This window comes from Leptopilina boulardi, unplaced genomic scaffold (assembly GCF_019393585.1).
Source record: "Leptopilina boulardi isolate dan_hultmark-lab unplaced genomic scaffold, ZJU_Lbou_2.1 LbouV2_266, whole genome shotgun sequence".
NCBI lineage: Eukaryota > Metazoa > Arthropoda > Insecta > Hymenoptera > Figitidae > Leptopilina > Leptopilina boulardi.
The window spans coordinates 1,515,422-2,595,408 of NW_026137825.1; the positions used below are offsets into that span (position 1 = coordinate 1,515,422).

The following is a 1,079,987-nucleotide window of genomic DNA, read 5'->3' on the forward strand; positions in this document are numbered from 1 at the left end:
TCAAAAATTAATTAATTTATAAAGAAAATTTATTTTTTTACTCAAAAATTAATTTATTAATTAAATTTTACATAGAAAAAAATTTTTTTGAGTAAATAATAAATTTAATTTTTAAAAAAAATTAGTTTTTTTTACTCAAAAATTAATTAATTAATTAAATTTTACATTATGAAAAAAAATTAATTAATTTATACAGAAAATTTATTTTTTACTCAAAAATTAATTAATTTATAAATAAAATTTGTTTTTTTTTACTCAAAAATTAATTAATTTATAAATAAAATTTGTTTTTTTTTTACTCAAAAAGTAAATTTATAAACTAATTTGTTTTTTTTTTTTATCAAAAATTAATTAATTTGTATAAATGAAATTAATTTTTTGGAGTTTAATTACAATGTTTTTCAATGATTTGCAAATTTTGTCGCATCTTAAAAATAATCGATTACTTCGCAGTTCTGCGATATATTTGCATCTTTGTTCATATATATATATGTATACGTAGAGAAGATTATTAATTGGAGCAGAAAGATGTTATCGAGGCTAAAACGGGATAAACAGGCATCGACAGTGAATATTCAATTATTATTATTATTATTTTTATTATTATTATTATTATGATTATAGTAATGACCCTATTATTAAAATTGAAGTGTCATAATTTATTATATTGACAAATGTTTCATTATTCTACTGTCAACAATTAATTATTTGAAACGCACGTGGACGCTCTAAAATTAATTTATTGGAATTTAACTTTTCACTGAATTTTATTAGCTATAATTTACTTTTAGCCAAATTTTAATAATATTTTTAATAATTTTTTAAAAAAATTTTTAATAAATATAAATAAATATAAATAAATATAAATAAATATAAATAAATATAAATAAATATCTAAAAAATAAATCAAATTTTAATAATATAATAATAAAATAATAATTTAATAATAATAATAATAAAACAATTAATTAATAAATTCAAAAAATTCTTTCAATTATTGTTTAATAGAAATTCCATTTAACTGAATTTTTATAAATTACAAAATTGTTTACTTAAACTAATTTTTATTTTACATTTTTAATTCATTGAATTTAAATTTATTATTTACTCGGAATTTTTATTAGACAAAAATTTTTTGAATTATATTAAAAATAATATATATAAAGAAAAATTTACATATTTCGAGAAAAGAAAAAACTCTGAAAATATAGAATTTAGAAATCTCAAAATATTAATTAAATCTTTTCGAATATAATAAAAAGAAAAAAAAAAAAGTTGAGAGCAATATTTTAAAATGCTTTCGACTTTTCTTTTTAATCATCAAAATTAAAATAAATTATAAATAAAATAAAAATGAAATAAATACCTGATTAAGAAAAAAAAAAGAAAAGAAATGAATATTTAAAACACAAATATTCCAAACGTGCTGGCTCTGACGTGAGGTGAAATTTTACAAGGTGAGAGTTGTGAGTATCAGATGCTAGATTTGGTGAAAATTTCTTATGTAAGAATTATTAAATAATTCTTTCTGAAAAGAAAACAAAAAATAAATCAATATTTAGATTTTTTTAAAAAAAACATCAAAAAGAAATTAAAATATTTAAATAAAAAAAAAAAACCGCAAAAAAAGAAATTAATATTCAATTTAAAAAAAAACCGCAAAAATAAATTAATATTTAATTAAAAAAAAAACCGCAAAAATAAATTAATATAATAAATTAATAATTAATAATATTAATAAATAAAATAAATTAACTCGTTTTATTGTTTGAAATAAATAAATATTCAATTAAAAAAAAAAAAAAACATATATTTTGAATTAATTTTCCAGTAAAAAAAAAAAAATAAAAAACTAAAAAAAATTTTGAAGGAAATAAAATTTATTAGAAAATATCCAAATAAAAAATAAAAAATTAAATTTATAAAATAAAAATTGAAAAAGTAAAATAAATTTATCCTTCGATTTTTTAATTCTCTCGCGCGGTTAATCCAAGAAAATTTCTCAATTCCTTGCTAAACATTGGATATACAATTAAGAAAATAAAATTGAGGCCTTTGTTATTGTTGATAAGTTTACCACACACACACATAAATATATATATAGTATTTAAACGATGCGTTAATCGTCATTACTTGCAATAATTATCCCCCTCTGTGAGAATCAAATAATGTTGGCCTCATTCTCCATTTATGATAAGTGTATAATTTTGTATTTGTTTTTTTTTTATAATTCTTTGACAATTTTTTTTTTCACGAATCAAATAGAAAAAAAACAATTATAAAGCATTTATATCACACGATATTAATAAATTATTTATCATTTGTATATAATAATAATAATAATAATAATAATAACAATAATGAAACATGTATTTCGATTGAAAATGATTGACTCGTCATCACACATTGCATTTATCTTAATATTAATATATAAAACGTATTTTACTCTCGAAAAATCAATTCCTTGAAACTCCCTCAACACACGAGCCAACGACCGATTAATTCTATGATGCATTGATATTTATTTGTTAATTAATTTTTTTTTGTTATATATTTTTTTTTATTAATTAAATTTTTCTTTAATAATCTCATTACTGTAAATTAATAGTAATTTAAAAATAAATATTTAGGGAATTTATTTTTTATTTCTATATTATAATTTATTATTATTATTATTATTATTATTATTATTATTATTATTATTATTGCTATTAATTTTATTTTTTATATTAATTTTTTTATTATATTATTATCATTATTATTAGTTTATTTATTATTAATATTTGACAGAATTTCGTTTTTATTCGAATTTTTATTTTAAAAAATTTTTAACTACCAATTTTTTGACCGAATTTTTATTTTACAATTTTTTTTTTTTTCATGTATTTTTATTTATTAAAAAATTTTAATTTAGGCGAATTTTAATTTAACAGAATTCCAATTCACTGAATTTCAAATTTGTCCGAATTTTTTAATTTGTACGAATTTTTATAGGCGAAATTTTTTTTTTTTTGTCCGAAATTACAAAATGGACCGAAGAAACAATCGACAGAAAAATTGTTAATTAATTTTTTTTTTGTTATATATTTTTTTTTATTAATTAAATTTTTCTTTAATAATCTCTTTACTGTAAATTAATAGTAATTTAAAAATAAATATTTAGGGAATTTTTTTTTTAATTTCTATATTATAATTTATTATTATTATTATTATTGCTATTAATTTTATATTTTATATTAATTTTTTTATTACATTATTATCATTATTATTAGTTTATTTATTATTAATATTTGACAGAATTTCGTTTTTATTCGAATTTTTATTTTAAAAAATTTTTAGCTACCAAATTTTTGACCGAATTTTTATTTTACAATTTTTTTTTTCATGAATTTTTATTTATTAAAAAATTTTAATTTAGGCGAATTTTAATTTAACAGAATTCCAATTCACCGAATTTCAAATTTGTCCGAATTTTTTATTTTGTACGAATTTTTATAGGCGAAATTTTTTTTTTTTTTGTCCAAAATTACAAAATTGACCGAACAAACAATCGACAGAAAAATTGCGACGAAATTTTACTGTCGATTATTTGTTCGGTTTTTTTTTCTAATTTCGGACAAATTAAAAAATATTTTGTTATTTAAAAATTCGTATAAAAAAAAAATTTAATTATTATTAATATAAATTAAATAAATTTTAATTTAATTTAAATTAATTAAATTTTAATTTAAAATAGATTGAAATTCGTCAAAAAATAATTATATTTCTAATATAAAAATACTTTATATAAAATAAAAAATTCTAATGTGAATGATTTTGACGGAAAAATTGATGCAAACAAATAATTTATTATTTATTTACTAATTTTAACTATTAAAAAAGGCCCCTAGAATTTTATATAAATAAATAAGGAGAAAATTTATTTTAATACATAATTTATTGGACTTTTTTGTATGGCGAAATCATTAAAATAATAAAAAAAAAAATTTCCCAGACAAATATATAATAATAATATTTATATATAATAATCTCGGATAATAATGGGAGAATATAAAATAAGAATGCGAAGTCTTTTTCATATATTTTTTTCGATGAGTGATATCTACAATGTCAAGTTATTATTTATAATTTAATCTTAGTTATCATAAATTTTTTTTTTTCATTTTTTTTTTTTTCAATATTATTTTGTGTCCTCATTATAATAATCGGAATTTTTTTTTTGTATTTCTCCGCGCATTACGCCATTTAACATCAATATAGATCTTTGTAAATATATTATATATTTATTTATTAATATAATCATTTTTTCATATATATATATATTTTTTCCATTTTTTTTTGTTTTTTTTTTCGTGTGAATTTAAAAGAACATTATGTTCACATAATTTTTTTCTTTTGTTAATAACTATGATTAATTTTTTTTTATATTATTATTTCTGTAATATATAAACTCTGAAGATGATAATTATATTATTATATATATATATTTCAGAATTTTTGTTCAAAAATGGCTAAACACTCTCGGACGTCGAATTTCGATATCGTGTTTTTTTTTTTTTGAGACATAAAACATTTTTCATATTTTTCACATAGAATTATTACAATATGCATATATATATTTTTTTTTGTTTTTTTTGTTTTTTTTTTGGTTTTTTTTGTTAATCTCTTATAAGTAGTGCGATAAAATTCTATACTCGTTACGACGACGAGAATAATATATTTATATTACAATTATTATTTAAAATAATTAGAAGACCTTTTGCACAAAGACTGGATATCACGCGAAATGGAATTTTTCTTTTTCTTTAATAATAATAATAATAATTGCAAATAATTACTGTAATTAATTTTAATTAATTAACTGAATAAAATTGCAAAAATTTGCAGCGTTAACAATTCTTTTTTTTGCATTTTAAATAAAATAAATAATAAGTAAATAAAATAAAAAAAATACTTAAATAATTTTTAACAATATTTTTCTGTTTTAAAAATACAGTTTTTAAAATCCGATTTTTAAAAAAATAAAAAAATTTTTTAAGAAAAATAAAAAGCAGCAAACAATTAAGTAAAAACAATTTTAAATAAAAACAATTCAAACACTACAAAAAATTTTTTTTTTATTTGATTCAAATAAATAGATATTTATATATTAAATAATTATAATTTGAATTAATTAAATGGTATTTGTTTAAAATAACGAAATTAATAAAAAAAAGAATAAAAATTTTTAAAAGTTCAACAAAAATAAATGAAAGTAAAAAAAAAGATAATAGCGAACAAGAAAAATAAAAAATTAAAAAAAAAAGAGAATAAAGAAAAAGAATAAAAAAAGAATTTAAGAATATTTAAGAATATTTAGGATATTTAAATTTAAGTTAACGATTAATAACGAGAAATGAAAAAAAATACTGCTTGAATACCATTTTTTGAAATAATTATTAAAATAATATTGAAAATTGACTAATCAAATTAATTATTTTAAATATCCAAATGCATCGCGATTCCAGATTTGTGTTTACATTTTTTTTTGCTCTTTTTTTCTTTTTATTTTTTTAGGTCTTCAATTTTAGCCGTGCATCAAAAATCAATATTATAGGCTCGATTAGGAACATATTGTCGTTCGTCTTTTCTTTACACAATATTTTTTTTATAATAATAATAATTTTAACAAGGAAATATTTTTTTCTCTCTTTTTTTTGATAAACATTAATTTTAATTAAAAACGAAAAAAGTTAATTGGAAATCATTTTATCAATTACCAATGTATATAAAATTTATTTCTTTCTTTTTTGATATTTTAACAAATTTTTTTCTATCAGTATATAACAAATATTTTATTGTTATTATAATCTTATTGGTAATATTTGCAAAAATTTAATTTTTAATTTTTAAATTATTAGAAAAAAATATTTTTTTCCCGTATTCGGTAAAAAAAAGCAAACTATCAAGCAAATTAATAAAACAAAAAACAAATAGAAAACTAAATTTTAGTTTTTTTTAAAATTAAATAATAATTTGAATGAAAAAAGAGTGAAACTAATAATAATTAATTAATTTACTGAAAGTATAATTAATTTATGTGTATAGAATTAATTGTTACTATTAATTAATTTTATGCGAAATTAATTAATTTACTATAAGTAACAGTTAATTAATAAAATTAATTAATTTACTATAAGTATTAATAACTATAACTATTAATAAAATTAATTAAATATAAACTTCCTTTGTTTAATTTGAATCACTAGGTATTTTTTTATATTATAAACTTATTCAAATATTAAAAAAAAAAATTCTCTACTAATTGGTCTTCAATATATTATAATATGTTTTTGTCAGACTTTACTATATATATATTTTTTTTTTTTATCTGCTCTTACGATTTTCGTACCTTTGAACAAGTTATTTTTTTCTCTTTTCTTTTGTGCTCCAAAGTTAACAAACACAACTTGGTTTGCAAACACAAAATATTCTTTTTTTTTTATACATTTTATATTTATATATATATATATGTGTATGCAAGTTTATGTGCGTGTGTATGATGTCATGGCAGTAGATTTATAACTTTCTTTGTCTACAAATGTCTCAACTTTTTTTTCGTGTCGGGACAAATATATATATATATTATTTATATATTCAGTTTTTCGTTAATTATTCTTATAATTCTCATAATTCTTTTTCTTATTTTTTTTTATTATTATTTCTATTCTTATAATTATAGGACGCATGAATTTTCCATTAAAAAAATCATTAATTAGAATTTTTATTTTAAAGAATTTTATTCAATTTTATTCATTTTATTTCTTAGACGAATTTTCAATTTTTCTAATTAAAATCAGAATTTTATTTTAAATGAAATTTTTACTTAAAATTTTAAGCTATCGAAATTTTTGCATATTTTTATTTTACAGTTTTATTTTCTTTAACTGGAATTTTTCTCTTAAATGAATTTTTAATTTAATCGAATTTTTTTTTATTTAATAGAATTCTCATTGAATCGAATTTTATTATTTTTATTTATTCATTCGAATTTTTTCTGCATAACAGAAATTCCAATTCACCGAATTACAAGAGTACGAATTTTTGATGACATAATCTTTCTTGTCGATTATTTGTTCGGTCATTTTTTAATTTCGGACAAATATAAAAATTCGGCGAATTGGAATTTCTGTTATTTAAAAACAATTCGAATGAATAAATTAAAATAATAAAAATTCGATATTCAACATTTTTGGAAGAAAAAAAAATTTATGTAAAAAAAAATAATTGTAAAATAAAAATTCAGTAGCTAAAAATTTTTTTGAAGTAAAAAATTCTTATTAAAAACGAAATTCTGTCAAATATGCTAATTGGAAAAAAAATGAAAATTCGTCTAAAGAATAATTATTTTTAATAAAAATTCTTTTAAAAAAATTCTAATTAATGATATTTAAAGAAAATTCTATACGCCGCATAATTATAATTATTATAATTATTATTATTGTAATAATTATAATTATAATAATTATTATTGTAATAATTATAATTATAATAATTATTATAATAATTATAATTATTATATCTTAATTTACAATATTCGTTTCAATATAATAAGTATCCCTTTAAAAAGAAAAGGAAATTTATTTCTTTTCCAGTGACGCAACTGCAAAAAATTATTTTCATTTCTTTTTTCGAAAATTTAATTTTTTGATATATATATATAATCTAATGACGCCACTATATTTTTAATTTATATTTATATTTTTAATATATAATAAATTTTTTTTTTTTCCTAAACATTATGAGATCGAATGGAATCTATTACGCTTCTAATATTTGTTTTTTAGCTTAATTTTCTTTTTTTTCATGACATTATTAACAACTAGGCTATTTTATCTACAACCCGCTTTAGTTAGTTTTTCTTTATTTTTCACCGTGAGTTTTGTACGTATATATTTAAAAAAAAAATGAAATTAGATGAAAAAAAAGCGATAATTACCCTCTTTAATTTGGAAAATTGTTCCCTCATAGAACATAAAATATCCAATAACCGGCATTAAAGAGTAAAAAGCTCACGGGAAAAATAATTCTCGAGTACTTATCAATTATATTAACGTCCTTAATTTTTGGCATTGAAGCTCGTAATACTGATGCACCTCTGCGAATTGCGTGCAAAACCTGTGAAAAAAAAAATTTCCTTTTTTTGACACGTTTGAAATATTTTTTTTAATTGATACTAGCAATATTAAACGCGCGCCAAATTGAGTATTTAATTGTTTGTTATAAAGAAATTAAAGATTAATATTATCAATAATAATTTAAATTTATTAGAATATTATTTCATATTAAATGATAATAATGAAAATTATTATTATATGTTATTAAATTATATATAAAATTGAATTATTTTCCAAATTTTCAATTTAAAATTCAATTATTTACCAAGTTTTCAATTTAAAATTAAATAAAATTCAAATATTACCCGAAATTTTAATTCAACATCAACTTAAATTAAATTATTATCCAAAATTTCAATTAAAATTCAATTATTTTCCAAAATTTCGAGTCAAAATTAATTATTATCAAAATTTTCAATCAACAATCAACTAAAATTAATTATTATCAAAATTTTCAATCAACTAAAATTAAATTATTTTCAAAATTTTCAATTTAAAATTCAATTATTTAACAAGTTTTCAATTTAAAATGAAATAAAATTCAATTATTTTTTAAAATTTCGATTCAAAATTAATTATCGAAATTTTCAATTAAAAATGAACTTAAATTAAATTATTATCGAAAATTTCAATTAAAATTCAATTATTACCCGAAATTTTAATCCAAAATCAACTTAAATTAAATTATTATCCAAAATTTCAATTAAAATTTTATTATTTTCCAAAATTTCGAGTCAAAATTAATTATTATCAAAATTTTCAATCAGCAATCAACTAAAATTAATTATTTTCAAATTTTCAATCAACAATCAACTAAAATTAAATTATTTTCAAAATTTTCAATTTAAAATTCAATTATTTACCAAGTTTTCAATTTAAAATGAAATAAAATTCAATTATTTTTAAAAATTTTTATTCAAAATTAATTATCGAAATTTTCAATTAAAAATGAACTTAAATTAAATTATTATCGAAAATTTCAATTAAAATTCAATTATTACCCGAAATTTTAATCCAAAATCAACTTAAATTAAATTATTATCCAAAATTTCAATTAAAATTTTATTATTTTCCAAAATTTCGAGTCAAAATTAATTATTATCAAAATTTTCAATCAGCAATCAACTAAAATTAATTATTTTCAAATTTTCAATCAACAATCAACTAAAATTAAATTATTTTCAAATTTTCAATTTAAAATTCAATTATTTACCAAGTTTTCAATTTAAAATAAAATAAAATTCAATTATTTTTTAAAATTTCTATTCAAAATTAATTATCGAAACAATGCTAAAAAAAACATTGAAAAATTTTAACCAACACAAAATAATGTCAAACAATACATTTAAAAAAAATAAAAGACCTATAACAAATACTAACTTCAGGTGTGGACAGAATGAACGAAAGATATTCACGATTATTATATGTAACTAGCAAAATTACACGCGCGCGTCCAACTTTAATTGCAATGGTTATTTTAAAATAATAATAATATTAATAATAATAATAATAATAATAATAATTCTGCATCAGTGGAGTATTAAATTAATAATAGGTATATTTCTAATTTTCACGTTATCATTTATTTATACACAGAAAAAAATGAGTTTGATGTTATATAAATAAATAAATTAAAGTAAAAATTTTAAAATATAAATATTAAAATTTTAGAAATAAATATTTTTGATAAAGTCAATGTTCGATGAATTTTTTATAATCTTTCAAATTACAAAAAATTAGTTATGTTAAATATTTTTTTGTATTTTCTATAAATATTTCGTTGCAAATAAAAATTTTAAATTTATGTTTTTTTTCAAAAAATTTAATTAACTGATAATTAATAAATATTAAAAAATTATGTAATTAAAAAGAAATTTAAATTAACAGAAAATTATTAATTATATTTTAAAAAGTATTAAGCAATTAAAAAATATTTAAAAATTTTGAAAAAATAAAACCTAAAAAAAATTTGTAATGTTTTAAACTTTAAACTTAAATTAAAAATTAAAATCAAATAGAAAATTTTTTAAAAAAGCAAACTATTTTTATATTGTTTATAGATAAAAAAATATAACAATTTAATAATTAATAATAATAAATTTATGAATAATAATATATAATAAATAATAATGAATAATGAAAAAATAATGAAAGATAAATAATAATAATAAGTTAAAATGTTCTAATTATCTGTAATAATCATTATATTTAAAAAAATGTATATATAATATAATAAATTTATAAATAATAATAAAAATTATATTATAATTGAAACTTTTTTTTCTATAAATACCAAGTAGGAAATATACTGGTGCTGCACACAATGAACAATATTTTTTTTTACTTTAAACTGTCACTTAGTATATGACTTAATTAATGACGATGAATAAAAATATCCGTCGTGTTAACCATAAAATATTACGAAATCAAGTTGTCAAAATTTTAGAAAAACAAAAGGAACAAAATACGACTAACTTCAAGTGTGGACAGACGGAATGAATGAATGAATACGGAAATTATTATAGTTAATTTCGGAGAAATTATGGAATAAAAAAAAACGAGATTTCCGTTTTTTTCTTTAACAAAAATCGAGAATAAACAATTTTTTTTTTTTATCTGAATTTTTCAAATTTTCTCTCTAAATCTGAATTAGTAAAAATGTTCACTAATTCCAATTAGTAACTCACTTTTTGCTTCTCAATTAGTAAAATTTTACTAATTATTAGTAACTTTTAACTAATTGAGAAGCAAAAAGTGAGTCACTAATTTAAATTAGTAAACATTTTCACTAATTCAGATTTAGAGAGTTTAATTAATTTAAGTTTCAATTTATCCAAATTTTTATTTAGACTTTTTTCTATTTATTTTAATTTTAAAAAAAAATTAAATTTCTATTTATTTAAATAAAAAAAAATTCTCGATTTTTATTTATTTTTTTTTCTCTCTCTCTCTCTCTCTCTCACCTTGGGTTTGTGTTGTCTAGGCCCTCGATACCTGAGACCGCTATTTCGTCCGTGTGTATTGTAACCGGGCGCTCTCGATATTCGAAAACTCGGGGGGAATTTCGCAGGATCATGATCCTTTGGTGGTCCTGGTGTTCCAGAAGCACTCACCAAACCCGATCTACTTCTAATACTTGGAAGTGGTGACATTCTCAAATCGTGTAATTCGATGATATCAACGTCAGTGTTGCCCGGAAATGGCGAACTTGCTTTACTCTCTACAAAAAAAAAAAAATCTCAAATCTTGTAATTAAATTAAAAAAGAAAAAAATATCCTATAAAATTAATCAAATTATTTCTAACAAAAATAATTTCATAATTAAATTTAAATTATAATTATTTTGAAAAAAAAATTAAAGAAAGCTAAAAGTAAATAAAAAAAGACTTTCGTTTCACAAAAGAGAAAATTTAATATTTAATAAACGAACCAATCTTGGAGGAAGTAGGTTTCTTCTCCTCGATATCTTTCTTTTTGGTTTTCTTTTTGGCTCTTGCTCCCCAATACGTGTAATTGACTGCAGCGTATTCTAGTAAAGCCGCAAAAACAAAAACAAAACACATCACCAGATAAATGTCGATGGCTTTCACATAGCTGATGCGTGGCAAGGAACTTCTCACTCCCGTTGAAATTGTCGTCATGGTCAATACAGTTGTGATACCTGCAAACAAAAATTTTTATTTTCTTTTTTCACTAAACTTTTTTTTTTTATTAGATACATTTATGCACAATTTAAACAATTACCGGAAAAAGGGAAAATAAATGTAAATTCGAATGCAAAAAAAATTAAAATTCTGTTAAAGAAAAATTACAAACATAAAATTCGATACTACAAAAAAAAAAAAATAGAAAATACAAAAAATATCGGATTTGTATTTTTTCAAAATTTATCAAAATATCACTGAAAAATTACTATTTACTGTAAAAATTAATAAAAATTGAATAAAGTAAAAAAATTCTAGATAAACTATAAATTAAAAAAAATGAAAAGAACAATTTTGAAAAAAAATTATACAAATTTTTTTTTACCTAAAGCAACACGGGCACTGGTGGCTTCGTGATTTATCCAAAAACTAACCCAGCTGAGCATGACGATAAGAATACTGGGAAGATAGGTTTGAAAGACAAAATAACCAATATTTCTTTTTAATTTGAAACTCAATGAGAGTCTCTGATAAACACCAGTGGCAAGTGTCTCAGTTCGATCGTTGGTCTCGTAACCGATTATTGTAAATTGGGGTAATTCCGCCTCGTCAACACCTCTAACTGGTGTTTCCTTCCAGTACATCACCACATCCGAAACCGTGTAACCATCTAAAATTTTAGGAAATTAAAAAAGAAAAAAATTATTACACGTCCCTCGATTTTTGTATTCATTTATAAAATTATAATCATATATTTCTAATAAATAATTTTATTAAATTTAAAATTTTTTTTTTTGAAAATTATAATTATATATTTTAATGAAATAATTTCGTTCAATTTCGTTCAATTTCGAAATTTTTCAAAAATTACAATTTTATAATTTCCTCTAAATAATTTCGTTCAATTTCGAAATTTTTCAATAATTACAATTTTATAATTTCCTCGAAATAATTTCGTTCAATTTCGAAATTTTTCAAAAATTACAATTATAATTTCCTCTAAATAATTTCGTTCAATTTTGAAATTTTTCAAAAATTACAATTATAATTTCAACTAAATAATTATGTTCAATTTGAAATTTTTTGAAAATTATAATTATATATACTTCAACGAAATAATTTCGTTCAACTGGGAATTTTTCAAAAATTACAATTATAGTTTCAACTAAATTATTTCGTTCAATTAGGAATTTTTCAAAAATTACAATTATAGTTTCAATTAAATAATTTCGTTCAATTTAAAATTTTTCAAAATTACAATTATAATTTCCTCTAAATAATTTCGTTCAATTTAAAATTTTCAAAAATTACAATTATAATTTCCACTAAATTATTTCTTTCAATTTGAAATTTTTCAAAGTTTATAATTAGAAACTTCGAAGCATAGTAAGAGACTAAGAAAAGTTTGAAAAAGTATCATTTTTTGTAAAAAAAAAAAAAAAAAATTACCCCCAAAAATTGAAAAAAAAAATATCAAAAAAGTGACATTTTTAAAATAAAGTAAAATTAGTTTTCCAAGTTTGACGTTAAAGTGTAATTATTTTCTTATCTTAAAAAAATTGAAAGAAAAATTCCGAGTAATAAAATTGACATTATTTTTCTCCTGATTTTTTAAAAAATAATTTTATTTAGATTTAAATCTCCAAAAATTCAATTATTTCTCAAAATCTTAACTCGAAATCTTGCAAAATTCAATTATCTATAAAATTTGTATCTAAAAATTTTTGCTAAATTAATAATTTCAATTATTCAAAAATGCAATTAAATATAACATTTTTTAATTAAAAATTCTCTAATATTTAATTACTGTTTGAAATTTTGTTAATTATTTTCAGCAATTCTAATTTACTAAAATTTTAATTCTATATCTCCTAAAATTCAATTATTATTAAAAATTTTGATTCAAATTTTTTGTTGAAATAATTATTTCTAATAATTTTAATCAAAATCTTGGCATTTCAATTATTTAAAACATTTTCAATTCAAAATACTCTAAAATTCAATTATTGTCTGAATTTTGGTTAAATTAGAATTATTAAAAAAAAAAAAAAAAAAAAAAACAGTTGGGTAAAGAGAAATTTTGTAAAATAAAAATTCAGTAAAAAAAAATTTGCCAAATTAAAAATTCTATGTAGTAAAAAATCGTTTAAAAAGAAATTCGCTAAAATTTAAAATTCTTGAATTCTGTCATTTTTAAAATTATTTTTGAAGAAAAGTATCATTTAGTGGCTTTTGACCAAAATTAGTAGTAAAAAAAAAGTATCAAAAATGTAAAAAAGTGTGTCACTTCGAAGCCTGCATAAAATAATAAAGGTCCTTGAAAAGGACATACAATAAAATAAATTATTATTATTATTATTATTATTATTATTATTATTAATATACATAAAATAATACATAAAAATAATAAAAATGATATTAAAAATTTTTGTTATTCAATTTAAAATTATTTTTATTTATGTAAGGAATTTCAAGATGTAAAAATTATGTACAAAAAAATTTTCGGGATTTTCAAAAACTATTTTTTTGTAAATTTCAATTGTAATTTGACTTTAATTAATTATTAATTATTAAGTAATAAATTAGAATTAATAATTATTTACAAATGTAATAATTAATAATAACAAGAATTATAATAATAATAATAATAATAATAATAATGCGAAAAAAATCGCAAACTACTCAAAAAATTTCACGGAATTTAGTTTCAAATTAAAAAAAAAAAATTATGAAAAAAATAATTTAAAAAATAATTAAAAGAAATTAAAAAATAACAGAAAAATCTCAAAATACTCGAAAAATTACACGGAATTTAATTTCAAATTAAAAAAAAAAGAATTAAAAGAATTAAAAAATAGAAAAAAATCAGAAAATTCTGGAAAAATTTCACAAAATTCAGCTTCAAATTAAAAAAAAAAAACCTCAATATTTCATTCATATGTACACTAAACTAAAAAAGAGAAATAAATACAAATACTAAAAAAAAAATACTAAAATATAAATGATACTAATAATAATAATAATAATTATAACGATAATATGTATTTTATTAATATTATTATCGTTATAATTTTTATAGTATATAATAATAATAGTAATAATAATAATTCTATAAATAATAATTTCAGGTGAGAACAATTAATTCATTCAAGCGTTAAAAAATGAATAATAGTTAAATGAATGAATTAGTGGAACAGAATAATTTACAAAGTAAATTTTGTTTCTAATTGCATTTTTACGAGTTCCACTTTAAAAAAAAAGTTTCCAACGTGACTTTTGTGAATTTAAATTTTGTAGAAAATGAGTGATTAGAATATAATTGAATCTTATATTATATATATATAGAGAGAGAGAGACAATTAATGTTGTCGTAAAGTGAGCATTATATCTCGATTTTGAGGTCTGTTCACAATTAATATGTTTCAAAGACTATTTTGTATTTGTAATAAATTCTATAGGCAGTGGGAGTATATAATGAATTTGACCGTATGAATTGATTGCTGTGATGATGATGTGTGCGGTTTCATACTATTAGACCTTCGAGGAAATGTAATTTCGTTAATGACTATTCAAAGTTAATAACTCGACTAATTTATATTCCGATTTTAAATTAAACATGTAATTTTCATGTTTTAATTTCTGTTTATAAGAAAAGACAAATGCATTTTTCAACGAAAAAAATGTATTTTCCAAGTTTAAGGTCTCAAAAAAAAAAAAAAAAAAACAAAAACAAAAAAAAAACAATGAATTTTATTCTCTAGTTCCAATTCTTTTTCAATTATTATTAATTATTAATTATTAAATAACTAGCAAAATTAAACGCGCGCCAAATTGAGTATTTAATTGTTTGTTATAAACTTATAAAGAAATTAAAGATTAATATTATCAATAATAATTTAATTTATTAGAATATTAATTACATATTAAATAATAATAATGAAAATTATATGTTTACAGGCCTCGGATTATACGACTTTTTTCAAAAATACGACTTTTATCGACTTAATTTAATAAAATGCGACATTTTTTTTACATTTGAAAAAAAATGATTCTTCACTAAATTAATTATTTTTAATAATTTTAATGAAATACATCACAAATTCAATAATATCAAAATTATTTTTCAATTAAAATTTTTATGAAATTTAACAATTGTTTATAATTTAAAAAAAAATATCACAATAAAATTGAATTATTTTTTCAAAATTTCAATTCAAAATAAACTAAAATTCAATTATTACCCGAAATTTTAATTCAAAATCAATTAAAAATCCAATAATTATCAAAAATTTTTAATTTAAAATTTAATTATTTACCAAGTTTTCAATTTAAAATGAAAAAAAATTTAATTATTTTCTAAAATTTCTATATTCAAAATTAATTATCCAAATTTTCAATCAAAAATGAACTTTAATTAAATTATTATCCAAAATTTCAATTAAAATTCAATTATTTCCCGAAATTTTCAATTCAAAATCAACTGAAATTCAATTATTTTCCAAATTTAAAATCAAATAAAATTTCATTATTCTCAAAAATTTGAATTCAAAATTAATTGAATTTTCACTAATTTGAATTTAAAAGCATCTAAAATTTAATTATTTCTAAAATTTTCCATCGAAATTTTTTTTTTTTAAATTTAATAATTTCAATTATAACTCTAAGGAAATTCAATTATTTTTAACTATTTTAAAAATATTCTTTGAAAATTCAAAACTATCTGAAACCATTTTTCAATTAAAAATGATTTTCAAATTATTGTATTTTGTCCGCATTTTCTAATAAATTTTTAGTGAAATCATCTAAAATTTTAATTACAAAACACTTAAAGTTTCAATTAATTTCAAAAATCTCAATTTTAAATCTTTGAAAATTCAATTAAATTTAAAAAATGTTTTCCAAAAATTGTTTGTTAAATTATTTTTATTTCCAAAATTTCAATTCAAAATCAAAGAAAATTCAATTATTTTCAAAATTTTCAATTCAAAATTAAATGATATCAAAGTTTTTAATTCAAAATTAAATATTATCAAAATTTTCAATTCAAAATTAAATATTATCAAAATTTTCAATTCAAAATCAATTAAAATTTAATTATAATCTAAAATTTCAATTCAAAAGCAAAGAAAATTGAATTATTTTCAAAATTTTCAATTCAAAATCAACTAAAATTCAATTATTTTCCAAATTTTCAATTTAAAATCAAATAAAATTCAGTTCTTACCCAAAATTTCAATTCAAAATCAATTAAAATTCAATTATTTTTCAAATTTTCAATTCAAAATCAAATTAAATTCAAATATTACCAAAAATTTTCAATTTTAAATGAAATAAAATGTAATTATTTTCAAAATTTTCTATTCAAAATTAATTATTATCAAAATTTTCAATCAAAAATCAACTAAAATTGAATTATTATCCAAAATTTCAATTAAAATTCAATTATTTTCAAAGTTTTTAATTCAAAATCAAAGAAAATTCAATTATTTTCCAAAATTTCAATTCATAATCAAAGAAAATTCAATTATTTTCCTAATTTTCAATTTAAAATCAAATAAAATTCAATTATTACCCAAAATTATCAATTTTAATTTTTAAATTAAATAAAATGTAATTATTTTTAAAATTTTCAATTCAAAATTAATTATTATCAAAATTTTCAATCAAAAATCAACTAAAATTGAATTAATATCTAAAATTTGAATTAAAATTCAATTATTTTCAAAAATTTGAATTTAAAAACTTCTAAAATTTAATTATTTCAAAAATATTCCATCGAAAATTTTTTGAAATTTAATTAATTTTAATTTAATTTAATATAATTTCATAAAAATGGTTTTCAAATTATTGTATTTTGTCCGCATTTTGTAATAAATTTTTAGTTAAATCATCTAAAATTTTAATTACAAAACACTTAAAGTTTCAATTAATTTCAAAAATCTCAATTTTAAATCTTTGAAAATTCAATTAAATTTAAAAAATGTTTTCCAAAAAATGTTTTGATAAATTATTTTTAGTTCTGTAAAATTTAATAATTATTTGAAAATTAACAATATCTTTTGAAATTTAATTATTTCTAAAAATTTCAACTTTAACCCTTCGAAAAGGATTATTATTAAAAAAAAAATTTTTTTTATTTAAAAATCTGTAAAATATTTTTGTTAAAATAAAAAACAAATCCACTTTTTTTTGGTATATAAATCGACTAAAACGACTTTTTTGTGTCTTTAAGTTAATTCGAGGCCTGTTTTTTTTATAATTAATATTTAATAGATATTCGTTGGCCCCTGGTACCTTAAAAATTAATTTTTAAAGATAAATTTTTTTCAAATTACTATCTTGTACGAAATTTCCTGGCGCATCTTTTTTCTCATCATAAATTTTTTGTATTTGTATACAATTTTTGAATGAATATACAACTTTAAAAAAAATTTCGTTGGTAAACGTTGTGTACTTCAGCTTCGTGAATTGAATTTTCGAATTTGGAATTTTAAAGAAACTTATTCCGAAATTTGGAAACACAATTATACAACTTTGGCAAAAATGAGAAAAAGAATTGTCAAAATTTGACACGTCATAAGATTACTATTCAAAAAAACACGTGAAATCAGAAAAGGCCAACTTCAAGTTAGGACAGAAGGACAGACCAAGCATTTTATTATTATACTAGCAAAATTACACGCGCGCAAGCGCGCGTCCAACTTTAACTACAATGGTTGTTTTAAAATAATAATAATATTAATGATAATAATAATTCTGCACCAGTGGAGTAATAAATTAATAATAGGTATATTTCTAATTTTCACGTTATCATTTATTTATACACAGAAAAAAATGAGTTTGATGTTATATAAATAGTGATTTTTTAGTTAAGCCAGCTCATAATTAGTTAATACAGCAAAAATAATTTAACTAAGTTAATTTTTAAATTTAATAAACTTGTAAAACTAATAGTTCGATTGTTGACGGTAACAACAATGAAAACCCAAGAAAAAACCTATCGAAAAAGTGATGATAAGAAAAACATAAATTAAAACCAATAGTTACAATTGGCGGTGTAAAAATGTTGATAAATCAATTCTAGTATCGCCAACATAACCGCCGCCACTTGAAATGCCGAGAAAAATTAATTATGTTGTGTCAATTATGATTAAAATATTCTTTGTCACTTATGTATATACTGTATACGAAAAGGCAGAAATTGTTGGGATAAAAGATATTACTGACGAATGGATTTTCTTATTGACAGAATGTATATAACGAGTAAGATCATTTTTTTGTGAATTGATAGTTAAAAAAATAAGATTTTTAAGTAAAAATTTTAAAATATAGATATTAAAATTTTAGAAATAAATATTTTTGATAAAGTCAATGTTCGATGATTTTTTATAATCTTTCAAATTACAAAAAATTAGTTTTGCTAAATATTTTTTTGTATTTTCTATAAATATTTCGTTGCAAATGAAAAATTTTTAATTTATGTTTTTTTTTCAAAAAATTTCATTAACTGATAATTAATAAATATTAAAAAATTATATAATCAAAAAGAAATTTAAATTAATTGAAAATTATTAATTATATTTTAAAAAGTATTAAGCAATTAAGAAATATTTAAAAATTTTGAAAAAATAAAACCTAAAAAAAACTTTGTAATATGTTTTAAACTTTAAACTTAAATTAAAAATTAAAATCAAATGGAAATTTTTTTAAAAAAGCAAACTATTTTTATATTGTTTACATCAGATAAAAAAATATAACAATTTAATAATTAGAAATAAAAACAAATTAATAATAATAAATTTATGAATAATAATATATATAATAAATAATAATGAATAATGAAAAAATAATGAAAGAAATAATAATTATATGTTCTATAATTATCTGTAATAATCATTATATAAAAAATGTATATATAATATAATAAATTTATAAATAATAATAAAAATTATATTATAATTGAAACTTTCTTTTCTATAAATACCAAGTAGGAAATATACTGGTACTGCACACAATGAACAATATTTTTTTTTTTTTACTTTAAACTGTCACTTAGTATATGACTTAATTAATGACGATGAATAAAAATATCCGTCGTGTTAACCATAAAATATTACGAAATCAAGAATTGTCAAAATTTTAGAAAAACAAAAGGAACAAAATACGACTAACTTCAAGTGTGGACAGACGGAATGAATGAATGAATACGGAATATTATTATTATATAATATATAATATATAATTATATAATAATTATATAATAATTATTTTTTCAAAATCGATCATTAGGAAATTTTCAATTTTTTCGAGGTAATTTTAATTAATTAATTTTTAATTAATTCTCTTTTAAAAAAAATTAATACTTACAACTTTCGATCTCGACGGTGCAATTTTGTGAGTCCAGAGGATAATAATGTAGGTCCATCATACACGCCAAAGTTGTTGTAAATCTCATGCCATATGTGACTGAACCACCTCCTGATAATCGTACGAGCTTGTTGCGTTCAGTCACGTCGTGAAGAAAACTACAATCGCATGTATAGAAAAAAAAAAGAAAAAAAATGAACAAGGAAGTTAAACTCGTCTTTATGGACAATTAATGATTCTACAATGTCTACGTGAGAGAAAGAGAGAAAAAAAAGAATGAGACGATGATGAATAAGAAGAAGAAGAAAAAAAAAAGGGGCAAATCTCTTCATTGACGGAAGAGAAAATGGGGTCAGGGCGTTGGAGAGAACCCTGGACTTAAAGGCGAACCGTTTGGCACGAATCGCTTTTAACCCATATTCGTATATCGATTTATATTATTCTACTTTGTATATATATTTTATATTTAAATAATAGGGTCGTTACATACGTTTATTAGTTTATATATATATAATTATAAATTTTATTATAATGATAATAAAAGTCTAGAATATTCTCGAAAATAGAAATTTTCCTTTAATTTATTCTCGAAAATGAAAAAAATTTCACAAATTACAACATTTACCTAAACGTTCAAATTAACAAAAAAAAATTGTTTACTACTTTTTTTTTTTTTGCTTTCTGTATTAAAAAAAAAACAAAAAATTCTTTAATTTACTATTTTATTTTTTATTGTGAGAATTTTTACAAAAATAGATGAAAACAAATTTATTCACTCCTTTTTTAATTTCGATAATAAAAAATAATTTCATAATTTCCAAATAATTTTTAATTAAATTAAATTGTATTTTCTTTTTTTTGGTAAATTTTGGAATTTTAAAAATTTTATATTGTTTTTTTAAAGTAAAAAATTTTTTGAAATTAATTATTCAATTAGAAAATTATAATTTTTTTTTGTTTTTTTAAATTCTCTTTTTAACTCACCTGTTTTTGTCATTTGCGAAAAAAGTGTCAGGTACCCAAATTTTTTCAGCGAAATCTCCACTCAATGTTAATACTTCCCCCTCATGGGAAAAGGCAAGTCTCTCATCCTTCCAGTATTGATTTAAATACATTGTTATGGTGTAATCCTAAAAAAGAAATAAAATAATAATAAAATATTAAGCACAATAATAATAGGGGAAAAAATTATTTTTTTTTTGAGAAAAATAACAAATAATAATAGTAAAAATAACAATAATAATAATAATGAATAACAATACCTTAGTAGGGAGAATAAATAAATATATAATAATAATAATAATAATAATAATAATAATAATAATAATAATAATAATAAAATACGAATTTAATCCTGAGACCCGAATTTTTTTTTTAATATTAAAAAAATTTTTCCTTTCATCGCATATTTTCCAGGCCTCGGATCGACTTTATGGAGCAAAAAGAAAAAAAAATAAAAAAAGTCGTTTTAGTCGATTTACATTCCAGAAAAAGTCGATTAAGTTTCAAAGATTTTTAAATTAATTTTTCTTTTAAATAATTGAATTGCAAAAGATTTTAAATTTCAAATAAATTTTCTGCAAATTTAAACTGCTGCATTTTTTTTGTTTTTTTAAATTTCTGACAATAATTCAACTTTAGAGTTTTTATTTTAAAACTTTTTTAAATAATTGAATTTTTAAAAAAAAAATTAAAATTATTAAAAATAATTGAATTTTTTTAAAGATAAATTAAAATTATTAAAAATATAATTGAATTTTTTTAAAGAAAAATTAAATTTATTAAAAATAATTGAATTTTTTTTTAAAGAAAAATTAAAAAAAAGAATTACAGTTGAAATTTTTTAGAAATATAATTGAATTTAAAAAGAATTACAGTTGAAATTTTTTAGAAGTAATTGAATTCAAAAAAAAAAAATTTCTTAAATTTCAGACAATAATTAAATATTTTAAAAATTGAAAATAAATTATTAAAAAAATTTTAGATAACATTTTTTTTTTTAAATAATTGAATTTTCAAAGATTTACTATTTTAGATTTTTGAAATTAATTGAACTACCAGTCAATTTTTTAATTGAAATTTTTCGTGTTTTATGTTTGCTGAAGAATTTATTAAATAATAATAATAATAATAATAATAATAATAATAATAGAAAAAAATTGAATTATAAAAGTTTTTAATTGAAAAATTCTTTCAGCAAATTGAATTTCGAAGAATATTATAAAAAATCATTAAAAATAATTGAATTTGAGAAGAATTATAATTAAAATTATTAAATTTCAAAAAGTTTTTAAGATGAAAAATTTTTAAAATAATTGTATTTTAAAAGGTTTTAAATTGAAATTTTTAATATAATTTTGTTTGCTGATTTTTTTTTTAAATTGTAATAAAATTGTAAATAATTGTAAATATTATAATAAAATAATAATTTATTATTATTATTATTATTATTATTATTATTACTATTATTACTATTATTACTATTATTACTATTATTACTATTATTACTATTATTACTATTATTACTATTATTACTATTATTACTATGATTCAATAAATAACTAAATTATTATTATACAATAAAATTAAAATAATAAAATAAAATAAATAAAAAAAAAATTGTAAATAAATTTGTAAACAATTGTTAAATTTCCTAAAAATTTTAATTGAAAAATAATATTTAAGATAATTGAATTTGTGAATTGAATTTCATTAAAATTATTATTAAAAATAATTAATTTAGAGAAAAATTTTAGTTAAAAATTTATTTGAATAATTGAAATAAAAATTGAAATAAAAAATTATTGAAATATTAAAATATATTTGGAAAAAACAATATTTTTTTATTGACAAAAATTATATTTCCCTTAAAAAATTTTTTCCAATAAAAAAAAAAAAAGAAAATAATGAATACAAAAAGAAGATCGAATAATGAAATTGTAGATTTTTTTTTTTTGTTTTGTTCAAATCCGTAAAAGTTTGATAAATATTTGAGGGATGTGCTTAGATTCTTTCTGTCCCCTCTTTCTATCTCTATCTTTTTTTCTCTCTCTCTCTCTCTCTCTTTCTAGCAATATATGAGGAGAGATATTTGGAACGTGATCAGGATTTCTGAATCATGAAAACTTATCATCTCAAAGAATGAATCACGTCTGTGATTCTTGACTCGATATCGTCAGTCTCTATGAATGTTCCTGGAGGCAAAAGAACCTCTTCATTTCTTACAGTCAAGGATAATGGCATAAGCTTGAAGAGAGCTTTCAAGTACAACGAAAGATAAGTTTGCACATTGACATTTGCTTTAAGGCATTCGGTAAAATTATTTTTTTTTTCTAAATTAAATTTATTCAATTTAGAGAAAAAAAGAAAAATGAATAATTGCAATTGGAAACAATTTATTTAAAAGAAAATTTATTTTTTTAAATTAAATATAAATTTCTATTACTATTTTTTATAGTTATATTATTTCATAATTTAAAAAGAGAAAAATTTGTAACAAATAATTTATTTTCAATTGCAATTATTTGCGTAATTAATTTTATAATTAATTCATATTAATAATTTAGTATATTTTTCTATTATTTTTAAGTTAGTAAATAAATAATTAAAAAATATATAAAAAAAAAACAAAATAATATTATTTGGAATTTTTTATTTCACTCACCATGTTTACTTCCGAAATGGCATCGAAACTGGCAATCGTGAGATCCATGCCGACAAATAAAGGATCTCCTATGTATAAAAGAAAAAAAATTAATTTTAGTCAAATATATATAATTTTTTTTTATTTTAATAATTAAAGAGAATAAATTAATAAAATAAATAAATTGAAAATAAATAAATAAAATTACATTTTTTTCATTCATTTTATAAAAATATGAATTTTTTATTTAAGTAGAGAGAGAAAGAGAGAATTAAATATATAAAAAATCAAGATCAAGTTCGTGTGGGGCTTTTAATAGTACACAGTCGCCTTTTTTTTTTTTATTCTCTTCAAGTTGCCAATTAAAATCAGCGGAAAGAAATCGATAAAACTCGCGTTACTTCCACTCATCGAGAGCCACTCAATTAAAAGCGCTAATGATCATGTCGCGCTGAATGACGCGGAAAATTCTATTAAGAGCTTTAATGAATATCAGAAACGTATTTTTATACATATATATATATATATATATATATATACATATATATATACGTATGTGTAGTAGAGAATTTTATTTAAAAGATAAATTTATTTTTTTCTAATAATAATTAGAATTAGAATTTCTTTAATTTCTCCTAAAAAAGACAATAATTTTTTTTCCCTTTATTTTCAACTTTAAAACTTTTTTCTACCTCCGATTTTTTTTTTTTTTGTTATAAAATATTGATTTATTTTTCCCAAAAAAAAATCGTTAAAAAGAAAAATTAATTAAATTTTTGTTGATAAATTAATTAATTTTTATTGTAAAAAATAATTTTTCGTTTTTAATAAATAAAAAAAATATTTTTCATATTTTCAAAATTCTAAATAATATTTTAATACGAATATTCTAATTTTCTAATTATGTCAAATATTTCAAAGTAAATGTGATATTTTATTGAAAATCGAAACAAAAATATTATTAAAAAGAAAAAAAAGAAAATAAAAAAATAAACTCACCACCAAAATTTGGCCTTAATCGAATATCATAACCGTCCAAAATTCTCGAAATAGTTTGAGTTACGTTTTCCAGTCTTTCTGTCATTCCAGTGGAGCTGCCTTGCAAATAACTGAAATAAAATTTGTTAATTATTATTATTTTTTTTTAATAAAAAAAAAAATTTCGATCCACATCGAAATCAATAATAATTAATTAAATATTTGATTATTTGAATAATTTTAATTAAATTATTGTATTAACTAGCAAAATTAAACGCGCGTCAAATTAAGTATTTAATTGTTTGTTATAAAGAAATTAAAGATTAATATTATCAATAATAATTTAATTTATTAGAATATTTATTGCATATTAAATGATAATAATAATGAAAATTATATGTTTACAGGCCTCGGATTATACGACTTTTTCCGACTTTTTTTTCAATAATATGACTTTTACCGACTTATTTTAATAAAATGCGACATTTTTTTTACATTTGAAAAGAAAATGTAAATAAAATACATTTTTTTAGTATAAAATGTAGATCTTCTTGAGATCTTCTTCAATTCAATTATTTAACAAATTTTGAACTAAAATGATTCTTCACTAAATTAATTATTTTTTATTAATTTTAATGAAATACATCACAAATTCAATTATATCAAAATTATTTTTCAATTAAAATTTTTATGAAATTTAACAATTGTTTATAATTTAAAAAAAATATCACAATAAAATTGAATTATTTTTTTGAAAATTTCTATTCAAAATAAACTAAAATTCAATTATTTTCGAAAATTTCAATCCAAAATTAACAAAAATTCAATTATTTTTAAAATTTTCAATTCAAAATAAACTAAAATTCAATTATTTTCAAAATTTTCAATTCAAAATAAACTACAATTCAATTATTTTCAAAATTTTCAATTCAAAGTCAACTAAAATTCAATTATTTTCAAAAATTTCAATTCACAATAAACTACAATTCAATTATTTTCCAAATTTCAACTGAAATTTAATTATTTTCAAAATTTTCAATCCTAAATCAACTAAAATTCAATTGTTTTCCAAGTAATAAATTCAAAATAAACTAAAATTCAATTATTTTCCAAGTATTCAATTCAAAATAAACTAAAATTCAATTATTTTCTTAAAATTGTGGTTTTTAAATCAACTAATATTCAATTATTTTCAAAATTTTAATTCAAAATCAATTAAAAATCCAATAATTATCCAAAATTTTCAATTTAAAATTTAATTATTTACCAAGTTTTCAATTTAAAATGAAATAAAATTCAATTATTTTCCAAAATTTCTATTCAAAATTAATTATCCAAATTTTCAATCAAAAATGAACTTCAATTAAATTATTATCCAAAATTTCAATTCAAATTCAATTATTTCCCAAAATTTTCAATTCAAAATGAACTGATATTCAATTATTTTCCAAATTTAAAATCAAATAAAATTTCATTATTCTCAAAAATTTGAATTGAAAATTAATTGAATTTTCAATAATTTGAATTTAAAAGCATCTAAAATTTAATTATTTCTAATATTTTCCATCGAAAATTTTTTTTTTTTTTGAAATTTAATAATTTCAATTATAACTCTAAGGAAATTCAATTATTTTTAACTATTTTAAAAATATTCTTTGAAAATTCAAAACTATCTGAAACCATTTTTCAATTAAATATGATTTTCAAATTATTGTATTTTATCCGCATTTTCTAATAAATTTTTAGTGAAATCATCTAAAATTTTAATTACAAAACACTTAAAGTTTCAATTAATTTCAAAAATCTCAATTTTAAATCTTTGAAAATTCAATTAAATTTAAAAAATGTTTTCCAAAAAATGTTTTGATAAATTACTTTTAGTTCTGTAAAATTTAATAATTGTTTGAAAATTAACAATATCTTTTTAAATTTAATTATTTCTAAAAATTTCAACTCTAACCCTTCGAAAAGGATTATTATTAAAAACAAATTTTTTATTTAAAAATCTGTAAAATATTTTTGTTTAAATAAAAAACAAATCCACTTTTTTTTGGAATATAAATCGACTAAAACGACTTTTTTGTGTCTTTAAGTTGATTCGAGGCCTGTGTTTTTATAATTAATATTTAATAGGTATTCGTTGGCCCCTGGTACCTTAAAAATTAATTTTTAAAAATAAATTTTTTTCAAATTACTATCTTGTACGAAATTTCCTGGCGCATCTTTTTTCTCATCATAAATTTTTTGTATTTGTATACAATTTTTGAATCAATATACAACTTTAAAAAAAATTTCGTTGGTAAACGTTGTGTACTTCAGCTTCGTGAATTGAATAATAATAATAATTCTAATAAATAATAAATAATAATAGTATTAATAATTAATTATTAATATAATAATAATAATTATTATTATTATTATTATTACAAATTAATAATTATTTTAATTCCCTACAATTAAATTATTGCATTATTATAAAAATTATTTAATTAATTTTAATTGAATATGTATTTTATAAATAATAATTATTATTATTTTGAAAATTTTATTAAATATCATATTTTTATTCAATATTATTGGATTCAACTTTATTCATTTTTTTTTAAATCGTAATTCTATTCAATTTATTATATAAGTTTTCAGTTTTTCAATAATTGTTTCTTTAAATAATTTTTTAGTTGCATATTTAAATTCGATATTTTTCTTTTTATTATTTTTTCTGTTTAACTCTAAATCAATTACTTGTCTATCAATTACTATTTTTATTTTTTTTGTTTTTGTTCAATTTTACTTTTTTATTTCCTTTTTCTAGAAAACCTTCATTTGTTTTTCATTTTAGTCATAAAAATGTCATTTTTTTTTTTTTTTTATATTATCGAAGAAAATTTTTTCAAAAATGAATAAAAATTTACACTTTTGAGTAAAATAATAAAAAAAAAAACCCCAATCAATGGCGTAAATTGACATCAAAATGTAAATCAGTGGAGTGAATTTGATAAATAATTTTTGCAATTTGGAATTCAAAAAAAAAAATGTCAATATATTTTTAATTTCGGAATTTTTTTTCACACAAATAATCAGAAAAAAAATGGAAAAATTATATGTTTAATTTTGAAAGTTTTTCAATACAAATAATCAGAAGCAAAAAAAAAATGGAAAATTTATATTTGTAACTTGGATATTTTTCATAAACAATCAACACAACAACAAAAATAAATAAAAAAAAAAAAAAATGTCAAAATTATTTGGAAGAAGAAATCGATTTTTTTGTTGTTCAAAGAAAATTACACCGGGATATTTATGTTTACTTTATGATCTTGCTTGGCCATTAGTGATAATTTTAATCACAATTTCACTATGTTTTGGAGCATTTAAATTATTTGAAAGATATGGACATTAATAATAATTTTTGGATAAATTTTATTTTCATTTTAATGATAGAATGAATAAAAATAATGATTGCAATTACTACAGTGATGAAATAAAATTTGTCGGTTTAATTCTTTTTTGCATTTTCATTGCAATTGTCATTAGTTATTTAATTAATTCACTATAGAAAGAGAGAAAGAGAGAGAGAAACGAAAAAAAAATGGTAAATATATTTTTAATTTTAATTTAGTAAATTATATTTAGTATATTTGCAATTTTAATGATTTTTATTCAATTACTCAATAATTAATAATTATTTATTTTTATTATCATTATTATTATTATTTATTAATTAATTAATCATTATTTTATTTATTTTAATTTCTAATTTGATATATTAAAATTAGAATTCGATAAATTTTATTATTTTTATTATAAATATTTTTTTATTTAAAAATGTTTTCATATTTTATTTATTACTTTTTTTTCTGTACTTGTCTCTTAAAAAGGGAAAAAAATTTCTTTTTTTTCCGAATATAAAAGATTTTAAGTAGATCGAAATGATTTTAGTCAGACACGACTTTTAAGTAGTCGAAACTTTTGAAGTCATATATTTATACTTAATAAAACTGTATGAAATTTTGTTATAATCAAATTTTCCCACTGCTGTTAACAATATATACTTTTTTTTTTAAATAAATAAATAAATTACTAAAGATTTTAGATTAAAAATAATTTCAATTTTCCCAAAAACTACTCTGACCTAAATTTAACCGAGTACAAGAAAAAAATAAATTAAAAAATAGAAGTCTAATATATGCTCAATTTGAATTCAAGTATAGAAAATTGATTGAAATTACACATTAAATTGCTGTTCTTTTATTCGAAACAAATTTTACCAAAAAAAAAAAGAAAATTCTTTCTTTACTTTCAAGGAAAAAAAATAATTTTTTCTAGAAATAAAATTTTTGTCTCAGAGCAAAATAAAAATAAAAAGCAAAAAAAAAAATAAATTTTATTTGTTGTAAATAAATATTTTTTTTTTTAAATTTTCATTTACGTTTAAAATAAAATTTACTTGCTTTTAATAAAAACATTTTTCTTTATTAAATTCAAAAAGTCAATGATTCGAATGTTTTTTTTTTTGTTTTTAATTTTTTTGTCGTAAAAAAAATCTTACCAGGAAGTACGATGACACACATGAGCAAGGACAATGATCAGTAGCAATTCTCTTAATGACAACGGCATCGTGTTGACAATTCGATTCGCCGCGTCACCAAATATGGATCAAGGTTGTCATTTTGAAGGACCCATCAGCATTGACTTGACTCCTCGATCTGATGATTGACATCTTTCGAAGAAATGCTGCCTAAAACAGAGATTATAACATTTAGAAAAAAAAATATATATATATATATTTTTTTTTTCATATGTATGGGAAAAATTTTGTTATTTTGTAACTTCGATTATGCAACTACAAAACTGAAATCCGATTATTAACGGCCGATCGCGCGCAAACATTATTTCCGCTGATAAGGTACATGTTTCGCTTTTATATATAAAAAAAAATAAAAAAAATAAAAATAAAAAAAAAAATTTGAAGAAACGAAGAAAAAAGGAAAAAATTTCTTATGAAAATTATTTTAATTTAAAAAAAACCTCTTCCAAAGTTAATTTAATTTGTCCTTCTGTCAATTGTAATAATTTTATGTAATTTTTTTTTTAATTATTTTTATTTTATTTTAATCCAATTAGTATATGTAATTTTTATTTTAGGATTTTTATGGAATTCTCTCTTTTTTAAAAAAAATCGTTCAAATTTTACTTTTTCGAAATTTTAATTCGGGATTTTTAAAAACTATTTTTTTGTATATTTTTAATTTTAATTAATTATTAATTATTAATTATTAATTATTAATTATCAATTAGCAATTAATAAATTAGTAAAATAATTTTAAAAAAATTAAAAAACAGAAAAAATTTTTTGTGGATTTTTAACTTTATAATTAATTATTAATTATCAATTAATAAATTAGTAAAAATAATTTTAAAAAACCAAAAAAAAAACAGAAAAAAATCGCAAAGTACTCAAAAAATTCGACGGAATTTAATTTCAAATTAAAAGAAAATAATTAAAAGAATTAAAAAATCGCAAAATACTCGAAAAATTCCACAGAATTTAGTTTTAAATTAAAAATATTAATAAAATAAAAATAATTGAAAGAATTAAAAAATAGAAAAAAAAATCTCAAATTACTCGCAAAATTCTACGGAATAAAATTAAAAATTTTTAAAAATAATAAAAAAAATTAAAAAAATTAAAAGCAATTAACAAAATAACATAAAAATCTCAAAATACTCGAAAAATTCCACAGAATTCAGTTTCAAATTCAAAAAAAATAATTAAAGGAATTAGAAAAACGGAAAAAAACTCAAACTAATCGAAAATTTTCACGGAATTCAGTTTCAAATTTAAAAAAAAAATAATGAAAAAAAAAATTAATAAAATAATTAAAAGAATTAAAAAAATAGAAAAAAATTGCACAATACTCGAAAAATTCGACGGAATTTAATTTCAAATTAAAAAAAAATAATTAGAGGAATTGGAAAAGCGCAAAATACTCGAAAAATTCCACAGAATTTAATTTCAAATTAAAAATATTAATAAAAAAAAAAAATAATAATTGAAAGAATTAAAAAATAGAAAAAAAAAAATCTCAAATTACTCGCAAAATTCTACGGAATACAATTTAAAATTTTTAAAAATAATAAAAAAAATTAAAAAATTAAAAGCAATTAACAAAATAACATAAAAATCTCAAAATAATCGAAAAATTCCACAGAATTTAATTTCAAATTCAAAAAAAAAATAATTAAAGGAATTAAAAAACAGAAAAAATCTCAAACTAATCGAAAAATTTCACGGAATTCAGTTTCAAATTTAAAAAAAAAATAATTAAAAAAATAATTAAAAGAATTAAAAAATAGAAAAAAAATTTCAAACTACTCGAAAAATTCTACGGAATATAATTTTAAATTAAAAAAAAAAATAATTAAAAGCAATTAACAAAATAACATAAAAATCTCAAAATACTCGAAAAATTCCACAGAATTCAGTTTCAAATTCAAAAAAAAAATAATTAAAGGAATTAAAAATCCAAAAATCTGGACTGCGGGGAATGTACATAAATAAATAAATAAATAAAAAACAGAAAAAATCTCAAACTATTCGAAAAATTTCACGGAATTCAGTTTCAAATTAAAAAAAAAAAAAAAAACCACAATATTTCATTTACCCTTTTTCTTTAAAATACTATAATGACAAAATATCGTATCGATTATGCCAAAAAAATACACATATGTAAAATGTAAAAATTTTTTATACGAAAAATTTTCAAATTAAAAAAAAAAAAAAAAAAAAAAATGTAACATAAAACTGACCTTACCAATCAATGAGGTGAATTCCCTGATTGACATCAAGTGCACGAGTTCGTAAATCGCGTGGTTTAGTTCCAATTGAAAAAAGTAAATTCGACATCGACACACACTCACACACTCAAACCTCGTGTTTCACGAATTCACGAGTCTCTGATCATCGTCATCATTATTATTATTATTACTATTATTATTATCATCGTATTCCATTGTGTAACTGTGATTTTGTGGTCCATCGAACATAACACACGTTCTCATCATTATCATTATATATTTCACTTTTTTTTTTTTTTATATATATATATATATATCGCGCGACAAAAATTCAAGCCATTTGTTAAATAGAAAATTATTGAAAAATTTATTTATTATTTTTGTGAATAATAAGAAATTTTGTTAATGGCGTGACTTTTTTTTTTAATTTATATATAATTTTAACACAGAAAATTGGAAAAAAATATAAGGGATGCAACATTCACCCCGAAGCAGCATCCCTTTCGCGGCGGATCGGGTGCCTTCCTTGTTCAAGGAAGGACAACGCATAATGCGCAAACTCTCTCCGATTAACTTCAGCAACCCCTCACTAGGCGACATCTCTTTATTTTTCTTATGACATATACAACATTTATCTCGGATGAAAAATCTACCCTTCTATATTTAACATTTTTTTTTACTATAAATAAATACAAAATTTAGAGAAATATATATATATATATCTATCTACAAATATTGGGGATGCATTATATTGTACCAAAAAAAAATTATGAACTAAAATTTTTCATTTTAGAAAATTTATAATTTATTAGAAATAATTATTTTTTGCAGATAAATTTTTGAATTTTTCAAATTAACATTTGAGAGAATTTTTAATCGAATTAACTCAACGGAATTTTCAAAGCATTGAATTTTTATTTGACAGAATTTTTATTTTACAAAATTTCTCTTTACTTCTCTTTCTTGAAAAGAATTCTAATTTAATGTAATTTTTAATTTATTAGAATTTTCATTTAGTGTTGAATTTTAAGTAATTCGAATTTTTAAATCATAGAACTTGGAATTAGCTTATATAAAATATTTTGTATTTTAAAACAATAATTTTAATTAAAAATCTCCAAAAATTCAATTATTTCTAAAAATCTTAATTCGAACTCTTGCAAAATTCAATTATTTATAAAATTTGTATCTTAAAATTTTTGATTAATTAATAATTTCAATTATTCAAAAATGCAATTAAATAAAACATTTTTTAATTAAAAATTCTCTAAAATTCAATTTCTGTTTGAAACTTTGTTAATAATTTTCAACAATATTCTAATTTACTAAAATTTTCAATTCAAAATCAACTAAAATTCAATTATTTTCCAAATTTTCAATTTAAAATAAAATTCAATTCAATTCTTACCCAAAATTTCAATTCAAAATCAATAAAAATTCAATTATAATCTAAAATTTCAATTCAAAATCAAAGAAAATTTAATTATTTTCAAAATTTTCAATTCAAAATCAACTAAAATTCAATTCTTTTCAAAATTTTCAATTCAAAATTAATTATTATTAAAATTTTCAATCAAAAATCAACTAAAATTGAATTTTTATCCAAAATTTCAATTAAAATTCAATTATTTTCAAAAATTATCGAAAATTTCAATTCAAAATCAAAGAAAATTGAATTATTTTCAAAATTTTCAATTCAAAATCAACTAAAATTCAATTCTTTTCAAAATTTTCAATTCAAAATTAATTATTATTAAAATTTTCAATCAAAAATCAACTAAAATTGAATTTTTATCCAAAATTTCAATTAAAATTCAATTATTTTCAAAAATTATCGAAAATTTCAATTCAAAATCAAAGAAAATTGAATTATTTTCAAAATTTTCAATTCAAAATCAACTAAAATTCAATTCTCTTCAAAATTTTCAATTCAAAAGTAATTATTATTAAAATTTTCAATCAAAAATCAACTAAAATTGAATTTTTATCCAAAATTTCAATTAAAATTCAATTATTTTAAAAAATTATCGAAAATTTCAATTCAAAATCAAAGAAAATTGAATTATTTTCAAAATTTTCAATTCAAAATCAACTAAAATTCAATTCTTTTCAAAATTTTCAATTCAAAATCAACTAAAATTCAATTATTTTCCAAATTTGAATTTAAAATCCAATAAAATTCAATTATTTTCAAAAATTTTCAATTCAAAATCAATAAAAATTCAATTATAATCTAAAATTTCAATTTAAAATCAAATAAAATTTAATTATTTTCAAAATTCTAAATTCAAAATTAATTATTATCAAAATTTTCAATCAAAAATCTACTAAAATTTAATTATTATCCAAAATTTCAATTAAAATTCAATTATTTTCCAAATTGTCAATTAAAATAAAATAAAATTCAATTATTACCCAAAATTCAATGCAAAATCAACTAAAATTCAATTATTTTCCAAATTTTCAATTCAAAATTAATTATTATCAAAATTTTCAATCAAAAATCAACTAAAATTGAATTATTATCCAAAATTTCAATTATAATTCAATTATTTTCAAAAATTTGAATGTAAAAGCTTCTAAAATTTAATTATTTCTAAAATTTTCCAGCGAAATTTTTTTGAAATTTAATTAATTTTAATTTAACTTAATTTCATAGAAATGGTTTTCAAATTATTCTATTTTTGTCCGCAATTTCTAATAAATTTTTTTAGTGAAATCATCAAAAATTTTTAATTAAAAATCACTTGAAGTTGAATTAATTTTAAATATCTCAATTATAAATCTTTGAAAATTCAATTACATTTAAAAAATGTTATCTAAAATTATTTGATAAATTATTTTTAGTTCTGTAAAATTTAATTATTGTCTGAAAATTAACAAAACCTTTTGAAATTCAATTATTTTTAAAAATTTCAACTTTAACCCTTCGAAAAGGATTATTATTTAAAAAAAAAAATTTCATTTAAAAATCTGTAAAATATTTTTGTTAAAATAAAAAAAAATCGACTTTTTCGACACCTTTTTTGGAATATAAATCGACTAAAACCACTTTTTTTGTGCCTTTAAGTCGATCCGAGGCCTATTTAATCAAGATCTTGGCATTTCAATTATTTAAAACATTTCTCAATTCAAAATACTCTAAAATTCAATTATTGTCTGTATTACGGTAAAATTAGAATTATTTAAAAAAAAAAAACAGTTGGGTAAAGAGAAATTTTGTAAAAAAAAAATTTGCCAAATTAAAAATTCTATTAAATAAAAGATCGTTTAAAAAGAAATTATGTTAAATGCAATTTTGAAAAATGAAAATTCGTGTAAAAAATAATTATATAAAGCAGCAGTTGACGCGGCCAATAGAAAATCATCAACTTGGCGAGAAAAATTTTTTGAATAAGTAGAATTTAGTGGCTTTCGATCAAAAATAATAGTAAAAAAGTAGCCTTGTTGAAAAAAAGTATCAAAAAAGTAAAAAAATGTGTCACTTCAAAGTCTGAAAATTCTGTTAAATGTAAGTTCGAAAAAAAATGAAAAAATATGATTTCTAAAAATTTTTTTCGCTGAAAAATGAAAATAATAGTTCTAATTATAATTTGAATAATAAAAATTATTATTTTAAAAATAAAAATTATTTTTTTACAATGATTCAAGTAATTATAAATTAATTTCCTAATTACTGTAAACATATAAGTAAATTCCTAATTTTTTTAAAAATTACAACTTAAAATAGTTGTTTCAATTTTTAACATTTGATTTCAATTTTAGATACAAAAATTATGAATGAATATGAATTTAAAATTTATTTTGAATCAACAATTGAATATTATAATTTCAAATTTTTATAGAAATACTCTCCAAAACGCTAGAAGGATATATTTTAATTAATTTAAATAATTTTATTTCATTATTTGCCTATATGTTAATTAAAAAAAATTTATTTGAAAATTTGAATTTTTGTTTAAGACAAAAGCAAATTTAAAACTGAATTTTTTTTTTAAATTTTCAAACTACTAAATTTCTTTTGTTATTTTTTTGTTATTTTTAACAACATGACATAGTAATAAAAAATCCATTTAGAAAAAGAATTTGCGGAAATTGTCTGGCAATAAACAGAAAACTATTATTTCGAGAAGAAAAAAGAGTAATGATCAAACCATTAATTTTTCTTTTTTTTGCAAAAATTACTTAACGACTCCAAAAATTCTTTTTAGTCTTTTTTATTTTATCAAATTTAAATTTTTTATTTACTCGAATTTTCATTAGACAGAAAATAGTTAAATTTTTTATTATTAAAATATTAATTAAAAAATTTTTTTTATTATTCAAATTGATAGATTTAAATTTATCTTTTTTCCAATCGTTTAAAAAATATATTTATGAATTTCATTAATATTGCGATTAAAAATAATTTTCATTCAATTATAGAATTTTTAATTTTTTCTAATATTTTATTCTATTTAAATAAAATAAATTATATTTTATTATATTTAAAAATATTTAATATTCTTTGTTTACTATTTGTAAAATTATTTGCCATTTTTTTTATGAGAAACAAACAAAATATTTAGAAAATTAAAATTCAATATTCGAGACGAAAAAAAAAGTATAGATTTCATGAACCTTTTTTTATCGTCCCACCATCAACAAAAAAACAATGAAAGGAAGAGTTTGCAAAAAAAAAAAAATGAAATGAAAAATTAAAAGTGATTGTTACCGGTTGTCGTGTTGTATAAAAAATTTGCAGCTTCATCATCATCAGGTTTATCATTCTCACATATATATATATATGCTACAACGATGGAATTCGGGAAATTGTTCCGAAACAATGTTATTTTTTCCTTCTTTTTTTTTTAATAGTCTTCCATTTCCTCTCTCTGTGTCCTTGTTTTAAGTATATTTTTTTTTACCTCACACTTTCATATTTATTAATCCTCTTGAAAATTCATTCTCAATTGGAATAATTTTTTTTTCTCTTTTTCATTTTTCTATATATAAATATATATAAATTTTCGCAGCATGTGTGAATAATATCATTTTATTGTTCTTAAAAAATTCTGATAGTTTCCCTCTCTCTCTCTCTCTCTCTCTTCGTGCAAAAACCATCTGATGAAGCTCATCCTTTATTCATATTCCACGGGGATTCTATATCTGTGAGAAAAATAGTAAAATTAAATCAATACGAATAAAATCGGAATTTTTTGTTGTTTACATAGAAATAAAAATTCAAATCAAATGTGCATGTGTATATATGTAATTGCAACGATTTCAAAAGAAAAATGCAATGAAAGAAAGAAAGAAAGAAAGAAAGGACAAAAGTAGAAAAAAAGGAATATTAACAAAATAAAAAGGAAAGGGAATAAAAAAAAAGAAAAAAGTGTCTACGATGTGATTTTAAAAATTCTAGAGAGAAAAAAAAAAAAAAAAGAATTGAAGAAATAGGTTCTGTGGTGAAAAATAAAAATTTTTTTTCGTACGCAGATAGCAATCCTTCGAAAGTACCTTTGTTCTATTGTAAAATTGAAACTTGGCAATTAATAATTAACGCAGGATAAATGGAAATGTATTTCACACTCACACACATACACGATCTTCATACATTTAAAATGTAAAGTACGTATTCGCTTTTTGGGTAAAATATACGAATTAGAACATGATCGGTATACGATATATATATATATATATATATATATAAAAGTAGAAAATTCAACTGACAAATTGAAAAGTGCATTTTATATTACAAATTAAATTTTTAACTGAAATAGTAAATTTTCTTTTTACATTAAATTTTTTAAATGAATTTCTAATTGAACTTTTTTTTTTCTTTTAATTAAATTATAAATTAAATTTTTAACTAAGATTCTAATTTTTTTCAAATTAAATTTTTAACTAAATTTCTAATTTTTTGCCAAATTCAATTTTTAACTAAATTTTTCATTTTTTTTCCAAATTCAATTTTTAACTAAATTTTTCATTTTTTTCCAAATTCAATTTTTAACTAAATTTTTCAATTTTTAACTAAATTTTTCATTTTTCTCCAAATTGAATTTTTAACTAAATTTTTCATTTTTCTCCAAATTCAATTTTTAACTAAATTTTTCATTTTTCTTCAAATTCAATTTTTAACTAAATTTTTCATTTTTTCATTTTAAATAAATTTTTTTTTTTAAATAATAATACTTTTGGAAGGGTTAAAGTTGAAATTTTTAGAAATAATTGAATTTCAAAAGATTTTGTTAATTTTCAGACAATAATTAAATTTTACAGAACTAAAAATAATTTATCAAATAATTTTAGATAACATTTTTTAAATGTAATTGAATTTTCAAAGATTTACAATTGAGGAGCCGGATCGTAGAACCGATTCTTCGCTCTCTCCGGAGTCCCTCAAGTGAGCCAGCTTTCAGCTGCGCGGGGGACTTGCGCATTAGTGAAGAATCGGTTCTACGATCCGGCTCCTCAATTGAGATTTTTGAAATTAATTCAACTTCAAGTGATTTTTAATTAAAAATTTTTGATGATTTCACTAAAAAAAATTTATTAGAAATTGCGGACAAAAATAGAATAATTTGAAAACCATTTTTATGAAATTATATTAAATTAAATTAAAATTAATTAAATTTCAAAAAATTTTCGCTGTAAGATTTTAGAAATTTTTACATTCAAATTTTTGAAAATAATTGAATTATAATTGATATTTTGAATAATAATTCAATTTTAGTTGATTTTTGATTGAAAATTTTGATAATTATTAATTTTAAATTGAAATTTTAGATAATTATTGAATTTTAATTGATTTTGAACTGAAATTTTGGGAATTAATTGAATTTTATTTGATTTTAAATTGAAAATTTGGAAAATTATTTTGAATTGAAAATTTTGAAAATAATTGAATTTTCTTTGATTTTGAATTGAAATTTTCGATAATGTTTGAAAATAATTGAATTTTAATTGAAATTTTGAATAATAATTCAATTTTAGTTGATTTTTGATTGAAAATTTTGATAATAATTAATTTCGAATTGAAAATTTTGAAAATAATTCAATTTTCTTTGCTTTTGAATTGAAATTTTAGATAATAATTTAATTTTTATTGATTTTGAATTGAAATTTTTAAAATAATTGAATTTTATTTGATTTTGAATTGATTTATGATTTTGAATTAAAATTTTTTCGGTATTTTGATTTCATGTTTTTTAAAATTATAAACAAATTGTTAAATTTTATAAAAATTTTAATTAAAAAATAATTTTGAAATAATTAAATTTGTGATGAATATCATTAAAATTATTAAAAATAATTAATTTTGTGAAGAATTTTAGTTAAAAATTTGTTAAATAATTGAAATAAAGAAGATCTGAAGAAGGTCTGCATTTTATACTAAAAAAAATTTATATTTAAAAAAAAAAATTTCTTTTTTTTTAATGTAAAAAAAAGTCGAAATAGTCGTTTTTTATTAAAATAAGTCGAAAAAAGTCATAGTTTTGAAAAAAAGTCGGAAATAGTCGAAAAAGTCGTACAATCCGAGGCCTGTTAAAGATATTAGAAACAATTATTCCAACAAAAAATTTGAATCAAAATATTTAATAATAATTTAATTTTAGGAGATTTTGAATTAAAATTTTAGTAAATTATAATATTGCTGAAAATTATTAACAAAGTTTCAAATAGAAATTGAATTTTAGAGAATTTTTAATTAAAAAATGTTTTATTTAATTGCATTTTTTGAATAATTGAAATTATTAATTAATAAAAAATTTTAAGATACAAATTTTATAAATAATTGAATTTTGCAAGAATTCGAGTTAAGATTTTTGGAAATAATTGAATTTTTGGTGATTTTTAATTAAAATTATTGTTTTAAAATACTAAATATTTTATATAAGCTGATTCCAAGTTCTATGATTTAAAAATTCGAATTACTTAAAATTCTATACTAAATGAAAATTCTAATAAATTAAAAATTACATTAAATTAGTATTCTTTTCAAGAAACAGTTGGGTAAAGAGAAATTTTGTAAAATAAAAATTCTGTCAAATAAAAATTCGCTACTTTAAAAATTCCGTTGAGTAAACATTCGTTGAAAAAAAAATTCTCTATTAAATTCTATTTTGTAAAATAAAAATTTATGTAAAAAATCATTTTTATGGAATAATACACTCCTACCGCTGTGCCAAAAACAAAAAGTTAATCGAAATTTAACAATAGATGGTTTTTTTTTTAAATAATCAGGAGAAAAAATTATATTAATTTTATTCCTCGGAATTTTTTTTCCAATTTTTTTAGACTAGAAAATATTTACACTTTAACGTCAAACAGAAAACTAATTCTTCATTTTAAAGATGCCACTTTTTTGATAATTTTTTTTAATTTTGGAGATACTTTTTTTTTAAATTATACTATTTCATACTTTTCTAAGTCTCTTACTATGCTTCGAAGCCTACTATTTGAATAAATTTGAAAAAATTTGTCCTCACAAAAATAAAGAAAACAAAAGAAAATTATTAGTAATATTTTACATTTTAAAAAAAGAGTTGTAGATACCTATTTTTTTTTTTTTTTTTTGGGGAGAGAAAAAAAATAGAGAATCAATTGTTTCGCCTCTCCTTCCACTAGTTCTAATGATATAGTTTTGCGACCGAGTTTTTCCGCTATACTTTTTTTTTTTTTTTTCTATCAATATTTCCACTTTTGTTTTTAAGCATCCGCGACGAGAATCGTCTCTACATTAACTATTCCTCTCTCTCTCTCTCTCTACTCTCTCGGATGGTGTATATGGCCTCGTCAAGCCATTCTTCCCTTTGAAGCACTTTACTCATCCTTACTAATATATTTCACCTATAGAAAAAAATCTCTCTCTATATAATATATATATATACCTATAGATTAGAATAAAAACTTGGCGATTTTATTTTTGTCCCTCATTGTGAAAAATCGCGAAAATTAAAAATCGTTTTTTAATTTTTTTCGAAATAAAAACATGCATTTCTTTTAAATTTGAAAAAAAACATAAAAAAGTAAAATAAATAATAATAATAATAATAAAATAATAAAATAATAAAATTTATTTTCTCTAATTTAAAAATAGAAGTAAAAAAAAAATTCCAATCTTAACAAAATTTATAATAAATTAATAATTAAAAATAATACTGAGAAAATCAATTATTTTTTAGTGTGTGTGAATTTTTTTTCTACATGAATATTAATTGCCATCGGCTAATAAATTATTTAGAAATTAATTAATTAAAATTATCCAATTTTATTTGAAAAAAAATAACCTAATTAAAATTAATTAATATAAAATTAAATGACAAATAATTAAATGAAATAATAATAAATAAAAAAAAAAATCATAAATAATAATAAAATTAAATAATAATTAATAAATAAAATAAAAAAAAAAAAATTTTATTAATTTTTTTTTTTTTTAAATAATAGGAAACAATATTTTTTCAACTAAAATTAGTTCATTAAAATAAATGTCAAATATTCATATACACAAAGAGAAAAAGATAAAGAAGAGAGAGAGAGAGAGAGGAAAAGGGAAATTTTCATGGAAATTTCAGAGCTTGCGCGCGGTGTTAACCACAGGGGGGTTGAAAAGTCGCGAAAGACGAATCGCGGTGGGGGGTGAAAAGCACGCGGTTCTAGCAATGATCCGTTTCCCGACGACTCGTGACAAACGTCGAACTGTCAGGTAGCACGTTACCAACTTCCGTCTTTATTCTCGGACCCCAAATTTTTTCATATATAAAAATATATATATATAGTATAACTTCCGGCGCTTTTTTCTTTTTAGTATTAAAAAAAAAATTAATCTCCCGACGACATTGTATTTTCACCGTTTAAAAAATTCACGTTATGAAAATTGCTGATTTCTTCATGTAAGTTTTTCTTCTTTAATTTCATTTTTTTTTTCAACAATTTTTAATTATTCTTTTTATTATTTTTGCAAAAAAAACCAAAATTTTTTAAATAAATAAAATTAATTAATTAAATAAAAATAATAAATAGAATTACTGAACAATTGTTTTTTTTTATAATAATTTTATAAAAATAATTTAACTCACGAATTAATAATTTTAATTTTTTAACTAGAAAATTATTTATAATGTTAATTAAATTTTTAAATAAAAAAAATTTTAATTAAAAATTATTTATAATATTAATTAATAAATTTTTTGGTAATTACAATAAATAATAAAAGTTAGTTACTTTATCGAGATTTCCTTTAGCAATTTTGTAAACATTAAAATCGAAATTAAAAACTAATTTTTTTAAGTACAGTGAATTAGGAAAAATTTTTTCTCTAAAATTACTTTCGAAATTATATTTTTTTTTTCAATATAATTTAAAAAAAAATAATAAAATGGTAAATATTAAAAATTTTATTATAAAATAATTTTTTTTTGTTTTTGTTTTTTAATGTCTACAAATAAGTATACATAATAAATAAAAAAAAAAAATAATCGACACCATTCGGAAATATTATCCGTGACCTAATTTTTCACGTGTGTAAAGTGCGTCTCGTGACTATTCAAATAATTGTATTGCGAATAGAAATAAAAAAAAAAAAAAAATAGAATAGAATAATTCTCATTTTCAGTTTGCACTGTTAATTAATTTTTTTCTCTTTGCTTATTAAATAAAAAAAATTCCCAAGGGAAAATTATTTACTTAAAATAATTTTCTTATTATATCATTTTATCTTTTAGAAAATAAAATTTAAAAAGGGTTTATGAACCTCTTTTAAGTACATAAAGGAAAAAGTAAATGTTGTAAAAAATTTAAATTATAAAAAAAAATAATAAAAATTTTTTTTTTTTTTGGGGAAAAAATTGCCAAATTTCTAATTGTTTAAGAATTTTTTTTTACTACTAAAATTAACGAAGCTGAAGTACGCAACTTTTATATAAACGGTTTTTTAAAGAAATAATTTTTTAAAATGAAAAATGCCTATAATTTTTTGACTAAAAAATATTTCCTGTAGTTTTCATTAATCAAGAAATTATAAAAAAAATATTTTTTTGGCAAAAAATTATAGAATTTTTCATTTTAAAAAATTATTTCTTTAAAAAATCGTTTATATAAACGTTGCGTACTTCAGCTTCGTCTAAAATTATATAAAAAAAAAAAAAATTCCCAAATTTCAATATCCTCCACAAAAATTGTTCAAAAAATTTTTTTTTCTGCTAACAAAATTATAAAAAAAAAATTCCCAAACGGATTTAATGAAAAAAAAAGTTTCTAATTTTTTTTTTCGTGTCGTGTCTCTATTTCTCGTAAAAAAAATAAATGTTATCCTGTATAGGTATACGCAAGCATAACATTCACTCAAAACTAATTGCAGAGAGAGAGAGAGAGAGAGAGAGAGAGTTCAAATACTTGTAAGCGTTCAGCTAATGAGAAATCGAGTCGATTTAAATTAAATTTTTTTTCACTTCTCTTTATAAATTCATTAAAAAAGAAAAAAGGAAAACTATATACATTTATATAGAAAAAATAAATTTCATTGAAAATAATTATCGATACAAATTGAAGATTTTTTTTTTTTTTTTTTTTTAATCGATTGAAGATTGTATTTTCGCTAACAGATCAAGGAGAAGCATAAAAATACGTTTTAAAATAATTTTCCATTAAATTTGATAAAATAAAAATTTGGCTAAAAACTCGGCAAAAAAATTAAATTTTAGAAAATTTTCGAAGGGTTAAAGTTAAAATTTTTAAAAATAATTGAATTTCAAAAGATTTTGTTAATTTTCAGACAATAATTACATTTTACAGAACTAAAAATAATTTATAAAATAATTTTAGATAACATTTTTTAAATGTAATTGAATTTTCAAAGATTTACAATTGAGATTTTTGAAATTAATTCAACTTCATGTGATTTTAAATTAAAAATTTTTGATGATTTCACTAAAAAAATTTATTAGAAATTGCGGATAAAAATAGAATAATTTGAAAACCATTTATATGAAATTAAATTAAATTAAATTAAAATTAATTAAATTACAAAAAATATTCGCTTGAAAATTTTAGAAATAATTAAATTTTAGAAGCTTTTACATTCAAATTTTTGAAAATAATTGAATTAATTAATGAATTAATAATTCAATTTTAGTTGATTTTTTATTGAAAATTTTAATAATAATTAATTTTGAATTGAAATTTTGGATAATAATTGAATTTTAGTTGATTTTGAATTATAATTTTAGAAAATAATTGAATTTTATTTGATTTTCAATTGAAAATTTGGGAAATAATTGAATTTTAGTTGATTTTGAATTGAAAATTTTGAAAAGATAATTTTCGATAATTTTTGAAAATAATTGAATTTTAATTGAAATTTTGGATAATAATTCAATTTTAGTTGATTTTTTATTGAAAATTTTGATAATAATTAATTTTGAAATGAAAATTTGGAAAATAATTGAATTTTTATTGATTTTGAATTGAAATTTTTAAAATAATTGAATTTTATTTGATTTTGAATTGATTTATGATTTTGAATTAATTTGGCTAAAAAAACTCGGCAAAAAAATTAAATTTTAGAAAATTTTTTTTTTTATAGTAATTCAGTCAAATAAAAATTCCTAACGAATTAATTTATTTTTTAGATAAAAAGTATGAAAAATGGAAAATAAAAAAAATAATTCACGTTTTCTAAATTTTTTTCTCCCAAACAAGAAAATCATTGTTTTGGTTTTGAATTCATAATCGGAAAATATTTTTTAAGGACTAGGCTACACGTGTTCCTTTTTTTTTATTTTTTTTTTTCGTCACAGTGACCTGAGGCGAAAGCATTGTCTTCAGTGAACACGTTTCTCATATACTTTTATTTACGATTTACGAATGTTGAAAGCACGAAACCTTGTTCGCACCTCGACTCTTTTTTCTTCTTTAACTACTACCACTACTATTACTATTTCTATGGTTTTCAAGTGTAAATAACTCTCTCAATGATGTTTTATATGTGTGTTTATATATAAATATATATATATATCTATATATTCTTCGTCCTTCTTCTTCTTCTTCTCTCCGTTTAGTTGATTTTAACCTCAGAGTATATGTCTCTATTTTCTGAAGTTTACATCGTAAAATAGAGAGGAAATTGCTTTTAACCTCAGGAAGCTGTTCTGTGGTTAAGAGAATGCGAAGAAAGAAAAGAATAAAAAAAAAAAAAAAAGAGAGTGAAAACAGAAATGAAGAAAGCAAATGAGTTAGAGAAGATGAAAAATGACACGCGGAAGATATTTGTATTGAAAGAAAAATTGAACAAATATGTGAGTTGAGAATAAATTAGTCGGAACGTGAAGCAAAAAAAAAAATAGAAATAAGACAAAGAATATTTTTAATAATTTTTTCTTTTTTAATTTTCCACGATTCGATAATTAGATAATTTTGAATAATACGAATTTTTAATTCTTGAATTATTAAATTTTCACCACTTTCATAGCAATAATTGCTAAATTATTGTCTAAAAAAAAATTGAAAGAAAAATTCTGAGGAATAAAATTAACATAATTATTCTCCTGATTATTTAAAAAAAAAAAACTATTGTTAAATTTCGATTAACTTTTTGTTTTTGGCACAACGGTAGGAGTGTATTATTCCATAAAAATGATTTTTCACATAAATTTTTATTTTACAAAAGAGAATTTTTTTTTTTAATCGAATGTTTACTCAACGGAATTTTCAAAGTATCGAATTTTTATTTGACAGAATTTTTATTTTACAAAATTTCTCTTTACCCAAACTGTTTCTTGAAAAGAATTCTAATTTAATGTAATTTTTAATTTATTAGAATTTTCATTTTGTATAGAATTTTAAGTAATTCGAATTTTTAAATCATAGAACTTGGAATTAGCTTATATAAAATATTTAGTATTTTAAAACAATAATTTTAATTAAAAATCTCCAAAAAATTCAATTATTTCTAAAAATCTTAACTCAAACTCTTGCAAAATTCAATTATTTATAAAATTTGTATCTTAAAATTTTTGATTAATTAATAATTTCAATTATTCAAAAATGTAATTAAATAAAACATTTTTTAATTAAATATTCTCTAAAATTTCAATTTCTGTTTGAAACTTTGTTAATAATTTTCAGCAATATTCTAATTTACTAAAATTTTAATTCAAAATCTTCTAATATTCAATTGTTATTAAAAATTTTGATTCAAATTTTTTGTTGAAATAATTATTTCTAATAACTTTAACAGGCCTCGGATTATACGACTTTTTCGACTATTTCCGACTTTTTTTCAAAAATACGACTTTTTTCGACTTATTTTAATAATATACGACTATTTCGACTTTTTTTTACATTTAAAAAAAAAAAAAATTTTTTTTTTTTAAATATGAATTTTTTTAGTATAAAATGCAGACCTTTTTCAGATCTTCTTTATTTTAATTATTTAACAAATTTTTAACTAAAATTCTTCACTAAATTAATTATTTTTAATAATTTTAATGATATTCATCAGAAATTCAATTATTTCAAAATTATTTTTCAATTAAAATTTTTATAAAATTTAACAATTTGTTTATAATTTAAAAAAAATATCAAATAAAATTTCCAAAAAAATTTTAATTCAAAATCATAAATCAATTCAAAATCAAATAAAATTCAATTATTACCCAAAATTTCAATTCAAAATCAATGAAATTTGAATTATTTTCAAAATTTTCAATTCAAAATCAACTTAAATTCAATTATTTTCCAAATTTTCAATTTAAAAACAAATAAAATTCAATTCTTATACAAAATTTCAATTTAAAATCAATTAAAATTCAATTATTTTCCAAATTTTCAATTTAAAATCAAATAAAATTTAATTATTTTCAAAATTTTCAATTCAAAATCAAATAAAATTCAATTCTTACCCAAATTTTCAATTCGAAATTAATTATTATCAAAATTTTCAATCAAAAATCAACTAAAATTCAATTATTTTCCAAAATTTCAATTCAATATTAATTGAAATTCAAGTATTTTCCAAATTTTCAATTTAAAATCAAATAAAATTCAATTATTACCCAAAATTTCAATGCAAAATCAATTAAAATTCAATTATTATCCAAAATTTCAATTCAAAATTAATTATTATCAAAATTTTTAATCAAAAATCAACTAAAATTGAATTATTACCCAAAATTTCAATTATAATTCAATTATTTTCAAAAATTTGAATGTAAAAGCTTCTAAAATTTAATTATTTCTAAAATTATCCAGCGAAAATTTTTTGAAATTTAATTAATTTTAATTTCATTTCATTTCATTTCATAAAAATGGTTTTCAAATTATTCTATTTTTGTCCGCAATTTCTAATAAATTTTTTTAGTGAAATCATCAAAAAATTTTAATTAAAAATCACTTAAAGTTGAATTAATTTCAAAAATCTCAATTGTAAATCTTTGAAAATTCAATTACATTTCAAAAATGTTATCTAAAATTATTTGAGAAATTATTTTTAGTTCTGTAAAATTTAATTATTGTCTGAAAATTAATAAAATCTTTTGAAATTCAATTATTTCTAAAAATTTCAACTTTAACTAATCCAAAAGTATTATTATTTAAAAAAAAAATTTTATTTAAAAATCTGTAAAATATTTTTGTAAAAATAAAAAAAAATCGACTTTTTCGACTTTTTTTGTGCCTTTAAGTCGATCCGAGGCCTATTTAATCAAAATCTTGGCATTTGAATTATTTAAAACATTTCTCAATTCAAAATACTCTAAAATTCAATTATTGTCTGAATTTCGGTTAAATTAGATTAAAAAAAAAAAAAAAAAAAAAAAACAGTTGAGTAAAGAGAAATTTAGTCAAATAAAAATTTACCAAATTAAAAATTCTATTGAGTAAAAGATCGTTTAAAAAGAAATTATATTAAATTCTATTTTGAAATATGAAAATTCGTGTAAAAAATATTTATATAGAGCAATAGTTGACGCGGCCAATAATAAATCATCAACTTGGCAAGCTTTTAGAAATCAAAAAAATTCGCTAAAATTTAAAATTTTTGAATTCTGTAATTTTTAAAATTATTTTTCTGAAAAAAGTAGCATTTAGTGGCTTTTGGACAAAATTAGTAGTAAAAATGAAGTCTTGTTGAAAAATCAATTTTTTTTCTCATGGAAAATGGAGAAAAAATCATTTTTCTCTCGAACTTGAAAATAGTGGGGAAAAAATCATTTTTTTGTTGTCGAAAATTGAAAAAAAAAAAAAAATTGGAAAAAAAGAAATATAATTCTTTTTGACAATGGGAAAATAGAAAAAAAGAAAATTCCTTTTTCTTTTTGATGGTGAAAATTGTACGAAAAAAAATCCCAAGAAAATGGAGAAAAAAATCTTTTCTTTTTTGTGAAGGAAAATGGAAAATAAAGAGGGGAAAAAAAAATTCCCTGGTGCAGAAAATAGAGAAGTATAATTCTTTTTTCATGATGGAAAAGGGTATAGAAAAAATTTCCTTTTTTTTTTTTTGTTAAAAAGGTGAATTTTTTTTTTGAAAATTGAAAAAACAAAAAAGGAAATTTGTCAATTGAAGATAAAGAATGTGTGTCTCTTTGAAATATTGGAAATCAAATTTTGTGGATAATATAGTTATTTGTACCAATTCTTTTTATATATATAAGAATCAAATGCTGGATAAGACTAAAACAAAAAAAAAAAAAGAAAAAAAAAAGAATAAGAAGAAAGGGGGGAGTGAAAGACTGAAGGAGAAAGAGAAAAGGAGATTGCTCTCATCACATGCTGATGCAGCATGCTTGTCCTCAAAGCATCCCACGTCACGGCTTTCAAGTGAACATTGCGCCTCGTTATATCATATTTCCCGATTACATTATGTTACCTATATACACATATTTTCTTCTTATATATATTTTCTTTCTCTCTCTTTCTCTCTTTCTCTTTATCTACTTCCAGTCTTTAGAAAAAGCAAAAGAGGAAATTGCCCCCGCCCCCGTTTGCAAAATTGAGGATGACATTGTTACTTAGATTTTCTACTTTTTTTTCTTACTTTTAATTAACTTATTCTCCATTTTTTAATTTCTTTTTCCATTAATAAATAAATAATTACCTAATAATTAATAAATAATTTAGATAATAAATTCAAAAATCCTTTTGGTTTTTTGTCGTAAAAAATGGAAAATAGTGGTGAAAAAATTTTTTATGGTGGAAAATAAGAGAAAATTTTCTTTTTGTAGTGGAAAATGGAGAAAAATATTTTTTTCTTTGTCAGTGGAAAATAGAGAAAATAGTTTTCTTGTTTATGGTGGGAAAAATTTCCTTTTTGTAGTTGAAAATTGAAAATAGAGAAAAAATTCTTTTTAATGGTGGAAAATAGAGAAAAATTCTTTTTATTTTTCCTGATAGAAAATAATAAGGAAAAATTCTATTTTTGCCATGGAAAATAGTAAGAATAAAAAATTCTTTTTTGTTGTAGAAAATTGAGGAAAAATTCCTTTTCGATTGTAGAAAATTGAGGGAAAAAAATTCTTTGGTGAAAAACGGAATAAAAATTCCTTTTTTTTTTTTGTTAGTAAAAAATAGAAAATGGGAAAAAAATCAGTTTTTTTTTTTGGTGGTGAAAAATGCTTCTATATTCTTTCACACACACATACACACACAAAGCGAGCTTGAAAGTTCGCGCAGGATTGTCGATATGATGAGCGGTATTTCGAATAGTAGAAGTACTTTGGCCCACAGGCAGAGTATACATAATTCACATAACTTCGAAATGCTATCCCTTGCTAAGCAACCTGCAAATTTCAGATTAGGATGTATAATTAACTCTCTCTCTCACTCTCTTCTCACATACATATATAGATGGATATTTTCAAGTTTAACTTCTCGTGTGTGTGGAATTTCTAACGTGACACATGCTAATCAAAATTAGAGGTGAAAAAAAAAAAAATCCAATTTTTTTTTCCAAAATAAAAAAGAAAAAAGAGGAATAAATTATATTTTTAATTATTTACATTGAAATTTGAAAATAATTATTAAATGGAAATTAAAATTTTGAAAATAATTACTAAACGAAAATTAAAATTGAAAAAATAATTAATTATCAATGGAAATTAAAATTTGAAAATAATTACTAAATGAAAATTAAAATTGAAAAAATAATTAACAGGGTGTCTAACAAAGATTGAGAAAAAAATTCCCTGACTTTTCCCTGACTCCTCCCTGACATTTTTTGATTTTTCCCTGACTTTTTAATAACCTTATTTCTGCTTTTTTTTGGACAAAAATATAATTACTGACATATTTAACAATAAATTAATTTCTAATGGTAGTAAAAAATGGTAATAAAAACCATTCATGTTTTTTTAGATTTAAAAATTTTTAAATTCACAAAAAATTTAATTTTTTGTAGAAATTTACAGAAATTTCCCTGACTTTGAATGAAATTTTCTGAAATTCCCTGACATTTCCCTGACTTCCCTGACCGTTAGACACCCTGATTAATTATCAATGGAAATTAAAATTTGAAAATAATTACTAAACGAAAATTAAAATTGAAAATAATTAATTATCAATGGAAATTAAAATTGAAAATAATTAGGTACTAAACGAAAATTAAAATTGAAAATAATTAATTATCAATGGAAATTAAAATTGAAAATAATTAGGTACTAAACGAAAATTAAAATTGAAAATAATTAATTATCAATGGAAATTAAAATTGAAAATAATTAGGTACTAAACGAAAATTAAAATTGAAAATAATTAGGTACTAAACGAAAATGAAAATTGAAAATAATTAATTATCAATGGAAATTAAAATTGAAAATAATTAGGTACTAAACGAAAATGAAAATTGAAAATAATTAATTATCAATGGAAATTAAAATTGAAAATAAATATTTTATAAATAAAGGAATTTTTAATATTTCTCTTATTTTTAATTTTATAAATTTATTATATATAGATTCGCAGGACTTGTACCGTTATGTATTAGCGGCAATCGAAATTTATCATCTCTCAATGGAACGACAAATACAGAGATCATGTCAAAGTCAACAAGAATTTCAAGAGGTATTATCAATGATATCGTTTCAAGAAATATTACCATGGTTTTAGAAAATCTTTTAATGAATTATGAAAATAGCCAACTACCAACACATGGACAAGGTACGAACAAAAGAATATCTCAATATATATATATATATATATATATATATATATATATATATATATATATATATATATATTTTATATTAACGATTTTGTTTATTATAATTAAAAAATTTTAATTATTATTAAAAATTATAATTAAAATTTTTAATTATTATTAAAAATTATAATTAACATTTTTAATTATTATTAAAAATTATAATTATAATTTTTTTTTCAATTTATTTATTAATGGAAAAAGAAATTAAAAAAAAATGGAGAATAATAATATTTTTAGATGAAAAATAGAAGAAAACGAAAAATTTCAATGGTGAAAGATTTCAATTAGAAATTCAAAAAAATAATAATGTTTTTTTTCTCTCTGTGTATATTTATGTAATAAAAATTATTTTTTGCACACGTAACATATGTATACGTTTCTAATTACAACTTGGATTGCTAATTTTGAAATCAAAACTCAATATGCTTAAGAGAGAGAGAGATAGAGAGAGAGATAAGCTTCGTATAATCCAACTGGTAAATTATTTGATGAAATTGTTTGCGCGTTCAACGTTTGATGAAAATCGCGTTCCACCGCTTCACAGAATTCTAATGGCTTCTTTTTGATATATGGAAGGAGCAAAAAAAAAAAAATAATCTCTTTCAAAATTCGAATACTGCGAAACTCTTAATGAATTTTTGCGCGCCTATTGCAAAAAAAAAAAAATAAATTTTTATTTTCTGCCTATTAAAAAAAAAAAATTTATTTACTTATTTGTCCCGTCAATTTAATAAATAAATAAATTTGTACTAAAGGTTACAAATTTGAATTTTTATCGCCTATTTTCAAAAAAAATGTATTTTATTTCATTTTATTTGTACATACCAAAGAATGGAAATTAATTCCTAATTTGCCAAAAAAAAATATTTCTTATTTCGAATTTTTATTTTCTGCGCCTATTTAAAAAAAAAAAAAAAAAATTCGTTCCTAAATTTGAAATTTAGAAATTATTCAAATTTTCAGTTGGCAAAAACAAAAAATTGAAAAAGAAAATAATTGATAACGAAAAATTTAAGTAAATTGAGAAAACAAAATTAAATTCTCAAGGAGAAAGGATTTTTTATTTGAAAAAAAAAATTCATTCCTAAATTTGAAATTTAGAAATTATTCAAATTTTCAGTTGGCAAAAACAAAAAATTGAAAAAAAAATTAATTGATAACGAAAAATTTAAGTAAATTGAGAAAAAAAAAATTAAATTCTCAAGGAGAAAGGATTTTTTATTTGAAAAAAAAAAAAAATTTACTACTTCATAGAGAAAAATGCTTTTGTGTTTTTTTTTTTGTGCTATTATTCGAACATCGCCTTTTTTTCATTTATATATATAGAGAGAGAAAATGAATGGCTCAATACGAACGTTACAAGCAAAAGCCAAGTTGGCTAATGGCCAAAACCGCGAAGAAAACTATTGGTCGCTATCGAATCTCGTTTCATTTTCAAATGCCATACATTTTTTTTTTCCTTTTTTTTCTCGTCGATGATTTAAAAAAACCAAGAGTTTGCTAGTCTCTTTTGTCAAACACGCGCGTGGAACATTCCAAGTTTACTTGCATATATATTATTTTTTAATCTCGCAAAATTTTCTTTCTCTCTACATTTTTTTTTTTTTTTTTTTTTATTATTTTATTTTTTTATATATCAATGAATTATTTATTATTTAATTTATTATTTAATTAATTTAATTATTTATTAATTATTATCTAAAAAAATAGATGCAAATTAACAAATAATAGTACTTTTTTTCTAATAAATTTTATTTGTTTAAAAAAAAAATTTTTATTTTGCATAAAGAAAATAAATAGTAAATAGAACCCCCCCCCTCTTAAAAAAAATGAATCTGTCTTTAAATTGAGGCGCAATGCTTTCATTTACCACCTTGGTTTCGAATTATTTTTTAATTATTATTATAATACTGTACAAATTTCAATATAATGTAAATTTTTCATTTCATCGCGATCCCAATTAGCTTGGAAAAGTGTTTCATTTTTTTATTATTATTATTATTATTATATATAGAGTATTTTACGAGGCTTTTTAAGTTACTTGAATTAAGTCTCGGTTTTCGCTGCGTTTATTATATATTTACAACCGTATTTTTTAAAAAATAATTTTTTGCTCCTTTTTTTTCAGGAATTCCAACAGTTGTACGAACAAATATTCTCATAAGAAGTATGGGTCCAATCTCGGAACTTGATATGGTTAGATTGTCATTTGAATATTATTTCACTTATTTTGTGCAAAAAAAAAGAAAAAAAAAATTTAATTTTAATTTTAATTTTAATTTTGTTTTTCATTAAAAAGAAATTATTTCTAATTATTATTATTCTATTAATTTTGGTTTCTTATTATTATTAATTAATAATTATTAATATTCTATTAATTTTGGTTTCTAATTAATTATTAATTAATTATTAATTAATAATTATTATTATTCTATTAATTCTAGTTTCTAATTATTATTAATTAATAATTATTAATATTCTATTAATTTTGGTTTCTAATTAATTAATTATTAATATTCTATTAGTTCTAATTTCTAATCTTTTTTAGATTAGATTAGATTTTCTATTAATTCTAGTTTCTAATTATTATTAATTAATAATTATTAATATTCTATTAATTCTAATTTCTAATCTTTTTTTCTTTTCTCCTCTTTGTTTCTTTTTTTTTTCTTTTTTTTCTCTCTTTTTGTGTAAATAAAGGATTATTCCATGGACTGTTACTTTCGACAATATTGGCGGGACTCTCGCCTCAGCTTCCTTGGACCGATTAAATCTTTAAGTCTCAGCATTAAGATGCTGGAGAGGATTTGGCGTCCTGACACATACTTTTACAATGGAAAGCATTCTTATGTACACACAATCACAGTGCCAAACAAGTTGCTAAGAATTTCTCAGGATGGCGATATCCTTTATTCCATGAGGTTCGTTCTTTATACTTCTTTTTTTTTTACTATATCTAATATATTTTATAAGCTTTTTTCAATTCTCGGCGAAAAAAAAGCAACGAAAATTTTCAATTTATCCAAATATTCAATTTTTAATTATAATTATTAATTTTCTAATAATATTCTGAATTTAAAAAATAAAAATTCAATTTCTCGAAATATTTACTATAATTTCTTTTATTTAATTGCAATTATTAATATTTACTGATATCAAATATTCTGAGAATGTAAATTAATGAAAAAAGCGATCAAAATATTTAATTTTGATTTTTTTTTTAATTTATTTTAATTATTGTAATTATTAATTTTCTAATAACCAGACAAAAGAATAATAAATTCAATATTCTGAGAGTGTGAAAAAAAAAATTAAATTTATCGAAATATTTGATTTTTAATTTATTTAATTGAAATTATTAATTTTCTGATAACAATTATCAAAAGAATAATAATAATAATAATAATTCAATATTGTTGATTTCACGCGGAAGATATTCGAATATGATTTCAAATTTTCTCTCCTTTATATTATGATATTAAACAGAGGGATTAAATGAAAATTTATGTTATTATAATAATGAAATTAAAATTAATTTAATAGAAATTTGAAGAAAATTTTTCTTATATTCCGAAATTCTTTTTTTTTATTCCAAAATACAATGTTGAAGTTCACAACGTTTATGATCAATGAAATATTTTTTTTTTTTTTTACAAATAATTCTCTGAATTTTTATCTCAAAGATATTTTCTTGTAATTTTTATTGATAAATAATTTATAAAAATTATTTTTTAGATAATTTTATAAAAAATTATTTTTTAAATAATTTTATAAAAAATTATTTTTTACATAATTTTATAAAAAATTATTCTTTAGATAATTTTATAAAAAATTATTTTTTAATCGTTGATGAACTTCAGCACCGTTTTCGAAATAAATTTCTTTTAATTATGAAATGATTAAAATTTTTGAATTTTTCTCCTTCGCGTTCATTTTTTTTTTTCGAATTAAAATTGCTTTGTGTGAATTTTTTTGCCCCCCCCCCCTCCAATGAAGAACACAAATTAAATATACATTTATACACCTCGACTTATGTTTTGATATTACGTCGTACCGGCAATTCTGTAATCCACTTTTCAAGAGGAACGTCTCGCAATGCAGACTGACAATAAAGGCCAAATGTCCAATGGAGTTAAGAAACTTTCCAATGGATCGACAGTCATGCCCATTGATCTTAGGAAGCTGTACGTATAATTTTCTCATCTCTATTATTAGTTGTCAAATTTTCAATTTATTTATGAGAACGGAAAAAGTTTTATTAAAATATTTTTTTTTTTTTCAAAATTTAATTCTTTTTTTTTTTTTTTTTTAATGCAAACAATAATATTCCCACAAAAATAATAAAGTGGAATTTTCAATTTTTAAAGAATTTTATTAAATATCAAATTATTTTTTAGGCAAATTTATCCGAATTCTAAATTAATTGACGAAATTTTCTTTTTTACACGAATTTTTTTACAAAATTTCTAGCTACTGAATTTTTTATTTCACAGAATTTCTACACAAATTTTTGAATTTTTATTTTAAAGAATTTTATTAGAAATAATAATTTTTTTTTTTCACAATTTTCAAATAGGGTCAACCGGGGTAAATCCGAACGCTTTTAGTAAGTTTCAACAATAACATAAGTTTTTTCTTTAAAAAAAAAATACTTCCGGTATTCTGGTGCATGAAGTTGTTACTTTACTTCCATAGAACAATTTTATGGGGTAGAAAAAATTTTTGATAAATTACAATCGCAGGAAACTTAGCGTTCGGATTTACCCCCCGTTCGGATTTACCCCGACTGACCCTATTAAAATTAAAATTATTAATTTTATTAGAAATAATTATTTATTTTTTTTTTTTTAACGAATTTCACAATTTTCAAATTAAAATTTGATGGGTTTTCTTTTTTTTAATGAATTTTTATATAAAAAAATTTTTAGCGAATTTTGTGATTTGAATTGAATGGAGAATTCTATTAAAATTAAAATTCTCTTAAACAAAATTTCATGTAAATTAAATGATGATAAAATGAAAATTCTTGCAAAAATTCGTATATAAAAAGAAAATAATTGTATTAAGAAAACAATAAATTGAAAATTTACATCGAAAATTGAAAATTCGTTTAAAATATAAATTAATAAAATAAAATTCTAATTAATTATTATTGTGGCATAATTATGCGCTTCGTTTCTTTTTTTTAAATCCCCAAGAGATGGTAAAGTTTCTAAATCAACAGCTGTTCTTATTATAATCTTATGAAGGCAATTTACCCTTTTGACTAATTTCTTTGGCGAGAACAAATTTTCTCTCTCTCTCTTTCTCTCTTTCTGATTGTCCTCATTATGTCGAGATTTTAATGTCAAATTAAGATTTTGAAAATGTCATATTACGAATAATAATAAGAGGCTAAAGAAAGTTTCTTAAGCGCGCGAAACTTGTGATATATAATATTAGCATTTTGTCTACATTTGAACATATTTCATCTCATTTTGGATTATTCGTTATGTATGCAAACATCTACATTTCGTCAAGCTATACATATATAGAGGGCAAATATATATATGTCTCTGCAACATGAACAAACTTTATGTTTCATTTCATTTTACCTATTTTCCTACTTTCATCTCTCTTTGCCGCTCTCCATCAGAGATGAGGCTCAGAGAATTTAATTTTGTTTTATTTCAATATATACGTTTATACCATCTATTTGTATATTTAACATTGTAAAATTGAATTTTTTTTTTTTTTTTTTTACTGTCTCCGGTAATTTTTTTTCTCTCTCTCTTTTTTTTATGAAATGTGGAAAGAAATACAATTTTTAAATAAACAATTGAATTTTTTTGTATTCAAATAGCTGCGACATATGTTCACATAAAAATAGGTTTTATAATCCTCCAATTTTGAAATTTTATATCTGTCTTCGATATACGTATAATGAAACTTTAAATAAAAAAGACTGTAAAAAATGAAACTATTCATTGTAGATAAATATTTACAGTTCCATTTGTTCTGAGTCTTTTTTTATTTATTGAATTTTTTTTTTTCTAATTTCAATTTACGGCGAAAACAATTTTTCGACAAAATTGTTGAAATTTTCAAAAATTGTTCAAAAATTTCATTTTTCTAGATATTTTTGAAATAATTTTCAGTAATATGTAATTTTCTCCAAAATTTTTAATATCTAACAATATTATTTTTTCTATTCAATTTTTTTAAATTGTAAAATTTTTCCCCGACTTTTCCTATTACCCTCGGACTGATTTATATTCCAAAAAAAGTCAATTTTTTTTTGTATTTTAACAAAATTTAATTGCTCAATGAATATTTTACTTTAAATAACTAATATTTTATTAGTTATTAAATTCATTTTATTAATTCCGTAATGAGAATAATTCTATAAAAAAAAAAAATTAACAAGAAAATTTATTGCGAATATTTTAGAATCAAACTAATTTGTAAGACAAATTTTCACAAATTTTATTTAAGTAGAACATATTTCGCAAAAAAAAAAATTCTTAAACTTCCATTTTTATAATTTTTTCAAGTCTCCGATTAAAGCAATTTATTCGAATTACGAATTTTTTCATAGTTTTTAGTTTTGAAGGTCAAAAGAATTTTTAGGCAATACTTAATCAAATTTTACCGATTATTAAATAAAAAAATTTTTTTTTTAAATAATAATTTTGGAAGAGTTAAATTTGAAATTTCTGATAATAATTGAATTTCAATTAATATTGAATTGAAATTTTGGAAAATAATTGAATTTTAGTTGATTTTAAATTGAAAACTTTGAAAATAGGTTAAAATTCAATTGAAATTTGGTAAAATAATTAAATTTAGTTGATTTTGAATAAATAATTTTGAAAATAATTGTATTTCTATTTAATTTTTTGAAAATAATTGAATTTTATTTCCAATTGATTTCAAATTTAAATTTTTGAAAATAATTGAATTTGAATTGATATTCAATTGAAATTTTGGATAATAATTGAATTTTGGTTGATTTTAAATTGAAAACTTTGAAAATAAATGAAATTCAATTGAAATTTTGGAAAATAATTAAATTTTAGTTGATTTTGAATTGAAAATTTTGAAAATAATTGAATTTCAAAATATTGTGTTAAATTTCAAAACAATAATTAAGAGAAATTTTTAGTGACTTTTGTTGATGAAGAATTTATTAGAAATCACATAAAAAAAAATTGAATTCCAAAAGTTTGTAATTGAAAAATGCTTTCAGATAATTGAATTTTCGAAAAATATTATAAAAATCATTAAAAAATAATTTAAATTTTTGCAAATAATTCAATTTCAAGTGATTTTGAATTAAAAATTTTTGATAATTTTTTTTTTTTTTTTTTAATTTTAAACAATTATTACAAATACAATTTATTTCTTTGTATATCCAATAGGATTTTGTTTAAACAATTATTAAATTTCATGAAAATTTGAATTTATAAAGAATTTCATTAAAATTATTAAAAATAATTAATTTAGTGAAGAATTTTAGTTTTAAAATTTGTTTAATAATTGAAATAAAGAAAATCTGAAGAAGATCTGCATTTTATACAAAAAAAAAAAACGTTTTTTATTTGAAAATTTTGTAAAAAAAAAATTGATAAAGTCGCATTTTATTAAAATAATACGAAAAAAGTCGGAAAAAATTATATAATCCGAGGCCTGCTATTATATAGACGAGAGAGAGAGAGAAAAAAAAACTGTTTTTCCTTATTTTTCACGTACGATAATTGTGAAAAATTAAAATTGTATCAATATGAAAAAAAAAATCTTTAAATGAAATTTTTCGATTCTTACCTTTTTTTTTTGATATAAAAATATTCTGTTATCAGACGCCCACACATCTGGCCAATTGGTTTACGAATGGCAAGAAGGATTGTCGGTCAAATTTTCCCCCGGGATGACATTATCCCAATTCGATTTGATGGGATCTCCTTATCGAAATTTCACCTTTGTTCGTCGCGATGGTGAATTTTCAGTTCTACAAGTTTCCTTCAATCTTCAACGACACACTGGCTATTTTCTCATTCAGGTAAAGATGAAAAAAAATCTTTCTCCTCTCTCTCTCTAAAAAAGTGAATACAATGTATTTTTTCGATTTTTAATAATACGCTTAAAATTAAAATTAAAAAAAAAGTAAATATATATTTTTCAATTTTTAATTTAAAAGTAAAAAAAAATTAATTTTTCTTTTCACCAATAGAAAAGTATTTTCGATTTTGAATAATTAAAATTAAAATTATTATCGAAATTAATAGAACTTTTTATAACCAATATAATAAATAATAGAATTTTAAGTAAACAAAAAATTTATTTTTTTTAAAAAATTTGATCAGTTTTCTAAAAAAAAAATGACGAATTAAAATATTTTATTTAGGTGTACGTTCCTTGTGTTTTAATTGTCGTTCTAAGCTGGGTTTCATTTTGGATTCATCGAGAAGCCACCAGCGATCGAGTTGGCTTAGGTAATTAAAATTTGCCTCTGAGTAAAAAAAAAAAAAATATATAAAATTATTTAACGAGCAAAAAAAAGCCCCAACTGGCCTAGTTTTGTGCCAGTTAAAACTTTTTGAAACTTTTCTCTCTCACTCTCTCTAAATTAAAATAATCAATTAAGTCGCACTCTCCTTGGACTTGGAATTTTCCACCATATATAATTATATATTTTGTTTAATAAGGGGAAATTTATGTTAATTAAATACAGGAATTACAACGGTCCTCACACTTTCAACGATAAGTCTCGATTCAAGAACAGATCTTCCAAAAGTTAAATATGCCACCGCATTGGATTGGTTTCTTTTGATGAGTTTCTTTTACTGTATTGCAACACTTTTGGAATTTGCCGGTGTTCATTATTTTACAAAGGTAAATTTAATTTCAAAAAAAAAAAAATAAATTCTTTTCTAAATTGCAAATTTTTCTAAATTTTTTCTAAATTTTTGTCAATTTTTCAAAAGGTGAAAAATTTTTGATTCTAAAAAAAAAATGGAAGAAAAATTGTAAATAATAAATTAAAATAACAAAAAGATTTAGTTTTGTTGAGAATAAATTTTTTTTTCTATTTCCTGCATTTTTGATATCGTCTCTGATTTGGCAATTAATTTGTAATTAGAATATCTGGAGATTCAAATGAGATATTTGATTGCTGATTTAACTAATATTATATATATATAGTTTCTCATATATATATACGAAAGGAGAAGATTAATTAACTTTGTAAATAGGTTGGCAGTGGCGAATTTCCAGTAGATGAAGAAGAGTGGGAGGATTGGGAGAACGCAACCAATGGGGATTTCGAGGGTGATACATTTTGTACAATCTCAGCGTGCAGTCCACAAGCCGTTCATCCTGAAAGTAATGCAACGAGGAGACGAAATTCGTTACTCTGTACAATTTACAATGTAAGCATATAACACGCAACAAATTTGTTGTAAATTTAGCCCCTCCAGCAGAAAATTCGAAACAAAAAAATAAAAAAAAATTGTTCAAGCGCAATTTAATTTTTGTTGGCGAGTTCAATTTCTTGTGGACCATTAAGATTTATATCACGCATTTTTTTTTTTTTTTTCTTTTTTGCTGATTCAATTTAAGCAACATTAGTCGTGAATTTCGTTTGGTGAATTGATAAAATCTAAAATAATAGAAAATAAATTATTTAAATAAATAAAATACCTGAAACAATAAAATAAATTATAAATAAAATAGTTGAAAAAATAGAATAAATTGTAAATAAAATAGCTGGAAAAATAAAATAAATTAATAGAAAATAAATAGAAAATAATAGAAAATAAATTATTTAAATAAATAAAATACCTGAAACAATAAAATAAATTATAAATACATAAATAAAATAGTTGAAAAAATAAAATAAATTATAAATAAAATAGCTGGAAAAATAAAATAAATTAATAGAAAATAATAGAAAATAAATTATTTAAATAAATAAAATACCTGAAACAATAAAATAAATTATAAATAAATAAAATAGTTGAAAAAATAAAATAAATTATAAATAAAATAGTTGAAAAAATAAAATAAGTTATAAATAAAATAGATGGAAAAATAAAATAAATTATAAATAAATAAAATACCTAAAATACCTTAAATATACTTAAAATAAATAATAAAATAATAATAAAACTGTAATCATTATTAAAAACCGGAGAAAGTAAATTTTTTCCAAAATGGGACAATAATTTTAATTATAAATTATAAATTTGCATTTTTTTTTTTCTTAATTTTCAAAAACTTTGAAATTTTTCAAAATAATACAATTGAAAAATCCAAAAATAGGTTTTCTAATTCAAAAATACTATTTCTGAACAAAAATTTGTATTTACTTTAGAAATTATTATTTTTTAAAAACAAAATTTCATTCTTAATTGTGTTCGTTTTTATCATAGAAAGAATCAATTGTTACGATTTTCGAAAACTTGAAATATGTTTTAAAATAATTCCATTTTAAAAATTTTAAATAATTATTGTTTCAATTAAGAAATATTTTTTGGCAAAATTTGTTTTTCAATTAAACTATTTAAAATATTTTTCAAAATAATTCAATTTTAAAATTCCAAAAATAATTTTTTAACTCTTGAAATAATCAAAAATTAAAAAAAAAAAAATTCAAATACAATATATTGAAAGCGGATTTAAAAAAAATAAATTGTTGAATATTTTTTACGTATTAAAAAACCTTTTTTTTTATTCAAAAAAATATTTAAAAATTAAAAATAATTTTTCAAAAACAATTGAAAGCGGATTTTAAAAAGAAATAATTGTTGAATATATTTTTTTATTAAAAAACCTATTTTTGGAGTTTAAAATTGAAGTAAAAAAATTTGAATTACAGCAAAAATTAGTACAAAAATCATGGATTCTTTTTATCATTGCATTTTATTGGTTGTCCATATTATTCTCAAGAAAGAACTGCATATATTTGTCCACTTCACTAAATAATGAAAATAATTATAAAAACCCCTTTTCTGAATGTTTTAGAATTTCCACAAATTATTATTATTATTATTATTATAATTATTGTATTGGCTTATTAGCCACATAACAAATAAATATATATATATATATATATATATTAAAAAATAATAACAATAATTTAATACTCGTAATTATTTAATAATAATAATTTAATAATAATAATAATAAAAACGTAATTATCGAAAATTTGTTCACACAGGATTCTGCGACTTTTGGAATTCAATCGACTCCTGTTTATAGCAGTAAACCATCAACAATGGAAAGACAAACACAAACCGAAACACGTTTACCTAAATGGAAACAATTTCTCTATTGTCTTGCAGGGGATGATGCATTCAGGTATTGTATAAATATAAATTTATTTATACAACAATTTTATTATATATAATTATTATATACATACATATATATATATATATAAAATAATCAAGAGAAAAAGATAAATTTTTATTATAGATAGACAAATAAATATTTATTTCAAATAAATTTTACTTTTGTTTTCAAATAAAAAATTTTTATTTCCACTCAATAAAAATTTAATTTGCGCTAAAAATTAATTTTTTTTTTTATTTGACAATAAATTAAAAATAAATAAATTATTCAAAATTTCTACAAAAAATATATTTTAATTTTATTAAAAATAAATTTATAATTATTTATAATTATTTATATTATATTAATTATTTATTTTATTATTTTTTTTATAATTTATTTTATCTAAAAAATTTATAAAATTTAATTCCTCAATTATAAATTACTATACTATTAAGAAAAAAATATATTTGGCCGAATTTAAAGGGTCGACGGAAATCTCACACGTAATTTCCGATCATATACAAAAGTTAATTTTTTCCATAAAATTTGTATTTTAATTTAAAAAATTTTTTTTGTTTTTAATAATTAAATTAATATGTTAAGAATTTTGAATTTTTTTGTTTTTTTCGAATTTTAGACGTCGAAGGCAAAGAGAAGCGGTTGGTGGAATTCGAAAACATGGAAAAAGAATTGAAAGGCATATAAATAGCGTTTCTCATATTGATAGGGTTGCACGTGTGATATTTCCAACGTCTTTTGGTCTTTTGAATGTTTGTTATTGGGTCGTTTATGTGACCTACCAAGATGAATTCAAGTGGCAAGATCCACCGATTGGATCAATGTGATTCTTGTGTGTTGCAAGTTCATTCATTCGAATTTTCAAATAAAGTTGTAGATAACAAAAAAAAAGAATTTTTTTTAATCCCGTCTCAACATTTTTTACATTTTTAAAAAATTTTAAAATTACAATTACTATTATAAATTATTATAATTATAATAATAATAATTATTATTATTATTCTATTATTATTTTGTACAAATATTATTATTATTATATTCAATAATAATTATAAATTAATTCTACGAAACAAATTCAATAATTACAATCGAAATAATTATAGGTTATTCTATAAACTTTCGATAAAAAAAAATAATAAATACACTTGATTATTAAAACAGAAAAAGAAATTCAAATACCGAAAAAATGACGCACTTTAAAAAAAAGAATTGCAGAAAAAAATAAGGTTATGGCAACCACATGCTAAAAAAAGCTCATAAAACTTTGACATTTTTACTAACCTTATGATTGTATACAACGTTTCAATTATATTAAATTCATCCATCACTTTATTATAAATAAACTATTTTCACAGAATTATATATTACGACAAAACTTTATACACATTTTTTTTTTCAAGCACTGAACTTGCAAGTTTCAACTAATAAAATTACTTTCTTCCTTCCGCAAGGAATTCTGCACTTCCGCCAAATTCAAATTTCAAAACCGTTCACTTTTCCGCCGACAGATGGCATACTAAATTCAAAATTAGGCGGCAAATTTATATACCGCAGGAATAATAATTGCATAAATATAAAATTTTTAATTTCTTTCTTTCTTTTTTGTTTGAATTTTCAATTTATAAATTGAATAAATAAATTAATAATAATAATAATTATTATTATTTAGAGCGGTCGGTAAAACAGGGAATTTATAAAAAAAAAAAAAAGAAATGGCTGTCAAATGACTTCGACGATATTTTTGTTTTTGAATGGAAGGCTTGTTATTTTTTTTCCTAAATTCGGAAGTTTTTTTTTTATAATCCTCTTTTGTAAAGTGTCACGACTATTAGAAAATTTGTGTGTGAATATAATAATAAGTCATAACACTTATATACAGGTAACTATCAAAATGCGCCAAAGGCAGTTTGCGCCAAACGGCGTTTGACCCAATATGCTATAGTTAGTGTCATTCTCGATGGTGAATGAGAAATCTGTAAAAATGATAAAAGTGAAGGTCTGAGAAGCCCGCGAGATGTCTATAGTATCACAGTTTGTGTATTATTACAAATAGACATTGGCGTGGAGATTTAGGGAATGCAGAAAATAAAGTGAAATAGTTTTCTTCGCGGAAATAGTGAACGTGATGTTTTTATAAATAAGTAAATTGCTTATTTGATTAATTAATCAATTAATATTATGAATTAATTAATGAATTAATATTATGAATTAATTAATTAATATTATCAATTGATGGAATAATTAATTAATTAACATTATTGATATTATCAATTGATTGATTAATTAATTAATTAATTAATATTATCAATTAATTAATTAATTAATTAACAGTGACTGGAAGAAATAACGAGTAGTAAAATTATGGATACCAATATTGAGGTTAGTTTAAATTTTATTTTCAATGAAAATAATAATAATTTTGCGATTGCATAAAAATTTATTTTTTTCAGCGATCTCATGTAATGAATTTTCATCTAATTACATCAATTTAAACGCATGTAAAATTCACTGCGAAAGTCTACTCAACTGTAAATTGGTTTTCATTAAGAAAATATTTTTACAACAAACATAGAATAAGTTGATAATAATAATAATTTCAAATTTCTTATAAATTATGATGGCATTTTTTACTTTTGGAAATAAAATTTTTATCCTATTCTCCAACTATGCTGATTAAAATAATTCTATTCCTTGCTTGATAGTCACCAGGGTTATCACAGTTATTGTTAACATGAACCTAATTGTTGTTCGATTTAGTAAACAATTATTTTTCGATACCATAAAAAATTATTATTTTCACCGATCTCATGTAATGAATTTTCATCTAATTACATCAGTTTGAACGCATGTAAAATGGTAAAAAAAATTTAAAACTGCAAAGGTTTACTCAACTTTAAATTGGTTTTCATTTAGAAAATATTTCTACAGCAAACATAGAATAAGTTAATAATAATTTCAAATTCCTTATCAATTATGTTGGCATTTTTTACTATTAGAAATAAAATTTTTATCTTATTCTCCAACTATGCTGATTAAAATAATTCTATTCCTTGCTTGATAGTCACCAGGGTTATCACAGTTATTGTTAACATGAACCTAATTGTTGTTCGATTTAGTAAACAATTATTTTTCGATTGGCTAAAAATTTATTTTTTTCACCGATCTCATGTAATGAATTTTCATCTAATTACATCAATTTAAACGCATGTAAAATGGTAAAAAAAATGTAATACTGCAAAGGTTTACTCAACTATAATTGAATTTTATTAAGAAAATATTTTTACAACAAACATGGAATAAGTTAACAATGATTAGACACCTTCTAAATCATATTGGCATTTTTCATTTTTGAAAATAAAATTTTTATTCTATTCTAAAACCATGCTAATTAACAAAATTCTATTCCTAGCATAATAGACGCCAGAGTTATGATTGTTATTGTGAACATGGGCCTAATTATTGTTCGATTTAGTAAACAATAATTTTGCGATAGCATAAAAAATGATTTTTTTCACCGATCTCATGTAATGAATTTTCATCTAATTACATCAATTTAAACGTATGTAAATTTCACTGCGATAGTTTACTTAACTGTGAATTGGTTTTCACTTAGAAAATATTTTTACAACAAACATAGAATAAGTTGATAATAATTTGTACATCGTCCAAATCATATTGGCATTTTTTATTTCTGGAAATAAAATTTTTATTCTATTCTAAAACTATGCTAATTAACAAAATTCTATTCCTAGTATAATAAACACCCTAGTTATTATGGTTATTGTGAACATTGGCCTAATTGTTGTTCGATTTAGTAAACAATTATTGTTCGATTGGACAAAAAATTATTTTTTTCAGCGATCTCATGTAATGAATTTTCATCTAATTAGATCAGTTTAAACGCATGTAAAATGGTAAATAAAATATCAAACTGCGAAGGTTTACTCATCTGTAAATTGAATTTTATTAAGAAAATATTTTTACAACAAACATAGAATAAGTTAACAATGATTAGACCCCTTTTAAATCATATTGGCATTTTTCATTTTTGAAAATGAAATTTTTATTCCATTCTCCAAGTATGCTAATTGAAAAAATCCTATTCCTAGCATAATAGACGCCAGAGTTATGATTGTTTTTGTGAACATGGGCCTAATTATTGTTCGATTTAGTAAACAATAATTTTGCGATAGCATAAAAAATTATTTTTTTCAGCGATCTCATGTAATGAATTTTCATCTAATTACATCAATTTAAAAGCATGTAAAATTCACTGCGAAAGTTTACTTAACTGTGAACTGCAGGAAATTTTTTTTTAACCAGGAACTTGACAATTTTTTTACTGGTGAGTAAGATTCATTTATTTTAGTCTTTTTCCAGTTTTATGTTTTTACCATTATACATGCGTTAAAACTGATCTAATTAGATGAAAATTCATTACCTAAGATCCCTGAAAGAGAATAATTTTATCTTCAATTGAAAAGAGATTGTTTACTGAATCGAACCACAATTAGGCCCATGTTCACGATAACAATAATCACTTGGTTGTCTATTATGCTAGGAATAGAATTTTGTTAATTAGCATGATTTCAGAATAGAATAAAAATTTTATTTCCAAAAATAAAAAATGCCAATATGATTTAGAAGGTGTCTAATCATTGTTAACTTATTCTATGTTTGTTGTAAAAATATTTTCTTAATAAAATTCAATTTACAATTGAGTAAACCTTCGAGTTTTACATTTTTTTACCATTTTACATGCGTTTAAACTGATCTAATTAGATGAAAATTCATTATATGAGATCTCTGAAAAAAATCATTTTCTATCCAATCGAATAATAATTGTTTACTAAATCGAACAACAATTAGGTTCATGTTTACAATAACTGTGATAACCCTGGTGACTATCAAGCAAGGAATAGAATTATTTTAATCAGCATAGTTGGAGAATAGGATAAAAATTTTATTTCTAAAAGTAAAAAATGCCAACATAATTGATAAGGAATTTGAAATTATTATTAACTTATTCTATGTTTGCTGTAGAAAAATTTCTAAATGAAAACCAATTTACAGTTGAGTAAACCTACGCAGTGAATTTAAAAATGCGTTTAAACTGATCTAATTAGATGAAAATTCATTATATGAGATCGAGGAAAAAAATTATTTTTTTTCCAATCGAACAATAATTGTTTACTAAATCGAACAACAATTAGGCCCATGTTCACAATAACCATAATAACTAGGGTGTCTATTATGCTAGGAATAGAATTTTGTTAATTAGCATAGTTTTAGAATAGAATAAAAATTTTATTTCCAGAAATAAAAAATGCCAATATGATTTGGACGATGTACAAATTATTATCAACTTATTCTATGTTTGTTGTAAAAATATTTTCTAAGTGAAAACCAATTCACAGTTAAGTAAACTATCGCAGTGAAATTTACATACGTTTAAATTGATGTAATTAGATGAAAATTCATTACATTGGATCGGTGAAAAAAATAATTTTTTATGCTATCGCAAAATTATTGTTTACTAAATCGAACAATAATTAGGCCCATGTTTCCAATAACAATCATAACTCTGGCGTCTATTATGCTAGAAATAGAATTTTTTTAATTAGCATAGTTGGAGAAAGGAATAAAAATTTTATTTTCAAAAATGAAAAATGCCAATATGATTTAGAAGGTGTCTAATCATTGTTAACTTATTCCATGTTTGTTGTGAAAATATTTTCTTAATGAAAACCAATTTACAGTTGAGTAGACTTTCGCAGTGAATTTTACATGCGTTTAAATTGATGTATTTAGATGAAAATTCATTACATGAGATCGGTGAAAAAAATAAATTTTTAGCCAATCGAAAAATAATTGTTTACTAAATCGAACAACAATTAGGTTCATGTTAACAATAACTGTGATAACCCTGGTGACTCTCAAGCAAGGAATAGAATTATTTTAATCAGCATAGTTGGAGAATAGGATAAAAATTTTATTTCTAATAGTTAAAAATGCCAACATAATTGATAAGGAATTTGAAATTATTATTAACTTATTCTATTTTGCTGTAGAAATATTGTCTAAATGAAAACCAATTTAAAGTTGAGTAAACCTTTGCAGTTTTAAATTTTTTTTACCATTTTACATGCGTTCAAACTGATGTAATTAGATGAAAATTCATTACATGAGATCGGTGAAAATAATAATTTTTTATGCTATCGAAAAATAATTGTTTACTAAATCGAACAACAATTAGGTTCATGTTAACAATAACTGTGATAACCCTGGTGACTATCAAGCAAGGAATAGAATTATTTTAATCAGCATAGTTGGAGAATAGGATAAAAATTTTATTTCCAAAAGTAAAAAATGCCATCATAATTTATAAGAAATTTGAAATTATTATTATTATCAACTTATTCTATGTTTGTTGTAAAAATATTTTCTTAATGAAAACCAATTTACAGTTGAGTAGACTTTCGCAGTGAATTTTACATGCGTTTAAATTGATGTAATTAGATGAAAATTCATTACATGAGATCGCTGAAAAAAATAAATTTTTATGCAATCGCAAAATTATTATTATTTTCATTGAAAATAAAATTTAAACTAACCTCAATATTGGTATCCATAATTTTACTACTCGTTATTTCTTCCAGTCACTGTTAATTAATTAATTAATTAATTGATAATATTAATTAATTAATTAATTAATCAATCAATTGATAATATCAATAATGTTAATTAATTAATTATTCCATCAATTGATAATATTAATTAATTAATTCATAATATTAATTCATTAATTAATTCATAATATTAATTGATTAATTAATCAAATAAGCAATTTACTTATTTATAAAAACATCACGTTCACTATTTCCGCGAAGAAAACTATTTCACTTTATTTTCTGCATTCCCTAAATCTCCACGCCAATGTCTATTTGTAATAATACACAAACTGTGATACTATAGACATCTCGCGGGCTTCTCAGACCTTCACTTTTATCATTTTTACAGATTTCTCATTCACCATCGAGAATGACACTAACTATAGCATATTGGGTCAAACGCCGTTTGGCGCAAACTGCCTTTGGCGCATTTTGATAGTTACCACACACGAGAGTAAGAGAGAGAGAGAGAGAGAGTATGGCGACGTCAGACATCAGCTGATTCGACCTCCGTTTTTCAATTCAAGAGGAAGAAAATGATAAATGTCGAAAATTCACGGCTATCACGCCGTTGATATTGGTATGTAAAAAAAATTTTCATTAAATAACAATAAAATTTTAATATCACATTTCAATATTTAACAGAATATTTTTTTTTCCATCTATTTCTAAATTTTAACCTAAAAAATGAAATTTTACTCAAATTTTCTTGTGCGTCAAAAATGAAATTTTTTGCCGTGGAAATAAAATTTTATTTAGTTTTTAATTTTTATATTTACTATTTACAATATAATTCAAAAAAAAAAAAGTTAAAGGAAAAAAAAGGAATGTAAAAATAAGTTTTTAACAATAGAAACAAGAAAATTTAGAGAGAAAAAAAAACAAGTTTAAAGTCGATAATTTAAAAAAAAATTTATAGAAAAAATAAAATTAAAAAAAGTTGTAACTGAGTTTTTTTCGGTTTTTAAAATTACAGTTTTATTTTTTTTTCTTTTTCTTTTTTTGTTTCACAAGTGTGTTGAGTTTGGTAATGACATTGCTTATGTAAATAAAAGTCGAGCGAAGAAAATTTAGTAGGCTTTAAAAGAAATCGAGAATTACTCATCGGATGATGCTTTTAAATGTGGTTTATTTTGAGTCTATTGTAATTTTAAATGACGATAATTTTTGCCTTTGTGTCGTTATTTAAAAAGATAATTTTTAATTTGTATTTTTTTTTCATTTCCGTTTAGAAAATTTCCATTTGCAATTAATTCATTTTTAATAATTTTAATTTAATTTTAAGAATAGTGAAAATTGATTTTTTTTTTATGTATTTAGAACAAAAAATAATTCTTTTTGAAAAAAAAAATTACATTTTAATTTTTAAACTTTTTTGTTTAAAAATATTTTTTTTTATATATTAAAAAAATTTTCAAATCCATTATTTTATTATCAAATAAATAACGAAATAATTTTTTAATTGTAATTAAATAAATTTTATTTGGACCAATAATTTTTGTATTTGAAACAAATAATAAACTCAATAATTATTTGATAAATATTATGTTTATTTGATAATAGTCAAGTAATTATTTGAATAAAATAAATTTTTTTCAGTGTATTAAACATAATTGTTTAATTAAGAGAATAAAATTATTATTCTTATTAGTTAAAAAAAAAAAAAAACTCCACTCGAATTAAAATTAGTATGAAAATAAAAATTTCCATTTGAATTAAAATTAGAATTAGAATTAAAATAAAAATTTCGATTTGTATTAAAATTAGAATTAGAATTAAAATAAAAATTTCCATTTGAATAAAAATTAGTGAAAAATAAAAATTTTTATTTCAATTAAAATTAGAATTAACATAAAAATTTCCATTTGAATTAAAATTAGAATTAAAATAAAATTAGTAAAAAATAATAATTTTTAATTGAATTAAAATTAGAATTAAAATTTCCATCTGAATTAAAATTAGAATTAGAATTAAAATAAAAATTTTCATTTGAATTAAAATTATAATTAAAATTTCCATTTGAATTAAAATTAGTGAAAAATAAAAATTTCCATTTGTATTAAAATTAGAATTAGAATTAAAATTTCCATTTGAATTAAAATTAGAATTAAAATAAAAATAAAAATTTCCATTTGAATTAAAATTAGTGAAAAATAAAAATTTTTATTTGAATTAAAATAAAAATTTCCAATTGAATTAAAATTAATGAAAAATAAAAATTTCCCTTTGAATTAAAATTAAAGAAAAAAAAATTTTTTTATTTGAATTATAATTTCAATTAAAATTAGAATTAAAATTTCCATTTGAATTAAGATTAGAATTAGAATTAGAATTAGAATTAGAATTAAAATAGAAAAAAAAATTTCCATTTGAATTAAAATTAGAATTAAAATAAAATTAGTAAAAAATAAAATTTTTTATTTCAATTAAAATTAGAATTAAAATTTCCATCTGAATTAAAATTAGAATTAGAATTAAAATAAAAATTTTTATTTTTGAATTAAAATTAGTGAAAAATAAAAATTTTCATTTGAATTAAAATTATAATTAAAATTTCCATTTGAATTAAAATTAGAATTAAAATAAATATTTTCATTTGAATTAAAATTAAAATAAAAATTTCCATTTGAATTAAAATTAGTGAAAAATAAAAATTTTTATTTGAATTAAAATAAAAATTTCCATTTGAATTAAAATTACTGAAAAATAAAAAATTTTTATTCGAATTATAATTTCAATTAAAATTAGAATTAAAATTTCCATTTGAATTAAGATTAGAATTAGAATTAGAATTAAAATAGAAATAAAAATTTTCATTTGAATTAAAATTAGAATTAAAATTTCCATTTGAATTAAGATTAGAATTAGAATTAGAATTAAAATAGAAATAAAAATTTCGATTTGAATTAAAATTAGAATTAAAATAAAATTAGTAAAAAATAAAAATTTTTATTTCATTTAAAATTAGAATTTAAATTTCCATCTGAATTAAAATAAAAATTTTTATTTTTGAATTAAAATTAGTGAAAAATAAAAATTTTCATTTGAATTAAAATTAGTGAAAAATACAAATTTCCATTTGTATTAAAATTAGAATTAGAATTAAAATTAATATAAATATTTTCATTTAAATTAAAATTAGAATTAGAATTAAAATAAAAATTTCCATTTGAATTAAAATTAGAATAAAAATTTCCATTTGAATTAAAATTAGAATAAAAATAAAAATTTTCGTTTGAATTAAAATTAGAATAAAAATAAAAATTTTCATTTGAATTAAAATTAGAATTGAAATAAAAATTTTCATTTGAATTAAAATTAGAATTAAAATATCCATTTGAATTAAAATTAGGATTAGAATTAAAATAAAAATTTCCATTTGAATTAAAATTAGTGAAAAATAAAAATTTCCATTTAATTTTAAATTGAAATATTTGTTAACTATTTTTCTATTTTTTGTTTTTTTTTTCGCAGAAAGATCGTGAATGTAAAAGATGACTCCGCCCTTGAGTCGAAAGCGTGGCTCGTCAGTAAGTTTCACACGAGCAAAAGATGACACTGAAAATGGAGGAGATGAAATTCAAATATCATTGGCACCTTATATTCAAACATATTTGGCCCACAGTGGCCAAGGCGTTGGATGCTGTGGAATTGGTTTGCCAGTTCCATTTGAACGAGCCGCCCCACGATCCTGGTGGAATCCAAAATTTGACTCTGAAATTCTCGAGGAACAATTTAAAAGAAGTGCCTTTCCTCAAATTAGATTGAGATTTCGGTAAAAATTCATCTTTTTTTTTTACAGTTAAAACAATTTTTTTCTATATTTTTATTTATTTATTTTTTTTTATTCTTTTTACAATTAAAACGAAATTATTCTAAATCTAAAAGAAAATAATTAAATATTTTTCTGGAAAAAAATGGAAATAATTTTTTTTTTTCAACAAAATTTAAAAACAAATATTTATTTTACAGATACGCTCTCACTTATATTCTACTAGTATCAGTATCATGGCTTGTTTATTTTGTGATAAAAGGAATAGAAAATAAATCAAATACATGGCCAGGAATAACAATAATTTTTGGTGTTTTGGCATTTTTAATATCAGCAGTACTTTATTTAACGCACACTGATTATTATCAATCGTGTGTTGTATTAACATCAGTTATTGTTGCAATAATATTATGTCTATTATCATTAGGATTTTTAATTTTTGTCCCACCATATTTAGATGGTCTCACTCTAGTTGGACATTTTGCATTATGTTCGGAAATTTTATTATTAATTTATACCGTTATACCAATGCCACTTTATGCTTGTGTTGGTATTGGTACAATATATTCAATAATATTTGAAATTCTCACCGCTTATCTTTATGGTTTTGATGTGATGAAGAAAAATTTTATTAAAAATACAACTGATATTAGAGAATCGTCATTTAATTTTAATTCAATTTCTAATGATGATAGTATAAAAAATTTGCATTCCTCTCTCGATGTGAGATATAATTATTATGATGATGTTGATTTTTCAACAACACTCGCCATTCGTATTTTAATGCAAATTTGCATTCATATTATTGGTGTTCATATTTTAATTATGACATTTGTGAGAATGCGAGGTACATTTATGAAGGTAGGAAATTATTTTCTAAAAAATTTCTTTTTTTTACAATCGATTTTTAAGGGAATGTAATTTTTTCAATCCCTTTTTTTTAAAGGTGGGACAATCACTGTTGGTTCGTTGTCAATTGGAAATGGAAAATCAATTAAAGGAGAAAATGATACTTTCAGTGATGCCGCCAAAAGTTGCAAATTGGCTAATGGAAGAAAGTGAACGTGAACGTGAACGTGAGGATTCATTAAAAAAAGGTTCAATACCATCAAATAATACTGATATTCGTTCATTATTTCGTCCATTTAATATGCATTCAATGGAGGATGTGAGTATATTATTTGCCGATATTGTTGGTTTTACACGTATGAGTTCAAATAAAACTGCCGAGGAACTTGTTGGTATACTCAATGATCTTTTTGAAAGATTCGATGATCTTTGCGATCATCATGGTTGTGAGAAAATTTCAACATTAGGCGATTGTTATTATTGTGTGAGCGGTTGTCCTGAACCAAGACCTGATCATGCAAAATGTTGCGTTGAAATGGGATTAGGTAAAAAAAAAAAATATATAAATATTTTAATTTTTTTTTTAATTAATATTTTCAGGCCTCGGATTATACGAATTTTTTTTTTTTAATAAAATGCGCCTAATTTTTACATTTTAAAAAAAAAATTTTAACAAAATACGTTTTTTTTAGTATACAATGCAGATCTTCTTTCTTTTAATTATTTAACAAATTTTTAAGAAAAATTCTTATCTAATTTAATTATTTTTAATAATTTTAATGAAATTCTTAATGAATTCAATTTTCTTAAACTATTTTTCAAATTAAAAATTTTATGAAATTCAATAATTGTCTAAAGTTTTAACAAATTAATTAACAAATTTTTAACAAAAATTCTTATCTAATTTAATTATTTTTAATAATTTTAATGAAATTCTTAATGAATTCAATTTTCTTAAACTATTTTTCAAATTAGAAATTTTATGAAATTCAATAATTGTCTAAAATTAAAAAAAAAAACGAGCAAATAAAATACCAACAATTTTCAATTAAAAATAACTTAAAATTCAACTATTTTCAAAAAATTTCAATTTAAAACCTTTTTGAAATTTAATTATTTCTATAATTTTCCATCTAAAATATTCTAAAAAATAATTTCAACTATATTTAACTCTTTCGAAATTCAATTAGACAATTATTTTTAATAATTTTTATAATTTCAATTTTGTAAAATTTAATGTCTGTAATTTAACAAACAAACAAACTAACTCTTTAAAAATTTAATTATTTTAAATAATCTTTATATTTTTTTAAAAATTCAATTATTTAAAAAAGTTTCAAACAAAAACTCTAAAATTGAATTGTCAGAAATTTAAAGAAAAAAAAAAACTATACTAATTTAAATTTGCAGAAAATTTATTTCTAATTTAAAATCTTCAATTCAATTATTTAAGAAATTATTAATAAAATTATTTAATAATCTGTAAAATTTAATTATTTTTCGACAATTTTTTGACGATTAAAACTAAAAAGTATAGAAAAATTTTAAATTGGAATAAATTGCTTAAATTCAACTTGAAAAAATTTTTAAAAAATAGAACTTTAAGAATTTTTTTTTAGAAATTTTGTCCTATTTCAGTAAAATGATAATTGATGAAGATATAATGATAATTAAAATCAATTAAAGTGCAAAAAAAAAGAACTAACATGGATCTATTCAAATTTGGATAATTTTAGACAAAAATTAATTGAAATTCGAATAATTTTAAATTTATAACAATTAAAATTTGGTAAATTGAATTTTGGGTAAATTGAAACTCAAAAAAAAATCATAATTTGGATAAATTAAAATTTTTAACTTAAATCAATTACGATTTAGATAAATTTAAATTCGGATAAATTTAAAACTAGTGAAATTAAAATTTTAACAAATAAAAATTCAGATAATTCTAGGCTTCGAAGTGGCACTTTTTTAAAATACTTTGATACTTTTTTTTCAAAAAGGCTTCTATTTTACTACTAATTTTGGCCAAAAGCCACTAAATGCTACTTTTTTCAAAAAAAAAATTTTTTTAAATGACAAAATTCAAGAATTTTAAATTTTAGCGAATTTTTTTTTATTCCTAAAATCTCGCAAAGTTGATGATTTATTATTAGCCGCGTCAACTATTACTTTATATAATTATTTTTTACACGAATTTTTATTTTTCAAAATAGCATTTAACATAATTTCTTTTTAAACGATTTTTTACTCAATAGAATTTTTAATTTGGCAAATTTTTTTTAACAGAATTTTTATTTTTCAAAATTTCTCTTTACCCAACTGTTGTTTTTTTTAATAATTTAAAATTAATCGAATTTCGGACAATAATTGAATTTTAGAGTATTTTGAATTGAAAAATGTTTTAAATAATTGAAATGCCAAGATCTTGATTAAAGTTATTGGAAATAATTATTTAATCAAGAAATTTGAATCAAAATATTTAATAATAATTGAATTTTAGGAGATTTTGAATTAAAATTTTAGTAAATTAGAATTACTGAAAATTATTAACAAAGTTTCAAACAGTAATTGAATGTTAGAGAATTTTTAATTAAAAAATGTTTTAATATTAAATTGAATTTTTGAATAATTGGATTAAAATTATTAATTTAGTAAAGAATTTTAGATACAAATTTTGAAAATAATTGAATTTTTGAAAATTTTTATTTAAAATTGTTTGTCTTAAAATACTAAATATTTTATATAAGCTTCCGACTCGAATTACTTAAAATTCTACTGAATAGAATTTTTATTTTACCAAATTTCTCTTTACCCAACTGTTTTTTTAAAAAAATAATTCTAATTTAACCGCAATTCAGATAATAATTGAATTTTAGAGTATTTTGAATTGAAAATAAATTAAATAATTGAAATACCAAAATCTTGATTAAAATTATTAGAAATAATTATTTCAATAAAAAATTTGAATCAAAATTTTTAATAATAATTGAATTTTAGGAGATTTTGAATTAAAATTTCAGTAAATTAGAATATTGCTAAAAAATTATTAACAAAGTTTCAAACAGTAATTGAATGTTAGAGAATTTTTAATTAATAAATGTTTTAATATTTAATTGAATTTTTGAATAATTGGATTGAAATTAATAATTTAGCAAAGAATTTTAGATACAAGTTCGAGTTAAAAAATTTTAGAAATAATTGAATTTTTGGAGATTTTTAATTAAAATTATTATTTTAATATACTAAATATTTTATATAAGTTTAATCCAAGTTCTATGATTTAAAAATTCGAATTACTTAAAATTCTATACTAAATGAAAATTCTAATAAATTAAAAATTAGATTAAATTAGAATTCTTTTCAAGAAACAATTGGGTAAAGTGAAATTTTGTAAAATAAAAAATTTGTCAAATAAAAATTCGGTACTTTGAAAATTCCGGTTGAGTAAATATTTGTTTAAAAAAAAAAAAATTCCACGTTAAATGGAATTATAATAATGATCCACATTTTTTGCTCCTTAAAGTAGATCCGAGGAGGATCCTTAAAATCGGATCTTATTTTAAGAAAAAGAAAATTCTCTTTTTCATTGTAAATTTTTTTTCATGAAACTGTTTTTTTTTTTTTTTTTTTCCAGCAATGATCGAGGCAATTAAACAATTTGATATCGAAAGAAGAGAGGGTGTAAATATGAGAGTTGGCGTTCACACTGGAACGGTTCTTTGCGGTATTGTGGGAACAAAAAGATTTAAATTTGATGTTTGGTCAAATGATGTGACTCTAGCTAATAAATTAGAAAGCACTGGAACAGCAGGCAGAGTTCATTTAAGTGAAAAAACATTTAATTTTCTAGACGATCAATATTTAATAGAGGAGGCAGAACCAATAAAAGGTGATAAATTTTTATTAATTTTCTTTTTTTCATTTTTTTCATATTTAATTTTCTTTATACAATTCTCTTTTTTTTCTCCATTTATTTATTTTTTTAAATTATTATTCATTAATTTTTCGTAGGATTGAAAACATATTTTGTTAAATCGAGAAAATCTGATATAATGTCAGAATTTTTAACGAATGTAACAACAACAACAACAATACCAACATTGGCACAAGAAGCAACGAGTATTTCGCCATTAATGCAATCTCGTCATCGTATTGGCTCTTGTAATAGTCATTCAAAACCAAGACCACATTATCTTCATATGGTGACTAATGCAAATTGTTATCGAATGAAGGCAAATTCATTGCCAAGTATTTTGGATTCGGAGAATGATGAAGAGGAAGGTGATGTGAGTGATGATAAGGAAGATGTTAATAAAAGTCCCACATCAACGGCAAGTTATGGAAAAAAGAAACCAAAAAATAAACCATGGCGTTATCTTCAACGACAAAGAACAACCGAGGAGATGACGTCAATCGATAGAAAACAATTACAACAACAACAATCAAATGTTATTGAGGATTCAGTAATTGATGAAACAACAAAAGATGAACGAAATGGAATTACAAAGGTTTTTTAATTTTATTTCAATTTTTACCTAAAATTCCTTTTTTTAGGTAGAAAAATTGTCTTCTTTTTTTTTTTATTTTTACTTTCTAATTTCGGTTAGGTTTTCTTTTTTTTTGAATTTGGAAGTTTTCAATTTTTCCCAAGGTAAAAAATAGATTTTTGAATTTCAGTTTCGGAAATTTGATTTCTTCTTTTTTTTTCTACTTTTGTCTCAGTTGAATTTTATTTTAGACGCATGCTTCCACTGATGTGGAGATGGATCCGAATCCCGTACCTTCTAGTCCTCTGCTACCTGGTCAGGAACCAATTAGTCACGCCTCGTCAATTTGCAGCAGAAAAGATTCTGGGATTCGTAGTAGGCGCAGCAGTATCCAGCAACAAGTACGTCCATCATTTCCCATCCTTTTTTTCCTCCTCAAAAAAAAACAAATTCTATTTTTCCCTTAACAAAACAAATCCTTATTAATCGAAAATTAACTAATTTTTCCTTTTGTTTTTTCAATTAATAATTGTGTTTGTTAAAGTTTAGGTTTTGTTTCGTTTTTTTTTTCTATTAAAAAAATTTAATTTTTATTTCCATTTGTTTTTGTAAAAAAATTAATTTTTTTTGTTCGCAGCTATTTTTGATGAATGGAATTGCACAGGGCGATTTATTAACGCAAAGAGTAAGCGGTTATTATACTTCGAATTCGACTTTGAATTCAACACAGGAACCATCGTCGTCGGTGCCACCTTATCCATTTCCACCGGCTGTGACCGATACATTTGGCGCTTGTTTTCATAAATTGAGAAAACAATCCGATCTTCAGTTAATAAGGTTCGTAAAAATTTTTCTTTTTGGAGTAAGTCCACGTGTCAGAAATATCAGAATCTGCAAGTGGTTCTTCGATTTTAATGATACTTGGTAAAATTATAACTTTATATAAGAGCAATGTGTGAGTAAAAGGAATTTTTAAAATATCTAAAATTGTAGGAGTTATATCACTTTTAATTTTGATACTGCATTTTTTTCTTTCCTTTATATCTCGGTCAATTTTCAACCGATTTTGATGAATCAAAAAAACGATTTTTTTTCAGAAAAGTACGTATTTTCAGAAAATTTTAAAATAAAAATAAAATTTTACCGAATTAAAATTCCGATAATTTGAAACTTTTATTAATTAATATTTTTACCAAATTAAAATTCAAATTATTTGAAACTTTTATTAATGCAAAATTTTATCAAATTAAAATTCCAATAATTTTAAATTTAAATCGATTAATTTTTAAAACAAAAATATTGAAATTTCCTTAATTTTAAATTTCGTTTGATTTAATTTACAAGTGATTAAAAGTTTAATAAATAAATTTTTGTTTTGACCAATAAAAATTTTGTAATTCACTGTAACTTGAATCACATGACATTAAAATTAAAATAAACATTTATTAAATTGAAATATAAAATCAATTATAATTTTTGATTTAAAAAATAAGGTTTTTTGCATTTCATAAATTATTATAATTGCATTTAACATGGAATTTTTTTTTTTAACAAACATTTACTCAACGGAATTTTCAAAGTACCGGATTTTTTATTTTACAGAATTTTTATTTTACAAAATTTCTCTTTACCCAACTGTTTTTTGAAAAGAATTCAAATTTAATCTATTTTAAAATTATTAGAATTCTCATTCAGTAGAATTTTAAGTAATTTCGAATTTTTAAATCCTAGAACTTGGAATCAGCTTATATAAAATATTTAGTATATAAAACAATAATTTTAATTAAAAATTTCCAAAAATTCAATTATTTCTAAAATTCACAACTCGAATTGTTGCAAAATTCAATTATTTATAAAATTTGTATCTAAAAATTTTTGCTAAATTAATAATTTCAATCCAATTATTCAAAAATTCAATTAAATAAAACATTTTTTAATTATAAATTCTCTAAAATTCAATTACTATTTGAAACTTTGTTAATAATTTTCAGCAATTCTAGTTAACTAAAATTTCAATTAAAAATCTCCAAAAAATTCAATTATTTCTAAAATTCTTAACTCGAACTTTTCTAAAATAAAATCAATACCAAAATTTGTATCTAAAATTCTTTGCTAAATTAATAATTTCAATCCAATTATTCAAAAATTCAATAAACATTTTTCAATTAAAAATTCTCTAAACTTCAATTACTGTTTAAAAGTTTGTTAATAATTTTCGAGCAATTCTAATTTACTGAAATTTTAATTCAAAATCTCCTAAAATTCAATTATTATTAAAAATGTTGATTCAAGTTTTTTTGTTTAAATAATTATTTCCAATAACTTTAATCAAGATCTTAGCATTTCAATTATTTAAAACATTTTTCAATTTAAAATACTCTAAAATTCAATTATTGTCTGAATTTTGGTTAAATTAGAATTATTTAAAAAAAAAAAAACAGTTGGGTAAAGAGAAATTTTGTAAAATAAAAATTTTAGATTTTTTTTCAATTTCGACCTCTTTTTTTTAATTTTATAATTTTTTAATAATATTCCTTTTTATTTTATGTTTAATTTAAAAAAAAATTCATCCTGGAGACTTTTTTTTAGATCTCGTGATATCGTCCTTTAAGTATTATAAGTCTTCATCAATTTGAAAAACCGCAGGACTTGCTTCTATCATTACTTTCATTTGTTTGTTGAAATTTTTTATGGTTATGAATAACTATTTGTTTTAGAATCCTCTAAAAGAAAGCGCTAAAAACTTCAGCTACAATTTCAGGTTGCATTGTTAAGGTTTCATTACAATTTTTATTTTAAATTATAAATATTACAAAAAATAAACACTTTGCTTCAAATCTATTAATAAAATATTGATTTGCTTGAATTTTCACTTGTTTTAGTCAAGTAATTTAAAAATAAAAACATTATTACGCGAAAGTTTCTAGTTTGTAACAATAATATTATAAAACAAATGAAAGTAGAAACACAAATCTGGATCCTGGTTTTCTTGAGATGTGGAAATTTAAAGAACGATATCACGAGATCTAAAAAAAGTCTCCAGGATGAATTTTTTTTTTTAAATTAAAGATAAAATAAAAAGGAATATTATTAAAAAATTAAAAATTAAAAAAAAGAGGTCGAAATTGAAAAAAAATCTAAAAGAAATTTTGTTTTTTTACTTTTTTCTATTTAAATAACAAAATTTTATTTTTATTTAAAAAATTTTCTGAAAATACGTAATTTTCTGAAAAAAATCGTTAGAATTGATGAAAATTATTAACAAAGTTTCAAACAGTAATTGAATTTTAGAGAATTTTTAAATAAAAAATGTTTTATTTAATTGAATTTTTGAATGATTGGAGAAAATTTATTTAAATTATTAATTTAAATACAAATTTTAGAAATAATTTGAATTTTTGAAATAGTTCGAGTAAAGATTTTTAGAAATAATTGAATTTTTGGAGGTTTTTAATTAAAATTTGTTGTTTTAAAATACTTTAAACCATCTTTTACTTAATAGAATTTTTAATTTGGCAAATTTTTTCTTGACAGAATTTTTATTTTACAAAATTTCTCTTTACCCAACTGTTTTTTTTTTTAAATAATTCTAATTTAACCAAAATTCAGACAATAATTGAATTTTAGAGTATTTTAAATTGAAAAATGTTTTAAATAATTATTTAAACAAAAAAATTTAAATCAAAATTTTTAATAATAATTGAATTTTAGGAGATTTTTAATTGAAATTTTAGTTAACTAGAATTGCTGAAAATTATTAACAAAGTTTCAAATAGTAATTGAATTTTAGAGAATTTTGAATTAAAAAATGTTTTATTTAATTGAATTTTTGAATAATTGGATTGAAATTATTAATTTAGCAAAAATTTTTAGATACAAATTTTATAAATAATTGAATTTTGCAACATTTCGAGTTAAGATTTTTAGAAATAATTGAATTTTTGAAGATTTTTAATTGAAATTTTATTTAACTAGAATTGCTGAAAATTATTAACAAAGTTTTAAATAGTAATTGAATTTTAGAGAATTTTGAATTAAAAAATGTTTTATTTAATTGAATTTTTGAATAATTGGATTGAAATTATTAATTTAGCAAAGAATTTTAGATACAAATTTTGGTATTGATTTTATTTTAGAAAAGTTCGAGTTAAGAATTTTAGAAATAATTGAATTTTTTGGAGATTTTTAATTGAAATTTTAGTTAACTAGAATTGCTGAAAATTATTAACAAAGTTTCAAATAGTAATTGAATTTTAGAGAATTTATAATTAAAAAATGTTTTATTTAATTGAATTTTTGAATAATTGGATTGAAATTATTAATTTAGCAAAAATTTTTAGATACAAATTTTATAAATAATTGAATTTTGCAACAATTCGAGTTGTGAATTTTAGAAATAATTGAATTTTTGGAAATTTTTAATTAAAATTATTGTTTTAAAATACTAAATATTTTATATAAGCTGATTCCAAGTTCTAGGATTTAAAAATTCGAAATTACTTAAAATTCTACTGAATGAGAATTCTAATAATTTTAAAATAGATTAAATTTGAATTCTTTTCAAAAAACAGTTGGGTATAGAGAAATTTTGTAAAATAAAAATTCTGTAAAATAAAAAATCCGGTACTTTGAAAATTTCGTTGAGTAAATATTTGTTAAAAAAAAAAAAAATTCCATGTTAAATGCAATTATAATAATTTATGAAATCCAAAAAACTGATTTTTTAAATCAAAAATTATAATTGATTTTATATTTCAATTTAATAAATGTTTATTTTAATTTTAATGTCATGTGATTCAAGTTACAGTGAATTACAAAATTTTTATTGGTCAAAACAAAAATTTATTTATTAAACTTTTAATCATTTGTAAATTAAATCAAACGAAATTGAAAATTAAGGAAATTTCAATATTTTTGTTTTAAAAATTAATCGATTTAAATTTAAAATTATTGGAATTTTAATTTGGTAAAATTTTGCATTAATAAAAGTTTCAAATAATTTGAATTTTAATTTGGTAAAAATATATTAATTAATAAAAGTTTCAAATTATCGGAATTTTAATTTGGTAAAATTTTATTTTTATTTTAAAATTTTCTGAAAATACGTAATTTTCTGAAAAAAAATCGTTTTTGATTCATCAAAATCAGTTGAAAATTGACCGAGATATAAAGGAAAGAAAAAAATGCAGTATCAAAATTAAAAGTGATATATAACTCGTACAATTTTAGATATTTTAAAAATTCCTTTTACTTACACATTGGCTCTTATATAAAGCTATAATTTTACCAAATATCATTAAAATCGAAGAACCACTTGCAGATTCTGATATTTTTAACGTGGACTTACCCTTTTTTTATTTTGAAATTAATAGTTATCTACTATTTCTTTCTTTCTTTTTTTTCAAATATTATTTACAGATGCGTTCAAGATAATGTTAGTTCACAAAGATCATATTTTGTAAAGCCACCATTGTCAAGTGTGACATTATTCTTTAAAAATAAAGAAATGGAAAAAGAATATCGTGAAAATGCCCATAAAGCATCAGAAGGTTTTGGTGGTAATCCACCAACATTGGCAACATCACGTTTTAATACATATTTTGATATATTAATATCGGCATTGGTTTATTCATCAATTGCAATATCATTATTTCTTCTTTGCACGCCATCAATTTATTTTATTATTTTTTTTATTATTGGAACATTAATACAAGGTTCAGCTGTATTATTATGCATACGTCAATTACTTGATCCAAATACAATGCACGCAACATTTACACATCGAATATTTAAATTTTTTTCACGCTGGTATCCATGGCATGTTTGTGGCGCATTATTAGTTGCATTGCCAATTGTTTCAATTCTCATGAATTTTACATGTAATTTTCGTTCAACATTTTATAATTTTGAATATTATTACAGTTATTTAATATTTGTTGGTCTTGTGCATTTTTGTAATTTTACACAATTAAATTGTTGGATGAAAAATTTTCTCGTCACATTCACCGGTATTTTATTTATTTGTTTAGTTGCAAATCATGTGACAAAATTTTATCAAAATCAAATTTTTAATACAACGAATGTTGTTAATTTATCGTTAATTGGTGATTTCACCGAAAATGTGATATTTGAAAATAAAAGTCTCCTCGTCATTCCAATTAATGCAATTGAACCACGTGAATTATTTAATCAAACAAGGGAAATTTTATTAAAAAATAATCATCAAAAACAATTGTACGATGAAAGACTTTATAATTCGGAAATATTTTTAGATATATTATTATTATTATTGTTGGTATGGTTTTTAAATAGAGAATTTGAAATTAGTTATCGTTTAAGTTTTCATGGTAATGCAGTGGCGGCACGTGATAAAGCGCGTGTACAAAATATGAAAAATCAAGCCGATTGGTTATTACATAATATTATACCAAAATATGTTGCCGATCAATTAAAAACAACGGCAAAATATTCACAAAATCATAAAACAGTTGGTATTATATTTGCAAGTATTGTGAATTTTAATGAATTATATGATGAATCATATTTGGGTGGCAAGGAATATTTACGTGTATTAAATGAATTGATTGGCGATTTTGATGAATTATTGGAGAAATCAGATTATGCAAATGTTGAAAAAATCAAGACTATTGGAAGTACATTTATGGCAGCGAGTGGTCTTAATCCTCAGGTAAATCGAAAAAATTAATTAATTATTTATTTATAGATAGGACAATATAATTGTTATTGAAATTAAAATTTTATCAAATTAATGGGAGAAATTAGGAAAATTTACCAAAAAAAAAGGCAATTATATATTTCCCTGAATAGAATAATTTTTTTATCTTTTGAATTTAAAAATTGGATATAATTTTAATTTTTTTTTCTCCTATTCAAGCTTTGAAGTGGCACTTTTTAAAATTTTTTTTGATACTTTTTTTTCAACAATGCTAACTTTTTTACTACTAATTTTGGTCAAAAGTCACTAAATGCTACTTTTTTCAGAAAAATAATTTTTAAAAATGACAGAATTCAAGAATTTTAAATTTTAGCAAAATTTTTTTGATTTCTAAAAACTTGCCAAGTTGATGATTTATTATTGGCCGCGTCAACTATTGCTTTATATAATTATTTTTTTACACGGAACTTTATTTTTCAAAATAGCATTTAACATAATTTCTTTTTAAACGATTTTTTTTGCTCAATAGAATTTTTAATTTGACAAATTTTTTTTTTTGACAGAATTTTAATTTTACAAAATTTTTCTTTACCCAACTGTTTTTTTTTAAATAATTCTATTTTAACCGAATTTCAGACAATAACTGAATTTTAGAGTTGTTTTAAAATGAAAAATGTTTTAAGTAATTGAAATGCCAAGATTTTGATTAGTTATTAGAAATGATAATTTCAACAAAAAATTGGGAATCAAAATATTTAATAATAATAATTGAATTTCAGGAGATTTTGAATTAAAATTTTAGTAAATTAGAATATTGCTGAAAATTGTTAACAAAGTTTCAAATAGTAATTGAATTTTAGAGAATTTTTAATTAAAAAATGTTTTATTTAATTGCATTTTTGAATAATTGGAGAAAATTTATTAAAATTATTAATTTAGATACAAATTTTAGAAATAATTGAATTTTGGAATAGTTCGAGTTAAGATTTTTAGAAATAATTGAATTTTTGGAGGTTTTTAATTAAAATTTGTTGTTTTAAAATACTTTAAATCATCTTTTACTAGACAGAATTTTTATTTTACAAAATTTCTCTTTACCCAACTATTTTTTTTTTTTAAATAATTCTAATTTAACCGAAATTCAGATAATAATTGAATTTTAGAGTATTTTGAATTGAAAAATGTTTTAAATAATTGAAATGCTAAGATCTTGATTAAAGTTATTGGAAATAATTATTTAAACAAAAAAATTTGAATCAATATTTTTAATAATAATTGAATTTTAGAAGATTTTGAATTAAAATTTCAGTAAATTAGAATATTGCTGTAAATTATTAACAAAGTTTCAAACAGTAATTGAAGTTTAGAAAATTTTTAATTAAAAAATGTTTTAATATTTAATTGAATTTTTGAATAATTGAATTGAAATTATTAATTTAGCAAAGAATTTTAGATACAAATTTTGGTATTGATTTTATTTTAGAAAAGTTAGAGTTAAGAATTTTAGAAATAATTGAATTTTTGGAGATTTTTAATTGAAATTTTAGTAAACTAGAATTTCTGAAAAATATTAACAAAGTTTCAGATTGTAATTGAATTTTAAAGAATTTTTAATTATAAAATATTTTATTTAGGTAATTGAATTTTTGAATAATTGAAATTATTAATTTTGTAAAAATTTTTAGATACAAATTTTATAAATAATTGAATTTTGCAACATTTCGAGTTAAGAATTTTAGAAATAATTGAATTTTTGGAAATTTTTAATTAAAATTATTGTTTTAAAATATTAAATATTTTATATAAGCTGATTCCAAGTTCTATGATTTAAAAATTCGAATTATTTAAAATTCTATACTAAATGAAAATTCTAATAAATTAAAAATTAAATTAAATTAGAATTCTTGTCAAAAAACATTTGGGTAAAGAGAAATTTTGTAAAATAAAAATTCTGTAAAATAAAAAATTCCGTACTTTGAAAATTCCGTTGAGTAAACATTTGTTTAAAAAAAAATTCCATGTTAAATGCAATTATAATAATTTATGAAATCCAAAAAACTGATTTTTTAAATCAAAAAATTATAATTGATTTTATATTTCAATTTAATAAATGTTTATTTTAATTTTAATTTCATGTGATTCAAGTTACAGTGAATTAAAAAATTTTTATTGGTCAAAATAAAAATTTATTTATTAAAATTTTAATCACTTGTAAATTAAATCAAACAAAATTGAAAATTGAGGAAATTTCAATATTTTTGTTTAAAAATTAATCGATTTAAATTTTAAATTATTGGAATTTTAATTTGATAACATTTTTCATTAATAAAAGTTTCAAATAATTTGAATTTTAATTTGGTAAAAATATTAATTAATAAAAATTTCAAATTATTGGAATTTTAATTTGGTAAAATTTTTTATTGTTTAAAATTTTTCAAATTATTAAAATTTTAGTTTCTCCTCAAATTTTAATTGCTATAAATTTCAAAACTTTCTAATTTCTAGTTTATATAAATTTTAATTGATTTAAATTTCAAATTTTTTTCAAATTTCAGTTTGTCCAAATTTTAATTGTTTTCAGTTTTAATTTATCAAAAATTAAATTTACCAAATTTTAATTGATTTAAATCTAAAATTATCCAAATTTCAATTGATTTAATTTACGAATTATCTGTTTCAAATTTTAATTTCACTTACCTAGTTTTATAATTATCCGAATTTTAATTTATCTAAATCGTAATTGATTTTATTTTCGAATTATTGAAATTTCAATTCTAAAAAATTTAATTGATTTTAGTTTCAATTTATCGAAAATTTTCAAATTATCAAATTTTAATTGATTTAAATTTTAAAATTATCATAATTTTAATTTTTAATTGATTTTTGTTTAAAAAATTATCCAAATTTGAATAGATTTCAATTATTATTATTTTTTTTTTTTGCACATTTATTGGTTTTAACTATCAATTTTTTTCTCACCTTTTTTCTTATTAATAATATTCACATTTTTACCTTTTTTTTAAGGGGGAAAAAAATACTATATAATTTCTGTTACACTAAAAAAAAATAATTAAAAATTTGTTTGTCAGGAAATATTTTTTAATCACCCAGGAAATTGAAAAATTTATTCTTATGTCAATTTTAATTTGAATAAAATAAAAATTTTACCAAATTAATGCATTTGTCAAAAAGTAAAAATTTAATTATGTAAAAAAAATAACAATTCCTTTATATATGGAAATTAAATTATTTATTTATTGTTTAATTGAAATTTAGAGAACAAAAAAAAAAAATAAAAAATAATTTTTTTCCTTTCCACAGGTTCGTCAGCAAAGTGAACACGAGTACACACATCTATTTCAATTACTTGATTTTGCAATGGCAATGCATAAAGTTATTTATGATTTTAATCAAGATCTATTGGGTTTTAAATTAATATTGAGAGTGGGTTATAATTTTGGCGATGTTACCGCCGGTGTTATTGGTGCTACAAAACTTTATTATGATATTTGGGGCGATGCCGTGAATATTGCATCGCGTATGGATTCAACAGGTGTTGCGGGAAAAATTCAATTACCAATGAATTGTCTTGAATTATTAAAAGAACGCTATGAATTTGAACAACGTGGTCAAGTTTATGTCAAAGGAAAGGATAATATGGACGTTTGCCTTCTTATTGGAAAAACAAAAGCAAAATAAAATTTGCAAATTTTCTTCTTTTTTTTTGCCTAAATGAAATATATACATATATATATTTAATTCTTGTAATAATTTCAAGAAGAAATTTACAAGAGAAAAAAACACACCTAGAAGAAAAAGAGAGAGAGAAAGAAGAAAAAGGTGAGAAACAAATATTTATTAAGAGATATTGTATTTTTGTAAATAAGCATCTTTTTTTTTTGAAACGGGAGATCTGACATGAATCTGCCTTTTATAATTATTATATATATATATTGTAAAAAAAAATGTGTAATTTATACCTATATGTGCGTTACGTGCTTTGAATGTGGTTTTTTTTTTTCTTTTTTTTTTGAACGTCTGAAACAAAAAAAAAAAAATAATTATCGAGAATATAATCGCCATTATTTTTTTCTTGACGTGATACTCGATTATTTTTTCCGAAATGAATGATTTTGAATTTATTTTTATATTATCGGATTTTTAATATATTTAAAGCTTATTTGGGAAAATATTTTTGTTTATCTTCTTTCAAGAAAAAAAAAATCTTATTAAAAAGACTTTCTATTAAATTATTTTTGTTTGTCTTTTAAGAAAAAAATTGCTTTTTGTTTTTCAAATATAATTTTATCGTAATATTTTTATTTTTATTATTATTTGAAAAAAAAATTTATTTATAAAAATGATTTTTAATATTTAATATAATTTTTTTATTTACACAAATTATTTTTTATTTACAAAAGCAATTTAATTTTTAAAAAAAGTATTTTTATTTATTTTTATTTAAAAAATAATTTTAGATAAAAAATAATTTTATCGAAAAAAACTGAGAGACGAAAAACAATAATTTTTTTAATTAAAAAAATTTTTTTTTATCGAAAAAAAATAATTTTATCGTTTTTTTAAAAATTATTTTTTCTTAAAATGGTTTACAAAAAAAACAAAAAAAATTCAGAATCGTTCATTTTTCATGTGTGTTTTGTAAAGCTTCGTAACACAAAGTCTATAATTATTTAAGAATTATTACAAAAAAAAAAAATTTGTTTTTTTTTTTATTTATATTGAGAGCAAATTTTTTTATTTTAATTTTGTTTTATCGATTTTGTGGGAAAAAAAAACCGAGATCTGATTCATGAATCTTGTTTTTATTGAAATAAATATTTTTTGTCTTTATTTCTTTAAATAATTAAATAAGTCCAATTTTATGATTTTCGACTTATTGTGACGTAAACAAATAATTGCTTCTAAAAAAAAATTATTAATTTCCTTTTTTAAAATACTGACTTACATTTTTTGAGAAATTTTTATTATTTTTTTAAATATTAAAAAATTTTTTTTCTATTTAAATTAAACTCTTAATAATTAATTAATTAATATTAATTTTTATTAAATTTTTTTTTATTTCTTTTTTTTGTGGGAGCATTGGTGTTTTTTTCTTGTGAAAAAAGTTTTTTTTCGAATAAAAGAAAAAGATTATCAAAATATTTTTTTAATAATAGTGAAAAGAAAAAATACTTTTCTATAAGACATTTTTTAATCTTACATAGGAAAAATGGGGGAATAATTTGAAAAAAAAAATGTACTCTCAAGTGAGAAATAGGAATTAAATATTTTTTTCTTTTTTTTTTTTAATCAAAATAATAGTCATAATTTTGTAAGACACGTCTTCCAAAAATGAAATGTTCGAAGCTATTTTTGAGACGATTAAAGCTTTAAAATTAATTTGTTAGAATTTTCAATTCACCGAATAATAATTAAATAAGAAAATAACTAAATAATAAAAAAAAATAACTAAATAAATAAGAAAATAACTAAATAATTAAAAAAAAAGAAACTAAATAAATAAGAAAATAACTAAATAATTAAAAAAAAAGAAACTAAATAAATAAGAAAATAACTAAATAATTAAAAAAATGACTAAATAAATAAAATAAAAAAAATTTTTGTCTAATGCAAATTCAAACAAAATTAATTTATTCCTGCGTCTCGATATTTTGATTTTAGATAAAAAAAAAAAAAAAAAATATGCAAAACTAATCGCACTTGTGCCTTTGCTAATTATTTTTCCAATTTCTCGCACTTTTCGGAAATAAAAAATTTTTCCTTTTCAAAATATTAAAATTAGAAAACTAATTTTCCCTTTTGAAAATTTCTATATTTGAAGATAAATGCAAAAAAAAATACTTTAAAATTGAAAAAAAATAAATTCCTAAATCGAAATAAATTCAGAAATAATTTTTAATCTATTTTTTAATTACCTTTTTACAAGTGTATATAAATAGGATTAATTTCCAAAAAAAAATTTTTTAATTAACTCACGATTAAATGGTGCAATTTAAAAAAAAAAAAAATCTACATATCCTAAAATATTATTGTCAATGCATTTATTTATTACAGTACAATATATACAAGATTATTGATCTATTTAAAAAAAAAAAAAAACTGATGTACAATGATGATGATGATGATAATGATAAATGAATGAATGGTTGTTGGCAGCTTAAATCGAATTTTTTAATCGATTGCAATAATATACGTATTTATATCATTCGAATTTTGAGAAAAAATAAATTCTTTTTTTTCCCGACGAAAAATGTTGTTACTTGTTAATATTACGTATGTGTGTGTGTATGTATGTATTTTTGGGAACCGGAAAAACATTCTTTTCTTTTTAAAAGTGAAGTTAAAAACTGAAAGTAGAAAGATTTTTCTTTCGCATCATTTGCTTCACTATTTATATAATAAAATGTACAATATAAAAAAAAAAAAAAAAAAAGAATTTCCCAAAGCAAATCGACTTTTCACAAGAGAGGCCTTTTTACCGTATCGATTTGTAATTATTTATAAATATCTTTGTAAATAACAATTAATATTGTAATTGAGCTTCCGGTGCAATTTGCATAAAACTTCCACAAAAAAAAAGTTTTATTTTTTTGTGCCCAGGAAAAAAAATATTTCTCCTTTATTTTATAATTTTTTTTTTTAATTTTAATTATAAATTGAAATATTTTTTTTAATATTAAAATTCAAAAATCAGAAATTTTATCTCACTTTTATGCTTTAAAATATTTTTTTCTAATATTAAAATTAAAGAGGGAAAAATTTTTTGTAAATTTTAATTTAAAATGAAAAAAATTAATTTTTAATTATAAAAAAAATATGTTAATTGAAACGGAATCTCAAAATATGAAATTGTAATAAATATAATCGATTGTTGCAAAATAAATCAATTTCTCGATTCGATTGATGGCTTCTTTTTTCTTATTATTATTATCTTTCAGTATATTATAATACTTTCGTTCACTTATACTCTAATTTTTATTTTTTTTATTTTTTTTCTTGGAACGTTTAGAAAATTTAAGAAAAAATTCTATATCCTAAGATTAATAATAGCTGATTTATTTTTTTACAAAAATTTATTTTATGTTCTATATTATTTTTATAATGAACGTGAATGATAATGGGAATTAAATTACAAAAAAAAATGTGATTTCATTTTTTTTCACTAAATTCACAAAGACTTTTTATTTTTCTTTCTTTCTTTCATCCATTCATCAATAAATGCATTTTTGTGCAAAAAAAAGAATTTAATCTTAAACGTAAATAATCTTTTCTCTTTTTTTTTTTTTTCTTCCCGCCAAGGAAACAATTTTTAAAAATAAAAATTTAAAAAATTCGGGTTTTTTTTTTTGGCCTGCAAAAAATTTGCCGAACGAATTGAAATAAAAGAACAATTAATTTTTTTTAATGACTGCGAGGACAATTTTTTTTTTCTTCAGAATTTCAGTGCTTTTTGCATTGAAATCTCAAAGCTAACGATAAAAAAAAATTTTTTTTTTTTTAAAAGTAAACGAAACAAGAATATAACAGAATTCTAGTTACTTTTTAAGCACCGATATTTAAAAAAAAGAGAAAAAATTTCTCTCTTTTTTTTCTATTTCAAAAAACTTGACAAAAAGTAGAATTTAAAAAAACAAATCAAAAAAAAAATTGATACAAAAATTTCATTGTAAAAAAAAAACTTGAACAAATACAGCACGCACACTTTTTTTTTTTTTTTGAAATGATCACTTTCAATAATAATTATTTATATATAAAAGTCGATTCTCCTTTTTTGTATCATTTCATTTTTCCCGTAAGAAAATTATTCCCCTTTTTTTTTTAAAAAAAAAGGAAAATTTAATTTTTTAAAAAACGCTTCTTTCAATATTATAACCGAAAATTAAATTTGAAAATAAATAGAAAAAAAAATCGTGCAATTTCTGCTATTTATAAAGCTTTAAATGCAAAATCGTAGAAAATATTTTCATTTCGATCTTGAATAAAGTTCAAAATTTTTTTTTTTTTTTATATATATAATATAGAAATATCACCTCTAATCTCTGTTGTGAGATAAAATTTTATTCACTCAAAGAGGGCGAGAGAGAGTTGGATTTTTTTTTTTTTATTCCTCTTTGTTTATTGAGCTAAACCAACTGATGACTCCGTATGCTACGTGGGTCCAGCAAAGAGAACAGCAAGACCAGTTTCACTAGAATTTTTCGATATTTCATCTACGCGAATAAATTCACTTTTCTTCGGTATTTGAAGACGTGGCAAATTTGCAATTTTCACTTCTTTTCGATAAAGCTGTCCAATATTTTTATCGATAAGCTGGGGGGAAAAAAAGTGAATTTAATATTTGTTTTTTTTTTTATAAATTAAAAAAAAAAAAAATTAGCAATTTATAAATTGCAATTTAATTATGGGGCGGTTCAAGTTCTACACATTTAAATTCTACACCGTATAAATTCTACAAAATAAATTTATAAATTTTGTTAAATTCTGCACTATTAAACTCTACACACGTTTATATAATAAAAAAAATTAATTTTGTTAAATTCTACACAGTTAAATTGAACATCGTTAAATTCTACACTAATTAGTTGTTGGATAATTAAAAAAAAAAAAATTTTTTTAATTATACACAAGTAAATTGCACACCGTTAAACTCTACACCCGTTTATTATTTAAATATAAAAATAATTTTAATAAATTCCACAGAATTAAATTGCACACTGTTAAATTCTACACAAATTTATTTAAAAAATCACGTTGACAGTAACGAATTTTATTGTTTGGGAAAGTAACGGCAATGCGTTACAATATTTTAGCAAAAAAAAATTTGAAAGAAATTAAAAAATAGTTCTATAAATTTCGGTAAAAAAATTAGCTTTACGTTAATAAATGAACGCAAATATATATCAAAAAATAATATTCGGGTAATGTTATATTAAATTTAACTTAGTTAGCTTAATTAAAAAATAATTTTATCAATAATTATCAATAATAATTTAACTTAATTGTTTGTTATAAAGAAATTAAAGATTAATATTATCAATAATAATTTAAATTTATTAGAATATTATTTCATATTAAATGATAATAATGAAAATTATTATTATATGTTATTAAATTATATATAAAATTGAATTATTTTCCAAATTTTCAATTTAAAATTCAATTATTTACCAAGTTTTCAATTTAAAATTAAATAAAATTCAAAAATTACCCGAAATTTTAATTCAACATCAACTTAAATTAAATTATTATCCAAAATTTCAATTAAAATTCAATTATTTTCCAAAATTTCGAGTCAAAATTAATTATTATCAAAATTTACAATCAACAATCAACTAAAATTAATTATTATCAAAATTTTCAATCAACTAAGATTAAATTATTTTCAAAATTTTCAATTTAAAATTCAATTATTTACCAAGTTTTCAATTTAAAATGAAATAAAATTCAATTATTTTTTAAAATTTTAATTCAAAATTAATTATCGAAATTTTCAATTAAAAATGAACTTAAATTAAATTATTATCGAAAATTTCAATTAAAATTCAATTATTACCCGAAATTTTAATCCAAAATCAACTTAAATTAAATTATTATCCAAAATTTCAATTAAAATTTTATTATTTTCCAAAATTTCGAGTCAAAATTAATTATTATCAAAATTTTCAATCAGCAATCAACTAAAATTAATTATTTTCAAATTTTCAATCAACAATCAACTAAAATTAAATAATTTTCAAATTTTCAATTTAAAATTCAATTATTTACCAAGTTTTCAATTTAAAATAAAATAAAATTCAATTATTTTTTAAAATTTCGATTCAAAATTAATTATCGAAACAATGCCAAAAAAAACATTGAAAAATTTTAACCAACACAAAATAATGTCAAACAATATATTTAAAAAAAACAAAAGACCTATAACAAATACTAACTTCAGGTGTGGACAGAATGAACGAAAGATATTCACGATTATTATATGTAAAATAGACTTGAAAATAATCAAATTTTTCTAATTAAAAAAATGTGTAGAGTTTAGCGATTTAAATTTGAATGTGTAGAATTTTACAATAATGATTCCCATTTTTTTTTTAAATAAATTTGTGTAGAATTTAACAGTGTGCAATTTAATTCTGTGGAATTTATTAAAATTATTTTTATATTTGGGTCATAATTTCTCAAACGGAATCAGAAATTTTTTTTTTTAATCAAAAATCATTTCTTTTGACTCCTTACATGGTAAAAATAAGTCCCTAAAATTTTTAGGTAAAAAAAAATTTTTTTGTTAAATTTATAAACAATTGAAATTTTTTGCAGTCTTATTTAAAAAAAATTTTTTCTCGAGTTCCTGTTCACCAATTAAAAAAAAGGGGGGTTTTCTCGTCTTAAAATGTAGTTTCTAAATATAATTTTTATTTTGAAAAAATTTCATATTTAATAGATTTTTATATTATTTATTTATAAAATGTTATTAAAAAAAAAGTGTTCTTGACGTCCTACAGAAAATTAAATTTTTTTTTTGAATTCCCCACACAATTTTGTGTAAGAAACCGTTGAGAAAACAGAATGAGACTAAAAAAAAAAGTTTCTGAATTTTAGGTGATCCGTTTGAGAAATTCTGACCCATTTAAATAATAAACGTGTGTAGAGTTTAACGGTGTGCAATTTAATTGTGTAGAATTTAAAAAAAAAAAATTTTAATTATCCATCAACTAATTAGTGTAGAATTTAACAATGTTCAATTTAGTTGTGTAGAATTTAACAAAATTAATTTTTTTATTATATAAACGTGTGTAGAGTTTAATAGTGCAGAATTTAAGAAAATTTATAAATTTATTTTGTAAAATTTAACTGTGTAGAATTTTACAGTAATAATTTTCATTTTTCAAAATAAATTTGTGCAGAATTTAACGGTGTTCAATTTAACTGTGTAGAATTTAACAAAATTAATATTTTTTTATTATTTAAACGTGTGTAGAATTTAACAGTGCAGAATTTAACACAACTAATAAACTGCGAAAAAAAAATTAATTTTGTAGAATTTAACTGTGTAGAATTTTATAGTAATAATTGTCATTTTTTTAAAACAAATTTGTGCAGAGTTTAACGTTGTTCAATTTAACTGTGTAGAATTTAAAAAAATTATTTTTATTTTTAAATAGAAACGTATGTCGACTTTAACGGTGTACAATTTAACTGTGTGGAATTTAACGAATTAATTTTTATTTTTAAACTAGCGATGTATTCCTCGCTCGCTCGGTTAAAATTGTACTTATTGTTGTTTACTTATTGTAGTTTATGTATATTATATTTATAATTTATGTTTTAAATTAATATCTTATTAATATTGTATAAAATTTATCATAAAATTGAAAAAAGATGTTACATAAAAATAGTTTGTAAGATTTTCTAACAGCATATATGCAAAGTATTTTGATTTATTTGAAAATAATTGAAAATAGATTTTTCAAGGACGGTGTCGAGGTCACGGGGTCGGTGTCGTTTTTCGAAATTTGTTAACTTAATATAATAGAAAATGTTTCGTTTTAAATTAAGAAATGTTAAAATTATTAAGTTAAAAACATTTGATTTTAATGACACTTAAAATTAGACACAATATTATAGGTTACTAACTAAAAATTGAAAAAACAACAATAAATAATAAAAAATAATAATAAAAAATTGAAAAAATCAAAAAATTCTTAAAAAATTGCAAAATAACCCTTTTTCGGGATAAAATTGCAAAATAACCCTTTTTCGGGTTAAAATTGCAAAATAACCCTATTTCGGGTTAAAATTAAAAAAAGATGTTACATAAAAATAGTTTGTAAGATTTTCTAAAAGCATATATGCAAAGTATTTTGATTTATTTGAAAATAGATTTTTCAAGGACGGTGTCGAGGTCACGGGGTAGGTGTTGTTTTTCGAAATTTGTTAACTTAATATAATAGAAGATATGAATGTGTGTAGAGTTTTTCGGTGTGCAATTTAACTGTGTAGAATTTAACAAATAAATTGTGCAAAATTGAACTCATGTAGAATACAACATTGTAAAATTTAACGTGTAGAATTTATACGGTGTAGAATCTAAATTTGTAGAACTTGAACCGCCCCTTTAATTATTAACTATTATTGTGAGTTTTTTTTTTTTTTTGTGAAATAACTGAATTTCTACCTGATTAGTGATTTTTTTGAAAAGATCCTTCTTTCCTTTTTCGACTTTATTCCCCCTTGTACTGACAACGGACATTTTCTCATCGAATCTTTGCAAATCAGCTGGATTAATACCGGGAATTTGTTGCATAACTTCAATAATACAGGGGAATTTTGGCCGAAGACATTCGTAAACTTGTGCGCCCAATGTGACAAGTGAACCCTGATTTGCCTCATGTTGACCATGAAGTTGAAGTCCCTGGAGTATTGCACGCATTATATGAGTTGCCATTTCAGGCGTTAAACTACCATCGGCAGCCAATGCACGAACCACTGGACCAGTTAGCATTGTTGCTTTTAAACTTGCATTCGTATCGTTCCAAGACAAAGCCCTAAGAGAAAAAAAAAATTTTTTTTACAATTTTCCATAAAAAAAAATTTTTCTTTTAAATTCACAAAATTTTTACTATTAATTTGTTTCTTTTACAAAGGTAAAACTAATTTCGTTTTTTTTTTAAATATATTTCTGTTATTTTCAAAAAAAATTTATTTCAATTGAATTGATTTAAAAAAAAAAATTTTTAATTATTTTTCTCACCCAAGAACGCAAAGTACAACACTGTGACATGTTGATGGATGTCTAAGGACAAAGGAACCCAATTCGCTAACGGCCTCGGCGACAATGCTATTTCCTCTAATTGGCGGATCAACGGCCATTCCACCGCTATCTTGGTCCATGGAATCAGGTGGCGATGCATCGCTTGCCGCTCCTCCAACTAGAGCAACTTTCAATACATCGACAAAATCCCTTGTCAAATTTCTATTCAACATATCTTCAATAACTTCCTGTGTGTCCGCATTTTCCTCGTCAAGACTCCCTGACTCGTACAATTGTGCCATATATTGCCATTTGGCACTCAGTCTTTGGCACACTATAAATAAAAATTATTTGATCAACTTTTTTTTTCTTTTTTTTAAAATTTTATAAAAAATTTAAATGAATTTTTTTAATCCAACGGAATTTCCATTTAATCGAATCATTTACTTATTTATTTATTTATATATTTATTTAATACAATGGTGAATTTTTGATTTGATTCGAATTTTTAAATTGACAGAAATTCCAATTCACTGAATTTTAATTTGTCCGAATTTTTAATTTATATGAATTTTAAAGACGCCGAATTTTTATTTGTCCAAAATTACAAATTGACCAAACGAACAATCGACGGAAATAATTCGGCGTAATTTTCAAACAATTGACCAATTAGAAATTATCAAGAAAATTGGTAAGTTTTTTTTTGAAAATTGCGCAGAAATTTTTCTGTCGATTTTTTTCTTCGGTCAATTTGTAATTTCGGATAAATTAAAATTTGGCGTCTTAAAAAATTCGTACAAATAAAAATTCGGATAAATACAAAATTCGTACAAACAAAAATTCGGATACATTAAAAATTTGTACAAATAAAAATTCAGACAAATTAAAATTCGGTGAATTGGAATTTCTGTCAAAATTTAAAAATTCGAATTATATAAAATTTAATTGAATGAGAATTCTGTTAAATTCAAAAATTCGCTTAAACATGACTTCGGATTATACGACATTTTTCGACTTATTTTAATGAAATAACGACTATTTCCACTTTTTTTTACATTTTGAAAATTTTTTTTTTAAATAAAATATATATTTTTTTAAAATAAAATGCAGATCTTCTTTAGATCTTCTTTATTTCAATTATTTAAAAAAATTTTAATTAAAATTCTTCACTAAATTAATTATTTTTAATAATTTTAATGAAATTTATCACAAATTCAATTAATTAAAAATTATTTTTCAATTAAAATTGTTATAAAATTTAACAAATGTTTATAATTTAAAAAAAATATCAAATAAAATTATAAAAAAATTTAAATTCAAAATCATAAGTCAATTTAAAATCAAATAAAATTCAATTATTTTCAAAAATTTCAATTCAAAATCAAATAAAATTCATTTATTTACCCAAATTTTCAATTTAAAATCAAATAAAATTCAATTATTACCCAAAAGTTTCAATTTAAAATTAAATAAAATTTAATTATTTTCAAAATTTTCAATTCAAAATTAATTATTATCAAAATATTGAATCAAAAATCAACTAAAATTAAATTATTGTCCAAAATTTCAATTGAAATTCAATTATTTTCCAAAATTTCAATTCAAAATCAAACAAAATTAAATTATTTAAAAAATTTTTAATTCAAAATCAACTAAAATTCAATTATTTTTAAAATTTTCAATTTAAAATCAAATAAAATTCAATTATTTACAAAATTTCAATTCAAAATTAATTATTATCAAAATTTTCAATCAAAAATCAACTAAAATTGAATTATTATCTAAAATTTCAATCAAAAATCAACTAAAATTGAATTATTATCTAAAATTTCAATTAAAAGTCAATTATTTTCAAAAATTTGAATTTAACTGCTTCTAAAATTAAATTATTTCTTAAATTTTCCATCGAAAATTTTTTTGAAATTTAATTAATTTTAATTTAATTTAATTTCACAAAAATAGTTTTCAAATTATTCTATTTTTGTCCGCAATTTCTAATAAATTTTTTTAGTGAAATCATCAAAAAAATTTAATTAAAAATCACTTGAAGTTCAATTAATTTTAAAAATCTCAATTGTAAATCTTTGAAAATTCAATTACATTTAAAAAATGTTATCTAAAATTATTTGATAAATTATTTTTACTTTTGTAAAATTTAATTATTATCTAAAAATTAACAAAATCTTTTGAAATTCAATTATTTCTAAAAATTTCAACTTTAATCCTTCCAAAAGTATTATTAAAAAAAAAAAAAAATTTATTTAAAAATCTGTAAAATATTTTTGTTAAAATAAAAAAATCGAGTTTTTCGACTTTTTTTTTTGGAATATAAATCGACTAAAACGACATTTTTTTTGTGCCTTTAAGTCGATCCAAGGCCTATGTTAAATTGAAATTCTTTTAAAATAAAAAGTCATGTAAAGAAAATGACTGTAAAATAAACATTCTCTCAAAAATTCGTTAGCTAAAATTTTTTTTTATGTAAAAATTCGTATAAAATAAAATTCTGTCAAATTTTTTATTCGAAAAATGTGAAATTCGAATAAATATAATTATTTCTAATAAAATATTTCTTTAAAATCAAAATTCTTATTAATGATTTTTATAAGAAATTCATGAGCTTCTTTTTTATTTGTAAATAAAAATAATTTTCCTTCTAATTTTGAAATTAATTATTCAAAGTAAACAATGAATAATGAATTTTATTTGGAAAAAAAAAACAAAACTTACTGTGAGTCGATACGTGAGCCAAAACAGGAACAAGAACTGTTTCATAAAACGCTGGCGGGCAAAAATATACAAAAGGCTTCATAAAAACACGAATAATTGGACGTAATCGATGATCTGGAATGACCTACAAATTGGAAAATAATAATTGTATAATACATTTAAAAAATAGTGGAAAATATTTAAGAAAACAAAAAAAAAATACACGCAACAGACACAAAAGAAAGAAATTTCAAATAAAAAGAGAAAAAAATTGAAACAAAATAGAAAAAAAAATTAGAAAAGATTAAAAAAAAAAATAGAAAAAAAACAGAAAAAATAGAATTAAAAAAAGGAATATTACCTCCATATTGGAAAAAACGGAATTTAAAAGTGCGTGCGCAAATCCAGGAATTTGATATAAATCTCTTCCAATAGTATGACAACCACTGCCCAACATATGATAGCAATGATCGTGAATATTACTTAAAAATGATTGCATTCTTGCTAATGGCGGAGTTGCTGTATAATCTGATTCAACAGCCGCGTCATTATTATTAGACGTATTTAAACCCAATAAATGTGCTCTCTCAGATTCAAGAAGACCAAAAACGCCTCTGTATCCCTGAAAAAAAAAAAAAAACAATTTTCTATTTTTCAATCTAAAAAGAAAATATTTTTAAATTTAAATCAAATACAAAAAAAACTAATAGTAATTCAAAAATGAATTAAAAATTAAATTATTACCTAAATAATATTATTTTTAGAAATAAATTATAAGTCGCATAATCCAAGGCCTAAGTTTAATATTAATAAATAAATTAATAGGGTCAACCGGGGTAAATCCGAACGCTTTTAGTAAGTTTCAACAATAACATAAGTTTTTTCTTTAAAAAAAAAAAATACTTCCGGTATTCTGGTGCATGAAGTTGTTACTTTACTTCCATAGAACAATTTTATGGGGTAGAAAAAATTTTTGATAAATTACAATCGCAGGAAACTTAGCGTTCGTATTTACCTCGATACTTTGCAACTTTCCTAAAATACCGGGGTAAATACGAACGCCACTGTATTTCAGAAAAATCTTAGGGAAAATAAATTTAAAGTATTGCAATTGTTAAACTTATATAAAAACTCAAAAAAAATACGATAATAAACCTATTATGTAATAATGCATCATATATAAATACAAAAATCAAACAGGTTAAAAATTAAAATGCATTACACAATTAAAACCTTCAATAACTTTATCAAATCATAACGGATTTTTGCAAAACTTGCTATAGAAAGTATTTTGGAGTGATTGAATGTAAATACAAAAATAAAAGTGAAATTTTTTAAATTCAAAATGGCGGACTTTCCTAAAACTTATTTTTAAAAATGATCAAATTTGCTAACCCTGAAACCCCCCGAGTAACAATTTTCGAGCGAATCCAATGAATTTTTTAATTCTCGTCCGCCATTTTGAATTTTGAAAAACTGACTTCAAATTGGTAATTAGCGACTCCAAAAACCGTAGAATACCAAATTTTATTAAGATCCTGAAAAACTTTTTTCAACAAACCATTTGGCAAAAAAAATTGAAACACTCCTTCGAGAGAATAGAGATTAAGTTTCTGCTTATTAATTACTAACGAGGATACGTATAGAAAGAAAAACTTTTTTCTACGTACTTTTATAATGTTAAAATAATAGTGTAATGAAATAAAAACAATTTTGTGTGGCTTTGATGTAAAAAAAAATGATTGAAAATACCGTTCGGATTTACCCCGGTTTTCCAATTTTCCCGGGTAAATATACGAACGGTCTGATATTATTAATAAAATTTTACAGAAGGCAAAAATGAAAAATAGTTTCTGTTCTAGTATTCATAACAAACAATTATAAATAATAAAATAAATTTTTAGCTTCTTTTTCTTCAAATACGAGACAAAATACTGAAAGAGTGTCATCTTTGATTTTCAATCTTTTTTTTGCAATACTCGTTATCTTTGTTTATGCTGTTGCTAATTAACAAACGAAAAATGGGATAATACTTAGAATCTCTTGAAGAGGATCTGAGGTAAAAATTCTCATATCGAACTTATTTTTAAAAATTTTAATTAAGCTGAAATAATTAGCGTTCGGATTTACCCCGGCTGACCCTAATTAAATTAATAATTAATAAAAAAATAATACCTCGGAGAGAAGAGCAAGTGCAGGCGGTGTAAAAAGTGCATTCATCGATCGTAAAAATTCAAAAAATGTCCTCAACACCGGCACAATATGAGGTGTTGATGGATTTCTATAAACTGGATTTCCACTTTCACTAAGTGCACCAACAAATCCACCGCGTGCCGCACGATCCGGATCCTCAGGAATCGAGCATCGTTTCACAACACTCATTACAGTCAAAATACAATACATCAAATCCGAACGATTAATTCCCGCTGGATCGTCGTAGCCATTTTCCACTGGCATTTGATCTAAGCCAATAAATCTTATCAGTTCCAATGGCCCCTTAAATGCCTCCGTTCCAATTGTCACAAATCTCGTCGCTGCCTCGCCAATCACCTCTGCGACAAATCTACAAAAAAATAAAAAAATTTTCTCAATATTACAATTAATTATAATTTATATAACACTATAATTTACCAAAAACAAATAATAAATAATTCATACCTCGTTTGTCTCTCGTAATCACAAAAATGATTTGAAATTAAAAGCAATGCCTCGTACAAAAAGACACTTTCCATTCGTGATAATTGACTTGGTTCACGTACCAAACCGCGAACAGTCGTGTGAATTTGTTCAAAAACAGGTAACAATAATAATGGATATTTATAGCCAATTTTCACCATTAAACTAGCAGCGTGTCGTCTAACAGTTTTTGTTGATTTTGAACGTGTTTCTTTGGTTTCACCAGGTTCCATATAAACTAAAGCGGCAAATATTTTTTCAAGAACACGCGGTAATATTGCAACACCTGGCATTGCCATTGAACCAGTTGACATTGAAAGAAATACAAATAATGCACTAATACATGAGAGTAAACTCGATAAAAGCCATGGATCACGTGGATTATAACTCAAACATAATTCCAATAATTGTAATCCATTTTGAACATTTGGCCTTTCATTCACAAGTAAAATCCTTCGAAAAAAAAAAGAGAATGAAATTTTTAATTATTAAATGAACTAGCAAAATTAAACGCGCGTCAAATTGAGTATTTAATTGTTTGTTATAAAAAAATTAAAGATTAATATTATTAATAATAATTTAATTTATTAGAATATTATTATATATTAAATGATAATAATGAAAATTATATACAGGCCCTCGGATTATACGACTTTTTCCGACTTTTTTTTCAAAAATACGACTTTTATCGATTTATTTTAATAAAATGCGACATTTTTTTTTACATTTGAAAAAAAATGTAAATAAAATACATTTTTTTAGTATAAAATGTAGATCTTCTTCAGATCTTCTTCAATTCAATTATTTAACAAATTTGGAACTAAAATGATTCTTCACTAAATTAATTATTTTTTAATAATTTTAATGAAATACATCACAAATTCAATTATATCAAAATTATTTTTCAATTAAAATTTTTTATGAAATTTAACAATTGTTTATAATTTAAAAAAAAAATATCACAATAAAATTGAATTATTTTTTTGAAAATTTCAATTCAAAATAAACTAAAATTCAATTATAACCCGAAATTTTAATTCAAAATCAATTCAAAATCCAATAATTATCCAAAATTTTCAATTTAAAATTTAATTATTTACCAAGTTTTCAATTTAAAATACAATGAAATTTGATTATTTTCAAAAATTTCTATTCAAAATTTTATTATCCAAATTTTGAATCAAAAATGAACTTAAATTAAATTATTATCCAAAATTTCAATTAAAATTCAATTATTTCCCAAAATTTTCAATTCAAAATGAACTGAAATTCAATTATTTTCCAAATTTAAAATCAAATAAAATTAAATAATTTTCCAAAATTTCAATTCAAAATTAATTATTATCAAATTATTGTTCAAAATTTCAATTGAAATTTAATTATTTTCCAAAATTTCAATTCAAAATCAAAGAAAATTAAATTATTTTCCAAAATTTCAATTCAAAATCAAAGAAAATTCAATTATTTACCAAATTTTCAATTCAAAATCAACTAAAATTCAATTATTTTCCAAATTTTCAATTTAAAATCAAACAAAATTCAATAATTTTCAAAAATTTCAATTCAAAATACTCATTATCAAATTATTGTCAAAAAATTTCAATTGAAATTTAATTATTTTCCCAAATTTTAATTCAATTTCAATTATTATCAAAATTTTCAATCAAAAATCAAAGAAAATTAAATTATTTTCCAAAATTTCAATTCAAAATCAAAGAAAATTCAATTATTTTCCAAATTTTCAATTTAAAATCAATAAAAATTTAATTATTATCCAAAATTTTAATTCAAAATTAATTTTTATCAAAATATTGAATTCAAAATCAACTAAAATTAAATTATTATCCAAAATTTCAATTAAAAATTAATTATTATCAAAATTTTCAATCAAAAATCAACTAAAATTGAATTATTCAAAATTTAAATTAAAATTCATTTATTTTAAAAAATTTGAATTTAAAATCTTCTAAAATTTGAATTTAAAATCTTCTAAAATTTTATTATTTCTAAAATTTTCCATCAAAAATTATTTGAAATTTAATTAATTTTAATTTAATTTCATAAAAATAGTTTATTATCCAATTTCAATTAAAATTCAATTATTTTCCAAAATTTTCAATTCAAAATGAACTGAAATTCAATTATTTTCCAAATTTAAAATCAAATAAAATTCAATAATTTTCCAAAATTTCAATTCAAAATTAATTATTATCAAATTATTCAATCAAATATGAACTGAAATTAAATTATTGTCCAAAATTTCAATTGAAATTTAATTATTTTCCAAAATTTCAATTGAATTTCAATTATATTCAAAGGTTTTAATTCAAAATCAAAAAAAATTCAATTATTTTCCAAAATTTCAATTCAAAATCAAAGAAAATTCAATTATTTTCCAAATTTTCATTTCAAAATCAAATAAAATTCAATTATTACCCAAAATTTTCAATTTTAAATTAAATAAAATGTAATTATTTTCAAAATTTTCAATCAAAAATCAACTAAAATTGAATTATTATCCAAAATTTCTATTAAAATCCAATTATTTTCAAAAATTTGAATTTAAAAGCTTCTAAAAATTAATTATTTCTAAAATTTTCCATCGTAAATTTTTTGAAATTTAATTAATTTTAATTTAATTTAATATAATTTCATAAAAATGGTTTTCAAATTATTGTATTTTGTCCGCATTTTCTAATAAATTTTTAGTGAAATCATCTAAAATTTTAATTAAAAAACACTTAAAGTTTCAATTAATTTCAAAAATCTCAATTTTAAATCTTTGAAAATTCAATTAAATTTAAAAAATGTTTTCCAAAAATTCTTTGATAAATTATTTTTAGTTCTGTAAAATTTAATAATTGTTTGAAAATTAACAATATCTTTTGAAATTTAATTATTTCTAAAAATTTCAACTTTAACCCATCGAAAAGGATTATTATTAAAAAAAAACAATTTTTATTTAAAAATCTGTAAAATATTTTTGTTAAAATAAAAAACAAATCCACTTTTTTTTGGAATATAAATCGACTAAAACGACTTTTTTGTGTCTTTAAGTTGATTCGAGGCCTGTTTATAATTAATATTTAATAGGTATTCGTTGGCCCCTGGTACCTTAAAAATTAATTTTTAAAAATAAATTTTTTTCAAATTACTATCTTGTACGAAATTTCCTGGCGCATCTTTTTTCTCAATATAAATTTTTTGTATTTGTTTACAATTTTTGAATCAATATACAACTTTAAAAAAAATTTCGTTGGTAAACGTTGTGTACTTCAGCTTCGTGAATTGAATTTTCGAATTTGGAATTTTAAAGAAACTTATTCCGAAATTGGGAAACACAATTATACAACTTTGGCAAAAATGAGAAAAAGAATTGTCAAAATTTGACACGTCATAAGATTACTATTCAAAAAAACACGTGAAATCAGAAAAGGCCAACTTCAAGTTAGGACAGAAGGACAGACAAAGCATTTTATTATTATATAATTTATAAAAAAAAAGAAAATACAAACCTCGAAACAACGGAATCCAATGCATTTGCAAGTGCTTCCCATTCTAAATATTCACGATCATTTGGATCGCATTTATATCCAATATCATTCATTCCCTTGGTAATTTTTGCCGTTAACCAATGTTGAACATAAGCAAATGTCACCAATGGCGCAACCATTGTTGCATTACGAAAACCCTCCAATAAATCCATTCGAAAACGATGGAAAAATATTTTAAATTCCTCCTCAGTATCATAATCAGAATCAAAATACAATGCCGATGTTCCATTTGCTTGTCTTCCATTTGAATATGTGACTTTTATTAATTTTGGTCCAGTGCTTTCAATATATTTTGGTACATATGTCAATAATAATGAATCAATTTTTATTTGCTCATGCTTAAAGAATAATATCCAAATTGAATTTGCTAAATGCGTTAATGTCAAATTGGAATGCATTGTAAAATGAATGACAGTATCGAGAAATATATTAAAATTTGTCGGACGAATTCCTGAACTATCGTCTTTACCCCACAATAAACATAATTGCGTTGCCATTCCAATTAATACCTGGAAATTTCAATTAAATATAAAATTTTCTTATTTAACTAAATTTAATTAAATAAAAAATTCAATTATATAATTAATAGCATAAAAAAATTAAGAAATTTAATCAAAATAAATTTTTTAGACTTCAAAGCGTAATAAGAGACTAAGAAATGTATAAAAATGTATAATTTAAAAAAAAAATCCCAAAATTTAAAAAAAATTTAAAAATTCCTGAATTTTGTGTTTTAAAATTATTTTCTGAATAAAGTAGCATTTAGTATGGCTTTTGGCCAAAATTAGTAATAAAAGTAAACTTCAAAGCCTGAAATTTCCATGAATTAAAATTAAAAATTCCAACGGCAAATAGAGAAAATTTGAGATATTTCAGAATTTTTCAATATTGTAAAAATTCTGCTAAAAAAAAATAGAAAATGAATTTCAAAAATAATATACCTGAGTGAGTTTCTTTAAGAATAGATAATGACTTTCATAGAGATCATTGGGTCCAGGAGGAGGTGGTGCAGCAGTTGCTGCAACATAAATACAACGAAGTGCCTCTTCTGTAAATAAAATCATTAATTGCTTTCGATCATCGGCTTTTCCTTTTCTATCGACAACATGTAAAAGACATTCGGCTGCCGAACATCGAAACACTTGATTTCCCAAAAGTAGACAAAGAATCTGCAATAGACGACCCTCATCCGCCATTATATGATTTATCGAAACCCATTCAACAAATCCTGTCAGCGTTTTCAAAACCGCCTGTAAAAAAATTAAAAAAAAAAAAAAAACCAAAAAAAAACCAATAAATAAAATAGAAAAATGACAAATTTCCAAATAATTGCAAAATTTATGAAAATTTTTCAACAATCTCTGCCAAAAAAAATTAATAATAGAGATTTGAAGTTTATTTTCAAATATGTAAATTAAAATTTTCATTACCCTAACAACGCCACTGTGTGCCGCTGCTTCTGTATTTCTTCCAAGATTCGTTTGTTTTTGAAATTCAGAAAAATGTTGTTCCATTAATCTCAGGAAAAATGCAAATATTTGCGCCATATTTGTTGTTAACGCCTGATAAATATCCTTTCGCCTTTGATTTGATTCTAATGTTTGTAATAATGCAACATCTTCAACAAGTCGAAGAAATACAAGTAAAACAAGTTCAGTTTGACTTTCACCCCTTGTACAAACTTCACTTAATTCTGCCAATAATGTTGGCCATTGTTGTGGCCATTCACGTTTTATCATTTCAACAATAACCCTTGACAATGCATCTTTAATGTGTGCCTCCTCTTGTAATAATGGTTCAGTACCCTCTTGTAATAATTTCATTGAATTTTCTTTAATAAAAATTTTCTCCGATTGCGATATTTGTGTCCATCTATATTTTATACAATGCTCAAGTAATTGTAAACCAAAATGACGTACAATTGAATTGCGATCTGGTGATTTTTGAGCAAGATACAATCCACATTGTACGCATAATGGCGATGATTCTTTAAATCTTTCGCATGCACTGTAAACTTCAAGACGTTGTTGATGTGGTACATTGGGCGACATCATCACCTCAACAACACGAGCAAGCTCCGCCGATGTTTGAGCGACATCACCAACGCCAAAATCCATTCTTTAATTTTTAAACTCTAAACTGCAAAAAAAAAAAAAAAAACAAAAGGAATTTTATTCTTTTGGCTGACAATCGAAATTAAATTAATTAATTTTCTCATGACGAAAATAGACAATTTTTTTTTTTAAATTAATTTTTAAATGAAATCGAAAACATTTGTAAAAATTAGTTTGATATAAATAGTGTAAAGGTCAGTGACTTATCGCTATTAATAATCGAAGTTAATCGCTTAGGAAATTTTTAATATCACTTTTTGTTTATTTATTTTATTTATTATTTTATTTATTTTATTTATTAGGTATTATTTATTTTATTTATTATTATTTATTTTTTTTAATATTTATTTATGATTTATTTTATTATTTATTAATTTTTTAAAATATAAGCCTCGGATCCGACTTAAAGGCACAAAAAAAATATGTCGTTTTAGTCGATTTATATTCCAAAAAAAAGGCGAAAAAGACGATTTTTTTCATTTTAACAAAAATATTTTACAGATTTTTAAATAAAAAATTTTTTTTTTAAATAATAATACTTTTGGAAGGGTTAAAGTTGAAATTTTTAGAAATAATTGAATTTCAAAAGATTTTGTTAATTTTCAGACAATAATTAAATTTTACAGAACTAAAAATAATTTATCAAATAATTTTAGATAACATTTTTTAAATGTAAATGAATTTTCAAAGATTTACAATTGAGATTTTTGAAATTAATTCAACTTCAAGTGATTTTTAATTAAAATTTTTTTTATGATTTCATTAAAAAAATTTATTAGAAATTGCGGACAAAAATAGAATAATTTGAAAACCATTTTTATGAAATTAAATTAAATTAAATTAAAATTAATTAAATTTCAAATAATTTTCGATGGAAAATATTAGAAATAATTAAATTTTAGAAGCTTTTACATTCAAATTTTTGAAAATAATTGAATTATAATTGAAATTTTGGATAATAATTCAATTTGAGTTGATTTTTGATTGAAAATTTTGATAATAATTAATTTTGAATTGAAATTTTGGATAATTATTGAATTTTAGTTTATTTTGAATTGAAAATTTTGAAAATAATTGAATTTTAGTTTATTTTAAATTGAAAATTTTGAAAATAATTGAATTTTAGTTGATTTTGAATTGAAAATTTTAAAAATAATTGAATTTTCTTTGATTTTGAATTGAAATTTTGGGAAATAAATAAATTTTAATTAAAACTTGGATAATAATTGAATTTTAGTTGATTTTGAATTGAATATTTTGATAATAATCAATTTTGAATTGAAATTTTGGAAAATAATTGAATTTTATTTAATTTTAAATTGAAATTTTGGAAAATAATTGAATTTTATTTAATTTTAAATTGAAAATTTGGAAAATAATTGAATTTTAGTTTATTTTGAATTGAAAATTTTGAAAATAATTGAATTTTCTTTGATTTTCAATTAAAATTTTGGAAAATAATTAGATTTTAATTGAAATTTTGGATAATAATTTAATTTTAGTTGATTTTGAATTGAATATTTTGATAAAAATTAATTTTGAATTGAAATTTTGGATAATAATTGAATTTTTATTGATTTTGAATTGAAATTTTGTAAATAATTGAATTTTACTTGATTTTAAATTAAAAATTTGGAAAATAATTCCATTTTCTTTGATTTTGAATTGAAATTTTGGATAATTTAATTTTAGTTGATTTTTGATTGAATATTTTGATAATAATTAATTTTGAATTGTAATTTTGAATAATAATTTATTTATTTATTTCAAAATAGACGGGCTTACAAAAGAAAAAAAAATGAAAAGAAATAATTAATAATAATAAAGAAAAAAAGAAATAATTGAATTTTTATTGATTTTGAATTGAAATTTTTAAAAATAATTGAACTATTTTTGATTTTGAATTAATTTATGATTTTGAATTGAAAATTTTTGGTAATTTCATTTGATATTTTTTTAAATTAAAAACAATTGTTAAATTTTATAAAAAATTTAATTGAAAAATAATTTTGAAATAATTAAATTTGTGATGAATTTCGTTAAAATTATTAAAAATAATTAATTTAGTAGTAATAATTCAATTTTAGTTAATTTTTGATTTGAAAATTTTGATAATAATTGAATTTTCTTTGATTTTAAATTAAAAACTTTGAAAATAATTGAAATTCAATTGAAATTTTGGAAAATAATTAAATTTTAATTGATTTTGAATTGAAAATTTTAATAATAATTAATTTTGAATTGAAATTTTTTATAATTATTGAATTTCAATTGAAATTTTCGATAGTAATTAAATTTTAGTTGATTTTTAATTGAAAATTTTAATAATAATTAAATTTGAATTAAAATTTTTGATAATTATTGAATTTAAATTGATTTTGAAATGAAATTTTGGTTACTAATTGAATTTTATTTGATTTTAAATTAAAAATTTGGAAACTAAATAAATTTTAAAAGATTTTGTATTAAAAATTTTGAAAATAATTGATTTTTCTTTGCTTTTGAATTAATTTTTGATTTTGAATTAAAATTTTTTTGGTAATTTTATTTGATATTTTTTTTAAATAATAAACAAATTGTTAAATTTTATAAAAATTTTAATTGAAAAATACTTTTAAAATAATTGAATTTGTGATGAATTTCATTAAAATTATTAAAAAAAAAAATTAATTTAGTGAAGAATTTTAATTAAAAATTTGTTAAATAATTGAAATAAAAAAGATCTAAAGAAGATCTGCATTTTATACTTTAAAAAAATATATTTTATTTAAAAAATTTTTTTTTTTAAATGTAAAATAAAAGTCGAAATAAAATTATTTTATTAATAATTAAATCATTTTCTCAATATTTTTAAACATTGTGAATAATTATTTTATCTGAAAAAAATACTAAAACAATAGCATCAAATAATAAAATTATTTTACATTTTAATAATCAATATCCGCGATATTTTTAATATTTGCAAAATTAAAAAATAAATACTAAAACAATGTCATAAAATTTTATTTTACTTTCGAATAACCAATTTTTGCCCGAAATTTTTAATTTGCAAAACAATTATTTTATTGCAAAAAAAAAAAATAACAGAGATGATTCAATACCCTAACAATATTGGTTAATCGTTTTTTTTCGAGAAATTTTCACTATGATACAAAATTAATAATTAAATCTCAAAATTTTCATTCAAATTCTAAAACTAACCTCACATAACCTAGAAAAGTAAGGTATAATACGGCAAAAATATTATATTTTATTTATAATACCTAGTGAATATCTAGAAACATCGTCTACAAAGCGTCGACCTGTTGACTTTTCATCACAATTTTTATAGCGAAACAATCATCAGGAGAAAAGAATTTGTAATTAAAAAAAAAAAAACAAAAAACAGATTTTTATTAAATAACCAAAAAATTGGAGTTTCAAAAAAAAGAGGTGAAAAAAAAAATACAAGAACGTGGGGAGAAATTTACTGGACGACATCGGCGTGCACGCCGACCATGCCTTGTGACAGTAGTGTAGAAATGAAAAAAAAACTCACCCCAAAAATGTGTTCATAAATTGGAAAAATGAGATTTATTCCAACAAAAAAAAAAGCAATAAACTTGTTGCTTATTTCACAAATTATCCTTTTTCAATTATAAGGAAATTTATGATGAGAAAAAAAAATTGATTTATTTACCAGATTATATAGTTTTCTTGGATTTTCCACACAATCCACCACGGGATGCGGCGGCACCGTTCAATCGCGCATGTCGATTTAATCGCCCTCTTCTGGACAAAATTCGAAAAGTCGTCGTCGCGCACCTGTGGACAACCTAACCTTTAAATTCGCGCTCAAATCTGCGCATTGCTTTTTCTTTTTTCTTCAACTTTTTATTTAATTGCAATAAATTTACGTGAAATTAATTATCAAAGAAATATTTATTGTTTTTTATATTGAAAAAAAAAGAATTGGAGGAAAAGAAATTTGAAGAATCGACAATTTTTGTGTCCGTTAGGTTATGCCGGTTTGTCACTTTGTCATCGGGAAATAAATAAACAAGTGAGTTTTTCGAAAAAAATAGATTTTTTTATATATATAGGATAATTAATTATTGTAATAATTGGTAATTTCATTAATTTTATATAGTATAATAATGCTTGTAGTATTAAAATATTAATGTTAGAATTCTCGACATCGATTTTGAAAATTTTCTTTTCTCTCTAAAATAATTTTTCTATATTTATTTTATTATTTTAATTTACTATATTTCTGTAAAATTCGTTTTTATTATTGATTATTATTTTATATTTATTTGTTTATTATTGTTATTTTTTCCATAAGTTCGAAAAAAAAGTTTTCTTTATTTCAATTATTTAACAAATTTTTTCTCAACCTAAATTAATTATTTTAAATAATTTTAATAAAATTCTTTTCAAATTCATTCTAAATTATTTTTTCAATTAAAAATTTGATGAAATTTAATAAATTTTTTTTTTCAATTTAAAAAAAAAGCAGTAAATAAAATTACCGAAAATTTCAATTTAAAACAATTTTAAAATTTAATTATTTTAAAATTTTTTCATCTAAATTTAATAATTTTAATTATAAATCTTTTTCAAATTCAATTATTTTTTTATTTTTATAATATTCTTCGAAAATTCAATTATCTAAAAGTATTTTTCAATTAAAAAAACTTTCAATTATTTTTTTATTTATTTAGAATACATATACGGGCAAGCCCTTTTAATTAATACAGGTAATTTTAAATTATAATAATAAATAAATAATTCAATTTTGTTCTGTTATTTTTTTTTTTTTTAATAAATTCTTCAGCAAACATAAAACACGAAAAATTTCAATTAAAAAAATGACTCGAAGTTGAATTAATTTTAAAAATCTAAATTAGTAAATCTTTGAAAATTCAATTATTATTATTAAAAAAAATGTTATCTAAAATTTATTTAATAATTTATAATAATTTATTTTCAATTTTGTAAAATTTAATTATTGTTTGCAATTTAAAAAAAAATCTTTGTAAATTTAATTATTTATAAAAATTTAAATTGTTATTCTTTAAAAATTCAATTATTTTTAATAATTTCTACTGTAACGATTCAAAAATTCAATTATTTTTTAATAATTTTAATTTTTCTCTAAAAATTCAATTATTTAAAAATGTTTCGAAATAAAAACTCTAAAATTTGAATTGTCAAAAATTTTAAAAAAATTATAGCAGTTTAAATTTGCGGTAAATTTATTTGAAATTTAAAATATTCTACAATTCAATTATTAAAAAAAAAAATTAATTTAAAAATCTATAAAACTTAATTATTGTCTGAATTTTTATTTTTTTTGACGATATTACAACTAAAAACTTCAAAAAAATTTAATTCGTCTAAATTGCTTTAATCAGACTTCAAAAAAATTGAAAAAATGGAACTAAGATTTTTTTTTTTAAATTTATTCTACTTAATTAAAATTTTGAAAATTTATTTTATTTCGAATTTGAAATATTCGAAATACATTATCTTTATAATATTCTTATAGAATTATTTTTTATTAAGGAATTAAAATTAATTTAATTATATAATTATTTAATTTAATAATTTATTTAATATATTTTTAATTAATTAATTTTAATAATTTTTTTTTTTTTAATTTTTAGAAATAAAAATGGACGAAGCTTTAGTGACACCATGTGCATTTAAAGTGAAATTTGCTAAGCAAATTTATCGAGTTGAATTTTCTCCATACGAATGGTCTCAACATGTAATTTGCATAGCATTGGACCAGGAAATTGTTGTAGGAACAGTAAAATTTCAGGTATAAGATAAAAATTTTATTCGTATTGTTAAAGAAAGAAAAAATAAAAAAAATTCTCATATGGAATTTTTTTTTGTTAATAAAAAAGAAAAATTTTCTTTTCATTATTTAGGAAGATGACGACGTTACAGAAGATGTTGTTTACACTCCATTAAGAACATTTCATCATGAAACAAGAGTTCATGCAATTGCTTGGAGTCCTGAAACATCACTTACTCTTGTACCAAAAATCGTTACATTTTGCGTAGCCGGTGCTGATTTTAAAATTCGACGATACAATAGCAATTTGAGCGATAAAAATACTTACGAGGTATAAATTTTTTTTTTTCAATAAAAAAGTAATTCACAAAATTTAAATCAATGAATTTCTAAAGAAATATACTTTATTTTTAGAGGAAAATAATTAAATTTTTTTAGAGGAAAAAATTTCAAAATCTTTTATATAAAAAAAAAAAATTATAAAAAATAAAACTATAATTTTTCTTAATCCGACAATTAAAATTAAATTAAATATATTATAATTCAATAAAATTAAATTAATTCAAGTATTTAAAAAATTAAATAATTTTTTTGTAATTAAATAGAAGAAAATTAGTTCAAGTATTTAAAATTAAATAAGATAAAATTAATTCAAGTATTTAAAATTAAATAATTATTTATAATTAAATAAAATAAAATGAATTCAAATATTTAAAATTAAATAATTAAAAATAATTGAATAAAAATTAAAAAATTCGGTTTTTTAATTTAAAAAAATTTTTTTTTTCCTTTTTGCCAGGTTTTAGATGGACACAAGGACTATGTGAATGCAATTTCTTATGAGCCAGAAGGCGATTTATTGGCATCAGTCTCCGATGATCATACATGTAAATTATGGGCAGTCAAAGAGAATGAGCAAAAATGTATTTCAACATTTTGTCTCAATTCACCTGGTGTCAGTGTATGTTGGCATAATGAGGAATCGGGAAAATTACTTGTGGCAGAAAAAAATGGATTAATTCGAATGTTTAATGTAAGAAGTCAACAGGCAATAATGTCACTTGACGCTGGTACTGTTCCACTATCATCAGCCGATTGGGGTCCAAATCCATTGAAAGTCATTTGTTTAGGCGCTGGTGAACTTTTACTTTGGGATGTTTCGAGACCGAGGTTAAATTTTTTTTCCTTCTTTTAATAATTAAAATAATAATTTTTTTAAAACTCCTTTTTTTTATATTTACTTTTGTTTTTGTTCAATTTTTTTTTTTTTTTTTTACTATATTTTAATTTTATTTTCAAAAAGAGAAACTTTTAATTAAATCACAATTTAATCTTTATTAGGGGAAAAAAAAGAAAAAAAAATAGTAAAATTAAAAAAATTTAATTTAAATTTTAAATTATTCAAATTTGATAATTTTCTCAAATTTTAATTGATTTAATTTTCAATTTCTAATTTATTTTTAATTTTGATTTAAATTTAAAAATAAAAGAATTTTGATTGATTTAATTTTCGAATTATTTAGATTTTAATTTTTCTAAATTTCAATTATCCAAATTTCAATTGATTTTAGTTTTTAATTATCCAAATTTTAATTAACTTAAGTTTAATATTATCCAAAAATTTTAATTGATTTTAGTTTTTTAATTATCCGAATTTTAATTCACCTAAATTTTAATTAATTTAATTTTCAATTCATTAAAAAAAAATGTAATTTACCCAAATTTTAAACTTTCAATTTTTTTTTTTTATTTTTAATTGAATCAATAATTAATTAAATATTTCAATTAATCTAAATTTGAACAATTAAAATTTGAATAATAATCATTAATAATAATAATAATAATAATTTATCGAATTAATTTAAATTTTCAGTCGACCAGTGGAAAGTCGTAATCTTCACGTTGAAGGTGGAATAATGGTGAAATTTTCATTTGCAAGTGAAAATATTGTTGCAAGTATTGGTCGTCCTGATAATTTATTGAAAATCACAAATTTAAGTACAAAACAAGTGATACTTTGTGGTAAAATAAAACTTTTTGGTGGAATGTCCTGGCATCAAAGATTGCCATATGTTTGCGTTGGTAACGATAGAGAATTACAATTTTGGAAGATAAACAATAAATAGCAATTAGAAATATTTAAAAGTCCATTGAGACTTTTAATAAAATAGAAAACAAAGAAACTTAATTTTTTTTTTTTATCTACTGTAAGAAAAAAAAAACTGATTTTTGTAGCTTGTTACCTTTTTTTTGTAAGAAAAAGAAAAATTGATTTTTGTAGTTCGTTACCTTTTTTTTGTAAGAAAAAGAAAAACTGATTTTTGTAGCTAGTTACCTTTTTTTTGTAAGAAAAAGAAAAGAAAATTAATTTTCCTTAATTGAAAATACTTTATGATTCAATTTTTCAATAATAAAAAAAAAGTTAATTATATAATTATTATAAATTGTAATTATAAAATTATAAATTATAATAATTCCGAATATATATTAAATCTATAAGTGTAAGCGAAAATTAATTTTAGATTTTGTTTTTAAATTTCAAATTTGGCGCATTTGAATTTATGCGCACAAAAATTCTGCGCATCTTTTATATATATAGAAAATAAATAACTTTGATTTTTAAAATTCTGATTTTTATAATTTAAAAAAACTGAAATTTACTATTCGGAACTGCACCCAAATATTAATTTTCTTTTACATATATTTTTAAAAAAATATTTGTTAATATTTTGAATTGATTCCCTAAATTTTAAATTTCTTGTAGTGGTATTATGATGCCAATTGTGAACTTTCCTTTATACTATTAATACTTCCTCCTGATTGGTTCTTATTTTACGAGTTGATGACGTCAGCCATGTTTTTTTTACAATCGATTTTTAACGACGCCACGCGATCTTTGTATGAAAGAATTAAATATTTAATAATTAATTAAGTTTAATATAAATATTTCTAAAAAGTTGAGAGTTCTTTGAAGAATGGCAAAAATCAAGTACAAACATCTTGGTTTAGAGGTTAGTAAAAGTATTTCTATTTGAAATGAAGTAAACATTCATTTTGCGCATTGTTTTTTATAATACATTTAAAATATAAAATTTATTAATAAAAGTAAATTCTACATTATTTTGAATAAAAATAATAATTATGCAAATTCGTTCTTACTACCTAGCTATTTATAGTTTCCCTACTTTTTTTTTTTGATCGCATTCAAAGGGATAATTTTTTCTTCGCACGTGTGACTAAATTTGTTTCTTTATAATACAATTTACTCTATATATATATAAATAATATTTATTTTTAACAACATTTCGGATTTTTATTATTCTATTTTAAAAGTGAATTAACAATTATTAACTTTATTTCATTAATTTGAGTTGAAAATAAAAATATAAGGTTCCAAATTCGTAAGAATATTTTTTTGAGGTTAGTTTTGAAATATTTCTTATCGCATTTTAATAATTTATTTATCGCTTTTGTTTATTTATATTTATACTTGTATATTTTATTTATATATTTAATTTATTTTTCTGTAATTGTATTTTATTTATATTTTCGTAATTGTATTTTATTTATATTTTCGTAATTGTATTTTATTTATATTTATATAATTATGTTTATATTTTTATTTCCATTTATTAAAAAAAAATGTCATATTCATTAAAAACAGCCATTTAGATTGAAATAAAATTTATTTATTTTTCTATTCAAAAAAGAATTGACAATAAATTCATCGCATTACATAATAGAAATAAAATTAACATTTTTTTTATCATTTTCTTATTAAATAGGCGTCAGACAACCAAAGTTCAAATCGTAATAGCATGGAAGATCTCGAGAGAGGAAATAAAATTTATTAAATAAAAAAAAAAAAAAAAACAAAGCGTAAGTTTCGCTTAATTTTTTTTCTTTATATAAAAATGCTTTTTGTAATTTTATTCATTAAATTTTTAATCATAAATAATAATTTATTGTATTAATATTATAAATAATAATTTTTTATATTAATATTATAAATAATAATAATTAATATAACTAATTATTATTATTTATAATATTAATTATTATTTGAAATAAAAATAATTTTGTTTGTTTTATTATTATATAAATAAATTTAGTATTATTTAGTAATTTAGTATTTAGTGTTAAGAATAATAAAATATAATTTTTTATGTTTAAAAATACAGAAGTTCAATCGTAGTAAATGTGGAAATATTTGAAATTGAACAAATTTCCGCCACACATCAAATCGTAGATTTGAAGATTGAGAAAAAAAAAAGAAGAAAATGGAAGACCAAAGCAAAAAATTTATTGAAGACAAAGTAAGTTTTAATTTGTATTGTAAAAAAGAAAATATTTACAAAAATTTGTTTATTTTTTATTATTAAAATATAATATATTAGAATTTTTTTTTTATCATTTTTCAGAATTCTGATCTTCATGGAAAATTAAAAAGAGTTTTGAAAAATTGAGATAGAACTCGTAAAAATTCTCATCACTTGGAGTGAAAATTATTTTTTTCTATATTTTACAAATATTTTTTTTTATTAATAATTTAGTCTTTAAGATTTATTTTTTTAATTACTATATTCATTTATTTAATTATTCCTTTTATGTTTCACATTATAATATGTTTATTATTAATATAAATCGAAATTTTTATTTAAATAATTTTTTATTTCAATTTTAATTTAATTTTTACATTTTGATTAAATTTAGTTTCTTAGGATAAAAAAAAAATTCTTCTAAGCAATGCAACAATCTTTAAATAATTTTGGTGTTAATAATAATAATTATTATTATAATTGTTTTTAGTTTTAATTTTCATTTAAATTGTTTTTTTGCAATTTAATTTTTAATTAAAAAATAAAATATTCTGTATTCTAATTCTCATAGAATAAATCTCTTTTTTTTCAATGTATTTTATGTCTCGATTTCATTGCATTTTTTTCTTCCAAAATGTAAATTTTATTTACCATAATAAAAAAATTACAAAAATATATATAACATTAAATAAATAATATTAATCTGAATTTAGACAAATTTATTAAATTATCAATTATTAAAATAGAAAAAAAAATTATCAAATTCAATTTTAATAATTAGATAATTAAAATTATTTTATCAAATTATTGCGACTTTAATTTAATTAAATGAAAATCCTAACAAAAAAATTTAATTTCCTTTTTTTGATAATTAAAATTATTTTATCAAACCATTGAATTTGATTTAATTAAGGAATTAAAAATACTATTAAAAAAAAAGGTTCAATGATTTTATTTCATTGTTGCGTCATTACAAAGTATTAAAAAAAAAATTAATATACAATATAGTCAGTCTTAAAAAGAACAAATAATTAAAAATTTCAATTATATATAAAATTGACAAAATTTAAAAATACTATAAAAAATATTTTTCTCTAAACTTGTTATTATTTTTCTGTTTTAATATTAAAAATAAATTCCTTCATAATTCTGTAAAAAAATTTTCTTCTAAGCAATGCAACAATCTTTAAATAATTTTGGTGTTAAAAAAATAACTTTTTCAGGATCAAAATAATTTGTATCATAATTAGGACCTTCCATAAAAAAATTTTCCAATTCTTGTTGTTCATTTTCGGTGATTTGTTTTTTTTTTCTCAACGATAATAAATGCATATAACCCGAACTACCACCACAATCATCAGGTGGACATGCACCTTTACCATCAATACATTTTGGATAATTAACATTTGCCACGGCATTAAAAATATTAATTAAAATAATATCATGTATCCAAGCATCGTTCATATCATAAATATAAATTGCCTTCTTTTGATTTTCAATAAAATATTTACTTATTTCAATATCATTCTCCCATATTGTTGTTATTGAATATTGTTGACTATTTGGTTTTTCACCAATTATTTCACGTTTACCAGTTAATGAATTTTTCACATAAAATTGATGCATATGCGTACCATACCAACCCATTGACGATATTATTGAATCGCTTAAATGGCCAAATGTATAATTTTCAGGTAATTGAATTTGTCGCCAAATCATTGGTTTTACGTCTCTTAGAATTATTTTAAATTCATAAATTTTTCCCTCACTTTCGGCCATTTTTTTTTTTTAAATTTTAATTTTTAGTGAGGAAATTTTCTGTAAATCGAAGGAAAATTGTTTTAAAAAAAATTAAATTTTGGTAAATAATAATTAATATTTAATTAATAAATATAAAAATATTCCAATTAAAAAAAAAATAGGGAATAATTTTAATTTTAGAGAATTTTCTCCAAATCAAAAGAAAATTGCTAGAAAATTATTAATTATTTAGAAAATAATTTTTTCGATAAGAAAAAAGTAATTAATTAAATTTTTTTTCAATTTTTTTTTCGTCAAATCAAAAGGAAAAATTGGTAAAAATTATCAATTGAATTTTTAGTAAATAATATTAATTAATAAAAATAGTTGAAGAAAAAAAAATACTGAATAATTTAATTTTTTTTGCAAATCGAAAAAAAATTTTATTTTCAAAAGGGGAATTTTTTGGAAAATCGAAAGAAAATTGTTAATTAATTAATTTAATTAATGTTTAGTTCTACTTTATAAAAATTCAAATTTTCGTTACTAAACAAAATTTAACAAATTTTTTTTTTCTTTTTTTTCAATTAAATAGAAAAATTTTAAATATATTTACCTTTGACACAGGACAAAATATTCACGTGTATCTTTCTTGACCGTCAAATACTCAATAACTAATATTATTGAGTGTATTGACACTTTTAATGAATTTACAAAAATTATGGAAATATTAAAACAATTTTTTTTTTTTTTTTATTAAAAGCAGTGAAAATAGTTAAATTTTTTTGATTTTAATTAAAATAAAGCAACAAAATTTGTAAATTAATAATTAAAATTAATAAATAAAATTTGCAATAATAATAATTTTTATATAATTGCAAAAAAAGTTTTTTTTGTATTTTTAAATAAAAACGAATATTAAGAGTAATAATTGTTTATCATCAATAAAATAGAAAATTGTCAATAAAAATAAAAGAATTGATTTTTTTTTACTAAAATTAGTAATAATTGATTATTAATTATTTTTCTATTAGTTTTTAAGATTTTTTGTTAAGGACAATTTTAATTGTCCGTAAAATATTGAAATAAATAATTAATATATTTTTTTTAAAAATTGATCTACTTTTGATAATTTTTGCTTATGTAGTGTGAATTAATTAATTTCAATTAATTACGAATTTTAATTATTTTTTATAAATAATTTGAAATAATTTTCGACTGCAATAAACAATAATAATAATTATTTTTTCTCTATAAATTACCTGTGTTAATTAATTTATTTTTTGTTAATAATTTTAATTTATTGATTTAATTATCGTATAATTATAAATTTCAGTATCTTAAAATACCACCCGATTTCTTTGGGATTTAATTAGAATTTTGAAAATATTTACTTACCTAAGTGAAACAAATACAAAAGAATACAATAAGTTTTAATTAACCGCCAAAATATAATTAATATTTCAATTATTATTTATGCGATAACATAATGTTAATTCTATTATTTTTTTTTTTTTTATTTAGAAAAACAATTATTTTTTCTTTCTAAAAATGTTTTTTCTATTTAAAAACAATTATTTTTTCTATCTAAAAATATTTTTTCTATTTAAAAATAATTATTTCTTCTATCTGAAAATATTTTTTCTATTTAAAAAAAATTATTTTTTCTCTAGATTTAAAACGATTTTTGCTCTATTGAAAAAAGAAAATGTTTGCATTAAAAATTTTAATTTAATTAAATTTATAATTAGAAATTTAATTTTTAATTTAAGAGCGAGAGAGAGAGAAATTGAAAATAAAATGTTAAAAAATAATGAAACAATTGAATATGTCTTTATTGCAAAAATTTTTATTACAAAAATTAGTTATAAAAACTTTCTTTAGAACCTTTAAAGAACACAAAAGATAGAATATTTGATTTCTTTTTTTCGTGTTCGTAATATACACTTAAGATATATAAATATATAAATTATTTTTTTTCGAGTCAACGACGAAACAAAAACGAGTATTTTTAAATTTTATATAAATGTATTATTAAATGAGTTTTTAATAAACAAAACGAAAAAAAAACTATACGAATAATTATAAAAATAACACCAAAAAAAAAAACGCAACTTCGCGTTTAAAGTGTAATAATAGTCATAATATATTAAATTCATTTGTCGAAAAATAAAATAAAATCCTTTTCTTCTTTCTTTTTTTTGGTAATCTGAAACAATAAAATTTTTTTTTCTTAAAATTCAATTCATTTCCTCTAATTTCGTTAAATAAAATAAAAAAAGAAATTACTAGCAAAAAAATGTTTAATTTATTAGTTAATATTACTTTCTTTTTTGCCATTAAAAAGAAAAAAATTTATTATTATTTTTTTTATTTCCAAATTATTTCCGAATTTTTTGATAAAACTTTGAAAATACTGTAAAGGAAAAAAAAGGGAGAAATGGTAAATAATTATGTTAATAAAATTGGAAATAGCTAAAAAATAAAGATTTAATTGATATTAAATTCTAATTTTTAATTAATAAATAATAATTTTAAATACCAATTAACAAAATTATAAAAATATCAAAAAAAAAATTATTAATAAAATTGAAAATAACTGCAAAAAAAAAACGGGATAAATTATAATTCAGAATAAATGGACATTATCAATAAAATTAATAAATAATAATTTTAAATACCAATTAATAAAATTATAAAAATATCAAAAAAAAATTATTAATAAAATTGAAAATAACTGAAAAAAACGGGATAAATTATAATTAAGAATAAATGGACATTATCAATAAAATTGGAAATAACTGTTAAAAAAAGAATTATAATTAATAATTATAATTATTATTATTATTATTATTATTAATAATTGAGAATAAATAAAATTGAATATAACTGTAATAAAATGATAATTGGGAGTAAATTACCCTTTTTTTCTTTTGAAATCTCTCAAATTTATCTCATTCCAAGCATTGAGAAAAAGTCAAAAACCCCAAAATCAACATTACGTGGATTAAATTCCTCAGGATCAAAATCATCATCAATTTGATACCATTCAAGTTCCTCGCGTTCCTCATCGGTGAGTTGTTCTTTTGGTTTTCCTCGTTTCTCCAATAAACTCTGATAACCCCATGTACCACCACAATCCTCAGGTGGACATGCACGTTTACCAGCAATACATACAGGATATTCTTTACCATCAATTGCAGGTAATATTCTCATTAATTGCACTTCATGATCCCAATTATCACCAAAATCATAAGTATACAATGCTTTACTTTTATTATTAATGAAAAAATCTTTGATTTTCGTTTCTTTTTCATCAAGACTTGCACACGAATCATCCATATTTGGATCCTCGCCAATTGTTTCTTGTCCACCAGTTTCGGGATTTTTCATTTTAAAATCATGTAAATGACTACCAGCCCAACCCATTGCATTAAGTATTGCATCACTTAATTCATAAAATGTATAATCCTCAGGGACTTGTATACGTCGCCATATTGTTGGTTTTATTCGTTTTAATGAAATTTTAAATTGATAAACATTTTTTTCTTCTTTTTTTTGATTATTATTATCAATGTTTTTCATATTTTCCATATTTTTTAAATTTTCCATTATTTCAACGTTTTGAACGTTATTATTATTATTTTTTTCGATATTTTTCACATTTTCAATATTATTTTCTTCATTTTTTGTATTTAATAAATTTTGAATATTTTCCATATTTTGAACATTATTTTCAATATTTTTCATTATTTGGATATTATCCATATTTTCAATAGCATTTTGTGGAGTTTGTTTATTTTGCAAAATTGGCAAATTTTGCAAATTTCCAATATTTTGCAAATTTTCAATATTTTGAATTATCTGATGATTGTTGGTATCAGCCATTTGTGGATGCGGTATTTCTGACATTATTTCGAAACCTAAAAATTAAAAAATTAATTAATTAATTAAATTAAAAATTACTTCAAAATTTTGAATTTTTTTGGGAAAATTTTTTATTGTTTAGTATTCTTTAAATAAAAAACAATTTTTCAAAAAAAAAAAAAAAAAAAAATTCATATTTTATTATAAAAATTAGGATTTTATTATTAAACAAATTTATAATAAAAATTATATTTTATTATCGAAGTTATAGTTTATTATTTATTTATAAAATATAAAATTATAAATCGGTAAATTTTATTTTTAAAACGTATTTTTAATTATAAAAATTATATTTTATTATCGAAATTATAGTTTCTTTTTTATTTATAAAATATAAAATTATAATTTATAAAATTATAAATCGGTAAATTTTATTTTTAAAACGTATTTTTAATTATAAAAATTATATTTTATTACAAAACACATATTTTGTTATTAAATATTGTTACATGTATAATAATATTTCTTTTTTTTGTATTAGTATTTATTATTAAATTATAAAAATTCTATTTTATTTTAAACATTTTCATTCAAGCGTTTAAAATTTATTTATAATGAAATTTTAATTAAATTTACTATTTTATGTTTATTATTATTATAATTACAAATTATTTATTTTATAAATAACAATTTTTCAAAAAAAATTCATATTTTATTATAAAAATTAGGATTTTATTATTAAACAAATTTATAATAAAAATTATATTTTATTATCGAAGTTATAGTTTATTATTTATTTATAAAATAATAATTTATAAAATTATAAATCGGTAAATTTTATTTTTAAAACGTATTTTTAATTATAAAAATTATATTTTATTACAAAACACATATTTTGTTATTAAATATTATTATATGTATATTATTTTTTTTTTGTATTCTTATTTATTATTAATTTATAAAAATTCTATTTTATTTTAAACATTTTTTCATTTAATCGTTTAAAATTTATTTATATTGGAATTTTAATTAAATTTACTATTTTATTTTTATTATTATTATAATTACAAATTAATTATTTATTGTAATTATAAATTAAAATTTTTAAAAATAATTAGGAATATTTATTTATATGTAAACGAATTTCAAATAAATATATAAGGATAATAAATAAAATATAATAATAAGAATAATAATAATAATAATATTATTTGTATATTAAAAAGTAATTATTATTAATTTCTCTAAATTATACATAATTAAAATTTATAATTATATAATTAATAGATGGAAATTTAAATAAAAAGATTAATAGAATAAATTTGAAAAAATAATAAAATAAATAACGTCACGTAAATCACAAAAACGTAAAAAAAAAAAAAAATTAAATTTTGTCCAATTATTTTTAAAAAGTTAATTTGAAATTAATTGTATTCTTCGTACATTTATATATTAAATAATTATTCGTAATACAATTTACCAATTCACAATATAAATATTTCGAAAAATATTATCGTTTATTTATAAGCAATGTCAAAAGTGCGAAATCAAACACGTTACATTTTCGACAGGATCAAACAAGATTAAACAAAAGAATTTCGTAACCTATAAATAATTTCTAACCGTTTTTTTTTTCAATTTAAAGGCAAAATTAAATATTAATCAAATTTTAATCTCCTTATACTTTTTATAGTAATATCATTACAATAAACACACTAAATGAATCTTTTTTTTCCAAAAATATAAATATACTATATTATATAGTAAATATACTTTCTTCTTTTGTTTACGAAAACTGTCAATATATAAATCCATCACAATAGAAATTATATTTTACGAAAAAAAAGAGAATGAAATATTAAACGGAATTATTGATAGTGAATTAATATTCTACTTACTTTTATTTTCCTTTATTTTCTTTGAAGAAATAACCAAACAAGATTAAACTGCGATGAAATTCTAGATGAGAATGAAAAACAATATTATATGTGAAAGAAAAACACACACATAGAAGGGAGAGAGGGAAAATAAAAACAAGGGTGCCACTATTATAAACAAAATAACGTTAGTGATTGGTGGAAGGTGGACAAAAAAAAAAGAATCGAATACTAGTTACAATTTTTTCCGATAGAGCGAGCGTTTTGCAGTAACGGATTTTTGCAATGCAATGAAAATAAACACAAATTTTGGCAAAAAAAAATAGTTAATTAACAATTTGTAGTTTTTTTCCACAATATGTATGTCATATATAAATTTAACGAAATAAAAACCATTTTTTCATACAAATTTTTTATGGAAGTACTTTTTTATTTTTTTTTTTTTTTTTTTCAATTTTAGTCTAATTATAAATTAGAGAATTTTACTAATATGAAAGAGATATATTTTTGTATTATTTAAATAAATTACTAATATAAAAATAAAGCGGAAGTAAAGGAAAGTAAAGTTGGAGAAAGTTTTTTTTTGAACACAAAACGGAAATTTATGTTGGCAATATTGTAACTTTTTTTTATTTATTGACTAACTTCACTCGATTGGCAAAAATGGACCGCAGAAGACGCCGAAAAAAGAAGGTAAGAATATTTTTTATTATTTTATATGGTTTTTATGTAATATTTAATTAATTTTATTTCGTATTTTTATATTTAAGTAGAAAATAATATTCCCTTTATTGAAAATACTCGATGACAATAAAGAAAAATCACTTTTTCTTGCGTTTTGTTTCTCTTTGTCGCACAAGCCGCGTCTTAGACAAAATAATTTTTTTTTCGATAATTGTATTTTATATTTTCTACTAAAAAAAAAACAAAAGAAAATTTAGTTTTTAGTTAAATTTTTCATTTTTTTTAAAAAAACAAAAGTTTTGTTTGGTACTTTATTATTAGTTGCGAAATTTTTTGATAAAAAACTAACCTCAATTTTCTTCAATATACAATTTTTTCCCGAAAATATGCAATGAAAGCGCAGAGAAAAAAATATTTTACATATAAAAATAATCAAAAAGATTATCTTATTTTGGATAAAACTAAGTATATATTAAATTCGTTTCTAAATTTTAGAAAAAGAAAATTAGAATTTTGTTGATAACTAATTTTCTTCTTTGAAAAATTCCTATAAATAAAAAAAATAAATAAAAAGTAACGAAATAAAAAATAATATTAAATAATAAATAAAAATAATAATAAAAATAATAATTATGATAATAATAATAATAAATAATAATAAATAATATTAAATAATATATAATTGAAAACTAATTTTCTTTTTTTGAAAAATTTCTATAAATAAAAAGTAACGAATTAAAAAAAAAAATAAATATAAATAAAAAAACGGGGAAAAATTAAAAAGTTTCAAAAGCATATAAAAATTTTCTATTTTTTTGAAAAATTGTTTTAAATAAATAAAATAAATAAAATAAATAAAATAAATAAAATAAATAAAATAAATAAAATAAATAAAATAAATAAAATAAATAGAATAAATAAAATAAATAAAATAAATGAAAATAAATAAATATAAATAAATAAATAAAAAAAATAAATAAATAAATATAAATAAATTATAAATTTTTTTTCAAAATTCGATCTTTGTGAAAATAATTTTGAAGTTTTTAAAAAATAATTATTTTTATGTTTGTATTTTATTTGTTTTTTTTTAATTTTATTGCATTTGAGAGAATTTAATATAAAGATAATATTTCCTTAAATGTTTAAATTTCTTCATCCCCACCTTTCACTCTCTCTTGCGTTTAACAAGATTTTATTCTCTCTCTGTCTTATTTTTTTCCCCCCTAAGAATCAAGAGAATGCTCATCAGTGCACGAGTTCGCGGCAAACTACACGCATATATTCTCTCTTTAATCTCCCAAGTCTCGTATAGAAATAATTTTTATATTTTAAAGAAAAACAAAAAAAAAAAAAAATTTCATAAAGACAAAATATCTCATTACATCGCTCGAATTTTTTTTCTTTTTTTAACTTATAAACAATTTTCCCCCCTATTTCTCCATTGAAAAATATTTTCAAAGTGTTTTATGAATTTTATTAAAAAAAAAAAAAATAAATATTTGCCAGAAAATTAAAAAATGAAAAAACTGTTTTTCATTTGTAAAAATAAATTTAATTGATTTTTATTAATTTATATTTTAATTAAAAATTATTATATATACAATTAAATAAATGTTATTGGTTTTTCTTAAATAATTGTTAAATTATAATGCAGAAAAAAATGGTTTTTTTTTTATACTTTTATGAAAACGTACAAATGTGAGAATGTGAATATAAAAAGTGAAAGTGATTTTTTTTTTCTTAGAAAATAATCAATGTTTTTTATAACGAGTAAAAAGTTGGGTACTTGAAAAAACCAAAAAGGGGATTATTAATGGATTAATTAATGGATCAAGAAGCTCGATTGGGCTTCTTCAAACGACCGATTAGAAGGCACAGAAGACACTCGAGAAATTGCAGTAAAAAGATGCCGAGGTCCATGTTGCAGCCAATCGAGGAATCTAATTCGGCAAAATCAAGTAAAGATTTAATTTTTTTTTTAATTAATTTATTTTTCTATTTTATAATTTCGGTTTTTTATTTTATATTTTTTATTATTATTTTTCTATTTCTATATTTTTTTTTGCTTAATTATTAATTTATTTGATTAATATTTTTTTAAAATTATTATTTAATAATTATTTATTAATAATAATAAATATTTATTTATTTATTAATAATAATAAATATTTATTTATTTATTTATTACACTTATGCATATAATAATGCGTACAAGAGGAATCCGCTCGTATAAGAATATAATAAAAAATTAATATAAAACAATATAAAAACAACAACAATTTGACGATCAGCTAAAATTTTCTTAATTAAAAAAAAACAATGCTTTTTAAAGATTTAAAGTCATTCGAAGATAAAATATTTGCCAAAATATTAAATATTAATAATTAATAATAATAAATATTAAAATAATAATAATTATATCATTCTTATTATTATTGTTATTTTATTATTACTATTATTAATTTATAATATTAGTAAAAATCAAGGTGCATAAAAAAATTATTTTTTTTACGTTTCGTTAGCTCAGCTATCCTTATCAGAAATATATAAAAATATATAAATTAAATAAAATAAGTATTAAAATAAAAAGGAGAACAATACAGTTCCTAATTTATAGTAATTTTTTTTTTTTATTTTGCAAAAAAGAAAATAATTACATAGTCAACGACCATTGCAAGGCACTAAAAAATTAGGTAAAAAATTTGTTAAAGTAATATAAAAAAAGAAATAAAATTTAATTATTAAATAAATAGAAATAAATAATAATAATAATAAAAATAAATAATAATAATAATAATAATAAAAATAAATTTTTTAAAAATTTGATTTGAAAATTAATAAAGAAATTATTTTTTATGAATACAAATAAAATTTTCACACAATAATTAAATAGTACAGATCAATATTTAATAGTTTTGTACAGTTAGGTCAATTTTTCTTTTTCTTGAAACGAAAAATTAAATTTAATATTGGTCAAAGAAATAGATATTGAGTTTTAATTTACAAAGAATTTGATTGATGAAATTACTTTTTTTTTTATCTTATTTAATTGTCATTATTATTATGATAACGTGTGTGGGAATTATTTTTTTTTTATATATATATATGGGGATACGCCTTTTCTTGTTCTGGGATATCGAACACTTTCACTTTTTTCCTTCTCCACGGAAGTGAAAAGAAAATGATCGGTCGCGGGTAAATCTTCTATTATACGGCTTTTACCGTCGGTTTTGCTGCGAGGAAAAACTCTTATTTTCAAGGGAACTTGCGCGAGAGAAGATCGGCGACGCACTCATGCGTTCCGATCCTATCACGCACAGTTGGGGTTCTTTTTTTTTCTAAGATTTAAACAATTGAGTTGTCAAATTATTCTCGCCAAAAAATAATTTTATAAAAATTTTCAATTTTAATTTACAAAAATAAGATTTTTATTTATTTAATATTAAAATATATAGAAGTAATAATAATAATAATAATAAAGAAATAAAATTACAAAAATGAACAGAAAATTGAAAAACAGAATTGGTTCATTTTAAAACTAGTATTTTAAATTCAAAACTGTATGAAATATATGAAAATCACTTTAGAAGTAAAAGTATAGTGTTAATTGGAATATTATACAAAAAATAAATTATAAATTCGAGTATAGAATAGATTCGTTTCTTTGTATTTCTAAAGAATTTTAGTTTTAAAATCGGTGAAAGAACAAACATCCAATTTTTATTTCAAAACTTTGTGTATACAAATCAAATTCATCTTAAGAAATATATTGTTTAATCTTATTTATCTCTATTTTGTTTCACATTAGAGGAAACTTGTAACTAAAAGTGTGAATTGAATTTTTTTTTTGAAATTTTAAGTCACTGGAAGAGTGAAAAAATTTTCGAAATAAAAAAATATTAGATTCCAAATTAAAATTCGTTGTAAATTACTAAAAGTGTCATTATTAATAAAAAAAAAATAAAAAAAAATCGTGTATGCGATTGGCATTCGCGCAAAAGTGTGCTCTAATTGACCTCTAATGATCTATAATCACTTATATCCGCGAGACATGTAACGTCTTTTATATGGGTATGATAGACACCAGATGGACAACGGGAGTCTTTGATTATTATACGCCGTGACTATTGAAATGAAAGTCTTCTCGTCGAATTGGTAATTTCCCAGTGGCATATAATCATTGATTATCCCACTAATATAATACGTGCCCAATCGTCGATATCAAACCAAAAAAAAAGAAAATTACAAAATTAATCAGAAAAAAAATTATAATAATATTACATTACATCATTATTGTACTATATTATACAGTAATAGTTAAATATTAACAATCATTACAGTCGTTATAATTATTATTGATTGCTAGTCACAATAATTAATAATCATAATTATTTTCTAATTTTTTAAAATAATTTTTATTTACCCTTTTTTATAATCAACTTTCCATTTTAATTACCTGAAATTAAATTGTTTTTTTTTGAATTTGTTACTTTGAAAAACTGTAAAAATTGATGAATCACACAGATGTTGTCTGTAATAAATTGCAATGACTATGCAAATTAATGTCATATGCATATTAGTAACTTTCTAGAAGGAGGGAGAGGGGGATTTTTTTTTAAATTTATACGTATACCGGAAGAAAAGTAAAACAAACATTTCAATTGTCTGAATAACTATATTATCTTGATTCTGAACTCAAAAATAGTGAAGTGGATTTATAACTTTCTGGATGAATGGAGTAATATAATGATTAAAAGGGTTTATTGTTGTTTTAAGATTCGCAGCTAACTCTCACGAAAGAAAAAAAAATGCTATATAAAGATTTTTCTTGTTCAGATAAACATGGTAAATAAAGCAGGGAAATGAGGCATTTAGTATTTTAAATATACGACTACTTTTATTTATTATACACATTATTTGCGGTTTATTCAATTTCCGGAGTAATTTTTTATTCTAAATATTTTTTTTCCTTTCTACGTTAAATGGACTCAATTTGGAAAATAATTTGTTAGAATGAAAATGAATTTTGATGATTTTAATCAAAATCATTAGTTTTTTAAATATATATATAGTATACTTTATTTTTTTTAATTACTATAGTAATTAAAAAAAAATGCAAAAAGAAATAAAATCTATCTGTGCAATTGGCTCTACGATTATTATTATTATTATTATTATTATTATTACTTTTATTTTTATTATTATTTGTAGATATTAACAATGATTTTTATTACAGTACTTCGAACGTGAAAAAAGATTTTTCGAAAACCAGAAAAGACAATTAAAAAAATAATCATCATAATGATTGTACAATAAATAGTATATAGTTGCATGTGGTGGCAGTTACTTTAAGAAGACATTACGTCTTAAAACCCCTTATTCTATTCTCCGTCTATTTTTCTCCCTCCATAAATTAGTACCGCCTACATTGTCCTCCATTTATTACAATCATTAAAATTATTTATTTATTTTTATTAGGTAATTAAAAAAAATTTTTTTTTAATTTTTTGATCGATTGTCATACAGGATTTAGATTAGATTAAAAAAATATAAATATACTTTTCGCGATTGCATTTATAAATATATATATATATACTTTCAATTGAATACGCAACGCGCCGGATATGCATATACATAGATTACGGGTATTTGCACATAAAATTTCACGCATCGCATATTTGATTTCCCTGTTAACTCAGGTCGTTTCCTCTCTTTTACGAGAACAAATATTCTAATGCAAACAATATTTGCGTAAAATAATAAATCTCTTTTACTTTTCACTTTATCATTTAAATTGCATATATGTTTATAATACAAGTGTTGAATAATCTTGGAAAAAAGGTTTTCACTTTTAGAATTACCAGATATTTGTTAACTTTATTGTTATAGGAAAAGTATTTTATATCGTCTTTTGTTTCATTGAAGTATTTTTTTAAAATTAGAAAACGTAAAATTATTGAATAAATAAAATTCCTATTCATCATTAACAATTTAAAAAAAATGCAATGAAACTTGAAGATTTCACTATACATACGCACACATTGAAAGTATAAGTCTAATAGATTTTAGAAATCGTTTTCTTATAATGGCGACATCTCGCGAGTCAATTAAAACAAGTTTCAAGTACGATATATATTTTTTTATTTGATTTATATATACATATAGGAGAAAAATATACACAATATATTCATGTAGAAAGAGTAATGGATGAAATATTAGCTTGATTAAGCGCACTATATAGTGAGATCGCTTATTGCATATCCACTTCTTAGGATTCACAGCTGACGCGAGTATGAAATAAATTGACTGACACTTTTTCTTAAAGTTTCGTTTAAATTTTTGCCTATTTTTTTTCACAAAGATGAGCGCACATTACACGCGCGTAATCAAAATTTAATGACTTTTTTTTAAAGAATTTCTTTTTGGTATATTTTGTACCAAAAGAGAAGTTTACGAGTTTTGTAATTATAATGCTTGAGAAGGAAAGTTGTATTTTATATATATATAGATTTAAAAAAAATCATATGTATCTGATAACATTTAACGACTTACCTTCTTTTTACTCTTCATTTAAATTTTTTTTTGTATATTTAATAATATAGCCACCTTTCTTTAAACTAAATATGTATATTTTTTGAACAGTATAATACTTTTTCAAAAATTAAATATAAGGATTAATGTCCAATTTTCTCGCAATAATAATAATAATAACAATAATAGTAGCAGTTTCTTTGAGATTGTGAGCCAAGAAATTTCCTTTTAAGATGACAATAATAATGCACTTTGCTTTTATTACTATACTTTATTCCTAATTAGAATCACCAGAATGACAAACAAATTGACACTTTGTTAACACTTACAAATTTTATTTCACGACAATTTGCTCGTTTCTTATATTATCATATAATAAGTTTAAACATTCTCATTAATGTGAATATATTTGAAATAAAAGTCATTTGAAATTTTACAAAGATAAAAATGTAATTTGAAAATAATTAAAATTCTTTAAGGGGGGAGGTCTGATTTTATGATCATAACACAATAAAATACATCTTTTTTTACGAATTTTCATTCTTAAAATAGTAGGTATATTAATATTTCGATAAAAATGAATAAATTATCTTTCGGTTTAAAGTGAAAATTATAGTGGAAAATGAGAAAGAAAGGCGGAAGAACGGCAAACCCTGAAACTTAATTTTCACCCTGGTCACGATCGAGAGCTAGATCCATACCATCGACCTGCAGCCACCTCCAAAGATCCTCCTCCAGTAGTATTATTTCGACTTTAAACGGTAAAACTAAAGCAAGTAAATGCCATTTACGATTACTTCTGATACAATCGTGGTCGCGGTGAAAAATTTTTTTTTTAACTTCTGGTGAATTTTAAGAAAAAAAGAAAATTATTTCTCTAACGCATCAATCGTGTGAAAATAAGTAATTTATTCAACCGCGCCAATTTACTGATCATTAATGTGACATGACGAAAGTGCGACATTTGCAAATAAGAAAGTATCATCGAATATAATATATTTTATTACAATACGACTAATATATAAATTACCCTCGTCTAGATATATTCAAATTTTTTTTTAATGAAGTGGAGAAATCGCGCTATGTGTTTGGATGAAAGAGAGAGAGAGGAGAAATTTGAAAACGGGTTCATTAGAAAGTATATACCCTTGTAATATCTCATCAGTGCAATTTATGGATTATTTTTTTGAAGTGTCTTTTTTATGCGCGTCGACAATTTTCACATTTAGCTTTTGTGCTCTATTGAAAAAAAGTGCGGTTTCTTTCTCGACGCGAAATTAACGAAAATGACCTATTCTTTTGTAAATTATGCATATATTTGATATATTCTTATAAGTATATAGAAATTTTTTTTATTTAACTTTTTTTTGTTTATTGTGACGCGATCAAAAGTTTGTGAAATTTAATTCGCGAGTAATAAAAGAAAATGTATTTTAAACAAAATTGACTTGGTTTTAAAATTTTATAATAAAATGAAAAAATTGGATTTTTTATTCAGTATTGACTTTAAGAAAATAAATTGCGTCGAATTTAAATATAATAAAATAAATGAACTCTAAATAATTTGAAAATTTATTCTTTTAATTTTATTATAAACGAACTACATTAAGTCCTTTTTAGTTTTTTCTTTTTTCTGTAAAATGACTAAGAAAATATTTTTTATATACATACAGGATAAAGAAAGTTTCTCATTATTGATCACTAAAAATGTCCAAACCTCGGAAATTTTCCCAAACCCGTGAGAATATGTAAATTTCATTGTTACACATTTCACATACGTTTTTGGCTTAATAAAAAATGTCTGATTGTATTAATTGATAAATGAAACAAAAATTTTTTTCCATAAAACTTTATTCAATAATAATTAAATAAATTTATCGAATTTCTATTTAGTACACAAGTACTTAATTAATTAAATAATTAAATTTAAATTTTCTCATCGAGTGAAGAAAATATTGCAAATTGAAATAAGAAACTTATCAGAAAATTAATACACACGTAATAAAACTTTGAAATGATTCAATTTTAGATCAAATTAATAAAATGATAAAATTTGCATAATACTATTAAAAGAAAAAAAAAGACACTTCGAATGATAAGAATAAGGTCAAAAAACGGTTAACGATATATATATAAATCTAATGGTCAAATTTTCTGGGGCAGGGGGTTATTTAATTGAAGGTCATCGACATGTAAGAACCGTCCAAGGCGTGACTTCCGGTGTAGTATAGTGCCTTGGGTCATTGTCAATTCTTTAACTGTCACATTTATATATATACATAATATATATATATTTTTCGTCATGGTAGCCGAACTGTCAGTCATTTCTGCAACGACTACCAAGCAGAAAACAAGTTCGGACAATAATAATTTAAGTGACATTGTCATTAATCAAGACTCATTAAATTTTGATAATTCCATTAAAAAAAGACCAAAATGGATACAAACGGCAACTCGCGAACCAATTTATAGTGTTCTTGACGCTGAAGACAATAATAAGGATTATCATCAGCAACATTGTCGATTCAAGGACAATGTTGTTTTGATTACTGCATATAAAAGTTCTGTGGATTGTCAAAAAAAATTTCCTAGTGAGGAGAGAGTTCCTCCCGAAGGCAGATTTCATGTAATTATTATTTTTCACTGGAGGGAAATTTTAATTTCGGTTTTTTAAAGAATATTTTGTTTAAAATTAATTATAATTAAATTTTTCTGTAGCGTTTTTAGTAAACTTTACAATATTATTTAGTAAGGTTTCCAATACGTACTTTATGTAATAAAATTTAGATTTTAAATTTTGCATTTAATATTAAAATATTTTTTTAAAAAACCGAAATTTATTAAACAAATATTGATCTTGAAAATTAAAATAAAAAAATCTCCTTAGTGCGAAGAAGAAGATTCGAACCCTCTCTACAGTGTTATAAGAAAAAAGGAAATAAATCCACAACCGGAAGTTGTTTCAAGGCAAGAGGAACTACGAAAGTGGTTGCAGATTGCATCCAATCAGATTCCAGTATCGAGATTTAATTTTAATCACACTACTAAAATGTATTCACAAGAAAGAGATGAAAATATGAAAGATGGACGAAAAAAACCAATTTCCTCCCCTAGGGGTGTAGTGGGTCTTGTTGGTCCCTATAGAGTCACTCATAATTTAGCCGAGAGACGTGAATACATTTTACAAGAGGAGGAATTAGTTGAAGAAAACAGCGAATTTGTGAATGAATTTCACCAAAGTGAAGTAATTCGTGAAAGAGGAGAAATTCATAACAATAATAATGATAATAGTAATAATAATAATTATCAAGAGGAACATAGAAGAGCAAAATGGAGAATACGAGATGAAGATGAGGAAACTCTTGTTCCCGATTTGATGGTGAGAAATTTTCTTGATACCGTGGTTGTAGATGACGATTTGGAAATTAAGGATGATATGATCCAGGAGGTGGCTGAAAAAATTAAAGAATGGAAACAATTGGAAATGAGAAATACACCTGATCAGATGGAGGGAATTATTATTAATGGAAAACATGAAAGGGCCGTTGATGTTCCTGAGGCAATGGAAAGAGTTACGAAATCTTCCAATGTTTCCGGTGAGATTTAAAAATTTTTTTTTAGGTAAATTTTTCTAAAATTTAAAAAAGTTGACTCCCTCTCTTGACTTTTATCTCCTACTCTACTGTTATATCGTAAAAAAAATTAATTAATTAATTTTTAAATAAGGATACTAAAAGATTATTAATAATCAATTATTAATTTGGTTGACGTGTTATAAATTATTTACTCGTGTTGCAAAAAAGATAAAATAAAATGTGTCATATATGAGTTTGAAACGACTCGTGATACTTGTTAGGAAAATATACTTTTTTGACATATTTAATTTCTGTTTATATATTTTCTCTACGTATATGTATATATATGCGCAAAGAATTTATATTATAGCTACCGCTAGTCGAACATTTTTGTCCAACGATACCGTATAACACATCTGTCTTGCATACAAATTAGCGTCGCACAAGTATCTTCACTCTTGACCACATTTATTTACTCTTAATAGATGAAGACTACTTTCTATTTTTCAATATTTCAATTAACAAACTTTTTTGCTTTCATCCGCATATATATGTTTATATAGATTGAAATTATTTAATTTATTTTTATTTAATTTTTATTTGTATAATATTTCTAAAACACAGAAAAAAATCAGAAATTTGTATGTGAGAAGAAATTAAAACTATATGCATATAGAAAGTCGTTGAAGATGAAAAAAGATACTTCAATTTCGGTCTACAACTTTAAATCGGAAGTAGAAAAAAAATTTTCATGTAAGACACGTATCATTAGGTGCGAAAATAATATCCTATACGAGTAAAAATTAAATAAAAATAAAGAGATTAAATGTAAATTTAATTTAATATATTAAATTAAAAATCAATTATTTAATTAAACAGATCCGTCTATGGTAACCAAAAAATGTCCAAAAGTAATCTCTCTGAATATGCCATCATCATTTTTTTCGATCAAACGCGCGGAAAAATTATTATAAATAGATCAGTGTTTTCCGTTCGTAATTGATATTAATGAATGTGATGTGTGGTTATCCTTTAAAGTCTTTTTCCTTTTCTTTCATCGTTGAACTATTTTTTTATGTGTTTATGATGATGCGGCACAACTATATCAGCATCATTAAGTATATGATGCAGAGCATTTAGCATATAAGACTGGGACACACATAGGGAGATATGTCGAACACATGGTGCCACCGTTATGGACTTAGTTACTCATATGAAACCATCCAGTCACTGTTACACATAACTGATTTACGTTACAACTGCACCGCTACAAAACACCTCACGCATATCGTTGCAACTTCTATAACTTCTTGTATATATATATATACCTGCAATATTCACTTTACTATACAGTTAACCATTTATTTCGATAACGCGCACTTCTCACATTTCTGCTATTATTATAAATATATGTCCAATCACTATGAATAATAGTTATTTACGTTCAATAATTTTAATTTTTTTTTCTTGAAAGATTAAAATATTTTTTTTTCAATTGAATAATTAATTAAGACTAGTAAAATAAATAATTCATCTATTGGCATTGTGCCCAAATTCTGCCCTAAATTTAGCTTCGCCTACTCGGACTCATATTATTGATCCCGTCCACGTCCTTGACCCTTACATTTAACTTTTAGTATCCACCCCTTTTTTTGGCTCCGCCTATTCTTGCTTTGCTTAGCCCCACCTACATTTTTAATTATATGATTAATTTATTCGGGTATATTAAACGCCATCGTTACGTTAAACTTGGCTCCGCCCATTATCTTTGTCTCCGCCTATTATACCCCTCCCATTCTTTGGCCCCGTCTAGTTTCGTGTATTTAATCCTCCTATTTATATTTGACTCTGCCTGTTATACCCCTTCTATTCTTTGGCCCCGCCCACTTTTGTACATTTAACCCTCCTATTTATAGTTGACTCCTCCTATTCTTTGGCCCCGCTCAGTTTCGTGTATTTAATCCTCCTATTTATATTTGTCTCCGCCTATTATACCTCTTATATCCTTTGGCCCCGCCCACTTTTGTACATTTAATTCTCCTATTTATAGTTGACTCCGCCTATTATACCCCTCCTATTATTTGGCCCCGCCCAATTTCGTGTATTTACTCCTCCTATTTATATTTGACTCCGCCTATCATACGCCTTATGTTTCATGACCCTCCCACATTGTCCTCCATATAATTAGTTTCGTATATAAACTAATATAAACTTCCTTGCATATCTTTGGCCCCTCCTATTATGTCACTCCTTCTCTTTGGCCCCGCCCACATTGTATTCTATATAAAGTTTAGTGTACTTAATCTCGCCTATTTATATTTGACTCCGCCTATTATATCACTCCTTTGCTTTGTCCCCGCCCACATTGTCCTCTATATAATTGATTTCGCGTTTCTAATATCTGATATATCTTTGGCTCCGCCTATTATATCCCTTGTATTAATTAATTCTGCCTACATTGTCCTTCATATAGTTGATTCTTTTTATTCTATTGTTGATCATTAAATAATTAGAAAAATTCGGAAAAATTAAATTACAGCGGCAAATTGTGGTTTAAAGTTTGTGTAGGAATTTTTTTTAAATAAACGCGTTTTACTTTTATCTATCCTCCAAAATTGAAATAATAATTTTACATATAGTATTTAGAAGGAAAAAATTCTGCTATTAGTGATGATTTATATTTAAAATATATTATGCGATATTTGACAAGATAATGAAAAATTTCAAATTAAAAATTTTTTTTCTCTTATGGGGAAATGTATATAAAATTATTTTTGTAAATTATTACCATTAACGGTTTACTCTACTATTGCAAATCGTCGTGATAATTATGAAGCGTTACTGTTATAAAGAAGCATTAAGGACGAAATGATATCCCCCGGAAAGTCAATGTTCCTTCTCGATGAGAGGTAGGCTTTTCTCTTCTGTATTCTTGGTCATCTCACCATTCAGTCTTGTGACATTGTTAAGCGCGGTTTCACCGTGTTCGCAGAACCGTTAAAAGATAAATTCAAAAGGACAAAAATCTCGAACCATTCAGTAGTGTCTATTTGAGTTCCGCCGGTTGACATTGAGTACAAATCGTTATGGTGGATAAATAAGAATCACGAGAGTGTGCATGTAGATATAAATATTGTTTTTTAAAAAAAGGAATAAATAAAGTTTCTATACATTTTTTAAAAATAAAAAGTGCTTTTTTGAAAAATATAAAAATACCGAAGAAATTATTGTTTTCTTTTTTGGTGAACGGTTAAATGTTAGTTATTTTTTTCACAATTGAAAATAAAAACAGACATTTTAAGAAATTCAAATTTTTGTTTGAATGAGAAAAATTTTAATGTGATTTGAATTTTTTTTTGCTAAATTGAATGTTTTTTCAAAATATTAACACTTTTCTTCCTATTTTTATACAAAATTTAAAGTATTAATTTTTTTCAGTAATTTTTTGAGTAATTTTTTATTATATAAATTTTTTTGTATTAATAATTTTTACCAACGAAATTTATGAGAGTAAAAATTCTTCACCAATGAAATCCTCAAGTTAAATCTTAATTTAAATCCCTCTAAGGTAACTAATTAAAATAACTTTCTAATCACTTTTTTCAAATTAATTAAAAATATCAAATATAATTTTCTCGTTTTATAAAATGTATTTTTAATTTGTAAAATTGGAATTTTGTAAATTTGATAACTCTTGAATTAATATTTAATGTAATTTATTATTTTTTATATTTTATTATATTATTGTTGAAATATTTTTATCATTACTTATCAGATTTTATAAAAAATGAAGTGTTAATTTAATGCAATTATCAATTAAATTATTACTTTCTGAAAAGTTCTTTTCAACTCTTAATTAAGAAAATGAAATATAAAGAAAACTTATTTCAGTGATAAAATCCCGCGGAGCGGAGAAAATAAATTCGTTGATCATTGAGAAATAATTATTATATTTAGATTCGATCGAAATTATCGACCACGGCGAAACAACGTTTATCGACTTATGGATTTACCACAGATAGTCTTTACGAATCAGGTAATTTAGAAAAAAAAATGATTAATTATTACATTGCGTTTACAAACTGATTGTGTGAGAGGTAATAATTTTTTTCAACATAATTTTTCTAATAATAATATCAAACCATTTGTTCCTATTTGTATTTAATCTTAATTTCGTCTGTTCAAATTTTCATTTGATCGATTTCCCATTTAGTCGAATTTCTCATTTCGTTGAATCGATTCGTGTTATTTATTCGCACCTAAATGAAATGTTTTTCCCCTTAAGACTTTTTGAGAAAATCCTCAAAGTTATATTTTCTTTTACTATATTTCTAAAATGTCAAAAGACTAAATAAATCTTTCACATATCCTGAGCGTGAAGGATAATTCATAAATCATAAGGAGATTTCTCTTTTGTTTGTACCTTTATGACACGCAAGTGTTTCTTAATTTTTTTTAACAAAAAGATGAGAAAAGAATGTTAACGGTAATGAAAGAAAAAATAAATTAAAAAACATATATATATTTTTTTTTTAAGAAAGAGGAATAGTTGACCACAAAAAAGTCTTCTGTAGTGAAGTTTCTACTTCCGGAATAATTAACAGAAGCGTGTTAGCATATAGAAAGGGAATGGAAGAAAAAAAATAAAAGTGGGGATTACAATTTACAAGTGCCGGATAAGTTTGATAATCATCGCGACCTTAAAAGTTATCAGGACGAATTTCCAAAGAACAAAAATGAGAGAGAAATCTACATTACGCCAACACAGTGAATGTTTCCTTGTGTAAAAATTATTATTGTTCATTACTTTTCATTTCACCGTGCACCTACAAAACTTGAATCTTTTTTTCTATCTTTTAAAAATATTTAAAATAAATTTTAAATTATTTGAATCAAATTCTGATTAAAATTAATTGATAATTAATTTTAAAAAATTCTAAATAAATAATTTTTGTAGTTAAGTACTAGTTAAATAAATAAATTATTTATTTCTTTAAATAACGATAAAAATAATAAGGAGTTTAAAAATATTAAATGAAGCAAATTGGATGGAGGACAATGTGGGCGGGATAATAAATAAAAGGCGTATAATGGGCAAAGTCAAATGTAAGTAGGCGGGGCAAACTAAAAGGAGTGAGATAATAGGCGGGGTCAAAGATATGCAAGGGAATTTAATTTGCCAAACCAATTATATAGCGGACAATGTGGGCGGAGAAAAGGAATAGTAGGCGTATTATAAGCGGAGACAAGTGTAAGTAGGCGGGGCCAAAGCAAAGGAGTGATATAATAGGCGGAGCCAAAGATATGCAATGAAATTTAATTTGCGAAACCAATTATACAGAGGACAATGTGGGCGGGGACAAGGAATAAAAGAATCCCTCCTATAAATAGAAGGGAGAATATATACGAAATTTTTATATACAAGACAATGTGGGCGGGGCCAAAGCATAGGATTGATATAATAGGCGGAGCCTAAGTTATGTAATGAAACTTAATTCGCTAAACCAATTACGTAGAACAATGTGGGCGGTTTTAAATAATGGAAGGGACAGAATGGGCTGAGTCAAAGAAGGGAAGGGGTCAAATACGCGAAACCAATTACACGAAAGACAATGTAGGCAGAGATAAGTAGTGAAAGGGATAGAATAGGCGGAGCTAAATACAGAGAGGGGAAAAATGTTAGTTTATTAAACATTAATCGATTTTTTTTATTTTTATAATAAATAATATAAAAATTCATGGTTATTTTTGTTTCGTAAATAAATTTTATGCTGTTTGAATAAAAAAATTGAAATAATTTTATTTTTTTTTTTAATTTCATTGAATCGTATTTAGGATATATTTGAATAAACTTATTGAGAATTTAAAATGAGAGTCACTGTTTTTTTATAGCTCTCTTGAGCGTGTTATATATCCAAAGCACAAACGAACGGATCTTTTTCAAAGAATAAGTGCAAATGGACTTTCGGTTTAGCATCAAACAGGTAGACTTGAAATTAATTTCCCTGCTTGTATCCCTTTTACTTCTCTGCCTTATAATCGAAACAATTTCACAGACCTTTCTATATATTTCCATTATTTAAAAAAATCACTTTTTATTTTTTATATTTTTTGTTACTGTTTTTATTATTTATTAATTCAAATTGGAAAAAAAATATTTTATAGTTGTTTAAAATAATTATAATTTTGTTGTATACTGAATAATTGTTCTAAATTTAATTTTTACTTTAATGGTTTATTTTTACTCGCCTTTCACCTTGTAGGATTTTCTTGTTTCCTTTTTTCTTTATCGTCATATTCATCAAAAAAAACATCTGAATAAAATCTCGGTGAATTCGTATATGCATTATCGTGTGCAATCTGCAAAACGCAAATCATTATTTATGAACTAAGAAAAGATCGTCTAGACTAAATCATATATATATTTTTTATAATTATAAAAAGAAAGAGAAATGAAAGCTTCATATTTGAATAGAGAACTACTTCAAAAAATTTCATTTTTATATTTATAGAAACTACACGCAAGTGGAACAAGTTTAAAGTAAATAGAGAGAATTACGATTGGGATATATCATTTTGTAGTTTTAAAAATTCGTTTAAGTTGTTAAATTTGTTTCGGGGAAAAAAAACCTTTTACATGATTGTTTTAGTACTTTTTGTATTTTGTATTTTTTTGTAAAAATTATTTTATTTTATAGAATTTGCAAATTGTTGTGATGAGTTCTACATTTTATTGGCATATATATTTATATATATATTTATTATATTAGAAGTAGGTAATTTTTCATGCATGAAAAAAATCGACACGTGCCCACGATAATTATAATAATATAAGTCAAGTAGCTTCTCACAATGTTCTCATAATATCTGTGTAATTTGTTATACTTGAGTGTTCATCATTAACACCGTAGAATTATATATGCATGCAGTTACGTAGACTCATTTGTTCTCATTAACATAATAATTGTCCGCTAATTTTGTGTTTTATCCCAAAATAATAAATACAGACATAATTTTCATATTTTCGTTGTAATTTTAGATTACATTACTATAATTTAAATTACAATAGTAGAAAAATATTAATATTCTATATTGGGACATAATTAAAATTTAGCATCAATTATAATTATTTTTTATATAATAGATTAGAAAAATTAAAATAGGATTTATTTTTTTCTTGGTATATTTCTCAACACATTTAACTTCAAAATGCTTTTGATTTTGTTTGCATGCAGTGGCAATAAAAAGGAAAAGTCAGAGAATGTTATATTGAGATGATGTATATATAAATGATAATTTTTTATAGACAATAAAATTGTATGAGTATAATAAAAGTTCACTATATCTATATATATATATGATTATCTAGAGCAAAATATGGAAAAACCTTTACATTTTCCCAAGCATGGATATTCTCAATTTTACGGGTTTGTGAATCTTTTCCACAACTATTTTAATCGACGAAGCAAAATGCGCGCATTCGCATTGCGTGTATCACGCAATTATCACCATTATATTTTTCTCATTGAATCAAGATAAAAGTACTAAGACAGAAACATGTTTTTTATCATTGAATTTTATGTTTTTTTCTTGTAAAACATATATATATACATATATAACCAATTCTTCCTGAGAGTGAAGAAATGATTAATTATGGCGCTCATTGCATTGCGTATATATACAAATATTTTTCTTCTAATTTTCATTTGAATATATTTATCTCATTTAAAATGAATTATAAAGTATTTTAATGCCTTAAATGTTGAGTAGTATTTAAATCATTTGTTTTTTTTTAATTCTTGGAATTTTTTCCAATAGAAAGTAGCAGTAGAGAAATATAGGTTATGGTTTAAGGGAAATATTTGGGAATGTGTGAAGCGCATGAGTTAGAAAAGGACAAAGATTAATGTCCTTTTCTATCTCATGTTTGGGAAACTATTGTAGGGTTCGTAATTACATTGATGGAAAAAAACTGTTGTGGAAGCAGCTTAATGATCGATATATATCGATTCAAAGCAGCACTTGATTGGTTGGTTCTTGTAGAAAATTTTTTTCTCCCAACAGAAAGTTTTGTTTTCGCTTAACAAACGGTTATGACCTATAATTATTCAATAAAATCAATAAAAAAAATACTAATTAACAATTATTTTTCAAACTATTTAAAGAATTTTTATGAAAAACAAACGTGATTGAAATTTAAAAAAAAAAAAAAGAAAAAATTTTTAAAGATCATTTCTTGAGATCATTACTGAATTCGTATGAAATCGGTCATTCCCCGTGTGTTAACTAGCGGCTATTATATGGTGTTCGGAACAGGTATATATAAATGCAATGGCAAGTGATTTCAAGGGAATGAACACCGTAATTGGCCGGGCATATAAAGATTCGTTTGTGGTGGTTATAATCGCATCGAGACCGAAGAAAGTTGTTTTTCAATGCCCTGCAGGCAGGCGCAATTGTTTTAACGCCCGCGAAGATGACCAAGATCTGTATATATATATATATATATATATATATATATATATATATATATATGTATACCATTTCCATTGTTATATACTCGCGCTTTTACCGCTCAAGCCAATTTGTTCCAATCGCATTTGCATTCAAGTGAAAGGATTTTGCCTTCTTGATACGATACATATATAAAAATATATATCGAACAAAACTTATAAAATATACACATTAAACTCTCACTGTCAATAAAGCTTCCTCACAAAATTCACTGAATTCATTAGAATTTTAAAATACTTTTTATATTTTCTGAAAAACATTTTACGGTTCATTTATTTTTTTTATATAAATTTAAATCTCATGTAATATTTATAAAAAAAGAAATTTGCTCGAATTTTCGATTTCGCTTTTAAAAAAAAATAATTTTAGATTATTGTGAAAATAATCGTAAATGTAATTAAATTTAAATAAAAATTCGTGTATTTAATTTTCTTTTAGAAAAAATTTTAGCGTAGAGATGAATAATAAATTTATTTGAGAAAGAAAAAAAGTCGGTAACTGTCGATAACAGGGATCTGCAATTGAAAAATTTGCAATTTATAATTTAAATTGAATTTGAATTGAATTATAAATTGAATTTTTATTTTTTATAATAAAATTTTAAATTAAAGGTAAATGTAATTAAATTTAAATAAAAATTCAAGTATTTAATTTTCTTTTAGAAAAATTTTAGCTTAGAGATGAATAATGAATTTATTTGGGAAATAAAAAAAGTCGGTAACTGTCGATAACAGGGATCTGCAATTGAAAAATTAGTCATTTATAATTTAAATTGAATTTGAATTGAATTATAAATTGAATTTTTATTTTTTATAATAAAATTTTAAGATAATAATTTTTTTTTTGTTTCAGCGAGTAATGAACAACATGACAAAGATAGTTTGAACGAAACAGGTAGCATAACGGGTGGAACAGTGGAGGGTGCACCTGGAGGTAGCCCCGGAAGGGGTGAAAGATCAAAGGAAACTGAACCTTCTGCACAAGAGCCTTCCTCGTCAGCAGTGCCTCCAAGATCTTTAGTTTCGAGGATACTATCCAGGGCAAGGTCACCTGAAGATATTTTAGATAATTCTGAACCATTGTAAGTTTTAATTATATTATTATTATTTTTAATAAGCATTTAAAATTTTTTATATATTGTAATATTGTAAAATTTAAATTGATAATTTTTTTTTAATTTCCTTTATTTCACACTTTTTTAAAATATATTCAAAAAAAATTATAATTTTCTTTTTACATATATATTTTATTAAGAATTCATATTTTATAATTAAATTATATCGTCAGTTTGTATATTAATCAATATTGTTTTTAATTCTAGAAAAAAAAACTAATCTTTAGAAAACTAAATCGTAATTCAATCAAGTTAATGAAAACGAATAGATGGCACAAAACAGAATACACAACACCTTTAACATTTCTCTTAACTTAAAAAAAAATTTTTTTTAATTTTTGTTTTTTACTTATCGCATTTTTAGATAATAAAAATTATTATTATTATTATAATTTTTGAAAAAATGAAATCGGAAAAATACTAAAATTATTTTTGTAAAATTAAAATGGGAAAAAAGATAAAATCATTTCTAAATTTCAATTTGACAAGCAGACTAAAATATTAGAAAAAGTATCAAAGAAATTTTTTATTTAAGGTATAGTGAAATTATTTATTAATTATTAAATCTTATTAATAAATAATTAAAATAAATTCAGTATCAAAATAATGAAGAAAAATATTAAATATAAATTAGAATTATGAATTTATAATTACTAATAAATTAATAAAAAATTTTAAAATAACATGGAAAAAAATTAAATTTTCAGGATTTGTCTTTTTTTTGTTTGCATTTTAAATAGAAGAGGGGGAAGTTTAAAGGTAATTTCCAATGTTTAGTTAAGATGATTTTATATAGCGGAGATAGGTAACAAAAAATAACGGTGAAATTGTATAAATGGTGTATAAATACGGTTACAACACTTGTTACGAGAATTATGACGTTTAAATGATAAAGTAAAGCAAAACCGTAACAAAGACTTTTTTTTGCATCATGCAAATGAGCATTCCAAAGTTTATAACGGACAAGATGTAAATTTCTAAATCTTATCAAAAAAAAAAAAAATTCTCGCCATTATATATACGTAAATGATGACTTTCTCTCAACTTACTTTTCTCTTTTCCCGTTTCTCGAACATTTAATATATTGAATTGTGAGCAAAATTCAAATTCAATAGTCTATCTAAAAAAAAAAAAAATTTATCTTCAATAAAAATTTCTTTGGTCTCATAAATTTTTTGTAACAAAAAAAAATTCAGGAGGTAATTTACCTTTTTTTTAAAAAAGTATTTTAAAATTTTTAATCTATTTCGCCTGTTTTTGAAAAGTAGCAGTTTTCATTTTTTTATTGACAAATTAAAATTCTATTTATTTATTTATTTTATTACAAATAAAAATTTCCTTTCGTACAAAAAAAGTACTAAAACAACGATAAAAAAGAAAAAATTTTACAAAAATAATTTTTATATTTTTTCGAAATAATAATTTTATGAAAAAAATATTTTTTGTTTTATTTTTAAAACGTACAATTTTTCGATTTGGAATATATAAAAATAATAATACTAAAACTAATAATAATAATAATAATAGTAATTCAAATAAATATGGAGACAAAAATTTAATTTATAAAAATATAGAACTCAAAAAAATACAATCAGGAATTTAGTTAGAATTAAAAAAAAAATACGTGACTTTTGATTTTTTTTTGCAAGTTCGCAATTATGGATCGTACTATCAAATGTTTACGGGGAACTCGTGGTAATAATGATGATGGCCCTGTGCCTCGCCGAGGTGATGGATACACCTGTGCCTTTACTCAGCTTACAGGTAATTTTAAACACCTGGTTTTCTAAACTCAATTATCTCTTTTGATTGAAGTAAAATATATTTTCAAAAAAAAAAATTGATAACAAAAAGAAAAGTCCACATAGAAAAAAAGCTATATGAAAAGAAATGATTATAAATTACAGTAATAATAATAATAATTCATTTTGTAAAAAAAACTTATGGGAATAAATAATAAATAAATAAAAAAGTATTTTGAGAAATTTTTTTTTTTTTTTTTCTTCTCTTCATAGGGAATATTCCTGATGTATATGTATATTGGAAGCATAGTCGTAATCATAAGCATCTACCTCTGGGTCTTAATAGACAGTTGTCGAAGTTTGGGAAGTAGTGGAATTGGAATTGATGACGCTGAACTCGGTGGAGCTTCACTCACGAGATTTGGATCCCTTAAAAGAGCTCATATTTCACGCTCGAGAACCACAACCACTAGTTTTTACATTCGAGTTGGGGCATTACGTAAGTTTTGCCAACATTTAAAAAAAAAATTCGTTTTCACCGAAAAAAAAGAAAGTAATTGAAATTTATGTTTATTTAAAAAAAAGGAAATCACAGCCCTAGGAACTGATTTTGTTAAATAACAAAAATTTTTTAAAAATAAAATATCATTACAAAAAGAAAATATTTTCCACAGTTAAATTTTGGGCAAATTTTTGATTTTTTCTCTATTTTTTTTTTGAATTTAGAAAAAGAAAGTAATTTTATTTCTCGTATTTTTTTTTACATTATTTAAAAAAAAATAATTAATTTTTAGAAAAAAAATAATTAATTTTTAGAAAAAAAATAATTAAATTTTTTCCTTAGAATTTTATAATTTTTATTATATAGTAATTTTTTGCAAATTTTATTTTAAGTTATTTTCTATTTTTGATTTAATTTTGTTTTATTTTATTATTTTTAATTGAATTTTACTATTTTTGAATTTTGGTATTTTTTTTTTTTTTTTTTTGAATTTTGCAGAAAAAAGGGAAAAATTTATAAATTTTTTTTTCCTTTTAGAATAGAATTTTTTTTTTTTATAATTTCTAAATAAATAATTTGTTAGTAATTTTTTATAAATTTTTTTTTTACTAGTTTTTGGCCTGGCTACTCTAGTCTTTAATGGACTGGAAATGGCAATGCATTCAATGATGCAAGGAGCATCTTGTCTCAGTGATATCATTTTCGTTCATCCCGTTCTTCATGGACTCTTCACTTTTCTACAAATGCATTTTCTTTTCGTTAATTCGCAAGTATGTTGAAAAAAAAACAAATTTCTTTCCCACAATCACAATCTTTCCAAACCTTTGGAAATTTTTCATAATAGAATTTTTTTTTAAGAAACTGTGAAATACTTTAGTTTAAATAATAGAAAGATAATAAAATAACGAAATATTAAAAAAAAAGTTAATATTTAAATATTTTTTTCCATATTGAAATTACTTTTTTTTTAATAAATATTTTTCAAATTTAATGTTGTAAATTTTTTATGATTTAGAAATTACGGGAATAAAATTGATTTAATGGAGTTTTTTTCTAAAAAATTTTGTTTTTTTTTTATTTTTATTAATAAAATAAATATATTTTTTGCAGGTCCTCGTGGAGAAATTTGGATTAGCGGCAAGATTTGGTTTCACTCATTTGGCCGCAACAAATATAGCCGTATGGATTCGTTTAATAATTTGGGATTCTGCATTGGAATGGACCTATTTTGTTCATCTTGCTCAAAGGGGACCACAAACATCATCGTCTCCTCTTCATCTTCGAGGTTTTCCCCAAACATTAACGAGGCACACGCGAGATGTTTTAGGTAATTTTTTTTTTTATTAATTTCACTTCAAATAACAATAATAATAAAAATACCAAAATAATAATAATAATAATATCCCAAATTATATTTACAAAATATTGGAGACTAAAAATGAAATTTGAAATTAAAAAAATAAATTGTTTTTAAACATTTTTAATAAAAACTGTAAAATTAAAAATTCTGAATTTGTTTTTTAATATTTCACAGGAAAAAGAGTAAATAATTATTAAAATATAATAATTAATAAATAAAATTTATTTATTTAAAAAAAAAATTTTTTTTTCTATGTCTCCAAGTGGATTTTTTTTAATATTTTTTTTAATAATTTTTTTTCAGGCGAAGGATTAACAGGAGATAATATGTATAAAATTTATGAACCAATTTCCAAAGAACAAATCGCACAAGTTGTTGCATTGCAAGATTGTCTTAATGGCAGTTCTTTGGGTCAATTATGGACTTCAAGTTTGCCTTTTTTGTATCCATTTATTGTTCAATTCAGGCAAGTGATTTTTTTTTATTTATAATTTTTAAAAGGAAAATAATTATTTTATAAATTATTCATCTATTAATTACAATTAATTAATAATTGATTATTATTTATTAATTAACTGGCCTCGGATTACACGACTTTTTCGACTTTTACCGACTTTTTTTTCAAAAATACGACTTTTTTCGAGTTATTTTAATAAAATGCGACTTTTCGACTTTTTTACAAAATTTTAAAACAAAATACGTTTTTTTAAAGATACAATGCAAATCTTCTTTATTTCAATTATTTAACAAATTTTTAACTAAAATTCTTCCCTAAATTAATTATTTTTAATAATTTTAATGAAATTCTTCACAAATTCAATTATCTTTAACTATTTTTGAATTAAAATTTTTATGAAATTTAATAATTGTTTATAATTTAAAAAAAAATTAGCAAATAAAATAACAAAAAATGTTTAATTCAAAATCATTTGAAATTAAATTATTTGCAAAAATTTTAATTATTTTTAATAATTTTTTATAATATTCTTCGAAAATTCAATTATCTGAAAGCATTTTGCAATGAAAAAAAAATTTGAAAGTTCAATTTTTGTGTGTAATTTCTAATAAATTCTTCAGTTATTTTCACAAAATTTCAATAGAAATTCAATTATTTTCAAAATTTTAAATTCAAAATCAACTAAAATTCAATTATTTTCCAACGTTTCAATTCAAAATCAATTAAAATTCACTTATTTTCCAATATTTCGATTGAAATTACATTATTTTCAAAATTTTCAATTAAAATCAACTAAAATTCATTTACTTTCAAAAATTTTAATTCAAAATCAACTAAAATTCAATTATTTTCAAAAATTTCAATTCAAAATCAATTGAAATTTAATTATTTTCGAAAATTTCAATTTAAAAGCTTTTAAAATTTAATTATTTCTAAAAATTTCCATCTAAAATTTTTTGAAATTTAATAATTTCAATTATAACTCTCGTGAAATCAAATTATTTTTAATGATTTTTATAATATTCTTCGAAAATTCAACTTTTTGAAACCATTTTTCACTTAAAAAGTTTTCAAATTATTGTATTTTTGTCTGCAATTTCTAATAAATTTTTTAGTAACAGAAATCATGAAAAATTTTAAATTAAAAATCACTTGAAATTCAATTTATTTCAAAAATCTAAATTGTAAATCTTTGAAAATTCAATTACTTTTTGAAAATGTTATCTATAAAATTATATTTGATAAATTATTTTTAGTTTTGTAAAATTTAATTATTGTCTGAAAATTAACCAAATCTTTTGAAATTCAATCATTTCTAAAAATTTCAACTTTAACTCTTACAAAATTATTATTATTTAAAAAAAAAAATTTTTAATAAAAAATCTTTAAAATTTGATTAAGTTTTTGCCTGAAATTATTTTGATCATCAAAACTAAAAAAAACTATGACAAAATTTGTAATTCGAATAAATTGCTTAAATCAGACTTCAACAAATTATAAAAATGTTACTTCAAGAATTTTTATAATTTGTTCTACTTAAATAAAATTTTGAAAATTTGTCTTACAAATTTAATTGTGAAATATTGAAAATAAATTTTCTTGATAATATTTTTATAGTATTATTCTCATTACAGAATTAATAAAATGAATTTAATTAACATTAGTTATTTAAAGTAAAATATTCATTAACCAATTCAATTTTGTTAAAATAAAAAAAATCGACTTTTTCGACTTTTTTTGGGATTATAAATCGACTAAAACGACTTTTTTTGTGCCTTAAAGTCGATCCGACGCCTGAATTAATAATTCTTTTTTTTTTAAATAATTTTTAATATTATTTAGAAATTAAATTAGGGTCAACCGGGGTAAATCCGAACGCTTTTAGTAAGTTTCAACAATAACATAAGTTTTTTCTTTAAAAAAAAAAATACTTCCGGTATTCTGGTGCATGAAGTTGTTACTTTACTTCCATAGAACAATTTTATGGGGTAGAAAAAATTTTTGATAAATTACAATCGCAGGAAACTTAGATTTACCTCGATACTTTGCAACTTTCCTAAAATACCGGGGTAAATACGAACGCCACTGTATTTCAGAAAAATCTTAGGGAAAATAAATTTAAAGTATTGCAATTGTTAAACTTATATAAAAACTCAAAAAAAATACGATAATAAACCTATTATGTAATAATGCATCATATATAAATACAAAAATCAAACAGGTTAAAAATTAAAATGCATTACACAATTAAAACCTTTAATAACTTTAACAAATCATAACGGATTTTTGCAAAACTTGGTACAGAAAGTATTTTGGAGTGATTGAATGTAAATACAAAAATAGAAGTCAAATTTTTTAAATTCAAAATGGCGTACTTTCCTAAAACTTATTTTTAAAAATGATCGAATTTGCTAACCCTGAAACCCCCCGAGTAACAATTTTCGAGCGAATCCAATGAATTTTTTAATTCTCGTCCGCCATTTTGAATTTTGAAAAACTGACTTCAAATTGGTAATTAGCGACCCCAAAAACCGTAGAATACCAAATTTTATTAAGATCCTGAAAAACTTTTTTCAACAAACCATTTGGCAAAAAAAATTGAAACACTCCTTCGAGAGAACAGAGATTAAGTTTCTGCTTATTAATTACTAACGAGGATACGTATAGAAAGAAAAAACTTTTTTCTATGTACTTTTATAATGTTAAAATAATAGTGTAATGAAATAAAAACAATTTTGTGTGGCTCTGATGTAAAAAAAAATTATTGAAAATACCGTTCGGATTTACCCCGGTTTTCCAATTTTCCTGGGTAAATACGAACGGTCTGATATTATTAATAAAATTTTACAGAAGGCAAGAATGAAAAATAGTTTCTGTTCTAGTATTCATAACAAACAATTATAAATAGTAAATTAAATTTTTAGCTTCTTTTTCTTCAAATACGAGACAAAATACTGAAAGAGTGTCATCTTTGATTTTCAATCTTTTTTTTTTGCAATACTCGTTATCTTTGTTTATGCTGTTGCTAATTAACAAACGAAAAATGGGATAATACTTAGAATCTCTTGAAGAGGATCTGAGGTAAAAATTCTCATATTGAACTTATTTTTAAAAATTTTAATTAAGCTGAAATAATTAGCGTTCGGATTTACCCCGGCTGACCCTAAATTAGTTTTTCGTTTATTCAAAAAAGAAAAATGTATTTATCAATTTTTTTCTTTTTTTAGTTTAATAGCGGCTGCCGTGACATTTGTAATGGGACAAAATGTCGGTCGAAATCGTTTAACACATAAGCACAAATTCCTCAGTAGTGAGTATATTAATTTTATTTTAAATATTATATAACGAAATTTTTTATTGTCAACGAATAATAATCAATGAAATTAATATTAAAATTAAATTAATATTCAATTGAAATTAAAATAAAAAATTGTTATTTTCAGTGAAAGACCTGACAATACACAACAGAGCGAATTGCGATGGTTCGAGTAAAGGTCTATTTTTAGGAATTTTATGCATGGTCGCTGGTATTGTTGTTATTTTAATATTTCTCGTTGTTAGGGAAGATGAAAATTTTCCACCCTCAACATTATCGTGGCTAACATGTGGCACTCTAATTGCAATATTGAGTCTCAGTGGTCTAATGACGGCAAGTGGTTTAGTGCAAATTCGTCAAATGTCAATTGTATCAAGAGCATCAGCGACACTCGATACATTATTGTCAAATATTTCATTATTTGGCATTCAACTTTATTCGGTATTTACAATTGTCGTTTGTATTTGTTGTATTAATTGGACAATTGACAATGACGATTCACAAGTACGTCATATAATGTTATTGTCAGCGTCGATACTTCAATTATTACAAAGTTATGCACAAAGTACATTAATGGCTGAGGCAACAAAAAGATCGTGTATAACACGTTATCAAATGATGTCAAAACCAGCGCGACAAGTTATAACATTTTTATTATTTAGCAATGCAGTACTTTGGGCATTTGACACTGTTATTATTCACAATTGGATATCACAAGAAGTTCAATTGAGATTTTTTGGCGTTCTCGCTTGGGGTATAATATCGAGAATTGGATTGCCATTGTTGATATTTTATCGTTTTCATAGTTGTGTTTTATTGTTGGAAATTTGGAATAAATGTTACAGAACGCCACGTGGTGAACATCCACTTAACTGACGACAAGAAATGACTCCAAGGTTACTCGTCTCTAGGTATGTTGAGAAAAAAAAAATATTTAAAAAAAAAAAACAACATTTACAGACCTCGGATTATATTTTTTTCGAATTATTTTAATAAAATGTGACTTTTTCGACTTTTTTTACATTTTTCTTACAAAATTTAAAAAACAAAATACGTTTTTTTTTTTGTATACAATGCAAATCTTCTTTATTTCCATTATTTAAATTTAATTTAATATTTGCAAAAATTTCAATTATTTTCAATGATTTTTTAAAATATTTTTCGAAAATTCAATTATTTGAAAGAAATTTTTCAATTAAAAACTTTTGGAATTCAATTTTTTTTTTATGTGATTTCTAATAAATTCTTAATCAATAGAAATCTTTAAAAATTTCTCTTACTAAAATTATTGTTTCAAATTTAACACAATCTTTTGAAATTCAATTATTTTCAAAAAATTCAATAGAAATTCAATTATTTTCAAAATTATAAATTCAAAATCAATTAAAATTTTCTAAAATTTCAAATGAATTTCAATTATTTTCAAAGTTTTTAATTTAAAATCAACTAAAATTCAATTATTTTCCAAAATTACAATTCAAAATAAATTAAAAATCAATTATTTTCCAAAATTTCAATTCAATATCAATTGAAATTCAATTATTTTCAAAATTATTAATTCATAATCAATTAAAATTTAATTATTTTCCAAAATTACAATTCAAAATAAATTAAAAATCAATAATTTTCCAAAATTTCAATTCAATATCAATTAAAATTCAATTATTTTCAAAAAATTCAATAGAAATTCAATTATTTTCCAAATTATTAATTCAAAATCAATTAAAATTTAATTATTTTCCAAAATTTTAATTGAGTTTCAATTATTTTCAAAGTTTTTAATTTAAAATGAACTAAAATTCAATTATTTTCCAAAATATCAATTTGAATTTCAATTATTTTCAAAGTTTTTAATTCAAAATGAACTAAAATTCAATTATTTTCCAAAATTTCAATTCAATATCAATTAAAATTCAATTATTTTCTTAAAATTCAATAGAAATTCAATTATTTTAAAAATTATTAATTCAAAATCAATTAAAATTTAATTATTAACCAAAATTTCAATTATTTTCAAAGTTTTTAATTTAAAATCAACTAAAATTCAATTATTTTCCAAAATTACAATTCAAAATAAATTAAAAATCAATTATTTTCCAAAATTTCAATTCAATATCAATTGAAATTCAATTATTTTCAAAATTATTAATTCATAATCAATTAAAATTTAATTATTTTCCAAAATTACAATTCAAAATAAATTAAAAATCAATAATTTTCCAAAATTTCAATTCAATATCAATTAAAATTCAATTATTTTCAAAAAATTCAATAGAAATTCAATTATTTTCCAAATTATTAATTCAAAATCAATTAAAATTTAATTATTTTCCAAAATTTTAATTGAGTTTCAATTATTTTCAAAGTTTTTAATTTAAAATGAACTAAAATTCAATTATTTTCCAAAATATCAATTTGAATTTCAATTATTTTCAAAGTTTTTAATTCAAAATGAACTAAAATTCAATTATTTTCCAAAATTTCAATTCAATATCAATTAAAATTCAATTATTTTCTTAAAATTCAACAGAAATTCAATTATTTTAAAAATTATTAATTCAAAATCAATTAAAATTTAATTATTAACCAAAATTTCAATTATTTTCAAAGTTTTTAATTTAAAATCACCTAAAATTCAATTATTTTCCAAAATTACAATTCAAAATGAATTAAAAATCAATTATTTTCAAAAATTTCAATTTAAAATCAATTGTAATTGAAATCTAACTATTTTCAAAAATTTCAATTTAAAAGCATCTAAAATTTAATTATTTCTAAAATTTTCCGTCTAAAATTTTTTTGAAATTTATTTGTAATTTCAATTATAACTCTCCTGAAATTTCAATATTTTTTAATGATTTTTACAATATTTTTCGAAAATTCAACTATCTGAAACCATTTTTCACTCAAAAAAAGTTTTCAAATTATTATAAATTCTTTTCTGCAAATTTTTAATAAATTTTTCTAGTGAAATCATCAAAAATTTGAAATCAAAAATCACTTGAAATTCAATTAATTTCAAAAATTAAAATTGTAAATCTTTGAATATTCAATTACTTTTACAAAAATATTATCTAAAATTATATTTTTGATAAATTATTTTTAATTCTTTAAAATTTAATTATTGTTTGAAAATTAACAAAATCTTTTGAAATTCAGTTATTCTAAAAAATTTCAACTTTAACTCTTCCAAAATTATTATTATTTAAAAAAAAAAAAAATTTTTATTAAAAAATCTGTAAAACTTGATTATAAGTATTGCCTGAAATTTTTTTAACCATCAAAACTAAAAACTATATGACAAAATTTTTTAATTCCAATTAATTTGCGTAAATCAAATTAAAAAAAAATTATAAAAATGGAAGTTTAAGAATTTTTGCTATCCTACTTATATAAAATTTCTGATAATTTGTCGTACAATTAGTTCGATTCTAAAATATTTGAAATAAATTTTCTTTGAAAGGAAATTTGGTGAAAAAAAAACAATAATTTTCAGATCAAAATTAAAAAAACATCGTCGAAAAATGGTGGAAAAAATTCAAAACAATTTCAATGAATCGCAACGAAAATTTAGTGAATCGGAGATTCCACTTTTTAAAAATTTGGTGACCTTGGAATCAAATTTTTTACCTCATCATTATCCTTATATGGACAGTGCCAGTTGGCTTTATCTTGATCCAAATCCATTGATTCAAATTGAAGCGCCAGTGATGCATTCTCATAATGTTGATTATGCATTGCCAACACCGCGACGAAAGACAATTTCTTGTAATCATCATCATCATCATCATCATCATAATCATCATAATGATCATTACAATAATGATAAAAATCGTCAACAATATTGTCGTCATCGTCGCGTTGTCAGTGATCCTGGTTGGAATAATAGGAATATTTTAAATTCCACAAATTTAAATAAACAACACAGAAGAGTTTCCAGTTATCATCAGCAACAAAATGATATTTTTCTTAAGGAAACAATTAAAGAACGAAATAATGATGATTCGTTGACATCCACTTTCAGAAAAGTGCCATGGCATTCCAATTTGCACATGCTCAAAATTCGACGGACTTGAGAATATAATTTTCCTTTTTTTTTTTATTAGAGAGAAAAAAGATTTTTTTTTTCATTTTGAGAACTACTATTTTTTCTAAAGAATGAGAATTTGTAGCAAAAAGAAATTTTTCTATTTTGAAAATATTTTTTTTTTTTAAAGGAATAAGCTAAAATAGTTTTAGAAATTTTTTTGGAAATTTTTTTTTAAAATTTTTCTCTTTTTTCCAAAATTTTGTAAGTATTATTTTAATATTTACATAATTAATCAATTATTTTTGAATAGGTGTGAAATTTAAATTTACTTTTTTTTGAATTTTAGTTTTCTTTTTTTTTATTTTTTACTAAAAATAGAAAAAGGAAATCAATTTTCCAGAAAAAAAAAATGCGAAGAAAAATTTTTGGAATTTTTTTTTTTAATTTGGAAACTTAAAATAGTTTTTAAATTTTATTTTCTCTTTGATTCGACTAAAAATGAAAAAATTAAAAATGTAGTTTTCAAATTATTCATTTTTTCTATTAAAAATAGAAATTTTATTTTTTTTAGTTTGAGAAAAAATTTTTTGAAAGGAAAAAAGAATTTTTCTTCTTTTTCTTAAAAATGTAGTTTTCAAATTATTAAAATTAATTAAGATTATTAAAATCGTCGATTCGACTAAAAATGGAAAATTAAAAATGTAATTTTCAAATTATTCATTTTTTCTATTAAAAATAGAAATTTTATTTTTTTTAGTTTGAGAAAAAAATTTTTTGAAAGGAAAAAAGAATTTTTGCTTTTTACACATTTGTGTGAGATTTATGTGCAATATATAATATTATAGTTTAATTATAGAAAATCTAAAATATATATGTACAGAATTATAAAATATAAGTAATATAAATAATATCTAGATTATTATAACTATATATATATATGGATACTTAATTTTCCAATTAATCGCGAAAATGATTTCATAACATAAAATAAAAAAAAAAGCAAGCGCATTAAATAAATTGCGAATTTGCCGCTTTTATTCAATTCTATAACTTGCAGCCATTAACAGAAAAAAAAGAATTTAAATTATTAAACAGTAACCGCATTTTTATTGTAATTATAATCTTTTTTTTAATTTTGTATCTTCCGCAATTTTTTTATTTTTTTTTTAATTTTAATCAAAAGAAAATTCTATTTAAAAAAAAAAAACAGAGAATAATTGTACAGTGTATTTTTTAGATTATTAATTTGTAATCGTCAATTATGGATGTGACAATAAAAAAAAAATATCTTTCAGAATTATTTGTCTGGAAATTATTTTTCCATTATAATATAATGGATAATAATAATAATAATAATAATAATAATAATAATAATTATAATAATTATAATTTGATTTCTTGTTTTTTTAAAACTTCTAGTGACCTTTTTAAGGAAAATAAAAGAAATATAATTATTTATTTAAAAAAATCTTCAAAAAATTTCCTCATTTACACAGAATCCACAAGGAAAGCGTTGATTTTCATTTTATCAGCTCGATTGTATAAATATGAGCGATGAAAAATTGCATCTGCAGTCTTTACAAAAATTTCTCTCATCGAAAGTGGCAAAACAATTTTTTTTTTTTCTCTTCATCATGGATAACATGACATTTGTAAATTATAAATCTAATCAATAAATAATTATTATTTATTTTTTCTTATTTTTTAAAATTTATTACTATTATTTTCAATTTTTTCACAATAATATTTATTAATAATAATAATTACTACAATTATATAAATAATTATAATTATCATAATTATAATTCATAATTATCATAATTTTTTGTTAATTAACAGGGCAATCAAAAATTTAAAATTGAAAATGGAATTTTAAAAGGACAGGAAGTATCAGTTGACGTTGGTGACGCCGATGTTGGAAAAGAAGTGTTACAAACTCTAATTAATAATCCCGATTTTGTGTGTCTGGTAATATTATTTAATTAATTATTATAATTAAATTAAGATTTAAAAAGAAAAATCGCTAAAATTATCAACTATTTTTTTTTTTTTGAAAGATTCATAATTAATTTAATGCAATCTTCTTTATTTCTTTATTTCCATTATTTAAATTTAATTTAATATTTGCAAAAATTTCTATTATTTTTAATGATTTTTGTAAATATTTTTCGAAAATTCAATTATCTGGAAGCATTTTCGAATTAAAAACTTTTGGAATTCAATTCTTTTTTTTTATGTGATTTCTGATAAATTCTTAATCAATAGAAATCTTTAAAAATTTCTCTTATTATAATTATTGTTTCAAATTTAACACAAACTTTTGAAATTCAATTATTTTTAAAATTTTCAATTTAAAAGCTTCAAAAATTTCATTATTTCTAAAATGTTACATCTAATATTTTTTTAAATTTAATAATTTCAATTATATAATTCTACTGAAATTAAATTATTTTTAATGATTTTTATAATATTCTTTGAAAATTCAACTATCTGAAACCATTTTTCAGTTAAAAAAATTTTATAGTTTTTCAATTTTTGTCTGTAATTACAATTCTAATAAATTCTTCAATTATTTTCAAAAAATTCAATAAAAATTCAATTATTTTCAAAATTATTAATTCAAAATCAATTAAAATTTAATTATTTTCCAAAATTTCAATTGAATTTCAATTATTTTCAAAGTTTTTAATTTAAAATGATTAAAATTTAATTATTTTCCAAAATTTCTATTCAAAATTAATTAACCAAATTTTCAATCAAAAATGAACTTAAATTAAATTATTATCCAATTTCAATTAAAATTCAATTATTTTCAAAATTTTTAATTTAAAATCAACTAAAATTCAATTATTTTCCAAAATTACAATTTAAAATAAATTAAAAATCAATTATTTTCCAAAATTTCAATTCAATATCGATTGAAATTCAATTATTTTCAAAGTTTTTAATTTAAAATCAACTAAAATTCAATTATTTTCCAAAATTACAATTCAAAATAAATTTAAAAATCAATTATTTTCCAAAATTTCAATTCAATATCAATTGAAATTCAATTATTTTCAAAAAATTCAATAGAAATTCAATTATTTTCAAAATTATTAATTCAAAACCAATTAAAATTTAATTATTTTCCCAAATTTCAATTGAATTTCAATTATTTTCAAAGTTTTTAATTTAAAAACAACTAAAATTCAATTATTTTCAAAAAATACAATAGAAATTCAATTATTTTCAAAATTATTAATTCAAAATCAATTAAAATTTAATTATTTTCCAAAATTTCTATTTAAAATTAATTATCCAAATTTTCAATCAAAAATGAACTTAAATTAAATTATTATCCAATTTCAATTAAAATTCAATTATTTTCAAAGTTTTTAATTTAAAAACAACTAAAATTCAATTATTTTCAAAAAATACAATAGAAATTCAATTATTTTCAAAATTATTAATTCAAAATCAATTAAAATTTAATTATTTTCCAAAATTTCTATTCAAAATTAATTATCCAAATTTTCAATCAAAAATGAACTTAAATTAAATTATTATCCAATTTCAATTAAAATTCAATTATTTTCAAAGTTTTTAATTTAAAAACAACTAAAATTCAATTATTTTCCAAAATTACAATTCAATATCAATAATTGAAATTCAATTATTTTCAAAAATTTTAATTTAAAATCAATTATAATTTGAAATCCAACTATTTTGAAAATTTCAATTTAAAAGCTTCTAAAATTTAATTATTTCTAAAATTTTCCGTCTAAAATTTTTTTTTGAAATTTAATAATTTAATTATTATATATAAGTTAATTATTACAATTAAATTAAGATTAAAAAGAAAAATCGCTAAAATTATCAACTATTTTTTTTTTTTTGAAAGATTCATAATTAATTTAATTTCGAAAGGAAAGTTTGTTTTATTTTTTTTAATTTTACAAATTTTATTCTATTATTTTTTCTCTTTACAGATAGATGCAGTCACAGGTGAAGAGTGCACTTTCAAAAGAATGGCAGACGAAAGTGTTAAATGCGCGTTATGGTTGAGAAAAGAAGGAATGAAACTTGGCGATGCAGTTTGTGTTTTTACTCATAATCATTTAAACACTTATATTCCCTGCCTTGCAACATTATTTAATAGAGGAATTTTATGTCCCTCATTTTCTGGACACACTATTGGTAAATATATTTCGAAAAAGAAAAAAAAACCCATTAAAATATTTTTTTTTTCAATTTGAAAAAAAAATATTAATTTAATTAATATAATTAATTAATTTAATTTTGAATTTAAATAATTATAAATAATTTTTTCCTTTTTTTTTTTTTTTTGCAGAAAATTTGCAATATATTTTGGAATTAATAAAACCAAAATTCATTTTTGCCAATGAAAGAGAGGCAATTTTAATTGATAAAATTGTAAATGATAAAAAATGGAATATAAAAATTGTGACATTTGAAAAAATTGAAAAATTCATTACAATTGAAGAAATTTGTGATGAGAAATTAATTAATACATGTGAAATTAATGAATTTTCATGTATTAAACCAAATAGTTCGGATGATAGTTGTTTTTTAATTTTTACATCTGGCTCATCGGGTGAACCAAAGCCAACATTACATTTATATCGTTCAGTTATGAATACAATGTTAACGTGTTTGAAAATAAAAAATTCTGAACGCAATATATCATTAAATAGTTCACCACTTGGTTGGGTAACGGGTACTGTTAATACAATTCTCGATCCATTGTCATTTTCAAAAAAAATTATTATTCACGAAAAAGGACATGAACCAGAGGAAATTTTTAAATTCATCGAAAAATACAAGGTTTTTTCTAAATTCAATTAAATTAAATTCATAATTTCAATTAAATTCAATAAAATTAGCAATTTTTTTTTTTCTAATTAAATTAAAAAGTAAATTCAATTATATATATAGAATTAAATTGAAAATAAATTCAAAATTTAAATTATTTTATATATAGAATTAAATTGAAAATAAATTCAAAATTTAAATTATTTTATATATAGAATTAAATTGAAAATAAATTAAAATTAAATTGAAGTTAATTAAATAAAAAATAGAATTTTTTTCCTTAATTTCCAAAAAAAAAAATATATATTTTTGTAATTATTGTTAGGTTTATTAGTAAAAAAAAAAAAAAAATGTAATAATTCTCTTAATTAAATATTTGCAGGTGACAAATTTAGTTTTAGGCTTAGATATGATTTATAAATGTTACAAAGTAAAAAATTGGAGGGATTATGATTTATCGTCAATTAAACGAATGTCGATTGGCGGAACGAAATTAAATACAAAAGTAATTGAATTTTTTCAAGAAATTTTTCCAAACGGCAATATACAATTTGGATATGGTAATTATTTATCAAAAATAGCGAATTTATTTATTTATATTATTATTATTAAAAATTAATAATTAAATTTCATAATTACTAATAAAATTCTTTTTTTATTATAAATTTTTTAAAAACCAATTAAATAAGACGAAATAAATTATCAATAAATGCTAATTAAAAATTAAAAAATAATAATTAATAAAATGGAAATTAGTAAAATAATAATAAAATAATAATTAATAAAATGGAAATTAGTAAAATAATAATAAAATAGTAATTAATAAAATGGAAATTAGTAAAATAATAATAAAATAGTAATTAATAAAATAATAATAAATAATAACTAATAAAATAGGAATTAATAAAATAATAATAAATAATAACTAATAAAATAGAAATTAATAAAATAATAATAAATAATTTTTTAAAATACATGATTTTTTAAAAAGCAAACATTTTCCTTTGTTTCCTTTTTGGGAAAAATTAAAAAATTTAGGTTCAACTGAATTGCTATTAATTGCATTTAAAACTCTGATAAATAAAGAAAATTTGGAAACATGTGGTTTTATAATTCCCGGTGTACAAGTGAAAGTAATAAATCCTCAAAATGGAAATATTTTACAACCAAATGAAACTGGTGAATTATGTTTTAAAACACCATTTATGATGAAAGAATATTATAATAATCCTGAGGCAACAAAAATTGCAATTGACGACGAAGGTGAGTTAATTAATTATAAATTAATTTAATTTTCCATCACATAAAAAAAATATTGAGAGACTAGAATTTGTTTTTTTTTTTTTTTTTTTGGGAATTAGAAATAAAATTCTTTTGTAAATTTTTATAAATTAACTGCGCATAAAAAATAGTATTAAAAATAGTATTTGCAATTAATTAATTAATTAAATTAGGTTGGTATCATTCAAAAGATTTGGGTTACTTTGATGAAAATGGATACGGCTATATTGCTGGTAGAAAAACAAATTTATCAATAATCGATGAAAATAATTCAATTCATTGGGAAATTGAACGTATTTTATTATTAAATGCAAGTGTCGTTGAAGTTGCAACAATTTCAAATTCAAAATGTAAAAATTTAAAAATTTTCGCTTTTGTCACAATTGTACCAGGTTCTAAGGTGATAACTATTATTTTATTTTTATTTTACATCAATTAAAATAAAAAAAATATTATCTAATTATTAGAAATAAAATTCTATACATAAAATTATAATTATTACAATGAATAATTCTAATTAATATTAATTATTTATTATTTATTTCAAATTCATACTATGAAATTTTTTTTTTTTTTTTTTTTAATTTTTTATTGTCAATTGTACCAAAATTTTACCCTTTATAAGAATAAAAAAAATGTTAAAAACTAAAAAATATTAAATAGAATTATTTATTGTAATTATAAATTTTTGTAACTACTAAATATATGAAAATTAATGATTCAGGTAACGGAAAAGGAATTATCGGATATGATAAAATTTCTCGGCATAAAGAAACTTGAGGTAACTGTAAAAGTTTTAGAATCCCTGCCACTTACATATAATGGAAAAATAAAAATGGAAATTTTGAGGAAAATGACTGAAAGCATGTGAAATTATTTTTCAAAGTATTAAATTTGAAAAAAAAGTATTAAAATAGTTAAAAAGAAAAATAGAAACATTACAAAATAATAGAAAATTTGTCAAATAAAAAATACATAACAAAATTAATTCAAAAAATTAATTCCTTTTAATTAAATTCCTTAAATTAAATTTTATAAAAAACAGAAATAAATTTAGTTCCTTTAATTTTTTTTTTGAGAAAATGATAAAAGAAATTGTAAATTTTTTACGTTCAGTTAAAGATAATATTCTGTTAATTAAATATTTATTTATGTTATTTTTCTCTTGAAGGTAAAAAAAAACTTTTATTTAAATTGTTTGTATTTTTTTGTTATTGCTGTGTGATTTTTTTTTCCAAAAGCGATTTTTTTGTACTGTATTATAAAAAAAAAAAAGTATCAAAAAGAATAAACTATACTTACATTAAAAATAAATAATTTATAATAATAAACAATTTTTTCATAAAATATTTTTAATATCTTCAATATTATTATAAATTTATTATTATAAATAAAATAATAGTAAATTTATTATTGTAAATAAAATAATAGTAAATTTATTATTGTAAATAAAATAATAGCAAATTTATTATTGTAAATAAAATAATAGCATGAAACTGTTTTTTTGCGCTTTTTTTTAAATAAAAATAATAACTACATTAAAAAAATTGTTCATTTGTGTTTTATTTTATTTTATTTTTTTTTTTTTACTTATAAACTTCAAAATGACTCTTCATTTTACACGAGTGAATAGTATACAATTCGATATAGTACAAAAAAAAATTATTAATCGGCAATGTAGAACATATTAACATTTAAAAAAAAAGAGAAACATAAATAGATTAACATTAAAGTGCTTTCGGCTTTGCGGATTTGATTTTCTTTAATTTTTTCAGACCATTTATATTACTCTTTAAAAGATTCCAGTAAGCCTGCTGGAATTTATTTACGTCCTTTGGATGAATCTATAATTAAGATAATTAAACATTTTTATTTTCAAATTTATTAAACAAAATTTTACGAAATTTATTTTCGGAAATTAAAATTTACTTTGAATAGTTTTTAACTTTCTTTTTCTTCTATTTTTTTACATGTAAATTTTTATTAAATATCAGTTTAAAATTATAATTATGCAATAACAATAATTATATAATAATAATAACTATAATTATATTATAATTAATAAAATATTATTATTTTAAACAATTTGCAATTATTTTTTTAATTTATAAACAATTTTTCGTGAATTTACAAAATAAATAAATATTTATTTTATTTATTATAAATAAATATTAAAAGTAAAAAAAAAATTGTAGACTTTTCAAAAATGTGTTTTTAACGACAAATTTTTGAATGAATTAAAATTTGAATATAAGAAAAAAATTTATTTTTCCATATATAAATAAAATATTTTCTTGAATATTTTTTATATTACTATTTTATTTTTATTTCTTTTATAATTTTTTCTTTTTTTTAAATTTAACAAAAATATTTTGTAAAAAATATATGTTAAATATTATTTAGTATAATTTTTTGTTTAAAATAAATTGAATAATTTTCCTTTTTCTCTATTTAAATAAAAAGTAAAATTAACTTACGACTGTTGAGATTTTTTTCGAGCAATTTTTTTTTAATATTTTTTTTATTTCTTAAATTTAGCAAAAATATTTTGTAAAAAATATCTGTTAAATATTATTTAGTATAATTTTTTGTTTAAAATAAATTGAATAATTCTCCTTTTTCTCTATTTAAATAAAAAGTAAAATTAACTTACGACTGTTGAGATTTTTTTCGAGCTCAATGAAGCACGAACTAAACAAAGATATTCACTAGGAACAGGTAAAGGCGGTTTACTTTTCCTTGGAACTGGCTTATTATGTCCATTAACTAAAAAAATTTTTTTTTTTTTTATTAAAAAATTAAAATTTCTATTCAATTTAATTTATTCTGCTATATAAAAATTATATTTTTGTTGTAGCAAATTTCCGCTATTTATATAAAAAAAACATTAACAAAATTGAAATTAATTAATTTTAATAATTAATATTAATTAATAATTTAATAATTTCAATAACTGAAAAAAAATATTAGCCTACATTACAATAATAGATGAAAAAAATATCTATTATAATTAAAATAATAAATTAATTATTGATTATCAATTTTTAAAAAATATTTTAACAATATTTTACACTCCATTATTTAAAATTTTATTATTACTTCGGAAAAAAAGAATACTTAACCTCAAAAAAAAAAAAAAATTAAATATTACGTAGAGAAAAAAATGTTTTATCTGTGGCTTTATGGAAAAAAAAAAAAAACTTTGGAATTTTTTTTGTACAAGTCATCATATGATCATTTTGACAGAAAGTTAAAAAAAAATTGACGAATTAAAGGGAAATTTTTTTTTTTCTTTTAAATAAAATGAAAGTTAAAATAAAATAAAACAGAGGGAAATTTAAAGTTTAGTCAATAAAATATAATAATAATATTATTTACTTACACCTTTTGATGGTTAATGAGACTGCACCAGAAACTCGTGATTTTTCAAACAAACGTGTGAGTTCGGCTAAAAACTAAAAATTAAATTCAAATTAGTAATGAGTCACATTTTTTTTTTCTTAAATTTAATAATTTATTTTTCTCTCTCTATCTCAATATTTACCGTATCATTTTCTAATAAAACCATTACGACGGTAGCATATGCCTTTTTTTTTGGAGCAATAATGTCAAACTTCAATTTTTGACAGATTTTTTTGAGGTTAGAACATGCCACGGACTGAAACACCAGGGCTGTATAGATTAATACACAGAACCTTAGGGCTCATAATTATTATTATTTTTTTTTCCCCCATTTACTGTATTTCCTATTTACTAAATTATTAATATTCAATTTAAAGAGAAATAAATAAAAAAGAAAAACCTTTTTCAAAGAGAAAAAAACAATTGACAAAATTATATTTAAAAAAATGTTTTTCCCGCGGAAAATGATATGCAATGAAAGGCATTATGATTGGTGGAAGTAAAGAAATCGAGATCTGTGATTGAAGGAGAAGAGAATGGTGTGTCAAATTCGAAAAAAAGAAAATTTAATTAAAATTTAATTTTGAAACAATAATTATTATTTTGCAAAATAAATAAAATTTGAAAAAAAAATTGAAATAGATATTAATTCTAAATATTTTTCCAAAAGCTTTTTTTTGTAATGATGATACGCACCTTTCTCTTTCTCTCTCTCTCTCTTTCTTTCGATTAAAAAACATTTTCAAAAAGTTTATATTAGAAAATTTGTTGCTTTGAAAAAAAAGAAAATTCTTTCTTTTCATCATTCACGATAACGAATTAAATTCTATTTTAATTTTTTCCCCATGTAAATTTTGATTTTGATGAAAAACGGTAAAAGTGACGTGTAAGAAAAAGTGCGCAAACACGAACACAAATGGTTAATACAAATTTCATAATTTTGTAAAAAAAAAGTACCGCAAAATTGGAATTAAATTTGGTAATTATAATGATTATTATTTAAAATTATCTTAATATTTTTAAAATATTCTTTTTTCACTATTCAATTTTCAATTAAAAATTGCTCACGTATTGTTTTACAATGAACATAACCTCTCTTCAATTTTTATATTATTATCACAAAATTATAACGAGTAATAATTTTATTTAACATATATTAATTTATTGTTGAATTAACATTTTTTCTTTTGTTAATTAATTTTTTTCATTATTTATATGTTACATTTTGGTAAAATAAAAATTGTTTCGTATTTCCTAACCTCAAAATTTTGCAATATTTTTTTTTATTTTATTATCACAAATTATAACGAGTATTAATTTATTTAACATATATTAATTTATTGTTGAATTAACATTTTTCTTTTGTTAATTAATTTTTTTCATTATTTATATGTTACATTTTGGTAAAATAAAAATTGTTTCGTATTTCCTAACCTCAAAATTTTGCGTATATTTTTTTTTATTTAGCGAAATAAATAAAATAGTAAAAGTATTAAGGGATTAAAATTTTTTTTATTACAAAATTTGTTATTACTTTTTTTTCTATAAAATAATATTTTCATTGTAAAGAAAAAAAAAATATTTGGAAAATTTGTTTTTCGTTTTTTAATTGATTTTTTTCGAAACGAATTTTTTTGTAAAAATAAAAAATTTTCTTTTAGATTAAAGAATAAAACAAAAAAAAAAAAAAAATGTCAACAACACTTTCGAATGAAGCGCAAATGCGTTATATTATCGAATGGTTTCAAGAATGGTCGGAAATGCAACGCGCCGATTTTCTTGGCATTTTTCTTGAACGTTGTACACCACCTGGTCTTGTTAATGGTCTACTCTCAGGAATTGAGGGACTATGCAGTAAAGATGACATCGATCGACCGCCAAGTTTATTTCAATGTCGCATTAAATTATTTCGCGAATGGAGTCAAAATTGGACGCAACAAGAAAAAGAATCGCTCACTGTATCAATAAAAAATATTGATTCAAAATTTGCCGAACAATACGATCAAAGATTATCAGAAGCCACTAATAATGATGGTGAAGAATAATTTAAATACAAAGAAAATTAATTGCCAAAAAAAAAAAACAGAAAAAAAATTACTTATACGAAAATATAAGTAAGAGATAAAAAAAAAGAAACTACATACAAATTTTTTTGTATTGTTTTTTTTTTTTTGGAAAAATTTCGAAGAAGACTGGATTTATTGCTCCGTATAATTTTATATATATTATTATTATATATATATATATATAGTTTATAAATAAGGAAAATAATTGCGAAAAATTTTTTTTTTAAATATTTCACTGGAAAATTTAATGATTAAATTTATTTAGAATTTTTATATTATTTAGAGTAGAGAAAAAAAATATTGTGATAGCAAAAAAAATTTTTACACTTTTTTATAACAAAAAAAAATAGAATTCACATGGACTGTGACGAAACATTCCAATTATTGAATATTATATTCAATTACCAATAGAAAAAAAATTAAAATAATTCACTTTTAGTTGAATTATATTTAATCGAATATTTCGAATTATTTTAATTATTTCAACATTTTTAAAAATTAAAGTCAAATTTTTTTTCAATTTCTTTTATTTTTAATATTTATGTAATTTTATATAATTTTTTTTTTTAATTTTTCATACGTCTTATTTTATAATATTCTATTTAATTTATTGAAAATTCGTCGAACACTTTTTTTTTTCTCAAAATGAATCTTTCCTCACTGGAAAAATAAATACAATTTTAAAGAAGGAAAAGAATAAAACAAAAAAGAAAACTGTTCTTTTAAAATTTTATTTAAAAAGAAAATTTGTATCTATACAATTATATTATAATAAATAATAATAAATAAAATTATTGTTTTAAAGTAAAAATACAAAAATGTTTAAATATGATTATTTTCTCATTTAAAAATTAAAAAAAAAAATAATAAATTGAAATTAAATTCAATTCCTAATTTGGAATTTAATTTTTTTTCACTATTAAAAATTTTCTTTAGTTTAATTATTTGCTATATAATTAAATTATTACTCAATTTAAATTTAGAATTTAATTTTCAATATTCAATTAAATTTTGACCCATTAATTATCGGAACTAAAAAAAAAAATTACAAACGTTTTTTCCCATCATTTTTGTTTTTAATTACATTTTTCTGAAGAAATAATTAAATTTTGTAATTTTCAAGTTCTTTTTTTAATTGTAGAAAATAAAGAAAGGTTTTTTTTTACTCGAAAAATATAGAACAAAAAAAATAGATACTTCAATATGAATACATTTATTCTCAATTTTTACCAAAAAAAAAGACATCAAACCTTTCACATCGAATATTTTCTTATTTTTTTTTTTTTCGCATTACATAATTTTTTTTTAAATATTCAGATCTCGAAGTGTGACAAAAAAAAATTTTTAGCTAGATTTAATTATTTTTTTTGTGTGTCTAACTATTCGTAGGAAAAACAAAGGAAAATTTGAGACTTAAATAAAAATTATTATTAATTTTTTACAAAATAACTTATTTCCTATTTAGCGCATTTTTTTTTAATTATTTTACGCGAAAAATTGTATCACAGCCCGTAACAAATAATTTTATCTGCAGTCTATTTTTTTCGAAAGCGATTATTTGTTACGATATTATTATTAATATTATTATTATTATTATTAATATTATTATTATTAATATTATTATTATTATATAATATAAATATTGTCTTTTAATTAATAATAATTATTATATAGTGCGTTTAAAAATCTAAAAAAATCATTTTTCAAAAACTTCATTCTTTTTTTTCTCATCTTTAAAAATTAATCATCGAGTTTGTAAAAAATGAGCAAGAAAATAAATTATATATATATAGGTATATATATATATTTATTTATTTAAATAATATTTCTAGTCTTTTATATTGCATAATATCTATAATATTAGTTTCTTATTTTCTAGTTTTTCTAAAAAAAACCTCTTTTATTTTTTAAAAACTCTTTTCTTCTTTGTTTGAGAGAAAAGTTAATAATTATTTTTTTTTTTGTCTAATTTGTGACAATTGTAAAAAAAATGCTTTTATATTTAAAAAAAGGGGAAAAAGACATTTAAAATAGTTTTTTTAGTTTGAACCTTGAGTTTGTTGTAACCATTTGGTGCAAATGGATTTTATTGCGTTTTGTCCGAGTCTGTCAGCCTCTTTTAAAATTCGTCGAATATCATTTGCCCTCGAATGTTTCACTGCGAGAAGATATGCGGCTTTCAATTGTCGACTTTCAATATAGGAACTTATCTGCAAAAATTTCGTTTAAAATACAAAAAAATTTTATTCCCAAATTTCTCGAAACAAAATCAAAAAAAAAAAGGAAATTTATTCTCTTTTTTTCTCTATTAAAATAATAATTTTTATTACTATTTTCATTATAATAAATAAATAAAAAAAAGAAATTAATTTTTCTTCCTTTTCTCTATTAAAATATAATAAATTTTCATTTGGCCTCTAAAAAAAAATTTTTACAATTTTTATTTACTATTCTGTTTTATTTAATAAGAAAAAAAACGAAATTTTTTAAATAATTTATAAAATTAATTTCAAATTTTATTAGATTTAAAATTTGAAATATTTCAATTCATTTGGCCTCTAGAAAAAAAATTTAATTTCAATTTTTATTTACTATTCTGTTTTATTTAATAAGAAAAAACGGAAATTTTAAATAATTTATAAAATTAAATTCAAATTCTATTAGATTTAAAATTTGAAATATTTTAATTTATTTAAAAGTTATTTAATTTACTCAAAAGTAATTTACTTATAAGCGATTTAAATTAAGAAAATCAAAATTACAGAACGAAAATTTGGATATTAAATATAAATAAAATACCTTTAATTCTACATCAGTAATCAGTCTAATTAGAGAATTCACTTGATCTCTTGCTTCGGTGCACGATGGACCTAAAAGAAGTTTAACGCAATGCGCTAAAATACGATCGGAAATTGCAATTGAATCAACAGCACCAGAACTGCGGCAGCATTTTATTAATTGTTCAATTGAATTTATTTTCTTCTCAATAGCCAAAACATGACCAACTAATGAATAAACTTTTTGCGAGCGAAGATTATAATCTAAAAAAAGAAAATAATTTTTGATTAATAATCGTGAATATCATTCGTTCATTCTGTCCACACCTGAAGTTAGTATTTGTTATAGGTCTTTTGTTTTTTTTAAATGTATTGTTTGACATTATTTTGTGTTGGTTAAAATTTTTCAATATTTTTTTGGCATTGTTTCGATAATTAATTTTGAATAGAAATTTTAAAAAATAATTGAATTTTATTTTATTTTAAATTGAAAACTTGGTAAATAATTGAATTTTAAATTGAAAATTTGAAAATAATTTAATTTTAGTTGATTGTTGATTGAAAATTTGAAAATAATTAATTTTAGTTGATTGCTGATTGAAAATTTTGATAATAATTAATTTTGACTCGAAATTTTGGAAAATAATAAAATTTTAATTGAAATTTTGGATAATAATTTAATTTAAGTTGATTTTGGATTAAAATTTCGGGTAATAATTGAATTTTAATTGAAATTTTCGATAATAATTTAATTTAAGTTCATTTTTAATTGAAAATTTCGAGAATTAATTTTGAATAAAAATTTTTAAAAATAATTGAATTTTATTTTATTTTAAATTGAAAACTTGGTAAATAATTGAATTTTAAATTGAAAATTTGAAAATAATTTAATTTTAGTTGATTGTTGATTGAAAATTTGAAAATAATTAATTTTAGTTGATTGCTGATTGAAAATTTTGATAATAATTAATTTTGACTCGAAATTTTGGAAAATAATTGAATTTTAATTGAAATTTTGGATAATAATTTAATTTAAGTTGATTTTGGATTAAAATTTCGGGTAATAATTGAATTTTAATTGAAATTTTCGATAATAATTTAATTTAAGTTCATTTTTAATTGAAAATTTCGATAATTAATTTTGAATAAAAATTTTAAAAAATAATTGAATTTTATTTCATTTTAAATTGAAAACTTGGTAAATAATTGAATTTTAAATTGAAAATTTTTGAAAATAATTTAATCTTAGTTGATTGAAAATTTTGATAATAATTAATTTTAGTTGATTGTTGATTGAAAATTTTGATAATAATTAATTTTGACTCGAAATTTTGGAAAATAATTGAATTTTAATTGAAATTTTGGATAATAATTTAATTTAAGTTGATGTTGAATTAAAATTTCGGGTAATATTTGAATTTTATTTAATTTTAAATTGAAAACTTGGTAAATAATTGAATTTTAAATTGAAAATTTGGAAAATAATTCAATTTTATATATAATTTAATAACATATAATAATAATTTTCATTATTATCATTTAATATGAAATAATATTCTAATAAATTTAAATTATTATTGATAATATTAATCTTTAATTTCTTTATAACAAACAATTAAATACTCAATTTGGCGCGCGTTTAATATTGATAGTTTTTGATTAATATATTATTAATTAAAAATAAGAGTAAAAATTAAAAAAATTTACTCTACAAATTTTTACATAAAAAAGAATTAATTTTTACTATAAAATTAGCAAAAATTCATCTTTCTTTAAAATTGAAACTTAAAATTATAAAAAAAAAAAAAAACACGTACCTTGCATAATTCGAAAAGCAATTCCAAATCCCTCCTCAACATCACGTCCACATAAAATTGCCAAAACTGCAAGTTGTGTTTTTTGTTGTTGATTACCAAATAATGTTGGCAATTCTTGTCTCTCAACACTCTCAGTTGTACTATCCATATCAGCTAAATAACCCAAAAATTTACCAATTCCCCTTCCCTCTTTTTCAGCGGCACCTAAAAATTTTGCAATCTCCATTTGTCGCGATATTGTATTAATATGCTTATCAATTTCCAATGCATCCATTTCCATAATCAATGAATTCGATGAATTCAAACTTTTTCTTCTTTTTCGATGACCATTAAAATTTTCCAATTTTAAATCAGCCTCCAAATGATTTTGCGCTTCAAACAACCAAAATGTCCTCTCACATAAATCACCATATGTACGTGAATCATTTTTATAAAATCTTATACAAGTCATTGCCGCACGTATATAATCCTTCATAAACAATTGTAAATGATAGAGTGTATTTAATAAATTTTTCTTCTCCAAATTACGACAAATATAAACTAAATATTTTTTCCACATTAATAAACTATCATCTTTCATTTTCATTGTATTCAATAATAATTCAATAATTTCCCATTTTAATGCCTTTAAATAAATCGATGTGAAAAATAATTCACAATCTAAATCATTGTCAATAACAAAATCAAGACATTTTAAAAATTCTTTTTGTTTAACAAAAAATTCTAATATTGAACTTGCACTACCGTACATTAATAAATAATAAATACTTTCATTATAATAAATTGTTTCATTCCATGGATTAATTATATTTGAATAATTTCCTTGACTTATTGTTTTTAAACTATTTAATGTATTTAAAATTTCTTGCGCTGCATTTGTCATTGATTTAAAATCCTGTCCATTGAGACTTAAATTTTCAAGAATTTGTAATATTTCCATTAATAATGGTGGATTTTTTAATGGACGATTATTTTTTAAAATTTTTTCTTTTTTTATTTTACCATTATTATCATCATCATCGTTATTTAATTCGTGATGTGATAAAATAACCCAATCGTCATAATTTTCATTATTTATTGCCTTATCAAGACAATGGGCAAATTTATCGCGTGCACGATCAAAATAACCAACTTTAAGGCATGCTTTACCCCATGCTGCCCATACGCCTTGTGTATCGAGACCTGATTTTGTACTCACATCAAGTGCAAGTGTCCATTGTTCTTTTTCAGTTAAAAGATCGCGTAATTTACGTAATGCATGATCATCAAGATCATCGCATGGTATCAATGAAAGACAATCTGATTGTACAAGTGTTGTTATTAAATCGACTTGCGATAAAAAACGATCACAATGCGCTAGGCCTGCATTTAATCCTAATTTGGCACATTTTACTTTTGCCGCTACCAATAATGAGCGTATCATTTTTATTATTAATGCATGATCAATTTCGGGATTTACTTTACCGCCTTCAACTGGTTGTAAAAGTTTTTTCATCTCATCACATTGATCGAGAAGAAATGTTGTATAGGCCTTATGATCGGAATGAAGATTTAATATTGCCAGGCAAAAGGAAATATTTGGCGCATATTCAAAGGAAAATTCATCTCTCACTGTTTGATTGTATGATTCGTCGATTGTTAATTTCCATGATTCGAGGGTTTCGCTACTTGGCGCCGATGAAGAGCCTGAAAAAAAAAATTGAAATTTTATTTTTTTAAAAAAGACAAATTAAAATTCTATTTTTTCTTTTAAATTTACGAATTTTTTTTTCCTTTTTTTTTTTATTAAATCGAATTTTTTCATTTTAAAATCTGAATTATTTCTTAAATTTCAAATAAGAAAAAAAGAAAAGAAAAAAATTTTATTTTTTCAAAGAAAAAAAAAAAAAAATGGTTTAAAAAAAGGAAATTTTCTGGAAAAGAAAATAAAATTTAAGAAATTTAAAAGGAAAATTTTTTCAAATAAAATGAGAATTTGAATAAAAAAAAAATTTAAGAATTTCTTGGATTATTTTGAAAATAAAAATAAAATAGGTAACAAATTTTTTTTTTTTTCCGAAAACTAAATAATAATTCAGTAAAATTGAAATTCAAATAACATTGAAATAATTAAATTGTTCTTTTTTTTAAATTATTTTGAAATAAAAATAAAATATCTAATGAATTTTAAAACAAATAAAAAAATATGAGAATTTGAGAGGAAAAACTTGTTTTTTTTTTTAAAAAAAGGAAACATTTTATACAAAAGAAAATTGAAAAAAAAATTGAGTATTTTTGAAAATTTTCAAAATAAAATGAGAATTTGAGGGGAATAAATTATTTTAAAAAAAAAAAAAGAGGAAAATTTACCAGAAAAAGAAAAGAAAAAAGAAAATGGAAAGGAAAAATCGAGTATTTTGGAAGATTTTCAAAATAAAATGAGAATTTGAAGGGAATAAATTATTTTATTTAAAAAAAAGGAAAATTTTCCAGAAAAAGAAAAGAAAAAAGAAAATTGAAAGGAAAAATCGAGTATTTTGGAAGATTTTCAAAATCAAATGAAAATTTGAGGGAAATAAATTATTTTTTTTGAAAGAAAGGAAAATTTTCCAGAAAAAGAAAAGAAAAAAGAAAATTGAAAGGAAAAATCGAGTATTTTGGAAGATTTTCAAAATAAAATGAGAATTTGAGGGGAATAAATGGTTTTTTTTTTTAAAAAAAAGAAAAATTTTTGCAGAACAAGAAAAGAAAAAAGAAAATTAAAAGAAAGATCGAGTATTTTGAAAGGTTTTTAAAATAAAACAAGAATTTGAAAGGAAAAAATTTGTTTTTTTTTTTTTTTTAAAAAGAAAAATTTTCCAGAAAAAGAAAAGAAGATTAAAGACAAATTGAAAGCAAAAATCCAGAATAAGAAATTTTTAAATTATTACTTTCCAAATAAAAATAAAATAATAAATTTTGAGTAAAAAATTAAAAAAAAATAAATAAAATAAGAAAATTTGAGGGAAAAAAAATTCAATTATTTTAAAAATTGAAAGTATAAGTCTTCAAAAATTTAATTATTTATCAATTTTTATTTAAAATTCTTCGTCAAAATCAATTTTTTTTTTTTATAATTTCAATAAATTCTTAAATAAATTCAATACTTTTAAACTAATTTTAAAAATTTATTTATTTATATAATAAAGAAAATTAGTAAAAACAAAAATTTTCTAAATTCAGTTACTGTTTGTAATTTGTAAAAAAAAAGAAAATTATTCAAAAAATTCATATTTACAAAAAGTTTCATTTTTTTTTCAAATTTTTTTCAAATTTGTTTCAAGATTATTTTTAACAATAATCTAATAAATTATTTTTTAAATAATTGTAATAAAGTGTTTTTAAAAATTCAATTATTGGTATAACAATAAATAAATAAATAATATTAAAAAAAAATTACAAATTTAGAATATTCGAAAGAACATTATTTATAATAACTAATTAATAATTAATAATTAATAAATTAATTAATTTGTTTAACAATTTCAATTTTTATATAATTATGTACTTTTAGTACGAAAAGGCATTTCTTTTTTTTTATAAGCCCGTCTATTAGTAAAATAAATAAATAAATAATAAAAATTATGTATTAATAATGAATTAAATAATAATAATTAATTATTTATGATTAATAATAACTAATGAATTTATAATTAGTTTTACTTTTTTAAGCTTACTGGAAAGAAGAATATTTAATATTTCTAAAAGTATACAATGGAGAAAATAAATCTGAAATCTAATTCTAATTAATTTATATTAAATGTAATATTTTTGAAAAAAAAGAAGGAAAGAAAGAATGAAAAAAATTAATTTTCACTCACCAATCACAATATGTTGTTGCAATGTCGCTTGTAATTTACAATCCTTACAAACTCTCACCAATACTGAATTTGGATATCCATTAACTCTCATACGATGTTCCGAGCACATTGCACAAACAACACGTCCACATCTTCGACAATGATGTCTTCTATTAAACATTGAAAAAATCACCTCTTTACAACTACTACATTCTTTTGCCTTATCATTTGGTATCCATTCATCTTTTGTCGGTACATTAACAGGCATTATAAATTCATCATCTTGATTATCAATTAATTGTGTATCTTTCAATTTATTTATCTCAATTATACCACCAATATTATTATCCTTTTGTAATGTAACACGAAAATCAAGTGCCTTACCAGCATAAAAACGTATAATAGAATCAAAATTTTCAATTGATAAATTTGCCTCCTCCAATTTATCATGAATTGAATTTAATGTTTTTTGTAATGTTTCAAATTTACAATTCATTAATAATTGTTCAAGCATTAATAGCGGTTCTTTTATTAAACCAATATATAATGATTGTTCTTTAATATCTAAATTATTTAAAATTTCAATGCCAATCAATGCTTTACGATAAATTAATTTTTCCTCACTACGACAATTATCAATGAGAAATTCAACAATAAATTTTAATGCATTTATTTTTTCTAAATTCTCCATTATTCCCTTACACATTGTTAATGATTGAATTAATGGCAATGCACGCAATAATTTACCAGCATGTTTAAAATTAATATCATCATTTTTTAATAAACCAAAAAATAAATCTTGCGTTATTAATGTATGTATTTCTGATGAAAAACTTTGAAATTCCAACCATTCAAGACATAATTCAAATTTATTTTCATTTATTAATGATTGTATAACACGTGTTGGATCTGTTTTTTCTGTACAATTAACAACATCAAACCATGTTGCATTTGTTAAATTTAAATCATTTAAATAATATGGTGATATTTTACGAAATATTCTCACACGACATAATGTTTCATTCATTTTTATTTTACAATGTTCTGGTAATAATTCATGATCATTATGATTTAATGCATGATTTAATGATTCTTCACATATTTCCATTGGCCAATTTTGCATATTAAACATTATTGTTTGCAACAATGTATTAATATCATTAATTTGATAAATATAAATCATTATTTCATTATTTAAACAATTTCCGCTCATTAAACTTAAAATACGATCTTTAAAACATTGTAATTCAATATTATTTTTTAATAAATAATCAGGTAATGCATTAATTATTAATAATGATTGGCAATAATTTTTTTCCTCCAATAATTGTTGAAAATAATTCCATAATAAATTTAATTCTAAATTTTCATAACAACTTGCTAATAAACAATTATCATTGAATAATGAAGATAAAATTTTAATCCATGGGGAATTTAAAAGATTTTCCATAAATGAAATTCGTTGTTGATTATCAAAATTTATTATCGATGTTTCATGTATACGTTCAACGAGATACGATAATAACCAACAATGTCCCTTGAGATAATTTAATAACGATGGTTTTATTATTCTTGTCTTCCATTCGGGAATATTGAAAATTATTTCATTATTTTCATTTTTTTCATCATTTGAATAGTGAAATTTTATCTCATATTTGTAAATTGATTTATTTTCATTATTCTGGCAATTTGTTTTTAAATCATTTAACAATGATGATAAATTTTCATTTCTTTCAGTGTTATTTTTTTTATAATTTAGAAATTTAGAAATTATCACAGGAAGTGTAATTTCTTTTTCTTTCGATTTATAATGTTCAAGATAGTCAAACATTGATTTATTTAAATCATCATTTAGAGTTTGTGGATTGTAAACCTAAAAATTAAAATTGTAGAAAATTAATTATTATACATTCAGGCGTCGGATCGACTTTAAGGCACAAAAAAAGTCGTTTTAGTCGATTTATATTCCAAAAAAAGTCGAAAAAGTCGATTTTTTTTTATTTTAACAAAATTGAATTGGTTAATGAATATTTTACTTTAAATAACTAATGTTAATTAAATTCATTTTATTAATTCTGTAATGAGAATAATACTATAAAAATATTATCAAGAAAATTTATTTCCAATATTTCACAATTAAATTTGTAAGACAAATTTTCAAAATTTTATTTAAGTAGAACAAATTTCCAAAAAAAATTCTTGAAGTAACATTTTTATAATTTGTTGAAGTCTGATTTAAGCAATTTATTCGAATTACAAATTTTGTCATAGTTTTTTTAGTTTTGATGATCAAAATAATTTCAGGCAAAAACTTAATCAAGTTTTACAGATTTTTTATTAAAAAATTTTTTTTTTTAAATAATAATAATTTTGTAAGAGTTAAAGTTGAAATTTTTAGAAATGATTGAATTTCAAAAGATTTGGTTAATTTTCAGACAATAATTAAATTTTACAAAAACTAAAAATAATTTATCAAATATAATTTTATAGATAACATTTTCAAAAAGTAATTGAATTTTCAAAGATTTACAATTTAGATTTTTGAAATAAATTGAATTTCAAGTGATTTTTAATTTAAAATTTTTCATGATTTCTGTTACTAAAAAATTTATTAGAAATTGCAGACAAAAATACAATAATTTGAAAACTTTTTAAGTGAAAAATGGTTTCAGATAGTTGAATTTTCGAAGAATATTATAAAAATCATTAAAAATAATTTGATTTCAAAAGAGTTATAATTGAAATTATTAAATTTCAAAAAATTTTAGATGGAAATTTTTAGAAATAATTAAATTTTAGAAGCTTTTAAATTGAAATTTTTTAAAATAATTAAATTTCAATTGATTTTGAATTGAAATTTTTGAAAATAATTGAATTTTAGTTGATTTTGAATTAAAATTTTTGAAAGTAAATGAATTTTAGTTGATTTTAATTGAAAATTTTGAAAATAATGTAATTTCAATCGAAATATTGGAAAATAAGTGAATTTTAATTGATTTTGAATTGAAACGTTGGAAAATAATTGAATTTTAGTTGATTTTGAATTTAAAATTTTGAAAATAATTGAATTTCTATTGAAATTTTTGAAAATAACTGAAGAATTTATTAGAAATTACACACAAAAATTGAACTTTCAAATTTTTTTTTCATTGCAAACTGCTTTCAGATAATTGAATTTTCGAAGAATATTATAAAAAATTATTAAAAATAATTAAAATTTTTGCAAATAATTTAATTTCAAATGATTTTGAATTAAACATTTTTTGTTATTTTATTTGCTAATTTTTTTTTTAAATTATAAACAATTATTAAATTTCATAAAAATTTTAATTCAAAAATAGTTAAAGATAATTGAATTTGTGAAGAATTTCATTAAAATTATTAAAAATAATTAATTTAGGGAAGAATTTTAGTTAAAAATTTGTTAAATAATTGAAATAAAGAAGATTTAAAGAAGATTTGCATTGTATCTTTAAAAAAAAAATGTATTTTGTTTTAAAATTTTGTAAAAAAGTCGAAAAGTCGCATTTTATTAAAATAAGTCGAAAAAAGTCGTATTTTTGAAAAAAAGTCGGTAAAAGTCGAAAAAGTCGTGTAATCCGAGGCCTGTACATTTTCTTTTTTTTAAAAAATTTCAAAATACCTTAATAATTGGCGAATCGGAAAATTCATTTGCCATTGCAAATATTGATCTTGAATCAATCATTAAATCTAAATCCTGCCACGCCAATTCATTGAGACTTTCCATTTCTTCAAATAATTGTAAATAATTCCATCTCAATTCACCGAGTAATTTTATTCTTAATGTTGATAATGTAACAAAACCCAAATCACCAATTTCATAGCCAATAATCATTAATGAAATAGAATGACGTAAATCATTTGACGATATATCTTGTGACCATATAAATAAATTGGAATGTAAAAATAAAAGATTCCAAAGATTTAAAAAAAATGCCAATGTATGATGTCCATCTAATAATTCACTTAAATCAAGTGTGGCAAAAATTTGTGTTTTTTGTAAAATTTCTCTAACTTGTTGATTTTTTCCAATAATTGACAATTCATTGGCATTCAATGTCGATGCATTTGATGATAATTTTTTTAAAAGCGACAAAAGTTCAGTTAAAATTTCCGATACATAGAGATTTGGATCCAAGGCAAAATCCTCATGATTTTTCTATAATAAAGAAAAATTAAAAGAAAAGAAAAAAAAATTAAAACAAAATTTAAATTTATAATTTGAAAAAAAATAAATAAGTAAAAAAATTTTTCAGTGGCAAATAAAATTTTGTGATAAAACTTACAATTTCCTCGATTCTTGAATTTAAAACAATAAAACCCCATTTGGAATTGGAAATTTCTTCATTGCATTTTTTTTCATTGTCACACGAAAGTTTTGGACAACAATTCACAAGAATACTGTGAACTAAATTCACTTGAAGTTTATTTGCAATTGTCTCAAGTTCACTTGGCTCAACATTTAAATCAAATATTTCATGTCCAAAATACGAGTCCAATGGATTTTTCAAAATATTCGATTCCGTCATAACTATATTATTATCTACATGAAAAAAACATAGTTTTAAATATTTTTTATAAATTAACTATAAATAATTAATTATTATTTATAATGAAATTAATTAATTTCGTTTCTTTAAATTATAAAATATTTTATAATAAATTCAGTAAAAAAATGTTTATAAATAAATAATTAAAAAATCAACTCACCATTAATAATTGTCTGAAGAATTTTTAAATGTAAATAAACCATTTTTAAATAATCATTTTCATTTTCATTTTCACATAAATGCATTATTTCCTGATAATAATTTTCACCTAATATCAAATTATTACTTTTATTTTGTAATAATTGACAATTATCATTATTTGAAGAATAAACATTTTTTTCCCCGTTAATAATTTGTGTCTCTTTAAATAATTGTAATTTTTCATTTAATTCAGTGTAAAAATTATTTTTCTCCTTCCATTGTTTTAAATTTAATGGTATCATTGCATTGGAAAAAATTTCCATTAATGATAAATTTAATTTATCATCATTTATTAATTGATGTATACGTGTGAAAAATTCATGATTTATTGTATTTTGTAATTTTTTCAATGATTTTAAATGTTTTGCAGCAACATCACAAATAATTTGTGATGTATGACGATTTTCATTTAATGTTAATGCTAAATCAACAATTGTAAATGTTAAAATTTCTTGTTTATCAAAATTTCCAATTTTTAATAATGAAATATTTTCCTCTTGTGCTGCTAAAAATGTTTCCAATTGTCCTGTTATACGTGAGGTTTGAAAGCCATCGTGAGCGGCTTGTTTGATATTCTAAAAAAAAAAAAATTGGTGGCAAAATATTTTTTTTTGTCAATTTTTTAATTATAATTTCATTGGAATTATAATTAAGCAAAAAAATTAAATTATTAAATTAAATTAATTAAAATTAATTCTGTAAATTGGTAATTCAAAAACTGAAAATTCGTCTAAAAAATAATTATTATATAATAATAAAATGCTTGGTCTGTCCTTCTGTCCTAACTTGAAGTTGGCCTTTTCTGATTTCACGTGTTTTTTTGAATAGTAATCTTATGTCAAATTTTGACAATTCTTTTTCTCATTTTTGCCAAAGTTGTATAATTCTGTTTCCAAATTTCGAAATAAGTTTCTTTAAAATTCCAAATTCGAAAATTCAATTCACGAAGCTGAAGTACACAACGTTTACCAACGAAATTTTTTTTAAAGTTGTATATTGATTCAAAAATTGTATACAAATACAAAAAATGTATGATGAGAAAAAAAATGCGCCAGGAAATATCGTACAAGATAGTAATTTGAAAAAAATTTATTTTTAAAAATTAATTTTTAAGGTACCAGAGGCCAACAAATACCTATTAAATATTAATTCTAAAAAAAACAGGCCTTGAATCAACTTAAAGACACAAAAAGTCGTTTTAGTCGATTTATATTCCAAAAAAAAGTGGATTTGTTTTTTATTTTAACAAAAATATTTTACAGATTTTTAAATAAAAAAATTTTTTTTTAATAATAATCCTTTTCGATGGGTTAAAGTTGAAATTTTTAGAAATAATTAAATTTCAAAAAATATTGTTAATTTTCAAACAATTATTAAATTTTACAGAACTAAAAATAATTTATCAAACAATTTTTGGAAAATATTTTTTAAATTTAATAGAATTTTTGAAAGATTTGAAATTGAGATTTTTGAAATTAATTGAAACTTTAAGTGTTTTGTAATTAAAATTTTAGATGATTTCACTGAAAATTTATTAGAAAATGCGGACAAAATACAATAATTTGAAAACTATTTTTATGAAATTATATTAAATTAAATTAAAATTAATTAAATTTCAAAAAATTTTCGATGGAAAATTTTAGAAATAATTAAATTTTAGAAGCTTTTAAATTCAAATTTTTGAAAATAATTGAATTTTAATTGAAATTTTGGATAATAATTCAATTTTAGTTGATTTTTGATTGAAAATTTTGATAATAATTAATTTTGAATTGAAAATTTTTAAAATAATTACATTTTATTTCATTTAAAATTGAAAATTTTGGGTAATAATTGAATGTTATTTGATTTTGAATTGAAAATTTGGAAAATAATTGAATTTTCTTTGATTTTGAATTGAAATTTTGGAAAATAATTTAATTTTATTTGATTTCGAATTGAAATTTTGGAAAATAATTGAATTTCAATTGAAATTTTGGACAATAATTTAATTTTACTTGATTTTTTATTGAAAATTTTGATAATATTTAATTTTGAATTAAAAACTTTGATATTATTTAATTTTGAATTGAAAATTTTAAAAATAATTGAATTTTCTTTGATTTTGAATTGAAATTTTGGAAAATAATTGAATTTTATTTGATTTCGAATTGAAATTTTGGAAAATAATTGAATTTTAATTGATTTTGAATTGAAATTTTTGAAAATAATTGAATTTTCTTTGATTTTGAAATAAATACTTTGAAAATAATTGAAATTCAATTGAAATTTTGGAAAATAATTAAATTTTAGATGCTTTTAAATTCAAATTATTGAAAATTCAATTAATTTTGAATTCAAATTTTTGGGAATAATGAAATTTTATTTGATTTTAAATTTGGAAAATAATTGAATGTTAGTTCATTTTGAATTGAAAATTTTGGGAAATAATTGAATTTTAATTGAAATTTTAGATAATAATTTAATTTAAGTTCATTTTTGATTGCAAATTTGGATAATTAATTTTGAATAGAATAAACAAAATAAAATAAAAACAAAATAATCGACTTTTATTTCATTTTAAATTGAAAACTTGGTAAATAAAAATTAAATTTAAAATTGACAATTTTTAATAATTATTGAATTTTAATTGATTTTGAATTAAAATTTTAGATGATTTCACTAAAAATTTATTAGAAAATGCGGACAAAATTCAATAATTTGAAAATTATTTTTAATTGAAAAATGGTTTCAGATAGTTGAAATTTCAAAGAATATTATTAAAATAGTTAAAAATAATTGAATTTCCATAGAGTTATAATTGAAATTATTAAATTTTTGAAAAATCAAATTTTCGATGGAAAATTTTAGAAATAATTAAATTTTAGATACTTTTAAATTCAAATTATTGAAAATTCAATTAATTTTGAATTAAAATTTTTGAGAATAATGAAATTTTATTTGATTTTAAATTTGGAAAATAATTGAATTTTAGTTCATTTTGAATTGAAAATTTTGGGAAATAATTGAATTTTACATGAAAATTTTGGTTAATAATTTAATTTATGTTCATTTTTGATTGAAAATTTAAATAATTAATTTTGAATAGAAATTTTAGAAAATAATTGAATTTTATTTCATTTTAAATTGAAAACTTGGTAAATAATTAAATTTTAAATTGAAAATTTTGGATAATTATTGGATTTTTAATTGATTTTGAATTAAAATTTTGGGTAATAATTGAATTTTAGTTTATTTTGAATTGAAATTTTTCAAAAAATAATTCAATTTTATTGTGATATTTTTTTTTAAATTATAAACAATTGTTAAATTTCATAAAAATTTTAATTGAAAAATAATTTTGATATAATTGAATTTGTGATGTATGTTATTAAAATTATTAAAAATAATTAATTTAGTGAAGAATCATTTTAGTTCAAAATTTATTAAATAATTGAATTGAAGAAGATCTGAAGAAGATCTAAATTTTATACTAAAAAAAATGTATTTTATTTACATTTTTTTTCAAATGTAAAAGAAAAATGTCGCATTTTATTAAAATAAGTCGATAAAAGTCGTATTTTTGAAAAAAGGCGTATAATCCGAGGCTTGTAAACATATAATTTTCATTATTATCATTTAATATGTAATAATATTCTAATAAATTAAATTATTATTGATAATATTAATCTTTAATTTCTTTATAACAAACAAGTAAATACTCAATTTGGCGCGCGTTTAATTTTACTAGTTATATTATAAAATTCTTTAAAATGAAAATTGTAATTATTAATTTTTATGGGACAATCATTCGCCCCAAATAAATTAATAAAAACATGTTAAATTAGTTGATAGTTTTAAATTAAATTAAATTAAAAAATAGAAAATATTTTTAATAATTCTTACGTGAAGTATCGAATGAATTGCTGGTGAATCAACAACGTCTGATGGATTTAAATAATTATTTAAATCCCGTCGAAAGTGACGAATCGCATTTGAAAATCGAACTTCGCCATCAAGTTGCGAACCCTTCATGTCAAACATCTTGAAACAAAAGAAAAATTGTGAAAAATTTATTCCAAAAGTAAATTAAAAAAAAAAAAAACAAATATAGAAATAACGAAAAATAATATTACAATCATTTATCATGACTAATTTATTTCTTATTAATTGGAATTTACTTTTAATTATCCTCGTAATAGAAATAAAATATTTACATTGTATTCTACCTCCTTCTTATGTGGTAATAATTTACATTTTTTTTTCAATTTTAGTTTTTAGTCATTTTCTTTTTTTTCTTCAAATCATTTATAAATTTTATTTTATAAAGTATAAATTATTTTTCATATTTTTACGCTATTATTTCAAAGAAAGTTATTTTCAATTTCAAAAAAAAGAACTTAAATTCCTTTTTACTAAACAGGTGGATTTAAGGGACAAGGAAATATTTGAAATTTCCTCAGACGACAATTACGATGAGAATGAAAATGAAATGCTTAAAATAGAAGATTTAGATGAAATTAAATCGTTCGCGGATGATGAAGAAAAATATCAACCACTACATTATCATGTGAAAAATGAAAATCGTCAATTTGATGCTTTGAAAAAAATTGTAAAATTTTCCCGAAATTCTCATTTTCATCCAATTATTGTCGAACGAAATATTATTAACGATGAGGCAAAACCATTTATTGCTGGTTTTAAAGAAACACTAGACAAGGTATTTTTTTTTTTTTCTAAAAACAATTTTTTTTTAATTTTAATACCAAATTTTAATTTAATTTTTATCATAAACAAAATTTTTTTTGCACAGATAAAATACAAAGCACCGGAAATTCTTTTGAAAAAGAAAAAACAATTATCATTGAAAAATGCAATTTTTGGAGGGAGAAAAAAATTTTTATCAACTCGTAAAAATAATAATGAAGGGTATGTAGATAATAAAAATTATAAAAATAATAAAAATAATAAAAATTATAAAAATAGTAAACGAATGAAAAGAAATGATGAGGAAAATTTAATTGAATCAAATGATTCAGATTTTTTTCAAGGTTCAAATGAAAATTTAACTACAAGAGAGGAATATTTTTTCACTACTCAAGAAATTAACACTGATTATTATCAGAGAAATCATGAATTTACAAAAAAAACAATGACAATGTCATCTGAAGAATTTCCAAATGATTATGATTATGAGAAATTGAAAAATGAATATTTACAACAAATCGACGAAATGAAGAGGAAAAATGAAATTTTTATTTACACGGAAAGTGAAAATTTCGAGGAAATAATAACAACAACAACAACAACAATAATTGTTGTAAATAATAAAAGTTTGGAAATAAATAAAAATTTAAATGTCACTATGAAAAATAATCAAATTTTCAAAGAAGCAAATAATAAAAGTTTAAATGAAAATAATGGGAAAAATATAAAAATCAAAAAATTGTTAAATTGCACAAAAATTGAATCATTTTTCATTGGACCAAAAACAATTGAATGTTTATCGAATGCTTATAAAAATATAAAAAGCTTATTGGATTTATTAAAAGCTCTTCAAAGAACTTGGAATGTTACGAAATTTTGGATTCTTCTCTATATTTCCATTTCTATTGCTTGTTGGTGTCAAAGAGGTGATTTAAAAAAAAATTAAATTAAATGCAAAGTGAAATAAAAAATTTTTAAAAAAAATTAAATATAAAATTTTTAAATAAAATTAAATATAAAATTTTTAAATAAAATTAAATTATAATAAAAAGTAAATTTTAATGAAATAGTAAATTAAAATAACAAAAAAAGGGAATAAAATTACAATTATAATGAAAAGTAAATTAAAATAATAAAAAAATTAAATATAAAATTTAAAAAAAAATTAAATATAAATTTTTAAAAATTAAAAATTAAAAATTAAATTATAATAAAAAGTAAATTTTAATGAAATAATAAATTAAAATAACAAAAAAGGGAATAAAATTACAATTATAATGAAAAGTAAATTAAAATAATAAAAAAGGAAAAAAAAATTACAATTATAGTAGAAAATAAATTATTAAAATAAATTAATAAAAAATTAAATTAAATTTGAAAAATGAAAAAATTTTAAATGAATTTCAAATTTTATTCTAGGTTGGTGTTGTTGTTGTTGTTGCTGTTGTGAATTTTGTTATCCCGAAGAAGTGATTTTGAATGAAAAGAAATATTTTGCCGAAAATCCACCGGGAATTTTAGTGAAAAAAGAAAAAGACGGTAAACTTTTAAAAATCGATACCGAAAAATATGAAGCAACACTTTTTGAAATTGACGCTTATGGACAAATGGAAAGTCAAATAAGAAATCTTTAATAATCTTCCATTTTTTTTTGTTCCTTTCAATTAATAAAAATAAATAAATAATTAAATAAATACAAAAAAAAACAATTTAAAATTTTCCAATAAAAAAACACAAAATTTTAAATATTTAAAAATACAATTTAAAATATTAATTTACAACATTTCTGGAATATTTTTAAATATTTAAAAAAAAAATTTAGAATATTTTTAAATTATTTAAAATTTAGAATATATTTTAGAATATTTTTAAAATATAAAAAAAAATTAGAATATTATTTCTAAAACATTCAGAATATTTTGAAATATTAAAACAAACAAAAAAAAATAGAATTTTGTTTAGAAGATTTTAGAAATATATTTTTTTTTAAATTTTAGAATATTTTTAAATATTTAAAAAAAAAATTAGAATATTATTTCTAAAACATTCAGAATATTTTGAAATATTAAAACAAACAAAAAAAATAGAATTTTGTTTAGAAGATTTTAGAAATATATTTTTTTTTAAATTCATATTTCTTTGTAATTAAAAAAAAAAAAATTCATAATTTTTGTAATTTAAAATAAAAATCCTTATTTTAAAAAAAGAAAATTTTACCTCAATAATTTGTTGAGCTCTCAAATGATCCCTTTTCCATAAACATTGTAAAATCCAACTTTCCTTTGGCATTAACATAATATTAATAATAAATTTCGAATTATTTTCCTTATTTTCCACAATATTATTTGTATTATTAATAAAATTCTTTTTCTTCTTTCGACGCCTCAAATTTAATACATTATCAAGTGATCCTGATTCTGAACTAAATTCCAAATCTGATTTCACAAAATCAATATCATCATTCGATGAACTATCATCGCCAATTTTTTTATAAAAAAATGCCTTCTTACGTCTTGTCGTATAATTAAATTTCCCACTAATATTCACAATTTTCGTCTCAATTTTTCCATTATCATCATCAGTTGAAATTTTTTTTACAAAATCATCATTTGTCAAAAATTCCAATCTCCAATGTGCATCATCAATGGCTTTATTAAAATTTTCCAATTTTTCCACATCAGGTTTTTTTAATTTCAAAATATCAATTTTCATTGTTCGAATGGAATTTTTCAATTTTTCCAAAATTTCCCTTATTGTATATTTATTTGCAATAAAACCAAATCGTCTTTGTTCTAAATTTTCCAAAGCAGAAGTTGCTTTCTTATTTTCTCTATCTTCATCATCATCATCGTCATCATTTTCAGTTGATGAATTTTTTTCCGAATCAACAAAATCTTCAAATCTTAAAAAAAGAAGTGAAAAAATATTCTCCATCACTTCAATTCGTAATTTAAATGGTAAAATTGTTGAAATTAATAATTCCATTTCATTGAAATTATTTTCAATTTCATTACAATTATACAATTCACAAGCTAATATTCCCTTTAATGCACACAATAATGTACGATATGCATGAAATATATTCGATGCATTATAATTTGTATTTTTTAATAATTTTATTACACTCTCATAATTTTCATCATGTAAATTGATATTTGATTTTAAAACATGTAGACAGGAGAAATTTTCCAAATGTTTGAAAATTTTTTTCACTGATAATGTTGTTGATTCAATGGACGTGGAATAAAAATTATTTGCAAATAATTTTTGTTTTGATTCAAGAATAAAATTGCAAATTTTTAAATTTTGTTTTATAATTTCATTGAATGGTGATAAGAGAGAATTTTGTGAAAAATCACATTGTTCGTGAAGAAAATTGAGTGTATGACAAATTTTTACATTTTTTTCCCATGTTTCGATTGATGTCATTATTATTGGAATATGAGGGAAATTTGCAAGAAAATAAAACATTAACGATGGCCAAAGATTATTTAATGGCGAACAAGAGAGTAATTTTTTTACTCTTTCATAATCGTTATTTGTTAAAAGAGTGTTGCACAATTCCTGGAAAAAAAAATTTTGTTTTTAAAAATTCTCTTTTCTAGTTTCGTAATTAAAAAAAATTTTTTTTTTGAAAAAAATATTTACCAATATATCCGACATCCAATGACATTGTCGTCGAAATATTCTCATTGCTAATTCCTTTGAATTAATTGAATAATTATTATCATTAAAAAATATAGCATTGACAATTTTTAATGAACTTTCATAATTATTTGGATTTTCAAAACGTCCATTAATATTATCTAAAAATTTATTCCATTCATTGAGAAATTTTAAATTTTTTCTTGAATAAAAACACAATTCAATTGCATCATTATTATTATTTGTAAATTTTAATAAATATGGATAAAGCCATTTAATAAGTTCATCTTCTTTTTTTTCAATTAATTCCAATTTTGATAAAATACACAATAATTTAGAAAAATTATTATTATTGTGAAATAATTTTTTTTCCCTCATTAATAAATTGTGAGAATAATTTTTTTCATTTAATGAAAAATTATTTTCTTTATTATAATCATCAATTATTGATTTTAATGCAATTAAATATAAATCCTGTAGAATATCATCGGAATATGGAAATGTTGTTGGCCATAAACAAAGTAATTGATTAATAAGCCAACATGTTAATTGTGGTTTATTTTTTAAATTATTTGACAAAAATTTTAAACTCTCTTGTGATATTTTTTTTTTTTCATTAAAATTTTGTTTTACATTTGTGAGAGCCTCGAATAATTCATTTAATTCCTAGAGAGTAAGAATATTTTATTATTAATTAATTATTTATTATTAATTTTTATTTTTTTTTCTAATTTTCTATTTTCGAAATTAAATCGAAAAAAAAATAAATAAAAATTGATTTTCTAATTTAAATTTAGAAAAAAATGTTTAAAAGAAAAAAAAAAAGAAAACCTTTTCCACGTGATCGGTAATTTGATCGTCAATTAATTTCAAGGCTGTTGTAAACTGTATGGAATCGAGTTCCTTTTGCACTTCAGCGGAATTTCTTTTATCAAGAGATAATAAAATCTTATTACTGATCCATTTGATTTCATTTGAATCTTCTTTATCGCTATAAATAACAATATTTTTTTTTATATAATTATAAACAAAAAAAAAATTATAACGAAAAAAAAAATAGTTTTGTAAGAAAAACATTAAATTAGTAAAAAAAATAAAAAAAAGCCACAAATATAATTTCAAATACAATAAAAAAATTTAAATATATAAAAATAATGAACTTTAAACTTATTTGACGGGGGGAAAAAAAATTGAGGTTCGGACCAAATTAATATTTCCATTTCCTCAAAAATTTATCCTCATAAAGGAGAAAAAAGGTATAAAATATTAAAAAACAAAAAAAAATTTACCCAAAAATCGTTAACAATAAGAAATATAAATAAACATGCGTTCCAAAAAGTGAGGTTATGTTACACGAATAATAAAAACAAAAAACTTACATTGACGATATAATTAAAGTACGTAAATTATTTATTTCATCCTTTGTATAATTTTTTAAATAATCACTGTCTATATTGTTGCTATTTAAAATAACTGATGCTGTATACCATAACCTCGAAATAATGCACTTGTCAATTTCCAATAGTTCAAATTGTTCTGACATTTTTAATAATTAAATTTCAAAAAAAAAAAATCACAGAAAAATTGTCCTTTTTTTGTTAAATAATAAAATCAAATTTTTTACCAATTAATAAAATAATAAAAGACGAGAGTACAAAATGTGCAACATTGTTGACAGATGCATATTTATTGAAATCACTATATATGACGAACGGAACGCACCCCACTTACTACGTGAGTCATGCTTCTCTTTCACGTGTCAAATGTTATATATACATTAATTATTATGTATTATAAATCCGCGTAATAATAATAATAATAATAAAGCAAGAATTTGTCAGCGTTCGCATTAATTTTATTTCATTGATAAACAAGGAAATATATATATATTGCGAGACAATAAACAAAACTGCATTGTAATTATATTCTTTGTTCTCAATAATTTTTTGTTTTTTTCGCGGGGTATTTTCTAAAAAAAAAAAAAAATTAAAAGTTTTCTATAATTTGTTTTATATTAAAATGAAAAAAATTTTAATTTTTAGGTACTTAAATTTTTTTTCGTTTTTTCTAAATATATTCTTTGAAAAAATATTGTTTTTTTAAAACATACAACAAAAAAAAGGTAATTTTAAAACTTTTTGTCTTTTTGCGCGGAAAATTCAAATATTTTTTTAATTTATATTATAAACAAACAAAATTTAATAATTTGTGTATTTCCAACAAATGTTTGAAAATAATATCCTTAAAACTATATTGTTTTTAGAACATAAATAAACTTAATTTTGAATTGAAAAATTTTTTTGCGCGGGAAAATTCAAATAATTTTTGTTTTTTTTTCAATTTTAACAAAATTTGAAAAACAAAAAAAATTTAATAATGGAAATTCTCTTTTCTGAAATTTATCTGAAACTTTAGGAAAAAATTATGCAATTTTTTTTTTAGAAAATCCACTTTGATAATTAAATTAAATTTTAATTCAATTACTCTAAAATTAGTAAAATAATTTTTTTTTTAATTTTTAATGTAAAAAAAAAAATAATTAATTAATAAAAAAAATAGTTTATATAATTTATTATTTTTTGACTTACTTGTTCTCTTTCTTCTTTTATTAATTTTTTTTGGTAAATTAAATTTTAATAAATAATAATAAATTAATTTTTAATAAAATATAAAAATGTGTTTTTTTTTCAAAGATAAGAAATAAATACAAAAATACAGAATTACTTGTATAAAAAATAGTTTATAAAAAACTATTTCTTTTAAAAATATAAGATTTTATTGTAATAATCTTAACATTGTTTTTCGTCAATAAAAATTACATTTCTTTTTTTTTTTAATATTACATATCCTACAATATATAAAGTTTTTATTGTATTTTTTTGTCTAAACTCTCTTCAAAAAAAAAAAAAATATGTACATTCAATATACATAAAAATTGTAAATGAAAGTAGAAAAAAAAGAAAATTGAACAAAATAATGTTCAGTAAAAAAAAAAATCAGACTTGTAATCCGTACGTAATAATATTTACACTTATTGTTTAAATTGCAAAAATTTGTTAAAAATATTTTTGTTTAAACACTTATCTATTAATTATTATTAATAATAATTATATTAATAATTAATAATATTAAAAATAGTAATAATAATAATTATAATTACAATGATTATTATTATTATCATTATTATTATTATTATTATTATTATTATTATTTTTATTATTATATTATTTCTTTGTACATTTGTTGTTGAGTTTTTTTTCATTAAATACTATTTCGACGTCTTTTTTTATGGCAACTAATAATAAAAATTATTATTAAATTAATGTCGCATATCGCCTATCAGTGTTACTGTACAAAACAATTGCAGGACGATTTTTTTCGTTACGCACTTCTCTTATTTCTTCACAGATTCGTTTTAAGTATTCTTTTTGGCGTGGGTATCTGAAAATTTGTTGTTTTTTTATTTTTTAAATTTTTTTCCTTCATTATTAATGGTATTTTTAAATACTAATTTTTTTTTCTTTCTTTTTAATAAAACATTTAATAATATTTATTAATTTATTTATTAATACCAATTTTCTTGGATGTAATTTTTTACTTTATTTTTGATTTTGATTTTTAATACTAAATTTTTCGTCTTTATAATTAGGTATTTTAAAATAATAATTTTGTTTATTAAATTTTTAATATCAATTTTTTTTGGTTGCGATTTTTCAAATTTTATTTTATTAAAAGAAAAAAATTTTGATAGATTTTTTTTCTGTTTCAAAATGCGAATTATTAAAAAAAATTGTTTATTGATTGGAACAAAAAATCGATGATTAAAAAACATTTTTCTAATAAATTAAAAAAAAAGAAAATAATAGTTAATAATAATTTTTTTTTTGCAATACTCACAAATCAATTATGGCTTGAACACTTTTGTTGTATAAATTTTCGTCTTCGTCGATTTCCACGTAACTTGTGATTGATCGGACAATATAAATTTCGAGAGAAACGACAAACACTTGCACTGTAATCTAGAAAGAAATTTAATATTAAAATAAAATTTTTATTTACCTTTTTTTGGTTACTAAAATTTCTATTTACTAAACTAAATTTTTGTTATAAAAAATTAAAAATTTACATTAACTTTTCTTTTTTGATTAAAATTAATTTAAATTTCCATAAGTAAATATAAATTCCAAAAAAAACTATTAAAAATCAAAAAAACAAAAATTATTTCTTACTTTTGGTATTCTTTGTAAAAGCGGTGACATTTGTGTAAGAATATAATTTTTACTGCTTCTTTTTGCAATACCTGACAATTTATCCTTTTCATTAAGTAAAAAATTAATATTAACATTTGGCGATACATAATTTGAAACATCATTATTTGCATTATTTGTCTTACTATCGGTACGATTTAATATTGGCGTTGTTATTTCCAATTGTTTTTGATTTAAATAATCAATAAGTTCATTATAATGAATTTTTCTCTCAAGATAACGTTCCTTTTCCCATGTGTAAACCATTAAATAACCTTTTTCACCACTTTTTAACATAACAATATGATCAATCATATAATTAAGACAATAATCAAAAACCTCTTCAATTGTTGTGAAATTTTGTGAATTAACACGATAATAATCCAATGACCATAATTCACGTAATACTTCACTTTGTTCACGATTTCTTATTGGTTCACCACCAACGCAACAAACAACAATATTGATAAACGATGATGATGATGATGATGATGATGATTTACATTCATTGCGAATTTCTTGTTGATTTTGTGATAAATCATCAACAATTGATATTAATTTATCCAATGATATACTAATTCCAATGCCATATTTTTTTAAATTATCATCATCATTGCCAATACGCGATGTATTTTGTAATACTTGATGAAATGTTGATAATAATTTATCATAACGTCCACCGGCAGCAATAACATCGTATCCACATTTTCGTCGATGACGTTTTGATTCACGTGATATTATTTGATAAATTATACCGCTATGTTGTTCAATATTGTGAACAAGCAATGGTACCACTGTGATTGGCCACTGAAATTTACAATTTTTTTTTTTAAACTAATTTAATATTGAAATAAATTATTATTTAACTAGCAAAATTAAACGCGCGCCAAATTGAGTATTTACTTGTTTGTTATAAAGAAATTAAAGATTAATATTATCAATAATAATTTAATTTATTAGAATATTTATTACATATTAAATAATAATAATGAAAATTATATGTTTACAGGCCTCGGATTATACGACTTTTTCCGAGTTTTTTCAAAAATACGACTTTTATCGACTTATTTTAATAAAATGCGACATTTTTCTTTACATTTGAAAAAAAATGTAAATAAAATACATTTTTTTAGTATAAAATGTAGATCTTCTTAAGATATTCTTCAGAACTTCTTCAATTCAATTATTTAACAAATTTTGAACTAAAATGATTCTTCACTAAATTAATTATTTTTAATAATTTTAATGAAATACATCACAAATTCAATTATATCAAAATTATTTTTCAATTAAAATTTTTATGAAATTTAACAATTGTTTATAATTTAAAAAAAAAATATCACAATAAAATTGAATTATTTTTTAAAAATTTCAATTCAAAATAAACTAAAATTCAATTATTACCCGAAATTTTAATTCAAAATCCAATTATTATTCAAAATTTTCAATTTAAAAATTAATTATTTACCAAGTTTTCAATTTAAAATGAAATAAGATTCAATTATTTTCTAAAATTTCTATTCAAAATTAATTATCCAAATTTTCAATCAAAAATGAACTTAAATTAAATTATTATCCAAAATTTCAATTAAAATTCAATTATTTCCCAAAAAATTTTCAATTTAAAATCAAATAAAATTTCATTATTCTCAAAAATTTGAATTCCAAATTAATTGAATTTTCAATCATTTGAATTTAAAAGCATCTAAAATTTAATTATTTGAATTATTTAATTATTTTTTATTAATTAATTATTAATTAATTATTAATTAATTATTAATTAATTATTAATTAATTATTTAATTTTTTGAAGTATTTTTAAAAAATTTCAATTCAAAATAAACTGAAATTCAATTATTACCCGAAATTTTAATTCAAAATCAATTAAAAATCCAATAATTATCAAAAATTTTCAATTCAAAATTTAATTATTTACTAAGTTTTCAATTTAAAATGAAATAAAATTCAATTATTTTCTAAAATTTCTAATCAAAATTAATTATCCAAATTTTCAATCAAAAATGAACTTAAATTAAATTATTATCCAAAACTTCAATTAAAATTCAATTATTTCCCAAAAATTTTCAATTTAAAATCATATAAAATTTCATTATTCTCAAAAATTTGAATTCCAAATTAATTGAATTTTCAATCATTTGAATTTAAAAGCATCTAAAATTTAATTATTTGAATTATTTAATTATTTATTATTAATAAATTATTAATTAATTATTTAATTTTTTGAATTATTTTTTAAAAATTTCAATTCAAAATAAACTAAAATTCAATTATTACCCGAAATTTTAATTCAAAATCAATTAAAAATCCAATAATTATTCAAAATTTTCAATTTAAAATTTAATTATTCACCAAGTTTTTAATTTAAAATGAAATAAAATTAAATTATTTTCTAAAATTTCTATTAACAATTAATTATTCAAATTTTCAATCAAAAATGAACTTAAATTAAATTATTATCCAAAATTTCAATTCAAATTTAATTATTTCCCAAAATGTTCAATTCAAAATGAACTGAAATTTAATTATTTTTCAAATTTAAAATGAAATAAAATTTCATTATTCTCAAAAATTTGAATTCAAAATTAATTGAATTTTCAATCATTTGAATTTAAAAGCATCTAAAATTTAATTATTTCTAAAATTTTGCATCGAAAATTTAATAATTTCAATTATAACTCTAAGGAAATTCAATTATTTTTTAACTATTTTAATAATATTCTTTGAAATTTCAACTATCTGTAACCATTTTTCAATTAAAAATGATTTTCAAATTATTGTATTTTGTCCGCATTTTCTAATGAATTTTTAGTGAAATCATCTAAAATTTTAATTACAAAACACTTAAAGTTTTAATTAATTTCAAAAATCTCAATTTTAAATCTTTGAAAATTCAATTTAATTTTTAAAAATGTTTTCCAAAAATTGTTTGATAAATTACTTTTAGTTCTGTAAAATTGAATTATTTTCTGAAAATTAACAAAAACTTTTAAAATTCAATTATTACCTAAAATTTTAATTTAAAATCAATTAAAAATCCAATAATTATCCAAAATTTTCAATTTAAAATTTAATTATTTACCAAGTTTTCAATTTAAAATGAAATAAAATTAAATTATTTTCTAAAATTTCTATTAAAAATTAATTATTCAAATTTTCAATCAAAAATGAACTAAAATTAAATTATTATCAACAATTTCAATTAAAATTCAATTATTTCCCAAAATTTTCAATTTAAAATCAAATAAAATTTCATTATTTCCCAAATTTAAAATCAAATAAAATTTAATTATTCTCAAAAATTTGAATTCAAAATTAATTGAATTGTCAATCATTTGAATTTAAAAGCATCTAAAATTTAATTATTTGAATTATTTAATTATTTTTTATTAATTAATTATTAATTAATTATTAATTAATTATTAATTAATTATTAATTAATTATTTAATTTTTTGAAGTATTTTTAAAAAATTTCAATTCAAAATAAACTGAAATTCAATTATTACCCGAAATTTTAATTCAAAATCAATTAAAAATCCAATAATTATCAAAAATTTTCAATTCAAAATTTAATTATTTACTAAGTTTTCAATTTAAAATGAAATAAAATTCAATTATTTTCTAAAATTTCTAATCAAAATTAATTATCCAAATTTTCAATCAAAAATGAACTTAAATTAAATTATTATCCAAAACTTCAATTAAAATTCAATTATTTCCCAAAAATTTTCAATTTAAAATCATATAAAATTTCATTATTCTCAAAAATTTGAATTCCAAATTAATTGAATTTTCAATCATTTGAATTTAAAAGCATCTAAAATTTAATTATTTGAATTATTTAATTATTTATTATTAATAAATTATTAATTAATTATTTAATTTTTTGAATTATTTTTTAAAAATTTCAATTCAAAATAAACTAAAATTCAATTATTACCCGAAATTTTAATTCAAAATCAATTAAAAATCCAATAATTATTCAAAATTTTCAATTTAAAATTTAATTATTCACCAAGTTTTTAATTTAAAATGAAATAAAATTAAATTATTTTCTAAAATTTCTATTAACAATTAATTATTCAAATTTTCAATCAAAAATGAACTTAAATTAAATTATTATCCAAAATTTCAATTCAAATTTAATTATTTCCCAAAATGTTCAATTCAAAATGAACTGAAATTTAATTATTTTTCAAATTTAAAATGAAATAAAATTTCATTATTCTCAAAAATTTGAATTCAAAATTAATTGAATTTTCAATCATTTGAATTTAAAAGCATCTAAAATTTAATTATTTCTAAAATTTTGCATCGAAAATTTAATAATTTCAATTATAACTCTAAGGAAATTCAATTATTTTTTAACTATTTTAATAATATTCTTTGAAATTTCAACTATCTGTAACCATTTTTCAATTAAAAATGATTTTCAAATTATTGTATTTTGTCCGCATTTTCTAATGAATTTTTAGTGAAATCATCTAAAATTTTAATTACAAAACACTTAAAGTTTTAATTAATTTCAAAAATCTCAATTTTAAATCTTTGAAAATTCAATTTAATTTTTAAAAATGTTTTCCAAAAATTGTTTGATAAATTACTTTTAGTTCTGTAAAATTGAATTATTTTCTGAAAATTAACAAAAACTTTTAAAATTCAATTATTACCTAAAATTTTAATTTAAAATCAATTAAAAATCCAATAATTATCCAAAATTTTCAATTTAAAATTTAATTATTTACCAAGTTTTCAATTTAAAATGAAATAAAATTAAATTATTTTCTAAAATTTCTATTAAAAATTAATTATTCAAATTTTCAATCAAAAATGAACTAAAATTAAATTATTATCAACAATTTCAATTAAAATTCAATTATTTCCCAAAATTTTCAATTTAAAATCAAATAAAATTTCATTATTTCCCAAATTTAAAATCAAATAAAATTTAATTATTCTCAAAAATTTGAATTCAAAATTAATTGAATTGTCAATCATTTGAATTTAAAAGCATCTAAAATTTAATTATTTCTAAAATTTTCCATCGAAAATTTTTTTTTTTTTTTGAAATTTAATAATTTCAATTATAACTCTAATGAAATTCAATTATTTTTAACTATTTTAATAATATTCTTTGAAAATTCAACTATCTGAAACCATTTTTCAATTAAAAATGATTTTCAAATTATTTTATTTTGTCCGCATTTTCTAATAAAGTTTTAGTGAAATCATCTTAAAATTTTAATTAAATATCACTTAAAGTTTCAATTAATTTCAAAAATCTCAATTTTATATCTTTGAAAATTCAATTAAATTTAAAAAATATTTTCCAAAAATTGTTTTGATAAATTATTTTTAGTTCTGTAAAATTTAATAATTGTTTGAAAATTAACAATATATCTTTTGAAATTTAATTATTTCTAAAAATTTCATCTTTAACCCTTCGAAAAGGATTATTATTAAAAAAAAAATTTTTTTTATTTAAAAATCTTTAAAATATTTTTGTTAAAATAAAAAACAAATCCACTTTTTTTTGGAATATAAATCGACTAAAACGACTTTTTTGTGTCTTTAAGTTGATTCGAGGCCTGTGTTTTTATAATTAATATTTAATAGGTATTCGTTGGCCCCTGGTACCTTAAAAATTAATTTTTAAAAATAAATTTTTTTCAAATTACTATCTTGTACGAAATTTCCTGGCGCATCTTTTTTCTCATTATAAATTTTTTGTATTTGTATACAATTTTTGAATCAATATACAAGTTTAAAAAAAATTTCGTTGGTAAACGTTGTGTACTTCAGCTTCGTAAATTGAATTTTCGAATTTGGAATTTTAAAGAAACTTATTCCGAAATTTGGAAACACAACTTATACAACTTTGGCAAAAATGAGAAAAAAAATTTGTCAAAATTTAACACGTCATAAGATTACTATTCAAAAAAAAACACGTGAAATCATAAAAGGCCAACTTCAAGTTAGGACAGAAGGACAGACCAAGCATTTTATTATTATATATATATATTAACGAATTGATTAATTTAACAAAAGAAGAAAAAGAAAAAAAATTATTATTACCTTAACTCCAAGTGTTTCGATATTTTCAATGAGTGTTTCAATTTCACTGAGACCATCGCGTGCCAATATTGCTGCATCGCCTTTTCGTCGCATTATATTTTTCAAAACAATAGCAATTTTATCGACAGTTGTTTCAGTTTCAAATATTTGAAATAGCATTTCCATCGCTTGATCAGTGAGGCATAAACTAATAAAATGTGTTTTCACTTGAAAACGTGATATTTTACCACAACGTGCATCGCCAAGTATTGTATAAATATCTTGATATTTCTCCTCTTCAATTCCACAATACATTAAAACGGCTTGCAACAATGATGTATGATTTAAGCGTACAGTGAAATTTTTATCATTTAATTCAAAAATTTCACCACTTATTTCCCAAACAATTGATATCATTTCTGCTTCATCCATTAAATTATTGCCAATTGGAGTTATTACATCGAATGCACATTCATATAATTCACGTGGATGTAGGCCGTGAATCTAAAAAAAAAAGGAAAAAAAAATAGAATAGACAAAATTTTTATTTACTTTCATGACTAATTTTTTATTTTATTATAAAAATAATTTTCTTTTTCTTTTTCTCTAAATAATATTATTATTAATAATTTTAGTTGTCAATTTTACAAAAAAAGAAATATACAAAATTTTCAGTGATAAATTAAATTGAAACAAATTTCAAATAAAAAGAAATTGAATTTAAATAATTGAAAAATAAGAGAATAAAAATTTGTTAAATCTTCTACTTTGAATTTGAAATTATAATTTTTTTTCCACTGAATTCCAATTAATTATTATTGAAATAATTTAAACTATTATTGAAATAATTTGAACTATAATTGAAATTATTATTGAATTAATTTAAACTATTATTAAATTAATTTAAATTATTAATTATTATTATTGCTAATTTTTTTTTTTTTTTTTTTTTTGAAATTATAAACAATTAATTAATCATAAATACCTTTGTTTCACGAAAAACTCGTTCAATTGCAAATCTCTTTAAACGTTGAATATTATTTTTCACCACATAACGCGCAAATGGAACACGTATATCGTATGGCAATGAAACAATATTACCACTTTTTGTCGCAACTTTAACACAAGATTCCGTATAGTTTTGTGTACATGTTGAATTTGGCATTAAAAATGGCGATGTAAAACAAATACCACCGTGTTTAGTGAAAATTTTCATAACTTTTGTTTTAACATTCTCTTGAATTAATTGAATTCGTGGCACAAGAGAATTGACAATTGCCTTTGATGTTAAATTCATGTCAAATGTTATATCCTCAGCCGGTGTATATTGTGAAAACCAACATGCAACAATATCCTTATAGGCTTTACTTTGTTTATTTGAAATTGCATGTTTCAACATTTCTTGAAGTTCAGCTTGTTCTAATTGTGGCGGTGGTAAATAATCCGAGGCAAGCAATTCCTGTGACGTTGGCCTTTGCGTTGAATCATGATTCAATAACCATCTTAAAACAATTTTTTAAAATTAATTATTGTAATTTTTATTAATTGAATAAAAATTCGAAAAAATACCTTAAAATATGAATTTGATTTGCCATGTCAATTTCATTCATATCATCGGGTAAAATAATTTCCGGTGAACGAACATTTAATAAAACTTTAGCTCTCTCCATTCCCGTTGCAAGGGGTTTGTAACACATTTCAAAAAAAATTATTCCCAAACTGTAGATATCGACTTTTTTATTGTAAAATGCTTTTGATGCTTTTGTACTTAATTCTGGCGCTGCGTATAAAGCCGTTCCAACTTGTCCTGTTAATGAACCTAATTCATCTAAATCGCCACTTGTACCTGAAGAAAAAAAAAATTTTATTTAATTTTTAAATTTTATTAAAAAAATAAAAATTCGTCACCTTTGTCAATAATTGTATCGCGATCAATATTATTATCGATATTTGTTGTTTGCACAAGTGTTGAGAGAATATTCGTTGTTGCAAGACCAAAATCGCCAATTTTCACATGATCTTTACTATCGAGAAATATATTAACTGGCTTTAAATCTCTATGTATCATTCCCTGTTTATGTATGTGTGCAAGTCCCTCAGCAATTTCGCGAAATAATCGCCAAACACGATTTTCATCTTCATTTAAACCATTATCAATTGCCGTTCTTAATGTTGATTTCTCACAAAATTCCATTTGTATATACATATATTGAATTTCCATTAGGCATGAAAAATTTTCATTTTGTTGTTGTTGCTCATCTTGTTGTTCATCGGCATTAATTTCTATTTCTTTATTTAGCGATGAAATCGAATCAATTTCATCCGTTGAATTGCCAACTTTTTCAAATTCAATACCATCGGACGATGAATTTTCCACGCTTCCAACTCCCATTCTGTAAAAAAAATTTATTTTTCAAATTAAATATTTTATACTAATTACTAGCAATATTAAATGCGCGCAAGCGCGCCAAATTGACTGTTTCATTATTTGTTATAGTGAAATTAAAAATTAATATTATCAATAATTATTTAAATTTATTAGAATATTATTCCATATTAAATGATAAAAATAAAAATTATATGTTTATAGGCCTCAGGATTATTAATTATTAAATTATTAAATTTTAAATTCAAAGTCTTTTAAAATTCAATTATTTTCCAAAATTTCAATTCAAAATCCAAGACAATTCAATTATTTTCAAAATTTTTAATTCAAAATCTTTTAAAATTCAATTATTTTCCAAATTTTCAATTTAAAATCACATAAAATTCAATTATTATCCGAAATTTTAATTTAAAATCAACTAAAATTCAAATATTTTCCAAATTTTTCTATTGAAAATTAACAAAAATTCAATTATTTAATTATTTTCCAAAATTAACTAAAATTCAAATATTTCCCAAAATTTTAATTCAAAATCAAAGAAAATTCAATTACTTTCCAAATTTTTAATTCAAAATCTTTTAAAATTCAATTATTTTCCTAGTTTTCAATTTAAAATATGAAATAAAATTCTTTAATTATTTTCTAAAATTTCTATTTAAAATTAATTATCCAAATTTTCAATAAAAAATGAACTTAAATTAAATTATTATTCAAAATTTCAATTAAAATTCAATTATTTCCCAAAATTTCAATTCAAAATCAAAGAAAATTCAATAATTTTCAAAATTTTCAATTTAATTATTTTCCAAAATTTCAATTCAAAATCCAAGACAATTCAATTATTTTCCAAATTTTTAATTCAAAATCTTTTAAAATTCAATTATTTTCCAAATTTTTAATTCAAAATCTTTTAAAATTCAATTATTTTCCAAATTTTCAATTTAAAATCACATAAAATTCAATTATTATCCGAAATTTTAATTTAAAATCAACTAAAATTCAAATATTTTCCAAATTTTTCTATTGAAAATTAACAAAAATTCAATTATTTAATTATTTTCCAAAATTAACTAAAATTCAATTATTTCCCAAAATTTTAATTCAAAATCAAAGAAAATTCAATTACTTTCCAAATTTTTAATTCAAAATCTTTTAAAATTCAATTATTTTCCTAGTTTTCAATTTAAAATATGAAATAAAATTCTTTAATTATTTTCTAAAATTTCTATTTAAAATTAATTATCCAAATTTTCAATAAAAAATGAACTTAAATTAAATTATTATTCAAAATTTCAATTAAAATTCAATTATTTCCCAAAATTTCAATTCAAAATCAAAGAAAATTCAATTATTTTCAAAATTTTCAATTTAATTATTTTCCAAAATTTCAATTCAAAATCCAAGACAATTCAATTATTTTCCAAATTTTTAATTCAAAATCTTTTAAAATTCAATTATTTTCCAAATTTTTAATTCAAAATCTTTTAAAATTCAATTATTTTCCATTTTTTCAATTTAAAATCACATAAAATTCAATTATTATCCGAAATTTTAATTTAAAATCAACTAAAATTCAAATATTTTCCAAATTTTTCTATTGAAAATTAACAAAAATTCAATTATTTAATTATTTTCCAAAATTTCAATTCCAAAATAAACTAAAATTCAATTATTTCCCAAAATTTTAATTCAAAATCAAAGAAAATTCAAATTATTTTCCAAGTTTTCAATTTAAAATGAAATAAAATTCTTCAATTATTTTCTAAAATTTCTATTCAAAATTAATTATCCAAATTTTCAATAAAAAATGAACTTAAATTAAATTATTATTCAAAATTTCAATTAAAATTCAATTATTTCCCAAAATTTCAATTCAAAATCAAAGAAAATTCAATTATTTTCAAAATTTTCAATTCAAAATCAACTACAATTCAATTATTTTTCTAAATTTAAAATCAAATAAAATTTAATTATTTTCTAAAATTTCAATTCAAAATTAATTATCAAAATTTTCAATAAAAAATCAACTAAAAATGAATTATTATCAAAAATTTTAATTGAAATTTAATTATTTTCCGAAATTTCAAATCAAAATTAAAGAAAATTTAATTATTCTAAAAAATTTGAATTCAAAATTAATTGAATTTTCAATAATTTGAATTTAAAAGCATTTAAAATTTAATTATTTCTAAAATTTTCCATCGAAAATCTTTTGAAATTTAATAATTTCAATTATAACTCTAAGGGAATTCAATTATTTTTAAATATTTTTATAATATTCTTTGAAAATTCAACTATCTGAAACCATTTTTCAATTAAAAAAATGATTATCAAATTATTGTATTTTGTCTGTAATTTCTAATAAATTTTTTAGTGAAATCATCTAAAATTTTAATTAAAAATCACTTAAAGTTCAATTAATTTCTAAAATCTCAATTTTAAATCTTTTGATAATTCAATTAAATTTAAAAAATGTTTTCCAAAAAATTTTTTGATAAATTATTTTTAGTTCTGTAAAATTTTATTATTGTTTGAAAATTAACAATATCTTTTGAAATTTAATTATTTCTAAAATTTTCAAATTTTATTTGACACAAATTTGACACGTTATAAGATTACTATTAAAGAAACACGTGAAATCATAAAAGACCAACTTCAAGTTAGGACAGAAGGACAGACCAAGCATTTTATTATTATTTAATTAATTGTTTTTTTTTTTTTTTTTGAATATTTTTTAGTTAGAAATAAATAAATATTTTTAAATTTGTTTCTTGATTTAGAAAAAAAAAAATTTCTTTTCTTTTATTTTTATATGCAAGACTTACATAAAAGCCCAATCTTCATCGCTATCATTAGAATCATCATCATCCGAATCGTCTTCCTCGCTATCGTCAGTTATTTTAGCGCTAGTTCTCGATTCATAGGCAATATTCCATTCGACATCGTGAATTGGCGGTGCTAATTTCTCAATTTCCGCCACACCCAATTGCTACAAAAATTTCATCGAATTTTTTTCTATTTAAATTTCATTTAAAAATCAATTTTTTCATTTAATAATAAAAATTTATAAATATTTGGAAAAAAAATTGAAATTCTATTCAATTATTCTTTTATCTTTAATAATAAAATAATTCGCCAAAAAAAAATAATTAATAATTAATAAATTTACATCAATAATTTCGATTGGTTCCTCTTCACTTGGCATATTTGATGGTGTATCTTGTGGCGTTGAATCCGAGCATAATGCACGATCATCAAGTGTTGCACTTTCAATCCATGAATTATAATAACGTACAACATTTTCATGTTGTAAACGTGATAATAATTTAACTTCACGTGTTATTTTTCGATTTAATTGTTTATTTTTGGGATTTAATTTAATTCTTTTAATTGCATAAATACAGCCATCTAATTTATTTTTCACTTTAAGCACATCGCCAAATGCACCTTTACCCAACCATTTTAATATTGCAAATTCATTTTGTATTCTTGAATGTATACCAAATATCGATGGATATAAATTAACAGCCGTTATTGGTTCCTCTGAATCAGAATCATCATCATCATTATCACGATTTTTTCCCGGTGACGATAAACCACGTTCAAGTGGTGAACGTATAAAATTATGTTCCAATAATTGTAACGTTGACCAACGACTTCTTTCATCTTTTAATAAACATTTTGATAAAAAATCCTTTAAATTAACCTGGAAAAAAATTTCCGTTTTAAAAAAATATTCAATAATAATTTAAAATCAAAATTATCACCTGTAATACTGATTCCAATTCCAATTCCTTCTCAGAAACAATATACCCTTTCATTAATGAAAATATTAAAATACCAAAACGATAAATATCTAATTTTTTGCCACTTCTTCCTTGAATAATTGGAAAATCATTTTCAATTTTTGACAATTGATTAGTTTGATAAATATCCGAGAGACGTTTATCAAGTGAATAATCCGAGAGTTTAATAATTCCCGAACGATCAATGTGTATACAAGAATCGCGAATATCTCTATGTACAACATTATTCTCATGTAAATAATTAAGTGCCAATAGAATTCCCGTTGCTAAATGACGAAGCATATCAATACCAACTGGTGTATTGTCGTTAAAAAAATACGAACAAGTCGTTCCCACCTGTGACAAAAAAGAAAAAAGAATTTTTACACTTCATTTAGTAATTTTATAATTTATAAATTCTATTTACGAAATAAAATTCAAAAAAGAAAGAAATAACTTACGACAAATTCTTGTAAAATATAAATAACAATTGAATCATCATTCTCAATTGTTTTCATATTTAAATAATGTACAAGATTTGTATGATGTAATTTACAAAGATGATTTAATTCCTGTTCAATTGTTGTGATTTGTTTTTTTAAATTATATTGTAAATCAATCATTGATTCGGTATTATTTTCATTATCCATTTTATATTTAAATGTCCATTCGGTAATTGCTAATATTTCACCGGTTGTCATATCAAGACCGGGAAATACAATTGAACCTTTTGTACTATGTCCAAGACATTTACCACGATGTATTTGTCTTTCAATTTTATTATTATTATCAAAATGTAAAAGTTTTGTTCCACGATGTTCACAATTTATATCAATTGTTGTTGATGATTCCGATGTACTCATACAACGACGTCGTGAATATGTTCTAATACGTTCACGTGGCGATGATGGAATTGAATATGATAATTCAGAATCAAGCGATGATATACGCGCCGATTCACGACGATTTCTTAATTCTGCTCTAACTGCATTTTTACGCTTTTCAATTTCTTCCTGTAAAACCTATAATAAAGAAAAAGGGAAAAAAAAAATATTATTATCAGTCAATTAAAAAATGTAAATGTTTATTTGCACAAAAATTGAAATATATTTTTGAAATTTAATTTTATTTGTTAATTAATTTTTGAAGTAAAATTAAAAATATTAAATAGAAAATTTTAAATATGTTCGTTAATTTTTATCCTATGGGGAAAAAAATATATTTCTAATTACTTGACGTTCTTTGTCTTCTTTTAATTTTTTCTCCTCCATTTCGTATTTAATTTTCTCCTGTTTTGTTAACATCATTTCCTCATAAAAACTACGTGTTCCTGGTTTATTGTGTTCGCAGAGAAATTTTCTTACATGTTGCGTTAATTCAAAAATCATTACTTCACCACAAATTTTTAATGCCAATGCCTCAACTTCTGAGATTAAAATTCCAATTTGACTGTCCGAAAGTCCTTGACTTCTTTGTACTTGAATTTGTGGTACTCTGAAATTTATTTTTTTTTTTATTTATATATTTTTTATTATAATATATTTTATTACTTAACATTTCTTATTCATTGAAAAAAATAAAAATATATTCTTTTAATTTATAAATAATAATTTATTTATTTATTTATAATAATAATAATAATAATAATAATAATAATAATAATAAATAATTATAATTTGTAAATAATTATTTTAAAAAAACAAACATTTTGTAATTAATTAAAAATTTGTTTTTATTACAAAAAAAAATTCTCTTCGTTCATTTAAAAAAAACCAAAAAATTTTTTTTTAATTCATTAAAAATTTTATTTTCATTAAAAGAAAAACAAATTCTTTTTATTTATTTATAATATCCCGCAGTCCTTTTTATTTATTTATTTATTTATTTATTTATTTAGTTAACGGGACAATTCATTTAAAAAAAAAAGAAATCAAATTTTTTTTCATTAATTGAAAATTTGTTTCTATTGCAAAAAAAAGGAAAATAAAAAAAATTCTCTTTATTTTTATTGCAAAAACCAAATTTTTTTCCCTTAATTAAAAAAATTTACTTTCATTACAAGAAAAATAAATTTTTTTCATTAATTAAAATTTTTGTTTTCCCATACAAATAAAAAAAAAAATTCTTTTCATAAATTGAAAATAAAAACAAATTTAATTTTATTAATTACAAATATTTGTTTTCATTACAAAAAAAAAAAAAAACAAATTCTTTTCATAGATTAAAAAAATCTAAATTTTTCCCATTAATATTTTGTTTTCAATTTAATTAAAAAACAAAATTTTTTTTTGTTAAAAAAATTTATTTCCATTAATAGAAATTTGTTTTCAAAATATTAAATTGAAAAAAAAAGATTTATAGTTAAATATTTAAAAAAAATATTTAAAAATATTTTTAAAAAAACAAATTCTTTTCATAGATTAAAAAAATCTAAATTTTTCCCATTAATTAAAATTTTAGTTTTTCAATTTAATTAAAAAACAAAATTTTTTTGTTAAAAAAATTTATTTCCATTAATAGAAATTTGTTTTCAAAATATTATTAAATTGAAAAAAAAAAAATTTTAGTTAAATATTTTCTTAAAAATTTGAAGAAAAAGGGAAAACAAACAAAAAATTGTGGGAAAAATTTAAGGAAAATTTTTTTTTTTTAAATATGAGGAAAAATTGCAAAAAATATTATCGAAAAAAAATGTATTACTTATCAGGATATTGTTCGCCACAAGTAATTCTTAAATCGAGTTGTACATGAATTTCTGCAGGTCCCGACATTCCTTCTTGTGGTGTTAATGTTACTAAAATGTCGAGAGGTTGCCATTTTCTTTTATGTTTATTTTTTCTCAAATCCTGTAATTCGTCGCCATAAATTGACTGTAAATGAAAAAAAAAATAAAATTCAATTCAATGGTAATTCACTTTTTTTTATTGAATTTGAATAAAATTATAATTTCCAATTTTTAATTTAATAATTTATTTTTTTTACATTTTATCGTTTTAAAATTTATAAAATAAACTATATATAATTATAAAATAAATATATATTTATATATATATATATTTTATATTTATATAAAATAAATATATAATTAAATTAAAACTAAAATTCAAACATAATTAAATTTTTTAAAAATAAGGGAAAATTTGAAGAATTGCAAAATTTAAAAAAGTGTACAATGAAGAAATAAATTTATAATATTCAAAAAATCCAAAAAAAAATCACCATAAAAGTAAATTTTAATAATTCTGTTACTGTATTTAAAAAAAAAAATTGAAACAGAAAAAATGTTTTTTATTACATTATTTAAAAAAAAATTATTATTTTATTAATATATTTTTTTTTATTATTTTTCTAATTGTAAAAAATTTTTTAAATATATTAAAAATACAGTTTTTTCTCAAAAGAGTTAAAAAATATTTTTTCTATTAACAATAAACAAATTTTTTTATCATTTAAAAATTGATAACTAAGATAATTCAAATTTATTTTCTAATAGAATTAAAAGTTTGCCAAACAAAAAATTATTACTAATTAATAATAATAATAATAATAATAATTGTAATAATAATAATAATAATAATAATAATAATAATAAATATTATAATAAAAATAATTGAATTCGTAAAAATAATAAATCTTACCTTAAGTGCTGCAAGTTCATGTCTTTGTCGTTCAATAAAAGATTCTGAGCCCTCCGCCTCAGACATTTTTTTTTAAATAAAAAAAATGTTAAATTTAAATTTTCCAAATTATTGCTAAAAACTACCATTTATTTTAATTTATAAACATTTTATTTTATTTTCTTATTCTCACTGAAATTTATAACCTTTTTTCTTTTTTTTAAGGTTATGTTCACAACAAATATACAAATCAGCGAATGAAAAAAAAACACTTTTTTTTAAATCTAAAATTGATATTTAAAAGTTATAAATAATGAAAAATAAGTAGTAAATAAAATATTTATGAATTACATATTATTTTATAATTAAAAAATAATTGTTAAATTCGAAAAAAAACAAAAAACACACAACGTTCTACTATATTTTGTTTGAAAAATATATGAAAACCAATGAAAAATTGACAATTAATAAAAATGGAAGTGCCAACACAAGAAAAGTAATTTGTCCCTTCTGTTAAAGCTAACCAATAACAAACGTTTATTTTGCAAAACAAATTGAGCGGTAAATTTTTAAAATATAGAGAAAAAAAAATAATTAACAAATTGCAATATCAGTTTACAAAAAATGTTTCTGTAAATTAATTTATTTTTAAATATTTATTAATAAATACCAATTAGTTTTAAAAATTAATTCTTTTCAATTTTTTTTAGATATTTTTATATAGTAAAAAATTTACTTCCAGTTTTAGAACATTTTTTCAGATACTAAAATTCGATAATAGCTTAATAGTTATTTTTATAATCAACTTTATTTCCTTTTTAAAGAACAATAAAATAAAATTTTATTATCAAATCACGAATAAGATTTCCCGCCATTTAATCTCTATTGATAAAACAGCATCTAGTTTAATAATCCTAGAAATTAAAAGAAAAAATATTCCTATAATTTTAATTTCCCCATAAATATAATATTTATCTAATGAAAAAAATTCCATAAATTGAAAATAACATTTTTCATCTTTAAACAATAATAATTGCTTTTATTAAGAATTAATAAATTTTAAAATAATTTCGAACTTATTCTGCTTTTACCGCCAATGTGTTTTATTATAATTCTACAGTTGGTAGGCCTTGTACCGCTTTGATCATGGTCGGCCATGTTTTTTTTAATGACGTCGTCGAGGGGCTGGGTGTAGTAGCTTTTAACGTTAAAAACCGTCCCGTGTGTTTCGCCTCTCTTCCTTTAACTTAAAATAAGAAAAAAAAAAAAAAAAAAAAAACCTTTCACAAAAAGTCCGTAAAAATTCGGAAAGTGTTTACATTATCCAAATGCTAAATTTTCCATTGCCGTTAAATGCGTGCAACAAACAATTCTAAAAGTGTTCGTGTTAGTGAATTAATCGGTTTTTTTTTTTCATAGAAAAATTAACGGGTGATCAAAAACGGGGGAATTTTAAGTTATATTAGTGTGTAAATTATCGTCGTCATTGTCGTTGCGAATCATCAAAAAAGTGAAATAGAGACAGAGAGAAAGAGAGAGTGTAAGTGTGTGTGCGCGCGTGTGTTTGTGTTAAGAAATTCAAGAACGAGAGCATGAGCGAGGAAAGCAATCCTCGTACCCTTTATGTGGGTAATCTCGATGCCACCGTGTCCGAGGATCTTTTGTGTGCTTTATTCTCACAAATTGGACAGGTGAAGGGATGCAAGATAATACGTGAACCCGGCAATGATCCTTATGCATTCGTTGAATTTACTAATCATCAATGCGCGGCCACTGCGCTCGCCGCCATGAACAAGCGCCTCTTTCTCGACAAGGAAATGAAGGTTAGTCCCGGCATTTTTTTTTCCCCCCCTTCTATATATATATATATATAAATTTTCCCTTTTTGATTTTTTATTTCCGAATTGCGAAAAAAAAAAACTTGTAGTGGAAAAATTATCAGTCTTCTTTTTTTTTTTTTTCTTTCTCTTTTCATTGGTTAGTGTGCAATTGGCGTGTGTCCATTTTAACTTGTGTGTGTGTCATCATTTTAAGTTACAATATGCGCGCGAAAAATGTTCAAAAAAAAAAAAAAAAAGGGGAAAATAAAATTTTTTATATATATTTTTTTCCCTTTTAGAGAGGTTAGGTGATAATTTTTGTTTTATAATTTTTGGTTTTCAATAGGAAAAATTGAATGACAATAACGAAAGTTCAAAGGTCAAACTGTATTTTTAATGGCAAATTATTTTTTTTTTTCGATTTTAAAATTGTTTTACGAAAATAGCGATCAATTTAAGATAATGGGGGGAGAGGAAAATAAAAGTGTTGTTAATTGCCTGGCAACGTGATTTCCTTTTTAACGAATATTTTTTTTATTTTTCTCTTTATCTTTTTTTACTTCCTTTTTATCGTATTTCTATTCACAATTTTTTTTTTGTTTTTTATTTTCTCATTGTTTTTTAATTTAAGTTTCCTTTTTTTTTTTTTTCTTATTTTTATGAGAAAAAAAAAAAATTTGTGTACACTTTTATTTTGAAGGTGAATTGGGCGACAAGTCCTGGTAATCAACCGAAGCAAGATACGAGTAATCATCATCATATTTTTGTTGGTGATTTATCACCGGAAATTGAGACACAAACATTGAAGGAAGCATTTGCGCCGTTTGGTGAAATTAGCAATTGTCGAATTGTACGCGATCCACAAACATTGAAAAGTAAAGGTTATGCGTTTGTTTCATTTGTCAAAAAATCGGAGGCTGAAGCCGCAATTTCAGCAATGAATGGACAATGGTTAGGATCGCGTAGCATCAGAACAAATTGGTCGACGAGAAAACCACCACCACCAAGATCGGAGAGGCCAAAGTATCCGAATAGCAGCAAACCTAATTATGAAGAGGTAAAAAAAAAAAATATTTAAAATTTTTTAAATAAAATAAAATAAAAATAATTTTAATAAAATGATAAATTTAATTTTAATTTTAATTTAATTTAAATAATTTTAATAAAATAATAAATTTAATTTGAATTTTAATTTAATTTAAATAATTTCAATAAAATAATAAATTCAATTTCAATTTAATAGAAATAATTTTAATAAAATAATAATTCAATTTCAATTGAATAGAAATAATTTTTAAAAAAATAGTAAATTTAATTTGAATAATTTTAATAAAATAATAATTTTAATTTTATAGAAATAATTTTAAAAAAATGATAAATTTAATTTAAATTTTAATTTAATTTGAATAATTTTAATAAAATAATAAATTCAATTTATTACTTTACTTTATTTTTGAAGTCCCGTAAATAAATAAATAAATTTGAATTGAATAGAAATAATTAAAAAAAAATAATAAATTTAATTTGAATAATTTTAATAAAAGAATAAATTCAATTTCAATTTTATAGAAATAATTTGAATAAAATAATAAATTCAATTTATTACTTAACTTTATTTTTGAAGTCCCGTAAATAAATAAATAAATAAATAAATTTCAATTTTATAGAAATAATTTTAATAAAATAATAAATTTAATTTGAATTTTAATTTAATTTGAATAATTTGAATAAGATAATAATTTCAATTTTATAGAAATAGGTAATTTAAAAAAAATAATAAATTTAAATTGAATTTTAATTTAATTTGAATAATTTTAATAAAATAATAAATTTAATTTGAATTTTAATTTAATTTGAATAATTTTAATAAAATAATAAATTCAATTTGAATTGAATAGAAATAATTTAAAAAAAAATAATAAATTCAATTTGAATCGAATAGAAATAATTTTTTAATAAAAAATTCAAATTGAAATATTTTAAGAAATTGAATGAAATTTAAATTAATTTGAAATTAAATAGAAAATAAATTTTGATTTTGAAATTTTTTTTACGAATGAATTTTGAGATTTTAGTGAAATTTTAAATTGATGAAGAAAATTGAAATTTTTGAATATAAAAATTTTTTCAAAAAAAAAAAAAAATTACTTTTTTGTTTTCTCCAGGTGTATAACCAAAGTAGCCCAACAAACTGTACTGTATATTGCGGTGGTTTTACAAATGGAATAACGGATGAGCTCATAACCAAAACATTTTCACCATTTGGTACAATTCAAGATATAAGGGTGTTTAAAGATAAGGGTTATGCTTTTATTAAATTCACAACTAAAGAAGCAGCGGCACATGCAATTGAATCGACAAATTATACCGAGATAAATGGATGTATCGTCAAATGTTTCTGGGGTAAAGAAAATGGTGATCCAAATAGCGTAGGACCTAATGCCAATCAACAAGCTCAACAGGTTAGTAATTAAAAAAAAAGAACCCACGTTTATTTCAAAATTATTAGAGAATTTTTCTTTTTTATTTTCTTTTATTCTAATGAGAAAGTTTTTTTATTTAAAAAATTCCCGTTTAACTATGAGAAAAATTGAAAAATAATAAAACAATGGAATTAATAAAATAATAGAATAAAATAATAAAATATAATAAAATAATAGAATAAAATAATAAAATATAATAAAATAATAGAATAAAATAATAAAATATAATAAAATAATAGAATAGAATAATAGAAAATACAATAATAGAAAAAAGAAAATAAGGTACAAAAATTACAATAAAAATAAAATAAAATTTTTATCTTTAATAATAATTTGAAGAACAATTATAATTCTACAAAAATTAATATTTGAATTAAAATTCCATTTAAATAAAAATTTTGGTAATGGGAAAAATTTTTTAAATTAAAAATTCAATTAAATAGAAAATATTTTAAAATTCTGCAAAAATTAATATTTTGAATTAGAATCACTTTTAAATATTTATTGATGTTTTCTTTCAATTATTATTAATAAATTATAATTTCCTTTGAAAATTTGGTAATTTTTTGATATATATATATATATATATATATATATATATATATATATATATATATATATATATTTTCTTTGTTAAAAAAAAATTGGCAAAATTTTAAAAGAAATTATAATTCCTTTTAAATAAAAAGTTGTGTAATGAGAAATTCGGTAAAATAAAAATGAAAATCAAATAAAAATTAATAAACAATTGAAATTTTATTTAGTAAATAATTTTTTACAACTTATTATTAACAATATAAAAAATAAGCGTTTGAAGAGAATCTTTTATTGAATAAAATAAGCCCTTGTTTATTAAAATTAGATAAAAAAAATTATAATTTTTGTCTGAGCTGAAAGAAAATATATTAAAATGTTTAGAAAAAAAAAATATTTAAAAACTTATTTTGAATCAGTATTGTTTTTATGCAAAAATACATAATAAGATCTTTTAAAATTGAGCGCAAATTAATTTTAATCATAATTTTGTTTGCGTTTTCGGTAGCTAAAAATTTTGTTAAGTAAAAATTCGTAAAAAAAAAGAGAAATTCTGTAAAATTATATAATAATAAAATGCTTGGTCTGTCCTTCTGTCCTAACTTGAAGTTGGCCTTTTCTGATTTCACGTGTTTTTTTAAATAGTAATCTTATGACGTGTCAAATTTTGACAATTCTTTTTCTCATTTTTGCCAAAGTTGTATAATTCTGTTTCCAAATTTCGGAATAAGTTTCTTTAAAATTCCAAATTCGAAAATTCAATTCACGAAGCTGAAGTACACAACGTTTACCAAAGAAATTTTTTTTAAAGTTGTATATTGATTCAAAAATTGTATACAAATACAAAAAATTTATGATGAGAAAAAAGATGCGCCAGGAAATTTCGTACAAGATAGTAATTTGAAAAAAATTTATTTTTAAAAATTAATTTTTAACGTACCAGGGGCCAACGAATATCTATTAAATATTAATTATAAAAACACAGGCCTCGAATCAACTTAAAGACACAAAAAAATCGTTTTAGTCGATTTATATTCCAAAAAAAAGTGGATTTGTTTTTTATTTTAACAAAAATATTTTAAAGATTTTTAAATAAAAAAAATTTTTTTTTTAATAATAATCCTTTTCGAAGGGTTAAAGATGAAATTTTTAGAAATAATTAAATTTCAAAAGATATATTGTTAATTTTCAAACAATTATTAAATTTTACAGAACTAAAAATAATTTATTAAACAATTTTTGGAAAACATTTTTTAAATTTAATTGAATTTATAAAGATTTAAAATTGAGATTTTTGAAATTAATTGAAACTTTAAGTGTTTTGTAATTAAAATTTTAGATGATTTCACTAAAAATTTATTAGAAAATGCGGACAAAATACACTAATTTGAAAATCATTTTTAATTGAAAAATAGTTTCAGGTAGTTGAATTTTCAAAGAATATTATTAAAATAGTTAAAAATAATTGAATTTCCTTAGAGTTATAATTGAAATTATTAAAATTCAAAAAAAAAAAATTTTCGATGGATAATTTTAGAAATAATTAAATTTTAGATGCTTTTAAATTCAAATGATTGAAAATTCAATTAATTTTGAATTCAAATTTTTCAGAAAAATGAAATTTTTTTTGATTTTAAATTGAAAATTTTTTGGGAAATAATTGAATTTTAATTGAAATTTTGGATAATAATTTAATTTAAGTTCATTTTAAATTGAAAACTTGGTAAATAATTAAATTTTAAATTGGATAATTATTATTGGATTCTTAATTGATTTTGAATTGAAATTTCGATTAATAATTGAATTTTAGTTTATTTTGAATTGAAATTTTTAAAAAATAATTCAATTTTATTCTGATATTTTTTTTTTTAAATTATAAAAAATTGTTAAATTTCATAAAAATTTTAATTGAAAAAATAATTTTGATATAATTGAATTTGTGATGTATTTCATTAAAATTATTAAAAATAATTAATTTAGTGAAGAATCATTTTAGTTCAAAATTTGTTAAATAATTGAATTGAAGAAGATCTGAAGAAGATCTATACATTTTATACTAAAAAAATGTATTTTATTTACATTTTTTTTCAAATGTAAAAAAAATGTCGCATTTTATTAAAATAAGTCGATAAAAGTCGGAAAAAGTCGTATAATCCGAGGCCTGTAAACATATAATTTTCATTATTATCATTTAATATGTAATAATATTCTAATAAATTAAATTATTATTGATAATATTAATCTTTAATTTCTTTATAACAAACAATTAAATACTCAATTTGGCGCGCATTTAATTTTGCTAGTTTTAATTATAATTTTGTTTGCGTTTTCGGTAGCTAAAAATTTTGTTAAGTAAAAATTCGTAAAAAAAGAAGAAGAAATTTTGTAAAATGCTAATTAAAAAACTGAAAATTCGTTTAAATAATAATAATAATAATAATTTCATTGTATACTCAATACAGAGTTTTTACAAATTTTTTGCCTCCGTTAATTACAAACAAACATTCCGCTCTTTAATTTTTTCTAATTCTAATTATTTCTAATAAAATTCTTTAAAATTCTAATTAATTATTAGAGAATAATCATACGCTCCAAGAAAGTGAAGGTAAAAAAAAATAATGAATTTACAGGTGACGACAGGCGCTGGACAATATTCGTATGGTTACGGACAACAAATGGGTATGGGATATAATTGGTATCCACAAAATTATACCCAAATGCAGGGACAATTCTTCCAGCAAGCTAGTTACTATAATCATTATTATAATCAACAACAATATATGAGAATGCAATCGCCAGCGGCGGCGGCTGCTGCAGCGGCAGCGGGTACATGGCAACCTGGACAACCAGGTGCACCACCACCAACACCCGCTGCACCACTTCCATCAGGACAACAACCGGCAATGGTAACATACACCATGCCACAATATCCCACGCAATGAAATCGATCATCATCATTATTATCATCATCATCAACAACAATAACAACAACAACAACAACAACAACAATTATTATTATTATTATCATCATTGAACGATGCCAACTGAAACCAATAAAATACCGAATAATATTCAATCGAGGTGAAAAAAAAAGAGAAAGAGGGCCTTCTGCAAAAAATTAATTTTGCTCCCTTTTTTTGTCCAAAAAAAAAAAAAAAAAAATGTTTTATTTTATGTTTTCTCTGAAAAAATTGTTTTTCTTTTTTAAATGTTCAAAGACTGGAAAAAAAAATGTAGGTTCAATTTAAAAAAAAAGGGGGAGGGAGGGAGGGGGTGGTGGAGAAAATGTAAAAAAAAGAATCGAAAAAATTGAATAGAGGGGGAATTAGAAAAAGAGCCCTGCATTCGGAGGGGGTAAACTGCAATCGTAATTTTGCAGTTTGTTTTTTTTTTTTTAATTTGGCATTTTTTCGCCTCTTTCCCTCTTTTCAGTTTTTAAATTGCAATTTTCTCTCTGAAAAATAAAGATTTCGTTCTCTTATGAAATCATTATAACAGTTGACGTGTCTTATATTTAAAAAAAAAAAAAAATAAAAATGTTCATTCATGATCGATTTACCGAATATGATATTGAACTATTGTAGTGTAAGATAGAAAAAAAAATGAAGTTAGCTAGACACAGCGCCTGTGATGTAGCTAGTTTTGAATGCACACCGATTTAAAAGAAGAAGAAGAAGAAAAAAACGTATGCAGGGCCCTCGCGTTAAAAAAAAATCGTTTTCTTTTTTTTTTTTTTTGTCAGGACTAATCGATCTTTATCGTCGGTGGTTCGATTTTTTTTTTTGGCAAAAAGGAAAAGAAAATTCGCGTTGCCTATCCATTTTTCCATGGGATTTTTTCAAAAACATTTTTTTTGTACTATTTTCGAAAAAAAAAAATTGTACCCTTTTTTTTAAAATTTCAAATATGTTTGATCTTGACAAAAGTCCCCCGCTTTTTTTTTTCTTTTTTTTTTTGAACTATTAATGACGAAATTTAAAAACTAACAGTTAATACATTACATATGAATGATGAAAAAATGAATTTTTGATGAAAGGAAAAAAATCATTTTTGAAAGTTGACGAAAAAAAAAAAAAAACGATTGATCGAAAATGTTGATCATTTTTGATTAATATGAGAGAAGGAAAAAAAGCTTTCGAAAAAAAAGAAAGTAAATAAAAAAATTGAGAATAGTAATTTAAAAAAAAAAAAGAAAAATGAAAACTATTTCAATAAATATTTAAAAAAAAGAAAATTAAAAATACAACCAAGTTCGAATTATAAGATTTTTATATAAACCTCCAACCCCCTTGTTTTTTTTTTTTTTTTTGATATTTCAATCAATTTTTTCAACTTCAGTAGGCAAATAAAAAAAAAAAATTTTAAATTAAAATTGAAATGAAAAGAAGCCTTAATTAAAAAACGCCCTTTATATATAATTTTTGTTTAAAAAAAATCTTCCAATTTCTTTTTTTTTTTTTTTTTTTTTTTTCTCTTTTTTGTATACTCGAATACTGTAAAGCAGTGGTTCCGAATTGCTTCAAATCTTTTTATTCTCCTATTATAATTATAATAATAATAATAATAATAATAATAACTCTTTGCTGATGAATCATTCCAAAAAAACAAGCATTTTTCCTGAATTTATTAACTTGAATTGTAAATATAATAGAAAGGGAAAATAGCAAAGGGCCACTTATATTAAGAAAGCGAGCGCGAGAGAGAGAGAGAGAGCGAGAGAGATGAAAGAGAAAAAGAGAGAGAGAGAATGAAAAAGTTAGAAAAAAAATAGATAAAAATAGCAGTTAAAAAAAAAACGAAGTAAACAATTTTTAGTTAGTTTATTGGTGAAAGTTGTTGAAGAAGAAAAATAATAAATTTTTTGCGTTATACGGCTACCGACGATAAAAAATGATTTTGAAAAAAAAAAAGTTTCTTAAGAATTTTTACAAAAAAAAAAAAAAAAAAAAATTAGACGTTATTAAAATAATAATAATAAAAAAAAAAAAAATGAAAAAGTAACAACAAAGAATTTACACGAGCACGAGTGTTTAGTCAAGTAATATTAGTGAGAAGAAGAAAAAAAAAATGAAAACTAATAACGAAAGTCAACTAATACGAAAACTTGACGCGAGTAAAGAAAGAAAAAATGGATCAATAATCAATCAAGTGATGCAAGACGTAAAAAAAAAAAAAGAGTGTTATATAAAGGTAAATTTAGGTACATGAAGGGTGTCAAAAAAAAAAAAAAAAAACCCTCGACAATGCTTAGGATAATGTTATCTTATAATAAAAAGAAAAAAACAAAAAAACAAACAAATTGTCCTTTGAATGAAAGAAGGAATAAATATTTAAAATACAATTTCATCCTTTTTTTTTTTAAACATTGTGCCAAATTATAAGTTTTTTTTTTGTTTTTAATTTTTTTTTCGTGGTAAATTGAAAAAAAAAATTTGTAGAATTTTTGAAAGTAAAATGAAATTTAATTCACGTTATTAATTGATAAAATTTGAATTATTTTAAAAATTTATATTTTTAATATTCTAATAAATTTAGATTGTATTTTGCAAATTTTTAAAAATTAGTTTTAAAATTAATTAATAATATAATAAAGAAACTATTTTTTATATTTTATTCTTTAAAATATGAAAAAAAATAATCAAAATTAATTTTTTAAAAATTATTTTCTTTACAAATTTAAAATAAATAATTAAAAAATAATAATAAATAATTAAAATAAATTTAATTATTTTTAATTAATTCATTTTAAAAAAAATGTAAATTAATATTATTAAATTATAAAATTTAGAATTTTTTTTTATTATTTTAAAGTAAAATTATTATATTGAAAAGAATTGAATTGCAAAATTATTAAAAATTTACAATAATTGAATATAAAAAAAAAATTATATATTGTTAATAAAGGTAAAATATAATTAAGTATTTTTTATTTGTTAAATTTAGAAATTTTTCATTTTGCCGATAATTCTTTAATTACAGTTTTTAAAAGAATTTTTTTTTTTGGAAAATATTTTTTCGTAATAATTAATTTTTCAATTATTGAATTTAATTTAAACAGAAAAAATTGTTTTAATTTTATTATAAAATTAATTTCAATATAAAAAGAAATGAGATTATTTTTAAAAATTGCTTTTTAATAATTAAATAATATGTTTAAAAAATTATTTTACAAATATATTATTTAACTAAATATTATTTTGTTTTGTAATTCAACATTTTTTTTAGTTATTTATTTATTATTTTTAATTCATTGTATAATTTTTTCGAGTTTTTGTAATTTAACATATTTTTAGTTAGTTATTTATTATTTTTAATTCATTGATTAATTTTTTCGAGTTTTCGTTATTATTCTATAAAAATGTAATTTAAGGTTTTTTAATTCTTCGTTTTTTTTTTGTTTTTTTAAATATTTGGATATTTTAAATATTTACCGCGCTTATGACGCTGTAAATATTCCACCAATGAAATAACTTTGAAATTAATTTTCTTCTGCTACTACTCGATATTGATTGGTCCTTTTTTGCAACTTCCTCCGGAAATCAGCTGTTTTACGTCAAAATCATCAACCGAACGAAGGGAGATTATTGTATATATGTACAATTGTTGCAAAATAGAGAAATAATATTTAAAATTTTGTCAATTAAATAAAAAATGTCAAGTGTTAATTTTATAAAAACAATATTAAAATTGTGTCCAAAATATATTGATAGAATTTGTATGCAAAAATATTTTTGCAATACAAAAAAATTCAATATCAATGAAACAATGTATTATTATTATTGTAATAATTTGTCATTAAATTTTAATGAAAAGAAAAATTTTAACAATAATAATAATAATAGTTGTCATCAATCGAGAATTAATAAAAAATCGTATTTTCTTTTCGGTGGAATTTATACACTTTTTGGTTTATTTAAAGAAAAAGAAGATAAAGAAGAGGATCCTGAATATATTACAGCAATGAAACGCTCAATTTTAGCGATGCAGGTTTAAAAAAAAATATATTTATTTAATTAAAATAGAATTATGTATATTTTTTTTTGAAAATTAATTTTTTTTTCAGTTCTAGATAAAAAATAATAATCATTTCTAAATATTTAAATGCATGTTTACTTTTTTTTTTAAGGTTAGTTTTTGATAATTTTTATAACCTAAAAATTGTTTTTTTTTAATAAATAAAATTTCGGCTAATTAATTAATTAATAGCCAATTTATTTATAAAATAAATATAAATTATCTCATTAAAAAAAAAAAAAAATTCTTTATTAATTAAATACTATCTAATATTTTTGTTTATTATTAATATTTAAATTAAATTAAAAATAATAAATAACAATTATTAATAATTTATTTGAAAATAAAAAAAAAATTAGTACAGTGTATAAAAATAATTTTAATTAATTTTATTTTTAAATTATTATTTATTATTATTATTATTATATTATTATTATTTATTATTATTATTATTTATTTTTAATTTAATTTTTTTTTATTTTTAATAATTTTGCAATTAAATTCTTTTCAATGTAATCATTTTACTTTAAAATAATAAAATAAATTTTTCCGATAAAATAAAAAATAATTTTTTTAATTATATTAAAATTATATTATTATATTATATAATTAAATATATATATATATATATATATATATATATATATAATTTAATAATAATTAATATATAATTTGAAATATATATAATTATTTAAGAAAAAAAAGAAAGAAAAATTGTTTCTATTTTTTTTTTTACTAAAAAAAAAGAAAACAGAAATTATAATAAAAAAAAAAAAATTGTCATTTTAATTTTCGATTTTTTAGCAAAAGCATCTAATAATTTCTAGAGAGGAGAATTCAAGAAAGCTGAACAAATGTTACATCTTGCACTTCATATGGCACAAACAATTGAACATTTTAAAGCAATTACATATATTTTTGATTTAATGGCAAATCTTGCATTTGAAATGGGCGAATATGAGAAGGCAGAAAAATTATTTGTCACTGTAATGCAACGTTTAATTTCCACTGGAACATTGGAAAATGATTTAAAAATTGTTCACATGAGTTTGAAACTTGCAAAAATTTATGAAGCTAACGGCCATTTACAGTAAATAATAACAAAAATTTTATTTTAATTAATATTGAAAAAGAAAGAAAAAAAATTTCTTTAAATAAAAAATAAATTTTTTTTTTTTACAGTAATAATTCAACAATAATAGAATTTAGAGATTAAAATAATGCAATTTTTCTTTAGAAAGGCTGAGAATGGTTATAAATTTTGTATAAATGCATTGAAACAAAATTCAAATGATGAGGAAACAAAATTTTTTTGGCTAATGACTTATGATTATTATGGACATTTATTAATAGAACAATCAAAAGAATTGGAGGCTTATAAAATGCTTATTGAGGCATATGAATTGTCAATTCAAATTAATGGTTTGGAACATGAGCAAACAATAACAATTCTCAATGATCTTGGAATACTTGATTGTAGACAAGGAAATTATAAATTGTCAATTCAACGATTGAATCAAGCACTCGAAGCCGGTAAATTAATTAAATATTAATATTTTTTTGGTATTAATTAATTTTTTTACAATTAATATTTTCGTAATTAATTTAGAAATTTCGAATTTAGTAACAATTTAGTAATTAATATTTAAATTACTATTTTCTGTGTTAATAAAATTATTTAATAAAATTTCTAATTGAGAAAAATTGAAATCAAAATATTTCTAAATTAATTAAATTTTTAAATATTTATAAAATCAGTAATTCTAATATATTTTGTAGTATAAATTGGAATAATTGAATATATTTTATTTAATGAAAAATAATTATTTTCGCAAATTTAGGAAAAAAACTCGAGGAATTGGATTTGAGTCCAATGCATATTAATTTAGGTTTTACATATATTAAACAAGGTCTTTATACAGAGGCAAAAAAATCATGTAAAGATGGTCAAATATTAGCGAAAATACAAGAAAATCAAGAATCACTTAATGAGGCAAATGTGTGTTTAGACGAAATTAAAAAATTGTCAACACATAAAAAATGATGAAAAATTTATTAATTTTGCAATTTTTTTCACGCTTACAAAAATGAAATAATTTTTAGAATACAATTATTTAAATTATTTAATTACTTATTAAGTTTTTAATTATTATTTAATAATTAATTTCTTAATTCAATTATTATAATTTATTCGTCGAGAAACAAAAAAACAGTTTTTTGTAATATTTATTACATAATTTTAATAATATCAATAATTTGTCGAATTTTTTCATTTTTCTTTTAATTTTCCATTTTATGTGAAAATATCTTTTCACGAAAAAAAATGTTTTACAATAAAAAAAAGGTTTACAATTTATCAAAATTTTTGGTGAAAAATTAATTTTTTTTTTTTTTTCAATAAAATCCCTCGTCATCGTCATGATTTTCATCAACATCAGCAATTGCAACACTCGCGAGCATATGACGTGGAATTTCTGAACCACGTATTTTAATTGTATAACAAACATTTTCAATTTTATTTAAACTTTGCTTTAATGTTATTAATTTACGATTAATTTCCCTACCTGAAAATGGTGTAATACCCAAAAATCCCTGATACATTTGTCGTACAAAAATACATGTTTCAAAACATCCTGCAATATTGCCAATTGATAAATTATTAATACATTTACGCATTAATTCACCAGTTAAATCGGCAATACCAAGTATATAATCCTGTGGTATTAATAATTTTTTTATTAAATTCTCTTTTTCTTTTAATTCAATAAAATTTTGATTTTCATTTTTATTTATGTTAATTTCTTCATTTGGCGAAATTAATTTATTTTTATCATTATTAAATTGTGATTTTATATCATTTTCAATAATATAATTAAATGAATTGCCAATATCATGACAATTTTCAAGTTTTTTATCTTTTAAATATTGTCGAAATGTTATTGCCTCAATGAATTCTTGTATTCCAGGACGATATGCTTTAATATATTGAAAATAATCATGTCCATTTAATTCTTTGGCAATATTTTTTAATGAAAATTTAATAACATTATCAAGACGTTTTTTTGATTCTTGAAGAATTAATTCATATTTTTCATCACGATCAATTGTATGGAGTAGAAAAATAATTCGTTTACTTTCAATTGTTATGTCACGACTTAATTTTACAATTCTTTCATAACGATCGTGTTTATCGTCAAGTTCATTTGCATATTCACGAAATTGTTTTAATACTTGACTATTTTCATCTAATTTTTCAAGTACCTCCTTTCCCATATCGCCAATGCTGACGAAATTTTTTCCATGATAACGACCACCGCCGCCACGTTTTTTTCCTTTAAAAAAAAAAAGAAAAAAGAATTAGTCTTTTTTTTCTCTGTGCTTTATTCTACTTTCAATTTTATTTATTCACTAATTTATACAAAAAAAAAATCGATTACTAATACAAAATAATTTTTTTTATATTCAATTATTAAAAAGTTTTATTTATAAATTTTATTAATTTTAAATAATATATTTTTATTTTTAAATATTAAACATTTTTAAAGCGTTTAAATTTTTAAAATTACTTGGAAATAAAATTTAATTCAATTTACAAAACTAAAAAAAAAATTCAAATAAATAAATTTTGAACAGAATATAAAATTAAAAATTTAATTTTAATTTTATTTATTTTAAAATAAATAAAAATTTATAATTATAAATTTATAATAATTTATATATTATATTATATTTATAATTTATATTTATAATTTTTATAAATTTTATTTATTTAGAAAAAAATGAAATAATTAAAAATTAAATTTACAAAAATTTCGAGTCAAAATAATTAAATTTTTCAAAGTTTTAAATTAATTTAAAAATTAGAATTTAATATCAAATTTTGTTTTTTTTTTTTATAAAAACAGTGAAATTTTAATAAAATTAAAATAAATTAAACATAAAAATAATTAAATATAAATAATAATTTTTTAAATGAAAAAAAAAATGAATACAAAATAAAAAATTGAAAAAGAAATAAAATTTACAAAATAATTGAATTTAATAAATAATGAAATTTTTTTTATTAAATTTCAATTGATTTATATTTGAAAATATTTTGTAATTAAATTTTATTTTTAATTGTTAGCATTTTTTTTTCTTGTAATAAAAAACGAAAATTTCAAATAATTTATAATATAAATTTTATAAAAAATTGATAAATAAAGGAAAGAAAATGTAAAAATTTTTAATAAGAAAAAAAGGCAAAAATTAGAAAATACGAAAATTTTCGTAATTATAAAGAAAAAAAAATGTTGTTCTTTAATAAAATGTACACGTCAATTTTTATTATTTTTTTTCTACATTTGATGGAAATAGAAATATAAATAAAAAAAATAAAACATATAAAACAATGATAAACAAACCTCTTCCCTGTGACATTTTCCTTTCGTTTTTCTTTTTAACTCTTATTTTTCCCTAACAACACGTCATATTTTATTGTAATTTATTATATATAAATTTACTCCTTTCAAATTTTAATATTTTTTATTAATTTTCATTGAAATTATAACACAAATATATAGTTTTTGCTGACAGGTTGCCGGATGTTAATCGATTTTAAGGTTAGAAATTTTAGTTCACTTAATTGACGCCTGAGGGCAATGTGAGAATTCAAAAATTTTCCCATTATAAATTAGGATTTATTTATCAAAATAAGTGTTTTTTTTCTTGTAATATTTACATTATTGCTAATAGAAATGCTTATTTAATCGATTTAAAACTATATTTAAAATAAAAAATGAATAAAAAATTAAATTATTTTACTTTCATATACTCGGAATTTTTAATTTTTCCCACCACATGCGCAGTGGATTTGCGCATAAATTTTTGTTTCCTCACAATACGTGAGTCAAATTCATAACTAATTTTAGTGGTTCTTTCAGGTGAATTGTGACAAATATTCTTGTATTTTCAAGGTTTTCTTTGTATTTTTAACGATTGAATATTATAAATATGAGAATAAAGTGCTTTTTAAATTGTTTAACAATAGTAATGAAGAATTTGATATTTAGTATTTAACTTGACATTGTCTGTCTTCTTTGTCAGTCATTCGAGGAACGCAACAATGTCTCTTGTATATTTTTCCAAGTTTTTTCTTCATTAAACTAAAAAAAAATATACATCAACGAGCATCATTTTTCCGTAAGTATTTTTATTTATTTTCATTTTATTTTCAATTTTACTAATTGCGAGATAAGTTTGAAATTTATTTCGAAAACATTCGTTCGCATAACGGTTTTTCTCTCACATTTTTACGATATTTTGTAGCTATATATAAAATAATATTAATTTCACAATTAGAAAAAAATAGTTATTTTTTTTAAACCTATTTATTCATAAGCGACAGTGAATAAATAAATATTTAACATATATATTGAATCTTAAAATTCAAATATAGGTTATGTTGAAAAAAAAATTCCCTCTTAAAAAAATAATTTTTAATTGACATTTTTTTTTCATTTCTAAAAGGGAAAAATATGATTTTATAAAAAAAATGGATATTGGAAAAAAAATAATTCGACTTTTTTTCGGAGTATAAAATACTTTTATTATCATATTTTACAAATTACAAATATTAAACTATAATTACAATTAAATTGGGTGATTTTTTTTTCATCGTAAATTAACAATTAATTTAGCTAATCGAAATTTTTTCCTCTACAAAAAAAGAAAGGAAAATACAAAAATTATTATTATTATTTCTTTTTAATTTTTAACGATTTGAAAATTGCAATTATCAAGAGACAATTTTGATAAAACAGAAAAAAAAATTAACAATTCAAAAATTATTTGAGATCGAAAAAAAAAATTTACATATTTGAAAAATTAAATCATTTTATAGAGCTAATTAAATAATAATTATTATTTTTTTTATTATGCATGTGAAAATTTGTGGAATTTTTTTTTTTTCAATATGGTCGAGAATTACGTTGATAAACATGTCTTCCAGCATGTCGATCATATCGATCATATCGATCATATCTTTCACTTCGTTCATGATGTCGTTCCCAAGAATTGTGTCTATTGTGTCGATAATTTTGACGATTCCAATCGTTTTGTGGTCTTCTTGGTTTATTATGCCATGGATCAATAATCGGTGGTTTTTTTGTTTCTCCATTTTTCACTTTCATGAATGCTTCATCTTTCGCCGAATAACGATCTTCAAATAATTTTTCGCATTCTTTTAAAAATTCCTCTTGTTCATTTGTCAATGGAATGGTATCCATTTTTTTTTTTAACGAGTCAAAATTATTCTGTAAATTTAAAAAAAAAAATTCATTTATTAAAATTTAATAATTTTTTTTTTTATTTTTATAAAAATATATTTTTTTCACAATTTTCTGATTTTTTTAATTCAAAATTTACTTCATACAAATTTTTTATAAAAATATTTCTATAATTTCAACAAATAATAACTAATTTTTAAATAAAAAAAAAATTTGTTTGATAATTCGATAACTTAACCTCAAAAATTTTTTGTTTTCATTTTTAATGCCGCAGATTTAAATGCAAATGTTTTAGTAAAATAATTAAAAAAAAATTACACGATAAAATATAATTAGCGAAAAACAATTAAAGGACTGTTTTAATATTTCAAATTTGTTTTGATATATAAAAAAAGGGAATTAAAATACGACAATTGAAAAATCGAGTTTAATAAATTAAAATGAAAGAGCAAAATGATTACTTATTTTAAGAATTTTTTCCTTGTTACTTACTTGAAATATTCTTTGTCAATTTTTTATATTAATATTACAGTATTATTAACATCAATTATTTATAATAGAGTGAAAATTGTAAAAATTTACTAATTTACATATATCATGTAAACATAATCGTGGCCATATTGAAATTGTCAGTGCTGCCAACGTTGTCTATGACAGCGCGCATGTGTAAAATTGTTGAACTAAAAAAACAAATCATTGGCGGCAAAGCTTCCATGGGGCATTCCATGTAAAATGTTCATTCAAAAAAAAAAAAAAAAATTTTTTTTCTAAATTTTTATGAAAAATAAAAAAATATTGTTTTATTTCTATTATTTAATTAAAATTATAGAAGTTATGATTTTTATACAATATACACAAATTTGCAGATTTCAAAATGTGATTGAAAAGTATTAAAATTTTGTCTATCAAATTCTGTAAAAAATAAGTATCCATTTTGATAGATTTTCTATCAAAAATAATTGATAGAATCAATATACACAAATTTGCAGATTCAAAAATGTGATTGAAAAGTATTAAAAGTTTTGTCTATCAAATTCTGTGAAAAATAAGTATTCATTTTGATAGACTTTCTATCAAAAATCATTGATGGAATCTTATTCAATATACATAAATTTATGGATTTAAAAATCGCGGATTGAAAAGTATTAAAATTTCATCAATCAAATTCTATAAAAAATAATTATTCATTTTGATAGACTTTCTATCCAAAAATATTGATAGGACTTTATACAATCTACATAAAATTGCGTATTCAAAAAACGTATTGAAAAGTATTTAAAAAATTTCTATCAAATTGTATCAAAAACTAGTATTCGTTTTGATAGACTTTCTATCCAAAAATATTGATAGGATTTTATACAATCTACATAAAATTGCGGATTCAAAAAACGGATTGAAAAGTATTGAAATTTTTTTCTATCAAATTCAATCAAATTTTTTAAGCAGGGAATTTATAGTATATTGTAACCCAATGATTTTTTTAATGATGATGCTGAATGTTGAAAAAATCAATTAATTAAATCAAAGTTACAAAGGGAAGACTGGAATAAATTGTTTGTTGGTCGCCAGTCCTTTCTTAAGATTAAATAAATAATAATAAATAAATAAATAAAAATAAATAAATAATAAATAAATAAAAATAAATAAATAATAAATAAATAAAAATAAATAAATAATAAATAAATTAATTAAAGATTAAATAAATTTTTCTTTAATCGTTGAATTAGTCTGGAAAAATACACAAGGCCACCAGGCAAACTAGTTTAGAGACTATCAAATTCGACAATTAAATCAAAATTATTCTTGATTGTCAAATTAGTCTGAAGAGTACACACACGGCCACCAGGCTTTTACTCAAAGACAGTCAAATTCAATAATCAAGGGAAACTCAAAGCAAAGAAATGATTCAAAATTTAAATTAAAATAGTCTTCCTTTTTACTCGGCCTGCTGCAGTCCTAATTCTTGGTTAACAGTAGAGAGGGCGGTTCGGAAAAGCCATATATTCGAAAAGATTTAATTTTTAAATTAAATAAAACATCAGATTTTATAAACGAAAGGTTAATTAATTTTTTTTTTATTTAAATTTTTAAACATTATAAAAATTTGAGTTCAGACTCGATATAATGCAAGAAAAATAATTACTTATTCTTTTTATTAAATAATAAGGATTCTTTAATTCGAGGAATCGAAAAAGATGGAAAATGGAAACAATAATTATAAAATAATTAAATGAATGACATTTCAATTAATTTTAAATAAAAATTATAAATTAAATTCATTCTTAAATAATTCCAAAATCAATAAAATAATCAATTATAAATTCAAAAGAAATCATTTTAAATTAAATTGAAATTCTAAATTAAATTAAATTGAATATTGAAAATATTCATATATTATATTATATTATATAATATTATAAATAATATTGAAAAAAAAATAAACCTTTGTGATTTGTAAAATTGTAAATTTTACATAACGTCACAATATTTATTTAAATCTATGAAAAAGACAGTCTGAGATGTTTGTTTTTCGATATGTAATCAATAGAATTTTGTGGGAAAAAAACGTATTTATTAATTTATTTAAATAGGTGTCAGTTGGGGTAAATGGGGATAAAATTTTCCTAAAATTTGGGGTAAATGAAGACAGCATAGTTTCTAAGAAAGGTTTGAGAATAAAAGTTTCCTTAAGTACATTACTGTATTAAGGGATGAAAAAAAAATGGAGTAGTGAAATGGTATTTCAATAGTCAAAAATTTAATTATTATAAATTATTAGAAAAATTACAAATTAATAAATAATAAAAATAAAATTGAGAAATGAATATAAAACTAGATAAATTGAATTTCTGGAAATAATAGAAAGAGAGAGAGAGAGAAGATATCTATAGATAACACAATGAAAATATAAACAGGAAAAATAATAGAAAGAGAAGAGAGATATAAATTCAAATAAAAGAAATTATTAATTTAACTTAAATTTAAAGATATTTTTTTTTTATAGAATAAAAAATTTTTATAAATCATTATTTTAAAGAATAAATTTTATTTTATATATTTTTTTTTAAATAGGGTAACTGCACCAGTGGTGGATCAACTGCGAGAAAAATGGTCATTTGTGTTTACACGTTTGTAAGAAAATGAACCGCAAGTGTCGGTAATTGTTAAGAAAGTTATACAGATCAATATTACAATTTAAAAAATTTTTTAAATTCATCGCGAAGAAAGCAGGACAACAATTACTAAAGTGGTGACAGAAAACAAGAGTTTTCCTTAGCATGTAAGTTAAGAGTATATTTTGGAATAGAAAGCTTTGGAGTCATTTTAAGACAATTTTTAATTCTTTTCACAATAGGAGGCATTTCGTTTCATCCCCATAGAGCCCTGAGAACAATATTTACGTCTGTAAGTAGCGCGTGTCCATTGTTTTGGGGTGATCCACGACTGGAACCAAAAAAGTAACAAAATCTAGTGGTGGATCAGTCCTACTTTTCGCCTGTTGACGCATTGTTTTATTGAAAATTTTATGAGTTAAATTTTAGTTAACACTAATTCAAATGTTTATTAATTGTTAACACCTGATTTCAAATTGTTAAATTTTTGTTGAATTAAAATACCCAGAATTAATAAATGTTATTTATCATTGAAACTGAAGCTTTAAGAGTTTCTATTTATTTATTAGCAAAAATTCTAATAAAAAGATGATTAATTAACATTTAGTCACATTATACCTATAGAAATGAAAGAGGAGGGGATATGGATAGGAAAGTGAATTTGAAAATCTGTCCGTAAAGCCTTATAAAAGTTGCAAAACGTCTCAGTCTCGTAATTTTGAAATGCAATGTTTTTTAGTATGATTTTTTAAGTGATCCACCACTGGAGCAATCTATAACCATGACTGGTGCAAACAGTGATCCAGAATAGGATCATTGACAAATTATCTTTGATGGAGCATTAAAGTAAACGTAGGTGTCAAAATCAAGTCTAACCTTGAAGGAAATGTCTATTGGAACTATCTGGTCCATAATACTATAAAGAATAACCTCGAATTTGTCTAAAAGCAACCTATGCAGAACTTCAAAGTCAAAATAAGAAAGTTAAGGGGCTTAACTGATCCACCACTGGTGCAGTTACCCTATTCAGAAAATGTTAAAATTAATAAATAATTAAATAAAATTATATGTTATATTAAAGTAAAAATTATTTAAAAATTAATGGTAAAAATTAAATAATTCTAAGATTATTATTTTTTGAGATATTAAAGATTTTTGGAAATAAAAGTCAGTAAAAGGAAAATGATTGACATGTAGACAATGGCATTGTTTTCGTCGAGCGTTAGAAACGGAATCAGAAAGAGAAAAATAGCTCTGTCCTTAGATTTTAATTTAAATATAATTGGCTATTCAAAAATAGAAACTCAATCAATTTAAAATTTCCTACTCACACACTCGCACATTTTGAATTTTACTTACCTCGGAAAATTAAGGGTAGGGACGCGACTATATAAGCCGAGGAAATCTCTACCAATACGATTAAATAAATTAGTAACCGTTTTGACTAATTTTTAGTAAAAAATGACTAATTGTTAGTAAAAAAAAAATTACTAATTCATTTAGTAAAGTAAATTTTAAATTGTAGCCTTACGAAATGAATTAGTTGTTTTCAATTAAAAATTAATAATTTCTGATTAAAAATTAGTCAAAAACGTCTCATAGATCCTTAGTTCTAATTTGAACACTCTTTAGAGGATCAGAATTAATATCATTCACTGTTGCACAAATATAGAATATATATTCATTTCCTGGTTGTAGTCCTGTAACTGTATGACTTATTTTGTCTAATGAAATAAAATGGTATCTAACGCTAGTCCTCATTTCATGTATGTTTGTTATAAACACTGTGTACGATGTATTATTGCTACTATTGTCAGGTTCACGCCACTGTAGATCGACTGTTGTATTTGTGATATTTTTCACATAAACTGGTCCTTTTGGTGAATTAGGTTTATCTGTTAGAAATGTTATTTTTGAGAAAATAAAATTATAGAGAAAAAATATTAATTTATACTTAATATAAAAGCATACCTAGTGGACTTTTTATCATTACTGTTTCGCTAACAAGAGGATCAGAATTATTGTCATCTAATGCTTTAACAATGAATTTATATGTTCTTCCTGTTGGTAGATTTTCGACTTTGTACATTGTAGAGTTTAATTTAATATTTCCAAAGTGCCAATGCTTCATGGTATTTAAATTTAATATAAAAATCGCGTACTCCATATTGGTGGTACTATTCTCAGGTTTATTCCATTGAAGATTGACTGTATTATTAATGACATCAATAATTTTGAGTTCTGTAGATGTTTCCTTGTGGAAATTATTAATCGTTGAATCTTTGGGATAATAGTGAAAGTTATATTAATTTTGTTAGCTAAAGTGTTTGTTTAAAATCAAGTAGAGAAATTTATATACCTAATGGATGTCTAATAATAAATTCTTCTTGTACAAGACTATTGGAACTTCCTTTATTGTTGTAGGCTTGAACTTGAAAATTATATCTTTTGCCTGACTTAAGTCCAGTGATTTTGTATAGTGGATATTCGGATGCACTGTAAAATACAATAGTTTCCCATGTCCATAAATCAGTTTCCGACCACATGATATTGTACGTTATTGTTGTATTGTAAAGATTATGCATAGGTTTACACCATTGAAGTGTTACTTCTGTATATGTGACATCATATATCAAAAGCGGTTCTTTTAGTGTAGCAGGTTTATCTGTAATTTCTTAGTTTTTGAGAAAATTCATCTATGTAGATAAAATTTTGGCCTATACTTCAGAAGCAAGAATCAGACTATTCCGAAGAATATAATATTTTAAAATACTGAATTCTTTTGTCTTACAAAAATTTTTATATACCGTACCTAATGGTTTGTCAGTGATAATTTCTTTGCTAAGAAATCTATCAAATTCCAAATCCAAACTAGAATCTGTTCTCAAACTTAAAATTTCGAATTTATACACACATCCTGGATAAAGTTCAGTTATTCTATATTCTTCAGATTTTGAAGTAGTATTATATTTTTTAATTTTTTTACTCTTGTCTTCGATGTTGTATATGAAAATATGAGATCGTGTTTCACTGTAATTATTATTCCATTGTAGATTAATGGCTGTATCTGTGATATCGAATACATTTATTATTCCCGGTGGTTTATTCAATTGAGATAATTGATTTAATAAGAATTCTTGTTGTAATCCTGTATTAGAATATAAAAAGAAAATTGAATTTATTGAATAAAATGAAATATTTAATAATAGATAATTACCATTGGCGTTGATAGATACAGATAGAAATGTTGAAGCAAAAATTAGAAATATAAAATTCATTTTAATTTTAAGACTTGTAATGAAGAAATGTGATAAATTTTTTTCTATATATAACTAAAGTAGATTATTTAGAATGTATAACAAAAAATATAATTTTCCTTTAAGGAGATAATCTAAGTAAATAATCATTTGTTTAGAAATACTTATTTTGGTAATCTTTTTCAAAAAATTATAAGAATTTAATATTAGTCATGTAATTATTATGAAATTTATTATTTATCATAAAGATTAAGATTTATTATATATGCGATAATTTTTCATAATAATAAAATGTGAAAATATATTGTCTGTCGGCACTTTCAAAAAACTCTACTGATTAAAATCATAATTATTAATTCTCAAACATTACAAGTAGGAATTCTATTTAAGAATTAAATTATATCACAATTGGATTTCATTGATATAGTTATTTTTTATTCTTTTTTGATTTTTAAATAGTCATTATTATCAATTTTATTATTTTTCTCTAATTTTTATATAAAATAATGATTTGTAAATTTACGATTTGTACATGAATGAAAGTATGGAGTTACCTTCGAGCCGTTAGCATCGGCGTGGAAAGTTTAAATAAGAACTACTCCAAGTAGACAATCTAACCTTAATGTCACCATCGTGCAATATTTTCCATATCTTTTGTAAGTTTGTAATGCAATATTGCAGAAATAATTTTAAATTCACAAAAATAACAACTAATCGATTGTTAATCATTGATATTTTAGTGTTACTGAAGATGATCAACGTGATGTGATCGAAAAGCTTATAATTAAGAAGAATATATATATTTTATACATTGACTTGACATGAAACTTATAAAATTTACACCTATACCTATGATATACTCAGCCACAAGTGGAAACTAAAACTAACATTTAATTACAATTACCATTGAGGATTGTTTCCATAAGAAATAGTTATATATGAACTTTTGAAAGTAGCGGATATGATTTTTCAATTTTTGAATAAAATATAATAAACTGATTTTTGAAAAAAATTTTTTAATTTATGAATTTTTGATAAAAAAAAATATATATTTAACAATATTAAATAACGTCAATAAATAATAATCATAATAAATACTAAATATCAAATAATAAATAAATTCATTTAAATAAATTTTTGTCTTCATTGTAATTTAGACTTTAGTTATGAAATTTTTAATAAAGAGACTATCACTACTTCCTTTATTATTAAAAGCCGAAATTTCAAAATCATATCTTTTGCCTGGATTAAGTTTAGTAATTGTAAATGAAGATTTGCCGTTGGCCTTGAAAATGGTAATAGTTTTTTGTATATTCGTGTCTATTTCCTTCCAAATGATATTGTATTTTATAAATCTTGTACTATTCTCAGGTGTATTCCATTGTAATTCAGCTGTTGTACTCGTGATTTTTTTTACAAAAAATGGTTGTCTAGGTGGATTTGGTTTATCTGTAGAATTCAAAAAAATATTAGGATTTAAATTTGGAATAGAAACACAAATTGAATTAATTTTTGAAAATTTATATATACCTAATGGATTATCAAGTTTAATTGCTTTGCTCACGAGAAGATTAGAATTTTTATCATCAATAATATTAATTATTAATTTATAACATCCTCCTGGTGTGAGATTTTGAATTGTGTACTTTGGATTATTTGATGTATCCTTAATGTTTTTAATGTACCAATGCTTCTCTCGATCAGCTATAAAAATTCCATATTCTCCTTGAAAGGAATTGCTTTTTGGTTTATTCCATACAAATTGTATTGCATCATAAGTGATAAAATTAGTTCTAATTTTTCTTCTATTAGATTCTCTCAAGGCATGATCAATTGCAGAATCTTTGGAAAATAATAATGAAAATTATTTTTTATATTATCATTTTTCATTAATGAAAATAATATAATAAATACCTAATGGATGTTTTGTTACAATTTCCTCGAGTACGAGACTATCGGAAGTTCCTTTATTATTGTAACTTTGAACTTGGAAATTATATCTTTTGCCTGCTTTAAGTCCAGTGATTTTATATTGTGGATATTCGGATTGACTGTGAATTATTGTTGAATTTTCTTTCTTTGAATTTGTTTTCGTCCATGTAATTTTGTACATAGCAGTTGTAATATTATCAGGTTTAATCCATCGGAGTGTTAATTCTTTATATTTGATATTAAATGCCTGAAAGGGTCCTTTGGGTTTAGCGGGTCTATCTGAAAATTTTTTTTAGTTATATTTTTTACCTTAACAGAAAATTGCTTAATTTTGCAAAAAATTACCTGATGGTTTATTAGTGATGATTTCCCTGCTAATGAGTCTACTAAATTCAATTTCTTCCTCATTTGAAACTTTACCCATGTTCAAACACAAAATTTCAAATTTATACAAACATCCTGGTTCAAGATCAGTTATTCTTTGTTTTTCAATGTTTGATGTAGATATTTCATTTGAGTACAAATGTTTAATGTACCTACTGGTTTTATTTTTCATATTATGCGAGATAATGTGATAATTTTTTTCATTGTACTCGCAATTCCATTTTAAATTGACTGTTGTATCAGTGACATGAAGTATTTTTATATTTCCTCGGGGTTTACTCAATGTTGGTACATTTGCCATAAAGAAATCAGTACCAAATACTAAATAAGAATAAAGAAAATTAATTTTTTTTTAAAACAATATCGACAATGAAAATTAATTTAATATTTACCACTATCAGCATTGATGAATATTGTTAATGTTGTAATAAAAATGAAAAATTTTTGAGACTTCATTTTCAATTTTAAGGCAATAAAATTTTTTATAATAGAAATTTCGAAGATAATAAAAAATGACAAAAAATCATTCTATATATACTAAATTAAATTATGTATTAGGAAATTTGTTTTTTTTACCAATTTATGTAACTGGGAAATTTGTTTTTTTTTATTTGATTAAATGAAGACGTCAATAAAATTATGAGTATACGTGCAATTAGTAACATATATGAGTTTATGTCTATCTTACTAATTGCACGTAGACCCATGAAAATCATCAAATTTTATCATTTGTGTAAACAAAAGTCGATGTCTTTCGTAAAAAACATTATTAAAATTTTCATTTGTGTAAATAATCTATTGTTTGTAATGTTTAGATTATCATTAATTTAATATTTATTTTTGTAATTTTATTAAAATTTTCTAATGATAAAGAATATATAAATGAATAATTATAGTTTTTCACTAATAATTTATTAAGTTATTTTCAAAATTATATTTCACTATATACAATTAAGTGCGTGTCTAACATTAAAATGAAGTTTATAATTTTCATTTTTCTTGCAAAATTTGTATCAACATCTATCAGTACCGATGGTATTTATTTTATTTTCTTTATTAAATTTTTAATTTTTGTTTTGCAAATAAATTTTTAAATACTGTGAATAAAAAAAAAATTAATATTTCACAGAAATAATAAAAGTGCTTGATGTCTCGGAAGAAACAGTTAATCTTCAGTGGTACAATAAAAAAAGTGGAACATGCATTTATCTCATTCATGATTTAACAAATAATAAAAGTATACATGAATATAGTAAAGATGTCAATAAAGGCAATTTGACAAATAGAATCACAACACTTAGACCGGGAAATACGTATAAATTTGAATTTGTCTGTTTTAATGCAAAAGGGACATTTAACAGATATTTGAGCAATGAAATCAAAACTTACTATCCACAAGGTACGAATTAGAAATTTTTAAATTTTTTTATTATTTTCTAATATTTTCAATTTATTTAATAGGAAAACCTAATCCACCAGAAGGACCTTTAACTATTACAAATGTTACAAATAAAAGTGCCACGCTTAATTGGTTTAAACCTAAAAATAGTACCAACTATGTACGATACCACATTATATTATATACATTGAATTCAAAAGAAGAAACTTTGCTTTTATACTATGCTAGTGAAAATAAATCTCTAAAATTTACAATTAATAAACTAAATCCAAGTACTAAATATAAATTTGAAATTATGAGTTTTAATTCAATGTATAATTCTGATAGACTTATGAGTAAACAATTTACCACTTTATCTTGGTAAAAATATATATATACTATATTTAAGGTGACAAATATTTTTATAGAAAAAATAAATAATGTAAAAAGAAATTCGACGAAGAAAATTTTTTTACTACCTTCCTGTGTAAGAATTTGGTCAAATTTTTAAATGACAGAATTTTCATTTGTCCGAAATTATAAATGGCCGAACAAACCAATCGACAGAAAGATTTTTGGCGTAATTTTCAAAAATTTACCAATCACAATTTTCTTGATTTCTAATTGGTCAATTTTTGAAAATTGCGCCAAAATCTTTCTATCGATTCTTTGTTCGACTATTTGTAATTTCGGACCTCGTTTCGGACAAATAAAAATTCTGCCTACTAAAAATTCTGCCAAACAAAAATTCGGTAGTTAAACAATTTTTTTAAAAATTCGTATAAAAAAGAAATTCTGTGGGATGCTAATTCGAAAAATGAAAATTCGTTCAAAACAATAATTATTATTATATTTCGGAATAAGTTTCTTTAAAATTCCAAATTCGAAAATTCAATTCACGAAGCTGAAGTACACAACGTTTACCAAAGAAATTTTTTTTTAAATTGTATATTGATTCAAAAATTGTATACAAATACAAAAAATTTATGATGAGAAAAAAGATGTGCCAGGAAATTTCGTACAAGATAGTAATTTGAAAAAAATTTATTTTTAAAAATTAATTTTTAAGGTACCAGAGGCCAACGAATATCTATTAAATATTAATTATAAAAACACAGGCCTCGAATCAACTTAAAGACACAAAAAAGTCGTTTTACTCGATTTATATTCCAAAAAAAAGTGGATTTGTTTTTTATTTTAACAAAAATATTTTACAGATTTTTAAATAAAAAATTTTTTTTTTAATAATTCTTTTCGAAGAAAAGAATTCTTTTTTCTTTTCGGTTAAAGTTGAAATTTTTAGAAATAATTAAATTTCAAAAGATATTGTTAATTTTCAAACAATTATAAATTTTACAGAACTAAAAATAATTTATCAAACAATTTTTGGAAAACATTTTTTAAATTTAATTGAATTTTCAAAGATTTAAAATTGAGATTTTTGAAATTAATTGAAACTTTAAGTGTTTTGTAATTAAAATTTTAGATGATTTCACTAAAAATTTATTAGAAAATGCGGACAAAATACAATAATTTGAAAATCATTTTTAATTGAAAAATGGTTTCAGATAGTTGAATTTTCAAAGAATATTATTAAAATAGTTAAAATTGATTGAATTTCCTTAGAGTTATAATTGAAATTATTAAATTTAAAAAAAAAAAAATAATTGAATTTTATTTAATTTTAAATTGAAAATTTGGAAAATAATTGAATTTAAGTTTATTTGAATTGAAAATTTTGAAAATAATTGAATTTTCTTTGATTTTCAATTGAAATTTTGGATAATAATTTAATTTTAGTTGATTTTGAATTGAATATTTTGATAAAAATTAATTTTGAATTGAAATTTTGGATAATAATTGAATTTTTATTGATTTTGAATTGAAAATTTTGAAAATAATTGAATTTTCTTTGATTTTCAATTGAAATTTTGGATAATAATTTAATTTTAGTTGATTTTCAATTGAAATTTTGGATAATAATTGAATTTTTATTGATTTTGAATTGAAAATTTTGAAAATAATTGAATTTTCTTTGATTTTCAATTGAAATTTTGGATAATAATTTAATTTTAGTTGATTTTGAATTGAATATTTTGATAAAAATTAATTTTGAATTGAAATTTTGGGTAATAATTGAATTTTTATTGTTTTTGAATTGAAAATTTGGAAAATAATTGAATTTTCTTTGATTTTGAATTAAATATTGGGAAATAATTGAATTTTAATTAAAATTTTCTATAATAATTTAATTTTTGTTAATTTTTGATTGAAAATTTTGATAATATTTAATTTTAAATTACAAATTTTGATAATATTTAATTTTGAATTAAAAATTTTGATAATAGTTTATTTTGAAATTGAAAATTTGGAAAATAATTGAATTTTATTTGATTTGAAATTGAAAATTTGGAAAATAATTGAATTTTCTTTTATTTTGAATTGAAATTTGGAAAATAATTTAATTTTCTTTGATTTTGAATTGAAATTTTGGAGAATAATTGAAATTCAATTGAAATTTTGGAAAATAATTGAATTTTAGTGGAAATTTTGGACAATAATTTGATAATAATTAATTTTGAATTGAAAATCTTGGGAAATAATTTAATTTTAATTGAAATTTTGGATAATAATTTAATTTAAGTTCATTTTTTATTGAAAATTTGGATAATTAATTTTGAATATAGAAATTTTAGAAAATAATTGAATTTTATTTCATTTTAAATTGAAAACTTGGTAAATAATTAAATTTTAAATTGAAAATTTTGGATAATTATTGGATTTTTAATTGATTTTGAATTAAAATTTCGGGTAATAATTGAATTTTAGTTTATTTTGAATTGAAATTTTTAAAAAATAATTCAATTTTATTGTGATATTTTTTTTGTTAAATTATAAACAATTGTTAAATTTCATAAAAAATTTAATTGAAAAATAATTTTGATATAATTGAATTTGTGATGTATTTCATTAAAATTATTAAAAATAATTAATTTAGTGAAGAATCATTTTAGTTGAAAATTTGTTAAATAATTGAATTGAAGAAGATCTGAAGAAGATCTACATTTTATACTGAAAAAATGTATTTTATTTACATTTTTGTTCAAATGTAAAAAAAAATGTCGCATTTTTTAAAAATAAGTCGATAAAAGTCGTATTTTTTTAAAAAAGTCGGAAAAAGTCGTATAATCCGAGGCCTGTTAAAACATATAATTTTCATTATTATCATTTAATATGTAATAATTGAAAATTGTAATTAATGATTTATATGGGATAATCTTGCGTCTAAAATTAAATCGAAGAAAATAAAAAAGTTTGATGTAGTTTATTGATAAATTTTATTGGATTTGGATTTGGATTGTTTGAAAATGAAAATTAATGTAAAAAAAATTTTATTTTTAAAACTCAATTTTTGCTTGTTCATTTGGTTATTATTAAAAGCTTTTCATTTTTTTTTTTGCAATCGATACACAGTATCAATTCAGGAATTTTTTTCTGCTATATAACATAATAATATTTACCCTTCAGTAAAATTTCTATTTATCAAAAAAAAGAACATCACACTATCGAATATGAATAAAAAAAGAAAAAATTTGTTACAAATATCGAAAAAAAATGTTAATTTTAAATAAGCCTTTTTCACGTACATGTGAATTTTTTTGAAATATTAAAAATTATACATTATTCTCGCAAACTAAATTTAAATTCCTCCGTTGATTATAATCTACCTTTTTTTTTTATAAAACTACTTTTTTTTATTTATTTTAAAGCTAAAGCAATTTATAAATTTTTTCCAATCAATAAATTTTATCAAAAATAAGTTTCATTACATTTTTGTTTTCAATGTTAATTTTTAAAATATAAAATAAATTGTAAAAGTGTTAATTTTAAAATGTGAAATTGAAGTAAAATTTTTTTTTTATAAAATTGAAAAATTATTTTCAAAAAGGCAAGAGGGTTAACAATTTTATGTAATAATAATAATGAATAAAAAAAAAAAAGGAAAAATAAATTTAGCGTCTAGGTCTAGGTGGAGCGCGTGGATTCGGTTTATTGTGTCTCATATTTTCACATTTTGGAATGTGACGTTCAGCCGCTGCCTCATTAAATTTCCTTCCGCAATGAGGACATTGAATATAATCGCTTGTATCACTTGGTGGTGGTGGTGGTAAATCACTTAATTTTCCTCCGGCCGCCAAGTGTGCCTGCACCTGTTTAGCCGATCTAATTGTATTAATAAAATCCTCGTGCGTTTTTCTCCAATTTGATTTTACTGTTGGTTTTTTATTTTTATTCTGAAAAAGAAAATAAAAATTTCAAAAATACTTTAAAAATATTTTATTAATTCGGATTCTTCTATTTTTTTTTTAATTCTAATTCTTCTATTTCTTCGAATAATAATTAAAATTATAAAATTGATGATGTAGCTTCGGTGGTTAAGCGTCTTGGCTTGCGATCGCTGAAGTTAAGCACATCTCAGTACGGTTAGTACATGGATGGGTGACCGCTCTGGCGTCCGTATATTTTTGCGATAAAATTAAATGTTCACGCAATTTTATTTCTTTAAAAATTTTATAATTAATCAAATTACTGGTTAATTATAAATTAATAATTAAATTTAAAAAAAAATAATTAAATTAAATATTAAATTAATTTATATTAAATTAAATTTGAAAAAAAAAATATTATGGGAAAATTTGGAATTTACCTCTTGTTTTTTAACGCCCACTTTAGCGAAAGGCTCCAAATCCGTTCCCTGGAGGCGAAATTTCATTGCATCAAATTGTTTTCGCTTCTTTTGTCCAGATTGTGCGCATATTTTCTCATGAAGATCAATTCTATCAGTTGTAAAACGACGGGTACAATTTTTGCACATTACCAAATTATCGACGTAGTCTGGCCTTGAACATTTTTAATTCAGTAAATTAATTAAAAATTTTCCTAATTAAAATTAAAATAATTTCTTTTTAATTAGGAAATTAATTTTTTTAATTACAAAATTAAATTCTTAAATTAAATTAATGTTTTTAATTTGGAAATTAATTTTTTTAATTAATTTAATGTTTTTAATTTAGAAATTAATTTAATTCAATTTCATTAGTTTCTTAATAATTAAATTATATTACAATATTTTTAATGTATTTTTTTAAAAATATTTTTCTAAAAATTGAATTAATTTTTTGAAGTCAAAAATTGATAAATTATTTTTTTTTTTTAACTTTTTCTTTTTTTGTTATTTTCTTTTATTTTTGTTTTGTTTAAAATCTTACTTGCTGCTCATGCTTGCTGAGCTTCTTGGTGTTGATCCTCTTGAGGTTGATGATTTATGTCGAGAATTCATTTTTTCTTTTGTTGATCCTCCACTGGAAGCAGATAGAGAAGAAGATGGTCGAGGCACAGGATTTGGAGAACTTTCTTTCTGTGTTGTTACTTGTTTCTGAATAAAAAAAATTAACCATTAATTCGAAATTAGGTTAATAATTAAAAAATTAAAATTTAATTAATAAAAATTAATTTAGTGATTTTAAAAATCATATCAGTAATTAATAAATTAAATTGGTAATTATAATTTTAAGTTTGTAATTCAATAATTAATTATAAATATTTTTTCGATTATTTTCTCCAAGGGTTTTTTTTTTTTTTTTTTTTTTTGAAAATAAAAATTGTTACTATATTTTTATTTGTAAATATAAAATTTATTACCTATTAATAATTGCATTGATAGAAAATTTTGCCTATAGAAATTTTTTTGTATAATTGGATCAAAATTTTTTTTTTTTGTTCTGAAAATTTAAAACTGTCAATTTCAAGCCATTTTTTTTTTTTTTTTTTTTTTTTATTTATTAAAATCAAGGTTATTTGAGATCTATTCATTTGTTTCTATTCTCGAGAAACAATTTTCGAGAAATAACAATAATAAGTGTAATTTTTTTTATTTTTAAATTTGAAAAAAAAATTTAGTCATTTCACCTCATTTCGAAGAATTGGTTTTTTTGCAACTTTTCTCATTTCCGTGTCATTGAAATCGACGACAAAATTTTCGCAAATTTTCTTCACATTTGACAATTGAGTTTCGTTTTTTGCTTCCACGTTAATTGGCGAATTTTCCAAATTTGGCGAGTCCACCTCGTCTTTCGTTGAATGGAATTTTTCCTTTTTCGGCGAATGAACAACTGGACGTCTTGTGGTTTTTATATCCACGGAACCTCGCTGGAAATTTATTAAAATTGAAAAAAAAATTGAAAATAATAAGAATTTCAAAACAAAAAAAAAAATAAAATTTTATGAAAAAAAATTTCTTTTTTTTAAATTTATAAAATATAAAAAAATATTACAATTTATAATGAAAAAAAAGAGAATAAAATACAAAAAATTACCCTAAAATCACTGTCGGGACTTTTTGAAGGTGTACCAGAAAAATTTCTCCTTGTTTTTGAATTTTCCACTTGTTTTCTCTCGTCAAATTCTGGACTTGGACTTCTTGCATTTCTAGAGACAGATTTATTTTCATTTTTTTCATTAAAATTGCCTGAAACAAAAACTCGATTCTCCATTGTCCGATTGATGGAACTCTGATTTTTCATTTTATTTTCATTGGAAAAAAATTCTTCATTTTCTATATTCTCGATGAAAATCCTTTTTTCTTTATTTTCATTTTCGAAATTTTTCAATTTTTCCAAATTTTCTTTTTCAAATTTATGAAATTGTTCAATTTCTTCTTCTTTTTCTTCATCTTCTTTATTTTTTGAATTATGAAAATTTTCATTATCTCCATTTTTTTCCTCTTGAGAATTTTGCAATTTTTCAATAACTGTTATCTCTGATTTTTTTTCTAATTCTTTATCATTTATGTGATATTTTTTTATCAATAATTGTCTTTCATTTGATGATGATAATTTCCATGTTTTTCGCGTTTCCATTTCTGAATCTTGAAATAATTTTCTTTTACACGATGGAGAACGTGTTCGAATAAAATTTCTTGCTAATTCTATTGAATCTCTTGCTGTTGATATTCGACTGTAATCGAAATTTTTTCCCAATTCAGAATCATTTTGACGACGTGATTTTCGTTGAATTGATTTTTGTTGTGTTATGCAATTTTTCGATTTTTTTATTTGAAAATCATTAGATTTTAAAATTGGTGAATTATTTTTTGATGATTTTTTTTCTTGATATGAAATTTTTTTCCAAATTTGACGATTTTTCGTTGATTTTTCATTTTTATTATTGATTTTTGTTGTTTTATTATTTTTTTTTTTTATTGAATTTTCAATATTTGGGGAATTTAAATTTTTATTTATTATTGATTCTTTACTTGTTGTCAATAATTCTTGATCTGTTTCAATTGAATCAAAACGTCGCAATGCCGATTCAACGGAATCGGTTCTTTCGAGTTTTTTGTCATTTTTTTCAAATTCCTTTTCAATTTTCAATTTTCGCGAATTTTCAATTTTATTATTTGATTTTTCAATTTTTATTTCTTTCATTTCTCCATCGACTTTGTCTTTTGATTTTTCATTATTTTTTGTTACGTGAACATTTTTTAATTTAATATTTTCCATTTTTTTGATAATTGGAGAGTTTTTAGTTTTAAATTGTGAAAATTTTTCTGTATTTTGAATTTTTATTTTTTCAAGTGGTTCCAATTTTTTCACATTATCCCAATTTTTTCGCTTACCAGCAATTCGAATTTTTTCCGGTTCAATTTTTATATTTTCTTGTTGAATTTGAAAATATTGATTTTCAATTTCTTTTATTTTAAATTCAATTTCTTTTTTCTTTGATTCAACTTGAATTTTTCTTGCTTCAAATTCAAGTCGTTTTTCTTCGACTTTTTTTAATTTTTCCTCAAATTCACGTTCTTTTGCTTCGATTTCTTTAATTTTTTTCTCAATTTCTTTTTCTTTTTCATCGACTTGCTTTATTTTTATTTCAATTTCACAATAATTGTCGTTAATTTGAATTTTTTTTTCTTCTATTTCATTGGGAATTTGTAAAATAGCCTCTTGTTTTTTCACTATTTTATGTTGTGGATTTTCCATGGAAATTTCATTAATTTCATCTTGAAGTAAATTAATTTTCATCACTGATTCTTTGTCATTTTTTTTCGACTCAATTTTTTTTACCAATTCCGTAGATTTTAGAGGCATTGAATCCAAATTTTTATCGTTAAATTCCATTTTTGATTTTTCATTCTCGTTAATGAGATTTAAAATTTCGTTGGAATTTTCTTGAATATTTTTATTTTCAATATTTTCATTTGAATTAAAAATTTTTGTTACAATTTTATTTTCACATGAATCTAAATTTTTTTCTAATTCTAAATTTTCAATTTTCATTTTTGGTGATTTTTTTTCAATGCTAAATTTTCGATTTTCATGACTCGATCTTCGTTTTGCGGCTGAACTTATTGTTTCTGTATATTCGACAGATTGTCGTCGATTTTTAATTTTTATTAATTCCTGATTTGGTGGCGATGAATTAATATTAATTTTTGGACTTGGTGTATTTTTTCGACAAGCATCAATTGTTTGATCTTCAATGAAAATTTCTTGATACTCGCTGGGACGTTCAAAAATTTTTTCAGGCGATGAAATAGAATTTAAATTTTCTTCAATTGGAAATTCTGTTTTAATTTTTAAATTTAGCGATTCGTCGTGACTCTTTTTTTTTGACGTTGATTTTTTTCTCACTGGAAGTGTAAATTTATTACGTATTGCATCGCGAAGATCGTGAGCGAGTTTTTCACGTATTGAATCTTTTATTTTTCTTCTAGTTCGATTACGAAAAGAATAATTTTCATCGATAAAAATATTGTCCTCAATTTTTTCCAATTCATTTTCATTTTTTTCGTTTTTTGTCGATATTTTTCGTTTTTGACTATTATCAAATTTTGGCTTTTGATTTGAGGATATTTTTCTTTTTTGAAAATCGAAATTTTGAGATGGTTCAATTTTTGAATTTTCTTCAAATTTTCCATTTTTTAATGATATTTTTCGTTTTTGATGATCAAATTTTTTTTGTGTTTCTTCATAATTCGAATTTTCCTTGGATGATATTTTTCGTTTGGGTGAAATAAATTTTTTATTTTCTTCGAATTTTTCATTTTCTGGCAATTGTAAATTTTCCTTAATTTTTGAATCTTCATTTTCAAGTACAAATATTTTTTGTGTTTCCGGTAATTTTTGATCATCTTCAAAATTTTGATTTTCATTAAATATTTTTATTTCTTGTGATTCAAGTATTTTTACTGATTCTTGAAATTTTGGATTTTCTTCAAATTTTTCATTTTCGATGGATATTTTTCGTTTTTGAGAATCAATATTTTTTGAAATTTCTTCCAATTTTGATTTTTCTTTGCAGGATATTTTTCGTTTATGCGATAAAAATTTTGAATTTTTCTCTAATTTTTGAATTTCATTGGATAATTTTCGTTTTGGTGATAAATTTTTCTTTGATGTATCATTAATTTTTATATTTCCTTCGGATATTTTTCGTGTTTTTAATTCTAATTGTTTTTCACTTTTTAAAAAATTTTCATCATTAAAATTTGGAATTTTTTTGAAATATTCAGTTTTATAAATTATTTCTTCGGGAGTTTTTTCCTCATTAACAAATTCTTCTTCATCTTTTTTTTGTAAAATTTCAATATTTTCAGTAGAATTATTTTTTTCCTCTAAATATTTTTCATTTTGTGATAATAAATATTCGTTTTTTTCTTCTTTTTCAATTTTTGTTATTTCTTTATCATTTTCGGGTAAAATTTCAATTTCTTCAATTTGTAAATTTTGATTATCATCATCGTTTGATAAATTTGATGGTGAAAAATTTTGTTTACGATTATTTCCCTCAATTATTTCGCGAATTAAAAATGTCGATTTTAATTCATTGTTGGAATTTTCATTTTTATTGGAAAAAAATGCTTCGCGAAAAATTTGACAAAATCCATCGTCATTTTTTGTATTATAATTTTCCTTCATTTCCAAATTTTGATGACAAATTTTTGTTTCTTGTTTTTTTTGTGGAGAATTAGAATTTTTTTCTATTTTTAATTGTGAAAATTGTCGATCTTGTTTTCTGGACTTCGTCGATGATGACAAATCTCTGAGGAAATTAATGTCAATTTTTTTTTAATTTGTTTGAGAGTAAAAAAAAATTATTTTAATTATTTTTCTTTTTTTTTTTTTTTTTTTTTTTGAAATAATTTTCCATTTTGTTTTCAAATAAAAGAATTTTTTATTTTTTTGGGAAAAATTTTTTATTTCTTAAAATTTATTTTTTAATTAAAATTTTTTTTTGTCTATTTTTTTATAATTTGGTTTAGTTTACCAGTGAAGGAAAAAATTTGTTAATTTTTTTTTCTTTTTGATCTTTTGTTTTGCTTCGTTAGGATTATTTTGCTTCCCAATAAAGCGCACCATGGATTAGAAATTTTTGTTGGAGATGATTTAATTGATTCCTTTGGAGATTAGGCCGTCAGTGAGCGTTTTTACACCAAAAATAACCAGAGTTCCATTTCTAGCCATCGGATTGAATAAAGATCGAGTTCTGTCTCGATTATTGGGATGAGAGGTTTTTTTTTAACTATTGCTGAGAGATGATTATTATTTATTAGAGAAATTAGGATTATTGGTTTAAATTATTTTTTGTGGAAAATGAAACTTCATGTTCTTCAATGAATTTACATTCCATATTCCTTCGTTTTTAAGATAGAAAAAGTTTATAATTTTTTATTTTCAAATTTAAAAAAAAATACCGTAAAAATTTCAAAAATAAATTACGAAATATTTAAGAAATATAATCTAATTTTTTTTTTGGACATTGGAAAATATAAATTATAAAATATTTAAAATTCTGAAAAAATAAAAAAAAATTTAAATATAAAATAAATTAAAAATTTAAAGTCTTTAAAAGAAATTTAGTTACAGTTAATTGGTAATTAGTTACAGTTGGTTAATAATTATATTTCTACAATTAAAAAAATTTTTGTTCGAATAAATTAATATTTTAATTAAATGAAGACTAAAAAAATTACAATTTACAAAAATAATGAAAATAAATTATGACGAGAAAGTGTTAGTTTATATTCATTTTTTTTAGAGAGAGAGAGAGAGAGAGAGAGAGAGAGAAAAATTTATTTACCTCGTTGTTTTTTTTGTAATTGATTTGGAACCCAAATTTTTTTTCGATGATGAATTTTTAAAACGTTCCAATCTAAGTTCAGCTTGTGAAAGTTTTTTTGTTAGTGATTTTTTCCCCACCTTATCAGGTACTTCCATCATTAAATCTTCGGGGAATTGTTCACTTTCAAGATCATTGACAACTCGATGATGAAAATTTTTATCATAATCAAAATGATGAATTTTTCCCGTCGTTCGATTTCCTTCCTCGTCGTCGTCGTCGAGTAGCTGAAAATTTTTTTAAAAATATTTTTATTTTTCCAGAATAAAAAAAAAAAACATTAAAAAAAATTATATTTTATCATAAATTTTCATTATTTTTAAAATTGTATTTTAAATACAAAAAATTGTTAGTACAAACTTCGTGTCGATTTTGGCCATTTTCGTTGAGATAACGTCCAACATCGTTCTCATTAATAAATTCATCGTCGCCAAAATTTTCATGATTAAATTCTTCATGATAGGTGACAACTGGTTTTCCATTATTTACATTGCTATTGACATCAGCGCGCGCTGTTCTTTTAACAGTGGTAATTGTGTGTTTGGAAAAATTACGATTTTTTCCCGTTGTTAAACCATTGGTTGTTTGTTTTTTTGATTTATTATTGTCGAGAGGTTCAAGAGGATAACTCCTGTCGATTCCCTTTACTGTTGTCTGTCGACGTTCGTCAAACATTTGTCTCACCTGCATTTAAAGAAAAAACTTTTTTTTTACCAATTCTTTTTCTTTTCAATTAAAAAAAAGTAATTTAAGAGATTTAAACTTTGTACATTCTCATCATATGAAAAGGTGGGCTGAAGATTAAAATAATAATAATTTTCAGAAGCTTTCATATATTATAAAGTTTAGAAATAAATGGGTACCTTGCCACCTTGAGTTGTGGAGGTTGTACGTGTTGTGGTGGTGGTTTTGGTGACAGTTTGATGATTCATATTGGAGCCCTGATTCGAAGTATTTGAACCAGCGCTGCCTCTCTGTGCAACTTGATAAGCTCTTTGTTGTTGTTGATCATAAAGCTGCAGCAATTTCTGCTCCTTCTCTTGCAGTTGCTTCTGCTGAAAGCGAGCCTGAAATATATAATAATAAATTTTTTTTTTATTATTATTATTTTCTTTTCACTGTCGAGAAATGTTTTCCTCTTGCTGGAAAACAATCGAACACATTGATTTTATTAGTACCTTGGTAATTTTATTGTATCTAACCGGAATTTTAATAGACATTTTATAACAAGGATTATTGTTGGGAGGCATTTTTTTATTTGTTGTGGTCTGATGAAGGGAAAGTACACGTATGTCAGTAGGTTTTGCAACCTGCACTGAAGAGAGCCAGGAACCTCATCGATTCCTTTAACCTACATCCTATAGCTATAGGGGTTACTAAACCCATTGTTGAGGATGAGATAAAAAGTAATTATATATCGTTCATTGAGAGATTTGCACCGTTTATCAAAATAATGTATTTATCATTTATTTATTGAACATAATTTAACAAATGCGGGTTCACACAATTTTTTTTCTGAAATTATATTTAAAATTTTGCATTATTCAACAAGAGATAATTATTTTGATATTGTTTTCACAGTTAGAAATAAGTTTCACTGATAAAATCGAAATATTTTTATTTTGTTAATATTTTTATAAATTGTAGCAATTATTTTATGCGAAAAGAAATTAATTGATTTACCTAGTGCTTAATTAGAAATAGATTAGTGAACCTTTTTTGCATTAGAATAATGCATAAAAGACAAATTTAAATAAAAAGCTAATTTCCGCATTATATGTTCAGCATGGTATATTATTTATATTTATATTAGTTATAAATTATAAGTGATATCATTTTTGCTAATAATTTGTTCTTTTTTGTTTCAGATGACAATAGAAAAAGTGATGCAGTTAAAAAAAAAGGTTTGTTTTATATTAATGATGAATAATAAATAACATTAACGACTTAGTCTACCTAGAATTGGTATTTTTAAAAATTCGATTAAATTCGATAAATGACAAAAAGATTTAAACTCCACCTAAGGCTCTAAATTGTTACTCATTGCTCGTTTTTACTTCCAATTAAATTTCAATTATAATCCCCTTTCAGTGCAGTTTCATTTCAATATTAGAATTCATTCATAAAATTAATTATGCTTAACGACAATAATGCATCTTAAATCTTATATTCAGAATTATATTTTTAAGTGTCATAAAAAAAAATTTATTAAAATTATTAGTCGACTATATTATAGATTCGTTTTACTTTTTTTTTCTAAAGAATATAAATTATACGATAAAGAATTTTCAGGATGCAATTAGAATATAGCGTGTGTTGATAAAATAAATATATATATAGTCATGAATAAAGAATGTGTGTGCGGGGTCATTAACACATTTCTGCAATAAATGTGAATTATTATAGTGAATAGTAAACAAAATATCAGTAAAGTTAATCAATGATTTCTTGTGTGCACCGGCTACTTGGCACGTTTCCATTTTAATATAACAAATAAATTATTATACACGTCTGTATATTTAAATTTTAGAATAGAATTTTGTGATTAAGTCATTTTTTTATGAATCCTGTAGGTTTTATTTTTTTAAATCAAATAAGCAAAATTTTTTACGAAATGAAATTTTTTTATACTGAAGAGTCGAAAAAAATCTGATAGGTAACGAACGGAGTTGAGAAATATTATATATAGCGCTGTGAATGAAAATAAAAAATGAGTGAAACTTATCATTAGCCGAGGAGAAAATGAGTGCACTTAATGATTTGATGAGCGTTAAATAATATATATATATATATATATATATATATATATATATATACATAAATTTATGTGGAAAAAAGTGGCTAAGGAGATAACAGAGAAGGTGACCGTAGGAGGAGAAGCTTCTTCTATAAATGGTCATGTATGTCAGAGTCGTTGGGTCCACTGACACTTCATAAATGTGCACACGATGAATTAAAATGGAAAGCAACATTTCGTGTTCCAAGGTTCTTAAAAAAAAGAATTTTTCTTAATCCCAAAAGTTTTTTTCAATTTTCAATAATTTTATAATTAAATTACAATTATTTATTATTAATTTTCCAATAATTAATTGGTATTTTTTAATATTCCGTTTTTTAATATATAATTTTTATTTTTAAGTATTTTCTAAAATATTATTTACAATTTTATTTGTTGTTGGAACATTTTTTTTTCTAAGAATATAAAATTATTTATTTCATTAAAAAATAAATACAGAGAAAAAATGAATTTCAAATGTTGGGAAATAATTCTAATTCTCTTAGACAATTATTATTGTTTCCAATGGATTTAAATGGAAATTATTATTTACCAAGGAATGCAAACCGGAAATTGTGGCTAGTCCTTCAGCAGCCCAAGAAGTTTCCATATTCATGGAAACACCACGTGGCTCTAACGCACGTTGAGATCTGATTGCCATTGATAATTGTTCTCTCGTAAAGTCATCCACCTTTCATGATTTTCTCATGCTTTCATAAAAATTTCACAGAAACTTCATTTTTTATTTATTTATATTTTCTTCTATTTTTCCTATTCAATTTTTTTTGCTAATTTTTTTTTTACTAATAATTAATAAATATTAAATTTTTTATCATTTTATTATTTAATTTATTCATTCTGATGGGTTTTTCTAAATAACTGTTGTGGACAGTTTTTTTTTAATTTTCTCATACGTATTTTAATTTCTCACTGTTCAAAAATTATACCTTCGTTATTTATTTTAAGTGTGTAAAGAATGTGGTACACGTGTTGAAAGTTGAGATTTTATCATGGAAAGTTCATTTGTCAATAAAATAAAATTACTACTTAGCATGAAAACACTTCATTTTTATTTTTTCCTCCCTCGAAAATAATAGTTTTTCTTTTAATATTCATTCTGAGAATTAAAATAAACTTCCACGTTCACTTGACAATTTATTATTTTCGCATTAGTCTTTTTGCAATGCAGAAAATTTAAATTGAATAAAAGAAATTTTATCTATAAAATTTAAATTATTTTTTTTAATTAAGATAAAAAATATAGTTAATTAATTTTTGAAATTAGTAAAAAAATTTGTTATCAAAAATTTCTATTCACAATACAAAAGTTAAACAATATTCACAAATATAGTTGTAAATTTTTGTAAAAAAACAAATTTGTAATTATTTTTTTTAAACAATAAATTCACAAATTAATAATTGACCTTCGTGAAACTACATTTAAAGGTCATCAGTTAAAAATAAATCACTGATGTCACTGTTCACGAATCACTATTATTATTGTTATTATAATAACGATAACTTTTTTAATATTTGAAGTTCTATGTAATAATAATTAAATTCTTTTCTTTACAATGAAAATTAAAAATTTTCTTTGGAATTTAATAATTGTCAATTTTTTTTTCTATTTTTATTCATTATATTTACTGATAAAAAGAATAGACCAAGCAAAGCAACCATTACAACTACTGCGTTGCTATCAACCCCCTCATAGTTACCCCTCGTGTGTCACATATATTTTCAAACGCATGCGTACTTTTTCCCTCCAACTTTATATACATATATATTTTTCACAATAACAAGAAGAAACTCGTTGAAAAACTATGCTACACGTACAATAGTAAATGCATTTTTTATCAAATTCGATTGTTCGATTGGATATTCACATAATTTCTTAATCTAAATTTAATAAAAATAAGTTCATTATCTTTATATTACGGTAATAATCAAAGTTTATATTTTTGTTAAAAAAATATAATAAATAAGTAATTTAAATATTTCTTTTTAAATATTAAAAAAAATTAAACATAAATAAATAATTAGCAATAATTTTTTTTAATTGAAGCAATTTGGAAATTATTTCTGTTAACAAAAAAAAAAAAAAATACAATCTACTTACATTCTATGCGAAAAAAAATTAATTGATTGACCTAGAGCTTAATTAGAAATAGATTAGTGACCCTCTTTCGCATTAGACTAATGCATAAAAGACAAATTTAAATAAAAAGCTAATTTCCGTATTATATGTTCAGCTTGGTATATTATTATACTTTTAAAGAAAATTTGTAATATGAATATTTTTTTCAAATCACTTTTTAATTGCAGTTTTAAAAAATGGTAGACCAAGACAATAATAATTGTTACATTACAATCAATATAGTAGTTCCAAAGCAAAGTAGAAATTAAAAATAAAATTTACTATGAATGATAATTCTACTAATAGTCGACTAATAGTTTTAATAATAATTTTTTTAATATTCTTATTCATATACATCGAGACGATATTTATATTATAAATTATAAGTGATATCATTTTCTGCTAATAATCTGTTCTTTTTTGTTTTAGATGACAATGGAAAAAGTGATGCAGTTTAAAAAAAGGTTGTTTTATATTAATGATGAATAATAAATAACATTAACGGCTTGGGCTACCTGGCATTGGTATATACTGAGAGAAACGATTGGTTGGGATTACCATTTCGTTAGTTAGAGTATTTTAACTAATTTATATTAGTTTCTGTTACTATTTAGTTAGTCAGCCTAACCATTTTGTTAGTAAGGTAACTAATTAAATAGTTATGCAAACAAACTAATTAGTTAAACCAACTAATAAAATAGTTATGCTGACCAATAAAAATAGTAACCACAACTAATAAATTCATAGCAGTATAGTTTACTAACTAAGTGGTCATCTCAAAAATAGTAATCTCAGCCAATCTTTTCTTTCAGTGGAATAAAATTAACGGGTTATGCTATTCTCAACCATTTTTCTTTTTTCTTTCACTAAAATAATATCATGGGGATTATAATACTGCTATATTGATGATTTGCTATTTTAAATTTTGTGGTAGTTTACAAATAATATATCTCTAAGAAATTAAAATTCTTGGTTTTCTCAATCAAAATAATTTTTTTTTTTCATAATCTGGTTAAAATGATACGAACCTCAAGGATTATAATATAAATGATGGTTGTCAAAGGCACGGATTAATACTGACATTGGTTAATCGATCCAAGTGTGTAAAATATATATTATAGTGTAGGCAAATAAGTCATTCATATAGGAAATAGAAAAAAAATCCATCGCCTACGTAAACGTCTCGACCTTGTCTCGACAAGTTACAATGTCAAAAATTTTATGTCTACTCGCATAATTCATCATAAATATATATTTACTGTTTAATGACTTTGTCAAACGAGACAAAAGTTTGCCAATGATTCATTATTTATTACACAGTATTGGTATATTGAGTTTTTCAACTATCTATCTATAGATAAAAGAAGAGTAAAATTGCAATATATGGGTAATTAGACGAGTATGACTTATATCTTTTAATTCCAATGTATTTGGTGTATAAAGCTAATTGAATTTTATAGTATAATGATTTGATTTGTAATTGTAATTTTGGTACGAATAGTATCGCGACTGGTTAAGCATTGTAATTAGTTGGATGCGGTTGGTCTCGATGTGTATACATGTATAGGTATTATATATATATATACATTCGCTATATAGATATATACAGTAGAATCGCTTGTACCCGCAATGTAAGTGGTGTAACAAGCTTAATAGGAAGTTGTTTGATGACATGACGATAGCGTTTCAAGAAAGCCAATTATGGTAACCAAAATTCTATAGCTATCTATATTGCACATATATACCATTATTATTATTATTATTATTCAAAATAATCTTCAAAGAAAATTTTTTATTTTTTTCTATGGTCACAAAATTTCCAATTATTATTAAATTCTATAAATAAGAAGATATACAATTTACTTAAATTGTTGACTCACTTTTTTTTCGAAGAAATGAGAAAAAAAAATTCGTGCAAGTCTTCATAAAAACTACATATATTATTGAAGAAGAGAAAAAGATGAAGCCCACAATTTAAAAAAAAAAAATTTTTAAAAGGCAATCGGGATAAAGAGAAATCAAGGATCAGTCCTAAGTGGGAGTATCTAGACACGCGTATCTAACGTCCCACACACAAATCGTGTCAATAATTATTCAGGTTCAAGCCTATGTTCGAGCCCGCAGTTTACTTCGACATATAACACCTACGCAAAAACACCAACTGTTCTATATTATATCTTTCTCTCTGATTCACCTTCATTTACACAAAATCTGCATATAAACGCGAATGCGTCTCAATTTATCAAATTTTTGAATATTATTTTGTCAATATTTATAATTTTTATAAGAAAAATTTCTCTTTATCAAAATGATTAAAAAATTTTATTGTTCAACTTTTTCTAATTTTTATAGTTTTGTACAATAAATCAGAGCTTGAAATTTTTTTAGGGAACTCATATTTTTTGCTTATAAATTATTTTTTTTTGTTTCAGATGACAATGGACATTAAATAGGATATAAGAAAAAGTGATGCAGTTTAAAAAAAAGGTTTGTTTTATATTAATGATGAATAATAAATAACATTAACGACTTGGTCTACCTAGCATTGGTATTTTTAAAAATTCGATAAATGACAGAACACATTAAAACTCCACCTTCTCACTGAAAGCAAGGTTTTCCCTTTGTCCACTTTTTAGGGATTTATGGCCCAGGCCCGAAAGCCTTACAGTTTCGCATGATTGCTATGGTAACGGTTACTATGTAATCATTTCCATGACAACCGTTACCATGGTAGAAAACATTACGGATATGATTGTGGTTTAATGAATCATTATTATTATTAGGTGGTAAAGGAATAATGTATAAACATGTTGTTAAAAGAATATTTGTAACCATATTTATAGAGATGAAGAGATAAAGAGATTAAATAGGGAAGAATAAGATATATAGTCGATGAATTACATGAAGCGAAACATAACACGCTTCCAAGCGTAAATATGGCCATGATCTTTTAGACTCGCATCGCAAACTTTATTGACTCCATAAACGTTTATATACACACAATGCTTATCGACTTGCTTCAAAATGCTCAAACATATATATTGTATATATGGTATACATATACGCAGCATAACCCTCATTTTCTCTTCGCTTTCAACAATATTTGTTAGTTCAAGAAAATACCATGTTTATTGAAAACACAATTTCCTTCACTAAAAATACATAATTTTGAAACTGCTTCAATAGCTTTTACCCTTCACTTTCAAGTTTAACATTGAAAAAGATTTACAAAAAAATAAATAAATTAAAGTTTATTAAAATTCTTAATTACTAAAATGTAAAAATAATTATACAATTTTTATTTTTTTTATATAACTCTGATTTCTATTTTATATTTTTATATAATTATAATTTCTCTTATATGTATAATAAGTTATACAATTATTAAGTTATTTAAAACGAAAAGAAAGATTTCAATTAAAAAATTGTTCCAAAAGTAAACAAAGACAATTTTGTTCTGTAAGAATAATTAGAGTAGAGAAAATAATTATTTGCAAACACGAAGAAAATGATAAAAAAATTTCATGAAGGTAAAAAAATATACACACAAACCGTGGCTATTTATTAAGAATTAGGTAAATATCTGGTGAAGTAAAAAATGATTGTTTAAAGACGAAGAGAATAAAAAGAGAGAGAGAGAGAGACAGAGAGAGAAAGATTTATGAGAAGAAAAGTACTACACAAGAGAATGGAAAAAAAGGAACAAGATTCAAACAGACGGATTTGGAGACGCTTGGCTTATCAACCGCGACCTTACTCCAGGATCTCTACCCATAATGCAATGACGTCATTTCCTGTGTCTTTAAGACGACCTCTTTCGACAGGAACTTTACTTGTTCATATATTTTTTTTAAAGGTGTGGTCTTAAAAATAAAACTCATCATGTTGACGAAAATTCGAAATAAAAAAAAATAATAACAAATCTTTATCAAAACTGAACGTAACAGAAACTGACTTAACCAATAGTAATAATAATAATAGAAATATAAGAATTACCTGAAGCATTTCGAGTCGACTCGATGACGCCTGGGGGGCGGCCATCTTCTTTCCCCGGGACACTTATTTTGACCAATCAGAGTATGGCTTTTTCGAGGTGTAAAACTGAAATCAGAGAAGAGAGTGAGAGGACTAATTACAAACGTAAACGAAAACAGTCGTTGCAAACTGCAACGTGTACAGTAATTGCAAAGCAAGTCAGCGTGGTTTAGTGTGGGATGCGGTCACCACGAGTAAGCATTACACTCAATCGTATACCCTACAGAATACCCTTTATACTAGTTCATATCGTTTTACGATCACGTTACTCTATCAGATCTGCAATCAGATATATGTATATATCTACGATACCTATACGTTTTCATAGGTTCCATTTTCCCCTTTTAAAAAAAAAGAAATAAAAAAAATATTTTTATTTACAAATTAAAATGTATATACTATTTCCAAAAACAATCGTAATGGTTTTATACATAATATGTATTCTAGCAGAAATTTTATTTTATTTTAATTTTTTGTTTTAAAAATATAAAAAAATTGTTTTTTTTTTAATTTGGAAGTAATTTTAAAGCAAATTTCAGTTTACTTTTCTATTTCTGATAAATTTTTATTGTTCACGAAAGAGTCTACTTTATCTAAAAAGAAATATAGAGTAAAAAGACTTCGCTTTTTTTTTATTTCAACCATAAGGTGGAAATGCGGGTCCGAGTGACATTGAAATAAGAGAAAATAACATGTTAACTGATACATTCGGGAAGTGGTAAGAAAGAAAGCAAGCAAGCCGCGTTCTCTTGGGTAAATACAACCCTTTCGGTAAGATTACTCGTTTTACAGAAAACCCGTGGTATGGTCTGCTGAGTTCAGACACTTGAATAGAACATGAAATGGGTATTTGAAAGCAAAAAATAAAAATAGAAACAAATTTACAAGAATTAAAGAAATTTCTGAGGTTGTTTAAATTTTTTTCTGGGAACACTGGGACAAACGGACACCGTATTAATATAATTACTTTATTGAGGAATATAAATTATAAATGATAGAATTTTTTTTACTTATAAATTGGTTTTTTGTTTCAGATGATAATAGACACGAAAGAGGATATAAGAAGAAGTATAAAAAAGGTTTGTTTTATATTAATGATGAATAATAAATAACATTAAAAAACAATACTTATGGAACATAATCCAAAAAAAACATAATCGAACATAATCTTCAACAAAATAGTTGAAGATGACAGTTAGTTGCAAATCCCCCATATTCAGACTTGTATCTCTATTAAATATTTATTTATTTAAAAAAAATTTTATTACTAAATTTTAATGAAATAATAATAGTCAAATAAAAATTTGTATTAATTTTCAATATTTGCATATTTGCTTCATATAAAATTTTTTAAAAATTTAATTTAGATTTTTCAAATAGTAGTATAAACATTTTAAATTTTTTAAAAAAGACGAACTTAATTTTTCTTTGTTTAATGTATATTTATTACATAAAAATATATACTCAAATTTAATTTCTCAGGAAGTAAAAGATCTTAGCCTTGAAATTTTGTTGTTTCCTTGACAGAAAAAAGTCTTTGAAAATGAAAATTTTTGTCCTTAGAGGAATTCAGAGAAGTGACTCATTGAAAAATATGACGTAAGCGGTTCACGCGACGCTTATGGTCAAGACCTAAAATACACGACCTGCATATACATATAAGAGATTCGAAAAAACTTCCTTTCAAAGTGTAGATCGAATTCAAGACATATAATATTTGTGATGCGCGGAATTAAAAAAGTACAAATAATAATAATAAATAAATTTTTTTTAAATGAATAATAAAATATTATCAGTTCTCATTTCCATTTACGATGGAATCATATTGATTTACATTTTCTAATCGACTTTCTGATAAAATTGCAAAATGCAACATTCTTCTTTTAATGAATTATGTTATGTATAGGTTTTTAGCGCGTTATCAATATATACAATATTCTCTGTGCCAACTGATGTTATTCACCGAGAAACACGTGGGTCGAAACATTCAAATAGTGTTTTTCATTAAAAAATTTTTTTTATTTATCATAAAATTTTCACACTTTAAAAAAACTTGCGTGAATTGTTTAATTTAATTTTATCAATTGAAACTTTCTTTATTTATAAATTTATATAATATTACAGCAAAAGTAAAAAAAAAGAAGTTGAAAAAGCAAGACAAGACTAAATATTATTAAATAATTTAAAATTTGCTAGTAATAGTTAATTAATTAATAAATTAAATAATTAACTGGTAATTATTTATTTATTTAAATAATAATTGAAGTTCATAGAGCTAAAAAGCTCTCCGAGAAACAATTACATATATTTATACATATTTGAATAATTATAACAATATAATAAAATTCTGAATGAAAACTTAGAAATTACCGAGTAAAAATATTAAATATAACTTTGAAAATAAATTTGTGAATTAAATAAAAAATAAAATAATATTAATAACCAAAAAGCAGACTTTTGTCGCAAACAGCAAGTAAAACAATATAGTTGAATTGTAAGTGAATAAGAATAATTAATTAATATTAACATCTAATTGAGATATATAAATAAAAAGTTAATTTGTACTTGGCTTACATTGAATTATTTTTATAATTATTAATGTCAACGTCACTTGATTTATTGATAAAGTTACTTTCAGTTTTTTTTAAACATATTTAATTACAATATTGAATATATTTATATTCATTAAGCATATCACTCTTAAATAATAATTAGAAATTATTATTATTTCACTAAAAAACTGTTTTAATTTAACTTTTTTTGTAACTTATTGAATTTTTTAACTAAACAATTCACTAAGTAAATTAACAAAAAAATTTAATAATTCAAAATATGATTTAAAATATCTAATTTGATTCACAAATCATAAAATTTTTTTTATTAATTTAATTAATAAATAATTTTATAAATTTCTTTTTAAAAATTTTGAAGTAATAATAATTTAGTTATTTTTACTTTAATTTTCAATTATTTTAATCAATGTGTTATAAATATAACACTATTAAATCAATTAAATATTTTCTTAGATTTTATTTTTAATATCGTTATTTATCTATCAAATTTTTTTAAACAATATTTGTTAATTTACTTACGTCTATATTCTAATCCAACAAATATATTGTTAATAAAAATTATGGTCCACGTATTTTGATCACTAAATTATGTAATTAATGATAATAATTTAATAACAATTTTTTTTATAAGGAATTTCAAAAAAATTGTTTCTCACATAAAAGTTGAAAATTTTTTAAACTCACCTAAATCAATGGAAGCTCTTTGCGGATGATAAGAAAAAAAAATGAGAGTAAACGAAGGACGTCCTCACATAAAGAGAACCGGTGTTCTACTGACAAGTAAACAGCTGTGACCCTTTCTCTTCGCGGTTCCTTAAGCCATTCTTCGTGGCATGCATCTTTGATTATTATTATTTTAGCCGGTTATATAGTTCTTTTTTGATGTTTTTAAAAATAATCTTAATTTTTCAAATTAATTAATAATAATTAGTAATTAATTAATAATTAGTATTTAAACTAATAATTAACCTTTTTTTTTAAATTTTTTTAAAAATTTTATTAAAAAATGACACGTGTAAAAAAAACTAAATCCTTGAAATAATTCCGATAAGTAAAAAAAAAAATGACTGCCACATAAAAAAAATAATAACATTTTTTTTTTTTTTGATAAAGTCGCAAACATTGAAAAATTCAAGTATTAGATTAGCTTTCATTGCTTCGTTTCTCTTCTCTACAGAAGTTTGAGTTGTTATTTTAAGAGCTACTTGCGATTATTATTTACTTCTTGTAAGTAAAATACTTAATTATATATATATAGTAAATCATTTTAAATATAAAAAGACTACCCCTAAAAGTAAATTCTGTAAAATGCATCAATTACAAAAGTTTTTTTTAAGTGTAATTAATAATAATTAGAAATTAAATTAATAATTAGTCATTCTTTTCAATTCTATAAAAAGAAAAAAAATTACATTGTCAAACTGTAAGGTTGCAAAATTTGACAATTTAATAAATTAAAATATTACACATGTAAAAAAATAAATATTGAAATAAATCTAAAAAGAAAATTATCAACAAAAATGACTACAACATAAAAAAAATGAATAAAAAAATTTTTTTTTTGATAAAGTCGCAAACAATGAAAAATTTATGTATCAACATTTCATTGCTATATTTTTAAAAATGCATCAATTTTAAAAGTTTTTTTTTATGTAAAAAATATGTGTTTTAAAAAGTACTTTAGAAATAAAAAAAAATCCAAAAAACTTTGCCGCACGATATTACTATCAAATTTTTAGCTATTAAAGATAAAAAGTAATTTTTCTCAATTGACCGTAATGATCCAATTTTTTCAATATGTTTGTAAAAAAAAAAATTAATAATACATTTTTTATAACCTATTAATTTTTTGAATTGTCACTATGATTTTCGTAATCAGCGTACAAAAATACATAAATAAAGTTTAAATAGTAAAATAGATGTCGTCATGTCGGTAATGTCAATTACTTTAATTTTTTTTGATAAAAAAAATTAAATTTTCAGGTTCACGGATAAGATATCAGAAATTCTAAGAGTACACAGAGATATAATAACGAAACTAGAAAAAACAAACAATATTAAACAAATCGACTCACAATGGAAAATACAACAAATTTGCACTTTCTTTCTGTTTGTCACTACATAACTTATTTTGGTATTTTCTTTTACAACAATCACTTAATAACACTTGAAGAACGATATCAAACTGTTAGCATATTAAATAATTTCTTTGAATATCTCAATAATTCCAATAATAATGAATCGGAGTTGAAACTGAAATTTCTACAAAATGCATTGAAAGAAAGTAATTCTTATGGCGGAAGGGGCAAAAATTATTATAAACTGCTTGACGCAAAACACGTAAATGAAATATATCAGAACATTATTGGCACGACTCTATTTTTTCACTATGGCAATGTTAATGGATATTTAGCTCAATTAAAAAATGGAAATGATAAGAACATAACAATATTTAAAGAAAATGTGTATCAACATCTGTTGCATAATTACACGAGTAGGGATTATTGTTTTTCATCATTGAGAAATCAAAGTATTAAACTTACTTTACTTGCAATTAAAAAAATTTTTCAACACAACATTTTGCCACTGTTTTCTCATCTAGAGGAAAATGTGAATTTGGATTATAAAAGAAAAAAGCGCGAAACATCAGATGATGATGATGATCATATTAAGGAAATCCCAAAAAAGATTCCTAAATTATCTCATGCACAAGAGGGAAGTGAAATGCATAAAGAAATGTTAGATCTTCTGCGTGATTTTAAGAAAGAGGGAATTTCTTTTAGTATGAGAAACAGTTATTTCAAACAGAAATTATATGATTTAGCTGTAATTCAAAGTAAATCTCATAAAGACCCAATCGGTGATTTATGGTGTGTTCAAACTACAAATTCAGAATCAATTGCTAATTTTTTGTTCGGTTTAAAAGGAAAATTGTTCTATTTTAATGATGTAACTCTTTTGCAAAGAGAAATTCCAACATCATCATTATCATCATCATCATCATCAGTTGACAATAATAACGAATTGGAGCAATTTTCTTCATCGAAAACAATAGAAATTCGTTATCATTTAAAAATTGATAAAAACAGTGGTATTATAGATTTACATTCATTTTCTCAGTCTAACGAATTCCAAGACGAGTATATTACATTTAATGATAGACTATTTTTTGTAAAAAATACTTTCTTTACTAATCATAGAAAAATTTTAAATATTGAATTAAAAAATTTTGGTCAATGGTCAAAATCAATGCAAGACGAAATTAATTATCTCGACAATTCTAAAAGTATTTGGATTAATGAAAGAATGAAAAAAGTGAAAACAGTTGCAAATTTTTTTACACAAAATATACCATTCTTTACGATAATGGAAGCAGAAAACCTTCTGATGAATTTCATTTTAAGAATTAATACCATGGGTGATGTGCCAAGTTATGATCAGTTTGCGAAGGATTATTATGATAACTTAGAGATTTTGCCTTCTTATAAAAATTTCGAAATAAAAAAAAATAAGTTTCACATTAAGGATGTAATATTTTATGATAAATTAGATTACATTTATACATTGGAGGAAGCAAACAAAAAAATTAAAGATTTATATGGTTCTCATCATATACCGAATGTCAAGGAGATATTTGAAAATTATAAATTATTATCCCTTGATTGGACTCTGCGATTTGAAGATTATTATACATTGTATTTTGTGATTAAAATAAAGGCACAATTACTCATTCATTTTTTCAGATATGAAGCTGCAGTTTATAGATTAGGTCTTCGACAATGTTCTAAAAGTGAGGCGCAAAATCCAATTAGACTTTATAAACTTTATATATTTGAGGAGAAAGATTTAGAATCTTTTGAGTCAGTAAAAAATAAAAATAGATATTTTAAATTAAAATCGTTTACAAGGTTTTATGAAAATTTTTTTGTTGCTATAACACAACATACGAATTTGGCATTAGATAATTCTGAAAAAAAGCGAGTTATTTTAGAAATTACATTAAAAAATCAAGCGGCTATTGTGAATATCAATTTTGGTGGTTTATATTCTACAAATCCATTTTATATTGTAACATCTTGCCTATTCCTTAAGGTTGCGGATATACATAAAGGAACAACTGTTACTGGAGAAGAAGAATGGTTTATAAAATTGCATGACAATGATATGTCAGAAGAAAAGAGAATGGTTTGTATGGCGAAAAAACTTGAGGAATTATTTTCAAATGATGTATAATATTTTTCAGATTAATAAGTGCAATAATTGAAATTGAATAATTATTATATTTACTGTTATATTCTAATGTAAAAAAATTATTTTAAAGAAATATATAAAAATATTATAATACAGTTAAACATTGTTAAAATATATTTGAAGCACACATCTATACACAAATTCCAATGTCTGATGAGCTGTGTCCGCAGCTAAAATGCATTTGACATTGAAATAAATTAATAAATTAATTAATTTCTACAGTAAAATTGACTTGAAAATACTTCTTATTTAAAATTAATAATAAACCTTATAAACTATATAGAATTTACATTAGATTTTAATTTCTTCGGTTTTTTCCTTATTCTACGTTCAAATCCAATTAGTGACTTAATACGTAAGTATTCTCGTAAGTTTGATCTAAAAGATTTTTTATACCAATAAGTTTCCGTCTGATAGAGGCTCAACTATATGTTACAAAAATTTTAATTCTCAATTGAAAAAAATTAATAAAATAGACAATATATAATAATTAAAAAAAAATTGTTTCAAAAAAAATAAAACAAGATAAATTGCTAAAAAAAGAATTGATTTTTTGCTTCCTGGTGGAGGAAGCTTTGTAATCCTTTCGTTTATAAAACTTTTCAAAGTGGCGGAAACAAATTTTTTTCTTTATAGAAACATGTTATATGAGATCCTGATCAATTGTCCGGATGTATGTATGTGTGTGTGTGTGTGTGGATCCCTTTTTTGTTTAGCAGATAACTTTAACAGGTTTTAATGGATTTAGATAAAATTTAGTAGGCTCATTTATCATATTAATATCTCAAATCTGACTAAAGGATTTTGAAAAATTCCTAAAAAAAAAAAATTTTATGGTCTTTTTTCCAAAAATTTTTTTGAATCGAAAAAATTTTTAAATAGAAAAATTTAAGGTTATATATAATAAAATCGTATTCTTTACGTCAAGACGAATCGGTCGATATATATATAAAGTATTCATTTTAGGTAAATTTAAAGAATTAATGAAAGTTAAAAATCAAAAATTCACATTTTGTCAATAAAATTTTGCTTTCTCCACGAGAAAGCAAATTTTTTTGCTGATCGTAAAGAGGAAGCAAAATGTTCATGTAATGAACATCTGAATTTACAACTTGTTTTTCTAATTATACAATAATAAAATGCTTGGTCTGTCCTTCTGTCCTAACTTGAAGTTGGCCTTTTCTGATTTCACGTGTTTTTTTGAATAGTAATCTTATGACGTGTCAAACTTTGACAATTTTTTTTCTCATTTTTGCCAAAGTTGTATAATTGTGTTTCCAAATTTCAGAATAAGTTTCTTTAAAATTCCAAATTCGAAAATTGAATTCACGAAGCAGAAGTACACAACGTTTACCAACGAAATTTTTTTTAAAGATGTATATTGATTCAAAAATTGTATACAAATACAAAAAATTTATGATGAGAAAAAAGATGCGCCAGGAAATTTCGTACAAGATAGTAATTTGAAAAAAATTTATTTTTAAAAATTAATTTTTAAGGTACCAGGGGCCAACGAATACCTATTAAATATTAATTATAAAAACACAGGCCTCGAATCAACTTAAAGACACAAAAAAGTCGTTTTAGTCGATTTATATTCCAAAAAAAAGTGTATCTGTTTTTTATTTTAACAAAAATATTTTACAGATTTTTAAATAAAAACTTTTTTTTAATAATAATTCTTTTCGAAGGGTTAAAGTTGAAATTTTTAGAAATAATTAAATTTCAAAAGATAATGTTAATTTTCAAACAATTATTAAATTTTACAGAACTAAAAATAATTTATCAAACAATTTTTGAAAAACAAATTTTTTAAATTTAATTGAATTTTCAAAGCTTTAAAATTGAGATTTTTGAACTTAATTGAAACTTTAAGTGTTTTGTAATTGAAATTTTAGATGATTTCACTAAAAATTTATTAGAAAATGCGGACAAAATACAATAATTTGAAAATCATTTTTAATTAAAAAAAGGTTTCAGATAGTTGAATTTTCAAAGAATATTATTAAAATGGTTAAAAATAATTGAATTTCCTTAGAGTTATAATTGAAATTATTAAATTTCAAAAAAAAAATTTTCGATGGAAAATTTTAGAAATAATTAAATTTTAGATGCTTTTAAATTCAATTTATTGAAAATTCAATTAATTTTGAATTTAAATTTTTGAGAATAATGAAATTTTATTTGATTTAAAATTTGGAAAATAATTTAATTTCAGTTCATTTTGAATTGAAAATTTTAAGAAATAATTGAATTTTAATTGAAATTTTGGATAATAATTTAATTTAAGTTCATTTTTGATTGAAAATTTGGATAATTAATTTTGAATATAGAAATTTTAGAAAATAATTGAATTTTATTTCATTTTAAATTGAAAATTTTTGATAATTATTTTTTTAATTTTTTTTTACGAGGGAAGTGGAAAATCTGCATAACCCTGGAGGCCTACTTCCAAGTCAGATACCTGTCGCCCGTATTCTCAGGTTATGTGGGGATGACCGCTCTTGTTCTGGTCGATCTACTAAAAACCACACCCTTTTTGAGACTTAAACTCCACTGGCGGAACTGCTATTAGCTTTATACATCGGCAGTGGAATTCTCCTTACCGTTGCTCTCGGTCCTAAATCCTTAACTGAGTGCTAGCGCTAGAAGAAGGAGAGCCATTTAAGGTCTCCCCCGTCCCGCGCGTGCACCCAGCCGAGCAGCAGGATTTCTCCGTGTTAACCTCCTCCTGTCGTCCTCATTACAGTTGTAATGAAGGACTCGACCGGGTCTGGGCTAGAGACTCCTCTAATCTCTCTCTATTTAGTCTTCTGAGATTCCAGGAGGGCTTCTTGCTGCAACCTTGCAGTCTATTGTTCCCTCCCAGATTTTTCTAAGAGACTATAAACTTAATGTACTGGTGGTCGCTCATGGTCGTCTCATCCAGAACGCTCCACTCTCTTATTCTACGAGCCACGCGGGGCGACGCGATTGTCAAATCGATAATTGACCCTGATACCCCGCGCCTGAACGTGAACTCCTGATCCCGGCTCATCACCACTAGATCGTTCGCTGCAACCATATTCGCTTCCAAGGTTCCTCTCCTGTCTAGGCGGCTCTCTCCCCATTCCGGTGACTTGCTATGGAAGTCTCCCGCAATGAGGACATCACCGCCGAAAGCTCTAAGGCTTTCTTCAAGAGCTTGATCCTCGGCATCGAATTTTTTAAAGGGATCGTTTGGGGAGAAGAAGCAGCTGTATATACGTACACCTGCCACCTCTACCCAAACAAACCCCTTATCTGTCTCCAGGAGTCACCAATAGCGATGTCAGGGTTACACACTTGTATACCTGATCTTCCTGATGCATCCTCAAACCAGACAGAGAATCCCGGCTTCCTTTATTGCTTACTGAATAGCAGCACGTCAGCTCCTCTCTCTCTCTGGCAGTCTGCATCAAGAGATCTTACGCGACTCTTTCTTTCCTGAGGTTAACCTGGAGAAATTTTATCTCGGGACTTTAGGCCCTGGAGCAACTTCCAGTAAACTGGGCAAGCCCTGCTTCCTGGAAGGTGTTTCAAATCCTTCATTCCACTTTCGGAACACGTAATGCATTAGGCATCGCCTTTGCATTCCGTCTTCCGGTGGTTCGAACTGCCACACCTCCAGCAAGCAGCTTTCCTGTCAGGGCCAGTGCATCCTCCGGCCAGGTGGCTGAAGCAGAGGCATCTATAGCACCTCTCTACTTCCAACCAGGCACGAACTCTGCAGTTCTTTTTGTTCTTCAGCGATGGTGACGGGGAGCTCTACACTCTCCGTCTCCATCTTTTCTTCTTCACTTCTCTTTTTAAATTTTTTTAAAAATTTTATTAAAAAATGACACGTGTAAAAAAATTAAATCCTTAAAATAATTCCGATAAGTAAAAAAAAATGACTGCTACATAAAAAAAATAATAACATTTTTTTATGGATAAAGTCGCAAACATTGAAAAATTCAAGTATTAGATTAGCTTTCATTGCTTCGTTTCTCTTCTCTACAGATGTTTCAGTTGTTATTTTAAGAGCTACTTGGGATTATTATTTACTTCTTGTGAGTAAAATACTTAATTATATATATATAGTAAATTATTTTAAATATAAAAAAACTACCCCTAAAACTAAATTCAGTAAAATGCATCAATTACAAAAGTTTTTCTTTTAATTGTAATAAATAATAATTAGAAATTAAATTAATAATTAGTCATTCTTTTCAATTCTATAAAAAGAAAAAAAATTACATTCTCAAACTGTAGGGTTGCAAAATTTGACAATTTATTAAATTAAAATATTACACATGTAAAAAAATAAATATTGAAATAAATCTAAAAAGAAAATTATCAACAAAAATGACTACAACATAAAAAAAATAAATAAAAAATATTTTTTTTGATAAAGGCGCAAACAATGAAATATTTACGTATCAACATTTCATTGCTATATTTTTAACATATGCATCAATTTTAAAAGTTTTTTTATGTAAAAAATATGTGTTTTAAAAAGTACTTTAAAAATACAAAAAAAAATCCAAAAAAATTTTCCGCACGATATTACTATCAAATTTTTAGCTATTAAAGATAAAAAGTAATTTTTCTCAATTGACCGTAATGATCCAATTTTTTCAATATGTTTGTAAAAAAAAATTTATAATACATTTTTTATAACCTATTAATTTTTTGAATTGTCACTATGATTTTCGTAATCAGCGTACAAAAATACATAAATAAAGTTTAAATAGTAAAATAGATGTCGTCATGTCGGTAATGTCAATTACTTTAATTTTTTTTGATAAAAAAAATTAAATTTTCAGGTTCACGGATAAGATATCAGAAATTCTAAGAGTACACAGAGATATAATAACGAAACGAGAAAAAACAAACAATATTAAACAAATCGACTCACAATGGAAAATACAACAAATTGGCACTTTCTTTCTGTTTGTCACTACATAACTTATTTTGGTATTTTCTTTTACAACAATCACTTAATAACACTTGAAGAACGATATGAAACTGTTAGCATATTAAATAATTTCTTTGAATATCTCAATAATTCCAATAATAATGAATCGGAGTTGAAACTGAAATTTCTACAAAATGCATTGAAAGAAAGTAATTCTTATGGCGGAAGGGGCAAAAATTATTATAGAGTCGTGCCAATAATGTTCTGATATATTTCATTTACATGTTTTGCGTCAAGCAGTTTATAATAATTTTTGCCCCTTCCGCCATAAGAATTACTTTCTTTCAATGCATTTTGTAGAAATTTCAGTTTCAACTCCGATTCATTATTATTGGAATTATTGAGATATTCAAAGAAATTATTTAATATGCTAACAGTTTCATATCGTTCTTCAAGTGTTATTAAGTGATTGTTGTAAAAGAAAATACCAAAATAAGTTATGTAGTGACAAACAGAAAGAAAGTGCCAATTTGTTGTATTTTCCATTGTGAGTCGATTTGTTTAATATTGTTTGTTTTTTCTCGTTTCGTTATTATATCTCTGTGTACTCTTAGAATTTCTGATATCTTATCCGTGAACCTGAAAATTTAATTTTTTTTATCAAAAAAAATTAAAGTAATTGACATTACCGACATGACGACATCTATTTTACTATTTAAACTTTATTTATGTATTTTTGTACGCTGATTACGAAAATCATAGTGACAATTCAAAAAATTAATAGGTTATAAAAAATGTATTATAAATTTTTTTTTACAAACATATTGAAAAAATTGGATCATTACGGTCAATTGAGAAAAATTACTTTTTATCTTTAATAGCTAAAAATTTGATAGTAATATCGTGCGGAAAATTTTTTTGGATTTTTTTTTGTATTTTTAAAGTACTTTTTAAAACACATATTTTTTACATAAAAAAACTTTTAAAATTGATGCATATGTTAAAAATATAGCAATGAAATGTTGATACGTAAATATTTCATTGTTTGCGCCTTTATCAAAAAAAATATTTTTTATTTATTTTTTTTATGTTGTAGTCATTTTTGTTGATAATTTTCTTTTTAGATTTATTTCAATATTTATTTTTTTACATGTGTAATATTTTAATTTAATAAATTGTCAAATTTTGCAACCCTACAGTTTGAGAATGTAATTTTTTTTCTTTTTATAGAATTGAAAAGAATGACTAATTATTAATTTAATTTCTAATTATTATTTATTACAATTAAAAGAAAAACTTTTGTAATTGATGCATTTTACTGAATTTAGTTTTAGGGGTAGTTTTTTTATATTTAAAATAATTTACTATATATATATAATTAAGTATTTTACTCACAAGAAGTAAATAATAATCCCAAGTAGCTCTTAAAATAACAACTGAAACATCTGTAGAGAAGAGAAACGAAGCAATGAAAGCTAATCTAATACTTGAATTTTTCAATGTTTGCGACTTTATCCATAAAAAAATGTTATTATTTTTTTTATGTAGCAGTCATTTTTTTTTACTTATCGGAATTATTTTAAGGATTTAATTTTTTTACACGTGTCATTTTTTAATAAAATTTTTAAAAAAATTTAAAAAGTCGATATATATATAAAGTATTCATTTTAGGTAAATTTAAAGAATTAATGAAAGTTAAAAATCAAAAATTCACATTTTGTCAATAAAATTTTGCTTTCTCCACGAGAAAGCAAATTTTTTTGCTGATCGTAAAGAGGAAGCAAAATGTTCATGTAATGAACATCTGAATTTACAACTTGTTTTTCTAATTATACAATAATAAAATGCTTGGTCTGTCCTTCTGTCCTAACTTGAAGTTGGCCTTTTCTGATTTCACGTGTTTTTTTGAATAGTAATCTTATGACGTGTCAAACTTTGACAATTTTTTTTCTCATTTTTGCCAAAGTTGTATAATTGTGTTTCCAAATTTCAGAATAAGTTTCTTTAAAATTCCAAATTCGAAAATTGAATTCACGAAGCAGAAGTACACAACGTTTACCAACGAAATTTTTTTTAAAGATGTATATTGATTCAAAAATTGTATACAAATACAAAAAATTTATGATGAGAAAAAAGATGCGCCAGGAAATTTCGTACAAGATAGTAATTTGAAAAAAATTTATTTTTAAAAATTAATTTTTAAGGTACCAGGGGCCAACGAATACCTATTAAATATTAATTATAAAAACACAGGCCTCGAATCAACTTAAAGACACAAAAAAGTCGTTTTAGTCGATTTATATTCCAAAAAAAAGTGTATCTGTTTTTTATTTTAACAAAAATATTTTACAGATTTTTAAATAAAAACTTTTTTTTAATAATAATTCTTTTCGAAGGGTTAAAGTTGAAATTTTTAGAAATAATTAAATTTCAAAAGATAATGTTAATTTTCAAACAATTATTAAATTTTACAGAACTAAAAATAATTTATCAAACAATTTTTGAAAAACAAATTTTTTAAATTTAATTGAATTTTCAAAGCTTTAAAATTGAGATTTTTGAACTTAATTGAAACTTTAAGTGTTTTGTAATTGAAATTTTAGATGATTTCACTAAAAATTTATTAGAAAATGCGGACAAAATACAATAATTTGAAAATCATTTTTAATTAAAAAAAGGTTTCAGATAGTTGAATTTTCAAAGAATATTATTAAAATGGTTAAAAATAATTGAATTTCCTTAGAGTTATAATTGAAATTATTAAATTTCAAAAAAAAAATTTTCGATGGAAAATTTTAGAAATAATTAAATTTTAGATGCTTTTAAATTCAATTTATTGAAAATTCAATTAATTTTGAATTTAAATTTTTGAGAATAATGAAATTTTATTTGATATAAAATTTGGAAAATAATTTAATTTCAGTTCATTTTGAATTGAAAATTTTAAGAAATAATTGAATTGAAAATTTGGATAATTAATTTTGAATATAGAAATTTTAGAAAATAATTGAATTTTATTTCATTTTAAATTGAAAATTTTGGATAATTATTTTTTTAAAATTTTTTTTACGAGGGAAGTGGAAAATCTGCATAACCCTGGAGGCCTACTTCCAAGTCAGATACCTGTCGCCCGTATTCTCAGGTTATGTGGGGATGACCGCTCTTGTTCTGGTCGATCTACTAAAAATCACACCCTTTTTGAGACTTAAACTCCACTGGCGGAACTGCTATTAGCTTTATACATCGGCAGTGGAAGTCTCCTTACCGTTGCTCTCGGTCAAAAATCCTTAACTGAGTGCTAGCGCTAGAAGAAGGAGAGCCATTTAAGGTCTCCCCCGTCCCGCGCGTGCACCCAGCCGAGCAGCAAGATTTCTCCGTGTTAACCTCCTCCTGTCGTCCTCATTACAGTTGTAATGAAGGACTCTACCGGGTCTGGGCTAGAGACTCCTCCAATCTCTCTCTATTTAGTCTTCTGAGATTCCAGGAGGGCTTCTTGCTGCTTGTCGCTCATGGTCGTCTCATCCAGAACGCTCCACTCTCTTATTCTACGAGCCATGCGGGGCGACGCGATTGTCAAATCGATAATTGACCCTGATACCCCGCGCCTGAACGTGAACTCCTGACCCCGGCTCATCACCACTAGATCGTTCGCTGCAACCATATTCGCTTCCAAGGTTCCTCTCCTGTCTAGGCGGCTCTCTCCCCATTCCGGCGACTTGCTATGGAAGTCTCCCGCAATGAGGACATCACCGCCGAAAGCTCTAAGGCTTTCTTCAAGAGCTTGATCCTCGGCATCGAATTTTTTAAAGGGATCGTTTGGGGAGAAGTAGCAGCTGTATATACGTACACCTGCCACCTCTACCCAAACAAACCCCTTATCTGTCTCCAGGAGTCACCAATAGCGATGTCCGGGTTACACACTTGTATACCTGATCTTCCTGATGCATCCTCAAACCAGACAGAGAATCCCGGCTTCCTATACTGCTCACTGAAAAGCAGCACGTCAGCTCCTCTCTCTCTCTGGCAGTCTGCATCAAGAGATCTTACGCGACTCTTTCTTTCCTGAGGTTAACCTGGAGAAATCTTATCTCGGGACTTTAGGCCCTGGAGCAACTTCCAGTAAACTGGGCAAGCCCTGCTTCCTGGAAGGTGTTTCAAATCCTTCATTCCACTTTCGGAACACGTAATGCATTAGGCATCGCCTTTGCATTCCGTCTTCCGGTGGTTCGGACTGCCACACCTCCAGCAAGCAGCTTTCCTGTCAGGGCCAGTGCATCCTCCGGCCAGGTGGCTGAAGCAGAGGCATCTATAGCACCTCTCTACTTCCAACCAGGCACGAACTCTGCAGTTCTTTTTGTTCTTCAGCGATGGTGACGGGGAGCTTTACACTCTCCGTCTCCATCTTTTCTTCTTCACTTCTCTTTTTAAATTTTTTTAAAAATTTTATTAAAAAATGACACGTGTAAAAAAATTAAATCCTTAAAATAATTCCGATAAGTAAAAAAAAATGACTGCTACATAAAAAAAATAATAACATTTTTTTATGGATAAAGTCGCAAACATTGAAAAATTCAAGTATTAGATTAGCTTTCATTGCTTCGTTTCTCTTCTCTACAGATGTTTCAGTTGTTATTTTAAGAGCTACTTGGGATTATTATTTACTTCTTGTGAGTAAAATACTTAATTATATATATAGTAAATTATTTTAAATATAAAAAAACTACCCCTAAAACTAAATTCAGTAAAATGCATCAATTACAAAAGTTTTTCTTTTAATTGTAATTAATAATAATTAGAAATTAAATTAATAATTAGTAATTCTTTTCAATTCTATAAAAAGAAAAAAAATTACAGTGTCAAACTATAAGGTTGCAAAATTTGACAATTTAATAAATTAAAATATTACACATGTAAAAAAATAAATACTTGAAATAAATATAAAAAGGAAATTATCAACAAAAATGACTACAACATAAAAAAAATGAATAAAAAATATTTGTTTTGATAAAGTCGCAAACATTGAAAAATTCATGTACTAGATTAGCTTTCATTGCTTCGTTTCTCTTCTCTACAGAAGTTTGACTTGTTATTTTAAGAGCTACTTGGGATTATTATTTACTTCTTGTAAGTAAAATACTTAATTATATATATATAGTAAATCATTTTAAATATAAAAAGACTACCCCTAAAAGTAAATTCAGTAAAATGCATCAATTACAAAAGTTTTTTAAGTGTAATTAATAATAATTAGAAATTAAATTAATAATTAGTCATTCTTTTCAATTCTATAAAAAGAAAAAAAATTACATTCTCAAACTGTAGGGTTGCAAAATTTGACAATTTATTAAATTAAAATATTACACATGTAAAAAAATAAATATTGAAATAAATCTGAAAAGAAAATTATCAACAAAAATGACTACAACATAAAAAAAATAAATAAAAAATATTTTTTTTGATAAAGGCGCAAACAATGAAATATTTACGTATCAACATTTCATTGCTATATTTTTAACATATGCATCAATTTTAAAAGTTTTTTTATGTAAAGAATATGTGTTTTAAAAAGTACTTTAAAAATAAAAAAAATATCCAAAAAACTTTTCCGCACGATATTACTATAAAATTTTTAGCTATTAAAAATAAAAAGTAATTTTTCTCAATTGACCGTAATGATCCAATTTTTTCAATATGTTTGTAAAAAAAAATTTATAATACATTTTTTATAACCTATTAATTTTTTGAATTGTCACTATGATTTTCGTAATCAGCGTACAAAAATACATAAATAAAGTTTAAATAGTAAAATAGATGTCGTCATGTCGGTAATGTCAATTACTTTAATTTTTTTTGATAAAAAAAATTAAATTTTCAGGTTCACGGATAAGATATCAGAAATTCTAAGAGTACACAGAGATATAATAACGAAACGAGAAAAAACAAACAATATTAAACAAATCGACTCACAATGGAAAATACAACAAATTTGCTCTTTCTTTCTGTTTGTCACTACATAACTTATTTTGGTATTTTCTTTTACAACAATCACTTAATAACACTTGAAGAACGATATCAAACTGTTAGCATATTAAATAATTTCTTTGAATATCTCAATAATTCCAATAATAATGAATCGGAGTTGAAACTGAAATTTCTACAAAATGCATTGAAAGAAAGTAATTCTTATGGCGGAAGGGGCAAAAATTATTATAAACTGCTTGACGCAAAACACGTAAATGAAATATATCAGAACATTATTGGCACGACTCTATTTTTTCACTATGGCAATGTTAATGGATATTTAGCTCAATTAAAAAATGGAAATGATAAGAACATAACAATATTTAAAGAAAATGTGTATCAACATCTGTTGCATAATTACACGAGTAGGGATTATTGTTTTTCATCATTGAGAAATCAAAGTATTAAACTTACTTTACTTGCAATTAAAAAAATTTTTAAACACAACATTTTGCCACTGTTTTCTCATCTAGAGGAAAATGTGAATTTGGATTATAAAAGAAAAAAGCGCGAAACATCAGATGATGATGATAATGATGATGATCATATTGAGGAAATTCCAAAAAAGATTCCTAAATTATCTCATGAACCACAGATAATGCTTACACAAGAGGGAAGTGAAATGCATAAAGAAATGTTAGATCTTCTGCGTGATTTTAAGATAGAGGGAATTTCTTTTAGTATGAGAAACAGTTATTTCAAACAGAAATTATATGATTTAGCTGTAATTCAAAGTAAATCTCATAAAGACCCAATCGGTGATTTATGGTGTGTTCAAACTACAAATTCAGAAACAATTGCTAATTTTTTGTTCGGTTTAAAAAGAAAATTGTTCCATTTTAATGATGTAACTCTTTTGCAAAGAGAAATTCCAACATCATCATTATCATCATCATCAGTTGACAATAATAACGAATTGGAGCAATTTTCCTCTTCGAAAACAATAGAAATTCGTTATCATTTAAAAATTGATAAAAACAGTGGTATTATAGATTTATATTCATTTTCTCAGTCTAACGAATTCCAAGACGAGTATATTACATTTAATGATAGACAATTTTGTGTAAAAAATACTTTCTTTACTAATCATAGGAAAATTTTAAATATTGAATTAATAAATTTTGGTCAATGGCCAAAATCAATGAAAACCGAAATTACTTATCTCGACAATTCTAATAGTATTGTGAATAATGAAAGAATGGAAAGAGTGAAAACAGTTGCAAATTTTTTCACACAAAATATACCATTGTTTACGATAATGAAAGCAGAAGACTTTCTGATGAATTTCATTTTAAGAATTAATACCATGGGTGATGTGCCAAGTTATGATCAGTTTGCGAAGGATTATTATGATAACTTAGAGATTTTGCCTTCTTATAAAAATTTCGAAATAGAAAATAAGTTTCACATTAAGGATGTAATATTTTATGATAAATTAGATTACATTTATACATTGGAGGAAGCAAACAAAAAAATTAAATATTTATATGGTTCTCATTATATACTGAATGTCAAGGAGATATTTGAAAATTATAAATTATTATCCCTTCATTGGACTCTGCGATTTGAAGATTATTATACATTGTATTTTGTGATTAAAATAAAGGCACAATTACTCATTCATTTTTTCAGATATGAAGCTGCAGTTTATAGATTAGGTCTTCGACAATGTTCTAAAAGTGAGGCGCAAAATCCAATTAGACTTTATAAACTTTATATATTGGAGCAGAAAGATTTAGAATATTTTGAGTCAGTAAAAAATAAAAATAGTTATTTTAAATTAAAATCGCTTCCAAAGTTTTACATAAATTTTTTTGTTGCTATAACACAAGATACGAATTTGGCATTAGATAATTCTGAAAAAAAGCGAGTTATTTTAGAAATTACATTAAAAAATCAAGCGGCTATTGTGAATATCAATTTTGGTGGTTTATATTCTACAAATCCATTTTATATTGTAACATCTTGCCTATTCCTTAAGGTTGCGGATATACATAAAGGAACAACTGTTACTGGAGAAGAAGAATGGTTTATAAAATTGCATGACAATGATATGTCAGAAGAAAAGAGAATGGTTTGTATGGCGAAAAAACTTGTGGAATTATTTTCAAATGATGTATAATATTTTTCAGATTAATAAGTGCAATAATTGAAATTGAATAATTATTATATTTACTGTTATATTCTAATGTAAAAAAATTATTTTAAAGAAATATATAAAAATATTATAATACAGTTAAACATTGTTAAAATATATTTGAAGCACACATCTATACACAAATTCCAATGTCTGATGAGCTGTGTCCGCAGCTAAAATGCATTTGACATTGAAATAAATTAATAAATTAATTAATTTCTACAGTAAAATTGACTTGAAAATACTTCTTATTTAAAATTAATAATAAACCTTATAAACTATATAGAATTTACATTAGATTTTAATTTCTTCGGTTTTTTCCTTATTCTACGTTCAAATCCAATTAGTGACTTAATACGTAAGTATTCTCGTAAATTTGATCTAAAAGATTTTTTATACCAATAAGTTTCCGTCTGATAGAGGCTCAACTATATGTTACAAAAATTTTAATTCTCAATTGAAAAAAATTAATAAAATAGACAATATATAATAATTAAAAAAAAATTGTTTCAAAAAAAATAAAACAAGATAAATTGCTAAAAAAAGAATTGATTTTTTGCTTCCTGGTGGAGGAAGCTTTGTAATCCTTTCGTTTATAAAACTTTTCAAAGTGGCGGAAACAAATTTTTTTCTTTATAGAAACATGTTATATGAGATCCTGATCAATTGTCCGGATGTATGTATGTGTGTGTGTGTGTGGATCCCTTTTTTGTTTAGCAGATAACTTTAACAGGTTTTAATGGATTTAGATAAAATTTAGTAGGCTCATTTATCATATTAATATCTCAAATCTGACTAAAGGATTTTGAAAAATTCCTAAAAAAAAAAAATTTTATGGTCTTTTTTCCAAAAATTTTTTTGAATCGAAAAAATTTTTAAATAGAAAAATTTAAGGTTATATATAATAAAATCGTATTCTTTACGTCAAGACGAATCGGTCGATATATATATATAAAGTATTCATTTTAGGTAAATTTAAAGAATTAATGAAAGTTAAAAATCAAAAATTCACATTTTGTCAATAAAATTTTGCTTTCTCCACGAGAAAGCAAATTTTTTTGCTGATCGTAAAGAGGAAGCAAAATGTTCATGTAATGAACATCTGAATTTACAACTTGTTTTTCTAATTATACAATAATAAAATGCTTGGTCTGTCCTTCTGTCCTAACTTGAAGTTGGCCTTTTCTGATTTCACGTGTTTTTTTGAATAGTAATCTTATGACGTGTCAAACTTTGACAATTTTTTTTCTCATTTTTGCCAAAGTTGTATAATTGTGTTTCCAAATTTCAGAATAAGTTTCTTTAAAATTCCAAATTCGAAAATTGAATTCACGAAGCAGAAGTACACAACGTTTACCAACGAAATTTTTTTTAAAGATGTATATTGATTCAAAAATTGTATACAAATACAAAAAATTTATGATGAGAAAAAAGATGCGCCAGGAAATTTCGTACAAGATAGTAATTTGAAAAAAATTTATTTTTAAAAATTAATTTTTAAGGTACCAGGGGCCAACGAATACCTATTAAATATTAATTATAAAAACACAGGCCTCGAATCAACTTAAAGACACAAAAAAGTCGTTTTAGTCGATTTATATTCCAAAAAAAAGTGTATCTGTTTTTTATTTTAACAAAAATATTTTACAGATTTTTAAATAAAAACTTTTTTTTAATAATAATTCTTTTCGAAGGGTTAAAGTTGAAATTTTTAGAAATAATTAAATTTCAAAAGATATTGTTAATTTTCAAACAATTATTAAATTTTACAGAACTAAAAATAATTTATCAAACAATTTTTGAAAAACAAATTTTTTAAATTTAATTGAATTTTCAAAGCTTTAAAATTGAGATTTTTGAAATTAATTGAAACTTTAAGTGTTTTGTAATTGAAATTGTAGATGATTTCACTAAAAATTTATTAGAAAATGCGGACAAAATACAATAATTTGAAAATCATTTTTAATTAAAAAATGGTTTCAGATAGTTGAATTTTCAAAGAATATTATTAAAATGGTTAAAAATAATTGAATTTCCTTAGAGTTATAATTGAAATTATTAAATTTCAAAAAAAAAATTTTCGATGGAAAATTTTAGAAATAATTAAATTTTAGATGCTTTTAAATTCAATTTATTGAAAATTCAATTAATTTTGAATTCAAATTTTTGAGAATAATGAAATTTTATTTGATTTAAAATTTGGAAAATAATTTAATTTCAGTTCATTTTGAATTGAAAATTTTGGGAAATAATTGAATTTTAATTGAAATTTTGGATAATAATTTAATTTAAGTTCATTTTTGATTGAAAATTTGGATAATTAATTTTGAATATAGAAATTTTAGAAAATAATTGAATTTTATTTCATTTTAAATTGAAAATTTTTGATAATTATTTTTTTAATTTTTTTTTACGAGGGAAGTGGAAAATCTGCATAACCCTGGAGGCCTACTTCCAAGTCAGATACCTGTCGCCCGTATTCTCAGGTTATGTGGGGATGACCGCTCTTGTTCTGGTCGATCTACTAAAAATCACACCCTTTTTGAGACTTAAACTCCACTGGCGGAACTGCTATTAGCTTTATACATCGGCAGTGGAAGTCTCCTTACCGTTGCTCTCGGTCCTAAATCCTTAACTGAGTGCTAGCGCTAGAAGAAGGAGAGCCATTTAAGGTCTCCCCCGTCCCGCGCGTGCACCCAGCCGAGCAGCAGGATTTCTCCGTGTTAACCTCCTCCTGTCGTCCTCATTACAGTTGTAATGAAGGACTCGACCGGGTCTGGGCTAGAGACTCCTCCAATCTCTCTCTATTTAGTCTTCTGAGATTCCAGGAGGGCTTCTTGCTGCAACCTTGCAGTCTATTGTTCCCTCCCAGATTTTTCTAAGAGACTATAAACTTAATGTACTGGTGGTCGCTCATGGTCGTCTCATCCAGAACGCTCCACTCTCTTATTCTACGAGCCACGCGGGGCGACGCGATTGTCAAATCGATAATTGACCCTGATACCCCGCGCCTGAACGTGAACTCCTGATCCCGGCTCATCACCACTAGATCGTTCGCTGCAACCATATTCGCTTCCAAGGTTCCTCTCCTGTCTAGGCGGCTCTCTCCCCATTCCGGTGACTTGCTATGGAAGTCTCCCGCAATGAGGACATCACCGCCGAAAGCTCTAAGGCTTTCTTCAAGAGCTTGATCCTCGGCATCGAATTTTTTAAAGCGATCGTTTGGGGAGAAGTAGCAGCTGTATATACGTACACCTGCCACCTCTACCCAAACAAACCCCTTATCTGTCTCCAGGAGTCACCAATAGCGATGTCCGGGTTACACACTTGTATACCTGATCTTCCTGATGCATCCTCAAACCAGACAGAGAATCCCGGCTTCCTATATTGCTCACTGAAAAGCAGCACGTCAGCTCCTCTCTCTCTCTGGCAGTCTGCATCAAGAGATCTTACGCGACTCTTTCTTTCCTGAGGTTAACCTGGAGAAATCTTATCTCGGGACTTTAGGCCCCGGAGCAACTTCCAGTAAACTGGGCAAGCCCTGCTTCCTGGAAGGTGTTTCAAATCCTTCATTCCACTTTCGGAACACGTAATGCATTAGGCATCGCCTTTGCATTCCGTCTTCCGGTGGTTCGGACTGCCACACCTCCAGCAAGCAGCTTTCCTGTCAGGGCCAGTGCATCCTCCGGCCAGGTGGCTGAAGCAGAGGCATCTATAGCACCTCTCTACTTCCAACCAGGCACGAACTCTGCAGTTCTTTTTGTTCTTCAGCGATGGTGACGGGGAGCTCTACACTCTCCGTCTACATCTTTTCTTCTTCACTTTTCTTTTTAAATTTTTTTAAAAATTTTATTAAAAAATGACACGTGTAAAAAAATTAAATCCTTAAAATAATTCCGATAAGTAAAAAAAATGACTGCTACATAAAAAAAATAATAACATTTTTTTATGGATAAAGTCGCAAACATTGAAAAATTCAAGTATTAGATTAGCTTTCATTGCTTCGTTTCTCTTCTCTACAGATGTTTCAGTTGTTATTTTAAGAGCTACTTGGGATTATTATTTACTTCTTGTGAGTAAAATACTTAATTATATATATATAGTAAATTATTTTAAATATAAAAAAACTACCCCTAAAACTAAATTCAGTAAAATGCATCAATTACAAAAGTTTTTCTTTTAATTGTAATTAATAATAATTAGAAATTAAATTAATAATTAGTAATTCTTTTCAATTCTATAAAAAGAAAAAAAATTACAGTGTCAAACTATAAGGTTGCAAAATTTGACAATTTAATAAATTAAAATATTACACATGTAAAAAAATAAATACTTGAAATAAATATAAAAAGGAAATTATCAACAAAAATGACTACAACATAAAAAAAATGAATAAAAAATATTTGTTTTGATAAAGTCGCAAACATTGAAAAATTCATGTACTAGATTAGCTTTCATTGCTTCGTTTCTCTTCTCTACAGAAGTTTGACTTGTTATTTTAAGAGCTACTTGGGATTATTATTTACTTCTTGTAAGTAAAATACTTAATTATATATATATAGTAAATCATTTTAAATATAAAAAGACTACCCCTAAAAGTAAATTCAGTAAAATGCATCAATTACAAAAGTTTTTTAAGTGTAATTAATAATAATTAGAAATTAAATTAATAATTAGTCATTCTTTTCAATTCTATAAAAAGAAAAAAAATTACATTCTCAAACTGTAGGGTTGCAAAATTTGACAATTTATTAAATTAAAATATTACACATGTAAAAAAATAAATATTGAAATAAATCTGAAAAGAAAATTATCAACAAAAATGACTACAACATAAAAAAAAATAAATAAAAAATATTTTTTTTGATAAAGGCGCAAACAATGAAATATTTACGTATCAACATTTCATTGCTATATTTTTAACATATGCATCAATTTTAAAAGTTTTTTTATGTAAAGAATATGTGTTTTAAAAAGTACTTTAAAAATAAAAAAAAAATCCAAAAAACTTTTCCGCACGATATTACTATAAAATTTTTAGCTATTAAAAATAAAAAGTAATTTTTCTCAATTGACCGTAATGATCCAATTTTTTCAATATGTTTGTAAAAAAAAATTTATAATACATTTTTTATAACCTATTAATTTTTTGAATTGTCACTATGATTTTCGTAATCAGCGTACAAAAATACATAAATAAAGTTTAAATAGTAAAATAGATGTCGTCATGTCGGTAATGTCAATTACTTTAATTTTTTTTGATAAAAAAAATTAAATTTTCAGGTTCACGGATAAGATATCAGAAATTCTAAGAGTACACAGAGATATAATAACGAAACGAGAAAAAACAAACAATATTAAACAAATCGACTCACAATGGAAAATACAACAAATTTGCTCTTTCTTTCTGTTTGTCACTACATAACTTATTTTGGTATTTTCTTTTACAACAATCACTTAATAACACTTGAAGAACGATATCAAACTGTTAGCATATTAAATAATTTCTTTGAATATCTCAATAATTCCAATAATAATGAATCGGAGTTGAAACTGAAATTTCTACAAAATGCATTGAAAGAAAGTAATTCTTATGGCGGAAGGGGCAAAAATTATTATAAACTGCTTGACGCAAAACACGTAAATGAAATATATCAGAACATTATTGGCACGACTCTATTTTTTCACTATGGCAATGTTAATGGATATTTAGCTCAATTAAAAAATGGAAATGATAAGAACATAACAATATTTAAAGAAAATGTGTATCAACATCTGTTGCATAATTACACGAGTAGGGATTATTGTTTTTCATCATTGAGAAATCAAAGTATTAAACTTACTTTACTTGCAATTAAAAAAATTTTTCAACACAACATTTTGCCACTGTTTTCTCATCTAGAGGAAAATGTGAATTTGGATTATAAAAGAAAAAAGCGCGAAACATCAGATGATGATGATAATGATGATGATCATATTGAGGAAATTCCAAAAAATATTCCTAAATTATCTCATGAACCACAGATAATGCTTACACAAGAGGGAAGTGAAATGCATATAGAAATGTTAGATCTTCTGCGTGATTTTAAGATAGTGGGAATTTCTATTAGTATGAGAAACAGTTATTTCAAACAGAAATTATATGATTTAGCTGTAATTCAAAGTAAATCTCATAAAGACCCAATCGGTGATTTATGGTGTGTTCAAACTACAAATTCAGAAACAATTGCTAATTTTTTGTTCGGTTTAAAAGGAAAATTGTTCCATTTTAATGATGTAACTCTTTTGCAAAGAGAAATTCCAACATCATCATTATCATCATCATCATCATCAGTTGACAATAATAACGAATTGGAGCAATTTTCTTCATCGAAAACAATAGAAATTCGTTATCATTTAAAAATTGATAAAAACAGTGGTATTATAGATTTATATTCATTTTCTCAGTCTAACGAATTCCAAGACGAGTATATTACATTTAATGACAGACAATTTTTTGTAAAAAATACTTTCTTTACTAATCATAGAAAAATTTTAAATATTGAATTAATAAATTTTGGTCAATGGCCAAAATCAATGGAAGCCGAAATTACTTACCTCGACAATTCTAAAAGTATTTTGATTAATGAAAGAATGGAAAAAGTGAAAACAGTTGCAAATTTTTTCACACAAAATATACCATTGTTTACGATAATGAAAGCAGACGACTTTCTGATGAATTTCATTTTAAGAATTAATACCATGGGTGATGTGCCAAGTTATGATCAGTTTGCGAAGGATTATTATGATAACTTAGAGATTTTGCCTTCTTATAAAAATTTCGAAATAAAAAAAAATAAGTTTCACATTAAGGATGTAATATTTTATGATGATATAGATTACATTTATACATTGGAGGAAGCAAACAAAAAAATTAAAGATTTATATGGTTCTCATCATATACCGAATGTCAAGGAGATATTTAAAAATTATAAATTATTATCCCTTCATTGGACTCTGCGATTTGAAGATTATTATACATTGTATTCTATGATTAAAACACAGTCACAATTACTTCATCATTTTGTCAGATTTGAAGCTGCAGTTTATGGACTGGGTCTTCGACAATGTTCTAAAAGTGAGACTCACAATCCAATTATACTTTATAGACTTGATATATTGGAGGAGAAAGATTTAGAATATTTTGAGTCAGTAAAAAATAAAAATAATTATTTTAAATTAATATCGCTTCCAAAGTTTTATGAAAATTTTTTTGTTGCTTTAACACAAGATACGAATTTGGCATTAGATAATTCTGAAAAAAAGCGAGTTATTTTTGAAATTACATTAAAAAATCAAGCGGCTATTGTGAATATTAATTTTGGTGATTTATATTCTACAAATCCATTTTATATTGTAACATCTTGCCTATTCCTTAAGGTTGCGGATATACATAAAGGAACAACTGTTACTGGAGAAGAAGAATGGTTTATAAAATTGCATGACTATGATATATCAGAAGAAAAGAGAATGGTTTGTATGGCGAAAAAACTTGAGAAATTATTTTCAAATGATGTAAAATATTTTTCAAATTATTAAGTGCAATAATTGAAATTGAATAATTATTATATTTACTGTTATATTCTAATGTTTAAAATTATTTCAAAGAAAAATTTAAAAATATTATAATACAGTTAAACATTGTTAAAATATATTTGAAGCACACATCTATACACAAATTCCAATGTCTGATGAGCTGTGTTCGCAGCTAAAATACAATTTAACATTGAAATAAATTAATAAATTAATTAATTTCTACATTAAAATTGACTTAAAAATATTTCTTATTAAAATTAATAATAAACCTTATAAACTATATAGAATTTACATTAGATTTTAATTTCTTCGTTTTTTTCCTTATTCTACGTTCAAATCCAATTAGTGACTTAATACGTAAGTATTCTCGTAAGTTTGATCTAAAAGATTTTCTATACCAATAAGGTTTCGTCTGATAGAGGCTCAACTATATGTTACAAAAATTTTAATTCCCATTTAAAAAAAAATTAATAAAATAGACAATATATAATAATAAAAAAAAAATTGTGTCAAAAAAAATAAAACAAGATAAATTGCTAAAAAAAGAATTAATTTTTTTCTTTAATAATAGATATAAACTTAAGAAAAATCTTACAAATTTCTATTTTTATAGAATGAACCATTTTTTCTTATTAAATTAAATCATAAATTATTTTATCAGCTGTAATAGAAAATCATATTCAGCATTAGGGTCAGTCGGGGTAAATCTGAACGCTAATTATTTCAGCTTAATTAAAATTTTTAAAAATAAGTTCGATATGAGAATTTTTACCTCAGATCCTCTTGAAGAGATTCTAAGTATTATCCCATTTTTTGTTTGTTAATTAGCAACAGCATAAACAAAGATAATAAGTATTGCAAAAAAGATTGAAAATCAAAGATGACACTCTTTCAGTATTTTGTCTCCTATTTGAAGAAAAAGAAGCTAAAAATTCATTTTATTATTTATAATTGTTTGTTATGAATACTAGAACAGAAACTATTTTCGATTTTTGCCTTCTGTAAAATTTTATTAATAATATCAGACCGTTCGTATTTACCCAAGAAAATTGGAAAACTGGGGTAAATCCGAACGGTATTTTTAATAATTTTTTTTTACATCAAAGCCACACAAAATTGTTTTTATTTGATTACACTATTATTTTAACATTATAAAAGTACATAGAAAAAAGTTTTTCTTTCTATACGTATCCTCGTTAGTAATTAATAAGCAGAAACTTAATCTCTGTTCTCTCGAACGAGTGTTTCAATTTTTTTGCCAAATGGTTTGTTGAAAAAAGTTTTTCAGGATCTTAATAAAATTTGGTATTCTACGGTTTTTGGGGTCGCTAATTACCAATTTGAAGTCAGTTTTTCAAAATTCAAAATGGCGGACGAGAATTAAAAAATTCATTGGATTCGCTCGAAAATTGTTACTCGGGGTGTTTCAGGGTTAGCAAATTTGATCAGTTTTAAAAATAAGTTTTAGGAAAGTCCGCCATTTTGAATTTAAAAAATTTGACTTTTATTTTTGTATTTACATTCAATCACTCCAAAATACTTTCTGTAGCAAGTTTTGCAAAAATCCGTTATGATTTGATAAAGTTATTGAAGGTTTTAATTGTGTAATGCATTTTAATTTTTAACCTGTTTGATTTTTGTATTTATATATGATGCATTATTACATAATAGGTTTATTATCGTATTTTTTTTGAGTTTTTATATAAGTTTAACAATTGCAATACTTTAAATTTATTTTCCCTAAGATTTTTCTGAAATACAGTGGCGTTCGTATTTACCCCCATATTTTAGGAAAGTTGCAAAGTATCGAGGTAAATACGAACGCTAAGTTTCCTGCGATTGTAATTTATCAAAAATTTTTTCTACCCCATAAAATTGTTCTATGGAAGTAAAGTAACAACTTCATGCACCAGAATACCGGAAGTATTTTTTTTTTAAAGAAAAAACTTATGTTATTGTTGAAACTTACTAAAAGCGTTCGGATTTACCCCGGTTGACCCTATATATTATAATTAATCAAATTTTAACATTTTTTTTTCTTTTGTCACACTATATTTCGTCTTTTACATATATAGTATTAACATTTACGAACATTTTTCTTTTATCTTGATTTTAACACTATTTTTCTAACTAGAGTTTCGCATGAGAAAAGTAATTTTTATGGAAATGGATTTTTCTAATAAAGACCTTCTTTTTTATATGAGAATAAAAAAAACCGTATATATCTAAATATACACTTTTCTTGTTCTTGAACTTTGATATTATTAATCAAATGTGTAATAAAAAAATATTCAAATTACATTAAAGTAGTTAAAAATAAATTATTTTCTTCAAATTAAATATTCAATAGAAAATGTTAAAAAGAAAAGAATATAGAAAATAAACATAAGTTATGAAATTAATAACTCATTACAAAATATATATATATATATATACGCATATTGATTAATTATTTATTAATGAATTCATAAATCGTCAGGTTTAAATATAAAAATTGTTTTTGGACATAAATAATATTTTTTTTTATAAACTTTTTATTTCACATTTAAAAAAAAAATTAATAAATAATTCACAAGTAATTTGATAAATATTATTAAAAGAAAATTGTAGGGGAAAAAAGGGATGAGGAGGGGGGGGGTTGAGAAATATCTCACAAAAACGAGATAAGTTGTCGGCGTAGTTAAATTGGAATTTTTATAGCTTCGTGTGCTTTTTTTCTTCTTCGTATTTTTATTAAAGTTAAGAACTGAGGCATTGTCCTCATTTTTAAAAGAGGGAGTTTGGCGAAAGTTGTTTTGCCCGCGCTAAGAGAGGTCTGGATGAATATAAAGTTTGCACACTGAATGTCGTCTCGCGTCACGGATGAAACTTGCCAGAAATTTTCATTTAATAGTCTGTACAAGCTACTTAAAAAAAAATGTTTTTTTTTTTATTTCCACTTCTAGATTCGCGAATTTATTAACTATTTTTTTACTCTTATTAAATAATTTTCACAACTTTCTTTTTCAAGTACAAAAGTAGAAGGAAAAACAAAAGTTTTAATATCAAACTAAAATTGTTTAAAAATTTTAAATTAGTTTTCTTTATTAATTAAAAAATTGAAATAAAAATTTGTATTTTTCATTAAATTTTTATTTATTTTAAATATAATAATTTACGTAATTGAATAAATATTGAGTTTTTAAACTATTTTTTGAAAAATTAGAATTTAATTAAAGAGAAGATAATTTTTTTTTTTTATAAAAGCAAGGTAAAGAAGATTTCTATTCAATGAAAAGTTTCCGGATATTTTCTGTAGATGGCGAGAGTTAACACTGTCTGCCCAAACCTCATTTTTACTACTGAATTTCTATCTTCTCTATGTATATGTATATTATGACAAAATTGTAATCGATTGAGTGTAAAAGAAAAATATAACGAATGTCATTACAAGAAAATTTCTTAAATTGGAAAAAATTATTATTGATTTTTATTATCTGCGAAATATTTCATAAAATTTTTAATTTATATAATTGAAAAAAAGGGAAAAATATTAAAAATTGTAATCAAAATGAAAATATCATAAAACATAACCTTCATCGACCTTCAGCCAATTTTTGGAAGTATTTCATACTAGATAATGAATAATTTTTTACTATAATGCAATGTTTATTATAACCTGCAGAATGTAAATTGAAAACTACAAAGATCCAATGTTTGGAAGTATTTCATATTCGATCATGAATAATAATTTTTTGTGCCAAAATATTTGGGAATTTGAAAACTACAAATATTCAATTTTTAATAATAATAATTTTTTATTTGCTACTGAATTGGAGAAAAATTAAAAGTTTAATATTTTATTTTTGCCAAATAAAATTTGTAATTGAAATAATATATTTCTTTCTTTGAGATGCAAATATCTTTTTATTTAATAAAACAAATTTACAATCATATTAAATAAAACAATACAAATTGACATAAAATTTTTTAATAAAACTTCTTTATTCATTCATTTGTATTTAGAGAAAAGCTAATAAAAAATTATATTATAAAATTGAATTATAAAAATACATTTCTATATAATGAATAAAACAAAAAGTTTATTTATTCACAATAAATAAGAGGGAGAAAAAAATTTATATATAATTTCAGGTCACCAAAAAATATACATGTATAGGAAGTTTTATTCTTATATATATATATATATATATATATTCGCGTATTAAAATAATGAAGCAGGTCAAGTGGACGCGAAAAATTGAGAAGAATTTTAAATGAAGAAACGTGATACAAATAGGGCGAGGGGGTTGAAAAAAGAAGAAAAAGAAATAAGTAAAATCAAATTAAGACAGGACAAACCCGATGAACAAATATTGAAAAGCTTTCCAAATAATTACTTCGCATCAAGCGCGCAAAATCGATTCATTTGTCATTCCAGTCGTAATTGAAAAACTCTCTCTCTCTCTCTCTCTCTCTCTCTCATCGAAATTAGACTCTTTCGACGTTTTAAAAATTTTCAACTGATTTCTATATAAACAATAAAAATTAAATCTAGAATTAATTTTTAAAAGTTCAATTGAAATTATTAATTACAAATAAAGTGAATAACGGATGTTTAACAAATACAGTGAAAAAAAAAGATCTTCAGCCAATTTTTGGAAATGTTTCATACTAGATAATGAATAATTTTTTATTACCTGCAATTTTTTGTACCTGCAGAACAAAAGTTGTAAACTTTTTTCCAAAGAAGTTTGGAAGTATTTTCATATTAGATTTTAAATAATTTTTTGTCCCGAAATATTTAATGTAGATTTCCATTTTACTTACACTTTAATTCCTCAAACTTATAATTATAACTTAAAAAATGATGATTAATCACAAATTTAAAAATTACAAAAATTAAATTAATTATTTAAATGTAATTTATGAATTAGTAATTAAAATTAGTTATTAAAAAGTGTAAAATTTATTCATGTACAATTCAAAATTATTCCCTTTTTAATTTAATTTTTTTTTGTAGATTTTGCTTTTACCCCAATTTTTGCAGACTTAAATTTGTTTTTGAATATAAGAAAGGAAAAAGTCAAAAATCGTCCTTGGTCGGTATTGTGTGTATACAGGTATTCAAATACTGAAAATTTTTGCACATATAGCAAATGTGAATTTCGTTGTATTTGTATATATATATATATATATATATATATATATATGTATGTATATGCACAATGCATCCAGGAATATATTATTTGAAACGGAGGCATGCCACACACGTACGGGAAACGGATATTCGATGGTAGAAACGCCTCGGCAAGCTATCTTGTGAGTCGATAAATCGTTTTCCGACTTTCTGTGTACCTAAAATAGTTGCATCCAAAATATACCCTCTTCTTATATACAACTCTTTCTGTTCAATATTCACAATCTATATAGTATAAGAGTAAACTTTTTTTTTTATTTTTTTTTAATCTTTTTGATATTATGTTCATATACATGCGAATTTGTGTTTTCTTTTTTGTCATCACAAAAAACGGTTATCAAAAGTTTAAAGGTCAAATAGCGGAAAAATTTCCTATATAAACATGTGACCTGCATTTTTTTTTGTCGTTTGCAATTTCACTGGCAGAAATGTAGGGAAATTAGCTTGTATTCGATTGACCTTAACCTATGCAAATGTACCAACTTCTGGTGAAATACGATTATTACGCGTTTTAAAATCAACTTTTTCTGAATAAAAAAAGAATTTTTCTCTCTCTCTCTCTCTCAAAAAAAAATGATATAAAAAAATTCTTTTTTTTCTATTTGCTACTGATTTTGATGTTCTGATTAGAAAAAAAGAAATTGGTATATATAAAAATCCAAAGCACGCATTTTTGTATTTAGATGCAAAAGAAGAATAATAATAATAATGTCAGAAAATCTCATCCCTAGGGAAAAAAGGATTAGTAGATTATTGAGAAAAGAAAAAAAAAAGAAGAGGGTTTTATACCTTCGTCATCCCTTATTGGCCAGACACGTCAAGTTGCTTCTTTTTCTTGAATTTGCCACACAGGGAATTTTGTCGACAAACTGTCAAGAACACGAATATAAATCAGAAAGTAAATTTCTTTTCGAAAATTTCACTTCTTATTTTCTTTTTACTCAATCAAAAAAAATAGTTCAAAATTCATTTTTCGAATTTAATTAATTGTTACATTTTTTAATTTCACATAATTAAAAAAAGGGAAAAATATTAAAAATTATAATCCAGGTAAATCATAAAACATAATCATCGACCTTCAGCCAGATTTTTGGAAATGTTTCATACTAGATAATGAATAATTTTTTATTACCTGCAATTTTTTGTACCTGCAGAACAAAAGTTGGAAACTAATAAGAATCCAATGTTTGGAAGTATTTTCATACTAGACAGTGAATAATTTTTTACTACCTGCAATGTTTATTATTACTTGCAGAATGAAGATCCAATTTTTGGAAATATTTCACACTAGATCATGAATAATAATTTTTTTGTGCTGAAATTTTTAGGAAGTTGAAAACTACAAATATTTAATTTATTCAATAATAATAATAATTTTTTATTTACTGCCAAAATATTTGGGAAGTTGAAAATTACAAATATTTAATTAATAATCATTTTCCTTTTATCGTGAAAGTAATTGTAATAATTGTCAAAAAAAATTAAAATTTGAAATGCAATAAATGTCTAAAATTTGTCCTATAAAAATAAAAGAAAAAAGTATCGCGATAGCTCGCAATTTGTGTTACATGTACAAAGCTTTTATTTATCGATCAATTCCCCTATATCCATTTATCCCCCGAAACCGTAATAAAGTACTTTCACTCATGAATGCCAAATCCATAAAACAGCATTAACCAATTCTTTTATTTCAATTTCCATTTTGTATTAAAGATAAGAAAAAAAAATGTTTTCTAATCATAAACGAATATTATTTATTTTAAAATTTAATATTATTATTATTATTATTATTATTATTATCATTATTATTAATGTATTTATTAATTAATTTCAAAATTAATATCCGAATTACAATTTTTTTTTTGAAATTAAAAATTTATTTTTTCATTAAAACTTTAAAAATGTATTTTTCTTAATTGCGAAGATTTAGAGATGTAAGATTAAGTTATTTTCTAAAAGTCAAAGTGGGTTTAAATTTTAATTTCAAAAGAATAGGGAATCAAAAAGTTAAAAAAAAAAAAAGAAAGATTTCCCTTCGTAATAATTATCGGAAATGATTGAGAAAAAGAAAAGTTTTCTTAACTCAGCTTTCTTTCCGTTGGGATGGGGGTAGACATTAAGGAGGTGAGTAGGGTGGGGGGTGGGGGGTGGGGTAGAAAAATAAAGCCTCGACTGAAGAAAAGATATCGAGCAAATCTTTTTCAAATAAATTTGGATTATCCTACTTCCATACTGGACTTACAATCCCATCTCTCAAGATGATCCTTATCATTTATAGATTACGTTTAACAGGAAAGCATTTTCCTTGTGTGACGTCGAGATAATTAAATATCGTTTGACTCTTTTGTGTGCGCGCACGAGTCGTGTGCAATTTCACTCGTCAAGAGAAAAAAAATAGCCTTTTCATAATAAAAAATTCAAGCTGAAGGATTCGTTATTCCATTTTTTTTTTTTTTTTTGAAATAGAAAGAGAATATATTTACATTTTTTTTATTTTAAGAAATTTTTTTTAGTTAATATTAATTTTCATGTATTAAAATATTTTAAATAATATATAGATACACGTTACTCGACATACTAAAAAAAAATAAATTGTAACTACAATTTTTCGGATATTCTGTAAATTTTGTGTTATTTTTTTTTTTTTTTGAGATTTATGTGAAGGATATAAGAACTGTCAAATTTGATGAAAATTCAGTGCTCAAATTTATTGGCAAAGACTCGCATTATTCCGCCAGATAAATCCACCTTTAGCATCGATGTATTTTCAAGACAAGTGACTTTAAGAAATACCCATCTATCAAAAAAATTTTTTTTTTTAATATTATTTTTTGTACATTTAGCAAGCGCAAGACGCCGACGTAGCACCATCAGCTTTTCTTTCTCAATATACAAAAAAAGTGACGTCTCACGTAGGCAAGTAAATTACTCCATTTTCCATTCAACGCTATAGCGAAAATCAAATTCAAACTTATTCGACGGTATTGACATTTGCCAATTTTCAATTTTTTTTTTGTTTTTTTTTAAATATTTATCTAAAATGTTAAATAATTTAAAAAAATAAAATACAGTAAAAATCAATAACGAATTAGTATTAACATTAGAATGTAAATGAGAAAATTTTTTTATAATTACTTACAAAATTTTTTAATAAAAAAAAAGTATTGATAGTAGGAAAAATACCAATAATAAATACTTTATTCACATATCAATATGATAGGATGAATTAGGGAAAATACCAATAATAAATATTTTACATAATGATATAACCATTCTCAGAGTTGAAATTTATATATATATATATTCTATATTTAATATTCTATCGAGACAAATATAAATCAAAATCGACAAAATTCACAAAGTGGATGTGAAAAGCTTACGATAAATAGAATTAACAAGAGGGGTTGATCATTTATGGTGGATATTGACAAATAAATATCGTTACCACAACTGGATCATGTCCTTCTAATCCGATTAAAATTTTCCTATAAAATATTAATGTACATTTTCCTGTATGAAAATCTGATGAATGAGCATTGAAGAGAAATTAGTCTTTTCTCTTCCTAAACCTGATTATATATTATCAATAGCGGCAATTGAAAAGAATTAATTTATAATTATAATTCTATTATAATAATAGCTAAATGATCATCTTTGTTGTAATAAAAGTTCTGATATTAACAAATTATTATTAACAACTAATTTAACTGAAGGGAATGGCTTTAAGGTTGCAATTCATACTTAGAGGTGTGTATTCTCAAAACCATTCCTTTTTGGGGGGCGTGTTTTTAGAGTGCCACTCCTACTTTAGGGGCGTGTCTTTGAAAGAACACGCCTACTTAGAGGCGTGTATTATCAAAACCACTGCTTTTTAGGGGCGTGTCTTTGAAAAGACACATCTACTTAGAGGCATGTCTTTACAAAACCACTCCTACTTTAGGGGCGTGCCTTTTCAAAACCACACCCTTTTAAGGGTGTATCTTTACAAATCCACTCCTACTTTAGGGGCGTGTCTTTAAGATAACATGCCCACTTACGGATACGTCTTTACAAATCCACTCCTTCTTTACGGGCGTGTCTTTACAGTGCCACCCCTACTTTAGGGAGTGTGTCTTTAAAATAATACTCCTACTTAGAGGCATGTATTTTTAAAACAACTCCTTTTTAAGGGCGTATCATTACATGGCCACTCCTACTTTACGGACGTGTCTGTGACAACTACTTCTATTACGATGCTATTATTATTATTATTATTAGTGTAATGCTTTCTAAGGCGTTTCTATACTGAGTAGGGGCGTGTTCTTTCGAAACCAAACTTATTTAAGAGTGTATCTTTATACAATATCAATTTTTATATAAAATTTTGAATTACAAACTGAAAACTCTTTCCTGCTATTATAAATTAAATAAGTATTTCTTTTATATACATGGTATAGAGAAACATTTTCTGTTTTATTTACAAAGAACATAATATACTTAAATTGATTTGATATGTACGGTCTGCTTTTTATATTTTCATTTACATTTTGTACTTTGTGTCATTTATTTGAAAATATTAAGTCCCCTTCCTCTCGGTTTCTCTGGTGAATAGAGGAAAGTTGATATTTCTCTCTCTCTCTCTCTCTCTCTCTCTCTTGTCAATGTGAATGTTCATCCATGTTGAAGAGCACATGGTGGATATTGCAGATTACACAGGCGCACATGTGCAGTCACAGTCATATCCGTTGGTATCCCATGGCAAAAGTAGTAGAAGCATATGCGACGATAGGTCGAGATACGAGAACGTGATATTGCGTCCTTTTCGAAACTCTTGAAAGAACCCCTTTCAAATGCTGCGCCTTTTACTCTCTCCCTCTCTCTCTCTGTTTCCCTCACCTTTAGTATCATCCTCGTTGCCTCCCCTCCTCTCGTATATATTTCCCACTCTTTCAATACCCGGACCATACTTTTGCGTCCCCGTCAATAAAGCTGGCCTACTCCTTTTGCCACCATCAGTCCTTTTATATTATCATCGCCTCCCTCCACTCATATTCTATATGATATACTCACATTAAGAGAGGCGTAATATTTTTTTTTTGTTCAAAAGATAGCTAGCCGACTATATCTCTGTGAAATCCAGACTTTGCTTGGGCTTGGAAATAAATTATTTACATTTTTGTGACATGAAGAAAAAAATTCACTGATAAGAAAAGCAGAGACGATGAAAATTTAAAAATATTTTATATAATTAATAAGAAGGCGTATTTTTCGAAGCATTGATTTTCTTTCAGATTGTGTGACAACTTAAAAGAGTGTCTCAAATAAACCAATATTCAAAGGCGTTTATTTTCTAAACTACTCCCATTTAGAGTTGTGTCTTAAATGAACCACTCCCATTTAAGGCGTGTCTTAGGTAAACCACGTCCTCTCAAGGGGCGTTTCTTAAACGAACCACTCCTACTTAAGGCGTGTCTTGAATAAACCACTCCCTCTTAAAGGGATTTCTTAAATAAACCACTCCTACTTAAGGCGTGTCATACATAAACCACTCCCTCTTAAGAGGCGTGTCTTAAATGAATTACACCTACTTCAGGCGTATCTTAATCAAACCACTCCCTTTTAAGGGGCGTGTCTTAAATAAACCACTCCTACTTCAGGAATGCCTTAAGTAAACCACGCCCTCTCAAGGGGTGTTTCTTAAACGAACCACTTCTACTTAAGGCGTGTATTGAATAAACCACTCCTACTTTAGGCGTGTCTTATATAAACCACTCCCTCTTAAGGTGTGTCCTACATAAACCACGCCCTCCCAAGTGGTGTGTCTTAAATGAGCCACTCCTATTTATAGCGTATCTTAGTTAAACTACTAATTTTTAGATGTGGATTTTAAATAAAGAACTCTTACTTAGGGCGTGGCTTAGTTAAACCACTCCTTGTTAGAGGCTTCGTATTAGCGGCTATTAACAGGCAAAAATGTTTTTAAAAATATTAAAGATAAATTGAAGTTAGAAAGTAAAGCATAAGTTTTTGAAACTTTTTTTTAATTTTAATAATTGTAATTGTGATTTTTTTTTTCAAAACGTTATTGATGTGAATGTTTCGTGAGGAATTGATGAAAATATATTGCACAATATCGGAAGAGATGGTTATAAGTATCAATTTCACCTTAAAAACTCCTTTCAAGTAGAATTCTGCTTACATTATTTATAAACTCTCAGTAATTCCCTTAAATCTCGAAGAAGCCTTCTCTCTCGCAGAGTGCACTTTGCGAGTTGTACAAAAGTTGTCGTCGTCGTCGTCCTAGTCGTTGTTGTTGTTGTTGTCGTCACTTTACGACTCAAAGATCAAAGGTTCGTGCTCATGCACGAGAATACAAAAACTATGCGAAGGAGGAATGAAAAAAATGTTTCTCTCAATGACAAAAAAAAATACTTCTCTGCCAACTCTTTATATATATATATATATATATATATATATATATATATATATATATATATATATATATATATATATATATATATATATATCTATGATATTCTAGACAAGTAACTTTTTTTTCCTTCTGTAAAAATATTTTTCCTATCAAAGGCATAATTATGAAAAAAAGCTTTCTCTTTGTGAATTAAAAAATTTATGGAAACTTTTTTTTTAGTAACTTTTTAGATATAATTTACTTTTTTTTAGAGGAGGTTTTTATTAGAGAATAATTTTAAAAAGCTTTTTTTTTTTTTGTCAATTTTTTCTCTCTTTTTAAGTTAAGAGTCATTGTTGTCTATATTTGTGAAATAAAACACTATTCAATTAGCGTTTATAATATAAGAAAATTAATTTCTTCATGACGCAAGTGGCATTTTCTTAATTCGTAGAGAATTTCACTAGCCGGAGGACAGAGAGAAGAAGAAGTAGAAGACGAGGAACAAGAAAAAAATTGTGTTTTGTGTTTTTAAATAAGGTTTGTAATCATAGAAACGAGAACATCTCTCCATGATGTTTACGTTGCCAAGAGCGAGGTAGAATAGTGGTCGTAAAGATAAATGTGATGGGAAAAACAAATGGAAATTTTCCAACTCTCGTCCAAGGTGTAGGTATATAGTAGTGTGAGAGGCGCGATGAAACAATTGAGAGTGTTCGGAGGACCTATACACAAAATGGTAGTACATTCCAAAGTCAATTTGTTTTATTCAAGATAGGCCTTTGTTTACATGTATATATTTGTTAAAAATAATTTAACAAAATAAAATTTGTTAAAAATAATAATAGGTAGATACAGTGTACAAGTATCAAGAATGTGTGATCGAGGAGAGAGGAAGAAGACTAGTGGCGCCATGGTAGAAAGTCGAAGTTGTCCCAGTTGTGCCGCTGACACGAAAACGAACGTCTGGAGTGGACGCTGTATATTCAATCTCACTTTGTCATTAATGCAACCAAGTCGTCTTAGTAAGTGATTAAAATATTATTATTGGTATTTTTCCAAATTAAGTTTATCATATTGGTAACTGAGTAAAATATTTTATTATTGGTATTTTTCGTAAATTATTTTATTTTATCCTATTATATTGGTCAGTAAAAAATATATTATTATATAATTTAATTTACCTTATAATATTGGTAATTGACTAAAATATTTATTATTGGTATTTTTCCTAATTTATTTTATCTTATCCTAACATAGTGCTAAGTCAGTAAAATATTTATTATTGGTATTTTTCCATATTTATTTTATCTTATCCTAACATAGTGCTAAGTGAGTAAAATATTTATTATTGGTATTTTTCCTAATTTATCTTATTCTTTCATATTGGTAAATAATAAAAATATTTATTATTGGTATTTTTCCTCATTCAGTTTATCATATTGGTGAGAAAAATATTTATTATTGGTATTTTTCCTAATTTATCTTATTCTAAAAAATTGGTAAGTAATAAAAATATTTATTATTGGTATTTTTCGTAAATTATTTTATTTTATCCTATTATATTGGTCAGTAAAAAATATATTATTATATAATTTAATTTACCTTATAATATTGGTAATTGACTAAAATATTTATTATTGGTATTTTTCCTAATTTATTTTATCTTATCCTAACATAGTGCTAAGTCAGCAAAATATTTATTATTGGTATTTTTCCATATTTATTTTATCTTATCCTAACATAGTGCTAAGTGAGTAAAATATTTATTATTGGTATTTTTCGTAAATTATTTTATTTTATCCTATTATATTGGTCAGTAAAAAATATATTATTATATAATTTAATTTACCTTATAATATTGGTAATTGACTAAAATATTTATTATTGGTATTTTTCCTAATTTATTTTATCTTATCCTAACATAGTGCTAAGTCAGTAAAATATTTATTATTGGTATTTTTCTATATTTATTTTATCTTATCCTAACATAGTGCTAAGTGAGTAAAATATTTATTATTGGTATTTTTCCTAATTTATCTTATTCTTTCATATTGGTAAATAATAAAACTATTTATTATTGGTAGTTTTCCTTATTCAGTTTATCATATTGGTGAGTAAAATATTTATTATTGGTATTTTTCCTAATTTATCTTATTCTAAAAAATTGGTAAGTAATAAAAATATTTATTATTGGTATTTTTCGTAAATTATTTTATTTTATCCTATTATATTGGTCAGTAAAAAATATATTATTATATAATTTAATTTACCTTATAATATTGGTAATTGACTAAAATATTTATTATTGGTATTTTTCCTAATTTATTTTATCTTATCCTAACATAGTGCTAAGTCAGTAAAATATTTATTATTGGTATTTTTCCATATTTATTTTATCTTATCCTAACATAGTGCTAATTGAGTAAAATATTTATTATTGGTATTTTTCCTAATTTATCTTATTCTAAAAAATTGGTAAGTAATAAAAATATTTATTATTGGTATTTTTCCTAATTCAGTTTATCATATTGGTGAGTAAAATATTTATTATTGGTATTTTTCCTAATTTATCTTATTTTTTCATATTGGTAAATAATAAAAATATTTATTATTGGTATTTTTCCTAATTTACTCCAACTTGGTGCTTCTAATTTTTAAACGAATTGGAATCCAAATTTGTCTGGTACATTAAAATAAAAAGTTTAAAAATCCCAATTAAAGATATTAAAATAAAATTAATCTAAAATTGAAACAATCGTTAACTATTCTTCGTCGTACGGTATTTTTGAATTGGAAAATTTGCATGTAGCCCCTGAAAATTCACACTAAATTTGTGTCTGTCTGTGTGTGTTCAAAGCAAACGTATTTCAATTTGATTCGAAACTTTAGGGCGTTCTAGCCACGGGCAACCTCGAACCAGTTTGTATCAATTGAAACGCGCGAACGCGTTGCATTATCAACCTAACACTCGTTAATTTCGACCGCATTACATCCGTAGCGCCAGCTGTCAGAAAGTTGAAACGGTAATCGACTACTAAAGTACAGGAAATTATGCGGTCAATCAGTATCCAATGTTGTTTTGTGGTAACCTAGTAAGCACTCACAAAAACATACTTGCTTGAATCGAGCAAATTTTGATTGAGTCTCTATTGAGATAATTAACAATTGATACACAGTATGATTTAATTAATAATATTATTAGTAATTTATATTCATAAATTTTTTTTTTGATAGATTAGAAAGATTTTTTAAAATTTATTAATAGAAAAAAAATTTTAATTTAAAATTTAATGTAAAACCTTCTTTATAAAATATTAAACAATTTAATTAATATTGAGAGTGCTAAGAAATATCAATATATATATATAGAAACGATTTTCTCTGTGGTCTGCTTTAATTTTCCTCTGTGGCTTTATCGACCAAAAGTGATTTTGATTTTGGTAGCCCTCTGAATGTATTTCTGCATCAAACTATTTGCCAATTTTTTTTTTTCACAATGATTCCACAGTCCATTCGTCTTGAAAATTAGGGAACTATTTTTTGTCACTATTTTCGTTTGCGTCTATTTTTTTCCATAGTCGAGTATAAAAAAAACCCACACATTTTTCGTCACTTTTATTTTAAATTCTAGCCAGTACATTGGAAATATAAATATTCATTTTATTCGTCACAAAATGAAAAATCAATAGTAGAATATAGAAAAAAATTAAATGTTGCAAAATTGTTTTAAGAAATATGCGTAAGAAATTATTTTAAATTGATTTTTGTAATTTTGCTGATGTTTTATTTTTTAAAATTATTATTGTAATTAGTTTAATTTTTAGTAAACGAAATTAGATTTAAAGATAAAAATCAAAGATCAATATTCATCTGACGTTGACAGTTTCTTGATTTGAACATTCAAGGTCAAATCTCAAGTTTCCATCATGTTCGCTCCAGATCCTTGCTAGTTTGATTTTTCGATTTATTCACCGACCCGTGAATTTGTGACTATTCTGAAAATTGGAACAAAAGAAAATGTTCAACTTCAAATTACATTGTTCCACAGGTCAAATGCTTGTTGAGTGAAAAGAAGGTCAAGAAAGATTAGCTTCTCATTTATCATATAAAATTTTGATTAAATTTTTATTAGTATTTACGGCTATTTTAAAGAATTTTAATTAATTTTGAATTTAATTTTTTTTTTTTAATAACTTTTCTTTTTTATCTTGATTTATTTTTTATCAATTTACAAACGTTTTTTTTAATGTGACAAATTTTATCGCGTTATAATAATACTACATAGTCAAGAGTATTTTATTTCCTGTAAATTGGTAGTAAAGCATGATGTTGTTACATTTTTTAACATATCTGACATCTGACTTGAAAGTTTTGCTCGCGAGAGAGAAATGGGATACGCGGAGATAAGTAAAGTGATGAGCGTGCACAGTGAGAAGAGAAGTGTGCAAAAGAAAAAGGAGAGAGGGAACGAAGGAAAAAAAAAGAGGTGAACGTAAGAAAAAAACAATCGGAAAAAAAAGTAAGAAGGAAAACTGAAGTGAAGATACTAGAAAAGGGGTTTAATGTGAAACCCGAAGAAAAATGGCAGTAAGAGGAGTTGTAGGAAGTCATAGGTGGAAGGAGTGTATATAAAGAGAGAGAGAGAGAGAGAGAGCGCGCCTTGGAAAAAGAGATTTTTCAGAGAAAAAAAAGACATGAAATGAGAGAAAAAAAAGAGAGAGGAGAGAGAGGAAACGATTCCTTAGTGAAGCCGAGAGTAAAAATGATAACACTCTCAGCGGCTTTTCAAGAAGTCTCCGAATGAAGTGGTATGTATTTAATGTCTCGACAGTACGAGCCATTGTTTCGTTTTTCAGGACCGGAAGTTAAACTATCTTTTCTAAAAGTACTGTCGTGTCATAGAGCTTCTTAAAGTCGTAGCATCTTCTCAAAAATTATATTTGAAACAGACATTTGATAGAGCAAAAGTTAAAAAAAAAATTACAATAAAAAACGTTTTTTTGCTTGCTGTAATAGATAAAGAAAATTCTATTACAGACAGTCGGTTATTTATGCAAATTTCCTCTCTAAATTACCAACGGTCGGTAAAACAGAAACTATATTTGCCAACTGGTGGTAATGTAGAAATTTTTCTTTTCATTACCAAAGGTCGGTAAAACAGAAATTGCACTTACCAACTAACGATAACACAAAAACAATCTTTCAATTACCGACGGTCGATAAAACCGGAAATCGTATTTATTAAGTTGAGGTAACACAAAACTTTCTTTCAATTATCGACGGTTGGTAAAGTAGAGACTGCTTTTATCGGCAATTATAATCGATAAAGCAGAAACTGATCCGTTTTTTTAATTATTCACATAATGTATTTTTTTTTATCTCTTTAATCAAAAAATAATTAATTTCTTTAATATAGAGAGAAAAAAAATTCAATTGAAGAAGAAAAAAAAAATATGTGAATGTTTGGAATTGAAAAAAGAAAGAGTGGACAAAATGGAAAATGGTTTCTCGTGTCGGAGATCGCGCTCCCGCGACAGATACCGCATATCATTGACCCTTACTACTTTCAATATATCATTTTCTCTTGCGCGCCGAGTTTCAGAGTGCAAAAGGGAGAAGAAGCATTCTTTTTCGAACATAATGTCCATGGAAATTTTTCCATCCTCTCTCTCTCTCTCTCTTCGAACCCACAAACCATCCTCAAACCCTCTCCTCCCATCCCGCCGAAAAAAAACCTACGCCTTTAGTGTTCTGCATGCTATCATCAATACTTCAAATCTTGGCAATTCACTTTTCAATTTGAAATTGGAAAAATCTGGTTCAAGTTTTCTGAAATTATACCAAGATATTCAATAACTTGATGGAATTTATAGATGTCAAAGAGTGTGTGTGTGTGTGTGCAAATTTCACTTGAAAATTAGATTTTGAAATTTAATGATTGATGGGTTTTTATTATTATTTCTAAATTATCAATTATTTATATTATTTAATTAAATTAAAACAAAATTGATAATTGTTTAAAAAGATGTAATAATAATTAATTCAATTAAAAATTAGTTAAAATATTTTATTATATTATTAGTAGAATCAGAGTAAGTAGTCAAAAAGTATTATTTCTAAAAGGTCAGTAGAAAAGTCTAACGATAGTCAGACATGAGATGTCATTCATTTGAGTAGTGAAACCAGTTTATAAGCGAGACACTTGACTTTGTACAAATGCAAAATAAATTAATAAATTGTGAAGTAAAATTTTTTATCCCTTTTTACAATTCACAATTTTTTATTCATTGTAAATGTTTTTTCATTAAATATTCATATATTTTTTAAAAATTATTATGTATATTTAATATATTTAAAAAAAATATTATTGTCTCACTTTTTCTCTATTAATATTGTTTTAAGTCGTGAAAAATATTAATATTCCTTTTTGCTTGTGTAGATCATTCACTAAAATCTGAGAAGCAATTATTGTAACGGAGGAAGAAGACTAGTAGCGCCACGGCAGAAAGTCGAAGTTGTCGCAGTCATGCCGTTCACACGAAAACGAAGGTGTGGAGTGGACGCCATATAGTCAATCTCATTTGTCGTTGATGTGACGAAATCCTAATATATTTTATCTTATCCTAACATAGTGCTAAGTGAGTAAAATATTTATTATTGGTATTTTTCCTAATTTATCTTATTCTATCATATTAGTAGGTGAGTAAAATATTTTATTATTGGTATTTTTCCTTATTTATTTTATCTTATCCTAACATAGTGCTAAGTGAGTAAAATATTTATTATTGGTATTTTTCCTAATTTATCTTATTCTATCAAATTGGTAAGTAATAAAAATATTTATTATTGGTATTTTTCCTAATTCAGTTTATCATATTGGTAACTGAGTAAAATATTTATTATTGGTATTTTTCCTAATTTATCTTATTCTATCATATTAGTAGGTGAGTAAAATATTTTATTATTGGTATTTTTCCTTATTTATTTTATCTTATCCTAACATAGTGCTAAGTGAGTAAAATATTTATTATTGGTATTTTTTCTAATTTATCTTATCTCATCCTGTCATATTGGTAAGTGAGTAATATATTTTATTATTGGTATTTTTCCTATTTTATTTTATCCTATCATATTGGTAATGAGTAAATTATTTATTATTGGTATTTTTCCTAATTTCTTTTAATTATTTTTATTTTTTAATAATTTTTTTAATACTAATTCAATTTTAATTAAAGTTATGCAACGCCAGTATAACCAAAAATTTTTTTTTTATTAATTTAAATTATTATTAAAGGTATTACAATAAATTAATATAAATAAATGTATAATTTGCAAAATATTTAGGCGCATAAATTTATTTTATGCATTTCAAATTGAAAACTAATATAATTCTCAGACTTAAATTGATTCGCTGATGATAAGCATTCAACTTGGCAATTGGAAGGAACTGAAGGCAATTATTGCGCGGAAAAAGACCACACGATTCAAACGTCTGCGTTCGGAATCGCCAAACTTTTTTCCTCCCCCTTTGCAGTGTGGGTATTAACTTATACTCTTCAACCTCCTCATCCTTCGTTTTCCCTTTTTTTCTGTACTAAATCCAAGAAAATGTTGAAGAGAGGACGTTCGACCTGGTAATTCAAAAAAAAAAAAAAAGAAAAACTTTTCTCCTCATCAAGTCTTGAATCTCGATTCGATGGAAAATTTTTCTTCATCTCTCTCAACCCCCTCCCCTCTCTCTCTCTTATTCTATAGCCTCATAGAATTCATTCCAAAAAAGAAAAGGGTAAAATAAAAAAAAAATATATCGCAAACGCTTCATCTCCGTCAAACTTAATCCTAGCGCGTAAGAATTTAATTTTTTCAAAAAAAAAAAAAAATTCACTCCCTTGAAAAAGTATAATTGCAAAAAAAACTCTATTTACTTCAAAATTTTTCTTTGGAAATTTATGTAGAAATTTTTTTTATTTATTGAAAAAAAAATTGTAATCACAAAACTTTTAAAATAACAATTTCTTTTCTATATCGTTAATTTTGAAATAACAGACAAAAAAACATTGAGAATATTAAAAATAAAATTCAAATATACACACGTTTGAGAAAATATCACACGGAATTGAATTTGGTTGGTCTTTAATTAAATTTTTTACATATTAAATTTTTTATTCCCTCTTTGCCATATATATATATATAGTTTGATCGTGAAAAGTCAACGAGTAAATCGTACTTTGGCAATTTTTTTTCCAGCAAACGAGGGAAAGAGAGAGGGAGAGGTGGGATCTCGAGGGTAGATTCATGGTCGAACGAATGCAGGTGTGGGAGACCAATCGCTTCGCATGACAGAATCCTGAATTTCCAATTCAGCATTTATACATTTCCAATTCTATCTACATTTACATAGAGGTGACGCGACGCCTCTTCTCACCGTTTTCCAACTCGAAAATTCACTTTCCCTGTGTGCTTGTCGCGAGAGTAGCCTCCGATTTTCGTGTTTCAAAGGACCAAAACACAATGAAGGAAATTTCTCTTTCTCTCAATCTCAAAATCTCTTGTTTTCTATCGATGGAGTTGTGCTTAAAGAGAATTCACAAACGCCCTTGAAACTTTAATGTAAAATCGTTCACTCTTTCCAATAAACTATTACCTTAAACGAAATTTGAAGTTTTTCTTTTTTCAATTTTTGTATTCGATTTATGTGAAGAAAATTCAGTGTGGGTGGTATTTTGTAACTTCATTTCAATTTCACGTCACTTTCACATCATTATATAATCACTTTACTATTAATTTAATTTTCACTTCCATATCACTTTCACTTCGCATTATTTTTAATTCATTTAATAATCACTTTTGCTTTATTTTTTTTTTCACATCACTTTTGTTTTCACTTCATTTTAGATACAATTCACTTTATATTCACATTCACATCACTTTACATTACTTTTACATTAATTTTTACTTTATTTTGCTTTCAATTCATTTTTACATCATTTCACATCATTTTTAATTAAATGTTCAATTGAGTAAGTGAGTAAAGTTTTTGTTATTTGGTATTTTTCCTAATTGATTATATCGTATTGGTAAATGAGTAAAATATTTATTATTGGTAGTTTCCTAATTTATCTTATCTTATCATATTGATAAGTGAGTAAAGTATTTTATTATTGGTATTTTTCCTAATTTATCTTACCCTATCGTATTGGTAAGTAAGTTAAATATTTATTATTGGTATTTTTCCTAATTCATTATATCGTATTGGTAACTGAGTACAGTATTTATTATTGGTATTTTTCCTTATTCATTATATACTGGTAACTGAGTAAAATATTTATTATTGGTAGTTTCCTAATTTATCTTATCTTATCATATTGATAAGTGAGTAAAGTATTTTATTATTGGTATTTTCCCTAATTTATCTTACACTATCGTATTGGTAAGTAAGTTAAATATTTATTATTGGTATTTTTCCTAATTCATTATATCGTATTGGTAACTGAGTACAGTATTTATTATTGGTATTTTTCCTTATTCATTATATACTGGTAACTGAGTAAAATATTTATTATTGGTAGTTTCCTAATTTATCTTATCTTATCATATTGGTAAGTGAGTAAATTATATTATTATTGGTATTTTTCCTAATTTATCTTACACTATCGTATTGGTAAGTAAGTTAAATATTTATTATTGGTATTTTTCCTAATTCATTATATCGTATTGGTAACTGAGTACAGTATTTATTATTAGTATTTTTCCTTATTCATTATATCGTATTAGTAACTGAATAAAGTATTTATTATTGGTATTTTTACTTATTTACCTTATCCTACCATCTTGGTAAGAGAGTAAAGTACTTATTATTGGTATTTTTCCTAATTGATTATATCGTATTGGTAACTGAGTAAAATATTTATTATTGGTAGTTTCTTAATTTATCTTATCTTATCATATTGATAAGTGTGTAAAGTATTTTATTATTGGTATTTTCCCTAATTCATCATATCATATTGATAACTTTGTATCACTTTCGCTTCACTTCAATTTTCACATCAATTAGTTTTCACTTCATTTTAGATAAAATTAACTTTATATTCACTTTCACATCACTTTCACATCACTTTTACTTTCATTTCTACTTTAATTTCCATTTACTTGACTTTCACATCACTGTTAATTTTCTTTTTACATTATTTTATTTTTAATTTATTTTCATATAACTTCACATCATTTTTACTTTCACTTCACTTTTAAATTATTTCCACATCATTTTCACATCATTTTTCATTTTATTTCCGCTTTACTTTACTTTCAATTCATTTTCACATCACTTTCACGTCACTTCAGTTCATTTACACATCATCCTCACATCGCGTTTAATTTATGTCGACTTCATTTATAATTAATTTTTATTGTAACTTAAAATTAAATAATCAATTACTTCAATTATTTAATTCGTAAAAAAAATAACAACATTTTTTTCCAACAATTATTATTTAGAATTCGTTGAAATGGTGGAATATGTTATTATTATTTTGTAGTTGGTTATATATATGTAACTTACAATTACTTAGGGAATTTGATGGAAAGGAATTGAGCCTGAGAATATTCGAGACGGCTTATACGGCTTCCGTTCAAGGGGAAATTTCGAATTTCCCAACGAAGCGTAATTCTCTCTCTCTCTCTCTCTCTCTCTCTCTCTCTCTCTCGCGCCGCTAGAGACCAGTGGATGAGAAGTTTCTCGTTGTCGACTTTAGCGAACTGGTGCGAAAAGTTTTTCACCCCGATTCGTGTGGGCTATAAAGAAAATCAAATACAATGTCCCGATGGATAAACACACATCCATTTTCGCTTGACCCTGTTTTATATAAATCTCAATTCAGACTTCCAATTTCCCTCAAAATATTTTCTAGTGTTAACATTTTCATTGTTTTTTTTTTTTAAGTAAATAAAATGAAAAAAATTTTAATTTGTTAAAATAAAATATATGTTTCATATTAAAAAAAAAAAAAAAAAAAAATTGATACACATTTCTGAGAAACAATAATTTGTGGTTTTGGCTGCCAAAACCGAGGGAGAAATTACTTATACAATCCCGGAGAGACTATGTGCAACTGACACAATTGTGTATAGAGAAGGCTTCATTAGTCGAAAGCACGTTCAGATATCTGTTCACTGTGGACATTAAATCTTACAAGAATCAATGTAATATGAGACAGGTTACAAAATTTTCTCTTTTTTTTATATTTCAATTTTTTTTTTTCAATAAAATACAAAGACGATTTAGTATAATTTTTGATGATCGAACGCTTCAAATGAAAATTCACTTTTAAATCAGTTTCTCTTTTTTTAAAATATTATTAATTTATTCTTATTATTTTTGTTATTGTTATTATTATTATTATTATTATTATTATTGTTATTATTAATAATAAAATAGAATTGTATTTTTATTAGAATTTTATTACAATTACATTTTTTTAATACTCTTAATATTATGTCTTTAGTTAAAGTAAAATAAGGAAACAAAACAATAATTGGAAGATAAAAGTTAAAGACCAAAAAAATATATATATTTTTGTTTATTTATTTGAATAAATATTAGAATTTTCTTTTAGATTTTCCTATTTTCTGAATAAATGCAATTTTTCCTATACAATATAGTTTTGAAACAAACAGACACGATCATATCGACAAATTTTTGAAATAAAACATATTGCGAGTTGAAAAATCCGGATAGTCTCGATAAACCAGCTGTTGATTTTCTCTCGATAAAAAAAAGCTGAGGGAGTTGTTAAATATATATATATATATATATATATTTTTTTTTTATACGATATATAAAAAACTTAACCATTTTTCGTTTTTAATAAAAATGTAAAATTTAAGTCGTTACGAATAAATTTATTAACAAAAAAAAATGGAATTTATTTTATTTCACTTTAATACTTTTTAGATTAGGTTTTCAATTTTATTTTATATTGAGGAAAAGATTTTAATTTCAAATTTTTTATAATTATTTTATTCATTGAAGAAAAGGGGAATTAATTTATTGTTAATAAATAATAGAGGGAGAAAAAAAAATTCTTATATATACAATTCTTTTTAAAGTGAAATATTATTCTTTTATATGAACGTCACATAAAATATATATTGCGGTATTTCATTTTTTTTTTTTTAACATCGAGTTTCATTGTCGTTTCAATGAAGCTGCATACACATACACACATATACAAGTGATTATTATTGGATCCGTGAAACAATGAAATTATTCGAGTCGTTAATATCTGATGGATATTTGGATTTTGTTTCTATACATTAAATCCACCTTTTGCTCGATTCAAATTTGTTTTCACAGTTCATAGAATTTTAATTGTATATATATATATATATAATAATTATATTTTTCCTTTGAATTAGTTTATTTTTTTTTAATATTATTATTACGTATAAAGGATTTTAATAATATAATATTTGTATTGGATTTTTTGATGATTGCAAGAGAAAATGTTAATAAAAATACAAAGTAATTTTGAGTTCCCTTTTCAGAATTTTAATGCTGTAAAATACTTATTTTAGTTACAATATCTTGTGGAACAAAAAAAAGGATTAGCGCCACGGTGGTAGTATTATGAAGTAGTCGCAGTCATGCCGCTGACACAAAAAGGAAGGTGTGGAGTGGACGCCGTATAGTCAATCCCATTTGTCATTAATGTGACCAAATCCTCTTGGTAAGTGATTAAATTATTATTATTGGTGTTATTCCTAATTTATCATATCTCATCTTATCATATTGTTAAGTGAGAAAAATATTTATTATTGGTATTTTTCCTAATTTATTTTATCTTATACTATCATATTGGTAAGTAAATAAAAACTATATTATTATTGGTATTTTTCCTAATTTATTTTATCTTATTCTATCATATTGGTAAGTGAGTAAAATATTTATTATTGGTATTTTTCCTAATTTATTTTATCTTATCCTATTATATTGGTAAGTGAGTAAAATATTTATTATTGTTATTTTTCCTAATTCATTATATCCTATTGGTAACTGAGTAAAGTATTTATTATTGGTATTTTTCCTAATTTATCTTATTTTATCATATTGGTAACTGAGTAAAGTATTTATTATTGGTATTTTTCCTAATTCATTATATCGTATTGGTAACTGAGTAAAGTACTTATTATTGGTATTTTTCCTAATTTATCTTATTTTATCATATTGGTGAGTAAAATATTTATTATTGGTATTTTTCCTAATTCATTATATCGTATTGGTAACTGAGTAAAGTATTTATTATTGGTATTTTTCCTAATTTATCTTATTTTATCATATTGGTAAGTGAGTAAAATATTTATTATTGGTATTTTTCCTAATTTATTTTATCTTATCCTATCATATTGGTAAGTGAGTAAAATATTTATTATTGGTATTTTTCCTAATTCATTATATCGTATTGGTAACTGAGTAAAGTATTTATTATTGGTATTTTTCCTAATTTATCTAATTTTATCATATTGGTAAGTGAGTAAAATATTTATTATTGGTATTTTTCCTAATTCCTCATATCACATTGGTAACTGAGTAAAGTATTTATTATTGGTATTTTTCCTTATTTATATCTTGTTAACTTGGTAAATAATCGATTGAAATGAAGCTTGAGTAAATTAATTTTAATTTTTAATTTAATTTATACAATGCCAGTGAAACCTGAACTTTTTTTTTATTCTATAAATTTTTTGTTCATTTTAATAAAATAAATTTAAATAACAATATTTATTGAATACATTTAACTTTTCTGCATTTCTAAAAAATTTTTTTTTTCCAAAAATATTGTAATTTTTCATGCTGTTAAATATTATATTGAGAGGGAGGCATTTTTGAATATCATTATAATATATTTTAATGTTAAATATATTGTTATAAATTTTTCACCCACTTTTTTTCAAATTTAATTTTTCTTAACAATATTTCTGTCTTATACTTCCAATTAGTTTCCAAGTAAATATACTTTTTAAAAAATTCCCCCAACAGCACGAACTTTTAAATTGAATTAAATTTTCAATAAATTCCCCCCCCCTCTCTCTCTCTTTTCCATTGCAACATTGGAAAAATCCCCGAGGAAATAATTCAATTAACAGTACGCGGGAATATATATATATATACTAGGAAGGAAAAAAGCAAGAATTGCTCTCTGGTATTTTTGCGAAATTAAAAAACAAATAATAAAATAAATAAAAACAAAGGGAGCAGTTGGGAGAATAACTGTGAAAAGTGAAAATATCTTCTCAAATAAGTGATGCCAATAATGTTGAGAGTATAATTTATAAAAAAAAGGGGGAAAAAAACTTTAAAGTTGAAATCTGAGGTTCGAGATGCAACACGAGAATGTCCTATAATAAAAATTTCCTGCATCTTTTCTCAATTTTCTCTCTCTCTCTCTCTCTCTCTCTGTCTTTTTTCATCGTTGTCCCTGTTATTTTCCCATTTTTTCTTTTATTTATTCTCATTTTCTTTCTTTCTTGTCAAGGGGGTTTTCTTTTTTTTTCCTTTTTTTTTTTTCTTTTTCTTCCTATTCTTCTTACCTCGTTGGAGTCAAGTCTCTGGTGTGTGTAGGGCTTCAGAAAAGGGACGCGCGCGGTACTAATTAACGTGACGCTTCACCATTTCTTTTTTTTTTCTTCTTCTTCTCCTTTTTTTTCTTACTTTTCCCTTCAAGACGCTAAGAGACTTTTTTTTTGCTTTTCTTTTTTTTTCCTAAAAAAACCTCAATTTGCCTGAAATGCGAAGAAAGGGGAATTTGTAACACGGTTTCTTTCGTTGAATTTCATCTTCCTTTTTCCACAACTTTCCAGTCTAATAAATCTTTTGCTTGATGCAATTTGTGAATTTTTTTCTATTATATATTTGCAGTTTATTATTTGGTAAATTTTTCTTTTTGTTTGCAAGTTTCATTTTTTTTTTTTTTGAATTTATGAAGTTTGAGAATATTTTTTTGTGGTTTTTTTCATGTCACTTTATTTTTCACTTCACTTCACTTCACATCATTTTTACTTTTATTTTCACTTTATTTTGATTTCAATTCATTTTCACTTCACTTCACATCACTATTACTTGAATTTTGCTGTATATTTATTTTCACTTACATACTACTTTCACTTCAAATCACTTTTAAATCACTTTTATTTTCATTTTCACTTCATTATGAAATTTCAGTTCAATTTTACATCACTGCATTTTCACTTGATATTAGTTTAAATTTCATTTAATATTGACTTTCACATCGCTTTTACTTTACTTTTAATTTATTTTTACATTACTTCACATCAATGTTACTTTAATTTTATTTTCACATCACTTAATTTTTAATTCATTTTAGTTTAATTTCACTTTAATAGGTTTTAATGGATTTAGATAAAATTTGGTAGGCTCATTTATCATATTAATATCTCAAATGTGACCAAAGGATTTTAAAAAATACCCAAAAAAAAAAAAATTTTATTGTCTTTTTTCCAAAATTTTTTTTTTAATTGAAAAAATTTTTAAATAGTAAAATTTAAAGTTATATATTATAAAATCGTATTCTTTACGTCAAGACAAATCGATCAGTATATATAAAGTATAGTTTTAATTTAAATTTAAAGAATTAATGAAAGTTAAAAAATCAAAAATTCACATTTTGGCTATAAAATTTTGTGATTATTTAAATTTAAGTTTATAGATGAAATAATTGTATTCCTTACATAAAAACGAATCGATTCGTATATATAAAATTTACATTTGAGGTAAATTTAATAAATTAATGAAAGTTAAAAATAAAAAATACACATTTTAGCTGAAAAATTGTTTATTTATTTAAATTCAAGTTTAAATATAAAATAATTGTGTTTCTTGTTTAGAATGGTTGTTTTCCTGGAAAATGAAAAAATTCCTTACATAGTCAAATAAAATTAAACAGCATGTCGCTATTATTTTTTTTACTTTTATACAACACAAATTGCCTTCAAAAAAACCTACCAATTGAACCTAAATTGCAAGAGAATAAGAATAATCAATTTTATTCGATTTTCTTAGAAAGAACGTCACGAACAAAATATTTACTTGTACTACTGTTGAGTAAAACTACTGAGTGATATTACTGAGAAAATTTCAAACATTTAGAATGTCTGGCTAAATATTTATTTGAATCACTGAAAAAATTTAGAAGTGGTTTAAAAGTATGACCCAAGGTCATTTGAAGGTCATGTCAAGGTCGTTCAAGGTCAGTTGAAGGTCAAGTCAAGGTCATTTGAAGGTCATTTGAAGGTCAAGTCAAGGTCATTCAAGGTCATTTGAAGGTCAAGTCAAGGTCATTCAAGGTCGTTTGAGGGTCAAATCAAGAATGTCTGACTAAATATTTACTTGTATTACTAACAAAATTGCAAACCCGTCCAACTTAATATTTACTTGCACTACTGACAATATTGTAAACGTGTCTAACAAAATATTTACTTGTACTACTGCTGAGTAATACTACTGAGTGATACTACTGAGAAAATTTCAAACATTTAGAATGTCTGGCTAAATATTTATTTGAATCACTGAAAAAATTTAGAAGTGGTTTAAAAGTATGACTCAAGGTCATTTGAAGGTCATGTCAAGGTCATTCAAGGTCATTTGAAGGTCAAGTCAAGGTCATTCAAGGTCATTTCAAGGTCATTTGAAGGTCAAGTCAAGGTCATTCAAGGTCGTTTGAGGGTCAAATCAAGAATGTCTGACTAAATATTTACTTGTATTGCTAATAAAATTGCAAACCCGTCCAACTAAATATTTACTTGTACTACTACTTGTATTGAGGATAGAATGTTTTCCTGGAAAACGAAAAAATCCTTTACATAGTCAAATAAAATTAAACATCATGTCAATAATTTTTTTACCTTCAAACAAAACATATTACCTCTAAAAAAAAACCCCTACCAATTAAATCTAAATTGCAAAAGAATAAGAATAATAAATTTTTTTCGATTTTTTGCTTCCTCGTGGAGGAAGCTTTGTAGTCCTTTCGTTTAAATTATTATATTATTATATATATTACTAGAGGGGCTACGCCCCCCTGCGCGCTTCGCGCGCCAACTCCCCTATTTTTGGCGGGAAATACAGAGAGAGATAAGGGAAGGGGGAAGGACTTACTGCTTTATTAGGGACTTAAAACAAACATAACCTCAAAATTTAGGTCAATTTTTGGACGAAGGAGGGGAAATGAGAGGAGGGAGGGGGGACTTGCGGCTATATTCAGAGCCTTGAAACGAACATAACCTCAAAATTTAGGCCATTTCTGACAGGGGAGGGGAGGAGACTTACGGCTATATTCAGAGCCTTGAAACGAACATAACCTCAAAATTTAGGTCATTTCTGGCGCGGGAGAGGAGGGGACTTGCGACTATATTCAGAGCCTTGAAACGAACATAACCTCAAAATTTAGGAGGGGGGAATCCCCCTTCCTAGGTCAAGAATTCTTAAAACAGCGTCAGCGGCGATATCTTTTTGTAATATAGGAAGATATATTATTATATATAACCTTAAATTTTTCTATTTAAAAATTTTTTCGATTAAAAAAAAAATAAAGTGATGTGAATTTAAAATGAAGTAAGAGTAATGTGAAATGGAAATGAAGTATAAATGAAGTGAAAGTAAAGTAAAAATGAAGTGAAAGTAAAGTAAAAGTGACGTGAAGTAAAAATAAAGTAATGTGAAATTAAAAATTCTACTAATTAACATTAAAGAAGAGAATTAGAAAAAAAAAAAATATTTTAAATTGAATAGCAAATTATCATCTTTTTTTTTGTCAATTTAAAGCAAAAAAAAAAAAAAAAAAGAGATTGTTTTCAAAGAAAACTCGCCATTTAACAAAATCAGTGACGCGTTGAGTAGCGAGAAACCGGAAGTCCACGCGCTGTAAAACATCATTGACATAGTTGCAAGTGGATCGTCCTTTAGATAGACGGAGAAAGAGAAAAAGGGGGATGATTCACCCACAGAGCCTGAAAATACATCTATAGGGGAGATTCCACCCGACGCGCGCGGCTTCAATTCTCACCGTTCCTCGACCTATACCGTAGTACGCTCAGGGTTGTAACTATATATATATATATATATATAGAATTTCCCTCTCCCATATCAAAACCCTTCCACCCACTTATAAAACCCACCTTTCCAAAGTCGTGGTTCTTTCCAGGTGCGATGTATAGCGACCGCCACCTTCGTCGTCGTCGTTGTCGTCATTGTTCAACAATGTTTTTTGCGCATGCGTAAAATAGTGGCGCGCTGCGTCGGCGTGAAATGCGTCGTTCCGTCAACGTTCCTTGATGTGCGGCGCTGCCTAAAAGGTAGAAAGCACAACTATCAGCCGAATAACCTCAGTATCAACGGGAGCCGTCGTGAGGGCCGATCCTCCACTTCCTCCCACTAACAATTGCGCCCCCCTCCTTACCCTTAAAAATACTAAAAACGGCTAAGGGATGCTCAGTTATAACAAAGCATTGCCGCAGAGGAACACGGAGACAAGGATTCATTGTTTCATTATGACATAAAGAAGGAACAATATTTTTTTTGAAAATTGTGTTGAGGTGGAAAAAAAAGGGAGGGAAAAGAAAAAATAGTAATAATAAAAATGGGGCGTACGCGAACCGACGAGTCGCGGATCGATCGTCAAATAACTTGGTGCTAAAACCAGACTGCTCACTGCTATTATAACACGGAAAATATCTTTTTCCATCCCTTTCTCTCTCTCTCTCTCTGTGTTTCTCTATCTCTTTTTCTCTCTTTCTCTCTCTCTATCTGTCTTTCTACCTTCTCATCTTTTCCGCCATTTCGACCTTTTCCGCCAACCACCCCTTTTACACATATCACTAGTGATTGTAATTTTTTTTTTCTTTTTTTGATGATGATGAAACAAAACTTGTAGTGATGTTAATGACAAGGTTCACGAACCTTAGTTTTATCATCAGTGAAAAAAGTGTGTCATGAAACTGCCGTTGAGGTTAGGTTTTGCGAACCTCATCTCCATGTGAAGCGACGGATGAATGAAGAGGAAGAAATTTTCACGCGGATTAATAATTATAGTGAAGTGAATTGTGAAAAAATTGTGATTGGTTTTTTTTTTGTAACTCTCGCGCGCGAATGGAAGAATCAATTAATGATAATGAAGAAATGAAAATAATTTTAAGAATTTTTAAAAAGCCAACTTGACCTTTCATTTTGAAGGTTAGGTTGTTGGGAAAAAAATGACACGACTCGTTATTTTATTCCTGATTCCCATTTTGGGTCAGGTTGTTTTAACATTTGTCCTTGAGGGTTCAGCGACAAGTTATGCACAATTTCGTAAATGGAATGCAGCATTAAATGGAACATTAGAATTTGAATTTAAAACTGAACAAGGCAATGGATTATTATTATATACTGATGATGGTGGGACATATGATTTTTTTGAAATAAAATTAATTGAAAGTGCATTAAGATTAAGATATAATTTAGGTGGTGGTGCACAAATTGTAACTGTTGGTCGTGATTTAGGCGATGGACATTGGCATAAAGTGCAAATAACAAGAAATAATGAAAATACAACATTAACAGTTGATGGTGTTGCTGCAACATCAACATCGCGTGGTAAAGAATTTGAATTTGGTAAATTTATTGGTAATTCAGATGTTTATATTGGTGGTATGCCAAGTTGGTATAATACTAAATTAACATTATTAGCATTGCCAAGTGTTATATTTGAGCCACGTTTTAATGGAATCATTAGAAATTTGGTTTATGCCGATGGAAACAACTATGTGCCAAGGAGACAGGAGATGAAGAGCCGGGACGCAAAGGTGAGTTATTTTTTTTTTAGTAAAAATTAGATTTTGTTTTTTTTGTAACGAAAATTTACTTCATTTATTGTGAGAACAATGTATAACTTATGAATAATGTGAATTGTTTTTTGCATTAACAAAAATGGGTTATTTTACACGGATAAATGAGGTTTATTTTTTTGTACAATAGTGTGTGTGAGTTTTCTCAGAGAGAAAATTTTTGTTGAAGAAGATGCAGGGTAATTTTAAAGACAAATGGAATAATTTTACTGTAAGATGAAGATGTTACTTGGGTGAAATTTTAAGGGAAATATTCAAGAGAATTTACATATTTCCTAGTAAATATTATTTTAAAACAAATTCTAATTCAAAAAATTAAAGGAACAGTGTGTTAAAAACACACTATCTTATAAATTAAAACAAATAGCAAAAAAAAAATAACATACCAAAATAATAATATTAATCTTATTTGTCTTTAAAATCAAACATCTTTAACATTATTTTCTACTATAAGGTAAAATTGTCTTTTAAGAACTGCAAAAACAATTCTTTTTGGATTTAACACATAATATCAAAAATTGCGAACTAAATTTATTTAGTTCCCCTTTTTTATTCAGATTGTTTGTAATCTTGAAAAAGAAATTATTTATTGTTATGAATACGTTACGATAGTATCAAGGTATAAAAATAAACATTTCTCTCTCTCATGATTTTGAAGATTGCTGTCTGGTAAAAATGTCTTTTAAGAACTGCAAAAACAATTTTTTTGATTTAACACACATCCATAATTATGAACTGAATTTATAATTAGGTACCCTTTTATATTTAGCCCCTCTTTTTTTCTTGAAAAATTAATTAATTAAATTTTCTTCTAATTTTTTAAATTGAATTTTGAAATGTGTTACAAAGAAATTATTTCAAAGGAGATTTTAAAATAAATGCAAAGTATAATTATATATTTCGTCAAAGTAGGCTAAAAAATATCTATAATGATTTGTGACAAAGATATAGTGAAGTAACATTAATGATTCCATATATATATATATATATATATATATATGCTTATAAAGCATAATAATAGAACCAATAATGATTAAAAGAAAAGATTCTACAGAATGATAAAAAAGAGGGTAAATATCAAGAGGGATTGTAATTCTATTTCGTGCATGTTGTACACTTGAAATGCAATTACAATTACTGTTTTTAGATTGATCTATATATGTTCCTTAATGATGTTATTTTTCATTCGTTCCATATGCAACTCAACTTTTATGTAATAGAAAATTAGCATAACATGTAAAGTTAATTTTAATAAGTTTAATTTATTATTTACTTTTTAAAAATTTTTTTTTATTTTCTAGAAATTTGGAATTTTTTTTTTTTTTTAAATATTAACTATCGAAATATATATATATATATATATATATATATATTTATTAAAAAACATCAATTATTTTCATTGAAATATATTTTTGTCTTGAATTAGAAAGAAAAAAATTATCTAGCGTTTTTTTTGGATGAGTACTTTTTTTTGAATTGAATTAAATGATTTTTTTTTTACAAAAAACAAATATTAAATGAGTATTCAGCACGAAATTTCACATTAGAAAACACTTAAATAAATATAAAAAAGAAATTGTAACGGAAAAATTGAGATAAAATATCTGAAAATATTTTAATCTAAAGGACGTTTGGCATAAAACACAAATAGATACGTAGGGTCTTTAAATGGCGATGGGGAAAGCTTAAGCTTTTTTTTTGTCGTCTTTCGGCATCAAGGCGAGTATACATAAACGAATGGCGCGCTTTTTGAATGAACCGTTGAGGCAATTGAGTCACTATTTTTAATTCTATTTTCCTATTAATTAAATTCAATAATTAATTTATTAGATAATTAATAAATAATAATATAATAAAATAATAAATATTATTAATAAATATTAATAACTTTTTATAATTTTTAATAAATAGAAAAATTTATTTTATTTTCAATTTAATATTATTTTTATTATCGGGCTTTTTCAATAATTACACATTTTCAAAAATTGAAAATTTCATATCTCTCTCTCTCTCTCTCTCTCTCGTATCTTTTTGGGAGAAATACATTAAATTTAGTTCTTTATATTGGATTCCTTTTGAACTGGAGAAAAATTGATAAATCAAAAAGTTGTACTTACTTCGATGGCAAGTAATTCTATCGCCTCTCCTGAAAAGAGTTTATTAAAGTCATATAAAGTTTTGGTACTTTGAAAAGTAGTCTCACTACTTAGCTTTCAAACTAAAAATGAACTGATTGTTTTAATATATATATTTTTTTTTTAATTTTTGTTTCAACTTCTTTATGTTTTTCATAAAAAAATTATGAAACTTTATTTGACATAACCCACTTTTGGAAAGATTCCCAGGAAAGTGCCTCCTAGAGGTTCTATCAGATTTCCGCCGGAACTTCCAATGTAATTCCGTCGGAATTCCAAAGAGTTTCCGATGGGATTCCGACGGAGTTCCGGCGGAATTCCGATTAAATTCCGATGGGATTCCGATAGAGTTCCGGCGGAATTCCGATTAATTTTTTCTCTAAAATTTTTAGAGTCCTAATTCCGTCGGAATCCCATCGGAAATTCTTTGGAACTCCAATGGAATTCCGACGGAATTACATTGGAAGTACCGGCGGAATTCTGATAGAACCTCCAGGAGGCACTTTCCGGGGAATCTTTCCAAGTTGGGAAATATAATTTTTATTTAAACTAAATAAAAATTTTTTTTCCAAACAAATATTTTTCAACAAAACAAATTTTCTCTACTTTAAGGGAGATAGGAGAAATATATTTTAATACCAAAAAAATTAATTAGTTCATTATAATGACATTATGAATTTATTAAAATGACAAAATTGATTAATTATTATTGAATAAACAATGAATGAATTTTTCAATTAAATGAATTATTTATGAAGTAAGTTGTCATACGATTAAATAATTGATTAATTATATTCATTATTTATATGTATAATTAATTATTAATAAAATTACTATAAGTGAATTAATTTCTTTTAATATCGATTAAATTTAATTAAATTAATTTTTTTTTAAATTTAAACACGATTTTTTTGGAAAATAGTAATAGAATATAAAAAAAAATTAAATTGTACATTTTTATAATTCTAAAATATGAAAAAAAGTATCCTTGAAGTATACACATTTCTAGTATTTTAAAGAAAGTCAATACTATTTCAAAAAAAAAAGCTTTTACATTTTAATTACTGTGAAATTATTCCAGTTTTCTTTCGATATCATCTAACTGCAAGGTTTTTAGAAATTCAACCTCAACCTCGATTCTTTCTCATTTTAATTTTCAAACTCATTTGAAAATCTCCATTTTCCTTTCTTCATTAATTATACCATCTTCTAATTTTCTTACACATATTTTGCATATTCAACCGAGGTTTATAATTTTCTTTAATAACATCGTTTTCTTATCTTTGTAACAGAAAGCAAAAAAAAAATGAAATGAAATTAAGAAAAGCATAACAATTTTTACTAAATTATTATAAATCAGTATTTTTTTATGTAAAAAAAAAATTATTTTCCTAATTTTTTAACTTTAAAAAATAATAAAATGTATTTTTTTTTTTATATTAGTTCGAAGAAACAATACAGAAGCCCCAACTGTATAATTTCACAGAAATAAAAAAAAAAAGCTTTTGACTTATCATTAGAAAAAAAAAAAAAAATTGAGAAGCATAAAACGGAAAATTTTGTAACCACACAGTCTATTATTGTCCTCGATAGTTCATCGTATGAACGAAAAATGATAGCCGGGAAATGCGTTTTGAGGTTAATGGATAGTCGACCACTGGTGAAAATCGATTGGAAAGTAAATACGCACTAACCCTCGTAAATGCGGACTTTTTTTTTCCCCCCTATATATATATGCGGTGTGTAGAAAATTTTTGATGAACGGCACTTTGCCATCCAACCCTCGTGTCTTATTTACCAACATTTTGAAAAAAAAATCTCTATTTCATATTTATTTAAAATTAAAACTTTTTTTTTTTTTTTTTTTAGCTAATAGTTCGGTAATTAGAATCAATTTTTGGTCAAAGAAATATTAATTTTGTTATTTTATTTATTTTAACAATATTCAAAATTTAGCGCCATTATCTATAGTTATGCGTGTTAGATTGGCAGCATTGTCAATTACATTCTAATTTAAAAATTCAAAAAAAAAAATTCTAACTAATTCCGTAGGGTAAAATCTAAAAATTGGAATCAATTTTCTTTTACTGTGTATACAAGGGGGGGGAGGGGGGTTGGAAAAAAAAATTGTTGACGTTGTGATATTAATAGAAAAGTTATATGTCGGGATGCGTTATTGTTACAGGAGCAATAATATCTCGTTAAAAGCAGCGAAGCGTTCTTTTCTATTGTTACTTTTCACGGACTACAGATTTGTTTCGAACAAGAAATTTGCCTTCTGATATTATTTATTCAAACAAAAAGTGTTTTTTTTTTTTACATTTTTTCTTTTTAATAAACAGAAAAAATTATTTTTCTACCATTTTCTCATTATCAAAAAAATATAATTTCGATATTTGAGTATTTTTTAAAATTGTGATATTCGATTTTATAATTTATTTAATAATTCAATTTTGTGTTTATTTTCAGATTTGAATATTTTTTAGAACATAAAAAGGATTTTTAGAAACTGAAAAGACAATTTTTGATAATGTAATATATATATATATATATTAGCGAATAACTCCCAAAATAAGTTATAATTGCGCATAAATTTAATTTTTGTAAAATTTAAAATATTTTACAAAAATGTGTTATTTAGTTATTAAGTTAAAATTAATATTATTAACATTTCGAACAGAATTTATTTTATGCCACGGTTGACATTATTTGAAATCATGAAAAAAGAAATTTATAAAAAATGTAAAATGAGAAATTAAAAATTTATTTATGAATTATGTTACGGTAGTATATAAAGATAAAAATAAATATTTCTTTTTCATATTTTTGAAGATTGTCTGATAAAATTGTCTTTTAAGAACTGCAGAAAATTTTTTTGGATTTAACATACATCCATAATTATTTGAACTAAATTTATTTAGTTTCCCTTTTATATTTTCCCCGTTTTTTAATCTTAAAAAAAATTCGATTAAATTCCCTTTTCTTTGTTATGAAAATTGAATTAAATATAATTTTTCTAATTCTATATAAATTGAATCTTTTTCTTCAAAAATCTAATTTTTCTCTTTAAAATTTAAATAATAAAATAAAATTCCTTTACAACTTTTTTTTACATTAAACAAAAGAATGCAAATAATTAAATAACAGGAACAATAATATAAACATTTTAACATTTCTTTGGCACATGTTTACGAGAAAAGATATATATATATCACCTAACAAAGTGGCAATTTCAAAAAAAAAAAAATTTTATATTTTAAAATGCTAGAATCGTAAAGTGAAGGGATTTTATTTTATACTTTTTTTTTCTTATTTTTTGCATTATACGCACGTAAATATACAGAAAAAAAATATATAACAAAGTGAAAAACTTTTACAACACTGTAAAAACAAAAAATAGAACTTGATTTTCATGTTGCATCCTAACTTTTTCCCTGACTTTGGCATTTGCTTTGACCAGTGAAAAGTTTTACACACTCGAATTACAACATTTACGACACCTTAAAGTTTACACTGCTATAGTGAGAAAATACATATATATAGCTTGGCAAACATAAAGTTTAAGGAATCCGTGTTGAGAAAATGAAAACAATGTAAACTCACTTGGCAATTTCTTAGCAAAATTACTATTTTCCTATATGTTAGTTAAAAATTTGTGAATTTTGTCTGATAAATTAAAAATAACTAAATATTTTCTCATAACTATTTAAACCCTAATAACACAAGATATCATTGGAATATTTTGATAATATCCCGCAGATATCCTAGGGATGTCCTATGGATATCAAAAGAATCTCTTAAGGATATCCAAAAAATCGGCGGTTTGGATATCCTTTGGATATCCCATGGATATCTGAGGATATCCACAGGATATCTTCTGGATATCTCTATAGACTTTCATAAATGTCCTCCAGATATCCCATAGATATCGTCAGGATATCCCACAGATATCATCAGGATATCCCATAGATATCGTCAGGATATCCCACAGATATCATCAGGATATCCCATAGATATCGTCAGGATATCCCACAGATATCATCAGGATATCCTGCGACATAATATCCAATAGATATTTTGTGGATGTCTTAGGGATATCCTGTGGATATCCTATGGATGTCCTGTTGATGTCCCACAGACCGGCGGTTTGGATATCCTAGGGATATCCTATGGATATCCCAAGATATCCTGGGGACCATTCTAGGATATCGACCATTGATATGGATATCCTATGGATATCCTAGGGATAATCCTTTTGTTATGAGGGAAACAATTTCTATTTTTATTGAAACAATAATTTTAAAAAATGTTTGTAATTTATTAAAAAAAAAGAATTAACAAAAAATATTTTTTTTAAGATAAAAAAAAAATACGAAAGTAATTTAGGGATTTAACGATAAAAATAATCGACCAGAGATTCGAAGCTTGTTTCCACGATCCTCCTAAAAGTGTCCCATTAAAATTTTGTAATGGACAAAAGTATATATGTAAAATTTCTTAACGAGTCCTAAGAGCCTCGTATATTGCGTTAAAATTTCTCGTATATTTTCTTATCTTAAACGATATTCTTTTCCTCTCAAGTACACAATATAAACTAAATTTATATTCTTAATAAAGATATAAAGTTCATTGGAAAATATTGATATTGTTGAGAAAAGAAAAAAAAACAACTGAAATGTTAAATATTATTTTATACTTAAAATTGTTTTGAATTAATGTGAAAAGTTTTTAACTTACTTTTTATTTTTAATTGCACATTATTATAGATAATTGAATATCAATGAATAAATTCTCATTCAAAGTTTAATAAGTTTACAATTTAAAAAAAAAAAGTTTGAAAAACTTGTTATTTTTAAAATTTATTAATCGATTCGTTTTTTTTATTTATCTTTGACAATTTTATATAGCTAAATAATTGATAATCAATATTGTCTTTATTTTTTTACATAGACAAATATATATATATATATATATATATATATATATATATATATGAATAATTTAATGAAAACTGAATTAAACTCACACTAAATAAATAATCGATAGTAAACATTTCCTGATAGTTTTAAAAATAGAGAACAAAATTAAATTATCCAAGTAATGGAATCTCAATAATTTGAAAGTTAATTTTATAATGAAGAATACAAAATTGTTCTCAATTATAAAAAAAAAAGTTTTTACATTATTTATGAAATTAAAATGTAAATTATTTTAATTTAAAATTTGTTTTCTAGAATTATTATTTAGCAGAAATTTTTTACATTTTAAATACATACCAAACATTTTTTTATGTTTGCTTATTATTAGCAAATTTATTATAAAATTTTTTAAAACTCATTTTATCATATATTTTGAAAAATAAGAAAATTATTTAAAATTTGTTCCTCTAATTAATTATATTTGAAAGTAATTTCGCAATATGAAAAGTTTACTATTGTAGAAACACTTTTCAAAATCTCGTCTTTACTCGATGTAGGTGTATATATATATATAAAGTTTTGCCAAGTTGAGAAGAAAAACAGTAATTTTCCTCGAACAATTACCAAAGTTGTATTTTACTGAAAGGCTTCTTAACTCCTTAACACAATGTGAGTAAAGTTTTAGCTCTTTGGCTTTTGGGAATAGTCTCATCAACCCCTCCCTCTCCCCACCCTTAATTTTTGACAATTTAAAAGTAGAAAAAAAAAATTAAAAGATAATCTCAGTATTTTTAATTTAATTTCAAAAAAAAAAAATTTCTAGTTAAAAAATATTTTTTTAAAAGAATTATTTGAATTCCCAAATATTTATGGTATTTTTCTCGGTGGAATTACTTACAATGAAATATTATTATATTTCATCATTAGTGTTTGGTAAATATGTCTTTTAAGAACTGCAAAAACAACTTTTTTTTTGGATTTAACACACACACTTCCGGAATTAGGTTACCAGGATAGAAATCATTCTGAAAATAAAAACAAAATTAAATTATAAATTACAATAAGAGTAACAAATTATATATTAATATATTTTTTAAAATTACAGAAACGCAACAATCTTATTATCGCACCCTTGAATAGGTTCCTTAAAAAAAAGTCATTACCGCAGTCATTCGTCAGCATGACTTTGAAATTAGTTTAACCTAGTTTCTATTATTACCTTTGTGATTTCTCTGTGAGTAAAGACGACGAGAAATGTAAAGTAATCGATAACTGAAGTTTAACGCGCAGTATTTTTACTTCCTTTACAAAAATACATCTATATATACACTTCCTTTTTTCGTTCTTTTTCTCTTATTCTGTAATTTTTCGTTTTTCCTTCTCTCTCTCTCTCTCTCTCTCTCTCTCTCTCTCTCTCTCTCTCTCTCTCTCTCTCTCTCTCTCTCTCTCTCTCTCTCTCTCTCTCTCGCGAGAATTCTAGTAATGGCGAAGGCCAAAGAGGGAAAGTGCTTTATTCAAGCGAATTGCCGACCACCCTTTCGTGTCTAGACTGGTGAGGCAGCTTCAAGTTACATAAGGTAGCGAGCAAATGTAGTGTGTATGGAAGAAAGAGGGAATGAGGCTTGACGCCATGAAGAAGGCATAGAATGAAGTGAGACGACGTCGACGACGATCGTTTTCAAGTGCAGTGTACACATCGCGTGCCGCATTAATGCGTAAACTCGTGTGCGATAAAGTATGTTTTTGCTTTCATCACTTTTTTTTTCTAGACTATTGTCCCTGCTCATTTTTTTTTCATTCATTCATTCATTTTTCTACAATGTAGAATTTTTTTTGTAGTAAAGACTCGTGTGTATTACAAAAAAAAAGCTGAATTGATGAATTGCCCTCTTGTCATATTCACGCATTATTCCCTCGATAATGTTCTTTTCCTTCTTATCTTTAGAGTAGAAAAAAGGACAAGTCGTGCGCATCATAGAAAAAGGGATACTTTTATATTAGTGTATTAGTAGTGGAATACATTGTCAGTTAGGGAAAATGAAGTAGTATTTTTTTTTACTTTATCTTAACTTATCCTATCACATTGTTGAGTAAAATATTTATTATTGGTATTTTTTCTAATTTATCTTATCCTATCAAATTGGTAAGTAATAAAAATATTTATTATTGGTATTTTTCCTAATTCAGTTTATCATATTGGTAAGTGAGTAAAATATTTTATTATTGGTATTTTTCCTAATTTATTTTATCCTATCATATTGGTAAGTGAGTAAAATATTTTATTATTGGTATTTTTCCTAATTCAGTTTATCATATTGGTAAGTGAGTAAAAAATTTTATTATTGGTATTTTTCCTAATTTATTTTATCTTATTCTATCATATTGATAAGTGAGTAAAATATTTTATTATTGGTATTTTTCCTAATTTATTTTATCCTATCATATTGGTAAGTGAGTAAAATATTTTATTATTGGTATTTTTCCTAATTCAGTTTATCATATTGGTAAGTGAGTAAAAAATTTTATTATTGGTATTTTTCCTAATTTATCTTATCGTATCCTATTATATTGTTGAGTAAAATATTTATTATTGGTATTTTTCCTCAACTATCTTATCCTATCATATTGGTAAGTGAGTAAAATATTCATTATTGGTATTTCTTTTTTATCAAATATATATTTATTTATCACAAAAAAACAATTTGTTGAATTATAAAAATATTATTAAAATAAGTTGAAATAAATATTTTTTAATTTCAATAAACATGTCAAGTTTCGAAAAAAATTCATAGTATTTCCATTTAAATAAAAAAAAATTGATTACAATTTAAAAGAAGAAAGTAAAAATTATTAATTACTAAAAATACCAATAATAAAATACTTTACTCAGTTACTAATATGATAGGATAAGATAAAATAAATTAGAAAAAATACCAATAATAAATACTTTACTCATTTACCAATACGATATAATGAATTGGGAAAAATACAAATAATAAAATATTTTACTCATTTAACAATATGATAGGATACGATAAAATAAATTAGGAAAAATACCAATAATAAATATTTTACTCACTTATCAATATGATAGGATACGATAAAATAAATTAGGAAAAATACCAATAATAAATATTTTACTCACTTATCAATATGATAGGATACGATAAAATAAATTAGGAAAAATACCAATAATAAATATTTTACTCACTTATCAATATGATAGGATACGATAAAATAAATTAGGAAAAATACCAATAATAAATATTTTACTCACTTATCAATATGATAGGATACGATAAAATAAATTAGGAAAAATACCAATAATAAATACTTTACTCACTTACCAATATGATAGAATGAATTAAGAAAAATACCAATAATAGTATATTTTACTCACTTACTAATATAATAAGATAAGATAAATTAGGAAAAATATCAATAATAATATATTTTAAATACTTGCCAAATCACTGCCATTTCTGTATGTCGTGTAAAGGTTTCGTTGAAAAGTAAATTTTAAAACATTAAAAAATTACGTGAATATGAATTAATTTTTTATTCACAATGAATTTGTTAAGGTAACTTAAGTATATAATTCTACGAAATTTAATTGCATTTCTTATCTTTTTCATTTAAAATTTGATATTGATTTTAGTATACTGAAAATGCAATTTTTTCATTAAGATAATTTTTTATAACATTAAGTTTTTTTTTCATTTGTTAATTAAATTAAAAATATTTAAATATTTGTAACATTGCAATGTAAAACGTAATGTATTAATTTAATACCGACTTTAGGTACTAAATTGTCATTTGGTTCTATTTTGATATCTAAAATCGATACTATTTTAATAATTTCTTTTCACCTATACTGTTGATGCTATTAATTTTTTTTGTTTTAAAAACTCTTTGAATGATAAAAAAATTTGTTTTATTATTTGAAAATTAAGTTTAAAATTAATTTTAATTAATATTCTATTACTAAAAGTCTATTTCAGAAATAAATCTTCAATATTTCGTATCAAAAGATACATTGATAATTGATAATTCAATAATCTGAAAATAATTTTCAAATTCTGACAGATGTGATGTTGGAAAATTTTTTATTTATAATTCTTGAAAGTTCGACGATTTATTTTTATTCAAAATTAAATTTTTAAAAACGAATATGTCTGCAATTATATTGAATTTGATATTTTGTATTTTTGGAAATTAATACAGTTTTTCTTGTAACTTTTATTTAAAAAAAAAAAGTAAGGATTTAAAATTGAAAAATGATAATTATGTTTTTAAATTTGAATTTAATTTTAGTTTAGTGAGATATAGGTCGGTTTTTGTAAAGGCTTGAACGTTAATAGGGGGGTGATTTAGTTGCGGCAATCTTCACGCCAGTACGGTTCGCAATACGTGGTTAGTGCATCTAACTGTTGTACACAAGCGCTATTTCTCTCTCTCTCTCTCTCTCTCTCTCTCTCTCTCTCTCTCTCTCTCCCTCTCCCCCTTTTCTCTTTGAAATTGCGAGGCTTATACTTTCTGAGTACGAGGTTCTTCATCTCAATTATTTCTTTTAAAGCGGGACTCCACTAGTCTGCGAAAAGATATTTATTCAAATGAATTTCAACATTGCAAAAAAACGCTCAATATTTTATCCTACTTGCGATTCTTCTACTCTTCCTCAAACACGAAATTTGCATATTTCAAATAGCATTTTATATTCTTCATTTATAAATCTTTCAAGATAGAAAATCCTGAGTCAACAGTAGTGGATTTTTTTGAAAAAGAATAATTGTTTTACTCATTTCAAATATAATTTCGCGCTTTTTATGAACAAACAAAAAATTGCATTTAAGAAACAATTATGAAGAGAATAATGTTCACTTTCATAATTTATTGATATTTTTGACAATTTAGATCATTTGGTAACTTCGAATATGTTATATGCCTATCCATTTCCTTAATTTATCGATATTTTAGACAGTTCAGGTTATTCCACATTTAGTAATTTATTGATAATTTAGATTATTTGAAGAATGTTATCGAAAGGTATTTTCATTATAATACTTGTACATTCTGTTTATAGTTATTTTGAGAATTTTAGGTTATTGATAAATAAAGGTGATAATTGTAAATTATTATAATTGCTCATAGAATTTTGTAAATTTGTCTTTCTCAATTATATTTTTGTTTTAAAGGAAATTGTCTCTAAAAAGCTAAATTAATTTCTATTTTCTTTTTTTTTTTATAAAAAGAGAAGCCCGGCAATTTTTCTCGAGTAACATTAATAAAGTTAATAATTGTCAAAGCGGTTGGGAATTTTTTTTTTCAACTCCTATATATAAAATGTGACAATGTCTAGGACAGAGACGAGAAATTAATTCACTTTTGCTGCAACTCGAGTACTCTTGTGGCCGCTTCTCTCTTCTATTTAGTCTTCATTCAAACACACGAGATCAACAATATATCGTCCCGGCTCCACGGATTTAGCTCTTAATTAAAAAAATTTACAATTAAAATAGTCTAAAATTGAAATTGTGTTTTATATTACTTTGTCGCACTCTATTCAAGTTTTTTTTTATATAGTTTATTTCAAATTAAATTATAGAAAAGAATTTATTGTAAATGGTTTTTTTTTACATTATTTTTCAAAATATGATTAAATATTGTTTTGAGATTTAAAAATTCCCGCGTAATTTGGAAAATTACTTTATCGACTTTCAAGTCGAAATGAAAGAGTGAAATTTTTACATCCAACAAAATCAGATTGATCATTTAATTAATTAATAATTTGTACTGTTATTACAATAATAGAATGGTATTTACATTTTATATTTTGGTAAGTTTTTCAATAGCATTTTTTGTTTTCTATTTCATTTAATTTCCCTTCCTAACCTCACTTTTCTGTTTAATATCACTTGTTTTATAATTTAATTTCGAGAAAATAACAAATTGATGAAATCTGTTATATTTTTTTTTTATCAATTGTTATAGAATATAATTTGTTGAGGCAATTTTTAGAGCGTTAATGTATTTAATGAAGAGAACACTATATCGAATAATTTCTTTCATTTTTATTTAATGGGTCGGCGCAAGTCTTTAGGGAGCATTGTGAAATAATTTAAAAAAAAAAAGTATCGAGTCCTGGCAGACATGCAAGGCCGGCATGGAATATCGATTTATTGAGTTAATGCAAGCGACTGCGTATACACACAGGACAAAGTTAACCGCTTAGAATATAAAGTGCTGTATGAGTGTCGACGCGGATATGGATTTTTTATATTCAGAGCGCCTACCCTTGGACAGTGAAAATTGACAGTTTTATTTATATTTTTTTTTTCAAACGCCAACGAACGTTTTTATTTACGTTTATGTTTGCGCGCGACTATCGACTGAAAAAAACACTATAACTCCGTTTCTCTCATCGAAAAAAAATTAATATAATTATTTTTTTCACTTGTAATATTTATTTAAAAGTACTTAAGAAAAAAAAAATATATTTCCCTGACTTCGATTTTTTAACAAGTTTTTTTGAAAAGTTGAAATACTTTGTCAGTGCGCGGGATGCCTATTAAAAGTTGGCAAGTAATAAAACTTGGGTGTCGTGGAAAATTTTCTGTAATTACGTTAGTAATCCGATTTCACTTTCGTTTTAATGAGATGAAAACTTGGTGATATTTAGAGAGAGAAGGGAGGGAGAGAGAGAGAGAGAGTACAACTAAATTTGAATTTAAAGGACGGAAGTTTCTCAAACTGTTATATAGAGAGAATATGCTGCCGAACTGTAACGGAAGTGGAATGCTATCCCTTTTCCCGTATGTCCTCAAAGAGATGACTAACGTGTCCCTCTCAACACTCCTCTCTCTTTCTCTCATCCCACACAATCATCATTTTGACGCATTCCCTCTGGCAAATTACAAAAGTTAAATTCTAATGAAACGATCGTTATACACAATCCCTCCCTTTGTCTCTTTTTGACGTTTTCTTTTTAGGAATCTCTCATCAGAATTAACTTTTTTTTACAGTAATATACAGAGGGTAATATTATAAATTTTTTTTGTTTATATTTAAATCATTTTCCTAAAGATTGTTATTTTAATTTAATTTTGTTTTAATTTTCAGAATTTGCTGTGATTGTGATGTTTCCTTAATTTTGGAAACATGTACTCACTCTCAATAGAGAAATTGTTTTTGCAGTTTTGAAAAGACAAATTTACCAGAAAAAAATATTCCTTAAAACCAAATTTTTATTTTGATATTTTATTATCAAATATTTAATTAATTTCCATTGATACATGATTTTTGATTTGACATAATTCTCTTCTTTTGTGGTAATTAAATTATAATTTTGGAATTCCATGACAAAAGAGCAAATTTTTTTTTTTATTTATTGAATGTTAATTTTTATTTTAAAGCAAATAATAGGCAACGCCACTGTAAGGTTAATTCAAATTAATTAAAATAATCATATCGTATTTTTATTTTTATAGAAAATTTTTCATATAATTTAAATTCATTAAATTAATTAATAATTAGAAATCATAATTATTTACAAATAAATTAATATTTAATTCTATAATTTAAAATTTTATTAAACCAGAAAGTATTGTTATATTTTAATTTAAATAAAATTAATAAATTACATTGACAATTTGGAATTAATGCTTTATGAATATTATAATTTATATTAAATTTTAGAGAAAATCTTTTATTTAATTCGAATTAATATCCATATAATATTAATTTATATATAAAATTTTAATGGTTTCTTTTATTATAAATGATTATTTTACTAAAATTATGATATATCTGTTAATTAGTGAAAATATAACATTTTGAAATTAAAAGTGGTCAAATATCCTCTCTTGATTGAAGTCTTACAAAATAATATGTGATGAGTGTTGAAAGTATATGAAACACACGCAATAAAGTGATTAATTAATTTATTTTTAAAAATTGATAATGAAATCTGATAATGGGGTCGGAGGGTGAAATGTCTAAAAAAAAAAACCTGTTGAAAATGAATAAAGTGAAATATTACGGAAACCAAACAAAAATGCATGTAAAGCGAAACTCGAAAGTTAAATAAATTTCAAGGTAGTCTCTCTTTGTCCTTTGTCCAGGCAATCAACGACTAAATTATCCACCACGTTATTATATATAACTTTTTGGCAAAGGTCAATAGTCACTTTTTGATTGGATCCTGTATGAAAATTTTGTCAATTTAGTTTAATTTCTTTTATAATAAAATTTTTCCTTTTCTAATCTGACATATCTTTCTTCTCAGACTATATATTTATAAACTAGGTATATATTCGAACTGTTTGAAAGTATATAAATGAATCTCGAGTAGATTACTGTTTTCAGTTCCTTAACGCTCGACATAATTTATTCTTCTTTCAACGTGACACCCAATGTCGTCGTATTTCCAACCTTTATGAATTATTTTCCATCATGAATTATTCAAATCTGTTTACGGCGTTCAACTATCTCCCTTGAAGAGAGAGACTCACCAAAGTCCAAAGACTCGTGTGCAAGGATAAAGAAAGTATGAAAAGAAAGAAAAGAAAAAAAAGAAGGCGCGGGGAAAAAAAAAGTTTCGCGAAATAAGGAAAGAGAGGTAGGGGAGAAATGGAAGTGAAGAACTTAAGGAGTCTAAAGATGTTGCAAGTAAGGTTTTAGAATATTTATGATCCGGAAACTCAACTACGAGTTTATGGCAGATAAGGGGAATCCCCGAGACATTTCCTATGTATGCAGGAAACATTTATAACGAGGCATGGAAATAATATAACGAGGAGCCAATCAAAAATTTCCAAGAGAAACATGATTTATTCCACTTCTTTTTTTTATATATTCAGTTTTCTCTCTACTTTTAACTGGTTGATTTGAAAAAAAAGTATTCTATAAAAGTGTTTGGAAAAATATATGTTAAAATTTTGTTTTTGTTCTTTTGACATAATTATTGATTAGAAAAAAAATCCCTATAAAAGTATTTGGAAAAATATTCAATACATTTTTTTTTTATTTATGTTTGCGAATAGAATTTTTTTTTTAGTCAGCATTTTTTGAAATATATATATCTTTTTTGCTTTAATTAATTTTAAAAGCCTTTCTTTCAATCGTATTTTATGGAAGCGTTTCGTTTTACATTTTACTTTATCCCTCTATTTTCGTTTTCTTTTTCACTTATATTGTTGCATTCTATTCTCTTTTGCAAATGTAACTCGTACTTTACATAAATTTATTTAAGCTGCATTGAAAAAATTCTTCCCTTACGAGATGCAAGAAATTATTTAAAGGATACAATTTTTTTTTCTTGATTTTATAGAGAAAATAAAATTATAATTTAATATTTTTAAAGCTAAAAAATTGTTTATTTTCTTTTTTCTTTAAATAGAAATAAGAATAAAATTATATACTATTTGGAAAATAAAAACTAGAACAGAAAATATGTTACACGTTTTAAATAGAAAAAAAAAAAAATTTTTTTCCAATTGTTTTATTTCCTGTTTTAAAGCACAACCAAGTGAAAGGAAAACAAGTATAAATTTTTATCACGTGAATATTCAACGTATAATTACCCTCTCATTTTCCCACTCGACCAATGATAAATTGTTGTTATAAATATTGTCTGTTTTTAAAATTTCAATTCGAGTATCATTTACAAATGGGATTTTATGCAAACAAAGAGCTTCCGATTTAGTTAATAATGATAAATTGTGTTTTTTTTAAATGCATCGATAATATCCCGTAAACTTCCCTTTTTTTCCAAAAAAAAAAAAAAAAAATTTCCCTATAACGTGATAAAATTAAATAAAATTTTGTTTTTGATATAAAAAAAAAATTGTATACAACATGAGTAAATTTTTAATGTTTCGATGAGAACTTTGTTAGTAAAGTTTCACACAAGTTTGAAATGCTTTCGAAATTTACAAGTTTCTGAAACCTTCAAAGTTTGACAGTTTGAAATTCCCAATAACCAAGATTCTTCTTCGAAATACAATAATAATTTGAATAATTTAAATTATACAGAATTAATTTGGTTAAACTAATTTTAAGAAAATTTAAATTTTTTAATATGTCCAAGCTATTTTGAGTATTACTCAAGTTATTAGTTTGCTAAATTATTAAGAAAATTGTATTTACCTTCTTTTTGGTTTTTTTTTTTTTTTTAGACAGACTTTTCAACTATAGATGAAAAATGTAATTTTTTTTTCTCCATTTTTAGAAATAACCGTCTCTGTAGAGAGAGAGTTTTTCTTTTGAAATTATATATAATTGAATTCTGCCGACCTGCTTCAGTTCTAGGTCAGCACGTCGATATTGCTTTAAAAGATGCAGACAGTCTTGAAATTTTGCAATAAGATTTTCTGACTTTTTTTTTTTTTTTGGTATATTTGTAATAAAAAAATAAAAATAAAATCGATTATTATTTTTTTTTTTTGTTCGATTTTGCGCAAATAAAATGTTTATAAAAGAGAAAAATACTTTTTGGTATATATTTGTTTGAGGGAAAGGGGATTTGAAAATATTCTCTTGATGAAATGAGTATTGTCGCTTCTTTATTCGAAGGTGAAACCTGAAAACGACTTAATCTAGAAGGGCAAGAAATGCCGCTATAACCTACCCCTAAAAAAAAAAAAAATGGGGACGAACCCTCTTTTTCACTGAATAACGACTCTTCTCATCTGAAACGTGATTGATTTCTTTAGGGGGTCGACGTGTCGACATTTCCCACTGAAATGAAAGAAACTCTCATTTATTCGCGTTTGTCAACTTTCAATACTTGTTTTTAAAAAAAAAATATCCAAATTTGAATATCGATTTTCTTTTTTCTCGAGGAAAAATTCTACTGAAAATTTATATTCAGTTTTTCTTCATTGGTGATAATTTTTTTTATAATTTATGAATTAAAATTCTAAAGGTGAAATTAACTTTTAAGTTGGTGAATTAAAAAAAGTTTAAAAAAAATCAATTTTCAACAAATCGAGATTTTCTGATTAAATTTGCCTAAGTGATTTTCTAAATTATACAATACGAAGGAATTGCAAACGTTAACTATTGTCGAGCAAAATCTCGTCATTTTAGAGATATTAAGGGTCTTTTTCAGTAAATACTAGTTTCACACGTTATTATCTAAAATAGGTAGGTACGTGCGACGTTGAAAACACACCTTTCACAAATCGATTTCTAAATATGTTCGTGCACGAGACAAACTTTCCTCGAAAAAGAATTTTGCAACCCGTTAATAGAAAATTAGCGTATTTGGTTTTTTTTCTGCCATCTAAAAATAGAATTCCATTTGTCAAAAATTTGAAAATTTCTATCATAAAAATTTTAATATTAAAAATTGTGTTGAAGACAAAAATATTTAATATTTTTTTTTGTTTGTTTTTTTTTTTTTTTTTAAATTAATTCGAGTAATTTAAGTTCATTTTTCATGATCCAATTTCATTTTTACACCTTAATTAACGTAATCACCTGCCATCTTTTTACTTTAAGAAACGAGCTACTTCTCAAGTTATGATCTAACTGGCAATCATGGATTAAGTTACACAACTTCTTCTATTTTTTTTTTTTATCTCTTTCATCACAATTTAAATTGCATTATTAAAATTCTGATTAAGGATAAATCAAGTAGGTAAAAAATTGACTATTTTCTCTCTTTTGCAGTGCGGAGGATTTCCCTGTGTCGAGAGTCTCAGTCAGCGCAAATCAGCAAGGGTAAGTAATTTTTTACAAAATTAAAAAAAGCAAATATAATTTCAGAAAAATATTTTCCCAATGTGTTTTATGTTTTAGAAAATTATTTAATTAAATTTCCCTCTTCGAAGCACAAATAGCACGAAAGTCATTTTGTTACTAGAGAAAATTTTGATAATTATTATTATTATTATGTGATTTTATTTAAAGAGGGTTATTAACCTTTGATGATACTACTCATTCTAATCTTGAAATAAATATTGTGACGTTGTAAAATTTACAATTTTATAAATCACAAAGGTTTATTTATTTTTAAATATATTAAATCACTTTGCTTTATTATTCTCGAAAAAGATATTTCAATATAAAAATTTACTAGACGAAATCACATTATGGATTCGAGAAATGGAAAAATCTTATTTAACGTATTAAAATCGTTAATCAAGAAGAAGTATTATTATTATTCAAGAGAACAATTTTTGTCAACAACATTTATTATCGAATTTAAATTTTGCACTTAATCAGTTTGGACCAATCAGCGTCAAGATATAGATGAAAACCTTTTTACCGACCGTCGAACTTTCTTTTTTGTCCCGATCTTTTTATTTTTTTTAGATATTCATTTTTTTGGTTGGTAACGAAAATCTCCTAGGAGAAAACAAACAACGTCTTTTTATCATTCTTTAATGTGATTTCGTATAAGCTAGACGCTTTTATTGTATTATTTCGTCACTTTTATTTTGGGAATGCCAATTAATATAAAATACGTTTTAATCATTTATTATAAAGGAAAAGTAAAGGAAACATTAAAAATAAGAAAATATATTTATAAATCGAAAAAGAGGAATTGTTTGAGAATCATCGGAGATATTCGTTGCCGTCAGCCATTTTGAACACATTGATTTTTTTGGAATTCTCTGGTAAAATTTTATTTTCCATTTATGAAAGATATCTCAAAATTATTTATTTGTTTGAATTTTTCAATAATGAATTTTCTTTAAATTTGAATTTATTTTAATTTAGAATTTCAATTTAATTTAAAATGATCCCTTTTCAATTTAATTGATTATGGAATTATTTAAGAATGAATTTAATTCTCTAAATTTAACAATTGATTGAAATGTCATTCATTTAATAATTATTGTATCCATTTCAATTTAATCCCTTTTTCCATTCCTCGAATTAAAGAATCCTTATATTCTTTAAAAAGAATAAGTAAGCATTTTCTTTGAATTATATCGAATCCGAACTAAATTTTTATCATGTTCAAAAATTTAAATTAAAGAAACTTATTAATCTTTTGTTTAAAAAAATCTCATGTTTATTTTTTTTTATTTTTGTCCCAAGAAACGATTGGCGTCCAACAAACACATTATTCGAGTCTTCCCTTTGTAACTTTGATTTAATTAATTGATTTTTTTAACATTCAGCATCATCATTAAAAAAATCATTGGTTACAAGTAATAAGAAGTGAATGACTTAATTGATGAGTTATTAAATATATTTATTTTCTGATATTAAAATTATAAATATAAGAATTCGTATTCTTAAGGAAGGCTTTAAAAAAAAAAACGGTTCCACTTGGTTCGTTACATTTGAAATTAGCCGAAAAAGATGGAAATAATCTTTGTATGGTCAAATAGTATAATGAAAAGTAATTTATCATAAATTATATGATAATGGCATATCATGAAATTGACTATGAAAATTTGCCTTAATGGCTTTCTCGCCATTTGGAAAATAATTATACGACTCTTTAATTGATCTGTAACTGTCACACAGTAACTAACTATATTTGTAACGTGAATTATATTCCATTGTGGATTATATATTTATAGTGATGTACAAAATAGCTGTCATTTCGTGGGACAAATATTGTATTTGAAATCATCATCATCATCATCATCATTATTTTGGCTCGTCAAGACACTTTATATGTACATAAATTCGGGTATATTATAGAAACGAGATATAACCTTAGGAATAAAATAAAATATTTGTAATTAAGATAAAAATTTTTTCCAAAAAAAGTGTGTTTGGAAACTCGCACAAGTGGTAACTATTTTTTCCCCAATTAATATTGAAGCAGTAATTTAAAAAAAGCGGGATAAAAAATAAATATTGCAAAAAAGATGTAAAACTTCATAGCACGTTATTAGAATTCAGTAATTTTGGTCAAAAAAAAAAAAAGATTTGGGTCTTAAAAGCGAACCGCTCATTTTCAATTCCCTTTGGTTCTCATCTCATTTTCTATTTACGTTCCCAAAAAAATAAAAAAAAAAAAAAAAATAGTGAAGCCTTCTAGAAAAAAGAAGAGAAGGGAAGCTGTAAAATTAGGAAAACCCAGACGATCTTGTGCTTTAAACATCTTTTTGAGGTTCAGTTTGCAAACGTGCTTTTCTCTTGACGCGAATCCATTTTCCAACTTGCCTTTTCTCACTGGGTAAAAAGAAATCTCCTGGTCCAGCGGACACTTTTGCAACCGGCTGCAATTAATTTCTACCTCAAGAAGTTCATCCCAAAGTTTAATAAAACTGGTACGACTTTCTTCTTCCTTGTGATATTCTCTCCTTGGAACTTGGCTAAGGCACTTTTATAATATTAGTTTGAAAACTATTAAAGAAGAAATAGAGAAAGGGTTACTATTTGTGACAGAAATTTTTTTATCACTTTGTGTATATTAAATCGAAAAAAACTATTTTTCTATTAAAAAATTAAAAAGAGATTTTTAATTTTGAAAAACTCATGTCAAAAAAAAAAAAAAATAAGATAAATTGCTACAATTATTTTCAGTTGCTTCTAGGTGGTTGTGTGTCGTCACTTCCTGAGATTCGACGTTAGCTTAATGGCTGTTGAAATTTAAATGCGAACATACATTTTATAAAACCAGCTTTTCAATTATTATTTCATTCGTTAAAAATCCAGTTTTTCCTAATTATAAAAAGATAATAATAAAAAAAAAATAATATTATTAGTTATGATTTTATGAGTCGTAGAAAAAGTCAGTTACTTTATTCACTGTAAGGTGAATCACCTCTTGTAAACTTTACATATCTAAAGGTCGAAATAGATTTATAAAAAAAGATCTCATTCTGCGGAGTTAAAAAAATATTCCAGATAAAGAAGCTTGTAAAAATATTTTTTAAAATTCATATTGAGAAGGCAACAGATGATTTATATTTGATTCAAAAAAATATATATACTTCTCCCTGACCTCACATCAGAAGACGTCGAAGTCGATTTAATCCTATTACATAAAATAAAGAGAATTATGGAGCGAATCTTCTCTTAGGAATATCGAACATCGATGTCTTGAAAAGCCTTATGCAGATTGAGGTTGTCCTCTACTATATATATATATATATATGAAAAAGAATATACTCGCTGACAGGAATCTAATCGAAAGAAAAAGACTTTTCGTGCTTGGGATTTTCTCATTTGCCTCCCGTAACATGATACACCTTTTTATTTTATTTTCCTTTCTCATGTTTTTTGTATTAATAAAAGAAGAGGAAAAATTGAAAGCCTTAATCTTGTTTTCGATAACATTTTTTTTTTAATACTTAGAAAACAAAATTTTTATTATTGTTGTTTTTCCTATACAAAACTATTGTTCTGATTTAAAAAAAAAGAAATTTTATTTAACAAGCGAACGAGTATATAAAGTATCTTTTTTTTCCCTCTTGGCAAAACAAAAGCTGGGGTCATAGAAGGTTAATACCCCCCCTTTGCAGTAACCCCGGTACCCTTTTATGCATATACACAAAGCTGTATTGATTCGAGTGCATGCGTGGGCTTCCAGTATATCTATATGCGAAACACTTTAATATTGATACGATTTTTTCAAAGATCACATGATTAACAAAGTTGGCCTTTAAAAAAATAAATAAAAATACACGGGGACAAATTAGAATTTGCCGAAAACAATTTTTTTTTTTATTAATATAAATAAATATTTGAAATTCCTTATCAAAGGGATTTTTTAAATTATAATTATTGAAAAAATGTTTCAGCTTTATAAAGATTTTAGATAAAAGAAATTTTTATAATTGGATTTGAATTTTTTTAAATCAACAATAGATTGGAATATTTTTCAAGTGCTTTTTTGCAATTGTTATGAGAATTTTTTAATTATTGTTAATTTTTTTTAAATGCTACAAAAATTTTCGAACAATGGAATTATCAATTGAAAATCACTTGAAAGAGAAGATTTTTATTTTTTGATACTGATGGTACTAATTTTAGCGAATATGAGAATTTCGAAATCTATTGGCAATTATTTTTCATGTGTACAGTTTGTTGAAAATTAATCGTTTAAATTGGATTTATTTATCGATTTTTTGTTCGAGTTGTAACAATTTTTATTTAAATATATTTTTCCAAACACTTTTATAAAATACTTTTTTTTAAATACATCGATGATGAGAAAATTATTTTTTTGTAACTATTTTCTTATATATATATATTTTTGCAAATACTTTTATAAAATATTTTTTTTCGTCTTTACTCTTTTGATTCAAATTTTTAAATATTTTTTTATTTCTTTATTAAATATGATTATTTCATTATTGAAATTTTCAAATCAATTCAATAAAAAATATTTTTAAAATAAATCTAATTTAACAATAGAAGTGAGTTAAGAAATACAATAGATTTTTTTATGTGACAACTGCTTCAAAAAAAAAAAAGAAGATTTAATTTAATTTTTTTCTACTCCTTTTTCTTTGCTCCCTATAATTCTGTGTGTAATGAAATAGGAGGAATGAGAGACGATCAAGGTGGATCTTTTTAAAAAGAATTGCCTTCCGTGGACAAGTGGCGTATTTCTACTGTGGAAACAGTTTAATGTCAGGAAAGTACATGGTCATAAAATGTACGCCCCTTTCATGAAATGGAGACCTGGTATCGGGAATCTTAAGATTCTCACTGGTATCAGGGATATTTTATGCGACAGTTACTTAACGTCGAGTCACTTTTATTGCACACGATTTCGCCTTATACCAGAGAAGGCATAGCCCATTCGTCGTCGAAAAAATAAATGAATAAGGAAATAGGATTTTTAAATTTGAATAATTAAAAATACATTTTTTTCTCCTACTCATTATTGGAAAAAAAATTTCTTTAAAAAGTGTTTGAAAAAGTTTGTTATTAATTTAGTAAAAAGAAGAGTCGAAAAAATTTTTAAAAATAAAAAATTTTAACAGGTCTTTAAAAAAATCTGTTAATAAACAATGAAGAGCAAATGAAATCAACAAAGTTATTTTGAGTCATTTTTTTTTGCTGGGCTTTTACAAGAGCGAAACGCATGAAACAGAACACATTTTAGTGTTTACATTGTGAGCGACAAGATCAAAGGAAAATAATTGATATTAAAGCTTTTTCATCACTGGAATATAAATCCAAGCTTCAAATTTCTGCCACAAAGCCCAAATAACTCGAAATCTGAAAATAATTTCCACATTTTAATGTGTTCACCTACAATTTGATCTGAATCGTAAAAAATAGTATTTTGTTTTTGAAACTACTTTAATTACCATTAAATTTTTTTTTTGAAAAAAAGTCATTAAAGATTTTTTGAATAATATATATAACGGACAACAATTTGAAAAAAAATTCTTGTTGTAAAATTTGTGCAGCCACTAAACAAACGGAAGCTTTGAAAATAGAATTTGCATTTTTAGAGAGGGCTTAAATTTGCATAAAGGCAGAGAGTGGGAGAGAGAGAGAGAGGAGAGAGCAGGAAGCAGAGATTTCCATTTTGCAGTAATTTGTAATAACGACGGGCGTAACTGTGAGTGAAAACTTCCATTAAATATTTCAAGGATATGGTGGTCCTAATGAGAGTCGTTTTACTCAGGAGAGTTGCAGTGAAAATTGTTTAATTCTTTTACACCTGGAAAATATCTCCCTCATGAAAAATCCAAGTGTTTCCTTAATTATTTAAATTCACGCCCTTTACTTGCCGTTTTTTTAAATATAGTACATTTTCAAGAACTCTTGATGAAAAAAAAATAATTTGAAAACCATTTATTTTGAAAAAAAATTTTTTTTTCTATAATAATAATTATGAGAAATGACAATTTGAAATTAAAAATTTAAAAAAAAATTCTTTTTAAGTTATTTAAAAATTTTGCTAAAAACTTTATCCCAATAGATAAATATTGTACAATAAAAATACAATTATCAGTAAACAGTTTTAACAGCGTGGCAGCCATGTTTGTTTTCATTTCGATTAACGCAGTAGCAGCAGCGCCACTTAGTTAAGTAGCGCGACTTTTGACGATCGGTAATGCAGATATCTACATTAAAATTTTATTCTCAAATTCGAAAAAGTAATAAGTAATATCGAAATTTAAAATTATAATTTTATATTTTGGAATTTTATTATCTTTATTCTTTATATAATAATAAGCTGTATTGTTTACATTGGCAAAGTTTTGAGTCGAAAATCATAACAATGGGTGGAGATAGAAAAAGCCCAGTTGCAATTCGTGCTTTGACCTGTTAAGACACGTGGCGAACGTGAGTGAGAATTTTTGTAATTTGTAAAAAAAAATTTTAAAGTAAATAATCAACGTGAAGTGATTTAATTCACAAACGAAAATAATTTTTATAGTATTAAATTAAAAAAAAAACATTGTAGTAAATTTTTTTGTTCCGGGAGTGTTCGAAATTCTTAAAATCGCGATCGCTTAAATCTTTAGAAAAAGTATTTTGTTAATTTTAATTTAAATGTGCTTTCGGGAGTGTTCGAAATTTTTTTCGAAATCGCCTGTGTTACTGACAAGATTTTATCGTCGAAAAAAACATTTGTCGCAGGCTAAAGGTTAGATTAATTTTTGTAATTTTGTTTTTCTAATAATATTTTTTTTTAAGATTTCAGTGATTTTTTATATTTATGTAAATAATTATTAATTTATAAAAATACAAAATGAAAACACCAGTACTTGTCATTTTTTAAAAAATATCTGTAATTTATTATTGATAAAAGTATTTCCATTTTGATCATATAAGGCTCAGTAGTTTAACATTGAAAAATGCACCTTTTTTTATAGATTATTTTTTAATATTTTTATTACTACATTAATAATTATTATTGCTAACTAATAACATTAGTTAATTAGGTTAGTAATTAATTAATTGATCATATTAATGTCCGTAAATTTTGTGGTCAACTACTGGGTCACGTCGTCTAAACGTGGCAGGTAATTTTGGACACTCGATTAATAATAATAGGAACAAATTAAAATAATTTTGGTTGGTAAACATTTTGCTTCTATGATTACTGAATTTCTAAAAAGTATAAATAAATTTTTAGATTTAAGATTATTTAACTTTTTTGTTGTTACTTTTATCCATGATTCTAATTTTTACTTTGTCAAGGTACTGGTGCTTTTAATTTTCATTCCAACATTTTAATTTTATTCTTTCATACAAAGTAAACTAAATTTTCACCATCGAAACATCAACGTCTTAGAAAAAATTTCAATAATTTCAATGAATTGTGGAATGCCTCGCAAAATGTACAATAATTGAAGGAAAATTTAAATTCCCTATCAATTGCGAAAATTCCATAGCTCATATCAAAATAAGGGTGAATTTCTAAATATATATCTAGGCACACTTGGATTCTGGCAGTAAATAATGAGGTTTCATTTTATCTAGTTCTTGATTTGGAGAAGGAGAATTTGTCGAATTTAAGTTCCATTGATGTTTGCGAGCATATATACTGATTCAATGGTATGCTTAATACGTAAACACGTGCAAATCCAAACGTTGATTGAATAATGCCAAGAGGTTTGTGTTGAAATCTCGTTTGCAGATTTTGTGCATCGATGAAACATGTTCTCAATCACGTGTACGTTTCTATAATGAATATATATGCGGGCGCGCGCGCACCTTCTTCATTATATTGACTCGATAAATTTAATAAGCGTCTGATCAACATTTAAGATTTTTGTTGACTATGAAAATTTTTTTTTCTTTTCGATTACAATTGTAAATAAAAAAAATTTTAGTTTCCGTTGTGAAAAGATTATACATTGTGACAACTCGTGCACCGAGATTTGTTTATAAATTTAAATTAATAGAGGGGTTCGACTCGTCCGGGAGGGACAAATTAATCCACAAGGATGATGCTTTAGCATCTTGAAAGTTTTTCCATTGGCAGCAGTGAACGATGCAGGCAATTAAATGGCAGATAGAATTGAAAGAGAATTTGACCAAATTTACCAGAGATGATTAACAAATCAACAATAAGAATCCAGCAAGTTTACACTAATTAATTTCCTGAATAATTGTTATGGCATACACAATTAGCTATTTAAGAAAAAAGGATTTATTAACACTATATTCGAAAAGATACAGTAATAGAAAATAAACCGCGGTATATCATTTAATGAATTTAAATATAGAAACGATTATCGATCGTTACAACATAAATTGTAAATTAATTTGACAAAATTTCTAAGTAGCTTCAAAGTAACTTGGATTCGTAACGGTGAAATTAGACCTAAAAATTTCATGGATGAAATTCTGAGCTTATTATTTTAATTATAAACAGTTTTAAAAAAACTGTGACAATATTTCCGTGTACTTCCCAAAGTAACTTGGATTAACGACGGTAAAATTACACCAAAAAAAAACTTCATAGGTGAAATTCCGAGCTAATTATTTTAATTATAAATAGTTTTTAAAAAACTGTGACAAAATATCCAAATACATTCTAAAGTAACTAGGACTCAGAACGTTGAAATAGTAATTTCCACTGCACGGTATAGTGAATTGTTATAAATGAGATAGTAAGGAATCGTGTCTATATATAGATGTCGATATCAAAGACTTGAGTGTACTTGGGGTAAATTCCTTTTCCAGATACACGTTCCTAGTAGTCTATTGATTAGTCAACGAACAGAAGGACAAGTCGAACAATTGATCGACAAATCCTTTGTTATGAACAAAATGTCTTTCAACCATATTCTCAATGTCCTTAACCCAACCGCAACAATGGTTGGACTTTTTTTTCCACTTTTATTGTGTGTTTAACAACTACTAATAAAAAAAAAATAGTTAACTTTAAGGAGGGAAAACCCTTTAGAATTAAACAAAAAAAAAAATCCGTTACCAAAGAAAATTTGGAATTTAGATCTGTAGATTAAATAATACAACTGCAGCAATTTTTAATGAATTTTGTAATCTTCTTTACAATTATTTTTTTATAGATATTCCTGTCCCTTTTCCACTGTCTCTCTCTCTCTTTTTTCGTCTGTTCTTGAAAGTTAACTATCGTTGGGAATCACAATGTCGTTCCCTTAACCCAAGACCCAACTCTGTCATGACACTCATCTCTGAACGCGCAGAGAGTTGCGAGTCCATTTTCCAAAGAACCACTCGAGTCTCAACCTATTTTCGTCTCGAATCTCAAGAAAATGGGACGAGTGAGGTTGGTGGGGAGGGGGTGGGTTTGTGTTTGCGAAGCCTTTTGCGGTGCTCCTCAAGCCCAGCCAACGCTCAAGACAATAGCGCGAGAGGATCCAAGTAGTGAGAGAAAAAAAAACAAGAAGAAGAAGAAAAAAAAAACCCTTGAGAATCGTATAGAAAGATATCTCGTTTTCTTTTTCCTCCACATTCAGGGATGTATTACTTTTTTTTTAACGATTTGGAATTTTTTTTCCCCTCATCGTGAATTCTTTTGACAAAATTCATATTTAGAAAGAAATTTTTGTTTGTATCCAACATCTTTTGTTTTGATAGTAAAATTTTTTTTTGTTAGGAAATATGTGTTAGAAAAAAATTTTTTTTTTCTTATTTCCAAGAAGGGGGTTGACTTTAAACGAAATGACGCCTGGGGCAAATATGGAATGAGCGCTCTTTTATGATTCTTAAAATAAATTTTTTTTTTCACTATTTTTTCTCATGAATAGTGAGTTAAACGTAGTAGCACAAATTTTTTGCTCAGGGCAATGGTAGGAAGTTATTTTTTTTTGGTTGATAAAAATATCCGTTTGAAATATTTTTTCGGTTTAGGTTTTTATAAAAATATTTTTTTTTTAATTGACATTAATGTGGAGAATAAGGGAATTTAATTAGTTATTACAATTTTTTTTTGTAATATCTATTTTTACTTTTCCTTTTAATGAATTATATTTAATTGATGAATCAGATGAAAATAAAACATTACAAAAATAAAATTGTCGATAGTTTATAGAATTCCATTAAATGGAAATTATTTTTACATAATTGTTAATGTAATTTTAGTTTTTAAATTCTATTGATTTTTTATTTAAAAATGAAACAAAAATTTCGATTTAAAATGCAAACTTATGGTAGTTCTAGTTATTATTAATTACAAAAAAAAAGAAAAAGCAATCTTAAAAAATATTTATAATTAGTATCTTCGATGGGAAATAAAATTGATTAAATTACGAAAGATAAAATTCCATTAAATTTAAGTGAAGACGACACGAATAGAGAGGGTGGACATATATATATATATATATATATATATATATATATATATATATATATATATATATAATAGTTGGACAGAAATTGTATATAAACTATTTCTTCGACTGCTCATCCAATTTTAACTGAAAGCTATCTCGCCTCTTAAATAAACATTAAAACTTGTCTTGAAAAATTCTAAAGGAGAATCAGAAAAGAAAGATTAGATACGACCCTCTTGGGATGCTGCTGACTCTCATTTTTCCTTTCATTTCGCTCTCTTTCCCGTTTTGCTATATATATATATATATATATATATATATATATAAGGCCCTATGCTGCCTCTGTCTCGTACGATCTTTATAGCCACTTTACCCCTGGTCTCTTTCTCTCTCTCTCTCTCTGTTTTTTTCCTCAGCAGTTGCTGCGTCGTCTCTCACTAGCTGTACACTCACTCGTACTTTTTCGATTTTCCTTTTTCTTTCCGATATTTTATTTCTTTCTCGACTTCGTCTATAACAAGCACACACGTTTTATATATACACACACACACACACCAAGTAGCGAGTTATTTCCAATTTTAAATATATGTATTATCAATAATTGAAAAAGAAATTTATTCAAATAAAAAATTCATGATCGACATGAGCCTCGTAAGATTTGCAAAAAAAAAATTACATTTCAAAGACAAAATTTTTTTATAAAAATTCTCAATTTGAATCAATAGTGGAGTCACGATTTCATTCTTGAATACTGCGGCGAAAGATAGACATTTCCGCTTTGAGAATACTTCTATTTTCATTGTTTCTTTGGTCCTTTTTTGGTTCCTCTCACTATTCTGATGGTTACTTCACTTGAATTGCAATTCTATCTTTGAATATACTTATATTATGTTTGAACAATAGTTTTAAACAAAAACAATATTAAAAATAGTAATTTTTCAACAATTTTTAGAATCGAAAAGTAATTGGAATTGAATGAAAAACTTCATGGGTAAAATTCTGAGCTTATTTTCTAATTATAAATAATTTTTTTTTTACTGTCACTGAAATATCCCAAGTATTTTTAAAGTAATTTTTTCGAAAATTACAAAATAAAATTTCATAGACTTACAATTCCCTCTCTTTTGATAACTACATTATATATTAGAATTTAGTTTTTCAATCATATTAGCTAAAAATAATTTTCGATATTGATTTTTATCAAAAGTAATTATATTAACAGTATTACTTTTTCAACAATTGTTAGAATCAAAAAGTAATTGGAATTGAAAGAAGCAAAAAACATCAGTATTGAAGAATAAGATTGAACATTACTGATTCATTGTAACAGTATATAGAATGTGAAAATCCGATTGCCCACGCGATTTCATCAGGCCGTCCAATAAACACACTTGGAGGATAAAAGGCAATATTCCGCGCGCCAAAGTGATGTTAAAAAAACAAAAAAAAAAGTTGAAGGAGAATTTAATTTCTTGAAAAGAGAGTTTTCTGAAAAAAAAATTCGTGTAAATTGCACGCCACCCGCATATTCTCTTTTTTTTGATGGCAAAAAAAGATTATTATGCAGGCGCAAAAAAAAATATTGTGGTGAAAACAAGGTAATTAGAGTAAAAAAAAAGATCAATTTTAACTATCCGCTAGGAAAATTAACTTCAACAGCAATTTACACATGCTATTTACTTTTTTTTTTTTTTTTTTATTTCTGTGACCAATTTAAGAAAAGGATTATGAAAAAATTAAGACAATCTTGAGAGGAAAAAATGTTTCAAAAAAATATTCCAAAAAAATGTTGGAGAAAAAAATTTCTTAATTATAAGATAGAAAAAAAATATTAGACTCGTTTAGAAAAACAATTTTTCTTATCATCAACCTCTTTTTTTTGGAGAAGGAGATTGGGATTTCAATTCAAGCACAGTAAATTCTCAAACCCCAAAAGTCGGAGATGAAACACAAGAGCCATTACTGCTAATCAGACGAATCTGATCCCATTGCGGGTTTTAGGAGCTTAAAGACATCGTTTGAAGGCGCGCCCACTGGAAATTTATATATATATATGTATACACTCGATGCTCTCTGAGAGTATAATTGAAAGTTGAGGACAGTACCGCAGCCCAAAAGTTTCTTGAAAGGGTAAAACCGCAGAGTACCACTGACATCGAATATATATAGATATATAAATATAGTTGAGAAATTGATTTTGCAAGATATTTGTTAAAATAAATAGGAATAAAATACTCAAGTTCTAAAGGATGATTCTATAACTGTACTTTAGATAACTGAAATTAAATATCAGAAGAAATGGAATCGAAAATTTTGTTAACAAAATTGAAAATTCTGTTAACAAAATAAAATTTTGAATTTCGACACAGAAGGATAAAAAGATATTGGAACGTTCCATCAGAATAGGAGGAAATTTTAAAAAGGAAGTTGAGGTTCTTCAGTCAGTTAAAAACGTTCCAAGTGGTAATGATTCACAATTGTGAAATACCAAAAATTTTCATGGGTGAAATTCTGAGTTTATTGTTTTATAATTATAAACAGTTTTAAAAAACTGTGACAAATTGTCCAAGTACTTGCCCAAAGTAACTTGGATTAACAACGGTGAAATTATACCAAAAAAATGTTTATTGGTGAAATTCTGAGCTTATTGGTTTTAATTACAAAGAGCATTTTTTAAAATAAGATTATTAAATATTCCAATTTTAAAGTAATTTTGATTCACAATAGTTAAATTGTAAAATTCATGGGTGAAATTCTGAGCTTATTTTAATTATAAACAGATATTTAAAAAAAAATTAACAATTAAATATTCCAACTACTTCTAAAGTAATTTTCGATTCACAATGATAAAATGATCCAAAATTTTCATGGGTGAAATTTCAAAGTTTATTATTTTAATTACAAATGGTTTTAAAAAATTGACAAAATGTCCGAGTACTTCGTCAAGTAACTTGGATTCACAACGGTGAAATTACACCAAAAAAATGTTTATTGGTGAAATTCTGAGCTTAATGTTTTAATTACCAATTTTAAAAAACTGTGACAACAGTAAAATAATACTAATATATTCATAGGCAAAATTTCGAGCTAATTATTCCAATTCAAAAAATTTTAATTTTTCAAAAAAGTACATTGCCTTTTAAATAATGTAAACTAAATTAAAAATATGATTCTCATTAACGTTACCACTTAAAAAATATTATTTCAAATTTTAATTGAAAGAGAATCTAATTTTTAATAAATAATTATTACTTTATAATGAAATTAAATATTTTTTTCTTCCATATTTAAATATATTATATTATTTAAAATCGATTTTTGGAAGACATGTAATTAAAACATATTCACCTATTCACCCTGAATAATTAGGTCGGAATTTCGCCTATGAATATTTGGGTGTAATTTCATTGTTGTCACAATTTTCGTAAAACTGTAATTAAAACCAATAAGCTCAGAATTTCACCAATAAACATTTTTTTGGTGTAATTTCACCGTTGTGAATCCAAGTTACTTTGGGAAGTACTCGGACATTTTGTCACAGTTTTTTTAAAACTGTTTATAATTAAAATTAACTCTAAAATTCACCCATGAATTTTTTGGTATAATTTCACCATTGTGAATTGAAAATTACTTTAGTGGTACTTGGAATATTTAATTATCAAATTTTTTAAAAACATCTGTTTATAATTAAAATAAGCTCAGAATTTCACCCATGAAATTTTTTTTTATTCAATTTAACCATTGTGAATCAAAATTACTTGAAATATTTAATTATCAAATTTTTTAAAATTCTCTATATGATTAAAATATAATACAATTACTTTATAATAATCTGAATTTATAGTTTCGAAAATAATAAAAATTAGATTTTTCATTTCCTTTTTATATCACTGTATATAAATTGTAATAGACACATAAGAGGCATATGTGTGTGTGTTAGGTTTTCCCCTGGTGTGTATCCGTGTGTTCTTTTTTCTAGTCACGTGTGTGGACTACAAACACCCGAGACTTTGCGCACAACTCGAGGATGCAAGAATCCCGGTAAACCGGGCGTGAAACGGACTTTGATGTAGAAAGGAAGGATTTTGCGGTCGTGGCGAATGGGGCGTGAATAATCTTCCTGCTTCTATTCACAGTCGATAGATGGAAAGAGAAGCGTCCTAGCCTGGTAGACTATATTTTTTCGAGTAGATCAATGACCGACATTCCTTTTTTCTTCTCTCTCTTTCAATATCATGTTTTTTACAATATCTGCCTCTCTCTCTATCACTGAAAAATATTTCAGAATAATTTATTTCGTTTTGAAAATATTTGGAAATATATATGTAATATTTTATGTTAAAAAAATCCTTCATATCATAAATTTTTAGTTACCCTTTGCCTTTTATACAATTTGAAAAGTTTAATAATAAAAAATATTTCCTCTTTATCAATCTTAAATGTTACTTTTGTGAATTGTAATTTCATTTGAAGGGATTTTTTTTTCTAATTAGTAGAAAATTTAGGAAAATTAAGTCTTTATTTTAATAATTAGTAGAAAATTAGGATTTTCAGTCGAAACTTATTTCCAATATAGAGAATAGAAATAGGAATCGAATAGAAATGGAATTGGATTTCTCTGAACTAAGTACAATACTCCATAACTTTAATCAACGAATTTATGTTCCAATTGTCATTAATAGTGAATAATATATGTCGTCATTTTAAAACCAATTTGAATTAAATAATCCGATAATTGCCAATGGAAAATAATTAAAATTTATAGGAGATTTTTCTCGCTTTCTGAATAGATGGAAAGTACATTTCGGATTATCTTTTTTAGAATAATTTATTATTGTATTATAATTAAACATAGGGAGACTATTCACTGAAATTAGAATTTACTTTTTTTTAAGTTTAAACAAAATTTTGATATAAAAACTCAAACAAAAATTACCATTTCAAAAAAAAAAAATGAATAAAGTCATGGGAAAGGGAAGGTATAAGTAATGGAATTTTTTGATCAAGTATTAAGGCAGCAAACAAGAGTAAACGAGGTTAGAAAACGTGCGGCTGACCAGTAACTTCTTTATCCACTTCTGGGAGAGCGAGACCATACTCTCCTAAGTGAAAGAAGGCAGTTACTATCAGACAAAGTAGCCACTTTATCTACTCTAACGATGTGATCAGCTTTGAAAAGTAGGATGTTTACTCAACAATTTTTTTTTTGCCTTCTCTTCTTTTTTTTTTAAATTGCAAAATTGCAACTCAAACATGAAACATTGAATTAATCTTGAAACTTCTTTTTCCCGAAAGACGTCTTTCTATCGTGAAAGTTTTTTCTTGAGTTTCAAAATCAAAAGTAAAATGTTAGCCCACTTTTTTCTAATTGGAATATTACAAACTCAAGCGTAAGGGAGAAAATCTTTTTTTTTTTTAACAAAAGGAATTCTGAGTTCCGAGCCAGAATCAAAGAAAAAAAAAAGTAAAAGAGTGAGAACTCTCAAACCTTCGTCGTTTCTCGTAACTTATTCCATATAAAAGATTCTTGTTCAAACTTTAATATTGGCAAATAAAGGCAGAACATCTCGCTGATATTAATAATATATTGAAGGGTTTCTTTCCCTCTCGTATTTTCATATTAAAATTATTCCCTCTCTATTGGATTAATGATAATATTTTTTTAATTTCTATTTTTAATAACAAAAAAAATGTCTATTTTAAAATTTTAGTTAAATTGGGAAATAAATTTTATAATTAAAATAATGATTATTAAAACATGATTACTATCTGTTATTTATTAGTTATTTATTAAACTAGGGAGATATTTATTTCTATTCAATAATAATCATTAAATCGTTAATTTCAAAACATATTTAATAACAAAAAGTTCGACAATAATTCAAAGTAAAGTTAATTAATTATTGAAGTATATTTTGACAGAAATTTGACTAAAACAATTTATTTCATGTGGGATAACTTACAAACGGATTTATTAATTAATATACATCAAACGTGACCTTTGTGAATAGAAGTGAAGTTAGTGGAATTTCACAACAGGCAGTTGTAACTAATTTGCGTCGAACGAAAATGACAAGAGGTCTGGTAAATTCATGGACTTGTTTATAGAAAAGCAGAGAGAGAGAGAGAGAGAAGGAGAGAGAAAAGCAACTTTTAAGTGGAGAATTAAATTGAACTTTACCCAAAGAATTGCAATCGCTATTATTCTGGTCACGTGCGCATTTTTTTTACGCGCCAGATCGACTTATCATTAAGCCCTGACAAAGAATAAAGAGCCACTCGTCTGGGTGCGTCTTAAACAAAGCGTGACAACGTGATTAGTGACGCGCGATGCAATAAAAAATGTGACCTGAAATTAAAACATCGAGAGAAACTTTTTTTATTAGATTTCAAATTTTGAAAAATGCTTAAAAAGCAGAGAAACAAAAAGAAATGGAATCTTTTTGCTTTTAGTTAAAATTGAAAAATTATTTTAATTTAAAAGTTATTTAGTTACAACAGAATTTAAATATCGAATTAATTTTAGCAACTTTTACGGGAGATTTTAATTTTAATTAAAAATATGCAATTGCATTGGATGAAAAATTATTCTTGGGTGAATTTCTGAGGTATTGTTTGCGGTAAAGGTAAAGGTCAATTCGAAACAACTCCCAAAGTATTGAGCGTAGGGGTTTTCTGTAAAATTGTATTTTTCTTTTGGTGAAACAAAATTGCTGATGAAAATCACTATTATATATAACACATTCATTTTTCATTCCAATATGAAATTTTACCAATTAATGGGAATTAAAATTTATTTAAAATTTAAAAATCATTAGAAAAACATAAAAAAACAAATTTTGTCCCAAAATATGGGTATATATAGAAGTTTATAAGTCCGAAATCGATTTCAGAAAATTTGTTTTCTTTAACTATGAATAATTTTTATTAATAAAAAAACTAATATGCGCTGAGAAAAATGTACAACAAAATAATAGTAACTTTTACTAGGGGTACTAGGGGGCGCTATTCATTGCGGATTGTCATTCTTAATTTGGTTCATGAACGTGACGGTTATTAAAAAAGTAGAGATAAAATTGTAAATTTTAAATCAAAGAATTGAAAAGTAGGGAAAAAACTTCATGGGCGAATTTCTGAGCTAATTTTATCAAATATTTCCAACGGTATAGTAATTTAAAAATAATTTTAGATTAAATAAATTAAACACAAAGATTAAAAAATGATTCTTGAATGAATTTCTGAGTTAATATTTCCAACGGTTGAGTAATCTAAAAAAAAATTTAGATTACAATATTAAATACAAAGATGAAAAAATAATTCTTGGGTGAATTTTTGAGCTATTATTTACCCTTAAGTTACACCACTGTAGGAGGCTGAAATTTAACGTTTTTTTCTTTTTTTTCATGGAAGGAGAAATAAGAAGATATAATTAAATTGAAGGAAATTGTTAGGCATATTTTTATGTTTTATAAAAAATATTTTGTTTATTTAAAAAATTACAAAATGCTGGTGTTACGACCGTTCTTTGAAGATGGTTTTTATTGGAGGGGCTCCACTTGCACGCAGCACACAGGTTGCAAAACTTAATCTGGAACAAAATAAAATTTTTTTTCTTAATTTACATTAGTAGCTAGTAGTAGCTAATTTCAAAAATATTCATTTTTGTTTAAATTGGCGAGCTTTTGAAATTACAAGTCAATTATTCGTCCGCGAAATTCAATTTTAATAAAATTAGAAGGGAAAACGATCAATAACATTTAAATAATAATAATAATTAAAAATGACTTTAGCTACAAAATTCTTAAAATTAAATTATTAAACAGATTATTTTGCAGATTGGAAAAAAAACTTTTTGAATGGAATTACAATTGAGGAAAATATTTCATTTTGCAAAGAAACAAAAAAATAACATCTTTCATTGAGGTGAAACAAAATTCGAAATTAGTTTTGCAACTGCAGGATATGCAACTTTGTGGAAACGTGGTTCTGTTATTTCCAACATGGAAAGTTTCACTTTATGTTTATCGTAGACGATATTTGTGCACAGATTGTTTTTTATGAGTCAAACGAAGAAGAAGAAGAAGCAGCAGCAGAAGGAAGAGGAGGAGGAGAAATGGTATAGTGGAACTTTGAGACACTTGCCCGCATCTCTTAGCGGCGAGTTTCCCATTCCTTATCTACTCTCCGACAAAGTAAGATGGACTGCATGAACGTAACTTGCAATCAGGAGTCTCATACCTACAAGGAACTTGAGCAAGAAATAGATCTGCGGGTTGGCGGAGAGTTTCAAGAGACTTGCTATGGAATTCCGTAAATAATTATACTTGATTACAACAAAATATTTTTATTGACTTATATTGAAAGAAAATATTTTTCTATAAAAGTATTTAAAGTAAATAATTGCTAAAAATTTGTATTAGAATTGGTTTGTGAGTGTTGACTGGATATTGGCAATTATCCATATACAATTCCAATCGAATTCGGAGTTTATCAATTAAATGGTGATTTAGATAAAATCTATAATGGAAAACGATATATAATTTGCCTTGCATTCTGGCGGGTGTAAATTTACTCTCCTTAAAGGACCTCCTCGAGTTGTTAAAGCCTTAACGTAAGAGCGTAAAATAAGTTGGAAAAGGATTACGAAATGCAGATACGGTAATTCTTTTACAATAGCTACGTTCTCGGGAATATATACAAAAATTTCCAATGAGAATCCCTTTTGGGAGAAGAAAAATTTGAAATATAGTTGAATATAGCAAATTTACAAGCTCCTAAACCTTTAGGATCCATTGTAAAATTAAAAAAAGTTCCAAATTGACAAGTGGAATGAAACGAATATAGTTTTTAAAATTTAATTGTAAAAACTGTCCATCAAATTATATTGGAGAATCCAAACGTTGCGTTCTTTAACAACACATATTAATTAGCATAAAAATGTTAAGAATAAAATATCTACTCACTCAGTGGTAGGATTACATTGATCAGAATTGAATCATGAATTTGATTGGAATGTCATCAGACCGTGAACAGAATTATAAAAAACGTCGTTTTTCAGAAATGTTATTAACAAAAAAAAGATATAATGTATTTAAATAAAATCTACTTCCCTTTAATTTTCAAATTATACTCATGATTCGAAATTGATAGAAATAATTTACTTTAATGAGAAATGAAAATTATTACACGCTTTTTGCAATTAACATGAGAAATTAATTGAAAATTTTATTTATCCATTATACGAAGGTGCAATGAGAAGTTTTGGGGCAGCGTCAGCGGATGAGATTTGGAGCTGGCTCAACTCAAATGAACGGGCGGAGAGGGGGGTGGGGGTTAATTGAGAATACGATCTGGAGCACGAAAATAATTGGTTTCCTAGTCCACGTTCTGGCATCTAACTACCGTTTAACCTAGACCGACCGTTTATCGAGCCTCTTGTTTGTCTTGTGGTGAATGTCAAAAAAAAAAAAAAAAAAAACGAGAGAGAAAGAGAAAAAAAAATCCATTGGAAATTGTTATATATATATCTGTCTGAAAACGCGTTCGTGTATAGAGAACGTATTCGGGTATTAGTATAGTTCGATTCGAATCGAATTGCCCGCGGAAGTTATTAAGGAACGTTCCGCCTCGTCGAGTTTGTCACAACTAATCTCTCCAATTTCCCAGCCCGAAGGCGTTTTATTTCGAAACGTCGCTGCTGCTGCTGCTGCTGCTGTTGCTACTACCAGCTCCAGTCGTATCGAAATGAAATTTCGATTTTAGATAGAACTCTTCCACAGAATTGAATAAAGTGACGAATTATCGAATTCCCACATTTTTTTCTCCGAGGAAGAAAAAATATTTTTTATTATTGTTTATAATTCTAGGTAATTTATTACAGAAAGGAAAATTGTACAAATCAATTATTATTTCTGCTAAAGGAAGAAAGTTAAATAGAAAAAAAAAATTTCTTGGGTAAATTTCTGAGCTATTTTCTACCATTAAAAATAATCCCAATCCATTTCGGTTTTATATTTTGAAATAAAAATTAAATATGAAAAATAATTAAGTTATATCCGCCACTTGCAGGAGAAATGTATATGACGAAAGGTGATTTGGTAAAGCATTGCTCAGAGGCACAAAAGCGGTACTTGCTTAATCATAGAACTAACTAGTGTCTAACAGAAGTGTGTGGGAGCGGCTGCTCGATTTGCATCTAGAGTGCGAATGGAGTTTGGCAAATGGCTGTACGACAGCCCGTGCATCTGCATACGATTATGCGGTTACGTGTTAGCCTAAGCATCCACATTGCATTCGCTATTCTATAGCCAGTGTCTGACGACGTCAGCCATGATGTCCCTTTTGCCAATGTGGTCCAAATTTCAAGCAACCCTCACTTTATTCACTCCCCCCCCCATCTGCTCCCTAGAATGTGCAATCGATAAATTCCTTTGGAAGTTAATGCCCCTCAATATTTCTTGGCCGCGCCCCCGCGAAATAGCTTGCAGATGGTATTTTTCTTGGCGTTCCATACGTCGTTTCGTATCTACATATGCAGCTCTCGACCATGCATTCGTCTTCCCAAGGCAAAGCAGCTGCCATCCAAGAGACTCGAGAAATTCTTTTCTATTCGTTTTCCAAGTTCGACACCTTCGATTCCAACCTTTGGAATTTTCAAATTCCGTTAGCAGGAAATGGAGTGAGGAATACTGAATCATTTCCCCCCCCCCTTCTTCTAGAGCGGAATATTCCGTTTGAACAATTCTATTGTTGAATTGCAAAGGAAGTTACGAGATGCTTGACTGGTGCTTTGTAATGAAGAAATTCTTACTTATTTGGTGTGAATATTCTTTAACATTTTCTTTTATATAATTAATTTTTTTTTCAATGAAAATTTGATAAAATCGAATAAGAGGATCTTAGAAATAGGATCGAAATATTTGCATGTTAAGGAATTTAATAGAATATTCCTTGATACTTGTTGGAGAGCCTCAAAGGGAACTTGAAGGCACATCGTCCAGTGGTCGCTTCAGTGTGGTTTTAAGACGGGAAGGGGTGGTCTTTTTTAGAAAGGCGACACATACTCGAAACGTTTGTGCTGCCCGTTAAGATAGAAGCCTCGACAGAGAAGGGAGGTCGTAGCACACTGTTTGTAACGAGGGCACAAGCCACTGGAACATCAAGCCACTGCATTCCAGTGTGCTTTCAACCAATCTCCGGGCTCTGTGTGTCAAGTGCCACAGTGGCACTTTCACAAATCCAAAATAACCCCGCTTTTAACACTTGGCACGATTTTCTCCAAAATGGTTCATTTCCGAGCTAACAAGAAAGAGATCCCACTAAATCTGACACTATAAAAAAAAGCTGCTCTAAATTATTTCTTTTCACCATATTTTGTATTTAATTTCAATGTTTGTTAATTCTAATTAAATTTTTATTTTTCTGTTTCAGGTATGTACCAAAAACTTATTTTTTTTTACAAAAATCATTATTTGGGTAAGCAATCAAAATTTTTTTTTTCTGATTTGAGATAATTATTTTTTTTGACGAGATTAACTTGCTGTAATAATTAATTATAAGTCCTGATATTTCCCGTGTAGAAATTGAAACATGGTGCAGATTAGGACCAGATTAGGCGAAATATGGCCCTAGTTAGGAAAATTATCAAATGAAACACCTTACCTGAACTGGGCCTGACAATACATTTTGAAATTAAGGGCCAAATAGGGTTATCAAAGGGGCCACAGGTATCATTATTTTGTTTAATTAATTCAGTTAATAACCTCTTTCCTGTCATTATCATCATTCTTCTTGCTCAACATTAACATTTTAATCATATAATGATAATTAAATCACAAATTATAATTAATAACTGAAATTTTAGTGATTCCTTAGACTGAAAAATATAAATTTTATATAAAGAAATGTTTGTTTACTTTAATTTCTAATTGGTAAAGTTTTAAATCAGTTCTTTTATTATATATCTGGTTTATGAATAAAAATATTATAATAAAAATATTAAAATAGTTAATTATTATTTATAATTAATACAATTAACTTTTGTAATAATTTTGTTTATATAAATTATTTTTACTATTAATTATTGAAAATCGAAATAAAATACTGAAATGAACAAAATTGTTAAACCTTTCATTTTAGTTAGTAAATTTTTATTTTTTCAAAACAAAATGTGATTATAGAGGATACAATATATAAACGACAAAAAGTAACACAACATAAATGAACTTTAAAAATCTAACTTCATCCTCATCTTGCGTCCTCCTTCCCAATCTTTTGCATTGGTTAACGCAATTGCAAAGAGATCTAAAACGCTGTCTTCGCTCAAGTTGAATTTTTCCATCAGTACATTTGGAATAATTAAAAAAATTCGAAATTTTAATAAATAAATAAATAATTATTGATTAAATTTTAATAAAATAAAATTTTATATGTTTATATAATTACTTATTAGAATTATTTTTTTAATGATAAGAAAATTAAAAAGTTTCAACAATTTGTAATTTAAAAAATGTTAAATACTTAAGCAATATTAATTTCAGGAATATAATGAAAGCTTTTTGAAATATTTTATTTAAAAATTAAATAATTTTGTTTCGTTTAAATATAAAACTTTTTGCAAAATTTCAAAAGGTATCATTAACCTAAAGAGAAATTATTTCAAGAAACATGTTTTAAAAAAAAAATAATTTTTTGCAATCATAGAAATGGGCCGCATAGATAATTTTGGTGTAATTTAACTTTGCAACATGATATTTAGATAAAGAAAAATTATAGAAGTTTCTGAAAATTAATTGTTAGAAAATCTTAATTAAAAATATTTATTTACTTTCTTTAGTGTTTTGCATTCAATTTCTAACTCCTTTTATAAATCGATATCTCCTCACTCTTTTTGTACTTTTTTTCCTTTGCCATTTTATTGTAACACTTCTTTATTTTAAACATTCACAAAAGACATTCACTGACAATCTGACATTTATTTTTATTACTTGAATATGGTCATTAAAAAAAGAAATACCAAAGGCTTCATTTATTACTTTTTTTAAAAATGATTTTTGTAGTCTAGGGCCCCTGTCAGGTCCCGGTAATTCCCCGATCAGGCTATAATGGGCAACCCTTATCAGGGCCAGATAGGAAATAGGATTTAACTAGATCAATTTCTACACGGGTTCTATTTAATATGAATTTCATTTTCCACAATTTACCACGTTACAAAAAAAATTTCAAAAATGAAATTAGAAATCCAATGTGAATCTTCTGTTTCTCTCCTAAGACAGTGCGACACCATAAGTATTGCGGTAACAGGTAACTTTTGGCGAAATCCCAAACAGTTTTAAACGTTCATTGCACCTCACTGCCAAAAATTATTACACGACTAGACGAATTTCTTGCCAAGTGCCATATTGCCCTAGGTGCTAACGTTTCGCAATTCGAGTTCGGAGACATCTTAAGATACTTTGTGATAAAACAAAAGTTGTTTCTTTTTTTCCTTTGTAGAAAACATTCCATTTTTTTACTGAAAACATAAATTTTCAATACTAATGTAAATTAATAATTTAGTTTTTTTTTTAAATGAAAATAAATATTTTAGTTTACCGTAATGGAAGGGAATAATACCAGTATTAAAAAATAATAAATTTTTAACAAAAATGTAAATATTTTAATTTAGTCATTGTTAAAATTTCATAAACAAGAAAATATATTGTGTTTTAGTAGAAAACGTTTTACGATTTCATGTTTGAAAAATATGAAAATTTTCTTTTTATGATTCACTATGCATGTAAAAATTTTTCCTCTAAGTATAAAATTTTTTTTTACGATTTCATTTTTTTTTTAATTTATTGTTCTTTCACAAGTATTAGAATTTAATGATTCAAAAAAAATTCAGATTTATTCTAATCTTTTAGCGGCAAAATTATATTTTCCTTTTGTGTGAATTTAATAATTTGAAAATTAAAAACAGATGATTAAAAGCAGTTTTTTTTGGGCGACAATTATGAATAAACATAAAGACAAGAGGGTTGAAATGATAATAAAGGGGAAGGTAGTTCACTCCCCTTTTTTTTCTTGTTCTCTTTGAAATTGTTGAGTAAACCTTAGTCATCCCTTCTGCATATTTGAGGGTAGTGTCTGGACAGAATAGCATATAGAGTGTGAATATGGAGGTTAGTTTGGCGAATTCCCGAGGTAACCACTATCTCCCCAACTATGCCGATTAGTTTTGTATGTCGAGCCATTCGATCCAGGGGTTCACTTCTTCTCAAACCCTTTTTCTTCCCTACTTTTTTTTATCCGCAATGACAATAATAAAAAGGTTCGAGTCGATTACCTAATCGAGAATCCGGAAAATTGTATCCAATTCCCATTGTGACTATTGTCGACAATGACCCAGTTAGCCTTCATACTCAAGAAGAATGAAAAAAATACATTTTATTGTCCCAGTCTCTTCATTCCCCTCCATTCACAATTTTTCAATTGCTTATTTCATTTTTCAAGAAAAAATATTTTATCAAGAATATAAAAATATCCCAAAAGATTATTATTATTTTTATTACTATCATCATCGAATTAAATGTGTTGCGAGGAAAAAAAAATTGAACAAAAGAATTTTTCTATTGTGAATAAATGAAAAAACGTATTGTTATCGGGGGATTTTCAGTTGTATTTTATTTTTTTTTTCACTTTTTTGTATTCGGTTGCGTTTTGCGATAAAATCTATCGGCGCGTGCTACATGTTATCCCTTCTTTAACGCAACTGTCGTCTATTGATACCATTTTTATAAATGTACATAGAGAGAGAAAGAGAGAGAGAGAGAGAGAGAGAAATGCACTAATGTTTCCAATTCATCGGGAGCAAAACTATTCATGCCTTGCTATGAAGCAAGGACGAAAGGCTTTGACAAGCGACGAGTGTAAACGGCGCGATTAACCCTCACAATAATACCACAAACACGACACCTTTGACTTTTTTCTTTTTGAATTTCTATTCTTTTTTTTTTTTTGTTTCAGTTTTCTAGGTGAATGCCTAACGAGGTGTCATTACAATTCCGATTGATGAATTTCATAGTTTTGTATTCGAACCAAAGGGAGATTAATTATTGAAAGTAAATTCATGATTTGAAAATGTTTTCTTGGATGAATTTCTGAGATTTTAGTAATTTAATTCAAAAGTAAGCGGACGTAATTGAATGCGAATTGGGGAAAAAAAAATTTCTTGGGTGAATTTCTGAGCTATTATTATAATTTAGTAATTAAATCCAAAATCGGATGCAATTGAATGCGAATAGGGAAAAATATTCTTTGGTGAATTTCTGAGCAATTGTTATTTATTAATTGGTAATTTAATCCAAAAGTAATTGAACGCAATTGGTTAGGGAAAAATATTTTTCGGTGAATTTCTGAGCTATTGTTGAATGTAAATAATTTTGGGAGATTAAAAAAATCCAAAATTCAAAGAAGAGATTTTTAATTTAAAAGTTCAATTTTGTTTCCTGGTATCCCACTGATCGGCACGTAGTACTTTTCATCGAGGATTGTCAATTTTTCGTTTTTCCGCCTAATCTGTTAGTTAATTAAAAATGAAGATCAATTATTCCAAACGAAATTTTGCAAACAGTGATTAAAAATAGGAAAATTGGTATTATTATACCCTCTGCTTCTCTCCTTCGATCTTCTACTATAAATTGTTCAAATAGTTTATTAATTTAATTCTAAAAATAACTCTTTTGTTGGGTAAACTTTCTGTTATTTAAAATAATATGAATAATCTAAAATTAAGCATAGTAAATTATAAGCAGTTTTTAGAAATATCAACTTGTTAAAAAAATATCCGCTATTTGGAAACAAAGCCATAAAGGTCATTGCATTATTTTAATTGATTTTTGTGTCGACATACCTGATTTTACAATAACCGCAAAAATCGTAATAATTCGAAATTGAATATCACACTGAGCGCAATATATATATATATATATATATATATATATATATATATTCAGTATTCCTATAACCAATTATTGACACTCGACCTAATTCCACTAGATTATACAAGCCATTATAACTCGGTGGCTTGTAAACATAACCGAAAATTTCTCTGTGACCGTAGTTAACATTAAATATGCGTCTATGTTGCAAACATAAAGACCTACTTAATGTTTGCTACATACATATATACATATATGCGGCAAATTACTCCCGGATGCTTTAAAGCTTCTGTTTGGAAGCTTTTAATGCGATTAGTTATAATCTAAGGCACTATATTATGTGAAACTTCTGGTCTTCTTGTTGATCCCAAAATTTAAATTCGATAAAATATTTTCAAAATTAGATCTTAATATATTTTTTTTCCTCTCTTTCGTATATATAGAACTCGAATATTTGTTCGGCGAATGAATATTGATTTAGAATTCAATACCAGACACATAAACCCCTCCCCCCCCCTACGAGAGAGAAAGAGAGGGAAAAAGTTTGTGTGTACGTGAAAACTTTTTCTAAAGAGGGAGAAATGGAAAACCAAAAGATAGAAAAAAGAATTGCGGAAGTGTGAGACAATTATGGGTCGATTTTTTTAAAGGCCAAGAAATAAGTTGCGTTGTGTATATATGAGATGTAGGTTCAAAGGTCGGTCATTGAATCTAGGTCGAATCCTAAGGTTGGAATCCACATCCACGCCACATTGTGACCCACGGTCTTCCTCAATACAACCATTGGATCGGTCTTGTGAGAACTGCATTGTGGGTGGTGGTTGCGGTAAAGGTAAAGGTCATCTCAAAACAACTCCCAAAGTATTGAGCGTAGGGGTTTTTTTTTGTAAAATTGGATTTTTCTTTTGGTGAAACAAAATTGCTGATGGAAATCACTATTATATATTTATTGCAAGTCGAAGGTCGTCGTTAGTTAGCCATATACACTGCCGCTCAGTAGATTTTGCCCACCCTACAGAATTTTGGGCGTTGCAAAAAGTTTTATATTTTTGTTTCTAATAAAGATAAAATAATAAACAATGACTTTTTTTAAAAAGTTTTTTCCTCTACTTTTAGAATATCTAAAAATTTAATAAAAAAATTTTTTTTATTGCTTAATTGCTGTTATTAATTGAACAAAATTTTTCTGCAAAATATGGGTATATAGAAATTTATAAGTCCGAAATCGATTTCAGAAAATTTGTTCTCTTTAACTATGAATAATTTTTATTAATAAAAAAAATTAATATGCGCGGAGAAAAGTGGACAAAAAGATAATAGTAACTTTTACTAGGGGTACTAGGGGGCGCTTTTCATTGCGGATTGTCATTCTTAATTTGGTTATCGAACGTGACGGTTATTAAAAAAAGTAGCGATAAAATTGTCAATTTTAAATCAAAGAATTGAAAAGTAGGGAAAAAATTTCATGGGCAAATTTCTGAGCTAATTTTATTTCCAACGATTTAGTAATCTAAAAAAAATTTTTGATTAAAGAAACTAAATAAAAAAATGATTCTTTGGTTAATTTTTTGAGCTATTAACATATTTTGAACAACAATTATCGAATTGCCACCATCGATTAGAATAGTTTGCATTAATTTTTTTATTTCTAAATTGAAAATAGAATTACAAAAAAAAAATAATACGTGATTTTAATGATAAAGAAGTAGATGAAAAGAATAAAAAACTGCAAAGTGGTAATTAGTCGGGACGCTAGGGGAGAGGGTGTGACCTGTAATTAGGAAGTCCGTTGTCGTGAAGGAAACGTGAAAGTGTTGAAATAAGACGATGAGAGGGGAAAAATTAGAAATAAAAGGAAAGGTGAAACGAGTGGCTCTTTGAAAACATTTCCTCATGGAAAAGTCGTGGGAGCAGATAAGCCAACGACGTTATTAAGAAAGGCGTCTTAAACTTCGTGACTTCCGGTTTTTTTTTTTGCTGCCTTTTTCGAACCTCTCTCGCAGCTATACCTTTCGCATCAGGAAATTGTTTCATTTTACGAGAACGCGAAGCTTTTGCAATCATATACCCGCTTCAAACTTGAAACAAACCGGAAACACGTATCACTAATAAATATGACGAAAATAACAAAAAATGCCCTTAGGGATTTTTTTTTTTGAATTTGCGATACTCGTATATTTTTCTACACTACTATATATATATATAAATCCTTTAGTCGCAATATGTAATAAAGATATTTGAAATTGGAAAAGAAAATAAAAAATAGAAATCAATAAAAATTTATTGCTTTGAAATAAATAGAATTTTTTTTACTTACATTTTTTTTTTAGAAATGTTTCAAAGGAATAAATAATCATTGTGTATTTCTATATTGCACAAAATATGACAAAGTGCGCAATATATTTCTTTTTTTTTGTCGTTCTCCTATTTCTTGAGATGCGCGCAAGTATAAATTATTCCAATCGCGTTTCTAAGTGTCGCAATGATGTAGAGAAGAAATTGGCAGAGAGTGCGAATAATAAATTATTATTAAAGTACTCCTTGAGAATATTTCCCCCAGTAATTTTTTTTAGTTTTTAGTTTTTAAACTTTTGTAATTTTTATAATAATAAAAAAAAATTAAATAAAAGGTCAGAAATGTAAATGTTGCGAATAGATAAATCAATAAATTAAATCTCGCGTATAACCATGAGATTTATGTCTTATTAATTTTCATTACAAAAGCCATTGTGCATTAAACCGGAATTTAATGAACCTTTTATCCTCGTTATGACGACGAGAATGTCAAACACCTGGCAATTAATTATATATATTATCAAAGAATAATTTTTGCGCATAAATTTTATTATCTAATTATATACAATTTATAAATGACAATAATGGTTTTTCTTTTTTTACGATCGTTATGGGAGCGAAAAAACTGCATAAAAAAAAAAAAAAAAAAAAACTCGAATACGATAAATAGAAAAATATTTTAATTTCAAAAAACAGATTAAATTTTCCATATTCAAGTTTCCGTCAAAAGTTACGAAATACTATTTTAATTTTGTAAAAAGTGTCGTTCAAGTTGCATAACGTGAACTCTAAAACTGCAAAGATAATGTTAAAAGTTTCAATGTTACAAAACTTTTGAAATAAACTTTAAAATGGCAGTTTGACACACACAAATTTTGTGTGTTCTATTTTCTTTTCCCCTTTTTTGAAAAAATTTTAAAAATATTTATTTATTGTTTACAAAAAAAAAGGATTTTTTATAATAAAAAAATTTTTTTCTAGAAAAGAAAAATATTTTTATACAACTTTCAGAAAAAATGGAATAACAATTTTTTTTTTAAATTTTTATCACAAAGAAAAAAAATTTTTTTTTTTCCAAAGAGAATTTTTTCTACAAAGAGGAAAAATGAATAAAAAAAAATTTATTCAGTCTTTGTTCTTTTCAAAGTTTTTTTTTTTTTTTTTTTTTTTTTGTTTTTTCAATATATTATATTTAGAAAAGAAAAATGAAAAAAAAATATTTGTTTTTCTCTACATAAAATTTATAAAATATATAATGAAATTTTCTTTTTTGAAAATAATTTTTTTTTTTTTGTGCTAAAGCTCGTGTTTGTAATTTATCAATAAATGATGTCAGGTATTAAACAATAACTTTGGTAGATTTAATAACAGGACTTTATTACACGAATAACAAGAAAAGAAGAGCTCATAAAAAAAAGAGTAGGTAAACACACTCACCTCTGTTGACATTTTTTGAAAGTAAACTTTTGTCTATTTCGCCTCCGTCTTGCATTTCCTGTGTTCATATATATATTTTTTTTTCTCTTTAAAAAAAAACGAGTATTTTACTCAATAAATCTTGAAGAAATAACCATTTCGCAAGTCCAAATGGCGAGACAAGAAAAAGTAATTTCCTTGTTTTTTTTTTTTTATTGTTTCAGTAAATTCATTTTAAACCAAGTTTAAACCATTGAGATGGTAGGAAAAAAAAAGTCCCTAATGTAACGAGATTTAGGGAAATTGAAAATTTACACCGCCATATTCTATCCGCCATTTTGAATTTTTACGAATAATTTTGGAGGTGTGTTTTTGATTATAGTAAAATTTTTTTTTATGATTGAAGATTATGTATAAATACAATTATATAGGGATTTTTATTTTATCAGGAGAATATAAAAGGCATTTCGCTCTTTTTCATAGTGTTAGATTTTTGTTGTATATTTTACATCCTCCCTTTTTTTATATTGCATTCGATTCAGATGAGAATTTTCTTTATATGAGACAAACGTTTTATTTCGTGGTGTCACGCATATATCTTTTATATATATCCATAAACTACCCTCTAAGCTAACAAATATTTTAGCGGTGATTTTATTTTTATTATACAAATAGTATAATTTTTATTTGGAATTTTTAAAAATATTTTATTTTTATTAAAATTTAGCCAACTTCTTTATTTTTTTTTTGTAAAGAATTTGCGAATTATCAAAATAAAGTTGTCGGGATTTAAAGAGCCGGAACAAATGGCTAAAAGACGGACAAACGACGTATATACGGGTAAAGCTTCTCGAATGTTCGGAAACGAGTATTTTCTCTCTCTCTCTTTCATTCACTTCGGTTGGCGTTAGCTAAAAAGTTTTCCTCGACCAGTTTACTCTTGTAGCGGAGTCAAACTTGAATTTCCAAAACTCTTGGGACTGACGGGAGGATTGAAGGGCTACAGGGAACGAAGGTCCAACTTGCGATAAATAGACTTTACCTCTGCCAGAGTTTCACTCTGAAAAAAGAAAATAAAAAAAAACAAAGAAACGAAAAAAAAATCTAAACCTCTCGGACTAAAAATCTACTCAGACACGATCCTGAAAATCCACTCGAAACAATTTTTTCTCAATTCGTGATTCGACTTAAAAAAAAAAAATGATCAACTATAAAAATTTTATCATCTAATGTTCAAATAAAAAAAAAAATTCTCTAATTAAAGATAAAATTAAATTATAAAATGAAAATTGAAATTTACTCTTTCTAAAAACTCAATTAAATTTGCAAAATCTCTTCATGTCGGAGAATTTGCAACATTCATATACATGCCTTAAATAAAGGACATTAATTCCGCTCTCATTAATTATTATAATACTTGTTCTAGTTCTCGCGTATATTTTTACCTGAAAAGATAAAAATCACGATTTTCTACTCGAGTGAACTCTGAAATTGTAGGAAAAAACAAAAAAAAAAAAAAAAATAATAAGAAAGAAAGAAAGAAAGACGAGAAGGAAATATACAAAGAAAAATGTGAATATAAAAAGCTGTCTAACTGTCTAAAAAAAAGGGGGAGAAAAAAGAAGGTCAGAGAAATCCCAAAGAGAGTGAATCGTTTAAAAATTTTCTTTTTTACCTTTTAAACATTGGTTTGAATCATAATGGATCTAAAAAAAATCGTGTATAGTACAATTTTAATGGTCCCTTATTGTCATTGTCATTATGGCTATAGATTTTTCATATATGCGGGCGATAAAAAGAAAAATAGTCTCTTAATAAAGAGAACGTATCTTTTTTTTAGAACAAAAGCCTTTTTTTAGAATTGAAATTTTTTTTAAAAGCTTTTATTTTAAAACAGAAAATCTTTTTAAATAACACTTTTTTTTTAATTTAAATATTTTTAAAAATAATATTTATTTAAATTTTAATCAGCCGTCTAAAATATGTCTTTTAAGAACTGCAAAAACAATTTTTTTTTTGAATAGTTTTTTTATTTAAACAATTTTTTAATTTTTAATTTTTCGTTATTTAATCTATTTTTCATTCAACCGTCTAAAATATGTCTTTTAAGAACTGCAAAAACCCTTTTTGTGTCATTCCATTCTTTTTTCGAAATATAAATTTGTTTTTTAATCATAAAACAAAAATTATTACTTACTTCACTATTTTCCCAAGAGGACAAATTTTTTTAAATCTGAAATTTATTTTAAAAAGATCAATTCTAAAAAAAATTATCTTCCTGTGAGAAAAAAAATACAATACTGTCTTTAAAATTAAAATATATGAATAATCGTTAAAAGGAAAAAAAATGGAAGAGGAAATTTTTTTTTTCAAAGCGAAAGCTTTTTCCCAGGAAGAAGCTCAAGGTCAACGTGACAGAACCAACAAACGAGAGAGTCTACCTTCTTATCCCCAGGTTTTCAAACTCTCCTATTTCCCCTGATTCTTCCCCTGCCACACTCCCTTCTCCAGGTTTTGATATTGATCGACGCCCCCTTAAACCGCACTATCCCCACTCCAACATTGCAATGTCTCTGTCTTTCTCACTTGTTCTTCTCCCACTCCACTCGCTTCCTTCTCCCCACCCCTCTTTCTCTCTCTCTCTTCCTCGTTTGGCGATGTTGCCACATTTTCCTTTTTATGTCGTTGTCTTGATGGAGACGCATCTTAAGCCAATTAGTCCACTGAGCTTTTGTACTTCAGTGTTTGAATTTTTCCCGCTCTTTCACTGTCATTTTGATTTTCCTTGAAAACTTTCTTTTCACACTTCACTGATAATCACACGATTTTAAAACATTGTAGAAAACATGTTTCTTTTTTACAATATTAATTAATTTCTTTAAAATAATTATAAAAATAATTATAATAATACTTAAAAAAATAATAATTTTAAAAATCATTATTTAGGAAAAAAATTTTCTTCTTTTAAATAGTTGGTCTACTGTATTTAAAAAAAAACTAATATTTTTATATTCGATATTTTTTTTTTGGTAAAATATTTTTAATTTTCTATTTTGGTTATAACGATTTATGAATATTTAAAATTTTCTCTATTTTCCTATTAGTTCGAATGTATAAAATTAAATTCAAAATGCACATGTATTAATTATAACGAAATTTATGAATTTTCTCATACAAAGTTAAAACAATCGTTATGTAAATTTAATTGTAAATTCTGATTATGGTAATTACTTTAAATATAATAATTTACATTAAAATATAATACATTTTGGTTGGATTCAAATTTTTCTTGTATACAACATTGTCCAATTATTATAAATATAGTACAGGGTAAGAAAATTAAATTTTTTTGTAAAATTAATTTAAAAATTAATTTTTCCATAATAGGCGAAAATAATTAAATACTAAAGTTGTTTCATTAATCATAATGTTTTCTTATCGGAATCATAAAGAATGGTGACCTAAAAATTTCATAATAAAGATGCTGTATCTTAATTTCCAACCCATTGTAATAAACTTAAAAGAGATGATTGACACTTTTGGATCATAAAAGGAATAATGGAGGGAAATTTTAGGTGATGCTTTTTTTTTGTCGATGATGATGATGATGATGATAATAAGAGATATACAACACATGTTCTTCTTTGCGCAAATAGTTTTTTCCTTCGTTAATCATTTTTTTTTCTGAGGAGAAAGTATGACGAACACGCCTTATACAACACGGGAGTTACGTAAGTTCCTCGACCCCGAGGATAATAAATCAGACCATTAGGGGATCAGACACTCCCACACCCTTTGCTTTTTAAATATTCCCCTCAACTCCTTCAAACTCTATTTTTTAACCCTTCCTCATACCATCTTTCGTTTTACATCATCCCTTCTTCTTTATATTCTTTTTACATTATCAAACACGTGCGTGTAAACTGCGCCTCTTATTCTCAGAGTGTGATGTCATCTTACTTTTTCAATTTCTCCCACCTCACCATCAGCACTCGATTCTCTACTTTACTCTACTCAACTTATCTCCCCTTTCTCTCTTTTAGCCGCTCTCTCATCGACACTATGCAGTATCTTGCTCATTTGAAATTCGCAAAGTTCGTTTTTTTTGGGAAAATTTTATCACTGGCGTGAAACGTAATGAATTTTCAGTAGAAATTGAGACTAAAGTTGTTGAGAGTGAAAAAACAAATAATAATTATTACAGTATTTAAAGTGACACACTTGTTTAGATTTCCATCCAAAATGGATATTCACCCAAATGTACATTTACCTGAATTTTTTTGCCCGAATTCAATTACCCAAAAAAAAAAATAAATTCAAAAACACATTATATACATGAAGTATATATACAAAATATGTAAAACAAAAGACTGTTACTCATTTGTTTATTTATAAAAAAAAGTATTGTCAAGACCATCAGTCAAAATTCTTGTGTCAAAAGTAAAAGTCATTCATTCTAAATTCTTAACTATTATTAAGTTCTATCTATGAAAGTGATTTAAGGAAATACATACAGAACTAAATGTAGACATTGTGATTTAGAGAAAATTAGTATTATTGAACAATAACAATTTATTTTTGAAATTAATTAATATAATGGTAAAGCAGATTCAATTTATCAAAAATTAATCTTCTCCTTTGATAATAATGTAATTTAATTTATGTTATTCTTTATTGTATAAACTTATACTGAACTTTAACCTTTATAGCGCCTACCTAGATTTAGTTAATATTTTATATTTTGTATTGTTACTTACGTAACTATTAGAATTTAGGAGTACTTTTGTACGAAAGGGCATGTCCCGTTAATAAATAAATGAAATGAAATTATGATTCTAAATTATTCGTAAACATGGAAGAAATTGTGTAAGTGGAAAAAGTCGCCGGAAAAAAATTAATAATCGCACAATAACGAAAGAATATCAAACATGTAAAGAAGAAAACAAAATTTTTAGAATATTTAACTAATTAATCCCATAACATTCTCGTACTGCTTTATATAATTATTTTTTACAGGAATTTTCATTTTTCAAAATAGAATTTAACATAATTTCTTTTTTAAATGATCTCAATAGAATTTTTAATTTGACAAAATTTCTTTTTGACAGAATTTTTATTTTACAAAATTTTTCTTTAATCAACTGTTCATTTAATAATTCTAATTTAATAGAAATTGAGAAAATAAATAAATTTTAGAGTATTTTGAATTGAAAAACGTTTTAAATATTTAAAATGCCAAAATCTTGATTAAAATTGTTAGAAATAATTATTTCAACAAAAAATGTTTATCAAAATTTTTAGAGATAATTAAATTTTAGGAGATTTTGAATTAAAATTTTAGTATATTAGAATTGCTCGAAAATTATTAACAAAGTTTCAAACAGTAATTGAATTTTAGAGAATTTTTAATTAAAAAATTTTTTTTATTTAATTGAATTTTTAAATAATTAAATTAAAATTATTAATTTAGCAAAGAATTTTAGATACAAAATTTAATAGTGATTGTATTTTCGAAGAGTTCGTGTTAAGATTTAAAGAAATAATTGAATTTTGAAAAATTTTGAATTAAAATTGTTGTTTTAAAATACTAAATATTTTATATAAGCTTCCAAATTCAAGTTCTAGGATTTAAAAATTTGAATTACTTAAAATTCTACTGAATGAGAATTGTAATAAATTCAAAAAATAAATTAAATTAGAATTCTTTTTCAAGAAACAATATTGGGTAAAGAGAAATTTTGTAAAATTAAAATTCTGTCAAATAAAAATTCGGTACTTTGAAAATTCCGTTGAGTAAACATTCGTTTCAAATGAAATTCTGTGTTAAATGCTATTTTGTAAAATAAAAATTTATGTGATATACTTATATAATAATACTTTTTCATACTTTTATTAGTCATTTACTACGCTTCGAAGCCTATTATTACTTAATTAAAATTCATCTCTTTAATTATTTTTCTCAAATATTTATCTTTTTTTAATGAGATAATTAATTAAAGATTATACTTAATTCTGTAGAGCTAAAATTATGTCGGCAAATCATCCCGTCAAAGAAGGAACAAATTAAATTAAAATCGTTTAACTCAATTTCAAACCTCTTAGAACCTTTAAAAAGAAATTGCATAAATTTAATTTACAATTATAAACATTCTTAAACTCAAATTACAATTATAGAAATAGCATTCGGTATAGAAAAAAATATGACTAAATTGTATTTGAAGAATTTTTCATTCTATCAAATCAGTCTCAGTTTAATATTTAAGTAGTTAAACAAAAAATCTGCATTAAAAATTATTAATTATTACTTATATTCGCTATTAATTAATCTTAAAGTTAATTATTTTTTATAATTTTACAAATTAAATTCAGTTTAAAATAAGTTAATTGAAAAAAGTATAATTGATACTTCCCTTCTGGATACTGATTTCAATTTTTTATTCAGTAATTAATTTTTTATAGATAAACCTTGTTAAAATTATAATAATAATAGATGATTCTAAAACTGCACTTCAGGGCAAATCAGGAATTAAAAAGAAGGAAATTTTGTTAGTAGAACATTTTTCAAATAGTTGTTTTTTCAGTTGGTAATAGATATCTCAATTAGTTTTCTTGTTACCAATAACCTAAATCCATAATTCGACTAGAATTATCAAAAATCTTTATGTAAGATATCTATAATTATTTCAAGGAGATAAAATTCGATTCTTCGAAGAAGGAGTAATTAATATGACAAGTTTCTGGCGCAACGAAAAATTAATAATTTGAAAAGAACGTCGAAATTGTCCATTAAATATGCACGGACGTTAAAGAAAGGCCTCATTTACCCCCACTGAGAACCTGGATATAAATAGCGGTAGCTCGTAGCGCTTCAGTCATTCTTCGCTGAGTCGCCACCAGGTTCGTTTCTCAAAAATTAAGTAGTAGACCAAAAAAAAAGTTCTTGGGTGAAAGTCTGAGCTAATTTTTTAATTTCTTTTATTCTATTGGTACGAAATTTCGAATGTTTATCACCAAGTATTTTTGGGTGAAATTCTGAGCTAATTGTTTTAATTATAAAAAGATGTTTCAAAAAAATAATAGTAAAATTATCAGTGTAGGCTTTTTATTTTCACGTCATTTGCTAAAAGATGACAAAATAATGAAAAATATTCTCTTTTTAAAATACAATTGAAATTTAATCCAAAAGTTATCGAATTATTAATTTTGTAATATCTAAAGCAAATTTGAGTACTTAGGTTCATGGGTGATTTCCTTTAATGAAGTATTTTCTATTATTAGGAAATTATAAACATTAAATATAAGGTTAGGTCATGAATATTATATTAAAATATGATGAAGTTACAGTTAGGTGGGATTTAAGTTTAAAATTTGAGGTTAGGTTAATTAATTTTTGAAATTACGGTTGTCCAGTTTATGTTAATGTAAAAATTTGTGGTTAGCGCATGTTGTCCAAGTGAAACGAGATAAAGTTTGATGTTACTATCAGATTCCTAAAAATTGTTATGTCATATAAAAATATCTTTCTTCGATACTATTAATTTATTTTTCAAGTTCTGTTTTCCTCGACTCTTTTATATTTCTCAATGTCTTAGACCATCGTTTTCTACTTCTCTCTTTTTTTTTTTGCTTTTCGATCTCATCTCTTTTTCCTCTGGAGTCAGCGAACCTATTTTGTGATGTTTCCGCATTTTTTTTCTCTTTACCATCGGATGGTATAGCCTTAGGGTTGAGGACAATTTCACCCAAAAAAAACCGTCAATATCGTCGACCATCTTGAATGTTCACATTCACCTTGAATAAGGTCACACTGTTGATAATCCAATTTCTATTTGGGATAATTTTCACCTGAATTTTGAATTGTATCTCTAATAGAGTAAAATTGGATAAAACTTTTAGAAAAATTTTCAAAAAATTCTAGTACAGATTTTTAATCTGCTCTTTTAGTGAAATCAATTATTTTTTAGATATTTCTTTATAAGTTTTATTGTCTCTATAGTTTTTAATAGTTTCTCATTAATGGAATATTCGTTTCCTTTGCTTAACTTTTCTCTCATTTATTTCAAGGTCTGGCTATTTACATCAAAGTATTTTCATGAAGAGGCATTGCCTTGAAATTTATATCCTTCCAATTTCCTCACGAAAGCCACTAAGGGATTCAGGAGGGTCGCCTATATATATATATATAGGTATCATCATATGAGAAAATACAGGTTCATACCTACTGTAAAATTTAACAGACCTCATGATGTGCATTTTTACGTTTTTTTATTGATTAAACAAAAAATCGGAGAGATAAAAGAGAAATTGTTTCGCCTTTTTTTTCTCCATTTACCTTTCATTTAATATTGATTACTCTGTACATATACATTCAAAACTAATCAATTCTTCAAAAGATTTGTCTATATTTAAAACACGTATAATTTCCAATCTCAAGAATATAAGATTTTAATTGAAATCAATAATTTAATTCAAAATCCTTTATTTAAATTTAGAATTCTTAGTTTTTATATTAACTGCCACATCCTGTTAAATATTTTAACTATTCTATTTTTGTTTCTGATTTTTTATCCTTAAAAAATTTAAAAGAATTTATCTTATCCTTTATTTTTAATTTCGCATAGAATTTTTGACGAAGAGGAAGGAAAATAAAAAAAAATCCCTTCGGGATGGATGGAACCATTATAGATGACGACACTTTCTATATACATATATATAAAAAGATGAGAAAAATGATTTAAGATGAAAGTCAGTGATAAATGACATGAGTTAATTTTTTGAAAATTAAAGGTGTGTGTATTTTGTGAAGGGGTATATTAAACGCGAATATATATATATATATATATATATATATATATATATATATAGAAAGAGAGGGAGTGAGTTACGTATGAATGACCTCGCGCACGTCTGAGAATAACAGATCGGGATGCCTTTGATTTATGATCCAGAACGACGAGCAGATGACGCATTGCATTCATACCAGTCGGATGTTTGGTAATTCAAAATGGCAGTCTGCTCATGATCGTCCACGAGATGGTTTAATACGCCCTCTATCTGCCACTAACAGTCTGAAATTCTCGGCATTACAAGGAGCACATTCTCATCCCGTTCCACTTGATAAATTCCTCATTTTATATGTATATATATATATATATATATATATATATATATATATATATATATATATATATATATATATATATATATATATATAAAGCGACAAACAACAATTTTGTTCATTTTGATAAATTACTTCTTTAAAGCAAAATTTTCCAAGACACTTGTTTTTGCTCGGACAATGTTTCGTGTGGTACAATTAATTTTCCACCTCTGCTGCAACTAAACAATTTGTCAATGTGAATAAAAGCTTGTTTGACAATTAAATTAGAGGTTAATGAACTTATATGAACATTATGTAACGATGTTTTAGTTTCTTCGTTACTTTTATTTTGTGGAATCCGAGGTGGAATCAAATAAATTGTAGAATTTTAGAAATTTGTTAGAATTGATTCAGTTTAAATTTGATGAAATTCGATTCTTGGAAGAAGGGGAAATCAATATTCAAGAAAGCTGAAGTTGATTAGGTAAAGGCGCGGACGGTAAAGAAAGGCCTGTTACCCCCACCAATACGCCGCTTATTCGCCTGGGTATAAATATCGCCAGCTCGTAGCGGATCGGTCAGTCTTTTCTTAGTCGTCTTCAAGGTCATTTCTCAACTATTAAGTCTTGAATTAAAAAATGATTCTTGGTTGCAATTCTAAGCTAATTCTTTAATTTTTTATTCTATTGGTACGAATCCTGAATGTTTATCAACAAAATTTCATGGGTGAAAATCTGAGCTATTTTTCTACTTTTTTTCAATTATCAATATCGAATTTGTGATTATTAATAATAATAATAATTTACAGTTAATAAATGTTTAGATAATTTTAAATTATGCAATCTTCCATTACTAATAAGACGAACATTGCCTTTTTTCCCTTCGAAAAAAAATATCTAAAACTTAGTCTTTATAGAATTATTTATAAATGAGTTCTTATACGTCTGGCTTATGAATTATTTAACGAGATGCTTACCTTTGCAAAAAGAGAACTCGATTCTCAATTTTTAAAAGAATATATAGGTATAAAGCATAATTTATGACCAGAAGTTAATTAATTTCCGACTTGGGGTACTAGTGAACTTTTTTTTAAAGGACGAGCGTCTTTTTGATCAGAGAGAGAGAAAGAGACTTTGGTGATTTTCGCGACCTAGTTTGGATTTAATCACACATACACGTTCAAAAGAGTAAGATAGAGAGAGAGAGGTTATAGAATTCGAGTTCCCCGCCCAATTTCATTAAGAAGGCCGTTGTCCCGCCTCGAGTTGAAATCGAATTTCTCGAACACGACTAGTGTCGTAACTCCTCGCTGTTGGCTTAGACGGATAACGGGCTTATCGCGCTTTCCACTTTTGGAGGGGAAGTTAGTGCTTTAAAAAGTAGTTTGCATCTAAATTCGTACTCGGTGGGATAAAATTGTGTGAGGAGACTTTAAGAAATACAAAACAGGGTGAGATATGTTGCATTAAAATCGTTTTTTTGAGGGAAGGGAGTAAACTTTTTTTTCACGACAGCAAATTCAAAATTTAACCCTTATTAATTAACCCCTTAAATTATTTTCCAGACAGACAGTTTTTTTTTCGATAAATGTCCAAAGAGAGGAAAAAGAGATTCTTTTCGTCTGACGTCGGGTCGAACAGAGGGATTCGATTTTAATCCTTCTTGAAGATATCTCTTTTGTTTTTCCTCGTGAGATGCCTGTAGAAAGAGAGAGAGAGAGAGAGAGAGAAAATTAGAGGATAGATTCCAGAAACGAGGAGAAAATTTGAAAACTCGTTAAGCCGCTAGGTGGCAGTGGAAGTAGTTAGAGAGAGACTATATATGTGTGTGTGTGTATCTAAAGGAAACGGCTCGAGCGTCACTGGGGTGGGGAAAAGAAGGAGATACTAATTTCCTCCAGAGATTGCGGATATCGGCTTCGGGAAGAAGAGTTGGGAAAAAGACCGGAGATTGTGATCGTTCCAAACCACAAATGGGAATTTGTCGTGCGTCCATTATTAGAAAAAAATATAAATAGGTATATAGATTTTTATATTTAGAAAACAGTCATTAATCACTTCTTGACAAAAAAAAAAAGAAAGAAAGGTCTATTGTTAACCTGTAATACTTTGTCATGTAAAATATCTCAATCCAATTTTTTTTCCATTTTCTTTTTTGATTTTCAACTACGTCTTAAATAGATTATTCAAATAATTACTAATTTTGAGGTTATGTTTGAGGGAGAATTTATTGTTGCGTGCGTAATGAAAAATTTATATGACGATGAAATCGATTAAAATTTCTTATTCTCGCGAGAGATAAGAAATCGTTCGCAGAAACCATAATCAGTGACCGGAAGTTGAAACTCAACAAACTCTCTCTCTCGTCTCGGCTAAAATCGGCTAATAAACCGCAATGTAACCGAAGCTTCACAGTCCCTTGGGGTTATAAGATCTAAACTTCTCCATCTACACACACTGCGATTGACTACTCTCGGGAGCTTCAAACTTTCCTCTTCTTTGGGTTTTTTTTTTTTTTTGCTAATTACAATATTAATTAGTGATTTTTTGAAATTAATTTTCCATTTGAAGCATCTATAAGCTCTCACATTGGGTATTTACTTTTAATATTTCTCTGTTTTTATTTTATTAATTTCTTATTATATCTTGTATCTTTATATTTAAAAAATGTAAAATTATAATTAAACGTTATTACTTTGATAACACAATTATTATATAATTTGATTATGTAAAAACATTATTCTTATTTTAATTCAATAAAGTTAAAGGAAAATTGACGTTTCTTCGTTAAAAACTAATTATTTTTTATTAGATACTGTTAGTTCAGTAAGAATAATTATTAAGAAAATTCAATAAAATTTGGTTTGAAAATATTAGTGAATATAAAAATTTTAAATATCATGACGAGTTGAAATTGATCGTTACAAGTGAAAATTCACGTCTGACTTAAATAGAACTATACTACTGAATAGCTGATTCTCTCTCAGTGTAAATTCTATCTTCCAATTTAATACAAATTAAAAAATAATTTTTATTTAAATTCATTCATGAAATTGTATTATTTTTAATAAATTATTGACTTTTTTATACTTTACAGTTAAATTTTTTTTTCAACTAAACTATTTCCGGATTTTGTGTTTAAATTTACAAACGAGACAAGAAAAAAAGAAAATTTCTTTAAATAAAAAAAAAAAAAAAAGAGGAAGTAGTTTACTTTTATAAATGGGGTAAAGTTTTGAGAAAATGAAAAATTACGTTCACGTATACAAAAAAGAAGCATTTTGTACCATTATGAAAGATAACCGTGTAACTCGTTTTGTTGATAGCTGAACTTGTCTTTAAAAAAAAAAAACAGTGGGAAAAAAAGCGACACTTGCCATGGGAATCATCCATAGACTCATCTTTCTCTCTCTCTCTTTCTCTCATACACAACGCGAAACGGTTGGAAAAGTAACGAAGAACCAAAAAGATAAAGGCGCTATTGTTTGGCACACTTCTTAACAAAGAACCTTATACTCGATTATTTTCTGTCCCATGATGATGGAGTCACTTTGTTCCCTTTTGTTTGTTTTGAAAGACAGCCAGGATCCGATCCACAAGAGGTGATGGTGGTTCGTTTTCCTTTCCTTCTTAAGAAGAAAAGAACGTATATCATTTACTTAGAAACTTTTCCCTAAGAAACATTATCTTTCTTTTTTTAGAGCATTTTTTCTCGATATAGAATATTATTTAAAGATAGCCTTTAATTTTTTTGGTAATTTTTACATTTATTTCCAATTTGTTTTATTTATTATAAAAAAAAAAATTATTCGGATGAATACTGTGCTATTTTTTTTAAATGACAATGAATTTTGTTATTGAATTAAAATTTTTTATTCAAAAATAAAATTATTTTACTCAATATTAATATTAACTGAATTTATCGTAAAGATGTAAAAGATTTATGTAAAATACAATTACATATAGTTTAATTTATTAAAAAAAAAATGTTATTCGGATGAATACTGTGCTATTTTTCTAACTGCTAACGAAATTTGATATTAAATTAAAAAATATTTATAGAAAAATAAAATTATTAAGGCAAGGAAATCTACATTGGTAGTGAATTTAAGATTATGTTCTTTAATATAAATAAAATATATATATATATAAACATAGCCATAATTTTCAGTAGTTTTTAAATTTTCACACATAATTTGTATTCCAAAAAAAAAACCGATAAGAAATTAATAAAAGCGAGAGGAAGTGAGAGTATGCATTTGATATTAGCGGAATTCGAATTTGGCAAAGTTTTAACAGCCCTACTGTAGTAATTATCTAACACTTAACTTAGAAAGTTTCAACTCTGACTTAATTAATACAACTTAGTTAACAAAATGGTCTACCAAGTCGTTAAAAGGTTAAATTAATACTTGGAAGATAGTTGTCTTAATCCACTTTTCGGGGAGTTGCCAAAGTAGCTAAATTAGTTCTTGTAGATATTGCAAATTGTCTCTCACGCCCAAGGCTCGACCTATTCATCTTGTTTAGGTCAGTCCATGTCACGAGGAGTCGTTAACGTCTCGGGGTACTAAATTCAGATCGATAAGTCACTGATCCCTGAGGATCCGTAACATTAGAGAGAAAGGGAGAGAGAGAGAGAGAGATGTGTATCAATGGAAGACCAGAAACTAATGAGGCATTGCTTCATAAATACTCTCTAGTGATTTTAAACAATTTTTCTTGTAAAAGGTATTTGGAAAATATTTAAGTTAAAATAGCAAAAAAAAAAACATCATCGAAGAGAGTTGCTCTTCTTTTTATCTAGAGAAAAAAAAACAGTTTATGGAATTAGATTTCATCCGAGGAGAAATGAGATCGCATCCGTTTTAAGATTAATGGAAAGAAGAAAAGATAATATTCTCATCTTGAAAACCCCGAGAAGATTTCACCTTTGGCGAGATAACTTCAAGGTCTTTTAAATTCTTTAGGATTTCACGAGATTCATTGTCAAAGGATGCGAAAAGTCAAGGACGGAGTAAAATTGTTCTCTCTCTATTTCTTCCTCATATTTCAGGTGTGTTCAATTCAAGGTAAAAGTAATATTTTATATATCGATTTTATTTTCACAAAAGTTTAATCCATAAACTTAATTTCGTTTTGTTGGGAGAATTGGAAATTATATTGTTGAGGGAAATATTATATAGGGAGAGAAAAAATCCACGAAGAAGATCGAAGACTTAAATGAGACGTGAAGAATATGATCAACGGAGAATAAAGGGTAAAGGGAGAAGAACAAAGACAAGTGTCCTTTTGTCTAGTAATATCTCAAGCGTAAAACAACATCTTAATGAAACTAAATTTAAAAATTAAATAAAAAAAACTAATTGACAATAAAAAATTTTTTTTAAAAAACTTTTTAAAGAAAATTTTTTTTTAATTCTTCAATGGGAAAATAATTATCGCCGTTGATTTTGTTAAAAAAAAATTTCTATCTAAATCGTTTGAAAATGAGAAGTCACGTTCTTGATATCTTGATCCTTTTACCCTCGGTTTCTTTGCGTTTTCCTTGGGCATTCACATGCAAGTCAACCCAGCAGAAACGATGGCTGGTCATTTGGCGCGGAAACGACGATTCTTTACAGTCTCAAAAGTCATTCTCATGAAAATCCCCTTTTGCCTTCTGGCCAACATAACTTCACTTGGCCTCATCCCTTTATCACAGTCACGGCTATATATATATATATATATATATGAGACAAGCACGCGTCACTGGTTAGCTGTCTCTGTCATTCACCTCATAATGTTCATCCAAGTGAACCAACTCTTCCGACTGCAATTCCCCTGAGTGTGTATATACAATCCTTAGAATAGGTTTTTGCCTATGCATAAGATACAACAAACTACATATGCAAAAACTTGACTCGACATCATTTACCATCTTGAACTTTACGGAGATTTTTCAAAAAAAAAATTTTTTTGTCTTGTTTCAGAAATATCGTTTCGAGTTTGTCAGACACGCGACATATCATAAATGTCCTCCAATAAAATGTTCAATATTTTAAAAAAAATTTTCTTTTAAAAGTGTTTGAAAATGTTTTTCCTTCTAAATATCGTATTTAAAATATTTTAGATTTTACAAATTAATTCCCAAGTTACTATATTCTATATTGTTTACATTTTAATTATATGAAAACATTTTGCAAATGTTTTATTGAAAGAGAATAAGCGTAAAATTTATGCGTACACGGGCAAATGTTGTACAAGATAACTGAAAACCATTTAATAAATTCATGCATTACAATGCAAATTCTCGGGCAAAGTACAATTCCAATAATCGACCATTACGATCTGATGCGGTAGCTTCGTGGTTTGAAACTAGAGACGTGATACGTAATATTACACACATATTCTATATTCCCATCACAATCGTGACATGCAAGTGAAGTTTCATAGACGTATCAGTTCGTTTTCCATTGGGAGAAAGGGAAAGAGAGAGAGAGGGTAAAACTTTCTGCGAATCGAGAGTTATCAGTGCGGGTTTTGCCTCTAATGCGAACAGACATAGATATCGAATATCTCTCCTTTGCGCGCTCTATATATCTCTCTCTCTCTTCTCTATATAGAGAACACCATATGTATATAAACTTGTAACTTCTCCTCAAGGAATAACTTTTCAAAAAGTTATATGAATGAATAAAAAAAAATGAATCGTTTTATTGAATTTATCAGGTAAAAAGGATATTTTTGACTAAACAGATAATTTATCCTGTCACCAAAAACTTGGTTTAACTGAATCAATAAATTATCCCACCGCTGTCACCAAAAAATTGGTTTAACTAAAGCAATAAGTTATCCCACCGCTGTCATCATAAAAAAGGTTATTCAGATAAATACTGTGCTATTTTTCTAACTGCTAATGAAATTTGCTATTAAATTTAAAAAAAAAACCTTTATTATAAAAAAATGTTATTCGGATGAATACTGTGCTATTTTTCTAAGTGTTAATAAATTTTCTTATTAAATTAAAAATGTTTATGTAAAGATAAAATTATTTTACTAAATATAAACATTAATTACTACTGCTGTCATCGAAAATTTAGTTTAACTCAATTAATATATAATCCCACCACTGCCTCCAAAAAAATTGGTTTAACTAAAGCAATAAGTTATCACACCGCTGTAACTAAAGTTTTTAAAAAATTTTTTTACCTCTGTCACCTAAAAGTTGATTTAACCAAATTGAATAAGTTATCCCACCGCTGTTATTAAAAAATTGGTTTAACTGAATCGATAAATTATCCCACCGCTGTCACCAAAAAAATTGGTTTAACTAAAGCAATAAGTTATCCCACCGCTGTCACTAAAGTTTTTAATAATTTTTTTTACCGCTGTCACCTAAAAGTTGATTTAACTAAATTGAATAAGTTATCCCACCGCTGTTATCAAAAAGTTGGTTTAACTGAATCGATAAATTATCCCACCGCTGTCACCAAACAAATTGGTTTAACTAAAGCAATAAGTTATCCCACCGCTGTCACTAAAGTTTAAAATTTTTTTTTTTACTACTGTCACCTAAAAGTTGATTTAAACAAATTGAATAGGTTATCCCACCGCTGTCATCAAAAAGTTGGTTTAACTAAATCGATAAATTGTCCCACTGCTGTCACCAAAAATTTGGTATAACTAAATCAATAAGTTATCCCACCGTAGTCACCAAAAACTTGTAAACCATTTGTAATTGTATTGCTTGTATTACTGTAAATAAAATTTAAATGAATATAGAAATATATTTGATTAAATTATTATTTAAATTTCACTGAAATGGTTTTTAATAGATTACAAAAACAGAAAATAACATTTCATGTCATTAAATTATATTATTAAAACGGTATAAAGAGACGAAATTCATAATTGATCAAAACTAAATTTACTAATTTTAAATATAATTAAAAGTTAATTTCAAGAAATAATTGCAGTTAAATAAAACATTATTATAGCTTCAGAATACAAATTAATTATTTAATGACCTAAGTGGAAATAAGAAAAACTAAATTAATCCCTTTTTATATAATTTTTATTATATTTTAATTAAATATACCGAAAAAAGGAAATTGTAATTAACTCCTCTAGACTCTCCTCCATTATCTTTTAATACGATTCACATGGCAAAATTCCAAAAATCACGGGATAAAAACGAAAACTTTTTTTTAACTATTCAATGTAGTCGAAAACTATTTCTTGTATCGTGGCTACTTTTTTACCAAAGGGAAAACATTATTATTTAGTGTCAGAAGAAAAAAAGACTCATTTTGTTAATGATAAAAATGATGATGGGTCTTAAACTTTTAGTGCATTGAGACAAAGTTTCTCGTTTAGACGACAGAGTATATACGGTTATCTAATTATGATGAATGGATTTTACATGCACGTTTGCACACGTCTACACATACTATATATATATATATATATATGTATTTATATGAAAGGTCCAGTGACCCTGTGATTCTGACCGGAAACTCGCGTGGGATTCCGGTTTCGTGATTCACGGATGACGAGGCGTGCTTCTGACGCTAATTATAACAAATGCCTTCGAGCGATAATATTCGCTTTAGGTTGCTTGTGCCCTTCGACATATCTTCTCTGTTTGTTAATATTGTGTCAACGTGCTTGTTGAAAGCAGACATGAAAAAAAAATATCAAAAGTTAGTTTTCACCTTTATCATTTTCAAAAGGAACATCATAAATTTACATCCAGTGTTTTTTTTTGTAATTATATATATATAAAAAAAATATTCTTTCAAGCATGTTTTCAAACTTTTTTTTTATAAAGAATATGAAAGGGGAACTTTTGAGATACTAATAGTCTTGTCGGAAAGATGAAACTTGTGACTAACGATCTTCATTGAATAATGATTAACAGAGTGGTTGACATCAAATATAATGGCTTGCTTGTTGCCTCTTTTTAAATGTGAATTTCTGCCTTTATTGATTTAAAAAAACGGTAACGTATCCAAAATGACATTTTTTTTAAACAAACATAAAATTTTTAAATAATACTGTTATTTTAAAAAGCTAATTCTGTAAAAATAAAATTAAGAGGGGAAATCACAGTGCAACGCTAGTTTTTAGTCGTTAAGTTAGCAGATATTTTTAGCTTTACAATTAAAAGTAGCCAATGTGAGATGACTATATATATATATATATATAGGATCTGCAAACTTGACACAAAGCGGTCTTATGTACATTTGATAACAAGCGTCGCGTTGAATCCGGATGGAATACATTATGGCATCGAGAGTGTGGTCAGGATGCATGATGGGTATGTTCGCGAAGCCGTTGTCTATGCGCGAGCACGTCAGTGTGGCTTTGGCTAGGATCAACCTTAATTACGATAAATTACAGTGCACTATTCCATATATGACATGTCTCACAACTCTTGCCCTTCGGAATAGTAAATTTTTTTTCAATAGATTTCAAATTTTTTTTTCTCTACTTAATTTTTTGAACTAAATTCAAATTGTTAATTTAAATCTTTAGATGAAAATAGTATGAAATAGTAAGAAAAAGTGAAATGAGAAACATGAAAAATACATTTTTCTAAATTAATTTAACATCTATTTACAATTGTTTTATTTATTATAAAAAAAAATTATTCGGTTGAATACTGTGCTATTTTTCTAACTGCTAACGAAATTTAATATTAAATTAAAACAATGTTTATGTTTATTATAAAAAGGTTATTCGGTTGAATACTGTGCTATTTTTCTAACTGCTAATTAAATTTTCTTATTAAATTAAAAATGTTCATGCAAAGCTAAATTTTCTACTAAATTTAAATATTAATTTTTGTTTATTATAAAAAGGTTTATTTGAATGAATACTGTGCTATTTTTCCAACTGCTAATGTTTGATAATAAATTAAAAAATGTTTATGTTTTTAACAAAAAAGTTATTCGGATGAATACTGTGCTATTTTTCTAAATACTAATAAATTTTGTTATTAAATTAAAAATGTTTCTACAAAGATAAAATAAAGGAAAGAAATTAATATTCGTTTTTTGAATTCTAATTTTATATCTTTAAGATTATGTTCCAATTCTTGAAGGACACAATTTTAATTAAATAAATTCTAATAATTTGGTTAAAAAAAAATTTTTCCTCACTGACACTTTTGATATGAATAGTGATTGAATTTGCGGTATTGCGCACTTTGCTATTCAAATTTTGGATGTATATATATATATATATATATATATATATATATATATCGATATATAAATCTATATATTGTACTCGGAGGAATAGCCGATTGAGCTGTCTATCGCTGAATATTAATTGGTAATTTATACGCGATGCAGTGCGGCGGAAGTCTTCACAAAGAGCAATGGTTCATTCTGAAATTGTGTCCACTCAGCAGCAGTAGCAGTAGAAGCACTATTTGCTAAACACATACATACATAAAATGTTAATGAGCGAAGCTTACCTTCCAAAACTTTAATATATAAATTTTCTATCAAGCGTGACAAAGAGCAAATTCAATTGATGAATTGAATTTGAAATCGATTTTAGAAATTCGTCGATCAATCAGAATTATTGCTGTGCAATGTTGTTTGCTCATTTACACATCCCTTTATATATATATATATATGTGTGTGTATTTAGAAAATATCGCGTTCCAACCAAACTGTTGAGAGGGGTTATCCAAACGAAATTAGTATATTATACATTATTAAGTTGTGATAATTGCGCGCGGTAAATTTACAATGTGCGCATCATTAGCATCATTTCACTTTAATTCTACCTAATGTTTAGCGCAACTATTTAACAATTATCAATTAATTTTTAAATAATTTCCAAATAAATATAAATTTTTAAAATACATTTTATTTTTCTTTCATTGTAAATTCATTTATTTTTTGCCTAGTGTCAGGGAATTATATAAAAAAAAATACATTTTCAATGAAGGAGGAACACATTGATTTTGATTAATCTTACAAATGCAAACAAGACCCCAAGTTCCCATTGTTGGTAAGACTATATATTTTGTTTATAGATGAATATTCTCCATTGGATTGCCATTGAAATTTGAGGTGGTTACTACTTGTATCAGTCACGATTCGGAGAATAAGTTCGAAACTAGTACCAAGTTGTATTGCCCTATATATATATATATATATACATATAGATATATAGACATGCGAATAAGGGAACTAGAGGAGTATTTTGCTTCCAAATTTCGTGCACGAAGCCAATATTCTGGCTTTCCCGTAAAAGAGAGTAACCCTGAGGGTGCTGCTGAATTTCAATGATTTTTACAAATGCTCCACGAATATTCAGTTTCAATATTTTTTTTTTTTATATTGTTCCCTGAGATTTGAAATTATTAAAAAAAATATTTATTAATTTTTAAGTAATATCTAAATAAATTTATTCAATTGTATATAATATATTAAATTGCAAATTGTTACTGAAGCATAATTTTTGAATATAATGTTAGATGAATGTTAATGAGTTTTGTATACGGTGTCTCACTAAATGATAAATTTAATTTTCTGTTTCAGGTATGTAACAAATTTTCCATCTTCTTGTGCGCACTCATCCCATTACTCATGAGTCTTTGTAACTTTTGGTAAGAATTATACATATATATATATATACATATTATATTATATAGGATTATATTCAACAATTGCATGAAATTCATAACATAGTTTTCCCTCACTCGAGTTTAATTGAATCCCTCACAAAACCGTCTCTCACTTATAAATGAGTATCGCAACGAACTTCATTATTCCATAATTCTTACTCTCGTATATATATACATGTAACACACATCCGGGTCAAATGGAAAACAACACGTGACACGCGAATTAACATTTATAAACTTAATTAAAATTCTCAAAAAAAAGCAAACAAAAAATACTTGCTATGAAATGTAAACTTGATACTCTTTAGATGTGATCTCATATTTTATTTTTGAATATTATTTGATGAAAATTTAACTTGTGATAATTAGTCGTCTATTCGAGTCTTGAAATTACATAAATTTTTGAGATATAAATGACAATATTTAGTTGATGTTAAAATCGGTATTAAAAATTTTTTAAAAAAAGAAAGTCCATATAGGGACTGTATTGTTAAAGTGGTAGTTAGCCAGAAGGGTATGATTCTCCATGTCCCCTTTTAGTCACCTTTTACGACATGCGGTAGGCTACAGACGCCCTATTTTGAAGCTACCTTATCCCAAATCCTAGCGTCACTGAACGTAATTCCCATAATCTCGAACAGGCGTCCAAATAGATGATTTTAGACTATAATCTCCCAACACCATGGGAGACAGAATTGTTCTCGAGTCGGTTGGGCTTGGAATTCCCAGGTCCATGGAGATCTATACTCTCCAGGTTATAAACAATTTCTACTTTCCAGAGAAACCACAACACGACATAGAGAAACGACAGTGATTTGGCAAGCCTCCTTTACTACTGATACTCCGAAAGGTAGCGAAAAATTACCACTGTTAGGACTTAAGACCGAGTACTCTTTCCGGAGGTCCATTTGTCACCAATACAAATAAATCCCCGAAAATTCCCTATAAAAATTAATTAAGTTTTCCATTCGCTGTAAGAAAAAATAATCCCAATTTTGCTTCCCCAAATCTAAAGTTTATTCCCTGTGAATAAATCACCTCATTCAGTGATTTATAGACTTATATATATATATATTTAAACACATAGTCGATTTTCGTTGCAGGAGAGGAAAAAAATGTATATTTTTAACATCGATAAAGAATTGTTCGGGAAAAAAAATAGGTACACGCGATGCGGGAGAGTGAAAAGGGTTGGTTATATATGTGTGTGAATATATATATATATGAGCTCTTGGAATAACATCATCATGATATCGCAGTTACTTTTTCCTCCTAATGTTCCGCATATCGATGATGAAAGTAGGTCGCAACGTTGCGGCATAGATATGCGCATGAAAATTACCGTCGAGACTTGCTTCTGTGGGCGATTTGCAAAATTCGAAACTTACTACCTGCAGAACACTTCCTATCGCCATCCACTTTGCCGACCTAAATCGTCACACATACATACCCTCCAAAAACCCCCTCTATTCCCCTCTTTCCTTTCTTACCACCACACCTTTCCCGACAAACTACTGTGTGTTCGACAGAAAAGCAAAATGATCGCTTCGACGTTTCACATTTATGGAAAAATTCTCACTCACCCGGAATAAAAGAGTGAAGAAGTAACGATTTTTTTTTTACAAGTAGTACATGTGAATAAGGAAATGATTAAAATTTAATTGAATAGAAAATTGGGAGGTTTTTTTTTATTGTTTCGATTACCAGAATGAATGGACCCACAAACAAAAGGTTAGAGATTTTAATGGAGTACGGAATTCTAAATAAGATTTGTCAATAATTCCCAAAGAAAAAAGTACAACTAGTATAATGGAAAAAAATTCTATATTGTAAAAAAAATTATTAGGATGAATACTGTGCTATTTTTCTAACTGCTAATGAAATTTTGATATTAAATTAAAACATCTTTATGCAATGATAAAATTATTTTACTAAATATAAACATTAAGTGAATTTATCGCAAAGATGAAAAATATTTATATGTAAAATACATTTACATATAATTTCATTTATTAAAAAAAAAAAAATGTTATTCGGATGAATACTGTGCTATTTTTCTAACTGCTAACGAAATTTGATATTAAATTAAAAAATATTTATACAAAAATAAAATTATTTTACCAAATATAAATATTAAATTTCTAATGAAAAAAAAAATTACAATTATAACAGAAAATAATTTCTTTATCCCTATATTAATAATAAACTGTTAGTTTCCTGTTATATAAAAAAAAACAAATTTTTTTTTTTCAACAAAAATCGTAAATCTTTGAAGTAAAAAATATTATCAAATACCACCAAGTGCTATTTTGAAATATATACGCTGTAAGTTTACTACCTGGCATAACATTCGCATGGACATATATATATACAAATATGTATATATAAATATATGTGTATAAAAGGATTTTTTCAAGCAATGTAGAGGAAATTTTCAATGTATGCGTAAACGTTGTAAAAAAAATTGTATTCCCTACTTTTTTTTACAACCCTCATAAAAGTTCTGTGTTTAAAATGCGAATTTCACATATAAACGTGATTCAATTACTCAACTTGAGTGCTATTGCTTCTCAATTATGCTCCCAACATATATATATATAGATACACACTTGTTTCTTTAATCGAGCCGTTTTTCTTACTTTTTATTTATTACACCATTGCGTGTCTTACAATCTATTATTTTTAAACGTTGTGTCTGCGACCCAACGAAATACGGTGATAAAAATAAAAAAAAAAAAAACTAATAAATTGAAAAATAAATACAGAAATAAAAAATTTAAGTATCTAGTTTAATTAAATTAGCAAGAAGATTTTTTGAGGAAAAACTATTTTGTTTTGTTAAACTGTGTTAAAGTTTTACTCTTTTTTTTTTGCCAAGTAAATAGATGACTGTAGAAAGTAATTGACTTTACTCAAGAGACGTGTCATTGAGTTGATGTCTTTCAAGAGTGTTTAACTGATATTACCATTTAGGTGATAGTAATATTGTCCCATCCATCCAGAGAAAACCAGGAGGAAAGGCAAGTCGACTTAATTAAGGGATTGTAACCTTTCCTCCCTTTCCTTAGTAAAAGCATGCGCTTATACCACCCGACCTTATCTTATTTTCAATTAACTTTTTTCTCGTTACCCTATACCACAAAAGACCCTACCAAAAAAAAAGCTAAGATACAGTCACGCACTGATTTATTTATATTCAAATTAATTTTAATTATATTTAAATTAATTTTATTTATATTCTAATTATTTTTATGTAAAAATGAATTAACTTGTATTAAAATTAAATTTTCAAGCAAGTAGCATCTTTATTACAAAAAAAAAACCGCTGAGAGGGGAAAAGGATAAACATTAATTATCACAAATTTTCATTGAATTAATTTATTAATTAATAATCGATTTATTTGGATATTAACAATTTATATGTATTCGGCGGAAGACCGAAGGGGAAATTATTCATGAAGCCGAATAAAGATTCGATTTTCGTCAAATAATACAATTTTATAATAATGAGATCAATTTGGAAGAAATAACTTCAATTAATTATTTTCGGGCTCACTGTCGAGTCGTTGACAAACTAGTTTTAACACCTCGGATCATTTTAAATATTTAAATGAATTGCTATATAAATTTACAAATTTTACAACACTGTCGACTTGAATAAAAATAACAATATTAAAGATTAACAAAGAAAAGTGAAATGAAAAACATAAACAAAAAATACATTTTTCTACATTAATTCAACATCTATTTACAATTGTTTCATTTATTATAAAAAAAGGTTATTCGGATGAATACTGTGCTATTTTTTCTAACTGCTAATTGATATTAAATTAAAAAAATGTTTATGCAAAGATAAAATTATTTTACTAAACATAAACATTAAGTGAATATTTCATTTTATTAATTATTATAAAAAAGATTATTCGGTTGAATACTGTGCTATTTTTCTAACTGCTTACAAAATTCGATATTAAATTAAAAAATGTTTATGTTTATTATAAAAAAGGTTATTCGGATGAATACTGTGCTATTTTTCTAACTGCTAATTGATATTAAATTAAAAAAATGTTTATGCAAACATAAAATTATTTTACTAAATCTAAACATTAAGTGAATATTTCATTTTATTAATTATTATAAAAAAGATTATTCGGTTGAATACTGTGCTATTTTTCTAACTGCTAATGAAATTTGATATTAAATTAAAACATCTTTATGCAATGATAAAATTATTAGGGAAAGGAAATTCATATTGATTTTGAGGTTATGTTCGATTTATATAAATAATAATTTATTCTCTTAATGAATTTCTCATTCATTAATGTTAATTTAATAATTGTTAAAATTTTATTAAAAAAAAAACCTTTAAGAAGTTCGTTAAAACTATATTTAAAGAATTTCTTTTTAAAAAATGCAGAAAAAATTTAATCAAAATCACACTTTATTTAATATTAAAAAAAAAATCCAAGACAATTTTAAAATTGCCAATCTTCTTTATATTTAATAACAATCTTTATTGCATTATTCTCTAATGGAAAAAAATTTCTTTTTTACACAAAACGTTAATATTCATATTTAAAATTTTGATGAATAATTTGAAAAAATAAAAAAAAAAATTTGCAACAGAATTTTTCTTTGGCGTTGTGAATTTTTTCAGGATGAGAGAATTCTCGTTAAAATGAATTTCCTTGCCCGCAGTTTTTAAATTGATTTGCCTTTTTCGTTTATTAAAATGGTTTAATATTTGAAAAATCGACACAATATAAAAAAAAATGTTCCACTGTACAAGTTTGCAAATGAATATTAATAAAAATCATTTTTCCAGATCTGGTTTCATATAGAATGAAGGGCAAAATTTAATAAAAATATCTTCTTTTAGTATTAGTTTTTTTAAAAAAAGATATTGAATTTTATATAGAAAAAGTAAATTAAGTTTAAAAAAATTATTTTAAATTTTATTATACTTGTTTTAAAATATTTGTGCAAGCAGCATGAGAAGTTAATAAAAAAATTCATGAAGGTATAATCCACAAGAGTCGAGGGAAAAGATAATGTCAATTGTTATACATCAATTTTCATGGAAATTACAATAAATTTCTATTTGTTGGAGAAAATTGGATATGTAGAAATGCGTTCGACATGTTGAGCGGTTGATTTCGTTTAATGTTTTCTTTTCTCATTTTACGTTATTTTTTTTTTTTTTTTTATTTTTTTGCTATATCTGTATATATGTACACTGGGGTATGACAACGACTATATAGATATATATATATATATATATACGGTAAGCGGCTAAATCGATAGGAACGTGCTTCTATCCACCCAAGTCTTGTTCGATTCTCGCTCGTTGGAAAAGGAGTCGAGACACTTTATATAACAAGAGTCGTTGATCACCGTGCCAGATGGCAGTTACCAGCAAAACCAATATAAAATCACCCACACATTAACGATGCACACTTTTTTTTCTTTTTATTAAAGAAATCAATTATCACCGATTTTATCATCAATATAACACGATTATAAAATATTTAAAAAAAAAAATGATAATCTAATAGTAAAAAATGTTTAATTACAAAAATAATTTGTATCAATTTTTTTAATTTGAAAGAAGATTCTAAAAATCAAAATTATCTAATTAAAATTTTGAATCTAAAATGTAAAATAAAGGGGAAAAAAAGTCTTAGATTATTTTTATCTATTTCTGATCTCTATAGAACTAGTTCTTAAAATGTAATTTAGCCCGAAAGTTTAGTGATGGATCTTCCACAATATTGATAACAGAGATGCACAATTCCCTTAATTTCTTGTTTGTATTTTATATAATTAGTAGATTTAAAATTATTTCCACTTAATATCTTTCTACTTGTTTGAAAAAATTCCACTTTACATCATAATTCGTTACTATCAAGATTGAAAATAATATATAATTATAATAAATAAGTAAATCGCAAGTACTTAATTAAACGTTCGAAATATCTTACCAAGAATATTTTAAAAATAAATTCTTAAGGATTTGTATAAATATTTGCATATATTTAATTTTGAGAAAGATTGATGTAAGAAGATTTTACAAAACACAGACATTTATCTGGAAAACAATATATATATATATATATATATATGTGTGTGTGTGTAGGGAAATTCTTGGTTCTTGAATCCCCTTGCATGCCAAGAGCAAAGTGGGTCAAAGTGGAGTGGCACGGTAATTTACACGGAAGCAAGCATTGGCTAGTACACATACGTGTACCTACTTACCCCTGGCGATCCATTTACTGCGGAAAATTTATCTATATATATATATATATATATAGAAGGTTTAAAACTGTACAGTAAGACACTAACATTTTTATAGCCTGTCATCATCCACTGCAATGTATGTCGCAACTCTTACGGTTATTGGTTTGTTTGTTGTCACCTTGAGGAAAATTGCTCCCAACATCTAATGATCGTGGCTATATTTTCGCACCCTGTAATTTTCTTCATATAATAAAAAAGTTATTTTTCATAATAATTTTTTAGCAAATTCGGCAGAAAGGCAAAGAAATATTCAATATTTGTTTCTATTGCTTCAACAAAATATATATTATTTATTTTATAAAAAATTGTTTTTATACATTATTAATATGCTGAGACGTACATTACTTTTTGTGAAATATAGTTTTATTCATTATAAAAAGGGTTATTCGGATAAATACTGTGCTATTTTTTCTAAATGCTAATTAAATTTGATATCTAAAAAATATTTAGGCAAAGATAACATTATTTTACCAAATATAAACATTAAGTGAATTTATTGCAAAGGTGTAAAATTAATTATGTAAAATATAATTACATTTAGTTTTATTTATTATAAAAAGTATTATTCGGTTGAATACTGTGCTATTTTTTTAACTGCTAATTAAATTTGACATTGAATTAAAAAATATTTATTCAAGGATAAAAAAAAGGTTATTAGGATGAATACTGTGCTATTTTTCTAACTGCTAACGAAATTTGATATTAAATTAAAAAATGTTTATGTTTATTGTAAAAAAGGTTATTCGGATGAATACTGTGCTATTTTTCTAACTGCTAATTGATATTAAATTAAAAAAATGTTTATGCAAACATAAAATTATTTTACTAAATCTAAACATTAAGTGAATATATCGCAAAAATATAAAAGATTTATCTAAAATACAATCACATAATTATAGTTTCATTTATTATAAAAAGGGTTATTCGGCTGAATACTATGTTATTTTTCTAACTGCTAACAAAATTTGATATTAAATTAAAAAATGTTCATGTAAAGAAAAAATCTTTTTACTAAATATAAACATTAATTAGATTTTTCGTAAAGGCTGCTAATTAAATTTAACATTGAATTAAAAAATATTTATTTAAAGATAAAAAAAAAGGTTATTCGGATGAATACTGTGCTATTTTTCTAAATGCTAACGAAATTTAATATTAAATTAAAAAATGTTTATGTTTATTATAAAAAGTATTATTCGGTTGAATACTGTGCTATTTTTCTAACTGCTTACAAAATTCGATATTAAATTAAAAAATGTTTATGTTTATTATAAAAAATGTTATTCGGATGAATACTGTGCTATTTTTCTAACTGCTAATTAAATTTTGACATTGAATTAAAAAATATTTATGCAAAGATAAAAATTATTTTATCAAATATAAAAATTAAGTGAATTTATTGCACAAAAGGTGTAAAAGATTTATAGATGGGAGATATTTTGAGAGGAAGGTTTGAAAAATTGTGAAAGGATAGAGAAAGAGATGTGCTTACTTTTTATATAGAAGACGCCTGTCTCTGGTCATGTTTTTTATTAAGTTGCCCCGATGACAAAGATAAATGAGAAACGAGCTCCTAATCCTTTATAGGACATATATATATATATATATATATATACCTATATTCTCTCGATAAAGAAAAATCGAACCACACAAGCGCTACAGTTCAAGGTGGACAATATTTAGATAATGTGATAAACTTTTTTTTTACCCCATTTATCTCCTTATAATGGAGATATAAATTTAAAAGTATTACATATTTGAATGATTCAATATATAGCTTTATTAAAAAAAAAATTTTTTTTAAATTAAATTTTTTTAAATCAAAATTAATTAGCTCAGAATTATCTATATGAATTTTTAATGTTATTCATCATTGATAATTTCCTCAGAAAATTTTCAATTGATTTAATATTGTATTTAATAATTAATAAGTTCCACATTGTATGATATATTTAAATATAAATAATTAAATTACAAAAATTATAAAAAAAATTTCCCAGGAAATAGATGTATAGTCGAGTTCATGTTCTAAGAAAATCCTTGAGTTTGTAACAGTGAATTGAAATTCGTAGACTGGTGTGATAGTTTCTAGCTTTCTTCATTAAATATTAAAGTGTGTGATAGCTATATTTGTACCGCATTCAAGATCGATCTTTGCTTCTCTACATATTTTATTCAGTGCCCACCGTCACACATAACCAAATCTTCTATTGTTAATCAACTTACTTTAATACCAGACATATATCTTCTCTCAAGAAGTGTCTATCAATTTTATTACTCTTCAATATTTCATTTATTATTCAAAAATAACGGGGAAAAATCGTTGCTATATTACATAAAAATTTAAATATTATTGAAGATTTGTGATTTAAATAAATATTTTTTGTGAAAATTAAATTTTCCCCTTATATATGATGACCTATTGTTATAAATCAATGATTCTCCTTAATTACCCAAAGGAAATGATTATATACAGGAAACGACTTTGGCTTACCTAAACTTCACTCTCGATGAAGATTCTCAACGTCAAGAGAGTATGACGTCATTATGTTATCCCTTGAAGGATCCTTACGGCATTAGCTTATCGTTGGTCCCTTGATATTTGCCATTTAATCATTAACAACTTCCTTGGGGATGATTTTCCAAATGCCAAATTCATAATTGACTGACAAAAAATGAACAAATTCGTAATTTAATATGAAAAATTGTCCTAAAATAATAATAAAAATAATTTTCACTATTCAATTAGGATAAAAGGGAGTAAAAACAGGCAATTGTCCATGTTTTGTTCGTTACCTACACAAAGTTTAATGAAACAAATGGAATGAAATTAAATGAATAAACGAGGTAGTTCTTTTCTCTTCTTCTTCTTGGACGGGATAATTTTTTTTGCCAGACCCACCCCCCTTGTAATGTACTTTAACAATTAGCTTCGCTAACCGAGACCTCGATTTCCGGTTCTTCGCCTCGGCGCGCCGCTTTATATTGAGTGTCTCATTAATCGACGCGAGCAAAGTGCACACTCTTTAGGAAAATCCTTCTCGAAATAAGTACGACGAGGATTATTGTTATGCTATGGGTTAAAAATTTTCAATGGTCTATATTTAGCAAAAAAAGGGGAGGACAATGGAATGATTTTCGTTGGGAGAAACTGCTTTTACCTCATTAGAAAGTTCAATACTTTGTCGTATTTTAAAATTAATATCGTTTAATTTAAATTTTTTTTCTATTTTTCAAATTTTTTTCTAAACCAATGTAAGTGTGTACAATTGTACTTTAACACGCCCATTTATTTTAAACCACGCCCATTATATAGTTACCGCCTACTATATGACACGCCTACATTAACGAATTCTAGCCTAATTGTAATGTAGGCGTGTCGAATTGTACTTTTCCACGCCCAATTCATTTCAACCACGACCATTATATAGTTACCGCCTACTATATGACACGCCTACATTAACGAATTCTAGCCCAATTGTAATGTAGGCGTGTCCAATTGTACTTTTCCACGCCCACTTCTTTTAAACCACGCTCATTGTAGTAGGCGCTGCCTACTGTATGCCACGCCTACATTAACGAACTCTAATGTAGGCGTGTCCAATTGTACTTCACCACACCTACTTCTTTCAAACCACGCCCTTTATATTAAACATCGTCTACTATATTCCACTCTTACATTGGAGTTCACCTGGAATTAATGTAGGCGTGGCATATAGTAGGCGGTGCCTAATATAATAAGCGTGGTTTAAGAGAAGTAGGTGTGGTGAAGTACAATTGGACACGCCTACATTGGAGTTCGTTAATGTAGGCGTGGTATATGTATAGTAGGCGATGTCTACTACAATGGGCGTGGTTTAAAAGAAGTGGGCGTGGAAAAGTACAGTTGGTCACGCCTATATTGGAATTCGTCTAGAATTTGTTAATGTAGGTGTGGTATATAGTAGGCGGTAACTAGAATAATGGGCGTGGTTTAAAATAAATAGGCGTGAAAAAGTACAATTGGACATTATAGTTTATCGCGGATAGATATAGAAATTCTCCTTTCGGTAAATTATTTTTTCTTAAAAGATTTCACGATATTAGGAATCTCTTTCCTTTTTTCCCCGTCGAAATCGCGTGTTCTCCGCATGGAAAGCACATTTTGCAGTTTATAATGAGTTTCGAAAAAAAATATCTTGTACCTGAATAATGATGAAAAGGAAGTGAACATCTGCCGGTGATTTGTAGTTTGTCAGGATTTATGTTTATTGCATATAGCGGAGCAAAAAAAAAAAAAAAAAAAAAAGATTAAGCAGAGTGGATATAAGAGGGAAGGGAAGAGTTTGACTCTTCCCATCCAATCTCTTGAGAAAAGAAACACAAGTTGAAGCAGGCGGTACCAGGCATATTTCTTCACCAAGACACGCAATGTCTAATCCTTTAGGGGGTCATTGGATACGAAACTTAGGAAATGAATAATAATGATTTCCGATTAAAAGACCAGAAGTTGCGAAAAAAAAGTTAAATGTTTCGTGAATGCCAATCTATTTATTATTTACTTGAAAAATTTTCAAAAGTTAAAGAAACTTCAAAATTGTAATTTAATTAATTTTTTACTTTGAAATAATTTTTTTTATTCTCTTGATGATCAAATACTAATAATTAGTTATTTAGAAATGAAATATTTTTTAAAATGATATTTTGGGAAAATATTTCAATATATTAAGTTGTCGGGTAACTAATTTTATTTTCTGCCACGAGAGAAGAACGCTGGGGAAAAAAGAGGTTATTATAAAGCTCGCTTTACTTTCGTACTGTACTCCAAACCTGCTTCCACTCAATTTTTCATTAAAGTTAGTCACCGTGAAAAGTTCATACTGGAATTCAAGCCATCAGAAAAAAATTTGTTGACGTTTTTCTAATTAGTTATTTCTTCTGTTCATAAAAATTTTATTTTTTACTCTATAATTAATTTTCTTTTTTATTTTTTCAATATAATTTTTATTTAAAATAAAAATTTTAAATAAAAAATGTGTGATAAATTTTTCTTTGGAGACAAAAAATTTCAAGTATCAGATTAAAAGACAATTTTTCTCTATTTTACAATTATAATGTAAAAGTATAGTGATAAACACTTTGTAAATTGTTTTTTTGCACAAAAGTTTTGTAGCTTCACGTAGGAATGTGTGGTCGAGGGAATTTATTTATGAGACGGTTACTTATGTCGAGTTTCCTCGAGTTTCGTCATGCACACAACAGGAAATGGTAGAAACGATATTCAAAATTGGACGAGAAGCAGCAAAGTGTAGAAATATATTGTAAACTTGTCGACAAGTACTTAAGTACCTTGTATATAGCTTGGCAAAACTTTCGTCATATCCCCCTTCTTCTTCTTCCTTCTACGAAACAAATCTACTCACAGTGATAAATATCGAGAATGAGAGAGAGAGAGAGAGAGAGAGAAACGGCCTTCACACTATTACGAAAACTTTCACGAAATATAATTTTCGACAAATTTGAATAAATTTCCAACTATTTTTCCTTACAATTATTATCATTATCATCATCAAAACTACTGTTTCTACTTCTCAAAATCACGAGTAACTGGTTTTGTACAAAACTAATTTCCTCACTTCATTTCCTGAACCGACATAATTCTCTAATTTACAAAATAATTTCAACTATAGTGTTTCAAATTATTTTCCCTACCCTCTTCACATCGTTGGAAATTATGAAAAGTTGTTTAACTAAATTATTTTAAAATATTGTCGAAAAGTGAAAAATAAATATTTTTTTATTCTCAGAAGGTACGACGGAAAATTAATGGTATACCATGTGAGCGTGGTTTTGGAAAAAAGGCGTGGAATACATTTCAAAAGTTATTGGCTGACATAAATTTTCAGTTTTTGTGTCAAATTCAAAATTCATGAAAATTAAGTGCACCAATTTTATGTGAACACCAATGTAGGCGTGTCCAATTGTACTTTGCAACGCCCATTTCTTTTAAAACACGTCCATTATATTAGTCACCGACTATTGTATACCACGCCTACATTAACGAATTCTAACCGAATTCCAATGTAGGCGTGTCCAATTGTACTTTTCTACGCCTACTTCTTTTAAACCACGCCTTTATATTAAGCACCGCCTACTACATGCCACGCCTACATTAACTCTAGATGAATTCCAATGTAGACGTGTCCAATTGTACTTTGCAACGCTCATTATATTAGGCACCGCCTACTACATGCCACGCCTACATTAACTCTAGCTGAACTACAATGTAGACGTGTCCAATTGTACTTCGCAACGCCCATTATATTAGTCACCGCCTACTATATGCCACGCCTATATTAACTTAGTGTTGCCGAACTCCAATGTAGGCGTGTCCAATTGTACTTTTCCACGCCCACTTTTTTTAAACCACGCCTATCATATTACACACCGCCTATTATATGCCACGCCTACATTAACTTCAACTAAACTCCAATGTAGGCGTGGCGTGTAGTAGGCGGTGCCTAATATAATAGGCGTGGTTTAAAAGAAATGGACGTGGAAAAGTATCGTAATAAATGAGGGTGTGTTCTGCAAAAGTACATGAATGTTAAAAAGGCGGTGCCTAATAATTACTTATCGCAAAATTAAAAAGAGATTGAAATTTTTTTTGCTATAATAATAAAAAAAACGAAAATTGAGGTAGACATAGAATATCCCACAATAGAAGGTTTAGAAATTCAATTATGTTTAAACGAATCCCAGATTGAAAGCAGAGAGAGAGAGAGAGAGAGAAGGGGGATTCTCTCGTCTATTGACCTTGACCCAGTACTTTTTGAATCTTCGCCCCTTCGTGCAATGTTTGGGAGAAGCAACATTTTCGCTCGACTGCTCACCCTAACAAAACATAATCTTGTTATTTCCACGAGCAGTCAGCTTTCTGTAAATCGACATATAAAATACTCGGAGAAGTACCAGTCGAATAAAAAAAAATATTGATGGTCACAATATTAGTATTGACATTTCAATAGTAGTTTTAAATTAATAATATTTTTTTTTTGTTAATTTTTAATTATTTAAAAATTGAATAATTTTTGTAAATTAAATTTTTATTTTTGTTGATGGTAAAAAAAGATGATAATTTGTTTAATATAGGTTTTTTAAAAAGTGTATTGTGATTAAAAAAAAAAACAGTTTACATATTTTAAAACTAATTATAAACAACCTGCAACCACTTACTAACACGTTTTATGTAATCAAGGGAACGCTATTAATTGGAGTGCCTGTTCATTATTTAGTGGTATAATAAAAATTCTTTACTCATTAAAATCTCTTTAGTTCTTTTTTATTTATTACAAAAGAAAAGGTTATTCGGTTAAATACTGTGCTATCTTTTCCAAGTGCTAATGAATCTTGATTATTATTTTTTTAAGAAAAAAAATAATTTTTCGCTAATCGAGCATTCTAATTAGTAATTATTGATTTTTTGTTAAAAATTTTAAAATTCCTAAGACAACGTTAAATTTTTTTTACAGATTTGATTTTAGTTAGATTTTTTCTTATGAATATTAAATTTATTATTAAATGACAAAATTATGTTTAGACAAATATTTCATTTAGGAAACTTCAGAAATGAATAAATATATATATATATATATGTATGTTATGAGGATTTTGTTAGAAACAGGTAGGGAGGGTGATTGTCGTGGCATGGAAATTGACTAAGTTTTCGAGGAAATTGCACGGCAATTTATAGCTAGGCAAATTAATAACCCGGTGTAGCGAGACTAGTTACATGGTATTCCGATCGTTTCGCCACTTTTCGATTTCAATTTCCCCTCTTATAAATTTTTCTTTATTGTTAAATTATTTTATTCTTTTTGAAAAATAGAAAAATTAGTTTCCATTTTTGTATAGTAAATGCATTAAATTTTTTTATTCTACCTTTTTTGAGAGTATCGAATTTACTTTGAAAGATCTTAATAAATCTCCCTATAATGTTTGAAAAAAAAAATTAATTTTCACTAACATAAAACAAGAAGAACATTTAGTCCTATTATACACATACATTGGTACAGAGGGATGGAGAATTTATGGTAAACACTAAAACAATCGCAGTTTATCTTCATATTGAACCTGTCGGAAACAAACGGTTCATGTCTCCAGGATATTCGGTCAAGTTGGAAGCTAGTGGTTCGTCGACCAAATACTATTCACTATATGTGCAAATATCTCTATCCTCTCTCTCTCTCTCTCTCTCTCTCTCTCTCTCTCTCTCTCTCTCTCTCTCTCTCTCTCTCTCTCTCTCTCTCTCTCTCTCTCTCTCTCTCTCTCTCTCTCTCTCTCTCTCTCTCTCTCTCTCTCTCTCTCTCTCTCTCTCTCTCTCTCTCTCTCTCTCTCTCTCTCTCTCTCTCTCTCTCTCTCTCTCTCTCTCTCTCTCTACGTTAGTAGTCTCCATCGGGACCTGCTGCTGCAGGTCGGCAAATATACTCGACAGTACACAATTCCAGTTCAGTTTAAACTAAGCGTAACGACTCCTCGTTTCTCTTACACACTAACGGAAGAACACTTCCCTGAGACTTTATCGGCTCTCTTCACTTTGCAACCACCAAGGCAAGAGCCCCCCTCCCCCCTACACACACATATATATATATAATCCAAAAAAAAAAGAAAAACCTTACTGCTTCTGGATCCGCGTAATTTTCAAACTCGCTTTGTACACAAAAGTAAAGAAAAACCGCTGAAGACAATTTACTTCTTTTTCTTTAGCTGTTAGCTTAAAAGCTGTTTGAAAAAAAGTGTAATAACTTTAAAAGGAAGGATACGCCCAGTTAAGGAAAAAGGAACGCCCATTTTAAAAAATAGATTACAGTATTTAAAAAAGTCAAAGCGAAGTAGGGTTTTCTTTGGTGGAGAAAGAAGTCTATTAAAAATTGAAATTTTTATTCACTTATTATTTAATGGATACGCCCTCTTTTATTGGTAGAACATTTCATTTCGACAAATAGAATAGCTAATATTACTTTATTTAGAAGCTTTAAAGGAGTCTATTTTTCCATGTCAAGGAAAAACGTCCTCCTTTTTAAAGAATGATATTTAACTTTAGGAATGTAACATTTTTAAAGTTAACATTTTTAGTTAACGCCTACTTTAAAAAAAAAACATCTACTTTTAAGAAAGGTTACGCCTATTTTGAAAAAGGTGACATGCACTTTTAAAAAGGCAATGTCTACTTTTAAAAATAGTAACATTTAAAGATCGAGGCCTACTTTAAAAAGTGTGACGTCCACTTTAGACCGACACGCCTACTTTTGTAGACGCTATTTTAAAAAAGCAACGCCTACTTTTTAAAATGGTAACGCCCTATTTTAAAGTACAACGCCCACTTTTTGAAAAGCTGTCGCCTACTTTAAAAAGAGTAACGCCCACTTTTAAGACACGCCTACTTTCAGCAATAGTAACACCATATTTTTAAAAAGCAACGCCTACTTTTTAAGAAGGTTACGCCTATTTTATAAGAGTGACGCCCACTTTTAAAATACACCTACTTTCAGTCGTAGTAACACCCTATTTTAAAGTACAACGCCCAGTTTTTAAGACACGCCTACTTTCAGCAATAGTAACGCCCTGTTTTTAAAAAGCAACGCCTACTTTTTAAGAAGGTTACGCCTATTTTAGAAGAGTGACGCCCACTTTTAAAATACACCTACTTTCAGTCGTAGTAACGCCCTATTTTAAAGTACAACGCCCAGTTTTTAAGACACACCTACTTTTAGAAATATGAACGCTCTATTTTAAAAAGCAACGCCTACTTTTTAAGAAGGTTACGCCTATTTTAGAAGAGTGACGCCCACTTTTAAAACACACCTACTTTCAGTCGTAGTAACGCCCTATTTTAAAGTACAACGCCCACTTTTTAAGACACGCCTACTTTCAGAAATATGAACGCCCTATTTTAAAAAGCAACGTCTACTTTTTAAAAAGGTTACGCCTATTTGAAGAAGGGTAACACCCATTTTTAAGACAACTATTTCTATAATCAGAAATATCATTAGTAAAGGGTAACGCCCACTTTGAAAAGTGTACTACCAATGTAAAAAATATACTTCTACTTTAAAAAGGGCAACTACTATAATTCTTATTTTTTATTTCTAAAATGGAATTTTCAATACAAATGTACATGATCATTAATTAGGAGATTAATTCACGATGTAAATAATTTAGTTGTGTTTTAATTTGACTATATATGAGGGTGAGGGGAGTTGATTTACTACAAATTAGATTACCTGATTTATTTGCGAATCGTTAGTGTAACTATCCTCAACGCACCTGAAGTGGGAGCAAAAGGAGGAGGAGGTGGAGTAGCTGTCTATAGTTATATATAGTTATATATATATACATTAGAAATATGCAGCTTGCATAATTTAGCTCTTGGAATTATAAAGCCTCCGTGGAGATGCCGCTTCACGAGACTTGAATAAAATGGAAAATTCCATTCTGAATATTTGGTTAGTTTTAAATTTTATTGCATAGTTCTTCCAAGATCAAAGATTTAGTAATGTGTCAATTTTTGGTTTTCTTTAACAAATTTAACATTCTCCTTAATAGTGTTAAGAAATAAAAAATTTTTGTAATTTAACTGATAATAATTTTAATTAGATGAAATTAATTTCTGTTTTTTATTTTTGAATTAAAAAAATAATTGTTTTTACGAAAATAATTTATATAGTAAAAAGGATATATAAATTTATCAAGTCACTTATTTGTTTTTTTTTCCGAATAGAGATTTAACTTTGAGAAAGCGTCCACTTTGACCAGAGGGAATTTTTGACATCAAAAGCAACGTTAGGATATTTTAGCAGCCAATTTATTCAACGGGAAACATTAGCGGTTTTTGCGATAAGGTAAAGCGTTCTCTCTCTCAAAATCGTGAGTTGTGCAAACGAAGGGAGAGGGATTGAGTCTCTCTCTCTCTCTCTCTTTTGACGAGAAATTATTCAAGTTTAAGTCTCTCACATCTAAAATGCAATTTGTCGAGAATTGGATACCTGTCAATTATTACCCCTTGAAAATTTCATTAACAAATATATATATAATGAAATTCGTCGCGATTTATCTGTATATTTTAATTTGCTTCTTCTCTCTTTTTTTCTGTAAACGCGCCATGACTCTTTGATAAAAAATTAAAAGAAAAAAAAATACAATTTTCCATGTTCTTTTTTTATATCCTCAATTTATACACAGCTGTGAATGACATTTTAATTTCTAGTTTTCCCCAAACATTTATTTTTTCCTTCCTTCTTTCTTCTTTTTTATATAAAATAAAATTCATAATTAAATTCATAATATAAAACATTTTCTATATAAAATGAATCTTGTCATTTAATTAAATAATTAGCAAGTTGAAAAAATAAATTTATACTCGTATCATATTTCTTTACAAAAAAAAAATTTAATGAAAATGAAACCATTTTTTTTCTCAACAAATCAAAAAAAAAAAAAGAAAATGAAACTTGGAAAATAAATAACGTAGTAAAAGAAAAATGTATCAACTAATCTCCGAGGAGAATGCAAAGTTTTTTGGTGTTAGAAAAATAGAACAATCTTTGGAATTAAAAAAAAAAAAAATATATTTATTTTAATAAGTGTTAAATACAGTGCGACAATATGCAGTGGTGAGTGACCTGGTAACCCAATGTGCGCAATAAAAAGAGTGAAAAAAAAATTTTTTTTTTTGTACTTGAGGTCCCATGAGATATGCATTGAGAACGCGCGCACAGACGAAGAAATGAAGAAACAGAGATAAAAAAAAATAAAAAGAAGAACGCAGATTCTCATCCCATTTATCGTATCTCGTAAAGGTTTAAAACTCAACGGATATTAAATTTTTAAATAAAAAAATAAAAAAAAAAACCGTCTTTTCTTAGAATAATCTCACCTTTAAAATATAGAATTATAATAATAATCATTTTAACGCACACTGATCGAATAAAAAGAAAAAATTTCAACGGATATTAAATTTTTTAAATTATCGTTCAATTTGATTAAAATTAAAAAAAAAGAAGAAAAAATTTTTATTTAATCATAGAAGAATATTTAAATTAAAAATATTGACTTTGTCTATTAGAGAATATTGTGAAAATAAATTATTCACCCAGAAAAGTGATGTTATTTTGACACACCCACATTGACCTTTCTGATTTAGTAATTAGACCTTTCAATTTGTATTAACGATTATATAAAAATAGATTATTGTTTTTAAAATTTAAAGTTAAAATGTTACTGTTAGCAGAGAGTCAATTTGGGCGAGACAAATGGTGGTTATTTGATAAACTACACCCAAACACGGAAGGTTTTTATACGCCCCTTTCAAATCACGCCCTTAATGGGTTGACAATTCTTTTTTATTTGTAAATTAAACATCAATATAATTATTCTACTAAGTAATCTCTGCACAAAAGACACGCCTCTTTTTTAAAACCACGCCCACATTGACTATTCTACACGCCCCTTTTTATACCACGCCCTAATTTGGCTTACAATTCTTTTTTCTTTGCAAATTAAACATAAATAATTTTATATTACTAAATAAACTCGACAAAAAAAGACACACCTCTTTATTAAAACCACGCCCACATGGACTATTTTACACACCCTTTTTTAAACCACGCCCCCGTTGAGTTTACAATTTGTTATTTGTAAATGAAACACCAATAACATTATTTTACTAAGTAAATTCGAAACAAAAGGCACGTCTCTTTTTCTAAACCACGCCCACATGAACTATTTTACACACCCTTTTTTAAACCACGCCCTCATTAGGCTTACAATTGTTTTTTTATTTGAAAATTAAACATAAATAACTTTATATTACTATGTAAACTCGACACCAAAGACACACCTCTTTTTTAAAACTACGCCCACATGGACTATTTTACACGCCCTTTTTTTACCACACCCTCATTGTGTTTATAATTTTTTATTTGTAAATTAAACATCAATATAAATATTTTACTAATTGTAAGTAAATTTCACACGAAAAACACGCCTCTTTTTAAAAAACCACGCCCATATGGACTATTCTTCACACCCCTTTTGAAACCACGCCCACATGGATTTTTATTTAAAAGTAACACTGTAATTTTTTAATTATGAATAAGAAAAAATATTAATACACATGGCAATAAATAATAGTGGTTGACGCCTATTGTTTAACACGCCCTTTTTGTAGACCACGCCCTTATTATTAAGACTGGGTAAAAAAAATTTTTTTTACTCTTTTTTGAGTATACTGACACCTGAGGACAATATTTTTGTTTCGAAACGGATTTTTATTAAACAATAATCAATTGTAATTAATTTTTTCTTATTTTTTTGTCACTCCTTCTTGTTAAAACCACGCCCACATTGGTTATCAGGCACTAAATTAACATTTCAATCTTTGCATTTATTAAAGAGGTAAATATTTTTCTTTTAATTCGAAATACTTTTTGATTAATTATTACTAATACATAATAATTTTTTCCTTGTGGCAAACAAAGTGGGCGTAACTTTTTTTTTTGAAAGAGGGCGTGTCAAAAAATGGGCGTTACATATCGTAATATATCGGGATTTCAAAAAGCTATATTTAATATTTTTATTATTATTAATTATTATAGAGGGTGATTTTTATGTTCCGGATCCCCTAAAAATTTTTTTTTATATCATTTTTTTTAAACAAAAACAAATGAAATTGAAAAGAAAAATTTTAGGCGCTCTGGAACATAAAAATCACCCTCTATAATAATTAATATTATTACTGTTGTTAATTAATATAAATTTAATAAACATAATTATTATTAGTAATGTCAAATTAGACGATGATTAAAATTTTAAATTAAATTATAAATAAAATTTTTATGTTTTTTAATAAGCTATAAAAATGCAGAGTAAAAGTATACCTACCAGTAATATTTATTTAATATCGAGCTTGATATACAATATATATGTATATTATAAAGGAGATAAATTTTGAATTTTACGAGATGATGAAGTTTAAGGGGGGGATGGAAGGGTGGGGATGACGGTTTCATAACACCATACATAATGGCTTTATGAGCATGTAACACTGGTTTGAAAAATTCTGTTCTCGTGCCTGTTGCAGAGTTTGCGAAACATGGTGTCAGCGAACATGACGGACGCATGTGAAACACGCGATCCATGTCAACATGGCGGGATTTGCATTTCAACTGACAGTGGGCCCATCTGCGAATGTCGTACCGGTGACTATGAAGGCATTTACTGTGAAAAAGGTAAGAAAAAAAATTTTTAAACGTTATTTTTTTTTCTAATTTTAGATATTTTATTCTTTTTTTTTATATAATTTTAGTGTGTTGTTTTATTATTATTATTATTATTATTATTATTATTATTATTATTTTACCAGAATTTTTGAGAATTCATTTTTAAATACAGTCCGGATTAATAGAGTGGGGATAACGAGGTCATTGTGGCTAATTTCTATTTATTCCACGTTGCGCGCGCAGTTTTTCATAACCTAAAATATCCAACTCAATCAACGCTAATCCAGACTCTATGAAAGTGTAGAAAAAATTTAAAAAAAATTTTTTTTACCTATAATTATTTTTTTCTCCTAAATATATATATATATATATATATATATATATATAGAAAAATGGAGAAAACGGGGAAAAAAAAATTATAAAAATATATTTTCAATAATAATTATAGGTAATAAATAATTAATCAGCAAAATTAATTAATTATTTTTTTGTAATTTGAAAAAAATATTAAATTATATTTAATAGTCAAAAAAAAAGTGATATTAAAAATAATTTCAAAACACACACACACGTGTAGAATTTTTTTTCATTATGTCACAATATTTGTAAAATAAATATACGGACAGAATATTTGTTTAGTGACCCGTTTTCTAGGATAATTTTTTTTTTTTTTGTTTGCTTTGCTTTTTACGTGAAATGTATCTATATACATACACACACATATATATATATATATATATATATATATATATATATATATATATATATATATAGTATATATGAAAAATGTTTAAATATATCGAGCGAGAAATTCGCAAATATCTTCGTTTCCTGTGAGATTTATCGTCAAGCGATGGGGAGATTGGTCTCGCACGATTCAAGAGAAACGCAGATCGAAATCCAGGCTTAACACAGGACAAATTTCCGTTACGAAAATCCTGACAATTTTTCATTTAAATTGTACACATATTTTCTTCATGTTTCTCTTTTAGAGAAAAAAAAAAGTTTTTTTTCTTTATAGAAAATTTTTTTTCCCAAATAACAAGGATTAAATTCTTTTTTTCTCTCTTTCTTCCAAATTATTATAAAAATAATAAATATTTTCAATATAATTTTTTTTTTTTTTTTTTTTTTTTTTAATTTAAAAATTAATATTTTTGAATTCCTTTTTAAGAGATTTTTTTTTTATACACATTAGAAAAACTTTTTTTTTTTATTGATTTAAATAAAAATAAAAAGATTGAAACCTGTAAACAAGGTGGTTGTAAACATTGTTACCATCACCATAAAAATAAAAAACGCGAGGGAATAAAATTAGTGAAACAAAACACTTGATAACGAGAAAATGACAAAAAAAAAAATAGTTGTATATAAACTATAAAGGATGAAACTCATAATTTCTTATGAACTTCCGGTTCTAAAATAAAGGTGTTTTGAAGCTTAAACGAGCGCTACTGATCGTAAATGCTTGAAGACGTAAATCTCCAGCTAAGAGCGTTTATGACTTAAGTTCTCATAACGCGCAAATGTCGATGTGATATCATGTATGAGAATGAGGCGGTTTTTCACGTACAGGTGTGAACCATTTTTTTTTTTTTTTTTTATGACATTTTACTTACTTTTTACTTACGTGAATTTATAGCTATCCCTTTTAATTCTATCACTTTTCATTTCCGGCCGTTAAGCTGAAGGCAAAATGACTTTCTATATAGTAAAATATATAATATTGCCTCTTTATATGTCAACCACCTCCCCCACCCGAATTTTGATAAGTCGAATTTTTATCTTAGTTTTTTTTCTATAAAATAAATAAATTTATATAATATTTTAGCAAAATTTTAATAAAATTATTTAAGTATAATAAAAGGAGGAAAAAGAAATATGTGAAATTAGTGTAAAATAGAAAAGAAATAAAAAAAACTGTAAATGTTACTTGACGTTTGGTAAATTTTACTAAACTTATGATAAATTTTATTTAAGATTTTCATAAATTTTACTTTAAGTATAATAAACGTTACTAAACGTTCGGTGAACTTTCCTTGACGTATGTTTTAATCTTTCTTAATATATGGTATGCTCAACTTAACCTTTTCGTAGATATTACTTTACTTATATAGTAATCGTTACTAAACGTTCGGTAAACTTTCCTTGACATTTGGTAAATTTTATTTAATCTTTTTGTAGATATTATTACTTTACGTATAGTAATCGTTACACTAAACGTTCGGTAAACGTTCCTTAACGTATGGTAAATTTTACTTTACGTATAGTAAATTCTACTTAACCTTTTCGTAGTTATTACCATACGTATAGTAATCGTTACTAAACGTCCGTTAAACGTTCCTTAACATTTGGTAAATCTGCCTTACCATATGGTAAACTCTACCTAACCTCTTTTTATAAATATTACTTTACGTACAGTAAACGTTACTAAACGTTCTTATAGCGTAAAACGCTTACTTAACGTATGGGAAACATTACTAAACATTTGTTAAATTTTCCATTGTGTTTGGTAAATATTATTTTTAACATATGATAAACAATTTTCATTAAAATCTCAATAAACGATTGGTAAAATTTACAAATAATATTATAAAACTAAAAAAATTTTGTTCTACCAAATAGTGGTGGTACTCAAATGAAAATTAATATATATATATACCTACAATTTTGTTAGCCAACATTTTTTTTTTGCTTTCGTTTTCCATTCATGATTGTGAAGTAAAAAAAGACCTTTACGTTTAAAAAGATTAATAACGACGACAATTATTATTATTATTTTTGTAGAATTTCTTAAGTGGCATGTTCATTTCTTATTTTGTTTTCTTCTTTCTTTTTTTGTTTGTGCGGTAAAAAGAAGCATGGAGCACGGTGCTGCCTACGGCAGGTGGTGGTGATTACTGGCAGTGGGATTACAGTGAGTTTCGTTAACTTATTAGACCTCGTAAATCAGTCTTACTAAGGCTAGACATATATATATATAGACAAGAGATCCTTCTAGCGCTTAGCTACAAAACATTTTTTTATATTACACCACACCATATCCTTTCGTTAAAAAAAAAAAAAAATTCCAAAAAAAACACAATATCTTTGTGCAGATACCATAATGTGAGATTTTCCCCCCACTCCACCTCTCACCACATTATATTTCATTCACATTTTATTTTGTCGTTGTTGCTGTTATTATATTGTGTACATCATATCATAATTAGATGTGTAGTATCAAAAATATGTCTCACTAAAAGTAAAAAATCATCAGTCATTTTTCATTTCAGGAGTAAAATAATAAGTATCTCATATATTTTAGGTTATTTTTTTTTTATTATTTTTGCACATCACATAGGAAAGAATTAGAGACCTTAGCAAAAAAAAAAAATTAAATAGATTTATCGTTACTAGATATTTTAGTACAATTTTATTTTATACTAATAAACACTACAAAAAAATATATATTATTTTCTAAATTTGAAAATGTAACTTTCTAGGTGTTCTTTAAAAGTAAATAATATTTACAAAATTTTAATATACGTTTGGTAATATTCACAAAATGGTAATTATAAATTTTACCAAACGTTCTGTTAATTTTGCATTACGTGTAGTAACGGTTACAATAACTTTGGTAATATTTACAATAAGTTTGGTAATATTTACAATACGTTTGGTAATATTTACAATACGTTTTGTAATATTTACAATACGTTTGGTAATATTTACAATAAGTTTGGTAATATTTACAATACGTTGGGTAATATTTACAATACGTTTAGTAATATTTACAATACGTTTAGTTATGTTTACAAAACATTTAGTAATGATTACAATACGTTTAGTAACATTTGCAATACCTTTAAGAAAGTTTTCAATACGTTTAGTAATATTTACAATACATTTAAAAATGTTTACAATGCGTTTAGAAACATTTATAATAAATTTAGTAAATTTTATAATACCCTTACTAAAACTTCAAATATTAATACAATTAAAAATTATTACAAAAAGTTATTATGCTGTTAACCATCATTACTTGTAAAGTGTATTGTAAATATTACAATACAAATAGTAAAATTTTTAATACAAACTGTAAAAGTTACAATATAAATTGTAAATGTTGTAATATAAATTGTAAATATTACAATACACATTGTTAATATTACAATATAAATTGTAAATATTACAATACTCATTGTTAATATTACAATATAAATTGTAAATTTTGCAATACCGATTGTAATGTTTACAGTACAAATTGTAAAGTTTACAATTGATATCGTAAAATTTTTAAAAATTGTTTTTTAAATTAACATTAATATACTATTAAATATTAACAAAATTGTCATTAATTTCTTTTTTTTTAATTTTGTATTATTTAGGATATGTAGTAATTTCACTAGCTTTAACGTCAGCAAATATTAATTTCCTGTCTTGTCAAGTGCTAATTTCATTTATATTTTATGTTTAATAGTTGTTTTGCTACTTATCAGTGTTTCATTAGGATAACATAAAAACGTATAAATTTTTATTTAAATCTATATTTTTTGCCACACAAGTATTTTATTTAATATTTCAATGTTAATTAATTTTTGAAAAATTCAGTAAAACAAATTTTTTTATAAATTTGCAAATCCATTTCTCATTATTATCACGGAAGATTCTGCACAAAACGTGTTAATTTCAAAGATACAAAATGATTAGGTTGAGAACACTGCTCGAAGAGTGGTGATGACGCGATCTGATTGGTCCCCCACTTTTCTCCCATGTGGCGCGCGCACTGTTCTCAACCTAAACATCCATTTAGGATAAAGTTTAAAAAATCAGACTTTGTATATTATAAACTATTTTCCAATAGAAAAATAAAATATTTTTAGCAATTCGTTTTCAAAAATTATGTTTAAATTATTACTAATTATTGAATTACCGTAACGAAAATTACGATAAAAAAATTTTTCTAATTCAAAAAAATATATATTTCTAACGCACTCATTGTACTATCATTTTTTCTTCTTCTTCTACTACTTCATTGTCTTAATGAAATCAAGCAATCATTGATCTAATCAGTATTACAATATATATATATATATATTTATTTCGTTACTTGAAAGTGACATTTTTGTTTTCGCGTGCGCGAGAAAAAAAAACCAAGAACGAAGTTGGTTAGGACGTGAGCCAGCATCATTTTTCTTGTGTCGCACACGCCACTCGAGTAATTGCAAAACTCGGTCTGTTTTGTCGCAACACGTAGAGAGAACAAAAGGCGCCGGGAGCAAAGAAAATCGTCGCTGCTATTATATATATATATATATATATATATATATAGACCTGAACAGCTGACGTAACTGGTATAACTGGGTGAGAAAATAAGGAAAATACATACGATGAAAAAGTAGGATGGGCTGTCGACCTATAACGTCGTTGCGGGTTTTACAGTTTGGGAAAATGACCTTTTAGTCGAGTTGGGGGCGCGGTTTATACTTTCTTCACGAAGGGCTGTAGTAGAGTAATATTCTAACAGGAGTGAATTTATACCATACTTCCCTCGTGCCAATGCTGAGTCAACCAAAAAAAAAGAAAAAAAAAATCGCCCCTCAACAATATAGGGGTAAAACTCAAAAAGATTATGATTGCTATTTTATTTCCTTGTGGGGAATTTACACTCTTTTTTTTATATTCTTATAATCTGAAAATATATAAATTTTTTTTTTTTATTACAATTTTTTTTTATTATAGTTAGGATAGTTAATTGCAATTTATGTTAAAATAGAAGAAAAAATTAATTATCTTCTGACATGACAGTTTTATGTTTTTCTCTTTTTTTCCTCGAAATTGATAATAAAAATTTTTAGCACGATTTCTGAATTACCGACCGATAAAAAGTGATTAATAGATTCATAAGTAGATGACGCTGCGATAGTTGTCACAATCTGACATTACCTCGTCAAACCGCAAAAATTATATTAAATAAAGTTGAAAATATTTCTATTTTAAAGTCTATATAAAAAATTACTTGTATTTTAATTTTACTTTCATCTAATTAAAAAAAAAAAAAAAAAAAAGGTAGTCACACTAAAAATTCTTCGGCTGTGTCACATACATAGACATTACCATATAATTATTAATTAATTAATTCTTAACTAATGTAAAAATTTTTAATTAATTTAATAATTCTTAATTCATTTAATAATTCTTAATTTTTTTCTTAATTTTAATTTTGTGAAACATTTTTTTTTTTTTAATTATAATTTAGAAATTTTTTTTTACAATTAATGAAATAAAAACTTATTGTGGATAAATTTTTTTGCACTTTGAAATTATAAAGTGGACATTATATATTATTGGCCATTTTCCAGATAAAAAGCTGTGAAAAAATCGGTTTTTTTTTTCATGTGAAATCTTATCACTTTTCGTCCCTTATGCTCAAGAATCACGATTTTACTTCTTACATTTTCGAGATTGCCCCGTCGATGCCATACATGTCACGTTCCTAGTCCATACAGAACAGATACTCGACCCAAAATTCAATCGACACGTACTTTTCGTCCACTGTGGTATATTATATATATATAGAGGAAAAAAAAGAAAATCCCGCTGTGAACGTCTCTACAAAATTGGATATTTTCCTATCAAAGTAACATTTTCGAAAAATTTTAACTTTAATAATATATTTATATATTTCTTTAACAAATTTTTAAAGCCAATTACTTAAATTGGTAATAATATTAAATAAATAAATAATTTATTATTATTAATATTATCTAAATTTAGATACGTCCCTATTTTTTTCCTCTCTCTTAAATATCATAAATTCATAAATTAGTATCGAATTTTCATCAAAAAGAAAATTCAAAATCCTTAAAATTGTTTTTTTATTTCTTTTTATTAATACAAGGCCATTGGTCAAAAGTTACATTTTTAAAGTGTCAAGAGAGTATAATAAATACGTGTTTTGTGTGACAAAGTTTACAATATATATATATATATATATATATATATATATATATATATATATATATATATATATATATATATATATATATATATATATATATGCGGATATGGTGCATGGGACTTGCAGCTGGGTTTCTCCTGTACTCGACTCATGAAGTGGCTAAGCCATCGTATTAGCATGTATATTGCGTCACGTCGACACGTGGCAACGACATCCTTTTGCTGTGAGAACTACCTTCGAGTTGTTGGTTTCCTTATACAGTGTGACCCCACCCCACACACACCCCCCCCCCCTTTTCCATATGACCTTACACGTCTCAGACTACTCTTTACTCATTCAAATTTAAAAGTTCACCAACCGTGAAAAACTTTCTATTTTTTTTTTTCACCCCCTTCCCTATCACTAAATAAACAAATAACTCTAGATAATATTATCTTATATAGATAATTCCATCATAAGTAAATAATCTTATTTAAATTTATATTATCTCATCTGAATAAGATAATGTTATAGTTCTTTATAAGATAAACATGTTATCTCAATTATCTTATCTAGATAAGATAATATTATCTACTATCTTATCTAGATAATATAATATTATCTACCATCTTATCTAGAAACTATAATATTATTTAATAATAATATCTTATATCTAATATATATTATCTTATCTAGATAAGATAATTGAGATAACATCTTTGTCTGGTTAATAGTATCTTATGTAAATCATCTCATTTAGATATTACCACCTAGATAATAATATCCTACCTAGATAACATTAACTAGATAATATCACCTAGATAATAATATCCTATCTAGATAGCATTATCTAGATAATACTATCTTACTTAGATAATTATATTATCCATATGATGTTATCTAATGCAGATAATATCAACCAGATGATATTGTCTTATGTAAATAAGATTATCCAGATGATATTATCTAGATAAGATTATCTAAATAAGATAATTAAGATACCTAATACTTTATTTAACCAATAACTTATTGCACTTATGCAATATCTACAAGAAACTTTGGATTCGCATTGGATTTTTGTATTGATTGTTTCTCCTAAATGTACGTATTTTGTAAATTTAATTACTTTTGGAAAATTGTCTAACGATTGTTTTTTGCAATTTCTGTTCTTTTGTTGAAAATGAAACTTGTTTGTCAAGACAATATATAGATAGATATATATATATATTTAATGGGAATCTATTCTTTGTTACTTGAGACATAAGGAAGATGTCTCTCGGGGAGACAAGAAGCATTATTGGAGAGCATTGAATGCTTGTTCAGGAATTTCGACTTTGTAAAGTCTAGAGATTGCGATTAAACGGTAGATTCCGAGACTTTGAGTGGACTCGGAATAGTAGAAAACTTTCCGGGTCGAGGGTCACCAGGAAGTCTTGTCGAGTTCGAGAGGTTAAGTCTATCCACGGTCCATCGACTCCCTTTACCCTCTCTTATAGTATACAGTATATATATATATATAAAGAGAGAGAGAGAAAGAGCTTCAAAAAGATAGGAAAATTTTATAATTAGTGTTGAGTTACCTCCTTCTTTGATTTGACGATTTACAAGCCTTTGATTAACAAATTAATTGCATTCAGATAATTACGGATTTTAGAAATTTTTTTTCTTTTTTATAAAGAAAACGATTTATTAAATAGTTTAAATTTATTATTAATTATTATGTTGATGATATGGTTTGGCTGATCTCCGAATTAATCTCTTTTTGCAAAGCCTACCAAAAATATCAGCATACTAATTATTTTTGAACGAATCGTCAATTATTTTTTTAGATTCATTTCCGATTTTGATCAGGAGGTTTTCATTTTCTTAGTTCTAGCAGGTACTGCTTCTCTTATGGTTGATCTCCGAATTAACGTCTTTGCAAAGTTTACCCAAAACATCAGCATACGAACATCTTTAAACGAATCGTCAATTTTTTTATTGGAGTCGTCTCCGATTTTCATCAGGATGTTGTAGCTCTTGCAGATACAGTTTTTCTATGGCTGATCACCGAATTAACGTCTTTGCGAGGCTTACCTAAAACATCTGCATACGAACATCTTTAAACAAATCGTTAATTATTCTATTGGAGTTGTCTCCGATTTTGATCAGAATGTCTCAACATTCATTAGCTCTAATTGGTACCACACTCGTGTGGCTGATCTCCGAATTAACGTCTTTGCAAAGCTTACCCAAAACGTCTGCATACGAACATCTTTAAACAAATCGTTAATTATTCTATTGGAGTTGTCTCCGATTTTGATCAGGATGTTGTAGCTTTAACAGGTTCCACACTCGAGTGGCTGATCTCCGAATTAACGTCTTTGCGAATCTTACCCAAAACATCAGCATATGAACATCTTTAAACAAATCGTTAATTATTCTATTGGAGTTGTCTCCGATTTTGATCAGGATGTTGTAGCTTTAACAGGTTCCACACTCGAGTGGCTGATCTCCGAATTAACGTCTTTGCGAATCTTACCCAAAACATCAGCATATGAACATCTTTAAACAAATCGTTAATTCTCTTATTGGGGTTGTCTCAGATTTTGATCAGGATGTTGTAGCTCTAACAGGTTCCACACTCGAGTGGCTGATCTCCGAATTAAAGTCTTTACCGAAAACCATCTTGTATTTAAATATTCTTAAAATATTTTTCACTTTAATTATTCCTTTAGCTAATTATTCCTTACAATGGTAATTGGAATGTTTAAGGCTGCGTTGCCCTCCTGCATTAACAGGCCACTGGAGATTGACCCCATGTTAGGCGCTTGATAATCGGAACCAATGAGTAATTTATCCGCAGTATTACCCTACAAGTACTTCTGTTTTTCACACTCGCTCATAATAATCATTCTTTCTGTTTAACTGAATTTGAAATCCACTTTCTACTTTTAGGAAGTGTAACCCTATCCCATCACTTAGGGAGTCTCCGAATGGGGACATACCCCACGAAGAATCATTACACTGAAGTCCCGTTACTGTGACTTTGTTTACAATGGTTGATGCAGAGGTAATGAAGCGGAAAGAAGGGAAAGGAATGACATGAATAGAGGGTGTTAAAGTGCGGTAAGGGCGGATCTAGAAAGTAAAGATCCATCTCATTCTCACACAAACCCTTGATTAGGCAATTCATAAAGCATTTCACCAAATAAATATATTTCTTCTTTCCCTTCTGAAAAAAATTGTGTTTATAATTACAATTTTGCTTATGATTATCTTATGTATTAATTTTAACATTTTTTTTTTTTACATAAGATTACAAATTGTATATATTTTTCTTGACATTTATTATATATTTTTTTCCTACTTCTTTATTTTCATGAAAAGGGCAAAAAAGAAACAAATTGTCAAATCTCCTTATAGAGAAGGTGGTTAATGGCTTTCTCGATTTCAGAAGCTTTTTATAGTATAGACTTATCCTTACATCGACATTTCTGTCAGCTATTTTTCGTCTTTTACAAAACGACTTATGACATTAAGCTCCAAAATGGGTGACTGTCAGAAAAATGAAATTCTTACCTTGTGCCATTAATGGCCTTTTTGTCAAACTAAGATAAAAAATTTTTCACTTCGCCTCAAGGAAAATATAACTCTATGTGAAAAACGATATTGTATTTTTCACTAAATATCCCCCCAATTTTTATAATTCGGCAAAAAAAAAAATCATTGGCATTTGTTTAAGATTATAGAGATAATAAATAATAATTATTTGCAATAGACGAAAATTAATAAACCTATCGAGTGCTCTTTACTGCTATATATAATATTAGAAATTTTCAAAAAGGAGAACATTTTATCCATTCAAGGTTGGTTTCTCTCGAAAATCCCGAGAACATTGGAATCCCCTTCAATAAATTTGACTCTGCCACTTCAGTTTTTATCGTCTGGACTATCTCGATTTATTTCGAAAAAAGAAATGAAAAGGAAGGGGGGTGTAGAGGAAGGTTGTGTGAGTCTGAAGAGAGTTCTGCAATATAAAGTCGATTCCAAAATCCTCGGTGAAGCAGATCCCCGCACAGTATTGCCTTGCTTTTTTTCTCAGTATAGGGGGATAAAAAGACATATCAAGACGACTATTTTATGAAATATCCTTTTTTATATTATTCCATTCAATATTTTCAAAACAAAATTGCACATGTTTGTATTTTTCAATGCATTTACGATATTAGAAGCTTATAAGGAAAAGTGTATTTACATGTTAACTTTTTTTTTTTTTTGCTTAATTCTTTTGTGTATTCCAAAGATAAAGGGCTCCAAAGGGTTACGGATTTTAGTGGGTCAGGGCTGGTAGTAGTTCGAGAAATAAATTTATTTATTAAAAAAAAAAAAATTAGCGAGTTAATGGCACCGGTTGTTAGGAATTAAAAATCAACTTAAAAAGTGAGTTAATAATTAAATTAACTTCTTAAAACTAACTCCCTAGGCATAAAATTAACTTGTAAGGCATTAACTCCCTTTGCTTTAACTACAAAAGGGTGGGACTTTAATATCATCCACCAGGGAGTTCAAATTTAACTACTTTTTTTAAACAATATATTTGCCTACTTTTTTTTTAATTTTATGTATTTAATTATTATTTGAAATTATAAAAGAAAATTGAACACTGATAAAAAGAAGGTACTAAAATAGTACCGATTTTAGATACTAAAAATATAAAACCAAAAGGCGTATTTAGTACGTAAAGTTGGTAATAAATTAATACCTCTCGTTTTACAGTGAAGAAAATAGTTTACCAATGAATAAACGTGTTTCATGAATGAATTACGAGAGTTTTTGATGATTTCTATTTATTGTAAAGATTTATTACAGATTTAGTTTTTTTTGTTGGGGATGGTAGAGAGAAGAAAACCGGACTCCGCATATGCGAAATGAGTTTTTAGCTTACAATTTAGTTTCCAGTTAGTTAACTTTCATTTGGAGAGTTTTGCGAACATGTTTAACTTTTGAAAATGGAAAGCTTGTCAAGCTTACCGACATGGGGGTAATGTAGTATACACTGACACATATATACACTCTTGATGCTTTGTATAACAATTGTGCGACCTTCGTTAACCCGAGAAGCAGCCAAGTCACTGTCGAGAGATCCTAGATGTGTCCGTTTAACGACTTAAGTACATTATCCAAAAAGGAATGGTGTTAAGTCAATCAGAATTTCAAGTAGCGTCCCCAAAAAACCCTTCGTAGCAATGGAGAAATATTTTCACAGAAATTATTCATATTTTGATTATTATAAAGATGATGAATTTTTCGACATTTTATATTTTGTTTTTTTGTTTTTTTTTTTTGACTTATTTAACTTCTTCGTTGGGATTTGCTTCAAAATTCCCATTCGGAGATTTTTAGAGTTAGTTTTTTAAAATTCAAAATGGCAAATAGGTATCTTTAGGGTTCTTTGGGTGGCTGATTAGTCATAATCCCAGGTGGACAAGTTCCCGGTAGTCAATACCGGAATATTCACTACCGGTAGTCATTACCGGTAATTTTTCCTAGACTACCGATAGCCACAACTGGTAGACACTACCGGTAATTTTTCCGGGAATTACAATCAAAATTTGTTATTTGGTAATAAATTTTCATTCTAATTCCCAGAAAAATTAACGGTAATGACTACCGGTAGTGACTACCGGTAGTCCCGGAAAAATTACCGGTAGTGGCTACCGGTAATCTATGAAAAATTACCGGTAGTGACTACAGGTAATCCCGGAAAAATTACCGGTAGTTACTACCGGTAGTACCGGAAGAATTACCGTTAGTGACTACCGGTAGTTCCGGAAAATTTACCGGTAGTGACTACCGGTAGTCCCGGAAAAATTACCGGTAGTGACTACTGGTAGTACCGGAAGAATTACCTGTAAAATTACCAGTAGTGACTACCGGTAATCGCGGAAAAATTACCGGTAGTACCAGAAGAATTACCAGTAGTGACTACCGGTAGTACCAGAAAAATTTCCGGTAGTAACTACCGGTAATCTAGGAAAAATTACCGGTAGTGACTACCTGTAATCCCGGAAAAATTACCGGTACTAACTACCGGTAGTACCGGAAGAATTAACGGTAGTACCGGAAGAATTACCGGTAGTGACTACCGGTAATCCCGGAAAAATTACCGGTAGTGGCTACCGGTAATCTATGAATAATTACCGGTAGTGACTACAGGTAATCCCGGAAAAATTACCGGTAGTTACTACCGGTAGTACCGGAAGAATTACCTTTAGTGACTACCGGTAGTTCCGGAAAATTTACCGGTAGTGACTACCGGTAGTCCCGGAAAAATTACCGGTAGTGACTATTGGTAGTACCGGAAGAATTACCTGTAGTAACTACCGGTAGTCCCGGAAAAATTACGAGTAATGGCTACCGGTAATCTAGGAAAAATTACCAGTAGTGACTACCGGTAGTACCAGAAAAATTTCCGGTAGTAACTACCGGTAATCTAGGAAAAATTGCTGGTAGTGACTACCGGTAATCCCGGAAAAATTACCGGTACTAACTACCGGTAGTACCGGAAGAATTAACGGTAGTACCGGAAGAATTACCGGTAGTGACTACCGGTAATCCCGGAAAAATTACCGGTAGTACCAGAAGAATTACCAGTAGTGACTACCGGTAGTACCAGAAAAATTACCGTTAGTAACTACCGGTAATCTAGGAAAAATTACCGGTAGTGACTACCGGTAATCCCAGAAAAATTACCGGTACCAACTACCGGTAGTACCGGAAGAATTAACGGTAGTACCGGAAGAATTACCGGTAGTGACTACCGGTAGTTCCGGAAAAATTATTGGTAGTGGCTACCGGTAATCTAAGAAAAATTACCGGTACTGACTACCGGTAGTCCCGGAAAAAGTTACCGGTAGTGGCTACCGGTAATCTAAGAAAAATTACCGGTCGTGACTACCGGTAGTGAATATTCCGGTAGCGGGATTGGTAATGACTACCGGTAGTCACTACCGGGAACTTTTCCACCTGTGTTGGATCCGCCATTTTAAATTTTGAAAAACTAACATCAAATTTGTAATCAGCCACTTTGAAAACCCCTGAATAGCAATTTTTAGGAAAAAAAAAAATTTCTGTACATTTTGGACACTTTGAATTTCTTTTGCCAATGAAGGGATTGAAAATCTTTTTTCCTCTGCTGGTGCTGTTTTATTCCACTTTGACATTGAAAATAATTTTTAGTTTTTGATTTAAAAAAAAAAAAAAAAAATTATTTATTACCCAAAAATATCCCATAATATATGTATGTTACTTTTTTTCTAACATTAAATCAACTGTTGTCAAATGTGTGGTAGATGGAACAGTGGGGTAAGAGGGAGAAATGTAGTTCGGATAAGACATAATAGAGCGATGATCTAGTCGTGAGATGAACGGTTCAGGGTTCGGGGGATGATTTGCGGAAGCAATGAACATTTCAATCGACAACCGGTCGCATTCAAGTCCGCCACGAGAGTTGGCTTTATGCCAAAGCCATTAAGCTTGTCTTATGGTCTTTTTGTTCCGACAGAAAGAGGAAAAGGGTGGTGGAGGGGAGGAGGGTGTAGGGTTGGAGAGGCGCGGACTTTTGTTTGGTCGCCTGATAACAATGGAAAGATGGGAAATAATGAGGGGAGGGGGGGGGTGGATCCAGAAAAGTGAGGGAGAGAGAGAGAAATTTCATCGGGTCACGGATATTTTGAAAGACGAAATATATACCAAAAAATTAGAAAATTTTAGGATATATTATGATATTTAACAATAAATATAGTTACCGAGATATTTCATATTTCTTTTCAACAATATTATAACGTCATTTTTCTTCACAATCATGATCCGCATATTGTGTCTTCCCCCCTTTTTTCCCTTATATTGATGTTCTTGTATCGTCTTTATATTATATATATATATATATATATATATATATATATATATATATATATATATATATATATATTACATTATAATGTACAAAAAGAAAGTAATCGAGGGAGCTTTCATTTATTTTATTTTTTTTTGAAAATTTCAATTGAATCTGTCATCTCCCGTCTTTTTCATCATTAGAGCTTTACTTTTCTATCACATGGCTTACTTTTTTCAGAGTGAGTTGTTGATTTTTTTTTTTTTTTTCAATAAAACGAAATTCTGTTAATAATTTCTATTTTATTTTTGTCTGACTAAAGATATTGTAGAATTAAAATTGTTTTTTTTTGAAATTAATTTTTTTGGTATAATTTTAAAAGCGAATGTTCTTTTTTACAATATTTAAATTAAAATTACAAAAGGCAATAAGGAAAAGGAAAAAAAAAAAAATTTAGATTTAAATAATTTTGCAAATTTTTTCAATAAACAACGTTTTATTTATAAATATCTGAAAAAGTAACTGTTAAAAATTTTAAATGCACGCTGGCTATGTTCACCGTTATAAATATAACAAAAATTTTCACTACAGTAAAGAAATAAAAGCAAAACAAACAAAAAAGTAAAAAAGGTTTGTTAAAAAATTTCAAAATTTTAAAATTAGAAAATATTTTTTTTATTATTTTTATTATTATTATTATTATTATTATTACTATTATTACTATTATTACTATTATTATTATTACTATTATTATTATTAGAATGTGAAAAGTTTGAAAAAATAGAAAACATTTTTAAAAATAAAAATAATTGTTATAAATAAAAAAAAATTTTTTAATTAAATACCACATAGTAATTAATTATACTAAACGAAAATTAATAATTTCTAATTATTGTTTAATTATATAGATTAAATATTAAACATATTAATAAAATTTAAGTGAACATTTTTGTTGTCAGTAGCAAAATTTTTATTATTTGTGAAATTTTTGCAAACAAGAGTTCACAATTCTTCTTTATAATAGTCATTTTTCTGTGCAAATATACATATATAGGTGTGAATTTTTTTTGTTTCACTTTTTTTTAGTTGTTTAAAACAAACAAAAAAAAAAAAAAAAAAAAAATTAATATAATTCTTTTCTTACACTTTTTTGTTTCAGACAAAGCACCCTCGGAAGCGTCGTTTAGAGGGACAGAATACTTAACGATAGACTTGAGTAAAGGTGATCCTGTTCTTAGTACACAAGAATCGATTAGTCTGCAATTTAAAACAAGACAACCCATTGGCCTCTTATTTTATTCTGGTAAGTCTTTTTTTCTAAAATTTAAAAAAAAACGTTTTTCCATGCATCATTTTTATTACTATTAATTTAAATTTTCATAATTATTCCCTTAATTTCAATTTTAAATTAATTTTAATTTTTATTTAATTTTTAATTTAAATTCTTATTATAATTTTATATTTATTTTCTTATTTATTTAGTTTTTTTTTATTTATTTTTAAATTTGTTTGTTTATTGACTGTAAAATGTTGGAATTTTTTTTTTTATTTACAACGATGTTTAACAAAATATCAATGAAAAAAAAATTTTCTTATTCAATTGAGAGTATTTTTCCTTTTACATTGGAAATAATCATTTATTATTGAATCTCTTTCAGCAGTAGATAAATATTTTCAATCTATATAAGTAGAATGGTGTTGAGTATGTACTTTCATTGTTAGATAAAGAGCATTTACTTCTGGTACCATTTTGCAGTGAATCTTTTTTAAATAAAGAATATTTATTTCTCAATGTAGATAATTTTTAGAATTAAATTTTTTCCACATAAATTTTATTATTATTTTTTTTTTTTTTATTAAGGATGGTACATCAATTGTAACGGGAAAAAATTTATTTTTCAAGAATAATTTCTTAATAAATGAATTTTTTTTTCTAATTATTTATTACCCAAAAATATGTCTAGAAAACTTCCCGTGTAGAAATTGAAACATGTTGCACATCAGGACCAGATTAGGCGAAATATGGCCCTAGTTAGGGAAATGATTAAATGAAACGCACCTCACAACAAAAGGAGGATATCCTGAGGATATCCTAAACTAATGTGGTATATCCTGAAAATGTCTATAGGATATCCAGGATATCCTCAGAACACCCAAACCGCCATTACGTAGGATATCTTTGGAATATACTAAGGATATCCTGGATATCCTGAGGATATTCTAAAGATATCCTTGGGAAATTCCAGGGATATCCTTGTGATATCCTTAGGACGTCCTGAGGATATCCTAATAATATCCGGGGAAATGATTAGGATATCCCTGGGACGTCCTAGGGACATCCTTAGATATCCCTGGGATATCCTAGGGACATCCTTAGATATCCCTGGGATATCCCTAGGATATCCTAACCGCCGCTACTTCGGATATCCTTAAAGTATCCTTAGGATATCCCTGGGGTATTTTTAGGATATCCAAGGTATGTTTTTGGAATATCCTAGGATATCTGGTGCTATGAGGGACCATTTTAATCATATAAAGATAATTAAATCACAAATTATAATTAATAATAGAAATTTTATTGATTCCTTAGACTGAAAAATATAAATTTTATATAATGAAATGTTTGTTTACTTTAATTTCAAAATTGGTAAAGTTTTAAATCAGTTCTTTTATTATATATCTGGTTTATGAATAAAAATATTATAATAAAAATATTAAAATAGGTAGTTAATTATTATTTATAATTTATAATTAATACAATTTACTTTTGTAATAATTTTGTTTATATAAATTATTTTTACTATTAATTATTGAAAATCGAAATAAAATACTGAAATGAATAAAATTATTAACCCTTTTATTTTAGTTAGTAAATTTTTATTTTTTAAAACAAAATGAGATTATAGAGGATACAATATATAAACGAAAAAAAGTAACACAACAGAAATAAAAACTTTAAAAATCTAACTTCATCCTCATCTTGCGTCCTCCTTCCCAATCTTTTGCATTGTTAAACGCAATTTCGAGGAGACCTATAGAACGTTGTCTTCGCTCAAGTTGAATTTTTTCATCAGTACATTTGGAATAATTAAAAAAATTCGAAATTTTAATAAATAAATAAATATCGATTAAATTTTAATAAAATAAAATTTTATATGTTTATATAATTATTTATTAGAATTATTTTTTTAATAATAAGAAAATTAAAAAGTTTCAACAATTTGTAATTTAAAAAATGTTAAATACTTAAGCAATATTAATTTCAGGAATATAATGAAAGCTTTTTGAAATATTTTATTTAAAAATTAAATAATTTTGTTTCGTTTAAAAATAAAACTTTTTGCAAAATTTCAAAAGGTATCATTAACCTAAAGAGAAATTATTTCAAGAAACATGTTTTTTAAAAAAAAATAATTTTTTGCAGTCATAGTAATGAGCCGCATTGATAATTTTGGTGTAATTTAACTTTGCAACATGATATTTAGATAAAGAAAAATTATAGAAGTTTCTGAAAATTAATTATTAGAAAATCTTAATTAAAAATATTTATTTATTTTCTTTAGTGTTTTGCATTAAATTTCTAACTCCTTTTATAAATCGATATCTCCTCACTCTTTTTGTATTTTTTTTCCTTTGCCATTTTATTGTAACACTTCTTTATTTTAAACATTCAGGAAAGACATTCACTGACAATTTGACATTTATTTTTATTACTTGAATGTGGTCATTAAAAACAAGAAATACCAAAGACTTCATTTATTACTTTTTTTTAAAAATGATTTTTGTAGTCTAGGGCCCCTGTCAGGTCCCGGTAATTCCTCGATCAGGCTATAATGAGGGGCAACCCTTATTAGGGCCAGATAGTAAATAGGATTTAACTAGATCAATTTCTACACGGGTTTAATTAACAAAAAATTTTTCATTAAAAACTTTATGTATCATGAGCCATAAAAGTAACACCTTCGGGATAAAATAATATATAATCTATAAGGTTCAATGACTAGTGCCATGGCATTGAAATCTCACACTTCGTCCCCCCCACTGGAAGCCAATTCTAGTTACACGGATGTCCGTAGGAGCGACGAGGGAGAATAAGGGATTCTTAGAAAACTTGAAAAGACTTTGAAGTATTCCATTTGGATTTTAAGGCACGAATGCAAGGGAGAATAAGAGCGATTGAAGAAAAAGCAACTAAAAAGGGGAAATTGAACAAAAGAGCATAAATCAATAATACTCGGGCAATCGTCTTGATATATTAATGGAAATGCGCCATGTTGGCTTTCGTCGCTAGACGTTTGAAGGTGTGAGGAATGAAGAGGGAAAGCCAAAGAGAGAGAGAGAGAGAGAGAGAGAGAAAGAGGGTTTGGAATCAAGAGAAGAACCCTTGGTTTAAGAGCAGTTAGATTTAATCGAGTAACTTGCTGGGATCCGTTAGATGCCCAACGGAGAAATGTAGATAGACAATGGAGTCCTCTGGACAATAGTCGCATATTAAACAGCTGTGCAGCATCTATTCTTTAGAGTATTACAGCCAATTTGAAACTTTTGCTCTTTGCCGACCCCTTTTCGACCAATTGAAACTTTGCAAATATATATTTTATATATATATATATATATATATACTAAATTGATCTTCATCCCTCTCTCAAGTGACACTGGATCGTTTATTAAATAACAAAAAGAAATATTTTTCCTACCTCTTGAAAGCGGAATTTCTCTTAAGCCTTAAAAAACCAAATATTTGGAGCCTAAAAAAATGTAAATCCATCAGGATCGAATAAAATCGCAAATAAATTCCTTGCAAATAGATAAAGTGCATATTTATAATATTAAAAGGACAATAACCGTGTATTATGTTTTGCCGTTTCCTAATTGGATGAAAATCTCTCGCATATTATAATCAAGGTACTACTAGCAAGAAAGTGGTTGTACTGCTGCAGTTGCTGGATTGCAGCTGCAGCAGGCTCTATATTTAGAAGCCGAGTACTTATTGCTGTACTTGGTCTGCATTAGTGCCGCGTACCTACCTTGTCCTACTTTTGCCACTTCCTGTTACCATTGCAGTACTGGTTCTCACTTCCCCTCTTTCTCATTTATTCTCATGATAAACCATTATGCGTCCATTGTGTATTTATAAAACTGTGTGGTCACGATCCTTTAAGATTCTTTTACATTAAATTGTTTTTTTTTTTATCTTAATACCCATTTTTCTCTCTTATCTCCCCTTCCCCGAATGATGAACAATTATTCCCATTTTTAAAAACTTTTTATTAATATCAACTTTTGTGAATTATATCAGCGTATACTAAATAAAAATAAAAGCAATTTACTTCTTAATTTAATTGCTTTTATATTTTTGAGAATTGAAAGATTTTAATTTGAATTTATATTTAATTTATATATTAAATTTTTCAAGTGTCATGGAAGGTGGGAGAAGGTTTTTTGCGCACATAGAGAGCGATTTATATGTTGCGCTAGGCTGCATACGAATTCACGCCGGTAGCACACCGACAATTAAGCCCAAAGCACCGTCTGCATCTTTTATACGGTTCTAACCTACCCCCGCGGAATAATTAGTATGCGGTTTCTCATCCCGGGAAAAAGCAACTCCACCCGGATTCAACAACAAAATTAACGAACGTAACTAACTCGATATATATATATATATATATATATATATATATATGCGGTATTTTACTTTTATTTTGTAATCATATCTTGTAGTTGCCCTCTGGCGTTCTAAAAAAGATTCTTGTTACTTTCATTATTATTATGATTTTTAATTATTATTTTTAATTTCATTTTCATGGTTATTATCGTTATTATTAGCAATGTTGTTGGATTTTGTGTGGAGCAGTATTTCTGGGTGCCAAGTTTTACTTTGTAAAAAGAAAGTAGTAAAATAGTACCGATTTTAGGTATCAAAAAAGAACTAAATGACAATTTAGTACCTAAAGTCAGTATTCAATTAATAACTTTTGTTTTACAGTGTATTAAAACCAGATACCTGGACCTCTTGTTTTGGTCGATCTACTAGAAACCACATTCTTTGGCTAGACTAATCATCATCCTAGGGAATTATTCGCTGGAATTAAATTACGTAGGTTTAGGTCTCCTATAACTGATCTCCGAATTAACGTCTTTGCCAGGATTATCCAAAACGCCAGCATACGAACATCTTTCAACGAATTGTAAATTCTTTTGTTAGAATAGTTACCAATTTTGATCAGAATGTCTCCAATTTTTGTAGCTTTAGCAGTTACCACTTTCTTATGGCTGATCTCCGAATTAACGTTTTTGCGAGGATTAACCAAAACGTCTGCTTATGAACATCTTTGAACAAATCGTTAATTCCTCTATTGGAGTTGTCTCCGATTTTGATCAGGATGTTGTAGCTTTAACAGGTTCCACACTCGAGTGGCTGATCTCCGAATTAACGTCTTTGCGAAGCTTACCCAAAACGTCTGCATACGAACATCTTTAAACAAATCGTTAATTATTCTATTGGAGTTGTCTCCGATTTTGACCAAGCTGTTATAGCTCTAGCAGGTACCACTCTCCTATAGCTGATTTCCGAATTAACGTCTTTTCAAAGCTTACCCAAAACATCAGCATACGAACATCTCTGAACTAATCGTCAATTCTATTGTTGGAGTCCTCTCCAATTTTGGTTAGAATTTCTCCACTTTTTGTAGATCTAGCAGGTACCACTCTTTTATGGCTGATCTCCGAATTAACGTTTTTGCAAGGCTTACCCTAAACGTCTGCTTATGAACATCTTTGAACAAATCGTTAATTCCTCTATTGGAGTTGTCTCCGATTTTTAACAGAATGCTGTAGCTCTAGCAAGTACCACTTTCTTATGGCTGATCTCCGAATTAAAGTTTTTGCAAAGCTTACCCAAAACGCCAGCATACGAACATCTCTGAACTAATCGTTAATTCTGTTGTTGGAGTCGTCTCCGATTTTGATCAGAATGTTTCAACTTTTCTTAGCTCTAGCAGGTACCACACTCGTGTGGCTGATCTCCGAATTAACGTCTTTGCGAAGCTTACTCAAAACGACAGCATACAAACATCTTCAAACAAATCGTTAATTCCTTTATTGGTGTCGTCTCCGATTTTGATGAGGATGTGAGGTTTCAAACTTGCCACCGTCACTGCTAAATTATTATTATTATTATTGAAGTAAAAGGAGTCTTTACTTCTTTAATAAAAGTATTTAGTAATTAGGCTCTTCTCGTTAATTTTTTGCTTTAAATTATTAAAACCATTATTTATACACAACTATTATAAATACACTCAAAAACGAAGTAGATTTTCAAAAGAGTATTAACCTTAATTAGACAAGTGACATTATTAATTATCGAGTTTTATCCCAACATCGAGAGAGAGACGGGGGAATTATCCCAAGAATATAGAGCAGTTCAAAGCATGGGGGATTAAGACTTCGAACTGGTCCGGTTTATTTTTACTGTCGTATTAAAACCTGCCCGTTAGCTTTAATGGAAATTGCGTTATAATGAACGACATCTACGTGCCACGATTTTCCAAGACGTCCAAAATCCAATTGACCAGCACTATAATGTGATTAAAAAAAAATATATATATTTATTTATTTCCTCGACACATTTCATTAAAAAAAAATTGTTTAATTAAAATTACCAAAAAAAAAAAAATTCTTTTTTCACAAGAATAATTAGTTTAATCAATTTTTTTTTTTTTACTTTCTGAGTGATACGAAATTGAATTGTTATTTTACAGGCGAAGGGGGTGATTATTTGACAGTCTCATTAAAAGATGGTGGAGCTGCCGTTGGCATGACCCTCGCAAATGGAAGGCTGGACCTACACATCAAACCGGCAAGGGTTCGATTTGACGATAATCAATGGCACAAAATCATTGTTCACAGAAAAGTTCAAGAGGTGAGTTTTTTTTTTTTTAATTATTTTAAATTCTCTTTTATTATTTTTAATAAATTTAATAATAAATTATATAACGAATTATAGAGAAGGGAAAAATTATAAAAGAGCGTTTTTTTCCGAAATTTTCAAAAAAAATTTAATGCAATTCTGATTGATTAAAGAGATAAGCGGTTTCTTTGTTAAATGTTTGCAACCTTGTTCTCGTTTTTTAGACACTTTGTGGTTGATTTTTTTTTGGGGGGGAAAAATCCCGAAAGTAGGTCCCCCTAAAACGTTTCCTTTCTACTATCTTTCTCTCTCTCTCTCTCTTTCTCTCTCCCTCTTTGTGTTGCAGTACTTTTAACTTTTTGCTGTTCACAAAACTTTTAGTTATATGAGTCGCATACATGCGCCGCACTTTCTCTATCTCTCTTTCTAATTTTTCCTCTTTTTTTTCTCATTCTTTCATTTTCTCTTTTTTTTCCTTCTTTCTTTTCCAGCACCCTCTCGTGACTCGTTCCCAGTTAAATAGTACATATATATATATATAGCTATATAGAAATGCGACCTCGTTAGAATTCTTAACAAATCTCCATGCAGATTTACTTTCCCTCGTTGCGCGCGCGATCTCGAAGTCGCAGGCACGAGTTCAAGATAAATTCACCTCGAATTGAAGAACATTTTCTGTTTCTGCTAATTTCACAGATCCTCTTTCTTTTTATAGAAAAAGAGGAAAAAAAATTACCTTTTTTCTCAAATGAAAAAAAAAGATATATATTACTAATTTCCATCGAAAATTTATTTATCAATTGAAATTTCGTTTTTTTTTAATAATTTTGTTTTCTCTACTTCTCCTGCGATACAAATATTAATAATAATAATAATGATAATAATAATAATAATAATAATTTTAATAATAATGATAATAATTTTTTATTGTTTTTCATATTTAAAAGTATAACTCATTTCCATTTATTAAAACAATATTGACATATAATGTCAATAATAAATTACTCCTGTTAATTACACTTTTTATTACAATAAAAGGGAAAAATTTAATTAACAAATGTATTTTTTATTAGTTCGCAATATATTTGCTATTTAATTGAGAAAATTGATTGATTTTGCTTTTAAAATAATAATTTTACTTTCTTGATTAAGTAACTTTTAAAAAATCAATATTTAGAGTGCAAAAAAAAAAAAAATTTATCTGATTCTATATATTACGCGATGCCATTTGTTAATTACGCTGAACAAAATGTTTTTTATATTTCATCAATTTCAAAATTTTTCCCTTTCAAAAATTATTCAATATTATCGTAGATAGGAAAAATAATGATTTATAATTGATTGTCAATTTGGAAAATTAAAATTGTGTTTAAATTAGTAAAGTTCGAATAAGAATTAACATGAATGAGATATTTTTACTATCATTATTATTTTTGTTACATCAGGGAGAGACAAACAGAAATTTTTTATAGAAACACTTTCCGTAGTTCTAGCAGGTACGGCTGATCTCCGAATTAACGTCTTTACGAAACTTACCCAAAACGTCAACATACTAACATCTTTGAACGAATCCTCAATTTTGTTTTTTGGAGTCGTCTTCGATTTTAATCAGGAGGTTTCCCTTTTTCGTAACTCTAGAAGGTAACTCTCTCTTATTGCTGATTTCCGAATTAAAGTTTTTGCAAAGCTTACCCAAAACGCCAGCATACGAACATTTTTGAATAAATCGTCAATTCTTTTATTGGAGTTGTCTCCGAGCTGATCTCCGAATTAACGTCTTTGCGAATCTTACCCAAAACATTAGCATACGAACATCTTTGAACGAATTATAAATTCTTTTGTTAGAATAGTTACCAATTTTGATAAGAATGTCTCCAATTTTTGTAGCTCTAGCAGGTACCACTCTTTTATGGATGATCTCCGAATTAACGTCTTTGCAAGGCTTACCCAAAACGTCTGCATATAAACATCTCTGAACAAATCGTTAATTCCTCTATTGGAGTTGTCTCCGATTTTAAACCAAATGCTGTAGCTCTAGCAAGTACCACTTTCTTATGGCTGATCTCCGAATTAACGTATTTGCGAAGATTAACCAAAATGCCTGCATATCAACATCTTTGAACGAATCGTTAATTTTGTTATTGGAGTCTTCTCCGATTTTGGTCAGAATTTCTCCACTTTTTGTAGATCTAGCAGGTACCACTTTTTTATGGCTGATCTCCGAATTAACGTCTTTTCGAAGCTTACCCAAAACATCAGGATACGAACATCTCTGAACTAATTGTCAATTCTGTTGTTGGAATAGTTACCAATTTTGATAAGAATGTCTCCAATTTTTGTAGCTCTAGCAGGTACCACTTTCTTATGGCTGATCTCCGAATTAACGTCTTTGCAAGGCTTAACCAAAACGTCTGCATATGAACATCTTTGAACCAATCGTTAATTCCTCTATTGGAGTTGTCTCCGATTTTGAACAAAATGTTGTAGCTCTAGCAAGTACCACTTTCTTATGGCTGATCTCCGAATTAACGTCTTTTCGAAGCTTACCCAAAACATCAGCATACGAACATCTCTTAACTAATCGTCAATTCTGTTGTTGGAATCGTCTCCGATTTTGATTAGAATGTTTCAACTTTCCTTAGCTGTAGCAGGTACTACACTCGTGTGGCTGATCTCTGAATTAACGTCTTTGCAAATCTTACCCAAAACATCAGCATACGGACATCTTTGAACGAATCGTCAATTTTGTTTTAGAGTCGTCTCCGATTTTGATCAGGATGTCTCCACTTTCTGTAGCTCTAACAGATGTAATTCTCGTGTGACTGATCTCCGAATCAAGGTCATTCCAAAGCTTACCCAAAACGCCAGCATACGAACATTTGTGAACAAATTGAAAAATTCTCTTGTTGAATTCGTCTCCGATTTTAATGAGAATGTCTAAACTTTTCTTAACTCTAGCTGGTACCACTCTCATATGGCTTATATCCAAACTGATTTCTTTGCGTAGCTTACCGAAAATGTCAGTATACGATTATCCTTGTGCGACTCAAATGACAATCGTCAATCGTCTCTTCCTCCTTAGTATGACCTTGTGACTTTAGTACCTACGTTCCCTTAGCGCCCGTCCTTCTAACTATTTTTTCTTCCTTTTTGCAGGTGCATCTTTATTCTAAAATTCACTTTCTTCTAATGTTCCAAAAATCTCACTATCTTAAAAACTAATTCTCAATTTATCAGAATCCATTCTTGTTATGCTCCTTCTTCCTTTCCGAAGGACGTTCCTGGTTCGCCAACGGCATACCGAAATTATTATTATTATTATTATTATAACTATATAATATTCAAAAATTGATACAAAAATATCAGATTGCATATTATTTCCTCTGCATGAAAATACACGTTTTACATATATATATATATATTTACTTATCCATTGCACAGTCTAAAATTGAAACTTTAAAAGCCTTGGATTCTTCGCAGCTTTTGATATGTTCTCTCTTTCACTCTTTCAATTTTAAAAAATCCGTTACCTCTTGAAATATTTTTCATTCTTCGTACATATATATACGCTTACATATACATGAAATGATACGAATACTGAATGATTTCAGATCATACAGAATAAAAATTCTTTCTTGAATTTTGTATATTTTTTATTGATTTTGAGGTTACAAAAATGAATTAGTTTCCTCTAATTTTCTATCAATATTAATTTTTCATATATTCTATGATTATTAATATTCGAAATTATTTTTATAAATTTTAGCATAAATAATGGATGACTGAATCCTAACTAGACATTAATATTTAGTTGTATACATTTTTTGTCTATATATATATATATATATATATATATATATATATATATATATATATATATATATGCATAAAATCGCGTCAGTTTATGTTGAAGAGGGGACATATTTGGATAGCGAAGCGTGTGACAGCAATGCATTAATAATTACGTTATGTTACATGTACTCCCTCTCACATGCGTCAATGATAACGATGCTGGAGTTCGCGTCGTCTCCACATTCGCCATTTGTCAACAATGCCACGATTTGACATGTAATCCAATTACAAATCAATAGCTACAAATATTTTCCAATATTTTGTTAATTTTAATCAAAATACTATAAATAACAATAAAAATAATAATATCACTATTTTGCAAATTTCCACTTTTTTCTGCAAATAAAATGAAACATGATGTTTCCGAGCGAATTTTTTCAGTTGAACACGATTCCAGAATCGAAAACTTTTCATTTTTATTACGTGTAAATGCACTAATTACGGTGCGATTTGAGTAAAAAAAAAAAACATTTTTGAAATAGAAAATTCGACATTTCTATTGTACTCTCTAAATCTGAATTAATAAAAATATTTACTAATTTAAATTAATGACTCACTTTTTGCTTTAGAATTATAGTTAAATTTTACTAATTGTTAGTAAAAGTTACTAATAATTGGTAAAATTTTACTAATTCAGAGGCAAAAAGTTACTAATTCAAATTAGTAAACATTTTTACTAATTCAGATTTAGAGTATAAAGGTAATTTAAGACTTATTAAATTAAAAGCTTTATTTAGATATTTAAAAAAAAAATTTAACTTTATAAAAATCGATTATTTAAACAAAATATGAAAAATTAAAACTAATATCGTAATTTTCTATTACGGCGCGATATTGTATCAGTTTCGGTGTATCAATTACGGTGACAAAAATTATGTGTATTTTGAAGATACTTTACCCACCGTAATTAGAGTCAAATCTTAAGAATGTTTTAATTACGGCGAGGGGAAAAAAAAATTTGATTTCGCAAATAATTAAATTAATAATTATTTAATTATATTTATTAGTAATTGTATTAAAAAAAGATTATAATTTTTTAAAATCATTTTACAATTATATTAAATATAATAGTAATAATTGTTATTTTTTTTATTAACGCGCCGTAATTGGTGCATTAACTTTACTATATTTTTTCTGTTTATTAAAAATAAAGAAAATATTTTTAAAATAATTTAACGTACATTTTTTGTAGAATAAATATAGAATGAATATGAAATATGAGTTTCTCTCTTGTTTCTTGAATTTTTTTTTTTTTTATCTGCTGTGTTGAAATACGAGATTTACAAGAGAGATTTTGTACTCTATTTCTTAAAACTATATTACTATTATTATTTTAGATTTTATATTATTATTATCATTATTATTATTATATTTATTATAATTCTTATTATTATTGTTAGTAGTTTTTTTCAAAATTATCATTTCTTTTTTGTATTATGAACTAACTTTTGTTATATCTAGCGAGATGGAACTTTAAAAAGAAATTCTCAGTGAATCGCATCTTTTGGCTTCTGCTCTCTTGCTTTAATAATATTGGATTTTACTGTATATTCGCATGTATCACGAAAATAGATTCCTTTACCTTCCCAATCTCTATCTCTAGCTCTCTCTCTCTCTCTCTTTCTCATTTTTGCAAAAAAAAAAAAAAAAAGAAAAAATAGTGTAAGAAAGAGAGACGAAATGGAAAGACGTAATAATGTTCATAGCAGAAACTTATAAACCAGAGCTGACATCGCTAGAAAATCGAATGAATGGAAAGGGACAAAAAAAAACATAAAATGAAATGATAGTAAATCGCATAAAATCGTAACTTATGGAAACAATATCGAAATCTCAGACACGATTTGATACTCTAGTTCATTGGTCCGTTTCATTTCAACTTTAAATTTTTGTGTGTGTATAAAGTTTTTTTCTTAGTATTAGTTTTCCAATTTTTTTTTTCTTTTTTTTTTTTGTTTAAAAAATAGCAAATTTTTATTTTTAAAATAGAAAAGGGTAAGAAAAATTAAATTTTAAATTGAATGATAATTGTAGGGTAAGTGCACCAATTACGGCGCGTTAATAAAAAAATAGCTATTATTATCTATTATATTTAATATAATTGTTGCAAAATTTAAAAAAAATTATTTTAATCTTTTTTTGATACAATTACTAATAAAGATGCAAATTTAAACAATTATGTTTAATAATAATCCTTTTCGAAGTGTCCCTAATAACACAAGATATCTTGGGATATATTGATAATAACCCGCAGATATCCTAGGGATGACCTATGGATATCAAAAGGATCTCTTAACCCGCCGTGACTAAGGTAGGGTAAATTTTACCCTATGAAACTTTTATTCCTCGATAGTTTGAACTAGGAATGCTGAATTTTACTGCGATTTTTATATAAATGCAAATTTTGTTCGGACACTAATAAATTACATTACTAGACAATATAAAACAAATTTGTTAAAAAATTTCCATGATTTTAAGCTTTTCTTAAATATAGAAACAGAAAATCATTATAGGGTAAAATTTACCCTACCTTAGTCACGGTGTTACAAAATTGAACCTTAGTCTCGCCGAGTTAAGGATATCCAAAAAATCGGCGGTTTGGATATCCTTTGGATATCTGAGGATATCCTTTGGATATCTGAGGATATCCTGTGGATATCTGAGGATATCCACAGGATTTCTTCTGGATATCTCTATAGACTTTCATAAATGTCCTCCAGATATCCCATAGATATCGTCAGGATATCCCACAGATATTTTCAGGATATTCTCAGTATATCTTCTGGATGTCAAGAAGATATTCTCAGGATACTGTTTTTAAAGTCATTATGAGACTACGAGTGAGAATATTCTGTGAATTAAATTTTATATATAAATAAAATAAAATGCAACTTGTTTTTCGAGAAAGTTGTTTAATTTGAAAATTTTATTAACTAATTTTTTTCTCATTCGTGATTCATTCCTTTATTCATATGCTTATAATATTGTCAGAAAATAAATTGGCTTTAAACAATATAAATTCTTCCCCGCAAATAACGAATAAATATTAATATTAATTATACATTAAGTGCATGAGTTTATTTAAAAACTTTGAAAAATGCGTTTCAAATCTTCATTTAAAATAAATTAGAAGCTCATAAGATTTTTGTTTTTATTATATTATTATTCATTATATTAGCTTAACAATTTTAACCTTTAAAAATATATGTTGAGATATTAAATATCCCGTGAATATCCCACGGACATCCTGAGAATATCCCATGGATATCCTGCGATATAATATCCAATAGATATTTTGTGGATGTCTTAGGGATATCCTGAGGATATTCTATGGATGTCCTGTTGATGTCCCACAGACCGGCGGTTTGGATATCCTATGGATATCCCAAAAATTTCCTGGGGACCATTCTAGAATATCGACCATTGATATGGATATCCTATGGATATCCTAGGGATATCCTTTTGATATGAGGGAGTGGATTTGTTTTTTATTTTAACAAAAATATTTTACTGATTTTTAAATAAAATTTTTTTTTTTTAATAATAATCCTTTTCGAAGGGTTAAAGTTGAAATTTTTAGAAATAATTAAATTTCAAAAGATATTGTTAATTTTCAAACAAATTATTAAATTTTACAGAACTAAAAATAATTTATCAAACAATTTTTGGAAAATATTTTTTAAATTTAATTGAATTTTTGAAAGATTTGAAATTGAGATTTTTGAAATTAATTGAAACTTTAAGTGTTTTGTAATTAAAATTTTAGATGATTTTACTAAAAATTTATTAGAAAATGCGGACAAAATACAATAATTTGAAACTCATTTTTAATTGAAAAATGGTTTCAGATAGTTGAATTTTCAAAGAATATTATTAAAATAGTTAAAAATAATTAAATTTCCTTAGCGTTATAATTGAAATTATTAAATTTCAAAAAAAAAAAATTTCGATGGAAAATTTTAGAAATAATTAAATTTTAAATGCTTTTAAATTCAAATTATTGAAAATTCAATTAATTTTGAATTCAAATTTTTGAAAATAATGAAATTTAATTTTGATTTTAAATTTGGAAAATAATTGAATTTCAGTTCATTTTCAATTGAAAATTTTGGGAAATAATTGAATTTTAATTGAAATTTTGGACAATAATTTAATTTTAGTTAATTTTTGATTGAATAATTGGATAATAATTAATTTTGAATTGAAATTTTGGAAAATTATTGAATTTTATTTCATTTTAAATCTGGAAAATAATTGAATTTCAGTTCATTTTAAATTTAAAATTTTGGGAAATAATTGAATTTTAATTGAAATTTTGGATAATAATTTAATTTAAGTTCATTTTTGATTGAAAATTTGGATAATTAATTTTGAATATAGAAATTTTAGAAAATAATTGAATTTTATTTCATTTTATAAATTAAAAACTTGGTAAATAATTAAATTTTAAATTGAAAATTTTTGATAATTATTGGATTTTTAATTGATTTTGAATTAAAATTTTGGGTAATAATTGAATTTTAGTTTATTTTGAATTGAAATTTTCAAAAAAAATAATTCAATTTTATTGTGATATTTTTTTTTTTTTTTTAATTATTAACAATTGTTAAATTTCATAAAAATTTTAATTGAAAAATAATTTTGATATAATTGAATTTGTGATGTTTATAACAAACAATTAAATACTCAATTTGGCGCGCGTTTAATTTTGCTAGTTATGTATTAATTTAATTATTTGCGAGATGAAATTTTTTTCCCTCGCCGTAGTTGAAACATTTTTAAAATTTGGCTTCAATTACAGTGAGGCAAAGTATCTTTAAAATACACGTAATTTTTGTCACCGTAATTGATACAATCGCGCCGTAATTAGAGAATTTAGCCTAGAAAAAAGATAACAATAATTAAATGATTAAAAATTAAATAGAATAAATAAATTCTAAATTCATCTAAATCGATGAAGAAAAAATATAAAATTAATGATAGTAAATAAAAAAAAAGATAATTATTATGTTAATATTCATTTACTGTATAAATAGTAAATTATTTTTTTGATTAGTAATCCCAAAAGACGTTTTGCAGTATTGACCGCGCTCAATTTGAGATTCATGTTGTACTAGATTTTCTAGAGGACTCTGTTCTCTATCCTTTAATTAATTAATTAATGGCCCATGCTCATTAGGAAATTGTATGTGTGTGTGTATTTGTTGTTGTGAGTGTGGGTTGCGCATGCACTTTGGGAATAGCTATTACAGCCATTGATCAATGGCGTAGTTGCAGTAGTCGATAAATAAATTTCTCTATTACCGCAAACAGTTGTCTCGCTCTTCCATATGCCAGGAAACTTCTCACGGAACTTTGACAGTTTCAATCTAGCAAATCGGTTAAGCGGAAGTGTAGATAACTTTTCTCCCCTCCACCTTCTACCCTACAAACACACCTCTTTTCACTATAGTCTCTTTCTTTCTTTTTTCTCCTTCACACATTGTCGATACTCAATTTTGTCATTTTTTTATAATTTATCATATTTCATAATTATAATTTTAATTTTTTTTTTTTGAATTTATCACGGAGAAAAATGGAAAAATGAATAAAGTAACTTTTAATACTTTAAAAAGTAAAAACGGAACTGTCCGCAGTTTCTGGCAATTTTTACTTTAGAAATAGTAAAATTTACTATTTCCGAAATAACTTTTTTATACTATTTCAGGAGTAAATTTTACTATATTTCTATAGAGTAAAAATTGACAGAAATGCGCATCAGAAACTGCGGACACTTATGGTTTTACTTTTAAAGTAAAAAAAAAAATTCAAAATGCTATGCATAAATTTACAAAAAAAAAAAAAAAAAAACATCAAAAATTGATAATTATTTTAAATATTTAAAAAACGTAATGATTCAATATTAATTATGAAATTTCAATTAATAAATACATTATTTTCTGTTAATGATTTGTTTGTGTTGATATATTTATTGTATCATTACTAAATTCGAATAATTCGATGTTTCGTCTTAATTACCATTCACGTAGTCATTATTAAATAATAATTAGTCTAAAAGAAAAATGTCAATACTGGCGCAGAAAATTATATAGATATATTATATTTTTTTAAAAAAATGTGTAAAATTTATTATAAATTTTTATTATAGAAGGTTTTTTTTTTATTTATATTATTTTATTATTTTTATTTATTTTTTTTTTAAATAATTTTTTTAATTTTTGTATGTAATAGTTTAATTCATTAATTAACGATGCGCATTTTATGAGGACAGCTGAACTGTTTATTTATTTATTTTTTACATTTATTTTACCACTCTTATACGACTCGGAAAAATTAATTTCTTCTCAATGAAAATAATTTATTAATATTTATTTTAACAATATATATTTATTTATTTTACATAAATTAATTTTAAAAATACTTTACTATAATCTAAATACAAATGTAATATGAAAAAGCATTACCGCAGATAATATAAATATCAATAGAATATATTAAAAAGCTTTTTCGAAATATGCATAATAATATATATGAATAAAATATTCAGATGCATTATGAAAATATAAATACGAATGTAATGTGAAGGAAATTTGTCGAAAATATGAATATTAATAAAATAGAAAATAAACTGATAAAAATTAAAAAAAAGAAGGCATATTTATAAATAAAAAAAATGAAAAAATGCAAATAAATAAATAAATAATAATAATAATATTAATAATATTATAAATACATAAATAAATAAATAATAAATAATAAATACAATATTATTAATACACTATATTATAAAAAGATTTCACGTGGAAAGACCCTTATAAATATATTAGTATTAAAACGAACATAACCTCAAAATTCTAAGGCATAGGTTTCTACGATTCAAGGTCATAGATCAAACATAACCTCAAAATTCAATGTCATAAATTTACAGGATTCAGGACCTTAGTTCAAACATAACCTCAAAAATTCAAGGTCATAGGTCAAACATAACCTCAAAATTCCTTAAAGGACCATTGGGTTTGGAGATTATGCCCAACAAACCACTTCAAATTTTCCTTAACCAAGAAACGAACATAACCTCAAAATTTTAAGATATAGGCTTCTACGATTCAAGGTTATAGATCAAACATAACCTCAAAATTCAAGGGCATAGATTTACAGGATTCAGTACCTTAGTTCAAACATAACCTCAAAATTCCTTAAAGGAACTTTGGGTTTGAGATTATCCTTAACCAAGAAATGAACATAACCTTAAAATTTTAATAAAAATTTTAATAATTTGAATACTTGCATGCCTTTAAAAAAAAAATTAATCATTAAAGTTGGAAAATAATAGGGGATTGGCGCGCGAAATAAAAATAATATTAATAATTTTATAAAATATATATATATATATATATATATATATATATAAATTTCTTTAAAAAAAACAGACTATTATATTAACAATGACAATATTCCTTCATCATATTACATAATTTAAGTGCAGAGAATCAATTTCACACCGTGGGTGTACGATTTTGAAAAGGGATTTATATATATATATATATATATATATATATATATATATATATATATATGCCTTCCAAGAAACACAATTAACATGAGGACTGACAATTTGATAGGCGAGTACAAAAGCACATACACAAAGAGTATGTTACACATGTACATATATATGTATATAGAAATGTGTTAGTTACACCATTAGGAAGGTAGCTTCTGTCACGAGCGAATGTGAGATATACGGCAAACTATTTTCGTGCATGCCTTTACACACTATGTCGCTTTGTCAAAACCAAGTGACCCATACAAATGTGTCTAGCCCTTCAACTTGCTACGGAAGGTGTAAGTGTATATTTATACAATGTATATATATATATATATATATATATATATATATACATTGTATAAATATACAGAGTGCATCAAAACTACGCGAGACAGTTGGTTTATCACCTAAGGAACAAGTTTTTTTTTTTTTTTTTTTTTTATATAAAAAAACCAACTCTAAAATTGCTGGGGTAATTTAGATTATTATATTTTTTTTTGTTAAATTAAAAAAAAAATAGTAATATATTAATTATTAATATAATAATTAATTTCATTAAACGAATTTACAAGAAATTCTACATTAATAACGAATGCGAAATTTTGTTAGAGATTTTGTGTTTTTAAATTATATATTTTTTTTTCGAAAACGTTTTCCATGTTGGGATTTTTTTTTGCACCCTCTATATATATGCTAGGGTTATACAAAATATAGTTAAAGGATAAAGCTGTGAATGTGTATTCAAAAGGAGACTGGATTTTCACGTCTAGACCAAGTTCTTCACCCTTGTATTTTCATTCCTGAGGGCATGAAAATTACTGCAGGCGTTTTCCTTTAAAATTGCCATTAACTTAGCTTCAACATTTACATAGTAAAATATTTTACTCATTCATAGTCACACACACACTGATATGTAAAATAATATATATATATATATATATATATATATATATATATATATATATATATATATGTTTTATTTAAAAATTAAAAATTTGATTTTTGTTATTTATAATATTTCATTAATAATAATACGATGGAAAACGACTCATAAATAATAATTTGGGACTCACCGTCCAAATTTTAATGATAACGATAATTTCTAAGGTCGCTGATTATGAATCTGATGAGAAAATTAAAAAATTCAAAATGGCGGATCGAATATGGCGTCTGAATTAAAAAAGAATTCATCTTATTCGCTTGAAACTCGTTAACAGGGGGGTTTTGGGGATTTCTTATTTTAAATTTTGACATCAGATTCGTTATCAGCGACCTCAAAAACCCCCCGTGTAATGAGTTGCAAGCGAATTAAGCGAATTTTTAAAAATTCGACCGCCATATTGGATCCGCCATTTTGAATTTTTGACATCAAATTCGTAATCAGCGACCCCAAAAACCCCCGAGTGACAAGATTCATGTGAATTCGATAATTTAAGAAAAAAATTCCTCCATTTTAGATCCGCCATTTTGAATTTTGAAAAACTGACATCAAATTCGTAATCAGCGACCCCAAAAACCCCCGAGTGACAAGATTCAAGTAAAATTGGATAATTTAAGAAAAAAATTCCACCATTTTGGATCCGCCATTTTGAATTTTGAAAAACTGACATCAAATTCGTAATCAGCGACCCCAAAAACCCCCGAGTGACAAGATTCAAGTAAAATTGGATAATTTAAGAAAAAAATTCCGCCATTTTGGATCCGCTATTTTGAATTTTGAAAAACTGACATCAAATTCGTAATCAGCGACCCCAAAAACCCCCGAGAGACAAGATTCAAGTAAAATTGGATAATTTAAGAAAAAAATTCCGCTATTTTGGATTCGCCATTTGAATTTTGAAAAACTGACATCAAATTCGTAATCAGCGACCCCAAAATCCCCCGAGTGACAAGATTCAAGTAAAATTGGATAATTTAAGAAAAAAATTCCGCCATTTTGCATTCGCCATTTTGAATTTTGAAAAACTGACATCAAATTCGTAATCAGCGACCCCAAAATCTCCCGAGTGACAAGATTCATGTAAATTCGATAATTTAAGAAAAAAAATTTCGCCATTTTGGATCCGCCATTTTGAATTTTGAAAAACTGACATCAGATTCGTAATCAGCGACCCCGAAAACTCCCGGATAATGAGTTTCAAGCGAATTGGACAAATTTTTTAAAATTCAACTGCCATATTGGATCCGCCATTTTGGATTTTTAAATTTTGACTTCACATTCCTAATCAGTGAGAATACTCACAGAAAATCAACTCTTAATGCAAAACATTTATGTTCCTCTCTATTACATTAAAATAACTTCAATAAAAATTAATTTTCATTTTATCTAATTATTTTTATCAAGTGGTAAAACTACCGCTAAACATAACCTAAAAATTTTTTTTTTTTTGACCTAATGTCCCTTCTGTCGTGAAGCGTCACATATTGTAATGCACGCATAGAAAAAGTTTGCTGTGGCAGCGAACTATTTGCTGTCACATTAGCACGTTAGCTAATATAGGTACAGCGAACAAATTTGCTGTGTGGTTAAAAAAAAGTTTGCTGTGACAGTAAATTTTTAAAAATTAAGACTGATATTGTTTTTTACAGCAAGTCTTTTTCGTTGTTATAGCAAAAAATGTAGCTGTGGTTACTAATTTTTTGTAGATTCAATAGCAAACATTAGTTAGCATCTGTAAGGAATTTCTTTTTTTCCGTTCGAGTTTTTAATTTTTACTAGTGGATTTTTGAAACAATTTTTGATAATTTATTTTAAGAAAAGTTTTTTTTTTAATTTGTCAAAATTTCGAATAATTAAAACAGTGAAGACCGAAAACAGAAAACAGATTTTGAACAAATAACTGAATTCCAAAATGTTATACATAAAATTAAAAAAAAAAATTTGTGGACAGAAAGTTTTTGAATTTGAAGTCTCTTCTCTCTCTCTCTCTCTCTCTCTCTCTCTCTCTCCATTTATTCACGTAATTTTATTAAGATCCATTTTGATACGAGAGAACCTATGTGTGTGCGGCTACTAGAGGGAAAATGTAGAGGGAAATTTTTCATAAAGTGGGAAGCAGAGAACGGTCTTCTTTCACGACCCACCCATCCATACTCCTTTTTAGTACTCAACGTGATTCTTCTTTTGCCTCTCGTGTTTCAACTTTAATAAAAAAAAAAAGAAAAGAAAAAAAAGTACACGAAACCATAAAAGCTAGAAGCTGCACTTCATTTTTATATCGACAAGCTGCTAGGATTTTTTTTTTTCTTCTAAAATAGATTTTTCTGTTTCTTTACACCATATAGCGTGATAAGAATTTTGTGAATAAATAATTTTATTAAAAAATTTTTTTTTTATGTTTACAAAATAAAGATGAGAAGAAAGAGAATGGGAAAAACGATAAAAAAAAATTATAAATTGAAATTTTCTTTTTGAGAGTGAGAGACACCTGACTTGGTACAAGATTTACCATCAGGATGAGATCAAGAAATTCTCACTCCTTGAATGTATATCACGAATATAACCAAGAACGTGTCAGAGAATTCGTGCAACAGCTTACCAGCTCAAAATTTGCATTTGAGTGCATATGTCGACTTCTAACGAACTTTACACTAGTTTCAGACACAGTCTTTGTTGTACAACCAAAACTACTCCCTTATCTTTGACACGACACTTGCACAGTACAGGCATTTCCCTTTTGTTTCGTGATTTAAATATTTGTTAAAAATTTTTCATAAAGTTCACAAAATATAAAATTTTTTTTGATTAAAAAAAAAATTACAAATGTTTAGAATGGTATTTAACGTTTTTAGGGTGAATCCCACCGCTGTCACCATTGACAAATTTTTTTTTAACTAGTTTTCTTTTTTTACCAGATAATTTATTTCCTATTTATTATTTTTTCCTCTCTTATGTGTCTCAGTGTTTAGTAATGATAATCTAATGTCAATTTATGACTACTATTTTTCCAATAACATGGTTCAGATTTAGCTATATATGACGATATCGACATTTCAACATTGTCGTCGCGAATTCTTTGATATTCACAAATGAAATATGTAGATCGACGAGAACACAACCTTTTCACACGATTGTAACGTGGTGACACGTAACGAAAAGTTTCTCTCTCTTTTTTTTTTTGTCCTCCCTTGAGAACGTGCGTAAAATTTTTTTCGTATTTTTTCTAAATCTTTTTCACAAGTCGCCACATAGTGTTACTCATTTATCACTATGTACCATATGTCACTGGCGCTATTAAAATAAAATAAAAAAAAAAAACAGAAAATTCCCATAAAATATTCCTAAACTATTCATTGTAAAAAGAATCCGTTTTTGGATTTAACGTAATTCAAAATCTGATTTTAATTGTACGATTACAAAAGCTTTAATTAAAGTAATTTAAAATTCTTTTTTTGAAATTTTTGAAATATCATGTATATATACGCCTGGAGGTGAAAAAAAAATTGTTGGCATATTTTTATTATTATAGAGAGAAAATTTCTAGTATAACAAAATCAATTAGCGGATATCCAATATTTATTGTTGAATTTTTCCTCTAATGCTCCATAACAGCCTCTGTATAATAAACACCACTCACTCTCTTCCACCGCCTTCAGGATTGTAAATTCCAAGTTAATTAACCAGTTTCGCATAAAGGCAATTAATTACTCTCTCTCACTCTCTCTCTCTCTCTCTCTATCTCTCATCCTCTCAAAGCAGGCAGGCCGCTTGATTTCACCTTGATGACTTTGTAATAACTACGCGATAGTGTCTTATCGATACATCGAAGTATGCGCTTACTATACATATATACATTTAAATCTGAAGAGGGAAAGTCGATAAATAGTGATATTGTGTATAATGGAAAAATGTTACTGATACAACATCAAAGTTTTGTAATCTTGATAAACGCATGCCTTTGATGATTTGAATGTGCCTTTACATTGTGAACACTCATTTTTGTTTTTTCATTCACTTTTTGAAAATATGTTTTCAAAAATTTAATGAACTGTGTGTTTGGAAAAAGGGGAATGATGAAAATAAAAGCTGATTGTAATTAACGTTAGTGATTAATTTTGAATTCCAAAAGGAATTGGAGTGTTTTGATTTTCGTGCCTTTGTAGCAGAAAGATAGGATGCTTCTACGCTAAAACGTTTGTTTCGAAAAGGCATCGAAAAGTTAATTTTTGTAGCAACGCGTAAAATCTGCTGCAGTGAATTAGGTGATTTTCTGATAGTGTCTTTAGGGTTACTAATTAGTTTAGCTTAGTACCTTACGGCAAGTACCAACCTAATTCTTATGTCCCTTTTTTGGTAAACCTTGTCTTTACTAACCAAGAATTAGAACCTCTGGATTCGTTTCCTTCAGGATTAATGTTAGTACCTCCTATCCAGAAGTCTCCGATTCTTATGTCCGTTTTTTGATGAATCTTGCCTCTGCTAACCAAGTGTATCTTATCTCTGGGTATCAGTATATTTGCTACCTTTAGGATTACTGCTAGTGTCTGCTGCCCAAAAGTCTCCGATTCTTATGTCCATTTTTTGGTGAACTTTGCCTCTACTAATCTTCGCTTCCTTCAGAATTACTGATAGTACCTCCTGCCCAAAAGTCTTCGATTCTTATAATGCCTCTTTTTTGCTGGACCTTGCCTTTACCAACCCAGAATTAGAACCTCTGGATTCGTTTCCTTCAGGATTAATGTTAGTACCTCCTGTCCAGAAGTCTCCCATTCTTATGTCCGTTTTTTGATGAACCTTGCCTCTGCTAACCAAGTGTATCTTATCTCTTGGTATCAGTATATCTTATATTGGCAACCTTTAGGATTACTGCTAGTGTCTGCTGCCCAGAAGTCTCCGATTCTTATGTCCCTTTTTTGGTGAACCTTGCCTCCACTAACCTAGAGTGCCTTACCTTCCCTTCCTTCAGGATTACTGCTAGTACCTACAGCCTAAAAGTCTCCGATTCTTATGTCCACTTTTTGGTGGACCTTGCCTGTACTAACGTAGAGTTAACTACCGTCTTAAATCTGGATTCGCTTCCTTCAGGATTACTGCTGTACTTCTTCTTCTGCTTCATGGGTAAGGCAATCCAAGTGGCGCCCCTTCATGACCTTAAGACTCATATTCGTTTCGGTCCTTTCTCTTTTATTACGGTTCATTCATGGACTTAGGACTCCTATTCTTTTCGGTGCTAGCTCCTTCTTCTTTTTCGGTTCCTTTCTTATTCTCAGGACTCCTATTGTTTTCGGTGATTTGTCCTTCTTCTTTTTCGGCTCCTTCGTGGTCTAAGGGCTCCTATTCTTTTCGGTGCTTGCTCCTTCTTCTTTTTTGGTTCTTTCGTAGTTTCAGGTCTCCTATTCTTTTAGGTGCTGGTTCCTTCGTGATTCCTACACTCCTATTCTTTGTCCACTTTTTTGGAACTCTAAAAACGACAATCCGAACCAATTTTGCCTAATTCTACAATCCTAATCTAATTCCCAAATTACTGGTAGAATTTTTCGTCTTCCTTCTTCGCTGTTTCATATTTTATCCCGCCATCATCCATATGATGAAAATTACTCCTCACTGTATAAATTTCAATAAGAAATTTTCCTGTACAATTTTTCCAGTTTTATTGAATTATAGTTCAAACACTATAAACATTTCTATAAGTAACAGGATATTATCTATTATTTGTAAAAAACAGAATTTTTTTTTTTAATACTTCCGGCTTTTCAATGTCTGCTCTTGTTAGATGTAAAAAACGTTATCTATTTAATAATTGGTTCTGGATTCAAAATTCAGACTAGGTATATATCTCGTAAGTTGAATGTAAAATTGAAGTGGAAAGTCCTGGTACATTTTTTTTTTGGGGGAAGGAAGAAAAAAAGTGAGGTTTTTCTTCGCGACTACAAAGTCTCGGTAGGTTACTGTCGCTTCGAATTTCTCTTCGAATACGTAATGGTTCTTTCGCGAGCGAGAAAAATGCATCGAACCAGCCAGTTGCATAATAATCGTACCAAAAGTTTCTGCTCTTTTGCCTCTCATACATCCCTCAGGACTTTACCTTCTCTCTCTTCCCCCCCCTCTCTCTCTCTCTCTCTCTCTCTCTCTCTAGCTTCGAATTCTCTCGATTTTATCGCATGGGAAAAGCGTCTTAATTTTATTACTTGAAAAAGATATTGAAAGTTTTTCACTGGAAAAAAAGTACTCTAATGAATTTTAATTCCAAGTTCTATCTCGTTTATTTAAATTAATGGTCATAGAGGGTTAATTTTTTTTTTCTATTAAACAAAAATCAAATATTACATAATACAATATCATACATTTTATTTAACATCCTTTTTTTCTATTAAAAATTAACCGTATCCAACATTGTCAAAATTATCTTATTTTTTCACGAAATGCAAATAATTGTAATTTTAACTTTTTTTTCGAAAGTACTGTAATGTTGAAACATTCCATTGAGTTTGAAAATGTTTTTTTTTTTTTTGTGAATTTCAAGAGACTAATTGTCGGGTTTTTTTTCTGTTTCAGATTTCGTCTATCACGAGATTTTGCAGGGTGAGTGAACTTTTTGAGTATTAATCTTATTTAAAAAAAAAAAAGAAAAAAAAATATGAAAGTTACTAAAAACCTCGAGAAAAAGTTTTTAAAAGACGCTTTTTACGAGGTAATAAAATAGGGAGAGGAGTAAAATTTAACTTTCGACCTGTCATGGAAAATTTAAATGTTAAGGACTTCCTATTGCGTATAAAGTACATTTTATAGTGATAGTTTAATAGTTATAAATATTCTCAGAATTTTCAGACCTTACAAAAAGCACTGCAAATTTTAATGGAAATGCATTTAGTTAACAAATTTTATAGTAATAATAATAATAAAAGTAATAATAATTTACAGTTTTATAAATTGCAAGTTACAGATTGCAAAGGAATAGTTAAAATTTTCCAAAAAAAAACATGTTTAAATTTTTTTATAGTTAAAAGTTTGAATATCAGAAAATTTTGAGTAGAGATTAAAGTTAAGATGATTAAAATGTTAACTAATGTCAAACTTTAAGTGTGGTAAAAACTTTCACCAATATTAAATCGTTGGATAGTTAAAATTTCGATTTTTTTTTAGAAAGGTTTTTTTAAGGTTTTTTTAAACCTTTAGATAGTCAAATTTAAAATTTTAAATCTAAAATATAGTAAAATTTTGTAAAATTATTTAATATTTTAAAATGTTATAATTTTAAATGTCTACTTTTGAATACATTAATATTTCAATATTTAAAACTTAAAGTAGTTTAAACTTTGAATAGTTGTTAGAAATTTAATTATAAATTAAATTAACAAATATACTTTGAATAATAAAAATTTTAATTACAAAAAACAAAAATTTAAATAGTTTCAATTGTGAATACTTAAAAATTTATTCAAAACTTAAAAATTTTCAATAATCAAAACTTAATATAGTTTTAAACTAAATTGTTAATATTTTTAACAGTTACAAAATTTTTAAATAATATATTTTTAATTTAAGGAAAGTTGAAATTTTCTTTTACGTTAATCAATAGAGTTAAAAATAGTTCAAACTTTAAATAATTTTACATTTAAATAAATAAAAAATTTTATTTTTGTGAAACTTTAAATTCTTCAAATTTTTAAATAGAAATAATTAAAGCTTTAAATAGTTAAAAATTTAAGTAATTAAAATTAAAACTTTAAGTAATTAAAATTTTAAGTAGTTAAAACTTTAAGTAGGTAAAATTTTAAGTAGTTAAAACTTTAAGTAACTAATTGTAAATAGTAAAAAAATTTAAGTAGTTAAAACTAAGTAGATAAAATTTTAAGTAGCAAAAATTTTAAATAGTTATAAATCTAAATAGTTAAAACTTTAAATAGTTAAAACTAAGTAGTTAAAATTTTAAGTAGCTAAAATTTTTACTAGTTAAAATTTTAATTAGTTAAAATTTTAAGTAGTTATACCTCTAAAAATTTTAAACTAAGTAGTTAAAATTTTAAATAGTTATAACTTTAAATAGTTAAAATTTTAAGTAGTTTAAATTTTAAGTAGTTACAACTTTAAATATTTAAAAAAAAATTTATTTTTGTTTTGTAATATTATATTTAAATTTTTAATAAAAAATTTGATTATCTAAAAATGGAAGACAAATTTGACAGTTATCTAGACAAATTTTTTTAAAAGAATCATTTTTAAATGATAAAAGACAGATTTAAAGATATAGAGAGTAGAAAATTGTGAGAAAAATATTTACGATGTGTCATATATATATACATATATATATGTGTGTGTATAGTATGAGGTCGAAAGTTGTCGGTGGAAATAGTTAGTTGGCAAAGGGACACGTAAATACATCTCTTGAAACTCTCGACTGCTTCCTTTTTCATCCATATTAGCATATCCTGTGCTCAGTTAGGGACTTCCTTCATGGCCCAGTTTTGCCCGAGGCCATTTAGGTAAAACAGAACGCATTAGAGAAAAACTTTTATAAACATATATATATCTTATAATATATCATAATATCATATATTTTGTTTGTACATTATATAAATTTCCCTCTCTAAATATCAGAAATGCGTGACAAATGAAAATTTACATATTTGTTAAAAAAAAAAAAAGAAAGAAAAATTATATACCACATCTTATTTGAAGAACATTATTCTATTTAGATTATAGTTTAAAAAACTATAATAAACTACTATATATATATATATATACGATAGAAAGAGAGAAATTCGGAACTAGTAATTTTTCATTTAAAAAAAGAAATAGTCGATTTTGTCCAGTGTGACATTCAGTGATTTCGAATTGCGGTAAAAAAAGAGATTTTATAGTACGACGTAATTGAAGCAACGTGAAATTACCCTTATCCCGCAGAAACTAGTAAAGTAAGTTAAACACTAAATTCGCTCTAGCTTGCGGTAATAAAGTCGAGGTCATGCATATAGTCCAAAATTCAAAGAGAGATATCATGGCAAAATCTCTGAATCAGAATTTGAAATAATTTAGTATACTTTTTGAAAATAATTAATTTTTTTAATTTATTTTAATAAATAATATTTTTCTTTTTTTTAAATCACATTCTTTTTGTTTAAGTTTATCGTGAAATATAAATCATATTATTGTAATTTTTGTATCATTCAATTCCATTAAGTCTAAGAAAAGTGCCACAATTGTTTATTTCGAATTTGAATTAAAAAAATTATGTAGAAATTGACATTACCGACAGTTTTAAAATAGTATTATTTTTTTTTGTTCTTTTGTTATATAATATAAATTGTATTTTAAAATTTTTTTTATCTCATTCACTTTCTTTGAGTGTTAGAAAAGTGCCACGGCTATTTATTTTGAATTCGGATTAAAAAAAAATTAGGTAGAAATCGACATTACCGACATTTTCAAAATAGTTTTTTTTAAATTTGACTTAGGTCAGCGTCCGCTGGACCAATCAAAAAGTGCGTCATACATTTTTTGTTCAAGACTTTTTGCTTATTTTATTGGTAATATTCCCGATCGATTATCTTACAAATTTAATTTTTCGAAAATTTTTCCAAAATGTTTTTGAGAGTAGCTCAGCATCCGTTGGAACAATTCAAAAGTGCGCCATACATTTTTTGTTCAGAACTTTCTTCTAATTAATTTGGCGGTATCCCCGAGCGATTATCATGCAAATTTATTTTTTCGAAAATTACCGACAGTTTAAAAATAGTAGTAATTTTTTTTTATTCTTTTCTTATATAATATAAATTGTATTTTCAAAATTTTTTTTATCTCTTATTCACTTTCTTTGAGTGTGAGAAAAGTGCCACGGCTATTTATTTCGAATTTGAATTAAAAAAAAAAAAAATTAGGTAGAAATCGACATTACCGACATTTTCAAAATAGTAGTTTTTTTTTTATTTTTCTCTATATTAAGAAAAATAATAATTAAATTTAAAATAATAATAAGCAATTATAAAAATAATTAAAGAAAAATTATTGTATTATAAATTTTGAAAAATATTGCAATTACTGTAAATTTTAGAGCAGGTATGTTTACATTCAGGGTACAATATAAAAGAGGGCGGTCATCCAAGTCGAGAGATGAATTGATTAGTTGCTATTCGAGCGTTTGTCCTGTTAAGACTTGTTTCTTAGAAAATTGTGCGTGTTAAAGTGAGTTTATAATAATATTGTTTATAATCTTAATATATATTATTATAATTATAATATTATTTATAATATTAATATTAATAATATTGTCAATAATGTTATTATAGTAATATTATAAAAATTATTATATTAAAATTATAATATTATTATATTATTATTATATTTTATTTTATAATATTATATTATAAATAATTTTATTTTTTCTTATTGTTCTAAAATATTTTTTTTTGCTTTGAAAACTTGTTAATTTCTCATAATTTATTTTTCCGAGAGTGTTTTAAATATTATTAAACCGCGATCGAAATTTTTATCTTTTCTTAATGTAAAAAAAAAAAAAATGGATTTCAAAATTTATTTTCGTTTCTTCAATCGCGAGGGTTTTTTATTCTGAAGAAACCCATTCCAAGTGCCTCCAGCTGGAAAATCTGGAACAGAACAAAAAATTTAAGGTCTGTTAAAATTTTTTTTTTTTTAAACACGTTACAATTTGCATTTTTTTTTTTTTTATTTTGTTTTAAATTCTACAAAATTTCATAAGTGTTTACAATTAACATAACCTTAAAAAATTTCTTACTATTTATTTTTTGTTTATATTTTTTTGTATTAATGGAAATGAATTAAATCATTTTTAAAAAATTGTATATTCTATTTTGTCATTATTATCGACAGAATTTAATATTGTTTTTATTTTCATATTTAAATATAAATTTCTCATGATTAATTGAAATGAAAAATAATTAATCAAAATTATATTATCATTATGGTAAAATAATAGTAGTGAAATGTGTCTCTTTAGGTAAAGGGGTGGGTGGGAGGGAGGGAGGGGATTATTTGAAACGCAAGTGGTTAGGTAAAGGGGTATAAAAGGGGGAAAATTAATGTAACAGGTAAGCTGCAGCACATTGCAGTCAGTATAAATTTACACTCTCCGCAGACTCATATGTTCCTGGGCAGGGTGCTAATTCGCATTCAGGAATTCGCCTTCCCAGTAACCGTTTCTCTCTCTCTCTCTTTCTCTGCAGTATCGCTTCCCCTAACGTCCCCCCTCCCCAACCTTTAGATGAATAAGTTAAAACTACACCATCAAAACTAGGACCATAATATTTTCCGCAACCCAGTTTCCAATTCAACATTGCCGCCATTTTTGTCATCCCAACATTTTTTTCTTTCAATAACCACTATCTTTCCGCTATGTACAATAATATTCAAATTCTTTTTTTTAAGTTATAATTTTTTTTTTTTGTTTCTTTAAACAAAAGTTCTAAAACTTTGGGTTTAAGTTTCTCATATAATATAAATCGTGTTTTTGAAATTTTTAAATCATTCAATTTATTTCAATCCAAGAAACGTGTCACGGCAATTTATTTTGAAATTAAATTTAAAAAATTAGGTAGAAATTGACATTAATGTCATTTTAAAATTGCAAAAATGTTTTTTCTCATTCTTTAAGTCAATTATGTTTCATAAATTCACGTGTAAGTAGATTAAATATAAGGTTAAAATTAAGTAATATTTTTGAAAAGTTGTCTCTTAAATTAATTAAATCGAAAATTTTTTAAAAAATTCAAAATTGAATTTGACTTAGGTCAGCGTCCGCTGGACCAATCAAAAAAGTGTGACATACATTTTTTGTTCGAAACTCCCGGGTTTACACTTTAGTAAAATTCCGGAAGGATTATCTCGCAAATTTAATTTTACAAAAATTTTTCCCAAAATTTTTGAGTGTAGCTCAGCATCCGCTGGACCAATCAAAAAGTGAGCCATACATTTTTTGTTCGAAACTTTTTCCCTATTTTTTTAATGGTATTCCGGAGCGATTATCTAGTAAATTTATTTTTTCGAAAATTTTTCAGAAATATATTTGAGTGTAGCTAAGCATCCTCTGGACCAAGCAAAAAGTGCGCTATACATTTTTTGTTCAGAACTTTTTCCCCATTTTTTTTTGGTGGTATTCCGGAGGGATTATCTAGTAAATTTATTTTTTCGAAAATTTTTCAGAAATATATTTGAGTGTAGCTCAGCATCCGCTGGACCAATCAAAAAGTGCGGCAGGAATTTTTTGTTCAGAACTTTCTTTTAATTGCTTTGGTGGTATTCCGGAGTGATTATCTAGTAAATTTAATTTTTCGAAAATTTTTCAGAAATACATTTGAGTGTAACTCAGCATCCGTTGGACCAATTAAAAAGTGCGACATACATTTTTTGTTCAGAACTTACTTCTAATTACTTTAGTGGTATTCCGGAACAATTATCTCGAAAATTTAATTTTTCGAAAATTTTTCAGAAATATATTTGAGTGTAGCTCAGCATCTGCTGGATTAATCAAAAAGTGCGCCATACATTTTTTGTTCGATACTCCCGGGTTAAGACATTAGCGGTATTCCCGACCAATTATCTCGCAAAATTATTTTTTCCAAATTTTTTAAAAAATTTATCTGAGTGTAGCACAGCATCCGCTGGACCAAAAAAAAGTGCGCCATACATTTTTTGTTCGGAACTTTTTGACTATTTTTATGGCGGTATTGCCGAGACATTATCTCGCAAATTTTATTTTTCGTAAATTTTTCAAAATTTGTTTCCTAGTGTAGCTCAGCATACGCTGGACCAATCAAAAAGTGCACCATACATTTTTTGTTCGCTACTTTTTGCTAAAGACTTTGGCGGTATTCCCAAACGATTATCTCGAAAATTTAATTTTTCGAAAATTTTTTATAAATTTATTTGAGTGTAGCTCAGCATCCGCTGGACCAATCAAAAAGTGCGCCATACATTTTTTGTTCGAAACTTTTTCCCTATTTTTTTGGTGGTATTCCGGAGCGATTATCTAGTAAATTTATTTTTTCCAAAATTTTTCAGAAATATATTTGAGTGTAGCTCAGCATCCGCTGGACCAATCAAAAAGTGCGGCAGGAATTTTTTGTTCAGAACTTTCTTTTAATTACTTTGGTGGTATTCCGGAGTGTTTATCTAGTAAATTTAATTTTTCGAAAATTTTTCAGAAATACATTTGAGTGTAGCTCAGCATCCGCTGGACCAATCAAAAAGTGCGCCATACATTTTTTGTTCGAGACTTTTTGCTCAATTTTTTGGCATTATTACCGAGTCATTATCTGGCAAATTTTTTTTTTTGAAATTTTTCTCCCAGTTTTAGTGAGTGTAGCTCAGCATCCGCTGGACCAATCAAAAAGTGCGCCATACATTTTTTGTTCGAGACTTTTTGCTCAATTTTTTGGCATTATTCCCGAGTCATTATCTGGCAAATTTTTTTTTTTTGGAAATTTTTCTCCCAGTTTTAGTGAGTGTAGCTCAGCATCCGCTGGACCATTAAAAAACTGCGCCATACATTTTTTGTTCGAAACTTTTTGACTATTTTTTTGGCGGTATCCCGGAGCAGTTATCTCGCAAATTTAATTATTCGAAAATTTTTCCAAAATCTTTTTGAGTGTAGCTCAGCATCCGCTCGACTTATCAAAAAGTGTTGCATTCATTTTTTGTCTCTTAAATTAAAATATTTTGAATATTTTTCAAAAAATCTGAATTTTATTTTGACCTGGCTCAAAATCTCTATAGTTAATGAACTGTTTTTCCTTTTTAGAAAAAGAGTATCTCAACCGTTGAAGGAAACAGTTTTCCTTATCTCTGTTTCTTTCTGTTTCTCTCTTTCTCTCTCCCTCCCTCTCTACCCCCCCCTCTCCCTCTCTCTCTCTCTCTCTCTCTCTCTCTCTCTCTCTCTCTCTCTCTCTCTCTCTCTCTCTCTCTCTCTCTCTCTCTCTCTCTCTCTCTCTCTCTCTCTCTCTCTCTCTCTCTCTCTCTCTCTCTCTCTCTCTCTCTCTCTCTCTCTCTCTCTCTCTCTCTCTCTCTCTCTCTCTCTCTCTCTCTCTCTCTCTCTCTCTCTCTCTCTCTCTCTCTCTCTCTCTCTCTCTCCTCTCTCTCTCTCTCTCTCTCTCTCTCTCTCTCTCTCTCCTCTCTCTCTCTCCTCTCTCTCTCTCTCTCTCTCTCTCTCTCTCTCTCTCTCTCTCTCTCTCTCTCTCTCTCTCTCTCTCTCTCTCTCTCTCTCTCTCTCTCTCTCTCTCTCTCTCTCTCTCTCTCTCTCTCTCTCTCTCTCTCTCTCTCTCTCTCTCTCTCTCTCTCTCTCTCTCTCTCTCTCTCTCTCTCTCTCTCTCTCTCTCTCTCTCTCTCTCTCTCTCTCTCTCTCTCTCTCTCTCTCTCTCTCTCTCTCTCTCTCTCTCTCTCTCTCTCTCTCTCTCTCTCTCTCTCTCTCTCTCTCTCTCTCTCTATCCTTCTTTCTCTTGTAAGATTCAAGGCGGCGCGAAATTTGTTTAATTAATTCTCGCCGCGAATCTCCGAGTTCAATATCTTGAGAATATCTTCACTGAGAAACTAGATTCCCTTGTGAAGGGAAACTAATGAATTTCCAAAGTCAAAGTGCTTTTCCATCCGAAAGTGGACCAAACATTGTTCAAGTGAAATACGGATTTTAGCACAAATTTATATATATATATATATATATAGAAACAGAGAAAACGTAAGTAAAAGGATAGAAAGAGTATGAGTTTAAAGTCTGTCGAGATTTTAAGACAGTAATATATAATTTTATATATAAACAGTTTCGTTTTATATGGATCATTTGCTCTTCATATATTATATATATATATATATATATATATATATATATATATATATATATATATATATATATATACCCCTTTCTGAATGCTTATTTTTTTCGAGTTTCCCTACCTTATTTGCATAAGTATACGAATAAAGGGCGATACAAATTTATACATATGTGCACATCATCCGGAGAGCTGACAGCTTTAGAATAAATTAAATAAAAATGCAAATTATTCGGAATTTCATTTTTGTCTCTTTTTCTCTCTATATAAATGTATATACATATATAGTGACAGACAGGAAAATTTCCAGAGAAACGTAAGTAAAATTAAAAAAGATGAGAGTCAGTATAACTGAAAAACTGAGTTTTTGAATCGAAACCGTCAATTTTTGTGTTAAAGCGTTATTTTTCACTGAATATTTTTTTCAGATATTCCAAATATTCATTTACTTTTTAGGGTTCCGTGGCCCAGGCCCAAAAACCATAGTAACAGTTACCATAGCAACCGCTTTCATAGAAACGGTAGTAAACGTTACTTATCTTTTTTAATAATAATTTCTTACACAACTCATAAACCAAATAACGTAGTGAGGGTAAAAAAAACTCATAAATTTAGAAGCAGCAACTCTTAAAGTGATTAAATACCAAAAACTCATGAATTTATAGCTAGAAACTCAAAGAAATTAACCGAAAACTCGTAAATTTAAAACTATTAATCGGAAAAACTCATAACTCATAAACTTTGAAAATAATACAAAACCAAAGTATCATAGATTTATAATCAGTATTTCATAAAAAGTAAAAACAGATGTAAACTCATATAATCATAATTTATAGACACATGTAAATACTCATAAAATTCATATCGTTTCTTTTCATTTGAACTTATAATCATTTTTTTTTTTCATAGATGACTAAAAAAAAAATTTTTTCACTCTTTCGATTATGTAGAAGGAAAAAAGTATTTTTTTTCTTTTTTTACTATTATTATTATTATTATTATTTTCGGGTGAAGAAGCCCCTTTTGAAAATTAATTGCAACCGCAATCGCGACAGTAATCGCGCCCAAAGCCTCCCCGCAGTAGCGCGTGTAATGCCAGCTTAACGCGTTTGCGGAGACATAATCCCCAGCATAGGATGGCGAATCCGCTGTAGAACTTTTTAATTAAGCCAATTAATCCTCTTCTTCTTCTTCCTCTACCACTGCTTCTCTTTCTCCTCTCACTGAGAGTTTCCTTTTCGTCATTGAATTTTCACTTTTATTGGAATCAAAAATAACAGAAGGTTTAACTTCATTTACGCTTCAAATAAAATGTCATTTCCTCTTTTCACAGAGAGAGAGAGAGAGAGAGAGAGAGAGAGAGAGAGAATTTCCGGGTTATTCCATTTTTTTTTTATTTTTTTTTTTATTGGGATTTAATTTTTTATTTGTAATATTTTTTTTTTTGTAATTAATTTATTAACCGAAATCTAAAATCTATTTCACTCTACTATGTTAAATTTTTGACATAACCTCAAAGTATTCATAGAAAAACGAAAAATATAGCCTTGGGGTTAAAGAGTATTTTTTTGTTTTTTTGGGGGGCTTTTTGAAACCGAATTCTATGTCACTTTTACCCCATCATGTCAAATTTTTTGACATAACCTCAAAAAAATTTTGCCAGGAATACAAAAGAAAATAAAATATAATTTAACATGTACATTTTTATATTCATTGTGACGACTTTTTTGAGGTTATGACAAAAAACCTTAGCCTCAAGCCAGAATTACATTTTTTTTATACAGCTAAGAAAATATTTTTTTAAGGTTATGTCAAAATCCTAAAGTAATGGGGTAAAATTGACAAAATAACAATTTGAGGTTATGACAAAAAACTTTAGCCTCAAGCCAGAATTACATTTTTTTTATACAGCTAAGAAAATATTTTTTGGAGGTTATGTCAAAACCCTAAAGTGATGGGGTAACATTGACAAAATAACAATTTACTATTTATTATAGGCAATAGTGTTGAAAATATATTGTCAAAATATAATTGGACGGTTTAATAATAATAATAATAATAACAACAACAATACTCATAATAATAAAAATAATGTTAAAAATAATAATAATAAAAATTTTAATAATTAATGATAAAAATAATAATAAAAGAGATTAAAGGAGTTAAAAATTTAAGAAAACAAAATATACTATATGTATACATTTATATGCGACAAGAAAGGTGGTGTTTGGACGAGCCTTGCAAGCTTTGCCACTAAACCCATTAATTACCAATGTTTTTCCCCACTGAAATCCCTGTTACATTCCTGCCATAATTCACTGTCGTTTTTGCCCTATTCTTGCAGAGCTGTACCCAGAGAAATAGCCTCGGCTTGAATCACAAGATTTCTCCTATCCACACACTAAACAAACGTGTATGTGTGTGTATGTTTGTGTCTGTGTTCACTTTGACAAATTCAATTTTACTCGCCTTGCATTATATCCTTCTTCTTTCATTCTTACTTGTATTTGTCGACAATTAGAGTTAGGCAAAAAAAAAAAAAAATTAAGGTAATTAATTTAGAAAAATTTTATTTAACAAATAGAAATTGCTACTATTTTTTAAAAAAGTCGGTAATGTCAATTTCTATTTATTTTTTTTTTTAATTCGAATTCAAAATAAATAATTGTGGCACTTTTTTTTAGACTTAATGGAAGTAAATTGTACAAAAATTACAATAATACGATTTATATTTTTTAAGAAACGTAACTAAATGTAAAACTCCAACCTTCGATCGTCGAAAATGGAGAAAAGTTTAGGTATTTTTTTTTTTTTTTATTATCGAAATAGTGGTTTGGTAAAAACAATTTTTCATAAGTGGCACAAATTTTGAAAACAATTTTTCAAGCGAAATTCTTTTTTACCGGTCGAAAACAAACTTTTTTTCAATGTCGGTAATGTCAATTCCTACCTAATTCTTTTTTATTCAAATTCAAAATAAATACTTGTGGCACTTTTCTTAGATTCAATAGAAATAAATGACACAAAAATTACAATAATTCGATTTATATTTTTCGAGAAACGTAACTTAATGTCAAATTCTAACCTTCAATTGTCTAAAATGGAGAAAAGATTCGGTATTTTTTTTATCGAAATAGCGGCTTGATAAAAACAATTTTTTATAAATGGCACAAATTTTGAAAACAATTCTTTAGTCGAAAATCTTTTTTACCCATCGAAAACAATGTTTTGCTTTGTTCATTGTCGATAATGTCAATTCCTCTATATTTTTTAATTCAATTTCGAAATAAATAGTTGTCGTCAATATTATAAACGCCAAAAATTGAGAGAGAAATACAACAAAAATTACCACTATTTTGAAAATGTCGGTAATGTCAATTCCTACATAATTTTTTTTATTCAAATTCGAAATAAGCAATTGTGGCACTTTTCTTAAATTCAATAGAAATAAATGACACAAAAATTACAATAATTCGATTTATATTTTTCGAGAAACGTAACTTAATGTCAAATTCTAACCTTCAATTGTCTAAAATGGAGAAAAGATTCGGTATTTTTTTTATCGAAATAGCGGTTTGATAAAAACATTTTTTTATACGTGACACAAATTTTAAAAACAATTCTTTAGTCGAAAATCTTTTTTACCCATCGAAAACAATGTTTTGATTTGTTCATTGTCGGTAATGTCAATTCCTACCTATTTTTTAATTAAAATTCAAATTAAATAGTTGTAAATATCATCAGCGCCAAAAATTGAAAGAAGAATATACCAAAAATTACCTCTACTTTGAAAATGTCGGTAATGTCAATTCCTACATAATTTTTTTAATTCAAATTCAAAATAAATAATTGTGGCACTTTTCTTAGACTCACTTGAACTAAATGACACAAAAATTACAATAATAAAATTTATATTTTTCAAGAAACTTTGTAAAATATTGCAAAAATTATTGTTCCAACCCTAAAAAATGTCGATAATGTCAATTCCTCTCTATTTTTGAATTCAATTTCGATATAAATAATTGTTGTCAATATTACCAACGCCAAAAATTGAGAGAGAATTACAACAAAAATTACCACTACTTTGAAAATGTCGGTAATGTCACTTCCTACATAATTTTTTTAATTCAAATTCAAAATAAACAATTGTGGCACTTTTCTTAGACTTACTTGAAGTAAATGACACAAAAATTACAATAATACAATTTATATTTTTCGATAAATTTTGTGAAATATTTCAAAAAATTATTGTTTCAACCCTAAAAAAAGTGTTGGTTGCAAATTGTATCTATCTTTCTTTCTTCTTATAAAAATGACAATTACTTTGAAGAAAGTGCTTTTCCTAGTGGCTTCCATTCTTGTTATTTCCGACAGTTTGTAAGAGGTATTTGCCTGGGGATAGAAATTTCAGCGGGATTCAAACTCTTGGGATTTGTCGCATGTGAATCTTAGCAGAAGGTACATCGGATAATGGAGGGAAAAGGGAAAAGCGAAAGAGAGAGGGGGAGGGGAGGGGGTGATAGGTAAAGTGAGTGAGTAGTTCTCAAGTAAACACTAAAAAGAAATGTTTTCTCAATGGCGATTCGGTACCTTAAAAGTCCGAAAGGCTCTTCCTCTTTTATCAGACTTTGAAACGATGGATTCACATCGTAAACCTTCCTCCAGTCGAACTAATGCCGCATTAATTATTTAAGCCATCTCACTCTATGTGAAAAACGACCTCGTCGCACCCCTCCCACTTAAACCCCCTCGAGGTCTCATCCCCCCCTTTTAGCAATACCAGAGAGAGAGAGAGAGACAGAGAGATGGGGTTAAATCAATAAGAATCGTCTCCTATTTCGTGCAGAGAAATACTTTTCAATTTAAAAAGCAACACTCGATTTTTCAATGCCCCAAACTGTTTTTCCTCTGTACATTCTGTTGAAATTTCCTTCTATTCTTTTCGGATAAATTGATTCTTTAATGAAATTAAAAAAGAAAAGAAAAAAAAAATTCGTAAACAAGGAAAAGAAACGAATTTCTCTAGTATTCTTTGTTTTTTAGTTTAAAAAAAAAAAAAAAAAAAAAAAATGCTTTTTTGATGAAAAAAAAACTAGACAGGAGAGAAAATATGTAAATCTGGATTATTTTTTAAAGAGTTTGAAAAAAAATTGCGTTGGGTTAAGAAGTGAGATTTTTCTCATTTTCCAAGATAAGGAGTTTGGCCTGTGGATTTAGGATCGTTTGCGGAAAGCTGGGGATGATTTAGGACATTTTGGGGTGTCAGGTGGTTTCGACAAACGAGGCTAAGTCAAGGCATTAAATCGCTTTTATAGTTTGAAAGCACTTACGCCAGTTTAGAGAGAGAGAAAGAGAGAGAGAGAGATTCGAAATACAGATTAGCTATTCGCATTACTTAAACAAATTAAACATATACATATGTATATATATACCTTTATTTTACAGTAGAAACAACTTTTAATCGTATTACATTAAAAAACTTTCTAATTTTTTTCACGAAATTTATTTCAAAAGTTAATAAAAAAAAAATTAAATATTTAAAATTAAAAATAATTTTTTTTTTATTTATAATACTTAAACTATGTTTAAAAAAAAAATATTTCAACTACAAAAATCAGTTGAAAATACAAATCAGTAAAATATGTGAAAAAGAATTGAAAAATAAAAATTTTAAATATGTGAAAGAGACAGATTTTAAAATCTTGACGAGTAAGTGAAGTGAAAAGAGGAAAAAAGTAAATCGAATATTTATGTAGTGTACAATAGTTTTAGAAAAAGAAAAAAAAATGCGTATGAAAACAAACCAAATTTTCTATAGTCGATAGGAAAAAAAAAAAAAAACTCCATTGAGGAATGGTTGAAATAAAAATGTCTGGAAGCTTTTATTTTTTTATTTTTTTTTTTTGCAAAAATATGTCATTTTAAAATTTGTTTGGTTTTCTTTTTATGTTTCAGCTGTCAGCAAACGTAGATGGAATTTATACAGAACATGGTCATACTGCTGGCTCTTTCACAAAATTGGCGAGTGATCGACTTTTTGTTGGTGGCGGTGCTGATGCTCGATCTTTGACAGGAGCCAAAGGGATTAATAATTTTGTTGGATGCCTTCGAAAAGTAAGTTTAATTCTTACTGTTTTTTTTTATTAAAAAAAAGTTAAATATTAAAAAAAAGATGTCGAATTTAATTTAAAGAAAAATAATGAATTTTAACTTTATCTCTGATTTTAACCCGTTTAACCCTAAATTGGGATTTTAAAACCCTCATTTTAATACAAAAACTAAGTTTATTAACTATGATTTGAACAATAACCATTAAACGAACCCTAAATTTAACCCTAATTTTAACCCTAATGATAATAGTGATATTAACCCCAACACTTTAGAGTTTTGTAACCCTGAAAACTAAATCTAACTTTAAACCTAATCCTAAGGATAATTTTGACACTAACCCTTACCAAAACCCTAAGTTTAACCCTGATTTTAACCCCAATGACAACCACGCCCTTAACCCTGGGTTTTGAATTTTTGTAACCATAAAAGTTAAAATTTTAAACCTAATCCTAAGGATAATTTTGACACTAACCCTTACCGAAACCCTAACTTTAACTCTGATTTTAACCCCCATGATAACCCTGATTTTAACCCTGACGAATATGTAACCCTGACGCAAAAGAATACTCTAAAGTTAATTCTAACTATAATTTAAACACCGACTTTAAAAAAAAACCCTAACTTTAACTCTGATTTTAACCCTAATGAGAACCCTGCCCTTAAACCATACGATTTTGTAACCCCGACACTATCCTTGACTCTAAACATAATACTAACTAGAACTTAAACTCTAACTTTTAAAACAACGCTAACTTTAACTTTCATTTTAACCCTAACCCTTACCCTATTTCTATAACCCTAACCCTATTTTTATAACCCTAATCTAACCCTAATTTCTAATCGTATATTTAATTCTAACTATAACTCAAAGTCTAACGTAAAAAAAAACCCTAACCTTAAATCAAATTCTAATCCTTATAATAACCCTTAACTTAACCCTGAAAATTTTGTAATCCTGATTTTAACCCTAACTTTAAATTTAATTCTTATCACAACTTGAATATTAACTCTTAAACGAACCCAAACTTTAACCCTTATGATAACACTGGCATTAACCCTAACCCCTTAGGGTTTTTTTGTAACCCCTGACGCTTACAAAAGACTTTAAACCAAATCCTAACTGTAACGCAGTGACTAAATTTTAATCAAAGTTTAACTCTGATTTAACCCTATACCTACTGATAACCCTAATTTTAACCCCGACGATTTTGTAACCCTAACACCCTAACCCTGACTTTAAATCTAATGTTAATCATAACTCTAACGTAACCATTTCTTTAACCTTACTCTCTAATTCTAATATTAACCCTAATCTTTAACCCCTTAGGATTTTTTAACCCCGCAGCATAAACATTAATTCTTAAGCAAATCTTAACATTAAATCTAATTAATGTTAATGTTAATATTTTTAATTAGTTTTTAATATTTATTGTCATTTATTAATAATTACTAATTACTAATAATATTTATTAATATTAATTAATAAAATCAAATGAAATACTAAAATTATTAATACCAAAATAATTTTAAAAAATAAAAAAAAAAAGTTGTAATTATTAATTTAGAAAAAAAAATCTTGCACTCCATCCTAATTAATTGTACAAAAATTCATATACATACATATTTAATAAAATCTAGAATTTCATTGTAGTAAATTCATTTAAATATAAATGAATCAAAAAGATAATTAATCGAGACCATTATTATTATTATTATCTATCTATTTAAATGAGCTGTAATAAATTGTAAAAATTTAGCGGAGAGATGAAAAAAAAAATTTATAAACCTTGTTTTTTTTGGAGGGGGGGGGGGGGGGTGAAAGAGGTTTTTAACGAGTTGTCTCAGGGAAAAAAGTTTTTTTTTTTTTTTAAATTACCATAATTTGACACGATTTATTGAGATTTTTTTTTAATTCAAAAAAAAATATATATATAAAGACGATAAAAAAAAAAAAAGGGGGTGGATAATTAATTGGGCCACAAAATGTCGGCATGCCCATTAGTATTCGAAATGAGAGTGCCTGTGGTCACGCTAAAGTTGCCCTCTTAAAAAGGCAATTACGAATGGCCGTTATGCATTTCTAATTTGCCAACCTTATATACTATCCCTTCTCCCCTTCTCTTTTTTTTACCACCCCCCCCACCTTTCTCTCTTTCTCTCTTTCCTAAAGTTACCTGCCCTGAGGTGCTTCTCAAACCAACACACACCACACTATTTTCATCCTTTTGCGACCTCCATTGCGCGGTTTCACGTTCTTTTGCCAACGATTTTGAGATATCAGATTTTATTACAGAGTTCTCATTAAAAGATAAAAGGGGGGTTCTTTACCCTTTTGTCGTCCATAACACAATATGAAACGCTCCTTTTGTCTGGAAAATATTTTCAATTCTACGACACTTCATTAGATATTATCAAAAAAAAAATAAATAAATAAATAATAATAAAAATAATTTTACTTTAACCTCGTGTGCACCGAGAAAAAAAATATTCTTTATTTAAGAGGATTTTTCTTATTTTAAGAGGATTATTCTCTATTTAAGAGGATTATTCTCTATTTAAGAGGATTCCTCTTATTTTAAGAGGATTCCTCCTATTTTAAGAGGATTCCTCTTATTTTAAAAGGATTATTCTCTATTTAAGAGGATTCCTCTTATTTGAAGAGGATTATTCTCTATTTAAAAGAAGTGTTCTCTATTTAAGAATATTCCTCTTAAAATAAGTGGAAAATAATCTCCTATGAAAAAATAACATTCTTGATTCAAGAGGATTTCGGCAAAAGGAATTTTCGTCTATTTTTTTAAGAATATTTTTTTTTTTGGTGTGTATTGAAAAAAAAATTATTTGATTCAAGTAATTTAATTTCTTTAAAAAATATTTACTTGTTTTAAATATATTTTTATTTGAATTCAAAAAATATGTATTTTTTAAATAATTTGAATTATTTGAATCAAATAAATCGTATTTGCGATTCAAGTAAAATTATTAACTAAATCTAATAAATGAACACAAATAATAAATTATTTAAAACAATTTAATTTATTTTACACAAATATTTAATTTTTTTTTTTTGATACACAAATAAAAATTATTTAACACAAATTTATTTTATTGATTCTAATACACTAAATTCGTTAATATCAATAATGCATTATTTAATATTAATACATTATTTTATGAAAATAAATAAAAAATATTTCGATAAAATAATTATATTTATTTAAAACAAAAATAATGAATTACTTAAAACTATTCATTTATTTCACTCAAATACATGTTTTTTTTATACACTGAAAGTAAAATTTATTTGATTCAAATAATAGATTATTTGACTATTATCAAATAAATATTTACTCGAAACAAATAATTTTTATTTAAATTAAATAAACTGTATTTTAACCAATAATTTCTGTATCTAAAACAAATACCATTGATACAAATAATAATTATTTGATACAAATAAATATTTAGTTGATACGAATAAATATTTAGTTGATACAAATAAATATTTAGTTGATACAAATAAATATTTAGTTGATACAAATAAATATTTAATTGATACAAATAAATATTTAGTTGATACAAATAAATATGTATTTAATAATAATCAAGTAACCAATTATTTGAATCAAATAAATTTTTTTTCAACGCACAAATAAAAATTATTTGCCACAATAAATTTATTTCATTGATTCAATTAAACAAAATTATTTAATAACAAATCATGCATTATTTAATAAATTTATTTTGACTAATTATTGTTAGCAAAAGAAAAAAATTTAAATTAAAAAATTGTCAACTTTATATAAAAAAAAAAAAATTCAACATTCACATTATAATGTAGAAGCGAGATAGGGGAATTTAATTAAAAATTTTACAATAGCGAAACTGTAACCAAATGTAAAATTATTTTTTGCTATTCTTTGTTTTGTAAATTATTCCTGATATAGTAAACAATGGACAAAAAAAATGCAAGAACTTTTTTTTTTTTTTTTTTGTTTAGCGAATCGGAGGAAAATGAGGATTCGGAATAATTATTAATTAATGTGAATTCAGCAAGAATTTTTTTTTTTTTTTTTATTTAACGAAGGCGTCGGAGCGAAACAGGAGAGAAAATAGCGTGTATAAATAATTAAAATGTTTTTGTGTCTTGAGCTGTTTTTTTTTCTTCAACATGAAAAACTTGTTGAGTTTTAAAACGAATTTTTTTCTCTCTGTGTATTGTTGTGCTATAACGAAATTGGGAGATTTTATAATCTTTAGGGTTTTGTAAAATGAATGATAAATGTAATTCTAAACCATAACTTAAATCCAATTCTAAAACATAACCTAAAACAAAACCTAAAGCTAAACCTAAATCTAAAACAAAATTAAAACTAACCCTAACTTTAAACTTAATTCCGATAAAAATTCTAACACTAATTCTTATCAAAACCCTAAGGTTAACACTTATTTTAACACCAATGTTAACCCTTTTCTTAATCCTAACTCTTTGCAGTTTTGTAACCCTAAAAGCTAACTTTAACTTTAAACCTAACCCTGAAGATAATTCTGAAACTTATCCTTTACTAAAACTCTAACTTTAACCCCGATTTTAACCCTAATTATAACCCTGCCCTTAATCCTACGCTTTGAATTTTTGTAACCCTAAAAGTTAAAGATTTAAATCTAATCCTAACGATAATTTTGACACTAATCTTTACCGAAACCCTGATTTTAACACCAATGTTAACCCTTTTCTTAACCCTAACCCTTTGCAGTTTTGTAACCCTAAAAGCTCTAACTTTTAATTAACTTTAATCCTAACGTTGTTTTTAATAATGTTAGGGTTATTATTAGGGTTTGAATTAGGATTAAAATTAGGGTTGGATTATAGATTTGGATTAGTTATAAATCCCAAATATTAATCCTAGGGTTAGGGGTATTATTATTATTACTATTATTACTATTATTATTATTATTATTATTATTATTATTATTATTATTAATATTATTGTTATTATTATTATTACCAATTTATTATTTGGTTTTGTATCAGAATTAAAATAAAGGTTTCCTTTAGGGTTTGTGTTTGGATTTGAGTTAGGGATAATGTTAGGGTTATTATTAGGTTTTGAATTAGAATTAAAACTAGAGCAGGGTTATAGATTACGGTTAGTTGTAAGTTCCAAATATTAATCCTATGGGGTTACGGATAATATTAGAGTTATTTTTAGGGTTATTATTCGGTTTTGTATTAGAATTAAAATTAAGGTTACGTTTAAGGTTTGTGTTACGATCAGGGTTAGGGATAATGTTAAGGTTATTGTTAGGGTTATAGGATTTTATAACCCTAACTATAACCCTTCTGTTAGTAGGGTTATAATCCTAACAATATCCCTAACCTAAACCCCTAATAATAATCTAAAATTTTTCCTAATCTTTGGGTTAATATTTGAGTTTTACAATCCTAACCTCAAATCAATATTTTTATTACTATGACAACAATAAAAAAAAAAATATCGAAAAAACAGGAATCCTTAGAAACTAAATTTAATATAAGAAATGTTTTTTTTTCCGACAAAAGAAGGCGGATTTTTTTTTTTTTAGATTCTTTGTGTCTATGTGGGAAGATGTGGCACTTGTCAGCTTCGATTTTGTTTTGTAACCTCTGTGTGTGTGTGTATGTGCAAGTGTGTTGGCTTTAGGAAACGAGCGTGACTGCAGAGCAGCTATACAGTGCACTTTAGTGAAGAAGCACACGTGTTTGTGCCTGCGCATTGAGATATATATATATATATATATATATATATATATATATATATACATAGAGTATGTATTGTTGAGAGTGCGTGGTTACGTGAAGAGTAATTAGCCAAGGCTAAAGAGAATTCCAACAAGCGAAAACGCATCCAAGCCACTCACTCTCGTGTCGTCCTTCCTCCTCCTCCTCCTCCTCCTCCTCTTACCTTTCCTTTTCCACAGACAATGAGGATATAATACCATAAACTAGCATACACACATATAATCACTCTTAATTCAGTCACTAATTTTCAAAAAAAAAAAAATAATAATAATAATAAGTATCCACACATTATTTTTATCACATTGTTTCTCTTTTCTTTTTACTTTTTTCTATACAAATGTTTAAAGCTACTTTACTTGATTGTATTTTTTCAAGTTCATTTTCATCTCCCTCTCTAATTCTGCTTTCCATTTTTGTTGTTCTATGAAGTTAAAACAAATTTTTAAATTTTATTTATCGTACATAGTAATTAATTCGGGGTTAAGGGTTTGAATAGGAGTTAAAATTAAATTATTATTTATTTTTGGTGTAACTACTAATTTAATTAATTGGGGTTAAGGGTTAAAATTAGGGTTAAGAATTAAAATTAGGGTAAAGGGTTAAAATTAGGGTTAAGGGTTAAAATTAGGGTTAAGGGTTAAAATTGGTGTTATTGTTAAGGTTAGTGTTATAATTAGGGTTTAGGTCCTAGTTAGGGTTTTACTTGGGGTTATAGCTGGGGTTAGGGTTCTAGTTAGGGTTAGGGTTCTAGTTTGGGTTAGGTTATAGTAAGTGTTACAGTTAGGGTTAAGGTTCTAATTATGGTTAGGTTATAGTTAGAGATACAGTTAGGTTTATGGTTCTAGTTAGGTTAAGGGTTATGGTTAGGTTACAGTTAGGGTTATAGATAGGGTAATGGTTCTAGTTAGAGTTAAGGTTCTAGTTAGGGTCAGAGTTATGGTTAAGGTATTAGTTAGGGTCACAGTTAGGGTTAGGGCTATAGTTACGGTTAAGGTTCTAGTTAGGTTTAGAGTTAGGGTTACAGTTAGTGTTTGTTTCTAGTTATGGTTAAGGTTCTAGTAAGGGTTAGGTTGTAGTTACGGTTACGGTTAAGGTTAAGTTAGGGTTATAGTTAAGGTTATAGTTAGAGTTACGGTTACGGTAACTGTTACGATTTGGGTTAAGTTGGGGTTATAGTTACAGTTAAGGTTCTAGTTAGGGTTAGTGTTAAAGTTAGGGTTACAGTTAGGGTTACAGTTAGGGTTGGGGTTATTGTTACGGTTAAGGTTCTAGTTAGGTTTAGAGTTAGGGTTACAGTTATTGTTTGTTTCTAGTTATGGTTAAGGTTTTAGTAAGGGTTAGGTTATAGTTACGGTTACAGTTAGGGTTACGGTTAGGGTTAAGTTGGGGTTGTAGTTACAGTTAAGATTCTAGTTAGGGTTAGGGTTAATGTTAGGGTTACAGTTAGGGTTGGGGCTATAGTTAGGGTTAGGGTTAAAGTTAGGGTTACAATTAGGGTTATGGTTCTAGTTAGGGTTTGGATTGCAGTTAGGGTTATGGTTCTAGTTAGCGTTAGATTTAGGGTTAATTTTGTTTTGGGTTACCTTAAAAAAATGTGAAAATAATATAAGAGTAATCGTTAATATTAAAAATTTCTGTTAGTTTCATTAGTAGAACTGGGGTTAAAGTATAAATCATTTTAAAGTTTCTTTTTTTGAAAAAATCTAAAAATACTATTTCTGTTTTTTGAAAAAAAAAAAAAAAATAGGTGGAATTTGCGGCAGAGGGTGTGAAAATGGAATTAATCGAAGCGGCTAAAAGTGGCGCAGCAGGAGCAGCAGCTTGGGGTAAAATAGACTTTCATTGTCGAGAGCCGAAGGCTTCGGATCCTGTCACATTTACCACTCGAGATTCGCATCTGGTGAGTATTGCACTCTATATTTCGTTTCTCGACTATTTTCCTTTGTCTTTCTTTTTCTTCTAACCCATTGTTTTACCCCCGCCCCCTCTCAACCCTTTAGCCACTACCTGCAAAAATCTATACAAAATAATAAAAAAAAAAAAATTAATACTTTTTTTTTATTTTTGTATGTATTTTTAAGGTATATATTATATATTATATATTATATATTATATATTATATATTATATATTATATATTATATATTATATATATTATATATTATAATAATTAGAAAATTTTTAAAAACCCATACTTCTTTATTGAAATGACAAAAAAATATATGGATTTGCGATAAAATGTTTTAAATGCCTTGCGGGCATAGAGAAAGATTCACCACATTTTTTTCTTTTCTTCGTTTCGTATTTTTTTTTTTTTTTTTTTAAATCTCAACGAGTGTCTTTTTCATATCGACTCGAGAATATTCGTGTCTCTCTGATTCAATATTCTCGCGTGCATCACTAAAACAAATTTAAAAGGCACTTGAGGGAGAGACTATTTCTTACTTTTATCGAACCTTCAACGATATCTATAATATTGTACATCATAAATCTATGAATATATATATATATACACGTTCACGTATCATTTTTTTCAAAAATAATTTCTAATATTTCAAGTTTTTAAAAATAGAAAAAAAATTCTAAATTCTTTTTTTTATTTTTTAATTAATTTTTTTATTTATTTTATTTTTTATTATGATTCTTTATTTATAATTTACTTTCTAAATATTTAAAACAAAATAACATCATTGAAAGATTCAATTTTAAAATATTTCTTTTATATTAAGAAACTATTTTTCGTTTTCATTTTAACATTTAAATCGAAAAACCAGAACTTTCTAAACTTTTCTTTAAATAAATCAAAGAAAATAAAAAAATATATTTTAAAAATTACAGAAAAAGTTAATGAAATGATATCCCCTGGTAAAACCACTGCTATACTCATTATATATTTTTTTTATATTATGTATTTTATAAATATATATCTTTACATATATTTATATTGTATATAATATATTATATTCTCTACTGTTAATGGGTGAAAAACAAAATTAACCCAAAAAAAAAATAAAATCTAATTTAATTTTTGTGAATACATATGGAAATATTATGTAAATGGGTTAGTATAATAGTCCAAAAAAAAAAAAAAAAAGAAAACTGAAGTCGTAAATGAAGTGTGTTCGTAATTGCGAATTCACGTGCTATCGTGGCATCGTGTATGACCTGACTCTTTTACTTGCTTTATTTGTCTACAAACTAAATTGCACGTTGATTATGTACCTTGCTTTGAGAAATATATATTTTGAAAGAAATAAAAGAAAATAATTATGTCCTGTCACTTTTTACACAATAGACACTAACACACACACACACACACACACACACACACATACACATACACACTCTCTTCCCTTTTATAATATTTAATCTTTCGTATCATTGATCACATTTACACTAGACACGATCTACCAAAATTTTGTATTTACAATGAACTTTAAATTGAAATAACTCTTAATAATATTAGCAATAAAACATAATTATTTTTATTTCAAAAATACACTTTAAAAAATTTGCCGTCTATATTTAAGGACAATTAAGTAGGGTTTAATAAGGATTTACCTAGGATTTAACTAGGTTTATACTAAAGTTTAACTAGGGTAGAACTAGGGTTTGAGTAGGGCTTAACTAGGGTTTGAGTAAGGATTAACTAGTGTTTGAGTAGGGTTTAACTAGGATTTGAGTAGGGTTTAAGTAGGGTTACTACAGTTTAACTAGGATTTAAATAGGGTTTAAGTAAGATGTAACTAGGGTTTAAGTAGGGTTTAACTAGAGTTACTAGGGTTTAACTAGGGTTTCAGTAGGGTTTAAGTAGGGTTGCTAGAGTTCAACCAGGATTTAAGTAGGGTTTGAGTAGTGTGTAACAAGCATTTGAGTAAGGTAACTAGGGTTTACTAGGGTTTAGCTAGGGTTTAAGTAGGGCTTAACTAGGGTTTGAGTAAGGTTTAACTAGTGTTTGAGTAGGGTTTAACTAGGATATGAGTAGGGTTTAAGTAGGGTTACTACGGTGTAAGTACGATTTAAGTAGGGTTTGAGTAAGATGTAACTAGGGTTTAAGAAGGGTTTAACTAGAGTTACTAGGCTTTAAGTAGGGTTTGAATAGGGTAACTAGGGTTTAACTAGGGTTTGAGTAGGGTTGCTAGAGTTTAAATAGGATTTAAGTAGGGTTTGAGTAGCGTAACTAGGGTTTAGCTAGGGTTTGAGTAGGGTTTGAGTAGGGTAACTAGGGTTTAACTAGGGTTTGAGTAAGGTTTAACTAGTGTTTGAGTAGGGTTTAACTAGGATTTGAGTAAGGTTTAACTAGGGTTTAAGTAGAGTTACTACAGTTTAAATAGGGTTTGAGTAAGATGTAACTAGGGTTTAAGTACAGTTTAACTAGAGTTACTAGAGTTTAACTAGGGTTTGAGTAGGGAAACTAGGGTTTAACTGGGGTTTGAGTAGGGTTTAACTAGGATTTGTGTAGGGTTTAGGTAGGGTTACTTGAGTTTAACTAGGATTTAAGTAGGGTTTGAGTAAGGTGTAACTAGGGTTTAACTAGGATTTGAGTAGGGTTTAACTAGGGTTTAAGTAGAGTTACTACAGTTTAACTAGGATTTAAGTAGGGTTTGAGTAAGATGTAACTAGGGTTTAAGTAGAGTTTAACTAGAGTTACTAGGGTTTAACTATGGTTTGAGTAGGGTAACTAGGGTTTACTAGGGTTTAACTGGGGTTTGAGTAGGGTTTAACTAGGATTTGTGTAGGGTTTAGGTAGGGTTACTTGAGTTTAACTAGGATTTAAGTAGGGTTTGAGTAAGGTGTAACTAGGGTTTAATTAGGGTTTGAGTAGGGTTTAACTAGGATTTGAGTTGGGTTTTAATATGGTTTAAGTATGCTTACTAGAGTTTAACTAGGATTTAAGTAGGGTTTAAGTAGGGTTAAATAGGGTTAGTAGGGTTTAACTAGAGTTACTAGGGTTTAACTAGGGTTTGAGTAGGGTAACTAGGGTTTAACTTGGATATGAATAGGGTTTAACTAGAATTTACCAAAAGTTTAACTAGATTTAGACTGAACTTTAACTAGTGTTTACCTAAGGTTAGAGTAGAGTTTAATTAGGTTTTAAATAGGGTTTCAAAATTTCAGATACAGTTATTAAATTTTTCTTCATTAAAAACTAAATCTTCGAATTTAACTCTAATTTCAAGAATTTTGGAATAAAGGTGTTTCTTCCTGGCAAGTGACCTTAAATATCAACGTAAATCGAAAGGTTACACATTCATCGAAGCTAGATTCTGATTTTAATACAAATATACACAAACACTCATACATTCACATGCAAAACTTTATGCAGCAATGACTACAATTTCATCGTTATCGTAGTTCAAATAGAAAGAGGGTCGGTACGTCGTCTGAATGATCTAATTTAATTTCCATCCATATATATATATATATATAAAGCTCGCAGTGTGCATTTCAAATTCCAAGCAAACGATACGCGAGACGTAAATTTTCAAGCAAACGACATTATGTAAACTCAATTTTACCCCAGGATGCATTATTAACACAAGTTCTAATTATCTTCTCAATAGGAGAGTAATTTCAGTTGTGAAAATTATTATTATTATGCAAATTTACAAATTTTACCCTATATATATATATATATATATATATATATATATATATATATATAAAATTTCTCAACAATTCACTATGACGTTTAATTTTATCGTTGGGTATTTTATTAAATTTCTCTGAAAATAGAAATTTTTTTTCTTGGTTTAAAATTTTCGTGACTTTTCACATTAGAAATTATAAATAAAATTATAGTTTGGACTACAAGTGAAAAATTCAGTTAACAGTCAGATAGTAGACGGCTCACGAATCGTTGAGCACTTATTGTTAGTTGAGATCAGTGAAAATAGTCAATAACTAGTCAGGCAAGTGAAAAAGTCGTTCAGTGATGTTTTACAGTAGAAAAGTTGACATTACGTCAGACATAAAAAAGTGTTAAGCATTTATTTTTAATTTAAATTTACTATTTATTTACATTTACTATTTACTTATATTACTATTATTTTTTATTATTTATTTAAATCTATATTTATTTGTATTTTATATTTTTTTTTATTTCACTTTGCGTGCAAGAAGCCTTTTTAAAGTTTATTTATTTATTTTTTTTTTTACACGGAAAAAAATCTTTATCTATAACAGCGATATGTTGCTTTAGAATAGCGAAATGTTTCTCTAGAATAGTGAAAACTTTCGTTGTTCCAGTAAAAGTTATCGCTATTTTGGGTGAAAATTTTTTTTTCCGCGTGTATAGCAAACAAAAATTCAGTAATTTTGCAAAAAAAAAAATATATATATATTATTTTACAGCAAATAAGGGAAATTTAGTATAATTTTCAAAAAATAATATATTTTTTTGCATCAAGTAATGAAAATAAAAAAATAAAAAAACGGGAAAAATTTATTAGACAAAAGTGAACGTCTCACACGATAAGAAAAAACTTCATTGTCTGTGTAATTCGAAACATTATTTCGACGAACCACTTTCTCTCACTCTATTTTTAAGGTGATATCCAAAAGTACTTGAAAATGTATTCTTAACCGTCTTTAGAAAAGGTTAACAGTATATAGTGGGAGTCAAGGCTCAATATATATATATATATATATATATATATATATATATATATATATATATATATATACGTACACACATCGATGTTTTCTCTCTCTCTCGTACACACGATAATTTCGCTTTATTGCCCGTAAGCGTTCTTCGCATCGCTTCCTCTCAACACTCATATATAGTCATTCCCAACAACTGTACACATTTGATAACAGCCTCGTTTCCTGTACCAGAGATTTCGAGTAACTCAAAATCTATTGGTAATTCACTGTCAATGAAAATTGTTTTTATTTTATTTTTTTTCATTAATTTTTTTTTATTTTCTTTTATTTATTTTATATATTTTTTTTTTTGTTATTAACTATTCCCTTTCTCCTCTTTTTCTATTTTTACATTTTTCAATTTAATTTTTGGATGCGTATGATTATAACAAAAAAAAATCATTAAGAATTTTCATTTTAAAGAATTTTATTAGAAGTCATTATTTTTAAGCCGAATTTTCATTCTTCGAATTAGCATTTGATAGAATTTCATTATTATACGAATTTTTACTCAAAAAAAAATTTTTAGCTACCAAATTTTTTGTCAAAATTTTTACAAATTCACCAAATTTTTAAATTTGACCAAATTTTTGCGACGTCGAATTTTCATTTGTCCGAAATTACAAATTGACCGAACAAACAATCAACAGCAAAAATTTTGGGCGCCATTTTCAAAAATTGACCAATCACAATTTTCTTGATAATTTCTAATTGGACAATTTTTGAAAATTTCGCCGAAATCTTTATCTGTCGATTGTTTGTTTGGTCAATTTATAATTTCGGACAAATAAAAATTAAGGCGTCTTAAAAATTTGTACTAATAAAAATTCAGACCAATTAAAATTTGGACCAATTAAAATTCGGACAAATTAAAATTCGGTGAATTGAAATTAAAAAAAAAATTAGTTTAATTAATTTAATTGCAATAAAAATTATTTAGTTCAAGTAAATATTTGTTTTGATAATAGCCAAAGTAACCGATTATTTGAATGTAGTAAATAAATTTTTTTTTCACGTAATTGTTTTAGAAAATAATTCATTAAAATTAAATTTTTAATTAAAAAGAAATGCATTTTTTTAATACACTTTCTTTAAATATAAATAATTAAAATAAATGAATATTAAAATTCAAAGAATAAAATCTGTTTAATTAAATTTTTTTTTAAGGAGTACTAAACTCTTAATGTGAGTATGTAAATTTGGAAAGAAAACATATAAATTCATATAAAGTAACATTAAAATGTGACGTCATCTCTATATAAACGTGGTTTATATCGTTGTGCAAATCGACTTACTTTTTTTTTTTAAGCTCACCCACATTTTCCCAACCACTGTTGGAATGTTTCTCTTATCTTTCTCTCACTCAAAAACACACCCACACACATACAATTTAATTCAGAGAAATATATTATTCAAAAATCTTTGGAATTTCATAATGGAATTTTAATGGTTCTTTTCGCGTAAATAGAAAATAATATCGTGCAAAAAAAGTTCCTTTGGATACAACAATTTTATAGAATTATGCAAGAAATTCACTTGAAAATAATGTTCATTATTTTGCATTCTTTATTTTTGCATTCTCCGATAATTTTGAGAAATAACGAAATACCGTTACTTTCTTTTTTTCTTATTTATTTATTTATAGTATGCTATTTAATTAATGCTGAATATGCGGAGAATTTTTCATTATTATTATTATTATTATTATTAATTATTAATTATATTATCAGTGATGTATATTTTAAACGATTATTATCCATTAAAAAAATTCTTATAAATATTTAGTATATCTCGAATAATATTATGATTCAAGTAAATTAAATAATTATTTAATTTAATTAAATAAATTTAAATTCAATAATTATTTTATTTAACTATAGTAAGGTTTTATACTAAGGATAAGTATTTCAGTTAAGGTTAGGGTTACAGTTAAGGATTAATATTTTAGTTATAGTTATAGTTAGGGTAAAAGTTATTGCCCTGTTCAGGATAAGGTTAGGGTTAGGGTTAAAGTTAGGGTTATAATTGGGGTTAGGATTATAGTTAGGGTTAAGGTTCTAGTTAGGGTTAAGGTCGTAGTTAGGGTTAAGGTCGTAGTTAGGGTTAAGGTCCTAGTTAGGGTTAAGGTCCTAGTTAGGGTTAAGGTCATAGTTAAGGTTATAGTTAGGGTTCAGGTCCTAGTTACGGTTATAGTTAGGGTTAGGGTTCCAGTTAGGGTTATAATTGGGGTTAGGATTATAGTTAGGGTTAGGGTTCCAGTTAGGGTTATAATTGGGGTTAGGGTTATAGTTAGGGTTAAGGTCCTAGTTAGGGTTAAGGTCCTAGTTAAGGTTATAGTTAGGGTTATAGTGTGGGTTCAGGTACTAGTTAGAATTAAGGTTATAGTTAGGGTTAGGCTTTTGGTTAGGGTTATAGTTAGGCTTATAATTAGGGTTAGAGTTACAGTTAGGGATAGGGTTTTAATTAGGGTTACAGTTAGAGTTACGGTTAGGTTAAAGTTAAGGTTGTAGTTAGGGTTATAATTAGGGTTATAATTAGGGTTTTTTTTCTAGTTATTGTTACGGTTAGGGTTTGGGTAGTAGTTAGGGTTCTAGTTACGGTTAGGATTACAGTTAGGGTTACAGTTACGATTCTGGTTTTAGCTACGTTTACGATTAAGGTTAGGATTATGGTTTTGGTTCTTGCTTATAGGAAGTATTAGTATTAAATTAAGGGTTAGGGTTTTGTAGTTTCAATTAACGATAAAAGTCTGATGTTAATGAAAAAAATAAAAACAATGTTAATTAACATAGGCAAAAAAGTTATCTATATTGTATATAAATATCTCCATATTAAAAAATAATCCAATAAACATCACAAATACGAAGCAATAAATTAATAATATTTTTTTTTTTATATTTACAATTTAAAGTTATTGAATATGAAATGAGAAAAAAAAATTCTTTTTATATCCTGCAAAAACGTGAAATTTTATTTCAAAGTTTTTTAATGGCCACCATGTAAATTTAATTATTCAATATCGAAAAGGAATGAAAATTTATGTGAATCAGTAGCAATAGAGTGAGAGAGGGGGGGGGGAGGGAGATAGTTGAGAGTTTTCTGTGAGACGCGCGACGCCGCCCACACAGAAGCCGATGATTATAGAAGTTAGACGGCACGGGTTTTCCGTAGTTGGGTGAAAATTACATAAAAGCTTGTCTCGCGTAACGAAACTCGTTACCCGCCTCTGCTTTTCGAATATTAGATTATACAGTTTTCGACAATTTGTTTGCTCCAATGAATATGGTATGAATTTAATAGTTATTAGAATTTATATATATATTAATAAATATAATATTCTATTGTAATTAAAAAGCAAAAGAATCAAAAATCTTATTACAAATGTATGAAATAAAGTTTATTTGAATAAAAATTTTGTAAAAAAAAAATTCTATTTACTTTTTCTACATTTTTTAAATAAAAATAAAAGGAATTAATTAAAAATTTTATTATTCTGCTATTAAAGTATACGAATAGTAGAGTGTATAACTTTATTACACAATGTAAAACATATAAATGACAAATATAATTTAAAATTTATATTATATATATATATATATATATAAATGTACGTACAGAAATGAGAAGAATTTCAATGATTTAAAATAAATTGTTAAAATTATAAATGTATCGCGTGTATGTATACATATAACGCGTTTAAAAAAAATAATAATATTTAAATTAAGAGAAATAATGCTTGGGACGTGTTTCAAAATTAGTATAGAAACAAATTCGACTAAATGACATATATACTCTAATGTAAACCGATACCTCAATTAAATGGTACTATGCAAATCATATTTTCACACACGACCCTGAATACGTATAACGGCTCTACGTGACTTCAACCTTCGAATATTTATGACACCCTCGTTTTCTCTCTCTCTCTTTGTTTGTTTGTCTCTCTCTGCCAAATCCCCCTTCGCCTCTCTTTCTCTCTATCTTTCCCATCACATCTCCTTTCTCTATTTCCGTTTCCGGTTATATATATGTATTTCTCCTTCTCGCACAAGAATCGTTATCGTCCAAACAACGTTTATATTGGATATCGGGTTTATATCTCGATTGATTTTAGATAAACTGCTCTCTTGAATGCTACAAATTAATATCTGACAAACGGCTTATCTATAAATTTTCAAAATTAAATGGATTAATTTGCTTAGGATTTTTTATAATCATTTTTCAATGTAAAATCCTTGACACTAAGTGAACCCTAACCTTAAACGAACTAAAACAGTAAATTGAACCCTAACCTAAAATAAGCCCTAACCTGAACCCTAAACGTAATGATCCCAAATCATAATTTAATCTTAACCATAACTGTACCCTAACTCTAAATTAACCCTAACCCTAAATTAACTCTAACCATAATATGAACCCTAATCCGAACTGATCCAAAACCATAACTTAAACCTAAACCTTAACTAATCCTAAAACCAACCTGAAGCGTAACACTAACTGAATCCAAACCATAACCGAACCCTAACTGAACCCTAGCAATAACTTACACCCTAATTGAAACCTAACCTTAATTTAAGCGTAACCCTAACTGTACCCTAACCTCAATTGATCCCAAACCCTAATTGAACAGTAACCCAAAGTTGAACCTTAATCCTAACTGAACCCAAACCCTAACTCTAATTGAACCTTAACTATCTTAAACCTAACCTTAATTTGACCCTAACCTTTAGCGAACAGAACCCTAACCCGAACTAATCCCAAACCATAACCTTTAGCCCTAATCTAAACTGAACCCTAACTAGAACCATAAACGTAACTGATCCCATACCATAATTTAACCTTAACCAAAACTGTTTTATAACCCTTAAAGAAACCCTAACCTTAAATGAACCTTAACCATTAAATGAACTCTAATCCGAATTGATACCAAACTATAACTTGAACCCTAACCTAAACTGAACCTTACTTGAACTTAAACCTTAACCCAAAGTAATCCCTAACCGTAGGCTGAACCCTTACCTTAACTGTACCTTAACTTGAACCCTAAAGGTAACTGTACCTAAACCATAATTTAATCTTAACCATAATTGTTCACTAACCCTAAATGAACCTTAACCTTAACTGATCCCAAACCATAACTGATCCCAAACCATAACTTGACCCTTGATTCTAACTGAACCCTAACCTTAACAGATCCAAATTAAACCTGAAATCCTTAATTGAACCCTAAACCTAATTGTACCCAAACAGTAAATTCAAGGTAGTTTTAGGATTCTATTTAGGTTAGGGTTTAGATTATAGTTTGAGATCAGGTAAGAGATCTGATAAGGTTGGGGTCAGTTAGGGTTTGGGTTCAAGTGTTATGGTTCAATTAAGGTTATGGTTCAAGTCAGTGTTAGGGTTCAGGTAGGGCTAAATATAAGTTAGGGTTAGAGTTTAAGTTATGGTTTAAATAAGGTTTTGGGTTCAGTTAGGGTGCGGGATCAGTTAAGGTTAGGGTTCAGATAGGGTTTGTGTTCCATGTTATCATCAGGATAATGTAATTCCTAAAAAAAATCGTAAATTTAGGACACAAGTTTGGGTTACATCAGGGTTACGTTTAGGTTTAAAAATAACATTAAAATAATTTAAATAAAAAATAGATAACAGATAAATAGTTATAAAAATCAGGAATTTAAAAATGATAAAATTTAAAACATGTAACATTGTATGAAATTGATTTTTAAATATATACAGATGACATTACTTATAAATATGGGTAAAGTTAATTAAATTTTTGGTTTTTTTTTTTTTTTTTTTTTTTTAATCACAATTTATCCGGTTACTTTATTAAAAGGGGGAAATTTGAGTGATCATATTTTGTGCAAATGCTATATATGTATATATATAAAGTAGTACACAGAACCATATGAGGCAATAGTGTGGGGACCTAAATTTGAAACTCTGTTTACTGCTCGTAAACCAATGATTTCATCCACATGCAAACGGAACAATTCACTGTCATTGAATATTGGACTCGGATGTGGTGTCTATTAAGAGTGGCATTTTTACACACGCTCCCTCGCAATCGACTCGCAATTCAAACAAACAATGGCAAACTGCAATCGGCAATCAGAGTTGCCTGGCAATTTGCTTGATAATTTACATGACTGACAATTTCTATTAATAATTTTTATAACATTTTTAATTATATATATATATATTAATATATTATATATACATTTAATAGTTTTTGTAATCTATTTGGCAAAATTTGTAAATGGGGTAAAAACACCATTTTTTCTTCAATATCTTGTTTGTTTATTCTCATGACATTTATTATACTTTTCTAATATTGTAAAGAAAAAACAAATTTTTAAATAAAAACACACGCACACGTGAGTGAGAAAAATAAAAAAAAAAAAAAAAATTTTTCAACAAACGCAAACAACGAGCTTTTTATAATATCTGCCTCCAGGGAGGGACAATAAAATATCTATAAATTTTCCGTGCGAATTGAATGAGTATTTTTCTCACGTGCGAAATGTGAGTTTTTTTTTTTTTTTTTTGGCGACACTGATAAACGCACTCAAAGAGAAAATATTTACCATTATTCGAAACGCTTGTGTGGCTTTATGGCTTCGAAAAACCGCGCACGCGCCACTGCTCCCGTGTGCAATCTACTATAGACCTTTTGTACCTATATATCTATATGTATGTATATATCTATAGATAAAAGATATCGAGACCTCGTGTACCACAAAGAAGTTGAAAAAAAAACGCAATCTCCCCCACCTCTAACACCATCAATAATAGCAAAGTCATTTTTTTTTCAGACATTTTTTTTTCTACTTTCAGACATTTAAACATTTGTCAATTTAAATACGAAAAATTTTTATAGATGAAAATTTAATTCTCTTTTTTTAGGTTAGGGTTAGGGTAAGGGTTAGGGTTAAAGTTCAGTTAGGGTTTGTGCTCAGTTAAGGTAAAAGTTAGTTACGGTTTTAGTCATGGTTTAGGATCAGTTAAGTTTAGGATTCAGTAAGGATTGGGGTCAAATTGAGGCTAGGTTTCAGTTAGGGTTAGGGTTCAATTAGGATAAGGTTTAAATTAAGGTTAGGGTTAGAGTTCAAGCAATGGTTTAAGTTAAGGTTTGGGTTCACTTAGGGTAAGGGTTCAAGTAAGGGTTAGGATCAAATTAAGATTTAAGTTTCAGTTAGAGTGTAAGTTATGGCTAGAATTCAGTTAGGGTTAGGGTTCAGTTAGGGTTAAGGTACTAGTTAGGGTTAAAGTCCTAGTTAAGGTTATAGTTAGGGTTAGGGTTATAGTGAGGGTTCAGGTCCTAGTTAGGGTTAAGGTCCTAGTTAAGGTTATAGTTAGGATTAGGGTTCCAGTTAGGGTTATAATTGGGGTTTGGATTATAGTTAGGGTTATGGTTCTAGTTAGGGTTAAGGTCCTAGTTAAGGTTATAGTTAGGGTTCAGGTCCTAGTTAGGGTTAAGGTCCTAGTTAAGGTAATAGTTAGAGGTAGGGTTGCAGTTAGGGTTATAATTGGGGTAAGGGTTATAGTTAGGTTTAAGGTCCTAGTAAGGGTTAAGGTCCTAGTTAAGGTTATAGTTAGGGTTCAGGTCCTAGTTAGGGTTAAGGTCCTAGTTAAGGTAATAGTTAGAGGTAGGGTTGCAGTTAGGGTTATAATTGGGGTAAGGGTTATAGTTAGGTTTAAGGTCCTAGTAAGGGTTAAGGTCCTAGTTAAGGTTATAGTTAGGGTTCAGGTCCTAGTTAGGGTTAAGGTCCTAGTAAGGGTTAAGGTCCTAGTTAAGGTTATAGTTAGGGTTCAGGTCCTAGTTAGGGTTAAGGTCCTAGTTAAGGTAATAGTTAGAGGTAGGGTTCCAGTTAGGATTATAATTGGGGTTTGGATTATAGTTAGGGTTATGGTTCTAGTTAGGGTTAAGGTCCTAGTTAAGGTTATAGTTAGGGTTCAGGTCCCAGTTAAGGTTATAGTTAGGGTTAGGGTTCAGTTAGTGTAAGAGTTCGGTTAGGGTTTGGGTTCAGTTAAGATTAAAGTTCAACTTTGGGATACTGTTCAATTGGGTTTGAGATTAATTAAGGATAGGATACAGTTAGGGTTACGCTCAAATAAAGGTTAGGTTTCAGTTAGGGTGAATATTATAACTAGGGTTTAGTTAGGGTTAAGGTTCAGTTAGTGTTTTAGTTAGAGTGTAAGTTATGGCTAGGGTTCAGTTAGGGTTAGGGTTCAGTTAGTGTTAGAGTTCGGTTAGGGTTAGGGTTCAGTTAGGATTAAGGTTCAACTTTGGGTTACTGTTCAATTAGGGTTTGGGATCAATTAAGGTTAGGCTACAGTTAGGGTTGGCGTTCAGTTACAGTAAAGTTCAAGTATGGGATACGCTCAAATTAAGGTTAGGTTTCAGTTAGGGTGAAAGTTATGGCTAGGGTTCAGTTAGGGTTATGGTTCGGTTAGGGTTTGGGTAAAGTTAGGATTGTGGTTTAACTTAGGGTTACTGTTCAATTAGGGTTTGGAATCAATTAAGGTTAGGGTTCAGTTAGGGTTGGAGTTGAGTTACAGTAAGGTTCAAGTATGGGTTACGCTCAAATTAAGGTTAGATTTCAGTTAGGGTGTAAGTTACAGTTTGTATTTAGTTGGGGGTTAGAGTTCAATTAGAGTTTGGGTTCAGTATGAGTCAGGGTTTAGTTAAGATTAGGCTTAAATTTAGGATTAGAGTTCAATTAGAGTTTGGAAATAGTTAGAGGTTAGAGTTCAATTTTTTTCTCACGCTGTAACTAGGAGAAGGAAATTAAAAATTTTTGTTATAAAAGAAAAATTGTAAAGAATAAAAAAAAAAGAAAATTTATTTATATATAGTATTGTAGGGTATGAATATTGTACCCTTGGGTGCATGTCAGCACAGCCAGCCGCAATTCATAATAATTAAAGAACGTTAATTTTTATTTATGGCTGACCAGAATATTTTCATACGTGTATGTTAGTTTGTGTGTGAGTGTGCGTACTGCTTTTCGACGGGTTTACAAGATTAGCGATGCTAGCGAATGTTTCTTAATTAATCGAAATTTATGGTTTTGCATAATAAAATGTTTTCTTTCGTGAGATCCTTGGCCCAATTCTAGAATAATAATAATAATACCAAAGTGTTAAGTTATAAACTTTTTTCACACCTTTATATAGAAGGAAAAAGATTTTTTTTTATTTTACTATACAAAATTCTGCAAGAAAATTTAAAGACTGTTTTTTATTAACATAATTGGGAACAAAAATGTTTTTTTTGTTTTATTTTTTCGCTTTGTTGAAAAATATTACAAATATTATTGTATATGGTTAAGGTTATAGTTATGATTAGAGTTAGGTTTATGGTTAAGGTTAGGGTTGGAATTCTGCTATTTTTTTAGGGTTAAGGCTAGGGTTATAATTACGGTTTGGATTAAGGTTAGGGTTATAGTTATGGTTCTGGTTTTAGTTAAGGTTAGGGTTAAGATTAGGGTTATGTTTAGGGTTAGGGGGTTGAAGTTAAGATAAAATTCACAAAATCCATATTTACTAAAATTTTTATTTAAAAAAAAATTCTTATTACGAAAACAAGAAGTTAATATAAACACTTCAATTATTATCCTTGTGTGATTTTTTTTTAATGAAAAAACGGTGGAAACAAATTTAGCGATGAAATTGGATTTTCAAGTGTGTACACTATAAACGATACACACAGTTACATGAAAATTCGTGAGCAATTTTTTTTTTATATAAGAGAAAAAAAAATTTATACACAAATAAAAATATATATATATATATATATATATATATATTTCTCGTATATTAAAGGAAAATAGTTGTTAGGATTTGGAAACTGGGAATTTTGCTTATTAGCCATTTCTTTGTTTTCAAATCGCTCATGCATAACACATTAAATTACCATATACACGAGAGAGGGCGAGCAACTTGAAAATGAGTGTGCCTACCAGCTAATAATAATGCCCCTCGTGTGTAGTTTGCGCTTAACTGGGATTAACTCCTCTCTGTGTCGGCACTTGGCTTTTTACACAAGAACGAAAAATCCCCCGGTTTTATAAAATATACTCGTTTTGGTGTATTTTTTTTTTACTTTATTGCTTTTAGAAAGAAAAAAAAATTCTTACTTTGATTTTTCTCTCACTTTTATTTCTCTTGCGAGAATTATTAAACAAAAAATATTTTAAAATAAAATCAAATTTTTCTAAAATAATACAAGGGTAGTGATTATTATTATTTTTTTTTTGCATACGCATTTTAATGTGTGAAAAAAAAATAAATATATATTTATACCGGACCATAATGCCTATATTTTATGTAAATTTATCGCGTTTTACAAACTGGCCGCAATGACTCGACCCCATGAGCCATTTTGTCGGGTAACATCTGCTCACTAATAATGAATATGAAATACACAGTACGTGTTTTATATATACGAGCATTTTCCTTGCATCTAAAACGAATCTGTTATCAAAAAAAAAAAAAATTTCTATACCTTATTTATTATGAATAAAAAAAATACAAAATGTAAAAAAAAAACTTCTATTATATACGACAAATAAACCGTGAAAATAAACTTCAATGAAAATTCCACTTTATCGCGTCGATGCTTTTGCAATTTATGATGAATTTTCACTTGTCCGATTTTCATATTAAATACATTTCTTTTTGCCTATATATTTTTTTTTATAAAAGTTTTTAATTTTTTTTAAACCGATTTATATTGGAGAATATAATAAAATTGAAAAGTATATATAAAATATACACTTAGAGGAAAGTTTTGTTTGAACCAAATGTACAATTTTTTTGTATTAACACAAATTTTTGGCTAAAAAAAAAAATTTGTTTCATTCAAATAAATATTTACTTGATTCAAAGAAAATTTGTTTGATTCAAATAAAAATTTACCTGATTCAAAAAAAATTTGTTTGATTCAAATAAATATTTACCTGATTCAAAGAAAATTTGTTTGATTCAAATAAATATTTACCTGATTCAAAGAAAATTTGTTTGATTCAAATAAATATTTATCTGATTCAAAAGAAAATTTATTTTATTCAAATAAATATTTACTTGAATCAAAGAAAATTTTTTTCAATTCAAATAAACATTTATTTGATCTAAATAAACTTTTGGTTGATTCTACCAAAATTTGGTTAGTTTCAAACAAATTTTGGTTGTTATAAACAAATTTTGTTCTAAGTGTAATATATATTATATCATAATATAATTTATATATTTATTTTTGTTGTAAAATCTCGATAATATAAATTTAAAGAAATGTATATAAAATTCAAACATAAAAAAATCTGATAAAAACTGTGAATGAATGGAAAAAAAATTTTTTTTTTGTTTTGCCGTTAAAAAAAAGTTGTTTTAAACTGTGATTGATGACTTTGTATCTCTCGTTTATCCTCTTTTTCTTTTTTTTTTATTATTTTCTTGTGTGAAGATCGTCTCTGATTCGTAAATATTCACAGGTTAAAAGGGCGCCGTTAGTTAAAAAGATTAGTTTTGTCGGGTTTGCGTCCATCCGTTTTAAACGAACCAGATAGCACGAGTCATGAAAATGTCTTCATATTACTTTATCTAAAACAAAAAAAAACAAAAAAAAAACCCGAAAAAAAGAATCAGAAAAAATTTTCCAATATATTTTTTGTCTTACATTGTTTATATACTAAAAATAACTTTCTTATTGTTTTTTTCAAGACTACTATCACTTATTATTTTTAAAATTAATAAATACATTCATTTAATATTTATTTACTAGAATTCTGGTTCAAATTAAGGTTAGAGTTTTAGTTAGGGTTCTAATGAAAGTTAGGGTTATAGTTAGGCTTAGGGTTTTGGTCAAGGTTAAAATTAAGGTTAGGGTTCTAGTTAGGGTTCAAGTTATAGTTAGGGTTATAATTAGGGTTAAGGTTATAGTTAGAGTTATAATTAGGGTTAAAGTTATAGTTAGGGTTAAGTTCCTAGTTAGGGTTTTAGTTAGGGTAATAGTTAGGGTTAGGGTTATAAGTATAGTTATGGTTCTAATTAGGGATATAGTTAGGGTTAAGTTCCTAGTTAGGGTTATAGTCAGGGTTAGGGTTCCAGTTAAGCTTATTATAGTTAGGGTTAAAATTAAGTTTATGGGAAATGTTCGACTAGGACTTATATGAGGTTTAAGGTTATGTTAAAAATTTTAAACTATGATTAGTGTTTATAACGAAAATTACAATCTCTTCCTTATCGTCTTTTTTTTCAAATTTCAAGTTATAAATAATGTGTGGTATAACATAAATTTGAATGTAGTTAGAGTATTAGTAAATTTTATCCATTTTCCCCTGAATACTATAACTTTAAAAGGTGTTGTTCTATAAGCTATTTTCCAAGGATTATAAAGTTAACGATATAAGCATTGCCTAGTACTACATATATATATATATACACATATATATATATACACGCTGCTTAACGGATCACGTCGCGTTAACGACTCACGACCAAATCAAACCCTAGCTTCGATCGTCAGACAACATCGAGTTCCGAGTCGTTAAACCACACCACTTCATTGACGGGAAATCGACCAAAATACGATTCCATGAAAGAAAGAGAAAAATAGAAAAGGAGAGAAAGAGAGAGAGAGAGAGAGAGAGAGAGAGAGAGAGAGAGAGAGAGAGAGAGAGAGAGAGAGAGAGAGAGAGAGAGAGAGAGAGAGAGAGAGAGAGAGAGAGAGAGAGAGAGAGAGAGAGAGAGAGAGAGAGAGAGAGAGAGAGAGAGAGAGAGAGAGAGAGAGAGAGAGAGAGAGAGAGAGAGAGAGAGAGAGAGAGAGAGAGAGAGAGAGAGAGAGAAAGTGAACAAAACATTTTATTTTCATTGCTCGCACTATTGCCCTTTCAACATCTTTTTACACTCTTCATTATATATCCCTCTTTCTTTCGTTTATACACAATTATCCACAGATTAAGTTCTTCTAGCTAAAACCATAAAATTCTCAACTTTTTATTTACCCCTTTTTTTAGAGAGAGAGAGAGAGAAAAAGTGTTCTCTTAATGCAAGGAGAAAAATAATGGTTCCATTAAATTGAATTTTACGATTCATTATATGATGTTTAGCGATCCTCAATTTATATAGGATTTTTTTTCCTATATTTAAAAAAAAATATATTTTTAAGAAAAAATAGGGAGAGAGAGAAAAATTTTAAAGTTAATAAAAAAAGAAAAAAAATTTTAAGTGCAAGAGAGAAAAAATCTGATAACACTTTGAGACAAAAGTGTGTTGAAAATAAAATCCTCGAAAGTGTGTTAAAAAGTTATATACGTATGTGTATATATATATATATATATATATATATATATATATATATATATATATATATAGGGAAAGGCAAGTGAGAGGAAAATGTGTCAAATAAAATTTTTAAGTGCAATAGAAGATTCGAATTAAATAAGAGAAAATAAAATTCTAAAAACCACATGCACTGGATTATATATAACTTTAATATAGAAAAAAAAAATGAAAACAAATAAAATAAAAATAATAAAAAAAAATCATTTTTATTTATTTATCGAACTAGAAAAGTCTCATTATAAAAAAGAAAATTTTGTTTATATATATTTTTTATAAATTCATATATTTTTGTTGTATAATACATTTTAACACTTGAAATACATTGTTATGGAATTCTCGAGGGAAAGATATGATTTACAATATATATATATATATATATATATAAAGAGATAGAGAGAGAGAGAGAGAGAGAGAGAGAGAGAGAGAGAGAGAGAAATATGAATTCAAGTCAAGACGAGAGACGACATTTTGTCGAGCGTAACGAAATGACGAGTTGTAGAAATTCTTTTGAAGAGGACGAGGCAATTGGTAGAGAGTTCTAAATGAGAAAATCTCGAAGAACCTAAATGAGCGTTCCACGCCAGTGACTTGGGTATGAAGACGTAAATTGCAGAACAGAGGCGAACACGTTGAAATAGCAAATGTTTACTATCCCACCGCTCCTCGAATTACGCTAATCCCGCCTTCACAAGAGCCTCACTTCGTCGAGACATATCCCCCTAAGAAATATATACACTAGTGATGGCTTTGAACTTATTGATGCACAACACATATATAAACAAACATAAAAAATTTCATTATTATAAAAAATAAACAAAAACAAAAAAAAATCGAAAAATAAATCCAATTTTAATTTAATAAACAAATTATTATTTTTCATTAAATAATAAATAAGAAACTTAATAATTTAATAATTATAATACAAATAACTGTAATAATAATAATTACAATAATAATACTAATACTAATACTAATTATTATTAATATTATTATTATTATTATTATTTAGTAATTATTGTAATTTATAATAATTATTACTTAATAATTAGTAATTAATATTTAATAATTAATAATAATTTGAAAGTAATTTTATGGAAATTGGAAAAAAAAAAATTTTGTTTTGTTTTGCTTTGCAAGTAACTTACAGCTGTCGCTGAAACTATGAAGATATACAAAGTGAAACAATACGGAACCAAACTAAACTACACGAGAATAGAGAATCCGTAAAGTAATTCGCGCGCTTTACTTAATTGGATTACTATCAATTCTCTAGGCGTTTTGCTTATTATTATAAGAGACACGGGGAAGGTTTCTCTATTCATGTAGAGATGAATATTATTTACGTGTATTTGTCAACAAAATTCAACACTCTCCTGTGAATTGTCAAATATTTTATTATTATTATAGTATTATTATTATACTATTATTATTATACTATGTTTATTATTATTAAAGTAAGGAAAATTAAATTATTTTTTATTAAAAATTTCTATATTTTGGATTTGACAATAGGAATTTTGAAAAAACGAGTTCAAATTCGTGATCTGCGACCCCGAAAAACCCCTCGAAATCAAATACAATGATGATTGGACATTTTTTTTTAAATTTAGACGCCATTTTGGATGCAGCGTTAGGAATTTTGAAAAAACGAGTTCAAATTCGTGATCAGCAACCCCGAAAACCCCTTGAAATCAAATTCAATGATAATTGGATATTTTTTTTGAAAATTTAGACGCCATTTTCGATGCAGCGTTAGGAATTTTGAAAAACTGAGTACAAATTCGTGATCTGCGACCCCAAAAACCCCTCGATGTCAAGTACAATGATAATTGGAAATATTTTTTGAAAATTTAGGCGCCATTTTGGATTTGCCATAAGAAATTTTGAAAAACCAAGTTCAAATTCGTGATCAGCGACCTCAAAAACCCCTCGATATCAAGTACAATGATGTTTAGATATTTTTTTTGAAAATTTTGTCGCTATTTTGGATCTGCCGATAAAAATTTTGAAAAACTGAGTTCAAATTCGAAATCAGCGACCACAAAAACCCCTCGATGTCAAGTACAATAATAATTGAAATTATTTTTTGAAAATTTAGGCGCCGTTTTGGATCCGCCATAAGAAATTTTGAAAAACCTAGTTCAAATTCGTGATGAGCGACCTCAAAAATCCCTTGATATCAAGTACAATGATAATTGGATTTATTTCTTTTTTAGAATTTTGATGCAATTTTGGATCCGCCATACGGAATTTAAGTAATCCAAAAAACGTTGAATTTTTTAAAAATACTTTCTAACGAAAAGATTTTGAAAATTTAACACAGCGTATCAAATATGGCGGTCGATTGTGTAAAATTTGTTTAAATTCGCTTGAAACAGATTACTCGGGGGTTTTTTGGGGTCGCTGATTACGAGTCTGAAACCATTTTTGCAAAATACAAAATGGTGGATCCAATATGGCGGACAATTTATTTAAAATTTGCCCAAATTCGCTTAAAAATGGTTACCCGTGGGTTTTGGGAGTCACTGATTGCAAAAATGATATCATTTTTGCAAAATACAAAATGGCGGATCCAATATGGCGGACAATTTCTTAAAAATTTGCTCAAATTTGCTTAATAATGGTTACTCGGGGGTTTTGGGGATCGCTGATTACGAATCTGATACCATTTTTGCAAAATACAAAATGGTGGATCCAATATGGCGGACAATTTTTTAAAAAATGCTCGAATTCGCTTAAAACTGGTTACTCAGGGGTTTTCGGGGTCGCTGATTACGAATTTGATGTAAATTTTCAAAAATTGTAAATGGAAAATTTAAAAATGAAACTAACAATTTTTTTTTAATATTTATCTATAATTTTTATTAAAAAATTCAAAACAAAAAAGATTTTTAATTTGTTTTTAATTTTAATTTTCATTTAATCTTTAATTTTGTTAATTTTTCTATCGATTATTAATGAAGTATTTATATAAATACTGAACTTTTGTTTTGTCCCCTTATCAAATTAATATATATATATATATATGTCTGTATAAAAGATAAAAAGTGGGGGGATGGTAAGTTTTTGTTCAAGTTGAGAATCATTTCTCATCGGGTCTCATCTACCGACGCCTTTATGAATTAAGTTTCGCAATAAGGTGAGCTCGTGCTTCTCATCTATTAGTACAAAGTTTCGCCGCACGTTATGCAGCGTTAACGATATGCAGAAGTTTTACATTTTCAATCGCCCGAAACCTTCTCTCTCTCTCTCTCTCTCTCTCTGTCTTGCTCTCTCGTTCTCGAGCGCTATTCATGGTACAACTTTAATGCCGGGACACGCGTCTACCGTGCAAACTGCCAATTCGACGTCTTTCCTAATAAACGACGCTGACACTTTCAATTAAGGAGCCGATCCCAGTCATTTATTATTTTATAAAAAAGTTTCGATCGTCAAATATCTCTCTCTCTCTCCTTCTCTTGCGCCAATTTTTATCGAGAAAACTTTTTTTTTCCTAAAAAGATTACAATTTCTCTACTGAAATTGGTTTTTAAAAAAACATCTCTCTCTCGCTTTATTTTTCACTAAAATTTTAGTAATTTTAAAAAATTTGTTATATATAATAATTGGGGCGCATGAATTTGTCATACAAATCATTAATTAAAATTTTTAATTTAAAGAATTTTATTAGAAATAATTATTTAAAGACAAATTTTCGAATTAAAATTTGATAGATTTTCTTTTTTTTACGAATTTTTGGATCACGAATTTTTACCTAATTCCAATTCACCGAATTTTAATTTAGCCGAATTTTCTTTTGTCCGAAATTAAAAATTAACCAAACAAACAAACGACAGAAAAATTTCGGCGCAATTTTCAAAAATTGACTAATCACGATTTTCTTGATAATTTCTAATTGGTCAATTTTTGAAAATTACGCCGTAATTTTTTTGTTAATTCTTTGTTCGGTCAATTTGTAATTTCGGACAAATGAAAATTCGGTGTAGCAAAAATTCTATCAATTAAAAATGCGTACAAAATAAAAATTTATGGACAAATTAAAAATTGTAGGTTATGTTTGGTGATAGTTTTACCTTTGATAAAAAGTGTATTTTCACTTTAAAAATCACAAACATAACCTTTAAAATTTATACCATAAGGTCCCTTTTCCCGTGCTGTGTCAAATATTAATTTTTAATTATAATTACAAAATAACATTTTTTACAATTACACGGAAAAAAAGAAAAAGTAATTTTTACTACTTTCATAGTAAAATTGGACCTGTCCGAAGTTTCTGCGCATCTCTGGCAACTTTTACTCAAAAAATAGTAAAATTTACTATTTTTGTAATAATTTTTACTATTTCTGGAGTAAATTTTACTATTTCTGGAGCAAATTTTACTATTTTTGGAGTAAAAGTTGCCATAGATGCGCAGAAACTTCGGACAGATCCCATTTTACTATGAAAGTAGTAAAAATTACTTTATTCATTTTTATATTTTTCTCCGTGTATAAATAATTTATTATTTTTCGATTACAAGTCTAAAAAAATATTTGTTGTGACTTCATCATTATTTAAAAAAAAAAAAAAAAAAAAAAATAATTTCTCGCCTATTGAAACATTAAAAATCGTTTCATTTTTACATAGAATTTTCTTTTAACAAAAGGTATTCGAGGTTTTTTTTTGTTTTTCTTTTTGCACATTTTTCCTCTGTTATTTTTTTTTTTTTTTAACTGAAAATAATCGTTTAATCAAAGAGCGTTGACCGAGGACGCCTCGTTTTATGTTCGAGGGTGAATTAAACTTTTTTGCTCTCGATCGTTGTCGGCATGAACTGACATTAACTCAAGCACCACTTGAGCCCGATTTCGATAAAAATGCCGTAAAAAAAGAAAGAAGAAAAGAAAAATAACATGTAAAAATCGCTCATCGTATATATATATGTATATATATTGGGAGGAGGGCAATTCAATAAAAATTTACAGGGCATTGCTGATCGACGTATCAGTTTTTTGTTTTCTTTTCTTTTTTTTTTGGAAATTCAAATATTCATAGGTTTAGTAAAAACTATTTTCTTTTAATTAATTTTTTAATTTAAATAAAACAAAAATTAATATTTGTAAATTTTTTTATAAAAGGTTTTTTAATTCAAAAAAAAGTTTTTTTTAGTTTAAAAAAAGGTTCTATTAATTTAAAAAAGGATTTTTAAATTTAAAAAAAGTTTTTTTTTTACTTTTTTTAAAAAGTGGTTTTTTAGGGTTTTTTTTTTACATCAAGTTAAATATATCGAAAATGAAAAACAAAAAATGTGACAAAAAGATAGGAATGAGAAAAAATAAAATTTGGAAATAATATAAACGAGTGTATAGTGAGAATATCTAAAGTTTCCTCTCACATATAATACGATATCGAATTTAACCCCCACCATATATGTACCCTCGCGTAATTCGTTTTGAATGCAGTTTTCATTTTTAATTTATTGCTCATATATGCCTCGAAGGTATTAAATGTCTTGTTTGATTGCGTATTTGAAATTTTAATATTGATGACTTTGATTAATAGTTTGTTGGTTTCCTGATAAATTCGTTTTATATACATAAATATATATATATATATATATATATATATATATAATACTCTGGTTAATTTTACAGTCTATTGGTTAAAATACATCAAATTTATTGAAAAAAATAAAAAATTTTTTTTTTAATTTGATACAATTCAATAAATGTCATCTACATAATATATTAACAATAATTTTTATTAAAAAAAAATTCAGTTTATTTTTTAAAAATATTTGTTAAAAAAAATTTTCTATTTTATTTTTGTTTAAAAAGATCGATTTACATCAAAAAATAAATATAATTTAATTTCATATTTCAAAAAGAAAAAAAAAAAAAAAAAGAGGAGAAAAATGTGAATTTACAATTATTTTCCATAATAGTGACACACATTTTTGTACAATTTAATTAATTAAATGACCCCAAGAAATTTTCTTTCAGCAAAAAATTAAAAAGAGTGTGATAAAAATTATTATGATTAATAAAATAATATGGAAAGTTCTGGTACTTGATATAATTTTATTTCCTATTTTTTGTAAGAAAATTTGAAAAATTAAAAAAAAATGTATAAAATTTTATAATAAATAAAAATTTTTTTTTATAATTTTTATCAATTTGTAATTTTAGAAATTAGTTTTCATTCATTTTGTACAAATTACAAATTTATATATCAATATTTAATGTGTCTGGAGTAAAATGGGAATTCATTTAAATTTTCAAAATATATCCAGACATTTAAATAATTAACATATTATCCATGAGTGATCTTTATTATTAGAATATTATTCAATTTTTAAGTTTGTATAAGAAACTAGAAATTTACAGCATTTTATAAATTATATATGAAATGCTATATATATATATATATATTATATATTATACATTGTATATTATATATTGTATATTTTATACACGGAAAAAAAATCTTTATCTGGAACAGCTATACATTTTTCTAGAATAGCGAAAACTTTCTCTATTTTAGTAAAATATATCGTTGTTCCAGTGAAACTTATCGCTGTTTAAGGTAAAGTTTTTTTTCCCTGTATTTATATTTTTATATATTAAATTTATCTAATGAGAAAAATGTCCTTGTTTTCCTGTTAAAAAAAAATGAATAAAAAAATTTTTTTTTTGAAAAAATGCTTACTAGTAGAAAAGTAGAATATCGCTTTGGAATTAAAAAAAATGATTGAATTTCTAAAAATTATAATTGAACACAGGCATCGGCAACAGTGAACGCAAGGCGACTTCACGGCGCCGTGGTCACCTTTACCAGCCCAGAGTCCCACTTGGTAAGCTCCAGTATCCGCAGCTTTCTCAAGTGAGAGCCATCCTCTCGGAGAATAGCTCCCTGGCTCGCTGATTGGCCGGCCGTTATATTCACTAACACGCACCTGATTGGCTAATTCACGCGAACTTTATATATAGCTTTTAGCGAGAAGCGATGCGCACCAATCCCTCTTCCCTCTGACAACACTTCACCTCTCGTAGCAAAATCCACTGGCCAGTATTGAGCCAGGATTAATTTTAATTATTTGCACAATGAATTTAATTTTTTTTATCAATATTGGTATAAAATTTGTCCGAGTATACGTTTTGTACAATGATTTTTATTGTCGCCAAGATTTAGCCAATGTTGAACCAAGATAAGTGTTCAATGTTGTCTTAATTTTTGTGTCAATATTTAGCCAGGTTTGAAGCATTAAATAATCAAAACTGTACGCCGTTTAGCAGAAAATTAGAGTTCTAGTCACATTTTTTGCCAGTACTGAGCCATGTTTGATCGAAAAATTTACGCCAAAATAAAACCAGGTCTGGCTCAAGTTTAAAACTAATTTGAATTTTTTTTTTTATAAATTAAATTTCGATACAGATTTGATAAACAATCTAAAAAAGTGGTTATAATTTTATGCCAGGATTGGGCCGGGTTTGACCTATTTGACCAAATGTGGTTTGAATTACATATTGATCTTACAGGTACTAAAACTAACTAACTAAATTTACTATATTGGCAAAACCTTAGCGCCAGTTTTAGGCCAAGTTTGGCTCAAGTTAGCACATTAATTTAACGTTTATAAAGTATTTATCTGATTTTTAATTCAAGTTCTGCATCTATATTTGTCCAAAACCTTTGAACCATGATAGAGCCAAGTTTGGCCCAATGTTGGTTTAAAATTTTGCATTAATATTACAACTTTTTTTAAAAAAATATAGACAAATATTGATTTAATATTTTTGCCAATATAGAGCCAGGTTTAACTAAAGTGGTTAGAAATCAGCGCCAAGTTTGAGCCAGTTTTAAGGTCACTTAAGCCAATTTTGACAATTTTAATCAAAGTTAGGCGGTAATATATTATAATAATAACGCTACAAACTTTACGCCAATATTGAGCCAAGATAGAGCCAGGATAGAGCCATGTTTGGCCCAAATTTAGTTTAAAATTTTGCATCAATATTAATATAATTTCTTTGAAATATAAACAAATTTTGACATAATATTTGTGACAACATTGAGCCAGTTCTAACTAAATTGGTTTAAAACAACGCCAAGTTTAAGCCAGTTTTAAAATAACTTACGCTAATTTTGCCATTTTTAAGCTAAGTTAGACAGAAGTATAAATAATGATAATAATGCTCCAAACTTTGCGCCAATATTGAGCCAATATTTAACCAGGATATAAACAATACATTTAAATTTTTGTTGATAATTAAAAAAATTTTCATTTAAATTAAACTTGTTATAAGTTATGATTTTCATTTTTATTTTTCATTTAAATTAACAATTATTTATGCATGCAAAAAATTGTGATATGAGAAAATTATTTAGATTTTTTTTTATTTTTTCTCTTTTTTTTTTTTGAAAAAAAAATGAGGAGTCGTATTTGCCAGTCACTATTTTCGTTTCACCATCTTGTGAATCGTTAGGAATAATAATCACCAAGTCTCTGTACATACACGAGAGAGTTATGAAGCAAGCTTAGGAATTTACTCACCAGATCACCAACTTTGCACATGCACGCATTCTTCCTTCATCTCTCCTATATAAAAAAGAAAAAAAAATAAATTTTTTTTCCCTCGATAAAATTCAAACCGCGTATCATATATGTATATATACCTTCATCCTCGGTCATAAAAAAAAAATGAAAGAACTCATTCAACATTTTTTTAATTAAACACTTTTCAGAACTCGACACTTGTGAATTATTAATTTTCACGTACGCGTTTAAGATTTTGAAATTTTTCAAATAAGTTGTGTGCAAAAAAAAAACTGACACAAAATTTTCATCAACAAAAAAAAAAAGATGTGCCACATTTTTCATATTGAGATTTAATTAACCGGTGAAAAATATTAATTATGAAAAAAAGAAGAAGGGGAGGAAGAAAATGAAATAAGTTGAGAATAATTTTTTTTACCTGAATTTTATTTTAAAAAAAGTATTTGAAAATATTTTTTATTGGGTGAAAAAAATTATAAATTGAATAAGAAAATGAAAATAAAAATTTTTTTTTAAGCGAAAAGAAAATTTGAAAAGTAATTAAAAAAAATTACAAAATTTGCTAAAGAAAAGAAAACATGATAAAAAAAGAGTAAAAATAAAAAAAAATTAACCTTTGAGTAAATATAGAAAGATAAAAAGATTTTTTTATTGACAAATTTAGAAGAAAAAAATGCATTAAAATCGATTTTGGGATTGATAGTTTCATTTTGGAAAAAAATTGTCAATTTGGCTCAGTGACAAAGTACTGGACATCTGGATTTTATGGCCAGGGTTCAATTCTTCCTGAAGATAAATTTTTTTTTTTAATTTTCTTCATTAGTTATACACCAAAATTTGAATTGTAAATATAGTCATGCTACTAAACTAACCTCAATTCTTGTGTAATCTAACCTCAAACATAACCTAAGCTTAAAATTTAAAACAATTTATAATCTAAATTTCACTATTTTTAATTTTATTATTTCTAATAATCATTTTGCAATAAAATAAAATTTAACGAATTATTTTATTACAATTATTATATTTATTATTTATTTATTTATTTATTTACATATATACGGGCAATGCCCTTTCGTACAAGTGTACTAAAGTATTATTTATATTATATTATTTATATTTATAATAACTAATATTATTATTTTGATATTATAATTATAAAAAAATTTTAATAATGAAAAAAAAATTCAACTCCAAGAAGAATCGAACCCTGGCCATAAAATTCAGATGTCCAGTACTTTGTCGCTGAGCCAAATTGAAATTTTTTTTCAAAAATGAATCTCTCAATCCGAAAATCGATTTGAATGCACTTTTTTCTTCTAAATTTGTCAATAAAAAATATTTTTTTAAAGAAGTGGTTCTTTTTTCACTGTGAAAGTTTATTTTTTAATATTTTTTTTTTTTTTTAAATATAAAATTTGAACAAAAATGAAAAGAAAGAAAATTGGCCCCTATGTATATATTAAAAAAAAAAAAAAAGTTTTCCTCTTAATTTTTAGTGATCACTCGCATAAATATATTTTCACTATGGTCTTGACGTGAGATCGCGGAATGACTGTGTGGGGGTGAAAAATGACCTGAATATTAGATCGAGCACCAAATTGCATGTGAAATTCTATATCGAACGAACGCACCGCTTGCATGAAAATGCATAAGTTACAAATTTTTTTTTCAATTTCAGGAGAAAAAAAATCAACGTTTGAAGACACAATTATTATTCCACTTATGAGAATAAGATTTCGAAAAAAAATGAAACAGGCAAAACAAAAAAAAAAAAAAAAAAAAAAAAAGAAGAGTGAAAAAAAATCAAAAAAGGAATACGAAATAACATGTTGGAACTCATTTCACTCATACACTACTTCTCTCTCTCTCTCTCTCTCTCTCTCTCTCTCTTACTCTCTCTTACTCTTTCTATCTCTTATCTATTTCTCTTTCCTGTTTAACAGAGTGTCCCATAAGTTTCAATTTTTTCCTTTTTTTCAGTTGACAATCGATAAGGTGAATGGGATTTATGGGTCACTCGAATTTTTTCTCTTTTTTACACTGACCCTTTTTTAACGAGGGGTGGCGTACCAGCTTGTTTATTTCTCCTTCCTTTTCTCTCCTTCTTTCTTTCTGTTCTTTTATTTTTATTTATTAACTTTTTTTTTACAATTAATTATTATTTTTATTTCCTTTTTTTAAATTTCTTTTATATTTTATTAATTTTTTTTTATTTTCTCTAAATTTTAATTATTTTTTTTTTATTTTTAACTATTTTGTTTTAATTTTATATGATTATTTAATTTATTTTATTTTGAAAAGAAGTTTTTTCTAAAAATGTTCTCTAATTTTTTTATTCTTTTTTAAAAATTTTAAAAAAATTAAAAAAAAATTTTTTTTTGTTTTACTTTTCAATGATTATTTTCTTTCTAAAAGAATTTTAAAAAAAACTTTTTCATTTTTTAGGTATTATATTTTAAAAATTTTTAATAACTTTTTTTAAATTTTTTATAATTTTTTTTTTGTTTTTGTTTTAATTTTCTATGATTATTTATTTTATTTTCTTTCGAAAAGAAGTTTTTTTTTAATATTCAACACATGTACATCCTTTCAAGTTATATTTAAAAAATTAAATATTATTTTCTCGCAAATAAAAAAAAAAGTTGTACGTCACCTACATATATATATATATTTAATTAACCTTTGAAACCATCACCTCTCGCGAAAAGATCGCTCAAAATTGTCTTTATGCAAATTTTTAGCTGTGATACGATGGGGCTCTGGGTAAGATTATTTTTCATAATTAAAAAAAAACAAAAAAAAAAAAAAAAAGTTAACGATATTTTTATTATTCAAGACACAAAATAAAAATCTATTTCATTTTTCAGGTATTAAAAACTAAAAGTGCTTTTATAAAAAAAAAATAGTAGATTTTTTTAAATAATTTATTATTTTAATTTTTTTTTCTTTCTTTTTGTTAATTAAAAAAGAATCTAAAATAGAACAATGGTGATAAATTAATTTATTATATATAATTGTGAAACAGTATTAAAAAAAAATGTGTACATTTTCATCAACGAAAAAAAAAATAATAATATTTAACAAATATTGGTACATAAAAGCGTCCATGAAAAATATAAAAATGGTGCAGTGAAATAAAAAAAGGAAAAAAAAATTTTATGGAAGAAAAAAAAATAAACTGCAAATGTGGTTTTTAAAATAAAAATTATATTTAAAAAAAAAATGGAAATATTTCTAAATAATGAGGAAAATTGAAATTAAAAAAAAATATATATATATATAATATTGAAATGTTAAAAACTTTTGTGTCTTGAGAATTTTTTTATTTTTCAATCTACTATAACTTTGATATTTCTTTTCTTTTTAAATCTTATCAATTAATTTTTCATATTTTTTCCTTCTATTTTTATCCAGCTAATGAATTTTTACTACTTTTATATTAATATTATCTTTCAATTTATATATATAAGCTTCTAATTATTTTTTTCATATACTGCAATTTTTTTAATTCTAAAAATACTCTTTTTTATTAAAGAGAATTTCAATTAATATTATACTTATATTAATATTAATAATATAAATATTTAATTAAATATATAATTTTTTAATATTAATTAAATTAAATATTAATTACCAACGAATATTTTTAATAATAAATTAAATAAATATATTATTATAATCAAGTGATAAAATTATGAAAGTAAAAAAAATTCTATATTAATAATTATTAATATAATTATTAATTAAACGTATGAGTGAAATAAATTTTTAATAGTAAACAAAAATTTAATACCTTTCAACAAGTGGTTTGCATTATTTGAAATTTTTAATATTTTAAAAGTTTTTTTTGAAATATATTTATTTCAATGCCTGGAAGCGAACATTTGTAATATAATGAAGTTGTAAATATTTTCAGCAAATATGTATCTATATGTATATGATGTTTGGCTTCAAATATTATAATAGAATATTTTATCGTAAATTACCTACAATGCCTTGATAGCAAACTGAAAAAATATTTAATATAAAAAATATTATACAATAGTTCCGATAAAAATACATTATTATCCAGAATTCAATATATATAAATATCAAACGAAAAATAAAATAATAATAAAAAATAAAATAAAAAAAAGAAAAATTAAATAAAATAAATACAAAAGAAATTAAATAAAAACAGAAAAAAATAGAAATAATTTTTAAAAAATTTATAATTATAGTAAAGAATTTAAATCAATGAAATATAATAAATTAATAATATATATATATATCATAAAAAATAATAATAATTCTAAATTTTAACATATTTTTTTAGTGTGTTATTTTTGAAAAAATATAAACAATATTTTTTTAAATTTAGCATAGCATCCGGTTACTTTGGGCCTAAGGTAAATGCCACAACTATTTTTTTCCGAATTTGATTAAAAAAATTAAAATAAATTTCTGACTTACCGACAGTTTTTTTATAATTTGAACTACTATCGGTAAACCAATTTGCCAATGGTACAAATTTCTAAAAGTGTCGCGATTTAAATAAAAACCAGAAAAAGCGCATAATTAGAAAATAAATAGAAATCTTCTTTATCTACAGTCGATATATTTTTTAGATCAAATAATTATTTTGAATATTGATTAAATGTGTGTATGCCTCTAAACTATTACAATTTGTACTACAATATTTATCTATTAAAATATATTAAAATAAAATATAATAAAATATATATAAAATATATTAAAATACATTACAAATCTGCTTTACCAACAGTTGATTTATTTATTTTTAAATTTATTTTAAACTACATGTGAATTATATGTAGAAAAAAAAATTCCAACTAAAGGAGGGAAAAAAATGTGAGCAATAAGTAGAATTACGAACGTTTGAAATGATAAAAATTCTCATAAGGCAGAAGAAGGGAGAGTTAGTCCATACTTTCAAGTTCAGTTTCCATTGGCAAAGGGTTCGGGCTCCGTTTTTCAGTCGAGTGAACGTTGAATCTTTTGAGAATTAATCCATTCAAAGTCATCTCAACGAGAATCCGTGAAAAAGATCAATTTTCAGCAAATATATATCTATATATATATATATATATATATAAAGAAGATCGGAGTAATTAGCTTAAAAGCTATAGTTTATCGCACTTCTTTATTTTATTTTGACCTTTTAAGAATTTTCAAAAATTGTTCCGTTTAAAAAAAATTATTAAAAAAAAATTAAAATTTAAAAAATAATTGCCAACTGTTGGTAATGCAAATTTCTGTATAATTTACCATATATTATACATTAAAATATACAATTCAAAAGCAAAAATTTTATTAAAAATATGTATCGACTGTTGGTAAAACAGATTTCTATCTATCTTGCTTTTATTGTCGGTAAAATATAAATCGAATTAAAAATTTCATTGTCTTATTTGAAAAAATAAAGTTGATGCAGGTATCTACATATTTTATCATTATTGTCGGTAAATTAGAAATCTATTTTAAAATTTTATTTTTAACGAAAAAAGTGATGGCATGTATCAGCTGTTGGTAAAGCAGATTTCTATGTATCTTACCATTTTTGTCGATAAATTGGCATTGAAATATAAAATATTTGTGGTTATGTTTCGGTCATAACCTAAAATTATCAATTTTTGTAATTTTTTTTTCGTTTTTAATTTAAAAGCCGATTTTTTATTTTTCTATAAAAAAGGAAACAAATTTACCCTCTTTTTTCCAATAATTTTTTTTTTTTTACTTGCTCTTACGTGTGCGTATATCTCTGATTGTGAAAGTTTCTCTATATTTACCGCAACAAAATCCCCTTGGGTAAAATAACGTAATCAGTTGCCTGACACGTAATCCCTTGGTGATCGTGACCTAACCGCAAACAGGGTTCATATTTACCAGTTGAGTCAATTTCAGACTCAATATTCTCCTTAACATTATGTCAATATTTTGTTTAAAAAAAATATATATATAAATTTAATAAATTTCATATAAGAAACAAATTTTTGCGAATTAAATATTATTTTAAAAATAAATTTAAATGTAAATGATAAAGTAGTGCAGGAAAAAAAAATTCCCATTGACTATTATTATTTTTTTTTTTTTTTGAAAGCAGAAACGAAGATTAATTTTGCGTCTGTAGGGGATCAACATAGCGAACAGTAGTAACGTATTCGTCAGGGGCTTTTGGGAAAATGTGGTTTTAGATTAAATTCTCTGCTGGGTATAATATCGGTTAGCCAAGCAACCTTGAATTCCAGCTTTGATATCGTATTTCAGACTTTCTATAGTGAAATCACTGGTACTGACTTTTGTATTGGAACTGTGTGACTCAACTCTTATTGCTCCACTTTCAGATGTTTATTAATAATCAATTTTTTCAATTTATATTTTTTTTTTATTAAAAATACACATTAAATTGATAATTAAAATTTTTTTGGCAAATAGAAATATTTGTATAAATTTATTTTATTTGTTGATAAAAATACCAAAACAAAATATACTGAACCAAATTTTGCAACGATTAATATTTTTGTATTTAGATGGATTTTAAATGCCGAAGAATACATCGAGGCCGATTTACGATTTTTGTACAATTAAAGATAGGTTTTAAAAAGAACGTTACGGCATCTGAAAGTAATATTCGCCACCTTCAAAATTAATTTTAGAACAAAGAAAAAGCTTAATCGCTGAAAAATTCAATGTGAAAATTTCTAATTTTAATGAATTCGACAATTTTTGAAAATCAAAAATTGTAATTTTTATTCGTTACTAAAAAAAAATTTAACATTTTTTTTTTTAATGAGAACGGTATAAATTATTTTTTTTTATAGAAAATTTATTTATATTCATTATATATTAGTACTTCATTTGGTACTTTGGACTTTTCATGTTCGATACTTAATTTAATGGGCAGTTAAAGTGAAGTGTATTGAGAAAATGGCAAGTAGGTCGTGATAGGGGTCAAGAGGCTAAACTCAAAGACGAGAACGATATGAGAATCAAGATGCAGTGTGTCATTTTATAAAGTATTTATATATTTACTATAATTTATATAGTGCTCCAAAAAGGTGGGAGTAAATTGAGTGATTTTATAGAATTTTTTCACCCCTCTATTAATATTCTTTTTCCAAAAGTTGATAAATTATTTAATTTATTGAAAGCGAAAAAATAAATATCGATTGTTGATAAAGCAGATTTCTATGTATTTCTTACTTTTATGTATTGTTTCAGTATTTTAGTTTACATAGTATAGAGTTAAAAATTATAATAGTATTTAATATAAAATTTCATTAAATAAAAGATTTAAAAATTATTTTTTAAATAATATAAAAGAATTATTTTTAAAATATCATCGACTGTTGGTAAAGTAAAATTCTTTGTTATTCACATTTTGTTCTCTTGAAATCTGCTGACGTTAATATGGAAACATGTGCTAGAATGGTAATTTAGAAATCTATTTTAAAATTTATCTTCAAAATGTGCAAATTCATTTACCGACAACAGATAACGAACGAAACGGTCGGTAATTCAGAAATCTTGTATAAAATTTATTTTCAAAATGTGCAAATTCATTTACCGACAGCAGATTACGAAGGAAACGGTCGGTAATTCAGAAATCTTGTATAAAATTTATCTTCAAAATGTGCAAATTACTTTACCGAAAGCAGATAACAAAGGAAACGGTCGGTAATTCAGAAATCTAGTTTTAAATTTATCTTCAAAATGTGCAAATTTATTTACTGACAGCAGATAACAAAGGAAACGGTCGGTAATTCAGAAATCTAGTTTAAAATTTATCTTTAAAATGTGCAAATTCATTTACCGACAGCAGATAACGAAGGAAACAATCGGTAATTCAGAAATCTATTTTAAAATTTATCTTCAAATTCGAAAAAAATAGTTGTGGCATTTACCTTAGACCAAAAAGAACCGAATGCATTAAAATAATTTGAAATACCATTTATAGTTTTTTTTTTTTTTTGTAAAACAACGTAATTCTTCCTCCCAATTATGCGGAATAAAGTATATTTTTTTTCCTATTGGAAAATTATCAAAAGATTTTAAAATGGGATACTTATTATTTTTTTTTTTTTTTGACGAAAATAAAATGCTAATATTCAAGTTTTAAACATTTCCAGTGAATAAATTTTCAATACTCGTTGAGAAAAGTAAACAAAATTTTGAGAAATCTCAGAACTTATTCCTAATTGGCTTAGAAATGTTTCGTTTATTTTCATGTCCATATATGTGAACGAAATGCCAGAAACTGAGAGATGCTTCTCTCTTTATAAATGGAAGTTCCCGTGGAAGATTTTGAATAGTACTTGCTCACAGGTCAGTGGTCTGATAAATACGAGAGAAACTCGCGAGGAGAATCGAAGGAAAGACTTGGTTCCCGGTTAGAGAAACTATTCAAAGGCTATGGTGTAGAAATCGAGTGGTTCTTCCTTAATATACAGATATACATATACGACATTCAAGAGGGGAATCTCTCTCTCTCTCTCTCTCTCTCTCTCTCTCTCTCTCTCTCTCTCTCTCTCTCTCTCTCTCTCTCTCTCTCTCTCTCTCTCTCTCTCTCTCTCTCTCTCTCTCTCTCTCTCTCTCTCTCTCTCTCTCTCTCTCTCTCTCTCTCTCTCTCTCCTTGTTAGTGGACCAGATTCATATAAGTTTTAAGGGTAAAACTTGTAGTTACGGTGGTTAAACGTCGTTAAGAACTTGTCCGCTTCGAGTTTCCGGATATTCAAACCCGATAGAGTTGCCCTGGGGCGAAATTTTGGCCTTCATATATATATACTAAACTGGTTCTAAGAAATCTCCGCCGATACTTCACTATATAAATATAGTTAATATTTATATACTCTTATACTCTGATTTAACCGGGAAAAAAAATACTTCTACTTTAAAAGAAAATAGAAATTTTATTTCTCAAGAATTTTTGAATTTTGTTTTTAATTAGCTACTATATTTTTCAAATATCTAACCTAAAAATGCATATAAAGGCTATTTTGAGCAATATCTCAAATTTTTGCTAAAAAGTAGAATTTTTTTTTTTGTATTTTTAGGTTAGAATACCTAAAAAAAATTTGAACTTTTAGTTTTAATACAAAGATTCTGATTCAGTATGTCCAATACCTTTAAGAAAGTATGGTTTATGTTTTTGCTACTTAATTGACAAAAATCGACGAATTTACAAAAAATTAAAAATTTCCACATTGGATTCGATTTTTAATTTAAAAAATCGATTTTTAAAGAAAAAGTAGTACTTTCAAATGCCGTAACGTTCATTTTGAAATCTTTTTCTTTTTACATGTTTGAAAATCGTAAATATTTTTCAAAATTTTTAGATTTTGTTACGTATTAGTTTCTTGTTGAAGAAATGTCCGAAGTGTGTTAAAAAAAAAAAAAAAAATTGCCATCTACAGGGGATTGTATGTATTTGAAAGTAAATAACGAACCAGTTGGAGGTACATATGAGGGGATATATATATATCTGTTGAAGTTGAGGTAAAGCTCTCTTGGGTTCAGAAACCACAGGCTGCTTCGTGCAAGCTGCGAGTCTCAAGTTTGATGTTGCAACCTGGATACAACTCGGCTTATAAGCACTGAAACTGTGTCACAATTCTCTCTCTCTCTCTCTCCCTCTCCCTCTCCCTCTCTCTACTTATATATATATATATATATATATATAAAGGTGTGGATACTTCTCTAAAACTCTGTTATGTCAAGAGTGTACTCCACAGACTCTAAGGTTCCAAGAAATTAAATCGATGCGCCCATTGTAAAGTGAACGATTCCTCGACTATGAATGAGAACAAAATTTTATTCTATCCTATTTTCATCTTTTTTTATTGTAAAAAAAAAGTTATTGAAATTTTTATACTAACTAAATGTTTATCCCCTTCTTCAATTTTTATTTTAGCAATTACAGTCTGTCCGTCTGTCTGTACTTATATTTCGTGCGCATATAACATTGGTTTTAATTATTATTATTTATTATTATTATTATTATTATTATTATTATTATTTTATGGAAAGACAATGTATATAATGGCAAAAAAATTTATTATTAAAAACGATTTTAAAATTTCAAATCGTATTAGGACATTTTTTTTTATCTTCTTTTTTGCAAGTTTGGCCAAGAAAAAGAAAGTTGAAAGTAGAACGGTTTGCTCAAGAGTTCCCTTTGTTGGAAAGAATCAACTTTTCAAGAAAGCTCTTGAAAAGTTGAAAGCCCCCCCAAGTCTTTCGAAGTTGCAAAACCCAGGAACGTTCACTTGAAACTCAAAGCCAAAGGTGAAAGCAAATAATTGATGATGAGGACCGAGGATTGTTTTCCCAGTTACCAATAAAATATATATATATGTATAGTTGAAAGTCATATTCGCCGTTCTTCGATATTTCGAAAATTTTCTCTTCTATTTTCTCTTTTACCTTCCAACCATTTTCTGTCTCAATTTTTTTTTACCTTCAGTTTTCAAGGGTATGTCCGTTTTAGTTAATTTTAAGTTTTTTAATAGTCGCTCGGCCATTTCATTCGTATTTTGCAACTCGACATGTTAGATATATATATATATATATACACGAACTCTTGATACTGGTTTAACGTCGAGGCGATCGATTGCCAAAGTTAAATTACTTTTCGAAAAGAAATTATTTACTAATCCCGTCTGAGCTGGAAGCTGTTTTATATATATATGCAGGGTCGGATAATTGGATAATTTTGTATATAATATCAAATTGTTAATTAAACCTATTTTGGAACATAATTTGGAACCTATTTTAAAATCTACTTTGAAACTTATTTTGGAACCTATTTTAAAACCTACTTTGGAACCTATTTTGGAACCTATTTTGGAACCTATTTTAAAACCTACTTTGGAACAAATTTTTAAAACTATTTTGTATTTACTTTGGATCTACATTAAACCTTCATAGTACCTACCATGAACCTATTTCAAACGTTATTAAATCTACTAAACCTATTTTACACCTACATAGTAAATAAATTAAACCTATATTGGACCAATTTCAACCTACATTTAAACCCTTATTTAATCTACATTGAACCTACATTTGGATCTATACTTAATCTATATTGGAATCAATTTTAAACCTATTTGAACCTACGTGAAACCTATATTGGACCTAATTTAAACCTATATATATATATATATATATATATATATATATATATATATATATATATAACCTAAATTGAACCTATATTTGGCCTATTTCGACCTAGATTAAATTATTACTAAGTCTACGTTGAGCCTCTATTCAACATACATTGAACCTATATTTATAATCTATACTTTACTTACCTTGAACCTACTTTGAATCTATAATAAAACTATTTTAGACCTCCATACATTGCACCTTTATTGGGACCTATTCCGACATACTTTAAATCCTTAGTAATTCTATACTTTCAACCTTTATTGAACCTACAACGGATTTATTCTATATTAGAATCAACTTTAGATCTAATTTAAATCTACATTGAACCTATTTTGAACCTACATAAAACCTACGTTGGACCTATTTTAACCTGCATTGAACCTATATTTGACCTACTTTTAACCTTCATTGGAGTTATATTGAACCTACAATGATCCTATATTAGATCTATATTAGACCTATATAAGACCTATATTGGAACCAAGTTTAGACCTAATTTAAATTATACTTATTGAGATTTAAATTAAATTTTAACCTACATTGAATATATATAATTGAATTATTATTTATTATTCTTAATTATTTATTATTATTATTATTATTATTGAACCTATATTAGACCTAATTTTACCCTATATTGAATTGACATGGAACTGATATTAGAAAATATTAAATTTATAGCGATAAAAGTGGTATTTTCACTGTTTAAGTAGTATAGCCAAGTTTCAGTCAGACATACGTATAACATCGTAAAGTCTATATGAATAATGCAACCCACGTTTAACGACTTTGAATCAACATCATAAAATGCGTAGGATTTTTTTTAAAATTTTTTTTCTGATTGCAATTTTTACCATATTGTAGAAATTTAATAATATATATTTCAATTTTCAAAAACCAAAATTTCCTTCTTTATCAAAAAAAAGAACAAAAGTAACAAACCGTGACCTGATCTTTACCAACCAATATTATATTATATTATTGTTATATTATAATAATTTATAATATAATAATAATATAATAATAATTATTATTATTATTTTTTAATATATTATATTATATTATATTAATTCCTAATGTTATTAATATATTACGTGAAACAGAATATGATAACAAATTTGAAAAGTAGTTTTAAATGAAATTTAAAGGCAAATATTTGTCCTTCTGAATAATTTTATGACATAAACTTTAATTTCCAAGTTTTTGATTATTCTCTCTCAACTTACATATTAAAACGACTTGAGAAGGTCGTTATAACTTTCGGTGAGTTTTGAGTTGTTAATTTAATTTAAAATAACATCCTAACATTATCTTTCTCTTTGTATGGTATCTGTTTGATGCAGAGAAGGAGAAAATAAGTTTCTTTTTTTTAATATATCAATTTTGAATATAGATAAGAATATTAAAAAATCAAATTTTTCAATTAGAAAAATTATTTTAATATTGAGATAACCTTATTTTTTTTTGATATTATAAAAAATAACAAAAAAAAAATGAAAAGATAATGTCATCTTTTTCTTCTATTTTTCATTGTTTTTTCTTTTTTTTCACTTTACGCTTGTCCTGCTAACACGAGTTTTCATTATACTGAATTTTAAATCTCACCTCAACCAGTCGACATAAATATTCGCTTGCACGAGCACACCATTGTTTTACGCTTTTTTTTCTTTCTCTCCCCCCCCCTCTTACTCTCTTATTTTAATTTAAAACTAATTTGCCTAATAATAAACGTGACAGGTTAAAATAATCCCTGAAAAATTGTAAATTATTTTTTAAAATATAAAAAAGTAGATATAATAAACAATTTTTGAAAATACAAATATATTAAATTAAGTAAATTTTTTTTTTATTAAAAAAATTGTAATATAAAAAAAAACTTTATAAAATACCAAAAGTAAAAGTATTTAAAAAAAAATATTTATATTTATTTTCAATAACAAAATTAGTCTAATTGATCGGCAATTTAATTCGTACTCTTTCATTGCTATAAAGAATATATCATATCATCGTTCGGCAATTAGCAAAATTTGTGAAATAATTGTCAACCTACTGCCAAAATGGAAAATTCAAATATATATAAAGTTCATCAGAGTGGAAATTATATACTCTTGTTTTAATAATTAATTTAACATTGTAAATATTGCTAATTAATTTTTGATATAAATCAATTATATATAGACATTTAAAAAAAAGATAACCTGAACTTAATATTACAAACTTATTTAAAAAAACGAAAAAATTAAAAATTTATTATACTGGAAAATAATGATTTAAAATCGGAACTAAAAAACTGTTTTAATTAAAAAAAATTTAATTATATTCTCTAACTAAAAACAATTTTCCTGTAAAAAAAAACCTTTTACTTATACTTTTTATTAAAACCGTTTTTTTTTAATAATTATTATAAAATGAAAAAAAAATTGTTTTCATTTTATAATTTTTTTTTTAATTACTGTTTTTTTATTCTAGAAAAATATAAATCAACTGTTTCCGATTCCTGGTGGATGTTTTTAAAATATTTGGGATTTCTTTTTTTTAATTATTTTTTTTTTTCGTCATAATAGAAAGATAGCGAACGCTTTTTTTTGTTTCAGGTTTTGCCACCCTGGAAGGCAGCCAAACAGGGGAGTATATCTTTTAAAATTCGTACCAACGAACCGAATGGCTTGGTCATGTACAGCAGAAGTGGAGCACTGAGTCGGGTGAGTGCCTTCATGTTATACTCTTTCCGTTCACCTAAAAATAAGGGACAATGCACAAAAGAAAGATATTTTCGTTGTTTTTTTCTATTTTTTTCTTTTTTTTTTTAGTATTATTATTATCAAGAAAATATACCATTTTCCGGAAAATGAAAAATTCTCGACATTCTTTCTTCTATTCACTTTTCTTATTATATATATATACATATACATAAAAATAAAAATCAAATATAACCTGAAACAATATCATTCTTTTGAAAAAGTTTTCTTGGAATTTAAATTTTTAAAATACAAAGTGAATAAAAATACAGAAAAATCATGGTAAAATTTTTCAAAATAAGAATTTTATTTCTTTTTTGGGGAAATTTTTTTTTTAAATTTGAAAAATTTGAAAAATTTGACAAATTCTGTGAAAAATGAAAAAAAATTGTTTAAACATTTTAAAATTACATAATTTATTATATTTGTTTATTGTATTTTATTTGTTTTATTACTATTTTTTGTTTATTATTATTTATATTTCGTTGATTTATTATTTATAGTCAATTTATTTATTAACATTTTTAAAAATTCCCGCGCATTTTGTTTGAATATTACTTTGACGTGCCATCTAGGGGAATAACCAATTTTTACCGCGAAATTCAAATTTGAATAATAATTCAACAAAGTAACATTTTAGAGAAATAAAAAATATTGTTTTGAGAATTTTATTTATTGTGTTTTATTGTTTATTACTATTTTTGTTTATTACTATTATTGTTTATTATTATTATTATTATTATTATTATTATTATTATTTCGTTGATTTATTATTTATTAATTTAAATATTAACATTTTTAAATATTCCCGCGCATTTTATTTCTGTATTGTATTGCCGTGACATCTAGCGGAATAATCAATTTTTGGCGCGAAATTCAAATTTTAAATTATAATTTCTTAATTTTTTTCGCATTATTAAATTCATAAATCAAATTTTCCACAACAGATTATTAAAAAAAAAAGAAAATTAATTTTACAATAAATTAAAAGAATAGACAACATTTAAAAAATAAATTGCACTAGAGTTGAGCAAAAAAATAAATAAAGCAATATTTTTAAATTAAAAAAAGCAATACTCTAAATTAAAACCGTTTACTTGAGTTGTTTCAGCGAAATAAAAACTTGGTGGAAAGTTGATTAGGAGCAATAAAATGCAATCAAGCGAAACTCCAATCAGTACTTCATTTTTTTTTTTTTTTTTTAAATCTTTGTGGATTTTTTTTTTTTTTTTTTTTTTTCTATTTTTTATTTTTCTTTTTCTAAACAGAAGAATTTATACGATTTCACCAAAAACGAGAGAAGAATTAAATCGCCAATTTACAGACGTGATTGTTGGCCATTATTTTTTTTTATGAAAGAAATTTTTTTTTCTAAATGAAGTGAGAATTTTTTTTTTTTTTTTTTTTTTGTTTGATAAAGAACGTGACTTGATCGACGCATTACCAACAATTACTGTTAAAGTAGTAAATTAAAAAAAAAAATTTTTTTTCTTTTTTTTAAATAACGAGCTTTCAAAATACACGGATGCAATATAAATTTTCGCAAAAGCGGGCAATACATGAAAGTTCCTCGACAACAGTAATTCAATTATCGAGACACAATTTCCCTTCGGTGGGGTGCACCCGACATGGCAAATGAAACGAGAGTCGCTTTTCTCTCGATTTTCGAGGTCCTTTCTCTGTTTTTTAATTCCCTGCAAAATTTAATTAGAGGGAAGGGTGAGTGTAGGAGAGGAGGGGGGGGGGTGGTGGCCTTTAATTGGTTCGTCATTAAACGATTCTCACTATTTATATCAAATCTAATGCGACAATTTATCGTTAAGTGGAAAATCAAATAATTTTTATTTGATCGATTAAAAAAATAATTAATGGGTAATTTATTAAATAGCAGGTAATTATTTAAAAAAAATTTTTTGAATTTAAATTTCCCGCCTTGTTTTGAAATAAAATTTCGGCGCCAAATTTAAATCGATTCCGTTTTTTTCTTTAAAACTAATTTGAATTTCGCGCCAGTTTTAAAATGAAATTTAAATATTTGGTTTTTTTATTAATGTTTGTCTTTTTTTTTTTGCAATTTACAGCCGGACTTGTTTGCCTTTGAAATTTTAAACGGTCACCTCTATCTTCACGCTGATCTGGGAAGTGGGCCAATCAAGGTCAAGGCCTCAAAACCTCGAGTGGACGATGGTGTTTGGCATGACGTTTCATTTCGTCGTGTTGAAAGGGAGAGTCGAGTCACTGTCGATCAAATTCCAATTGAATTTCGCACACCAGGTAAAGCAAAAAAAAACCTAACCTAAAAAAATTCTTTTTTTACACATGTCAAAAAAAAAATTTTTAATGAAAATTCCCAAAAAGAGATTATAAATTTACATAGATTGTAAATTAAAATATTAAATAAAAAAAAATTTCTCAGTCGGTAATGTCAAATTCTAAATTTTTTTAATCAATTTTGGAAAAAAAATTGTTGTGGCACTCATCTTAGATGAAAATTAAACGAAATAATCAAAAATCATGAAAATACGATTTATGGTTTTTAAGAAAATTTGTCAAATAAACATTTATGTAACTTTTATACTGGAAAAAAAGGAATTATTTTTAACTCAAACAAATTGTAGACCATAATGCATAGTAAAATTTGATAGAACCCGGAGGCTAAAATGAAAATATTTATATAGAGTCGTAAATATGATTTATTTAGGGGTTTTCATTTTTTTTTTTTTTTTTTTTTTTACCTTAAAAATGGGGTCGGTGGGAAGGGAGAGCAAAAAGGGAGTGAATACTGAATATGGTAACATATATGTGGTGCTTTATCACTTACACGGTTCACGAGTAAATCCCGTAGCCTTTACCTCAGACACAAACAAGCGCACAGAGGAAGCGAATTCGCGGTTTGCGATCATAATTCATTGTTACACACTTGAGAACACTTATGCCACACCAGGCCAACCATTTTCTGCCCCCAGGATGATGCCGTATTTTGCCAAAGCACCTGACAGCGAATTTGCCAAAAAAAAAAAGAAATCAAAATTAAAATAAAGCAAAGATTTTTCGTCATTTTTTAATAAAAAAAAAAGTAAATGAATTGATTAAAAAAAGTAAAAATTTTGGAACTATTTCCATAAAGTAATAATAGAATATTAAAATAAAAGAAGAGAAAAACAATTTTTCTTAATACGTAATTTTTGTTTAAAATAACAATTTGAATTTGCCGCTAAAACTTTGTATTTCAGTTTGGCGCGAAATTTAAAAATATTTAAATTTGCAATAATAACTAAAAAAAAATGTATATTTTCAAAGTTCTTTTAATTAATGTCTCAAAATTACATTTTTTTAAAAAATTAATTGACTAATTTAGAAAATATTTTTGATACAAAAATGATCAATTTTTTAATATTTACTTTTCTTTGTTATTCTATAGTTTAGACATAAAAATTGATGAAAAGAATTATTTTCTTATAAAAAATAATTTGAAAAAATAATAATGAAAAACAATTAATCAGTTTAGAATAATTGAATCGAATTGAATATTAAAAAAAAATCAAAAGAAAAATTAAATGATATTAAGAAAATGCTATTAATTAATTTTCAATAATTAGCAAAAAAAAAAAAAAAGAAACATAAGAATAATTATTTCTATATTATAATTATAAAGAAAAAAAATACATAAAAGTAAAATAATAATAATTAGAGTCGATAAATGCGAGAGAATAAATTAAAATAAATTAATAGAAGCAATTAAATCAACTTAAATTAATAATTAGAAGAAAATAAGAAAAAATCAAGAAAGAGAAATGCAAAGAAATGTAGATAATAATAATAATAATTATTATTAATGATAAGTAGCAAAAATATAGCGCGCTAAATTATTATTGACAATTATTATTACTATTATTATTTTTATTTTTTTTTTCATTTTTATTCTTATTAATATATTTTTGTTTTTTATAGAAAAAAAATTTTTTTTTTGTTTTTAGAAAAAGGATCAACAAACATTTTTTTGTGTAATTTTGAATTGAAAATTTTTTTTTTCAAAAATATATATCTCTAAAAATTAATACCAAAAATAATAACTATAATTATTAACAGATTTCGAATATACACGCGATGGTGGCGGCACAACCCGTAAATTTTTGATTAACGATAACCGATTAAACGCTCTTTGAACTCAACAAACAATGTGATTTATCAGAATCACTCATCCATGAAGTGAAATGAAATATTTCCCTCTTCCTCGCAAAATTTTATTTTGGTCATCGTTTTACGCTAAAGTGAGAAATTTCACCGATGATTATTACCCACGAACGATTTAATTAATTATACAATTTGTTTTCGTATATACTTTTGCAAGAAAATTGTAAATTTCAATATTATATATACAGGTATATATAATATATACATATATAATTACATGTCATTTCAATTTAAAATTAAAACCAAATTTATTATTGACATGTGAGAAATTATATTTTATTTTTTAAAATTCATATTTAATTTTAAATAAAAAAAAAAAGAAAACCCGTGATTGATTGAATGATTGATGGATTTATAGAAAAATGGACTAATTAATTGATTGATTATTAGATCAATTAATAATTAATTGTAGAATTAATTATTGAATTAATGGATGTAATTAGAATTAATTAATTAATTGATTTATTAATTAGTGAATTAATGGCTTAATAGATAGATTGAATAATTAATTGATTAATGAATTAATTTTCTAATAAATTTATTATTATATTAATTTAATGATTCATTTATTAATGGATATATAAATTAATTGCTTGATTGATTGATTGATTGATTGATTAATCGATTAATAAATGAATTAATTAATTTTTAGCCTAATTAGTGAATTGAGCGACTGATGAATTGATTGCTGAATAAATCGATAGAATGTTTGATGGATTGAATAGTGGATTAATTGATGGATTGATTGGTAGATTGATTAATAAGTAGATTAATTAATAAATTAATTATCTAATGAACTAATTAATTTTTTTAATTCTTGGATTAATTGACTTATTAATAGATTTATAGATTAATTGCTAGAATTATTGATTGATTGATTGATTGATTGAATAGTGGATTAATGGAATTGATTGATGCCTTTAATTAATTAGTAAATTAATTATCTAATTAACTGTCTGATGTATTAATTCATAGATTGAGTGTAAATGAAATATCTAATTCATGACTATTTATAATGTTTGAAGCAACAGAGATAGAGACATACATTCAAATCAATCTACCGTCGGTATAGTAAATACATGTATATATATATATAGTACTGTTATCACGAAATGTTCGTGGAAGCTATGCGAAAGGAAATACAGGCAACGGGGCTAGAGTTTGAGAGGTTTATTAAACCGATAAATAAACAGTAAGCAAGTTCTGCTTGACGAGATCGTTTCTGCCAAGTCGTCAAATTATATGCGCAAACTTTGACGAAATCCCACCAAAATCCCGGGCACTTTTCATGCCATGTCAGCACAAACAGTCAAAGTTGCATTCAGTTTCGAGAGATGTTGCATCCAAGTCCTCTTCGATGTGTGGTGCGCGACTCTATAAGTTATATATATATATATATATGTTTATGCCAAACTTCTCGACAACGATAATATCACATGTATCGATCTTGGTAATAAAAGACGAAACTAACCTCCCCCCTCCCCGCATCTAGTTATTGCACTGAAAATTTAATTTCCTATTAACAAATTATCTTAAATCAAAAAAAAAAAAAAATTAATAATTTTTATTCTGAATGATCACAAAGTGGTATTAAATTAAAAATTAAAAAAGATTTCTTTGGATTTAAAGAAACCAATTTCTTTGACTTGTTTTCATTCTTTCAAAATAAAATTTTACTTCTTTGTTTCTTTTTGCTTCTTTGAATGAAAGAATTAAATCAAAGAAATTTTAACATTGATATATATATATATGATTAAACAAACATTTATTTGAATTAAATAAAATATTTCTTTGAAACGAAGATAATTTTTGTATGAATCAAAGATAATAATTTATTTGAAACAAATAAATTTTCTTTCTATTAAAGAAAAATTTGTCAAAGAAATTGATTGTTTTTAATCAAATTTTTTTCCTGGATGTACCAGTTATTATAAAAGTAAATATAGAATCAAAATTGATAGTTCAATAAATAAACTGAATTAAGGTTAGGTTGCCGACATTACAGTTTACAGAGCCAGGGCCGTAGTTTAAATGTTCATCGGGGTACTTTTGTTCCACAATTGTATTGTCAAAAAAAGTTATTTGTTTTTAATTGTTTGAAAATGTAGAAAAATTTTTTCATTATTTTGAAATAAAAAACAAATTTTAAATTAAAGTTGAGGTTTTTTTTTTTTTTGCGAATGTGTGCATAAAATAGAGAGAGAGGAGGTTTTTTTTTGGGGGGGGGGGAATAGGCAATTATTACAAAAGTCATTTGAACAAATGGTCTCTAATAAATTGTTTTTAGGAATGCTGCTCGTTTCAAATTTCGTGTATTGTTGCGAATGGTCGTCTCGTCAATAACAATATTTCATTTCGCTTTTGCACGAGCCCAATTTATCAGTACGATGACAATGCCCTTTTGAATTCTCTCGCTTGATCCACCTTTTCATAAATTTATTATCTACTGCATTCTATTTCTCATTGAATGATTTCAGTAAATATCCCACTCTTACAATTGTTATATATCAAAAGTAATTAAATATAAAAAAAAAAAGAATTCCAGTGAATCCCGCATATATTGAAAATTTAAAAAAAATTCATTATTGAAATCTAATACAAATTATTTATTTTGAATTATTAATTTTATTTAGTAATTTTTTTTATTAATTTTTATTATAAATAATTTTATAAATCAATTATTGAAATTAATTAAGAAATTAAGAAATAATATTGTTTATTTCAATGTTAATGCTTTCTCCACGAGGAAGCAAATTTTTTTTGCTGATCGTATAAAGAGGAAGCAAAATGTTCATGTAATGAACAACTGAATTTACAACTTTTTTTTTCGTTTTATTTCAGGTGATTCAACGCAATTAGATCTTGACGGATTAATGTATATAGGAGGTGTGGGGGCGCCATTTGCACCCCTGACTGTTCCGCCAGTTTTATGGACCGGAACACTTCGTCAAGGTTACGTTGGTTGCATGAGAGATCTTGTCATCAATAGTCAACCTGTGGATATTGCTGGCTATGCTCAACAACAAGATTCTGGTAAATAAAAAAAAAATTTCCACTATTTTAATATCTTAAGAAATTAAAAAAAAAAATTTTTAACTAGAAACTTCAAAAAATTGGATTACTTATTTAAAGAATTGTTAATTTAAAAAATGGACGCTCTCTGATAAAAGGGACCTTAGATGTAGAAAAAATTTTTAGGTTATGTTTTAAAATTTTTATGGGAAAATTCACAAAGAGGATCTCAACTCTCAAATATAAATGAGTCTTCATTACATTCAAAATATTTAATAAAAACTGATTTTAAATTTACATAAAAGGAAACTTTCAATCAAGGTAAAACTATCGTTAACATAACCTATATAATTCATTTTGTTCAAAGGTCCCTTTCTTCAAAGCACGTAAATTACTTTTAAAAAAGTAATTTAATTACTTTTTCTATAAAAACTCAATTAATTTATAAAACAATATAGGTCCTAATTAAAAAAAAATATTATTAAATTAATACTAAAAATTTTTAATTTAAGAATATAATTAATAAGAAAAATTATTAGAATTTAAAAAAAAATAATTTTCTAATAATTTAATTATTGAATTTATTTCTTAGTTTAAAAAAAGAAAATTGCGACAAAATTGTATTATATTTCACATGAAACAGAGAGATATAACATTTCAATTTTGTGATTTTCATTAAAAAAAAAAAAAAAAAAAAAAAAAACAGAAATGACAGAAAAATAATGAAAATTGGTATCCGTCTTTTATTTAAAGGATTGATTAATTAAGATTCCCTCAGATGGATAATTTATGGTGACACTGTGAATCTATTTTATCGCTTTTCATACACGACTTGAAAGTTTTCTCGTTTTCTCGATTCGGCTTCATTTTGTCCTTCCCTTCCCTCTTGCACAAATAAATTCATTTTATACCGACACTTTTTAAGTTTTTTCCTCATCTCACTTTTTTTTTCTTTCATTTTCATTAAATGAAATTACCTAATTTTATGTCCATCCAAGTTTACAGTTAGTCAAGTTCTTTATATATATATATATATATATATATATATATATACTCGAGATAACGTAGTTCTTGATTAAAAATACGGGAAATTACTCAGAATTTTGAAAAAAAAGACGTCCTTTTTTTATTTTCTCTAAGTTATAAACGTAATTTGATAATTAATTTTTGTACAATCAAAATCAGGCTTGGATAAAATTGAAAGTTTATCCAACAATATTTATTATTTGTCACACAGCCTAATAAATATTTATTTGATTCAAATAAATTTTTATTTGATTTAATTACATTTTCACAGGAAAAAACCTAGTCTCATTTTTGTTGCAAATCAAAATGAGCCAATGCTAAACAACCTAGACAGTGGCGCCTCTAACTTGGTTCATTTTTGTTGCACATAAAAATGAGCCGCCTACACGGCTCATTCTGAGTTCAGTTTTTTTCTGTGTTTATTTAATTTAAATAAAAAAATTATTTGCTCCAAAAAAAGGCTAGAGTAGGCTGTGAGACATATACATATACGTTTATTTAACTCAAATATATTATATTTGGTTCAAATAAAACATTTCCCTAGGTGAATTGTAAACACAGCCTAAAAAGTTAAATACTGTATACAGCAGAAAAATAAAAAAAAAAAAATTAAGAAATAAACAGAAAAAAACAAATTAAATGTAATGTATATATACATATATATGTCGCATCGTTGGATATTTAACGAGAATTTAATTTATATTTTACAGAGATGTCTGGTTTTACGTGAATTTATGATGTTACAAGTGACGTTAAAAACAGTTTTGCAACTCTCGTAACTTTAAAACAATGATTTTTAGTGTTCTTGTATTTTTTTTGTGTGCAGGTGCTGTGAGACCAGCTTGTCATACACAATCTCCACATTGTTCGTCACAGCCATGTATGCATGGTGGCCATTGTCTAGAAGGATGGAACAGATTTCACTGTGATTGCACAGGAACACCTTTCACTGGTGCTACATGCGGCAAAGGTGAATATAATTCTCTCTCCCTCTATCTCTCTTTCTCTCACACTCTTTCAAACTCTATATATATAGAGAGAGAGATACACAAAAAGCCCTTTACGTTAACAAAAAAAGCTTTTCCCATACAAAATGTATCTTCCAATATCAAAGCAATTAAAAAAGCCTCGTGAATTTTTTACCAGAAGTTGCATACATCAAAAAAAAAGAATTTCCATTATTTTTGCGAGATCACTTTTTTAAAAAATCAACAATTTTTTTTCAAAAATGCATCTTTTTTTCAATTATAGAAGAAACAGAAAATTATTAAAGAAATTTAAAAATATTTCATATATTATTTCAATATAAAAAATAAACATCGGCAACCATAAAAAAATTGAGACCCAGATACGAATAGGAAAGACCCCCATTACCACCAAAAAGTCATCCAGGTCAAAAAAAAAATTTCCAAAAAAAATTAAATTTTTCTTAGGCAGACGATTTTATTGAATATTCTTGCACAAAATACACCTAAAAGTGTAGAAAAAAATCAACAGCCAAATCCGAGTAGAGGAAGACCCCAATTACCACCAAAAAGTCATCCAGCTCCAAAAAAAAATTTCCAAAAAAATTCAATTTTTCTTAGGCAGACGATTTTATTGCATATTCTTGCACAAAATACACCTGAAAGTGTAGAAAACAATCAACAGCCAAATCCGAGTAGAGGAAGACCCCAATTACCACCAAAAAGTCATCCAGCTCCAAAAAAAAATTTCCAAAAAAATTCAATTTTTCTTAGGCAGACGATTTTATTGCATATTCTTGCACAAAATACACCTGAAAGTGTAGAAAAAAATCAACAGCCAAATCCGAGTAGAGGAAGACCCCAATTACCACCAAAAAGTCATCCAGCTCCAAAAAAAAATTTCCAAATACATTCAATTTTTTTTAGGCAGACGATTTTATTCCGTATTCTTGCACAAAATACACATAAAAGTGTAGAAAAAAATCAACAGCCAAATCCGAGTAGAGGAAGACCTCTATTAGCACCAAAAAGTCATCCAGGTCCAAAAAAAAATTTCCAAAAAAATTCAATTTTTCTTAGGCAGACGATTTTATTGCATATTCTTGCACAAAATACACCCTAAAAGTGTAGAAAAAAATCGACAGCCAAATCCGAGTAGAGGAAGACCCCCATTACCACCAAAAAGTCATCCAGGTCAAAAAAAAAATTTCCAAAAAAAATTAAATTTTTCTTAGGCAGACGATTTTATTGCATATTCTTGCACAAAATACACCTAAAAGTGTAGAAAAAAATCGACAGCCAAATCCGAGTAGAGGAAGACCTCTATTACCACCAAAAAGTCATCCAGGTCAAAAAAAACATTTCCAAAAAAATTCAGTTTTTCTTAGGCAGACGATTTTATTGCATATTCTTGCACAAAATACACCTAAAAGTGTAGAAAAAAATCGACAGCCAAATCCGAGTAGAGGAAGACCTCTATTACCACCAAAAAGTCATCCAGGTCAAAAAAAACATTTCCAAAAAAATTCAATTTTTCTTAGGCAGACGATTTTATTGCATATTCTTGCACAAAATACACCTAAAAGTGTAGAAAAAAATCGACAGCTGAATCAGAGTAGAGGAAGACCTCTATTACCACCAAAAAGTCATCCAGGACCAAAAAAAAATTTCCAAAAAAATTCAATTTTTCTTAGGCAGACGATTTTATTGCATATTCTTGCACAAAAAACACCTAAAAGTCTAGAAAAAAATCGACAGCCAAATCCGAGTAGAGGAAGACCTCTATTACCACCAAAAAGTCATCCAGGTCAAAAAAAACATTTCCAAAAAAATTCAATTTTTCTTAGGCAGACGATTTTATTGCATATTCTTGCACAAAATACACCTAAAAGTGTAGAAAAAAATCGACAGCTGAATCAGAGTAGAGGAAGACCTCTATTACCACCAAAAAGTCATCCAGGACCAAAAAAAACATTTCCAAAAAAATTCAATTTTTCTTAGGCAGACGATTTTATTGCATATTCTTGCACAAAATACACCTCAAAGTGTAGAAAAAAATCGACAGCCAAATCCGAGTAGAGGAAGACAACTATTACCACCAAAAAGTCATCCAGGTCAAAAAAAACATTTCCAAAAAAATTCAATTTTTCTTAGGCAGACGATTTTATTCAGTATTTTTGCACAAAATACACATAAAAGTGTAGAAAAAAATCGACAGCCAAATCCGAGTAGAGGAAGACCTCTATTACCACCAAAAAGTCATCCAGGTAAAAAAAAACATTTCCAAAAAAATTCAATTTTTCTTAGGCAGACGATTTTATTGCATATTCTTGCACAAAATACACCTAAAAGTGTAGAAAAAAATCGACAGCCAAATCCGAGTAGAGGAAGACAACTATTACCACCAAAAAGTCATCCAGGACCAAAAAAAAATTTCCAAAAAAATTCAATTTTTCTTAGGCAGACGATTTTATTGCATATTCTTGCACAAAATACACCTAAAAGTGTAGAAAAAAATCGACAGCCAAATCCGAGTAGAGGAAGACCTCTATTACCACCAAAAAGTCATCCAGGTCCAAAAAAAAATTTCCAAAAAAATTCAATTTTTCTTAGGCAGACGATTTTATTGCATATTCTTGCACAAAATACACCTAAAAGTATAGAAAAAAATCGACAGCCAAATCCGAGTAGAGGAAGACCTCTATTACCACCAAAAAGTCATCCAGCTCCAAAAAAAAAATTCCAAATACATTCAATTTTTCTTAGGCAGACGATTTTATTGCGTATTCTTGCACAAAATACACATAAAAGTGTAGAAAAAAATCGACAGCTGAATCCGAGTAGAGAAAGACCTCTATTACCACCAAAAAGTCATCCAGGACCAAAAAAAACATTTCCAAAAAAATTCAGTTTTTCTTAGGCAGACGATTTTATTGCATATTCTTGCACAAAATACACCTAAAAGTGTAGAAAAAAATCGACAGCCAAATCCGAGTAGAGGAAGACCACTATTACCACCAAAAAGTCATCCAGCTCCAAAAAAAAATTTTTAAAAAAATTCAATTTTTCTTAGGCAGACGATTTTATTGCATATTCTTGCACGAAATACACCTAAAAGTGTAGAAAAAAATCAACAGCCAAATCCGAGTAGAGGAAGACCCCAATTACCACCAAAAAGTCATCCAGGTTAAAAAAAACATTTCCAAAAAAATTCAATTTTTCTTAGGCAGACGATTTTATTGCATATTCTTGCACAAAATACACCTAAAAGTGTAGAAAAAAATCGACAGCTGAATCCGAGTAGAGGAAGACCTCTATTACCACCAAAAAGTCATCCAGGTCCAAAAAAAAATTTCCAAAAAAATTCAATTTTTCTTAGGCAGACGATTTTATTGCATATTCTTGCACAAAATACACCTAAAAGTGTAGAAAAAAATCGACAGCCAAATCCGAGTAGAGGAAGACATCTATTCCCACCAAAAAGTCATCCAGGTCCAAAAAAAAATTTCCAAAAAAATTCAATTTTTCTTAGGCAGACGATTTTATTGCATCTTCTTGCACAAAATACACCTAAAAGTGTAGAAAAAAATAAACAGCCAAATCCGAGTAGAGGAAGACCCCAATTACCACCAAAAAGTCATCCAGGTCAAAAAAAAATTTCCAAAAAAATTCAATTTTTCTTAGGCAGACGATTTTATTGCATATTCTTGCACAAAATACACCTAAAAGTGTAGAAAAAAATCGACAGCCAAATCCGAGTAGAGGAAGACATCTATTCCCACCAAAAAGTCATCCAGGTCCAAAAAAAAATTTCCAAAAAAATTCAATTTTTCTTAGGCAGACGATTTTATTGCATCTTCTTGCACAAAATACACCTAAAAGTGTAGAAAAAAATAAACAGCCAAATCCGAGTAGAGGAAGACCTCTATTACCACTAAAAAGTCATCCAGGTCCAAAAAAACATTTCCAAAAAAATTCAATTTTTCTTAGGCAGACGATTTTATTGCATATTCTTGCACAAAATACACCTAAAAGTGTAGAAAAAAATCGACAGCCATATTCGAGTAGAGGAAGACCCCAATTACCACCAAAAAGTCATCCAGGTTAAAAAAAACATTTCCAAAAAAATTCAATTTATCTTAGGCAGACGATTTTATTGCATATTCTTGCACGAAATACACCTAAAAGTGTAGAAAAAAATCGACAGCTGAATCCGAGTAGAGGAAGACCTCTATTACCACCAAAAAGTCATCCAGGTCCAAAAAAAAATTTCCAAAAAAATTCAATTTTTCTTAGGCAGACGATTTTATTGCATATTCTTGCACAAAATACACCTAAAAGTGTAGAAAAAAATCGACAGCTGAATCCGAGTAGAGGAAGACCTCTATTACCACCAAAAAGTCATCCAGCTCCAAAAAAAAATTTCCAAAAAAATTCAATTTTTCTTAGGCAGACGATTTTATTGCATATTTTTGCACAAAATACACCTAAAAGTGTAGAAAAAAATCGACAGCCAAATCCGAGTAGAGGAAGACCTCTATTAGCACCAAAAAGTCATCCATGTCCAAAAAAAAATTTCCAAAAAAATTCAATTTTTCTTTGGCAGACGATTTTATTGCATCTTCTTGCACAAAATACACCTAAAAGTGTAGAAAAAAATCAACAGCCAAATCCGAGTAGAGGAAGACCCCAATTACCACCAAAAAGTCATCCAGCTCCAAAAAAAAATTTTTAAAAAAATTCAATTTTTCTTAGGCAGACGATTTTATTGCATATTCTTGCACGAAATACACCTAAAAGTGTAGAAAAAAATCAACAGCCAAATCCGAGTAGAGGAAGACCTCTATTATTACCAAAAAGTCATCCAGGTCCAAAAAAACATTTCCAAAAAAATTCAATTTTTCTTAGGCAGACGATTTTATTGCATATTCTTGCACAAAATACACCTAAAAGTGTAGAAAAAAATCGACAGCCAAATCCGAGTAGAGGAAGACCTCTATTACCACCAAAAAGTCATCCAGGTCCAAAAAAAAATTTCCAAAAAAATTCAATTTTTCTTAGGCAGACGATTTTATTGCATATTCTTGCACAAAATACACCTAAAAGTGTAGAAAAAAATCGACAGCCAAATCCGAGTAGAGGAAGACCTCTATTACCACCAAAAAGTCATCCAGGTCCAAAAAAAAATTTCCAAAAAAATTCAATTTTTCTTAGGCAGACGATTTTATTGCATATTCTTGCACAAAATACACCTAAAAGTGTAGAAAAAAATCGACAGCCAAATCCGAGTAGAGGAAGACCTCTATTACCACCAAAAAGTCATCCAGGTCCAAAAAAAAATTTCCAAAAAAATTCAATTTTTCTTAGGCAGACGATTTTATTGCATATTCTTGCACAAAATACACCTAAAAGTGTAGAAAAAAATCGACAGCCAAATCCGAGTAGAGGAAGACCTCTATTACCACCAAAAAGTCATCCAGGTCCAAAAAAAAATTTCCAAAAAAATTCAATTTTTCTTAGGCAGACGATTTTATTGCATATTCTTGCACAAAATACACCTAAAAGTGTAGAAAAAAATCGACAGCCAAATCCGAGTAGAGGAAGACCTCTATTACCACCAAAAAGTCATCCAGGTCCAAAAAAAAATTTCCAAAAAAATTCAATTTTTCTTAGGCAGACGATTTTATTGCATATTCTTGCACAAAATACACCTAAAAGTGTAGAAAAAAATCGACAGCCAAATCCGAGTAGAGGAAGACCTCTATTACCACCAAAAAGTCATCCAGGTCCAAAAAAAAATTTCCAAAAAAATTCAATTTTTCTTAGGCAGACGATTTTATTGCATATTCTTGCACAAAATACACCTAAAAGTGTAGAAAAAATCGACAGCCAAATCCGAGTAGAGGAAGACCTCTATTACCACCAAAAAGTCATCCAGGTCCAAAAAAAAATTTCCAAAAAAATTCAATTTTTCTTAGGCAGACGATTTTATTGCATATTCTTGCACAAAATACACCTAAAAGTGTAGAAAAAAATCGACAGCCAAATCCGAGTAGAGGAAGACCTCTATTACCACCAAAAAGTCATCCAGGTCCAAAAAAAAATTTCCAAAAAAATTCAATTTTTCTTAGGCAGACGATTTTATTGCATATTCTTGCACAAAATACACCTAAAAGTGTAGAAAAAAATCGACAGCCAAATCCGAGTAGAGGAAGACCTCTATTACCACCAAAAAGTCATCCAGGTCCAAAAAAAAATTTCCAAAAAAATTCAATTTTTCTTAGGCAGACGATTTTATTGCATCTTCTTGCACAAAATACACCTAAAAGTGTAGAAAAAAATCGACAGCCAAATCCGAGTAGAGGAAGACCTCTATTACCACCAAAAAGTCATCCAGGTCCAAAAAAAAATTTCCAAAAAAATTCAATTTTTCTTAGGCAGACGATTTTATTGCATATTCTTGCACAAAATACACCTAAAAGTGTAGAAAAAAATCGACAGCCATATTCGAGTAGAGGAAGACCCCAATTACCACCAAAAAGTCATCCAGGTCCAAAAAACAATTTCCAAAAAAATTCAATTTTTCTTAGGCAGACGATTTTATTGCATCTTCTTGCACAAAATACACCTAAAAGTGTAGAAAAAAATAAACAGCCAAATCCGAGTAGAGGAAGACCTCTATTACCACCAAAAAGTCATCCAGGTCCAAAAAAAAATTTCCAAAAAAATTCAATTTTTCTTAGGCAGACGATTTTATTGCATATTCTTGCACAAAATACACCTAAAAGTGTAGAAAAAAATCGACAGCCAAATCCGAGTAGAGGAAGACCTCTATTCCCACCAAAAAGTCATCCAGGTCCAAAAAAAAATTTCAAAAAAAATTCAATTTTTCTTAGGCAGACGATTTTATTGCATCTTCTTGCACAAAATACACCTAAAAGTGTAGAAAAAAATAAACAGCCAAATCCGAGTAGAGGAAGACCTCTATTACCACTAAAAAGTCATCCAGGTCCAAAAAAACATTTCCAAAAAAATTCAATTTTTTTTAGGCAGACGATTTTATTGCATATTCTTGCACAAAATACACCTAAAAGTGTAGAAAAAAATCGACAGCTGAATCCGAGTAGAGGAAGACCTCTATTACCACCAAAAAGTCATCCAGGTTAAAAAAAACATTTCCAAAAAAATTCAATTTTTCTTAGGCAGACGATTTTATTGCATATTCTTGCACAAAATACACCTAAAAGTGTAGAAAAAAATCGACAGCTGAATCCGAGTAGAGGAAGACCTCTATTACCACCAAAAAGTCATCCAGGTCCAAAAAAAAATTTCCAAAAAAATTCAATTTTTCTTAGGCAGACGATTTTATTGCATATTCTTGCACAAAATACACCTAAAAGTGTAGAAAAAAATCGACAGCCAAATCCGAGTAGAGGAAGACATCTATTCCCACCAAAAAGTCATCCAGGTCCAAAAAAAAATTTCCAAAAAAATTCAATTTTTCTTAGGCAGACGATTTTATTGCATCTTCTTGCACAAAATACACCTAAAAGTGTAGAAAAAAATAAACAGCCAAATCCGAGTAGAGGAAGACCCCAATTACCACCAAAAAGTCATCCAGGTCAAAAAAAAATTTCCAAAAAAATTCAATTTTTCTTAGGCAGACGATTTTATTGCATATTCTTGCACAAAATACACCTAAAAGTGTAGAAAAAAATCGACAGCCATATTCGAGTAGAGGAAGACCCCAATTACCACCAAAAAGTCATCCAGGTTAAAAAAAACATTTCCAAAAAAATTCAATTTTTCTTAGGCAGACGATTTTATTGCATATTCTTGCACAAAATACACCTAAAAGTGTAGAAAAAAATCGACAGCCAAATCCGAGTAGAGGAAGACATCTATTCCCACCAAAAAGTCATCCAGGTCCAAAAAAAAATTTCCAAAAAAATTCAATTTTTCTTAGGCAGACGATTTTATTGCATCTTCTTGCACAAAATACACCTAAAAGTGTAGAAAAAAATAAACAGCCAAATCCGAGTAGAGGAAGACCCCAATTACCACCAAAAAGTCATCCAGGTCAAAAAAAAATTTCCAAAAAAATTCAATTTTTCTTAGGCAGACGATTTTATTGCATATTCTTGCACAAAATACACCTAAAAGTGTAGAAAAAAATCGACAGCCATATTCGAGTAGAGGAAGACCCCAATTACCACCAAAAAGTCATCCAGGTTCAAAAAAAACATTTCCAAAAAAATTCAATTTTTCTTAGGCAGACGATTTTATTGCATATTCTTGCACAAAATACACCTAAAAGTGTAGAAAAAAATCGACAGCCAAATCCGAGTAGAGGAAGACATCTATTCCCACCAAAAAGTCATCCAGGTCCAAAAAAAAATTTCCAAAAAAATTCAATTTTTCTTAGGCAGACGATTTTATTGCATCTTCTTGCACAAAATACACCTAAAAGTGTAGAAAAAAATAAACAGCCAAATCCGAGTAGAGGAAGACCTCTATTACCACTAAAAAGTCATCCAGGTCCAAAAAAACATTTCCAAAAAAATTCAATTTTTCTTAGGCAGACGATTTTATTGCATATTCTTGCACAAAATACACCTAAAAGTGTAGAAAAAAATCGACAGCCATATTCGAGTAGAGGAAGACCCCAATTACCACCAAAAAGTCATCCAGGTTAAAAAAAACATTTCCAAAAAAATTCAATTTATCTTAGGCAGACGATTTTATTGCATATTCTTGCACGAAATACACCTAAAAGTGTAGAAAAAAATCGACAGCTGAATCCGAGTAGAGGAAGACCTCTATTACCACCAAAAAGTCATCCAGGTCCAAAAAAAAATTTCCAAAAAAATTCAATTTTTCTTAGGCAGACGATTTTATTGCATATTCTTGCACAAAATACACCTAAAAGTGTAGAAAAAAATCGACAGCTGAATCCGAGTAGAGGAAGACCTCTATTACCACCAAAAAGTCATCCAGCTCCAAAAAAAAATTTCCAAAAAAATTCAATTTTTCTTAGGCAGACGATTTTATTGCATATTTTTGCACAAAATACACCTAAAAGTGTAGAAAAAAATCGACAGCCAAATCCGAGTAGAGGAAGACCTCTATTAGCACCAAAAAGTCATCCATGTCCAAAAAAAAATTTCCAAAAAAATTCAATTTTTCTTAGGCAGACGATTTTATTGCATCTTCTTGCACAAAATACACCTAAAAGTGTAGAAAAAAATCAACAGCCAAATCCGAGTAGAGGAAGACCCCAATTACCACCAAAAAGTCATCCAGCTCCAAAAAAAAATTTTTAAAAAAATTCAATTTTTCTTAGGCAGACGATTTTATTGCATATTCTTGCACGAAATACACCTAAAAGTGTAGAAAAAAATCAACAGCCAAATCCGAGTAGAGGAAGACCTCTATTATTACCAAAAAGTCATCCAGGTCCAAAAAAACATTTCCAAAAAAATTCAATTTTTCTTAGGCAGACGATTTTATTGCATATTCTTGCACAAAATACACCCAAAAGTGTAGAAAAAAAACGAAAGCCAAATCCGAGTAGAGGAAGACCTCTATTACCACCAAAAAGGCATCCAGGACAAAAAAAAAATTTCCAAAAAAATTCAATTTATCTTAGGCAGACGATTTTATTGCATATTCTTTCACGAAATACACCTAAAAGTGTAGAAAAAAATCAACAGCCAAATCCGAGTAGAGGAAGACCTCTATTACCACCAAAAAGTCATCCAGGTCCAAAAAAACATTTCCAAAAAAATTCAATTTTTCTTAGGCAGAGGATTTTATTGCATATTCTTGCACAAAATACACCTAAAAGTGTAGAAAAAAATCGACAGCCATATTCGAGTAGAGGAAGACCCCAATTACCAACAAAAAGTCATCCAGGTCCAAAAAAAAATTTCCGAAAAATATCAATTTTTCTTAGGCAGACAATTTTATTGCATATTCTTGCACAAAATACACCTAAAAGTGTAGAAAAAAATCGACAGCTGAATCCGAGTAGAGGAAGACCTCTATTAGCACCAAAAAGTCATCCAGGTCCAAAAAAAAATTTCCAAAAAAATTCAATTTTTCTTAGGCAGACGATTTTATTGCATATTCTTGCACAAAATACACCCAAAAGTGTAGAAAAAAAACGAAAGCCAAATCCGAGTAGAGGAAGACCTCTATTACCACCAAAAAGGCATCCAGGACAAAAAAAAAATTTCCAAAAAAATTCAATTTATCTTAGGCAGACGATTTTATTGCATATTCTTTCACGAAATACACCTAAAAGTGTAGAAAAAAATCAACAGCCAAATCCGAGTAGAGGAAGACCCCAATTACCACCAAAAAGTCATCCAGCTCCAAAAAAAAATTTCCAAAAAAATTCAATTTTTCTTAGGCAGACGATTTTATTGCATATTCTTGCACAAAATACACCTAAAAGTGTAGAAAAAAATCGACAGCCATATTCGAGTAGAGGAAGACCCCAATTACCAACAAAAAGTCATCCAGGTCCAAAAAAAAATTTCCGAAAAATATCAATTTTTCTTAGGCAGACAATTTTATTGCATATTCTTGCACAAAATACACCTAAAAGTGTAGAAAAAAATCGACAGCTGAATCCGAGTAGAGGAAGACCTCTATTAGCACCAAAAAGTCATCCAGGTCCAAAAAAAAATTTCCAAAAAAATTCAATTTTTCTTAGGCAGACGATTTTATTGCGTATTCTTGCACAAAATACACCTAAAAGTGTAGAAAAAAACGACAGCTGAATCCGAGTAGAGGAAGACCTGTATTACCACCAAAAATTCATCCAGGTCCAAAAAAAAATTTCCAAAAAAATTCAATTTTTCTTAGGCAGACGATTTTATTGCGTATTCTTGCACAAAATACACCTAAAAGTGTAGAAAAAATCGACAGCTGAATCCGAGTAGAGGAAGACCTGTATTACCACCAAAAAGTCATCCAGGTCAAAAAAAACATTTCCAAAAAAATTCAATTTTTCTTAGGCAGACGATTTTATTGCATATTCTTGCACAAAATACACCTAAAAGTGTAGAAAAAGTCGACAGCCAAATCCGAGTAGAGGAAGACCTCTATTACCACCAAAAAGTCATCCAGGTCCAAAAAAAAATTTCCAAAAAAATTCAATTTTTCTTAGGCAGACGATTTTATTGCGTATTCTTGCACAAAATACACCTAAAAGTGTAGAAAAAGTCGACAGCCAAATCCGAGTAGAGGAAGACCTCTATTACCACCAAAAAGTCATCCAGGTCCAAAAAAAAATTTCCAAAAAAATTCAATTTTTCTTAGGCAGACGATTTTATTGCGTATTCTTGCACAAAATACACCTAAAAGTGTAGAAAAAAATCGACAGCTGAATCCGAGTAGAGGAAGACCTCTATTACCACCAAAAAGTCATCCAGGTCCAAAAAAAAATTTCTAAAAAAATTCAATTTTTCTTAGGCAGACGATTTTATTGCATATTCTTGCACAAAATACACCTAAAAGTGTAGGAAAAAATCGACAGCCAAATCCGCGTAGAGGAAGACCTCTATTACCACCAAAAAGTCATCCAGGTCCAAAAAAAAATTTCCAAAAAAATTCAATTTTTCTTAGGCAGACGATTTTATTGCGTATTCTTGCACAAAATACACCTAAAAGTGTAGAAAAAAATCGACAGCTGAATCCGAGTAGAGGAAGACCTCTATTACCACCAAAAAGTCATCCAGGTCCAAAAAAAAATTTCCAAAAAAATTCAATTTTTCTTAGGCAGACGATTTTATTGCATATTCTTGCACAAAATACACCTAAAAGTGTAGAAAAAAATCGACAGCCAAATCCGAGTAGAGGAAGACCTCTATTACCTTTAACAATTCATCCAGGTGCAAAAAAAAATTTCCAAAAAAATTCAATTTTTCTTAGGCAGACGATTTTATTGCGTATTCTTGCACAATATACACTGGAAAGTGTAGAAAAGAATAGGGAAAAGAAGCAGGCGCATAGTGTCTACATCTAATGTTTCTTGGCTTTTTAAATTTAGCTGAAATGTTATTTGTATATAATAAATAATTTATAATTGCATTATTTGTGATTTGCTATGGTTGCTATGGAAACGGTTGTTATTGTAATGGTTGTCATGGAAACGGTTGCCGAAGAAACAGTATTCATGGTAACACTTGCCATGGCATCCATACGAGTGTACGACGGACGCTAAAGCGAAACTATAAGGCTTTCGGCCCTGTGCCACGAAAACCTAAAAATTACCGACATAGTAATCTATATTTCCGACTGATGGTAGAACAGTTTCACTATCAGTCTGTATTTATAAAATTTTTATTCATAAGATTTTGTATTAATAAAATTTGTTCTTTTTAAAATAAATTATTTCTTTTTTAATATCATTTTTTTATAATATTATTAATTCTTTTTCTTGGGACACAAAGAATATTGTATGTGATAAGTAATTTTCGATAAGAAAATAGAAAAAAATTGGAAAAATTCAAAGTAATGGAAAATAAAAAGAAATAATATTTTCTTTTTAATACTGGAATTTCTTTTTTCTTTTACAGATGCATCGACACTTCATTTGAATGGCTCGCAACATCTCACGGCGTTGATGCCTGAGGATTCAAAAACACAAGCTGAGGAAATTGTTTTGCGTTTCAAAACAATTAGGCCAAGGGGACTATTATTGGCAACAAGTTTGGAAAATAGTTCCGATCGATTGCAAATCTATCTCGCCGATGGAAATGCAAAAGCCCAAATACGCATCGATAAAACTGAAAAGGTATGACACAAAAAAAAACTAAATATTTTTCTTCCTATCACAATTTTGCATTTTTATAAAAAAAAAAAAAAACAGGAGGAGAAAAATTCTCGATATTTAAATTTTAACGAATGTCACAAAAAAAATTCGGATATTTTTCACACAAAAAAAGGAAAAAATTTTTTTTCCCGATAAAAGCAATTTTTTTTCCCCCTTTATATATATAGGAAAGAAAACAAGAGGAAGCCTAAAAATTTCCTTTGTTTTCTTTCCCAAGTGGTAATACGATATTCGCTTCTTAAGTTTGAAATGCTTCGTTTTCTCGTTTAATGTCGATTATCTTGAAATCGCGCTGTTTCCTGAAACTTTACCTATTTTGGTGAGGAAAAATTCTACCCACAACTTTTTGCATTTTATTTTTTTATAACGTAAAAAAAATACAAAATACTTAATGAACAATTTTTTGTTGTTGAATGACAATTCCAATGTTAATTTAAATTAAATAATAATAATAATAATAATAAAAAAAATTTTAATCTGATTTACAAAATACGTATATGAAAAAGAGGGAATTTGATTAATTACGCGAGACTCATTCATGCATGTTATAGAAGCAATAAACATTTCTAATTTCGGAAATTAGAACTGAATATCAGGTAATTTGTGCGAAATGTTTCAATCTCTGAATGTGTACGCATATATTTATACATATATACTGCTCAGGAATAATTGAATGGAATAATTAATACGAGAATGCTCTATTACGATTAATCTCATAGACTCTATTAAGCCAGGTTTCCCTTCAAATTTCAAATGATCGGAATCTATCGAAGCATTTTGCTTTATTAGATGCCAGGGCCAATAATTCACCTCTATAATATATATATATATATATATATATATATATATATATATATATATATAATTTCATTACTAATTCATTACAAATTTGTTTTAATTCCCCCCCCCCAAAAAAAAAAAATTCTCTTTCTCCTAAATCAACAATAATAATTTCGCAAAAGTTTTTACGAATAATTATCAAAATTAATGAATTGAGCCGAAATTTTTATGTCTATTGTTCGTTCCGCTTTTTGTAATTTCGGACAAATGAAAATTCGGCGTCTTAAAAATTCTATCAATTAAAAATTTGTATAAATAAAAATTCCATTTTAATAATTAATTTTTGAAAGTCTTGCAAGTATTAAAGTTATTAAAATTTTATCTAAATTTTGAGGTTATGTTCGTTTCTTAATTAAAGGAATTAGAAGTTATTTTTGTCGTACATAACCTCAAACCCAACCGTTCCATAACCTACGTCCTTGAATTTTGAGACTATGTTTGATCTCTGACCTTGAATCCAGGAGACCTAGGACCTTGAATTTTGAGGTTATGTTCGTTTTAACACTAATATAGATAAATATATAGGTCGTTCCACGTCAATTCAGCGGCGAAATCTTTTTATAATAAAGAGAGACATATAATAATATTTTTCTCTTTTACAAATTTATTTCGAGTTTTTACATTAAATTAAATAACGATGATTACCATTATTATTATTATTATTATTATTCTTATAATTATTAATAATTCCGTATAATTTACAGAATATAAATTTTAACAATATGAACTCAAAAGAAAAAAAGAGTGATTTATCAAAATTTATTGTAAATTTTGTAACATTATATTTTAATCTCTCTCTCTTTTTATCTTTGATGTATTTTCATAAGTATATAGAGAATTTATTAACTTCAATAGAGGGGAAAAAAAAGTTTTAACATTCTCTTTGACAAGAGGCCTTGTTATTTTTATTTTTTTATTTTTTTAATAATATAATTCCTACATTACCTTGATATTATTTCAAAAATTGATGAGAGAAAAAAAATCAGAAAACAATTTTGTGGTGAGAGAGAAAAAATTTCAAAGAGAATTAAAAAAAAAAAATTCGTATTTTATTTTTCTTTAAAAATTGTGTCAAATTGAAAGCAAAAAAAAAAAAAAAAGGAAAAAGAAATCAATTTTTATTTAATAAATAAATATGACCCACATTTTTACGTTTGTTCTACTTTTTAGCTAATACACATAATTCTTTTTCCATTTTTCGTTATATTTTTTCTATTATTATCAGAGAAATTTACTTTTATTTTAAAAATTTTGCTTCTTTGTAAAGGAAGCTTTGTAGTCCTTTCGTTTATAAAAAATTTCAAAGTGTCGGAAACAAATTTTTCTCTATATAGAAACATGTTATATGAAATCCTGATCAATTGTCCAGATGTATGTATGCGTGTGTGTGGATCCCTTTTTTGTTTAGAAGATAACTTTAGCAAATACAAACTAAACAGCATGTCTCTATTATTTTTTTATCTTCAAACAATGCAATTTACTTGTATTACTAACAAAATTTCAAACTCGTCCAACTTAATATTTACATGTACTACTGACAATATTGTACTACTACTTGTACTACTGCTGAGTGATACTACTGAGAAAATTTCAAACCTTCAGAATGTCTGACTAAATATTTATTTGAACCACTGAATAAATTTAGAAGTGTTTTAAAAGTTTGACACAAGGTCAAGGTCAAGTCAAGGTCATTCAAGGTCATTTGAAGGTCAAGTCAAGGTCGTTCAAGGTCATTTGAAGGTCAAGTCAAGGTCATTCAGGGTCATTCAAGGTCGTTTGAAGGTCAAATCAAGAATGTCTGACTAAATATATACTTGTATTACTAACAAAATTGCAAACCCGTCCAACTACATTTTTACTTGTACTACTGCTGAGTAATACTACTGAGAATATTGTACTACTGTTGAGTAATACTACTGAGAATATTGTACTACTGTTGAGTAATACTACTAAGAAAATTGTTCTACTGCTGAGTAATACTACTGAAAAAATTGTACTACTGCTGAGAAATACTACTGAGAAATATTACTGAGAAAAATGTACTACTGCTGAGTAATACTACTGAGTGATACTACTGAGAAAATTTCAAACTTTTAGAATGTCTGGCTAAATATTTATTAAAACCACTGAAAAAATTTAGAAATGATTTAAAAGCATGACACAAAGTCAAGGTCAAGTCAAGGTCATTCAAGGTCATTTGAAGGTCAAGTCAAGGTCATTCAAGGTCGTTTGAAGGTCAAATCAAGAATGTCTGACTAAATATTTACTTGTATTACTAACAAAATTGCAAACCCGTCCAACTACATCTTTACTTGTACTACTACTTGTACTGTGGACATAATGTTTTCCTGGAAAACGAAAAAATCCCTTACATAGTCAAATAAAATTAAACATCATGTTTCTATTATTTTTTTTACCTTCAAACAAAACATATTACCTCAAAAAAAACCCCTACCAATTAAATCTAAATAGCACATTTTAGCTGAAAAATTGTTTATTTATTTAAATTCAAGTTGAAATATAAAATAATTGTGTTCCTTGCATTAAAACGAATCGATATAATTGTAAATAATTATAAATTATATATTATTTTTCATTAATATTTTGAAATTTCGGTTAAAATATGAATTTTTGATTTTTTAACTTCCATTAATTCTTTAAATTTAACTCAAATGTATAGGTACTCAAATGTTTATATTATTATTATATTATTTTTGTTTGTTTATTTCAATGTTAATGCTTTCTCTACGAGGAAGCAAATTTTTTTGCTAATCGTAAAGAGAAAGCAAAATGTTCATGTAATGAACATCTGAATTTACAACTTGTTTTATTTGCCATTATTTACTTTACTGTTTTTTTTTTTTTTTTTGTATTTATTTCATTATTATTTTTCATCAATTTTTACAAATTAGTATTTTTTTTATTTATTTATTTTTGAAATTTTTTCTTTCTATTTTATGTTTTACATTTTTCTTCAATTTTTATTTATTCATTTTTTAAAAATTTATTTTATTTCTATATTTATTAATTTCAAAAAATTTTTTATTACTCCTCATTATTTTTTTTCCCCCTAAATTTTTTTTTCCACTTTATTTATAATATAATTGACTGATTATTTTAATTGAGATTTCCCTGTTTCTTTAATCTAGGTCGAGTAAAAAAAAAAAAAAAAAATAAGGAAAATATATTATTTTATTTCAAAGGCCATAAAAAAAAAAAAAAAAAACTTGTTCGATTTTTCCATGAGATTTGCTGCAATTTTTTTATTTTTTATTTTTTTTTATTTTTTCTATCTGACAAACGATCTGAACTTTTCTTGAGCTTTTATTATTACAATGAAGCCACTCAGGACAAGTTTATCGTTCGATCGTTGCTTTTCCCTCTCACCTCTCGCGCTTCTCGTGAAAACGTAACGAAAACAGTGAATCGAGAATCAGAATAACGAGGTGATGAAATGTTTTCAAAGAATTTTTTTTTTTTTTCACAAGAAAAAAGAAAAAATCAAGGAACCATTTCACAATTTCTTTGTAAGAACTTATATATTTTATTATTTTTTTCGACAGGATAATTTTAATTTTACTCTTCGATATTCTTTTTTTTTGATTATTTTTCGTGAGAATAAAATATATAAATAAATTAAAAATAAATAAAATAAAATAAATAAAAAAAATAAATTAAATAAATAAATATAAATAAATTTATATTTAGCAGAACTTTTTTTTATTCGAATTTTCATTCAATTGAATGAATTTCTATTTATCTGAATTTCCTTTGAGATGAATTTTTATAATAAATTTTATGTTAAATGGATTTTTATTTAGCATAATTTTTAATTAACAGAATTTTAAATGCAGAATGCATTTAACAGAATTTTCATCTAATCATATCTTGTTAAAATCGAATTTTTATTTAGCCAAATTATTATTAAGTAGAATTTCCATTGAGATAAATGTTTAATTAACTGAATTTTTATTTTAAAAAAATTGCCATTTAACGAAATTTCCATTTAGCAGAAATTTTTATTTATTCAATTTTTCATTTAGCTGAATTTCCATTTAGCCAAATTGAAATTTATTATAATTTTTATTAATACAAAAATTTTCTCTCAGTTAAATTTTCATTCAGCCAAATTATCAAGTTTTTAAAATTTATTTATTAATAACAATTTTCATTTAGCAGAATTTTTATCTTACCAAATCTTGTTACAATTGAATTTTCATTTAGCCAAACTATTATTTAGTAGAATTTTCATTTAGAAAAATTTTGTATTCCACTGAATTTGAAGAGAAATTTTATATTTAATAGATTTTTTATTTGAACAGAAATTCTATTAAGCAGAATTTTTATTTAACCAATTTTCCATTTAGCTGGAATTTCATTAAGCCAAGTTGTCATTTTCTAGAATTTTCATTTACCAAAAAAATGTTCTCTTTGTAATTCGGTGAAATGAAAAATTATTAAAACATAATTTCAGTTAAATAAAAATATAGACTAAATCATAATTCAATTAATTCTATTAAATATGGAAATTTTGTCTAATAAAAATTCGGCTAAATAGAAATGCATATTAAAATGTAAATTTTGTTAAATTGGAAAATTTTATTCAAAAATTCACTTCACTGAAATTTCTGCTAAATAACAATTTTTGCTAATTGAAAATTTTTTGTTAAACAAAAAAATTCAATTGTAAATATAAATTCTGCTAAATGAAAATTTGGCTTAACAAAAATTCAATTGTAAATATAAATTCTGCTAAATGAAAATTTGGCTAAATGTAACGGTTACTGTGATAACGGTTGTTATGGAAACGGTTTTTATGGCAACCATACGAGCCCAATGGGAAACTGCCACGAGTAACCATTGGCGTATTAATGGCCCAATGATGGGAGCCAATGAAAAAACCATTGGCACCCAATAATGGACCATTATTGGTAAAGTCATGGGCTGTCCACGCCGATGCCAATGATTGGCAACCATCATTGGCAAATTATTGGCAACCAATAATTAGCCAATATTAAAAATTTTAATAATAATTTAAAAAATCAATAATTTAAAAAAAAATTTATATTTTTATTATTTTTTAATAGTTATTATTATTATTATTTTATTTTTAATAATTAAATTAAAATAAAAAAATGGTCATCAAAGTATTAGTGAAACTATTTCTTCCAAAAAAGAGTTTGTCTCAAATCCAATTAATAGAAGAGACATCGGGCAGAAAAAAATTTCGACGAGAAAAAAATTTTAGATCACTGCTTATATACCAATCAAGTGGCATCTCAACTGCGAGAAACAGTGATGTTCGCCCTCCCTTTGCGGCGTTGAATGAACTAAAGTCCAGAGCTGAGCCATCAGCGCAGCGCGGGAACATTTGAAAAATTTGATTTTATTAGATATTTTATTTTATAATAATTAACGAATTATTAAGTATGACATTATGTTATTAATAATTATTAATGACATTAATTATTTATTAAGTTAATTATTTGTCATATTTAAAATAAAATAAAATATCTAATAAAATCAAATTTTTCAAATGTTCCCGCGCTGCGCTGATGGCTCAGCTCTGGACTTTAGTTCATTCAACGCCGCAAAGGGAGGGCGAACATCACTGTTTCTCGCAGTTGAGATGCCACTTGATTGGTATATAAGCAGTGATCTAAAATTTTTTTCTCGTCGAAATTTTTTTCTGCCCGATGTCTCTTCTATTAATTGGATTTGAGACAAACTCTTTTTTGGAAGAAATAGTTTCACTAATACTTTGATGACCATTTTTTTATTTTAATTTAATTATTAAAAATAAAATAATAATAATAATAACTATTAAAAAATAATAAAAATATAAATTTTTTTTTAAATTATTGATTTTTTAAATTATTATTAAAATTTTTAATATTGGCTAATTATTGGTTGCCAATAATTTGCCAATGATGGTTGCCAATCATTGGCATCGGCGTGGACAGCCCATGACTTTACCAATAATGGTCCATTATTGGGTGCCATTATTGGAATTATATTGGCATCCCTGGCTCCCATTATTGGGCCATTAATACGCCAATGGTATTTTTCCCATTGGGAGTGTACGACAGACGGACGGACAGACACGAAAGCCAAACTATAAGACTTTCGGGCCTGAGCCACGAAACCCTAAAAATGGAAAATTCTACAAAAGTATATGAAAAAAAATAATAACTTGAAAAATTTTATTTGTACTTTTTTATAAATAATATATTACTAAATTTTTTTTTTATTTTTTTTTTTATTTGGTTATGAGATAGTGCAAAGACGTTTTAATATGCTGAATAGGTGCAACAGCAACTTGACGTTGACTTATGATAATATATATATATATATATATATATATATATATATATACAAAGAGGAAGTGAATAGAGGAGAAAAGCGAGTTCGTCATGCAGAAAGGACGAACTTATTGGAGTAAAGCCCTTTTGTTTTCAACAAATCGAAGTTGCTATACTTCCTGAAAGACTGTTCTTCCATAAAGGCTCTCTTTTCCTTTATACATTATAGTTCACTATCTATTCTCTTCTCACGTTTATTCCCCCCCTTTGGCACGTGCCTTTAACTCTCTTTTCAATGAAAGAACCTGTCTGTTTTTACGTTTCACCTTTTCTACCTTTTCACTCTCTTAAAAAGTTCATTTTAATTTATTATCACTGTTTACCTTCGCCATATATATATATATATATATATATATATATATATATATATAACAAATCCGGTAGTTTACATTTAATTATATAATTTTATACTTACAACTTCTTTTTTTCTAAAAAAAAAAACTAAATAATAATAAACATCTCAAAAAAAATCTGCATAAAACAAAAATTCAAAAGAATTTTATTCCTCTCAAACTAAGAATTAAATTTTATAGTGGTTATTGAAGTAGAATTTTTTTTCATTTAAAGGAGATTAAAATAATTATACTTTTAAGGAAAATTATTCTTATTTCAAGAGGAAAATGTAAAATCAAAAACGAATTTTCCTCTCAAATTTAGAGTAATATTTCATCGAAATGGATTTTTTCTATTCAAATGAGAATAAAAGCTGTTACTTTGAAGGAAAGATTATTCTAATTTCGAGAGGTTAATGAAAAATGATTTTTCCTCTCAGAATTAGAGTAAAAGTTTATTAGCGTCTATCAAAGTAGAATTTTTTTCTCTTCTAACGAAAATAAAAGCTGTTACTTTCAAAGTAGAAGATTATTTTAATTTCGAGAGGATAAAGTAAAATATTATAAAAAAATAAGTTTTTCCTTTCAAAATTAGAGTATTATTTTCTAGCAGTTATCGAAGTTGACTTTTACAACTTAAATATGAGATTAAAATCTTATACTTTTAAGAAAGTTTTTTTTCTTATTTTGAAAGGATAAACTAAAAGATATAATCAAAAAGTTATTTTCCTCTCAAAATTAAAGTAATATTTTATTAAAGTGAATTTTTTCTATTCAAATGAGATTAAAATTTTTTATTTTCAAAAATTATTCTTATTTCAAGAAGATAACGTAAAATTTTATCAAAAATGTATTTTTCATCTTAAAACTAGAGTAAAATTTCATAGCAGCTATTTGAAATGAAATTTCCTTTTTCGAATGATAATTAAATTATGTTACTTTTACAGAAAGATTACTCTCTTATTTTGAGAGGAAAAAAAAGTAATAAATCCAAAAAAAATTAAAAAAAAAAAACGGAACATGATTTTGTGGATGAAAATTTGGTTGGCATATATAGAGACATGTATGGTATATGGTACCAGAAGTAATACATTGTCTGGTCTCTGGCGTGGCTAACGAATCGGCATTATGTGGGAACGGGCAGTCATCGATTGCGTCCTGTAAGGGGAAGTTGCATACCCCCACTCTACCCGCCGGGCCATAAACACGGAGCTCGAGGGACGCATGCACCGCGGGGGGCCTAAGCGACGTTCTCGGGCCTAATGACATTTTCTATTTATGGCCCTTAATGAGTTTTTCCAAAAAAAATAAAAAAATTTTAAATATTAACAATTTTTAATTTTTTTTAACATATTCTTATTCCTCGTAATTTCACGATTACGAGCATATGTTGTTCGAATTAAAAATGTTAATATTAAAAATGTTTATAATTATTATTAAATAATATTACATTTAATTGTTTCTTAATTTAATTATACTGTTTAAAAAACAGTATAAATTAACAAACATTTTCCTTCACACTTACAGGCTTAGGACTGGCAGCATTTCACTTATTCGTGAAGGCTGGCGTGTTTAAAAAATGTGTGTTTATTTATACAAAACAGAAAATCAGAACTTTTAAAAAATTTGCTTGTAAGCCAGTATAATATAAAAGCTTTGAAAGCTTTATTAAAATATATTTGGTTTTATTTAATACATATTTGACTTGTAATGAATGTAAATTTTTATAATAATATAGAGGCCAGTCCTAAGCCTGCGAGTGTGAAGGGAAAATGTTTGTTAATTTATACTGTTTGTTAAACAGTATAATTAAATTAAGAAACAATTAAATGTAATATTATTTAATAATAATTATAAACATTTTTAATATTAACATTTTTAATTCGAACAACATATGCTCGTAATCGTGAAATTACGAGGAATAAGAATATGTTAAAAAAAATTAAAAATTGTTAATATTTAAAATTTTTTTATTTTTTTTGGAAAAACTCATTAAGGGCCATAAATAGAAAATGTCATTAGGCCCGAGAACGTCGCTTAGGCCCCCCGCGGTGCATGCGTCCCTCGAGCTCCGTGTTTATGGCCCGGCGGGTAGAGTGGGGGTATGCAACTTCCCCTTACAGGACGCAATCGATGATCGCCCGTGGGAACTAATGAGCGAAACGGACTCCCCCCCTCTCTCTCTCTCTCTCTCTCTCTCCCTCTCTCTCTCTCTCTCTCTCTCTCTCTCTCTCTCTTTCCTTCATAGAAGCACTGTCCTGGGAAATCGCGCGGAGATTTATTGCTCGACCGACTGGAAGCTTTGCGATTACCAAATCGGTTATAGAGAGAGAGAGAGAGAGGTATATATTCAAAAATTTATTCGCTCGACCAAACACGGACGACGGAAATCGATCGAAAACCGGTTCCAAGGATATACCTACTCGAGAATTCATGGCTCACTTCCTGATAAGGTTTCGCCCCCCCACCAAAAAACAAATATATATATATATATATATATATATATATATATATATATATAAATATATACGTTTACTTCATCCCCCCCCCCCCTAGCTGTAAAATTTCATTTGGAAAATTTTAATTTTTTCTCAATAACAAAAAAAAAACGTTCAATTTTTCAGAATTTCAATGATAAAAACAAGAAATTTCGTTTTCTTAAATAATTTTTCTTTATAAATTTTAAACTAATTTTTTTTTTTATTTAAATATAATAATTACAACGTTTATTTTGATTTAAAAGTAAAAAAAAGGATTTACGGACTTTTATATAAATTATAATTTGTTCTATCCAATTGAATTTGTTGAAATTGTTTTCTATTTTTTTTTTTTTTTTTTTTTTTTTGGTGTTTATCTAAAATGGTAAATAATTGTTTTAAATGAAAATTAAATTTAATTAAGAGAAACAAAAAAAAAAATTAAATAAAAAGTTTAACAATTCCAAACCTGTTTCTTTCATAATATTGGGTCAAGTTTTCAAGTTTCTCGAGTTAGAGGCGCCTGACAGCAGGCAACCCACTTTACTCGCTCGCAATTCATACGCCAGCACTTCACTGAATAACCCCTTTTTCGTAATTTAAACTATAATAATAATTAACAAATAACAATAGTCCAATTTAAATAAATATATATATATATATAAATTTCAAAATTTAGTACAATTATTATTATTTTAAAAATTAAATTGTAAATTAAAATTACATAAACAAAATTTTTAAAAATGATAGAAAGAAATAAAAAATTTTGTATTTATAAGCAAATAATAATTAAATAATAATAATAATAATAAAATACTTTAAATTTTAACACAATTTTTCACAATATTTTCGCTAAAACAATATATTTGAGTGAAAATAAATTTTCATTGTTCCAAAACTACCGTATATATATATATATATATATACAAATGTGAAAATAGAAATGTAAAAAAAATTTAAAAATTAAAGAACAAAATAAAAAAAAAATTCATTTGTAAAACATAAAAAAATCCTGTAAATTGTTATATTTATTGTACTGATAAATCTACACTATACGTTATCGGGACAATTGTTTAAAAAAAAAATAACGAAAAAAAAAAAATCTGTAAATTCATTGGCAAAAGACAAATGTTTTTTTTTTTTTTTTTTTTTGTTAACGTGCATTAAAAAAAAAACATTTATTTTCAGTATTTGGCAAGGGATTTTGAACAGAGTGATAAAATGGAGGATAAATGTGCGATATCGGTGACATAGAGGTTGACGTTATGTGACAAACGTCTGTCAAAAGACATGCGACACGTGATATTGTTGGCCACATATTTAGTATATTTGATAGTGTTGAATCGATAAGATTTATAACTATATATAATATATATGTAAACACATAGAATATTAACTAAATCAAAATATCCTGTCAAAACATATATATATTTAAATTTTGATTTTTTTTCAATTAAGATTTGAGAGTTTTTTTTTATTAACTCTAACTTTCTATGTAGCCGAATTATTATTATTATTATTATTATTATTATTATTATTATTATTCCGTGAAATTTTTAATTATCCCAATTTTTATTGAGCAGAATTTATTTAATTAGATTTTATTTCCCACAAAATTTATTAAGCCGAATTTTTTATTTAGTCAAACTTTTTTTATTTAGCCGAATTTTTATTCAGTGAAATTTTTATTATTCCAAACTTTCCATGCGTAGCCGAATTTTCTCGTAACCTAACTCTCTTTTAATACAATTTTTTTATTAAGTCCTACTTTTCATTTAGCCGAAAATATTATTCAGTTTCAATTTTTATTTTCTTTTAAGTAAATTTTTATTTTATTATAAATTTTTATTTATTCAATGTTTTATTCAACCAAATTTTTTATTTAGCCGAATTATTATTTAAGTAAAATTCTAATGTAACCGAATTTTCATTTAGTAGAAAATTGTCTTGTTACTAAATTCTATTTCAATTAAATTATTATAAAGCTGAATTTTTTATTTAGTCCAATTATTAATTACTAAAATTTGTATTTATTCAAAGTTACAATTTAGCAGAATTTCTTAAAACTAATTATTAATTACTGTAGAATTCGTATTTACCCAAATTTACATTTACCAAAATTTTTGCAACTAAATTTTAATTTTTCCAACATTTTATTTCACGTAATTTTTATTTAGCCGAACCGTTTTTATTTAGTCAAATTATTAATAACTTAAAATTTTTATTTTGCCGAATTTTTACATATAAGGATTTTATAAAATTCTAATAAATTAAATCCAAATATATAAATAACATTGAAAGAACGAGAAATCAATATTAAATATATATATATATATGTTATGTGTATTTTCATTCACCGCGTAAAGGAGAAAAATATAAAAATTTTCAAAGAGACGCAAAATTCATAGAAAAAAAAGAAAACTAATCTTTTATAAAGCAAAAGACTTGAAACACGTTCCAGTCGCATATAGTTTGTAAAAAAAAAGAAAAATTAAAAAAAAAACCAAATGTAGACTTGATGGAAAATGCTTTCAACGTCAGTCAATTCGTTTGAATTTTATTGGCCCTCACGAGAAACTTCATTGAATTTTTCATTGGAGGCATGTAACTGGCATTTAGATGGCACTGATTTAGTTTGAGTTTCTGGACTGGAATAACTGAAAAAATAAAAAAAAATGTAAAAAAAATTCGAATAGAAAGCAGAAATTAAACGTTCAAGAGCCAAAGGAAACTCGTATGAAATGGACATTCTTGTTTGGTTTACTTTTTAATTTAGTTGATTTTATATGAAAAAAAATTTTTTCTCGTTTTCATCATATTTTCAAGTATACATATATATATATATATAACACATATATGTATATATACCTGTACCCAGAGTGGCGCTTATTTATATATACATACATTTTTTTTTTAAATATTGCATTTGGAAAAAAAATTGTTCAATAAAAATTTTTACAACTATTTCAATTAATAACTATTAGTGACTATTTTTTAAAAACAAAATTGGAAATAACCTTTTTTTAATGAGATTAAAATTATTAAAAATTATTATTATTATTATTATTATTATTATTATTATTATTAAATTATTTTAAAAAATAAAATAATACATACGTAAAAAAATTATATTTTCAAAAATTAATTTAAAAAAAAAAATTTTTTACAGACGCTGATTGCGGGACAAGGACTCAATGACGATATGTGGCACACCCTGAGATTTTCGAGGAGGGCAAATTCTTTAAAACTTCAAATTGACGACGAAGGACCCGTTAGAGGTAATTATTTAATTTATTAAATATACTGAAACATTAACATTACTTTCTAGTTATGTTAACCAGAATTCTAGTTGAATTAACTAGAATTCTCGTTAAAATAACCAGAATTCTGGTTAACCTAACCAGAATCAAAATGTTAAATATACCCTAACCAGAATTCTGGTTATTCTAACTAGAATTTTTTTTCAGTGAAAAAATTTTTTTTAATTATTTTATTTTAAACAAATTATTTTTGTATTTTAAAAAAATTATTTTAAAGTACCTAATTATTGAATAATTAATTTTCTTTTAATTTAAATATTTAGACAAAAACAAAAACAAATTGTTCCAATCAACTTAATTTTGTCAGTGCGGAATGAAGTGAAAAAAGAAATATTTTTTTTTTTTTTTTGGTCCTTTTACAATTCTAATGTTAATCAAGGGAAAATTTAAGCATTGAGCGAATGCCCAATATAGACGATGTGAAATCCAATTTGAATTTAGTAAAGGATAACTATGTGTGTTGAGAGACGCACAAATGGCAAGCAAAAAAAAATATATATATATATATATATATATATACAGAAACGATTCGTATTTGTGGAGAGGGGAAAACACCACCGCGAATAACATTGTCTATATATATATTTCGATTCGATCGAAGCCAATCAACTGTTTTACATCTGAACACGACGACGTACAATTTTCCCTACTTTGCGTCTGCTTATCCATTTTCAAACCCACACCGCATAGTTTGTAAATTGCTTCACGTAAACTTTACCCACAAACAATTCGCATTTAATTTTCACATAAGTTGTACATATATATATATATATATATATAGGTATATGTATGTATAATATTGCGCATTTATTGTAATATTTAATTATTTTACCAAAGTTAGGATTAAAATTCCTAATTTACGCCAATTCATAGGAAATAAGATAATCGAGGGTTAAAATTGGATCAAACCTCTAAAATGTGATATTTGATAACTATACTTTCACTTTCACGAGGAAAAAAATCTTTATCTGAAACAGCGATATATTTCTCTAGAATAGCAAAAATTTTCGCTGTTTTAGTAAAACATTTCGCTATTCCAATGAAATAAAGTGAGAATGAATTAATAGTAAAGTGAAAGTACAATTAAAACCGTAATACCGTAATTTTCTATTACGGCGCGCGTTTGTATCAATTTCGGTGTGTCAATTATACGGTATTACCAAAATTACATGTATTTTAAAGATATTTTGCGCCCACCGTAAAATTAGAGCCAATGAAAATTTTAAAAATATTTCAATTACAACGAGGGAAAAAATTTCATCTCATTTTCTAAATCTGAATTAGTACCCAACCAAAAATTTCTATATTATACCAGAGTTGACTACTGGCGCATAACTGGTTCAGTATTGGCTGCCGAGTCTGGGCAGTCTGTACTGAACCAGTACTGGTATTTTCATTGTATCCGTACTGGTGCAGTACCACCCTTCTAGTACTGGCAAATCAGTACTGAGCAGATATTGAGCCAGTACTGGCTCAAATAGATTTTCTTTTTGAATCCATTTAATTAATATTTAATTTGTGTTAGGTTACTAAAAATTTCACACACTTTTTCCTAAAAAAAAAAAGTATTACCTGGAGCAGAGATTTCACTATTGCAGTGAAACTTATCTCTGTTACAGTTAAAGTTTTCTTTTCGTATACAATAAATTACAAAACCACCAGTACTCAGCCAGTAGTGAACCAGTATTGGTTACCAGTACTGGTGCCAACTCTGGCAGCCAATACTGGTAAAATGTTATCATTCCAAAGTTTCGCCAACTCTGGCGCCAATACTGGGTGCCAGTACTACGCCAACTCTGGCGCCAATACTGGGTGCCAGTACTGCGCCAACACTTGTCAGTACTGCGCCAGTACTGCGCCATTAGTAAATTTTTGATTGGGTAGTATTAATTAAAAATAAAATCCATTTCTGCCAGGACTGGCTCAATATCGGCTCAGTACTGGTTTTCCAGTACTGGGAGGGTGGTACTGCACTAGTATTGATACAATGAAAATACCAGTACTGATTCAGTATAGATTTCCCAGCCTCGGCAGCCAATACTGAACCAGTACTGCGCCAATAGTTAACTCTGGTATAATACTGAAATTTTTGGTTGGGTAATTGATGCACTTACCCTATATCTATTAAAAATATTAAATTCCAAAATTACACAATTATTTTACAATGAAAAAAATTAAATTGTAATATTTTTGAAACGTTTTGTAAAAGCGGGAAAATATAACTATTTTCATATACAAACTCTATACGGATGTCTGTTTTGTGCTGCACGAATCGAGATATGAATGTCGCAAGTTTTAGCAGAAAAGTTGTGAACTTACATTACGTTTAATTTATTCGCTTAATGGAGTATAATTAGTAAAAAGCGACACTAAACCACCTATGTAGTGACATTAACTTTTACAATTCTCAATGACTCGCCAAGTATAACTAAATAGGCTTTCCGTTAAAACTTCTTTTTCAAAAGTTCAAAGAATTATATCAAAACTTCAAAGCTATTTAATTTTTTTTTTTTTTTCTAACAAGCTAGGAATATTTTTCATTTTTAAGTCCTTATACTTATGTCCACCTGATATAATATAATTTCCCAAGAGAGGATTTATTTATTTATTATTTTTTTTTTAACAATCTCCGCTTTACAAAAGAAAAAAGTTTCATATTTATTTTGTTATTCACTCATGACAATAGAGAAATAATTTATCAAATAATAAAAAAATAAAATTAAATACATTTCTTTTTATTTTTAAAGTAACTTTGTTTTGTTTGCGTTTATTATTTATTTAATCATAAACTACTTAATTATTTTACGCCAATAAATTATTATTTTCATTTTTTATTATTATTATTATTATTATTATTATTATTATTATTATTATTATTATTATTATTATTATTATTGTTATTATTATTGTTATAAATTCTGAAAATTATTTTGGAAAATAAATTACTTTATGCAATTAAATTTAATAATCTTTCATTTAATTAAATTTATACTGATAATTAAAATACACAGATAATGTGTCTAATTAAATTTATAATTATTATTTATTTAACATTATATATAGTTTATTAATTTGAAAATTAGCATTTATAAATCTCATTAGTTTAATAATTAAATCAAATCATTTGTGAAATCGTTTCGTTGACACTCTCAAAAGTTGTTATCATTTTGCTATTTCCTAATATTATATTAAATTTGTTTGTTGGAAATAAATTTTTTTTTACATTGTTTAAGTAATTTTGACTAAATTTAAAAAAAAAAAAAAAAATTATTTTAATATTTCTCAAAAAAAAATTTATAATCCCTATTTTTAGGGTTTGAAATAATTATAAAATTATGTCATTAAAAATAAAAAGAACTCACTGATATTGATGATGGGTCCTAAAGGGTCCAGGTATAGCTGCGCTCTTCTTTCTTGAGGCCCTAAAGCAACTTTAAGGTTAAATCTTAAGACCAGCAGATATATAGCTTATCTTCAGATTTACCATTAAAGAGGCAGCCAGGAAGTTTGTAAATAGCAAAACAAAACGTGCCGCAAACTTTTTAAAAATTTATTTTATTGGTTAGAATAAGCCACACTTTTTTTAAACACTCAAAAAAAGATAAAATATAAAAAAAAATGATTTTACATACACTTTTAAAATAAATGTCCTTTTTAGGCACATACAATTTCAATATTAAGATAAAATTTCATTGTAGGCAGAAAACAATTTTAATTTATAATTTATTAAAATTTATTAAATTTTGAAAAATATAAAAAGTTACCGACATGAAATCTACCTTACCGACTGATGGTAAAGAAATTTTTTTAAAACAAAAATATAAACAACTTACAGATACAGAAATCTACCCTACCGACTGATGGTAATAATTTTTTTTTTTGAAAAATAAATATATAAAAATTACCAACGCAGAAATCTACTTTGCTGACTGATATCAATTACTATCTGTCGGTAAGGTAGATTTTTATGTCAGTAATTTTTTATATTTTCATTTCAGTGGGAATTTCTTTACCATCAGTCGGCAAGGTAGATTTCTATGTCGGTAATTTTTTATATTTTCATTTTTCAAAAAACTGTTTACCCCGTCAGTCGGTAAGGTAGATTTCTGTGTATGTTATTTTTTTAAATATATTTTCAACTTCGATATATGTTTATTTTTCCACATTACTTTTCAAAATTTTTTAATTAAAATTACCGTGCGAGTGTAAAGTGCAACATACGCTAGACTAAAAAAATAAATTTCGAAAAAAATGTGCAGTTAGGTATGCGTAACCCTCGTCTTATCCCACTAGCGGGTCGATGGCTAAATGTATATAGCCATCAGTGCAAAGATCTACAAGGAAATATAAAACCGTGTTGCCAAATGCATAATTCATTATATTTCTCAAATCAATCCAGTGATTAGTAGATGACAAATTATATGATCATTGCATGTGACAATCAGGGCTAAACATTGTCGCAAATAAAACTTTACAGATGAGATGAATCAACTTTTATACATAAATTGGTTTTATTTATGAAAAATTATTCAACATTCAATAAGACGTTTTCGAAAGTTCCTGGCATAATGATTTCGACTTAGCCCTCCCACCCCCCCCCCCCTCTTCCCCATTTAAAATAAACTTTTAATATTCGCGAAAAAAAGACGATCGCGATTTTAAATTATAATTCGGACGCGCGCGTAACGAGTTGTCTTGTATGTTACGAAAGACAAACAACGAAAACGAAATTGTAAACACCCTATGAACGTTCACAATTATAAAATTGTCGAATTAACACTCCCGAAGTTAATAATTTTTAAATCCGACACGACACGAACAGCTGTATCCGTATACGCTGTATAATGAGAATAAGAAAAAAAATTTATATTATATATATATATTAAACGACCGTCACTTTCACTAAGTTCGAACACTCCCGTATAATGTAAAATTGCAAAAAATTTAATGAATTTAAAAAAAATCCGCATTGCTTACCTGAAACAAAAAAAAAATGAATTCAATTAATAATAATTAATATACTTTTATAATAAATTTAATTAATTAAATACTGAATAATTATTTTAAATCTGTTTTAAAGATGTAATCCATCAAATCTGTTTCATCAGCAGTCGGTAAAACAGTTTTTTTAAAAATGTAAACCGTCAATGAAGTTTTACCAACAGTCGTTATAATAGTTTTGTCGGTGAAATTATTGGGTATTTAAGAATCAGTCAACTTTATTAAAACTCGGAAAAACAATTTTAAATCGTCAAAACTGTTTTATCAGCAGTAGATAAAATAGATTTTATAACCACGATTTTATCGGCTTAATCTGTTTCATCAGCAGTCGGTAAAACAGTTTTGACTAAGAATTATCATCGATTTAATCAGGCTAATCTGTTTTATCATCAGTCGATAAAAAAGATTTTAAACTATATTTTACAAAAAAAAATATTATCCATTGAAATAATTTCAAAATTTCTTTTCGGCTATTCAATTTAAATTATCATTATTGGGAAAAAAGAAGTAATTTTTTTTGTCATAATAAGAAACCTAGAAGAATTTTTTTTTCACCTGAGAGAATAAATGGAAGTGAACCTAAAAGACATTTTATCAGTAGGAAGAAGAGTTGAAAAGAAGATAACAGACACAGATGGCGTTCTCTACTGAGAAAGAAGAGTTAAAAAGATATGGGAAGAAAGGGGGGAGAAGTTTGGATGGTTTTAGGGTGGGCGAAAAAGGGGCTCGAGAAAATGCTTTTGTGGTTTGGCCAAATTGGCTTAATATATAAGACTCTGGTTTCTGCAAAGAGAAAGAGGAGGAGGGGGACAAGGTGAGGACTCCCTGCCAATAATCAATTTTCTCATCGAGATTTATCAAAGAATACGCTTGGTCGAATCTTTCACCTTCGTTGAAATTTATACCCTGTTAAGACCAACGATCGAAAGCATCATTATTTAATAGAATAAAAGAGAAAAAAAATACAGATTCCCGTTACCGACATTTACCGACTACGCTCACTTTTAGTGATTTTCTTTCTGTATTTACTTCTAAAACCATCAACGATTAAAAGCATCATTATTTAATAGAAAAAAAAGAGAGAGAAAATTACAGATTCCTGTTACCGACATTTACCGACTATTCTCACTTTTAGTTATTTTCTTTCTGTATTTATTTCTAAAACCACCAACGATCAAAAGCATCATTATTTACTAGAAAAAAAGAGAGAAAAAAATTACAGATTCCTGTTACCGACATTTATCGACTACGTCGTTAATTATCGACAATATATATATATATATAATTTTCGAGTTTTTTTCATAGTAAAAAATAAATTGATAATCGTGTTAGAAAAAAAATAAAGAAAATTAATAAAAAGAATATAACTGGAAATATTATATAGAAAATAAATTAGACTGCGGTAGAATAATGATAAAGGTGGAAATAAAAAAAATTGAGGCGGAAAAAAGGGAGATTGTGCTCTCTCGTTGGAAATATCCATTCACGCGATCTGTTCGTTGAGAGTGGAGCTTTGATAAATGGAGTGCTCGCTAGAGTCTCGACAACCTGAATCAAGCTGCAATTCTGATTGCTTCTAACCCCCTTCCTCTTCCCTGCTCCTCTCCTCTCCCCTCCATCCCTTTTTACTACCCCTTGCCGATCAAAAAGATAGATCAAGCCAAGCGCCTCGCTTCTAAAGTCAATAAAAAATGCATTTACATAAATGCGATTATTATATGTTTAAAAAGCCAGGAGCTGTGCACTTTTCTGTATACTATAAATTCTGTATATTTGTAAAATATATATATATATATATTATTCCATTAGTAAAATTCAGTGGATTAAAAAAAGCTGAACACTCTAAAAAAAGATATAGGTCAAAAACTATCGTGTAAAATTATATATATACATTTGGGAATTGAAATTAATTACAAATTTTTTTTAAACTCACTTATTTACCAAATATAAAACTTTTTTTACTTTTATAAAACTTTTTCCAGCGCGGTAAATACGTGGATAAAAAAAAACAATAGTTTTTTTAATTTAAGTCAGTCGAGAAAGTGAAAATAAATTTCAAATCTTTCAAAAGGTATACAAAGAGACTAATAAGATTCCGAAAATAAAACAAAAAAAAACTTTTTTTGTTTTTAATATTATTGGACAATATTTTCTCCCCCTAAAAAAAAAACCACTGAATAATGTGAATACTCAAGGATTTTGTTGAATAAAGTCTTTTTCTTTCTTTTTCTATTACATAAATATATCTTATAAATTCAAGCGAATTCTCTCTCTTTTTAAAAAATAAATTCTACAAATTTAATCTAAAGTTTACCAACATATATTTTCCAAATTTTACAATTTAGAAGAATTATTATTTTTATATACTCGCGACAAAATTGTTTTCTCAAAACTTGTTGAATTATTATATAATGAATAAAAATTGCATACAAAAGTAAAGAAAAAGTAAAAATAAAAAATAAAACTTCAAATAGGAACACAATTTTAAAGGAAATACAACGTATTTTTTTTTATTTAGTTTTATAAGCGAATATTAATAAAAAAAAATTACAGATTCCTGTTATCGACATTTACCGAGGTTACATAATTTTTTTAAATTAGTTTTATAAAAAAAAATTAATTTTAAAAAATTACAGATTCCTGTTATCGACATTTACCGACGTTGGTCATAAGTATGGAATAAAAGCACATGTCGATAAAAGTCGATAATAGAAATCTGTAATTAAAAAAGAGAATTTTCTTTTATTTATTTATTAAATTATGAAATATATATTTATTTAAAAATATAAAGAATTTGAAGATTTATTTTTTAAAAAAAGCAGAAAAAATATAATGTGAAATATATCGAGTCTGATGGGACGTAAAGTATGGAAGATGCGAAATATATATATGTATAATATATACATTTGGGAATCGTAAAGAGAAGCAATTCTGCATTGATATCTATCTATATAATTCTATATTCATGATATATGTATATAATACATATTCCAATACGAACTTTGCTCCTGTCGATCACAAATAACCAGCAAGGATATCACAATAGCAAACCGGCGACCCATTAAGCTTTATTTTATTGGATTTAGATTTACGTCCATTTATCACATAAATCCTCTCTCTCTCTCTCTCTCCCTCCTCACATACACAAACTTTTAAATTTATTCACATTCGTTTGTTTCTATTTTAACAATTTATTAAAAAAAATTTCTCCAAAATTTTTCACAATTTTTACGAAATTTTATAACAATTGAAGAATTTGAAAACAATATTCGTTTAAAAAAAGAAAATTACTGTAGGTAATGTCAAAGAAAAAGAAAAAACGAAGAAAGAAAGAAAAAATTAAGATTGTAAATATTTAATTAACAAAAACAAAAAATCTCTTTTTCCAACAGTCGGTAAAGTCGCGACCTACATCAGTATTTCATTTGTAAAGTGTAATTAAAAAATTCCAGCAGGAAAAAACACCTTTATTTGACACATTGACTGTTTTACCGACAGAACTGCCAATAACTAAAGAACGAATTTCTATATTTTCGACTATCGATAATATCGCGATCTACCTTTATCTTTTTTCTATTTTATTTGAATAAATTGCTAATGAATTTATTTTTTCAAAATTTCTCAATTTCTTAAATAATTTTTAATTTTTAAACCTATAGAATTTTTAAATATTCGATTTTTTCAATATCTGTAATAAAAAATCGAATTAATGTTTTAAATTCAAATTTAATTATAATTAATTTAATACTTGTGTTTTCGTAATCAATGTAGAATTATGATTTAGGAGATTAGCATTGAAAATTCAAACATTATAGAACTTGGTTTCTATATAGAAATGACTAATGGTGAATGGTTCATTTCGAGAGTTGTACTTTGACATCGATTTACGATCCAATTAAAGGACGTTTGATTAGTTGGCAATTGGCTTCAACCCCCCCCCCCCCCACCCCTTCCCCGGGTAGTCAAGGAAACCTTAACGGAATCACATAAGTTTTTATATTTCTGCTTTATATTTCGTTATATATATATATATATATATATATATATATATATATATATACTTATGAATCTTCAAAAATGTACATAATTTTTGCCAAAAAGTAAAATTATTATAAACAATTAAAAAAATTATTAAACTTTAAAAAAAAATTTTTAAAACAAATTATATTATTGTTTTGTTAGCATTTGGTATTTGATTTCAAAAAAAAAACTAATATAAAACATTACAAAGTACTCCCAATTGTTACCAACTGAAGGTAAATAAGTTTTCTTCCTTATCTACAGTCGGCATAGAAAAATCCCAAAAATTACAAACTGAAGATAAAGAAGTTTTCTTTCTTATCTACAGTCGGTAATGCATATTAGATTATGGTTTGTTAACTTTTGCTATTTCTTTTCATGAAACTAGGATAAAACTTTACAAAGTACTCCCAAACATTATCAACAGAAAATAAAGAAATTATCTTCCTTATCTACAGTCGATTACGGTTTTGGTATCTTTTGCTATTTATTTTCAAATAACTAACATAAAACTTTACAAAATACTCCCAAACATTACTAACTGAAAGTAAAGAAGTTTTCTTCTTTATCTACAGTCGGTAAAGTAGATTAGATTACGGTTTTGTTAGCTTTTGCTATTTATTTTCACCAAATTAGTATAAAAAATATCACAAAAATATTCCTAATTGAAAATTGTGTAACACATTTATGGGCTAAAAAATTGAATCAATTTTTTTTCTCTATCGCGCAAATATTGTTGCCAATATACTAAACTTTCAAAATCTATTTAACAATAAATTTCAAGCTATATAAATTTTGTATGTAATTTTCCCCTAATATCCAATTAAACCTACGGAAAACTAATTTACGTCAAATTGAGATTCAAATTGTATATACTTGACATTACAGCGAGTATACACGAACAGTTATATAAAGGCGATGTATATACATATATACATATATAGAGGAGGGTAGGATTTATTATCGATATATATAATGAGATGTCATTTAAGTTGAAGGGTGGTCCACGGAGACGAGAGAGGGAGGAGGAGAGTTGAGAATTCTTGGATTGATTTCGAAACTGAGAATTTGATTTCATCTCTGATGATGCATGGCAATTCTCGGAAGTAACAATTATCGTCTCTAAATTCAATACAAGTGTGTATGTGTATCTATATTGAATGGCGCGCGTTTTGTACTTTGGCAAGGTCGATAAGGCGAGTACAGAGGTTAGTACCGTGAGAGAATCAGGATTGGGAGGGAGAGGGGGGGGAGGGAAGTGGATGGTCCAGCAATTTAGGGTATTGCCACCTAACTCAATATTGGTGGTAGTCGCCATCCGATTAATGGGGACGACCAGAGGAGGCAAAATCCTAGATGTTTCTATATATATATATATATATATATATATATATATATATATATATATATATATATATTATATATATACATATATAGGGTCGATGGACAACGTTATATAGCCACAACTATACACACTTGATTGGCAAACCAAGCGTGTATCGATTATATTATCGATATTGCTGGACCCGTCGATTCTACCTAACTTCCATTGTGTCCCAGCTTTCTGAAATTAATTTCATTATATTTGATATATATATATGAAGAGGGTTATTTTAGAGGTTATGAATTTTTTTTTTACCTTTAGAAATTCGAAATGGAATCAAATTATTTATTAATATAAAATAAATTAATAATAATAAATATGGAGTTTAAAAAATAAAAAAAAAAAATTAAACAATGTGTTACTTTTTTTGTTTCAGCTGATGCAATTTTAAATAATGAAAATGTCTTAGAATTTCGTACTCTACATGTTGGTGGTTATCTTCATTCGGGTGAGGAAATTCCACATTTTATTGGTCAAGTTCAACAGGTTTGGTTCAATGGCTATCCATATGTGGAAATTGCACGTAGCGCTGGTACTCATCAAACATCACATCAGGGTGTTACGCCAATTATAAGGGTCACTGGGAAATTTGGCAAAAGAAATCATCTTGTTCATCATCCCGTTACATTCACATCGAAACACACTTTTGTTGGACTACCCGTTCTTAAGGCTTATGTCGAAACGAACATCTACTTTCAGGTATTACTAATATTGTTATTATTATTTTTATTATTATTATTATTATTATTAATACTATTATTATTATTTATCGTTAAATTTATTACTTATAAACATTAAATAATTTTTAAATAATAATAAAAAATAATATTGATATTTAAAAATACGTTATAAATTTTTCTTGTTACAAGGAAAAAAAAATGTTTATCTGCAACAGCGATATATGTTTCTTTAAAATAGTGAAAACTTTCTCTATTTTAGTGAAATGAAATTGCTGTTCCAGTGAAACTTATCGCTATTCCAAGTAAAATTTTTTTTTTCCGAGCAAGAAAAATTATTTTCGCGGTGATAAGTTGAAAAAATTTATTTAAAAAAAAAAAAGAAATTTATATACATAAAAATAGTTATTAGTAATATTATAAATGTAATCGAATGAAAAAGTTTGTTTTTTTTTAATTTTTATTTTAAATTTCACACAAAATTAATGTTTAAATGTTATATAAAAGCTGAGATATATATTTCATTTTTAATGGAATCAGAGCTCATATAAGCTGACATCAAACTGTGGTGCAATATTTTCACGCAAAACTCATTATATTATACTACTGGGTGAATGCTATTAACCTTGACGATTGCGTTCAACTCCATTGTTTCACAGCATATTATATTTGTGTGTGTGTGTGTGTGTTTTTGTTTTATAATGAGAAAATATGTCTCATTTTTCGCCCCCTCCCCCACCCACTCTGAAATAACATTAACACACCACTCGCTTTGAATTTTATAACAATCGATATCATTAAATTTTAATTATAATTTTTGTTGGAAATATTATTGCATAACGAATACTCGATTTCAATAAAAAATTTTTTTTATTTTTTTATTTCTTTATCTAACTAATTAAAATTAAGAGTGGGAAAATAATTTTTAAAAAATAGAAAAGTCGATATATTTATTATAAATTATTATTTTTTTAATTATTAGTGTAAAATTAAATATCAAATATAAATTTCTACTTTACCGACAGAAATTTCAATAGGCCAAAATAAAACCCCTTTAACATCGACTGTCGGTAATATATAAATTTCTATTTTGCCGACAGAAATTTCAATTGGCCAAAATAAAACCCCTTTAATATCGACTGTCGGTAAAATATAAATTTCTACTTTACCGACAGTAATTTCAATGTTATTTAAAAAAAAAACCTTTAATATCGACTGTCGGTAATATATACATTTATACTTTACCGACAGTAATTCCAATGTTATTTTTAAAAAAAAACCTTTAATATCGACTGTCGGTAATATATAAATTTCTACGTTACCGGCTAAAATGGCAATAGGTAATTTAAAAAAACACCCTATAATGCCGACTGTCGGTAAAGTAGAAATTTCTATTTTGCCGACAGAAATTTCAATAGGCAATAAAAATCCCCTTTAATATTGACTGTCGGTAATATAAAAATTTCTACTTTACCGACTGAAGTGACAATAGGTAATAAACCCCCTCTATAATACCGACTGTTGGTAATGTAGAAATTGACACTAGTTTTTTACTTTGCAAACCGAAAAAAATTTAAAACAATTAACGAATCATTCACTGTAAAAAGAAAGGTATTAATTTAATACCAACTTTAGGTATTAAATTGTTATTTGGTTCTATTTTGATACCTAAAATCGGTACTATTTTAGTACCTCCTTTTTCAGTGTTTAAGTTTATAAAAAAAAAATTTTTTAAATTAACATTAAATAACAATTTTTCTTTTTGCAATATAAATTAAGCAAGAATGATATAATATGGACTGTGAGAAGTTTATATAAAGTTTTGTTAGAATCAAGATCGTATATCGGCAAACTTGAGAAGTGGTGAGGCACTCTGCCATATATATATATATATATATATATATATATATATATATATATATAATTGAAGGGACTTCTAAGTTTCGGACTTGTTCAAAACTTGAGGGTTACGCCTACAAAATTAACTCGAAGCGTTTTATCATAATTTAAATTCCCAAGTCACGTCATAATGCACTTTGCGGTAATAATTCACGAATAGAAATCATTTCTGAGAACTTAATGTTTTTTCATATTTATTATTTACGAATCTAAACGAAGTCATTATTGTAATATCTTAGAAATAAACAAAATTAACTCTTTTAATTTGTCATTCTTTTCAAAATTAATGTTCCTTAATTTTAATTATAATTTTCCGTACAATTATTATTATTATTATTATTAATTGTAGATAAAAATTAATTAGCATTCATTTATGAATCTACATTACCGACTGTAGAAAAAAAGAAAATCTACTTTATCTTCAGGTGACAATAGTTTTTTACGTTAAGTTTTGCAAAATATATTTTTTGCAAATTTTTTAGTGCGGGTAAATGTTATATATGTATTGATTTTATTGCACTTTTATCTATAATTAAAAAAAAATGAAAAAAAATTTTCAGTTCAAAACACGTGAGCCAAATGGCTTAATTTTCTTCAACGCTGGTCGTGAGAGGGATTTTATTGCCGTTGAATTAGTGAATGGACATATTACATATGTGTTCGATTTGGGCGATGGACCTGTCAAAATCAGAGACACATCAAAATCGAAACTCAATGATAGTAAATGGCACGCCGTCAGTATTGGACGTCCAGCACCTAAAAGACATACACTTGCTGTTGATGATCACGTAGCTGCTGTTAATAGTCAAGGGAGTAATGAAAATCTCGACCTCGATGGCATTCTCTATATAGGTAGGTACAATAAAAAAAAAAAAAAAAAAAAAATCTATTATTTTTTTTTTATTTTATTTTTCCGTTAATATTTATCGTTAAAAAAAACAAATTCCACAATTTTTTTACATTCTCATCGTATGAGAAAAATTCTATTTTTCTACCCCATTTAAAATTCATTTAAGGATTCCTTACATTAGTATATATGTAAAAATATATATTATAATATCATATTATATAAAAAAAATATATTATAATTGTATTATAATTATATATTATAATATAATATATAAAAAAAACTTAATAGCTTCTATATTCAAATTTTTTTAAAGAATTTTAAATATAGAATAATTGTTAGATATGCCATAAAATGGAAAAAAAATTACGTAACTGACATGTAAATACGTGTCACTTACGTACGTTTTTCCCTCGTAGAGTAGTAATAACCTATAGCAACAAAAAATCAACAAAAAAAATTTTGAAATTTAGTCCACTAAAACTATTTTCATTTTGAGTATACACTTGAAGCTTTCTTTGTATTTATTTATATATAAAGAAACGAATAAGAAGAACGTCAAAAGAAACGAATAAACAACAATTTCGTTAATAAATAAATTTTGAATATTACTTTTCTGAAGTATATTGCTTCAAATTTCTTTATATATAAATGTAAACGTATTTATATGTCAAAAAAATCGGACAAGTGCGAGTTATTACACTCGCATTAAAACCGAGGGTTCCGTACCCTTAAACCTAAAATTTAAGGGGGTTAAAGTGTCACATATAACGAAAATTAATAATAATTAATTAATAACCTTTTTAAATAAAAAATTTTTTAAATTAATATCTCCAAAACGAAGCAAAACACCTTCGTAAGATTTTAATAGAAAGGTAAAGAATATTATAAAAAATCTTTGTGCAAAACCTCAATTTTTTCGGAATACCGACAAAAAAGTTATAATAAGTAAATAAAAATCTTGAGAATATTTAAATAAATTTTTTTTTAAAAATCGTATATCATCCAAAAATAATAAATTTTTGCAATAATTCTTTCGTTCCTCTGTGCAGAATAAAGTGATTTATTATGTTTTTGGTGAGTTCCAACATCTAATTTTTAATAGTTTTTTAATAATAGCGTTTTTAAAAAAAATTGAAAAATTTAAGGTTACAAAATCACATTGTGAACCTTCTACTTTTGATATTTAATATTTTTAAAGGGAATAAAATTTTTACCATAATATTATATGATTAATGAACTCAGGGAATCATCGAGTTTCACATATATATTAAAACTAGATTTTTTTAAAATTTGGTCGCAACCACTATTATAGACGAAAGTCAGTGGACTGACCCCTACATATGATCCAAATTTAAAAATTTTTATATATAGATTCACAAAAAAAATTGAACTTTTTTCAAGGTAAACTGAAATATAATTTTCTGACGTAATTTCATGCGATGAACACGAATCTGAAGTCTAATTTGCTCCATCAAGTTAGGAGTTTTTTCTAACCTCAAAAAACATGTCTAATCAAACTTATAGTAACTCAAAATTCTTGAGTTCTAGGAATTATTGGTGGTCGCTGATTACGAATCTGATATTAGATTTTTAAAACAACGAGAATTTAAATTTTTTAATTTTAGATCAGATCCGTAATCAATGACCCAAAAAAACCATCATGAATTTTTAGTTATTTGTTTGATTATAGACATGTTTTTCGAGGTTAGAAAAAAATCCTGACGTGATGGAGCAAATCGGCCTTTTCTGACTTAAAAAAAAAAAAAAAAAAAACTGGAAACTAACCTCAAAATTAGTGCTCCAAGTACTAACATCAAAGGAGACTGAAATATTAATTTTTTCCCCTATTAGTCAATAAATAACAAATTCGTTAACAAATAAATTTTGATAGATACAAATTGCATTATTGGAGTACACTCCTTCAAATTAATATTTATATGTCAAATAAAAAGGAATTTTTTCAAGTATAAAGCAAATATAACTACATTTCCCCCACACTTATAAATACAGAGCGTTAAATGCCTAATTTTATACACTATATATAGTATTTCATTGACTTTGTCAGACAGTTTTCATCAGTCACCGATAGTGGTTACATTGAAACAATGAAGTTTAGTATATTTATTGTGAGTTTTATTTTTTTGAAAGAAATTCAAGGAATATCATCAAGTAATAATCATTTTGATGGATTGATTAAATATCTCAAGAAAGATTCCAAATTGCATCAGGTTGTATTTATTCTCCAAGAACAAATAATAGATCCAATTATGAATTCTCTTATTACAACAGTGAATTCACATTTTCCATCATTGAGTCTAAATCACAGGGTATTTTTTAACAAACTTGAAGAACGACACTTGAGATTACTTATGCGACCAAGAAGTACAACACTGTTTATTTTACAAATGACCAACGAAGAAAATCTAATGGAATTTTATACATCTATGAAAAAAAATGAATTACTACAAGACTTATCATTACCAAGATGTTTAGTTGTCAATTCAAATTACACAACTTTTGAGGATATTAATAAAACTCTACATTCATATTGGTTGAAAAAATTTTTGGACATTACTCTATTAACTTACAACAATTCTCAAGTAAAATTGAAATCAATTTCGGATAATTTGCCTATTTTACATTATATTAATCCTTTTACTAATGACCATATTTCGAAGGTATCGAAACAAAGTGAATGGTTTCCAAATAAATTAATGAATCTAAATGAATATCAATTGAACTTTGTTATTGTTTACGGTTTTAATTCTAAAGTAACTAAAAAAGGACAGGCTATTAAATTTATCGAAATTTTGGCACAAATGATGAATTTTAAACCAAATATAACAGAATTTTACACTGTGAATTCATTTTATGATATATATTACAATTATTTTAAAAGTATAGCAAAAATAAAACCCGAATTATATATATTTATTGAATCAATTTATTATTCTGCAATATTAGGCTATAGCAATATGAGAATATTAAAACACGATTCTTTAAAAGCTGTTATTCCAAAAATGATGAAAATTACAAATAACGTTGAGCTCTCATCAGAATTTTGGTACATGATTTTATTAACAATTGTAATGATTGTTTTTTTACGAATAACGACATTTTTCATGAAATTTAAATGGCAAACTTTAAATTTGACTCTAATTATAATGGGAATTTCAATATCAAAAGAACCAAAGAATTGGATAGAAAGAATATTTTTTGCCTCATTATTGATAACATGCATTGCCTATACAAGTTATTTTTATTCAGCAATTTTGGATATTAATTTACGACAAATTGTAACAACGGAAATTTTAAATCTCAAAGAACTCGTTGAAACAGATTTGCAACCAGTAATGGATTATCATTTACATGAATCATCATCCTTAACTGAATTTGGTTATTTATTGTCAAGAAAATTTATTTCCTTTAAAAGAATCAAAGAGAATGAATGTTTAAAACAATTAATTGATTATCAAAATGTCACTTGTATTTTAAGTAATGCTGCATATCATGTTAATATGTATGAAGTTATAAACGGTAAATCAAAAAATGTTAAAATATTAGAAGAAGCTGTTGCCTATTCAAATAATAGTTTTTTGGCAAAATCTTTATCACCCTATATCGATCGTTTTAATCAATTACTTCTAAGAGCATCAGAATTTGGATTAGTTAAAGATTTTTATGAACCTGCATTACGTACAATAAATGATAAAATTGAGCCAGATGTAATTACAAAAGAGAAACTTTTTCTAGTACTATTTTTTGTATTAATCATTGGATATTCACTTTCGTTAATTGCTTTTATTTTTGAAATAATAAAAGCAAAAATTAAAAGAAAATTTTTCAACATGCCAAAATTTCGATTTGTGAATTAGAAGACTGTTACTCTAATAAAAAAAAAAAAAAAGTCATTTTAGGTAAGAAAAATTTTTAATTTTTAATAAAACTAATTTATTTCAACTATATTTTACTGTATTTTGCTAATTTTTTTATAAAAATTATTTTTTTGCAGATAGTGATTTAAAAAAGAAAATATATCTATAGAAAAAGAACCTACAAATCAATTTTACTATTAGCTGGAGCAATGAAAAAAAAAAAATTAGAAAAAATACGTAATTCGCTTTTGGATGATTATTTGAGGATTAAATTACATATAAGAGGAAATTTCTGAAATATTCTGGTCAAAAATTTAAAAACATAGCAGTCAAATAAAATGGACATATATTTAATAAAAATATGTTGCTAATTTTTTTATATGGATTATTTATTTATCTATTTGTGATTTATGAAAATTTTTAATATATGTAAATAAAATATGAATGCGCTGTATTTATTTGATACCAAATAAAATTATATTATACTCAAAGTAATAACGCTAAAAAAATTATTTTCAAATCAAATGGAAAAATATTTAATTTATAAAGAATTTTCAGCCTTTTCTGCGGCTGTAAAAATAATACTGGAAACTAACCTCAAAATTAGTGCTTCATGCACATAACATCAAGGGGCACTGAAATATTAATTTTTTTTCCCCCATGAATTAAATTATATTTCGTTTATTTTTATCATTTTTTGAATTATATTCAAATAAATACAAAATTTAATGTTTATTATTTTTAATTTAACGAAATTTTTAGCTACCGAATTTATTTATAAAAAATTCGTACAAATAAAAATTTGGACAAAATAAAAATTCGGATAAATTAAAATTCGATGAATTGTAAATTTCTGTTATTTAAAAATTCGAATCGCATGAAAATTCTGTTAAATTAAAATTCTATTAAACAAAAAGTCGCATGTGAAGAAAATGATTGTAAAATAAAAATTTTTTGGCCAAAAATTCCCTGCGGCTTAAAATTTTGTTATGTAAAAATTCGTATAAAAAAAAAAGAAAATCTGTCAAATTTTAATTCGAGAATAGAAAAATTGTCTAAAAAATAATTATTTCTAATAAACTATTTTAAAAATTAGAGAATTCAAATCCTTTTTAAGAGATTTTTAAATAGTATAAAAATTCAACGCTAAAATTATTTAAACGACCAAGCAGTACAACATTATTTATATATTTCAATGGAAATTTTTCCAAACTGTATATATATTTAATAGAAGAATTTTTTTTTAAATATATAGAAGAAATTTTATATACAATATTTTGGCGAAGAAAATATTTGGACATTACTTTATTGACATACATAGAAATGAAGGACGAATAAAACTTAAATCAGTGAATAAAAAATTGCCAATTTTAAATCAAATAAATCCGTTCTTTAATAATTATTCATCTCATATTGTAACCAAAAATCAATGGTTTCCAAATAAATTATTAAATTTAAATGGATATAAATTAAATTTCACTTGTCAACCTGCGAATGATTCATCAATAGAAGAATACAATAAATCAATGAAATTTATTGAAATTTTAGAGCACGCAATGAATTTTAAAGCAAATATAATACCATCTCTAGATGTTGATGGTAAAATATTATTTAATTTACTAAAAGACGAAAAATATATTCAAATTGAAGAGAAAAATTTAATTAAACAAAGTGAAATTGATCTTGAAATTTGGCTAAATTTAAAATTATTTTATAAAAATGAAACTCGTGATATGCTATATACGCAAAGAAATATAAGAATACTAAAATTTAACAGTATCAAAGCTATTATTTCATTGAGGGTAAAATTTATCACTAAAAACATTCAATTATCGTCAGAATTTTGGTATATGATCACAGGAAATTAAAAGTCATTAAAATAAGCTGCGCAACGCTTATTATTTTAATTCAATTTTGCTTATTTTAATACCAAAATGGATTAAAATAAGCAAAATTAGATTAAAATAATAAGCGTTGCAGCTTATTTTAATACCTTTTAACTTTCTGTGATTTTAATAACAATTGGTGCAATCACCATAATACGATTGACGGTATTTTTAATGAAATTCAAATGTCAAACATTAGACACAAGTCAAATATTATAATTGAAATAGGTATTCAAACAATACCTAAAAATTTCTCCCAAAGAATAATATTCGGTTCACTATATTAATTGGATGTATTGTTTATTCAAGTTATTTTTACACTGTTATTCTTATTAACATATTTGATGTTCATGTTTCATTAAAATCTAGAAAAAATATTTTATTTCAAAAATTGACAAAAAAAAATTTTCGATTTCATATATATATACAACCGGGACAAGAGGATAAATGTTTAAAACAATTGGCTGAATATAAAAATGTAACATCATATGTATTCTTAATAATGCTGCGCATATTATATTAATAAATATGAGGCTAAAAATGGTAGAATAAATTTTAAAATATTACAAAAGACAATTAAACATTCTGCTGCTATATACATTTCGTGTTAAATTTATGTCACCACTAATTGATCGTTTCAATGAAATAATTTTAAAAGCAACAGAATTTGGATTACTTAAAGAATTTTTTGATACTTTTTAGGGTTCCGTACTCGGAACAACAACAAAACAACAAAAGAAAAACTTTTACCTATATACTATTTTTTGTACTTGGCATTGGATATTCATTTGCTCTAATATTATGCTTTTATTTTTGAAGTAATTATACTGTAAAGTATATATATAGATGGCGATTTTTAGATAATTTGTAAGGAAATTCGATGCGAAATCTTTAATTTCTAATACTAAAAGAGTTTAAAAAAAAATTTTTTTTTTATATTTGAATAATAAAAAACGTGTTTATTTACAGTTCAGGATATGGAAAAAATATGAAAATCCATATTATTATGAGAAAATATACTCAAAGGAATTAAATTAAATGGAACATTAAGCAAATCACCTATATTAACCCCAAATAACAACGTCTTGATTAAATACCAATTTCTTATTTATTTCATATTTATTTCTTATTTATTTCTTATTTATTTCTTATTATATTTATCCCAAATAACAACGTATTGATTAAGTACCAATTTCTTATTTGAAAATCGAAATATAATTGTCATTTGACGTTTTGTAAAATGAATTTGTTCTTTATTATTATCAATTACAATTTCAATCGCACCTTTTAGGATATAATTTATTATATTGTTGTTTTCAATATATCAATTCAATTATCTTTTATATACTCTTAGATTAAAATATATATACCTATATATATACCTAAAACGGAAATTGAACACAGTCAGTTTTTGCCATTCAAAGAAGGTGCAACGTTAAAAAAAAAAAAAAAAAAAAAAAAAAAAAAAAAAAAAAAAAAAAAAAAAAAAAAAAAAAAAAAAAAGAAGAAGTTGAATTTATTTATTTTGATCAATATCTTTTGGGCAGAAATCCCTGGAATTTCATCAAATATTAATTATTTTATCGGATTAATAAAGTATCTAAAAAAAGAATCAAAATTGCATCAGGCATTATTTGGCAATAATGCATTATTTATTATTGACGATACAGAAAAAAATATAGATCCAACAATAAATTCTCTTATGACAACAGTTAATTCGCATTTTCCATCTTTGAGTATCAGTTACAGTGATTTAATTAATAATCTAAAGGAGCCACATTTAAAGTTACTTTATCGACCAAGAAGTACAACATTGTTTATTTTACAATGGATTAATGAGAATACTCTCTCTGAATTTGAAAAATTTTTAAACGAAGATCGTGATTTGTTACAAGGATCATCATATCCAAAATGTTTATAATTTTAAATTCTCATTATAAAACTCATAAGGATATCAACGAAACTTTACATAAATATTGGAAATATTTATATTTAGACATGACATTATTATCGTACAATAATGAATTAGTAACGCTTAGACCAACTTTCAATAATGTACCTATTATAAGTCACATAAATCCTTTTACCAATACCTATTATTCCATTCCGGTAATATCATCAGATCAAAATCAATGGTTTCCAAATAAATTATTGAATCTAAATGGATACAAATTAAATCTCACCTGTCAATCTGCAAATGATTCATTGATAGAAAAATATGAGAATTCAATAAAATTTATTGAAATTTTAGCACAAGCAATGAATTTTACATCTCAAATATCAACAACCCTACGTGGAAATGGTAAAATTTTGGATAATTTAATAGGAACTAAAAAATGGAATGAAATTTATAAAGAAAATTCACTAAAACAAAAGGAAGACGATCCTGAGATATTTGTATTTTACAATCCAAACTATTATTTTACTGAATTTGTAATAACATTTAATATACGAATTCTAAACTATATTAGTGATAAAGTTATTGTTCCACGAGCGATAAAATTTACAAATCAACTTCAACTTTCATCAGAATTTTGGTATATGATTTTGGCAACAATTTTTATAATTATTCTAATACGATTAATGGCATATTTATTGAAATTCAAATGGCAAACATTTAATATCTGTCAAATTATATTGGGTATTGGTATTAAGAATGAACCAAAAAATATATTTGAAAGAATAATTTTTGGTTTAATATTAATTGCATGCATTACATATACAAGTTATTTTTACATTATTATTCTTGATATTAGCTATCAATCACCACGTGAAATTTCAACAATCAATGAACTTATTAATTCAAATATAAATATAAAAATAACAACATCTATTTCTGATAATTATGAATATGTTGAAGGCAGTGTCAATAATAAATTATTAAGAAAATCAAGTATACTTTTCCAAGATGAAGAGGAAGATTGCTTAGATGATTTGAATAATTATCAAAATGTTAGCTGTGTTGTACATAATGCTGCATATCATGTTAATATGTATAGAGCTAAAAATGGAAAAACAAATAATTTTAAAATATTGCAACAAACTTTTGGTGATACTATTATGTCATTTCATTCTAAAAAAATGTCACCCTATATCGATCGTTTTAATGAAATAATTCTCCGGGCTTCAGAATTTGGATTACTTAAAGATTTTTATGAGCATATTTTAACAACATACAATGATATAACGGATCTAGAATTAATTAAAAAAGATAAACTCTTATCGGTATTATATTATGTTCTAATCATTGGATATTCAATTTCGATAATTGTTTTTATCCTCGAAATAATAAGAGCAAAAATTAAGAATAAATTTTTCGTTAAGCAATATCATTTAAATTTGTAAATTAGATCGAGATAGTAATGAAAATTAGATGCAAAGAAAAAACTTCAATTATATTATATAGTGGGTAAGAAAATTTGGAATTTTAATACATAAATAAATAAAACATTACGTTTGTAGTTTAAATAATGATTAAAATCATTTTTTTTTTTTAGATAAAGTGATCTATGAAGTGATTAATAAAACAAAAATCCATTTGATGAAGGGCTATCAAGGAAAAAATATATAAAAATTCAATGAAATTGAAGTGAAATAACTTTTGGATCGTTATTTTATTTAAAAAAAACAATTATCTCATTGTTTTCTTAGAAATACTATGGACTAATATCATTTTGTAATTTCGATTTTCAAATTTTACAGAAATAAATTTTTTTCCATATATGTATTTTTTTTTTGGTAATTTTTTCTTTTTAAATTTTAATATCCTCACCAGAAATAAATCCTACGCAATATGCAGAATAAAATAATTTGAAGACAAATGTTTTTAAAAAAAAAAAAAGAAAACTAAATTTTTAAGAATTAAGTAAAAGAAAGTTTACAATTACTGATTAAAATTTTTAAAATGAAGAAAAAAAATTTTTTTCACCCAAAAAATAGGAAATAAATAAAATTAACAATTGCAATTCTAATTCCCTCGATAGCCGCGCACATACATACACATAGTTTTGTTAAAACTCGCAAAGTGGAAAGTTACTTTTTTTTCCCAACATGCTTTCTTGAAGCACTCTAAATGCCAAGGCAACTTTTTTTCCTTCCGTTAAGAAGCAAGGTTTGCTTGTCGAAAACAAAAAAAAAATAAATAAATCCTTACGCACTGTACCAAAAACAGCAAAACATAATTTGCTATTTAAAAAAAAAATAAACACCTACATTTTTAGGGGGTAATAATGATTTTAAAATTTTTTAAATCTTAAAATTATTCTAATAATATAAATAAAGAATATGAATTAATAAAACAAAAATATAAAAAAAATGATTAAATTTTTTTAAAAACTACTATTTTATAAATGTAATCCTTAAATTTCTCTCTAGAATGAAGAAAATTATTTTCATTTCTAATTTTTCTGTTCTCCTAGGAAATATAGCCTTGAAAGGTATCAAATTTCACACAAGGGCGGAATTTTCCATGAGGAAACACAAAAAGGAACACAAAAGCTTCATTCCCATTGGCTGATGGTTTGTCAATGAAGAACCCATGAAAATATAACTCCCTAAATGTTTCTGCTGTCCTCAGAAAAATAGCCTTCAAAAAAATCTTATTTTCCATTATATATTAGGGATTAGGGTTTTTGGAATTTTTAAACCTTCTTCAATATTCTACTGTCCTATTACAAATGTTTACTAAAAGAAACATTATTAACCACAACAATGGCTTTATCTGTCACTGAACAATAGTCAACATCTCTATTTTCCTCTACTATTATTGTTCTCGTTAAGTTTTTCTATTAATCTTCCCCTCAACGCACTATAACAAAAGTCTCTTTTTTAAATTAAAATTTTTTTTTCCTATTTTCCCTTCTTGTTAATCACCATAAAAATATTATTAAAATTAAGTTATGTAGGTAATTTTAATTTATATTATTATTATTATTTTTATTTTTTAAATTTATTGTTCATATTTTTAGAATTCGGAAAGGGGTGTTAAAATCTACTTCTTCTCCTGCTTTCCTATTAGGAAAAACCTTGACAGGGAGAGATCAAATTTCACCGGAAAAATAAATCTTTTGTTAGAGGGTTGGCCTTCAACGTCTCCCTATTTAGTGTAAATGACCTGAAAGATCCCAAAACTCAACGAAGTTACAGAAATACCATCTCTGCATCTTCTACAATTTTAGATCTTTAGATTTTTTTTAAAAATTTTTTTACTATTTTTGAGTTATACTTCGATAAAAGTAGAAATTACAATCTACTTTCATAGAAGCATTATAGTAATAAAGAATTACAATTATTTCTATTTATTTTTCTCTATACTTCCCTAAAATTGTCGTCTGCTGTTGCTTAATGCCAACCCTTAAGAAAAAAAAAATACTTTTCAATATATATACTTCCCTGGTAACAAACACATTATCAAAACTAATACTGGGGTACAATAAAATTCCAACCCCCCTATTGAGAAATAGAAATACACTAAAATTTCTTTCTACTTTCCTAATAACATAACCACGTTAAAAAATTTATTATTCTAAAAATCTCTCTTAACTGAAACTTTTCTTAAAAAAAAACTCCGATAACCTTTCTACATTCCTAATAATAAAAAAAAATCAAAGACGCTGCATCCCATAAGGAAGAATCATAAAGAAATTTGGTAAAAAAAAGTATTCTACCCAAAACGTTCTGCTTGCCTAATAACAATTCTACATATGATCTTTGAATGTATTCAAAAATAAGTCCCATTTCGTGGAAATTTTTCAAATTATCTCCCACAAGTGACAAATATTAAACATACTTTATGTATAATAATATTAAATATTTAAAAAAAAAAAATATATATATATATATTACAGGTGTTTAAAAATCTAAAATCATATATGTTTTCCTAATAAGAACTATGGGACAAAAATAGACGTTGAGGAAAATTTAGTGATTTTAAAAACTAGACAAACTTTCTAGTTGATTCTAGTTTCCTAATACTGATTGAACTTTGTTCCTTGTTTGACGAGGTTTGACCTTCTTTTTTTAAATAGTCGAAATAAAGTACAGGTACTTCTTTTCTACAAAAGGTTTATCTGTTTAACAATAGATATTAGATTAGATACAAATTAATTCTATTCCGATGTTATATTTGCCATACAAAAAAAATATCGAATTGATACCGAACATATCAAATTTTTATAAAAAAAAGAATATTTTTGGTATCAATTTGATACTTTTAAATGAGTGTCAGTTACTTTTAAAGTTATTCTAACCCTTAAAGAATCTTCTATTTTTTTGTTTAGCTATTACTATTATCTAAATAAAAATCATGAATTATCAAAATCAATGTTCATAAATCAAAAAATTTTTGCCCTTAATTCTATTTTTTAAAAATCTAAATATAAAATCATCAAAATTAAAGATTCAGCAAGGAATCCATTTTTTATAATATATCAGAGCAGAGAAAATAACAATATTACTCATTTGAAATTGAGAAAAAAATTTTTCATTCTTATTTTCCTTACTCTCCTTTCAAAATGGTACACTTTTTACACCTGCGATGGAAGTTTCAAAGATATGTTGTAAATTTTCTATCGAAAAAAGTAGAAGAAAACATTGAGGGTAGAAAATAAACTCGAAGACAAACTGAAGTTTGCTACCTGCATTGAAATTGTAAACTCTCCATCTCCTAAAAACTTCAAGATTTTCTACTTTCCTAGTCGTAATAACTTCACGAAGTTAAAAACAAAAAAAAATATATTGCACCAGCGCGAAAAGAATTAACGTCCTTTTTTTTTGTTTTGAAAAATAGAGAAATATTTTAGGAAATTTGAAAGAAAAATTTTGAAAAAAATTCTTTGAACTTATTTGTTAAATAAATAAATTTTTCAATAAATAAATTAATTTTTTTTTATAATTTCTTTTAATTGTGAAGATAAATACTATATATGTAAAATAATTTATTACCAGTATAAAGAACATTAATTTCTATTTCTATCCTCAATTTTGTTATTTAAATTTTTTTTAACGATGAAAAAGAAAAAAAGAAGAAAAGCAGAAATCACAAAATTAGAATTATATTTCATTGGTAAATTTAGTATATGAAGTACAACACTTCTTGACAGTACAACAACTGTTTTGACTAAAATTTAGAAATACCCTAAAAACTGTCGGAACTTTTTCTAAATTCTACTTTCCTAATAAGAAAATTTAAATTTTTTGGTTCAGGAAAATATTCTAGAATCTAGTTTCAATTTTTTAATGATCCTAAATACCACGACAACTTCAAGCTCATAATTACATTAGATCACAAAATAACGTCAAAATTTTCATTATTTAAAAAAAAATTTTTTTATTATTACATATTTTTATTAGTATTTTTATTATTATTATTATTATTATTATTATTATTATTATTATTATTATTATTATTATTATTGCTGTTGTTATTGTTTTTAATGTAAATCAATAGAATTTTTAATGGAAGTACAAAAAAATTGAGTTTAAATAGCAATTTTGAATGAAACAAAATTGAAAAGAATTTTATAAAAAGGACTTAAATCCCTCAAAGGCTCTAAAAGAGGAACGTGAAAATAGTTTCACTTCTAAATAATCCTATTATCCTGGGAATCCGATCAACCATAAGGGTTCGATTATTATCTTATCTCATTTTCACAAAGCAATATATATATACAGGGTGCAACAAAAACTAACTTTCTATATATATATAAGAAACTTCCTCAATTTTCTGCTCCCCTAAGAAAAAAACCCATATAAAATAAACACAAACACTATTATACAGATTAAGTGAGATTAGTTTCTCTTTTTAAATCCCCTCTTAATATATAGTATCGAGTATATAGTACAGAAACTACTAGATTCTTTTTTAAAAATTTTAAACATTATCAACGTAAATTGAAAAAATTTTTCAAATAAAATAATTTAAAAATGTAAAATTTAATTATAATTCAATTTCATTTATATATTTTTAATTATTTCTCTAATAATGTAAGCCACAGTAATTGAAAAGTATCAAATTAATGTCAAAAATATCAAATTGATAGGAATTTTTATATTAATTTGATATTTTTTGTATCAATTTGATACTTTTAAATTAGTGTCAGGTATAGAAAGGTTCTAAAATTATTATTTATCTCTCAAAATCATCCCATAGTTTCCTAATAGGAAATATGCTTCAAGTGGAACATTTTAACATAACTAGTCTAAAATCCCATATTATTATATTTTTTTTTTAGAAACTAACTTCTTATTGTATTCTACTTTCCTAATACCAATTCCGATATGAAAAACTAACATCAAATTTATATTTAGTTGCAAGGAATGAATGTAGGCGGCGGGTCAGTTTGAAATTTCATTTATTCGCATTCATGCAAATTGAATTTTATGTGATTTGCATTTTTTTTTTTTTTTTTTTTTTTTAAAGACAAACAAACCGACAGCAAAGATTTTGAATAATTTTTTTCACAATTGACTACAATACGAATTTTAATTAAAAAAAAAAAAAAAATTATGATTGGTCGAATTTTTTAAAATTGCGCCAAAATCTTTTTTTAGGTTATGTTTATTTTGGTCGTTTGCAATTTCGGTCAAACGAAAATTCACGATTTTTAAAAATTCAATTAAATACACAGAAAAAAAAATCTTTATACCTGGAACAGCGATATTTTCACTAAAACAACGAAAGTTTTTGCTATTCTAAGGAAACATATATATACATGTTCCAGATAAAGATTATTTTTTTTCGTATATTGCACAGAATTTGTGCATAACCATATATAATTGAAGGTTATGTTTAAGTTAAACAAAAATAAATTAGAGAAAAGATATATTGTATATGAAAATAGAGATACATTTTGAGAAACTAATTCTGTTGGATAATAGTTTATATACTATATATTTATACTAAAATCCTGGTATTTATAAAAGGATTACTTGTAGAAGAGGATTCTCTCTCTCTCTCTCTCTCTCTTCCTCTCTTTACTAAATATATACAAACATATGAAATTTTCGAGAAACTTGACGAATAAACTAAATTTCAGGTGGAGTTGAGAAGTCACAATACGCTCAGCTACCAAAGCACATCATCAGTCGACATGGATTCGAAGGATGTTTAGCTTCACTCGATTTAAGTGGCGAGAGTCCTGATTTAATAACTGATGCTGTTGTTCCAAGTTCCATGGTGGAATCGGGCTGTGAAACAAATGCAAATCAACATCCAGGCAAAAAATGCACACACGATGTTTGCGCAAATCATGGCACTTGTGTTCAACAATGGAATAGCTACACGTGCGATTGTGATATGACAAGCTTTTCAGGACCACATTGCAGTGACGGTATGAGTATATATATAGCTCAAAAAAAAGAAAAAAAAATTTTTAGACTTGATCGCTTACAGAATACTTAATATTTGATCTAATCTTAATTTTGTCTAATTCTCACGTGACCTAATTTTTACTTAACCTATAATACACGCAAAAAAAATCTTCACCTAAAACAGCGATAAGTTTCTCTAGAATAGCGAAATATTTTCTAGAGAATAGCGAAAACTTTTGCTGTTTTAATTAAACATATCGCTAATTTAGGTAAAGATTTTTTTGCATGTACTATTTTAACCTATATAATACAATTCAAATTGTTATTTAACATATTTCAGTAATCTATAATTCCTAATTAACATAGTTTGAAATTTCATCAATCTTTTTCACCTAATATTTAACTAATTCCTATTTGGCCTAATTTTAGTATTCAATGCTAAATTCTTATTTGGACTAATTTTAATTTTATCCAATCCTCATTTGACCAATAATCCTAATATATTCTAATTCTTATTGAATCTATTTGTCACTTGACCAAATTCTTATTTGGCCATAATTCCTATTTAGACTAATTTTTACATTTAATCCCAATTATTTGATCTAATATTTCTTTAACATAATTTCTATTCAATCCTTAAATTCTTATTTGGCCTAATTTGTACTTTATCGAATCCTCATTTGCTCAATAGTTCTAATATATTCTAATTCTCATTAAATCTAATTGTCATTTGACCTAATTCTCATTTGGGCTAATTCCTATTTAGCATATTTATTATATAGACAAATTTTTACGTTTATAATCGTAATTTGTATTTAACCTAATTTCTTTTTGAAACTATTTTTTATAATTAATCCTAATTCTTATTTGGCCTAATTTTTATTTTCTCCAATCCTCATTTGGCTGCAATAATTCTAATTTTTATTCAATTTAATTGTCACTTGACCTAATTCTCATTTGGCCTAATTTCTACTTAGCATAATATTTATATGCTCTAATTCTTATTTGACATCATTTTTTTATCTAACCCAATTTCCATTTGAATTAATTCATATTTGTCATAATATTTATATAGTTTAATTTTTAGGCCTAATAAAGGCTTATTTAAAATTAGATTAAAGTATGTTAGAATTAGGTCAAATAAGAATTAGGTTTTCAGTAAAAAAAATAGTTAAGGAAATATAAAAATTAAATCGGATGAAGATTAGGCCAAATAATAAATAGATTAAATAAAGATTAGACCACATAATAATTATGCCAAATATACAATAAATTAAATATAAAAATGTTGCCATATAGGAATTAGGTTAAATAAAAATTAAGCCTAATATAATTTCGGTTAATGAAATATTAAGTACAATAAGAATTAGGTTTTCAGTAAAAAATTAGGGAAACATAAAAATTAAACCGAATGAAAATTAGGCCAAATAAGAAATAGATTAAATAAAGATTAAATCATATAAGAATTAGGTTAGATAAAAATGTGGTCAAAGTGGAATTAGGTTAAATAAATATTAAACTATATGAAAATTAGACTGAATAAAAATTAGGCCAAATATACAATAAATTAGATATAAAAATTTTGCCATATAGAAATTAGGTAAAATAAAAATTAAGCCTATAATAGAATTTCAGTTAAATGAAATATTAGGACAAATAAGAATTAGGTTAATGAATTTTTTTCTTAAAAAAAATTTTTTTTTCTTTTAAATGCTTAGGACAAATTTTCTAATTTTTATTCTTTTTTTGCAGAATCAGTGGCTTATGAATTTGGATCAGGAAGGGGAATTATCACATACACATTTCCTCCTGACAGAAGGCCTGAAATGCAAAGGGACACTGTTGCAATGGGATTTGTTACTGGACTCAGTGATGCTGTTTTAGTTCGTATAGAATCTGCATCCAGCAACGATTATCTCGAAATTGAAATTGTAATTAATTTATTATTGATTTTAATTAAGACAATTATGTATTAAAAGGAAATTTTTTTTTTTGTCAATTAGAAAAATTTATGTTAAATTTCCGTTTTTATAATGCAAAATTAATTTTTTTTTATAACTGCACAAAATTTTCAATAATTCTGTAGAAAATATGAATATATTGTGGCACAGAATTATTATATAATTATATAGTTATAAATTAATTATAGTATTATTTTACAATAATTATATAGAATTAATTATTATTAATTAATTATTAGAATTATTAATATATTAAAATAATTATAAGATAATTATAAATATTTTAAAATAAAAAAAATTATAGAAAAAAAAATACTCAAAAATAATAAAAAAAAAATTTTTTTAGGTGGAAGGAAATGTGTTTGCTGTATACAATATGGGAACAAATGATCATCCACTGGGAGAAGTTGGCATTAAAGTTAATGATAATCAATATCACGTCATTAGATTTACAAGAAGCGGAGCAAATAGCACTTTACAAGTCGATGATTATAATCTCCAGTCCAATCATCCGTCCGGTAAGTTTCAAAATTAAATATAATTAAATTAATTTATCATAATTTTTTGCAGATATACTGCGAAAGCAAAAAGAAAACGTTTTTTTGGATTTTCCTGGACTTTTGTGAAGAAAAAAAAAAAGGAAATTTCCTTTTTTTTTTCGAAAAAATGTTGAATTTTTCTCCTTCCACTTTCTATATATAAAGGAACCATCGAAACTATGTTGACAACATAAAATTTTCTAGATTTCACAACAAAAAAAAATGCAACTCATTTTTTATTTTTACAGAGGAAATTTTAGTGTTATTAATTTCAGAAAAAGGGAAATTTTCCTTTTTTTTGAAAATCAGAAGAAATAAAATGGAAAATAGGGGTTTACTTTTTTTAGAGAAACAAAATTTATTTCCATTTCACAAACACGTTCAATTTTCCACACACACACAAAAAGATGTTTACTTTACTAAAACGATTTTCGTTTTTACAAATTGAATTTTTATTTTTATTAAATTTATAAATAATAAACTATCCTTTAAATTTGATTTTTGCACAAAAAAAAAACACAGAAACTATATCAAAAGAAGAAAATTTTGATGCTCGAATTTTTAATTATATATGGAAAAAAGGAGAGATGAGAAATTGTAAATTAACATTGGGAGAGGTACATATATATTTATAAAAGGTTCGCTCTCGAAACGAGTTAAACTGCGACTGCGACTGCGAACTTTCAATGAATGAACTCAAAGCCAAGGCTCGACTAAAGAATCTCTCATATATGGGAGTCTATATATTGTACAACGAACCGTGAGAAAGTATTTTCATTGGTCCACGAGTTTATCCCACGGATTTTAAAGGGGCGCATGAATTACCCATAAAAAGCATATTAATTAGAATTGTTTTTATAAAGTTTTATTTTGAAAATATTTTATTAGAAATAATTATTTTTTTGAACGAATTTCCAATTTTCGAATTAAAATTTGACAAAATTTTCTTTTTATATATGTATATACAAATTTTTTACATAACAAAATTTTAAGCTATACTGAAGTTTTGCCAAATTTTTTTAATTTACAGTAAATTTTTTATGTGATTTTTTATTTAAAAGAATTTTAATTTAATCGAATTTTAATTTAAAAGAATTTTCATTCAATGGAAATTTTCATGTGATTCAAATTTTTAAATGACAAAAGTTCACAATTCACCGAATTTTAATTTGTACGAATTTTTAAGGGGCCGAATTTTTATTTGTCCGAAATTACAAATCGTCCGAACAAAAACAATCGACATAAAGATTTCGGGGTAATTTTCGAAAAAATTTTCCAATTAGAAATTATCAAGAAAATTGTGATTGGACAATTTTTGAAAATTGCACCGACATCTTTATGTCGATGGTTTTGTTCGGTCAATTTGTAATTTCGGACAAATAAAAATTCGTCTCCTTAAAAATTGTTTAAAAATTCGTATAAATTAAAATTCGCATAAATTATAAAATTTTGTTATGTAAAAATTCGTATATAAAAAAGAAAATCCATCAAATTTTAATTCGAAAATTCGGCTTAATTTTTGTTAAAGTAAATTTAGAAATAAAAAAAAAAAATTTATTCCAATTTTTGTTTTCAAATTCCCTTCTATTGGGACATAAACCAAACATTCTCCACTCACTTTCTCTCTCTAAAAATTGAATCTTAAATCTGCTTTGACATATTCGATGACTCAAAAGGGGTCTCCCGGAGAGATATATAGAGACCCAGGTCAGAAATTTTGATGGGACTTGAAGAGAAGAAGAAGAAGAAGAAGAAGGGTGGGGGAGTAAGAGGGGGTACCTCAACACAAAAATTCCTTAAGAAAAATAATGTCGACCTTTTTTCAATCTTCTGTGATCCTGATGCTAAAATACGAGATAATTGGCTTCTTTTATAAAATTTTAACAAACCGTGACAAATCGTGTGTCACGTTCTATTCAATGAAACTTGAAAAATATTTTATCAATGGAAATATATCGGTTTACTGGAAAATTAACTTTTCACGCCTCTCGACACACACAATGTATCATCCTAAAACGTCTTATTTTTCAATTCAAAAACATCTTTTGCTCAAGATGAAATTTTTCTAAAGTCCCAGTTTAGAATATAGTATAAAAGAGAAAGAGAGAGACAAACAGACAGACAGATGAAAAAGACTTCTACGATTCTCCTAATTTCCTGTACCCAAAAACGGAGATAATTGGATTTTTAATCTTTCTTGAGATCTCAAAATGATCTTCTTGACAAATGTCGTGATGACATTTCTCTTTTTTGTATCGACAGTAATATATATATATACTAGACAAAGACTGCGCGCGCAAAGCGCGCGCCTTTTTCTTTGGTATTTAGTACTTAGTCAAAAAGAAAGCGAGTTATTAAATTTTTCTAAAAATATATAAAGTTGTTGCATAATTAATTTAAATTTTTGTTAATATCAGCAAAATACTTTGTAACTGCACTTTTATTACACTAAGTACACATAATTGTCAGTCTAACCATTTCTTGACAATCATAGAAAATTTAAAAAAGAGCCCGTGGAGAAGTTTCCCTAAGTTTCCTTATCGAAAACTAAAATTTGGTAAGTTTCTGATATGGAAAAATGCAGAATTCTGGTTAGGTCCTGATGTTTTTGGTGACGCTTGTTTTTCTCAAAAATTAGTTTTAATGGTTAATAGTGAGAAGAATAACAAGAACCCTACGATTGCCCTTTGAGAACTTTCAATTTAACTTTCAATTTAACTTTTATTTAACTTTCAATTTTTGATTAATTATAATTTCAGGTTATATTACTATATTATTCTTTATAAAAAATATAATTAAACTGTAAAAAGAAAATTTGTAGTTTATATAATTCATTAGAAAATATAATGAATTTAAATTATTAAGAATGTGAAAATAATTGTAAATATGAGGCAAAATTCCTGAAATGTCCAAACAAAAAATTAAAAGTTCTCGAATTTAATCCATACTTTTCTAAAATATTATTGAATTTAATAAAATAGTTTTTGAATTACAACGTTTTTAATGTTTGACTTTTGAAAAAAAAATTTTTTTCAATGTACAATATTTATAAGTAGAATGCATAAAAGTTAACATATATATAATGATTTTTAAAGCTTTTTTGACGGGCTACACGCTGTTAATAAAAATTTTTTTTTTTTAAATAACATTTGACCTTGAAATTCAAGGTCAAAATGTTAATTTACGTTTATCTCAAAATCCGATTTTTTAAAATTATGTTTAACTATCTCAATGGAAAGCTTGACTAATTTCCTACAAAACATGTAATTTTCAGAGTGGGATCTTTTAAAGTTTTTGAGATATTAATTAATTAATTAATTAATGTTTATAACAAATGAAATATTTTACAAACGAATACAGTTACCGTAATTCTGAAGTTAGCAATTGAAACTTAACGTAATTCCGCATCCAACGAGCCCTGTATGAAGTATTTTGGATAAGTAGATTGTTAATAAACAATTAGTTAACATTGCAATTGTTTATTACCAGTCTACTTATCCAAAATACTTCATATAGGGCTCGTTGGATGCGGAATTACGTTAAGTTTCAATTGGTTAATTTAGATTTACGATAACTTTATTTGTTTGTAAGATATTTCATTTTTTATTGTTATTTAACTAAAATTGAACAAAAATACTTCATATGGGGCTTTTGGATGCTTGTTGTTAGTAAAAAATAAAATATTTTACAAACAAATAAAGTTATGGTAATTCTGAACTTACCAATTGAAAGTTAAGGTAATTCCGCATCCAACGAGCCCTATATGAAGTATTTTGGATAAGTAGATTGTTAATAAACAATTGCAATGTTAACTAATTGTTTATTAACAATCTACTTATCCAAAATACTTCATACATCAGGGCTCGTTGGATGCGGAGTTACGTTAAGTTTTAATTGCTAACTTCAGAATTACGGTAACTTTATTCGTTTGTAAAATATTTTATTTGTTATAAACATTAATTAATTAATTAATTAATATCTCAAAAACTTTAAAAGATCCCACTCTGAAAATTACATGTTTTGTAGGAAATTAGTCAAGCTTTCCATTGAGATAGTTAAAAATAATTTTAAAAAATCCGATTTTGAGATAAACGTAAATTAACATTTTGACCTTGAATTTCAGGGTCAAATGTTATTTAAAAAAAAAAATTTTATTAACAGCGTGTAGCTCGTCAAAAAAGCTTTAAAAATCATTAGGGTCAACCGGGGTAAATCCGAACGGTTTTAGTAAATTTCAACAATAACATAAGTTTTTTCTTTAAAAAAAAATACTTCCGGTATTCTGGTGCATGAAGTTGTTACTTTACTTCCATAGAACAATTTTATGGGGTAGAAAATTTTTTTGATAAATTACAATCGCAGGAAACTTAGCGTTCGTATTTACCTCGATACTTTGCAACTTTCCTAAAATATGGGGGTAAATACGAACGCCACTGTATTTCAGAAAAATCTTAGGGAAAATAAATTTAAAGTATTGCAATTGTTAAACTTATATAAAAACTCAAAAAAATACGATAATAAACCTATTATGTAATAATGCATCATATATAAATACAAAAATCAAACAGGTTAAAAATTAAAATGCATTACACAATTAAAACCTTCAATAACTTTATCAAATCATAACGGATTTTTGCAAAACTTGGTACAGAAAGTATTTTGGAGTGATTGAATGTAAATACAAAAATAAAAGTGAAATTTTTTAAATTCAAAATGGCGAACTTTCCTAAAACTTATTTTTAAAAATGACCAAATTTGCTAACCCTGAAACCCCCCGAGTAACAATTTTCGAGCGAATCCAATGAATTTTTTAATTCTCGTCCGCCATTTTGAATTTTGAAAAACTGACTTCAAATTGGTAATTAGCGACCCCAAAAACCGTAGAATACCAAATTTTATTAAGATCCTGAAAAACTTTTTTTAACAAATTATTTGGCAAAAAAATTGAAACACTCCTTCGAGAGAACAGAGATTAAGTTTCTGCTTATTAATTACTAACGAGGATACGTATAGAAAGAAAAACTTTTTTCTATGTACTTTTATAATGTTAAAATAATAGTGTAATCAAATAAAAACAATTTTGTGTGGCTTTGATGTAAAAAAAAATTATTAAAAATACCGTTCGGATTTACCCCAGTTTTCCAATTTTCTTGGGTAAATACGAACGGTCTGATATTATTAATAAAATTTTACAGAAAGCAAAAATCAAATATAGTTTCTGTTCTAGTATTCATAACAAACAATTATAAATAATAAAATGAATTTTTAGCTTCTTTTTCTTCAAATACGAGACAAAATACTGAAAGAGTGTCATCTTTGATTTTCAATCTTTTTTGCAATACTTGTTATCTTTGTTTATGCTGTTGCTAATTAACAAACAAAAAATGGGATAATACTTAGAATCTCTTCAAGAGGATCTGAGGTAAAAATTCTCATATCGAACTTATTTTTAAAAATTTTAATTAAGCTGAAATAATTAGCGTTCGGATTTACCTCCCGTTCGGATTTACCCCGACTGACCCTATATATATGTTAACTTTTATGCATTCTACTTATAAATATTGTACATAGAAAAAAAAATTTTTTTTCAAAAGTCAAAAATTAAAAACGTTGTAATTCAAAAACTATTTTATTAAATTCAATAATAATTGATTTTTAGACTTTCACCAACAATAAAAACATTTAAGAAAAGTATGGATTAAATTCGAGAACTTTTAATTTTTTGTTCGGACATTTCAGGAATTTTGCCTCATATGTAGCAATCGATTCGAAGATATTAAAAAATAAAAATGTCTTATTTAATGGTAAAATCTCCTTGAACTTTGAGAAATTATTTTGTATGATGTTTTTGTAATACAAAAGTTATTTTATTAAACGTTAATGTATTACCATATATTAACTATTTAAAATATTTTAATCCCAAAAATACAATTTTTTTAAAAAATTATTAATATACTCTGGCACATTATAACAAAACCTTTTACTATTTTTGAGTTGTCAAAATCTGCGCAGAATATATTTATATGTGAAATCACAAAAAAAAACAGAAGATGCTTTCCCGACAAAAATTGATTTTAATTAATCATATTATTCTATTTGCTGCTTTTTTTTAAGGCCTACCCTTATAATGTTATTCTTGTTCCTTAATAAATATATATGACAGTCATAATTTTATAAATAAAAAAGAGTATATATCAAAAAAACATTGAGGTGAGATTTTAAATATTTTCTTGACAAAAACAATAAAATATTTTGTTTATAATTTTCTCTTTTACAAATTATTGATCGAAAAATTAAGTAAAATAGTTTTTATGCAAGAATATGTAAACATTTAAATAGAAAAATATTTGTTCTTCTAAATCGTTGATTAGAAATCGTTGTGAACCTCACTAAAGTAATTTATTAATTATTAGACTAACTATTTGATTTCAGCACATGCACAAAATAACAATATTCCTGGTAACACAATATAAAAATCTTAATTTTAAGTTTCGTGTTAAAATGATACTGGTCCAAATTTTCTACTATTTATAATAAATAATATAACCTTAAATTATCATTCAATAAAAATGATAGTAAGTTGAAAGTAATCGAAAGACGGTCGTAGGGTTCTTACTATTGGGTACTATGAATCATTTTTATAACGTTTATTTTACTTGTAAGTATATAATTAAAACTTGAAATAATTGAAAAAATACATTTTCATTATTAATAAAAATTAATTAATCATTATTCTTAGTAGAACTTATTTAAAAACAATTATAAGATTATGATGCTGTACAAATTTTCTAATATATTTGTGCATCAGTAGAACCTTATTCGGACTGAATGTATTATATATACATAACATGCTTGCATGAAGAAAGAAACTAACGCATACAATGCTTTTATTCATATGTGAGTGTATATTCGTATATACGGGCTAAACGTGTCTGATAATCGTGCTTGTAAGACGGAGAAAGACGAAGATGACGAATAACACTTCGACCAATGGGATACAGGTTACTGTGACAAAACTTCGAGAGTTTATCGATTAGAGATTTATTATATAGGATATATATATATTCTTAAAATTTGACGTTTCCTTTATATATTTGGGACAAGAGACATTTCAGTGTGGTGTCAAAATGAGAAAATATTTTTTTTTTACTTCCAAATTCTTCTGATCTCCTGGGAAAAATGACCTTTCCTTTTATATATATATATAGAACAAATTTTTTCCCCTACTCAAAAATTAAGAAAATTTAATTTAAAAAAAAAATTTAATTATTTTTAAAATATTATTTTAAAAATAAAAAAGTTTAGCTCATTTTTATTATTAAAATACAATTTTATCAAAAAATGCTCCTAATATAAAATTTAATTAATATAATATAGGTACAATTGCAAAAAATAATTTCGTGAACTTTAAAAAAATTACTAACCTTTTTTGCAAAAAAAAAAGAAAAGAAGAATTAATATATAATTTAAAAAAAAATTAAGGAATATAAAAAAAACTATGTAATTATTATTTATAAATAAAAAAAAATCTCTCTAACCTTATAGTCTGCGCAGTTGATGCACATACAATTCGAATGTTCTTCCAAAAATCACACGCGATTTTAAAAAAATTTTAAATACTCCGCCAAAAACAGCGCACATTTCAAAAAAAAAAAAAAAAAAAAAGAATATAATTATAAAAAAAAATCGTTACAACGAAATTTAAACGATTTCGATTTTAACAATTTCAAAAACACTCTCGGAACTGAAGAAAGAATTTTTTTTTTTTTTTATTTACTAAAATGGCAAAAATAAATTAACACTTTTAAATTTTTATTCGCGAAAAAAAATTGTTCCCACACTTCCGAAGTGAAAATTAAATTACGTTTACGACAATATCTAAATAGATCAATACACGAATTGCAACTGATTTAATTTATCTTTGTACTATTATGACCTAATACTTTTTCAATGTAAACTTGGACTCAAGGTTAAAAGTTTATTTATTTATTTATTTTCAAAACTAAAACTAAGCGCTAGATGGTATTATTGTTGTTAAAATCAAATAATAAGTTCGCAGTGTAAAAGTTAATAAAAATTTTAAAAACCCTTCGATACAATTGAAAATATTTTGAAAATATAATTTGGTATTTGTAAATAAATAAAACAAAAGTTAGGCAAAAATTCACCCTCACATTTTTTTAAAGTCAGAATTTTAATTCTAAATATAGGAAAAATGTAATTTGAATTCAAATTATTTTTTATTTATATATTATTATTTATTATTAACAATAATAATTAATTTTCAATATTTATAATTAAATTCGTGTTATTTCTTTCATGATGTTTCTATACCATTCATACTTTTTATTATTATTATTATTATTATTATTAAATGTTGACGATAGCACAACTTTTAAAATATTACCTATACCATTAATTTTCACTAATGAAATTCGACTAATTATAAATTCACTATTAGGTAAAAGAACAATATTTTTCTCCCTAAAAGTTTCATATTGAATAATTTTCATTTCGATTTCAACTCTAAAATAAGGTACACTAAAATTGTATTCATATAAAATATTTCTATATCCATTAGCTGGTAATGATGAAAATCTTATTGCAGAATCAACGCTTATTGAGGTTAAGATAAATTTTTCCAATTTAACTTTCCTACCTACTTGCAATTGTCTATTAACAAAATCAATAGATTTTGTATCAAGGCGAAATAATACCCAGTGCAATTCATCATTATGAGTAGCATCATATTGTCTTATTGCTAATTTATATAAAGCCAATTTCATTAATTTCGCTTCATTTGTATCGCCATTTATAAACCTATTGCCTGTTGCAAAATTTCTTACAGCATAGTAATCTTCAAATGTCACCGAATAATACGCCTTTTGTTCATTATAATCATTAATTATATTTTCCAACGTTGTTCCTTGTTCAATTTTACATCGTTCACGAAATGTATAAATAGAATTGATTCTATATTTAATATCATTCAATGATAAACTATTATTTTCTAAACGTACAACGTACAATTGTTTATTAAAAAGTTCCACATTTTCAATGATATAATTTTTACACCAAGAAGATTTTTCAAAATTTCGATTATTTAACCAATTTTCAAGAAAATACGCCAATGTTGTATCATTGGGAAAATTGTATTTATTTAATGTATTTTGTATTATTTTGTCAGATTCAAAATTTTTTTTACCATCAACAATTGATTTAATTTTAAATAAACGTATCACTTCTTTTTCGTGACGAATTTTTTTTAAATAACGTAAATACGGTGAACAAATATTAGAATAAATATCACAATTATACATTGAATAAAGTCGATAATTATCACAATTATTCTCATTAATTATTGTTTTATTAAAAAATATACCAAAAAACAAAATTTCCGTTGATTTACGTCTTAGTTGATTATTAATTTCATAAACAAATTCATTATTATTGACAAAATTGTCATTTAATTTAATAAAAACATTTTTTTTCATTAATATATCATTAACTTGTGTAATAAATATTTTCTCCTTTAATTCATAACCAGTTCTTAATTGTACATATTTATCTGTCTCCTCATCTCTGCCAATAATAATAGTAAATTTATAACCAAAACCAGATTTATTAGTGTCAGTTAAGGTATTGACAAATAGAGAACGATTTTTATAATTATCAGTGAAACCAATTGCTTTTATAAAACTATTTTTTGTAATTAAAATTTTATTCAAAATTTCCTTAATATGGGTAAAATTATTATTAATTTGTTTTTCTAATTCGTCAATAATTTTTATCATTAATTTAAAATCCATTTCTCTTGTGGAAATTGAAATAAAATTTGGCTTTTCTATGTATTGGGAAAATTTATCATAAACATCAACATTAATTATTTGTAATAAACTAGAATCATGATTTGTATTATTTAGAATTTTATTACAAATTAAATCAACAAGGGATATTGTTTTAATGCTTGTACACAATGATGATGACAAAAAAATTTCTGTATTATTATCTGTTAAATGCAAAGAATTGGGAAATTTATTTTCCCGATTTATAATTAATGTTGGCATCAATGATAAACCAAATTTTGTCCACCATTCATTTTTCTTTGAATTATCATCATAATAATGTAAATAGATTTTAAATTGTTTTTTTCTATATTTCCTTAATTCTTCAGAATATGCATTCATAATTTCACCGGCATTCTTTAAAACAACACGATGACCTAAATTTATTAATTTAAATAAAGATAGATGAACTTTATCACGAAATAATTTAGGATTATCAGATTCTTTAATAAGTGTACAAGTATAATTTTTTCTTATTAATGCAAAATAATCAAATGTATCTTTATTAGTATAGTGAAATTCAAATAAATCCAACGATAAATTTTGAGAATTATTAAAATCACTATATAACAATGTTATTTCTGCATCATGAATATCTTGTATTGAAAATTTACTAAATGAAGAAAATTCAGTTAATTCCAAATCATATTTTCCATATATTTCACCAATATTATTAACTTGATTCAAAAACCATTCATTTTTATTTGTCAAAACAATTTCACTTTGACAATTAAAAAGTGTTTTTTCGATATTCATTTTTGTTTCACGATTTGTTTGATTCCAATAACGACATTCTAAATCTGATAAAAATTGTGCTGTTGAGGCAAAATTTTGAAAATTTAAAAATGCTAAATGTATCTTACGTTCAAAATCATTTTTTACCTGATCTTCAATTTGATTGATACTATTTGTTAAATATTGAAAAAGATTACGATAAGCCATCTTCCAATGATGTGGTTGAAAAATAATATTTCTTATTTCTTCATTTCTAATATTTTCCTCCGTGGAAACATAATAAAAAAGTGCAGAAAGAGCAAAACTTCTCAAACTTAGTGAATTTATTTTTCCATGTTGAAGTAATTCTTTTATTACACAACCCAATGTTAAATATTGATTAAAAAAATTATTTTCATTTTTCAAAAACCAATAATCATCATAGTTATTGAAAAAATAGGTAGCATTTATTTTTCCAATTTTTAAATATATTAAACCAGCTTGTGCAAAAATATAATCAAGAGATAATAAACTATAATAATTATTAGTTTGAGGAAAAAATGGTAATATTATATCATTGTATATTCTTGTAATTGTTAAATCAGTTAATTTTGACTTAGAACCATTTTCATTTTCAAATGTTGAATTTTCTAATTTTTCTCTAATCACCATTAATGCATAATTAAATTCTAAATTTTCATTTATTTTATAAATTGCCTCGGCCAAAAATCCATAAATATTTCCAAATTTCTCAAATACAAGTGAACTAATAATATAGTCTATCATTGAATTAACAAAAATAATATCAAAATCTTCATTATCTCTTTCACCATATAAATCACTGCCTTGTAATAAATTGCGAATTAATTGTCCTCTTTTAGAAATATCACGATTTTCCTCTAAATATTTATAAAGTGCATTAACAATTGGTATTTGTTTATTTTTATCTATTTCTGTTAAATAATTTTTGTTGAATAAAAAATCACTTAAAATATTCAAATAATTAATTATTGGTATAAGTTGTACAGTCGCTAGAGGACATGGTGTCAAATATGTATTATCCATTTTTATTTCTTTTTAGTATATACTCGCAAATTTAATTTTAATAATCCATTTATGAATAATCTGTTAACAATGAACACGTTATTGAAAAATATTATATTACTGTGATATTTTAAAATTGCGACACACGCGCTCTGAAGATATGACCTAAAAAGCTAAAAGTTGTATAGGTTATGTTTATAGAATGAAAATACAAAAAAAACCTAATTATGAAAAAATTGATAATTATGTGAAAAATATTTTAATCAGAGTAAAACCACAAACATAACCTATAATTTTTTTTACATCGCCCCATTCCTCAGAGTGCGCGTTTAATTAAAAAAAATTAACATACCTGGTGATTAAAACGAAACACACAGCAAATGTATTAAGAACTAAATTTTTCAACTTCAAAAAAAGCAATTAGAAGTAAAATATTTTTTGATATTATCTTTTAAATATACGATTTAATTTTTTTAAGCGTGTCTTCAAGGACACAATTTTGTTAGTAAATTTTATTTATCTAAAAAAATATTGACACAACTGGATAAATATATATATAAAAATTTATCTGTATTTAATAGGACACGTACTACAAGACAGTTTTTGCATCCAGACAATAAATTAAATAGATTATACAAAGTTTCAAAACTTAATATTATTTATTTTTATATTAATAAAAAAATTTCAATTTCCTTCAATAATATGAATTACACATTTTTTTGAGATACACAAATGAAATAAAAAGAAAATTAAAATATATATGTAGTATTTAAAAATACACAATTTATTTTTATTTCTTTTATACATTAAAAAGTAAATAATTTCGCAAAATGGCAAAAAATTATAATAATAATTTATAATTATTTCTAATTATTTAATTCGTATTATTTCCCTCATGATATTTTTATACCATTTATATTTTTCATTATTAACATTAAATGTAGAATTAAGCACAACATAAAAAACATTACCAAAACCCTTAACATTAATTGTTGTAATATTTGTAATTACAAATTCATTACCAGGTAATAGTACAATTTTTTTTTCACTTTTATTATTTAAAATATTATTATCATCCAATTCTTCAATATTCATATCAAATTCAACTCTAAAATAAGAACAATTAAAATTAATTTCATAAAAAATATTGACAAATTTACTTGACGGTGAACCAATAAATCTTTTAGCTGATTCTAAATTCAATGATGTTTGTGTAAATTTATTGAATATAACTGTTTTTCCCTCAAAAAATTGTTGTAATACAAAATTCATTGGTTTTGTCTCGATATAAAATAATTTCCATTCAAATTCTGCGTCTAAATCATTAAATTGTCTTATTGCTAATTTATATAAAGCCAATTTCATTAATTTAGCTTCACTTGTATCACCATTAATACGCCTATTGCCTGTTATTGCAAAATTTCTCAAAGCATAATAATCTTCAAATGTCACCGAATAACAAGCTTTTTGATCATTATAATCATTAATTATATTTTCCAATGTTGTTCCATATTCAATTTTACGTCTTTCACGAAATGTGTATAGAAATTTAATTTTATTTTCACCAACAAATAATGATAGATTATCATTTTCAAAACGTATATCGTAAATTAATTTTTTAAGAATACCACTTTTATCAATAATATTCCTAGAACTCCAATCATTTTTTACAAAATTAGTATCATTTAACCAATTTTCAATAAAATATATTAATGATGATTCATTTGAAAATGTATAAGGTTTCAATATTTTATCACGTATTTTTATTTCTGTTAAATAATCCTCTTTACCGAGTATTTCCTTTTCAATTAATAATTTTATTATTTCTTCTTCATAAAAAATTGTTCCATTTATTAAACGTTTTTGCTTCAAACATTCATTGTAATATTCCATTTCTTTGAAATATTCCTCTTCATCACATTTATCATTATTAATATAATATATCGTTATACCGGAAAATTCAACAATTGTCAATTTTCTATAAAGTTGATTATTAATTTCATATAAAAACTCAACAGATTCGCTATTATTATTATTATTATTATTATTTAATATTACATAAGTTTTCACATCTTTCGATAATAATAACGAATTTTTATGAATTAATTCTGTAATTAATATTTCATCTTTAGATTTATATTCAGTTCGTAATTGTGCAATTTTGTTGGTATCATTAGATGTGGTAGGATTAAAAAAGAATTTATAACCATAACCATTGTACGAATTTAAACTACTAACAAATAGAAGACGATTTTTCATTAAACCAATATGTTTAGGATAAGTGTAATACAATAATTCAATATTATATAAATAATTTTTAATAGAAATAAAATTAAAATCAACTTTTTCTAACTCATTAACAATTGTTGTAATTAATTTTAAATCATTTTGAAATTTTTCATTAAATTCAAAACCAGGTTCTTCAATGTTTAAGGAAAATTTATCATAAATTGATAATATTTCATCTTTAGAATTATTATCATTATCAATTTTTTGTATTTGAAAATTATTTTTATATGAATTAATAATTTTATCAATTGTTTCTTTTAAAAAAATTGTTTTAATATTTGTACCATATGATTTAAATAATAATTGTGTATCCGTATTTGTTAAATGTGTTGTAATATCGTGTTGAAATTTTTCCACAAATTTCCAATTATTTTTTTCGCACATCTCTTCATTTTTTTCCAATGATGTTTTATTTACTAGACATGGATACAATGGCACTAATGATAATCCAAATTCTTTCCACCATTCATTTTCTTTTAAATTATAATAACGTAAATATGATTTAAAACGTTCTTTTTTATATTTCATTAATTGTTGTATCAACTCTTGTGTACTTTCATCGGAATATTTTAAAATTCTTCTATGACCTGAACGTAATAATTGATGTAATGAGAAATTAATTTTTCTACGAAATAATTCAGAATTATCCGATTCTTTAATAAGTGTTACTGTATAATTTTCTCTTATTAATGCATAATAATCGCAAGTTTGATTTTTCGTAAAATAAAATTCAAGTAAATCATAAGATTGTGGTGTATTTTTAAATTCACCATAAACAACACGATTATTGGTGTATAATAATGTTATAATAACATCATGAAGATCGTCTAATAAAAAATTTCTTAATGATTGATTAGTTACTTTAGTATCATATTGACCATATATTTCACCTAAATTATGAATTTGTTTTTCATATAAATCCTTAATATTTGGTAAAATAAATCCAGTTGTACATTGAAAATTTTCTGCATTTTTAATATATGCAGAAATTCTTGTATCATTATAGTTTTTATCTGAGAAACGACATTCTAAATCGAGAATTAATTCTGCCATTTCGGCAAGACTTTGAAAATGTGAAAATCCTAAATGAATAGTATAGGTGTAGTCCTCAATTAATTTTATTTCTATTCGTTGAAATGAATCGTCAATATAATTAAAAAGATCATTAAATGCATTTTTCCAATATTGTGGTTCAAATATAATTTTTCTTATAGATGGTAAATTTTTTTCCTTACAATTATAATAGAATAATGCCGATAAAGAAAATGCGTGCAATGTTAATTCATCTATTTTCTTCTCATTGAGTAATTGTTTTATTAAATGTCCAATTGTAAGATAGTCATTGAAATTTTTTAAATCATTTTCAAAATTACTTTCATTAGTGTGATAATAAAAATTATGTAATTTTCCCAATCGTAAATATATTGAACCAGCTTGTGCAAAAATATAATCAAGTGACAATAAATTAGTATTATTATTGGGTTGTGGAAAAAATGGCATTATCATATCGTTAAATATTCTATTTACCGATAAATGTGTAAGTTTTGAATTAGAACCGTATTCATTTTCAAATATTGTATTTTCAAGTGTTTCTCTAATAATTGTTAATGCAACATTATATTCTAAATTATCACCATTTTTGCCAATTGCCTCTGCCAAAAATCCATAAATATTTCCATATTTCTCAAATACAAGTGAACTAATAATGTAATTAAACATTGTATTAACAAAAATTACATCCAAATTTTCATTATCTCTATAAATCACTATTTTTTAACAATTGTCGAATTAATTTTAAATTTTTTGTAACATTATCAGAATTATCATCCAAATATTTATAAAGTGAATTAACAATTGGTATTTGTTTATTTTGATCAATTTCATTTAAATAATTTTCAATTAATAAAAAATCACTAAGTATATTAAGATAATTGAAAATTGGTATCAATTGTACAATTGCTAGAGGACTTTGTAAATAATTCATTTTTAAAATATTTATACTTTTAGACTCAAAATTTTATTAATTTTGTTTCCACATTAGTAAAGGAAGTATTTTTCTATTAGGTAATCTGTAAAATAAAAATAATGTTACATATTTAATATTTAACTTCTATGCAAGCATTGTAATAACTAAGAATTTAAAAATTAAAAAAGCTAAATCAAATAATTTTTATACCTATATGATGTTCATATTAAATGTACCATCTATTTTTTCAGATTATAAAAAGACTTCTGAGACAAAACTATATATTTCTTTTTTTATGAGTTGAAATTGTCATTATACATATTACATACTTAATATTTCATATTATAGATAAACTTTTATATATACTTTTTAATTATATTATAATTATATTCTGTGTGTTAGGAAATTTTTTATAAAATATTGACACAATTGAAAAACATATGAATTTTATATAACATTTTATATATTAAAAAAAATTTAATAATTCGTATAGTGCTTACATATTATTAAATATTAATTATATAAAATTATTTCACATTTTTGTTCATGAAACGAAATTTAATATATAAAATAATAAATTATTAAATTTATTAACATATTTGTATATGAAAAAAAAATTTATACTTTTAAAATATATTTGAGGGAGAGTTATAACTGTTAATGTAAATAATGACAATAATAATAATAATAATAATAATAATAATAATAATTGATTCTCAATTTATAATTGAATACGTGTTATTTCTTTCATGATAATTTTATAATTTTCATTCTTTTTACCAGTACCATTAAATGTCGATTGTAGTACTACTTTATAAACATTACCCATTCCACCAATTGACGTAACTATTGAAATGTAAGTAATATTAAATACACTACCAGGAAAAAGAATAATCTTCTTCTCCTGAATTGGCTCAAACTGATCGACTTTCATCTCAATTATAGGTCTAAAATAAGGTCCATCAAAATTGTATATATACAAAATATTTCTAAATCCACTGGATGGATATGATGAAAATCTCATTGCAGATACTGCATTAGTTGATGTTAATGTAAATTTTTGCAAAGTGACCTCCTTACCTACTTTCAATTGTTTGTTAAAAAATTCAACAGATACGGAATCGATGCGAAATAATCTCGACTGGAATTCATCGTAAGGAGCATCATATTGTCTTATTGCTAATTTATATAAAGCCAATTTCATCAATTTCGCTTCATTTGTATCGCCATTAATACGCCTATCGCCTGTTGTTGCAAAATTTCTTATAGCATAGTAATCTTCAAATGTCACCGAATAATACGCCTTTTGTTCATTATAATCATTAATTATATTTTCCAACGTTGTTCCTTGTTCAATTTTACATCTCTCTCTATAGGTGTAAATTGAATTGATTCTATATTCGTCAGCCGCTAGTGATAAACTAGTTTTATCCAAAACTATATCGTACATTAATTTATTGAATAGTTTGGCATTTTCTATTTGATAATTTTTAGACCAATCAGAATCTACAAATTTTTTATTCCTTATCCAATTGTCGGCAAAATACTCAAGAGCAGTTGTATTATCAAATAAAAATGTGAATTTTTCAAATGCACTACGTATCTCTTGATCTGATACAATATCTCTGGTTTTATTTTTGATTAATTGTACTTCTTTTTCTTTCTGAAGTGATTTTTCAATAAAACGCCAAGTCCTAAAGCAAAAATCAGATCTAATTTTTTCCGAAAAATAGTAATTATCACAATTATTCAGAGTAATATTTTTATTAAAATATATGCCAAAAAATTCAATTGTTGTTGATTTTCGTCGAAGTTGATTATTAATTTCATAAACAAGTTGATTATCATATTCAAATGTTGTAAAATTAAGTTTAGTGAAAATATTCTTTTTTTTAACTAAATCATATGCTGATGTAATAAATATTACGTCTTTAAATTCATATCCTGTTCTTAATAATGCAATTTTTTGTGTATCGTTGGTTTCAGGAACTTTGATAAATTTATAACCATAGCCAAAATTATGCATTTTAGTAGTTTTTACCATCAAAATTTGTCGACTATTGTTATAAATGTCAGAAATTATTTTTGTACTATTGTTTTCTAATAATAAATCCATTATAGATAGCATATTCTTGACAAATGTAAAAGATTCATTTAAATTTTTTTCTAAATTATCAACAATTGTTGACAATAAATTTATATCACTTAAATTTGTGGAAATTGAAACAAAAGCAGGCTCTTCAATGTGTAAAGAAAATTTATCATAAACTGTACTATTTTCATAATTAATTATTTCTGACCATGAATTGTTAAATATACTGTCTACATTTTTACGAATTAATTCCATGAGGAATATTGTGTCATTAGTTGTACCCAATGACAATAAAACAGACTTAATATTTCTATCCGATGATGTTAAATATGAATAAGAATCTAAATCTTTAATTACAAATTTAATATTATTTTTTTCACAAAATTCAGTTTTTTGATTTGTCGTTGTATTTAATAAACAAGGATATGATGATATTAATGATAAACCAAATTTTTGCCACCATTCATTTTTTTTTAAATTATCATCATAAAAATTGAAATCTATCTTGAAACGTTCATTTTTTTTAAGTTCTATAGAATTTACAGTTACATTGGCATACTTTAAAACAACACGATGGCCTAAATTTATTAATTTAAATAAAGATAGATGAACTTTATCACGAAATAATTCAGGATTGTCAGATTCTTTAATAAGTGTACAAGTGTAATTTTCTCGTATTAATGCAAAATAATCAAATTTGTCTGTAGTAGTATAGTAAAATTCAAATATATCATACGATAAATGTTTTAAATGATTAATATCAGTATATATCAATGTTATTTCAACATTATGAAGATCATTTATTGTAATTTTACTAATTGATGAACGTTTAATTAATTCTAAATCATATTTTCCATATATTTCACCAATATTATTAATTTTATTCAAAAACCATTCGTCTATATTTTCTAAAACAATTTCACTTTGACAATTAAAAAATGTATTTTCAATATTTATTCTTGTTTTATCATTTGTTCTATTCCAATAACGACATTCTAAATCCGTCAAAAATTGTGCTACCGAAGCCAAATTTTGAAAATGTGTAAATGCTAAATTAATCTTATGTTCAAAATCATGTTGTAATTTATCTTCAATTTGGTAAAAATTATTGGTTAGAAATTCAAAAAGATTATGATAAGCAATCTTCCAATGACGTGGTTGAAAAACGATATTTCTTATTTCTTCATTTCTAATATTTTCCTCAGTAGAAACATAATAAAAAATAGCAGGAAGAGCAAATACTCTTAAAGCTAGATAATCTATTTTTCCACGATGAAGCAAATTTTTAATTACATGACCCACTGCTAAGTAATTATTAAATAAATTATTACCTCCAAAACTTTCATAAATCCGATAGAAAATAGGAAAATAGGTAGCATTTATTCTCCCAACTTGTAGATACATTAAACCTGCTTGTGCAAAAATATAATCAATAGACAATAAATTAAGATTAGTATTTGGTTGGGGAAAAAGTGGAAATATTATGTCGCCATATATTCTATTAACTGCTAAATCAGTTAGTTTCGAATTAGCGCCGTATTCATTTTCAAATATTGCATTTTTTAATGTTTCCTTAATCACCATTAATGTATGATTGTATTTAAAATTTTTTTCCTTACGAATTGCCTCTGCTAAAAATCCATAAATATTTCCATATTTCTCAAATACAAGTGAACTAATAATGTAATCAAACATTGTTTTAACGAAAATTACATCAAAATCTTCAGACTCCTTTTCGCCATACATATCACTACCTTTTAATAATTGTCGAATTAATTTCACTTTATTAAAATATTTATACTGATTTGCCGCTAAATATTCATAAAGTGCATTAACAATTGGTATTTTTTTATTTTCATCAACTTCATCCAAATAATTTTCGATGAATAAAAAATCACTTAATAAATTTAAATAATTTATAACTGGTATAAATTGTACAGCCGCTATAGGACTTGATGGAAGAAATGTATCCTCCATTTTAGAATTGTTTATATATCTTTTAATTTATCGGTTGATAGTCAAAATGGCCTCTAATTTTAACATTCGATTGAAAAATCTGTTAATTATAAAAATTTATAATAGCTTTAGTATAATAATATTAATTAATTAATTTAAAAAGATTTTGTTTATAACTACAATATTTCAACACAATTTAATATCATAATTAACATACCTGATTATATATATGGTTAAAATGAAAAACTGTGTTATTTAAAAAAATAAAGTTATGTTCGTCTTTTAAAAATGAAATATTTTTTTATGTTATCTCTTAAATAAATATTAAAATATACATACATTACAAGGGCATATTCAATTTAATAATTTTATTTATTTAGAAACATATTGATACAATTTATATCAATATATGTTTTCCGCAAAGACACGTGGAATATATATATATATATATATATATATATATATATGTGACGTTCCATGAGGAAAGGGACCTTAGCTGCAATAGACGCATTTTCCAGAAAAGGTATTTAAAGTAGAGCGTCCCTGATTGGTTGAGACCCTCCATCGAAAATCAGCCCCACCACCTTACTACTACATCGTTCCTACAGCTCACGCTTACGACAAGTATACTAGTGTAGAAGTGGTGGGGATGGTTTCTGTAGTCCGTGCTGGAACGCGATTAACATGGTCATGATTAATGCTTTATAACAAAAAAACTAAATAGAAAAGTACAATTTTTAACTTTTGTATCTGAAAGAGCAACTCAAGATCTATCGACTGATATCAAAAACTCAATTTTCATTTTTTTGCAGCTAAGGTCCCTTTCCTCATGGAACGTCACATATATATATATATATATATATATATATTTAAAATTATTCCCACATTAAACTTACAGCTATATTTGCAACATTGCATCAAAATTTAAATAATAATCAGTTTTCACTAATCATAATTTAATTTATGTTATTTTTTTCATTATACTTTTATACCATACATTCTTTTCCCTACTACTGTAAAATGTTGATGATAGCATAACTCTAAAAACATAACCCATTCCACCAAGTTCTACAAGTGAAATATTACTAATTGTAAATTCACAATCAGGTAAAAGAATAATCTTCTTCTCCTGAATTGGCTCAAATTGATTGACTTTCATCTCGATTTCTGCTCTAAAATAAGGTCCATCAAAATTGTATACATACAAAATGTTTCTAAATCCATTGGATGGATATGATGAAAATCTTATTGCAGATCCTATATTAGTTGATGTTAATGTAAATTTTTGTAAAATGACCTTCTTACCTATTTTCAATTGATTAATAACAAAATCAATAGATTTGGTATCGATGCTAAATAATCTCGAATCAAATTCAACGTAAGGAGCATCATATTGTCTGATTGCTAATTTATATAAAGCCAATTTCATTAATTTCGCTTCATTTGTATCGCCATTAATATCGCCTGTTGTTGCAAAATTTCTTATAGCATAATAATCTTCAAATGTCACCGAATAATACGCCTTTTGTTCATTATAATCATTAATTATATTTTCCAACGTTGTTCCTTGTTCAATTTTACATCTCTCTCTATAGGTGTAAATTGAATTGATTCTATATTCGTCATCCGCTAATGATAAACTAGTTTTATCCAAAACTATAGAGTACATTAATTTATTGAATAGTTCGGCATTTTCTATTTGATAATTTTTAGACCAACACTGTAAAAAATTTTGGGAATAATCACCAACTTTTTCTGATGAATATTCCGTAATTTTTGGTGAAAATACTTTTCCCGAAATTTTGGGAACAATCACCAACTTTTTCTGGTGAGTGTTCCAAATTTTTTTGTGAAAATGCTTTTCCCCTAAAAATTAATGATTATTACCCAATATTTTAGTGAAAATTCCCTTATATTCTAATGAATTTTTTTTCCTCAACAAATTGGTGAATATTATCCAAAATTTTGGTGAAAATTCCCCAAAATTCTAATAAATATACTTTGCCTAAAAACATTGGTGAATATTAGTTAATAATTTGGTGAAAATTCACCAAAATTCTAATGAATATATTTTCCCTAAAAACATTGGTGAATATTAGTTAATAATTTAGTGAAAATTCCCTAAAAATTGTAATAAAATAATTGTAATTTTGTTTAAAATTTAATTTAGAAAGATACATGAAAAATTATATTTTTAATGTAAATTTTTTTAAATGTATTTTGTATTTAATATAATACAAATAATAGTTAATAAGTTAATAATAGTAATAATAATACAAAAAATAGTATATAATATAATATTAAACATTTATTTAATACATTTTTAATTGCTAAACTAAAACGTATAACAATGCATTCTTACGCTTAGTTCAACTAAAATTTGGTTGGCTTAAATAAATTTTTTTCTAAGTTTATTACAGCAAAAATATGAGTTTTAAAAATTGTTTCTAGTATGTTCTTTAAAATATTTTTGTTATGTGTAGAAAAAAATATACGATGTTTAAAATATTTTCTCGTTTTGAAAGGTTTGTCACATCTGGTTTGTCTCAGGATGACCAGCTACAAGGGTTTCTCGTTACAATAAAGCCTTATTTTATGAGTTTTTCGAGACCCGTTTTTTTCTTATAGATTTATTAAGATGGTAAGTTTGTGAAATTTTTCGTATTGGAATATGGATATAAAATGTTCAAAAATTTTCCATTTTCGAAAACATTTCCTCCGAAAGGTCTGTCCAACATCAGTTGCTCCTGAGCATTAGCCAGGCTAACTACAAGTGAAATTAGTGAGTGAAAAATAGTTTTATAAAGTCAAGAAGGCATTTTTACAAAGTGCAAAATTTCTACAATATTCGAGGAATATATTGTACAAAGGTAAATAATATTTAATAATATTACCTATTATGAAAATAATTGTTGAGCGTTCTGAATAAAGAAACAAAGAAAGTTAAGCTGTTAAATTTTAATTTTGTACTTTTAAGTTTTAACTATATTGGAGTTTCTTCTTCACAATTCTAATTAACAGTACGCAACGTTTTATTATTATTATTAATTATTAAAAATCAATTTTTATTTACTCTCCAAATTTGAATTAGTAGAAAACTACTAATTCCACAGAGACAATTAAGCAACTAATTGAAAATATTTAAATTCTACTGAAGTATCAATTAAAATAACTAATTAACAGTTAAACAATTTGAGGTTATGTTTGAAAATAACTGAAATATTAGTAGATTTTGTTTCTCTATTGTTTCAGTAAGGTTTTCTTCTGATAATTTGTGGAATTTAACTAATGTTTCAGTTATTTCTTACTGTCAATTAGTTAATTTTTACTAATTGATATAGCGAAAATGAAGTTAGGTTTTGACTTTTAATCAGTAGTTTTCTACTAATTCAGATTTAGAGAGTAATACAGAAAATTATAAAATTGCTTACCTAAAAATTTTTTTTATAATTTGTCGATTAATAAAAACTATAAGACATATATTCAGGCGAAAAATTATAGAATTTTTCATTCTAAAAAATAATTTCTTTAATAATGGTTTTATCAAAAAAAAAAGTATTTTGAAATTTAGAATATATATGAATACCCGGATCAAATAACTCGACCGACGCTCGGACGAACGCTCTATTATCAGTCAAGTAGCAGTGACAGCCTGTTGGCGGCTCACTGCTACCCGACTACCATTAGAGCGTGCGTCCGAGCGTCGGTCGAGTTATTTGATCCGGGTATTCATATATTTATATACTATAATAAGTTATATATATAATAAGTTATAAGTAAACATTTTTTTTAGTTGTGATAACATTTCTTGAAATTATTATTCGATACAATTTCAATGTAATAAACTTCTTTTACTAGAGAACTTTTTATTTAAACATTTAATTGTATTCTTGTCCCAATTCTATAAATCGTTCGAAGCTCGGACGCATGCTCTATTGGTAGTCAAGTAGCAACCCAACCAAAAATTTCAGTATTATACCAGAGTTAACTACTGGCGCTGTACTGGTTCAGTATTGGCTTCCGAGATTGGGCAGTCTGTACTGAACCAGTACTGGGTAGCGATTATGTATTTTGATTTAACTTTGACGTCAAAGTTGATTGTTTTGATTTGTCAAATTGTAATATCCACAATTTATTTAGGAATTAAATTATAAAAAAGTAAAGTAAGTAATTTCAAACAGTTAAAAAAGCGGTATAATTAAAAAATTTTTAAAATATTAATAATTAGGTTAAAATTATTTAATAAAAAATTATTTCATCTGTCAACGGTAAGTATTTTTTTAATGTTGAAACTAGGGATATATTATAATTGTTTTGAATAATGCCTTACTTTCATTTTTATAAATGTAGTCAGAATAAAATAAACTAAAATATCAAAAACTAAAGAAGAAATTACGTCGTTTAAAAGATAATTCAAAACAAAAAATTACTTACATTTGACCGATGAAATATTTTTTTCATAAAATAATTTTAACTTAAATTAATTTCCTACTGTTTTGAGCAAATTAACATTTTGTACATAATTTATTGATGTAATTTAAAATAGAAAATGCTCAACATAAATTATTATTAAAAATGCTCAATTTTTTGGCATAATGTAATTGCAATTAATTCCTAAACATAAATTCAGTAACGAGACTGTTATTTATATTTGTGTGAATAAAAATTAACGATTAATTTTATTTAAACTGTAATTAATTATATATAAATAGTAATATTTAAATAATTCTTTCAATTTTTCCTCTTAACACATGTGAATGAATAAATAAATAAAATACTATTAATGTTTTGATTATATTTCATAAATTAAAGTTTTTTTAACCTCTTACTTTTACTTAGTTTGTTAAAGTTATAAAAGTTTTTTTTAAAAATCCTTGTAATGCTGTCTTGATCTTTTTAAAATTACTTACTTCACTTTTTGTTTTTCATCATTTAATTCCTAAATAAAGTTTTTATTCTTAAATTTTTAATAAAGGGAAAAAAGTAATTATACTTCAAAATTGTGGTTATTACAATTTAACAAATCGAAACAATCATTTTACGTAAAACTATGTAAAATGACATTTGACTACGAAGTCAAAATGAAAATGACTTTGACGTCAAAGGTAAATCAAAATACATAATCGCTACCTTGGTATTTTCATTATATCAGTACTGTTGCAGTACCACACTACCAGTACTAGCAAACCAGTAGTGAGCCAATATTGGGCCAGTACTGGCTCAAATAGAATTACTTTTTGATTAATACCAGTTTATAAAAACTTCTAGAGTGAACCTGATGAATCTTTTTATTTAAATATTTTGTTTATAAAAATTTTTGCACCTTGATTTAATTTTTCAAAATTAAAATGTGTTTTATTTTGCTTTTCTGTGGGTAAAATTATTTTTAACAAAAAGTTTCCTGAGACCAATTCCAAAATATTTTGCAAGATTTTCTTATTGTTTTCTGATATGCAATAAACCAACAAAAATTTTTTAACAATCAATCTAAAAATAAATAAATTTGTTTATAAAAAAATTAATATTTTTTAAAATAAAAATTTAGAATATGTCTACTTTAAGATGTCTATGGTAGGTATGAATCAATGAAAAGAAATTCAATTCAGCGTCTATGTCCTCAGACCGAGAGTCCATAAAACTTAAGTCCTTTTTTTACAACTCTATTGTAGTTGAAGCCTATAAGCAGGTATATATATATATATATATATATATATATATATATATATATATATATATATATATATATATATATATATATTCTCGAATACGCACTTTTTTTTAAAGATGTCGAAAAATTCAAAAACTACTTTTTTGTATCTATGAAATAGTCATTGACAATTTTTTCTGTTTATAATATTTATTTCTGCCATCTACATATGGCACAAATATTTTCTTCTTGCTTGGGTTCGAACAGGACAAAAGAGTAATTTATGACCCAAATCCCCAAAGACGTTATTTTTAACAATTTAACTTTTTTCACCCTTTTATACACTGACAAAAAAATTAATTTGATTCAAATACTTCAAATTATTTGAAAAATATTTAATTGGTTCAAATACTTTTTATTTGCATCAAAAAAATATGTATTTCATTCAAATAACTTGAATTATTTGAATCGCAATTATTTGAACCAAATACATCGTATTTGGTTCAATTAAATAATTAATTGAATTGAATAAATGAATTTATTTAATACAAATAATGAGTTACTTGAAACTATTCACTCATTTATTTCACTCAAATATTTCGTTTATTTGATACAAATAAAAAGTGTTTGACACAATAGATTTATGTAATTGATTCAAATAAACTGAATTATTTAATACAAATAATTCGTTAATTAATTCTAATACACTATTTTATCAAGACAAATAAAAAAATATTTCAATCAATTAAATATTTATTTGAAACGATAATAATGATTTACTTGAAACAATTAATTTATTTATTTCACTCAAATATTTTTTTCTATTGAAACAAATAAAAAGTATTTGATACAATAACTTTATTTAATGAATTCAAGTAAACTAAATTATTTAATACTAATACACTATTTTATCAAGACAAATAAAAAAATATTTTAATCAATTAAATGTTTATTTGAAACGAAAATAATGAGTTACTTGCAACTATTAATTAATTTATTTCACTTAAATATTTCATTTTTTTCATACAAATAAAAAGTATTTTATACAATAACTTTATTAATTCTAATTAATTAAATTATTTAATATAAATAATGTGTTATTTAATGTTAATACACTATTTTATTAAAGGAAAATAAAATATTTTGATCAATTAAATATTTAAGTGTAATGTAGGAGGAGGAGCATGGCAGATATTAACTTTGTTGCGACTTTTTCCATTTTTCGCGGGACCAAAAATTGATACGAATGATGAAATTTGGTATTCTTTAATGAAATTAACGGAAATCATTGAAATTGTATGTTCCCCACAAATACATAAATCTTATGTTCCGTATCTTGATGATATTATTAATGAATATTTAGGTTTGAGAAAAAAATTATTTCCTTTAGTAAATATGCGTCCAAAACACCACTATTTAACTCATTACCCAGAAATAATACTGCAATTAGGCCCATTACGAAAACTTTTCACCTTAAGATTTGAAAGTAAACATACTTTTTTTAAAAGAGTAATGAGAAACATAAAGTGTTTTAAGAATACAACGTTTTCATTATCTGAAAAACATGAACTCTTGCAAAGTCTTCTACGTTCAGGAGCAGGATTTAAGTGCGATTTGCAACTGAATGAAGAGGTACCATTTTCTATTCAGCACTATTCAACAGAGCTAAAAAAAGTCATACAAAATTCGGAACTGTGTATTCCAGCAACTGAATGTTCAAGTGCTGAATTTAAAGGTAATTTTTATAAGAAAGGAAGTGTGGTCGCCGTTAGTCAAAAGTCTTATCAAGAAAACGTTGAAATGGGTAGAATTATAATGATTTTATGCGATAATGCAGAACGTTTATTTCTTGTTTTGGAAATATTAAAAACTACTTTTCAACCAAGCTCTCGACTACATGAACTAGGAAACTTTATCCGATACGAATGTCTTCCAATCAGTAAATTACTGGAAAGTAAATCTTTCGATGTTTATATCCACGATACAGTATCGTATGTTAAGATTAATCATGGACTTGTAGCAACTCCATTATAATTTGTTTTAATGTTATTCTTTTATACGAATGTAGATCATTAAGGATTTTTTCAATTTGATAAATTTTATATGTAATAATAACACTTTTATATTAGTCATTTTATTAATAATAATAATAATAATAATAACTGTCTGAAAAGATAAATGAAAACTATGGATTTTATTTATAAAGTGAGTAAATAACAATTATTGGATATTAAAATAAATAACTTTTGTGTCATAGTTTTTATATGGATTATTATGTAATAATATTATAACATTATATCGCATATATACAAAAGAAATATTTCAAAATTGATAAAGCAAAAAAATTTTTTCTTTTTAGTTTTAATATGGAATTTTTGAAGATAACAACACTACAGAGAAAAAAGATAGCGGCTATAAGGGTTTCCGCAGAAGAAGAATTAATTTCTAGGGCTTGTAAACGTTTAGATCTTCCACTTGATTCTAAATATAAGGTATTGAATATTTTATAGAAACAATTAATAACTCTTTTATTATCATATACATGGATTATTCTTTCAGTTTGTGTTAGACGACGATGGAACTGACTTTGAAGATTTTTATGAACTGATTGAATTTATTACTCATACTCCGGGAGTACTAATGATTTTGAAGGAAGATGAAGAATGGATATCGAAAATTTCTTCATCCCAAGTTAGTGAAACTGAAGTACTGCAATCTTCTATCATAAAGGGTACAAAATTTTAATTATGAATTGTGCTTTCTAAATTAATCAAGTATCTTTTAAAGAATTGTTAATTTTTTATATAATAAATACCTGTTTATATAAGCGTATGTTAACATTGTACATAGATAGACTTTTATATAAAGTATGAATAACTGAACATATTTTTTACAGATGAGGTAACAATAACAACTATTTCAGAATCTCCAACACCATCGACTTCTAACAGTACCTTAACTAATGAAGAACCTTGTATGACACCATTAAAATGGCAAAATATTACGCCAAAGGGTTTTAATGATGTTCCGTACAATTCATGTTCTAAAGAGCTTCAATTAATAAGAAATGTTGCAGATTTTATGATAGAAGTAAAGACCACAACTTATTCAGATGCCTTGCGTATGGCTAAAGAAATAGTTACTCGTTTTCCTAAGGCTTTTGAAAAACGAACCTGGAAAAATGGCGAGGATTCTATTTATTCTGATGGAATAGACTCTCTTAGGACTAGGATTTATGAACGTTTGAAGTATGTGCAAATAATTATTAATCAAATTCTCTTTTAAGCGAGAATTTTTCTCTAAGAATTATTTTATTAATGTTCTAGATTTCTAAAAACAATCAGCAAAAAGCGCAAAAGGAGTGAGTCAATAGATAATGCAGAGGAGCTGGAAACCCGGAAAAAAACCAAAACATCAAGATATGGTCATAATCAAGACTGCTATGGCTGTGTCGCTTTTGAGCCATCCCTTTCTGAAAATGAAACTGATGAGTCCCAATTAAGTAAGAAGAGTATTTTGTTAAATTACAAAAGATCAGATGAAGGTACATCAGAAGAAATAGAGTCATTAATGAGTGACACTTATCCATCACAAAGAATAATGATAAATAAAAGGGATGTAAATAAAATAGTTCTGGAGGATATTTTAAGAAATCATTGGCCTTACCTAACGGAAAAAAAGTATTTTCTTTCGCATGCCAACACTTTGCTTGGACAAAATATTAAAGAAGTTTGGAATAAGAATATACAATTAAAGATTCCAGAAATAATAGTTTTTTTTAGAAGCTATTGTGGACAATTTAATAAAAAAAAATCTTTTCCTGAGGCTGTTGCACCAATGAGAGATATTTTAAGTGAGGCAAAGAAAGCAAATGAAAATCTCGCCAGTAATATGGCAAGTACATTAGTTTTTTTGCCTCTTATTGCAAAAAAGTTTAAAGAGGATGAGCTCTACATTTTAGTTGTAAGTATAAAAAAATCTGTTATGTTTGGGGCTTAAAAATATGTATAATAAAATTTATTAATATTTTTTTCTATTTTTAGGATTCTTTTGCTACTGAAGATAAAATCAAGGACAAAGCAGATTCAATACGCCCATCATTAATAATAAAAGGTAAATATGGTATAAAATTTACAATTTACTGTACTTTAAATCATTACTCATATTTTTATTAAACGTATAATTACTTTTGCAGGAAACTCACTTTATGATGAAAAATGCGAATGTCTCATCTTCATTGAGAGGGAGAAAGTTTTAGAGGCCGATACTGTATTAGAGGGAGTTTTACTATTAACACTTTGTTTCTATGTTTTCGGATATAATTACCCTGAAAGAAAAACATCATCTTTAGAGTTTGTCCAGAGGTAAGTTTTACTCTCTGCTCTCTTAATTTTGTCTTCATATCTATACAGAACAAATTTGAATAAATTTTATCTTAAATGTAGTACTTTACATCATACATAAAAATAACTCTTAGTATTAACATCTTTGTCAATCACTATTTGTATTTAATTTAGCCATAAATAAACATTTCAGAATGCTGTTAGATATTAATCCGACAGAAGGACACAAACGGTGGACAAAGAAGTCCACAAAAATATGCAGAGATGCAAAGGCGGGAAAATTAATCGACAACATTGTTGAGTTCAATTCCAATTTTTATACTCCATAAATTTAATATATATGTATAAAACATATAAATTCATTAAGTCTACATTTTGTTACTATCTTAATATTATATTATTATAATAGATATATTTTCAAAGTAATTTTAAAAAAATAAATTAAATTCTGTTCAAACACGTTTCTTCATTTCTGTTTATTCCAAAGAAATTTGTTTTTAAACTTTACCAATACAAAAATAACAAGAAAATAAAATAATTCACCAAAAACTCTTGGGGCATATTTAATAATATTTGTGAAATATTAACTAAATTCTTAAGGGATATTAACTAATAAATGTGAAATATCCACAAAATTTTAGAGTTATTTCACCAAAAAATCTTATGGAATATTAACTAATATTTGTGAAATATTCACAAAAAGTTTTGGGGAAAATTCACAAGAAATCTTGGGGAACATTCATTAATATTTGTAAAATAACCCCAAAATTTTGGAGAAAATTCACCAAAAAATCTTGGTAAATATTCACCAATATTTTTAAAACATTCACAAAATTTCGGATAAAATTCACAAAAAATCTTGGGGAACATTCATTAATATTTGTGAAATAACCCCAAAATTTTGGAGAAAATTCACCAAAAAATCTTGGTAAATATTCACCAATATTTTTAAAACATTCACAAAATTTTGGATAAAATTCACCAAAATAGCTTGGGAAACATTCATTAATATTTGTGAAAAAACCCCAAAATTTTGGAGAAAATTCACCAAAAAATCTTGGTAAATATTCACCAATATTTTTAAAACATTCACAAAATTTTGGATAAAATTCACCAAAATAGCTTGGGAAACATTCACAAAAAAATTTTGGGGAATATCCACAAACTTTTGTGAAAAATTTTCCCCAGAAAGTTTTGGGGAATATTTACTAATATCTGAGAAATATCCACAAAAATTTGAGGAAAATTTTCCCCAAAAAATTTTGGGTAATACTCCACAAAAAGCCCTCCAAATTTGCGTCACCAGAATTTTTGGGAAATTTCACCAAAAAATTTTTTACAGTGAATCAGAATCTACAAATTTTTTATCCCATACCCAATTGTCAACAAAATACTCAAGAGCAGTTGAATTATTAAATAAAAATGTGAATTTTTTCAATCCACTACGTATCTCTTGATTAGATGCTTTATTTGTTGTTTTATTTTTGAATAATTCAAATTCTTTTTCTTTTTCAAATGATTTTTCAATAAAACGCCAATACCTCGAGCAAACATCATATCTTATTTTTTCCGAAAAATCATAATTATCACAATTATTCAGAGTAATATTTTTATTTAAATATATGCCAAAAAATTCAATTGTTGTTGATTTTCGTCGAAATTGATTATTAATTTCATAAACAAGTTTATTATCATATTCCAATGTTGTAGTATTTAGTTTAGTGTAAATATTCTTTTTTTTAACTAAATCATATGCTGATGTAATAAATATTTCGTCTTTAAATTCATATCCAGTTCTCAATTGTGCAGATAAAAATGTGTCCATTCTTACATTGATGGTTGTAAATTTATAACCATAACCTGCATTTTTTACACCAGTTTTTACAAATAGAATTATATTATTGTAAGGAGTAATTTGTTTAATTTTACTGATTTTTAATAGTTTCATTTTATTTAGTAATTCCTTGATAGATGTAAAAGTTTGGTTAATATTTTTTTCTAAATTATCAACAATTGTTAACAATAATGTTAAATCACTTAAAGTTGTGGAAATTGAAACAAAAGCAGGCTCCTCAATGTGTACGGATAATTTATCATAAACTAATTGATTTCTAATTATTTTTGACTTATTACCATGTGTATTGTCTACTATTATACTTATTGCATCTTTCATAAGTATTGTTTTAATAGTTGTACCTAATGATAATAAAAGAGATTCTGTATTTTTATTTATTAAATCTAAAGAAATATCTTCTTGAAATAGATTGACAAATTTTAGACTATTTTTATCGCAAATTTTTTTTTTCAACGATATGCTGACTGTCGATATTTGATAAACAAGGATATGATACCATTAGTGATAATCCAAATTCTTTCCACCATTCATTATTCATTGAATGTGCATTATTATTGCGTAAATAATTCTTGAATCGTTGTTTCTTATGTTTCATTAGTTCTTCAAAAAATATATTTATGGTTTCATTTTTGTACTTTAAAATAATTCGATGACCCGATTGTATTAATTTATATATTGATAAATGAAGTTTTTTGCGAAAAAGTAGACCATCATCTGTCTCTTTAATAAGTTTTACAGTATTATTTTCTCGTATTAATGCATAATAGTTGTAAGTTTGATTGTTAGAAAAATAAAATTCAAATAAATCATAGAATAAATATTCTGAATTATTAAATTCATTATTTGTATACAGTATTGTTATTTCAGTACTAGAAACATCTTCTATTGCAAATTCACTAAAAACCCGTTGAATTATTTCTAATTCATATTTTCCATATAATTCACCAATATTATGAATTTTATTCTGAAACCAATCTTGTATATCACGCAAATCAATTCCACATTGACATTTAAAACTTTTGGCATTATCAATATAAACAGAAAGTATGAATTTTAGATTATCTTCATTTAAAAATTTGCATTCTGAATTTAATAAAAATTGAGCCATTGAAGTAAGACTTTGAAAATCCGAAAATGCTAAATGGATATTATATTTATAATCTTTTCGTAATTGATCATTAATTCGATAAAAATTACTCCTCAGGTATTCAAACAAATTTTGATAAGCCATCTTCCAATGATGTGGTTGAAAAATTATATTTGTTATTTTTTTCTTACTAATATTTTCCCCTGAAGAAATGTAATAAAAAAGAGCAGGTAAAGCAAATACTCTCAAATTTAGAGAATCTATTTTTTCACTATGAATTAAATTTTTAATTACATGTCCCACTGTTAAATATTCCTGAAAATTAATTTCTTTTTTAAAAGTAGAATTTTCACTATTATCTTGATAATAGGGATAATTTATTCTTCCAAGACGAAGATACATTGAACCAGCTTGTGCAAAAATATAATCAAGAGATAATAAATTCAAATTTGTATTTGGTTGGGGAAAAAGTGGTAATATTATATCGCTGTATATTCTATTAACTGCCAAATCAGTTAGTTTCGAATTAGAGCCGTATTCATTTTCAAATATTGCATTTTTTAATGTTTCCTTAATCACCATTAATGTATGATTGTATTTAAAAATTTTTTCCTTACGAATTGCCTCTGCTAAAAATCCATAAATATTTCCATATTTCTCAAATACAAGTGAACTAATTATATAATCAAACATTGTATTAACGAAAGTTATTTCAAATTCTTCAGACTTCTTTTCGCCATACATATCACTATCTTTTAACAATTGTCGAATTAATTTTTCTTTTTGATCAACATTATCACGATTGTCTGTTAAATATTCATAAAGTGCATTAACAATTGGTATTTTTTTATTTTGATTAACTTCATCCAAATAATTTTCCATGAATAAAAAATCACTTAATATATTCAAATAATTGATAATTGGTATAAATTGTACAGCCGCTATAGGACTTGATGGAAAAAATGTATCCTCCATTTTGGAATTTTAATTTCAATTTTAGATCACAATAGTATGTTTAATTTAATTTTGATACTCCTTTTAAAAATCTGTTAATATTGAAAATTATTGAATAACTTTAGTATAATTTTTAATTAATTGATTAAAAATATATTTTAAGTGCAATATAAGCTAAATAATATTATGTCATACCTGCGATATATGTATCATTAAAATGAAATATCCCTTCTGCGTTAAAATAAAAGTTCTATTTAATAAAATGAAATTTATTTAAAATTTTTTTATAATCTTATCTTTTTAAATTTTTTTTAATACTTTTTATAATGACTAAACATATTTTATTTGAAAGACAATTTTACATATAGCTATTCAAATATATTGATACAATAGATGGCTGTATAATATTATAATATATTTGAATAGCGACGAAATATTAAGTTTTTTTAAAATTATTCTTCTTTTTATAAAAAAAGTAATTATTAAAATATTCTTAATACAATTTATTCTACTAAAATCGAGACTAAAATTATTTTTTGCAATTAATTATTAAATCAAAACCTTAAATTACAATAATTATATTAAAAATTTTTTGGAAAATGAAATTTTATATAATATATTTATTTGATGTTAAATTTAAAGAAATCTAATGTAAAATATAGGTTTTCGTGGGTATTTGCACCCACAAACCTTTGGGAAGCCCTATGAAGAAATCTACAAATATTATTTTCACTTCCAAAAATATTCTGTTAGGCTCGTTGCACACTATCCGATTTGTGTCGGACGGCAAAAAATCGGACGACAAAAAATTTTCAGTGGACTGAAGAAGTAAATAGGGCTTTGCACACTTTCCGATTTAAAATCGGACCGACAAAATGTCGTTGTGCTGCCGGAAGAATCGACTACAACGTCCGACTGTCGGATGATGTCGTCAAAGCAGTCTCTTATGAAAAGCAATAGATGCTTGCATACTATCCGACAATTTGTCGTCCGATGTTTATATAATCAGGTAGTTTTTCCAATTCTACGTGACTTTATTAGAAAAATTTGAATTTTCTTATTTGTTTATAACAATTTGTGTAAACAAAGTAATTTTTTAAACAATATATAATTTAATTTTTTTTTCTAAACCATAGAGGTAAAATACTCTCTGATACTGAACAGCTTTCAGAAAAGATATGTTTGTTAACTCCATAATTAAAATATCATTAGGCTCATAGATTCAGGTAGTTTCCGATTTTTACGACGTAGCAGACAAGCTGTGACAACTATATTTTTAATATTCATTTTTTAAAAGCAAATATCAAATTATAATAATACTCTGCTGCACACAGAACTCTGGCTAACGTGCGACTGAAATCATACCTTAAAGAATTTCTTCGCATACCTGAAGTTTTCGTAGGATGATCAAATGTCGTACGACAAAAATCGGATAGTGTGCAAAGCTCGTTCGTCCGACAAAAGATCGTCCGACTTTTCGTCGTCCGACACAAATCGGATAGTGTGCAACGTGCCTTAGCCTGGGAAAATATCCTTTATGGAGGGTTCGTTTTTCTATATAAGGGAAGAATCCATGGGGTGTGACTATGGTCTAGAGAGACACTTTAAACTTGTATATAAGGACTCCTTGTATCTTCTGATGTCCTCATCCAAATGTATACAAAATGCATTAGCACTTGCCACAACAATGACATTGTTCCTTTTATATTCACAAAATTCTACAATACAGGTGTGGATAATCCCTTTTTTCATGCTCCTGCACTATTCAATGCAAAAGAAAAAAAATCTCTCTCTCTCTCTCTCTTTCTCCCTCTTGCTAACAGTACGAAGATACTATTCTTCTTCTGAACTTTATATTGTCCCTGTCCCATAAAATTAGATCTTTAAAATTATTTTAAAAAACTAATTTTAAACTATAACTAATGGTAAATTATTGACAATTTTTTTAATTTAATTTTTAAAAAATATTTTAAATCTTATTAAAACTTTTAACAGTTCATTATTTTAGGTATCAATCAATTCATAAATGCTCTAAAATTAATTTGTTAAAATTTTTAATTAAAATTTACTTTTAGTCGAATTAATATTTCTTTAAATTATTATTTAATTCGGTTACATAAAATTTGTTAAATAAAAATTCGGCTAAATTAGGTTAAATGGAATTAATAATAATTAGTTAATAATTAATTAAATACATAATAATAATAATATTAATTAATTATTCAAAGAAATCGAAATTCCAAGGTAAATTTTAGATAATGGAATTCTGTCAATTGAAAAGTATAAAAAAATTCTTTTATGTCCATGCGTCTCAAAAACATATGTCTATATATATATATGATAATAATGGAAAATTTATAACAATAATTTACCAGTTGTTTAAATATCATATTGCTTAATAATTATGACATTTAAAAGCGACAATATATAGTTTACTCTTTGGTTTACTCTTTCACTTGAGAGAGCATATTTTCTTAACGCTACGACTTTTTATAGAATATAAGGTATGAAAAATTTTATATTTATTATTTAATCATATTATAACCAGTTTTAAATAAATTTATCAAATTTTTCCAATTATATATAATTTTAATTATTTTCAGGAATTAATGCATTGAAATTAAATACTAAACTATTGGAATATTATTAAATATCACAAAAAAAAATAAGACAAAATGAACGAAATTATTGAACAAAATCCTCTATCAACTGTACAACTTATACCAATAATTAATTATTTGAATATTTTAAGTGATTTTTTATTTATCGAAAATTATTTAAAAGAAATTGATCAAAATAAACAAATACCAATTATTAATGCACTTTATGAATATTTAGAAGATAATCGTGATAATATTTCTCAACTAGAAAAATTAATTCGTAATTTATTACAAGGCAGTGATTTGTATGGAGAACAAGATAATGAAAATTTTGATATCACTTTTATTAATACAATGTTTGATTATATAATTAGTTCATTTGTATTTGAGAAATATGGAAATATTTATGGATTTTTGGCAGAGGCAATACGTGAGAAAAAAAATTTTAAATATAATAATATATTAATAGTAATTAAGGAAACATTAAAAAATGCAATATTTAAAAATGAATACGGTGTAAATTCAAAATTAACTGATTTAGCAGTTAATAGAATATACAAGGATATAATATTACCACTTTTTCCCCAACCAAATACAAATTTGAATTTATTATCTCTTGATTATATTTTTGCACAAATTGGTTCAATGTATCTTCGTCTTGGAAAAATCAATTATCCCTATTATCGAGATAATAGTGAAAATTCTACTATTGAAGAGATTAGTTTTCATGAGTATTTAACAGTGGGTCATATAATTCAAAATTTAATTTTCTCAAAGGAAATGAATTCTTTGAGTTTAAAATTTTTTGCCCTTCCTGCACTTTTTTATTATGTACGTAATGAAGAAACAATTAGAAATGAAACAATAACAAATATAATTTTTCAACCACATCATTGGAACATTGCTTTTAATAATTTTTTCCAATATCTAAATAATGCTTTTTACCAAATAAAAGACCAATTACAAAAGGACTATACATATAAAATGCACTTAGGATTTTCGTTTTTTTGGAGTATTTCTACATTAAAAAAATTTAATTTAACAAATGAAAATTTAATATTTCTAAATCAAATTCGAAAAATTGGAGATTTTTACGAACGATATGATTGGAGAATACAGGAATCAATTAAAAAATCTTTAATAAATGTACAACTTAATGATATTATGATAACAATGCTCGTTACCAATGATCGTGTATTATATGGTGATTTTACAAATTCTCAATATTTATCATACGATTTACTTGAATTTTATTTTCCTAATAAAAAAATTATCGAATATTATGCAATAATACGAGAAAATTATACAATTAGATTTATTAAACAATCTGATGATCCACAATTATTTAATATTAATTTTAATAAATTAAATCGTATAGTTTTAAAATATTCCGATGATGATGTACAACAATTTTATAAACAACTAACGAAATATAAGAAAGAAAGATTAAAATCATATTTACGTTATTTGTATAATAATAATTCAACCGTGGAATGGTGGAAAGAATTTGGATTATCATTAGTACCATCATATCCTTGTTTATTAACAAACGAGAAAAATCATATATGTGAAAAAAATGATTTAAAATTTTTCCTTAAATTTCATCCCCAAGATATATCAACATTTATAACGAACATAAATACACGATCTATTTTATCTTCATTGGGTACAACAATAGAAACAATATTTTTGAAAAATACAATTAATAATCTAATAGATGAAACATTTATACAAGAAACTAATAAATTATCAAAATTTCAAATAATAATTAATCAATTTTCCCTACATTTAGAGGAACCAAAATTGGAATTCGCGTGTATTAATAATAAAAATGTAAAATTAGTGACAACAATTGTTGAAATTTTGGAGAAAGAGATAATAATTAGTTATCAATTTCAAATCAAGAAGATACTTAATAATATAATTCAATTATTGCAATCGGTAAATAAAAAATTAATTATTGGATTAAAGGGAAATCAATTATTATTTATACATAGTTTAAATAATAATACTGGTTATGGTTATAAATTTACTGAAAATGAAATATTAATTGCTCCATCAAAAAATAAGAAAACAAATGAATTTTTTGCCGGTATATCTAATTATCAATATGATAATGAAAAATGTGATGATAATGAATATTTTAAAAGAATGAATAATTCTTATTTTTGTCTAAGAAAACAACGTTTTGTTACAAGAACACGTTACATTGAGAATGTGGAACAATTTTTTAATAATAGTTTAAAAATTAACAACAATGATATTAAAGAACAATTTCGTGATATTGTGAATAATTACATATTTCCCAACGATGAGACTTTAATTTACTTTATTAAAAATTGGTTAAAGGATAAAAATTTTTTAAATTCAAATTGGAGTAAAATTAATATAATTGACAATACTGGTCTTTTAAATAAATTAAGAAACAATGTACGTTTTGAAAATAGTAATATAACAATTTTTGATGGTGAAAAGAGAATTAAATTTTTGTACACCTATAGAGAGAGATATAGAATAGAACAAGGAACAACGTTGAAAAATATAATTAACGATTATAATGAACAAAAGGCGTATTATTCGGTGACATTTGAAGATTATTATGCTATAAGAAATTTTGCAACAACAGGCAATATTAATGGTGATACAAATGAAGCGAAATTAATGAAATTGGCTTTATATAAATTAGCAATCAGACAATTTGAAGATATAAACGAAGAATTTGAATTAAAATTATTTCACATTGTGACAAAACCTATAAAATTTATCACCAAACAATTAAGAGAAGGAAAAAGTATTATTTTACAAAAATTTATTCAAACATCAACGAATTTAAAATCGGCATTGAGATTTATACATAAATCAGCATTGGAATTAATTTTATATGAAATAACATTTTCTAGTTCTTACTTTAGGGCAAAAATTGTGAAAAAAATTGAAAATGAAAATTTTAATTTTGAAAAGAATATTATTCTTTTACCTGGTAATAAATTTGAAATTGAGAAAATTAGTATAGTTCACATTGAAGGAATTGGTAATGTTACAAAAGTTCATTTAACATCGAAATTTAATCCTAAGAATGAAATGAATGAATGGTACAAAAATATCATTAGAGAAATTGCACGAATTTAGTACATATTTGTTACTTTGCGCTAATTCTTTTTTGCAATAAAAAAATTTTTTTTATAAATCTTGTTAAAATAAAAAAAGAATTGCATTTTGGAAAATATTTATTGAAGTTTATATTTATAGAGAAGGAGAAATTCTATGTAAATTTTATGGGCTAAAAACAGCCATAAAGTCCCAGGATAGCATGACGAGTAGAATATTTCTATGGGATCTTCCCCCTATATATGTATATATATAGTATATAAACTTGACATCTGGTCCTTTTAAAAAGCAACGGACAGGATATATCCTCTCGAGTTTCAAAAACTCTCGAAATTGATTTATGTTATTTCAAATCTCAAGTGGGCAAGAATTTCACGCTTCTTTGTATTTGAAATCTAGTGGAACTAATCAAGCGGATTAACGTCTTGGACACTATTAGGATTTTAGAACTAGTTAGGAAGTTTTTGAAAGTCTTATATTTATTTTCAAACAAAAATATATACCCTTACAACAAATTTCGAGCAATTTTTTTGTAAAATTATCGTCAAAATAATGAAAAAGGAACAATTTTTTTTTGTTACTATTTAAACATTTATTTAATTATTTAATTTCTTGAAACATTTTAATTGAATCGAATTGAATAAAATCATATTCTAAAAAATTGTGTATGAAAAAAAAAATTGCGACAGAAGAGAGAAGAAATAGAAGAAAAATACGTCACGGATAATGTTGGACTATTAACCCTTTTTTCAAAGCTCAAAAAACGACAAAAACTAGGTTGACAATGATTAGGAAAGCAGAACACTGAAGAAAGTAGAAAAAAAAGTATTTTTGGATCTTAAAATTTTAGAGGAGGAAGATAGATGGGACTTCAGGTAAACCAAAAGGGAAATAAAAATGGTTACCGCTCTTGTAGAAAGTTATTTTATGAATATATACAAAAGTCTATTATATATTTTGAAATCTTTTTGAATGAACGTGAAATGCACGTCTACATATAAAGGCTCGAGGAATTCATTTATGGTGATAAATCGAGTTTGTAATCTTGTCGAGGGTCTTTAAAAGAGCCACCCCCCGCGTCGACAGTTAATTATCCCTAGGGAGTCTTTACAAACTCCATTCGTTGTAATGGCCATGCCAATTATCCTTGCTTTTCGTATAGGGAATGCAGCAATCTAATGGAGGTATATTTCTCGAAAAATCATGACGTCACATATACCACATCTTTCAAGAAATCATCCCTTTAAACAAGATTTCAAAAAAAGAAAAATAAATTTGTATTTTAATTGAATTATACACCCAGAGAAGAGTTTCTTTGTTTCAAAGAACATTTCTTTGAATCAAAGAAATATGTGCATTGTTATGGGGTCAAAAAAAAGATTCTTTGATTTAAAGAAATTATTTCTTTGCCTATTTTTTGTTGGCTCAAAGAAATCTTTCTTTGGATTTAATAAATCTTTTATTTAAATCAAAAAAATATTTCTTTGAATTTAATAAATCTTTTTTATTTAAATCAAAGAAATATTTCTTTCCATTTAAAAAATTTCTTAAGTTAAAGAAATAAATTGCTTCCTCATGGAGGAAGTATTTTTGTTTTAATGTGGAAATTTCTTTGAATCGAAGTTATATTTTTTGTTTTAATAAATATATTATTTAAATTAAGGTAAAATAGCTTTAAATATATACAGAAATATTTCTTTTTTCTAAAAATTATTTTTTTTAATTAAAAAAAATTATTTTGATTTAATAAAATTATATTTTTGTTTTAAAATTTTATGTTTCATATTTTTATTCAAAAGTAAAAATTATTATATAATTAAATATTTGAAATACTTAAAAACGTATTTTAAAGACAATTTATTAATTTTTTTTTAATTATTAGGTTTAATCTATAAAGAAAAAACAATTAAAATGAAAATTTCACACAATTAAAATTTTTGTCAGTGATTTTTTTATCAGAACCTTTTAAACACATTATAAACGAAGTATGCATTACGCATAAAAACACATTGAAATACAGAATTTTTTTTACTATAACTATAAATACTTTTAAATCTGTATTATTTGTACTACCATTTTTTTTTCTAACACTTCCTGGCAGAATTTAATTTTCTTATTTATATATGTACACCTGCATTTCAAACATTATACTAATTAAAAAAATAAAATCCATATTAAATATATTACTAAAAAATTTGGAAAGCATAAGAATAATTGAAAATAATAAGAATTGCTTGTGAAAGCATGAAATTCATAAGTAAAAAATTGTTCAGACCAAGAAAGTGAGGTTATGCGTACATGGATGACTTTAACTGTTTTTATATACACATGACTTAACATAAAACTTTGGGATTGTATCGGCAAACCCCCAAGTACCAAGAAGTTGACAAACTTTTTTGTCGCTCATTTCGAAATTTATCACCAAACTGTTTAATCCATGTATAATCACACCACTTATTACACGATGAACACGCTGTTGCCACGAGTCGGTTCAGTCTACGCGTAGTCGCGGTAACCCCGGCGGTGACGACGTATGAGTGGAAGAAATGTTTCTTTAATTTAAAGAAATACTTTTTTGATTCAAAAAAAATACATCCAACAAATAATTTCTTTAAATGCACTTGGCTTCTTATTTGTTTCAAAGAAATTTTTTTTTAGATCAAAAATATCAGTTAAAGAAAAAATTTCTTTGATTCAAAACACTTCGAAATTTTTTTTTCGTAAAAGTAAAGAAAACTTTTTTGAACTCAAAAAAATTTTATCTTTGATTCAAAAAGTGATTTTAAAAAAACGATTTCTTTGATTCAAAGAAATCTTTTCTCTGGGTGTAATAAAGTGGGTGCTCAAAATTCTTCCTACGGTCCTGTTTTTTTTAAATCTTTCTTTCACGTCCATCAAACTTTATTGGAATTAATAATTAAATTATATAAATACCAATAAAATTTAGAAAAAAAATGTTCACCTGAACAGCAATATGTTTCAATAAAACAAGTAAAGTTTTCTTTATTCTAGAAAAACATATTACTGTTTTAGATAAAGATTTTTGTTCGTCTACAATAACCGTTAATTTTTAATCTAGTATTTTATTTTTATAAAAAAAATTGTTAATTGTAAAACAAAAAAATTTTGTAATAAAATTATAAACGAAATAAGTCACCAACTGTAACAAACCAGTTTACGAACTAAAATTGAAAGGAAAAATATAAATGAACCCCCCCCCCTTTTGAGTAAAGAGATGTGGTATGTAAAAATATTGAGAGAGAAAAAATTTTTTATCATTCAAAGTGGTACATACATACACATATAAAGTATGTTATCATCCCATCATTTCTCTTGGGGTGAATCTAATTTGATTTAATTAGAATACATTTGCCTGTTTAAAAAGTTGATAGCTCTACTCGAGTATATGAGCCTGGTAGCTAAATTTATCAAATTATGCGTAGGCCCTGGGCTGCCTGTGGGGGACCAGTTTGTGGTGGTGGCGGCGGTGTTGGCCGCCAGCTTGCATGCGTATACTATATATTTTACTCCACTCCCAAACAGCCATTATTCCCAATTCCTCTTTCAAAGTGGGCGTTACCATTTCATGGTCCCAAGGGATATTGAGTAGGGATGGTGGAGGGTCAGAGGGGGCCCTAAAAATTTTTTTTAAAAGGGTGGGTGGGTCCTTATTCTTACAAACACAACCGAAGAACTTAAATATACACACTATCAACAACATTCTACGATCCTGCTCCTTAAGTAGTACAACTTTCCTCAAAATCCTTAACCCTTTCTTTCTCGTCAGGTACGTATACATAACGGTTCCTTTCTTATAGAAAAACTGACCTTCCTTTACTATTATATAGAAAATTCTGTCTAAAGAATAGGCAGACCTTTCGGTCAAGGTCATTTTTCTGACAATAAAATAAGAATTTATGAAAAGAATTTTAAGTAGGGTCAGGAATGTTGATTTTAAGGATTATTTTCTTAGTCAATATTATTCAGAATTTAGGAAAGTTGGAATTTTATTTGGTTTCTATATCCCCCCATAAAAACATATAGAAAGAGTGTTTAAAAAATTATATACTTTTAAAATACAATTTTTAACTTCCTACACGAGTCCTACACTAATAATATAGAATTCTAATAAAAATCTGCAATTCTTGTTAATTTTAATAAAATCTAATTTTGTAAACTCCTATGAAAATTTTCTTTTTAGGTTATAAATGTTTCTTTTATCAATTGAAAAAAAAAATTATTTTTAAATTCTTTAGCTATATGTTATGATTATCCCATAAAAGTAATTAGTTCGAATTTTTACTTTAAAGAATTTTAATATAAGGCAAACGACTCAATTTTCCAATTATTAGTATTTGACAGAATTCTTAAAACATCGAATTTTTATTTGTCCGAAATTGTAAAAATAATCGAATATACAAACAAAAATATTTTAGCCCGATTTTCAAAATTAACCAATCAGAAATAGTCAAGGAAATTGTGATTGGTGAAAATTTTTAAAATCGCGCCAAAATATTTCTGTCGATTTTTTGTTCGATCATTTGTAATTTCGGACACATTAAAATTCGTCATTTTAAAATAATTATAAAAATTAAAAAATTCTGTTAAGTTAAAAATTCCACGAAAAATTCGTTTAAATAGAAATTCTTTTTAAAACTAATTTGAAAAATTCAAAATTCTTCTGAAAAATAATTATATTTCATAAAATTCTTTAAAGTGAAAATTAAAACTAATGAATTTTTATGTAATAATAATAATGCGCCCCATGTGGGACATATGAGGAGAGAGATCGAGAGGGAGAGAGAGGGTAGTTTCTAAGAGTTCTGTTATCCTGATGACGAGAAATTTGAGGGTGTAGAGAAACTTTGATTCTCATCTGCGGTCTGGGTGGAGCCAAGTTCGAGCCAAGAAATTCTCTTTATCAACTTTAACCACCCCCTCTTTCCCTCTCTCTCTTTCTCTCTTGCACACATTTTCTCTCCGTTTCTCTCTGCCCTCTCCTCATTCACATACACACACAGGAAGTTCTGATCGAAATTCCTCCTCATGCTTTCTGCTTTTCTGCTTCATATGTGAAGGGTAACGTGACCCCAAGCCACATGTTCTCACGTATGCCCACATGTCAGCCTCTTAAGGTCGAGGACCGCACTCACATCAAAAAAATCATTTCTCACTCGTTTATACTTGGAATTCCTCTCCCATTATGTATACACATACATTTTATACACATACATATTTTCATTCTCGCCTCATACGACAATATTTTAATCACAAATTTTTTTATTTTCGTTATTTTACATTTAAACTCAATGTTTATTATAATTTTTATATGATATTTTAAATTAAAAAAAAGTGTATATTATTTATAATTATTCGTTAGGTATTAAAAAAAAAAATTGCCCTCGTTGTAAAGTGTAATTATTCTTATACTGTTAATAATTACCCCTAAAAATATTGGTAAACAGAACTTTTGGTTTTCCAGTAAAATGTAATATCTTTGTGAAAATATTTTATACGAATTTTCATATTTCGTTTTACTTACAACAGTTATATATGTACATATAAGGTATATAAATTATCATTTCTATTATTCCATATGAAATAACAAATAAAAGAAAACCAAAAGTACTCTCTAAATCTGAATTAGTAAAAATTTTAACTAATTTAAATTAGTGACTCATTTTTTGCTTTTGAATTAATAAAATTTAACTAGTATAATTCATAGTAGAAAAAAAATTTATTTACTATATCGAATTGGTAAAATTTAACTAATTCAAAAGGAAAAAGTAAGTCACTAATTAAATATTGTTTACATTTACCCCATTCGAGCCTATACATACAAAAGATATCGCTAAAAAATATAACCTCAAAAGTTCGAATATTACGTCAAAAGTCTATCGTAACTTAAGTTATGTCCAAGTATGAAGAAAGTATCATAACCTCTAAAGTTAAATTAAGTTAGAATTTAATCCATAACCTTAAAATTTAAGCTGGATAATAATAATTATAATAATAATAATCACACAGCCTAGGGGATGATTGAAAGATGAAAAAATTCTTAAAACTTATGTCAGATTATATACAAACACTGAAAAAAAATTTATTTAATTCAAATAAACGGTTACTTGATTATTATCAAATAAATATTTAATTCAACTAAATTTTTTATTTGAATTTATTAAATAATTTTTGTTTCAAATACAGAAATTATTGGTTCAAAAACAGATTATTTAATTTAAAAAAAATTTATTTGCTTCAAGTAAATATTTATTTGAGATAATAGTCAAGTAAACATTTATTTGAATCAAATAAATTTTTGTTTCAGTGTAGATATATATAATTAAAGTAATATATTACATAATAATTATAAAGGAATTACAATTTATATGTAATTTTTGTAATATTTGCGTAAATTTGTTTTTATATATAAAAGGAAAACAATGTTTTCTTAGCAAAAAAAAAAAAAATGTGAATGAGATGGTTATGGATATTGATCCAACCCTATCAAACCAGACATAATAGGGGTGGAGGAGTAAGCATTTGAACCAGCTCTTTGCTACTGATGGGTCTCTGATGTAAAAGGTCATGTTGAAGGCTTTTTTTCACCCATCAACGATCAATGCTTCCTTTAGAATGAACGAGAGGGCGTAAAAAATTAACCCCAGCTTCCCTTTCAGACATATTCGCTCTTTTCCAATAAAACCAGTTATCATTTTATTCCTCCCTCTAAATTTCGCGATGCAAATTACTAGTCTATTACAAAATTATTTTTTATACTATAATATATAATATAATAAATTTTAATAATACATAATTAATATTAATTATATTATATATTAATATATTTTTTTATTATATATATATATATATATATATATATATATATATATATATATATATATATATATATATATACATATATATATATATATATATATATATAATAAACTATTATGTATTATATGTACATCATTATATTTAGTAGATTTATTTATTATAATTTTTTTATTTTATTATATATATTCTTTAATTTTAATTTTTTTTTATTATAATAATAATAATAATAATAATAATAATAATAATAATAATAATATATGTGAAAACAATTCTCATACTTTACGGTAGGATTAAAATACAAATATAAAGAAATAGTTGAAGTAATATTTACTCTTGAAACGTTTCCGAGGGATTTACGAAAAGATGAATATCTTGAGAATCCTGATGGGGGTTCCCTATAATAACAACCTCTGCGAGTTCATAAATCATAAAACGTGCTGACTATACCTGGAGGACCGGAAATTTTTTTTTCACGAATTCCTCAACAGTTTTGGACTCCTGATACTTTTGTAGATCAAGCGTCTCCAATTTTAACCCTTGACTCTAATCCTTTAACTTAACTCTTTCCTTTGAGATCTCTAAATATTTATCTATGTACGAAATATAAAATTCCCGTTTCTCTTTTAAGAAATATTTCACTATTCACAAATAAGTATAAATTACTCTTTTAAAAATTTTTTAAACTTTAGAATAATTGTATAATCTGTAATAATTATACCAATTGTTGTAAACAATTATTATTATTATTATTATTATTATTATTATTATTATTATTATTGTTATTATATCTAAATTAATATAAAATATACGGTTGCAAACTGCAATATAAAATAAAACATATTACAATTTTTCATAAAAAGAAATAAAATATTTTCAAAAAGAAAAGGTTATTATAAAAATAATTGTAAAAAAAAGAACCAAGGAGAGCAGAAATTTCTTATTATAGAAAAGTTTCTCGAATATTCTGTTCTCCTGATTAAAATACCACTTATCGTACTGATTTATGCCTATTTGTGATACTGAAACTTGTTGTCAGTTTTGTGTATTGTGTTAGAATTTTATCACCATATATATATATATATATATATATATATATATTCATATGTGTATATTTATATATATACATAGTACATACATATCAAAGTAAACTGATAAAATTTTTTTCTTTATTATCGCGTTTTGTAATCATTTAAAAAAAAAATTAACATTTGTGTTAATTGAAAAATTTTGAACCAACTGTTAAATTCTAAGTTCCTAATATTTCTGTCACGCTATAATCGACAATTTCACGCCACATTGGAACCAAATTTTCAAGATCATATTCTTAATTTTGTCCCTCACTCTCTATCTCTCTTCATCCCCCTTAATACCAGTTTTTACATTCTACATTCCTAATTCAAAAATCACACTTTGGCATCAAATTAAATGACTTAAAATCATTATATTACCATTAGCTTTTTTTTTGTATTTCTATCTTTTTAATATAATTTTTAATTTATTATTTTTTAAAAATATTATTTAACAAATAAGATAATTATTAAATTTCTTATATTATTAATATATAATTTTATTATATTTGTATAATTATTTCATTATTTATTTATTGAACTATAGAATTATTAATTCAATTATTTAAATTTTTTTTATAAATTTAAATACTTAAAAATTGGTTTACTTTTAGATAATTCGAAAAAATTTTCCAAAATTTAATTTTTATTATCCGTTTTATAACATACGAGTACAATTAAATAAATAATTTATAATTATGTACCGAATTGAAAATTAATTATGTAATTATTTAATAATGTATATATAATGTAATAATATTATAACTTTACTGAATAATTTCTTAAATCAACTAAATTTTTTATCTTAATTATTATTGAAATCAGAAAAATCGAAAATTAAATCTACTTCATTTTGCAGACTACTAGAGAAATTAAATTTAGAAAAAAAATTAAAAATGGAGAATTGGAATTTCTCTCTCAATGATTGGAATAGTTTCTAAGGGTGCATGTGACCCTAATACTGTTCCCAGGTAAGATCATCCAAAAATGGTCCTGCCCAGCATCCCATGAACATTATCTTCCCAGCATCTCAAACCAAAAGAATTATGTGAATAGAAATATACATATATTTTTTTTGTTAAAAAAATTTTTTAAAAATATAATTCTAAAACATTTTTACAACATTTTTTTCCAAAAAAATTTTCTATATTTTGTTTTTAAAATTTTCAATTTCGTATGTTTTAATTTAAAGTGCGTAGTTTCAAAAAAAATTTTTAATTAAAACCCAAAATTTCTAACAATTTTTAATTAAATATACATATATACCAAAAGCAATTTTACACTCATTTTCCTAGTTACTTTTTAGAATGTGACAAATAATTCTTTTTTTTTCTCTTGCAATATTTTTTTCAACACAATTTATAGCAATTTTCTCAAAAAATTTTCCTATAATATAAAAATGGACCAAAAATAAAGACAAGAAGAACCCTTAAGTGTATGGAAAATTTTTTTTAAAAAAATGGCGTCTCAAGTTAAAAGAAGTTCCTACCGTACCCTGGGGCCCTAATACCGAATGGTATAAATTTGACCGTGGGCAAGAATCGTTCTCACGCTTTGCCTCGAGGTAAAAGATCGTCTTCAGAAGGGTCGTGGGAGGCTGCAGGGTCTTCTTCTCTTCATCTTCTTCTTCTTTTTTTTCTTCCTCGCTAAAACCCTGACCGCGCGACCTCTGAACTCCCCTGGGTTTGGAATCTCGAAACCGCGCTTCTTCCATCGGGGTAAATATTCTCTCTCTCTTTCCTTAGCACCATGAAATCTGACCTGGCCAACAATAATTTTCTACATACTTTACGACCCCTGACAGAGAGATAGAGAGTCATATTATAAAAGAGAATTCCTTGAAAACTTCAGGGGGGCTGCAGACAGAATTTTTAATTCTCCAACACATGGAAAAAAACATTTGAGGAAAATCTGTGCTCAAGGTCGCTTGAGTTCTTGGAATTGCTATAATGGAAAAAAAAACGAGAGAGAGAAAGAGAGGAGAGAAGAACCTTTATGGGAAGCTGTGAGGACGACCCGTGAGAACGTGGCTTCGACGAGGCTCAATTTCTTCCCAGGGTTCCTAGGAAAGCAGTCAACTTTAAGAAGTTCTCCAATGTTCGACCAATCAGATTTGAGACCGAAAAATCTTCGAATACCCCTCCCCCCCCAGTTCTCTTGCCTTTCGATTGAGTCAAATAATTTTTCTAAAAATATTGACTATTCTTAATTATAATTATTATAATACCAAACAGAAAATAAATGATCAACAAAACCTCTGATATAACCTCAAAATTTTGGTCAAAGATATAGAAAAGCGAAATTAGGAAAAAGATCTAAAAGCGAATATAACCACAAAATTTAATTCAGAAATAAAGAGACCTAAAACCTAATCTTAACTTATAATTAAAATATTAGAAAATAAAAACTAAAATAGTTTCACGAAATGACAATAATTGATTGACGGTTAAAGTCGCCATTTTAAAATTTTTTCTCCTGACGACCCCCCCCCCTCTTCTTTTCTCTTTATACTGTATACCGGATTTTAAGTATGTATGTACATACATATATATATAGGCGATTGAAAGATCTCTTGTTGGATTCTGGTCACTTGTGACTCCTGAGAATGAGAAGTCTCCTTTCGGACCTTGATTCTCACGCTCGGTATCCTTAGGGCCTCCCCAGGTACTTCTCGAAGGCCGTTACTAAAACGTCCTCCCGAGGACGTTGCTTTCTTCACGAGAAATTCCATCTCCGCAGCAGGTGCGTACGTATAACAGTCAATGAGCTCCATACCACTCTACCCCCCCTCTCCACCTCAACCCCCTTTCAAATTTACTCTCAAAGACAGTACATATACAATGTAAGTGCGGCAAACAAGTCTTGAGAAAAAAAAAATTACTCGAAACCCCTAATTTTTAACCAACTTACAGAATTTATAAATAAATCCCTAAATAATATCTCTATTAAAATAACGAAAAATGATTCAAACTCTAAAAGAAACGATTAATCGATATATCAAAAAGAGAAAATTCCTATTTTGACTTTAAATAACGTTAAATCTACTCTCTAAATCTGAATTAGTAAAAATGTTTACTAATTTGAATTAGTGACTCACTTTTTGCTTTAGAATTAGTTAAATTTTACTAATTGTTAGTAAAAGTTGTTAATAATTAGTAAAATTTTACTAATTCAGAAGCAAAATGTGAGTTACTAATTCACATTTTTACTAATTCAGATTTAGAGAGTACATAATCGAGGAAAAATCTAATCGATGTATCAATGATTGAATCGTCCATAAACTACGTTACCAATTTTTTATTCTTTTCAGAACCCCTCCCCCCTAAAATAGGTAACATAGTTTATAGATGGCCCCCTTATCAATGCTAAATTTAAAAAAATTGTTTTAATTTAAAAATTTCAAATGTAACCGATATATCGAAATTGAAATCGATTTTTCCAAAAAAAATGTAATTTTTAAGAATTTTACTCATATCTGAATTTAAGAAAAAAAATGGTCGTAAATTTTTTAAATCCGGTATTTATAATAAATTCAGATTTGAAAAATTAATTTTTTTAAAACGGATTTTTGAGCGGAAAAAAAATCTTTAAATTTCAAAAGAATATATTATCGTCTATTTTTTTTTAAATCTCAAACATAAATATTGAGAAAAAGTCACGTTTGCCTAGATATATACCTGATGTTTATTATAGTTATATACTCGTGTTTATACAATCATAAACATATATATGGTGTATGCGCACATGTTTTTCCATCTCCTATGCGTTTATTCTTTTTATCAATGACTTTTTTTTCCTTTCTCTCCGTTTGTGTAAACGTATATATGTATGTACATAAACGTTGGAAAGTTATAACCGTTTGAGAATATAATCTCCGGGGCAAGTATTTTTCTAGGCGGAGCGAGAAAGGAATTCAGATGAGATTTGGGAGAAAAATGACCGGTGAGATTATGGGAATCGACCACATGATTCCCACGGGTCGTGAGAACGAAGCTTCCACAAAACGAATTTTCTTCCCGTCACTCCAAGAAGAACATAATCCAAAAAGAGGTGTTTCAATTTATATTTCAGAAGTCATGGTTTAAAAAAAATTCCCTCCAGTGAAAATTTTCTACATCTTTTATTTTTTTGAGTAAAAAATTAATTTTGCGATTTTGAACAACAGAAAAAGAGAAATAATTTCAAGAAGGAGAAAATATATACTTTTGGTCATTTTTTTCACTAGTTGAAAGTTTTTCCAAATTATCAAGAAATTTTCCTACTCTACTCCTTTTTTTTGAGACGCATTTAATCGCATTTTACAAATTTTTTAAATATATTTATATACATTTAGAGAAGAATGAGACTTAAACAAAAGATGAAATTACTTTGGGAATGATTTTGGTTCCCATGAGTCCATTTGGGATGAAAAGGACGGTGAGGAGAGTGGTGCGGGAATGAGCAGGCCGAATAATTGGGAATAAAAAAAGGGCCTCTAACAGCTTAATGAAAATCACCGTCTGGATGCCATTAAACTTGTGTCAGACGTGAGATGTCTCACGCCTGGAATGTCTATCCAACAAAATAGCCCTGGAATTAGTATATGAGAAACTTTCCAAGAATGTCAAGCCTCATCAGACCGTGAGAACGAGACTCAATTTTCACCTCAACACCAACCAGAGTTTAATAAAGTACAAAGAGGATTTTCAAAGTTAAACGCATCATATATACGATATTTTTAAAGAATTAATCGAATTTTACTATTAATTCAATACTAATTCTAATTTTATTAAGACCTCGAAATTAATTAATTATCTTCAATTTAATTTATTTCGTTTCAATTCAATAATATTTAATTTATTTTAATTAAACCTTATTTCATTATATTTGAATGACATAATTAATTTAGATTAGGATTTAATTTAAATTAATTTTATTGACAATTTAAATACAATGAGCACAGAAAAAATTAATTCAATAGATTTTACAGAACTATCACGGATTAGCTCTTTACGAAACTGAGTTTTGTAAAATGTCCCTAAATATTCATATTAAACTCCAGAAATATTCAGTAGAAACAACGAAATTTCTGTAGTTTATCCGAAAATATCCATCACATTTTTACAAAACTCAGTTTTGTAAAGAGCTGTATCCGCTACTCCGTCACAGTTTTCTAAAATATACTGAATTAATTTTTTTCCGTGAGTGAAGAAATAAAATAATTATTTTAAATAATAAAAATTATTTTTTAAATAAATTATTAATTACCGTAAATTAATTTTTGATAATAAATATTATTTATATATAAATGATTAAAAAAAAAACCAGCGACAAAATGGAGTGAAAGGAAGCCATATTTAAATTTATGTTGGAATCCATTTTTAAAGGAATCCGACCCTATTTCCTATTCGTCGCGCAGTTCTTTTCCTTTTCTACACCTGCTGAGATCCTTTATATATGAAAAGAACTTGTTAGGACCTTCTGCTTCCCTATTCCTTGTTTACACAAGGAATCTTGAAAAGAATGGTTGGCAATCATCGAATGACAACAACAAAGTTGACATATTCAATAGTGTATTTCTTTTATATATTTAGAAATTGGCAATTATTTTTTTCTAAACTGAACAATTTCTTTTATTAAAACTGAAGAAATAGAGAGAAATTTCTTTTATCACGAAATTTACATTGTTACATTATTATAACTATTATTTATATTTTAACAAAAAAAAAAATTTCTATAAAATTATTTAACTAACAGTCAATTTAAAAAGAAATTCCTGTTTATCTCAAGAGTTTTAAATTAAATTAATATTGAAAAAATTGTTAAATTCGCGAATATTTAATTTTATCGTCCGTTATATTTCAATGAATTGGCAATGTTTTAATAATGGCGCATATATATATCCTTTAGATGAATGTAGTGGTAAATTTGTCTTTTCTGGTTTTCAAAACACACCTTTTTTTGGGAAAATTATTAGAAGCTTTAGTTATATATTGTTAGTGCAAGGGTATACTGCGAAACCTTGGATCTCATATCATTCGAGTGATTTTACATCGCAGATTTAAAATTGTAAGTGGGCAAGTAAAAAAATAAAATTCATGCTTAAAAAGAATTATAAAATATTCATGATTTAAAAAAAATATAAAATCAGAGTGTCCACATTTTTTTTTCAAAATTCACTGACTTTCCCTGACAAAAAAAAATCGTTTTCTCTAATTTTTTACAAGTTTTATTTTTGCGATAAGATAGTAAAATCTAGAAAAATAAAAAACGATCAGTAAAATAAAACCTATGAATTTTACATAAAATTCAACAAATTTTTCTTATCTATAGATAAGAAACTTTTTTAAAAATTTTTTTAAACTATTTGATTATTAATATTTTTGATTTAGTTTTCTATTTTTTTAAAATTTTTCCGCCGTTTTTTTTTAAATTTGGTATTCAGTATACACAAAGTGTTATGTTTCTTTCAAAATTCCCTCATTTACCCTTTTTCTCCTGATTGGTGAACACCCTGTAAAAATATCATGCTACACGTACCTTAAGATTATATGATGACATAACTTCAATGGCCATGGAAAATTTTGCAAATTGGACATGTCACCAGCAACCGCATACTCTAGAAACAAAAACGTTTAAATTAAAGCATTTAATACAGAATTTATAGTAAAAATAATTTAAATAAATAAAATAAGAAATAAAAAAAAACTTTTAAAAAAATTACAATATCTCGCAATAAATGACAAGTAAATTAATATAAAAATTTTGTTTAAAACTTAAAAGAAATTTAAAAATACAAAAAAAAAATTTTTCCCTTACTTCAAGGATAATTAATTTTAATAAATCGTACTATATTTCAACAAAAAAATTAATTCAAGATCATTGAATTAATTTAAAACTTCATTTAAATTGTTAACTTTTACGAGACAAAAAACGAAAAATTAAAATTCTTTTTATTTAATTATAAATAGAGAAAAAAATTAAATTACAAATACAATGTATATTTATTAAAAAAAAAGAGTCGAATATTCTAAATTGAGAGCTCTCTAAGACTTGAAAACTCTCCATTCCACTTCTGAGTCCCTGATGCTTTTACAGCCAGAGATGAAAGAAATTGAAAGAGAATATTCATCTCCTTCACAATATATACACTGTAGTTATCTCCAGATTCCCTTTTGTGGTCCATTCTCCCATAATAATAATAACAACAACAATATTCTGCGGTCGTATTTTCTGTTTGTGCGGCTTATTTAAATAGCACACTAAAAAAAAGAGCCCATGCCCAATAAGAAGACCTTATGTTCTCGCATGTGTCCCTAATCTTAAGATACACAAATCTGATTTTTTCATTGATTCAAATTGACAGGTGTCTTTTGAATTAAAAGCGTGCGTATACAAAAAAAAATTTTATATGCTAATATATAAACCATATGTATGTGGTATAAAATTTCAATCGTAGAAAATTGTAAACTTTTTTTTCTCGAAATAATAGGTTTCTAAGATACCAACGCCCCCCTTTTTTGTGTTCCCCACAAACGCCGCCTTAAAATCGTGAATGGGTCTTGACTTGAAATTCTTCTGTCAAACTTATGGATTCCTGATGACGTCCTTTGCCTAAATGGCTTTCATTAATAGTTCACAATAGTAATATTAACAGTAGTGGACTTTTTAAGTATTTTTTGCAAAAGATTGTAATTTTTAATTTAAAAAAAAAAGTTTATTTACTAGTAACTATAAATTATTATTATCAAATTATTAGGTTTGCAATTATTTATTAATTAATAATTTTTGTTTTAATCAGAATAGTCATATTTATTATATTATTTATTTATATTATAGATATAATTTATTATTATAAATACTTAATTTTTTTTTAATTCTTATATTCATACTAGAATCCACATATATCGAACATAAATCATTCTTGTATCGAATATTTTTTTTGGTAAAACATTTTTCTAATTTTTTAAAATCCGATGTGGGTTTTTTACTGTACTTAAAACAAAGAATTTTTTAATAAAATTAAAAAAGATTAATTAAGATTTTTAAATTAATAAAATGATTAAAATTTTTTTTTACCGATTTATACGAGTAATGAATAAGAATACACGAATTATTGAGAGTGTCAAAAAAATAAAACGACAACAAAGAGAGAGAGGGGGGGGATTCTTCATCTTTTGCATGGCACGTGGCCAGGGCCCAAGTCTAAGAAAAGTTACCTTCTTTGAGTTTCTATATTCCTGGCCCAAAGACCACACAAAATTGACTTTAAGCGGTAAATGACAAAAACCCCATTGTCGTGGTTTTCAAGTGATAATTATAATCCCCAACTGAGGTGTTATAATCCCCAAAGTTGAATATTCAACGACATTATATTCTTTGAAAGGAGAAAATTTACGATCTCTATCCACTATTGTAGCCTATACTTGAGACGAAAGCCTAATGGATTTTTAAGAATAGAAAATTTGGGTAAATATTATTATTATTAGGGTAATATTCCTTTTTAAAGGAATTATAGGATTTCTAAATCATAAAGACCCTAAGACTCTTTTCTATGTAACTTAGACTATTGTGATTTTACAGGTAAAGTAAGGAAACTTTATTCTATACTGTCAATGGATTCCTTCATAGACATTATGCATTGACGTTTAACATCAACTTCGTAAGACCTCCTTGCTTATTCTGTGATCCTAGTGAAAATAGTTCTAATTTTTTTTTAAAAAAAATCACTAACCCTTTCACTATTTGAAATATATTTTTAATTCTCGATTCTTTGCCGTTTATTTAAATTTTTTCATACTTTTTTTTATAATTTTTATTTATTTATATTTTTATTTATATTTTTATTTATATTTTGATGTTTGTTTTAATTTTTTATTTTAACTTTTTATTTATGTTTCTATTTTAATTTAGTTTGGAATAGTTGTAATCTAAATATGTTTATTATTTGACAAATAACTTTTTAAATAAATTTCTCACCCTTTTTTTATTTATTAATAATTAATTTTATGTATTTTAAATTATTTTGTATATTTTAACTGTTTGAATAAATTAATAAATAAATTATTAAATAAAAATTTAGTTAAATTCAAATTTTCGATACGAAATGAAAATTATAGAAGATAATTCATTTGTATAATAAATCTATTTTTATTTTTGTTTGTATTGACATTCTATACAAAAACTTTGAAACTAGACAAATCGAAAAATTCTTCGAGGATAAAATATAATATTATGTATTGACGATAGTTCAGATAGTGGGAAAATAAAGTGGGTCCAGGTATATATATGTATATTTATGGGCGATCATCAATTCGCTCCCGTAAGGGGAAGTAACCTTCCCCCACCACGCGGCCAGAGGCCCGAGTTCGAGTGTCGGAGCGAACTAGCACCGCGGGGGGCCGGGTCCCTTAATCCCTCATAAATTAGATTTTCCAAGTTTTCCTTAATGGCTTTTTCTACATATAAATAAATTTTTTAAATAACAACATTTTTAAGTTTTTTTTATCAAATTCGAAATCCTTACTTTATTACAATTTCATACATATGTTGTTTGACTTAAAAATGTTGATATTTAAAAAGTTTATAATTCGAACATTTTCTAAATATCTTTCTTCCTACAAATAAACGATTACGAAAAAGTAAATAAATATTTAAAAAAAACAATTCTTCCTTCACACTTGTGTTCCAGGCTTAGGATTAATTAAGTATTGTAACAAACATCCAAGAGTTTATTATTGCCAGAAAAGTTTTTGAATTTTTTCTTCTATAATATATAAAGAGAAGAAATATAATTTTAAAAAAATTCATAAAAAATTTATCTAGTTAATTTGGAATTTTTTTTTTTTTTGAAAATTTACAATAAAAAATTAAATAGAACATGAAATAATTTTTAAAAAGGATAATATATAAAATATTAAAATTCCTATCTTCTGTTAAATTGAAAAGGATTAGCAAAGGTGATGATATATGTAATTATAAACTTTTTAAAAATTAACATTTTTAATGCAAACAACATATGCACAAATTCGCAATTAAATAAGGATTCCGAATCTAATAATAAAAACTTAAAAATACTAATATTAAAGAATTTTTTTTTTTAAAGAAAATCCATTAAGGAAATCTTCTTAATGAGGGATTAAGGGACCCGGCTCCCCGCGGTGCTACCTTCGCTCCGAAACTCGAACGCAGGCCTCCGGCCGCGTGGTGGGGGAAGGTTACTTCCCCTTACGGGAGCGAATTGATGACTGCCCATATTTATACATATAGAATGGCCAAACTGAGAAACAGGTGATTGCCTTGAGAAAGTGGTAGAATGAAAGAGAGAGGGAGAGAGGTTGGGGACCGAAGGCCCCTGAAGCAAGGACGAAGGACCCAAACGAAGGTTGAAATACTTCTTTTATTATTATATTCGCCTAATATTGAATCGTCGAAAATTAACCCTTTCGAGGCCCAAAGTGCAACGGTCAGTCCTTTTCAATGCCCCCCCACCCCACCCCCTCCATTCATATCCAATAATCTTATTCTCTATTGGTCAAACTTTTTCACACTTACTTTGTGATTCTAGTCGCCTGATTCAACGTCTTCGATTAATTCGTATTTACAATGTTCTTCACGCCTCACGGCATGTTTTTAACGGATCATTAACGGTAGCCAATCGATGTTTAATAATGTCTCCTTCTTGGAGGATTTATTGATGCCTCTCCCCACCCACCTGCTGTTACTCTTTTTCTCTCTCACTTCTCCACATGCTATCACTTTTTCTCATCCCCTCTTTTTACCTTTCTCCTTCTCCAAACGACTATAAAGAGTGTTAATTGCCAAGAGTATCTTTAGCAAAAGAAAATATACTTTCTTAGACGATATAGATTCCTGATGAAGTGAGGATCTTAAATTTCCGTTTAAAGTATCAAAAAGCCCTCTAATCAATCTTAAAATTAAGTCACCATTTTGCCCATGAATAAAATTTATCATTATTTTTTCATTCATTATTATTGTTAATAATTATCATTACTTTTATTTCAATTTTATAGCATAACAGCTGTTAATATATTTTTTTACTTGTTTATATTATTAAATAATAATAATTATAATAAAAAAAAATTATTATTCATAATTATTTAAAAATTGGTAATTTACTTTACAAGGAAAATTAATATAAATATTACAATATTGTAAATTTTATAAAGAATCAATAAAAGGCCACTAAAATTTTTTTTTATCTATTATTTTCTTATTTGAAACATTAAAAAAAAAGTACAACGTTACTTTTGTCATTTCACAAAAATCTCAAATATTTTTCAACTGACTTTTTTACTCCCTGATGGATTAGGAGAACAGATGAAAGGAGGAAGTCTCTGTGGATAAACCGCAAGACGTATTTGAAAATATACTTTAAGATTGTGAGAGTGTGTGTGTGTGTGTGTGTGTGTGTGTGTGTGTGTGTGTATCTGCTCTTTGCCAATTTGTTATAACGATTGTGAAACGATTTTATTCAGCGTGAGAGTTTAGTCGCTTATTATTACTTCCGCTCTAATTCATTTTGAAGGCGTGAAAATCATTGTAAATACAAATTAGTTAAAGATTTTTGAACCGGCAAACAGAATGAAGAAGGAGTCGTCAAAAATCTTACGAATTTAAAAGGCACAACAGAATGGGTCCTATACCTCGAACTGTATACTATACATAAGACAGAGAGAGAGAGAGAGAGAAAGAGATTTTTTGTCACTAAACATTTTTTTAAAAAAAGTTTTACATTATAAACTATAATTATATTCGCATACATCGAATTAAATTTACGTTAATTAATTTTGTATTATTTTTAGAAAAATATATTGTTTAAATTAAAAAACGTTTAAATTGAAATTAAACATAAAAATTTTAATAACGTTTAAAGAAAAAATTTTCGATTGAATTTCAAAATAATGTCAATAATTGAAATTTCAAAATATTTAAATTGCTTTCAAAGCTCAAATATTTCTAAAATGTTAACAAAAGTTTTTGAAGAATATTTAAACATTAAAACGTAAATATTAATAGGGGCTTTTAAAATGACATTTAGATATCGTTACTTTTTATATAAGTATAAATAAAAAGAAATTTTTTTTTTAAATTTACTCGAATTTTTTTTTACATAAAAAACAATTTTTCTTATTTTTATATAAACAAATTAACGAGCTATTGGTAAATTTTATAAAATTGACTCATTAATTCATCAATTTTTCTTTACAACAGCAAAACTTTGATTTTTTTACAAAAATCAGAATATTCTCAAGTTAGCGAAAAAAAAAATTTTTGCGTGAAATTCACGTGGACTTGAAAGGAAATATTTTATTCTTCATTTTACTGATACCCTGTGCCGAATGTTTACAAAAGTCATTTCTTTCGTGAAATAGAATAGTTGTTGTGATGGTACCATAAAACAACCATGACAAAATATATTTGGAAGAATATGTAGTCAAAAAGATTAGACGAGGGTTTACTAGAAATAATATATATATACCTATAACTACCTGACTAGAAAACTATATATAATATGCTTTCGGAACGAGAAATACACCTGCAAGCAAGATATTTTGGTACCGAGTTACTTCTTTGATAATTATAAACTCCTGTTCATGGGGACCAGTAAAGTAGTGAGACTCTTGTTAACCCTTTCGATATCTCAGCCATTAAGGCCTCAACGAAGGCAAGTGGTATAAACTACAAACCGGTTTCTTTATAGTTTCGCCAGGCTTGAATCGTAAAAGACCCCTCAATATATATATATATATATATATATATATATATATAGGTATATATAGAAATCCAAGCAGGATTTCACTTTCATAAGAAACTCTAACTTGCACTAGTTTAAATAAATCTATTTTTTCAGTAAAAATTTTTTTTGATTTTAATTTAAAAAATTTTATAGGAAATTAATATTTTTAAATTAATTTTTACATTGATTTTTAAATTGATAATTTAAAAGTTCTACGCGTTTAACATTAAAATTTTTAAAATTCAGAGTAATTATTAAAATTCAAAGAATTCAAATTTCAATTTTTTTTTAACGTTACAATTTAAAAATTTGTGTTTAAAATTTAGAACGTTTTTGAAAAGTATATTTTATAAAATTTTTATTGATTTAGTTATTAATAACATGTACAAACTTTTAATCTCCAAATTTAAAACAATTTTAATTTTTTCAAATATAGTATTTATTTGTTTGTATTTTAATTTATTATTATTACTATTTTTATTATTACTATTATTATTATTATTATTATTATTATTTTCGTAAATAATGTTTCATGTTATTTATATTCTTCAAGACAATGTAGGAATATTATTTTCCGTTTAGTTAATTATACACATATATATGTATGCATATACAATTTGAGATAATTGAAAAGTGACTTTTAATTTTGTTTTTTCGTTATCGGAATGCTTGTAACCTTGGTACACTTCCTACAAGTTTCTACTGTTCTGTGATTTTGACAATGTAGTTTCTCTTTTGAAGGACCAATCCTTGAGAATTTACTTAATACAATATAATCTTTTTTTCATTCTTTAAATATAATTTATAATAGTCATACTTTTCAATTATCTTTAAATATTTAAAAAAAAAATTAACATTTTTCATTATTATTATTTTTATTATAAAAAGTAATTATATTATTCCTCATATATAATATAATATAAAACATAAAAAATAATAATAATAACAATAATTATAATAATAATCATAATAATAATCATAATAATAATTTTTAAGATTAAACATTTAAATTTATGAAAATATCATAAATAAAAAAAACCGTTAACTTTAAAAATGGAACTAAGTTCAAAATTATTTTTATAAATGACTGTTTTGCATTAAATGAACCGATTTTTTAACTTAGAATAAGAAAAAATGTTATAAAAATTTTTTTTTTAATTTTATCGGATATTTCAATAAATTGTCAATATTTTGATGATGGCGCTTATGCAGGTATTCTTTTTGATGTATGAAGTGGTAAATTTGTCTTTTCTGGTTTTCAAAAATCCTCTTTTTTGGAAAATGATTATAAGCGTTAGTTATATTTTTGTTAATGCAAGGGTGCTGCGAAACGTTGGGTCCCATAATCTCAGGGATTAACATCGCAGACTCAAAAATTATTAGTAGGGAAACTACAATTCATGCTTTCTAATAAAAATAAAAAAATTCAAGTTCATGAAATAAAATATAAAAATTCATGCCTTACACACCTTGATGATGATGATGATTTGAAACGATGAAACCTTGATATTGTTCTTTCACTCCAATAACCATGAATCCAAATTGAAAAAGGTTGCAATAGCATATTCTGTAAAAGAAAACAAAAATTAAATTTATTTTTAAAAAATATTTAAATATTTCTAGAATTTTAAGTCAGGGAAAAAAATTACATCATGAAAATACATAAATGACAATTATGAATAAAAAAACAAAATAATAAAAATTCTGAATTTTTTTTGCTAAATTCATTTTTAAATGGTCCGGGTTCCTGTTTCTTGGAAAAAAAGGGGGAGGATACTGTTTCGTATACCATTTATTTTCTTTTCCTATATATACACGAAAGGTATCCTTTCATTCGTAAACTGGCCTCTCGGAAGATGCCGAAGGGTCCTCCCATAATCCCTCGTGATTGGTCCTCTCTTTACATCAGACCCTAACGTACTTTCTTTAAACTTTCTTGCCCTTCATATTCTCCTGTTCAACTTGTTTACAAAAGTCATTTTGATGAATAGAAAGTCAATTGACCGTAAAATTGTTCACACTTAGGACCCATTATTAGACCCAGCGGTTAGTCCCAACTCAACACTCGTTGAATATATACAAAAACCCCTCTTAAGAGTTCCCTATTCAAATAAACTCCTCAACAGGTGTGTGTGTGTGTGTGTGCAACTTTGGAATTTCAAAGACAAGGACAAAATAAACAGGAAACTTCTTTAGATACTATCCTGATAGAAATTGAAAGCGGACACAAGTATTTCGAGATTATTATCTCAAAACATATACACATATTTTTCTTTAAAAATTCTTATTAAAATTTTCTAAATTTGAATTTTATTTCTACTTTAACGAATTTATATAATTATTTAACGGAATTTAAATTATAGAACACAAAATTTTTTATTCCTAAAATTTTTTTAAATAAATAATTTGACTTAACAAAAATTTGTTTTACGAATATAGAAATTCAATTAAATTCTTTTACTATAGAAATGCGGATTGGTATAATAGAACACAGAAAATTAAAAGGCATTAAAATAAGCTGCAACGCTTATCATTTTAATCCAATTTTGCTTATTTTAATACCAAAATGGTTTAAAATAAGAAAAATTGGATTAAAATAATAAGCGTGCAACGCTTATTTTAATACCTTATAATTTTCTGTGAAATTTTGTTAAAAATGAGATATTTGGTTAAATAAACATTCTGTTTAGAAATTGGCTAAAAAAATAATTTACCATTTTGAAAAAATATACTTTAGAAATACATATATGTATATATATACGTATAATATATAAAAATAGATACATTTTCGTTCTGGAATCCTGAGACTCAAGTTTACACAAGTAATTTGGGGCTATTGAAAGACTAAATTGACCGTGAAATTTTGACAACGATATATATATATAGTTATACTGTAAAGTATAGGGTCCAGTTGTCCCAACTACCTGAAATCGTTGCGGTCGAACCAAAAATACAAGAGTGACTCCTCTTTCCTCCTGTTATCCTGCTACTAATGTGGAGCAATTCTTGTCACTTTTCAAGATCTTCCTTTAACCCTTTTATCCACATTGTTCGTAAGAAAAGACCAAGTATCACGATTTTAAATCGACTTATCCCACACATCTCAATTTTAACATCATTTTCTCTATTTATATTTTACTTTCATTAATTTTATTATTTTTATTATTATTATTATTATTATTATTATTATTATTATTATTTAAATTATTATTAAAAATTATCGTTTAGAAAAATTTTTTATTGCGAATTTCAAAGGATAAAAATAAAACTCAAATGTGTGACTGATTTGAATTCTTGGAAATCCCTTTAAATTTCATTCTATACCTGGCGTTGAAGATGGATTTCAAAAAAAAATTGAATCCTAAAAGGCGACAGGTATTGCTCCACTTTGGGACAAGGACTCCAGAAGGAATAAGGAGTATTTCGTTTTCAGGTAGTTGAGAAAAGGTCCTTTTCACTTTTCAAGAATGACTTGAACTTCTAACATAATAAATGACTAAAGGGTGTGAAAAGAAAACCTCCGGGGTATCAATTACAAAATTTATGGTCAATTAGTTCGATGAATAGAAAAAGTTGACTTTTGTATACTTTTCTATCAGGAATACAGAACGACGAAGGAAGTTATGGGGAAAAACAGGATTTTTCAAAATGGAGGAAATAACACGCCGTTTTTATTTTTTCCCCAATTGTATATATAGAAAACTTATAAGATAGTAATAACTTATTACCTATATATAATATAATAACTATTATTATGGTACTGAATTTTTTGTTTTTATTAGAGCAAATATAGGTCTAAAGTGTTAAAAGAGAGAGTTAATTAAAATTAAAATTATAATTGAAAGTGTTTATTAAACAATAAAAATTGAAGTTCAAACATAAACAGCTCAATTTTGTAAAGTACACTGTAAAAAATCTTTTTGGAGATTGTACATTCACAATTTGTATTTTTGTTAAAATTTGTAAAATTACTATATTCAATAAGGTTATGTTACTACATTTAAAAAAAAGCACTTTTACCATTTTCTGTAAATTTACTATACTTTCAAAGTGGGTAATAGGTGAAACATAATTAGTTGTTGCATCCGTCATCTATTACCCACTTTGAAAGTAGTAAATTTACAGAAAATTGTAAAAGTGCTTTTTTTTAATGTAGTAACATATAACCTTATTGAATATAGTAATTTTACAAATTTTAACACAAATATACAAATTGTGAATGTACAATCTTCAAAAAGATTTTTTACAGTGTAGAAATCAATGAGTATACATAACCTCAAAAATTCGAGGATAAGGAAAAAGTAACAAAGAAAATATAAGTTAAAGACAAAGAAGATAACATAACCTCAAAACTTAATTTCAAAAATGAAATGAAGGAACGAACATAACCTAGCAAAAACTCGATATCAAACAAACACAAAACTAATTATAGTAAAAAATAACCTCAAAACTGAAAATAATATTAAAACATAATGACTAAATTACCAGTAACATTATTATTTTATAACGTCTATATAACGGTAAATAAAAGTGATTAAATTTAATTTTAGAGATAAAAAACTAAAATTTTAATGTGTTTAAATATAAAAAAAATTTAAAGGGAGATTGGTATATCATATACTTTTCTTAGTATAGTTTATACTCAGGTATATATATATAAAATCGTGACCTTCGACAAGATTAAATTTTAAGATTTGATCTTTGGCACCAGCGTCCTTGGGAACCGCATGTAATAACCGACGACGACTATACGAGACCTACTCTATAGAAAATTCCTGAAGCATTCAAGAATTGAATTTTATGGAAGAGTGAATGGCGCGATAACATAATAAAATGTATGGGAAAGTTCCTGTGAGGTCGCGAGGCCTTTTAAAATTCTCTATCGATTTATTATTTTGCCCCATTTTATATAGGCCAATAATGATTAGTTTTTAATAGCAGTAATTGTTATTTTTGTTGCGTTCATATTGTAATTTTTTTCTCATATACTTAAAAATACAAAGTTATTATTATCATAATAATAAGTTAAATATATACTTGTATTTTTAAATATATATAAGAATATGAACAAAAAAAATGCAATTACTGTTATTAAAAACTTATTATTATTATTATTATTATTATTATTATTATATATATAGAATTTGAACTTTTCGAAAATTATGGAGGCTACGAAGCATAAAATTTGTGTTTGGCCCGCTGTATATATGTATATATACAATGGGGTTGAGTTTGCAAAAGTTGCGATGAGTCTCTCACGAGCCCGGGATATAGGTTTGGGAACGTCTGGTCTTCACACCAACTCTTCATGGTGGGAAACGCCGTTGAGCCATTGGCTTGGGTATGGGAAACATTGATGATTCCCAGGCAATGAATGTTGTGTCTGGCTCTTAACACTGTTGTACTGGTATTATATATATATATATATATATCTCCTCAAATTATAATCGTATATAACGTTTAACGTAACGTATACGTAAACGCATAGGCTTCATATACGCATATATTCGAATAAAAAAATATTCTTAAATTTAGAATATATATATATACTTGGGACCGATTTTAGAATATTTTATACTTAAATTTCAGTATGTAATATATCTTAAAATTATATAGAATATATTCTTGGTACTTAGTATATGTACATACACGGAGAAAAATGAAAAAACGAATAAAGTAATTTTTACTACTTTAAAAGTAAAATTGGACCTGTCCGAAGTTTCTGCGCAACTCTGGTAACTTTTACTCGAAAAATAGTAAAATTGACTATTTCTGTAGTAAATTTTACTGTTTCCGTAGTAATTTTTACTATTTCTGAAGTAAATTTTACTATTTTTTGAGTAAAAGTTGCCAGAGATGCGCAGAAACTTCGGACAGGTCCAATTTTACTTTTAAAGTAGTAAAAGTTACTTTTTCTTTTTTTCCGTGTAGCATTTAGAATATAATATACTATATAAGTACTAATATATTCTAATTTTAAGAATATTTAATACGGAATTTAGGTATAAAATATATTAAAATAGGTCCCAAGTATATATATATTCTAAATTTCAGAATATTGTTCTTTCGGTGCGTAACACTTATTTAAATATATATAGTGAGTCCATATGTCACAATCACTCATCCATTTAATTCCAAAAAGGAAACAACAAATTAAAGTCTACGAATGACTTTAATTAGAAAATTACACACTTTTCCTTCCCTAAAATTGTTTCTTTATTTATTTTTCCATCCTGTTATTATTATCATTACACCGAAAAAAAAGTATTCTAAAATTTAGTGTATACATATGTACCTATTTTAGAATAATTTATACTTAATTTCAGTATGTAATATTCTTAAAATTAGAATATATTCTTAATATTCAGTATATATTTAGCATTTAGAACTAAGTACGAAGAATATATTCTAATTTTAAGAGTATTACATACTGAAATTAAGTATAAAATATTCTAAAAATAGGTCCCAAGTCTAAATTTTAGAATATTTTTTTCGGTGCGTAATACATTGAAGTAAAATTAGAACCGGCAAAATCGCGAAAAAAAGATGCCCAAAATTAAAAGTATAATGTAATATATAAAAAACGTAACTATTTACAAATTTATTACTGCGATAATTTAAAATTTTCTGCAAAAAATAGTGCTGGAAAAATTAAATCTTGTAAATACGCTGCTCGACTATATATATATAGATATATATATATATATGTATATGTACATATACAGTATATATATCTATATATACGCATATACCTATAGGTATATATATCTATAGTACCATAGGGAGAAGGTATGCCCTAAGAATCTTCCATCCTAGCCATCTTACCGGCTCCATGCCATCTTCTTAAGCTCTATGCTTTCCTGTTGTTTCTAAACACTTGGTTTCGTTCGACCCTAACCTTTCTGACATTCAAAGGTCTTTCAAATTATCTATCCTCCTCTATATACCTACTTCTCATATCACTTGTATCATTTTTTTTTTTTTTTTTTTTTTTTTTTTTTTTTTTTTTTTTTTTTTTTTTTTAATACAATTTTTTTTTCTTATTCGCATATAGTGAAATCTCTACATATTAGGCAAATAGAAATTTTTTTAATGAAAAAAAATTTACAGCAAAAAAAATGTCATAAAAAGCACAAAAATTGTGTATTAATAAAGTACAGTTGAGAAGGAACAAAAATAGTTATATCAACTAAAATTCAGATGAAAATTAAATGAATAGGGGGTGAATATGCAAAATGTTTTTAAAAGGGTTGTAAACAACAAGTTTTTCAGGGGCCACGTGTTCCTCACGAGTATGTATAAATATACATATATATATACTGACAGACACACACATATATATCTAGCGATAGAGTCTAGACAGTACGGAGACGTGTCATGATCAGATCTCGAAAATCGTGGGAAGACACGTGCGAGCCGTCGACTTTCCCAGCCTTCCTATAATTTTATTAAAAAAAAAAAAAAAAAAAAAAAAAAGAAAAGAAAAAAAAAGAAGTGAGATTCGAATGGTCACCACCCGGAGAAGGCCACGGAGCGTGAGAAGATACCAAACTTGGGACCAGCTTTGGTCTCTCAACTATCAGGCATACAGAAACATGAAGAAAGTTATCCAAGAATACACTCTAAGAATAAGTAAAAATTTTCAACTAATTTGAATTAGTGTCTTACTTTTTGTTTTTGAATTTTTACTAATTATATATATATATATATATATATTATAATACAAAAATTGTATTAATTGGATAGTTGAAAAATTGTTTTTACTATTAATTAGCTAATTCAAAATCCAAAAAGTGAGTCACTAATTCAAATTATATGTTAAAATTTTTACTAATTCAGATTTAGAGAGTATTATTATTATATTCCTCCCTTATTTTTAATGTTGTCAATTATCACAAAAATTGTCGCATTTTACAAACTCGTATATCTGCAACTTAGAGATAAAATGTAGAAAAACATAAATAATACTACATTTTCCCTGCGGTGTTTTAAAATTTTTATTTTTGAATTTTATAAAAAAAAAACACAATTCGTAAAATGTACTTACTTATATTTGAATTCTTTTATGTTTCAGGTGAGTAAATATGCATCATAAATACCATGGGTACACGTGAGTTTTTAATAACATATATAAGAAATTTGGATATTATACTCTCTAAATCTGAATTAGTAAAAATGTTTACTAATTTGAATTAGTGACTCACTTTTTGCTTCTGAATTAGTAAAATTTTACTAATTATTAGTAAATTTTACTAACAATTAGTAAAATTTTACTAATTCAGAAGCAAAAAAAGTGAGTCACTAATTCAAATTAGTAAACATTTTTACTAATTCAGATTTAGAGAGTACTTTTTTGCGAAATAATACAGTTTTATCACACATGCAAAAAACAAATACTAGAACCGTTAACATCTTAAATTCAAATTACCTGAAAACTAGCGTAATTTTTATCTTAAAACTATATATAGATTAAGTCAATTTTAGGACTTAAAATTATACACTCAAAAGGCTGAAATTCAGTAAAAATGGTATTCTAATATTAACGGTTTTAGTCAAAAGTAAACTGAAAGTAGTATAAGTATTATTTTTTAGTGTGATGGTTTATTAATTATTGAATATCAAACAAGAAGAAATTAATTTTTAAAGAGACGTATTTAAACATTTTATTATTCTTCTTCATGTTATTTTAACATTTGTTGAAAATTTTTTTTAAAAAGAATTTTCTAAAATAAAGTATAGACAAATTGAGGGGTAGGTTTAAGTGAGTTTGAAAACCTGCTTAAATCGGCTGATCTCCTAGTCGACCTGGGAATCAATTTCCCCTGAAGCTGTGAAGATTCTCACGAGAGGCCAGAAAGGCAAAATACATATATATATATATATATATATGTTTTTCGAGCCAATGAGAATCGAGAAAGCATCTCAACGGCGCTGTCTTATAGGTAAACCAATACATGTAAATATACACATATACTTTGAAAGGATATTATCCCGTGGGAAGAAACGTGCGTGCTTCGACTATATAGAAATAGGAAAACAATTGCACAATAAAATACCATGTGGAATAGACTCTTTGAATAGTCTACTCGCCTACTACGAAAGTTACCAAGGCAGAACATCTTTTAAATGCATTAATTATTGATCTCCTTTAAAATTCACTTTTCAATTAAACTCCTCTTCTTTACTCTGAAGAAAAAATTTATTTGGTTCAAATATATACTCGATTACTTGACTATTATCAAATAATTATTATTTGAGTCAATTAAATTACATATATATTTGTTTCAAATACAGAAATTATTGGTTCAAATACAATTTATTTAATTCAAATAAAAATTATTTGGTTCAAATAAATATTTATTTGATAATACTCAAGTAATTGAGTATTTGAATCAAATAAATTTTTTTTTCAGTGTAACGTTATCTACAAACTGTTAAAAATTTTTGGCCGAAATTTTATAAGACACTTTATTCTTAAAGTTAGAATAAAACACTCTTAAAATAAGAAATAATTCTAAAAATTAGAATCCTTAAATTTAGAATTTCTAAATTTAGAATTTTCTTTATAAGAAACGCAGTTCTTAATTTAAGAATTCTCTTATATTTTAAGAGTATTTATATTTGATTCTAACTTTAAGAATAAAATGCAGGCTGGAAATATTCTTAAATATAAGAGCCAAGAAATTTTTAAATTTAGAATTTCATTTTTCAATATACAATATATATTATGTATATAGAAACTTGTTTATAATGCGATGACTTTCCGCACAAGGTGAAACAGGAAAAAGATATAGTTCGATTAATTATAGAGAAAAAAATCGGTAACATTCCTTTTAAACTATCCAAAATGTATAGGTTCAATATAAAGTACCTAAGTCCAATTAAGGTTTAAATAAAAGTTTAATGTAGATTTAATGTAAGTTCAAAACAGGTCAATGTATGTTTAATATAAATAGGTCAAATTTTAGTTCTAATTTTGGTATAATTTAGGTTAAATATAGGTCAAAATAGATCAAATTTGGTATGACCCAGATCAAACTTAGGTCCAATATAGGTCAAATTAGGTCTAACCTAGATTAACACAGGTCAATGTAGGTCTAATTAAAGCTAATTTAGGTTAAATTAGGTTAAACCTAGATCTAATTAAGGTTCGATTTAGGTTAAATTAGGTCTAATTTAGGTCCAATATATGCCCAAGTATGTTAAATTAGGTCTAACATAGATCTAACTTAGATCTATAATTTATATCAAACATAGGTTAAATTAGGTCCAATATAGGTCAAATTAAGTCTAACACAGATTAATACATCAGGTCAAAGTAGGTCTACTTAAATCTAATTTAGGTTAAATAAGGTCTAAACCTAGATCTAATTAAGGTTCGATTTAGGTTAAATTAGGTCTAATTTATGTCCAATATAGGTCAAAGTATGTTAAATTAGGTCTAACATAGATCTAACTTAGATCTATAATTTATATCAAACATAGGTTAAATTAGGTCTAACCTAGATCTAATTAAGGTTCGATTTAGATTAAATTAGGTCTAATTTAGGTCCAATATGTAGGTCCAAGTATGTTAAATTAGGTCTAACATAGATCTAACTTATATAGACTATATACTTATATCTATCTATATAATTTGTACCAAACATAGGTTAAATTAGGTCTAATTAAGATTTAATATAAGTCAACGTAGGTCTAATTAAGTCTAATTTATGTCCAATATATAGGTCAGGGGCTGTTCACAAAATACGTAACGCTTTTTTGGGAAAATTCAACCCCCCCTCCCTCCCCCCATGTAACGCACAGTTACAATACATTAGCGCTATTTTTTTGGCTGACCGTAACTAATAGCTTGACCCCCCCCCACCCCCTAGAAGCGTTACGTATTTTATAAATAGCCCTGTCAAATAAGGTCTAACCTAGAACAAATTTATGTTAAATATAGGTCTAAATAGGTCTAATTAAATCTAATTTAGGTTAAATTAGGTCTAACATAGATCTAATTAAGGTTCGAGGTCTAATTTATGTCCAATATGTGTCAAAGTATGTTAAATTAGGTCTAACTCAGATTTAATATATAGGTCAAAGTAGGTCTAATTTATATTTAATTTAGGTCAAATTGGTTGGATCAATTGGATCTATAATTTATGTTAAATATAGGTTAAATTAGGTAAAACCTAGGTCTACTTTAGGTTCAATATATAGGTCAAATTAGGTTTAATTTAGGTTCAATATACATATATATAGGTCAAAGTATATGTTTAAAAAATGTGTTAAAGTATATACAGCTTTAATACAGATCAAAGAAGATTCAATTAAGGTTTGAATTAAGTCTAATGAGGGTTCCACATATATATATATACACAGAAAATTAAAAGGCATTAAAATAAGCTGCAACGCTTATTATTTTAATTCAATTTTGCTGATTTTAATACCAAAATTGATTAAAATAAGCAAAATTGGATTAAAATAATAAGCGTTGCAGCTTATTTTGATGCCGTTTAATTTTCTGTGTAGGTTTATGTATAGATTTTAAATATTGTATATAGGTCATGTATGGACTAATTAAGGTTCAAAATAGGTCAAAGTATGTCCAATAAAGATATACAATATTTCAGTCTAATGTTGGATTAAAATCTGCTTAATATATAGGTCAAAGTAGGTAATAATACTAAATTCACCTTCAATGAATGTAAATTTTAGATTCAAAATAGGTCAAAATATATGTAAATACAGTTTCTATATACAATAAGTCAACGTATATATTTACAAATTCGATTTTAATGTTCAAAGAAATTTCTAAAATATATAAAACCCACTAAACCCTTTAGTTGAAAATGCAATATTTTCCCGCTACTTCTAATTTTTCTAAGAATTAAAATAGTCCAAAAAGAGTTTTAAAAAAAAAAATCTGTTCTTCCTTTTCATATACACACGGAGAAAAATGGAAAAACGAATAAAGTAACGCTTTTACTACTTTAAAAGTAAAATTGGACCTGTCGGAAGTTTCTGCGCATCTCTGGCAACTTTTACTCGAAAAATAGTAAAATTGACTATTTCTGTAGTAAATTGTACTGTTTCCGTAGTAATTTTTACTATTTCTTAAGTAAATTTTACTATTTTTGGAGTAAAAGTTGCCAGAGATGCGCAGAAACTTCGGACAGGTCCAATTTTACTTTTAAAGTAGTAAAAGTTACTTTTTCTTTTTTTCCGTGCACCCATAGCACCACTAGAATATCGAGTCAATGACCTCACGTAAGAAGTGTCAAAGCGCATTTATCTCTAATATATATATATATATATATTCTTACCCTCACGTGTTCGTCACGTGAATCCAATGCGATAAGGGTCAAGCTTTACGATGGGATTAAATTCTCTCTCACTCTCACTCTCTCTCTCTCTCTCTCTTTCATTCTTCGCGGGGTCTCCATGCGGCGTTGATCTTCGACTCGTGCACAGGGGGTTAAACTTTATGGGTGGTTTTAACTACAATCCTCGCACGGGGTAAAGTGAGCGCGTACAAGAATATCGTAGGGTAAGAAGAAGAGGGGAGGGGGAACCTGTGAGTGTGCGGAGGGAAGTGAAGAAGATAAGATTCTGCGGCATACCAAGTTTGGAATTGGACGACAGCCTCTTCCCAGCCAATTAAATCGTTCCCACGGGATCGTACCGTGGGAGAGGACTCCGGGAACGCGAGAAATTGAAACCCCGAGTAGTCAGGACCTTATGTTGGTCCAAGAAGTATATGTATATTTATATATACTATATATATATTGGATCCCGGGTGTGGGCCATGGCCAATGATCATCGGACTGATTTCACTTTTTTTTTTTTTTTTTTTTTGTTCCCACGGGCAAGGTCGTCGTGGTAAAAGGCCGACGACGGGTTACGATGTCTCGACACACACACACACATATTTATTGTACATATATATGTGTGAAGTCGTGCTTGGGCTCCGCGGGTCGACGGAGAACCTGCGTGAGAACTGAGTGAGGGCGCGTGGGAAAACCGCGAAGGCGCATGGCGCTTGTTAGATCAGGAGATCACAACAAGTGAGGAGGATAAGATTTCTCATTCGAGGCTCGTCTTTTGTCCCTGATGGCGATTGAGGTTTAATTATATATATGTATACAAAACCCTTGTGCATATATGTATATATATATATGTCACTGCATACTATATATATACTTTAACACACGCAGGATAACAAAAACGAAAAAAATCTTAAATTTAGAACTTTTGACACCTATTTTAGAATATTTTATACTTAAATTCAGTATTAAATATTCTTAAAATTTGAATATATATTCTTGATGTATTTAGTATATATTCTAAATGATAAAAATATATACCATAAATATACTAAGAATATATTCTAATTTTAAGAATATTTAATACTGAATTTAGGTATAAAATATTCTAAAATAGGTGCCAAAGTATATATATATATATTCTAAATTTCAGAATGTTTTTGGTGACTATTTAAAAATATTACCCATGCATTTTATTCTTAAAGTTAGAATATAATACTCTTACAATAAGAAACGATTCTTAAATTTAGTGACTTCAATACTCTTAAAATAAGAAGGAATTTATAAATTAAGAAATAATTCTTAATTTACCATTAAATTAAGATGCTAATATTAACATACTTTAATACTATACTCTTAAAATAAGAAGGGATTCTTAAATGAAGAAGTAGTTCCTTATTTAAGAATCTTAATCTAATTTTAAATAAAGAACTATTTATTATTAATTTAAGAATACTTTCTTATTATAAGAGTATTATATTCTAAAATCAAAAAACCAATATTCTATTATTTAGAATATACATATATATATATACTCTGTTCCAGGAGAGATCGATATTTTTCTGCGCATTTTGTTGTAAAAAGATGTATTTTTAAGTGAAAAAGGCGTTTTCTAGATTTTTTCTGAAAAACATATAGCCTATGATGTGAATAGGATTGTAACATGTGTTGCTTTTCCTATAACTAAAATCAAGCAAACATATTTAAAATTTTTATGACCTCCGAGCCTGGTCTCCAAAAGGCAGTCGGAAGGATCTTTTATGGTTTTATGGCTTTTCATTGTAAAATTAAAAATTGTTGGAATTTAAAAAAATAATTATATAAATATTATATTTGCAATGTACAGGTTTAAACAATTACAACGGTATAAAATTTTTTGCAAATACTATAAGATTAGAGTTTGTACATATGTAAATCATGAAATTATATACATATATATATATAACTTTTACGAATAAACGAATCCGCACTCTTTCATTAGTAGAAAACTACTAATTCAGATTTAGAGAGTAGTTAAAAAAAATAAATAATGTGAAATTAAAAATTTTGTAAACGTTATACATATTTTTAAAAAAATGTTATATTATAATATTGTAACACAAAAAGATTATTAAACATTCAATATACTTTACACCTCGCACAATATGTTGGCCATGCGAGACGGACATATATATATATATATATATAAGATTAGGCAGTTTTTTTATTCACAAACGGTTCCTTCTCCCCTGATCCATTTTAACCGAATGCGCCACTTGTCTAAGCGTTTCGAACGCCACCTTAACCCACTTTCAAGTTCATCCACCTCTCCCTAAAAGCTACTCTCCTGTCAGTTTACTTATTAATTTAGATTATGTCGCGCAAGAGCTAATTGCTTCACAAGCATATTATATTTATATACATATAAAGAAAACTTGTACGATATCATATATATTGTAGATAAATCTTAAATTACAATTTTTTTTTACTATAAATCTTATAGTTCAATGTTTTAAAATAAAGAATAAGAAATAAATTTTTTTTATTATTTTTTATATTTTTATACTAAAATAATTCTGTACGGTTGTTTTAGTTTTATTATTATTTTATCGCCTACTCGAACTGTTTACAGTTCTTTATTGAGGTTCTTTTAACAAAAATAAATTATAAAATTATTATTTGCTTATTTATAAATTATAAAATTATTTATAATTTATTATTGATATATATATATATATACGATGAATGTTAATAATTTGCGTTATGTCAAGGTTTTCAAAACATATTTAACCGTTACGGTAACGCGTTAGAATAGATTTTTTTTATTTTTTTTTTTTTAGGAATAACGTGCGGCGAATATTCAAAAATTAAAAAGCATTAAAATAAGCTGCAACGCTTATTATTTTAATTCAATTTTGCTTATTTTAATACCAAAATGGATTAAAATAAGCAAAATTGGATTAAAATAATAAGCGCGTTGCAGCTTATTTTAATGCCTTTTAATTTTCTGTGTTTACAAGTTTTAATTTTTATAAATATTACATTCAATAAGAGAATACTAATAAAATTATTCTAAAATTAAGCTTGACACTAGTATAAATTAAGAATATTTCGATGTAATTTATTTTTAAATTTAGTATTTATTCTATTCATAAAATAAGGATACATTCTCACAGAAAAAAACCTTGTCTCATTTTTGATGCAAAACAGAATGAGCCAATGCTAAACGACATAGACAGTGGCGCCACCAACCTGGTTCATTTTTGTTGCACATCAAAATGAGCCGCCTACACGGCTCATTCTGAGTTCAGTTTTTTTCTGTGCTAAATTTAAGAGTATACTATAACGTGTAAGAATATATTTATATTCTTACAATAGACCTTTTCATGCTGATCGTTCTGTCTTTATCTAACGCATACAATGACACATGAGTTGGAAGAGGACAGAATGATCAGCATGAAAAGGTCTATTAGTATCTGAAATATATATAATTTAACATTTAGATTCATTTAATAAATTTAAAATATATCCTTATTTTAGGAATAGTATATACTGAATTTAAGAATAAATTTTAAAATATACCCAAAAAACTAAGTGTCGAGAATGTATATTTTAGAATAATTTTTTCTTTTTTCAACATATATGGACCATTGATGATGATGTATTTCTTAGAGAGGCAATTTCGTCAGGTCCGCATACCTGGTCTGCCGAAAATCACGATTCATTTTTGGTCACTATAGTATACATATATATATACATATATAACCAACTTGTCGGGTCGGGTTTAATGTATACCTTTTGTCGACGCCCAACGTTTTCATGTTCTCCTAGTAAAGTGATACAGTTTATTGGTCTTCTTCAGATTGGAATGCGGTATCAATGACACTTATCTTGCCAATGGTAACGGTCACATGTACACTTATGTGTCAGATTTATAAAAAACTTAATAAGTCATACCACGAGAATAACACGATATACATATACACATATATATAGTAATTCAATATATATATATATATGGTATAATGATGGCGATTATGATGTATCAATTTAAATTGGCACGTGCCGATCAAAAGACGCACGTGCCAAATTCCCTTTCAAAAGGTACATTATTATCATTATTATTGTATAACGTATGTATAATGTGCTGAGGATTCAACCAACTTCATTTTTATACTTTGCTGATAATCTGACTATGCTCGTCTGACAAGTGTTTCCCTTTAAATATCCTGCTCTAGGAATGTCTTACATATACATATATAAATAGACTGAACAAATTTTTGTGCAACAGTTGACCCAAATGAAAAATTTCTATATTCAATTAACTTCATATTTAATATTTACTTTATGAGTTTTTATACTGTCTGTTATTTTTACCCCTAAATTTTAGAGGTAAAAAAAAGAAACACCGAAAAAAAAACATTCTGATAATTAGAATTCGCATATATACTTTTGGCACCTATTTTAAAATATATTTTATAATTAAACTCAGTATTTACACACAAAAAAACAAATACTGAAACCGTTAACATCTTAAAATCAAAATGCCTGGAAACTATCGTAATTTTTATCTTAAAACTAGATTAAGTCAATTTTAGGACTTACAATCATACATTCAAGGCTGAAATTCAGTAAAAATAATAGTTATAATGTTAACGGTTTTAGTCAAAAGTGAACTGAAACTAAGTATTATTTTTTAGTGTGTAATATTCTTAAAATTAGAATATATTCTTGGTACATTCTAAATTCTAAGAATATATATATATATTCTGAATTTTAATATATTCTAAATTCTAAGAATATTTTCTAAATTTTAAGAATATATTCTGTTATTTAAAGAATATTAGATACTGAATTTAAGTATAAAATATTCTAAAATAGGTACCAAGTTACTTCTAAATTTTAGAATCATCTTTTTCGGTGTATTTATTAAATTTGTAAAGAACAAAAACCAAATTTCTTTCTACAAATATAGTATATATAACAAATAATTATATTTATAAATAATAAAAACATAATTTTCTTTCGTTTTTACACCGAAACAAAAGTATTCTATGAGTATATATTTGTTCATCTATTTTAAAATATTTTATACTTAAATTCAGTATGTTATATTCTTAAAATTAGAACATATATACTATAAGTATACAAAGAATATGTTCTAATTTTAAGAATATTACATACTGAATTTAAGTATAAAATATTCTAAAATAGATGCCAAGTATATATCCTAAATTTCAGAATTTTTTTTTTCGGCTCACTCACAAATATATGAAGAAACAAAAGGGTAAACGAGCAGAACCTCATGTAATGTTAAAAATTTTCATAGTTCCTTTCTTATACTTATATATATACTAACTCTAAATTAAATTATTTACTACTCACAATCACTATTCACGATCACAAATGACCAAATACTAATAAAGAAACGGATTTTAAAGGAAAGAAAGAAAGAAAGAAAGAAAGAAAGAAGGAAAAAAAACCTAAAATATGATGTACAGATCTTATTTTCTTCTGGTAACCTGATAGAGATGTCAGGCAAAATCATTTTTTCTTTTGTGTGTATATATACAGTCTGCAAAGACCAGAAATTATAACATGACCTTACACAAAAAAAAAATATATATATATAATCATAAAATCTTGTACTTGGATTATTCTTCTCTTTCTTTCTCTCCCTATTCTTAAAGACCCTTACTGATGCCTGTTACTTTCCTATTACCCAAGAGCATTCGATGTGCCTCTGGCGTTTAACATCCGCAAGCAAGAGCGAGTCCAATATATATATATATATATATATATATATATATATAATATGTGTATAGCTATACGCATTATATATGTATAGTGTAACATCGAAGCCACACACCACCATTTTTATATTGGTCAACATCCGGTTTTTCAAGTTCTACCGATACCACTATATACTTGCCTAGTATAAAAATACACTGGCCATCGATTTTTCTCGATCAGAACTGTCCGGAAAGATCTCCTCTTGTATATATATACATATATATATATATATATATATATAATATATTGTAATATATATGAGAGGAAACCTCCAGCTTCGAGATACTGGCCTGATTAATGTCTCCAATTAATTTACATATATCCGAAAGTGAAAAAACCTGTCGCTTTATATATACATATATACTCAGATTATGTGGATACGCTGAGAAGTGTATTATTCGATATTTGTTTATATTTTTGATTATATCCGCGGAAATTAAACGCTTTCTATACACATACACGCAAATTATGAAAGTGTTATTCTATTTTTTATATTCTATTTATTTGATTTTTATAAATAAAAACCAAAAAGAAGCTGCGTTTATCAAAAAAGTTAATTTAAACTTCAGTTTAAATGTTTACAACCTTCAAAGTGTTTGCAAACTAAATTGAAAAAAGTTTACAACCCATAATCGAAAAATTACAACCTACAACCTACAAACTACAACCAACAATGGTATATTTCACAACTGTACAGTCGAAAACATATATATATAAGCTACATTTAAACTATTTACAACCTAAATTTGAAATTTTTACATATCCTATATTGGATGTAAAAAAAAAACAATCGAAAACTTTCAACCAACATTCGAAAAGTTTACAACCTTAATGTAAACTTATTATAACTTATAAGAAAAGTTTTTAAAAAATAATCAAATTTACAATCTAAATTCAAAATATATTTACTACCTACAGTCGCAAAAGTTTACAACCTATATGATGTAATTGAAACATACATATAACCTACTACGTTGAAAATGTTTACATCTATTAAAGTATTTGTATAACCTTCAATTGAAATATTTACAACCTACATTCAAAAAGTTTACAAACAATTAAAAATTTACAATATAAATTCAAAATATTTATTATAGTTACAAATTGTAGGAATATTTATATATAACCTAAAAAATGGTAGGTAAGCAAATATTTAGACCTACAAATAGAAGGTAGTAAATATTTAGGCCTACAAATTGTTTAGATATAAATATTTAGGCCTACATTAAGTTATAGGTATATAGTAAATATTTTGAATTTAGAATGTAAATTTTTAATTGTTTGTAAACTTTTAGAATATAGGTTGTAAATATTTAAATTTAAGGTTACAAATTACACATTTGAGAATTTTACAATAACATAATAGGCCCGAGTAGAAATTTGTAATGGCGTTAGGATGGAAGCGCTAGATGCGCTACACTGTAAAAAATTTTTTGGTTAAAATTCCCCAAAAGTCTAGTGACGCAAATTTGCAGTGCATTTTGTGGAAAATTCCCTAAAATTTTCTGGGGAAACTTTTCCCTAAAATTTTAGGGAATATTCCACAAATATTAGTGAATTTTCCCAAAAATTAATATCAATAGTTTAAAAAATTGAAATAAAAATTTAAAAATTTGATTCATGTAGCATTTATATCTTAATTACATTATTTATTGGTACCTATTGTTGAAAATTTGTTTTCTTGAAAATTATCAAATATTATCATGAGGTCTCGAACGTAAGCGTCATTAGGAGAGATTTAGAAGTCTAACGCTTTACTAACTACGCCACGGAGGCTCATGAAAATAAAATTATAATTTCAATATATAAGATAAAACTATGTAAACATGCTTTGTAACTTTAAAAAAAGGAAACAAACGTTGAAAATAGTTGTGACTTATGTTATATAATAAATAAAATAAGATCTGTTAAACAAATATTGATTAAATTTTAATTTAATTCTTTAGAAATATAAATTTTTGTCTACTTAAAAATACTTATTTAGTTAAGTTATAATTAACTTATCTATGAAATGAATAAATTATATTACAATTTACAAATAACTTTTTGTAACTTAAGTAAGTTTAAAGTTTAACTTTTTTGAAGAAGGATTTCAAAAAAATTGAGGAATTTTCACCACTTGTTTTTGGGGAAAAATATATTCATTGGAATTTTGAGAAATTTTCACCAACTTTTTTTAGGGAAAATATATACATTAGAATTTTAGGGAATTTTCACAAAAATTTAGGGAAAAAATAACTAATTTTTTTGGGGAAAACATTTTCCCCAAAAATATGAAATATTCACCAAAAAAAGTTGGTGATAATTCCCAAAATTATTTGTAATATATTACAAATTTCTACTCGGGGGAATATATATATATATATATATATATATATATATTCTATAAGTGACTACAACCTAAAATTGAAATATTTACAACCTATACGCAAATAAAAACTTACAATCTACATTTAAAATGTTTACGTCGAAAATTTACAATCCATATATTTTCGAAATATATTCATAGCCTAATAAACTTACAAATTACATTCTTATAGTATACAACTTTCAATTGAAAACTTACAATCTACATTCGAATGTTTACAACATACACTAAAAAGTTAACTAAAAAATTTTTATTTGATAACCTTTTATTATATAACACACAAACTATACAATCTGCAATGAAAAAAATTTATATCCTACATTTTTGGAATATTTACAACATAACCTTAAAAAATTTTCAATAAACAGTCAAAATAAGTGTGTAGTAATGTGTCCTATACAATATATATATAGTTTATCTGCTTGTGCAACGTTTATATAAACGTTGTATATAGAAGCAGATAAACAGAATAATATCCGGTTATAAAAAAAAATTATTAAGCATATATTCCGTTTATCGTAATCAAAAGGGAAGGAAGGAATATATATGGAAGGAAGATTAAAAAGTAGGGATATGTGTATGTGAGTGTGTGTATGGTGTTGAAGGTCAAGTCTCCTATCAAAGAAGGATCATTGACCACCAGACATCCTATATATTTATACAGCTCCAAGAGAATGATGCTTGCCTGTTCTGAAAACCAACCAAATTTAGACCCTATATGAAAAGAAAGGGCTCTCATTAGTTTGATATCAATAGAAGAGAGAACGAAGATATACATATATTCTATATCATAAATAATTAAACTGAAGAAATAAAGAATAAAAATTTAATCTTCTATAGCAATCACAAAAAATAGGATCAACTTGAACTATATATATATATACTCAGAAAATTAAACTTAAAATTAAATTAATTGTTATACATACTCAAAATTAAACATATTCTTCTATTTCAAAAAATATAGTGTAATATCAAGAAATGTTTATAAAAATTAATTTTTTATAAGTATTTTGTAATTTTTTCAACATGGGGAAAAAAAGTATAGTCAATAATAATTTTTGAAAAAAAGTTTCATGCTACGATTCTTTGTGAGCTTTATGCTTATTAAAAGAGAGATATACATATAATTACAAATCTCTTTGGTTGGGTGGTTCTTGCATTTCTCTCTTATGCAAAAGGGAAGGGATAAACTGGCCAACGGTCAGCCAACTGAGCCACATAGTAATGTAAAGCCCAAGAAAACCGGTGGTGGCGATACACACACATACAAACACTCGCTATCTCTTATTCTTGCTCGATCATGTTCCCCTGATTTTTGGTCAAACGAAAACATCCGTCAAACAAAGAATTGACAACAGAATTACGACACAACAATATTGGAATGTGGAACTAAGAGTATAAGAAGAGAAGAGGAGATGAAAATTCCATTGCCTCCATTCCCTTTTCAGGGCCCTTCTTAAGCTTACAAACACTCGCATTTTTACATATATATACTCGCATATAAAAACGTATATATATATATATATATATATATATCTAATTATTTTAATGATAAATCAACAAATATAAATTTTACACTAAAAAAAGTAAATAAATAAAATGCATATTTCGATTATTATTAAATCTAAATTCACAATGTAAAATCAAAAATTTACAAATCAAAAACTTACAACCTACATTCGAAAAGTTTACAACCCCTAATTAAAAAAATTACAACTTTGAAATTTTTAACAAACTATAATAGAAAATTTACTACTATTTCGAAATTTTTACTATACCTACAATCGAAAACTTACAACCTATTTCTTTGGTATTGTTTATATCCTATATATATATATATATATATATTCAAAAAGTAAATTAATCAAAAACTTATAACATTTAAAATGTTTGTAAACTTTATAGTCTAAATATTTACAACCTTCAGTCAAAGTGTTTACAACCTCTAAATTCGAAAAAGTTTATAACATACTTTCAAAAATTTAACAAACAATAATTGAAATTTTTACAATCTAATTTTGAAATATTTACTATCTACAATCGAAAAATTACAATCTATAATTAAAACTTACAACCTACTTTGGTATTGTCTATAGACAATCAAAATGTAAATTAATCGAAAAATTATATATAACATTTTAAAATTTTTGTGAACTTTAGTCTGAATGTTTACAACCATCAGTCAATGTATTAACAACCTAAATTCAAAAAAGTTTACAACCTATAATAGAAAAATTGTAACCTACTTTCAAAAACTTAACAAACAATAATTGAAATTTTTACAATCTAATTTTGAAATATTTACTATCTACAATCGAAAAATTACAATCTATAATTAAAACTTACAACCTACTTTGGTATTGTCTATAGACAATCAAAATGTAAATTAATCGAAAAATTATATATAACATTTTAAAATTTTTGTAAACTTCAGTCTGAATGTTTACAACCTTCAGTCAATGTGTTTACAACCTAAATTCAAAAAAGTTTACAACCTATAATCGAAAAATTGTAACCTACTTTCAAAAACTTAACAAAAAAATAATTGAAATTTTTACAATCTAATTTTGAAATATTTACTATCTACAATAGAAAAATTACAATCTATAATTAAAACTTACAACCTACTTTGGTATTGTCTACAATTAAGAAGTAAATTAATCGAAAACTTATATATAACATTTAAAATGTTTGTAAACTTCAGTCTAAATGTTTACAACCTTCAGTCAACGTGTTTACAACGTAAATTCAAAAAAGTTTACAACCTATAATAGAAAAATAGTAACCTACTTTCAAAAACTTAACAAAAAAATAACTGAAATTTTTACAGTCTAATTTTGAAATATTTACTATACCTACAATCGAAAACTCACAACCTACATCCGAAAAGTTTATAACCTATACCTATAATTAAAACTTACAACCTACGTGTTAATGTTTACCTTCAATTAAAATATTTACAACCTACATTCAAAAAATTTACAATCTAAATTCAAAATATTTACTATCTACTATTTTACTATTACTTACTATTACTTATTTACTATATAGTAAATATTTCGTATATTTAGAATGTAAATTTTTAATTATTTGTAAACTTACAACCGCTTACAACCTACATTGGAATTGTTTACTTAAAAAATCAAACTACAATCGTAAACTTATAATCGAAAAAAAATTATAAAAAATAATTTATATACTTATAATAATATAAAAATCATAACTTTCAATCGAAATAAGTATATAAATAAAATTTTTAGTCTTTTAAATATCCAAATTTCTCTTTTGTTTTGTTAATAAATGTTTTCCCCATATATTATAAAAATTAATATATATATATAATGTATAAAAAATAATATAAATGAAATTTTTTTAAAAATATTTCAGGTCATCAAATGGCTGTTTTCAATAGTCAATCGACCATTCAAGTAGGAGGACGTTGGAATCGCAGTAAAGGAAGAGTTGATAGACCATTTTTAGGTGTTGTTTCGGGATTAGTGGTGAATGGAGTGAGAATATTGGAATTAGCAGCCGCCAAGGATGGCAAAGTCACATCGAGAGGTGATGTTCAATTATTGCCAATTGGCAGTCTTGTGGATAAAGCCGCGCCTTTACAAAGGATGCAACAAGTAAGAATTTTTTCTCCCCCCCAATCAAAAAAAAAAATAATAATAATAATAATAAAGAATCTATTATTAATTTTTCAAAATTATTTAAAAAATTTTTTTTAACTTATTGGACCAGAAAATTAAAAAATAACTAAAAATTTGTATTTTATCTAAATTTAAGAAATAAAATAAAACAATAAGCAAAAATTAAATAAATAATTAAATTCAATTAAATTATAATTTAATAATTTAATTAAAAAAAAAAAAATTTTAATTTCCAATTTTTGAATCCTATATTCTTTTCTTTCGACACGATAATATTTCTTACGAAATTCGATAATTAAATGAAAAATAGTTAATTAAAAGAAAAAATAATTTTCCAGACACCCGCTTCTGGATCCCCAGGTGTTATGGACGATCTAATTTTCTCCGGTGCCGGAAGTGGCTGTTCCGGAGATGACGAGGACGAGGAATGTACACCTATTGTCGACAATGGCGCTGGTATGTTAAAAAAAAAAAAAAAAAAGAAATTCTCTCGACGCACATTATCGACAAAAATCAATTTAAAATAATTCACTATTTCCCAGATAAATACAAAATATATATATATATATAATTATACAACCATAAATTTGCAGCATGCAAAATTATTAAAATATATAATATTTTTGACTTACATTTTGAAGAAAAACATCAGAGCATATCATGGCATATACAATCTGAAACAAAAAAAAAATAAAATTTTTATAAATAAATTTTTTTCAATATAAAATTAATTATAAAACATAATTAAAAAATAAAACGAATAAAAATAAATTCGCGGGTTAATGAATATTTTGGAATAAAAAACGTTACAGATTTAATTTTAAAATTTAATTTAAAAAAAATAATAATATTGCTATAATATTATAAATTTTATAAATTATAACAAATTAAAAAAATATTTTTTTTATAATAATAATAATAATAATAATAATAATAATAAATATAATAATATATAATAAAAGTAATAAAAGTAAAAAAATAACATTTACTTCGAGGGGCGCTCATAAAAGTTCGTACGGCCCTGTTTCAATATATATATATATATATATATATATAAAAATTGAAAAATTATCCCGTTGATATTTTTCAATAAAATTCATTTTACAATGGACCTATGAAAAAATAAAAGATTTTCCACTTTTTTTCATTTAATTTAATTAATTTGCTTTTGAATTATTAGATGAAATGTCATTTCTCACAAGTTGTGAATAGTGCCCCTCGATTCATATATAAGGACACGGAGCGTACAATGCATTTGTGTAGTATGAAAGGAGAGACGTTTAGCACTCCCCTAGACAAGGATGGAACACAAATAATGGAAAGGGCACAAACTTTCCAACATTTTTTTTTTTTTTATATATAATATAAAAAATAAAAATTACTACTTTTGAATGAATAAAAAAAACGATATTTTAATATTACAATTAAATTATAAAATAGCATATTAGGGTTATAAAAAATTTTTAATTCAATTTCTTAAAATTAGTTTCAAATTTAAAACCTTTATTCAGTGTAATTATTAATATAAAAAGCGATTATAACGCGCACACTAAAAAAAAAAAATTTAATTCAAATAATATCGATTATTACTTGACTGTTATCAAATAAATATATTTATTTGTATCAAATAATTATTTTTTAAGATATGGTATATGTTTCAAATACAGAAATTATTGGTTCAAATACATTTTATTTATATATAGTTCAAATAAAATATAATTATTTCAAATAAATATTTATTTGATAATAGTAAGTAACCGATTATTTGAATTAAATAAATTTTTTTCAGTGCAAAAAGCAAATAACTGAAACTTTAGTTAAAATGAAAAGTATATATATACTGATTGAATTAGTAAAATTTCAACTGATTCAGATTTAGAGAGTATATAATTTACAAATTTCATTATAAATACTTAAAACTTTAAGATAATTTTATGTATTAAAATGTTGTAGTTTTATAATACTTTCTAATATTTGTATATATGACATATTAGATACAAATTGTTTGAAATTTTCAAACACATTTGCATGACAATGTATTAAAGAATTACAAAACTTTCAAACAACTGTATTTGAAATTATTTTATAAACAAATTTTTGAATTTTTCAAACATTTTCTGTATTAAAGTGTTGTAAATTTGCAAAAATTTCAAACATATAAATATTAAAAAATATTTCATATATACAAATTTTTGAAATTTTCAATCACTTTCTGTATATGAAAGTGTTGTAAAAATTTACAAATATACATTCAAACATTTGTGTTTGAAAATTATTTCATAAAAAAAATTGTCAATTATTCAAACATTTTTGTATTAAAATATTGTAGATTTACAACACTATTTCAAACATTTGTGTTTGAAATTATTTCATATAAAAATTTTTGAAATTTTCAATCATTTTCTGGTATGAAAGTGTTGTAAATTTACAATTTTTTCTAACAGTGCGTATATACACTATACACATATAATTAAAATATTTTTACAAAATTAATATATCTTGTTATTTTTTTTTTAAGAAATATCAAACAAAATAACAAAATCCCTATATATATACCAGTAAAAAAAATGAATAAATAAAAATAATTGAAAAATATCAGTGAAGTGAACAAAAAAACTGCAATTTTTGCAAATAATCGTCTCAAATGGATATGTGTATACATAAAAAGACAATGAAACAATGATTGAACGATGTATATATATATATATATACGTAATTCCTATATATAAAATCGAAGTTTATATATTGTTGTTGAGCGAGGAGGGTTTTTGATTATAAAAAGAACAATATTGAAAATACTTGACCCAATTGAAAATATAAAAAATAACAACGCGATTTGTATCAATTTTTATATACTCTTTAAATCTGTATTATAAAAATTTTAACTAATTTGAATTAGTGACTCACTTTTTGCTTTTGAATTAGTAAAATTTAACTAATTAATAGTAAAAACAAATTAATACTATACTAATTAGTAAAAAAAAACCCCAATTAGTAAAATTTAACTAATTCAAAAACAAAAAGTGAGTCACTAATTTAAATTATTAAAAATTTTGAATTCAAATTTAGAGAGTAAATATATATATATATATATGAGACCCTAACTGAAAATACACCTGAGGATTCGTTTGAAGGTCGTATAGTCGCAAGTATCGTCGCACGCATGCCACCTTTTCATCTTCATGCTTGCCCGGTTGTATCTTCAATTCATTTGCATATTTAGAATCTCCCCTACTGCCCGTGATAAACTTCCCGAGACATATACATATATATACATATACACATTATATACATAAACGGCTCTCTCGTCCTTTCTCTTCACGTTCATCGACCTCCTTTAACTTGATACTCGCTCAATGTAAAATCTTCTCCAACTGACTAAAAACTCAATTTTAATATCGACATCAAAAGAAGAAATCTCAAAAAATGAGCACAAATTTTCATCCCTTTCATATACTATTATATTAATATTAAAATTATTACAAAATGATAGTAATATATATAAATATAAAAAAAAAATAATAAAATTTATCTAATATATATATATATGTATATACTCCGAAAAAAAATTATTTAAAATAATTAAATTTTTATATCAAAAACCTAAAAGAACAAAAAAAAGATTTCTTCTTTATCAGTTTAACTAGTTGCTAATAGATGTCACTTTGCCGGTAACGTCAATTACTACTATTTTCTAAATAAAATTGATTTAAAAAAAAATTTTAATGTATATTCTTTATTAATAAATTATTATTTAATAAAACAGAAATTAAAAACAATTTTGTTTATAAAAAATAAATAATAATAAGAATAAAAAGAGTAATAATAAAAATACTAATAAGAATAATTATTATTATTTAAATTTTAATTCACAAATTAAAAATTTAATTATGTAATCAATAATAATTATTTCAAAACCGAATGAGAGAAGAGTTAGTATACGATAAATAAAGTAAATATTTATAAATTAATTAAAATTCTCGCGCAGTTGTTTTAAAATAAATTTTGTACTTTTTCTTTAAATATAATATAAAGTCAATATATTTACAAATTGATTTTCTCAGAGATGCACTGATTTTATAATAATTGTATTGATTCTTTTTTTTTTTTAATTTTAATTTAAATTTTAATTTAATAATAAAAGAAATTATATTATAAATTATTATTATAGATGATCTGATAACGCCAGTTTATGTTGCGCCAACGAGGTCACCAACAGTATTTAAACCAAAGTACGTCAATAAGGATAATATACAAATTCGACCTTCATGCGACGATGAGGAGGATTGCGAAGAGGGATCAGGAGATCCTGGTACCACGCAAGAAGTTTTCGTCACATCTGCTACTGGTGGGTTGAAAAACAATTTTAAAAAAAAAAACCAACAGAAATTATAAAAAAACCCCTAAAATTTAAAAAATCTAAACTTAAACTCTTTATAGGAGAAAAAAATTATTTATTTTAAATAATCGGTTACTTGACTATTATTAAATAAATATTTACTTGAACCAAATAATTTTTGAGTCAATTAAATGCTACTTGTTTTAAATACAGAAATTATTGGTCCAATTAGTTTATTTAATAAATAAAAATTATTTGGTTCAAGTAAATATATATATTTATTTGATAATAGTCAAGTAACCGATTATATTCAAATAAATTTTCTTTTCACAATATAGAGTTTTAAGCGAATCTAACGAATTTTAAAAAAGAAGACATTTTTTAAATCTACTATCCCCTTTAATTAGTATACAAAATAATAATCGTATAATAGACCCTGAAAACCCCATAACATATATAATAGCTACGCGCAAACTCATCTCTATCGACTTGTTTATATATATCTTTAACAGCTGTTTTCTCGAAAAATTGTTTTTAAACGTTTGTCATTATTTGTACATTAAGGCGCACCCACATGTGGCATTCTTTATATTAAATTATCACCCTCCAATTTGTCCTCCATTTGTGATTTAATCGAAAAAATTTTTTATATAGAAAAAAAATAATTTTTCTTTTTTCTAACATATATATAAGTTAATTTTAAATGGTTCAACTTGTTTTTTTTTTACATTTAACTCGAGATAATTATATATGTAGAAAATAAAAAGAATTAAAAGTAGACTATTGTATAGTCGTCGGTGTGAATATTTGAAACCACGTGTATAGTAATCAATATCCCAAGAAAGGTATACTAGTGTATATGGATATCGACCAGGAACGTTTTCTGAGAGGTCACGAGGTTTTCTAATTTAGCCTATACCTATAGTTCCTTCATTTTACATGCGAAAAAAAATCGCGATAACAAAATGTTTTTTTTTTTTTTTATTATATATCGGTATATTTTACTATTCTATTTTACTATATATATATATACGAAAAAGGAGAGAAAGAGAGAGAAGGTTTTACGACTTCTTTTGGTCCTATTCAACCGCGTTCGCTGACAGTTTTGTCGATATTCAAACCTGTTATCAAATCTCTCACGGAGTCCAAACCCGAGGGTTAATGGCCTCTTCCAATCAGCGCCCAAGTTTCATTATACGAATTCATTCCTTCCATTATTTTCCCTCTTTTCAAAGAATAATTGTATTTCTTGATTTACTCCCACAGGATTGTATTTTTTATTTTTGAAACGAATGCAAAAAAATATCAATAGGAAAATCGATATACAATTTTTTTTAAAACCCCCCATTTAAATCCTAAATTTAAAAATTAAATTTTTCTCATATTTTAATATAGTTTTAATAGAAAATTTTGAGTAATTAGTTGCGAAGAAAGGTATCTTAAATCAAAAAATTATAGGTTATGTTTTGAAATTTTTAAATAAAAATACATACAAATAGAATCGAACTAATGACGTTTAAGTATTCATTAAATTTAAAATAATCAATAAAAACTGATTTTCGCAGAAAAAAATGAGACTTTTAATCAAAGTAAATCTATCGTAAATATAACCTATAATCCGTTTGCTTCTATAAGGTCCCTTTATATAAATTTTTTCCCCATATATTTTTGTAAATGAATTTGTCTTTTCTAGTTTTCCAAAAACCATTTTTTTTTTATATTATTTTATATTTTTGTGAATGAATTATTTGTCTTTTACAGTTTTCCAAAAACCCTTTTTTTCATATTATTTTAAATTCAAATTTGTATTCTGTTATGTTTTTTTAATTCAAGTTCAAGGGAAGAGAGACTATATTGAAAAAAAAAATTCTATCTCTCTCAAAGAAAAATAAATAAAAAAAAAATGAGGGGTTGAATCAAAAAAGAGGAATATTGTGATGATACGGTCCTGGTTACGCACGCGTATTTTACCAGCCGGGTCACCCTCCTTTTAACAATTTACTGAGTAATTCAACACGCGCACTGATCTCTTGTCACAGATTCGAGCTCGGTGACGTTTACAACACAAAGAGAAGTTGCAACGAGCCACATAAGCACCCTGACAACATCGACAGGTTCAACATCGCCACGAGGAATTGTGACAGTTGTTTCGGCCCAGTACAATGTCTCAACTACCGGTACAGAGACAACTCAAACCAGGTGAGAGAAAATAAGAAACAATTAAAGTCACATTGTCATCTACACAAACATTATATATATAATATAAAACTGTGCGTTCTCAATATGCGCAAAAGTATATGGAACAAATTTATTTCCATTGAATTGATTTTTCAATTTTACTATTTTTCTCCATATGTTATATATTATGAACAAACAAAAAAAATACATTCACCACTTCACCTTTAGTGAGAAAATCGCCTCTTCCTTATCGATGAAAATTGAAAGAGTGAATTAAATTTTCTAATTATAATATTTGTAAGTAAAATTGTGTTTTCTTTGAAAAAAAAATAAAATTTGTTTTAGAATCTAATTTTCGAATATTGTGAATATGTTTCGAGATATATTTCATTTTGTTTTATAATGCAATTTTGCGGAATTATTGGAAATTCATTATATAGTTATTTTAAGAGGAATTGTGCGAGGTATACTAAAAGACACTAAGAAAGTATGTCCTATAAAGAAATTTCTTAGCCTTATTATATAAAATTACAAAAAAATAATAAAAATTTCATATATTTTTGAACATTTTAATTTATAGAAAATGCAAAACCGAGTTTTATTAGTAACTAAAACATTTTTTAAATATATTTTAAAATATTGTTGAAACATATTTATTATTCATCTTAAATAAATTTTTTGCAAAACGTTATTATTTTCCAATTTTTTTTTCCTGTAAAATAATTTTGAAAATGAATATAAAAATAGATTAAAATATAAAATTTTTAGTGATCTTAAAGGAATTTTTATTTTTAAAAAATCGAACCGAAAATTTAATTACCACTTTTTTTTTTGAATAAAAAATAATCCAATTTTTATCTAGAAGAGACAAATTTAATTATTCAAAACATAAAATATTTATAATCGTTTTTTGTATTATCTTTCCAAAAAGAAATTTCAATTAGATATTAAAAAAATATTATCAGTAGAAAATTTAAAACACTCTTATAATGATGAAAGAAACGAAAATTTTTGTCTTTTTTGAATTGCAATAAAAAACTTGCATTGTATTCTCATTTACCTCTTAGTGAAAGTAGAGGTAAAAATATATAATTTTTGTCTTTTCTGAACTGCAAAAACAGTTGCATTTATTGCGATAAATTCTTATCTCTCCCTTGTTATTGTTCAATACATGAATATAAGAAGAGAGGTAAAAATATAATTTTTGTCTTTTCTGAACTGCAAAAACAGTTGCATTTATTGCGATAAATTCTCATCTCTCCATATTGTTTTTCAATAAATGAATAAGAGAGATAAAATTTTTAATTCTTGTCTTTTGTGAACTGCAATGAAAACCTTATATGCACTTTTTTTGTACTAATTTTTTTCTCCTCATTTTTCAGTACTGTGACAACGCAACGTCAACGAACGTCACCAGTGACGAGTACTGTAACAACGTCAACGACCACCGAGATGACGGAACGTCACACGCCAATTCCCCCAGGTGTCGGCGACACAGAATTTAAACCCTTCACATTACGTCCCAAGGTGACCAACAACAATAACAAGAGGATAACATCTGAAACGGCAGAAAATGCGGCATTAATTATTGGCATTATTGCCGGTGCACTGATAGCAATTGTTCTAATAATATTGATAATTCTCAAATTTAAAAGTCGACCCGAAGCAAATTATAAAGTCGACGAGAACAAAACATTCTGTCAGGATCCAAATGCCGCTCTACTTGGCGCTGCCGGTACAAATCAACCGTACAATGGTGCCTTGAAAAATGGTGCCAATGTCAATAGAAATGGCAAAAAACGTGAAGTTAAAGACATTAAAGAGTGGTATGTGTAAAATGTAAATTGTGAGTGTTGAAAAAGAAATTTTTCTCTCAACTATAAAAAAGAAGATCAAGAAACGAGAGAAAGCAAACCAAGACTGACTGTTCAACAAAACAAAAAAAAAACTGATAGAGAAGAAATGACAAAATAGGAATAAAAAAAAAAACACAAAAATATTCTGAAAAACAGCGTATGAGGATATAAAAATAAAAAACGTTTGCTCCTAGAGAAAATAAAGTAGGACCTTTCGTTTTTCTAGAACTAAATCCAAAAGAAAGTTACCGGACACACTCGAATTTTATTGAAAAAAAGAGAATTTTATTTTCGTCTTTAATCGAACAAATTAATTGTCTAAAAATAAAAAATTGTCATATCCACTTTTTTTATGCGGGTCAATTTCCAGTATTTCATATATATCTCAAAATAAATACCACAAATTTATATATATATATATATATATATATATATATAAAATTCATCGAAAGAAAATATAATTTATAAAAAATTTATCTTAAAATTGAATTCGAAAAAAGATTTAATAAATAATTTTTATTCCTTTTTCTGCTTTTAAATATTTCAAATGTAAAATATGAATTTAGAACCAAAAGAAATTGATTGAATTATTACGAATTAGATATTTTAATAATGTCCAAAAAAACGGGGAATTTTTTTTTGAAAGCGATTCTTGATTCTTCACTAAAACTTTTTGATAAAGAGGACAAAATTTTTTAAAGATAAAAAATAGTACAAAATTTAAAACATATATATATTTTTTAAATTTTTCATTTAATATACAAAAAGTTTATTTAATTAAAAGAATAAAACTTGTTCGATATATTAATGAAAAGAAAATTCTGAAAAAAAAGAATCCTTTAAATTGAAAGAAAATTATTTTGCACATAGAAAATTGCTATAGTTTCTAGAATTTTTGAAAAAAAATGTCTTGTTTTTCTTTTAAAAAACAATTGTTTTAATTTTGAAAAATTTGTATCAATTACAAAATTCTTTTAAATCAATTTAAAGGAACAATTTTTTGTTTTAATTTCTTTTGCATTTTTCAAAAAGAAAAAATATAAGAGAAAAAAATATATAATAAACAAAAAGATTCCTAAAAACAAGTTCCCATATAAAAAAATTAAAAATATATATATATATATATATATATATATATACAAATATAAATAAGGAATAAAAACGAGTGTGTCGGTCAATTAACTGTAGATTATTCAATTATTGTTGTATAAAAAAAAAATATAAAACTATTTATAAATTGTGTTATACATGTAAATTGTTTATGAAGTTAAAAAAAAAAATTTTATTAAAATTCCACGTACGCAGTGTGTGAAGCAAACAAAAAAAAAAAAAGAAATGAAAAAAAACTAACAAAAACGGTTCGACAGTTGAGAATAAAAATTATTCTCTGTATAAATATCTCTTATAAATATCCAAGTTTACTTTTAAAAGTTGATTATAAGTATATATATAAGTTATGAAAAAAAAATGGCACCCGACAAAATAACTAAATATGTAAAACGTAGCATGCAAAATATGCTTACATATAAATATATATATATATACACACAGGGTGCGAATGCAGTATTGCCAATACGAATTAAGAACTGTTAATAAAAACAAAAAACAACAAAAAAAAAAAAAAGTATGTATAGAGTGTTTATGTACAACGCGAGACACACTTCAGCGCACGAATGCCGATGCACGCGTTTCATACAAAGCCGTAGATTATGAAAAAAAGGGTAAAAAAAACTAAAGATACAATTATATTTATCAAAAAAAAAAAAAAATAATAATTTTTTTTTTTAATAAAAAAAAATTCATCATATCTATTCACGACTGATAAAAAAAAGACATAATTGTCTCTAAAGAAGTAAGAAAAAAAAAAAAAAAAAAAAAAACTTTGAAAATATCAGGAAAACCGTAACGATTTCCCAATTTTTTGAACCAATCTGACAAAAAATGAACATATCTTTTACTCTAAGTCGTATTTTTGATGACTCAAAAACTTTTCTAACATTATCAACAAGCATCAAAAATTTATCCAATTTTTTTTGAAGTTTCTTTTTTTAATTTTACAAAAAAAAATTCAATTTTCTAAAATATTTTTTCATTTTCTGTATTTTACAAAAAAAAAAATTCAATTTTCTAAAATATTTTTTTCTAAAAAAAAATGCATTTTTACATTTTGTCTCTCTTTTTTTTAATTTCGTTTTTGCAATTTCATTTTCATTCACAATTTCGATATTTTTGTAAAAAATTTTCTATTTTTGTCTTTTCTGAACTGCAAAAACCGTTGCATTTATTGCGATAAATTCTTATCTCTCCCTTGTTGTTCAATACATGAATATAAGAAGAGAGGTAAAAATATAATTTTTGTCTTTTCTGAACTGCAAAAACAGTTGCATTTATTGCGATAAATTTTCTCATCTCTCCATTGTTTTTCAAATACATGAATAAGAGAGATAAAATTTTAATTTCGAATTTAATTTAATTTCGATTTTTATTTATATTAAAAAGAAATTGCAATTTTTATTTCTATATTTAACGAATAAAAAATTGAATCAATTTGTAAATTTAAAAAGAAAAACATTTTTTAAGTTCATATTTTTCTCGGCTTTGGAATATATAAAAAAAAAAAAAAAAAATCTCACCTTCATCGAATGAAAGTCTACGAAAAAATGAAGGGGAAAAAAATGCCCTATATTGTACAGTGAATGGTTAATAATCGAAAATTTCGTGTGTGAATGTAATTTCATAATTTAAGTATGACGAAAAAAAAAAAAAAGTTCGCTTTTTGGAACACGCTTTCTTCCAGGGAGACTCGACACTCGCTATATATTATATATAAATATATTCTCAAATTTTTTAAATAATTAAAAAAAAAATGATAAAAATATTAAAATAAGCACGGGAAAAAAAATAACGATATTGCGTTTTCATATCCAGACTTTTTTGTAAACACGTCCTTATATATCTATATATATAGTAATATACATATATATATATATATATATAAATATAATATTAATTACGCTTCATTTTCGAAAGTGATTTTTTCCCGTGCTGCTTGTTTCTTCCTGGATCGGATTATTATTATTATTATTGTTATTATTATTCTATTTAAAAATACAAGCTGGATTACGCATTTGAAAGTTTTTTACTAGAGTTCTAAATTATCATCTGGAATTATAATAATAATATTATAACAATAAAATAATATTAAATTAGTGGAAATTAAAAAACAAATATTGTTATAATTTATTATTATTATATATTTATTTATAATAATAAATATTATCTATTGTAGATATTTATTTAAATTATATTAATATGAAATTGAATTTCAAAAAACATTTTTGCTTTCATTTAAATGAAATATTTAAAAATAATAAATGGAACAGTGAATGCTCAAAATTTGAAAATTTTTTTTTTATGTAGATTTTCTTCCCACTATTTAAGGAATTAAAACGAAAATTTAAATTTTTGTTCTTTTAAAATAATTATTATTACAAAAAAATTAATAATTTTTTTTTAAATAATTATTTTAAATATTATTATTATTATAAATAATAGTTAATTAATTATTATAAATAATAGTTAATTAATTATTAATAAAATTAATAATATTATTTTTTAGAATAAATAATTATTTAAAATAATTACTTTTAATTAAAAAGTCATTTTTTTAAAACAATTAATAATTTTTTTCTAATAATTAAATAATTAATTCTATTAAAATGAAAATTTAAGTTTTAGTTCCAAAATAATTATTATTTTAAAAAATTAATAATTTTTTTAAAAATAATTATTTTAAATATTATTATTAATTAATAATAATTAATTAATTATTAATAAAAATTAATAATAATATTATTTTGTAGAATAAAAAAATAATTTAAAATAATTACTTTTAATTAAAAAATCAATTTTTTAAAAATAATAAATAATTTTTTTTCCAATAATTATTTTAAACAATTTGAATAGAAAAATAAAATTCTATTATTAAAATAAAAAAAAAAAAAAAAGTTTAGAACTCTGGTCTAACTATTTAGAGCTTTATTCACTATTTCCAATATATTTGGTTCCGAGGGAGGACCATTAAAAAAAAAAACAAAAAAAAACAAAAATCAATTTTTGCTATCCAAAGTTTTGTCCGATTAATCGAAGCACCGATCGATTTTCCTCTTATGCACAATTTCTCCAGTGTTCAAACTAAATAATTAATTAATTCTATCGCCCAAAATTATTTGAACTATAAAAGAACTTATTAATAAAAAAAAAATACCAAGAACGAAATAAAAAAAGCGACTGTATCGAGATTTTTTTTTTCCCAAGGGGGAATAGCGACACGAACGTATCAGAAAAAAAACGGGTAGGTTGTAAAAAAAATTAATGTCGACAATTATTATAAAAAAAAAAAAAAAAAAAAAAAAAAAAAATTTGCTAAGTTCAAACGCAGTCGAGAATTACTCAGAAAGGGAAAATTATTTGTAAATTATTACTAAATAATTAATTTAATAATATTATTAACAAATAATTAATTTAATAACATTTTAAACTAAAAGTTAAATAAATTTCATTATCGAAAAAATTCATAAAGTTCATAAATAAAAATCCAGAAAAATTAAAATATCAAGAAAAATAACTTTTTGATTATTGAAAATAAAATTTGTATATTTTTCTGAATTTTTATTATAACTAAAAAGCGAATACGAGAAAATAAAGGAAAAACAAAAATTTATATTTAGAAAAAGAGAAATATAAAAAGTAGAGAGAAAGAAAAAAAAAACCAAATTTTTTCTTTATGAAAATTTTTTTTTGACTTTTTTTCGATGACACGAGAAAACAAATAATTAAAAAAATATCCCAATAATAAAATTGTAAATTAAAAAATTCTTTACCTTATTTTAATTTCGCAATCTACAGAATTGAGAAAAAAGTTGTGTGTAAAAAAACTTGAAAACGCCGGTTGATATATATATATATATATACCAACATAACCTCAATATTTGAAGAAAATTATTCATCTTTTCTTGCGAAAGAATCTCAGTCTTCTCATTAATTTTCTTGATATTTCATCACTGACGTTAATTGAAAAGTATATTTAATAAAACAAATAAAGAATGATTACTAAAATGGGAAAAAAAAACTCAGATAATAAATGAGAGAAGCTCAGATTGGAAGAAACTCTCAAAAGCTCTCAGAAGCGAATAGGCGGGAAACATGGCGGGAAATCAGAACTGATCACTGGAAATGCGCGCGCATTACCTTAAGGCCTATTCTTATTTGAAATTATGCGCGAAATTTTGAAATTATAAATTTTTAAAAACGATTAACAAATTCTAATTTCATTATCTTAATTAATTCTAACTAAATTGTAAATTCGATCAAGGCCAAACAATTTTCTATTATTATAAAAAAAATGATAAAAAAATAATTAATTACCTAATTAATAAAAATCATTATTTTAATTAAAAAATTAAATTATTTTAATTCTATAATTTTAATTGCTTGTAATTATTATTATTTATATTAATTACTCGGTAAAAATAGACATTAATTATTTATTATTCTCCGCTTGAATAAAATATTAAACAAATTAAATAAATAATAATTAAAAAAAAAATTTTATATTTTATTATATAAAATTAATTAAATATAAAAATTTTGTTAAATGAAAATATTAAACAAAAATTTCAGCTTTATAAAATAATTCTTTTACACAGAATTTCTGTTAAATATAGAATATTTTTAGAATATTCTGTAAATATAGAAATTTTTAATTTATTATAAATAAAAATTCGGCCTAATGAAAAAAAAAATAAACAGAAATTCTGTTAAATTGACAAAAATTTAACTTAATAAAACAAATAAAATAGCGAAATAAAAATTGTAAAATTCATTAAATAAAAAAATTTGATAATTAAAAATTTATTAAAATCAAATGAAATTTGTGCAAAAAAAAAAATTATTTTTCTTTTTTTCCTTTAAAAAATAAAATAAAGGAAATTTTTTAACCATACTTTTCTGAATATTCTCGACTACGTATATTATCTCTATCTGCATATCCTTCAATGTACTGAGACTAATGTTTATACTATTTAACTTATCTACGATTGAAAAAAAAAAAAAAAAAAAATGTTACTCCTATACATAAACTTAATCAATTAAAAAACTGATATAAATGTCTCAAAAAAAAAATGGGATTCTCGACAACTTTTGCAAATATAGTTCGAAAAAAACATTAAAAAAAAAAATTGGTGAAAGAAAAAAAAAAGTGCGAGAATGCAATTTACATATAAAAAAAAAGAAAAAAAAATTGGACTCAGTCGTATTTGGAGTCGCTAGCTAGATGGAATTATATTTTACATTGTACAGTTACTTATATATAAATACATATATGAATGCACTATAGATAGATTATATTCGAAATCGGAGATAATGATGTTAGCGTGAATTTAAAAAAAAAAAAAAGAAAAAAAAACAGCTCAGATTAAATACGCTTGTTATTTTCATGAAAATTTTTTTTCTCTAAAAATATTAATGAAAATAACGAACAGTATGAGATTTAAAAAAAAAAAAAAAAAAAAAAATGAATGCGTAATGGTAATTTAGCGAATGATGCATTTAGATTTTTTATACATCGACTCGAAGCTTCCCCGTTAAATATTAAATAAAAAAAAAAAAAATTAAAAAAAAAAACCTTTCTTTAGAGACCAAAAGAGTTGTGAGCGTGATATCATTGTTGAAAGCATCAGCCTACTCTATAAATATATATATATAAATATAAATATATAAATACTGTTGATTTTTTTTGTATATCTTTAAAATATAAGCGAATTTTAGAAATTTTTTTTTTTTATTTTATAATTATTGTAATTATTTATTATTATCATCCATTATATAATTTGTGAGAGTATATTTTAAAAGTGTTCGATTGGAAATAATTATATTAGACATTTTTCCACGCCTCTGCACCCGTAAAAAAAAAAAAAAAAAAAAAAAAAAATTGGTAGTGCGTGTAATTAGTCGCATTGCAATGACAAAAAAAAACTGCCCTCTCCCTTTAACTCCAAAAAAAAAAAAAAATCCGATCAAATGTAAATAAAAAAAAAAATAGAATTAATTGCCATAACTAAATTATGCGAATAAAATCATTCAAAAAAATGTCAATATTCGATTTTTTTATTTCCCAATTCACATATTTTAATTTTTTCTTTTTTCTATTAAAAAATAAATAAAAATAAAATCGTACAATTTAAAAAATGTCTTCTATATATTTTTTTGGAATTCCTAAGAATTTGTTCTCAGAGAGAAAATTAAAATAAAATAAAATTATCGAGAAAAATTTATTTCAAAAATAGAAAATAATTTATTCTCTTTAATTTACTTTATCAGTTTTTTTTTTAGTTTTTTTTTTTTTTTTTTTTTTTTTGATAATAGAAATTTCAAAATAAAATTATTGAAAATTCTGTAAATTCGTAAAAAAATTAAATTAAAAAAAAGGTTTGCAATTTACTTACGCGATATTGTGTTTTAGGGGACAATTTTTTTGTTAAATTAACATAATTTATTTATCATTTTCCGCCAATACAATTTTGCCGGAAGTAAATTTTCTTTTCTCTGCAATTTTTGATGAAAAATATCAAAATCAAATTGTCTTAATTTTTCCAAATAATCTTCCACTATCACATAAGGCAGGAAAATTGTATTATTCGCCTTTGGAACTTTATCCTTCAAGGATCGAGCCTGAAAAAAAAAAATAATAATAATTTTTTTCCAATATAATTACAATAAGTAAATGAAATAATTTTATAAAAATATAATTTCAAAATTTTAATATAAAAAAAAATTTTCTAATTCATTTGGATTTTTATTTATTTATTTCAATAACTTTTTTTTTGCAATTTCGTTAATAAATTTTAATTTTTTTCCATTATTTTGTAATAATTAGTAAAATAAAAATTTTTAAATAAAAAAAAAAAAATTCTTTGTAAAATAATAAAAGAAAAAAATTTAATCAAAATAATAATTAGTTAATTAATTAAACAATTCATGAAATTAACCTTTTGCAAATGTGTATTTGCACACGATGACATTTGAAAAAGTACTTCTTTTAATTCCTGACTGGATTCACCGCGAAATATTGTTTTCACAGAAACTTTATATTTTTCTATTAAATCAATTGGCAATGTGACATCATTTTTTTGTGCATAATAAGGAATTGCACGTATTAATGTGATAATTCCACAGGCTTTACCTAAATGACTTGCAAAATGATCAACATTTAAATCTTTTGTCTCATATGCTTCGAGTAATAAATAAAAAATTGATGAAAATGCATTTTCCGCATATTTCTCAATTGCTGACAAATCAGTGAAACGTGGATTTTCTAATTTTGAATATCTTGCATCAATGAGACGTTTAAAATAATGTTTCGAAAGTTTGTGTCGCTGTAAAATCTGTAAATTTTGCAAAGAAAAAGAAAAATTAAATTTTCTAAATTAGTTTTTTTTTTATTTCTTTTTTTAATTATCGATTTTTTTTTTGAAACTTACTCTATGTAATTCCAAAGCTGTGGGTGTTTTTGGCGGTAAATTATTGTAAATATTATTTATTGTATCGTCCCAAAATTTCAGTCTCATTAATCCATTTCTTTTATCTTGCACTTGATCCTCGACTGTTGCTATTTCTACATTAAAAGCACGAATTGCAAATGCAGTTGATCTTATATCATTTTTCAAAAGTAAATTGCAGAGAAAACCTTCGTAATCGTGTTTTCTGTGGAGAAAATATTTTTTTTTTATTAATTTATTAATAATATTACGAAAAAAAATTTTTTTTTAATTTATTAATAATATTACGAAAAAATTTTTTAATTTATAATTTAAATTCAATTTATTAACTAAAAATTAATTTTATTATCTAAAAATTCAATTTATTATCTAAAAATTAATTTTATTATCCAAAAATTAAATTTATTATCTAAAAATTAATTTTATTATTTAAAAATTAAATTTATTATCTAAAAATTAATAATATTCTTTTTTAATATTTAAATATCTAAAAAAAATTTATATTTACTTGAACCAAATAATATTAATAATTTAGAAAATCGATTATTTGAATTAAATACATTTTTTTTAATATAGAAATAAAAATAATATTTTTTGGAAAAATTTATAAGAATAATTTTTAAATAAAATGGAAAATAAAATTTTATATTCAAATTGAAAGTAAGGTTAGGTTACACGATTTAGAGAAACAAAAAAAAAAAAAGAAACAATTATATATGAAAATCGTATATAAAAAATAAATATATAAATTAATATATTTGTGTTATTTTATGTTTTTTTTAAAAACTTATTTATTCATTTTTCGTGCTCGCATTCGGAATAAATTTTCAAAAAACATAACCTCACTTTGTGTTAGAACGCGCGATTAATAAGGATAATGAAAATAAATTTGTATTAACAAAATACCGATTTACACTTACCTGACTAAATTCAAACAATATTCGCTTGGCGATTGTTTTATTGTTGACATTAAACGACTGCATTTTTGCACGTTTTTATTTAAACACTGTAAACTTTTACACATCAACAAATAACACGACATTCGCACAGAATAGAAAATAATCGTCTGCTATCGAAAAATTTTTGCTATTTTAAATTTCTATTTTTAACCCTTTTAATGAATCGGAAAAAATAAATAACAAAAGAGAATTTTTTTTATTATTACCAATAGTAACTCTTTTTTTTTTTTTTAATTAACACACACAAAAAAGTATTATTATTTATAAATAAAAAAAAAAATGGCGGGTTAATTTTCAAATTATATCGATTAAAATCGATATGGGAACACAATCGATATATTAAAGCGGCATCTTTTTTTTGTTGCCTTTCATAACCTCCAAATTTTTTCATAAAAAAAAAATATATATATAACGATATGGAGGAACAAATTTATTTATATAATTCGACAATTTGTCGATTATGTGCAACAAATAGTGAAAATGGAGAATCACTATTTACTGAAGATTTGGAGAAACCGGATATAAGTACAATGGTTAATCGTTATTTACCACTAAAGGTATACGAGCATCTATATATATATATATGTGTTTTCATTTTCTTTTTCTTATAAAAATATCAGACTTGTACTTGACTTCCTATTTTCAATGATTTGAATTTGATTTTCGTTGTACCCATATATAATCATCATAATCAAAAAAATTTTAACAATTCAGATTTTAATTAAACAATAAAAGTTTTTTTATTACAACAATTCTATTGAATTTTTTTTTTTATTAATGAGACGCGTATTTTCGAAATACATAACCTCACTTTTTATGATTAAAAATTTTTTAAAAATCATTTTTTTTTCTATTTTTATCAATTTTTTTTTTCAATTATCATACTACAAGTGTCAAAAAAAATTATATTTGAAAATTTTTATTTATTTCCCTGATATTGTGTAAAATATGTTTTATTATTGAAATTACAATTGTTTTAAAAAATTTTTATATATATATAGAACATGAGAACAATAAAAATAAATTTTACGATAAAATAATCATAAAAATGTCAATTGTTTTATTATTATTGATTTTGTAATGTTGAAAATATTTTTGTATTCGAAAAAAATTTAATTTCTTTTTTTATTAAAGAAAAAAAAAATTAAAAATGTGAATGAAATTTCATAAAAAAAAAAATGTAATTTACAATTTAATTACAATTTCTAGTTTTTTTTCTTCATTTTTATTTAAAAGAATTGATTTTTTTTTTAATTTTACCTAATATTCTTTTGATGAACAAAATAATAAATTAATATTTATAAATAATTATTAAATTGATAATTAATATAATAAACAAAAACAATTTATTAATCAATTAATAAATAAAAAATATATTATTATTAATATATATATATATAACATAATAATAATTAATTAATTAATTAATTAATTTTAGATTCAAAATGATGGCAAATTGCCGCAAACAATTTGTCCCGGTTGCAATATACAATTGGAATCGACAATTCAATTTTTCGATTTAGTCGCGGAGGGACAGAAAAAAATTCGCGAACTTTGGAAACAACAAATTGAACATGAACGAAAGGCAAAACGTGAATTGGAACGTTCAAGGCGTGATGATATTGAATTAATTGCAACTAAAGAAATTCAACAATCGGAAATAATGGAAAATTCGGAAAATATCGATAATGAAATTATTAAAAGTGTCGTTATTCCAACGATTGAAATTCAAGAAGAGAATAAAGATGATAATGAAAATGAAGATGATAATGATGATGATAATAATGCTAATAATGATCTTAATCAACAAATCTACATTAACAGTACAAATTTGATTATTATTATTATTAAAAATCAATTTTATTATTTAATAAAATTTATCGATTTGAAAATTTATTTAATTTCAAGTTTATTAATTTAATAAATTTATGTTTAAAAAAAAAAAAAATAATAATAAATTTTTAAAAATAATTTTAGTTATGCCCGATGGTTCAATGTACGCATCCGATCATGAGGTGCGACTTCAAATGGAAGGATTGGAGAAGCCAAGAAGAAAACGAGGACGACCGCCAAAAATTGAGATCAAGGTTCTTATAATATACAAAAGAAAAAAAAATTTATTTTCCAAAAAAAAGAAACGGATAATTATTTTTTATATTGAAAATAAAATTTTGTTATTTTCATTATAAATGAAAGAAAAAAAAAAACAGTTTTGTAAAATCAATTTTTCTTTTTTACAGACAGAAAATTTGGGAGAAATTCCAGAAGAGATGAGTCAAGGTGAAGAGGAAAAACAAGATGAGGATATGGAAGAAGAGGACGATGGTAGTGGAAGACGTCGACGTAAAAGAAAAATTCCCGAAAGGTCAATTTAATAAAATAAAAAAATTTACAAATTTTTTTTTTTTAAATATTTATAAAAAAAAAATTGTTTGTTTTTTCCAATTTTAGATTCAAAGAAGCAGTTCAGGGCAAGGAACTTGATCGAATATTCAAAGAAGAAGGCGTTTTTGACGAAGGTGATTTTGATCAAGAAGATGATTATTTCGATGAATTTGATGAATTCAAAGCAATAACAACGCCCGATGGCAATGAAATAATTGGCCATTTAGAAACAGAGGAGGGTAAAGATTTAGGTGAATTAGTTGTTATTAATCGAAATCGTGGACGAGGACGACCAAAGCGTAAAAAAAATAAATACTATTGCAATATTTGTGGAAAAGGATTTCAAAATATTAACAAATATGCAACACACAAGTAAGAATAGAAAAAAATTGAAATTTTTTTCCAAAAAGGAAACAACAAATTCATAATTATTTACAATTTTACAGATCTTTGCACAAGAATATAAAATACAAATGCTTGGAATGTGAACGACAATTTTCAAATGAGGATAATTTTCGTTTACATCAAAAGACAACGTCGCATGTTGGACGCGAGGTTCTTGAAATTGTCAATGAAGTAATTAAACCAGCGGATATTGTAACAAGTAATGATTCATCAAGTATTGTTACATCTAAAGAAGAGGAAAATCGATTAGAAATTAATTCTTCTAATAAAATAAATATCGATAATAATGAATTATTAACAAATGAAGAAGAATTGCCAACGAAAGAAATTTCATTAAATGAAATTCCAATGGAAAAATCGTCATCATCACAAGTAGAGGAGGAGAAGGAGGAGGAGGTAGAAAAACGTGATGTCACATGTTCACAATGTTCCCATGTCGATGAGGGTGAAGATCGAGAAACAAATTTAAAAACTGATCAAAATGATCAAAACGAAAAACAATCATCGGTAAAATAATTAAAATAATTTAATTGAAAATTAAAAAAAAAAAAATTGCAAAAATATGTTTGAAAAAAAAAAATCTTTTTCTGTTTTATATTTAGAATGGTAAAAATGAAAAAGGATTTCCTTGTGATATTTGTGGTAAGGTATTAAATCATCCAAGTTCAATTTTATATCATCGCGAGGCGGAGCATAATAATGGAAGACGATTTGTATGCAATAAATGTGGAAAAAGTTTTAAGCATAAACAATTATTGCAAAGACATCAACTTGTACATTCTGAGGAACGTCCATATCTTTGTAAACATTGTAATGCAAGTTTCAAAACAAAGGCAAATCTTCTCAATCATCAATCAACTCATACTGGTGAGAAAAAATATTTTTGCGATATTTGCGGACAACAATTTGCGCACAAAACAAGTCTCACTCTACATCACAGGTGAATCTCTATTTTTTTTTTTCACCTCATTTGAATTTTAAATAAAAAATTTCATTTGGGAAAATTCAAAATTTGTAAATTAAAAATTCGTTGTTTTTTTTTTCGCAGATGGCATTCAGGTGATAAACCATATACATGTGATGTTTGTAAAAAGAGTTTTTCACAAAATGGAAATTTACAAGAACACATGCGCATTCATACAGGTGAAAAGCCATATTGTTGTGATTATTGTGGTCGTAAATTTACGACATCGTCACAATTTAAATTACACGTGAAACGACATACTGGCGATCGTCCATGGAAATGTGAATTTTGTGAAAAAAGCTTTTTACATAAAGACACATGGAAATGTCATGTACGTCGACACAAAGGTGAACGTCCATTTCAATGTGCAGATTGTAATCGTGCATTCACTGAGCAATGGGCATTAAAAAAACATCTTCGTCTACACACTGGTAAATTCAAAAAAAAAAAATATATATTTCTAATAAAAAATTTTTTTTTATTTACTTTTGTAATTTAAATAATAATTTAATTTTCTTCTATTTTTTTTCTAGGAGAGAAACCATATTCTTGTGAAATATGCGGAAAGGCTTTCGCCGACTGTTCAAATCTCACCAAACACAAAAAAGTAATTAAATTTATAAAAAAAAAAAAAAAATTTCTCAAAAATATTTCTTAACGATGGAAATTTTTTGTTAAAATAAGAATTACAAAGAAATCCTTTTTTTTTTATTTATTTAAGTTTATTTTATTCTATGTTTCATTTTTAATTTTTTATTATTTATTATTATTATTATTATTAGATACTATTATTATTACTATAATTTTTTTATTATTACTATTATTATGTTTACACTATTATTTGATTTATTGAAAATTTTTAAAATTTTATTTATTTATTATTATGGGGAAAAAAAAAAATTATTAAAATTTTTCCCCCGTTAGGTTCATAAGGAAAATAATAAAGTTGAAGGAAATGAAATATCAGATGGTACGGCTATTGGCGAAGTTTGGGAAATTTTACCAAATCCCCAGGAAGTTAATGATAATTCAATTCAAGGACGTATCGCTGAAGTTATCACATCGGATAATTTATCCGGTGAAGAGGTGCCACAAATTTTTTATGTCTCCTATCAAGAACCAAATATTGCTCCACAATCGAGAATGTTACACATTGGTAAATATATACATTTTTTTTGTTTTGTTTCCAAAAAATGGAAAAACAAAAACAAAATATTTAAATCATTTAAAACAAAATTTTTTTTTAAGTTAAATTAAATTAAAACTAAAAACATGAAAATTTAAATTTCATTTTTATATTAAAATTCATAGAATTTTTTTAATTTGAAAAAAAAATATTAAGAAGCAAAATTAATGTGAATTATTGAAATTATAATTTTATAAAGAAAACTGAATAGAATAATAAAATAAATGTAAATATATATATTTTTTAAATACATAAATGTTTTTGTCTTAATTATCGAAAGAAAAAAAAAAATGTTTTCAGTCGATTCTGGAATGGTGGAACTTAAAGGAGAATTATCGACAGTTGGTGGTCAAACATTGCGTGCAATTCATATACAAAATGATGAAATTGTGAATGAAGAAGCTCTACTTCAAAAGTCAGATTTAGAGGAAAAAATTGATGAAGACATTGCGGAATCTGATTTACAAGTTCAGGTATAATTTTTCAAAAATAATCAAAAATTCTTCTAAAAATTAATATTTTAAATTTTTCACATTTTCATAATTTAAAATTAAAAAATTAAAATCAAAATTCATTTTTAATCTCTGCCCGTATATTTTTCAATTTATTAAAAAAAAAAAAATAATTGGAACTGTTAATAATTAAATGGAAAATAATTATTCAAAAGTAATTGAATTTGTATTCTTTGTAAAACAAAAAAAAAAAAATATTCTTTCAATTGAAAATTATAAACTTATATTATTTATAATTTCTAATATTGTAATTTGGAAAAAAAACAAGTATTAAAGGAAAGAAAAAATATATTTTTTTTTACAGATAACAGACGACGAAGGAAATTTAATTCCCCTCTCATTACAAGATGCACGACAATTATTATCCGAGGGTCAAATAATTAGTCAAATGAGCGATGGACAAATTGTTAAAGTACATTCGGGAATTGGACCACAACATTTTTTTGCTCAGCTAGGTGTTAATGTTAATCAGGAAGTAAATTCAAATCCAACAATTATAGTTAAAAATAAAAAAACATCGTCTAATTCACGAAATTCAGACAAGACAATCGAGAAAAATTCATCTAAAGTTTAAAAAAAAAAAGAAAAAAAAACGATGTTATTTAATTTATTCAAGAAAAAAAAAATGGTAGCATAATATGTATTACGTTTATTAATATTTATATTATAATTATGAATGTAAAATACTTTTTTTTTTCCTTTAAAAAATATACAATTTGTTTAGAATTCTTTTTAAGAAATTATAAAATTTTCTTATTTACATTTTCTAATATAATTTCCGATATTAATAATTAATATTTAAAAAAAAATTGACATTTTTTGAAATAGGTATTTTAAATAGAAATTTTTTTTAAATAAATTATTTATTTGAAAATTTTCGAAATATTTTAAATGGAAAATTTTTTAATAATAATTATTTATTAGATATTTTTTGAAATATTTTAATAAATTTTTATTTATTAGATATTTTTTGAAATATTTTAATAAATTTTTATTTATTAGACATTTTTTGAAATATTGTAAGTAGAAAATTTTTGGAATGAATTATTTATTCCAAAAATATTTTAAATTTTTTAATAAATATAATATTTCAAATGAGATAAAAAAAAAATATTTTCAGAAAATTTTGTTAATTTAATCTTAAAATTTATTGACCTTGATCTTTGCGTTTGCGCAGAAAATCAATGATCCATCTTTATATATACAATTATGCATTTATATACCTATATATTTTTTAGAAAATTATGATTCTTCGAAATGTATATTGATAAGATATAACTTATTGCGTTTCATATATAAAATCACAAAAAATTTCATTATTGGAAAATCATTTTCAACATTTAGCAATTTTAATAAGTGAGTATCTTTGTTTTTTTGAAATTCTAAATTTATTTATTTTCATATCGCAAAATATTAAACAAATTTTTTAATAAGAGAACAAAAATTTTACAATTTGAAAGAAATTTAATACAAAAAAAAATTCCATTTACAAATTGAAATAAAATTTTAAAATTTTAAAAATATTTTCTAAATTTCTTATTATTTTCTCTGGAAATTTTGAAAAATATTATATAAAATAATATTTATGCAAAAAACGGAAAAATATAATAAATTAAATAAATTGTAAAATTATTTCTTTTTCTCTATTTAATACTATTGTTATGCTTTTATATATTTTTTTTTTTCTTTTTGCAGAAAAGGAGAAAAATTTTTAAAAAAATGTCTGATATATTTATAAATCAATATGAATGGAAAGCTAGAGCATTAGAATTTCAAACAAATTTGGCAAGTGGTCCACTTGCATCCGCAACATGGGATAGATTTGAAATTAAAACAAGTGAAAAACAAAAATATCTTTATGATAAAATAAAAATTTCATTATTTGGAAATATGGAAAAATTAACGAATGAACAAAATGAATTAATAAATTTAATAAAAGAAAAATGTATTGATAAATCATGTTATTCAAATTCTGTACATTTAGGAATAATATATGTTTCAATATTATTTCAAAATAAATCGGAATTTATATTTCCCATTTTTCGTATACGTTCAAATGAAGATAATGATTTAAAATCAACATTTATCGATCATTTATCACGGGTTTATAATAATTTTCAAGCATATTTAGAAACAAATACATGGGATTTATCATTTATTGTTATACCAGTTAATGGAATTTATAAATTAATTGATGAAAAATGTGATATTCTATTTTCTAATCAATCAGAACGTGGTTTATTAAAAGCAACAGCTGATGATACAGCAAAAGTTGTTGGTATTGGAAGTACAGTTGGAATGATTGCTGGAATGGGATTATCATTATTTCCATTGACAATGCCAGTTGGTATTGCGGTATTATCAACAAGTGGTTCATTTGGTGTAGCAAGTGGAATTTATGGTGCAGGACGTGCAATATCAACACTTCAAGATCGTAAAGAACATGAATTATCAATTAGTTTCACTGATAAAGAAGCACGTGGCTGTTGGATAACAATAGCATCATCATCATTATCATTTATTTCAATGGGTGCACAGGAATTAATTGCACCAAAATTAATTCAAAATGCCCAATTGGGACATAAATGTTCTCTATTATTAACAAGTACATATACAACAATATCAGTTGCATCGCTTAGTTTAAATGCAATTGGTTTTGTTAATTTAATTTATGATGTTGCAATAAAAGATAATGTGACAAATGAAGATATTTTAAATTTAATAACAACAACATTTTTCTTCTTTCATTCGGCAATGAATTTTCAAACTGCAAGTAATGTTATTAAGAAAGCACAAAAAATGGAATTAGCTAAACTTAAAGAGCCATTAACACCAGAACAACAGGAAATATTTGATACTTTACGCGAGGCACATTGGGAAAATGTTGATATTGGAAATGTTGATCAACAAGAAGGTGATCGACGTTATATACGTGAATTAAAAACAATTGACAATATTGAACAATTTTTTCAACAATTCAATTTAACAAGCGATGGACAATTAAAAATAAATGGCGAATTAACAATACATCAACGTGCATTTATACAAATACCCCAACAAGAACGTTTACAAATTTTACAAGAATTGCAAAAATTAAATCAAAATCAAATAACAATTGATGAATTTCGTTTAAAAACAGAAAATACAAGACGAAATTATTCATTAACATTAGATAGAGAACGTTGTCAATTTAAAGATAATATAACAAATGTTTATGGTGAAAATTTTGAATCAATACAAATAAATGGTGAAAATATATTTCAAAATATTAAACCACATGAAATTGATCGTCTTCATCAAGTTACAAAACATTCATTAAATAATGATCATGATTATGTGAAATTGGGTAAAGAATTTTCCAATGAAATGAAAGTGAAAAATATCACTGAATATTGTGCATCATCTGAATATGCAGCGAGACAAGTACAAAAAGAAATATCAAATCGCATTAAAACAAATTCAAATCCCACACGACCACATGGTGTGAAGGCAAAAGATTTTTATAAAACACAAATAATTAATGAAATGCGCGATAATAATTTTCAACAAATTAAAGAATCATTTGTTAATTTAAAAAATCAATGCGATAGTGTTAATCAACGTGTATTAAATACATTTGGTAATTCATATGCCGCGGCAAATCATTATGATAAACATCAAATATTACCATCAGTTAATGATAAAAATGCATTAACACCAGCGCAATATTTTGATATTGCCAGCGATATGGTGTCGCAAATTTATTGTGAAATTGAATGGACACAAGATGGTTCGAGTTTAAAGTGTACATTTAAAAATGATCAATTAATGGCAATTAAATTTGAAAATGTCACACATGGCGAAAGTGTTATTGCAACATTAATGGATACAAAGAAAAATACGCCAATTGCACAAAAATATTGTTATTATCCAAAAAATTCAATTGGTGCTTATTATGTTGATTTTCACGATGTTCCAGGATTTAGCGAATAATTATTCACGAATATTTAAATATATATTATTAAAGGACTGAATTTTGATATTTTATCATCACGAAGAAAATTTTATAACAAAAAAAAAGAAATTTATAAACATTTTATAACTTATACTAGCAAAATTAAAAGCGCGCAAGCGCGCCTAATTGAGTATTTAATTGTTTGTTATAAAGAAATTAAAGATTAATATTATCAATAATAATTTAATTTATAAGAATATTATTACATATTAAATGATGATAATGAAAATTATATATTTACAGGCCTCGGATTATACAACTTTTTCCGACTTTTTTCAAAAATACGACTTTTATCGACTTATTTTAATAAAATGCGACATATTTTTTTTACATTTGAAAAAAATGTAAATAAAATACATTTTTTTTAGTATAAAATGTAGATCTTCTTCAGATCTTCTTCAATTCAATTATTTAACAAATTTTTAACTAAAATGATTCTTCACTAAATTAATTATTTTTAATAATTTTAATTAAATACATCACAAATTCAATTATATCAAAATTATTTTTTCAATTAAAATTTTTATGAAATTTAACAATTGTTTATAATTTTAAAAAAAATATCACAATAAAATTGAATTATTTTTTTGAAAATTTCAATTCAAAATAAACTAAAATTCAATTATTACCCAAAATTTTAATTCAAAATCAATTAAAAATCCAATAATTATTAAAAATTTTCAATTTAAAATTTAATTATTTACCAAGTTTTCTATTTAAAATGAAATAAAATTCAATTATTTTCTAAAATTTCTATTCAAAATTAATTATCCAAATTTTCAATCAAAAATGAACTTAAATTAAATTATTACTTAAAATTTCAAGTAAAATTCAACTATTTCCCAAAATTTTCAATTCAAAATAAACTGAAATTCAATTATTTTCTAAATTTAAAATCAAAATTAAATTTCATTATTCTCAAAAATTTGAATTCAAAATTAATTGAATTTTTAATAATTTGAATTTAAAAGCATCTAAAATTTAATTATTTCTAAAATTTTCCATCGAAATTTTTTTTTTTTGAAATTTAATAATTTCAATTATAACTCTATGACAATTAAATTATTTTTTAAAAATTTGAATTCAAAATAAACTAAAATTCAATTATTACCCGAAATTTTAATTCAAAATCAATTAAAAATCCAATAATTATCAAAAATTTTCAATTTATATTTTAATTATTTACCAAGTTTTCAATTTAAAATCAATTAAAATTCAATTATTTTTAAAATTTTCAATACAAAATTAAACATAAAATTTAATTATTTTCAAAATTTTTTAAAATTCAATTATTTTCCAAATTTTCAATTTCAAATCAAATAAAATTAAATTATTTTCAAAAATTTCAATTCAAAATTAATTAAAATTCAATTGTTTCCCAAAATTTTAGTTCAAAATTAATTAAAATTCAATTACTATACAAATTTCAATTGAAATTCAATTATTTCCAAATTTTCAATTTAAAATCAAATAGAATTCAATTATTATACAAAATTTCAATTAAAATTCAATTATATCCCAAAATTTTAATTCAAAATTAATTAAAATTCAATTATTATACAAATTTCAATTGAAATTCAATTATTTCCAAATTTTCAATTAAAAATCAAATAAAATTCAATTATTATACAAAATTTCAATTAAAATTCAATTATTTTCCAAATTTTCAATTTCAAATCAAATAAAATTCAATTATTTTTTTAAAATTTCAATTCAAAATAAACTAAAATTCAATTATTACCCGAAATTTTAATTCAAAATCAATTAAATATCCAATAATTATCAAAAATTGTCAATTTATATTTTAATTATTTACCAAGTTTTCAATTTAAAATCAATTAAAATTCAATTATTTTTAAAAATTTCAATACAAAATTAAACATAAAATTTAATTATTTTCAAAATTTTTTAAAATTCAATTATTTTCCAAATTTTCAATTTCAAATCAAATAAAATTAAATTATTTTCAAAAATTTCAATTCAAAATCAATTAAAATTCAATTATTTCCCAAAATTTTAATTCAAAATTAATTAAAATTCAATTATTATACAAATTTCAATTGAAAATTCAATTATTTCCAAATTTTCAATTTAAAATCAAATAAAATTCAATTATTATACAAAATTTCAATTGAAATTCAATTATTTTCCAAATTTAAAATCAAATAAAATTTTATTATTCTCAAAAATTTGAATTTAAAATTAATTGAATTTTCAATAATTTGAATTTAAAAGCATCTAAAATTTAATTATTTCTAAAATTTTCAATTGAAATTTTTTTTTTTGAAATTTAATAATTTCAATTATAACTCTAAGGAAATTCAATTATTTTTAACTATTTTAATAATATTCTTTGAAATTTCAACTATCTGAAACCATTTTTCAATTAAAAATGATTTTCAAATTATTGTATTTTGTCCGCATTTTCTAATAAATTTTTAGTGAAATCATCTAAAATTTTAATTAAAAATCACTTAAAGTTTCAATTAATTTCAAAAATCTCAATTTTAAATCTTTGAAAATTCAATTAAATTTAAAAAATGTTTTCCAAAAATTGTTTGATAAATTATTTTTAGTTCTGTAAAATTTAATAATTGTTTGAAAATTTAACAATATCTTTTGAAATTTAATTATTTCTAAAAATTTCAACTTTAACCCTTCGAAAAGGATTATTATTAAAAAAAAAAAAACAATTTTTATTTAAAAATCTGTAAAATATTTTTGTTAAAATAAAAAACAAATCCACTTTTTTTGGAATATAAATCGACTAAAACGACTTTTTGTGTCTTTAAGTTGATTCGAGGCCTTTGTTTTTATAATTAATATTTAATAGGTATTCGTTGGCCCCTGGTACCTTAAAAATTAATTTTTAAAAATTAATTTTTTTCAAATTACTATCTTGTACGAAATTTCCTCGCGCATCTTTTTTCTCATCATAAATTTTTTGTATTTGTATACAATTTTTGAATGAATAAACAACTTTAAAAAAAATTTCGTTGGTAAACGTTGTGTACTTCAGCTTCGTAAATTGAATTTTCGAATTTGGAATTTTAAAGAAACTTATTCCGAAATTTGGAAACACAATTATACAACTTTGGCAAAAATGAGAAAAAAAATTGTCAAAATTTGACACGTTCTAAGATTACTATTCAAAAAAACAGGTGAAATCAGAAAAGGCCAACTTCAAGTTAGGACAGAAGGACAGAATAATAATAATAATAATAATAAATAAATAAATAAATGCCCGAAAGTATTTTGCGGACAAAGTCGGGTGGATATAGACGGACGTTTAGACGTTTTCTGATGTCCGTCTAGCCGGACGTTTAGACACTTTGTTTTTAATAAAGGAAAAACTCGTAAAAATTACCTGTAATGTCTCCTTTCTTCAAAGTGCGTCACAAATATATTTTTTTGAAACTAATAAATACAAATTTTTACTATAAAAACAGCTCTCCATTTTTATATATTAATTGATGTTTTTTTTTTTTTATTTTAATTAATAAATATGTATTAGTTTTTATCATCAAGAAAAAAGGTGAAGAAATAAGTAATAATAATTTCTCCGTTCCTTATCTTTTTCCAACTTTTTAAAAATTTCTTCTTTCTATAATATTAATATATTATATACATTATTATTTATTATTAAATTATAAATTCTTTCTATTTTCCTTTTTTTCTAACTAATTTCTAATTAAAAAAATAAAAAAGACGGTTTGTTTGGAAATCGAAAACTGATAAGCATTGAATAGTAAAATTTTGAATAGAAGGGCAAACTCCATTTTCAGTTTTAAAAAACAAGATGGCGCTACAGGAGCTAGTTTGTAACGAGCGACTATAATCCTCGCTCGAATCATTTCGATGTATCGAATGAGCGATACATCGATGTGATTAATTAAGATTTAAATAATTTAATTGAGGATTAATTATAAAACATCTTAAAACACTTAATATTTTCTCACGATAAATATAATAGAGTCTTTCACATAAAAGAAAATAGCATGACTAATTCTAAAGTATTTCCGTCAACTATTAAGTTTATTCCAATATCGTATTTCTTTTAGCAACACAAAATACTAAAAGAGAAATGTCGTAAATCAGTCCAAGAAAATAAGAGAAAATATATTCTCATATTTTCTCTCATTTTCAAATTTTAAATGTAAACCTAGAACGTCATAAAAACCACTTGAAAAAATGTGATCCTTTCTATAAAAAAAAGGGACACTAAACACATGTTGACCAGACACGGACTTTTATTACCTTCAATAGAAAAGTCGCGTACGGGCTAAACAATGAACGAAAGTTTACAACGGAAATGCTTTGTATAAGAAATGCTTTATTTAATAATAAATAATTAAATAATTATTTATGTACATGTTTCAGTATATTTACACATTTGTATTTAAGCGTTATTAATATTGTTAATTAATTAATAATTGATTATCAGAATATTATAATTTAATATTATTATAATTATATCATAATTAATATTGTTATAATTATATTATAATAATATAATTATGGATTAACCATATAATGTTGTGATGATTAATGTTTATTATATTTTAATAAATAGTATGTTGTATGATGGGAGAGATTGTGTATAATCTCTCTTATGTATGTGTGAACATATAAGTAACACTAAGGAACGATGTGATAAGTGTTAGTGAAGTGATACACGTATAGGAGTAGCGAATACGCTCCATAGTGAAGCATGCGCACAAACTCAAAATGGACCAAAAGCGGAGAGCGACTCCGCTGGACCAAAAACTCTCTAAGTTAGTTCTAATCTTGACTCTGGCTTGAAAGGTTGTTTTCTAAACTCCTTAGTCAGCTTTGTATTTTATCATATTAATAAATTACAGGGTTTTACCTTCGAAGGAAGAACTAATAATTATTCTTCCTTTGAACGGGTTTCCCTTCCGTTGTATCGGAATTTAATAATCTTTCATTTAAACCTTCCCGCTTCCTTCTTAAAGGATTTAACTAAAGAGAATCCAGCCAATCATATTACATTTTTAGAGTTGCGTAATAAAAGGTAACTCGGCTCGTAACATAAATTGGGGGCTCGTTACCGGCCTTTAGTGCGGGAATTTGAATAAATGACAGTTTTATAACGTAAAACTACAAACATTATTTGAAAACAAAAAATTCAAAGTAAAAGTTTTATAACATAAAATTATTAATTCAATTCAATTATTTGAATATTGAATTATTGAATTATTTGAATACTTGAATATTTATTATTCAAAACATGAAATAAACACTTATGTATAAAATTATTAATGTTATTTGAATAAAAACTTTTTATTCAAAGTGAATAATAAACTAAAAGTGGAAAAGAAAATATTATTTTTTTGAGTTCCTGAGTGTATAAACAATTTTTTTTTGAAAATCAAAGTGAAGAATTAATTTGAAGTGTATAAAGAAATATTATTTTCTTCAGTATAAGTTCCTGAATAAATAAATGTTCCTGATTTCCTGGCGAGCAGTATAAGTTCCTGAGATCCTGTGTTCCTGAATGCTGTAACCTGCTGTTCACCTGCTAATAGAGTTGTGTCGTGCGGGAGTGAATCCTCATAGAGGAATAAAGAGTCATTTCCGAATATTTTATATAAATTTTATTTAAATTCAGTGTAGTGAAATATATCATCTACAAAAGGTTAGTTTATATATTAGCTATATGAATGAGTTTTAAATTGTGAAAGATTTTTTCCTTGATGATTGATTTATTTCATTTAAAATTAAATTTAAATATTGTTCTAACATTGAAATTGAGAATGTTTTGAATAAATTAATTGAAATAATTAATTATTTTGAATAATTTTGAAAATTTTTGCTTTATTTTGATAAATTAAAAATGTCTGAAAGTCAACAAGGAAATAATCTTCATCCCCATATGGAAGATATGGAGGAAGAATATTTGAACGATGGAATGAGTGCTGATTTAGAATACAATGATATTGTAAATCATGAAAACCGTCTAAATACATACGATTATCAACAATCTCAAGGATTAATGAATCGCATTAATCCCAATGACCTACTCCAAATAGCTGATATAGTAGGTCAACATTTACAAAACAAAAAAAATGTAAATCCATCGGAATCATCAACGTCAAAATTACACCCTCCATCCTTTGAGGAAGTAAATTCAGAAAGTTCAGGTCATATCCTTACTAATAATATTTCATCCTTGAAAAATTTTGTTGAACTGATACCAGAATTTGATGGTGAAAACATTCCAGTTCAAAAATTTATTCAAGAATGTTCATATTTAATAAAAAATACAAGTTCTCAAATGCAACCTTTTCTTTTAAAATACGTATTAAAGAAAATTAAAGGCAAGGCCGCAGATTTTATCTTACACTCTCAAGTTGATACACTTGAAGAATTACTACTAGAACTAGAAAAATCATTTTCCTTTTTAGATGATTATGGAACGATTTTAGGTGAAATCACCAGTTTGCAACAAGGTGAAAACGAATCGGTAATCGACTACGCGGCAAAAACACGTAAATTATTTTTTAAGCTATCGCAGCTTTCGCGAAAAGATAATTCTAACCCATATGTACAATCACAATTATCAGAAAATGACAAACTAGTAACAAAATATTTTACCCAAGGACTTCTTCCTAATATTGAATTTCGCGTTAACCTACGTCTTCCAAATAATCTTCAAGAATCAATAACAATTGCATTGGAACAAGAAAAATATGTTTCCAATGTACGTAAACGTAGCGCTCCTTTAAACGAAGTAGATAATTCTAAAAGCGAAGCAAAAAAATCAAAAACGGTTAACAATATTGATAAAAATCGTAAAGACAGAAGTTGTTTTACTTGCGGGAAAAATGGACATATTTCGCGAAATTGCCCAAACCGCGCGAAACCAGAATCTTCCGATAATAATCAATCTGATAATGGTAATAAAAATGATAACAAAAAAAATGGTAACGGAAATAATAATAATAAAGGGAAAAAGAATAAAAAATTTAAAAAATGGGGAAATAATAATAACAAAGGGGGACAAAATTCACATGGTAATGGAAACTCATCAAAAAATAATAATTCCAAACCTGAATGCGATTTTTGTAAACAAAAAGGCCACATTACTGACAATTGCTTTGTAAGAATATTAAAAAGTTTAGAATCAAGATCCATCTGCACGATTTCAAAATCTGAAAATTTAAACTCCAACCCTGCTCTTTGCGCGAGCACTGCTCAGAGCAGCCAAATGTAGAATCAATTAAAAAAATTGTGCTCTCTGTCAACAATAATGAAGGTGATTCTTCAAAACCTGTTGTAGAAGTCTCAGATAAAACTATTTTCAATTTTAATGCTAAACTTCTAATTGATACTGGTAGTGAACTAAACTTGATTAAATATTCTAGAGTGTGGAATAAAAAAGGTATTAACAAAAAAGATACATATTTTCTTACCGGTATTGGAAAAGGTACATTAAAAACTATCGGTAGTATCACTCTCAATATTTTCAATAGAAAAAGCAACTTTCATGTTGTACCTGACAATTTTCCATTAAAAACATGCGGAATTTTAGGTGCAGAATTTCTTCGAGAAAATTCCGCTTCCATTAAATTCGATAATGAAGGTCTAACATTGCAACTTCCACCAACAGAAATTTCAGCCCCTTGCAAGATAACTATACCTGCAAGAACTAGAAAACTTGTCTCTTTACCTCTCGATAAATCAAATACTATTTCAGTAGGGTTATTAGAAAGAATAGATGTCGGCAAAGGCGTAATCATAGGTGACAGTTTAGTTACCGCAAAAAATGGTTATGCAAAAGTTTTTGCGATTAATACAACCTTGCACGATATAGAAATTTCATTGCCACCTGTTAAACTTGAAGAGGTAGAAATTGTTGTTCCAAAGAAAAAGTTACTCAAAAAAATATCAAAAAAATCACCTGAGAGATTAAAGAAATTGATGAAACTCTTTAATTTCTCAGGATTAAACGAAGAAGAGAAAAATAGTCTTTTGGCACCCATAAGTAAATTTTCACATCGCTTTTATGTTGAGGGAGATGTTCTAGAAGCCACTGACCTAGTTACCCACAGTATCCAAACGACGGATGACACTCCAATTTTTCAAAAACAATACAGACCGGCTGAAACATTAAATAATGAAATTAATATACAAACAAAAGAATTAAAGAAAAATGAATGCATTGAAGATTCTGACTCACCGTATAATTCACCTGTCTGGATTGTTCCGAAAAAACCAGGTCCCGACGGAAAAAAGAGATGGCGAATGGTAATTGACTTTCGCCGTCTCAATGACATAACTGTAAAAGATTCCTATCCTTTACCTCACATTACATCAATCCTTGACCAACTAGGAGGGGCACAATATTTTTCCACACTTGATCTTGCAATGGGATTTCATCAAATAAAAATGCATCCAGATTCTAAAGCGAAGACGGCTTTTTCTACCCCTTTTGGACATTTTCATTTCAATAGAATGCCCTTTGGGTTAAAGAACGCCCCTTCCACCTTTCAGAGACTCGTTGACAGGGCACTGACAGGGCTACAGAACATCGAACTCTTTGTCTACATGGATGACATTGTCATCTATGCCAAAACTCTTCAAGAACACACTCGTAAATTTACAAATCTCCTCGAGAAACTTGACAAGGCTAAGCTCACCTTACAACCTGAAAAATGTTTATTTTTACGAAAGGAGGTTACTTACCTTGGTCATGTTATTACCCAAGATGGTGTTAAACCAGACCCTAAAAAGGTTGAAGCTGTTAAAAAATTTCCTCGTCCTAAAACTCAAAGAAATATTAAGCAATTTCTGGGACTTGCTGGATATTATCGAAAATTCATAAAGGATTTTTCGACCATTGCTAAACCTTTATCTTATCTTCTCAAAAAAGATGTAAAGTTCAGGTGGACTGAAGCACAGGATGAAGCTTTTAATAAATTGAAAAATACTCTTTGCACTCAACCTCTGCTGCAGTACCCTGATTTTACAAAAGATTTCATAGTGACAACTGATGCTTCTCATTATGGAATTGGCGGAGTACTTAGTCAAAATTTCGATGGAAAAATCCTTCCTGTAGCGTATACCTCGAGAACACTCATTGATGCTGAAATAAATTATTCAACAATAGAAAAGGAACTTTTAGGAATTCTCTTTTCTGTTGAATCTTTTCGACCTTATCTTTTCGGGAGAAGATTCAAACTCCAAACTGATCACAAACCTCTAATATGGTTGCACAACATGAAAAACCCAAATTCAAGGTTACTCCGATGGCGACATCGTTTGAGTGAATACGATCACGGAATAGAGTACATTAAAGGTACTAAAAATACTGGTGCTGATGCGTTGTCGCGGAATCCCTGTGACATGAGTGACGAAATTCTGCAAGGTATCACTAATGACATAACCTTAAATGACGATGTTGATCCACTAGAAATTGATCCTAATCCTCAGAACAAGGTGAATTGTACACCTGTTCATCCTCAAAATTCCTTGGACGAATATGAAAGTGATGACCGAATAGAGGCAGTTTTTCTGAACATTCACTGGGATGGCGGTGATAACGAATCACAAATAATTCGTGAAACCATTTCTGACGAGAATTTCCAGACCACAAGCATGGAGGTTATCGAGGATAACCTAATTAACATAAACAAGTTAATTACTTACGATGAGAATGATGATCTGCGAGATCGTAAGGTGGACTGCAGCCACGAAATTGATATAGAACCGATTGGTTCATGCGCAAATTTCAACCATGCTGGATTTGAGCAAGAGGCGAAAAATCCGTGTAGTGGTGAAATTCTCTATAAAATCAATAAAAATTGCGATAAAATTTTTAACATTTCTGATGAAGAAAATAGTGATCTTGAATTTGGAAATAATTTCAAAGCAAAACGGACAGAAAATCTTCAATATGTCTTAAACGTTAAAAATAAACAAAATTCATTTCAAATTACAAAAAATAAAGTAAATCGCGACAGAACAAAAATTTGCAATACAATTGACACAAATAACACTTCACAAGACGACAGTCACCCTAACCAAAACTTTTCTTGCATAAAAAATTCTAAAGATTATTTGTTTATGAGAGAAGACAATTTAGCAATTTTTATACCTGCCGACAGAAAATTCACTACCGAAACAAACAAACAAGTACTCACTGAAAATAGAATGAAAATTGACGACTTACTTAACGAAGACAATGAAAATATTGAAGTTGGCAATGTTATAGTGTTTAAATATGAAGATCATTGCGTTTTCAATATGATAATTAAACCAACTTTTGACTCTAAACCAACTTATATTGACGTAATTTCCACCTTAAATGCTTTGAAGGTTGCTATGGATCAGTTGGATATTGATTCTGTCAGTGTATCCCGAGTTGGAAACGGTCTAAATCAATTGTCATGGCCGAGTATTGAATCTGAAATAAAAAAGATATTTGGTCAGGATAATTATAGTATCACAATTTGCTATGGTGAAGTTGAAATACCGAATGAAAGCGATATTTCGGAAATAATACGCGAAAATCATTCATCAACTTCAGGCGGCCATAAAGGTGCTACCAAAACCCTCGAACGAATTAGAGAAAATTTCTATTGGCCAAATATGCGTGAATCCATTAGAATTTTCGTAAAAAATTGCGAAACATGTAAATTAAATAAATTCGTTAGAGTAAAAACGCGTCAACCGATGTCGATTACCGATACCCCAACAGAAGCTTTCGAAAAAATTGAAATGGACATAGTTGGTCCATTACCTGAAACAGAAAATGGTAACAAATTTATCTTAACAATTCAAGATAATTTGACAAAATATTCTGTCGCGACGCCCTTGCGCAGAATTGATTCTGTTTCCGTTGCTAACGCCTTCGCAGAAAAATTTATTTCACAGTTTGGTTGTCCTCAAATTGTACACACGGATCAGGGCCGTGATTTTACGAGCAAGTTGATGGAAAATTTCTGCAAAATTTTCAAAATTAAACAACTTCGCTCAACTGCATTCCACCCACAATCACTGGGCTCTCTAGAAAGGAGTCATCATGTTTTAATTCAATATTTAAAAAACTTCTGTAATAAAAACAATTGGGATAAATGGTTACCTTATGCCATGTTTTCCTACAATACTTCAAAACATGAAGGAACAGGTTTCGCTCCACACCAATTAATCTTCGGTAAAAATGCAAGAGTTCCTTCACAATTTGCCAAAAGAAATTTGTCATTAACATACGACTTGTTTTTGAAAACTCTATCGGAAAAAATTGTTGAAACCCAGTCTACTGCTAGGGAAAAACTTCATGCCGCAAAAGAAAAATCTAAACACTACTATGATCTGAAACTTAATTCACAAAATTATGAAGTTAATGATTCCGTTTATTTACAAAGAAACAACAAAACTTCGAAATTAGACACAGATTATGCTGGTCCCTATAAAATAATAAAAGTTTTAGAGGATAACAATGTTGAAATTCAAATTTCACAAAACAAAACAAAAGTTGTTCATACTAACCTTCTTCGACCACAAGTTTTGAAAATTTTCTAAAAACAAATAAATTGTTTTATAAAAATTTATGTAAATTTTGAATTTCATGAAAAATGTATATTTCGTGCAATACATACCTTGTCAAATTATTATTGAAATTAACAAATTGATTGAAATACACTTTTCATACTCTTAAGGGGGAGAGAGAGTGCTGATCAACTATACCTTGATCAGAAAGTTGTTTAACTATTGTATAATTGATTATATTCTTTCCAAAATAACATTTTTGTAATCAATCAATAATTGTTTGACAATCTGTATTGCAAATATATGACACCTTCGATAATGTAAACAACGCTTGTTACAATTGCAGACAAGAAATATAAAACTTTAAGATGGTGATGCAGCGCGAACAATTTAACAATGCCACCTTAAGGCGAAACAAATGTTAAGCACTATCCACATATATACTATATACTCTTTAAAGTGCACAAAACTTAAAATACGACAAATGCAAATAATGTAGGTACATACAAAAAAAAAAATAAATAAATAAATAAATAATAATAAATAAAAAAAAAAACAAAAAAAAAAAACAAAAAAAAAAAACAAAAAAAAAAAAAACAAAAAAAAAAATAATAATAATTTTACAATAATAGTATAAATATTTTATTTTAATTTTCTAGCGAAAATCTCTCTAAGGGGGAAAGTGTAACGAGCGACTATAATCCTCGCTCGAATCATTTCGATGTATCGAATGAGCGATACATCGATGTGATTAATTAAGATTTAAATAATTTAATTGAGGATTAATTATAAAACATCTTAAAACACTTAATATTTTCTCACGATAAATATAATAGAGTCTTTCACATAAAAGAAAATAGCATGACTAATTCTAAAGTATTTCCGTCAACTATTAAGTTTATTCCAATATCGTATTTCTTTTAGCAACACAAAATACTAAAAGAGAAATGTCGTAAATCAGTCCAAGAAAATAAGAGAAAATATATTCTCATATTTTCTCTCATTTTCAAATTTTAAATGTAAACCTAGAACGTCATAAAAACCACTTGAAAAAATGTGATCCTTTCTATAAAAAAAAGGGACACTAAACACATGTTGACCAGACACGGACTTTTATTACCTTCAATAGAAAAGTCGCGTACGGGCTAAACAATGAACGAAAGTTTACAACGGAAATGCTTTGTATAAGAAATGCTTTATTTAATAATAAATAATTAAATAATTATTTATGTACATGTTTCAGTATATTTACACATTTGTATTTAAGCGTTATTAATATTGTTAATTAATTAATAATTGATTATCAGAATATTATAATTTAATATTATTATAATTATATCATAATTAATATTGTTATAATTATATTATAATAATATAATTATGGATTAACCATATAATGTTGTGATGATTAATGTTTATTATATTTTAATAAATAGTATGTTGTATGATGGGAGAGATTGTGTATAATCTCTCTTATGTATGTGTGAACATATAAGTAACACTAAGGAACGATGTGATAAGTGTTAGTGAAGTGATACACGTATAGGAGTAGCGAATACGCTCCATAGTGAAGCATGCGCACAAACTCAAAATGGACCAAAAGCGGAGAGCGACTCCGCTGGACCAAAAACTCTCTAAGTTAGTTCTAATCTTGACTCTGGCTTGAAAGGTTGTTTTCTAAACTCCTTAGTCAGCTTTGTATTTTATCATATTAATAAATTACAGGGTTTTACCTTCGAAGGAAGAACTAATAATTATTCTTCCTTTGAACGGGTTTCCCTTCCGTTGTATCGGAATTTAATAATCTTTCATTTAAACCTTCCCGCTTCCTTCTTAAAGGATTTAACTAAAGAGAATCCAGCCAATCATATTACATTTTTAGAGTTGCGTAATAAAAGGTAACTCGGCTCGTAACAAGTTTAAAATATTGGCACTAATTTTTTGAAATTACGCATATAAATACTATAAATAATAATATTTATTTTATGGTTGTAGTTCTAAATTCACGGAGCTATATAAAGTGTATAAATAAGTATATTGTAAATTATATAATTAATTTTAAAAAATTAAGTTAAAAAATAAATATAAAAAATATTATATATATCCATTTGTGACTTTATTAAAACTTTTTAGCAATAATGAATCAAAATGAAACATCAGTTTATAATACAAAAAAAAATTCTAATTTTTTTATTATTTAAGAAGAATTTTTATATTCATAATTAGTATTATATTAATTAATTATAATATTATTATATATACATATATGTATATTGATATGTGGTTAGAAATTTAAATTTTGCCGCATATTTTTAAAGAGATTAGCAGACGACGCGTTATAAGCAGGTGGAAGTACACACAAGTTGTTTTTTTTTTTTTTTGTTGTTGTTGCTCTAATAATAAAAAAAACCTATTTTTCTTTCATTATTATGAATGAATTTATTTTCTAAATGTCACAATGGATCATTTAATTATTTTAGTAGCGGCTCTGCATTTATTTTATTGTCCATTTACAAAAGTTGAAGAAAGTTTTAATCTTCAAGCAATTCATGATCTTCTTTATCACGGTTCTAACCTAAGTCAGGTAAATTATTGTTTTTTATTTTTTAAATTCTTTTGAAACAAAACAAAAAAATTTTTTTAATGAAAGAAAAGTGTTTTTTTTTTTATTTTACGACATTAAGTGTCAAATGTAATTTATATTAAATTGTCACTAAGATTAATTTTTTCGAAAACAAATAAATAATTACGCAAAACTTCTATATAAATTTAGAAATACGCCACGTATTTATAAACTCTGATCCGGCTTTTCTAAATAAATTAAAAATTATTTCCATTTCCTGAAAATTCCTCGCTTTGTTTATTTTATATTTTTTTTTCTTTTATTTTTTTTTTTAATATTTTATTAATTTTTATTTGCTTTTAATATGCATATTTTTTTTAGTTTTAAATTACAAATTTTTTTTTAGTAAATAAATAAAAATTATCATTCACTATTATTTTGTTACATTAATTTTTATTTTATAATTCTATTTTTAATAATAATTTTGATTATTTAGAAGAAAATTAATCTAAATCTATTTTTTAAGATTATCAGTGTTATAATTTCTTGTTTTGTTTTTTTTTAATAATTTAAAAATTATTGCAAAATGTTTTTATAAATTTAAATATAATAGTTAATTATTTAATAGAAGATTTAGTGAATTTATAAATTTATAATTTATTTAATTTATAAATTTATAATTTATTTAATTTATTATTTAATTTATAAATTTATAATTTGTAAATAATTAATTACTTGATAATAATCAAGAATAGTTAATAATTAATTACATGATAATAATAATAGTTTTTTATCTTGATAATGATTAATTATTACTTCATTAATTAAAAATATATTTTAATTATTTAGTATATAATTTAAAAAAAAAAAAAAATTTTTTCAGTATGATCATCATGAATTTCCCGGAGTTGTACCGAGAACATTTTTAGGACCAATGGCAGTATCAGGTTTAGCTGCACCTGCTGTTGCTGCCGTTAAACATTTTAATGTTAATAAATTTTATTCACAATATATTGGTAAGTTTGATAAAATAGAATTTTAAAAGAAAGGACAAATTTGCCAATTTAAAAAAAAATAAAAAAAATAATTAATAAAAAATAAATAAAAAAATAAATAAATAATAAAAATAATTTTCTAATTTGTAGGAAGAAAAAAAGAATGTAAAAGAAAAATAAAATTTTTTTTTTTTCAGTGAGAGCAGTATTGGGCTTAATGGTGATAGTGACTTTGAGTCTTTATCGTAAAGCTTTACAATCAATTTTTGGTGTTAAATTTGTAAAATGGTTTGTCGCAATTACAGTAACTCAATATCATTTTTTATATTATCTCAGTCGACCATTGCCGAATATTATGGCAATGCCTTTAGGTAAATTTTTTTTATTACACTCAAATATTAATAAATAATTCATTTTTTTTATTATATTATTATATAATAAAAAAAAAATTAACAGTTCCACAAAATTAATAATAATATTTTATAATTAAAATATTATTTATAAAATATATTTTTTTTATAAAATTTCTTTTCTTGTTAGATTAATATCAGATATTCTTTATATAGAAACAATAAAACTATTAAAAATAAAACGAAATTTTCTTTTTTATTTTTTCAGTTCTACTTGCCCTTTATGGATGGTTGAGAAGAAATCATGTAATTTTCATTATGTCTTCAGCGGCTGTTATTATTATTTTTCGCGCTGAATTAGCAATGCTTTTGGGAATGTTTCTTTTATATGATATTGCAAATTCAAAAATTACAATTCACAGGTATTTTTTTTTTTTTTTAAATTTAACTTCTCTTTTTTTACAAAATTAAACGAAATTAATAATTTATTAAATTGACGAACTTTATTTAATTTAGTAAAGAAATGAAATATTTATTTACTTTGTATTTAATAATTATTAATTTAAATATTCTTTGTAGATTATTAAAAATTGGTTTACCATCAGGAATATTTTTTCTCGCATTAACAATAATTGTCGATTCAATTTTTTGGAATCGAATTTTATGGCCAGAAGGAGAAGTTTTCTATTTTAATACAATTTTAAATAAAAGTAGTGAATGGGGCGTATCCTTTTAAAAACATTAAAAATTAGTTTAACACCTTTTTTTTCTAAATGAAAAAATTAATTAATTTATTTATAATTATTTATAATTATAATTAATTTATATTTTTTTTAACTTACGTTTATTATTAACAGAGAAAAAAATAGAAGTTTATTATTATTAATATCCTTAACTGATTAAAAAAAAAAAAAAAAAAAAATAGACGTCTCCATTTTTGTGGTATTTTTATTCGGCTCTTCCACGAGGATTGGCTCTTTCCTATTTATTAATTCCTTTAGGAATTTTATGGGATTCTAGAGTTCGAGCTCTCACTATTCCTGGCCTAACATTTGTTATTTTATTTTCATTTCTTCCTCATAAGGAATTGAGATTTATTATTTATGTATTTCCTCTATTGAATGTTGGCGCCGCCGCTGCTTGTCACCGTATGTAAGTTATTATTTTTTAATTTTTATAGAAAAAAAAACTAAACAAATTTTTTTTTTTATCGTTTTCTGGTGATATAATTTATTTTTGATATAAAAATGAATAATTTTTATTTTTTTTTTTTTTTTTTAATATTTTTCAGTTGGGAAAATCGGGAAAAATCGATTTGGAATGGACTGTTGGCTCTAGCGATTCTTGGACATTTAGTATTAAATGCAACATTCTCAATGTTTCTTTTATGTGTCGCTGGTGCTAATTATCCCGGTGGAATGGCAATTGCTCGTCTTCATAGAATCGAAAAAGAACGAATTGAACCCGTTTACGTTCATATTGACGTTTTTTCCGCACAAACTGGAATTTCTCGATTTACACAAACAAATACCAATTGGATGTAAGTTAAGAAATTAGATTTTCTTTTTAACTATTTAAAATTTACTAAAAAAAACTATTTCAATATTCTTTTTATAAATTAAAAAATTTTATCTAATTTTTTAAATTTATTTTCTCTCTTTCATTTTTCTACAGTTATTCGAAACAAGAAAATTTAACAATTGATAATCCAGAAATGTTACAATTCACTCATATATTAATGGAATCAAAAAGTAAATATTCACCAAATATAAAATCCTATTTAAAAACACACGATATTCTTGATTCTGTTGATGGATTTTCACATATTGCCATCAATTACAATACAATACCGCCAATTCAAATAAATACAAAACCAGCAATTTTTATAATGCGACGAAAATCAAGTATAACATACGATCCATTAAATGCACGAATAAAACGTTCAATTAAATTTGAATTAAATTTCAATAATAATAATAATAATGAAATTCTACGTGAAAAAATATTTTCAAAAAATTCACCAAAAAATATGGAACCAATTTTTCACGATATCGTTGGATCATTACAAGAAATTGGTAAACCAGTGGAAAATAATTTATTTATTGTCGATAATTCAAAAATAATGGAAATTGAAAATAGTAATGAAAATTTTTCTGAAATAAATATTAATGAAATTATTGATGAATCGATGGATAATGAAATAGAGGAAAATGATAGTGAAATTTTTGAAATTACAAAAAGTGACGAATTTAACGTTAATGAAAAAAATTTATTTAATGCCATTGATAATGAAGAAATAAATGAAAAATTTGACGATAAACAAAATAACAAAAAATTTGAAATAAACAATAAATTTAATAAAGAGAATAAAATTAACGAGAGGAAAAATGAATTAATTTCAATGGAAACTAATCAGGAAGATAGAGAAAATAAATATGAAAAAATTAAAGCAATTGTAAAAATGAAAATGGAAAAAATAAATCAACAACAAAAATCAACAAATATTAAAGATGCTGTGAAAAAAATAATTCAAGAAAAAATGGAATTAAAGGCAAAAAAAATGAATCAACAATTATTAAATGAAAAAATACAATTTAATAAAAAAAATGATAAAAAAAATACACAAATTTTAAATGAAAATTATTCATTTAATAAAGAAAAAAATAAATTTGAAGATGAAAAAAATTATTTTACTAAGGATAAAAGTCAATTTAATAATAAAAATCAATTTGAACAAGAAACGAATATTAAAAAATTACCAAACATAAAAGAAAGTATACAAAAAATAATTCAACAATTTAAAGAATTTGAGGAGAATTTTATTGACGACGACGACAATAAAACATCGATGGAAGAGGAAAATTTGGAAAATTTCAATTCTAAAGATTTAAAAAATGCTCACGAGAGCCTCAGGGAAATAATAAATCAATTTAAAGAATTGAGAAGTGAATTATTTATTTCTGTGAAAGATGATAATGATGATGATGATGATGATGAATTTGATGAAATTTTGGAAAATTTCATGACAAGACCAATTTCTGTGACACTAATGCATTTTAATGAAGCGTTAAAAAATTTAGTACAACGACGACAAAAAATTAAAGTATCAACAAATAATATCGAAGAATTATTTGAAAGCGATAGAATAAATTTTAAAAATTCAAGAAAAACATTTAAAAACAATAATTTTTCAAAGGCAAAAAGTATTGTTAGAAATAATGAAATTGTTCATGAACATAAAGATGAGACGGAAATTTGGAGAAATAGAAAATTGTAAGTTTTGTATTTTTTACTTTTTTTTTTTAGGTGAAAAATACACTTTTTACACTGAGAAAATAATTTAAAAAATTTTTTAAATTTTTTTTTGATTAAATTTTTTTTTGTAACCAATGAATTTTTTAATTTTAAATAGAAATTACATTTTTTTAAATGTTAAATAAATTTTTTAAACATTTTTTTTTTTTTTGCAAAAAATCTAAAATGCATTTTTTTTTTATGTAAAAAGTGGTAAACTACATTTTCTTTTCAGTAAATTTTTATTCGAAGCCTTTGAATATGTTATTACAGGATGTCTATAAAAAAAATTTTCAGTTTTAATTAAGAAAAAAAATAATTAATTTAATAAAATTTTTATCTCGCGCTTTTAAAATAATTTCTCTTTAATTGAAATTCCCGCTGAAAAAAATTTTTTTGTTTTCTTTATTTAACTATTTATAATGGCGGGAATATTCATTTCGCTTTTTTTAAAAAAAAAAAGCCAGTGTATACAATATTTAAAAAAAAAATTCTTTTCATCCTGTATTATAACATTTTTTTGTAAATAGGACATATTCTGTGATACAAATATTTATCACTTTTAACATGAGAATATAAATAGTTTATTACAGTAAAGTTTTTTTTTTCTTATTGCATAAATTGTCGCATGCGAGGTGCCTTAAAAAAAAATTATTCTTCCTTTTTTTTCAATTAAAATCGATAAATGTCTATATAAATCGATAATTATCGATTTTAATCGAAAATTATCGATTTTAATCGAAAATTATTGATTTAAATCGAAAAATAGTTTTAAATCGATATTTATCGTTTCAAATTATATTTGTAGTCAATTAATATCGATATATTAAGATTAAGATGTTTTGTATATATATATATATACAATAAATGTATAAAAATATATTCTATAAATATAATAAAAAAAATACACACGACTGAAAGTAAAAATAATTTCGAGTTATTTTAAATTAATTTAAAATTTCCCACCATATTTTGCCAAAGCGAAAAAATTCCAACAGCTTACTTCACACTATTTCCAGTTTTTGGCGATATTTTACACGTATTCTAATTTCTTTTTATTTAAAATTATTACTTATTTTTATTACGTCAACTTATTTTTGTAATTTCTATTGTTTATAATAAATTTATGAAAAAAAAAAAAATAATAAATTTCATAAATGTGGTAACACTGTTTCACTACTCTAGTCAAAAAAAAAAAATCTCCAACCAACTTCCTGTTTGGTTTTGACTTTGAGCGTCATTTTCGCCGCGCATGCGCACTCGAAACAAAATTTACAGTCGTAAACAACCCTACCACGAAATTTTTTTTCCAATACCTCCATTTTCGTGAAACTGTGACTTTTAGAAATAAGACGAATCTCGTTAATAAAAAAAAAAAAAGCTTTTAAAGTGCTTATTTTCTCATTGTCGAGCAAAATTATTACAGTGATAATGTCTGTTAATTTGCAATTTTGAGATAAACTTAAAGCTACCTCTCTCTTATTTTTTTTTATTATTATTATTATATATATATAAAATAATCGGCATCTAGTATGCGGTGACGTCATTGTAAATCGTTCTCTCTGAAAGAACGCTGAAAACCATCACAGAACAAAAATGGCGGGTGGGTGTTTATTCGAATAAGGGCGTTAACTTGGTTTAAAAAAAATTTTTTTTTCTAATTTTTATATGAATTATATTTAATATTCATAAAAAAAATTTTTTTTTTCTATTACAGATCTCTATGCAACTTATAGTTGCACCTATTGTCAAGAAGATATCTCAGGATTGCGTATCAAATGTGCAGAGTGCACTGATTTCGACCTCTGTTTACAGGTAAGTCAATAGATTAAAAGAGAGAGAGAGAAAGAGAGAGATAAGGTGTCGCGAATTTTCACTTTCATTTTGTCATTGTGTCACGTGACTTAACCTCAATCAATTATTTTTCCTTTATATAGCAATTTTCATGAATTAATAATCTCCGAACCGGCTTTTTTTTTTTTGTTTGTGTGGTTTTTAATTTTTTGTTTTTATTACATTTGAGGTTATGTTTGTATATTTATCTTTTTTCGAAAGCGGTTTAGTTGATTTTATAATAAAGGATATTTAATAAAAAATTTTTTTAAAATAATATTTATTTTAGAATTTTTCAAAAAGAATTCAATTGTTTTTTGATTCTTTTAAAATTTTTGCAGCGGGAAAAAAATGTAGAATTTAAATTTTTGTTAGTCTTAATCGTCTTAATACAAATTATATCGTTTAGTATATTTTATAATTATTATATTTCTATTATAAATATGTATTATATATTATATTTTATAAATTATATTAAATATTTAAAAAAAAATCCAAATATATTTATTTTAAAATCTAATTAGATTTGTTTACAAAATTTATTTATTTATTTTTTTTTGTATTCTATTTAAATTTTTATCACTTTTATTCTATTATTTACAATTTTTGCAAATAAAAATTTTTTATTTACTTTACAGGCCTCGGATTATACGACTTTATCGACTATTTCCGACTTTTTTCGACTTATTTTAATGAAATGCAACTTTATCGACTTTTTTACATTTAAAAAAAAATTTTTTTTAATAAAATACGTTTTTTTAGTATAAAATGTATTAATTATTTTTAATAATTTTAATGAAATTCATCACAAATTTAATTTTTTAAAATTATTTTTCAATTAAAATATTTTATGAAATTTAACAATTGTTTAAAATTTTTTAAAAATCAAATAAAATTACCAAAAATTTTTAATTCAAAATCACAAATCAATTTAAAATCTTTTAAAATTCAGTTATTTTCAAAAATTTCAATTTAAAATCAACTAAAATTCAATTATTTTCAAAATTTTCAATTCAAAATCAAAGAAAATTCAATTATTTTCAAAAATTTTAATTCAAAATCTTTTAAAATTCAATTATTTTCCAAATTTTCAATTTAAAATTAACTAAACTTTAATTATTCTCAAAAATTTCCATTCAAAATTAATTATTATTAAAATTTTCAATTAAAAATCAACTAAAATTCAATTATTTTCCAAAATTTCAATTGAAATTTAATTATATTCAAAAATTTGAATATTTAAAAGCTTCTGAAATTTAATTATTTCTAAAATCCTCCTGAAATTCAGATATTTTAAACTATTTTTATAATATTCTTCGAAAATTCAATTATCTAAAATCATTTTGCAATTAAAAAAATTTTTAAGTTCAATTTTTGTAATTACTGATAAATTCTTCAATTATTTTATAAAATTTCAATTCAGAATCTTTTAAAATTCAATTATTTTCAAAATTTTCAATTTAAAATCTTTTAAAATTCAATTATTTTCAAAATTTTCAATTTAAAATCTTTTAAAATTCAATTATTTTCCAAATTTTCAATTTAAAATTAACTAAAATTCAATTTTAAAAAATTTCAATTCAAAATTAATTATTATTAAAATTTTCAATTAAAAATCAACTAAAATTCAATTATTATCAAAAATTTTAATTCAAAATTAATCATCTTTGAGAATTTAGTTACTTTTAAAAAATGTTATCTAAAATTATTTTATAAATTATTTTTAATTGTGTAAAATTAAATTATTGTCTGAAAATTAACTTTTGAAATTCAGTTATTTGTTAAAATTTCAACTTTAATCCTATTCAAAATTATTTCTATTTAAAAATCTAAAAAATTTTTTGTTCAAAATAAAAAAAATCGACTTTTTTTGGAATATAAATCGACTAAAACGACTTTTTTTTGTGCCTTCAAGTCGATCCGAGGCCTGAATTTATTAAAAGAATTTTTATATTTTTAAATTTTATTAAATATTTAAATATTTTTTCCTTCCATTATTTGGTATTAGAAATTGAGTTTTTTTTTTTCAATTATTGAAAGTGAGAAATGAAAGAAAAAATATTTAAATTTTATTATTATAAATTATTTCGAGAAACAAATGGCAAAACAAAAAAAAAAAAAAATTTTTTCTTTTTTCTCCAGTGCTTTTCATCGGGATCGGAAATTGGTCCACACAAAAATGATCATGCCTATCAATTTATGGACTCGGGGACAGTCAGTTTATTTAATGGACGGGGAAATTGGACGGCGAGAGAAGAATTACGATTGTTGGATGCAATTGAACAATTTGGATTTGGCAATTGGGAGGATATCAGTAAACATATCGAAAGACGTACTCCGGAAGGTAGAAAATAATTTCAAAAAAAAAAAAAAAAAAAATTCGATATTTTTCCAATTGCAAAATAAATAAATGAAAATATTTTTTTTTAAATATAAATTAATTTTTAAATAAATTACAATTTTATTTACACAAATTTTAGAATACAAATTATTATTATTATTATTATTATTATTATTAAAGGAAATTAATTAAAAAAATTGAAAATTATTTAAAAAATTTACGGGATTATTAAATACCTATATATATTTTTTTAAATGTTGAGATTTATTATTCCAGAGGCGAAGGAAGAATACATAGCAAGGTATTTAGATGGAAATATAGGAAAGCATACTTGGCCATCGACGGAAATTTATAAACCAAATTTAACCGATCAAACAAATTCTGACCATGGGCCTTTATCACCTGATGTGACTTCTCGACTTCCACCTTTGGATATAACAAAAGAAGAAGCCTCGCAACTTGGCTACATGCCCCAACGGGATGATTTTGAATGGGTTTGTTCTTTTTTCCATGAAAAAAAATTTTATTTACATTTTTTTAAATTCTGTATAGAAAATTTTTGTTAGGATCAGTTGAGGTAAATGGGGGACAAGAGGTTTTGGAGCTTAATTTACAGTTTTAAAAATTAAGTTCAACATCAATATTTTAAACTCAGATCACCTGCAAGATGCTTTGAGGATTGCTAAGTTTTTATCTTGACAATTGGCAGCAAGATAAAAAAAAAAGTTATCGCTCAATACATAAAAAAATTTGGAAAATCAAAGTCAAACTGTTTCAGTATTTTGTCTCGCATTTCAAAGAAAACAGACTTAATAATTATACCACATTTTTTTTTTCTTATTCCTTATGACTTCTATAATAGAAATTCACTTGAATTTTTTTTTTTTTTATTATTAATGAAATTAAAAAAAAATTCAAATGAATTTTTGTTATGGGAGTCATAAGGAATAAGAAGAAAAATGTTGCTATGATTTTTAAGTCAATTTTTTTCCAAATGCGAGACAAAATACTGAAATAAAAAAATTTCAATTGGTTTAACTGTTATACACCTACTAGAATTTTTTTTCAAGTTTTTTCATTCCTTAATACAGTAATATACTTAAGGAAACTTTTTTCTTAAAACTTTCTTAGAAACAATGCTGTCACCATTTACCCCGAATTTTATGAAATTTTCTAAATTTTTGGGGTAAATGGGGACAACAGTAAGTTTCATGCGTTTAAAGTTTATCTAAATTTTTTTCCTGCTGCATAAAATTCAGGGTGGCCGCAAGTCAGGGAAAAGTCATGGAATTTTTAAAAATTATTTTAAAAGTCAGGGAATTTTTTATTAAAAGAAACCAAAAAATTAAAATAATTTGATACATAAATGTCAATTCATTTTATTTTATTTAGACGTTTTTGTGATATATTAGCTCATTATAATGGTGCCGTCAGATTTTTCATTTTTCAAAGTATTTACTTTTTTTTTCATAATAAAAGTTTTTGAATATAATAAAAATTTTGTTATTAAACAATTTTTAATTATATCTTTTCTTTTCATTTATGAATAAAATTGTTACTTAAAAAGAATTATAAAAATTTCAATCAGCAATGCAGAATATTAAAATAATTCAAAAGTTTTTTTAGTTGGGGAAAATAAAAAATTAGGGAATTTTGAAAATAAAATTTTGCAGCCACCCTGAATTAATCCTGGGAATGTAAATAACAACTTAAGAAATAAAAAAAAAACCCGAAAATATTACCTTTTAAAGGAAGAAACTTACGAGATATGTAAAAAATAGCGATTTTGTCCCCATTCACCCCAACTGACCCTTTTTTTCTTTTCTTTAATTAAATTTTTAAACCGATTTTTATTAATCAAAAACGATTTTTTTTCAGAAAATATTAACCAGTATTAGAATTTATTTTTAATTCTAAATATTAATATAAAATAAAAACTTTGCTACAAATTTAGATATTAATAAAATATTAATTTCATTGAATTTTCGCTTGTTTTCATTTCTTTTTTCTTTTTTTTTTATTAAAACAAAAAATTTATTTTTATTTTACAATTCTAAATTAGTTTTATAATTTAAAAATTCTGAGTCCGGAAAGAGAATATTTTATTTATTATTAATCGATTAATGTGTAAATTCTCTTCGTGAATATTAAGGAATTGATTTTTTTTTTTTTTTTCTAGGACTACAATCACGAGGCGGAATCTCTTGTCTCGTCATTGTTTTTAAATCCAACGGAGGACGATGATCTTGATATTGCATTGAAACTCGCACAAGTCGATATGTATACAAATAATTTACGTGAAAGAGCGAGAAGAAAACGTGTTGTTCGTGATTATCAATTAGTTTCTGCATTTTTTGCATCAACACGAAAAGAACGGGGCGTCAAGAGAAAACGAACAAAGGAGGATAAGTAAGTATTTTTTGTATTTTTTTACAATTATTAATTATTTTAATCTACATATTTTTAAAACAATTTATTTTTCTATTTTCTGATTTTAAATTCTTTATTTAAAAATTTTAATATTATTATTGTATTTAAATTTACTGTTTATATTTATTATCACTTTAAAATATATATTTTGCAAAATAAATAAATGAAAATAATTTTCTTTTTGTAAAAAAAAAAAAATTTCTTTTTTCTTTAAATTTCAAAAAAAAAAATATATATAATAATAAAAATGAATTCTCTCAAAAAAATAGAGACTTTAGAGAGCGAATGAGGGTGTTCGCGCAATTTTACACCGCACAGGAATACGAGCAATTTCTCGCGAATCTCGAACGTGAACGTGAATTACGTTTAAGATTATCAGAATTGCATCGTTATCGTGAGAATGGTGTCACAAAACACGAGGAATGCGCACATTTCGAGCAAGTTGTTATGCAATCGCAGGGACAAACTGACGTTGATCATTGGTCAGATAAAAAATCTGTAAGTATTTTTCAAAATTTTCTTTCTATTTTTACGTCCCGATTTTTTTTATTTTCTTAAAATTCTTTCATTCACTCCATGCAAAAAAAAGAAATTCAAAATTATAATAAAAAAAAAAAAAAAAACGAAACATAAATTATTATTTATACAGCAATGATTGTTGCATGTAAATGTTTCCGCATAATTTTTTTATTTTTTGTCCTTGCACAAAATTATAATTTGAAAAAGAAAAAAAAAAAAAGGAAAATTCATCGCTTTGTGTCGTAGATTAATTAGAAAATTACAATTTTTTTTTCATTATTTTCAAAATTTACATTTTTTATTTTATCTTTTAAAAATTTTTTTTTTAAAATAACAATCGGTGACTATTTTTTTTTTTTTTTTTTTTGTTATTCCTGGCAAATAACGCAATGACAGACAAAAGAAATTTTTTGATTTGATTTCAATTTTTTGGAGTTTTCCCTCTTATTTTTTGTTTGTGTTTTTTAATTTTTTATATGGATTATTATTTATTATTATTGATATTAATTACAGTTAGTTTTTTTTTTTTTATATAATTATAAAAATATTTTTTATGAAAATTATTGTTTTTCAATCACTAATTCTATTGTTTGTTGTGCGTGTTGCTAGGCGTTTGTTAACAGATTGTATCAGTTTGCATTTCACTTAGGGCAGCAGTGGGCCGTCCACAACAATTCACCGTCAATCCTCAAGAAAAAGGTAAGAATTCTTTTTTTAAATTATTTTATTATATTTTTCTCTTCTTTTTTTAAAATATTTTTTTCCTATTTTGATTTTTGTTTTTTTTTTTTTTTGTTTTTTTTTTCAAGTTTCCGAATCTTATTTATTTTTAATTGAATCATAAAATTGAAATTCACCGGTTAAATTAATTTTTACAACAGAAAATTGATTTAAAAAATGCAATTTAGAAAAAAAGAAACGGAAGACGTAAAAAATTATTTCTATTCAAATTTATATTAAAAAGAACCTTTCCAATTCAAATTTTAATAAAAAATAAAAAATTTGAAAATTTATTGAAAAATTCAATAGATTTTTACTGTAGAATTAATTATTTATTTATTAAGTAAATTAATTTGGAATATTTCAAATCTAAAAATGTTTCGTTTTTTTAATATCAAGACTAATTAAATGTTTCATTTATTTATATATTAAATGAAAAAGAAAAAAATTTTGTAATAACAATCCTTTTTTTCGAATATTTTTTTTTTTTTTTTTTTTTTTTTTTTTAATTTAAATAATCAATGAAATTTAAAGTTTAATATATATTTTTTTTAACGTTCCAGTTTATAAGTTGAAGGAGCATGCGTTTGTCAAAAAGTAGAAAATTGCATGATGGAAAAAAATTTTTTTTTTTAAAAAAAGAAAAGGTAAAAACTAAAAAAGCATCAGCGCAATTAATTATTTTATTTTAATAATTTACTTTTAAGAAACAAAAAAAAATTTAAATGTTGTAAACACGCACATAAATGTTTAATTTTTTTTTATTTTTCTTTTTTCCTTTTTCTGCATGGCGCTGAGCTTGTTTAGTTTTTTCTGTTTTTCATTTCTCACAAATTGAAATTTTCAATGTATTTTTTTTATTTTATTTGCTTTTTTTGTGATTGTGGCAATTTTGCATGAAACTAATTTAAGTTTTTTTGTTTTCATTTTTTCCAATTTTAGCACATCAATGAATCATTTGCACCATTAATTTTCATTTAAAAATTTAAAAATTCCATTACTTATTTCATTTAGAAAAAAAAAAATGAAATTTTCACAACTTGGAGAAGTTGAAAAAAAAACATTTTATCGAAATTAATTATAAAAAATAAATAATAACTTTTGCTTAATTAAAGAAATCAATTTTATAATTATCGAGAAAATTTAATTATTTTTTTTCAAAAATAAAAATTAATTGCAAATTGGTAATTAATTACAATTTAAAAACTAGTAAAATATTTTCTTATTTAAATAAATGAAAATTAATTACATAATATTAAATTATTTTTACTATTTGTTATGAACTTAAATTTTATTTTAAAAATATATTCTTTTGGCTGTTGCTTGCATTCGAAAACAAAAACGTTGCTGTATAAAAAAAGGTTTTAAAACAAAAATTTAATTATACAATTATTAATTTATTACGTAAATAATTACTTTTTATTAATATGTCAGTAATCTGTTTATGTATTCAAATTTTTTTCAAAAAATATTTCTCAAATATTATATTTTTCTCGTATTTATATTTATTAAGTAAATAATTATTTATTTCTAAATATTTTGTTTATACTGTAAAATTTTTTCCTAATTTTTGCTGTTTAGTTTTGTAACAAAGATTTAATTATTATTATTTTTTTTTTTTTATTAAATCAGTGTTTTCTTTCTTTTTTTTGGACTTGTTAAAAGAAAAAATTTGTAGAATTTAAATGAATGAATTTTTCAATTTTTACAGAGACGAAGAAAAAAGCTCCTCTTTCATCGACCGAAAGTCCACGTCAAAAGAATTAGCCAGCACCAGCTCATTAATCAATCCTCACAATCGGACGACGACTCCAGCCAATCAATTGGCGGAGCAGGATAACAATCGTTCTTCTTATGCCGATTACAATATCGATGCAGAGAAAGACGCGAACTTTGTGAATTTGGGCAAAACGGAGGATACAGAAGAGAGAGATGTCGAGATAGAAGCCGCGTCTCATCTTCTTACAAAACAAGAGAAAACACTTTGTCTTCAACTCGATTTAAAACCAACGCAGTATTTGACACAGAAAACACTTTTACTTCAGGTAAATAATAATTATTTTTTTTTCGAAATATATTAAAATTTTTTTTAAATTTAAATATTTAAATTTATAATTTTAAAAATTTAATTTTTCATCTAATTTTAGGAATATTTGACTGGCAATAGAAAATCGAACATTGTCCCGCAATCGGAACCCGAGAGTAAAATCCTCCATTATTTGGTTGCCAACGGCTGGATCGCTGCCAACTGATTGCTTAAATTTGTTTTAAGTTTGCCTCTAAAAGTCAACATCTGTGTGTAATCGACAGCTAAGTCCTTTTTTTTTTTTTTATCTTTAAGAAAAAATAATAATAACAAAAAACTTCGAAATAATAATAATTGTTAAACCATGAATTATGGAGCAGTCGAAAAAGAAAATCTTTACGTCCATTTAGATTTTTATTAATTTTACCAAAGAGAAATATAAATACACACTCACTGAATCAATTCTCAAAAAAAAAAATTTCCCTCTTTTTAATTCCATAAAAATTATTATTTCTTGGTAAATTTTTTTTTAACCATTTTGTGTGTAAAATAATTTTAAATTAAAAAAAATTGGAGTAAAAGAAAATTGTTCCTTAATTAAAAAAAAAAATGTGTGATTCTAGAATTGTTCAGTGTTTGTAATAATAATTTGTAGTGAATATCGAAAATGAATTTTTATATAAATATTTAAATTGATTAAAATTTTCGCCTGTTTCAAATTCATTTATAAAAATTCAGCATTAAAAGAGGTAAAAAAAAAAAAAAAATTTCAAATAATCGATTAGTTATCGATTGTTTGTCATTTTTTCCGTCTTCTTTTAAAATAAATTGTCATTCTCGGGGCAATTTTACTTTGTTTTTGTAAATAAAAAAAAAACTAGTACCTTTCCTAGAAATATAATGAGCGTTTTTCACGCTTGGGAACACAAAATACGATTTGTTAGCGAAAAAAAAAAAAAAAAAAAAAAAAAAGATGTGTCTATAGTGTAAATTAGTACGTGTCGAGTGATATTTAAAAACAAAAAAATCGTTTTTGTGTGCGACTTGAATTGTAAAATTTTTCAATTGAAAAGAAAAAAAAAAAATCTCTCAAATTTGAGAAAAAGAGAGAAAACTGTGAAAAATGTAATTAATTCAAACTTCCAGAATTAGTCTTCATTAGTTTAAAAAAGCCTTAATTTTATTCATGGTACAAGATGCGTTTGAAAATTTCCATTTTTCTTAAATTTCAAAAGTTGATTTCAACGAAAAATTACTAAAATTTGAAAAAAAAATCAACTTTTCGTAGATAATTAAATTAAACACTAATTTTATAATTTAAATCGTTAAATTATTTAGTTAAATTTGTATTTAGCAAAATTAAATTCATTAAAAAGTATTAAAAAAAAATTACTAATAACTAAAAGTATTAAAAAAAAAAATACTATTTAATGAAAATTTAAAAAAAAAATTAGTATAATAATTAAATTACTGTTTAGTAAAATTTTAATTAATTACTAAAAAAAAAAAAATTGTTATTACATTTTTCTTTAACTAAGAAAATTTTAATTATTTTTAATTGTAAAAAATTCAAAAGAAATTTTCATGCGTATCTAATATTTATAATTATTAATCTCTTTATGTCGAATTTTTTAGCATTTAGAGAAGAAAAAAACAAAAAAAAAAGAAACAAAACATTTTAAACTACATATTTTAATAATGTTCTGAAATCTGGGTAAAGAGGTGGAAAATTTCTTTTTCATCATTCATTGAATTTAGAGATGAGCGAATCTCTATTTTTCCCATTTACGCTCTTCGGACAAAAAAAATGTTAATTGTAGAAAAAAAAAGATTTAATATGAAACAATGAAAAAAAAACCACTCCCGCCCAAAAAAAAAAAATAAATAAAATTCACGCTTATTAAGTGTCTAAGAATCTATATATATAATGATAATTAAGTGATTTTTTTTTTAAATTGTTCATGTACAAAGAAAATAAATTATAAATAAAATTAAATTAAATAAATAGAGAAAAAAGAAAACTTTCAAAAGTTTTTAGCATTTTTACTAAAAATTTATTGAAAATTTGTTTTTTAAAATCATTGGAATTAAATTTGGAAAAAATTGTAAAAAAAAAATCAAAGAAAATAAAAATTTAACTTTTATAAAAAGGCAAAAAAGAATAATTTATTAGTAATTTTAATGAAATATAAAAATAAATTTTATTTTCAATTTGAGAGGAACATGAACAATTTAAAAAAAAAAATGAAAAATCGAAAACGAAAAAAAGACGCTTTTGAGTATCATTGAATACTTGAATTTTTTTTCTCTCTCTCTCTCTATCTCTCTCTGTATATAATTATTAGAATTTATAGTGTAAAAAGAAAATTTGTAATATTATTTAAGTAGTTAATTATTGCTCATAATTTTAATAGGCGAAAAAGAAAACTAATCAATAGTTTTTTTGAATTTGAGAAAATAATTTGTCTTTGAAGAGAGATTTAAAAAAAAAAAAAAAAAAAATATTTAATTTTCCCTTTTCAAAGGCATTAATTTTTTTTTTTTATATATAATATTATTACAACGATTTTAGTTATTTATTATTAATTTCTTTTTTTGTTTCTTTTGGCAATGCCAAAGGCAAAAAAAAATTTCAATTGTAACAAAGGGCGAGTAATTTATTTTACTTTTATATTTTTGAAAGAAGGGAAAAAAAGAAAGAAAGAATAATAAAATGAAAAAAAATGCATTTTCAAATTCTTTTCGTCTATAGTAAAGATGATAAAAAATTTCGTATTTTTAATTTCGAAGACGAAAGAGTGAATATTTTTCTTTTTCCTTTTTTTGATTAGAAAAAGAAAAAAAAAAGAATAGAGCGAGACAATGATGAATTTTTGCTCCTTCCTAATTGTCTTTCCTCTCGTATATATGGCACTGAAAAATGAGATGCTTATATGTGATTTAAAATGTGCATTGTACCCTTAACGAATAGTATTCCAAACTGCATATATATATACTTTGACACATTTGTTCGAAAAATCTCGATTTAGAATTGTGAAGAAAAAAAAAATATAGACATATATGTATATTTAAAATATTATATTTTCAAAATGATCAAGACTGCTGATTAAAGAAAAAAAAAAAAAAAAAAAAAAAAAAAAAAAATCATGCTCTCTTTACACAAAGAAAAAATAAAAACGAAATTCTATAAATACTCGACGTTGTGTATTTTTTTTGTTTCGCTTTGTGAAGAAGCATTGAGAAATAAAATCAATTATGAGATTGAATTTTAACTTCATTTTTCGGAAAATAAAAACCTCAAAATCCTATGAAAAATAAAAAAAAAATTTTTAAAAAGTCAATTTTGAAAATAAATTTTCATTTTATTGAAATATAAATATTTTTTTTAAACCACTTTAAGATGCAATGATTAATTTTTCACAATTTTATAGATTAAAATTTCAGATTTCGTATAGTTTAATTTAAAAAAATTCGTTTTTTTCTCACAAAATACTTTTATAAATTAAGGAAAAATATAATTTTATTTTCCTATATAGAAAAAAATTTGATGATTTTTATTTAATTTTTTTATCTAATTTTAATTTTTTAATTAATTTTAATGGCGTTAGTTTTTTTTTCGAATTTTTGTTAAAATTCTTCGAAAATATTTGTTAATTATTGGACGATGAAATAAATTTCAAAAAAAAAAAAAAAAAATGATAATACATACATATTGATGACTAGAAGATAATGCGAATTCAGGTATGTGGAAAAATTTACGTAATCTGTAAAGAGGAGAAAGTATTATTACACATTTATACTAAACTTGTTTCCTGTCTATAACCATCTCAAGTGACAAATTCTCTGTGGTAATTCTCAAATTGCCAATCAGTTTGCAATTTGTCACTTTTTTTTTTTTTTTTTATTTATTGACACCAAAATAAATGCAAATTCAAAAACAAGAAATGTGGAAAATAAAAAAAATTCTTCGTAAATAAATTTTTTAGGATTTTTTTTAGAATTTTTATTTTGACAAAAAATTTTCTTCAATTTCTCTTTATTTATTCTTTTTTATTTATATAAAATAATTTTTTTAATTTTAATCCACATTTTAATTAATCAGAATTTTTATTCAATAAAAATTTTCAGTGATTCAATTTTTTAAATGTCAGTATTTTCATACGAATTGATTTGCAATATTTTGTTTAAAAAAAAAAAACGAATAAATAAAAATTTGTTTAAAAAAAATAAATTCTTGTCAAAATTCGAATTTGAAAAATGAAATTTTGTCTCAAATAAATATTTAATTTTAATTTTAAAAAAATTGTATTATTTATTTTTATTTTTGAAATTTAATTAATTTATTTTTTTTTTAAATAAAAATTTGTTTAAAAAAAAAATTCTTGTCAAAATTCGAATTCGAAAAATGAAATTTTGTCTCAAATAAATATTTAATTTTAATTAAAAAAAATGGTAGGTATTTATTTTTATTTTTAAAATTTAATTAATTTTTTTTGCAATTAATTAATTTCAAATGTTTTTTTTTTTAAATTAAAAATTATATTCATTTTCTAAGAAACAATGATAAAATGACGACAATGTTAGAAGTTGATGATCATGATTCAAAGTGAAAACAAATTTTAACATTTTAAATAAGCTATTTATGCAAATTCCCTTTTTATGAGATCAAAGGCTGTTTTATTTAAATCTCGAAACATGATGAGAAAATCAAACGTTTATACAGATTATTATTTGAAATTAATTAATAAAAAAAATTAATTAATAAATAAAACAAAAATAAAAATGTTAATAAAAAGTTAAATAAATTGTTATAAATATATTTACATAAATATATGAGTAAAAAAAAATTTTTAAAAAAAAGAATATAAATTTTTGTTTCTTTTGAGAAAAAATAAATTTCTAAGAAGAGATAATATTACATAAATGGATGAAAAAAATATACAATACTTTGTACAAACAAAAAAAAATGGGTGTAAATTGTAATGACCTTTATAGGAAAAAGAAAAGAAAAAAAAAAAAAAAAAATAGGAAAATCTATTTAGCCATACGTTGCTAATTAAGAAAATAGCAAAAATCAATTTGAGAATAAAAATTATTTTCCATAGTGAATTGTTCTGAATAATAATAATAATAATAAAAAATAATTGCGTAGACAGTGTTATGAGTTTTAACCCGAGTTGGTCATAAACAATTATGTAAATCATTTGTTTTTATCACGAGACTCATTTTTTTTTTTATATTCTTTATTATTTTTATAAAATTGATTTCAAATCCCTTTTTTTAAAATTTAATTATTTCGAATTACTCATGGTATTTAAAAATTTAATTATTTTAAAAATAAAATTTTTAAAGTTAGGTACATAGTTTTTTTTTTAATTTTATAATGTGAAGATGCAAATCAAAGTTAATGCGAATAATTACAATGAGAAATCTAAGAAGAAAAAAAAAACACAGATGGAAAAATAAATTTCTTTTTTCCCTTTGTATATAAACGTCTTTTTTTTTTTTCTTAGCCACTTGTGCGACTAATTGGAACGTTTCAATAGTTTAAACACAAAGAACTTACATTCAATTACACGTCCTTAATACTCATGGGCGGAACGATAATATAAACTTTAATTTATCCCATAGTAATTAACGCATTCTTTTTTTTTTTTAATTTCAAACTTTTTTTTGATTTTATCTTTTTAAAATGTCCTTCAATTATTTTTTTTTGGTGACAAAATTTTTTCTCCTTTTTTTTTTTTTGGTAGATCATTTTTTTTTTTGGTGACAAAATTTTTTCTCCTTTTTTTTTGGTAGATCATTTTTTTTTTTTTTTGTAAAAAGAATTTTTATTAATTAGCAAACGAAAAAAAAAACTATAATTAAAGTAATTATTTTTTAAAATAAGATTCAATTTGTAAAGTTTAAAAAAATTATTTTAAATCTTTGTTGTAAAATAATAATTATTATTTAATTTAATACATAAAAATTTCCGCGGTCAAAATTTTACATTTTTTGTGTTCTTTCTTTAAATTTACAGTAAATTATAAATTTTTATTCAATTTAACATTACTTTGAAGGCATTTCTATACAAATTTTGTTTTTTTGATTACGATTTTTTAAACTTTTTCCAAAAATTCCAAAAATATTAAATATTATTTAAATTAAATTTAAAAAATTGTAAATACAATTTTTAATTTAAATAAATAAATAAATTTATAAATAATTATCAAAAAATGTTTTCTAAATTAAAAAAAAAAAAAAACAGAAAACTGTTTTCAAAAATAAATTTTGCAAATTTTTTTTTTGAACTATTTTTCCAGCTACCTCGTATATTATTATAATTTTTCTGAATCACCCAAAAATAAAAGTCAAGTATTTAATAAACGTGAGTCTTGAAATGTTTACAATGAATATATGTGACACGCATAGTGAATAAAAATGAGCGGCGAGGATATATAAAAATATAATCACTTTTATAGAGCAATGGAGGAGGAACCTTCATATATAAATATATATATATATATATATAATGTCGAGGAAAAGGAAAATTTATCCTCGTCATGCAAAATGGTCGTTGTCGTTCGTCTCGATGATATCGGATGATATGCATTAGTAAAGTTGACCATCAATATATTATACATATACATTTATAATGTTTTAGTCCTTTCAGCAAGAACAAAAGGTGAAGGTGGGGGTCGACATTGTAAATTTATCCATATGATTCCCACACCTCATTGGAAAGACCCCCCTCAGGGTTCTTTTTTTTTTTCTTCTTTTTTTTTTGCGTAATCAACGTCATGGTTAAGACGTATATATAAACCTCTCATTTCTTGAAACTTATTCACACATACACTTGCTCCTGATTACTGCTAATACTCAGGTGAGCGACAAGTTTATGGGATTAGAATAAAAAAAAAAAAAAAAAAAAAAAAACCACCTTGGAAAAATTTGGGTTTAATTCGGCATACAAAATTCTGCAAAAAAAAAGAGAATATTTTAAAAACTGTGATAAAATTTAATTAATAATATTATTTTTAATATTATATATTTTCAAATTAATTTTAATTCAGTTTGTGTTAAATTTCGTAAATTAATTAATTTTTATTTAATAATTAAATAATAATATTAAATTTAATATTTAATAGTAAAATTAAAAATTAATATTTAATATTAAAATTAAAAATTAAAAATTAATTAATTACTTAACAACGAGAATAAATTAATAATTATATTTTTATTAATAAATTTACTCTATTAATTAATTAATTTCCTTTTATTATTAAATTTAATTCCTAAATTCGTTTTTTTTTGTTTATTAAAATTTTTACATTCCTTGAATGTTAATAAATTTCAATTTTTTTTTTAATTAACAGTTGGAAAAAAAAATTAAATTCATTTTTTTCAATTTGAATTAATTTAATTTATTTAATATCCAAATAATGTAGAAAATCAATTTTTACCAATTTTTGGAAATTAATCACATAAATATATATAATTTGTAATTAATTTTTATTAAATTAGTAAACTTAGAATATTCACTAATAAATTTACTGAAACATAAAAATAAAATAATATCCAAAAAAAAAACTGATAAATTAAACATTTAAATTTAAATTTGTATTAAATTAAAAAAAAAACGTGGAAAATAATTTGTTTAAAATTTTCAGAAACAAAAATTGAAATTAATTTACGAAAATGATAAATTAAAAATTTAAATTACAATTTTGAATAAATTTAACAACTAAATATTAAAAAATTAATATTAAAAAGTAAATATTAAAAAATTAATATTAAAAACTAAATATTAAAAAATTAATACGTTCAAAATGTTCAGAAAATTTTTTTTTTTTTTTTTGAAATTAATTACGAAAATATTGAAAAATAATTCTATATTAGAAAAAATAATATTTCCCTTTCACTTTATATTTATTTTGAAATACAGTGTAAGTGTTTCTCTGTACTAAAATTATAATTACAAGTAATAAAAAAAAAAAAAACATTTGAAAGTGCTTTCAAAATTAGTGCTTTGTGTGAAGAATTTAAAAATTGAGTGCAGTGTTTAATAAAAAAAAAAAAAAAAAAAAAAAAAAATGGAAAAATGGAAAAAAATTTTAAATTCAATTTTTTTTTACAGCCATGAAGTTCGCCGTTATTTTTCTTGCCGTTATGGTAGTTGCAATTTCTGCAGCTCCACAATATACAACGAAATTTGATAATATTGATATAGATCAAATTTTAAACAATAACAGATTGTTAAACAATTACGTTAATTGCGTTTTACACGATGGAACCTGCACTGCTGATGGCAAAGAACTCAAAGGTATTCTCAAAAAAAAAAATGTATTTCAATCTACTTTTATTTTATTTATTTTATAATTTTTAAATAATTTAAAAAATTTCTATTTTATAAATTAATTAATAATTAAATTTAAAATAATTTAATTATTATTTTATTTATTTTTAATTGTTAATTTTTTTTTTATTTCTTTATACTTTTTTTTTTTTTTTTAATTTTTCTTTTTACGTAAAAATATTTAAAATAATTTAAATTTTCATTTGCAATCAAATTTTTATTAAAAAAATATAAAAAAAAATTTTTTTTCAAATTTTTTTGACTTTTAAATTTATGCAATATTAAAATATTTCCATATAATTTGCAAATATTCATGATTATAAAATGCGTCGAGAAATAATATTTCATAAGACACACATACGTTGAAAGTGAATTTTTTAAATTTTGTTAATTATGCAAAAATTTTTCATAATCAATGCAATGTTGCAATTATATTATTAATTCCACATTTTTATCTATTGTATAGAAAAAAAATGAATTTTTTTTTTTTTTTCTAAATTCATTTACTATGCAAAATAGTATTTATGAATAATTCTTATATATTTGTTACGAAATTGACATTTGGTAAAAACATAATTTTACAATCCGCTAATAAATTATACGGCAATTTGTTTCTTTCGCAAAAAAAAAGAACGAGGAGAAAGAAAAAAAAAAGAGAAAAAGAACTCTCGTAATACTTTGTTGCATTAATTAAAAATTTTAATCTTCTGTTTGACAAATAATTTGTTAATAAATTAAAATTTTCCTCGAATATATATATGATTCATGCGTTTGTGAATATTTTTTTTTTTCAAAATCATTCGAAATAGTTTTATCATTTGAATATAGTTTCTATTTATTGGAAATTTTTTTTTTCAATGATTTTTTTTTTGAAAAACTTTTTTTTTTTTTTTTTTTTTTTTTGAAAAAACTAGTTTTGTTTTATATAATGGCAAATTATATAGATGAGTACAGCACGAGAATTATAAATGTGTTGACAGTATTTTTTTTTTTTTTTGTCAACAGTCACTTTTTTTAATAAAAATATTAATAGGCTAATAAGAAAAATAAAAATTTTTCCCTTATGAATAGAAGAATATAATTACAAAATTATATTGGTGAAAATTTATAATTCCGTTTTTTTTAACATTGAAATAAAATCAAAAATTTTGAAAAAAAATATAATTTTTTAATTGAATTAATTTTTTTTTCCAGCCGTTCTTCCTGATGCAATTTCCAGTGAATGTGGAAAATGTTCCGAAAAACAAAAAGAAGGCTCTGAGAAAGTAATTAAATTCTTGTCAAAGAATAAACCTGAAATTTGGAAGCAAATTTTGGAAAAATACGACAAGGACGGCAGCTATAGAGCAAAATATGAGAATAAGGCCAAGGAATTGGGAATTTCAACTTAAAATATAATACATAAATATAGTATTAGATTTTATAAGTCCGAAAGAGAAGAAATATTATTTCAAAAAAAAAAAAAAAAAAAATCAACAACCTCTATTACCTCCGAGTTAATGACAAAAAAAACTATTTATTCTTTTTCTTCTGTATTATTTATTGTATAAAATTTCAAAGGTAATTTAATAAAAAATTTTCAATTATTTTTCTTTTCAAATTAACAAGTATTTTTGAAAATAATTTTTTTTTTTTGTATAATAAAAAAAGATGAACGTCACTTAACTGTCAAAAAAAAAAAAATTATAAATACATAAATATATGAAATAATAAATAATTGAATTGTAAAATTGAAAATTTGGAAAAAATATGAACGAACTTAATTGGACTGGTAAAGTGATTGAATATTTAAGTGGAAAAATTACGAATATTTATCTTAAAAAATTTCCCAAATTGTATCATTTATGTTATGATCCAATTGGAATACATAAAAAAACTCGTATGACCATTGGTTTTTTTATGGGCTTTATTATGGGATTTTGTTTCTATGAATTTGTTATTGTTGATCTTCAATTTGATGAATTAACTAGTTTAATTTTTGGAGCTCTTATAATAATAATGCTTTCATTTGGATTTGCTGTTTCAATTCAGGTTCAGGATATTTATTTTTGTAGAAATTTTTTTCTTTTAATATTTAATTTTTTTTTTTTTTTTGAAATTATTATCATTTATGGAAAATTTATATAATTTCAAAAAAAGGAAAATAAAAAAAAAATTTAATAGGCGAGATGCATTGGTCTATTGACAATTCCGGCATTTTTTGGACGTTCAGGTCGAAGTGTACTGAAAGCTCTTGTTTTTGGCTACGTAATAGCGGGTCCAATTTTTAATTTAACATTAAATGGAAAAGAAGTGGTTAGAACTTTTTCTTGTACAAATCAACTCACACAAAATATGTCAAAGACAAGATACAATTTAATGGTCCAGCCGTTTAAACAAGTGGGAAATTAATTTTGATTTTTAGAAATTTTGAATAAAATTTAATAATAAATAATTTAAATTATTAATTATTATTATTATATAATTTATTTTTGAATAAATAATTTTTTTAAAATAAAAAGAAAATAAATAAATTTATAAGAAAAAAATAAAAATAAAATTAATCAATTAGGCTCTGATGAGTATGAAAACAGACGCTGAGGAGATAAAAGACACATTGTCATCGGTAAAAGAATTGATAAGTCCAATTGTTGAGGAAATTGAAGGCGAAGATGAAATGCAACGACTCAAAGAGGAAAATGATTATTTAGATGAATTACAAAATGATACAAAGAGAAGCGATGAAATTGAACAAAAACGTTTGAAAGCAAAATTAGAAGCAAAATCGGAAGGTGATATTTATGAAGCGAATTATAAGGCAAAAATTGAAACTCGTTGCGAGGATCAATTGAGTCGTGGTAGCGAAAATTGTCGGTAATTCTAAATTATAAATAATAATAATAATAATTAATTTTATTCTTCCTTTTTTACAAAAAAACGAAGTTCTAATTCTGGAAAACAAATAAAACATTATTTATTCTTTAAAATTATTTTTGTAAAAGGCAGCTTATGAGTTATTGATGCTAAAAAGATGGAAACTAAAAATAATTTTATCATTTAATTATAGAAACACAATTTTTATATTATCATTATTAAACATAATTAATTATTAATATTAATTCATTATTAGTATTTTTAATATTATTAATAATTAATTATTAGTATTTTTAATACTATTAATAATTAATTATTATTAATAAAATTAATTAATAAATTCTATATTAGTAAAATAAAAATTTATTAAATAATATACGAACCTAAAAATTGTCGAATCAGAAGACAGTAAATTTTTTTTGGAATATTTCCATTTTAGAAAAATGTTTGCCGATGCCTATGATAAATGCTACATAAAAGTATCGGCAGCTGCAGCTTGGCTTCTTTGTTGGCCAATGAAATTGACTTTTATCTGTAACATTGTCCAAGCACTCGGTGGTCCAAATATTTGCAATCCTGAAGGAAATGTCGATTCTGGAATTGGCGAAGGATACGCTCAATTAAAAGGTATATTCAATTTTTTCAATCGCATAAAAAAAATTTCTATTCTATTTTGCAATTTTTAAATTCTAATTCTAATTCTAATAATAATAATAATTATTATTATTATATAATAATAAAATGCTTGGTCTGTCCTTCTGTCCTAACTTGAAGTTGGCCTTTTCTGATTTCACGTGTTTTTTTTTGGATAGTAATCTCATGACGTGTTAAATTTTGACAATTCTTTTTCTCATTTTTGCCAAAGTTGTATAATTGTGTTTCCAAATTTCGGAATAAGTTTCTTTAAAATTCCAAATTCGAAAATTCAATTCACAAAGCTGAAGTACACAACGTTTACCGACGAAATTTTTTTTAAAGTTGTATATTGATTCAAAAATTGTATACAAATACAAAAAAATTTATGATGAGAAAAAAGATGCGCCAGGAAATTTCGTACAAGATAGTAATTTGAAAAAAATTAATTTTTATGGTACCAGGGGCCAACGAATACCTATTAAATATTAATTATAAAAACACAGGCCTCGAATCAACTTAAAGACACAAAAAGTCGTTTTAGTCGATTTATATTCCAAAAAAAAGTGGATTTGTTTTTTATTTTAACAAAAATATTTTACAGATTTTTAAATAAAAAATTTTTTTTTAATAATAATCCTTTTCGAAGGGTTAAAGTTGAAATTTTTAAAAATAATTAAATTTCAAAAGATATTGTTAATTTTCAAACAATTATTAAATTTTACCAGAAATAAAAATAATTTATCAAACAATTTTTAAATTTAATTGAATTTTCAAAGATTTAAAATTGAGATTTTTGAAATTAATTGAAACTTTAAGTGTTTTGTAATTAAAATTTTAGATGATTTCATTAAAAATTTATTAGAAAATGCGGACAAAATACAATAATTTGAAAATCATTTTTAATTGAAAAATGGTTTCAGATAGTTGAAATTTCAAAGAATATTATTAAAATAGTTAAAAATAATTGAATTTCCTTAGAGTTATAATTGAAATTATTAAATTTAAAAAAAAAAATTTCAATTCAAAATTTTAGAAATAATTAAATTTTAGATGCTTTTAAATTCAAATTATTGAAAATTCAATTAATTTTGAATTCAAATTTTTGATAATAATAAAATTTTATTTGATTTTAAATTTGGAAAATAATTGAATTTCAATTGAAATTTTGTATAATAATTGAATTTTATTTGATTTTAAATTGAAAATTTGGAAATAATTGAATTTCAATTGAAATTTGTATAATAATTGAATTTAAATTAATTTTGAATTAAAATTTTGGGAAATAATTGAATTTTAATTGATTTTGAATTGAAATTTTTGAAAATAATTTAATTTTATTTGATTTGAAATTGAAAATTTGGAAAATAATTGAATTTCAATTGAAATTTCTATAATAATTGAATTTTAATTAATTTTGAATTAAAATTTTGGGACATAATTGAATTTTAATTGATTTTGAATTGAAATTTTTGAAAATAATTTAATTTTATTTGATTTTAAATTGAAAATTTTTGGAAAATAATTGAATTTTAATTGAAACTTTGGATAATAATTTAATTTAAATTCATTTTTGATTGAAAATTTGGATAATTAATTTTTAATAGAAATTTTAGAAATTAATTGAATTTTATTTCATTTTAAATTGAAAACTTGGTAAATAATCAAAATATAAATTGAAAAATTTTGATAATTATTGGATTTTTAATTGATTTTGAATTGAAATTTTTGAAAATAATTTAATTTTATTTGATTTTAAATTGAAAATTTTTGGAAAATAATTGAATTTTAATTGAAATTTTGGATAATAATTTAATTTAAGTTCATTTTTGATTGAAAATTTGGATAATTAATTTTTAATAGAAATTTTAGAAATTAATTGAATTTTATTTCATTTTAAATTGAAAACTTGGTAAATAATCAAAATATAAATTGAAAAATTTTGATAATTATTGGATTTTTAATTGATTTTGAATTAAAATTTCGGGTAATAAATGAATTTTAGTTTTTTTTGAATTGAAATTTTTTAAAATTAATTCAATTTCCTTAGAGTTATAATTGAAATTATTTACTTTCAAAAAAAAAAAATTTCGATTGAAAATTTTAGAAATAATTAAATTTTAGATGCTTTTATATTCAAATTTTTGAAAATAATTGATTTTGAATTAAAATTTTGTATAATAATTGAATTTTAATTGATTTTGAATTAAAATTTTGGGAAATAATTGAATTTTAATTGAAATTTTTTAAAATAATGGAATTTTATTTGATTTTAAATTTAAAATTTAGAAAATAATTAAATTTTAAAAGATTTTGAATTGAAAATTTGGAAAATAATTAAATTTTAAAAGCTTTTGAATTGAACATTTGGAAAATAATTGAATTTTAATTGATTTTAAATTGAAATTTTTAAAAATAATTGAATTCTTTTTGATTTTAAATTGAAAATTTGGAAAATAATTGAATTTCAATTGAAATTTTGTATAATAATTGAATTTTAATTAATTTTGAATTAAAATTTTGGGGAAATAATTGAATATTAATTGATTTTGAATTGAAGTTTTTGAAAATAATTTTATTTTATTTTATTTGAAATAGAAAATTTGGAAAATAATTAAATTTTAAAATATTTAGAATTGAAAATTTTGAAAATAATTGAATTTTCTTTGATTTTGAATTGAAACTTTGGATAATAATTTAATTTAAGTTCATTTTTGATTGAAAATTTGGATAATTAATTTTGAATATAAAAATTTTAGAAAATAATTGAATTTTGTTTCATTTTAAATTGAAAACTTGGTAAATAATTAAATTTTAAATTGAAAATTTTTGATAATTATTGGATTTTTAATTGATTTTGAATTAAAATTTCGGGTAATAATTGAATTTTAGTTTATTTTGAATTGAAATTTTTAAAAAAATAATTCAATTTTATTGTGATATTTTCTGTTTTTAAATTATAAACAATTGTTAAATTTCATAAAAATTTTAATTGAAAAATAATTTTGATATAATTGAATTTGTGATGTATTTCATTAAAATTATTAAAAATAATTAATTTAGTGAAGAATCATTTTAGTTCAAAATTTGTTAAATAATTGAATTGAAGAAGATCTGAAGAAGATCTACATTTTATACTAAAAAAATGTATTTTATTTACATTTTCTTTTCAAATGTAAAAAAAAATGTCGCATTTTATTAAAATAATTCGATAAAATTCGTATTTTTGAAAAAAAAGTCGGAAAAAGTCGTATAATCCGAGGCCTTTAAACATATAATTTCCATTATTATCATTTAATATGTAATAATATTCTAATAAATTAAATTATTATTGATAATATTAATCTTTAATTTCTTTATAACAAACAATTAAATATTCAATTTGGCGCGCTTGCACGCGTTTAATTTTGCTAGTAATAATAATAAAATAATAATAATAAAAAAATAAAAAAATATTAATAATCTATTTTTTCAAAAATTCAGAATCAAGAAAAGTATTTGGCGAGAATATGAAGAAAGCACAACTTCAATTTGAAGTGAAAAAACCATCATTGCCAATTGATTTACACGATGCAAGTGATACGGCAAAGGCAATTTTAAATGAATTTGATTCAAAGAAAAAAATTTTCGACACAATAACAATGCTAATTAAACGATGTTTGGCTCTTGTTTTTTTGAAAATTATTCTTGATGCACAAAATTATCATGACAATTATTTGACAAATATTGAATACGATAATTTTTATATTACTGGATATTTTCGTAAAATTGATGCACGACGACGTGTGAGAGATAGTTCAATATTATTGCCATTGAAAAAATATGAAAGAGAAAATTTTATCGATCCCTATAAATTGAGACAAAGTAAATTTGAGAGAAAAAATTTAATAGGACAAACGGCGAAATTAATTTTAGAAATTGCCACTGTTACAACATTTGTTTTACTTGATTTATTATTTTATGAAACATTGGATATTATTAAACGACATTTTCATTTGGAATTTTCTCAGGTTTTTTTTGATTTTTTTTTTTTTAATGAATTTAGTCCGAATAAAAGAAAAGAAAATAAAATGAAATCAAAATTAAATTAAATTAAATTAAATAAAATAAATTTACGGGCTGCGAATTAATAAATCTACCATTTTTCAGAAAGGACATCACGATATGTCAATCGATGTTCGAGGAACGGGTTTAATTGCATCTTTGGTACGAAGTGTAATTCGAGGATTTAATATTAAAAAACGAATAAATACAATTGTGAGTAACGAGGCGTGTCTACCAAAAGCGCAAAAATTATCCAATTATATAATATTTAAAATTTATGGTAGCTATTTTGGAATTTGGCTAATGCTTTTAACTACAGCTTATACACAAAGATTAAGACGAGTAATATGCTCATTTTTTTATCGAAAAAGAGAAAAACGACGTATTCTCTATTTATACAATGAATCGACACGTAAACGTTATGGTTATATAAGATTTATGAGAAATAGAGTAAAAAATCTCGTACGAATACAAAATTTTGAAAAAGACATTAATCCATGGTTGGGTTTAAAAATGAAATATCAAAAATTATTTGGATGGCTTCAATTTTTTGCCTGCGCACGTGAAAAATGTTTAATTTGCAATGAAATTGAACCAAGAAAAGAGTCAAAATTTTTGAAATGTAATACACCAGGATGTTTATTTATTCATTGTCAGGAATGTTGGATCGATATGGGAGAAATATGTTTAGCTTGTTCTTATTCAGAAAGTTCAGAAGAATTTGACGATGAAGACAATGATGAAAATGATAATTATGATGATGATGATGATGAATTTTAGAAATTAAATTCTTCTTGGTAAATTTTGTGTTAAAATTTTTCTCTTACCAAAAAATTTCCCTCGACATCAATATATTGACTGTTCTGAAAAAAATTTATTAAAAAGCAACATCAATTTTCATTTTGATTATAAAATCACTTATCTAATAAAAATTTAATGAAAAAATATTGCCAAAGATTATCAACTTCCTATGATTTTAATAATAATAGAAAATTGTGCTTCATTTTCAATGCACGAGAGGACAAAAAAAAAAAAAAAAACTCTAATTTGCAAGAAATTGCGTACTTAAAGATAATTCGTTTATTTGTTTGACTTTGATAGTTCTCTCGTGTCTCTAATGGATTGAAAAAAAAAAATTGGAAGGGATTCGAAGCTTATAAAAAAAAGCCGAGACATCGTAAAAAAATCAAGTCTTGCAACAAAAGGAAAATTCTTTTAAAATTCAAAAATGAATCCCTCTGTTATAATTTTTGTCTCTTTAGTTATTTTTTCCAGTGCTGAGGAACAAAAATATACGACAAAATACGATGATCTTGATGTCGATGAAGTGATTAAAAGTGATAGACTTGTTAGTAATTACGTTGGATGTCTTCTTGAAGCAAATCCATGTACACCTGATGCCGCTGAACTTAAAAGTGAGAAAATTTATTTTTAACAAAAAAAAAAAAAAAAAAGAAGAAGACGAAGCTGAAGTACACAACATTTATGATAAACAATTTTTAAATAAAAATAATTTTTTTGCCCAAAAAAATATTTCTTCTAGTTTTCATTAATCAACAAATTATAATAAAAAAAATATTTTTTAGGCAAAAAAAAATTGTAGAATTTTTCATTTTAAAGAATTATTTTTAAAAAATTTAAATTCAAAATAAACTAAAATTCAATTATTACCCGAAATTTTAATTCAAAATCAATTAAAAATCCAATAATTATCAAAAATTTTCAATTTAAAATTTAATTATTTACCAAGTTTTCGATTTAAAATGAAATAAAATTCAATTATTTTCTAAACTTTCTATTAAAAATTAATGATTTAAATATTCAATCAAAAATGAACTTAAATTAAATTATTATCCAAAACTTCAATTAAAATTAAATTATTTCCCAAAATTTTCAATACAAAATGAACTGAAATTCAATTATTTTCCAAATTTAAAATCAAATAAAATTGCATTAATCTCAAAAATTTAAATTCAAAATTAATTGAATTTTCAATAATTTGAATTTAAAAGCATCTAAAATTTAATTATTTCTAAAATTTTCCATCGAAAATTTTTTTTAAGAAATTTATTAATTTCAATTATAATTCTAAGGAAATTCAATTATTTTTTTAAAATTTCAATTCAAAATAAACTAAAATTAAATTATTACCCGAAATTTTAATTCCAAAATTTCAATTCAAAATCAACTCAAATTCAATTTTTACCAAAAATTTTAATTCAAAATCAATTAAAATTAAATTATTATCCAAAATTAATTATTATCATAATTTTCAATCAAACATCAACTAAAATTAAATTATTATCCAAAATTTCAATTCAAAATCAAAGAAAATTCAATTATTTTCCAAATTTTCAATTTAAAATGAAATAAAATTCAATTATTTTTAAAAATTTCAATTTAAAATCAATTAAAATTCAATTATTTTCCAAATTTTTAATTCAAAATCAATTAAAAATTCAATAATTATCAAAAATTTTGAATTTAAAATTTAATTATTTATCAAGTTTTCAATTTAAAATGAAATGAAATTCAATTATTTTCTAAAATTTCTATTCAAAATTAATTATTTAAATTTTCAATCAAAATTGAATTTAAATTAAATTATTATCCAAAATTTCAAGTAAAATTCAATTATTTTCCAAAATTTTTAATTCAAAATGAACTGAAATTCAATTATTTTCCAAATTTAAAATCAAATAAAATTTCATTATTCTCAAAAATTTGAATTCAAAATTAATTGAATTTTCAATAATTTGAATTCAAAATTAATTGAATTTTCAATAATTTGAATTTAAAAGCATCTAAAATTTAATTATTTCTAAAATTTTCCATCGAAAATTTTTTTTTTTGAAATTAAATAAAATTCAATTATTTTCTAAAATTTCTATTAAAAATTAATTATCCAAATTTTCAATCAAAAATAAACTTAAATTAAATTATTATCCAAAATTTCAATTAAAATTCAATTATTTTCCAAAAATTTTCAATTTAAAATCAAATAAAATTTCATTATTCTCAAAAATTTGAATTCAAAATTAATTGAATTTTCAATAATTTGAATTTGAAAGCATCTGAAATTTAATTATTTCTAAAATTTTCAATCGAAAATTTTTTTTTTGAAATTTAATAATTTTAATTATAACTTTAAGGAAATTCAATTATTTTTAACTATTTTAATATTATTCTTTGAAAATTCAACTATCTTAAACCATTTTTCAATTAAAAATGATTTTCAAATTATTGTATTTTGTCCTCATTTTCTAAAAAATTTTTAGTGAAATCAACTAAAATTTTAATTACAAAACACTTAAAGTGTCAATTAATTTCAAAAATCTCAATTTTAAATCTTTGAAAATTCAATTAAATTAAAAAAATGTTTTTCAAAAATTGTTTGATAAATTATTTTTAGTTCTGGTAAAATTTAATAATTGTTTGAAAATTAACAATATCTTTTGAAATTTAATTATTTCTAAAAATTTCAACTTTAACCCTTCGAAATGGATTATTATTAAAAAAAAATTTTTTATTTAAAAATCTGTAAAATATTTTTGTTAAAATAAAAAACAAATCCACTTTTTTTTGGAATATAAATCGACTAAAACGACTTTTTTGTGTCTTTAAGTTGATTCGAGTCCTGTTTTTTTTATAATTAATATTTAATAGGTATCCGTTGGCCCCTGGAACCTTAAAAATTAATTTTTAAAAATAAATTTTTTTCAAATTACTATCTTGTTTTTTTTTTGTATTTTTTGTATTTGTATGCAATTTTTGATTCAATATAAAAGTTTAAAAAAAATTTCGTTGGTAAATGTTGTGTACTTTAGCTTCATGAATTGAATTTTCGAATTTGGAATTTTAATGAAACTTATTCCGAAATTTGGAAACACAATTATACAACTTTGGTAAAAATGAGAAAAAAAAATTGTCAAAATTTGACACGTCATAAGATTCATATTCAAAAAAACACGTGAAATCAGAAAAGGCCAACTTCAAGTTAGGACAGAAGGACAGACCAAGCATTTTATTATTTAATTTTTAATTCTAGATTTAAAAAAATAAAAAAAAATTTCTTTTTATTGTGTACAGAAAATCTTCCGGACGCTATAGCAAATGAATGTGCAAGTTGCAGTGAAGCACAAAAAATAGGATCGGACAAATTTTGTCAATTTTTAATTGACAATCGAAAGGAGGATTGGGAAAAATTGGAGGCAAAATATGATCCAACAGGAGCCTATAGAACAAATTATATAGCAAAATTGGAAAAGGAAAAATCAGGACAAAAGTAAATTTGATGAAAAAAAAAAAAAAATTTATTTCTATTTATACATTGAAATATTTCGAATTTCTTTTATAGGATATTTATGATATTAGAGTATCAATATTTTAACCTAAGAAACAATAATTGTAAAAATTATAATATACAAATAAAGATTAACAGATTTTTTTGTTATAATCAAACGATTGAAATAACCTCAAAAGTAAAAATTAGTTTCTAACAAAATTGTAATTAAGTTTTTAATTTATTTAAATAATTACACTCTGTATATGTGTAAAAATGTAAATACAGGGAGAAAAAAAAATTGCTAATCAAAAATTTCGAAATAGTTAAGAATTTTTTTGTTTCAATTTTCGTATATAGGTTTTAATTTATTTTTATCTTACCATAATTTTTTCGACTTTCTGATGACTTCTTCTTCTTCTTCTTCGTTCTTTAACTCCTTTATGTGTCCTACCTTTATTAATGTTTTGATGATAAACTTTCTGATATGACGGATATGACAATCCCGTGTGTTTGACTTAAACATAACCTCAAATCTACCTTATCGTTAAACGATAAATAATCACGAATTTTAGTTCCCAAAAACTCCACCCCTAGCGCTAGTATCGTGTAATAAATAATTGATCCACAAAAAATAATTGTTTACTTAATATTATCACAATTTAGCAAGTGAAAAAAAAAAATATTTTAAATACATATAGGTGAATTAATAATATAAAAAAGATATACATGAATCGAATATTAGAGAAAATTGTATAATTTCCAAAGAAACAAAAAATGGAAGTCGAAGATTCATTATCATTGGAAAATGATGGCTCACAAGTTGTACGGGAGTTGCAGGTAAAAAAAAAACAAACAAATTTAACATGTTTTTGATTGCGAACAATTATAAACTTTCTTTTTTTTATTATTTCATTATAAAAATAAAAAAAATTGCCAATTTTTACATTTTGACGAATATTATTTTCAATTCGTAAGTAACAATTTTTAATATTTGACAATTATCAACAATTGAATAATAATTTATTTTGAAAATAAATTCATGTTCTTTACAAAAAAAATATAAAAGTACTTTTTTCATCTCTTTTTTCTAATTATAATATAAATTAATAAAAAAAAAATTTTTTTTTTCTCTTCCTCAAGGCATCTATTATTCGTTTTATCGAACAAAGTCTACAGGCGTATACAACGAAAAAGTTATCAATTGGCCGTATTGAATCGTTTAATGAAAAAAATGAATCGTGGACAAATTATGTTGAAAGATTTGAATTATATTGTGAGGCAAATGATGTGCCAATGCAAAAAAAAACAATTATATTTTTAACAGCAATTGGCTCAAAAATGTATAATATTTTATGTGATATTTGTTCGCCTGATAAACCACGTAATCAAAATTATGAAAAATTAATTGAATTAATAAAACAATATTTAGAACCAAAATCATCAACAATTTATATGAAACGATTAAAATTTGGTCAATGTCAACAGGCAAATGATGAAACATTAAAAGATTTTATTGAAAAATTAAAATCATTAGCATTAAAATGTGATTTTAACAATGATAATATAATGTCAAGATTGAGAGATCAATTTTTACTTGGAATTAATTTAGAAAGAATACGTAATCGTTTGTTAATTGAAAAACATTTAACATGGAATAAAGCTGTTAAAATTGCCGCCATAATGAATGACGAAACAGTTAGCGATGGTAATATTTCGAAATTTCAATTTTAAATTAAAAAAAAATTCACAAAAAAAAAAACTAAACTACCCCGTACACGCAACATTGATTTTCGTGCACGGTCAAAATGGCTGGAATTAAAGTATTTTGTAGCTAAAGTCCTACCGAACAAAAAAATGTTAATGGAAAAATCCGCCAAAAATTAATATAGTTTTTGAGATGAAAAATAAAAAAGTTGAACGAAATCGAGCCCGAGAATCAATGTTGCGTGTGCGGAATTCTTTATTGGACAAAATAAAATAATTTTTATTCATTTTTAACGATAAACCGATTAATAATAATAATAAAAATAACAAAATTTTTTGAAAAAAATATTTCACTAAATTTATGTATAATTTTTTTTTAATTTCAGACGATATTTTAAAAATGCAATTAATATCAAAACCAGTGGAGAATAATTATCAAATGGTAAAAAAAAAATTGACTTTATTGCATGAATTTTTTATTTAGAAATTTAATTTTCCTTTTTTATTTTATTTTTTTTTTGGTAGGAAATTGGTAAAACTGATCAGAAGGAAACTCGACGATCAGGAAGAATTTCAAAAAGACACGAATCTGATGATTTTACGTATGAAAATACAACGTCGAAACGACAAAAAACTAATAATGTAAGTTTCAATTTATTTATTAGATAAATGGAAATTTACTTTTTTTTTGCGTTTTATATTATATTTCTTTGAATCGAAAATTAATAAACGAAACATGTTTTGTAATAAAATTTTACAACTATTAATATATTAATAAATAAATATAGAAATTGTATTTATGTTTTTTAAATCTTATTTTTTTAAATTAAAAACTAATGTATGTAATAAATTGTGGTTGATTAGTAAAAATATATAATTTAATTATAAATTATTAATTTATGTAATTTTTTTTTTTTCCTTTGCTTTTTAGGATCGAAAAGAGACCAGCGAGGACGAGACAGAGATTCATAATTTAAAATTGGAGAATAAAAAATTGAGATTAGAACTCGAGGAAACGAATAGAATGCAAAAAGAATTGACTGTTCTTAATCGTGATTTACAAAGTCGACTCGTTAATGATTATGAAGAATTACGAAGTAATAAGAATTCTTTTTTTTTTTTTTTTAATTTTTCACGAAATTTTTGTGTAAATTTTCCTAAATTTTTTCTTTATTTAAAAATAAATTAAATTTAAAGAATAAATAATTTAAATAAATTAAATTTCTACAAAAGAAAAAAACTCAATTTTTTCAATATTTCAGCGTCACTCGCTAATGTTTGCGCCACAGATGTGAATCATCAATTGGGAGATGTTTTTTTGCCAATCGGTTATGTAAGAAGAATTGACAAAAATGTGAGTTTTCTATATAAATAATTTTCCTTTTTTTTTCCCTAATACTATTTGAAAAAAGGTTTCTCATCATTTTTTCTCTAAAAAAAAAATTTTTAAATATAGTATAAATTTTTCTATTATTACTCATTTGTGAATTTTTTTAATTTATATAATATATATTTTTTTTTATTTTAAATAAATACAATTTTTTCTTTTTTATAGAATTATAAAAATAAGTATAATTATTTGAATATTATTAGAAATAAATAAGGAATTAATTATTATTTTCTTATGAAATTTTTTTTTTTTTTTTTTTTTTTTTTTTTCTTTTTAGGTTCATTTGGGACGTGATGTTTGGATACCAAAATCAACGTACGACACGGTAATGTGCACAGCAAGAAATCCAAGTATTTTTATTAAAAATATGGCACTCGCTGTTTTTGGCCATGAAACATTGGAACGAAGTTCCGTTACTGGACAATTGTCAAATAGAACAAGAAAATTCTATGAAGGACCACCAAAACAAAAACTCGATCCAACAAAATTACTTGCGATAAAGGGTATTTTAAAATTTTTTTAATTTAATTTAATTTTCATTTCAATATAATAAAATTTATTAATAATTTAAATAAAAAAAAAAAAAAAAAAAAAAGAATTTAATAGTTTCTTAATTTATAAATTATAATTTATAATTATTATTAATACAACATTTTATTAATTATTATTATTTAATTTATATAATAAATAATATAAATTAATAATCGATTTTAAATTATAATTTTTTAATTTTTATTTTCGCATAAATTCACAGACGTTTTTCGATATTGGCTGCAAGATATTAAAAAAGTTGACGAATGTACAACGGATATTGAATTGAGAAAAGTTGGCTCGTACATTGGACACAAAATTGCTGATTTAAATCGGAGAAAAAAAGATACAGGTAAAAAAAATGTAATGCAATAATTTTCAATTTATAAAATTTCCTATTAATAACGAAATTATTATTTTTTTTTAAATTTTCTTTTTTATTCAATTGAAACAACAAATATTTCTACTTAATATTCTATATTATTACTATTATTATTATTATTATTATTATTATTATTATTATTATTATTATTATTAAATATTGATGTTAGATGTATTTTTGTTTTTGTTAATTTGTTATTATTATTTATAGAAGAGACTCAAAGATCGTCAGAGGATTTTAATCGTTCAACGGAAGATTTTCAACGTGCCGATCAATATAATCATCAAAGAACACCGGAAATATTTCCCGTTAATTTTCAACGTGATTCACAAAATCCATCGCGATCATCAATTGTTTACGATAGAAATTCTGAGAATTATGATATGTTAATGGTTAATGTAAAAAGTGAAGCAAACGAAGGAAATGAAGAATCATCATTGAATGGTAGTAATGAAGCTGTTTTTATAACAGATGAAAAAATATCAAATGTTAATGGACTTTCAGTTGACGATGTTAATGACGATGTCAACAATGTTGAGGATGATTCGTTTATTTCGTATTTATAAAAAAAAAAAAAAACAACGCATTAATTAATCTCTTTTTTTATACTAAAAAAGAAAGAAAATAATTTCTATCATTTTTTTTTTTAGGGTATTCCTTAATTTTAATATATATTGATTGAGAAAAAAGTGTTTTTTATATTTTTCTACATGTAAAAAAAAAATTATTTTACTTTTTCTTGACGATATTAAATTTTTGTTATTTTTTCATGATTGGAGATAAAAAAAAAACATTTAATTAAACGAGAAAAAAAATGTAATAATAAAATATTTTTATTTGTGATTTATCAATTATATATATATATATATTATATAGTGTTCAGAAATATTGTTTTAAAAATTAAATTGAATTTAAACGATAATATTTCTTAAATGTAGGCGAAAAAAGTAAAATAAATGAGATATTTTTTTTTTTGTATATAAATATAATTTTCTTTCTGTTCTTGTTTCAAAATATTCATTTTTCAAAAATTTTTAATTAGAAAAAAAAATATTTTAAATAAATAGAATTAATAATTTTATTAAATAAATAATTTAAAAATAGTAAATTAATATTATTATTTTATTTATAAAAATATATTTTTTATAGACTAGAAAATTTTTAGTTTCTTTTTTTTTTGCAAAAATTTACATATTTTGTTCTTATTTGTTAAATTTTATTTTATTTAACAAACAATATTAATTGTTTCTTTTTTTTTTTTAATTTTATCAATTTTTATATTTATTTAAATTAATTTGAAATTTGGCGCCATTTTACTATTCAAAAAATTTTTATTTTTGTTTAGAAGTTTAATAAAATATGTATGTGTGTAAATTAGAAAAATTAGAAATTTCTAATTAATTTCAAATTCTCTAATGTTAATTAATTGTGTACTAATTATTTAGCAACAGTTTATGAATATTCGTATAACATACGGTAAATTTTTATATTGACTAGTGTAGTTTCCAAAACATGAGGAATTCATAGGTTATCACAGTTCGTAATTTTATTATATTTTGTTTTCTTTTATACAAATTTTTTGTGAAAATACAGAAAAGTTGTTGATAAAAGTAATTATTAAATAAATCTACTTTAAGTATAGAAAAAAAAGTGAATGAAAATTATATGTGCAATTTACACGGTAAATATGAGACAGAAAAAAAATGTGTTTTGTGTTGTTACTATATATTTTCCGAGCTTAAAAAACCTTATTTATACTCTTGAAGAATTATTTATTTTCCAAATTACTCATTAATTCGAATATTTTATTTTTTTTATATATATAAATCAACTGAAAGTCAGAAGGAAAAATAACAAAATATTAAAAATTTTGAGGTTATATTTATAATATTTAGTTTTCATTTAATTTTATATATATACAATATATATCATCTCTTGATGATATTTAGAATTTTCAACTTAATATTCAAATTTCTTTTTCTACTTTTTATCAACACTGTTTTATTTTTCAAAGAAAATCAAAATTATTTTCTGGTATTTAATTTAAAGAAAAAAAAAAAAAAATTTCCCATACCTTTTTTTTTTATTGCGTAAATAATTTTTCAAATTTTAAATTTTCGTAGAATTTTTTTTAGGGGAACAATTTATTTTTTTTAAAGGAAAAAAAAAAATTCGCAAATACGCGCGCGTATTTTACGATGATGTCATCGCAAAACTTCCGAAGTGGATTTCAGTAAATTTTATTTGTTTCCCTTTTTTATTGTGTAGAAACTGTGTTATATATAGAAAAAATATACATGTAAACATTTATTTACTATATATACATATATATTCATTATACGATTAACGGAATATAACAGGAATTTTGTAAATTATTTCCTGCCTTTTTATCAGGTAAATAAAATTTTTATTTTCTAAAAATATAAAAATTGTTTACGTACTAACAAAATTTAAATAATAAATAATAATTAGTTCTTATAAATTATTTAATTTTGCTACTATTTTAAATATAATTATAATAATAATAATAATAATAATAATAATAATAATAATAAATATTATTATTATTATTATTATTATTATTTAAATTTCAGTATATTTATTTATATTAATCTTAATAATTATTTTTTATAGTAATATTAAAATTATTGTTAATTTTTTTTTAAATACAAATTTTTATTTTTCAGTAGTTTATAAATTTCCCAAAATGACAGAAGAGGAAAAAGAAAAGGAACTCGTGAAAATAGCAGAGGAAAGTTCCCTTGTAAGTGAATAGAATTTTAGTTTTTTTTTTCCCCCCATTTTCTATTAAATTTATTGTTTAATAATTTTTAATTTATTTTTACATAAAAAAAAATAGTGTGGAGGCGATGAACGATCTGATAAGGAAACAGTGGAACCTCGTTTTGAATGTCCAATTTGCATAAGTTGGCTAAAAGATCCAGTATTAACATCATGCGGTCATAGATTTTGTTCCGATTGCATCAATACTTGGCTCAAGTATAAATAAAATAGAAATTTTACAACTGAATTTCTTTTTTTTCTTTTAAATTTAAATAGAAAATAATTTCTTCTTCTTTTTTTTCTGCAGAAAACGAGGTTCAAGTTGTCCAGTCGATAGTAAACATTTAAATCCAGATGTCGATTTATTTAAGGATCTTTTTACAAAAAGAGAAATTGCACAACAACGAACACATTGTCTTTATCGTGAATATGGTTGTCACATTGAAATTTCGCCAATTGATTTGGAAAATCATTTAAATGAATGTTCATATAAAAAGCATGCTATTGAATCACAGGAAAATTGTCCATTCAAAGATATTGGATGTCGGGAAATATTTAAATCAACCGATACATTGAAACATCATTTAGAAGAGGGAATGAATTCTCACATGACGGTAGAATTTTTTTTTTCTATAAAAATATAATTATTATATAATAATAAAATGCTTGGTCTGTCCTTCTGTCCTAACTTGAAGTTGGCCTTTTCTGATTTCACGTGTTTTTTTGAATAGTAATCTTATGACGTGTCAAAATTTTGACAATTCTTTTTCTCATTTTTGCCAAAGTTGTATAATTGTGTTTCCAAATTTCGGAATAAGTTTCATTAAAATTCCAAATTCGAAAATTCAATTCACGAAGCTAAAGTATACACAACGTTTACCAACGAAATTTTTTTAAAACTTTTATATTGATTCAAAAATTGTATACAAATACAAAAAATTTATGATGAGAAAAAAGAGGCGCCAGGAAATTTCGTACAAGATAGTAATTTGAAAAAAATTTATTTTTAAAAATTAATTTTTAAGGTTCCAGGGGCCAACGGATACCTATTAAATATTAATTATAAAAAAAACAGGACTCGAATCAACTTAAAGACACAAAAAAGTCGTTTTAGTCGATTTATATTCCAAAAAAAGTGGATTTGTTTTTTATTTTAACAAAAATATTTTACAGATTTTTAAATAAAAAATTTTTTTTTAATAATAATCCATTTCGAAGGGTTAAAGTTGAAATTTTTAGAAATAATTAAATTTCAAAAGATATTGTTAATTTTCAAACAATTATTAAATTTTACCAGAACTAAAAATAATTTATCAAACAATTTTTGAAAAACATTTTTTTAATTTAATTGAATTTTCAAAGATTTAAAATTGAGATTTTTGAAATTAATTGACACTTTAAGTGTTTTGTAATTAAAATTTTAGATGATTTCACTAAAAATTTTTTAGAAAATGAGGACAAAATACAATAATTTGAAAATCATTTTTAATTGAAAAATGGTTTAAGATAGTTGAATTTTCAAAGAATAATATTAAAATAGTTAAAAATAATTGAATTTCCTTAAAGTTATAATTAAAATTATTAAATTTCAAAAAAAAAATTTTAGAAATAATTAAATTTTAGATGCTTTTAAATTCAAATTATTGAAAATTCAATTAATTTTGAATTCAAATTTTTGAGAATAATGAAATTTTATTTGATAATTGAATTTCAGTTCATTTTGAATTGAAAATTTTGGGAAATAATTGAATTTTACTTGAAATTTTGGATAATAAATTAATTAAGGTTCATTTTTGATTGAAAATTTAAATAATTAATTTTGAATAGAAATTTTAGAAAATAATTGAATTTTATTTCATTTTAAATTGAAAACTTGGTAAATAATTAAATTTTAAATTGAAAAATTTTGATAATTATTGAATTTTTAATCGATTTTGAATTGAAAATTAGGAAAATAATTAAATTTTAATTGATTTTAAATTGAAATTTTTAAAAATAATTGAATTCTATTTGATTTTAAATTGAAAATTTGGAAAATAATTAAATCTCAATTAAAATTTTGCATAATAATTGAATTTTAATTAATATTGAATTAAAATTTTGCATAATAATTGAATTTTAATTAATATTGAATTAAAATTTTGGGAAATAATTGAATTTTAATTGATTTTAAATTAAAATTTTTGAAAATAATTTAATTTTATTTGATTTGAAATAGAAAATTTGGAAAATAATTAAATTTTAAAAGATTTAGAATTGAAAATTTGGAAAATAATTGAATTTTCTTTGATTTAGAATTGAAATTTTGGATAATAATTTAATTTTAGTTGATTTTTTATTGAAAATTTTAATAATAATTAATTTTGGAAAATAATTGAATTTTAATTGATTTTAAATTGAAATTTTTAAAAATAATTGAATTCTATTTGATTTTAAATTGAAAATTTGGAAAATAATTGAATTTCAATTAAAATTTTGCATAATAATTGAATGTTAAAAGATTTTGAATGAAAAATTTTGAAAATAATTAAATTTTATGTTTAATTTTGTATTGAAATTTTTAAAAATAATTGAATTTTAATTGATTTTGAATTAAAAATTTTTGAAAATAATTTTATTTGAATTGAAATAGAAAATTTGGAAAATAATTAAATTTTAAAACATTTAGAATTGAAAATTTTGAAAATAATTGAATTTTCTTTGATTTTGAATTGAAATTTTGGATAATAATTTAATTTTAGTTGATTTTTGATTGAAAATTATGATAATAATTAATTTTGTATAATAATTGAATTTTAATTGATTTTGAATTAAAATTTTTGGTAATAATTGAATTTTAGTTGATTTTGAATTGAAATTTTGGATAATAATTTAATTTAATTTCATTTTTGATTGAAAATTTGGATAATTAATTTTGAATAGAAATTTTAGAAAATAATTGAATTTTATTTCATTTTAAATCGAAAACTTGGTAAATAATTAAATTTTAAATTGAAAATTTTTGATAATTATTGGATTTTTAATTGGTTTTTGAATTAAAATTTCAGGTAATAATTGAATTTTAGTTTATTTTGAATTGAAATTTTTCAAAAAATAATTCAATTTTATTGAGATATATATTTTTTTTAATTATAAACAATTGTTAAATTTCATAAAAATTTTAATTGAAAAATAATTTTGATATAATTGAATTTGTGATGTATTTTATTAAAATTATTAAAAATAATTAATTTAGTGAAGAATCATTTTAGTTCAAAATTTGTTAAATAATTGAATTGAAGAAGATCTGAAGAAGATCTACATTTTATACTAGAAAAATATATTTTATTTACATTTTTTTTCAAATGTAAAAAAAAATGTCGCATTTTATTAAAATAAGTCGATAAAAGTCGTATTTTTGAAAAAAGTCGGAAAAAATTCGTATAATCCGAGGCCTGTAAACATATAATTTTCATTATTATCATTTAATATGTAATAATATTCTAATAAATTAAATTATTATTGATAATCTTAATCTTTAATTTCTTTATAAAAAACAATTAAGTACTCAATTTGGCGCGCGTTTAATTTTGCTAGTTTTAAATTAAAATAGTATTTTTCTTCAATTTTTTTTTTTTTTTTTTATTTCAGATGATTGCAACTTCTTTATCTCATTTAACATTAAAATCAAATATCGATGCAAAAGCAGCCGAAGCAAAATATTGGGATCCACCGTCAAAAGAAGAAACTGAATCTCAACCTATTATTCAGTAAGTTGAATTTTCATAATTTTACAAAATCCAATTTTTTTTTGAAATTAATTTTCTTTCCAGTGAATTATGCGAGAAAGTTGTAATGTTGGAACAAAAAAATCGTGAATTAACATTTGCATTGGAAAATTTACAATCATCAATTATTGAACGCACTTGTAATGGTTCATATATTTGGAAATTGGAATTATTTCATGAGAAATTAAATAATATGATGGAAAATCGAATGAATATGTTTTTTAGTCCATCATTTTATACAAGTACAATGGGCTATAAAGTTTGTGCAAGAATTAATGTATCGCATAATAATTCTGATTTTTTATCATTGGTATTGCATCTTGTTAAATCGGAAAATGATGATACACTTGATTGGCCATTTGAAGGATGGATATCATTTTTACTTGTAAATCCTGATGATACGCGTAAAAATATTTTAGAAACAGCTAAAACACAATCAAATCTTGAGGCATTTAAAAAACCAATTTATAATATTAATCGACGTAGTTATGGTTTTACTGAATTTATATTAATTAAATATTTAGAGAGTTTTGTGAAAAATGACACTGTTATTATACGAATTGATGTGAAAACTGTGAATCGTTTAGATAAAGAAATATGTGGTGATTCATTGCTCACTGAGGAAACATTTCAAATTCATACTGAAGTTTAATTTTTTTATAACAATGTGATATTTTTTTTTTTTTATCTGTAAATATTCTCAGGAAATTTTCACGGGGGGGGGGGAGGAGAAAGAAAGGCGACTTTTTTTTAGTCCCTTGAGATTATGTTTTAATAAATTGTAATTTTTCTGTTTCAATGGATTTTTTTTTATCGTCGGCAAAAAAAAAAAAAAAAATGAAATTTTCCACTTCGGAAGTTCTTTTTCCTTTCTATGGTTAAAAATTTTTTTATTTTATTAATTTGTAATTTTGATTTCAGTTCGTTATACACAGGAATGAAAATAGGAAAATTTTTGTTTTTTGATGAACGCAAAATTATTAACAAAAAAATTTCGAAATGAATTTTATTCAAATTCTCTTCAGTTGCATTATCATTCATCTTGGTATTATTATAGGACTTATTTCAATTTTGAAAAATGATTTAACACAATTTTTGAGACAAGCATTTTGTTTTGGAAAATTTGCTGAGAATGTGCCGAATTCATTGATTAGTCGACTTGAAGTTCCAAAACGGTTAGTGTTTTACATTTTTTTTTTTTTTTTTTTTGTACAAAATAATGAATAGTTCAATATAAGAATAAAATAAAATTCTTTTTTTCAGATGGTTTAAACATTTCTACATTTTTGCAGTTCCACTTTCGACGTTTGCAATATTTATAGTTGTAAAGAAATATTTTTTTCATCATGAAATTTCGAATTATATTTTTTTCATTTTAGATCTCTCTTTGGGAAAAGATAGAGAAACAACAGGTAATTTTTGTATTTTTATTTATATAAAAAATTGTTCGTTAAATTAAACATTTAAAATTAAAAATAAAAATAGTACAAAATAATTAAAATTTTATAATTAAAATTTTTTTTTTTATTCAAATAGTGAAGAAACAATTATTTTTTTTTTCGTTTCAGTATCACCTGCAAATACTCTTCTTGCACTTATTCTTCTAACAATTCATTTTACAAAAAGATTGTACGAAACTCAAAATGTAAATGTATTCAGCGATGCAAAAATGAATATTGCACATTATCTTATCGGTTTTTTGCATTATTTCAGTCTGATTATTATAATTATCGGCGAATCAGAAGGATTTGTTAAAGGTATCAAAAAAATTATTAAAAGTCTAAAAAAAAAGGAAAATTTAATTAATAAATTAATTATTAAATTATCCGATTAGAAAAAAATGACAAATTAAAATTGTAAATGATAAATTTTATAATTTAATAATTTATTCCTCCTTTTTTTTTAATTATTTAAATAAAAAAATATATATATTTTTTTTAATTCACGACAATTATTACAGGTTCGATGGTGAATTTCAAAAATTCATTGCAAATAAAAGATTATTTTGGTGGATTAATTTTTCTTGCCATGACATATGAACAATTGAAATCGAATATAATTCTTTCGAATTTACGAAGAAATAAAAAAGGCATTGTCATGACGAAAGAATATAAAATTCCTCATGGAAGACTTTTTAACTATATTACGTCGCCTTTACAATTTAGCGAAATTGGTGTTTATGGAGCGCTGCAAATTATTTTATCCGATAGCTCCTCATATTTGTTTATTTATTTATGGGTCGTTACAAATCAGGTGAGAAAAATCTTTTTTTTTTTGCTCTAAAAAATTAATTTCAATTCAATTTATACAAACTTTAATTTCAATTAAATTAAATAATTAAATATAAAGTAAAATAGTAAATAAAATAATTTTAATAATAATTAAATTTTTTTAAAATTTAATTTATCATAATTAAATAATAATAATAATAATTTTGTTTACAGTTTTTGTGCGCTCTCCTGTCTCACGAATGGAGTAATAAAAATTTCAAAAATTATCCCCAATCGAGAAAAATAATTATACCATTTTTATTATGAATTCAGTGAAAATATTACAAGATAATTAATTATATTTTTTTTTAAATAATTATAAAATTTTTAACATAAAGAAACCAAAAGAAATGTAAAAACTTTTTTTTGATTTAAATTAAAAAAAAACATTTTTTTTTTTTAACAGTAAAATAAAAAATTGTGTGTATATATATTAATTAAATAATTAAAATAGTTATAATAAATTGTATTAAAAGAAACTCGATTATTTTTGATACATAATATTTTTATTTAAATATTTAAAAATAGTTTATAGTTTTATCGATTTTTGTTAATAAATTCCCCAAGTAAAATTCTATATCGAAATGATTTGAAAAAAAAAACTTTTTTTTTTTTTAATTTATTTTAATTAAATGCTTGTAATATAGACGCGACAGTTGCACACACCTAGTAAAGGAGTGATAAAAAAAAATCGGTCGCAAAAAAAAAAGAAATTAAATTAAAATTAATCATGAATTTGGTAAAAATTGCTTTTTGTATTTTATCCCTTTACATTGGAATTAATGGAATAATTATTTATTATTTTAACAATTATTTGCCGGATGTTATTAAACAATTTTTTAACTATGGAAAATATAATTTGAATATGCGAAGTCAATTTATTTCCAAGCTTGAGCTGCCAAAAAAGTGAGTATCTTTAATATTTAATATTTATTATTTATTAATTTTGAATATTATATTTTCAAATTAGAAGAGAATCAAAAAATGTAATTATAAAATTAATTTCAATAAAAATTAAATTTTTAATTTTTAACAAATAAAATTCAATTATGAAATAAATTTGAAATGAAAATAAAATAAAATAAAATAATTTTTTTTACCAATTATAAAATTAATTTCAATAAAAATTAAATTTTTAATTTTTAACAAATAAAATTCAATTATGAAATAAATTTGAAATGAAAATAAAATAAAATAAAATAATTTTTTTTTACCAGGTGGTTTGGACATTTTTATATCGTCACAGCTCCACTTGCCATATATTCTTTATTTTTGACAGTTAACAAATATTTTTACAATGAAAATATTCCGGAAAATATTTATTTTATTTTAGATTTATTAATGGGACACAATAGAAAACCATTGGGTAAAGAATTTTTTTCTTTTTATATTATTAAATTATAATTTTTATTTTTAAAAATGTAAAAATTAATTTATTTCAATCTTATACATGAATTTAGAAATGATTTTCAAAAAATTTAATTTATAATATAAAAAATTGGCAAAACTGTAAAAATAATATATATTTTTTTTTAGTATCTTTGCCGCAAACAATTCTTGCATTATTTTTGATATCCACTCATCTTATAAGGAGAATTTACGAAACTCAATTTGTGAATGTTTTTAGCGATTTGAAAATAAATATTTTTCACTATATTGTCGCATTTTTTCATTACTTTAGTTTCATTGTTGCTATTTTGGGAGAATCGGAAGGATTAGTTAGAGGTATTATTATATAATAATTATTTTTTAATTAATTTATTTTTTTTTAATTTTTATTATTAATTTTTCAATTTTATTTATTTTTTTTTTTTCAATTCAAAAAATTTTCATTTTCAAAAGACATTTCATTGTAACAATTAGAAAAAATATTGTGAAAATTTTAATAAAGAAGAAAAAAAAAAAATAAATAAATTTTTTTTTGGAAAAAAACAGGATTTGAGCAAAATTCTCATAATACATTGAAAGCAAAACATTTGATAGCGGCAATAATTTTTCTCTGGATGAGTTATCAACAATTACAAACAAATATTATACTTGCAAATTTACGAAAAGACAAAAAAGGAATTGTCGTGACAAAGGAACATAAAATACCACGAGGAGGACTTTTTAATTATATTTCCTCTCCATTACAATTCACCGAAATTGGAATGTACACGGCCATACAAATAATAATAAATGAAAGTAAAACGTATTATATTTTTTGTATGTGGGTCGTCATTAATCAGGTAAAATATTTAATTATTATTAATATTCAAATCCCAAAAAATTTAATACAAAATGATAATTAATTTTAATTTATTAAAAAAAGTTATAGCAAATTTTTAATTATAGAGAATTTCTCTCTTTTTATTAAAAAAAAAAAAAGAAATTAAATAACCCCTTTTTATTGAAAAAAATTATAAATAAGTTAATTAATATAATCGAATTAAAAAATATAGTGATTGAAAAATATTTTTTAAAAATTAATAGAAGAAAAAAAATTATTAATTTTAATTATTAATATTTCTTTTTCAGTTTATATCCGGTCTTTTGTCGCATCAATGGCATAAAACAACTTTTAAAAATTATCCACCATCTCGTAAAATTTTAATTCCTTATTTATTTTAAATAATTGTGAATTTTATATTTGAAAAAAATAAATTTATTATTTGAAAAAGTGAATTTTTCTCTCAATCAAATTTTGAATTGACAAAAATTGAATTTGGAATTCAATTAATTTCAATTTGTAATTGTTTCTATAAAGTACAAATTTTCAAATTTTAATTTAATTCAAAAATTTTATTTTGAAACTAGCAAAATTAAACGCGCGCAAGCGCGCCAAATTGAGTACTTAATTGTTTTTTATAAAGAAATTAAAGATAAATATTATCAATAATAATTTAATTTATTAGAATATTATTACATATTAAATGATAATAATGAAAATTATATGTTTACAGGCCTCGGATTATACGACTTTTTTCAAAAATACGACTTTTATCGAATTATTTTAATAAAATGCGACATTTTTTTTACATTTGCAAAAAAATGTAAATAAAATACATTTTTTAGTATAAATTGTAGATCTTCTTCAATTCAATTATTTAACAAATTTTGAACTAAAATGATTCTTCACTAAATTAATTACTTTTAATAATTTTAATTAAACACATCAAAAATTCAATTATATCAAAATTATTTTTTCAATTAAAATTTTTATGAAATTTAACAATTGTTTATAATTTAAAAAAAAATATCACAATAAAATTGAATTATTATCCAAAATTTCAATTTAAAATCAACTCAAATTCAATTATTACCAAAAATTTTAATTCAAAATCAATTAAAATTCAATTATTATACAAAATTAATTATTATCAAAATTTTCAATCAAAAATCAATTAAAATTAAATTATTATCCAAAATTTCAATTCAAAATCAAAATTCAATTATTTTCAAAATTTTCAATTCTAAATCTTTTAAAATTTAATTATTTTCCAAATTTTCTATTTCAAATCAAATAAAATAAAATTATTTTCAAAAATTTGTAATTCAAAATCAATTAAAATTCAATTATTTTTAAAAATTTCAATACAAAATTAAACATAAAATTTAATTATTTTCAAAATTTTTAATTTAAAATCTTTTAAAATTCGATTATTTTTCAAATTTTCAATTTCAAATCAAATAAAATTAAATTATTTTCAAAAATTTCAATTGAAAATCAATTAAAATTCAATTATTTCCCAAAATTTTTAATCAAAATTAATAAAAATTCAATTATTATACAAAATTTCAATTGAAATTCAATTATTTTCCAAATTTTCAATTTAAAATCTTTTAAAATTTAATTATTTTCCAAATTTTGAATTCAAAATCTTTTAAAAATGTAATTATTTTCTAAATTTTCAATTTAAAATCAAATAAAATTCAATTATTTAAAAAAATTCCAATTACAATTCAATTATTTCCCAAAATTTTAATTCGAAATCAATTAAAATTCAATTATTTTCAATAATTTGAATTTAAAAGCATCTAAAATTTAATTATTTCTAAAATTTTCCATCGAAATTTTTTTTTTGAAATTTAATAATTATTTATATATTTATTACGAGTAACAATAAAATTTTTGTTAATAAAATATATAAATAATAAAATAAAAATGTAATTAAATATCCGTAAATTTTAGTAAAAATACAATTTTTACTAAAAAAGAAATTCTAAATTCTAAATCGAGCTAAATAAGAAATTCTCTTTGTTTAAAAATATAGAAATTAAATTAAATAAAAATTGAAGTATTAAAAATTGAGTCAAGTTAAAAAAAAAATTTGGTTTTATAAAATATTTGCCGTTTCTGGTTCTATATATTAATATTTAAAATAAAAATTATGAGGAAACTATTACTTTTGTGAAATAGCAAAAAAATATCACTGTCGCTTTATTTGATTTGTCAGATTGTATATATAGGATGCGTACTGAGAGTAGGACACAAGAGTACACACAGCTCTCAGTGAAGTTTTAGTACACTTTACTTTCTAAAGTAGGCATTGCACTTTACTAAAGAATATTCTATCTTTATAATAGTAAATTCATCTAGATATATTAAGTTGAATGTTCGCGAGCATTAACCATGAACTTGATTGCAATTATTTTTTCCTTTTTCTCCCTTTACCTTGCAATTAATGGGATACTTATGTATTTTTTTAAAAATTATTTACCCGATATTATGAGGCAGGCCTTTAATTATGGTAAATACGCCGAAAAAAAGCAAAATCAATTTCTTCAAATTGTCGAATTTCCAAAAAAGTGAGTTTCTTTTTCTTTCATCAATTTCTTTTAATTTTAAATAATTAAAATTTTAATAAATTCATTCATTAATATTTATAATCTAATTTAATACAATAAATAATATAATATTTTATATTTAAAATTTTTTTTTTAATTATAAAAATTAATTTATAAAAAATAATTATTAATTAATTATTTATTAATTAAAATTATAAAATATAAATCAATTATTTTCACATTTTAAAGAAAATATTGAAAAGAAAAATTTTCTGTTTAAAAAAAATAGTTTTAGATTTTTAAAATATTTTTATTTATAATTTTGAAATTGACAAAAAAAATTAATTTGCATAATATTATATTGTTACAATTGAACTCTTTTAATATGAAGAATAAAGTTCAACACCTCCATATTTTTTATTTTAGTAAATATTCCTTTGAAATTATAAACATTTTTCATTCTCTAATTCTTTTATTTTATAAAATAATATTTGCATTTTTAAATATTCTCGAAAGAAAAATATTTTTAAATATTCTTTAACTAAAATAAATTTATTTTTTTATATAATATTAATATTTTTATAATTTTTTTTGTATTATTATTTAAAAAAAAATTCACTTCTTTTATTATTAATCCATTATTTTGGTTACAGTTTGAAATTTTTTTTTATTTAATTGTAAAAAAAAGAACCTAAAATACAAATAGAAAATAAAATTCAATTTTCAGATGGTTTCGACATTTTTACATTGTTGCTTCGCCAATTGCAACATTTTGTTTATTTATAACAATTAGAAAATATGTCAACAATGAAAATGTACCTGAATTTATTTGTACAATTTTGGATTTATTAATGGGAAGCGAAAGAAAGCCATTGGGTAAAATTTTTGTTTAAAAATTATTAAATAATTCGCAAATATTTGTTTTAGAATTTATAAAAAAAAAAAGAAATTTAGATAATCATTTTTACATTCTAATTATAAATGAGAAAAAGTATTTTTATTATTTATTAGTTTTTTCATTAAAAAATGTTTTTAATTGAATTTTTAATTACCTAAATTAATTTTTTTTTTTTAAAGTTAATTTTTGAATTTTATTTACAGTTTCTTTGTCACGTACAACACTTGCCATATTTCTTGTCACTATTCAAACAACAAAACGAATTTACGAAACTCAAAGTGTAAATATTTTTAGCGATGGAAAAATTAATATTTCTCACTATATTGTTGGATATGTTTACTATATTGGTTTAATTGCTGCAATTTTAGGCGAATCCGAAGGTTTTAACAAAGGTAAGTGAATTTTTTTTTTTTCATTTAATTTGAAAAATAAAAAATATTTCAGCATTCATTTAAATTGATATTAAAATTACTTTATTACTAATATTGTTTTCAAATAAAATTGAGAGAAAATTATTTTTATTTTATGAAGTTTAATGAATTTTTTTTTTAGTATTTTTATATATATAATATTGTTTTTTAGTGTTTTTCTTTTTACGAAAATTATAGATACCATGAGAAATTCAAAGATTGATTCATTGAAAATCAAAGATTTAATTGGAGCTATAATTTTTCTTTGGATGAGTTATCAACAATTGCAAACAAATATTATTCTTGCAAATTTACGAAAAGACAAAAATGGCATTATCGTGACAAAGGAGCATAAAATACCGCGAGGCGGACTTTTTAATTATATTTCCGCACCATTGCAATTCACCGAAATTGGAATGTACATGGCTTTAAAAATTATTATCAGTCAAGGTGAAACGTATTTTTTCGTTTGTTTATGGGTCGTTGTTAATCAGGTGAGAAAAAAGGAAAAAAAAAATTAAGTATAGAATGTAAATTTATATATTATATGAATTTCAAGATTTATTAATTTTTTTTTAATTTTATTAATTCAAAAAGAAAATTAATGCAATACTAAATTATTTCCTTTTTTTTTTAGTTTGTAACTGGTCTTCTGTCGCATCAATGGCACAGGAACACATTCAAAGATTATCCTCCATCACGTAAAATTATCATTCCTTATTTATTATAAATACTGCATATTTTATTTTTATACAATATTAATGTCTAGATAAAAAGAAAATTTTTTCTCTCTCTTAAATAACAAAAAAAAACTGAAAATTGCACCATTTCGACACTAGTCGCAAATTTTTCTTTTAATTTTTTTTTTTTTTTGTTTTTCCATTTGAATTTTTATTTATTTAATTCTTGAAAAAATAAACTGAAGTCAATTTATGAAAATTTTTATAAAGAAAGGATTATATTACACTATTATTTTCATTTTCTTTTTTTAATAATATTATTAGTTATTTATAACAAGTATAACACTTAATACGCATTTCATACACACAATATTGGGGGGAGTGGAAGTAAAACTTCTAAAATTGTACACGCTCAACACATTTACAATTATATTAAACTTTCTGTATAGAAAAAAAAAATAATGTGAAAAAAAAAACAATATTTTAATATTCTAGGCGCCTGGAATGAAAATTATGATTTTGGTCAACAAAAAAAAAAAAAATGTTTTCCTTTTTTTTTCTTTTAATCATTCATGATTTTTCTGATTTTATATTTAAATGGGACAGTTATCTAAATAGAAGGCTGAAAAAAAAGAAGAATTAGTTATTAGTAAAAAAAAATTATTCATTTCAATAATCTGTAAATTTAGTCAAATGTTTCAAAAACAAAACTATTTAAAATTTGTAAATTTTTTTTTTTAAACTTATTCTTTGATAATTTTTTTTTCTTTGAAAAAATTATTTTTTTATTAAAATCTGGAAATTATTATTATCTATTGTTTTTTTTTTTTTTTTTTTTTTTTTTTTGAATTTATTTAATTTATATTTCAATTTTTTATAGAATGAGAAAAAAAATTTAACATTTGACTAATTTTCATATAAAAAATTATATATTTTTTTTTTTTAAAGAAAAAAATTACCTGTATGGATATCCCTGAGTTTTATTTCTGAAAATGGACAAAAGAAAACTAAAGAATACAGTGACTAATCCCACGCCTATCACAGCAAAAATTCTTCGTTTTTTCACATCGCCTTTTCGTGCCGCTGCCTCTGTCATGAGAATCATTCCAAAAACAACAGCAGCGTCTAAATTTGAAACAAAATTTAAGGAAAATAATTCCAATTTTTTTTTTTCCTATTTAAAAAACAAAACAATTTTTCTATTCAAATTAAATTATTTCCTAAAACTCAAAAAAAAAAAAAGAAAAAGTAAATAAATTTAATACCAATTTTTAGAATTTTAACAAATAAAAAATTGCTTTTCTGAAATCAAATTTTTGAAGAAAATTTTTATATTTTCGCATATTTTTTTTTTTGTGGAAAATTAAAAAAAATTTTTTTTTTGCAAAATAATTTAAAAATTGAAAATTTAAATTAAAATATTAATATAAATGAATGAATATTATGAAAAAGGATACACAGCATTAAAACTATGTAAGTTTCTAAAATAAATTGTCCTTGCGATGATCCATGAATGTAAACAACATTTCCATTTGGCGATCTATGAACAAATGGTGGACTTCGAATATGATTCCACATTTGTCCCGAGATCATTGTTAATGTGAAGAACTGAAAATTTACAAGAAAAAACAAAGTAAAAAAGAGATAAATAGAATTAATTAATTTCTAGAATTTTTTTTTTAATAGTAATTCTAATAATTGTAAATAGAATTAATTTCTATCATTTTTTTTTAAATTTAATTTATTAATAGTAATTCAAATAATTGTAGTTTTAGTTATTATTTTAATTAGTAAATTGAATAGAAAAAAAAGGAAAAAATAATATTTCATTTTTTACGGAAATTAATTTAATAAAATGAAGAAAAAAAATTGTAAATTTACCATTGCGCAAAGTCCCCAGAGTGTTTTATTATAAATAAAGTCCAAATTATTTCTCCTTAAGTACAAGAAACCACCAATGAAAATTGACAATATTGTAACGACAAGTGTTCCCGAATAATTTGGTGGACGGAAAACTCGTATCTAAAATTGAAAAATGGATTTTTTTTAAAAAATATTTTCTAATAATTAATAAAAAAAAAAAAAGAAAAATTAAACAGAAAAATATACTTGAATATCAGTTCGTTCGGAAATCCATTTTGCAATTGCTTCGGCACCAAAACCAACTCTTTGAATGTCCATTGTGTCACCTGGTTTTGATTTTCCTTTAGCTGGAAAATGCATATAAACCGGCGCAGTATTGAGTCTCATCTAAAAAAACAGAAATTCATTTTTCATTCAATTTTTTGTTTTATATTGAAAACAAAACAAATTTAGACAAAAAATTTAAATTACAAAATTTTAAGTTTACATTACTTTTAAAATTTTATATTTTATTTTTTTAATTTATAATTTTTATTATTTAAATAAAATTTTTAATAATACTTTTTTTTTTAAATAAAATTTCTAATAATTTTTAAATAAAAAATTTAAATTAATTTTTAAATTTATTACTTCTTTCTATTAATCTGAAATCTAATATATTCTCATACTGAGAGGGAAAAAAAATGTAAAAAATATTTATTTAAAAAAATTATTTACTAATTGAAAAACATCAGATCCTTCATCGAAATCCACAGATGCGAAGAATAATTTATTCGAAAACGATTGAGAATATCTAAATGAATTTGCTACTATCGTAAATTCATCATTCGCCATACTGAAAAAATTAATTAAAATTATTTATTTATTGAATAATTTATCGATTTAAAAAATATTTATTTAAAATAAAAAATAAAATAAATAAATAAAAAATTAAATAAATAAATAAATAATAATAATAATAATAAATAAATAAAAATAAAAAAATATTTATTTAAAAATATTTAATAATAATTTAAAAAAAAAAACCAAATAACATAAAAAACTTTTATATTTAATTTTTAAAAAATTATTTAATAAATTCTTAATAAAAATAATAATAATAATAATAGCAATAGATTTAAATAAATAAAATAGAAAATATAAAAATTTCTTACCTACAAAGTTGGCACTGCCTTTGCGGTGCCATTGCAGTAAACATAACAACAACAGAATAATTCCTTGGGGTTGTTTTTAAAAATTGTTTAAACCTTGCTCCATTAAATTTAATAACAGATCGTTTCATAGCCAAATCAGTCAATTGTTGTACACGTTCAGCCAATGAGGCACTCTGACTCTGTAGATTTTTATTTCATTTATTAGTAATCCAATTTTTGTTATTTTTTTTCAATATTTCTCCCCCCCCCCCAAAAAAAAATTACGTAAAAAATGCAAAAAGCTTTCATAACCTAAAAACAAATTTTTCATTTCCATATTTCTAAGAGAAAAAAAAATAAAAACCCTAAAAATTACCATCCACAATTGAAATAACAATTTAAAATTCCATTATTAAAAAAAAAAATTACAAATAAAAACCAAAAATTTTTATTATTCGACACTTTTGAGGTTATGTTACATAAATAAAGAAATCTTTGAAATAATCTGAAAAAAAAGCAAATAAAATGCTATTCGATATAAAAATTCAAAAATTTTTGTTTATATAATTAAAAAATAATATAAAAATCTAAAAATTAGAAAAATATTTACATTTACACGAGAACGCAAATGACGTGTCAAATGAAGATTCGATCTTCATTTTTTTGTACACACAACAAATACAATAGTAATGGAAAAAAAAATACTTACACTTTTTGTCCTATATTGACAGGTGACATTATTTGTATAATATAAAATGAGTCCTAGTAGAGCGAATAAAAATTTGAACTCCATTTTTATTTTTCTTATTTAGCGATTTTGACAAGCTTGTGTCAAAATCGCACACGAACAAAAACGATGTACACAAGTAAAGAAAACCGGGACACGACGACACACACCACCAATAAGACAACGAGCAGACGAATTTCTTCTGTCCGGTGGGGTTTTGACGTGGCAATCAAATGAGTGTTTTTAATTTTCTATTTAATTTATTAAGTAAAAAGAATATTTTAATGTAATTAGTAAAAATTGACGATAAATATTAAGTTTCATTAAATTTTATTGTGAAACAATTTAATTAATGAAAAAAAGTGAAAATTTTAAATTTTATTTTGATTATATGAAGTATAAAAAAGCAGGGATGGACGCATTGTTATTAAATTCTCAATGTTAAATATTAAATTTTCTAATTAATACCCAGGGGGTTGTTTACAAAAATATTTAACAGTTATTTAATTTCTCTAATTGGAAAAAATTGGAATTATTTTTAATAACATTTGCTAACAAATTATTAATTATTATTTTAAAATCGATAAAAGTTACACTACTGTGAGTTTTTGAATTCTGCCTTCCGATTCGTAGATTTATGTTCTTCATGTTGCTTTCTGATTGGCTGTTGATAGTTTGTCAAAAAAACGGTCACTTTAAAACGCCACGGTTGAGAATGACATGAACAAAATCAGCGCAACTGTATTTTATTAATAAAAAATTTGATAAATTAATAATCTAGACTATTAATATTCTAAATAATGTTTTTCTAATTAATTTTTCTGAATATAATTGATAAAGATAAAAAGAATCTCATAGTGAAGGTTAGAATTGTAAAAGAGTTGTAAAATTTTTGTCAAATGTTTCTCAACCCTGGAATGGAAAGAGAGGAGAAAATCCCGCCTTGAAAAAACGTTAAAAAGCCGAGGGACAACCGGTGCAGAATTATTTTTCCCTCCTCATATAGAAACTTGAATTCAAGGGGTCAAGATGGTTTAGGGTTTTTAAGGGGGTTTGTGTTTTCGGGTTCGCGAGTGTTTTATGCGTTTTATATATGTGATTAGTGTTGTTTAATTAATAATAGTGGTTATATATATATTTTTTTTTTACAAAGTGTCACGCGTTATTGTTCCTATTTATCGCGAGTGTTTTTTTTTTTTTAAATTTATTATTACGTTTCAATAAATATATAAGCAAGTTCAATAAAAATGTCTTTTTCCAAAGCGAGGATTCAACGATTCAACGAACTTGGAAGTGAGTTTGACATTTTTTTTTTATGAATTTATTTATTTACATATATCTTTTAGTACCTAAGGATAAAGTAGAAAAGTTGAAGAATTTTATGATTATTGATACAAATAGATAAATTTTCCCTTTTATTATTAAATAAAATAACAATATGTCAAAAATTATTAAAAAATATTTTTTATTGTTTTTTTAGGCTTTGTTAGTTGTTGTTTTTTTAGGTTAATTTCTGTTTTTTTCTATATATATATATTTTTTTGTTATTATGTAAAAATAATTTTCGATTTTAATTATTTTTTCCTTAATATTAGATATTTTTCCAAATTATCATTTTTATTTTTCATTTCCAAAATTTTTCATAATAATTAACGTTTTTTTTTTATTCGTTATTTTTATATTTATATGAATAAAAGAAATTATTTAAATTAAATTTTAACTTAAATTATTCAAGCATGAAATAATTGTTTCCATTATTATTTTTTTTTTTTTTAATACTAATTTTATTAAATTATTAATTATATAAATATTAGAAATAAAATATATTTTCTAAATAAAAATTGAATTATGCATTAAGAAAAAAGTAAAATAAAAAAAAAAAAACAATGAAATATCTAAATCTTTGTAATACGTTTTACCTGTTGATTTTGCTATTGAAAACAAATCCAAACGGAAAATATATATATATATACAAACAATGAATTTTCTTTTATTGGGGTAACTTTTCCCACCAATTGTATTGACACCTTTTTTTTAATCTGTATTCCAATGCAACTTTTTTTTCCGATATAATATAAAGCATTTAATTTTTAAATGTTTACTCGTCACTTTTAGAGGGGTGAAGGGGGGACCACACGTAGGTGAAAAATAATGGTTCTGGGGGGGGAAGGGGAGTTGTTTGAAGTTGACACTGAGTGTGGGGTGAAAGCGCGGGAACACCTGGTAATTCTATGTACCCCATATACATATATATATATATACATATAAGGACGACCCCTTAATATTACATCACAGCTGTCCCCCATTTTTTAGCAGTTCGCCCTGCTTCAGTGACTCTCAACAAAAAAAAAAAAGCTCCTCATCATCATTTTAAAAATTCTCACGAAATTTTAAAATATAATAAATATAACTATTTAAAGTTAATAGTAATTGTTATTCTTTCTTTTGTTTTTTGTTGGTAATAATTTTTAATTTAAAAGAAAGAAATTTTTCTCGTAGGGATATAATTTTTGAATTTTTTCAAAAAAAAAATTTGAGAGACACTGCAATTCATGCTAGAATGCTCACGAGCCAAAAAAAAAAAATATCTGCAAAGAGAAAGATTATGCTCGTCGCAAATGATATTTTTCTGTATATATGTATATGCGTACATATATATATATATATTTCTCAGGGGCGGAACTTGGCTGTTTCCTTATGAAGCAGATGTGTCTTGCTCATTTTTCTTTCCTCTTCTTCTACTTATTTATTTTTTTTTTCTTTTTATCTTTATTTTATGCAGACTTTGCAGGACATTTTCAGAAAAATTCCCACTTAACAAAGGGGGGGGGGGTTCAAATTCGTCTGGACGGGGTGACAATTTTTTTTTTTTTTTTTTTTTTTTCTTCAGAACTCGGACTTTCTCTATAATATATAAATTATATTATTTACATATATGCAAAAGTTATATATATATTTTTTTAATTTACTTTTCCTTTTTTTATATTTCAACCGAATAATAATAATTATTATTTTTTTTTTTGTAATATTATTACAGAAAATAATAATTAATGATAATTAAAATTATTTTTATAATAATTTTATTTACTCTCCCTGCATAGCAGGGTTCGAGGATCCAATTACTTAATTAATGTATAATTTCAAATTTATTTAATTTATTTTTTTTAAACCTTAGCTAAAAAAAGGAGAAATTTTTTTTTTCTTGAAAAAATAAAAAAAATACAACAATAATAATAATAATAATAATAATAATATAATAAAATTGTAAATAATAGTAAAATAATACAATTAGAAAAATAATTGCAAAAATTATTATAATTATAATTAATATTATAATATAATAATAATTATTATTATTATTATTATTATTATAATTGCAAAAGTAAATACCAAATTTGAAGTCCGTAAATTGTAGAGAAATAAATAAAATAAATAATAAATAAATAAAAAATGAAATAAAAAGAAAAAAAATAAATTAAATAAATTTTAAAATGGTAAATTCAAATTTTTTTTTACTAATTTTTTATTTTTCAGTTCTTTTTTGTTTAATTTTTTTTTTCTTTTTTCATAACTCGGACTTTCTCTATAATATATAAATTATATTATTTACATATATGCCAATGTTATATATTTTTTTTTTTAAATTTACTTTTCCTTTTTTTTATATTTAAATCCAATAATAATATTTTTTTTTTGTAATATTATTACAGAAAATAATAATTATATAATAATTAAAATTATTTTTATAAATTAAAATTGAATGGGATTTTAAAAATATATTATTGATAATTTTGATATTTTAATTAATATATAATTTCAAATTTATTTAATTTATATTTTTTTAAACCTTGGCTAAAAAAACGAGAAATTTTTTTTTTCTTCAAAAAATAAAATAATAATAATAATAATAATAATAATAATAATAAAATTTTAAATAATAGTAAAATAATACAATTAGAAAAAATAATTGCAAATTATTATAATTAGGTATAATTAATATTTTAATATAATAATAATAAAAATTACGAAGCTGAAGTACGCAACGTTTATATAAACGATTTTTAAAGAAATAATTTTTTAAAATGAAAAATTCTATAATTTTTTGCCTAAAAAATATTTCTTGTATTTTTTATTAATCAACAAATTATACAAAAAATATTTTTTAGGCAAAAAATTATAGAATTTTTCATTTTAAAAAATTATTTCTTTAAAAATCGTTTATATAAACGTTGCGTACTTCAGCTTCGTAATTTTTATTATTATTATTATTATTATTATTATTATTATTATTATTATTATTATTATTATTATTATTATTATTATTATTATTATTATTATTATTATTGTAATTGCAAAAATAAATGCAAAATTTGAAGTCCGTAAATCGTAGAGAAATAAATAATAAATAAATAAATAAAAAATGAAATAAATAGAAAAATAAATAAATTAAATAAATTTTAAAATGGTAAAATCAAATTTTTTTTATTAATTTTTTATTATTCAGTTCTTTTTTGTCTAATTTTTTTTTCTTTTTACAGAACTCGGACTTTCTCTATAATATATAAATTATATTATTTACATATATGCAAAAGTTATATATTTTTTTTAAAAAATTTACTTTTCCTTTTTTTTATATTTCAACCGAATAATAATTATTTTTATTTTTTTTGTAATATTATTACAGAAAATAATAATTAAAATTATTTTTATAAATTAAAATTAAATGGGATTTTAAAAATATATTATTGATAATTTTGATATTTTAATTAATATATAATTTCAAATTTATTTAATTTATATTTTTTTAAACCTTGGCTAAAAAAAGGAGAAATTTTTTTTTTCTTCAAAAAATAAAATAATAATACTAATAATAATAATAATAATAATAATAATAATAATAATAATAATAATAATAATAATAATAATAATAATAATAATAATAATAATAATAATAAAATTGTAAATAATAGTAAAATAATACAATTAGAAAAAATAATTGCAAATTGTTATAATTATAATTAATATTATAATATAATAATAATAATAATAATAATAATAATAATTATTATTATTATTATTATTATTATTATTATAATAGCGTTTTTTTCTATTTGTAAGCCCGTATATGTATTTAAAATAAAATAAAATAAAATAATTGCAAAATTTGAAGTCCGTAAATCGTAGAGAAATAAATAATAAATAAATAAATAAAAAATGAAATAAATAGAAAAAAATATAAATTTTAATTGTAAATTCAAATTTTTTTTTACTATAATTTTTGATTTTACGGTTCTTTTTTGTCTAATTTTTTTTTTCTTTTTTTCAAATAGGTGAAGCACCGCCACCGGGAGCTTACGATCCAAAATTTGAAAATAAAGTCAAAGGACTTGCAATTGAAAAAACGGAGAGATTTCAAGATACAAAAAGTGTATCGAGTAGTGCAGAATGCATTTCAGTTTCAAGCAAAGGGGCTGGCAGTACCACTGGTCTTAAATTTAAAACGGTAAGAGGGTTACACTTCATAAATATAAAGATACGATCATTCAAGTATACACTGAACTTTTCTCCCCTCGTGTAATTTCAATATCCATTATTATTGATTTAATTCGGAAATAATATTAATCGTTGTTCGTATAAAAAAAAAAAATTATTTCCACTTTTGTATTTTCTAAAAAAGAAAAAATTTTTTTCATAATTTTATACCTCGATAAACCAATTATTGTTAAATATTAAAATAATTGAATTAAAAACAAAATTAAATATTATTATTTTTTGAAATTTATTACTCGACATTGAATTTAAATTGAAAAATTGATCTTTTATTTAATTTTTCAGCCACCGGTTCCAAGGAAAAAAGTAATTGTTAAACATGGAACAATGTCTTGTCCAAGGGCAAAAACAAAGCCATTAATTTGTTTAAAAGAATCAAAAGCACAATACGATGTGAAAAATGAATTAGCCGATTTAAAAGTTGAATGTTTAAATAAAAATAAAACAATTCAGGATCAAGAGAAACATATTGAAGATATAAAAGAAGAAATAATTGAAATTACAAAACGATTTAGGGAACTTAATGAAAAATCAATTGCCGATGAAGAACAATATCGACGTGATATCGAATCAATGGTAAATATTACATTTATAAAATTAATAAAAAAAAAAAATGAAATTTACCTTAAAAAAATAATTTTATTACTTAATTTTTTTTTTTTAAATACTAAAATTTATTTTTTAGGCGAAATTACAGCAGGAAGTATTAGTGAGTCAACAGGAGAAGCATAAAGTTGAATTGGATTTTTTACGTAAACAATTAATGGAATTGGCTAATTTTAAAAAGGAAGAAATTCTTCAACTCGATAGACGGGAACACGAATTGGAAAATATAATATTAACATTACGACAAAATGAAATTGAATTAAATAATCGAATTGCAATGTTGGAAAATAATTTATCAAATGCTCATGGTGTTGGTGAATTGGCGATAAATTTAAAAAAAGCCGAGGAACGATTAAATGAATTATCAACGGAAATGTTTGAAATTATTGACACTAAAGATCGTGAATTGGAAACTTTAATGGATATAAAAACTGAAATTGAAAACGAATTAATCATCATTCGCGAAGAAGTAAATAAAAAGAAAAAAATAAATAAATAAATAATTTTACAATTAATTTAATTTTTATTTATTTTTTCAGTTTCAGGAAAGTCAACAGAGAGCCAATAATTTGGAGCGAAATTTGGAAAATTTAACAGAAACATTAGAAATGAATGTTGCATCATCGAAAAATAAATTTACAACAGAAATTATTGATTTTATTGAATCATCATTAAATCTCAATGAGAAAGGGGAGAATAAATTTTATTTGGATAATAAGGAAATTGAGGTGAGATTTAATGAAATTATTGAAAATTTTAAAATGACAAAAAATCACGAAATCAATGATTTAAAGGGAAATTTTGAAATAATGGAAAATAAATGTGAAATGGAAAAATTAATGAGACAGGAAATTGAATTAAAACACAAGGAAACGAATGAAACTGTACAATTTTTAAATGAAGAATTGGAAAAAATTCAAAGACTTTATAAAGATGTGGGTTTGTTATTATATTACTTTTTTTTAAAAAAAAAGTTTTTACAATTATTTCAAAAATTTATTTATATTTTTTAATAATTTTTTTTTTTTTTTTTGAAAATTTCATTTCTTGCAATTCTTTTTTTCCTAAATCGAAAAAATCGTGAGTTTTTTTTTTTTTTTTAATAAATAAAAGAAATTTTTAGGCCTCCCTTCAATTACAAATGTCGAACGCCAAATTGGAAACATTAAACGAGAATCAATTGCAAATTGACGATGCGCATAAAAAAAAATTGGAAAAACTTGTGAAATTTCACGAAGAGGAGGAAAATAAATTGAAGAACTCGATGGAGGACGCACGATTATTATATCTTCAACAAATTGAAAACGTAATTATAATTATATTTATTTAATTATAAATTATAATTATTATTCTTTGAAAAATATTTTTTTATTTTTAATAGGGAAAACTTTTAATAAAAACAAATAGAAACAAAAAAAAAAAAAAATTCAGTTAAAAACTCGATTTTTAAAATGTTTAAAATTTGTTTTTAAATTGAAAAATTATACTTTTAAAAGGATATTTTTGGAAAAAATAAAAAAATTTTCCTTTTTTTTTCTATTTCTAGATGGCGAATGCAAGAGATCAAGAACTTAAAGACCTGGAGGAAAAAATGGAGAAAACAATTGAGGATGAAAGAAAACGAATAAAGGAGCACGCCGATAAACTTGTGGAAAATGCCGAAGCAATTACACGTGAAACATTGGCGGCATGTCGAGACGAAAGTGAAGAACGCGTTAAAAGAGTAATTACAGAATCTGATATAAAAGTAAGTTAAAGAAAAGTGATTTCTTTTTTTATAATATTCTTAAACAAATATTCTTTGATCTGAAAATTTGCTATTAATTTGACTAAATGTTAATTTTTTAACACAGATAAATAATATAAAAAAAATAGCGGATAATGAAGTTTGTTTGGCTAATGAAAAATTGACAATTGAAAAACAATCATTCGAGGAAAAATTATCCGAGGCAAATTTAGAAATTACACAATTAAAATCAACGCTCGATGAATTGAAAAACGCCGCTGAAACTCAGGTAAAACCAAATTTAATTATTTATTTTTAAATATTAAAATAAATTAAAACAAATTCTTTTAGGAGAGCTTCAGTCAAAGTTTACAAGCTGAATTGGATCGCGCTGAGGCTGAATTAGCTGAGAAGAAAGAAGAATTTCGTAATTTTAAAGATCACATTAGAACTGAAGCTGCCGAAATGGTTTCGCGAAGAAGAAGGTAAAATTTTGTTTACCCACTTTTCTATTTTTATTTTTTATATTTCTATTTTTTTTATATAGATTCGAGGTGGTAATGTCAGAGAATCAAGCGTCACTTGCCGCTCTTTCAAATCGTTTAGCACAAAGTGATAATGAAGTAAAAAGACTTCAGCGTGAATTGAAAATTAATGAGACAACAATTTGTGAGCAACGCGATTTATTGTTGGCAAAGGATAATAAAATAAAAAATCTTGAGGAACAAATTCAATTAATTTCCGAACAATTAAAAACAAAGGAGTGTCTCATCGATGAGATTGAGGAAAATTGTCGTGTTGAATTTCAAACAATAAAATTGGCATTGGAAATGAAAATTGACAATGTTATGGAAACAACTGCTAAAGAAGTGTCACGATTACAGGAGGATTGCTCGAATAAAACTAAATTGAATATCGAGGTAAATAAAGAGAAAATTAAAAATCGAAAAGAAAAATAACAAAAAGAAATAAAAATAATAAATATACAAAAAAATTTATAAATATTAATAAATACAAAAAAATGGAAAATTAAAAGAAATTTCAATTTATTATTTTTTCTTTTTTCTTTTCACAGTTGAAAAAATTGTTAGACGAAATGTCGACAAAATGGACTGAAGTGCAAGTAATGTTATTGCAATTTGAAGAACAAATTGATGAGCAATCGATGGAAGTCGCAAATTTAGAGGCGAAAAATTCAAAACTCGAAGTTGAACTCAAAAATCAAATGAATATGGTAAATGAAGGCAAAGCTCGAGAATTTGAAAATGAAGAGGTATTTTTAAAAAAAAATATAAATTTATTGTTTTTGCAAATTTTTTTTTATCATAAATTCCGAAAAAAAGAATTTCCATTCACAAAAAATGGAGTTTTTTTTACATATTATTGAACTAATAGTACTAATTTAAAATTTGTAAAACTACAAAAAATGATTTTTCTTTTTTTTTTTTAGAATCTGGAAAAATTAAAAGAATTGAAAGTGAAAATAGAAAATTTAGAAGCTACGAATCTCGAAATGAAGGTAAAATTCTTGATAAAGAGAAAAATTAACAATTTTAAATTGCAATAACGTTCAATTAAGAAAAATTTGAATTAACTTTAATTAATATATATTTAATTTAATTTTTCTTCTTTTTTTGATAGGAAAACATGGAAAAATTCGCGGAAGACAAGAAATATTGGAAAACATTGGAAACATCATTAATGGAAAATTGGAAAAAAGAAAAATTACACCGAGAGAAAAGTGAACGGTAATTTTTTGGAAATTATTTTCATTCCTTTTTTAAATTAGATTTTTTTTCGTTTTGTTAATAATTTTTGGTTTTTTTTTTTTTTTTCCTTTTTTCAGCGAAATGAAAATTCTTTCGGAAACTTTTGAACGTGTTAAAAGTGAATACGAAGAATTAAATGAAAAATACGCTGAAGTTTTGGGACATCACAACAATAATCAAAGGATCAAACATATCTCGAAATTAAAGGATAAAATTCTCAATCAACAAAAGGATAATCTAAAATTAAAACAGGTTCGTTTGTTCCTTGCCGTTGGCGTTCTTCTTGGGATTTATTGGATATGGTTGAATATTCCAAAAATCCTCTAAAAGAAGAGACGAAAAATGAGAAAACAATTTTATTTTTATGCTTAAATTATTTCGAAGCCCGGAGCTTTAGTTGATTATTAAAATATTGTTTTATTAAAATCTTAAATTTTCTGGAAAATTTAATTATAAATTAAATTTTACTTTTTTAAAATTGATAAAAAGAAAAAATCATTCAAAAATGGATGAAAAAAATTTAAACTTACTGTTTCAAATTTTAAAAAATTTGTTTTGAAAACTATTTTAAACTTTAAAAATTGTTTTCATTTTTAAATCCAATAAACGGGAATTAAAAATATTTTACGAATTGTTCGAAATTAAAAATGGGTCTGCGATCCTGGAAATTTAATATATATATTGCAAAAACAAAAATTATGTAAGTTACACGTATTTATTTTTTTATTCGAAACTTAAATATTTTTGTATTTTGTATTCTTGGAAATAGAGGATTTTTTATTATCTGAAATAAAATCTCTTATCTCGCCGAGAAAAAAAAAGAAAAAGAAGATTGGGCCTTTTTTTTATTATTTCCTAATTCTTGAATTTTTAGGAGGTTGAAAACAAGACGAAACTAATTGAGCAGCTGACGAAAAATTCATCCATCAACATTGCTGATAAATCAACGAAATTTGAGGAAAAGAAAAAATTACCCAAAGGAAAGGAGAATATCAACACAACAACAACAACAACAGCAGCAACTTCATGTTTAGGAAAAACTACGCAAAAAATTCAAAAAAATTCCATTACACTATCAAAAAGTGCAAACACAACGCCTACAGCGTCTCCATTACGTAATAGAAATGAGTAATGAAAAAAGAAAAACAAAAAAATGAATGAATAAAATTAAAAAAGTAAGGAATTATATTTAATAATAAAAGGTGAGAATATCGATTATTATTATAATTATATATAAATAATCATAAGTAAATTAATTAACATCATCATTAATAGAAACTAATATCTGTTGAAAACAAAGAAAAAAAAAAAAAATTGCAATCCCCCCCAAAAAAACAGACTTCTAGAGAAAATTATTTTAGAGAAACGAAAAACTAATAATAATTATTTTAAAAAATAAATATTCAGCACATCACTGAGCAATTTATGCGCAATTCTGTAAATAATTTATGAGTTTTGAAAAATTCGTTTTTGTTACGACAGCAACGACAAATTCATAAAGTCGAAAAAAAAAATTTATATCTAGATATATATTAGATTTAATGTTCTTTTTTTTTACTCTTGCGATTAGAGAAATTTTATTCTTCTATATTTAAAAAAAAAAAGAAAAAAAAAAACAATCAATATTGCTCAGGAGAATTAGACGAATGAAACTGTTTTTTTTTTTAACTAAAAAATATTTTTAAAATCATAACGTCCAAAAGTTATTCTTAAACTTTAAAATTACCGACTAATATTAAAATTATTGGTTAATAAACTTAATTGAATACATATATTTAAATAATTTAATTAATAATTATTAGGAAATTTAAAGTTTATAAATTAAATTATTAAGTTTTCGAATAAATTAATTTACGTATTTAATTTATAATAAAAATTCAATCAGGTAATTAATTAATTAGATAATATTAATTTATTTTAATCTATTTTTTGAGAAAAATCAAATTCGATATTTATTTATTTATTTATTTACGAGACTTCAAAATTAAAGTAGTAAATTGAAAACAATAAAATATTTTGATCGTTAATTTTAAAGTTTAATTTTTAATAATTTAAGAGAAATTTAAATAAAAAGAAAGTTACAAATTTGGTTTCTTATGAAAAAAAAAAAAAAAAAATTATAGAACAACGTTATTTTTTGTACTATCGTATTTATTACATTTTATTATATTTTCATAAAATGTAGTGTGGAAGTTTTTTTTTTAAATTTCGGTTATTTTTATTGATTATCAAAAAAATTTATTTTGCTGGTTTTTCAAAATTAAAAAAAAATTTGAAATCAATGAAAAAAAAAACTTAAAAGAAAAAAATATCGCTCTACTATTTATTATATTATTATAATTATTTTTTAATTATGTACTTTTAATTAAATTATATGTTACGTTCTTATTATATATTAAAAAAAAAACTTTTTTTTAATTCGCCTTTTTCATTTTTTTTTTTTAAATATAAGAAATTAAAAATTAAGTTATACAAATATTTTAGATGAGAAATAAATTTTTCGATTTTATTTTTACGTTTAGAAAATAAATAAAAAATATTTTATTTTAGCGATGGAAAAAATATTATTTTTAATTTTTAAACTATAAAAAAATTTATAACATTTAATTCATTTAATTTAAATGTTTTTAATTTGAAAAATCCTTTCAGATAATTGATTTTTCGCAGTTTGCAAAAAATATTTTTAAAAAATTGAATTTTGTAAGAGTGTTGAAAATTTTTTTTTTTTAGAAATTGAATTATAATGATTTTTTTTTTTAAATTTTAGACAATTAAATTTTATTGAATTGAAAAAATAATTGAATTTTTGATTTTAAAATCAGATTTTTTTGAAAATAATTGAATTTCAATTGTTTTTTAATTGAAATTTTTCTTGAATTTCTGTTTCATGAAGAATTTTTATTAAAAATAACAAAAAAAAAAAAAAATTGAATTTCAAAATTTTTTAATTGAAAAAATATACTTTCAGATATAATTGAATTTTCGAAAAATATAAAAATAATTGAATATTAAATCTTACGATCTTATTTTTTTTTAATCTAAAAATAAACGAAAATTGACACAAAATAAAAAGATAAAAGCAGAATATTTATTTTTGCAAAGAATTATAATTGAAATTTTTGTTTGTTTTTTTTTTTTTGTTTTTTTGTTTTTTTTTACAAATGTCCATAACAATTAAATATAGAATACATCGAGGACTGTAATTTAAGTTTTTTATATTAATAATAAAATAGAAAAAAAAATACACTTTTTATAATAATTTTTTTTTTTTGAATAACAGCAGAACAATGGGTTTTTTTATTATTAGTTTCTGCGCGCCAAAAACAATATTAGAAAAAAGCTATAGTAATAATAATTTGTTCGCCAAATTTGACATTATTTTGAAGGGGAGGGCACTTTTTTTTTATGTTCCTTAATAAATAAGGAGACATATATATATATATATTTTTTTTTTTTATTAAATCACATGCTTACATTTCTTCTAATATTATTTTTCTGTTTTTTTTTCTTTTTTTTTACGAAACGCAAGATAATTAAGAAATAATTAAGGACATCTGCCAGGATGATGATATTTTAAATTATTTATATTTTAAAAAAAAAAATTAAAAACTTACGTAAAATTTGTAAAAAGGAAAAAAGTTGCAACTTTATATTTTATGTATAAATTTAAATGTATTCTCTTTCTATATATATATATATATGTATATATAAAGTTGACTTAGTTTATCGATTTAAAATAATGGAGTTTAACTCATCGTGGCACATCTTCTTAATTTTTTTTTTTTTTTTTTTTTTTTTTTTTTTTTTTTAATCAGTCGTTATTTGGTTTAATACGAATAGAGATATATGCGTGTACTTTCTACTGTTGCCAACATTATTTCTATTAAGACAATATTTTTTTTTTTTTTGAGAGAGAGAGATAAAGATACACTTTTTCATAATTTTTTTTTTTTTTTCAAAAAACAGTGCACACAATATACATACATCATACATACAGCCATTCATAATTTCATAATTTTGTAAATTAAAAATGTGTTTTAAATTAATGACAAGAAAATGTGTTAATATCAATTTTTTTTTTTTCAATAAAAATTACGCAGCTTTTAAGTAATTTTTCTTTTTTTATTATCCATACACTTTGCGCTTTTTCTTATCTACTTCAATTGAATAAATTAGAATGCTAAAGAGATTTATTATTTTTAAACTCTTCTTTCAAAGAGAAAATACTATATTATATATATATTATTTATATCTAACACATAAAGAGTGTGGAAAAAAAAGTGGTTTTTTCTTTTTTCATAATTTTTTTTTTTTATAATCAAAATGAAAATTTACTTCAATTTCTTTCTTATTCTCACGATTCTATAAGAATCAATATCATTTTTCTTTTTTCGTTTTTTTTTTTTTTTTATTTAAATTATATTGAAAAATGTTTCCATTTTCAAATAATTATTAAATTTTTTTTTTTTAAATTTGTTCCAAATTGAGTATGTTTATATTACATGAATGTATGTAAATGTATGTATGTCAGTGTTTTTTTTCGATCAAAAGAGGAGAAAAATAAAATAGAATTTTTAAATTCGAAACTATTGCAAAAAAAGTATTTCTTCTTCTTTTTTGTTGTTGTTGTTAGTTAACACGCAAATTCATGATAAATCTATTGATGAGAAAAAAAATTATGTGTGTGTATTTTTTTTTTTTTTTTTTTAAATTAATTGTAACGTGTATTGCGCGTACGTGTCATTTTCTGACTAATCTGTTCTTCCTGCAAAAGTTGACCTCGAAATCGACTAACTTGCTCTAAAGCATCATTTAATTTATCTCTTTGTTGAATTAAAAGCTGTTCCCATTTTTCTGCATAAGCTGTAACAAAAAGGAATTTTTCATTTTTTTTTTGCCAAAAAAAAAGGGTTAATTTAATTTTTCGTCAATGAAGTTACAACGTTTGTAGAAAATATTTTTCTATATAATTTTTTATCGAAAAGAAATTTTTATAACGTTTAATAATTTATTTTCTTTATTTTTTAATTATTGTAAAATAATTTTATTTTAATTTATTATTTTGCGAAATTTTTTATTTACGTTGTAAACTTCACCGACGTATTTTTTTTTTTTTTTTTTTTTTTTTTAAAATATTGCCATTTTTTTTTTTTTTTTTAGTAAATCCCAATAATAAGAACTATGCGATGAACTTTGTAGAAATAAGGAATTAATCTATAATTTTGCTCGTCATTTACTTTTGTGTTTTTTTTTTTTTTTTTTTTGTTATCAATTTTATGAAGCTGATTTTATGCATTAATGTGAAATTACAAATTTAAATTCCAAATGTTAGTAAATTTTATAACTCTAGAAAAATGTAATTTCAAGTTTCACAGTTTTTATCCCCAAGTGATTGTAAATTGTTAATTATATATATTTGTTATAAAGCGATTAAACTTTTTTAAATTGTATTTTTTCGTTTTAATTTTAATTATAATTATAATTCGTTTAATTTTAATACCGTTGGTATTTTCAGTTTTTTTTTTTCATTTTGGATTAAAAGAATTAAAAACGAATTTTTCGTGGATAAATTTCAATTTTTTTTTTATCTTCATAAATTTTTATATTTTTGCTAAAAACAAATTTGTTCATTTAAATATTTATTTTGTTTTCGATTAAATGAAAATTCCGTTATAATTTTAAAATCTATAAAATTTTACTTAACATTTTTATAGAAATTCGATAATTTTTTTTTTTTTTTTGGAATTCGACACCAGAAATTTTTTTTTTTTCAAAGTTCAATATGAAAAATATTTTCCCTTAAAAAAGAAATAAAGCAATAAAAATTCAAAAAAAAAGAAAAAATACAATTTCTTGATTTTCAAAAAACAGAAAAATTGAATCGTAGAGGAAAAATTGTATTTTTTTTTTTAAAGCGCCAAGAAAAGAGTTAGACAATAAGATGAATAAGTGTCAGATGAACGTCTTTAAAATTTATTAGTACATATAAATAATATTCTAAAACAATTTGTTATGATGTTTTTTTTTTAGAATATTAATATTAAAAAATAAATTCGAAATGAAAATTTCATATTATTTGCGTTATATAATTATTATTATTACTTAAAATTAATAATATTCGTACCATCTGAAAATTGCTTTCTCTCAATGAGGCGTTTACGTAATGAGAACCTCATCTTCAAGTAGGGTGAATCGAATTTTGTTCTTTTTCGCCTCACTTCTGTAATTTTTCGTTTATATTTTCGATAATTATAATGAAAAATATATTTCATTTATAACGCATATGTTTCCTTTTAATTTATTATTAGAAGAATTAAAAAATACAAAAAATGCTTATCTTTTTTAATTATTATAATACTTTTTTATTAATATTAGTTTTGCCATTTAATTAACATGTGTCTCTTTCTAAACTTCGTCACGATAAAAGTCTTCTTTATATAAATTAAAATAGAATTTAAAAAAGAATATTAAAATTAAAAATTATTTTCTGTATTCAATATTGAATAATTGTAAGTCTAAATTGACTTCTTATCGAATGGATTTTTAATATAAATAAATATGCTGATGTAGAAAGCAGGCAATAAAAGAAACAATATAATATTTTTAATTATCATTATGGAATTATTTTTTATGTTTTTTTTTCTTATCAATTTTTTTTTCTCCTCTTTTTCTTCTTTATCATTTCGATATTTTGTTGATAGATAATCGTTTTTTATGCCCAAATTTTTAATTTTATTCGTTAAAGAAAGAATTTGTTTTCTTTGCCTTTGTTTATTCTGCATTATTTCCAAAAGTGGATGATTTTTATTAGATGGAGACGATTTTTTCATATTTCGATAATCCAAAGAATCGTTTGATCCACTCTAAGGAAAAATTTGTTCATTAAAACAATATATATATATATACTTTGGAAAAGCGTTGTAGAAGCATTGGATAAAAATCTTCTTTTTTTTTCGTTTAAAAAAAGGAGAGTGAAATTAGAGTTTTTTTTTATATATATAAATTTAATTTAGAAAAAATTCTTCTCACTGCCTTTAAGAATAGTTTATTATTTACCAAGTGAATGTTTTGCTTTCTTCTTCCATTTAAATCTTCTGAATTTATGTAATCTTGTCCTTTATTATTTTTTCTCAAGTCATTATAAAATTCTAATATTTCATCATTAATTTCTCCCTTGTTTCTTGTCAATATTTCTTTGAAATTATTGTCATCCTTGTTAATTTTCCTCTTAAATGTCCAATTATAATTTGCTTCTTTTTTAATTCTCTCCTTATTATTAATTATATTTTCAATATTTCCATTATAATTTTTGTCACAATAAATTTTATTTAATTTACATGTTGAATTCACAACTATTTCTTCATTATTAATTGAAGTAAATTTTTTATTACAGCTCATTGTCTTCATTCCTCTCAAGGGGAAAATTGAAATTTCCTCAGAATCTGCTGTGAAACGCGATGCGATGAAAATTTAAATAAAAAAAAAAAAATTATTTTAAAAGGAGTTTGAGTTTTTTTTTTTTTCTTAGCATTTCAATTTATAGCAAATAATTTTTTTTGTAGTTGAGATTTCTCACAAAATTTTCATGAGAAGAGAAAACAAAAAATTAGTGTAGAAAAAAAATTTAGAAATTTTGATAAAAAAATTCACCTACTAATCGTTTATCGAGGGGTTTTTAGATTTTCAAAATCGTCGCTGAGTTTCTGAATATCTATAATAAATCATTAAAGAGTCATCTGATACTATTCACCAATAAAACAATTTTTTCTAATATAATTAGCCAAATTGAATTTGAATTTAAAAATCCTTTTGTCCCGTTTAATTTGAATTTAATTTCGATTAAATTGCAATTTAAAAAAAAAAAAAATTCTCCCATTATTGTTTCAATTTTTCATCTATTTTCATAATTTAAATATTTTAGAAAATTTTCCTAAACTTAAAAAATAATATTTTCCCTAAAGAAAATAAAATAGTTTATTCCTACAAAGTGTATAAAATTAGAATTAATATAGACGCAAATGGCTTTGAATATATTGAATGTTATTTCAATAATATCCATAGCAACAATTAAATAAACCACAAAAAATTTGAAGGCAAAAAAAAAGGAAAAAAAAAACATTTTTATTAAAAAACTTACCTTCTTGGTCGTAGTCAACTTCATGTGTCACAGAAAATACAGAATGAGCATCATTTATGAAAGTATTGGTACTGTCAATAACGGTTTTGTGTGTATCCAAAACTTCTTCTTCAAGTAATTGCAATGCCGATACTGCTTCATGAAATGTATATAAATCTTGAGAGATTTCGCCCTCCTAGTAAAAGAAAAAGAAAAATAAAAATTTGCATACAAAACAAAAAGAAAAATAGAAAATAATAAATGAATAATATAATAATAAATAATTATTTTTTAGAACAATATTCAATTTTCGAATTAAAATTTAACAGATTTTCTTTTTATACAAATTTAAAAATTTTTTTGTAGCGCAACAAAAAAATTAACAGTTTAAACTTATTTATGTAATTTAAGATTAATAATTTAATTATTTTTCTTACATTGAGGGATCGTAATTGAGCCAAATCACTATCAGATAAGACACTGTTATTTGTATGATCCTCTTCTAATTTATGTTCATTCTGTTGATCATCATCGGATGGTGAATTTTTCGTTTCTGTTGGATCATTAGCTGCCAATTCTTTAACACGATCTGCATAACGCAATGTATTTAATGAATGTTCACATGAACTCATACCCGGACTAATCATAGCAATCTGTTGAAAAAAAAAAAATCATTTTAATCAAAAATCATTACCTCTTTTTTTTACTGTACTCTATTTTATTTAATATATAAATACAAACCATGCAGGTTTTCGATTTTTCACCAATAAAACTATCTCTGAGAACTTGTGTCAATTTGCTTGCACGGAATGGTAAATGTGTTCCTTTACGTCCCAAAGCACGAATACATTCTTTTAAAGCTAAAAGAGATTTGTTGATTTCAGCACCTTCCATTCCTGTTGAAAAATAAAGCTCAAGTTTAATTGTGTTTTTTTTTTTTCTCTTACATTCAACTATTTGTCATTTTTTTATTTTTAAATAGAGAGAAAAAAGAAGAGAAGTTTGAATATTAAGAAATATGAGAATAATTTTCTTTTTTAAGGAAATAAAAAAAAAAAAGGAACAAAAATGGATAATTGTGTAAAAAAAAAAAAAAAGAATCAACTTTACTTGTTTGTCTATTTGCGGATGATGTATCAGCTCCTCTTTCATTTCCAGCTAAATCAATAAGAGAAAATTTCCCATGAATTTTATGCATTCCTGGAGTTCGTGCTATTATTTGAAAAACTGCATGTGATCTCGATGAATTTGAATTAGCACTTGTTTGTCCACTTGTCCTAGCATTATTTCCATGCTGAATAAGTTTTAAAACTTCGTCACAGGTTTCAACTACTTTCTCAGTTAGACCAACTATTTGAACCTTTTTTAGACAATTATTATTATTAATATAATTATTAATATTACTATTATTACTATTACTAGCAATATTAAACGCGCGCCAAATTGAGTCTTTAATTGTTTGTTATAAAGAAATTAAAGATTAATATTATCAATAATAATTTAAATTTATTAAAATATTATTTCATATTAAATGATAATAATGAAAATTATTATTATATGTTATTAAATTATATATAAAATTGAATTATTTTCCAAATTTTCAATTTAAAATTCAATTATTTACCAAGTTTTCAATTTAAAATAAAATAAAATTCAATTATTACCCGAAATTTTAATTCAACATCAACTTAAATTAAATTATTATCAAAAATTTCAATTAAAATTCAATTATTTTCCAAAATATCGAGTCAAAATTAATTTTTATCAAAATTTTCAATCAACAATCAACTAAAATTAATTATTATCAAAATTTTCAATCAACTAAAATTAAATTATTTTCAAAATTTTCAATTTAAAATTCAATTATTTACCAAGTTTTCAATTTAAAATGAAATAAAATTCAATTATTTTTTAAAATTTTTATTCAAAATTAATTATCGAAATTTTCAATTAAAAATGAACTTAAATTAAATTATTATAGAAAATTTCAATTAAAATTCAATTATTACCCAAAATTTTAATCCAAAATCAACTTAAATTAAATTATTATCCAAAATTTCAATTAAAATTTAATTATTTTCCAAAATTTCGAGTCAAAATTAATTATTATCAAAATTTTCAATCAGCAATCAACTGAAATTAATTATTTTCAAATTTTTAATTTAAAATTCAATTATTTACCAAGTTTTCAATTTAAAATAAAATAAAATTCAATTACCGTAAAATGGGGTATAGTCGGCGTTTGGGGGTAAAGTCGGCTGGCGCTTTAAATCATTTTAAAGTTTAACTATTACTTTTTTCCAGAAGAAATCCGAGTTTTATTAAAAATGTAGTTAGAATTAATGTAAATTAATAAATGAAATACAATATTTAAGTGTTTAAAGCGCCGGCCGACTTTACCCGCAAACGCCGACTTTACCCCATTTTACGGTATTTTTTAAAATTTCTATTCAAAATTAATTATCGAAATTTTCAATTAAAAATGAACTTAAATTAAATAATTATAAAAAATTTCAATTAAAATTCAATTATTACCCGAAATTTTAATCCAAAATCAACTTAAATTAAATTATTATCCAAAATTTTAATTAAAATTTAATTATTTTCCAAAATTTCGAGTCAAAATTAATTATTATCAAAATTTTCAATCAGCAATCAACTAAAATTAATTATTTTCAAATTTTCAATTAACAAACAACTAAAATTAAATTATTTTCAAATTTTTAATTTAAAATTCAATTATTTACCAAGTTTTCAATTTAAAATAAAATAAAATTCAATTATTTTTTAAAATTTCTATTCAAAATTAATTATCGAAATTTTCAATTAAAAATGAACTTAAATTAAATTATTATCGAAAATTTCAATTAAAATTCAATTATTTCCCAAAATTTAAATTCAAAATCAATGAAAATTCAATTATTTTTAAAAATTTCAATACAAAATCAAGTAAAATTCAATTATTTTCTTACACAATTATTCAACTTTGGCAAAAATAAATATTTATTTGAACCAAATTATTTTTATTTGAATTAAATAGGTATTTATTATTATTATTATTTTAATATTATTATTTTTATTTTATTTAATATTTTAGTATTTTTTTTTAAACACTCGATTACTTAACTATTATCAAATAAATATTTATTTGTGCCAAATAATTTTTATTTGAATTATATACATTGTATTTGAACTAAATAATTTCTGTATTTAAAATAAATACCATTTAATTGATTCAAATAATAATTATTTGATTATTTGAAGACTTTCTTCAGACGAATTTCTAATTTTCTGAATTATATTATTTAAAAAAAAAATCCAATTAATCGAATTTCTATCATAGAAAATTGTTAATTAAATAAATTTTTATTTTACAGTTTTTTTTTTAATTTCGTCGAATTTAAAATTTAAATAATTATTAGACGTCAATTCAATGACGTTCTTTAAACATTTTATCATTTCTAAATTTTTTTTAATTACTTAGTTTACATTTTCTAAAAAAAAAAAAAAAAATGTTAACTATCTTTAGGTAAAATTTATTTAATAATTGTTTATGAAATAAAATTTTTTTAATTTTGTATCTTATATTTATAATAAAAATTTCAGTTTCTGAAAAGGACGACTGTGTCGTTTAAACGTAAAGAATAGTTTTTTTTTATTCATTTTAATTCTGACTCGGAGTGATCGATATATCATCATGTTTATTATTTAATGCTGCTGAGTGATAAATTCTAAATAATATTTTATTAAATAATTATTATTTGTTTGTATTTTTATTACAAAGAATGATTTAAAAAGAATTTTTATAATTTTTTTAATTTGTTATTTTATATTTAATTTTATTTTTTATTATATAATTTATTTTAATTTTATTTTTCATTAGGTACCCGTGTGGAAAAAGCCACGATCTTGCCCTCAAGAGTTCGGGGCCCCCGGCGGGGGCCCATGAGGGCTGATCCATATGGCGAATCCATGAGGGGCACCGTAGGGGCCCCGCATGGATCGCCCTCATGATCGATTAGCAAAATTTTCTAAGTCCAAAAATCAAATATTTTTTTATCACCAAAAAATTAATGTTTATAATGATTCAGAACCACGAAAAACGCGTTTTTAATAAAAATATATTTACACTTTTTTGAAAATAACACTCACACTTATGGCAAAATAGATGAGGGCCACCGTAGGGGCCCGCATGGATCGCCCTCATGATCGATTAGCAAAATTTTCTAAGTCCAAAAATCAAATATTTTTTTATCAACAAAAAATGAATGTTTCCAATGATTTAAAACAACGAAAAACGCGTTTTTAATAAAAATATATTTACACTTTTTTGAAAATTCGCCTGAGATGATTCATGATAATAATCATAAAGCATATAATTAATTATATTTTATAAATTGCATTTGATTGGAAAATATAATTTAATATCTTAACTTTAACTAAATGATGTTAAGCACTTTTCTTTGTTAGGTATTTTTGAAGTTTAAATAGCATCAAGAAGTTAGCATTCGTTTTGAAGTAGCGTACGTAGCGTAGTTGGTAAAGCGTTAGACTCATAGTCCGTAGGTCGTAGGTTCGATTCCCCCCATGCGTTAGATTTATTTATTTCTCAGGTTTGCGTTTAATCATTAATTCTATGTATGAATTAATTGAAAAATGAAAATATCCGTTAATAGTATGCATAAATTAAATATTTTTTAATTTTTTAATTAATTAATTTATTATTACTTTTAATTATATCCGACAGTTAATTAATTAGAACGTTAATTAATAAATTGAATTTGAGTAAGAATTTAATTTAAAATTGAATAATTATTAAATAAATATGTTATTTATTCATAACTTAAGCTTATTTATTATTAATTAACTTTTATTATTAATATTATTGATTAAAAAACATTATGGCAAACTTGAGGGCAAGATGAGGGCAAACGTGAGGGCCCATAAGGGCGCCCGTAGGGGCACCCTCATGGATCGCCCATGCGGGCGCCCTCATCGATGAGCATGTCGTTTCCATGAGGGGCCCCTATGGATCATCCATATGCGGCCCTCATGGCATGAGGGCGATCCATAAGGGCCCCCGCTGGGGGCCCACATCACTTTTCCACACGGGTATTTAATATTTAATTTATTATTTTATTATTTGCACGAATCTAATAATTTTATAATTTTTAATAATTAAAATCACAAAAATACGACCGCACAAATGACAATGTCAAAAAAAAAAAAAACATTGAAAAATTTTAACCAACACAAAATAATGTCAAACAACACATTTAAAAAAAAAACAAAAGACCTATAACAAATACTAACTTCAGGTGTGGACAGAATGAACGAAAGATATTCACGATTATTATATGTAATTATTATTAACAAAAAAAAAAATAAATAAATAAAATTAATAAATAAATCAACATTAAGGCACAAAAAAAGTCGAAAAATAATAATAAAATTTTTGATTAGATTAAAAATTATCAAATTTAATTAATAAAAAAAAGCTATTACCTGTTGTTTTCCATCTTCGAGAACTCTCAATTTTTCCTTATCAGCCAATAAATCAAATACTTTGCCCGAATAAATTTCAAAGAAACTTGCCGATATTACTAAATTAAGTGGCCGATATTTTGGTGATTTAAGATATTTAAAAACATCCTTTGTAACCATTGCGTAAATTCCTTTTTTACAATCTTGCGTTTTACCATTAAAATCACCGCCCATTGTATGTGTTTTTCCACTACCAGTTTGTCCATATGCAAAACATGTTGCCATACCACCTTCAAATATTGTTTGTACAAGTGGTTTTGCTGTATATTTATAAACAACTTCATTTGTACATGTCTCATCGAATGCATAATCAAATCTAAATAATTGATTTTCAAGATATTTTGTTAAATCAACTTTTGCTTTTGGTTCATGTACAACTATTTGATCTTTACTTGGTACACTTATCACGTCAACTTCCTTACGATTTTGTTCTTTTTTATTTAATGGTCTTTTTCTCACGCACACTGTTATTTGATGATCCTCAACAGTATCTGTCTCACGCAATGGTCTAAAGTCTATACTGTTTTGGTATTCTCTAAAGTGAAAAAAAGAAAAAATTTTTTATTTTATTTTTTTTCCCCTTTTTTTATAAAAAGAATATTTTATTTTTTTCCCTTGTTTTATAAAAAGAATATTTTTTTTATTTTTTTTCCCTTTTTTTATAATAAGAATATTTTATTTTTTTATAATAAGATATTTTTAAAAATTAAAATTAATAAAGAAAAATTGTAAAATTACAAAAAATTTTGCATAATTGACAAACCTGATCATAGCTAAAAATTCCCAATTAGGATTGCCAGCATCTAAATTCATAAGTGCTTCTTTTTCCTCTTTAAGTTCAGCTTGTCGTTGTCTCCTTTCCTCTCGATTTTTCTTAAGTCTCTCAACTTCTTTAACAACATTTGATCTTCTATTTCTACCATTTTCTAAAGCCTGTGATAATTGTTGTGTTTGCTGTTGTTGCTGCTGCTGCTGTTGTTGTTGTTGCTGCTGTTGTTGAGCTTGTTGTTGTTGATTTTTTTTCTGCTGTTTTAATGCTGCATTAGAAACATTAAATGTTGGATTTGTTGTTGGTGTTGGTGGTATATTTTCCATTTCTCGACGACCCGTTAAATTCGATATCGTTTCACCATGTCCATTTGTAGCATGAGGCATTATATTTGTTGGACGACTTGCCTGCTGCTGTTGTCTACTTCTATTTATTCCAGCTGTAAAGAAAAAAAAAGGAATTAGAATTTATTTATTATTATTATTTTTTTTTATATTATTTTTATTATTAAATATTCTTTTTTTTATATTATTTTTATTATTAAATATTCTTTTTTTATATAATTTTTATTATTAAATATTCTTTTTTTATATATAAAAAAACCCCTATTACCACTTTCATTCCATTGAAATGAATTTTTTACCCCCCATCCCTCTTTTTGATGATCAATTATTGAATTCTGTTTTCTAAAACAGCAACATCTCAAAAAATACTTCATTGAAATTTATATGTAAATTTATATTTAAAATATTTTTATTTTTCCACTTTTAACAATTTTTTTTTTTTTTTTAAAAACAAATTTTTTCACTGATATTAAAGAGGTATTATTAATATTTATTAAAAATTACTTTAAAAAACGATCATTTTTTTTATAATAAAATTCATAAAGGACACGAATGGAATAACTGCAGCAGGAGCTTTACTACTATCGTCATGTGCTTCTTGAGGTTCTTGCCCTTGTTACTTTTATGGGTGGTATGTATATATATATATGAATATTGACAAACTAAGTGACTCAGAAAATTCAATGCGATATTAAGTTTACACAAAGAAAAAATTTTCGCAAAAATTTTAAATGGTAAATCAAATTGAAAATTAGAAAAATAAAATTAATTTTTTTTTTTTAATCTCCGATTTTTAGATGGAAAAAATCATTTAAATAGAATAATAATTGGAAAAAATTTATATTAAAAAAAAATGATTAGTAAAAATACAAATATTTAAATTTAAATGTTTAAAAAAAAATTATTTTCTTTTTTTTTTGCAGAAAAAAAACAATACCTTTCACAGAGATACTGGCCCTTGTTGAGTGCTGAAAAATAAAATAAAAATTAATTTATTAAATTGTATTTCAAATGAAAAATATAAATTTTTTTTTTCTAAGACAAAAAAAAATTATTTCCTTTTTTTGTTTCTAAGGGCAGGATGTAATTGTTATATTAGTTATTACGTTTGTTAGTATTTATAATGTAAAACTTTTTTTTTTAACGAAACATATTTAATGGTAGAAGTTTAAAAAAAAAAAAAAAAAAAGGGAAATTTTTCCTTTCCTTTTGCTTCATCTTCCTTTTTTTCTTCGACGTTTTCTTCTTTTCTATATTGTTTCTTCCTATTTTTTGTTTTTTTGGCGTATTTCAAAAATTTTCACACTGAATTCATTAGGATATAAATAATATGAAAGAAAAGTATGATTGGGGAAAATTATTTTTTAAAAAAATGAACAAAAATAGATATTTGGCGAAATAAAAACAGGCGTCGGATCGACTTTAAGGCACAAAAAAAGTCGTTTTAGTCGATTTATATTCCAAAAAAATTTGTCGAAAAAGTCAATTTTTTTTATTTTAACAAAATTGAATTGGTTAATGAATATTTTTTACTTTAAATAACTAATGTTAATTAAATTCATTTTATTAATTCTGTAATGAGAATAATACTATAAAAATTATATCAAGAAATGTTATTTCCAATATTTCACAATTAAATTTGTAAGACAAATTTTCAAAATTTTATTTAAGTAGAACAAATTTCCAAAAAAAATTCTTGATGTAACATTTTTATAATTTGTTGAAGTCTGATTTAAGCAATTTATTCGAATTACAAATTTTGTCATAGTTTTTTTTTTAGTTTTGATGATCAAAATAATTTCAGGCAAAAAACTTAATCAAGTTTTACAGATTTTTTATTAAAAAATTTTTTTTTTTTTAAATAATAATAATTTTGTAAGAGTTAAAGTTGAAATTTTTAGAAATGATTGAATTTCAAAAGATTTGGTTAATTTTCAGACAATAATTAAATTTTACAAAACTAAAAATAATTTATTAAATATAATTTTATAGATAACATTTTCAAAAAGTAATTGAATTTTCAAAAGATTTACAATTTCGATTTTTGAAATAAATTGAATTTCAAGTGATTTTTAATTTAAAATTTTTTATGGTTTCTGTTACTAAAAAATTTATTAGAAATTGCAGACAAAAATACAATAATTTGAAAACTTTTTAAGTGAAAAATGGTTTCAGATAGTTGAATTTTCGAAGAATATTATAAAAATCATTAGAAATAATTTGATTTCACGAGAGTTATAATTGAAATTATTAAATTTCAAAAAATTTTAGATGGACATTTTTAGAAATAATTAAATTTTAGAAGCTTTTAAATTGAAATTTTTTAAAATAATTAAATTTCAATTGATTTTGAATTGAAATTTTTGAAAATAATTGAATTTTAGTTGATTTTGAATTAAAATTTTTGAAAGTAAATGAATTTTAGTTGATTTTAATTGAAAATTTTGAAAATAATGTAATTTCAATCGAAATATTGGAAAATAAGTGAATTTTTAACTGATTTTGAATTGAAACGTTGGAAAATAATTGAATTTTAGTTGATTTTGAATTTAAAATTTTGAAAATAATTGAATTTCTATTGAAATTTTTGAAAATAACTGAAGAATTTATTAGAAATTACACACAAAAATTGAACTTTCAAATTTTTTTCATTTGCAAAATGCTTTCAGATAATTGAATTTTCGAAGAATATTATAAAAAAATTATTAAAAATAATTAAAATTTTTGCAAATAATTTAATTTCAAATGATTTTGAATTAAACATTTTTTGTTATTTTATTTGCTAATTTTTTTTTTTTAAATTATAAACAATTATTAAATTTCATAAAAATTTTAATTCAAAAATAGTTAAAGATAATTGAATTTGTGAAGAATTTCATTAAAATTTTAAAAAATAATTAATTTAGTGAAGAATTTTAGTTAAAAATTTGTTAAATAATTGAAATAAAGAAGATTTAAAGAAGATTTGCATTGTATCTTTAAAAAAAAACGTATTTTGTTTTAAAATTTTGTAAAAAGTCGCATTTTATTAAAATAAGTCGAAAAAAGTCGTATTTTTTAAAAAAAGTCGGTTAAAGTCGAAAAAGTCGTGTAATCCGAGGCCTGTAAAAAAAAAAACAAAAAAAAAATGTTTGTTTAATCTTTGCAATATCTATTCTATATATGAGAAAGAAAAATAAATTTGTGATTAAAAATAAAAATTATAAATAATAATTATTTTTTAATCAAGGAGAAAAAAAAGGATTAGGTATTTAATAGACGCGTTTACCGAAAGTCGAGACGTGACTCGTACAGGAAGCGTTGCAGAAGTCAGTCCATTTCTAGTAATTTCCTCTTGATTTTCCAAATCATCGAGACCATCGTCGTCATTGTCTTCATCAGAAGAGTCCTTTTTTTTTTGTTTGTTTGTTAGTATTACAGTTAGAAAAAGCGTAATTTTTTTTTTTTATTTATTTTTTTTTTTATTGTCAATTTCGTCCATTTCAAGATTGATCCACAATTATTGTTATTGGTAACAAAAGCAGCGTCCATGCAGAGAAGATATATTTTTGTATATATAGGTTAGTAAAAATAAATAATTTTTTTTTTTTATAAATAGATTTTGCATGATTAAACAAATATAACTTTTCTTTTTAATTAACAAGAAATTATCATTTTTTTTTTCTAATTTTAAGTGAGAAATAATTTTCACACCCTTTTGTGTGAATATAAAATTGTGAAAAATTATGTTCGTTTTCTTATTCACATTTATTTACAAAAGAAAGTGAATTTTTTTTCTTTTGTGTGTATATTATTAAAAAAAGAAAAAAAAAAAGTGAAATTTTTTTTTACCTCAAAAACAAACAAATACTGAAACATATTGTTAAATCCAAAAAATTTGATAAAATGTGCACACATTCTTTAATCTTTGTTGTATTTTAAAAAAAAAATAACAAAGAGGTTAGAAGCGTAGTCAAGACGACCAGTAAATAAATTTCTATCGTCGATAAATTGAATACCCAAATATATATATATATATATGAATCTCTTATTGTTGTCAGAAAAAAAATGTATGCATAATTATTATTGAAAAAATTTATTAAAACTTAAAATCATTGTTTTTAAAAAATAATTTCAAATGAAAATTTTCAATTTTTGTAAATTTTTTAAAATCAAGACAGAGAAAATTATTTTAAAATTTCTTATTAAATATTATAAGGAATTTATGAAAAAAAAAATAATTTTATAAATAGCGGAATTTTTTTTTTTTTTTTTGGAAAATATTTTAAAAAATTTTTCTTACCCTTGCTCTTGATGTTGCCAACATATAATCATTGACCTGAGCAGGTGGGGCCATATTTTTTGCATTCAAATCTGGATTAAGAGCAAGAATTGTATCAATCTCCACCTGTAATAAATTTATTACGAAAATGATTAATTAAAATATTCAAAAATATTACAAAGGCAAATAAAATGAATTAAATAAAATAGAATCTATAAAATACGAAAAATTTCGAGAAAAGAAAAATTTGTAGCAATAACAATTTGATTACTAAATTCTATATATTCGAAATAATAAAATTGTAAATAAAATTCATATTTTATAAAATACTGGCCTCGGATCGACTTAAAGGCACAAAAAAAAGTCGTTTTAATCGATTTATATTCAAAAAAAAAGTCGAAAAAGTCGATTTTTTTATTTTAACAAAAATATTTTACAGATATTTAAATAAATTTTTTTTTTTTTTTAAATAATAATACTTTTGAAATAGTTAAAGCGTTGAAATTTTTAGAAATAATTGAATTTCAAAAGATTTTGTTAATTTTCAGACAATAATTAAATTTTACAGAAGTAAAAAATAATTTTTCAAATAATTTTAGATAACATTTTTTTTAAATGTAATTGAATTTTCAAAGATTTACAATTGAGATTTTTGAAATTAATTGAACTTCAAGTGATTTTTAATTAAAATTTTTTTTGATGATTTCACTAAAAAATTTATTAGAAATTGGGGACAAAAATAGAATAATTTGAAAATCATTTTTCATTGAAAAATGGTTTCAAATAGTTGAATTTTCAAAGAATATTATAAAAATAATTTAATTTTCCTTAGAGTTATAATTAAAATTGTTAAATATGAAAAAAAAATTTCGCTGTAAAATTTTAGAAGCTTTTCAATTCAAATTTTTGAAAATAATTGAATTATAATTAAAATTTTAGATAATAATTGAATTTTAGTTGATTTTTGATTGAAAATTTTGATAAAAATTAAATTTTAGAAGCTTTTAAATTCAAATTTTTGAAAATAATTTAATTATAATTGAAATTTTGGATAATAATTTAATTTAAGTTGATATTTGATTGAAAATTTTCATGTAATAATTAATTTTGAATTGAAATTTTGGGTAATAATTGAATTTCAGTTGATTTTGAATTGAAATTTTAGAAAATAATTGAATTTTATTTGATTTTGAATTGAAAATTTGGAAAATAATTGAATTTTAAAAGATTTTAAATTAAAATTTTTGAAAATAATTTAATTATAATTGTAATTTTGGATAATAATTTAATTTTAGTTGATTTTCATAATAATTAAATTAGAATTGAAATTTTGGGTAATAATTGAATTTTAGTTGATTTTGAATTGAAATTTTAGAAAATAATTGAATTTTATTTGATTTTGAATTGAAAATTTGGAAAATAATTAAATTTTAGAAGCTTTTACATTCAAATTTTTGATAATAATTCAATTTTAGTTGATTTTTGATTGAAAATTTTGATAATAATTAATTTTGAATTGAAATTTTTGATAATTATTTAATTTTAATTGATTTTGAATTGACATTTTTGGTAATAATTAAATTTTATTTGATTTTAAATTGAAAATTTTTAATATAATTGAATTTTAAAAGATTTTAAATATAAAAATTTGGGTAATAATTGAATTTTCTTTGATTTTGAATTGAAATTTCGAGTAATAATTGAATTTTAGTTGATTTTGGATTGGAAATTTTGATAATAATTAAATTTTAGAAGCTTTTACATTAAAATTTTTGAAAATAATTGAATTATAATTGAAATTTTTGATAATAATTCAACTTTAGTTGATTTTTGATTGAAAATTTTGATAATTAATTAATTTTGAATTGAAATTTTTTGACAATTATTTAATTTTAATTGATTTTGAATTGACATTTTGGGTAACAATTGAATTTTATTTGATTTTAAATTGAAAATTTTGAAAATAATTGAATTTTAAAAGATTTTAAATTGAAAATTTTTAAAATAATTGAATTTTATTTGATTTTAAATTGATTTTTTGATTTTGAATTAAAAATGTTTGGTAATTTTATTTAATATTTTTTTTTTAAATTATAAACAATTGTTAAATTTTATAAAAATTTTAATTCAAAAATATTTTTGAAATAATTGAATTTGTGATGAATTTCATTAAAATTATTAAAAATAATTAATTTTGTGAAGAATTTTAGTTAAAAATTTGTTAAATAATTGAAATTAAAAAATATATGATGAAGATCTGCATTTTATACTAAAAAAAAACTATATTTTATTAAAAATATTTTTTTTTTTTTAAAATGTAAAAAAAAAGTCGAAATAGTCGTATTTTATTAAAATAAATCGAAAAAATTCGGAAATAGTCGAAAAAGTCGTATAATCCGAGGCCTGAAAATATAAAAATAACATGTTTTAATTAAATTTTGTTCATTATTCAGTTTTTGAAAGAAAAATAAAATATTTTGTAGGCTTATTTTTTTTTTTTTATAAATTTTTCTTTTGTAAATTTTTATAAAAATTTTTTTCTCTTATTAATAAAAATTGAATTTTACTTATATTCTACTTGGAATATTTCTAATTAATTTTCGACAATTATTATTATATTTATTATATAACTATTTATTAATTTTTTTTTTTTTTAATTAACTAATTTATTAATTAAAATAAAATTTTTCACCTCCTTCCCCTTGGTTTCTCCTCTTTCAAACCATTCAACAGTGACACTCCTCATGTCCCAATTAACACCAGAAACTATAGCGGAATGAATACGTCCTGCAAAAAAAAAAAAAATGTTTTTTTAAATAAACAATTAATTTTTAAATAAAATAGGGTGAGTGTTCTTTGTCCCAAAAAAAAAATAATAATAATTTGAAACATCTTTAAGAGCAGTTTGTAAAAATAAATGTTTAAACAAATTTAATATAAACAGAGAAACCTCAAAACATTATATATATATATATATGTATAAATACACGTGTGTATTGGATAATGTCCATAATTCCATATACGGTATCGTCCGCGCGCGATCAGACTTTAGTAAGTATCATCGCGTCTCTTTCTTTCTATCTCAGCAGTAATATATTGTTGGGCTACTTTTTTTTTTTTTTCAAGGGCATTTTTGAGTTTCCATAATGATAAAATTTATTCGGTTTTTACCTTCTTATTGCATATCCATACAAGGTAGCTTATAAATAATAAATTCTGATTCGATTTTAGATTTTAATAAATTAATAATAAAATAATATTAATAAATAAAAAATAAATACTTATTTTAATTAGAATATTTAATTTTATAAATTTTCAATTTTTTTTATTGGTTTATATGATTTTTTGAAAAATATATTTAAATAATTTATTATTTTCGCAAATATTATTTGTCTTTCTTTGCTGTTTTGTTTTAAATTTTATTTTAAAAGAAATTTTTATTTAATTCTATTATTATTTTTTTTTATAAATATACTATATCATAATTTAATTAAATTTTTATTTCAACAAAAATACGTAGAGTAATTAAATTAAATTTTTCGTATTTTAAAATTATATTAATTATTTTGCAATTTTTTTTTTTTTTTTGGAAAAATTTACCTAAAATTATAAATTTTTCCCAACTATTAGTAATTATTAAAATAAAAAAAAACAAATTCAAAATAATATAAAATTTATAATAAAAAAATTAATTAAATAAAATTTTGATGAATGATTTTGATTTTGATTATTTTGCAATTTTTTTTTTTTTTTTAAATTTACGTAAAATTATAAATATTTTCCCAACTAGTAGTAATTATTAAAATAAAAAAAAACAAATTCAAAATAATATAAAATTTATAATAAAAAAAATTAAGTAAAATTTTGACATTTAAAGATTTTAATAATTTCTAAATATTTTCAAATAGAAAATAAAAAAACATTACATTATCAAAAAAAAAAAAAAAGAAGAGGGAATATTTTTCGCGCAAATATAAAAAATTTTTCTCATAAAAATATAAATAATTGTCTCCTAATAGCAAAAGAAGTAAATTAATCGTCTCAAAAATATGATTTATCTAAACGTTCCAAATATGGCAAGTTTATTCATTCAAGGTGCGTCAAATAGGAGAGAAAAAAAAACCGGTTAAAACCGAGAGCGTACAATAATGGAGTACTTAGCCCACGTATTTATATTCATCCAAGTGTTTTTCAAACCCGCCATTTAGAAATTTATTTCACGAAATAACATAATGGCGAATTCTTTTTTCTCTCCAAATGACAATAATTTTTTGTATTAGGAAAATAAAAATAAACATTTTTTTTTTCAAAAAAATTTCATTTTGTGAATAATTCTAATTTGCAAAAAAAGGAAAAAAAAAGGGTTAGGTATATAGACTTACCATCAGTTCGCTTGATGTTTATACTGGTCCCAGTTTCAATGTTACAAACTCCTTCCATGATTAATTTCCTCTTTTTTCTGTACAATTTTTTTTTTTTTTTAAGTACAAAGCACCATATAATCGAGAAATAATTATGGGAGAAGAGATTGACAATTCTCTCGTATATACACGCGCGCACCACACTAATCCAATTTTTTTTTCTTTTCTATGAAAGGTATTTGTCTAAATATTTTTTTTTAAATAAAAATTTCACGACTATCAATTGTATAAACACTGACAACAAAAACGTTTTTGATATGCGAAACTTTTTGGCTCGATAAGAGCAGCTGCTTTTTTTTTTTTTTTTTTTGACGGTTAAGTTAAGTGTTCGCCATTCAAGAATGACATTCAAAGCAGTTTTGAGACGACGACCTCCATATACAAAAATTCAAGATCGACAGTTAATGCATCACACACAAGGCATAATCGCGTTGTCACTTGGATTTCTATTTTCTATTATAGATAAAATTGAAACAGAAAAAATTCTTAGGCAGAGTGTAAAATTAATAATTATATATATACCAAGTGACAAAATTCCTTTTAATACAATAGAAACAGAAACGATCAAAATTCAAATACATGACACTATAACACGGAACAAATTGAGGTATGATTTACCTAATCTTAATTTTTTCTGGCGCCTAATAAAGGACTTTCTTCAATAAAATATTACGTGATTGCAGTTATAATGCTACGATCACACGTTTTGTTTGCGCGGTAAATAAGAATTTTCTTAAAGAGAAACGTCTCATATGTGACATCTCTGATAAAGGTTTTAATAAAGATATCGATATCAATTGTCCAAAATTCTATTGTTCTTGTCCAATGCATATGTTTCTATGACAACACGTGGGGAAGACAAGAACAGAAGATATGTTGGTTTTGGACAAAAGAATTCAAATTCGAAATTAATTATTAAAAAATGATTGATTTTGTATGAAAAATTGACTTTTTCTATATACAGATTTTAAATTAACAGTAAGATAAATGGATTTTTTTTATATTAAAATAAGTAGAAGAAATAAATATTTTTGTCCTTTTTTCATAAAAATTATTTTCTTTGCGAAGTCTTATTGTAAGCAACATATTATTGGTTTATAAACATAACCTATAAATTGTTTTTGCTCATTAGGTCTCTTTCTTTAGAGAAAAAATTTTAAGGTTATATATCATTAGAAATAGAATGATAATAATAACTTAACAAAAAAATAAGTTATAGGTATTAATAAAAATTCGAAATAGGAAAAAAGAAATAGAAATTATAGCAAAAGCGGAATTTAACCCCTTGGGTGTCGATGACGTGTATACATACGAACATAAATTTTGAGCCCAATAATAAGACGGAATTGGCCTAAAATTTGTTACTCGGGGATTTTTGGGGTCGCTGCTTTCGAATTTGATGTCAGATTTACAAAATTCAAAATGGCGGATCCAATATGGCGACCAAAAAGAAATTTGACCATATTCGCTTGAAACTCGTTACTCGGGGGGTTTTGGGGTCGCTGATTCCGAATTTGATGTCAGAATTACAAAATTTCAAAATTCAAAATGGATACAGGGCAATTTTTTGCAATTTTTTGCGAAAAAAAACCGTTTTCTTTCCTTTCTAGCTCGTAGCCATCAAATCCAATCGGTCTCGCTATATTTTTCCTGTAATCTACACGTAAAAATACGTATGTGTACTAAATTGCAGTTCTTCATATACAAAAATGTAGAAGTTAAGAGGGGGGAGACATATAGCTGGGATAAAGACTTTTGCATTTTACAAGTTCGATGATTATAAATCAAAAAAGAAACAAAATGAATTTTTAAAAAACAGCTTTTATATAAAAATTATATACATATACATAAATAAATTCTAATCATTATCATTCCAATATCTAACTTCTGAGAGTAATAAAATTAAGTCTTTCTTTAATTGCGCCTGTGGACTTAATACTGTAATTATTTTTTCTTGCATATTTACTTCTTGCCTAAAATATAAAAAAAAAATTATATTTATACTCTTCTTTTTTATATTAGTAATATAATTATCTTTTTTTTTTACTCACACGTGTAAAAATCCGGCAATATTCGATTGAACAATATCATTTTGATTTAATTTTCCTAGAGAAACAGAAAGTAAACAATTTTTCATACTTGGAATTGGTTTAATTGGCATTAATGTTGTGTCTGGTAATTTTTTTGCAACTGACGAAAAACCCGATGAAATATTAATTCTAAAAATGGAAATATTTTCAAATTTTAAATCTATTTTAAAAGAAATTAATTTTGGAATACCGTAGAAATAATTGTAAATTAAATTATTTCTACTTTCGGCTCTTTGTGTTTCATTTCTTTTAACTACGCCGCTACTTTTTGGCAAAAGAACCACCTGTAAGAAAAAAAAAAATTATAAAATTCAAAGAATAGGTTCAAAAAAAAAAAAAAAAAATTTTAATACTACCTTGACAAATTTTGGCATATCACGAATTAAATCATTATAAAGTTGTTGTTGATCCATTACAATTATTGCATCAACTTCAAAAGCATAGGCAGCATGAATTAAATATCTATAACCATCTCCCTTTGTCCAACCACAAGTATTAATAATAATTCCCGAATATTTTTCCGCCGAATTTAATTTTACACGCTCATCACAAACTTCAGCTACTCTTGTTGTTAATAATTTATAAAAACTTTGATTACATAATGGTGAACTGTAACCAAAGTGAAAAATAATTGGTGCTTCATTATTAAAATTTGTTTCAATAGTTGATGAATTTTTTTTTGGCATTACAACGCCTAATGTTCCTGGTAGGCCAAATTCTGTTTGACCTACATCTAAATTAACATAAATTGGATTTCTATTTAATCTCAATGAATAATTGACAAGTATTTTACTTAATGTCGATTTTCCCACATCACAAGGACCAACAATCATTGTTACAGGACCTTTTTCATTTTTTTCCTCCGCTAATTCACGTAATTGTTCTAAAATTGTATGACAATTTAAATAAATTAACATTGGACTTTCTTTTGTTATATAAACAATATCTGGATCTCCTTCTAATTCAATTATGCAACCTTGCCATGTTATAACAGCAATATTTGTTGCAGAAAATTCATATTTTTTATTTACTATCAATTCAGTGCCAAATAATTCAGCTGCACCTGATTTTAACTGATAGAGAAAAAGAAAAAGAAAAAAAAAACAGAAATTAAATAATGTTAATAAACAGAATAATTTTTAAAATAGAATTGTACGAACGCTTACACCGCGAGTCATTGAAAAATATATTCGCATGAAAATAGAGGTAACTCAGAAAAAAATAAACGTAGAGACATTTTTTTTTATAGCGTTGGAAAGATTATTAAATTTCGAAAAAAGTGATGCCTATTAGAAAGAGATTGCTTAAATAGATTTCAATATAACATGTTACAAAGTTAAAAAAAAATAATTGTCATTTTTTCCTCATTTTCTATCTTGACTCTAACCTCTTGCATAAACCAGTAAAATCTTCAGAAAAAATAGTCCCTTAACATAATTATTCCTTGAAATCTAAGCTTTCCTTTCATTCCAAGAACAAATAAAAAATGTTAAACAGTTTTCCTGTAATTGAAAAAAAAGTGCGAGCTTGCACGAAAAAAAAATTCGACTGTCTATCGCTCGATTTTCTCGTCTCGTTGGCTCTTTCGTTCGTGCGCCAGGGCCGAAACTAAAACTTTCAATCGGTCACTTTCCCGGGCACCATTAATTTCATTATTTATGCCTTTTTATAAACATAAATTATTTGCATAACACAAAAGACACTATAATTATGTAATAAGTTAATTATACAGTTATAAATATTAAATAAATGTAATAAAAATTATATATTTCACAATTAAAAAATTTTAATTGTACAATTTTATTGGAAATTAATTTTACTTTTTCATATTAATTATTTTTACCGTCAATAATCTAATATATAAAGTTATTTTTAAATATTACATAATGTTATCTTAACATAACCAAAAAATTTTATTGTATAGATAAATAATGAAATTAATGGTGCCCGGGAAAGAGCCCGATCGAAAGCTTTAGTTTCGGTCCTGGCGCACGAACAAAAGAGTCAGCGAGACGAGAAAATCGAGGGATAGACAGTCGAATTTTTTTTCCGTGCAAGCTCGCACTTTTTTTTCAATTACACGAAAACCGTTTAACATTTTTTATTTGTTCTTGAAATCAAAGGAAAGCTTAGATTCCAAGGAATAATTATGTTAAGGGACTATTTTTTCCGAAGATTTTACTGGTTTATGCAAGAGGTTAAAGTCGAGGTAGAAAATGAGGAAAAAATGACAATTATTTTTTTAACTTTGTAACATGTTATATTGAAATCTATTAAAGAAATCTCTTTCTAATGAGCATTACTTTTTTCGAAATTTAATAAGCTTTCCAACGCTATAAAAAAAAGTCTCTACGTTTATTTTTTTCTGAGTTACCTCTATTTTCATGCGAGTATGTTTTTCAACGACTCGCGGTGTAAGCGTTCATATATGTAAAAAAACATAAATATTAATACATAAATATAAAATTTGTTAATACCTCTAAAGTCACTTTTTTATTTCTTGATTCGATTTCAAAACGTAATTCAGATTCAGGTTCTAATTTATATTCTTTTTTTAAATTTTCCATTTTTTATTTATTTCTATATACATGAATTATTTTATTATATTGTTTATCATTGAGAAAAGTGATAGGTTATGTTGCATACTTGGGTTGGAACGGTGGTATATTAAAAAATAAAAAAAAAATACAATAGAAAGTACAAAATAGTATAGAAAAAAAAACATTAAAAGAGTTTTTTTAAAAATAATTTTGTACATAATATCGTATATAGATATAATAAAAATATTATTAGAAAAAAAAACTTTTACTAAAATTGAAAATTACGATTAACTTCCCAACCCTGATGAAATGGTATGAATGTACCCTTAGGCTCGGAAACTATTCACTGTGAACTCAACCTTATGTATATAAGATCTGTAAATTTGACTTTTAGAGAAATTTACATTAGAAAAAAGAAAAATGGAATAATGTGAATAATTTATAGGTCGTGACGTCGTTTAAATTTTTATGTTAATATTTCATATATTTATTATCAACTTTTACATGTTCGAAAGCGATACATAGTCATTCTTAACTGTTCATTCCTGATTGAAAGTACAAGAAAATTATGAGTTGTTAATATAAATTTTACTAACTTTTTTTTTTTTGCTGACAGAATTTTGTGTTTAAATTCTTTTTTTTTTGTTTATTAAAAAAATGGCTTTAAGAACAATATTAAATACGGGAAAGAGAATTTGTTCGGGAATACAAGAAGAATATACATTAACGAAAAATATGCATTCTAATATAAAAGTTGCACCATTACAAAAAGCAGCATTAGAAGAACGTTGTATTCTTATTGATGAATTTGACAAACCAATTGGTGAGGCAACAAAAAAATATTGTCATTTAATAAGTAAAGAAGGTGGTGTTCCACTACATAGAGCATTCAGTGTTTTTCTTTTTAATTCAAATGGAGATCTTTTATTGCAAAAAAGATCATCGACAAAGGTAAGAGAAATATTTATTTCAATAAATTAATAAATTTAATTTTTAAAAATATTTTTTATTTTTCGTTGTTAATAATAAATATTTTTTTTTTTTAATTATATATAAAAATCAAGAATCATCTCTCACTATAAATAATAATAATAATAATAATAATAACGAACTAACCTTAAATTTACAAATTATTTTTATTTTTTACGCGATAATAAATTTTGAAAAATATAAAAAAATTATTTGTCATAAATTTTTATATGGAAAATATTTTAAATTAATAAAACTATAAATAATAATAATAATAATAATAATAACGAACTAACCTTAAATTTACAAATTATTTTTTTTTACGCGATAATAAATTTTGAAAAATATAAAAAAATTATTTGTCATAAATTTTTATATGGAAAATATTTTAAATTAATAAAACTATAAATAATAATAATAATAATAATAACGAACTAACCTTAAATTTACAAATTATTTTTTTTTTACGCGATAATAAATTTTGAAAAATATAAAAAAATTATTTGTCATAAATTTTTATATGGAAAATATTTTAAATTAATAAAACTATAAATAATAATAATAATAATAATAACGAACTAACCTTAAATTTACAAATTATTTTTTTTTTTTACGCGATAATAAATTTTGAAAAATATAAAAAAATTATTTGTCATAAATTTTTATATGGAAAATATTTTAAATTAATAAAATTTTAAATTCTTTTTATATTTAATCAAAAAATATTGAATCAAAAGCGATAAATTCGAATCTTAGTTAAAAATTATATTTTTTATAATTAAGAATAAAAAAAAAAAAATTTAATATAAAGAACAAAATGGTTGATTTTATTGCGTTTAATTTTTATTGTGAAAAAATTTGAAAAATCCATTTAAAAAATGTATTTAATATTTTTTGTATTTAAAAAAAAAAAAAAAAAAACCTTGAAAGTTAATGAAAATTTTAATTTTTCATAAAATATTAATTTTCATAAAATATTAATTGCAAATTTGTTATTTATATCTTTTGCATATTATAAAGTAAAATTTTATTTACATATCTATGTAAATTTTTTTCTTACTTAAAATTATTATTATTATTATTATTATTATTACCAAAGTGCATGATTTTTAATTTTTCGAAGATATCAACTTTTTTTGCTCCAATGTTTATAATAATAATAATAATAATAATAATAATATTGAAAAAAAATTTAAAAATAGATGTATAGTAAAGTTTTGAAAAAAATTTGCATTATAATAAAATGTGAAATTCAACTTTGAAAATACAAAAAAAATAGATTCAAATTTGAATAAAGCATACAATTTTTTTTAAAAAAAAACAACTAATTTTATTTTTAAATATAGATAACATTTCCTGGTTATTTCACCAACACGTGCTGTAGTCATCCTTTAGCTGAAATAGCAGGTGAATCTGATGAACAAGATGCAATTGGAATTCGTAGAGCGGCACAACGAAGATTAAATTATGAATTAGGAATACCAATGAATGAAATATTAATAAATGATTTTTATTATTTAACAAGAATTCATTATCAAGCACTTGGCGAATCAATTTGGGGTGAACATGAAATTGATTATATTTTATTTGCTCAAAAAGATAAAATAACAATTGATCCAAATCCAGATGAAATAAGTGAAATTCGTTGGATATCAAGGGAGGAAATTGATAATTTTATAAAAACAACAAAAGATCCATTAACACCATGGTTTAAACTTATTTACGAAAATCAACTTAAACTTTGGTGGGATAATTTAAATAATTTACAAAAATATTCTAATCATGAAACAATACATCGTTATTTATAGAATATAATTGATTTTTTTTTTTCTTTTCAATTCTAAAAAAAAGAGGACAAGACAATTTTTATAATTATAAAAATGAATATAATATTTTATGGGGTTTATTTTTGAAAATTTTTCTAAAGATTTATAACTTGTAATTTTTTTCTGTAAATTTTTTCACAAAATAAAATATATTTTTAAAATGGGAAAAATAATGTATTTAAATAAAAAAAATAAATAAATAAATAAAGAAAATTGTACTTTTTTTCTGTGAAAAAAATGAATGAAGGATTAAAAAAGAATTCTATTTTTTTTTTTTTTTATTTCCAACAACAAGAATGTTTTATTCTTAATGTTTATCTCGTAACAAATACAAGTTGTGTGATACATTAAAGAACACACTCACGCATATTGAAAAGCATTTAAAATTTTTCAATTTAGCTTTTCTAAATTGCTTCCTTTTTTTTTTTGCCTACTTACAATATTTACTGCCTTTAAGACTGGACATTAGGAGACACAATTGTAAATTTGAATTTAAAAAAAAAAAAAAAAAAATTGAACAATTTTCTATCTTAATTTTTATAAAATTCGAAAAATTACACACCGATAATTTATAGTGCTAGAGCAAAAATATTGCCTAATATGGTATAAAAAATATCGGAAGTATATTTCAAAAAGTGATATAGAAAAATGTACAATTTTTTTTTTTTTTTTTTTTTTAATTTCCACTCTCTTTATATCTATTCTTTATACATTTTCGATGCATTCAATTTCATTACTTTTTTGCTATTACTGCATTTTATAAATCACAAATTAAAAAAAAAAACACTCACAACTTTAGATGAAAGAAATAGAAATTTGTCATTTTTGCACAAATTTCTGAATGAGAAAAGAACTTATAAATTAATAATGTCTTTTCTTAATGCTATAATTAGTTTTTTTTTTCTTTAGACTCATTTTTTCAAATTACAAGTCTTTTTGCAGTCTTGGAAGCAATCACAATGAATAAAATGAAACATGATTTTTTTTTTTTTTAATATTTTAAAAAATTAATTCCTGTGATTGTTTTTTCTTTTTTGTAAAAAAAATTGAATTATTTACTTTTTAAAGAAGTGTTACGTTGATTTCTTTTGGGGTTTTTGTCCTTTCACAATGGTTGGTCGATTTTTAATGAAACCCTTTTTTCGCCTTGAAGTCTGAAACATTAACGTCCCCATAACTTTAAACAACATTTTCGTTTACTTATTAATGAGAAAAAAAGTGAAAAACGATACGAGAGAAAATTTAATTTTTTTTTTTTCTCTACATGATACAAACCTTTTTACTTATATACGATGATGTTGGTCGTGTTACAGTTCGTTCTGCGAGTGGAATACGAGGTCGATTGAATTCATTTGGTTTTTTAACCCTAGAACAGAAGAAAAAAAAAAAAATGTTATTTAAAATTATATAATTCATTAAATCTTTATTCTCATCATAAATTTTTTTTTTGAAAAAAATTACCTATAAACTCTAACAAGCCAATGTTCCGTTGTGTATGCCTCTTCAAGATAAGTAAGTTGAAAATTTTTATTTCCAATTTCAGCGTTACGTGTACGATCATAGCCCGATGGTGATCTATAATCAATTTTCACCTCACCAAATCGATAATAACTAAGTTTATACATAAGTGAATTTAATAATGTTGGCGATCCCTCTGAATCAATTCGAAATTCTCCTCGTTCAGTGAAATAATCACTTTCACGAATATCCTGTGGATGTTCACCTTCAGCAATTCTCACCATCCATAAAAATTTATTAATATCATCACCCGAATAGCCAATCATTCCACCAAAAATAACAAGTACATAATCCACATCAAGCGATGTCATTATTTCATAAGCTGCACTTTCATTTGAACTCATTGCTTTTCCAACAAGTGCAATATGTGAATTATTCCACGTATTATTGTCCACCAATGTTGTTCTAAAACAAAATTAAAATTTTTATTATTTTTTCAAATTTTGTAAATTAAATTAAAAAAATTTTTTTTTTTTTTTTTTTTTTTTTTTTTACCTATTTGCCATGCCGGCAATTTGATAACCATAATCCCACCAGCTCATAACTCTTGCATCGCTCGGTGTATTTTGTGCAAGCCAAAAATATGCTTCTCTAAAATCATCTAAAATTGCTCTACTTCCATCGTTACTATATGATGAGAGAACAATTGATGGACTTGAATATGCATTACTGGTGATCCATGTACAATGAATTGTGAACATCATTAATAAAACAAGAATTAAAATTACAACACCATTTCGTAAATTAGCACCAAGTCCATCGCCACTACCTTTTGGTCTCTCATGTTTCATTCTACGTAATTTACCAGCTTTATCATAAAGTGAACGTCCAGGACTTTTTTCTCTTTCCTCTTCGCTTTCAATTTCACTTCCTTCTTTTTCATCGCCATCTTTATTTTCCTCCTTGAGAAATAGATCTAATACACCACTAAATGCAACGCCGGCCAACATACAAACAACTGGTGTTAATGTCAACATTAAACGTACCATTACACCGGCAAAATAAACAGCGCTTATTGCATAAAGAACAACTGTAATTTGAAAAAAAAAGGCAAAATTATACATTTTTTTTTATATGTAATTCAGTATTTTTATTTTATTACGGTGTCCAGTAAGAAGTAGGAAGAAAAATTCGTATGACAAAATCAATTAAAAAAAATTTAACACAAGTTCTCTTTCACTTTTTTCCAAATAAAATTTTAAGTTAAAATTTTTTTTCCAGATAGAATTTTAATAAATTTTAATAACAAAACTACATTAAAATGATTAGATTATTTTCCTTTTTTTTTCTCAATATATTTTAAAGAATACATTTAATTTTTTTTTTTAGTATTTTTAAACCTCAAATCGAATTTAGGGGAAATAACAAAAATTTTTCTCTAAATTAATTATTTTTAATAATTAATATTAATTATTATTTAATTATTCTTTAGTCAGGGTGTCTACTAAAAATGTGAATTAAAATTCCAGGACTTTTCCAGGACAAATTTCTTATTTTTCCAGGACATTAAATTGGATGACTTTAAGGAATAAAAAAATTTTTAGTTTAACTATTGTTTTCAGAAATTATTAAAAAATTAATTAATTACTTAAGTAAATTTTCATTTTACTTATTTAATGAATTTTTTTTTTTTTAACTTAATTGACAAAAATTAGAAATTTTTGAAAATTTAAAAGCAAAATATAAAAAATTCCAAGGACAAAAATTAAAATTCCAGAACTTTCAAGGACATTCTAGGACATTTTTTCAAATTCCAGGACATTTCCAGGACTAGTAGATACCCTGTTTAGATCTTTTTTATTTCAATTATTTAACAAATTTTGTAATTAAAATTTTTCTTTAAATTAATTATTTTTTAAAAATAATTTTAACGATATTCTTTACAAAATTCAATTAATCTTAAAATTATTTTTTAATTAAAAATTTTATGAAATTCAATAATAATTGTTTATAATTTAAAAAACAAATAAAATTATCAATAATTTCAATTTAAAACTTATTAAAAATTTTTTATTTTTAAAATTTTCCATTTAAAATTTTTTTGAAATTTTTTATAATTTTAATTATAATTTTTTCGAAATTTAATTATTTTGAATGATTTTTATAATATTCAAAAAATTCAATTATCTGAAAGCATTTTTTAATTGAAAACTTTTCAATTTTTGTCTATAATTACTAATAAATTCTTCATCACCAAAAATTTCAATTAAAAATCACTTCAAGTTCAATTAATTTCAAAAATTTGAATTATAAATTTTTTAAAAAAAGTTTTGAATAAAAACTCTAAAATTGAATTGCCAGAATTTTTTTAAAAAGAAAGTACTATTTTATTAAAATTGTTTAAATATACGTCTTCGATACTAAAATATTTGAAATAAATTTTCTTGATAATATTCCTGTAGAATTATTCTTATTAAGAAATTAATAAAAATAGAATTAATATCTAATAACATTAATTATTTAAAGTAAAATATTTATTAACTAATTAAATTTTGTTAAAATAAAAAAAAACGACTTTTTTTTTTTTTTTTTTTACTTTTTTTGGAATATAAATCGACTAAATCGATTTTAAGGCGCAAAAAAAGTCGAAAAAGTCGATTTTTTTAATTTAATTAGTTAATAAATATTTTACTTTAACTATCTAATGTTATTGTTTATTATTTAATTTATTTTTTCATTCTTTAATAAGAATAATTTTACAAGAATATTGTCAAAAAAAAAAATTTATTTCGAATATTTCAAAATCGAACTGAGATAAATTTTCAAAATTTTAATTAATTACGACAAATTTTCAAAAAAAAATTTTTTTTTAAGTTCCATTTAAAAATTTTTTTTAATTCTGATTTAAGCAAATAATTCAAATTTTAAATTTTTACATTATTTTTTGTTTTAATAGTAAAGAGAAAAAAAATTTTTTCTAAAAATAATTAAGTTGAAACTTTTTTAAATAATAATAATAATTGGAGCCAAATGGAAATCTGTAAAATATTTCAATTGCGGAGCGAAAAAAAAATTTCATCTCAAATAATTAAATTAATAATTATTTAAATGTGCATCTTTATTACTAATTGTATAAAAAAAAAATGAAAATAATTTTTTTCAAAATCATTTTGCAACATTTCTATTAAATATAATAGTAATAATAGTTATTTTTTTAGCGCCGTAATTGGTCCACTTACTCAAATTAAATTTTGGAATTATTACAGTTAAAATTTTGTAAAAATAATTTAATTCCAAAAGATTATTGTAAAATTTTACAGAATTGAAATTAATTTAGCAAATGATTTTAGATACCTAACTTTTTTTTTGTTTTTAAATAATTTAATTGAAAATAACTTTAAGATAATTGAATTTGTAAAGAATTTCATTTAAATTATTGAAAAAAAAATCAGGGTGTCTAACAAGGATTGAGAAAAAAATTCCCTGACTTTTCCCTGACTCCTCCCTGACATTTTTTGATTTTTCCCTGACTTTTTAATAATCTTATTTCTGCTTTCTTTGGACAAAAATATGGTTACTGACATATTTAACAATAAATTAATTTTTAATGGTAGTAACAAATGGTAATAAAAACCATTCAAGTTTTTTTAGATTAAAAAATTTTTAAATTCACAAAAATTTTTAATTTTTTTTTTAGAAATTTACAGAAATTTCCCTGACTTTCAATGAAATTTTCTGAAATTCCCTGACTTTTCCCTGACCGTTAGACACCCTGAAAATTTATTTACAGAAGAATTTTGAATTAAAAATTTATTAATAAAAAAGATGCATATATTTTATTTAATAATTTTGTAAAAAAAAAAAAAAGAAATCAAAGTCTAAATTTATAATAGAATATTGTGTAATTTTTTTCAACAAAATAATTTTTGTATAATGTTTAACAGTGTGAAATTGAATAAAATTATTTATTAAAAAATAAATTTATATTTAGAGTTTAACTGTATTGAAATTAATATAAAATTAATTTGTGTAGAGTTTAAATTTATTTTTATTTTTTTTAGAATTCTTTTTAAAAATTTAGAAAATTTTTTTACTTTTAGACAATATTTGAAAAGTTTCCTGACTTCCTTCACCGCTGGACACCTTAGGTTAAAAATATATATATATATATATATATAGAAAATTAACATACCAAAGACACGTTCGTCATTTATATGCTTTATGCAATACCAAAGACCAACTGGAAAAGTGGTGACAAGTATATGTAAATCAAAAAAGAAACTAAACCAAGTTGTCGGTTGATGTTCAGAAACTGAGGCAATTATAGGAATGTGAATTTTTGCATAACCAGTGTCCCAAAGAGAATAAAATCTTCCACTCCATGGTGCAACTACTCCGGCATATGTTAGACCAATTAAAACCAATAGCAAAACACCTGCCGTTACAACGACAATTCCTCCGAAATATTTCATTTCCGATTTTGTGAAAATTGTCCGAAGATATCTAAATGGAAAAAATTTGCTCATATAATAATAATAAGAATAATAATAATAATATAATGAATTCATTTCAAATCAGACAGGCTTGACATGGTCAGAGCTGAAAATAATTTTCACCTTCAAAATGTTGTTTTTCAAATGAATTTTAGACGACACGTATTTTTTTATTTTGCTGAAAAAAATTTTTTCTTTAAGTTATAAGGAGTTCAAATAGAGAACTTCGTTTTTTTTTTTAAATGAAGAGAAAAAATCTTAAAAGTATTGTAACTTTTTGAGTAATTAATATAATTCACTTTTTCCTTTTGTGTCTGAAATGACTTTTATTCCTCTTTCGAAATCCATTGGAAAATTTAAAAAATATTTAAAAATAACAAAATTATGGCCATTTTACAAAAAAAAAACTTTAATCTGAAATTACTCAAAAACCCCACCTTTTTTTTTTTTGGTCAAAATTTTTTTGAGAATTGTGTTCATAGGGAGGAATATTGCCCACAAGAATTTAACTTGTGCCCGATTCTGGCACAAGAGAAAACATTTTTTTTTTGTATCTTTTAAAAGAAAAACATCATTTTGTTATTTTTAAATACTTTTTTTTTTAAATTTTCCAATGGATTTCGAAAGAAGAATAAAAGTTCTTTCAGACACAAAAGAAAAAAGTGAATTATCATAATTACTCAAAAAGTTACAACACTTTTAAGATTTTTTCTCTTCATTTAAAAAAAAAAAAAAAAAAAACGAAGTTCTCTATTTGAACTCCTTATAATTTAAAGAAAAAAATTTTTTCAGCAAAATAAAAAAAATACGTATCAATCTAAAATTCATTTGAAAAACAACATTTTGAAGGTGAAAATTATTTTCAGCTCCGACCAAGTCAAGCCTGTTTGATCTGAAATGAATTCGGTCAATTAATAATAGTAGTAATAATAATATAATAATAAGAATAATAATAATATAATAGTAATAATAATAACCTCAGAGTTGCAACAAAAATAAGTAATCCAAATACTCCAACAGCAGGCATATGTTCCGATGTTCGTATTGGTTGAAAGCCAACAAATGGAATTTGCATACTCAATAATAATCCCAATATAAAAAATACCGTATAACTTGTAAATAAACGATTACTAAATCGATTCATTATTAATAATGCAAATACATGAAGTGGAATGAGATTAATAATAAAAACATAACCACCCCATGCTGATACCATATAAAAATATGATAATGCAGTCATTGATGACCAAAATATTGAACCAGTTTTCACTGATTTAACCCATAAATAATATGTAAATTGTAATGCAAATATTGCAATTCCTTCATTATCATAACTACCAGCAACTGATCTTGATATATAACCAGGTACAATTGCAATAAAACATGCTGCAAATAAACCAGCTCCAGTACTCCATAATTCTTTTGTCAATAAATATGTTGATATTGATGTTAAACCACTAAATATTGGTGCCAAAAATACACAAATATCACGTATATGAATTGGAATGTTTAATGAATGTAAAATATAATGTATTGAGCCTGATGTTATCATTAAACCAGGATAAACTGTACCACCGACAATTCTACCCAATGGATACCATGCTCTTTCATCAAACCAATTGAGAAAATTGTAGAAACCATGCTGCACCATATAAGCTGTAGCACGATAATTAAACCTAAAAAAAAAAAAGAAAATAATTATAATGGGTCAATCCATTATATTTCGACTGAAGTCGTTGCTGACTAATTTTTAAAAATTATAATACTTTGCAGGAATGATTTTGATGTTATTAGGATCACGAAATGAAAAGAATTTTATTAAAATTTTAATTATTTATTGCAAAATATGAATTTAAAGTATATGAGGTGGTGAAAACTGACAAATTTTTAGTCATTAGAAAATATGCCAAAAAAAAAACATAGAATTTACCATAAAAAAAAAAATTGTTGGAATTAACTAAGAATGAATAAATTTATCATTATCAATTGATATAATTATTTAAATATGTGAAATAATATATAAAATATGATTTTCAAGTTCACCTGTCAAATAACCTAAATTTGCAAATTTCATCTATTAAATGTGAGAAAGAGAAGTCAATTAAATTGAAAAAAAAAAACCTTACCAAATATAAAGTACCTGTGACTAATTTTTAGTTTTTCTTAGCACTTTCTTCTTTTTTTTCTTTCTTCATAAATGTGAAATAAAAAGCAATAAAAATTGTCACTTTGCTTATTTTCACTATTTTTAAATGTAAATAACTTTATTGGAGAAAAGTGAAAAATTACAAAACTTGGGCAATATCTAATTCATCACTGAATACACACACTGAAAAAAAAAAATTCGCTTTACTCCCGAAGATAATTTTTGAGATAATTAAGTTTAAACTTTTTACAATTTTTATCAGGTTAATACATGTGATTTTTTTAAGGACAAAGTTAGGTTTTAGTGGTTAATAATTTTTAACCAACTTCAATTTTATAAAAATCACATGTATTAACCTGATAAAAATTGTAAAAAGTTTAAACTTAATTATCTCAAAAATTATCTTCGGGAGTAAAGCGAATTTTTTTTTTTCAGTGTGTGTATTCAGTGATGAATTAGATATTGCCCAAGTTTTGTAATTTTTCACTTTTCTCCAAGAAAGTTATTTACATTTGAAAATAGTGAAAATAAGCAAAGTGACAATTTTTATTGCTTTTTATTTCACATTTATGAAGAAAAAAAAAAAGGAAGAAAGTGCTAAGAAAAACTAAAAATTAGTCACAGGTACTTTATATTTGGTAAGGTTTTTTTTTTCAATTTAATTGACTTCTCTTTCTCACATTTAATAGATGAAATTTGCAAATTTAGGTTATTTGACAGGTGAACTTGAAAATCATATTTTATATATTATTTCACATATTTAAATAATTATATCAATTGATAATGATAAATTTATTCATTCTTAGTTAATTCCAACAATTTTTTTTTTATGGTAAATTCTATGTTTTTTTTTTGCATATTTTCTAATGACTAAAAATTTGTCAGTTTTCACCACCTCATATACTTTAAATTCATATTTTGCAATAAATAATAAAAATTTTAATAAAATTCTTTTCATTTCGTGATCCTAATAACTTCAAAATCATTCCTGCAAAGTATTATAATTTTTAAAAATTAGTCAGCAACGACTTCAGTGGAAATATAATGGATTGACTCTAATTTAAATTTTTTCCAATTTTATTATATAATTTTTTCTATTTCTTTTTTTTTAAAAATTATTATTATAAGACAATAAATATATATATATATAATATAGTGATACAACATACCATGGATCAAATTCATGAATGATACTTTCAAAACGAATAACAGCAAAAAGACGTGAGGCAAATCCTGAAATCCATGCGAGTAGCAAAACAGTAAATGTAATAAGTGAACTTAAACCAGCGGCATTTGTAATTGAACTTGATTTCATTTGCTTTGTTGACGATGATGTTGATGACGATGAAGATGATTTTTTATCAGGAAACATAATTTTTTTTTGATTTGATGCACTACTTTTATTTGGCATCATTTTTTTTTTCCACCCTTTTTACTCAACTTTTAAACAGAAAAAAAAAATTCTATTCCCCCCTTTCCTTTAAGAATTGTATTTTTTAGAGATTCACTTTATAGCCATATATAAATTTCTACACCCGTTTCCCATGCGACACGTCGCAAATTTAGATATTTAGACCGCACTGTAAACGACACGTCAAAGCCGGTTTCATTATCATGCAATAGTACCAAAATAATTATAGAAATTTCACTAGATTTTCCCTATTTAAATATAGAACAGGTGTTGTACAGTGACACGTAACTCAAGGTCTTTTTTTACGTAATATACGTAAAAAATGTAATATACGTAAAAAAAACCTGTAATGTAAAAAAACATGTCGGCTCGCATGCTTAAGGCTGCGTCTACAATAGATATTATATAATTATATTATATATATTATATTTATATTTATATATAATATATAATATTAAATATTAAAAATAAAAAAATACATGACATAAAAAGGTCGAATGAATATATCGAAAACTCTCGAAAAAATCGAACTTTTAATTAAAAGAATGGGGAATGTAAAATCTTAATAGAAGGGCGAAACATATCTCTAGATTAGAAATGTACTGGAGCTGAAGTTGATTTCGTCAAAAATAAGCGCTAATATTTAAATTTTATATTACACATATTATAAATCTTATTTATGAAAAACACCACAAGCTTTGAAAATATTTAAGGGTATGTGGGCAAAGGACGTTTTTTCATGGTTTGAAATTTTCTCTGAAATAAAAAATGATTTCGGTTTAAAATTTTGGAAAAATGATTTCGTTTGGTGCAAGGAATCTCGCTGTTCTTCACATTTACTATAACATAACGCAAAAAATAATAAAAATAAAGCAATAAATAGTAAAATAATGTATTATATCGTAGTTCATTCAGCGGCCACTCGCTCGAATTGGCGCTGTTTACTGGAGCACTGACACACTCAAGCAACGTCTGTGTATGCGACGCCATCTTTGTTTTTTATTTTCGTTTAAAAATGCCACTTTTTAAACTTCATTTTTTAATAATTTAACACAAAATTATATATTTTTTGGAGATCAGCGAGATTCCTTGAACCCAAATCTATTATCCCTCAAAATTTTAGACAAAAATCTTTTTTCATTTTAGAGTGAAATGTATACTACCAAAACACATTTTACCATACTAGGTCACGTGGGAGGTTCCCACATACTCTTAAATTGCATATATATACAAAAAATTAATCATTACAACACTATTTTACACAAAGTGGAAATAAATTTCGAATCTCCTTTAAGTTTTTTATTATCCTATTAAATTAGAAAACAGCTGTTACGTTGGGGAAATGAACATAACCTATTCAGTTAAAACCACCTAATTGGTAGGAATAATTAGCGCGCGATAATTTTAAAATATGTAATTCATTTTAATATAACACTTACATAATATAATATATTATTATATATTATTATTATTATTTTTTGAAAATGATTAACGCAAGAGAGATTATAGCGTAAATCACTCTCTCTCTCTTATTTCACATTCATAAATTTTTTCTTTACATTTTGAATAGATATGAAATAAAAAAAAGAAGAAATTAAATCATTTTTTAAAATGAAATAAATAAAATGAAAATTGAAAAAGGAACAAAAGCTATATTCAGAGCCTTGAAACGAACATAACCTCAAAATTTAGGTCATTTCTGGCGCGGGAGGGTAGGGGACTTACGGCTATATTCAGAGCCTTGAAACGAACATAACCTCAAAATTTAGATCATTTCTGGCGGGGGAGGGAAGAGGACTTGCAGCTATATTCAGAGTCTTGAAACGAACATAACTTTAAAATTTAGTCCATTTTAGCGGAGGAGGGGAAATGAGAGGAGGTAGGGGGGGACTTGCGGCTATATTCAGAGCCTTGAAACGAACATAACCTCAAAATTAAGGAGGGGGGCTCCCCCCTCCTAGGTCAACAATTCTTGAAACAGCGGCGGCGAAGGCGGCGGCGATTTCTTTTTGTAATATAGGAAGATATATAAAAAAAATATGTATAAAAGTAAGATATATTTGTATACCTAACGATTCAAGACTATTTAAAAGTTACTTAATCTAAATAAAAATTATTATTTTATTTATCATTAAAAGACAATTCATTCCAAAAAGCCTTTCGCGGTCTTCCGCTTTTTTGTATTTTTAAAAATTCCTTATCACTTAAGGAGCTCTCACACCTTTTTGGCTGCCTACAGGTTACCATGGCAACGCATGAGAGTAAGTGTGATAGAAAATTAGAATCTCACCCGTGCGTTGCCATGGTAACCTGCAGGCAGGCAGGCAGCCAAAAAGGTGTGAGTGCGCCTTTATTGACAATAAAGGTGCTTATATACCTCAAATTTCGATCAGATGAACATTATTTCTGGACCGTGAAAAGTCATTTTCACGGCGGGTATTTTTGAATTGTTTTATACAAAAAATGTTTTTTTAAGAAACCATTTCAAACCATTTCACAAACATCGTCATTTTACACTTTTTTGTAGCAGAAACGTTTTAAAGCAAAATTTGCTAAATTTTTCAATCAAATCATCTTTTTATCACTATTTTAAAGTGTTCTTACATATTAAAACAATTATTTAATATTATATTTCTTAAAAAAAACATTTTTTGTTTAAAACAATTCAAAAATACCCGCCGTGAAAATGACTTTTCACGCATTTTCACGGTCCAGAAATAATGTTCATCTGATCGAAATTTGAGGTATATAAGCACCTTAAATTGTGTCGGCATTGATGCTCATTGACATTTCAATTATAGGTTATATCTTTTATACCGTATGCTTTTAAAGGTGTTTTTATACCTCCAGTATTTTGATCAAGCAATCGGTTGGATTGAATTTTCACGGCTGTATCACTGAATTTGATTGGCTCTGACTAATATTCCATTTTCATCGTGAAAATTGAATATTTTTAGAGCCAATCAAATTCAGTGATTCGCCGTGAAAATTCAATCCAGCCGATTGCTTGATCTCAATAAGGGTACGGTCACCTTAAAAAGTTTAGGCGGCCATTTTGAAAAAGTAAATTACTATATAAAACTTAGAACGTAAATAACATACGTAATATTATGTAATTTACGTCAGGTATATTACGTACGCAACCCTGTCCAACTCCACGCGATGATGACACGCGCGTACTGTTCTTTACCTTCCCAACCCTGACAGGAACGCAATTATCACCAACACACATAAAGAATTCTACAACATCTTCGCCATTTTTGCGCCATTTTCTTGTTTCAAGAAACCACGCCATAAGGGAAGTAAAGAATAAAGTGCAAAGAATAAAATTTTAACTCCCTTTTTTTTCGAAATTCAAACTAATAATTCTTGTGAACAAAAGTGAATAATTACTAATTAAGAATGTCTCACGGTGGAAGGAACGAATGTAGAATCTATGTGGGAAATTTACCTCCCGATATAAGAACCAAGGACATTCAGGATCTTTTTTATAAGTTTGGTAAAGTGACATTTGTTGACTTAAAGAATAGAAGAGGGCCACCATTTGCTTTTGTCGAATTTGAAGATTCAAGGTGAGTTTTAATAATTAAATTATCCAATTTACATTATTGGAAACAATTTTTTTTTAATTTATATAAATAAAATATTAAATTTAGACAATAGAGTAATTGTATTCTTTTTAAAATTTCTTTTTTTTTTTTTTTTTTTTTAATGTGGTTTATTTTTCGAACGATGTAATTTTCTCTTTAGAGATGCAGAAGATGCGGTTCATGCAAGAGATGGTTATGACTATGACGGTTATCGTCTTCGTGTAGAATTTCCCCGTGGCGGTGGTCCAAGTAATAATTTCCGCGGTGGTCGTGGAGGTGGTGACAGTGGCCGTGGTGGTCGTGGCGATATGAATAATTCACGTGGCCGTGGACCACCAGCGCGTCGTTCTCAATATCGTGTTTTAGTCACTGGACTTCCTCCATCGGGAAGTTGGCAAGATTTAAAGGATCATATGCGTGAAGCTGGCGATGTTTGTTTCGCCGATGTCTATAAGGATGGTACTGGTGTCGTTGAATTTTTACGATACGAAGACATGAAGTACGCTGTAAAAAAACTCGATGACTCTCGATTCCGATCTCATGAGGTTTGTATTATTTACATTTAAACAAAATTCAAAAAAAAAAACAGTCTCAATTTATTTAACAAACTTTTTAACAAAAATTCTTCACTAAATTAATTTTCTTTTTAATAATTTTTTAATGAAATTCAATTCACAAATTCAAAATTATCTTCAATTATTTTTTCAATTCAAAATTTTTATGAAATTTAATAATTGTTTATAATTTAAAAAATAGAAAATAAAATTTAACAAAAAAATTTTTAAACTCAATATCACTTGAAATTTAATTATTTACAAAAATTTCAATTATTTTTGAATGATTTTTATAATATTCTTTGAAAATTCAATTATCTGTAAATATTTTGCAAATTCAAAAATTTTTGTCTGTATTTTTTGAATATATTATTCAATTATTTTCAAAATTTTGAATTCAAAATAAACTAAAATTGAATTATTTTCAAAATTTTAAATTCTGAATTAATTAAAATTAAATTATTTCCAAAAATTTCAATTCAAAATTAACTGAAATTCAATTATTTTCAAAATTTTCAATTTAAAATCTTTTAAATTTCAATTATTTCCAAAAATTTCAATTTAAAATTAACTAAAATTCAATTATTTTCAAAATTTTCAATTCAAAATCTTTTAAAATTCAATTATTTTTCAAATTTTCAATTCAAAAACAAGTAAATTTCAATTATTTCCAAAAATTTCAATTCAAAATTAACTGAAATTCAATTATTATTAAAATTTTCAATTCGAAATCAACTAAAATTTAATTATTCTCAAAAATTTCAATTTAAAATTAATTATTATCAAAATTTTCAATTTAAAATCAACTAAAATTAAATTATTATCCAAGATTTCAAATGAAATTTAATTATTTTTAAAAATTTCAATCGAAAATCAACTAAAATTCAATTATTTTCAAAAATTTCATTCAAAAACAAGTAAATTTCAATTCAAAATTAACTGAAATTCAATTATTTTCAAAATTTTCAATTCAAAAACAAGTAAATTTCAATTATTTCCAAAAATTTCAATTCAAAATTAACTGAAATTCAATTATTTTCAAAATATTCAATTCAAAATCAACTAAAATTTAATTATTCTCAAAAATTTCAATTTAAAATTAATTATTATCAAAATTTTCAATTTAAAATCAACTAAAATTAAATTATTATCCAAGATTTCAAATGAAATTTAATTATTTTTAAAAATTTTAATCAAAAATCAACTAAAATTCAATTATTTTGAAAATTTTCAATTCAAAATCAAGTAAAATTAAATTATCCAAAATTTTAATTGAAATTCAATTATTTTCAAAAATTTCAATTCAAAATCAACTAAAATTCAATTATTATCTAAAATTTCAATTGAAATTCAATTATTTTCAAAAATATTTCAATCCAAAATTAAAAGCTTCTAAATTTTTATTATTTCTGAAATTTTCCATTTAAAATTTTTTGAAATTTAATAATTTCAATAACTCTCTAATTATTTTTAACTATTTTTATCATATTTTTCGAAAAAATTGAACTATCTGAAACCATTTTTCAATTAAAAATTGTTTTAAAAATTATTGTATTTTTGTCCGCAATTTCTAATAAATTTTTTAGTGAAATTATCAAAAAAAAAAAAAAAAAATTTGGATTAAAAATCACTTGAAGTTGAATTAATTTCAAAAATCTCATTTGTAAATCATTGAAAATTCAATTAATTTAAAAAAAAATGTTATCTAAAATTATTTGATAGATTATTTTTATTTCTGTAAAATTTAATTATTTTCTGAATATAAACAAAAAATCCTTTGGAAATTCAATTATTTCTAAAAAAAAAAATTTCAACTTTAACTCTTCTAAAATTATTACATTTATAAAAAAAAGTTTTTCTTTAACAATCTGTAAAACTTGATTAAATATTGCTTGAAATATTTTTTTTTTGACCATCAAAAATAATAAACTAATGACAAAATTTTTTAATTCGAATAAATTGCTTAAATCAGATTTGAAAAAAAATTTAAAAATTTTTAAATTTTTTGGAAAAAATTTTTTTTTTAAATTTGTCCTACTTAAATAAAATTTTGAAAATTTTTCTTACAATTAGTTCGATTCTGAAATACTATTCGAAATAAATTTTCTTGATAATATTTTTAAAAAATTATTCTTAATACAAAATTAATAAAATGAATTTAATATCTAATAACTATTTAAAGTAAAATATTTATTAATCAATCAAATGTGGTTAAAATAAAAAAAAATCGACTTTTTTTTGGGAATATAAATTCGACTTTTTTATAACTTAAAGTCGATACGAGGACTGCAGGCTTTATAGTCGTCCTCTCTATTTTTTTCTATTTATCCTCCTAATTAAATTTAATTTTTCTCTTAATTAAAATTTTTTTCTAAAATTTCCAAATATTTATTGAAATTGAAATAAAAAATTGAATTTTTCAATTACTTTTTTTTTTCTCTCTTTAGGGAGAAGTGGCTTATATTCGAGTAAAAGAGGATCACACAGGTGGTGATCGAGGACGTAGCGAAGATCGAGAGCGAGGAAGGACACGTTCACGAAGTTATAGTCCAAGACGTCGTGGTTCACCAACTTATTCACCATTACGACGTCATACACGCTCTCGTTCACGTTCCAGATCACGTTCTTACGACTAGTGTGTACGTATATATTCCCCACCTGATAATACAACCAATACTGATTCAGACTTGTGCATTTTTCACGCTTAATTATTATTATTATTATTATTATTATTAATATTATTACTATTGCTGATTTGAGGAGAAAATTGAATGCAGTAACAAAAAAAAAAAAATGATAAATCAAAACAGCAATACAAAAAAGGGATTTATATTTTGTAAAATATTACGTCGAATCATCAGGCGAAAATAGATATATATATATATATATATATTCACATTTTGAACTTAAGTAAAAAAAAAAGAAAAAAAAAATGGCAATTTTGATTCAAATTATCATAATCTAGATTTTTCTTTATAAATTGACTTTGTCGCATTTGTTAAGAAAAACAAACGATACATTCCTTTGTGAATTTTGAATATCGAATTTTAATGAGGAAATTTATGTTATAAATTATTTTAAAAATTTATTTAAAGATGTTGAAAAATGAAACATCAATTTTTCTAATTTCAATTCCTCAACTAATTTCTAACAATGTATTTTTTTTTTTTTCATTTTTTGCAATTTGAATTACAATTTTTCTCGATATTCTCAGTAAAAGGATGATAATTAATTTATAAATTATAATTTTAAAAAAAGAAGTTTAAAAATTATTTCAGAAAATTTCCTCATTTTTTTTTTTTTTTTTTTTTTTTAAATTTATTTTGACATAAAATATCTTTCGAGATAGAAAAGTATTTTCTTTTGACAAAAAAAAAAAAAAAAAAAAAAAAATGAATTATCAGGTTGAAAATAATTTTTTTGTTTTCAAGTGTGTAAATGTAAATTGAATTTTTCATTTTTTCGAGCGAGAAATGTAACTAACTCCGCTCAATATTGAAATTAATTTATTTTTTTTGTGTCATCTGCATAATTTGATGCACAATTTTTGGAAAAAAAAAAAATATACCATGAATTTACTGTTTTCATACTTAAGTTTTCTATAATTGAAAAATAATGTTTTTTGATAGAAGTTTTTAAAATGAAAATTTAGTAATTATGTACTAACTTCTTTGTGTATGATAATTAAGGGGAAAGTGATTCTTGTATTGTGTTGTAAATTTTAAAAAATCGTATCTGCAAATTTGGTCTTAATATTTTCTTTCACTTTTTTTTTTTAAATATAGTTGAATAAAATAAAGTTTGAAAAAATAATTTAAAAATTGATAAAATAAATAGAAAATTAAAAACTTAATTTTTAACATTTAAAATTGTAATAGCCAAAAATGCAGAAACTTTGATACATTAAAAAAAAAAAAAAGAATCAAGAAATTTTTGTAGCTTTTTACTCGATAGAAATGAATGTTAATTAGCGTGTGATCATAGTAAACAAACTAATGTATTTTTTCTTCTTTTGTATATTGGATTGGATTGTAACACAATGAATGAAAAACTCAAAACCTACACAATCTTACTTCTTGGATGGATAAAAAAAAAAAAAATAATAATAAAAATAAACACTTTTGGATGGATGTTGCGCGGAGGATAATATTTTGGGAGAAAATTAAATAATATTTAGAAGAGGAGGATAAGGATGAGGATTGAATTTCTATATCGAAATAAGGATATCGGGATGGATTTAAACAAATTTTGAAAACGGATTAACGGATTTGGATAATTAATAATAATTACGGATTTCGAAAAAAAAAAAAATTTTTTGTCAGGATTAGAGGATTCACTTTTCACTTTTCTGGATCTAAAACTGGATCCAAATCTATATATCTATTGGATAATCGTTTTCTCAAAAACAGGATTTTAGGATTATTTGCATAATTTCGTTCGTTGCATTCGTCCTCGCGGAAAGCAAAATATATAAAAAAAAAAAAAATTTTAAATGCGTCGCGGGATCTTTTCTAATGCATGCAAGAGGATTCGTGGATAAAAAAAAAACTAGAGAGAAAATCGGGATTACAACAGGACTTGGACTTTTTCATATTAAATAATGATTAGAAAAAAATTTTAATATGCAAAGATCTGTTGGATATATTGATTTTGAAAAAAAAGTATTTATATTTTTATATTTGCATATATATATAGTAAAATAAATATGTAAATATACATATATAAATAAAAATAAATGTTAGTGGATTTGGATTCATTGTAAGAAGACAGGACGCATTGCAAGGAACGAATTCGAATAGTGGGATGGATTTAAAAATTTTCGTTTCGTCATTATCAGATGTTTTCATGGATAGAGAGGATCATAGGAGGAGAGGAAAATGAAAAGAAAAAAAAAAAAAAAGAAGGTATTTGTGTTTCGGTTTTTAACTGACATAAAATATCTTTTCACCAATATCCTGCATGCTCAGCTATAATTTGAATTTTGTTTAGATTTCGCATTTATAATTCACAATATTGGGTTTGGATTTTGTAAATTTTTTTCTTTTCTATTAAAATTTTGTTTCGATATTCAATTTAAAAATAAAAATACCCCCCTCTAAAGAAAGTAATCTAAGGGGCAAAAAAAAAACAATTATTTCAATAGAAAACTAATTTTTAATTTAATATTTAATTTCTTTTAATTCAGATAAAATTATAAAACAATTTTTTGCTCCTTAGATGCCTTTAGAGCATTATCAAATTCCGAACTCAAAAATTTTTTTCGCAAGGTTTGCTGGTTTTCCAATTTCTCGTTGAATACTTGTTTTCTCTTTCTAAAAAAAAAAAAAAAATTATTATTAATTAAAAATGGTAAGTAAAAATATTTACTAATTTTTGTTTAATTCATGTAGAAAATTAAATTCCATATACACAGAGGAGCAAATATTTCTTTATCATCTACAAATTAATTAATGAAAATAAATTTTAATTTTACTGTATACAATTCATATATATACATATTTTTTACAATGAATAAAAAATATTTTCAAATAGAGATATTTGCAGTAATTATCGTTTTTTATTAACAGAACCTTATACAGATTGTTTCGAAAGAAAAATTAGATCGTTTTTATAAATTTTTTTTTTTGAAAAGGGAATTTAAAAAAAAAAATAGCAATTTAAAACAAATTTTCCTTGTGTTAAAAATTAATATATTTATAATCCTTTTTTTAAAAGACAATTCATACAAAAAAGAAAATTTTTTTTTAAAAACTGTGACAGGAAAAATGTAAAATTTTATTATATCCAATTTCTCAATAATTAAAGATATTTATTACTTTAAAAATTATTTTATCAATTCGCCCTTTTTAATTTCTGAATTTTTCTCTGACAATATTTCCTCTTTTTTTACTTTACTTTCATTATCATCTTCTTTGGAATTATCTTCACTTTCATTATTTTCTTCTTCTTCTTCTTCATCATTATCATCATCATCACTTTCATCATCTTCGCTATCATCTTCATCATCATCATCATCATCATCATCATAATCTAAATCGTCATTTGTACCATAACTATAACTTGAAGATCCTATAAATTTTAATTAAAAAAAAAATTACTTTTTTGTTTCAAAAAAAATTATGGGAAAAACAGGTTTGCCACGGACCTGGAAAATCTGGAATTGTCATGGAATTTTTTTTCAGTCATGGAAAACCTTTGAAAAACTGTAATTGTCAGGGAATTTTATAAAATCTCGTTCTAAAAATTTAATTTCCAGTATGTAAATCGAAAAATCTCAAGTCATTACAACTTTTCGATTTTTTCTAAATCTTACAATTAGTTTCTATTAGCCAAATATTTTCTTTTCCGTAACACGATGTAGCTGTCTTTATAAGATTACGTAAAATAAATATTTTGATTCGAGTATGAATATGAAATTATTAGGGTCAATTGGGGTAAATAGAAACAGATTTGCTAAGTTTCATCAATAATATAAGTTTTTTTTTCTTTTAAATCGCAATACTTTCAGGGTTTTTCTTTTTTTTTTTTTGAGTTATTATTTAATTTCCGTGGAACAATTTTATGGGGCAGTAGAAAATATGGGTATCATTAATTCGCAATAATCAACTGTTTCTATTTATCCCTAAATTTTTTGCAACTTTGCTAAAATTTAGGTGTAAATATAAAATAGTCATTATTAGAAAATTTAAAAAAAAAAAATTAATTTCAAGTATGCAAATGTTAAAAAAAAAAAAATACAAAGAGAATTACGTAAAAATGATGTTAGTTATAAAATAATTCTAAATAATAATGCATTACATAAGTTTAAAAATAAATCATGTTAAATATTATGTACTGATGAGAATATTAGATGAATACTTTTTATAATGCTGAAAATAGTGTTGTAGTTGATAGAAACAATTTTTCTCTTTCTCAAATATTATTGAAATTTTTGTTTCTATTTACCCCAAATTTACAGTTTTTAGGGGTAAATAGAAAGTCTTCTATTTTGTAATTAAATTTTGCAAAATGAAAAAAATCAAAGTTGATTTTTATTGTAGTATTAATAAAAGATAATTATAATTAATAATATGAATTTTTTTTTTTTCAAATGCAAGTCAAAAAAGTGAAAGGGTGTCTTCTTTGATTTTCAATTTTTTTTTTTTTTTTTTATACTAATAGAAAATATCTTTGTTTATATTGCTGCTAATTGGCAAACGGAAAATGGGATAATACTTAGAATCTGTTTGGGGATTATTTAAGGTTCATGGTTTAATGCTGTAATTATTTTAAAAAAATTTGTCATTTAACTGAAATAATTACTATTTCTATTTACCCCAACTGATCCTAATAAATTATTTTATTAATAATTTAATTAAAGGATTTTGTATTTTTTGGCATAATTAGCTAAAAAATTATTAAAAATTTATATTTGGGTTATGGAATTTTTTTTTTTTAAAAAAATGGTCTGAAAAAGTCATGGAATTTTGAAATCAGTGTTCCGTGGCAACCGTGAAAAATAATTAAAAAAAAAAAAAAAAATTACCATAATTATAACCATTGTTCTCATCATCGGATTCATATGCTCCGCCTCCAATATTTTGTCTTCCAAATTTATGAGTTCTCGCTGAAAAATTAAAGAAGAATTAGAATTTTATTTTTTAAATTTATGAAAATAATAATAAATTAATTGTTTACTTGACATGCTAAGATCCTTTGTTTGTGATGTATTGTAGCCACATTTTGGACATGGAATACTTTTATTTTTTTCATATTTAAATCCTTTTCGTCTCACATGATCTTCACAATAACATGTTTTACATCTTAAACATGAATATTGTCCTAAACGATTGCAAGATTGACATTTAAAATTTTCAGCCTCAAGCACTTGACACGATGCTTGATGTTCAAATTGATCGTCCTCACAAAGAAAACAATCACAGAAACTACAACGAAAAATTCTTCCACCATGATCCCATACGCCTCTTTCGCATTCGTGACAAATTGCATCCATTAATGGACATGTACAAGCGTGAGATGTGAGACAACGTCTTCCATGACAAACCCAAGCTTCACAATGATCACAAATTGCACCCTTTTTTTTAAATCAATTATTATTTATTAATAATAATAATAACAAAAGAGTAATAATTATTTTAAAAAAAAAATCCGACTTTCTAACCTATAAAAATATTAATTCACATAAATTACTTACAACCATTCCTAATCCAGTTGTAAATACATTAGAATGTTTAACGACACAATCACCAGTTTTTAGCATACATTTTATTTTTCCACATTGAGCACAAATTGGTAATCGTTGTACGCTTTGACAAAAATAACAAAATGCACGACTTTTTTGCTTTCTGTTGCATTTGTCGCATTCCTGAAATTTTTTTTTTTTTTTTTTTTTTTTTTTTACCATTACTATAATAAAATATTAATATAAAATAGTAACTCATTGAAATTTTTTTTCTAAATTAGTTACGATTAGTTAGAAATATAATAAAAAAAAAATGACATTTTTGAAAGCTTTAATGTCAAAAATGTGAGGTTATTTATTTCGAATTATTATTATTTTTTATTTAATTAGAAAAAAAAATTTAACAGCAGATATTTGGTGAAATTTATAAATAGATAATTCAATATTATTATATACCATAACAGCATTGGAAGGCAATTTTGCTAAATCGAGTTGACTTTTTCCTGTTCGTATTTCTTTTTGTCTTAAACGTTGTTTCTCCGCCTTTTTTCTTTGACCAGTTTTTTTCTTCGGCATTTTAATAATTATTTATAAAAAAAAATTAAAATAAACTATTTATACTATTAATATATATACTAAAAAGAAAAAATATTGCAAAATGTGTACAGTATACCTATACATATATACATATTAACTCTGTCCTCCACGCTGACTTAGGCCGTGTATACAATGTAGTAGATTTGTCATTTTATAAATTTGTCCAATGTCACATTATAGAGATTCCTCTTTAAGACCACTAACGCCAGGCGTAGAATAGAAACGTATCGGAAGAATGAGTTGGAGAAGGACAAACAATATATATATTTTTCTCTAACTCATTCTTGCAGTTACGGTCCGGTTACGTTTAGGCCTGTGCAGAATAGAAACGTAATTGAAAACGCAAACGGAATAATGAGTTAGAAAAGGACCAACAATATGTCTATCCTTCTCTGACTCATTCTTACGGTTGCGTTTACAATTACGATACCGATTACGTTTCTATTCTATTCTACTTTGATTTTCCGAAATGCAAACATCTGATTGGTTGTCCATTGGGAACCGCAGAGCTGCGATACGCCATCTAGTGTCGACCCACTTGCGGTAGACATTTTTTATTTTGTCTCTGTCTAACATATGTATAAAGAAAGAGACAAAACAGCAAGATGATTACCGCAAGTGGGTTCAGGGTTGAGTAGTTACACAAGATTTCGGATCCCAATAATCAATCAGATTGTGAACAATCAATCAGAGTTGTGTATTTCGGAAAATGCAAAATAAAAAATTTTTTTTTACCAAAGGTGTAAATGCTCCATAAGTTTTATACAGTAATTTACTTTTTCAAAGTGGCCGCCTAAACTTCTTTAGGCTGTGTCTACAATAGATTAAAAAATGTGTAACGATCGTGTAGTGTAGTGTAAAGTTATCTAAGACAATTGTAAATAAAATAAATAAATCATTAGAATATAAATATATTAATTTTTATCTATTGTCTTGCTGCGAAAGGCTATTATAGGTTATGTAATTTTTTTTTTCACGGATTTAATTATATATTCCAAGTTTTTATTATCAGTAACTAAATTGTGCGTTGAAAAATGGTTTCGTGAAACATTGGCGGAACATTCGAAATATTTAACTTTCGATTATTTTACAATTCGCCTAAATGAAAATTTTGTCATAATTCTCGTCATCTACCGCACCCTGCTCTAGTGAAAATTTAGTGATTTTATAGTAACTCTTAATTTTAAAACTAGTAAATTTTTACTATAGCAGGGTGCGGTAGTTGACGAGAATTACGAAAAATCACAGAGTTGCAGACATTTATCTCAAAATGAAAACCACGAAAGTTTATTAAGTCGAATTCACAAGTGTCGAATTGACAAATGTTCTAACCTCTATTTCCATGAATTGTATATTAAACGAAATGTTATTGTTTCGAATACTAATATGATCAACTTTCATGCGCAAAAAATTATATTTTGATCTAATTTATATTTTGTATAATTTTAAATTTCTCTAATTTTTATTTATCCTAATCTTTATTTAACCTAATTTTCATAAAGTCGAAATATGAAATGTTATAATGTTGATTTAACCTAAATATAATTTATAATAAAGGTAATTTGACATAATTATTATTTATGGTAATGATTTAATGTACGAATTAAAATGAAATCAATTTTTCAAATGTTTAAATTATATTCAAAGCGAAATATTATTTTTTGGAATTATATTTTCACATAATTTCTATTTACACTAATGGATTAATGACAAAATTAAAAAATGTTAAATTTGTAATAGACTATACTCTTAAAGTTGACGAATTTCTATTTCATAAAAATTATTATTTGCCTAATTGTCATTTAATATAATGTGTTTCTTTACGAAATACAAAGTTCTTTAATTTTTATTCATCCGATTTATAAGATAACCTAAATGTTATTTTTCATATTTCTTATTCGTTATAAATAAGATGTGTTCTAATTATTATTTATCATAATTTCTTTATTTTCGAATTTAATTCTAACCTAAATATTAAAATCATTAATTGTAAATTAATTAAATCAAATTTCGTCGAATATGCATTTCAACTAATCTTCATAGCATCAAATTATTATTTAAAATAAATTTTACTTAATCGAATTTCAATAACTTATAATGTACATTACATTTAATTTTTATTTAATTGAATTATCGCGCCACATAATTGTCACGTGTCCGAATCGTTTGTCGTCGAATTATAAAAACCCGAAAATTTGTAGCTGAATGAGTTTCCTATCTATGACATTTACTTTTTCTATTAGTATAGCCGATAATGTAGATTTATAATAACGATGATTTTATAATATTTATAAAGCGTCATATAGTAATTAAATTAATATACATATAAAGTATGAAATATTTAAAACTGACGCTCAATAAAACTAGAGATTAGAAAATGACAAAAGCGTCATCTAAATCTACATTATCGGCTATACTAATAGAAAAAGTAAATGTCATAGATAGGAAACTCATTCAGCTACAAATTTTCGGGTTTTTATAATTCGACGACAAACGATTCGGACACGTGACAATTATGTGGCGCGATAATTCAATTAAATAAAAATTAAATGTAATGTACATTATAAGTTATTGAAATTCGATTAAGTAAAATTTATTTTAAATAATAATTTGATGCTATGAAGATTAGTTGAAATGCATATTCGACGAAATTTGATTTAATTAATTTACAATTAATGATTTTAATATTTAGGTTAGAATTAAATTCGAAAATAAAGAAATTATGATAAATAATAATTAGAACACATCTTATTTATAACGAATAAGAAATATGAAAAATAACATTTAGGTTATCTTATAAATCGGATGAATAAAAATTAAAGAACTTTGTATTTCGTAAAGAAACACATTATATTAAATGACAATTAGGCAAATAATAATTTTTATGAAATAGAAATTCGTCAACTTTAAGAGTATAGTCTATTACAAATTTAACATTTTTTAATTTTGTCATTAATCCATTAGTGTAAATAGAAATTATGTGAAAATATAATTCCAAAAAATAATATTTCGCTTTGAATATAATTTAAACATTTGAAAAATTGATTTCATTTTAATTCGTACATTAAATCATTACCATAAATAATAATTATGTCAAATTACCTTTATTATAAATTATATTTAGTTTAAATCAACATTATAACATTTCATATTTCGACTTTATGAAAATTAGGTTAAATAAAGATTAGGATAAATAAAAATTAGAGAAATTTAAAATTATACAAAATATAAATTAGATCAAAATATAATTTTTTGCGCATGAAAGTTGATCATATTAGTATTCGAAACAATAACATTTCGTTTAATATACAATTCATGGAAATAGAGGTTAGAACATTTGTCAATTCGACACTTGTGAATTCGACTTAATAAACTTTCGTGGTTTTCATTTTGAGATAAATGTCTGCAACTCAAAATCACAAGTGGGTACAATTGCATTCTTTACCATGAAGGTGAAATCACACGGACATATAATGCATTATATTATTAGCTACCATTCTTCTTTTATAAAGTCCGCTACCCTCTCACCAATCATTATAGTGGGTGCATTAGTATTACCGGAAATAACCTGTGGCATTATACTTGCATCAGCAACTCTAACACCAATAATGCCTCGAACTTTAAGTTTATTATCAACCACTGCCATTGGATCCGAATTAGGGCCCATTTTACAAGATCCAGATTGATGATTTTCTGGATTGGTTTCATGTCGTATGGCACACTCAAAATAATCATCTGTACCAAATTGAAATTCTTCGCAATTTTTTACTGGTATAGTATTTATTTTTAGACCGTATCTAAAATTATTTTAATTTTTTATTTATTTTCTAAATATATTATATTAATATAAATAATAATTATATTTTTTTTATTATAAAGCTACGGTCACATGTTGGCGTAGCGTAAACCATGAGAGTAAAAAAGATAATGATATCATTTTGTCTCTTTCACTCACATTGTTTACGCTAGCCGACATGTGACGGGAGCTTAAGGCATAAAAAGGAAGGTTGCCATTGTCCCCACACTTGCCATTTGTCATAATTTTCGTCAACTACCGCATCCTGTTCTTGTGAAAATTTAGTAACTTTTAATTTTAACAATAAATTTACTAAATTTTCACTAGAGCAAGGTAGGGTAGGTGACGAGAATTATGACACAATTGGCGAGTGAGGACAATATAAACCAACAGTTCATATCGAGTTTCTTGAATTTATTGTGCGTTGACCTTAACAAAGAGATGCGTCCGTTAAAATATTGCATCTACAACAATTTTTATTTTCATTTGTTGGCATTAAAGGCCTGGGCAGACTAGAAACGTAACCGAAAGAATTAGTTAGAAAAGGATAGACATATTGTTTGTCCTTCTCGAACTCATTATTCCGGTTACGTTTCTATTCTGCTCAGGCCTTTAATTTGTTGACGACACGAACAAAAAGCATTGTTAAAAAAATGCGCGCGCATCGTTTCTATAGTGTATTTTGTTCATGTCGATGAAAAAAAAAATTGTTGTGAAAGCACCTTGAAAAGCTACAAGCTTTGTAGATAAAGGCCTGAGCAGAATAGAAACGGAATCGTAATTGCAAACGCAACCGGAAGAATTAGTTAGAAAAGGATAAATATATTGTTGGTTCTTCTCTAACTCATTATTCTGGTTACGTTTGCGGTTACAATTCCAGTTACGTTTCACTTCTGCTTTGGCCTTAAACCATTATTCGTTAGTGAATTTACTGTGCGTAGGCCCTTAGCATTAGACTTTTCTATCATTTGGCGCAATTTGTCGAAAGAAACTACAGTCATTCAATGAGAAGATGAAGAAGAAATAGAAGGTAAGTCAATGTTTATATTAAATAAAAATTGTTATTCTAAAAACATACGATGATTATATATTATATAATAAAAATTATTGCAATAGAATTAATAAAAAGACACACTTACTTTTTAAGTGCTTGAGTATTTGACAGTCGAATACTAAATTTTATTCCTTCAACAAGTGTTTTTATATCATCCGAATGTGAAAAATAATTAGGAACAATTATCGGTTTCGAATGAGGATTCATGTCTTTTAAACGAACATAACCTCTACTTTTTGCATTTAAAACAGTTGGAATAATTGATAATTGTCGTTTTCCCTGTCGTTTTAATTTTATACAATCAGCCCAAAATCCATTAAAAAATAATTGAATATCCGAATTATTTGAATATTTTGTATTTATCATAGCTGTTATACCTGTAACACCTTGAAAAAAATAATTTTTTTTTTACTGAACAGAATTAGCATCGATTGAAAGAAATAATTTTTTTATTTTTATAAAAAATGTCAATTTTTAGGTTATCAATATAATTCTGTGCTATTTTTTTCACAAGCAAAAAAAAAAAAAAATTATAAAACAAATACTTTTTTTTTATACACATTCAAATAAATGTTTTATTTGAATTAAGTATAATATATTTGAGTTAAATAAAGTATATATATATTTTTTTCCCAGAGCCTACACTGAGGAAAAAAAAAATTATTTGATTCAAATAATAGGTTACTTGACTATATTATCAAATAAATATTTACTTGAATTAAATAATTTTTATTTGAATTAAATAAACTTTATTAGAATAAAATAATTTTTGTACTTAAAACAAATAAAATTTAATTTATTCAAATAATAATTTGATACAAATAAATATTTATTTGATAATAGTCAAATAACTGATTATTTGAATCGAATAAATCTTTTTTTCAAAGTACTAGGCTATTTATTTGGCGTAAATAAATTGTTATTTAAATTAAATAAAATTTATTTAAATGAAATAAAACTCATTTGTAACAAAAAAATATTTATTTGCATTAAATAAATATTTATTTTCAGCAAAGAAATATTTATTTGCATTAAATAAAAATTTTTTTTAGCAAATAAATATTTATTTGTATTAAATAAGTATTTATTTAAGAAATATTTATTTGCATTAATTAAAAAATTTTTTTAGCAAGTAAATATTTATTTGTATTAAATAAATATTTATTTTCAGCAAAGAAATATTTATTTGCATTAAATAAAAATTTTTTTCAGCAAATAAATATTTATTTGTATTAAATAAATATTTATTTTCACAAAATAAATATTTTTTTTTAGCAAATAAATTTTTATTTGTTAAAAATAAATATTTATTTAATACAAATAAATATTTTACTTAATGTAAATAAATATTTATTTAACTCTGAAAAAAATATTTATTTGCTGAAAATAAAGTTTATTATTTTTTTTTTTTTTTTATTATGGACAACCTGTTCCAGACATTGGTCCTTTTCTAAATTTCAAATATTGATTTATCGAATTTCGATTAAGTAGATTCGTGTCTTTTTCATTTAAGTAGAAGGCCACTTCGTAAGAGACATGATTATGAAGATTTTTTCCAACACCTGGAAGATTTTTTATAACGGAGATTCCCAGATAATCTAAATCCTTTTTTGGACCAACGCCACTGCGTAGAAGTATAACTGGTGAATTGATAGCGCCTTTATTAAAATAATAACAATTATATATTATTTATATATCGTAAAATAATTTTTATTTTCATAGAAAAAAAAATATTTCTCTCAGAGCCTAATAAATATTTATTTGATTCAAATAAAAATTTTATTTGTGATAAATTAAATTTTTTTTATTAGAAACAAGTACAAAGTTATTAGGCTTTGAGACAAATCTTTTTTAGTTTTTTGCACTAGGGTAAAAATTTGAATTTTTTTACACTAGGAAGTAAAATGATCTCTTTCATCCTAGTAAGAAAAGTTGTCGTTTCTAGCTTTAGGAACGAAACTTGAAATTTTCAACACTAGAAAATATAGTCGAAATTTTTTTTTTGAATATTTTTTATCCTACACTCAGAGAAATGGTATATTTGTCTCCGAGCATACTAACTCATTTATTTGTTGTAAATATATTTTATTTCATTGAAATAAAAAATTTATTTGAGGCAAAGAAAAATTTATTTCTGACAAATAAAACTTTTATTTACGCCAAATAAATAAGTTAGTATAGGCTCTGAGACAAATATACGTTTATTTAACTCAAATATATTTTATTTGGTTCAAATAAATCATTTCTCTGCGTGTAGTGAGTAAATTAGTCGTTTTTAGCTCAAGTGAGTAAACTCCAATTTTTTTACACTAGGAATTAAAATGGTATTTTTTTTTTTCTAAATTAAATATCTTTTAGCCAATCTAGTATAATTAAATATTCTATAATTTAAACGTTAAAAAATTAAAAATAATAAAATTATTAAATTATTTATGTATTATTTAAAAATTAAATTTTAACCTGCACTAAGAATAACTTCTTTTGTAACAGAAACTCTTTTTAATTGTCCATTTTGAAGGAATAAAATTGCAACTGCTTTTTTATTTATATCGAAAATAATTCTTGTTACCGTAGAATTTAAAAGAACATGTAGATTATTTCGATTTTTGGCAGGACGCAAAAAAGCGCGAGCACTTGAAAAACGAATACCATTTTTTGTATTACATTGAGATTTTGCAAAACCCCTTTGATGTTTTCCATTCAAATCAACGGTATTGTATTCTAAAATAATATTTTAATTAAAATTTTATTTTTTTTATTAATTTCATAGTTTTTTAAATTAATTAATAATTTTAAAATACTAATATTCTTAATTATATTACATATTTTTTTTCACCTAATTCTTTGCCGGCTTTTAAAATATCATCAGAAATTGGCGGATAATATGGAAATTTACCAACTGGTAATGGACCTCCAGTGCCATGATATTCATTAGACATTTCATTTATTTGTAAATTATCCTCACTTTTTATAAAATACGGTAGGACATTATCAAATGACCAACCTTTGTTGCCCATTTTTTCCCAATCATCATAATCTTTTTTTGAACCTCTCATGTACATCATTCCAGTTAGAACACTTGATCCTCCGAGAACCTAAAAAAAAATAATTTTTAAATATCGAAGACTACACTGAAAAAAGGTTTTATTATTGACAACCAAACGTTTGGTTGGTATTTAAGCAACAAAAATTTCTTTTGTTGAATCAACAAAATTTTAATTGCCTCAATCAAAATTTGTTTGACACAACCAAAATTAGAAAAAAAGGATTTTTGTTGTCCTAACTAAAGTTTGATTGGGACAACAAAAATTTTGTTGATTCAATAAAAAAAATTTGGTTGCTTAAATACCAACGAAACGTTTGGTTGTCAATACCAAACCCTTTTTTTCAGTGTATTTTGAATTACGCAAAAAGTATTTTTAAAAATAATATTTAACAGTATATGCGCTGACCTTTCCTCTTGGCCACAAACAACGTCTGTCCTTTGCATTGAGACAAGCTTGATTCTCACTTTCGGTGGTGAAATTCCAATCGATAGCACTTCCAATATAATTTCGAAAAAATGACGGCACTTGCGTTACAGTATGTTCATCTAAACCTGCTTCAATTAATAATACCGAAAAATTTTTTTCCTCCGATAATCTTGCCGCTATTGGTGATCCAGCACTGCCTCCTCCAATCACAATGAAATCGTAACTGAAAATTAAAAATAAAATTGTAAGTAGAAATAATTTTTTATAAACATATGACGTAAAATGATGTGTTTTGAACCTAGGGAGTAAAATGTGATATTTTAGTCCTAGGGAGAAAAGTGGCCTCTTTTGGCTCTAGGACGCAAAATGATCCTTTTTAACCCTAGGGAGTAAAATTGACTTTTTCAATCCTAGTGCACAAAGTGGCTTCTTTTTGGCATTGAAAAGCTTTTTCTATTTTAGGAACATAAGAGATCTTTTTTAATCCTAGGGCGCAAAATGACCTTTTTTTTAACCATAGTGTTACGTACAGTTAAATAACATAAATAATAGGTAATAAATATTTTAGAGACTTATAATAATTAAAAGTTAATAAAAAATAATTGAAATAATATCTAACACTAGGGAGTAAAAATGACTTTTTCAATCCTAAAGTTGCTTTCTTTTTAACCCACGGAAAGCTTTTTCCGTCCTAGGGAGAAAAGTGACCTTTTTTCACCCTAAGGCGCAAAATGATCTTCTTCAATCCTAGTGCGTAAAATAGTTTCTTTTTAATCTAGGAAATTTTCAATCCTTGAGAAAAAAATTATCTTTTTTTTTTACACTAGAATGCAAAATAACATTGTTAAACTCTAGGGAGTAAAATACAATTTTTCATTCCCTAGGGACTGAAATAGCTAATTTCAATAAATTTTTATTAGGGAAATCGTCGTTTTTTTAAACAGTCGTGTTGATTTTATATTTTTCTCATTTAGAAAAATTAAAATAAAAATAAAATTTTATTTAATAAAATAAGAATAAAATCAAACCGTGAATTAATGTCACTTTGAGATTGAATTCGACCGCAAGGATCGGCAATATCACATTTTTGTTGAAGCATATGCTGAAGGATATTCATGAAAATCAGTAGAGTTGATCTCCCACAATTTGATGCCAATTGTGGTTCAATATTTTCACTATGTGGACATTTACAAATCATCTAAAATTACACTAATAATAATTAAAGAATATTATTTTAATTTTTAGAAAATTTTTTGATTATGCACCCAGAGAAATGATATATTTGTCTCACAGCCTAATAAATATTTATTTAATACAAATAAATTTTTATTTGATTTGAATAAATTTTTATTTGATTTAAATAAAAAAATTTTATTTACGCCAAATAAATGGGTTAGTAGACTGTGAGACAAATATACATTTATTTAACTTAAATATTATCATATTTGATTCAAATAAAACATTTCTCTGGGTGTAATATTTGCATAAAGTAGAATTAACGCAAGTCAAAAATTAATATATATATATAAATATTGTATACCTTACTTGGAAAAATGTAGGAAATAAAAAAAAAGTTTTTTTTAACCGTTTGCTCGTTTGTTAATACTAATGTATGCGCGCATTTACTTTGTTTCGAGTCAAAATATTTAAAAACATGTAATTATCATTATCTTTGCCCTCAAAAAACAGAGAGAAACCACTCATTTTTTTGCATAATTTATTTTCAATATTATCAGCCTGCATAAAATTATTAGAAATAATCATATATTTAAAGTAAAAATGAAACATACGTGGATGCTGTTTTCTAAAAATATAGAATAATTGTTATTTTACAAATTAAAAAAAAATTTTTTATGAAAAAAAAGATAATAATTATTATATTACTTTTTATGCGCAAGACCCACTTCAATAAAAATTTCACTGAACGATTTTAATTCAGATCTAATCATTAAATTACATAATTTATATACATAATGGAATCATTAAATATATATATATATATATTTATACTGTAAAAATATTTTCTTACATTGTGAGATCGTAAAATTTTAACAAGAATGAATTCTTTTTTTAAAGAAATGTTTTTTTTGTGTCAACAGTATACTTTTATACATGTACACTTGAAGTTATAATAATAATTTTGCAAACATCAGAAAATTAATCGTAAAAAATTTTGCACAATTACAATAATATTTATTCATATTAATGACGTAAAATTTATATTTATATGATTTTTAAGTCTATAAATATATACAAAAATTATGTATAAGGATTCAAATAAATTATAATTCATTACTTAATTTGGGTGAAATAAAATAAATTACTAGTTTTGTTGACTTATTTATTAGTTACTAATAATTAACTAACATTTTGAAAATTGTTTTATAATAAATACAATTTGACGGATTTTTTTTTTAAATTTATCAAAAATTTTGTTATATTTTATATTACTTTTTTCAAATTTAAAACAAATTTTTCAATGCCTGATGATTTTATTGTTTACATGAGAAATTGGCAAAGATTTAAAACCAATATGCGACTTCCGGTAAATGATCAATCTGAAATCTACATTTCTGGTAGAAGTACCTTATTAGGCAGCCGGGTACTTTCACCTCTAAGTACAGGTTATAAAATTAATCTCTCTCCTCCCTACCACTGAAACATGGTTCTCATTGTGAATGATGAAAAAGTAATTGATATGATAATTCCTACGTACGTGTAACTATGCGTTTACTCTAGGTTTGATTGAAACAACTTATTTTTGTACATACATTGCGCAAGTCAATTATTTCGACTCGCTTGTTCATATTTTCACTAGTTATTTTTGTGATGTAAGATTTTACGTTTCCATTTCTTATGCTGATTATCGTTCTGCGGTGTACATGAAAAAAAAGGAGATATATCCTCCCATTTCTAGGAATATTCGAATTTTAACATTGAATAATCTTTAGTTTCTATTCTAGGTATATCTTGAAAAATTTCGTTATTTTCTTCTTTTCATGTTTAAATCAGTTTTTAAATGGACGTTTGTCACTTTTTTTTTTTTTAAATTTAGATTGTGAAATATTATTCATCCAATCCATGCTCTTTTAATGAAATCTGCAGCTCTTTCGCCAATCATAATTGCCGGTGCGTTCGTATTTCCGGATGTGACTTGTGGCATAATACTAGTGTCAGCAACTCGTACTCCTCGAACCCCTCGGACTCGTAATTGATTGTCAACAACTGCCATTGGATCGGAATTTGGTCCCATTTTACAAGAACCTGCTTGATGATTCTCTGGTGCTGTATCATGTTTCATTGCACATTCCCAATAGGCGTCGCAGCCAAATTTCAAGTGTTCGCAATTTTTCACTGGTGTTCTGTCCAACTCGAAACCGTATCTAAAAAATACAATATGCTATTAACTGAAAATTTTTAGTAATTATCACTTTAATTGGAGAAGAAAGTACTCACTTTTTAAGAGCTCTTGTTTCTGCTAATTGAATGCTAAATTTAATTCCCTCAATAAGTCCAGCGACATCGTCGGGATGTGTGAGATATTTTGGATAAATCATTGGTTTTGAGAGGGGATCGTTATTTCTCAAACGCAAATAACCTCTACTTTTAGGATGAAGAAGTGTTGGAATTACATAAATTGTCCTATTTGCTCCTTTCTTCTCACCAACCATTCCCGTTTCTGCACAATCCGCTAAATAACCACCAAAAATCAATTGTATATCCGGATTATCTTCCCTTGGATCTGAGTATTTTGTATTTATCATAGCAGTCACTTCCGATATTCCTGAAACATAACTTTTTTTTAAAATTTTCAAATAATAATAATAATTTGTTTTGGTATAAGTAAATACATTTACTTTTACATTCAGTTCAAGGTCACATCTTAATGACTAGAAAATATATCAACAGAAAAAGAAATCTTCAAATACCAAATACAGAAATTATATAGAACAATATGTTCTATGTGCCTTGGATTAGAAAGGGTTTTTGAACTCGTTTTATTGCGTTTCAATAAGTGAAGAGATAGGATCGCGGGACATGAGAGAGGCCCCCGAAGGGAGTCCCGGAATTAGAGTAGTAGTTTATAATTCTTGTTCCTGACATGGAGGTTGACCCGGTCAAATCGGAAAACAGTTGCACCATCATTGATCGGTAACACGAACGACGGAATCATTGTGCAATCGGCTTTCACTATATATATACATATAGAGTTGGAGAGCACGAAGTTTCTGAATTTAATCGAGATGCAACGGCTCGTCGGGCAAACGATGATTCTCTCTCTATATATAGTATAAACGAAACGCAAAATGTATGCATATTTTTTTAACATCTATCATATTATATATATATATCTTTACGTATAGACTGTAAAGCGGTGTAAAATCGAGAGCTCATTATTACAACTCTTATGTCACACACTTCTCGTCATTGATGCAAAAGAAAAACGGATTGTCCGAGTTGATTTAAAAGAAGTTGAGTCACTTTTATTACGTATAGGAAATCATGTTTTTCTAATTAGTTGCGACGCAAGTTTTAGATATATTTATAAATATTTAAGATCCTTTCTCTTTAGAATATATATTTATCGATGTTATTTTTAAATTCATTAATGTAGAAATTAATTGGTAATTATTGTGACAATTGAATTTAATTACATCTCATTGATTAGTTAAAATTAAAAAATTTTATTAAATTGTCTCAAAAACATTATTCTATTTAGTAATTCTTGGTACATCATCGACTTCTATAGCATCCACTACTGTCTTCGTGTGACTAATTGGAGCAGCAGTGAAAAAAAAGAAATTTTATAAAATACCTGGCGCATAATCAGGCATAAATAACTAAATTAATAATAGGCAATTTCTAATTATAAACTGAAAAAAATTTCTACGCGAAGAGGAAGAGAGGAACCCACTAAAAATCAGAGTTACATTAACTAGGATTCCTAGTTATTATGGCAAGGAAATTTTTGGGATAACTAGGAATCCTAGTTAATGTGATTTTTAGTGGGTTCCTCTCGTGACTAGGAACCTAGATAAATCGCTTAGACATTTTTTCAGTGATAATAAAATAATATTCAAAAAAATGACTCCTTAAAAGGTAAAAAATAAATTGCAAATATACTGCATAATTAAATTGAAAATTTTTTTTTTAGAAAAAATAGACATCTCTTGTTGATATTAAAATTTTTTAAATATTTCTGTCCAATTATTCTACTTTCCCGTTTTGTTTATCATTAAGTTGTAAATTACGAAATAGATTTTCCTTAAGCGATTGCAAAGTATTTAGCACGTGTGCGATATATCCGAAGGCAAAAAGGACATAAAAGTTAGTAATGAATCTTCAACGATTTGTCCATACTTCATTTATCAGTTTTTTTCTTCTCAATTTGACACTAATTCCACTATTAACTTATATACCTCGTCATTTATTGCTAATCAGTTTTAAAAATTATTTTCCATACCATATATTTATTATTTTTTTTGATAATATTCCGAACTTACCTGTTCCTGACATTAGACCATCTCTGAAAAGTAAATATTCCATGGCAGTTGCCCAATTCAATGGCGTTGTATCCGTGTCATTTATCGTATATGTGAGTGTGTATGCCGCGTGATTATGAAGATTCCTCCCAACTCCTGGAACATCTTGAACCACAGGTATTCCAACAGCTTGTAATTCCTCTCGCGGACCTATTCCACTGTTTAAAAGTATTTGCGGTGAATTTACAGCACCTGAAATATATGAATTTTATTGGTAAAGAATTGAAAACTGATTCTAAGAGAATACGGGAATAATTTTTGGTAAATTGAAATTTAAAAATTATATCAACCTCCACTAATGATAACTTCGTTGCCTACATCAACCCTTTGTAATTGTCCATTGTGCACAAATTCAACACCCACTGCTCGTTTGTTCTCATCGAAAATAATTCGCGTTGCGGTGGAATTTAACATAATATGTAGATTATGACGATTTCGAGCCGGTCGAAGAAAAGCTCGGGCTGTAGATAGACGTGAACCATTTCTTGATGTTGTTTGAGCAATTGCGAATCCGGTATGGGAATTGCCATTAAGATCCACTGTCTCGTAACCTATTAAAAATTTTTTTTATTTTTAAATTAAATACAATGAATCAATTACTAGAGCTGATAAGATTTAAAATATTGTCCAGACTTACCCAATTCCCTTCCGGCTTGAAGGAGTGCAAAACTCAGTGGTGGATGATATGGGAATTGAGTGATAGTGAGTGGTCCACCTACTCCATGAAAGCCATAATCCATATCGTTGACTTGTAAATTATCCTCGCTTTTTATAAAGAACGGAAGAACATCTTGATAGGACCAACCGGAATTTCCCATTCGATCCCAGTCATCAAAGTCTTTTCTTGAACCTCTCATGTACATCATTCCATTCATTACACTTGTTCCTCCCAATACCTATATATGATACATTTATGAAATTTAATATAAAAACTACAATATTTCTAATTACATGTAATGATATAACTATTGTTTAAAATATTACAATTATCCTAATAATTATTATGCATTATTTTTTCAACAGATAATAAGCGGCGTCAACTTTAGGTTTTTAAAAAAAAAAACACTACTCGTTTGGAGGAATATTGAAAGATCTTCGGTAAGTTAGAACAAAATGAAATTTTATAAAATACCTGGCGCATAATCAGGCATAATTAACTAAATTTCATTAATGTTCGAAAATAATCGTACGAATTTCGTACATTAAAGTTTGACCATTGGTCAATTTTTCTACTTTATCAGATATGATTAGGTTAATGAAATATTTAATAGAAGAGACCTATTTACCATCTTAACTAAATTAATAATAAATTTCTAATTATAATGATCCGGACTGTTGGATTAAATCTCAATAAAATAATATTAAAGAAATGGCTGTTTGCCCTGCAAGAGGCCACTAATAAAAAAAAGATAAAATAATGGTATAGTAATAACGATAATCATGATAGCAAATAATAGTATAATAATATTAATAATAATAACAACAAAGTTCAAAAAGAAGCGTGTTAAGAACAAATTTATCAGAGAGAAATGTAACTATGTAATGCCATGTTAAATGCAGTGTGACGGATCGTTTAAGGAAACACTATAATTAAATGCTTTTTGTTGATATTCAATTGCAGAATCAAGATTACTTCCTTTAGTGGCGTGCTATTTTACATACTTTGTAATTTGCAGATCGCAATCGAGAATCTACAATTTATTCTCTACACAATATATATATATAACAAAAGGAGCACTTTTTTATTTTTGTAGGCACGGCAACTAATTATTCCCATGCTCTTGACAGCTATTCACTTAATTATACCCTCGAAATCGCTTAGAGACAAAAAGGTGAAAGTTGTAGTTTGTCGCACTAATATTAACATGTCCAAAATTTACTACTTGAATAATCTTTTTTCAAAGTTATTTTTATTAAAGTCGTTTTTATAATGTCGCTACTCCAAATTTGTGTATACGCGTTTATTAAAATACAGTTTAGAATGAAAAAAAAACTATACATTACTTTTCCTCGCGGCCAGTAGCATTTTCGATCTTCTTTATTGAGACATGCCTCATCTTCACTTTCGGTAGTATATTGCCAATCGATATCTGATCCCAAGAAATTAAAGAAAAAGGAAGGTATCTGCGTACCGGTTGGCTCGTCCAAACCTGCTTCGAGCAACAATACGGAATAACGATTTTCTTCCGATAATCTTGAGGCCACAGTTGCCCCTGCACTTCCACCTCCTATTACCACAAAATCGTACCTGAAATTCAATTACATTTTATTTAAAAATCCTTTCTTTTTTGGGCTTATAGAATATTACAAAAATAATAATTTTAATAGTAGATTAGAATTTTCTCTAAAAACTTGGACAAAAGGAATTGAATTTTCTAATTTTAAATTCTATTTTGTAATTAGTCAAAAAACACCTAAATAAAAAAATTTCATAAAAAAGACAATATTTTAAAAATCTTTCTTCCGTCACTTTGTATTTACAATACGCTGACTTTAAAATTATTTTCATATTTTTTTTTCGGGAAAAACTACGTGGTTTTGAAAATACATAAATTTTTCGTATTATTGCATTGAAGTAAAATAAACTATAATTATCCATATAATAAATAAATAGTTACATAAACAAACTTAAATTTTCATTATATAATAAGATAGAGAAAGAAACAATGAAATTATAAACGTCTTCAGGAAAAGTCATCGACTTTCTCATTATCTGATTGCGAAGTTAAAGACAATGTTCTCCGCATGGATTTCAATCGAAAATTACAATTAGTCACGGATTATATAGGACACTATTAATTATCTCATTTGGTGCGGCTATGTACATACATATATATATATTGTTGAAAATAGAAATTGGGTTAACGGAACAAGAAGGGATTTTATTCGACGAGTGCACCACCCGTGTTTAGCGAAAGGTGCTGTTCTCAGGGCTTGCCTTTCTGACAGATAAGCGTGAGAGTCAAACGTAAACTCTTGTTTCGTATATACTTATATATATATATATATATATAAGTGTAAATTGTATAAATGCAACTGAGTTTCCATATATAACATATATACTATCGATTGCCACACAAAAGAGAGAAAAGTGAAAGAGGCGGATAAAAAAAAAGAATATGAGACAAAATAAGAAAAAAAAAGAAAAGAAAACCTCTTATAAAATATTATCTCTTGATATTATATAATTTTCACAAAGTGTAAACATATAATATTTAAATTGGGCAACCACCGAATATCTGATTAAATAATTTATTTTAATATATAATGCGGTTTACGTAATTATTTTCTATTGTAAAAGGAACATTCAACTTTTCTTTTCTTTCCCCCTTTTAACTTTTTTGTTAGATAATTTTTTTAAATTAATTTTTTAAAAAAGTAAATATTAATTTTTAAAATAGAATAAATAAATAAAAAAAAAAACTTAAATGTTAAATCTAACCTTGAATTGACACGATCGCGTGGCAAAGGTCGATTGCAAGGATCTTCGAGATCACACTGACTGCGTAGGAACACCTCAAGGAGACCCATAAAGAGCATAAAGGAAGGCCCCCCACATGTCGAGGCCAAAGTGGGTCCTGTGGCTGTCGACAGGGGACAGTTGCAACTCATCTGTAAAGAATCATTTTATTTTAACAATTTTGCGAAAAAAAAAATTTAGGCCGAAATTTTTATTAATGATTTATTATTATATTATTATTATTATTACTATTATTATTATTATCATATATTTTTTCATTATTGAAATACAGTAAATTTTTTTTTCATCTTAAATTGAGACAAGCTTAATTCTAACTATATCTTAAAAGTGCTTGCACTCTAAATCATTAAGTAGTAGTGTGCGAGTATTTTTTCGCTTCTTTTGTTATGAAATAACAAAGACTGAATGAAATTGTATAATAGTAGTCGTGTAGTTCATAAACAACCGGAGGTCGATTGTAAACAAAATCATGTGTTTTATTTCGATTTTTATTGACGTCTGTTTCATAAGGAATTAGAATAAAATATAGTCTGTGTGTGTGTAATTATTTTGGTAGAAATTAATATGTAAATTTTTATGATAAAATCTAAATTAAAAGAAAAGATAAAATCTGAAATTCTTTTTTGAAACTTAAGTTAAATTCATCAGATCACGTAAAGTATTATTTATGATAATAGAAGACGTAACACCATTTGACCTCATATTTATGCCCCAAAGATTTCCTTTTCTTCTCAAATATCTGATCGTAGCGCCTTTTGTGGGAAAATTTTTAATCATAATTTAAGACGAATCTCCGAAATGTTGCATCTTTTATGAGATCGTATGTTCAATGGTACATTTCTCATACAAAAAATCTCTACTGAAAGATCACCCATACAAAGTGTCACATTTTAGAGGCATAAGATATGCAACATTTCGGACGTTCCACTCTCTAAGCTTTCGGTCAGTGTGAATAAATTTTGTCCAAGAAGTGAAATAAATAATTTACTCTGATCGAAAGCTTATAGAGTGGAACGTCCGAAATGTTTCATATCTCATGTGTGTGACCCTCCGAAATGTGACACTTTGCATGGGTGATCTTTCAGTAGAGTGTCAGTGTTGGTATTTTAAAAACATGTGAAGAAAAAGAAAATAAAAGAAAACAATGAAAAAGATAAAATTATTTCAATGTATGTTTCATCTATTTCTAAAACAGTGCGTCTAAAACACTCTCGCCTCTAATTTTATGAATCATTGAGAGATGAATTGGCATGAAGTATTTATAATAGATGTATATATAAGAAAAGAAAGAGTATATATGTATAAGAAGACGCGAGAGCGACTTCGCAATCTTCGACGATGATGTGTATACTATCCTCGTAATACCGTTACGTTCACTGACCGAGAACTGAGATGTCGATTACGAAAGTCACGCATTGCATTTTTTTCCACGTCGCTCTTTCCTTGTTGCCACTGTCGAGAGTAAAGATCACTATCGCAAACTGGAGTAAGCTCGCTATATGTATAGTGGAGTCGCGCGTCCTCGACCGAGAATCGTTCCGATATTTACCAATAAGGAAAAAGTCTTGATGCTTGTTGAATGGATATATATATATATATATGTGTATATAATCCAAAGTGGCAATAAGATGTTAAGAAAGATGGTATAATTTATGTTTACATAAATACTTCACTTGAATAACAAAACAAAAGATATTCTGGCGCAAGTGTATTGTAATCCAAAAATAGTTACCATTTTTATTTTTGACAAAAATTTGCAACAAAATTTTTAAAAAACCGATTTAAATATTTTATAATCTTTTTAAAGGTAAATTGGAAAAAAGTAACAATCAACATTGTTATATGACTATTATGTCAGTGATGATAAATTCTCCCCAATTTACATTTTTTTCATCCCATTTTAAAAGTTGTAATCTAATTAATCTATTTTAACTGCTGTTTCAGTTAAAGGATCGAGCATTATGATTTCGTCCCAAAATATTGGAGATTTTTTAATCGAGTTGAGCTTTTACAACGTCAAACCTGACTATTTAAGTTGTTACTTTTTTCTTTTAACATAATAATAAAAATTGCAAGTTTTCTTCTAAAGCAAAAGTCCTTACAAAATGACAATTTTGAAAATCGTCAAATTTGACATTGTAAACTCCAGCTCAAGTGTTTCATGCTATGATGATGAATAATAAAAAAATTAGTATTTTAATAATACTCTTCAGAATGGATTTTAAAATAAATTTCTGTTCTTTCGAAATTTCGAATTTTTACATAGAAAATGGGAAAATTGAATCGCCTTTGACTTGCCCTTAAAGTTAAAAAATTTAGATTATGGAAATTTAATAAATAATTTAATTATCTTTATAAATTAAAATTAAATTAAATTTAAATTAAGTGTATTGTAATGCAAAAATAGTTTCAATTTTTTTTATTTTGCCAAAAATTTACAACAAAATTTAAAAAAAATTAATTTGATAAATATTTTTCTTCAGTAATAAATTATGTAATATGAATTTTAATTATATAGTTAATGAACTGGATTTAAATAAATATATCAGTTATATATTTCATAAGTAATTAAATTTTTATTACTTTCATTAGAATTCTAATTAATTGACTTTTAGTTAATTATTATAATCGATAGAAATTTTTTATTATATTTATTTCAAATAAATAAATAAACTGTTACGATGGTAACTGCTATCATAGCAATGCCATGGTAACCATTGCTATAGTAACGGTTATCGTAACTTGTTACTATAGCAACTGTTGCTATACAGTAACCTATTTTGTTAATGTCGATTTTTATCTGAATTGATTTGATTTCAATAATTATTATTTGAAAATTAATGTAAAAAGAACATAAATAAAGTAAAAAAGGAAATAGGATATGTAAAATATTTTCAAAATTTTCTTACGAATCGTGTGTTATATATTCTTAAAACAAAAGATTGTTATTCCTCTATACCGAGGAGGAAAAAAGGCCTCCACAGTACCATAAAATTGTGGAGTGAGACTCAGTGATTAAGAAATTTACTATATAATCCTTTTTCTTTATTTTGACGAAACAATGATTCTTCGTCATGTATTGTTCTCAACCAAAGAGAAAAAGAGATAACTTTTAAAAAAGAAGGAATAATTTCCTTATTGTAAGAAAAAAAGGAGGACAATATATTTTAAGTTAAGGAAAAAGAAGCTTATAATTAAAAGAAAGTATATATATATTTTTTTTACCAACGATATAATATATATAATATAAATGAAAAAAGGAGAGAGTAGAAAGAAATAAAAAATTTTTAATAATATATATTTTTCCATGCAAAATTCAATAAAAGTGGAAACTATTTTTTAAAACTATAAAAAAATTAGGAAAAGTTTTTTTTATTAAAAAATAGAAAAATAATTTTTTTCCGATTTTTAATCGAATGTTTCGTAAATTGATATTGCCTCTTCAATGATTTCGTCGTCAATTGAGCGAGTCTTATATAAACGAAGAAAACTGGTGCACGTTTCTACGATAATAATCGAGATCTCGAACACGTTGTGTATATCGCCGCGCCGCGTTCAATGAAACTTTTCACAGAAAAAAAGAGATTCAAATAACAAGTTTTGTATTGTAATTATTTTCAATTTCTTTAATACCATCAGAGTTTCATAATCTTCCATTTTTTATTATTATTATTATTATTATTATTATTATTATTATTATAAATATTCTGTTTACGTTTGAACTGAAAACTTAAAATTTTTTTATTATTAATAAATATCTATTTATTAATTAATAATTAAACTTCGTTCTGCCAAAACTGTTCGCGTGCAATAATTTTCAGATTTCAAAGATTAAATTAATTTTTATTAATTGGTAATGTTACATATTAAATCAATTGTTTACTGATTAATTAAATTTTATTAAATTCATTTTCGATATCTGAAAATTGTTTCGCGTGCACCGTTTAGGAGAATGAAGTAATTCACATGCGAAGCAAGTACAGATTGCAAGTTGTTGTAGAAGTATCTTGAATTCATAATGCCCAACCCTGCGTATACTTTGCGTGTCTGTTTGCGTTTGTTATATATCAGTTCCAAATAGAATTTTATTCTTTCCTTTTTTTTTTTGCAAAAAATAATTTTGGAGAGTGAATAACAGGTAAAACATTAGGACAATAATCGCGTTACATTTTTTAAAAATATAGTTAATGTTAGCTTGTAAATTATATATAGTTTTTGGGGTGATTGTTTCAAACGCGTGCGTAACCTAATCTCACTTTTATTTATATATATAAATAAAGTCAGTCTTTAATTTTTATCTCTCAAAATAAATTACAAAAAAACGAATTATTTTTCTTTATTTTATGCTTCTAATAATCAAAATCAATTTCAAACAAAAAATGAGTAAAATTCGTCTTAAGAAATTTAATATTACGATATTTCTATAACTATTTTCAATATAAAAGAATTTTTGAAAAACTCAATAATAAATATTTCTACATTTGCAAGTTTTTATTTCAAGCAAAAAAAAAAAAATTATTTACTTTAGCGCTCATATTCGTGTTAGTAATTTCATAAAATAAATGTGACAATTTTTTGTGACTTTTAGAAAAAAATTAATCACGCAAATTATTTCACGCATTTATTAAGTTTTCTTTATGTCGGAGTATTATTATCATTATTATTACTATTATTATTATTATTGGTATTATTATCATTATTATTATTATTACTATTATTATTGGTATTATTATTTTTGTTGTCAATATGTAATATTATTACAATATTAAATATCAAACTTCCCTTTTGTCATTAAGTTGAAATTAAATTGTATTACAAAACGGAAATAATTCATTTTGCATTTATCCTTTATTCAAGTAAAATTAATATTTACGTTAAAAGTACTTTACTGTTTGCTAACAATAGAAATATAATTATAATTTTAATCACTGGAGCTTGAAGGACATTACTTAAATTAATTTAATAAATAAGTTATGAAAGCACTACAATTAACAATTGTACATTAAAATTTTTTTTTTGGCTCACCATATTATATATTAATTTTTTATCAGTGGGTAAAATTTAATACTTTTTTTATAACTAAAAAAGCAAAAAGAAAATAAAAAAATATATAAAAAAAAGTAAATGATATTTAATTGAAATTTAATTATATATTAATTGTTTATAAATGAAGCGTTCAATGAAAAAAAAGAGAGTAATGATTGTAATAGAAGAACGAACATTCTGAGAATATGTCAAGGGAAAGGTGCGTTGCTTCAGTAAAATGCCTTAATGCCAAGGTGTCATGTCCAAAACAAAATTACTATTTTTAATCAGATCAAGATATGATAAATCACAGTGTGATGAATTTTTTCCCATGCAAATATATAGTTATACCAATGACCTTTTAACTATTTTTTTTTCGCCAGTAATTTAATTTAGTTCGCAATATTTATTAATAATTATCTAATTTGAAAATTGAATAATTGTTATTTTATACATTTATATTTTTAGTAATAAAAAATATTCAATAAAAATTTTAATTGAAATAAATTAAAATAAATTTTAATTATTACAATTATTAAATTTTTAACTATTTTTTTTGTTAAAATTACCATCGAGTTTATTAAAATTTCAGATCTTATCAAAATTTGAAAAAAAAAATTCTAAAATTTTTTTAATAATTTAATTATGTTTGTTGCAAAATGTCTTTCAGCACCGGAATATAAATGTTTATACAATTGTTTCACAATTTTGAATTCCATACAAGATGTTCGAGGTCTCTTTATTAAATTTAATTACACGAATAATTTACAGCACTTGAGAAAATTGAATTTTCTGAAAATTTGCATAATTTTACATTAAAAGTATGAAAAAAAGTGCAATCAACTTATTAACACACTGTCAAAATATCTTACAATATAATTAGTTTGAAGAGTAATTTTCAAAATTAAGAAATAATGATTATTATTTAAGAATAAATAAACTATTTTTCTAATTTTTTATCTCAAAATTAAATAACAAAAAAAAAAATTACAGAGAAAGAACAAATAATTAAAAAGGTTAAAGTTTCTTGAATCAAAGTTGAGAATCAATTTATGTTAATTAAATTTAACAAGATAATTTTTTAATAATAATGATAGTAATAATAATGATAATGTTAAAAAATAATAATTATTTTCATAAAGCTTTTTTTCTGTCAATAATAATAACAGTATAATTATACTGATAAAAGAAAATTGCTTGAATAATATTAAAAATTTTTTGTGAAAAACAAATTTTGCGTTAAATTGAAAATAATTTATATTTTGTTAAGAAAAGATAATTGTTGACCGCAAAAATGTTTGTAGCGTTTGCTTGAAGGTAAAGATAATTTATATTGTGACATTTATTAGCCACTGGGCATGGAAAGTGAGTTCATTTTCTCATTACTTTTAATTGTCAGAAAGTATAAAAAAAAGAAAAAATAATTTTTTTTGCTTCCACCCCAAAAAGAAAGGAAAATAATTTTTTTTTCAATGTCATAAAGAAGGAAAACTACTAAAATTTATCCGGTCGTGAATTATAAATTTTTTATTACTGACAAAATTTATTTTTAATTAATTTTTTTTATAATAAATTATATTTTTTTAAATTTAAATTGTATATAATTTATTTTTATTAATTAATTATTTTAATTATATTTTAAAATTTATTCTTTAAAATATTTAAATTTAAATAAAAATAAAAAAATATTAATATCGAGTGTATAATATAAGAAAAATGTCCTTTGGTACTAAAAGTACTAAATTATATTTAAAAAATAATATGGGGTTAAAATATATTAATTAATTATGGTAATTATTTAAATTATTGACTATAAATATTATAAATTTTAATAATTTAAAAATAAAATTTAATCGTTTTTTTCATTTTTAATTATAAACAATTTTCGTAAAATTTCTACGAACATTTTTTTAGTGATAATTTGAAACATACTTCTGAAGAGTTATCCCACGTTAGTGATAAATTCAGTGAGTTGAATGTTTCCCTTAGAGCACTCGCGAAGGAACAACCGATTCGGTGTTAGTTTACGGTCCCACGACCTGCAAGCGACTAGACCGGTACCATTCTCCATCTTGCTAGTAATATTCGACAATCACCACCACTTTATGTCCCTTGCCACTTTTCCTACAAGAAATTCCACTTCTTTGGAAAAATATTTCAACCCTTCATCAAAAATAACATTCAACGATATTTGTAATTCATATGCAAAATTACAAAATATTTAGAAAATTTTTTTTATGGTATCCACAATCGTGGACAAAAATTTATTTTTTTAAAATTATTTTTCGAGTCTCCCCTATTTACTTTTTCTTCATCCCATTTTAAAAATTGAAATCTAATTAATCTATTTTAACTTCTGTTTCAGCTAGAGGAATGAGCATTATGCTTTCGTCCCAAAATATTGGAGATTTTTTAATCGAGTTGAGTTTTTACAATGTCAAACCTGACTATTTAAGTTGTAACTTTTTTCTTTTAACATAATAATAAAAATTGCAATTTTTTTTCTAAATCAAATGAGTTCAAAAATGTATATAAAAAAATTATTTGAACATTTTTCTAGTTTCCGGAAAAATATTTTTAAGCAAAAGTTCTTACAAAATGACAATTTCGAAAATCGTCAAATTTGACATTGTAAACTCCAGCTCAAGTGTTTCATGCTATGATGATGAATAATAAAAAAATTAGTATTTTAATAATACTCTTCAGAATGGATTTTAAAATAAATTTCTGTTCTTTCGAAATTTCGAATTTTTACATAGAAAATGGGAAAATTGAATCGCCTTTGACTTGCCCTTAAAGTTAAAAAATTATCTTTATAAATTGAAAAAAAATGTTTCGAAACTTATTTCTTTTTCGTGGTAGAATATAATTAGTTTAAAAAAGGTATTTAAAATTTAAATTAATACAGTTTTTAAACTAACATTTTTTAAAAAATCTTAAATACAAAAAAAAATTCAAAATGGCGTTTCCATAATGGCGAGTAGTTTTAATTATAAATAGTTGCATTTTTTGTTGAAATTTGATATTTACGGTTTTTTAAGTAAATAATTATTTTAAAATTTGCGAAAATTGTAATATCGTGACACCATGTTACGTTTTGCAAAGTAAATTCTTGTAACCGGAAATAATAATTTATCCAGTATTTACACATTGAGAATAAAGTCAGGCGACAGAATCGTGAATATAAGACTCGTCAAAGAGGAATGACCGGGTTGATGACTTATCCTTTCGATTTTTTTTTCTCTTCCTGAAAGGATATACAGGTATATTATATGAATATCGCGTTCTTTCATATTTGTAAAGCAAATGATTGGGAAATAAGGAGATTATGCATCTTGAATATTTATATATTTGTAACTGTAAACCAAAACCCTCCGAGAGAAAATTTTCCTTATTTCTCAATGTCAGTTATGTCCTGAAAAGAAAATAGTGTAAATTTAATTTTTTTTTAAAGAATTTTAAGAATTTTTACATTGAATTCGCCATTTTGAATTTTTAAATGAATTTTTTTATTCAACAATTATTTAAAAAAGCTTACTAAAAAATTATGACTTTAAAAAAAAAGTGGACGGAAGAGACAACAAGGAAAGACATTTATATTTATTGATAGGTCACTCGTGTTCTTATAAATATAATTTTGATTGGATTCAATGATTATATTACTAATAATCACGAGACAGATTATACAAATGAAACAGCAATAATTCTGAGTTTTGTAGCCCTGAGCTAGAAATGCAGTTTCTCCTACTCATATTTATGACATATTTCTTCCGGTCAAAAATTGATCCATCACGATTTTTCAAGTCAACTTAAATTGTCCTAAAAATTGATCGTTACATAAAATATATGAGCCTTTAAAATAAAATTTATTCAAAAGTAAAAATTATAAAATAATATCCAATATTAAATAAAATAATTAATATAGAAAAAAATTTTACAAAAAGATAAATAAAATTGATATTAAATAAACAAATGATATAGTTTTTCTAAAACATTAAAAAAAAGACAATAAAAATTTCAGTGTTAATGATAATGTCATAATTATTTTACAATTAAAAAAATAATCATTAAAAATTTTAAAGTAGAAATTGAATTATTATTATTATTAATTAATTTTCGAGGCCAATATGTCCCAAGGTTTATAGAATAAAGAAATTGACTATTTTTTTTGTTTCGGATGATTGAGAGCTGACTTTCGATGAACGTAAGAATAATTTCGCAATTTAAATCACTGTCACGGCGAGGTTGATAAAAATCTCAGACCTGCCACAATGCAATAAGTATATATACGTATTATATTGTTTTATAGTACATACATATTTTATCTTATATAATATGTATTGCATCTGCTATTGCATGACTCGCGTTGACAGATCCTCAGGAAGGATTAATATTAGCTTAAGAAATTTGTTTTAAAATCATTTTTATTATTTTAATTCATTTTCTCCTTCAAGTCTAAAACATGTATATAGTCAATTTTAGTCGGTTAGGGGAAGTAATATTCTTTCCTTGTCGTGAATAATGAAACATGACGATATTGTATAATTTTCATATTTAGTAATATGATAATTTTGACGTCTTTCTGTTTTCTTCATTTTTCATCAAAATTCTTCATATATTATTCATTGCAAACAAATAGAATTCATTTCCTTACTGCACAAAAAGTTTCTTCAATATTACCTTAATGTTGACATTATTGCTGCAATATTAGAATATTACTGCAAATTTAAGTTAGTATCCTAATTTTTGTTTTATAAAGAGTATCAGGTTTTTTTTCTATCGCAAATTATTAATTTTTTTATGCCTAAAGAAACTTTAGACTGGAATTATCATTTTACTCCCCGCAATGTTTAATAACAGTCTGGGTGAAAAAATTTATCTCCAAAAATAATAATTAATAATAATAATAATAATAACAATAGCCAACAATTAGCTAATAGGCCAAACAGTACTTTGAGATCTTTTATTTAAATAATAATAGTTATTATTAATAATAATTATTAATCATTAATTATTATTAATTAAATTAAACAAATTTAATTAATAAATTAAATAAATTGAACATAAAATTATTTTTTATAATAAAAAATCTTTTAGATAATTAATAAGTTTACATTAATTTTTGCTAAATGTTTAAGAGACTATTTTTTAATTAAAAAATATATGTTAATGTCAGTCTAAAGAACTGCGAATAAGTAAAATTAATAAATAATTATATTAGAGTTATAACTTTAACGTCCTGACATCTGTTGGTGATCGGATGTAATTTACTTTTAAGAGTTACCGATACTCAGAAGGAAAGCCTGATTTTGCGAAAATTATTTACATTCATAGCAAATTAATTAAATATTTAGTTTTAAACCAAAAATCAACAATTAAAGTAATAGATAAAACTTTTTATTTAATAACTCACTTGATATTTAAAATTTTGATAAGGTAAACAAATTTTTTAAAAACGGTCAATATTCGACAAATCAATATTAAATTTTTTTTTTATTTCTGTATTTGTTATTTTATTACAGTATTAAATTGTGATTTAATACTATAGTAATAAATAATTTTTAAATTTCACTTAACATTTCTGATAAAATCAACAACTCTTTCCCCAATCATAATAGCGGGAGCATTTGTGTTTCCTGAAGTTGCTTGTGGCATAACACTAGCATCAGCTACTCTAACACCTCTCACACCCTTGACCCTCAATAAATGATCAACCACTGCCAGTGGATCTGAATCAGGTCCCATTTTACATGATCCTGCTTGATGATTTACTGTGCTTTTATAATTTCTCACTACACATTGCCAATAGGGTTCACTTCCAAATTCTAAGTGTTCACAAATTTTAAATGTACTTCTGTCAAACTGAATATCATATCTAAAATAATTACAGAAAAAAAAACAATTAGAAAATTAAAAAATTAAAAATTAAAAACTTTTAGAAAATCCCCCTACCCTACTTTTTTGAAGCAAAATTATTTAAAATTTAAATTACTTTCTAAATGCATTCGTTGAAGCAAATCGTAGAGCAAATTTAATTCCTTCAATTTGTACAGCTATGTCATCAGAATTAGACATATAGCGAGGATAAATTAGTGGTTTTGAGAGTGGATTATTGTTTCTCAATCGTAGGTAACCTTTACTTTTTGGATGAATAACTACAGGTAGAATTGCAATTTTTCGTCTACTCTTTGGAATCCGATTGATCATTCCATTTTCAGAACATGCCGCCATGTATCCTCCAAAAACCATTTGTATATCCGGATAGTCTTCTTGTGGATTTGCATATTTTGTATTTATAAATCCTGTTGTTTGTAGAATTCCTAAAAGATTTTTAAAAAAATTTTAAATTTTGTAATTTTGTTTTTGACCATGAAATTATTACCAATGCCACTTAGGGGTCCTGTTCTGTATTGTAAATATTCAATAACAGAAGCCCAATTTAAATCATTTTTGTCCGTTTCATTGATGGAAAATGTCAAGGGAACATGAACTTGATCGTGTAAATTTCTACCAACACCTGGAAGATCATGAATCAATGGAATTCCAATTGCTTCTAAATCTGCTCTAGGTCCAATTCCACTATTCAATAGTATTTGCGGAGAATTTATTATACCTTAAAAAAAAATTAGAATTTCAAAAAATGATTATTAGTAAAATAATATTTCTATTTTCGATTATTACCTCCACTAACGATAACTTCTCTATTAACTCCAATTTTGATGAATTTTCCATTTTTATAAAATTCAACAGCAATGGCTGTTTTATTATTATTGAAAATAATTCTCGTTGCAGTGGAATTTAGCATAATGTGTAAATTATGACGATTTCTCGCCGGTCTAAGAAATGCACGTGCAGTTGAATATCGACTACCTCTTCTCGATGTACTTTGACCAATTGCAAATCCTGTATGATTTCTTCCATTTAAATCCAAATTATCGTAACCTAAAAAAACGCTAAAGATTAACGAAACTAGGACAAATATTTTTGTCCCCAAAACTTTGGCTAAGAAAATTAAATTTATTATTACTTTTTGGTAAATAATAATTTACCTAATTCTTTGGCAGCTTTTAAGATATCATAACTCATTGGAGGATGATAATTAAATTGTGTCACAGGAAGTGGCCCTTCTTGTCCATGATATTCACGATCAATTCGATTCATTTGTAAATTATTTTCACTTCTCTTGAAAAATGGAAGAACATCCTCAAAAGACCAACCACTATTTCCCATTCTTTCCCATTTATTAAAATCTTCATGAGCACCTCTCATGTATAACATTGCGTTTATTGTACTTGTACCTCCTAAAACCTAAAAAAAATTTATTTTTGACAGAAATACGAAATTATTTCCAAAAACATATATTGTTAATTGAAGAAAAAAAAGGATATTCTGTTTTGATAAATTCTAAAAATCTTTTAAATAATAACCTTTCCCCTTGGCCAATAACATTGTGCTGCATTTTCATTTGAACAATCATTGCCTTCACTTTGAAAACTATATTGCCAGTCTAAATCTGTATGTATTGGATTAACAAAAAATGATGGCACATGAAGCCATCCTGGTTCATCTAATCCTGTTTCTAAAAGTAAAACTGAATAATCTCTTTCTTCAGACAATCTCGAGGCAACTACTGAACCAGCACTTCCCGCTCCAATTACAACGTAGTCATAACTATTTAGAATATTTTTAATTCCATTTATTTTTAACTATTTTTAATTAATTATTAATTTTTATATTATTTTTAATTATTAATTTTTAATTTATTAAGGGGGCTTAAAATATTCCATCCCTTTCAATTTTCTTTAAATAGATTCGAAACTTCGGAAAAATTTTTTTTGAGATGTATTAAAAAAATCAGTTTTTTTTTTTAAAAATGATGACTGGATAATGCTAAAATTTTCAAAAATTTTACCTTGTATTGGGTTCATCGCGTGATATAACTCGATTGCATGGATCATCTAGATCACATTGTTTACGAATAAATGACTCCAAAATACCCATGAACAATAAAAAAGATGGCCCACCACATGTTGATGATAGAGTGACTTTACTTGTTAGTGGCACTGGACAATTTGTACAATTTATCTGCATCTTTTGAAAAGAATTTTAATTTTTAAAAACATAATATTATGTTCAGTTATAATTTCTAATGCGTGATTTTTTTTTATCAAAACTAGGAATTATAATTACATTTACATTATTAATAAGGTTTAAGGTCAGATTTAAAAAATTCAAAATGGCAGACCCAATATGGCGGAAATTTAAAAAATTGTATTTGATTCGTTTAAAATTCGTTAATTGGAGGTTTTTTGGGTTTATGAATCTGAATTTATTGAATCTAACCTCAAATTTGGATTCATCGACTCCAAAAAAAAACCCCGAGTAACGAATTTTGAACGAATCAAATCAATTTTTAAAATTTTTCGCTATATTGAATTTTTTAAATCTCACCATAAATTTGGATTCAGCGACCCCAAAAATCCCCTAGAAATAATTTTCAAGTAAATCTGGTTAATTTCAAAAAATTTTTTGACCGCCATATTGTGTCCGCCATTTAAAATTTTTTTAAATCTCACATCAAATTTGGTTTCAGGTTCACTAATTCGTCACTAAATAACCATTTTATCAAAAAAATCGATTTAATTGATTTTAGACTTTATAATTTATTAATTAATTTTTATCTCTTTCGTCATAAAGTTGTCGTTTCAAAACTCTAATTTTATATTTTTCATTTACAGATTTCAATAACTAATCCCGATGATAATTCAATCAGTTGTAATTCGTGTCTTGACCTGTTTAAAACGTGAACTGTTTGATAATTTTAAAAGTTAAATTCGTCTATGTTGAATATATTTTCTTTATCGTTTTTTTTTTTTGTCATTTCAGTAAATTTTTTTGCTCCGTGAGTGTTCGTAATTTTTAAAATCGTGATCTCTTAAATTTTTAAAAAAAGTATTTTATTATAATTAAAACGCGGTTCTGCATATCTTTACGTCAAAAATTTTTGATAACTTACAGATTAAGGTTAGTGAAATATATTTTTTTTTTTTGTAATTATTTCTATTAAAAAAATTCGATTAATTATATTTTTGGGTATTATATGGGTACTAAATGAAATTGTAAATATATTTTATAGTTACAGCTATAAAAAGTTATCAATTTAATTATTATACAAATGGATAAAATAACAAAATTTTATTTGTAAATTAATTTAAATCTAAAAATGATAAATTAAAATTTACCTTCTATAATTTTTTCTATATTACTTAAATATAATTCAGTAAATTACAAGGAAAATAATATGCATGCACGAATTATTTGCTTCCTAAAAAACTGGATATTATTGAAAGAATCGTGAATTGTTCAAATATAATTTTTGCATTGTAAATTATAAAACTGAAATATATTAGCTGATTTGACATCATATGCCCTACTTTTGGTTATGCAATGCAAAATAGTAGATTAAATACATTTTTACATGTTAATTATTTTCCATGAACTGTAAAATTAAGCATAAGTAATAATTTGGTTGTAATTATTTTTATTATTCGATTATTAATTTATTGTACCTTGTTAGAGCCAGGTATTTAGAAAAAATTACTTTCTTCTCCCTACTGCTAAAATTATCACAAAAAACAAAAGATTTTAAATTTAATGAAATCAATTTTTTAAATGAAATAATATATTTCTGTATAGAAATTTTAGAGGTTTAACAATAGTTGAATTTCCAAGTTTTCTTAATAAAATCTGCAGCTCTTTCGCCAATCATAATTGCCGGGGCATTTGTATTTCCCGATGTAACTCGTGGCATAATACTGGTATCGGCAACTCTCACTCCTTGAACACCTCTAACTCTCAATTCATTATCAACTACTGCCAATTTATCTGAATTAGATCCCATTTTACAAGAACCAGCATAATGTGCACCTGTCGATGTATCATGTCTCACAGCACACTGCCAATAGGAATCGCTTCCAAATTTCAAATTTTCACAATTTTTCACCGGTGTCTCGTCCAATTGAAAGTCATATCTGAAAATAATTTACATTTTTTCCCATTAAGTAATGAATTAGCATCTACTAATATATTAAATTTTGCAATAAATAATTGCTAAAAAAAATTTTTCTCTCACTTTTCAAGAGCTTTTGCTTTTATCATTTTAAGGGCAAATTTAATTCCTTCGACTAGAACTGACGCGTCATTGGGATGAGAGAAAAAATTAGCTGTAACGCGTGGTCTTGATAAAGGATTATTGTTCGCCAAACGAACGTAACCTCTACTTTTGGGATGTAGCACCACTGGTACTATTGTTACTTTTCTTCTTGAATTTTCATCCGTATTTATATTTGCAGACTGTGAACAGAATGCTCCATATCCACCGTATACCATATGTATATCCGGATGATCATCTTGTGGATTTGCAAATTTTGTATTTATCATTCCAGTCACTTGCCATCCACCTTGATTGATAAAAAAAAATTAAAAATCCCAGAATTAAACAGAGGTAGAGAAAATTTTAGAGCCTACTTCAGAACCAAGAATCATACTATACTTTTCCGAAGCATTTTGATATTCTAAATCCGCGAATCTGCAGAATTGACTCAGGTTTTCGAGATATTCTAACCTGAGTGAATTTTGATGGCATAATCGGATTTAGCATATCAAAATGCTTCGGAAAAGTATAGTCTCTTTCTTGGTACTAAAGTAGGCTAAAATTGAATTATAGAAAATAAAAGTAAAAATTTTTTATAAACTAAATTATAATGTTAGAAAAATTTTATACTCACCTGTTGATGATAGTGGTCCTTTTCTGTAAAGTAAATAATCCATAGCCGAAACCCAATTCAAAGCATTCTGTTCCTTCTCATCAATAGTTAATGTCAAAAGAAATTGAACATGATCGTGAAAATTTTTTCCAACACCCGGAAGATTATGCACAACAGGAACTTTAAGGAATTCTAATTCCTCTTTTGGTCCAATTCCACTGTTTAGCAGTATATGTGGTGAATTAATTGCACCTAAAAAAATTTGGTTTCGAGTATCACGGTATTAATTTTAAAGAGAAAAAAATGATTACCTGCACTAACAATGACTTCTTTATTAACTCTAACTTGTACAAATTTTTCATTTTTGTAAAATTCAACTCCAATTGCTTTTTTCTCATCATTGAAAATAATTTTCGTCACGGTGCTATTAATCATAATGTGTAGATTTTGACGATTTCGTGCAGGTCGTAAAAATGCTCGAGCTGTTGAAAATCGCGATCCTCCATTTGTCGTTGTTTGTGCAACTGTCCAACCAGTATGAGTTTTTCCATTCAAATCGACAATATCGTAACCTGTAATTTTAATCACGGAGGGGTGGGGGGAAATAAAAATTTAATACTTCTTTTTGCTAATTTTTGGTTGATTAATTAACAAGCATACCTAATTCTTTAGCAGCTTCTAAAATATCAGGGGTCATTGGTGGTTGATAATTGAATTTCGAAATTGGTAAAGGTCCCTTATTACTGTGATATTCGGGATCAAGTTCATCCATTTGTAAATTTTTTTCACTTTTTTTAAAGAATGGTAGAACATCTTTGTAGGACCAACCTTTATTGCCCAGTTTTTCCCAATCGTTGAAATCTTTATGTGATCCTCTCATGTACATCATTCCATTGATAGAACTAGTACCACCTAGGACCTAATGGTACAGAAATTTTTATTTCCCATTACATATATTGACTAAATTGAGTTCGTAATTAATCCAAATTATATACAGAATTAATTCGAATTAGTTTAGATTAAAATGCAAATTCAAAATAAATTCAGAATCAATCGAAAACGAGACAATTGATTCTGATTTGTATTTTGGAACAAACTACTTTCGGATTAATAAAAAATGATTTTAGGATTAACGAAAACTAAAAAATTTCTGTTTTAACTATGTAGACTGATTTTGTATTAAATTACAAATTCGAAATTTCGAATTAGGGTTATAGTTATAGAGAAGCAAACCTTTCCTCCACACCATACGCATCTTTTTTCTTTTTTATTGAGACATCCATATTTTTCGATTTCACCACGATGTTGCCAATCAACTGATGTACCACTAATTCTACTGGATAGAGATGGTACCTGAACCCATGATATCTCATCTAATCCTGCCTCCAATAGTAAAACAGAAAAACATTGTTTTTCCGATAATCTTGATGCAACTGTTGCACCACCACTTCCGGCTCCAATAACAATAAAATCGTAACTGTAAAAAATTAAGTTAACCGGGGCTATTATGATCAGAAAAAAGCAATTTTTTTTACTTTATATTTCACCAAAATTCAGAATTAACCCTTAACTGCCACCATGGGTCTAGTAGACCCGTGGATTTTTTCTCGCTCAAATTATTTTGAATGTATTTGAATATTTTTTATATTTTTATAAAAAAATTTATTATTAAATAATATATAATATATTATTATATATTTTATTTTTTTTCTTTTTTTTTTAGTTTGACATATTCTTAATAATTTTCTAAGTTTTTTGAGTTCAGCAGACCCGTTTGTGCCATTTTCATTCAACGCTATATTATGTTCTACATTGGGATATTTTCATATTGGCAGTACTGCAGAATCTTGTAAATTATATAAAATATTGAAAAAAGAAAAAAAAATGAGTAAAGAAGATCGTTGAATGTGATTAGTGCGTCGTTTTGGATTTAGTGGCTAATAGCAAGTGTTTCATACTAGATAATGAATAATTTTGGGGGAAAATATATGAGGGAACAGGAAAACATTTCAAAGTGGTTGTATTTATAAATTATCTTTAATTAACCCTTAACTGGCACTATGGGTCTAGTAGACCCGAGCATTTTTTCTCGCTCTTATTTTGAATGTATTTGAATATTTTAATATATTAGTTTGACATATTAGTAATTTTCTAAGTTTTCTGATACAACTAATTTGATACAAAAAAAAAAAATAAATTAGCTTCAAACATTAATAATTATAAATTTTTCAATTTTAACCTAAAAATTCACATTTTATTCTGCAAAATAAATAACTTTTTTTTGCAAGTCCTGCTGTTGTGATAATTCTTTTCTTAAAAAATAATAGTATAATCTTAAATTTTTATGTCAATATTAAAATTTAAATAACTCATGAATTTTTAAAACACGTAATTTTTCGTTTTTATTTTTCACAATTTTTTTTTTTTAACAAAATAAAATAAATTAATCCCTGTAAAACTAATGAAATTTTAAAAAACACATAATAAGTTACTACAGATTAAATTTTTAGGCAAAAATATTCAATACCGGCTGTACAATACTCGTTTGAATATGTCGGGTCCAGCAGACCCGTTGTGCCATTTACGTTCAAATACGAAACTTTGCAAGTTAAGGGTTAATATTCATTTAACTCAAATGTTATTTTTATTGGACGTAACAATACATGCAAAAAAAATGTTCACCTTGATCAGCGATATGTTTCACTATAACAGCAAAAGTTTTCGCTATTCTAGAGAAATATATCCTCTGTTTCAGAGGAACTTATCGCTGTTCTAGATGAAGATTTTTTTGCATGATATATTAAAGTAATCATAAAAAATAGTTTTTGACCTTCCTTCGGGATTATCACGTGGTAATACTCGTCCACAAGGATCCTCAAGGTCACATTGTTTACGAATAAAAAATTCTAAAATTGACAAAAATTGAAAAAGCACAAAACCTGGACAGGTGGATGCCAATGAAATTCCATTTGTAATTGGCAATGGACAATTATTACACTTCATATCTATATGAATAAAATTATTAGTGACGAAAAAATAATAATTTTGTAAAAAAAAAATCTTATACCTTTAATTTTAAATAATTTTATGTAAACGACAATATTGTTAAAATATTCAAAAAGGCAGGTAATTTTCAAAATATATTCTCCAATTTTTGCAGAAAAGTGGGGAAAAAAAATGCAAACAGATAAAAATTATTTAAGATTACACTACAGGAAAAAGTATTTTTATTTTTTTTTTTTACAAAATTGTTGTTGATCGGTTTTTTTTATTAATAAAATTATAACAACTGAAGTAACAAACAATATAGTTGGAAAGAGTTTTTTTTTTTTTTAAAAGAATAAAAAAACATTTAGTGAGAGAGGAAAATAAAATTTAAAATTATTAAGGAATACAAAAGTAAAATTTTCATTTGTTTTTAAAATGACGCCAACTATTTTTAATGAAATCTGCAGCTCTTTCACCAATCATAATTGAAGGAGCATTAGTATTACCGGAAGTGACTTGTGGCATAATACTAGCGTCAGCAACTCTAACATTTCTGATTCCTTTAACTTTTAATTGATTATCAACAACTGACAGTGGATCAGAATTAGGACCCATTTTACATGATCCAGCTTGATGATATCCTGGACTTCCGCCTCTATATTTTATTGCACATTTCCAATAGGAATCACTACCAAATTCCAAATGTTCACAATTTTTCACTGGTGTCTTATTCAATTGAAAGTCGTATCTAAAAAAATTAATTAGAAAACTAATTATTATCATATCTGACATTGAATAATGATTGTCCTAGACTTAAAATAAAAATAATTTTAAACTTTTCAAAAATATTTGAGAAATCTACTTTTTTAAAGCTTCCGTTTCAGCAAATCGAAGTGCAAATTTAATTGCTTCAATCATAACAGAAATATCATCAGGATGAGTTAAATATTTGGGATAAATTAATGGTTTTGAAAGTGGATCACTATTTCTCAGTTGTAAATATCCTTTACTCTTTGGATGAATCAGAGTTGGAATAAAGGCAATTTGCCTTCGTGATATTGAATTTCCACTAAATGATTCACTTTCCGAACATCTTGTCATATAACCAGCAAAAAATAATTGCACATCAGGATTATCATCCAATGGATTTGCATATTTTGAATTTATCAATCCGGTCATTGCCGAAAGGCCTATTGTAAATAAATTAAAGAAATGAATTTTTCATATTTCAAACATCATTATCAGGTAAAATAGATTTTTTTCCAATGACATTACCTACACCACTTAAAGGTCCCTTTCGAAATAGAAGATATTCCATGGCTGAGGCCTGATTTATAGTACCAATTTCTGTTTCATTGATAGAAAAACTTAGAGGAAAATAAACATGATCGTGTAAATTTTTTCCAACACCTGGAAGATGATGAATTACTGGTACACCAATTTTTTCTAATTCTTCCTTAGGTCCAATTCCACTGTTCAACAATAGTTGTGGAGAATTTACTATACCTCCACTGACAATGATTTCTTTATTAATTCCAATTTTTATGTATTTACCATTTTTATAATATTCCACAGCAATTGCTCTCTTATTAGCATTGAAAATAATTTTCGTTGCCGTTGAATTTAGAATAATATGTAAATTTTGACGATTTCTCGCTGGTCTCAAAAATGCACGAGCTGATGAATATCGACTATTTCTATTGGTTGTACTTTGTGTAATTGCAAATCCAGTATGATTTTTTCCATTTAGATCAACTGTTTCGTAACCTAATAATTAAAAAAAAAAAAATGTTAAAAAATAGCTAATGAAAATAAATAATAATAATAATTAAATGAGTGAATAGCAAATAATTAGATTTTTTTAAAATAGTTCACCTAATTCTTTTGCTGCTTTTAAAATATCATAACTCATTGGTGGATGATAATTTAATTGTGCCACCGAAAGTGGTCCTCCTTGATTGTGATAACCCGAATCCATATTATTAATTTGTAAATTATTTTCACTTTTTTTAAAAAATGGAAGTACGTCTTTATAGGACCAACCTTTGTTTCCCATTTTTTCCCAATTGTCGTAATCTTTACGGGATCCTCTCAAGTATATCAGTCCATTAATTGAACTCGTTCCACCAAGAACCTGTTGGACATAAATTTTTAAGTTTATTTTTTTTTCCATTAATCAAGACAATTTTTAAATAAATTTTTAACTATTTTATTTATAATTATTTATTTATTATTTTTAATAATATTTATTATTGAATATTTTCGCAATTAAAAAAAGTACAAAAATGTACACACTTATATCAAAGCGCGAAAATGTCAATTGGTAGCGCACAAGAATGCACTTACCGAATCTAAACAGCGCAGGCACCACACGTGCGGACTGGCCGGCCAAAAAGACAAAAATTCAATAATTTGATTTTATTTAAATAAGAATAAAAAAGAAATAAGAAATGATAAAATTATTAAGTTAAAAACAATTGATTTCAATGATACTTAAAATTAGGCACAATATTATATAGGTGCCTAACTAAAAATTTAAAAAACAACAATAAATAATAAAAAAAAAACCATAAAAAATTGTTTATAAGTAACTTTTTAAAAATAGAGTAATTTTAAAGGTATATATCCAAAAATTCGTAAAAAATTGCATAAAATTGCAAAATAACCCTTTTTTGGGATGAAAATGCAAAATAACCCTTCCCTCACTAATGTAGGATACTAAACTAATGTAGGATATCCTGAAAATGTCCATATGATATCCTAGGATATCCTGAGAAAATTTTCTCTTTAAGGGTGATATTCTGTAACTTGACTTCACTTCACTTTCCCGCTAACTTTCACTTCATTTTCACTATACTTTAACTTCCACTATTTTTGCACTTTACTTCCACTTTACACTTTCACTATACTTTAACTTCCACTATTCTTTCACTTCACTTTCACTTCACGTTCACTTGAAAAACTGAAAGCGAAATGAAAGTGAAGTGAAAGAATAGTGGAAGTTAAAGTACAGTGAAAATGAAGTGAAAGTGAAAGTATAATTAAAGTGATGTAAAAGTGAAAGTGAAAGTAAGGTGGAAATAAAGTATAGTTTAAAAGAAAGTGAAAGTAAAGGGAAATTATAGTTAAGGTGAAGGTGAAAGTAAAAATGAAATTAAGTTACAGAATATTACCCCAAAAACCAACCTTTCCTCTTGGCCAATAGCACTGTACATTATTTCCATCTGATGAACATTGATTATTGTTTTCATTTTCAAATGTGTATTGCCAATCTAATTTTGTACCTAGAGTGGATAAATAAAATCGCGGTATTTGTGACCAAGCTGGCTCATCTAATCCCGCTTCGAGCAATAAAACTGAAAAACGTTTTTGTTCTGATAATCTTGAAGCGACTACAGCACCTGCACTTCCTGCTCCAATTACAATAAAATCATAGCTATAATAAAATTTTATTTATTTTTTATTTTTTTTTATTATTTTGTTATTTAAATTTTTTTTTTTTACCTTAAATTGGGTTTTTCACGTGGCCTAATACGATGACATGGATCTTCAAGGTCACATTGTCTTCGTATAAAAGATTCCAAAATTCCAATGAATAAAATAAAGGAAACGCCACCAGTACAAGCTGATGCTAAACTAACATCACTTGTAATTGGCGTTGGACAATAACTGCAATTCATCTGCATTGATTTTTATTACGATTAATTTTATTTGACTGTGATTTTATAAATTAATGTTTAATTAAAGAGGATGGAGGCCCTAATATAACCGCAAAACTGAAAATTGATTTTTAACGCAAACAGAACATTAATAAAAGTTAATTACAAAAAATTTTTGTAAATCTAGTTAAACATTTTTTTTTGGAATAAATTATGTTCGAAATTTATATTTATTAGAATTTTTGTTTACGTTAAAAACCATTTTTTCAGTTTTAAGGTTATGTTAGAGCCTCCTTCATTTTTCTGAAGAATAAGAAAATTTTTTTTTCAATATGAGAATTCTTATTCTCCATTAGTTATCACAACTAATTTAAAAGTATCAAATTGATACTTTTAAATTAGTGTAATATAAAAATTAAATAATCTCTCTAAATTTGAATTGGTAAAAAGTGAGCTACTAATTCACAGTAGTAAGAATTTTTACTAATTTTTAGTAAAATATATATATTGAATCCAATATGGCAAATAATTTTTTTTTTTTCAAACTGATCCAAATCGTTATATTCAGGAAATTTAAAAATTTTTAAATCCAAATTTTAATGAGTCAGATTCGTTAGCAGTAATCTCAAAAAACTCACGAGTGACAAGTTTTAACAGAATCTTGAGAATTTAAATAAGAGTATATAACATAACTATTATTTAAGAAAAACATTACGTGTAACAAATAAATATAGATTGTTTATATATGCATTACCAATTTTTTGTAATGGGATAAGAGTTTTCAAGGAGAAAAAAATATTTTTATTTGACTAACAACATTTTTCTGTATTTAAGAAATGATTTCCTTATTTGAAAATTTTTACGGTGATGCGGAAGGAAATGACATTTGTTTTGAAAGTAAACGAAAACGCTCGTATTTTATAGTATATGAGTATAATATGTCTTGAATTAGTGTTAATACAAAAAAAAACTTTTTTTTTCTAATATAATTACACGGAGAAAAATGGAAAAATGAATAAAGTAACTTTTACTATACTTTAAAAGTAAAATCGGAACTGTCCCGAGTCTCTGCGCAATTTCTGATAATTTTTACTCCAGAAATAGTAAAATTTATTATGTCCGGAATAATTTTTACTATTTCAGAAGTAAATTTTATTATTTCCGGAATAAATTTTACTCATTCTCCCTAATAACACAAGATATCTTGGGATATATTGATAATATCTCGCAGATATCCTAGGGATGTCCTATGGATATCAAAAGGATCTCTTAAGGATATCCAAAAAATCGGCGGTTTGGATATCCTTCGGATATCCCATGGATATCTGAGGATATCCACAGGATATCTCTATAGACTTTCATAAATGTTCTCCAGATATCCCATAGATATCGTCAGGATATCCCACAGATATTAGGATATCCCATAGATATCGGCAGGATATCCCATAGATATTTTCAGGATATTCTCAGTATATCTTCTGGATGTCAAGAAGATATTCTCAGGATACTGTTTTTAAAGTCATTATGAGAGTACGAGTGAGAATATTCTGTGAATTAAATTTTATATAAATAAAATAAAATGCAACTTGTTTTTCGAGAAAGTTGTTTAATTTGAAATTTTTATTAACTAATTTTTTTCTCATTCGTGATTTATTCCTTTATTCATATGCTTAATATTGTCAGAAAATAAATTGGCTTTAAACAATATAAATTCTTCCCCGCAAATAACGAATAACTATTAATATTAATTATACATTAAGTGCATGAGTTTATTTAAAAACTATGAAAAATGCGTTTCAAATCTTCATTTAAAATAAATTAGAAGCTCATAAGATTTTTGTTTTTATTATATTATTATTCATTACATTAGGTTAACAATTTTAACCTTTAAAAATATATGTTGAGATATTAAATATCCCGTGAATATCCTAAGAATATCCCACGGACATCCTGAGGATATCCCATGGATATCCTGCGATATAATATCCAATAGATATTTTGTGGATGTCTTAGGGATATCCTTTGAATATCCTATGGATGTCCTATTGATTTCCCACATACCGGCGGTTTGGATATCCATCCAATATCCCAAGATATCCTGGGGACCATTCTAGGATATCGACCATTGATATGGATATCCTATGAATATCCTAGGGATATCCTTTTGTTATGAGGGTCTGGAGTAAAAATTGCCAGAAATGCACAGAAACTGCGGACAGTTCTGGTTTTACTTTTAAAGTATAGTAAAAGTTACTTTATTCGTTTTTTCATTTTTCTCCGTGATAGAATTGAAAAAAAAAATTTCTGTAAATTAGTATAAATTCACTAAAATAAAGTTTTTTTTTTTTTTTTGGTTTTTTCATGCGAAATTTAATTATATATATATATTTCTTTTTGTCAAGGTTTTACTGTTATCAGTAAATGTGCTCCATAACAAAAATTTATCATAATCACGTTGCCATTGTAGAATTTTTCCTGTTGAAAACTATAATTTAATGCATTTCCTTTAGACTTAAAAGTGGGGACGATAACAAAGTAGTACAAGTGTTTTTCTTTATTAATAAATAAAGTATTTCTTTTTAATTTAGAGTCATTTATTTAAAAAAATTGATTACAATACCTTTAACTATTTTTTTTGAAGCAAAATATATTAATTAATATAATAAATGTTATTAAAAAATAATTATACACGCGAATTAAAGATATATACGTGATCCATTGTTTCTAATTGACCTTCAAGTTAATTTGCACTTTTTCCACGTGTATATAATTATTCCCATAATTGGTTTATGTTCCCAAATTGGAACATTCACCTTAAATGGTTAATTAACTATACAGAAGAAAAATAATTTTAAAAAAATAAGGAATTTTTAATTTTAAAGAAAAACAAAGCATCTACAATCAGGTGTACGATAAGAAATACTTAAATTATTAGTTTGCTAAATTATAATTTCTTAAATTTTCAAAAATGCTTCCGCCATATTGGATCCGACATTTTGAATTAAAAAAAAACTGACACCGAATTCGTAATCAGCAACTTTAAATCTGTTAAATTTTCAAAAATTCGACCACCATATTGGATCCGCCATTTTGAATTTTTAAAAACTGACACCGAATTCGTAATCAGCAACTTTAAAAAACCCGTAAATAACAAAGTTTCAGGTGAATCTGTTAAATTTTTAAAAATTCGTCCGTCATATTTGATTCGCCATTTTGAATTTTTAAAAACTAACACCAAATTCGTAATCAGCGACCCTAAAAACCCTAAAAAATTTAAAATAAATCAGTTAAATTTTCAAAAATTCGTCCGCCATTTTGAATGTTTGAAAACTGACATCAAATTCGTAATCAGCTATACCCTAAGAATCCCCTAGTACTAAGTTTCAGATGAATCCTTTAAATTTTCAAAAATGCTTCCGCCATATTGGATCCGTCATTTGGAATTTTGAAAATTTGACACCGAATTCGTAATCAGTGACCAAAAAAAAACCCCAAATACCAAGTTTTAGATGAACCTGTTAAATTTTCAAAAATCCTTCCACCATATTGGATCCGCAGTTTTGAATTTTGAAAAATTGACACCGAATTTGTCATCAGCGACCCTAAAAACCCTCAAATAACAAAGTTCGAGGTGAATCTGTTAAATTTAAAAAAAAAATCCACCATTTTGAATAAAAAAATGAAAAATTTTTGCCGCAAAGGGTTATACTATATTTGAAATGTAGATCAACTGCAAAATTAATTAATAAATTATAATTTCAGCAAATTTTATTTTTGAGTTAATTTCAACTATATAAATTCACTATCAAAAATTATTTATTAAAATTCATATCAATTTAGCAAACAATAATAATAATAATAATAATAATAATAATAATATAAATAATAATAATTAATATATTGAAATTATGTATTGTAAGAAACAAAATTGGTTATTTTTTAAGACAAAGGTAAAAATTTATCTTACCTTTCTCTAATAAAGTAGTTTTTTTTTCACAAATCCAAACAATAATAAATAATACTGCCTTTGATATTTATGTATATCAATATCAAGAGATTTTTATTTAACAAACTCCTACCAACACCGCAGTGTGACTAGCTTTTAACTGTTAACATAATGATATAAAGACTAGGATAATGATGCAATTTTAATGATTAAGAACACAACTCCTTTTTGGTGATGCCTATACAACAAGGATTAATTTTTAATTAAATTTATATTGACATACATATATCCATCGGTAATTTTCAAGAACGTATACGATATTAAATAAATTAAATTATAAAAATTAACTCATAGAATTCCTTTTTTTTCTCTCAGTAGATTACATCTTATCTTATCTTTATTCCGATTTTTACAAATCTAGATGTATGAAATTCCATAAAAAAAAAAATATTGATGTAGTAATAAAAATTACATTTAGAATTATTAACAAGAAACATTTTAAATGTTAATTTATAGATGGAAATAATTAAAAAAAATTGCTATATAAATTAATTCACTGAAAAAAATGCCTATGCTCCTAGTCACGAGTGGAATTCACTAAAAATCAAAGTTACATTAACTAGGATTCCTAGTTATTATATGTCAAGGAATTTGTTGGGATAACTAGGAATTCTAGTTAATGTGATTAAAGATGTCGATGTAAGATCTTATATTATAGTTGTACTTTTTTTTTTTTTTTTTTTTTTTATAAAAATTACAATTTTTTCTAAGAAAAACACTTTTTGCTGAATGATTTCCAAGCTTTTTTAATAAAATCCGCAGCTCTTTCACCAATCATAATAGCCGGTGCATTAGTATTTCCAGAAATAACTTCAGGCATTATACTTGTATCAGCGACCCTGACACCACGAACACCCTTAACTTTTAATTTTTCATCAACAACTGCCATTTTATCTGAATTTGGTCCCATTTTACATGATCCAGCCATATGATCACCTACAGAAGTATCGTGTCTCAATGCACATTCCCAATAGAGATCACTTCCAAATTTCAAATGTTCACAATTTTTCACTGAAGTTGTGTTTAACTGGAAGTCATATCTGAAAAATTTGATAATTACACAGAATCACAAAAAATAAATCAAAATTTTTTTGCAAGACAAACCGGAATATGAATTTTTACGATGTATTTTGATGCGTTTGAGCACGGAATCTGCAGCCCGCGATTTGCTTCATTACGTCAGGATTTTTTTCTAATCTCAAAAAACATTTATATAATCAAACAAGTGACTAAAATTTTTCGTAATCAGCGATCCTAAAAACCACTTAGTACCAAGTTTCAGGTGAATCTGTTAAATTTTCAAAAATTCGACCACCATATTGGATCCGCCATTTTGAATTTTGAAAAACTGACACCGAATTCGTAATTAGTGATCCTAAAAACCCCCAAATAACAAAGTTCGAGGTGAATCTGTTAAATTTTTAAAACTTCGTCAGCCATATTGGTTCCGCCATTTTGAATTTTGAAAAACTGATACCGAATTCGTAATTAGTGACCCTAAAAACGCCCAAATAACAAAGTTCGAGGTGAATCCGTTAAATTTTTAAAACTTCGTCAGCCATATTGGTTCCGCCATTTTGAATTTTGAAAAACTGATACCGAATTCGTAATTAGTGACCCTAAAAACCCTCAAATAACAAAGTTTCAGGTAAATTCGTCTTTTCAAAAATTCGTCGGCCATAGTGAATTTTGAAAAACTCTAATATCAAATTTGTAATCAGTGACACTAATAACCTCTAATTACCAAGTTTCAGGTAAATCTGTTAGATTATAAAAAATTCGTCTGACATTTTGAATTTTGAAAATCTGAAATCAGATTCGTAATCAGCGACCCTTAAAAACACCTAGATACTGATTTGCAAGAATATCTATTAATTTTTAAAAAACTTTTTCGCCATATTGCATCCGCCATTTTGAATTTTGAAAATCAGATCAAATTCGCAATCAGCGATTTCGAACATCTCTAGAACCCAATCCTACAAGAATTTTGAGTTACTTGTTTGATTAGACATGTTTTTTTAAAGTTAGGAACAAATCCCGACTTTCTGGAGCAAATCGAACTTCAGATTCGTGTTTTTGCGCATCAAAATACGTCAGAAAATCATATTTCGGTTTTTCTTGGAAAAAGTTCGATTTTTTTTCTGGTGGTATTGTGCTATTATAAAGAAATTATATTATTTTAAATTAGTTACAAAATTCATTATTGTCTAGTAAATACTGCAATATATAATTAATTGCAGTAATAGCTCCCCCCCTCACAACAAAAGGATATCCTAAACTAATGTAGGATATCCTGAAAACGTCCATAAGATATCCTAGGATATCCTGAGGATATCCTCAGATAATCCAAACCGCCGTTACGTAGGATATTTTTGGGATATCCTGAGGATATTCTAGGGATATCCTGAAGATGTTCAAGGGATATTCCTGGGATATTCCAGGGATATCCTAGTGATATCGTGGGGATATTCTTGGTATATCTTTAAAATATTCTAGAAATATCGCTAAGATCTCCCTAGGATATTATTATGATTCAAATTTTCAAATTTTGACTATTTGAGATAGCGATTTTTTGATACAAATAGTTTTCCCGTGATTGTCAATCATCTTTCAAATCTGGGCTGTTACCTTAGGACGTAATTGGACGTCCTGAGGATATCCTTGGGACGTTCTAAGGATATCCACATGATATCCTAATAATATCCGGGGAAATAATTAGGATATCCCTGGGACGTCCTAGGGACATCCTTAGATATCCCTAGGATATCCCTAGGATATCCTAACCGCCGCTACTTTGGATATCCTTAAAGTATCCTTATGATATCTCTGGGGTATCCCTAGGATATCCGAGGGATGTTTTTGGAATATCCTAGGATATCTGGTGCTGTGAGGGCCGGTAAAAATTTTGGACTGTTTTCGGGCTAAATTGGAATTAGTTCGAAACAGTCCGGTTTTTGTCATTTGGTATTAGTCGGGACAAATTTAAAAATTTTCCCGATTTGTATAACTATTGTAAATCCGGAATTTAATCATGCGTCTAATGTGTTTGTATTTAATCTGAAATCAATCCGAAATTTTAACCAGCGAAACCTTAAAAAAAAAGTAAAATTACTTACTTTTTGAGAGCTTCTGCCTCAGTTAAATTGATGACAAATTTAATTCCCTCAATTAGAATAGCCACATCGTGAGGATGAGATAATAATTTAGCAGAGAGATGTGGTTTCGAGAGAGGATCATTGTTTCTCAAACGAACGTAACCCTTGCTTTTAGGACGAAGAAGAATTAGTAATACCGATATTTCTCTTCTTGATGTTATATTATTTTTGGAATTTCTTAAATCAGAACAAAGTGTCGAATATCCACCAAAAATACTGTGTATGTCAGGTTGATCTTCTTCTGGATTTGCATATTTTGTATTTGTCATTCCTGTCACTGTCCAAAGACCTAAAATTTTTTTTAAATTATAACAAAATTCCGCATAATTCTAAAAAAAATTTTTTTCCCCAATATTCACCAGTTGATGATAGTGGTCCTTTTCTAAAACGTAAATATTCCATAAGGGTATCCCAATTTAGTACACTTTCGCTTGTTTTATTAATTGAAAATGTCAAAAAATATGCAGCATGATCGTGAAAATTTTTACCAACACCCGGAAGATTATGTACCACTGGCACTTTAACTGCTTCTAATTCTTTCCTTGGTCCAATACCACTGTTTAAAAGTATTTGTGGTGAATTTACTGCGCCTATATTAATAGCAAATAATAAATATTTTTTAAAATATTGGTTTGCCAAAATATTGGCCAACTTTAAGTGTAGAATTTTTTTTAAAATTTTAGAATTTAATTTACCTGCACTAACAATGACTTCATTATTAACATTAACTTGAATTAATTTTTCATTTTTATAAAATTCAACTCCAATTGCATTTTTCTTATCGTTGAAAATAATTTTCGTCACAGTGCTATTAATCATAATATGTAAATTTTGACGATTTCGTGCAGGTCGTAAAAATGCTCGAGCTGTTGAATATCGTGATACTCCATTTGTTGTAGCTTGAGAAATTGTCCAACCAGTGTGTGTTTTTCCATTCAAATCAACAGTATCGTAACCTATATATATAGTTTTATATTAGTGGAAATAAGGCATTTCTTTTTTTGGTATCAAATATTTAGTTACTGATGAGAAATTACTGTTTCTTCTTTTTAGGTAACGATAATAATTAATTTATCAATCAGTACCTACCTAATTCTTTAGCAGCCGCCAAAATATCAAGACTAACAGGTGATCGATATTTAAATTGTGTCACTGGTATTGGTCCATCTTGTCCATGATATTCAGGATCAACTTTATCCATTTGTAAATTATTTTCGCTTTTCTTAAAAAATGGAAGTACGTCCTTGTAGGACCAACCCTTATTACCCAATTTCTCCCAATCGTTGTAATCCTTTTGTGAACCTCTCATGTACATCATTCCATTAATTGAACTAGATCCACCGAGGACCTATATAAAGGCAATATATAATTAATTTTCTCTCTACTAAAACTTATTAAAAGAAAGTTAAATTTTTTTTTGTATAATAAAATGAAAATTAAACCTTTCCACCAGGCCATATGCATCTTTTATCTTTCATATTGAGACATGAAGTTTCCTCAACATCACCTAAATGAAACCAATCTAGTTTTGTACCGACAGCAATTTGTGCAAATGATGGCACCTGAGTCCATGCTACCTCATCTAATCCTGCCTCCAATAATAAAACGGAAAAACATTTTTTTTCCGATAATCTTGATGCAACTGTTGCACCAGCACTTCCGGCTCCAATTACAATAAAATCGTAACTGTAATATTATTAATAAGTTTTGTAATTTAGTTAAATAGAAAAATGGTACACGTTAACATAACCTCAAAACAGAGAAATTGTTTTTTTTAACAATTTAACGCAAAGAAAATTATGATTACAATAAATTGGAATCAATTTTGGAAGAGTTTGTTATGCATTTTGCAGAAAAACGATGTTAATTCAAAATCTTTTTTTAAATAATTATTTTTTTTTGAACATTTTAACGTTTTTTCTTTCAGCTCAGACAAAAATCACAGTTTTTATCTAATTTTACTAAACAAAAGCTTATTTTATTCAGTGAAATCTATTCTACAATCGCTTATATTTTAATATTCTTAAAAAAAAAGTTGTTAAAAAATTATAAACAATTGAAATATTACTTAGCAAATAATTTTTTTACAACTTACTTTTAACAATATTAAAATATAAGCGATTGTTGAGAATCTCTTAATGAATAAAATAGGCCCTTGTTTATTGAAATGAGATAAAAATTCTAATTTTTGTCTGTGCTGAAAGAAAAAACGTTAAAATGTTAAAAAAAAATAATTATTAAAAAAAGATTTTAAATTAACATCGTTTTTCTGCAAAATGCCTAACAAACTCTTCCAAAATTAATTCCAATTAATTTTAATCAATATTTTTCTTTACGTTAAATTGTTAAAAAAAAAAAAATTTCTCATTTTTGAGGTTTATGTTAACACTTTGCGTCATAGTGAAACTCCTGAGTGTCACCTTTTTTCTTGCACTTTTTTAAATACTTCAGCCACTATTTTACACATTTCAGTAACAAAATGTATTTAAAATGTATTTTAGAATATCTATTACAATATAACTACATTAAAAAAATGTTTTTTATAAATAAAATAAATGATATAAACAAATTAAGTTTAAAAATAGCGTTTTTTACAATAAATGTAATTGTGACTAAACAACAATAGGAAATAACCTAACAATAATGTCTATAAAGTTTTCGGGGTCGCTGATTACGAATCTGGCATCAGATTTTCAAAATTCAAAATGGCGGATCCAATATGGCGGATGACAAAATAAACAAGTATAGTAAATGTATAGCGCACTTTTTGATTGGTACAGGGGATGCTGAGCTACACTGAAAAATATTTTGGAAAAATTTTCAAAAAATTAAATTTGCGACATAATCGCTTAAGAATACCACCAAAAAAATAGTATAAAAGTACTGAACAAAAAATGTATGGGGCACTTTTTGATTGGTCCAATGGATGCTGAGCTACACTCACAAAAACTGGGAAAAAAATTTTGAAAAAAAAAATTTGCCAGATAATGACTCGGGAATAATGCAAAAAAATTGAGCAAAAAGTCTGGAACAAAAAATGTATGGCGCACTTTTTGATGGGTCCAGCGGATGCTGAGCTAAACTAGAAAACAAATTCGGAAAAATTTTCGAAAAATTAAATTCCCTAGATAATCGTTCGAAAATACCGCCATAGTGATTAGAAGAAAGTTCTGAATAAAAAATGTATAGCGCACTTTTTGATTGGTCCAGGGGATGCTGAGCTACACTGAAAAATATTTTGGAAAAATTTTCAAAAAATTAAAATCGCTAGTTAATCTTTCAGGAATACCGCCATAGTGATTAGAAGAAAGTTCTGAACAAAAAATGTATGGCGCCCTTTTTGATTGGTCCAGCGGAGGCTGAGCTACACTACAAAACATTTTGGAAAAATTTTCAAAAAATTAAATTTGCGACATAATCGCTCAAGAATACCACCAAAAAAATAGTATAAAAGTACTGAACAAAAAATGTATGGCGCACTTTTTGATTGGTCCAGCGGATGCTGAGCTACACTCACAAAAACTGGGAAAAAATTTTTGAAAAAAAAAATTTGCCAGATAATGACTCGGGAATAATGCAAAAAAATTGAGCAAAAAGTCTGGAACAAAAAATGTATGGCGCACTTTTTGATGGGTCCAGCGGATGCTGAGCTACACTCAAAAATAATTTGGAAAAATTTTGAAAAAATTAAATTCCCTATATAAGCTTTCGGGAATACCGCCATAGTGCTTAGAAGAAAGTTCTCAACAAAAAATGTATGGCGCACTTTTTGATTGGTCCAGCGGATGCTGAGCTAAACTAGAAAACAAATTCGGAAAAATTTTCGAAAAATTAAATTCCCTAGATAATCGTTCGAAAATACCGCCATAGTGATTAGAAGAAAGTTCTGAATAAAAAATGTATAGCGCACTTTTTGATTGGTCCAGGGGATGCTGAGCTACACTGAAAAATATTTTGGAAAAATTTTCAAAAAATTAAATTCGCTAGATAATCTTTCGGGAATACCGCCATAGTGATTAGAAGAAAGTTCTGAACAAAAAATGTATGGCGCACTTTTTGATTGGTCCAGCGGAGGCTGAGCTACAATACAAAACATTTTTGAAAAATTTTCAAAAAATTAAATTTGCGACATAATCGCTTAAGAATACCACCAAAAAAATAGTCAAAAAGTTCTAAACAAAAAATGTATGGCGCACTTTTTGATTGGTCCAGCGGAGGCTGAGCTACAATACAAAACATTTTGGAAAAATTTTCAAAAAATTAAATTTGCGACATAATCGCTTAAGAATACCACCAAAAAAATAGTCAAAAAGTAGCGAACAAAAAATGTATGGCGTACTTTTTGATTGGTCCAGCGGATGCTGAGCTAAACTAGAAAACAAATTCGGAAAAATTTTCGAAAAACTTAATTCGCGAGATAATCGTTCGGGAATACCACCAATAAATTAGCGAAAAAGTTCTGAACAAAAAATGTATGGCGCACTTTTTGATTGGTCCAGCGGATGCTGAGCTACACTCAAAAATATTTTGGAAAAATTTTCGAAAAATTAAATTCCCTAGATAATCGTTCTGAAATACCGCCATAGTGATTAGAAGAAAGTTCTGAACAAAAAATGTATGGCGCACTTCTTGATTGGTCCAGCGGATGCTGAGCTACACTCAAAAATATTTTGGAAAAATTTTCAAAAAATTAAATTCCCTAGATAATCGTTCGAAAATACCGCCATAGTGATTAGAAGAAAGTTCTGAATAAAAAATGTATGGCATACTTTTTGATTAGTCCACCGGATGCTGAGGTACACTCAAAAATAATTTGGAAAAATTTTCAAAAAATTAAATTCGATATATAATCTTTCGGGAATACCACCAATAAATTGGCGAAAAAGTTACGAACAAAAAATGTATGGTGCACTTTTTGATTGGTCCAGCGGATGCTGAGCTACACTCAAAAATATTTTGGAAAAATTTGAGAAAAATTAAATTCCCTAGATAATCGTTCTGAAATACCGCCATAGTGATTAGAAGAAAGTTCTGAACAAAAAATGTATGGCGCACTTTTTGATTGGTCCAGCGGATGCTGAGCTACACTCAAAAATATTTTGGAAAAATTTTCAAAAAATTAAATTCCCTAGATAATCGTTCGGAAATACCGCCAAAGTGATTAGAAGAAAGTTCTCAACAAAAAATGTATGGCGCACTTCTTGATTGGTACATCGTAAAGTGTAGAAAAAAATTGACATCCTGATCCGATTAGAGGAAGACCCTTTTTACCACCAAAAACGCATCCAAAAGCATAAAAAACTTACCAAAAAGTTGTAAATTCAGATGTTCATTACATGAACATTTTGCTTCCTCTTTACGATCAGTAAAAAAATTTGCTTCCTCTTGGAGAAAGCAAAATTTTATTGACAAAATGTGAATTTTTGATTTTTTAACTTTCTTTAATTCTTTAAATTTACCTCAAATGAATACTTTATATATATATATATATATATATATATCGATCGATTCGTCTTTGACGTAAAGAATACGATTTTATTATATATAACCTTAAATTTTTCTATTTAAAAATTTTTTCGATTAAAAAGAAATTTTTGGAAAAAAGACCATAAAATTTTTTTTTTTGAGTATTTTTCAAAATCCTTTGGTCAGATTTGAGATATTGATATGATAAATGAGCCTACTAAATTTTATCTAAATCCATTAAAACCTGTTAAAGTTATCTTCTAAACAAAAAAGGGATCAACACACACATACATACATCCGGACAATTAGTCAGGATCTCATATAACATGTTTCTATAAAGAAAAAAATTTGTTTCCGACACTTTGAAAAGTTTTATAAACGAAAGAACTACAAAGCTTCCTCCACGAGGAAGCAAAAATTAATCAGATTTCCTTGAAACTTGTAACTCGTGGGTTTTTGGGGTCGCTGATTACGAATATGACGTTAGATTTTCAAAATTCAAAATGGCGGATCCAATATGGCGGATGAGAAAATTAAAAATTTATAGGAATGGCTTGAAACTTGTTACTCGAGGGGTTTTTTGGTCGCTCGTTACGAATATGATGTTGGATTATCAAAATTCAAAATGGCGGATCCAATATGGCGGATGACAAAATGAAGAATTGTTCGGATTTGCTTAAAACTTGTTATTCGGGGGTTTTTGAGGTCGCTGATTACGAATATGACGTTGGACTTTCAAAATTCAAAATTGCGGATGACAAAATTAAAAATTGATCGGATTTGCTTGAAACTTGTTACTACGGTGTTTTTGATGTCGCTGTTTATGAATATGACTTTGGATTTTTATAATTCAAAATGGCGCTTTTGTGTGTGTGTATGTGTCTGTGATCATATTTAACAAAATTGTCCGCTATATTGGATCCGCCATTTTGAATTTTGACAAACTGACATCGGATTCGTAATCAGCGACCCCGAAAACCCCTGAGTAACCAGTTTCGAGCGGATATGATCAATTTAAAACAAGTTGTCCGCCATATTGGATCCGCCATTTTGAATTTTTAAAATCTGACATCGGATTCGTGATTAACGACCCCAAAAACCCCTATATACTGATTTGTAAGAAAATCTAGTAATTTTTTTAAAAAAAATTGTCCGCCATTTTGAATTTTGAAAATCAGAATAAATTCGTAATCAGCGACCCATAAAACCCCCTGTAATGCACTTCAAAGATAAATTCCTGTTTAAAGAAAAATGTATATGCTTCAAATGGTTAACGTGTACCATTTCTCCTTAAATTAATTATAAAATATCGTAAAATGATTTTAACCTTTTTTCCGGATGATCACGTGGTTTAATTCGCCCACAAGGATCCTCAAGGTCACATTGTTTGCGAATTAAAGAGTCTAAAATTGTTAAAAATAAAAAAGTCGTAGCACCTGGACATGTTGAGGCGAAAGTAACTCCAGCCGTTATTGGCGCTGGACAATTATTACAATTCATCTGTATAATATGTCAAAATTATTTTTAAAAAATTTTTTAAATTTCCTAATTCAATTGAAATAACTATTCATATTAAAATAAATATTTTACTCGTCTATGAAATATTACAGATATTTGGACAATATATAATTAAAATTTATACAGTTATCACTAACTTGACTAATATTCTTAATTAATAATTACTAATTTATTGTTACACGGAGAAGAAAGGAAAAAACGAATAAAATAACTTTTACTAATTTAAAAGTAAAACCGTCCCTGTTTGTAGTTTCTGCGCATTTCTGGCAATTTTTACTCCAGAAATAGTAACTATTTCCGGAATAATTTTTATTATTTCAGGAGTAAATTTTACTATTTCTGGAATAAATAAATATTGCCAAAAATGTGTAAAAACTGCGGTCAATTCAGGTTTTTCTTTCAAAAGTAGTAAAAATTATTTTATTCGTTTTTACATTTTTCTCTGTGTAATTTAAAGTTATCTATAATATCAGTTAGAAAATTAAAAAATTGTAAAAAGAGAATTAATATATACCTTTAAATAACTTCATACGATCACAAACAATAATTGTTAAAAGATTCAATAGACATTTAAATTTTCAAATTTATTTGTTAGGTTTTAATGAAAGTAGGGGAAAAATGTAAACAGATATATATAAATTATAAAAGATTATACTAAGGAAAAAGTATTTTTAATTTTTATATTTATAGGTTATAAATTTGTAAATTAAATAATTTTTGTAATAAAATTATTATTACTGCAAAGTATATATAGCTTATTGTAAATATTGTAAAAAATTCCCAAAAAAAGATAAACAAATAAGGAGAATAATATTTTTTCCTTAAGAGAAAAACAATTAACAAACATAAAATAAAATTTAGTGGATATACAAAAAAAAAAAAAAAATTTAATTTCTCTCAAGAGTAACAAATTTAATTTATTCTGCAGACTTTATTTTCTTATATATTTTTTTTTTTAATTTACAATATTAATTAAAATTGCCATACTGACTATACCTAGTGATTTCTTCTAATTGAATAAAAAAAGGTTTTGATTTTGTTAACTAAAACTTTTTGGTCTACAACTATTTTATAATATTTCAGAAATTCTCCTATAGAAATTATGTTTCTTGTGACGGAATATATATTTATATAATCGCCTTAATCGGAATATCTACGTTTACAATTTGAGGGAAAAATTCTCGAACCGCAATATAATTTTTTAAGATATTTTGATGTGATGAACACGAATTTGAAGTTCGATTTGCTCCAATACGTTAGGACCTTTTTTTTCTAATCTCAAAAAACGTGTCTAAATCAAACAAGTAACTAAAAATTCTTGTCGGTTTCGGTTCTAGGGGTTTTTATAGGATCGCTGATTACGAATTTGTTCTGATTTTCAAAATTCAAAATGGCGGATGCAAAATGGCGGACAATTTTTTTAAAAAAATTACTATATTTTTTTACAAATCAGTATCTAGGGGTTTTTAGGGTCGTTAATCACGAATCCGATGTCAGATTTTAAAAATTCAAAATGGCGCATGCAATATGGAGGATTATTTTAAAAAAAGTTATTAGATTTTCATGCAAATCTGTACCTAGGGGAAATTTTTTTTTTTTTTTAAATAGTCCTTCATATTGCTTCCGCCATTTTGAATATTTAAATTCTGACATCGAATTCGTGAGAAGCGACCCCAAAATCCCCTAGATACTTAATTGCAAGAAAATTTAGTAATTTTTTGAAAAACTTGTCCGCCATATTGAATCCGCCATTTTGAATTTTGAAAATCTGACATCGGATTTGCATAAAAGTCTAATAACTTTTTTTCAAAACTGACCGCCATATTGCATTCGCCATTTTGAATTTTGAAAATCAGATCAATTTCGTTTTCAGCGATTTCAAAAACCCCCAGAACCCAAGCTAACAAGAATTTTGATTTTTTTTTTGAGTTACTTGCGTTTGATTAGACACGTTTTTTGAGGTTATAAAAAAAATCTTGACGTAATGGAGAAAATGCGGACTTCAGATTTGTGTTCAGCGCATCAAAATACGTGAGAAAATCATATTCCGTTTTGTCTTTGAAAATGTTGGATTTTTTTTTATGGTCCTGTGTAATTTTTATTAGAAAAAAAAAACAGGTATATTACTAACAGATTTTCCAGTTATTTTTAATAAAATCAGCAGCTCTTTCACCAATCATAATAGCAGGAGCATTAGTATTTCCAGAAACAACATTTGGCATTATACTGGTATCAGCGATTCTAACACCCTTAACACCTTTAACTTTTAATTGTTCATCAACAACAGCCATTGGATCTGTATTTGGTCCCATTTTACAAGATCCAGCTAAATGTGCACCCGGTGCTGTATTGTGTTTTACAGCACACTTCCAATAGGCATCACTTCCAAATGCGAAACGTTCACAATTTTTCACTGGGGTTTTGTTTAATTGAATATCATATCTGAAAATTATTACAAAATTGATTGTAGTTGATTACAAACTTTATAGTAACGATAGAGTTCTGCCACTTACTTTTTAAGAGTTGGCGCTTCAATTAATTTGATTACAAATTTAATTCCCTCAATTAGAACATTAGCGTCATTGGGATGTGATAAAAAATTAGCAGAAAGATGTGGTCTCGATAGGGGATTATTGTTTCTCAAACGAACGTATCCCTTGCTTTTTGGATGTAGAGCCATTATTAATGTTCCTATCTCTCTTCTTGATGTTACATTGTGAGCACACATTGATGTGTATCCTCCAAATATAATGTGTACATCAGGATGATCTTCTTGAGGATTTGCATATTTTGTATTTATCATTCCTGTCACTGGGAAAAGACCTAAAATTTTCATAATACTATTAGCAATAGCCAAATAGTAGTTCACGGTATTTAGAATTCGATCAGATTTTATAAAGTAGTGGATTAGTGAAATGTTACCTGTTGAAGATAGTGGTCCTTTTCTAAAAAGTAAGTAATTCAACGCGTTAGTCAAATTCAGTACATTCACGTCATTCTCATTAATAGAAAGAAACAAAACATATCCAACATGATCGTGAAAATTTTTACCAACACCCGGAAGATTATGTACCATTGGCACTTTAACTGCTTCTAATTCTTCCCTTGGTCCAATACCACTGTTTAAAAGTATTTGTGGTGAATTTACTGCGCCTATATTAATAGCAAATAATAAATATTTTTTAAAATATTGGTTTACGAAAATATTGTCCAACTTTAAGTGTAGTTAATTTTAAAAATTTTTAGAATTTTTTATACCTGCACTGACAATGACTTCTTTATTAACTTTAACTTGAATTAATTTTCCATTTTTGTAAAATTCAACTCCAATTGCTTTTTTGTTGCGATCGAATAAAATTTTGCTAACTGTACTGTTAATCATAATATGAAGATTTTGACGATTTCGTGCTGGTCGTAAAAATGCTCGTGCTGATGAATATCTCGAACCCCATCCCGAAGTAGTTTGAGCTATTGCCCAACCAGTGTGTGATTTTCCATTTAAATCAATAGTATTGTAACCTATTATTTCATTGAGAAGAAATAGTACATCCTTTGAAAATTAGCTAATCAGTGTTTTAAAATTGCTTCTATATTTTTTGTACTTTTCCTTACTGATGATTTTTAAACATACATTAACATAATCTCTAAATCTGAATTAGTAAAATTTAACTAATTCTAAAGCAAAAATTGTGTCAATAATTTAAATTAGTACAAAAATTTTTACTAATTCAGATTTAGAGAGTAAGTACCTAATTCTTTGGCAGCCTTTAAAATATCAAAACTAATTGGAGGTTGATCATTAAATTGTGTCACTGGTAGTGGACCATCTTGTCCATGATATTTGAAATCAACTTTGTCCATTTGCAAATTATTTTCACTTTTTTTAAAAAAAGGAAGTACGTCCTTGTAGGACCAACCCTTATTACCTAATTTCTCCCAATCGTTGTAATCTTTACGAGATCCTCTCATGTACATCATTCCATTAATTGAACTCGACCCACCGAGGACCTACAAATGGAATAATTAATTTTTTTGTCTTTTTTTTAAAACGAATTAAAAGAAGAAAAAAAAATGAATTGTTTTCTAAAATTTAATCTCCTGCTTGTTATTTTCTAAAATTTAGTGATGGTAAACTAATTTTTCTTTAAACTTCCGAGACAATGTATAAAATCAAAAATAGAAACCTTTCCCCCAGGCCAAATGCATTGTTTATTTATCCAATTGAGACATCCATTTTTCTCAACGTCTCCAATATGTTCCCAATATTGTTTTTTATCAACAAAAAAAGGAAAAAATGATGGCACCTGAACCCATGATATCTCATCTAATCCGGCTTCTAATAATAAAATAGAATAGCATTTCTTTTCGGATAATCTTGATGCAACTGTTGCGCCACCACTTCCAGCTCCAATTACAATAAAATCATAACTGTAATTAGTGCTAATTGTTATTATTTTTTTTTGCAAATAATTAAATTACACTGGACCACAAAAAAAAAGAATTTTTTCAATGGCAAAATGAAATATGATTTTCTGATGTATTTTGATGAGCTGAACACGAATCTAAAGTCCGATTTGCTGCATTACGTTAGAATTTTTTTCTAACCTCAAAAAATATGTCTAATCAAACAAGTGTAACTCAAAATTCTGGTTGGCTTGGCTTTTAGGAGTTTTTGGAATCACTGATTACGAATTTGATATGATTTTCAAAATTCAAAATGGCGGACAATTTTTTTTTAAAAATTACTAGATTTTTTTACAAATCTGTATCTGGGGGTTTTTGGAATCGCTTATTACGAATTTTATCGGATTTTCAAAATTCAAAATGGCGGATGCAATATGGCGGACAAGTTTTTAAAAAAATCAGTTGATTTTATTGCAAATCTGTATCTAGGGGTATTTGGAATCGCTAAATACGAATTTGATCTGATTTTCAAAATTCAAAATGGCGGATGCAATATGGAGGACAATTTTGAAAAAAGTTTTTGGATTTTCATGCAAATCTGTATCTAGGGAAACTTTTTTTTAATATTGTCCTCCATATTGCATCCGCCATTTTGAATTTTGAAAATCTGACATCGAATTCGTGATCAGAGACTCCAAAAACACCTGGATACTGATTTGCAAGAAAATCTAATAATTTTTTTAAAACTTGTCCGCCATTTTGAATTTTGAAAATCAGATCAAATTCATAATCAGCGATTTCAAAAACTCTTAAAATCCAACCCCACAAGAATATTTTCAGTTACTTGTTTAGACATGTTTTTTGAGGTTAGAAAAAAATTCTTTCGTAATGGAGGAAATCGGATATCAGATTCGTGTTCGCAGCCCTACAAAATATGTCAGAAAATCATATATTCCGGTTTGCTATGAAAAAAAAATTCGAATTTTTTTTTTGTCGTTCTGTGTTATTTAATAGTTTAATAGTTATAAAATAACATAAATTTTTTTTTAACCTTTCTTTCGGATGATCACGTGGTATAATTCGTCTACAGGGATCCTCAAGATCACATTGTTGGCGAATTAAAGAGTCTAAAATTGTCAAAAATAGAAAAAAAGAAGCACCTGGACATGTGGAGGCTAATGAAATTTCATTCGTAATTGGTTTTGGACAGTTATTACAGCTCATCTGTAATATTGCAAATGCTTTTTAATGGTTTTCAATGTTTTTTTTATTATTTTTTTAAATATAATAACAGTAAAATAAATTTTAGATCAACTTTTGGACCCTGAAAAGTAAGAATGTTTCTTAACGTATTTTTTTACGCTAAATTCAAATGGGATGTGAGATTTTCACTAACACGTCAAATTTCAAAATGGCGGATCCAATATGGCGGACGAAAAAATAAAAAATCGATTTTTTTTAGCTTGAAACTTGTTATTAGGGGGTTTTTGGGGTCTCTGATTGCGAATATGATGCCAAATTTTACAAATTTAAAATAGGAAGTTTCAAACAAATCCGTTTGATTTTTTCTATTATTTTCGTTCGCCATATTGGATCTGGCATTTTGAATTTTGAAATCTGACTTCAAATTCGTAATCAGAGACCACAGAAACCCCCTCGTAACAAGTTTCATGTAAATTCGTTTAATTTTCATTATTTTCATACACCATATTGTATCCGCCATTTTGAATTTTTGAAATCAGACTTCCTAAATATGTTTTTTTTAAAGTTTCGTCCGACATGTTGGATCCGCCATATTGAATTTTTAAAATCAGACTTCAAATTCGTAATTAGCAACTCGAAAAATCTTTAAGTAAATTACGACTATTTTTTTTTCTAAGTCATATTTATTTCGATTTTTATTAACAATTTGCTGTTTAAAGTAGCAAAAAATTAAAATTGCAATTATCTCAAAAACCTCACGTTTAGTGAGAAATCCATCTCTGCTGATTCGAATTCAGAATTTAAATTTACCTTAGAAACAGGTTTTCGTTACGCAGGTCCAAAATCTTGTAAACATGCGTGTTATTATTTATATCGTGAACATAATTAAAAAATATGATATTAATTTTAAAAACTTAATTATATTAATACCTTTAAATAACTTCAATAACTTTACGAATGACAAATAATTGTTAAAAGATTCCATAAACATTCGAATTTCCAAATTTATTTATGTGTTCAAAAAAGTGGGGGAAAAAAAGGAAACATATATACAATATATATATAAATTAAACGAGATTATAATAAGGAAAAAAATATTTTTTAATCTGTTTTTTCAGAGTTATATATTTGTTATCAATTTTTATAATAAAATTATTATAAATTGAAGTATTTTTACACATTAGAGAGTTTTTAAAAGATAATAAAAATATAAGAGTATATATTTTTTTTTCCTCATATAGGAAAACATTGAAATAATACCAACAATTTTTATATACTTTATATTAGATTTCATTAATTTACAATAAATTCGTATTTACTTCCTCCTTCGCACTGAAAGTGTTTTGTCATCAAAATTTCTTTAAAATCAACATTTTTTACTGCTAAAAGATTTCCAAAATTTTTTAATAAATTCTGCAGCTCTTTCGGCAATCATAATTGTAGGAGCATTTGTATTTCCTGAAACAACATTTGGCATTATACTGGCATCAACGACTCTGACACCTTGAATTCCCTTAACTCTTAATTGTTCATCAACAACTGCCATTGGATCTGTATTTGATCCCATTTTACATGATCCAGCTAAATGTGCACCCGGTGCTGTATTGTGTCTCACAACACACTCCCAATAGGGATCACTTCCAAATGTGAAATTTTCACAATTTTTCACCGGGGTTTTATTTAATTGGATATCATATCTGAAAATTATTACAAAATTGATTGTAGTTGATTACAAACTTTGTATACCCTAATAACACAAGATATTTTGAGATATATTGATAATATCCCGCAGATATCCTAGGGATGTCCTATGGATATCAAAAAGATCTCTTAAGGATATCCAAAAAATCGGCGATTTGGATATCCCATGGATATTTGAGGATATCCACAGGATATCAAAAGGATCTCTTAAGGATATCCAAAAAATCGTCAGTTTGGATATCCTTTGGATATCCCATGGATATCCCTTTTGAATATCTCTATAGACTTTAATAAATGTCCTCCAGATATCCCATAGATATCGTCAGGATATCCCACAGATATCATCAGGATATCCCACAGATATTTTCAGGATATTCTCAGCATATCTTCTGGATGTCAAAAGAAGATATTCTCATTATACTGTTTTTAAAGTCATTATGAGACTACGAGTGAGAATATTCTGTGGATTAAATTTTATATATAAATAAAATAAAATGCAACTTGTTTTTCGAAAAAGTTGTTTAATTTGAAAATTTTATTAAATAATTTTTTTCTCATTTGTGATTCATTCCTTTATTCATATGCTTAATATAGTCAGAAAATAAATTGGCTTTAAACAATATAAATTCTTCCCCGAAAATAACGAATAACTATTAATATTAATTATACATTAAGTGCATGAGTTTATTTAAAAACTTTGAAAAATGCGTTTCAAATCTTTATTTAAAATAAATTAGAAGCTCATAAGATTTTTGTTTTTATTATATTATTATTCATTATATTAGCTTAAAAATTTTAACCTTTAAAAATATATGTTGAGATATTAAATATCTCGTGAATATCCTAAGAATATCCCACGGACATCCTGAGGATATCCCACGGATATCCTGCGATATAATATCCAATAGATATTTTGTGGATGTCTTAGGGATATCCCTGGGATATTCCAGGGATATCCTAGTGATATCGTGGGGATATTCTTGGGATAAAATGGTATATCGTTAAAATCGTTAAAATCCTCAGAACATCCAAACCGCCGTTACGTAGGATATTTTTGGGATATCCTGAGGATATTCTAGGGATATCCTAGTGATATCGTGGGGCTATTCTTGGGATAAACTTGGTATATCGATAAAATATTCTAGAAATATCGTTAAAATCTCCCTAGGATATCATTATGATTCAAATTTTGACTATTTGAGATAGCGATTTTTTGATACAAATAGGTTTCCCGTGATGGTCAATCATCTTTCAAATCTGGGCTGTTACCTTAGGACGTAATTGGACGTCCTGAGGATATCCTTAGGATGTTCTAAGGATATCCACAGGATATCCTAATAATATCCGGGGAAATAATTAGGATATCCCTAGGATATCCTAACCGCCCCTACTTTGGATATCCTTAAAGTATCTTTAGGATATCTCTGGGGTATCCCTGGGATATTCAAGGGATGTTTTTGGAATATCCTAGGATATCTGGTGCTGTGAGGGCGGTTTGGATATACTAGGGATATTCTATGGATATCCCAAGTTATCCTGGGAACCATTCTAGGATATCGACCATTGATATGGATATCCTAGGGATATCCTTTTGATATGAGGGTAGTAACGATAAAGTTCTGCCACTTACTTTTTAAGTGCTGGCGCTTCAATTAATTTGATTACAAATTTAATTCCCTCAATTAGTACAGCCACATCGTGAGGATTTGATAAAAATTTGGCAGAAAGATGTGGTTTCGATAGGGGATTATTGTTTCTCAAACGAACGTATCCTTTGCTTTTGGGACGTAGAACCATTGGGAATATTGTTATTTTTCTTCTTGACGTTGTATTGCTTTGAATTTCTCCAAATTTTGAACAATCTGCCGTATATCCTCCAAATATTATTTGTATATCCGGTTGATCTTCTTGAGGATTTGTATATTTTGTATTTATCATTCCCGTTAATTGCCAGATACCTAAAAATTTTATAAAATCATTGTTTTTAAAATCTCTATAATAGCCGAAAAAATCCACTAAAATTCCTAAATTATAAATACAAATAAACCTGTTGATGACAGTGGTCCTTTTCTGTACAGTAAATATTCCATTGCCGAAGGCCAATTTAAAATATTAATGTCGTTTTCATTAATGGAAAATTGCAACATATGTGTAACATGCTCGTGAAAATTTTTACCAACACCCGGAAGATTGTGTACCACTGGCACTTTAACTGCTTCTAATTCTTTCTGTGGTCCAATACCACTGTTTAAAAGTATTTGTGGTGAATTTACTGCACCTATTAATGGAAAATAATAAATATTTTTTAATTAAAATATTGGTTTACGAAAATATTGGCCAACTTTAAGTGTAGAATTTTAAAAAATTTTAGAATTTAATTTACCTGCACTAACAATAACTTCTTTATTAACTTTAATTTGAACTAATTTTCCATTTTTGTAAAATTCAACACCAATTGCTTTTTTCTTATCGTTGAAAATAATTTTTGTCACAGTGCTATTAATCATAGTGTGTAAATTTTGACGATTTCGTGCAGGTCGTAAAAATGCTCGAGCTGTTGAATATCGTGATACTCCATTTGTTGTAGTTTGTGCAATAGCCCAACCAGTGTGTGTTTTTCCATTCAAATCGACAATATCGTAACCTAGAAATTTATATACACCTAATTTCATAAATTCACAGAAAATAAAAAAGGCATTAAAATAAGCTGCAATGCTTATTATTTAAATCCAATTTTGCTTATTTTAATACCAAAATGGATATTAAAATAAGCAAAATTGGATGAAAATAATAGGCGTAGCAGCTTATTTTAATGCCTTTTTTATTTTCTGTGTTCTATTCGGATTTGATAGCATTTTGGAAATTTGCATTTCTAATAATTTCCCTAATAACACAAGATATCTTGGGATATATTGATAATATCCCGCAGATATCCTAGGGATGTCCTATGGATAGCAAAAGGATATCTTAAGGATATCCAAAATATCGGCGGTTTGGATATCCTTCGGATATCCCGTGAATATTCTAAGAATATCCCACGGACATCCTGAGGATATCCCATGGATATCCCGCGATATAATATCCAATAGATATTTTGTGGATGTCTTAGGGATATCCTGTGGATATCCTATGGAGGTCCTGTTGATGTCCCACAGACCGGCGGTTTGGATATCCTGGGGACCATTCTAGGATATCAACCATTGATATGGATATCCTAGGGATATCCTTTTGTTATGAGGGTTTATTAGTTACTAGTATAGCAAACCATACTGCTATAAAATTATTATAGAAGTGTGACGACTTAAAATTTTTTCAAACAGAAAGAAGAGAATTTATTACAATTGGGTATATTATTTGAGAATTATGAGAGATTTAATGAAAATGTTTTTTAAAAAAAACTGTTTTTGAATTCGTTGCAGATTTAAACCATCTGTTGTGGGTAGGTATTGATATTATCTCCATTTTAGGTATTTAAGTTAATACCTACCTAATTCTTTGGCGGCCTTCAAAAAATCAAAACTAATAGGTGGTTGATTGCTAAATTGTGTCACTGGTAATGGCCCTCCTTGTCCATGATATTTGATATCAACTTTATCTATTTGTAAATAATTTTCACTTTTTTTAAAAAATGGAAGAACGTCCTTGTAGGACCAACCTTTATTTCCCAATTTTTCCCAATCGTTGTAATCCTTATGGGATCCTCTCATATACATCATTCCATTAATAGCACTGGATCCACCCAGAACCTATACAAGAGCAGTAAATAATTTTTTTGTTTGTTTTTGACTTTTTGTTTTGTTTACAAAAACGAATTCACAGATGGGCAAATTTAATTTTATTAAAATTTTTTTGTATTTAATGAAATTGAGAATAAAATTAAACCTTTCCCCCAGGCCATGAACATTTTTTATCCTTCCAATTGAGACATGAAGTATTTTCAACGTCACCTAAATGCTGCCAATCTAAATTTGTATCTACAATATGTCGAAACATAGATGGTACTTGCATCCATGCATGTTCATCTAATCCTGCCTCTAATAATAAAACAGAAAAGCATTTTTTTTCGGATAATCTTGATGCAATAGTTGCTCCACCACTTCCGGCTCCAATTACAATAAAATCGTAACTGCAAATAGTAAAACAGGTTTACAACTAGGTTTTAGACCCGAGCAACAAAAAACTGGTTTTAAGGTACATTTTAACGCTAAAACCCTTACTAAAAGGTTTTTTTGGAGTTGCTGATTACGAATTTGAAGTTAAATTTCAAAAATTCAAAATGGCGGATCCAATATGGAGGACGAAAAATGTTAAAAATCAAACGGATTTGGTTGAAACTTATTACTCAGGGGTTTTCTGGGTTACTGAATACGAATTTGAAGTTAGATTTCAAAAATTCAAAATGGCGGATCCAATATGGAAGACGAAAAATATTAAAAATCAAACGGATTTGGTTGAAACTATTATAATTTTGAATTTCTAAAATTTAACTTTATATTCGTAATCAGAGACCCTAAAAACCACCTAATAACAAGTTAGAAGCTAATAAAATCGATTTTTAATATTTTTGTCCTCCATATTGGATCCGTCATTTAAAATTTTTAAAATCTGACGTCATATTTATAATCTCAGCGACGCCGAAAACCCTCGTGTAACATGTTTTAAGCGAATGCTATTCATTTTTAATTTTTTCTTCCGCCGTATTGGATCCGCCATTTTGAAATTTGACGTATTAGAGAAAATCTAACTATATAAATTCAAATTCAGCGCAGAAAAATAAGTTAAAAAACGTTCTTACTTTTCCGGGTCCAAAAAAGGTGACCCGAATTTCCCTCACAACAAAAGGATATCCTGAGGATATCCTGAAAACATCCATAGGATATCCTGAGGATATCCTAAAAACATCCATAGGATATCCTGAGGATATCCTCAGAACATCCAAACCGCTGTTACGTAGGATATTTTTTGGGATATCCTGAGGATATCCCTGGGATATTCAAATTTTGACTATTTGAGATAGCGATTTTTTGATACAAATAGGTTTCCCGTGATTGTCAATCATCTTTCAAATCTGGGCTGTTACCTTAGGACGTAATTGGACGTCCTGAGGATATCCTTAGGACATTATAAGGATATCCACAGGATATCCTAATAATATCCGGGGAAATAATTAGGATATCCCTGGGACGTCCTAGGGACATCCTTATATATCCCTCGGATATCCCTAAGATATCCTAACCGCCGCTACTTTGGATATCCTGAAAGTATCCTTAGAATATCCCTGGGGTATCCCTAGGATATCCAAGGGATGTTTTTGGAATATCCTAGGATATCTGGTCCTGTGAGGGTTGTTTTTCTGTGTAATTAATTTTATATCTAAATGTAAAAACAATGATAAAATCTGTAAACAACAAAACTCTAATGAGGATTATACCTTGGTTGTGGATGATCAGTTGTTAAAATTCGTTCACATGGATCTTCAAGGTCACATTGTTTGCGCAAAAATGATTCTAAAATTGACATAAATAAAAAAATTGTTACACCTGAACATGTTGAAACCAATGTGGTACCATCTGTAACAGGCGATGGACAATTAACACACTTCATTTAATGATTTTACTAATAAATTTTGCAGTTGTTATTCCAAAAGAATTAAATATATTTTTTTTCAAAAAATTATTAAATCCAACTGAATTTGGTTAAAATATTGCTTTACTAAAAAAAAAAACCCGTTAATTTATTTTGAAAAACGAATTCCATTAATATGACAAAACTGTTATGAAACAAAAATGACAATATTTTTTTTTTTTAAATATAATTTTAATTTTGTGAAATAAGTGGGAGATGAATATAAATAAAAAAATTATCAAGAGATTATATTAAGGAAAAATGTATTTTTATTTTGTTTTCGGAATAATTTTTAACAATTGTCGCTGAATAAATAATGATGCTATAAATAGAAGATTTTTTTAAATAAAAATTTTAAATGGTATAGGTCAACAAAAAAAAAAAAAAATCGAAATTTTTCCAAGGCAAACCGGAATTTAATATTCTGACGTATTTTGATGTGCTAAATACGAATCTGAAGTTCAATTTGCTCCATTATTTCCTAAAGATTTATTTGGAAATATTGCGAACATTTAAAATAAATCTTTATAGGAAATCTTTAGGAAAGTTTCTGTTCTTTGGGGGTATGTTTAATGAATCAAGTAACTCAAAATTCTTGTGGGCTTAAATTCTAGGGAATTTTGGGATAGCTGATTACGAATTTTATCTGATTTTCAAAATTCAAAATGGCGGTTGCAATATGGCGGACAAGTTTTTTAAAAAATTACTAGATTTTCATGCAAATCAGTAGCTAGGAGTTTTTGGGGTCTCGCTGATCACGAATTCGATGTCAGATTTTAAAAATTCAAAATGGCGGATGCAATATGGAGGACAATTTTAAAAAAAGTTTCCCCTATATACAGATTTACATGAAAATCCAAAAACTTTTTTTTAACATTGTCCTCTATATTGCATCCGCCATTTTGAATTTTTAAAATCTGACATCGAATTCGTGATCAGCGAGACCCCAAAAACCCCTAGCTACTGATTTGCATGAAAATCTAGTAATTTTTTAAAAAACTTGTCCGCCATATTGCATCCGCCATTTTGAATTTTGAAAATCTGACATCGAATTCGTGATCAGCGACCCCAAAAACCCCTAGAATCCAAGCCCACAAGAATTTTGAGTTACCTGTTTAATTAGACATTTTTTTTGAGGTTAGAAAAAAATTCTAACGCAATGGAGCAAATCTGACTTCAGATTCGTGTTCGACGCATTAAAATATGTCAGAAAATCATATTACGATTTGCCTTGGAAAAAGTTGGATTTTTTTGTGATTCTGTGTTTTTGATAAATGGTTGTTTCAATTTTAATGAACAGTTGTGTAAATTTTTGATGAATAGTTGTTCCAATTTTACTGAACAGTTGTGTAAATTTTTGATAAATAGTTGTTCCAATTTTACTGAACAGTAGTTGTGTAAATTTTGATGAACATCAGTTGTTAAAATTTTGATGATTATTTATTTCAACTTCAATGAACGATTGTTTTTAATTTTGATGAACAATTGTTTCATTATACTACATATATATAAATGATTGCACTAATATAATCACTTGTAGCAAAAATTTTCACAAATATTTTTTGTTTCTAATAAAATCTGCAGCTCTTTCACCAATCATAATTATCGTTGCACCGGGATTACCAGACGTAACTTGTGGCATAACACTTGCATCGGCAATTCGAACATTTTCAATTCCTCTAACTCTCAATAAATGATCAACAACAGCCATTGAATCTTTATCAGAACCCATTTTACATGAACCAGCTGGATGAAATCCTGGATTACTATTTTCTTTAATTGCACACTCCCAATAATTATCACTTCCAAATTTAAAATTCTCACAATTTTTCACTGGAGTCATGTCCATTTGTAAATCATATCTAGAAGAAAAAAAAGAATAATATCAAATTAATAACAAATAATTATTAAAAATTTGTAAATTATATTTTTTTTTTATTCACTTTTTTAAAACATTTGTTTTAGCCAATTGTAGAGCAAATTTGATTCCTTCGATCATAACAGCAATATCATTAGGATGAGATAGATATTGAGGATATATGAATGGTTTTGATAGTGGATTGTTATTTCTTAAACGAATGTAACCTTTACTTTTTGTACGAATAACCAATGGTATTATAGCAATTGTTCGTCTTCCATTGGAATTATTTTCTATTATTCCATTTTTAGAACATGCCGGTAAATATCCACCAAATACCATTTGTATGTCTGGATGATCATCTTGTGAATTGACAAATTTTGAATTCATAAATCCAACAATTTGTAGAAGTCCTTAAATTAAAATGCATTTTTTTTTTAAGCAAAATTTTAACAATAATTTCTAAAAATAATCCAAATAATTCGGATATTTGGCAAGGCAAATTTCGATTATAAAAAACAGTTAACTAATTCTAATAAATTTATATATATATATATAATTGAATTTCTTTACCCACGCCACTTAAGGGACCCGTTCTATCAATTAAATATTCCATAGCCGAGGCCCAATTTAGATCATTATAATCAGTTTCATTGATAGAAAAAATTATAGGCATATTGAAATGATCGTGTAAATTTTTTCCAACACCTGGTAAATTATGAATCACTGGAATTCCCAATTGTTTCAAATCTTCTCTGGCTCCAATTCCACTATTTAAAAGTATTTGCGGAGAATTTACTGTTCCTTTTGGGGGTGGGGGGAGGGGGATAAGAATATTCTGATAAATGAGAAATTGAAAACCAAAAATTCTGCTAACACAAAAAAATTCATTTTCTGAATTCAACCCTAATAGCAACAGACATTTCAGAATATTCTTTGGACGTCCTATCAGTATCCGGAAATTTGGATATCTCTAGGATGTCCTCAAGATATTTATGGATATCCCTGAGATATCCTATGGATATCTTACTTTCCGATTATCCCTAGGACGTCTGTAGGATATCTTAAATATCCGCATGCTGTTAGGAAAGTAGTTAAATCATTAATATTTTATATTTTTGCGATCGTTGAAACCGAAGATGAAGACAGTTTAACCCCAGCACATCAGGTATTTGACATAACCTTAAAAAACCTCAAAAATTTTAAATTAAGAAAAATTCGTCTCTTTTGATCTTACCCTCACAGCACCAGATATCCTAGGATATTCCAAAAACATCCCTTGGATATCCTAAGGATACCCCAGGGATATCCTAAGGATACTTTAAGGATATCCAAAGTAGCGGCGGTTATGATATCCTAGGGATATCCCAGGGATATCTAAGGATGTTCCTAGAACGTCCCAGGGATATCCTAATCATTTCCCCGAATATTATTAGGATATCCCAAGGATATCCCTGGAATAATTAGGGATGTTCTTAGGACGTCCTAAGGATATCTACAGTATGTCTATATTATCTTAAAGGTTAGAATATCCTTGAGTCGTTCTAAAAATGTCCCTAAGGTATCCATAAAACTCAAGCGCTAACTATGAAACACTTGCTCAACTGTACATATTTTATGTTATTTGGCACAATCTTGCCCACTGCTCCATGTGGGCAAACAACCGAGTTGTCCCTAGGATATCCCTAAAATATCCTCAAGATATCCCTAGAATATCCTCAGGATATCCCCAGAATATCCCAAAATATCCTACGTAACGGCGGTTTGGATGTTCTGAGGATATCCTAGGATATCCTATGGACGTTTTCAGGATATCCTACATTAGTTAAGGATATCCTCAGGATATCCTTTTGTTGTGAGGGTACCATGACTACTTTATGTTTTTGGGGTAGCTGAGGCCGAATCTGAAGTCACTTAAACTCGATCACTTCAGGTATTTGACATAACCTCAAAAAACCTTAGAAATCAAGAAAAATTCGAATCTATAACTCGTACCGTGTCTACTATATATATTTTTGGGGGTCGCTGAAGCTAAATCTGAAATCTATTTAATACCGAACACGTCAGACTTTTGACATAACATAAAAAAAACACTAAAAAAATCAAATTTTGTGATTATTTCGAGGTTATGTCAAAAGCCTGACGTGATGAGGTTAAGTAGACTTTAGATTTGGCTTCAGCGCTCCTAAAAACATAAAGTAGACATACATAAATCGACATTTTTTTTAAGTTAAAAAATTTTGAGGACGAATTTTAAAGTTTTTTTGAGGTTATGTCAAATACCTGACGTGGTGGGGTTAAACTGATTTCAGATTCGGTTTCAGCGACCTTAAAAACATAAAAGTAGTCATAGTAAGAGAAGAACCGAATCTATTTCTTAATTTAAAAATTTTAAGGACGAATTTTTAGATTTTTTTGAGGTTATATCAAATACATGACGCGTTGGGATTAAAGTGACTTTAGATTTGGTTTCAGCGTTTCCAAAAGTATAAAGGAAGGTTTGACCTCGAGCTCAGAACATGAATTTTTTTTTGTTATAGCATAGTGTTTATTTTAATTTCCCTATACCTCCGCTAATGATAACTTCTTTATTAACACCAACTTGTACAAGTTTGCCCTGTCTGTAGAATTCAACAGCTACTGCTTTTCGTTCTCCATTGAATATAATTTTTGTAACTGTGCTATTAATCATAATGTGTAAATTTTTCCGATTTCTCGCAGGTCTAAGAAATGCACGAGCTGATGAAAATCGACTACCTTTTTTGGTAGTGGTTTGAGCTATTCCAAAACCTGTGTGAGTTTTTCCATTCACGTCAGTAGTATTGTAACCTATTTTTTTTAAAAAAAATAAATTATATCGAAAACGTAAACCAAATAAATTTTTAAATAAGTATTTAAAATAATATCAAAGAAGGAGAAAGAAAATTGAACTATTTCCAAGGCAAACAGGAATATCATTTTCCGACGTATTTTAAGGTGGTGAACACGAATTCTAAACTCAAAAAACATGTCTAATCAAACAAGTAACTAAAAATTCTTGTTAGCTTGGGTTTTGGGGGTTTTTGAAATCGCTGAAAACGAATTTGATCTGATTTTCAAAATTCAAAATAGCGGTTGCAATATGGTGGACAAGTTTTTTTAAAAATTACTAGATTTTCATGCAAATCAGTAGCTAGGGGTTTTTGGGGTCACTGATCACGAATTCGATGACAGATTTTAAAACTTCAAAATGGCGGATGCAATATGGAGGACAATTTTAAAAAAAAGTTTTCCCTAGATACAGATTTGCATGAATATCGAATAACTTTTTTTTTTAAATTGTCCTCCATATTGCATCCGTCATTTAGAATTTTTAAAATCTGACATCGGATTCGTGATCAGCGACCCCAAAAATCCCTAGATACTGATTTGCAAGAATATCTAGTAATTTTTTAAAAAACTTCGTCCGCCATATTGGTTCCGCCATTTTTGAATTTTGAAAATCAGATCAAATTCGTTATCAGCAATTCTAAAAACCCCTAGAACCCAAGTTCACAAGAATTTTGAGTTACGAATCTGATTATCAGATTTTTAAAATTCAAAATGGCAGACGAATTTTTTATAATCTAACAGATTTACCTGAAACTTGGTAGTTAGAGGTTATTAGTGTCGCTGATTACAAATTCGGTATTAGAGTTTTTCAAAATTCACTATGGCCGAAGAATTTTTGAAAAGACGAATTTACCTGAAACTTTGTTATTTGAGGGTTTTTAGGGTCACTAATTACGAATTCGGTATCAGTTTTTCAAAATTCAAAATGGCGGATCCAATATGGTGGTCGAATTTTTGAAAATTTAACAGATTCACCTGAAACTTGGTACTAAGGGGTTTTTAGGGTCGCTGATTACGAAAAATTTTAGTCACTTGTTTGATTATACATGTTTTTTGGAGGTTAGAAAAAAAATTCTGACGTCATGGAGCAAATGTGACTACAGATTCGTGTTTGACGCATCAAAATACATTAGAAAATCATATTTGCCTTGTGAAAATGTTTGATTTTTTTTTTTTTTTGTTGTGGTCCTTTTGTGTAATTTACCTAATTCTTGTGCAGCTTTTAGAATGTCATTAAACATTGGTGGATGATAATTCATTTGTGTCACTGGAAGTAATCCACCTTGACTATGATAATCATTGTCCATTAAATTGATTTGTAAATTATTTTCACTTTTTTTGAAAAATGGAAGTACATCCTTAAAGGACCAACCTCTATTTCCCATTTTTTCCCAATCATCAAAATCTTTATGAGCACCTCTTATGTATAACATTGCATTAAATGTACTTGTCCCACCAAGTACCTAAAAACAAAATTAAAGGTAAATTTTAAAAAAAATTTTCTCGCAAAAAAAAAAAATGAACAATTTTACCTTTCCTCTTGGCCAATAACATTTAGCTGAATTTTCCATTGAACATTTATTATCATCACTTTGAAAATTATACTGCCAATCTAAATTTGTATGCATGAGATTTAAAAAAAATGATGGCACTTGTGTCCAAGCTGGCTCATCTAATCCTGCCTCAATAAGTAAAATTGAATTATTTTTGTCTTCTGATAATCTTGAGGCAACAACTGAACCTGCACTTCCAGCTCCAATTACAATATAGTCATAACTAAATATAGAAAAAATTGTATTTTATTGAAAAAATGATTTTTAATTAATTAATTAATTAATTTTTATTAAAAATTAGAGTTTTTGACGTCTAATAATTAATCCCTCATAACAAAAGGATATCCCTAAGATATCCATAGGATATCCATATCAATGATCGATATCCTAGAATAATCCCCAGGATATCTTGGGATAACCATAGAATATCCAAACCGCCGGTCTGTGGGACATCAACAGGACATCCATAGGATATCCACAGGATATCCCTAAGACATCCACAAAATATCTATTGGATATTATATCGCAGGATATCCATGGAATATCCTCAGGATTTCCTTGGGATATTCTTAGGATATTCACGGGATATTTAATATCTCAACATATATTTTTAAAGGTTAAAATTGTTAAGCTAATATAATGAATAATAATAATATAATAAAAACAAAAATCTTATGAGCTTCTAATTTATTTTAAATGAAGATTTGAAACGCATTTTTCAAAGTTTTTAAATAAACTCATGCACTTAATGTATAATTAATATTAATAGTTATTCGTTATTTGCGGTGAAGAATTTATATTGTTTAAAGCCAATTTATTTTCTAAAAATATTAAGCACACAGAAAATTAAAAGGCATTAAAATAAGCTGCAACGCTTATTATTTTAATCTAATTTTGCTTATTTTAATCCATTTTGGTATTAAAATAAGCAAAATTGCATTAAAATAATAAGCGTTGCAGCTTATTTTAATGCCTTTTAATTTTCTGTGCATATGAATAAAGGAATGAATCACGAATGAGAAAAAAATTATTTAATAAAATTTTCAAATTAAACAACTTTCTCGAAAAACAAGTTGCATTTTATTTTATTTATATAAAATTTAATTCACAGAATATTCTCACTCGTAGTCTCATAATGGCTTTAAAAACAGTTTCCTGAGAATATCTTCTTTTGACATCCAGAAGATATACTGAGAATATCCTGAAAATATCTGTGGGATATCCTGAAGATATATAGGGGATATCTGGAGGACATTTATGAAAGTCTATAGAGATATCCAGAAGATATCCATGGGATATCCAAAGGATATCCAAACCGCCCATTTTTTGGATATCCTTAAGAGATCCTTTTGATATCCATAGGACATCCCTAGGATATCTGCGGGATATTATCAATATATCCCAAGATATCTTGTGTTATTAGGGATATCCTTTTTAGCAAAATATTTAGAAAGAATTTAATTAACCTTTTAAAAAATTTTACCTTAAATTTGGTTTATCACGAGGTACAACACGATTGCATGGATCTTCCAAATCGCATTGTTTGCGAATAAATATTTCCAAAATACCCATGAACAATAAAAAAGATGTTCCACCACATGCCGATGCCAATGTCACATCACTTATTGTTGATACAGTGCAATTTGTGCAATTCATTTTTGTATTATTCAAAATAATAATAAAATAAAAAAAAAATAAATAAGAAGAGATTATTTTTCATGAAAATCAGATAAGCAAAACTTTTTCTGTAAATTAAAACAGTGAATTTTGAAATATATTTTTAGAGTTTCTAAATTTTTAGATTTTCTTTTTTTAATTCTAAAATCAATCTACGTATAACCTTATTTTCTAATTGTTTTCTGTATAGTAGTGCCGATTAATTTAAAAATGTAAATAAATTATTTTGAAATTTAGTTTAATTTTTTAAATTTACGTCAATTTTTTCTATATATAGTACATACAGATTATGGTAAATTACTAGAGCAAGGATAAATGTCTACAAGTATGACACTGTAATTATTCAGAAAAAAATATTTGAATTGCTAAAATTATATATATATATATTTTTTTTTTTTTGCATTGTTAATTTTATATAACTTATTCTAAAATCGTTCAAAATCTGTAGATTAGACACTTTTAGTTTTGTAATATACAATATAGGAAAGTCCATAAATTTTTTTTACTCTTCCCTATATATGTAAATTTGTTTAATACACAGAAATTATTCTTTATAAATCTCTAGTTTTAAAAATTGTATTTTTGATGAATAGCTGTTTTAATTTTGATTAATTTGTTTAAATTAGAATTACATGCAGATTGTATTAATATATAATTACTCTAGAATTAAAATTTTCCCAAATATTTGTTTTTAATAAAATCAGCAGCTCTTTCACCAATCATAATAGCAGGAGCATTTGTATTACCAGAAGTGACTTCAGGCATAATACTAGCGTCCGCAATTCTAACACCAATGATACCTTTGACATTTAATAAATGATCAACAACTGCCATTGGATCTGTATCAGGACCCATTTTACATGATCCAGCTTGATGATATGCAGGATTTTTATCACGTATCACTGCACACTTCCAATAGGAATCACTGCCAAATTCTAAGTGTTCACAATTTTTCACAGGTGTCCTGTCCAATTGTATGTCATATCTGAAAATAAAAATTTTTTTTCCATAGTATTTTTTTTTTTTTAATGTTGGGATATATTATACAAGAATTTTAAATCACATTAACAATATTGATATTTTTGAGAGGGTAATTTAATATTTAATTGACATACTTTTTTAAAGCCTTAGCCTCAACAAAACGTAGAGCAAATTTAATTCCCTCAATCATAACAGCAATGTCATTGGGATGAGACATGTATTTGGGATAAATTATTGGTTTCGCTAGTGGATCACTGTTTCTAAGTTGTAAATAACCTTTACTCTTTGGACGAATTACCGTTGAAATTAATTTCAATTCCCTTCGTGATGTTGAATTATTAATAATATTACCATTTTTTGAACAAGTTGACATAAAATTGCCAAAAAATAACTGTATATCAGGATGATCATCATTGGGATTGGCAAATTTTGTATTTATCAAACCAGTCATTGCCATAATACCTGTAAATGTGGAACAAATTTTTTTTTTTTTTTTATACCTAAAATACGGTTTTAGTACTTTTTTCTTTTACAGCGTACCCCAATCAAAAATTTACTAATGGCGCAGTACTGACAAGTGTTGGCGCCAGAGTTGGCGTAACTTTGGGATGATAACATTTTACCAGTATTGGCTGCCACACGGTGCGCCAGAAGGTGGTTTAAATAAAAATGAATTGGCACTTAAAAATACTTTTTGATTATGATTCTTAGATGAATAAAAAAACATTTCTCAATAGTTTTTAAAATCAGTTTACGTGACCGATTTAAATAAAATTGAGTTTTTATATAAAAATAACAGTGTTTTATGGGGAATCAGAATTTATTTAATCTAATAAATACTGTAATAAATGATAAAATAATTACTTATTTTCAATTTTACATATAAATATAATTATATTGCTGTAGTGTTTGTGTCCAATTTTAAAAAATTAAATTATAATGTTAAAAGAACGATTTTAAGAGTGACAAAATTTATTTAAGAGAGTCGAATGATCTCTGAAATTTTTTGGCAAGAAGAGACCTTTAATTTTATCGTTCTATAAAAACGGCACTAAACGTGAAAATGATAAACATTGATTTTAAAATACTTTCTTCTCGAAAGACGGAAACTTTTTACAAAAAGCAGCTAAAGATCCTTATCTTATATAAATTTCCTAAATCCTAAAGATTATACGAATCCATATACAAAAACACGATTGCAAAACGAAAAGTAATATAATGAGGGGTTCATTACCTCCTGCCGCCGTCAGATGGCAGCAGCATGCAGGGCGCACAAAGTCGCAACTGGTTATTAGATTACTTTTCTACTTTTTGTTTTGCAACCATATTTTTCTATGGATTCGTACAGTCTTTTGGATTTAGGAAATTTATAAGATGAGGATTTTGGCTGATTTTGTTAAAAGTGTTCGTGTGTTTCGAGAAAAAAAGTATTTTAAAATCAATACTATTTCACGTTCAGAGCGATAATTAAAGCTCTCTCTTCTTGCCAAAGAATTTCAGATACCGTTTCGACACTCTTAATGCATAAATATAAAAACGAAACAAAAAAATAACTTAATTGTTAATAAATTTATATGAACCCAAATCTAAAACATCTATTATCTATATTACATTAAATAAATTCTGGTTCCTCATGAAATACTATTTTTAAATATTTAAAACTCAATTTGTTTTAAATTGGGCACGTAATTTTAAAACCTATTGAGAAAAGTTTTTTATTCATCTTAGAACCATAATCAAAAAAAAATTTTTAAGTGCCAATTCATTTTTATTTAAACCTCCTTCTGGCGCACCGTGGCCAGAGTTGGCACCAGTACTGGTAACCACTACTGGTTCAGTACTGGCTGAGTACTGGCAGTTTTGTAATTTATTGTATACTACCCTCACAACAAAAGGATATCCTCAACTAATGTAGGATATCCTGAAAACGTCCATAGGATATCCTAGGATATCCTGAGGATATCCTCAGAACATCCAAACCGCCGTTACGTAGGATATTTTTGGGATATCCTGGGGATATACTGAGGATATCCTGAGGATATTTTAGAGATATTCTGAGGATATTCTAGAGATATCCCTGGGATATTCCAGGGATATCCTAGTGATATAGAGGGGATATTCTTGGGATAAACTTGGTATATCGTTAAAATATTTTAGAAATATCGCTAAGATCTCCCTAGGATATCATTATGATTCAAATTTTGACTATTTGAGATAGCGCTTGAGTTGGTTTCAAGAGATTTTTTAAAGAAAAAGTAGAAAAAAGAATTCTTGTAGACAAGGTAAATCATTTTAGATATCTTGGAAATACATTATAAATACATCCAAAAAATATGTTTTCCATTTTTATTTAATTAATTTGTATGTTAGGGTCGTTTTATGGATACCTTAGGGACATTTTTAGAACGAATCAAGGATATTCTAACATTTAAGATAATATAGACATATTGTGGATATCCTTTAGGACGTCCTAAGGACATCTCGAATTATTTCAGGGATATCCTAATAATATCCGGGGACATAATTAGGATATCCCTGGGACGTCCTAGGGACATCCTTAGATATCCCTGGGATATCCTTATGATATCCTAACCGCCGCTACTTTGGATATCCTTAAAGTATCCTTAGGATATCCCTGGGGTATCCCTAGAATATCCAAGGGATGTTTTTAGAATGTCCTAGGATATCTGGTGCTGTGAGGGTAAAAGAAAGCTTTAACTGTAACAGAGATAAGTTTCACTGCAATAGTGAACTAGTTGTAAACTAGTATTAATCAAAAAGAAAATCCATTTGAGCCAGTACTGGCTCAGTACTGGTTTGCCAGTACTGGGTGGGTGGTACTGCACCAGTACTGATACAATGAAAATACCAGTACTGGTTCAGTGTACAGACTGCCCAGCCTCGGCAGCCAATACTGAACCAGTACTGCGCCAATAATTAACTCTGGTATAATACTGAAATTTTTTTGATTGGGACTTAATGATTTTATTTTCTAACTTACCTAAGCCACTTAATGGTCCTTTTCGATTAAGTAAATATTCCATGGCAGATGCCCAATTTAGAAAATTAATATTCGTTTCATTGGTGGAAAAAATCAATGGATACATAACTTGATCGTGTAAATTTTTTCCAACACCAGGAAGATGATGTATAACTGATAATCCAATGGCTTTTAATTCCTCTTTGTCACCAATTCCACTATTCAATAATAATTGTGGAGAATTAATAATACCTATATGCAAAAAAAAAAAAAAAAAAAGTTGATTTTAGTTTTTAGTAGAAAATAATTTTTTCCATTTGTATATATAGTGAAAAAGGAAATAAAATTTTTCACCTCCACTAACAATGACTTCTTTATTAATTCCAACATGAATGTATTTATCATTTTTGTAAAATTCAACACCAATTGCTTTTTTATTTTTATTAAAAATAATTTTCGTTGCAGTTGAATTTAGCATAATATGTAAATTATGACGATTTCTCGCTGGTCTTAAAAATGCACGTGCTGTTGAATATCGACTACCTTTTTTTGATGTACTTTGAACAATTGCAAATCCAGTGTGACTTTTTCCATTTAGATCAACAGTATTGTAACCTGTTGATATAAACAAAAAAAATTTGAATTTTTTTTTTTAATTTGTTTCGAATAAAGAAATTATTGAATCAAAAAAAAATTTTTTCTCAGTGTAAAAAGTGTGATACTAATTTAAATTAGTAAAAATTTACACTAAATTTTAGTTTCCTTTTTATTAAAACTTTGGTAAAAAATTTAAAACTACTAAATCAAATTGTAATATTTTACTAAAAAAAATAAAAAAAAAAAATAAGTGTAAATTCTTACTAATATGAATTAGTAGTTCACTTGTTACTAATTTAAATTTAAAAAAAAGTTTTCAAATATTTATAACCTAATTCTTGTCCAGCTTTTAGAATATCGTAACTCATTGGTGGATGATAATTAAATTGTGTAACTGGAAGTGGTCCATTTTGACTATGATAACCATTGTCCATTAAATTGTATTGTAAATTATTTTCACTTTTTTTGAAAAATGGAAGTACATCCTTAAAGGACCAACCTCTATTTCCCATTTTTTCCCAATCATCAAAATCTTTTTTTGATCCTCTAATGTATGTCATACCATTTATTGAACTACTACCACCGAGTACCTGAAATATATATATATTTTTTAAATTTATTTTCCACTCATTAATGTTTTTTTTTATAATTTATAATTAACAGACACTTTAAAATAACAAAGGGTGTTAAATACCCAGTGTGATATCAAAGGGTTAATTACATATAGAAGCAGAAATAAAATAAAATTTTTCCCACGGCAATCGAACGTTAGCTTGGGTTCTTAGTGATTTTTGGAATCGCTGATTATGAATTTGATCTGATTTTCAAAATTCAAAATGGCGGATGTAATATGGCGGACAAGTTTTTGAAAAAATTACTAGATTTGCATGGATATCAGTATCTAGGAGTTTTTGGGGTCGCTAATCACGAATTCGATGTCAGATTTTAAAAATTCAAAATGGCAGATGCAATATAGAGGACAAATTTAAAAATAGGTTTCCCTAGATACAGATTTGCATTAAAATCCAATAACTTCTTTTAAAATTCTCCTCCATATAGAATCCGCTATTTTGAATTTTTAAAATTTGTCATCAGATTCGTAATCAGCGACCCCAAAAATCCCTAGATAATGATTTGCATGAAAATCTAGTAATTTTTTAAAAAACTTGTCCGCCATATTGCATCCGCCATTTTGAATTTTAAAAATCTGACATTGAATTCGTGATCAGCGAGAGCCCAAAAACCCCTAGCTACTGATTTGAATGAAAATTTAGTAATTTTTTTAAAAAAACTTGTCCGCCATATTGCAATCGCCATTTTTGAATTCTTGATCTTCTGAGATCAGATTTGTAATCAACGATCTCAAAAACTCCTAGAACCCAAGAGCTCAAGAATTTTGAGTTACTTGTTTAATTAGTCACGAATCTGATCTTCAATTTGCTCCATTACGTCAGAATTTTTTTCTAACCTCAAAAAACATGTCTAATTAAGCAAGTAACTCAAAATTCTTGTTAGCTTGGGTTTTTAGTGATTTTTGGAATCGCTGATTATGAATTTGATCTGATTTTCAAAATTCAAAATGTCGGATGTAATATGGCGGACAAATTTTTGAAAAAATTACTAGATTTGCATGGATATCAGTATCTAGGGGTGTTTGGGGTCGCTGATCACGAATTCGATGTCAGATTTTAAAAATTCAAAATGGCATATGCAATATAGAGGACAAATTTAAAAATAGGTTTCCCCTAGATACAGATTTGCATTAAAATCCAATAACTTCTTTTAAAATTGTCCTCCATATAGAATCCGCCATTTTGAATTTTTTAAATTTGTCATCAGATTCGTAATCAGCGACCCCAAAAACCCCTAGATACTGATTTGCATGAAAATCTAGTAATTTTTTAAAAAACTTGTCCGCCATATTGCATCCGCCATTTTGAATTTTAAAAATCTGACATCGAATTCGTGATCAGCGAGAGCCCAAAAACCCCTAGCTACTGATTTGAATGAAAATTTAGTAATTTTTTTTAAAAAACTTGTCCGCCATATTGCAATCGCCATTTTTGAATTCTTGATCTTCTGAGATCAGATTTGTAATCAACGATCTCAAAAACTCGTAGAACCCAAGAGCTCAAGAATTTTGAGTTACTTGTTTAATTAGTCACGAATCTGATCTTCAATTTGCTCCATTACGTCAGAATTTTTTTCTAACCTCAAAAAACATATCTAATCAAACAAGTAACTCAAAATTCTTTATGGCTTAGATTGTAGCTATTTTTTGGATCACTAATTATGAATCCGATCGTAGATTTTCAAAATTCAAAATGGCGGACAAGTTTAAAAAAAAAAAAAATGTCAGAAAATCATATTCCTGGTTTGCCTTGGAAATAGTTCAATTTTTTTTTTGTGTGGAAAAAAAAAATTTAGGAACCTTTCCTCTTCCCCAATAGCATCTGGAATCATTTTGATCTTTACATTCAGCCTCTTCATTAACATATGTATATTGCCAATCTAATTTTGTACGCAGTGTATTCATATAAAATGGTGGCATTTGTGTCCACGCTGGCTCATCTAATCCCGCTTCGATTAGTAAAATTGAAAAATTTTTTTCTTCCGATAAACGCGATGCAACAACTGCACCTGCACTTCCAGATCCAATTACGACAAAATCATAACTATATATATATATATATATATAAATATTAGTAAAAATGAAATTGTAGCGATGTTAATTTAATAAAATTTTTAATATAAATATATTTTTAAAATAATTTTATTACCTTAAATTTGGTTTCTCTTGTGGTCTAATTCGATGGCATGGATCTTCAAGATCACATTGTTTTCGAATAAAACTTTCCAATATTCCCATAAATAATATAAATGTTCCAATATTACCACAAGTTGACGCTAATGTTACTTCACTTGTAATTGGTAAGGGACAATTTTTACAATAATTCATTCTAAGATAATAAATATAAAAAATAATTTTTTTTTAAAACTAATTATTGAAAATTACCTCTTAAGTAAAAATTTAATGTTGAAAGAATAATTGTTTTAAAGTAATTTTTATCTTGATGAAATTGATATATAATTAATTTTGTATTTTCTTTTTAGAATTTTGGGAATAATGATAATAATTGGAAAAAAATTGCAAAGAATTATCAACAATATTTACATAATTCATATTATATGTGTCAAATATAATCTTGCAAAAAAGTTTAAAGAATAAATAAATTTGAGGAAATTTTTTTTTTTTTTTTTTTTATCATTATAGAGGCCAGCATGCATATATATGCATGTTTGATTTTACACTTGCATCCTTGAAACAGATTCAAATAAATAAAAATTCTGTTTAATTGACAATGATAAATGTATGATAATTATTTTTCTTTCTTTAAAATTATTTTTATATTGTTTTATTTTAAAGTAAAATAAATTCACAGGGCGTGACAATATTAAATAAATAAAATGTATATTATATAATGGTAGAGGGAAAAAATTTATGTAAATGAAAAGAAATTATGATTTTTGACAATTTTTTTGTATTTACAAGACGAATATATATATATATATATATATATATATATATATATTTTTTTTATACATTTACAATGATTTGATGTATTTATATAATGTTATAATAGAATAATTGTAATTAAAATTAATTCATGAACATAATCTAAAAAAAATTTTTGTTTCTTAGGTCCCTATTTTTTTAGAACGCATCACATAGAGGAGAGTTTGGTACTGTTTGCTACATGGGGTAAGTTGTAACATGTCATTTTTAAAAAAATTTTGAATTCTAATTTTAATGAATTTGACTCAATTTTATATCCCTCGCATTATTTATCAGCATAGCAAATTAGAGAGAAATAAAATTTTTTAAAAATTAATTTTTGTCTAATACTGCAATGTTAAAAAAAATTTATTACAAAGTACAAATCTATACTTGCAAGTTGTAACACTTTTGTTTTTTTTTGCTACATTATTTATTTATTTTTTTTTGTTATAATTCCGATGAAACTAAAAAGGATAAGGATTAATATTGAATGAACAAAAAAATAACTTTTTTTTATTAAACAACTTCTAATTTAAATTTATATAGTGTTACAAATCTAAAACTAAAATAAAAATTTGATATCTCAGATGGTAGGTTATTCAAATCTTTACTGTAATAAAAACATATTTTCTAGAATCTCAACACTCACCTAAATTGGCGTATTTCTGACATCAATCAGCGTAATAAACAAATACAATATTATATTTATACACCTTTAAAGAAAATTCTAAAAGAAACTAAATAATTCTACATTTAAAAAAGGTAAAAGTTTAATTATAACAAGCACTTTAAAATCAGCCCACATAACACCTCCCTCATAACAAAAGGATATCCATAGGATATCCATATCAATGGTCGATATCCTAGAATGGTCCCCAGGATATCTTGGAATATCCATAGGATATCTTGGGATATTCATAGGATATCTTGGAATATCCATAGGATATCTTGGGATATTCATAGGATATCTTTGAATATCCATAGGATATCTTGGGATATCCATAGGATATCTTGGGATATTCATAGGATATCTTGGGATGTCCATATGATATCTTGGGATATTCATAGGATATCCAAACCGCCGGTCTGTGGGACATCAACAGGACATCTATAGGATATCCACAGGATATCCCTAAGACATCCACAAAATATCTATTGGATATTATATTACAGGATATCCATGGGATATCTTCAGGATGTCCGTGGGATATTCTTAGGATATTCACGGGACATTTAATATCTCAACATATATTTTTAAAGGTTAAAATTGTTAAGCTAATATAATAAATAATAATATAATAAAAACAAAAGTCTTATGAGCTTCTAATTTATTTTAAATGAAGATTTGAAACGCATTTTTCAAAGTTTTTAAATAAACTCATGCACTTAATGTATAATTAATATCAATAGTTATTCGTTATTTGCGGGGAAGAATTTATATTGTTTAAAGCCAATTTATTTTCTGACAATATTAAGCATATGAATAATAAGGAATGAATCACGAATGAGAAAAAAATTATTTAATAAAATTTTCAAATTAAACAACTTTCTCGAAAAACAAGTTGCATTTTATTTTATTTATATATAAAATTTAATTCACAGAATATTCTCACTCGTAGTCTCATAATGACTTTAAAAACAGTATCCTGAGAATATATTCTTGACATCCAGAAGATATACTGAGAATATCCTGAAAATATCTGTGGGATATCCTGATGATATCTGTGGGATATCCTGACGATATCTGTGGGATATCCTGACGATATCTGTTGGATATCCTGACGATATCTATGGGATATCTGGAGGACATTTATGAAAGTCTATAGAGATATCCAGAAGATATCCTTTGGATATCCTCAGATATCCTTTGGATATCCTCAGACATCCATGGGATATCCAAAGGATAGCCAAACCGTCGATTTTTTGGATATCCTTAAGATATCCTTTCGATATCCATAGGACATCCCTAGAATATCTGCGGGATATTATCAATATATCCCAAGATATCTTGTGTTATTAGGGCTAGAGAATATTTCCAATATTGTCTCAATATTTTAATATTTCAGCAATATTGCAAAAATAATGGCAATTTTTGATGCAAATGTTAAATTACTTTAAAAAAAAATTGATAAAATTAAAAAGATTCAATACTATTCTTTCTATCATTTTATAAAGTAATTCCACAATAAATACAATAATTGCAAATCCAAGACCAATAGCAAGAATTATAAATGGTGAATTAAGAAACGAATCTTCATTCTTCGAAAATTCAAATTTAACTTTCATCTGATCAAATTTATTCCATTTGTAAATAAGTCCGGCCTGTAAAAGTCTACTAAAATGATGCTCAAATTCAAATACAAACGGAGAATTTTTTTCTAAATCAAATTCTTTTAAATTATCTCCTGCTACTACTTTTACAAAAATAGTGGCAACCTTATTTTTCCTTAAATCAGCTAACAAAGTTTGTTCACCAATTACATGATTCACCAAACAATTAACTGCTTTATTGTCAAGAAGATCATTTAAACAATCATCAACTGTTGTATAGTGTCTTGTTCTTTTTTCCCATGGCATAGGTTTATTGTTTGATCTTTTTAAATCGCAACCAAAAAAAAAATTTTCTCCACAATTTATTTCATTTATAAATTCATATTCTTCGTAATTTATGTCTAATTCAATGGTTGTTAAAATTGTATGAAATTCTGATGAAAATAGATAAAAACCAAAACAAATTGAAATCAATGCAATTCTATCAAATAGTTTCTTCACGTCTTGATCAACTGACATTCCCAATAATAGCTGCCACAGATGCAAAAGTTTCCAAAAGTGTTTGTTAAATTTTAAGAATCGTAGAATCAGCCAAAGTAAAATCAAAAGCACACAACTAAAACTTGCTGTATAAATTGTGTTTGTAATCAAGTAGGTTTCTTGTTTTACTTTTGGATATAAATGGAAAATTTGTTCTGAATTACTGTAATAAGCAGTAATAGATCTTCCTTTTATTAAATATTTCATTAAATCATCCCAAATATGACAAGTGTTATTAATGAAACATTTATAATCACCATCATATACATTCTCAATTGTGAAGTTCATTATTTTCGAAACAGTTTTAAGTTTTAAATCCTCATCATGATTCATATCATCGCATCCCACAATGCCAACATTCATTTTAAAACCATTTAGATCATTCAATTTTTGTGGAAAAATTAGAAAATCTTTTTGATAATTTACTTTTGTATAATTCCGAGTAAAATTATTAAAATAATGGATTATTAAATTTGTTTGTCTCTCTTGAAATATTCCATTTTTAATTTCTTCAACATCAAGAATTGTAAGATGAATAAAATTTCTTGACCATGCTAATCGAAGTATATCTTCACGAGTGCTATTCTTTTTCTTAGTTGAAATTATCATCAAACATTTTGGATAAGTGTATTTGCTTGTCAATTTTTTGACAAAATTGAAAAATTTTTTTATTCCTTTTGCATTATTATCTTGTAGAATTCCTATTAGAAGTGTTGTTTTATATAAATTTTTCGATTTTATTGATAGCCTTTTTGGATATTTATGAAGAAAATTTATCACTCGACTTGGATTAGTATTGAATGTTGCTAGTACAATTTCATTTAGTACATCTAGACTTTTTTTATTATTGTCATGCATTATTAACGTTTGATGTGCTTCAAATTCATTTTCTCTTATTTGTTGAATAATTTCTTTAAAGCTCACACAATCAATATGAGATATTTGTAATACTCCAAAAATCAAAAGAAAGATTTCTTTAAATCTTAAATTGTACTTAGTCATTTTGATAATTTCACAAACTTAAAAATTTTTTTTTTTTTTTTTGAACATTTCACTAGTAAGGACAGTAAAACACTGGCATCTTATTACTATTAGACTCCCTTAGTTGACGTGTATTATAAACTAATTTGGCTAAAATATTTCATTTATTATTGAAAAGAATGTGAAATTTAATTCTCCGTTGTCTTTTAAGAAATTGATAATAAATTGAAGCAATTTTAGATACTTTTATTCCCCTCAATGTTTAAACGTAAAATCAATGATGTCGATAAATTACATTATATAAAATTACACTAATAATTTACATAATAATAATAATAATAATAATAATAATAATAATAATAATAAAGGAAAGTGTATATAATACACTTTTTATTTGCTTCAACGTTCTAAAATAATTCTTGTATTTCCTCCAAAGTTTTACCCTTAGTTTCAGGCATAATAATAAAATTAGAAAAATTAACGATAATTGTTAAAATTCCATATATCCAAAATACACTATAAATTCCAATAATTTCAATTAAACGTTCAAAGCTTAATTTAAGAAAAAATTCAACAACAGCCCATAAAATATTAATTAAAGCAATTGCTGTACTTTTGACTTCAATTGAAAAAATTTCAGCTAACAAAATATGACTTAGTGGAAATAAACCAGCACTACTTGCTATTATATAAATCAAAAATATAATTAATGTTATCCAATAAATTGATGATATATTTCCATTTTGATGATATTTATAAAAGAAAAAACCACCTATTGTTATAGAACTAAATCCAGTGATAATACTAAACAATAATATTAAAATTCGTCTACCAATCAAATCTGTTAATGGTGCAAATATAATACACGATATTAATACCACCATCATTATTAAAACTGTTATTTCTTCTGATTTTAAGGGACAATCAATATAGCTGACAATTGTTTGTGTATAGGCTGCAATTACAGTATATCCAGATAATATAAAACCCAATGTTCCAAGAGTAGCTATCAACAATGCTTTTCGATTACTTTCAATTGTAAATAATTTTATCATTGAATTTCGTTTTAAAATATTATTTCTCAATCCTTGTTTCATATTTTTAATTTCTAATTGAATTTTTTTTATATCACGCCTACCACGCAATTTAATAAGATTTTTTACAGCATCATCATCTCTATTTATATTTACACAAAAATATGGTGATTCAGGCATAAATGTAAATGTTAGAAAAAATAAAAGTGATATTAATAATAGAATTAAATTCATATTATCATAGGAAACAAATGCTCCCAATATAACAACAATTAATGATCCTAAAATATATGCTATTTTTCCAATGACAATTAAAATACCTCTTATATTTTTTTCCGCTATTTCACCAATATAAATAATTTCCACAATATAACCAGCCGCATAACCAATTCCAGAGAGAATTCTTGCCACATAAAGATGATAAATATTTGATGCATAATAAATTGTAAGCCATGAAAATACTTGTGGTATTGTAAATAAAAGCATTGTATATTTTCGTCCTATTTGATTGATAAAAATTGGATAGAGAATAAAACCAATGATACTTCCAAATGAAATTAATGATACTATCCATGATGCTTCGTCAGGTGTTATTGTAAATGATGAATTTGATGAGATTAGATGTGGTACTGCTGGTGATGTCCAATAATTTGCTGTACCAAATCCCAATCGTATAAGGCAAGCTAAATATTATAAGATTGAAAAAACCCAGTAAAATCAATGATTTATTGTTATTATTACATACAGTTATATAATTATTTTTTTTTCAGATTTATAGATTATTTTTATTATTATCCATTTTTTAAAAGTTCTAGGTCAACTACCGCATTCTGCTCTAGGTCGATGTGAAATTAGTGTCGTATTGGATTTTAGTGGCTGATAAAAGCAAGTGTTTCATACTAGATAATGAATAATTTGGGGAAAATACATATATAAGGGAATAAGGAAACATCTCAAAATTGGGGTATCACAATTTTTCGTCAACTACCGAACCCTGCTCTAGTGAAAATTAAGTGAAATTTTAGTTAAAATTAAAAGTTACTAAGTCACTAAATTTTACTAATTTTACTATAAAGTCACTTCCACTAGAGTAGGATGCGGTAGTTGACGAGAATTATGACAAATGGCAAATGGGGACAATGACAAATTATTACCAACCAATTAGAAATAATTTACGATTCTTGTGTTATCGATCTCTGCTTGTTACAATAGAAAATCTTTAGCTACTCAACCCTGGCTCGCCATTTGTCATAATTCTCATCAACTACCGCACCCTGCTCTAGTAAAAATTTAGTGACTTTATTGTTAAAATTAAAAGTTACTAAATTTTCACTAGAGCAGAGTGCGGTAGTTGACGAGAATTATGATGACCTTACCGATCCTGAGTATACTTTCGTCGTGTACCATTGAAGTAAATGAGACACAATTATCTTTTGTCTCATTTACTTCAATGCTGCACGACGATAAAATACTCGTAATCGGTGAGGTATAAAAGCGCCTTTACTAAAATTTGTTAAGGCTGTTCTACAATGGCTTTTTTTTAAATCCGTAATTTTAAAAATTCCCCCAGAAAATAAAATTACGTAACGAAACGACCATAAATAAAAATGCAATGTATGACGAAAAAAAGTAAATGAAGAAGAAATTCGATGTGTGAAATTAGTGTCATATTGGATTTTAGTGGCTGATGAAAGCAAGTGTTTCATACTAGATAATGAATAATTTTGGGAAAATACATAAGGGAACAGGAAAATATTTCAAAATTGGGGTATCACAATTTTTCGTCAACAATCGAACCCTGCTCTAGTGAAAATTTAGTGAAATTCAAGTTAAAATTAAAAGTTACTATAATGTAACTAAATTGTCACTAGAACATGGTGGGGTAGTTGACGATAATTATGATAAATGACGAGTAGGAACTTTGTAGAGTGGAGACAATGTCATCTTTTCAAATGTCACACTAAAGGCTACAATTTACTTTTTTTTACAAACGGTAATTTTGAAAATTGTGCACAAAATAAAATTACGTAAGTTACGAAACGGTGATAAATGAAAATTTGGTAAATTTGTCCAAAAACCTCAAAATATAGGAAAGATAAAAGTTTTAATTAAAGACTCATAACCTCAAATTATAAAAAATAATAATTAATTAATTAATAAAATATAATAATAATAATAATAATAATAATAATAATAACAAAAATATAAACGATAATAATAAAAATAATAAAAAAAAATTATAATAATAATAATAACAAAAATAATAACGATAATAATAAAAACAATAAAAAAATAATAATAATAATAAAATGTACCAGTTATTGCTGCAGGATATTGTAGAGAACATTTTGTTTTTGTTGAATAATTTTGTAGATCACTATTTTTAGTTTCCAATATTAAACTTTCATTACGCATATTGCGAAAAAAAATTTCACCTTTTGCTATATTGATATGCATTAAATAAATACAATGTATTCACAATTTTTTATATAGTAAATGTCTATACAAGTAAATTTAGTTTTATGATAAGAAACAAATTAAATTTTACAACTGAGGGAAAAACATACATTCGATAACAATGTTTAAAATAAATAAATAAATAAATTATTTGAAATTAAATATTTATTGTATATAAATAAAATACAATTTATTTATGAATATTTTTTCTTGGATATTTTATTTTTAAAAATTTCATTTCATTTAATGTTAATATATTTAAATAATAGTTGTAATTAATTTTTTTACATTCTCATCACATGAGAAGGTATTATAATTTATAATAAAAATGCCAGGGAACATAATAGAAAGGTGAAAAATAATTATACAATTTTTTTTTTTTTTTTTTTTTTGATTTTACGTAAATAAAAATTACATAATAACAATTTATTGAATTATTGCCACCCACACACTGCAACTAAAATATATTGCAGTTAATATTTCTTTATCCATCTATACACAGGAAATTTTTTTTTTTTATAATTTACAATTTTTTTTTCACATTATGGTAATTATTAACAAAAAAAAAAAAACAACAAAAAAAAATTTTAACAACGCATCGAACAATATTATAGTTTTAAATATTTAAAACAAATAATGAAAATATGTTTAAAAATTAAAAATTTCGTAAAATAATAATAATAATATCACAAAGCTTGTAATAAGCTTTATATGTATATAATTTAATAATTATTATGAAACCAGATTTAATTTCTGGGGTTTTTTTTTTTTTTTTTTGTTTTTCTAAGAACAAGTTTAAAATAATCTTCTTTCTTCTTGACATTCGTTATTTGCTTCAAATAAATCGGGAAAGAGAATCTCTATTGTTCGAAATTTATTTCTTAATGTTTCCAAATGACTTTGTGATCCTTGTTTATTATTTTGCTGTCGTTGACTTGTTGCGAAAATTTGTCCCGTTTGCAAATTATTTCCTTCTATTTTTTCAATGTCGGACAATATTTCCGGACAATATTTTCCCACCACGTGTAATGTTGATCCAACGAGGGGAATGACTTTTTGTTTTTTTTCCAAAATTCCCGGCATTATATTCTGAAAGTGATGAAAAAAAAGAGAAAAATTATTATTAAATAAGATTTATTATTAGAAAATTATTATTTCTTTTTACAATATTGTATTTATTAATTTTTTTTTATTCCAATTTTGTTTGTTACATTTTTGTTATTAATTTCTATTAATTTTTTATCTAATTATATTCTTTTATTTATTTATAACAATTATTTATAATAATTATTATAATAATTAATCATAATTATGATTCGGTATAATAATTTCTAAAAATAATTTATAATAATAATTCATAACAGTTTAAGTTTGTATAATTCGTATAATATAATTATTATATAATTTACAATATTTAAAATATTTATTTACAACAAATAAATTTATATTAATTTATATTTATATACGTTTTTATATTAGTGTTAATTTTTCTAATTATATTTTACCTATTTATAATACTCTTCGTTAAAAAAAATATTTTTTATACTATTTTTATCTAAGTTTATTATTGATAATTAATTATAATAATAAAACTTAACTTTATTATTGTTATTATTATAATTATTGATAGAATATTTATTATCGAAAAAAAAGTTAATTTTCATAATTAGTATTCTTTTATAAAAATTATAATTTTTAACAATAAATATTTGTAATTTTTAATGTCATTTATATTTATCATATAAACTAATTAATTAATTTATAATTATTTCAATAATAAAGTTATTGTTTATTATATAATACTATTCTTATATTTATTTACTATTTATAATAATAATAATAATATAAATTATAGGTATTAGTTATATTAATTAATAATAATAATAATAATTATTATTAATTTAATAAATAAATAAAAAATAAATAAATTATTATTATGAACATAATTTTTTAAATTTTTGTAAAATTAAAAAACGAAAATAATTATAAATATAATTTTTGTAAAATTTTAAACTTATATTTAATAATGATTTATAATGGAAATAATGTGTAATAATTATTTACATTGAATTATATACATACTTATTAGAAAATGTTGCTCGTTGGTAGATATAATACAAGGCACAATGTCAATATTTTCCTATTTTTCGAGGAAACAAGTGATTCTCAAGGCTAGTAACGAAATACTGATTTTTGTTATATTTTAAAATTGAAATTTTGAGTAAGGCCCCCTCCCCCCCCCGCTTTCTCTATATTTTAGAAACTATATAATTTCTCATTTCATTATTTTCTACTTTAATTATAATTATATAGTATATAATGTATTTCAAATACAAAAATGAGCAAAATTTCCTTTTTTTTTGTTTGAAAAATATTACTATACTTCCTTTCTAATGACTCGACACAAAATTTCCTTTTCTTTTTTCTTTTTGTCTCATTCTTCAGTTTTACATTATTAAACGTTTACTAAATCTTGAAAAGAAAATCTTTAAAAATGCTGACAATGCATGTTAATTAAAGTATAAACTCATTATAACCACATTCTCCTCCTTTTCGAATAATTTCATATTATAAAAACAAATTCAATTATGTTTGAAAATTTATGTTTTTTTTTTTAATTCAAAAAAATTGGAATTAAAAATAAAAAAATTAATAATAATAAATTATTAAGCAATAAATTCATAATTAATAAGATTAATTTTATTTGAATTTGTAAGTGATTTTTTCATTTTCCAGGAAAATATTCTATCCAAAAAAATGGAATAAAATTGAACATTCTTAGTCTACTGCAATTTAGGTTCAATTGGTAGGTTTTTTTTGAAGGTATTAGGTGTTGTTTTAAGGTCAAAAAATAATAGAGTCATGCTGATTAATTTTATTTGAATTTGTAAGGAATTTTTTCATTTTCCAGGAAAACATTCTATCCAAAAAAATGGAATAAAATTGATTATTCTTAGTCTACTGCAATTTAGGTTCAATTGGTAGGTTTTTTTAAAGTTATTTATGGAAAAATATATATTTAAATATAGGTACATTTTAAAATTTATTTTTTTTTATTAATAAAAAAAAGAGATAATTTTGACATTATTATTTTTTGTTTATTGTTGAATATTTTAAGTACAACAATATATTGAAGACGGTAAATAGCAGTGCGCTTTCTCGTTGTATAAATTATGAATAAATAATAATTTATGTAAAAAAAAAATCTTAACGCTTTTAAAATAATTAAATTCTTATTAACTAAAAATAATAATTAATAATCACATTATTATAATATACAGTCTACTATAATAAAAAGAAAAACCTACAATATTTATTTTAAAAATACAAAATTTTTGTCTTATTAAAAAATTCTTCTTTTTGCAAAATAGTTTTTTCAAAATATTTTTATATAGAAATTTTTATTAAAAAAAAAAAAAATTAATTTTGTTTTGAGCTTGATTTTAAAATAAAAAATTTACATAATCTGCATTTTAATTTTTTAAATTTTCATTTTTAAAGAAAAAATTTTTTTTTTTTAATTTACATTAAATGTTTTTAAAAACGAAAGAAAATTTGTCTATATTTTAAATTAATGAAATAATTTTTTTTTTCTATTTTATACACGTTTTTAAAAAAAAATTATTATTATTATTATTATTATTATTATTATATTTTATCTCTATTAAATTAATAATTTACAATAGTTATAATCTTAAATATTATAGCAAATTATAATATAATTCAATCGAATAATTAAATTATCCTCTCGTAAAATTGGTGATATATTTTTTTTTGTTTATATTTACTTTTTTTAAAAAAATTTTTTATTGAAATTTTAATTAAATTTTTAATTAAAATCTTTTTTTTAAATATTTTAAATAAATTAAATAATTTAAATTAAAAAAATTCGCAGACATTATTTATTTATTTATTTTTTTTTGTTAATAGAAATTAGGAAATTTTTATCACCAATTTCGACATAAACATTGAATTATAAATAATATCACACAGTTGCATCATGCTCAGGTGTATCGCATTGTTTATATAAAAAAAAAAAAAATTCAAGAAAATTACAAAATTTACAGTATTAGCTTCTATATTCGTTCTTAGAATACGATATAGAAATTTAGCATTATTTTTTATTCGTGTTCGAATGATTGTTATTTTGAAAAACAATGTATTGAGTTATAAACGTTAAAAATAATTTCAATTTTGAATTTTTATGAAAATAAATTTTTTTTTTTTTTAAATATTCAAAATTAAATAGAATTTTAATTATTTTGGATTTTTCATTGTTCAATTTAAAAAAAATATATATATTTTCAAAATTTAAAATCCGAAAAATAATTTTTTACATTCAAAAATTTTATTTTTTTAGTAATTTATTTATTTTTTCAATTTTTTGTTATCAAATGTACTGAAAGAAAAAAAAATTTCCCTCTTGTTTAACAAAGAAATTTTATTTAAACGATTATAACTCTCTAATAAAACGAAATATACTTTGGTAGTTATTTTGTCATATGAAAAAGATTTAAAAAAAAAAAAAAAAAAAAATTCGTTATCTTATCCATTTTCCAAGCGAAGAAATAATCCTTGGAATTATTCGCTAAAGTTCTCGAGATTAATAAAACTATGAGAAAAAAAAAAAGAAGAGAATTCTTATTCTTGTAACCAAGGCCAGAGCGATACATACAATAAGAATTGTGACAAATATTCTTGTAAATGGTTATCTTTCTTTTTTTTTCTCTCTCTCGTTTATTTTCTCTTCTTGTGAATTGAAAGAAGGTAGATCCAAGAATCCGATTACTGATCACTGGTACATGAACTTTATTTGCATGTATACTCTTCAATTCTTTGTGAGCACGTGTCACAGTGCACACGACAGCACCAATGAAATTTACAATTACATTGCCAGACTTTTGTATATTGATGTGTATTGTAACCTCGTCCACAGCACATCAAGTCACAACCATCGGTACCTGATTAAAAAGAAAAATCATTAAACATTTTGTATAAAGACAAAAAAAAAAAAGAAAAAAATTTTTTTTTTTATGCAAAAAAAATTATATTTTTTTTTTCAATTTTTTTTTTAAGGTATCATGGAATAATAATTGTGTAAAACAGTACTGCGCAGCTATAAGTCGCATACAATAGTACTGCGCAGCGAAAAATTGAATTCAACGTTACTGCGCAGCTGATATGACACTACTGCGCAACTAAAATTTACATACAACATTACTGCGCAGCAAAAAGTTGCACACAATATTGTTGCGCAGCTAAATAATCTATATAACACAAATTCGCAAGAAAATATTGCTTACAGTAATATTGCGCAGCTACGAATTCATATAAAATTTGTTACACTTCTGTTTTTTGGGTTACTGATCACGAATTTAATGTTTGATTCGTAATTAGCAAATCTAAAACCCCGTATGTGACGAATTACAAGTGAATTCGATCAAATTATAAACAATTCTGTCGCCATATTGGATCCGCCATTTTGAATTTTTAAAATCTGATATCATATTCGTAATCAGCGACCTCGAAAACGTTCGAGTAACAAGTTTCAAGTAAATTGGAGTAATTTTTAATATTCTTGTCCGCCATATTGGATCCGCCATTTTTAATTTTTTGACAAAATAACAACGGATTCGTAATCAGTGACTCCGAAAACCGCCAAATAACGAGTTTTAAACAAATTTCATCAATTTATTAAAAATTTATCCGCCATATTAGATCCGCCATTTTGAATTTTTAAAATCTGATATCATATTTGTAATTAACGATCGCAACAACCCCCGAGTAACGAGTGTCAAACAAATTTGATTAATTTTTAAAAATTTATTCGCCATATTGAATCCGCCATTTTGAATTTTGACAAACTAACATTGGATTCGTAATCAGCGATCCCAAAAACCCCCGAGTAACAAGTTTCAAACAAATTTGATTAATTTTTAAAAATTTATTCGCCATATCGAATCCGCCATTTTGAATTTTAAAAATCTGATATTATATTCGTAATCAGCGACCCCAAAAACTCTCGAGTTCCAAGTATCAAATGAATTTGACGAATTAAAAAAAAATACCAACATAATACGAATATATTATAAAACTTTTAAAATTCAAAATGGCGAATCCAATATGGCAGATGAGAAAATTAAAAATCATTCCAATTTTCTTTAAACTTATTACTTAGGCGGGGGGGGGGAGGGGTTTCGGGATCGCTGATTATGTATCCAATGTCACTTTTTCAAAATTAAAAATGGCGAATCCAATACGTCTGATAAATTTTCAAAAAATAATCGAAATTGTTTTAAACTCGTCACTCGGGGGTTTTCGGGGTAGCTTATTGCGAATCGGTTGTCAGATATATAAAATTAAAAATGGCAGATTTAATATGGCGGAAGAATTTTTGAAAATTAATCAAAATCCGCTTGAAACTTATTAATCGAGGGGTTTTCAGGGTCGCTGATTACAAATCCGATGTCTGTTTTTAAAATTCAAAATGGCGGATCCAATATGGCGGTGAAGAATATTAAAGATCACTCCAATTTACTTGAAACTTGTTAATCGGGGGGTTTTTGGGGTCGCTGATTACAAATCCGATGTTTGTTTTTAAATATTCAAAATGGCGGATCCAATATGGCGGATGAAAAAATTAAAATTCATTCTAATTTACCAAAAACTTATACTCGGGTGTTTTTGAGGTCACTGATTACGAAGCTGATGTCAGATTTTTAAAATTCAAAATGGCTGATTCAATATGGCAGATGAAAAAAATTAAAATTCATTCTAATTTACTAAAAACTTATACTCGGGGGTTTTTTGGGGTCACTGATTACGAATGCGATGTCTGTTTTTAAAAATTCAAAATGGTGGATCCAATATGGCGGTGAAGAATATTAAAAATTACTCCAATTTACTTAAAACTTATTACTCAGGGGTTTTCAGGGTCGCTGATTACGAATCCGATGTCTGTTTTTAAAAATCCAAAATGGCGGGTCCAATATGGCGTACAACAAAATTAAAAATTACTCCAATTTACTTGAAACTTGTTACTCGGGGGGTTATCGATGTCGCTGATTATGAATATGTTGTCAGATTTTCAAAATTTAAAAGTTTGGATCCAATAATTGATGTATATAATAAAAATAATATTATAAAAAACAATTATAAACTAAAAAAACCAATTTTAACCAAATAATCTGGCGATATTAATTTTGGACCAAAAAAAAAAAAACAATAACTACCTTTACTGGTACGATTGCAGAAACGACCCTGCGTTCCAAGACTTCCCTGTGATAAATCAGAATCACAATAATTTGGCGATGGTTGAAGAAAAACTAATTCACTTCTTTTCGGTATTCTCTTATAGCTCATTCCAGGTCCCGTATTGAATTTTGTACGTTTCAATACCAAATGTGGTTTACGTGGTTTATTCACAGCCTTTCGTGAAAGTCTTCTTTCAATTTTTATTTTCTCATAACCATAACCTTGTGTTCTTGCGTCATTACCCAAAATTGGAATTAATTCCGCAGGATTTGGAGAAACATCCATCTGAAATAAATTTATTTTTACGTTTTTTTTTTTTAAATGTTTCATTCCAAAAGAAATAATATTAGCATAAGATAAGGTGGAATGTTACTTTATCGACTGTCGGTATAATGTCAATTTTAGATGGTAAAGAAGAATAGTTTTTTTTTATTGATTGTAGGTAAAAATAGCGTTTTTTGTTGTACTTTTCTTAACTATCTTTTGGTAAGTAATCGACTGTCGGTAAAGTGGTGATTGTTTTTAGGGTATAAATATAAAAAAAATCGGTGAAATTCCCTCTATACCAATTATTGGTAAATAGCAGATAGTCGATAAATAATCAACTGTCGGTAAAGAAGAACACTTACTAATTTTAAGGTTTTAAATAATATTTTGAAGAAAAAAAAACTGACCTGCATCTTTGGTGGTGGTGGTGGCGTGACTGCCACAACTGGTCGTGCTCTGTAATATTTTTTCATGAGTGCATCACCCACTTGACGAAAACTCGGTAACGTTCTCCAACATGTTCTCACTGTACATGAACCAGATACACCATGACATTTACATTCCGTTCTCAAAAGTGTTTTTACCATCTGAAAAACAAAAAATTATTACAATTTTTTTAGAAAATTTTTTTTTCTTTACCATCTGTCGATAAGTGCAAAATCTTTTTTTATCAGTAACTGGTTTTTATTGAATTTAATTGAAAATTAAAAATTTTTTTAAATAGTTTTCTTTGTATGGGAAAAATTTATATTAAAAAACATTTAATAAAAATTTATAATAGAGAAAAGTAAATTTTCGCTAATAAAAAAAAAAAAAATTCCATAATTATGTCTTTTCTGTGAAATAAGTTGTTTTTGTACTATTTTTCTATTGTCATTTGCATTGATTGCTTACACTCGTGAAACAAAAGGGGTGATTTGCGTATTTTTGCTTTTAATGGAAAAAGACGACATTGTTTTTGTTCAATGATTGGCTCGTGTTTATTGCCCGATAAATCAGTATCGATAGAGGCACACAAAAGATGTGTGTCCAAAGTAAGATATACCTCGTAAGGTGGCTCAAGCTCATTATTAATTTTAGCATCTCGTTAAAATAAACTTTGCTTTCGTGTTCAATATTTACACCAAGTATGAGTTATAATCGTTATTATATACATGTTTTAAATTTGTTTTTATCGTTTTTTTTTTAACAAAAAAAAATGCGCAATTATTACATTTTTATTATACCATATTTATAAAATATATAAAATAAATTTTTGTTTAAAATAATTATTATTATAAAAAAAAATTTTCAATTATAAAATATTAATAAATTTAATATTCATTGTATTTTTTTTTGCTTCCTCGTGGAGGAAGCTTTGTAGTTCTTTCGTTTATAAAACTTTTCAAAGTTGCGGAAACAAATTTTTTTCTTTATAGAAACATGTTATATGAGATCCTGATCAATTGTCCGGATGTATGTATGTGTGTGTTGATCCCTTTTTTGTTTAGAAGATAACTTTAACAGGTTTTAATGGATTTAGATAAAATTTAGTAGGCTCATTTACCATATTAATATCTTAAATCTGACCAAAGGATATATATAAAGTATTCATTTGAGGTAAATTTAAAGAATTAATGAAAGTTAAAATATCAAGAATTCACATTTTGTAAATAAAATTTTGCTTTCTCCACGAGGAAGCAAATTTTTTTGCTGATCGTAAAGAGGAAGCAAAATGTTCATGTAATGAACATCTGAATTTACAACTTGTTTTTTTTTTTTTTTTTTGAAAACAAGTTTGTGTTCTCCTATATACATTCAGCCATAATGAATAATTTCATCTAATAACGACGGGTTGTCAATAATACAGGGGCTGAAATTTAAAAAGAAATTTTTAAAATAAACTATAGTTAATTTTAAAAAATTCTAAAAAAAAAGAAAAAAATCTTTATCTAAAATAGATATAAGTTTCTCTAGAATAGCGAAATCTTTTGCTATTTTAGTGAAACATATCGTTGTTTCAGTAAAACTTATCGCTGTTTCAGGTGAAGATTTTTTTTCCCTGTTGTTGTAACCTTTTTTTTTTCTATTTTTTGTAAAAGTAAATCTATTTTTTAAGGTAAATGAAATAATAATAAAAACTTATTTTTAATGTAAAACATAATTAAAAATTTTTTTTTTTTTATATAAAGAAAAAAAAACGACACTGGAACAAAATTGAAGAAAAAATTTATTTGATTCAAAATACTCGATTACTTGACTATTATATCAAATAAATATTTACTTGAACCAAATAATTTTTTATTTGAATTAAAAGAAATTGTATTTGAACCAATAATTTTTGTATTTGAAACAAATACTATTTAATTGAGTCAAATAAATAATTATTTGATACAAATAAATATTTATTTGATAATAGTCAAGTAATCGAATATTTGAATCAAATAAATTTTTTTCAGTGCATTACATTAGGTATTATTTTTAAATATTCTAATTAATTAGTAAATAAAATTAATTATAGTAAATAAAAGTATTTTATGTGACGGTTTTTTTTAATTTTCAATTTTTTTCTTTTTTTTGCAAAAAAATAATCACAATATGAAAACTCACCTTTCTACCGGCTTTATTGTTGTGTAAGTTCATTAAACTTCTCGGATCACCTGCGACTTCGCGTGCGTCCGTAAATCTGCGCGCCAACCTATATTTAAAAAAAAATTTATTAACCAAAAAATTAGTAAATAAATTAATTTCATTAGTATTTTTTTTTGCATCCAAAAAAAAAAATGAGAAATATAAATTTTTCTCATTTTTTTAAAATAGAAAATCAAAATAAATATATTTCTATCTGAGAAAAAATTACTATTGTAAAGTAAAATATTTATTATTTCTAAGAAAACAAAAATAAAATTACCTCATTCCGTATGCAACGTCAGCACTACAGCCACCCCACTGCCAATCACTTGATGGTGATTCTTTTCTCGTTCTTAATAAAATAAAAGAATAAATAATTTATTACACAATTTTTTGTAAAAATTATTATGATTAATTTTAAATTCATAAAAAATAGTTTTTTTAATATTATAATTTTTCAAAAATAACAAATTTCCCCTACACTGAAAATTTAATATTAATAATTAAAATTCGATTCAATTAATTAAATTAATTAATTTGTATCAATAAATAAATTAGATTCTTGTAAAAAAATTTTTTTTTGTTTATAAACTATAATTTGATATTATAATAATGAAAATATATTTAAAAATAAAAAAATAAAATTTACAATAAAAATTAAATATAATATTAAAAATTAGAAAAAAAATTTTATTTACTTAAAAAGAAAATTTTTATTTGATTCAAATAAAAAATTTTCTTTAATGCAAATAAAATTTTTATTTAATTTAAAAATAAAAATTTTGTTTCAAAGCAAATAAATAGCTATATACTTATATATTTAATTCAATTAAAAATTTTTGTTGGCGGAAAATAAAATTTTTTCATATTTGAAATAAATAAAAATGTTATTTTGCGCCAATAAAAATTTTTAATTTAATTAAATAAGAAATTTATTAAATTTTGGAGAAAAATATATTTTTTTTTGTGGGTGTAAAATAGACGACTAAATAATATATATACCTAAGTGTTGGTTCACAACCGCAAGCTGTGATGTTTCCGCGACTGCAGGCTTCCGTGATTTTGTAAGTTACACCCGCTGAGCTTATTGCATAAGTAAAAGCTGCTTCTCTGCTTCCTATAATTATAAAAAAAAAATTATTATTACCCTTATAACAAAAGGATATCCCTAGGATATCCATAGGATATCCATATCAATGGTCGATATCCTAGAATGGTCCCCAGGATATCTTGGGATATCCATAGGATATCTTGGGATATCCATAAGATATCTTGGGATATCCATAGGATATCCCTAGGATATCCAAACCGCCGGTCTGTGGGACATCAATAGGACATCCATAGAATATCCACAGGATATCCCTAAGACATCCACAAAATATCTATTGGATTTTATATCGCAGGATATCCATGGGATATCCTCAGGATGTCCGTGGGATATTCTTAGGATATTCACAGGATATTTAATATCTCAACATATATTTTTTTAAAGGTTAAAATTGTTAAGCTAATATAATGAATAATAATAATATAATAAAAACAAAAATCTTATATGAGCTTCTAATTTATTTTAAATGAAGATTTGAAACGCATTTTTCAAAGTTTTTAAATAAACTCATATGCACTTAATGCATAATTAATATTAATAGTTATTCATTATTTGCGGGGAAGAATTTATATTGTTTAAAGCCAATTTATTTTCTGACAAAAATATTAAGCATATGAATAAAGGAATGAATCAAGAAATGAGAAAAAAATTAGTTAATAAAATTTTCAAATTAAACAACTTTCTCGAAAAACAAGTTGCATTTTATTTTATTTATATATAAAATTTAATTCACAGAATATTCTCACTCGTAGTCTCATAATGACTTTAAAAACAGTATCCTGAGAATATCTTCTTGACATCCAGAAGATATATTGAGAATATCCTAAAAATATCTATGGGATATCCTGACGATATCTATGGGATATCCTGATGATATCTGTGGGATATCCTGACGATATCTATGGGATATCTGGAGGACATTTATGAAAGTCTATAGAGATATCCAGAAGATATCCTGTGGATATCCTCAGATATCCTGTGGATATCCTCAGATATCCATGGGATATCCAAATTATATCCATGGGATATCCAAAGTGTATCCAAAGGATATCCAAAGTGTATCCAAAGGATATCCAAACTGCCGATTTTTTGGATATCCTTAAGAGATCCTTTTGATATCCATAGAACATCCCTAGGATATCTGCGGGATATTATCAATATATCCCAAGATATCTTGTGTTATTTGGGTAACGATTTATAATGACTATAATGATTCATTTAACAACAGTAATTAGGAGAATATGTAAATAGTAATAATAAATATAACATAACTTTAAAAGAACTGAAAGTCAAATGGTAAGTGATGAACATAACCTCAAAATTTAGATTTAGTTAGATATATAATTAGGTTAGCTAATATACATAATTGGCCTAAATATAATTAATTTCATTAAATATTATTATTATTATTATATTATTATTATTGCTATTATTATTATTGTTATAATTATTATTATTATTATTATTATTATTATTATTATTATTATTATTATTATTATATTATTATTATTATAATAATTATTATATTTTTATTATTATTAAATAATAATTATAATTATATTATAATTAATAAAAAAAAATTGAGGGAATAACAAATTTTCTTGAAATTAAATTGTCCTCTCGCATTAATTTAAATAAAAAACAAAAAATTAAATAAAAAAAAAAAATAATTCGAGTGGGTAGTGTGTGATTTTTACTTGCTCGAGAGCACGATCAATCCTTTCGTTTCGTTTTTTTATGGTGTATATATATATATATGTGTGTGTGTGTGTGTGTGCCCTCTCTCTGACGTCAGAATTTAACGAAGTTGATTTGCCGTGAGAAATGCGCGCATCGAAATGATTGCGTGGGTGTCAATAAAAAGAATGATGAGAGAGGGGGGAGGGGAACGTACTGGGGGAAACGAAAGATCGAATATTATAGGAACATGGGCGTTATTTCATTTAATATATGCTGCCTATATTCTCCATTTGTATAATTAACTGCAATGGCGCTCTCTCAATAGCTAAATTTATACTCCCTCTTCTTTTTTTTTCCCCCATACCATAGTATAATAAATAAAAAATAAAATAAAATTTTACCCTTTTTTTGCAATTATTAATTAAAAATTAAAAACAAATTTAGTTATATTTTTATTTATTTATAAAATTTAGTTTTTTTTTAAAACATAAATAAATAAAAAAACAAAAAATTGTTTTTTTTTTTTAAATATATTGTTTAGCAAAAAAACGAGTCGTGATATTTTAATTAGATTTAAAAATTTATTTTTATATTTATAAATAATTTAAATTTTAAAAAGAAAATAAAAATAAAAATTGTTTTTCTTATCAGCTCCGCATTGACAACGCGGTTATTTTTCAAATATAAAATGCATAATGACTCGACGCCTATATCCTATATATATATCGAGTGACGCCGCACAAGTGCGAGATGAAAATCTTCCCGACGATCGGTTCCCGGATTTATGAGACGCTTGATGGAGATAGAAGGTCTCGTCAATAAATTATGTGGCACGCGACGACACGATCCTTATATATATATATATATATATATATAATATATGTATATACATATAGAAAATAAAAATCGAAAATTTTCATACGTTAATAATATGGACATAAAGTTTTTTAAGAGAGAAAGAATATTATTTTTTATACCTCACCAAAAATATCGATAGTAATCATTAATTTCAATAGATTGATTAAATCGATAGTATATATTCTCTTTAAACGATAAATCGATTGTATTAACGCAATATTTTTGTAACGATAGATTGATACAAACGATTAATATATCGATATATTGTGTTTAAATATCGATAATATTATATCGTTGATACAATGCCCTCTGTATATCCGTCGCTCTCCAACCCTGATTGTATATAAGACAATAATAAAAGTCATGAAAATATGTATTAATTTACAATATAAAATTGCAAGATTAATTTACATATTTTATACTGAATGATTTTGTTGTCAATAGATGATCATAATTTATTATTCATTATCTAGTATGAAAATACTATTTGTCTTCGTTAAAAATACACGACACACATTTAAAAAAAAGTGAGGTTATGTTACATTTTGTTTGTTTCTATTTAAATTATATATTATTATATCAATTTATTATTCATTATCTAGTATGAAAATACTTTGTCTTCGTTAAAAATACACGATACATTTTAAAAAAAGTGAGGTTATGTTACATTTTGTTTGTTTCTATTTGAATTATATATTATTATATCAATTTATTATTCATTATCTAGTATGAGAATACTTTGTCTTCGCTTGAAAAAGACGACTCGTCACATTTAAAAAAAAGTGAGGTTATTTTACTTTTTGTTTGTTTCTGTTTATATTATATATTTTACGTATTATTTATTTTATTATTTATTATTATAGTATATTATTACATTAAAGAAAATTTAAATGTAATTAATTACTGTATAATATACATTTAGTTTCGAAATTTTTTTTGTACTTTAAAAAACACTAACTTAACCTAAATTTTGTTTGCAGATGAGGTCCCTTTCACCGTGGAGCATAAACATAACCTCAAAAATGCAATGGATGGCGAAAAAAAGTAATGAAGAAGAAATTCGATGCGTGAAATTATAGTGACGTATTGGATTTAGTGGCTAATGAAAGCAAGTGTTTCATACTAGATAATGAATAATTGGGGAAAATACATGAGGGAAGTTGGTAATATCTCAAAATATGGTGATATCACAATTCTCCGTCAACTACCGCACCCTGCTATAGTGAAAATTTAGTAACTTTATTGTTAAAATTAAAACTAACAATAATGTTACTAAATTTTCATTGTCAACTACCGCACCCTGCTGTAGTGAATATCTAGTGACTTTATTGTTAAAATTAAAACTAACAAAAATGTTACTAAATTTTCATTGTCAACTACCGCACCCTGCTGTAGTGAATATCTAGTGACTTTATTGTTAAAATTCAAATTTACTATAAAGTTACTAAATTTTCACTAGAGCAGGATGCGGTAGTTGACGAGAATTGTGAAAAATGGCGATTGGGGACAATGGCAAATCAATCTCACTTTTTATTAATTAATTTATATTACATTTTGTTTGTTTCTGTTTACATTATATTATATTTTACGTATTATTTATTTTATTATTTATTATTATAGTATATTATTACATTATAGAAAATTTAAATGTAATTAATTACACAGTATATTTTACTTTTTAATTATTAAAATTAGCTTTTGTTTTCGATAATAAAATTAAAACTCTCATTGTCAGTAAATTATTAACTGTAAGATAAAGCCAGGATTAAGTTTGTTTTACAATGAAAGAGGGTGCAAATATACAGCACATGCTCGATATCATTACGATATATTATTATTATCATTATCATTGTTATTATTATTTTTATTATTTTTATTATTATTATTATTATTATTATTATTATTATTCTTTTTATTATTATTATTATTATTATTATATATAAAATATAATAATTGAATAAAATAGATTTCAACATATTAAAAAACGATTCATGGGGAAAAGATGTGGTATATAAATATATACATATATATATATTTATAAGCATATTGGAATTTACGGCATTCTTATACTCAATTATATATACATTTATAAATGAAAAAAAAACCGTTATAAATTCTATAGGATTTTTGTAAAAATAAAAGTGGTGGCAAAAGTAGTGAATATATATATATATATATATATATGTATAAGAAATTGCTCGAGTTGAATGTGGAAAGGATGAATTTATGTCGAGCATTTATGTCAAAGGCCGATACTGCGTACATCTATTTAACGTCACAAGACACGGTAACGGGGAAATTTATCGTTTCGTTCAAGTCCTTGCCATTTTATGACTATCGAAGCTTTAAAGATGTTGCAAAACAGATGAGTATAGAAAAACCTTTAAATTTCACCATATCTTTGAATATAATTTATTATTAAGGGGGAATTTTTTTTTTGTTTTTTTTTTGCCAAAATGAGATGGATTTTTTCTTTTTTTTCAAAAAAAAAAATTTTTTTCTATATTTTTGATATAAAAATTTTTAAATTTGAAATTATTTTTCGTCATTAAAAATGTTTTTTTATATTTGTAATTTTATAAAAGAAAAAAATATGCTATTTTTTAGATAAAATTTAATTTACTGGTATTCCTTTTTTAAAATAAATAGAAAGACGTATTTTTTGTAAATTCTGCTCTCTTTCGGATGATTTTTTTATGCCTTTCTATGTTATATATATGTAAAATATACAAATATTATGAATATATATATATATATATATATATATATATATATATATATATATATATATATATATATATATATATATATATATATATATATATATATATTATTTTGATATTTTACGATCCTTTTGCCCCGTGAAATAATTACTTTTAATAAACTTCCAAGTTTTATTTTTTTCGATTTTATATTTTCTACCATATGCCATTAATTAATATTTAAAAAATTCGGTATTTTTTACCTGTTAATTTTTTGGCATATATTCGCATTCATAAAATTGACTTTTTTATTTACTTTCCTTTGGAGAATATGTGGAGAATATTAAAAAAAAAAAAAAATTCCGTTTTTGAAAAGTGTTTCATTTTTTAATGTAAAAAAAATATTTTTACATAATTTCTAAAAAAAGAAATTTTTTTTTCATTTATTCACTATTCCTAATGTGATGGCGAAAATTTAATTGAAATTAGGCAATGGATAGGCAAAGCAAATGTTTTTACATAACCTAACCTCAAAAACCGTTTTTCAAACAAAAAATGTTAAAATCGTTATTAAGAATTTAAAAAAAAAAACCTCCTTTCTATTCACTATTCCTAATGTGGCGAAAATTTAATTGAAATTAGGCAATGGATAGGCAAAGCAAATATGTTTTTACAACCTAACCTCAAAAACCGTTTTTCAAACAAAAAATGTTAAAATCGTTATTAAGAATTAAAAAAAATCTTTCTGAAAGCGTTTAAATAAGGGAAAAACTCAATAATGTATCTTTTTCTGAAACAACTTTACAACTTGCTCGCTTCTCGTTGCTTCGACGACAAATACGTGGATAATTATATTCTGCTGCCCACGTCGCGTAACACGCGTATATAGCTTCCCATAGAATTCTCGTGAAGAATAAAAAAAAAAAAAAAAAAAAAATAGGGAGAGGAAGGGTGGAATTTTTTACTTCTCCCCCTCAAACCCACTCTTTCATGAAAGAGATATACCTTATGGTAACCATGCTAATAAAACATATCGAGTAATTTTATGGGAACAAGTCTTAAACCGGACAGATAATTTAATATATATAGTATATATAAAGGTAAAATCACCGTAAAGACTCTAAAAAACATTGTATATATATACCATCTAATATCTTCTCGAGCTAAAGGTTTTTAAAGCCAATAATATTGTAAACTATCACAGTGATTCTCCAATAAAATATTTAGTAATTTTCCTCTATTTTAATATAATTTAGAATATTACCTTGATTTTTTTTTGTTAGTAATTTTTATCAGCGGAGTAATTCGAAATGCGATTTTTGGTAAAATGAAATTCTTTGCTGCGCAGTAGCGTTATGCGCAATTTTTAAATGCGTTTTAGAGTTGTGCGCAACATATGTCTGCGCAGTAGTCTTTTGCGCAGTTTGTAGATGCGTTTTAGACTTGTGCGCAACATACGGATGCGCAGTAGCATTGTGCGCACGTCGTAGATGCGCTGTAGACTTGTGCGCAACACATAGCTGCGCAATAGTATTCTGCGCAATTTTTTCCTGTGCAGTAGAGTAATTCCCAGTTTCTAGTTGCGCAGTAGTATTTTTTAGCTGCGCAGTCGTGTTCCACATGATTTTTTAAAAATAATTTTGTTTATAAAATAGTGAAATAATTTTTTTCAAACGTATACAATAATGCTCCATTGTTTGGCGAACGATCGTTAAAAAAAAATCATGAATATATAATATTAAAATACATAAGAGTTCATTGTATTATCTTGTAGGCGGAACTCTGACACATATATATTCATCTCGAACAAATTCGCGTATCTTCTTTTTGATTCACTTAATCGTCACGAGTTATTTGAAAAAAAAGTAATTTAATTTTTCGCTTAATAAAGAAAAAAAGAGATTTTAATAAAAATTCAAAAAAAAAAATTTACATATACGATTCTCCTAAAAGCTGCGATGACAATTTGCAAAACAGGACTGAAAACTATTTCTTCTTCGGCCCTCGATTATCGCACCTTGATTTTAATCGACATGCCGTTAGCGCGCGGAGGGCAAATTAATTAACGGATTTAGGGAGATCGTTTTAAGGCAATCGTCATAAATTATATCGCCCACACATATTCAATTTGCTGGCGTGTAAATTTTCAGAAGTCATTAAATGAGTCACTTAAGATGCGATGACATAAATTAAAAGACGATCGCGTCTTCGTATATATATGTATTACTCTTGCGGATTGATTGCAGAGATGAAAGCTGTTCACTCCTTTTTTGGTGATTTGCCATCAAGAATGTATACAATATATATATATATATTTGGAATTTTTTGCACGCGGACTCTTTAAATTCATTTGGAGAGTTATATTTTTTTACACCATTTAAAAAAAAAGATTCGCTTTTTTTATTTTAAAAATTTGCCTCGGATATTATTATTATTTTTTTTTTTTTTAATAGGGAAAAATTACTAGTACCGTAAATTGTAAAACTATGTTTTTCAAAGAGTTAGTTATATTAAAGTGACATTAATATTGACCGTTTTATATAGGCGTGACACTTTTTTTTCTCGTTTTATTATATGAATTTTAAATTTTTTAATGATTTTGTTAATGATGATGAGAGACTTACACAAATTGCTTGCGGACAAGAAATATTTGTAATGGAATCCTAACAAGTTTCTTGAACGTCGAATGTGAAATAACGTTAAGGATATGTATGTGTGGATAGTTTATGAAGATTATATAACAGGGCGATACTATTTTTTTCATTTCAAAATTAAAATTCTTTTATCATTTAACTATTTTATTTATTTATATTTCTTTTTTTTATCAATATTTTTAGATAATATACGTTTAGTTTAGAAATTTTTTTTGTAATATTATTCTAAAAAACACTAATTTAACCTAAATTTTGTTTGCAGGTGACGTACCTTTCATTGTGGAGCATAAACATAACCTCAAAAATGCAATGGATGGCGAAAAAGAGGAATGAAGAAGAAATACGATGCGCGAAATTACTGACATATTGGATTTAGTGGCTGATGAAAGCAAGTGTTTCATACTAGATAATGAATAATTGGGGAAAATACACGAGGGAAGAGGGAAACATTTCAAAATTGTCGTTTCACAATTCGCTGTCTACTACCGCACCCTGCTCTAGTTAAAAATGATTGACTTTATTGTTAAAATTAAAACTAACAAGAAAGTTACTAAATTTTCATTGCCAACCACCGCAACCTGCTGTAGTGAACATCTAGTGACTTTATTGTTAAAATTCAAATTTACTATAAAGTTACTAAATTTTCACTAGAGCAGGGTGCGGTAGTTGACAAGAATTGTGAAAAATGGCGAGTGAGGCCAAGGGCAAATCAATTTTACTTATATCTATTATAATTAATTATTAAAATAAATCAAAATACAAATAATTTGAAAAATATAAATTAGATTTTAATAAGATAAAATTTAAAATAGATATATAAATTGCACTTGCTACCCAACCCTGTTAGATTGTCACTTTTTTATATTAATTCAAAAAATTAGTTTATATTTATTTCTATTATAATTAATTATTGAAATAAATGATAATACAATTAATTTAAAAAATATAAATTAGATTTTATTTAGTTAAAATTAGTAATGAAATTAAATAAAAATAATACTAGCTACCCAATCATGTTGGTTTAGTTCTTTTTAATAATTTATTTATATTAATTTACCAGTTGAAATTAATTATATTTATCGCTTTTATACTTAATTATTGAAATAAATAATAAAACAATTTATTTGAAGAAAGTAAATTAGATTTCAATTTTAGTTAAAATTAAGAAAAAAATAAATTGTATTCATAATAAGAAATTATTAAAATAAATAAAAAATTTTAATTAATAAATAAAAAATTCTATTTAATAAATAAAAAACTAATTAAATAATTTAAAAAGACTGATTGAATAGTTATTAATAATAAATAAAAGAAATATAAATAATAATTATTAATGTGAAATGTTTGTTTCTTTTAAACAACGTTTTTTTTAGAATTATTCATCATCTAGTATGAAATACTTTTTTTTTTACATCTTATTTGTTTGCAAACACAATCTTCTCTTCTTTCGCATTAAAATTCAAAGTGTCACAAATTTTGAGGTTATTTTGTTTTAATATTTAAAAAAAGCGTATTCTTACAATGATTACTATCGAAAAATTTCTCCCGCTTGATAAAGTCATATAACACCCACTTATATATCTTCTCTCTATCAAAAAGCGATGTTAAAAAATTGAGGCTTTTGTTTATTGTCGAGGGGGTTATATTAATGTGTTTTTCTCTTGTTGCTTTTATATATATATATTTGTTTGTATGTGTGTGTGCCCAGCTGAGCACGTGCGCTGAATAATATATTAACTGAGGTTGGCAAGCGCCTATCATCGCCGAACAAGAATTTTTTGAATCAGACACGCGCTAGCGGCGACTTAACGGAGCATGTTAATCGTACATTTAATGCGAGACAACACCTACGTGAACGTGCGCTAAAAGATCTTATACGGTGTATATTATAATGAACACTTTAAAAGATGCAAGAGGAAATTTCTCTCACTTTTTTTCGCGATGAAACACATTTGACTTTTACCCATATATATATATATATATATATATACGTTTGAGCGAGGTCCTGTTAATTTTACTAATTAAGTTAGCAAACTGATATACATACAACCCCCTTGACTTATATATTAAAAATGAGTTACTTATACTTTTTTTTTCATTAGCGCGCAAAAATATTCTGACGTGAGAAATTATTATTATCAGTTGAACAAAAATTTATATTTTAAAATAATTTACATTTGAGGTTATGTTGTAAAAAATGATAAAATTAGTTTAAATTTTATTTATTTAATTTCTAATATTGTGCAATTTTTGGGAAAAAGTTTAATCACTCTCGAGAGATCGCAGGGATTTTCTGCAAATGTCGCGTCTTTGTTCTAAAAGAATTATCGTGTGAAAGGTAATACTGAGGTTAAAGGATAAATCGCCACAAACTACAAAATAAAGATCTTTGTCTGATACCAGTGTAACAAGATGGAAACACTTGTGTTTACTGGCAAGACATGCTCCTTCGAGAAGATAACTTCTATGGAGTGTGCCTGCTCTTTTAATTTTTAAAATTCAAATTTTTATTTAACATTTTTTATAATTTTAATATTAAAATTGTAATATTATATAATATATTAACAAACTAAAATTGTAAAAATGGTGGAATAGGTGAAAAAAAAATTTTGGTCTATAATTGGCAATGGATGCGCGCGCATTCTCTTGATTCGATTAACCTATTGCAGAAGCAGCCTAACAGTGATAGTTTTGTTTACATATGCGAGATCAAGACTATATGATCTATTGCTGTCAAAAATGTTTCATATACTAGATAATGAATAATATTCTAAAAAGATATGTAATCTAATAATAAAACAAAGGAATTTATGCAGATTTCCAAGATAAAATAAAACTGCAAATAAGTGTGAATCTAACCTCACTTTCACGAAGTAAAATCGCATATCTTTCTTTCCTATTCCATAAAATTTCATATTAATTTCAATATTTTAATTATTTTAATTATTATAAATTAATAAATTATTATTATTTATTATTAATATTAATTATTCCAGTTAATTAATTTATTTTAATTATTCAAATTAAAAATAACAAATATTAATAATTGGTAAATTGATATTCTAATTAATAATAATTTAACAGTGAAATAAATTTATAAATAAATTTCTCATTAATATGAATATATTAATGTTTTTTTATAGTCAATATTTTATATAAATAAATAATATGTATTACGATAATTAGCGTCTGTAATGGAATTTGGAAAATGAAATTAGTGAAAAATTGATAAAAATCTAAAAAAAAAATGAAAGATAAGATATATGCAAAATGAAGAATGCAAGGTCGTCGATATAATGGCAATTTGCAACTCAACGGGGGCTTGGAAGGAGTTTAGCGTAGACAAGTGCCAATGGCAATGGAAAAGACGTGTGGATTGAGTTATAGCCATGCCGGTAGTCGATCCCCAGGGGCTCTTGTAAGGCATCCTTATTCCATATAAACAAACTTGTTAATAAATTAATATATCACTGGGGAGATATTCTTCTCGCTTACGGTCAACAAAGTGCCCCCGTGAAAATTCTCCAAGACACACAGCCATTAATAACAACTCGACTCGATGAATTCTTTCCAATTCACCTTTATACCAATATATATTAAATTAAGACGTTTGGGCCTTTCGAATAGTTTTTGCTCCCTTTTGCCATATAATCGCGATTATATATATATATATATATATATATATATATATATATATATATACATACAAAAGCTTGCAATTATCGCGCTTCGAATAGGAGACAGAGAGAGAGAGAGATGAGACTCCACGATCTTGTGCTGATTCTTGCTTTTAATTTATTCGACGATTCAACTCTCGACGTGGTTTTTATCCCAACCCGTGTGATTCATTTGAATTCCAATCGAGTAACTTTGTACTCTCAGCACAGTTTATACGAGTCGAAATTAATTACACGGATATTTATTCGACGAAACGATTCATTTCAAAAGAATAAGGTGAAACTCAATTCAGATTGGCTTTCCTCAAGGCTGTTTATATGTATACAATAATTTCGGGTGGTCCCTGAATTTTTAATTACTTCCTGCTGATGGGGAATGCCTTTCAAAAATTAATTGACGTGAAGCAAAAAAAAAAAAAAAGAAGAAACCTCTCTTCTTTATTGAACACACGTAACAAATTGAGGAAATTTTTCCATTTATCTATTTTAGTCTTACTCCTCCTCTCTTTGGCAAGAAATTAATTTACTTAAAAAAAAAAAAATAAAAAATTAATTTGATTTCAATTTGTTTTCCGGTATATGCGACACGATCATAGATCTTTTCCACAACTTGGACCCCCCGCTTATTTTGCGTGGGGGTTTTGACACTTACGATGTGCAAATGTACAAAGTGTCACGTGACTCGGGAACTCGATAAAACGTGTGGCGCTCCGTTCTCTAGAATTGCTGAAATGACCGTTTATTAAAAGAAAAAAAGAAAGAAAAGAAGAAAAAAGTATATGCAACGTCAAGATCGTTATAAAAGAGAAACTGAAAACAAGTTTAATACGTGACATTTATGACACTATCGGACAAGAAAATTTTTTTTCAAAATAATATTCAGTTCGCTAAAGTTATAAGATATCGTGCGATTTATATATTATTCTTATTTCTATGGCACACACCACATGTATTTATAATGTAAACATATATATGCGGAAAAAAATTATTTAGATAATATTCCAATAGGTAAAATGGCATTTATTGAGAGTTTTATGTGCAAAATTTTGTTTCGTTTAGAATATTATTATTATTTGAAAAATCATTCGAGCGGAAAGTCGAAATTTTTTTCATTACACATAGTGGATAAATTTTATTGGACATCAAAAAAAAGGTGATAATAAATAGGTTATTTAGAAAACAACAACAGGGTTGGGCAGCAAAAGGTTAGAAAATATTTTTTTTATTTCCGGAAAATGTAGGTTAATTTCATACTAGATGATGATTCTCTGATGACTTAACTGACAAAGCAATTTTCATTGTTATTTAATTTTTAGTTTAGAAATTTTTTTTGTAATATTATTCTAAAAAAGAAACTCATTTTATCCTACATTTTGTTTGCAGGTGACGTACCTTTCACTGTGGAGCATAAACATAACCTCAAAAATGCAATGGATGGCGAAAAAAAGGAATGAAGAAGAAATTCGATGCGTGAAATTAGTAACGTATTGGATTTAGTGGCTCATGAAAGCAAGTGTTTCATACTAGATAATGAATAATTGGGGAAAATACACGAGGGAAGAGGGAAACATCTCAAAATTGTGGTTTCACAATTCGCTGTCTACTGCCGCACCCTCCTATAGTGAAAATTTAGTAATTTTATTGTTAAAATTAAAAGTAACAATAAAGTTACTAAATATTCATTGTTAACTACCGCACCCTGCTGTAGTGAACATCTAGTGACTTTATTGTTAAAATTCAAATTTACTATAAAGTTACTAAATTTTCACTATAGAGCAGGGTGAAATTAGTGACGTATTGGATTTAGTGGCTAATGAAAGCAAGTGTTTCATACTAGATAATGAATAATTGGGGGAAATACGTGAGGGAAGATGGTAATATCTCAAAATGGTGATATCACAATTCTCCGTCAACTACCGCACCCTGCTATAGTGAAAATTTAGTGACTTTATTGTTAAAATTAAAAGTTACTATAAAGTTACTAAATTTTGCGGTAGTTGACGAGAATTATGACAATTGGCGAGTGGGGACAATCATTACCAACCAATTAGAAATAATTTACGATTCCCTGCTTGTTACAATAGAAAATTTTTAGCTACTCAACCCTGGGTTAGAAATTCTTCAAGTTATACAATTGGTTTGTTTCCATTGTCCCATTCGACATATTTCTGCTTAACTACCGCACCCTGCTCTCGTGAAAATTTAGTAACTTTATTCTTTTTGTATAACCTCAAAGTAAATGTTCCAATGTGGTTCCAATGCTATGGTTCTTAATGAAATCATCAACTATATACCCTCTCTCTTTCTTTCTTTCTCTCTCTCTCTCTCCTTTGCCAGAATGTCCGTGGGGCATTGATCGACTCATTTAGGCTCGATTCGAAATATTGTCTATCTGGTTTTTTTTCGTAGAACTTGAACCCACCTCCCAAATCGCTAAGGGCTTAAAAAGTTGGCATCAAAAAAAAAAGTCAGTTAAACGCCAGGGGTATTCGAATGCAAATTCGATGAGCGACTTGGTTGGATTGTACAAATGCTAAGTGGACGAGTGTGTCTTAATTATAGCGATTGGTTAATCGTTTCACTATCTGATTCAAGTCGATCCAGCTTTAAAATGCCATTTGTGCGCGTGCGGTCCAGAGAATTTTTATAGCTCTTCACGCAGCAACAGTCTATAACCTCAATGTTTGTGTGCGATCAAAATTATGCTAATCGATTATGCAGACATTGAAATACCTCGTCTCTGTATATATATATACTTTTCCACCAAAGACCGTTACACTTTTATCAATTCCTAATGATTCCTAATTATTTCACAGTTTATGTCTCTCTAAATGATTAAAGAATAAAATAATATTATTAAGAATAATTATTATTAATTCGAATACATTTTATCATCGTTATAATTTCGCGACAAGAAATTTTCAAAGTGGAATTTACGTTATGGCAAGCTGACATCTAAATTGGTAAAAAAAAAGAAGATTGAAAAAGACTTGAAAGCTCAGCTTTTAATTAACTGACTCCATCACTTGTGCTTGTTAAGGATCAGAAGTGGTGCGGTGGGGCTGATGAGTCGAGTTTCTTGACCATGCAGAATGTGAAGTAATGGCATGCAGCTATACGTGTGACGATGTCCTACGTCCTTGGGATTAACGAACGAGGCACGAGAGGCAGATTAAAAGATGATAATAAACCCATTTCTTTAAATTGCTGCTGCTGCTCCTTCTTCTTCTTCTTCTACTTCATTTCGTGCCAGTGAACGAGTGACTTTAATGGACATGCCAATAGAAAATCAGCTTCTATAGCTGACTCTAGTCATTAATATATAAGTTGTCCCTCAAAAAATAAAAAAAAAAAACAATTCGTGAACCAAAATATATCAAATGGAAAATTGATCATTTTTTTCCAACTCTTTTTTTAAAATCAGGTTTTAATTAGCAGCATCATTACTTATTCTTCAGATTAGCCTTTATCGTTTGACATACTCCATGAATTCCTTGAATTGAGTTTCTTTTAACGATTATATGTATCTACAAAACGGTTCCCTCAAGATATAAAATTGGTTCCACTCAAGATATCATTTTTCAGTGTCTCACTCTTTTTTTTCTTTATGAAAATAAGTATTTGAATTTCTCTCATATCTCTTCCGTAAGGAAATCCTTACATATATATATATATATATATATATATATATATATATATATATATATATATATATATATATAGTACAATCAAGGATTATATTTCTTGGTCATAAATCGATCCATCGACCGAATAAAGGGCAACGTTTTGCTATCGGGTCTCATTACATTATAGTGAATGAGAGATGGTTTGCTTCTTGGATGTTTCTTGTGGCGTTTACGGGTGCCTGGAACGGCATATCGAACAAATTAGTGGTGAGATAAGACCGACAGAGACAGATCGTTCAGCACACATGGCACGATACAATTATCCTGGATCTGAATCACCAAGACATGTCACGTGAGAAAGAAAAAGAGAGAGAGTTGCCTTTAAGTTTTGTAAATGATTATATTCAAATATGGTGTGTTCTTTGTTTGTTTTTAAATATTTTTCATAATTTATCAATGTTATGCGTTGTAAATACAAATACTAATAATATTCTTTTTGTTTAAGGTTACAAAGTTTAAAACTATTCGATCAGGCAGGGTTGGGTAGCGAAAAGTATTTTATCGAAGTTCGATACTAACGGAAATTAGAAACACTAGAAATTCAGGCTACCGATCCCTGCTTGTTACAATAGAAAATTTTTGCCTACACACAACATATAACCTCAAAAACGCAACGAATGGCGAAAAAAAAAATTCGATGAGTGAAATTAGTATCGTATTGGATTTAGTGGCGTAATGCAAGTGTTTCATACTAGATCATGAATAATTTTTGAAAAAATTTTAAAAAAATAGTTATTGTCTCATAAAACCTCTTTTGGCTTATTTTACGCCTCGAAAGCAAGATATGTCTCATACATATCGATAAGAAAGGCGCTACATTAACGAGTATATTTTGTCAATGACGTTATCAACTTCGTCGCGTCTTCCTTCTCCCTTTGGCCGCGCAAACACTTCAAAATTTGTTATCTTACATCCGTGCGGTCCAAATTACTTTGTCAGGCGTAAAATAAAATATTCCGTCCAGGTCTTGTTATACACAAGGTAATCCTTCAATGACGCAAACTGCAAATACTTTTAGCCACCATAATTGTCTAAATAAAAAAAAAACAAAATATTCAACATGTTGGCTATGAGTGGGGATGAGGAACATGACAATTTGACGGAAAAGATCTCTTCTCTTTTTCTCCTTCCGCTCTGTTGATATATAAATAACATTTCAACAACAAAAAAAAAGAAGTGAAAGATGATCCTCATTTTGTTGTTTGTTGGCCGGATCTTGAAATCCATTGACGTTGAATGAGAAACCCTGAAGAGGTTTACCTTTCGATTTCCTTCGTAGTCTCTCTCTCTCTTTCTCTCTCTCTCAACATATATATATACATAATCCTGCAGATCCACAGATGATCGTGAGAAATAACCCATGCGGGACACATGGTACGAAGAGACCAGTTTTCTTCTTCGGATACATATATATATATATATATAAATTCAATGCAGCAAAATATATAGAGAAGAAGTTTCTTTAATGCCATAGGGATGACAAATACGCGTATTTAGCAATATTTATGCGAGCGGATCACGTCGGCTTTTAGCTCGTACCTCACGGATTATCTTGTTCTTAAGAGCTACTGGCTGTGACTACCTGTCCATTCGTTTGTCGCGCGCGTTTCTTCGCGTGTCTCTCTCTTTCTCTTCAATTCCCTCCACAGGACATTAGGAGAGATTCTTCATTCAACTGAAACCAACAATTAACTTAATTCCATGGAAAAAAAAAGAAAAAAAAAACTTGTTCAATCTTGCTTTAGTTATATATTTTTGTATTTACATGCGGAGAAGGAAGTATTTATTTGTCATGAAAAAAAAATAGGTGAACCGCAAAATTCCCAAAGCAATATGGCGTCAGTAAATTTGAAAAAAAAGGATGTACATCATCATATACAATTAGAAATGTCTCGACATGAAATGTTTCTTGTTATTTCTAGCGGAAAATCCCATTAATACAACGATTTAAAAAAAAAAAATTCTTGTTGAAATTTTACTTTTTTGTTTTCGTTTAATATATATACAGAGAGAGAGAGAGAGGTTGTAGGGGACAACTTTTTCTAGATGCTGGTTTCTAGTTTGATAAATATTAGAAAATACTTTCAGTTTATTTAATAACACACTAATTAGACATTTTCTTCTTAGGTATGTGAAAAATTCAACGAATTTTCATTATATTTTTAAATTCTGTACACTTGACATGTGGAAAAATGTTAGTCGAATTTAAAATTCATTTTTTCTATTATAAATTTATTATAATGATTATGGTAAATCTTTACTAAAATTTCGAGGTTATGTTTATCTTTAATTTTCAATTTGCGTTCTAACATAATTTAAATTTTATTCGGTAGCATTTTATTTATTATTATTATTATTGTTCATAATTTTGTTTGCAGGCAACATTCATCGTGGAGCAGAAACATAACCTCAAAAATGCAATGGATGTCAAAGAAAAGGAATGAAGAAGAAATTCAATTCAACAAAAGTAGTGTAGTATTGGATTTAGTGGCTGATGAAAGCAAGTGTTTCATACTAGATAATGAATAATTGGGGGGAGGGGGAAAAGGAAAGAGGGAAACATCTCAAAATTGTAGTATTCTAATTTCCGAATTTTTAAACGGGTAACTTCCGCACCCTGCTATAGTAAAAATTTAGTGACATTCTAGTTAAAATTAAAAGTTACTATAAAGTCACTAAATTTTTACTAAAGCAGGGTGCGGTAGTTGAACAAGAATTCAAAATGGCGAATAAAAACTAGTTAGACCTTAAGACCTGCACAGATGGCGCTGCGATTATCGCAATTAATAAATTAGAAAGTTAAGAATATATGTGATGATAAAAAAAAGTAGTAGTTTATCAATGTTAACTTTCGAAATTCCACAATTGCAAAACAATTTCAATACCTACAAGTTTGGCATAGCTCTTATGATCCTATATTAAACTTTATATTGAGATTCCGCGAGTCTGACGTGTTTTGACGCAACAAACAGGAAGAGAGGTTAAGATGTTGACGTGCGCGCAAAACACTTGAAAATTGCGAGGCTTGCGGCTAACTTGGAATGTTGTTCGCTTATATATATATATAGGCTGAATTTTCAAGAGAAATAAAATAAAAACCCGACGTTGACGAAGAGCGTAGGAAGATACGATAAAAATTTCACTGGGCAAAATGGCCACAAGTATCAAATTATATCCTGGCCAACAATGTCGCACAAGGTATACAAATATATATTAAACAAATGCTCGTTAAGCAAAACACGTGGGTGTTTGAAACGTAGATATCTATGTTTCTACACATGTTTTTTGCCTTCACGATGATCCCCCTTTTTTCGAACAGGTTCACAAAAGAGGGCTAAAAAGCGATTTATATATATACTGCTGTGTGCCACAGAAGTGTGGGATACTCTTTTAACACCCTTTATTGCTTTGCCTGCTGGGCAGAACGACTTCATTCAATCCAAACTGTATGCTAATTTTAATGATTAAGATCTGGATAATTAGTATAATTAGGCATCTCATAACAGTTTTATTATGCAAATTGATACTTCTCATTATAATCCGAAGCATCGCGTTTAATCATGGAATTTTTTTTTTCTCTTTCCTTCTATATCAAATAATCTTTTCATCTAATCTTTATAAACGATTCGTCAGTTTGTTCTACTTTGATATATATATATATAGATTCTAAATTACTATTTCTTTCTATTGAACTGATGTCATTTCTCCAAATTAATATTATTTGTATAGTTATAAAGTTTTTGAAAATTATTTTACAATATCAAAAAAAAAAAATCTTAAAACGATCTTGACTTTCTTTTTCGTGTTTATACGCCACAGGACGCTTACCTTCCACATAATTTATCATTCGCCTGGAAGACACGTTGATCAAAAAGAAGAAAAAAAAAGTAAATAAATCTAATCGAGAGGTTAAAACCTGCCCCCGAACCAGTCCCCTACAGGTCCTGACTCGTCAGTGAAGGCATGCGGAGTAAATTTTTGTTTCAATGTAATATTAATAAAAGGAAAACAAAAATTATAAAGCATTTTTGTTATTGTCATAAAGGGAAAAATATGATAATCCCGTATTTTGGAAGATTTCTGTTAAATAACTTATAAGCGTAAAGGAAAACTTAAACATCAGTGATTTTTATTGATAGTTAATTATTTTTTTGTAATTACACTCTAAAAAACACTAACTTAACCTACATTTTGTTTGCAGATGAGGTCCATTTTAGCGTGGAGCATAAACATAACCTCAAAAATGCAATGGATGGAAAAAAAAGTAATGAAGAAGAAATTCGATGTGTGAAATTAGTGACGTATTGGATTTAGTGGCTAATGAAAGCAAGTGTTTCATACTAGATAATGAATAATTGGAGAAAATACATGAGGGAAGAGGGTAATATCTCAAAATGGTGGTATCAACAATTTTCCGTGAACTACCGCACCCTGTTTTAGTGAAACATTGTTTTCCATTGTCCCCACTCGCCGTTTGTCATAATTCTCCTTCAACTACCGCACCCTGCTCTAGTGAAAATTTAGTAACTTTATTGTTGAAATTAAAAGTTCCTATAAAGTTACTAAATTTTCACGAGAGCAGGGTGCGTTAGTTAACCAGAAATATGAGAAATGGCAAGTGGGGACAATGGAAACCAACCTAAATTTTAAACTAGTAATTTTATTTTCTGGGGAATTAAAAAAAATTACCAAATTAAGGTTAGTTTCCATTCCTCTCACTCACCAAAGTCCCCATTCGACATTTGTCAAATTTCTGGTTAACTACCGCACCCTGCTCTCGCATATAAATTTAGTAACATTATAATAACTTTTAATTTTAACAATAAAGTCACTAAATTTTTACTAGAGCAGGATGCGGCAGTTGATTGAAAATTATGGCAAATAGGGGTTGGTTTCCATTGTCCCCACTCGCCATTTCTCATAATTCTTGTCAATTATCGCACCCTGCGCTAGTAAAATTTTAGTGACTTTATTGTTAAAATTAAAAGTTACTATAAAGTTACTAAATTTTCACTAGATCAGGGTTGGGGTTGTCGACGAAAATTATGGAGCATTTACACCTTTGGTAAAAAAATTTTTTATTTTCCTTTTCCTAAATGCAAAGATCTGATTGGTTGTCCATTATCAATCCAGATTGTGAATAACCAATAAGATTTGTGAATTTCGGAAAATACAAAAATAAAATTTTTTTTACCAAAGGTGTAAATGCTCCATTATTATGACAAATGGCGAGTAGAGATTTTTGCAAGTGGGGACAATGTAAACCAACCATAGGAACTTTAGTTAGTAGGGACATTAATAAATTGATGAAAATCCATAAAGGTTCCTCTACAATGCAAAATTAATCATTAATTGCAAATAAAAATAGTATTCCATTACAAATTTGTTACAATGAAATAATGATTCTTTTTATTAATAATATAAAGGTATGTTTGGCAAAAAAAAAATTTAATATTAAAAATAAGTGTTGCCAGCGAAAAATATATTTAAAAAAAAAAAAAAAAAATTACTAACCTACGACTACAACGTGACCGAAAATCTGGTCGCTGACGACGTGAGAACAATTCCAGCGGTGATGCCTAAATTGATGTCGACACTCACGAAGACCGAGCTCGGCACCCTCACCAATAGCTGGCATCACGTACGGTGCCTTTTTGCACAGCTCCCGCTGATTTTTGCCCAATCCGGGAATCCGTCCACAAACTGCCGCGCCAACCATAAAAGCTCCGACCACCCTGAAACAAGAAATTTCATTATCGGCCATTTGCCAACCAATTTATATATATATATATATATATAGAAGTATATATATATGTGAGGTGGTACCTCGAGATAAAAAAAAAAGTGTTTCACCACAGGTATAGAAATTATACACAATATTATGTCCATTGGCAAGCAATTTTTTTTCTCATTATAATATAGATGCCATATATATATATATATTTTTTTTTTTCAAATAAGATCATCAAATTACAAAAAAATTCAAGTTTTACGAAATTTGTTTTTAATCAACTGAAAATTAAATATATTGTCTAATTAGGAGTTTATTTATTTAAACGTTTTTTTTTAGGTTGATAATTTAATTATAGATTTTTAAAAATATAAAGTCAAAAAATAAAACCTTTTTTTTTTTGACAGAACTAAATATTAATTTTCAAATTTTTGATTTACAACTTAAAAATATGTTGTAGACAAACTTAAAAAAAGGGTTTATCTTGATATTTTCGTTACTCTGATAAAAAAAAAGTTATTTGTAGAACTCTATATATATATATATATGCGCATATAGATTGTAGGTTCTGATTGCCAAGTTTAGACAGTTGTTTGTCATTTTTTCTCTGTTCATGAAGGGTCCCAAATGATTTAGGTTTTTTAAAGGTTCGTTTCTGCTATAAAGCCGGGATTTATGACCCGCTAATAGGTAGTTGTGGATACTGCGCGCAGGCCACTCCAGACGAGACTCTTACGCATGTTACAATTCGTTTGGCGCCACACTGATCAACATTCCGTGTATGTATATATGCATATACTATATTTAAAGTGTTAGGTCCCAAGTAAATTTGTCGAATAATGTGTACGTATTTGAAAAAAAAGGTGTTACTGGATAGTAATTTTACCACATTGTATATTTATACTGGTTTAAACCTCTTATACTGTGTATATATATATATATATATATATATATATATATATATATATATATATATAATATGTAGATATAGTTTATTTAAATTCTTCTTTTTTACATTCGCTAAGGGTATATAAAAATATTTCTCGATAATTTAGCACAGCTTTGTAAGTTTCTTCGATACATCGAAATATCCATGTGACGAGATATTTATCGATTTCTCAAGAAATCGAAGTAGTGTAATCGATACTTTGCGATATCTCGATAAATTGATTATTATTATGATAAATCGATTAATACTTTGATATCTCGATATATCGATTATAAGAATTCAATTAATCTCTCGATATCTCGATTACTATTTTGACAAATCGATTAATACTTCGATATCTCGATAAATCGATTATTATATCGACAAATCGATCATTACCTCGATTAATACTTCGATAAATTGATTATTACCTCGATTAATACTTCGATATTTCGATAAATCGATAATTATATCGACAAATCGATTACTATTTCGATAATTCGATTAATAATGGAATAAATCAATTATATATTTAAATCATAAAATTTTGAAAATAATTTTTTATATAAAGAATAAATTGATCTTTTATGTAATAAATTTTTTTTATCTTGTTAATGCCCAGTGTTTTTGTTAATTGAAAGTTATGTTAAATTTCAATTGCGCAAAGGGAGTTGGTAATTGGGAAATATTTTCTTCAATTTTCGTATGTATATATATATATATATATATATATATATATATATGTGTGTGTGTGTATGTGTGTAAAGAAGCGAGGTGTTATCGCTCTCGAGGCTAATTAGCACTAATTGAACCGGGATATAGCTGGTATTAAATGAACCTTTAACGTCATGTCGCGTACTTACATCTTATCTTCCTTGTCATGGAGGACGACCTATTCGCCTCGACATACAAATTACTCACGTCCCTAAGGCGACGAGCTTCAGTCAAGGTAGATTTATAGGCTTACCAATCAGTGCCATATATATATATATATATATATATATATATATATATATATATATATATATATATATATATATATATATATATATAAATAATTCTCAGTCATTCAATTAGTGTTATCACTATATGTCCACATTAGATTTCAATTCAATATGGGTACGTGATGAGTTTTTTTTATTTTTGATTTTATTTTAGCATATATTCTCTATATTAGTTTAAGCATTCACGCATATAATTTAAACAAAATTAAATAATATATAATCTATCAATGTCTGACATAACCTAAAAGACATTTTCTTCTTTTAGCCAAACTTTTATCATTATCTTCAACTTTGCACTTTATAAATTAGAATTTAGTCTAGATCTGTTTTTCAATCTCAATAACGCTAATCTACCTCCACAGCACCGAAACTTTCCTAAATATTTATTTGAAATATATATATGTTCGGAATATTTAATTGCAATGTTTATTAGTGAAAATTGTGTAAAGATTTAAATGTCCCACTTGAATAAATTTTTAGCGCGAAACTTTCCTGAACATTTATTTAATAAAGACATTTAAATCTTTACACAATTTTCACTAATAAACATTGCAATTAAATATTCTGAACATTTCATAAATAAATCTTTAGGAAAGTTTTGGTGCTTTGAGGGATATCTATATGTTTTGAGGTTATGTTCCCTTTGTTCTTAAAAAAAAAAATAACCTTAATTTATATTCATTAAAATATCTCAATTTTAATTTAAATTTTGAGGTTATGTTCCCTTGCCATTAAGAAAATAATCTTAAGGCACTCTCACACCTTATTGGCTGTCTGCAGGTTACCATGGCAACGCATGAGAGTGAGTGCGACGGAAAATTTAAGAATTTGAATATTCAAATTTTCTGTCTCACTCACACTCGTACGTTGCCATGGTAACCTGCAGACAGGCAGGTAGGCAAAAAGCTGTGAGAGTGCCTTTAATTTAACCCTTAAAATATCCTATTTTCATTTAAATTTTAAGGTTATTTTCCCATTACCTTGACATAAATATAACCTCAATTTAAGCTTTAAAAAAATATCTCTATAGGTTAAAATTTAAATATTCAGCTTATGTGAAATATAAAAATCAAAAAAAAAAATTTTAGCGAAAAAATATTTTATTGTGCAAAATTTAAAAAAAATTGTAAGATGTGTTTTTTACACGTATATATATATATATATATATACATATACATATATATAAATATATATGTTTATATATCGGTGTGTAAGAAAAAGTGGCTGGTTATACAAAAGGCGTGAAAAACATATACATGTATATATATAAGTTGAACTCCCTTTAATTATAGCTCCGCAATGACGCCACTCGTTATTCTAATTAGACACGCTTAGCTAAACCATTACGGCGCCCGGAGCACATCGCACTCAAGGAGGTCGCGTCTCCCTCGATAGTGCAATTATTCGTTTGTTTTGTACGTGTACGTATATATATACTAGTCGAGTAATTGCGCGAATTCCAATGCAACCTGATTGGTGCATACAAAATTGCGTGGGTGTTACATACATGTTTACATGTATATATATATATATATATATATATATATATATAGTGAAATTTTCTAGAAATTTCTATTTTCCTTAAAAAGGCAAAAAAAATGTTAAAATAGATAAACAAATAAAAGTTTAGAAAACGAATATGCAAAACAACTTTTGGAACCGGAATTTAATATTATTATTATTATTATAATTATTATTATTATTTTCAACTATTATAAATATTATTATAAAATTATATACCTATAGAAAATTAATAACTTTATATAATTTCTAAAATAAAATTGAATTATAATTTATATTACCAATAACTAATGTTATACAGATAACTGATAATTTTCTATACGAAGGAGACAACAAAAGTGACAACTCATCTTTTTGTAAAAGAATAAAATAAAGCGCCATAAATTACAAAAAGGACAAAAACACAAACTTAATCTAAATTTTTTTTTGCAGCTACTGCTGAGGCTCATTTCACCGTAGAGCATAAACATAACCTCAAAAATGCAATGGCGAAAAAACCACACCTATACAATGAAGAAGAAATTCAAAATGAGTGAAATTAGTCTCGTATATTGGATTTAGTGGCTGATGAAAGCAAGTGTTTCATACTAGATAATGAATATAATTGGGGGGAAAAAAAGAAAGAGGGAAACATCTCAAAAATGGTGTTATTTATAAATATTAAATTAAACTCCAAATTTTTAATGGGGGTAACTTTTTACCAATTTTTTTTTTAAATATCCCGTGTAGAAATTTTACCAGGGCCCAGATCGGGGTCGGATCAGACTGCCCTATTATTAGGGAATCCACATTTTCTAATCGTCTTGATTTGACCCTGATCAGGTACAGCGTTTCATTCCCTACTAGGGCCCTGATAAGGCAATTTCTATACACGGAATAAGGAGCAATGGCTAAATTATCAAATTTCTAAATTTCTTCTGGTTTCCATTGTCCCTATACTCACTATATTTGTCTTAATTTTCGTCAACTACCGCACCCTGCCTTAGTGAATATTTAGTGAATTTATTGTTAAAATTAAAAGTTACCATAAAGTTACTAAATATTTACTATATAGAGTAGGGTGAGGTAGTTGACAAGAATTATGACAAATGACGAGTATAGGGATTTTGTCGAGTGGGACCAATGGAAACCAACAGAAAATCTAGTAACATTCAAAGTAACTATCACTAAAATTTTCACTAATTCAGGGTGTGGTAGTTGATGAAAATTATGACAAATGATCACATTTGTCACTTTATACGTAGTAAAAATTTTGATTAAATTTTTATAAACGATATCATAATCATTGAGGTTAACGTGAATTATTGCAATATTCATTTTTTATTTTTTTAAAAAAACTAGTTGTTAGTTATACCTATATATGTGTGTAATTATATATAGGGATTTTGCGCTCTCTAATGTTATGGACATTAATAAAAGTCTAATGGATATTGTTATTTCTTCCGACTGGTGTATCTTCTGTTTCTTTTTTTCTTTGTTTGTTTCTCATTTCTAAACACTTCTCTCTTTTCATCTTTATCCTTCTCTTCACGCAAATGGATACCATAATATATAACCACAAAGTGGTGCAACAATCTTAGAGGAGCAAAAGAAAAGGGGGCGTTTTTACTCGCAAAACTGCGCCTCCGCAGTAGCTCATCGAGGTTATATTAAGGGTATTGCACAAGAGTAGTATGCTTCAATTTCAGTGTGCCCAATAATTTTGCACGATTCCCCCGAAGTTTTTTTTTCTATCTTTCTTCCCCCCCCTCTCTCTCTCTCTCTCTCTCTCTCTCTCTCTCTCTCTCTCTCTCTCTCTCTCTCTCTCTCTCTCTCTTTCATCCATATATACCTTTTTCTTTGATGCCTGTAATTTTCGTTTATTGTTAACGGTTATGGTTGAAAAAAATCTCTTCCTCTCTGTGTCTAATGAATAATTATAGGCGGGCATAAAACGTCGCAGTGAAGGACAGAAAAAAAAATATATTTTGCAAATAATTTCTGGTTTCATTTTTTTTTAAATTCTTTCGTCTTTTATAAAAAGCCATATATTATACATATATATATATATTAAAAAATAAAATGATATGATCGATTTCTTTGAAATCTGGGTGGGCTTTTTCCACAATAAGGCTTTCAGCGAAACTCCCGGTGGTCTTTTCTCTCTCTCTTTCTTTCTCCTCCATCTCTTTTTCTTTTGGTGTTGCTGACTTGCTCGCTTGCAAATAGTGTTATTAGTCGCCATATATGAAAAAGGGGTATATAATGTTAAGCATTACTCACTAATGACCGTGTGTAATGTTACTTTGAATGCAGACATAAATTCGTTGTTGCAAGCCACCTGGAATCCGATTTATAACGCATATTTTCCAGGATATGGTGCGCTTTAAATTATATTTCTCCTCTCATCGTGTATGTATATATATATATGTGTGTGTGTGTGTGTGATTTGCTGCGGAATGGGTGAGGAAGTAACGCGTGGAGGGGGGAGGGTCGAAAGGGGGTTCATATTAAGCTTTGCGAAGATTCCAATCTGCGAGATTAAAATCGCCATTCACGAAGCGATAAGTAATGCAGGAAAAATTCAACTGATCTTAATCAGAAAGCCGATATAATATGCTTACTTAAGCACCTCTCTCTTGCCTCGAAATTGATGCTTGGGCTGAATTTCATTTTTTTTTCTTTCTCATTCTTTATGTATATATATACATATATACTTCATACGACAGATAAAAATAATACAAAAATTAACACTTTCTTATATAAAAGAAAATTCATGTATAAAATGAAAGAATGTTAAATTATAAAACTAATTTTTATTGAATATTATATTTTGGATCTAATGAAAAACTTAATCAGTGATTTTTATTAAGAGTTAATCAACTTTTTTGTAATATCTAAAAAACACTATAATTTAACCTAAATTTTGTTTTCAGCTGAGTTACCTTTCAACGTGGAGCATAAACATAACCTCAAAAATGCAATGGCGAAAAAACCACACCTAATGAAGAAGAAATTCAATGAGTTGAAATTAGTGTCGTTTTGGATTTAGTGGCTTATGAAAGCAAGTGTTTCATACTAGATAATGAATAATTGGAGAAAGGGAAGAGGGAATTCGTGATATTTAAAAATTGTCTAATTTTAAAATTTTTAATGGCGGTAACTTCTTTATTTTATTTTTTTGCTATATCGAAGTATATTTACACCTTAGTCAGGGAATGATTTTGGTTAAATTCTATTCTTCCGTCAGGTTTAAATCCTTTCTAACGTAGCTTAAAAAAATTACTTTCGAACTGTTTTATACTATTTTTTATAATTTTTAATTTTTATCGCTTCCCAACCCTGGTAACTGTCCAAATTAAAGATTCCAATGTCACCGCTAACAAAAATTTCCGTTCATAATTCTCAGTCAACTGTCACCCCCTGCTCTAGTAAAAATTTAGTGACCTTATAGTAACTTTTAATTTTAATTAAAATCTCACTTTTTCACTATATGGCAGAGTGCGGTAGTTGAGATCGAGAATTATGAAAAATGGCGAATGGAAACTTTAGACAAATATCTCACCGCACCCTGCTCTAGTTAAAATCTAGTGACATTGTAAAATTAAAAGTTATCAATAAAGTCACTAAATTTTCACTAGAGCAGGGTGCGGTAGTTGACAGAGACTTATGACAAATAGCAAATGGTAATTTTAATTAGTGAAGGACATATTGGTATCTTTTCCATACTTAAAATTAGTTAAATATAAAGTTGCGCAGTAGTATAATTTACCTGCGCAATGTAAAACAGTTGCGCAGTAGTATTTGCAAAACATATACGTCTGCGCAGTAGTACAACAAAGTATCTATGCCTGCGCATTAAAATTTAAAAAAAAAACTACGCAGTAGTAATATTATAGAAAAAAAGTTATAAAAATAATTTTTATTTAAATAAAACAATTTTTTGTCTCAATAAAAAAAAATTACAATACACACAGTGAATAAAGAAGAAGAGAAACGAAAGAAATATTTCGATGTCGAATAAGATAAAAGTAAATTCCTATATATATATATAATATAATAATCTGAATTCCATATGTGTATTGCACATTATAGCGCGCGACGATATCCTATATATGGATGATAAAAGTTTTCTCTCTCGTTGGATATTGTGCAATAAGGACGATCTCGAAATGATCTCACTTTTGCATATGTCCACTTTGCATTGCATATATGCGCGCGATACGCATAGATAAGGTTTAAGAACTTACTAAGTGGTTCGCGTATACGCAACAAATACGTGGGATGCTTGTTCCTCTTGCTAGTTACATTATTTACTGTGTGTATATATATTTATATTTGAAATGAGAAAAAAAATCCCTCTTACACCTAAACTATATATTTTTCTTATGATGAGTTTATTGAAAATTATATTGCCCATTATTACCCCTATTATAGATAGTACTCTCTTATCTCTCTCTCTCTCTCTCTCTCTCTCTCTCTCTCTCTCTCTCTCTCTCTCTCTCTCTCTCTCTCTCTCTCTCTCTCTCTCTCTCTCTCTCTCTCTCTCTCTCTCTCTCTCTCTCTCTCTCTCTCTTTTTCTATCTTTCTCTCACCACAGAACGGAAGTCTTTTGTGTTCTTGAAAATTCTCCTTTCTCACGCAGCATGTCCTCACCCAAAAAAAAAAAACTTCACAATGCCCTTTTTTTGCCTCTTGTTTGTTTCATTTTCGTTTTTTTTCTCTCTTTTTTTTTTGTTGTTCGGTGCCACTCAATAAAAAAGGCTCAATTCACTCATGAATAGCTTTGAGATTCGTTATTCAACTCAAGGGTCTAAATACCTACCACGCACATTTTGAGAGTTCATTATCGAGTTTTATTACCTTACTAATCAGTTCATCCAACTGAAATAATCCCACCCAAGATTTCTTCCAGCCATTTTTTTTTTTAAATTTTTATTTTAAATGAAACATCTGAAAAGAGTTTCAAGAATTATATTTATAAATAAAAATATTAATTAAATCTTAAAATCTACATTGGCTACTGCTATTCCTAACATAATATATACAAATATCGATAAATCATTCTGAGAAAAGATATATAAATTTTTTTCAATTCATTTTTGACCACCAAAATAGATATTATAATATGTTCTAAAGTCATCACGAAAAAAAAAGGAGCAAACCATTAGCAAATGTTACCAATAATAATAATATATGTGTGTGTGAGTGTGGAATATCCCGGTCCTCGAAATTCAGGGAATATACCAATATATATATATGTATATGTATATACCCAAGAGGAGAAATTAGTTCCGCTCCTTCCGATAAATATTAAGTCTCACACCCCACGTTCCTCGATTATTACGCTTGTCCATTGCCACAACAGTTGGAAAATTTACTCTACAATTCCATATCCGCCACTCATTCAATATAACGAGAACATACTGGGAGGTCGATTTTTTTTACCTTTCTTTATCCATTGTCAAATCTTAACGAAAATCTTTGCCTTTTTTTAAATATCATTCACGAAAAGAAAAAAAAAATAAATCTTGACTCCATTTTTATTGCTAATCATTAAATATGCAATTGTTCACTGCGTCAAATTCAGTTTATTGCAAATAGTTATAACGTTGTTTGTATTTTTATTTGTGTTAATTCGTAAAGATTCATAACCTAGAAATTCTGATATTTAATGAACAAAAATTTAATATTAATAACGGTTATTTTATTTTAATAATTTTTAAATTTCCCGCCATAAACTATGTAGTTTTTTTGTTAAACAATTGGCACTTCTACTTACGCCAATTCGAAAGATTCATAACCTAGAAATTCTGATATTTAATGAACAAAAATTTAATATTAATAACGGTTATTTTATTTTAATAATTTTTAAATTTCCCGCCATAAACTATGTAGTTTTTTTGTTAAACAATTGGCACTTCTACTTACGCCAATTCGCAAGATTCATAACCTAAAAATTCTCCTATATTTAATAAACAAAAGTTTAATTTGAAAACAAATAAATATAGTTATTGAAACTTTTGAGGCAAAAATAATTCGATTTCGAATAAAAAATTTTCCTATACCTTCGCACAGTGCAAGAAGATTATTGTGAAGAAGTGACATTTTGATTCCAAAAAAAAAAAAACAAGATCAAGTAACCTTAACCAAAAAAATAACATTGCAAATAACATATTGGTAGTTTTCTTTTTTTTAACTGCGATTTGGAATATTATGCGGGTGGAGGGTGTGAGAGCAAAACTTTCAAGATTAACTGCTCCATTCTTGTCAGCATTATTCGATTTCGAAGACTTTTGACAGTCTGTGGCGAATTCAGCAGTTCCATTGTCTCCGTAACGAATTGAAAATCCAACGCATAGTGTGTTCCCTGCGGGAATTGATGCGGCACAATACGCCAAGTGAAGGGAGATGGATATTTAAATCACTGTCTAAAAGTCTCTGGCAAATAGGTCTCTCGTGTCTCCTTATACGACATTATATACACACAAAAAAAAAGAGAAGTGAAGAAAGAAGATGAAATGGACACAATTCACGAGCTTCTTCCCTTTACAATATTACAAGTAACTTGTCTGCAATCCAAAACACCATTCTCACTTTTCTTGCATTTATTTATTTTTTTTTTTTTAATATAGAATAAAAAAAACCAATTTATTTTTTACTTTATATTCTATTTATAGAGAGCTTACAATACTATTGCGCAACTGTAAATGCCACAGAGATCTACTGCGCAGGCATACAAGTTGTACCTGCGCTGTAGATCTTTGTGTTATATACGACTGCGCAATTGTATTGTACACACAGATACTGCGCATATATACTTGAGGCAGTAAATTTATAAATTGCGCGACTATATATGAGAGAGATCTACTGCGCAGATACACTTGTATGTCTGCGCAGTAGATCTATGTGTCGTATACGGCTGCGCAGTAGATCTGTACATCGTAAAGAACTGCGCATTAATGTTATATAGCTACGCAATACAATTTTAAGCCACAAATGACTGCGCAATGTATTTCATAATACAATTTATACCTGTGCATTAACACCGCGTCTACAATCTAAAGCTTCTCAAAAAGTATATATTCTAATCGTAAAATAAATTTATATACTCCGAATATCGAAATTTTACATCTTTCCTGGGTGACTAATTAAAGAAATACGAAGATATTTCAAGTATCCAGAATTGCGATGATATCGTGCGAGCAAAAAAAAAAAAAAGAACTACACTCTCTTCCTGATATCACGAACAGGAGGTGAGAAAAATTTTTTTTTTCTTTACACCTGGATTCATCGAATTTAATACTCATGAAGTACTATTTATCTTATGCAGAGTTTAAAGTTTATATATATATGTCCTTTGAATGTCGATTTGAGAGGGTTTTCGTTAAATAAACATTATTATACAAGAGATAAAAAAAAGAGAGCCCCAAGGGAAAAAAGAGTTTATCAGGCTTTATTCGCACAAAGCACATGTTGGTGTTTGCCTTTTATGTTAAATTCATGGTGATCTTAAGGAGAATTTATATCATGCAATAAATATGTGACATTATATTATAATTGTATACGCACCTATAATCCGATAATAGAGTGGAAAACATCACTTGCTATTAAATCCCCTATATAATTCCATACCAATAAGTTTTTCTATTTTGAAAATAAATATTTACATATCACAACAAAGTTTAATGTTAATTAATTTACATTTAAATATGTCTTTATATTAAATTCGTTTTTTTTTTTGCTCCCTTCTTATAATAAGAATATACAAATGAGAGAAGGTTAATTAAGAGAAAGTAAAACAATATTGTATATATAGAACATGAAAAATAATAACAAATAAAATGGAAATAGTAATAATAATAATAATAAAACTCTTCATTCTTCCCACGGGGCCGATCGATAATGCAATGAGATAAAAAGGAAACGATTTCGATCGTATAGCCAATTACGAGGGAATGCGAAAGCAGTGGCAAGCGTATATGTGCGTTGCTGAAAAGTAAAAGAGATAAGTATAATTTCCCTTATCTACCGAAAGAAGGCTCAACGAGCAAAGTTCTGTCTTGAGATAATGTATATAAACGAGAATAATTTACGGATTATCGTTTTGTAACACACATACTATGTAGAATATCGCGAGGTATACGAGTACTTAAATCTTTCTCGCGCTTTTAAATATATATATGTCAAACGGTGAAAAATTTGCGAAAAAAAAACGAAAGAAAACAAAATTTGCCAATAATATATTTAACATAAACACCTGCAAACATTGTTGCGAGTCACTTATTAAGGATTTTCATATACTTCCGTTCGCCACAAAATGTTCGCAGTTGTCGTATATATCGGTATTATTAATTTACACGTTAACACGACTATGTAATTTATATGTTTTTTGTTTGATATTGTAAGATACGAAAATCCGTTATTTTTTCTGAAAAAATAATTGAAATTATGTTTTTGTTTTCTATTGAGAATTTGAAAATTTATTGTTTATCATTTAAGGTTAAAAAGTAGAATAAATTTGTAAACGGAACGAAAAGAAAAAAAAATGCATTAATTTTGCATTGCAGAGAAACCATAAGTTTCTCAGTAACATAAAGTTCTGTTCACAATGTAAATCATTCTACAAAAAACACAAGGATAATCTAAATTTTTATTTGCAGGTTCCTTTGACTGTACAGGAGAAATATAACCTCATAAATACAATGGATGGCGAAAAAAACTAATTAAAAAGAAATTCGATGTGTGAAAATAGTGTCGTATTGTATTTAGTGGCTGATGAAAGCAAGTGTTTCATACTAGATAATGAATAAAATGGGAAAAACACACGAGGGAACAGAGAAACATCTAAAAATGATGTTTCTAAATTCTCATAATTTAATCTCAAAATTTTAAATGGAGGGTAACTTTTAATCAAATTTAGTTTTTTTTATTTTTAATATCAGAAAGTATTTAGTAAGCAAATAATTATCGAATTATAATTATATATAAATAATATATATAATTGAAAATAATTAAATATATAATTGATTAAAAAATCGGTTATATATGGGTGCTTTAATTTTGCATTGCAGAGAAACCATAAGTTTCTCAGTAACATAAAGTTCTGTTCACAATGTATAAATCATTCTACAAGAAACGCAAGGATAATCTAAATTTTTATTTGCAGGTTCCTTTCACTGTACAGGAGAAACATAACCTTATAAATACAGTGGATGGCGAAAAAAACTAATTAAAAAGAAATTCGATGTGTGAAAATAGTGTCGTCGTATTGTATTTAGTGGCTGATGAAAGCAAGTGTTTCATACTAGATAATGAATAAATTGGGAAAAACACACGAGAGAACAGGGAAACATCTAAAAATGATGTTTCTAAATTGTCATAAATTAATCTCAAAATTTTAAATGGAGGGTAACTTTTAATCAAATTTAGTTTTTTTTTATTTTTAATATCAGAAAGTATTTAGTAAGCAAATAATTATAGAATTATAATTATATATAAATAATATATATAATTGATCGAAAAATCGATTATATATGGGTGCTTTAATTTTGCATTGCAGAAAAACCATAAGTTTCTCAGTAACATAAAGTTCTGTTCACAATGTAAATCATTCTACAAAAAACACAAGGATAATCTAAATTTTTATTTACAGGTTCCTTTCACTGTACAGGAGAAACATAACCTCATAAATACAATGGATGGCGAAAAAAAAATTAATTAAGAAGAAATTCGATGTGTGAAAATAGTGTCGTATTGAATTTAGTGGCTGATGAAAGCAAGTGTTTCATACTAGATAATGAATAATTGGGGGGAGGAAGAAAGAGGGAACAGGGAAACATCTAAAAATGATGTTTATAAATTGTCATAAATTAATCTCAAAATTTTAAATGGAGGTTAACTTTTAATCAAATTTAGTTTTTTTTATTTTAAATATAAGGAAGTATTTAGTAAGCAAATAATTATAGAAACCATAAGTTTCTCGGTAACATAAAGTTCTGTTCACAATATAAAGTCCAGCGTTGTCATAATTTGTCCCATTTGCAAAAATACCTTAATATATACATACGCTGGGAGGAATGCAATGGTCCTTACTCGTTATTTGTCATAATTTTAGATCAACTACCGCACTCTGCTCTAGTAAAAAAAAGTGACTATAGTATCTTTTAGTTTTAACTAGAATTTTACTAAATTTTCACTACATCAGGGTGCGGTAGTTGACCTAGAATTATAAGTGCGGGGACAATGGCATCTTTCCCCTAATGTAACGTAAAGGTCTGTCCACAATGCAAAAATAGCAATTATTAACATTTACAACTATTTGCTGAATCAAAAAAAAACTGTTATAATGAAAAAATAAAGTTAATTCCTGATTTTGAAGTAAAACGAGATTTTGAAGTTTATGTCCGTGTTCTCTGTTGTGTGATAAATTATAGAAGAAACCACCCAAGAATACTAATTAGTTTAATGTCCGAGAGGTTGCTGAAAAGTGATGATAAATTTGAAAAAAAAAAGGCGAGTGTGAGTCAGTGTGCGACGACGAAGCAGGTGTAGAAATATGCCAGTGGGTGCTTCGCGGTCGTTTATACCTGCGCGCAAAAGAGAGGATGGTGATCTCGCGCTTTAGTGCGTTTTTACGTCGCCTCCGGTCAAAATGAAGAGGACGAGGTCCTTTCATTTCCAGAAATAGGGAGAGTCTGCTTCTCTTTTTTCCTCATACTATTTTTTTTTTATGTCAAAAAATTATATGTGCAGAGAATGATTAATGTTCCAATGGTGACACTATGCTTATATATATATATATCAAGTTACCTGATGTAATTTGCATAATTTCTGTGTTAACATTTCACTCAACTAAGCTCTTTATTTATTTATTTTTTTCTTTTTCTGAGGTTTTTGTTTTACGCAAGCATAAAAATAAAGAAAAAAAAAGCGACGATATCCTTCAAATTGAACGACTTTAGGCGCGTGGGAATATGGCTCGCACCTGAGAAAAGTATATATATATATACTACTCGTACCGCTCATAAATCGCGCGCCTGTTTCAACTTGCTTATATAGTACTTGCGAGCTCTGCACGAAGCCATGCGAAATTTTTTTTGTTTTTTAATTCCCATTTTTAATTTACAGCACGATTAAGCCATTTTTTTTTATAACTCATACCCTTTATATTGCTAATGCTGTCAGTTTGAAACATTTATTTCTTTTTTTTTTTTTTGGTAATTTTTCTGTTTCTAAAGTTATTGACGTTTTCTTAAATTTTTTTTTTGAGAAATAAAATAATATTAGTAGAAAAAATTTAATTATGTTTATTAAAGTTTAAAAAAAAAAAAATGGAAGAGCATCAGTCAGTTTAGAGTTGCGTTTTGTACATATATGTTGAATGTAAAAGAATTGTAGATATAGGTTTGTCATTTATTTTGCACTCATAACCTATAAAAAACATTTTGCAAAACGCTGCCATGTGAATTCATCCTAACTGTGTTATGTATATAATAAACAGAAGATAACGACCCAACCCTGGTTTGAGATTTAAAAAGGTTGCCGCATTATCTGCACTCGACATTTGTCATAATTTTAATCAACTACCGCACTCTGCTTTGGTGAAAATTTAATTTAAAAAATCGTACCCAAGACCAATTAAATTGAGAGATAAAATAAATCAAGAATTAGAAAAATTATTAAAATTAAAAATTATAAAAAGAATGAATACAAGATTTATAAGTCCAATATGTACAGCGTTAAAAAAAAAAAAAGATATAGAACAATAAGATTTTGTCTAGGACGCGAGAAAATTAAACGAAATTTAAATTTTAATTCCGTTGGCAGAAGCAGATAGTAAAAAATACACGGAATTTATTATTGAAGGAAAATGTTATGTATTTAATGTATATAGTACCTTTTGCTTTAAAAACTAGAATATTTAATAATAATTTATAATTAAATAAATAATTAAAATTTAATATAAATTTATTTAAAATAAAGTTTGTTTTTATCACGATTTCAATTAATAGAGTTGCTACTTTTTTAAAAATAATTTTTTTTTTTTTAATAATAATTGTGAAAAAAAATGGAGGGTAAAGGGGGTGTAAAGGGAGAGAATGGATATAATCCGTAAGCGTATAAAAGTGAATAAAAAAAAAAAAGAAAAAAAAAATGAAAGGAGACTAAAATTGTGCATTGCGCCTCGATTCGATGTCCGCCGGAAATACATAACTTAGAATCAGGCGTACGAAAGAGGACTAATCGCGAAAAATACGACGGCTTTTATGCGCTCATGGGACGCGGGTAAAGTTGAAATATAATTTCGCGGATTAGCAAAGACCCATGGGCCCTTGAATCGTAAATTTTCAACGAGTCTCTCGTTACTTGCGGGTCCCGCACACGCTCTGTGCTATTTCACGCACCGATCTTTCCTCTCTCTCTCTCTCTCTCTCTCTTTCTTACAAATCCAAACATTTACTCGATCTTTAATTCAACAAATTTTACACGGGCAATTGTATTTTATTTGCTATTTTAAATTCTGTATTTTCTTTTATAACTTCTTCAAAGTCATATTATTTTATTTAAATATTTCTCTATTTTATAAAAAAAAATTTCACTGCTGTCTCCAGTATGGGTCATTCCATGTTAAGGGTAACCAACACATGTTTTTGACAAGGTTAGGTTAGGTCAGGTTAGGTTAGATTAGGTTATGTTAGGTTAGGTCAGATTAGGTTAGGTTATGTTAGGTCATGTTAGGTTAGGTTATTTTTAGGTTAGATTAGGTTAGGTTAGGTCAGGTTAGCTTAACTTAGGTTAGGTTAGATTAGGTTATGTTAGGTTAGGTCAGATTAGGTTAGGTTATGTTAGGTTAGATTAGGTTATGTTAGGTTAGGTCAGATTAGGTTAGGTTATGTTAGGTTAGATTAGGTTATGTTAGGTTAGGTCAGATTAGGTTATGTTAGGTCAGGTTAGGTTAGATTAGGTTATGTTAGGTTAGGTTCTATGATTCAAGGTCAGAGATCAAACATAACCTCAAAATTCTAGGGCATATAGGTTTCCAGGATTCAAGGCTTTAGTTTAAACATAACCTCAAAATTTAAGGACATAGGTCAAGGGACCGTTGGGTTTGAGGCTATTTCGTCCGACAAACATAACTTCGCAAATTCCCCTATATAATCAAAAAAAAAAAAAAAAACATAACCTTAAAATTTAAATAAAATTTTAATAATTTTAATACTTGCAAACCTCACAAAAAATTAAAGTTGAAAATAATGGGGTTTGGCGCGTACCTTCTTATATTAAATTGAAATAATAAATAAATAAGAGAAAAATTAATATAAAATGTTTTTAAAATAAAAAAAATAGTTTTTTTTTTAAATGTAAAAGCAATATGTGATGAATAAATAATTATAAGTCCATTAGAATTGACATGCAATAATTGCGGTTTAATAACTATTTATTTTAGATATTATATGTTATTTTTCAAATGAGATATATCGATTCTTTTTGACGCACATATATATGTATATTTACACTACTTTATTGCCTTGTTGTAATATATTTACAAATTTATTAGAAATTTCTTTAAACAATAGTAAAATGTTTATAAAATTAATTCATCTTAATTTTTTTTTTTTTATCTTTCCTTCACTGGAAACAGTTGAAACACTATTGTTAATTTATCTGCCACAGACACTAAAAACTAAATAATGAACATTTAATTATTATTTTATTGCAATTATTTTATTATTATTAATTAATTAAATTAAAATAATTAATATTAATAAATTATTATTTATTATATCACATTTTGAATTATTATTATTATTATTATTATTATTATTATTATTATTATTATTATTATTAATATTATAAGAAAAGTAAATTTTTTAACTTAATTACTAGTTAAAAATTAAATTTTAGAGAATAAATAAACTTTCAAGTGATTTGCTTTAAAGTCTAATAAAGAATAATTTTTATAAACTATTATATTAATATATAGTGTATTATCGATTTACATATGTTGCGTGTTATCATTATTTATATGTAATATTATTTTCATATGGAATTGATCAATAAATAATTTAAAATAATTTATAATTCATTTTTTTTTTTTATTAAAAATATACATGAATATTGTTTTGTAATAAAAGAAAATAAAATTATTCATATATGATAGATAAGTTATAACTAATCTATAATTTATTTTTATGTTTCTCTCACTGGATATAGTTGAATCACTATTGTCAATTTATCTGCCATTGCTAGTATAAACTGAAGAAAATGATATTTTATTATTAATATATATATATATGAAAAAAATTAATAATTTTATCCCTAATAACACAAGATATCTTGGGATATATTGATAATATCCCGCAGATATCCTAGGGATGTCCTATGGATATCAAAAGGATCTCTTAAGGATATCCAAAAAATCGGCGATTTGGATATCCCATGGATATCTGAGAATATCCACAGGATATCCACAGTATATCTTTTGAATATCTCTATAGACTTTCATAAATTTTCTCCAGATATCCCATAGATATCGTCAGGATATCCCACAGATATCATCAGGATATCCCATAGATAACTATTAATATTAATAATACATTAAGTGCATGAGTTTATTTAAAAATTTTGAAAAATGCGTTTTAAATCTTCATTTAAAATAAATTAGAAGCTTATAAGATTTTTGTTTTTATTATATATTATTATTCATTATATTAGCTTAACAATTTTAACCTTTAAAAATATATGTTGAGATATTAAATATCCCGTGAATATCCTAAGCATATCCCACGGACATCCTGAGGATATCCCATGGATATTCTGCGATATAATATCCAATAGATATTTTGTGGATGTCTTAGGGATATCCTGTGGATGTCTTGTTGATGTCCCACAGACCGGCGGTTTGGATATCCTAGGCATATCCTATGGATATCCCAAGATATCCTGGGGACCATTCTAGGATATCGACCATTGATGTGGATATCCTATAGATATCCTAGGGATATCTTTTTGTTATGAGGGTACTGTAATTATTTATAAAAATGATAATAACCCCCACAGCACCGGATATTTAAGGATATCCCTGGGACATCCTGGGGATATCCATTTGCTTGTGGCGGTTTGGATATCTCTCGGACATCCTGAGGATATCCCTGGGATATCCAAACCGCCGCAAGGCAATGGATATCCTCAGGATGTCCTAGGGATATCCTTAAATATCCGGTGCTGTGAGGGAATAGATTTAAAATAATATATAGTTACTTACAATTGTTATCATTCCATGATTTAATTGAACTCCAAAAAGTGTAAATAAAAGAGGATTTTGTTCTATTTGTTCAATAAATTCATTAATCTGTAAAGTAGAAGTTTTTTTTACTGTCAAAACTATGAAAATATTATATGATTAATAAAAAGAAAATATCCCCGTAATGATAATAAAAATAATTTTTTTTAAAAAATTAATCAAATAATTAAATGAATTCTATATATATATATATAATTACCTCTTGGACAATAATTGTGTCCTTTAACAAATAAAGAAGATATTCCTGAGTTTTAGTAACCTGGTTTTTTTTTAATAAAAAAAAATTCAATTTTATTACAGAAAATTTTATATCAATAATTCAATTTTTTTTTAAAAATAATTTCTATTTATTAACTTTATTGAATTTGTATATGTATCATATATATATATAAATAATTTATTTACCTCCAATGTAACATCGTAACATACGCTATTAACGTAAATAATTTTAAAAAAATATCCAATCCACAAAAATACAACATCTAAATACATACTAACAGCGAGATTTATATTATTTTTTACATTTTTAAAATAAGCAAAACAAATTAAGTAAAGTACAATTATTTCTGTTAAGAAATTAACAATTATTGAAATGAAAATTTGAATTTTATAAATTTCATTTAATTTTCGAGCAATTTTTGACAGTTCCAAATGTTGTAATCTATAAAAAAAAAAAAAAATTATCACAAAAAAAAATAATAGAAATTTCTTAAAAAAATTTGACTACTTACTTAATTAGCTTTATTATATTTAATTTTCTTCTCGCATTTTTTTTATGTAATTCACTAGTCAGTAAAATTAATCTACTTTCCATTTTTAGAATATTATTCATATGCTTAAAAGAGTGTCCAATACATCTGAAAAAAAAAAAAAAAAAAAACACAAATTAGATTGAAAATATATGAGGCGCATGAATTTTCCCAAAAATTAAAAAGTTGGAAATTTTAATTGATCGAATTATTATTTTTAGTCGATATTTTATTTGGTCGAAATTCTAAATGATCGATATTTAAAGTGGTCGATATTTTATTTGTTCGATATATTCTAAATGATAGAAATTTAGAAGCATCGAATTTTATATTAATCGAAATTTAATTTAGTCGATATTTTAAAAGCTCGACATTTTTTTAGCTATACGAGTTTCCTCTCTATGTTGTTATTATATGATTTACATCAATAATTTCAAATTTCCCGCAAAATTTCAATGTACTTTACCGACAATCTACAAAGAAAGGAAACTCGTATAGCTAAAAATGTGTCGAGCTTTTAAAATATCGACCAAATTAAATAAAAATAATAATAATAATAATAATAATAATAATAATAATAATAATAATAATAATAATAATAATAATAATAATAATAATAATAATAATAATAATAATAATAATAATAATAGTAATAATAATAATAATAATAATAATAATAGTAATAATAATATTATTATTTATAGTATAAAATTAGTCTATGAACACATACTTCACAAGTAGTCCAAAATTAAAATCTATGGTCCCCTGCATAAACATTGGCAATCTGTAGAAAAGCGTGCAGTAACATATTTTTAAAAAACTCACATTATCTTCAACAAATATAAATATTTCCAAAAAAGCAGTTAGAAATAAAATAATAAAATATGTTAATATCATAAAAAAATTGTGAATAAATATTTTTCGATAAATATCTCTTGATTGAAAACCATTTAAATTTTGATTTAATAATTCTATTCCCTCAATACATAATTCTATTTCCTGTAAATTTAAATAATATTATATTACTTTTAATACTTGCAAAAAAATATATTAAAAAATTGTATTTACAAAAAAATTTTTCTTCAAATTCGTCAGTTCATAATTATTGAAGTGATCTTTATTTATTGTTTTTTTTTTACCTTGTTCATCCACAATGTTAGTATCACTGACAAAATTGCTGATAATTGATTACAAGCGTATACAAATACTATAACATCATGATTTATTTTTAAAAAATCTTCACCATAATAACATCTATTGTATCCATCGTAGAAAAATATGATAGAAAGTGAAAAAATCATTGTTAATGTATAAAAATAACTGAAAATTGTTCGACGATATCCATGGGGAAATTGAAATATTTTAAATCCTAAAATACAACTCAACACTGATATTGGTAATAATGCTGTTTTTAATTTTTTTGGTGACCATTTAAAAGTTTTTTTTAACTTCATCACTATTGACATATTGAAAAAAATTATTTTACTCGTTGGTTCTTTTAAATCATTTTTTTTTTTTTTTGACCCCTTTTTAATTATTTATAATGAAAATTTTATTAACTTTTATTTTTAATTTTCGTTTTTTTTTTTTTTTTTTTTTTTTTTTGCTTATCGTATTGTAGAATTTTAAGAAAATTTTTGTTTTTCTAATGCAAATTTTGTCGATTTTGGCGACAATTTTTTTTTATAAACTTTGTAGAATAAATTTTTTTAAGTAACTTCCTTTAAAGACTGATAAAGAATAATTTTCATATTAATAACTATTTATTGTAAACTATATATCGATTTTCAAGTTGCGTGTTATGAATAATTAATATTATTTAAAAATGCATGTGGTGTCATTTTTAAATGATTTCAATAATTTAAATAATTATTTTATATTAAAAATAATAAACCTTGAATTGTTTTGAAATAAAAGTAATTTATTATTGAAATTTTTCATAATTGAATTAATTTTTTTAATTAATTAAATTAAATTTTTAATTTCTTAATTAATTAATTAAATTAAAATTTTAATTTCCTAATTAATTCATATTTTAAAATTCATATAATATGAATTATTATGATTTTTATGTTTCTCTCGCTGGATACAGTTGCAACACTATTGTCAATCTATCTGCAATTGCCAGTACAAACTGAATAATATAAAAATTTTGTTATTATTTAATTTATTTATTATTCTATATCCCTCACAACACAAGGATATTCAGGATATCCCTGGGACGTCCTGGGGATATCCATTTGCTTTTGGCGATTCGGATATCCCTAAGATATCCTCTGGATATCCATGGACATCTCTAAGATATCCCAGGGATATCCAAACCGCCGAAAACAAATCGATATCCCCAGGACGTCCCAAGGATATCCTGAATATCCTTTTGTTGTGAGGGATAGATGACAAATAATAATTAATTATAGTAATTACTCACAAATGTTATCAGTCGATGACCTAATTGAATTCCAAAAATATTAAATTTAAGGGGACATTGTTCAATTTGTTCAATAAATTCATTAATCTGTAAAGTATAAATGATTTTTTATATCGAATTTAAAAAAAAAAAAAAAACTTAAAAAAAAAACTTTTAAAAAACTTAAAATAAATTTTTACCTCAGAGACAATATTTGTGTCCTGTGATAAATAAAGAAGATGTTCCACAGTTTTACAAACCTATTTTCGATAAAAAAAAAATATATATATATATATATATATATAAATATAACAATTAATTTCTTAAAAATCATTTATATTACTTCATACAGAATTAAATATTTTACCTCTAAAGAAACATTTTTACATGCATTATTAACATAAATAAATCTATTAACAAATACAATGCACAAAAATATTTCTACAATATAAATGCTAATAGCTGTTTCAGTATCCATATTTTTTTCAAAATATGTAACGAATATCAGATAAACAATAACAATTTGTGATATGAAATTCACGAATATTGAAATTAAAATTTGAAATTGATATATTTCATTTATTTTTCCTGCAATATTTGACAGTTCCAAATGTTGTAATCTAATTTAAAAAAAAAAAAAAAAAAAAAAAAACAATAATTTAAATAAACTATGTTTGGCCATCTCTTATATATACAAAAAAAAAATTCTCATTTACTTAAATTTTGCTACTTACTTAATTATTCTTATCATATCTAATTTTCTTTTCACATGTTTCTTATGAAATTCAGTTTTCAGTAAAAAAAACTGACTTTCCATTTTTATAATGTTGTTCAAATGTTTAAAAGAGTATCCAATACATCTGTATGAAATTTTTTTTTTTAATATACAAATATTTCATTATTTTACAAAAATTAAAAAATCCCTTTTCTAACTAAATAAAATATTAAATAAATAATAGAAATATCCCCAATAACACAAGATATCTTGGGATATATTGATAATATCCCGCAGATATCCTAGGGATGTCCTATGGATATCAAAAGGATCTCTTAAGGATATCCAAAAAATCGTCGGTTTGGATATCCTTTGGATATCCCATGGATATCTGAGGATATCCACAGGATATCTTCTGGATATTTATAAACTTTCATAAATGTCCTCCAGATATCCCATAGATATCGTCAGGATATTCCACAGATATCATCAGGATATCCCATAGATATCGTCAGGATATCCCATAGATATCGTCAGGATATCCCACAGATATCATCAGGATATCCCATAGAAATCGTCAGGATATCCCACAGATATTTTTAGCATATTCTCAGTATATCTTCTGGATGTCAAAAGAAGATATTCTCATGATACTGTTTTTAAAGTCATTATGACACTACGAGTGAGAATATTCTGTGAATTAAATTTTATATATAAATAAAATAAAATGCAACTTCTTTTTCGAGAAAGTTGTTTAATTTGAAAATTTTATTAACTAATTTTTTTTCTCATTCGTGATTCATTCCTTTATTCATATGCTTAATATTTTTAGAAAATAAATTGGCTTTAAACAATATAAATTCTTCCCGGCAAATAACGAATAACTATTAATATTAATTATACATTAAGTGCATATGAGTTTATTTAAAAAATTTAAAAAATGCGTTTCAAATCTTCATTTACAATAAATTAGAAGCTCATAAGATTTTTGTTTTTATTATATATTATTATTCATTATATCAGCTAAACAATTTTAACCTTTAAAAATATATGTTGAGATATTAAATATCCGGTGAATATCCTAAGAATATCCCACGGACATCCTGAGGATATCCCATGGATATCCTGTGATATAATATCTAATAGATATTTTGTGGATGTCTTAGAGATATCCTGTGGATATCCGATGGATGTCCTGTTGATGTCCCACAGACCGGCGGTTTGGATATCCTAGGGATATCCTATGAATATCCCAAGATATCCTGGGGACCATTCTAGGATATCGATCATTGATATGGATATCCTATGGATATCCTAGGGATATCCTTTTGTTATGAGGGAATATAATGAATAATAATATAATAAAAACAAAAATCTTATGAGCTTCTTATTTATTTTAAATGAAGATTTAAAACGCATTTTTCAAAGTTTTTAAATAAACTCATGCACTTAATGTGTAATTAATATTATAATAGTTATTCGTTATTCGCTGGAAAGAATTTATATTCTTTAAAGCCAATTTATTTTCTGACAATATTAAGCATAAGAGATCCTTTTGATATCCATAGGACATCCCTAGGATATCTGCGGGATATTATCAATATATCCCAAGATATCTTGTGTTATTAGGGTTAGCTTAACAATTTTAACCTTTAAAAATATATGTTGAGATATTAAATAGTCCGTAAATATCCTAAGAATATCCCACGGACATCCTGAGGATATCCCTGCGATATAATATCCAATAGATATTTTGCGGATGTCTTAGGGATATTCTGTGGATATCCGTGGATGTCCTGTTGATGTCCCACAGACCGGCGGTTTGGGTATCCTAGGGATATCCTTTGGATATCCTATGGATATCCTAGGGATATCCTTTTTTTATGTGGGATAATAGTAAAAATAATAAATAATAATAGTAATGATAAAAGTTATAATAGTATTAATAATAATAAAATAATAATAATAATAATAATAATAATAATAAAAATAATAATAATAATAATAGTAAAAATTAGACTATAATACATCACAAGTAGTCCAAAAGTAAAATCAATAGTCGATTGTATGATTACTGGCAATTTATAAAAAAGCGAACAGTATAAAAGTAGTTCAATAGTTGCAGTTTTTTTAAATATAAATATTTCCAAAAAAAAATTTGCAAATTGTACTGTAAAAAGTGCTGTTATTATCAAGACAGTGTTAAAAAATATTTTTCGATAAACATCTGCTGATTGAAAGTCATTATATAAATTGCGATTTAATAATTCCATTCTTTCAATACATAATTCTGTTTCCTACAGATTAAAAAAAAAAATTATTTTTATTACAAATAAATTTTTATGAAAAGCACCATATTATTAAATTAAATAATGAAAAAACAATTAATACCATTTGAACAAATAATAAGTATAATAATAATAATAATAATAATTTTTTTACCTTACTCATAAACAAAGTTAAAATCAACGAGACAATTGCAGACAATTGATTACAAGCATAGGCAAAAATCACAACTTTATGACCTACTGGTAATAATTTTTCACCATAAAGACATAGTTTAGTTCCATCTTTGACATAAGTATAGATAAGTGAAAAAATTATTGTTAATGTATAAATATAAGTTAAAATTGTTCGACGATGTCCCAGTGGAATTTGAAATGTTTTTATTCCTAAAATATAACTCAACACTGATATTGGTAATAGTGCTGTTTTTAATTTTTTTGGTGACCATTTAAAAATTTTTTTTACCTTCATCACTATTGATATATTTAAAAAATTATTTTACTGGTTTACCCTTTAAATTATTCTTTTCTCTCTTTTTTTTAAACATTACAGAATAAATTTTTTTTAAAATAAGTTCCTTTAAAGACAAATGGAGAATAATTTTTATATTAATATAACTATTTATTTTAAACTATATATATCGATTCTCAAGTTGCGTGTTATGAATAATTATTTATTTAAAAATTCTTTTGATGTCATTCATAAATGATTTCAATCATTTATAATTAATTATTTATTAAAAATAAATGTACCTTTAATTGTTTTGAAATAAAAATAATATAATTTATTGAAAAATTTTTCATAATTAAATTAATTTCTTAAGTATAAGTAACTAAATTAAATTTTTAATTTCTTAATTAATTATATTAAATTTTTTCAATTTCTTAATTAATTAATTAAATTAAAATTTTAATTTCCTAATTAATTCATATTTTAAAATTCATATATATAAATTATTATGATTTTTATGTTATACTCTCGCTGGATACAATTGCATCACTATTGTCATTCTATCTGCAATTGCCAGTAGAAACTGAATAATAAAAAAATTTTGTTATTATTTAATTTATTTATTATTCTATAATGAGAAATAATAATAATCAATTATAATAATAATTATACTCACAAGTGTTATGAGTCGATAACCTAATTGAATTCCATATAGATATTAAATTTAAGGGGACATTGTTCGATTTGTTCAATAAATTCATTAATCTGTAAATTATAAATAATTTTTTTTATATGTTGAATTTAAAAAAAAAAATATTATATATACAATCAATTGCAAAATTTTCTAAGGGAAAATAAAATAAAAAATTATTTTTTAAATTGTACATAGTTATTATTTGCTTATCGAGAAATAATTTAAGAAGGCAATTAATTAATAATAACTGCAAATTATAATAATTAAAACAATTATAATAATTATAATAATTTGCAATTAATAATAATTAAATAATAATTTATGTTTTAATTGTTTATAAATTTATTAATTAATATATATATGCAAATTTATTTTAAAGCAGATAAGGGCTCTCAAAAAAAAAAAAAAAAAAATGTGCACATGATATAAATTTTTACCTCAGAGACAATATTTGTGTCCTGTGATAAATAAAGAAGATGTTCCACAGTTTTAAAAATCTGTTTTCGATTAAAAAATATATATATATATATCTTCCTATATTACAAAAAGATATCGCCGCCGCCGCCTCCGCCGCCGCCGCTGTTTCAAGAATTCTTGACCTAGGAGGGGGGAGTCCCCCCTCCTAAATTTTGAGGTTATGTTCGTTTCAAGGCTCTGAATTTTGCCGCAAGTTCGCCTCCCTCCTCTCATTTCCCCTCCTCCGTCAAAAATGACCTAAATTTTGAGGTTATGTTCGTTTCAAGACTCTGAATATAGCCGCAAGTCCCCTCCCCCGCCAGAAATGACCTAATTTTGAGGTTATGTTCGTTTCAAGGCTGTGAATATAGCCGCAAGTCCCCCTCCCTCCTCTCATTTCACCTCCTCCATCAAAAATGACCTAAATTTTGAGGTTATGTTCGTTTCAAGGGTCTGAATATAGCCGCAAGTCCTTCCCCCTTCCCTCATCTCTCTCTGTATTTCCCGCCAAAAATAGGGGGGTTGGCGCGCGAAGCGCGCAGGGGGGCGTAGCCCCTCTAGTTATATTACAAAAAGATATCGCCGCCGCCTCCGCCGCCGCTGTTTCAAGAATTCTTGACCTAGGAGGGGGGAGTCCCCCCTCCTAAATTTTGAGGTTATGTTCGTTTCAAGGCTCTGAATTTAGCCGCAAGTCCGCCTCCCTCCTCTCATTTCCCCTCCTCCGTCAAAAATGACCTAAATTTTGAGGTTATGTTCGTTTCAAGACTCTGAATATAGCCGCAAGTCCCCTCCCCCGCCAGAAATGACCTAATTTTGAGGTTATGTTCGTTTCAAGGCTCTGAATATAGCCGCAAGTCCCCTCCCTCCTCTCATTTCACCTCCTCCATCAAAAATGACCTAAATTTTGAGGTTATGTTCGTTTCAAGGGTCTGAATATAGGCGCAAGTCCTTCCCCCTTCCCTCATCTCTCTCTCTATATTTCCCGCCAAAAATAGGGGGGTTGGCGCGTGAAGCGCGCAGGGGGGCGTAGCCCCTCTAGTATATATATATATATTCATTCCTTAAAATCATTTTTATTACTTTATTCATTTCTAAATGATAAATAAAATTTTATTTTACCTCTAAATAAACATTTTTACATGCATTATTCACATAAATAAATTTATTAATAAATTCAATGAACAAAAATATTTCTACTATATAAATACTAATAGCTGTTTCAATATTTATATCTTTTTTAAAATATGTAACAAAAATCAGATAAAGAATAACAATTTGTGATATGAAATTCACATTTATTGAAATAAAAATTTGAAATTGGTATATTTCATTTATTTTTCGTCCAATATTTGACAATTCCAAATGTTGTAATCTAATACAAAAAAAAAAATAATAATAATAATAATAACAATAATAAACAATCTTAAATATTTGCTATTAGAGAAAGTTAAAAAAAAAAATATTCTCATTTACTTAAATTTTGCTACTTACTTAATTATTCTTATCATATCTAATTTACTTTTCACATGTTTCTTATGAAATTCAGTTTTCAGTAAATAAAACTGACTTTCCATTTTTAGAATGTTGTTCAAATGTTTAAAAGAGTGTCCAATACATCTATATGAAAACATTTTTTTTTTTTTTTTTTTTTAATATCTACAAATATTTCATTATTTTACAAAAATTAAAAAATCCCTTTCCTAATTAAATAAAATATTAAAAAAATAATAAATAATAATAGTAATGATAAAAGTTATAATAGTATTAATAATAATAATAAAATGATAATAAAATAATAATAATAATAATAATAATAATAATAATAATAATAATAATCTAATAATAATAATAATAATAATAATAATAATAATAATAATAATAATAATAATAAGATTAAAAATCAGACTATATAATACATCACAAGTAGTCCAAAAGTAAAATCAATAGCCGATTGTATGATTACTGGCGATTTATAAAAAAGTGAACAGTATAAAAGTAGTTCAATAGTTGCAGTTTTTTTAAATATAAATATTTCCAAAAAAAAATTTACAAATTGTACTGTAAAAATTACTATTATTAACACGACAGTGTTAAAAAATATTTTTTGATAAACATCTGCTGATTGAAAGCCATATAAATTGCAATTTAATAATTCCATTCTTTCAATACATAATTGTTTCCTACAGATTAAAAAAAAAATTATTTTTATTACAATAATTTTTTATGAAAAGCACCATGTTATTAAATTAAATAATGAAAAAAAATTAATACCATTTGAACAAATAATAAGTATAATAATAAGTATAATAATAAGTATAATAATAATAATAATAATAATAATAATAATAATAATAATAATAATAATAATAATAATAATAATAATAATAATAATAATAATAATAATAATAATAATAATAATAATAATAATAATAATAATAATAATAATAATAATAATAATAATAATAACAATTTTTTTACCTTACTCATCCACAAAGTTATAATCAATGACACAATTGCAGACAATTGATTACAAGTAAAGACAAAAATCACAACATTATGATTTATTGGTAACAATTCTTTACCATAAAAACATATACTAGTTCCATCTTTAAAATAAGTATATATAAGTGAAAATATCATTGTTAATGTATAGATATAAGATAAAATTGATCGACGATGTCCCAGTGGAATTTGAAATATTTTCATTCCTAAAATACAATTTAACACTAAGATTGGCAATAAAGCTATTTTTAATTTTTTTGGTGACCATTAAAATTTTTTTTTTAATTTCATCACTATTGACATATATTTTAAAAATTATTTTACTTGTTGGCCCTTTAAATTATGTATTTAAATTATTATTATAAATAAATTATTTATTATTTGAAGAATAAAACTGTTAAGTGAATTACATTAAAGTCAAATGAAGAATGATTTTTATTATTATTATTATTATTATTATTATACTATTGATTTTCAAGTTGAGTGTTATTTATTATTAAAATTAATCTCTTTAATTTTTCTTCTATTACTATCCATTAGGTGATTTATAAAAAAATAAATAATTTTTATATAACATTTACAGGGTTTAATAGAAATAAAATTACTGATTTTTGGGTCATATAGATTTACTTTGAGCTAGAAAAATATATTACTAATAATAATTTACGGAATATCGTTTTTTATGTATTCGTTCATTTTATTTTTTAATTATTCATTATCTAGTATGAAAAACTTTTTTTTCAACTGTATATGTGACATTTAACCTAAAATTTTTTGCAGCTAATGTCTGGTTTACTCTAACTCCTCAAATGCGACACTTAACAAAAATTCCTTAAAGCTATTCTACAATACTTTTTTTAAGGTTGGTTTCCATTGTCTTCACTCGCCAAAATCGACACTTTATGCAATAATTCTCGTTCATGTACCGCACCCTGCACTAGTGAAAATTTAGTAACTTTATTGTTAAAATTAAAAGTTACTATAAAGTTAAGTGAAAATTTAGTAACTTTATTGTTAAATTTAAAATTGAAAATTACTATAAATTTAAGTCATGATTTAGTAACTTTATTGTTAAAATTAAAAGTTACTAAATTTTCACTAAAGCAGGGTGAGGTAGTGAGTGGGAACAATGGAAACCAACCTTAAGTTGGGTATTTTTTTAATTCGCCAGAAAATAAAATTACTAGTTTAAAATTTAGGTTGGTTTCCATTGTCCCCACTCGTCATTTGTCATATAATTCTCGTCATAACTACCGTACCCTGCTCTAATGAAAATTTAGTAATTTTATAGTAACTTTTAATTTTAACAATAGTCACTAAATTTTCACTAGAGCAGGGTGCGGTAGTTGACGAGAATTTTATGACAAATATGGTGAGTGAGGACAATGAAAACCAACCTTTAGAAAACTGCCATTGGTCTAGTTTGAATATAGTTACTTCAAGAGAAAAATTTGAATCATTATTCACAAAACCTAAAAAAAGTAAGCAAATTAAAAAAAAAGTTAATGTGGACAAAAAACGAAAACTTTATTGTGTTTAGTCACATATTTTAGAATGCACGGTCAAGGGAAATATTTTTCTTCTTTTACATATATATATATATATATATACTGCACATATATGACAGAAATTAGCATATTTCATATAAATATGACACACGAGAGAATAAAAAGAGGAGCGTATCGTGGAAAAAAAAAAAATTTCACATCCCATATCTCGTGACGTGTTACACGTTATACATACTAATGACAATAAAAAGGATCCCTTCGCAAAAATGACTTCACGTTGTGAATGAACAAGGGGGGGTCAAAAATCGTCTGAAAACCCTGTAAAGTTCCACGTATACACAAATACCCCTCACAACAAAAGGATATTCAGGATATCCTTGGGACGTCCTGGGGATATCGATTTGTTTTCGGCGGTTTGGATATCCCTGGGATATCTTAGAGATGTCCATGGATATCCAGAGGATATCTTAGGGATATCCGAATCGCCAAAAGCAAATGGATATCCCCAGGACGTCCCAGGGATATCCTGAATATCCTTGTGTTGTGAGGGACACGCTCTTGATAACATAAAATTACTACAAAAGTCTTTTAAAACATTGTTTCAAACGAATTTAAGCGTCATGTAGGCAGAACAGAGAGAGAGAGAGAGAGAGTCACTTTGCTTTGTGGGCGTTTCGGATGATTGTGAGAAGGAGGAGGCAGAGGGAGGAGAAAGATCGCGAGTGAAATCGAGTGCGCGTGGAGTGATGAAGAGAGAAATGAGACACAGAGAGAGAGAGAGAGAGAGAGAGATTCACACATATAGTGGGGATATAGTGTATAGTGATTCAATTTATGTTCTCTTCCCCCCACCCTCTCATCGACAATGTGGCTTTGTCTCGCCAAATTATCATACATGAACCCACATGCATAATCGAATGTGAAAATGTTGCATTATCATATCATAGAGGCGCATTAAAGTACCGGTTATGCATCAACACACGCGTACGGGCGTGCGCTCGCGAGGCGCCTGTATTTATTTTTTACGTTAAAAAATATATGTGCACTTAACGATCGACCCATCTTTTTTTTTTGCACATTTGAAAGTTGAAGAGATATCGATTATATTCACGCGCGCGCTCGCGCGTTCTCAGATAAAATCGTCGATTCTTATCGTTTAAAAAAAAGTTTTAGTTAAAATAAAATAAAAACATATTTTTCAAACATAATTTTATTGATAATATCTTTACGAATTTATAGAGATAATGTTTTTTAATTTTATTTTACGATTTGAATTTTCCCGGTTATCTACTATTGCAATATAGCGTGCACGCAGTGAAGAAAGTATAATTTATATATATATATATATATATATATATATATATATATATATATACAAAGAGTGGAAATTGGCAACAAAGAAACATAACCTCAAAAATACAATGCATGAAGGAAAAAAGGAATGAAGAAGAAATTTGTTGAGTGTATATAGTGTCGTTTTGGATTTAGTGGCTGAAAAAGCAAGTGTTTCATACTAGATAATGAATAATTTGGGAAAATGCATAAGGGACTAGGGAAAAATAAAAAAAATAAGGGACTCAAAATGGTATTCGCCATTTAACATAATTCTTGGTTAAAACTACCGCACCCTGTTCTAGTGAAAATTTAATGACTTTATAGTAACTTTTAATTTTAACTTGAATATCACTAAATTTTTACTAGAGCGCAGGGTGCAGTAGTTCACTAAAATGCTAGCGGAAGGAAATTTTGGACAGTGACTTTGGCATCTTTCCAAATACTCCACAGGATAAATACTCCACTTATTGTTAGTTAAAACTGTTCTACAATATTTTCTTTATATCAGTAAGTTGGTTATTATTCCATTTCCTCACTCGCAATTTGTCATAATTCCGGTCAACTACCCCATCCTGCTCTAGTAAAAATTTAGTAACTTTATAGTAACTTTTAATTTTAACAATAAAATCACTAAATTTTCACTAGAGCAAGATGCGGTAAAAATTTAGTGACTTTATTGTTAAAATTAAATGGTACTATAAAGTTACTAAATTTTCACTAGATCAGGTTGCGGTAGTTGACGAGAATTATGACAAATGACGAGTGGGGACAATAGAAATCAACCAGTAATTTTGAAAATTCCCCAGAAAATAAAATTTGCGTAAGTTACGTAACGATGATAAAGGTAAATTTTTCCAGTAGCGATTTAGCAAACTGCTCTGGTATATTTATCCAGTGGCGAATTTGAATATTTACACTATATTAACATATTGTAAACACCAAAGTAAATTTAAAAAAAAAAAAAACCTAAAACTATCAGAATACTAATATCGAATCAGTTTACAAAAATAATCATCATGCGCAGTGATATTTGGTTTCAAAAGATGTTCGCGCGTTAACTATGATGAATATAATTACCGACAATGTGATCCATCTTAAAATCACATGCTTCATATCCCGACAACCGCGCTTAAACTTAACCAACCTGCGAGCAAGTCAATCAATTAAAAAATTAATTATTTAAAATTACTTTGACGGAAAATTTAAAAAAAAAATATATATATACTTATTAAAAATAAATAGCACAGAAAAAAATATAACTGGAATTTCCGAGGTCGAAAACCTAAAAAACGAATGAATAAAAAAAAAATTTTTCGCTCAAGGAGAGAAAAGAGGTAATAGATCATTGTCGCCATATGTTGCAATGGTTGAAGAAAAAAAAAAAAATATATATTTTGCAGTCACAGCGGTTCGTCGCACACTAGAAATGATCTCCATGTTGATTCGCTATGCTTAAATCGCGTGAAAGCACATATGTACTCTAATAATAATGATTATTTATTAAGAACGAAGCGAAGATGAATGCGATGTATACGAGTTTTGTGTAGGATGATCTTATACGGTAGCCAGCAGGTGAGAGGCGCAGATGTGAAACGCTACTGACAGTATATATATGCGACTATATATAACATATATAAAGTTTTGAGATCATCACAAATGAAATAACAAATTACAGTAATATTAATTATTGTTAAATAATTTTTAATTAATAATTTATCGTAAAAATTTACCGCTATTAAAAAACAAATTTTTCTTTTTGTCAAATCCCCCCCCCCCACAGCACGAAAAATTTTCCTAAAGATTTATTTGAAATGTTCGCGGAATATTTCGAATATATCTTTAGTAAAGTTTCGGTGCTGTGGGGGATAATATTCTACCCTAATAACACACAAGATATCTTGAGATATATTGATAATATCCCGCAGATATCCTAGGGATGTCCTATGGATATCAAAAGGATCTCTTAAGGATATCCAAAAAATCGGCGGTTTTGATATCCTTTGGATATCCCATGGATATCTGAGGATATCCACAGGATATCTTCTGGATATCTCTATAGACTTTCATAAATGTCCTCCAGATATCCCATAGATATCATCAGGATATCCCATAGATATCATCAGGATATCCGACAGGTATCATCAGGATATCCCATAGATATCGTCAGGATATCCCACAGATACCATCAGGATATCCGACAGATATCATCAGGATATCCCATAGATATCGTCAGGATATCCCACAGATATTTTCAGGATATTCTCAGTATATCTTCTGGATGTCAAGAAGATATTCTTAGAATACTGTTTTTAAAGTCATATTATGAGACTACGAGTGAGAAATATTCTGTGAATTAAATTTTATATATAAATAAAATAAAATGCAACTTGTTTTTCGAGAAAGTTGTTTAATTTGAAAATTTTATTAACTATAATTTTTTTCTCATTCGTGATTCATTCCTTTATTCATATGCTTATAATATTGTCAGAAAATAAATTGGCTTTAAAACAATATAAATTCTTCCCCGCAAATAACGAATAACTATTAATATTAATTATACATTAAGTGCATATGAGTTTATTTAAAAACTTTGAAAAATGCGTTTCAAATCTTCATTTAAAATAAATTAGAAGCTCATAAGATTTTTGTTTTTATTATATTATTATTATTTATTATATTAGCTTAACAATTTTATCCTTTAAAAATATATGTTGAGATATTAAATATCCCGTGAATATCCTAAGAATATCCCACGGACATCCTGAGGATATCCCATGGATATCCTGCGATATAATATCCAATAGATATTTTGTGGATGTCTTAGGGATATCCTGTGGATATACTATGAATGTCCTGTTGATGTCCCACAGACCGGCGGTTTGGATATCCTATGGATATCCCAAGATATCCTGGGGACCATTCTAGGATATCAACCATTGATATGGATATCCTAGGGATATCCTATGGATATCCCAAGATATCCTGGGGACAATTCTAGGATATTGACCATTGATATGGATATCCTATGGATATCCTAGGGATATTCTATGGATATCCTAGGGATATTCTATGGATATCCTAGGGATATCCTTTTGTTATGAGGGTATTATTTTGTTTTCCTAATTTGGTTTTGAAAATTAAATACACGCAATTTTTCGTAAGTTCTAGGATAAACGTGAGAATATCCAAAAGCTGTCAGCGAGCATGTTAATGTTATATATATATATATATATGGGATTTATGGGAATATTTATATGTATTTATAGCGCGCGAACTTGGTTCGCGATGTCGAAGGCGCATATACATATATATATGCGCGGAGAAACAGCGAGTGTTTTGCGGGATTGTAGAGGCCCACCACATCGCGGATGCGAATTTATGTATGTTGATGGGTCTATGTTTCAAGAGCGCATATACATATATATATATGTATACGCGTTCAACTTCTTTTCCGTTGTACGTGCGCGCATTTAAATGGTATTTGGTGCGCGGCGGCCGTGCATATGTTATAACCGTATGCCTATTCGAGTGTCTCGCATATACGATTTATCGTTCCACTCGTTGTGCGAGGGAGGCGGCGCTAAATCGCGATTCCATACTCTCGCAGCTTGAGGTTTTAAACTCTCTTGGATATATAACCACACTGTGCCGCGCGTTTCTTAAACATCACGCATATATTTTCACTCTAAGCGGTTAATTACGTGGTTTTAGATTATATAATATTCTCCTGGAGACATATTATACTTTTTTAAGGCCAAATAGTATTATATAATATAACCTAAAATTTGATTTGAAAAAATTTTTATATTGATTTTATTATAATTTAATATAGAGATATGATATATATTTTAATTTTATACGATTTTAATTTTTCAGGTTATTTGCGCTATTATACAATATATAGCGCGTGCAGTGAAGAAAGTAATTGACAACAAATAAACATAACCTCAAAAATACATAATGGATGAAGGAAAAAAAAGGAAAAAAGAAATTCGTTGAGTGTGATTATATATATAGTGACGTAATGGATTCAGTGGCTGAAAAGCAAGTGTTTCATATACTAGATACATATATAATGAATAAGTTTGGGAAAATGCATAAGGGACTAGGGAAAGTTCTCAAACTGGTATTCGCCATTTAACATAATTCTTAGTTAACTACCGCACCTTGTTCTACACGGAAAAAAATAGTTCGCGAAACTTTCGTAAATTAGTTTTTCACTTTTGGATGGTGCCATAAAGTTTGGAAATCTTTCATTAACTTTTTCCAAGATTTCACAAACGTTCATCACTCTCTTCATAACAATCATAATGTCTGCGCACGCGCACAAAAAAAAGTTCGTGAAATCTTGGAAAATGTTAATGAAAAATTTCCAAACTTTGAGCCCGTCGAAAAGTAAACAACTAGTTTACGAAAGTTTCACGAACAATTTTTTTCCCTGTAGTGAAAATTTAATGACTTTATATAGTTATTTTTAATTTTAACATGAATATCAGTAAATTTTTACTAGAGCAGGGTGCAGTATAGTTCACTAAGAATTATGACAAATGCTGGCGAATGGAAATTTTGGGCATTTCAAAATTGGGGTATCACATTTTTTCGTCAACTACCGCATCCTGCTCTAGTGAAATTTTAGTTAAAATTAAAAATTACTATAAAGTATATAGCTTTATTTATAGTAACTTTTAATATTAATATATATAGTCACTAAATTTTCACTAGAACAGACTGCGGTAGTTGCTGAAATATAATATGACGAGTGGGGACAATGGTAACCTAACTAAGGGGCCGCATTCATTAATTACGTAAGAATTCTTAGGGGGGGGGGGGTTATAAAATCTCTACATGGTCTTACATCAAGGGGTGGGGAGTAGAAGCTATTGGTACATTCGGACAAGTATTTTGGATTTGCATTGTTGTAATTAATTTTTTAATTACATTCACATTGTTCAAAAACTTACGTAAGAAGGGGAAGGGAGGGGGGATCCGAAAAATCTTATGTATTCTTACATGGGAGTAGGGAGAGGGTCAAAATTAGCTAAATTCGTCTTTACGTAATTATAATGAATGGTCCCATATTTGTAAATGAAGAAGAAATTCGTTGAGTGTGATTAGTGCTTTGTATTGGATTCAGTATGGCTAAAAGCAAGTTTTTCATACTAGATAATGAATAATTTAAAAAAATACATAAGGAAATAGGAAAACATCTCAAAATGATGTTTGCCATTTTACGTAATTCTTACAATTAGTCAACTACCGCATCCTGTTCTAGTGAAAATTTAATTATAGTAACTTTAAATTTTAACTAAGAATATCGCTAAATTTTTACTAGAGCAGTGTGCGGTAGTTTAATTATGACAAATGGCGAATGGAAATTTTGGACAGTGCGGACATTATGGCATCTTTCTAAATATACGTAAAAAATTCATTTAGTGACATTAGTGTCGTAATGGATTCAGTATGCAAGTTTTTCATACTAGATAATGAATAATTGGGGAAATTACCTAAGATAACAGGGAAACACATCTCAATATAATAGTATTTATGTATAATACATAACCTAAAATTCGATATATATTTGAAATGAGGAAAATATAATCGAGAAAATCGATGATTAAAATAAAAGTTGCTCGTGATTTAAAAAGTTATATACTCATGGCTGCTTTTTGATAGAGATCAGCTCGTTAGGGTTTTAGTCCACCGCGCGAGAGCACTAGAGTCCGAAATATATATATATATATATATATACTGGTCCTGGGGTGGTGCGTAATTGTACGATGGAAACGTGGGAGATGTGCGTTTAAACCGTGCGCAACGTAAAATAGTGAGAGGGGTCACGAGTCTGACATTTCGGACGTGCGATTGGAAGATACCCCTTTATACTCTGCTTGGGTTAAGATGCCTCATGGGAGGCAGATTCAGATAGCGCCAAGAATTTGCTATTACCCTTTGTTTTTTATATTCCTCCCCTCCTTTGCATCTTTCTCTCCCGTGTGTCAAATCCTCTCTTTATCACAAGATCAAAGTTACAATTTCCGGTTGTAAAATCAGTTTTAGATTAAATTTTGTTTCATCATCATCACCATTAGGTGTTGCGGCGAACAAAATGGAAATCTATGGAAATATAAGCGCCATGTGATATTATTACTATACGCGGTACGCTACTGAATGCCAACCTGACTCTCTCAACCTACGTATAGCTATATATCTACCTACATATGTACGTAGAACTCGTTCGGGAGTGAGTAAAAAAAAAATAAAATAAATAAAAAGCAAAAAAAAAAGGAAATATCAAAAGAAAGGCGAGCGTCGTATTTTCTCCAGTAAACGAGTTGAAGCGGGGCAGTTCTTTCATTTCTTTCTCTTTCTCTAAAGTATCACGTCACAACGGTAGATCGTCTTTATGGCAGAAGGAGATAACTTCGTCAATGTCAAAGAGAAGAGAAAATTGCCCCTTTCTGCCTTCTCCTCCAATCTTGACCAACCTATCAAAATACCTCTTGCAAGCTATATCAGAATCTTTTAACGATTTATCAAAAAAAAAAGAAAAATACATCTTCCCACCTTGCAATTTCCAATTCGAATCAATTCTTGAAATTCTTATGAAAAAAAAAAAAAATATTTGACATTATATGATATTCATCAATAATCCTATAATTTCGAGAAAAAAAAAAATGCTTAATTCTTTGAATGAGATTTTAAAATTTATCTTTTGTGATCTTTTTCAATTCTTAATTTCAAAGTTGTAAATTAGATGGTAGGTAATGACTCGTTAAATTATTATTCTTCAACTACCTATAAGGATTTTAACACGCAGAAGCTTTTAGAAGATACCTGTTCAGTCTGGCCCTCCTCTGTTTCCACTTCTCTCTTATATATATATATATATATATATATCTTTGAGATCTGATCTTTTGTCAGGTAATTTTTTGGCATCTAAAAGAGATTTGTGATTATTAATTATTGAAAAAAATATACTAATTGTGCGGCTTTTTATTTCCTTTTTTTGTCGACTATATATGAATCAAGAAAAATATAATTTTCTCTTTATTGAATGAAATTTTATATTTGGAGCGTTTTCGCATACGCGTTTTTTTTTTTCTAATAGCACACAATAAATATATGCTAACAATAAGAGATATTTTAATGGTGCTTTGTGTGTCTCAAGAATCGAGGTTTCCTTTACTTAACCGCGTTCTCCACGATTCGCCCTTTTGTCTCTCTCTCTCTCTCTCTCTCTGTCCTCTTTTTCTTTCCTTCAACTGGTCGATTCGTTATGTCCACCACCACTTCTTTCGGCTTTGACCACTGCGGGTTATTTTAATTGGATTTTCGCCGAATCTTTTTTCGTCGAAGCATCGCTTCCTCCCTTTTGCCCAGTTATGTTTGTTATACATGTGTATGTATCTATCTTTATATATATATATATATATATATATATATATATATATATATGAGTATATAAAAGTCTCTTTTTCACTTTAGAAGGTGTTTTAAGACTCACTTTGGCATTTAAAGAGTCTCTGTCCTGATTCTCACGATGTCCTGATTCGTCCTGAAATTTTTTTTCTCCGCCCCTTCCTTATAGTCAAATTTTTATTATTATTTTTGCTAATTTTTTGTCATGTTCTTAAAAGAATGTAATCTACAATTGTTTCTGAAATTTAAGAGTGGGATTTTTTAATGAAAAGTATGACTTCGCTGATCTTTAAACAATGTGAAACAATCACTGCGTGTAGGGGAGGGAGAAAAAAAGTTCCCTACACGCGGTCATTTAAAGGGACATTCGCGAATATATACGATCAATTATAAACAATGCTTTGTTTACTCACGAGTTGATTTAAAAAAATTTTTTAATTTCAATTTTATATCTGAATGTGAATATTTATTTTACTTTTACGAGCATTACCTAAAAATTCAAGGTATTAAATTTAAAATCCAAGGTCACATAACATAACCTTAAGACTTTTTTTTAAAAATAAAAAAAATAATTTAGGTCTTAAAACTAAAAATAGAAACATGAATAATTTGGGAAAATAAACATAAGGATAATGAAGAAGAAATTCTTCGAGTGTGATTATAGTCTCGCATATTGGATTCAGTATGGCTAAAAGCAAGTGTTTCATACTAGATAATGAATAATTCGGAAAAATACATGTGAAAACAAAAACATAACCTAAAATTCTATTAGTCAACTACCGCATCCTGTTTTAGTGAAAATTTAGTGACTTTCTATAACTTTTTATTTTAACTATAGAATATCACTAAATTTTTATCAAAGCAGGGTGCAGTAGTTTTTTTTTGCAATTATTTTCCAATGGCGCTGCGATCGCAATCACGAAATCGTTGTATAATCGTCCTTGTCTTGCACAATTAGAAATAGGTTATTTTTTTATAATAACTTAATTACAACCTTCCTCTTTTACTAACCTCTTCTTACCCCGCGTCTATACAGTTTAAATATTGAAAAGAGAAAAAATGAATGAAGATATAGAATTTGTTAGTGACATCGTATTGGATTTAGTGGCTGAAAGCAAGTGTTTCATACTATAGATAATGAATAATTCGGAAAAATACACTTAATAAGGATAATAAAGAAGAAATTCGTCGAGTGTATAATTATAATGTCATTTTGAATTTAGTATGGCTGAAAGCAAGTGTTTCATACTAGATAATGAATAATTCAATAAAATACATATGAAAACGAAAACATAACCTAAAATTATAGTGAAATTCGTCGAGTGTGATTATAGTCTCGCATATTATGGATTCAGTATGGCTAAAAGCAAGTGTTTCATACTAGATAATGAATAATTCGGAAAAATACATGTGAAAACAAAAACATAACCTAAAATTCCATTAGTCAACTACCGCACACTGTTTTCAAGTGAAAATTTAATGAATTTCTGTAACTTTTAATTTTAACTATATAGATTTATCACTAAATTTTTACCAAAACAAGGTGCGGTAGTTTTTTTTTGGGGGGGAATTATTTTCCAATGGCGCTGCGATCGCAATCACGAAATCGTTGTATAATCGTCCTTGTCTTGCACAATTAGAAATAGGTTATTTTTTTATAATAACTTAATTACAACCTTCCTCTTTCACTAACCCTCTAACACCGCGCGTCTAGATTTTTGAATATTGAAAAGAGCAACAAAAAAAAAAAAAAAACTCTTCTCCCTCCTCTCCCCAATAACTCGCAAAGTTATTCTTTTCTTTCAAATTTTTTGAAAGGTTTTTTTTAAAACCACTCATTAAGTTTCGAACTCATTTTTCGAAATCGTGAGTAATTTTGTGTCCGCGCGACCGTTATTTGCATCGTCGCACTGATGGTGATTATATATAGTGAGCGCATCATATAGGCCTAATTTTTTTTTTTACCAAAGAGAGAGAGAGAGAGAGAGAGAGAGAGAGAGAGGCGTCGATTTCTTTTGACATGCAGTGCATATTACCCTCGAGGGTATACACTTTTTTTTGATGGGGAGGCTCCATTTTGACGAAGTGTATATATATGTATATATAAGGAAGGCCTCAATCACTTTGGCCCTCACAAAAGACCCGTGCGGAAGTGTGGAAAGATCACCCCAGGCGGTGTTGTTCCTCACTCTTCTTCTTCTTATTTTTTTTTTCTTTTCACTCATCTCTCAACAAATTTTCGGGTTTTTTTTAACTCACCTTTGAGAGGAAGATGAATTATTGGCAAGGCAAAAAAAAAAAAAAAATTAAAATACCCATATATATATTTATCTATTTTGTCTTCATTATTCTACTATTTACAATATTTAAGGTAATATCGCAAATTTTGATTCTATCATCAATTTTTTGTTTGCAATATATTTTTCCAAATGGCTGAAAATATCACAATTCGTGTAAAAATTTATATATTGATGTTATACAATGATAAAGTGATAATCAAAATAAAAATTTACCTTTTTTTAAATGGATTTTTTAAAGACGTTTTACGTCTCAATGACAAAGAGTGTGTTTGTATCCAGAGGGGAGGTTTTTTTTTATTTCTTGCCAAAAAGAAAAATGAATAAGCCTTGAGGACTACCAGCGCATTAAATTAAGATCCGGTGTTAAATAAGGCGGTGAGGCCCCCTGCTGGGAGGAGAGTAGGTATTACCCCCGTCATTGAGGCCCCGTTTGGTTCGGGACTGTTGTTCGTGTCTTCATTTCGCTTTCAAACTCTACCTACGGTAGCATTTATTAACGCTTGTACAAGACGTGTAAGACGACTGGAAAAGAAGCACCTTAACTCAAGTAACAAACATCCTGAGTTGAATCACATTTTTTATAACAAAAAAAAAAAAAACAAAATGAAATTGAGAATCAAAAACACGCAATAACACTACCGACAAGGGTATTTATAATAAGAATTATTTACGAAAAGGAAGTACATCTCTTTTTATAATACACAGCTCTGAGTCATTAATTTTCTATTTCAATTAACAAAATTCCTTTTTTTTTTGCTTTTATAGAACGAGGATTATAATAATTTACTATTAATGTTTATAAACTTTAGTATTAGTATGTAACTAATTCATTCGTCATTACTGCGCAGAAATATATAACAGTGGTTACTACTGCGCAGCACATGCGCAATAGATCATTGAAATTTCTGCGCAGAAGTTAAAATTGTCAACAATTATCAATTTAGTATGAATTTTTACTGATAAACATTCACTTGACGGTAATTTTAATTTCAAAAAAAAGAAAAACTCATTTTTCTTCTCTAATTCGGAAATAAAAAATAATCGACCGTCAATTTCGTCGAAGCCAAAGTAAGTGCCTGATCAATTCGTCACTACTGCGCAGCTAAATATAGCAACTGTTCCTACTGCGCATCACCTGCGCAATAGATCATTCTCCAAAAAATTGCTGCGCAGAAGTAAAATTCTCAACAATTATCAATTTCGTATGAATTTTTATTTATAAACATTCACTTGACGGTAATTTTAATTTCAAAAAAAAGAAAAACTCATTTTTCTTCTCCAATTCGGAAATAAAAAAAATCAACCGTCAATTTCGTCGAAGCCAAAGTAAGTGCCTGATCAATTCGTCACTACTGCGCAGCTAAATATAGCAACTATTCCTACTGCGCATCACCTGCGCAATAGATCATTCTCCAAAAAATTGCTGCGCAGAAGTAAAATTCTGCAACAATAATCAATTTCGTATGAATTTTTATTAATAAACATTCACTCAACGGTAATTTTAATTTCGAAAAAAGCAAACAAAAACTTGTCAAAATATAAATAACGCTAAAAGGGCCTTAAATGATCGTGTGTTTAAATTTTTTTATTGTTTTATTGCTTCCTAAAATACGAATCTTCAGTTAAATATATATATATTTTTACTCGTTTATAACGATAACTCAAGAGTATTTTTATTGAACAGTTAATTAATTCCGCAATGACACTTAAATAAAAAGGTTATGATGATTCGAATCTGGAAAAAGAAATGCTTTTAACGCTCTTGGAAAGTAGCAATAATTCGAATATTCCCTCGTCTCTCAAGAGACATTTAAATTTTATTTGCACGTGAATTGAGAAGAATTTTTTTTTTCTTCTCTTCTGTGTATATATAATTATATCAATTAAGTAAATTAAAAAAAAAAAATTCAATTTTTTTTTTCAAAATTCTTGCTCTTCTATTGGACAGAAAACGACCTCGACCCCTGAAGTTGTGAGTTTATTGTGCGAGGATAAATAGTGTGGTATGCTCGCGAAATAATTGTGCGCGCGTTCATATAACGTTGCGGGGCTTTTACTCGTGACGAGGCGTGACGTACCACGAGCACGCATTCAATGTTATATACCTTTGGCCATAAATTCCGCTCCCTAATTGTTCTTTTCGCAATTATTATCCAAGCTAAAAAGGCAAATTTGGTTGATAATTAAAGGGCTATTATTACTACACTTATTCGCTTCTTTCATTCATTATTTTGAATTTTTTTTTCGAACCATTTAAAAGGAAAAAAAAATAATATCGAAAACAACTGAAATTAAAATTATAGTATTTTTAAGTGCTTTATTAATTCGTCACTACTGCGCAGAAAAATATAGTAGTGATTACTACTGCGCAGCACCTGCGCAATAGATCATGATCCACGAAATTGCTGCGCAGAAGTAAAAATTCTCAACTATTATCTATTTTGTATGGTTTTTTTTTTATTGTTAAACATTCTTTTAACAGTAATTTCAATTTTTTAATCGATATAATTATAGAATTATGATTTATTTTTATTTAAAATAATGATCGCTTTTTAAATAATCAATATCGATAAAAGTAAAATTAAAACAAGTATTTGTAAGTATATCTAATTAATTAGTTAAGACTGCGCCAGCGAAATATCGCAGCGCTTACTACTGCGCATTACCTGCGCAATAGATCACAAAATTTTTGCGCAGAAGTTAAAATTATCAATTATCGTTGTTTCAGTGAAACTTTTCGCTGTTTTCATAAAATATTTCTGTTTTAGTAAAAAAATATCGCTGTTCCAGTGAAACTTTTCGCTGTTCTAGGTAAAAATTTTGTTTCCATGTATTTAGAAAACGACTTGCTAAAAAATTTTTTTTAAAAATCATGTACTGAATTCAATTTAGTATAGAATAACAAAAATGAAAAGCTTTAAACTAAGAATTTACAATTCAAAAAAAAAAATGACAACTAAAATTAAAACTAGTATTTGTAGGTATGTAATCAATTAGTTAATACTGCCAAAGTCACAGTATTTTAAGGTAAGTAATCAATTCATCAATACTGCGCAACGAAAAATATCAACGGTTTCTACTGCGCATCACCTGCGCAATAGATCATTCACCACGAAATTGCTGCGCAGAAGTAAAAATTCTCAACTATCGCTATTCCAGTGAAATTTTTCGCTGTTTTAATAAAATATTTCACTGTTCCAGTAAAACTTTTCGTTGTTCTAGGTAAAATCTTTTATAATGAAAAGCATCAACTAGGAATTAAGAAAAATTTTGTTTTAAAAAAATGATTTTTTTTTCATTAGAGGTTAACTGATTAAATAAAAATGTTTGGTGGTCAAGAAAGAAAGAAAAAAAAAAGGAACATAAATTGAGTGCGGATAAATAAGGGGCCATAAATTAAGGTTTGATGTTCCTTAAATCGTTGGGAATAGATTGTCAGTTATCTTGTCTGGTAGAATGGGACCTAATCGAATTCCAGAGTTTCCCTTCTTCGATTATATTTCTCCTTTTTTTCCCCCAAATAGAAGGGAACACATAACATTGACGACGTTATGTTGTATATATATGTCGTCGACGACGACGACGAAATTTCTCTGCTGTTGCTATATGCCCTTCGCGAAATTCATCGACCTTTTATAAAAATATACACACATCGAGAACTGATCGTGAAACTTCGATTTCTGTGTCGTGCCGACGACGTCGATAGTTGTAGTCACCTATATATATATACCTGCTATCTCGAAATCGAATATCGAGTCCAAGGTGGTCCTCGGATCAGCCTCGAGCCAATGGGCCAGGTTCGCTTGGATGGGCCTAATTGCAAGTGGGGGTTGCCTTATTCTCAGGGGTCCCCCGCTTCTGTTATATATATATATATATATAGAGGAACTCTTCATAAATATAAACGCACGTACAAAACTTGCCTATCTCTCTCTTTTTTTTTTGTTTTCTTTCTCTTTTATTATTCCCATGTCAACTTTAAGAATTTTCAGTCACTGAGCGAGACAATCATTCCTGTCATGTATATATATATATATATATATATATATATATATATATATATATATATATATATATATATATATATATATATATAAAGAAATAAAACGAAATTTCTTTCAAACCACATCATCCGAGGAATTTTTGTTATAACCCTTTATGACATTTGCTTCGGGAGAGAAAGAGAGGGAGAAATGTGAACCACACACACGGGAGTCATAAATTTCATCAAGAAATAAATTAACCATGTAATTAGTGATAATTAGCCGATATGCACTCTTCAAATTAATTGGGGGGTTTTTTCTAATACCTAATTTTTACTTTTTTTTAATTTAAAGATTATAAAATGATCCAACCTTTCTTTTTTTTTAAACTCCTTAAAGATGTAATTAATTAAATATACAAAGATTTAAAATAATGATTTTGAATGATAATCATAACATATTTGATCGCTATTTATGTCATCCATTTGTCATATATATATAAATATACTAAATAAAAAGGAAACTTAAAAGAATTTAAAATGTTATATATAGATGTGACACAAAATTGATTGTCATGCTAATTATGTCGTTGTGTGATTTTTTTTTTGAAAAAAGAGATTTGTTTTTTCTTTTCAATTTTGTAATAATGAATCTGACTTATATATATATGAAACCCAACTCTTCATTAATCATCAGCCGAACCATGAAATTGATTAGAGCATAAGAAGTTATTTTGTTAATACACCATTAATAATATAAGATATATATATATATATTTTTTTTTGCGCCCGCGGTTATTATACTCGTAGTGTAATGAATAAATCGGTCATTAAAAGAAGAATTATAATCTACTTTAGTAAAAAAATAATGATCGCATTTTAAATAATTAATAATTAATATTGAAAAAAAAAGTAAAATTAAAACTAGAATTTGTAAGTATTTAATCAATTTGTCACTAATGCGCAGCGAAATATAGCTGCAGTTACTACTGCGCATCACCTGCGCAATAGATCACTAAATTCTTGCGCAGAAGTTACTGTTAATTTCTGTCAAAGCCATAGTATTTTTAGGTAACTTATCAATTCGTTACTACTGCGCAGCGAAATATAGCAGCGGTTACTACTGCGCATCACCTGCGCAATAGATCATGCTCCACGAAATTTCTGCGCAGAAGTTAGAATTTTCAACAATTATCCATTTTGTATGGAATTTTCTTGACAAACATTTTTTTAATAGTAAGGGGACATTCATAATAACTACGTTACCAATTTTTTATTCTTTTTATACCTCCTTTCCCCTTGAAATAGGTAACGTAGTTTATAGATGGCCCCAAATTTAATTTCACTTATTTAGACATAACCTAAAAATGAATTTAACTTATAATTCATTATTTTTAACTACTTCGAAATATATATTACCAATAAATATATCAATCATCTCTAACGTCCTTCATTATTCAATAATTAATTAAAACCACAAATAAACAACAAACAAAACAGGTGTGAATTACGAAACAAAAAAATTTAACGTTTCATAGTTGACTACTCTTTATATTTTTTGTTAATTTTCACTAATTCTGCAACTGGAATTGAATCAACTCCAAAATAATAAATTTTTTGGTATTTTCCAATTTTACTCCTGTTTTGTTTCTTGTCCGTTTGTGATCGTTATTAAATAATTGCTAATAAATATTATTAATTTCAGCTATACATAACCTAAAAATGAATTTAACTGATAATTAATTTTCCTAATTAATTTCCTAATTCAAATTAATTAGGAGTATTTTAATGGTTACTATTACACATTACTTGCGCAATTGCTGGCAAGTTCAAAGTTTCATCCATTCTTTATGGATTTTTACTGAAAAATATGCTTTTAACAGTAATTTAAATTTTAAAAATAAGAAAAATATGTTGTTTTACTTTTGTAACTCGAGAATGAAAACAATTGACTTATTTTTTGCCAAAGTCACAGTATTTTAAGGTAAATAATCAATTCGTCAATACTGCGCAGCGAAATATAGCAACGGTTTCTACTACGCATCACCTGCGCAATAGATCATGTTCGATAAAATTGTTGCGCAGAAGTTTGAATTTTTAATAATTATCCATTCTTTGTGGATTTTCGTTAAAAAATATTTTTTTTAACGGTACTTTAAATTTAAAAAATAGAAAAACATGTTTAAATTTTTTTTTACTTTTGTAATTCGTAAATAAAAAAATTGACTGTTAATTTCCTCAAAGACATATAGTATTAGGAAGTAACAAATTAATTCATTATTACTGCGCAGCAAAATATAGTAAAGGTTACTACTGCGCATCATCTGCGCAATAGATCATGCTCCATGAAACTGGTGCGCAGAAGTAAAAATTCTTAACTATTATCTTTTCTGTATAATTTCTTATTGTTAAACATTTTAATTTTCAAATCGAACATTATTAAATTATTAAATTACTTTATTAAAATAATGATCGCTTTTTGAAAATAAAATTTAATAATAAATTAATATAGTATAATTATATTATAGTATAATTAGTATAATTTTTGCTTTTGAAAAATAAAAGCAAAACTAAATTATAATCATTTAAAAAAAAAAAAACAAATGACAATTTTTCCCTTACCTATTTTGTCGAGGTCCCTGAATTAGTCCCAATATCAATAGGGCTATCGCGGTTACCGCGAAGTCACCAGGACGCATTTCTTACATCACCGTTACCCTCTCGTCGTTCATTGATTTATGTCACCAAATTACTATTATAAAAATCACTTTTTTCTTCATTCTTCGGCATTGAAATCTCCGGCACACTCTTTTTTGTCTTGTTGAAGAAGAAGGAAAAAAAGAAACCTTTATTATGATATTCCAAAAGTCACGTAAAACACTTTGTAAAATAAAAAAGTCATAAACATCTTCTTTTGGATATATATATATATATCTATATATGAAGAAGGTCACACTGAGATCCCACAAAGAAATGGAAGACGATCCAATCTGATCCGGTAAGTCGATCGACGGAACTCGATATCGAGAAAGAGAAAAAGAGAAAGAGAGAGAGAGAGACAAAACCCCGGCGAGACTGTTAATATTGACGGCCCACTGGTTCTGGGTCGAAGGATCGAAACAATCAAACCGGAAGAGACCACCGAATCCCCTTCCGGTTCAACAGATAGAAAGAGAGAGAGAGAGAAAGAGATATCCCTCGATCAAGATGTCTGTTGTTACTGACTTCAATTTTTTGTAAGTATTGAATCGATTGTAAATCCTTTATAATTCCAAAGGGGTTTTGATTGGATTTTGATTTGATTTTTTAGAAATTTTGGTTAGGTTTTAAGATTTTGATAAATTAATTGATAAATAGGTAAATTAGGTAAATTAGGTAATTTAGATAAATTAGATAAAGTAGATTTAGGTATTGATGAATACCAAAATTTGATAGAAATTGAAGGAATTAGTAAATGTTTTTGGTTACAATACTTTTTTCAAATTATCCGACGGAAAAGATAGAGGAAATAAGGAACACTCATCGGACATAATATTCGAAAGTATACCGGCGGCGTGCCCAAGAGCCTTACTTCCGGGAACTGATATCTACGACCTTTATCGCATGTCGATTTTAAGATTCAAACAAATTGCCACAAATGATTCGTTATTTATTCGAAGTTCTTTATTTCCATTTTCGTTACTAAATTCATTGCATACTGCTGCTAAAATACAAATGTGTTCTTTCAACATTTAATGTTCCTTGCAAATATTTAATTTTCCAAATATCTCATTTGTTCTTGTCACTGTCTAATCCTCCTCTTTCTGATAGTGTTCCACAAAAAAAGAAAAAAGGTTTTAGATTTCCAAAAACGTTGCTTCTTTTGCAAATGAAACGTTGTATCAATCACCTAAGGTCTCCTAAACCAAAACGTTCTTGACATCCCTAATGTTGTTTGTTTTTATATTTATCCTTCTTCTTATGTTATAATTACCAACGTTTATTTCGACACTGTATAATCACCTAATGATTGGTAATACCATCTAATGATTGGTAATACCATTTAACGATTGGTAATACCACCTAATGTTCATCCTGGACATATTACACTAATCCGCTGTATTAGATCTTCCAACACTAATCACTTCCTAATGTTAATCTTCATTTCAACTTTCACATATATATAATCTTATATTGACACACTTTGTTACTCTTCTTTAAGATATTATCACTAAACACCTGAACTTGTCCTTATAAAACAATTCTCAATATCCAATTCCTTTTGATCCTAATCGGTATTGCTTTACTTCTGAAAATCACTATATCTATATATTATATTTCTATATATATAAATTCTTGACATTTAATTCCGAAACTTTAAATAACTTCCTAAATCATCAATTCTTAATCACCGATTATTAAAAATTAATTATATATCAATATTGTTGCAAAAAAATTTTTAAATTCCACAAAAATATCCAAATAATGATAAATTTAACTTTTTTTTTTATTAAGAATTCAATTATTTTGTTATTAACTTATTTGTTTTACACTTGCTAATTTTTCTTCTAAAGGACACCACTAATTTAAATTGAATTTTCATTTAAAATTTGCAATAAAAAATCAAAGTTTTCAATTCATTTATACAAAATTGATCAATTATCTAACATATTCATATATATTAGATTTAAAGTATCCTTACACAATTTTAATTACTACCATTTTTATTGAAGTAAATTAAATTAGAGAATGGTAAAAAAAAAATTTTATAATGAAAATTCTATTGAATTTGATTGAATTAGGGAAAGTGGGGGAATTTTTGCATTTGAGAAATCTCAATTTTTATTTTTTGGCGGGGGAGGTAGAATTTTATTTTTTTTTGTTTTTTTTTATTGGTGTGGGAAATGAGGCACCGGAAAGTAAAACGCGTTTGAACGAAAGGAGGGCCCGCGATGGACTGGTCTCCACTAACCAAGTGCTCCTACCTTTGGGATCAAGTCCCAGCCTCTCTACGATGTTACCTCTACGATCCTACCTACCTTGCTTCTTTCTCTCTCTTTCTTTCTTTTTTTCTCTCTCTCTCTCTTTCTCTCACACACTTGGCAAATTTTCTGTTCTCTATCTCACTTTTATATTCACTCAATCTTTCTTTTTCTTTTTCTTACACATATATATATATATATATAGTTTGGGTAAATCTCCTCTCAAACGTTGACTCACTTTGCGCTTTAGAGTTTGAGTTATATTTTTGCGCGACCCAGAGCTTTATAGCATATATATATATATATATATATACCTATATATATGTATGTCTCTATATTCGTTAACACATAAGGGACCTACAACCTGAGCACTCGCGAGCCACCTGTGTGCATGATAATTCTGTCCTGGTGATTTCGAATGAAAGGAATATCCTGGTGGGAGGCTTTTTGCCTCTGATGAATGTGGTTATTAACATTTTTTTTTATCTCCCTTCCCTCATCTCTGTCTCTCTTTTTTTTATTCTTTATATATATATATATATGTACTAAGCGCAAAGCTCTTCATTATTGTATTATTTATGTAATAGTAATTCTAATAATAATAATAATTATTATAATTCTAATAATAATTATTATTATTACTATTATTATCCTAATAATTATTATTAAATATGAATTTAAATTATTTAAAATAATAACTTTAATAGCAAAAACGCAGTCACTGATTGAAATATTAGTAATATTTCCAATTATTTAAAAAAAAATTTAATCATTAGTTAAATTTATTTTTAGGTTATGTCAATAACAGTTAAGAGAATGTTTATTAATAAAAAAAAACCATACAGGAGAGATAATAGTTGAGAATTTTAACTTCTGCGCAGCAATTTCGTGAAGGATGATCTATTGCGCAGGTGATGCGCAGTAGTAACCGTTGCTATATTTCGCTGCGCAGTATTGACGAATTGATTATTTACCTTAAAATACTGTGACTTTGGCAAAAAATAAGTCAATTGTTTTCATTCTCGAGTTACAAAAGTAAAATAACATACTTTTCTTATTTTTAAAATTTAAATTACTGTTAAAAGAATGTTTAAAAATAAGAAATTATACAGGAAATATAATAGTTAAGAATTTTTACTTATGCGCAACAATTTCATGGAGCATGATCTATTGCGCAGGTGATGCGCAGTAGTAACCTCTACTATATTTTGCTGCGCAGTAATAATGAATTAATTTGCTACTTCCTAATACTATATATCTTTGAGGAAATTAACAGTCAATTTTTTTATTAACGAATTACAAAAGTAAAAAAAAATTTAAACATGTTTTTCTATTTTTTAAATTTAAAGTAGCGATAAAAAAATACTTTTTAACGAAAATCCACAAAGAATGGATAATTATTAAAAATTCAAACTTCTGCGCAACAATTTTATCGAACATGATCTATTGCGCAGGTGATGCGCAGTAGAAACCGTTGCTATATTTCGCTGCGCAGTATTAACGAATTGATTATTTACCTTAAAATACTGTGACTTTGGCAAAAAATAAGTCAATTGTTTTCATTCTCGAGTTACAAAAGTAAAACAACATATTTTTCTTATTTTTAAAATTTAAATTACTGTTAAAAGCATATTTTTCAGTAAAAATCCATAAAGAATGGATGAAACTTTTAACTTGCCAGCAATTGCGCAAGTAATGTGTAATAGTAACCATTAAAATACTCCTAATTAATTTGAATTAGGAAATTAATTAGGAAAATTAATTATCAGTTAAATTCATTTTTAGGTTATGTATAGCTGAAATTAATAATATTTATTATCAATTAATTAATAACGATTACAAAAGGACAAGAAACAAAACAGGAGTAAAATTGGAAAAATTTATTGTTTTGGAGTTGATTCAATTCCAGCTTGCAGAATTAGTGAAAATTAACAAAAAATATAAAGAGTAGTCAACTATGAAACGTTAAATTTTTTTGTTTCGTAATTCACACCTGTTTTGTTTGTTGTTTATTTATGGTTTTAATTAATTATTGAATAATAAAGGACGTTAGAGATGATTGATATATTTATTGGTAATATATTTCTAATTAGTCAAAAATAATGAATTATTAGTTAAATTTATTTTTAGGTTATGTCTAAATAAGTGAAATTAAATTCGGGGCCATCTATAAACTACGTTACCTATTTCAAGGGGAAAGGAGGTCTAAAAAAAATGAAAAATTGCTAACGTAGTTTATGAATGTGTCCCCTTACTATTAAAAAAATGTTTGACAAGAAAATTCCATACAAAATGGATAATTGTTGAAAATTCTAACTTCTGCGCAGAAATTTCGTGGAGCATGATCTATTGCGCAGGTGATGCGCAGTAGAAATCGTTACCATATTTCGCTGCGCAGTACTGACGAATTGATTAGTTACCTAAAAATACTATGGGCTTTGACAGAAATTGACCATATACAGAATAGAATATAGTTGAAAATTTTAACTTCTGCGCAACAATTTCGTGATCTATTGCGCAGGTGATGAGCAGTAATGACCGATGCTATATTTCGCTGCGCAGTAGTAACAAATTGATAAGTCACCTAAAAATGCTATGGGCTTTGACAAGAATTAATCATACATAATAGAATATAGTTGAAAAATTTTTACTTCTGTGCAACAATTTCGTGATCTATTGCGCAGGTGATGCGCAGTAGTAACCGCTGCAATATTTCTCTGCGCAATATACTGATGAATTGATTAGTTACCTAAAAATTCTAGGGCTTTTACAAAAAATTACCTGTTAATTGTTTTAATTTTTGAATTACGCAGAAGTAAAAATATTTTTTCACATATACTTTTGTCAAAAAATTTAATTACCGTTTATTGAAAATTCCCCAGAAAATGAAATTACAAAACGAAGATAAATGAAAATTTCATAAATTTGTTGTAAAAAAAAAAAAATTATTTTTCTGTTTCAGGACATTGCAAAAAAATGCATCACACAGGATCGATTTAAAAAATTATTTCTTTTTTGCAATATCTTAAAAATAAAATTGATGAGACGAAACGAAGACAAGCGTTACGGACTTTCGGTGGCCGAATCGAATTTCACGATGCGATGGTAGAAGCGAGTGTGCAGTGAAGAGGGGGGTTTGAGCTTATATTGGTCGTTTTTTTTTTGTGCGGTGATTTCAGCGTGAATAATGCGACAGAAGCGATACCCCGAACAGGTAGGTGGATTTAGATTGTAGGTGCGCGCACCTCTATTTGCTTAAAACGGCTCTTTTATTCAATAGATACGCGCAGAATCGAAGGAAATATATATATATATAGGTGCGAATTCTCTCCTCGCCAACATCTAATGTGCGTGCGAAAATAAAAAATAGTGGATGGAAAAAAAACATTTTCATTCTCTAGGGGATCAAAATAAATAATAATCAAAATAAAAAAAAAAAAAAAAAAAAAAATTCGAATAAAAAAATGATAAATGCAATCGCTTAATAGGATGACTTGAAGAAAAAAAAAAAGAAGAAGAACGGTATATCTCATCTCGAAAAATATAAAATATGATCGCGCGAACCCGTTTTATAAAATGAATATCTTTTTTTTTTTTTTTAAATTTTTTTTTGCGCGTACAATTCTAAACGCGATTCGCGTGCGCGCGCGCGAGGAATTTTTTAATCAATGACATATTTTTTCCGCCGTGTACGTGTTTGTGTCTGTGAGTGAGAGAAAGAGCGCGCGTGTGATTAATAGAATGTAATCAATAACGATGAATTCAACGCGGTAATTATATCGTCGAAAATCTCTCATCCTTTTTAATTAATAATAACGCCTCGCGCGATTTCTTGAAGAACGTGACGCGAGTTCCAAAAAGCCTTATTTATAAAAGAGAGGTGCGGGAAAAAATTACCGCGCGGCGCAAACGATTATATATACATATATATATACTATATACAATAATATACTTATAATGATATATAATTAATGGAATTCGGACGCGATTTTATATAGGATAAGAAAAATAATGAGAAAAAAAAAAGAAATGTGCGGATTAAGAAAAAAATTTGTATATAAACATTTTAACTTTAAGGTTTTACTAATTTTCTTTTTCAGAAACCGAATTAGTTTTATTTATTTTTTTTTTTTGTTTTTTTATTGGAAAAATTTCTTGCAAAGGGTTTTTTTGAAAACCAGAAAAGACAAAATTTTCCCCTAAAATTTTCAAAAAAACGAAATTAGTTTTTTATTTAATTTTTTTTTTAAATAAAAATAACATTCCTTCAAAGGGTTTTTTTGAAAACCAGAAAAGACAAAATTTTCCCCAGTAGTTTTTATAAAACGAAATTAGTTTTTTGAATTAACTTTTTTCAATAGTAAAAAATTTCCTTCAAAGGGTTTTTTGAAAACCAGAAAAAACAAAATTTTCCCCAGTATAGTTTTTATAAAACGAAATTAGTTTTTTTAATTAACTTTATTTAAAAGTAGAAAATTTCCTCCAAAGGGTTTTTGAAAATTAGAAAAGACAAAATTTTTAAAAAACAAAATTAGTTTTTTATTTATTTTTTTTTAATATTAGAAATAAATTTCCTGCAAAGGGTTTTTTTGAAAACCAGAAAAGACAAAATTTTCCCCTAAAATTTTCAAAAAAACGAAATTAGTTTTTTATTTAATTTTTTTTTTAAATAAAAATAACATTCCTTCAAAGGGTTTTTTTGAAAACCAGAAAAGACAAAATTTTCCCCAGTAGTTTTTATAAAACGAAATTAGTTTTTTGAATTAACTTTTTTCAATAGTAAAAAATTTCCTTCAAAGGGTTTTTTGAAAACCAGAAAAAACAAAATTTTCCCCAGTATAGTTTTTATAAAACGAAATTAGTTTTTTTAATTAACTTTATTTAAAAGTAGAAAATTTCCTCCAAAGGGTTTTTGAAAACTAGAAAAGACAAAATTTTTAAAAAACAAAATTAGTTTTTTATTTATTTTTTTTTAATATTAGAAATAAATTTCCTGCAAAGGGTTTTTTTGAAAACCAGAAAAGACAAAATTTTCCCCAGTATAGTTTTTATAAAACGAAATTAGTTTTTTTAATTAACTTTATTTAAAAGTAGAAAATTTCCTCCAAAGGGTTTTTGAAAACTAGAAAAGACAAAATTTTTAAAAAATAAAATTAGTTTTTTATTAATTTTTTTTTAATATTAGAAATAAATTTCCTGCAAAGGGTTTTTTTGAAAACCAGAAAAGACAATATTTTCTTCTAAATTTTATAAAAACCAAAAATAGTTTTCGATATAATAATTATTTTTTAAACTCTTTTTTCTTTTTTATTTAGGTATTTTCATAAAATATCATTAAAGTTTAAGACCATATGTTAAAAATACCTTAACTAAAATTAGTTTAGGTTAATTATTTTTTTTTTAATATTTGCAAATTTTCCTCCTTTATAATAAAAAAAAAAGCCGCGTTCCGTTATATCCGCATTACTGCGCAGCAAAAATGAATCCCACCGCTGTCACCTAATAAATTATATCGCGCGTGCAAAATTCTCTTCTTGATATATATGTATATACATATACACACGCATTTTTAAAACAAAATTCATTTCTTTTTTCGTATATCTTTAAACGTAAAGATTAAAAAAGTCAAAGAAAAATCAGGTCTTCAAATAAAGATTTCTGTGTTATATAGTTAATGCTTATATACATATATACAATAATTCAAGCGAGAAAGTTTACTCACAAGGTAAAGAATCTTATCTAGTTTTTGCGGTTTTATGATCGCGCACGTGGCACGATTGACTTTACTTACATATCATAATTCCTATACGAACTATATATACATGTCCCTGTTAAAAGAACGAGTCATATATGGTAATAAAAAATCTCGACAAAAGTCGATTCATCGTTCCACTCAACCGGAACGAGTATATTATTATTTTATATATATATATATATATATATATATATATATATATATATATATATATATATATATATATATATATATATATGTATATACACAAACGACGGGAATCATGTCTCGTTGCGCAGCGCTTTATTATTTTTTTTCAAAAATTTTTTTTTTATTTGATATATATACCTATATATAGGAATTTCATTAAACGTTTAAATGTCATTTCAACCTTTTCAATTTATTTCCCGTCTAATATATAAGTTTGTGTGTATATAGTCCCTATATTATGAAAATATTTCGCCACCGCCGTTTCCGCAGTAGTAGTAATCATGGTAAAAAAAAACAGGTTAATAATGAACATAACCTCAAAATTCAAGGCCAAATGCCAAAAAAATAGGTTAAAACGATCATAACCTCAAAAAACAAGGTCATATGCCGGAAATATAGGATAAAGACAAACATAACCTCAAAGTTCAAGGTAAATGTTACAAACAGGTTTAAAATCGAAAAACATAACCTCAAAATTAAACCTACAATGAAGCATTAAATAATGGGGGTTGGTATACGTATAATTTTCATTTTTTTTTGCTTATTCAAAATTTAAATTTAGTTTAAACCTCTAAATTTAAAAAAAAATAGCATTTTTAGAGAAAAAAATTATATTTTAAAATAGTTTCACTTTTAAAAAATAATAATTAATTTTTAAAGAATAAAGACATTTTTTTGCTTATTTAGAAATAGAATTCTCTTTCTTTATATATATATATAGGTATATACTAGAATATCGTGTTTTCCCAGTGTGTTCAGTTGATGGAACTCTCCTCACTTGAGTTTACTTAAGCATCAAATCTAATATTTAAAGTGTCTCCAACATCCGACCTTGAGATTTTAAAGGTCTTTGTTTATATTATATTCTTTGTATTCTTATTTTTACAAACGCTTTTAATATTATTTGAAAGTATTTGTAAATTACTTCAGTGAAAAATACATATATATATAGAGAGAGAGAGAGAAAATAAGAAAAATAGAATGTGATGAGTTTTGTTTCATATACTTAAGAGGCCTAAGGTGACAATGAATGACAAGAACGTGTATAATATCTTTTTTCACTCAGAAATATTATATTTCACCATACATTATATATACATATAGTGAGCTAAACCATTTCTTTTCTTCTAACATTTTTCAAGTTTATTTACACTTATAAGTCGCACTATATATATATATATATATATATATATATATATATATATATATATATTTATGTACTTTAGATTTAACACTAAAAACATTTTTTCCTTAAAAATAAATCTATTTATTTATTCAAGATTTTATTTATAATTTTTGTAAGCCTACAAAAATTATAAATAACCTATGTCCTTGAATTTTGAGGTTATATTTGAACTAAAAACTTGAATCCTGGAAACATATGCCGTGCCTATATGCTCTCCCTCATAACAAAAGGATATCCCTAGGATATCCATATCAATGGTCGATATCCTTCAATGGTCCCCAGGATATCTTGGAATATCCCTAGGATATCCAAACCGCCGGTTTGTGGGACATCAACAGGACATTCATAGAATATCCACAGGATATCCCTAAGACACCCACAAAATATCTATTGGATATTATATCGCAGGATATCCATGGGATATCCTCAGGATGTCCGTGGGATATTCTTAGGATATTCACGGGATATTTAATATCTCAACATATATTTTTAAAGGTTAAAATTGTTAAGCTAATATAATGAATAATAATAATATAATAAAAACAAAAATCTTATGAGCTTCTAATTTATTTTCAATGAAAATTTAAAACGCATTTTTCAAAGTTTTTAAACAAACTCATATGCACTTAATGTATAATTAATATTAATAGTTATTCGTTATTTGAGGGGAAGAATTTATATTTGTTTAAAGCCAATTTATTTTCTAAAAATATTAAGCATATGAATAAAGGCGAATGAATCACGAATGAGAAAAAAAATTAGTTAATAAAATTTTCAAATTAAACAACTTTCTCGAAAAACAAGTTGCATTTTATTTTACTTATATATAAAATTTAATTCACAGAATATTACTCACTCGTAGTCTCATAATGACTTTAAAAACATTATCCTGAGAATATCTTCTTGACATCCAGAAGATATACTGAGAATATCCTGAAAATATCTGTGGGATATCCTGACGATATCTATGGGATATCCTGATGATATCTGTGGGATATCCTGACGATATCTATGGGATATCCTGATGATATCTGTGGGATATCCTGACGATATCTATGGGATATCTGGAGGACATTTATGAAAGTCTATAGAGATATCTAGAAGATGTCCTCTGTGAATATCCTCAGATATCCATAGGATATCCAAACCGCCGCTTTTTTGGATATCCTTAAGAGATCCTTTTGATATCCATAGGACATCCCTAGGATATCTGCGGGATATTATCAATATATCCCAAGATATCTTGTGTTATTAGGGCTTGAATTTTAAGGTTATGTTTGATCCATGACCTTGAGTCCTGGAGACCTAGGATCTTGAATTTTGAGGTTATGTTCGTTTTAATACTAATATAGGTATATACATATATATATATATATATATATATATATATATATATATATATATATATATATATATGTATGGGTCATTCCATGTCAAGAGTAACCAACGTAACCTAACTTATACCTAACTTAATCTAACCTAACCTTGTCATAAACATGGGTTGAATACACTTGACATGGAATGACCCATACTGGGGACAGCGGCAAAATCTTTTTATAATATAGAGATGAGAGATATACAACAGATTGTTCCCTTTTTATAATATATGAAAAACTAAAAAAAAAAGGGGGAAATGAGTAATTTAATGCCATCGGTATAATAAATAGCGTGGATTAACAAAAGCGCTCTCCCTGATCGTTCTGCTTGTAAATAATACAATCGTAAAGTTAATAATGTCTCGTTGAATTATACGATCTTGAAAGAAATTCACGGTAGGCTGTAAATGCTTTTTACTGTTTGTCCTTAAAGGATATTAAAAGTCTCGGTACATGACAAAGGTGACTATAAAGTAATTTACAATGGATTCACAATGTATACATATAAATATATATATATATATATATATATATATAGTGTATATGCGTATATATGAAACTTCTTCCTTGTCGAGTGAAACTTTCTTCTTTTCTTATTGTATTCTTGTATTTATATATAAAATATAAACAAACACATTTTGCAAGCATATTATGCAATATCATTTAACAATAACATTCTCCGATGATACAAATAATAAAAATTTTTTTATATTAATATTTTACATCTTATTTACAATATTTGATCATTATTTTCTAAAAAAAATTACTCCATATTGGATTCACAGTTTTGTATTTTTAAAATCTGATATCAAATTCGTAATCAGCGATACCGAAAACCCCCTCCCCCCTCAAAAGTAATAAGTTTTTAGTAAATTTGAACAAATTCTAATTTTCTCGTCCGCCATATTGGATCCGACATTTTGAAATTTTTAAATCTGATGTCATATATTCGTACTCAGCGACTCCAAAAACCCCCGAGTAATATGTTTATAAAAGAATCTAATAAAAAAATTTTTTTTAATTCCGCCATTTTGTATTTTTAAAATCTGATATCATATTCGTAATTAGCGACCCTAAAAACCTTCGAGTACCAATTTTCAAGTAACTTTGACTACTTTTCAAAATTTCCGGACGCCATATTGGATCCGCCATTTTGAATTTTGTAAATCTGATATTATATTCTTAATTAATGACCATGAAAACCCTAATATAAAAAGTTGCAACCGGTTTTTTTTTTTTTTTTGAGAATGTAATATCAGATTTTTAAAATTCAAAATTGTGTCCAGAAATATTAAAAATTAATCAAAATTTACTTAAAATGTTGTATTTAACGATTTTCAGAATCGCTGCGATTACGAATATGACATCAAATTATTTCAAAATTCAAAAAATGGCGAAACCAATTTTGTATGAACGAAGAAATTAATAATCATTTGAATTATTATTTACAATAAAAACAAAAATGCATTTTTTTTTTTTATATTATTTGCGACAAAAATATTAATGTTAAAGAAAATACATTAATGTCAACACCTTAATGTGAAGGAAAATTTAAATATAGCATTAGAAAAGAATAAAATTATTATATATGCGTGAAAAGCAGTAATAAAAAAAAAAAAAAGTTGAAAAAGACCAAGTGGTGAAAGAAGTAGATAAAATTTATTAACTTCCATTCTTTTTTTTTTTTTTTTTTGAAACAGTACAGACACAAGGAACGAATTTACGTAAACCAGTTTATAAGTTTGGACCACTCGCTGAGAGATATGACTTAATTCTTTTTCCCCTCAAGACCTCCTAAGTAGTAGATATGCCTACCTACTCGAATCTTTTATATATATATATATATACATGTATATCTGGCACAACAATGCCATACGAGGCTGTAACAGGCTAGCACTCGCTGTTTCTCTCTCTCTCACTCTCACTCATGTAAAGGGCATTGTGAGGGTCAAACATCTGCTTGAAATACAAACCGCTAATAAAAACATACAACTCCAACGAAGAAGAAGAAGAAAAAAAAAATCAGAAGGAACTACTTTCAATAGTTAAGTGTCAGGGAGTGAAGAAGGAGGGGGTAAAGGTTCAGAAAGAGAGAGAGAGAGAGAGGGGGGGAGAGGAAGTTGTAAAGGGAAGCTATATAGGTATCGAACTACTTAGTGTAGGTGTCATGCCTCAAAATGAATGAAGGAATTGGGGATGAACGCTTAGGAGTGTTATAACAGGATTAGGATGAGATATTTCAGGAAATGTAGATATAGGAGATAGTATAGGGATAAAGATGAACGATAGGTCCTTGTGGATGAGATTATTTAACAAGTGGATTGCCAACTTTTAAGTAACGCATCTTTTCAATAAGCTGTTTACTCTTCAAAAAATAAAAAAAAAAAAACCAAATCCTCCAAGCACCTTTTTCTAATGACGGCAAATCCGAGGTTCTCGAGATGAATAGTTGTAATTATCGACCATCATAATTGTACACATGCACGTACAAATAAATTTTATTTAAAAGAAGGGAAGACAATTTTTTAAAATGTATTTTTTTTTTTTACTATTTTTAGAAACACAAAACGATATGTTCTGCTATTTAATAATAATCCGCAGAAATTTGTTTCATGTAACATTACTGAGGAGGAATTATATGATTTATAATATTTTTGAGCGTGTATAAAACACATCTACGCAAATATGCCTGATTCGTAACACTACTGCGCATCAATATAATACTTCTGAACAACTACAAATTGCGTACAATATTTCTGCGCAAGTAAATATTGCGTATAACACACTACTGCGCATTTATGTAATACTTCTGCGCAACTATATAGTAAGCGGAACATTACTGCGCATCTATATATATATATATATATATATATATATATATATATATATATATATATATATATATATATATATATATATATATATATATATCATACATTCTTTGGTTCGATACCTTTTTCTAATTACTTTGGTGGTATTGAGGAGCGATTATCTTGCAAATTTAATTTTGCAAAAATTTTTCCAAAATGTTTTTTAGTGTAGCTCAGCATCCGCTGGACCAATCAAAAAGTGCGCCATACATTTTTTGTTCGAGACTTTTTGCTCAATTTTTTGGCATTATTCCCGAGGTATTATCTCGAAAATTTAATTTTTCCAAATTTTTTCCAAATTTGTTTTCTAGTGTAGCTCAGCATCCGCTGGACCAATCAAAAAGTGCGCCATACATTTTTTGTTCGAGACTCCCGGGTTAAGACTTTGGCGGTATTCCCGACCAATTATCTCGCAAATTTAATTTTTCGAAATTTTTAAAAAATATATCTGAGTGTAACTCAGCATCCGCTGGACCAATCAAAAAGTGCGCCATACATTTTTTGTTCGAGACTCCCGGGTTAAGACTTTGGCGGTATTCCCGATTAATTATCTCGCAAATATAATTTTTCAAAATTTTTTAAAAAATGGACCTGAGTGTAGCTCAGCCTCCGCTGGACCAATCAAAAAGTCCGCCATACATTTTTTGTTCGAAACTTTTTCCCTAATTTATTGGTGGTATTCCCGAACGATTATCTCGCGAATTTAATTTTTCGAAAATTTTTCCAAAATATTTTTGAGTGTAGCTCAGCATCCGCTGGACCAATCAAAAAGTGCGCCATACATTTTTTGTTCGAGACTCCCGGGTTAATTCTTTGGCGGTATTCCCGACCAATTATCTCGCAAATTTAATTTTTCGAAATTTTTAAAAAATATATCTGAGTGTAACTCAGCATCCGCTGGACCAATCAAAAAGTGCGCCATACATTTTTTGTTCGAGACTCCCGGGTTAAGACTTTGGCGGTATTCCCGATTAATTATCTCGCAAATTTAATTTTTCAAAATTTTTTAAAAAATTGATCTGAGTGTAGCTCAGCCTCCGCTGGACCAATCAAAAAGTGCGCCATACATTTTTTGTTCGAGACTCCCGGGTTAAGACTTTGGCGGTATTCCCGACCAATTATCTCGCAAATTTAATTTTTCGAAATTTTTAAAAAATATATCTGAGTGTAGCGCAGCATCCGCTGGACCAATCAAGAAGTGCGCCATACATTTTATTGTTCGCTACTTTTTGCTAAAGACTTTGGCGGTATTCCCGAACGATTATCTGGAAAATTTAATTTTTCAACAATTTTTCCAAAATGTTTTCTAGTGTAGCTCAGCATCCGCTGGACCAATCAAAAAGTGCGCCATACATTTTTTGTTCGAGACTCCCGGGTTAAGACTTTGGCGGTATTCCCGACCAATTATCTCGCAAATTTAATTTTTCGAAATTTTTAAAAAATATATCTGAGTGTAACTCAGCATCCGCTGGACCAATCAAAAAGTGCGCCATACATTTTTTGTTCGAGACTCCCGGGTTAAGACTTTGGCGGTATTCCCGATTAATTATCTCGCAAATATAATTTTTCGAAATTTTTAAAAAATATATCTGAGTGTAGCGCAGCATCCGCTGGACCAATCAAAAAGTCCGCCATACATTTTTTGTTCGAAACTTTTTCCCTAATTTATTGGTGGTATTCCCGAACGATTATCTCGCGAATTTAATTTTTCGAAAATTTTTCCAAAATATTTTTGAGTGTAGCTCAGCATCCGCTGGACCAATCAAAAAGTGCGCCATACATTTTTTGTTCGAGACTCCCGGGTTAATTCTTTGGCGGTATTCCCGACCAATTATCTCGCAAATTTAATTTTTCGAAATTTTTAAAAAATATATCTGAGTGTAACTCAGCATCCGCTGGACCAATCAAAAAGTGCGCCATACATTTTTTGTTCGAGACTCCCGGGTTAAGACTTTGGCGGTATTCCCGATTAATTATCTCGCAAATTTAATTTTTCAAAATTTTTTAAAAAATTGATCTGAGTGTAGCTCAGCCTCCGCTGGACCAATCAAAAAGTGCGCCATACATTTTTTGTTCGAGACTCCCGGGTTAAGACTTTGGCGGTATTCCCGACCAATTATCTCGCAAATTTAATTTTTCGAAATTTTTAAAAAATATATCTGAGTGTAGCGCAGCATCCGCTGGACCAATCAAGAAGTGCGCCATACATTTTATTGTTCGCTACTTTTTGCTAAAGACTTTGGCGGTATTCCCGAACGATTATCTGGAAAATTTAATTTTTCAACAATTTTTCCAAAATGTTTTCTAGTGTAGCTCAGCATCCGCTGGACCAATCAAAAAGTGCGCCATACATTTTTTGTTCGAGACTCCCGGGTTAAGACTTTGGCGGTATTCCCGACCAATTATCTCGCAAATTTAATTTTTCGAAATTTTTAAAAAATATATCTAAGTGTAACTCAGCATCCGCTGGACCAATCAAAAAGTGCGCCATACATTTTTTGTTTGAGACTCCCGGGTTAAGACATTGGCGGTATTCCCGATTAATTATCTCGCAAATTTAATTTTTCAAAATTTTTTAAAAAATTGATCTGAGTGTAGCTCAGCCTCCGCTGGACCAATCAAAAAGTCCGCCATACATTTTTTGTTCGAAACTTTTTCCCTAATTTATTGGTGGTATTCCCGAACGATTATCTAGCGAATTTAATTTTTCGAAAATTTTTCCAACTTATTTGAGTGTAGCGCAGCATCCGCTGGACCAATCAAGAAGTGCGCCATACATTTTATTGTTCGCTACTTTTTGCTAAAGACTTTGGCGGTATTCCCGAACGATTATCTGGAAAATTTAATTTTTCAACAATTTTTCCAAAATGTTTTCTAGTGTAGCTCAGCATCCGCTGGACCAATCAAAAAGTGCGCCATACATTTTTTGTTTGAGACTCCCGGGTTAAGACTTTGGCGGTATTCCCGACCAATTATCTCGCAAATTTAATTTTTCGAAATTTTTAAAAAATATATCTGAGTGTAGCTCAGCTTCCGCTGGACCAATCAAAAAGTGCGCCATACATTTTTTGTTCGAGACTCCCGGGTTAAGACTTTGGCGGTATTCCCGACCAATTATCTCGCAAATTTAATTTTTCGAAATTTTTAAAAAATATATCTGAGTGTAGCGCAGCATCCGCTGGACCAATCAAGAAGTGCGCCATACATTTTATTGTTCGCTACTTTTTGCTAAAGACTTTGGCGGTATTCCCGAACGATTATCTGGAAAATTTAATTTTTCAACAATTTTTCCAAAATGTTTTCTAGTGTAGCTCAGCATCCGCTGGACCAATCAAAAAGTGCGCCATACATTTTTTGTTTGAGACTCCCGGGTTAAGACTTTGGCGGTATTCCCGACCAATTATCTCGCAAATTTAATTTTTCGAAATTTTTAAAAAATATATCTGAGTGTAACTCAGCATCCGCTGGACCAATCAAAAAGTGCGCCATACATTTTTTGTTCGAGACTCCCGGGTTAAGACTTTGGCGGTATTCCCGATTAATTATCTCGCAAATTTAATTTTTCAAAATTTTTTAAAAAATTGATCTGAGTGTAGCTCAGCCTCCGCTGGACCAATCAAAAAGTCCGCCATACATTTTTTGTTCGAGACTCCCGGGTTAAGACTTTGGCGGTATTCCCGATTAATTATCTCGCAAATTTAATTTTTCAAAATTTTTTAAAAAATTGATCTGAGTGTAGCTCAGCCTCCGCTGGACCAATCAAAAAGTCCGCCATACATTTTTTGTTCGAAACTTTTTCCCTAATTTATTGGTGGTATTCCCGAACGATTATCTCGCGAATTTAATTTTTCGAAAATTTTTCCAAAATATTTTTGAGTGTAGCTCAGCATCCGCTGGACCAATCAAAAAGTGCGCCATACATTTTTTGTTCAGAACTTTCTTCTAATCACTATGGCGGTATTCCCGAAAGATTATCTAGCGAATTTAATTTTTTGAAAATTTTTCCATCTTATTTGAGTGTAGCTCAGCATCCGCTGGACCAATCAAAAAGTGCGCCAAACATTTTTTTCGAGACTTTCTGCTCAATTTTTTGGCATTATTCCCGAGGCATTATCTCGCAAATTTAATTTTTCCAAATTTTTTCCAAATTTGTTTTCTAGTGTAGCTCAGCATCCGCTGGACCAATCAAAAAGTGCGCCATACGTTTTTTGTTCGAGACTTTTTGCTCAATTTTTTGGCAATATCCCCGTGGCATTATCTCGCGAATTCAATTTTTCCAAATTTTTTCCAAATTTGTTTTCTAGTGTAGCGCAGCATCCGCTGGACCAATCAAGAAGTGCGCCATACATTTTATTGTTCGCTACTTTTTGCTAAAGACCTTGGCGGTATTCCCGAACGATTATCTGGAAAATTTAATTTTTCAACAATTTTTCCAAAATGTTTTCTAGTGTAGCTCACCATCCGCTGGACCAATCAAAAAGTGCGCCATACATTTTTTGTTCAGAACTTTTTGACTATTTTTTTGGTGGTATTCCGGAACGATTATCTCGCAAATTTAATTTTTCTAAATTTTTTCCAAATTTGTTTTCTAATGTAGCTCAGCATCCGCTGGACCAATCAAAAAGTGCGCCATACATTTTTTTGTTCGCTACTTTTTGCTAAAGACTTTGGCGGTATTCCCGAACGATTGTCTGGAAAATTTAATTTTTCAACAATTTTTCCAAAATGTTTTCTAGTGTAGCTCAGCATCCGCTGAACCAATCAAAAAGTGCGCCATACGTTTTTTGTTCGAGACTTTTTGATCAATTTTTTGGCATTATTCCCGAGCTCTATATATATATATTGCGTATTGTATTTCGGCGCATCTAAATATTGCCTTTAATAATACTACGTATCGATATATTGCTCGTATTACTTCTGCGCAACTGTATATTGCGTGAAATCCTACTGTGCATTGATATGTTGCGCATGGTACTTCTGCGGAACTACATTTTGCGCAGAACACTACTGCGCATGTCCTTAATTATAATCATAATTAATAATAATAACAATAATAGTAGTAGTAATAATAATAATAATAATAATAGTAATCATAATAATAATAGTAATAATAATAACTTGTTTTAATTCAGTAGAATATAATTTTTTAAATCTCTGTTTTGAAAAAATAAAAAAAAGAAGAAAAAAGGATAAAAATTATGTTTACATGGTAAATTATTGACTCTGGAATGTATTATATTAAAAAAAAAAATTTCTGACCTTTTTACTTCTTCTTCTTCTTCTTCTTCTTCCTTTTCTTATTTCCTCTATATGTTGTTGGTGAAAAAAAGTTCGTGACGTGTGAAATTCGTGCATCCTGTTTGAAAATTTTTCAAGATGAGAGGATTCCCTTAAAATTTGACACACTTTTCCTTTTCTTAAGAAATACATATATAACCATTATCCTCAGCTCTTGCTCCCTCTCTTTTATAGTTTTTTAATTCTTTTCATGGGAAAAGTATATATATATATATATATAATACAATATATACTCTTCAGTATCCATTCAAAAAATCCTATTCTTTTTACGCACCAAATGCTTATAGTCTTTTACAAATAGAGATATTATATATCCATAGATTTTCAAAATTTAAATGCTTATAATAAATTATGAGAATTTTCAAGATTGGAATGTTAATGATTTCCTTTTTCTAGGGTTTTTTTTTTTTTTTTTTTTTTTTAATGAGTTCCTAAGGAATTGGTATTGTATATTACTTTTTTATGCTAATTGTGTTTGTGAAAACAAACTGATTTTGATTTTAAAAAAGGGTAAATGCACCAATTATTATTATTATTTATATTTTTTTATTATTTTATTATAATTATTACTAGCGATGTATTCCTCGCTTGATAACGCTCGCTCGGTTATAGTTGTACTTATTATTGTTTACTTATTGCAGTTTATGTATATTATATATATATAATTTATGTTTTAAATTAATATATTATTATAATATTGTATATAATTTATCTTAAGAGCATTTGAACCTTTGTGACGTCACAAATCATGGCGCATGACACGCAAACTTCTCAGGTATGTGAAAAGCACAATTTTGAATATTTTTTAAAAAAACCTTTTGGAAAATATTCAGAATAATACAGACTCTGTCTGTTATGTGCGGAAAATTCAAAATTTTGCGTTTAAAACGTTTTTTAAACAATGCCTACATATAAGCAATTCGTGTATTTTTCCTTACTTGTGACAATCAACTTAAACATTGTTTAAAAAACGTTTTATACGCAAAATTTTGAATTTTTCGCACATAACAGACATAGTCTATGTTTCTCTGAACATTTTCCAAAAGGTTTTTTTAAAAAATATTCAAAATTGTGCTTTTCACATACCTGAGAAGTTTGCGTGTCATGCGCCATGATTTGTGACGTCACGAAGGTTCAAATGCTCTTAATTTTGATCAGTATCATTGAAGGATGAAATGACAATTGTTAAATATTAAATGTTTTAATTTATTATAATTATAACAACAATATTAATTATATTATATTATATTTTTTTTATTTTATATTATATTATATTATATTGCTGTAAATTGCCCCACAAACACATGGAGATTTTGCAAATTTTTTAGAAAAATGTTGATAACAAATCGAAAAACCTTTTAAAATATCGGTTTTTATTTTTATTATCCAGAGTAAACCTTTATAAAGAGATTTTAAAGGTATATATCCAAAAATTCGTAAAAAAAATTGCATAAAATTGCAAAATAACCCTTTTTCGGGTTAAAAAATTGAAAAAAATTGTTTATAAGTAACTTTTTAAATATAGAGTAATTTTAAAGGTATATATCCAAAAATTCGTAAAAAAAATAGCATAAAATTGCAAAATAACCCTTCTTCGGGTTAAAATTGAAATAACATGTTAAAAAAAAAGTATGTAAGATTTTCTGAATGCATATGGCAAAGTATTTTGATTTATTTGAAAATAAGTGAAAAAATAGATTTTCCAAGGACGGTGTCGAGGTCACGGTGTCGGTGTCGCTCTTGGATATTTGTTAACTTAATATAATAGAATATTTTTTTATAAATGCGCCGTAATTAATGCACTTACCCTAATTATCGATAGTTTAATATGAAGCTAAAAACTCCCTAAAATATAACTCGTAAAATTTGTTTGTAAAAGTTCTTTTTTTTGAGCTTCCGTATATAATTTAACATTAATATTATTAATCTAATTTTACCCTCCGAATACAGAGAGGAAACCAATATCAAAAATTGCTGTATTTTATCATCAATTACCCATATTTTTTCACTAAGGAAGTTATTTGACAATGTATTAACGGAAAAATATAAGAAACAAAGGAAACATTAGCTAAATTAATATATATCAAAACATGAAAAAAAGGCTATAAAAATAATTTTCTAAAGAAGAATGAAGTTAGTTTCATATCGTGCGCCTTCGCATAAATAAACGGTTGAGATCAACTTATTTTTGTCAAAATGACTGAATACAAATCAAGATTTAAAAAAATTATTTTTATTACCCTATTATTACAAATATATCCATCAGTGAATTGTTTATTTAAAGAAATTATTCAACAAATAAGAGAAAATGAATTTAAAGCATATCAAACGATAATAATACATGATGATAATAAAAATAATTTAGATATACTAAATGAAATTGTACAAGCAACATTTGATACTAATCCAAGTCGAGTGATAAATCTTCATCAAAATCCAAAAAAACAATTATCAATTGCATCGAAAAGTTTTTATAAAACAACACTTCTAATAGGAATTTTTCAAGACAATTTAAAGACAATAGAAAATTTTTTTCAATTTCTAAAAATTTTATCCTTAAAATACACTTATCCAAGATGTTTAATGATAATCTCGATAAAGAAAAAGAATACAACACGTGAGGATATACTTCGATTAGCATGGTCAAGAAATTTTATTCATCTTACAATTCTTGATGTTGAAGAAATTAAAAATGAAATTTTTCAAGAGAGACAACAAAATTTAATAATTCATTATTTTAATAAATTTACACAAAATTATACAAAAGTGAATTTTAAAAAAAATTTTATAATTTTTCCACAAAAATTAAAAAATTTAAATGGTTTTAAAATGAAAGGTTACGCTTTGGTGAATAATTTATTTGAAAAGGAAAAAAAAGATCCCTGTATTATGAGATATAGAACTATTTCAAAAATTATGAATTTTAAACCATTGATAGTGATGCCTGCAATTTGTAATAAAACAGATAAAAATGATTTTGATTTTAATTGTTATTTAATTATGAGACAATGTATGGCGAATAATACTTGTAATTTGGGAATATTTGCACGTGTCTCATCGGGTATTGATTTTGGTAATACTGCTTTTTTCAATGGACTCGAAGTAAAAAGAACTCTACTACCGAAATTAAGAGAAAAAATCTATTTACTCGGTTATTGTATTTATACAATAATTGTGAGTTGTGTATTTGTGATTTTAATTTGGTTATTTCTTAAATTTTTGAAATTTGATAATAATTTTTGGAAATTTTTAAATATTTGGCAATTGCTAATTGGAATGTCAGTATCACAAGATGTAAAAAAATTATCCAATAGAATTATATTGATTGCAATTTGTTTTGGGGTTTTTTTATTTTCATCAACTTTACATACAATTTTAACGACTATTGAATTTCATACAGTTTATGAAGATTTGTATAAACCTCAAGTATGGGGTAAGGAATTGTTACTGAAAATGACGGATAAATCATTTGCAAGAGATTTGATTGGAGTAAAACGACCGCTGCTTTTGGAAAAAAGAACAATTAACTATACAACAGAGGACGATTGTTTAATGGATCTTTTTGATAGTAAAGCAGTTGCTTGTGTAGTGAATAGAGTAGATGCTCGTGAATTAATGTTAGCAGATTTAAGGGAAAATAGACTTTCAACTTTTACTATTTGTGAAGATGAAGAAATTGGACACAATATAATGGCAATTGATTTTGAAACTAATTCACCATTTGTTTTTGAATTTGAATGTTATTTGAGTCGATTTTTACAATCTGGACTCACTTATAAATGGCATAATGATGTTATTGTAAGAGGGAATAAGAAAAAATTAAAAAATCGATTTAAATTCAATGAGACTCAAAATTCAATTTCTATTTCAGCTTTTATAATTCTTGCCGTTGGACTTGGAATTGCAATTATTGTATTTATTGGCGAATTATTGTTTTCAAATTGGAAGAAAAGATAACCTAAACTATATATAATTTTTCACACGCTTCTCATTCAAAGAAAAGATTATTATTCTTACCCTAATAACACAAAAGATATCTTGGGATATATTGATAATATCCCGCAGATATCCTAGGGATGTCCTATATGGATATCAAAAGGATCTCTTAAGGATATCCAAAAAAATCGGCGGTTTGGATATCCTTTGGATATCCCATGGATATCTGAGGATATCGTCAAGATATCCCACAGATATCATCAGGATATCCCATAGATATCGTCAGGATATCCCATAGATATTTTCAGGATATTCTCAGTACATCTTCTGGATGTCAAGAAGATATTCTCAGGATACTGTTTTTAAAGTCATTTTTATTATATTATTATTCATTATATTAGCTTAACAATTTTAACCTTTAAAAATATATGTTGAGATATTAAATATCCTAAGAATATCCCACGGACATCCTGATAATATCCCATGGATATCCTGCGATATAATATCCAATAGATATTTTGTGGATGTCTTAGGGATATCCTTTGAATATTTTATAAATGTCCTCATGATGTCCCACAGATTGGCGGTTTGGATATCCTAGGGATATCCTGTGGATATCCTATAAATGTCCTCATGATGTCCCACAGATTGCCGGTTTGGATATCCTATAAATGTCCTCATGATGTCCCACAAATTGGCAGTTTGGATATCCCACGGACATCCTGAGGATATCCCATGGATATCCTGCGATATAATATCTAATAGATATTTTGTGGATGTCTTAGGGATATCCTTTGTATATCCTATAAATGTTCTCATGATGTCCCACAGATTGCCGGTTTGGATATCCTAGGGATATCCTGTGGATATCCTATAAATGTCCTCATGATGTCCCACAGATTGGCAGTTTGGATATCCCACGGACATCCTGAGGATATCCCATGGATATCCTGCGATATAATATCCAATAGATATTTTGTGGATGTCTTAGGGATATCCTTTGTATATCCTATAAATGTCTTCATGATGTCCCACAGATTGCCGGTTTGGATATCCTAGGGATATCCTGTGGATATCCTATAAATGTCCTCATGATGTCCCACAGATTGGCAGTTTGGATATCCCACGGACATCCTGAGGATATCCCATGAATATCCTGCGATATAATATCCAATAGATATTTTGTGGATGTCTTAGGGATATCCTTTGTATATCCTATAAATGTCCTCATGATGTCCCACAGATTGCCGGTTTGGATATCCTAGGGATATCCTGTGGATATCTTATAAATGTCCTCCTGATGTCCCACAGATTGGCAGTTTGGATATCCCACGGACATCCTGAGGATATCCCATGGATATCCTGCGATATAATATCCAATAGATATTTTGTGGATGTCTTAGGGATATCCTGTGGATATCCTATGGATGTCCTGTTGATGTCCCACAGATTGGCGGTTTGGATATCCTAGGGATATCCCAAGATATCCTGGGGACCATTCTAGGATATCGACAAATGATATGGATATCCTATGGATATCCTAGGGATATCCTTTTGTTATGAGGGTTTGACTCGTTTTCTTTCATTTAAAAAGAAAATTTTTTTTTTGGAAAAAAAAGTTCAGTTTCAAAGAAATTCTATATAACATTGATAATAATTATTAATTTGAAATAAATTATTTTATTTGAATCAGACAAAAAATTTCTTTGAAACGATGGCAATTTTTTTTTTTTAATCAAAGATATAATTTGCTTAGAACAAATAAATTTTCTTTTTATCAAAGAAAAAGTCAATGAAATTGATTTCTTTGAATTAAAGATATCTTTTTACCAGGTGCTGAAGAAAGGGATCAAGAAGCTCTATTTATATATAGGTTATGTTTATGATAGTTTTGAAGTGAAAATTACGGTCAATACTATCATAAACATAACCTATAATTTTTTTTGCTTCTTTAGACCATAAAGTACCTAAAAAAAAGAACAAATATATCAATTTTTTTCGTATCATAATTTTAATACTTTTTCATAAACTATATTATATATGTAATGTCAAATATAAAGTGTTTTGATTCTAAATAAAAATTTTCAAAAACAGATATACATTCTTTTTCTAAATAAGTCGTATATATATATATCTAAAAATAGAATAAAAATAATTATTAAATTCAATAAAATTTCATTATCGACCGAGTAATCGGTAATTCACTGTTTTGCGGGTATATTATACTTTTTTGAGGTTAGATTTCGTAAAAAGAACTTAATTTTTGAAACAAAATTGAAAAAAAAATACATTTTTTCCAGTTTTATTTTTCAAAAAAAAAAAAAATAAATAAATTTCAACTATGTTTGGTCAATTTTTTCTTTTGTTTTTTAAAAATTTTGGATAATTAGAGTGAGGAATTTTGGTTACTATAAATATAAGAGGAAAATTGCTTAATTTTTTTTTTTTTTTTTTTTTAACACAGAAATTCTGAGATCCGCATATTTCAGAACGCTTTTGCCTCTTACTTCTCATTTCGCTTTTAGTCCTTCTTCTACCTCCCCCTCATTCCCTTTGTCCAATGCGCCGAGTATATAACAATGGCCGCCCTCTAATTATCGAAAGACCGCGACACTTTAAGAGTTCCCAAGCCCATCTTGGGACTCCATTTCGTCGGTTGCTCTTTTCTTTTCTGAAACTCACTTCCTTTTACTACTATACATACATATATAGATATATATATATATATATATATATATATATATATATATATATATATATATATATATATATAGTATGTAAGTGTATAAAAATTTTTGATTTCTTAAAAAAATTGTCTATACTCAGAGAAAAGATTTCTTTGATTTAATTAAACGAATTTCATTGACTTTTGTTTTCTTTTATTTCAAAAAAAAAAAATTTCTTAGTTTCTTAATTTCTTTAATTCAAATAAATTTTCTTTGAATTAAAGAAATTTTTTGAATTAAATCAAAGAAACCATAGAAAAAAATTACACGTGTAATTTATACTTTGATATTTCTCGAATATTTTTCAAAAAATTACACACGTGTAATTTATACTCTAATATTTCTCGAATATTTTTTCAAAAAATTACACGTGTAATTTTTTTCTATTAGGGAACACTCTAACATTGATAGACAATTTATTTGAATTAAATAAAAAATTCCTTTAAAACGAAGATACACTGTTAAAAGAAGGTACTAAAAAAGTACCGATTTTAGGTATCAAAATAGAACCAAATAACAATTTAGTATACGTAAAGTTGGTATTAAATTAATACCTTTCGTTTTACAGTGTATAATTTCTTTTTAAATCAATAAAGATATTAACTTATATGAAAAAAAATACATTTTCTTTTGTACATGGAGAAAAATAGAAGAACGAATAAAGTAACTTTTACTATATATATACTTTTAAAACTAAAACTGGAACTGTCCGCAGTTTTTGTGTATTTCTGACAATTTTTAATTCAGAAATAGTAAAATTTACTATTTTCAGAATAATTTTTACTATTTCATGAGTAAATTTTACTATTTCTGGAGTAAAAATTTCCAGAAATGCGCAGAAACTACGGACAGTAATTCACTGCAAAAAGAAGTATCTTATTATAAGACAAATTGGAAGCAAGTTACCAAAAGTATCTTCCTATATCTATCTTATATCTTAAGAAACTAATGCATTTTAAGATGTTTTTGATAACTTAGAAACAAGTTGTAAAAAACATCTTAAAAAGGCGACCAAAACATCTTAAAATACACTAAAAAAAATTTTTCCGAAATCTTCAACTACCTTTGGGTATAGTTAACTGAAAAGAAGTTAAAACAATTACTTTCTTAGTTAGTTTAACAATGTTTATGTAGTTAATTTCATTATTTCTTAAGAAGTTAAAAATTAGTAGTACAATTAACTTAAAAATGTAATCAGAATTTAAAACTAACTACAAAATCTTATTATATCAACTACATTCTTAGTTATTTTAACTACTTTTTAGTAGTTATAATACAACTTTTAAAATTGAGTTGAGGATCTATTGTACTATACAGGGTAGTTAAAAAGTAGTCAAATCTACTACTTATTTTTTTGAGTGTATGATACTTCTTTTTGCAGTGTTTGGGTTTTACTTTTAAAGTATATATATATATAGTAAAAGTTACTTTATTCATTTTTCTTCGCCCTCACAACAAAAGGATATTCAGGATATCCTTGGGACGTCCTGGGGATATCGATTTGTTTTCGGCGGTTTGGATATCCCTGTGATATCTTAGAGATGTCCATGGATATCCAGAGGATATCTTAGGGATATCCGAATCGCCAAAAGCAAATGGATATCCCCAGGACGTCCCAGGGATATCCTGAATATCCTTGTGTTGTGAGGGCGTGTATCAAAGAAAAATTTTTCAAAAAAATTGATTTCTTTGAATCAAAGAAATCTTTTTTTTTTGGTGAAGTCTTTCCATATACTACACGCTAAAAAATTTATGAACAGTAACATAACAAAAGTACAATATTTATAGAATAAGGAAATCTATTTAATAGATTAATTATAACGTTTAACAATATCTAAAATATAGTCACTATTTTCATTTTCTTAAGGAAATTGAATATCTCCATGATAGTTAAAATAAATACTGTTTCAGAGATACTGTATTTATATTCTATTCATAATATATATTTAGTATAGTTATAATATCTCATAGAAAATTTTATTTTCTCTATTCTATAGCGAAAATGGATTATCGCTATAAGGCGATATTAACTATACTTATAACTATTCCAGAGATTATTTTCGCTAGTTTATAAAAAGTTTTTTTAGCGTGTATAATGATGAATAATTATAATTATTCTTACAAATTACAAATAATTTCACACTGCCTGCGACCTGGAAGGGTTAATAAAATAGATTTTTAAATAAATTTTCTTTTTTTTTGTCATTTAAATATAAATAAAATGTTGGGGAGCAAAAAAAAAAAAGAAAAAAAAAATTGAAAATTGTTACAAATTCAAGTCTTATTGAGACATTGAACGTCACCGGAGGTCGTTATATTATTCTTCCTCGTCAATTTTTATCGTTATTGTTCTGTGGCGGTATTACTCTTGACCGCGCGCAATCAAGTTCCAAATGTCCAATTTAACGATCCATAAATCGAAGCTTCTTTTTTCTTTTACAAACCGTTATATATATATATATATAGGAATTTCTTACTCCATGTTATACATTTATACGTGCGCTCTCTATAATATATATATATACAAAAAAAAGTCATTAAATTGTTTGATGCCACATATTTCCCACTTGGAAAGATTCCCCGGAAAGTGCCCCCTGGAGGTTCTATGAGAATTCCACCGGAACTTCCAACGTAATTCCGTCGGAATTCCATCGGAGTTCCAAAGAATTTCCGATGAGATTCCGACGGAATTCCGATAAATTTTTTTTCAAAATTTTTAGAGTCCTAATTCGGTCGGAATTCTGTCGGAATCTCATTGGAAATTCTTTGGAACTCCGCGGGAATTCCGACGGAATTCCGATCAATTTTTTTTCAAAATTGTTAAGAGTTCTAATTCCGTCGGAATTCCGTGAAAATCCCATCGGAAATTCTTTGGAACTCCGAAGGAATTCCGATCAATTTTTTTTCAAAATTGTTAGAGTCCTAATTCCGTCGGAATCCCATCGGAAATTCTTTGGAACTCCGACGGAATTACGTTGTTGGAAGTTCCGGCGGAATTCTGATAGAACTGCCAGGGGGCACTTTCCGGGGAATCTTATTTCCAAGTGGGTTTGGAAATTTGTTTGAATTACAAAAAAGGTTTTCTTTGATTTTACCAAAAAAAATCAATTTAAGAAGTGTTTTGAATTAAAGAAATTTTTATTTTGCTATATTTTTAATAAGAAGTAAAAATTTTTTTAAATTAAATAAATATTTTTTTTAAATCAAAAAAATATTTCTTTCAAAGTTAGAATATATAATATATAATTTTGAAATAAAATAAGTAAATTTTATTATTTAAAGAAATTCGTGTATTAAAATAAAAAATTTATTTCTTTGATTCAAATAAAAAAAAAATTTTTTAATGAAAAAAGTATTTCTTTGTTAAAAAAAATAGTTAAAGTTAAAAAAAAAATTTTAAAGTTAAAAAAAATAGAAGTAAAAGAAATAATTTATTTCTTTAAAATACAAAGAAATTTTTGCTTTAACCCCCATGACAATGCATGCAAATTTTTTTTTTTTATTGCAGAAATTTTTTTAAGAAAATTTCTTTGAAACAAAGAATCGCTTTTTTCTGTATGGCATTTTAATAAAATTATTAAATTAATAAGAAAAATTAAATAAAATTTAACAATCAGTAAAATATATAAATATTTATTTTTAAAAATATATGTTTTAAAAATATACACTACTTGATGGTATAGGAGGAAGCAAAATTAATTATATATACTACTTGAAATTCAATATCATGGATGGCGCCACTATTTGGGTTACTGTGGTCGATAAAGAAGAAATCATTAATTGAAAGGTAGTTTTCTGCTTTATAGAGTATATATATATATATATTTAAATAGAAAAAATTATAATTTTTATAAACATTTGTATTTTCTAAAATAAATAATATTTAGTAAATTAAATTATTTAATTTACTAACATCAACATCCTATTACCTAAGGACGAATAAAATCTGGATTTTTGGATAAAATTTTTGGCGGAACTTTTAAATTTGAAAATTATTTTTTTATTTCTACATATATTAGTCTTTATTTACATACAGATTTTTGTTAAATCTGCAAAATGTATAAATATAACAATTTTATGCACTTTCAAAATATTTTTTATTTATTTATTTTTGTTAACGTCTTATTGTAACATATTATTTTATTATTATTATTATTATTATTATTATTATTATTATTATTATTATATTATTTGTTATTAATTATTAATTATTATTATTTATTATTAATCATTATGATTTCTTAGTATTATAATTTTTTAAGTAATTTTACTCATTTGTATTTTATATTATACTAGGAACTGGCACAACTGGCACAATTGGTACAACTTGCACAACTGGAACAACTGGTACATATACTGGACTGTATACAATATCCTCACTGTTATCAAAATAGAAAATAAAAATTAAATTGACAAATTAATAATATGTATATTATATTAATTATTTTGAACTTAACAATTTTTGAATAACTTATTATTAGTACCTATATATATATATATATTATACACAAATTTAAAAAATTAATAAAATTTTAGGAAAATAAAATTAATTTCCGAAATTAAGTATTTCTCGTATAGTATATAATATTAAAATAAAAATTATATTATCTAAGTAATATTAATAAGTACCCTACTTATAAAATTATAATTTTTTTTTTTATAAAATTTGACTTGTCCATAAATAAAAAACAGAATAATTTTAATAATTGTAATAATAAAAAAATATTACGTACCTGAAATCAGAATCAGATTCAGATTCAGAATGCGTATGACAATTGCATAAAGAATGACAATTGCATGAAGAATGGCAATTGCATAAAGAATGGCAATCACATGGGTTGCAATCATGCACCACCTTAACGACTTCCAATTCTAAAGTCCCAAAAAAAAAATAAATAAAATATATATATGTAAAATAATTTTTTTTTTTATTATTATTTATTAACCCTTTCGTGCCCATGGGACATATATGTCCCACCTACAAAAACCTCCAGAACTCTAAACAGATTAAATATTTTTTATTCAAACTTGGTGCATTTTTTTCAGGAAGGATAGAGCTTTCAAAAAATGGAACTCACATTTTGTTTAAAAATTTATATTGTTCAGAAAAAAATATAAATAATTATGAAAAATGACGAATTTTTAAAACATTTTAGATTCGCTTGAAACTGGTTACTCGGGGGTTTTTGGGGTCGCTGAATACGAATCCGGTGTTAGTTTTTGAAAATTCAAAATGGCGGATCCAATATGGCGGACGAAAAAATTAAAATTGTTCGGATTTGCTTGAAAATGGTCACTCGGGGGTTTTCGGGGTCGCTGATTACGAATCCGATACTAGTTTTTCAAAATTCAAAATGGCGGATCCAATATGGCGGACGAAAAAATCAAAATTGTTCGGATTCGCTTGAAAATGGTCACTCGGGGGTTTTCAGGGTCGCTGATTACGAATCCGATATTAGTTTCTCAAAATTCGAAATGGCGGATCCAATATGGCGGACGAAAAATCAAAATTGTTCGGATTCGTTTGAAAATGGTCATTGGGGGGTTTTCGGGGTCGCTGATTACGAATTTGGTATTAGTTTTCAAAAATTGAGTCTTAAATCCAATGTTGCAGATCAATTTTTAATAATCGTTAACAATCGATTGAAACTAATTTAAATTAAACAAATTAAAATAAGTTAAAAGTATAACAGCAATAGAAGTTTATTTTTTTATGTCTGTAACGGCCTTCGACACCACCCTTGAGGTTCCGCAAGAAGTGCGTTGGATTTTTTTTGTTAATAACTTTTAAAAATACGTCCATCACATTGCATCCGTCATTTTGAAAAACTAATATCGGATTCGTAATCAGCGACCCCGAAAACCCCCGAGTAACCATTTTCATACGAATCCAAACAATTTTGATTTTTCATCCGCCATATTGGATCCGCCATTTTGAATTTTGAGAAACTAATACCAAATTCGTAATCAGCGACCCCGAAAACCCCCCAGTGACCATTTTCAAGCGAATCCGAACAATTTTAATTTTTTCGTCCGCCATATTGGATCCGCCATTTTGAATTTTGAGAAACTAATATCGGATTCGTAATCAGCGACCCCGAAAACCCCCGAGTGACCATTTTTAAGCGAATCCGAACAATTTTGATATTTCGTCCGCCATATTGGATCCGCCATTTTGAATTTTGAGAAACTAATATCGGATTCGTAATCAGCGACCCCGAAAACCCGCGTGTAACCATTTTCAAGCGAATCCAAACAATTTTGATTTTTCGTCCGCCATATTGGATCCGCCATTTTGAATTTTCAAAAACTATAATCGGATTCGTAATCAGCGACCCCGAAAACCCCCGAGTGACAATTTTCAAGCGAATCCGATCAATTTTTATTTTTTCGTCCGCCATATTGAATCTGCCATTTTGAATTTTCAAAAACTAACACCAGATTCGTAATCAGCGACCCCAAAAACTATAGGAACCACTTTAGTTTCGTTTTTTTATATGCTCCGTTTTGCCTGGGCACGAAGGGGTTAAATTATTTATTTTATATTTCATTATTTTATTAGTTCGTAAGAAAAATATATCTGGGGTCCTGAATTAATTAAAAAAAAAAATTTAATCCAAAATTAATATAAATAAATAAATATAAAAAATATATCTAAATATATAAATAAATAAATACCTGAACAACAAATTTCTCTTTTTTCTCTCTGTACATTTTTTGAATTCTGAAAAGAAGTGTTTAATAATTAAAAAATAGCAGATATTTTTTATTCTACATTATTATATTTGACAAAAAAAAAAAAAAAAAAAAAAATTATACTAATTATGTAAAAAATAATAATAATGATTCAATTTTTCTTAGACAGACGATTTGATTGCAAATTATTGCACAAAATACACCTAAAAGTGTTTGAAAACAATTGATAACCGATAAAAATATCATTTTTATCGTTTTTTGCAATTTAAAAAGCTTTAAACTGCCCAAATTGTCAATTTTGACCCCATATCCTTCATCAGCTATTACTTATTTTTATTAATATATATAATTATAATAGAAAAACGTGAATTTTTATAAATTAATAAAATAAAAATTCACTGAACTTACATTATGATATTGTTCTTCAAGAGGAAATCCTCGAAGATTTGAAAAAGTTAAAAAGAGAAGAAACACAACGAATAACATGATTTTTTTGATTTTTAAAAAATTGAAAAATAAAAATTTAGAAATTTACTTTAATAACTTCAAATTTAAATGATCTGTAAAAACTATTTTTTCATTTCATACATTTGCTTTTATACTTTTTAAACCAAAAGTAATCTTTAAGATAAACGTGATTTTTTACAGAAATTACTTTATTATAAATTAAAAAAAGGTAAAAAAAAATTGTACATATATTTAAAAAAAAAAAAAAATATTTACATAATTGACACATTATTCATGTTTATAAAATAAAATTTCTTAATAATGTTAAACAAATATAATCAATGACACGAAATAATTGATAACACGCATTAATTGCACTTAATCAATTCTCAAAAATTTCTTTTATTATACTTTTATTAATTTAATTCTTTGTGTGTGACAATTTTTAAACGAAAAATTAATTTTTTAATTATTTAAATGTAAACACTTTAAGTTAAACAGAATAAAAATTTGCTGAATAAAGATTAATTTATCTAGAAAAAAATGCATACTTTTTTTTTTAATAAGAAAAAAAAATGAAAAGAAAACGCAAATTAATATTAAAAAACAATTTTTTGTTTTTTTTTTCTGCGAGGTCAGAATAAATTGATTAATATTATTTTTTTTCCTAAAAATATTTATTCTTTCAAATAAATGAAAATTTATAAATATATATATATTATACAATATTTAAAATTCAAAATTATATAAAATATTAATATAATGTGATTTTTTTTTGTTTGCTTATTTATTTTTTATAAAAAAAAAAAAAAATTACAACATAGGCATTATGCCAATTGCTTTGCCATCACCTTCATCATTAAGTGTTAATCCCATTTCTTTGAGTGCTGCACTATCAACAACGCCAATTTTTGTACATTCTTGAATTAAATTTTGATTTGCTATATTTTTGTTGCATAAATTTTTTATTGCCAAAATTATCCATTGAATGATTACTAATGAAATATTCATGTTAAGGAAATTCTTTTTGATTTTCATAAATATATATTGAAATAATTCAAAACTAAAAAGAAAAATAAAAATATTAAGAATGTTCTTCAGTCATTTTTTTTTTCTTTTTTAAATCGCGATATTAAATTTTTTTTTTCTATTTTCAAAGAATTTTCCTTTTGTGTATAAAATACGAAAAATAATAATAATAATAATAATTTTCATTTTTTGTATGCCCGTTCATATGTATATAAATAAATAAAATAAATAATATTTACTAATAAATATGATTTTTATCAAAATAAAAATTAATATTTTTTAACGGAAAATATGTATTAAAAAAAAGTTTTTTTTAAGGATACAAGGATTTCTTGCGTCTATGTTGCAACAATCTAAAAGTAATGGAATTCCTTCCTCTTCTCTTACCTAAAAAAACAAAATTAATTAATTGTTTTATTTTAAATTCGATGTCCTTTTTGTGATAAATATTTTTTTTTTTTAAATAATTTTATTACTAAAGGACGTATTATTTAATAAAAATATAAGAAATCTAAAAACTAATTTTAAAGAATTAAAATTCTGAAAAATAAAATAATATTTAAAAAAAAAACAAACAACATTCAAATTAAAAAACATACCAAATTTTGATTATTTTCATTTTCAAAAACCAAATTTCCAATTAATCGTACAAGTCCAGCTTTAAATCCATAAGCAGGATGTGTTTGAAAATTTTGATTTTCACTTTTATCTGAATTTTCATTTTTCAAATCGCTCGTTCCCTGATTATTTGTAATTGCAATTTCACTTAATTTTTGTAGAGGTGTAAAAAAATTATTCGATTCCCTTCCCACCATATGAATTGATTTTAGTAAATCTATAAATGAAAAATTGCAATTTTCAAAATTTTGAAAAACAAATTCAAAACAAAAATAGTTTTAAGAAAAAAAAAAAAATTATAAAAAAAATCAGAAAACGAATAAAAAATAATATTAATAATTGTGAATAAAAAAAAAAAAGAAAGCAAATACTAACAAAGAGCATTTATCAAAAGACTTTTGTCCTCTCGTAAAAAAATTGAATAATTTGAATTTGTTTTCGATGATAAAATTCCCAATATATTTAGAAGAATCATCACTTCCATTGGTTGCATTCCATCTAAATATGTATCGACAGTTTTAAGAATTAAATCACTTTTTCTTTTAAATTTTCCAGCAATTAATTTTGTCATATCAATGGAAATATTTTTATAAATTTCATTTAATAAATTCTCATTTATTATTTCCAATATAAATAATCTATCGTCAATTAATAAATTATCATAAATATTTTCTAAAAATTTGCCATTCTCAATAAAATAATTCAACATATATTGTGCAACATTAATTTCCAATTTTGTGGCGTTTATTAAATTTTTCATTAATTCATTTTTTTTAATATCAGAAATATAATTTTCTTCTTTATACATGACTGTATTGTAAATAAAATAACAAGCTGCTTTTGCTAGCGGCATATGTTCGTGACCAATCAGAAACCTTCAAAAAAAAAATTAGTATTATTATTATTATTATTAGATACTTTCAATTAATTATTTTTAATATAATAATTACAAATTTTTTAAATATAATTACATATTTATTGAAAATAAGTATTTATTTATTATAAATACTTATTATAAATAAATACGTAATTATATTGAAATTTTTTTTTTAATTATTATATTAAATATAAATAATTACAAAAATTATATTTTTTAATTATAATAAAAAAAAAATTCTACTTACAAAATTACATTTTTCAATTCTTCACTATCAAGATAAATTGGCGCTTCATTTAAATCGGGTGAATATTTATTTTTACATGCCGATGAAACAAAATTTGAAAGAAATTGCATACATTGCGTGAGAATATCTAATTCTTCATTTGTAAATTTTTTATCCTCTTTGGCAATTAATTGAAAAATTCTATCGACTGTCCATTTAATAATACCATCGTATGGAAAATGTGTTTCGAATGGATATGTTTTATCAATTTTCTCCAAATGCAAATCATCAGATAATAAATCATAGATTTCTGTATGATATTTAGAAATTTTTGTGTCTTCTATTAAATTATAGCTTTTGTATTTAAAATTTTCTAAACAACAATTTGTGAGACATTTCAAGAGGAGAATTTCCGTTTTTCTTGATAATTCAAAATTCAATGAATTTATCAATAATTTTGCTATTTTTCCCACTAATTTAATGTCGCTATTTTGTAAAAATAAATGCAATTAATAATTTTTTATTTATAATAATATTGTTTATTATAAATAATTATAATAATATAATAATTAAAATAATTTTAAATAATTTATTTTTTATTTTAAATAAATGTTTTTAAATATTTATTATAGGTATTTATTTATTTTATTTTAAATTTATAAAATAAATTTTATTTATTTATTATATTAAATATTTATTTTTTTATTTTAAATAAATAAATATATATATCTTTATTTACTCTCCCAGCAATTTAAATAAATAAATATGTTTATTATAAATAATTATAATAATATAATAATTAAAATAATTTTAAATAATTATTTATTAATAATTGTATATTTAGAATAAAAATAATAATTGGAATAACAATAGTAAAAATAATAATAATTAAAATTTTAACAATATTACAATGAGAAAAAAAATTTATTTGATTCAAATAATCGGTTACTTAAAAAATATTATCAAATAAATATTATACTTGAACCAAATAATTTTTATTTGAATTAAATTGTATTTGGAACAATAATATTTCTGTATTTGAAACAAATACTATTTAATTGACTCAAATAAAAATTATTTCGTTCAAATAAATATTTATTTCATTATATAATAAAGTAACTGAATATTTGAATAAAATAAATTTTTGTTTTTTTCAATGTAATATTAACGATTTTATTATTATAATTTTATTATAGAAATTATTATTAATAAATTATTTTAATATTGAAAATAATGTTATTACAAAATTGTTATTATTAAATTTTATTTTTAATAATGAAAATAATTTTATTAGAAAATTATTATTATTAAATATTTTTTTTTAATAATGAAAATAATTTTATTAAAAAATTATTACCTATTATTGAATATTTTTTTTTAATAAAGAAAATAATTTTATTGCAAAATTATTATTATTAAATATTTTTTTTTAATAATAAAAATAATTTTATTACAAAATTATTATTTTAAAATTTTTTTTTTAATACAATTAATAATAAAAATCATTTTATTAATAAAATTATTATTATTATTTTATGTAGCTGGTTTATAAAATAAAAATAATTAATAAAAAATTTTTTTAATAATTAACAATTAACATGATTAATAATTGTTAATCTTGCCTCAATGTTGGCATTAAATAAATAATAATAATAAATAGTAATAATAATAATAATAATAATAATATAAATAATATATTAAAATAAATATTATTTAAATTAAAAACATTTTTCCCTCTCTTTTTTTAAAAAAAATTTTCCGTTAATTTAAAATAAAAATACATTAAAAATAATTAATACGCTAAAGGGTGTAAATTATTTTTTCTTGTATTTAAAATCTAAAATTATTATATATTATTAAAATTAAAAAAAAAAAAATATTTTTGTCCATTTTAGAAATTTTGTTTTTTGTAAAAATTGCATTTTTTTTTAAATCCATACGATTGATTGTTCAAAATCATGAAAAAAGGTTATAAAAAAATCGTCGATAAAAAATAATCAAAATTGTGAGAGAAGTTTAAATTTTTAATTATTCGAGAATTTTTACTCTTATTTAAAAAAATATTAACAAATAATTGTTTTTTTTTTTTTTAATTTTTCATAATATTATAGTTTTAAATATACTAAATATATATTGTCGGGGAAAAAAAAAATTGACAACCATAAACAAAATTAATTTCGATTGATTAAAATTTCACTGGTCTCCTTATCCCCTCCCCCACCCCCCACTTATATAATATTGAATTTTTTATTAAAATTGTTTATAATTACATATTTTTGTTTAGATGAAAATATTTTGGCATTAAAAATTCTGGCAATGTACTCCAATCATTTGTTTTTTCACACAAACATAACCTCAAATAAACATCTCTCATTGAAATTGACATATTTACTGCGTGACTTATTTACATTTACATATATCAAAAATTAATATAAATTATCGTTAATTATTCTTTTATGGACATTTAATTTAATAATTAACAGTTTTCTTTATTATATTTTATTAATTGTTGATAGCAAATAAAGAAGCAAATATAAAATTTTATTTTCACTTTTAGAACAATTGGTAAACCTGGTATTATTTTTTTTTCGTACGTTGGTAGCACTTGACGCATATATGAAAGCCGGGTATTTGATAATAAAAGAGAAATTTTTAATATTTGTAATTGTAATATATTTTTTTTTTGCAAAAATTTAATTGTTTATTAATATTGTCCGAATTTATCAAGATGTATTTTTTTAATTTTAAAAATTGACACTAAAATGTATTAAAAGTATTAAAATTTCGCGTCTCTGTTTGATTGGCTAAGGTATTGATGTATCTGCAGCCAACTTCAAACTCTATGCAAGAATTTTCATTTCATTTACATATTTAATCTTGTTTCTGTTTCAACTTGATTTAATATTTATTCTGTAAAATTCTTAAATTTTCAAAAATAATTTATTTATTTATTACTGTATTATATTATTGTTTACTATATTTATTAATAATTTTATTACTATTGATTTCAAAATGGCGCGCAATCGAAAGAGAGAGAGAGAGAGAAACATCGCGATACATATCGAAAACGACAAGAATCGATATTTGCGATTAGCTTGTGCGGCCGTGACTAGCGTTTGTGACACACAAGTTTGTCTTTAAAATACCCAAGTTTCTTTCGTTTAATTAGTTTATAATACAGTTTAATTGAGAAAAATCATTAAAGGTAAGTTTTATTTCTTTTCGCTATTAAAAATTATTGATTTTTGAAATTTAAAATTATCGTTTTATACATTTTTTATTACAAATTTTCATGAATATTTTGCCTTGTCATTGTCAGCAGCAAAATTTGTTTTCTTTATTTATTTTTCATTTTATTTTCAAAGTAAAATTGTCATTTTTTTTTTCATTGTCAAACTAAATAATTGTTTGTTATATTCTATAGAAAAAAAGAATTCATTATTCTGTTGATATAAAAATATCCATGTTAATTGTTTGTTTGACGTGCATAAGAATCTTAATGTTCCTAACCTATAAATGTGTTCGAAGCAAAAAATTTTCTCTTTTACTTTATAAAAAAAATTGTTATAAGTTTAAAATATTTACTTATTTTTCATTGTTGTTTTCTTTTCTATTAAATTTCGAAATTATTTAAATTAATTTCTGATAATGATTTATTAATAAACGTTTTTTTTTTCTTTCTATGAAAGACAAAACTTCGAAAATTTTTTCTCGTTCAAATAGAATTTAAAATAAAAATATTTATTTACACTTGAAAAAAAATTTTACATCTTTTAACAAATAATTTCACTGCTCAAAACAAAAAATAATCTTTTGTAACAAAATTTTTAGGTTAAATTTAGTAAAGTTTTTCCAAAAAAAAAAAAAGAAAAATTGTTTTAAAAGTAAAAATTAGAATTTAAAATTTAATTGTTAATTAAAATTATAATAATTAATTAAAATTAAAAATTAATTTACTGAAATTATTATTATTATTATTATTATTATTTATATTTTGCATAATTTTTTATTTAAAACGAAAATTATTAATTACTTTAGTAAAAATTTTAGAAAACAATAATTAATTTTGTTTCTTTAAATAAATTAAATTTGAATATTTTGATGTATATTAATTTGTACAAAAGAATTTTCTTTTTTTTCAATTGGATAGAATTTTGTACGAAAAAACTATAAAATAAAAATTGTTTCTTTAAATAAATTAAATTGAAACATTTTATTGTATTAACTAGCAAAATTAAACGCACGCAAGCGCGCCAAATTGAGTATTTAATTGTTTGTTATAAAGAAATTAAAGATTAATATTATCAATAATAATTTAATTTATTAGAATATTATTACATATTAAATAATAATAATAAAAATTATATGTTTACAGGCCTCGGATTATACGACGTTTTCCGACTTTTTTCAAAAATACGACTTTTGTCGACTTATTTTAATAAAATGCGACATTTTTTTTTACATTTGAAAAGAAAATGTAAATAAAATACATTTTTTTAATATAAAATGTACATCTTCTTCAGATCTATTTAATTCAATTATTTAACAAATTTTGAACTAAAATGATTCTTCACTAAATTAATTATTTTTAATAATTTTAATGAAATACATCACAAATTTAATTCTATCAAAATTATTTTTCAATTAAAATTTTTAAAAAATTTAACAATTGTTTATAATTTAAAAAAAAATATCACAATAAAATTGAATTATTTTTTAAAAATTTAAATTCAAAATAAACTAAAATTCAATTATTACCCGAAATTTTAATTCAAAATCAATTAAAAATCCAATAATTATCCAAAATTTTTAATTTAAAATTTAATTATTTACCAAGTTTTCAATTTAAAATGAAATAAAATTTAATTATTTTCTAAAATTTCTATTCAAAATTAATTTTTTTAATTTTCAATCAAAAATGAACTTAAATTAAATTATTATCCAAAATTTCGATTAAAATTCAATTATTTCCCAAAATTTTTAATTCGAAATGAACTGAAATTCAATTATTTTCCAAATTTAAAATCAAATAAAATTTAATTATTCTCAAAAATTTGAATTCAAAATTTATTGAATTTTCAATAATTATCAAAAATTTTCAATTTAAAATTTAATTATTTACCAAGTTTTCAAGTTCATAGATAACTTGTAACATAATAGGAAAGTTTTTATTGCCATCAATTTAATTTGTTTGTTTCTTTTCTTATTATTTTGTATCCCATATATAGTCCAGTTAGGACGGCGGGAAGTTATTACTACTGTAATAATAAATCATAATAATAATAATAATAAAATGAAATAAAATTCAATTATTTTGTAAAATTTCTATTCAAAATTAATTATTTAAATTTTCAATCAAAAATGAACTTAAATTAAATTATTATCCAAAATTTCAATTAAAATTCAATTATTTCACAAAATTTTCAATTCAAAATGAACTGAAAGTCAATTATTTTCAAAATTTAAAATCAAAATTAAATTTCATTATTCTCAAATATTTGAATTCAAAATTAATTGAATTTTCAATAATTTGAATTTAAAAGCATCTAAAATTTAATTATTTCTAAAATTTTCCATCAAAATTTTTTTTTTTTTTGAAATTTAATAATTTCAATTATAACTCTAAGGAAATTCAATTATTTTTAACTATTTTAATAATATTCTTTGAAAATTCAACTATCTGAAACTATTTTTCAATTAAAAATGATTTTCAAATTATTGTATTTTGTCCGCATTTTCTAATAAATTTTTAGTGAAATCATCTAAAATTTTAATTAAAAAACACTTAAAGTTTCAATTAATTTCAAAAATCTCAATTTTAAATCATTGAAAATTCAATTAAATTTAAAAAATGTTTACCAAAAATTGTTTGATAAATTATTGTTAGTTCTGTAAAATTTAATAATTGTTTGAAAATTAACAATATATTTTTTGAAATTTAATTATTTCTAAAAATTTTAACTTTAACCCTTCGTAAAGGATTATTATTAAAAAAAAAAAAATTTCCCTCTCTTTTTTTTAAATTTTCCGTTAATTTAATATAAAAATAGTTTAAAAATAATTAATACGCTAAAGGGTGTAAATTATTTTTTCTTGTATTTAGAATCTAAAATTATTATATATTATTAAAAATTAAAAAAGAAATATATTTTTGTTCTGAAGAGGAAATCGTACAGATTTCGAAACGTTGGAGAAATATATTTATAACATTTGGTCCGAATGTCTTCGTTTATTTTATTTATCTTACTTAATACTACTCGGACGTAAAAGATTATTCATATTTTTGTCCATTTTGGTTTGTTTTTTTGTAAAAATTGCATTTTTTTTTAAATCCATACGATTGATTGTTCAAAATCATGAAAAAAGGTTATAAAAAAAATCGTCGATGAAAAATAATCAAAATTGTGAGAGAAGTTTAAATTTTTAATTATTCGAGAATTTTTACTTTTATTTGAAAAAATATTAACAAATAATTGTTTTTTTTTTTTTTTTAAATTTTTCATATATTATAATTTTAAATACTAAATATATTGTCGGGGGAAAAAAAATTGATTATTATTAAGAAAAAAATTTTTTATTTAAAAATCTGTAAAATATTTTTGTTAAAATAAAAAATAAATCCACTTTTTTTTTGGAATATAAATTGACTGAAACGACTTTTTGTGTCTTTAAGTTGATTCGAGGCCTGTTTTTTTTTATAATTAATATTTAATAGGTATTCATTGGCCCCCCTGGTACCTTAAAAATTAATTTTTAAAAATAAATTTTTTTCAAATTACTATCTTGTACGAAATTTCCTTGCGCATCTTTTTTCTCATCATAAATTTTTTATATTTGTATACAATTTTTGAATCAATATACAACTTTAAAAAAAATTTCGTTGGTAAACGTTGTGTACTTCAGCTTTGTGAATTGAATTTTCGAATTTGGAATTTTAAAGAAACTTATTCCGAAATTTGGAAACACAATTATACAACTTTGGCATAAATGAGAAAAAGAATTAAAGAATTTTTTTAAATTGAATAGAATTTTACAAAAAAAAAAAAAAAACAAGGAATTAATTTTATTTCTTTAAATAAATTAAATTAGAACATTTTGATATAGTAATTTGTAGTGAAAAGTATTTTTTTTTAATTGGTTAGAATTTTACATAAAAAAAAAATTAATTTTGTTTCTTTAAGTAAATTAAGTTGAAACATTTTGATTAATTAATTTTTGCACTAAAAAATATTTTTTTTATTATTTACCATTTAAGAGAACATTTTTTTTTTTTTTTTTTTTCATCAAAATAAATAAAAAATTTTGTTTCTTTTTTCAGATGTTTCTAACGCGCTCAGAATATGATCGTGGGGTTAATACATTTTCCCCAGAGGGACGACTATTTCAAGTTGAATATGCAATTGAAGCAATAAAATTGGGTTCAACGGCAATTGGTATATCAACATCGGAAGGTGTAATATTGGCTGTTGAAAAACGTACATCATCAGTTTTAATGGAACCAACGACTGTTGAAAAAATTGTCGAAGTCGATAAACATATTGGCTGTGCTGTTTCTGGTTTAATGGCCGATTCACGAACAATGGTTGATCGCGCACGTGTTGAATGTCAAAATCATTGGTTTATTTATAATGAAAAAATGACCGTTGAATCGGCAGCGCAAGCTGTTTCAAATTTGGCAATTCAATTTGGCGACAGTGATGACGATGGTAGTGCAATGTCACGTCCATTTGGTGTGGCAATTTTATTTGCTGGAATTGATGAGAAGGGACCACAATTATTTCACATGGATCCGTCAGGTACATTTGTTCAATTTGATGCAAAAGCCATTGGTTCGGGAAGTGAAGGCGCACAACAATCATTGCAAGAAGTCTATCACAAGGTTCGAATAAAAAACAAATTAATTTCTTTTAAATAGAAAAATTTAATATAAAAAATATTTCTTTAAATACTATTGTTGGAGTTGCAGGTGATAATTCATCGATTATGGTTATGGAAGTAAAAATTCATTTTTCTTCAAAAATTAAAAACAGATGTCCCAAATGCAATTTTAATGAATTGTATTTGTGATTTGTAAAATTTAATTGCGAAAAGCAATTACAAAAAATAACACGTTTTTGCAATGATTTATTTTTTTTTATTTTTCTCTGAGTGCAAAACGTGTTGTTCATCTTAACTGAAATTCAATAATTTTATTCTGGTGATTCAAATAAAATTTAAAAATTTGCTACAACAAAATAGTTATCTCATCAGCATTGTATTGAAAGAATATTAAAATATTGATCAGCAAAAGATGATTTGCTGTGAAATTTAATTTTTTTGCGTCCTGAGATTGCAATGGATACTCATACTAGAGAAAAAAATTCCTAATTTATCAAAAGTAGCTTCTTAATTATTTAAAAATTGCATGGAAAAAAAAATCTTTATCTGGAATAACGATATGTTTCGCTAGAATAGTAAAAAAAACTTTCGCTGTTTTAGTGAAACATCTCAGTGAAACTTATAGCTATTCCAAATAAAGATAAAATAATTTATATCAAATAATTATTATTTGAGTCAATTAAAAGGTATTTTTTTCAAATTACATATAATAATCGTGAATATCTTTCGTTCATTCTGTCCACACCTAAAGTTAGTATTTGTTATAGGTCTTTTGTTTTTTTTAAATGTGTTGTTTGACATTATTTTGTGTTGGTTAAAATTTTTCAATGTTTTGACATTGTCATTTGTGCGGTCGTATTTTAATTATTAAAAATTATAAAATTGTTAGAATTGTGCAAAAAAATTATGAGGATTGTGAGAAAAATTGATTCGATTGCTGTTAGAGTAAGCTGCATAAGTTGATAATTTTATCAAATTTCAAAAATTTATTTAATTAAATCACGATAATTTAATTAATTTTAAAAATAATAAAAAAAATTTTATATTATTTATTTATTTATATTATATATTACAAATTAAATTTTTTTTTATTTTCACAAAATATTTATTTATTTTTGTTATTATAATTAAAAAAATTTATATTATATATATATATTAATGTTATATACATATAAATTTTTAATTTTGACTAAATATTAATTTTTTTTAATAATTTTTATTTTTAAATATTAACTTAATATAAAATTTTTTAAAATAATTTTTATTTAAAATAAAATTTAAATTATTATATTTTATATATATTTATATATGTTACATTAATTAATTAATTAGGAATATTGAATAATATATATATATTAGATATTAAATTTAAATAATTTATAAATTATTTATTTATTAATTTAAATTTATTAATAATTATTATTATTATTTATTATTATATAATAATAAAAAATTTCATTTAATAACAAATATTTTTATTATTTTTTGGTTATAATTTTTTTTTTGCAAAATATTTTTTTTATTATAGGCAATTGAAAATTTATATATTTCATATAATAGATTAATAATAATAATTATTATTTATTATTATATAATAAAAAATAAAAAATTTTATTTAATGATAAATATTTTGATGATAAGAAATTTTTACAAGACCTTTACCGATATATGTTATATTAAAAATTATCAATTTAAATTTTAAATCGAAAATTTTCTTAAAGAATTTCTGAAAAATTATCGACAGATAATCAAAAAAAGAAATCAATAAATATTTTTTTTATTTGATAAAAATTAAGGAATTATTATTAACAATGTAATTATATTATAATAAATTAAAAATATTATTGATAATATTAATTTTAATTTCTTTATAATAAACAATGACATTCCTAATTTCGCGCGTTTAATTTTGCTAGTACAGAAATTATTAGTTTAAATAAAGTTTATTTATTTCAAAAATATAAAAATTTTTTTGTTTCATGTAAATATTTATTTACTAATAGTAAAGTAATTATTTGAATCACAAATTTTTTTTCAGTGTAACTTGCATTAATTAGTTACAATTATTTCTATTTAAAAAATATGTATATTTCTTAAAAAAAATATATATATAATTAATTTAAAAAAAAAATTTTTAGTAGAATTAAAAAATTTTTAATTTTTATTGCAGTCGATGACTTTGAAGGAGGCGGCAAAAGCAGCTCTCACGATATTAAAACAAGTGATGGAGGAAAAATTGAATGACACCAATATTGAAGTAATGTCAATGACGCCAGAAAAATTGTTTCACATGTACACGAGGGAAGAATTGCAAGAGGTGATTAAAGACATTGCATAAATTATTTTCACGTTGATTTTACGAAAAAAAAAAATTGTTTCGTCGAATTATTGTGAATGTTTTTTTTTTTTTACTTGTCTCTCACATTTTTGAAAGGCAAGATTTCGCGTTAATTTTACAATTTATATTCTTTCTTTAAAAATTAGGTTTTCTCAAAAGAAAAAAAAAAAAGAAGAAAAACACACACACACAAAAAAAAACATGAAATACAAAAAAAGGAAAAAGGAAACTTGATGAATTAATTTCCTTGTCCCTTTTTTCTTTAATCAACGATCCTCTATTCCAATCTTTTTTTTTTATTTCATTACTTTATTGTTCTTTTCTTGAAATCGTTTTGAATTTTTTTTTTCGAACACAATCAGTAGAAGAAGAAGTTTGTGAAAAATATCGGATTTAGCATAAAGAAATTAACAATATTTTTTCTCAATTATAGATAATAGAATGTGTGTCGTCGATAGGAGAAGATGAAACGAGATCACGTCAAAGTAGTTCCACACCTGTCCAAAAACCTTCCACATCCATTGAAAATCATTGAAGACATTTTGTTTCATAAAGCGAGGTTTCATTCTTATTTTTCTTCTAATCAGAATTTTTTTTTTTTTTTTTCTAATTTCAAATTTATTTTTCATTCTTCATTTAAAACTTTTCTAATTTCTTCATTAATATCATTTTTTATCATTCATATTGACAGGAGTAATTAATTAATCATTTATTAAGAGAGTAATTGTAATAAATTTCTATGTTTTTTTTTTTAGAAATTAGCGTTATATTTCCAAAAATTTTGGTTTATTTTGATTTTTCCTTTTTTTTAAATTTCAAATTATGATAATTGAAAAAATTATTTTCTCATTCATGGAAAATATTTATCTCAAAAGATTAAGTCCCTCTTTTTTTTAAAATGTAAATTAAAAAAAAAATGCAAAAAAAGTTAGTAATTTTTTAAAGTTAATTTTTTAAATTCAGTATTTAAATTGAATTTTGAATAACTGAGAATGGAAAAATTGGTAAGTATACATACACTAAATAAATAATCATAAATTTAAACCTATATCCAAAACTTCCTGTCTTTTCCGTTTTTTTTTAATTTTCCAATTCATGGAGAGGTAAACGATGAGTTGCAGTTAAAAAATTTATTGAAATTATTTTATAAGTTTTTTAAAGGCAACAGTATAATTGGTTGTACCTCACAAAAGAGGGCGTTGGCAGGGGCCCTCTTTTCCCCATCCTTAAAAAAAAAAAAATTTGATTTAAAAAAATTGCTTAATTAATCACAATTTTGTGAAACTAAATTTCTTTCCTTTTTTTTAATTTAAGCTGCAAATTCTAACTGTTAAAAAAGCAAAATAATTTTAACGATTTAAATAATAAAATTAAATTTTTTTAAATAAAAACGGATTTACGAGATATTGAAAATTTAAATGCTTCTTGTAAATCTAATTGTTTAAATTTAGAAATTCATCGGTTATGGTTGGCAGTAAAAATTCATTTTTTTTTTCAAAATTAAAAACAGATGTCCCAAATGTAATTTTAATGAATTTTACTTATTCTTTGTAACATTTAATTATGAAAAGCAATTACAAAAAATATCATGTTTTTGCACTGAATTATTATCAATGATTTATTTTTTTTTATTTTTCTCTGATTGCAAAACGTGTTGCTCATATGACTAAAATTCAAGAATTTTATTCTGCTGACCTCGACACCGTCCTTGGAAAATCTATTTTCACTTATTTTCAAATAAATCAAAATACTTTGCCATATGCTTTTAGAAAATCTTACATACTTTTTTTTTGTAAAATGTTTTTTCAATTTTAACCTGAAGAAGGGTTATTTTGCAATTTTATGCAATTTTTTACGAATTTTTGGATATATACCTTTAAAGTTACTCTATTTTTAAAAAGTTACTTATAAACAATTTTTTACCAATTTTTTATGGTTTTTTTTTATTATTTATTGTTGTTTTTTAAATTTTTAGTTAGGAACCTATAATATTGTGCCTAATTTTAAGTGTCATTGAAATCAATTGTTCTTAACTTAATAATTTTAACATTTCTTATTTTAAAACGAAAAATCTTCTATTATATTAAGTTAACAAATTTCCAAAAGCGACACCGACACCGTGACCTCGACACCGTTCTTGGAAAATCTATTTTCACTTATTTTCGAATAAATCAAAATACTTTGCCATATGCTTTTAGAAAATATAACATACTATTTTTTTGTAACATGTTTTTTTCTATTTTAACCCAAAAAAGGGTTATTTTGCAATTTTATGCAATTTTTTACGAATTTTTGGATATATACCTTTAAAATTACTCTATTTTTAAAAAGTTATTTATAAACAATTTTTTACCAATTTTTTATGGTTTTTTTAAATTATTTATTGTTGTTTTTTAAATTTTTAGTTAGGAACCTATAATATTGTGCCTAATTTTAAGTGTCATTGAAATCAATTATTGTTTTTAACTTATTAATTTTAACATTTCTTATTTTAAAACGAAACATCTTCTATTATATTAAGTTAACAAATTTCCAAAAGCGACACCGACACCGTATGTCCTCGACACCGTCCTTGGAAAATCTATTTTTTCACTTATTTTCAAATAAATCAAAATACTTTGCCATATGCTTTTAGAAAATCTTACATACTATTTTTTTGTAACATGTTTTTTCTATTTTAACCCGAAAAAGGGTTATTTTGCAATTTTATGCAATTTTTTACGAATTTTTGGATATATACCTTTAAAATTACTCTATTTTTAAAAAGTTACTTATAAACAATTTTTTACCAATTTTTTATGGTTTTTTAAAATTATTTATTGTTGTTTTTTAAATTTTTAGTTAGGAACCTATAATATTGTGCCTAATTTTAAGTGTCATTGAAATCAATTATTGTTTTTAACTTAATAATTTTAACATTTCTTATTTTAAAACGAAACATCTTCTATTATATTAAGTTAACAAATTTCCAAAAGCGACACCGACACCGTCCTTGGAAAATCTAGTTTGACTTATTTTCAAATAAATCAAAATACTTTGCCATATACTTTTAGAAAATCTTACATACTTTTTTTTGTAAAATGTTTTTTCAATTTTAACCTGATGAAGGGTTATTTTGCATTTTCATCCCAAAAAAGGGTTATTTTGCAATTTTATGCAATTTTTTTTTGAATTTTTGGATATATACCCACAGAAAAAACTTGGACTCATTTTTGTTGCAACTCATTTTCTTTTGGTTATCGAAATGAATATGGGACAAACTTCATGTTATTCAAAATGATATTGGCTGGAATTTCAGATTTCTAAGTTGGCATCATAAGCAGAGTAATTTTGTATTTCAATTATTGTTTCTAATATTTCAACAACACCAGAAAGATTATTTTGACCAGTACGAATATTTAGAAGTTTTTAAATAAAAATTATTTATTATTATTTACGTAGATAATAATTAATTTCATAAGTTTTTAAATTTACCGCTATTATTTAAGTTGGCAGTACCGTTCCTGTTGTCAAAACACATGTTTTCATTTTTCTAACCTAAAAACATATTTCCTTTATTATTTTATTACGCGATTACAAGCAATTTTTAATCAAATATATTAAGTCTAGCGTGTTATTTACTTCTTTGTAATTATTATATTTCATGTTTTTGTGCAAAATTATTCGTTATTTCACAATATTTTTCCATTTTTCTTTTTCTCAAAATGAAACTTGCCTGTTTCATTTTGATACTTTTACCTTAGAACTCGAAATGAAACAACCAGTTTCATTTTTGTTGCGAATCAAATTGAGTATAGAATCTATACTCAATTTGAATTCAGGTTTTTTCTGTGCCTTTAAAATCTCTTTACAAAGGTTTACTCTGGATAATAAAAATAAAAATCGATATTTTAAAAGGTTTTTCGATTTATTATGAATATTTTTCTCAAAAATTTGCAAAATCTCCATGTGTTTGTGGGGCAATTTACAGCAATTTAATATAATATAAGATAAAAAAAATATATTATAATATAATTAATATTGTTGTTATAATTATAATAAATTAAAACATTTAATATTTAACAATTGACATTTCATCCTTCAACGATACTGATCAAAATTAAGATAAATTTTATAAAATATTAATAATAGGGTAACTGCACCAGTGGTGGATCAGTTAAGCCCCTTAACTTTCTTATTTTGACTTTGAAGTTCTGTATAGGTTGTTTTTAGACAAATTCGAGGTTATTCTTTATAGTATTATGGACCAGATAGTTCCAATAGACATTTCCTTCAAGGTTAGACTTAATTTTGACACCTACGTTTACTTTAATGCTCCATCAAAGATAATTTGTCAATGATCCTATTCTGGATCACTGTTTGCACCAGTCATGGTTATAGATTGCTCCAGTGGTGGATCACTTAAAAAATCATACTAAAAAACATTGCATTTTTACATTAAGGGACTGAGACGTTTTGCAACTTTTATAAGGCTTTACGGACAGATTTTCAAATTCACTTTCCTATACATATCCCCTCCTCTTTCATTTCTATAGGTATAATGTGACTAAATATTAATTAATCATCTTTTTATTAGAATTTTTGGTAATAAATAAATAGAAACTCTTAAAGCTTCAGTTTCAATGATAAATAACATTTATTAATTCTGGGTATTTTAATTCAACAAAAATTTAACAATTTGAAATCAGGGGGTCGATTACGTAACTTTCCCACTTCCCACATCCCACATTTTACATCCCACATCTCACTTCCTACATTTTACATCCCACATCCCATTTCCCACATCTCACTTCCCACATTTTACATCCCACTTCCCACATCCCACATCTCACTTCCTACATTTTACATCCCACTTCTCAATTCCCACATCTCACTTCCCACATTTTACATACCACTTCCCACATCCAACATCTTGTGGGAAATGGGAGAGATGTGAGAAGTGGGATGTGAAATGTGGGAAGTGAGATGTGGAATGTGAAATATGGGAAGTGGGATGTGGTATGTGAAATATGGGAAGTGGGATATGAAATATGGGAAGTAAGAAGTGAGATGTGAAATATGGGAAGTGGGATATGAAATATGGGAAGTGAGATGTGAAATATGGGAAGTGGGATGTGGCATGTGGTATGTGAAATATGGGAAGTGGGAAGTGGATATGAAATATGGGAAGTAAGAAGTGAGATGTGAAATATGGGAAGTGGGAAGTGGATATGAAATATGGGAAGTAAGAAGTGAGATGTGAAATATGGGAAGTGGGATATGAAATATGGGAAGTGAGATGTGAAATATGGGATGTGGGATGTAGGATGTAAAATGTAGGAAGTGAGATGTGGGATTTGGGAAGTGGGATGTAAAATGTGGGAAGTGAGATGTGGGAAGTGGGAAAGTTACGTAATCGACCCCCAGGTGTTAACAATTAATAAACATTTGAATTAGTGTTAACTAAAATTTAACTCATAAAATTTTCAATAAAACAATGCGTCAACAGGCGAAAAGTAGGACTGATCCACCACTAGATTTTGTTACTTTTTTGGTTCCAGTCGTGGATCACCCCAAAACAATGGACACGCGCTACTTACAGACGTAAATATTGTTCTCAGGGCTCTATGGGGATGAAACGAAATGCCCCCTATTGTGAAAAGAATTAAAAATTGTCCTAAAATGGCTCCAAAGCTTTCTATTACAAAATATACTCTTAACTTACATGCTAAGGAAAACTCTTGTTTTCTGTCACCACTTTAGTAATTGTTGTCCTGCTTTCTTCGCGATGAATTTAAAAATTTTTTTAAATTGTAATATTGATCTGTATAACTTTCTTAACAATTACCGACACTTGCGGTTCATTTACTTACAAACGTGTAAACACAAATGACCATTTTTCTCGCAGTTGATCCACCACTGGTGCATGATCCACCACTGGTGCAGTTACCCTATATTAATTTAAAACATAAATTATATATATATATAATATACATAAACTACAATAAGTAAACAACAATAAGTACAACTATAACCAAGCGAGCGTTATCGAGCGAGGAATACATCGCTAGTTATTATAAATTAAAATTTTATAGTACACCGAAACCAATTGTAAAATAGGTCCAATTTTTTCGTTATGGTCCATATTAACATCAACTGTAAGGCATAGTAAGATTTTTAAATAATAATTAGATTTTCTTTTTATTGCCGCGTAAAAAGTATGCGTACACTTTCCTCTAATCTGTAGAGCTTTTATTTCCAATTTTTTTTTAAATTTTTTATAAGAGTGATTGAATTTGATTCACTAGTTTTATCCCATTTGTTTAATTTTTTTTTCTCTCTTATTTTTTAAAAAGAAAAAATTTCCCAACTAATACATCAAGATTAAAATACTTATTTAAAAGTTACATTTGTGTTCAGTAAAGCATCATAAAAAGTTTTATACTCTCGGGGAGAATTCATATAGCATTGAATTCGTAAACGGACGGAGGTGACGGTTGGTTCGCTTTTCGATTAAATGCCGACGTCTCGACACCTATCCAAAATCAATAATTAATTTCGCTGGAAAAGCGCCCGGGACGGGATGAGAGTGATGAAATGGCTGCGCCGCTGCGATGTGCCGATAAAACGTCTCCTTCCTTTTTTTTTTTTTCATTCTGCGCTTTAGAGCTGAGAGATTATTGGATATTATTCCATTTCAAGCGTTCAATCCCGCAACGATTCGCTCGCTCTGGATTCCCACGGGATAAACCCTTCCCCTCCCTCTCTCTCTCTGCACACTTTAAGCTCACTGATTTTCGTTCCCGCCCAATTCATAGAACGGCTTACAGACATTTCACGAAAGTCATTTTTATTAATTTTTTTTGTATATAAATGATGATTTTTATATGAATAAAAAAAAGTATAGTAAATAATAAAATATAGGTAAATTACGAATTTTTTAAAAAATAATTAGCTTAAACGCAATATAAAATTGTTTAACTGCATAGTTGTTGCATAACTGAAACACTGGGTAACAAAAAAATGGTCATGTTGTATTTATTTTAAAATTCATGTGTTTATTGAATATTTGGGTGTCAATGAACAAGAAAATACAAAAAAAAAAATTTAATTTCTTCAGTTCCCTGAAAATGAGGGGTTAATGTGTCAAAAAATGGCTTTTTTGGTATTTTTTGAAGTACTATAAAAGGAAAACGTGAGGGTATAGAAAGCTTTAATAGCACTTCAAAAATAAGTGACTTATTTGGTATCTTACAATAAGATGTAATATGGAAAAATAGTATCTTCCATCTTAAAAAAAAGATATTTTGTAAAGTATCTTATTAATATTTAATATATGCTTTTTGCGTTTTAACAAAAATGAAAATATTTCTTCCATCTTAAATTGTAAGTTACTTCGGTAAGTTTCTATATATAACTTGAATTAAGATATTTGTGGGGTCATAAGATGTTTAGAAAAAAGATGCTTGTAAATTCTAAGATACGTCGCAGAATTTGAAGTTACTAAAATATAAAATACATTAAGCATCTTACATAAGAGGCCATAGTTAACCTCAAAATTTTTTTCATCAAAAATATATGTAAAGCACTTTGGCGAAGATACTATTAACATTTTAAACTAAGATATTTTAAATAACTAAAAAGTTACTACCAAAACATCTTATATTAAGATACTTCTTTTTGCAGTGAGGGCTCAAAAAAAGCTTAAATCTTCAACTTTAAGACCCAAAACTGAAATGTCATGCAATAATTGCGGGGAACTTTTTTTCTTCTATATATTTATCAAATAAACTTATTTAAATTTAAAATAATTTTTACACAATTATTTGATTATTTTCTCGTATTTTGAATTGAGGAAAATGAAGATTTCTGCTTTATTTTATTTGTCTTTTTATCTACTTTGGAAAAGCGCAGTGTAAAGCTCTTTTCATGAGAAGCGAAGAGAACTCAAGGAACGATTGGGTGAAAAGTCTGGAAAAGGGGGAGAGGGTGGTGAAGGTGTATATATATATATATATATATATATAGTTGGAAGAAGGAGAGTCTGTAATTAACTGAACGATGAGAGGTGGAATACTCTCCCGTTTGAGTCCCTGAGAATCCCCGGGGATCTGACCCGTCGTATCAGACGCCAAACACTCGCTCCCTCGCCACGTTCAAGTTTCGCTACGATAATTGCCTTCCCTTTACTGTCGCGCCAATACTCACTCACACACATACAAACACGCACAGCAATGATACTTGAATCACTTTAGAAGTTGAGCAAATTTGCGTTTACTATTTTATGAACAGTTATCATATTTTATTTCTTATTGGTATTGTTTTCTCAGATATAACTTTAGGTTTTTTTAACATCAGGGGAATACACAAAAATCACTTTTTTTTTTTTTAGAAAATTTCATGCCGTATAAGTGTTCAAAGGGTTACCTGTTAAATTTTCGAATCAAATTTAAAAAAAATTTTTAAATTAATAAACTTAACTCTCGAAGGCAAAAAAAAAAAGTCTTACGATAGTTCCAAGGGTGGATAAAGAGCTCCAAAATAAGAGTTAACGGGTTTTAGTGGATTGGAGCTGGTAGCAGTAGTATTTTAAAATTTTTTTTAGGATGAGTTATTTCCGGTATTTTTTGATAAATCACAAAAAGGATTTAGAGAAATTGTCTAGCAATGCTAAGGAGATCAAATTTTTCATAATATCAACCCCCACTTTGGAAAGATTCCCCGGAATGTGCCCCCTGGAGGTTCTATCAGAATTCCGCCTGAACTTCTAACGGAATTCCATCGGAGTTCCAAAGAATTTCCGTTGGGATTCCGACGGAAGTAGGACTTTAAAAATTTTGAAAAAAATTAATCGGAATCCCATCGGAAATTCTTTGGAATTCCGATGGAATTACGTTGGAAGTTTCGGCGGAATTTTGATAGAACCTCCAGGGGGCACTTTCCGTGGAATCTTTCCAAGTGGGCCGATTTCAGAAGGGACCAAAAAATGCCCTTATTGACCCTTTTTTTTAGTTCTTTAGAAAAAATTTAAATGTAATTGATCAAAGAAAATTAAAAAAAATTTGCAAAATTATAAAAAAAAAAAAAATTTTTTTTTATTAAAGAAGGTAGAGCTACTTTTGGTGAAAGTAAAAAAAAAAAACGTCATGGCGATTTTCCGATGCGTGAATTATATATAGGATTGGAATATAGAAGCTTATATATCAAATATATATGTTCTTTGACTTCTTTATTACATGAATATCCATTTCCGGTTTTCTAGTCTAGACTTGTACTGTGTAATAAGGAAGAGCCAACGTTCTCTTTATTATGTATTACGTTTTCGCCTATTTCCGCGAAGTAAAATAATTTTTTAATTATATATATATACAATAATTTTTATTGTACAAAAAAATAGGTCAAGAAAAAGACCATATAGAGACTTTAAATTTTAATTATTTTTTGACATTGTTTTCATAAATAAATTTTTTATCAAAATTCTACATAAGACAAACGTTTTTTTCAAAATTAGTCCAAAATTTTTATTCATTTCTTAATTACCTGCATAATATAATTTATACCTAATAATAATAATATAATAATAATAATAATAATAATAAAGTATAAGAAAATAATTACAAATTTTATAAATGGAATTTTTTTTTAGTTTCACTTTTAATTAACAATTGATGATTAATTTTGCAAAAACGGAAGTCTTATGAAGAATTTCGTATATATATATATATATATCTTTTTATGCGTCATCGTGAACTTATTTTAAAATTTTTCACACAATTATTTTAAAATTATTATTATCTAAAGTAGGTCAGGGACTTTCATGCCATTGAGAGCAACATTTATGCCAAAGATGAGAGACTAATTTTGCAAATTTATGAATTTTATTAGAAAATTAAATTGTCAGGTGGTCTACACTATATCATAACCAGGTTATGTCTCAGAATAAAAATATTGCTTTTTTGTAACGGTACGGATAAACGGTAATATATAATCAGGGAAATATAATAAAAAAAAAAAAAGAAAAATTGGTATAATTACCTCTCAATTTTACCTCATTTTCATTGTGTCCTCGTTACGCGTTAAATTTATAGGTTATGTTTCAATTTTTTTAAAAATAAAAAAAAAATTTTTCCACAAATTATTTTTTTGTTATAAAAAAAATTTAAGATAACAATACAAATGAAACAATCTTTTTAGTTACGATTTGTTTGAATACTTATTTCTAATTTGCATGTATAAACTTAAAAATTATTAAATAATTATATTTTTTTAAAGAGAATATATGTAATATTTTTCTTTCGGTGGAAAATGGTCACTTGTATATAACTTATTTGAATTAACGCGAAAGGATGACACATCGGTTACACAACGTCTTTCCGGATTTTATATATACATATATATTTTTTTTTAATTAAAAATTACGTGAGGTTCACTTTTATGAAAGTTTCACAAATTACTTTTGCAATAAGTGCGGAGAAAGGAGATTTTAAAATAAAAATGATTCTTTAAAAATCGAGGAAAAGAATTAAAATTATATCTAGGAAGTTAAATAATAAAATTTTGTTTGGAAATTGAAAATTTAATTGATAACATTATTTTTTTTTTAAATTAATAATAATAATAAGTAGTTTGAAAAAATTGATATCTTTGAGGAAAATTTTTTTTTCAATTCATAGTCGTTTTTGAACGATTAATGATTTAAAATTCAAAACTGCAATTAATTATATATTTCTTTCTTTTTAGTTATAGAATTTTATAAACACTGATTCGTGGTCACGTGCACTTTACTCGCGTAATATTAAAATGAAATGAAATAAAATGAAAATGAATAGCACGACTTATATTCTATAAAGGTATATATATATATATATATGTAGCTCACCTTGCGTGTACATTAAACTTCAGAGAAAGTAATACTTTCTTGAAAAGTCAGCTCGTATCAAACGTTTCTTAATTGCAACCTGCTACGATTAAGATTCACTCTAAACGAAAGTGTTTCCCCCGGAAACATTGATTCCCATCGATAGATGATTAATTTGTTTTTTTTTTTTTTATCGAATTCTTTTTTTTTAACCTATACCATTAATAATTTGTCCCTCATTTTAGAAACATAAATTTAAAATAAATCAGATCCAATACTGATTCTAAAAAAGGTAAATTAGATTTTAGAATGTAAAATTTTTTTTCTAATCCTTAAAGGGTATTTAAAAAATAAATCCGCGGGTATTTAGATACCGAGATTGCGTATACTTGTAATTTTGTTGATCTTTTAAAATCCAACCCTTTGATTGGAGAATTTTTCTCTGACTATTATTATTAGGGTTATTATTAGGCTTTACTTTAAAGGTGAAAGTTTCTGGGATTTACATTTGCCAACCTTTCTGACCTATATTTTTTCCTAGTTTTTGCGAGAGTAAATTTTTCTTTGGCTTTGGACGAACAAATTTTGGGCTCTTGTTTCCCAACCCTGTTTGTTTACAAATTGTCATTTATGTCGATTATATATGATATTGTGTAATAGGAAATTATTATTTTCATTAATTGACAACGCATTAGAAATATTTATCAAGCGTGCATTACTTAAATTTTGTTCATTTATAATAAATAAATTATTGATAATTATTTGAACCATAAAAATAATTAAAAATTTTCAAGTGTTTTGATTGTGAACTTAACTTAAATCTTATGTGATAAATATAAATAAAGGTTAGTGTATTTCATTTTATTTCGAAATAAATTTTTTCTTATTTAATTGCTCGCAATTTATAATAAGATACCAATTCAGGTATCAAAAAATGATCCCATATTCTGGATCATTTCTTGAAAATGATTCAAATATTTGGATCAATTTGATACCTTATATCGAATCAAAACGTTGCATTCCAAAATGATACCATATCAAGTTTACAGTGAGGATCTTAGATCATAGGGTTGTCAGATTTCCAGCTTCCTACCTCCTCGGAAACATTTTTGCTGGACTTTATCTTTTTGTATAAAGCCATATTGGATCCGTCATTTTGAATTTTGAAAATCTGATTTCAAATTTGGAATCAGCGACCCCAACGAGTGACAAGCCGATTGCGTTTTTTCAAAATGTCGTCCGCGCTTTTTGAATTTTGAAAAAGTAACACCGGATTCGTTATTAGCGACCCCCCCCCCCCCCCCCCCCCGGGTAACGAATTTCAAATGAATGCGATGAATTAAAAAAAAATCGTCCGCCATTTTGAATTTTGATAATCTGACTTCAAATTTGGAATAAGCGATCCCAAAAACCCCCGCGTAACAAGTTTCTTAGATATTTGTCTACTGTTTTAATAGTGTGACTAAAAGAATTAATGTCAAATATTTTAGCGGCCATTTTGGAGGCGCCATTTTGAATTTTGAGAAAATAAAAATTTCTTACAATCACCAAATGAAAGGGCAGACATTTTAAACGCGATATTTTTTCATTTAAAATTTTTCCCAAACTCGATTTCGAATCAAAAATATAGTTTTGATGAAAAAAAATCATCTTTTTTTTTTTTTTTTTTTTTGTTTAAACATATAAATATAACTTTTTTTTCATCCTTAAGTCAAAAGTTAAATTTTCTTGTAAATTCTGAACGAGGACTTAAAAAAAACATACGAAATATGTATTGTCAATTTTTTTTTTAAGTGCATGAATAATAATAATAATAATTTAGAAAATTCTTAATATAATTGAATTAATTAATTCTAATTTTATTATATTTTAAAAAAAATTTTAATCAATAATATTAAAATATTCATAAAAGTGACAATTTTCTGAATTTTCAAAAATAGAAAATTAATTTTTGCTTAAACTACCAAATATTTTTTAAAATTAATAATTTTGTTAATTATTGCCGAGAAGAAAAATCAAAAATTTTCATATTCATAAAAAAATGTTTATCAAAAGAAAGCAGATATTTGGGGTTTATAAATAAAGTCTCCTATTTTTTTTTATAAAAATATTTTTTTATTTATCTACATTATATATATAAAAAAAAAGTGACATGCTTTTGTTTTTGTTTTTCTGACGTGGCAGTTTTTCGTGCTTCTTTATATGCAAATTTGCAAAAAAAAAAAAACAATAAATACAAAATAAAATTATTAGCGAGTTTCACCGAGCGTAACTTGAGATTGAATCTATCCATCGTTATAGTATAGTTGTCTTGAATTTCCTTTACCTTTAAAGCAAAGCAAAGAGAAATCGTCGAATTTACAAAACATTATAACGTGATTGTGACAAAATTTTTTCCATAAATAAGGCTGTTTTCCTTTTCTTTTTTTTTTTTACAAATTTTTAAATAAAAATTACTGATTTTATTAGAAAAATAATTTTACTTTATAGCAAAAAAAAAAAAAAAATTATGGAAATTATTTATTTATTTTTTTTTTTTTGAAATTAAATTAAATTCTAAATTTTGTTTATTGTTCAAAAATCGCATTTAAATAATTCAAGCGGATATTTAAATCCCCTTTCGTCACTGAAAATATTAATTTATATATCCGCGAATAAAAACACATATATATCACAAACGTGTTTTATCACTTCTATCATGAAATTTTTGTTTCAGTATTTTATGACAAAATTTTCCATTTTAACTATAACTGATTAATAATCATTGGTCGGTTGATAATTTGAGTATTTGGCGCATGCGTCAACAAAATGGCCGCCCTCCACTTGACGACTTTAACAGAGCTGTACAATTACAATTATCATTGAAATTTATTTTTTCCCTCTAAATTTGTTTCTGTAAAATTGAACTTTTTTCAAAACTATATCATATACAATCGTGAATTTCAAAAAAGGGTCATTTTCGCATAACAAAATTGATAGTGAAAATAATTCTTTATGATTTTTAAAGTTGATCCCTTTTCGAAATTACAAATTTATTGGACCAATGAGGAAATTTAGATATTAAAAAAAAATAGTTGTTTCTAAAATTGTGTTTCTAAATTTTGTCAACCATGATGAGAGTATTCACCGTAACCACCGTTGCTTTCAATTCCTCCCTCATCACCATGACCATGATGATGTTCATGATGAACGTGAACTGGAACTGGAACCTTAACGGGATAGGGTACTGGTTTTTCAACAGGAATATGTTCAATTTTCTCAACAATATAGGGTTTATCAACGGGAACTTTAACTGGATAGGGTACAGGTTTCTCAACTGAATAGGGAACATGTTTATAGACAGTATAGGGTTTTGGTACTGGTACTTTAACATGAACTGGATAGGGTTTCTCAACGGGAACTGGATATGGTTTTTCCACTGGTACTTTCACCTCATAGGGCACTGGTTTTTCAACTGTTACAGGATAATGTTTCTCCACAGTGACTGGATAGGGTTTTGGTACATGAACCGGATATGGTTTATCAACAGGAACTTTCACCTCATAGGGTATATGTTTCTCAACAGTGTAAGGCTGTGGAACGGGAATTTTCACCTTCACTGGATATGGTACATGTTTTTCAACGGTATAGGGTTGTGGAACGGGGACTTTGACTGGAACTGGAACATGTTTCTCGACAGTGTAGGGTTGTGGAACAAGGACTTTTACCTCGTAGGGTTTATCGACAGGTACTTTCACTTCGTAGGGGACTTTTTTCTCAACTGTATAGGGTTGTGGTACGTGTATTGGTACTTTGACAAATACCTTGACTGGATAGGGTACATGTTTCTCAACGGTATAGGGTTGTGGTACTTTGACTTTGACTTCGTAGGGTACGTGTTTTTCAACAATATAGGGGACGTGTTTGGTGACTTCGTAGGGTACGGGAACTTTTTTCTCAACTGTCACGGTTTTCACGTGTTCATGATGATCGTATGATGAATGAGCATCACCAATGGAGTCATCACCACCACCGCCGCCGCCACCGCCAAAGTCACCGTACGAGTGGCTGAGGCCTCGTTTTTCTGTTTTTCGTTCGACATTTGTCTCTGAGGATTTTTTCTCCTCAATTGAACTGCTGACCAAACTGATCAGCAGCGCCAGAAGAACGATGTGAATCTGAAAAATTAGTTTTTCGAAAATTAATATATATATATTTTTTTAAAATTATATTTAATTAATATTTTTGAATTTAATTTTTATTCTATTTTTATTTAACCCTAGACAGCACAAAACATAGCTGGCTAATACGTAGAAGCACATCTGGGGTAGAAAACAACCCCAAAATTTTTCTGTTTGCTAGAATGTTTTTATTTAACGCAAAATAACTTTATTATATATGTTATTTTCTTCGTTTTTTTTTATAAGAAAGAAGGTAGCGTTTTTTGTTTTTTGATAGAATCAAAAATATGGATAAAAAATTACAGAAAACACAAAATCTGCAAAAAATACTGAAATTTGATTTTTTTCTGGGGTAGTTTTCTACCCCAGATGTGATTTCTAGGGTTAATTTTAAAAATTGGAAAAAAAATCATTATTATAATATTATTATAAATTTATAATTTTCGAGGATAAATAACCTATAATTTTTTATTTATGTAGAAAATAAAATAATTATTTCTAAATGCTTTGACAAGTAGCGGAAATTTGACGATTAAGTTTCAAGTATTGCGCGCAAAAAGTGGGGGTAACGATCTGTGATTGGCTTTCGTGTAACCTTGACCGCTGCGCCGCGCAGTGTTTTAATTAACATAGTGATGGGGCTAAAACGAAGTTGATGATAGTAATATTATTATTATTATTATTATTATTATTATTATTATTACTATTATTATTATTACTATTATTATTATTACTATTCTTATTACTATTACTATTACTATTATTATTTTTTTTCTTGCTTAGGGACTTTTGGGAAATCTGTATACAGATACCTTAACTTCCGCATGCCAAGGTTATGTAGGGTTGGTAAAAAAAAAAGAATATTATTATTACCATTATTGTTTAATATTATTATTTGTATAATTTTTAAAGATAATAAAGTTGTTAATTGTGATTAACAAGAAAAAAACGAAATTAACTTTTATGAAAATAAACGTGGGACAGAATTTAATTTTTTTTTTTTGCAAACACTAAAGGAAGATATAAGTGAAAGTTTATTGAGTAATGAAAAGTCATTAATTGACGAAATTAAATTAAAAAAATATGACGTAATATGTGCGAATCAATTTTATCACTATCTCTTCTTATGTAAAGTGAATTTTTAATTACTTGCAAAATTTGTAATTAAAGGAATAAAAATCAGGAAATATATTTAACACGGAAATTAAGTTCCAATTTGATATAAGCAATTACTAAAAATATTACAATAAAAATTAATTTTATATTATCAATTTTGTTATAATTAGAGTTGGATAAATTAATTTATTGGCATATATATATATAATAATTATTCTTTATAATCACTATTTAATTAATAATTAATTAAATAACACGATCATAGAAAATTAATAGGTATTAAAATAAGCGTTGCAACTTATTTTAATGCCTTTTAATTTTCTGTGATATTATTGAATTGATATTAATAAATTGTATAAATATATATATAACCAAATGTAATATTTTTAATAAAAATTTGTAATTAGATTTTTTTTTTTAATTATCGAAGTAATTGAAATTATATAACAGATAAAGTTATCGTAATAAGGAATTAAAATTATGATGATGATGATGATGATGATGATAATAATAATGATAATAATAGTGATAATTATGATAATGATAGTAAACAATTTGATTTGCATATACAATTGGTAATTAAAAGTAACTTTCACACAGTGAAAGTTAATCATTAATTAATGCAATTATTCATGAATTATAAATGTCGATAGATTCTGCAATTTAGTTTAATATTTTAGAAATTTTTTTTTAAATTTTAGAACTCAAAAACAATTTTAGAACAAATTTAATAGAATTTGCGATTAAAATATACAATTTTTTCACTATTTATATATAAATATTTTCAATATATATCGAATTTATAATTATCTTATAATTTATAATATATTTATTATTCTTTATAATTATTTATAATCATTTATAATTATATAATTATAAATAAATAAGTAATTAGTATAAATTAATATAATTAAATTAAATTAATTATAATAATAATAATTATATATATATAATTATGTAAATTATAATCACACCCAATTAAAAGTTTAGTTTTTTATCAAAACTAAATAAAATTAATTCACAAAAAATTTAAAAGGCATTAAAATAAGCTGCAACGTTTATTATTTTAATCCCTTTTGGTATTAAAATAAGCAAAATTGGATTAAAATAATAAGCGTTGCAGCTTATTTTAATGCCTTTTAATTTTCTGTGATTTAAATTAAATTTATTTTTTATAAAAATCACTTAAAAACAGTTTACAGTTTGAATGTTAAATAAAATTTCCCACTAATTGTAAAAAAAAACAATTATTGTTATACCCTCACATTTTTAAAGTAACTATTTCTTAAAACCAAAAGAAAAAATCGTTATTTTGAAATTATAATAAAAAAAAAAATTAATTTAAATAATATAAAATTGAATTGTCGTAGAAAAAAAGCAGGAAATTTAAATCGCGAAAGTAATTTTCCCCACACACATACACACATTCAGGGGACACCTTAGTGGGCGCGATATTTATGCGGAAGTGAATCTTGTTTTTCTTGTCCACTTTTGCAAACTGTACACACAACAAATACACGGACTTACCTTAAAATACATTGTACAGCTCGCGCGTGTTTTAGCGTGGCATTCAACCACAAACTGAACCGCTACCTTTTCTAGTTACAGCTTTATATACTCCAGGGTATAATAACCCGACACTTTCCCTGCACCTCGTCGCTCATATTATGGTTGAATGTGCGTTTCCTTTGCATTTGAGCAAAAAAAAAAAAAAAAAAGAGAAGTAATAATAATCATAATAATGATAAGCAAAAAAAAAAAATCTTACTAACTTGATTATTTGTTTCAATGTAAATAGTATTATTCTTGATCTGTTGAAAATTGATGGAATAATATATCTATTTTATTATTATTATTATTATTATTATTATTATTATTACTATAAATAAATGGCAATGACGAAACATTTAGGATCAATCTTCAAAATTATTCCATGTCTTAGTCGAAGTAAAGCGCAACTCCAGGGGAATTATATCCAACACTTCCGGTTTGAAATCTGGCGAAAGTTTCGGATTAGGAAGTTGATCGGACCTATTTCGATTCAGGGCAAGTTTTTTCCTATTTTTTTTTTTTTTTTTTTTTTCTTTAAAGTTGTTATTTTAATTCCCCCGACAACTCAATGTCATTTTCAGGTTTCGCTTATGTATATATAAACACATTGCGAGCGTTTATTTCTTTTTCCATTTTTTATTCATTCATTTGCTATTTATAATGTTTTAAACGAAATATGATTTATTTGAATTAAATATATAGAAAATATATTTTTATCGGAGCTATAATAATTATATTTATTTGAACTACACGGAAAAAGAAATTAATAATTTACAGAAACTAACGAATATTTTTGCTAAAAGTTGATAAATTTATTTATTTAGTGAATTAATTGATTATTGAGTGATGGATTGATTGCTTGGTAGATTGATAGTCGTATTTCATTACCCTAATAACACAAGATATCTTGGGATATATTGATAATATCCCGCAGATATCCTAGGGATGTCCTATGGATATCAAAAGGATCTCTTAAGAATATCCAAAAAATCGGCGGTTTGGATATCCTTTGGATATCCTATGGATATCTGAGGATATTTACAGGATATCTCTATAGACTTTCATAAATGTCCTCCAGATATCCCATAGATATCGTCAGGATATCCCACAGATATCATCAGGATAACCCATAGATATCGTCAGGATATCCCACAGATATTTTCAGGATATTCTCAGTATATCTTCTGGATGTCAAAAGAAGATATTCTCAGGATACTGTTTTTAAAGTCATTATGAAACTACGAGTGAGAATATTCTGTGAATTAAATTTTATATATATAAATAAAATAAAATGCAACTTGTTTTTCGAGAAAGTTGTTTAATTTGAAAATTTTATTAACTAATTTTTTTCTCATTCGTGATTCATTCCTTTATTCATATGCTTAATATTTTTAGAAAATAAATTGGCTTTAAACAATAAAAATTCTTCCCCGCAAATAACGAATAACTATTAATATTAATTATTTATACATTAAGTGCATGAGTTTATTTAAAAACTTTGAAAAATGCGTTTCAAATCTTCATTTAAAATAAATTAGAAGCTCATAAGATTTTTGTTTTTATTATATTATTATATTCATTATATTAGCTTAACAATTTTAACCTTTAAAAATATATGTTGAAATATTAAATATCCCGTGAATATCCTAAGAATATCCCACGGACATCCTGAGGATATCCCATGGATATCCTGCGATATAATATCCAATAGATATTTCGTTGGTGTCTTAGGGATATCCTGTGGATATCCTATGGATGACCTGTTGATGTCCTACAGACCGGCGGATATCTTGGGATATCCATAGGATATCCTGGGGACCATTCTAGGATATCGACCATTGATATGGATATCCTAGGGATATCCTTTTGTTATGAGGATAATAGCTTGATTATTAAATTGATTTATTGGTGGATTGATAGTAGTATTTATTAATGGATCGATTATTGGATTGATTGATAGATTAATTGGTGGATTGATAGTGATATTGATTAATGGATCGATTATTGGATTGATTGATGGATTAAGTGATAGATTGATAGTAGTATTGATTAATGGATTGATCTGTGGATTGATTGATCGGTGGATTGATAGTAGTATTTCAATAATAGCTTCATTATTAAATTGATTTATTCGTGGATTGATGGTAGTATTGATTAATGTATTGATCTGTGAATTGATTGATAGAGTGATTGGTGGATTGATAGTAATATTGATTAATGGATCGATTATTGGATAGATTGATGGATTGATAGTAGTATTGATTAATGGATCTATTATTGGATTGATTGATGGATTAATTGGTGGATTAATAGTAATATTGATTAATGGATCGATTATTGGATAAATTGATTTGTGGATTGATAGTAGTATTGATTAATGGATTGATCTGTGGATTGATTGATTGGTGGATTGATAATAGTATTAATTAATGGATTGATCTATGGATTGATAGTATTATTGATTAATTGATCGATTATTGAATTGATTATTGGATTGATTGGTTAATTGACAGATTAATAGATTGATAGTGATTGATTGATTGATTGATTGACAGATAAAAAGATTGATAAATATATTGAGTGATTGATTGATCAGTGGATTAATAAGTGGTATTGATTAAAGCGGATTGATCTTTGTAAATTGATTCATCACCTCGCAAACAATGTATTTTATTTTTTTTTAATTTCTAACTATAAAATTTAATTTTTTTTTTAATGCAATTTCGGATGTAGTCACAATGAGTTTGTTTATCATGCCGGAAGAATGCTCAAAACACACTCTCCCATATATTAATCATATATATATATATAGGCTACAACAATGAATTAGTCTATTATATGTATTATAATATTATATAACAACTATATTATTATTGAGTTGCATACAGTTTATGAATGCTCTAGTTGTCAAAAAATGTTTGCATCGCATGCGATAAGGATCATATTGAATTGAAATAATAGATTCCACTATATATAGAAATGTCTCTTATCCAAAACTTTCATCAGGTATGTGTATATGTATGTGTATGCGTTCTCAATGAATAATAACGACACACGCGGTTAAGGGAAATAACATAATCATAAACATATCACAATGTGATTATTCATTTTCTCAATGACACTTTCACACCTTCACCGCAAAAAGTGAGACGAAAAATAAAGTTACATTATACTTTCTTTTTCAATTGTACATAATGTGATATGTCTCGCGCATATAATTTCATATAATGAAGGAATATATATATATATATGTACATTAAAGGAAACGTTTGAAATGGAAAAGATGAAAAAAAAAATTTTTTTATTCCTTGATGTGTAGAAATGATAGTGTTTTGTTATTTTTAAAAAGAAAAACGTCTTATAAACGTGGACAACAGTAATTTCCATTGAAAGAAGTTTATTATTACTTTAAAAGAAACTATATGGACTTCATGATTCGCGGATTATAAACACTTAAATATATAATGTCATATTGAAATTAGTGTCAAAGTTAGAAAAATATTCAAATTACTTTAATTATGTGTTTATATGGTTAATAATTACTTACATTTTCTGTGTGTATATGTAGTCACGTTTATTTATGTATTAACTTCTTGAATATAATTTTTTATTCATATTAATTAACTTTAAGTAATTCTATAGTTATTTAAAGTAATATTGTATCAACATAATCTCAGCGTGTACATATTTACATAAGGTAACAACTTTTTTTTTTTTTTGTTGAAAAAACCCTATGATTGTCGCTGGGTGCTTTTTTTGCTACTGCGCAGTCAAAATATAGTGGCAAATACAACTGCGCAATCTAAAAGTACATTAGAAACTACTGCGCAGCCAAAATTTTGTTTAAAATACAACTGTGTAGCCAAAATATAGTGGTAAATACAACTGCGCAGTGTAAAAGTGCATTAAAAACTACTGCGCAGCCAAAATGTAGTTTCAAATACAACTGCGCAGGCTAAAAGTTGATTATAAGATCTACTGCGCAGCCAAAATATAGTGTCAAATATAACTGCGCAGTCTAAAATTGCATTAGAAATTACTACGCAGTGACAACTGTTTCTAATGCACTTTTAGACTGCGCAGTTATATTTGACACTATATTTTGGCCACGCAGTAAAGCTTATAATCAACTTTTAGCCTGCGCAGTTGTATTTGAAACTACATTTTGGCTGCGCAGTAATTTCTAAAGCACTTTTAGACTGCGCAGTTGTATTTGCTACTATATTTTGGCTACACAGTTGTATTTGGAACTACATTTTGGCTGCGCAGTAGTTTCTAAAGCACTTTTAGACTGCGCAGTTGTATTTGCTACTATATTTTGGCTGCGCAGTAGTTTCTAATGCACTTTTAGACTGCGCAGTTGTATTTGCTACTATATTTTGGCTACACAGTTGTATTTGGAACTACAATTTGGCTGCGCAGTAGTTTCTAAAGCACTTTTAGACTGCGCAGTTGTATTTGCTACTATATTTTGGCTGCGCAGTAGTTTCTAATGCACTTTTAGACTGCGCAGTTGTATTTGCCACTATATTTTGGCTACACAGTAGATCTTATAGTAAAAATTTCACTGCGTACTATGCAGTTTTAAAATGTACTATAAGATCTACTGTGTAGCCAAAATGTAGTGTGTCAAATACAACTGAGCAGTCTAAAAGTACATTTAAGGCTATTGCGCAGTGAGAAAAATATACTGTAAGATCTACTGCGCAACTCAAAATTGTAATTTAACAAACAAAAATTTAAGAGATACTTAAAGAAATTTTTTTTTTTTTTAAATTAACATTTGAATATAAAAAAAGAACGCATTATTATCCATCTTAGAAAGTCGATTATGTACTTAAAAAAAAATACTACTAATGCAATGCAAACTAGTCATTAGCGAAAAATGATGTTGTGCTCATCTGATGTATACTCTTCTTTCATGTTTTGCGATTCGCATAAATTTTGCAGTTGACGAGCTTTCTCTCTCTCTTTCTCTCTCTCTCTTTGGTTCGAAGATTGGAAAGATATTAGTGAATTTTCTTTATACGATGCGCGCTCATGATGAGACGAATTTCTTTCGTTAGTTTGGTTTTATCTTTAAAATTATGACATTCAACAATCGTCGATGCCATAAATAATCCGTACGATTGGCGAACAACATAATGCTGGTTCCGGCACTGATTATTATACACGACTCTCTTTCTCCTCCCAAAGGATGCTCGGGGCAAAGCGATTAGTCGATAAAAAAACGTTAGCTTGTATCTTGAGTCAGTATCAAAATGAGACTGGTGCATGCGACGATATTAACATGCTCGATCGCATTAGGTATTCCGCATGCGAACTTATATATATAGGGACAAGGGGCACGAGAGCACGATTCTCTTTAATATAATGTTAATAATGCTTGCACTTGAAATGGCAATTATGCACGCAGTGAGACACGTAATATATAACAAAACTCACTCAATGCTGAGACTTTTTATTTTTTCATTTATCAGTGAAAAAGAAAACAAATTAAATAAATTTTATTGTTAGTGTACATATAAAATCAAGTTTTATATTGGTTTTATAAATTGTGTAAGTAGAGATGATATAAAGTACTTCTACGCGTATTTAAGTGTGAGATGATACTTCTGCGCAGCCCTACATATTCTCTATTGCTTCTGCGCAGCCTCAGATGTCACGTTATTCTACTGCGCATCCATCTAACTTAATTGCGCATTTATAAATGTCGTCTGTTTCTATTGCGCAGACTTAAATACCATATAACTCTACTGCGCAGTCGTACTTGTTACCCAAGTTAATTGTGCAATTTCATAAATGAGGCCTAATTCTACTGCGCAGACTTAAACGCCATATAATTCTACTGCGCAGCCGTAAGTTGAATGACAAGTACGACTGCGCAGTAGAGTTGTATGACATTTAAAGCTGCGCAGTAGAATCAGATGATATTTATAAATACGCAGTAGAGTTATGTATAACATTTAAGGCTGCGCAGTTAATTTGTGTGACATGTATGGCTGCGCAGTAGAATCAGGCGGCATTTATGGATGCGCAGTTAAATTAGGAAACACGTATCGCTGCGCAGTTGAGTTATAAAGCATGTATAACTTTAAAAAAACGCGTAAATCAATTTTCGTACTTAAAGTTTATCCCACACTAGGAAACTCACTGCTTTACCTATATAAACGATATTCTGTGACAAAAAAAATTTTTAATCAAAATCCACCAAAATAATTAAATTTTTCCAAATCTAACATTAATTTGTCCTAAGTGAATTTAATTCTATAAAATTTTGTTAAGAATCTAAGTTAAAATGAACAAACTTGACATTAGACCTCATAAACTTGAAATTATTAACTTTCACTGGCTCGTAACTGGCTTTAAACTAACTGATGTATAATTTTGAGCAGTAGAATAAACGTTGTTTGGTCAGACAGTGTCTAACTGATTACGAGAACTGTTATTATATACTCAAAACTTGGGGATTTATTGTCCATTATTATTATTATTTCTCCTTTCAGTCTATTACACAATATATAAATTTTAAAGCAACTTTTACCGTTTGAAATGTGTTTATTTTTCCGAAATTGTTGTTATATGACGTTGTATAATAAAATATAGGAATATGTAATTTCAAGTAATGGTTATTTTATTCTTCTTTTTAAACAATCAACGATATAATAGAGTAATATGGAATAAATATTACAAATAGTAAAAAGTATTATATAATAGAAGATGTCCATAAATAACGTCACATGGGGGAGGGGGGGTGGATCTTACTTTTTTTTAAATTTTAACGCCGGGATAAATTGTCCCAAAACTAGAACCGCGTTCCTACAATGAAATAAATATGGAATCATAAATAAATATCAGTATATATGTGAATTTATAGACATTATGTATAAATTTATGTAGTTTTAGATTAATTTCCGGTTGCATTTCCGGTTTTACGCGTTGGCATTTCTCTGCGCGATATATACCTTGATATTTATATACGTAGAGCGCGATACAATTACTTTTTGTTTCATTTGAAGACCCTCTCGACTTCACTCATAGTTTGTATATATATATATATAAGACTTTCGCCGATGAGATAACGCATGCCAGTTGATCGTTAAGCGAAAACATTAAATTTATATATACATACATATATATATATATATATATATATATATATATATATATATATATATATATATATATATATATATATATATATGTCTTCGCTCGAGTGTCCTTTTTAATATTAAATATTTAGAAATTAGCAAAAAAAAGAAAATATTTCCTGATATAATCTATGGATTTATGTTAATGTTAATATATTTTACTCTTTTTTTTTTTATTTTACTGAAATATGAAAATTTGTAATTTAATTTTTTTTACGATCAAGAAAAATTGGTTTGAATTTAAATTTCGCGCCTTTTTTTTGAATCTGTTTTACCGACGATATATAGATTGGAAACTCTCTTTCTATAAAAACTATTTTTTTTTACTATACTACATATACAATCAACTGCATTTTTTTTGTTTCCGGTTTGAAGGCATTTTAAAAAATTGTAATACTTCTATAATAATTTTTTAAATTCGCGGCGTATGGTGTAAAGGCAACGAAATAATAAAATTACACAAGTGTAACGATTTTTCAAAATGCCATCAAAACCGAAAGCAAAAAATGCAGTTGGTTGTACATATATATATATATATATATATATATAGTATAAAAATAGTTTTTTTATAGAAAGCGAGTTTTCAATCTATGTATCGTCGGTAAAACAGAGTCAAAAAAAGGCGCGAAATTTAAATTCAAACCAATTTTTCTTAATTGTAAACAATTTTAAATACTGCGCATCAGTAAAAAAGGAATTTTTTTTTCATTCAATAAATTAAATTTCCATGTAGAAATTAAGAAATATTATATACTTTGAATATTATAAACTTTCAAAAATTTAATTCATCAATTTGTGTATACATATCTTATTGTAGCCTCGCATCGCTAAGTTCGTGGTTTCTCTGATATTGTAAGAAGACGCAGGCGTGCGTATCAATGCAGGCATTGTTTTCGTCTTTTGATGAAGAAATGAGAATTATTTTGAGACACAAAAAAAAAAGATGTAGTTTCCCTAACATTAATCTCTTTTCCCTGAATATGTAACGATAAAAGAATGCACATAAATTCTACTGTCTTCATCTCTCTTTCTTATATATATTCAATATACATTGCCTTCCATATATATATATATATATGTGATTATATATCACTCAGCAAATTCATAAACAAATTAAGTGCACATTAAAAAAAAAAAAACATGAATAACTTTCTTATTTTTATTTAATTAAATTTTTAATCGATATTTATCATCTAAATTTAAGAATTATTTTTCAAACTTTTCTAGCAACACCGAAAAAACGTAAATCTAAATTTAAGTATAAATACTTGGCGCCTATTTAAGGATATTTTATTATTTAAATTAAGTATATACTATTCTTAAAAGAAGAATAGTATATATACTGAATTTTATAAATTTACATATTTTTCTTAAAATAACAATATTATACTGAATTTAAGTATAAAGTATCCTTAAATTGGAACCGAGAAGATATACTTAAGTTTACAGTTACGTTTTTTCAAATGATGCGAGTTTTACCATCTATAAACAGTCGGTAAGGTAGGAAACACTTTTTCAAAAGGCAGATGAAAAAAAGCGCGAAATTCAAATTTAAAATTATTTACAAAAATGTTAATTGTATATTAATTTTCTTTTTAAAGTATACCAATAGGGTACTTTTTTTAAAAATAATAAAATAATCGTTAGTGGTTTAGGTTGGGGTGAGAGGGTGATAGTGGTAGCGAAATAGGTTGTCGTTTAAATTCGTATACGATATCCCTTATTTGTTCAAGATATAATTATCGACTTGTGACTGGATGTAATTTGAGGAGTACTACGTGCACGTCAACAACGTGTCGCGATTATGTCGAATTGGGACGCACTGAATGCAGCACGCCTTGATCGAGCATCCGATCCGATAACCAATTACGGACTACATGACGTCCACCATGTCGTACCTCCATCAAGGACGACGTGCCTTGTCGAGAAGACACACTGTTCTTCTTCTTACCCCCCCTTTCTCTCTCTCTCTCTCTCTTTCACCCTTCCCCCATCAAAACCCTTCTTTTGTCTTTACAACAGAATACCGACATTCTATCGCGGTATAGCTTCATTCCCTTTCAGACCACTCTCTCGACATATATATATCTCATCCTCTCGTTAGTGATGTGCTCTGAAATTTTTAACGACACTTTCAGGTCATGTTAATTATCCATTGATTTTTAGGTTATGTTTGCGTGAAACATTTAAAAATTTAACCTTTTCGTTCCCATGGGACATATATGGTGGATCCAATATGGCGGACGACTTTTCGAAAATCTAATGCAATTCGCTTGCAAAACTCGTTACTCGGGGGTTTTTGAGATCGCTGATTACGAATCCGGTGTTAGTTTTCAAAAATTCAAAATGGCGGACAAATTTTTGAAATTGTTAGATTCGCCTGATATTTGTTATTCGGAGGTTTTCGGGGTCGCTGATTACAAATCTGAAGTTAGATTTTTGAAATTTCTAAAAATTCAAAGATGGATCCAATATGGTGGACGAATTCAAAAAAAAAAAACCCTCGAGAAGCGAGTCAATTTTTTAAATTTTATCCGCTATTTTGAATTATGAAAATTTTAAAAATCTGCCTTCAGATTCGTAATCAGCGACCCCAAAAACCTCCGAGTAACAAATTTCAGGCGAATCAAAGAATTTCACAAATTTGTCCGCCATATTGGATCCGCCATTTTGAATTTTTGAAAACTAACACCAAATTCGTAATCAGCGACCCCAAAAACCAACGAGTTGCCATTTTCGAGCGGATTTAATCACTTTTAAAAAAAATTGTCTGCCATGTTGTATCCGCCATTTTTAATTTAAAAAATTTAAAAAATCTGACCTCAAATTCATCATCATTGACCCGAAAAACTGTAAGAGCAATTGCACTTTTCTTTTTTGAAGTTCTCAAATTAGCTTAGGAACGAAAGAGTTAAAAAAAAACTTTTATTTTCATATTAAAAAGCCATTTTTTGAGGTTATGTCAAAATTCTGACGTTATGGGATAAAATAGATATTCAGCGATGCCAAAAACGAATAATACACGTAGTGTAATCTCCGCGGGCCAGAAAAAAATCATTTTTGGCAGAAATTTTTTTTTTTTTTTTTCACCAAAGACAATATAATTAAAAAGTTCCATTAAAACAAAAAAGGGAAATAACTTTTTCAATTTACTTAAAAAAAATCAATTTTAACAAATTTAGAAATATAGTATAATTATCTAAATAAAAAACTTACGAAATTTGAGTAATACGTACTTCTTGCAGACTATATACACAGCTGCCAGATATAATAAAATTAGACATCATCTTGTTTTTTAGTTTATATAAAAAAAAGAAGAAAAAATTTCATCTAGAAGCTTTATTCTAGATTCCATTGGGGATAAAGATTGTGAGGTTTTAATATTTGCACTATAAGTAAAGAGTAGCCCTATAATTTTCGATATTTAATACCCACACGTTAATTTTCTCGACAAGCAAGTCAATTTACTGGATTTTTTATATCGATAAACTATATATATATATATATATATATATATATATACTTTGTATAAACGATTTAAAAATAAATCAAAAATGATCGAACTAAAAACAAGATTAAAATAATATTTATCAAATCATCATTAATTAAATTAATAAAATTACTTTTTTTTATAAAATATTACGCGTAAAGTAAAATATTTTGCCAATTTCAAATAAAAAATCATTCACACGAAAAAAAAAGTAGAATTTTTACCCCAAAATCGGTATAAAAATTACCTGCAACAATTTTTATCCTAGTTGAGGGCGCGCCACCGTCTATGTGAATTAGCATTGGTTAAAATTACCCGCAACAAAATTTACCCAGCGTTTTTTCTGTGTTTTTAATCAATGACACAGTTCTATTTTCAAAATTATTAAATTCATAATTAATTACAATATACTTTTTTAAATCAACATTATTATTATAGTCTTTTTAGGTTTTCAAAGAAAAATTTCCCTATCATGGCCGCCGCCTCTATTAGGGAATGAAACGCCACACCTGATCGGGGCAACTAGAAAATGTGGATTTTCAAATCAGAGCCACATCAGGCGCTGCGTTTTATTCCCTAAATAAGGCAGTCTGATCCGGTCCCGATTTGAGCCCTGGCAAAATATCTCGTTGTTTTGCGAAGTAAACTGTAAATATACATTTTTTACAATAATTTAAAAAATATGTTCATTGGGGTATAAAAAAAATTTCTTAAGAGGTATATAAATTTTTTGAAAATCAAGAAAAATTTAGATGATCCTTGATGATACGTTACATCAGGACTATTTAGAGACAGATGCGACAAAAATTGAAGAGAATTAGCGTTTTCAAGGGTCAATTATAAATTCGTGAGTCGTGTGTTAGACACGCGACACATATTATAACTTTCTCTCTCTCTCTCTCTCTCCCTCTCTCAAAGGGCTTCTTAACTGGGTTAGGGAATGCATTATCGATTCAGGATTGCTAGTGTGTGCGTATAAGTAGTATATAGTAGGAAAGGGTTAGGGATTGTCCATCGACAATTTGTGTCCATGTCCATCCCCCCTCCTCCTCCTTTCTTCCCTTTCCACCCTATTAACTCCCCAAATTGCAATCAAACTGGTCGTTTGGCGAATATTTCTGAATGATCGGAAATAGCACACATTAGGTCGTTGAAAATCACAGGTTTTGCAATCATTTCGTACCTCTAATGTGTTTCGGCTCTCATTCGGGTAATTGCCTCAAATTCTCACCATTTCTCGTCAAATCATCGGAACTTAACACTGTATATTTCTTTCAAAATTTTTTTTCCTCCACTCAGTTTCATCTTTAAAAATGGAGGGAAGAGAAAAATTTAATTTTTTAAAATTCGCCCTTGCGCCATTTTGATTTCACTTTCTTCCTTGTTATTATTAAATAAATATTAAATAAAATTAATAAGAAGAAGAAGAAATTCAATGAGTGAAATTAGTGTCGTATTGGATTCAGTGGCTAAAAGCAAGTGTTTCATACTAGATCATGAATAATTTGGGGAAAATACATGAGGGAACAGAGATAAACATCTCAAAATTGGGGTATTACAATTTTTCGTTAACTACCGCACCCTGCTATAGTGAAGTTCTAGTTAAAATTAAAAGTTACTATAAAGTGACTGTACTAAATTTTCACTAGAACAGGGTGGTGCGGTAGTTGACGAAATATATGAGGAGTTGGGACAATAGCAACCTAACTTACTTATTAAGAAGAAGAAATACAATGAGTGACATTAGTGTCGTTTTGGATTCAGTGGCTTAAAGCAAGTGTTTCATACTAGATAATGAATAATTTGGGAAAATGCATAAGGGACTAGGGAATGTTCTCAAAATGGTATTCGCCATTTAACATAATTCTTAGTTAACTACCGCACCCTGTTTTAGTGAAAATTTAATGACTTTATAGTTACTTTTAATTTTAACCTGAATATCACTAAATTTTTACTAGAGCAGGGTGCAGTAGTTAACGAGTATTATGAACAATGGCGAGTGGAAATTTTGGACAGGGAAACATTTCAAAATTGGGGTATCACATTTTTTCGTCTACTACCGCACCCTGCTTTAGTGAAATTCTAGTTAAAATTAAAAATTACTATAAAGTAGCTTTATTTATAGTAACTTTTAATATTAATATAGACACTAAATTTTCACTAGAACAGGCTGCGGTAGTTGACGAAATATATGACGAGTGGGGACAATGGCAACCTAACTTACTTATTAAGAAGAAGAAATACAATGAGTGACATTAGTGTCGTATTGGATTAAGTGGCTAAAAGCAAGTATTTCATACTAGATCATGAATAATTTGGGGAATAAACATGAGGGAACTGGGAAAAATTTCAAAATGGTATTATATATTTATAAATCTTGAATTAATCTCAAAATTTTTAATAGGGGATAATTTTTACCTTTTTTTTAAAAACAAATTTTGTTTTTTTTATTTTAAAAATAAGAAAGTATTTACATTTGTGTTTTAATTTTTCAAAATTCCTCCCTACGCCATTTAGATTTGCCTTTTTTCTCTGTTATTGTTTTCCTTACCTGTGCGGAAGCAAAACAAAAAAAAATAAAAGAAGAAAATTAATATAACCAAATTAAAAAATTCATTTTTAAAAAACAAAAAAAGTGTTTCTTTACAATCAACAATGGAAAAAAGAATATGTGCGTGATGGGTTTTTCATCTTTAATGGTAGATCAATTCACGCTCATTTGAGTTAATAACCGGCACCGATGCTATATGTGTAAAAAAATAATTATAGACGAAATAATAGACGGATGATTTTCTGCTGTGATTTTTAGTAGTCGTATTGGAAGAGAGATGGTTCTACTGCACGTCACGCATATAATGGACCTATAAAATTTTAGATATCCTGCTATATTATACAGAAAGAACCATAACATATCACGTGAAACCTATTATGAAAAAAAAACCCACAAAGACGTCATTAAAAAATAGATTCCTGCGGTTTTCAAAAAAAAAAAAACTGATTATAAAATTATAATCCAAACTATTTAAATTCTAAAACGAAATTTTATTTTAGTATAACAAATTTTTTTTTTAATCTAAATCAAAAAAAGTGTAAAAATTACAACTGGAACGATATATAAACTAATTATGAGAAATTTTTTTGGCTCACATTTTGAGATATAATTAGTCCCCCTAAAAAAAAAAAGATCTGGGCACGCAATCGTTGTGTCGTTATATACAAAATTTACGGGATGAAAAAAAATATATATCACGAGAAAGTAGCCCTGGACTCTTGTAATATATTATTACGCCTCTCGTGGCACCTCATCGAGACCATCAGTCCCTGAAAGCATTTTAGAAAATTTAATATCGTATATATACTTATTCGTGCAATAGTCCGACATTTCTAGATGCCGCAAAATTATTCCGCGCGCATAACCCCCCTAAAAGAAGAAGATAGAAACGAAACTTTCGCACACCGCAAATGACATTGCAAAAAAAAAGGGGGGGGACCAAATTACACGGCTGTAATCCAGAACGACCATCTAGTTTCCTTTTTTTAACAAGTCCTTATTAGGAACAAAAATCTAATCCACGAGAGACAATTATATATATATACGTTTATCGTACGAATTTTGTTTTTTTTTGTAAATAATAATGGAAAAATTTTGAGAAAAAAGTGTTTTTTTTTGCTAATTAGTTGAATAATAGTAATTAAAAATTCATTTCGAAATTTATGAATTCTAACCTTAAAAATTTTTTAACAGTATTTCTTAGAAGTAAGAAGTTAACCCTATTTAAAAAAAATGGAAATTAGTCAATTCATTAATACCAACATTTTGAGATGTTTTCCCTTTTCCCTCATGCATTTTCCCCAATTATTCATTATCTAGTATGAAACACTTGCTTTCAGCCACTGAATCCAATACGACACTAATGTCACTCATTGAATTTCTTCTTCTTAACAAATAAATTAAGTTTGCCATTATCCCCACTCCTCTTATATTTCGTCAACTACCGCACCCTGTTCTAGTGAAAATTTAGTACAGTCACTTTAATTTTAACTAGAACTACACTAGAGCAGGGTGCGGTAGTTAACTAAGAATTATGTTAAATGGCGAATACCATTTTTAAACATTCCCTAGTCCCTTATGCATTTCCCCAAATTATTCATGATTTAGTATGAAATACTTGCTTTTAGCCACTGAATCCAAAACGACACTAATGTCACTCATTGTATTTCTTCTTCTTAATAAGTAAGTTAGGTTGCCATTGTCCCCACTCCTCATATATTTCGTCAACTACCGTACCCTGTTCTAGTGAAAATGTAGTAGTTACTTTATAGTAACTTTTAATTTTAACTAGAACTTCACTAGAGCAGGGTGCGGTAGTTAACGAAAAATTGTAATTCCCTAATTTTGAGATGTTTATCCCTGTTCCCTCATGTATTTTCCCCAATTATTCATTATCTAGTATGAAAAACTTGCTTTCAGCCACTGAATCCAATACGACACTAATCTTAATCAATGAATTTCTTCTTCTTAACAAATGAGTTATGTTACCATTGTTCCCATTCGTTCTATATATATCTCGTCAACTACCGCACCCTATTCTAGTAAAAATTTTGTGATTTTATAGTTAAAATTTAAAAGTTACTATAAAGTCACTAAATTTTCACAAGAGCAGTGTGCGGTAGTTGACGAGAATTGATAAATAGCGAGTTGTGGAAACCTTCCTCTTAGAAATCATAAAATATGTAAAACACATATACATAGAAAAAAATTGGTTATTCTAAACTCAAAAAAAATTTTCTCATCCTCTTTTTAGAAACCATAAATTATGTAAACATAGAAAAAGAAACATGACAATATCTCCAAAAACTGTTGGTTAGTTAAAATACTCATTAAAATCTCCATCTTAAGCCGCAAAGATGTATCCGTATGTCACGTGACATGTGATCCCCGCTTAACGGGGAGATTACCTGAGGATTACGAATGGCATTCTGCTACTACCAGATAACACAGTGTAAGTTGTCAAGCGTTCACACCCTTTTCGAAACGCGTCACCGACCCTCTTAACATCATTCCTCCCCTTTCCCTTCTCTTTCAAATATAATTGAACAAACACACATCTCTTGACTTTCTATTCTATTTTTTTGTCACAATATATGTCCCGCGATGTAGAAGATATAATTGAATGTGATTTTCATGGGGAATAGTCACCAAAAATTTTGCGATAAAATCACTAGTGTGTTAGATTGTCTATTTTAATATCATCGAATAATAATCATTATTACATTGGTGATGACCTCCAAAAAATATATACAATCAAAATACAGCCCCATCTCATTTAATCTCATTAATATATCGTTTGAATACACGATAAACTGGCAAAAGCCATTTTTGTTATTGTGTGTGAATGCGCTGCGCATATATTATCGAGTGTTTATCTTAATGGGAAAATTTTCACTAAAACTATCTCGCGATATTGTATGAAAATTAATATTGCAAAACTCGTCTGGTGATGGCGTAAATTTATGGTTAAAATTAAAAGTTACTATAAAATTACTAAAATTTCACTAGAGCAGGTTGCGGTAGTTGACGAGAATTATGACAAATGGCAAGTGAGGACAATGGAAACCGACCAACCTGCAAGTCTGTTAAGGCTGTTCTACAATACAGAAATCGGTAATAATAATAATAATAATAATAATAATAATCGGTAATAAATAATTATCGGTAATTTTGAAAATTGTTCAAAATATAAAATTGAGAAAAAAAAATTCAATGAGTGAGATTAGTGACGTATTGGATTCAGTGGCTGAAAGCAAGTGTTTCATACTAGATCATGAATAATTTGGGGAAAATACATGAGGGAACAGGGAAACACCTCAAAATTGTGGTTTTACAATTTTTCGTTAACTACCGCTACCTGCTATAGTGAAGTTCTAATTAAAAATAAAAGTTACTGTAAAGTTACTCTACTAAATTTTCTCTAGAATAGGGTGCGGTAGTTGACGAAATATATGAGTAGTGGGGACAATTGCAACCTAACTTATTTGTTAAGAAGAAGAAATTCAATAAGTGACATTAGTGTCGTTTTGGATTCAATGGCTGAAAGCAAGTGTTTCATACTAGATAATGAATAATTGGGGAAAATAAATGACGGAACAGGGAAACATCTCAAAATGGTATTATTTAAAAATTATCTATTATCAATCTCCCAAATTTTAATAAGGGATAACATTTTAATTTTTTTAAACAAATTTTGTTTTTCTATTTTTAATATAAGAAAGTATTTACACTTCAATTAGGGAATGATTTTATTTGGTTAATTTCTATTCATCTGACAGGGTTAAATTCTTCCCAAGGTAGCATAAAATAATAATTTATGTAGAGTAACTATATTTAATTACGTGAAATAATATTCAATTTATTATCGCTTTCCAACACTGCTAGTCATTAGTAACTGCACCCTGCTCTAGTAAAAATCTACTGACATTCAAGTTAAAATTAAAAGTTACTATAAAGTCACTAAATTTTCACTAGAGCAGGGTGCATTAGTTGACGAGAATTATAATAAGTAACGAGTGGGGACAATGACGCATCCTTCCAAAATTTAGTGACATTCTAGTTAAAATTAAAAATTCCTAGTTACTAAATTTTCACTAAAGCAGGGTGCGGTAGTTGACCGAGAATTATGACGAATATGGCGAAATATTACATAAAATTAATCTATCCCACCTGAAATTAAAATAAATAATAGTAATTATAAAATTAATTATTTAAAAATATCTAACCTTTAAACTATTGCGGTTTTCTAATTATTTTACATAAATTATTTTGTTTTTTAAAAAAAAAATTTTACTTTTTCGCACGAAAATGAAACTAATTATACCAAAATGACATCATTAGGCAAATTCAATATCGGTGGTCCAATTTTCTTTAACCACAATTTTTTAATATTCCAATCGATGCCTCTATAACCTGTCATTATTCTCGTAAGCTGACAACGAACGGGTGGCTGAATTATATTTATTTTGTGTAAACACGTGTGAAAAGAATGCCTCGTAGTTTAGCGTGTGTATATATCTTCGTCGTCGTCATTTTTTTTTGCTATACAGGTGCTGCTCTCTTTCTCTCTCTCTCTCTCTCTATCTCTCTGTAAAATAGTGTGTGGAACATTTTAGAGGTGGAGTTTTTTTTGTCAGAAGACCATAATTAGAAAACCACAAGCATTTCCGAATACATGCTGTGTGGCATTAATGTTAAATTCTCACTCTACGCCATATACCATAGGTGTTCAAAACTATTTTCCATTTTAAACTTTGAAGGTTAAAAAATTGGCCAATTTTTATTTTTCACCAATTTTTTCATGTGCGGTCTTTTATTGTAATTATGTTAAGGATTATTTCTAGGTAAATTGTGGTTCTTTTATTGTAATTATGTTAAGGATTATTTCTAGGTAAATTGTGATATTTAATGAATGATTTATGTAAATTGTGTTGGTAATATTTTTATCAGGACGATGCCAAAAGATGTACTGAAGTTAAAAATTTGTTAAGGCTGTTCAATATTTTCTTTATACATCGGTAATTTTGAAAATTGACTAGAAAATAAAATTAAGAAGAAGAAATTCAATAAGTAAACTTAGTGACGTATTGGATTTAGTGGCTGAAAGCAAGTGTTTCATACTAGATAATGAATAATTTTGGGGAAAATACATGAGGGAACAGGGAAACATCTCAAAATTGGGGTATTACAATTTTTCGTTAACTACCGCACCCTGCTCTAGTGAAGTTCTAGTTAAAATTGAAAGTTACTGTACTAAATTTTCACTAGAACAGGGTGCGGTAGTTGACAATGGGACAATGGCAACCTAACTTATTTGTTCAGAAGAAGAAATTCAATGAGTGACATTAGTGTCGTTTTGGATTCAGTGGCTGAAAGCAAGTGTTTCATACTAGATCATGAATAAATTGGGGGAAATACACGAGGGAACAGGGAAACATCTCAAAATGGTGACATTTATAAATTGACTAATTTCCAAATTTTTAACGGTATTAACTTTGTAGCAAATTTTATTTTTTGACTTTTAATATAAGGAAGTATTTACACCTCTGTCAGGAAGTGATTTTAGTTGGCTAATTTCTATTCTTTTGGCAGGTGTAAATTCTTCCTAAAGTATAGCATAAAGAAATAACTTATACGTATAGTAACTATTTAATTACGTAAAAATAATATTATTAGAAAATAAAATTACGTAAATTACGAAACGAGGGTAAATGAAAATATTTTAAACTGGTCCAGTGTATTTAGAAAACAGCTGTTCAGTAGTCATGAACTACCAAAATTGTTATAGAAGTTTTACAAATTTTCATAATGTAAATTCAACTGGACAAATTTACGATTAGTTTTCATTGTCCCCACTCGCCATTAGTCACTACCGCCACCTGTTCTAGTAAAAATGTAGTGACTTTATAGTTAAAATTAAAAGTTACTATAAAATTACTAAATTTTTACTAAAACAGGGTGAGGTAGTTGACGAGAATTATGACAAATGCCTAATGAGAATTTTGGCGAGTGGGGACAATGGAAACCAACCTTAAGTTACATATCTTCGTTTCGTAACTCACGTTAATTTGATAATCTGGGTCATTTTCAAAATTATCGATATAAAAAAAGTATTGTAGAACAGCTTTAAGAAATTTTAGCTGAACGGGGTTTGTACAATGGCGCATTTGAGAAATTACCAAGCACTAACGAATTCTCAATTGACGGAAAGTGAAAAAAATTAGAACGTCACTGTTTAAAAAAAAAAAAAAAAATCATTGACCGCCTTTTGTAGATTAATGGATTATAGAGGTGACACGTATACAATTGCGTTCAACGAGCAAATTTGCCAGATGCGCTAATGTCACGCACCATGTCCTGTGTGTGTTGAACCTCGGGGGTGCCATCATTCCAGTCAGAACTTAACATTAATTCTCTACATGTTGCCTTGTTGTTTTTTTTCTACTCTTTCTGCCATTCATCACGATAGTATCAACCGTGTCAATATGCATGCTTCTGATCGTATGCTTTCACTCAAAAAAAAAAAAAAAAAAATTTTATCAAAGTTGATTTATTACTAATTATCATTATTCTTATTATTATTAATTAAATTAATTTCTAAAACATTTTTAATTTAAAATCAAATTCTTTTAGATGAATTTTTGAGAATTTACACAGAAAATTAAAAGGCATTAAAATTGCTCATTTTAATACCAAAATGGATTAAAATAAGCAAAATTGGATTAAAATAATAAGCGTTGCAGCATTATTTTAATGCCTTTTAATTTTCTGTGATAAATAATTTGGAATCGTTTTCATTAACTTGGGAATACTTCAGGATAGATGGCGCTCTTAGA

The 1,079,987-nt window shown here is 24.9% G+C and overlaps 60 protein-coding genes, 5 long non-coding RNA genes and 1 other non-coding gene across 110 annotated transcripts; 31 read left to right on the forward strand and 35 right to left on the reverse strand.

Moving 5' to 3' along the window:
• Positions 1–7,584: 7,584 nt before the first annotated feature.
• On the reverse strand, positions 7,585–29,481 carry LOC127281380 (gamma-aminobutyric acid receptor subunit beta-like). Its single transcript, XM_051305072.1, has 9 exons — positions 29,338–29,481; positions 24,810–24,919; positions 23,832–23,899; positions 21,152–21,297; positions 20,168–20,325; positions 12,186–12,470; positions 11,587–11,817; positions 11,120–11,376; positions 7,585–8,157 (listed from the first exon to the last, which is right to left on the reverse strand). Exons 1-9 carry the CDS (start codon positions 29,403–29,405, stop codon positions 8,005–8,007), a joined length of 1,476 nt encoding a protein of 491 aa, XP_051161029.1. The 5' UTR covers positions 29,406–29,481; the 3' UTR covers positions 7,585–8,004.
• Positions 29,482–41,206: 11,725 nt separating this feature from the next.
• Positions 41,207–62,991, forward strand: LOC127281379 (gamma-aminobutyric acid receptor alpha-like). Of its 3 annotated transcripts, none has more exons than XM_051305069.1 (11): positions 41,207–41,467; positions 50,521–50,723; positions 52,895–52,962; positions 53,467–53,687; positions 54,868–54,950; positions 58,605–58,804; positions 59,150–59,237; positions 59,477–59,637; positions 59,997–60,173; positions 61,964–62,103; positions 62,717–62,991. In XM_051305069.1, the coding sequence occupies exons 1-11, from the start codon at positions 41,445–41,447 to the stop codon at positions 62,922–62,924; spliced, it is 1,572 nt and encodes a 523-aa protein (XP_051161026.1). In that variant the 5' UTR covers positions 41,207–41,444; the 3' UTR covers positions 62,925–62,991. The 3 variants fall into 3 exon arrangements, with proteins under 3 accessions (XP_051161026.1, XP_051161027.1, XP_051161028.1); XM_051305070.1 differs by having other exon boundaries at positions 50,529–50,723; XM_051305071.1 differs by lacking the exon at positions 50,521–50,723 and having other exon boundaries at positions 41,209–41,467.
• Positions 62,992–69,191: 6,200 nt separating this feature from the next.
• LOC127281374 (adenylate cyclase type 9) lies at positions 69,192–88,293 on the forward strand. Its single transcript, XM_051305061.1, has 10 exons — positions 69,192–69,348; positions 72,243–72,543; positions 72,741–73,401; positions 73,487–73,934; positions 77,027–77,281; positions 77,404–77,900; positions 78,131–78,280; positions 78,517–78,716; positions 83,298–84,567; positions 87,877–88,293. The coding sequence occupies exons 2-10, from the start codon at positions 72,263–72,265 to the stop codon at positions 88,252–88,254; spliced, it is 4,140 nt and encodes a 1,379-aa protein (XP_051161018.1). The 5' UTR covers positions 69,192–69,348; positions 72,243–72,262; the 3' UTR covers positions 88,255–88,293.
• Positions 88,294–92,666: 4,373 nt separating this feature from the next.
• Positions 92,667–112,169, reverse strand: LOC127281375 (exportin-5). Of its 2 annotated transcripts, none has more exons than XM_051305063.1 (11): positions 112,057–112,169; positions 107,694–108,402; positions 107,205–107,513; positions 106,225–106,772; positions 102,692–103,162; positions 102,209–102,596; positions 100,395–100,655; positions 100,055–100,178; positions 97,325–97,658; positions 96,749–97,118; positions 92,667–92,886 (listed from the first exon to the last, which is right to left on the reverse strand). In XM_051305063.1, the coding sequence occupies exons 2-11, from the start codon at positions 108,378–108,380 to the stop codon at positions 92,725–92,727; spliced, it is 3,654 nt and encodes a 1,217-aa protein (XP_051161020.1). In that variant the 5' UTR covers positions 108,381–108,402; positions 112,057–112,169; the 3' UTR covers positions 92,667–92,724. The 2 variants fall into 2 exon arrangements, with proteins under 2 accessions (XP_051161020.1, XP_051161019.1); XM_051305062.1 differs by having other exon boundaries at positions 111,916–112,077.
• A 102-nt stretch (positions 112,170–112,271) lies between these two features.
• Positions 112,272–116,345, forward strand: LOC127281389 (nucleoporin Nup37). Of its 2 annotated transcripts, XM_051305086.1 has the most exons (6): positions 112,280–112,419; positions 113,081–113,116; positions 114,026–114,183; positions 114,296–114,493; positions 114,962–115,332; positions 116,036–116,345. In XM_051305086.1, exons 3-6 carry the CDS (start codon positions 114,034–114,036, stop codon positions 116,286–116,288), a joined length of 972 nt encoding a protein of 323 aa, XP_051161043.1. In that variant the 5' UTR covers positions 112,280–112,419; positions 113,081–113,116; positions 114,026–114,033; the 3' UTR covers positions 116,289–116,345. The 2 variants fall into 2 exon arrangements, with proteins under 2 accessions (XP_051161042.1, XP_051161043.1); XM_051305085.1 differs by lacking the exon at positions 113,081–113,116 and having other exon boundaries at positions 112,272–112,419.
• A 667-nt stretch (positions 116,346–117,012) lies between these two features.
• Positions 117,013–118,926, forward strand: LOC127281403 (uncharacterized). Its single transcript, XR_007843010.1, has 4 exons — positions 117,013–117,173; positions 117,948–118,041; positions 118,344–118,478; positions 118,584–118,926. It is a non-coding gene; the product is annotated as an uncharacterized LOC127281403 (long non-coding RNA).
• Positions 118,927–119,417: 491 nt separating this feature from the next.
• Positions 119,418–120,906, reverse strand: LOC127281397 (uncharacterized protein y4hQ-like). The gene is made up of 2 exons (XM_051305095.1): positions 120,838–120,906; positions 119,418–120,299 (listed from the first exon to the last, which is right to left on the reverse strand). Exon 2 carries the CDS (start codon positions 120,258–120,260, stop codon positions 119,649–119,651), a length of 612 nt encoding a protein of 203 aa, XP_051161052.1. The 5' UTR covers positions 120,261–120,299; positions 120,838–120,906; the 3' UTR covers positions 119,418–119,648.
• A 1,126-nt stretch (positions 120,907–122,032) lies between these two features.
• On the reverse strand, positions 122,033–126,143 carry LOC127281391 (uncharacterized protein y4hQ-like). Its single transcript, XM_051305087.1, has 3 exons — positions 125,987–126,143; positions 123,143–124,144; positions 122,033–122,430 (listed from the first exon to the last, which is right to left on the reverse strand). The coding sequence occupies exon 2, from the start codon at positions 124,131–124,133 to the stop codon at positions 123,171–123,173; it is 963 nt and encodes a 320-aa protein (XP_051161044.1). The 5' UTR covers positions 124,134–124,144; positions 125,987–126,143; the 3' UTR covers positions 122,033–122,430; positions 123,143–123,170.
• Positions 126,144–135,485: 9,342 nt separating this feature from the next.
• Positions 135,486–157,406, forward strand: LOC127281237 (proton channel OtopLc-like). The gene is made up of 11 exons (XM_051304853.1): positions 135,486–135,809; positions 136,071–136,779; positions 146,125–146,353; positions 148,036–148,150; positions 148,402–148,627; positions 149,243–149,400; positions 149,741–149,957; positions 150,294–150,456; positions 153,675–153,757; positions 153,891–154,674; positions 157,260–157,406. Exons 1-10 carry the CDS (start codon positions 135,486–135,488, stop codon positions 154,637–154,639), a joined length of 2,973 nt encoding a protein of 990 aa, XP_051160810.1. The 3' UTR covers positions 154,640–154,674; positions 157,260–157,406.
• A 1,973-nt stretch (positions 157,407–159,379) lies between these two features.
• On the forward strand, positions 159,380–164,853 carry LOC127281378 (luciferin 4-monooxygenase-like). Of its 2 annotated transcripts, XM_051305067.1 has the most exons (8): positions 159,380–159,445; positions 159,633–159,761; positions 161,765–161,972; positions 162,127–162,620; positions 162,991–163,168; positions 163,647–163,871; positions 164,063–164,289; positions 164,614–164,853. In XM_051305067.1, exons 1-8 carry the CDS (start codon positions 159,428–159,430, stop codon positions 164,758–164,760), a joined length of 1,626 nt encoding a protein of 541 aa, XP_051161024.1. In that variant the 5' UTR covers positions 159,380–159,427; the 3' UTR covers positions 164,761–164,853. The 2 variants fall into 2 exon arrangements, with proteins under 2 accessions (XP_051161024.1, XP_051161025.1); XM_051305068.1 differs by lacking the exon at positions 164,063–164,289 and having other exon boundaries at positions 164,614–164,788.
• Positions 164,854–165,432: 579 nt separating this feature from the next.
• LOC127281399 (signal recognition particle 14 kDa protein) lies at positions 165,433–167,559 on the reverse strand. The gene is made up of 4 exons (XM_051305097.1): positions 167,434–167,559; positions 167,272–167,344; positions 166,543–166,655; positions 165,433–165,733 (listed from the first exon to the last, which is right to left on the reverse strand). The coding sequence occupies exons 1-4, from the start codon at positions 167,455–167,457 to the stop codon at positions 165,617–165,619; spliced, it is 327 nt and encodes a 108-aa protein (XP_051161054.1). The 5' UTR covers positions 167,458–167,559; the 3' UTR covers positions 165,433–165,616.
• Positions 167,560–167,999: 440 nt separating this feature from the next.
• Positions 168,000–169,627, forward strand: LOC127281398 (uncharacterized protein C14orf119). The gene is made up of 2 exons (XM_051305096.1): positions 168,000–168,270; positions 168,953–169,627. Exon 2 carries the CDS (start codon positions 168,983–168,985, stop codon positions 169,334–169,336), a length of 354 nt encoding a protein of 117 aa, XP_051161053.1. The 5' UTR covers positions 168,000–168,270; positions 168,953–168,982; the 3' UTR covers positions 169,337–169,627.
• A 995-nt stretch (positions 169,628–170,622) lies between these two features.
• Positions 170,623–192,587, reverse strand: LOC127281369 (uncharacterized). Its single transcript, XM_051305054.1, has 12 exons — positions 192,252–192,587; positions 191,704–191,863; positions 190,876–191,538; positions 189,445–190,791; positions 186,427–186,564; positions 182,501–183,116; positions 182,077–182,333; positions 181,413–181,949; positions 177,791–179,642; positions 173,952–175,637; positions 172,157–172,398; positions 170,623–171,567 (listed from the first exon to the last, which is right to left on the reverse strand). The coding sequence occupies exons 1-12, from the start codon at positions 192,413–192,415 to the stop codon at positions 171,397–171,399; spliced, it is 7,833 nt and encodes a 2,610-aa protein (XP_051161011.1). The 5' UTR covers positions 192,416–192,587; the 3' UTR covers positions 170,623–171,396.
• Positions 186,619–188,954, forward strand: LOC127281394 (uncharacterized). Of its 2 annotated transcripts, XM_051305091.1 has the most exons (5): positions 186,619–186,763; positions 186,944–187,240; positions 187,334–187,449; positions 187,560–188,153; positions 188,647–188,954. In XM_051305091.1, the coding sequence occupies exons 3-5, from the start codon at positions 187,392–187,394 to the stop codon at positions 188,859–188,861; spliced, it is 867 nt and encodes a 288-aa protein (XP_051161048.1). In that variant the 5' UTR covers positions 186,619–186,763; positions 186,944–187,240; positions 187,334–187,391; the 3' UTR covers positions 188,862–188,954. The 2 variants fall into 2 exon arrangements, with proteins under 2 accessions (XP_051161048.1, XP_051161049.1); XM_051305092.1 differs by lacking the exon at positions 188,647–188,954 and having other exon boundaries at positions 187,560–187,697.
• A 1,502-nt stretch (positions 192,588–194,089) lies between the features above and the next one.
• LOC127281372 (eIF-2-alpha kinase GCN2) lies at positions 194,090–211,405 on the reverse strand. The gene is made up of 14 exons (XM_051305056.1): positions 211,002–211,405; positions 210,064–210,233; positions 208,596–208,857; positions 207,825–208,385; positions 207,346–207,720; positions 206,748–207,284; positions 206,404–206,567; positions 203,101–203,585; positions 202,762–203,038; positions 202,178–202,694; positions 201,214–201,696; positions 195,102–195,926; positions 194,770–194,891; positions 194,090–194,313 (listed from the first exon to the last, which is right to left on the reverse strand). Exons 1-14 carry the CDS (start codon positions 211,065–211,067, stop codon positions 194,187–194,189), a joined length of 4,971 nt encoding a protein of 1,656 aa, XP_051161013.1. The 5' UTR covers positions 211,068–211,405; the 3' UTR covers positions 194,090–194,186.
• A 736-nt stretch (positions 211,406–212,141) lies between these two features.
• On the forward strand, positions 212,142–221,158 carry LOC127281385 (nucleolysin TIAR). Its single transcript, XM_051305080.1, has 4 exons — positions 212,142–212,803; positions 213,501–213,857; positions 214,966–215,262; positions 218,448–221,158. Exons 1-4 carry the CDS (start codon positions 212,573–212,575, stop codon positions 218,757–218,759), a joined length of 1,197 nt encoding a protein of 398 aa, XP_051161037.1. The 5' UTR covers positions 212,142–212,572; the 3' UTR covers positions 218,760–221,158.
• A 1,145-nt stretch (positions 221,159–222,303) lies between these two features.
• On the forward strand, positions 222,304–224,883 carry LOC127281386 (tetratricopeptide repeat protein 19 homolog, mitochondrial). Its single transcript, XM_051305081.1, has 4 exons — positions 222,304–222,804; positions 223,659–223,921; positions 224,069–224,364; positions 224,673–224,883. Exons 1-4 carry the CDS (start codon positions 222,469–222,471, stop codon positions 224,873–224,875), a joined length of 1,098 nt encoding a protein of 365 aa, XP_051161038.1. The 5' UTR covers positions 222,304–222,468; the 3' UTR covers positions 224,876–224,883.
• Positions 224,866–227,448, reverse strand: LOC127281392 (translin-associated protein X). Its single transcript, XM_051305088.1, has 2 exons — positions 227,235–227,448; positions 224,866–226,163 (listed from the first exon to the last, which is right to left on the reverse strand). The coding sequence occupies exons 1-2, from the start codon at positions 227,248–227,250 to the stop codon at positions 225,226–225,228; spliced, it is 954 nt and encodes a 317-aa protein (XP_051161045.1). The 5' UTR covers positions 227,251–227,448; the 3' UTR covers positions 224,866–225,225.
• Positions 227,449–228,402: 954 nt separating this feature from the next.
• LOC127281400 (RNA guanine-N7 methyltransferase activating subunit-like) lies at positions 228,403–229,750 on the reverse strand. The gene is made up of 2 exons (XM_051305099.1): positions 229,590–229,750; positions 228,403–229,124 (listed from the first exon to the last, which is right to left on the reverse strand). The coding sequence occupies exon 2, from the start codon at positions 229,095–229,097 to the stop codon at positions 228,780–228,782; it is 318 nt and encodes a 105-aa protein (XP_051161056.1). The 5' UTR covers positions 229,098–229,124; positions 229,590–229,750; the 3' UTR covers positions 228,403–228,779.
• Positions 229,751–233,352: 3,602 nt separating this feature from the next.
• On the reverse strand, positions 233,353–235,537 carry LOC127281382 (twitchin-like). Of its 2 annotated transcripts, none has more exons than XM_051305074.1 (5): positions 235,428–235,537; positions 235,023–235,358; positions 234,570–234,884; positions 234,182–234,490; positions 233,353–234,105 (listed from the first exon to the last, which is right to left on the reverse strand). In XM_051305074.1, the coding sequence occupies exons 1-5, from the start codon at positions 235,486–235,488 to the stop codon at positions 233,807–233,809; spliced, it is 1,320 nt and encodes a 439-aa protein (XP_051161031.1). In that variant the 5' UTR covers positions 235,489–235,537; the 3' UTR covers positions 233,353–233,806. The 2 variants fall into 2 exon arrangements, with proteins under 2 accessions (XP_051161031.1, XP_051161032.1); XM_051305075.1 differs by having other exon boundaries at positions 233,363–234,105; positions 234,570–234,875.
• Positions 235,538–235,880: 343 nt separating this feature from the next.
• Positions 235,881–238,561, reverse strand: LOC127281381 (titin-like). Its single transcript, XM_051305073.1, has 5 exons — positions 238,176–238,561; positions 237,745–238,104; positions 237,382–237,678; positions 236,998–237,309; positions 235,881–236,916 (listed from the first exon to the last, which is right to left on the reverse strand). Exons 1-5 carry the CDS (start codon positions 238,237–238,239, stop codon positions 236,621–236,623), a joined length of 1,329 nt encoding a protein of 442 aa, XP_051161030.1. The 5' UTR covers positions 238,240–238,561; the 3' UTR covers positions 235,881–236,620.
• Positions 238,562–238,684: 123 nt separating this feature from the next.
• LOC127281396 (twitchin-like) lies at positions 238,685–239,614 on the forward strand. Its single transcript, XM_051305094.1, has 3 exons — positions 238,685–238,818; positions 238,913–239,182; positions 239,245–239,614. Exons 1-3 carry the CDS (start codon positions 238,758–238,760, stop codon positions 239,544–239,546), a joined length of 633 nt encoding a protein of 210 aa, XP_051161051.1. The 5' UTR covers positions 238,685–238,757; the 3' UTR covers positions 239,547–239,614.
• Positions 239,615–243,061: 3,447 nt separating this feature from the next.
• On the reverse strand, positions 243,062–262,709 carry LOC127281172 (uncharacterized). 2 transcript variants are annotated; one of them, XM_051304758.1, is made up of 10 exons: positions 262,548–262,709; positions 259,252–259,356; positions 251,206–251,409; positions 250,703–251,026; positions 250,304–250,569; positions 245,539–245,650; positions 245,132–245,371; positions 244,432–244,598; positions 243,870–244,062; positions 243,062–243,456 (listed from the first exon to the last, which is right to left on the reverse strand). In XM_051304758.1, the coding sequence occupies exons 2-10, from the start codon at positions 259,294–259,296 to the stop codon at positions 243,175–243,177; spliced, it is 1,833 nt and encodes a 610-aa protein (XP_051160715.1). In that variant the 5' UTR covers positions 259,297–259,356; positions 262,548–262,709; the 3' UTR covers positions 243,062–243,174. The 2 variants fall into 2 exon arrangements, with proteins under 2 accessions (XP_051160715.1, XP_051160714.1); XM_051304757.1 differs by lacking the exons at positions 259,252–259,356; positions 262,548–262,709 and adding an exon at positions 253,672–253,920.
• A 256-nt stretch (positions 262,710–262,965) lies between these two features.
• On the forward strand, positions 262,966–266,209 carry LOC127281171 (uncharacterized). Its single transcript, XM_051304755.1, has 2 exons — positions 262,966–263,090; positions 263,847–266,209. The coding sequence occupies exon 2, from the start codon at positions 263,940–263,942 to the stop codon at positions 266,094–266,096; it is 2,157 nt and encodes a 718-aa protein (XP_051160712.1). The 5' UTR covers positions 262,966–263,090; positions 263,847–263,939; the 3' UTR covers positions 266,097–266,209.
• A 3,841-nt stretch (positions 266,210–270,050) lies between these two features.
• On the forward strand, positions 270,051–286,995 carry LOC127281169 (uncharacterized). Of its 18 annotated transcripts, XM_051304754.1 has the most exons (4): positions 275,569–275,699; positions 283,438–283,721; positions 284,474–286,307; positions 286,610–286,809. In XM_051304754.1, exons 3-4 carry the CDS (start codon positions 284,567–284,569, stop codon positions 286,624–286,626), a joined length of 1,758 nt encoding a protein of 585 aa, XP_051160711.1. In that variant the 5' UTR covers positions 275,569–275,699; positions 283,438–283,721; positions 284,474–284,566; the 3' UTR covers positions 286,627–286,809. The 18 variants fall into 18 exon arrangements, with proteins under 18 accessions (XP_051160694.1, XP_051160701.1, XP_051160697.1 ...); XM_051304737.1 differs by lacking the exon at positions 275,569–275,699 and adding an exon at positions 270,051–270,184 and having other exon boundaries at positions 284,474–286,995; XM_051304744.1 differs by lacking the exons at positions 275,569–275,699; positions 283,438–283,721 and adding exons at positions 270,065–270,184; positions 275,887–276,156 and having other exon boundaries at positions 284,474–286,995.
• Positions 286,996–316,619: 29,624 nt separating this feature from the next.
• On the forward strand, positions 316,620–674,735 carry LOC127281166 (neurexin-1). The gene is made up of 26 exons (XM_051304733.1): positions 316,620–318,192; positions 336,962–337,012; positions 408,215–408,362; positions 411,211–411,270; positions 424,311–424,454; positions 430,915–431,075; positions 449,957–449,983; positions 464,152–464,310; positions 471,837–471,989; positions 496,845–496,916; positions 512,390–512,497; positions 514,615–514,807; positions 519,569–519,760; positions 521,592–521,735; positions 534,318–534,535; positions 547,755–547,863; positions 558,687–559,009; positions 561,447–561,738; positions 576,533–576,826; positions 578,559–578,737; positions 579,114–579,285; positions 663,288–663,529; positions 663,892–664,009; positions 667,725–667,901; positions 669,932–670,091; positions 671,453–674,735. Exons 1-26 carry the CDS (start codon positions 317,602–317,604, stop codon positions 671,904–671,906), a joined length of 4,941 nt encoding a protein of 1,646 aa, XP_051160690.1. The 5' UTR covers positions 316,620–317,601; the 3' UTR covers positions 671,907–674,735.
• LOC127281175 (uncharacterized) lies at positions 523,229–533,570 on the reverse strand. Its single transcript, XR_007842934.1, has 11 exons — positions 533,556–533,570; positions 533,097–533,249; positions 531,571–531,723; positions 530,500–530,652; positions 528,866–529,123; positions 528,359–528,559; positions 526,524–527,899; positions 525,912–526,064; positions 524,689–525,147; positions 523,511–524,381; positions 523,229–523,357 (listed from the first exon to the last, which is right to left on the reverse strand). It is a non-coding gene; the product is annotated as an uncharacterized LOC127281175 (long non-coding RNA).
• LOC127281176 (uncharacterized) lies at positions 523,903–533,339 on the forward strand. Its single transcript, XR_007842935.1, has 7 exons — positions 523,903–523,997; positions 524,151–524,303; positions 524,917–525,222; positions 526,752–527,974; positions 528,740–529,351; positions 530,728–531,186; positions 533,325–533,339. It is a non-coding gene; the product is annotated as an uncharacterized LOC127281176 (long non-coding RNA).
• Positions 611,488–613,380, reverse strand: LOC127281173 (uncharacterized). Its single transcript, XM_051304759.1, has 2 exons — positions 613,294–613,380; positions 611,488–613,190 (listed from the first exon to the last, which is right to left on the reverse strand). The coding sequence occupies exon 2, from the start codon at positions 613,117–613,119 to the stop codon at positions 611,488–611,490; it is 1,632 nt and encodes a 543-aa protein (XP_051160716.1). The 5' UTR covers positions 613,120–613,190; positions 613,294–613,380.
• On the reverse strand, positions 633,230–681,695 carry LOC127281174 (NADH dehydrogenase (ubiquinone) complex I, assembly factor 6). Of its 2 annotated transcripts, XR_007842933.1 has the most exons (7): positions 681,405–681,695; positions 680,467–680,689; positions 679,975–680,370; positions 679,432–679,657; positions 664,186–664,227; positions 640,919–641,016; positions 633,230–633,308 (listed from the first exon to the last, which is right to left on the reverse strand). XR_007842933.1 is itself a non-coding variant. In XM_051304760.1 (4 exons), the coding sequence occupies exons 1-4, from the start codon at positions 681,524–681,526 to the stop codon at positions 679,469–679,471; spliced, it is 930 nt and encodes a 309-aa protein (XP_051160717.1). In that variant the 5' UTR covers positions 681,527–681,695; the 3' UTR covers positions 678,476–679,468. The 2 variants fall into 2 exon arrangements, 1 of the variants encoding a protein (XP_051160717.1); XM_051304760.1 differs by lacking the exons at positions 633,230–633,308; positions 640,919–641,016; positions 664,186–664,227 and having other exon boundaries at positions 678,476–679,657.
• LOC127281433 (U6atac minor spliceosomal RNA) lies at positions 664,811–664,901 on the forward strand. Its single transcript, XR_007843013.1, has one exon. It is a non-coding gene; the product is annotated as a U6atac minor spliceosomal RNA (small nuclear RNA).
• Positions 681,696–681,731: 36 nt separating the features above from the next.
• Positions 681,732–687,635, forward strand: LOC127281167 (zinc finger protein 271-like). Its single transcript, XM_051304734.1, has 12 exons — positions 681,732–682,000; positions 682,882–683,266; positions 683,421–683,530; positions 683,684–683,808; positions 683,895–684,200; positions 684,275–684,740; positions 684,836–685,173; positions 685,282–685,628; positions 685,731–685,804; positions 686,122–686,353; positions 686,684–686,856; positions 687,200–687,635. Exons 1-12 carry the CDS (start codon positions 681,860–681,862, stop codon positions 687,467–687,469), a joined length of 2,967 nt encoding a protein of 988 aa, XP_051160691.1. The 5' UTR covers positions 681,732–681,859; the 3' UTR covers positions 687,470–687,635.
• Positions 687,636–688,089: 454 nt separating this feature from the next.
• On the forward strand, positions 688,090–691,384 carry LOC127281168 (uncharacterized). The gene is made up of 2 exons (XM_051304735.1): positions 688,090–688,251; positions 688,591–691,384. The coding sequence occupies exon 2, from the start codon at positions 688,615–688,617 to the stop codon at positions 690,865–690,867; it is 2,253 nt and encodes a 750-aa protein (XP_051160692.1). The 5' UTR covers positions 688,090–688,251; positions 688,591–688,614; the 3' UTR covers positions 690,868–691,384.
• A 13,354-nt stretch (positions 691,385–704,738) lies between these two features.
• LOC127281177 (probable Dol-P-Man:Man(7)GlcNAc(2)-PP-Dol alpha-1,6-mannosyltransferase) lies at positions 704,739–710,420 on the forward strand. The gene is made up of 8 exons (XM_051304761.1): positions 704,739–704,987; positions 705,850–705,982; positions 706,159–706,332; positions 706,580–706,733; positions 706,891–707,035; positions 707,237–707,463; positions 707,603–707,851; positions 707,986–710,420. The coding sequence occupies exons 1-8, from the start codon at positions 704,862–704,864 to the stop codon at positions 709,586–709,588; spliced, it is 2,811 nt and encodes a 936-aa protein (XP_051160718.1). The 5' UTR covers positions 704,739–704,861; the 3' UTR covers positions 709,589–710,420.
• Positions 710,421–710,865: 445 nt separating this feature from the next.
• On the forward strand, positions 710,866–722,740 carry LOC127281178 (transcriptional adapter 2B). 2 transcript variants are annotated; one of them, XM_051304762.1, is made up of 9 exons: positions 710,866–711,208; positions 711,323–711,420; positions 713,581–713,782; positions 714,056–714,273; positions 715,959–716,188; positions 716,479–716,707; positions 717,378–717,427; positions 719,160–719,493; positions 719,596–722,740. In XM_051304762.1, exons 1-9 carry the CDS (start codon positions 711,202–711,204, stop codon positions 719,698–719,700), a joined length of 1,473 nt encoding a protein of 490 aa, XP_051160719.1. In that variant the 5' UTR covers positions 710,866–711,201; the 3' UTR covers positions 719,701–722,740. The 2 variants fall into 2 exon arrangements, with proteins under 2 accessions (XP_051160719.1, XP_051160721.1); XM_051304764.1 differs by lacking the exon at positions 719,596–722,740 and having other exon boundaries at positions 717,338–717,427; positions 719,160–719,427.
• A 3,449-nt stretch (positions 722,741–726,189) lies between these two features.
• LOC127281184 (ejaculatory bulb-specific protein 3-like) lies at positions 726,190–729,401 on the forward strand. The gene is made up of 3 exons (XM_051304780.1): positions 726,190–726,342; positions 727,597–727,782; positions 729,010–729,401. Exons 2-3 carry the CDS (start codon positions 727,599–727,601, stop codon positions 729,204–729,206), a joined length of 381 nt encoding a protein of 126 aa, XP_051160737.1. The 5' UTR covers positions 726,190–726,342; positions 727,597–727,598; the 3' UTR covers positions 729,207–729,401.
• Positions 729,402–729,550: 149 nt separating this feature from the next.
• LOC127281238 (protein sneaky) lies at positions 729,551–736,420 on the forward strand. The gene is made up of 7 exons (XM_051304854.1): positions 729,551–729,846; positions 729,979–730,194; positions 730,367–730,668; positions 731,108–731,295; positions 734,785–735,311; positions 735,451–736,112; positions 736,417–736,420. The coding sequence occupies exons 1-7, from the start codon at positions 729,565–729,567 to the stop codon at positions 736,418–736,420; spliced, it is 2,181 nt and encodes a 726-aa protein (XP_051160811.1). The 5' UTR covers positions 729,551–729,564.
• An 88-nt stretch (positions 736,421–736,508) lies between these two features.
• Positions 736,509–739,806, forward strand: LOC127281183 (ejaculatory bulb-specific protein 3-like). The gene is made up of 2 exons (XM_051304779.1): positions 736,509–736,760; positions 739,435–739,806. The coding sequence occupies exons 1-2, from the start codon at positions 736,574–736,576 to the stop codon at positions 739,632–739,634; spliced, it is 387 nt and encodes a 128-aa protein (XP_051160736.1). The 5' UTR covers positions 736,509–736,573; the 3' UTR covers positions 739,635–739,806.
• Positions 739,807–740,013: 207 nt separating this feature from the next.
• Positions 740,014–744,219, forward strand: LOC127281179 (uncharacterized). The gene is made up of 9 exons (XM_051304765.1): positions 740,014–740,467; positions 740,771–741,335; positions 741,721–741,776; positions 741,860–741,976; positions 742,266–742,431; positions 742,597–742,688; positions 743,002–743,227; positions 743,479–743,607; positions 743,848–744,219. Exons 1-9 carry the CDS (start codon positions 740,405–740,407, stop codon positions 744,201–744,203), a joined length of 1,770 nt encoding a protein of 589 aa, XP_051160722.1. The 5' UTR covers positions 740,014–740,404; the 3' UTR covers positions 744,204–744,219.
• Positions 744,220–745,120: 901 nt separating this feature from the next.
• Positions 745,121–750,987, forward strand: LOC127281180 (TNF receptor-associated factor 6). 10 transcript variants are annotated; one of them, XM_051304766.1, is made up of 7 exons: positions 745,121–745,318; positions 745,998–746,031; positions 746,325–746,401; positions 746,498–746,637; positions 746,729–747,035; positions 750,052–750,170; positions 750,234–750,987. In XM_051304766.1, the coding sequence occupies exons 1-7, from the start codon at positions 745,292–745,294 to the stop codon at positions 750,838–750,840; spliced, it is 1,311 nt and encodes a 436-aa protein (XP_051160723.1). In that variant the 5' UTR covers positions 745,121–745,291; the 3' UTR covers positions 750,841–750,987. The 10 variants fall into 10 exon arrangements, with proteins under 10 accessions (XP_051160723.1, XP_051160724.1, XP_051160726.1 ...); XM_051304767.1 differs by having other exon boundaries at positions 746,328–746,401; XM_051304775.1 differs by having other exon boundaries at positions 745,153–745,318; positions 745,773–746,031; positions 746,328–746,401.
• A 1,759-nt stretch (positions 750,988–752,746) lies between these two features.
• LOC127281182 (polyprenol reductase-like) lies at positions 752,747–755,122 on the forward strand. The gene is made up of 5 exons (XM_051304777.1): positions 752,747–753,364; positions 753,676–753,824; positions 753,995–754,183; positions 754,394–754,686; positions 754,976–755,122. Exons 1-5 carry the CDS (start codon positions 753,189–753,191, stop codon positions 755,066–755,068), a joined length of 900 nt encoding a protein of 299 aa, XP_051160734.1. The 5' UTR covers positions 752,747–753,188; the 3' UTR covers positions 755,069–755,122.
• A 1,638-nt stretch (positions 755,123–756,760) lies between these two features.
• On the forward strand, positions 756,761–759,314 carry LOC127281336 (polyprenol reductase-like). The gene is made up of 5 exons (XM_051305008.1): positions 756,761–757,246; positions 757,953–758,101; positions 758,327–758,515; positions 758,732–759,027; positions 759,171–759,314. The coding sequence occupies exons 1-5, from the start codon at positions 757,071–757,073 to the stop codon at positions 759,261–759,263; spliced, it is 903 nt and encodes a 300-aa protein (XP_051160965.1). The 5' UTR covers positions 756,761–757,070; the 3' UTR covers positions 759,264–759,314.
• Positions 759,315–759,458: 144 nt separating this feature from the next.
• Positions 759,459–763,124, reverse strand: LOC127281335 (tumor suppressor candidate 3). The gene is made up of 8 exons (XM_051305007.1): positions 762,919–763,124; positions 762,231–762,409; positions 761,794–761,911; positions 761,323–761,463; positions 761,095–761,235; positions 760,671–760,821; positions 760,173–760,338; positions 759,459–759,835 (listed from the first exon to the last, which is right to left on the reverse strand). Exons 1-8 carry the CDS (start codon positions 763,000–763,002, stop codon positions 759,820–759,822), a joined length of 996 nt encoding a protein of 331 aa, XP_051160964.1. The 5' UTR covers positions 763,003–763,124; the 3' UTR covers positions 759,459–759,819.
• A 756-nt stretch (positions 763,125–763,880) lies between these two features.
• Positions 763,881–774,331, forward strand: LOC127281334 (hyaluronan mediated motility receptor-like). Of its 2 annotated transcripts, XM_051305006.1 has the most exons (16): positions 763,881–764,229; positions 768,267–768,439; positions 768,772–769,062; positions 769,172–769,561; positions 769,632–769,820; positions 769,887–770,027; positions 770,216–770,398; positions 770,639–770,839; positions 770,946–771,107; positions 771,170–771,303; positions 771,366–771,738; positions 771,894–772,091; positions 772,269–772,337; positions 772,460–772,566; positions 772,665–772,839; positions 773,462–774,331. In XM_051305006.1, the coding sequence occupies exons 1-16, from the start codon at positions 764,184–764,186 to the stop codon at positions 773,717–773,719; spliced, it is 3,090 nt and encodes a 1,029-aa protein (XP_051160963.1). In that variant the 5' UTR covers positions 763,881–764,183; the 3' UTR covers positions 773,720–774,331. The 2 variants fall into 2 exon arrangements, with proteins under 2 accessions (XP_051160963.1, XP_051160962.1); XM_051305005.1 differs by having other exon boundaries at positions 769,632–770,027; positions 773,462–774,330.
• Positions 774,332–777,255: 2,924 nt separating this feature from the next.
• Positions 777,256–796,657, reverse strand: LOC127281337 (kinesin-like protein KIF2A). Of its 2 annotated transcripts, XM_051305009.1 has the most exons (12): positions 796,004–796,657; positions 794,314–794,408; positions 791,643–791,747; positions 790,629–790,748; positions 788,298–788,328; positions 787,011–787,455; positions 786,209–786,782; positions 781,814–782,063; positions 781,445–781,599; positions 781,141–781,356; positions 780,725–780,899; positions 777,256–777,450 (listed from the first exon to the last, which is right to left on the reverse strand). In XM_051305009.1, the coding sequence occupies exons 1-12, from the start codon at positions 796,059–796,061 to the stop codon at positions 777,299–777,301; spliced, it is 2,376 nt and encodes a 791-aa protein (XP_051160966.1). In that variant the 5' UTR covers positions 796,062–796,657; the 3' UTR covers positions 777,256–777,298. The 2 variants fall into 2 exon arrangements, with proteins under 2 accessions (XP_051160966.1, XP_051160967.1); XM_051305010.1 differs by lacking the exon at positions 790,629–790,748 and having other exon boundaries at positions 796,004–796,656.
• Positions 796,658–797,843: 1,186 nt separating this feature from the next.
• LOC127281274 (protein CLP1 homolog) lies at positions 797,844–800,777 on the reverse strand. The gene is made up of 4 exons (XM_051304902.1): positions 800,610–800,777; positions 798,489–799,205; positions 798,094–798,416; positions 797,844–798,015 (listed from the first exon to the last, which is right to left on the reverse strand). The coding sequence occupies exons 1-4, from the start codon at positions 800,697–800,699 to the stop codon at positions 797,901–797,903; spliced, it is 1,245 nt and encodes a 414-aa protein (XP_051160859.1). The 5' UTR covers positions 800,700–800,777; the 3' UTR covers positions 797,844–797,900.
• Positions 800,778–801,038: 261 nt separating this feature from the next.
• Positions 801,039–804,153, forward strand: LOC127281275 (isopentenyl-diphosphate Delta-isomerase 1). The gene is made up of 2 exons (XM_051304903.1): positions 801,039–801,623; positions 802,988–804,153. Exons 1-2 carry the CDS (start codon positions 801,330–801,332, stop codon positions 803,447–803,449), a joined length of 756 nt encoding a protein of 251 aa, XP_051160860.1. The 5' UTR covers positions 801,039–801,329; the 3' UTR covers positions 803,450–804,153.
• On the reverse strand, positions 803,728–813,189 carry LOC127281273 (dolichyl-diphosphooligosaccharide--protein glycosyltransferase subunit STT3B). 2 transcript variants are annotated; one of them, XM_051304900.1, is made up of 7 exons: positions 812,734–813,189; positions 810,396–811,094; positions 809,118–809,428; positions 805,481–806,015; positions 804,929–805,390; positions 804,743–804,833; positions 803,728–804,621 (listed from the first exon to the last, which is right to left on the reverse strand). In XM_051304900.1, the coding sequence occupies exons 1-7, from the start codon at positions 812,976–812,978 to the stop codon at positions 804,541–804,543; spliced, it is 2,424 nt and encodes an 807-aa protein (XP_051160857.1). In that variant the 5' UTR covers positions 812,979–813,189; the 3' UTR covers positions 803,728–804,540. The 2 variants fall into 2 exon arrangements, with proteins under 2 accessions (XP_051160857.1, XP_051160858.1); XM_051304901.1 differs by having other exon boundaries at positions 803,728–804,644.
• A 2,988-nt stretch (positions 813,190–816,177) lies between these two features.
• Positions 816,178–819,805, forward strand: LOC127281278 (serine/arginine-rich splicing factor 1A). Its single transcript, XM_051304906.1, has 3 exons — positions 816,178–816,547; positions 816,726–817,110; positions 819,567–819,805. Exons 1-3 carry the CDS (start codon positions 816,378–816,380, stop codon positions 819,753–819,755), a joined length of 744 nt encoding a protein of 247 aa, XP_051160863.1. The 5' UTR covers positions 816,178–816,377; the 3' UTR covers positions 819,756–819,805.
• Positions 819,806–819,826: 21 nt separating this feature from the next.
• LOC127281276 (zinc finger protein 330 homolog) lies at positions 819,827–826,022 on the reverse strand. Of its 2 annotated transcripts, XM_051304905.1 has the most exons (6): positions 825,758–826,022; positions 825,314–825,484; positions 824,797–825,193; positions 824,645–824,725; positions 822,936–823,188; positions 819,827–822,431 (listed from the first exon to the last, which is right to left on the reverse strand). In XM_051304905.1, the coding sequence occupies exons 1-5, from the start codon at positions 825,875–825,877 to the stop codon at positions 822,944–822,946; spliced, it is 1,014 nt and encodes a 337-aa protein (XP_051160862.1). In that variant the 5' UTR covers positions 825,878–826,022; the 3' UTR covers positions 819,827–822,431; positions 822,936–822,943. The 2 variants fall into 2 exon arrangements, with proteins under 2 accessions (XP_051160862.1, XP_051160861.1); XM_051304904.1 differs by lacking the exon at positions 819,827–822,431 and having other exon boundaries at positions 822,787–823,188.
• Positions 826,023–828,985: 2,963 nt separating this feature from the next.
• Positions 828,986–835,940, reverse strand: LOC127281279 (glucose dehydrogenase [FAD, quinone]-like). The gene is made up of 8 exons (XM_051304907.1): positions 835,762–835,940; positions 835,250–835,419; positions 834,201–834,444; positions 833,585–833,843; positions 833,209–833,469; positions 832,176–832,406; positions 830,834–831,134; positions 828,986–829,695 (listed from the first exon to the last, which is right to left on the reverse strand). Exons 2-8 carry the CDS (start codon positions 835,417–835,419, stop codon positions 829,389–829,391), a joined length of 1,773 nt encoding a protein of 590 aa, XP_051160864.1. The 5' UTR covers positions 835,762–835,940; the 3' UTR covers positions 828,986–829,388.
• Positions 835,941–836,545: 605 nt separating this feature from the next.
• LOC127281280 (glucose dehydrogenase [FAD, quinone]) lies at positions 836,546–850,313 on the reverse strand. 3 transcript variants are annotated; one of them, XM_051304909.1, is made up of 8 exons: positions 850,203–850,313; positions 843,207–843,376; positions 841,769–842,012; positions 840,402–840,660; positions 840,055–840,315; positions 839,726–839,956; positions 837,678–838,005; positions 836,546–837,604 (listed from the first exon to the last, which is right to left on the reverse strand). In XM_051304909.1, the coding sequence occupies exons 2-8, from the start codon at positions 843,374–843,376 to the stop codon at positions 837,292–837,294; spliced, it is 1,806 nt and encodes a 601-aa protein (XP_051160866.1). In that variant the 5' UTR covers positions 850,203–850,313; the 3' UTR covers positions 836,546–837,291. The 3 variants fall into 3 exon arrangements, with proteins under 3 accessions (XP_051160866.1, XP_051160865.1, XP_051160868.1); XM_051304908.1 differs by having other exon boundaries at positions 850,175–850,292; XM_051304911.1 differs by lacking the exon at positions 850,203–850,313 and adding an exon at positions 844,627–844,641.
• Positions 850,314–853,744: 3,431 nt separating this feature from the next.
• Positions 853,745–857,635, reverse strand: LOC127281097 (glucose dehydrogenase [FAD, quinone]-like). Its single transcript, XM_051304595.1, has 8 exons — positions 857,513–857,635; positions 856,183–856,361; positions 855,698–855,941; positions 855,320–855,578; positions 854,952–855,212; positions 854,653–854,883; positions 854,263–854,590; positions 853,745–854,145 (listed from the first exon to the last, which is right to left on the reverse strand). The coding sequence occupies exons 2-8, from the start codon at positions 856,359–856,361 to the stop codon at positions 853,839–853,841; spliced, it is 1,809 nt and encodes a 602-aa protein (XP_051160552.1). The 5' UTR covers positions 857,513–857,635; the 3' UTR covers positions 853,745–853,838.
• A 344-nt stretch (positions 857,636–857,979) lies between these two features.
• Positions 857,980–862,039, reverse strand: LOC127281239 (glucose dehydrogenase [FAD, quinone]-like). The gene is made up of 7 exons (XM_051304855.1): positions 861,867–862,039; positions 860,270–860,513; positions 859,697–859,955; positions 859,348–859,608; positions 859,058–859,288; positions 858,403–858,730; positions 857,980–858,301 (listed from the first exon to the last, which is right to left on the reverse strand). Exons 1-7 carry the CDS (start codon positions 862,037–862,039, stop codon positions 857,980–857,982), a joined length of 1,818 nt encoding a protein of 605 aa, XP_051160812.1.
• A 317-nt stretch (positions 862,040–862,356) lies between these two features.
• On the reverse strand, positions 862,357–865,710 carry LOC127281290 (glucose dehydrogenase [FAD, quinone]-like). Its single transcript, XM_051304935.1, has 6 exons — positions 865,529–865,710; positions 865,211–865,460; positions 863,900–864,158; positions 863,300–863,791; positions 862,887–863,214; positions 862,357–862,772 (listed from the first exon to the last, which is right to left on the reverse strand). The coding sequence occupies exons 1-6, from the start codon at positions 865,708–865,710 to the stop codon at positions 862,445–862,447; spliced, it is 1,839 nt and encodes a 612-aa protein (XP_051160892.1). The 3' UTR covers positions 862,357–862,444.
• Positions 865,711–870,008: 4,298 nt separating this feature from the next.
• LOC127281291 (glucose dehydrogenase [FAD, quinone]-like) lies at positions 870,009–886,373 on the reverse strand. 2 transcript variants are annotated; one of them, XM_051304938.1, is made up of 8 exons: positions 886,366–886,373; positions 879,638–879,810; positions 874,287–874,530; positions 873,934–874,192; positions 873,540–873,800; positions 873,204–873,434; positions 872,806–873,133; positions 870,009–870,729 (listed from the first exon to the last, which is right to left on the reverse strand). In XM_051304938.1, the coding sequence occupies exons 2-8, from the start codon at positions 879,808–879,810 to the stop codon at positions 870,396–870,398; spliced, it is 1,830 nt and encodes a 609-aa protein (XP_051160895.1). In that variant the 5' UTR covers positions 886,366–886,373; the 3' UTR covers positions 870,009–870,395. The 2 variants fall into 2 exon arrangements, with proteins under 2 accessions (XP_051160895.1, XP_051160894.1); XM_051304937.1 differs by lacking the exon at positions 886,366–886,373 and adding an exon at positions 880,343–880,408.
• Positions 880,805–885,456, reverse strand: LOC127281292 (glucose dehydrogenase [FAD, quinone]-like). Its single transcript, XM_051304939.1, has 7 exons — positions 885,284–885,456; positions 884,013–884,256; positions 883,578–883,836; positions 883,087–883,347; positions 882,751–882,981; positions 882,342–882,651; positions 880,805–882,270 (listed from the first exon to the last, which is right to left on the reverse strand). The coding sequence occupies exons 1-7, from the start codon at positions 885,454–885,456 to the stop codon at positions 881,955–881,957; spliced, it is 1,794 nt and encodes a 597-aa protein (XP_051160896.1). The 3' UTR covers positions 880,805–881,954.
• A 241-nt stretch (positions 886,374–886,614) lies between the features above and the next one.
• Positions 886,615–908,357, reverse strand: LOC127281240 (uncharacterized). The gene is made up of 21 exons (XM_051304856.1): positions 908,059–908,357; positions 907,710–907,953; positions 905,610–905,868; positions 905,036–905,296; positions 904,703–904,933; positions 901,836–902,163; positions 901,390–901,705; positions 900,527–900,738; positions 899,023–899,266; positions 898,695–898,953; positions 897,188–897,448; positions 895,193–895,423; positions 894,705–895,032; positions 894,315–894,623; positions 892,568–892,741; positions 891,019–891,262; positions 890,624–890,882; positions 889,520–889,780; positions 889,184–889,414; positions 888,767–889,094; positions 886,615–887,132 (listed from the first exon to the last, which is right to left on the reverse strand). Exons 1-21 carry the CDS (start codon positions 908,235–908,237, stop codon positions 886,802–886,804), a joined length of 5,490 nt encoding a protein of 1,829 aa, XP_051160813.1. The 5' UTR covers positions 908,238–908,357; the 3' UTR covers positions 886,615–886,801.
• A 4,666-nt stretch (positions 908,358–913,023) lies between these two features.
• LOC127281294 (facilitated trehalose transporter Tret1-like) lies at positions 913,024–916,136 on the reverse strand. The gene is made up of 2 exons (XM_051304941.1): positions 915,979–916,136; positions 913,024–914,346 (listed from the first exon to the last, which is right to left on the reverse strand). Exons 1-2 carry the CDS (start codon positions 916,118–916,120, stop codon positions 913,037–913,039), a joined length of 1,452 nt encoding a protein of 483 aa, XP_051160898.1. The 5' UTR covers positions 916,121–916,136; the 3' UTR covers positions 913,024–913,036.
• A 427-nt stretch (positions 916,137–916,563) lies between these two features.
• On the reverse strand, positions 916,564–918,634 carry LOC127281300 (uncharacterized). The gene is made up of 2 exons (XR_007842945.1): positions 918,203–918,634; positions 916,564–917,209 (listed from the first exon to the last, which is right to left on the reverse strand). It is a non-coding gene; the product is annotated as an uncharacterized LOC127281300 (long non-coding RNA).
• Positions 918,635–920,541: 1,907 nt separating this feature from the next.
• On the reverse strand, positions 920,542–998,970 carry LOC127281295 (protein Wnt-7b-like). Its single transcript, XM_051304942.1, has 8 exons — positions 996,512–998,970; positions 948,131–948,351; positions 927,254–927,368; positions 926,532–926,603; positions 926,231–926,318; positions 924,049–924,228; positions 923,353–923,659; positions 920,542–921,081 (listed from the first exon to the last, which is right to left on the reverse strand). The coding sequence occupies exons 1-8, from the start codon at positions 996,586–996,588 to the stop codon at positions 920,930–920,932; spliced, it is 1,212 nt and encodes a 403-aa protein (XP_051160899.1). The 5' UTR covers positions 996,589–998,970; the 3' UTR covers positions 920,542–920,929.
• Positions 967,048–967,573, reverse strand: LOC127281301 (uncharacterized). The gene is made up of 3 exons (XR_007842946.1): positions 967,492–967,573; positions 967,286–967,345; positions 967,048–967,134 (listed from the first exon to the last, which is right to left on the reverse strand). It is a non-coding gene; the product is annotated as an uncharacterized LOC127281301 (long non-coding RNA).
• A 27,316-nt stretch (positions 998,971–1,026,286) lies between the features above and the next one.
• Positions 1,026,287–1,029,515, reverse strand: LOC127281299 (uncharacterized). Its single transcript, XM_051304948.1, has 4 exons — positions 1,029,291–1,029,515; positions 1,028,865–1,028,910; positions 1,026,920–1,027,058; positions 1,026,287–1,026,565 (listed from the first exon to the last, which is right to left on the reverse strand). The coding sequence occupies exons 1-4, from the start codon at positions 1,029,366–1,029,368 to the stop codon at positions 1,026,469–1,026,471; spliced, it is 360 nt and encodes a 119-aa protein (XP_051160905.1). The 5' UTR covers positions 1,029,369–1,029,515; the 3' UTR covers positions 1,026,287–1,026,468.
• Positions 1,029,516–1,029,984: 469 nt separating this feature from the next.
• Positions 1,029,985–1,034,651, reverse strand: LOC127281293 (ataxin-10). Its single transcript, XM_051304940.1, has 6 exons — positions 1,034,350–1,034,651; positions 1,032,101–1,032,565; positions 1,031,352–1,031,851; positions 1,030,958–1,031,193; positions 1,030,682–1,030,745; positions 1,029,985–1,030,324 (listed from the first exon to the last, which is right to left on the reverse strand). The coding sequence occupies exons 1-6, from the start codon at positions 1,034,463–1,034,465 to the stop codon at positions 1,030,143–1,030,145; spliced, it is 1,563 nt and encodes a 520-aa protein (XP_051160897.1). The 5' UTR covers positions 1,034,466–1,034,651; the 3' UTR covers positions 1,029,985–1,030,142.
• A 497-nt stretch (positions 1,034,652–1,035,148) lies between these two features.
• Positions 1,035,149–1,042,869, forward strand: LOC127281298 (proteasome subunit alpha type-5). 2 transcript variants are annotated; one of them, XM_051304946.1, is made up of 4 exons: positions 1,035,149–1,035,284; positions 1,039,398–1,039,958; positions 1,042,128–1,042,274; positions 1,042,729–1,042,869. In XM_051304946.1, the coding sequence occupies exons 2-4, from the start codon at positions 1,039,398–1,039,400 to the stop codon at positions 1,042,828–1,042,830; spliced, it is 810 nt and encodes a 269-aa protein (XP_051160903.1). In that variant the 5' UTR covers positions 1,035,149–1,035,284; the 3' UTR covers positions 1,042,831–1,042,869. The 2 variants fall into 2 exon arrangements, with proteins under 2 accessions (XP_051160903.1, XP_051160904.1); XM_051304947.1 differs by lacking the exon at positions 1,042,729–1,042,869 and having other exon boundaries at positions 1,042,128–1,042,524.
• A 12,355-nt stretch (positions 1,042,870–1,055,224) lies between these two features.
• Positions 1,055,225–1,060,054, reverse strand: LOC127281297 (uncharacterized). Its single transcript, XM_051304945.1, has 2 exons — positions 1,059,936–1,060,054; positions 1,055,225–1,057,289 (listed from the first exon to the last, which is right to left on the reverse strand). Exons 1-2 carry the CDS (start codon positions 1,059,945–1,059,947, stop codon positions 1,056,237–1,056,239), a joined length of 1,065 nt encoding a protein of 354 aa, XP_051160902.1. The 5' UTR covers positions 1,059,948–1,060,054; the 3' UTR covers positions 1,055,225–1,056,236.
• Between the last annotated feature and the right edge of the window lie 19,933 nt (positions 1,060,055–1,079,987).

What these genes read in the sequence shown, in the direction of transcription:
- LOC127281380 (XM_051305072.1), bottom strand. Translation starts at nt 29,405, where the DNA reads ATGCCGTTGTCATTAAGAGAATTGCTACTGATCATTGTCCTTGCTCAT. An exon ending in CACCGTCGAGATCGAAAGTT is followed by an intron (nt 12,471 to 20,167) that starts GTAAGTATTAAT and finishes CTAAAATTTTAG; the next exon opens with ATGGTTACACGGTTTCGGAT. An exon ending in ACCTACTTCCTCCAAGATTG is followed by an intron (nt 11,377 to 11,586) that starts GTTCGTTTATTA and finishes TTTTTTTTGTAG; the next exon opens with AGAGTAAAGCAAGTTCGCCA.
- LOC127281379 (XM_051305069.1), top strand. Translation starts at nt 41,445, where the DNA reads ATGAAAATTGCTGATTTCTTCAT. An exon ending in GATATCCTTTATTCCATGAG is followed by an intron (nt 53,688 to 54,867) that starts GTTCGTTCTTTA and finishes CTCGCAATGCAG; the next exon opens with ACTGACAATAAAGGCCAAAT. An exon ending in CAGCGATCGAGTTGGCTTAG is followed by an intron (nt 59,238 to 59,476) that starts GTAATTAAAATT and finishes AATTAAATACAG; the next exon opens with GAATTACAACGGTCCTCACA.
- LOC127281374 (XM_051305061.1), top strand. Translation starts at nt 72,263, where the DNA reads ATGACTCCGCCCTTGAGTCGAAAGCGTGGCTCGTCAGTAAGTTTCACA. An exon ending in GGAGGCAGAACCAATAAAAG is followed by an intron (nt 77,282 to 77,403) that starts GTGATAAATTTT and finishes AATTTTTCGTAG; the next exon opens with GATTGAAAACATATTTTGTT. An exon ending in AACGAAATGGAATTACAAAG is followed by an intron (nt 77,901 to 78,130) that starts GTTTTTTAATTT and finishes ATTTTATTTTAG; the next exon opens with ACGCATGCTTCCACTGATGT.
- LOC127281375 (XM_051305063.1), bottom strand. Translation starts at nt 108,380, where the DNA reads ATGGATTTTGGCGTTGGTGATGTCGCTCAAACATCGGCGGAGCTTGCT. An exon ending in CACACAGTGGCGTTGTTAGG is followed by an intron (nt 107,514 to 107,693) that starts GTAATGAAAATT and finishes ATTTTTTTACAG; the next exon opens with GCGGTTTTGAAAACGCTGAC. An exon ending in TCTTAAAGAAACTCACTCAG is followed by an intron (nt 106,773 to 107,204) that starts GTATATTATTTT and finishes TGAAATTTCCAG; the next exon opens with GTATTAATTGGAATGGCAAC.
- LOC127281389 (XM_051305085.1), top strand. Translation starts at nt 114,034, where the DNA reads ATGGACGAAGCTTTAGTGACACCATGTGCATTTAAAGTGAAATTTGCT. An exon ending in TAGGAACAGTAAAATTTCAG is followed by an intron (nt 114,184 to 114,295) that starts GTATAAGATAAA and finishes TTCATTATTTAG; the next exon opens with GAAGATGACGACGTTACAGA. An exon ending in GCGATAAAAATACTTACGAG is followed by an intron (nt 114,494 to 114,961) that starts GTATAAATTTTT and finishes CCTTTTTGCCAG; the next exon opens with GTTTTAGATGGACACAAGGA.
- LOC127281397 (XM_051305095.1), bottom strand. Translation starts at nt 120,260, where the DNA reads ATGGCCGAAAGTGAGGGAAAAATTTATGAATTTAAAATAATTCTAAGA.
- LOC127281391 (XM_051305087.1), bottom strand. Translation starts at nt 124,133, where the DNA reads ATGTCAGAAATACCGCATCCACAAATGGCTGATACCAACAATCATCAG.
- LOC127281237 (XM_051304853.1), top strand. Translation starts at nt 135,486, where the DNA reads ATGGTAGCCGAACTGTCAGTCATTTCTGCAACGACTACCAAGCAGAAA. An exon ending in GAAATCTTCCAATGTTTCCG is followed by an intron (nt 136,780 to 146,124) that starts GTGAGATTTAAA and finishes TTTTTGTTTCAG; the next exon opens with CGAGTAATGAACAACATGAC. An exon ending in TTCTTTTCGTTAATTCGCAA is followed by an intron (nt 149,401 to 149,740) that starts GTATGTTGAAAA and finishes TATTTTTTGCAG; the next exon opens with GTCCTCGTGGAGAAATTTGG.
- LOC127281378 (XM_051305067.1), top strand. An exon ending in ATTTTCTGGACACACTATTG is followed by an intron (nt 161,973 to 162,126) that starts GTAAATATATTT and finishes TTTTTTTTGCAG; the next exon opens with AAAATTTGCAATATATTTTG. An exon ending in CAATATACAATTTGGATATG is followed by an intron (nt 163,169 to 163,646) that starts GTAATTATTTAT and finishes TAAAAAATTTAG; the next exon opens with GTTCAACTGAATTGCTATTA.
- LOC127281399 (XM_051305097.1), bottom strand. Translation starts at nt 167,457, where the DNA reads ATGGTTTTATTAGAAAATGATACG. An exon ending in TTTTATTAGAAAATGATACG is followed by an intron (nt 167,345 to 167,433) that starts GTAAATATTGAG and finishes TTTAATTTTTAG; the next exon opens with TTTTTAGCCGAACTCACACG. An exon ending in CGAAAAAAATCTCAACAGTC is followed by an intron (nt 165,734 to 166,542) that starts GTAAGTTAATTT and finishes TCTTAATTATAG; the next exon opens with ATTCATCCAAAGGACGTAAA.
- LOC127281398 (XM_051305096.1), top strand. Translation starts at nt 168,983, where the DNA reads ATGTCAACAACACTTTCGAATGAAGCGCAAATGCGTTATATTATCGAA.
- LOC127281394 (XM_051305091.1), top strand. Translation starts at nt 187,392, where the DNA reads ATGCAATTTTTGGAGGGAGAAAAAAATTTTTATCAACTCGTAAAAATA. An exon ending in CGTAAAAATAATAATGAAGG is followed by an intron (nt 187,450 to 187,559) that starts GTATGTAGATAA and finishes CAAATGATTCAG; the next exon opens with ATTTTTTTCAAGGTTCAAAT. An exon ending in TGCTTGTTGGTGTCAAAGAG is followed by an intron (nt 188,154 to 188,646) that starts GTGATTTAAAAA and finishes ATTTTATTCTAG; the next exon opens with GTTGGTGTTGTTGTTGTTGT.
- LOC127281369 (XM_051305054.1), bottom strand. Translation starts at nt 192,415, where the DNA reads ATGTCAGAACAATTTGAACTATTGGAAATTGACAAGTGCATTATTTCG. An exon ending in CAATTCATTCGATACTTCAC is followed by an intron (nt 183,117 to 186,426) that starts GTAAGAATTATT and finishes TTTTTTTTTTAG; the next exon opens with AATATCAAACAAGCCGCTCA. An exon ending in ATTCAAGAATCGAGGAAATT is followed by an intron (nt 181,950 to 182,076) that starts GTAAGTTTTATC and finishes TCTTTATTATAG; the next exon opens with AAAAATCATGAGGATTTTGC.
- LOC127281372 (XM_051305056.1), bottom strand. Translation starts at nt 211,067, where the DNA reads ATGTCTGAGGCGGAGGGCTCAGAATCTTTTATTGAACGACAAAGACAT. An exon ending in GATGAAGATTGGGCTTTTAT is followed by an intron (nt 203,586 to 206,403) that starts GTAAGTCTTGCA and finishes TTTTTTTTACAG; the next exon opens with AATGGGAGTTGGAAGCGTGG. An exon ending in AATCAAATTCATATTTTAAG is followed by an intron (nt 202,695 to 202,761) that starts GTATTTTTTCGA and finishes AATTGTTTTAAG; the next exon opens with ATGGTTATTGAATCATGATT.
- LOC127281385 (XM_051305080.1), top strand. Translation starts at nt 212,573, where the DNA reads ATGAGCGAGGAAAGCAATCCTCGTACCCTTTATGTGGGTAATCTCGAT. An exon ending in TTCTCGACAAGGAAATGAAG is followed by an intron (nt 212,804 to 213,500) that starts GTTAGTCCCGGC and finishes TTTATTTTGAAG; the next exon opens with GTGAATTGGGCGACAAGTCC. An exon ending in CCAATCAACAAGCTCAACAG is followed by an intron (nt 215,263 to 218,447) that starts GTTAGTAATTAA and finishes ATGAATTTACAG; the next exon opens with GTGACGACAGGCGCTGGACA.
- LOC127281386 (XM_051305081.1), top strand. Translation starts at nt 222,469, where the DNA reads ATGTCAAGTGTTAATTTTATAAAAACAATATTAAAATTGTGTCCAAAA. An exon ending in GAAGCTAACGGCCATTTACA is followed by an intron (nt 223,922 to 224,068) that starts GTAAATAATAAC and finishes ATTTTTCTTTAG; the next exon opens with AAAGGCTGAGAATGGTTATA. An exon ending in GAATCAAGCACTCGAAGCCG is followed by an intron (nt 224,365 to 224,672) that starts GTAAATTAATTA and finishes TCGCAAATTTAG; the next exon opens with GAAAAAAACTCGAGGAATTG.
- LOC127281400 (XM_051305099.1), bottom strand. Translation starts at nt 229,097, where the DNA reads ATGGATACCATTCCATTGACAAATGAACAAGAGGAATTTTTAAAAGAA.
- LOC127281382 (XM_051305074.1), bottom strand. Translation starts at nt 235,488, where the DNA reads ATGAATTTTATATTTCTAATTTTTGCTTCAACATTTCTATCTGTATCT. An exon ending in TATCACTGACAAACCATTAG is followed by an intron (nt 234,885 to 235,022) that starts GTACGGTATATA and finishes TCAAAAACTAAG; the next exon opens with AAATTACAGATAAACCTGCT. An exon ending in AATGATAAAAAGTCCACTAG is followed by an intron (nt 234,106 to 234,181) that starts GTATGCTTTTAT and finishes CATTTCTAACAG; the next exon opens with ATAAACCTAATTCACCAAAA.
- LOC127281381 (XM_051305073.1), bottom strand. Translation starts at nt 238,239, where the DNA reads ATGAAGTCTCAAAAATTTTTCATTTTTATTACAACATTAACAATATTC. An exon ending in TGTAACAAAACATCCATTAG is followed by an intron (nt 237,310 to 237,381) that starts GTATTTATTATA and finishes TATTTTCCAAAG; the next exon opens with ATTCTGCAATTGATCATGCC. An exon ending in TAAACTTGATAATCCATTAG is followed by an intron (nt 236,917 to 236,997) that starts GTATATATAAAT and finishes TGAATTCTACAG; the next exon opens with ATAAACCAAATCCACCTAGA.
- LOC127281396 (XM_051305094.1), top strand. Translation starts at nt 238,758, where the DNA reads ATGAAGTTTATAATTTTCATTTTTCTTGCAAAATTTGTATCAACATCT. An exon ending in AACATCTATCAGTACCGATG is followed by an intron (nt 238,819 to 238,912) that starts GTATTTATTTTA and finishes AATATTTCACAG; the next exon opens with AAATAATAAAAGTGCTTGAT. An exon ending in CAAAACTTACTATCCACAAG is followed by an intron (nt 239,183 to 239,244) that starts GTACGAATTAGA and finishes TTTATTTAATAG; the next exon opens with GAAAACCTAATCCACCAGAA.
- LOC127281172 (XM_051304757.1), bottom strand. Translation starts at nt 253,779, where the DNA reads ATGGCAATCAGATCTCAACGTGCGTTAGAGCCACGTGGTGTTTCCATG. An exon ending in TCAGCAAGCATGAGCAGCAA is followed by an intron (nt 244,063 to 244,431) that starts GTAAGATTTTAA and finishes AAAATGTTCAAG; the next exon opens with GCCAGACTACGTCGATAATT. An exon ending in TGGGCGTTAAAAAACAAGAG is followed by an intron (nt 243,457 to 243,869) that starts GTAAATTCCAAA and finishes TTTCTTTTTCAG; the next exon opens with AATAAAAATAAAAAACCAAC.
- LOC127281171 (XM_051304755.1), top strand. Translation starts at nt 263,940, where the DNA reads ATGGAAAATACAACAAATTTGCACTTTCTTTCTGTTTGTCACTACATA.
- LOC127281169 (XM_051304737.1), top strand. Translation starts at nt 284,567, where the DNA reads ATGGAAAATACAACAAATTTGCTCTTTCTTTCTGTTTGTCACTACATA.
- LOC127281166 (XM_051304733.1), top strand. Translation starts at nt 317,602, where the DNA reads ATGACACGACTCGTTATTTTATTCCTGATTCCCATTTTGGGTCAGGTT. An exon ending in GCATCGATAAAACTGAAAAG is followed by an intron (nt 534,536 to 547,754) that starts GTATGACACAAA and finishes AATTTTTTACAG; the next exon opens with ACGCTGATTGCGGGACAAGG. An exon ending in TATTGTCGACAATGGCGCTG is followed by an intron (nt 664,010 to 667,724) that starts GTATGTTAAAAA and finishes TTATTATTATAG; the next exon opens with ATGATCTGATAACGCCAGTT.
- LOC127281173 (XM_051304759.1), bottom strand. Translation starts at nt 613,119, where the DNA reads ATGGAGGATACATTTTTTCCATCAAGTCCTATAGCGGCTGTACAATTT.
- LOC127281174 (XM_051304760.1), bottom strand. Translation starts at nt 681,526, where the DNA reads ATGTCGTGTTATTTGTTGATGTGTAAAAGTTTACAGTGTTTAAATAAA. An exon ending in CAGCTTTGGAATTACATAGA is followed by an intron (nt 680,371 to 680,466) that starts GTAAGTTTCAAA and finishes CAAAATTTACAG; the next exon opens with ATTTTACAGCGACACAAACT. An exon ending in CAAATACACATTTGCAAAAG is followed by an intron (nt 679,658 to 679,974) that starts GTTAATTTCATG and finishes TTTTTTTTTCAG; the next exon opens with GCTCGATCCTTGAAGGATAA.
- LOC127281167 (XM_051304734.1), top strand. Translation starts at nt 681,860, where the DNA reads ATGGAGGAACAAATTTATTTATATAATTCGACAATTTGTCGATTATGT. An exon ending in AGTCTCACTCTACATCACAG is followed by an intron (nt 685,174 to 685,281) that starts GTGAATCTCTAT and finishes TTTTTTTCGCAG; the next exon opens with ATGGCATTCAGGTGATAAAC. An exon ending in AATCTGATTTACAAGTTCAG is followed by an intron (nt 686,857 to 687,199) that starts GTATAATTTTTC and finishes TTTTTTTTACAG; the next exon opens with ATAACAGACGACGAAGGAAA.
- LOC127281168 (XM_051304735.1), top strand. Translation starts at nt 688,615, where the DNA reads ATGTCTGATATATTTATAAATCAATATGAATGGAAAGCTAGAGCATTA.
- LOC127281177 (XM_051304761.1), top strand. Translation starts at nt 704,862, where the DNA reads ATGGATCATTTAATTATTTTAGTAGCGGCTCTGCATTTATTTTATTGT. An exon ending in ACGGTTCTAACCTAAGTCAG is followed by an intron (nt 704,988 to 705,849) that starts GTAAATTATTGT and finishes AAATTTTTTCAG; the next exon opens with TATGATCATCATGAATTTCC. An exon ending in TATTATGGCAATGCCTTTAG is followed by an intron (nt 706,333 to 706,579) that starts GTAAATTTTTTT and finishes TTATTTTTTCAG; the next exon opens with TTCTACTTGCCCTTTATGGA.
- LOC127281178 (XM_051304762.1), top strand. An exon ending in CGAAAGACGTACTCCGGAAG is followed by an intron (nt 713,783 to 714,055) that starts GTAGAAAATAAT and finishes TTATTATTCCAG; the next exon opens with AGGCGAAGGAAGAATACATA. An exon ending in CGTCAATCCTCAAGAAAAAG is followed by an intron (nt 717,428 to 719,159) that starts GTAAGAATTCTT and finishes CAATTTTTACAG; the next exon opens with AGACGAAGAAAAAAGCTCCT.
- LOC127281184 (XM_051304780.1), top strand. Translation starts at nt 727,599, where the DNA reads ATGAAGTTCGCCGTTATTTTTCTTGCCGTTATGGTAGTTGCAATTTCT. An exon ending in TGATGGCAAAGAACTCAAAG is followed by an intron (nt 727,783 to 729,009) that starts GTATTCTCAAAA and finishes TTTTTTTTCCAG; the next exon opens with CCGTTCTTCCTGATGCAATT.
- LOC127281238 (XM_051304854.1), top strand. Translation starts at nt 729,565, where the DNA reads ATGAACGAACTTAATTGGACTGGTAAAGTGATTGAATATTTAAGTGGA. An exon ending in GATTTGCTGTTTCAATTCAG is followed by an intron (nt 729,847 to 729,978) that starts GTTCAGGATATT and finishes AAAATTTAATAG; the next exon opens with GCGAGATGCATTGGTCTATT. An exon ending in TGGTCCAGCCGTTTAAACAA is followed by an intron (nt 730,195 to 730,366) that starts GTGGGAAATTAA and finishes TTAATCAATTAG; the next exon opens with GCTCTGATGAGTATGAAAAC.
- LOC127281183 (XM_051304779.1), top strand. Translation starts at nt 736,574, where the DNA reads ATGAATCCCTCTGTTATAATTTTTGTCTCTTTAGTTATTTTTTCCAGT. An exon ending in TGATGCCGCTGAACTTAAAA is followed by an intron (nt 736,761 to 739,434) that starts GTGAGAAAATTT and finishes TATTGTGTACAG; the next exon opens with AAAATCTTCCGGACGCTATA.
- LOC127281179 (XM_051304765.1), top strand. Translation starts at nt 740,405, where the DNA reads ATGGAAGTCGAAGATTCATTATCATTGGAAAATGATGGCTCACAAGTT. An exon ending in AAGTTGTACGGGAGTTGCAG is followed by an intron (nt 740,468 to 740,770) that starts GTAAAAAAAAAA and finishes CTCTTCCTCAAG; the next exon opens with GCATCTATTATTCGTTTTAT. An exon ending in TAAGAAGAATTGACAAAAAT is followed by an intron (nt 742,689 to 743,001) that starts GTGAGTTTTCTA and finishes TTTTCTTTTTAG; the next exon opens with GTTCATTTGGGACGTGATGT.
- LOC127281180 (XM_051304766.1), top strand. Translation starts at nt 745,292, where the DNA reads ATGAAAATTATATGTGCAATTTACACG. An exon ending in TAGCAGAGGAAAGTTCCCTT is followed by an intron (nt 746,402 to 746,497) that starts GTAAGTGAATAG and finishes AAAAAAAAATAG; the next exon opens with TGTGGAGGCGATGAACGATC. An exon ending in TGCATCAATACTTGGCTCAA is followed by an intron (nt 746,638 to 746,728) that starts GTATAAATAAAA and finishes TTTTTTCTGCAG; the next exon opens with AAAACGAGGTTCAAGTTGTC.
- LOC127281182 (XM_051304777.1), top strand. Translation starts at nt 753,189, where the DNA reads ATGAATTTGGTAAAAATTGCTTTTTGTATTTTATCCCTTTACATTGGA. An exon ending in ATCGGAAGGATTAGTTAGAG is followed by an intron (nt 754,184 to 754,393) that starts GTATTATTATAT and finishes GGAAAAAAACAG; the next exon opens with GATTTGAGCAAAATTCTCAT. An exon ending in TGTGGGTCGTCATTAATCAG is followed by an intron (nt 754,687 to 754,975) that starts GTAAAATATTTA and finishes TTTCTTTTTCAG; the next exon opens with TTTATATCCGGTCTTTTGTC.
- LOC127281336 (XM_051305008.1), top strand. Translation starts at nt 757,071, where the DNA reads ATGAACTTGATTGCAATTATTTTTTCCTTTTTCTCCCTTTACCTTGCA. An exon ending in ATCCGAAGGTTTTAACAAAG is followed by an intron (nt 758,516 to 758,731) that starts GTAAGTGAATTT and finishes CGAAAATTATAG; the next exon opens with ATACCATGAGAAATTCAAAG. An exon ending in TATGGGTCGTTGTTAATCAG is followed by an intron (nt 759,028 to 759,170) that starts GTGAGAAAAAAG and finishes TTTTTTTTTTAG; the next exon opens with TTTGTAACTGGTCTTCTGTC.
- LOC127281335 (XM_051305007.1), bottom strand. Translation starts at nt 763,002, where the DNA reads ATGGAGTTCAAATTTTTATTCGCTCTACTAGGACTCATTTTATATTAT. An exon ending in TCTGGGGACTTTGCGCAATG is followed by an intron (nt 760,822 to 761,094) that starts GTAAATTTACAA and finishes GTAAATTTTCAG; the next exon opens with TTCTTCACATTAACAATGAT. An exon ending in TTACATAGTTTTAATGCTGT is followed by an intron (nt 760,339 to 760,670) that starts GTATCCTTTTTC and finishes TTTCAAATTTAG; the next exon opens with ACGCTGCTGTTGTTTTTGGA.
- LOC127281334 (XM_051305005.1), top strand. Translation starts at nt 764,184, where the DNA reads ATGTCTTTTTCCAAAGCGAGGATTCAACGATTCAACGAACTTGGAA. An exon ending in ATGGTTTCGCGAAGAAGAAG is followed by an intron (nt 771,304 to 771,365) that starts GTAAAATTTTGT and finishes TTTTTTATATAG; the next exon opens with ATTCGAGGTGGTAATGTCAG. An exon ending in GAGAATTTGAAAATGAAGAG is followed by an intron (nt 772,092 to 772,268) that starts GTATTTTTAAAA and finishes TTTTTTTTTTAG; the next exon opens with AATCTGGAAAAATTAAAAGA.
- LOC127281337 (XM_051305009.1), bottom strand. Translation starts at nt 796,061, where the DNA reads ATGGAAGGAGTTTGTAACATTGAAACTGGGACCAGTATAAACATCAAG. An exon ending in TGGCAACATCAAGAGCAAGG is followed by an intron (nt 790,749 to 791,642) that starts GTAAGAAAAATT and finishes CAAAAAAAAAAG; the next exon opens with GACTCTTCTGATGAAGACAA. An exon ending in AAAAATCGAAAACCTGCATG is followed by an intron (nt 781,357 to 781,444) that starts GTTTGTATTTAT and finishes TTTTTTCAACAG; the next exon opens with ATTGCTATGATTAGTCCGGG.
- LOC127281274 (XM_051304902.1), bottom strand. Translation starts at nt 800,699, where the DNA reads ATGGAAAATTTAAAAAAAGAATATAAATTAGAACCTGAATCTGAATTA. An exon ending in ATAAAAAAGTGACTTTAGAG is followed by an intron (nt 799,206 to 800,609) that starts GTATTAACAAAT and finishes TTTCTCTATCAG; the next exon opens with TTAAAATCAGGTGCAGCTGA. An exon ending in ATATGCCAAAATTTGTCAAG is followed by an intron (nt 798,417 to 798,488) that starts GTAGTATTAAAA and finishes TTTTTCTTACAG; the next exon opens with GTGGTTCTTTTGCCAAAAAG.
- LOC127281275 (XM_051304903.1), top strand. Translation starts at nt 801,330, where the DNA reads ATGGCTTTAAGAACAATATTAAATACGGGAAAGAGAATTTGTTCGGGA. An exon ending in AAAAAAGATCATCGACAAAG is followed by an intron (nt 801,624 to 802,987) that starts GTAAGAGAAATA and finishes TTTTAAATATAG; the next exon opens with ATAACATTTCCTGGTTATTT.
- LOC127281273 (XM_051304900.1), bottom strand. Translation starts at nt 812,978, where the DNA reads ATGATGCCAAATAAAAGTAGTGCATCAAATCAAAAAAAAATTATGTTT. An exon ending in ATTCATGAATTTGATCCATG is followed by an intron (nt 811,095 to 812,733) that starts GTATGTTGTATC and finishes TTTTTTTTTTAG; the next exon opens with GTTTAATTATCGTGCTACAG. An exon ending in ATTGCCGGCATGGCAAATAG is followed by an intron (nt 805,391 to 805,480) that starts GTAAAAAAAAAA and finishes ATTTTGTTTTAG; the next exon opens with AACAACATTGGTGGACAATA.
- LOC127281278 (XM_051304906.1), top strand. Translation starts at nt 816,378, where the DNA reads ATGTCTCACGGTGGAAGGAACGAATGTAGAATCTATGTGGGAAATTTA. An exon ending in GTCGAATTTGAAGATTCAAG is followed by an intron (nt 816,548 to 816,725) that starts GTGAGTTTTAAT and finishes TTTTCTCTTTAG; the next exon opens with AGATGCAGAAGATGCGGTTC. An exon ending in CTCGATTCCGATCTCATGAG is followed by an intron (nt 817,111 to 819,566) that starts GTTTGTATTATT and finishes TTCTCTCTTTAG; the next exon opens with GGAGAAGTGGCTTATATTCG.
- LOC127281276 (XM_051304905.1), bottom strand. Translation starts at nt 825,877, where the DNA reads ATGCCGAAGAAAAAAACTGGTCAAAGAAAAAAGGCGGAGAAACAACGT. An exon ending in TGCCTTCCAATGCTGTTATG is followed by an intron (nt 825,485 to 825,757) that starts GTATATAATAAT and finishes AAAAAATTTCAG; the next exon opens with GAATGCGACAAATGCAACAG. An exon ending in AAAGGATCTTAGCATGTCAA is followed by an intron (nt 824,726 to 824,796) that starts GTAAACAATTAA and finishes TTAATTTTTCAG; the next exon opens with CGAGAACTCATAAATTTGGA.
- LOC127281279 (XM_051304907.1), bottom strand. Translation starts at nt 835,419, where the DNA reads ATGATTTGTAAATGTCCACATAGTGAAAATATTGAACCACAATTGGCA. An exon ending in CAAAGTGACATTAATTCACG is followed by an intron (nt 834,445 to 835,249) that starts GTTTGATTTTAT and finishes TTTAATTTTCAG; the next exon opens with TTACGATTTCATTGTGATTG. An exon ending in AGAAGTTATTCTTAGTGCAG is followed by an intron (nt 832,407 to 833,208) that starts GTTAAAATTTAA and finishes ATTTTAATAAAG; the next exon opens with GCGCTATCAATTCACCAGTT.
- LOC127281280 (XM_051304909.1), bottom strand. Translation starts at nt 843,376, where the DNA reads ATGAGTTGCAACTGTCCCCTGTCGACAGCCACAGGACCCACTTTGGCC. An exon ending in TCAAGCCGGAAGGGAATTGG is followed by an intron (nt 840,316 to 840,401) that starts GTAAGTCTGGAC and finishes AATTTTTAATAG; the next exon opens with GTTACGAGACAGTGGATCTT. An exon ending in CGAAGTTATCATTAGTGGAG is followed by an intron (nt 839,957 to 840,054) that starts GTTGATATAATT and finishes CATATATTTCAG; the next exon opens with GTGCTGTAAATTCACCGCAA.
- LOC127281097 (XM_051304595.1), bottom strand. Translation starts at nt 856,361, where the DNA reads ATGCAGATAAATTGTACAAATTGTCCAGTGCCACTAACAAGTAAAGTC. An exon ending in AAAAGCTGCCAAAGAATTAG is followed by an intron (nt 855,213 to 855,319) that starts GTAAATTATTAT and finishes GCGTTTTTTTAG; the next exon opens with GTTACGATAATTTGGATTTA. An exon ending in TCAACGAATGCATTTAGAAA is followed by an intron (nt 854,146 to 854,262) that starts GTAATTTAAATT and finishes TAATTATTTTAG; the next exon opens with ATATGATATTCAGTTTGACA.
- LOC127281239 (XM_051304855.1), bottom strand. Translation starts at nt 862,039, where the DNA reads ATGAAGTGTAATAATTGTCCATTGCCAATTACAAATGGAATTTCATTG. An exon ending in AGAAGCTGCTAAAGAATTAG is followed by an intron (nt 859,609 to 859,696) that starts GTATGCTTGTTA and finishes TTAAAATTACAG; the next exon opens with GTTACGATATTGTCGATTTG. An exon ending in AAAGCAAAAGCTCTTGAAAA is followed by an intron (nt 858,302 to 858,402) that starts GTGAGAGAAAAA and finishes AATTATTTTCAG; the next exon opens with ATATGACTTTCAATTGGACG.
- LOC127281290 (XM_051304935.1), bottom strand. Translation starts at nt 865,710, where the DNA reads ATGCAGATGAATTGCAGTTATTGTCCAACGCCAATTACAAGTGATGTT. An exon ending in AAAAGCAGCAAAAGAATTAG is followed by an intron (nt 863,792 to 863,899) that starts GTGAACTATTTT and finishes TTTAATTATTAG; the next exon opens with GTTACGAAACAGTTGATCTA. An exon ending in GAAACGGAAGCTTTAAAAAA is followed by an intron (nt 862,773 to 862,886) that starts GTAGATTTCTCA and finishes TAATTTTTTTAG; the next exon opens with ATACGACTTTCAATTGAATA.
- LOC127281291 (XM_051304938.1), bottom strand. Translation starts at nt 879,810, where the DNA reads ATGAATTGTAATAATTGTCCAGCGCCAATAACGGCTGGAGTTACTTTC. An exon ending in AGGACCACTATCATCAACTG is followed by an intron (nt 873,134 to 873,203) that starts GTGAATATTGGG and finishes AAAAAATTTTAG; the next exon opens with GTCTTTGGACAGTGACAGGA. An exon ending in GAGGCAGAAGCTCTCAAAAA is followed by an intron (nt 870,730 to 872,805) that starts GTAAGTAATTTT and finishes CAAATTTTTCAG; the next exon opens with ATATGACTTCCAGTTAAACA.
- LOC127281292 (XM_051304939.1), bottom strand. Translation starts at nt 885,456, where the DNA reads ATGAGCTGTAATAACTGTCCAAAACCAATTACGAATGAAATTTCATTA. An exon ending in AAAGGCTGCCAAAGAATTAG is followed by an intron (nt 883,348 to 883,577) that starts GTACTTACTCTC and finishes ATGAAATAATAG; the next exon opens with GTTACAATACTATTGATTTA. An exon ending in AGGACCACTATCTTCAACAG is followed by an intron (nt 882,652 to 882,750) that starts GTAACATTTCAC and finishes TGAAAATTTTAG; the next exon opens with GTCTTTTCCCAGTGACAGGA.
- LOC127281240 (XM_051304856.1), bottom strand. Translation starts at nt 908,237, where the DNA reads ATGAATTATTGTAAAAATTGTCCCTTACCAATTACAAGTGAAGTAACA. An exon ending in AAAAGCTGCACAAGAATTAG is followed by an intron (nt 897,449 to 898,694) that starts GTAAATTACACA and finishes TAAAAAAAATAG; the next exon opens with GTTACAATACTACTGACGTG. An exon ending in ACTGATCATCCACAACCAAG is followed by an intron (nt 891,263 to 892,567) that starts GTATAATCCTCA and finishes TACTATTTGCAG; the next exon opens with TTACGATTTTATTGTAATTG.
- LOC127281294 (XM_051304941.1), bottom strand. Translation starts at nt 916,120, where the DNA reads ATGCATATCAATATAGCAAAAGGTGAAATTTTTTTTCGCAATATGCGT. An exon ending in ATATCCTGCAGCAATAACTG is followed by an intron (nt 914,347 to 915,978) that starts GTACATTTTATT and finishes TATAATATTTAG; the next exon opens with CTTGCCTTATACGATTGGGA.
- LOC127281295 (XM_051304942.1), bottom strand. Translation starts at nt 996,588, where the DNA reads ATGCGTCCTGGTGACTTCGCGGTAACCGCGATAGCCCTATTGATATTG. An exon ending in CACCACCACCAAAGATGCAG is followed by an intron (nt 923,660 to 924,048) that starts GTCAGTTTTTTT and finishes AATTTATTTCAG; the next exon opens with ATGGATGTTTCTCCAAATCC. An exon ending in CTGCAATCGTACCAGTAAAG is followed by an intron (nt 921,082 to 923,352) that starts GTAGTTATTGTT and finishes CTTTTTAATCAG; the next exon opens with GTACCGATGGTTGTGACTTG.
- LOC127281299 (XM_051304948.1), bottom strand. Translation starts at nt 1,029,368, where the DNA reads ATGTTATTCGTTGTGTTTCTTCTCTTTTTAACTTTTTCAAATCTTCGA. An exon ending in AAGAGAAATTTGTTGTTCAG is followed by an intron (nt 1,027,059 to 1,028,864) that starts GTATTTATTTAT and finishes TTGGGACTTTAG; the next exon opens with AATTGGAAGTCGTTAAGGTG. An exon ending in GAATCTGATTCTGATTTCAG is followed by an intron (nt 1,026,566 to 1,026,919) that starts GTACGTAATATT and finishes TTTTGATAACAG; the next exon opens with TGAGGATATTGTATACAGTC.
- LOC127281293 (XM_051304940.1), bottom strand. Translation starts at nt 1,034,465, where the DNA reads ATGTCAATTTCAATGAGAGATGTTTATTTGAGGTTATGTTTGTGTGAA. An exon ending in TTTCATCTAAACAAAAATAT is followed by an intron (nt 1,032,566 to 1,034,349) that starts GTAATTATAAAC and finishes TTTACAAAATAG; the next exon opens with CGACATTAAATTAGTGGGAA. An exon ending in TCTTTTGATAAATGCTCTTT is followed by an intron (nt 1,031,194 to 1,031,351) that starts GTTAGTATTTGC and finishes TTTCATTTATAG; the next exon opens with ATTTACTAAAATCAATTCAT.
- LOC127281298 (XM_051304946.1), top strand. Translation starts at nt 1,039,398, where the DNA reads ATGTTTCTAACGCGCTCAGAATATGATCGTGGGGTTAATACATTTTCC. An exon ending in TGCAAGAAGTCTATCACAAG is followed by an intron (nt 1,039,959 to 1,042,127) that starts GTTCGAATAAAA and finishes TTTTTATTGCAG; the next exon opens with TCGATGACTTTGAAGGAGGC. An exon ending in CGAGGGAAGAATTGCAAGAG is followed by an intron (nt 1,042,275 to 1,042,728) that starts GTGATTAAAGAC and finishes TCTCAATTATAG; the next exon opens with ATAATAGAATGTGTGTCGTC.